At 46.9% G+C, this 1,153,433-nt stretch overlaps 3 protein-coding genes across 5 annotated transcripts; 1 reads left to right on the forward strand and 2 right to left on the reverse strand.

The window, feature by feature from the left end:
* Nucleotides 1-123,916: 123,916 nt before the first annotated feature.
* Nucleotides 123,917-553,437, reverse strand: SF3A1 (splicing factor 3a subunit 1). The gene is made up of 16 exons (XM_069619306.1): nt 553,160-553,437; nt 520,048-520,160; nt 519,688-519,889; nt 514,741-514,998; nt 471,096-471,170; nt 464,874-465,024; nt 441,802-442,016; nt 420,015-420,138; nt 378,872-379,057; nt 325,377-325,498; nt 324,887-325,198; nt 294,365-294,572; nt 239,768-239,916; nt 155,427-155,528; nt 154,476-154,547; nt 123,917-124,621 (listed from the first exon to the last, which is right to left on the reverse strand). Exons 1-16 carry the CDS (start codon nt 553,205-553,207, stop codon nt 124,520-124,522), a joined length of 2,439 nt encoding a protein of 812 aa, XP_069475407.1. The 5' UTR covers nt 553,208-553,437; the 3' UTR covers nt 123,917-124,519.
* A 141-nt stretch (nt 553,438-553,578) lies between these two features.
* Nucleotides 553,579-876,527, forward strand: CCDC157 (coiled-coil domain containing 157). Of its 3 annotated transcripts, XM_069619307.1 has the most exons (11): nt 553,579-553,678; nt 585,730-586,078; nt 662,162-662,333; nt 699,851-700,547; nt 707,380-707,457; nt 712,974-713,164; nt 771,051-771,227; nt 813,915-814,083; nt 826,529-826,668; nt 846,084-846,181; nt 875,547-876,527. In XM_069619307.1, exons 2-11 carry the CDS (start codon nt 585,804-585,806, stop codon nt 875,788-875,790), a joined length of 2,241 nt encoding a protein of 746 aa, XP_069475408.1. In that variant the 5' UTR covers nt 553,579-553,678; nt 585,730-585,803; the 3' UTR covers nt 875,791-876,527. The 3 variants fall into 3 exon arrangements, with proteins under 3 accessions (XP_069475408.1, XP_069475409.1, XP_069475410.1); XM_069619308.1 differs by lacking the exons at nt 846,084-846,181; nt 875,547-876,527 and adding an exon at nt 833,756-833,871 and having other exon boundaries at nt 553,592-553,678; XM_069619309.1 differs by lacking the exons at nt 662,162-662,333; nt 699,851-700,547; nt 707,380-707,457; ... (4 more) ...; nt 846,084-846,181; nt 875,547-876,527 and having other exon boundaries at nt 553,592-553,678; nt 585,730-586,082.
* A 42,833-nt stretch (nt 876,528-919,360) lies between these two features.
* RNF215 (ring finger protein 215) lies at nt 919,361-1,141,534 on the reverse strand. Its single transcript, XM_069619310.1, has 10 exons — nt 1,140,399-1,141,534; nt 1,064,933-1,065,061; nt 1,061,554-1,061,625; nt 1,059,217-1,059,302; nt 1,055,370-1,055,424; nt 1,029,391-1,029,495; nt 1,025,689-1,025,805; nt 972,414-972,551; nt 963,144-963,246; nt 919,361-920,754 (listed from the first exon to the last, which is right to left on the reverse strand). Exons 1-10 carry the CDS (start codon nt 1,140,690-1,140,692, stop codon nt 920,732-920,734), a joined length of 1,122 nt encoding a protein of 373 aa, XP_069475411.1. The 5' UTR covers nt 1,140,693-1,141,534; the 3' UTR covers nt 919,361-920,731.
* Nucleotides 1,141,535-1,153,433: the final 11,899 nt, after the last annotated feature.

Raw genomic sequence — 1,153,433 nt, forward strand, 5'->3', positions numbered from 1 at the left:
TATGTACCTGGGAGGTCCTGAGGTAGGGAAGTAAGCAATTGTTCAGGTCTTCAAACGTTAACAAAATAAACAGGCTCCAGTCTTAAAAAAAACAAGGGGGGAGAGCTCAATAATATATGCACAGTCTTTGAGAACATTGGGGCAGATCTCTTAGTTGCACCCATTCTCCTTGCCATGCTCATCTAAATCACTGGTTGTGTCAGGGTTTCTTTCGCCTCTCCTGCTGGGTTCACACTTGATGACATGTTAGCATGCACCTTGCATAATTAGCAAGTGCTGCTCACTTCAAAATGCAAAGGGAGCCTCATTAATGGACCCCCTGAGCCTGCATTGGAGATGGTGGCCAGGCCAAATTAGTTTTGCAGGATAGAGGGGGGTGGTAAGAGAAGGAAAGAACTGGGAGAGTGGTAGTCGGTAATAGAGGGGTGAGCAGGGCACCATATCCCTTGAGGAGGACAGTCGTAGTAGAGAGGTGGTGGTAGTAGCAGAGTAGGAGAGCTAGAGCAGGAGGCACAACAGGAGGCAGTGGAGTAGAAAGAGAAGGAGGGACAGAGGTATAGAACAGTTGTGGATACAAGTGGTAATAGGAATAGAAGTGAGAAAGGAAGTAAGATTGAAGGGTGGAGGTATGAAGGTCGAGTGAGAGTTTGGAGGGACAGTGACGTGGTGGGAGGAGAACAGTGAAAAGGACCAATATAGCAAAGGGTCAGGCGCGAGAGGATCTGAAAGAAGTGAAAGTGCCACTGGGTGAGTGAAGGCACCATTCCCCATTTTCTGAGGCTACTAAGCAGGGATAGGAGAGGGAAAGCTAGAAGTTCCCAAGGGAGTCAGATAGTCAACATCTTAGGGTAAACACCTGAGGTGTAGAGAAGTGGAAGATAGATAAGTGTTACCAATCGCTGACTTACTAACAACCTGGTCGGCACATCTGGGGTTGGGAGGTGGGACCCAGACCCAGGGAAGACAACAGAGGAAAGGGCCAGCCATAGCGCCAACCCCAAAGCACCCAGAAAGCTCAATGAACTTGAGATCACCAGCCATTCTGACCATTTATTTTGTAATAAACACTCTTGGACTTTTCATTAATACTTGGCGTGTTTCTTTGGGATAAGACCCCCATCATATGTGGTGTCAGTAGTGGGATCATGCCTTCGATACAGGGGGCGGACCCAACTGCCAGCAGTATGAAGATAGCACATCTTACTTGGATGGCCCAGCTTCCCATGAAGGTTATGGGCCAGGCAGCCCGGTTGCAACAAATATGCTGATGAGCAAGTGACCATGCCAGTACAGGGGAGAGCTGGCCTCACAGTGAAGCATGCCCTAAATGTTGGTGCCAGGGTTGTAGATCAGGATTATCGAGGTGAACTGAAGGGGGTACTCCTTAATATGGAAACCCCTCCAACAACGATTCTCTATGGACATCCCATGGCACAACTCATATGTGAGAAATCTTTATTCCAGAAATCAAAGAAGTGGGAGTATTAGAGGAATCCAACAGAGATGATGCTGAATTTGACAAGATGACGGAGGCCGGAAGAGACATACAACCCAGAGTACCCGGTCCAGCATCTATCGAATTTGCTGAGTCCCAACAGACTGATCTTCTCCTCGAGCAAGCCTGCAGAAATCTAGTTTCAGAAGCCGACAGTAGAAACCAGCAGACCCTGCACTTTATCGAGCACAGAGGGCTGCTGTATCAAGTAGATGAAAACCTGAAGGGCGAAGGAACAACATATTACCAACTGTTGGTGCCTGAATTGTTCTGGAAGGCCAACATAGAACTTGCACATTCAAATCTGACAGCGGGACACTTAGGGCTGGAGAAAACCCTGAAGACCCTGCTTACGCGGTACTGTTAGCCTGGCATCTATGCAGAAGTGATGCAGAAGTGAAGCAGTGTGCGACCACAAAAGTGATGGATGGAAGGTTTTGAATGAATCTGTACCACTGGCGTTGCTCTGGGCAACCTTCCACACCACCGTTTTTAGCCGTCTGCGCCATTGCAAAAGGGGTCCAGCCATATGCAAATCAGTCTGGTACTGTCACCAATGGTAGCAGCCCAGCCCGAACTGCTAGGCCAGGTCCCCTCTGCCCCGAAACACAAGCAACCCCAGACATGTTTCGGCCATGTTGGGCCTCCTCAGTGAGGTGCAGCTTGGTTCCCTATGGCGCAGCGAGCAAGGGACCTACGTCTAGGCATACCCTCTCTCACATAGTGAGACAAACTGTGACCACAAAAGTGATGGATGGAAGGTTTTGAATGAATCTGTACCACTGGCGTTGCTCTGGGCAACCTTCCACACCACTGTTTTTAAGCCCGTCTGCGCCATTGCAAAAGGGGTCCAGTCATATGCAAATCAGTCTGGTACTGTCACCAATGGTAGCAGCCCAGCCAGAACTGCTAGGCCAGGTCCCCTCTGCACGGAAACACAAGCAACCCCAGACATGTTTCGGCCTTGTTGGGCCTCCTCAGTGAGGTGCAGCTTGGTTCCCTATGGCGCAGCGAGAAAGGGACCCACGTCTGGGCATACCCTCTCTCACATAGTGAGACAAACTGTGACCACAAAAGTGATGGGTGGAGGGTTTTGAATGAATCTGTACCACTGGCGTTGCTCTGGGCAACCTTCCACACCACAGTTTTTTAGCCCGTCTGCGCCATTGCAAAAAGGGTCCAGCCATGTCAGAGCGACCGGGGAGCCTGGACCGAGCAGACGTGTTTGTGTGCAGTCTGTGGCGGGTGGGGGCTCACAGACACCCGCGAGGGCTGAACCACAACAAGCAACACGGGTTTGAAAGCGGGCCTATGCTTGGAGGCTGGACTCCTGCAAAAAGCACGTAATCTCTGTACTGCAGCATGTCGACCGCGCCACATCAGTTTCTCCTGGACTGACCTGCGGCGTTCACAGCTTCTCTCCACCTAGCACTGATTGATACCGTGCTCCAAGTTGTTGGATTTCCAGCACAGCAAGCAGAAGTCTCGGCCCTGGCCCTGCCCAGCTGACCATTTTCCCAAGCAGTATAAGAGTCCTGGCCCCCGGGGATAGCAACCACGCGGCATTCCCCTGCCCTCCATATATTCATAGGGGATTAATCACCATATTACATCTATTCTGCCCTGAGGAAGGCTTTGACCACACTAGCCTGTATAGGCCAGTCCGAAACTTGTTTCTCCTTGTGCTTTGTTCCCCTCCCTTCTGGAAGCATTTTGGGAACAAATCTTTGATATTTCATACACATTGGCAGTTAATTATATGGCAAAATAACCATATGACATAAGTTGATTGTGAATAATTTCACTCTGTCTAAACCAGGGTAATTTTTTACACACCCTGGTGATATTCAGCCCACAGGTACAATTGCTTTCCTGTTGGGCTTCTGTTCTTTCATTCATTGTTTTTTTTGCATAATATCCTATTTAATTTCTCTGACGAAATTATAATGTACACATGATGAATGTTATGCTTTATGTTTGTTTCATTTTTTTTGCTGTCTTTTAAACCTGTGTAAAAAGCATTCTGAAATTCTTTGAAAAAAATATGTTTTTTTGTATAATAAATTTATTTTCATGTACTCCTAGGATTTTCCTTTGATTTTGTTGTTCCTGTGACTTTCTTTGAAAGCACACACCTTATAATAATATGGAGATTTAACCGAAATTATTGACAGAATTTAGGACTGTCATCGGCGTGGGTTCCTTTCTTAGGTTCTTTGTTTTTAATGTTTATACTGCCCCTGCCCACGCATGCACACTGGGGCACACCTATTGTTTGTATTTATGTGGTCACAGTGAAGCAGTGTGCACCAGGACCCCCAACCAGCCCATAGAGCTGGGGTTTACCCAATAGCACTTTAAGATGGAATAGCAGCACCCGTGAGATGGATGGGGATGCAGATTAATACTCAAGAATCAAATCAATAATGACAACTCACGGTTTGGCAAAGGGAGTCCATTTATTGACAAGTACAAAAAACAGGGAGTTTCATGAATATCAGCAGATGTGCGATCTTCCCTCTCGCTTCACAACTTCAACGAACTTCATAAGAAACACAACATTTATACTAAAAACTCGTCATCAGTGACTTTTAATGCTTAAAAGTTGGCATGCAACTCTATTGGTTCTAGGAAGGTAACTTTAATATAGATACTATATCTGTATATGGTAACGGAGTAAGGGGATTGGGTAAACACTGTCAGGTGGGGCATCTAAGCCCTTCCTTCAAAATGCCTATTGTAGATGTCACTAAAAGTACGACGTCCCATTGGTTCTACTAATTATAGGACCCTAGATAACTTGGTCCATTATGATTGGGTTGGCACCAACCCCACTCATACTTTTCCACTTTGCCTAGCAGCATGCAGAATGGTCGGCCAGGTACAGGGTGCCCACCAGTTCCACCGCCTTCCTCCAATTATTGTTGCAATGAATCATCACTTTGGTGGCCATGTGTCAATTATTTCACTGTGGTTGGCCTCGAGACTGCATCTCCTGTCTGGAAAAGGTCTGATATCTTCACATGGCCCTCTGCCATGCGTAGGTGTGAAAGTCTCACTTCTTCTTGCTCGGCTGGTCACGTGTTTCAGACACTGTGAAATTGCCTTCTTCTCCATGTAATTCGTGTATTTGATTTTCGTTTTGCCCACCACCGGCCTTTGGTTTCTTATCTTGACCTTTCTGAGCAGGATATTCAGTTCCTTGCTTCATTAATTGTAGCTACTGTTTGTCTATTTTAGCTGATACGACCTTGGCTTTTTTGGCCCGATTTGCCTCTTCTGATTTTCGTTTCTGCCTTTTATTCTTGATTTGTTAAATATGTAGCTCTCCTCATGTGGCCTTTAGTAACCTTTGGTTGATTCTGCGTCTTGTGCATAGTGGAAATATACTTATATAAAGTGCTTCTTTTGAGGTAGATATGTATAAGTGGCGCTTACCGCAATCTATCTTACTACTAAGCATAGCAAGCCACACTATTTTCTTAGCTTTCTTGCAGTTCCAAGCATATGTACATGCGTAAACTGGTTGAATATCTTCATAATGCTCATGGCATAAGCTTCTTACATTTGACATCGTCCTTTCATTTTAGGTTCACGACGTCCCTTGTACATGGTGTTTCGTCTCTTTAAGTCATTCTCAGGTCATCATAGCTTCTATATGTGAGTCAGTCCAGGTTCTTGTGACATCACCATTCGTCTTCCATTAAGACCTTTTTGGCTTCTTCAGGGACTGTACTCAGACTATCTTCATTTCGTTTCATTTGTTGATATGGTTTTCTCAATGGGTACCTTACTGTCCATGTTTTCTTTGGTGTCGGTACTTCAATAGGTGCTGTTTTTCTGATATATGCTGGACAGAGCCCCACTGCGTGACTCTGCTGGTTTATTTGCTCATCATACGTCACATATTTCGGCGTGAACGTTCCTGGTACTTTAAAATGGACGGTTGGAGTGCGGGCCGTACTTGGGACCTCCTCTACACTCTGGGCGATTCATCGACCACTTTCATCTCTTCTTTTGATCCTCTGCATTCACTTTCACTTCATTGCCTCGGTCCATTTCTTCTTCATCTTCTGGGTCTATACACGATAGTCTGACGCAATTTCTCTTTGGGGTCCATATTTTCATAACTCCTTTTAAACTTCCTGCTGTGCTTACGTGTTCATCTTTGCTCCACGTCATTAGTTGATATTGTCCATCTGGGCTGCAATAAATCCATCTTCCCACATAATGTCTATGCTTCCTGGGATATAGAAACTTTGTTCCTTCTGGTCCATAAATGCTGGCCTTCACAAAGTCTCTTATTTCTTCATCAGTCAGGTCTTTGGGCTTCCATCCTGGTTCGACATCAATCATGATCTTCATTCCTATGGCTTTTTTCGCAGTTTTCTGACACTGAGAGATTATTATCTCGATAACACAAAATCCGAGCAATATCATCACTAACAGGGCTCCTAGGAATTTTAATGCATCTGCCATCCATTGTGGAACCCATGAAAATAGAGATCCAAACCAACTGTCATCGTCCACTTCATCAGTTTCATCAATCATTTGATTCTGTAGTTTCATCAGCATACCTATGGCTTCTGTTAGAGTTCTGTTTTCTTCTTCGTGAGAAGGTATACATGTGCAACATGATTCTCTGATTTTTGCACAAACACCTCCATCCATAGCTGTGATCATGTCAAGGACATATCTGATCTGGAGAGTCATAAGTCGAATCGCCATTAACTCTTCTTTGATTGCATTGAATCCTTTAATGGTTTTGTTGATGGTCTGCAGTAACTCCCATCTGGTTATCTGCAACCATTTAGTATTTGCTCCAACCTGAATTCTTGGCATGAAGATTGTTGTGAACACTGATAAGGTCTGGTTGAAAACCTATGTTCATAAGGGATAGCATCAAAAGCTTCCATAGATTTGGCAGAAAAGTAATTCTCTCTCTTCATTGGAATCATCAGTTCCACAGATCTCTTCTTCCTCAGGTGAGCATCTGCTTTTGGGAAACTGTCATATTCAGGTCACTTTTTGGAATCACCAACGCCGGAACATGGACATTCACCATTGTGCATATACCTCCCCAGTTTCTCGACAGTCTGATATATGCTTTGGATCCACATGCCCAATAATAATCCATAATCACTGCTGTTCCATGTACCATTCCTGGAGCATCAAAAACTCGTCCACAGTTCAGATTCTCTCCCATCTTTCTAGTGCCATTATTCCTGAAGCAGAATTTTGGGCTTTCCAGTGGCACTATCTGCAAGGGTCCTCCTCTGTCCTCGACCCATGTTAGCAGTTTTGCAAGTTTTGGCCACAATGGCTTGCATCCTTTGTGCGTTTTGAATTGCTTCTTTGCAGGCTACAATGGCCGTCCATGCTCTGCAAATCACTACTCCTTTCTCCCATTCATCTGGTGAAAGCACTGTTCCCCAAATCTGCACTTGGGCTCTGTTCTTCCAACTTCGAGCCTCTTCTGGAGTTTTACCTTTGACATTTAGCTTCTGGTTTGCTTCTCTTTTGATTTCTGCTCCTTTAACTCCAGGCTTCTCATATCTGATCACATTGTGTTTCGTCTTGCCATTGTTTCTTGCCTTTATGTCCTGGACATAATCATCTTCATTTGGATCGGATGCTTCAGTTGCCCATTTCAAAGAGGCATCACATCCCATGAACTGGCCTCTGGTCTTGCACATTGCCACGTGTGATAGACAGTGTGCTGTCTGGAAATCAATTTCTACAGCTACAAAGATTTTTGACTTCCCTATGATGTAAGGTAGGAGTGCACAAACTAAGCATACCCCCTCTGAACTCCGTCTTCCAACTTCTTTCATGTGTTGGTACCAGATGTTGTTTCCCAAATGTGCTGTGCTGTCCAAGTAGTCGTTTAGTTCACTGTCAACTCCTTATATGCTTCTCTTGATTCTTAAGGTTTTCATGTAGTTTGATATAACTACATCCTTGAATGCATCCGTATGGCTTCTTCTTGCTGGAGGATTCTCAGGTATCCTGATCCATGGTGCAGGTACCTTCATCTGTGCCAGTTGAGTAGAGGAAAGTCTGGCAATTCTTGCTTTGTCCTCTTGTATTTTCTTGGCTCTGGTTATGAACAACCATATTGATTCTGCTATCATCTGTGCCTGTGAGATTATCTCTGGACTTGCCTTTGTCTCCATCAGTGCTGTATCAGGGGTGTTCATCAATGTTTCCGTTGGTTTCCTCTCCAACTCCTTTTGTCTGTTCAAGAGCTCAGCTTTCTTCTTGTGGCTCTTAACTTCACTTATCGTAGAGCTTCTCATTGTTGGTAATCCAACCTTCCTCTCTTCTTTGGCCTGTGGTTCTGTAGTTATTGACACTAGGCCTGGTGTGTGTGCATTCATCGTTTGCATGCGTGTGGTTGTCAGAAACCTTCATTCATACTCTGCCGACCCTGTCTCTGGCTTTTCAATTTGCTTGTTACCATAAATGTGTGTGTGTGTGTGTGTGTGTGTGTGTGTGTGATTGCTAATCACATCCGTCGCAAGTGCACTCATTCTGCTATCAGACCTCCTAGGGACTGGAATGACTATGTAAGGTCTGGGTGCCTTCGTAGGCTTCATGCGTGCATCATTAGGTGGGTGCACTGGAATTGGAACGCTTTGTGCACCAATAAAAAATCCAGTTCTAATCGTCAGTGACAGTAAAACAATGATGAATATAATACATAAATACATGATACCCCTATTGGTTAATCTACAGCATTTAGTTCCGGAAAAATACGAGCGTCTCTCCTCCTGAGGGAGGACAAGGTTGCTGCTTTGAATCCCCACCTCGATCATTGTTGAAAGACACTAACTTTTAATACACTCTTAGACAATATTATTTCTGGATTCTGCTGGTTCTGCTTGTGATGTCACAATCACACTAACTGGAAGGAAGAGAGATCGACACTCTCCCCCGAACCACGGAAGCTGAATGAACTCGACCCTCCCACCGTGGTTGGCACAGGCGCCTGAGTTAGTAAACAGGTCGCCACGTGGCAGCCAATGGGGGGAAGAGGGGTTAGGGAGAGGTTGTGGATAGGGAGGGGAAATTAGGAACACCGGAAAGAGGATAAGGAAACTCCTAAGGTGGATGGGACTGGGGAAACACAGGAAAAAACCCTACTCTAACTCACATAGAATGAACAGAACAATCACCTGCACAATTAACATATACCTGATTCCTGAATAGCACACCTTAATACGTGTACTGTATCCTACTCTGAAATATCATTCCCATACAACACATAAGCAAGCAATATGATCACACATAAGGAAAAGCTTCCCAAAATGATTAGACAATACACATGGCCCTTCGGGCAGCGTTAGCAACATACAACATAAATGCATTTCCTTTAGTTCCTGGCACTAGTGAAATGTCGTTGTCCATAAGCAGTACTTCTTGCATTAACCCATACGAGATTGGCAAAGTTCTTGAATTATAAGAGTAACAAACACACTTTCGTTTCTCAAACGGATTGAATTCAAAGTGATTAAGGCGTTACTTATCTCAGGTCTGGGGAGCCCGTGGGACTTCCCAGACAAATAATGAAACAGCGGTAAATCATTCCAAGCAGTTCAGGAAATATATATTGCCCTCACGAGTACTTATCTTGAGTCTGGGAGCCCCGTGGGACTTCCCAGACGAAGAACAGCAAGCGTTGTCTCTGCCGGCGATTCAGCGCCCCTTTTGCTCCTACCGCACTGTGAACGCATGCGATCAAGCGTTCCTCCTCTGCATCTCGTTTCGTCGCACGCGGACGCCTTCCTCCTGTTGCCGAACGCGGCAGCCTGACTCCTGCTCCCAATCAACAATAAGCCACACCTGCCCACCGCCGTTGCCTGCCTTTAAGCTGCCTTGATTCTTGAAGCAGTACAGCTGGCAAGGCGCGCACGGGCCAAACTACAAAATAACACAAAGGATGCTGGGAACTGAAGTTTCCTTATCCTTCCAGCACATAATGTCTCAATAGGCGTATTTTAGCACTCCACGCCTGTGCCAACCCTGATTCCTGACATGTGAGTTGCAGGTACTAAAACAGTTGTCTCTCTTTGACTGAACATTGGATTTTCTATTGCCTCTGGATACAGTTTCTTGTTCTGCGTATGAGGAAATGTCAAAATCGAGTAATACTTCAGTAAGTCTCTTTACTGTGCATGTTCAAAGTACACAAGTTCCCAATCGGTGCCTCTTATTTGCTTCACTCCAGAAGACATGTCGTTCCTGTCAGTATAACAAAAGTGAAGTCTCTGGCAATACCCTCTCGATCTGTCCCTCGGCGGAAAGTTTAAGATCTCCTCAAATAGTTCTGTTGATGGTTAGAAAGTTCGACTTACATCACAATACCATGCAGGAGCATGCTCATCTGTGTAGAATTAGCTGGGTCTCTGATGAGGACGTCAACACCGGCGGGTCTCCCTGTAAATTCTGGGAAATCCTCGATTAGGCGAAAAAAGACATTACTTGCCAATCTGCTATCTTTTGGTGACAGGGACATTTGTCCTGCCTTTGCTGAAGTTTGGAACTGTTTGGCCCTCACTCACTGTGAGCAGTTTCTACAATTTCCGTGTGTGTGGAGGGCAACTTGGATGACTATTCCGTTCAGGATTATACTTAAATGTTCTGTATTTGCTGGATTGCGCAGAAATGTCAAAACGTCTGTGGTTCTCCCGACAAGATCTGGACAGTCTTCAGTTAGGCGAAAGAACAGTAAGTTGATAAGCCTATTTGCTTCTTCCTTTGCTTGGGGCATTTGGTTTTTCCTCGCTGTACTCCGAAAGCAGGAGGAACTGCTCACCAATCATTGAGCAGCCTCCTTACTGTCTTTTCATTTTCATGATCTTGAAGAAATTCAGTGATGCTGGTGAGTCTCCCCACCAATGATGGGTATGATGTCAGTACTAGCTCGAAATTTATTAACACATCCTTAGTGATGTCACTACTGTAGGACACCATAAATGATTCCGAACAAAGTCTCTGTGTTGAAAGAATCTGGATACTGTATTTTCTTCTAATTTATGTGTCCTTGATCAGAATTTGGCATATTCTTTTCTTGCCAAGGCTTCAGTGTGCCTCAGTCCAAAGTTCAAAGTCAACAGACTATGTTGTGACTTATACGTGCACTTTTCTTCTTCACCCTACAACTAGGATGCACAGAGTGTCTGTTTTTATGTCCCTATCCTCTCTTTTGCTCAGAGGAATGTTCAAAAAGGAAGCCCCAACTTTGCACAAAAGTTTCTCGTCTTTGCTTTGCTGCTGGTCATGCGTCCTTCTTCCTCATCATGGATCTCGACTGCACGTGCTGTGGTTCTTCCCAGTCTGTAGTCTCTACGCGTTGGGGTGCGGGCAGGGGGCCTTCTCCGATGTATGGCTTGATGTCACCCAAAAAGATCCAAGCTCTTCTTCCTTGTAGCTTTACTGCAGAGGGAGTGACGTCTTCCACTGTAAAGGGACTGTTAAACCTTGGCTCGTCCCACTTCTTTCTTGTGTGTTTCTTCAACAGGACAATGTCTCCAGGGAAGATTGATGGAACACATAGACTCTGAGCTGTGTCTGCAGTAGTATCTCCTTCTGTGTTGCCCTGCACCCTTTTCATCGTCGCTGCAGCTGGCCTGAAATTACAGTAAGACAAGATGTCATGCAATTCAAGTAATTTTGCATTTCAGACCCTAAGATTTCTCTTGTCGGATGGGCATCACATCTAGCTCTGTCTCGGGGTCTCAGGGGAGTATGCATCCTTCTCCTTGTTGCTATTTCGTGCAGCGTAAAATGATGGTCAGAACCGGGTTGGTTTCTGAGTGCATACAGTGCCAAAGGAAGGCAGTGTAACCATCCCTTCCTTAGAGTAAGCTTCAACTTGGCTATCCTTTCCTTTAACAAGCCGTTGAGCTTCTCGCATATCCCAATACCTTGCGGGTGATACACTGACAAGACCTTGTGCTTTATACCAAGCAACAAGCTAATCTGTTCAAAAACTTTGTTGACAAAGTGAGCTCCATTATCTGATCTCATGACTTCACATACTCCCCACCTGGGAAATACGTTGCTTACTAGAAATGTGTCCGCACAGGTAGAGCCTGGGTGTGTACATGGGCCTGTTTCTATCCATCAAGAGAATGGACACACCACAACAATTAGATACCTGTACCCGTTACATACTTGAATCATATCGACGTAATCGACATGCAACTGCTGAAAAGGTCCATTTGGCCTTGGGATGACTCCTCTAATTACTTTTAGTGTGTGCCCAGCCGTGAACTGCTGGCAGATTATACAGTTCACCATAAAAAATACAATGAGCTCTGCTAAGTTCGGTATAAACCAGTCTTCTGAAGATTCTCTTTTGTCATGTGCGCTGGATAGTGAAACTGTTACAGTGCTATTTTTAACAGGGCTATAGGCAATACTGGTTTACCAGTGCTGTCTTGTCGCCACAAGTTTTTGGAGGTGTTTAAAAAACACCCTCGCTCCTTCCAAAGATTCTTCTCCTCCTGTGGTGCCTCCCCTTGGAGTTCCATTAACTGGGTTTGCCCCATGTTATTGTAGCTTTCAGGTTCACTTTGTGCAACTATCATTTTTTCATTCACATCAGTGATTTCCACATCCATGATGGTCTCGCCCTTGGATGCCATATGCTTGGCTTCTGCGTCTGCTGCTTGATTACCTTGTGAGATAAAATCTGTCCCCTTCGTGTGAGCAGCACATTTCATGACCGCTATGCCCATTGGGAGCTGTAGTGCCTTAATGTTACGCTTACCTGGTATCCACGGGGGTGCCACACCATACTGGATGGAGGTCTAAGCGCTATCCCGGACCCCCCTCTGCTTGGTTATGCGCCAGACGTTGGGTAGCGGCTATAACACAAGAATGGAGGGTTAAGATACTGGGTCTGTGATGGGTGGACTCCCACCTCCTTCTGGTCCAAATCCCATCCCTTGCGGTCATTGCTCACCTTATGTTTTTGTGCGTTGAACTCTCCGTCTTTATTTATTTACATTTATAAAGCGCTCACACAGCCCGCAGGCATCGAGGCGCTGTTACAGGAATTGTTTGTTTTTCTTAGTTGCGTTTTTTTTTTTTTTTTTTGTCTTAGTTACGTATTTATAACGCGCTTAAACACCCAGAGGTTTCTAAGCGTGGACCCGGGGATCGAACCTGTTGTTGCTTCATGTCGTCTTGCTTCCAAGATGCGCACGCTGCCGCTGAGCTATCCTCCCGCTATCCTCCCGTCTTCCGTCTCTGTGCAGGGGTGCGTGGTTGGTGCGGGCGTTCCATGGACCTAGTTGCTTCACTGGTCCGTGTGCCCTTATTTCGGGCCCAGACAGGCTGTAACTGACTCTGCTTGCTGTCTTCCAGGTGAGTTATAATGTCTTTTCTGTCTTTATTCAGTCTCTTTCTTTACCTCAGTTTTCTCTGTCTTCTCAGCGTCTTGCTCCACTACGCTGTTCCCTAACAATGTCTCTTTATGTTTTCACAGGGATGGTTGCGATCTCGGAGTTGCCGCGCCGATGGCAAAGACCACGGTGAGTTATTGATGCGCAGAGTGTTGCGCTCTTTATTGGTGTTAATTGCTAACCTGTGTTCTCTTCCCTTCTTTGTACAGGTTGCGTTGGTGTTCCGGAGTGATGAGCGATCGAAACGCTGCTTGCCCAGGAAAGTGCTTTGTTAATTCTGACCTTGTTCCTTCTCCCTTGCAGGTTGCAGTGAAACCTGGAGATTGGCGAGGTAAGAGAAGCGCAGGGTGCTGCCAGGACTCACTGCTTGCCCAGGTAAGAATTGTTATTAATGCTGTCCTTGTTTCTTTACCTTTGCAGGTTGCAGCGAACTCCGTAGATGGGAGAGATAAGCGAAGCGCAGTATGGATTCAAGACCGGTTACTTCACAGGTAAGCGTTCTTGCTCGCTAATGCTGTTCTTGTTCTTCCAGGTTATTAATGGAATCCAGATCTAGGGCTTCAGGATCGGGCCACCGGAGAAGCAGATGAGCAGGAGCTGGACACAGTGACCGTTACGCTGCAGGAGTGCAGAATAACGCGAAGCATGTTCTGCTGTTTGGGTGTGGTTTAATTAGCCCAGGTAAAGTAGTTTCAGGCCAAGTAGCTCCAGGCCAAGTAGTTCCAGGCCAAGTAGTTCCAGGCCAAGTAGTTCCAGGCCCAGCCACACCCAAAACACTAGACCGCATGGCTTGGTTCTAAAGAACTGAGCTGTGTAATATGCCTCCATGTTGGATTAAGGACCAAAACTGGTATTGCTTTATTCCTTTGGCGCCAGGACTGACTCCATGTATGTTTCTGATGGAGTTGTAAGGCCCTTGGGGCCAGCGTGAAGCGCTTTAGCCCCACTGCTGCCAGGGGGCTGTTATACCTGAAGGGGTCAGGAGCATGAATCGTGACACTTAATGAGCCTATCCAATAGGGCTGTGTGCTGCACTGGCGTGCCATCCGCTCGGAGGTAGCCCCTCTTTTTCCAGCGCGCTAAGCCTGCGTGTACTGTTGATGTCACATAGGCGGAATCACTTTACACTGTTACTTCCTGGTCTGCGTGATTCTCAATCGCGAGTATCAACGCTAATAATTCTGCAGCCTGTGCTGAATAGTGAGATGGTAATCGTGCACTAATGAGTACTCTAAATTCTCCATTTGCTGTGTGCTTCATCACAGCAGCGCCTGTATATCTTTGCCCATCGTTTTGATTGATTCTCGAGGAACCATCAACAGAGACAATTTCTCCTTCTGCCAATGCATTTGCTTTCACTCTGGGAATTTCATCATAGCATTCTTCATAATTTGCACATTCATGGATTGGTTCTCCTTCAGTGACTGGCTCTGCTATGAACATAGCTGGGTTCACTTTCTTGCATCGAACTATCTTAATCGATGGATTTGATATGATTACTTCATAGGCAGAAGCTCTCTGCAATGTCAATGTGCCCTTTGGTTTCTCTAGAATAGCTGTAACGCTCACCTGGTATCCACGGGGACGTCACTCAGCCTGTTCTGACCTCTTACAACCTTGAACCCTTCCTGGAGGCTATTCGACTGGAGACTGGGCCTGAAACACAGGATTGGTAGAGTTTAACTCCCTATTGTCTCTGTGTGCTTGAACCCCTCCTTCCCCGGGGTCCAACCCTTCCCTTTTATCCACAGCTCACCTTGTTTTCTTGGATAGTGTGCTCTCCATCCTGCTTTCAGTGCAGGGGCGCGTTGATTGATGCGGGCTCATTGCTGCCTAGTTACTTCACTGGCAGGAGTCCGACAGGTAAGTATAATGGGTCTTTTGAACAGTTTTCTAACTTCATTCCTTTCCTTCCTTAGATGATGGTCGACGTCCGGGGATGGCGGCGCGCTGCTGAGATGAGTAGCGATGAAGGCGAGTGAGAGCGCGATGCACCCCTTTCGTATTTTCATTGAACTGAATTCTTTTTCTGTGTCTTTTAGGTGCTGCGACATTTTCAGCGTGGATGCCGGTTATGAAGAACAAATGCGGTGGGTAAAGCAGTATGTGGCGCCTCTAGATGTTTCCACACTAACCTGGAGTGTCTTTTCCCTCTTGCAGATGGATGAGAAGTTCCGGAGACAGAGTTCCCCCACAGTGGCTGGAATTCAGGTAAGCGTTTGAAGCTCGTACAGTATTTAAAAATAAGCAAAGAGTTGCAGAATGCCTTTTTTCTGTTCTTTTCCTTTTTCTTTAGGAGGCGGCATGCCGGGATGGGAATGACACCGCCGAAGATGCCCGCAGAACAGAAGGGGCGATGAATGATGGGCAGAAGCGCCGCAAGGTAACGCTGTTCCTAACGGTGTTCTTGTTCTTGCAGGAGCTGAGCGCAGAAGAAAGATGCAGGCCTACTGGAGACCGATCCGAACACAGTGAGTGTCACGCTGCAGGTGCAGAAAACGCAAAGCTGAACCACACCCAAAAGACTAGACCACACATGCAGTTTTGGGAACCAAAATATGTGGGGGCATCCATCGTGTCTCCATCAATGCACTACAAGTCCAATCCCCAATGTTATCCTATGTGAGTGAGTGAGTCTGGTGCCACAAGCGCCAAGTCTGACTCCAATTGGATCTTTGGAGGGATGGAGAGGCCCTTGAGGGCCATGTAGGTGATCGTGGCCTGGCTCCAGCCTGACATCCTGGAGGGCTGGGGACATGAGGGGCAGGAATCATGACAGCAGTCCCCCCAAAGTCCCCTCTCAAGGTGGCTCTTCTGTTTGGTCCTGGTTTGGTTGGATGGTTTTGATGAAATCGTTTAAGCAAGCGAGGTGCATAGATGTACTCACAAGGCTCCCATGTCCTGTCTTGTGGACCATACCCCTTCCAGTCTACTAAGTAGTATAATTTGGATCAGACGTACTTTGAATCTAGGATATCCTTGACTTCGAATTCTGGCTCCCCGGCGACTACTACTGGCTGCGGTGGCATTGCTACCCGGGTCCCAGGTTGAACAGGTTTAAGGAGAGACACGTGGAACACAGGATGAATCTGCATGTTTGACGGCAAAGCTAGTCTGACCGCCACAGGATTTATCACGGAGGTGACGGTGAATGGACCCAGGTATCTTGGACGGAAAGTTCGGGCTCCTTTAATGGACACGTGTTTAGACGCCAGCCAGACTTTGTCTCCCACTTGGTAGTTGGGGGCCTTTGCTCGGTGTTGATCAGCAAACTTCTTTTGGCGATTCTTAGCTTGAAGTAGGTGTTCAGCTGCCCTTTTAAATGTTTGAGAAATGGTCTTGTGCAAGGTTTTGACTGCTGGCATTTCCAGGGTTGTAGGAACGTCTAACTCGTAGTACGTGGGGGCCTGTCATACATGGTATAAAAGGGTGTCTGCCCAGTGCTGGTGTGTAGGGAATTATTATAAGCATATTTAGCTATCCATAATAGGTCGAACCAGCTTCCTTCAGCTTAGTGTAACATGCAACGCAGATACTGCTCGAGCGTCTGATTTGTCCTCTCAGTTTGACCATCCGTTTGGGGATGGTGACTGGTGGATAGCCGGATGTCGATCTGGGGCATAGAGCAGCATTTTCTCCAGAAGTTAGATTCAAATTGAGTACCTCGGTCTGAGACCAAAACTGAAGGAAACCCATGGAGCCTTACGATGCCTTCAAGAAATACCTTTGCCAGAGTGGAAGCATTTGGGAGCCCCTTAAGAGGAACGAAATGTGCCATTTTTGAAAATAGGTCCACAATCACAAGAATAGTGTTAAACCCTTGACTGGGTGGTAAATCATTAATAAAATCGAGGGATAACGTGTGCCAGGGTGCTGGTGGGATTTCCAATGGTTGTAATAGCCCAGCTGATTTCTGCTTGGATGACTTGTTTTGAGCACACACTCCACAACATAGGATGAATTGGATAATGTCTTTACGCCACGTGGGCCACCAATAATTTCGTTTTACCTTGACTAGGGTTTTAGCGATTCCGGGGTGGCCCTCGATCAAGGAATCATGATAACCGGACATGACTTGTTCTCGTAGTTCTTGGTTTGGTAAGAATAAACGATTCCTGAAGTAGGGCAACTGATCTTTTATCATGTAATGTTCTCCTTGTGCACGCTTGTAATTGCTCTGGACTCATCAGGTTTAGGATTTCTTCATGTAATTCTTTCTGAGTTATGGTTGCTGCGATTCCTAGGAGCTTGTCACTCGGGTTGATTGCTATTGGGTCAGGGGTCCGATACCCTTGCTCTTCCACCCCCATACAGGAAAAGGGCATCGGCCTTCCCGTTTTTCACCCCTGGTCGAAATGTAATCACGTAGTCATATTCAGCAAAAAAAGAGCCCAACGTAGTTGTCGTGAGGATTGGGCCTTTGCCGTTTTTAGGTACTGGAGGTTCCGGTGGTCAGTTATTACGGTGATTGTGTGTCTGGTGCCCAAGAGGTAGTGCAACAATGGCTTAAAGACTGACTTAATGGCCAGGAGTTCTTTGTCTGTGATAGCGTAATTGAGTTCAGGGGGTGTGAATTTACACGACCAGAAGGCAACAGGGTGTAACTGGCCCGTTGCCAGGTCCTTTTGTGAGAGGACGGCTCCCATAGCCATGCTTGAGGCGTCTGTTTCCACCAGGTTTGGGAGATTAGGGCGAGGGTGGCATAAGATTGGGGCAGATGTGAATCTTGCTTTGAGTTCCTGGAAAGCCTCCTCAGCTTCTGTTGTCCACTGGAACGTTTTGTTGCTTTTCCATAGTAATGACGTGATGGGATGCACGATTTGCGAAAATCCTGGGATGAACCGGCGGTAGAAGTTTGCAAAACCCAGCATACTTTGAACCCCCTTGAATGAATTTGGGGATGGCCAGTTCAGGATAGCATCTACCTTGTGTACATCTATTCGGGCTGAGAACAAAGCCCAGGAATTCCACCTCGGAGACGTGGAATGAGCACTTTTCGAGCTTGGCGTAGAGCTGGTGTTGACAGAGTTTCTCCAATACGGGCCGGACGTGTTTAACGTGGTCCTGCTTTGATGCAGAATATACTAGGATATCGTCGATGTACACTAGATCACAGGCATCAATCAATTCCCGTAGGACATCGGTCATGAAGTATTGAAATGCAGCAAGCGCGTTGCAAAGACCAAAGGGCATTACCTGATATTCGTACAAGCCGTATTTGGTGCGAAAAGCGGTTTTGCATTTGTCCTCCGGTTTTACGCGAACAAGGTGATATGCCCCCCTCAGGTCTAGTTTTGTGTACATTTGGGCATCTTTGACTTGATCAAGCAATTCAGGGATCGGTGGCAGGGGGTAGCGATTTTTTATGCTAATCTGGTTCAGTGCACGATAGTCGATGCACGTTCTCAAGTCCCCCTCCTTTTTCAGTACGAAGACTAGAGGACTGGCTGCTGGAGACTTCGAGGGATGGATGAACCTGTTGGCCAGGTACTGGTCAAGATAGGCCTTCAGGTGCTGGTTTTCTGGTTCTGTGAGTGCGTAAAGTCGCCCACAAGGCATTTGTGTGCCGGGTATTCGGTCGATTTGGCAATTGTATGGTCTATGCAGTGGCAGGGTATTAGCCTGTTCTTTCTGAAAGACATCTTGAAAGTCCTGGTATTCACTTGGTAGGGTGCCGATTGCCACAGTCGCAAGCGTGGAGGTTCTGGTGTCTATTGGTTGTTTCTCTCGGCGATAACATGTGTGGGCGCAAGTCTCGGGAAAAGGTCAATTCTTTTGCTCGCCAATCGATTCGAGGATTGCGAGCTACCAACCATGGCTTTCCCAAAATCAACCGGAACTGTGGTGCCTTAATGAGGTTGAAAACGATGGATTCTTAGTGTCCAACCTGGCACAGAAGGGTTAAAGCTGCAGTGCATTGGGATACTGGACCAGAGGCCGTCGACAGTGGTAAACTGTGTCGGTGGTTGATTTAGGGCATAACGGAAGCCCCATCTTTGCCGCAAGATCCTGGTCGATGTAATTCCCAACGGCTCCACTGTCTATGTACGCTCTTACTGCGTGCATCCGAGATGATTGTTGGTTATTGATCAAAACCACAGATAGTGCAAAATGCGAGGTCTGTAGTTCACTTTCTTCGCTCGACAAGTGGACCCCTACACTTGCCGGGCTGGGGAGTTTTCCGATTCCTTGATGGTATCTTCCTTGTCTGTGGCTCCTACCATCCTCCTCGGTGGCTTCACAGGGCACTATTTAAGGAAATGACCTGACCTTCCACAGTACAGACATAACTGCTGCTGTCTCCTTTTATCCCTTCCCGCTTTAGTCAAGGGGAATCTGACCCCCCCCGATTTGCATTGGTTCTCCTGAACCTTCTGTTGTTCGGGCAGTATTGTCCTTTGAATGCACATACATAGGGTGAGGGTCCAGTCTGGTTCGATCTGCTCTTCGGTCCTGCAACCTATGATCCAGTTGAACAACAAGGTCAATGAATTCTGAGCAGTCTTTCGGGGGGTTCACTACTTGTGCGAGAACATCCTTGAGCTCCCCCCACTATCCCTGATGAAATAACGTGGTTCTCTTCTCCACTGGCCATTCTGCTTCAACTACGAGTCTATTGAACGTGGCTATGTATGTTAATAGGTCTTGATTCCCTTGGCGTAGGGACAGAAGTTCGTTGTCTAATGCCTGCCCATGAGTACCACGGGCGAACAGCTTTTCCATCTCCTGCTGAAAGCCCCTGAAGTCATGCAGCAAAGGATCGTCTTGGGCCACAAAGGGTACAGACCAGTCCGTGGCGCTACCACTCAGGTAGGATAGCACAAAAGCGACCCGTGATTGGCCATTCGGAATGGCCTCTGGCCTACAAAGGAAGTGCAGGCAGCACTGGTTCATGAACGTTGCAAACCTCTTGGGATCCCCCGTAAATCGTTCGGGCGGGGCCAAGGGAACTTCTCCAGGAAGAGTTATCTGAACGGGATTGGCTGATGGTGCTGGCATCGAGGGCACGCTTCCCGGCAATGGTGCATGCCCTGCTTGTGACTGGAGAAGTTGCCGGCTTAAATCATCAATGCGTTCTTTGGCTACTATCAGCTCTCTCCTCAGGGTGTTGGTCTCCTGCCTGGCTGCATGTACTTCAGAACGTAGCTGCCCCAACATGTGGGCTAACTGGTCGGTTTCTGATGTTTCCATGATGCCCAGGTGGATTTGGATGTGAGGCTTTGCGTTCTGTAACGCTGACCTGGTATCCATGGGGACGTCACTCAGCCTGTTCTGACCTCTTACGACCTCAAACCCTTCCCTGGAGGCTATTTGACTGAAGACTGGGCCTGAAACACAGGATTGGTAGAGTTTAACTCCCTATTGTCTGTGTGCTTGGACCCCTCCTTCCCCGGGGTCCAACCCTTCCCTTTGATCCACAGCTCACCTTGTTTTCTTGGATAGTGTGCTCTCCATCCTGCTTTCAGTGCAGGGGCGCGTTGATTGATGCAGGCTCATTGCTGCCTAGTTACTTCACTGGCAAGAGTCCGACAGGTAAGTATAATGAGTCTTTTGAACAGTTCTCTAACTTCATTCCTTTCCTTAGATGATGGCCGGCGTCTGGGGATGGCAGCGTGCTGCTGAGATGAGTAGCGCTGAAGGTGAGTGAGAGCACGATGCGCGTTGCACCCCTTTCGTATTTGCATTGAACTGAATTCTTTTTCTGTGTCTTTTAGGTGCCGCGACATTTTCAGCGTGGATGCCGGTTATGAAGAACAAATGCAGTGGGTAAGCACGGTATGCGGCGCCTCTAGATGTTTCCACGCTAACCTGGAGTGTCTTTTCCCTCTTGCAGATGGATGAGAAGTTCCGGAGACAGAGTTCCCCCACAGCGGCTGTGATTCAGTTAAACGTTTGAAGCTCGTACAGTATTTAAAAATAAGCAAAGATTTGCAGAATGCTTACTAATGCCTTTTTGCTGTTCTTTTCCCTTTTCCTTAGGAAGCGGTGTGCCGGGATGGGAATGACACCGCCGAAGTTGCCCGCAGAACAGAAGGGGCGATGAATGATGGGCAGAAGCGCTGCAAGGTAAGGCTGTTCCTAACGGTGTTCTTGTTCTTGCAGGAGCTCAGTGCAGAAGACAGATGCAGGCCTACTGGAGACCGATACGAACACGGTGAGTGTCACGCTGCAGGTGCAGAAAACGCAAAGCACGTTTCTCAGCCTGGGTGTGGCTTAAATAGTCTCTGGGTATCCCAGGTGTCTCTGGGCTGAACCACACCCAAAAGACTAGACCGCACATGCAGTTCTGGGAACTGAAATATGTGGGGGCATCCATCTTGTCCCCATCAATGCACTACAAGTCCAATCCCCAATGTTATCCTATGGGAGTGAGTGAGTCTGGTGCCACAAGCGCCAAGTCTGACTCCAAGTGGGTCTTTGGAGGGATGGAGAGGCCCTTGAGGGCCATGTAGGTGATTGTGGCCTGGCTCCAGCCTGACATCTTGGAGGGCTTGGGACATGAGGGGCAGGAATCATGACAATAGCAAATAGCGCGCGCTCGACGTACAACTTCATGGAGCATCCCATCACAATGGTTGTAGCCTTCTCTATGACGAAGGCTGCGGCAGCTAAACTTTGTTTGCAAGGGAAATGGCCTCTCATCACTGGGTCCAAATTTCCACTGTAATATGACAGGGGCTTGTACCCCAATGTGGTTCTCTGTGTGAGCACTCCCATCATAACGCTGCCATTCGTGTGTGAAAACAAGTAGAATTCCTCTGCATAGTTGGGAATCCCTAAAACTGGTGCCGTGCAAATGGCTCTCTTGAGTTCAGTAAACCCTTCTTCCATGGTCTCAGACCATTCAATTTTTCCTTTCGTCACCTGTGCCTTCTTCAGGGCCTGCAACACGGGCTTGTTATATGAGCTGTAGTCAAAGACCCGTTCCCTGACATAATTGCAAAGACCTAAAAAGCTCTGCATCTGTTTTTATCATGTGTGGCTTGGCTGTGTTCAGTATCGCTTCAGCCCTTCCTGGGGTAACCCTTTTCCCCTCATGTGAGATCAGCTGGCCTATGTACAGCACTTCTTGTTGACAATATTGTAACTTTTCTGTGTCAACTTTATATCCTTTTTCAGCCAATATAGTCAATAGCTGAATAGAATCGCGTCTGCATCTTTCCTCTGTTGTGCTGCAAATTAAGATGTCATCCACATATTGCAAGACAACACTTTCTAATGCAATATTGCTTAAGTCCATTTGCAGGACTCTATTGAAAATTGAAGGAGAGTCACAGTACCCCTGGGGTAGCCTTGTGCTTTTCAGGCGCATCTGTCTGAACGTAAATGACGTCAGATCTTGTGAGTCTCGATGCAATGGGATTGAGAAAAATGCATTTTTCAAGTCAATCATCGTGAAATATTTTGCCTCAACAGGTATGTTACATAGGATTGAAGCCGGGTTAGGGACTAAAGGGAACTTGGCCTCTACAATATAATATATGGTGTAAATCTTGAATTAGTCTCCAAGACCCTCCCTTTGATTTTTTTTATCGGATAAACGACAGTGTTGCATGATGACTCTGACGTCACTAAGAAGCCCTGTTCCATCATAGCCGAAATTGTCTTGAAAATTCATTCATCTGCCTCCCTGGACAGGGGATACTGTCGTGCTTTTGGTAAAATTGCTCCTGGCTTCAGTTTAATTTTTATTTCTACAACTCCTTTCAATAAGTCTATGTTATAGGGGCCTGTGGTCCATACTGAGACAGGCACCTGGGCCATGTCGTCCTCGAAATATTCAGGACGGTTCTGTGCCAACATAATTCTCTGGGGCACTTCTCCTTTGATCATTTTCACCCAGAAAGTGAGATTTACCTCAACTGTGTTTCTTCCCCATCTGCTTGTTCGACAAACAGCTAGTCATCAGTGATGTCAGTTAATCTGTACCTGTTACTCACCAACTAGGATGAGGATAGGTAGGTGACCAGGACTGGTATTCACAGTGTTTTGATTGAAGGAGCTCGGATGGGGCCTCCAACCGAGCCTCCTCTCTGTGAGGGTATAGATCTTTAAAAAGATATGACCCTCTACTGGGTAAAACAGTACAAAGAGCCTGATCACTCAAAAGAGCGGGAGAACACACCGCCACGAAATACCAGCTGTAAAAATAAAGAAGAAGAGAGGAGTTTTATGTGACAGTTATACAGATAGGAATCGTCAAACTGCTATGGGTTATACCTGATTTTTCTATCTTGCTACCGAGGAACAGATATTCCTACCTAAAAACAAATATCACTGTCAGGACGGTTCAGGGAACTATAAAAATTGATCGGAAGAGAAAAGAAACATTCCTTACCATTAGTATTATTGGGATTAAACCAAGGTGAACAAAAACGGCAGTATAAAATAATAAACGGGAAGGTTAGTGAGGGTTCTAACCTGAACGGCACGAGGAGCGCACTAGCTCCGGGTTGGTGCACACACTGCGCAGCGTCCACCTGTGCACTTGTTGAAGATGGGTAAAGGTAATCCCAATTTCCTATAGTTCAGAAGTGATAGTAATGTCAATGAATTCCCAGATGGTAATTTCCCAGATGGTAATTTCCACAAAGGTAGTTTGAGACACTGTTAGGTGTGCTGTTCGGGGCTAGGTGCAAAGGACCAGTGTAGTAACAAAATGCTGTTGTGATTGGATGGAAGGCCTGCAAGAAGCTGCAGTAATCGTGTGCAGGGATCAGAGACAAAGCTTGCAGAGGAGAGCAATCCGAAAATACACGGGCACTTTCCTTTTTACGGGCTGACAATAGCCGGGACAAAACATTCAAATCAATCAAAGAAGGCAGGATAGGGGTCCTGTTAACGGGCGGGCGGCAGAAGTACAAAATCGTGGAGCAAGGCAGTCTGTGAAGGCAAGATAAAGGTCCTGGTACACTAACCTGGCAGTAAGGTACAGGTCCGCAAACAAAACGGTCCGTTAGGCAGGCAAAGGTCAGGAAACCAAGAGATCCAAGAAATGACGAAGACGTAACTTCAAAGTTGAAAGCAACTTCAATCAGAAGCGGCGAGCTGAATGAAAATGCTGCTTTTACCAAAACCGAAAGCAATACCTCAGAGCACGGTGATTGGAGGAGCAGGGCACATGATAGTGCAGTGGAGCATCATGGGAGTCGTAGTTTGTTAGATTCCCTGCCGCAGTCTCCATCGTGAAAGGAACGGGGGAATGAAGCACTGCACACCATAAGGAAGGGAAACAGGTTTGCGTGTGTCTTTTGATAAACAAGCCCGTCTTCTGGAATGATGTGCACAGCGGGATGTAACAGTACCCTTCTTCAATGGCGATTACTGTGCACCATTGTCGGCCTTCGTCATCACAACCATCGATCAAAGCCATTTTCCCTCGTATTATGGCTGTATCACCAAGGGAAACACTTGTCCCTTTTCTTCGTGCATAGGTATTCTTGCCCTAAAGAGAAATTCATCTGGGGTCCTCATGGTTTTGTCTGCAAGGCCTGCCAGCCCTGCCATTAGCACACATACTCCATTCGCAAATATTTCTGGTTCTAATGGGATAGCTCTCATAGCTGTGTGTCCTGTGTATGCTCTAATCATCTTGCATACGTTCAAATAGTGCATTCCTGGAGTTGAACATACTATGCCCTTCTCTGTGAACGAGATTGTCATGTTTAACTTTGTCATTGGGTCTCGTCCCAAGATATTTACTGGGGTTTGTCTTAAATATAACAGTTGTACATTCATATCACATTCTCCTATAGAGATTGAAGTGTATCTGTAAAAGGAACACAACTTGTAGCTCCTGTGAAGCCCTGAGTATTTATAGCATCGCCGGACAAGGAAAACTTGCCTTCACATATACACAAACGTGTTGCATCCATGTCAACTAAGAAGGAATATTCTTTATCCCCTATAACGACATCCACCCTTGGTTCCTGGTGAGGGTCTGGTGTCACTGATAGGATAGAACACATCAGGTTTCCCAGTTAGCTCTCCGAGTCCATATACAACTTTGTCCCATTTTGCCTGAATGACTTCCCCCATCACCAGTGTCATCTCTCATTCCAGAGTTCACAGCCTGTCCTGCACTTACTGTCTTTGACAGTTGCATCAGCGACTGTTGAGATAGTCCTTGTGGAAAACACATCGAGTTCTGAGGTTGCAAGCTTTGTTGTGCTCCTGGTGTTTGCCGTTGCACCGTGTGATTCTGTGTAACTCCATTTCCTCCCTGTTGTAAAAACACAGGTAGATTCACCATACCTGCTCTTGTTCCTTGGTAGTTTTGCACCATGCTTTGACTTCTGCATGTGCATGCTAGATGCCCTGTCATCCCACACAACCAACATATTGGCGGTGATCTGATTATTTGCCCATTTGACATATTTTGATTGCCATTTTGAATGTTTTGAAAGCCTCCCTGATTACTCTGAAAACCTCCCTGATTACTCTGCCATCCTCTTCCTCCAAATCCTCTCCCTCTGGGGTAAAACCCAGTATTGCCCGATTACTCTGTTGTGGATTATTGACCTGCTGCATGCTTGATCCGTCTGTGCTGGTTATCATTGACCCTTTGATAGCATATTTTGACAATTTCTTCTGCACTAATTTTGCTTCTTCTGCTTTACGTGCAGTCTCCTTTTTGAGATTCTTTTCTTGCAGCAGTCTGCAATAGTGCACTATGGTCTACTGTATTTCAGACCACGGTTTGGCCTCGATTCCTACTAATTTCTTGAGCTGTTTCTGTACCTGATCTGGCAGCCCTTGGCATAATATATGGTAAAATACAGGTATAGATTTTGTCAGGAAACGCCCTGGTAATCGACCCGTTTCCATAAGGTCACAGAACTAGGCCCTGCTTTCGGATTAAACACCCCATCCACAGCTCCCGATTGGTTAGAAGTCTGTCTCGTACTTCACAAAACTCATTGGCACCTATGAACAGCCACCGTTTACTTCAGAAACGGCGTTGGTCATTACCTTGGAGAGAGCGTTCCTGCAGTCACGTGTTTTCACACGTTAGTCTTGTTCATGGTATCACGTGACTGCCTCCCTACTTATGCTCCACCTTTTCCTTGTTTCCCTGCTTTTGAATTTGTATTCTACAGCCTTGCTACCTTGCCTTGTTTTGCTCTCTGCTTTTTGAACCTGGTTACGTTTTACGGAACTGCTTCGTCTTGCCCCTTACCTGCTGCCTGGAAATCCTGCTGCCGACTCGGACCGTCCACAACCTTCTCTCTCCTGCTGGATCGTGCTTCTGCTGCCCGCAAGTTATCGACTTGGAACTGTTCATGGAACTACACCGTCTACCCTTACCTGCTGCTTGATTAACTTGTTGCCGACCCGGATCTCTCACGACTTGCTCTGCCTACTGAAATGGGACTTCTGCTGTCCGCACGGTAACCGACTCGGAATTCTTGACCATTCTAACCCTGCATACAAACTCACGCTCTCACGAACTTACCTGCTGCCTTCGGCTCTACTGATTTCTACGTTTACAAGAACTGCCAAACACCCCCATTCCGGTGGGCGCCACGTGCTTGCTGGGACTTGGAGTCATTTTCGGAACAACATTAGGCGTCCTTGTTCCGGCGGGTGGAAGTGGAACATGCTTGCTGGGACTTGGAGGTATTCCTGGAACAACATTAGGCGTCCTCGTTCCGGCGGGTGCTAGGTGGATCATTGCTTCATGTGAACTCAGACTTTCCACTGGTAACCATCTACCTCAGTTCCTCTTTCATCCTGCTTCTCCCTTCCCTGGTCCTATGGTGCAATGGTAAGACCTTTTGTTCATGTTGTCCTTTCTCATTTTCTATTAAGCACAGAATTATTGGTTACTCAACCCTTCTACCATTATATCTTGTCATAGGATCGTCCATACTCAAGTCAGGAACAGTGACCTTGTGTTGGGGGGGTGATTCTCTTAACAAGGTACTTATTTGCGATCTTGGCGATTAGCTACTTCTGTGTTAAACTTGGTACTAATCTTGACATTCCCTTGCAGGTCAGCGGTATCCAGTGACGTCCATCCATCTTTGGGTCAATTAACTCCTCAGGCGATTGTGTTCACATCCCTGAGGGGTGCATTGGCAGAAAGAACTCGTCGGCTACACAACGAGTTCAACTGCTGGAACAGAGCTCCCACCAGGGATTCTTCAGAGCTCTGACAGATTTCCCCCAAGATACACAAGTCTCGAGTACCCATGCGTCTTGGAAATTCTGAATGTAAAGCAAAGGATACTCCGACTCCTTCATCTTTCGTGTCATGATAGCTCCCATGTCGGAAGAATCTGGATATAGCAATCGTAATGCTTTCCATACCTCGGCTCTGCAATTGTTAAACGGTGCTCCATCACGCGTAGTATTAACTGTGGTCACACCAGGGTAACCTGCCTGTGTCCATACATCATCAGCTCTATCACCAATTATGGCGATTAAAAGACCCTTGATATCCCCTATAGCGAACGTGTTCCCTCCAGTCATTTTTTTCTAGCTTGTGTTTCCATTTTCCAGCTCCCGATGTCAGCATTGGAAGCTTATTTTTCAGGTTTTCCCGATCCATGTGTGGCCATGGAATATACTGTGGTCTCGTTCCACCTTTCTCGAGCAACTGAAATTGGGACACATAGCCCTCTCTTCTCTCATTGTTCTTCTGTCTATTGCAGGACTAATATTCCCACATCTCCGCCTACCTGGCAATGCCCTTAGCAGGCTCATATAGGGTGGTGGAGACACCCCCCCTCTGACCGTAAGATACTTCTCCGCAGCGGTCTGACTGGGTGGCTGACTCTGATGCCCTCGGTGAAGACCCACTAGAATGTTATCCCTTTCCCTCCTGAGAATTTCACACCGCCTCTCTTCCTCCTTTTGCTCATGTTGCTCTCTTTCATTGTCTGACATTGTCTGTGCCCAACTCATGCAACTTCTCGCATCCTCTTTGTTCTTACTGATTTCCAACCTCTTATACTTCGGGAGACGTCCCCAGCATCATAAAGCTGAGTGCTCTCCAGGCGCTCTCCCTCCACCTCCCTTTGAGGTACTTGTTCTAGCCTCATTTCATCATATATTCTATCCATCGTCTCTCTGATGCTTCTGGTGTCAAAGCCATCCTCGATATCAGCCCTAGACGTGCCTGGTAATGAATCATACTCAGGAAAGAATTCTTCTATGTCTTCCCAATCTACTACTGGATTAGGTTTTTTACCTCCCTTTCCAGATATTCAAGATCACGTGCTCTCTGTCTTCGCTTACCTTCTACGTCGTCACAAATTCTCTGCGAGTCCTTGCTTCCTCTCGGACTATCTTCTTCCTCTTTCTTTGCATCTCTACGTTCATTTGCCCATCGAATTTCCTCATCCCTTCGTCTCTTTATTCTTTTCTCTCATATCCTTTGCTCTTCTTCTATTCTCCGCTGCTCCTGTCTGTCCTGATCGTTAGCTGCTCTCTGCTTATGATCGCGTTTCCTTTCTTGCTCTTCGCAATATAACTGCTCTCATCTCTGCCTGTCTTTTTTCTTGATTCTTTCATCTCTCAATCCTTTTTCCTTTTCCTTTCTCTGTAAATCATCTAGCTTCCCTTTTTGTTTCGCGTCATCAATGCCTTTACTATCGAGGTTCAATAAAATCGGACCTCCCATCCATTTGTTCTGCGTGAATGCTATCTCATCAGTTCTATCCTCCTTTCCTTTCCATCGTTGGCCCTCTCTCTCTGTAACGAGAGATGTACTTGCTTGTGCCTGGTCTTTTCTCTCGCTCTTGGGACTTTGGAGGTGATATCTCTATCTTTGTCCTTGTCTGGGTTTTCGTCACTACTTTGAGTAGGTGACTCATATGCCGGGTTGCTATACCCCGTAGCTGCTTTAAGTTCTCTTAGTGGGTATAACCCTTTGTCCTTACCAACTTCATTGTTCGTTTCAGATGTGGCGGGTGGCGCGGAAGGTGCCTCACCCCCCTTTGTGCATATGTTAAGTATCCAATCTAACGGCGGCTCCTCCTCCTTATCCTCTTGGTACATCTTCCAAAGTTCTAAACTAGCTCGGCGTTAGTCTAACATTTTGCCTGTGTATGTGGTGTGCAAATATGTCGTCATGTGCTGTAGGACCGTTGTAGATAGTGATCCACCCTGAGGCCATGGCATAAACATTTTGTGCGCGGTTCCTTTAACCCATTCTGCGCTGTACTTTTTGAGCTATGGTGCCTGTTTTGGCAGCTGTTTGCACAGATGTACTAATGGAGTCATGTCTTCCATGTTTAAATCTGTTCACTTTCTCTTAAATATAACACTTGTTATGTCTTTCGTTTTTTAAACAACTTCAACAATATGAGCGAGCACCAATCATCGCAAGCTCCAATCCCGTTTATTCACAAAAATGTATACCTCCTTTTTCAATCAACAAACATCAATTCTTATTCTACAATATCTCAATTACTCAATCGCGTAATTTTTAAGCTAGTGCCTTGAAGGAAAAATGTCATCCTATGACGACGCAACAAACAATACCTAAGACAGACGTTGACAGACTAGACAAACTCCAGATGGCTACACAGACCTCTGCCCCTAAGTTTTACCCCGACATGGGGTGCAAGTCCATCCCTTTCACAAGCGTTTTTAACTGCTGTGGTTTTCTATGTATTCCTATTTTATTCAGGACTATGGATGCAGGCTTCTTCTAACTGCTTTATTAAGTGCAGAAATTTGGGTGTATCCTCTCTTCTTGGGTGTCCCCCTGGTATCCTCTCTCTTCTCAGGTATCCTCCTGGTATCCTCCTCTTCTCGGGTGTCCTCCCCGGTATTCTTCTCTACTACTCAGTCACCCTTTGAGTCACTATTTCCTTCCCCTTATATATATTATGCTGCTTTTAAGCACTTGCACTTTACCAACAATATGCTGCTACTAAGCACTTGGCTTTTATTTTGCGCTGTTTATACTGTGATTGACACAATTAGTGGATGATTTTAGCTCATTTTAACAATTTTTTTTATGTCATAGTGAAGCTGTTGCATCCTGCCATTATTTAATTTCCATTCAGCACTTGTACTGTTTGGTTTGAGTTTGTACTGCGTGTTTTATAACTCATGCAACTGTTTGAAAAATGTGGACCTTATTACAAATTTTAGCTCAGGTAATTTTACTTATTCTGTTACCCCTGTGTTTTTGTGATTGGGTTGTGTCCTAATGTCATGCAATTGTGTTTAGGCACAAGCACTTTGCCATTACGTTACAAGATGTCTGCCATGATTTTACCTATACAGGTATCCATTTGCCGAGGTGTAGAAACCATGAAGGGACTTACCCTGCTATTTATAACAAGCGCTGTGTATAGCGCGAAATGCGTCCATACAGGACTGCTCTCTGTGTCCTGCCTCTGTTTTGGGGTCTATGGAGGTTTTTTAAACATGATGCACTTTTTGTATCTTCAATAAACTTGAAAGCAATTTATTTCGAGTTTCTGGCTTTTTTCATGCACGAACGGGACCTTGCTGCTTTCTTACATGACTTGGAGTGCAGGCTGAACTGTCCATTTTCATGGCCGGTTTTTTCCTCCTTTTTTTTTGCTTTGTTTGATACATATATATATATATATATATATATATATACATATTCAGTAAAAAAAACTTTATTAAAGGGACAATATGGTTACGTTGCGCTACTAAAAACCTATGAAATTCACTAAAAAAAACCTTTGTTAACGGGATGTTATGGTTCCAGGTAAAACCGAAAAACCCCTGAAATTCGCCAGTTATGGTAAGCTAAGCAACCATAACTCGCGCCACCACCGTGCACTGCTAAAACTAACACCCAGGACATCAAAGATGACATCACAAATGTCATTGATGACATCACTGATGACATCACATGTGCATTTACTTTTCATGAAAAGTCTGTACAAGGGATTCTTATAATGTAGACAAAAAAGTGTCAAGGGTCATTGGAATAAATATCATGAGCTAATTAGTGCATTAAGCAATGCATTGATATAAATACCATTCTATTATGAAGTTCTATCCAGTATACTAAGCTACTCATGCAGAAACATAGGTATTCTGTGTAGCATACCTGCTGAAGGTGCACTATGCATAATCTTGACATGTTGAATAATGAAATGATAACTGCTTTCTTATTAGAGTTTTGCGTACTGTGAAACATGTAATAAGTAGCTAATAAAACCCACTTAATACATAATTGCATTATTACAGACAAACCACAAAGAGACAACAACACATACAAACATGAGTATATACAGGGAAAGTGAACTCAGCAAAAAAAGCAGCAGGAGTACCAGAAAGTGTTCATAACGTGACTGATTATCTTTATGCAGAAACATTATTGCTCTGGTTCAAAGCTGCTACTTCCCCTATGTATATGTTTCACATGATGTGACTGGACCGTAAGGAAAGTAGTGTGAGTACAATGTATACAAATGTGAGCATATACAGGGAAAGTACAGTAATAAAAAAACAACAGAACTATCAGAAAGTGCTGATAACCCTACTGATTATCTTGATGCACAGAAAGGATTGCTGTCTTTCAAGTCTGTGTCTTCTCCTATTTATATGTTTCATATGATGTGCCTGTTACTGAAGAAAACCATGTAGCCTACATATGTCAGTAAAGGAAAAAAGGGGGACTCAAACATGTGATATCATCAGTGATGTCATCTTTGATGTCCTGGGTGTTAGTTTTAGCAGTGCACGGTGGTGGCACAAGTTATGGTTGCTTAGCTTACCATAACTGGCGAATTTCAGGGGTTTTTCGATTTTATTGCGAACCATAACGTCCCGATAAAGTTTTTTTAGTGAATTTCATAGGTTTTTAGTAGCGCAACTTAACCATAACGTCCCTTTAACAAAGGTCTTTCACTAAAGTGCATTGGTTTCTAGTAGTGGCACGTAACAATAATGTAAACTAACATCTGACTTCATTGCACACCTTGCAGAGAATGCCACATGACCATATCCTGGCGCACAGCACAGTGACGTGTCCGAGAATCCGTACACACTTAACAATAAGATCTATGCCTCGTGGACAGTGTGGAAATACATTTTTTACTGATGTAGGGACTTCCACTTTCAACATTTCCCTTGCACAGCTCCAACACCTATTCGTAGTCAGCCATTAACAATGTAGTACACAGTACATACCTTTAGCAAAAGTACTATTTATCTGGAAACGACATGAGCTAAGGCCATCCCTCCTCCCCAAGAAACAGCACCAATACTGTAATGAAGGAGCATGAGAAACACTGCCCCTACCTTACAAATAACACACGCACAACATTTTCCCCCGTCCACCTACCCCCCCTATTACTGTTTGGTGCCTCTTTGCTCATTTCTGTCCGCTGCTTTCCTTCTTAGCTGTCCTTCCAAAAAAAGCCATTCATAAACAAAGTAAATGTTCCTTTAAGAACCACCTTTCACAGTTTAAAAATATTTTTTTTTAAAGAAAAACAGCATATCTACTTTATATTTCTCAGTAAAGGACAGACGCAATAAGATTTTTCAACATTTCCATTTGCAGTTTGTGTTATGCTAATGGAAATAGTGTAGCATTCGTCCTCCGTTCCAGGGACTGGAACAGTGAATAAAGGGCCAGCAGGCCAAGGTATCAGGCCAATAGAAGCGAGAGTGCATAACGCGATTTGTGGATCATTTTGAAGCACTCAGACTTCAAAAATAAATAGTTTCTTTTTGTAGTCACTCTGCCTTCATAAAGAAATGTCTGTTACACCGTAACAGAAATAATTTATTTATGAAGGCATAGTGACTAAAAAACAACATTTTAAGCCCCCCTGCTCCCATGACATGTGGTGGTAGTGGGGGGGGGGCCCACACCACAGGAGGCTGGGGACCCCTGTTAGGCCAGTGTTCGCGTCTTCTGTCAGGGGTACGTCCATGTGGCTACGATGGCATCTGTTGCCCAGGAAAAGAGCTGCATTGCATACACGTGTTAGGACGCCCTTCGCCAGCATGTCCAAAAAGTACCTACTGCTACTGTCTAGTTGTTGGCCTACATCACTGCAGCTTTCTACAAACCTGTATTCACCTACAGCCTACACGTCACAACGCTGTAGGGTCCTTTTCCTGCTGCAGACGCTGTGCTTTCCATGATCTCTTCTGCCCACTTTTTCTACTGTGTTGTTCCTGGTCTCCCTCTCTGTAATGTAATGGGCATTTGTATAGTTCCTTTCATCATGGGTATGGTCACAACGAGCTGTAGATTGAATGCCCTTGAGGACCGAAGTCCAAGTATGGGAAATTCATTAGTGTGTTATAGAATGCATGTGTGTATGTTAGCCAATATGAAGGTAGGTAGGGGTGGCCAAGTCCCTGCTAGTCACCCATGTTGAGCAAGCATGTGGGTAGATACAGGGAGGTATTCTGGAGATTATTTGCAAGAGATATTGGAGGTCATTACGAGGTGGGTGTTAATGCGGCAGTGTTTCCGCCTCAGAGGAATTACCATTACCGCCGTGATGTCGGATGTTAACATTTCTAAACTCTGACCTGGTGGGCAGAAGTTTAGGAGGCCACCCTAGTTTAGTGGAACAGGGGAACCTTCTGGACAAACCAGACCAATCAAGGTAGCTTGGTGGGCGGTCAAGACTAGGTCTTGGGAGGGGTGAGAGCGATCAGGAGCCCACAATGAGCACACACATTAATGAGCCACAGAATACTCAGGCAGGTGTCGATCAAAAATACAGATACATTTATTATAGGCCTTATAATCAAACATGAATAACCACAGTAATAGAGAAACAGTTACCACACAAGCGTATCTCTATGTAACATATATACAATCACTTCAGTCTAATACAGTATAGGGGAAAACACATCCACAACCTGTAACAAAAGGGGGGGAATAACACAATTATCGCATTAGGCAGATGAAGTATCCACAAACGAGGTAAGAGGATAATGTATGTTTATTTACATAACATAAGAAGCCCGGCACCCCGCACTGCGACTCGTACACATCCTCTACAAAGCTCCGTCCCTTCACTCTCTCTAACCGTCAGATCGAACACTCGACTATTCCAAACACAACATTCTACATCACGCGCAGGCGGGGAGCCACAGCCATATAAGATAACTACTAGAATACTACATCATCCCCCTTCTAATATTGAATAACAAAAGAAAATAATATACAAAATATCACATTCTGATGCATAGCAATATCAACCAAAACCTTATTGAAACCTAAAAAAAAAATATTTAACTGTATGTTTCATCTTCTCCTTATTTCTCCATGACGTAGTCTCTGGACCAAATCGGTAGTTTTTTTTCTCTTGAACTACGCAACATCCTATGTTCAGAAATATAATTTCCTCTAACACCATGTTGCATATCTGCTTCCCCAACTTGTCTCACCATGTCACCATTCACATTCTCATTCAAATTTTGAATGTGATCATCACCAAATAAATCAATCACTCTTCCCTCATATCTAAATTTCCTATCTCTTTCATGTTTACCTTCCCACATCCATTTACTGACCCTATCCAAATTCCACACAGATCCATCACTACCTCTGACCGCTCTCCTGAACACTTGCATCACTTTAACTGGCCTGCTGTACATCGAGTCACCCTTTCTCACATTTCGACCAGACTTTATTCGCACAAATTCTCCTGGTGAAATTTTCATTCTAGGCTCTTCTGGAGACAACCTATACTTGTCTTGATATGTATCAGAACCTTTCTTTTTACCATTCAAACTTCCCCTTTGATTAACCCATTCTGGATTAAGTAATGTGTTGGGGGCTCTGCCCCTCATTAATTCAAAAGGAGAAACCTCCATTCCCCTCTTAACAGACATCCTAGTACTCCATATCCTCTCCTTGAGAGCCTCATCCACTGGCATATTATTGCTCAAAGCCAATTCCACAGTCTCCACAATCATACGGTTGCACCTCTCCACTAGCCCATTGGTTTGTGGATGATATAACGCTGAAAATCTCCATTCAAATTCCCGATTTTTTTGCAAATTCTCAACTCCATTGTCACTAAAGATTATTTTAGGAAATCCTGCCCTCCTACAAATCTGCATAATGAATTTAATTACTTCATCAGTATCAATTTTACTCACTGCCTTGACTTCAAGCCACCCTGAGTAATAATCAACCAAGACTATTAAAAACTTCTTTTCACCAACCAACCTCACATAAGGCCCAACAATATCAATCCCCACCATTTCCCATGGTGCTTCACCTTTACAAATATTAATCGGTTCTGACTTAATACTCCTGCAGCTCTTGTTGCTGTTCTGGCATGGCCAACAATTCCTAATGAATCTCTCGATCATCAGATCCATACCTGGCCACCAGTACTTTAACCTCACATTGCTCTTTGTGCCAGTGATACCAGGATGACCCTGGTGTGCCTTTTCAGCTCACCACATAACTTCCGTGGAGGAATCAATTTATTACCCCTCACTAAAAATCCATACCCCATAGACAGCTCATCCTTAACTTCCCAGAATCTCAAACATCCTTCACTAACTAATCTTTTTTCAGGCCACCCTGATTCAGTGTATTTCTTGATCTCTTGTTACTCTCCATCCTTACCAAATTCCTCAATCCAGGTATCCTTGGACATGACCTCAAAAACAACAGCCACCATTTCTTCATCCACATCCACCATTGTCTCACTATTCTTCAAAGGCAAACTTGACAAAAAATCAGCAACAACATTTCTCTTCCCCGGCACATATTTTACAGAAAAATTATAATCTTGCAGTTTAAGACTCAATCTTGCTAATCTCGGTGAAGCTTTGTACATTCCTTTCACCGTGAGAATTTCAATCAAGGGCTTATGATCCGTCTGAATTACAAACTTGCTTCCCCACAGATACTTCCTAAAGTAGTTCACCGCCCAGGAAAAAGCTAACAATTCCTTTTCAATCACCGAATACCTACTCTCTGTTTCAGAAATTGCTCTTGAAGCATGACTGATTATCTTCTCATTTACATCTTCATCTACCTGAGATAAAACCGCTCCTAATCCACTGGCATCCACCGTGATCTTTGTTAACCTCCCAAACTCAAATCCTCCCAATTCCAAAGAGTTACAAATTTCTCCTTTTATGCATTCAACCGCCTCATTACATTCATCATTCCATATAAACTTTGCATCCTTTTTCAACAACCTTCTCAAAGGTTCTGTCACACTTGCAAAATTTCTCACAAATCTGTTATAATATTCACATAACCCCAGAAATGATCTTAATTCATCTTTGTTATTAGGATTAGGTGACTCCTTAATCGCCTTCATGGCATCTCTTTTAGGCTTGTATCCGTTGCCATTCACCGTATGCCCTAAATATTCCACCTCTTCTACTCCAAACTTACACTTGCTTTTTTCAATTTTCAACCCAACCTCTTCCAATCTCTTCAACACTTCTTTCAATCTCCTATCATGCTCTTCAGATCCCTTTCCAAATACAATAATATCATCCTGATATACAAGCGTTCCACTTAATCCCTTAAGAACATGCATCATAACCCTTTGAAACACTGCTGCCGCAGACGCTAAACCAAACGGCATACGTTTGTATCTATATAGCCCATGTGGCGTGATAAATGCTGTAATGTCCCTACAATCCTCTGTCAGTGAAATCTGATTATAGGCGCTTGAAAGATCCAAAGTGGAAAACAGATCAGCATTACCAATACGATTTAACATTTCAGATATAATAGGAAGAGGGAACATATCGGTTATGATGTTCTTATTGACATCTCTCAGGTCCACACAAATTCTAAGTTTGCCATTTTTCTTCAACGCAACCACTATGGGGCTCACCCACTCAGATGATTCAATTTTTTCTAGAACTCCTTCAGATACCAATACTGTCAGTTCTTGCTCAACCTTGCCAGCAATAGCAAATGGAACTGGTCTGGACTTTGTGTGTTTAACAGGCACTGCTCCCTTCTTGAGACGAATCCTGTGTGCAACATTCTTTAGCAAACCCAATTTTAATTGACCTTCACTTTTTTTTTGTAGCTTCATTTTCTTGCACTTGACTACTTGTCATGATCTCTGCTTCCAAAAGATCAGGACTTGCCCGACTCCCTTGGAAGCAGACCCATAACCCCGGTTCCGAGTGCCAGCCAGTCCCAATTGGGACCTTTTGGACCCTGTCCTGGCGCCAGTGGCACCAGGCTCATAAAGATGCCCAGTCCCAGCGCTGGAAGCGCCGGGCTCATAATGCTTGGGTGGACTTACCTGCAGCAGACCATGCTGCTTACTTACCTGCCAGTTGAACCCCTGATCCTCTTCTGTTTGGGACTACTTTTCCTGTTGGGTGGGGCAGGAGCCACTCCCTAGGTTCACAACACTGGAACTCTTCTGGAAAGCAGGAACTCTTTTCTTACCTAGGCGTGGCTGTGGAAGGAGACACCTAAGCACTACAGGAGGCTATTTAAACACCCGATGGATGAATCTTGCTTTGCGTTATTCTGCATTCTCTGCAGCAGAACGCTCATCGTGTCTTCTGCTTCTGATCCTGGGCCTAAGGGAACAAAGGCTTACCATCCTGGAATCCAGTCTTCAGCAGCACCTGTAAAGACAAAGAAAGAACAGGTTAGCACTACGGTCTTCAGTGGCAGCGCATCTCTTACCTGGTCCATCGGCTGTCACCAACGCCTCGCACTGCATTCCGGCATCTGAAAGACAAAAGCTTACCAGCTCTTCGCACGCTCCGGAGGCCTTCGGCGCTGCATCCCGCATCTGAAAGACAAAAGAAGGTGCGTTTAAAGACATTGGGCAACTTTATTACTCACGTGCCATTACTCCTTCCCACGCCAAATCCAGTGGGTATTCCAGCACCCTTCAGCTTCTCTAAAGCTCCGAACTTGTACCTGCAAGATAAAAGGGACAGTTAGTGCGCATCGTGAAGCAGGCTACAAGCGCTTACTTACGTGCTTCCATGCGCTTCTATTCCTCACGCGGGTTCGATCCTCAACTCTCATCAGCCCGCCATCCGCCATCGCCGGAACCCTGCAAAACAAGAGATATCATTACAAAAGACTTTTAAGACATTTGAAGTGCCCAGAACTTACCGTTCGTGCAGTTAACGACGGACAGCAGTCCTCTGAGGTCAAGAGGCCTGCACCCTTATCCAGTGAAGAAACTGGTTACGGCACCCTGCCCCGAGGCAGATGGAGAGCTCGGCGTTCACTTACCTAAGGTGAGGGCGTTAACCTTTGGGGTTCTACAGGAGAAGAGAAAGGGAAGAGGAGAGAGGCACCCAATAACCCCAGTTCATTAATCCCATATTTTCTATCTGCAGACATCTTACTCTTCGAGTCAGACATACAGTGCACAGAGGTCCAGCCCAAAGAGCCAACCGTGTGTTACACATCACCTTTGAAGATACGGCATTCACCCAGTCAAGACCGGCGCCTCTGCGGGAATCAGGTGAGCGTTACACTACTGTTTACGACCAGAATTTGCTCTTCATCACATGGATCCAATCTGATTCTCAATCCAGCTTGATCTCTCCACCCTACTACATTCACGCCTTTTTCTGCAACATAAACTTTCACCTGGGCACGTCTGTCCTTAAATTGAATAATAGAAGAAAACCATCCAATCATTTTGATCTTAGATCCTTCGAACCCACCAGGATTTCATATGTCTGATGCATTCCTCTTAATCTTGAGACCACGTGCAACAAAATTCTGCCAAGTTCTTTTAGTAATAATTATCCATGGTGAACAACTATCCACCTTCACTTTCAGTTTCCAATTATCAACAATCACTTCACAGCTCGGGCATTTAAATTCTCCATCTGGTGGCTCATGTATCAGGAACACCCTTTCTTCTTCCGATTCTTCCTCTTCATCCAAAATGGTAGAGACTTTCTTCCTCCTTCTACATGTGACTGAAAAATGACCTCTTATACCACAATTTCCACATCTCTGCCCTAGTGCTGGGCACTGTTTTGCATACGCATAATGACCAACTCTGCCACAATTATAACATCTGTCTCCTTCTCTAGGTTGAACATTCTGAAATCTCTGATCATTTTGAGCTCTAGGTTCATTCCTCGCCCAATTCCTTCCTCTATAGGAACTTCCTCTTTGCTCAAAACTTTTTGCCTTATTGCTTTTCCCTGCAGTGACTTCACCTCTGTCTTTATTTCTAGCACTGGCTTCACCTCTGTCTTTAGGCCGCAGTGCTTTAACCTGACCTTGTTCCTCTATCTTTTTCCTGTACCACTTTAGTACATTGCCTCTGCATACTTTGCACAGCCTCTTCTTTCTTGCTCTTCATCTCCTTGGAGCACAACTGACTGTGTTCTACACGTTTTGCAATGGCTATAGCTTCTGGTAGGGATGGATTACCAACCATCCATAATCTGTCTTGCACCAAGTTGTTCTTTGAGTGAATAATGATCTGGTCTCTGATCAACTCATCAAGGGTGATACCATTGCCAAATTGACAAGTTTGTGATAATGGTCTCAATGCTGAAACATATTCCTCTATGCTTTCATGTTCCTTTTGCACTCGTGTGTAGAATTTGTATCTATTTATGGCTACATTTGTTTCTGAAGCATAGTACTTGGCCAATTGTCTTATGGCTCTGTCATGCTCATCAGCATCACCAGCTTCATCTATAGTCAATTCTGGTAGCTCTCTGAACTTTCTTTGACCTTCTAACCCAAGTGCATGTAGCAATAGTAACTACTTCTTCTGAGATGCAAGTTCCTCCTGCTCTACAGCTTGAATATAATTCAGCCAGAATTCTTTCCACTCCGACCACACAACTGCTGGTTGTCCTGGAGTCGGCAAAAAAACTTGCTGGTGGCTGGATACTGATGCCTTGCTTTTTAAACTTTCTGTGGCCAGTTGAGGATCTTATATGTGACTAACACAAAACTTTACTTCAATATAGTATAAATCCTGTTATCCGAATGTCATAACATTCAATGAACAACAGTGAAAAGAAAACATTTTATTTTTTTCTTATACTGAGACGAGGATGAAGGTGCTCCTTCTTCACCCTCCCCAGACTTCCTGGTTCAACAATACTCGCATCACGTGACCGCGAGCTGCTTGGCGGGTCCTTTACTCAAACGCGATGCTGCGCGTGTATGGAAGAAATCTATTCCGGCGTACCTGAACGTTATGCTTACTTCCTCCGCCTCCGATTACCCAGGAACAATCGGTTGTCCGCTCTCCCTCCAGCCACAGCCTCCACTTCGTTTAAGATCCTCACACAAGGCTCCTCACTCACAACAGCACAAGCAAACGCTGAAGGTTGCGTTCACTCGGAGCTCCTGCTCTTCATTACAGGTTCGCTCAATGCCGGGATCATCCTCGTCGCCAACTCTCTTCTACATCACGCGCAGGCAGGGAGCCACAGCCATATCAGATAACTACTAGAATACTACAGCAGACTTCAAGATCAAAACCCTAATTTAAGCAGTGCAGCCCTACGAAGTAGGGAGCCTTGTGCTCAACAGTAGCGCAGTGCGTTTACGAGGCGTGGTCGTGCATACAGAGCGAAAGCGGTACCTCTTCAAGGGGCTGTAGTAGTTTGGGAAGTGGCTTTAGGTGACCGAGAATAAAGCCCCAATATTCGAGGAGGGTCTGCCCTTACAGGCAGAGCGAAGTTTGAGGTTCAGGCGTAGCTAGGGAGCGCAGGCTATCACAGCCAAAGTGAGGATCTTCAAGGAATCCTTGTGCCTAAATGTACAATGGATGTGCCAAGGGCCACCGGTAAGTTAAGCAAATACTCAGCGCCCCTTGGCACACTCCAGACCATACTTGGCCAGTTCAGTCAAGATCACTGGTAGGTTCAAATCCTGCTGTTGCTAGTCGTTCCGGCTCTCAGGGGCTGTGGGACAGGACGGTCATTCGTGGCGGGACAGTAGCCTTTACTCTGCTCACGAAGGGAGGACGAAGAAAATTCCATTGCAGCAGGACTCAGGGCTCAGGTGAGCAGGCAGCCAAGACACCCACAGCGATCATCACCACAGCGTAGTGACACAGGGACAGCACAGGCTCACAGTGTGGCGAACTCTCTTAATTCCCGACCCGGAGGAGCTAGGCCGTTGAAATTTGATGGGAGAGGGCCGAGGACCACAGGCTAGCGATTCCCCAAGTTTTGAGTCGCAACTTTGAATGGCAGCGCTCCTATGCGATATCCCAGGGTAGAGCTGGTCAGTTCACTGGACGGGCCAATAACACTCCAGAGAAGGCTCTTTTGGCAGAAAAAGCAGGAGTTGCCTGTGATGCTGGAAATGCATTGGAGGGACAGGGCCTCCGTATCCTTGTCCTTTATTGCTTTATCATGCATGTTTTGACTGGTTTTCCGCACAGGAGTTCATGTGGGACTCCTGGCAGTGCAGCTCCTCCTCTTTTTGGTTTGGTGAACAGACCCTTGGGGTAACCTTATGGCACCCATGGGTGGGAGTACAACCCTGTACTCCTAGTGTATGTTTTTGGGCACCTGTGTGTGGCCCACAGAGCAGGGTATGGGCTGGTGGCAGCTCCATGCTGAATTTGACAGGTGCTCCGAGTATCCTCCATTTTGGGGTGCCCTGGCCCTGCCATTGGAATCAGTTGATTCCTGATAGGAAGCAAGATGGCCCCTCTGGCCTCTTGCTTTCTACTGCCAGTAACCTTACTTTTCCCAAAGTCCCGGGAAGCCCTGGCTCTGTCCATTCCCCCTGACTACCTGTTGGGTGGAAGTTCCATATATGTTGTTGTGGGGAAGTCCGGGCCAGACTGGCTGGAGCCTTCCCAATGACTATGTTGTGGGTACGCCCGTGGGGTGGGACCTGGGTAAATGGAGTGTGTGACGAATACGCATTTCATGTTGTGGGTGTCTAGTATCTGGTGGTTGACACAATGACTGAGACAGCCCTGCCCGAAACTGGCATGAATGCAGTGAGAGTGTTGAATGGCGTGATACTTGTCAGAATCCACATCCCGTGTTGTGAGTGTCTGGATGGAGAAGAATTGCCTGAATGCATTGTGAGTCCGATTGGCTGCCTGACTGCCTGAAGGCTCTTCTGAATGATTGGTTGCCTGAGTGTGACCCAGCAGAGTGAATGGGAGATCAACAGTATATCTGGGGGCCTCTCACTGCTAGAAATCGTTCAGAAGATGAAGTATATACTGAAATCGAAACTGACGCCATTCAGAAGCTGAAGTTGAAACTGATGCTTAACTTTGAAGCCCACTGGAAGAAGAACTGCTGGTGCTGTCCTTCGCTAATCTGAAAGCTGCTGTGCCTTCAAGGAACTGATCCAAGAGAGGACATGACTAGGAGACCTCTCCCCAAACTACGAGGGGCCATCATGCACCAGCTGATCTTTGCCAAAGCTCCCTGGATGTCTGACCCTCAAAAGGTTGCCGACTGGAGACGGGGACCGCTGCAGAATCACGAAGAGAAGCGCCCGGACATTGAAGTCCATCACCGCCGACGACCGCCATCGCCGACCAGAGCCGCAGTGCTCCTTTGCTTAATAGCATTGAAACAAGGACTCCCTTGTTCATCCTCGTCGACGGCTTTCATCCTGCCGGAGAAAGTCAAGCCTGCAGGCGACCGAGGAAACTCTGGCGGTGAGTTTCCCGCCACCCGAAGACTGCAGAGACGCCGGACGACTCGACGCCTTTGCTGGGCCAAAGTTCTTCGTTGACTCCTTGCGGCAACAACACTCATCGTCAAGGTGCATCTCACGCCTCCGCTTGCAGGACGTTTTCGACCCATCGTGAATGAGCACTGCAAGAACCGAAGCTGCTATTGCAACAACAGTGTTCACCCTTTTTCCTCATGGGATCTCGACGGTCCGTGGCTCCTGCCTTAGAGGAAGCCGCTCAAGAAGGATCCGTCGACGACCCGACGTCAAACTCTGCTATTCCAGGTACATTGGGGTTGTAGAACTATTTAGAAGGACATAAGACTCTTGTGGACAATATATGGACTGGGCTTGTATGATATATCTTTATTTACAGGTGTCCCAGGTGGGGGGATCCTCATACAGAACTATGCCTGGTGGTAGGGGCTCAGTATTCTGCCAATTGTTCTAACCAACTGCCCTTCCTCCTATATCTATTGTTGGTTCCCCGTATTACTTGATTTGTGTGGCATTTAAACGAAGTACAGGTGATGCCCTTTAATGAAATCTGATAGTAATTGTGGTAACACGTAGAACTGTGTATATATTTGCCATTGTAGATTAACTGAGCACAAAGTGAGTTATTGTGATTATATTATATATATATATATATATATAATCATATTGTGATTATTTATATAACCTTGAACCTTAATGATATAAAGACTGTTTTCACTAATACAGTGTGTGGACATCCCTTTGTGGGTGCTTGGGTACTACACTGTACTTAAGAACCAGCCTACATCACCTCCTGAGAGCTAAGCCTTGATTGCTCGACCATAGCTACTGAATAGAGAATCTTGGCTGGGGTCTTCTGTGCCTCTCCTCTGCCATATAGAGAGCAGGAGTACAGATACCCCCCTCCAGTCTTTACACTGGTGGCAGGGTGGGATGCATATGATTTTAAGAATCAATGTGTAACCTTGCCACTTACAAAATATCTACGCTTTGTTGAATTGAGGTTTAGTTGTGTACAAGGCAATGGAATCTATTGCGAATAGTAAATTGACTCGGATGAGCTTAGCGGCTCTCCAGAGTGTTTGTGAAGCCAGGGAGTTAGACTTTGAGGATAAGTCAGGGGCTGAGCTGAGAGCTGCCCTGGTGGACTACCAGACGTATTGTGAATCTCTTGAAGGGAGGGGATGTTAAAAATGAGGACAATAAGAAACTTAATTTAGTATCAATTCAAACTTGATGGCGTGCAGCATCCGTTGAGCGGAACAGACACCGTTACTTTTCCACTTTAATTTAGCATGAAATCAAACTTGATGGCGAGCAGCATCCGTTGAGCGGAACGGATGCCGTTACTTTTCCACTTTAATTTAGCATGAACTCGAACTTGATGGCGGGCAGCCTCCGTTTGTGCGGAGCTGACACCGACAACTTTAACTTTTCCACTTATTAACTTGTTATCTTGTACTTTGAACACGCCCCCTTTCAAGACTGGCTTTATTTTGCAGCCGATTCCACTTCTACTACTTTCCCAGGTGCAAGATCGTTAAACCTTTTCACCCCATGTTGCCTGCCCTCCTCCCTTGCTCCCTGTTGGTCAGGTGTACATGCTCTAAACCTTCCCTTCACCCAAACCCTTCCTAACACCGGCCCCTGCTTCCAGGTCCCCATCTTATTCCTCGCCCCCGGGGTCCTGCCTCTCTCTCTCACCTCCTCACCCCTTCCTCTCTAGGTAACTGACCTCTGCCCCTTCCATATGGTTTCCAGGCCTACTTATCGCTGCCTGTTGCTTGTGCGACTCTCCCCTTGTTGTTCCCCCATTAGGTTTCTGTTCTCCTTCATTCCCCATTGCACTTGTCCCCTCCACTTGCCTCCTTCCCTTACCCCCGTTGGCTGTCCCTCATTTCGCCTGGGGGTTGTTCCCTCCCCCCACTCTTCCCCTTTTGCTCCACCCTGGTACCCGACCAGTTGGCCTCTGCCAACTCCCCAAGTAGCTGCGCCGCTTTCTGTACATGTGTCCCCTTCCACCTTTCCCGACTAACTGGATTCCCCTGTGCCCTGTTACCTTGTGCCTACCAGCCCCTACCGCCAGTTGCCTAGTCCACCGCCATGACTCTTGGGTGGCTTACGGCGCCAGCGAGTTCCCCCACCTGTCTCTTCGTAGGCCTAATTGACTGTCCGGTGTCCGTCTCCTTCCTTCTCAGCGCCCCCCTTCCCTCTGTCCATATTAATTTCCATTTTTTATTGTCCTGTACCACCTGCCTTGCCTCTGTACTTGTACCCCACATTTTCCAGCGCTTCCCAGATGTTTAGCCACATTATTTCCATTCCTACCCTGGAGAGGTGTACCCCATCTCCTGCGAAGTATCCTGGTGTCCTTAGGGTAATTAGCGTTTGTTTTATGGCACGTTTGCCCATCCCTGTTAAGAATTTTCTGAATTCCGAGTTTAGCTTCCTCCTTGACTCCTCTACCCTTCCCTGGTTGCGTGCCCCCCTCCAGCTCTGCCGTAGGATAATCTTCGACCACAATAGTTCAGTGGTATGCAACACCTTCCCCAGTCTCACCATTGTGCTTCTCATTTGTTGCAACAGTTCTTTCCTTCCCATTTCCACTAGATTGTTTCCCTGTATCTTATTCCCATATGCACCTCCCTTTCCAGTTGTCCCCATAACATCCCTCCCTTCCCCAACCAGTGCACTTCTGTATTCTCCAGGCCTAGGTTACGATTCAACTCTCCTTCACCGGTTCACCGGTTCCCTCTGGCTGCTCTTGGGACAAGAGTGGCCCGTCACCCATACCACGGTTGCCCCTGAGGAAAAATAAGAACTGCATTATTCAACTCGTTATGGCCTACACTTCATCGTACATTTTTTTCTTATGCTCCCCCCAAGGTAGCTCAATGGCTGCGGTGCTGCTCTGTCCCCCATTGATGTACATTTTTTGGGGCTTAATTCGTATTTTCAGTACTCCCCCTTTCTTCTGTTTCTTTAAAGATACTAATTATTATTATTTTTTTTTGCTCTTCATCTTACTCCATCATGCCTGGGCGGATATATCATTTAAACCTGCCAGATTCCCTCTTCAGCTAGCCCTTCTTTTTGTGTGGTAGTGGCCATCCCGATTCTGAAGGAGTGTGAAGTGTATTTTCCACTGTGTTCCCCTGTCTCGGGCATGGCCATCTGTAGTACTTTCTTAAACTGATATTGAGGCAAAGGCGTACCATCCTTGTGCAACAAGAAGTATCCACCCACCCCCGGTCACACCTCCCTGTACGCCTTGGTTAGTGCTACCGGACAGTACCTAACCTGTTTAACATCAGTTCCTTGCCTTTTCCTGCTTGCTCCTTCTTGGACTTCCTTATCCTTACTCTGACTGTTTCCCCTTCCATCGTGACGTCCTCCTCCATCAACGCCCTGTTGCCAAAATCGTTCTTGGATCTAGGTGCCAACTCACAAATTCTTAATGCTGCGAAAAATGCCAGCGAAAAACTAGCTTTGAATAATATTGTCTCGAAAACTGAATTGCAAATTCCTTCTAATTTGTCCATCAGTACTCATAATGTCCTGACGGTGATTGTTAGCCTATTGTCTATATTTCTAGTGCTCCCTGTATCCCAGCCTCTTACTGCTGCTCTGATATGAAAGCTCTTAGTTGGGTCCGCCCTCTCCTCCCACCCCCCAAGTTGTGCATGGAAAGCTATTGCTGCCAAATGGTTTTTTACCCAACTCCTGGTCTTTCCGTTGTCTTTGGCCCAAACAATGAAAACCTTCACACTGCTCTCCCACTCTTGTCCGCCTGATTCTGGTGATATTTCATCAAACTATTTGATGCAATTATTATATTTCCCTCTTGTTGCCCCCGCCAGAGCTTCTTCTGCCATCCTCCTCAATCTTGCTTCCACTTCACCAACTCCCATAGTCTTTCATCGAACTTCGTCATTTCCCTTTCTGCCTGAGACCAAGCCTGTCTGAACCTTCCCATCTGTAAACGAGAAAGAGTGTCAGCTGCTGTATTGTAGATGCCAGGTACATGTCTGGCCCTCAGGTCCATGTTGCAATGGAGTCCTACCTTGACCAAGTGTCTGATCAGTCCTAATGTAGTCTTGCACTGTGCGGATTGATTATTAATCGCTTGGACTACTGCCATGCTATCTGACCAAACCGTAAGACTTTTACCAGTTAACTTATTTGACCAAGTGAATAATGCTACCAGTACTGGAAACAAGTCCAAGACACATTTTTGTACCACCCTTTTTTCACCCATTTGTAAGGCCAATCTGCCCTACACCAAGCTTGCCCCAAGATAGCCCCAAACCCGTGTCTACCCGCTGCATCATTAAACCATTTTTCTTGTTCGCAGGGAACCCAGGAGACCTGCCATATCCGTGCCCCATTGAATTCTTTTAGAAAGTATTCCCACATCCTTAAATCTTCCTTCACGCCTGCGTTCAGACGAATCATGTGCCTCCCTTCCGTTACCCCGCCTGTGGCTGCCGCTAGATGGCGTGCACATGCCCTTCCTGCTGGTATTACTCTGGCTGCGAAGTTCAACCTCCCCAGAAATGTCTATCTCCTTCAGGCTTGCTTTCTCCTTTTTTATCACGGACATGATGCTCCCATAGAATACCACAACTTTTTCTGCTGGTAGTCTGGTTACCCCCCTCTACCGTATCTATTTCAACACCGAGATATGTCAGTCGTGTGCAAGGGCCCTCTGTTTTTTCCCTCGCCAGTGGGACTCCTAGTTCTGCGCACAATTCAGTGAAGCCCAGCAGGAGTATTTCACATGTGTCTGACCTTGCCTCCCCCACAAATAAGAAGTCGTCAATATAATGCGTTCTACCCCCTTCCTGTATTAGTTGGGAAAGTATCCATTCCAGGCAAGAGCTGAACGCTTCAAAGTAGGTGCATGATATTGCGCAGCCCATGGGCATGCATCTATCGATAAAGATTTCCCCCTTGTAGTGGAAACCCAATAAGTGAAAGCTTTCGGGATGCACCGTGATAAGTCGGAATGCTGAATCTATGTCCACCTTTGCCAGCAGTGACCCCTTCCCGGCCCTTTGTGCTAAATAGACTGCCTCATCGAATGACGCATAATGCACTGAACAACCCTCTCCTTTCACCCAGGCGTTCACAGAGTTCCCTTTAGGGAAGGATAGATTATGTATCATGCGTGCAGAACTTCCCCGTCTCTTTTTTTAGGAACGACCCCAAGGGGTGAGATGATTAGATTTTTTACTGGGGGTTCGCTGAATGGGCCCACTACCCTCCCCATTACCAGTTCCTTCTTGATCTTCCTGGTTACCACTGCTGGGTACTCGTATGCTGACTTTAGATTTTTTTACCGTAATTTTGCAGTGGCCCCCCATACGGAATTTTAAACCCTGTCAGGAAACCTATTGATAGTACGTCCCACTCGGCCACCCGGGGGTACCTAGCCAGCCAGCCTAATCGTTTTTTCACATTGATAGGAGACGGTCATTTTGACCCACAAGTTTGCTTGCGACAGACCGTCCATTTTTTTTTCATTCCCATCCTCCCCCATCACCTTGAATTTGCTACAAGTCAATTTACCATGCCCTGTGGCTTGCATTTCTGCCACTGGTCGTGCTGTGGATGACTCCGGCCAGCGGTCCGTTTGGCTAGGTATCCCCCCTGATGAAGGAAGACAATTTGTTAATAAACTGTTTATTTGTGGATACATGTGTAAACAAGCACATTTTCATTTATACCACTTGCAGCAAAACTACTCTACTCTGCCTATGTGTGCGTCCATTCTTATTTGTGTCATGCCCTGTACTTTACCATTGTCGGCCTCTGCTTATGCTTTGGGCGCACCCTTAGTTCCTAGGACCACCCAGCGCCGGTTCCTTTCCCTGGTTCCCAACTCCTCTGCTACATGTTTTCCTGTTGTGACCCTCAATCCCACAGTTGACACACAAGTGCAGGAAGCGACATGAATTCCTAATGTGCAATGGCCGTGATTGTAGTGTCTGCACCAATTTGTAGCCCCCCAAGTTCCTTGCACAACCCTCCCCTCTGCTCCCATCTTGCCCCCTCTTGAGTGCTACCTGCCCCCTGTATGCTGTATCCTTCCTGTCCTCCCGAAACCCAGCTGCCTTGCCTCATGTTACTCCCAGTGTTTGATGGATGGGGAGGCTGTTCAGCCAGACCATGCCTGTTATGCCCTCTGGCTCCTGACATGTTTCCAAACTTCTTGGTCGCCCTCTCTGTCTCCCCCCCCCGATGTGTTACATTTTTGTTTGCTCTATGCCCTCTCTCCCTACACTTGGGTCGAACCACTCCTCGACTAGCTTGTGTTCCCACTACAGGCTGGGATCAGTGGCCATGCGCAACCTGAATCTTTGGTCCCTCGATAACCATCCTGAACCCCCAAATACTCTGTACTCTTCTGATATATTAATTCCTGTACCCGTAGAGAGCTGCTCCTTATTTTGGGAATTTTTCAATAATGACATGCGCTAATATCTTGAACGCCTATAGCCAGTTCCCTATGTTCTCTGCCGGTCCGACCCTTGCTTTCACCAGCTCACTCCCTCTGCTGTTTTGCAAAGTGTTGTGCCCTTTTGTCTCATGCTCCAGTAGTGAGAATATGTCAATAAATGACCTGCTCCATATTTGGTCCTTCACCGCCAGGAATATGTGCCAACTAACAAAGTTAGTATTGGCCTGCGTTGGCGGCAATCCCTTCCCAGCTATTGGCCTGGTGGTTGTTGTTAGTCTGTTATGCGGTGCTGGTGCCCCCTCGTACTACATTGCGACTTTTCCTGTTTGCTGTCTTTGTGGCCTCAATGTGTCCCTAGACTGCTCCCGCTTTTAAGCACACTGTGCTGACAGCGCTGTCACCTGCTGGTGGTGAAGCTTTGCCCCCTTTACTTGCTTCCACGCCTTTGTTTCTATTACTTGCTTGTACCCAATCTAGTACTAAATCCAGCCTTTCTTTTAGGCCATGGACGCACTTAGCCAAAAACTCCTGGTTTGTTACCAACTTGTGGCCTGTGCCCTGGGGTGCAGCGCTGGCTGCCCCGTAGTTGTATTGATTTTATTTATATAGCGCACTGAGCCCTGAGGCAACTGGGCACATTTCTTGGGTACATATAAGGGTGTATATTTACAGTTACAGGCAAGGTAACTCAATCAATTTACAGGCAAAGTGAATAAGAAGCAATGAGTGTATACAGTATAGACAGTTAGATTCAAGAGTATTTCACACATGAAGCAGTGTGTAGTGTAGTCCGGCGATGAAGTAGTTTAGTTTTCTTTCAGACAGAGTCAGAATTTGGCCTTGCGGCAGAATTTGTGGATGGAGGGTTCTAACCTGGTGGTAGTACATTCCAGGTTCTGGCGGCAAGGACTGGGAACCTTTTGCCCCCTGCCTTTTGCAGTTTGAACTTTGGTATGATGAGGTAATTGGAGTTGGACGATCTCATTTGTCTTAATGATGGTTGGAGTTTGAATTTGTCGCAGAGGTATTTGGGTGCCCGATATGTATGCATTTGTGTGTGAGGGAGAGAGTCTTGAATTTAATTCTTTGGTTGATTTAGAGCCAGTGAACACTACGTCTCAGCTATGAGATGTGCAGTTTTCTAGGGAAGTTGGTGGCTGCTCTTAGTGCATTGTTTTGATAGATCTGTAGTTTATTTCGATTGTGCTGACTAGTGCCTAGGTAAAGTGTGTTGCAGTAGTTTAGCTTAGTTAGTACATGCGCCCTTGCCAGGGTGATGCAATTTGCAGTCATCAGGAAAGGTCTACAGGCGTTGATGAGCTTACAGGTGTAAGCAGTTGTGGATGTGGTGGCATTGATTTGCTTACCAAGCGAGATGGTGGAGTCAATGTACATGCCTAGTGTTTTGACGTCTTTAGAGACCTTGATGATGTTGCCGTCAATGTTGAAGGTGTCAAATCTGTTGTCAAGTTTATTGAGTCTGGCTTGGGTTCCCACAAGGAGAAGCTCAGTCTTGTCGTTGTTGAGGCAAGTGTGTGTTGCGCCATCCAGGTTTGGATGATAAGGTGTCGTTGAGTAGTTGAGTGTGTCATGGTTGCCTGTTATGTATATGAGAATTTGAGTGTCGTCAGCGTAATTGGTGTAAGATATGCACAGTCGGTCAAGTTTGTCAAAAGAGGTTTAGTGAATATGTTGTAGAGTGTGGGGGAGACAGAGGAACCTTGTGGGACCCTGCATGTGATGATGGGGGTGCAGAGGCAGAAGGTGCAAACACTCTGGTTGTTCTATTGTTCAGAAATGACTGGATCCAGGTGATAGCATCATTTGAAAAGTGGGCTGCTAAGGAGAGATGATTACAGAGGGTTTTGTGGTCCACCAAGTCAAACGCTGATGAAAGATCTAGTAAGAGAAGGATGGCGAGGTTGCCAGAGTCCTTGATGTTCTCGATTTGGGTTACTAGATCTATTAGAGCTGTTTCGGTTCTGTGTCTGGGTCAGAATCCAGATTGTCGTAGCCCTAACAAGTTATTGCTTTCAAGTTGGTGCTGGATCTTCAAATAAGCTACTCTGTCGATCTGCAGAACGAAGGGTACGGTGGTAATGGGTCTGTAGTTGGGTGATTCTAATTCTTTGAGAATGTTAAACAATTCTTTGGTGTTAGATTTGGCGTTTTGAATACGTTTGTTATAACAATTTGGCTAAGAAGATGGCAGATTTGTAGGTGGCCGAGGCTGATAGGCAGTTTTCTTTATTGAGAGCTGATGGGACATTTCTCCAGCTGGATTCAGCAGCTGTTTTGTTTGGCGTGTGTGGATTGTGCAAGTCTTTGAATGAGGCTTAAGTCGGTTATGCTATTGCTGATCTCTGAAGCATTCTTGTCATTGATGTCATAAAGCCCCAGGTTAAAGCCTCAGAGGAGGAGAGTTTGTGAACTTGGTTTAGCCTTGTTTGTTAGCAGCAGTGACAGTGTTAAGGATTTCAATCAGGCGACACACACCTTATTCTCGGCCTAGTATGCAGCGCACAACTGAAATGCTTATTTTTATGTTAGATTCAATATTGAGATGGTACACCACTCATATCACACCCCCTTTTCAAATACCCTGGGTCACAATGGGCCATGAACCAGGCTGGTTGATAAAATATAATATTTATTTATTTTAAAATTCAAAAGAAATATCATTTTTAATATGGGGCAGCAATCACCACTGGGGTGAGAATACCAATAGGAATGTAAGTAATGCACTTAGTTTAACCTATTGACCACATCTACAAAACACCAGGGGATAGGAGCACTTTTTGATTTTAGGAAAGATAGCACATACGTTAGAATTTCCCTCTGCAAGGTTCCCTCAACCCACCAATAATCAATTCTGAGTGGATAAACAGAAGCAGCAAGTAATGAGGAATGACAAATAGGAAACAGAATTGAAATCCGACCTTCCCTCCCCAAAATAAGAGAGAAAAACGGATTTCAAACCCCTTTGCAATGTTGTAAAATGACACTCGGAAATGGAAATTAAATAATGTGTGTGAAAAAACTTGAAGCAAATATTCCTCACTAAAACTACCATGCAAGTACACTAACAATCACAAAGAATGGATAACCAAGAGTATACAGTTCAGAAATGAGTGGCAGGGTTTAACACATGTTGCAGCAAATGACACATTGGTTAATTTCAGGCGGGAATTGCAAATTTTCCAAACGTTTTTTTATAAAAACGGGTGAAATACACTGATCTGAAGTACAGTATTTTTGGTTGGGGAATAGCTATAGATCACAGGCACAATATGGAAGTGAAATTAAGTCTCTAGCTGGTAAATTGACTGAGTTATGCAAGATCTAGAAAGGTGCGTTTTGAGTAAAATGGAGGGGTGAAAAAGGAAAGGAAATCACTTTTGACAAGAACAGTTTTACTCTACACTAGAGCATTCAGGCTAGGCTACCAAAGAGGGACACAGTAAGCTCCAGGGTTGATTCGACCCTAGCACCTCAGCGCCGTACTCTGGCAGAACCAGTCCGATCACTTGAAATAGGACTAAGGGCTAAGGATTTACACAAGGAAAAATTACTAAAGAGATGGCGCTAGCACTAGAAATCAAAGGCAGGGTTTCACAAATAATACCGACAATTTTAGCAGGATATCGGGGTCAGAAATAGGATGGCTTAGAGCGGGGAACTAAGGACTAGGCAAGGAAAGGTATACTATGGATTTCTATGGGTTCCTTTTGATACTCACAGTCCACTTTAGCCTAGGACTTTGGGACAGTCAACGTTCTGGTCACCACACGGATATGGTCTATCAAAGGACAGCAGGAGAAAATCAGCGGGACAGGATCGGCTGGGCAGTTCTGGTTACCGGGTAGCATTTCTGGACTGGCAATTCTGGTCACTGGATAATATAGGTCATCAGGGTAGCAGGATTGCAGCAGCATGCAGTGAGTGGCAGCAAGCCAAGCTGGATCAGGATGCCAAAGGTACCACGTTTTTCCCCTTGTTAATGGGAAATGTGTTTTTTTAAATATTGGAGGCCTTCCTGGTAATGGGATCAACACTGCTTGGGTTTTTCAGTGGGCCCTGGAGTAGGATCAGCAATGCTTGACCTTGTAGTTGTAGTCTGGATCAGGAAGATGACAGGTATAGGAACGCAGCACAGGAAATCAGGAAGAGATTGTAGAGTCTTGTCATGTACCCTTATTTATAGTGCATAATGACATCATCAAGGTGTAGGCTGGGCAGGGTTAACTACGCATGCACCTAAACTACTTGGATTGGGCAGGGGTGCTAGTCTCCGCGTTGATCTCAACTGGTTGGATTTCCAAGGGAATGATGTCAGGTTTATGAGGTGAGTTTTACAATGTCCAAAAACTCCCACATTTACTTTACTGAAAATCTGATTTTGCCAAAAACATACATTTACACCCTTGCAATCTCTTGGGAAATTATACACAGAGGTTACATATTATGTACAGCACATATCAGTCCAATACTCCAGTCTGAGGAACCTTGTTTCACCCTTCTTCACATTTTGGTAATTTTTAGCATTAAAGATTTGGCCTAAAATTCCCTAACTTTACACACAGATGCACATTCTCCCGATGGATGTATGTACAAAAATGTATGTTTGCAAATTAATACTTTTCTATGTATCCTCAATACTTTGCCCTTTCTGTCCCCAATGTGTCAGTGATTTCTATCATGTCTCAAGAGAAAGCACAAAATCTTTTTTTTTTAAAACTGTGACTTTTTTTAAACAATTTTTCAAAGTCTTGCTGCAAAGATAGAAGTCTTTAAAGGTTATTGCTGAAATAGTGTTGGGGAACAAAAGGCAGTCTCTTTGTTCCTGTGTCCATTTTGTTTTCTGTCCTTCAACTGCTGCCAACTGTCATTTCATTTAGAGCATGGTGGGGTTTCTCCCTTCATTGAAGTTATATTGCCCCCTTCACACCTCCGGCTTCCTTCCCTGGGAGCTTCCTTGTTTGGATCCCAGCAGAGACAAAAGTCTGTTCAATCCCATAATTATCAGGGGGTTGTCCGTATCTGCTGAGAGAAAGCCCTCCTTTTGGTGCCACCCCTCCAAGCAGAAACCTGTTTTTCAAGTTGCAGCTCCAGCCACCATCATTTTAATCTTTAATTTCTGATCTTAGATCCAGAATGAAAGCAAGCCGGTTGCATTAAATCCATGTTATACAGTCTCCCCAACAACAAACCCCTTCATATTGCTAAAGACTGTCAGGCTTCCATTCACCAGTGCACCGTTCAAAAACACAGGCATTTGTTTTTCTTTAATTTAGCAAAAGGGCAGTTCTTTTTTTTTTTTCTTTTTTTTTTTTTTTTTACACGTGGTGCAGCCGGCCTTTCCTTCTTAAATTCAACTTTTCATCTCCAGCAGATTCACACACTGCCTTGCAGCTATAGTTTGTCTGCAGCACAGATACATTGGCACAGATATGGCTCAACGAGTTAGAGTCTCTCTCTGAACAGCTGAGTTTCGGATACTTTCGCAAAGAAAATGAACGTGTTTCCCGTGGAAGTAAAAGTAAAGTTCCTGATTGATTTTTGTAGAGTTGGTTTGACTGGGCCGGTCACTCAGGAATTATGCCTGGTTTTGGTGAAGCACAGTGAAATATCCTGGACATGACAGGGCCTTTTTAATCACAGTGATTTCAAGGAACAGAGGGAATTGGCGTCAAAGCCGCATATTTTTTAAAGGTGAAAAAGGGTTTCTTTTCAATGGACATTTTGGCTTTTGCAGCAAAGCAATGCTGCTTTTTCCACTTTCTTCCTATTATTTATGCTGGAACACACTGGCAATCTCCTTCAATGTGCCCCCTGGTTCCATCCTGCCCAATGTGTGCTTGGCAGGACGGTGCAGCCATTTTTGTTGTTGCAAAATGCAATTTTGAGCCATGGCGCTCACAGGAACCAGCACAACCCTTTTGTGGTTGTTTATGCGCAAATGCAGCTTAGTGATGTGGGGCAATGCTATTGAGTGGGTCAATATATCCCACAACAGGTCTTCAAAAGAAAAAAGTGGGCCAGGGGGTCTGTAGAACAAGTGGGCTGGGATGGTTTGTGAGGGTGTTAGCGGCAGTTTGAATGCTAGGTGTTCAGCTGATAAAAGTTTGGCTTGGGACCTGTCTGATGCCTAGGGAGGACTTTGCAATGATAGCGACACCACCACCTTTGGATGATGTTCTCTCTTGCCTGTTAATGGTATATTAGTCTGGGATGGCCAGGGATAGGAGGGGACCTGATGCAGAGTGTAGCTAAGTCTCTGTGATGGCAAGGAAGTCTAGGTCGTTGATATCCAATGCGTGGGCTGTTAGTTACCTGGCATTGATGAGACATCGTTTCAGGGTTGAGGTACGATTTGTCAGTGATGAGAGCGGGTTGATATTTTTTGCTGGGTTATTATGGCTGTGATGTAGATCGCCTATGGTGTTGGCCTTATTCAGGTCTGTTTTAAGACGGATCGTTGGTGAGATATTGGGCATAGACTTGAGATGTCTTTTAATAAATCTGTAACCTAGTCTGGCGATTCTAGTGGTAGTCGGGCACGGTATATTAGGTGTGGGTTTCCGTGCGAAGGTGTGTATCCATTGTTCAGGTGTGAGGCTTTGTCCTTGACAGGGGGTGTTGGTTGTAGGTTTTGTGCCGGTTGGTTTGATAGCTGGTAGGAAGACAGTTTGATGTTAGTTGGGTGAGGCAGTGTGGTGGCCATGGTTAAGGTATGGCTACAATCTGGCTTCCTATGTAGGTGGTGGTCATTGGCATATTCCCTTGGCGTAGTTGTCCATAGTGTATGGGGGACACTTACAAGCACATAGGAGGGGTATTAAAGAGTAAATCATTAGACAGGCTAATAGCCTGACATGGTTGATGGGCAGTAAGGCCATACATAGTTGGGGCGGTGGGCAGTGGGTAGATGATTAATCTGGTGCCACTGGGGTGATCGGGTTGTGGGTAGTGGGGACTGCAGGAGTTATTTCGTGAGGTCGGTGAACATCAGGGTTGAAGCAACAGGTGCGATGAATCTGCAGTGAGGGCCAGGTATGAGTGGTGCTGTCCCAATTGAAGAGATGGGGTAGGCCGGTGGTCGGATAGGGCAGCTGGCGAGAGCTGACTGTTGTAGCGCAGTAGAAGAGGGTAGGTATACATACATTAGGCACACATGTGGTGGAGTAAGCTAAATGGCACACAATTTACAAAAATGTACAATGGCAGTAGTGACATAGGCTGAGCAATACAAGGTAGCAAGGCCTAGTTAAATTGGTGGAGGCATTGAAGCATTGGTGGCTAAAGGGAGTAGGATAGGGAGGCATGTGAGGGAAGAACTGAAATGCACCGTGGGCGGGTGCCACGAGCAGGGTGTGCAATGAGGTGATAGGTCAGCAGCGCTATACATGGGAGGGCATGATACAGTAATTAGCAGTCTAGTAGCTTAGAGGTAAATGAAACGCGGCAAATGCTTGTGGTACAATGAGTTCTTAAGAGTCTGGTACCTAGATGATACCTGTATGCACTTGTGGCAGCTAGTGGCAGTATGGTGCTTGAGCGTTTCAGTTAGTATGCGATTCCTTCCTGCTTGTCCTGGGAAGGCCCCCATTTCGGGTAGTGGCGTCGCTCAAAGTATCTGCCCAACCAATGATTGCTGTTGCAACCGCAAGTTCCTCCTCCAATTCTTTCTTGGCTTTTCGCCCCTTCTGTCCATTGTTCGTTTTGCACAGCCTTATCTCTGAACCTTGTGACTCCATGCTGCCTATTGACTCCTGTGATCCTGTGCTCAGACTCGATCTATCCCTTTTGAGATTGCCGAGCTGCCCCTCGCTTGTTGTGGCGGGCCGCCTTCCAACCCTTGATTTTTGCCAATGCCTGAAATGTCTGCCAAAATATCTTGTTCGGCCCCCATCGGTGATGCACTCGTCGATGGTTGTGTCACGCTCACCTTAACTCTGCGGGAGTACCAGGAATCTCAGCTTGGTGTTCTTTCTTGCTCACTTGGATGACTGCATCTGTGGGGGAACCAAGAAGACAGACGGTGGTGAATTGAAAGACCTTGTGGTAACTGTAACCCCCCACCCTGTTCCCCTTACCCTAAGGTGAGAGCCTTCCCCTCTATGTGTGCGTGCGCTCACCTTATGAGTTAAGAAGATTGGCTCTCCGTCCTGCTCTCTCTCTCTCTTTAGCAGGGGTGCAATAGTTTGATTCCACCAGTTCCTTCACTGATGAATAGTCCTGCCTAGTCCTGTTGTGGCTTGGAGTGATGCTGCGCTTTTGGAATGTTTTTGTAGCTTAATATCTTGGCTTGCTTCTGTATCCTGGTATTTGTCTTTGCTGGCAAGCTTTCTTATTGTCTTTGCTTGTGTCCGTTTTGTCTTGGTCTTTTTATGCATGCACAGTATAACGTTCCTCTTTGCTAATCTTCGTCTTTACACACTGTGCTCTTCTTCCTTTCTTTACTCACTGTGCTCTTCTTCCTTTGCAGGGTTCTGATGGAGTCGGGCTCCTGAGCGTGGCTAGAGAAGATGGCCGTAGCAGTTGTTGACTCGCGGAGGGGCCTTGCACCAGATAGCTGTAACAGCTGATGCACTGCAGAGGCCGCAGCCCGATGACTGTTGCTACGAAAGTGTTGCAGAGGGGCCGCGGCTCCGATGACTGCAACAGCTGATGGAAGGAGCCACGCCGACGTGGGACAAGAGAAATCAAGCGAGTGTAAATTCACGGAGGCTCTCTGGAGGCGTGAGAGGCTGCTCTCCCCAGTGTGAGTCCATGGCTGGAATTCTCTAAGCTGATGCCGGCTTCGGAGTATCACGGTGAACGTTTTGCTGCCTGCTGGCAGAGCAACGCAAAGCGTGGATGAAGGCCTGGGTGTGGCTTAGTCAGCCACATCCAGGGACTGGCCGAAAAAAACTAGACTGCTGCCTCTAATGCTGTGTTGAGCCATCTTCTCCCCATGTTGAGTTGTGATTGGATCCAAGAGCTCCATGCTCTGGTCCAACTGAGTTCCCTGGTGCTGGGGACATGTCCGGGAACCCTCATAGCCAAATGAGGGACTCTGGGATTGCTTGTGTTGGGCTGTATTCTCAAGTTGGTGAGAGCAAGGGCTGTAGAGGTTGTGACAGGTTGTATGTCAATTGATACATCCTCTATTTGGGTGTCCTAGATCATTTCCATACGTGGACTTCCTTCATCATACATATCGGCCATTACTTCCCCCTTGACCTTAATTCCGTCTCTGCTTTGGTATTCTGAAATAAAATGTGTACAGATTAAATATGTTATCCATCAGATGTCACCACCGGTCCTCCCTGTACTCCCCCTCTTCAGGTTCTCTATTCCCGTTTATTTCAAGCATTATGTTATTGTTACATAAATTCTTTCAATTTTGTGTGTTATACATGCCATATTATGTCATTTTCAACGCATTGCATGCGACTGTTACTGAATTGGCGCCGTCCGTCCATCTGACTGGACAGTACCGTTTCACTTCCTTACCCTGTACCGATCCTCTTATCAATGTTCGTCTCTTCTAGCTCTTTTATGCGACACAGCTCTCTCTTTTCTTCGACCTTCCAACTTGCTTGGACTGGGACACTGGACTCCCTGAACTGGGGCACCATCTTCCTGGATACACAGACACTTCCTTCTTCCTTCTGAGTCGTAGGAAAATGAGGCTGTTTCCCCCACCTCACCGTGCTTATAAGCCCGATGTAGAGGATGGTTTAGCTGCCCCCCCCGCCATGCCCCTTTTACACCTTGTTGTCCCCTCTCTGCTTCCTGGTGCCATCTAGTCTGAGGAGGCCCCCAACCCGACCCCAGCAGGATCCTGTTGTTGGAGGGGGATGGGGTACATAGGCCCCAAGGGTGGCCTGCTGCGGGAAGCGGCTACGGCAGCGTCTGCTACAGCCCTCCCTGCGCTCGGCGCATTCCCTGGCTTACATGTGCCCATGGGTCAGAGCAGCTCACACCCCATTTTTGCTGCTTCCAAACGATCCACAGGGAGCATAATTCAGATGGGCCTTCCGGTCATGATGGGAGCAGCGTTAGCCTGCGGCCATATTACTCAGGCTCTTGAGCACCTCCTTTGGTACTGTTTTACTATCCTTAACTGAATAAGTATAAAAGCTTACCAATGGGGTTTACCTACCTTCAATAACTGTTCTTTTTAAAAATGTATACTTTTATTGGCATTTTCAACAAAAGCATTCCTTCCCGACCTCCACCCCTGCACCAACACCCCCTCCCAAACACAAAGACAGCTGATCCCTCTCCCCCATTCTCTCCAGATCATCTTCAAGCCAATGACAGTATCCACAGTCCTTGTGGACAAAACACCACTCTAGAGTCTTTAAGGAGAAAAGATAAGACAACATCCCAGTCTGGGCCAAACTTTTGTGCATCTCCCTGCACCCAATAGGTCACTCGTTTCAGGGCAACAAAGTTCAAGATTTTAGCTAGCCACTCTTTGTCATGATGCCTACCCCCGGGGAACCAGACCCGGTCCAGCAACCCCAGAAGCAGGCATCAAGTTATTTTGAGCAAGCCCAAAAACCCCTTGGCTCATATGGAGAGTCAGTCCTGGCGCCATAGGCTCAGAGTAGAACGTACCTGATGCAGACCATGCTGCAAGCTTACCTGATGCAGACCATGCTGCAGAGCTCCAAGCCAAATGAGGCTTGGAAGGGACTATTTTACCTAGGGACTATTTTTTACTCGGGTGGGGCTGGGGAGGAATACTTACCTGGGACTACTTTGGAGGCTATTTAAACCACGCCCGAAGAGCAGCACACGCTTCGCGTTAATCTGCATCCAGCAGCGTAATGCTCACCGTGTCTGCAAGCCTGCATCCAGTCTTCTGCCACACCCGCCTCGAGTCTGCAGCTCCTAGAAATAGGGAGGAACAGAAGGAGAAGAGGTTAGAATAAGAGCAAAACCTTCGATCTTTACCTGAATTCCAGAACCACCGCGCCTTCGAGCTGGAAGAAAGAAGCATTTTATGTGCGCCGCCTCGCCTGCTGCAGCGCCGCGCTGAACTCACCGGCCTTCGCAGCATCCTCACGATCCACCGCATCCTTCTGCACGTTCCCGCCGCACTCTGGCACCTAAGGGGAACACAAGAACAGCAACGGTGAGCCAAGGGAATAAACATCGGCAATAGTAACTACCCCCATAGACTTACCCGATTACCGCCAGGGGTACTATTCCTCTTCACGGGTCGGCGCAGTCTCCATTGCATCCTCGCCGTACCCCGGCCCCTAAGGGGAACAAAAGGACAACAAGGTGAGACGAAGGGACAAACAAGGGGAACTCTTCTCACCACAATAGACTTACCTAATTTTACCGCCGGAGGCATTATTCCCTGAACTTCATATTTTCTCTCCACACCTGAATAAGGGAGCAAGCCACAGGTTACATTCTGGCCTTATTTTATTGAATTGTGTAGGATAAGCCAAATCCTTACCTGAACTTCGTCAGCTACCACGAGGAACTCGTTGCTGGGGTCAAGCTGCAAACTGCAAGGAATCGGACAAGAGTGAAAGTCAGACATGTGAACTCTTACGAACTACATACTTTTCGGAGTCAATATTGTTCTGGAACTCACCAATTCCTTCGAGCCAGTGAAGCAACTGGTTATCAACGCGCCCTTGCGCTCAATGCAGGATGGAGAGCTCATCTTTTCAAACCATCAGGTGAGACAATAAGAGGGGACATCAAAGGTGATCTGTGGGAAGAACAGCAAGGGTGGGGGGATTTACGCTCAACCCCACGGGTGGTTCATTCCCTTTCTCCATTTACAAAAGAATATTCCTACGGGCCAAGCAAACGAAGCTAGGGGGGCCAGTGCAGTCCGTCATCTCGGCCCTACGTGTCACACTGGTGGAGACCGCAGCTGTCCAGTTCAGATCGACCCCTCTTTGGGAGTCAGGTGAGCGTAACACTCTTGTTCTCTGGTATGGCCATATTTGTCCATGTCCGTGCCACAAGCAGCAGTGACGCTATGTTTAGGATCACATAAGCCTTCCTCTGGGCTTTAGTCGGCAAGCTCTCCAAGGCACCGCCCATCCCCAACAGGGCCTCCCCCAGGTCTCAGAGCCTGTATGCCAAAAATCGGATAGTGCTTTCTTTATATCATTCCAAAACGGCTGCAATTTACCACATGACCACCATTTATGATCCCAGGTGCCAATCTCATCACACTCTCAAGAAACCCACTAGGACCGCGGCATAAAAGTTGTGTAGTCGCTCGGGGTGAGCTGACCCTGCATCATGACCTTAATCCACACCTCTCTCACCTTCCACTACCCTTGTCAATTTGGCTATATACCCCCACAGGCATTCCATTGGCCCTCCTCTATTTCAAGGCCCAAAGTAGTTTCCCATCATAGCATATATGGCCACTTCACCACCCCCGGTGGAGTGGAAAATATCTTATGAAGCGCTATAATGTATGTGTCACCATATTTCTCGAAGTGGGTGAGATCTCTGGTCGCAGCTTTCAAAAATCTCTGTTTTTAGGTTAATTCTGAATTTGGAAGAACCTATACTCTCCCTCCCTCCCCCCCAGCTCAAAGTGTTGCTTGCACTGTAAGTCTCGACATCCTGGCCCTCCACCATATCCCTTAGCTGACAGCACCCTGCTGCCCCCCACTTGGAAAAAGCACCCACCTCCTTTCCTGGAGCAAATCGCGAGTTTCTAAACATTGGCATCATTGGTGAGAGAAAGGTTGTCAGCACCACCATCCGTACCCAAATACATATTCTTAGGCATGTCCCCTCTAGGGCACCAAAGTACTTCTTCCAGGGGCTTCCCTACCACTGCTCTAGACATCTGCCTTCATTTCCTGCCCTGACCTTCCTTAAACCAATCCCGAACTACCCCGGTCTGGGCCACCATATAACAGAGGCAGAAATTCAGTATCACTAGGCCTCCCTTATGAGTGGGCGCCATTAGCAGCTTCATGGAAGTCTGCGGCTTCTTATTACTCCAAATGAAGTTATTCACGTGTTTTTGGAGAGCCTTAAAGAATGTTTGAGGAACAAGCACTGGGAGAGCCTGAAAATAGTAGAGAACCTTGGGGAAAAAAAAAAATCAGCATCTTCAGTGTATTTATTCTTCCCAGCCACGATATCGACAAGGGCCCCCATTTTAGCAAAGTTGCCTCACCTTTTCCAGATGCATCGGATAATTGCCCCTGTAGAGTGCACCATTAGTTCCCGTAAGGTTTTGTTTGTTTTTATTATTCATATTGCGCACCAGATTCGTGGATATCAGGACGCAGAGCAAAAGACAGTTCACAGCTTAGTTACACAAAGGAATAATACACTACAATGCATGATATAAACAAGTCGAACAGCAATATACAGTTATGAGTACATAAGAATCGCATGAGAATCAAAGTAACAAAGTCGGCAGTTACATTAGGAAAAGGCGTTTACAATGGCTAGATAGTAAAAAAACTTAAGGATACAGGTAGGTAGAAACTTATCTACATTAAAATGTTTACATGGAGGCAGAGAAATCAAATATAGGTGTCCGGTAAGGCTTTATTTGTCTAAGTCTGTGAACCATCTGGTTATGTTTTGTCAGAAGTTCTGGAAAGATTGATCTATTCTCAATGAGGGAGGTACAACGTTCCACAGTTGGGCTGCCATGACTGGGAAGCTGCTGCCCCAAACTCTAGATAGCTTAAAACGTGGGACTAAAAGGCAGTTTGTATTGGATAATCTAGTGGTTCTCGCTGAGGATTTTCTGGTAAGTCTTTCAGTCAAGTAACAGGCAGCCGCGTTATTCAGGCATTTATAACTAAGCGAAGCCACTTTTAACTGGATTTTGTCACGAGTTGAGAGCCAATTGTTGGATGTTTTAATCTCGGAAATGTGTCCTCGCCTGGCTATTCCGAGTGCTGCTCTCACGGAATTGGATTCTCTTAATAGTTTGTTTGTTGGCCCCTATGTACAGTGCATTACAGTAGTCTAATTTAGACAAAATAAGCGCTCTGGCTAAGGTAATGCAGCTGTTAGACAAAGAAAGGTTTACCTGCTCTGATCAGCTTGCACGTATATGCTGTAGCCGAGTCTAGGTAGAACCCCAAAGTTTTCACCTCCTTAGCGACAGTGATAGTGTTGTTGTCAATATTGAAGGAAGTATAGTTGGGACTCAGTTTTTATAGGGTTGAAGTAGTGCCTAGGATAATGATCTCAGTCTCATTCAGGCATTGTCCATGGGAGGCCATCCATGCCTGGATGATACGATATACCCTATTCACCAAAGCCAAATCCTTGTCATAATCCCCAGTAAGTGGTAGGAGGATCCGAGTATCATCTGCATAATTCGTGTAGGTGATACCAAGATGATTCAGATCACTAGGCACTCCGCATGTGATGGGGATAGGGTCTGCGGCTGCAGAAGGGGGAAAAGACTCTCATAGTCCGATTACTTAAAAAGGATTGTATCCATGTTATGGCTTCTGCTGAGAAATGAGCAGCAGAGTCCAGATGGCTGCATAAGACTTCATGATCCACAAGGTCGAATGCAGCCGAGAGGTCCAGGAGGAGAAGGAGGGTGGATTTTCCTTTATCTCCGATTTCGTCTATCTGGGATTACATATCTATTAACGCTGTTTCGGTCCCATGTTTGGGCCGAAAGCCTGACTGGCGTGCTCCTAGTAAGAAGTTGGATTCCAAGTGTTTTTGTATTTGTGAGTAGGCCATCTTGTCTATGATTTTCAGAAGAATTGGAACTGTAGTAAACGGTCGGTAATTGGTGGGTATAGCTGGGTCTAGGGTCTGTTTTTTAAGTAGTGGTAGCACCCACAATTGTTTGAGATTGGAAGGAATGATGCCTGAAGAGAAAGAGGCATTAATGAGTTTTGTGATGAAGGGGGCCAGGTCTCTGGATGCGTCCTTTATAAGTTGGGCCAGGCATTGATCGCCCTGGCAGTTAGAGGGTTTGAGCAAAAGGGTGATTTTGTTTCTGTATCGAGTATAGTAACTTTTGAAAACTTAAAGAGCAGGGGGTCAGCAGTGTCATTGGAAGGTACAGGGGCGGGGGTCGGTGGAGTGGAGCAGGTTAGGGAAGCTTTTTTCATGGTAATTTTTGATTGTAGAGTCATGACTTTATTGGTAAGTGCTTGCTGTATGTTAGAGCACCAAAGTTTGTCTTTAACACAGTTGTCTGTCACTGGGATGGGCGCTTCTAGCTCTTTCAAGTTAACTAAGAGTTCTTTCATACTAGATTTGGCTTGTGATATTCTGGAATCGTAGGTGTATCCCCTAACACCTGATGCTGCCTTTCACCCCAACATACGGCCATATCTCCCTCAAGCCCTCAACCTGTTCTTCTGGCAAAGTCAAGTTGATTATTTTTGAATTTTGCCCATTAATCTTAAACCCACAACTGAGCCAAACTCCTTCAGTTCCTTAATGATCAGCGGCAATACTGTCTCTGGATTTGTGATCACCAACACCACGTCGTCCGCGAAAGCGATCACCTTATGCCCCCAACCCCAAAAAAACAAATCCCCCTCTAATCTGAGCAAGTAGTGAGCAGATTAAAGGCCTCTCTAATCTGAGCAACTAATGGTTATAGGTGAATCATCTACAGAAGTGGAGAGAGCGGGCACCCCGGTTTCGTACCCAGAAAGACCTTTATCCCGTAGGAGAGCAATTCATTGATCGCCAGGCAGAAGCTTAGGGCCTGACACCATCCTTCAGAATTTTGCCCCAAATCCCATAGCCTCCAACGTGTGGAATAGGAAGGACCATTTGACACGGTCGAAGGCCTTCTCTGTGTCCAAGACCACTATCGCAGCCGGCTTTTTGGTTAAATTGGCTTTCTCGATTAGATGACATACCCAACGCATATTGTCAAAGGTCTGCTTCTTTCGGATAAACTCTGACTGGCCCGGGCCAATCAGCCCCGGGAGTAACTTGTCCAGGAAGGACATCAGAATCTTAGTATAAATCGTTGCGTCTATGTTAATTGGAGCAATGGGGCGATATGACTCACACAACGGGACCTCCTTGTTGGGTTTAGGTAGCAGCACCACTTTAGCTTCCTCCATAGACTGGGCTGTGAGTCAGGTCCTCCCAAAGGCATTGAAAAGCAGGACCAACCCCAGGATCGATACCTACCTGAACACCTTAAAGAAACTCCTGACGTAGCCAATCCAGCCCTGGAGCCACGCCATTCCGCAGCACCATAATCGTGGAGTTCACCTCCTCTGGGCTGCCCCAACGCCTCTGCAGAGACCAGGTGAGCGTAACAGAATGCAAAGCCTCTTCAAATCTCTGCCTGGGCGTTATGGAAACTTCTGAAACGGACCAGTTGGCCCGATTACTGGGAGAGTAACGGGCTGAAGTTCATGCCACAAGACAGTAAACCAATGCCCTAAGGAGGGATCTAATTGTGAACCGGGAGCAGACAGATGAACTAGCAAGGCAAATGCTCCAGGCACAGGCAGGCCAGGTCCCACTGCCAGGGTATGCCCCCCCCCACCCCTGCCGCACCTCCACAGCCCATGCCAGTGCAGGTGGTTTTTCCAGGGGGGGGGGGTTCCCCTGGCCCCACCAGAACACTTCACAGGCGATCCAAATAAGTACACCATCTATATCAATCAATGTCGCCAACATTTCTTGTGCAGACCTGGGGCATTCCCCAACGATCAAGCGAGAGTGGCATTTGTACTCTCATATTTGGGAAGTAGTGCAGCGGACTGGTCAATACCCTTGGTAAACCAGGATGATCCTTTGCTTCGAGACTTTGGAGGTTTCCAGCGTGAAATGGAGAAACTATTTGCACGGCATACTCAAGGGCGGGCTCTGGACAATGAACTGTTATTACTACAGCATGCTAATCAAGACCTAGGAACATATATCGCTTCCTTTAATCGTCTGATAGCACAAACTAACTGGCCAGGGGAGAAAAGAACTACTCTGTTTTACCGAGGCTTGCGAGGGGAACTTAAGGACGTATTAGCCCAAGTAGTAAATCCCCCGGAAAGATGTGCTGAATACATCAACCTGACAGTGCTGCTCCATCAAAGATTGCAGGATCGGAAGATGGATCGGGCCAAGGCCGAGGGGCGGTCGTTCTACGTGCAACCCCGTGAGAATCAAACCAAATCACACAATCAGTCCGAGCCAATGCAAATCAGAGGCTTGCGGAGCCCACTCACCAAGGCAGAAAGGGAGAAAAGGAGACAGCAGCAGCTTTGTTTGTACTGTGGCAAGGCAGGTCACTAGCTCTGAGAATGCCCGGTGAAACCACCCAGGAAACCATTTGGAGCAACTGACAAGGGTGAAGAAGAACAGGACTTGGGAAACTCCAACGCCCAGCAATAGTAGGGGTCCACTTGTCGAGCGGTGAAAAGGAACCTATACAGACCTCAACTCTAGTAATCCCTGTGCTCCTGGTAAACCACAAGCAACCGTCGAAAATACATGCCTTAGAGGCATGCATTGACAGTGGGGCTGTGGGAAATTACATGGACCAAGATCTGGCTACCCGGATAGGACATCCTCTCCGACAGAAGCAGGTTTCGGAAAAAGTCACAGCAGTTGATGGATCTCAGTTATCATCCGGCCCAGTGACGCATTACACCGAGAAGGTCACGCTTCTGTATCAGGACGGTCACCAAGAGGACATCACCTTCGATCTCATTGTTGCTCCTCAGTTCCAGATATTGGGAATGCCCGGGCTGGAGACCCACAATCCCAGGATTGACCGACGTAAACAAGTTCTGACCTTTTCCCAAGACTGCACCGACCCCTGTTATAGCAAGGGATTCTCATTAAAAGGTCTTACCAACCCAGGTTTGCTGAAATTAGAAACCATGCTGGGCTTCACCAGTTCACTACCACCTGCATACCTGTATTACCAAGATGTCTTTCAAAAAGAGCAAGCCAACACCCTATCTCCGCACAGACCGTATGACTGCCAAATTGATCTGGTACCTGGAGCTCAAGTTCCCTGCAGCCGGATTTACGTCAGAACAGGAAAACCAGCATCTAAAAACCTACCTTGATCAGTATCTGGCAAATGCCTTCATTCGTCTGTCCAAGTCCCCATGCATCCTCGCCCCTCTTTTTTGTGCCTAAAAAGGAGGGAGAACCGAGAACTATTATACAAAACTAGACTTATGAGGGGCCTACCATCTAGTAAGAGTAAAAAAAAGGAGATGAGTAGAAGACAGCCTTTTGCATGAAATATGGCCTTTATGAATATCATTTTATGCCCTTTGGACGATGTAATGCCGGGGCAGCATTCCAATTTTTCATGAATGACGTGCTCCAAACTGTTGGACGTCTGCGCTCTTGTCTATATTGATGACATTCTTATCTATTCGACCACCAAGGAGGACCACGTCAACCATGTCCGGGCAGTTTGAGAAACTGCGGCAACACCGGCTATATGCCAAATTGGAGAAATGCTTCTTTCATGTGACAGAGGTAGAATTCCTCTGCTTTATTTGCATACCATGGGCATACGCATCGACACGCGCAAGGTAGATGCTATGCTTAACTGGCCCTCACAGACATCCATAAAGGGAATACAGGGTGTACTCGGGTTCCCCAACTTTATCGCCGGTTCATTCCCGGGTTCTCCCAGATCCTCCTCCCAATCACCTCTTTACTATGGAAAAAAAAACAATTTAATTGGTCCACAGAGGCAGAGAAAGCCCTCCATGAGCTAAAGCAAACATTTACCACAGCACCAATTCTACGGCATCCTCGACCAGAACTACCATACGTGGTTGAAACTGATGCTTCCAACATAGCAGTGGGAGCAGTCCTGTCACAACGAGACCCCGAAACAGGTCTTTTGCACCCCTTGGCATTCTGGTCTTGCAAGTTTTTAGCCCCTGAATTGAATTATGCAATCACTGATAAAGAACTGCTAGCAATTAAGGCAGCGTTCAAAGCCTGGAGACTGTTACAATCACCTGAAATCCACAGGGGCGCCACACGACACCGGATGAGAGGCTGTGCACTCTCCTGGACCCCTTCTGCTTGTTTGTATGTTGGCTGGTGGACAGATCCTATGACAGGAGAAGAACAAGTTACTTTCTTACCTGGTAACGTTCTTTCGATGGGATGGTCCGACGACGTATTCCATATCTATGACAGGTAATGTCCACAGCTGTGCTGCTTCGGAAAATCTTTGGCGTCTGCATCCTGCGTCGATGACGTCGATGCACCGTCCCCGAGGACCTCCTCCGACGGCCGACGTCACCCGATGTGATAAGTAGGACGCACGACGCCGATAGCCTCAGTTATAGTTTTTTCCCAGAACGTGTGCCACGAGTTTTCTGCCACTCAGAAACACAAGGCCTTGCGGAACGCAGGCTGCAATCGCAAAAGAAAGTCTGCAGCGGGGAAGGCAGGGAGGGAGCGATATGGAGTACGTTGTCGGACCATCCCATCGAAAGAACGTTACCAGGTAAGAAAGTAACTTGTTCTTCGAGGGGATTGGGTCCTCCGACGTATTCCATATCTATGACAGACTCCCAAAGCAGTACCAAGCAAGGAGGTGGGAAAGAATTTAGAATACAAATTTAGCATGCCCAATCAAATTGCGGAATAGAGAACTGCCTTGCCAAAGGCCAGATCTTGCCCTCTGATGGAATCAAGGGAATAGTGACGTACAAAAGTATATACTGAAGCCCAGGTGGCTGCATCACAGATGTGACGAATAGGAACTCCCCTCTGCAGGGCAGTAGACGCAGCCACTCCTCTGGTAGAATGGGCCCGCAAGCCAGCCGGAGGGACCTACCCGCCAAGCGGTAACACTCGGAGATAGCTAAAATAATCCAACAAGACAAAGTCTGTTTCGTCACAGTTTGTCCCAAACGCTTCTCAGCGTAACCAATGAAAAGTTGATCGTCCACTCTGACCCGGGACATGCGCGAAATATAAAAGCTCAACGCTCTCCGAGGATCAAGCCTATGGAGCCTCTCCTCTTCCTTACCAGGATGTGGAGGAGGATAGAACGCCGTAAGAACAACCTTCTGGCTCAAATGAAAATCCGAAACCACCTTCGGAAGAAAAGAAGGACGAACTCTAAGGACAACCCTGTCCTTGTGAAACACAGTGAAGGGTGGCTTAACTGAAAGTGCCTGTAACTCACTCACTCTGCGAGCGGAAGTAACCACAACCAAAAACATAATTTTCAGAGTCAAACGGAGTCAAACGGAGCACCCATAAGAAACTTAAGAACAAGGTTCAGTCCCAACCTGGCACCAAAAAAGGTGACAGAGGGAACACATTAGTGAGCCCTTTCAAAAACTGCGAAATTAAAGGAATCTTAAAATAGGAACACTCTTCAGACGAGCGCTTAAATATGGACAGCGGCGCCAGGTAACCTTTAATGGTCCCCACTTGCAAGCCCCTGTGGGCCAAAGAAAGCAAAAAAGACAATACCATGGGAATGTCGCATTCAAAAGGATCCACATTCTGAACTCTGCACCAGTCCCAGAACTTTCTCCAACGGCAACGGTACAGAGACTTTGTTGCCGGCCACCTGGCTGAGAGCAACACCTCCATCACTTCTTCAGGGAGGTCCCAATTCTTATACCTCAACCTTTCAGAAGCCAAGCGTGAAGATTGAGGGATCTGACCTCTGGATGGAGAACCTGACCCCCCTCCCGTGAGAGCAGATCGTCTCGGTAGGGAAGACGACATGGAGGGCAGATGGACAAGTCTAGAAGGTCTGGGTACCACGTCCTCCGGGCCCACGCCGGAGCAATGAGGATCATCCGGGAACCGAACCTCCATAACCTCCGCAACACTTGCGGGATGACGGGGACTGGAGGAAACGCGTACAGCAGTGGGAATGACCACTCCACCACGAACGCGTCTCCTAAGGCTCCTTTTGGAGGAAATTCCCGCGAGCAAATCCTTTCGCACTTCCGGTTGACACTGGAGGCGAAGAGATCCACTTGAGGGTTCCCCCAAAGGGCGAAGATCTCCAGGAGAATCTCCTGAGCCAGCTCCCACTCGTGAGAGACCGTGCTCTGCCTGCTCAGAGCGTCCGCCGTCTCGTTGTCGTCTCCGGCCAGATGAACTGTCGAGATCGAAACTTCCTGCTGGATGGCCCAGAACTCGAGCTGCATCGCCTTCCTGCACAGCGGAAGTGACCCTGCCCCCCCCCCTTTTTGTTGAGGTAGTGCATGGCCACTGTGTTGTCCGTCAGAATCAGGACGCTCTTCCCGCGCACAGTCGGCAGAAAAGCCTTCAGGGCTAGCCTGATGGCCCTCAGCTCCAACAGATTGATATGGAGTCTGGACTCTGATGGAGACCAACGACCGCTGACTGTCAACTCGTTGGCATGAGCTCCCCATCCCATGAGGGATGCGTCCGTCACGATCGTCACCTCCGGCCAGGGCAGCCAAAATGGGGCCCCCCCTTCATCAGATTGCCCTCGACGGCCCACCACAGAAGGTCCCGGGCTACCGAGGGCGGCACCTGAACAGGGTCCGACAGCCTGCCGGAGGACTGAGATCACTGAAGCTTGAGTGCCCTCTGCAAAGACCTCATCCGCAGACGAGCCTCTGGCACCAGAAGAATGCAGGATGCCATGAGGCCGAGCAGTCTCAAGAACTCGGACGCTGGGAGATTCCAGGCAAACTGAAACTTGTGCACCATCTGCTGAATGTGAAGAGCCCTCACCTGAGGAGGAAAACACTGCCCCAGGGACGTGTCGAGCACTGCTCCGATGTACTGGAGCCGCTGCGTTGGTGTCAAATGGGACTTCTTTAAATTGAGGGAGAAGCCCAGCCTGTGAAGGGAGTGGCAGGTGACGGACAGATGATCCAGGACTTGCTCGGGGGAGCTCCCCCTGATCAACCAATCGTCCAGGTAGGGGTAGACGTGAATCCCCACTTTCCTGAGATGCGCTGCCACCACCACCATGAGCTTGGTGAAAACCCTCGGGGCGGAGGTCAATCCGAACGGCAGGACCCGAAACTGAAAGTGCGAGTCGCCAACCGCGAACCTCAGGTACTTCTTGTGCTTGGGATGGATCGGCACATGGAAGTAAGCATCCTTGAGGTTGAGAGACACCAACCAGTCCTGAAGTTGAAGGGCCTGGAGGACTTGAGAAAGAGTCACTATCTTGCACTTGTCCTTGTCCTTCCTGAGGAGTTTGTTCAAATCGCGCAAGTCCATGATGGGTCTCAATCCCCCGTCTTTCTTTGAAATCAAAAAAATAAGGGGAATACCATCCCTTGTTCCTCTCCGCTACAGGCACCAGTTCTATGGCGCCTTTCTCCAGCAGGGCTTCAATTTCTTGCGCAAGGAGCGGATCCGGACTCTTCAAAGAGAGGTTCCCTGGTGGATTGTCGTGAGGCCTCTGCCTAAAAGGAAGACCGTAGCCATGGGTTATGATCTCCAGAACCCACACATCCGAAGTAATGGCTTGCCACTCTACAAGATGCTGCACCAGCCTTCCCCCAACCGGCGAACCATGGGACCTGGCCTCATGACTGAGTGGTAGCGGCTGCGGCGTTGCCTGAGGGCAAAGAGGCAACTGCCCAAGCGGCCTTGGCACCTCGAGTACCTTTGTTTCCACCTCTGGCACTCTTACGATGGCCTCTTTGACTGCTAGCTCCTCTCGCTTTACTGAAGGACGAGTAATAGCGAAAGGAACCTCCCCTCCATTGCTGTTCCCTAGGACGAAAAGGCGAAGGTTGGCGAACTGCAGCACCCAACGATTTCACTGCAGCTTTGGAGGTCTGCAACCTCTCAAGGCTCTCGTCAGCCTTGCTGCCAAAAAGGTGTTCACTGTCAAAAGGCATGTTGAGGAGCCGGGACTGCACATCAGGAGCGAACCCAGACTTCAGCAACCACGCAAACCTGCGCATTACGGTGCTCGCCGCCATGGACCGGCTGACACAATCCGCCAAGTCCAAACCCGACTGAACGGCCTCACACATAGCATCCTTGCCATCCTGAACCATAGCAAGGAAACCAACCCGTTCGTCCCCTTCGGGAATATGATCAGCTGCTAATGCAACACAGTTCCACAGAGTGTGCGTGAAACGAGACAAAGCACATATGGAGTTGGCCGCCTGAAGCGCCATACCCCCCGAAGAAAACACTTTCTTCGCCCAGCCGTCAAAACGTTTGTCGTCCCTATCCGGAGGGATGGTAGGATACGACGCCTGCTTTGCCGGGGCCGTAGCCGCCTGCACCACCAAACTCTCCGGGGTGGGGTGCCTAGACAAGTAGCAGGGGGTCGCTACTGGCTGGACGGTATTTTTGCGACAAAGACTTGCCCAATGCCGGGAGACTCTCCGGAGCAGTCCAAGCCGCCGCCACCCTTCTCTGCAGAGCCATATGAAAAGGCAAAACCGGGTCAGTGGGTGGACCGAGATCAAGGATGTCCGTGAGATCATCCTGAATGAACTCCCCTGGGGGAGCTGACCAACCCAAGTACTCGGTAACCCGAGACATAAGGCGCCGATATGAAGAATCGGCATGAGTGCCAGGCTCCGGCCGACAAAACTCCACCTCCGGAGAGGTGCCCAGTCCACTGGCATCATGCAGCGACTGCCTCAGGTCATCAAACTGGCTATGGCCCGAGATAAAGTCATCTGGAACCGCAACCGGAACCAGGCCGCCATCAGAGCCTTCATCACCCTCTGAAATGTACTCCAGGCGGGGAGAGGAAGACCTCTGCGGACCAAAGCAGTGCCGGACCTTAGCCATAGCCTTTCTAGAGGCAAACCCCGTGCCACGGGGCCCCTCTGACACCACCGCCTCGAAAGGCGCCGGCGTCGACAGAAAAGGCGTTGAGGGCGAACGAGTCGGCGTCGACAGAAAAGGCGTCGACGTCGAGCGAATCAGCGTCGACGACAGCTGCAGCGCCGTCAGCATCGGCGGCGTCAACACAGTCCTCGAAGCCGGAGCTCCGAGCGTGTCTCTCGACAACCTGGGCGCCGCCGAAGACGGAACCTCGAGAGAAATCGGCGACGGCCTCGGCGCCACAGGCGTCGACGTCTTCTTCAAAGACGGCACAGGATCACACGGTCTCGAGCGCGTCGAGGACCGGGACCTGGAACGGGCATGGCGAGAACGGCTACCCTTGTCCGAGCGGGACCTCTCCCGCAAGCCGTGCCGACCACCCGAGCCCGAAGGCGTACGGGCAGTGTCTCTCGACCGGTGCCGACCGACCCCACTCGGAGGCGCAGACGGACCAGTGCCCTGCGATTCCAGAATCGCTAGCATCTGCTTCCCGAAGGAAGCCCATTCCTCCGGTGTCGCTTGCATGGAGGGATAAGCGACCCGCTGACGGGCGGAGTCCTCGGAAGAGGACGGGGAAGGCGACCTATGCCGGCGCTTCCTGGAATGCCTAGAAGAGGCGGAGGAGTGGCGAGACCGACTCCTGGAAGGAGACCCACCGGACTTCTGACGATGACACGGAGAGTCACCCCTCGAGTCATCGGTCGAAAGCCCCGCAGACCTCGACTTTCGGGGCTTAGACACCCGGCCTACCGACAGCTTCTTCTTGCGTTCCCGCAAGGCCTTTGCAGTGAGCGACTGGCAGTCGACAGTCGTCCGTATCGTGGGCCTCCCCGAGGCACCAGAGGCAGGTGTCGTGCGAGTCCGTGACCAACATCCTGGACCCACAGTCCCTGCAGTTCTTGAAGCCCGGACGCGGGGTCGAAGATGAGAAAGACATCGCCATGAACAGGTCTTCACAACCAACCGAACAGGTTCAACGAACCGAGAATAGAAAACAGCAACTCCAATGAGTTGAGGCGTACCGAGATTCACGAAGCGAACACGTTAGCGGAAAAAACAGAACTGAGGCTATTGGCGTCGTGCGTCCTACTTATCACATCGGGTGATGTCGGCCGTCGGAGGAGGTCCTCGGGGAGGGCGCATCGACGCAGGACGTAGACGCCAAAGATTTTCCAAAGCAGCACAGCTGTGGACATTACCGGTCATAGATATGGAATACGTCGGAGGACCCAATCCCCTCGAATGGAGGTTTGGTACTGAGTCTGTGATGAAGACCCCCACCTCCCACTGATCAAACCCCTTCCCTTGGAGGTTCTGCCTCACCTTGGTTTCTTGTATGTTGAGCTCTCTGTCCTGCGTCTCTGCACAGGGGCGCATGGTAGTTGGGGGCTTTCAGAGGGCCTATTTACTTCACTGGTCCTGTGCCCCTTGTGGCGGGTCCAGTCCGGCTGTGAAACCGACTCTGCTTATAGAGTTCAGGTAAGTCTTTTAGTTCAGTTCCTTCTCCTGTCTTTTCTTCGTTCCCTGTCTTTTCGATGTTGCTCAAAGTCTCTTTATGTCTTCCACAGGAGTTATTGCATGCGGAGCTGCTGCACCGGATGAATAATGCTGAGGTAAGCAGTTTAGCGCGAAGCGCCGCGCTGCTCACTGTGACTTAGTTGCTAACCTGCCTTTCTTTCTTTCTTGCCTTTTGTTTCAGGATGCAGTGCGCCGATGATCCGGAGTGAAGTAACCAACGACCGGTTATTCAGGTGAGTGAATTTTGGTATTTTCAGCTGGTCACCTTTGCAGGAAGCGTTGCGCGATGTAGAACTCGTTGCTCGCCGAGTGCGGTTATTAATCTGCTGTCCTTTTGTTTTGCAGGTTGCGGAGCACTGCGGGGATGGCAAAACCGTTCAGTGCTGATGTAAGTGCAGATGTTCGTAGGAACTGCTACTCATAGGTAAGCTCCCTTTGGTAATGATGTTCGTGTTCTTGCAGGCTGTGAACACTCCGGAGGTGGCAAGACCACCGAGCGCTGATGGACGTGCGGATGGAAGTATCACAGGTAAGCTTCCTTTAATGCTGTTCTTGCAGGTTCCCGATGGGATCAAGGTTGATGACTCCAGATGTAGCCGCCAGAAGAAGCTGATGAGCTAGACCTGGACACAGTGAGCGTTACGCTGCAGGAGTGCAGAACAACATGAAGCGCGAATCCCAGTTCGAGCATGGCTTATATAGCCGGCCACACCTGAAGATCGATCACACCCAAAACACTAGACTGCCAAGTTCAGTTCTTGGGGCTGAGTTGAAATAAGGACCTCCATGTTGGATTAAGGTCCCAAGTGGTGCTTGCTTCATTATGGATAATGAGCCTGGTGCCAAAGGTGCCAGGACTAACTCATTGTCGTCTACTGATGGGTCTTTAAGGCCCTTTGAGTCTTTTTGGGGGGGCAGGTGGGTGTAGCCTCACTGCTGTCAGGGGGCTGTTGCCTCTGAGGTGGTCATGGATAGAGATCGTGACAGAGACCTTATCTTCTTGGAGCTAGACATACAATCACCATTGTCACAGATCATTGCAATCTGCAATATCTGAAGACCGCTTAAGTGCAATCATCACGCCAACTCCGCTGGGCTCTCTTCTTTGTGGAATACGACTGTCATCACCTAAAGACCAAGAGTACGCCATGGAAAAGTGGACGCCCTGTCTCGCATGAGTGAGGGAGAAGAGGTATTCACTACCAGACCCTGTGGCCATCATCCCTGAAGGACGAATCCAAGGCATGATTGCTGCAACCACCACTCTAGACAACTTAAAATCTGACCTGCAACACTTGAGTCCACCAGCGCAACAGGAATGGCGACCGGTATACGATTGTGGACAACCTACCATACTACCAAGGACGATTGTACATCCCGGATAAGAAATTACAGAATCAAATCATGGGAAATGATCACGATTCATTAGTAGAAGGGCATCCGGTAATAGCCAAAACCCTAACTAAAATAAAGAAAAATTATTGGTGGGCAACTTGGCGAAAGGACATTGTCCAGTTCATTGCAACCTGTGGCACCTGTGCACAACACAAGTCCCAAAAACAAAGTCCTGCAGATCTGCTACGTCCTTTAGAAGTACCCCCAGCACCTTGGCATACACTATCAATGGATTTTATTACAGACCTTCCCTCCTGTAATGGATACAATACCATCTTAGTCATCATAGATCTGTTTCCCAAAATGGCCCACTTTATTCCCCTGAAAGGTCTCCCAACTGCTTCTACTCTGGCTACCGTGTTTTTGGAACAGATTGTCCAGCTACACGGGTTCCCATCCATATTGATATCAGACCAAGGAACCCAGTTTGTCTCTGCATTCTCGAAAAAGTGTTGTAAGATTGCCAAAATCAACCTCCGGTTATCTACAAGCCATCATCCCCAAACCGGCGGCCAGAACGGACTAACCAGACCCTCGAGCAATACATAAGGTGTATGCTGCACCAAATCGAGGATACCTGGAAGGACATACTTTGGTTAGCAGAATACGCATATAACAACTCCATTCACACCATTACCGGACAAAGCCTGTACGGTCGACATCCACAGACATCCATTTTCGACCCACTTGAATCATTAGAAATGCCGCTGTAACGACCTTACACAAAACCATCACCCAGGTTTTTAAGGAAGCAGCAGAGCATCTTGCCAGAGCCAAAGAGAAACAGAAGCAGTTTGCGGATCGACACAGACGGGAAGCTCCCAACTACCAAGTCGGAGACAAGGTTTGGTTAGCATCCAAAAACATCCCCCTAAAAGGACCCCGGTCGTTCCGTCCCAGATATCTGGGACCCTACACTATCAAGGCTGTGATCAACCCTGCGGCCATGAAATTAGAATTACCGGCCCACATACGGATCCACCCGGTGTTTGATGTCTCCTTCCTAAAACCATTGAGACCAGACACGCGGATTGATACTCCACCGGATCCCGAAATAGTTGAAGGGGAAACAGAATACAAAGTTAAAAGGATCCTAGACTCTAAGATGGTCCGGTCCAAGTTATACTACCTTATAGACTGGAAAGGTTATGGACCCCAAGATCAGACCTGGGAACCCAATGAGCATGTCCACGCTCCACGATTAATCAGGCAGTTCCACAACAATAACCCCACTAAACCAGGGCCGGGGGGCAAACCACCCATGAGAGGGGCCTTAAGGGGGAGTGCTGTCATGGCCACAGGACACAAAAGCCACACCATCTAGTGATGTGAGCAGGAACATTTTATTTCAGTGCAGGAGTGATTTTATTTTAAAAGAACATTCCAGGAGCTGAAAGCCTGGATTCCAGAGAACATCCTCATGTGCTGACTCATCAGGTGTGGCAGGCAGGCTGTACCTGGTGGGCGTGGCTTCAGAAGCTCAGCTACATAAACTGCTCCATCCTTAAGGCCGGTGGTTCGCGTTACTGTGCACTCGTGTGCAACGTGACGCTCAGCGCCGCTTGGACCAGTTTACTTACCTTTGAAACCAGGCGTTCTCCTGCATACTCACCTCCAGGAAACCGGTGCTTCATCTCTTCCTCTGCAGACTCATCTGACATCCAGTGATCTTGATCCCGACGCTGCAGCACCGCACTCCGCATCCACGAACTCGGACCCTGTGAAGAAGAAATTCAAGGTTAGAACTTCAGTCCTAGGGCCGCGCCACATTTGAACCCTGCGCACCCCCTAGTTAACAACTTACCAGCTACTGCACCGGTGCAGCTTCGTTCCACATTCTCTCCGGCTGTCGCCTCAAGCTTCGCAGCTTCTGCCGGGCCAGCAACATCACCTGCAAGGGAAGAAAGCAAAAGAGCAAACAAGACAACAAACTTTACAATACAACAAAAACAGACTAGGAAAGGCAAACAGGAACACTTACCTGAAGTATAGTGGCTTATTCGCAGCAGGACTGGACTACCACGTTCAAGGGACCAGTGAAGGAACTTGGTCCAGATCATACAAGCACCCCAGCCAGAAGCAGCAGGACGGAGTTCTCGCCAAAACTAATCAACAGGTGAGCTTTCCAGGGACAGCGCATCCCACGGGTACCACGGTTTGGGAGAAGGGGTCTGGAAGGGGATCAGGCGCACAAGCTGGCATACTCACGCCCCCTATTCTCCACGCAGGAGCAGTCCCAAGCAGCATCACCTATTACCACCAGTCACCACATAAGCGCAAAGGGCGAAGTCCGACCCTAGGGACCTCACCCCCGGGAGGGCTGCAACCGTGGCTCAATGCCTCCGCAAAGACCAGGTGAGTGTAACATTAACAAGCCTAATGGATACAAAAGGGCAGACTGTGCAGCAACAGAGGGGAGAAACAGCAGGCTGGAGCTTGGAGCCAGCCTGAGTGAAGCAGGCTGGAGAACATCGGACTGGAGAGACAGGAGCGGGAGACACAGGTGCTGGAAATGTGTCTGGCAGGGGGAAAAAGGACACCAGGGCCGAAGTTGGCCACAAGAGGGTCTGAGAGTCCTGCAAACTCTCCCTGTCAGGCGCAAGCAGCAGGAGCTGAGAGGTGCCCAAGCACTCCAGTTACTGCAAACCTACAGGAGAGCGAGTGGTGCTCTATCCGACTTCCACAAGGGAAGAGCAATGATGCCGGAAGCAGAACGCAGAGCTGAAAGAAGTCAAAAGGGAGCTGCTGAATAAAGCTGGCGAGTGGAAACAGGGAACACTCATGCTGGGGCACACTGGGGACTTGAACGATATGCATATTGAATATTTAATGAACCAAAAATTGTTATGAGCACTTTTGAATGCCGAAGGAAGCACCTACGAAAACCGAATGTACCAAAAGCTGTTACAAACACTTGTGAATGCTAAATCAGGGGCTTTTGAATGGCAAACAAAATGAAAGACATTGTGAACACTTTTGAATGTCGCCCAGAGCAAAACCAAGTTTAGTACTTATGAATAGAAGGAAAGCACTGAATGAATTGCTTGAAACACAAGTGTTGGCAAAGCTTAGAGAATACTGAGAAGGGTATGGGAGGAGAAAACCAAATATTGAATAAAGCTAAAAGAGTTCAAGGAACTGCAGGTTACGAGGACGTGAGATTTGGCAAGAGCCAGAAAAACACAAAGTGTAACATGTGGGCCAACTAAGCCACGGGAAAGTGTTGGAAGCGTGATAAAAGAAGCAAGTTACACTGGCAAAAGGAAAGTAGCGGACAATTGTTGCTGGAAAGCAAGTCAGAAGGGGTATCTGTTGTGTGACCAGTAATGGGTGGACTGTGTGGTCCGACAACTGCGCCTAGACAGAGGGCCCTCCTTTGTGGGAAAATGCAATGTAAATATCCATAACAGATGCTTATGTGATACTGAAGCCAAGAAACAGAACTATTGATATGAACCATTGAAAAGTACTAAAGTGTCCCATGGAGTCGTGGTGTTTTTGTAAATCTGGAAGATTTGAACTCTCAGGGAACAGAACCCTGATATTCTGTGAACTGTTTTGAACTTGGGAAAGCAGATTACAAGCCAAGAGCTGGAAGAAGTTTGGAACTTTACTTTGAACACTATTAATGTCGATGCCGGCATCCCTACACATTATATACAGTTTGTTGTGAGGGCAAGTATAGGTTTTGGACACAGACTTGATTAGGACTTCCTGACACAAACTATCCTTAGTTTCTTTAGGTAGGGATATCCCACCTTAGCATAGGGCAAGTTAGGCCTTACTCCAGCGTGACTTGTACTTCTACTTCCTGATGCCGTCACACCACCAACAGGTTATACTGACATTGAATAGCTTCTGCTCTTCTTAAACTGTAATGTTGGGTTGCACTTTCCCCGTCTTGCTTTAGTGCACGTCTAAAGGTTTCTCTAGGTTCTTACTTGTCCATGAGTAGCTTAAGGTCCTGCTAGAAAGTATACAAATGAAGTTACTCCATCTGAACTGTGTTCTAAAAAGTAACATTGGCGTGTAACTGTATCCCTTAATAATAGAAGAACATTACATATGTTGCAAGATATAGTCGTAACAGTGTTGGTCTAATTAAGCGATTCTATAACTGAATGACACTGTATATTCTGACCAATAGAGTCCGCTTCGCTTGAACTACTTATGGTACTCTAAAAGTCTAACTACTGTGGTCTTATTCCCCAAAAATAGCCTCGTGCCATTCTGAATGTATAACTTTAGGTTTAACGTACCTTGAACTGCATATTGCTTTTCTTAACAAGGTTATACTTTGATTGGTATACCATAAGTAATAAGTTAGTTTTTAATGATTGTGCTTATATAATATATAATAGTACTTATCTTTGCCAAGATTTATCTTGTACTACATATATTTATAATAAATCACTTTTACAATACATAATGTTTCTTTGAACCATATGTATGCTATAATTTCTTTGTACCAACCTACAGCCCTCTCTCCCTCCTAAAATAAGCCTAGCTGCTCTGTCTAAGCTACCAAATGTTCTCAGGTGGTACAGCCTTATATCAAGAGTGGAGTTTTGTACTACCTCATATGAAGCACTTAGATGGACTTCAGAAAAACTGTCCAATCAGGCGCATATTTAGTCTGGCATTTGGAACGATGAAGATACAGGATGCCACCATGCTGAGGAGACACAGGACCCTCCTGTTATCTGCCAATCGCCACGTAAAAGGGAGTCTGGTTTACCAGGTTTTGAACCCTCTCTTTGGAGGGGAACATTACTGCAGATTTTCTGTTGATAATGGCCCCTAGAAACTGTTTTTGTGGCTTTTCGTTGATTTAAGACCCCATTCGATGAAAAAGATTGTTATTTGAGCATTTTAGCAGCATACATTTGGATTTTCCTGTTATAAACCAGTCACCTAGATAATGCCCTGCATGCGGCGCTGCGCCACTACAACTGTCAGTACTTTCATGAACACTAGAGGAGCTCACAAAATTCCGAAAGGATATGATTTGATAATAAACAGGACCTAGCTTAAATCTTAGGTACGTTCGATGTGCTGGAAGCTTTGACATATTAAAAGTAGCCATCTTTCATACCTATTTTTGCTAGGAAAACATCCTTCTTAAGTAGGGGAAGGACCTCTTGTAATATTGTTACTCTAAATCTCAGAGGTTTTAGATGCATTTGCTGATCTTAGTTCCAGCAGTGATATTTTTGTTTTGTCTTTCTTTGGAACAAGCAAGTACACAGAATAAATATGCTTTTTTACCTGCGATAGTGGGGCTGGCTTTATTGCTTCTTTTCTGAGTAATGGCAGTATTTCCCATTGCACAATCTGAACATGTCCTGGCAGCATTCTTGTTTCTTGGACGTAGATTGCATGCTCTCTCGAACTCAATAACCCCTCTTGACAGTGGACAAAACTTACTGGTCTGAAGTTATTCCCTCCCATGCATGGATGTATGTTATACAGCCACCTACCAGGGTAATCCGGAAGAGGCACATGAACCAGAGCATGATTATTTTCGGGCAGAGGACGATCCTCTGGATAATTGCCCTCTTCCACGGCATCCTCCCCATCTAAACGGCCTTTGGAAGCCTGAAGGCGCTGTGTTCCATTGACTTTGGTTTGTAAACCAAGTATTTGAGCCTGGTGAAAGGCATTGTGACAAATCATGGAATGACGCCAAAGGGGAGCCCGTCCCTTTAAGTCTAGGTTTGTGCAGCTGCTAACCAATATTTCCCCCTTGGGGTGGTAATATGCAGGAGAGCCTTTCAGGGGAGAAATCCCCTCTTGGGGAGGACGTCGTACATTCTAGGCCACACAACCCCGATTCCATCCTCTCTCCCCCCAATCACACAGCCCATACCTCCATCACTGGGGACTATTTCCCACACCCACATGTTGTATTACAATGATGCAACCAATGGTAGTGCTGGCACAAGGAGGCATGAAGATAACACCACTGAACCAGAAGAAGCAGTACAGTTTCCGCAGCGGCGGGCCCAACAATGGATGAAAAAAAGCAAAGAAACAACAGGAAGTCAAACTGGCCAGTCCAGGCCCAGAGCAAAAGTGAAGGTGGAAGCTGTTGTAGTTGGGGAAACCAAAAGACAGGAGGTTGGCGAGCAGCTGTGAGAGGCCCCAAAAAACACTACAGCCAACAGAACAAACATTGCGAGGAGAGAAAAATCCCTACATCTTACACCGTACCTCGCAACAACCATAACACATCGACACTCCAATGCCACAGGTCTAGACATGCTGACAACCAACTGGAACTCTGGGAAAAAAAGGAGCCCAGAAGAGAAGGGTACAAATCCAAAGTCCTCACTCCGTACATCACAAAAACACAAGGGCACCGTCAGCAACCCTATCAAAACATAGAAGACTATGTAGCAGAAGAATTAATCAACCCAACTATGAACCTAACAGAGCGCCTCAACGACTAAGCAAGCTCCACGGATCACCAACCAAATAAAAACACCACAGAAGCACACCAACTACACAGCAAGACAAAACAAGGATAAAACACCAATCCTAACCCCGTCAAAAAGATCCATTGCAACCTAATCAACGTTATATCAATGTCCAAGCATGCCACAGAGATTTAAGACCTATGCAACTGAGGTATCGACATGTTATTCATAGTAGAGACATAGCTAGACGACACCTACATTACACTCCATAACTGCCTCCCCAACAACTTCAAGTGCACACACAAGCAAATAGGAAAAACAAAAGGAGGACTGAGATACAATACAAGGAACACCTGAAAATTGAATCTGAAGAGCCACTAACCATGGAAAACTGCGCATAACAGCAAACAATGAAAAACAAACCTCAAATTCACCTGGTATACAGACCACCGACATACGATGCAACCTTCATAGACGTCTTCACTGAAGCCATCACCAACCTTGACATAGACCAGGAACACCTGATAATCCTTGGAGATTTCAACATCTGCTTTGATGAAGAATCCACTAACTCACAAAAACCACTAGCCAAACAACTCAAGACAATGAAACTACATCAGCTAGTCAAAGGAGCAACTCATGTGGCGGGGCATACACTAGACGCAATATTTGCCAACAAAAACCTCATCACCACGCCAGCACAAATACAGATCCTCTGGAGCGACCACCTCCTCCCTTTCGTAATCACGCTAGCCACATCAATAACCAAACTCAACAAACTGCCTATCATGAAAAGAAACTGGAGGACCATCAAAAAATAGCAACCTACTAGAACTACTTGAAAATAACAAACCACTGGCAACGACTCTGGATGAAGCGGACCTTGACAGAAAACTACTACATAAATGGATCACCAGAACAATAGACACGATATTCATGGAAAAACCTTTCACCCCATCGTGCAAAAGAGCAACAGCAAAATGGTTTAGCCCGCTACTCAGCGCCATGAAAAGACAAAACAGGAATCTTGAACTAGAATGGAGGAAAACAACGACCTGGTGAAGAAATTACAATTCCAACAACAAATGCACTCATACAAAAATCCATAAGGCCAAAAAGAAATACTAGAACAACAGAATCACCAAAGCCGCTCCACAAGGACGCAGCAGGAACTCTCCAACTACAGGCCCATCTCAAACATCCCATACCCCACAAAACTACTCTAAACATACGTCTATAGAATAACATAAGAATTCATAGAAGTACACCTACTGCTGGATCAAGCACAAGTACGCAAATGTCACTGCTTTCAATCTGGGACGATCTAAAGGCTAATGCAGACTCAGACAAAAGCACACATCTAATACTTCTGAATCTATCTGCAGCATTTGACAGTCAACCATGACATCCTTATCGGGAGATTGGAAGAAATACAAATCACCGACCAAGCCCCGCTTTTTATTAAATCCTTCCTAACAAAGAACAGAAACTGTATGGATCAAACCATTGAAATCAACTCCAAGAGAATCGACCTCTGGAGTACCACAAGGATCCTCCCTATCCCCATTGCTCTTCAACATATACCTGGCGACACTTATTAAGCTCATTAAAAAACATGGCCTCACATGCTACAACTATGCTGACGACACACATCGTCTACAAAATACAAGATACACAGGAAGGAAAGACAACGCTGAAAGACTGCCTCCAAGAACTCTACGGCTGGATGAACCCTAACACCCTCAAACTTAACCCAGGCAAAACAGATATAATGATCATATCCAAAAGCAGGGAAAACAATCACAAAATCCCATGGCCGACGGAACTAGGAAAAGCACCGACTCCAATGATCGTAAAAAACCTGGGAGTCTTGATGGACAACAAACTAACACTTGAACCACAAGAAAACACCATAATCAAGAAATGTTTCTTCGTCCTGCAGGTGGTAAAAAGGATCCTACCATTCCTATCTTTCACCCATAACACACTCACCATCATCACCCTCGTCATGTCCAGAGTAGACTAAGCCAACAGCCTATACCTAGGAATGCCAGACCGACTATTAAAGAATCTTCAGCGCTCCCAAACCGCTGCGGCCAGACTCCTGCTCAAACTACCACGAAGAGAACACATTGCTGCAGCGCTGAAATTGCTACACTGGCTACCAATAAAACAGCAAATAAAGTTAAAAACAATGTGCATTACGCACAGAATAATCCATGGACAGGGAGCAGATTTCCTAAAGGAGAAAATAACCATCTACCATCTGACAAGACCACTCCGATCAAGCAACAACATTCGCTTAGAACCAAAACCATACAATAAAAGAATATTCAGAGGATCATCATTCTCTCACCTAGCAGCAATAACATGGAATAAACTACCAAAACACATATGCAATGTTAAGTAAGAATTGGTGCAGTCCAAATGGTGTGGGGCTACACAAGACCTATCTATAGGTATTAGGTAACCCACCATTTAATATAAGTCTGTACACAAGTTGGTAGCGTGGCTGAGCAGCCAGGCTCATTTTAAGAGGGGTAATGTGAGCTGTAGAGCTGTGCAATATAACCAGTAAATACAAGCATCCAAATAAACACTTACACACCTAAAGTTATAAAATAAATTATTTATACACAGATATTCAAAGCATTCTTTAAAAAGCAGTAATTAGCTGTAACATTAATCCCAAGTTAGTATTCAATTCAAAAGTGAACAATAAAGCAGGTGAGTAATTCATATGTTACACATGTTCCAGCACCCGAAGGTGACGTCATTTGAGGTCAGTATAGCATTTTCTTTTCTTTTTTTTTTAAACAATTTTTATTATTTTTAAAAGAACACTCCAAACATTACAACTTTTAGGACATACATAATCAATATCAAATAAACACATTATTCGTTTCCTGTCCTCCCCCCTCCCTCCCCACAAACTCGAGTCGTTTCATCAGTGTCATCTGAATGAGTATTTTCGGGAAACTCAGTGTTTGTTGACTCATCTGAGTCCTCAGTTTCATGACTGACCTGGTGAGGGGTAGCCATTGAGGTCACCAGTTGCCTCCAGGCTATCAGGGGACCTACCTCCTCTTCTCCCCCCCTGGTGACAGCCTCAAACCAGACCAGTTTCCGCTTCTGCCCATCTCACGAGGTCTGCCCACCATATCTCGACTCTAGGCCTATGGGCCGCCTTCCAACACATTGCAATCCTGCGCTTGGCCAGGATATATGCTAGGTCCTTCATTTTGCTGATATGCCTTAAATTGCGTGGCCTGGGGAAATGCCCAAGCATGCATGCCCCAGCAGACCCCACATCTAGCACCACACCCCCATCGGCCATTTTCATCTTTATTTCTTCCCAAAATGTGCGCACCTCTGGGGAAGCCCAAAACATGTGCAGCAACCCTGCCTCCTCTACCCCGCACCGGGGGTATTTCTGTATGGCTGAACCTCCAAACCTGGCTATTCTCCCAGGGGTCAGATAGGCTCTGTGGGTGACATACAGCTGAATCTGCTGGAGTCTTGCGTTCCGGGACACCTTTTTATGATACCTCTGGGCTCTCTCCCATTGACTATCTGTCATGGATTCTCCCATCTCCTCCTCCCAATCATGCCTCAGCTGGAGTAACTCCCTCTCGGTCTTCGCTCTTAAGAGCTCATATAACCTAGATATTTCATGCCCACCCTCTGAGACATCATACATGATTTCCAGGGTGGTGTTAGGTTCTGCCTCCAATGCCGACCCAGGCCACCTCCTCCTTACCCATTTCAAGAGTCTAATATATAATGTATTGGCCACCATGCACCCCCGTCTCCTCCTGCAACCTCTGAAACTCCAATACCTCCCCGTCCTGCCATATATCTCCAAGGGTGGCGAACAATTGGGGGTCATCCCCACATAGAACCACCAGTGGGACCTGCTGAGAGGGCGGGTCCGGGTCGCCCACCATTTTCCACACTCTGCGCCAGACTTCCCATCCCAACTCCAATAGCCTCCCCCTTCCCACCATCTGAGTTTTGTGCATCCACACTGTCTCTTTTAAAAAAGTATGGGGCAGAGTCGCCCCGCAGAAGCCTGGCCTTTGCCGAGTCCTCCACAGTCAACCACCTGGCCTTATACATCAGCTGCCCCGCCAAGTAATACAGTTCATAGTTTGGCAGGTTTATGCCCCCTTATCATAAGTGTTTTGTAGTTTCCACAGGCAACCCTATTCCTGGAGTTGCCCCATATGAAGCCCCTGCACATGCCATGGAGTTTCACAAAGAAGCGTCTGGGGATCGGATATGGGACATTCACAAAAAAGTGCAAAAGTCTAGGCAGAACGACCATTTTGAGCAGAGCCGCTCTTCCCATCAGGGCCAGGGGTAGCCTAGCCCAAAACACCATACTATTCCTAATGCTTTAAATCGCTTTCTCTGTATTAGGTTTGTGCTCCATCTCTATTTTATGGTAAATATTCACACCCAGATATTTGAATGTAGTGGTCTGCCAGGGTATTTGTAGAACGGGTAACTTCGCCGATGGGGTGCTTCTATATCTTCCCAAGGGGAACAAGCTAGACTTCCCGGGGTTCACCGATATGCCCGAGAGGGTGGCATAACGGTCCATCACCTCTACATACTGCAGATTTTCTTCCGGGTAGCGCAAGTAAAGAAGCATATCATCTGCATAAAGTGATATCAGGTGTGTGCCACCTGTCGTGCGAATCCCCACCTCCCCATATTGTTGCCGCAGGCATATTGCTAGCGGCTCTAATGCCAGGATGTATAACATGGGTGACCAGGGGCAACCCTGCCTGGTCCCTCTGCTGAGTTCCCATTTGTCTGAGATTGTAGGTCCAGTTTTGACTCTCGCAATTGGGGAGCTGTATAACAATTGGACCCATCTAGTGTATCCTGATCCCATTGCGTATCCTTTCAGGGTCTCTTTCAACCACGGCCACCGCACTGAATCAAAGGCTTTGACCGCGTCCAACGACACGATAGCCATCTCGCTCAGGTCATCCTTGGTTTGGTCAATGATATGGTGCAGCTTCCTATGGTTATCTGTCATATTTCTACCGGAGACATAACCCGTTTGGTCTGGTGTATCAACTTGCCGATGACCCTCTTTAGCCTGTGGTCAGCACTGCCGTGAGTATTTTACTATCCTGATTAAGCATGGACAAGGGCCTGTAAGACCCACAGTCCATGTTCGGCTTACCTGGTTTCAGGAGCGGAATGATTACTGCCTCGCGGAGGAACACCGGTAGTACCCCCCTCTCATAGGCTTCATTAAACATGGCCAGCAGCGGCTGGATTAATTCCTGCTTGTATGTTTTGTAAAATTTGCTGGGTAACCCATCCGACCCGGGCGCTTTACATGTAGGGAGGTGCTGGATCACCGCCTCCAATTCGTCCGCGGTGATGGGGGCGTCTAAGTCTGCGCGTTCTAGGTCATCCAAGGTGGGCAATCCCACATCCTCTATTGTTTCCGCTATTTCCTGGCTCATGTTCTCTCCTGGGTCTTCATATAATCGTCTATAATACTTGAGGAACTCCCCATTTACCCCTTCCTGGGTGTTGTAAATTCGGCCATCTGCATCTCTGATCTCTCTGATCACCGGACGGGGGGTCTCATTTTTGTATAACCACGCCAGTAGTCTACCCGGCTTATCCCCCCTGCATGCAACCTCTCCGTGTATTTCTTATAATTTAACTTACATAATCTGTCCCAGAGTTCACTACAAGCTAACTGTAAGACTTATCTTGGCGCTGTTTTCTCGGGCGGTCTCATCGCTGCGGGTAAGGCCCTCCAGCACTCTTTCTGTTTCCAGCAGTTCCCGTTCAATCCCCCCTTGGAGCCCTCTAGATTTTGATATAGCTACCCCCCGCACCACCACCTTGAAGGCCTCCCATACTGTTGCCACAGAGCGTACACTGCCCGTATTAATTTCAAAGTATTCCTCGATGGCCACCCTCAGGTCCTCTCGAAAATCTGCATCCTATAGAGCCTCAGTTCTGAGCCTCCATGTCGGGATACGCGCTCGGGGGGGTTGGTGTTGCCACTCTACGATCAAAGGCGAATGGTTGGACAACACCCTGGCTTTGTATTCGGCCCCCACCATTTCCCCCGCTATCTCCGCCGCCACGAACACGTAATCCAATCTTGTATGCAGGTCATGTGGCGCTGAGTAGTGCGAATACTGCCTATCTGTAGGGTGTAGCCTTCTCCACACATCCTCCAAATCAAGGTCTATCAATAGTGTCCTCAGTGCTTTCGCTGCTGGCGCAGGCTTCCTAGTTTTATCATCTGACCTATCAATCCTGGGGTCTAGGGTGCAATTGAAGTCCCCTCCCCACACTATCACGCCACCCACCATGGGGCTAATTTTACTATATAGGGACCTAAAATAAGCCGCTGTATCATGGTTAGGGGCATATAGATTTATAATGTTCACCTCCCTGTTTTCCAGGATCCCCTTCACCAGCACCATTCTACCCTCTGGATCTCTTGTCGAGCTAAGCAACTGAAGCGGCACGTGCGGTGCCACCCAGGTGATCACCCCTCTTGCATATGCCGAATATGTGGCACCTATTACACTACCTTTCCATTTCCTACTGACCACCTCCAACGTCTCCTTAGTGAGGTGGGTCTCTTGTAGCAAGGCTATGTCAATGCGCATTCTTTTTAAATACATCATCACTCTGTTGCGTTTTAGATAACTATTCAGACCCCGCACATTCCAGGTCACTACTCTGAGATTACCCGATGCCATCTACTCTATGTACTCCCCCACCACCCTCCTCTCCGATGTCTTCCCAGATGACCCGTTGTCCGACTCTGAACCCTGCCACCCTCAAAAACCCCTCCCCTCCTCCCCCTCCACCCCACTGCACACAACCCCTCCCCTGCCCCTACCCTACCCAACCCCAACAAATGACCAGCTTCATCCCTGGATCTCAGGCTCACCCGCGCCTGGTCCTCTCTCAGAACCGAGGATAAGGACCCCGCGGGGTGTCACCAATCTAACAGTGACCTACCTAAGTGTACTTTTAAGGGGTTTGAGGACTGCCTGCCAGGAGCTCCCGCCCATCCGAATAGGATAATCGTGTTCAACGGATCCCACCAGTGCATATTCGCTGCAACATATACCCCACAACTTAATTTAACCCTATATTCAAGTGTCTCGCCAGCCTGTGTTTGCTGCAACACACCCCCCGCAAGATTTATTCAATTCTGTATTCTAGTCCCAATGTCCTGTATCAGATCACCAGAGATGACCCCGCTGCGCGCTACTTATCCTCAGCAGCTCCCGTCTGGACGTCCGGTTCTTGAGGGCGACCCTGCGCGTCCAGCCAATCCATAGCCTCTTCCGGCGTCTCGAAGAACAGTTTTGCACGTCTTGTCTCAATAGGTTGACCTCCTCCTGGACCGCTCCGATTTTGAGATCCAGACCCACTTTCAATTCGTCCATTGCCAGGCCCAGTTTGGTCTCCCAAGCAATTTTCAGATCTGCAATCGCTGCCAACACTTCCTGGATCGTGCCTGGAGTCTCCGCCACTGCAGCGGTAGAGTCCTTGCTTCTACCGCCTTCTGCTCCTGTGGGCGTCTTGGTGTAGGCCTCCAGTGTGGGCTGTTTGCTTTTGGGTCCAACAGTCTTGTTAGACATCTTACACTGCTATTCGGGCGTGTGGCAGCAGCACGCCTCCTTGAGCGAAAGTCTGAGAGGCACCAAGCCACCCTTGGCGCGTCCGGGGTCGTTTCAACCGTGTTCAGGTATGTCCTTGTCACTCGCCCCACACCTAGAATGGATGGTGTCCTCCCGCGTACCTGTGCTCCCTCAGTGCCACTATTTCACAGGTCGGGAATCCCGGTTCAGATGTCTGTGCTTTGTGTCGAGCAGCTCTCCTGAGCCATGCGCTCTTCTGCACTGTAGTGGCAGTGTTTCCAAGTGCCAGTTCTGTTAGTTCTTCCAATCAACAGCTGATCTGCTGCATTAACAACCAGTCTCTGTTATCTTGGCATGTTCATTAATGCACGTGGCGCCCAGTGTACATGTCTGCAGCCACCAGGGCACTGATGGTCATCACTATGCCCGGTCTCGTTGTACATGGCTGTGCACCATTTTGACATCACTCTTAATTACTTATGGGCTCAGCATCCGTTCTGTGCTGCCCCAAATTTGTAATATTGCATTAACTTTCGGGGCACTCTTGTCATATAACGTCCTTTTCACCGAACCTCTTGTTATGAGGTTCCGAAGCACTTCATGGGTCACTTCCTCTAGTGTTAGAGGTGCGGTAGGCTTCTTGATCGTAGGTGCCAGAACGGAGTGAACCTCATTTAAGGATGCAGAGATCCTCCTCCTCTCTCAATGGCATCCGGGGTTCAGTGTGTCAATACATGTGCCTTCCACATTGGCTTTGTCTGTCTCGTCATATTTACTTGGGCAGCCCACAGTCCATCACATATGCTGCGCGGCAGGATTCGTCCTTCTCAAGCGACGCCAATGCGCCAATGCGGCAGCACATCCATTTAAGGTGTTTCAGCCGCCGAATCAACGCTCACTCTCGGGTCGGGGCCGTGGTGTTTCCAGCGTTGCCTGCGGCTCCCAATCATCCCCTGCAGGGGCACAGGCAACACGCACGCTCGGATATTATGGGCTCAGCATGGGCATCTCCCTGTTCTGGGGAAGCGGCTCAGTCACACGGGCACTTCACTGGCCCCCTTCAGAGCCGTTCCTCGGGACTCGGCAACAGAATTCACCTGAGGTCGCAACACTGTTGCAGCAACTTGTGTGTTTGGGTATCCCAGGCACAATATTGATACTTTATTGGCAGACTCAGTGCGTACGCGGCCCGCGGGCATCCGACAGCGTTGCAGGGTCTCAGGCGGGGCGCATCCAGAAGCATAATAGGGACCCAGTGAGCATTTCTGCTCGGTACCTTGCAGTGTCGCTTTCCGGAGGGGCAGTTTCGCGGCACAGGGAAAGCGGCAGTATCATATCGGCATACTAGTGATCACGTCGCTAGTTTCTCTTGGAACCCGTCCTCGAGTCCCTTTGTCAGTTGGCATCCGCCATCTTGAATTTCGCCGGTCCGATCGTCCGCCACCCCAGGAAACTCCAAGCCGTCCGAACCAACCAATTTCCATGGGGTCTGCCACTCTCACAACGGGCCTCACGAGTTCATAGTCATGCGCCTGCCTTTTTGTCCGCCGCAAATGCGTAAAAGTGCACTTTATCATCGGATCAGCATACGGATGTGCAGTAGCCCCTACTCCTCCACGTCCTTTCACATGGCGCCCAAGCCACGCCCCCCAGTATAGCATTTATATAGTGTCAGCTTTGCAATATTGATTGAGTTTTTCAAGAAAGGAAAGGTTAGGGTTAGATCACAACCGGTTATAAAAACAGATTCTGCCAAAGGGATGCAGGCAGTCTATTATCCCAGCATTAAAGTGTTCAACATTTAAAACCTGTACGGGAACAAGCCCTGCCAAAGCCAATAGGTTCAGAAGGAGGCCTTTAGGGAGCCAGGGCAGCTAAAGTCAATGGACAAAGTCAACGTTTTGATGCTCTTCTTAGAAATATGTTCTTAAATAGTCAGTGTTCAAAAGAGAAATCACAGCAACTCAAGAGGAGTCACCTTTAGAAAGCACAAGCTGTAAGTCCAATGCAGTTAAGTTTAGGTCAACTTAGTCTAGGATTAAATCGCACTCCCATAGATAGGAAGCACCCCAAATGGCAAAAGGATTAAATGCCCCAAGCCCCACAGTATCTTTGAAATGAAGGAAGTGTTCCAGTTGGTTGCCTTCACGATGCACTGCAACCCTTGTTCCTGGTCGTGGGGACGAAAGGGAGGACCTCTGGCGGGCTCCTGCGGCAGCACTCGAGAGAGGGACTCGGCAGCAAAGGATTTCCACTGATTCAGCGGTGATTGTGCCAAAATAGAGGTTGTCTCGAGGCTAGTTGGTCCCACCAGCCTAAGGGAGGAAGACGTCCTTTACGGGTCTTCCCTGTCGATTCAAAAATGGAGTCAGCACAGCTGCAGGGCTTCACTAGGTACTTCACGGTCCAGGAGGGTGCTGCTGGCGTCTTCTCTAGTCTTCTGCTTCAGATTCCCTCCAGTGGTCGACTCTGCTCACAGTCCCAAAAACCTTGTTTTTTATGCAAGTTCCCATTCATTCACAGCCCTAGGCTGTCAATCACACAGCAGGGTGACTTTCCTCCAGGTCAGTCAGCCAGCCAATTGGAACTGGTTTCACTAAGGCACACTTCGAGACAAAGGACAGGGAAGTTTCGGGACTCTCCCTCACTTCTTGTCTTTCCAGACACAATGGAGCCTGGGCCGGCTTCAGGTGTGAAGCCCGCCAAAAAAGGCAAACTACTCAAAGGGCAAACAACAGAGTAAAAGCCCAGAAGAAACTAATAAGAAATGGCAGAAAAAAAAGACAGGGGCCATTTTGGGAAAATGGTCACACTTGTGTGCAGCACTGCAGCTGAGGTATCAGCCTGCAGATACAAGTCACTAGGTAGTAAAAGAGAAACCACCGCCACAAGCCATTCAAGTGAGTTAGTGTAACAAAATGTTACATGAGGAATGGGTTAAAGGAATTACTATGTAACCCCCCCCAGCACTCCACATAGGGTGGTGTGTGCTGGACCCATAAAGTAAAGGTAAGTAAGACAGGGGTCGTCTTACTAGTTTTAGGAACAGTAGTTCACCCAAGAAAATGTAGTTAAACATTAAGAGAAGTCCAACAACTTCTCAGTGGCACTACACAAAAGGTGCTGTGTGTCACAATGCAAAAGCAGATACCTATAGAGTTAACCAGACTCCATAAACAGTAAAGAACACAGAAAATCATAGACAGAAAAACACATGGGTGAGTAAGAAAAAGGTCCCACTCAGGAGTAAGAATTAAAAAGCCCAGAGTCCAGCAAAAGAGGTAAGGGTCTCTAAGGTTAAAAGGGAATTGGCAAAGAAGAACAAGTTTCTTACCATCTGGTAACGTTCTTTCGACTGGATGTTCCTCCAAAGTATTCCACATCTTTGACATGTCAGCTGTGTACTTCGGAAACTTTTTCGGGTCGATGTCCCGCGAAGGCCCGTGTCAATCCACAACTGGCACCTGGAAAGGTGAACAGTGGAAAAAAAATTAATGAGCCCTTTAAGAAATTGGGAAATCAAAGTAATCTTCTTCAGACGAGTGCTTGAAGATAGACAGCGCCACCAGGTGACCCTTAATGGTACCTACTTGAAGGCCCCTCTGGGCCAAAGAAAGCAAGAAAGACAAAACCACGGGAATGGAACACTGAAAAGGATCAACATTTTGCCCTCTGCACCAGTCACAAATCTTAAGGCAACAGCACAGGGATTTTGTTGCTGGCTTCCTGGCTGAACGCAACACCTCCATCACTTCATCCGGGAGGTCCCAATCCTTAAACCTCAACCTTTCAGATACCAAGCATGAAGATTGAGAGTCCTGACCTCTGGAGAGAGAACCCGACCCCTGTAGACCGAGCCCCCCCGCCCCTCCAAACGCGCGCGCACGCGAGAGAGAGAGAGCAGATCCTCTGGGTAGGGAAGACGGCGTGGAGGGCATATGGAAATTTCTAGAAGGTCTGGGTACCACGCTCTCCTGGCCCAATCCGGAGCAATGAGGATCATGTGGGATCCAAACCTGCGTAACCTCCTTAACACTTGAGGAATGACAGGGAGGAAACGCATACAGAAATGACCAATCCACTACGAATGCATCTCCTAAGGCTTCTCTCAAAGGAAATTCCCTTGAGCATAATCTCTCGCACTTCCGGTTGGCACTGGTGGCAAAGAGATCCACTTGTGGGGTTCCCCTAAGGGCAAGGATCTCCAGAAGGACTTCCCGAGCCAACTCCCACTCGTGAGAGATCATGCTCTGCCTTCTCAGAGCATCTGCCGCTGCATTGTCCTCTCCGGTCAGATGAACAGCCGAGAGCGAAATTCCCAGCGGGATTGCCCAGAACCAGAGCTGCATTGCCTCTCTGCACAACAGGAGTGACCCTACCTCCCCTTTTTTGTTGAGGTAATGCATGGCCACTGTGTTGTCCGTCATGATCAGGACACTTTTCCCCCGTACAGATGGCAGAAAAGCCTTCAGGGCCAGCCTGATGGCCCTCTGCTCTAACAGGTTGATGTAGAGTTTAGAATCAGACTGAGACCAACGACCGCTGGCGGTCAAGTCTTTGGCAGGAGCTCCCCATCCTGTGAGGGAAGCGTCCGTCACTAGAGTCACCTCCGGCCACGGTTGCCAAAACGGCTCCACCTTCATCAGGTTCCCTTCGTTGGCCCACCATAGAAAATCCTGAGAAACCGAGAGTGGAATCTGAACGGGATCCAACATCTTGCCTGAGAACTACAACCACTGCCTCTTGAGGACCCATTGCAGAGATCTCATCCTCAGCCTGGCCTCTGGCACCAGGAAAAATGCAGGATGCCATGAGGCCGAGCAACCTTAAGAATTAAAAAGCCGGGAGACTCTGGGCATGTAGAAACTTGTCCACCATATGTACAATGTGATGAGCCCTTACCTTGGGAGGCGAGCACTTCCCAAAGGACGTGTACAACACAGCCCCGATGTACGGAGCTGTTGGGAAGGTGTCAAATGCAACTTTTTGAAATTGAGGGAGAAGCCCAGCTTGTGGAGGGAGCGGCAGGTGAGACCGAGATGATCCAACGCTTGTTCGGGAGAATGTGCACGGATCAGCCAGTCATCCAGGTAGGGGTAAACGTGCATCCCCCCTCGCCTGAGGTATGCTGCCAACACTACCATTAACTTGGTGAAGAGTCTCAGGGCGGAGGTCAATCCGAATGGCAAGAACCAAAACAGCTGCAAACCTCAGGTACTTCCTGTGCTTGGGATGAATCGGCACATGACAGTAAGCATCTTGAAGGTCCAGAAACACCAAACAATCTGAAGTTGAAGGCCCTGGAGGACTTGAGAAAGAAAGAGTGACCATCTTGAACTTGTCCTTCCTGACAAGTTTGGTTCAACCAAAGCAAATCCAGGATGGGTCTCAATCCCCAGTCTTTCTTTAGAATCCAAAAATATGGGTAATACCATCTCTTGTTCCTCTCCGCTACAGGCACCAGTTCTATAGCACCTTTCTCTAGCAGGATCAACATTTTCTGCACAAGGAGCGGATCTGGAAGCTTCAAAGAGAGATTCCCTGATGGATTGTTGTGAGGCCGCTGTAGGAAGGGAAGGCAGTAGCCGTGGGCTATTGTATCCAGAACCCACGCATCCAAAGTAATAGCTTGCCTTTCTTCGAGATGCTGAGACAGTCTACCCCCAACCGGCGAACCATGGGACATGGCCTCATGACTGTTGTGGAGCGCCTGAAGGCGAAGAGGAAGCTGCCTGAGCGGCTTTGGACCCTCCATTTCTCCGACCACCACAGGTACTTTTACACTGACCCCTTTGACAGGCGGCTCCTCTTATTCTACCAAAGGATGAGTAGTAACAAAAAGAACCTCCCCTCCACTTCTGTCCCCTAGGAAGAAAAGGTAGAGGTTGACGCACAGCTGCGCTTAAAGATTTCACCACAGCTTTTGTGGTCTGCAAGCTCTCAAGGCTCTCGTCAGCCTTGCTGCCAAACAAATGCCCGCCATCAAAGGGCATGTTCAAAAGACAGGCTTGCACATCCGGAGCAAAACCCAACTTCCATAACCACGCAAATCTGCGTATAACGGTGCTCGCAGCCATGGACGGCTAACACTGTCGGCAGTGTCCAAACCCGACTGAAGGGATACACACATGGCATCCTTGCCATCTTGCACGAGAGAAAGGAAACCATCCCTTTCTTCCCCCTCAGGAATATGCTCAGCCGCAAGAGAAACACAATTTCACAGAGTGTGTGAAAATCTTGCCAAGGCACAAGTGGAGTTGGCCGATTTAAGCGCCATACTCCCGGCAGAAAACACTTTGCGTGCCCAACTGTCGAAGCATTTGTCATCCATATCAGGAGCGATGGTAGGGTACGCCGCCTGCCTCGAGGTGGCCGTAGCCGCCGGAACCACCAAACTCTCGGGAGTGGGGTGAGATGAAAGGTAGCTGGGGTCTCTACCCAAAGGGCGGTATTTTTTAGTTAACGATTTGTTAACTGCCGGAAGAGATTACGGGGTCTGCAAAGCAGCTGCCACCATTTTCTGCAAGGTCAAATGAAAAGGTAACACCGGGTCAGAGGACGGACCTTGATCCAGAATATCCATCAAGTCATCCTGAACAAAAGCCTCAGCAGGAGTTGACCAACCAAGATATTCCGTGACTCTAGCCATCAGTCTGCTGTAGGACGACTCAGCATGCACCCCAGGCTCAGGCCTGCCAAATTCAACCTCAGGAGAAGTGTCTAGGCCACTAGCATCATCAAGAGGTTGTCTTAACTCTTCCAATTGACTATCACCTAAAAAGACAGGAGCCACATCAGGCTCCACAGGGTCATAATCTAAATCTGACCTCTCCTCCTCCTCATAGATGTCATCCAGGGGAGGTAAACGTCCTGTCTTGGGACAGCTGAGGGTCTGGAGTCCTTAACAGGCCTTACCGACTTGGAAGTAGCCTTCCTTTGAGGATCCATCGTACCAGTAACCTCCGATGGCTTCGGCAACGGTGCCGACGGCTGGTACAAAGGCAAAGCTTCGACGTCCATTTCGTACGGACACAGTGCCGACTGAGTCGATGCCGACCACGAGCCCTTAGCAGGATTCTGCGGTCTCGCTGGGGACGAGGACCGAGACCTGGAAGCACGTCTCTTGCGACCATCCTGAGCCTTGTCCGAACAGGACCTTGAAGTTTCCCGATGGGGATCACGCCGAGGACCCGAGCCCAATAGCGCACGAGCCACGGATTGAGACCGTTCCTTGCCGGCTTCATCAGAAGGCGTGGATGGAACTGTGCCCTGCGATTGGAAAATTGCCAACATCTGCTCCCTGAAGGCAGCCCATTCCTCCGGAGTCTAGGACTTTATTGGACAAGCCACTTTCTTTGCGGCTCCATCCTCCGAGGACGACGGGGAAGGGGACTGGTGACGGTGCTTCCGAGAATGCCAAGACGGGTAGGACGAATGTCGGGAACCACTCCGGGACCGAGACCCCCGGGACTCCTTCTGACGCGGAGAGTCGCCCCTCGAATCGTCCGTGAACATCCCCTTGGACTTAGATTTACGGGACTTACTGGGTTTAGAACCCCTACCTACCTGAATCTTTCCCTTACGCTGCCGCAAGGCCTTAGCAGTCAGCGACTGTCATTTGGAACAGTGTTGTGACTCTCACCAAGCACCATAAACAAATGCGATGCAGGTCGGTGATCGACATCTTAGACTTGCAGTCCCGGCAAGTCTTGAAGCCAGACCGCGGAGTCGGAGGGGTTGAAGAAGAAGACATATTCACGAGGAATACACAAGGCGTGCCGAGTCTCTGAAGCAAATGCAGAACTGAGGATACAGGCGCCGTGCATCCTATTTATAACATCTGGTGACGTCGCCCTCGACAGAGGCTTTCAAGGGACATCGACCAGACGCCATCGATACAGGACGCCCTCTGCCGAAAATGTTTCCGAAGTACACAGCTGGAAGACACAATCCATTCAATCCATTCGAAATGAAATATCTCCCTAACACAAGGGATAATTTGGAATTCAGGAAACGACTCAAAACCTGGCTCTTTGCCCCAGAACCAGAAGGAAACGACTAGGAAATATCCACCCAACGAAAACAAGAATCCTAAGGAATAGCCCATGACCCTGGCTTAATCTCACCTAAATGGAGGGCGTGGCGAGGACAACCCAACAACCCATGTCCAGATACAGCTAGCCCATAGAGGAAACTTGGGTAAGAACCCCCACCAAGGAACGGCCAGGGAGTGACCACAAATCCCTAACGCAAACATCGCCAACCCAGGGCGGGGAACACACCTGCATCAGTCAGGTAGACAGACCACTAGAGTAACACAGAGTAAAACTGCCACTCCTAAACATGCCTGCCAACTAGGCGGACAAACAACAATACCAAACGGACAAGACATTCATAGATGCAGAGCACAGAAATGCAAAGTCTCGGGGGGATAGCTTAGGGGCAACATGCTCGCCTTGGAAGCATGACGACCTGGGGCCAACACAGGTTCGATCCCCGGGTCCGCGCTAAGAAACCTCTGGGTATTAAGCGTGTTATAAATACCCAATCATGTCATTTCAAAGACAAAGGTAAGGAAAACCTGCTAACGCAACTCTAAAACCTCAACCTTCTGCATGCACTTCCTGGAAACTAACAGAAAGAGAAACAGAAACATACAGAAACTAACACAACCACATCTCTGCACAGCAATCCGCACGCACTTCAGCACACTGCAACAACAGCCGAACACATACCCAATGCACAACAGCAAATGGGAAGTCACACCAACCCGGAAACTGCACCCAAGATCAGCGAATGGTGCAACCGAACTGAAGCCGCCAACAGGACACCACAACTCTCACTTTCCTATTCCAACTACACCCTACTAAACCCCCCAGTTCCCTACTCTTTTCACACCCTCGTTTTAAGATCCGCCAGGGCGCCTGGGGACCACTGAGTTGATGAAGGTGCACGATACAAATACCTTTAACATTAACATAGAGTGTGGCCGGTACAGCCCAGAGGAGGTCTATACTTTATCCTGGGTTTAAGGTGTGTATCCAATGAGAACTTCCTTGTCGCAGTGGCAGTCACAAACCACTGACCCAAGAGTGTTTGTGCATCGGAAGAGAGCTTCCCCGTTGCAGTGGCAACAATAAACCCACTGACTACCAGAGACGGGTCGGAGAATCTAACTGGTATAAACCAAGTACCTGAGGAGAACTTCCTCTTCGCAGTGGCGCCAATAAGTCCACTGGCCACCAGAGACAGGTCAGAGACCCAAACCATTGGAAACCAAGCATCCGAGGAGAGTTACTCATCGCAGTGGCAGTAATAGGCCAACTGATCACCAGAGAAGGGTATGGGACTCCAACAAAAGGGAACTGAGCAAGTAAAGACAACTACCTCGTCGCTGGCACTTAAGCCCAGTGATCAACAAAGAAGGATTTAGAACTTTGAATACCAAAACAGAGTGCCAAAGTGTACAACAAGCTGAAGATTGTGAGAAAGAGCTTTTTAGACACAAGAAGGGAGTCATTCTCCTGGAGAAGGGGATAAAGCTCTTGAAACATACTTTACAGATGACAGGGGAAGGGAGACATTCCCTCCTGGCCCTGTTAACTGTGCCAAGCAATACCAGGAGTAGGGAGTCCTTCTCCTGGTCCCAAACTCAAAGTTGTACAAGAGACACCAGGTGAAGGGAGTCATTCCCCCTGGTTTTATTGGATACTGTATAGATCTACACCAGGATGAGGCGGCCATTCTCCTGGATGTGGAATTGTATGAAGACTATGTGAAACCCGCAAGCCAGGGGAAGGGAGTCATTCCCCCTGGCATTCTTGTTGCAAGAGAACATAAAACCCTATCTGAGCATCAGGAGAAAGGAGATATTCCGCCGCAGAAGGAACAGTTAGATTATCCTTTAGTTGTAGTGTGAAGGATAGAAGTAGGTAGTGACACACAACAGTGGAGTTTGAGTTGACAGACCCTTTAGTATTAGTTTTGAGGCTATTCTGAAGATGCTGGTGTCCCTGCGCTCTTGAGTTATAGACACTACCAGCGAATCTGGCGTAAGGGGTATGCTAATGTAAAGAGGGTCTCCTGCTGGAGGTTTAAAGAGCTTTTCTATGTGGCGGTTGCCTAGCTTAGTGAGTGCCAGAGTGACCAGTGATGGAGTTATCCTTCGCTTTACTGTCGTAAGAGAATGTACTCTCCTAGTCGCTTATCATTCAATAATTCTTCAATGAGATCAATGTCCTCCTCTGACTCGCATGTCTATTTTTTAAAATATTCAGCTGCCTTTTTTAAAAGATAATATACAAATATGATCTGTGGGGGCTGATAAAACAGGACTGTCGATACCCGGGGAAGACATAGGGTAGGCGTCAGGTTTAGTAACGAGATCTTCCTCAAGTGTGCCTTCCTCATCAGTATAATCCTCAACTTCGATGGGGTCCTCATATTCTGGTGTTGTCTGTTTTGACTTTTTAGGTGGTAACACGTCTTCTGTAATGATGGGTGTATTCTTAATGGTGTATTTTTCTAGGCAATCCATAAGAGAGGACATCTTGTCCATAGTTTTTTCTAATCTTTTGTCGAGGAAGCAGAAGGAGTTTCTAGTGGAAAAATAATCTTCCTACTCTTGCTGAGATTCCGATACCCGAGGGACACCCATCCTTTTTCTTTAAAGGCATCAACCAGAGAGGCACTTACCTCTGTGTGGCTAGACTTATGTTGATGTATTGATTTTTGTTTGACTTTTGCAGTCCGCACTGAAACAGATGTTTTTGAGACGACTTGAAAACCTGGGACAAGTATGAGCCACTCGAGGCTGAGCACTTTGTTTCCAATTTTAGTTTCGGCGTAGGTGCTGAAACGAGCGTGAAGTGTCTGAGCGTGTCACTAAGTTTTCTTTCATTCTGTGTGGGCAATACTGGCGCCGATCCCAAACAAACCTCATGTGGGTACTTTAAGCGTTTAGCCCTTTTGTCGCTAGTGGTAGTCTCACAGAGCTGGACTGTACATATGCTTTACGGAGCTGGGGACTGGCTTATGAGACTCCTGGTCCCCTGCTTCGACACAACAACTAGCATAACATTGAAGGTAAGGCCATCCTGACCCAGTGAACCATACCCTGCACGCACATCAACTTGAACTGCAAAATGCTAAGTTTGGAAGAGAAGCGCAGTAATTATTTACTTTGCGTAAATTGGGGCAGCTGCAAAATTAATGATCCGTGAATGCGACACGGCCTGAAATTGGTGGGCATTGCAGAAATTAAAATCTGCAGTATAACGTGTGCTGCCCTATTTGCTGCAAAGCAGATGTAAATCTTTGTTTTTGGGACTTCGTGCGTCTTTCCCACTGCCTGCTACCTTTCAAACACTGACCAAACACTCAAGCTGGGATCCTTCTTTTGTTTGGGAACAGGCCGACTGATTGGTTTCTCCTCCCTATAACAGCCAATCCTGGCCACCGGGAAGCGGTGCCACGAACCAAAGGCCCACAACCTAAGGCCCTGTAGATTTCCTGGCCAGGTCTAGGGGTCCCATCCAACTAACATGAACATATGGAGGCTGAGCAGCACAATCATGCCTTCCGAGTCCACTGAAAACCATGGAACAATCTCTCTACTTCTCTGAAGGTCAGCTCCACAACTATAAGCGCACATCCTCTTCCTCCACTCCTTTGACTCTTCCAGCCTCAACTCCATCCCACCTGTACTTCCGCCCACAATTCCTCTTGAAAAATTTAACTTGGCTGTGTGCACATGCTGCATTGTGTTTATTCTGCTCTAGCTAAAATCGAATTTAGCAGTGTGCACATTTATTTGTTGCCTGGCATTCACTTGCCCTTTGTTCTAGTCTGTCATCCCCCATCATCTGCATCCCACATTGTCTGCAGCCCATCCCCTTGTGTACGTGTGTGCCTGCTCCATTCCTGCCACATTCCTCAGGTTCCTGCCGGGCTAAGTGCACCACCTGTGCCCTCCATGGCACTTTCTATCTCCACTATCTTCTCCAACTACTTCTCCATCGACTATCCTTCACCTCCCACTAAATCTGGCAGGAAGAAATTCAAAAAGAACACCTTGGCCTCAAACCCAGGCCTACCTATTGCTGACACCTAGGCCAGTGCTTCCACCAGAGAAACTCTTAGCGACATCCTCTTCGTCGTCCCTTCACCCGACCTATGGACCCTTCATATGGTCGCTCTGCTCTTTCACTACTCCTCCTCACACATCAATGTTGGGAGATCCTTCTTGCCGCCTCCTCCTCCAGGGTCATCATTAATGTCCATCTAAATGGTACTGTCCTCGTACAGGGTCCCCAAATCCACCTACTCCTTTTTGATAGGTGTAAAATAGTGGACTGTAGTCTGATGCAGGGTTAACAATTCAAGTTTTATTGCAGTGATAAACTTTCCAACAGCCCCTCAATTTAAACAGCAACACTTGCTTTGTTTTACTTGGCTCGGGTTTCCGTGAAAGGGTTAAGCAAATTCAGAGTTCCAAAAGAAGTCTCCTCTCAGCTTCTCGCCTTGTTTAAATGAGTAAATAATAATGTCCAATTTATTCTTTTCACGGACGCTTAGCTTTCAGTCCGTCCGTCCGCCTTTCAACTGGGTTGCAAATAAACCAAAAAGAAATGAACACACGGAATGCCCTGTCCTGCGTTATCGGCTTACGGCCAGCGTTGTTCCTCAGTGAATCCGCCTCTGATAAGGATCTTTGCTGTGCCTCTCCGTGAGCCTTTTAATACGCCCAGTGTAAATCACTTGTGGATTCTTCCCAGTCCACTCTGGTCTCAGTCTTGGCTCCAGGCTGTAATCAGAAACACCTGGTGAGACCTCGGCTGCCGCCTTTAACCCATACCCTGCTCCTTCCTTCCATTCAGCTTCCACACATCTTTCCCGCCCACTTCCCACACCTGCGGTGTGTTTTCTTTCCCCCTGCCATCTAGTTTCATGCACTGTTTGACCTTCCCACCCTGTACGTTTCTGTGTACCTATCTTTGTATGGCGCTACTGGACTGTACCTATACCATTTCCCCTTGTTATTCCAGTGCCTGCCCCCTCCTGGGTTCCGTTTCTCGTGGTGGTTTATGGGACATGTAGTTTTACTTAGAACTGCTGTTTTAACCTTTTGTTGGCTGGGTCTACATAGTAACATAGGGTTCTCCTTTGGCTCTGCAGCCTCTTTGAACACCTCACAATAGGATACTCCAACCCCTTACCAACTTTCCACCCTCTTCTTCAAGGGCACCCTTGTCTCCTTCTGCTCACCTCTACATGCACTAAGGCCCAAATACCATCCTTACCTCCTGGATATCTACCTTCTCATGTTTCCAACTCTCAGGCACTCCCACCACTTGAAGGTGGGACCCCTGTCCCATGTACCCCCCGCCCCCGTAAGCCTCCCAAACCTGATCCATGTTGCTACTCTTAACTCTCGTTCTGCTGTCAAGCACTCCTCTGACATCTGCCATCTCCTTGAACTCATGGACCTTGATGTTCTTGCTCTCACTCAGACATGGTTTAAGGACAGCTCTGTCACGCGTTTTGGGACTTCTCCCCGAAGGCTACAAGATTCTCTTCGAGGCCAGGAATAAAAGACCCAGAGTGGATCCCTGTCTCCATCATTCCCACACAGGCCTACTCCATTGAATGCCTGGTCTTCAGGCTCCCTCTCTCCAACCTCCTCCTCTCTTACTTTGGCCACCTTCTATAGGCCTCCAGGTCAGACCACCCTCTTCCTCTCAGAATCGGCTGACCTGACCGCCTTTCTCCTTGCCACAACTCCTCCAGCTAGGGGATCTAAACATCCATCTGGACTCCCCCGACTCCTCTTGACCTTTCTCTCTCTATCCTTTCTACCTTCTGGGCTGAATCACACTGCAGGCCACACCCTGGATGCTCTCATCTCCAACAACATCCTTTTCTCTACCCCTCTTACCATGGCACTCTCCCGGACCGATCACACCCGTCTCTCTTCCCACCCTCACACTCTCATCCCCTCTAGCATTGGCACCCCCCTCACTGCCTCATGTCTTCAAGGACACCCATCCCATGAAAAGTGTGACCGTGGCTGCCTTTGCATCTTCCTACTCTCCGCCCCCTACTCTTGCGGCTGGCTCCCCCCCCCAGACACAGCCCTCTCTAACTTTCAACTATCCATTTCCAAAACCCTTGACATCTTTGCCCCCCGTCATAAGGTTACGCATGAAGCCCTCAAAATCAGTGCAATTCATGATACAACTGATCTGGCTGCCCTCCATTATCCTCAGTCTGGCTTCAGAGCACCCAGAGGCACAGAAACTGCTCTCCTGTACACCCATGAAGACCTGCTCTAAAACTTTGACTCCAACTCTCCTTCTGTCCTTATTCTCCTTGACCTCTCCTCAGCATTCGACACAGTAAACCATAACACCCTGATCAATCGTCTCTGCGATACCCCGGGCAGCACTGATCAGGCCCTGGCATGGCTTACCTCCTTTCTCTCCGACCGTCCATCCCAGGTGGAGCTCGGGCCTTTTTTCTGCGCTATCCCCCTCTCTACTTGGTATGGTATGGTATGGTATTGTTTATTTATAAAGCGTCCATACACAGGCAAGTGTTTCAAAACGCTCAAGGAGGGTGGGATCAAGGGGAAAAAAAGAACAATCGCTCAGAGCCCTTAAAATTCTGAGGTGATAAATTATAAGTTACTTACCGTAGTGACTAACGTAGTCCCCTTTCCTCCATACTGCATGGGCGTCCCTCGCGAGGGACGAGAGACAGAACTGTTCACCAGAAAAAACCTTCTTCCCCTTTAAATTTAGAGGAGCACGGGGGTGCAGCCCTGGGAGCATGCGCTGCCCTGACTCCACCTTGCGGCTCCACATCTCAGTCCGCATAGACGCGTCGACAATAGATTTAATATTGCCTAATGACACCAGTTTTGTGAGGGGGAGGTTCGTGGGATGTATGGAGGAAACGAGACTAAAAGTACGTTAGTCGCTACGGTGAGTAACTTACTTACATCCCGTCCCCTTTCCTCCATACTGCATGGGTGATTACAACTGAGTGTAGCCCCAGGGTTGAGAGGAGACACTCCTTAAGCAAACAGGTTTCTAAGAACCGCCTGTCCGAAAGCCGCGTCTGATCAAGAGCCGGCATCCAAACAGTAGTTCTTGCAGACAGCCGAAGGGGTGGCCCATGTGGCTGCACTGCTTATGACTTTCCAGGGGACATGCCGCTGGAAAGCGATTGCCGTTGCTGTGGGCTCTGACCGCGTGGGTGTATATGTTGGCCGGCAGTGGCTCTTGCTGTCCCTCGTAGGATTCTTTGATGGCCGAGACAATCCAACGGGCTATGGAGGCCTGATACCCCGGTCTTGATCCTCCGAAGGTGACAAAAAGAGCGTCCGACTTGTGGAAGCCCTTGGTCCTGTCCAGGTAGAATTTCAGGGCACGCATGACACCAAGGCAGTGCAGAACTCTGTGCCTCGTCTTTGGGCTCAGCAAAAAATGTGGGCAACACAAACTCTTCATTCCGATGGAATGTGGACAGCACCCTAGGTAGGAATGCTGGGTGTGCCCGTAGGACTACCTTATCCTTGTGAAACTTAGTGTATGGCTGTAACGCTCACCTGGTATCCACGGGGACGTCACTCAGCCTGTTCTGACCTCTTACGACCTCGAACCCTTCCCTGGAGGCTATTCGACAGGAGACTGGGCCTGAAACACAGGATTGGTAGAGTTTAACTCCCTATTGTCTCTGTGTGCTTGAACCCCCTTCTTCCCCGGGGTCCAACCCTTCCCTTTGATCCACAGCTCACCTTGTTTTCTTGGATAGTGTGCTCTCCGTCCTGCTTTCAGCGCAGGGGCACATCGATTGATGCGGGCTCGTTGCTGCCTAGTTACTTCACTGGCAAGAGTCCGACAGGTAAGTATAATGAGTCTTTTGAACAGTTCTCTAACTTCGTTCCTTTCCTTTCTTAGATGATGGCCGGCGTCCGGGGATGGCGGCGTGCTGCTGAGACGAGTAGCGCTGAAGGTGAGTGAGAGCGTGATGCGCGATGCACCCCTTTCGTATTTGCATTGAACGGAGTTCTTTTTCTGTGTCTTTTAGGTGCCGCAATGTTTTCAGCGTGGATGCCGGTTATGAAGAACAAATGCGCTGGGAAGCGCGGTATGCAGCCCCTCTAGATTTTTCTACGCTAACCTGGAGTGTCTTTTCCCTCTTGCAGATGGATGAGAAGTGCCGGAGACAGAGTTCCCCCAGAGCGGCTGGGATTCAGGTAAGCGTTTGAAGCTCGTACAGTATTTAAAAATAAGCAAAGATTTGCAGAATGCTTACTAATGCCTTTTTTCTGTTCTTTTCCCTTTTCCTTAGGAAGTGGCGTGCCGGGATGGGAATGACACCGCCGAAGATGCCCGCAGAACAGAAGGAGCGATGAATGATGGGCAGAAGGACCACAAGGTAAGGCTTTTCCTAACGGTGTTCTTGTTCTTGCAGGAGCTGAGCGCAGAAGAAAGATGCAGGCCTACTGGAGACCGATCCGAACACCGAGTGTCACGCTGCAGGTGCAGAAAACGCAAAGCATGTTTCTCAGCCTGGGCGTGGCTTAAACAGTCTCTGGGTATCCCAGGTGTCTCTGGGCTGAACCACACCCAAAAGACTAGACCGCACATGCAGTTCTGGGAACCAAAATATGCGGGGGCATCCATCTTGTCCCCATCAATGCACTACAAGTCCAATCCCCAATGTTATCCTATGGGAGTGAGTGAGTCGGGTGCCACAAGCGCCAAGTCTGACTCCAAGTGGGTCTTTGGAGGGATGGAGAGGCCCTTGAGGGCCATGTAGGTGATCGTGGCCTGGCTCCAGCCTGACATCTTGGAGGGCTGGGAACATGAGGGGCAGGCATCGGGACAATGGCTCAGAGGCGACCAGCAGCTGGATTTCGCAGATTCTGGGAGCCTAGGTGAGGACGGCTAACAAGGCCGTCTTAATGGTGACCAGCCTGATGTCTGCGGACGCCATTGGTTTGAATGGTTTGTGCGCCAGGGCACCCAAGACTATGTTGAGGTCTCACACGGAATGCAGCCTCTTGATGGGCGGGTAGAGCCTGGCGAGACCAGTCAAATGTATCTTGACTAGTGGTTTGGAAGAGGAAAAACTCTCCTCAGAGTTTCTGTATGCCTCAATGGCTGCCAGGTGGTTGCAGCAAGTGTCCACCTGCACACCTGAATGGGCGAGATGCGCCGAAAATGAGAGCACCTCATCCAGGGAACATGTCAGAGGGTCGAAGCCCTTCAAGTCTGCCCAGTGACAGAACCTGGTCCACTTGCTTTTATATTGGGCCCTGGTAGATTTGCTCCTGGCGCCCTGTATGATCTCTAGATTAGCCTGAGAGAGGCTGAGATGTCCTAGCGTGATCTGTTCAGGAACCACACTGAGGGCTAATTTCTCTGGTGCGGGTGGATGTCCATGCCCCCCTGCTGTGCCAGAAGATGTGCTGGGCTTGTCGGCAGGCGAATGGGAGGCCTCTCCTAGAGGCTGAGCAACTCCGAAAACCATGGCCTGGCTGGCCACCATGGAGCTATTAGGATGCTGCTGAGGAAGCGAGACTCCTTGATCTTGCATATCGCCCTGTGAATCAGGGGAGTGGGCGGAAAGGCGTATGCTGTCATTCCATTCCACCTGATCTGAAAGGCATTGCCCAGGGAGCCCGGGCCCTGACCCAGCCAGGATGCGAACAGTTGGCACTTCTTGTTGCCCTGGAAGGCAAAGAGGTCCACCTGGGGATGACCCCATTTGTGAAAGATCTCCTGCAGCACTAGGTCGTTCAACTGCCACTCTTAGTTGTCCGCTCCTAGTTTGCTGAGCCTGTCTGCCTCCAGGTTGGATTCCCCCGGCAGGTGGACCGCTGTGAGTTAGAGGTTGTTCTCCAGGGCCCACTCCCACATGCTGACTGCCAGCCTGCACAGTGGGAGCTCCTTGCTTGTTGACGTAGAACATGTTGGTCGAGTTGTCTGTCTGAATGAGGACGACTGACCTTGCCCTCGATAACCGGAAGGAAGGGCCTGAGCGCCAGCCAGATGGCCTTCAATTCCAACCAATTGATGTGGTACTCCTGCTCCTGCCGGATCCAGGTCCCATGGACGCAATGGTTGTCCACAGTTGCCCCCCAACCCTCGACCGAGGAGTCCGTGGTGATGGTGACCTGATGTGTAGGTTGCTGGAACGGCTTGCCCGTCCGCAGGTTGCAGTCCCTGGACCACCATGTGAGGTCTGGGTGAAGCGACGGAGGAACATTGATCATCTCTGACTCATGGGCCCCGTTCCTGGGTCCAAGATGCTGCAAAGTGCAGCTCCATCATCCTCATCCTGAGTCTCGTATGGGGGACGGCCAAGAGGACTGCTGCCATAAGACCCAGTAGGTGTTGGTATCACCAAGCCGAGGTCACTTCTCTGCTGACGAAGTGCGCCATGGCCCTCTTGGTGGCCATGATCTTGTCCTCCGAGGGAAAAATGTTCTCGGAGCACGTGTCCCAATTTAGGCCCAAGAAGGTCTGTCTCTGCGTGGGCTGCAGATGCGCTTCTTGAGGTTGAGTGAAAAACCCAGCTCGTGCAGTGTGTTCATAAGAGTGTGGAAAGTGTGGTGCACTGCCTCCGGAGATGTAGCCCTGACGAGCCAGTCGTCGAGGTACAGGTAGATGTGGAGGCCCTGCAACCTGAGGAGGGCCGCCACAGAGTTCATCAGCCTGGTAAAAACCCTGGGGGTCGAGTTGAGGCCGGAAGGAAGCACCTTGTATTGGAAGTGGTAGCCCATGATCCTGAAGCGTAGAAAGGAAAGATGAGGCTGCCAGATCGGGACGTGTAGGTAGGCATCCTTCAGATCCAGGGAGTACATCCAGTCTCCCCTGCACAATGTCTGCTATCAAAGCTGGCATAACCATCTTGAATTTCTGTAGAGGTTGAGGGTGGAAAGGTCCAGCACAACTCTCAGGCCCGCCTGGTTCTTCTTCTGAATGGTGAAAATCCTGGAGTAAAAGCCCAAGCCTCGCTGGGATCTGGGACTTCCTCCACTGCCTGGTTCTCGACGAGCGACCGGATCTCTGCCAAAAGAGTTGCTGTCCCAACCTGTGGGAGGGGAGGGGAGGAGAGGCTGGGATAGGGAGGCGTTATCCCGTGGAGACTACAGAGAGGATCCAGAGGTCCGAGAAATTGTGGCGCCAGAGATGTGCGTGGAGGGCAAGCCTGCCTCCCACTGGAGACACGTGGTCATGGAGAAGTGTCATGCCTTCGTTCCCTATGAGGCTGTTGCGGAGGAGGAGGACTGGAAAAAAACCTTACTCCCCCCACCCCCTTTTTCTTTGCGCCGATGCTGGGACTGCGAACGGTCAGGCTACCTGGACCTCCGCTCTTGGAAGTAACGGAACCCTCCATACATACGCCCCTTCTCAGAGCGCTGCTGTGACTGGGTGTACGGTTTGGGCGTGGTCTTTGTAAGGATGGATAAAGACCTGGCCGTTTGAGAGCTGTTTTTCTTTTTATCCAGCTCCTCGTCCGTTGTGGAGTGGAAGAGGTCACTCCCACCTCCCCCCCTCGAACGGAAGACCTAGTATGCATTCCAGGACATCTGGGTGGAATTTATTTTTTCTTTGCACGGAACCAGGCCGTTCTTATCATGTCTGTGGCAATACAGATGGCACGGCCAGAGATGTCAATGTGGGTCACGGAGGACTCCATGATGTCCTGCACCACAATTTTGGCCTCTGCCAATCCCACCTTGAATCGCAATTGGCTCTGCGCCGGAAGCTCTGGGAGGAAATCCACAATTTCCCGCCAGAGCCTCTGGTTAATGGCTGCCAGCATGGCATCCATGTTGGCTTGACGCAGGTGCAAGGACGCGTTGGAATACATCTTCCTGTACGCCTCCAAGATCATCTCCTCCTTGCCCAGCAGCGCCGCAGAGGCGGCGGCTGAGGACAAATGAGGCTTGGCGTACAGTGATGCCGCAGCGATCACCGAGGAGTGTGGTTGAGGATGGGCCGATAGCAAGGGTGTATCCCCCTCCATCTGCCTGTACATGGCATCCAGGCGTTTATTTACCGGCTTGGATGAGTGGGGCTTCAGACAAACCTTCTTGGCCAAGGCAACTACGTCCTTCTGCATCAGGATCCCCGTTCTGGCCACGGGACATAGCGTGAGGACTTCCGCGAGGATCCCCTTTGCTGGTTGCTAGACCTCAGGTTGAGGAAGGCCCAAGTACTCCGCCAGACCAGCCAAACGTTTGTGGAAGGCCTTGGCTGAAGATGGCGTGTCGGGTTCCTCCTCCTCATCTGTGTCCACCTTTGGGTCCGGAGGGTCCAGCACCGGATGGGGGATGCTAGGGGCTGAGGTGCAGGGACTGGAGCCAGAGTCTGCAGCAGAGGCTGTTACAGAACCTCCTGTACAATCGGTCAGGGGGGTGGAGCGGGCTGCTGAGGCTGAACAGGAACTGGAGGGGCCTGTGGCGCCAGAGCCATTGGAGGGAGCAAGGTCCCTGAAGGTGTCCCTGAGGGTGACCGCCATCTGTGGAGACTTCATGAGTCCACGGAACTTTTCAAAGAACCTGTCCTCGCAGGCTGGATTGGTGGTAGAGGGTACTGACGAGGTAGCGGGCGGCTGCTGGAGCTGTTGCGTACCCTGCCCGTATGGACGCAGCGGGAACCTGCCTTGCGCAAAGGAAGGGTAAGCTGTAGGCCACATACCTGGTTTACACCAGTCCCACCTCGACACACAGTCCTCCACCTGCCTTCCCTGAAGGGGCGTTGGCCGAATGTCTGGATTTTCTGGCGCTGCAGCCATTTTGTCGAGCTGCCTTCCGTGTGCCTGCATCGTGTTGCTTGGCTCACTGGGACCAACCCCGTCCAGGACTCTTTAGTGTGGATCATGGGGCCTACCCTGTTTCTCAGGCTGAGGGCCAGAAGGCGTTATGCCCTCAGCGGATCTGCCGCTAGAACTGTGTAAAGGCACTCCCTCAGACATGATGCCGGTACTAGGGCGTAGCCTTTCGGGTGAAGGCCCGGTAAAAGAACCTTCCAGTCCCTCAGCACCATCACCGGGAGGATCTACTGATCCCGTGACCTGTCGGCCGGTAGCTAATGCAGCCTCGGTACTTGTGCTGGTACCAGGACCAAAGCGGTCCCTCCCGCGCAAGCGAGTCCTTGGGAAGGAGTCTCCCTTATGGGGTGCACTGGAAAAGAGCAGCCCTACCTTGGGCTAGGATCGATAGACAAAGTCCTTTAGGTCCTCTGGAGGCGATCTGTGGAAGAGCTTCCTCCACCTGGCCAGTCTGTTCTTTAGAGACCTTGAGGAAAGCACGTTACAGGCGGTACAAGCTTGCCAGCCGTGGTCAGGACCAAGACACCGTAGGCAGAGGGCGTGGGGGTCTTATGTCAGGAAGAGCCCCGTCACAGAATGAACACCTGCTGAACCCTGTAGAAGTTGACATGCGCCGGGGAACAGCATAACGCCCGAGGACAGAGTACCTGAATGATAAAAAGACAAAAGACAAAGAAGACGTATCCGCACGTGGAATTACATGGCCGAAGCTAAACCCAGGAGCGCTGTAAGGAAGAGGAGGGAGAGAGGGAAAACAGAACTGGGATAGGTTAGAGGGAGAGAGAAGGGAGAGAGAAGGAAGAGAAGAGGCAAGTCTTGAGGAGTTTATGGAATTTAAGGAGATCCAGCTCCAGATGGAGGGCGGCTAGGAGGCTATTCCAGAGGGAGGCACCTGCGGAGGATAAGGATCTCCCTCCAAATCTCTGCATGGAGAACCGGCTCACTTGCAGAAGGTTGGAGGTAGATGAGCGGAGGGCTCATGAGGGACAGTATTTAGGTAGGCAGCGATGCAGGTAGGTAGGTCCCAGGCCCCAGAAAGCCTTGTGAAAAAGGGTCTTCAATTTGATCCTTGCAGCCACGGGGAACCAGTGGAGGGATTTCAGCGCCAGAGAGATGCAGTCCCTGGGCTTGAGGCCAAGGATAATTCTTGCGGTTCTGTTCTGGACGAGTTGCAGAGGGCGCAGGGCAGAATAAGCGAAGTCAAGGAAGAGGCTGTTGCAATAGTCCAGTCTGGAAAGAACCAGGGCTCTTGAGACAGTGAGCCTTGGGAGGGGCGGAGGGGGGGGGAGTGAGAAAAGGTAGAGTACCCCTGAGGAGGTGAAGCTGATAGTTTTTAAGAGATGTCTGAAATGTGAGAGGAGAAGAAGAGTGTGGAGTCAAAGTCTAACCTATCCCCCTGGTTCTTCAATATCTAAATGGCAGCCTTGGTCCACATGATCTCTTCCTTCACTTCCAACTTTCAGTGCTATGCAGAGGACACTCTGCTCTCCTTCAAGCTACCCCCAGCTTCTTCTATGACCGTCTGTCTGCAATTCAGTCCTGGTGTGCAGCCAACGACCTCTTCCTTAATGGCAGTAAGACAGATTGTTCTCATTGGGACCCCTGCTCTAGTTTTCCCACTTTCACTCTGGCCAGCCTCCCTTGGCCCTGCACCCACACCCTCCAGTGAGGTAATAAATCTGGGGGTCATCTTCATTTCCACTCTGTCCATCTCCTCACACATCTCAGATATTTCCCAAAAATCTCACTACCAGCTGCACCTCCTCCGAGGTATCCTACCTTTTCTCACTTTTCCCCCAGAGACGCACAGTCTCTAGAGCTCTGGTTCTCTCTAAACTCAACTACTGCAACAGTCTCTTTCTCAATCTCCCTACTTCAAAACTCAGACCTTTAGAACTCATCCAAAAAAGAACTGCAAGACTTATCCTTGGCCTCAATCCCAGGAACCGCATCTCTCCAGCACTGAAATCCCTCCACTGGCTTCCCGTGGCAGCAAGGATCAAGCACAAGACCCTCTGCATAGTCCACAGGGCTTTCTGGGGTCGGGGCCCGCACTACTTACAACACACTCTTCCCAAATACACTCTGCTCATCCTCCTCCAACTCAGAGTGAGCCACTTTTCCAAACAGAGACTTAGGGGTAGATCCTTATCTTCTGCAGGGGCCACCCTCTTGAACAGCCTCCATGCCCCTCTCAGTCTCGAGCCAGATCTCTTGAAATTCCAGAAACTCCTCAAGACCTTCCTGTCCTCCTCTGCCTTCTCTCAACCTCTCCCCTGCTAACATCTGCTTCGACCTGCTACCACCTCCGGCTGCTCAGCTAGCTGACTGGTCGTCTGGCTCACACGCGAATGTGGATCGATCGATTCACACTGCAGCGTTAAGCAGGAGCGAATGAATATTCTTTAATTCGATGAGCAGTGAAAGGAGCATAGCAACATAACTCACTCAGCAAATTTTTTACATTCGTTTCTTTCACAGAATATCGCAACTTATTCTGTGTTTACATTACCTGGCACGCCAGTACATCCGAGCAGGACGATGGCTAAACCCTTTCCTCCCTCCAGATCTTCTGACCTGTGAGGTAAGCCATTTTACTTGCCATGTTCTATTCATTTCAACCAAAAGTATATTTTGGCTTTGTACCCTTTTTTTCTCCTGACATTTGTACATGTTCATTGATGCCTTATGCAATTACATAGGACAAGCTTCTAATTCAATAGGCATTTTTGTAAGTTGCTAATATGTACTATACCCAAGGGATCATGACCATGCTGGTCACTGCTACATTTTTTACTTTGCATTTTAGGCGCTCCGCATTCAGGAGAGGAGCATTTAGCCGCACTGGTGTGTGAAGAAATGAAACACACCCTTTTTTCAGGGGAAGACACCAACTTCACCCACTTCACATTTAAGGTATTCCTATTCGAAATAATAAAATGGATTGTTTTATTATTGTAAAACAACTTGAAACTGGAATTAATCACCCTTTGAGCATTTAATGAGCACACTGGCTACAGTACAGGCTTCTATAATCAGGGGATACTTGATTAGCATTCCAATATGTCCTTGGAATTTTGCATTAGAATGTAAGATTGATACATTTTTATCGATTTGTTGATGCTATGTATAAATTCAACACACCTTGGTAGAGACATCATGTGTATGTGAAGTCCACAGAATTGAAGTTTATAGGACTGAAACAGTTTTCATTTATGTTTTCCAGTTTAACCCGCTTGGCTCAAGAAGAAGGGATGTTTATCCCGAAACGCGTCAGCCACCATTAATTGCATACATGGACTATCATTGCTCAACATTTTGTTGACAGCTATCCTTGCTTTTTCAGTTCAAAATCTAATTGTGAACTAATTGGGATTACAAATTAAAACCTCTTTGGTTTTTCTTACGAGTCAAATGATCTTTCTCATTATTTATATAATCTATATACTATTGAATAATAATAACCAACATATCTGACCTTGATGAACCATCAGTTGATGGATTTAGAATAGAGTGCAGGGGACGGGAGGGCTCCTACCTTTGGATCCTCATTTCTTTTCCTACATACATGTTATCGTGATTCTGTGCCAGGATCACTTTTCCTCCCCCGCACCTGAAAAGAATATCTAAATTATCATACATGAATAAAGTTGCCTCTACATTTAAAACACTAGGTAATGCGCCTACTAATCCCTTTCTTCTGCTCGCCTGGCTCACCTCAGAACCGTACAGGTCCCAGGCACCCACACCAGTCCCTGCATTGCCTTCGGGCACACACTACTGGCAGCACTATGCTCTTCCCTAGAGATAACCCTCTGCACAACCCGGCCCTCCTGGACCAGGCGCACTTCCCTTCGCCCTTCCCTCGCACTTCCTGTCTGGCACTTACATGATCTGAATCCACCTTACCCAGTAAGTTTGTTGTCTGTTCCTTGGCCTCCCCTTGCCCACCACCCCCCTAGCATTGTGCAACTGAATCACTTGTAGTGGCACATTATAAATGCACATTGTCAGTTTGTCATGCCTGTACCCCCCTGCTCCCCCTACTACCGGTTACGCACTTGAATTAGCAGACATTTCGTCAGGCCTAGTATTTTTTTTAAAAAATAATTTTTATTGATTTTAACATATACAACCAAAACAATAACTTAAAAATACAAAAACAATAACCCACTTACAACATTATCCATTCCCTCCCCCCACACCACCCAGCTTACTCTACACCGTTCCCAGGCTTGTCATCTGAGAGTGTACTTATCTTGTCGTCAATGGAGAAGCATTCTTCCACAGCATCACTCTGCGCTGACTCAAACAGTGTGGCCACTAGGTGTCTCCAAGCCATTAAGGACTCCCCCAGGTCATCTCCCCCTCTATTAACTGCTTCCCCCCACACCACTGTCTCCATTTATTTCAGGACATGCCCAAAACATGTGTATCATGCCCACGTTTACCTCTCCACATTTAGGGCATTTCTGCATCCCTGCATTCTTGAATCGCGCAATCCTTTGAGGAGTCATATACGCCTTATGGGTGATGTACAACTGGATTTGCTGCAGTCTCGCATTTCTAGACACTTTATTATGGTATCCCTGGGCTCTCGCCCACAAACCATCACTCATAGGTTCTCCAGCTTCCTCTTCCCAGTCCCGCCTCAGCTGAATCACCCCTTTCCCAACCCTGGACATTAACCATTCATAAATACGGGAGACCTCATGGCACCCTTCCAACATGTCGCAGATCGTTTCTATGGCCGTGTCAGGCTGACCTGCCAAAACTGTATACTCCCACGTGTCTTCCACCATCCGAACCAGCCTAGTGTAAGCGATATATTGCCCCAAACTCAGGCCTGTGTCTGCCACTAACGTATCAAATTCCAGCACCCTCCCGTCTTGCCATATATCTCCTAATGTTGCTACCCCATTCAGTTCCCAGTATCTGCAGATCACCATCCTTAGTTGCTAATCTACCCCGGCTAATGCAACCAGCGGTATTTGTATTTACTTTGTTTATATAGCGCTTTACTCCAAAACCCTGTACAATTTTAACAACTGGATACATATAACATTATAACAGTAGAAGCAATTTACAATTTAGAATCAAACCAACAAAACAGTAAGTAGAGCAATTAAACAGAGAGAAGAGGGAGAGTAGAGCAATTGAACAGAGGGAAGAGGGAGGGGTGAGGAGGGGACGGGGGAGGGAAAACAGATGGTGGGTATGAGGGCGAGAATGGGGAGGGTGGGGGAAAGGGGAGGGAGAGGATCATGGGGAAGAGACAAAGGAAGGAAGGAGGGGGAGCAAGAAGCGGGGAGGGTGAGGATCATGGGGAAGAGACAAAGGAAGGAAGGAGGGGGAGCAAGAAGCGGGGAGGGTGAGGATCATGGGGAAGAGACAAAGGAAGGAGGGGGAGCAAGAAGCGGGAAGGGTTTCATGGCGGGGGCTGGAGGAGGAGAGATTTTAGGGACGTGCGGAAGGAGGAGAAGGTAGGTATAGAGCAGACAGAGAGGTAAGGAGTTCCAGTGCAGGAGGGCTAGGAGCTGGAAGGAGCAGAAACGGGAGAGGGCACACAGGGATGGAGGAACAGTAGGAAGGAAGTGGTCAGCTGAACGAAGGGAGTGGGAGGGAGTGTAGAAAGAGGAGGGAGGAGAGATAAGGGGGAGCAAGAGATTTAAAGACTAAACAGTTGAAATGAAATTTAAGTTGGGAGTGAAAGGGAAGCCAGCCAAGGGATGAGAGGGAAGCAGAAATTGAGTCTCGTGAGGTAAGGAGACAGAGGGTACGGACGGCAGAATGGTAGATAGATTTGAGGGGGGTGAGATGAGAAGTAGGTAGTCCAAAGAGTAAGGAGGAGCAGTAGAAGAGGCGAGAGAAGATAAAGGGAGGAGATTAAAAGTTTAGTAGCATGGAAAGTGAGAGAGGGGCAGACTTTGCGAATGTTAAAGAGGTGGTAGCGACAGGCACGAGGGGTGAGAGAAATATGATGGGGGAACATGGAGCGGGGACCCCGGTGGCCTGGCAAGCCCTCTGCTAAACTCTCCTCCCCAATTCCAACATTCGTTTACATTCTCTGTTTTGGTTTAGGCAGCCAGATCTATTCCTTCAGGAAAAACAGGGTGCATGCCGCCTTCAATAATCTAGACTCCGGTGTTAGGTCATCAGATAACCACTATTCTGCAATTTCCACAATGCTATCCTGTTCCTTGTGTTGTGCCATATAAACCCCCTACACAAGCCCTGGACCTTTACAACAATTTATTTTTTGGGTATCAAATAAGGTATGTTCCCAAAGAAGTGTAATAACCTGGGCAATACTACCATTTTAAGCAGCGCCACCCTCCCCATCATAGCAAAGGGGAGCTTGGCCCAAAAGCTCATGCTACGTTCAATATTCATCACCGTTTTTACCGTGTTATGTTTATGTTCGGCCTCGGTCGTATGATAGACATCTATCCCCAGGTACCTGAAGGTCTCAGTCTCCCATGGTATTTGGAGTATCGGTAGCTTCTCACTTGGTATTCCTCTATACCCTCCTAGTGGAAATATACAACACTTCTTGGGGTTCACCGTTATCCCGGAAAAAACGGCATCTTTGTCCATCACTTCCATTACATATTCTAGATTCTCCTCTGGATACTTTAGGTACAATAGAATATCATCAGCGTACATTGATACCAAGTGCCGCCCTCCCCTTGTGGGGATACCCACCTCACCAAAATGCTGTATACCGCCAGGGGCTCCAGGGAAAGAATAAACAGCAGCTGAGACCACGGGCATCCCTGTCTGGTGCCCCTACCGAGTAGCCACTGATCAGAAATAATCGCACCCGTCTTGACCCGAGCCAGTGGCGCACTGTATAACAGGTGCACCCACCTCACGTACACTGGCCCCATCCCGTAGCTCTTCAGGGCCGCCATTAGCCAAGGCCACTTGACTGAGTCAAAGGCCTTCACCGCATCTAGTGATATGACTGCAACCTCATGTGGGTCTTTATCTACTTGTTCCATAATGTAATGGAGCCTCCTGTGGTTATCGGTTATGTTCCTATGCAGGACATGGTTTATAGTCATAATGTTGAAAAAAAAATGGCGAGTTACAAAAATGTAGAAAAAAAACGTAGAAAACAATAATGTAGAAAACCTATACATATAATGAAAAGAGTCAATTTTTAGAAAAAAAAATGTCGAAAAAAATGAATTAGCACCATCAATAAATAAACAAGAAGAGTATCATTTACTTGCGGGGTCCCCCTCCAACTCCCCACCCAACACCCCCCCATACTCAACACATTTTAATTATATATATATTTATTTATTTTTCGAAAAAATTCTAAAAAATATAGAAAAAATTTGACATTTTGACTTTCTACATTATTGCATTCTACATTATGACTGACCACCGCAGGACATACCCAGTCTGGTTGGGATGTATTAGTCTAGTTATGATTGGCTTCAGCCTATTCGCCAACACTGCAGTGAGTATTTTGCTCTCTTGGTTAAGCATGGACAGAGGTCTGTACGAGCCGCAATCTATGCTTGGTTTGCCAGCTTTTAGGAGCGGGATAATGATCGCCTCTCTCAGGGATTCCGGTAACACCCCATTCTCTAGTTCCTCGCTGAAAATTGCCTATAGACCGGGAAAGCAATTCCGCCCTGTATGCTTTATAAAATTCACTAGGGAGACCATTTCCCCATCTTCCCCCGGTGTCTTATTGGTAGGTAGGAACTTTATCACAGCCTCCAATTCTTCCAAGGTAATTGGGGTCTCTAGAGTCTCCCTTTCCGACACCTCTATTTGGGGGTAGTCCAATGTCCTCCAGTGTGTCATACATGTCTGTTTCTGTCTCCCCATCAACATCTGCATACAACTGCTGATAAAACTCTGCAAAGCAATCATTCACTTCTCTCTGGGTATCTAACGTGTGCCCATTTTTATCCCATATCGCTCTAATTGTTTGCCTGGGCGTTTCACATTTGTACAACCAGGCCAGCAGCCTGCCCGGCTTGTCTCCCCCCCGCATGCGGTCTCTCCACATATTTTTTTTATAATTTAGGTTTCATAGTCTCCCCCAGTGCATCTCGCAGTCTTTCTGCAAGTGCCTGATAGTCTCAACCCATTCCGGGGAACGCCCGCTGTTATGCATAATCCCCTCTAATTTTGCCTCTGCCTCTTGTAGCCCTCTAGTGATCTCGCCCTGCAACCCCTTGGATTTCGATATTGCTGCTCCTCTCACTACCACCTTAAATGCCTCCGACAGTGTACCAGCTGACTCCACACTCCCAGCGTTGTGTTAGAAATATTCCACTATCTCTTTTGTCAAGTCTTCTTTAAATATCCCATCTTTCAAGGCCTGCGCTCTAAGTTTCTGTGTCAGAATCCTCGCTCTTGGCGGAGAATATTGCCATTCCACAATCAATGCGAGTGGTCCGACAGGACTCTAGCCCTATATTCCGAATGCACCAGTTCCCCCAACAGGTCCATCGAGGCAAACATAGTTCAGCCGCGTATATAAATCCTGTGGCGCTGCATAGTGAGAGTACTGCCTGTCCTGCGGGTGGTGCATCCTGCAAGTGAAAGTCCGACAATAGGGTCCGGAGGACCTTAGCTGCCGGGCCTGGGTTCATGACCTTCTGATCCAACCTATCCATCCGGGGATCTAACGTGCAATTAAAATCTCCCCCCACCCCCATAACTGCCCCACCTATATACGGGCTAAATTTGCTGTACAAGGTCCTGAAATAGCCCACTCTGTCCTGGTCGGAGAATACGTGTTTACCAGACTCTTCTCTACCAGACTCTTTATCAATACCGTCCTCCCATCCGTTTCTATGGTAGACTGTAATAACAAAAAGGGAGAATGTGGTGCTATCCAGGTAATAACTACTCTAGCATACGCCGAGTATGTGGCTCCTATGGTAGTGCCACCCCACTTTTTCACCATTGTTTCTTGCTTCTCTTTCGTTAAGTTGGTTTCCTGCAACAAGGCTATATCAATCCTTTGACGTTTCAAATACATCATGACATTATTCCTTTTCAAATAACTATTGAGCCCCCTACCGTTCCAGGTAACTATCTTAAGGCCTCCCATCTCAACCATACCCCATCCCCCCCTTTGCCTCCCCTCCTCCCCTGTCGCATTGACATAGATATAAGCTTGTTCCCTGCCTAAAATCACCCCACTCAACTCCCTAACCCCCCCACCCTAACCAACCCAAACTCAACCATCTCTGCTCTCTCCCACCCCCGTCCCAACTGATGCTCAGCTCCATCCCTGGATCTCAGGCTACCCCAAATCTAGCCCTTATGCTGGTAGTTGCCAGTACTCGGGACACAGCAGGGAGACACCGCCCTACTGGCGATTCAACTATAACTACTGGGGATAGGTTGCTACCGTCTTGTGTCTCCTATATTAAGCTATTCATTGCTGTGCACTCCCAGCACATGTCTGACTTGTGCCATTCTATATTCCAGTCCAACATGTCCACATGATGAGTGTGTCAATTGATTAGTTTCCGCACCATACCGACGTGGCCCTTGCACCAACCTCAGTTATGGCTGCCACATTAACACCACTCCTAGCAATAAAATAGCATGGCATCAGGTCACTTATCCGGTCTGCCTCGCTCCAGTCCATCTTCAGTCTCTGGGCAGCCTTGGGCATCCAACCAGTGCGTCGCCACCTCCTATGCTTCGGAGAAATGTGCCTTGCTTTTGTGTAGGACCTTGAGTTTCGCAGGATACAAAAGCATATACTTGAAACCGGCCTCTCTCAGTCTTGTCTTCACTGCCACATAGCTGAAACGTTGCCTCTGTACCAGCATGGTATAATCAGGGTACGCAGTGACAGTTGCCAACGCTCGAGTTACTGTACCACCTTTCCGAAAAAATTCCAGGATCTTCTCCCTGTCTCTGTAGTTCAAGATTTTTGCTATAATTGCGCGGGGAGGAGCACCAGGTTGAGGCCTCCTCGTCTGGGCCCTGTGTGCCTGTTAAATCGCAAACCCTTCGGACAGCTTGCCAGCCCCCATGATCAACATTCTCCACATGGTCCGTAGGGTCTGAGCCTTCTTCCCCTAGGCCAACCACACGTATGTTGTTGCGTCTTGCTCGCCCTTCCGTCTCCTCTGCTCGATCCTCCAAGTAACACACTTGCTGCTTCAATATATGAACATCCTTGGCGTTGGCAGTGCTGACCTCTGTTAGTTTTCACAGCACTCTCTAGGCCACTCGTGCGTTCCGCCAATGCTCTCACATCCTGTCTCAAGAGGTTGACATCCACCCCTACCGCGTCAATCTTAAATTCCAGTGCTGCTTTCAGTTCTGCCATTGTGGCCACCCCACGAGGATTTCAGCTCTGTTATGGCATCCAGGATCAGGTGGTCTTCCCTTGGCGAGGCCTTCCCTTTCTGTGTGGTAACTCTGGCTTGTGCAGGCATGGTCGGGGACTGCTGTGGTTTAGTAAATATGTCCATTGTTGGCTCTTTGACTTTGCCACTCTCGAGCGCCATTGCACTTGGTGTTGCTAGCACGGCCAGCTTATTGCTCGAGGCCACGTCGCGCCAATATTGTAGTTCTTATGCCGGTCCGCGGTCCACAGTTCGCAGGTGCAGGTATTCCGGTGGTGCTGCCTCTCACTTGCTCCTTCTCAGTGGCCGGGTCCACCGTGTGTCCGATCCGCTTCTCTCATCCAGTGGCCCTCAGGGTCTGCGTGATCATGATGCACCAATGGGTCCTTCGGCACCTCTTTAGCCCAAATTTCAATCACTGGCTCATTGCCTATAAGACACCGCTCCCATGTGCTTCCATATGCACCAGTGCTGGCCGCTAGTTATGTGCCCAGTCACTCTTCCTCGGGTTCAAATCTTTGATTAGGGTCGCAGCTGGGCTGGACGAAAGCTCAGCCAACACAATGGCGCTGCGTGGGGCTACCCGTGCCACACGGTAGTCCGGCGATCGTCCCGGGCGGTTCAGTAACCTCTGCGCACTCCGATTAGGATGTCTAGCTCACATCCTTCTGGACTTTATTTGCCACAGTCTCTCGGTTCTCATATGTCCTTATGCACACCTTATCAGACACTCACACTACATGGCGTAGCACGCCCTCGCTCTCTCCATCCCTCAACGAATATAGATTATATTCAGCTTCCAGGCCTTCTACAGGCAGGGGGGTATTTGAACAGGGCTCAGTCACGCCTCTCAAAGGACACAACAGCGTCTGCCTCTCACCTCATCTCTGAGCGTCCTCCGCCGACGTTCCTTCTTTGTCTGCTGTTCGCCGCCTCGAGGCTGTGGCCACGTTCCCCTGCTCCTTAGTGCAATCCAACAGAGACCCTATCTTCCATTCCACCAGTGTTGCTCCTGTATTGAGACGTTCAGGACCTGCGTCCTAACAATGTGCAGAGGCACAGCCCATCAGTCATCTCATGCTCACATGCTTGCTATGAGAGGCAGCTTTTATGAATCCTGGACCGCCCCACATGCCTCATGTACTGTCCAGCCTTCGTGCAGTACACCACTCCTATTGTTGCAGATAAGCTCACAATGTGCCTGTGTCCGAGGTTTCGGCCGTGCTGGATGCGGCCACCCGTCGTACCAAAGCTGCGGGGGCACCCACCAACCTCATGTGGTGCAGCTATTGTCGTCCAAGCTCACGGACGTTGCGTGCACCTATTTTCGGGTCTCCTGGCCCCAGCGTCGTCGTTGTCCCCACACTTCTCCCAACCGCAGGGGTCGTCTGCAGTGCAACCGCAGTCGCACCCAGGACCGTCTCTCACATCGCAGTTCCGTGGGCGCTCCGGTGCGAGCATCTCTGTCCCTCCGAGTAGCTCAACGTTCCAGTTTTGTAGATCTTATGCAGGTCGGCTGGAGGCAGTGTCTGCAAGGGGACTGATTCCTCCGTGTTCCTGGTGCTCGTCCTTCTCGTCACGGTCCTCACCCCAAAGAGGTCCTTTGTCCGAGGACAGCCGCCATTTTTCTGCCAGCTCCGCGATGCCAGGTCACATCTTTAAATCTCCATAACTCTGGTTCCTCACATCCAATCTGCCCGAAACGACATGTGCTAGAGTCCCCTCATGTTCCCACTGCTTGGAATGTATTCTCATGTTGGTGCTGTAGCTCGAAATCCATGCGTGTGTCAGGATCAGTTTTCGGATAGAAAGAGCTCACAAGAAGAGCAGCCTAGTCCATGGCTGCCAAGCCACACCCCCAAGGCCTAGTATGCTTATTATTGTATATCATTCTGAAATTACCAAGGCCGTATGAATGATTGTATCCCATGTACCCCTCCTGTCTTGGAGCACTTTGAAGCACTCATTTTGTGTATAAGCACTTTACAAATAAACAATACAATCCATGGGTTCCCCAACTACGGAAGGTGCAACAGATGCCTCACGTAGCCCGCCCAGCACTTCAAAGAGCTTGTAAGCTCGATACCCTGCTCACTGATTCAGAGGAGACAGTATTTACACAGTGTGTGCATCTCTGCAAGGGAATTTTGTTTTATAGGAGGGGCCAAACTTAAATGGAGTATTTTTCATTGTCGAAGATGGAGGACAGGGCGATATTAAATAGTGGGAAATTATATGGAAACATTCAAAAATAGTGAAACTAGTGTAATGAATTTCTCCTGCTCTCCTTACTGTGATACCTTGGAGATGTCATCGAAAGACGACTGCTGAGCTTGCAAAATCTCGAGGCCTGCTTGCAAAGGAATCGTAGCTGGCGTGTAGACTCTGCCAAATGATCTTCGGTGCTGAAGAACACCAAGGGTCTGCAACCTGTGGCTCTCCAGATGTTTTGGAATAAGACTCCCACGGTCCCTCACCACTGACTTTGCTGGCTAGCACTGCTGGGATTTGTAGTACAAAAAATCTGCAGAGCCAAAGGCTGCATACACCTGATGTAGACTAACATTATTAATAATAGTCTAAATATTGCTCAATCTCGAGCATACCAAAATAACTTTACAGACTGCATATATCGACCAACCCGACGGCGAAAAAACCCAATCCCAAGACCTCAATGCGTGAAGGATCATGGGTACTGTACATGTCACAGTAGGGATAGTATTATGGGAACCCCCGCTGACTTTATGTTTGACTTCAAAAAGAAATCTGGGTTTGGCTAGACGTCAGTTACTTCCTGTTCACAATAATAGGTTTGCCTCACAAAATCCACCACAGAGTTGATTTTGGAAATCAGTCTCAACATTATTGACCAACTGAAATGATGCAGGTTTGTAGGCGGAGCAAAGAGGAATGTCTTGGTGGGCATAGGACAGGCAAAAGGAAAAAGTACCGGCCTTATTCTTTAGCAGTTAAACACGCGTGCACCGGACTTTGCAATCATTTTCGGCATGGAAAGGAATGAGTCATTGCAAAAAGCGTCCTACAAGGCACAGTCTTTATTAAATTAAAAACACATTCTACCCAATCCGAAACGCATTTGCAGCTGCAAACCTCCCTGATCACCTCTTCAAAAGGGAGTATGTTATTAAAAGATGAGAACATACATACATACCTGCAACCCTAGCAAAATAGATTGTACTGGATTAAACCAGTATATTGGATTCTATTGCAGATCAGGAAGTAATACAACATGTATAAAGGTCTAAACAAAATCAAAGGAACAAAAAGCAGTCACGATTCACTAGAAGACTGCTACTGATCTGTAATCTGGTTTACTTCCATAGTATTATGGACAATTAGCAACTGAGATGGAAAAGCATGCACATGACTGCAGTCTTCATAAGAATCTTTCAAGTCATGCACAGGCCAGTCAATGAAATCGATCTGCACTATTGGAATGGAGAAAGAATGTCAGGATGCAAGCTACAGGTACGATTATAATCGTCCATATTTCAACCAGAGTGGGAAACGGATGGCTTTAATGTTGACAAACAACGACGTAAATCTGGTTCATGTCTTAAACTGGGTGGGTTTGTCCAAGTCCAACTCTGGAACTTCAAAGAGCAGTCAGAATAGGAGTTCTACTTCTTCCTGCCTCCTCTCTCCTTCAGGGCCAGGTGAATGACAGAGCCGTTCACCATGTTGTAGAAAGCCAAAGAATTTGAATCCTTAATGAAAATACCCTGAAAAACAAAAGGAGAAGGTGTTGGGCACAAAAGAACACACACATTGTGGTACAGTCAAGCTTCAAACAAGCACAAAAGTAGTGGAGTACTAAGCAAATGGCATCATGCTAATGAGAATCCCAATGTGGGAGGATTTCTTAGCACATTTTGGCAGTAACCTCGCCATAAACATTTGCCACCCTCAACATAGGATTACCCCTGCTTTTCCGGTTCCCTCCAACCCAGTCCTTTTTTCACTGTAGAGTGGACGCTACAGTCTCGTCTACGACTAGAAGAGGCTGCTAGAGTTGTTAGTTTAAAGACATATTTTGGATTTGTTCCATTTTGCCAATGGCATCTTAAATGATACTCTCATTTGCCTCCTTCATAAACTGTCTTTCTGCACACTTGTATTATTCAGTACCTCCATACTAAGTAAATACTCTAGTGCGCATATGCAACCCACATTTCATGAGTGTTCGGCCAAAAGTCTGGAGCAGCGGCTCATTGCCCCAGCCCCCGGATGATTTTGCCAATTCTAAAATCCCTCACTGATTGTTCGGTAGATGTTCAGGACCACTACTAGTGTGGGGCTCTCGGAAGCCAACCTGTGTGGACCTGCAAAGGTTTAACACAAATGTCTAACCAAACTTACTTGGTAAAGAGGTTGAAAAGGCATAGACTAAGAAAATCAGGAATTGGGTGTAAAGAACAGTTGACATATGTGTATACATGGGTTTGTCAAGCAACAGACAAATATTTAACACAGATGCATTTAATAGAATGCTAGAGGTAAAAACCAAATATGAATACAATCACAATTAGGTTTCCAATTTTATCACCCACCAGACTTTATAATTAATTCAGTTAAAGGAAAACTGTTACAATGATCTAAAGAGAGGGACGCAAGTTATCTCAGGCTCCACAAAATTGTAAGGCCACACCAGCACAAGGTTACTAAACTTAATGAGTTCAGCCATAACCTAGGAGCAAGTGTTCAACCATTCCAGTGAAGAACCCAAGTTCTGGGTACGTTGGGGGTAGTTTTAGCAAGATGCAAAGTTCTCCCATGGAGAAAAACAGAGGTCTAGTCAATTGTGGTTGATAGTGAAACCATTTGTCATATCAGAAATATAGGTTTCCTGTGTATGGAGGGGGCAAACACCAAGCATGGATGCCCAGTGATCCATGACAGGATTCCTATATCTAGGTTGCACGACCAAAGGTAAGGCACAGCGAGCTGCAGGACAGGACTTTATTCCCAACATTAATAAATAGGAAAAGGGAGACATATACAGGTATGCTCACAAGTCCCTCAAACTCAGATCAGGAAGAGCAATTACCCTAGGCAAGTCTTGGCCAAGGGTCTGCAAACTTTGTCCCTCCGTATGTTTTGAACTACAACTCCTTCCAGTGCCAGCCAATACCGTCAATGGTGGGTACTAGAGTTAAAGTCAAAACTATCTTTAGGGTCAAAGGTTGCAGACACCTGGTCAAGGCCATTGGGGATGTCTGCGCTCACCATAGGTTGGTGGTTTTGGGAGTCCAGATATCGTGGCTGGAGGAGCATCTTTTGACAAGTAGATCAGCTGGGTAGTGGTTAGGCAGTTACGATCTCTGCCACAGACCTAATAGTAAAAAGATCACCATGCTGGACGCAGACTGAATATGAAATGGAACAGAGGACGACCAGGATTCCACCAATGACGTAACAGATAAAGTAAAACCCCCACTGTCCTCCCCCAAAGGGTTGACCGACACGAAACCAAATGTCTGAAGGACTCTGCCTCCAGCAAATTCCTCTTCACGGTAGAGGGAATCAGAGCTAAGGGGCCCGAGGACCAGACACGAGGGTGCACTTCAAATCTCAACAAAAGGTAGCATAAGATCCAAGCAACAGAGGGGGTCCCCAATTTGGATGAGGCAAGCAAATTAGAGGCCCACAACTCTTCCAACCTTGAACACCGACGTTCTCGGTGATGGACTCGGAAATGGTTAGGTCCACTAGTTCAAGGGTGAGGCGACATGGAAGGTCTCCCCAGCTGATGAATGAGCACAGCTTTGCCTTGTGCTAGATGGCTCGGGCAATAGTAGCCCCAGCAGCAGTCTTCCACCATCCCCTCTGAAGCCTCTGAAGCCTCTATTGCTTCACATCCTTAGCTCCACTAGTTAATTTAAGGAATGGTTCCAGATTCTCTAGTGCAGGATTGCCAGTTGACCCATCGGAGACCTGCAACACTCTGGACAAACCATCACAGACAAGCAGCTCAGGTACAGCCTTGACTTCACACGAGGTTTGCAGTCCTTTCCCAAACCGGTTGAACAATCCGCCCGCACCACCTCCCTTAGAAAGACTACTTCAAAGGTTTGGGTCAGGGCTTGCAAAGAAAACAAACATAAATGGAGAAAAAAAAAAAAAGAAGAGTGCACAGCTGTTAGGACAGTTTTTCTAAAGTCCAACTAAGGGCCTCATAAAACTATATCCGCGGCAGTACAAAAACTCCACTCTTGGTATAAGGCTGTACCACCTGAAGACATTTTGTAGCGTAGACAGAGGAGCCAGGCTTATTTTAGGAGGGAGAGAGGGTTGTATATAGGTACAAAGAAATGGTAGCATACATATGGTCCAAAAGAAACACAAATACACTATGCATTGTAAAAATAAGGAACAAGTTACTTACCTGTAACTATTGTTTTCCAGCATGGGTCTGGCATGGATTCACATGCTCACTTTTGCTTACAAACTGTATTTCTAAACCAATCTCTGAACTCTGGGTCATACTGCCCCCAGCCAATGATTGCCGTCTCCCCAAGCCCCTCCTTTGGCAGCCACCTTCAGATTTGGTAAGCACGTAAAGTGGCAGTATGACCAAGAAGAGCCGCTGAGAGGATGGCGGGAGGGTTCGCATGCAAATCCAGGCCAGACCCATGCCTGACAACAATAGTTACAGAGAAGTAACTTGTTCCTTCTCCAGCATGGGGCCTGGCATGGATTGACATGCTCATGAATAAAGAATACATAGCAGTACAACATTACACAACCACCGGAGTTGGCAAGGCTCAACAGGAGCAATTACTCTTAACTCTGGAACAGGCTTACCTTCAAGAGAACAGGTTGGTAGCACTGCTTGGCCGACCCTGCACTCCTCTAAAATCCCTGTCGACGCAGTACAATCTTGTGACGGTGTACGTAGACCTCCATGTAGCAGCCCTGCACATGTCCAGCAGAACCACATCAGACAGGAACGAAGTCGTCGCAGCAATCGCTCTGGTGGAATGGGCACTCAGACGGCCAGGCAGTGGTCAGTTTGCCAACCAATGAATGATACAGCTGGAGAGCCACCTCGAGATGGAAGCCTTGGACAAGGCCTTCCCATGATTCACAGGACCAAAGTTAACGAACAGTTGAGACCTCCTTCCGAAACTTATGTGTGTGTGCCACATAGAACTTCAGAGCACGAGCCACATCCAGCGAGTGTAAAGTCCTTTCAGCTGGCGACGAAGGTTTTCGGAAAGAACACAGCCAACACAAAAGGCTTGAGGTGGAATTCCGACAGAACCTTTGGCATGAAGGAGGGGTGCGTCCACAGCACCACCCTCGTGTCATGAAACGTCAGATAAGGCTGTCTGCAGGATAGTGCCTAGATTTCACCCGCCCTCCTGGCAGAGGTGATGACCAAGAAGAAAGCAGTTTTCCATGAGAGTAACTTACGAGGGGCCTGATGCATAGTGTCAAAGGGACGCCCTCCCCATGAGCCTCGTCTGCACCACGTTGCGTTCCCACGCCGGGGGAAGGAGCCTTCATCGGCAGAAAAGATTGAAACAGTCATTTGAGGAACTCCTTGACGAGACAGTGGGTTCAAAGAGAAGCTTGTCCTGGAGACCTGGTGTAGCGGGAGATAGCCGCCAGATGCACCTTGATAGAGCCGTGCACCAACCCTGCTTTGGTCAAGGACAAGTAAGGAAGAATCTGCGGGGCCGTGACCCCCAGAGGGCTTCTGATCTGCGACCGGCACCACATAGCGAAACGCTCCACTTGTGCCCGTAGCACTTAAGAGTCGACAACGCTCTGGCATTGGCAAGGACCTCCCTGCAGTCCGCTGGCAACTTGTATCCTCCGAACTCTAGGGCTACAGGAGCCAAGCCCTTGGATTCACTGATCCTGGATTGTGATGCAGGATTGCAGCACCTCCTTTGGTAAGCAGAACTGCGACCACTGGCAGCTTGACCGGAGGCGACGAGGACATGCTGAGAAGGTCCGGGTACCAAATCTGCATCAGCCACGCCGGGTCAACAAGTATCATCCTGCATCGGCACTGTGAGTTGATGACTCACATCAGGAGCGACAGCAGAGGGAACGCGTATAGCCCACGGGAAGGAGAACACTCCCGGAACCCTCCTCACCCCCATGCTCCTCGGCTGTTGGAACCTGCAGGCAAATTTCTGGCATTTGGAGTTCGCCGCCGTCATATAGATGATTTGGGGTCTTCCACACTTGAGAAAGATACGGTACACCCGATCCTGCCAGACCTCCCACTCATGGCAGGAGCGCAATGGTGTTCTTGACGGCCCAGTGCCACAAGTTCTGCCCCCCTCTGGAGAGCGCTGGGGATCGGGTGCCCCCCTTGCTTACTGATGTAGAACATTGTGGTGGTGTTGTCCGTGAAGATCCTCACCAGTATGCCCTGCAGGAACGGAAGGAATGACTTGAGAGCCCAGAACACTGCCCGCAGCTCCAGGATATTAATGTGGAGATCCAATTGTTCCAGCAGCTACAGGCCTCTGGCGTGCAGACGTCTGGTGTGGGCTCCCCAGCCCTCCAGGAAAGCATCCATGGTGACAGTCGGCTGGTATTGGGGGGGTTCTGAAACCCTGTGCGACGTTGGAGTGGACGCCCCACCACCTTATCGCCTGACGGAATGCCTCGTCGAGAAGGATCTTGTCTGCGATGCTTCCGGACACTTGTATCCAGCGAGCGTCCAGGAACTCCTGAAGAGGTTGCATTTGTAACCTGCAGAGCCAGATAAGGTAGCTGCACATTGACATGCCGAGCAGCAACTTGATGGTCCGCACCATGGCGGTCTTCAATGACAACAGCCGTTGTACCCTCCCCAGAATGGCCGCTACCCTCTCCCCCGAGGGTGATGCCAGGCAGGAGCCCGTGTTGAGGCTGGCTCCCAGGAACAGTGCATTCTGTGATGGAATCAAGCAGGACTTCGGATAATTCAAAGAGAACCGAGATCCGTCAGCAGGTGGACAGTCCTTCCCGTGTGTCCGACAGCTTCTTCCTTTGACTTGGCGTGGATGAGCCAGTTGTCTAGGTACAGGTACACTGGTATCCCATGTAGACATAGATGGGCCGCCACTGGTGTCAGGCACTTGGAAAACACCCTGGGCGCCGACTTCAGGCCGAAAGGGACGGCCTTGAATTGGTAGAGTCTTCCCTTGCACCATGCAGCGCAAGTGTTACGCTCACCTGGCTCCCACAGGGGTGTCGGTGGGACCCGGACTGCTGCGGGCTCCACCCACATGATGCGTAGTGCAGCGATGACTGACTAGATCTGCCCTCCTAATCTTGTCTGCTTTGCCCGTAGAAATATTCTCCTACAAGTGGAGAGATAGATTTAGCCACTTGTGGATTCAAATGATAGCACCCCCACAGTCCTCCCCACTAATCACCTCTGAAGCGCCCTCTCAGCAATCTCACCTTATATTCTTGAAGGATGAGCTCTCCATCCTGCGAAGCATGCAGGGGCGCGTTGATGACCAGTTACTTCACTGGCCTGAAGATATTGGAAGAGTTGTAGACGAATCATGACTCCAAAAAGGTCCTGGCGAAGAGCCGCAAGTATATAGTTCGTAAGAGTTCAAAATGTCTGGAATTCACTCCTGTCCAATTCCTCTTTTATCTTGCAGCTTTGACCCAATAAGATTGACAGTTGAAAGCACTCTGGTAAAAGTCTGTGTTACCCAAAACTGTCCGGTAAATAATGCCAAGGGTTAAACTTGCTGCTTTCTCCTTATCTTACAGATGCGGCATTAGAAGATGTGGCGTGCTGAAGAATTATACCTCCGGCGGTAAATCCAGGTAAGCATATGGTGGCTAAAGAGACTGTCTCTGTCTGTTCTCTCTGCTCACCTTGTTGTCTCTTGTCCCCCTTAGGTGCCGGGATTCGGCGATGTTAAGATGGAGACATCGCCGGATCGAAGAGATGTTGCGTGGAACGGCGAGTATGGTGCGGCGCTGCTGCTGGCGATGCGACACGTTTAAAACAAAGTCTTTCCTCTGGTTTGAAGATGCGATGAATCCGGAATCAGGTAAGAAATCAGCTAATACTCTTGTTCCAACCTTTGCTTCTTTCCTCCTTTCTAGGTGCTCCAGGTTCGAGGCAGGCGTGGCAGAAGGCTGGATGCTGCTGCTGGCACGGTGAGCGTTACACTGCTGGATGCAGAATAACACGAAGCGTGTGCTGCTCTTCGGGCACGGTTTAAATAGCCTCCAAAGTAGTCCCAGGTAGGTATTTCTCCCGACCACACCGGAGTAACAAAATAGTCCCTAAGGTAAAGTAGTCCCTTCCAGGCCTCACATGAGCTTGGATCTTCTTGCAGCATGGTCTGCATCAGGTAAGTGTGCACCTATGAGCCTGGCGCCTATTGCGCCAGGACGGATGTCCCATATGAGCCTGGTGCCATAGGCACCAGGACTGAACCCAGACAGCCCCTACCAGGGGTTGCTGGGTTTTCTCAAGGCGACACGATGCCTGCTCCCGGGGCTATGCATCAAGATAGCAAGAACTTCCGGTGCTTCCTGTGGATGGGGACGTGGAAGTATGCATCCTCCAGATCCAGCAACGTGAAGAAGTCTCCTTCCTCCAGTTGGTCGAGCAACTGCTGCAACGTGACCATCCTGAATGTTTGGGACTTGAGGTATTTGTTGAGACGCTGCATGTCTAGAATGGGTCTCCAGCCTTCTTTACTAAGAAGTATATGGAGTAGACGCCGGAGCCGTCTTGGAACTAGCTCGATCGCCCCCCCCCCCCGGCCCTTTCGTAGCATGGCCCGTACCTCCTGCAGGAGCTGAGGGATGTCCTGTTCCTGCTGGGCCACCGGAGCGATCCGCAGATAACTTTGCTGAAACTCTAGGGTATGTCCGTGGACGAGACCACCCAGCACCCATTTGTCAGTGGAGATCTTCTTCCACTCGCCAACGAAACTCGCCAGCCGGCCGCCCACCTGGGTGCATGGGTGGGGATCAGATGCCCTGGCCGGTTCAGTCCTGCTTCGGCACCTGCGTCCCGCCTTGGGAGTAATGATGGCACTGGTCACCTCCACCAAAAGCCTTGGAACGGCCTCTGTTGGCCTGCTGGGTCTTGGACCGGGAGGGTTGATGGTACAACGAGGAAACTCCAACTAAACCATTTGTCGATCTGCTGGACTTTCCGCCTGAGGCACGAAAGGAAGGGTGGTGCAGCTGAAGAGCCCAGGGCACCAGCCGTCTCCGTATCAGTTTTGATGGCCTGCAAAGACTCCTGTCTTCCCAAAGAGGTTGTCCCCCATCGAAGGGCATGTCCAGTACTCTCGTCAGGACCTCCTGGCGGAAACTGATGGCCTTCAGCCAGCCTCGACGACTGAGACAGACACCGTTCCCCCCCCCCCCACCCATCTGTCGGAAACCTGTGTCAGCGATGTCCAGGGCCACCGTAATGGCATGGTCTGACCCCACCTCCCCTTCCTGGAGGATGGCCATCGCCTCTACTCGTTTGTCGTCAGGCAGAAAGTCCAGAGGCTTTGAGGGGCGCCGAAATTCACCGACAACGGATCCCCGTTTGTCAGCCGATGTAGAGAAAGAGCACAAGTCCTCGGGTTGACACAAATAGGACTTTTTCTCAAAAAAGCGTGAAAAACGTAGAATAGCTCATGGATCAAATCTCGAGGACTCCCAACACTTGAACATGCAGTAAAAATCTGAAGACGGCTGCCAGAGGAGGGGCCTACGGAGGGGACAGTCATTGGCTGGGGGCAGTATGACCCAGAGTTCAGTGATTGGTTTAGAGGAGAAATACAGTTTTAAGTAAAAGTGAAACTGTTTTCTTTTTTTACAGAGGATTCCCGGTCTGACCATGGGGAATATTCATGAGCAAGTGAATCCATGCCAGACCCCATGCTGCAGAATGCTTTATTTTATATACAAGTAGGTCAAGATAAATCTTGGGAAAGTTGAGTACTATTTTATGAATCAAACAATTATAAAAACCAACACAATACCTATGGTATATAAACCCAAATATAACCTTAAGAATAGCACTATGCAGTTCAAGGTGAGTCAAACCTAAAGCAACACATCCAGAATGGCATTCTGCTATTCTTGGGGAGTAAAACCAAAGTAGTTAGACTTTTGGAATACAGTATGTAATACAAGGGGGGCAGACTCGAATGATAATATCCTACAGTGTGGTTCAGTTACAAGAATAACCGAGTTATACCACACTGTTACAAGTATGCACCTTGCAACATACGTTATCTTTTTTTCAGTTAGGAATACATACTGTTACACCACTACTTTTTAGTAGTTCAAAGCTAGTAAAATAACTTACTTTTCAGAGGAGCTACTCCAGGACAAGTAAGAACAGAGTACACTATTTGAGATGTGCCCTAAAGCGATTCAAGGTAAGCGCAACCCAATGTTACACTTTTAGAAGAGCAGCAACTATTCAAGGTAAGTAACCCTATTGGTATATAAACCTCCATTTCTAAAACAGCAATAGATAGTTTACCAATGATACTTTCAGAAATGTGAAATACAATTCTAAGTGAAGTAAGAACTCTAGTACTCTATACTTTCTTTTTAGAGGGGCAGTATGCTTCCTGCCCCTGCCAGACACCCTGGAACCAGAGCGAACAAAGGGACCAAACCTGGTTTGGCGCGCAGAGTAAATCTCAAGAAGGACCTTTCCACAATGAAATGGTGCAAAAAAAGACCGGGGCCATTTTGACAAAAATGGCATCCATGGGTGCGTTACTGCAGCTGCGAACGCAGCCCGCGGTAAATGCACACCACGGTAGTTAAAAGTAAACCACTGCCATCAGCCATTCATTGAGGAAAGGGTAACAAAAATGTTACACGAGAAGCTAGACAAAGGGGATACTAAGCAACCCCTCCAACACCCTGCTGGGTCTAGAAAGTTACAATGTACGTAAAGTCAATTTCACTTCACTGCTCTTGTAAACAGTTCATCCAAGAGAAGGTATTTAAACTTTGGGGAAATCTGAAAGACTTCCTTGTGTCACTGCACTGAAAGTGCTTTGTGACACAATGTAAAAGATGATGCTATGGAGTTTGTCAGACTCCACAACCAAATGAAACAGAGTTCAAATCACATTATAAAAACATGAGAGTGGGAAAAAAGTGTCTCATTCTCTCCAGATTAAAAATTAAAAGTTCTAAAATCCAGCAAAGTTGCTGGGGGTCTCTAAGGTAGAAAAGAATTGGCACATTTCTGAGAATTCGCCTTAACAGCTGCAATACCCCAATACCTTGGGGACCATGAGCCAGGGTGCGGTGCACAGTTTTCGGAATCGAGCTGAAACTTTAGTGGTATCCTGCATGACCTGCACAGACATGAATTGAGTCTGAAAAGTCCCCTCAGTGCGGGAACTTGCAAGTGACGAGAATCTAAGGAACGATATTCAGTCTTCTTCTGGCTCCTGAAAAGGGCACCAAACACACAGTGCCACATTCAGCCACAAAGAAACTCTTGCCTGGAGCCTTCTCCGTTGATCCCTGCTGCAAAATCCCTTCCAAGGTCCTGTCTTCCGTCTTCATGACAAAGGAATCCATCGGCCAGGTTTTTAGCTGCAGATCCTGAAGTCTTCCTGCTGCAACTATTCTTCTGTGCAGAGGTACTGTGTTGGCTGGGGTATTTACTTACCTTAAGCCTGTGTGATTTCTGTAAAGCATTTTGGGTGTTCTGTGATTGGGAGTCCTCTCATCCAGTTCACCCAGGCACATTGCTGGAATCCTCCAAGGGTGTCTTCTCAATGTCCCTGGACGCTAACTGAAAGTTAGGGAGAATGTTCATTTATGTGCCAATTCCCTTTAACCTTAGAGACCCCCAGCTCTTTTGCTGGACTCAGGGCATTTTAAATTTTACTCCTGAGTGAGTGGGACTTTTCCCCCCACTCCCTCCTGTGTTTTCCTGACTATGATTTTGTGTTTCTTACTGTTTAATGGAGTCTTGTAAATTCCATAAGCATCTGTTTTTTCCATGGCGAGACAGCACCTTTTCTGCAGAGCCAATGTTTAAATAGATTTTCTTGGGTGAACTACTGTTCCCAAGAATACTAAAATGACTTTCGTCTTACCTTTTCCTTTGTGGGTCCAGCACACACCACCCTATATGGAGTGCTGGGGGTGGGGGGGGTTACAAAGTAACTCCTTAGCCCACTTCTCATGTAAAATTCTTTTACAGTAACTAACTTGAATGGCTGACGGCAGTGGTTTCTTTTTTACTACCTTTAGCCGGATTTCTTTTTCGAGGAGGAGCTCGATTGCCAGCTGGCAATGGAGGCGGAGGGTGATGTCGATTGCGTCCTGTCCACCTTGGGACCCCGTTTCTGCAGCAGACCTGGTGAACTCAGACTTGCAGTTCTTGGCATTGTCTTGGCCCCCACGCATGAGGCGCCCTCAAAGTACTTAGAAGACCGCTCATCCGACTGTCCAGTCCTGGGTGAGGCATGACCCTGCTCGGAGCACGGGGCAGAGGCCTTAGCGTTAAGCCACGCCGCCAGTCTGCTGTGCCTGTCCCTCGTCTTTTTGGATAACCCAAGGCATATCTCGCACTCCACCTCCTTATGGTCTGGGTGCAAGCAGTAGAGGCATTGCAGGTGTTTGTCTTCAACAAACACATTCCGTATCCTGCACTTGGTGCAGGGTTGGAAAGGGGACCTTCCCTCCTCCTCCGTCATGGTCGGAGTCCGCGAAGTAGGGCGAGTGGCCTTCTGGAATTTTTTATGGTTTTTGCATTTGAGGGGCGCTGAAATTCACCGACAACGGATCCCAGCTGTCGGCAAAAAGAGAAAAGAGCACACAGGCTCTTTTGGAACAAAAATATAACCTTTTTACATCAAAAACACGAAGCAGCTCGCAGAGCAAACTCCAGGACTCCCAACATTGAAGCGTGCAGTAAAAATCTGAAGATGGCTGCGAGAGAAGGGGCTTAGGGAGAGAGCGGTCATTGGATGGGGGCAGTATGACCCAGAGGACAGTGATTGGTTTAAAGGAGAAATACAGTTGGTAAGGGAAAGTGAAACTCATTTTTCTTTTACCGAGGATTCCCAGCATGACGACGGGAATATTCTGAGCATGTGAATCCATGCCAGACCCCATGCTGGAGAACAATCAGTTACTTTAATATATATTCAGATCAGTGCAACACATACTAAGGTAAGCAATAACTTTCTACACTAATTTAGCATTCCACCATACAGACCAAGGTCAGCTACACATACAGGAAACTTTTTAAGAATGGCACACAGCTATTCAAGGCAGGTAAAACCCAAGGCAGACTTATTTTAGACCGGCTAAACAGCAGGTCAGGGGAAACAAAACCCAGTTGCTATACTTTTACATTTATATCCTTAAAAAAAAAAAAAAGTAAAGTGAAGCCAACAGCATTACTTTTGGGAAAGCGGCACAACCAAGTCACATGTAAGTAAAATAACCTTATATATACCATCAGAATGGCGAAACACATTCAAGGTAAGCAAGAACCTTTTTAACTGCTCAATCTCAGAGTGACAGTTACCAACCAACTCTTACACAAGTAAGTAACTTTCAAACACTTGTTATACTTTTGAAGACAGAATCCTTTTCTTACCCAGCTGTAGGCAGGGTGAGATAGGGTTCAATTGCAGGCAAAGTCAGAGTTCTTGAGTACATTTCTTTAAACAAGTACTTCACTTTAGAGGTTATTAAGGTCCAGGGACTTCAGAGAAGACACCTTAGGAGGATTTCATTAGTGGGCCTGGGTGAACTGGACGAGAGGACAGAAATCACCCCAAAGATACACAGAAATCACACAGGCTTCAGGTAATTAAATACCCCAACCAACAAAGTATCTCAGCGCAGAAGAAGTGTTTGCAGAAGGGGAGATTTCAGGTTTTGCCGCCAACAACCTGGTCTATGAATTCCTTGTCATGAAGACTCGATAGGACACTGGAAAGGATTCTGCAGCAGGGAACAACTGGGGAAGGGTCCAAGCAAGAGTTTCTTCATGGCTCTATGGTTCTGGCACCCTTTCCAGGAGCCAGGAGAAGACTGAATATCGCCGGTCGGATTCTCGTCACTTACAAGGTCTAGCACTCTGATGAGAGGACTTCATACCCGATTCACGTCTCTGGAGAGCCAGCAGGATTCCACCAAAGTTTCAGCTCGATTGAGAATTCGGAAGACCGCACAATAGCTCGAAGTCCCAGGGTACTGGGGTATTGCAGCCCAGCAAGGTAACAGCGCGTCATGGGATGGCTCAAAATACAGGTCTTCTTCAGACTAGTGGCTCTCACCAGCCTTTGGGTAAGAGCCATCGCGTTCGGGACCCCCAGGTCGATTGGAAGGGTTGCAGCAGGCTCCGGTTACACAGCAGGCTGCAGGCTCTCGGGTCGCTGGCAAGAGCTACGGGCGTTGTTTCTTCATCTTCCTCTTGTTTCTGCTCCAGTGTTCGACTTGTCAGCAGGTTCTGAGTTTTTATAAGGAACTACAGCAAAATTTCTACATTCTCTCCCTGCATTTCCCCGCCCCCCCCCCCCACACTGGGAGTTTGTTCCTTTCAGGCAAGGTGAAAGACTAAGGGCTGTTTTGGACTCCATCGCTTCCTGCCTTCTCTGACACTCTGGAACCTGGGACAAATCAGCCACTGAGTTCCTTCCCACTTAGAATGGAAGGGGACCTCAGAAACAGCAAGCACACAAGAAATGGTGAAAAAAGAAGGAGCCCATCATTTCAGAAAAATGGTGGCCCTTCTTTGCATTACTGAGGCTGAACGAACAGCCTGCGAGTAATGGAGACTAAAAAGTAATTAAGGTAGTTACACTGCCATCAACCATTCAAAGAAACTTGTAATTATAATAAAATGTTACCAGGTAAGTAAGACCCAGCTTTCATGCACACATTCTCACAAGCCTATTCGAGTGCTTCCCCCAGCTCCCTTGAGAAACAAACACTTTCACCCAGGACCTGTTCCCTCGGTTCGCAAGAAGCATGTGGACAAATCCTTACTGGAAAGCACATAGCCTGTATTGCAGGTGGCAACTCCCCTGGCGTACATACCCACGCTTGAACAGAGGCGCTGTCTTGGTAACGTGATGCGCGGGAAGCAAACACTAACCTCACCGATGCGATCACGTGACACGGTGTCTCAAATATTGTCACGCCCACAACCATGTTCAATGGCATCGGACCTGCACGTATCAAAGGAAGGCACCCCCTCACGTTACGCACGCCACGGGCTCACGTGATACGAGAATCACCGCCTCGGCATAAATCAGCTGTGAATCCGCTGGACCACGCTCAGCTGCGTTTATACAGCGTTTGGCTTCTCCTACTCTTATGGTTCTTCTGGTGATTACGACTACGATTTCTGGACTTCTTTTGCTGCATCCCTTGTACCACGCATTTTTGTTTATATTTGGCTAGCTAGAACTCGGACTGAATAACGGACTGCTTCAGATTTCCCTTGGTTACTTCAGTTACTCGGATTGTGCTCACAGAATCTTCTCTGGATGACAGACCATCACGCTGAACTTTGTTCAGATTTCACCAGGTGCTTCCAGTGCTTTCGTTCCACCAGCTTGGCTCACTGAGGGAACAGGTATCTACTGATACTACCCCAGAATTCCTCCTATCCCCGCCCATCATCTTGCTCTGGTAGGTGCTTAAGTGTCCTGCTACATAATCGCCCATACTCTGTTCTGTACTCACCGAACCTGCCACATTCCTTTTCAGCAGCCACCCAGAGGATCTGGCGTTCGTGTTCCTGTCACCTGTGGCCCCAATCCTCAAGCAGTGAGTAAATTGGTATTTCGCTGCTAGTGGCTTGGGGATGGAGGTATTCATACTCCTCGCGATCCAGGATTCCTGACACCAGCACTACAGATAAGGTGGGGTGTGCTGGGTCACTTACATAAAATGTAAAGAGGATGAAAATCCCTCTTTACTATTGGGGAACTGTAGTCCACCCTAGTATATGAAAGAAATTAGCAGGCGAGCCCAACGGGGCACCCCAGGCTAAGCTCAAGAGTTGTAGAAAACTACAACTTCAACCTTACACTATGGAGAGATTTAAAAAGGTCATCCATAACAAGATTAAGACTAGGTGAGGGGGGATAAAAAGATTCCCCTTCAGCTAGGGATAAGGTAAAATAGTTACCTAGTCAAAGCAAAAAGTTCTGTGGGTCAGGAAGATGCATCATTGATATGAAATTCTTACCAAACAAACACACCTATGGGAATCTAATTAATTCTGTGTGTTTGGGACAATCTATAAATAAACATGAGGACACATCCATATGACATTTAAAGCATAAGGGGTCATAAATAATGGACACAATGATATGTTTCCAATTTATGTGGAAGTTAGATTTGTGGAACGCTATATACTAGCTCCTAGTTCCCTCGTGTTAACTCCAGGTCAATGGTTAATGCTGGATACCTAGGATCCGCTTTTAGCTCCTCCTTATCCAATCTTAATTTCGATACCTGCAAGGCCTAAATAAATAACTGCATTTTAATTCATTCTGCCTAACTTTTACCAACAGTGCTTTGTGTGTGCTTAACTTAACCCTTCACCAATATCGGACCTCCTAATTCTATGCCTTGCTACTCAGTCACACAACCCAGATAAGAGTTTTGCTAGACTCTTTTTTATACCGGTTCACCGAAATAGGATGGCCTCTCAGAAACGTCCACAGGTCTTAACAAGGACTTTAAAGCAGAACAAAGAACCACGTAAAGAAAACTTGAATGGAATTTGACCATGAATTCCACATTGAAAGTGCAAGATACAGACCCAAAGGTCATCCTGGAAAATAACAGCAACACCGTCGCAGGGAAGAGGTAGAGTTCACATGGACTACTCATCAGGAATAATATTAACTAAAAGAGCAGAGTCAGAGGTAGATCAAGGAAATGATTGAAAAAAACAGTACTTGTGCAATCTTAAATAAGACTGAATTAAAATGCAGGAAAAAGGATGGAAGGGGAGTTGCAAGGCTGGAAAAGAAAATATATCCAAAGACTTCAATGGCTACCATGCTCGATGAATGCTGCTACTAAGAGCTGTAAATAGCTGTTATTGACCGACCAATTAAATGATATTCAATGCATCTACCTCAGAAGGTTGAAGAGTTAGCCCTTCCAGGATTAATAATTGTGCAGTGCCGGCTTTCCAGATTCCTGAGGCAAGCGCTTAACTTGCAGAGTTACCCTTCCAGCTTAAGTGGAGTATTGCTGGCAAACACTATGTTCCTAACAAAAGAACCTTTAGATATTATTTTCAAGAAAAATGCCAAGATCAATCAAAATGAAATGGTGAAAACAGCCCAATTGAAAAATTAAACAAAACAGTGGGCCTCATTACGAGGTAGGTGGTAAGGGATTACCGGCACCAGTAAGGACACCGGTGCCGGTAATCCCTTACCACCCTATTCTGAGGTCCCTTAGCGGGTCTTTTCCTTAACGCCTGGCTGACCAGGTGTTAAGGATGGGACCCGTTAAGGGACTTCAGAGCTAATAACGGTACCGCAAATTGCGGTACCGTTATTTGCTCCATTCCCATTGAGCCCTATGGGGGCTCGAATGGGGAATGGCTCCCGGAATGGGGACTTACCGGGTCCTCCAAGGTTGGAATGACCCAGTAAATCCCTATTTCGGGAACCCGGACCCGGATTGCAGTAAGGGGGTAGCCATGGTGCTAATTCCTACCTCATAATGAGGCCCATGGTCTACAAATTACAATGGAAATGCTGAAGCCAAATATCACAAAATATTGTCCATGTATGCCTAAATTTCTTCACTTGTCCAAAATAAAAAGCACAATACCCAATGATCCTGCAAGACAGATGAAAAACAGAAAACACTAGTTAATGGGCTTCACAGGTTTATTGACATGGGCTTCAAACTCTGCTTTGAAAAGAACATTTAGTGGCATGTGCCTCACTGGATCATATTCGGGGGCCGGGGAGACTGGTTTGGCAAACAAATTTACAAACGCTACAAATGTAATTTTTCTGGCATGTAGGCACGAAATCAGGAAAGAGGAACACCATGAATGTACAGATCTGCTACTACCAAGTTTCAGAAAAAAAAGCAAAATACATGAGAATCTAACATTCAATAATCTGACACAATTTTTACTAGGTTGTGTTCAAGACAAGCTTAGAAGAACGAAAAGATTTACAAACAAAAGTGTTAAGAGGGATTTCCGAAATCAACCTTTGGGGTGTATTTTGTGAGACCAATGCATTATGGTGAACAGGAAAGACCCTGAAGTCTAGCTAAGCACAATAAAGGTAGGTATGCAAGGCTTTCATTCAGGATGGGTATGAGAGTGGTCTAGGGCTACAAAGAAACGCAAACCGCGCACTCCAATAATTCCAGTTAGACAGAGAAGTACACCAACAATACAAAGTATCTCTCTATCCTTAAGAAGAACAAGTTACTTACCAACTGTAACGTTCTTTCGATTGGATGTTCCTGCCACGTATTCCTCATTTTAGATATATCCTTACCTTCAGCTTGCTGCTTCTGAAAAAAAATAATTTCTCTCCACCAGAGGCCAAGCCTCTTGAGGCCGCGGCATTGATGTCCCTCGGCGGCATCCGACGAGCACCGACGTCATCCACTGTATAAGAGCCTCGAGCGCGCCCGTTGGCTTCAGTTCTGTTTTTTCGTATGTTGTAGCCCATGGATTTTAATTAATTAATGGCGTGCCTCTTTTGACCCAAGCCTTAAAAGAATGTAGAGTGTAATTCACGTAAACTGCACTGTGGGGTTGGTTTGGAGGGTCGATGAGGAATACCTGGGAGGAATATCCAATCGAAAGAACGTTACAGTTGTAAGTAACTTGTTCTTCGAATGGATTGTGTCCTCTCACGTATTCCTCATCTTAGATAGACTCCCAAAGCAGTTTTGTCTCGGAGGTGGGAGTACAGAATTTTTCTAATCGAGTCCAGAGTGGAGTACAGATTTAGCAAATAGACTTCCTTGAGAAGAAGTCGAGTCCAGAGCATAATGTTTTATAAAGGCCTGCATGGATGACCATGTGGCTGCTGCACAAATATCTTGTACAGGGACACCCCTTTTTAGTGCTGTTGAAGTTGCCATGCCCCTGGTTGAATGAGCTCTCAGTCCATCCGGTGGTTCTTTTCCAGTCAATCTATAGCATTCTGTTATGGCCAAAATTATCCATCTAGATAATGTTTGTTTAGTTACCGCAAGTCCTAGTTTATGGCCAGTGTACCCCACAAAAATGTGATTACACTGACACACTTTCGCTATTCTTAAAATGTAGAAAGTAAGAGCTCTTCTGGGGTCTAGTCTTTGTAGCTGCTCCTCTTCCTTGCTTGCATGAGGAGAAAGGTAGAAAGTAGGTAAAAGTATTTTCTGTGACATGAAAATCCAAAACAATTTTTGGCAAAACAAGATCGTTCAACTAAGAACTACTTTATCCTTATAAAAGATAGTGTGAGGAGGACCGCTAGAAAGCGCCTGCAACTCACTTACCCTGCGGGTTGATGTCAATGCTACAAGAAGTATAGTTTTAAAAGTAAGGAGCCTTAACGGACAAGAGTGGAAAGGCTCAAATGGAATGCATGTGAGGAATATCAGAACCAAGTTCAAATGCCCACACTGGAACCTGAAAAGGTATTGGTGGAAATACGTTATTGAAACCTTTCAAGAATTGAATTATTAAAAAGGTATCTTGAAGTACGATTCTTCCTCTGAAGAGCGCTTAAAAATGAATAGCGCTGCTAAGTATTCCTTTATCGTACCAACCTGGAGCCCCAGATTAGCTAAATGTAATAGGAAAGATAAAATTGTGGGGATATTACATTGAAATGGGTCACATTCTTTTCCCTGCACCAGTTACTGAACTTGTTCCAACGACACCGGTAAAGAGATTTGGTTGCTGGCCTCCTGGCCGAAAGCAAAATTTCCATCACGTCATCTGGGAGGATCCCAAGTCTTCTATCTCAACCTCTCACAAGCCAAGCTTGAAGGCTGAGTGTGTTGACCTCCGGATGGAGAACATGACCTTCCTCTTGCGAGAGAAGATCCTCTCTTCTTGGAAGACGTATTGGAGGGCAGATGGACATATCCAGAAGGTCCCAGTACCACGTTCTCCTGGCCCAATCTGCGGCAATTAGGATCATGGTTTTCCTGAACTTTCTCAACCTCCTGATTACTTGAGAGATCACAGGGACTGGAAGGAATACATGGAGGAGTGGAAACTCCCAGTCCACCAAACACGCGTCCCCTAGAGCTCCCCTCGGGGGAAATTCCCTTGAGCAGTACAGCTCGCACTTCCGGTTGATACCGGTCGCAAACAGATCTACTTGAGGAGTTCCCCAAAGGTCGATGATCTCTTGAATGACTTCCTGAGGTATCTCCCACTCGTGGGAGACTGCTCTGCCTGCTCAGAGCGTCCGCTGCTGTGTTTTGTTCTCCGGCTAGATGAATTGCTGATAGATCCCTTTTTGAATTGCCCAGAAACAGTTGCATCGCTTCTCTGCACAGTGGTAGTGACCCCACTCCTCTTGTTGAGGTAGTACATGGCCACTGTGTTCTCCGTCATTATCAGGACATTCTTTCCCCGTACAGAGGGCAGGAAGGTCTTCAGCGCTAGTCTGATTGCCCTCAACTCCAAAAGGTTGATGTGTAGTTTGGACTCCGATGGAGACCAGTGACCGCTTATTGTCAGATCGTTGGTATGGGCTCCTCACCCCATGAGTGAGGCGTCCGTTACTACTGTTATCTCCAGCCATGGTTGCCAAAAAGATTCCCCTCTGAGGATATGATGCCTGCAAGCCCACCACTTTGGCCGGAACCTGCAACAGATCTGACATTTCCCCTGAGAATTGGGACCATTGAGTTCTGAGAGCCCATTGAAGGGATCTCATTCTCAAACTGGCTTCTGGTATAAGAAAAATGCAGGATGCCATCAGGCTGAGCAACCTGAGAAAAATCGAAGGCTGGTAGATACTGGGCATTTTGGAATTTTGTTACCATCTGCAGAATGTGGTAAGCTCTCTATTCAGGAGGCGAGGTTTTGCCCGAGCAAGTATCCAGGACTGCTCCAATAAACTGTGATGGTATCATGTTTGACTTCTTAAAATTCAGAGAAAACCCTAGTTTATGAAGGAAGTGACAAGTCTTGGACAGATGATCCTGGGTTTGTTCTGGAGAACGTGTCCTGATCATTCAATCGTCCAGATAGGGGTAGACGTGAATCCCCCCTCTCCTGAGACTCGCTGCCACCACCTCCATCAACTTGGTGAAAACTCTTGGGGCGGAGGTCAGCCCAAATGGCAGAACTCGAAACTGATAGAGAGAATTGCCAATCGCGAACATCAGGTACTTTCTGTGCTTGAGATGGATTGGCACATGAAAGTAAGCATCCAGAAGGTCCAATGATGGAGTTGGAGAGCCTGAAGGATCTCAGAAAGTGTGACCATCTTGAACTTGTCCTTCCTTAGGAACTTGTTCAAGTTTCTCAAGTCCAAGATGGGTCTCAGTCCTCCGTCCTTCTTTGGGATGAGGAAATATGGGGAATACCAACCCTTGTTCCTATCCGCTAGAAGTACATGTTCTATTGCACCTTTCTGTAGCAGGGTTAAGACTTCCTGCAACAGGAGCGGATCCGGATGTTTGGCAGAGTTGTATCCCGGGGGGTGATTCTGAGGTTTCTTTAGAAAAGGAAGGCAGTAACCTTGGGATACTGTTCCTAGTGCCCAAGCATCTGAAGTAATGCCCCGCCATTCTTCTAGATGCTGTGAGATCCTGCTTCCCACTGGGGTCTTGTGGGTCAAAACCTCAGTGGTTTTGCGGCGGCGGCTGAAGGGACAGATGCCACTGCTGGGGCAGATCTAGCACCTTTTCCTCGCCCCCGAGGAAATCTTCTTTGGCCTCTTTGACTGGCCTGTTCTCTTACTTTTCCAACTGAGGAATAATAACGAAAAGGACGACCCCTCCAGGAAGATGAGCCCCTGTAGGGGCGTTGCTGAGGTGGTTTTATAGCGGCACTGAGATTTAGCCGTCGCTTTGGAGGTCTGCAGCTTCTCCAAACTTTCATCCGCCTTGCTGCCAAACGACCTCGAGCCATCAAAAGGCATATTAAGAAGTCTGGATTGCACATCCGGTGCGAAACCAGACTTTCTTAGCCACGCAAATCTACGTAGCACCGTCCTAGTTGCCATGGACCAGCTGACACTGTCAGCTGTGTCCAAACCTGATTGAAGGCATTCTCCCGAAGCCTCCTTTCCATCCCTTATTATGGCTAGAAAGCCATCATGCTCTTCACCTTCTGGGATGTGTTCAGCTGCCGCTGACATGCAGTCCCACAGGGTATATGAACCTTGCCAAGGTACAGGTTACATTAGTAGACTTCAAAGCCATACACCCCGATGTAAAATCTTCCTAGACCATGCATCCACCTTTTTACATCCCTATCTGGAGGGATTGAAGGGTATGCAGCATTTCTTGTGGAAGTGGCTGCCTGTACTACCAGACTTTCTGGAGTTGGGTGTTTGCTCAGGTATTTTGGATCAGAATTGCAGGGTCTATATTTAGACACACATTTTTTATTTACTGCCGGGATGGCTTCAGGGTGTTCCCAAGCAGAATTAACCCTTCTTTGCAAGGCAATGTGAAATGGGAGAATTGGTTCTTGCTGAGGTGTTCCCAATTGAATTTCAGTCATGTCATCATCCTGACAGATTGGTGAATTTCTACCCCACCCCATAAATTCTGTAACTCTATTCATGAGTTTACTGTAACCCGCATCAGCTTGCTCTGATGGGTCTGGCTTATCAAATTCGTATTCTGGGGAAGTGTCCAGACCACTTGCTGTTTGCAGACATTCTTGTAAATCTTGAATTTTTGACTGAGGATTAATTAATTCCTCTGGAACAGATCTTGTGCCAAATTTAACACCAGCAGAGGTGACTTCTTCGTCTTCTGATGATTCTCCCTCAGATAGATGACATGGTCCTAAAAAACTCATGTCTAATCTCAGGTTGAAAAACCTTTTCTGGTAATGTAGGTTTTTCCCTTATTAAAAGGCTTGGGCGTCGACGAAAACATCAATGGCGTCTATGCCGTTACCACAGCCTTCGGTGTCCTCCATGTAATCGTCGAGGGAGTTGTAATTGTCGAAGGAGCTTTTGAAGTCATCGATCGTGAACTCGACGTAACTTCCTTCGAAAGGGTTGTCGACTCGAGAACCTTCGAAGTCTTCGATGGCGTCAATGTTTACTTCGATGGCGTATGATGTTTCAACGCCATTTTGTTTTCCTCTACCTTCGATTTATGCACCGGAAGGTCTTTTTCACGAGGTGATCGGGACAAGTCCATAGATGACACCCTTGATGACTTTTTGTCAGCTTTCCTTGTTTTGGACCTTCCTCCGTCACGTTTTTCGTGAGTAGGGGCATGGTCTTCTTTAGCCTTTTTTTAGGGGGTCTGGGCCGCATTCTCAAAAATCTTTAGCATGGAAACTCGAAAGGCTGCCCATTTACTCGGGGAGTCATGCTTTGATGGGCATGCTATCACCTCCTCCGAAGATGTCGAGGAAGAAGAGGGAGATCAATGTCTTTTCTTTGTCTTCTTGGATGACGAAGACTTTCTCGATCTACTCCTCGACCTATGTTTTTTACGATAATTTTTTGAAGACTCGCTTTCCCTTTCGAAGTAGACTTCGATGAACCCTCCCCTATAGCTACTTTACCTCTGCGTTCTTTTAAGGCCTTATGGGTCATCGACTGGCACGAATCACAGTCTTCAATTCGGTGGTTGGAACCGAGGCACCAAAGACAATTCTTGTGTGGATCGGTCAAAGACATTTACTTTACACATTTCAGACATTTTTTAAATCACGTCTTCGGTGTGGAAGGGTTCGATGAAGACAACATTGCTATTTTTTTTTCTAAACTTAGAACTTTAAAGACAAAAACACAAAAGAAACAAAAAGTGCATAAAACCCGAACCCCCCCACCCCCCCCCCCCCCCCCCCCAAGTCCAATTCAAACATAACTGCAAGGTAACCAGACTTTCATCTCGTACCCTCTGTCTTTGAAGCAACGCGACAAGTGACCCGCATTATAGCTGGCTTGAGGCCGATGTCGCCCCGGATCGTGGGAACCCGCCACTGGGTGTATACCTGTTCAGAGACGATCGCGCCCCGGCCATCCGGGGGTGCCGTCCCGACACTAATGGACGTCCCATCCCCATGTCTGCTGGACCCCATACCAGCCTGCGAGAAACAAACAAGAGTCATTGTTCACCAAGGCAGTCAATTTGTCCATCAGAAACATATTCTTGAGTTTTTTGAACCATTCGTCTTTGGAAGGCGTTTCGGGCTCTTCCATTTCTGGGCCAGGACCACTCTGCCAGCTCTCAACATAGTTTCTACCATCCTTGGGTACCAGTACAGTTCCGCCTCCTCCGGAGGGAGGCCCAGCAGCATGGTCAGCGGATTGAGAGGAAGAGAGTCCTCCGTTACCTCCGCTATCCAATCCTTCACGGATTCCCAGTAGGACTGCACTTTCGGGCATAGCCACCACATGTGGCCTGCTATTTTACACAAAAAACTGAAGCGCGGTATGAAACGATCCGAAGCGAAGCTAACGGAAAAACAGAACTGAAGCCAACAGGCGTGCTTGAGGCTCTTATACAGTGGATGACGTTGGTGCTCGACGGATGCCGCTGAGGACAGATGCAGCGGCCTCGAGAGGAGCCCCATCTGGTGGAGAGAAGAAAAAAAATATCCAAAGCAGCAAGCTGAAGGTATGGATATATCTAAAATGAGGAATACGTGGGAGGACATAATCCATTCCAACTGTAGTTACTGTGGGATATATAAAATAATCCCTAAGGAGGACCCCAAGGGTCCCCAGCAACACTGCCTATAAGGAGCTGTGTGCTGCAATAGTAAAATAAATATGCCTTATAGAGTTATGGAGCAAAATAGGCTCCACAGTACAGGTAAGATACAAAGATCATAGTTCCAAAAGACAGAGCCCATAAAAATGAGTGGAAAAAGGTTGCATTCATTCAGGATTAAAGAAAAAGGCCCAGAAGTCCATCAAAAAGTGCTGGTGGTCTCACTAGGAGAGGGGATGAAGCATAACGATTTAAAATCTCACCAACACAATCTAATCGAGCAGTCTAGCTTTTGGGTTCCGTGGAAGTTAAAAAAGGAAGCAGGACTGACCATATTGTCAGTCCCTCCCCGGAGGCATTGCGACCACAGCGCAGACTGAAGAGCTGAACCTGTAGCTACTGACCGGAACGTGGCGGAAGGAGAGAGCGTCCCTACCTGCTTGGAAGAGGACCCAACACCAGAAGAGGCTAAGGATCCAGAAATGGAAGAGCGCTGAGAAGAGGGTCCAGCAGGTATGCGCAGCCAGGCACCCAGGAAGTGCTGGGGAGCTGCATACGGCAATGCGCAAACAGGAAACAAGACCGAAGAACCGTCGGGAGACATGAGGAGGCCCAAGACCGAGGTGAGAGACGATACAGAAGTTACAGGAGCAGCCCAGGGTCCTCAAGGGCACTTGGGAAGCCAATGTGAAAGGTTTTCGGACCCAGGAAGCCAATACAAAGGGGTCTTGGACCGAAGAAAGAGAAACCGATACACAGGTCTGGGACCCGAGAAGCCTATATAAGAAGGTCTGGGACCCAAGAAAGAGAAACACAGACAGGTGGGCTTTCCATGGATTAAAATCTAGACCCGAGAAAGCAAAAAGAAAGCCAACGAATAATATGGCCAAATGACAGGCAAAAATCTTGTGGCATGGCCATTTAAGAGTATATGGTACTCTTAAAGGCACTATGAAGATAAACACAGAGGTGTATGAGTAAGAAGTCTAAAACACAGTAGGAAAACATCCGGCATCACCAGGATATACTGGGCACACTATTTGTAACCACAAAATTACAAAAAGAACCAAAGATACAAAGTATACTAACCACACTTTAAGGTAATGTGTGCAGCTTTAAAAAAATACAGGAAATTCCCTAAGGGAGAGTCTCCCAGTACGAATAGTCTCATGGACTGATCATTTTCACCATAAAAATTAGCACAAAGCAAGGAAAGTAAAGAAGGCGGCTTTACTTGCCTCTAAGAAGTCAGGTCAGCAGTCAAAACAAAGCAAAGGGAGTCAAGTAGACTTATGTGGGAGGAAAGCAGCAAAAAGAAAATCTTTCCCAAATGAAAGTCACTTGGATGTTCCCGCCAAGCCAACATGGCACTCTAAGGAGTGCAAAGCCATAATATTACTCAAAAGTCTTGTTTTGTAGGTTTTCGGACACCCTGATGTAATCACATCTGGGTGTCCAAAAACCTACAAAACAAAACAAAAGACTTTTGAGTAATGGCCATGGCCAGTAGTGACCACGATGCAGTCAACGTGAGATGGGAGACAAAGTGTCTCGGAAAAGTGGAGAGGCACTGTGGCAACCTCAAAATAAACCCAGGGGGGGAAAAAAAATAAAATAATATGCCTTCGGTTAAACCTGAGAGGAACTGAAGACATAACAAAGGAACTAACTAACCTAAACATGCCAGAACCGAATTATGTGCCACTACTGGCAATATACCAATCAATAAATACAGGATTTAAGCATTGTTATCAAAAACCTAAGCATATGTATAGCCAGGAAGTAGTGGTGCAGATGAGGATCTTGCAAAGAGACATCAGGAGGTTGATGAAGGACAAATGCCAAAAATTGGAAAGACGATATTAACAAACGAAGGCAAAGATATCGTAATTGGCATATCTCGTTTAAAACTATACGGGACCAAGAGCAAGCAGAGAAAAATGTTAAACTCCATTTACCATCAGAATTCAAGAGAAACTTGGGCAATAATAAATGAAGGCACTGTCATAGAAAGCAACATTAAGTAACAGCATAAATGCAGAAATAATTTCAAAGAGGTTTTCGCAAGGCCAATTAAGGAAGAGATGGAAGACACTACAGTAATCTGGGACTTTAAGAAAGATGCAATTGTGGAGGCGATAAAATTAAGGAATTCAGGCGCAGCAGGACCAGATGGGGTGACTAACATCATGCTAAAGGAAAACAAGGAGGCCTGGGCACAGTTTATTGAAGTCCTGTTTCAGCAAATCTCGAAGGCAAGGACATTTTCGCCATGCTGTAAATTGGCAATAATGGTCCCCATTTTTAAGAAAGGTGACAGATTAAATCCAAACTATTGGCTAATTGTCTTGTCAGATGTAATCGTAAAGTTATTTGCTTCACTCCTACACAAAAAGTTATCCAAATGGGCAGACGAAGAAAACAATTGATGTAAGACACACTGGATTCACCAAGGGAGTGGGGGACAGATCTAAATCTTATGCTATTGAACATCATAAGCTTGAAACATTACAATTACACCAAACGCTGGTTCTAGCATTCATTGACCTTCAAGCGTTTGACAGTGTCAATAGATCAATACTATGGGGACAACTTAAGTTGTGGCAGTGCCCAGAGGACGTCTTACAAGCCATAATTACTCTCCACACGGACACAAAAATACACATCTGATTAAGTGCTGAAGGAGACCTAACGGAAGAGAGAACCACAGAGAAAGGAGTAAAAGTGGGCTGTCCGCTGGCTTCATTGATCTTCAAGCTATATCTAGCTGATTCACCTGACATATTCAATAACGTCAACATATTTCCCCCTAAAGTAAATGGAATGCCAATTTCTTGTGTCATACGTCAACGAACGTGTGTTATTGGACAGGACCCAAGTGGGAGTGCAGAGACAGATAAATCTTCTTCACAACTATCTTACAAAGAATGAGCTTGAACTAAATGCAAGCAAATAAAAAATGATGTCATTCGGGAGTATAGTGTGGAAAACAAGACAGAAGTTTCATTGGAGAGCAGGCAACGAAATAATTGGAACTACCACGGTTATTAGATATCTGGGCATCCTGTTTAATACATCTGTAAGAGAATAGGAATGGTTTCAAGATTTGAAATTAAAGATCTAAAATGTCTGCGCAAGCAACTATTCTACATGCCAAATATGGCAAATTCACCATGAAACCGCTCATGTTTTATACACAGAAGGTAACAGCAACAATAACCTTCGGTAGTGAACCAGGTCTGACTCCAAGCTGGACAATATGGAACACTCTGGTAGATTACTTCGGGAGGAAGGTCCTATGCTTACCCACATGTATATCCATTGCAGCAATTCAGTACAAAATGGGGCTGCAGTCACTGCAATTCACAGTATTATGGAAATCTTCGTCATTTCTATGGAAAGTGTCCTCCATGTCATCCTAAGCCAAACCGTATCATATACTGGGCTTAATCCTCAAACGGGACTTTTCCGGGCCTTTTAAAGAGATGGTATGAAAAATGCCTAGACCATCACTTTAATGTCTCATTAGACCGACTCAGAGAATCCCTGCGCCGTTAAACGGAAAGTAATACAAAATGACTGGATAGAGACTGTTAGGGAGAATTCTCAGAAATATGCTAATTCCTTTTAATTTTTAACCTGGAGAGAGTGAGATCTTTTACCCACTCTCTCATGTATTATTCTGTGATTTGGACTGTTTCTCTTTCGATTTTGGAGTCTGACAAACTGCATAGGCATCATCTTTACATTGTGTCAGACAGTGCAGTGACACAGAGAAGTCTTTTTCAGATTCCCCAAAGGTTTAAATAAGAGCAGTGAAGTGAAATTGACTTTGCTTACAAATTATAACTTTCTAGACCCAGCACACACTATCTTACCATAGAGTGCTGGAGGGGTTACTTAGTATCCCCTTTGTCTAGTTTCTCATGTAACAATTTTATGTTACCCTTTCTACAATTAATGGCTGGTGGCAGTGGTTTACATTTTACTACTATTGTGTGATTTTACCGCGGGCTGCAATTGCAGCCTTGGCAAAGCACCCATGGGTGCCCATTTTGTCAAAATGGCCCCAGTATTCTCTTTTCGCCATTTCTTGATGGAAAGGTCCTTCTTGAGATTTACTCTGTGTGCCAAACCAGATTTGTTCGTTTTGTCTTTGGCAGGATTCACAAGTGAAGACCACCTCTGGCTCCAGAGTGTCTGGCAGGGGCAGGAATTGAGGGAGGTGCCCGAAACTCCCTGTGCTTAATCCCCTTGGTTACAGGAATGCACGCAAAGGTGATTGGCCGGCTGGCCGGCAAGGACAGACACCCTGCTGTGTGAATGACAGCTAGGCTGGAATGAATGGGAGAAACCTGCATAAAAAAGGCAAGGCTTTTTGCCTTGTTTGTTTGTTTATTTATTTGTAGCGCGCGCCAGACCCGGGTGGGGGGGGGGCGGGCGGGGGCTTGGAAGGCAGAGTCGACCACTGGCCGAAGGAATCCGAAGAAGAACTTGGAAGGGACGCCTGCTGCAACTCCTGGACCGTTGGTTTGCCTGGTGAAGCCCTGCTGCTGTGCTGAAGCTCCGAATTCACCTCGACTAGAGAAGTCCTGCAAGGACGACTTCTCCCCTTGAGTTGGTGGGACCAATCAACTTCAAAGTGAACTCGTTTGGATATCCTCTCAGAGCTGGCTGTACTTCCACTGCTGCTGGAAACAAAGTGCCAGGGAGAGGAACACCAAACGGAGTGCATCACTTTTAAGTCAGACCCGAGTGCTAGAAAGATTCTACGGACTTCCGTGATGCAGGACTAACGAAGCCTGAGCCACCTCAACAGAGTGCTGGACCCCAAAAGCAAGCAAAGTCTGAAGTGGTATTCGAGAACCGCAGTGTTGCTATTTGCTGTCAGATGCGAGGAGCTGAAACGTCGAAGTGCCACTGAATTGAAGTTTGCCCTTTGCTGTCACCAACCCTCCTGTCGTGTTGCAGGAGTCCCCAAAAGTCCTCATTCTTGTCCCCACGACTGAGGCACAGGAACAAACGGATCTGCAGAGCCACACAGGAACAGAAGCCAGCTAGAACCATTTCTTCTAACTAAAGGTACTGTACAGTCTAAGAGAACTTAACTCTTCTTGTTATAGCCTTACTTGATCTCAGTTGACACGTGTCTTGGTTGCTTCTGTAGAGTTGCATGCATCTTCTACTTCTCACACGCCTCCCGGCTTGTGGCCCTACATGGATTCTACTTTTACTACTAAGACTTCTAAAACATTGTGCAAGACTTATTCACCACAAGAAGTGATTCAGCTCATCTAGACTTTTGCCCAGTTGACATTGCTGGCCTGGCCCACTGAATAACTCTTCTTTCCTCTGATATTGTGTTTTACCTTTGCTTCCAGAAAGGGGTTAACTTACTTTGCATTGGTGGTTCAAAAGTACTTACCTGCTTCAGAATAACTGATCTCTTGTTTTGTTCTATAACCCTTTTCTTTGACATGCTCTTAAGTATTGCTCTAAATGCAACAGTGATATATTAATGTCCACAGTGTCCTAGCTATTTAAGTCACCTGAGGGTGTAGGAAGTGTATTTGTGCATCCCCAATGGGTGTTTGCTGATTTAGAGAAACTAAGAGTATGTATTTTGGAGTGTATTTGTGCGTTACCATTATATTGCCCCATCTGAAGAAGGTTTAATCAAACTGACTGCTAAATTAATAATTGTTTAATTAAGAAACCTTGAGTGTGAGTGTTTATTTGGATCATTGTCACTGTGAATCTCTGTGTAACCACCCGCTGCTCACATTGACCCCTCTTGAGATAAGCCTGGCTGCTTAGCCACACTACCAACCTGTGTATTTCAGACTTGTACCAAAGGTTGGGCTCCTATTGCCAGGAGGTCAAGGTTGTTGTGCACCCAAAGGGTACTGTTCCAAATCTTGCCTAACAGAGACCATCAACAAAAGGTAGTCTCTCAGCTCCTCATTAAATGTAATGGGTGAAGCTCGTGCAATAAAACGGCCTATGAAAAATCTAGCAAGGTTGCCAAGCCGATATCATCGGGACCAATTTCTTCGCCTCATATTGAACTTCTACACAACAACAAAAAATACTACTTAGGAGACATTCAAAGAAGGTCAAAGATAATCAATGCAGACTTTGCAAAAAAAGAGGTGGAATCAGTAGGTCACCTAATAACAAAGTGTCTGAAATAAAATTTTGCAAGATGCTTCTACTTGGGAAAAATTGCACCAGTGACCCTTGAGATGCATGAATGGTGGCAGCAAATCCTGTAGGGAGAAAATCATATGTGAACATGTGCGGCAGTCGACTTTTTGGATGAAGTCCTAAAACAGGATGTGCAATTGTTTGAAACATAACGCCAGACAGACTGAATGATACTGTGCTATGGTGCTACCGGACTACCGGGCTGTGATGCTTTTTGCTGTCCTCTATGCCCTCAATGGACAATTATTTGCGGTAAGATGGGATTGAGGCTGTATTTTATTTGATAAAGTAAGGAACTTGGACTTTTTATACTAATGTAGTAACGGATACGTAATGTAATAAAGTTTGTAATAGAATAATGTTACCAAAAAAAAATATTTCCCAACAAAAAAAGTAGTATGCATTAACTGAAGCTGCACACTTACCTTCATGGCATAGCCCCGAAGCAGTCAAAGGAAGTAGGGAATTTAATGAAATAGCAATTCCATTCTAAAACAAGCTCCAGCTGCTTACCTCATACTGAAGCTTCTGTTTTCCAGCAGGCATTCCCGTTGCTTCATGTATCTTGACTTTAATAACAGACACCTACATAGAAAACACAAATTAACTTAAGAAACTAGGTTAGTGGGAAACCTCACACAATTGGTGAAGGCGTCCCCAGAATAACTGAGCAGAAGGCAACAATCCCCGTCCCCTGGGCAGAAGGGAAGTAACTCACAAACCCTTTTCCAATGGGACTAAAACAAATCCGGTCCCCAGGCAGAAGGGAGCACCATGTGATTGACAACACTTGGGCAGAAGAAAACTGAACTCCAGGCCCATGAGAATAAACCCCAGGCAAAAGGGAACATAACACACGAGGGCAGTATGGAACAACTAAGTGCTCTAAAGTAGAAAGGAACAATTTCTATACACCCTCCACCCCCACAGCAGTAGACCATAAATCCTTCCCCCATGAATGGAAAGTGGCAGAAGAAAATGGTATTGGGGGAACAATTTAGATGCCACACCAATGGTAGCAGATGGGATCCTCAAACTCCGTAGTGATAACTTTAGACCAGTCAGTCAAGGAACATCATACATAAAGCATATCATTACGATAAAGGAGTGAGGAAAGTCTGGGTGAAACCCAAGCGTTGGCATTGAATTGGAACTTCAGAGCAATCAATGTGAAGATTGCTAAACTTCAGGCCAAGCTGCAGAAACATCTAAATAAAAGCCAAGTGGTGGATTTTGTTCCAAACATTATGCAACAGACATTTTTAAATGCAAAATGTTCCAAGTCACTGCACAAGCTAAATTTAAAAACTATAATTTCCATCATTAACTTTAATTGAATATGCTCAACTCTGAACAAAAATATCCATAGCCATGGAGAGATCAGGATCTTGCCTGCCATTCTGCTAAGTGTGCAAGAAACGAGATTAACAATTAATTGCTAGCACACAGGATGGAATTACATACCTGGTCTGTGAGTGGAAGAGAAAACAGCAGACCCTGACCACTTAGTTTCCATTCAGTCTTGTCCTGCATGTTGGGGACCTGGACCTTGACCGTAACTGGACTCTGTAAAGCAATAGAATATTTTCATGAGGAACAATAAAGTAAACAAGCTCCAAACAACCAAAACAGTGAGCCAGCCTTAGTGGTTAGCAAGACCAACCTCTGGTCTTAAAAGTCCTGTGGCTCATTGCCAAATTCTACATAAAAATTAACCCAGGCCTCAGAGCCTCTTCGCAGAACATCCTGAACTAGAAGGGGTTTCATTTAAGCGTATTAGGCCAACTATAGAATACACCTCCTGTACCAGTAAGTTCCAGAGTTCACATGTCAAACAAGATTAACACACGGAGGGGGATCAAGAGCAGATCATCCTACGCGCAGTGATAAGACCAAGAGTGGTTTAGAGTGACCAACTGTTAAGACAGTTTTTGTGTGTCACCCTATGTGCAGGATACAACCACTAACCTTAGAGGAAAGGCAAAAACAGCTAACAAGAAAGGGACGCAAAACCTCTTAGTGTCTAACATGGTCAGAGCGACAAGGCTCATCTCTAAGGTAGGCGTAGTAGGTTGACACAAAGGTGCAAGTAGTCCACAGACATCTAGAAAATACACCAAAAAGATATACTGAACAATAAATTATTTAATACAGTAACACATAACACTATCAGTTGAAATAACTACTTTGGGGATTATTACACAATATTAAAAAGATACCAGCGTACTAAAAAAACAGGAATCTCCCAAGGGCTCTCCCACCCCAAAGGTCTTTATGTGGGCACTCTGTTAGGCGAGATCCTACTGATAGCAAGACTTTAGTAAGCTATCCCAGAGGTTTGTATACCGCCAACTCTTAGTATCAGCCTGTACTAACTAAGGACCTTGCTAGAGTGGCAGAGCAGTCAGGCTGATCTTAAGAGGAAGATGCGAGCTGTAGGTAAGCACACTGAACCCAGTAAATAAATTACATCAAAGTAACACTTAAGTGTATATTAAAATATACATTCATCATATCTACACACAAGTCGCTATTAAATACTTAAAACATTAAACAATCACACATAGGTAAACCTTTCAATACTTTCAAATAGGCACTTCATAGTTGGTAGTTGCTGAACGAATACAATTGCTACAGGAGTTTTACAGTTATATCGGTAATACCGCACACCCACCAAATAATACAGTAATTGTGTTTATTCAGCATACACATTTAACAGTGAGTTTTGGGGAGGGAAGCAGTTGATTAGTGTTATTCTTGTAGAGCTTTGGGTTCTAGATGCAGTTTTGCAGCACAGCAAGTACTTGAAAGTCAAAAACGCAACCCTACCTAAAAGGTAGTTCGTATTGGGTTTAACGTCTTGCAAAGCAGAAGAAATCAAAGGTTCCTGCGGATACTTTCTAGTCTCTAGGGAAGTAGATACAGGAAGGCTTAATCAATGATGGAGACCCTGAGAAAGGACTCTAAAAAGGGACACAAGCAGCGGCTTGAGTCAGAGTTAAGAGGGTGTACTCCAACGCTCTGGAGCAACTATTTGGAATCAGGTAAGCAATACTCCCCCCCCCCCCACCTCCTCCACAGTACCTTTTAGAAGAAAATGTTTGTGCTGGATGCTCCACGATGTTGTAGCTCTGGACCAGACCTCCAGATTTCTTGGTCTGATGACTGAAGGAAACACTGGATGGGATGACTCAGCAGCAGCCCCGAGGGAGGACCTGGGGCACGACTTTCAACAACTTCTTGTTTTACTCTGCGGTTTGGCACCTAACAAAGAACAATCTTCTTCGCTTCCTGCAGTCCCACGCTCTGATGAGGGGGTCTGGGTTAGTTGGATTGGATCTCTAGAGTGTCCTTGAGGGCTCAGCAAAGATTTAGACGGATTCAGCCATTCTACAACGATGCACTCGAAATGGGCAGCGGGTCTCCTGGCATCGGGGATTCGCAGCTCTGGAGACTCATTGGACCTCGGGAAATGGCTCAATTCAAAGTTTGTCTTGAGACTGGTTGTTCCCACCAGCCAAAATGGAAGTAGTCCTCTTTGGAGCTCCTCATTCGCACAGAAAACAGGATCATGGCAGCAGTAGCCAACTTCACAGTGTTGCAAAGGGTCTGCAGGAGTTTCTGGTCGTATTCTTCACTTACTTCAACTTCCAGTGGTCGACTTGCTTTTCACTTCAGAAGCCTCACCTTTTATACAGTTAAAGCACACACTCCTTTGCAATCTTTCTCAGCATTTTACAGAAAGGGGTGTTTGGCTGTCCCATTCAGGTACTCTGGCACTCTGGTACTCTGGCAGACAGGACAGGGGGATGGAAAACTCATCCCCCACTTCCTGCCTGCACAAACACTTTGGAGCCTAGGCAGGGACACCCGAGGGTTCCCACCAAAAGCAAAACACACTGACCTCCCCCTCCCAGAAGGGTAGAAGGGCTAACAAACCACGCTAGTAATGGCAAAAAAAGAAGGGAGGCCCAAAGTTGGTAGTTGGTATTTGGGTGCCCCTATTGTGCACTACCGAGGGTATGGATATAGCCTGTGGTACAAAAATCACACAATAGTTGATAGAGCATGTCCACTGCCATCAGCCATAACTAGGAGATTGTCTGTGTAACTAAAAAGTCACAGGAGCAGAGATAAGGGAGATAAGGGGGAATAGTAGGTATCCCTATGACACTCTGCATGTGGTGGTGTGTGCTAATCTCTCGGACTATAGCATTTTGGGAGAGATAAAGAAGGACCCTTAGGGTCCCCAGCAACGCTGCCCATAAGGAGCTGTGTGCTGTACTAGTAAAATACAGATGCCTTTAAGGGCTATGGAGTAGACAGACTCCATAGTACAGCTAGAATACAAAAACTCGAGTTCCAAAAGACAGTCCACAGAGTGAAAAAGGCTCCACTCATTCAGCAGTAAAGAAAAAGGTCCAGAAGTTCAGCAAAAAGTGCTAGGGGTCTCACTAGGAGAGGGCATGAAGCATAAAAATGAAATCTCCCAAAACCCTCCACCGGAGGTCAGCACTCAATATAAAACAGGCGAGTGGGGAGAACCAGGAAACCATAGAACCAGGCAGGTAAGTACCCTAGTTGCCTACACAATTAAGTACAGACACACCCTAACCTTAATATACATGGAAGGCTGTAGACCAGATAGTCGGCAGCCGACACATATGGAGGCTATGGGATTAAAGAGGGAAATGCACAATTTAACCATCAGGAAAAAATGAAAAGAAATCCCTACGGTCTATAACATTAATCCACAATCATTTGGACTCCTCGGGTATCATAGAAGTATTACTGCAAAGTCACATAATAAAACTTATCCAAATATACAAAAGTGAAACTGCTATAAACCACAGCTAAAGGCTTCCAAGAATCAATAAAAAATGTTTAACAAAAGTTACCTTCCACAAACATGTCATGGAAAAATATACACATTGTTACCAGATTCAGTCAGTGTTTGGTGTAAATTCAGCAAACTAGAAAAGCAGTGTATGACATTGCTTTGAAGTTAACTGAACCCCTAGTGGATCAGGGAAAGAAGCGGGTAGGTACTGTAGAGTCAATTTTAGGAGAGTTCCAGTATAGGTTCACAGTTCCATTGGAATGAATGACAAAAGTTAAAGGGCCATCTACTTTAATGGAAGCAAGTCTGATCTACCGCACAGATGTGAATGCTGTGACGATCATCGCGGCGGAAGGCCAGAGGAGACCGCAAGGAAGATGGCCCATGGACCTCAGAAGTAGTAGAAGAAAATTAGGCCCCCAATAGATGCTGATGGGAAATACAGAAAAGGCTTACCTTCAAGGAATCTACCACGGACCAGGGGGACACTGGAGGGCAAATGTTTAAATGGATTTCTAAAATCGGCCCATGAGGGTTACGGGATTTTAGGAGGCAACCTTATTTGTGGTAAACAGGGAAGACGGTAGTTACACAAAACCAAATCAAGTTAGGTGGATGAGCAGTCAAGACTTCCTCTCAGTAAACCATCACAAATAAAAATACTATTTATCAGGCTTTCAAGAACACACCAAGCATATAAAAAACACAGGAAAGAAATGCAAATTAAAAAACCATATAACATTTTCACCCTTAGAAATAGAATTGCATATGAATTGTGTACCAGGGCCCTACAGGTAAGCAATCAGATGCAGGAAGAAAAGTTAGAGGGAACTGGGCTGTGCTTATTCTATCTCATGCAGTCCAGCCCAAAGTTGTATGGGCCCTTGTGCCCAAACGTCACAAGTTCCAAACTACGGTTTCTTCAGTGAAGGTATTTCAGAAATGATGCAGTGGGCTGTGGTGGTGCTTTGAAAGTTCTTTAAAGTAAAGGTATTTACCCAGGTAAGTTATTTACCTGTTAGGACAGTTTTTCTGAAGTCCAAATAAGGGCTTAGTAAAAACAGTGAACAGAGACAGTACAAGACTCCACTCTTAGTATAAGGCTGTACCACCAGAGTTCATGGTAGCGTAGACCGAGCAGCCAGGCTTATCTTAGGAGGGAGAGAGGGCTGTGGAATGAGTACAAAGAAATTGCAATACAAATGGTCGCCACCTCCCTCCCAGCTCCCCTTCCTGCATCCCAGCCCTCCCGCCTCCCATCCCCGCCCCGAGCCCTGATTGGAGCCTAGCTCTGTGTGTTTCTCTAGTTCCAGAGACCTACGTGAGCCACTCGCCCACACCTCGCCTGCAAGCACAGGTAAGGCCCCCACAGCCCCTTGGCCCCAGGCACCCAACAAGGAAAGAAACACCCGCGGCCAGGCCCGACCATTCCCGCTCTGATTGGGCCTTGAGCCCTTCATCACTGGTCTTGCCAGGGCGGCCCTCTGCCTGTGCAGCACAAGGCCAAGTGCGGCTCCAACAGAGGCGGCTCCAGGAAGTGTCGGCAGGGGAAGCAAGTGGCCAGCCGTCAACCAGAAACTACAAGGACCAGTAAGGTAGGATGACTTGGTTTGGGGTGAGCTACAGATCTACCCTAGATACCTGGCCACTTGGCAAAACAAATATTTATCAATGTGATCACCCCCCCCCTTACCCCAAACTGCATTGATAGGCCTCTCTCCCACTATACAGGTGTCTCAAACTTAGCTGGACCTCTGTGCCCAAAATGCATTGTGTGATCTCCAACTGCATTGATAGGCCTCTCTCACACTATACAGGTGTATCAAACTTAGCTGGACCTCTGTGCCCAAAATGCATTGTGTGATCTCCAACTGCATTGATAGCAGGGCCTCTGTGTCCAAGTTGCATTGTGTGATCTCCAGACTGCATTGATGGGCCTCTCTCGCACTGTACAGATGTCTCAAGCTTAGCAGGGCCCCTCTGCCCAAATTGCATAGTGGGATCTCCGAACTTCATTGATAGGCCTCTCTCCCACCATACAGGTGTCTCGAACTTAGCGGGGCCTCTGTGCCCAAGTTGCATTGTCTGATCTCCAAATTGCATTGATAGGCCTCTCTCTCACTATACAGGTGTGTCAAACTTAGCAGGGCCTCTGGGCCCAAACTGCATTTGTATTATTTAGATCACATTGATAGGCCTCTCTCCCACTATACAGGTGTCTAAAATTTAGCTCACTCTCAAATCTAGCTCACTCGCAAATTTAGCTAACTCTCAAGTGAGACAGAAGCCACCAGTGAATTACAGTGGAGGGTCACTCTGACTAGGGCCTCTCGCATCACACAAGGCAAAAGTCACTCTTCGACAGCAGATACCCTCCCAAACCCACATAGCCTGCTCACCATAGTGAACCGCGCACAGGGAGACGGACAGTAAAGAGAGCCACCGATAACACCCAACTAAAAAACCGTTACCACCCCCTCTTTCCCACCTAGGACAGCGACTGAACGAGTCACCAACTTTATCCGGAATACCACCTACAGACAGAGCCCAAACTAGCAGCGGGCACCCCCTCACCCGCCAGTACACAACAAGACAACCAGACCAAAGCAGGACCAACTAGACGTCAAACAAAGACTAAACAACTCTCAATCTTACAATGCCGCGCAAACAACCCATTCCAAGCCAAGGAAAAGACGAAGAGAAGAAAGAACAAACACTCCAGAACAACAAATAAGAACAACAACTATAGAATGGACCCCCACAGACAGGAACACAAACCGAACAAACACTGAGAGAAGAGACAAATCCCTCTACCTAACTCCATACCTCGCTGACAACTGGCCACCACAACAATCCAACCGAACTTTAGAAGCAGCAACATCAAACAACCTAACACAAGCAAGTAGAAGAAGGATGCACAACACAAACAACAAACAGACGACCGACGCAATAACCCCCTACATCACCAAAGCAAGAGGCACTTCCAATCAACAACCACAATTCCCAGAAGACGAAACCGATGAAAACACAAAAAACCCAAGACAGAAGATAGAAGAACTCTTTGAAGACGCCGACACCCTGAATCCCACAGCCCAACAAGTGATCGACCAGGAAGGAAATCTCAACACCGAGCAGAAGATGACCTCAACAAAGCCCAAACCAAACACCTCCAAACTTCACTGCAATCTAATAAACGCAAGATCCGTGTCAAAACACTCAACAGAGACCTTCGACCTACTCGACGAAAACGGCATTGACATCCTGTTCATCACAGAATCATGGCTGGATGACAACTACAAAATCACACTACAAAGCTGCCTTCCGACCGACTTCAAATGCCTACAAAAAAACTGAAAAAACAAAAAAGGAGGCGGCATCGCTATAGCATTCAAAGAACACCTGAAAATAAAAACTGAAGAATCGCTCAACATCCTCAACTGCGAAACCATAGTAATACACCTAACAGCGAGCCCAAAAACCAACATCACATTCATCCTGGTATACAGACCGCCGACATATGATGCAACATTCGTCGATAACTTCATAGAAGCCATCACCAACTTAGCCATCAACCACGAACACCCAATCATCCTGGGGGACTTCAACATCTGGTTTGAAGACAGCCACGCCAACTCCAAAAACTCACTGACTAGTTGCCGTAGTTTCATGGTACTGAGTTGTTCAAAGGAGCAACTCACTCGGCAGGACACACCCTAGACGCAATTTTCGCCAAAGAAAAACTCATCACCACGGCACCTCCAATACAAATACTGTGGAGCAACCATCTCATTATCCCACTTGTGATCACTCTGCCTACCCAAGCCTACATCCAACATCAGAAACTCACAACCACCACCAAAAGAAACTGGAAAAACGTTAAAGAAAGCAACCTATTTGAACAACTGAAATTAACGAAACCCTCAACTACAGAACTAGAGCTAGCTGACCTAGACGGGAAAGCAGAGATACTACACAAATGGATCGCAGATACAATAGACAAGATCGCCCCAGAAAAAAACATTCACCCCATAAAAAAAAGAGCAATGGCAAAATGGTTCACCCCACTATTAAACACCATGAAAAAGGAGAACAAAAAGATGGAATTGGAATGGAGGAAAGAATACAACCCAGGGGAAAAAACACTACCAAAAACAAATCTGCACATACAAGAAGGAAATTCAAAAGGCAAAGAGAAGACATTACGATGACAGAATCAACAATGCCACCAACACACAAAAAGAAATGTTTAGCATCATTGAAGAAATGAGAAATCCACCGGGCTACGATAACACCCCAACCCCATCAGAAAAACTATGCAACGACCTGGCAGACCACTTAAAAAAAAAACAACAAAAAAAAAAAATCAATGACATCCGACAGACCATACAAAAGGGACCAACCAACCACAACATGCAACCAAACAAACCTAACTCGGAACCACAGCACAAACTCCAAAGCCTTCCTGAAATATCAGCAGAGGCATTCGCAATGCTGCTAAAACAAAGCAAGAAAGCGGGATCACCCATGGACCCCTGTCCCCCAGACATCTACAAATCAATCCTCGCGCAAGGATCGCCAGCAGAACACTACAGAAACCTTCTAAATCTATCACTAGCAACAGGGACTGTACTGAGGATCTTCAAATCAGCATACATCAAGCCACTCCTGAAAAACACAAGTGGTGACGTAGAGGACCTTCCCAACTACAGGCCGATCTCTAACATCCCCTACTCAGCAAAACTTCTGGAAACCTACGTATATAAACTAACCCAAGAAGACGTAAAAAAATACCACCTGCTGGACCAAGCTCAAATCGGTTTCAGACCAGCGAGAGGAACGGAAACAGCACTACTATCCATCTGGGACGACCTCAAAACTAACGCAGACTCAAACACTACCTCAGCCCTTATTCTGCTCGACCTCTCCGCAGCCTTTGACACAGTTAGCCACGACACCCTGATCAAAAGACTAGAAGACATAGGCATAACAGACAGCACTACGCTGGACCAAATTATTCCTAGCAGACAGAACAGAAACCGTATGGATCAAACCTTTCAAATCCACTCCACAAGTCAACGACTGGAGTGCCACAAGGATCCTCACTATCTCTGCTATATTTCAACATCTATCAGACTCCGGTCATCAGAATCTTCAAAAAACGACTATGCAAACCGCCTCTACCTCGGAATACCAGAATACCTCCTGAAGAAACTGCAACGGATCCAAAATGCAGCAGCAAGACTACTCCTCAAACTATCCAGAAGAGACCACATCACTCCAGACCTAAAAACACTACACTGGCTCCCAGTAAAACATTGCATCACCTTCAAAACAATGTGCATAACGCATATGGCAATCAGTGGACAAGGAGCAGAATTCCTACAAAAGAAAATAGTCTACAAACCAACGAGACCCCTTCGATCAAGCAACGAAATATGCCTGGAACTCAAACCATACCTTAAGAAAACACTTGGAGTGTTTTCTTGCTTGCGTAGTCTCCCACTTAGCCGCAAAAACCTGGAACAACATCCCAACAGAAATAAACACTGAAGATCACCTAAAATTCAGGAAATCACTAAAAACTTGGCTCTTCAACACCACAGACTAAATCTGAAAACCAAAACAGGAAAAAGTATGACTAAACTGGAAAGGACACAGACAACCCCTAATAGACAGGGAAGCTCCCACGGCACCTGGACGGGTGACACCGGATAGACTAGAACACAGGTGACACGCACGGAGACAGTCAACCACCCCAGACAATTCCACCAATACTTCCCCCCGCCCCTTAGTTACTGCCAGCTACCACAGTGTTGTGGAATTGTCAAGATATTGGCAATCGCCACACTACCTGAGATGTTGGCATTGGCAGGTGCACTGGCCACAGGAGTATGAAGGGAGGATAAGGGGAGCTATGAGAGAACATGTTAGAGGTGGGGACCATAGAAGTAAGGAACCTTGTACGCCAGTCGGACCCAGATCAGGGGAGACTACGCAAGCAGAGCGCCTCAATTCAGGATAGAGACGCAAACTAGCCAACTCTAACAATTTCCTCTTCTGCATACACCCCTCAAACTCCAAACCAAACAACCAAAACCTACAGCACAACAAACCGCAAAAACTTCACTACATTGCAACAACAAAACAAAAACACACAGACTCGCACAACAGTACACGACTACCGTCCGCAAACACCCCAGGCCCAGCCAACGGACCCACCGGGCTGAGGCCGCCAACAGCACATCACTGCTCTCTTGCACTTTTCCTGCTTCCTCCCACTAACTCAACCTCCCCTCCTCTTTCAGAGCCTCCAGAGCGCCAGGGGACCACTCCGGTGGTGATAGTGCGCGGTACAAATGTACTTCAACATTAACAAAGAAACACTGAAACACTATGCATTGTAAAAGATAAATGGTTTATTTAAATACAAGTAGGCCCAGATAAATCTTGGGGGAAATAAGTACCAACACAGATCATATAAATACATTTTAGAAAAACACAACACTGTTTATTTGTTTATACAGTGCTCCAAACCTGAAGGTATCTGGGCGCATTACAGGAATTTTCAGATTCTTAGGTACATTACATACATTTCAGGTTACAATAGACACAAGGTTGCATATGAGGCCTGTCCCAGGTAATGACTCAGTATATCGGCAAAGTATATACAAAAGTTATTTATATAAATACAGATGCAGCACAGGTGCCGTTTACAAGGTTCTAGATTAGGGCAGCTAAGCTTGCGGTACGTCTTTGGAGCCGAGCCAATGTTTGGTATTTTTTCTAAAATTGTAAAACGATTGGTCTGCTCTTAAGGTAGTAGGTAAGGAGTTCCAAAGTTGAGCAGCCATGATGGGAAAGCTGCTACTGCCTGCTTTTTTCAGTTTGAACCTGGGGACTCTAAGGCAGAAGGAATTAGAGGTCCTCGTAGGTCGTGCTGAGTTATTTCTGATGACATTTTCTGTTGGGTATTGCAGGGCTGAGTTGTTAAGGCATTTGTAAGTTAGGGAGACTGTTTTAAGTTGAAATTTGTCCTTGATGGAGAGCCAGTTATTATTCCGTCTGGTCACTGAAATATGTTGCCTTCAGGAGACGCTATTCTGAAGTATTTGAAGTTTATTGACAATTTATGTATTGGCACCTAGAGTATTAGGGCTCTAGCCAACGTAATGCAGCTTTCTGTAGAGAGAAAAGATTTACAGGCGTGGATCAGCTTGCAAGTGTAGGCTGTCGCCGATGCTGTAGCACCGACTTGTTTACGTAAGCTCAAGGCAGAGTCTGGTTAGAAAACTAAGGTTTTTACCTCCTTGGCTACCTTGATGTCATTGCCGTCGATGTTAAAGGAGAGGTAGTGGTTTCCAAGTTTCTTCAGATTGGCTGGCATACCTAAGAGCAGTAACTCTGGTCTTCTCATCATTCAGACAGAGACCATGTGTGAGGCCATTCAGGCGGGAATGATGAGATGGATTGTTAACAAGTGCCAGATCTTTGTCGTAGTCACCTGTCAGAGGTACGAGGATCTGGGTGTCATCTGCATAGTTAGTTTAGGTGACACCCAGAGAGTCATCAAACAATGGTTTGGTAAACACATTATACATTGTGGGTGATACACAAGATCCTTGCAGGACTCTGCATGCAATAGGGATAGGATCAGGTGCTACCGTGAGAAAACCCATGGATCTGTCGTTTAAGAAAGATTGGATCCATGCCGTTGCTTCTGTAGAGACGTGAGCTGCGATCGATAGATGTTTAAAAAGCACTTTATGATCAACCAGATCAAAAGCAGCTGACAGATCCAAAAGGAGCAAGAGGGCAGGTTTCCCCATTGTCTTTCAGGTTGTCGATCTGGTTCTTCAGGTCAATCAAGGCTGTTTCAGTGCCATGTTGGCGTCTGAAGCACGACTGTCGGAGTCCCAGTAGATTGTGGTCTCTAAATACGATTGTATCTGGATATAGGCCGTGAAATCAATAATCTTCAATAAGAAGGGCACTGTCGTGATAGGACTATAGTTCGTTGGGATGCTAGGGTCCAGGGAAGGTTTCTTTAGTACAGAGTACCCACAAGTTCTTTAGGTTAGTGGACAGTGCATCTGCGGAAAGAGGAGTTGATTAAGGTGGTGATAAAGGGGGCTAGGTCACCAGCCGCTTCTTTGATTGTAGATGCTGGGCAGGAATCTCCCTGGCACCTGGAAGGTATGAGTGAAGCTATAATATTTTCTACTTCTAGAGTGGACACTTAGGCGAATTTAAATTGCTGTAGAGGTTTTGGAGGATTAGGACAGGATTTCACGTTGTTGACTTGAGTAGAGAGGTTCAATTTTTTTTAAGCTATTTTGTTTTAAAGAAGAGCAATCTTATTAACTAATGCATCTTGGATCTTAGTGCACCAGGTTTTGTCCTTATTGCAGTTGTCTGGTGGTGGTGTGGGAGATTCCATTTCTCTTAAGATAACAAAGAGTTCTCTAGTGCTAGAGCTAGCTTTGTTAATCCTATCGTAAGTGTCATGTTTGGCTAGAAGAATTTCTTTGTAGTTAGCTGAGATTTTGAGTAGGTTGTCTTTATTGGCTGAGGAAGGGTTCTTTTGCCAAGTGGTTTCACATTTTCTTTTTTCATTTCGCAAGGCTTTAAGTTTAGGTGTAAACCAAGCGTTGAAGTGTGTTTTTGGTTTGCCTTCGCTCAGTTTTAGAGGTGTGATTTTGTCTAGGGCTGAGGTAATAGTATTGTTATAAAGTTCCACTGATGCTGTCGGATCAGAGGAGGCAGGCAGGGGATTTAGTATAAATCGGAGAAAAGGCCTAGGTTTGTCCACTGTGATGTTTTGTTCGTTTCTAGTAAGAGTAGGTGGAGCTATAAGACTTATTAGGTAGTGCGCGGTCTTGGATGGTAAAGGTGAGTCGAAGATGGTCAGTCCAAGGGTACGGATCAATCGAGGTTATAGTAGTCTCACAGTTGCAGTTGGCCACCCAGTCTAGTATTCTTCCCTTTTTTTTTAAATATATCTTTTTATTATAATTTTATTGCATACAAAACCAACTTCGAACATTCCCCCCTCCTAAGCACCGGAGTTCCCATTAGTCCGCCTCCATCCCGAGAAAGTAATCAACCAAAAAGGTCCAACAGTTTCAATCTTTGTGGACAGCACTGTTCTCTAAATTCCGCTTTCAGGTAAGTCAGCGTTGCACCCCATTCCGCTGCAAAGTTCTCCAATTTATTATTGACTGCGAAAGTGGACCATTCCATGGCTACCAGTTCCCACATTTTTCTCAGCCAATCCTGCTCGGTTGGTATCGGGGGCCCGTTCCACCTCTATGCGATGAAGGACATAGCCGCTAGCGTAAACATAGTCCTCGCCTTAACTAGGCCTCTCCCCCTCCGCCATCTCCTGTCTCCTGCCTCCCCATCAGTACCAACTGGGGGTCCCGGCCCTCCCCCACACCGAATGCCTGTTCCTGTGCCTCCAAAATGCTGCTCCAGAAAGGCTTATTTTGGAGCAGTCCCACCATATATGGACCGCACCCTCTCCAGCATTCCCCAGGTGCCGTTGGTTAGATCTTATGCAACCGGGCAGGTGTGTAATGCCAGCCAAAGATGTACTTGTACCATGCCTCCTGTAATTGCGCCAACCTTGCGCACTTCGGTAGCCCCCTCGACAACCACTCCCACTCTTCTCTCTCCAGTCTCATTCCCATCTATTCATGTATACCCAACAGTCTTAAGGGGGGCACCCCCTAGAAGTCTACAGAGATCTGAGATTAACCCCCTACCCCCCTCATGCGTAAGGAGTAACCTTTTAAACTGGGTAGGAGCCCGTGTAGCCGCGTTTCTTATCTCCTCCATCATCACCCAGTGTCGGATCTGAAAATACCGGAGCCATTCCCCTTCTCCCAAGGCGAAATCCTGCTTGCACTCTAGGTATGTTTTCACCTGCCGTTCCCAGAACATGTCCCCGATAACCCTACACCTGCCCTCCTCCCACTTCCTGAAGTCCCCTCTATCCACCCCGGGGGTAAAATCTATTGCCAAATATCAGTGTAAAAGGGGAGGGGTACGTTGTAATCCCTAATTTCCTCACAGCCCCATCCCAGATATCTGCCAGACCCTTCGTAATACAGCTGAGATACATGTGTGGCGGCCGAAGGCGACGCAGCAGCCAGAGGACCTCCCCCAGATGGTGCCAGGTGAGTGCCCTGTCCATTTGAACCCATTGTTTCCTGTACTCACCCCAAAAAGAAAAAACACTCCCTGACCACCCTTCGTTGTGCCGTCTGATAGTATCTGCGATAATCCGGGAGCCCCAATTCCCCCCGTCCCTCCTCGACTCGGTCAGTAGGTGTCGTGCTAGCCACGGCCTCTTTCCCTCCCATTCAAATTCCTTGCCCTGTCCAAATCTCTAAAAAAGCTTGAGGGGAGCCGGAGCGGGACGGCCTGAAAAAGAAAGTAGTCGGGGAAGGATCACCATTTTCAGCACCTCTCCTCCCCCAAGCCACTTTATCTTGAGGGAACTCCACTTCCGTAGATCCCTTTTTACTGCCTTCAGCATGGGGGCGTAATTTGCCGCATACCACCCCTCCAGCGCTGGGGTGATTTTTACCCCCAGGTACCTTAATCCCTCGGGGCACCACTAAAAAGGGGATCCCTCCTTTAGCTCTGCGGCCTCCCTCGGTTGTAGAGACAGGTTCATGAGCTCGGACTTCTGCCAGTTGACCCGCAGACCCGATACCTCTGCAAACCTGGTCAAGAGATCCATGCTCGCCTCAATAGAACTCTTCGAACTTGTGAGGGAGAGGAGCATGTCGTCCGCAAAGGCTGCCACTTTATGCTGAACCCCTCCAAAAGGTATGCCCTGTATGAGCTCTGCCTCCCGAATCGCCTGCAATAGAGGCTCAAGGTAAATTGTGTATAGCAAGGGGGAAAGCGGGCACACCGGTTTGGTTCCCCTCCCTAGGCTAAATGGGTTTGATGTTGCCCAGTTGAGCGAGATATGGGCGGAGGGACTATGGTAGTTAGCCCGGACCATCTTAATATAGTCTTCCCCCAATCCCATCTTCTCCATGACTTGTAACAAGAACGACCACTCCACCCGGTCAAATGCCTTTTCCGCGCCTAAAGCCAGGAGCACTGCCGGAGTGGCCGTCTTTTGGATTTTTTCTACCAAGTGGGCTACGCGCCTGATATAATCCGAGGTCTGCCTCCCCATTACAAACCCTGTCCGATCCGAGTGGATCAGTACCGGGAGATGCCCCTCAAGATGCTTCGCCAATATCTTAGTGTACAGTTTTGCGTTGGTATTAATAAGCGCAATAGGCCTGTAAGCCATGCACTCTTCGGGATTCTTCCTGGGCTTATAAATAAGGATAATTTTAGCTTCCTCCATGGACGGAGTGATTCTGCCAGTTACCTTGAAGGAGTTAAACAGTTGCGTGAGATGGGGGTGAGGATCTGGGAGAAAGTTTTATAAAAGGACGCAGGGAAGCCATCTGGCCCTGGGGCCTTATTCTGTGGCAGTGCCGCTGTTGTGAGCCTCACTTTGTCCTCTGCTATTTGGCGGCCCATTTCTTCCTCTGCTGTGCTGGTCAAACTAGATAGTGGCAGGGCCACCAGGAAGTCCCTCTGTGGTTGGGCCAGGGGAGCCTGTGAAGAGTATAAATTGCTGTAAAACCCGGCTAATCAGGCCACTATATCCTCTGTTCGAGTGAGTCTGTTCCCCCCTCATCCCTCACAGCTGAGATCACCTTCTGCTCCTGGACTCCCCTAAGGAGGCGCGCCAGCAAAGAGTCAGCCTTATTAGACTTCGCGTAATACTTTTGCCTGACCATAAGCATGGCTCTTTCCGCTTTCTTAGCGCTCAGCATCCCCAGTTGGCCTTCGGCTAATCTGTATGCCCTAAATGCTTTCCTAGATGGTGCTTCCCCCAACCCAAGCCTTGCTGACTCTACCTCCCTCTCCAACTGTGCATCCAGCTGCCGCAATTACCTATTCCTGTGCGCCTTCAGGGCGATAAGCTCCCCCCTTAGCGGCGCTTTGAAGGCATCCCACCTCGTGCCCAGGCTTGTGTCGGTACTGTTGTTCAGCTCAAAGAAGTTCCTTATTTCCCCCCCGATCTCTTCCCGAATCACCGGATCCCTCAGGAGTTCTTCGGGAATCTCCACTTCCACACGCCCCCCGGACGCCGGACGCCCTCCGAGGCCCAACTTGATCTGCAATATTTTATGATCTGCTATAGCCAGGGGGCCCGCCTCCACCATCTCCACCCTCCCGACCAGACTTGCTGAAACCCATATGTAATTAATTCTGGATTGGGACCCATAGACCCCGGAGACAAAGGTATGACCCTCCTCCCCACCTCGCAGGGCCCTCCAGACATCCCGCAGCCCCGCCTCTTCAAACCGATCCCAGAGTTGGGGTGAGGCTACCACTTGCCCCCTGGCTACCCGTGTACCGTCCTGTCTAAGCATCTATTCCAGGCCAGATTTAGATCCCCCATTAGAATGATTTGTCCCCTGGCAAAGTTCTCCAGGACTCCCAAAATTTCCTGCAGAAATGCGCCTGACCCGAATTCGGAGCATACACCGAGGCTATAGTGAAGGGCCTACCCGCATATTCCCCTTTAACCAAGACATATCTCCCGCTCCTATCACTAAGAACCTTCTGAGTTCTAAAATCGAATCCCGCTCCGAGGGCCAGCGCGCCCCCCCCCCCAGCCTTCGTGGGACTAGAGGCGAAAAATATCTGAGGGAAGCCCCTCAACCGAAACCGTCCCTGGTCCTTTCTCTGAAGATGGGTCTCTTGGAGGGCAAGTATGTCCGGGGTGTGCAATTTGACGAACCTTTCCAATTTAGCCCGCTTAAGAGGGGTGTTGAGCCCCCTAACATTGTGTGTCATCAATCGGGACGCGCCAAAAAGAAAAAAAAACTGACGCATCCCATATTTGCCCTTCAGCACCCCTCTGGGGGACTTTTCCCAGGCGGAGACCACTCTCCAAGCTCCCCCTGTGCCCCACCTCCGGCCTCCCTGTTGGAGAATTCTACCTCCAGTGGACTCTAGATGTTGAGACACTGGTACCTCCCTTCCCCCCCACACACCCCTATCCCCAACTTGGAGTGCATCCGACTCCCCCCACTCCCAGCCCCCTCCGGACTTAACGGTCTTTACTTGATCCAACATGTTTTTTACTCCACCCTCCTTGGCTCCCTTATATGCCCATTTCCCACCACCCCCCACTATTCCACTGCCTGGGCCCTCGCCCGCGGACTCAACCAGAACCTTTTCCTGGTTCCTCTAGTCCCCCTGCCCGTTCCCTTTCTCCGGGGGACCCCTCAAAGAGACTCTTCTCCTACTCCTTTCCCCCCACCGTTGACCATGCCCATGGTCTGGGCCTCTCTCTATGCCCTGCTGCGGCCGAGGGACCGCCACCGGGGGTCTCCCCTTCCACCTCCAATTCCAAGTGCAGTATACTTGCTGCTTTCTGGGGCGTGGTCACTCGTTTCTGGGCCCCCTCCCATTCAAACAATAAACCAAAGGGGAATGTCCACTTATACTTTATTCCTCTCCCCGATAGCTCCCTTAGAACTGGACCCATATTCCTCCTCTTCACCAGCGTGCTATTTGCCAAGTCCTGGAACAAGGAGATCTCTTGCCCCTTATAATGGCTCTTACTGCCTGGCCGCCCGCAGCACTGCTTCCTTCTGCCCATATCTAGCAAATGCGGCCAATACGTTGCGAGGCCTGGCATTGGTGCCCCAGGGAGGACGGCCCTCCCTGTGCACTCTGTCCAGTTCTATCGAATCCGGCCCCCCCCCTTCCCCCAAGTGGTCCGCGAAGACCCTCTGAACCTCCCCCTTCAGGTCCCGGTCCGACACCGGGAGAAGTTTTATCCTTATGTTGACCCTTCTCGATCTGTTTTCCAGATCCTCCACTTGGGCCTCAGGTTTTCTTGTAGCAGTGTCCAGTCTTTCAATTGCTTCGCTGTTAGCCGTAGCGTCCTTTACAGTTTCCTGGAGCCCTCTTTCCAGCATGTCCGTTCTCTACCCCAACTGGGCCATTTCTTGTTTCAGCTCCCCGAGCGCCACATTCAGATCCACCCTCATCAGCTGGAATTGATCTTGGAAGGTTTTAGCTAGGGTCTCCCTCAAAGCGAGCATTTCCCCTCGAAGGTCCTGCCTCGTTAGTTGTGCCGAATCCGCCACTTCCTCTCGCTCCGGCCATTCCTGCGCCTGCCCATTACCCCCTCTGTTCGGGTCCCTGGCTTCCATTGCTGGCCAGAGTGTTGGGAGGGTCCCTTGGGAGTTGCCTGGACGCTGGGCGGAATCGCCAGTCTCCCCTTGACCCTAGAGGGCATCAAGTTATGAAACAGGGACTTGCCAAATTGTAGGCGCGCCAGAAACCCCCAACAAGGGCGACCCAGTTCCTGCGTACCTGTCCACCAGCAAGTGAGTGAGCCCCCCGCAGGCCACCCCCCCTCCTATCACCCCGGAGGGGGACCCTGCTGGTGCCCATACGTGGGCCTGTGCCTTGGAGGCCCAACTGGAGCGGATGCGCCTTATCAAGTTATTTGTGTGTGGACCCAGGCCCCGTCTCAGCCGCCTGCAGAGATGATGGCAATTGCCTCTGCTGCCATCCTCCCTAATGTTGGGGCACTAAAGATTACTGCTCCTCGGACTCCTGGAGCCACCTGCTTCCTACAGGACTACCCTCCAAGTCTGCCTCGCTAGCCCCCAGCTCCAGGGATCTAGAGCACTCTGCCCTTGCAGTCAGTTCACAGTCAAGCCGGGGGGCACCACGCCTGCTCCAGAAGGTGACCTTACTGCAGGTGTCGCTGCCCACTCCGGAGGGGTCCTCGCCAGATGCTGCCCGATTTTCTGTCCCCTGATCTCCACTCCACCTGGGCCCGCTCCGGACAGTGTAAGAGTTTTGGCCCACCCGCTCCTTGTACCGGCCCTCGGGGAGTATTCGCCTCCTACCTTCATTCCCTGGAGGCGAGGCCCCACCGCCGCAGCTGTCCGGGGACTGCCCCCTGCCTCCTTGCAGACAGGGTCTCGTCCCCCTCACTCTGGGGCCGCCCAGCCACCCCAACAACAGAGCCCACCGAGGCCGGGAGGGGCCTCGCCGATGCCGGAATGGAGCGCAGCCGTGTCCGCTTCAATGCACTCCTCCTCCCCCCACCGTCTCGGCCCACCGATGATATGCCGGCAATGCAGTGGCGCTAGCCACAGAGTCAGGGTTTCCCGCGCTTCCTTCCCTCCGGGGGTGGCATGTCCCCCGCGCTCCCTCCTCCAAAGTACCACAGCGTGGCGGCCGCGCCTCCTGGGATGCGAGGATCAGCAACAGCACTTCTCTGCAGGGAAAGACACCCCTGTGTCTCCGCTATCTGTCTGGGGGCACCTCTGCCCCGCTCCGGACCGCTGCACCGGGGGGGGGGGGGGGGTGTCGGGGGGTCTCCAGGGAAAATCCCTCAGGGCCCGGAGCAGCCGGCGGCCATCTTGGAATCATATTCTTCCCTTTTCATGCGTGGGGTGAAGAACTCTTTGTGCGAGGCCTAGTGCAGTTAAGGAGTTCGCCAGAGCCAAGGCAGGTTGATCATTAGGGTCCTTCAAACCGAGATTAAAGTCTCCTAATATTAGGATTTGCGAGGATGGCTTAAGTATTGGTGGATAGTAGGGTGATATCTTCCTCAAAGGAAACAATGGGTCCAGGAGGTCTATAAATCAAATGCACCGTTCTACTGCACGAGTTGGTATGGGGCAGTTTAACCGTCAGCAGTTCGCAGGATGTGACTGAGGAGTGTGTGGAAATTCTGAGTCCCAAGGAAGACTTGGCGATCAAGGCAATCCCGCGGCCTCTAGAGGTTTCTCCGTCAGACCGTAGGATCGTATAATTATCTGGAGTAGCAATTGAGAGGGATGGGCCTGCAGCTGCATGTAGCCAGGTCAGTTATTGCTAGGAAATCCAATTTTTTTTAATCAATAATCAAGTCAGCAATGTTAGCTGCATGAACGACCAGAGATCTGGCATTGATCAATGCCCCTTTAATTCGGGAGTTGGTATTGGGTGTAATGGATGTCATTAGTTTTGTTGAGAGCTTTGTGGAATTTGGGTGCTATTTTCTTCCGACCAAGTAGTTGGCTATTTGTGTGAGGTAGGTCAGAGGGTATTGTGTGCGATTTACCTAATCTGGAGCCAAGTCTGGCATTTCAGGCAGATGTAGGACATGGGAGGTTAGGCACTAGTGTGAGGGAGACAGGGCGGTGGCTAGCCTACAGAGTATTTCTCCTGGTTGTTTAACAACATGGGCATTGAGGTTGTTAAAGGCATTAGATTCTGGTAGGGGTTTGGTAGCTCTGATGGGTATGAGTATGGTCATAGGCCTCAAGAGGGGAGGAATAAGGTAGGCTTGACCTTTTCTGGGTTGAGCAAAGGTTGCAGAAATTTAGTGGGCTTAATCGATCTAACGCTATTGGCCTGGGTTGACATGATAAGGAGTCCTTTGTTAGTTTGGGTCAGAGTCTTGGAAATTGAGTGCTGGGTCTTTTACAGACCGGGTGGCATCAACTGGTGAGGCAACAATAGCATTTAGGCTCATGATTAGGAAGCTAAAATGGATGCCAAAGATAGTGGTGTACATAGTTAACAAAGAGGTGACCTAAGGCAGTCCACAGACTTTCAGTGTAAGGGGTCACACCAGGCTTCCCAGAGGTAGGCAACAATCAAAGAATACTAAGGTGCATATTAAGGCAATAAGTATAAGAATTGTCTGTTAGAAATTGGTAAATGTTACAACATATTCTAGCGGATGCTATAGTAGTAAACTGAGGTGATTGGAGCTAAGACAGTTGCTAACATGCATACATATGTGTCAGATGCGAGTAGGTCCAATATAAACCTAGCAATTAATATCTAAAGCCCACCAAAGAACTGTGAAATAGCAAACAATGATTGCAGCTGTAAACAAGTTAAGAATCACTGTAATCGGGAATCGTTAGTTAAGGCTACGGAAGTTCGACAACTGGCAAGTCCCAAGCAACATAAAGCATACTAAGCAAGCTATAATAGGGCATTATAAATTGCTAACTTAGAAGGCAGGCAATCCGGCACGGTACAGCATTGAAGAAGACAATGAGAGCAACTTGCAGGATGTTACGAGATCTGCACGTTGGTTGTATGAATGGAAGTCAACTGTTAATGTGGGTTCCCGGCACAGGCACCCAGTGTAGTAGACTAGAATGTGGCCATGGTTCCCCGTAAGGGAGGTAAGGGCCAGGCGTGCTCGTACCTGAGGCGCTGATGATAAACAGCGCTGCTAAGCCAGTGCTAAAGTGCAATGGCACTCACCTGATAAGGATTGAGGGGGCCAAACAGGGCCTTTTTGTTGGGCCTTCCTCTGTGGGCCAGCTTCTGTATGCTGGCAGAGTGGATTGGTGGAAAAAAAGGGCTCAGTTGTCTAGCAACAGAGCAACAGCCTTGCTATGGGGCGGCATTGCACCGGCCATTTCGGAATCATGCACCAATTCGGGCAACGAGCACGTCGCAGACGAAAATGGCTGGAATATGCTATAGCAACAGGCTTTAGGGGTATATTATGCCGCAGTGTGGCCTCACCATTTCATCAAGGTTGCAGGCAAGATGTCAATCAGGTAACAAGATCATCACAATGATATTGGTAGATGCAGCGGATGCATGACAGTCAGCAGGCAGCTTTGATTAGTTGCTCCTGCAGCGGAGGGAGAAGGGCTCCTGCCCGCTTCACCTCAAGGGAACGCTTGAAGGTACATAGACTAAAGTATATAACCTAATTTGGAACACCTAACAGTAGTTCTAGTGAAGTCAAAACCAATAGTTACTTTTGGATTACTTACAGTAATCTAGGGTAGTAGACCCCAACAGCTGCACTGTGACGCTTAACAAGAAATCACATAGTAAGTCAACTGGAAAAGGTCCCTTTCAGAATAGTGGAACACTTACTCTAGGAACAGTAAAACACCTAAAACTCGTAATCCGGATAACAGTTATTCTAGGGGAGTTGGATCTTGGGGTGTAATATTCAATTACAGTTGCTTTTCAGTTCACAGCCTAAGGGAAGCAATAACTAACTTATTTTAGTATAACCAAGTTATACTAAAGGTAAGTAAAACCTAAATATTTTTGTATGGAGCTACCAGAAACCTAAAAGGAAAGTATGACCTAGGCAGACATTCTGGAAAGGCTAACAGCAAGTCAGGGAAAGCAAGACCCAACTGGGGACACTCATACAATTATCCTAACAGAAATAAAGTGAAACCAACAGCATTACTTTTGGTAAGAGGGTAACCCAATTCACAGGTGACTAAGTTAATCCTTTACCTACTTTCTGTTAGAATGGCGAAACAGTTTCCAAGGAAAGTAAGAATTTGAGAATACTTATTTAAGGCGGCACACAGCTTATTCAAGCTAAGTACAGTCTATGTATACTTTTCAGAATGGCAACACATCTCCATGATAAGTAATAACTTTGTGTAACTATTCACTCTCATAGCTACAGTTATCAACTTATTCATTTACAAGTAAGTAACTTTCCAACACTTGGTTTTCTTTTCAAGGCAGACCCCGTAAAGTATCCAGGCATTCCCAATCCTAGTACATGAGTTCTCTCAGAGGAAGAAGAGGGGCCCTAGTGTTCTAGGAGCCAGCTGTAGGCAGGGTGAGATAGGGCTCAGTTGCAGGCAAAGTTCAGAGTTCCAGAGGAAGACTGTTCAACCAAGTAAGTATTTTACTTTAGAGTTAGTTGAGGGTCCAGGTACTTCGGAGAAGTCAGCCTAGGAGGATTCCATCAGGAGCCATGGTGCACTGGACGAGAGGACTAACCACCTCAAAACTACACTCGGAATCACATGAGACTTAAGGTAAGTAAATACCCAAGCCAGCACAGTACCTCAGCACAGAAGATTTTGCAGCAGGACTACTTCAGGATCTGCAGGCAAAAACCCAGTCGTTGAATTCCTTAATCAAGAAGAGAGAAGACAGGACACTGGAAGGACTTTCAGCATGGATCACGGGGAAGATTCTAGACAAGGTGTTCCTCACGGTTGGATGCAGCTCTGTGGATTTGGTGACATTCAGGATCAGAGAAGAGGGCACAATACTGCTGGTCGGATTCTTGTAGTTTTCAAGGTCTAGCACTCTAGTGAGGGGACTTTTCAAACTGGAATGGTGCCTCTGGAGATCCAGCAGGATGCCCACGAAGTTTCAACAAGATTCAGAAGACTGCACCGCACAATGGCTCGAGGTACCAGGGTATTGGAGCCTCGCAAGGTCGCAGCACGGCGTGGGATGGCTCAGAATGCAGGTATTCTTTAATCTAGTGGGTCTCACCAGGCTCTGGGTTGGGGTCGTCCTTTTCGGAGTCCCCAGGTCGATTGGAAGGAAGGGCTACAGTAGGCTCAGGTTACACAGCAGGCTCTCCAGTTGCTGGAAATCGTCTCAGCGACTGGAGAGCCTGCTGTGTAACCTGAGCCTACTGTAAATTATTAATCTTCCTCTTCGGTTTTGGTTCCAGTGGTCGACTACCTCTTCAGCTTCCAGGATCAGACTTTCATGCAGAAACCCAGCCAATCTAACATCCTTGCAACATTCAAACTTGGGGGGTTGGCAATCCTTTCAGGAAAGTCAGCCTTCTAGCTTGAACTGGATTCTCACACTCAGACTGGAAGACAAAGGACTGCAGCGTTGGACTCCTCCCTCGCTGCCTGTCAGGGTACAGGCCCTAGGATTATGCATAAAGAGGCCTGCTGTGGGCCCCAGACAAAGACCAACAACAAGAAAGAGAAACCTGCAAAGAAAAGAATCCAGCCTTATAAAAGGCTTCTGTGTCCTTTCTGCAGGAAAAGGAGCCTACAGACTACCTTTTCCAGCAACCACCGGGCCAAGAACTACAAAACTTCACCCACGCTGGGTTGGGCACATGCGCGCGAGAGCAAAGCACAAGGCTTGTGCTCAGATGTCCATCCGAAGCAGATGTGTTCTCCGGAGCTCCGAGCAAGGGGAGCAGCACGAGGGGCCAAGCCCCAGTCAATCTACTTTAAGGGCCCTCGCCTACCTAAGCTAAGTAGCGCCAGCGCTGTGGAACCTCAAGCAAGCGCAGGGAAACCATGTGCCACGCAGCAAAGCAGCGCTAAAGAGCGAAAGCTCCGGAGGCTGACAACGCGGCCAGGGGCACACGCAGGGGGCATCGCCCACAGTCTCAAGTTCCCCCTGCTCCAGAGAAGCGAAGTTGCCTACATCTCAGCGTTCATAGCAACCAGCCCATATTGCGCGAAGGGGCGTTTCAGGACGCAAAAACTCTTAGAGCAGCGCATGTCCTTTGCATGTATAATTAGCCACACAGGCTGCTCTTAGAAGCCGCGATCGGCATTTGGCGACTTGTAAGGAAGTCGCAACTCGGCACATGTGGCATACAACCCACAAATATTTTGTCTGACCACCTGTGACTGTTAACACAGGGGTCACCCATTGTAGCGGAGCCACGTGCGGCCACATTTCCGCAATAATAGTGTTTAGCTACCCACGGCTGCATGCAAACTAATACGCAGACAGCCAAAAGGAAGTGGGCTTGCATGGGGAGGTGTCACTAATCGGCTGCATGAGCATTGCTATGTGTGTGTGTGAAGAAACACGCCCAGGATAATAACTTACGCTCTCTTTGCAGCATTGAACTGCTCCCGACACCGGACCTGAGAGTGCACAGGCAGGAGGCCAGCACTAACCCCAGAGAGAATTCTCTATTTGGCTTGCTTTTGGAGCCTGGCTGTATGATGTGCATGCAGTGCATGGTTTTCAGGTTGAGTATGTAATAATTGTTAATTGTCATGCTTATCCTGGGTCCCCTTGCCTATCCACCTCCCTTTTCATGACCCTCTTTCCGGTTACCCTCAACTCCAGTTCCTGTCCAAACAACGATTCCCTAACCCTCTTTCCCCGCCGGGGTCTCAGAGGCCTGTGTAAGCTTTGCCTTGCAGGCGCCCAGACCGCAGAGGGGGTGGTTGGTTCGTGCCACTCCTGCGCCTGAAGACTGGAGCTGTGACACTGCCTTCAGACACTGGAGCCTCGGAGCCACAGAACTCCCGCCGACAATAAAAATCACACAAATGAATTTCCCGCCCTGGAGGTCAGGGAACAGAACAGGAAAGGACAAGCAACGCTAAAATGGACAAAAAAGAAGACAGGGCCATTTTGGTAAAATGAGCACCCATGGGTACCTTTGCCGGGGCTGTGAAAACAGCCTGCGGTAAACATGCACTGAATGGGTGAAAAGGTTCACTGCCACCAGTCATTAAAAGGTAAGTTTGTCCTTGTAACATTGTTACATTTAAAATGAGAAAGGGGATACCCAGTATCCCCCCAGCATTCCACATAAGTTGAGAAGTGCTCGTCTTACCTAATAAAATGTAAAAGGGATTCAAAGATCCTTTGTACCTTTGGGAACTTTAATTCTCAGAAGGTTAACCAGAGAAAGGTAAAAGGGGAGCCCGTATGGCAACCCAGCAACAATAGGCATTTAATGCCAAAAAGTTGTCAAAGAGGATAACTTTTAAAATACACTATGGAGAACCTTAAATATGACACACATAATAAGGAACAAGTTACTTACCTGTGACTGTTGTTCTCCAGCATGGGTCTGGCATGGATTCACATGCTCATGAATATTCCCCGTCGTCAGGCTGGGAATCCTCGGTAAAGAAAAAAAAAATCAGTTTCACTATCTTTCTCCTAATAACCAATCACTGGACTCTGGGTCATACTGCCCCCAGCCAATGACTGCCCTCTACCTAAGCCCCTACCCTGGCAGCCATCTTCAGATTTGGTAGCATGTAAAGTGGCACTAGGACCAAGAGAAGAGCCGCAGAGGGGTAGGCGGGAGTTTCGCATGTGAATCCATGCCAGACCCATGCTGAGGAACAGTTAGAGGTAAGTAACTTGTTCCTTCTCCAGCATGGGGTCTGGCATGGATTCACATGCTCATGAATAAATACATAGCAGTACACACATGCACAACCACAGGAGGTGGCAAGGCTCAACATTAAGCATCTCTTACCTCCTCACCAGGCTCGCCTTCAATCGTACAGGTTGCGCAGCACTGCTTGGTCGACTCTGGACTCCTCCCTGTAATCCCGGTCGACAGAGAAGAATATCGTGAAGGTGTGTGTCGACCTCCTCGTAGCAGCCCTGCAGATGTCCAGCAGGGGCACACCAGACAGGAACGCCGTAGTTGCAGCAATTGCTCTGGTCGAATGGGCTCTCGGACGGCCAGGCTTCGGTCGGTTTGCTATCCGGTGACAATGGGTGATGCAGCTGGAAAGCCACCTGGAAATGGAAGCCTTGGAGGGGGCCTTCCCTTTGTTAACATGGCCAAAGTTCATGAACAGTTGTGACGTCTTGCGAAAACTCTTTGTGCGGTCCACGTAGAACTTCAGCGCTAGCCACATCCAACGAGTGCAAAGTCCTCTCAGCCGGCAACAAAGGCGTCGGGAAGAAAACAGGTAACAAGGGCTCGTTAAGATGAGTCCAACAGCGTTCTTGAGCGCAATAACACTGGGTTCCGCCTCTGCCAGCCTGGGAACCCTACATGCATCCTGGGTGTTCCAACGGGAGGGCTGATGATGGTGCAAGATGAACCCTTTTGAGGACCTCGAGACATTCCCTTTAGAGGAGAGAAAGGACCGGCACCTCTGATGGTGCAACAAGCATGCTATCTCAGTGTCCGTCTAAATGGATTGCAGGGTATCGTCTACCTTTCTGAAAAGGTTATGTCCATCGAATGGCATGTCCACCTTTGTCTGTACATCCGGGCAGAAGTTTGTGGCTTTGAGACAACCTTGGTAGCGGAGGGCCACTCCATTGCTTATTTGTCAAAAACCTGAACCTGTGATGTTCAGGGCGACTTAACACATGGTCAGAGGCTCTCTCTCCCTCAAGCTAAGGTTTCAGCCTTCTTGTTGTCCAAGAGGAAGTCAAGGATGGGGCCAAGCTTATAAAAATCTCTCGGTCATATCTCGAGAGAATTGCTAACGCGCTGGCAGCTTTGATGGTAGACACTGCAGTTGTGATGATTCGCTGCCCAGTTGCATCCAGATTCTTACCCTACTGATCGGGAGGAACCATAGAAGAGGAAGATGGGTTAGAGGACCCTTTTCTCGCTGCAGCAGAGACCACAGAGTCTGGTGAAGGTTGGGACCCGAGGCACTTCGGGACTGTGTCGGGGCCCTGGGACTTTTTCTCTAAGTGCTCCTTCTTTGCAGGGGCCATGCTAGGGGTCTTTACAAGCAACAAACCATCTTCCCAAACGTCACCCAGAAGGGGAACCGAAACCAGCGTTTCCAGGATAACTTCAGCCGTTCAAAAAGAAAGCCTTCCTGCTCTTCAGGAATGAAGTTGAACAGCTTAGCTGCCGGTGAGATCATAGGAGGAAGTGCAACTGGCAATTGTCGAGGGGTAGCCGGGCCTGGGTGAGAAGGAGCCAGCCATGCCCGGGAAGGCATTGGGAGGACTCTCTGCTGGCGCAGGTATGGGTGCTGCCAGAGACACTGCTGGATTTCTGACAGCAACGTGTGGAAAGTGGTTAAAATGTCCATTGACAGATCTCCAAGCGCTGTAGGAGCCTGCGCCGGGTCATGAGGCCAAGTGCTAGTGGGCCGAGATGGCTGAGCCGCTAGCCGAGGTACTGGCAGAATGTGATCAGGCTCTCCCTGACCACCTTAGTGGTTAAAGTAGAACCCCTCTGGTAGGTCTTCTTTCGAAGGACTGGAAGAATGAATCACTGGGACTGGAGAGGACACTCTGGGAGGACCAAGCGGAGACAGCGTGAAGAGCAGTGCAGCCTTGGGAGGAATGCTAGAGCCAGAGACATCTCTCTCTTTCTCTAAACTAGTGCCGCTAGGAAGAGGGGGAATCACAGAGCCTGTGGCACAGCTACTAGCACTGCCGCTGACTGGGCCGGCGCAGCCGATGGAGGCCTAGGTAGCAGGGCCAATCTGAGTCATAGTCGTGGAAGCGGTGACTGTAGTGGACAAGTCCGTCGATGAGGTAGCAATCTTCGTGGACGAAGTCGACAGGATCGACATCGATGGAAGACAAGTCTTCATGGACGAAGAAGAAGAGGGGTAGCCGCAGACTGATCACTTGATGAGTTCTGTGATGACAGAGAGGTAGTAAAGCCGTCGAATGGTCCCTCGACAGGGTACGTGATTAAGATTTATGCTTCAGAACTGGGCTCAATGATTCTATAGTCGACGGGACCTGGCCGCTCACCGACAGACTATCCGTCGACTGGGAGGGCGACTATAACCAGTGTTTTCCAGACAGGGCCTCCGCAGCCACGGTGCTCATCGATTGAGAAGTCAAAGCGTGAGCCGAATAAAGAGCTTTGTGTTATCTTGTTAGGGAGAATTATCAGATATGTGCTACTTCCCCTACACCTTAGAGACCCCCCCCAGCAACTTTGCTGAATTTTGAGGACTTGATTTTTTACCTGGAGAGAGTGAGTCCCTTTTTTCCCTCCACGCTCATGTATTTTAATGTAATTTGTGAACTCTGTTTCTTTTGGTTATGGAGTATGACAAACTCCATAGGCAGCTTGTACATTGTGTGACACAGCACCTTCAGTGCAGTGACACAGGGAATTTTCCCACATTTCCCAAAGGTTTAAATGCCTCCTCTGGCATAAACTACTGTTTTCAAGAGCAGTAAAGTGAAATTGACTTTACTTACATTTGTAACTTCCTAGACCCAGCTCACACTTTCTTACAATAGGATGCTAGAGGGGTTACTTAGTATCCCCTTTGTCTAGCTTCTCATAACAATGTTAGGTTACCCTTTCCTCACTGAATGGCTGGTGGCAGTGGTTTTCATTTAACTACTGTGGTGAGCATTTACCGCGGGCTGCGGTCGCAGCAGCAGTAAAGCATTGCAGGGTGCCATTTTTGTCAAAATGGCTGCGGTCGTCTTTCTATGCCATTTCTCTGTGGAAAGTTTCTTCTTGAGATTTACTCTGCACGCCAAACCAGGTTTGGTTCCTTTGTTAGCTTTGCCTTTGGCAGGATTCAGTGAAGCCCGCCTCTGGCTCCAGGGTGTCTGGTGGGGGCAGGAAATGAGGGAGGTGCCCGAAACTCCCTTTGCTTCGTCTCCTAGGAGACCCAAATGCACTTTGTGCCGGACAGTCAGCCGGCCACTCACCACAGACAGCCACCCTTCTGGGTCACCGACAGCTAGGCTGGAATGAATGGGAGAAAACTGAATAAAAGGCGAGACTTTTGGCTTGGAAGGCAGAGTCGACCACTGGACGAAGGAACCGAAGAAGAACTTGAAGAGGACGCCTGTTGCAACTCCTGGACCGTTGGTTTGCCTGATGAAACCCTGCTGCAGTGCTGAAACTCCAAAATCCTACCGACAGAGAAGCCCCTGCAAGGACAACTTCTCCTTTTGAGTTGGTCAGACCAATCAACTCCAAAGTAAGCCACCTGGACATGCTCTCGGAGCTGGTTGTATTTCCACAGAGTTGCTGCTGGAAGCCGAAACGCCAGGGAGAGGAAAACCAGATTGTGTGCGTTGCTTTTAAGTTGGCCAAGAGCTCCAGGAATATCCTCCGGACTCCCAGGAAGCAGGACTGACCGAGCCTGAGCCACCTCAACAGAGTGCTGGACCCTAGATGCAAATCTATTTGAGTGTTACTGTTATAATGCTCCCTTCTGAAGAAGGCTTACTCTGACTGATTATTTATTCAAGAAACCTTGTTCGTAAGTGTTTATTTGAATACTTGTCACTGCGAATCTGTGTAACTCTCCTACAGCTCACATTGACACCTCTTGAGATAAGCCTGGCTGCTCAACACGCTACCAACCTGTGTAGTACAAGCTTATACCAAAGGTTGGGTTCCTATGGCCAGGAGGTCAGGGTTGTTGTAGTGCACCCAAAGGGTACTGCATACAATCTTGCCTAACATATCTTCCACAGGGAAGTGTCCTCAAACGATCTCGACCTATTGCCAGAGGGAGCACACTCTTTGGGCCTACTGACCCTGGAAGAGGCATGACTGCGCACAGAGGGCGAGTGAGAGGCCCTTCCCTATTCAATCCACGCCACTAACCTTTTACGGCGGTCTTTCCGCATCTTGGAAGAGGAGGCCTGGTACATGGAACATCTGACTGCGTCGTGGTCGGGCTACAAGCAGTAGATGCATTGAAGATGCCGATTTGCAACAAAGATGTTTTCCAGGCTGCATTTCGAGCAGGCACTGAAGAGGCTTTTTATTGTGGCCGCCGACCATAGGGGTGTGTAGAAAAGCTCCAAGCTTGGGTCCGCAGCCTCACATGGTGTGGAGTTCTGACGATGGAATGGGTCCCCGCCACCGGTAGACAAACAGTGACTGAGGAATGAAGAATTTTAGAAGATTTCTCACATAAATAGGAAAAGTTGAGATTGATGAGAGAAACAGGAGGACTCCCAGCAAGAAACACGCAGTAGACATCTGAAGATGGCCTTTGGGGGTTGAGCTTAGGAGGACAAATGTCATTGGCTGGGACAGAAGTGACAGAAATAGGCTATACAAGCGACAATCCGTTTTTAGTTTTAAAACGAAACGGCTTTAATAGTACTGAGGATTCCCAGCCTAACATGGAATATTCATAAGCATGTGAATCCATGTAAGACCCCATGCTGGAGAAGTTCACTTGTCCCGGTTAGGCAGAGTTTGTATGCAGTACCCTTGTGGACCACTACACACGGCTAAGACTACAGGTGTAAGCAAAACCAACCTTTGGTATAAGTCTGTACTACACAGTTTTTGATAGCAGAGCTGAGCAGCCAGGCTGATCGCAAGAGGGAATGTGAGCTGTAATGATGTTACACAGAGGTCTACAATCACAGGTGTTCAAATAAACTCTTACACTCAAGGTTTCTTGCTAAAATGCTCATTAGTTTATTTCACAGTCAGTTATAAAACGTTCACTAGAAAGAGGCAGTTATATCACACACAAATATACTTCAGTACTGTACATTCTAAGTTTCTGAGGCATTCAGAATACTTTGAAGGAGGAGCAAAAAGGCATAGTTTATTTAGAACATGAAAGGTTACTCTTAGACAGTGCAAATATTTAGAGTTCACCATTAGAGCCAATTCAATTCAATAGGTTAGGCCAAAGTCAATGGGCTAAAGTCTTGGATAGGATAAAGCAGTTCTGGTAGTTAAACGGAAAAGTCTCTGCACAAGTTCTTAGGAGTAGTTTAGCGAGAGGAATTATATGCTGGGTGACAAGCCGATTAGGCCTGTGAGTTGGGAAAGTTCCAAGCACTTTCACTGCGAGAGGTAAGTACTCTCAGTCGGGTTTTACAGTACCTTACAAATGAAGAAAAAGATGCAGCAGATGACTTCTGTTCCTGGCAGTTCCTGCAGATCTCGCTGTTCCTGGGCCTCAGCCGTGGGGACAAGAGGGAGGACGTCTGGGGACTCCTGCACTGCACTTGAACAGTCGAAAAAGCTTGGCAAATCTTCAATTCCGGTAGCTGTAAGTCAAGCACACAAACTGGTGTCTCCCTTCCTGGTTCTACGGTTTCCTGCATCACGCTGAGGAAAGTCAACCAGCTCCGAGGCGAGTATCTAGCTTACTGTTGAGTTGATTGGTCCCACCAACTCAAAAGGGAGAAGTCGTCCTTGCAGGGGCTTCTCTGTCGAGGTGTACTTGGCGATTCGAACCTGCAGCAGGGCTTCACCGAGCAAACCAACGGTCCAGGAGTTGCAACAGCCGTCCTCTTTAAGTTCGTCTTCGGTTCTTTCGTTCCAGTGGTCGACTCTGCCTTCCAAACCAAGAGACTCGCCTTTTATCCAGTTCTCTCCCATTAATTCCAGCCTAGCTGCCACTCACCCAGCAGGGTGGCTGTCCTTGCCGGACAGTCAGCCAGCCAATCACGCCAGAGTGCATTCGGGTCTCCTAGGAGACTAAGCACAGAGTTTCGGGCACCTCCCACACTTCCTGCCCACCCCATACACTCGGGCGCCAGAGGCGGTCTTCACTCCTGAAGCCCGCCAAAGGCGAAGGAACAAAGGGACCAAACCTGGTTTGGCGCGCAGAGACAACCTCTAGAAGGACGTTTCCAAAAAGAAATAGCAAAAAATGAAGAAGACCAGGACCTGTTTAAACAAAGGGGGCTCAGACGCCATCTTGAAAAACATGCTCCCGCGATTTATCGCTACCGGAGCTACAAATAGTTCACAGTCGGGAAAAATCATGGTAGTTCATTGTAAAACCACTGCCACCTGCCATTCTAAGATGAAATGGTCGCATTTGACTGCAACATGAGTATCTAGACACAGGGGATACTAACTAACCTCTCCAGCACTATTGTAAGATAGGGTGGGCTGGGTCTATGAATTTAAAAGACTAGTAAAGTCAACTTAACTTTACTTACTCTGGGAAACAGTAGTTTATCCCAGAGAAGGTATTTAAACCTTGGGAAAGCCTGGAAAGGCTTCGCTGTGCCACTGCACTGAAGGTGCAGTGTGACACAAATGAAAAGATGCCTATGGAGCTGTCTAAAACTCCATAACCAAATGAAATACAATAGCGAAATACACATCAAAATAGATGAGAAAGTGGGAAAAAAGGGTCACACTCTCCAGTAAAAAAGAAAATCAAGTCCTCAAAATCCAGCAAAGTTGCCGGGGGTCTAAGGTGAAGGGAACTAGCACATTTTTGAGAATTCTCCCTAACAGTCCCTCCCACCCCACCTGACTCAGATTTTTAAAGGTGACACTGCAGGTCTTCATGAATTTGTAGGGGACACCATCTTCTGTCCTTGGTTCGGGTGAGGGAAGCCAAGGGGTTGCGGATGCAGAGGCCACATTTCATGCTGGGAACTGGTCGTGATTCTAAGACTATCCCACCAGACGGTTCCAGTCAGCTTCAAGAACACCCTAAATGAAGAAAAGATACAGACTTTGGCACTGCAGAACCTTCAGGACAGCACACGGAGTGCAGAAATTGCTCCAGCGGAGGTCACGACAGTCAGGCAATCATCCAGCATTCACAACACAGAAGCAGCCCTAGCACAGCTTCCCTTGTGGTGAGATGGCTGAAATTGCCAGGAAAGGTGACTTATGTCATAAACTGAAGATCTTGCAAGTCCCAAGGCTTTGTCCAGAATCGTGGCTGCAGCGAAGTAGCCCAAAAGGGAGCTGGTCAGTGCAGGGACCCTTCTGAAGGCTTCCAAGGCACAGATCCTCGAGCAGGGGTCGAGACTGGTTGTTCCCAACAGTCCAAGGGATAAAGCACCAACAAGCGTCTTCTGAGATCAGGCCGACGAGCAGGGCATAACTTGGGCAATCACTGGAGTTGATAATGGTCATTTGCAGGAGTCGTCCTCTGTCGTCAGGGGGCTACTCTTCCTCTGAGAAGTCTTGATTCCAATGATGATCTGACTAATAGCTGCAAGAGCCCTCCTCTTATCCATGATTCAGACTGGGATCAAGTCCAAGCCCATTAACGGTAAGGATCTGCAACATTCAAACCACCCAGGGTTGTCCCATCCTGGACAAACACGGTCATCACATCTGTCCAGTGTTAGGTAAGATTTTCATATTTATGATCAATCTTCCTGACCTGTGTCAACCCCAGACCTTTTTGCTTGGACTTGGGGATTATTTCTTGTTGTCCCTTGGTGAGTGGGAATCTTTTTCCTTTCTGACCTAGTCTTTTACTCTTTTTATGACTAAGTCATAAAGAAAACCACTGCCACCAGCCATTCAAGTAAACTCACAATTGTGACAAAAAAAGTAAGAAAGGGCATACACTGCATCTTCCCAGTACTTCACATAAGGTGGGGGGTGCTGGCTTATTTATACAAAATGTAAAGGGGAGGAAAGAACAAGTTACTTACCAACTGTTAACTTTCTTTCGATTGGATGTTCCTCCAACGTATTCCTCATCTTAGATGTATTCCATCCAGCTTTAGCTGCTTCGGAAAACAATTTCGGCAGAGGGCGCGTGCGTCGATGTCGAGTCGATGGTCCCTCGAAGGCCTCCGTCAAGGGTGACGTCATCGGGTGTATAAGTAGCTCGCGCGGTGCCCATTGGCCTCAGTTCTGTTTTTCCCTTTTCATCATTGATTTTTCACTGTGTAGACTGTGCCGGCAGACAGGTATTTGCCTTGCGAGAGTTGGAGTGGCAATAGCCCGGAAAAATCTACAGAGGGGTAGGATGGGAGGGCGATGAGGAATACATTGGAGGAACATCCAATCGAAAGAACGTTACCAGTTAGTAACGTGTTCTTCTAGTGGATTGTGTCCTCTAATGTATTCCTCATCTTAGATAGACTCCCAAAGCAGTATGGACAATTCCTCTGGAGGAGGGGTTAGATTTTTCGATACCCTTAGATGGCAGAGTATAGCACTGCTTTTCCAAAATTAAGCTCCTTAGACTGGAAAGCATCCAGGCTATAGAATTTTGAAAAAGTATGCAGCGAGGACCAAGTTGTTGCTTCACAAATGGACCTTATAGGAACACCTCTTTGTAGTGCTGTTGAAGAGGCGATTTCTCGGGTGGAATGAGCCCTTTGACCTTCTGGTTGGTCTTTTTGTGCTAATCTGTAGCATTCTGAAATACAAAGCACAATCCAGCGTGATATTGTTTGCTTTGTCATTGACTGACCCAATTTCTATCCTGTGTAGCCAATAAACATTTGATTGTCCACTCGAAGCTTAGAAAGCCTCGAGATGTGGGGGGCGCTGTTGCGCGGCAACCAAGATGGCCGCTTGAACGTCGAGCTCCGGAGCAGCAGAGCGATCGATCCTGTCCCGCTCTGCCCGACGCTGTCAGAGATCCTGCTGGACTTCACCCGATCCTTCGGGAGTCCTGCCACTGCGGCTGGGTGCAGCCTGGAGCCGCTGCGAGTCCCGAGGACGGGGCTGCGCCTTCCCGTTCCATCAGCATATGCGACCTCCCGCTCTCCCCGCCCCGCGGCTCCGGTGGTGTCGGCTCTCCTTCGACTTGAGGTCGCGGCGCTGCGGGCCGCTCTGGGGGAGGGGCGCCCGCCCGGCGAGGCGCTCCGGATCATCGCGGCCGGCCGGGCCTCTCCTCACTCCACTACATCTCCCGACCGGGATCGTCGGCGACTGCCGGCCCCTCCTCCATTTCGGCTTGGCCCGCAGGCGCTGTCCGGCCTCGGACCCTCGGGCCGGGCCCCGAGGGGCCCCATCGATACCGGAGCGCCCGAGAGGTAGGGGGTGTGTGGGGGGGGGGGGCTGCGCCTGGCTGCCGCGGCCCCGGATTGGTCACTCGCTCCTGCTGTACCCTGCGAGTGGTCCCCCTGCACCTGGGCCGGCGCGGCTGCTTGACCCTTGGCGGCGCGGACCCCCCTGCCCCTGCCTCTCTCCAGACTCTTGCCTGGGGCCTATTGGGTCGCCCTGGACACCGTGACCCGCCGGGCCGCGGCGCACTCTCCACGTCCAATCTACCCTGGTGCTGCCGATGTTTTGGGGCTGCAGAGCCGGGGAACAATCTACGCTGTTGCCCCCAAGGGCTTCTCTGGAGTTCTGCACCTGTCATTGTGTCCTACACCGCCTGGGCGCGCTCGGGACTGCTGCATCCTCTTAGTCACCAATCTCGGCGACACCCGCCCACCAGCCTCAGAGGGGTCATAGCCTCTCCTTCTCTTCACCCCCTGGATTCCGGGTGTGCTCACTGGTTGCTCCCCGCCTACATTGATCCGGTATTCGCATCGGTCCCGGCGACCTGGAGGACTTGCCTCGACACTTGCATTTGGTTCTCACTTCTCCCCCTTCCTTGTCCTCGATCTACGGAACGGCCAGGATGACCAAAGGGGGTGCGAGGAAGCAGAGCTCCATCAATATGTTTGCGAAGGCTGCGGGGAGACCACCTGGGGAGGCTGCTGAGCAGGCTTCTACCGCCCCGCCTGACGCAGCCCCGGAGTCCCAGAATATGATGGATTTTATGCGAGAGGGTTTCACTGCCCTGCACTCAAAGCTAGATGATATGTACGGCACCATATCTTCGATTAAGGCCCACATTGAGAGGACTGACAGCCGTGTATTGGAGGTCGAGACGCGGGTCGGTTCCGCTGAGGACGTGCTGGGTGCCCTGCGCACCGAGGTTGTCGCTCTTTCCAACCGGGTCCTCGAGGTGGAAAAGAAAAATGAAGATTTGGAATCTCGCTCGAGGCGCAATAATCTCCGCATTATCGGGGTCCCTGAGGATGAAATCCACGAGCCAATGGAGGACTTTGTTCAGCGCACACTTCTGTCGCTCCTTGATGAGCCCGAGCTTTCTCCACACTTCGCAATTGAGCGGGCACACCGCGCTCTGGTGGCCAAACCTAGGCCCGGTGCCCCACCTCGGCCCATCATAGCTCGTGTATTGAACTACCGTGACCGTGACGCCCTCCTCAGGGCCGCAAGACTCAAAGGTGAGCTATTACTGGGCGGTGCAAGGATCCATCTTTACCCTGACTTCTCAACGGCTGTCCAGCGGGAGCGTAAGACCTTCCAGGCGGTGAAACGCAGGCTACGAGACCACTCAATCAAATATGCTATGCTCTATCCCGCCAAGCTCCGCATAGAGCACGCCAACCAGGTGTTCTTCACGATCCCAGAAGAGGCCTCCAAATTCATTGATGAACACTTCCCTGGCTGATCCCTCTCCCCTGACCTCGGTTCAGCAGTTATCCTAGGTCCCCGACGGGGGGTGCATGGGTCTCCCCGCCCTCCTGTACCGGGGCCACGTTGATCCTTCATCCCGTAGCCTGTTTGCTCAGTCCAATTGCAGGGCCCACCCGGATCGCTATGTGCGAGAACTTTGTCCAATCTACATTTCACCTCCATTGTGGGCATCTCATGATTTACTTGCTCTGCTGCAACCCGGAGCGATACGGCCAGTCAGGCCTTCAGACCCCCAGGCGCTGATGCCTTTGTTTTGGTTTTGTTTGCAAGGGGATGGGCGTATCATCCCTCTGTTTGGGGGGGTGGGTTATGTTGGGGTTTTTGTTATTGGAAAATTAGCGCTGGCAGTGAAGGCGGACTGTGCTGAGGCACTCTGGAACTGGCGTCGTAGGACCGTGGACCCGACCCTTAGGTCACTGACATTCTACTTAATCCCAAACACCGTCACACTGTGATTGAGAGTGCCCTGACCTTTATGAGCTGGAACGTACGGGGACTAGGGAATTATAGAAAGATGAGATAACTTCAGTTGCAGGCCGAGCGCCATGGATCAAAGATTCTCTTTCTTCAAGAGACTCATGCCCGCTCTGTACACTGCATGCGTTTTGCCAAGTCCTGGGGTCCCCATAGGTTTTTCACCGATTACTCCTCTCAAAGCCGGGGAGTCATGACCCTCATTCACAGGAGCCTCCATTTTACCCTCATCTCCTCAACAATTGACCCCCAGGGTAGATATGTATTGCTCCACGCCATGCTGCACCACAAGGAAGTGATTCTTCTGAACATCTATGGCCCAAACATCGATGACCCGGATTTTTATGTGCAGGTCACCTCCCTTCTCAATGGCTTCCCCCTTGTTCCAATCCTTTGGGGTGGGGACTTCAACACAATCTTTGACATAGCTCTGGATAGATCAGGCTCCAGGCCCCGTCACCTCTGCAGGGCGGCCTACGCTGCACTGTCTTCCCTTCCCCGTCTGGCCATGGTGGATGCATGGAGGTTCTTCTACCCGGATTCTCGCATCTACTCTTTCTACTCCTCTGTTCACGACTCCTACTCTCGCATTGATAGGTGGGTGATCTCCAACGTATTGGTTAGGAGCGTAACACAACTAATGATCCTTCCGAGAACCCTATCTGACCACTCTCCTGTCACCATTACCGTAGATTGGGGCCCCCATCCCACCCGCTTCCGACACTGGAAATTGAAACCCCTTTCCCTACTTGACCCAGAGTTCTGCTCGGAGCTTGAGTTGTCGATCGAAGAGTTCTTCGAGACCAACACGGGCTCGGTAACGTCCCAGGCCACCTTATGGGAGTCATTCAAGGTTTATATTAGAGGGATAGCGCTGTCCAAGGAGAATTGGGCCCTTAAGTCTATCCGTAGAGACCTTGCCACCAGTGAATCTAGACTTTCGTCTCTGGAGGCTACATGCTCGCTTCACTCCACCCCGGGTAACCTGGCTGACGGCGAGGAACTGGACAAGTTCCGTTCTCTTGCGGACCGTGAGCAGAGGTTCCTTGATAACCCTGGCATGGCAAGGAGGTATGGGGAGGGAGAGCGCCCCGGCCGCTTTCTGGCTCGGTTGATCCGACACGAGACGGGGTCCCCGCACATCCTCGGGGTTGAGAGAGCTGATGGCTCTATGGCAGTCTCCTCACAGGAGGTTAACAGGGAATTTTTCACCTTCTACGAATCCCTGTACTCCAATGCCGATGAGGTATCGCTGGCGGAGATCGACTCCTTTCTCGACACCCTCCCTCTGTCAACTCTGTCTCCGGAGACCGCGGGCTCCCTTGACTCCCCTCTCACGCGGGAGGAGCTGTCGGTTGCTATCGATTCCCTATCGTCGGGTCGCACCCCTGGCTCGGACGGTATCCCGGTCGAGTTCTATAAACGTTTCAAGCCACAACTGCTCCCTCATTTGCTGGCTCTCTGGGAGGAGTCTGTGGAGGCCGGGGTGCTCCCCCCATCTCTCCGTGAGGCCACAATTACAGTACTTCTTAAGTCCGGTAAACCCCCTTCGCAGTGCGGTTCGTATCGCCCACTCTCTCTCATAAACTGCGATGTCAAGATATTTGCCAAGGCTCTGGCTCTGGCTCTCCGGCTGGCTCCCTTCTTGCCATCTATTATCCACCCGGACCAGGCCGGACCCGGGTCGCTCCACCTCCCTGAACCTGAGGCGCCTATTCAACATTATTGACAGAATCAGCCCCGAGACACATGCCGTGGCTGCTGCCCTTGACATGCAAAAGGCATTCGATTCGGTTTCATGGAGGTACCTGTGGCGGGTCCTCGAGTGCTGTAAATTCGGCCCCTCTTTTCTTTCCTGGGTCAGATTGCTTTATTCCGAGCCGGTTGCAAGGGTCAGCACTGGCGACCGTTATTCCCCCCTCTTCAAGATCGCCAGGGGGACGAGACAGGGGTGTCCCTTCTCTCCCCTGGTCTTTGCGATAGCAATCGAGCCTTTCGCCGACATGCTCCGCCAACTCCATGCTCACAGAGGCCTTCGCTCCGCGGGGCAGACGGACATAGTGTCCCTCTATGCGGATGACGCGTTGCTGTTTGTGCGCTCTCCTTCCACCAACCTACCCCCTATACTTGCGGACATTATCCGTTTCGGTCGGGTCTCGGGCCTTAAAGTGAATTGCTCGAAATCCATTCTTTTTCCGCTCACGGAATGTACCTCTCCCCCCCTCGACACCCTCGGTTTCACATGGGCACAATCCACATTTACCTACCTGGGGACGGTGGTGACTCGCCAGCGTGAGCTGACTTTCCATGAAAATTACCAGGCGTATCTCACACACTTGACAGCTAAGATCCAGGTCTGGGACAAACTCCCGATTTCTCTGGCTGGCAGGATAGGTCTGCTGAAAATGGTGGTGTTGCCCCAGCTGCTCTACAGGTTCGCTAACATTCCCTTGTGGCCGGGGGTGGGCTTTTTTCGCGACTTGACTCGCACCGTGAACTCCTTTCTTTGGCACTCGGGTGCGGTCCGCCTTAAAATCGGGACCCTTTCCACTCCCATGTCTAACGGGGGCTTTGGAGCCCCTAACTTTCTTAAATACTGGCTGGCGTCACAAATCCAATAACCTCCTATTGGTTTAATACTACAGATCCTCCCCCGCACGTCCGACTTGAGAAGCTTGCGGTGATCGACCGGGACATCCGCTCCCTGGTGTTGCAACCCGCCCCCTTGACACGGGACTCACAGAATCCGGTTGCCTGCACAGCCGTTGCACTGGCAAAGATGTGGAAGCTGACGGGGACTGCCTATGCCTTCCATGGCAATCTCCCTCTTTGGAATTTTTTCCCTGGGGTCCCACGGGTTCCACCGGGTACGGTTCGCCGGTGGGCGGACGCGGGCTTCGAGCTGTTGCGCGATGTGTTTGTCCAGGGTATATTCGTCGAGTGGTCCGACCTTCCCCTGCCCCTGAGAGGAGACCGGAGTGTATGGCTTCAGTACGCATCCCTTCGCAGGACTCTTAAGCGACATTACCAAACATTCCCTGCAATGCCACCTGACGACCCTGCCATTGAGGAGCTCACTTCCCCCGGCCCTACGAGGGGTAAGATCTCTAGGTTATATACCATGCTACAATCCAGATCGCTCCCAGACTTTGCCAAACTGAGATGTGCTTGGGAGGCGGACCTCAGTGTTGAGATGTCTGATGATCGCTGGGCCCACCTATGCGAACGCACGCAACGGGTTTCCTTCAACTCCCGGTTTAAACTTATCCAATTCAAAGTGCTTCACAGGTTTCATCACACACCGATCAGACTACACCGTATGTCCGTCGACCACCCTGCCAGCTGCCCCAGATGCGGCCAGGATGATGCCGACTACATCCATATGATCTGGTCCTGCCCCCGCCTCGCACAATTCTGGGAGGCTGTTTGTTCGACAGTGTCCGCTGTAACTGACCACCCCATTGTTCTCTCTCCGCTGGTATGCCTCTTTCATGATCTCCCAGGCCTCACTCGGGACTCCAAGAAACTAGCCGGTCTCTGCCTGCTTCTCGCGGTGCGCTCCATCCTGCTCTGTTGGTTTCGCCCCTGGCCTCCCACACATGCCCAATGGCTGAGAGCGGTCACGTGGGCCTCTGACTCTGAGGAAGCCTGGTCCCACCTACAACCCACTCACTCCAGACCTAGAAACATCTGGCTCAGGTTCCGCTCCTATATGTCTGACCTAGTCGAGACTCGGGACACCTCCTCCCCCCCCGCTTCCTCCCACCAGCTCGGGGTCTCACCCCTGACATAGTTTCCTGATGTCCTTTTCTACGATGTGACTGTATTTTGTTCTTTGAATGTTTCATCATGTGTAGTAACCGCTGCATACCTACGCTATGTACGCTGCTTTTTCACATTGCTACTGCCTGACACTGTTCGCCTGTGTTTTGCTGCCTCGCTTATAATAAAAAGAAGTTTAAAAAAAAAAAAGAAAGCCTCGAGATGTAAAAGCTTAAAGCTCTTTTCGGATCCAACCTGTGTAATCTTTCCTCCTCCTTACTAGGATGAGGTGGAGGATGTGGGTAAAATAATTCTCCGACTTAAATGAAAATCAGATATCACTTTTGGTAAAAATGAGGGTTTAACCCTCAACACACATCTGTCCTTATGGAACAGAGTATAGGGTGGCCCAGAAGACAGTGCCTGCAATTCGCACACTCTTCTTGCAGATGTTAAAGCAACTAGGAAAGCAGTTTTCAATGTCAATAATCTTAATGGACAAGTGTGCAAAGGCTCAAAAGGAGCACACATTAAGAATTTTAGGACCAAATTGAGATCCCAAATTGGCACTTGAAATGGGTAAGGAGGAAACACATTAGTGAGTCCTTTCAAGAATTGTACTATCAAAGGAATTTTGAAGTAAGAGCATTCTTCCGACGAGCGCTTGAAGATGGAAAGCGCCGCAAGATAACCTTTAATGGTTCCAACATTTAGACCTCTATGTGCTGGGGTCAGAAGGAAGGACAGTACTTCCGGAATAGAACATAGAAAAGGATCAACATTCTTTTCTCTGCACCAGTTGCAAAACTTTTTCCAACGGCAACGGTATAGAGACTTTGTTGCTGGCCTTCTTGCCGAAAGCAACACCTCCATGACGTCACCTGGAAGGTTCCAATCCTTGTATCTCAGCCGTTCAGATACCAAGCGTGAAGGTTGAGCGTTTTGGCCTCTGGATGGAGAACCTGACCTTCCATTTGAGAGAGAAGGTTCTCTATCTGAGGAAGACGCACTGGGGGACAGATGGACATGTCTAGAAGGTCCGGGTACCACGTCTCCTGGCCCAATCTGGGGCAATTAGGATCATGTGGCTCCTGAAGCGTCTGTCTCCTAATGACCTGAGGAATGACGGGAATCGGAGGGAACGTGTACAATAGTGGGAAATTCCACTCCACCACAAACGCGTCCCCCAGGGCTCCTCTTGGGGGAAATTCCCTTGAGCAATATCTTTAGCACTTCCGGTTGATTCCGGTCGCAAATAGGTCCACTTGAGGAGTTACCCAAAGGGCGAAGATCTCTTGAATGACTTCCTGAGCCAGTTCCCATTCGTGAGACACTGTGCTCTGCCTGCTCAGAGCATCTGCCGTCATATTCTCTTCCCCAGCTAGGTGAACTGCCGTTAGAGATTCCTTCTTGAATTGCCCAATACCAGAGTTGCATTGCCTCTCTGCACAGAGGTAGTGACCCTACACCTGCTCTTTTGTTTAGATAATGCATGGCCACTATGTTGTCCGTCATTATCAGGACATTTTTTCCTCGGACAGATGGCAGGAAAGCTTTCAGCGCTAGTTTGATTGCTCTCAGCTCCAGAAGGTTGATGTGTAGTTTGGACTCCGATGGAGACCAACGACCGCTGATTGTCAGATCGTTGGCATGAGCTCCCCACCCCTTAAGTGAGGCACCCGTCACTACTGTGATCTCCGGCCATGGATATTCTCTGAACAAGTCCACCATAGAAGATCTTGACGAACCTTGCTCGGAATCTGGAGAAGATCCATCATTCGACCTGAGAACTGGGACCATTGAGTCTTTAGAGCCCATTGAAGGGATCTCATTCTCAGACGTGCCTCTGGCACCAGAAAGATGCAGGTTGCCATGAGGCCGAGTAACCTTACAAAGTCGTAGGCCTGAAGATTTTGGGTATTTTGGAATTTGGAAACCATCTGAAGAACGTCTTGAGCCCTCGACCGGGGAGGCGAGCTCTTTCCCAGGGATGTGTTTAATACAGCTCCTATATATTGGAGCCGTTGAGACGGTGTCATTTGTGACTTCTTGAAATTTAGGGAGAAGCCCAGTCTGTGGAGGAAGTGGCAGGTGATCTAGTGCCTGTTCGGCAGAACGTGCTCTGATCAGCCAATCGTCCAGGTAGGGGTAGACGTGAATCCCCCCTCTCCTGAGGTGCGCTGCCACCACTACCATCAGTTTGGTGAAGACTCTAGGGGCGGAGGTCAATCCAAATGGCAGGACTCGAAACTGATAGTGTGAGTCGTCAACTACGAATCTCAGGTATTTTCTGTGCTCGAGATGAATCGGCACATGAAAAGAAGCATCCTGGAGGTCCAATGACACCAACCAATCCTGAAGTTGAAGGGCCTGAAGGATCTGAGAAAGGGTAACCATCTTGAACGTGTCCTTCCTGAGGAACTTGTTCAAGTTTCTTAAGTCCAAGATGGGTCTCAGTACTCCGTCCTCATTGGAGATCAAAAAATACGGGGAGTACCATCCCTTGTTCTTCTCCACTGCAGGTACCGGTTCTATAGCACCTTTCTACAGCAGGGTTAAAACTTCCTGTTGTAGGAGCGGGTCTGAAAACTTCAAAGGGTGTCTCCTTGGTGGATTGCTTTGAGGTTGCGTTAGAAAAGGAAGGCAGTAACATTGGGCTATTATTTCTAGAGCCCAAACATCTGAAGTAATGGCTCGCCATTCTTGCAGATGCTGCAACAGCCTCCCTCCTATAGGTGTCCTGTGATGCAAGTCCTCAAAGTGGTTTTGTGGCGATTGCTGCAGCCGCTGATGGCAAAGAGGCTGTAGCTGGAGCTGGCTTTGCACGTTTTGCTCATCCACCGCGAGTGGCCTTCTCTGGCCCCTTTGACTGCCCATTCCTCTCGCCTTTCCATATGAGAAGTAGTAACGATAGGATCGTCCCCTCCAAGATTGACCTAGCGCATGAAAAGGCTGAGGTTACCTGATGGCAGCTCCCAAAGACTTGGCAGCTGCCTTTGAGGTCTGCAACCTCTCAAGGCTCTCGTCAGCCTTGCTGCCAAAAAGGTGAGACCCGTCAAAGGACATATTCAGGAGACAGTTCTGCACGTCTGGTGCGAAACCAGACTTCCGCAACCATGCAAATCTGTATATTACCGTGCTAGTGCCCATGGACCTGCTCACACCATCTACAGTGTCCAATGCAGATTCAAGGGATTCTTGCATGGCCTCCTTTCCATCTCCAACGATGGCTAGGAATCCTTCCCTTTCGTCCCCTTTTGTTATGTGCTCCGCTGCCATCGAAATGCACTCCCACAGAGCGCACAAAAACTTTGCCAAGGCACATGTGGAGTTGGCTGATTTAAATGCCATACTCCCAGCTGAAAATACCTTCCGTGCCCAGCCATCCACACGCTTATCGTCCCTGTCCGGTGGGTTAGAAGGGTACGCCAGTTTGTTAGAAGCTGTGGCTGCTTGTATGACCAAACTCTCGGAGTGGGATGCTTAGACAGATAGCCGGGGTCGTTACTGGCAGGGCGGTATTTTGAAGTAAGGGATTTATTCACTGGCGGAGTAGAATCCGGAGTCTCTAAATTTTTGGCCACCTTATTTTGAAAGGCTATGTGAAAAGGTAGAATTGGGTCTTCAGTAGGACCATGATCCAATATGTCTGTTAGATCATCTTGGATGAATTGGGCTGGAGGTCTGGCCCATCCTAAATAATCCATTACCTTTGTCATTAGCTGATAGTATGATGGACTGGCATGTTCTCTTGGTTCTGGTCTACAAAGTCATTTTCAGGAGATGTATCAATACCACTTGCATTGTGCAGTGATTCAACCAAATCCCTCATCCTGCTTTCTTCTGAAATCAGGCATTCCGGGACATTTGGGGTGCCATATTATAGCCCAAAAGGTACATTCTCCTCATCAGATTTCTCCTGCTCCTCAAAAATTGAGGTCAGAGACTTGAAGAACTCTTTCCTTGGAAGAGGTTTGAAAACCTTTTCTGGGAGAGGTGGAGGCGGAGTATTAATGGGCCCTGAAGTGATTTTACAGGTCTTGTAGCCTTCTCTTTCCCTTTTTGTGGCTGATTTTGCCGAACTGGGGGTTTCGGCGTTGAGGCTTCGGGGTCGATGTCGATGTAATACCCGTCTTCGACGGCGCTAGCTTGGATGGCGTTGAGGCGCTCTTCGAAGACTTGCCCTTCGAGGTGTGTTCGTTCTCGGACGGTGTCTGTGACCTCGAGTGGTCGACTCTTCGAGTGGCTTTTCTCGCTCGGCGTCCTAGAAGGTTCTCTTATCCTCCCTCTTTCGATCATCCGGGCTCAAGGGCGCACGAGTGTCGGAGCGATGACGCTCCCGGCCGGCTTCCGAGGAAGGCGCGGACCGAGGCTTCGCTTTCTCGAACTCCTCCATCATTTTTACCCTGAATGCTTCCCATTCTTCGGATGAATGTTTAGTGGGACATTTCATCCTTTTTGGGGATTCGTCTGAGGACGAGGTGGAGGGGGACCTGTGGCGTTGTTTTTGATTTTTTTCGTCGACGACGACGAGCGATGGGAATCGCTTCGGGACCTGGACCAATGCCTTTCGCGTCGAGGAGATTTCTCCTCACGGGACCTTGACGCGACGCTAGAGGCTTTCCGGTCGGATTTGCAACCTACCTGTAGTTTTCCCCTCCTTTCTCGCAAGGCCTTCCCTGTCATCGCCTGACACTTCGTACAGGCCTCCATGTCGTGGCCTTCTCCGAGGCACTACAAACACTCTCGGTGCGGGTCTGTGATCGACATTTTTGAACCGCCCGACTTGCACTTTTTGAAACCCGATCTCGGGGTCGTATTCAATATTATTTGCTATTCTCACAGAACGCGAAGGCGCAGCGATTATCCGAAGCAACGTATACTGCAGAAAAACGGAACTGAGGCCAACGGGCACCGCGCGTGCTACTTATACAGCCGATGACGTCACCCAACGGAGGCCTTCGAGGGACCATTGACTCGACATCGACGCACGGCGCCATCTGCCAAAATTTATTTACAAAGCAGCTAAAGCTGGATGGAATACATCTAAGATGAGAAATACGTTGGAGGACACAATCCACTCGAAGTTCCTCTACTACTCGGGAACAGTAGTTAACCCAAGTAAATGAAAAACAAATTAACAGAGGATCCCAAAGGGGCAACCCAGCCTAAGCCCAAAAGTTATAGGAAACATACTCCAACCATACACTATGGGTCCTGTGCTGCTGCATCCTGAAGGCATCCACTTAGGTCTTCTTTTCTCCTACGGTAATCTGTGGGCTTGGGTAATACTTACAGTCTAGTGTGCATCCTGTGAGGCGAATCCACATGATCCGACCGCGGTTCAATTTACTGCGGCCGGAATGTTCGCATGAGAAAGGTGCAAATTACCAAACGTTTGGCATCTTTCTCATGCGAACATATGTACATACCCACCCACCCACAACAAACCCACGACACACCCCCCACCCACACCCTCTACACACCCCCACCCACACCCCCAACATAAACCCACTTAACTTCTCTTCACGTGGGTCCCTGCGGCGCCAGTTCCCTTTCACTTCCGTGACCGGGGACTGACGCTGCAGGGTCTTTTTTTTTTCCTTTCTTTTACGGGGGGGCTGCAGGGGTTTCCCACGCAACCCCCGCTCATCATACTGTTACACACAGTATAGTGAGCGGGGTGTTGCAGGGGACACCCCCGCTTTTTATTTTTTTTAAACTTACCTGCAATGCTAGCACCAAAAGTTCAAATTCTTGGTGTTCGAACTTTTGGTGTTCGCATTTGTAGAACTTTTTGTACATGCAACCGTTTAGATACAGTCTTTTTGTACAAAACCTGTGAGGCTGAGTGGGTGATTAATGTGGTTGGGAGTTTGCCCATACAACTTGCCCAGGCCTATTGCTGGAACACAGAGAACCTTCTCAAGTCCCTGAACACTAACTTTGAAAGTGAATACTTGCTTGTTTAAAGAAGATCTCCTACGGAACTTTGACTTTCCTTGAACTGAACCCTATCTCAACCTGCGTACAGATGGTAACTAGACCACTAGGGTCCCTCTCTCTCAGAGAGAACTCATGCAATAGACTAGGTAAGGACTGGATAGGAAAAAGATTCTGTCTTGAAAGTATAACAAGTGTAAAAGTACTTACTTGCTGAAAGAATTAGTGTAGTAACTATCTCTGTGAAAGAAGTTACAAAGTGTCCTTATACTTGAGTTACAGTGTGTCATCAAAACAAATATGCATTGCTTTACTTACTTTAAATGGTGTTCCCCCTTCTGAAAAGTAATAACTGGATACTGTTTTCATCATTGCTTAACTGAATGAGTGTAAAATGTTATCAATAGGGTTTACCTACCTTGAATAACAGTGTTCTTCTCAAAGTGTACCATAGGGTGTTGCTTTCCCTGATCTGCTTTATATAGACCTAAAACCGTACTTGAGTTAATACTTGCCTCTGAGTTGCTTAAAGCCCCTCTTAAAAGTATATGGTTACTTACCTTGAATAGCTGCTGCTCTTCAAAATGCCTAACACTGGGTTGTGCCTCCCCTGGACCTGCTTAAAGCAGTTCCAAAATAGTCAAAGGGTATATTACTTAACCTTGAAAGACCTTGGGTCCGTCTTAAAGTGTAATTGGGTTTTAGAGCTCCTAAAACTAGAGCTCCTCTCGGGGGAAATTCCCTTGAACAAAACTGATCGCACTTCCTGTTGATGCTGGTGGCGAACAGATCCACTTGAGGGGTTCCCCAAAGGATGAAGATCTGTTGAAGGACTTCCTGAGCTAGTTCCCACTCGTGGGAGACTGTACTCTGCCTGCTCAGAGTGTCCGCTGTCAAGTTTTTCTCTCCGGCTAAGTGAACTGCCGATAGAGAGATTCCTTCTTGGATTGCCCAAAACCAGAGCTGCATCGCCTCTCTGCACAGAGGCAGTGATCCTACGCCTCCTCTTTTGTTGAGGTAGTGCATGGCCACTGTGTTGTCCGTCATTATCAGTAAATTTTTCCCCTGTACAGATGGCAAAAAAGCCTTCAGCGCTAGTCTGATTGCTCTCAGCTCTAACAGGTCGATATGTAGTCTGGACTCTGATGGAGACCAACGACCGCTGATGGTCAAGTCGTTGGTATGGGCTCCCCACCCCGTGAGTGAGGCATCTGCGACTACTGTTATCTCCGGCCATGGTTGCCAAAACAGTTCTTTCAAGAAGTTCTCCTGGCAGGCCGACCACTGAAGGTCTCGAGCCACCTTGTCCGGAACCTGAAGGAGATCTGTCATTCTCCCTGAGGATTGCGACCACTGAGTTCTTAGTGCCCACTGAAGAGATCTCATTCTCAGGCGAGCCTCTGGCACAAGGAAGTTGCAGGATGCCATGAGGCCTAGCAACCTCAAAAAGTCGAAGGCTGGGAGATGTTGGGCATTTTGAAACTTGGTGACCATCTGCAGAATATCTTGAGCCTTCACCTCTGGTGGCGAGGCTTTTCCCAGGGAAGTGTCCAGGACCGCTCCAATGAACTGGAGTCTCTGTGATGGAATCATCTGTGGCTTCTTTAAATTGAGGGAGAAGCCCAGTTTGTGAAGGAAGTGGCAGACATAATCTAGCTGGATCTGAGCTTGTTCCGGAGATACAGCTCTGATCAGCCAATCGTCAAGGTAGGGGTAGACGTGAATCCCTTCCCTCCTTAGACTTGCAGCCACTACCAACATTAGCTTGGTGAAGATCCTCGGGGCGGAGGTCAGCCCAAATGGCAGAACTCGAAATTGATAATGAGAGCCGCAAATTGCGAACCTCAGGTATTTCCTGCGTTTGAGATGGATTGGCACATGGAAATAAGCATCCTGAAGGTCCAGAGATACCAGCCAGTCCTGGAGCTGGAGGGGCTGAAGGATCTGAGAAAGTTACCATCTTGAATTTGTCCTTCCTGAGGAACTTGTTCAATTCTCGTAAATCCAAGATAGGTCTCAGTCCTCCGTCCTTCGGTATTAGGAAGTAGGAAGTAGGGGGGGGGATTGAGTACCAGCCCTTGTTCCTCTCCGCTACAGGTACCGGTCCTATGGCTCCTATGTTCTCCAGCAGGTCTACAATTTCCTGAAGAGGAGCGGATCTGGAACTTTCCGAGTGCTGTTCCCCGGTGGATGACTGAGGAATGCGTAGAAAAAGCAGGCAGTAACCTTGGGCAACTGTCTCCAATGCCCAAGCATCTGATGTAATAGCCTGCCATTCCGTCAGATGTTGAGTTAGCCTGCCCCCTACTGGTGTCTTGTGAGGAGAGTCCTCAGAGTTATTTAGAGGCGGCTGATGCAGGTGCCGAGGGAAAAGAGGTACCTGCTGCTGCGGCTTTTGTATTTTTACCCCGTCCACCTCGGGTGAATCTTTTTTTACCTCTTTGAACCGACTGTCCTCTGCCTTTTCCGAATGCGGAATAAAAGCGAAAGGACTTACCTCTCCAAGAGGTTCCTGAGGGGCGATATGGCGTTTGACGGATTGCAGCACCCAGGGATTTTGCTGCTGCTTTGGATGTCTAACTTTTCTAGGCTGTCATCCGCCTTCTTACCAAACAAAGAAGAGCCGTCAAAGGGCATATTTAAAAGTCTGGCTTGTACATCTGGAGCAAACCCAGACTTTCGCAACCACGCAAATCTGCGGGTTGTAGTATTTGCAGCCATGGCCCTACTGATGCTGTCAGCAGAATCAATGCCAGTTTGAAGGGATTCGCACATTGCGTCTTTACCATCCTTAATGATGTTTAGAAATGCTTCCCTTTCTTCTCCCTCTGGGAGGCAGTCAGCCGCTGATGAAGCACACTCCCAAAGTGTATGGCTGAACCTTGCGAGCGTACAAGTAGCGTTAGATTTCAACGCCATGCTACATGCAGAAAAAACTTTTAGCCATAGAGTCGTATCTTTTGTCATCCCTGTCCTGTGGAACAGTAGGGTATGCCGATCTACTGCCTGATGCAGTTGCTGCTTGAACAACCAGACTTTCTGGAGTTGGATGTTTAGACAAATATTCAGGGTCAGTAGTAGATAACAAAAAGTTATCATCCAAATATAGGGTAACAGCCGGGATAACCTCAGGGGTTTGCAAGTTAGCCAATACGTTTCTTTGTAATGCAGCTTGAAATGGAACCACAGGATCCTCCTGTGGGCCTTTAACTAAAATGTCTGTAAGGTCATCCTGTTGGAATGCAGGTGAAGGTGTAGACCAACCCATGAATTCTATAATTCTTGCCATTAAAATTCTGTAAGGGGTCTCAGCATGTTCCCCTGGGTCTGGTTTGGCAAATTCTATTTCTGGGGAAGTATCTAACCCACTTGCCTCATGTAAGGATTCTCGAAGGTCCTTCAACCTATTTTCCTCAGAGGTAAATTCCTCTGGTTCTGGTGTTGCAGATCTCTGCAACCCAAAGGGTCTTTCTTGATCCAAATCCTCCCCTTCCTCATAAATTGAAGACAAAGGTCTGAAATGATCAGACCTTGGAAATGGCTTAAATCCCATTTCCAGAGCAGAAGGGGCTAATTTTGTCATAATTGGTTGGGAAAACGATGACGCGGACGTTAAAGGCTTCAAAAACACCGAAAAAGGCGTAGAGAAGTTTGGAAGTGGCCTCTAAGAATTCGAGAGGATCGGGATCCTACTCGAGGTTGTCGATGACCTCGAAGTCATGTTAGAGGCTCTGCGTATGACCACTGGCGGTGAGGTAGCAACGGCCGTGTGTTTGCTCTTTTTCGGCGTCGAAGACGGCGTCGATTCGCTCGACCTATGCGTCGATGAGCCCTTCGATAATGGCGTCGATGACGCAGATTTATGCGTCAAAGGGACCTTCAACGATGGCGTCGATGGCACAGTGCCTTTGCACGAGGGTTCTTGACGCTCTCGAGTAGTTTCTTTCACCGTGAGCAACGACTTGCGGCGTTTAGATTTTCCGGGTTTTTCACCCAGGGGTATCACCCTCAGCGGTCTTCGAGGGGGTCGAGGCCGCTTTCTCGAAGACGCTAAGCATCCTTTTTTCGGAATTCCTCCCACTCAGCCTGAGAGCTATGTTTTGTGGGGCAGGTGACTCTTTCCGGAGAAACAGAAGAAGGGGATCTTCGCCGTCTCTTACTTGAATGCTTGGATCTCGAAGAGTGGTGGGAACTGCTTCGAGACCTAGACCGAGAATGTTTCCTCTGTCGGCGAGGAGACGAATGTCTCGACTCTGCCGAGGAAACTTTCGAAGGAGTTTTAACTGTCTTACCTCTATCAAGCTTCCCCTTACGCTCCTTCAAGGCTTTCGCCGTCATGGACATGCAGTCCTCGCACTCTGAACATTGGTGCTCCGATCCCAGGCACCACAAACAGATCCTGTGAGGATCTGACAACGACATTTTCTTTCCACAGTCTCGACATTTTTTGAAGCCGGACCTTGGAGTCGTCGGTTCGGATGAGGAAGCCATCGAGTAAGAGTTGGTATTCGAATAATGAAGAATATATTCTCTGACTAACGAACCGAGCAACGCGATTCCGAGGCCCATGAAGCGCGGAAAAATGGAACTGAGCAACGGACGCTGCGCGAGTCTATTTATACACATGATGACGTCGGCGCAGATACGGAGGCTGTCGAGGGACATCGGCTCGAGGGACATCGAGGGACATGTTTCCGAGGCCAGCGAGCTGGAGATGATCTATCAAGATAAGGAATACGTCGGAGGACACAATCCCTTCGAAATAGTGGATTTGGAGAATGAGTCTCCCTCTCTTCCTGTGGCCACTGGAATGAAAAACTGATTAGTTTTCCTTAGTGGTCAGGTTCTTTCCATATAGAACATGACAGCTCTGCGTACATCCAGTGTGTGCAGGGTTCTTTCTCCCAGGCTTGAAGGATTTTGAAAGAACGTCGGTAGTTCAATTGACTGGTTCACATGGCTTTAATGGTAAGCGTGGATGCCCCCCGTTCAACCCTGCAAAAATTGCACGAAAATCCTTTATTTTATGCCTAATGGGCACGCATTGATTCCGGAGGCTGCAAATTGAAATTTGCGCGTTTATTTATCCTGAAACGCCTTTCTGAGCATACTGCCGCCATCAAGGTTCACGAGGTACCCAGCGTTCTAAGATGGCCGACAGCTTATTGCCTACAATACCTGCCATTGAATCCAGGCCCCTGCTGTGAGCTGATTGGTCTACGGGCCCATATCCCCTCCCATTGGTCACTGGCAGGCAAAGCCGGCCCACTACCTCCAAGGCCCACGGGAGGCAAGGCCAGCACCTGTTTTGTGCCTGTTCGGTGCCGTGACTGCCGTCTGCCAGACCCCCTGGCCCTCCGCATACAAGGTACTCTTCCATCCCTTTTCGGACACTGCACTGCCACAGTAGCCCAAACTTGCCTCAGTGTACATACATGTGACCACTCTTAACATGAACTGCCTATGCCTATGCAGCCTGACCATGCCCTAACCTGAATCACCTACTCCCACTGCCAAATGTGTCTTGTGGGTGATGTCTCTGCATGTCTTGTTATAATGGTTTTCTCACCCTACTGTGTCATTTAGCGCCTACTGCTCAGCAGTACTATTATACTATGTACTTTATCTAGGGTGTACTACGACATTCAATGGCTGAATCGCACCCAAATGTATCTATATTTAGCATCAACTAGCCTAGAGGTGCCCTGCGCCCTGAATTGCATTTAGCCCTTTTGTATCTGCATTGACTAGCCTAGAGGTGCCCTGCGCCCTGAATTGCATTTAGCCCTACTGTGGTGTGCTACTGCCCCTCCATTCATACTGTTGCCTTTCATACCCAGGTGCCTCACATCTGTATGCTACCTGCCAACAACCACCCTGCACCTATCCTATCTACGTACAAAATGTATCTCCATACGCTCTATACTGTGATACTTAGATCACTTCTTTATACGAATATCCAATACCAGACCATGATACCAAACTCACCCATACAAGAGCCCCCACCGAATTTTCACAAACCAACTGATATGATCTCTGCACCCTGCACTGTCCTCCAGAGGAACCTCAAACTACGTGCAAGGCTCCCAAGGCTTTATGACCCCTTAACCAAATCCGCCCACAGCAAGGCGTTTACTAGCCCCCACAGACCCTCCCAGCACCCTCTTCAACTAAACAGTAGACTCTATAGTGAACCTATCCACACCCAGAAAGAGAGACATAAATCCTCATTACCACTCTTAAAACCAGTACAACCCGAGACCAAGGGAGCACTGATAAACGCCCGCTCCATGGTAGCTCATGCTACAGACATTGCTGACCTACTCAATGAAGACTTGGACTTCTTAGCCGTAACCGAATCCTGGCTACATCCTACAGCAGGCCCCGCAATTATGTTAGCCATACCAGATGACTATACTCTACCAAGACTTGATCGTACCGCCTCTCGAGGCGGAGGTCTTGCCATTATAGCTAAAACTAAACTCCCTCTGACCATTAAGTCACCAGCCAACATAGGATCTTGTGAATCCTTAACTGCAAAGTTAACCTTATCTAATACACAATCCATCTCTATTCACCTTATTTACCGTCCACCTGGCCCCTTAGGGTCATTTGAAGAAGACCTCACAAATATCCTATCAAATAAATTTAAGAACTCCTCACAAAGTATCGTATTAGGAGACTTTAACCTTGGTTTTAGTGACCCCGCAGATGCCAACGCCACAATAATTAATAATACCTTAGAGGAACTGGGCTTCACCCAGAGGATCACTGTGCCCACTCATACCAAAGGTAGAACCCTGGACTGGCTAGCTGTGCACAATTGCCCAGTCCTGATCTCTTCTATACTTCCACAGCCCTGGACAGACCATCACCTGATCTCGTTCACCTTAGAGCCGACACCAGCGCAAATTGACAGTATAGCTGCAGCTGTTCAGACCAGAAATAAAAAGAACATCACCGCCGAAAATTTGATCCCATTAATCGCACCAACCTTGAATGCCATTCTGGACCACTTAGATCCCTTAATGATGGTAGACATATACAACAGAGTCATGCTCTCATCTCTTGATGCCATAGCCCCACTGAAGTTAAAAAAAGAGCAAACCAAGAAAACACATCAACGCCTGGTTTTCTCCTCATCTTAAAGCCCTCAGACAGGAAAAGCGACGCTGTGAAAAATATTTGGAGAGCATTTCCCTCAGAAACAAACAAGAAAAACTTGAGTAGACTAGCCCCTCATTATAAAAAAGAAATCACCCTGGCCAAACATACGTCCTACAGCACTCGAATCTCACAAGCCAAATCCAACACCAGACAGCTCTTTTCAATACTAAAAGAGGTTGAATCTCCCATCCAAGCTCCTGACTCGTGCCTCAAGGACAAAAACTGGTGCACGGGTATACAAAATGCCTTAGCTAACAAAATCTCCTCTCTCAAGACAAAGATAAACATTAAAAAGGACTCCCTTCTCTCTTCCACTAAACCTAGCATCCCCACCCCTAAAAAGATACACCCAATTCAGACACACCCCCCTGTGCACATTCCCCATTTCAACTTCCACAGAGTATCCACCAAAGAGGTAGAAAAGGTCATTCTCACCCTCAAACCTTCGAACTGCCACGGGGACCTATGCCCTGCACAATTGATAAAGGATGCGGCTCGTGATCTTGCACCATTTATTACCAAACTAATAAATGCGTCATTCACATCAGGCAGCGTACCTTACAATCTGAAACAATCATGGGTCCTCCCCCTGCTCAAAAAACCGAATTTAGACCCATCTACTCCCACTAATTACTGCCCCATCACCACAGTACCGTTCCTTCTTAAAATCCTCGACAAAATAGCATACCAACAAATCCAACATTACCTTGAGCACTTCCACCGCTTAGGAGTCGGACAATCGGGTTTCAGGCCTCAAAACGGCACTGAAACCGCACTCATAGATCTTAAGGCACAGATAGATGAGCCGAGAGATCAGGGAAAGGTGGCACTACTGCTACTTCTTGATCTCTTTGCTGCCTTCGACCTGGTCGACCACGAGAACCTATGTGACCACCTTCAAAAAGCCGCCCACTTCTCTCAAGTGGCAACTGACTGGATCCAATCCTTTCTAAATAACTGCACGATGAGAGTCTTTTCCCTACTAGCAGCAGCCGACCCAACACCCATCACCTGTGGCGTGCCTCAGGGATCTTGCGTCTCCCCGACCCTGTACAACATCTTCACAAAGACCCTTTTTGATGATCTAGATGGTCTGGGTATCACCTACACCAACTATGCCGATGATACCCAGATCCTCATCCCGTGACGGGGGATTATGACAAGGATTTGGCCTTCGTCAACAAAGTATACCTCATCATCCAGGCATGGATGGCCTCACACGGTCTATGCCTGAATGACGACAGAACTCCTCATTCTATGGTCCTCACATAACTTAACAAACTTGACCAAAACTACTCCTCCTTCGTAATTGACTACAATAAGATCACGGTAGCCAAGGAGGTTAAAACCCTTGGTTTCTACCTAGACTCCACTCTCACCTTTAAAAAACCAAGTTAATGCTATGGCATCCACCACATCTTATACATGCAAACTCATCAGAGCAGCCAAACCTTTTCTCTCCCCGTCTAACTATCACCCTAGCCAGGGCTTTGATCCTGTCCAAGCTGGACTATTGCAACGCACTTTATGTAGGATGCAACAAATATATAACGAACAAAATTCAGATCCTCCAAAATAACGCCCTAAGAGCGGCCCTTAGTATCCCAAAGAAAGTCCACATCTCTGATTCTAGAAGGTCTGTCAACTGGCTTTCTACCAAAGACAAAATATTCCTCAAATCAGTTTCCCTGACCCACAAATGCCTCCACCAAGCAGCCCCTCAATTCCTTATCACTAGATTCACCAGAACTACCTCCTCACGTCCCTCTAGAATGGCCAACTCCAATCTCCTCCTGGTGCCCAGGTTTAAACGTTCTAAGTCGGGTGGGAACAGCTTTCCTGTTAAAGCAGCACAATACTGGAACTCCCTTCCACCACCTTGCAGGGAGGACCTCCCCTACCGCCTATTCAGAACTAAGACCATCCATTGGCTCAAGACTCACGACACATAACGACATCTTGCTCTCTTGCTACCCTAATGCTCCACTACTGTGATTGTAAATATGTACATTTAGGTTGTCAACTGCTCAGTGTAGTCGAGACAACAGCTTTCATGAGACAACCGATTTATTGTATGAGAATGCATTACTTACCGTAAAAGCATTTCTGATGGTTGTATCTGCTTAGATTCACATGCTGTGCATAGGTCCGACATCCAGTGGTCACTGCGGAGTATTGCATTTTGTTTTTCGTAGTCGAAAAGGGGACGTCGACAAGGCGTGTCTGAAACACTATCCCTATAGTGACGTGCGTTGTACCCACAATCCCTCACGCGTCGAGGTCCCTCTGTTTGTATTTTTCTGCCCTGAGGGAGCCTTCTAGACGTGAGCGAGTACAGAAAAGAGAGAGATATATAAAGGAAGTCTATGTTCCTTCCATCCGAGCGGGGAGGAAGGGTGGGCGCATGTGAATCTAAGCAGATACAACCATCAGAAATGCTTTTACGGTAAGTAATGCATTCTCTTCTGATGTTTGTTAATCTGCTTAGAATCACATGGTGTGCATAGACTAGCGAGCAGTACCCGGAGTTGGCGGTGGGTTATGAGAAGGAACAGTAGAGAAAAGGTGTCGTAATACTGCCTGTCCTACCTGGGAGTCAGATCTAGAGTGTGTATCTAGACAGTAGTGTTTTGTAAAGGTGTGCACAGAACTCCAGGTAGCCGCTTTGCAGATGGACTCAAGGGGAACATTTGCAATGAATGCTATGGATGCCCCCGTGCCTCGAGTAGAGTGTGCTCTTGGCCTAAAGGGCAGTTCTCTCTTAGCAAGAGTATAGCAGAGAGTGATGCATTGAACAATCCATCTAGAAATAGTGGATTTTGAAACCGCATCTCCTTCTCTTCCTGCTGCCACCGAGACGAAGAACTGATTAGTCTTCCTCAGTGGTCTGGTTCTTTCCATGTAGAACATGACCGCTCTGCGTACATCTAGTGTGTGCAGAGTCCTTTCTCCTAAATTGGAAGGATTTTGAAAGAACGTTGGTAGTTCTATAGATTGGTTTACGTGGAATTTAGAAATAAATTTCAGAGCAAAACTAGGGTGAGTGCGTAGAACCACTTTATCTTTGTGAACTGTAACGAAGGAGTCTAGAATAGAAAGAGCCTGAAGTTCACTTACTCTCCTGATGGAGGTGATAGCTATTAAAAAAGCAGTCTTAAGCGTGAGGTGTTTAAGAGATGCTTTGTGCATGGGTTCGAATGGAGAGCCCATGAGTCTGGTAAGTACCACATTAAGGTCCCATCCGGGAGCTGGGTCAGCTATCGGGGGGTGTATTCTCTTTACTCCCTCCATGAAGGCCTTTATAACAGGGATCCTCCACCACGACACTTTGAGTTGGGAAGTGGTGTATGCAGAAAGTGCAGTTAGGTGGACTTTAATGGAGTTAAACACTAGACCTGAATCCAATAGGTGGGTCAGGTATAGGACCACATGTGTGGGAGAGCAGTCAATAGGGTTGATGCTTTTACTCCTGCACCAGATGACAAATCTTTGCCACTTGCTAGAATAGCAGTGGCGAGTGTTCGGTTTTCTGGCTTCCCTGAGGATGTCCATGCATCTTTGCGGGAGTTGTAGATGTCCGAACTCTATGATCTCAGGAGCCAAGCTGCTAAGTTCATGTTCTGGGGGCATGGATGCAGAGTCCTGCCCTTGTCCTGAGACAGCATGTTGTACGGGCAGGGGAGTTTTACTGGGGGGGATAGAGACATCTCCATCAAGTGAGCGAACCATGGTTGTCGTGCCCACATTGGGGCCACTAGTATCATGGTCACTTGTTCCTGGTGCATCTTGTGCACCACTCTGTTGAGAAGGGGAGTCGGGGGAAAAGCGTAAACAAATTTCCCTGACCATTGCATCGACAGACCGTTCCCCTTGGATTGGTTCTGGGGGTACCTGGAGGCGTAACTTAGGCATTGTGAGTTTTCCAGGGTTGCGAACAGGTCTATTTCTGGGAATCCCCATTGTGTGAAGACGTCGAAGACAATGTCTTTGTGCAGGCGCCATTCGTACTCTTCGGGCAGGGGGAAATCTCTGCTGAGACTGTCTGCCAGCAGATTGAGTTCCCCGGGTACATGTAGTGATAGTAGGAACATGTCCTGTTTGAGAGCCCACTTCCATATATTCTGGGCCAGCTTGGACAGGCCTGGAGAGTGGGTGCCCCCTTGCTTGTTGATGTAGTACATGGCTGTGGTGCTGTCTGTAAGGACCATTACTGTTTTGCCTTGTAGGTGTTCCTGGAAGGCTCTTAGCGCCTTGAACACAGCTAGTAGCTCCAGTAGATTTATGTGTTTGGATGCTACGTTCGGAGTCCACACTCCGTGAGCAGTCTGATGGGATAGGTGCGCCCCTCATCCTGTGACGGATGCGTCTGTGGTTAAAGTGGCTTCCGCCGCGGGTGTGGCAAAGGGTTTCCCTTTTTCCATGTTTTCCTTTGTCCACCACCGTAGCGAGAGAACCAAGGCTTGCGAGACCACAACTAGATCCTCCCATAGTCCGCTGGCCTGACACCACTGGCTGTTGAGCCACTCTTGCATTGGGCGCATGCGCAGGCGCGCGTGAGGTACCAAATAAATACACGACGCCATCATTCCTAGCAAGCGCATTGCTTTGCGTACCGTCACCTCTCGACCGGTCACATATTGAGGGATTTGAAACAGCATGTTTTGGACCCTCTCTTTGGAGGGGAAGACGAGGCCGTCCTTTGTTTGAATTAGAGCCCCTAGGAATTGCTTGATTTGACTGGGGTCTAAACTAGACTTCTTTTCGTTGATGGAGAAGCCCAACTGGAACAAAAGGTCTACTGTCTTTTGGGTATTGGAGAAGCATGTTTCGTAAGAATCCCCTGTTATGAGCCAGTCGTCGAGGTAAGGGTAAACTGGGATGGACAACCTGCGCAGGTGGGCCGCTGCCACTGCCAGCACCTTCGTGAATACCCTTGGTGCTGATGCTATGCCGAAGGGTAGCACTTTGAACTGGTAGTGTTTGCCCTCTATCATGAACCTGAGGTATTTTCTGTGCGCTGGCAACATTAAAATATGAAAGTATGCATCTTTCATGTCCATGTTGTCATGTAATCTCCCTGAGAAAGCAGTGGGAGCACTTCCTATAAGGTTACCATACGAAACTTTTGGGGTTTGATAAACTTGTTCGCTGGGCGCAGATCTAATACAGGGCGCATGGTTATATCCTTTTTGGGTACAAGGAAGTACACTGAATAAATACCTTCCGTTACCTGAGATAGAGGCACGACCTCTATGGCTCCTTTTTCCAGCAGTAGTTGTACTTCTTGGAGAAGGATGGCAAGATGTTCCGGTGTCATGCGACGTCCCCTCGGGGGTCTGTAGGATGGGGAACTGTTGAATTCGATACAGTATCCGTGGGCTACGGTGGAAAGTACCCAACGGTCTGACGTTATCTCCTCCCATGCAGGAAGAAAGGATGTTATCCGGCCCCCGACCGGTGTTGCATGGGAGGGGACGCAAATCTTCGCGTCACTTGGAGTTGTTGGGGGCTTGGGAGCCTCTGGGGGTGGATCCCCGACCTCTCCCTTTAACCCGGCGTTGGCCTCTTTGGCTGTACTGCCCACTATTGGTCTGGTAATTGGTGGCAGGGTATTGTTGATGCTGACTTTGTTGTTGTTGGCGTTGGCCACGAAAAAAGCGTTTGTTGCCATAGCCGCGTCTGGTAGTGGGCTTAGAGATTTGGTCAAGAGTCTTGATAGTATCGAACTCTTTTTTAGCCATCTCTAGAGCTTCATCCACCGCTTTTCCAAAGAGGTTAGAGTCTTCCACAGGTTTATTTATTAAAGACGCCTGTGTCTCCGGTTTAAACCCTGAGTTGCGCAGCCATACATGGCGTTTTAGGAGTATTCCCTGCACCAGGGAACGTCCCGCTGTTTCTGCCGCGTCCAGAGAGTTTTTTACAATGCTCTGGTTCACTTGGGTTCCTTCGCCAATAGTTGAAAGTAGGCGTGTACGTAAAGGCTCCGGTGCTTCCTCGGCGTCCTTGCGCAGTTTGGCCCACTGCGCGTCTGCATAGCTAGCAAGCAAAGAATTGTTGTTCGCAATTCTTGCTGAGAAGGTAGCCGAGGAAGTTACTCTTTTAGCAAGGGCATATAGCCTTTTGCCCTCCTTGTCAGGGGGTGCCTCACTGGTGGAAAGTGGTACCCCTGCCCTCTTTCTAGTATTAGATACTACTAGGGAATCCGGAATGAAATGTCCCCTAATGTAGAGCGGGTCTGAGGGAGAAGGAGTGAAAAGTTTTTCAATTCTCGGATTGACCCCTCTGATCAATGCGGGAGTGGCCAGCGAAGGGATGATTCTTCTCTTCACTGAAGCTAGGAGGGGAATGGTTTGGCTGACCGGGGGTTTCTCTTTAATTACTTTTTCCACAAAGTCTAATTCTGGAGTGAGCTCCCCAGTGTCCAGTTCGAAATGTGCTGCTGCTCTGCGCAACAGTGCATTGAAAGTGGGCTGATCGTCAATTGGAGACGTGTTCCTAACCGGTGAATTGTCAGGAGGATTTAGGTTTAGGACATCAGTGTCGGAATATACTGATGGGGATTGCCAGGGGTGCGAAGGTCCTTCTTCAGTGTCTTCTCGGAAGCCTTCTTCTATAATGTCTGGCCTGTCTTCCAGACATTCCTCCTGGTTCTGTCCTTCTTCATCGTCCATGAAATCATCCTCCTCCTCCAAGTATTCTTCCTCCCCAGTGAGGTCGTATACGTTATGGAAGTCTGAGGCTGTGTCCACCTGGGGATCGACTAGCCTCGAATTTTTGGCCCTGGGGTCCTCCTGAGGCCCTTCTCTAGTCCTCTTGGGAGTTTGAGAGGTCTGGGTATTCATAAACCTTTCCATCCTCTCCATACAGAGGTGGAGTCTTTCCATGGTTTCATGGGGTACCCCAGAGCGGTCTGGCGGGGGAAAAATAGAGTCATCTAGCTGGAAACGGCTCGACCTCTCCCAAAGCGTCGAGGAAAGTGTCCCGTCGCCCTCCGAAAAACCTTCAGGTGTGCTGGGTGACCCCCCGACTGAAGGGGGTAGTCCCTGCCTTTCTTCGGGCTTTTTCGGCGTGTCTTTCGACTTATGCGTAGCGCTCGACGTGTTCTTCGGCGTACGCTTCTGGGCGTCGGCTACAGCGATCCTCGCCAAGCTTTCGGCGACTCGTTTGTCGGCGACTCGTTTGTGACGCTATGGGTGTCGAACGCTCTACGGCGGTATGCGCCTTCTGTTGATGCGCGCCGGCCGATGGTTTAGGGGCGGCGCCCTTATTTGCCGAAAGCCCAGTCGCTGGTCGCGGCTGCGGTTGCGAGAGGGGCTTCGAACCCGAACGGTCCGAGGAGGCCGCCGGTGGAACCTGCGTCTCCTTGGGCGCCGAAGCTCTTTTCGTCTTAGACGAAGAAGAGCCGTGGGTTGTGTGCTTATGCGAGTCTTTGTGTGCGTCAGTGTCGCCGGGGTGTTCATCCCCATAAGCAGGGCGTGAGCCGAGCCCGTCGGGGCCGGGGACAGACGACGAAGCGCGCAAGCGCTCCTTAGAGGGGGTTTCGACTTCCGTAGCGGAGGTCGTGTTATCGCGTTCCTCGTCACTGTCGGTGGTAGCAGCGGCGGGTGAACCTTCGGCCTTCGACATCGCGTAGGCCGCCCACCTTTTAACCCTACGGTCTTTTAGAGTTTTAGGCTTAAGAAGCCGACAAGCCGCGCAACCTTCCTCCTTGTGATCGAGGGGCAAGCAGCGGTTACACCGTGAATGCTTGTCCTTCCAAGTAAATTTGCCTTTGCAAAGCGGGCAAAACCTAAAGGGTGTCCTCTCCATAGCCGAGGCAATAAATCGCGATAAGCACCCCAAGGGAAAGGAAGGGGAAAGGGAAAGGCATTCTCAGAAAAGACCCAGAGATGTCCCACGACCCCACTCTCCCTACTGTATATGGCCTGCGAGGCCAGGCCACTTGTTCGGCAGCGCCGAAGGATTTCCTCCGCTCGACCCTCCGTCGAAGATTTTGCTCGGCGGAGAACAGCTTACAACTGCGTCGAGGGAGGGATTATTAATATTATGAGAAAAAACGACCAAAGGTCGAGGAGTTGCAATGTCTCTCGAGGAGCTCCGCGTGAAGGCGACCAGAAGCTGGGCGGAAAAAAACAATCTGAGGGACCTCGACGCGTGAGGGATTGTGGGTACAACGCACGTCACTATAGGGATAGTGTTTCAGACACGCCTTGTCGACGTCCCCTTTTCGACTACGAAAAACAAAATGCAATACTCCGCAGTGACCACTGGATGTCGGACCTATGCACAGCATGTGATTCTAAGCAGATTAACAAACATCAGAAATAGTATTACTTCTATTGTATATTTCTGTAACCCATGCCTCATCGGCGTGCATGGTTTCTTTCTACGCGTCCAGCACTGTAACCACGGCTGGACTTTATTCCTTGTATGTAACCAAGCTTTGCATTCCTCTTGTTGCCTCTGCGCCTTGCTACCCCTCTAGGGGTTAGGTGCGCAATATAAATAAATACTAAAAATACATGGAACTTTGAAATTAATTTAGGTGCAAATCTAGGGTGAGTGCGCAAAACCAACTTATCTTTGTGAACTGTTACAAAGGTATCTAGAATAGAGAGTGCCTGTAGTTCGCTTAGCCTCCCGATGGAGGTAATAGCTATTTAAAAAAGCAGTCTTGAGGGTGAGGTCTTTCAGACTTGCCTTGTGCATGGGCTCGAAAGGAGCTCCCATAAGCCTAGTTAACACCACATTTAGGTCCCATCCGGGAGCCGGGTTAGAATGGGAGGGTGAATTATTTTCACTACTTCCATGAAAGCCTTAATAACCAGTATTTTCCACCATGACACCTTCTGTTGTGAGGTCGTCCAAGCTGAAAGTGCAGCTAGGTTTACCTTTATTGAGTTGAAGACTAGGCCCGAGTCAAGTGAGTGAGTTGGGTATAAAACAATGTGAGTGGCAGAGCAGTCGATCGGGTTAATGTCCATACATCTCTGAGGGAGTTGCAGGTGTCCAAACTCTATGACATCACGAGCCAGGCCGCTAAATTCAACGTCTGCGTGCATGGGTGGAGCGTCTCCCCTCTGTCTTGCGACAGGGCAAGGCAGTTTGACTGGAGGAGATAGGGACATCATCAAATGAGCGAACCAGGGTTGGCAGGCCCACATGGGGGCCACCAGTATCATCGTGTTGAGAAGGGGTCGGGGGGAGGGGGGGAGTGGGGGCTGAAGGGAGGGAAGCATAGACAAATTTCCCTGATCATGTTATCCAGAGTCCGTTCCCTTTGGAGCGGTTCTGGGGATACCTGGAGGCATAATCTTGGCATTGAGTGTTTTCCAGAGTTGCGAACAAATCTATCTCTGGAAAGCCCCATTGTGCGAAAACGTTTGAGACAATGTCTCTGTGTAATTACCATTCGTACTCCCTGGGCAATGGAAATTTTCTGCTGAGTACGTCTGCCAGAAGATTGAGTTCCCCTGGAACATGTTGTGATTGAGAGCCCACTTCCAAATGTTCTGGACAGTTTGGACAGCCCTGGAGAATGAGTGCCCTCTTGTTTGTTCAGATAGTACATGGCTGTGGTGCTGTCTGTGTGGATAAGGATCGTCTTTTCCTGCAGTTGTGTTTCGAAAGCTTTTAGTGCTTTGAACACTGCCAGCAGTTCCAGCAGGTTTATGTGGTTGGACGCTATGTCTGATGACCAAACTCCGTTTGCTGAAGCAGGTGGGCACCCCACCCTGTGAGGGAGGCGTCTGTAGTTAGAGTGGCTTCAACTGCGGGGGTGGTGAAAGATTTCCCTTTCAAGAGGTTTTCCCTCAACCACGACCGCAGCGAGAGAACAGGGGCCGGCGAGACCACTACTAAATCCTCCCACTGTCCGTTGGCCTGACACCACTGGCTGCTTAGCCACTCTTGCATTGGGCGCATGCGCAGGCACGCGTGAGGAACTAAGTAGATACATGACACCACCATTCCGAACAGACGCATAGCCTTGCGTACTGTTACCCCTCGACTGGCTACATAGTGAGGTATTTGAATTAACATGTTTTGAATACTCTCGATGGAGGGGAAGACTAGGCCGTCCTTTGTTCGAATTAGAGCCCCTAGGAATTGTTTGACTTGACTGGGGTCTAAGCTGGATTTTTTCTCGTTGATTAGAGAATCCCATACTAAATAAAATATCTATCGTCTTCTGGGTATTTGACAGACACGTCTCGTAAGAGTCCCCTGTTATGAGCCAGTCATCGAGGTAAGGATATACTGGAATGGATTGCCTGCGCAGGTGTGCTGCCGCTACTGCTAGTACCTTTGTAACTGCCCTTGGTGCAGATGCTATGCCGAAGGGTAATACCTTGAACTGATAGTGTTTGTTCTGTATCATAAATCTGGAGGTATTTTCTGTGCACTGGCAACATCGAAATATGAAAGTATGCATCTTTCATGTCCAGAGTTGCCATGTAATCCCCCTGTGTGAGCAGGGGAATTACTTCCTGCAGGGTGACCATGCAGAACTTTTGTGGTTTTACAAATTTATTCCCTGGGTGCAGTTCTAGAACAGGGTGCATAGTTGGATCCTTTTTTGGGTACAAGGAAGTACACTGAATAAATACCTTCTTTTACCTGTGATAGAGGTACGATTTGTATGGCTCCTTTTTGTTCCAGTATTCCGACTTCATGAAGTATGCAAAGATGTTCTGGTGTTAGTCTTCATTGTTGTGGAGGTCTGAATTTTGGGGACCGGTTGAACTCTACACACTACCCATGGGCTATGGTTTTTAGCACCCACTGGTCCGTAGTTATTCCCTCCCATGCCTGAAGCAACGATGTAAGCCAGCCCCCATCTGGGGAGGCATGGGAGGGGACCCGAATCCTCTGGTCATTTGGAACCTGAGGCTGGAGAACCTCTGGGGGTAGGGTTCCTGCCCCTTCCTTTACCACAGCGCTGTCCCCTTTCGGGGCACGGGGTGGTGTAAGTGTTGGTTCCCTGTGGAGAGTTCCAGTTGGTTCCTGAAGAGTATTGTTGTTGAGTGCAGCTTTGGCAACGAAAAAAACCTGGCATTTTCGAATCCTCATTTTATGGAGGGTCTCAGAGTAATTTGGTCTAGACTCTTTAGGGTGTCATGTTCCTTTTTTGCGGTCTCTAGCGCCTCGTCGACCGCTTTCCCAAACAAGTTGGATTCCTCCACAAGTTTGTTTATAAGTGACGCTTGCGTCTCAGGTTTAAATTCTGAGTTCCACAGCCATGCATGTCTTTTCAGGAGTATGCCCTGAGCCAGGGCTCGACTGGCCGTCTCAGCAGAATCTAAAGTGTTCTTTAAAATGCTCTGTTTAACTGGCCTACCTTCAGAGACTGTAGTGAGGAGACAGGTTCGTAGAGGTTCTGGAGCCTCTTGTAGGCATTCTTGTATTAAAGACCATTGCGCATCGGCGTAACTGGCCAATAAAGTGGTGTTATTGGCAATACGCGTAGAGTACGCTGCTGCTGTTGTAACCCTTTTCCCAAGAGCGTAAATTCTTTTCCCTTCTTTTTCAGTGGTGCCTCGCTGGTTGGCTAAGGGACCCCTGCTCTTTTTCTTGTGGTAGTCACTACCAAAGAATCTGGGGTGGAATGACCTAATATATAGAGGATCTGAGGGAGAAGGCCAAAAGAGTTTTTCAATTCTTGGGTTTACACCTCTTGTGAGAGCAGGTGTTGCTAAAGAGGGAGCCAGGCTTTTTTTATCGAATTGATGAGAGGGATAGCCTGGCTGGCTGGCGGCTTCTCTTTGAGTATATCTTCAACAAAGTCAGCTTCAGGGGCTGCCTCTTCAGTGGCAATCTTAAAGTGTTCAGCTGCCTTACGTAACATTACATTAAATTTCAACTGATCATCAATTGGAGATAGGTTTCTTGTAGGGGTGGTTTGAGGGGAGTCCAAAGCCAGAATATCTGGATCTTGTGGATCTGGGGACTGCCATGGTCGAGGTTCACCCATATCTGGGTCCTCCCCCCAGCCCTCAATGGTCTCATGTTCCTCTTTGTTAGATAACTTATCCTCATCTACAGTAACTGGTGGAATGTCTTCTTTAGTAAGGTCATAATTATATATATATCCTCTTCTAAAGAGGGGTCAAAAAGCCTTGGGAATTTAGCTTTAGGGTTAAAAGAGCTTTCATCATGTGGCCCTTCTTGGTGTAGGTTGTTCTGAACGTGAATCAAACCTCTCCAGCCTTTCCATGCAGTCCTCAAACTTTTCTCTAGTCCAGACTAATGACCTAGAATGGTCTAGAGGTGGAAAAGTGTCTCTAGCACTCTCTTCCGTCGAAAACGGTAGAGATTTTTGCCTTAACGTCGAAGAAAGTCCTTCTTCGCTTTTATAGAATTCTTCTGGCGGGACCAAAGAAGGTGGGGCATCCCTGTGTGTTTCTTTCGACCTATGAACGCTCTCCTTAAATCTCGGCGGATCCTCAGGCCTTTCGGAAACTTTCAAAGAGTCCCTCGACTGCCATTTTTGAGAATCGGCGGACAATTCTTGCCAGGCTGTCTTTGATCTCCTCCTCAGGAGGGAGGTGCGTAGTTACAGCCGACGAATGTAAGGGAGCCTTTTTCGGCGCAGCCAGGGCCTTGCTTTCATCGGCCACCTTTTTCTGTGGTGTCGTAATCAGCGGTGCTAAGGCCTTGTCTTCAGTTATCGCGGCCCTCGGAACCTTATTGTCACTGTATGCTTTCTTTTAATGCGTGTCGACAGAACTATGTATTTTTGGGGTAGCGCCCTTTGTCTTGGATTGCCCAGTCGCTAGGCGCATAAGCGGCTGCAAGGAGGGCTGCCGACCCTGACGGTCAGCGGGTATCGCCGGAGTTACCGGTGTACCCATTAGCACCAAAGCCTTCTTCGACATAGTCGAAGTAAGGCTTGGGGTTGTGTGCTTAGTGCCGTGCACATGTCCATCTTTGTCGCCGGGGTGTGACTTCCCCATAGCAGAGCTTACGCTGTGCTTATTGGGGCTGGGGACAGAATGCTGAACACGAGCATTCCGTCGAAAGGTCAACAACCTCCGGTTCGGAGGTCTGTTAGTCACTCTCGCTGTCGTCACATTCGGTGGTTGCAGCAGTGGGAGAAACTTCGGCCTTGGACATACTGTAGGCTGCCCACCGTTTTACCCTATGCTCCTTTAAGGTATTGGAGCGGAGGAGCTTAGAAGCTGCACACCCTTCCTCTTTGTGATTGCGGGGCCAGCACTGGTTACACCGTCTGTGCTTATCCTTCCATGGGAATTTGCTCTTACAAATAGGGCAAAATCTAAATTGAGTCCTCTCCATAGCTGAGGGTACACAGAGTGACTAAGACCAAACAGGAAAGAGGAAGGAAAGGGAAATGCATTTTCAGTTTGAAAAGAAATGTACACCCCAACCCCACTCTCCCTACTTTATAGGCCGGTGGAAGGCCCCGGCCACATGGTCGGCAACGCCGACAGATCACCGTCCGTCGAAGTTTTCGCAGGTTTTCAGCGGAGAACGGAACAGCCGTCGAGATGAGGGACGAAAAGGGTGATCTTAACTATTTTATACAATTATTCAACCAAAGGTAGGTTGGACAATAACAGAGCAAGTTCTTAGCATATCTGGTAACGTTCTTTCGATGGGATGTTCCTCCAACGTATTCCGCATCTATGACAGGTAATGTCCTCAAGCTGTGCTGTTTGGAAAATATTTGGCAGAGGGCGTCCTGCGTCAATCAGTTGTCCCTCGAGGGCCTCCGTCGAGGGTCGACGTCACTGGATGTTATATATAGGACGCACAGCGCCCGTAGCCTCAGTTGTAGTTTGTTCCCAGAACGTGTGGCACCAATCTCCTGCCAGTATGACCGCACACAGCCTTGCGGAAACTTAAGCTGCAAACGCATAGGAAATTCAGTAGAGGGGCAGGCTGGGTGGGCGATGTGGAATACATCGGAGGAACTTCCCATCGAAAGACTGTTACCAGAAATGGTAAGTAACTTGTTCAAGGGGATTGTGTCCTCTGACGTATTCCACATCTATGAAAGACTCCCAAAGCAGTACCAACTTATGGAGGTGGGAAAACAATTTACAAATTTAGAATTTTAGAATGCCCAATCAAATGGCTGAATAAAGGACTGCCTTACCAAAGGCCAAATCCTGCCCATGGATGGAGTCCAAGGAATAGTGTCTCACAAAAGCATTGACAGAGGCCCATGTGGCTGCTTCGCAAATATTGCGAATAGGAACACCCCTCTGTCGAGCATTGGAGGCAGCCACACCCCTAGTAAGAGTGAGCCCGTAGGCCTACTGGAGGGTCCTTTCCCGCCAAACGGTAACACTTGGAGGTAGTCAAAATGATCCACCTGGACAAGGTCTGCTTGGAAACAGCCTGACCCAAGCGCCTTCCAGCATAACCAGACAAAGAGCTGATCGTCCACTCTGAACTGGGACATCCGTGAGAGATAGAAACTCAAAGCTCTCCTAGGATCCAACCTATGGAGCCTCTCCTCTTCCTTATCAGGATGTGGAGGAGGATAAAACGCATCACCTTCTGGCTCAAATGGAATTCTGACACAACCTTCGGAAGAAAAGGCCGCACCCGCAGGACAACCCTGTCCTTCTGGAAAACAGTAAAGGGTGGCTTGGTGGAAAGTGCCTGCAACTCACTCACTCTGCGTGCGGAAGTAACCGCAACTAAAAACACAGTTTTAAAAGGAAAACCGTTGCAATGGACAAGAATGTAAAGGCTCAAACGGAGCTCCCATTAGGAACTTTAAAACCAAATTCAAATTCCATCCCGGCACCTGGAAAGGCGACGGTGGAAACACATTAGTTAGCCCTTTTAGAAACTGGGAAATCAAAGGAATCTTAAAATAAGAACATTCCTCAGACGAGCGCTTAAATATGGACAGCACCGCCAAGTAACCCTTAATGGTACCCACTGCAGGCCCTTGTGGGCTAAAGAAAGCAAAAAGGACTAAACCAAAAGAATGGAACATTGGAAAGGATCCACATTCTGTACCCTGCACCAGTCAGAACTTTCTCCAACGGCAACGGTACAGGGATTTCGTTGCAGGCCTTCTGGCCGAAAGTAACCCCTCCATCACGTCTTCGGGGAGGTCCAAATCCTTATATCTCAACCTTTCAGATACCAAGCATGAAGGCTGAGAGACTTGACCTCTGGATGGAGAACCTGACCCCCCCGACCATGAGAGCAGATCGCCCTGGTAGGGAAGACGGCGTGGAGCGCAGATGGACATGTCTAAAAGGTCTGGGTACCACGCTCTCCTGGCCCATGTCAGAGCAATGACGATCATTCGGGAACCAAACCTCTGTAACCTCCTCAACACTTGCAGAATGACGGGGACTGGAGGAAACTCGTACAGTAGTGGGAAGAACGACTCCACTACGAACGCATCCTCTAAGGCTCCTCTTGGGGGAAATTCCCGCGAGCAGAATATCTCGCACTTCCAGTTGACACTGGTGGCGAAGAGATCCACTTGTGGGGTTCCCCAAAGGGCGAAGATCTCCAAAAGAACTTCCTGAGCCAGCTCCTACTCGTGAGAGACCGTGCTCAGCCTGCTCAGAGCGTCTGCTGCCGCGTTTTCGTCTCTGGCCAGATGAACTGCCGAGATCGAAATTTCCTGCTGGATGGCCCAGAACCAGAGCTGCATCGCCTCCCTACACAACGGGAGTGAACCTGCCCCCCTCTTTTTTTTTTGAGGTAGTGCATAGCCACTGTATTGTCCGTCATAATCAGGACATTCTTCCCCCGCACAGATGGCAGAAAAGCCTTCAGGGCTAGCCTGACGGCCCTCACCTCTAACAGAATGATGTGGAGTCTTGACTCCGATGGAGACCAACATCCGCTGGCTGTCAACTCGTTGGCATGAGCGCCCCAACCTGTGAGGGATGCATCCGTCACAATCGTCACCTCCAGCCATGGTTGCCAAAATGGTGCTCCCTTCATCAAATTGCCTTCATCGGCCCACCATAGAAGATCCTGGGCGACCGAGGTCGGAATCTGAACGGGATCCGACATCCTGCCGGAGAACTGCGACCACTGCATCTTGAGAGCCCACTGCAAGGATCCCATCCGCAGCCTTGCCTCTGGCACCAGGAAAATGCAGGATGCCATGAGGCCGAGCAACCTCAAGAATTCGAATGCCGGGAGACTCTGGGCACGTTGAAACTTGTCCACCATCTGCAGAATGTGATGAGCCCTCACCTGGGGAGGCAAACACTTCCCCAGGGATGTGTCGAGCACTGCCCTGATGTATTGGAGCCGCTGGGTAGGTGTCAAATGTGACTTCTTTAAATTGAGGGAGAAGCCCAGCTTGTGAAGGGAGTGGCAGGTGGCAAACAGATCCAGAGCTTGCTCGGGAGAGCGTGCCCTGATCAACCAATCGTCCAGGTAGGGGTAGACGTGGATCCCCCCCTTTTCCAGAGATACGCTGCCGCCACCACCACCATCAGCTTGGTGAAGACCCTCGGGGCGGAGGTCAACCCGAACGGCAGGACCCGAAACTGAAAATGAGTCGCCAACCGCGAACCTCAGGTACTTCCTGTGCTTTGGATGAATCGGCACATGAAAGTAAGCATCCTTGAGGTCCAGAGACACCAACCAATCCTGAAGTTGAAGGGCCTGCAGGACCTGAGAAAGAGTTACCATCTTGAGCTTGTCCTTCCTGAGGAGCTTGTTCAACCAACACAAGTCCATGATGGGTTTCAATCCCTCGTCTTTTTTCGGGATCAAAAAAATAAGGGGAATACCATCCCTTGTTCCTCTCTGCTACAGGCACCAGTTCTATGGCGCCTTTCTCCAGCAGGGATAGGATTTCATGTGCAAGGAGCGGATCCGGACGCTTCAAAAAGAGAGCTTTCCCGGTGGATTGTCGTGAGGCCTCTGCCAGAAGGGAAGACAGTAGCCATGGGCTATGATCTCCAGAACCCACACATTTGAAGTAATGGCCCGCCATTCTCCAAGATGCTGCGCAAGTCTGCCCCAACCGGCGAACCATGGGACACGGCCTCATGACTGAGCGGACGCGGCAGTGCCTGAGGGCAAAGAGGCATCTGCCCGAGCGGCTTTGGCACCCCGAGTAACTTGCTTTCCACCCCGGGTACTCCTACGGTGGCCCCGTTGACTGGTAGCTCCTCTTGATCTACCAAAAGAAGAGTAGTAGCGAAAGGAACCTCCCCTCCATTGCTGTCCCCTAGGACGAAAAGGCAGAGGTTGACGTACTGCAGCGCTCAAAGACTTTGCTGCAGCTTTTGAGGTCCGCAAACTCTCAAGGCTCTTGTCAGCCTTGCTGCCAAACAGATGAACACCATCAAAAGGCATGTTCAGAAGACGGGATTGCACATCTGGAGCAAACCCCAACTTCTGCAACCATGCAAACCTGCGTAACACGGTGTTCGCAGCCATGGACCGGCTGACACTATCTGCCGTGTCCAAACCTAATTGAAGGGATTCGCACATAGCATCCTTGCAGTCTTGCACGATGGCTAGAAAACCATCCTTTTCTTCCTCTTTGGGAATATGCTCAGCCGCCAGACGCACAGTTCCAAAGAGCGTGTGTAAATCTCGCTAAGGAGAAAGTAAAGTTGGCAGACTTCAACGCCATACCCCTAGCCGGAAATACCTTCTTTGCCCGACCATCAAAGTGCTGATCGTCCCTATCAGGAGGGATGGTAGGGTACGCAGCATGCTTCGAGGTGGCCATAGCCGCCTGCACCGCTAAACTCTCCGGAGTAGGGTGCGTCGATAAGTAGCAGGGGTTACTACTGGATGGGGGGTATTTCTTTGGAAGAGACTTATTAACTGCCAGTAGACTCTCCAGAGCAGTCAAAGCCACCACCACCCTCCTTTGCAAAGAAATGTTAAACGGCAACACCGGGTCAGTGGGCGGACCTTGATTCAGGATGTCCATCAAATCATCTTGAGCAAACTCAACAGGTGGAGCAGACCACCCCAAGTATTCTGTCACCCTTGACATGAGACGCCGATAGGAGAAATCCGCATGCGCCCCAGGCACAGGTCGGCCAAACTGCACCTCCGGAGAGGTGTCAAGGTCACTAGCGTCATGCAATGACAGAGTTCCTCCATCTGACTATGCCCAGACAAAAAGGTCATAAGGGACATCAGGAGGCACAGGCAATGCCATCTCCTCATCAGACAGTTCCTCAACCTCTGAAATATCCTGTAAAGGTTGGAAAAACCCCAATCTAGAAGGAGCAACAGAATAGGGCTCAAAAAGAGGCCTCATAGACTTACTGGCAGCCTTCCTCGGAGGTTCCACAGCCCTCAGAGGCACCTCCGTCAAATCCTCCACAAACGGCGGTGAGGGCGCCAAAGGAATCGGCGTCAACCGAGGTGGCGATGGCATCGAAGACTTCGATGACAGAGCCCCGAGTGTGTCCCTCGACGGACACGGCGTCAATGCGGCTATGGTGATCTCCCTTGTCCGAGCGGGACCTCGACGGCTCCCAATGATGGCGCTGCCCGCCCGGGCCTAAAAGGCGTGCGAGTGGTGGACCGAGCCCATTCCCTGCCAGCTCCTTTCGAAGGCGCGGCTGGAACTGTGCCTTGCGACTCGAAAAGTGCTAGCATCTGCTGGCGGAATGCATCCCATTCGGCCGCCGACGACGACTTGGTGGGACAGGTCAACCGTCTGGCGGAGTTGTCCTCTGACGGGGAAGGTGACTGGTGACAGTGCTTCCTAGAATGCCTCAACGAGGCAGAGGAATGGCAGGAACTACTCCTAGACCGAGACCCCCTGGATTTTCACCGACGCAGAGAGTCGCCCCTCAAGTCAACGGTCGAAAGCCCAGCGGACTTCGATTTATGGGGCTTAGACACCCTACCTACCTTCAATTTCCCCTTATGTTCCCGCAAGGCCTTAGACGTCAGGGACTGGCAATCCTTGCAGTCAGTGGCATGGCATTCGCCGAGGCACCAGAGGCAGATGTCATACGGGTCCGTGATGGACATCTTCAAACCGCAGTCCCGACATTTTTTAAAGCCTGACTTTGGGGTAGTAGAAGATGAAGACATCGTACACGAAGAAATAATCGAGCGTGCCGAGATTCTGAAGTAAACACGTTTGCAGAAAAAATGGAACTGAGGCTATGGGTGCCGTCCGTCCTATATATAACATCCGGTGACGTCGACCCCCGAGGGACAAACGATCGACGCAGGATGCCCTCTGTCGAAAATTTTCCGAAGCAGCACAGCTGTGGACATTACCTGTCATAGATGTGGAATACGTCGGTGGAAACAATCCCCTCGAAATGTTCTTTATGAAATCTGCATGAAGCTGACCAGTACAATGGGTGGAAAAAAAACACAATCTGAGGGACCTCGATGCGCGAGTCATCTTGGGGATACTACACATCACATTAGGGATAGTGTTACAAGCAAGCCCATGTCGACATCCTCTTTCGATTCTCGAAAGACAACATGCAATATTCTGCGGTTATCACTAGATGTCGGACTATGCACAGCATGCGATTCTAAGCAGATTAACAAACATCAGAAAGTTATTTACATTTTTGTGCTATATTTCGCAAGATCAAAAAAAAAAAAAAGAAAAAAAAAAGCAGAATTCCTGGCAGTCTAGTCAAACAGGGGTTTGAGGGCTCTGTGGAATACCCAGTATGACTGCTCTGCTCCTATTCCTATGGGGAGAGAGTTCAACTGCATTGCTGCTATGTAAGGAACGCTTCAGCCACCTGCTTTGGCTCACCTAACTTTGGGTAAGAGAAGATGGTGGGCATAGGATGACGTAGTAGGTCTGGAGGATTGGGTTTTAGATATTTTCTTGGAGAGGTAGGGGGCCGTATTTGAAAGTAATTCATGTGTGATAGACAAGGTTTTAAAAATAATGCGTTCTCCGATAGGTAGCCAATGAGCTGCTATTCTGGCTGCAGTGATCTGTGCTTTTTATTTATTTATTTATTTATTTTTGGGAATTTCAAGGGCTTCTCCAAGGACGTTATTTTGAGTAACTTGCAGTTTCTGCATGTTTCTGGCTGAGGTACCTATGAAGAGGACGTTACAATAGTCTAGCCTCGATCCAATGACAGCTCGGGCGATAGGCAGCTGTCTGTTAGGAAAGTTCTGGAGGCGTTTAGAAGTTTGGTGGTATAAGCTGCTGAGGAGGTGATTGCGCTAACTTGGCGAGTCATGGAGAGGGTAGCGTCAAGGTAGACTCCTAAGGTCTTTACTGACAGCGAGACAGGGATTAGGATGTTGTCCACCCGGAAGGCAGAATATTGTTAATTGAGGTTTTTTTAGTACTGCTAGGGGTCCAACCAGTGGGTTTTCGGTCTTGTCCCCATTGAGGTACAAACATTTTGCTGCCATCCAAGTTTGAATCGTAGAATGCATCATTGCGGGTGTGGAGTCCACCATATAATTTCCTGTGAGAGGAAAGCAAATTTGGGTGTCATGGCATAGTGTAGGCTGGCAAATGGGGGCTTGGTGAAGATGTTGTATAGCATGGGGGATATGCAAGAGCCTTGAGGTACACCGCATAGGATGGGGGCTGGCAGCACACTGTCGTTCTCAGAGAATACTCTCATTACTCTTCCTGCAAGAAAGGAGGCAATTCAAGACTTGGCAGGGGTTTGGGGGGGGGGGGGGGGAAATTGGCAGAGGTAGTGAGATGTTGCCACAAATTGTTATGGTCTTGACCGGTTCACATGAAACGTTGCTATGAATCTTTAAGAGAGTCGTGGGGTGTTCTAAAAAACCACCTTACACTATTGCTAGTAAAGGCTGGTCGACCAACAGAGCCTGTAGCTCCCTCACCCTTCATATTGAGGCAATTGCACAATGCCTTTGCAAGCAATTTTTTAGCAGCTTGAAAGGTGGCAACATTAGCCTTTGTAATAGAGTGCTGAAATCTGAGCTGGATAAGCCACTGGTGAATGTATCCTGTTAACTCCTTCCATTAACGTTTTTACCACCAGCATCTTGCACCACAAAACATTGTGCTGTGATGTTGTGCAAGCAGCTATTGCTGCAATGTCCACGTTTGGGGAGCTGACAACTAGGGTGGAGGCAAACCGCTGAAGCAAGAATGGCACCAAGCTCAATGATGTGCATCCGATTGGTTTAAAGCATGCATTTCGGATCAAATAATCATCTTTCATTTGTTGAAGTAACAGGTCAGCGTGTTTGGTTTGCCTTCCTCTCAGTGGTAGTACATACATCTGAGTGAGCTGCATCTGTCCAAATTCTAGACTTCAGGAGCCAGGCTGCCACATTCATGGACTGTGGATTCGTAAAGGATTATATACTGTTGTTGCTGTGTTAGCAGATTGTGCATTGGGTTGGGGTGCAGAAAATATTGGACACACGCACGCATACATATACTAACAAACAAAAACAGACAGGAAAAAATAAATAAGTATGTATGCTGAACATTTAATGTCAAATGATAATTGCATGTTTGTCATGATAAAGCCTTGCTTTTGAAACACATCAGTGGATGTTCATGTCATTGTTCCCTATAGTAAAAAGGGACTTCGAAAATGAATAGGCAGACCCTGGAGAGCCACCTGTGAACATTATTTAACTGTCACTGTGGTAATCTCCAGACTGCAGAGGAGAGATTTTTAGGGAGAATTTTCATTTCTGTGCTAATTCCGTTCAACCTTAGAGACCTCCAGCTCGTTTGCTGGCCCTTACGACTTTTTATTTTTAACTCTGGAGTGAGTGAGCCCTTTTTCTCAATCTCACCTGTGTTTTGACCTGATTTGGATTATGCGTTTCCTTTGTTTTTGGAGTCTGGCAAACTCCATAGGCATCTACTTTTTGTATGGTGACACACAGCACCTTCAATGCAGTGTCACAGAGAAATCCTTCAGATTCATAAGGTGTAAATACCTTTTCTTGGGTGAACTACTGTTGCCAAGACTAGTGAAGTGAAATTGTCTTTACTTACCTTTTCTGTTTGTAGGTCCAGCACATACCATCCTATGTGGAGTGCTGGGGGGTCACTTAGTATGTCCTTGGTCCACCTTTTCATGTAACATTTTTTGTTACCCTTACTACAGTTAATGACTGGTGGCAGTGGTTTAATTTTCCTACCATTGTGTGTTTTTACCACAGGCTGAATCCTCAGCTGCAGTATTGCACCCCTGGGTGCCCATTTTGTCAAAATGGCCACGGTTTTCTTTTTTTCGCCATTTCCTGTTTGCAACATCCTTCGAGATTTACTCTGCGTGCCAAACCCGGTTTGGTCCCTTTGTCAATTTTGTCTTTGGTGTGATTTATGGGTGAAGCCCGCCTCTGGCTCCAGTGTGTCTGGCAGGGCAGAAAGCGAGGGAGGTTCCCGAAACTCCCTTTGCTTAGTCTCCTTGGTTACAGGAATGCACCCAAAGATGATTGGCTAGCTGGCTGTCCTTGAGGACAGCCACCCTGCTATGTGAGTGACAGCTAGGCTGCAAATGAATGGGAGAAACTTGCATAAAAGGCGAGGTCTTTTGCAAAGAAGACAGTCTACCACTGGACGAAGGAACCAAAGAAGAAACAGGAAGAGAAGCTTGCTGCACCCTCCTGGACCATTAGTTTGCCCGGTGAAGCCCTGCTTCGGTGCTGAAGGTCCAATTTTCGTATCGACTAGAGAAGCCCGGAACGGACGATTTCTTCCCTTGGGTTGGTGAGACCAATTGACCACAAGGCGCACTTGACTGGAACTCCTCTCCCTACTGACTGTACCTCTTCGCTGCTGCTGGAACTGAGTACAAGGGGATGGGAACACCAGGAATGAGTGCATCATCTTTAAGCCGGACCCGAGCTCCAGGAAGCTCCTAAGGACTCCCGTGAAGCAGGACGACCCAAGCCTGAGCCGCCTCAACAGAGTTCTGCACCCCAGAAGCAAGGGGAGCCCACAAGGTGTCCAAGAACCGCAGTGGTGCTATTTGCCAGTAGCTGAAACTGTGAAGTGCCGCTGATCTGGAGTCCATTGCTGCTGCCGACCTTAAAACCTGTAGTGCAGGAGTTCCCAGACGTCCTCACTCTTGTCCCCACAACTGAGGCCCAGGAACAAGAGGATCTGCAGGATTACAACAGGAACAGAAGCCAGCTGGACCCTTTTCTTTAGACTCAAGGTACTGTGTAACTAGGGGTACTAACCTCTTGTGGTATGTAGCTTGCTTGCTCTCACTGGAGACTTGCATTGGCTGCCCTTTGCAGAGTTTCTTGCATCTTTGCTTTTCACAAACCTTCCAGCTTGTTGCCCAACAGTGATTATTTTCTACAAACTCTCTTTATAACATTGTGCAAGACTTTTGTGCTATATTCAAGAAGTGCCTCAGCTTCCCTAGACTTTGCTCAATTGATATTGGCTGTCCTAGCTCCCTGAAGACTCTTCTTACCCTCTGACTTTGTGTTCATCTGTCCCTCAAAAGGTCATACATAAATTACTTGTATAGCTGGGAAAGTGTTAACCTATATTTCATCGGGGGATTGTAAAGTGCTTACCTGTTTGGAGAAACTTGTTAACCTTTGTTTCCTTTCCTAACCTATTCCTTTTTCCACAACCTCAGTATTGCATTAAGTGTTAAAGTGATATATCAATGTCCACAGTGTCCTAGCAATTGAAGTCACCTCAGTGTGTAGGAGGTGCCTGTGTGTGACATCCCAAAGGGATATCTACTTAACTGAAAGAGTGTATTTTAGAAGTGTATTTTATTGTTGCATATTGCCCTTTCTAAAGAAGGCTTATTTTAAAACTGTTTAATAAATAATTATTTTAATAAGAAACCTTGAGTATAAGTGTTACTTGAATACCTGCAACTATGAGTCTATATGTTACACCTCTATAGCTCACATTGACCCCTCGAGCTAAGTCTGCCTGCACAGTTACTCTACCAACTTGTGTAGTACAGACTATACCAAAGGTTGGGTTCCCTATTGCCAAGAGGACAAGGCTGGTGTAGTCTTCCACAGGGTTACTACATACATTCTTGCCTAACACCCCAGAATCTACAAAGTGTACTAGTGATCTATAAATGCCATTACTGTCCTAGTTAGTGACGTCTCTGCATGGTGTAGGAAGTGTGCAAAAAGCATATCTACTAGCTCTGTGCTGATTCTGTAAAAGTATTTTAAAGTATATATGATTGTTACATACATAGCCCTTTTTAAAGAATGCTTATTTAAAAACTACTGTTAAATAAATAATTATTTACAACTACAAACCTTGAGTGCAAGTATTACTTGGCTACGTGTATTTGTGGATTTCATTGCTACCGCTCTACAGTTCACATTGGCCCTTCTTGAGATAAGCTTTGCTGCTCAGTCGCACTACCAACGTTTGCAGTACAGGCCTATACCAAAAGGTGGGTTACCAAATACCAAGAGTACAAGTGTTGTGTAGTCTCCCACAGGGTTACTACATCAATTATTGCCTAACACTGATGTTATGGAAACCCATATGCATCTCTTTCCATGAAATGTAACATTTTGATGCTATATATGGGATACATTACTCACCGTAATCGTATTTCTGATGCTTGTATCTGCTTAGATTCACATGCTGTGCATAGGCCGACATCTAGTGGAAGCTGCGGAGTATTACAGTTTGTTTTTCGAAAGTCGAAAATGGGCGTCGACACAGGCGTGCCAGTAATACTATCCCTAGGTGTGACGTCCACTGTACCCAAGATCCCTCACGCGTGTAGGATCCTCAGATTGTATTTTTTCTGACATGAGGAAGCATGAGGAGTAGCGTGAGTACAGATAATCCAAGCAGATAGACAGAAAGGTAAGACTACAAGCAATCATGCGCCTTCTCTCGGAGGGGAGGAAGGGTGGGTCGCATGTGAATCTAAGCAGATACAAGCATCAGAAATACGATTACGGTGAGTAATGTATCCCTTCTGAGGCTTGTGGAATCTGCTTAGATCACATGCTGTGCATAGATTAGCGAGCAGTACCAGAAGAAGGAGGTGGGATGTGAGAAGGGTCATGAGCAAACAGGTGTCTTAGAACCGCTTGTCCCACTTGTGTATCTGTCTTGGAATGAGTGTCAATGCAGTAATGCTGAGTAAATGTGTGAATAGAGCTCCAAGTAGCCGCTTTGCAAATGGTGTCGAGGGGAACATTTGCAATGAAAGCCAGAGTGGCACCAATGCCTCTAGTAGAGTGGGCCCTTGGCGTAAAAGGCAGAGTCTTTTCAGAAAGAGAGTAACACAGCTGTATACAGTTGATAATCCACTTCGAGATAGCGCCCTTAGAGACGCGATCCCCCTCTCTGCCTGTAGCTACGGAGACAAACAGTTGATCTGTTTTCCTTAGCGGTCTGGTCTTATTTACATAGTATAGGACCGCCCTACGCACATCTAGGGTGTGTAGTTTCACCTCAGCCGAGCTTTGCGGGTTCTGGAAGAAAGTCGGAAGCTCGATGGACTGGTTTACATGGAACTTGGATATGAATTTAGGTGAGAACCTAGGGTGTGTGCGTAAAACCAGTTTGTCCTTGTGGATAGTAAAGAAAGGATCCTGCACTGACAGAGCCTGAATTTCACTGACCCTTCTTATGGAGGTAATGGCTACTAAGAAGGCCGTTTTATAAGTCAGGTGTTTGAGACTACTTTTATGCATGGGTTCGAATGGGGGTCCCATGAGCTTAGCTAGCACCACGTTGAGGTCCCATCCTGGCGGTGGGTTCGAAATAGGAGGGTGAAGTCTCTTTACTCCTTCCATGAAGGCTTTAACCACTGGTACTTTCCACCACGAGACCTTGTTATGGGATGTGGTGTAAGCCGAGAGGGCTGCCAGGTGTACTTTCAGCGAGTTAAAAACCAACCCTGCATCCAGCAGGTGGAGCATGTATGTCACAACGTTGGAAGGAGTGCAATCAACCGGGTTGATTTGTTTATTCTGGCACCAGATAACAAATCTTTTCCACTTATCAAAGTAACAGTGCCTTGTATTTGGTTTCCTGGACTCCTTTAGAATGTCCATACACCTCTGTGGTAATTTGAGATGTCCAAACTCTATGACTTCAGGAGCCATGCTGCTAGGTTCATAGAGTTGGGTTCCTGATGCACTGTTTGACCCTGTTGCTGGGACAGTAGGTTGTACCAGGCTGGGAGTCTGATGGGTTCGCACACCGCCATCCTGCGTAGGTGTGGAAACCATGGTTGTCTCGCCCACATGGGAGCAACTAGGATGAGCGTCATCGATTCCCTGTTCATCTTGTACACCACCTTCCTGATGAGAGGAGTTGGTGGAAAAGCGTACGCAAACATCCCTGACCAGTTCATCCACAGGGCATTCCCTTGGGAGTCCGGCTGGGGGAACCTGGATGCAAATCCTGGGCATTGTTTGTTTTCGCTTGTGGCGAATAGGTCTATAGTGGGGAAACCCCACTGAGAGAAGAGATCTTCTACTACGTCTCTGTGAAGGACCCATTCGTGTTCTTCTGGGAGGGAGTCTCTGCTTAGAGCATCCGCTAGGGAATTGAGCTCCCCTGGAACATGTTGCGATGACAGGAAGATGTTCCGTCTGAGTGCCCATATCCATATTTTCTGGGCAAGCTTGGACAGATTTGGCGAACGAGTCCCCCCTTGCTTGTTCAGGTAGAACATGGCTGTCGTGCTGTCCGTCCTGATCTGCACCGACAAGTTCAGTAGATGGGGCTCGAACGCCCTTAGCGCTCGGAATACTGCCAGAAGCTCTAGCATATTGATGTGGTTCTTGGCTACTGAGTGAGACCAGAGACCCTGAGCTGTGTGGTGGAGATGGTGAGCTCCCCACCCAGTCAGGCATGCATCTGTAGTCACCACGGCTTGTACTTCGGGATCGTAAAAGGGTTTCCCCCTTGCGAGATTCTCTCTTGTCCACCAGTGTAGGCTCTGTACGAGTGTTGGCGAAACGACCACTAGATCGTCCCAATGACCACTTGCCTGAGACCACTGTTTCGCCAACCATTCCTGCATGGGACGCATGCGCAGACGCGCGTGGGGGACCAGGTAAATGCATGACGCCATCATGCCCAGTAACCGCATAGCTTTGCGTACTGTTATCTGTTGACCTGACTGATAATGCGGAATTTGCAGAAGTATATTCCGAATTCTCTCTTCCGAAGGGAAGGTCAATCCTTTCTGAGTATCTAGGATAGCTCCTAGAAACTGTTTTGAGGTGCTTGGCACCAGACTTGACTTTTTCTCGTTGATGGAGAAGCCTAATTTGTGGAGGAGGTCGATAGTCCTTTGAATGTTTGACCTGCAAATTCCTGGGGTTTCCCCCGTTATGAGCCAGTCGTCCAGATAAGGGTACACCGGGATTGCTTCCCTGCGTAGGTGTGCAGCCGCCACCGCCAGTACCTTGGTGAATACCCTTGGTGCTGAAGCTATCCCGAAGGGCAGTACCTTGAATTGGTAGTGGCGACTGTCCACCTTGAAGCGCAAGTACTTTCTGTGCGCTGGGAGCATGGAAATATGAAAATAAGCATCTTTCATATCCAAGGTTGCCATGTAATCCCCCTTTTTTAGGAGGGGGATTACCTCTTGTAGCGTGGTCATACGGAATTTTTGGGGCTTGACATACTTGTTGGCAGGCCGTAAGTCCAATACTGGGCGCATTGTCAAATCTTTCTTTGGCACAAGGAAGTAAGTTGAATAGATACCCTTGTTTACCTGGTGTCCTGGGACGAGTTCTATCGCGTCCTTTTCTAGCAGAATGGCGATCTCCTCGAGAAGGATCTTTTGATGCTCTAGGGAGTGCACTCTTTGTCGTGGAGGATGATTCCGGGGACGCTGCAGTAGTTCTATACAATATCCTGCGGATACTGTTGACAGCACCCATCTGTCTGAGGTGATCCCTTCCCAAGCCTGGGTGAAGGTGGAAATGCGTCCCCCTACTGGGGTTGCGTGGCAAGGGACCCTGAACTGAGCGTCACTGTTTTGGTGGAGGCGTGCCACCTCCCTTGTTGGGGCTGCCTCTGCCTCTTCCACGACCTCTTTTGTTACCCCTGCCGTAACTCTGGGTAGACTGCTGGTTGTTATTCCATTGTGTACCTTGTCCCTGGGCATAGTTGCCTCTTTGTGAATTTTGGCCGCGTGGGCGACGAAAATTATTGTTCCCCCTCTGGTTAGGGGGTTTGTTGGTAAGCTGGCCAAGGGATTTGAGAGTCTCATATTCATCTTTGGCATTTTTAAGTGCGTCTTCGACCGCTTTCCCAAACAATAGGTCGGGTTCCACTGGCTTGTCTATTAAAGAAGCCTGGGTTTCTGTCTTGAATCCCGACTGCCGTAACCACGCATGTCTCTTGATAACAGTACCTTCTGCTATCAATCTCCCTGCGTTGTCAGCGGCGTCGAAAGTTGCTTTTAAAATGCAACCAGACACGGCTCTCCCCTCTGCTGAGATCCGAGCCAGCTGGCCCTTAAACGGTTCTGGAGCAGAGGCAATGAGCGCCGCGACTTCTTCCCATTGATGGCAATTGTAACTAGCCAACAGGGTGGTGGAATTCGCAATCCTTGCTTGGTAGGCGGACGTTGAGGCTACCTTTCTGCCAAACCCGTAAAGTTTTTTGCTCTCCTTATCGGGAGGAGCTTCTGATGAAGATAAGGGCGTGCCAGCCCTTTTTCTAGTGTTGGTCACCACTAGGGAATCTGGTTTAAGATGTCCCCTTATATACAGAGGGTCAGACTGGGCTGCCCGGAAAATCTTTTCAATTCTGGGGTTGACAGCTCTGGTGAGGTTAGGATTCACCAGGGAAGGATCTATTCTTCGTTGGATGGATTTGAGGATAGGGATGGTCTGAGCGACCGGTCTTCTCTCTCCTACAAACTCCTCCGCGAAGTCCCTTTCCTCCTGTACACCGTGGGTGTCGATGTGGAAGTGTTCCGCTGCTCGAGCGAGAACCTCGTTGAGGAGGGGCTGGTTATCAACTGGAGAGTCAGTAACTGGGGTTTCGCTTTGTACTGGGGAATCTACTCTGTAAATTTCCTGCTCATCTTCTCCCTCCTCCAGGTCCTCATCCTCTGCATAGTAATCTGTCCCGGTTAGTTCTTCCATAATTTCAAACTCCTGGTCCTCTTCAGGGAAAGCTTGTCCCTGGTAACTGGGGAGTGGAGTAGAATATGGAGTGGAGTAAGGCTGAACCTCGAAGGGTTCAGGTCTTTCGACCCGGGGCTTTTTACTTAGCGGGATAGGATCGGAGGAGCCTGAGGGTGTGGCCCCTTGAGGGTTATATGAAAGAAAGTGTTCTGGGTTCTTATCATAAAAATCAGCCAAGGAAGACATCCTAGACATAACCCTGTCTATGTCTTCACTGGACCATTCCCTGGAACAGGGTATTACTTTAGCAGGAGATGATTTATGGGACTTTTCAAGGGTAGACTTGTGTTTACTTGTCTGCCTAGGGTGAGAGGATGGCTTTACAGGGGTGGAAGGCTGTGCTTTCCGCTGTTTCCCCCCCTCCCCGTGCGTGGAAAAATGTTTTCCCTGTCCCTTGGAGGCACCAGAGATTTTCGACGCCTGGCGCCGAGGGTCTGGAGAGGTATCTGTGTGCTTCGGGCGTGGGGCCTCACTGGTGTTAACCGCGGTCTCGGTATCTTGGAGCGCGGCCTGGGGGTGGAAGTCGTCCTCGTCTCCCGACGATCGAACTTCCGTTAATGTGTGTAGCGAGGCACTCTTGGCAAGAGTGGATGATTGCCTTGCGTCGTGAGGTGATCTCGATCGAGAGCGCCCAGAGGACACCGAGTCGGACCGTTCTTTTTGTGCCTCTTTCCGGGAAGTCGACGTCGTCGAGGTCCGGTTGGTCTTAGTGTGTTTAGTGTGTGTTAGGTGTGTAGCGCTTGCGTCGCCGGGGGTCTTCCCCATAGCCGCCCTGCCGGACGACCTTCCGAGGTCGGGGACCTGCGCTTGCCGGCTGTCTTTCGACGCCATAATGCCCTCGCCGTCCGAAAGTACAGCGTCGCTGCCATCGCTGAAGGCGCCCTCCGCTGCCATGGCCTCCTGCCTGGCGTGGTGGGCCCAATGCCTTGTCGAACGGTCCTTAAGTGTCTTAGGTTTAAACCTACTACACGCTCTGCAGTTCGCTTCGGGGTGATCCCTCGGCAAGCAGAGATTGCACGTGGCCTGCCTGTCGACCCAAGGGTACTTGCGATTGCACTTGGGGCAGAATTGAAAAGGGGTACCCTCCATACGCACCTTAAGGCAGCGGGCTGCTAAGTGTAGGAATATATACTATATATCAAGAGTGAAGAGTATGTACCACCCCCCACTCTCCCTACTTGTAAGGGCCGAGGCCAGCGGCCTACTAGGCCCGGGCCGAGGCCAGCGGCCTTCCGAGGCCCAGATCCGTCGTGCAGCAGTCGACGGTCGATGACTTCTCCAGCCGTCGTCGAGGTTGGGGGTCGACGTTGGGGTGGGGAAGGGAATGAATAAGAATTATAATTATAATAACAGCAAAGTATGGCTAAGGCCAGGGAACTCCGCAAGATACTTCCGACCAGTATGGCGGAAAAAAACAATCTGAGGATCCTACACGCGTGAGGGATCTTGGGTACAGTGGACGTCACACTAGGGATAGTATTACTGGCACGCCTGTGTCGACGCCCATTTTCGACTTTCGAAAAACAAACTGTAATACTCCGCAGCTTCCACTAGATGTCGGCCTATGCACAGCATGTGATCTAAGCAGATTCCACAAGCCTCAGAAATATATATATATATATACACATATATGAATACACACAAGCAATGGTGAGTGTGAATGTAAGGAGTGAGAAAGGTTGAATCTAGTTTTTAAGCAAAGGATGAATTCCTAAACCACTTTTTGTGTGTGAAATTGTATTAACTGATATAGTTAACTTTCCATAACTAATACATTTAAAACTTAAAGAAAGGATGAAAACAGATGTGCAACTTTAAACACCCCAAAATATGCGCTACAGTTTCCTTCCAGAAGCTTCCCCCACACACCTTATTTCTACGTAGGAACTCTTCCTCTGGCATCAGGTTGTCCTCGGTCTTCATTTTTTTAGATGAAGGCTCTTCTTCCATAGGAGGCGGTGGGTGTACCTGCTGCATTTGTGGACTGGGAACAGGAGCAGGGGGGGCAGGAACAAACGCTGGGTGGAAAAACAGACAATTTTGACAATGGAGCACCGTCCAATGAAAAGAAAAGTTCATCCTACTTAACACAAGAGACCAGCCATCCATCATAATCTGAAAACCACCTAAACTGTTTCATAGAATTTTTGACAAGATGAGCCAGAAACTTTCCAGGTCAATTTTTGGATCCCTAGGCCTTTGGGCTTTTACAGCGAGTAAGCTATCTGGCAGAACTGAAAGTCTGAAGTGGCACCTTTGCTTGTTTGGCTGGGATAATAGGCAAGGAAAAAGTCTGCACCTCTTGTGCTGCTATGCCATCAAAGACAATGCAAATTGGAGGACCTGCTGTTCCATGGCCCAAAGCCCTGTACATCTTCCCGCACAAAGGAAGGCACTATGTAGCTGTTAGGGAGTGTTCATTTCTGTGCAAATTCCCTTCAACCTTCGAGACCACCCCCAGCTCGTTTGCTGGACTTCGAGCTTGTGATTTTCTACTCCTGAGTGGGACCTTTTGCACACTCCTGTATTTTTCCTGACTAGGATTTTTGTGCTTTACTGCTTTTTACATTGTAACACACAGCACCTTAAGTGCAATGGCACTAAGAAGTCCCTTGGACTTCTCAATGTTTAATTACATTTTCTTGGGTGAACTACCGTTCCCAAGAATAGTAAGATGGTCCCAGTCTTACTTACCTTTTTCTTTGTGGGACCAGCACACACCACCCTATGTGGGGGGTTACTTAGTAATTTCCTATCCGACTTCTCATGTGACATTTTTTGTCACACTAACTTACTTTAAATGGCTGGTGGCCGTGGTTTAGTTTTACTACCAGTGTGCATTTTTACCGCAGGCTGAACCCTTAGCTGCAGTACAGCACCCATGGGTGACCATTTTCCCAAAATGCTCCTCTCCACCCCCATCTTCTTTTTTTGCCATTTTCTGTTTCTTCGTTCCTTCTCGGCTTTGACTTAGTTGAAACAGGTTTGAGTCCTTTGTGCGTTTTTGCCTTTAGCGCGCTTAAGCACTGAAGCCTGCCTAGGCTCCAGTGTGTCTGGAAAGGCAGGAAGTGAGGGAGGGTCCCGAAACATCCCTGTCCTTTGTCTCTAGGTGTGCCTGAGTGAAACCAGTCCCGATTGGCTGCCTGCCTGTCAGCCACCCTGCTGTGTGTTTGACAGCACAGGCTGTGAATGAAAAAAAAGAAAAAATTATAATCGCAAAAAAAGTGAGCTTTTTGGGACTAGAGGCAGTCAACCACTGGAGAATAACATGCCAAGAAGACGACATGACGAGACGCCAGCAGCACCTCCTGGACCACGAAGTGCCCGATGAACCCGTGCTGACCCCGATGTTCAAATCGACTGGGATGACACGTACGGGGCGACTTGCTCCCTTAGGCTGGTGGGACCAACTAGCCGCAAGACAAGCTTCCATTTGGCGCAACCCCCGAATTGCTGTGTCTCCCTAGAGCTGCAGAAGCCCAATGCCAGGGGTCCTGTAACCATTGACGAGTGCATCGTCTTATGAAGTCCGAATCCGCCCAAATCTTCCCGGGCTCCGAATCCGTCCAAATCTTCCTGGGCATCCAGAGGAACCTATTGAAGCAGGAAATCTTGATCCAGAGTCCTCTCACCATAGTCCAGGACCAAGGGAGCAAGTGTCTTCCAACCAGAGTTTTTCGTTCTTCATTGATGCTGAGATAAAGGGGCAAAAACACCAAAGAGACTCTGAAACAAAGGAAATCTATTGCCGGAGTCCCTCTCCCGAGTACTGCCGCAGGAGCCCATCAGACGTCCTCCCTTTTGTCACCACGACCAAGGTCCAGGAACAAGGGTCTGCCCAGCTGTAGCAGGGAGGAATGCAGCTGGAAATAATTTCTTCTAATCACAGGTACTGTGGGGCTCGGGGGTATTCACCTTTTCACTATAAGTTGTTGTGCTTCCTATCTTGCGAAGTGCTTTTTGCAGTTGATCTCAACTCACCTGCACTGGCCTTGTGCGCTCTACAATATAGCTCACTTGAGTTACGGTGATTTCTTCTGAACTTACTAACTTTGTCAAGACTTTATCTAAGAAGAAGTGCATTAGAACTATTAACTTTGTTCATTGACTTTGGCTGTCCTGGCTCGCTAAAGGCACTCCTCTCAATCTATTGGCTTTGGCAGCACTTGTTCCCTCGTAGGTTATAATTGTTGACACTATTATTGCTGGGATAAAAGCCTATCCGACTCCCTTTGGGAGATTGTAATTGTTTTACAAACTGTTGAAAGTATGTTCTAAATTTTATTCTAATCTTCCTTCTGTTAGGGAGAATTCTAATTTATGTGGCAATTCCCTTCAACCTTAGAGACCCCCAGCTCTTTTGCTGGATTTAGGACTTTGAGTGAGCAAGACCTTTTTCTTGCTCTCTGTGTTTATACCAGATTTGCATGTTGTGTTGTCACTGTTTTTGGAGTCTGACAAATTCCATAGGCATCTGCTTTTTTATGGTGACAAAGCACCTTCCGTGCAGTGTAGCAGAGAAATCCTTTTAGATTTATCATAAGGTTTAACTACCTTTTCTTATGTGAACTACAGTTCCCAAGAATAGTAAAGTGAAAGTGACTTTACTTACTGTTTCTCTTTGTAAGTCCAGCACACCCAATCTTAAGTTGGAGTGCTGGTGGGCAGGGGGGGGGGGTAACGGGTTTACTAGTAGCCACTTATCCTACTGTCTCATGTAACCTTTTTATGTTACCCTGACTACTTTAAAATGGCGGCTGCAGTGGTTTACTTTTTCCTACCATTTTGCTTTTCTACCGCAGGCTGAACCCTCAGCTGCAGTACAGCACCCATGGGTGACCATTTTTGTCAAAACGGCCCAGTCTTAATTTTTCGCCATTTTCCGTTTGTGATGCCTTTCTTGGATTTTTCTCTGTGCGTTGACAGATTTGAGCCCTGTTTATCTTGCCATTGGCGGGCTTAAGTCCTGAATCCCACCCCTAGCTCCAGTGTGTTTGGAAGGACAGTATGTGAGGGAGGGTCCCGAAACTCCCCTGTCCTTTGTCTCTATGAATGCCTGAATGAAACTAGTCCCGATTAGCTGGCTGGCTGTCCTTGCAGGGCAGCCACCCTGCTGTGCGATTAACAGCCTAGTATGTGCATAAATGGAAGAAACCTGCTTACAAGGCGATGGTTTTGGGACTACAGGCAGAGTCGACCACTGGGAAACACCCGAAGAAACCGTGAACAAAGTTTGCTGCAACCTCCTGGGCCTTGGAATTGCCCGGTGAAGCTATGCTGCTGTGCTGAACTCCTTTTTCACCCCGACAGAGAAGTACCGGACGGAAACAACTTCTCCCCTTAGGTTAGTGGGACCAACTAACCACGAGACAAACTCCACTGGACCACCATCCCAGACTTGTGACTCTCCATTGCCTCGGAATCCCAATGCCAGGGGTCGAGTGTCTGTAGTAGAGTGCAACAACTTCTGCGGAACAAATGTGTCTAGAAGCTCCAGGAGACTCCTAAAAAACACTCCAGAAGCAGGACCTCCAGATCCAGAGTCCCCTCACCAGAGTGCAGGACCGAGGGAGCCAAGAGTCCAACCGGTGTCCAAGATCCGTAACAGTGCCATTTGCTAAGCGCTGAAACCACAAAGTGCAGCTGAACCGAAAAGAGCCAGTAGCTGCCAACGACCTTCCAAGTACCGCCGCAAGAGCCCTCCAGACGTCCTCCCTCTTGTCCCCATGGCTGAGGCCCAGGAACAAGGGTCTGCACTGCTGTAGCAAGACCAAATCCAGCTGGACCACTCTTCTTATTGCCTTTTAGCCACAACCTTCTCAGTTGAGAATTGCACCTTTTAGAGTGGATTTCAACTCTCTTTTCAAAGGCTTACCAGCTTGTGACCCTACAAATGATTTTTCAAGAGACTAGTTTTGTGCAACATTTTGATCTAAGAAATCCAACAGATCCACAGACTGTGTCCCAAATTACTTGGCTATCCTGGCTCCCTGAAGACGCTTCTAGTCCATTGATTTTGAAACTGTTTCTCCCTCGTAGGCGGTAGATTGTTGTATAGTGTTACTGCTGGGAAAGTCTTATCTAGATTTCATTGGAAGATTTAGTTGTCTGCACATATACTGCAAAACTGTCTAACCATATTCCTTTCTTAACCTTTCCTTTCTGCAACCTCAGATCCTGCAAAGTTTACTAGTGTGATATATAAATGCCATTACTGTCCTTGTGATTGAAGTCACCTCAGGATGTAGGAATTGTGTAAGAAGCATATGCAAAGATTTCTCGCTAACTTGTTTTGACTCTGTAAAGTCATTTTAAAGTATATTTACCTTGTTACAACAAATTGCCTTTTTAAAGAACGCTTATTTAAAAATTGGTGTTAATTAAATAAATCATTATTTATAACTGAAACCTTGAGTGCAAGTGTTACTTGGCTACTTGTATTTACAGATTTCATTTGTACAGCTCACAAATACCCCTCTTGAGATAGGCCTGGCTGCTCAGTCACACTACCAACTTGTGTAGTATGGACTGATACCAAAAGGTGGGTTACCTAATACCAAGCAGATAAGTGTTGTGTAGTCTCACACAGTGTGACTGCACTGATTCATACCCAACGCCTTCCTTAAACAACTCAATAACAGAATCGGTAACAAAAACGTGCAATACTGACCTTTACTGAAGTCACTCCATGTGCTGGAACATGTGATAGCATAAGAAAAGTCTTAACTAGCTTGTATTCTCCTTTAAAAACTGAATCCTAACTTTGAATGTTACTAGTAGATAACGCTTTTTAAAGCATGCTTATGTAAACCTTGTGTATATTATAAATAAATATTTATATTTAACTTCAAGTGTGTAAGTGTTACTTGGATACTTGAACTACAGCTCACATTACCCCTCTTAAACTAAGCGTGGCTGCTCAGTCAAACTACCAACGTGTGTAGTACAGGCCTATATTAAAAGGTGGGTTACCTAATACCATGCCAATAAATCTTGTGTAGTCCCACACCAGTTGGACTGCGCTAATTCTTACCCAACAGTAATGAACTCCTCAGAATGTTAAAATGCTTCCTGTATATTACAACCGATTACTACTTTACAACTAAAAATCCACCCAGACAAGTAAGGGGATTGCCACTCAAACTTCACACCACCCAACAGGAGAGGCTCGATTACAAATGTAAGTAACATATTTATGTTTACTACTTCACAATATATCTAGCCATGACAAGAAGTGCATGGCCCACAAAGCGAGTAACACAGTGTGGCACCTCTGTGCAAGGGCTCTCATATTTTGTTATTAATCCCAGTCTGCTCTCCCCAACTTCTTCACTTGTGAGGCCTAATATGGTATGTGTCTGGTTAGTAGCAGGTTTACTGAAATTATGGTTTAGGATACAGGCTGAAGCCTGTATCCTACCAAGTGGCTCACTAAAGTGTAGTGTACTTTCAGCAGTCCTTTGATACATGATATGGCATTTATAACGCGCCTATACACAAGTGTTTCAAGGCGTGACGAGACAGTGTAGGTGGAACAGAGAGAAGACGGAGACAATGATTTTACTAGGCCCGGTGACATGAGATCGCGCAAGTGCAGGAGGAAAGGGGGGAAATTGTGGGGGGGGGGGCGAGAGGGCAGTGCAGTACATAGGATAGACAGTAAAATAAATAAAACTAACTAAAAAGAGCAGCCAGCTGGTGGCAAGTGCAAGGGTAAGTGCAGACATTAGTTGTCAAGTTCTGGTAGGGGGCTGTAGGGATACAGAAACAGCCCCCGAGTGCAAGGGTTGCCAGGGAGGGGCAGTGCAGGTGTGCAACTGGCGGGGAGGGGACCTGGGCCCGAGATCAGAGGGTAGCCTGGTAACCATTGCAGTACAGTTTCAGTTTCAGCCAGGCGATCAGCAGGGGAGAGGAGGAGAGAAAGCCGTTATAAATGCCATATCATATATCAAAGCAAAAGCAAAGAGGAAGGTCTTGAGGCGCTTACGGAACCGGAGAGGGTTCTCCTCAAATTTCAGAGAGGCAGGGAGGCTGTTCCAGAGGGAAGCCCCAGCCAAAGACAGATATACCACCAACTCGTTGCTTGGAGAAGCGACTGACTGTTGGAGGTGGATGAGCAAAGAGCTTGAGAAGGAAGATATTTAGGAACAGAGAATTGAAGGTATTGAGGCCCCAGAAGGCCTTGTGGACAGACAATGCAGAGGGTTTTGAACTTAATCCTCGCCACCACTGGGAGCCAGTGCAGAGATTTCAGTCCTCGAGAGATGCGATCCCTGGGCTTGATGCCACGGATAAGTCTTGCAGTCGTGTTTTGGATGAGTTGCAGAGGGCAGGCAGATTTAGAAAGAGGCTGTTGCAGTAGTCCAGCCCATAGAGAACGAGAGCTCTGGAGACAGTGAGCTTCTGGGGAAAAGAAGTGGAAATTAAGAATACCTCTGAGGAGGTGCAGCTGGTAATGTGACTTCTTAGAGATGTCCGAGATGTGAGGGGAGAAGGAGAGTGTGGAGTCGAAGATGATCCTGAGGTTTTTAGCCTCACAGGTGGGAGCAGGAAGATGGCCAAGAGAGGCCGGCCAGAGTGACAGGAAAGGAAGGAGCCAAGAGTGTGTCAGTGCAAGCTGTTAGGGAGATATTTCAGTTTATGTGCCAATTCCCTTTAACCTGAGACACCCCTACCACATTTGCTTGACTCCTGACTTTTTGGATTTTAATCTCCTGAGTGGAACTGTTACTGGGATTTTGGATTCTTACTGTTTAATGGAGTTTGTTAAACTCCATAGGCATCTGCTTTTTGCTTAGTGACACACAGCACCCTCTGTGCACTGTCACAGAGGAGTTCCTTTGGACTTCTCAATATTTAAATACATTTTCTTGTGAGAACTACAGTTCCCAATAATAGTAAGATAAAAGTTATCTTACTTATCTTTTGATGGTTCAGCACACACCACCTTATGTGGGGTGCTGGGGGGTTGCATAGCAACTCCTTATCCCACTTCTCATGTAACTCTTTGCTACACTGACGAACTTAAATGGCTGGTGGCAGTGATTACTTGTTACTACCTTTTGTGCAGGTTACTGGCAGGCTGAATTCTCAGCTGCATTACAGCACCCATGGGTGACCGGTTTCTCAGAATGGCCCGTCTTTCTTTTTTCACCATTTTCCGTTTCTCAGTTCCTTCTGGGCTTTTAGTCTATCCTTTATAATACATTTGAGTCCTTTGTGAGTTTTTCCTTTGGCATGCTTCAGTCCTGAAGCCCGCCCAGGTCCAGTGTTTCTGGGAAGGCAGGAAGTGAGGGAGGAGACCGAAACTTCACTGGCCTTTGAAGTTGAAACCAGTTCTAACTCGGCAGCTGGCTGTCCTTGAGGACAGCCACCCCGCAGGTGATAGACAGCTCCATGACTGTGAATGAATGGGATCCTGCATAAAAGGCAAGGGTTTTGGGACTACAGAGGCGACCACGGGCACAAGGAATCCAAAGCAGAAGACTAGCAGAGACGCCAGCAGCACCTTCCAGAACCGCAAAAGCACCAGTGAATCTTTGAAGCTCTGCTGACCCCATTTTCACATCGACAGAAGACCCACTAAGGACTGACTTCCTTCCTTCCTTCGGCTGGTGGGACCAACTAGCCTTAAGACCTTCGTTTTGAGCCATCCCGCGAGTTGCTGTGACTTTCCTGAGCTGCAGAATCCCAGATACACAAGGTACCTTGACCATTATCGAGTGCATCGTCTTCAAAGATCGAACTCGGCTGAAACTTTGCAGGCATCTGTATGGACCTCCAGAGGCAGGATTTCACCAAACGTCGCCTTACCAGAGTTCAGGACTGAGTAATCGAGGAGAATCAGACTGGCAATATTCCTTTCTTCTTGGCACTAAGAAAAAGGCACCAAAACCACTGGAGTGAGCTGAATCCATTGCTGCCGACACCCTCTCCAGCGTGCTGCTGCAGAAGCCCGCCAGTGGGCCCCCGTTGCGTCACCACGACCAAGGAGCAGGAATCAGGGTCTGCAACGCTCCACCTAGAAAGAAGCCAGCTACAATTTCTTCTTCACCCTTCAAGGTACTGTGAGGCTTGGGTTGTAATTACCTTGTGCCATTTTCGGTGCTTCCTAGCTTGGGAAGTGCGGTTTTCTTCAACTGAGATTTGACTTCAACTCCTTTGTGCAGGCCTTGCAGCTTGTGCAGCATCAGGTAGGCTCCCCTTGAGCTCCTGTGTTTCTTCAAGAACCACTGACTGGTTAACTAACTTGCCCTCTGAAGATCATCAGAAATGGAACTGTCCATCTGACTTTGGCTGTCCTTTTTTCCCCAAAGGTCCATCTTCTTGATCCTACTGGCTTTGTCAGTGCTGGTTCCTCCATAGGATTTATTTGTGAACATTTTTATTGCTAGGAAACATAATGCCTATACCACTATGGGACAGTATACTAACAGTTGCTAAAGGGTGTTCTGCCTAACTCTGAAACTTTCCCTCCCATCTCAATTTTGTAAAGGTGATATATATATTAGAGTTGATACTGACCTTAATTGACGTCACTCTGTGTGCTGGATATGTAAAGCACAGAAAAAGGTACTCACCTGCATTATTGTTTCTTATATAATTTGATTCCATTTCACGGTTCCTAGGGATATCATTGGCATCCAAAGCATCGAATGCAAATGCCTAAAAAAAAATAAATGCATCAAATAAATGCATTTCTCTCCCCAACCCCTGTTTTTTACCCTTAAAACCCATTTTAATTTTAAAAAAAACCTTTACATACAAAAATAATGCATTTTTTCGATGCATTTATTTGAGGCTTTTGCATTCGATGCCATGTATTCGGGGGAATCACTGTATACCCATTCCACATTGAATATTGTCAGTTGCTCATTTTAGATTGCTGGTGTGCCTCGTGTATATATAAATAAATATGACAATGCATTACTTTCCGTAAAAGCATTTCTGATGGTTGTATCTGCTTAGATTCACAGGTCCGACATCCAGTGGTCACTGCGGAGTATTGCATTTTGTTTTTCATAGTCGAAAAGGGGACGTCGACAAGGTGTGTCTGTAACACTACCCCTATAGTGACGTGCGTTGTACCCACAATCCCTCACATGTCGAGGTCCCTCTGTTTGTATTTGTTCTGCCCTGAGGGAGCCTTCTATACGTGAGTGAGTACAGAAAAGAGAGAGAGATGTAGAAAGATGTATATGTTCCTTCCATCCGAGCGGGGAGGAAGGGTGGGCGCATGTGAATCTAAGCAGATGCAACCATCAGAAATGCTTTTACGGTAAGTAATGCATTGTCTTCTGATGTTTGTTAATCTGCTTAGAATCACATGCTGTGCATAGACTAGCGAGCAGTACCCGGAGTTGGCGGTGGGTTATGAGAAGGAACAGTAGAGAAAAGATGTCTTAATACTGCCTGTCCCACCTGGGAGTCAGATCTAGAGTGTGCATCTAGACAGTAGTGTTTTGTAAAGGTGTGCACAGAACTCCAGGTAGCCGCTTTGCAGATGGACTCAAGGGGAACATTTGCAATGAATGCTATGGATGTCCCAGTGCCTCGAGTAGAATGTGCTCTTGGCTTGAAGGGTAGTTCTCTCTTAGCAAGAGAGAAACAGAGAGTGATGCATTGAACAATTCATCTAGATATAGTGGACTTTGAGACTGCATCTCCTTCTCTTCCTGCTGCCACCGAGACAAAGAACTGATTAGTCTTTCTCAGTGGCCTGGTTCTTTCCATGTAGAACATGACAGCTCTGAAGTACATCCAGTGTATACAGACTTTTTTCTCCCAAGTTGGAAGGGTTTTGAAAGAACGTTGGTAGTTCTATTGACTGGTTTACGTGGAATTTCGAGATGAATTTCGGTGCAAACCTTGGGTGTGTGCGTAGAACCACCTTATCCTTGTGAACTGTTACGAAGGGGTCTAGAACAGAAAGAGCCTGTAGTTCACTTACTCTCCTAATGGAGGTGATAGCTATTAGAAAAGCAGTCTTAAGAGTGAGGTCCTTAAGAGTTGCCTTGTGCATGGGTTCAAATGGCGAGCCCATGAGTTTGGTAAGTACCACATTTAAGTCCCATCCGGGAGCTGGGTTAGCTATCGGAGGGTGTATTCTCTTTATCCCTTCCATGAAGGCCTTGATAACTGGGATCTTCCACCACGACACTAAGTTGGGAAGTGGTGTATGCAGAAAGTGCCGCCAGGTGGACTTTAATGGAATTGAACACTAGACCTGAATCCAATAAATGGGTCAGGTACAGAACAATTTGTGTGGGAGAGCACAACCGGGTTGATGCTCTTTCCTCTACACCAGATGACAAATCTTCTCCACTTGCTAGAATAGCAGTGGCGAGTATTAGGTTTTCTGGCTTCCCTGAGGATGTCCATACATCTCTGTGGGAGTTGTAGATGTCCAAATTCTATGATCTCAGGAGCCAGGCTGCTAAATTCATGTTCTGAGGGCATGGATGCAGTGTCCTGCCCTTGTCCTGTGACAGCATGTTGTGTGGGCAGGGAAGTTTCACTGGGGGAGATGGAGACATCTCCATCAAGTGAGCGAACCATGGCTGCCGGGCCCACAACGGGGCCACTAGTATCATGGTGACTTGTTCCTGGTGCATCTTGTGCACAACTCTGTTGAGAAGGGGACTGGGGGAAAAGTGTAAACAAATTTCCCTGACCATTGAATCGACAGACCGTTGGACTGGTTCTGGGGGTACCTGGAGGCGTAACTTTGGCATTGTGAGTTCTCCAGAGTTGCGAACAGGTCTATTTCGGGGAATCCCCATTGCGTGAAGACGTCTAAGACGATGTGTTCGTGCAATCGCCATTCGTACTCTTCGGGCAGGGGGCAGTCTCTGCTGAGTTTGTCTGCTAGCAGATTGAGTTCCCCTGGTACGTGTTGTGACAGTAGGAACATGTTGTGTCTGAGAGCCCACTTCCATATATTCTGGGACAGCTTGGACAGTCCTGGAGTGTGTGCCCCCCTGCTTGTTGATGTAGTACATGGCTGTGGTGCTGTCTGTAAGGACCATCACTGTCTTCCCTTGTAGGTGTTCTTGGAAGGCTTTTAGTGCTTTGAACACCACCAGTAGCTCCAGTAGGTTTATGTGCTTGGATGCTACGCTCGGAGTCCACACTCCGTGAGCAGTCTGATGGGATAGGTGAGCCACCCATCCTGTGAGGGATGCGTCTGTGGTTAGAGTGGCCTCCACCGCGGGTGTGGCAAAGGGTTTCCCTATTATCAGGTTTTCCTTTGTCCACCACCGTAGCGAGAGAACCAAGGCCTGCGAGACCACCAGGCGCGCGTGAGGTACCAAATAAATACACAACGCCATAATTCCTAGCAAGCGCATCGCTTTTAGCACCGTCACCTCTCGACCTGCCACATATTGGGGGATCTGAAACAGCATGTTTTGGACCCTCTCGTTGGAGGGGAGACAAGGCCGTCCTTTGTTCGAATTAGAGCCCCTAGGAATTGTTTGACTTGGCTGGGGTCTAAGCTGGACTTCTTCTCGTTGATGGAGAAGCCCAGTTGAAACAAAAGGTCTACAGTCTTTTGGGTGTTTGAGAAGCATGTCTCGTTAGAATCCCCTGTTATGAGCCAGTCGTCGAGGTAAGGGTATACTGGGATGGATAACCTGCGCAGGTGGGCCGCTGCCACTGCCAGTACTTTCGTGAATACCCTTGGTGCAGATGCTATGCCGAAGGGTAGCACTCTGAACTGGTAGTGTTTGCCTTCTATCATGAACATGAGGTATTTTCTGTGCGCTGGCAACATTAAAATATGAAGGTATGCATCTTTCGTGTCCAGTGTTGTCATGTAATCTCCCTGTGATAGCAGTGGGATCACTTCCTGTAAGGTCACCATACAAAACTTTTGGTGTTTGACAGACTTGTTCGCTGGGCGCAGATCTAATACTGGGCGCATGGTTAGATCCTTTTTGGGTACAAGGAAGTACACTGAATAAGGAACAAGTTACTTACCTGTAACTGTTGTTCTCCAGCATGGGTCTGGCATGGATTCACATGCTCATGAATATTCCCCGTCGTCAGGCTGGGAATCCTCGGTAAAGAAAAAACCAGTATCAGTTTCGTTTCTGATCTGTCTTTCGTAGTAGTAACCAATCACTGATCTCTGCGTCATACTGACCACAGCCAATGACCGCCCTCCACCCAAGCCCCGCCTCTGGCAGCCATCTTCAGATTTGGTAGCACGTGAAGTGGCAGTATGACCAAGTGAAGAGCCGCAGAGGAGTAGGCGGGAGGGTTCGCATGTGAATCCATGCCAGACCCATGCTGGAGAACAACAGTTACAGGTAAGTAACTTGTTCCTTCTCCAGCATGGGGTCTGGCATGGATTCACATGCTCATGAATAAAGAATACATAGCAGTACACACATGCACAACCACGGGAGGTGGCAAAGGCTCAACATTAAGCATTACATCAAACTCAACATTAAGCAAATCTTACCTCCTCACCAGGCTCACCTTAGGCGAACAGGTTGCGCAGCACTGCTTGGCCGACCCTGGACTCCTCCCTGGAATCCCGATCGACGCAGTAGAATTTCGTGAAGGTGTGCGTCGACCTCCACGTAGCAGCCCTGCAGATGTCCAGCAAGGGCACACCAGATAGGAACGCCGTCGTAGCTGCGATCGCTCTGGTGGAATGGGCTCTCGGACGGCCAGGCAGGGGTCGGTTTGCCAACCGATGACAGTACATGATATAGCCAGAGAGCCATCTGGAAATGGAAGCCTTCGAGAGAGCCTTCCCCTGATTGACAGGTCCAAAGTTCACAAAGGGTTGTGACGTCTTCCGAAAACCCTTTGTGCGGTCCATGTAGAACTTCAGCGCTCTAGCCACATCCAGCGAGTGCAGAGTCCTCTCAGTCGGCGACGAAGGCGACGGGAAGAAAACGGGCAACACCAAGGGTTCGTTGAGGTGGAAGTCCGACGGCACCTTGGGCATGAAGGAGGGGTGTGTCCTAAGCACTACCCTTGTGTCGTGAAAAGTCAAGTACGGGGCCTTGCAGGAAAGGGCCTGGATCTCTCCCACCCGTCGTGCGGAGGTGATGGCCAGAAGAAACGCTGTTTTCCACGACAAGAACTTCAACGGGGCCGAGTGCAGAGGCTCGAACGGAGGTCCCATGAGCTTGGTCAGCACCACGTTGAGCTCCCACGCCGGGGCCAGAGCCTTTACCGGCGGGAATGATCTGAACAGTCCCTTCATGAACTCTTTCACCAGACGATGAGACCACAAGGACGTCCGCCCCGTGGTTCTAGTGTATCGGGAGATCGTAGCAAGATGAATCTTGATGGACGCGTGTGCCAGTCCAGCTTTGGCCAGCGTCAACAGGTACGGCAGTACTTGGGGAGCCGTAATCCTTAGAGGGTTAATCTTCTGTGCGTGGCACCAGACAGAGAACCTCTTCCATTTGTGTCCGTAGCATTTAAGAGTCGAGGACGCCCTGGCCTTTGCAAGAACCTCTCTGCAGTCGGCCGGTATGTCGTATCCTCCAAACTCTAGCGCTGCAGGAGCCAGGCCTGCAAGTTCAGCGACTTCGGGTCGTGATGGAGGATGGCGCCTCCTTCCCTGGAGAGCAGATCCGTTTCCACTGGCAGCTTGATTGACGGGGACGCTGACAAATCCAGAAGGTCCGGGAACCATATCTGCCTCGGCCACGCAGGTGCGACGAGGATCATCCTGCACCGGGACCTCTTGAGCTGGTTGATGAGCCGGATCAGCAATGGCAATGGAGGGAACGCGTATAGGAACAGGCCCTCCCAGGGGAACGAGAAAGCATTGCCCATGCTCCTCGGCTGGGGAAACATGCTGGCGAACCTCCGGCACTTGGAGCTCGTCGCCGTCGCGAACAGATCGATCTGGGGTGTGCCCCACCGTCGGAAGAGGCGGTCCACTAGATCCTGTCGTAGTTCCCACTCGTGGCACGAGCGCAGCTCCCTGCTGAGTGAGTCGGCAATGGTGTTTTTTATCCCTGCCAGATGAAACGGCACCAGAAACATCCTTTGGGCGAAGGCCCAATGCCACAGATCCTGCGCCTCCCTGGACAGGGCTGGGGACCTGGTTCCGCCCTGTTTCCTGATGTAGAACATGGTGGTGGTGTTGTTGGTGGTGAAGATCCTCACCACCTTGCCCTTGAGGGACGGAAGGAAGGACCTGTGGGCCTAAAACACTGCACGGAGCTCCAGGACGTTGATATGGAGGGCCTTCTCCGTCGGGAGCCAAAGGCCTCTCGCGTGCAGATTCTCGGTGTGCGCTCCCCACCCTTCCAGGGAGGCATCCGTGGTCACTGTCTCCTGGTGGCCGGGGGTCTGGAAGTCCATGCCCGCCGTCAGATGTGCGCGGGTGCCCCACCACCGGATCGCTCGTCGGAAACTCTCGTCGAGTGTGATCCTCTCCTCGGAGCTGCCCGTCGTCTGGATCCAGCGCGTCCAGGAACTCCTGCAACGGGCGCATCCGGAACCTGCACAGGGGGATGAGGTAAATGCAAGAAGACATCATTCCGAGGAGGGACTTGATGGCCCCGACTCTGGCCGCGTCCGCAACCAGCATCCGTTGTACCTTGCCCAGAATGGACCTCGTCCTTTCCTCTGACGGGGAGGCCAGAAGCGACACGGTGTCGAGCTTCGCTCCCAGAAACAGTGCGTCTTGTGCGGGCACCAGGTGGGACTTGGCGTAGTTTACGGAGAATCCCTGGTCCGTGAGAAGTTGGACGGTCCTTGCCGTGTGCTCCACGGCGAGCTCCCTCGTCTTGGCTCGGATGAGCCAGTCGTCCAGGTAGGGGTAGACGTGGATCCCCTCTCGGCGCAGCTGCGCCGCCACCGGTGCGAGGCACTTGGTGAACACCCTGGGTGCCGACCTTAGTCCGAAGGGAAGGGCTCTGAACTGGTAGTGACGCCCTTGGACCACGAACCTGAGAAACTTTCGGTGTCCCTTTAGGATGGGAATATGGAAGTAGGCATCCTCCAAATCCAACGACGACAGGAAATCGCCCTCCTCCAGCTGACCCAGGACGTGTTGGAGGGTGACCATCCGGAACTTCTGTGCCTTGATGAATTTGTTCAGTCGTCGTAGGTCCAGGATGGGACGCCATCCTCCCGTCTTCTTCTTCACGAGGAAGTACCTTGAGTAAACTCCGGAGCCCCGAAGCCTCTTTGGGACGAGCTCGATGGCGCCCTTCCTGAGCATCGCCTTTACCTCCAAGAGAAGTTGAGGGACGTGATGTTCTTTCCTGGCCACAGGGGGGACGCGCGGGCACCTTCTTTGAAACTCGAGCGCGTGACCCTGGGCTAGGGCGTCCAGCACCCAACGGTCGGTGGAGATGGACTCCCACACGCTGACGAAGCTCGCCAGCCGGCCTCCCACCGGGGTGCTTCGGTGGGGGCCCGACCCCACGGCCGGTTCAGTCCTGCTTCGACGAGGCTTTGCCGCCTTGACCTCCTTGGCGACGACGGCGGGGTCCGTCTGACTTGCTTCGTCCCCTGTAAGCTTCTTGCGACGACGAATGGGCCGCTTGACGGTAGGTGGAAAATCCGCCGCCGGAACCTTTGGAGGCACCCTTGCCTCCGCCGCTCCGAAAGGGCGGCCGCCGTTGCTGGAGAACCCCAAGAGCCCGGGCCGTCTCCGTGTCTGCTTTGATGGCTTGAAGGGAATCGTCCACTGTTTTCCCAAACAGGTTGTTTCCATCGAACGGCATGTCCAAGACTCTTCGTCTTGACGGAAGTCAGTAGTCTTGAGCCATCCACGCCGCCTAAGGCACACGCCGTTGCCCAACTGGCGAAATCCAGTGTCTGCGATGTCCGTCGCAATCGTAATGGCGTGGTCCGACGCCACCTCACCTTCCTGCAAGATCTCTAGGGCATCCGCCCTCTTGTCGTCCGGTAGGAAGTCCAGCAGGGGGGCCAGTTTGTACCATAGCTCCCTGTTGTAGCGGGCTACGATAGCCAAGGCGTTGGCCGCCTTAATCGTCGTTGCTGCAGACGAGATGACCCTGCATCCCATCGTATCCAATTTCTTTCCCTCGCCGTCCGGCGGGGAAGTCGACGTAGAGGCCGCACCCCCCCCCCCGCTTTCTTCCTGGCCGCCGCGGAGACGACGGAGTCCGGGGTCGGCTGTGCCCGGAGGCACAAGGGGGCCGCGTCCGGGACCCGGTACTTCTTCTCGTACCGATCCCTTCTAGCCGGCGTCGTGGATGGGTTCTTGAGGAGGGCGAGACCGTCATCCCAAATATCATCTAGTAGAGGCACGGAGAGGACCGTCTTCCTCTTGGCCTCGCGCCGTTGATAAATGAAACCTTCCTTCTTCTCCTCCGGGCAGAGCTGGAAGAGCTCGGATGCCCTGGCGATCATGGAGTGAAACGATCCAATCTCGTCGGGCGGGGAAGCCCGGGTGGGAGGTGACGACGGCAGATCCTCGTCGTAAACCTCGTCGTCCGTACCCGTCGCGGCCGTGTCAGTCCCCGTATCATCCCCACGAGTCGTGGACGGGGAGGAGGGCTGAACAGGGCGCGATGGCTGAAAAGAAGGTGGAGGGTGAATCATCCTTCTCTTAGGGGGAGGGCTCCCAGAAGGGCCTGGCTCCGGGTCCCCCGTCGGGAGCGGTTCCTCCGCTGGTGGTAACGGCAGTCTCGTCCTTATCTCCGAGCATAAGGACTGTATAACCAACAAAATGGCCGCCGAGTTGTCTTGCGGCACTGGTTGAGGGGAGTCCGACGGGCGGTCAGGGGCCCCGTCGGCACCCTCGACGATATCGTCGTCTCCTACGTCGGGATCCCTCCCGACGGGCTGGTCTTCTTCCACGCCAACGCCGTGGCTTAAGACCTCGATCAGCTCTTCCTCAGAGGTTGAGGCCGAATCCACGACGACCTCCTGCCCCCCCCTTTTTCTTCTCCGTCGGAGGTTTCACGGGGGTCCTGTCGATGGGCATAAAAAGAGGACTCCCTCCGCGGTGGCAGGGAGACTCTGAGCCCCGAGGTCGCCACCACTGGTGTAGCCTCCACAGGCTGAGCCAGGGCCACCGCGACTGTCTCGATAGAGGCCTTGGCCGGATGGATTAAGGCTTTCACCACCTTAGGTGCGCTCGCCGCCTTCTCCTTGGGGGGTGGGGGGGGAAACACTGCCTCGCTCTCCCTCCGATGGGGCCTTCGAGCTCGACCGGGGCCTCTCCAGGAGCTTCGCCGGGTGCTCGGCCTTCCTCTTACCCGAACCAGAGCGTTGGCTCGTGGTTGATGGTGCCGGGGAGGATGCGCCCTGCCTGGCGCCCGTAGAGCCCGACCTTTCGGCGCTCCCGGTGCCAGCGGACTTGCGGTGCTTGGCCTTGTGTTGGACCCCCGTCGCCGGGGCGTCCTCAAAGGTCTTAGAAGACTGCTTGGATTTCTTCTTCTTCTCGCCCGACGGGCTCTTCCATTCCAGCCAGTTGGCGAGACGTTGATGGCGGTCCTTCATGGTCCGCTCCGACATATTGCCGCAAAACGCACAGTCCTTCTCCACGTGCGTCTTGTCCTCATGTAGGCAGTAAAGACAAAAGGAGTGTTCGTCCTCCTTAAAGACATTCTGAAGCTGGCATCCAGGGCAGACCCTGAACAGCTTTCCGGGCGTCGAGCTTCCCTTCTCCTGGGCCATGTCCGAGATGGGCCTGAGAAACTTCTGGAGTCCTCCAAAAGCGTAGCTCGACGAAATCTTCACCCTTGAGGGGCGTAGACGAATCCGACATGGGTCCCCGTTGATCCGATGAAGAATCGGTGGAGCTTGAGGCTCTTTTTGACCGAACAATCTAAGTTTTTGAGAAAAAAACGTGAAAAAATAGCACTAACGCTCGAGAGCAATAGCACGAGGATCCCAACGCTTGAACGTGCGGTAAAAATCTGAAGATGGCTGCCAGAGGCGGGGCTTGGGTGGAGGGCGGTCATTGGCTGTGGTCAGTATGACGCAGAGATCAGTGATTGGTTACTACTACGAAAGACAGATCAGAAACGAAACTGATACTGGTTTTTTCTTTACCGAGGATTCCCAGCCGGACGACGGGGAATATTCATGAGCATGTGAATCCATGCCAGACCCCATGCTGGAGAAATACCTTCTGTTACCTGAGATAGAGGCACGACCTCTATGGCTCCTTTTTCCAGCAGTTGGTCCACTTCTTGGAGAAGGATGGCGAGGTGTTCTGGTGTCATGCGGCGTCCCCTCAGGGGTCTGTATGTTGGGGAACTGTTGAACACTCTACAGTAGCCGCGGGCTACGGTGGAAAGTACCCAGCGGTCTGATGTTATTCCCTCCCATGCTGGAAGAAAGGATGTTATCCGGCCCCCGACCGGCGTTGCATGGGAGGGGACGCGAATCTTCGCGTCACTTGGTGGTGTTGGTGGCTTGGGAGCCTCTGGGGGTGGAACCCCGGCCTCTCCCTTTGCCATGGAGTTGACCCCTCTGATTGTACTGGCCACTATTCCCTTGGTAGTTGCTGGCAGAATACTGTTGGTTTTGTTGCTGGCGTTGGCCACGAAAAAAGTGCTTATTACCAAATCCGCGCCTGTTAGGGGGTTTAGAAATTTGGTCTAAGTTCTTTATTGTGTCAAATTCTTTCTTTGCGTTCTCCAGCGCGTCATCCACTGCTTTCCCAAAGAGGTTGGACTCCTCTATGGGCTTATTAATAAGGGACGCTTGTGTTTCTGCCTTAAACCCGGAATTGCGAAGCCAGACGTGACGCTTCAGCAAAATTCCTTGTACCAAAGTGCGGCCAGCCCTCTCTGCTGCATCGAGGGTATTCTTGACGATGCTTTGGTTGACCAGAGAGCCCTCGTTAACTGTAGCCAGCAAACAAGTTCTTAGGGGTTCGGGAGCTTCTTCAATGTCCTGTTTAAGCTTTCCCCATTGAGCATCAGCGTAGCTTGCCAATAGTGTGTTATTATTGGCAATTCTGGTAGAGAATGCTGCAGAGGTGGTGATTCTCTTGGCTAGGGCATAAAGCTTCTTCCCCTCTTTATCTGGGGGTGCCTCGCTGGTAGATCGTGGGACTGTGGCCCTTTTCCTGGTGTTGGGAGTCCGGGATTGAGTGACCCTTAATATATAATGGGTCTGATTGAGCGGGAGAAAACAGTTTCTCAATCCTCGGATTGACCCCTCTCACCAGTGCAGGAGTGGAAAGAGAAGGGGTAATACGTCTCTTAACTGAGGCGAGGATGGGGATAATTTGGCTAGTGGGGGGGTTTTCCTTGATAATCCTCTCCACAAAATCGGTGTCTGCGGTGACCTCCCCAGTTTCAATTTCAAAATGTGCTGCTGCCTTCTTCAGCAGTGCATTGAAGGTGGGTTGATCATCAACAGGCGAAGGGTTCCTGACTGGTGTAGTTTCAGTAGACCTGATGACTATACTGCTACTGCCTGTGTCTGTAGACCAAGCTGGTGACTGCCAGGGATTTGGGTCACCCTCGCCTGTGTCCTCCTGGAATCCCTCCTCACCTAGGTTAGTGTCCTCGTGAAAGCCTTCCTCTTCTTGTTGGTCTTCAACATAGGTGAACTCATCTTCCTCCTGGAAGAAGGTGTCTTCCTCAGTGAGATTGTAAGAGTATATGTCCTCCTGTATGGGGCTATAAAACTTCTGGCTGGTATTCAGCCCTTGGACTCTCCAGGGGTGCCTCCCTTGGTCTCTTGGGTGCCCTGTCTTCTGGGATGGACATGAACCGGTCTAGTTTATCCATACAGGTCTGGAACCTTTCAAAGGTCCACTGAGGTCGGCCAGGACGATCTGGGAATGAAAAAGGAGTTTCTTTCTCCTGTAGTTGTCTGGTTCTGTGCCATAACGTCGAAGAAAGTGAGCCTTCGCCTTCTGAGTAGCCTTCTCGCTGGCTAGGGCCTTCCGTCGGCGTCGGGAACTGCCCTGATCTGTTCTCCGGCGCTTTTAGCGTATCTTTGGCCTTGTGCGCGGTTTTCGGCGTCTCACACGCCGTACGTCTCTGGCCGTCCTTAGATGCTATGCGCGCAAGGCTTTCCGCAATTATTCTCTCTTCCGAGGGATCGGTCGCCGTCGCGCTATGTAACGTCGAGTCTTTGCTCGTCGAGTCTTTGCTCGTCGAGTCCCTGCTGACAACGTGAGCGCTCTTACGATGCGCGTCGCCGGAGGTTTTGGCGTTAGCGCCCTTATTTTTAGAATGCCCAGTCGCCTGTCACGGAGGCGGTGGCGGGGAGGGCTGATGACCCTTACGGTCGGCGGAAGACGCTGGTGGGCCCGGCGCCCCCGTTGGCGCTATGGCTGCCTTCGTCTTTGACGAATGCGTCCCGGGTGGTATGTGCTTTTGTGTTTTTCCATGTGTGCCCTTGTCGCTGGGGTGTTCATCCCCATAAACTGGGCGTGAGCCGGGCTTGTCGGGGCCGGGGACAGACGAGGAGCGTGAACGCTCCTTTGAGAGGTCACTGTCCTCGTCACATTCGGCGGCGGTGGCAGCGGACGAGGAATCAGGCCTAGACACGGCGTAGGCCGCCCACCTTTTGACCCTGCGGTCTTTTAGAGTTTTGGGCTTTAGTAATTTACAGGCCGCACAGCCGTCGTCCTGGTGATCAAGGGGTAAGCAACGGTTGCACCGTTTGTGCTTATCCTTCCAGGTATATTTACCCTTGCAAAGCGGGCAAAACCTAAATGGCGTCCTCTCCATAGCTGAGGGCAAGAAGTGTGACTACGACCTCGAAAGAGAGGGAGGGGAAAGAGAAAGGCATTCTTAAAGAGAAAGAAAAACCACACAACCCCACTCTCCCTACTGTGTATGGCCGGCGAGGCCAGGCCACGTGCTCGGCAGCGCCGAAGGATCCCCTCCGCTCGTCTTTCCGTTGAAGATCTTGCTCGGCGGAGAAACAGCTCTGCGTCAAGGGAGGGATGTACGTTATTGATATTAATAAAAAAAGACCAAAGGTCGAAGAAACTATTTGGCAATGTCTCTCGAGGAGCTCCGCATAAAGGCGACCAGTAGCTGGGCGGAAAAAAACAATCTGAGGGACCTCGACGCGTGAGGGATTGTGGGTACAACGCACGTCACTATAGGGATAGTGTTACAGACACGCCTCATCGACGTCCCCTTTTCGACTACGAAAAACAAAATGCAATACTCCGCAGTGACCACTGGATGTCGGACTTATGCACAGCATGTGATTCTAAGCAGATTAACAAACATCAGAAATTTTAATACAACTTTAAGTGAGTGTTTTCTTGGATGCCTGTGTTTACTGATTTCAGTGTACTGCTCTACAGCTCACATTACTCCCTCCTAAAATAAGCATGGCTGCTCACCACTCTACCGACTTCTGTAGTACAGGCCTATATTAAGAGTTGGGTCCCTAATACCAAGAGATAAGTCTTATGAAGTCCAAACACCAGTTGGACTTTAGAAAAACGAACCTAACACAATTGAATGGCTGGTAACAGACTGCGTTTCATCGGGTCATCTGTTTGTTGGCATGGAGACCAGCCCTATTAAGACAATAGTGGACATGGATGTGACACTTATATGTGGTTATTTCCTGGTTGAGAAAGGACCAATGTGTCTGAGACAGATGACTGAATATATCCCTAAGCATGGAGGGAACCCTGCAACTCAGGAAAGACAGACTACCAGGGTCTTGCTGCTAGAGCTGTGCGCAACCTGGATACAGACCAGCATGGGTTTTTGCCAAGTCTCCCTCAGAACCCCTACCGCCTTCCTGAACCACAAGACAGTTTCTGAAGCTCTAGACCAGGGTGATGAATATTTCCCCTGCTCCCAAAAAACCTAGGGCACACTTTTATGTGAGGTCAGTGTAAAGCAAGTCGACCACAAGAAACAGAAGTAACCAAAGAAGACGACCACCAGAGACTCCTGCAGACCCTTTGTAAGACCGTGAAGCGACCACTGCTGTCCTGACCCCGTTTTCTATGCAACAGAGGAGCTCCGCAGAGACAGACTCCTTCCCTTTGGCTGGTGGGAACAACCATTCCCAAGACGAACTTTGAAACGAGCCATCTCCCGAGGTCCTAGAAGCTTCCAGAGCTTTCGGAACCCCAATACCAGGACACCTGCTGCCCACTGAGTGTATCGTCGGGGAAATGCCAAATCCGTCCAAATCTTTGCTCAACCCGTAAGGACACTCCAAAGATCAGATTAAACTCACCCAGACCCCCTCACCGGAGTGTGGGACTGCAGGAAGCAAAGAAGATTGACTGGGTGATCTGTATATCTTTGTTGGTGCTGCTGAAAAGGCACCAGAACCGCAGAGTGTACCAACAAGTTGCTGAAAGTCGTGCTACAGGTCCTCCCTCGAGACTGTTGCTGGGAGATACCATCCATTGCCCTGCCTTGTCACCAGACCAAGGAATCCGGAGGTTGGCTCCAGAACTGCCACATCGCGGAGAAGCCAAAACAAACCCTTTCTTCAAACCAAAAGTTACTGTGGGGAAAAAGCTATTGCTAACCTGATTCTGAGAGGTCACTCCAGAGCGTTGGAGTGCACGTAGAGGTGTCCAGGGCAACCCCTTCTTACCTATGGACCCAAGCTGCTGCTTGTGTCCTCTTCTCGAGTCAGTTTTAAGGTCTCCTTTGTTAGTTGCTAACTTGCTGCTTCAATAACTTTAGACACTGGAAGAAACCCGCACGTACTCTTCATTATTCGCTGTCTGCCAAGACTTTAAGCCTTCTCCAAACTGCCTCTAGCTAGGGTTGTGTTTTTTGGACTTAAAAAGACTTGCCAGATAAAAAAACGTCTCTAGAACCTTGAACTAAGCTCATGTTGCACTAACCACTTATCCCCCCCCCTTTAAGTGACTTTTCTATATGTGTGTGCAGAGTAATTGCATTACCGTATAACCTGCTGAAAGCCGCATGAATGCGGAATTGCCGATAATACGATAACCCTTTCTAACATTGCTACAAATGTAACCGCGAATAAACACAGTGGTAGTCTTTCTACCTTGCTCATTGCGGAGGCGTTGCTGCTGCTGGAACTCTGTTGCCATAACCTTTATGGCAACAGAATGGAAGGTGGGCGTAGGGTGGTCTGCGGTGGTCCGCGGCTTTGCCATGGGAGTTGTGGGAACCCCATGGACAGTAAGGATTCACCCACCCAGGATGGTGTTTTATCATGTGACTGTTCATAAATAGAGCATTCTTTTTGATCCTGCCATCGTGCCTCTGCCTTCCTGTTTATAACAAGACCTACAGTGATCCCGAAGCATACCCTAATGTGGAACTTTAACAACTGCTCCACCACCTTTACATTGTGAACAAAGAGGCGACCGCAGGGTGTATAAACCTTGGAGCATTTATCCATTATAGTCACGTGCATTCCAGCTTGAAGAAGGTGACCATGGGGTGACATACCATGGAGACTTCTATTAAATCATTATTTAGGCTGCTTTTGACAGGAAACTGCGAACGTGGGGTACTGGGTACTGTAAGGAATTCATGGTGGCAACAGTAAAGACACACAAATGATCATAGTTTAAGGGTGTCTATTAAACTGTATGCAGGTTGGAAAAACACCTAATCTAAATCTAAGATGGGAGCAAGAGTCGACCATCAAATGAAAATGAGGCATTCCTAGTGGCGGCGTGTCAAATAAAAAGAGCCTATACTAAGAAACCTATTGCCAGACCTTACAACTTATTCAAAAAGGGTGTGGGATGGTTTTCAAAAAGAGAAAGAAGGGTTCACAAATAATATGTCAGGAAGCGGTAGCTTGGTTCTCCCTTCCCCACATTTTGAGCACGGGATAAAGTTGGAGCACAGCACACACTTGAGCTTCCCCAGCATGAGTTGACAGTTCCACTTGCAGCTATCAGGACCGTCGATGGCCAAGTCTTGCTTCCTTGAAAGTCTCTTGCCTTCGAGGGCCTGATGTGTTCAAATAACAAAACAAAAAGATCTCAACAAAATGAAAGTTTGTTTCCTGGTTTTGCTTTGAGTGAGGATTCTTCACCCCTGGGTCCCCCTCTTCTGGGCGCTGACCCTTGTTCCTTGGTGTCTTGGGTGATCAGTTTTTACCCCTTGGATCTCCCTCTTCTGAGCTTGGATCCTAAAACAGTTCCTTTCGATATCAAGGCTTTTGGGGTTGTGGTTTCCTGGTCCCGCTGGTCTGTTAGGATTATCAAGAAAAGCAACAAACGCACACAAAGTTCTGGTCTCAGGGACTGTATTCACCCTTGGTCCCCCTCTTCCAGGCGCTGACCGTTCACAAATTGTATTCCACAAATCAAATAATAGTTCCTTCTCTTAATGGACTTTGGGTGATGGCTTCACCCCTGGATCTCCCTAGTTCGGGCTTGGACCCATCTCGATCGCTAGCCTCCCTCCACCGGGTTCACTAAGGCTCTTCCAGCATTCGCTAGTCGCAATGTCTTTTTAAACAGATCAAGTGGACATCCCTCGGCCGGGTTCACTTTTGTCAACACACAGTTTCTTGGGACTTTGCCCCCTTCTCGTCAGCTTCCCTATTACGGGCTTACACTTGCCAACTTCACCTTCACATTTACTTATACTTTCAATGTTTACAGGATTCACTTCCCTTGCTTTCTCAGGTTAGGGGATTCATGACCCTTGCTTTCTTTAAAGGTCGTAGGTCAAAGGCTTTCGAATGTACGGGGATCCTGTATGATCACTTTGACCTATCTTGGTGGCTCTCCTATAGTCTTCTGGTACCTGTAGTTTTCATTCAAACGGGGATCGACCAGAGTCTCTCGAGTTAGCACCCACGTGGTGTCCGTTTCCTCTGCAACTGGTCTCCGTTTATCACTTTTACAGTTTTTTGAACTTAGTTCAACTTGCCACTTTGCGTCTTTCATTTCTTATCGGCTCTCCCCTGGACTCACCGGCTGTGATGAACCTTTTGGCTTTCATCGTAACTGGAGTCAAGGCCGGTACCACGGTATCAGGAGTTTCGCTCTCTCCCGCTTATCGGCATGCTTCGTGTACCGTTGACATCTGTTGCAGCACACTTGGGCTATTGTCCTCGGTCTTACGATTCTCCCTGCAGAGATTTCACGGGTCTGCATCAAAAAGGGCAAGGTCTTGTCTCTCCTTGTCAACCTCTTGATATTCGCTGCCTTTCCCCTCTTGAACTGCCGGACCTGGATAGCTGTCTCATCGTGCGGTCTGCCTGGTTCGTTCTGTGCTCTTGCTCCTCCTTTTATCCCTGTGGCGAAAGGAAAAGGCTGTCAGGTGTGTGTGTGTGAGAGACTCAGGTTAATTGCCTGACGCTGGGGTTAGTCTGTTGTCTTTCATAATGTGTGAAAGTGTTCATGTCGGAAAAGGGGGTGAAGTAGAATGTCTGATTGTCCTACGGAATAGGATGGGGAAACAATACTATATGGTATTACAACCCTGGTATTGGTGATCTCGGAAGGGTGGGTTTTGGAGGAATTTTGAAATGGAGTATAAGGGTTTGTGAGGCAAACAGGAATGATGGGAATTATTAGTATTAAGTGAAGAGGGGGAATTGTGAGATTGGTAGTGTTTAATCTGAGTAGGTTGGGAAAGCAGAACGTAATCAGAGGGACGGGAAGAAGAATGATTGGGAGTAGTCTGTTAGAAAACAGGACACCTGGGATCCTGAGAGAGATGGTTTCTGAATGCGATAGGGTTTGGTTAGATACAGAAGGGGTCTGTGGATTTGGCAAAGGAGGTTCAACGGGAGAAAGGGTGGCAGATGTGGTACAGCCCACAAAGGTCTCAGGGATCTCATCCTCTTCCCAGGTCTCACCTGGGGTTTTCCTCCTAGCATAACCCCCGGGTTCCCCTAACCAGGTGATGCTCCCTCGCTCGTCCACCCCCAGGGTTGGGATCTGACAGCATCAGCCCTTCCCTGGACACCTGAATAAGGGATTCCTGAGGTCTTGCTGGGAGAATACCCTCAGGTTTCTCACAGTACCTTGGAGCCTGTAACCAAACTGCTTACAAGTGCATTCTCGTTTTGAGAGTTCCAGCAAAAAAAGTCCAGACTACACAGCCATCTTTCCTAATATGCCTGCTGTTACGAGGAGTCGCCCACTACGTTCTGGCGACTGTGCAGTGTGTTTGGGAACACTAAATGCTGCACGTAACTTAAAAAAGCAGGCAACTAAGGGGCTTCTAAAGCAGACAAAAAGTACTATGGCAGGAATTACTAATACCATGTGTGACTTGAATGGCTTTGTGAGTGTCAACGAGAGAAAATTACACCTTTCCTAAAACCAAATTGTAATTCTAACAGCAAATTGAATTCTCCCCCTAAGGCATCTGCAGTTATGGATCTTACCACAAATCAAGTTAACACATCCCTCCAAGAAAACATGGTGATGGCCATAGCCATGAGCTTAGAGGCGGAGTCAAACATGGACCTTGCCATGCCTCCTGATTCATATCAAGATATGGCTACAAACCATTCTAGTCTGGATTTGACATGCTCCCCCAACCTAACAGCAATTGCCATGAACGCATATGCAACACCGATGGACAACCATGAGAGTCCTTCTCCAGACTCTCCTGGTCCTGAATCTTTTAGCATGGAGACAGAATTTGCTTGATTTATACAGAAATATACATAGGGAACAACCATTTATAAAATCTCAACTTGCAAAAATAGTAAAAACACCTGTGAGCACAAAGAATCTGGGAAGCAAAATCTGGATGGGAGAAGATGGCCGCGCCTATTGCAACTATACAGGATACTCAGGAACTAATAAGGTCCAATATTTATACCAGTGGTATAGCAACACAGCTCCGGATAGAGGCAAAGCAGTTGGGGAATGCAGTATCCACTAAAGGTGGCAAGACTGTTCCTGCCCTAGGCAGGAAGCATACCAAGTAGTCCAAGCATAATGCACTAACTGCCAATATCGGCACTGGTAATAACACTCATAACAGGATGGTATCACAGGCCCTGTCCCCTGCCTTTTCCAAGAACATGTCTTGTATTGGAACCTCGGAGGGGTTTGAAATTGTGGAAAAGGCTAAACCAAAAAAAAGACTAGGGCTATATACCTGGCCTAAAACTAGTTTCTGATTAACTATTTAATAAACATCGAACGACTAATTACAGAAATACGAGAAAAACTTCCCGGTCAGTACAAAATATTAGATTGGGAAATGCTGACATACTGCTGTAGTGGCATTGGACAACGGGACAAACACACAACTAGAATACAAGCTAGGAAAAGATTTTTTTGCAGATGGGAGTTGGAAACACGACACAGATTGGGGAAAGGTCTATCTCCAAAATGTTCTATGGTGCACCATGATGTTCTAAAGAACATGAGCACTGATTCAATCTTGTCACATATCTATATGCTACTACTGCAAGCCCATTTTTAAAATCGTTCTAATATGCTAGAACTGCTACATCAGCTCCTGTCACTTAGTAAGGTTTCATCCTATGAGCTAGAGAGAGTTGAGATGCCGCAATCATTTTGGGGACCCAATTGGGCTGTTCTACTTTGGGGACATAATTGGGCTGTTCTACATTGGGGACATAATTGGGCTGTTCTACTTTGGGGACATAATTGGGCTGTTCTACATTGGGGACATAATTGGGCTGTTCTACATTGGGTATCTCCTATTTTTTTTTACCTAATTATGACACATGCCTCCTTCCATGAACTTGGCTATGAATTTGTGCCGCATCACAGGGTGCCTACAGAAAATAAACACATATTAGAGGGGTCGAGTGCAAGTCAAATGGATAATATGATAAATGATATAGTAACCAGGAGTCTTGAGCTCCAATCTAAAGACAACTCCCAAATGAGACAGGATAACTATCTCCCAAAGGCTAGGAACTGGGAAGAAGTGGATTGATCCGCGGCGTCAAATACTAAATAGTATAAAGATCAGGCCCTGGAACACTAGGGGACACTGCTCTTTATATCTACCCTGAAGGCACTATTATTACTAGCAGCCGACATTATTTTACAGCAAGAGACTTGGTTGGGGGGATTATCTTTAAATAGATGGATACACAAACTATCAAATCCCTGCATGGAAAAATAAGTTAGGTAGGCCGTTTGGGAGTCTTATCACAGCTGTCAAATTATCTGAAAGCATCAACACAGAAACTAGAGTGCAGCTCTGATCATATTCTAGCCACGATAGGCATCCTGGGGGTGGAGTGGAAAATGGAAATCTTACTGATCAATGTATATAATCCACCAGGACATTCCCATACAGAAACCATTATAAATCAGATAGAAGCTCTGGTATAGGCATGGAAAATGAGATACCCTAAAGGGCAATATTATGCCATAGGTGACCTGAACTTCAAACGCCCCCACTTTCCACATAATGTGGTCAGTGTTTTGGAATCTACTTCAGTAATGAGTAGGAGGTGGGGGCCATCGATACCGAAGATGAGAGATCTATTAGTCAAAATCCTTGGATGACACCGATTAGCAAATACCAATTACACCAACTGATTAAGTGGGGCACGATCATTTGTTCTACACCTGGTCAAATGGCTATCTTTTTGGATTGACTTTGTATTATTTGAATCAGCAGGGTTTGCACCTCTAACTGATTTTAAACTCATAGCCAATACTCTTGGCGATCACGTCATAGAATTCTCTCTGGAAATAGCTTACAAGTATGACCAGGGGAAATTGAAAGGAGACCATTTTATTAATAACAGTATTAATAACAAGGGTAATCGTATACAATGGAACAGAAGAACAAGTTACTTACCAACGGTAACGTTCTTTCGACTGGATGTTCCTCCCACGTATTCCTCATCTTTGATAAATCCACTTCCAGCTTGCTGGCCTAGGACATTTTTTTTCACAGTAGAGGGCGCTGCGCGTCGACTTCCCTCGAGTCGGTGTCCCTCGAAGGCCTCCCTATCGGCGCCAACGTCACCATAGGTATAAATAGTCTTGCACAGCATCCGTTGCTCAGTTTCGTTTTGAGGTGCTGTTTTGCTTTGCATGAAATGGTTAATAACCTTGAAGGGGCATAGGCTGCAACTACAAGGGAAGATCTACTGTGGGGAAGGATGGGAGGGGCGCTAAGGAATACGTGGGAGGAACATCCAGTCAAAAGAACTTTACAGTTGGTAAGTAACTTGTTCTTCAAATGGATTGTGTCCTCCCACGTATTCCTTATCTCTGATAGACTCCCATAGCAGTAGTATATAGAGGAGGCGGGAGTAAAGTGAAAGGTTTGCCTTTAAAGATGCAAAGAGTGCAACACAGCTTTCCCAAATTTTGTCTCCTGGCTAGAGGAGGAATCAAGACTGTAGAATTTAGTGAAAGTGTGAGCGGACGACCATGTGGCAGCCGCACATATGTCCTTAATTGGAACTCCTCTTTGGAGAGCTGAAGAGGCTGCGATACCCCTGGTTGAATGAGCCCTGAGATGTTGGGGGCGGTGGGGCTCTTTTCCTGCCAATTTATAGCACTCTATAATGGTTAAAATAATCCATCTTGAGATGGTTTGTTTTGTAATAGGTAAACCTAATTTGTGGCCTGCATACCCCACAAACAATTGGTCTGCTTGCCTAATTCTCACAGGTCTGCTAATGTAAAAACCAAGGCACGCCTTGGATCCAGCCTGTGCAATCTCTCTTCCTCTTTCCCCGGATGGGGAGAAGGATTAAACAAGTGTAAGGTTATCTTTTGTGTGATGTAGAATTCGGAGACAACCTTTGGGAGAAAATTCGGCTTCACTCGGAGCACAACCTTATCTTTATGAAAGATTGTATGTGGAGGTTTGCAAGATACAGAGCTTGTAATTCTCTCACTCTTCTGGTCGAAGTTAAAGCCACTAAAGAGACTGTTTTAAGAGTGAGAAACCTTAATGAACTGGAATGAAGGGGTTCTAATGGAGTACCCATTAGACATTTCAAGACTAGGTTTAGGTCCCACATTGGAACTTGAAAAGGAGTTGGGGGCGGGGGGGGGGAACATTAGTTAACCCTTTCAGAAATCGAATCACTATGGGCAATTTGAAGTATGAAGGCTCCTCCACAGAGCGCTTGAAGATTGACAGTGCTGCGAGGTAGCCCTTGATTGTGCCAACTTTTGCCAAATATAGCAAAAAAGATAACACCATCGGTGTACTACATGAAAAGGGTTCAATATTCTTCTCTACACCAGCTGCAAAATTTGTTCCAACGGCAGCGGTATAAAGATTTTTTTGCTGGCCTTCTGGCTGAAAGCAACACCTCCATTACATCATCTGGGAGATCCCAATCCTTGTATCTCAGCCTTTCAGAAACCAGGCGTGAAGGTTGAGGGTCCTGATATCCAGATGGAGAACCCAACCTCCCTTCTGCGAGAGAAGATCCTCTCTTGGCGGAAGACGAATCGGAGGACAGATGGACATGTCTAGAAGATCCGGGTACCACGTTCTCCTCGCCGAATCCGGGGCAATTAGGATCATGGGTTTCCGGAATCTTCTCAACCTCCTGATCATTTGAGGAATGACGGGGCCTGGAGGAAACTCGTACAGAAGTGCAAACTCCCAATCCCCTACGAATGCGTCCGCTAGAGCTCCTCTCGGGGGAAATTCCCTTGAGCAATACTGATCGCACTTGCGGTTGATACTGGTGGCGAAGAGATCCATTTGAGGGGTTCCCCAAAGGGCGAAGATCTCGCAAAGGCCTTCCTGAGCTAGTTCCCACTCATGGGAGACTGTTCTGCCTGCTCAGAGCATCCACCGTCAAGTTCTTCTCTCCGGCTAGGTGAACTGCCGATAGAGAGATTCCTTCTTGAATTGCCCAAAACCAGAGCTGCATTGCCTCTCTGCACAGCGGCAGTGACCCTACGCCTCCTCTTTTGTTGAGGTGTGTTGTCCGTCATTATCAGGACATTCTTTCCCTGTACTGATGGCAGGAAAGCCTTTAGCGCTAGTCTGATCGCTCTCAGCTCTAGGCTGATGTCTAGTTTGGACTCCGATGGAGACCAACGACTGCTTATGGTCAAGTCGTTGGCATGGGCTTCCCACCCCGTGAGTGAGGCATCCGTGACTACTGTCATCTCTGGCCACGGTTGCCTAAACTGTTCTATCAAGATGTTCTCCCGACAGGCCGACCACTGAAGGTCTTGAACTACTCTGTCTGGGATTAGTAGGAGATCTGACATCTTTCCTGACAATTGTGACCACTGGGTCCTTAACGCCCACTGGAGAGATCTCATCCTCAGGCGGGCCTCTGGCACTAGGAAAATGCAGAATGCCATGAGACCGAGCAACCTCAAAGTCGAAGACTGGTAGACGTTGGTGACTATCTGTATAATATCTTGAGCCCTCACCTCTGGTGGCGAGGCTTTTCCCAGGGATGTGTCTAGGACTGTTCCAATGAACTGGAGTCTATGTGATGGTCTCATCTTTGACTTCCTTAAGTTTAAGGGAGAAGCCCAGCTTGTGGAGGAAATGGCAAACAATCTAGATGAAGCTGAGCTTGTTCCAGGGACACTGCTCTGATCAACCAGTCGTCTACATAGGGGTAGACGTGAATCACTTCCCTCCTTAAACTTGCAGCCACAACCGCCATTAGCTTGGTAAAGACCCTCGGGGCGGAGGTCAGCCCAAATGGCAGAGCTTGAAATTCATAATGAGAGTTGCCAATTGCGAACCTCAGGTACTTCCTGTGCTTGAGATGGATTGGCACATGGAAGTAAGCATCCTGAAGGTCTAGAGATACCAACCAGCCCTGAAGCTGGAGGGCCTGAAGGATCCGAGAAAAGAGGTTACCATCTTGAACTGGTCTTTCCTGAGGAATTTGTTCAATTCTCGCAAGTCCAAGATGGGTCTCAATCCTCCGTCCTCCTTCGGTATTAGAAAATAGGGGGAATACCAATGCTTGTTCCCCTCTGCTACAGGTACCGGTTCTATGGCACCGTTCTCTAGCAGGTCTGAAATCTCCTGCATAAGGAGAAGGTCTGGAAACTTCAAAGAGTTGTTCCCTGGTGGATGACTGAGGAGTTTGTAGGAAGGGCAGGCAGTAACCTTGGGCAATGCCCAAACATCTGATGTAATAGCCTGCCATTCTGTCAGATGTTGAGTTAACCTGTCTCCTACTGGGGTCTTGTGAGGGGAGACCTCAGAGGGGTTTAGAAGCAGCTGACGCAGATGCTGAGGGTAAAGTAGCAGCTGCTGATGCGGGTTTGGTCCCTTTGACCCGTCCACCACGGGTGAATCGTCTCTGGCCCCTTTGAGCTGGCTGTCCTCTGCCGAATGCGGAGTAAAAACAAAAGGACTGCCCCCCACCCCCCTAGGATGTGCCTGTGGGGCGATTTGGAGTTTGACGGATCGCAGCCCCAAGCGATTTCGCTGCTGCTTTAGATGTCTGCAATTTATCCAGGCCGCCATCAGCCTTTTTGCTAAATAGAGAAGTGCCGTCAAAGGGCATATTCAGAAGTCTGGCTTGCACATCAGGAGCAAAACCAGACTTCCGCAACCACGCAATGGCTCTGCTGATGCTGTCAGCAGAGTCGATGCCTGTTTGGAGGGACTCTCACAATGCATCCTTCCCATCATTGATGATGTTCAAGAATGCTTCTCATTCCTCCCCTTCCGGGAGACAGTCAGCCGCTGATGAAGCACACTCACAAAGGGTATGGCTGAATCTCGCTAGCGTGCAAGTGGCGTTGATAGACTTAAGCGCCATACTGCATGCTGAAAAGACTTTTTTTGACCTGGCACCAAATCTTTTGTCATCTCTGTCTTGTGGTATAGTGGGGTATGCCAACTTACTACTTGACGACGTCACTGCCTGCACTACTAAATTCTCTGGAGGTAGGCGCTTGCTTAGATATTCAGGGTCTGAAGCAGACACTGTATTTAGCAGAGTTTTTTAGTTACTGCAGGGATAACTTCAGGTGTCTCCCAATTTGCAGATATTTTTCTCTGCAATGCAGCATGAAAAGAACGATAGGGTCATCTAGGGGCCCTTTATCCAAGATATCAGTAAGATCATCTTACTGCAAAGAGGGTGCAGGTGTAGTCCACCCCATAAATTGCATAATTCTAGCCATAAGGGCTCTGCAAGGTATTTCTACATGTTCTCCAGGTTCCGGTCTAGCAAATTCTGCCTTCAGAGAGGTATCTATGCCACTGGCATCTTGTAAAGACTCTTCTAGATCTTTCAATCTATTTTCATCTGAAATTAGTTCCTCTGAAATGGGTACTGTTCTTTGTAGTCCAAAAGGTCTCTCATTGTCAGAGTCCTCCCCTTCCTCATATATAGAGGATAAGGCTCTGAAATAATCAGATCTTGGATAAGGGGCAAAACGCATTTCCAGAGAAGAAGCCAAATTGGTGGTTACTGCTTGTGAAAACGTGGCTGTCGACGTAGACGTTGTAGGTCTCGACAAAACCGTACAAGGCGTCAAAAACGTTGAAAAGGGCCTCTATGTACTTGAGAGGACCGGAATCCTACTTGGTGTCGTTGAAGTTGTCGACGCCACTCTCTACGCCTTGGTCGGAACCTCCGACACCTCTGGTGCCCATGGCGTAGTTGGGGTTTGAGGCCTCGAGGACGTGTCCTTCATCAGGGTCGACGAATGCGTCGAAGACGGCGTTGATGACACAGATTAGTACATCAAAGGTACTTTCGACAATGGCGTCGATGACGCAGCCTTATCCGATGATGTTTTACCTTTACTCAAGGGTTCATGACACCCTCAAGGATTTTTGGTCGCCGGGTTCAACCACTCGCAGCATTTTTGTTTTGTCTTGCACCCAGGTTATCACCTCTAGGCATCTCTGAGGGGGTCAAGGCCGCTTTCTCGAAGACCCTAATTCTTCCCACTTAGTCTGAGAGCTGTGTTTAGTGGGGCAGGTGACCCTTTCTGGGGAATTTGAGCATGCCTCTTCTTAGAGTGTCTCGATCTCGAAGAGTGATCGGGACTGCTTCGAGATCTCGATCGGGAATGTTTCTTTTGACAGTGAGGAGACGAATGTCTCGACTCAGCCGAGGACAATTTTGAAGGGGTAGAAGATTTAACAGCCTTCCCTCTTTCTAACTTCCCCTTGCGCTCCTTCAAGGCTTTCGCCGTCATAGACATGCAGTCCTCACATTCTGAACACTGGTGCTCTGATCCCAGGCACCACAAACAGATCCTGTGAGGATCCGTTAGTGACCATCTTTACACAATCTAGACATTTTTTTAAGCCGTATCGTGGCGTTGATGGTTTGGACGAATATGCCATCGTAGATATTTTTGATTTTCGAGTCATTTTGAAGATTTTTCGAAAAATAGTTTAGAACTGAGCGTTACGTCTCTGGCTCACGAAGAGTGGAAAAACGGAACTGAGCAACGGATGCTGCGTGAGACTATTTATACCTATGGTGATGTTGGCGCCGATACGGAGGCCTTCGACGTGCAGCGCCCTCTACTGTGAAATACATTTCTGAGGCCAGCAAGCTGGAAGTGGATTTATCAAAGATAAGGAATACGTGGGAGGACACAATCCATTCGAAAAAAACTTTGCAAAACCAATGAATTGCTAATAGCTGCACTAACTGAGGATACTCTCCCTATATTTGAGAATATGGAGGCTTTCCATTTTATAGTACAGAAATCCTTACAAGAGATTTTGAATCATCAACACAAAATCACCTCTAGTAGCTGTACTTCTAAGAATACATATGATTTGCCTGCAGCAAATAAGAAAAAACTCCATAGCAAGATATGTTGGTCAAAAAGAAATATTGAGGACCCCGAGATAAAATCATTGACAGTTAAGAAACTGAAAATGCAATATAAAAATTGGTACAAGATGCACAAGGACTCTATAGCCTCTGCACAATGGAACCCAATGTGTGTGGTGTTAAAAGATATGATATGCAGAGGTTTTGGCACATCTACAAAAAACAATTCTGAAATGTTAGGAATTAGAGAGATTAAACCCATCTCTATTGACTGTTGGAGAACTTGTATACTATCGCTCTTCTACTGAGAACCAATCTCCGAAATCAGTAATTAATATGGGAGCATAGGGGACAAGGAACACTTCAAGTTATCTGAGGGTGAAATTGAAAATCTAATAGGGGACATTAAGTCATCAAGAGCACCTGGCCCTGGTGGCTTACCTAATCTATTATATAAGAAAAATGTGAAAGTATGGGCCTCAATCTTGTATATCATCTTCAGTGAAATATTGTATAAGGGCCATATTCCGATTTCCTGGAGATGTTCAGTCTTAATATCCATCTATAAAAAAAAAGGCCCTAGAGACAGTCCCGTCTCATTACAGAATACTGGTTATGATTGACTCCAGTGCCAAAATCTTTAGCAAATTGTTATTAAACTATATAAATGTGTGGATAGCCGAAAACAAGATTGTCTGTAACCAACAATCTGGCTTGCACAAGGGTTATAGTACCCTGTCTAACATCTGGGTACTAACACACCTTATTCGTACTACTTTGCTATCAAAAACCAAAGTATTGCATATCTGTTTATAGCAAGGCCTTCGGCACGGTTGATCGCCAGATACTCTGGGAAAAGATGGAGAAAGGTGGTTTACATTCTCATATTTTATACTTTGTTAAAACACTGTACACTGACAATACGGTACAGCTTAGAGTTGACCAAGAGGGTGGTTGAGTGAACAAATGCCCGTTGTTAGGGAGAATTCTCATTTTTGTGCCAATTCCCTTCAACCTTGGAGGACCCACCCTTCCCCCCATTCCCCCATCTCTTTTGATGGATTTTTATCCTGGAGTGAGTGAGATCTTTTTTGCACTCATGTATTTTTGATCTAATTTCGACTCTGTTTTTCTGTGATTTTGGAGTCTGACAAACTCCATAGGCATCACATTTTGTATTGTGAGACACAGCACCTTCAGTGCAGTGTCACAGAGAAGTCCTTTGGATTTCTCATAAGGTTTAAATACCTTCTCTTGGGTGAAATACTGTTCCCAATCGTAGTAAAGTTAAATTGACTGTTTTTCCTATGTAAGTCCAGTACATCCCATCTTATGTGGAAGTACTGAGGGTTACTCAGTAGCCCCTTTTCCTACTTACTCATGCAACATTTGTTATGTTACCCTCACTACATTTAATGGCTGTGGCAGTGGTTTAATTTTCCCACCATTGTGCATTTTTACCGCAGGCTGAATCTTCAGCTGCAGTATTGCACCCATGGGTGCACATTTTGTCAAAATAGCCCCCGTCTTTTTTTCGCCATTTCTTGCTTGTGAGGTCTTTCTTGGGTTTTACTCTGCATGCCAAACCATTTAACCTTTGTTTTGCCTTCGGCGGGATTCAATGCTGAAGCCATCCTCTGGCTCCAGTGTGTCTGGCAGGGTAGGAAGTGAGGGAGGTGCCCGAAACTCACTGTCCTTAGTCTCCTTGGTTACCTGAATGCACCCAGAGCTGGCTGACTGGCTGGACAGTCACCCTGCTGTGTGACAGCTAGGCTGCAAATGAATAGAAGAAACCTGCATAAAAGGAGAGGTCTCTTGAACAGAAGGCAGAGTCGACCATTGGAAGAAACATCTGGAAGAGAAGCTTGCTGTACCCTCCTGGACCCTTGAAGTGCCCGATGAAGTCCTGCTGCAATGCTGAAGCTCCAATTTCGTATCGACTAGAGAAGCCAAGAACAGATGACTTCTTCCCTTGGGTTGGTGGGACCAACTGACCCAAAGACGAACTTCGCTGCAACCCCTCTCGCTGCTGGCTGTACTTCCTCTGCTGCTGGAACCGAGCGCCAGGGGTCAGGAACACCAGAAACAAATGCATCGTCTTTAAGCCGGACCCTAGCTCCAGGAAGATCCTGAGGACCCTCCCGAAGCAGGACTGTTAGGACAGTTCTTCTGAAGTTCTACAATACTTCATCAAAATCATTCCACTGAGACAGTACAAGAGTCCACTCTTAGTATTGAGTTCGTTGGTAGCGTAGACAGTGCAGCCAGGCTCATCTTATGAGGGAGAGAGGGCTGTAGAATCAGTACAGATGAAAATGTAATACAAATTGTCCAAAGACACACTGAAACACTATGTATCTTAAAAATAAAGGACTTAAATACAGGTAGGCCTAGATAAATCTAGGGGAAAATAAATACTATCACACATTATATGTAATCACAACACTATGCTTGAAGGTGAACAGACCAAAGCATAAACCTTATTTGGAATACCCAACAGTAGTTCTAGGGAAGTCAAAACCTTTTCATACACATTCAGTATAGGTCACACCTATTCTTGGGGAGTAAAACTTAATGGTTACTTTCACAATTACATTCAGTAATGCCAAAGCAGTAGGCCCAATCAGTTGTACAATGACTCTCAGTAACAAATCACAATCAGTCAACTGGACAGTATACGTTTTGTGAATAGTGGAACACTTATTCCAGGTACAGTAAAAACATATAACTACTTTTGTGATAACACACTGTTATACTAGGTGAGTAAAACCCAAGGATGTAATATTCAATTACAGGTGCTTTTGAGATCAGTGAAACACAGATAGAGATAAGCAATAACTCTTGTAACTTATGTTTGGGATGGCGCACAGCTAACTCAAGGTAAGTAAAGCCCTTATACTTTAATCTCACAAGGAATCCAGGTTAGATCTTTCCCAGCTATGCAAGTTACTTATGTATGATTTATAAGGGACAGTTAGAACGAGGCTCAATGGGTTAGATAGCACAGGGAAAGTAAACCCTAATGCTACACTTTACTGAATGACTCAGTTATTCTAGGTAGGCAACAACCTACTACAGACTGATTCTGGACAGGCTAACAGCAAGTCAGTGCAAGCACTACCTAGTTGGGGTACACTCATCCAATTATACTAACAGGCATAATCTGGCGAAACCAACACGCTACTTGTGGGAAGAGGCGCAACCTAATCACAGGTGAGTAATATACCTTCAAATCTACTTTCTATTAGAATGGCAACACTGTTCCTAAGGAAAGAAAGATGTTAACCATACTTTTAAGTATAGTGCATCACAAATCCAAGGTAATCAAAAACCTTCGTAACTGTTCACTCAGAGTTACAGTTAACAACCAACTCTTTTACAAGTAAGTCACTTTTAAACATGTATATTCTTTTCTAGACAAAAGGCCCAATCCCTTAAAAGTATTTCCCTTATTCTTGGAGCATGAGTGCTCTCAGTGGCAGAAGGGGGGGGTCACTAGGATCTAGTGTCCAACAGACAGTGTCAGACTAGGTTCTAAAATAGCAAAAGTCAGAGTTCCTTAGGAAGACTGGGCAAACAGGTGAGTACTTTACTTCTAGAGTCAGAAGAGGGTTCAGGGGTTTCACAGAAGACACCCTAGCAGGATTCTAGCAGTGGGACTGGGTGCACTGGATGAGAGGCCTCCCCATCATGGAAGACACCCCACAGCTACACAGAAATCCTAACCGACTTAAGGCAAGTATACGCAAGCCAACACAGTACCTGAGCATTGAAGAAGATTTTGCAGCAGGAGGACTTCAGGATCTGCAGCCAAATACCCAGCGAGTGGATTCCTTGTCATGGTGACTGAAAACAAGACCTCAGAGGGAACGTTGAAGCAGGGATCAATAGAGAAGGCTCTGGGCAAGGTTTTCCTTGCAGCTGAATGTGGTTCTGCAGATTTGGTGCCTTTTCAAGGAGCACATAAAACAGAAATCGTGGTTGAATTCTCGCAATTACGAAGGTCCAGCACTCTGTTGAGGGGACTTTTCCGACTCGATTCGTGACTCTGGAGATACACCAGGATGCCCACGAAGTTTCCGCGAGATTTGCAATTCGGAAGACCGTGCACTGCACAGGTGCTCGAGGTCCCAGGGTATTGGAGCCCCCCCAAGGTCGCAGCAACGCGTGCGATGGCTCAAAATGCAGGTCTTCTTGATTCTAGTGGGTCTCGCCATGCTCTGGGTTGTCGTCCCCAGGTCGATTAGAAGGAAGGGCTACAGCAGGCTCCGGTTACACAGCAGGCTCTCCAGGTGCTGGAAATCGTCTCAGCCGCTTTTCCTTCATCATCCTCTTCGGTTCCAGTGGCTGACTCGTCTTCAGCTTCCAGGTTGGCAGTATCTAACAGGAACTACAGCACAACTTCTGCATTCTCTCCCTGCATTTTACAACAAGGGGCGGTCTGGTTGTCCAATCAGGACAGCCAGCACCCCTTTTTCGATTTGTTCCCATTCAGGCAAGGAGAAAGACAAAGGTCTACAGAATTTTGGACTTCTCCCTTGCTTCCTGCCTCCACAGACTGAAGCCTGGGCGGGGAGTCCAGGGTACTCCCGCCGAAGATAAAAATCACACAAAGGAATTTCCCGCCCTGGATGTCAGATGAAGGAACCAGAAAGGACAAGAAACACTAAAATGGCAAAAATAGAAGACCGGGCCATTTTGGTAAAATTAGCACCCTTAGGTGAATTTACTGCAGCTGTGCACACAGCCTGCGGTAAAGGTGCACCAAATTAACACAAGGTATATCTGCCACCAGCCGCTGAAGTTAAGCTTGTTCCTGTAACAGAATTGTTACAGTTTTAGTGTGAAAGCGGATATATCTCCCCAGCACTCCCCATAAGGTGGGGTGTGCTGGTTTCACCCAACAAAATGTAAAAGGGATCCAAAGATCCTTTCTACCCTTGGGAACTGTAGTTCTCACAAGGTTAGCCAGAGAAAGTTAAAAGGGGAGCCCCTAAGGCAAACCAGCAACAATAGGCACTTATTGCCAAAAAGGTGTCACAGAGATTAACTTTTAAAAATTAGAGTCTTAAAAATGACGCCCATAAAAAGAATAAAAGATTTTGTGTGTGTGGAAAAGGGGTTCCCATTCACAGTGGTGTAAGGAAAAATAATCCACCAGTAAAAGCAAAAAGTTCTGGTGTTGACACGTCAGGAAGCTTTATCACTACTATGGAAATCTTATCTAACACCGATTACATCAGCTTCCCTGGCCAGTCTGCGGTTTTGGCACCTTTTCTACAGCACCAAAAAAGGACACGATTCGCCCGGGCAATCTTCTTCAATTCCTGAAGTCCTCCACTCTGGTGATGGGACTTGGATGAGTTGGATTGGGTCTCTGGAGGGTCTACTAAAGCTCAGCAAAGATTTGGACGGATTCAGCCTTGGCAAGACGATGCACTACGATTGGGTCGAAGATCTCCTGCTATCCGCGGTCTGCAGCTCTGGAAAGTCGCAGGACTTGGGAGATGGCTCAGATTCTAGTTAGTCTTGGGACTGGTTGTTCCCACCAGTCAAAGGGAAGGAGTCATCCTCTTCAGAGTTCCTCTCTCGCATAGAAAACGGGGTCAGGACATTAGTGGTCGCTTCACAGTATTGCTAAGGGTCTGCAGGCATCTCTGTTCGTCTTCTTCAGTTTCCAGTGGTCGACTTGCCTTTCACATCAGGAACCTCACCTTTTATTCAGTTTCAGCACACACTCCTCTGCAATATATCAGCAGTATACAGAAAGGGCGTATGGCTGTCCAATCAAGACAGCCAGACCTCCAATGGGAGCTAGTTCCATTCAGGCACTCAGGCAGACAAAGGTCAGGGGTGTGAACAACTCATCCCCCACTTCCTGCCTGCCCAGACACACTAGAGCCTAGGCACCCCAAAAGGTAAAACACTCACACGGACGACCTCCACCCAGAATGGTAAGAGAAGGGCTAACAAAGAACAACCATGCTAGAAATGGTGAAAAGAGAAAGTAGCCCCCAAGTTAGTACTAAGGTGGCCCTATTGTGCACAACCAGGATTGTGAATACAGTCTGCAAGAAAAGAAAATAGCACAATAGTGGGTAGAACACGTCCACTGCCACCAGCCATAACTAGAAGGTTGTCTATGTGACTAGAAAGTCACACAAGCAGAGAGAAGAGGGAAAAGGAACACATTACTTACCTGTAACTGTTCTCCAGCATGGGTCTGGCATGGATTCACATGCTCATGAATATTCCCAGTCGTCGGGCTGGGAATCCTCAGTAAAGAAAAAATCTGTTTCAATTTCATTTCTGAACGGTCTTTCTCCCAACAACCAATCACTGGTCTCTGGGTCATACTGCCACCAGCCAATGACTGCCCTCTACCTAAGCCCCTCCTCTGGCAGCCATCTTCAGATTTGGTAGCGCGTAAAGTGGCAGTAGGAGCAAGAGAACAGCTGCAGAGGGTTAGGCGGGAGGATTTGCATATGAATCGATGACAGACCGATGCTGGAGAAGAACAAGTTACTTACCAACTGGTAACGTTCTTTCGATTGGATGTTCCTCCAACGTATTCCATATCTTTGACATGTAATGTCCACAGCGGTGTACTTCGGAAACTTTTTCGGCAGAGGGCGTTCTCCGTCGGTGGCGTCGGGTCGATGTCCCTTGAAGGCCTCCGTCGAGGGCGACAACACCGGATGTTATCAATAGGATGCACGGCACCCGTAGCCTCAGTTTATGTTTTTTCCTCCATAACGTGTGGCACCAATCCAATGCCAGATGGACTGCACATAGCCTTGCGGAAACGTAAGCTGCAAGCACAAAGGAAATTCCCCAGAGGGGCAGACGATGCGGAATACGTTGGAGGAAGATCCAATCGAAAGAACGTTACCAGTTGGTAAGTAACTTGTTCTTCGAATGGATTGTGTCCTCCAACGTATTCCACATCTTTGACAGACTCCCAAAGCAGTACCAGAAAATGGAGGGTGGGAAAAGAATTTAGAGTACCCAATCAGATGGCAGAATAAAGAACCGCCTTACCAAAGGCCATATCTCGACCATGGATTGTATCCAGGGAATAATGTTTAACAAAGGTGTGGATAAAAGCCCATGTGGCTGCATCACAAATATTCCTAATAGGAACTCACGTTGGAGGGCTGTGGAAGCAGCCACGCCCCTAGTGGAATAAGCTTGCAACCCTTCAGGAGGGTCCTTACCCGCCAATCGGTAACATTCAGTAATAGTGAGGACAATCCACCTGGACAAGGTCTGTTTGGTAACAGCCTGGCCAAATCGGTGTCCCGCATATTCCACAAAGAGTTGATTGTCCACTCTGATCTTAGAAATATAAAAGCTCATAGCCCTCCTAGGATCCAGGATCCAACCTAGGATAGAAAGAAGCAAGAACCACTCTGACTCAGATGAAATTCAGAAACTACCTTAGGTAGAAAGGAAGGACGTACCTTCAGTACAACCCAGTACTTGTGGAACACAGTAAAGGGTGGCTTAGATGAAAGTGCCTGCAATTCACTCACTCTGCGAGCGGAGGTAACTGCAACCAAGACCACTGTCTTGGAGGACAATAATCTCAAAGGATAAGAGTGCAAAGGTTCAAAGGGAGCACCCATTAGAAATTTCAAAACCAAATTCAAATCCCAAAGCGGCACCTGGAAAGGGGACGGCGGAAACAGATTAGTCAGTCCTTTAAGAAATTGAGACATCAACGGAATCTTAAAGTAAGAGCATTCTTCAGACGAGCGCTTAAATATAGACAGCATCGCCAGGTAACCTTTAAATGGTACCTACTTGAAGGTGCCTGTGGGCTAAAGAAAGCAAGAAAGACAAAACCATAGGAATCGAACACTGAAAAGGATCAACATTTTATCCTCTAGACCAGTCGCAAAATTTACGCCAACGGTACAGCAATTTTGTATCCGGGAGGTCCCAATCTTTATATCTCAAACTTTCAGATACCAAGCATGAAGGTTGAGCGTTCTGACCTCTGGATGGAGAACATGACCCCCCTCTCGCAAGAGGAGATCCTCTCGATAGGGAAGACGGCGTGGAGGGCAGATGGACATCCGGGTACCATGCTCTCCTGGCCCAATCCGGAGCAATGAGGATCATGTGGGATCCAAACTTCTGCAATACTTGAGGAATGACGGGGACTGGAGGAAATGCATACAGCAGTGGGAATTACCAATCCACTACAAATGAGTCTCCTAAGGCTCCTCTCGGAGGAAATTCCCGTGAGCAGAACCTCTCGTACTTCCGGTTGGCGAAGAGATCCACTTGTGGGGTTCCCCAAAAGGCAAAGATTTCCAGAAGGACTTCCTGAGCCAACTCCCACTCATGAGAGATTGTGCTCTGCCTGCTCAGAGCATCCGCCGCCGCATTTTCATCTCCAGCCAGATGAACTGCTGAGAGCGAAATTCCCTGTTGGATGGGCCAGAACCAGAGCTGCATTGCCTCACTGTACAACGGGAGTGATCCTACCCCCCCTTTTTGTTGAGGTAATGCATGGCCACTGTGTTGTCCGTCATGATCAGGACACTCCTCCCTCGCACAGACGACAGAAAAGCCTTCAGGGCTAGCCTGATGGCCTTCAGCTCCAACAGGTTAATGTGGAGTCTGGATTCGGACGGAGACCAACGACCGTTGGTGATCAATTCGTCTGCATGAGCGCCCCATCCTATGAGGGAAGCATCAGTCACTACAGTCACCTCCGGCCAAGGTTGCCAAACTGGCTCCCCCTTCATCAGGTTCCCTTCTTTGGCGCACCACAGAAAATCCTAGGAAAACCAAGAGTGGAATCTGAACGGGATCCGACATCTTGCCTGAGAACTGCGACCACTGCAGTTCTCAGGACCCATTGCAGGGATCTCATCCTCAACCTGGCTTCTGGCACCAGAAAAATGCAGGAAGCCAGGGGAGGATCCCACCCAATCTGGATGCCAAGACCTTAGAGTAGATCGTCCCATCCGTGTTCATGAGTGTTATCGGTCTGTACGAGGCCGCTTGTTCGGGGTCTTTCCCTTGTTTGTGGACCAATATTCCGCCATGGACTAAGTAACCCTCCCAGAACCCAGGAAAGAGTTAAACAGGAGCGTTAGTTGCGGGGCCAAGATATGTGCAAATGTTTTGTAAAATTTGACGTCAGCCCGTCTGGGCCTGGGCCAGTGTTCTTCAGGGATTTAATGGCATCAAACTTCTTCTAGTGTGATTAGTTAGTGACTCTCCCACTTCTGCTTTAATTATGTCATCTAATATAAGGGATTCATTCAACTTCCAGTGCCTTGGTGGGGAAGCCGGGGCGCCGGTTATTGAGAGGTCAGCGGACACAGGGTCATGATCAGAGATCATGCATGTGTGGATTTCTACTTTTCGAATGCAGGGAAACGATTTGAGAGTGGCCACCATGTACATTGGAGTAGAAAGTGTAATCCCTGTCCTCTGGGTTTGCCAATCTCCATACTCCTACCGTTTCCATCTCCCTCAATAGCTTGACCAAGGCCAGGGTAGTCTGGGTTCGACGGAGGAAGGGTTTTATCTTTCAAAGGGTTGGGGATCATGTTAATGTCTTCCCTGATAATGAGGTGCCCTGTTGCAAAGGTTAGCAATGTCAGTAGTAACTCCACTAGGAACTTGTCCTGGCCTGTATTAGGGGCATAGATCCCAGCTATAGTGATCAGCTGCTCTACAATCTGCCCTTTCATTAGGGTGTACCTGCCTGCAGGATCCTTTTTTACTGAGAGGTTGGTTAAGGGAAATTTGTCGCTGAATAGAATAGCCAGCTGTCACGACCCGTGACCCAAAACCCCACTGGCATGGTCACATGCAAGATAGGGTTAGGACTCAGGGTTCACTTGGGGCCCCTAAGGCCTTGCATTATCATCATAGACTCTCCTGGAGTCAGTCCTGGCACCTTTGGCACCAAGCTCATCTTCAGATTGGGTCATTGTCTTGAAGGGACTACTTTTTCTGTGAAGGCCTGCAGCCAACATGGAGGCACCCACACAGTCTAGTTCCTAAGAACCAGACTGTGCGGTACAGTATTTTAGGGTGTGGTAGCCCAGACTACTGTACCTGGACTACTTTACAGAGGGCTATATAAACCACACCCAAAGCTACAGAACGTGCTTCGCGTTATTCTGCAGCCAGCAGCGTGACGCTTATCGTGTTCAGAGACCAGCACCCAGCGATCCTCGAATAGCGGACCTGCAGAGGAGACAAAAAACATCATTAGCAGTCTCTGCTTACCTGCAACTTTCCATCCGTCGATTCCTGCTGCTCGGGGTCTTCCATCCAGTTGGCAGCATCATCAGGCCACCACGCACGGACCGGAACAAAGCACCTGGAAGGAGAAAGAAAGAAGGACAACGTTAAAACAGGTTACTCACGGCAGTAATCACAAAATCCTCACCTGACTGGGCATTTCTTCACCGGTTCCGCTCCGGAAATCTTCACACGACCAGAAAGACCATTGCGATCTGAAAAGGAATAAAGAATACAGGTTAGCAATAAAAGACATTACTGCGCCCCACTTCGCGCTTAACCTACCATCCATCCATCCATCATACGCTCCTGCGTCCATCAACCTGGCAGGAGCCTGATCCAAGTAGCGTACCCACCGAACCTCTGTGCACCTAAGGGGAAACAAACAAAGAAAAGACATTAATAGCAAGAAAGGAAAGCAAGGACATTTTATGACTGCTATATCCAGACTTACCTCTTAAAAGACACTTGAATGGGTTAGCACCAGTGAAGTTAACTCGGTCGCTTCAACCCACAGAAAACTACGCGCCCCTGCACAGAAGGCAGGACGGAGAGCACGCCAGACATAAGGTGAGGAGTGGGCCAACAGGTCGAGTCCAGGGGGCTGGTGGGAGGAAACAAAATCTGTTCCTATGTCCAGTCCTTCTGTGTTTTCAGGCCCGACCGCCATAGAAGGCATCGCCCAGAATCAGGACGGTCGAGGGTGAATCCGGCAACCAGGGCATAAGGGCGTCCCCGTGGATACCATGGTGAGCGTAACACCACTCCCCTTTTTTTCTCCCCTGAGGTGGCAAAGTAGGCCTTTTTAAACCGCTTGAATCTAATGCAGTGCTCGCCCTCAGCTAATAGGTGTGTCTCCTGGAGAATTACTATATCTCCGCCTAAGGCGTGGAGTTTACTCTCTACCGACTTGCGCTTCCTGGGGGAATTAAGGCTCTGGCCGTTACATGTAACAATGCAAACATCTCTACCTTCATCCGACCCCATGGGATTCTAGAGTAGTTACAGCTAAGGGTGCCTGTACATTGGGCCTACTGTTGGACCTCTGGGGTGCCTCTTCAAGTGAGCGTGCAGGAGTTTTGCCTGAGGATGTCCGAGTTACAAAATATTTTATTAACTGGGAGAATAGGGGTGCTAAACTGTTCCCGTCTCCCTTACCCTCAACTGCTCCTCTCTTACCCTCCCCTAAATTCTAGGTATGAGCACAGCCTCATCCATGGGGTTACTAACCAGCCCCATCATCGGTTAACTGTGGCCAATGGGCCGAGTCAGCAACAACGGTGTAGCAATAACTGGTGAGTTGATCAGCGTGCTGAACCTAAGCATTTCTGAGCTGGTCATGCTTTATATTCTACTTGGAATTTGTAAGAGTGCCCCGACGGGTGTTGGCAGTCTGCTGTGCAGGCCAGCTCGCGCCCCCCGCCCGATAGAACGGGTGTAGAGAGATGCCAGGAGTTTCTTCATGTGGGTTATGCGGGGCACCAAGACACTAACCTTCATGAGATAGCAGCCGTGAGGCCATTTAGCTTGGGTTGAGCATTTTCCGGGGGCCTCAGAGTCTACGGCGCCTACTGGCCTGGGACCAGGAGCCGGAGGAGGACTATTTTGCTTGAGCCGGAGATTGTGTGTCGGACTCAGAGCCCCCATTGTAAGCTCTTTTCCCCAGGAAATGTTCCGCACACCAAAGGAAGCAGATTTGCCTACGCGTTCCTTCCCACATGAAGTTCAAGGTGGTAGGAAAACTCCAGCGGTATTGCACCTTCTGTTCTTGCAGCCATTCTGTGAGGCCTCGGAGCGCCTTGCGCTTCTGCAGGGTTGCATTAGCTAAATCCTGGAACAGCACCCCTGAAAAAAAATGTTGCTTAGAAGATCTCGCCTCCCTCATTATTTTTTCTTTTACTTTGAAGAAGTGAATTCGCGCGAGGACACCTGGCGGGGACGCTGATGTTTGTCTCGGGGCTGTGCGGTGGACACGGTCCACCTCCAGAGGAGAGCTGTCTGGGAGAGTTAAGATGAACCTGAAAAGGTCTTTTGCAAAGTTTTTCCAGCTTACCGTCAGCTATCGTTGCGGGAATTCCCCGAAGGCGTATTTTCCACCTAGAGCGGTTCTCCGCACCCTCCTGCTTAGCCTCAAGCACTTCACATCTTGCTTGAAGGGATGTGATGCTGTCCAGGCCACGTTATAGCTCGAAGGCGTGATCACAGACTGCTTTCCACGCCTTCAGTGCGCTTTTCCACCTCTTCCACCCTTCTGTCTAGTGAGGAGATTTCCATGTGACTTAGTCTGTTCCTTTCTGAATTTCCTTTGTTAGGGCGGCTAGGAGATCTCCAAGGTCAGATTTGGTGGCGCACTGCATTGAATCCGACGCCTCGGATGCATGGGCTCCTTCAGTAGTGGAACCTCCTGTCTGTTCGTCGTTCGACTTTTCTTGGGCGGAATTGCACATCAGTGTCGCGATATCCGTCTGTTTCACTGCTTTTCGCCATGATGTCTGAGATGGGCACGGTCGTTATCTGTGGTAAGGGGGAATCCCTAGCTCCAGGGAGGCTCTGCTGATGGTCCGACTCACTATAAGCGCAGAGCAGAGTTACCTCGGCTGGCCCCTGCAAGTGTACACACTTGGATCTCCCCAGTCCGTCTCCCCCCGGGTTGTGGCTCGCTATGCTGTTGCTGGAGCTGGGCTGGGCTACCCCTGCCTGCTCACTGTTTAGCAGGGAAGCGTGCAGATAGTTTGCAGGTTCTTTTCTGAGCTCTTGTTTGCTTAGCTTGATTTTCTTGATCCACTGCTGCTGCAGTTGCCCAGTGCTGGCAGGGAGATTGGGCAGTTCAGGTGGGGGTCTAGGGGCCTTGTGTGGGCAGGGTGTTGTGATTCCAGGTGGCCCAGCCTTCAGTCCCCTTGTGAGTGCTACGATTCATGCAGGGGCAGTTGGACATGTTTATGCTCCTTTCCGCTGGGTAGTTGAGGTTTGTGGGTTGCTTCAGTGCCAGGTAAGGGTCGCGTTAGACTCCTGCACGTCCCGGTGAGCGCAATCCTGTAGTGGGAGCCGAATCACCTTGAGCTTGCATCCCGAGTCGGGGGAGCCCCCCTGCCCATGGCCGTGTCTGGCGCACCTCGCACCCCCTTTGGGGCAGCTCAGGGGGGGGGGAAATGGGAAGGTTGTATGGAGAGCGCGCATGAGGTGGAGTTAGAATGGCTCCCAGACAGTCCTCGGGCAGAGGAAGCGACGCGCCCACAGCGCAACCTGGGCAGACCCTCAAACGCTCTGTCAAGCGACTCACCAGGTTGAGGGAATCTTCAGGCTGTAGCTCTGGTGCGACAGGCCCCCACGGAACGGCAGATCGGGTTCGTTTACTAACTCATTGAGAGTCCGCCTGAGTCCAGTAGCTCTTGACACGGCTGCAGTGGGCGGGTCAGAAACTCTGAGGTCCGGGCAAATCCTAGGGTGAGAGAACCCCTCCTGAGGTACTTGCTTAGGGGGACGAGGCTAGCAGCAGGTCCAGTCGCTATCTTGCCATTACACCTGTTGATGCCTTTACTTTAGCAGGAGCTCGGGCTGCCAGTGGGGACACTGCTCCTCCGCGTCCGCGGAGCTCCAAGAGCGGTCGCCCGCCATTTTGGTTTCTTCACTTCTGGCCAAGACGGGGCTATTAGCCGCGGATAGTGATGCAGGAAGGGTGCTTAGGCTTTCCAGTCTTGGCGGTTTAGAGGCGGCAGGTCTTCATACACCCCCCCCCCCAGGGGAGGTTTACAGGGTAGACTGCAGACTCCAGCCTGAAATTCACTGACGGCGATGCTGGTCAGGAGCTTTCACAGAGCCATGCTATCCAGTCGGCTACCAGCTACGCCCCTTGATATAGTGTATATTTTAATATAACACTTTATGTTTAAGTGTTTCTTTGGACTATTGTTCTTATTGGGTTCAGTGTATTTACCTAGAGCTCACATCGTCCTCCTATGATAAGCCTGACGGCCCTGCCACTCCATCAAGGTTCTTTGATTAGTACAGACTTATACTAAGAGTTCGGGACCTGTATGCTAAGGGACAGTTTTACCTCAAGTGGAGTTTAGGAATACTCCCTTAACACAGATAAGTGCTGGGCGACTCACACCTCATCTGTTCTAGGCAACAGCAGCAACACAGAGCCAAGTGGAAGATCACAGCAGTAAACAGCAGGATGCTGCGATAAATGGCCCAGAAAACTGTTCCAGCATGGAAGGCTCAACCCAGCAGGTGTGTGTAGGCAGCAGGAGCATTTAGGAATCCTGGACCAGCCCTTCCAGAGTCAAAATATCCAAACTGGTATCTCTCCAAACCACAATACCCAGCCGGTATGGTCATGTAAGGGTTAAAAAATGAAAATGAACGGTGGGGAAATACTCCTTCAGCAGGTCTGTAGCCATGATTCTTCCAAGCAGCAGAACAAAGCAGCAAAAGAACAAAGTTGGGACCAGCCAGTGCCTTCAGTACCATTGCAAACGGGTTGGCCAAAGGCCAGCTTACAATCACTAGAGGGGCTAAGGGCAAAGAGTTCAAATGAACAAAAATACTGGTTGGTCAGTAGGACTGCCACTCAGCCTAAACAACCCTCGACAGGAAGAGGGAGATCCCAGAGACCAACACACGTCAAACCCAGTTTAAACCAATATGGAGGCTGGCATGTGGGCTCACAAAGAGCAAATGGAATAAGAATGCAAATTTTGTGCCTTTCTCGCGTTTGCTTGCCCTGAACAAAGAAAGCCCTTAAACACAGTAGGGTGATTGAATTTCCCTACAGTGAAAATGGGGTACCCTAGAGGTGCAGGGAGCCTTAGGGGTGACCCAATGCATTATACCTCAAGGTAGAAAGGGTTGCAATGGGTTTGGGACTTTAGGAGGAGTTCCTCTGGCCATCAAAAAGATGTCAAAAGATCCTAAAAAATAAAGGTGAATTAAGCAAAAAGTTGTGAGACCCCTAAAAAAAAAAAAAAGAGGCCCCAAGCTCCCGCAGAAATAAAAAGAAATCGGTCTTAACAGGAAGTTTAAAGCCTGAAAGTGCAGGGATACTGTCAAAATGCAAGATGGCGAAATTCTGTCATGCAGGGCAGCCATTTCGGCTGAATGGTACGCAAAAAACCAAACTACGCAGTAAAAAAATGGTGCATGGTAGTGCAAAGTTGTAAAACATGGCTCACTGCCACCAGCCTGTACTAGGCACATCCCAAAGGCATACACAATGGTGCCAGACAAAATGAAAAGGGGACAAAGTTTCTCTGAAACACTAAAGGTGCTCTGTATACAAAATTAAACCAAGGAAGCATGAGAGAAACAGTCTCCCTACACTGGCAACCTTAGGGAATTACCAATGCCCCAAAAATTAATGCAGAGCAGATAAGTAAAGCTAAAAAGGTTGTACCTTACTTCAAATGTCACCCAGAATTCTAAAACAGACAAATGCTAGGTAGGGTTACATTTCCCAACACGAACCCTAAAGTCCAACTGTTAAGGATCGTTTTCCAAAGCCCTCTGTTGAGGCATGTAAAACCTTCTGACCTAAAGGCAAAACAAGGTTTTCACCAAAAAGGTACACCAAACTCTAAGGAGGCAGTCCGGCATAACTCAAGGCAAGAGTTAGTCCCAAAGGTTATCCTCAGAGAATACTAAATGCCATGTTGGATTTTCTGGCAAGACACTCTGGAACACTGTGGTTCATGTTAAAAGCTTTCTGAGTCTGCACATGCAGCGATCTCTAAGAATGAAGAGTATGTTGGGAAGGCATCCATTACAATTCAGTTTCCCAGTAAGACTTCTATCTGGTGGTTTAAAAGCAAACGATTCCAATTCCCATGATTAAAGAAGGGTTTAGAGCTTAATACTGCAGTCAACCTACTATACCAGGTGTCTGCAACCTTTGGGTCTCCAGATGTTTTAGACTACAACTCCATATCGTCAATGGTAGGTGATCATGGGAGCTGCATCCCAAAACATCAGAAGCGCCACATGTTGCAGACCCCTGTACTATACAGTTTAAAGCCTGTCATGGTTACTCACATTCATTGAAGCATACCTTTGCCTACTGCTGCAGATTAAGCACAGGTCACAGGAAATTATTGATGCATATGTTCGCTAAAGGCCCCAGTCAATCTAACGATTTACTCTTCAGAAAATAATAGATTGGGAGTAGAGACAAACTGCCTTTAGGCAAAGCAATCTGAAGCTAGTCTGTTGGAACAAACGAGGGCCAGGTTTTTTTAAAAAGAAACCACTCAAAGAAGATCTGTGGGGGCAAAATGATATCGTACACCGGCTTCAGATTGAGGGCTTTACAACCCAAAATTTGTATGCATCTCAAAAAGCCAAAGGCAGACTGTCGGGGGGGGGGGGGGGGTCTTCTACTTGCCTTTAAAAACTCCACCTTCAAACTGATTACGCCAGTGTGTAATAATCCTTTGGGAATACAAGCATGCAACGTTGTGTTGAAAAATACTGGAATCCTATTTGAAATGGTGACCATCAATATCTACTGGAATCCGGCTATCTCCAAACTACAACATTTTCTAGTGGATCTTGATGAGGTATTAACTAAGGTGAAGTCTGAACAGGAAGGTATTCTTATCCTTTTAGCCGGGGATCTCAATTCTGACTGTTCCACTAAAGGCTGTGGTGAGTACCAAGGGAGTAAAATCTCAAGAAGAGGTAAAATGTTGTCAGACTTTCTGGCATCTTGGGACTTGGAGCAGATCCAGGCGAAACCTAGTGTGGGTGGAAGGGCAGAAACAACCTGGCGCAGGGGGAACCTTGCATCTACCTTGGACTTTGTCTTTGTCTTCTCCGAATTGTCCTGCCTCCAGCCAAGCTTGATCATAAATCATGAAGGTGGGAGTGATCACTCCAGATTGGAACTTACCTTTTTGCATTTGCTAAACCCTAAAGATATGTGATTGGTGCAAGAAGTAGAGGGCCTCAAGGGAAAGTTGAGAGTTGTTAAATATAAACAAGAAGGGAAGACCCTTAACGAAAAACTTGGGGAAACCTCAAAAATAGATTGGCAAGAAGAACTCCACCCGCAGAAATGTGGGACATTTATATGGGCAATTCATCCACCTAGTAAAATTGGTGCAACCTTGAAACAAGATCACATCAATCTTTAATGAAGAGACTCCGAAAAAAAAGGGAATACAGAAGTATTTTGCATAAATTAAAAAAGGAGCTTAGTGACAAGACTACCCATTTTCAGGAGGTAAAAAAAGCAAAGCAGACATACAGAAGTTGGTCAAGCAACCAGAGATCCCAAAGGCTCCAAAAGGACGGCTAACAAATGCTGCATCTTTTAAGCTCAAATAACTCTAGGAATTTCTGGGCGGTGGTGGGAAAACTGGTATCAGGTGTCAACAGCTCCCTGTTCAACCTAGTCTCAGAGAAAAAGTGGGTGGACTATCTCTCAGAGAACTTTAGATCTCGCGGGTCTCTTGAATTTTTTCCCGTAATAGACTCCCCCTGGTCCCTTTCATTTGAGGAAGATGATATTTTCGATCCAATATCCAAGTCCTCTAGTTCTAAAGCGGCAGGACCAAATGGATTAACCTATCAGGTTCTTAGAAATAAACCAAAACTTTGGGCAGAGATCTTAAACCTTCTATTTCGAGAAATATTAAAGACCTGTTTGTTTCTACCATCATGGAAGAATGCTTTAGTTATACCATTCTTCAAGGGGGGTGGGGGGATGATCGGCTTAAACCGGAAAACTACCGCCCGATCGCCCTCCTTGATATCGATAGCAAACTTTTCATGCAATTACTCTTAAGGGATCTCACATGCTGGGTAGAGGCACAGCAAATCCTGTCATGCCATCAGAGAGGTTTCAGGAAGGGACTGTCCACCGGCCTGAATGGCTTAATCCTAAACCTGGTTAGTGAAAAGGCAAAGGGGAAATCTGACCTACCCCTATATGGGGCCTCGGTAGATCTCTCTAAGGCATTTGACCATGTGGACAGATGTTTGCTTTGGAGAAAACGTTATGATTGGGGTATACCACATCATCTACTAGCAATGCGAATCAAGCTCCATAGAAATACAACATTAAGAGTACGGTTAGATGAGCAAGGCCACCTCTCCGATTTAGTCAGGTTTTGAGAGGGGTTAGGCAAGGTTGTATGGGGGCACCATTGTTTTATAAGCTTTTTCTCTCAGACCTAGAAACTTTGTTTTCAGCAGCGTTGGCCAGTCCGATGATAAATGGTAGAAGGATTCACTGGCTGGCCTACGCGGATGACATTGTCCTGTTAGATAGGTCTGCAGTGGGCCTTCCACGTCTCCTGAATAGGTTGGGGGAATACGCCAGTTCAAGCAGGCTTACAATCAACCCAGCGAAATCTAAAATGCTGATCTTTAAACATCCAAAAAAGAAAGTTAGTTATGGCAATTGGTTTCTGGACGGGATGGCTATTCTCTGCGTGGATGAACTGACTTACTTCGGCTATAAAATCTTCCCGTACCCCGCAAAAAACAGTAAATTCATCAATGATTGAGAAAGTTGCCCAATCAATTCCTCAAATGAAAAATCTTAATGCAAAATAATGTAAATTCTCAATTCTACCACTGATCAGATTTTACACGGCTAAAGTAGTCTCAGTATTACTCTATGGTTTACATAAATTGGAATAAAATCTAGGGTTTATCTGGAAAGAATCCTTGGCACTCCTGTTATGTGCATCAATGGAGTGTCTAAGATTTGAGCTTGATTTGGTCTCATTAGGGTGTTGTGCAGACTGGAAACAAATCTCTTTATTTCGGGAAATCATTACTGGCAAACTAGATTCCCTTTATTATGAGGTAAATGAGCACCTCAAAAATTCAAAATCACAGATTTTGTGTGAATTGGAGAAAAAAATAAAGGGAATTTTGACCAGAATAGAGATGAACCTGGAAACTCTGGTTTCAAACCCTTGTTAAGTGAAAAGATCATTGGAAACCTGGGATTGGATTGATACAATTGCCAACGCAAGGTCTAGTAAGCCCCCGAATCCTTGCTCAAAGATGGAAAAAAAAGCTGGGTTTTTTGCCCCGCTATCTACAAAGGTTCCCTGACAGAGCAATAAGAAACAACTTTTTGAGGCTCCGACTTAATGTGGCACGTACTGGAGAAATATTGGCAAGAAGAAACCAAGGGGATAAAACAAAAAAACTCTGAACATTGTGTACCCCCGGGTAGACCAACAACAAGACACTTACTATTGGAGTGTGAAGGTACCTGGGAAATCAGACTGTTACTTCTCAGAAGATTTGTGGCCAAGGAGGAAAGTCTTTTTTCAGAGTTTTTTTGGAGAGAATGATTGCTGGTCAAGAGGTCATGTTAACAGCAGCCATTATACAAGTACTCACAATAAGTGCCATTATAATTTAAGGAACATTTTTTTGGCTCTTTGAAATGTTAATGGCTGGTCATTTCTTCTTTTTTTCACAGCGATACCCTTGGTTTGCTTGTTATTGGTTTTTATTATTTTATTCTTTTTCTGGTTATGTATGTAATTTATCATTCAAGCGGTTGTGATTTTGTAAAGGTTTTTTTTTTATAAAGCCAAAACAAATAAACAAAAAATAAATAAATAATTATCCTGTGTAACTCACCAGTTGGCACCATCATGGGAGGTGGACGTGGACCCATCATGGCCTGGGCGTTGTGCTGCATTTGCATAACATTGATCCGCGGTGCATGTAATATGGGTGGCATTTGGGCCAGAACAGAACCAGGTGGCAGGCGAACTACAGAAGTGAGGGGTGGCCTAGGCATGACTGGAACAGCAGACATAACTGTAGTTCGGATAGGAGGTGGCATCTGGAGAGAAGCAAAATTACAGTTAGGAGGAGTAATTGCAGTGCAACTCCAAGCAGGAGGCTTGGAAGTTAAAGCTAATCAAATAAAGCTTCATTTTGGATTTTTCCCATACTTTCAAATAAGAAAAACATTTCAATTGAACACACATTTGATATAGTAAAACGTTTAATATTAAAAAGGTTACGTTACATGGGAGGAGGGAAAAACAGTCCCTTTAACCAACTTGCCAATTGAACTGTAGTTTGGTTGAAGGAGCATCCTCACCAGTAAAGAAAATGTCTTTATCTGCTATACGCATGCCACTAGATTGTAGTAGTGGCTTCAATCCGCATGGTCTCTGCTTCAGATTATGCTTGCACACAACCAGAAAGATGACGGTCTAGTTTTGAGAGTGAACACCTCATCTGAAACATCAGTCTCAGGTTTTTAGCTGCTTTATAAATGATTTTGCCAATAGACCCATCTTTGGGTTTATTACCTCCATATTCTTCTACCCTCATGGCTTCAGAATTTGATAATGTGATCCTGGGTAATCTATCCGAAAGAAATACTATGTACTACTGTGGGAGTACTGTGTAACTGTACAATTTGACATTACTAATCACACAGCAAAATATTCTTACCACCCTGCCTGATTGCACTGAAGCTGAACACTCCGACTCAACTGTTTAGAAATATTTAAGAAGCAAACATAATAAAAACCATACCAACTCTGGTGTCAATCTCCTCTAGTTTAACAATGCAACGAAAACACATACAAACCAACATCAAAATCTGATCTGTGGGTGATAGTTCGTGAGTCTACTGTCTCACTACCAGTTTTACAAAGACAACGGGGTATCTCCATTTTTATATAGCATTGTAAATGTGTGTAGTCTACCACAGCTATTGCTACTCAATTTTCATATACAACTGCAACACCTTGGTTATACATTTGTAATGCTGTGTTTGCATCGGAAGAGTCTTCAAGCTTATACTGCTCTTGCCTACACCTACACACTTCTGATATCATTAAATGCCATCATGTACAATGTTTGCATCAAAACCGTCAGAATTGTCTGGATTATTTCGCATTGCATCTCTGAATCTGGTGCTCACTTCCTTCCTTTGTAATATTTGGGAAACGTCTAAGATCATGGAATCATCATAACGTGTTAGGGAGATTTTCCACAGCCCTATGTGAGGCTTGCTAAACTATTTATTTCAAAGGCAAGACTGGGCTTCAACTGAAAAGGACACTAATTCTGAGTTGCAATGGTAAAGCAGTCAAGCTGCACTTAAGGGAGGGGAGAAGGCTAGTGAACAGGTACAGTTAATCCCAATAGAGAACTAAAAAGTTGGCAATACCCAAAGGATATTTTTTCAGGATACCCATTGTATTTTACAAATAAATAAAAGTTCAAATAAGTAATTCAGTTCGATACAATAGAATATAGAAGTAGAATAATCCATTCGAGCCAAGTCACATGCCACTTAGTAACTATTGCTGGAGTTCACCTCCAGTTCAGAGCCACAACATCAGCCAGGTATTTTGTATATGCAAATTAGCCCAAATGCAAGCCTTTTGCTCCTGAAAATTGGCTGTGTTACAGTGCAGTGCTACTTTCGATCTGAGTCAGATCACAAAGCAGGTATGTCAACAAGCCCTCCCCCGCCCCCATTACTCAGATTTTCCAGAGAACATTTCAGGGGTTGTTAGGGTAGATTTTCATTTATATGCCAAACAACCTTTACGTGCGAGACTCGCACCACTTTTTGCTGGACTTGTGGATGTTTTTTCCATGTTCCCGAGTGAGTGGGAACCTTTTTCCCACTCAACCTTTCTTTTACTCTTTATGGGTGTCATTTTCCGGACTCTCCATAGTTTATTTTGTAATCTATCCTTTCCTATAACATTTTGGGCATCTAAATTTTATGATTGCAGTAGCACACACAACACTTGCTGGGTTGCCCCTTGGGCTCCCCTGATTTTCTCTTGACTTTCCTTGCAGAACTACTGTTCAGGGGAAGAGAGGAATTTTCATCCCCTTAACAATTTATATTGCGAGACCAGCACACCCCACCTTATGTGGAGGGCTGCTGGCAGTGGACATACTTTACTTTTGTGCGATGTTTGCTTGCAGGCTGTCAAACCAGCCGTGGTAATGCACAGAAGGGTCACCATTCTGCTAGAAGAACAAATTACTTACCCCTGGTAATGTTTCGACTGGATGTCCCTCCCACGTATTCCTCATCTTATATTTCCTTCCAGTGTCAGCTGCTTTGGAATTTTATTTACATTAGAGGATGCTGTCCATTGTCGTAGACTCCATGTCCCTCGAAGGCCTCCGTCTGCTCTTGAGATTGAGGTCATAGACAGTATAACTAGCACGCACTGCACCAGTTACTTCAGTTCCCAGTTTTTAGTTGCCTTCTTACAGAATCACCTGCATTTGTGAGGTCAAAGAGACTAGGCGCTCAAGAAACAAAGGTGTAATGAACGGAAATTCTGAGGGGAAGGATAGAAGGGGCGAGGAGGAATACGTGGGAGGAACATCCAGTCGTAAGAACATTACCAGGGGGTATGTAACTTGTTCTTCGAATGGATCGTGTCCTCCCACGTATTCCTCATCTTATGATAGCCTCCCAAAGCAGTATTGTATTGAAGGAGGGATTAAGAACTATCAAGGTCTGTCATTAACATTGTGAAGCACATCTTTTTCAAATCCAGTCCCCTGCTCTGACACAGAGTCTAGACAATAGTATTTTGTAAAGGCTGCTGCACAGTTGTCCTGAATCGGCCCCACCCCTCCCCATTGTAAGGCAGGTGAAGTGGCCACGCACCTTGTGGAATGAGCCCGCAAGCCGACAGTGGACTCTTTAGCAGCTAGTCTTACATTCAGTAATGCATAAAATGATCCAACAGGATAAAGTCTGCTTTGTAACTGCAGGGCCCAGTTTGTGCCCGGTGTATCAAATAAAAAGGTGATCATCTTGTCTCAGTTTGGCCAAGAAATATAAAAATATAAAAGATTAAAGCTCTTTTGGGGTAAAGCCTGTGAAGCCTTTTTTCTTCCTTACCAGTGTGAGGTGGGGGGCAAAAGGTTGGCAATACAATTTGTTGGGATACATACAATTCCATCATCACCTTCTGCAGAAGAGTAGGTCTGACTCTTAATACCACCTTTTCTTTGTAGAAAGTTGTAAACGTTGGCTTACATAAGGACTGCAATTGCGGCCCTGTATGCAGATGTTATATCTGTTAAAAAGATAGTTTTTAATGACAGCAATCTCAATGGACAAGAGTGAAGTGGCTCAAATGGGGCACATGAGGAATTTTAGCACCAGAGGGTGGAGGGAACACATTGTGAGCCCTTTTAAGAATTTAATTACAATTGGCATCTTAAAGTACGATGTTTGCTCAGAGGTTCGTTTATAAATAGAACGCACAGCCAGGCATACCTTGACAGTGCCAATCTGGAGCCCTAGATTAGGCAGAATTAACAGGAAAGATAACACCATAGGTGTGTCACATAGAAAAGGATCCACACTCTTGTCTGCACAAGCTGCAGAACTTGTTCCAACGGCAGCAATGGAGATTTTGTTGCTGGCCTTCTGGGCGAAAGTAAAATCTCCATCACGTCTTCTGGGAGGGACCAAAACCTGTATCTCAACTTCTCAGAAACCGTGCGCGAAGGTTTAGAGTTTTGACCTCTGTTACGTAAGAATTGGTGCAGTCACACTGTGTGAGACTACACAACACGTATCTGCTTGGTATTAGGTAACCCACCTTTTGGTATAGGTCTGTACTACACAAGTTGGTAGTGTGACTGAGCAGCCAAAACTATCTCAAGAGGGCTAAATGTGAGCTGTAGAGCGATAGCAATGAAATCCGTAAATACAAGTAGACAAATAACACTTAGACTCAAGGTTTCGGTTATACATAGTTAAACATACATTTTAAATAAGCATTCTTTAAAAAGGCAATTCATGTAACAATGTAAATATACATTAAAAATACTTCAGGATTCCAAGATGGCTGCCATGATCCAACCACAGCAAGGAGCGCGCTCCTCCCGGCGGTCCCACTAAAAGGGGCAATAAGCGGGTCTAAGACCCCCCCAACCCAGAGCGCAGAAGAAATGGCAGACATTCCCAATGAGTGCCCCGCCTCCGACAATCGAAGACGGAGCGATTCGGGGAAGAAAACTCAGGCGGTGAGCGGTGCATAAAACGAATGCCCATAGGTGCTGGAGTGAGGGACAGGACCTTGCAGCGAGCTCCGCAGCCCATGAGGGGCGAGCCAACACGTTTTTACAGAGCTGAAGGTGGGCGAGGGAGTTCCCTCCCCTCCCGGCCGACATCTCAGTGCGGGCTGGGGGCCTCGGGAGGGAAAGATCCCCAGCAGCTGCCTCAACCCCAAGGGGATTAACGATTCGGCGCACACCGGCAGTGGCCAACACAGCCCGCAAGGCGCAGGATGCAAGACCAGCCATCTAGCCCATGAAAAGCGGGACACAGAACCGGCCCACTCAGACGCAGCCGGGGACCCTCGGGCAGGAGGAGGAGCGGGCCGCATTAATCCCCAGCACCGAGACACAAGTGACAGCGGGACCCGAAAGGGATTGGCCGCATCGCACCTGCCCCTCAACTCAGGGGTCGGCTGCCCAGAGGCCGGCCCACCAGATAAGGGGACACCAGCAACACACCACCAAAAGATCGGCTCCCGGTCATGGCAGGGTCGCAGGACCGGCCATATCAACAGCCTGGAAGCCCCCCGGGGCCACAGTGAGGGGGGGTGGGGGGGATGTGCGTTGCAGGGCAACCAGGCCCGGGGCATTCACAAGAAAAGCACCCTCAAGGACTACCAACCTACTGAGGGGCCCAGAGCGACCCCAAGCAACAGGGCCCGGGAAGACACCTACAAGGGGGGAGGCAGCAGTGCACGAGTAGCACAAGACACAGTCCCCCAGGGGCGGGCGAAACCCTCCACACCACCCAAGAGCATGAACAGCCAAGGGTCATAGCCGGTGCCAGAAGACAGACTGGTAATTGCAAAGGATTGCCCTAGCGCCACCCCCAAGACGACTGGGGAGGGGCCCTACGGGGCTCACCAACGAACCCAGCAGCCCTCCCTAACCTTCAGCTGAGTCGGGACTCAACAGCAATCCGCACAGGGGACTGGAGAGGCAGCCCCATTAATATAAATCTTCCCCAGCCCCCTATGATTGGGGGCTGGGGCCCCGAGAGTAGGGGCAATAAGGAGCCAACTAACATGGAAGAGAGACCGGCCATAGCAGCCTAAGCGCACCCACGGCGTGCCGCGCAGAGAAATCCAGACGCATAGGTGTAACCAGGCAAGAGTAAAGCAAAAGAAATACTGTAGCCTCGAAAAAGAGGAGGCCCCTAGTAATGCAGAAAAACAACAGCACGCCCCCCGCGACCTCCAGATAGACTGTCACTAAGGATACCTCAGTCCAGGCAGTATGGACAAGAAACCGGGTGGGGGCAACAGCGGACACCTCTCCCCCACCCCCCCCCCCCCCGAAGCCAGCAGACACCCCCTCCAGGGGAAGGCCATCCCAACACTGGAGGGCAGCGGACCATAGGCTGGGGACCTACCAACCCCACCAAGACAAAGAATGGCACTAAACAAACCCGAAGAGTACAAAGAGGGGACCCCCAGCGGCCAGGCCCTCTACGAAGCAAGAAGGTAAGCTGCAAAAGCTGTGGCGGAATGAAGCAGAGACCACGATGGGTGAGGGCCGGGTGAGGGCCAGACACTCCAACTATCCAGGTCTGGAAGAACCACCAGGACTCACTCAAGGGCAAGAAGTCACGAGCGACCTACTGCAACACTGCTTTAAGGCCTTTAGCGACAGAATGACAGACGCCATACAAACCCAATTGAGCCTAATCGGGCGGACCTGGCACAATCCCTCCAGGAGATCAAAGGTGAAATAGCAGAACTGGGAGGCAGAGTAGACATCAATGAAAATGCCATTCAAGAACTAACAGAAGATACCCGCAAGATAGACACCCTAGCTGAACAGCTCGCAGTCACCACGCACAACTGCGAGCTCCAAACCGAAGACCTCGAAAATCACTACAGAAAGTCTAACATCAGGGTCAAGGGGCTACTGGAAAGCGTGAGTGACCACGACCTAAGCGAGACCATGCAGCAAGTGACCATGAAACACACTGTGTATAGGCGTTATATAAATAAGTGTTCAAGGACTTACTGGACATCTGAGCCGGTGGGGAGATCCTTTTTGAAAGAATCTATTGCGTGGCCCGGTTAGGTCAGAACCAGGTGCGAGGCCCAGGGAAGTAGTAATGGCCCTGCAAAGGTATGACCAAAAAGAAGCTATACTGCTAGCAGCAAGGACGGCAACTCCAGTGAAAATCTACGGCATTGAAATCCAGCTCTTCCAGGACCTGCAAAAACCACCCTGATAAAAAGGAGGCAAATGGGCCCGGTAACAAAGGCCCAGGCACAGATATGCTACAGATGGACCTTCCTGTTTGGCATGGCAACCACACTGGAGGAGGGGCTCAAGATCCTGAACATTGAAAAGGAAGGGGTAGAAGAGCAAGAAGCCTGGGCCAGTAGGCTGCCACACGAAAGGCCCCAGGAGAAGCCCTGGGAATGGAGGAAAGTAGGAGAACCAAAGCCGAGGCGCAAACCCCCGCGGGATCCAGAGGGTTGCCAGTCTGAGTCCCCAGACTGATTGAAAAGGCCCACACTATGACAGCGCAGGTCCTTGAGGCACAGAGAGCGACCTAGGAGGTGAGGCCGATATGCTACAGGGGGGATACCCGCTCAAGGGGGACCACATGGGAGGTGGAAGGGTAAGTAAGGCAGTAATGTTCTCCGGGTGTTAAACAAGACTCGGCTACCATGGCGGAGTCCATGGGGGACGGAGGAGGGAGGAGCAGAGTTTAGCCAGAGGGGACGAGGGAGGGATAAGGTTAGGGGGATCACAGCGAAGGAAAAATTCACCTGTCACAAAGAGAATGGGTAACAATGAAGGGCTACAGCTACTCTCCCTGAACGTTAGGGGACTGAATACTCCAGCCAAGAGACGGAAACTAGAGAATCTCTTGGCAGAGGCAAAACCTAAAATAGTGACCCTGCAAGAGACGCACATCAGCCAGAAAGAGAAGGGTAAATTGAGACCAAGGGGCTACCCCCACCTTCTTCAAGTAAACGATAAGGGAAAGACGCAAGGGATTCTGATAGCGAATAGACAAATACCAGATCTAACGAGAGAAGGGTCGTAGATAAAGGGAGATTCCCATTTGTTCAGATTCAATGGGGAGGAAAACCACTCACGATAGCAACAGTGTATGCCCCCAATTCAGGCCAGGATTGGTTCCTACGGGGGGCCATAGACGATTTAGACCGATTTGCTAAGGGGCAGCTCATTTAACAGGGGACTTCAATATGGCCTGGCGGCACCCCCGCAATGATAGAAGCGCGGGCAACACCCCCACGTCAAAGAGCCTGTCCCGGTAACTCCAGGCTAGTATGGATCAGTTAACCCTGGTGGATAGCTGGCACAAACTACATGGGGGAACAAAGGAATACAGATTATTTTCCCATGTCCATAGAACATTTTCCAGGATCGACTACATCTGGTTGTCCGCCACCGTGCTAGGCCAAGTCAGGAGCTTGGAACTCGGTCCCACAGCCCTCTCGGACCATCCTCCCTTGTTGATGGAGCTACAATGGGAAGGGAGTGGGTCAGGGCTGTGGCGTTGGCAATTCCCCCGCCATCTACTGAGAGACGGGCTGATTAGTAATGATATCCGTCTTTCATTAGCACATTTTTTTAAAGGAACAAATCCCCGGCACAACAGGAGCAGGTTACATGGGATGCCTTTAAGTTGACCCTACAGGGGGAGCTAATCGCAAAAACAGCCCTGTGAACTGAACAGGGGAGGGCCTTACAAACCAACCCAGAAAGACAACTAACTGAGGTGATTACAAGACTGGAAACAGACCAGGGGGTGACCATTAGGAGGGAATATAGACACCTTAAAGGCAGAAAAATCACTGCTGTACTTGAGACGGTGCTACTATGTGCAGGCGAGCAAGGCCGATCGCCTCCTGGCTAGACAGTTGAAGAAAGAGGCTGCAGGAACAATCTGTCGAATCCTGCTGCAGGGGGGCAACAAAACCACATTGTCGGGGGAAATCCTCCAGGCCTTTACCAAATTTTACTCGACCCTGTACTCCTTGAAGACCCCAGACGGGGACCAACAGGATTCCGTCCTAAGATCATGTTCGCTGCAAAGATTGAATCAAAGCCAGAGAGACGCCCAAGAGAACGAGATCACAGAGGACCAAGTTCAGCCGGCAATAAGATCTCTACCCCCTGAACAAGGCCCCTGGCCCCTTTCACGATGCCCCAGTCGCCATGCTGCCTTCCCTCTACAACTTGTCCTTTTTCCCCAAGCCCAATAAAGACAAATCCCAATGTAGCTCGTACCGCCCTATCACGCTGATAAATTTGGACGCTAAAATCTTCACAAAAATGTTGACCACTAGAATAGACAAAATAATCCCAGAGCGGATCCATCCCGACCAGTCAGGCTTCATCAGGGGGAGACAAACATTAGATAATGTACGGCGGCTATGCCACCTAATCGAAAAAACAAATAAGGCAGGCCACACGGCTGGTCTACTGGCCCTGGATGCGTAGAAGGCCTTCGACTGTGTTGTATCATTCTTGTTCCAGATTATGCAGGCAATGGGGTTCGGTCTGGGCTTTCTCCGCCTGGTCAGGGTCAACTACAGGACACAGCACATCAGGCTGGCCATCAATGGGCACATATCTCAGACTATCCCCGGTAACCAGGGGCACCAAACAGGGATGCCCAATGTCCCCAATATTATATGCAATATATCTCAAACCTCTCCTTGCAAGGATCAAAAGCGAGGCGAGCATAAAAGGTTGTGTTCGGGGGGAGCACAAAGCAATGGCCTTCGCTGATGACTTTACAGTGGCAATGACGGATATGGACTCCTCGCTCCGAGACTGATCTCACTTCAGGGGGACTTCGGCAGAGTAGCAGGGCTGAAGATTAATAAACAAAAATCAGAACTATTGGTGTTACAGGGAGACGCCATCCCCAAACCCCCATCAGACCCATCCCTCTTGGGGCAATTTGCACAGGCAAGGGGAAGCCTCCGTTACCTGGGGGTCACGATTACGAATACCATAGGCAATATGTATCAAGCCAACTACCCCCCTCTATTATAAACAATAAAGGCCTGCCTGGGAGATAGGGGCCCCCTTAATATCTCCTGGATGGGTTGAATTAACACAGTAAAAATTGTGGTATTTCCCAGAGTGGCTCTACTACTTTCAAGCACTCCCCCGCCCCCTGCCCCCTTGGCAGTCCCCCAAAAATTATTTAAAACCCTGAACAGACTGGTTCGTAACTTCATCTGGCAAGGGAAAAGGCCTCGGGTGTCAGGGAAAACTGACAGCGCCCATGGGGGCAGGGGGAATGGGTGCACCAAACTTCTTGATGTATTACAGAGTAGCCCAAATGAAAATAACCCGCGAGTGGCTCGATGGGAACCCCGACAAGATTTGCCGGAGGATGGACAGGGCAGTGGTGGGCAGGCCCCTAGAGTAGGTTTTCTGGAGCCCCAGGGAGGACAGACCCCTCAACATGTATAGGAGCCAGATAACAGCCCTGGTGGGCGACACCGGGGACACTATGGTTACAAAAGCAGGTATCACATCCTACCCGTCCCCATTTACAACCCTACTAAGAAATTCGTAATTCACTCCGGGGCTGGAAAAGGGGGCATTTATCAGATGAGAGAAGACAGGCTGCTGTAAAGCAGTGGATATGTTGGAGAATCGGGAGGTAAAATCCTTTCACCTATGCAAACAACCCATGGGGCTTAAAGAGGAGGATAGATTTCGATACGCCCAGCTGGGACACTGGCTTCTTTCCCCGGGTATGAAACCCTCCATATCCAGGGACCTCACCACCTTGGAAAAACTCTTGCTGACAAATTCAGGGGACCATCAGATGATAGGCAAGCTGTACAAACTGTTCTCCCCACAAGCAGGTCAGACCCAGTGGACCTACAGGAGACAATGGGCAGACGCACCACCCCTCCCGAACTTGGAGGAACAGTGGTGGGAAGTGTGGCAAAGGATGCCCAAGTTAATGAGAGGGATGCAGATCAGAGAAATGAGGACAAGAATGCTTGTACAGTGGCATCTAACCCCTACATTAAATGCACCCGGTGACGTCCCGGCTTTGCTGGCGTGGATGCACCGAGATAGGATCATGGCTCTACATATGGTGGACATGCCCTGTGCTGAAACCCCTCTGGTAGCCTGTAAATAACGCAATGAAAGCGATATTCGGCCCACAAATACGGAGGGGGGGCTGCAAAGCCCTGGTGGGTCTAGGCGACGTCTTGGACAAACTCCCAACGAAACCCCAGAGGAAGGCGTACATGGTCCAGATTATGGCAGCCCTCTAATAGCGCAGAAGTGGAAGCAAACCAAGATCCCCACTGAGCACGAATGTATAGCTAAAATATGGCACTACACCTCTCTCGAATGGATAACCTACTCCATACAAGCAGATGGCGCCAAATTCCAGGACTAGGGCACGGTCCTGGAGTTTCTCCACAAAGACTTACGTGAACAATGGTGCCCCCAAAACAGACTATTGGACATCCTATAGACCAGAAAATGTTCCCTCTTTATGTGACCTAAGGAGCAACAAACCTAGCAGCGATCCAGTGAAAGGGAGGGGGGTGGGTTGGGTAGGCAGGGTCGGGAGGACAAGTTGGGAAGGGGATGGTGTCATGGTGCATGCTCCGAAACCTCTGGAACTGTTGGGCCCACCCCAGTCCCTGTCACCCAGGAGGACTTGTCAGACCCCAATGGAGTGCCCCAGAGCCTCATGGACTCAGTCCTGGCGCCGTTGGTGCCAGGCTCATGAAATTGGCTGAACTTATAGAACTACTTAATCTGCCTAGTGAGGCTGAGCCTTCTGTATATCCAGGGTGTGGCAGAGGGACTACCTTACCTGGAACTACTTGCAAGCCTATTTAAGCCACACCCTGCAGGCAGAACTTGCTTCGCGTTATTCTGCACTCCTGCACCGTGTCTGCTCTGTCCTCGAGTTTCTACAGCCACGCCCGTCTGAGATTTCTATCCATCAGTGCCCGGATGACCGCTGCCCCGGTTAGGAAAGGACTTTGCGCAGGCATCCAATACTCACCCGGGATTCTGCATTCCTCCGGGTTACTTCGGAGCGGTTCTTCCATTCTTCATCTTGGGGCCGCGCCGCGCCTGCAAAAAGGAAACAGAAAACAGCAGGTTACTTGCGCACAATACAAAAACAAACAATTGTTCAGCCATCCAGCGCCATTCATCCGTGCTAATACTCACCTGGAGGCAACCAGTTCAGCATCCTAGGAGAGTCAATTCTTTTTCTAAACTTCTGTACGAAACCACGTCTGCAAGAAAGACAAAACACGTTTAAACCTTGGGACAATAAGACTTTGAGCATCTATACCAAGCTGTCATTGGGATAGAGACTTACCCGATTAAATCCAACCATTCCCGAAACACAGCAACAGCAACTCAGGAACAATGAAGTAACTGTGCCCAGAGAAAGAATGAGCTTACTGCGCCCCTGCTGAAGGTCAAGCAGGTCAGAGAGCCAACCTCACCAAACTCAAAGGTGAGCAGGAGAGGAGTCGGGCATCAGGAGGTTGCAGGAAGTGGGGCCATCCCAACCCACTCATTAGCGAACATCTTGTTTCAACAGTGCAGGCTAACGCCTCCTGGGGAGATAACAGGGGAGAGGACACCATCATACCATCAAAACTACGCCAGTACAGATATCGGTCATACGACTACGTGCTACACCCCCGTGGAGACCAGGGAGCGTAACAGAAGGTAAAAATTCAAATTGTAAAAAAGCCAATAAAAACAGGTTTAAAAAAGAAAAATACTTTTCAGAATCAAAACAAGTTAGTGGATAATCTTTGGATACGCTTGTTACACATTTCCTACACCCTGAGGTGACTTCAATCACAAGGAGAGTAATGGCATTTATATATCACATCAGTTATACTTTGCAGACTTTGAGGTTGCAGAAAGGAAAGGTTTAAGGAAGGAAAAGGTTAAACAGGTTCTCAGTATATGTGAGGACACTTAAATCTTCCAATGAAATCTAGACAAGCCTTTCCCAGCACTAACAGTCTAAAACAAGTTACCACCTATGAGGGACAAGCAATATCAAAGTCAATGGGCTAGAAGAGTCTGCAGGGAGCCAGGACAGCCCATGTCAATTTGAAACAGTCAATGGAGCGGAGGCACTTCTTAGAATCAAAGTCTTGCACAAGGTTAGAGAGTTTGTTAGAAAATCACTTGTAGGGTCACAAGCAGTAACGCCTGTGAAAAAGAGTTGGAATCAACTCTAAAGGTTAGCCACTGCAATTGCCAACTGAGAAAGGCACAGCTAAAAGACAATTAGGTAAGTACCCAAAGTCTAAACAGCACCTCTGGTTGGAAGAAGAGTGGTCCAGCTGGATTCTGTCCTGTTACAGTGGTGCAGACCCTGTGTTCCTGAGCCTCAGTTGTGGAGACAAGAGGGAGGATGTCTGGAGAGCTCCAGTGGCAGTACTTGGGAGGCCATCGGCAGCTACAAGCTCTTTTTGGTTCTGCAGCACTTTGTGGTTTCAGTGCTTAGTAAACAGCAATGTTGCGGCTCTCGGATACCGGTAGGGCTTCCTTCACTCCTTGGGTCCTGCACTATGGTGAAGGGACTGGAACACTGATGGTCCTGCTTCTGGAGGGTCCTTAGGAGACTCCTGGAGCTTCTGGCCTGGATTTCAGATGTTGCACTCGGCTATGGATTTCTCGACCCCTAGCACTCGGTTCTTGCAGCAGCTAGGTGAGCTGCCGATAGGGAGAGAGGAAAGTTATACAGAGATGTTCTAGGGCTTGTTCGTGAGGGCAGGCCCTGATCATCCAATCATCCAGGTAGGGGCAGACGTGAAGCCCCCTCTCCCGAGACTCGCTGCCAACACCACCATCAACTTGGTGAAAACCCTTGGGGCGAAGATCAGCCCGAATGGCCGAACTCACTGATAGTGAGAACCGCCAATGGTGAACCTAGGGTACTTTCTGTGCTTGTGATGAATAAGCACATGGAAGTAAGCACCCTGAAGGTCCAATGATGCCATCAAATCCTGAAGCTGGAGGGCCTGAAGGATCTGAGAAAGGGTAACCATTTTGAACTGATCCGTCTTGAGGAACTTGTTCAAGTATCTCAAGTCGAAAGCCAAACTTCCTTTTTCGGTATCAAAAAGGGAAGTAGCACCCCCTCTTCCTCTCCATCACAGGCACTGGTTCTATAGCACCTTTCGCTAGCAGACTGACTGGAAATCTCCTGCAAGAGGAACAGATCTGGACATTTGCCGGAGGGGCTCCCTGGCGGATGATCCGGAGGGGAGGCAGCAACCCTGGGCTACTGTTTACAAGGCACAATTTTCGGAAGTAATGCGCTGCCATTCTTACAGATGCCGATAAAGCCTGCCTCCCACTGCGGTTCTGTGGTTTGAGGCCTCAGAGTGGTTTTGTGGCAGCTGAAACAGCGGCTGAGGGTAAAACCGTATGCTTGGGCGGATTTATCCCCTCTTCCTCGTCCATCACAAGGACATTTCCTCCAACCTCTTTGACTGGCCACCCCTCTCACTCTTCCAAATGAGGAATAACAAAAGGACCTACCACTCCAAGCCTGTGTAGTGGGGTCCGAAGTTTGAGGCTGTCTGATAGCCACAGTGAGTGACTTGACCACAGCTTTTGAGGTCTAATTACTCAAGGCTCTCATCAGCCTTGCTGCCAAACAACTGAGTGCCATCGAAGGGCATGTTGAGTAGTCTGTACTGCACATCTGGGGCAAAGCCAGAATTCCTCAACCACGCATATCTGCGCATCACTGTGGTCGCCGCCATGGCTCTGCTAACACTATCGGCAGATTCCAAACCTGACTGGGGAGATTCACACATAGCGTCTTCTCCATCCTTCAAAGTTCATGAATCCATCTCTCTCCTCTCATTCAGGGATATGCTCAGCTGCCAAAGAAATGCAATCCCAAAAGATGTGGGTGCATTTTGCTAGAGCGCAAGTGGCATTGATACTTCAGCCATACTACTGGCATGAAAAACATTTTTAGCAAGTGCGTTGAAACGCTTGTCGTCCCTGTCTGGAGGTATGGCAGGGTAAACTGCCTGCCCTGATGTAGACACTGCAGCCTGTACCACAAGGCTTGCCGGGGTAGGGTGCCTCGAAAGATATTCTGGATCAAGACAAGGGCCAACATTCAGGCACATCCAACAACACGGCTGAACCTGAAAATCTGCAGGGAACTAGCCCCACACCCCAGTTGCTGGTTGGGTGTTCATGGCCCTTATGCATCCTGGGAACCTCGCCTCGCACACCGAATCGCTCCAACTTCTGTCCATCCTCAGCACTTTGCCTCGGCTCAGCCACCCTGGAGGCTCCCACTTACCTTACACTTCCACCTGTTGCTCAACCATCAGCACCCCAGCACCTATCCCATTCACCCTCCCTTCTGCACTTGGCACGTTATGAACACTCACAAGGCATAGTTGGTTTGTGCACCCCCCCCACTGTATTTATTATTTGTTATGTATTTAATTGTTTCTCATTCCCTCTGTCTCCTCCTGTTGCTCTGTGGGTGATTTGAAACTGTATTTACTTCCTGTATAAGCACCTAACAAGCGAACAATAAATGATTGAGGGTCTGTATTTTTTTTGTCAGATTCTTACTGATGGCTGGGTTTGTATCACGGGACTCAGTTAGCCTTGACCCATTTTTGTAGAGCTGAATGCAATGGTAAAACAGGGTCTTTTTGTGGACCCTTATCTGGAATGTCCATCAGGTCATCCTGTTCAAAGGCTACAGGTGGTCTCTCCCTACACAGGTATTCAGTTATCATATTCATGAGTTGTCTGTAAGAAGCCTCAGCATGCTCAGACGGGTCAGACTTACCAAACCCAATTTCAGGGGAAGTGTCTAGGCCACTTGCACACTGAAGATTTTCATACAAGTATCGCATCCTTGATTCCTTAGGTATTAAAGCCTTAGGAACATTGGATGTTCCATGTATAGGCCAAAAGATGAATTTCCTGGTCTGAGGGTTCATGTTCCTCGTATACAGAAGAAAGGGACTTGAAAAGTTCCTTGTTTGGAAGATTTCTCGACTTCCTTTGAGGGCAGTTGAAAGTTTTGATAACTACAGAACTGGCTTCGACCCACGACTCAAAGGAGTCTTCGAGGGTTGAGGACTGGGCCTCGCCTCTCCTCGAGGGGTTGGTGGCTTTTCACCAGGGCGTGCAAGTTTGAGCATCTATCCGCTTTGGTAGGTGCAACAGGGCAGTGGTTTTTCATCATTTCTTTCGAGGGGGGTCGGGCCACCACCTCGAAGATCATTTGAAGCCTAAAGGCCATTCAGCTTCGAAGCCGACTTACCTGAGCAGGCTACTCTGCGTTCAGGTGTGGAGTCGGGCGATCAGGACAGAGACCAGTGATGACGTTTTTTCAATTTTTTCGAAGAGGAATGGTGAGAACAGCTTCTAGAACGTGAATGTTTTTTGGAACATTTCTCAGCTGCGACTCACCCTCGATTCGTCTGAAGAACATCTCAAGGTAGGTGTCGTGGAAGGAGATTTCTGATGGGGCCTACCCGCAGCGAGCATCCCCTTTTGTTCCTTGAGCGCCTTCCCCGTTGTGGATTGATAGGATCCACAGTCAGCGGTCCTGTGGTCGGTGCTAAGGCACCACAACCAAACACGACGAGGGCGGGTAATGGACATTTTCAATCCACAGTCGACATTTTATTAACCTGGTCTTTGGGGTAGAGGAAGTAGACATTTTTGACAAACATCACAGTTTCGACAGAAACATCGGCACCATATCTGAAGAGATAGCATTAGTGGAAAAATGAAACTGAACAGGCGCAGTGCATGCTATTTATACTGTCGATGACGTTAACCTAAAGAGGGGATGAGGCCTTTGAGGGACATAGAGTCAACGATGTACGGTGCCCTTTACCACAAAAATAATTTTGAAGCAGCTGACGCTGGAAGGAGATATAAGATGAGGAATACGTGAGGACACAATCCATTCGAATGGTGGCTTCTTTTTTTCGCCATTTTTAGTGTTCTTGTCCTTTCTTGGTCCACCTGCCGTCCTGGGCAGGGGAGGTCCTGGTGGTTGCTTCGTCTTCGCCGGGAACCCTTTGAGTAGCCTGCCAAGACTACAGCATGTCTGTGTGCTAGAGCAGTTTTTCTAAAGTCCAACTAAGGGCTTCATTAATCCATATCTGAGGCAATACAGAAACTTCACTCTTAGCATAAGGCTGAACCACTTGAGAACATTTGGTAGCACAGATGGAGCAGCCAGGCTCATCTTAAGAAGGAGACAGGTACCAAGCAATTGTAGCATACATATGGTCCAAAGAAACACTGAAACACTATGTATTGCAAAAATAATTATAAATACATGTAGGCGAAGACCAAACTTGGGAAAGGTAAGTACCATTACACATCATATACAACACAATAATTAAAAACCAGCTCAATCCTTCTAGTATACAAACCAAAGTATAACCTTATTTAAAGCAGTAAACAAGTCAAGGTGAGTCAAACCTATCATTACACATACAGAATAGCAGGTTAGTTATACTTTCTGAATACAGTAAATATTTCAAGGGCAGCAGACCCTAATGGTCCGAATATAAAGTTCTCTTTCAGAATCGCTAAGTTATACCAACACTTGTTACAAGTATACATCTTGCAACATATGCAACTTTCCTCTATTATGAATTGATACAGTAAGACCACCAACATTACTTTTAAGAACAGTTCAGCGCTAGTAAAGTAACTCATACTTTCTAGAGGGGCCTTAAGCTACTCAAGGATAGGTATGAACACATCAAACTATTTTAGAAGTGCCCTAAAGCACTTCAGGGAAAGCATAACCCAATTACAGTTTCAGAAGAGCAACAGCTATTCGAGGTCAGTATAACTTATTTTTATTTAAACTATTAAGCTATTTCTATTACAGGAATAGACAGTTTAACCAAGGATACTTTTTAGAAATGTAAAATACAATTCTAGGGTAAGTAAGAACTCTTAGCAGACTTGAGAAAAAAATAAGCAGTTCAGTACTCCCGCTTTCCCACCAAGTAGGGATAGTATCAGTGAAAACTGGTCTACTAGAGGGGACATCCAACACTTGAAAGCTAATCTGTGCACTAATCAGTCTCAGGGGCCTCAGAAGTCACACCCCAGCATGCAGGAGGGTGACAGAAGAGCAAATTATGATTGGGTCAGGATTGTGAACATACTAAACGGGGAAGTAGCTAGTCCCAATCCCCATGCATGATTACCTATAACATCTATGGTGTCCTGGAACTCGAGGGGTTTTGACAATATTTCTAGTAATAAAGATGCTTTAAGTGCTTGCCTGCAGGAAACCCTAATGTGCGACGCCCTTATTATCACACTCTCAGTTTCAATAAATCAGTAGATACCCTTTTTGGGATAGCGCACATACACTTCCTACACCCTGAGGCGATTTCAATAACTAGGACACTGGGCATTGATATATCACTGGTACATTTAAAGCAATACGGAGTTTGGTGTCAAAAGGAAAAGGTTACGGAAGGAAACCATAGTTAACAAGTTTCTCAAACAGGTAAGCACTTTTGAACCCCACCAATGCAATGTAGATTAACCCTTTCCCAGCTATACAAGTAAGGTATGTATGACTTTTTGGAGGGATAGTTAAAACACAAAGTTAGAGGTTAGAAGAGTCTTCAGGGAGCTAGGACAGCCAATGTCCCTTGAGCAAAGTCTAGGGGAGCTGAGGCACTTCTTGAAGGTAAGTAAAAGTCTTGCACAATGTTAAGAGTTTTGTTGGAAATGAAATCACTGTTGGGCCACAAGCTGGGAGGCCTGTGATGGGCAAAGCTGCAAGCAACTTTGCAAGAGGCAGCAAATGCATGTCTCAACTGAAAGCAAGCAAGCTATACAAGAAGAGGTAGTTCACAGTACCTTAGGTCTGAAGAAATTGGTTCCAGCTGACTTCTGTTCCTGTTGTAGTATGGCAGATCCTGTTGTTCCTGGGCCTCAGTTGTAGAGAAAAGAGGGAGGACATCTGGGGACTCCTGCACCACGATTTGAAGGTCGGCAGCAGCAATGGGCAAAGTTCAGATCAGCAGCACTACGCGGTTTCAGCGTCTCGCGAATAGCACCACCGCAATTCTTGGACACCTAGTAGGCCTTTCATTGCTTCTGGGGTATAGCACTCTTGAGGTGGCTCAGGCTTGGTCAGCCCTGCTTCGAGGGAGTCCGGAGGATCTTCCTGGAGCTCTGGTCTGGTTTAAAAAACGATGCACTAGATTCTGGTGTTCCTGTCCTCTGGCACTCGGTTCCTGCAGCAGCAATGCAGCCAGCAAAGAGCATTTCCAGTCGAGTTCATCTTGGGGGGGTTGATTGGTCTCACCAGCCCAAGAGGAGAAGTCGTCCTTTGCAGGGCTTCTCTAGTCGAGGCAAATTCAGAGCTTCGGCACTGCAGCAGGGCTTCACCGGGCAAACCAACGGTCCAGAAGTTGCAGCAAGCTTCTCTTCCAAGTTATTCTTCCGGATTCCTTTGTCCGTTGGTCTACTGCATTCCTTGCAAAAGACCTCGCCTTTTATGCAAGTTTCTCCCATTCATTCGCAGCCTAGCTGTCACTCACACAGCAGGGTGGCGGTCCTCCAAAGACAGACAGCCAGCCAGCCAATCACCTTTGGGTGCATTCCTGTAACTAAGGAGACGAAGCGAAGCACAGAGTTTCGGGAACCTCCCTCGCTTCATGCCCTACCAGACACGCTGGAGCCAGAGGCGGGCTTCACCAGTGAACCCTGCCGAAGACAAAACGAACAAAGGGACCAAACCTGGTTTGGCGCGCAGAGTAAATCTCAAGAAGGACCTTCCCAACAAGAAATGGCAAAAAAAGAAGACTGGGGTCATTTTGACAAAATGGGCACCCATGGGTGCTGTACTGCAGCTGCAATTGCAGCCCACAGTAAAAACACACAATGGTAGTAAAAAGCAAACCACTGCCACCAGCCAATAATTGTAGAAAGGGTAACAAAAATGTTACATGAGAAAGTAAACAAAGGGAATACTAAGTAATCCCTCCAGTACTCTTTGGAAGATAGTGTGTGCTGGGTCTACAAAGTTACAAAAGTTCAGTAAAGTCAATTTCACTTTACTGCTCTTGGAAACAGTAGTTTAACCAAGAGAAGGTATTTAAACCTTTGGGAAATCTGAAAGACTTCTCTGTGCCACTGCACTGAAGGTGCTGTGTCACAATGTAAAAATATGATGCCTATGGAGTTTGGCAGGCTCCAAAATCAAAAGAAACTGTGTTCAAATTAACGAAAAATACATGAGAGAGTGGGAAAAAGGTCTCACTCTCTCCAGGATAAAAATGAAAAGTCCTGAAGTCCAGTAAAAGAACTGGGGGTCTCTAAGGTAGAAGGGAATTAGCACATTTCTGAGAATTCTCCCTAACAAAGGACACTTAGATCCAGCAGCGACATCCTTTTGGAACTAAAACCTTACAACAAAAACTACAGAGGATCCTCCTTTTCCCCACTGCTATGCAAGATTGTAAGTAGTAACTCTGTGGGAGACTACACCAGCCTTGTCCTCTTGGCGTTAGGTAACCCAGCCTTTGGTATAGGCCTGTACTACACAAGTTGGTAGTGTGACTGAGCAGTTGGGCTTATCGTAAGAGGGGTCATGTGATCTGTAGAGCTGTGCAATTTATCCAGTAAACATAAGTATCCAATTAAACACTTATCCACTTAAAATGATATGACAATGCATTACTCTGATGGTTGTATCTGCTTAGATTCACATGCTGTGCATAGGTCCGACATCCAGTGGTCACTGCGGAGTATTGCATTTTGTTTTTCGTAGTCGAAAAGGGGACGTCGACAAGGCGTGTCTGTAACACTATCCCTATAGTGACGTGCGTTGTACCCACAATCCCTCACGCGTCGAGGTCCCTCAGATTGTTTTTTTCCGCCCAGCTTATGGTCGCCTTACGCGGAGCTCCTAGAGAGACATTGCTAAACAAGTACTACGGACCTCGGTCCTTAATATATATACTTACTGTTAAAAGATCCCTCCCCTCGACGTTAGCTGTGAAGCTGTTTCTCCGCCGAGCAAGTTTTCGACGGAGAGGAAGAGACGGAGGAGATCCTTCGGCGCTGCCGAACACGTGGCCAGGCCTCGCCGGCCAACATACAGTAGGGAGAGTGGGGGTTCGAACTTTTCTCTTCTCGTCGAGAATGTCTTTCTTTCTCCCCTATCTTTCCCTTGGGGTTATCACCAGTTTTTATTGCCTCAGCTATGGAGAGGACACCTTTTAAGTTTCGCCCACGCTGTAGGGGCAAATACACTTGGAAGGATAAACACAAGCTCTGTAATCGTTGCTTGCCCCTCGATCATAAAGAGGACAGCTGCGCGGCCTGTAAGCTCTTGAAACCAAGAACACTTAAAGAACGGAAAGTTAAGAGGTGGGCGGACTACGCTATGTCGAAGTCAGTTTCCTCACCCGCCGCCGCTGTTACAGAAAGTGACGAGGAGGGTGATAACTCGACGTCCGTTACGGAAGTCATTAACCCCCAGAAGGAGCGCTCGCGCTCCTCGACGTCCGTCCCCGGCCCCGACGGGCTCGGCTCACGCCCTGCTTATGGGGATGAACACCCCGGCGACAAGGACGCACACAGACCCCATAGGCCTAAGCACACAACCCACGGCTCTTCTTCGTCGAGGACGAAGGATCCACCAGCACCGAAGGGGACGCAGGGCACTCCGGCGTCGACCTTAGACCGTAAGGGTCTCAAGCCCCACCCGCAAACGCAGCCGCGACCAGCGATTGGGCTTTCATCTAACACGGGCGCTACCTCAAAGACACCCGACGTAACGCTCCATAGAGCGGCCATCGAGAAACAGCGCGTAACGCAGACAACGCCGACTCCAGAACCCTCTACCGACGAACTAGTCGTCGAGAGCCTGGCGAGAATTGTTTCCGAGGACAAACGCAAGCGGACGACGAAACAGACGTCGAATACCGCACCCAAGGAAATAGAAACGCCGAAAAAGCACAAGAGTAGCCAGGAACTGCCCCATTCATCTAAAGGCACTTCTGAACTACCGGAGGGCTTTTCTGAGGGTGACGGAAACCTTTCGTCGACGTTGTGGGAGCGTTCGAAGCGTTTTGAAGGTGACAACACTGATTTCCCCCCTCTAGACTATTCAGGGGTTCCCCATGAGACCATGGAAAGACTCCATTCTTGTATGGAAAAGATGGAGGTTTTTGGGTAGCCAAAACCCACCCACACCCAAAAGACCAAGAGAATGGACCCAGTATGACCCTAGGGTCAAGATTCCTAGGCTGTTTCCCCCTTCTACAGATGCATATGACCTCACTGAAGAGGAGCAATACCTCCAGGAAGATGAGGAGTGTTTAGGTGGAGAGGAAGAACATGAGGAGGAGAGGTTTGAGGAAGACCCTTACACTAGCACAGGAGCTTTTGAGGAAGATACAGCTACCTCACAGCCCTGGCACTCCCCATCAGTGCAGCCTTGGCAATCCCCATCAGTGCACTCAGACCCTGATGTCTTTCACCCTTCTCCTCCCAAGGACTCACCTATTGGCAACACCTCCCCCATAGATGACCAGCCCTCACTTAATGCACTATTGCGCAAGGCAGCAGCGCATTTTGAAATAGACACAGGGGAGACTCTTCCGGACATAGACTTTGTAGAAAAAGTTATTAAAGAAAAAGCCCCGGTCAGTCAGTCCATTCCGCTCCTGGCTTCTATAAAGAGTAGAATAACTCCTTCCCTTTCCAATCCGGCCTTATTCAGAGGGGTCAACCCTCGTATAGAAAAGCTCTTCAGCCCTTCGTCTTCTGACCCTTAGTACATCAGGGGACATTCTATTCCGGACTCTCTGGTAGTTAGTAACGCAAGGAAGAGAGCGGGAGTACCACTATCTACTAGTGAGGCACCACCTGACAAAGAGGGCAAGAAGCTCTATGCACTTGGGAAGAGAATCACAACCTCCGCCGCCTTCTCAACTAGGATTGCGAATAACAATTCCCTATTAGCTAGCTACGCAGATGCACAGTGGAGCAAGCTGCGCAGCGAAGCAGAGGACGCACCAGAACCCCTGCGTTCACGCCTGTTGGCTTCTATATCAGAGGGAACTCTTGTAAACCAGGGCATCGTAAAGAACTCCCTGGATGCCGCAGAGACAGCTGGACGTTCCCTGGTTCAGGGAATACTTCTCAAACGCCATGTCTGGCTGCGCAATTCGGGATTTAAGCCAGAAACCCAGGCTTCCCTAATAAATAAGCCTATAGAGCAAACACATCTGTTTGGAAAAGCAGTTGATGAGGCCCTAGAACATGCGAAGAAGGAGTTTGATACCATCAAAACTCTTGACCAAATTTCTAGGCCACCTAACAGACGCAGCTATGGCAATAGACGCTCCTTTCGTGGCCAACGCCAGCAGCAAAGCCAATAACAATTTTACTCTGCTACCAACTGGCCCTCTAACCAAAGCACCCAGTTCAGTCAAAGAGGCCAACGTCGTGGCAACGGAAGAGGGCGCGGCTCCAGTCCAAAAGGCCCCACGCCCAATACCAACAAATGACCCAAAGATTCGGGTCCCCTCCCATGCATCACCGGTCGGGGGCCGGCTAACATCGTTCCTTTCAGCATGGGAGGGAATAACGTCAGACCGCTGGGTATTATCCACCATAGCCGACGGATACTGCATCGAATTCAACGGTTCCCCAAAATACAGACCCCCACGGAACCGGCGCATGACACCGGAACACCTCACTATTCTTCTTCAAGAAGTAGAAGAACTACTGAAAAAAGAAGCTACAGAGGCTGTCCCCCTATCGCAGGTAACAGAAGGTATTTATTCAGTGTACTTCCTTGTACCCAAAAAGGATTTAACCATGCGCCCTGTATTAGATTCTTTAAAAAGCAGTAATTTGCTGTAACATTAATTCTCAGTTAGGATTCAATTAAAAAAAAGTGAACAATGAAACAGGTGAGTAATTCATTCATATGTTCACATGTTCCAGCAGCCCGAGTGGATGTCATTTGAGATCAGTATAGCATTAATATAGTATCACCTTTGCATTATTGAGTTTGTCCAGGAAGGAAAGGTTAGGGTTAGATCAGAACAGACTGATAAGAACAGTTCTTCCAGAGGGATGCAGGCAGTCTATTGTCCCAGCATTCAAGTTTTCCAACATTTAAAACCTGTAAGGGAACATGCAATGCCAATAGGTTCAGGAGGCCATTAGGGAGCCAGGACAGTCAATGTCAATGGACAAAGTCAAAGTTCTGATGCTTCTCTTAGAAAAATGTTCTCAAATAGTCAGTGTTCAAAAGAGAAATCACAGTAACTCAAGAGGAGTCACCTTTAGAAAGCACAAGCTGTAGGGCCAATGAAGGTAAGTTCAGGTCAACTTAGTGTAGGGTTAAATCGCACTCCCAAAGATAGGACGCACCCCAAATGGCAAAAGGATAAAATACCCCAAGCCCCACAGTACCTTGAAAATGAAGCAAGTGCAATGCAGTAGACCCTTGTTCCTGTTCCTTGGTCATGGCGACGAAAGGGATGATGTCTGGCAGGCTCCTGCGGCACCCCTCTCGATAGAAGGACTCACCAGCAATGGTTTTCTATTGATTCAGCGGCTCTCTGTGGTTTTAGCAACATTTTCGTGCGCCAACGACGAACGAAAACGTCTGGTTAGAATTTATTTGATCCTTCGGTCCTGGACTCTGGTGAGGGGGGACACTGGATGGAGATTTCTTGCTTATGTAGGGTCCTCTGGATTCCCACGAAGATGTGGTCGGATTCGAACTTCGGAAAACAATGCACTGACAAGTGGTCGAAGCACACCGGGTATTAGGTTACTGCAGCCTTGCAAAGTCGCAGCAAGTCGGGGGTTGCGCCAAAATAGTGTTTCTCAAGGCTAGTTGGTCCCACCCGCCTAAGGGAGGAAGTCGCCCTTTTACGGGTCTTCCTGTCGATTCGACAACATGGTCAGCACAGCTGCAGGGCTTCACCGGGCACTTTGCGGTCCAAGAGTGTGCTGCAGGTGTCTTCTCTAGTCTTCTGCTTTGGATTTTTGTCCTTTAGTGGTCGATTCTCTTTCTAGTACCAAAAACCTCACTTTCTATGCAAGTTCCCATTCATTCACAGCCCTAGGCTGCAAAATCACACAGCAGGGAGGCTTTCCTCCAGGACAGCCAGCCAGCCAATTGGAACTGGTTTCACTCAGGCACACCTAGAGACAAAGGACAGGGAAGTTTCAGGGCCCTCTCTCACTTCCTGCTTTCTAGACACACTGCAGCCTTGGCAGCCTTCAGGGCTGAAGCCCGCCAAAGGAAAACTACACAAAGGACTCAAACCTGATGCAAACAACAGAAGAAACTAACAAGAATGGTGAAAAAAGTAGACAGGGGCCATTTTGGGTAAATTATCACCCTTGTGTACAGCACTGCAGCTGAGGTATCAGCCTGCAGATGCAGGTTACTAGGTAGTTAAAAAAAAAAATAAAAAAAAAAAAAATACAAAAAAAAAAAGACACCACTGCCACCAGCCATTCAAGTGAGTTAGTGTAACAAAATGTTACATGAGGAATGGGTTAAAGGAATGACTAGGTAACCCCCCCCCCTTCCCTCAGCACTCCACATAGGATGGTGTGTGCTGGACCCATAAAGTAAAAGTAAGTAAGACAGGGGTCATCTTACGATTCTTGGGAACAGTAGTTCACCCATGAAAATGTAGTTAAACATTAAGGGAAGTCCAAGGTACTTTTCAGTGGCAATGCACAAAAGGTGCTGTGTGTCACAATGCTAAAGCAGATGCCTATGGAGTTCACCAAACTCCATAAAACAGTAACGAACATAGACAAACGGTCAGAAAGACACATGAGTGAGAAAAAAGGTCCCACTCACTCAAGAGTAAACATTTAAAAGCCCCGAGTTCAGCAAAAGAGCTGGAGGTAAGGCTAAAGGGAGTGGCGATTAAGACCTACAGGATACTTGGCAATTGGGGTTCGTAAAAGGCACCAGACCTGGTTGTAACATCTTCCTAATCAATTTGTTCAAAGCTAAAGCTCTAATGAACAAGGGAGGCAAGGTCTATATGGTCTTTATTGACATCTCGAAAGCTTTCGACTCAATATGTAGGGAGAAACTTTGGACAAAGTTACAAAATTGGCGCTGCCCAAGCTTTTTATTGGAACATCTTAAAGATCTGCACCAGGGAACACCCATCTGAGTGAAATTGGATCAGAAGGAGCACCTTACAGACGCCATAACCACTAACGTAAGATTAAAACAAGGATGCCCACTTGCCCCGGAGCTCTTCATCCTATTCCTATCAGATATTGATGATGCATTCGAGGAGGTACGCTTTTTTCCAAAGATAGTTAACACTGACGTGGGCAGACTCTTATATGCTAACAATATTGTGATAATCGACAAAACACCCATCGGGTTACAACATCAAATTTCTGCTTTGGAAAAATATCTTGAAGCAAATGACCTAATAATAAACCCAGCAAAATCTAGGGTAATGGGGTTTGGTGAGGATGATCGACGCAGAAGAGCCAAAAACTTTGTATGGTTCTCCAAGGGAGAATCTATTAAAGTGGTAAAAGAGCTCATATACTTGGGAGTAAACAACACCACCAGTAGAAGCAAAATATCCCGTATAGCTGCATTGCATAAAAAAGCCACAAACCTTGCAGAATAAGCGAAATCCTACTAAAGAAGTTTTGTAACTTTTCACTTCTGCCACTAATTTAATTCTACAGAGCCAAAGTGGTGCCTATTTTGACTTTTGGAGCTGAAACCTCGCTCATGTTGACCAAAGACACCTGGCCACTTTTGGAGGATCTGTTTTGGAAAAATGTATTGGGTCTACCAAAAAGTATTCCAATTCAGATTGTCAGACGGGAATTGGCGTTGACATCTGTAAAATCTATTGCTAGATGGAACTTAATTTGCTTCTACAGAAAATGCCTGGAAGATGATCCTAAAGGAGGTTTTAAAATCCTAAAAAAGGCTATGATAGATCCTAAAGAATTGATCCTCAATTGAGCGGAGGCATATCCGTCAGAAATTAATTGAAGATCCAAACGAATCGGAGAAATCATTGCTCCAAATTTCTGACAACTTCAAGAGGAAGCTTTATCGTAAAGATTGGACTTCGACATAAAAATCAAGATTAATTTTGGTCTACCCCGAGAAAACTTAATGATCCACCACGATATCTCCAAATCTTTCATAACTGGTTCCTGCGTCAGCAATACTTGAGATTTCGTTTAAATATATGTGGTCCAAGATTTTCTAAATCTTCCATACAGGGTGCTGAATCAAATTTCATTTGTACTCTGTAAAGAACAACTTCTCATTCCTCCAATCAAACATCTAATTATGAATTGTTCGCTCCTGAAAAGCCCCACTATGGGAGACATTACTAAATATGGGGCTGCCTCAGAAAATGCTCTGCTGGACGATTTTGGTTGAAGGAGAGGAATCAAAAATAATTGCTCTGACGAAATTTTTGCTATTGATTTTTATGAAACTCGAAATTTCAGAGTAGAATTGTAACTTGGAAGAGCTCTGTTGATAGCAACGAACTAGAAGGAACTTTGAAAAGAAGACCTGTATTACACTTATGACTTCAGGAAGCCAGTGTAGTCAATACAAACTATTCTTTGTTCTTGTTTTTCTCTGGCACATTTTCTTTTTCTCCTTCTTTTCTTCTTTTGTAGATTTGCATTTCATTTTATTCTTGGTAAACAGCTGTATGGATATTTATATTTATATTTTGGATGGGTTAAAGGTTTTCAAAGGTTAAAGGTTTTCAAAGAGCAAACCAAATAAGCCAGTAAAAATAAAAAATAGGGAATTGGCACAGAAATGAAAATTCTTCTTAACAAATGAAAATTCTCCCTAAGACTTGCAAGACACACTGGAGCCTAGGCAGGCTTCACGGGAGAAGTCCGCCAAAGACAAAACTCACAGGACCCATCCCACCAGGAATGATAAGAAGAGAGCCAAGAAAGAACTTCTAACTGGAAAATGCAGAAAAAGGAAGACAGGGGCCATTTTGAGAAAATGGTCACCCATGGGTGCTATACTTCAGCTGAGAAAACAGCCCGATAGTAACCTGCACAAAAAGGTAGAAAAGGTATCCACTGCCACCAGCCATTTAGGTGAGTTAGTTACTGTAACAAAAAGTTACAGGAGAAGTGGGAGAAGATTTACAATGCAACCCCCCCCAGAAGGTGGTATGTGCTGGTCGCACAAAAGAAAAGGCAAGATAGATAAAAGTTTTTACTACTCTTGGGAACTGTAGTTCACACAAGAGAATTGAAATAAAATAAAGAGAAGTCCATGCGAGTCCTCAGTGACACTCACAGAGAGTGCTGGGTGACACAAAAGTCAACAGATTACTCTATTAAAAACACATGGAGGAAAGCATACTCCACAAAAGCAGTAAAATAAATATCCCAGTCAGAGAAAAAGAATGAATGAGTGGTAATAAATTCCACCCACTCGCAGAATAAATCATAACATCTCAGAGTCCAGCAAAAAATGCTGGGGTCTTAGGTTAAAGGGAATTAGCACAGAAACTGCAAATTCTCCCCAACAGGTACTATGTAAATGAAGGAGGCCACACCCCCAGTAGGAAAAATTAAAAATGAAATGTTGCACCCTCTCGTTGGAGCAGAAAAGCGTCTTGTCTGGATTTGGGCCCCAAGAAGCTGTTTGTTGGACTTAAACGCAACTTGGTTTTTTCTCGTTGACTGCGAAGACTACATTGAAGAGTAGGTTGAGTGTCACCAGTGTTTTGATGACACTCTTGAGGGGTCTTTCCCGTATTAGCCAGTCATCGAGGTAAGGGTACACTGGAATCGACAGCCTGCGCAGGTGGGCATCTGCCACTGCTAGTTGGTGAATATCCTTGGCACTGAGGAAATGATGAAGGGAAGCACTTTGTATTGGTATACATTCACCATTGGTTCTTCAAATGCATTCAAAGACTTAAAGAAGGTAAGTGATGCAGTAAAGTGGAACCCAGTCACAAGATATATACCCTAGCTTCAGAAGTCCATTTCCTATGAAGAATGGATCCATGTGCCCAAAGCCACAATGATTCTCCCCAGAATGTATCTGATGCAGGTAAAGTACTTGTGGTGGTGATTGTTCAAAAGAAGAGATGCAACAAAGTTACTAGTGAGAAAAAATGTGTCTCGCAGGTTTCTCTGCTCAGGTGAAAAGACCAAAAAGCAGTGGAATGGAAGGATACAAGATACTTTTTCTCAATGCTATCCTGTTGAGGACAGGGAGAGACAAATGTTTTGCATTTACTTACCCCGCCCGACTCAGTTTCCTACAGGACTGGATGGGTTGATTGGGTGGGGTGGGGGTTGGGGGGGGGTGTCGTTGGAGGTTCTTTTGCCATTGTGGGAGCCATTGAGAGATGCCCAGCAGCTGTGGGTGCAATAATTCTTCTGGTCGGGTCCAGGAGCAGAGGTCAACCCTTAGCAATGGAGAAATGCAGAACCCACTGGTGCAGAGCTCTTCAGTTCCAGCAATACCCACAGACGTCAGACGTCATTCCAGTTGCGGTAAAAGACCTTCCACAGCAGGATCCCTTGAAGCAGGGAGGCTGGAATTCGATAAGAAGTTGACAAACACCAGAAGCTGGGAACCACTGAAGTTCCAGCTGTAAACACAGAACACTGACTGTTCTAGCGAGGTATCCCACTGGAGAGCTGATCAGTCCCCTGGGTGGTCTAGGGACCCTTCCGAAGTCTCAAGATGGCTGGATCCTAGAGAACACGTCTGGACTGGTTGATCCCACCAGTCCACTGCACAGAGCCTTCGCAGATTAGGTAGTCGAACAGGGCTTCACTGGGCCAGACACAGGAAAGGATGTTGGGCCTCTTCTGGAGTCCTCTTCGGATCTTCTGTCGGCTTTTCTTCAGCACAGGATTCTTGGCTGATCTGCAGAAATGGCTGCATAGGCTTTCTCTTTCTTCTTATCCAAAACCCAGCCTGGTACCAAGCCCATCAATGTTAAGGGTCTGCATCATTCAAGCAGGCACTAGTTGTCCAATCAGGAACAACTATTTCTTTCACTCATGTCCCACACCTACACTCACTGGCACCACAGATGTGGAGTGGGACCAGATAGTCTCAACCACCACAGATGAAGAGCAGGACAGTCCCAACCACTTCTTCAGGAATGCACACACGAAGGCATCAATAGCCCACGAAAGCAACAATTTACCTGGGCAAGTGCATGACCTTGTATGGGATTTCCTGACCTGGCAAGGCAGGAAGAAGGCTAAACAACAATATGGCCAAAGAACAAGTGAAACTCATGGCATGCCCATGTAAGGGCACTAGCCACGTTTAGTAGCCATACTCTGTAAATGCGAATGTGCACACTAGAAATAACAAAAATTGTAAAAATAGATCAGCTGCCACAAGCTTGTCTTTAGGCACATATACAAGTATTCAAAAATCCCAAGTGTAAAAAGCTAGGGACATATAAAGGTATTCCAATTACACTCCATTGTAAGATGCTGTGTGCATGGTTTAAAAAGTTACACAAAGTAAAAAAAGACAAAAACGGAAACAGTAGAAAGGCTCAGACAAGTTAGCAAGTTGCACTATGCTTTTTCAGCATGGATCATTATGAAAAGGGGAGGGGGGCAGTGGGCACCTGTTTGGCAAACATCACTTTCAAAAACAGATCTACCTGCATTATTTGATTACTGAAAATCCATAACCCGCAGGATATTATGCCCTCACAGATGGCTTATTCCCGATATCCTATTCTGTTGGCTTTCAAATATCTTGTGAATAAGCTGGAATTACTTTTTATCTACCCAAAAAAGCCGCATTTTTAGTAACGCAATCTAGAAATCTAGTTTCATTATAAAATTTGGAAGAGCACAAGTAATAATCTGTTTACACAAGAGAAGGCACCAAAAATCAGTGTTTGGAGAAATTATCAACCACAAGAATATAGGATCCAACTATACCAATCAAAACAGTTAACTTCTCCACATTTCAAAACAACATCAAAAACAGATTTGATAGAAATCAACAGTGAATTTGCTTACTGAAGGTGGTCGCGGCTGCATTGGTGAATTTAGCGGCGATGGCAATGGTGGGTGACGCACAGGGGGCGGTCGAGGCATGGGCGTGATGGATGAAGAAGATGTGGGTGGTGTTGGCGCTGCAGAGAGGGGAGGCTGTGAGGGAGGCTGTGGATTCTCATTGGGTTTGCTGGGTCCAATTTTATCCTTGCTGTCGTCCTCTGGCACCAGACCCTTGGCCTTGTGGATGGCCTCGATCTGCTCCTGCAGTGTAATATTGGCCTGGGCAGCCTGCTGTGTACGGGCCATACTACCAGAGTGACCATCCCAAGTGACCTGCAAATAAAAAACGGGCGACAGTAAGCATGCACTGCTTCACACAAGACCAAAAAAAAACACTAAAAAAACCCAACAAAAATAAAATAAAGGTTTTGCAGGTGAACTTCAGTGGATTCATTTAAAGACGTTCCCAAGCGAATCCCACTTGTGACCAGACCAATGAAGTGTTGCTTACCTTCTCCTCAGGCTTCTGGATCTCCTCCTCACCAATCTTCTTACCAATGGCCGTTTCTTCTACACCGAAAATATCAGTACGGCGCTCAGCCAGCTGTTTCAAACTGCTTTCAATGTCCAATCCTGCAAGTGTTACACAGATATGGATTACATTCAGTATTTTAATTCAGGCTAACAAACATGTCAAGTAGCAGATTCTAGGTGCATTCCACATTTGACAAATCTACACCTGATCAGGTCACACAACACTTCTGGTGATTCTTTAACTGGCCACTTACTCCAAGGAGCAGAAAACTGCAGAATAAGGACACATCGGCCCGCACCACCTACACTTGGAAACTGATTAATACTTTAAAATTGTGACATAGCACCAGTAGAGCAGAGTGGTTCACAGGTACAATTACACACTTTGTCCATAACAAGTAAGAGAATGCCCACACACTATATTTTGTATTAAAATATAGTGCCGGTAGGAAATGGCAAAGAGATAAAGCAATGCAGTTACAGGTAAGTAACTCAGAAGATGACACAATGTCCCATGTAAGTTCCTTCTAGAAAGAAAAAGGAGGCAACAGGGATGTAAAGGCTTTTCTATCTAGGCTGGCAAGTTCAAGTACAGAACAAGAAAGCTCAGTAGTGAGGATTGAGTAGTCTTTGGCAAGACAGAGTTTCCTTTTTCCAAGAGTGCTACAAGGAAGGAGCAGTTACTGAAGTGGTGGAGGGAAGCCCCCAGAAGTCCCATGAAGATTAGAACAGATCCAGGGATGACGAAACATAAATAAAACACTTGCCAGCAGCGAAAGTGTCAGGAGAGAAGCACTCTGGGACCAAAAAAGAAGTTTGACGTCTGCTTCCTGCGCACATTGTTTAGCTATCACTAAGGGCTCCAACATTGACACCAGTGCACCCTGGTCCCCATAACGCTTGGGAAGAGTGATTATTCTCAATTAAGTGATTCCAAAGCCAGGAGTGGGAATCATAGGGGCAGAAATGAGAGTGAGCTGCAGTTGGCGGCAATCGTAGTTGCAGGGTTTCCACTACATGCTCTAGTACAGGATTCAGCTTCTGAGGATAGGGGTAGCTTTGAGAGACCCATAGGAAAGTTACAACTGAGAGGACCCAGTGACAGCATGAGCACCCGGAAAGAGTCTGGAGTTGTGGTTGCAGGGATAAAGCGATTGTCTGATGTCCTGAGTCCTGGCAGCAAAGGAGCACCCACTTCTAGGACAGACTATGCAGGCACGGTCAGGAAGTCATTACCACTTTATCAGTGGAAAGAAGCGCCACTGTGGGTTACTTCTGGTAGCCGTGGCGAGGCAGAGCTTCCCCACCGACTTCTTATGAGCATAAAAGGATGTTGGTGCGGAGCTTCTGCCCTTTCTTAAGCAGCAGATCTTCTAGAGTACCAGTTCAGAGTTCCAGCTGTTGAGAAATTTTAGGAGGAGGCCATCCAAGTCATGAACAGGGAGCTCTGAGAAATTAGCCAAAACCTAATCAATGTACCTGGATGTGCAGCCAAGACTTATTCACAGCCGGGTGTGTGAGGTCAGGGTACCTCAATGAGACTGTTAGGGGAGTTTTCCTATAGTCCCACTTGGAGGTAAGAGTTTAGGAAGCTATCCCAGTGGTTTGTAGATCTCTTGGTCGGATGACGGACGGCAGGACTATGGACAGGATCTCTCAGCAGCAGTCTCGAGCGAGGCTCCCTGGCATGACTTTAAGCAACTTTTCTGGTCACTTTGTAGTTTTGGCACCTTTTCTGCAGCACCAAAGAACATGATTCACCCGGTCAATCTTCGCCTCCTGCAGTCCCACACTCATGAGGGGGCCTGGGCAAGTTGGATTGGATCTCTGGAGTGTCCTTTATGGATCAGCAAAGATCTGGACGGATTCCACCTTTCCACGACGATGCACTTGGCAGCAGGTCTCCTCCTGGTATTGGGGTTTCGCAGCTCTGGAAAATCAAAAGGACCTCAGGAGATGGCTCAATTCAAAGTATTGGGACTGGTTGTTCCCACCAGCCAAAGGGGAAGGAGTCAGTCTTCGGAACTCCTGTTGCACAGAAAACTGGGTCAGGACAGCAGTGGTCGCTTCATGGTGTTGCAAAGGGTCAGCAGGTGTCTCTAGTCTTCTTTGGTTACTTCAGCTTCCAGTGGTGGACTGGCTTTTCACTCCAGGAGCCTCACCTTTCATGCAGTTCCAGCACACACACCTCTGCAATCTCTGAGCAATTTACAGAAGGGGGTGTTTGGCTGTCCAATCAGGACAGCAAGGCCCCCAATGGTAGCTGGTCCTATTCAGGCACTCTGGCAGACAAAGGACAGGGTGGTGGAAAACTCATCCTCCACTTCCTGCCTGTCCAGACACTCTGCAGCGTAGGCAGGGACACTGCATGTTTTGCCTTTGGGGGGAACCCTTGACACAGGCCTCCACCTCCCAGAATGGTAGAAGAAGGGCTAACCAAGAACAGCCATGCTAGTAATGGTGCAAAAAAGAAGGGAGGTCCCGAGTTGGTACTTGGGTGCCCCTATTGTGCACAATAGAGGCTATGGACATAGCCTGCGGTATAAAAATTAAACAATAGTTGGTAGAACACATACAGTGCCACCAACCATAACTGAGAGATTGTCTATGTGACTAAAAAGTCACAGTAGCAGATAGAAGAATAAGTTACTTACCAACTGGTAACATTCTTTCGACTGGATGCTCCAACGTATTCCACATCTTTGACATGTGGACGTAATGTCCACAGCTGTGTACGGAAACTTTTTCAGCAGAGGGCGTCCTGCGTCGATGACGTCGGCCCGATGTCCCTCAAAGGCCTCTGTCGAGGGCGACGTCACTGGATGTTATAAATAGGACACACGGCGTCCGTAGCCTCAGTTTATGTTTTTTCCTCCATAACATGTGACATGCACATATCCAATGCCTGCTTGACTGCACATAGCCTTGTGGAAACGTAAACTGCAATAGCATAGGAAATTCTGCAGAAGGGCAGGCTGGGAGGGCGATGTGGAATACGTTAGAGGAACATCCAGTCGAAAGAACGTTACCAGTTGGTAAGTAACTTGTTCTTCGAATGGATTGTGTCCTCCAACGTATTGCACATCTTTGAAAGACTCCCAAAGCAGTACCAGAAAATGGAGGAGGGAAAATAATTTAGAATACCCAATCAGATGGCAGAATAAAGAACCACCTTACCAAAGGCCATATCTTGACCATGGAGCGTATCCAGGGAGCAATGTTTGACAAAGGTGTGGATAGAAGCCCATGTGGCTGAGTCACAAATATTCCTAATAGGAACTCCCCGCTGCAGGGATGTGCAAGTAGACACTACCCTCTGGCATGAGCACTCAACCCTTCCGGAAGGGTCCTTGCCCACCAATCGGTAACATTCAGCAATGGTGAGGATAATCCAACTGGACAAGGTCTGTTTGGTAACAGCCTGGCCCAATCGGTGTTCAGTATACCCTACAAACAGTTGATCGTCCACTCCGACCCTGGACATCCTAGAAATATAAAAGCTCAGAGCTCTCCTAGGGTCCACCTATGGAGTTGCTCCTCTTCCTTACCAGGATGAGGAGGAGGAGGAGGAGGATAGAAAGACGGAAGAACCACTTTCTGGCTCAAATGAAATTCAGATACTACCTTAGGTAGAAAGGAAGGACGTACACTCAGTACAAACCTATCCTTGTGGAACACAGTAAAGGGCGGCTTAGATGAAAGTGCCTGCAATTCACTCACTCTGCGAGCAGATGTAACTGCAACCAAGAACACTGTCTTGAAAGACAATAGTCTCAAAGGACAAGAGTGTAAAGGTTCAAATGAAGCACCCATCAAGAATTTCAAGACCAAATTCAGATCCCAAACCGGCACCTGGAACGGGGACGGCGGGAACACATTAAGGAGCCCTTTGGGAAAATCAAAGGAATCTTAAAATAAGCGCATTCTTCAGATGAGCGCTTGAAGATAGACAACACCGCCAGGTAACCTTTAAGGGTACCTACTTGAAGGTCCCTGCGGGCCAAAGAAAGCAAGAAAGATAGAACCGTGGGAATGGAACACTGAAAAGGATCAACATTTTGTCCCCTGCACCAGTCGCAAAACCTACGCCAACAGTACAGGGATTTGGTTGCTGGCCGCCTGGCCGAAAGCAACACCTCCATCACGTCATCCGGGAGGTCCCAATCCTTATACCTCAACCTTTCAGATACAAAAGCGTGAAGATTGAGAGTCCTGACCTCTGGATGGAGAACCCGACCATCTCCCCTCGCGAGCGAGCAGATCCTCTCAGTAGGGAATACAGCATGGAGGGCAGATGGACATTTCTAGAAGGTCCGGGTACCACGCTCTCCTGGCCCAATCCGAAGCAATGAGGATTATGTGGGATCCAAACCTCCACAACCTCCTTAACACTTGAGGAATGACTGGGACCGGGGAAACGCGTACAGAAGTGGGAATGACCAACCCACTAAGAGGGTGTCTCCTAAGGCTCCACTCTGAGGAAATTCCCTTAAGGAGAATCTCTTGCACTTCCGGTTGGCACTGGTTGCGAAGAGATCCACTTGTGGGGTTCCCCAAAGGGCGAATATCTCCAGAAGGACTTCCTGAGCCAACTCCTCTCACTCGTGAGAGACTCTGCTCTGCCTGCTCAGAGCTTCTGCTGCCGCATTCTCCTCACCGGCCAGATGAACTGCCAAGAGTGATATTCCTTGCTGAATTGCTCAGAGCTGCATCACATCTCTGAACAACGGGAGTGACCCTACCCTCCCACCCCCTTTTTGTTGAGGTAATGCATGGCCACTGTATTGTCGATTATGATCAGGACACACTTCCCCCGCATAGACGGCAGATAAGCCTTCAGGGCCAGCCTGATGGCCCTCAGCTCTAACAGGCTGATGTGAAGTTTGGACTCCGACAGAGACCAATGACTGCTGGAGGTCAAATCTTCAGCATGAGCTCCTCATCCGGTGAGGGAAGCATCCGTCACTACTGTCACCTCCGGCCACAGTTGTCAAAACGGCTCCCCCACCATCAGGTTCTCCTCATTGGCCCACCACAGCAGATCCTGTGAGACAGAGTGGAATCTGAATGGGATCCGACATCGTGCCCGAGAATTGTGACCACTGCATCTTGAGGACCCATTGCAGGGATCTTATCCTCAGTCTGGCCTCTGGCACCAGAAAAATGAGGGATGCCATGAGGCCGAGCAACCTTAAGAATTCGAAAGCCGGGAGACTTTGGGAATGTTGAAACTTGTCCACCATCTACACAATGTGATGAGCCCTCACCTTGGGAGGCGAGCACTTCCCCAAGGACATGTCCAAAACAGCCCTGATGTACTGGAGCTGTTGGGAAGGTGTCAGATGCGACTTCTTGAAATTTGAGAGAGAAGCCCAGCTTGTGGAGGGAGCAGCAGGTGAGACCGAGATGGTCCAACGCTTGCTCGGGAGAACGCGTGCGGATCAGTCAGTCGTCCAGGTAGGGATAGACTTGAATCCCCCCCTCGCCTGAGATATGCTGCCACCCCTACCACCATTAACTTGGTGAAGACCCTCGGGGCGGAGGTCAATCCGAATTGCAGGACCCGAACAGGAAAGTGCGAGTCGCCAGCCGCAAACCTCAGGTACTTCCTGTGCTTTGGATGAATCGGCACATGAAAGTAAGCATCATGTAGGTCCACAGACACCAACCAATCCTGAAGTCGAAGGGCCTGGCGGACCTGAGAAAGAGGGACCATCTTGAACTTGTCCTTCCTGGGAAATTTGTTCAACCAACGCAAGTCCAAGATGGGTCTCAATCCCCTGTCTTTCGATGGAATCAAAAAATATGGGGGATACCATCCCTTCGCTGCAGGCACCACTTCGATAGCGCCTTTCTCCAGCAGGGTCAAGATTTCCTGCACAAGGAGCGGATCTGGAAGCCTCAAAGAGAGATTTCCCGGTGGATTGTCGTGAGGTCGCTTTAGGAAGGGAAGGCAGTAGCCGTGGGCTATTGTATCCAGAACCCACGCATCCGAAGTAATAGCTCGCCATTCTTAGAGATGCTGAAACATTCTGCCCCCAAACGGCGAACAATGGGACCTGGCCTCATGATTGCCTTCAGGCACTGCCTCAGCCGCTCCAAGACAGAGGCAGCTGAATCAGCAGCTTTGGCATCCCTATTTCCCCGACCACCACGGGTACTTTTACGCTGACCCCTTTGACTGGCGGCTCCTCTAGTTCTACCAAAGGAGGAGTAGTATCCAAAATAACCTCCCCTCCACTGCTGTCCCCTAGATCAAAAAGCCAGAAGTTGACGCACAGCTGTGCTCAAAGATTTCGCCGCAGTTTATGAGGTCTGCATTCTCTCAAGGCTCTAGTCAGCCTTGCTGCCAAACAAATGCGCACCATCAAAGGGCATGTTCAAAAGACGGGCTTGAACATTCAGAGCAAACCCAGACTCCTGCAACCACGCAAATCTGTGTAGAACGGTGCTCGCAGCCATGGACCGGCTAACACTGTCAGCCGTGTCCAAACCCGACTGAAGGGATTCACACATGGCATCCTTGCCATCTTGCACAAGAGCAAGACACCAATCCCTTTCTTCCCCTTCCAAAATATGCTCAGCCGCCAGAGAAACAATTCACAGTGTGTGAAAATCTTGCCACCATACTCCCTGCAGAAAACACCTTGCATGCCAGACTGTCGAAGCGTTTGTCGTTCTTATCAGGTGGGGATGGTAGGGTACGCCGCCTGCCTCGAGGTGGCCGTAGCCGCCTGAACCACCAAACTCTCGGGAGTGGGTGAGATGAAAGGTAGCTGGGGTCGCTACCGGAAGGGTGGTATTTTTTAGTTAACGATTTGTTAACTGCTGGAAGAGATTCCGGTGTCTGGCAAGCAGCAGTCACCCTTTTCTGCAACGTCAAATGAAAAGGTAACACCGGGTCAGAGGATGGACTTTGACCCAAAATATTGTCAAGTCATCCTGAACAAATGGTTCCGGAGGACTAGACCAACCAAGATACTCACTGACCCTAGCCATCAGTCTCCTGTAGGACGACTCAGCATGAGCCCCAGGCTCAGGCCTGCAAACTTCTACCTCAGTAGAAGTGTCCAAGCCACTGGCATCATGAAGTGATTGCCTTAACTCTTCCAACTGACTGCCCCAGAAAAGACAGGAGCCACATCAGGCTCAACAGGGTCAAAATCTAAATCCAACCACTCCTCATCCTCAGATGTCATCCAGAGGGAGGTAAAAGTCCTGCCTCGGGACAGAAGAGGGTCTGGAGTCCTTAACAGGTCTCACAGACTTGGAGGTAGCCTTCCTTGGAGTATCCACAGTACCAGGGATCTCCATCAGTAAATTTCAGCCAAAAATCCCTGAAGGGTCGAGGGCGCCGAAGGCTTCGGCGTCGCGAGTGGCACCGAGGGCTGGTGCAAAGTCAAAGCTTCAATGTCCGTATCCGACGGACACTGCGCCGACTGAGTCGACGCCGACTTTGAGTTTACCAGGTTTCTGCGGTCTTGCTGGGGACCAGAACTGAGACCTGGGAGCACGTCTCTTGAGACCACTGAGCCTGGTCTGAAAGGGACCTTGAAGGTTCCCGATGAGAATCGCGCCGAGGACCTGAGCCCAAAGGCGTACGAGCCACGAATCAATACCGTTCCTTGCCGGTTTCTTCCCGAAGGCGCGGACGGAACTCTGCCCGGCGATTGGAAAAAGTCACCAGCATCTGCTCCCTGAAGGCAGCCCATTCCTCCGGAGTCGAGGACTTAGTTGGATAAGCCACTTTCCTCACGGCTCCATCCTCCGAGGAAGACGGGGAAGGTGACCAGTGACAGCGCTTCCTGGAATGCCAAGACGAGGAGGGCGAATGGCGGGAACCACTTCTGGACCGTGATCCCGGTACTCCTTGCGACGTGGAGAGTTGCCCCTCGAATCATCGGTGGACATCCCCTTAGAAGTTTTACGGGACTTACTGGGTTTAGAACCCCTACCTACCTGGAGCTTGCCCTTACGCTCCCGCAAGGCCTTAGCAGTCAGCGACTGGCATTTGGAGTTGTCTGTGTCATGACTCTAGGCCAAGACTATAAAAACTAGAAGAGTACCCTCGTTGTTGTAACTATAACCAGAGAGATTCAAGAAAAGCAGGACAAAACAATTCTTTGGCCTGATATCTCGGGCTATTTAGAACAGAAGTGAGTTGCTTAATTTTAGCAATCCCAAAATGAATCAGCAGCTCAATCAATCTTTACCACCCACTCAGGAGGGTGGTTCTAAACAGTTCAACAAAACAATACAATATTTGAACCAAAAGTTGATCAGAAATGTATTTTAAGAATAAAAGTAAAAGACATCAGCAGATTTTTAGACACATTAAACAGGTAATACAGACAAGTCATCTATTTACAACATAAACAGCTCAAAACGAATAATACTTCAAATTGAGTTCAATAACAAAAAATACATGCATGTGCAATTTAGTGAAAAAAATTAATTGCATCATGAAACCCCCTTCTTTGGTACATTAGTTCCTCATTAGTGGGGCTAGAGTTTTTTGATAAAAGAGTCAAGTTATGCAGGTTCTTTCGATGCAAGATATCTGATCAGTTGCCAACGTGAACGTGATTAAATGCTAGTTGGTAGTGAAGGTTCCAACCGGCTGTAGTACAGGTAGATCACTGTTCCCTGTAATCGTCACGTTTCGGCGGTCAAAGGTGGATGTACAGGCCGCCTTCATCAGGGCTCCGAGTCAGGGACCCTGTATAAGATAACATTGGTGTAATATGAGTGAGTTTTGAGCCACGAATACCCTAGTTAATGGGGCAAAAAGTAAAACTGAGTTGGTTCTCATGGCTACCGGCTGAGAAACTTACTTGCCGGTGCGCATTATCTCAAGCGCATTGGTGCGCCCACGCATTGGATAGGGGGAAAGTCGCCAGACGCCAGGACCAGTAGTGCAGGGGCTGGGTCAAGTGAATAGACTTCACAGTGAATGCAGAGGTTTCACAGGTAATCTCGAGGCTGTAAAAAGGGGAGAAGTCATGGAGGACAGCCATTGGTGACGGTAAGCCATCGTGACAATTATGGCATCAAGATCAAAAGGTAACTGGTGCACGGGTACCGCAGCCACATTTGAGTTCAGGTGGCGGAAAGTGCATAGAAGAAGTAAATTCTGGAAAAGGGAAAGGGCGAGGGAGAAAGATTGCTGTAGGGGCAGGATCGAACATTCTAAACTTTTTTGTTGGGACTTTGTGTGAGATTTACAGTCGCTCCGCTGGGGGCTGGTGCATGAAGTGGTAGTGAACAAACCCAAGGTGAGTGGCCCATATACGGGACTATCATAGCGTTCAAGAAGTCAGGGCTACTGGTATCAGGTGCTAGAAATGGAGTTAGCTACATGGTGAGGGAGTAAGCACCCAATGTTGTGTTTTGAAAGATGTGAATTATGGGTCTCAAGCTTATCCGTTTGCGGATGATTCTCATGTTGCATGCGAGCTGGAATTAGGTGCCGTGAGAATGGTATATCAGCAGATTGAAAGAAGGGGGAAGCGCGGACCAGCGCGCACACGTGAACTGATCAAGAAGGCCAGAATAACACGTGTGCGTGCACGGTCAGGCGACCCACGGCTCACCTTGTTTCAGTGCGGCACGAGAGACTGCAGCCGCTTGAGTCTGCTCTGCCTGAGTGCGACTGGATCGCACTGACGAGCCTCCGGGAATGCAGAAGTGTTGGGGCTGCGCGCCGCGTTGGTCTAGCGTTATGCTAGTTGCTGAGGAAGCCACGCGTGCGCGCTATCCCGAGTGATTGTGCATTCACTCGGTGGGTGGTCATAATTTCGAAAAAAAAATGTCGACTTTCGTTTTTTTTAATTATATATTTATTTTAGGGGTTCGGGAGTTAATAAAAAGGGAAAAAGTAAAAAAAATTAAAAAGGGGGGGTTGGGGGGAGCCCCCCCATTTAAAAAAAAAATGCATTGAAAAAAAAAGTCGACATTTTTTTTTTCGACATTTTTTTTTCGAAATTTTGACTGTCGACATTTTTGTTGTTGACATTATGACTATAAACCCATTCACTCATTCTCATGGTAACCGCGCATGCTCCCTGCCGACTTCTTGCGAATTGTCAAGTGTACAGTAGGCAGTGAGTGCGATCGAACGGTACAATTTAAGAACGCACATGGATGTCTGACAAGCGCTGTAGGCAGAATGCGGCGAGTTATGAATTGGGGACCAAACACAAAATAAATGTTTGAATTAGGTGCTTGTCAGCACATTTGTCTTAATCTGAAATATGTCAATAAATAATGAAGGGCTGGGAGGTCTGTGGCCCCGGAGTGTGGGTGAGATAAGTGATAATGTGAGTTTGCTTACTACATTCTAACGTTTGTTGGAGATAATGAGATGATTCAGAGGTTGTTGCAATTAGCAAATAGTTGAGGAGAGAGTGTCCTTGGAGCCAGCATTGTGAACCTTTATATCAAAGGTTGAACAATCTCATTTAGACCACCATGATATGTGTCCAGTCTATGGATCCATCGTGCTTCTTTCTTCAAGAGGCTGTGATGGATATCAGGTCCTCCCTTGACTTTCTCTACCACCCACCACAAAATGTTAGGAGTGTGGTTGGCAGACAGGAAATGTTCAACCAAGGGCGCTGATAGGTTTTTACAGCGAATTTTGGACCTGTGTTCCGAAATTCTGGTATGGACTACTTGTGTAGTTTGACCAATATATCTTAGACTGCAGGGACACTATGCAGTAGATAACATTTTGACTTTTACAGTTTGTGAGGTCCTGAAGTGTCCATTTTCGTGTGCCAATTAAGAAGAAACTAATTTTCTTAGTAAATTGGCAGGCAACGCAATGTCCACAGGGATGATGTCCATATAGAGGTTGAAGAGTACGGGTAACATTTGGAACTGGTTGAAATAATGAGTGGACAAGATGTTCCTTTAAGTTTTTGCCTCGTTTGTAGGCAAATCTGGGCGCAGGATCCTCAGGTAATTTCAGTCGGGCTATGTGCCAGTGCTTATTGATGATCCGTTTGATTCTCGAGGTGTGGGCTTCCAAAGGTAACTACACAGGTTAATCGTTCGTCTTGAGGGCCTGTGTTCTCTTGGTGTAGTTGGAGAAGTGTATCGCGATTTGAGCTCCGGGCACGCTTCTTAGCTTGATCTAGCCGTTTTTTCGGATAGCCTTGTGCTGTTAGGCGCGTGGTCAGTTGTTGTGCGTGTTTGTAGTCCTCAGGGGAGGAGCAGTTCCGACATACGTAAAAATTGTCCATATGGTAAGTTGTTTTTGGTACGGGCCGGGTGGTTGCTGGTGTAGTGTAATAGAGTGTTGCGAGCTGTAGTTTTTCGATATAGGTCACATGTTAGTCTTGCATCTTTGGAGCGAATTGTTAGGTCCAGGAATTTTATTTCAGAGTTGCTTTGTTCCATGGTGAACTGGATATCCGGGTTGCAGGTATTGAGCCAGATCCAAAAGTTGTTGAGTTCAGGTAGGCTACCGGTCCAGATGAAAATAACATCGATGTAACAATGCCAGTGGCTAATGTGAGTTTGCCAATTGTTGGTGTCAGAAAATACAAATTCCCTCTCGAATTTAGCCATGAACAAAATGGCCAAACTAGGCGCAAAGACCGCACCCATTGCAGTGCCTTTTGTTTGTAGGTAGGTAGTATTGTCGAAGGTAAAGAAGTTTCGACGGAGTGCAATGCTCATGAGTTCCACTATGAAGTTCGCAGGGGTCCTTGTGTTAGGAGGATCAGTAGTTAACCACTCCCTTATGCACTCAATGGCGTCTTCCTGGGGGATACTGGTGTATAATGATTTTTTGTCCATGCTGACCAAAAGTTGTTCGGTTGGGTTAAATTCCAGGTCTTCAAATATTGTTATTGTGTACGTAGTATCCCGAAGGTAGGTTGGAGTATTGATGCCCGCTACCCTCCTTCAGACGACCTTCGAGGGTAGCGGGCAGGAGCCCCCCCCCTACCCTGCAGCCACGGACACCAGGCTGCTCCATCGCAGACCAGGCCAGCGCAGACCAGCATCTCACTAGCAGCACACGGCCTGCCTGACCGTGTCCCAGTCATCCGCCTGACCCGCCGATGCCGGGCGCGACGCGGCACCATAGCGAGGCTGAGCCTCGATCTGCCTCATATTTTGTTTATTTTGCTTGCAGTATCCGCCGGCTGGCGGATGCGCCGGCGGCCTGCATGAAGGCCGTATAAAGGCCCTGTTTGTGCCCAGGCCCCCCTCCTTCAGACGACCTTCGAGGGTAGCGGGCAGGAGCCCCCCCTCCTACCCTGCAGCCACGGACACCAGGCTGCTCCATCGCAGACCAGGCCAGCGCAGACCAGCATCTCACTAGCAGCACACGGCCTGCCTGACCGTGTCCCAGTCATCCGCCTGACCCGCCGATGCCGGGCACGACGCGGCACCATAGCGAGGCTGAGCCTCGATCTGCCTCATATTTTGTTTGTTTTGCTTGCAGTATCCGCCGGCTGGCGGATGCGCCGGCGGCCTGCATGAAGGCCGTATAAAGGCCCTGTTTGTGCCTGTCTGGCGACTGGAAGGCGAGGAAGCGTCCATCCCTTCACCCCTGTTTACCAAAGGCTGCTCGGAGTGAGCCTCGTCCTCCACCACGACGGGCCCCCATTACGGTAAGCCTCGGTCCCTTAATTCGCACCTCTAATAGGGAAACGAAAAACATTGACATCAAGACCCAGTATCCACGCTCCACCCAATGGCACAGTGCCACTCTGTATTACCTCCTGCGCAGCTGCGAGCTGTGCTCATATAACTCTGATGTCTGCCCACTGTACCCATGAGTACTAAATACACCTTATGTCCCATCTGAGACCCTCCTGGTCGCTTGCCAATTGCATGGCCGCGTAGAGACCACTGTGATCCTGTGTTGTGCCTTATGGTCGTTTAGTGACCACTGTGATCCTGTATTGTGCCTTATGGTCGTTTAGTGACCACTGTGATCCTGTGTTGTGCCTTATGGTCGTTTAGTGACCACTGTGATCCTGTGTTGTGCCTTATGGTCGTTTAGTGACCACTGTGATCCTGTGTTGTGCCTTATGGTCGATTAGTGACCACTGTGATCCTGTGTTGTGCCTTCTTGGTCGCTTAGTGACCTCTGTGATTTTGTGTTGTGCCCTATGGTCGTTCAGTGACTACTATGACATAGTGTTGTGCCCTATGGTCGCACCTGACCACTCACAAGCCCTCCTAGGACTTTTCTTGCTGTTAGCCTAACCAGTATTTCACTGTTGACCACTATATCTAGCCCAATTGGCGTAATTAAGGCGAGCCTCACCTCACCTCACCCCACCCCCCTATATCCCTAGCCATGCTAAGTTGGATATTGTGCATCATGTTCCCTTTCTGCCTTGTCCGAGCGGACACCCCGTGCACTGGCTCTCACTTCCTCGCCCTCAGCAGTGGGCTCACCAAACTAGCTTGCCCAAGACACCATCCCATCCCCTGTCCTACCCCCTTCCTCTCTACCACACCTCCCTTCCCATCCTCCTCCATTCTCATATCCAGTCTCAAGGACACCCATGAATCCAGCAAGGAACACCACCCCGCATCAACCATCACTGAAGGTCCACATGTACACCCCAACCCCTTAAGCAATCGCAAAACACACCCTATCCTAGGATATGACAGAACATCCCGTTTAAGAGCTCGCACAAGGCTCCCACACCACAACCCCACTACCAAGACCCAGCCTCCCAGATCACCTAAACCCATGGTACACAAAACTAACGACAAACACCCCCAGCCTAAAGCAACCAGAACTACTCCACTAAGTGGCCCACCAACTATAAATACTCCCACTAAGGAACCCAACCCTCCCATTAGTTTCAAAAATGCACTCATCAATGCCCGCTCCCTCGGAGCCCACGCCATTGATATTCACGACCTCATTATCGAACTTGACCTTGACATGCTAGCAATCACAGAAACCTGGTTACATCAAGCATCAGGCCCTCTGCTAGCACTGGCTATTCCGCCAGACTACACCATTCTCAGATCTGATAGAACCACCACTCCAGGAGGCGGTGTAGCCATCATTGCTAAAAACTCTATCAAACTTAGATCAAGCTCCATTGAAATAATATCAGGGTACGAATTACTACTCGCCAAACTCTCATTGAATGAAAACACCACAATCAACATAGTGGTCATCTATAGAACCCCTAGCACAAACAGCCACCCAGAAACAGACATCCCTCTAATACTGACGCCCCTCATCAAACCCAAAACGAAATGTATCATCATTGGTGATTTGAATTTAGGTTTCAATGATAACCAAGACCCCAAAGCAACCGCCCTCATCCTGGCACTAAATGACATGAATTTCCACCAACACATCAATGTCCCCACCCACACCAAGGGCAGAACCCTCGATTGGATCCTCACCCTCAACATCACCTTAGGCCCGATCACCGCACTGAATTGGACAGACCATTACTGCATAGAAATTACTATCACCAACGACGATCCCTGCACACCCAAGAACGTAGCTATGGACTTCATCGAAAGCAGAAACTCTAAAAAGCTCACAGCTGAGAACCTCGACCCCACCTTGAACAAACTGCTAGACACCCACTCAATCCCCAGCAATGACCCCACAATTATCGCTGAGCACTACCACAAATGCCTCTCCACAGCGATTAACACCATAGCACCTGTAACCTCCAAACTAAGGCGCCTCAACAAAAAATCCAACTTCTGGTTCAACGAGGAATTAATCGTCCTTGGAAGGAAAAAACGCTCTCTCGAGCATGCCTATAATAAACATCCCTCCCCGGACTCAGCTAAAGCATTCAAAGACGCTAATACCCTCTACAAATCAGCTATCATTTCGCACAAAGCCAACGCATACAATGCTCGCATCAACAATGCAGCATCCGACTCCAAAGAGCTTTTCACTATTCTTAGAGAACTTGAAAATCCACTTCCTACCGACACACCCATAAACACAAGCAAAGAATGGTGTACCACCATACAAGATGCTCTTGCCTCCAAAATCTCTATGTTACAAAACAAAATCAACTCCAAAAAATCACTCCTAGCTACAAAAAACCCCTGCCTCCCTAATCACTGTATCCCTTCCAGCGACAACTCCAACCCCCCCTTCCAATTCACACCAGTCACCCACAATCTCGTGCTCGACACTATCTCCAAACTAAAAGCATCCAACTGTAAAGGAGATACTGTCCCAGCCAAACTAGTCAAAGCCTGCGCACCTACACTGACCCCCCTCATTACGAAATTTGTCAATGCCTCATTCAACTCCAATACAGTTCCGACTTGCATTAAAGAAGCCTGGGTCACACCACTTCTTAAAAAACCAAATCTAGACACCACCATTCCAACTAATTATCGCCCCATAACCACGGTCCCATTCTTACTCAAAATCATCGACAAACTAGCCTATAACCAAATTCAAACCCATCTAGAATCTAACCAGCTCCTCGGCACCAGACAATCAGGCTTCAGGCCTAACCACAGCACTGAAACAGCTCTCTTGGACCTTAAAATCCAGATGGATGCCATTAGAGACTCAGGGAAACTTTGCATTCTCCTGCTTTTGGACCTCTCAGCCGCGTTCGATTTGGTGGACCACGACAAACTCTGCAACTCACTTGCCCGTGAATTTAACTTCTCTGGGGCAGCCACTGCCTGGGTGAAATCATTCTTAACCGACCGCACCTCCAGAGTGTCCATAGGCAAAGAAGCAGCCAACCCCATCCCAGTCCCCATAGGAGTGCCCCAAGGCTCTTGCCTTTCTCCTACGCTGTATAACGCATATACCAAGCTCCTGTTCTCAGCACTTGACAACATGGGTGTCACATACACAAACTTTGCGGATGACACCCAAATCCTTATTCCCCTTACAGGCAACTATGACCAGGACACCTTAACAATCAACAAAATTTACGCCATCATACAAAACTGGATGGCATTAAACAGCCTATGTCTCAACGATGAGAAGACGGAAGTCCTCATCGTAGGAGCTCCAGCCAAATTAGCTACCCTGCAGCCAGAATATTCAACCATCAACATCGACGGCACCAATATTCCAGTGTCTAAACAAGTAAAAACACTGGGCGTGTACTTCGATGCCAGCCTAACCATGACTAAACAGATCAATGCACTTTCCTCTTCCACGGCCTACACTTCTAAATTAATTGCACTCAGCCGACAATTTCTGACCCCAGCAAACTGCCTCACCCTGGCCAGAGCACTGGTACTATCGAAATTGGACTACTGTAATGTTTTACTACTGGGCACCTCCAACACTAACCTAGCTAAAATGCAACTCTTGCAAAACAAAGTCCTGAGGGCAGCGCTAGGCATAAAAAAATCAGATCACATCTCCAAGACCAGGAAAGATGTACACTGGCTCCCCATCAAAGCCCGCATCATTTTCAAAACACTATGCATCACCTACAAATGCATTACAAAAAAAGGACCTATCTATCTCAATAACACTCTGCACCCTAAAACTAACATAAGACTACTGAGATCCAACGACAAATTCCTCCTGGACCCCCCCGATTCAAAACCACAAGAGCAGGGGGCAGTAGCTTCACCACCTTAGCCCCCAAACATTGGAACTCCCTACCTATCATCATCAAAAAAGCATCCTCCTTCACGATCTTTAAAAAACAGCTTAAAACCTGGTTATTCAACCAATATTAGCACCCAAGGATAGGACACCTTCCACCGGATACTGTTGTAAATACTTAGGCCACTGTTTAGTGTTGTTAATATATTGTAACCTATATCATGTAATGTAACCAATGTAATGTTTGAACATGACTATTTTCTAAGCTGTTTTATAACCTCGCCGTGACACCTGAGGGTCTGGGCGTGTAACAAATAAAATAAATAAATAAATAAGATGCTTATTGGTTGCAAAAAAGTGTCTTTAAATTTGCATAGTGTTCAATGATTGAACCGCATCCTGAGACTATGGGGCGTCCCGGTGGGTTTAGAGAGTCTTTATGTATTTTAGGAAGAGAGTAGAAACAAGGGGTCCTACCCTTAGGTCTTATAAGGAATTCTGCTTCTTTTTTCGATATCCAATCACGCTGTAATGCAAAATTTACAGATTCTGAAATGTCTTGGGATATTTCCCGAGTTGGATCTTTTCGAAGTGTTGTGTAACTTTCTGGGTCATTGAGTAGTGCTAGGGCCATATTTTTACATTGGTTCGTAGTCATGATCACTAGGCCTCCGCCTTTGTCTGCTGGTTTGATGATGATATTTTCGTTATTTTGTAGCGATGTCTAGGCCAGGCACCACAAACAAATGCGATGTAGGTCGGTAATCGACATCTTAGACTTGCAGTCCCGGCAAGTCTTGAAGCCAGACCGTGGAGTGGGTCGAAGAAGAAGACATATTCACGAGGAATACACAAGGCGCGCCGAGTCTTTGTGAAGCAAACATGTTTGCGGAAAAAACAGAACTGAGGCTACGCGCGCTGTGCGTCCTATAACATCCGGTGCGTCGCCCTCGACGGAGGCCTTTGAGGGACAACGCCATTGACGCAGGACGCCCTCTGCCGAAAAAGTTTCCAGAGTACACAGCTGTGGACATTACATGTCAAAGATGTGGAGTACGCTGGAGGACACAATCCATTCGATGAACAAGTTACTTACTCCTGGTAATGTTCTTTTGACTGGATGCTCCTCCCACGTAATCCTCATCTTTGATATTCAATATCCAGCTTCAGCTGATTTGGAAAAAGTCGGCAGAGGGTTCTGTGCGTCGATGCAGCCGACTATGTCCCTCGATGGACTCTGTTTCGAGGATGTGGTCATCAAAGGCATATATAGCATGCCAGCGCCCTTTGTCTTCAGTTCTGTTTTTTCGTGTCATTTCGTGCCCGATCGACACTGGTTTGACCGTACTAAGCTCTGAAGGAGCGAAAGCTGCAATAGCATGGGAAATTCTACTGAGGGGTAGGCGATGAGGAATACGTGGGAGGAACATCCAGTCAAAATAACGTTACCAGGGCTAAGTAACTTGTTTTTTTAATGGATTGTGTCCTCCCACATATTCCTCATCTTTTGATATACTCCCAAAGCAGTGTTAGTTTTGGTCGAGGGAGTAAGAATTTTGTCATGAATGGTTTCCATGAACAGAACGAAGGACAGCTTTTCCAAGTTTCCATGCTGACTTAGGGTAGAATCAAGGCAGTAATGCATAGTGACGGTGGGCCTCATTATGAGAACGGCAGTAGCCATGGAGCTATTAGCTCCATGGCTGCCACCGTTCCGGGCTCCTTTACAGAGTTCCTGCAATGGGGACTTACAGGGTTACTCTGAGATAGGAGGACCCTGTAAGTCCTCCATGCAGGAACCCTTCCCCATTCCCATTGAGCCACCATAGGGCTCAATGGGAATGGGGAGGGACGTAATAACGGGCAGATTACATCTGGCCCATTATTGCCTCCCTCTTCCCCACACGGGACCCAGAAAGCACGCCTGGTTTACCAGGCGTGCGATCCGGGTCCCGCGATGGGAAGCTTGTAATCGGCGCTCCCGGAATGAAGGGGGCCGGTGCTGTACCGGCCCCCTTCAATCCGGGAGCGGCAGGGTCGTAATGAGGTCCAGTGTGTATTGCGGACCATGTAGCTGCCTCAAATATTTTTTATAGGAAAAACTCTTTGCAAAGTAGAGGACGTAGCTATGCCTCTAGTGGAATGGGCTCTCACGCCTTCTGGAAGATCCTTGCCCGCCAGCCTATGGCATTCAGGAATAATTGGTCATCCAGATGAAGTTTTGACAACCTTGAAATTTAGAAGGTCAGAGCCCTACGTGTATCAAACCTGTGCAACCTCCCTCCTCCTTGCCAGGATGAGGCGGAGGATAGAAAATGGGCAACACAATCTTTTGACCTAAATGAAAGTCTGAAATGACCTTAGGTAAAAATGAAGGCTTAACCCTCAGAATGACCTTGTCCCTGCGAAACTGTAAATGGAGGTTTAGAGGATAGTGCCTGCAACTCACTCATTCACTCTACGGGCTGAAGTTAGTGCTGCCAACAAGATGGTCTTGAAAGTTAGTAACCCTAAGGGACATGAATGGAGAGGTTCAAATGGTGCACACAAGACATTTTAACACCAGATTGTGGTCCCACACGGGAACCTGAAAGGGAGATGGAGGGAACACATTGGTGAGTCCCTTCAGAAATTGTATCACCAAAGGTATCTTAAAATATGAAATTTACTCAGACAAGCGCTTTTAGATGGATAGCACTGCCAAATAACCTTTAATGGTCCCAACCTGGAGTACCAGATTGGCTAGGTACAGTAGAAAGGAGAACACCTCTGATGTTTTGCATAGCAAAGGGTCAACATTAGGGGGGAGGATGGTGGGACGTATGGAGGAAAGGGGACCAAGGACTATGTTAGTCACTACAGTGAGTAACTATTAATTACTCTTACGTCCCGTCGCCTCTCCTCCATACTGCTTGGGAGATTACAACTGAATGTAGCCCCAGGGTGGAGAGGAGACCCTCCTTAAGAAAACAGATTCCTTAGAACTGATTGTCCGAAAGCTGCATCTGACCTAAAGCCGGCGTCCAAACAGTAGTGCTAACAGAAAGCCGTAGGGGTGGCCCAGGTGGCCGCCCTGCTGATGACCTGCCACGGGACCTGCTGTTGGAAAGAGACGGCTGTGGCATTGGCTCTGAAAGTGTGGGCGTGCATGTTAGCTGGAGGTGATCTCTGCTGCCCCTCATAGGCGTCCGTGAAGGTCCAAACCATCCAACTTGCTATAGAGGCCTTGGATGCCTGATAACCGGACCTTGACCCCCCCCCCCCACCACCGAAGGTGACAAACAGAGCCTCTGGCTCGCGGAAGCCCTTAGTCCTGTCCAGATAGAAAATCAGCATGCGTGTGATTTCCAGACCGTGCAAAACCCTCTGAGCATCGTACTTAGGGTCGTCAATAAACGTAGGTAGGACCATCTCCTCGTTCAGATGGAAAGCAGAGGCTACCTTGGGTAGGAACGCAGGGTGTGTGCTCAGGACCACCTTATCCTTGCGCAAAACAGTATAGGGTTCTGAAGCCACCAACGCCTGGATCTTGCCGACTCTGCGAGTAGAGGTGATACCCAACAGAGCTGTTTTAATGGTGACCAGCCTGATGTCCGCGGACACCATTGGCTCGAATGGTTTGTGCGCCAGAATGGTTTGTGTGCCAAGGTGCCCAACACTACATTCAGGTCCCACATGGGGTGCGATTTCTTGATCGGAGGGAAGAGCCTGGCGAGGCCCTTCAAATGTAGCTTCACCACTGAGTTGGAAGAGGAGAAGCCTCCCTCCTCCCATTTACTGTAGGCCCCTTATGGCTGCCAGATAGGTGAGGCATGCCACCTGCACGCCCGAGTAGGCAAGGTGTGCAGAAAAGGAGAGTACGTCCATCCAACGTGCACATGGAGGGCTGGGGGGGGGGGGGTGTTGATCTCCTTAGTGTCGGCACAGTGACAGAACCTAGACCATTTACTCTTGTACTGGCTCCTAGTGCCCTGAATGATTTCAAAGTTGGCCTGTAATAGGCCCAGGTCTTTCAGCGTGAATTGCTTAGGAGCCACGCTGCAAGGGCGAAATTCTGTGGGCGGGGTGGATGACCTTGCCCCTCCCCCATCCCCCCTGTTGCGACAGGAGAGGAGCTGGGCCCAGGTGAATTGGAGCCCTGTCCGAGAGGCTGAGAAGCTCCGAGAACCACTGTCTCGCGGGCCACCAGGAAGCTAGCAGAATGATGCTGAGGTGACACGATTCCTTTATCTTGCACAGAACCCAGTGGATCAGGGGTGTAGGAGGGAAGGCATACGCTGTCATGCCGCTCCACTGAATCTGAAAAGTGTTGCCCATGGAGCTGGGGCAGTGCCCCTGCCAGGACGCAAACTGCTGGCACTTCTTGTTGTCCCAGCAGGCAAAGAGATCCACCCGAGAATGCTCCCCCATCTGCTGAAGATCTCCAGCAGCACCCGATTGTTCAATTGCCACTCGTAATTGTCTGCTCCCAGTCTGCGGAGCCTGTCTACTTCCAGGTTGGACTCCCCCGGAAGGTGGAGGGCGCTCAGGAAGATGTTGTTCTCCAGGGCCCAGTCCCATATGCTGACTGCTAGGTTGCACAGTGGAGGGGACCTGGTACCACCCTGCTTGTTGACATAGTACATGCTGGTGGAGTTGTCCGTCTGGATGAGGACGACCTTGCCCACAATGAGCGGAAGGAAAGCTTTGAGAGCTAGCCAGATGGCTTTCAGCTCCAGCCAGTTGATACGAGACTCCTGCTCCTGCAGGGTCCAGACTCCGTGGACACTGTGGATGTCCAAAGTTGCCCCCCAGTCTTCCAGGGAGGAATCTGTAGTAATAGTGACTTGCGGGACTGGCTGCCCGGAAAGGCCTGCCCATCCGCAGGTTGCAGTCCCTGGACCACCATGTGAGGTCCGGGTGTAGAGATGGCGGAATGCTGACCAGCTCTGTTTAGGAGCCCCGCTCCCGATTCCATGAGGCTGCGAAGTGCAGATGCAATCTCCTCATCTTGAGTCATGTAGGGTATGGCCAGTACAACCGCTGCCATGATGCCTAATAAGTGTTCGTACCACCAGGCCGAGGTCACTTCTCGGGTAAGGAACAGAGTAGTGGCCCTCTTGATGGCCGTGACCTTGTCCTCCGAGGGGAAAACGCTCTCTGAGCTTGTGTCCCATATGAGGCCCAGAAAGGTCAGGCTCTGCGTGGGCTAGAGCAGAGACCTCTTGAGGTTGACTGAAAACCCCAGCTCGAAGGGTGGAGGAAGTGTGATGAACTGCCTCCGGATATCTCGCCCTGACGAGCCAGTCGCCCAGGTATGGGTAGACGTGGTGGCCCATAGCCCTGAGGAGGGCTGCCACCGCATTCATGAGCCTGGTGAATACACCCTGGGGGCTGAATTGAGGCCGATGGGTAGCACCTTGTGTGTCAGTGGCAGCCCATCCTGTCTCCCCTGCACAATGTCTCCTCAATCAGTGCTGGCGTAACAGTCTTGAATTTTTGAAGAGGGAGGAGAGGTTGAGGGTGGAAAGGTCCAACACAACCCTCAGGCAAGCCTGGTTCTTCTTTTGTATTGCGAAAATCCTGGAGTAGAAGCCCAATCCTCGCTGGGAGGCTGGGACTTTTTCCACGCCCTGGTTCTCGACGAGCGACCAAACCTCAGCCAACAGAGGTGCGGTCCCAATCTGTAGGGGAGGAGAGGAAGGGATCGGTAGGCAGTACCTCTTGGATACTACTGAGCGGATCCAAGGGTCCGTGAACTTCTGATGCCAAAACTGTGCGTGAAGGGCAAGCCTGCCCCCCACTGGAGACACGTGGAACCGAAGGGACACGTCATGCCTTCTTTCCCTCAGACTTTTGCGGAGGAGGGGGACTGAAAAAAGCCCTTGCTCCCCGCCTTTTGTTGTCTGCGCTGGTGTTGACTTGGCGACTGGTCGGGCTGTCTGGATCTCCGTTGTTGGAAGCCGTGGAACCCTCCGAACGTCTGCCCCTTGTTGGAATGATTCGTAAGAATAAAGACTTCACAGTTTGCAAACAGTTTTTCTTTTTATATAACTCATCAGTGGTGGAGTGATAGAGGACTCCCCTCCTCCCCCCCTCGAATGGGAGGTCCAATATGCGTTCCTGGACGTCTGGGTTAAACTTGGTAGCCCGAAGTCATGCAGTCCTTCTCATGTCCGTGGCAATGCATATGGCCCGGCCAGAGGTGTCAATGTGGGCCACGGTGGACTCCATGTCTTACGCCACCATTTTCGTCTCTGCCAGTCCTGCTTTGAAACGTGACTGGCTCTGCACAGGATTTTCTGGAAGGAAGTCAACAATTTCCCGCCAAAGCCTCTGGTTAACGGCTACCACCATGGCATCCGCGTTGGATTGACGAAGATGCAGCGAAGCGTTGGAATAAATCTTCCCGTACGCCTCCAAGATCTTCTCTGCCTTGCCTAGCAGCGCTGAGGTGGCCGATGACTGAGGCTTTGAGTAGAGTGATGCAGCAGCGATCACCGAAGAGTGCGGTTGAGGGTGTGCCGACGGCAAGAGTGGATCCCCCTCAGTTAGCCTATACTTGGCGTCCAGGTGCCGACTGACAGGCTAGGCCGAATGGGGCTTGAGCCAACACTTTTTGGCAAAGGCGACAACGTCCATCTGCTTCGGGATCCCCGTTCTAGCGGCGGGGCATAGAGTGAGAATCTCTGCCAATTACCCCGCCTCCGGTTGTTCGACTTCAGTTTGAGGAAGGCCCAAGTACTCCGCCAGACCTGCAAGTCGTTCGTGGAAGGCCTTGGCCGACGAGGGTGTGTCGGGGTATTCTTCCTCGTCCGTGTCCAGCCGGGCGTCAGGCTGGTCTGGAGCAAGTGGAGGAGTGCTGGGCGCCAAGGGCTGAGGTGTGGAGACCGGAGCTGGAGGCTGCAGCAGATGCTGGTATTGAACCGCCTGAACTGTGGGAGGCAGGGGAGCCAGAATCTAAGGAGCCGGCGTGGGCTTCACCGGGGAATGCGGCACTGGAGCCATAGAAGGAATGACTATATGCGCAGGCAACAGAGGGAGCATGTCCCAGATTACATCCCTGAGGATGGCCCCCATCTGAAGAGATCTCATATGCGCGAGGAACGTATAAAAGAACCTGTTTTTGCAGGCCGGTGGGTGGTAGGTGATACCGACTAGGTAGCAGGCGGCTGCGGAGGCCGGTGCATACTATGTTTAGCTGGTTGCGGGGTAAACCTGCCCTGCGATGCTGATGGATAAACTGTAAGCCATGTACCTGGTTGACACCAGTTCCACCTTGTGACTCGTTCACCCATCCGCTCCGTTCCTCAGCAAGGTATCGGCCAAGCGGCCAGTTTGTCTGGTACAGTGGCCATCTTGTTGGGCTGCATCCCATGTGCCGAAGTCGTGGTGCTTTCTCACTGGGCCCAGCTTCCTCCAGGACTCTTGGCGATGCAGTGTGAGGCCTACCTTGCACCTCAGGCCGAGGCCTGGTAGGCGTGTCGCCCTCGCCAGAGTTACCGGTAGTGCTGCGTGCAGGCGCCCCCCTCAGACATTTTGCCGGTACAAGGACGTAGCCCCTCAGGTGTACACCCGGTAAAAGAACCTTGCAGTCCCTCAGCCCTGTCCCTGGAAGGATCTAGAGACCCGTCGGTCTGGCGGCCAGTAGCTGAATTAGCCTCGGTATTTGTGCTGGTAAGAGGACCCGAGATGCTCCTCCCGACTGGGCGTTCGAGGAAAGGAGTCGCCCTTGCGGAGTGCACTGGAAAAGAGCGGCCCTCCCTTGGGCGTTGACTTTTGTCTGACGAAGTCCTTTAAGTCCCCTGGAGGAGACTTCTCGAAGAGCTCCCTCCACCTGGCTAGTCTGTTTTTCAAAGAGCGTGAAGAAAGTGTTGCAAGCAGTGCAACCCTCCCATTCGTGGTCAGGGCCAAGACAGCAGAGGCAAAGAGTGTGGGGATCCGATGTCAGGAAAAGCCCCTCGCAGGTTGGACACCTGCTGAAGTCGACATGCGCCGGGGAGGAGCGTGGCGCCAGAGGACAGAGTATCTGATTGATAAAAGAAGACAAAAAGACAGAAGTACGTATCCGGGGAAGAGCATGTGGTATAACATGGCCATAGCCAAACCCAGTAGCGCTGGTGAAATCGGCCCATTCCCGTTGACGCGGAAAAGGGGACTGAGGAGTGGCGCTGGTGTGTGGAGTCAGGGGAGCGCATGCTCCCAGGGCCGCGTGACTTTAAAATTTAAAGGTGAAGGTTTTTTCTGACGAAAAAGGTTCTGTCGCCCGTCCCTAGCGAGGAACACCCATGCAGTATGGAGGCAAGGGGATGGGAGGTAAGAGTATGGCACACCATTTCTAAGGTTAGTAATAACAACTTGTTTAACTGTTCACTCTTGAAATTACAATTACCAACTAACTTCTTTTGCAAGCAAGTAACACGTATTCTCTTTTCTAGCCAAAAGGCCCCATCCTTTAAAAGTCCTTCCCTTATTCCTGGAGCAAGAGTGTTCTTAGTGGCTGAAGGGGGGTCACTAGGGTCTAGTGTCCAACACGCAGTGTCAGGATGGGTTTAGTAGCAAAAGTTCAAACAGGTGAGTATTTTACTTTAGAGTTAGTCTAGGGTCCAGGGGCTTCATAGAAGACACCCTAGGGGGATTCCAGCAGGGGGCCTGGGTGTACTGGACAAGAGGACTTCCAATCACAGAAAACACCCCAAAACTACACAGGAATCACAAGAGAGTAGTACTTCAGCACACAAGATTTTGCAACAGGACGACTTCAGGACCTGCAGGCAAAAACCCAGTCCGTGAATTCCTTGTCGTGGTGACTGAAAACAGGACCTTGTAAGGGACTTTGCAGCAGGGATAAACGGGGAAGGCTCTAGGCAAGGTTTTCCTCGTGGCTAGATGCGGCTCTGGATTTGGCACCCCTTATAGGAGCACAGAAGACGACAGAATATCGGTGGTCGGATTCTCGCTGTTACTAAGGTTGAGCACTCTGGGGACTTGATTTGTGTCTCCGGAGATCCAGCAGGATGCCCACAAAGTTGTGTTAGGCAAAGTTTGCATGCAGTACCCTGTGGGAGCACTACACACAACTATAACTACAGGTGTATGCAAAACCAACCTTTGGAATAAGTCTGTACCACACTTTTTGGTAGCGTGCCGAGCAGCCAGGTTCATCTCAAGAGGGAATGTGAGCTTGTAATGAGGTTACCCAGAGGTCTACAATTACAAGTATTCAAATAGACTTATACTCAAGGTTTCTTGGTAAAACACTTATTCATTTATTACACAGTTAGAAAACATTCACTAAAAGAAGGCAATCAATATCACACAAAATATACTACAGTACTTCACACGATCAGGTTCGGATGCGTTTAAACTACTTTGAAGGAGGAGAAAAATGTCAGAGCATTTGAAGTAGGAGCAAAAAGGCATAAGTTAATAAAACGAATAGTAGAATTATTCTTAAACAGTGCAAATAGTTTGAGTTCACCAGAGGAGTTGTTCCAATGCAATAGGTAGGCCAAAGTCAATCGGCTAGAGTCTTGTAGAAGTAAAAACGGTTCTGGTAGTTAAATGGAAAGGTCTTTGCCATGGTTCTCAGAAGTAGTTCATAATTGAAAGATTCATATGTCGGGTCACAAGTTGACTGGGCCTGCAAGTTGCCAAAGTCCCAAGCACTTTTGCAGTGAGAGGTAAGTTCTCTCGGTCAGGTTTTCACAGTACCTTACTATGGAGAAAAAGATGCAGCTGAGGATTTCAGTTCCTGCAGATCTTGCTATTCCCGAGCCTCAGTCGTGGGGACAAGAGGGAAGTCATCGGGGGAACTCTTGCACAGCACGGGGATTGGTCATAAAGCTGGCAAATCTTCGATACCGGTAGCTGTAGTCAAGCACACAAACTAGTGTCCTTCTCCCTGGCTATTCGGTTTGCTGCAGCACTCCGAGAAAAATACAACCAGCTAGTACTAGTATGTGAGCCCCTAAACTCTATAAGAAATAATCTCCTGGGGAGATTCATAGAGGAATCATCAACAAAATCGCAGGACGACTGGTGGGCTTTCATAAGATGGGGTGGACGGATTTCTTTGTCTTTAGCTGTACTAGAGCTGGTCAGAAGAATCTTCACTCTTATGGAAGTTACTACAAGCCTGGCTGTGGATTGAAAGCAGACCTAGACTGATTTACTTTTCTCCTTTTTTGGTATGGGCCTTTGAGGATGATGATGATTTTTATTTGTTTTGAGGATGATGATTTTTATCTTTTTTACATTGTTATGTTTTGTACATGCTTGCATCTAAGGTTTAATTAAAACCAAGTGATGTGTAAATGAATTAAAAAAAAAATAATACAACCAAGTACGAGAATGGTATCCAGGTGGCTTACAAGTGGATTGGTCCCACCAACTAAAAGCGAGATGTCGTCCTTGAAGGGCTTCTCTGTTGAGATGAACTTGGCGATTCAGGCCTGCAGCAGGGCTTCACTGGGCAAACCAACGGTCCAGGAGTTGCAGCAGACGTCCTCTTCCAGCTCTTCTTAGGTTCCTTCGTTCCAGTGGTCAACTCTGCCTTCCAAGCCAAGAGACTTGCCTTTTAAACAGTTTTCTCCCTTTCATTCCAGCCTAGCTGCCACTCACACATCAGGGTGGCTGTCCTTGCTGGACAGTCAGCCAGCCAATCATGCCAGAATGCATTTGGGTCTCCTAGGACCAACAATACTAAGCACAGGGATTTTCAGGCACCTCCCTCACTTCCTGCCCACCCCAGACACTCGGGAGCCAGAGGCGGTCTTCAGTCCTGAAGCCCACCAAAGGTGTAGGCACAAAGGGGCCAAACATAGTTTGGCACGCAGAGACAAACTCTAGAAGGACCTTTCCAAAATGAAATGGCGAAAAAATAAGACCGGGACCATTTAAATAAAAGAGGCTCAGACGCCATCTTGAAAAACATGGCAACGCTAATGGTGTTACGGTCGTGAAAAATCATGGTAATTCGTTGTAAAACCACTGCCACCAGCCATTTCGAGAGGAAAGGGTAGCATTGGACTGCTATATGAGTTTCTAGACATAGGGGATACTAGGTAACCCCGTCAGCACTATATTACAAGATAGGGTGTGCTGGGTTTAGGAGTTTAAAAAGACTAGTAAAGTCAATTTAACTTTACTTTGTCTGACAAACAGTAGTTTATCCCAGAGAAGGTATTTAAAACCTTGGGACAGCCTAAAAGGCTTCCCTGTGTCACTGCACTAAGGGTGCTGTGTGACACATGAAAAGATGATGCCTATGGAGTTATCTAAAACTCCATAATCAAAAGAAACAAAGACAGAAAACAAACAGAATTAAAAGTACCAAGTCCCAAAGGTCAGCAAAAGAGCTGGGGGTCTCCGAGGTAGAGAGGAATTAGCACATTTATGAGAATTTTTCCTAACAAGTTGTAGCGAGATTCGGAGTACCGTGCACCGCACAATGGCTTGAGGTCCCAGGATATTGAGGTATTACAGCCCTGCAAGATCGCAGCACGGCATGCGATGGCTCAAAATGCCTGTCTTCTTGTGTCTAGTGTGTCTCGCCAGGCTCTGGGTCAGGGTCGTAGTTTTCAGAGTACCCAAGTCGATTGGAAGGAAGGGCTACAGCAGGCTCAAGTTACACAGCAGGCTATCTGGTCGCTGGAAATCGGGTCTGCTGCGTTTACGTCATCATCCTCTTCGGTTTTGGTTCCAGTGGTCGACTTGTCTTCAGCTTCCAGATTCAGAGTATTTAACAGGAATTGCAGCACAACCTCTGCATTCTGTCCCTGCATTTTACAACAAGGGGCGGTCTGGTTGTCAAATCAGGACAGCCAACCCCCCTTTCCCCCCAAACTGGGATTTGTCCCTATTCAGGCAAGGAGGAAGACAAAGTGCTAGGAGGTTTGGACTCCTCCCTCTCTTCCTGCCTTCACTGACAGACTGGAGCCTGGGCGGGGAGTCCAGGGGACTCCCGCCGAAGATAAAAATCACGCATATGAATTTTCCGCCCTGGATGTCAGGGGAAGGAAGGACAAGAAACACTAAATGGTGAAAAACAAGACAGGGGCCATTTTGGTAAAATGAGCACCCTTGGGTGTCTTTACTGCAGCTGTGAACACAGCCTGCGGTAAAGGTGCACCGAATTAGTAAAGGTATCACTGCCACCAGCCATTAAAGGTAAGCTTGTTGCTGTAACAGAACTGTTACAGTTTTAGTGTGAAAGGGGATACATTGCATCCCCCCAGAACTCTACTTAAGGTGGGGTGTGCTAGTTTCACCAAATAAAATGTAAAAGGGATCCAAAGATCCATTCTACCCTTAGGAACTGTAGTTCTCTCAAGGTTAGCCAGAAAAAGTTGAAGGGGGAGCCCCTCAGCCAACCCAGCAACAAAAGGCACTTATTGCCAAAACGTTGTCTAAGAGGATACGTTTTTTTTTAACTTTATTTTTATTTTGAAGTGTACAAAAATAACAGCCAAGATATTCGTGCATATGGTACAACTCAAACAATGAGAATCGTTTGGTGCCCATTTTTCTCTCCCCCAGACTCCTGGACGACCCCTAAATAACCACCCCTCGTCCCCCAACACCCTTCCCTTACTCCCTTTCCCCAACAAACTTTAACTCAGGGGGTAATGTCAAGCAATTAAACATCTCTTTGCACTCTAGGTATCAGGCTTCGTCCCGCGCCTTTCTTACTATGGTTTCCCTTTCATGTGTCCAGTCCGGCCTCAACTCACAGCACAGAAAATTCCTGATTATGGCGGGTTTGTGGAACTGCTGGTCTCTTTCTGCTACTTTTCTTTATTAGTTGGTATAGCTGAATTAATCATCTTTACAACATACAAATATAAAAAAAAGAAAAAGAATAGAAAACCAAAATTCACTTTACAATCGCAATTCATATAAACCAGTTCATACTTGCACTTTGTTTCAACATAATTTGATGAAGATTGCATCTAAAAATCTCATAATAGCAATATATACTGACAGCCTATTTGTTGAGAAAAATACACTGCATTTTTCCATCAGGCCAAGAGTTTGGCTTTGGCAATGTTTATGTAAAAATAGTTCACGTTCTTCAGCAACACCTGGGCAAGTCAAACAAATGCCATAAGGATTCTTTTATTTGCTTGTTCTTACATAATCGACAAAGGTTTAATGATTTATCGAGGACTTTTCCAGTGACCAATATTTCACCTGTATTCCACAGATTGAAACGAATATGGCAGCACGAAACACTGGATTTGGATATCGGACAAATATGGTTCACAATGGCCAAGTTTCTTCTCAACAAAGGGATTATTTCTGAACACTTTATATGTCAAACATGATTGTCGGGTTTGAATCCAATCGTATAGGTACAACTTTATTTTTGCTCCGTCTGGATTTTCCACAAGGGTTTGCACAGATATATCTGCAGCTACCAAGGTGTCTAGTACTAAACCACTGAACTGCAAATGGATGTTTAGATTTTAACATATACTCTACAAGTACCGATAGCAAGTTTTCAGATTGATCTGCCATCAAGTATTTTCTAAACAACGCACATTGACGCCACTGAAATCTGACAAAAAGGGATAACTGTCCAGTTTCATACCGAATCAGTGCACTAGGCGTACACCGAGGGAGGTTTAAAACCCTGCTCCAAAATGTACCTTCAAGTTTCTCGAGAATAGATCTTTCCATGACTCCACGTTTCTAGACCATATAAGATTACTGGGACGGTCTTCTGGTTATAATAGGTAATTATCGGTTTTATTGAAAATTTCACATGTTGTACAATATGATTTTCGATTGTGAGATAGCGGTTAATATTCTCTGATTAAGAAGCGCCAAATGTGCTTGGTTAGATTGCAGAGTACTGATTTACATCCCAAGCTAAGTATACTGATGAACTATTTCTAAATTAGTCTCTTGCAATGACCAACAAAATTTGACTGTCTTGGTTGGACATTATAAAACCATTTTTCTTTTGTTAATATTGATCATAAGATGGTTGTGCAAAATATAACCTTCGAGGGCATGTAATGCTTTTTGTAGGCCACTCAGTTTTTGATATTAAAATCAAATCATCTGCGTATATTAAAGCTGGAATCTTCACTAAGCCCAGTGCAGGAGGATCACAGGTCAGATTTTGGAAAATGTCAGGAATATCATAAATAACAAAATTAAACAGAGCGGATGCTGGAATGCATCCCTGTCGCAGCCCCTTTTTGGTAGAAACAGAGGCTGATAGCAAACCTTCCACATTCAATCTGACTTGGATCGAAGAATCGGAATGTAATTTGTTGATTATGTCAATGATAATCGCTGGACACTTGGCTCTTTGCAATTTCTGCAGCAGGATCTCCCAGGAGACTGAATCAAAGGCTGCATGAAATCAATGTAGGCGAGGTACAGGGGTTGCTTATTAGTTTGGGCCTAATGCTGAATTGCATATAGCGAAGTCAAGTTGACACTAGTGCTCATCCCTCGTACAAAGCCTGTTTGACATGGGTCTCTCTTGTGATATGTTGTAGTCCAAGAGTTAAAATCACGCAACACACATCGAGAAAAAGTTTTCCCAATGACGTCCAGGAGTGATATAGGCCTATAATTCTGCGGCAATGAACGATTTCCCTTTTTGTATATTGGGATAACCACTGCTTTACGCCATAAATCGGGAATTTCGTATTTTTTTGACAACATTCAAAAAGATGGTGTGTGAGATCCTAGCCCATTCATCATGTGGGTGTGCTTGCAAGATGGCATTGGTGAGTCCATCAGGCCCCGGAGCTCGTGAACTTGAAGACTTTGTAACAAACTCCTCAATATCTTCTATTTCAATTTTTAACTGCCACTTGTCGCATTTAATTACTGGTGGTGTTTGAACTGATGTTATTCAAAAGTAACCACGTTTCAGCTGAATTTTTTGAGGACCATGTTCTCAACATAGTCTCGCCATCTCTCTGGTATTTAGTGACTCTTCTTGCCCGGGTCCACTTTCGATAGCGACATTTTATAGACTGCAGAGCCAACTTTCTGTTCTCCATAGGCAAAAACATCAGTGCATTCATTTCTTGTCGTTTTTGTATCTTTCTTTCCTTTTGTTCCTGATCAAAACAATGGGTTTTGAATTTATTGTTGAAGTTTTGCCCATTACCGTTCTTAAATTCCAATAGTGCAGTTGTATAAAGCGAATCTTTATAATATTCTACATTCCGCTTCAGTTTGGTCTCAAAGTGAGCTAATTTATCTTTATTCCATCAGAATCTCGTTTTGTTGTTATTGATTTCCAAATTATGGGTATAATCTCTTTGATGCAATGGACACTCTGTTTCCCAGGACATTGTCAAAATATTATGGTCACTGAAACATTGCCTGATCACTTCAAATTGGGCAATTTTGTTGAATAGAGACCTATCAGTAAATATGTAATCAATAATACTTTCACTTAGGCCTCTTGTCCAAGTTGCCTGCGGAGGTATATCACCCTTGTTCACTCCATTAAGCATTTTTAATTGCCGTTCCTCCATTAGATTATTACATTTGACAGTTATTGGTTTCATCAGTTCGCTTTCATCTAAACATGCATGTTCAGATCACTGGCCACAATGATATTTGTGACCTCATTATCCACGGCTATCAAATCGAAAATATCGGTAATGTCCCTGAAAAAGAGGTTGTCACAAATGGCTGATGGATGCCGGTAAATATTAACCAAGGCAATAACCTGCTCCCTGGTTGAGATCTTAACTAATTGAATACATTGGTTAAAAGTAGCCCAAGGGTGCAATATGCATGAAGAACGCCACCATCAGACCCGAAGTGGGTCTATCCTGAGAGGCCCACAATGCTGGAACCAATAAAAAGTCAATCATTCCAGACCGGCGGGTTCCTCAACCAAATTTCTTGAAACACTAATTTGTCAAAATCTCTAAGGTGTTTTGCGAAGGAGATCATTAGATGTGTATGGCCTCTAGTGTTCCAACTTGCAAGTTTAATACTAAGTGTTTTTTCGGACCCCTTACCTCTTGGATATTTTGGTTATGAGTGATGTACAGCACAGGGTGAACCAGTGGTGGTTTGCTGGAGACCACTGATATATTTATTCATTACAGTTTTAGTATACTCCGGGGTCTTAGATGTTACTTGGTCTTGCGTAATGATGAAGCATAACTCAAACAGCTCCTCCTTCGCTTCCCAGATTGTTCTCGCCACCAATGCGGAGGAGATCCAATATCTCACTGTCTCCGGTTGGAACAGGTTCGGAAATTCCACCTGCGCCAAATCGACTGGACAGGTCAGTAAGCAGCGACGTGTCTTTGAAGATGTTGAAAATATTTGCTCAACACAATGTGTATTGCTGGAAAGGTGCAGGCCGACACTTTACAATAAAAGTGAACTAGTCCTTTTTTGGTGTTAAGTTTGCTTGTTTGTGTCTATTTGTTCACAACCAGAGGGGCTGGTATTCTGATATGCTGTGAAGTTGTTGTCGCAGTTGCGTAGGAGTCCCTTCTTCATTGTATCGTTGGAGTCTCTACATTCTGTGTCAATTGGCATGAACAAGTCATGGAGTGTGTCGGGACCTCTCCTGTGTGATCCTCTGGCTGGATGCTGAATCTTCCTTTATAATTTTTAGAGATAGGCGGATTCTGCCGAGAGTTACATGGTGCTTGTGATTCTAGGTAAGCATCAACTGCTTCACAAATCTATTTCCTGCCTAGTGCTTGACTCAGACTTTCTTGTTCACCCAATGTCTTCCCTCGGGGTTGATCGAGGTTTGTTTTAGATGTTGAAAGTGTAATTGCCACCCCATTATTGCCTTTCAGTGGAGAAGGCTGAGATTTAGATATTTCGTCAACCAACTCATCTAAAGGTTGATGTGATAGACAGCCTCCAGCTTCATTGTGCTGGACAGGTGAGCTCCTGTTCTTTAGCATTGATTTATATTTATTTATAACCGCAGCACTTGAGGGTCGAGTCATCCGTAATCTCTTAATGAATTGTTTAGAGGAAGAATTAGAGGCGATTTCTGAATTCTTAATGTTGTTTTCTTTTTTCATTAGTGTCAGATGGAATGATCATCTTTTTTGAATACGTCTTCAAAGGTTTTTTAGTTCCTTTCTTAGATTGAAATATATCGAACATTTCCTGAGATGGAACTTTCAGTCCCATGTTTGCTGAAGCTTGACTCACTCTGGATTCCAGTCTCACCTAAGGAGCTGGGAGAACAAATCACTTTCGAGAATATTGGAAGAACTGGAGTAGGGACTATGGAGGTATTTTCCTGAGAATTCAGTAGTACAGGTACAATGTCATTAGATGGCGGCTGTTTGCCTCCTTCCCGGAAAGAGTTCTTATGGATTGTTTCTTTTTCCATCCATTCAGCAATACGGTTAATTTGGGTCGCTTGATGCAAGATCTTTTGATCAAGCGTCTCAAATAGCCGTCCTAAGGTGACAATTGCCGTATTAATGGCGGCTAGTGTAATTTCAAGTAAGGGGGGGTTGAGGTGTCAACTCAGGAGCCAGGGGCAGGAGCTTGGGGCGCCATGGAGTTGGGGCTATAAAGGAAACAGAGGGACAAGTAGAGATCGACTGCTTCTCATTATATGACCGCGGGGAGCTTGCTAAATTTTCTTCATATAATCCATTTGAAAAGCTGGCATCGAGGGACAAATCAGAGATGGAAGTTTGGGCCAAATCGAGCGGAGGGGCCCCACTGTTCATCATTGGGGTAGAGAAGGTATTATACTCTAACTCTGACGATTCAGAAATTGATACATGTGTGACGTTACATGAACCTCGGTTGGATTTATAGCATGCAGCACTTGCCGATGCAAAGTTCTCTCGTTTACTAATACTTCGCAGGCTCTGTTCTTCGCCTGAATCATGCTCACCACCAGATTTAGATCTACTATGATCAATGCAGGGCACATCTGTGGATCTTGCAACTCGAGACCTCTTTTGCCCCCTTTCCCTGCCGGCTCCTAGATTTGAGCTACGTAGCACACAGTAATTCCTAATATCATTCATAACAACATCTTTTTTAACTGACGGGGACAAAACAATATGTGTTTGGGCGATTTTCTGTGGTAAGGAGGCACAAGGGCCACCCACTGCCATTTTAGAACCAGTTAGCGTGTATGGCATATTAGATTTTAAAGTATACATGCTATGAAAGACACTAACCCGGTGACTTTGCTTAAAAACTTTTAGACACTACGAATACACAATCAAAAAAAGCAAACAAACTTAAAAATAACTAATCAATTAAAACAAATAGAGATTCACAATTAAGACAAAATTAGGTAAATAAAAGCACCGTGCCCTTTCAACACCCTCAACACCCGTGGACAGCCGTAGAAAGCCCTTGTCAAACAGTGCTTCACAAAAAGCACGGGCGCATAAAGCGCGAGATTTCCGGGTTAAATGGATTGTGGGATGGAGGGGCGGGATCAACAGTGCACCAAAAACTGTCCTTTGTTTCTCTTTTCTACGGAAAGAGAAGAACAAGTTACTCTCTTACCTGGTAATGTTCTTTCGATGGGATGGTCCGACGACGTATTCCATATCTATGACAGTAATCACCACAGCTGTGCTGCTTCGGAAAATCTTTCGGCGTCTGCGTCCTGCGTCGATGATGTCGATACGCTGCCCTCGAGGACCTCCTCAGACGGCCGACGTCACCGACTGTTATAAGTAGGACGCACAACGCCCGTATCCTCAGTTGTAGTTTTTTCACAGAACGTGTGGCACCAGTCTTCTGCCAGTCTGACCACACAAAGCCTTGCGGAAACGTAAGCTGCAATCGCATAAGAAATTCTGTAGCGGGGAAGGCAGGGAGGGAGCGATATGGAATAAGTCGTCGGACCATCCCATCGAAAGAACGTTACCAGGTAAGAGAGTAACTTGTTCTTCGAGGGGATTGGGTCCTCCGACGTATTCCATATCTATGACAGACTCCCAAAGCAGTACCAACGCAAGGAGGTGGGAAAAGAATTTAGAATAGAGAAATTTAGAATGCCCAATCAAATTGCAGAGTAAAGGACCGCCTTGCCAAAGGCCAGATCCTGCCCCCGGATAGAATCGAGGGAGTAGTGACGTACAAAAGTATGGACCGAACCCCAGGCGGCTGCATCACAGATGTTACGAATAGGTACACCCCTCTGTAGGGCAGTAGAGGCAGCCATACCCCTGGTAGAATGGGCCCGTAAACCAACCGGTGGGTCCTTACCCGCCAAGCGGTAACATTCAGAAATTGCCAGAATAATCCAGCGAGACAAAGTCTGCCTAGTCACAGCTTGTCCCAAATGCTTTCCAGCGTAACCAATAGAGTTGATCGTCCACTCTGACCTGGGACATGCATGAAATATAAAAGCTTAAAGCTCTCCTAGGATCGAGCCTATGGAGCCTCTCCTCTTCCTTACCAGGATGCGGAGGAGGATAACATGCCGGAAGAATAACCTTCTGGCCTAAATGAAATTCCAACACCACCTTCGGAAGAGAGGACGGACAAACTCTAAGGACAACCCTGTCCTCATGAAACACAGTGAAGGGTGGCTTAACTGAAAGTGCCTGCAACTCACTCTGCGAGTGGAAGTGACCGCAACTAAAAACACAGTTTTAAGGGGTAACAGTCTCAAAGGACAAGAATGCAAAGGCTCAAAGGGAGCACCCATTAGAAACTTGAGAACAAGGTTCAGACCCCAACCGGGCACCTGAAAAGGTGACGGAGGAAACACATTAGTGAGCCCTTTCAAAAACTGAGAAATTAAAAGGGATTTTAAAATAATAATACTCCTCAGACGATCGCTTAAATCTAGAGAGCGCCGCCAGGTAACCTTTGATGGGACCCACTTGCAGGCCCCTGTGGGCCAAAGAAAGCAAAAAAGACAGAACCATAGGAATGTCACATGAAAAACATTCTTAACCCTGCACCAGTCGCAGAACTTTCTCCAATGGCAACGGTACAGGGACTTTGTTGCGGGCCTTCTGGCCGAAAGCAACACCTCCATCAAGTCTTCAGGGAGGTCCCAATCCTTATACCTCAACCTTTCAGAAACCAAGCGTGAAGGTTGAGGGATCTGACCTGTGGATGGAGAACCTGACCCCCCTCCCGTGAGAGCAGATCGTCTCGGTAGGGAAGACGACGTGGAAGGCAGATGGACGAGTCCAGAAGGTCCGGGTACCACGTCCTCCGGGCCCATGCCGGAGCAATGAGGATCATCCGGGATCTGAACCTCTAACCTCCGCAGCACTTGCGGAATGACGGGGACTGGAGGAAACGCGTCCAGCAGTGGGAATGACCACTCCACCACGAACGCGTCTCCTAAGGCTCCTCTTGGAGGAAATTCCCGCGAGCAGAACCTTTCGCATTTACGGTTGACACTGGAGGCAAAGAGATCCACTTGAGGGGTCCCCCAAAGGGCGAAGATCTCCAGGAGAATCTCCTGAGCCAGCTCCCACTTGTGAGACATCGTGATCTGCCTGCTCAGAGCGTCCGCCGTCTCGTTTTCATCTCCGGGCAGATGAACTGGCGAGATCGAAATTTCCTGCTGGATGACCCAGAACCAGAGCTGCATCGCCTCCCTGCACAGAGGAAGAGACCCTGCCCCCCCCCCCCCTTTTTGTTGAGATAGTGCATAGCCACTGTGTTGTCTATCAGAATCAGGACATTCTTTCCTCGCACAGTCGGCAGAAAAGCCTTCAAGGCAAGCCTGACGGCCCTCAGCTCCAACAGATTGATATGGAGTCTGGACTCCGACGGAGACCAACGACTGCTGACTGTCAACTAGTTGGCATGAGCTCCCCAACCCGTGAGGGATGCGTTCGTCACGATCGTCACCTCTGGCCAGGGTAGCCGAAATGGAGCCCCCTTCATCAGATTGCCTTCAACGGCCCACCACAGAAGGTCCTGGGCGACCGAGGGCGGCACCTGAACGGGGTCCGACATCCTGCCGGAGGACTGAGACCACTGGAGCTTGCCCATTGCAAAGATCTCATCCGCAACCTGGCCTCTGGCACCAGAAGAATGCAGGATGCCATGAGGCCGAGCAATCTCAAGAACTCGAACGCAGGGAGACTCTGGGCATGTTGGAACTTGTGCACCATCTGCTCAATGTGAGGAGCCCTCACCTGGGGAGGAAAACACTGCCCCAGGGACGTGTCAAGCACTGCTCCGATGTACTGGAGCCTCTGAGTTGGCGTCAAGTGGGACTTCTTCAAGTTGAGGGAGAAGCCCAGCCTGTGGAGGGAGTGGCAAGTGACGGACAGATGATCCAGGACTTGCTTGGGAGAGCGCGCCCTGATCAACCAATCGTCCAGGTAGGGGTAGACGTGAATCCCCCCTTTGCTGAGATACGCTGCCACCACCACCATGAGCTTTGTGAAAACCCTCGGGGCGGAGGTCAATCCGAACGGCAGGATCCGAAACTGAAAGTGCGAGTCGCCAACCGCGCACCTCAGGTACTTCTTGTGCTTGGGATGGATCGGCACATGAAAATAAGCATCCTTGAGGTCGAGACACACCAACCAGTCCTCAAGTTGAAGGGCCTGGAGGACTTGAGAGAGAGTAACCATCTTGAACTTGTCCTTCTTGAGGGGTTTGTTCAAACCGCGCAAGTCCATGATGGGTCTCAATACCCCGTCTTTCTTGGAAATAAAAAAATAAGGGGAATACCATCCCTTGTTCCTCTCCGCTACAGGCACCAGTTCTATGGCGCCTTTCTCCAGCAGGGATTGAATTTCCTGCGCAAGGAGCGGATCCGGACTCTTCAAAGAGATTCCCTGGTGGATTGTCGCGAGGCCTCTGCCGGAAAGGAAGACAGTGGCCGTGGGCTAGGATCACCAGAACCCACACATCTGAAGTAATGGCACGCCACTTTACAAGATGCTGCGCTAGCCTTCCCCCAACCGGCGAACCATGGGACATGGCCTCATGACTGAGCTGAAGCGGCTGCGACATTGCCTGAGGGCAAAGAGGCAACTGCCCGAGCGGCTTTGGCACCTTGAGTACCTTGTTTTCCACCTCTGGCACTTCTACGGTGGCCCCTTTGCTGGCAGCTCCTCTTGCTTTACCAAAGGATGAGTAATAACGAAAGGAACCTCCCCTCCACTGCGGTCCCCTAGGACGAAAAAACAGAGGTTGTCTAACTGCAGCACCCAACGACTTTGCTGCAGCTTTGGAGGTCTGCAACTTCTCAAGGCTCTCAGCCTTGCTGCCAAAAAGATGTTCACCGTCAAAGGGCATGTTGAGGAGCCGGGCCTGCACATCAGGGGCAAACCCCGACTTCCGCAACCACGCAAACCTGCGCATTACGGTGCTCGCCACCATGGACCGGCTGACGCAATCTGCCATGTCCAAACCCGACTGAACGGCCTCACACATGGCATCCTTGCCATCCTGGACCATAGCAAGGAAACCATCCCGTTCGTCCCCTTCGGGAATATGTTCAGCCGCCAAGGAAACAGTTCCACAGAGTGTGTGTGAAACGAGACAAGGCACATACGGAGTTGGCCGCCTGAAGCGCCATACCCCCTGAAGAAAACACTTTCTTCGCCCAACCATCAAAACGCTTGTCGTCACTATCAGGAGGGATGGTAGGGTACGACGCCTGCTTCGCTGGGGCTGTAGCAGCCTGCACCACCAAACTCTCTGGAGTGCGGTGCTTGGTCCAGTAGCAGGGGTCGCTACTGGGTGGGTGGTATTTTCGTGGCAAAGACTTGCCCACTGCCGGGCGACTCTCCGGAGCAGTCCAAGCCGCCGCCACCCTCCTCTGTAGAGCCATATGGAACGGCAGTACGGGGTCAGTTGGTGGACCTTGGTCGAGGATATCCGTAAGATCATCCTGAAGAAAATCCCCTGGGGGAGCAGACCACCCCAAGTACTCGGTAACCCTAGACATAAGGCGCCGGTACGAGGAGTCGGCATGAGTGCCAGGCTCTGCTCTACAAAACTCCACCTGCGGAGAGGTGTCCAGGCCACTGGCGTCGTGCAGGGACGGACGCAGGTCCTCAATTTGGCTATGGCCTGAGAGAATCTCATCTGGCACCGAATCAGGAACCATGCCATCATCAGAGCCCTCATCCACCTCTGAAATGTACTCAAGATGGCGGTAAGAGGGCACAGAATGGGGAACAAAGCCATGCTTGACCTTGGCCAGAGCCTTTATAGGGGGTTCCACCATGCCCCCATCGAAACAGACTCGAAAGGCGTTGAGTGAATCGGCGTCGACGCCGAATGTGGCGCCGCCAGCATCTTCGGTGTCGACACAGGCCTCGAGGCCGGAGCCCCGAGCATGTTCCTCGACAGCCTGGGTGCCGATGGCGTCGATGACTTCTTCGGAGGCCGAGCCTCGAAAGAGTCAGTCGACGACCTCGGCGCCACAGGCGTCGACGTCTTCCTCGAAGACATCACAGGTGCACACGGTCTCGAGTGCGTCGAGGACCGGGACCTGGAACGGGCATGACGAGAACGCTTCCCATTGTCCGAGCAGGACCTTTCCCGCGAATCGTGCCGACCACCCGAGCCCGAAGGTGTACGAGTGGTGTCTCTCGACCGATCACGACCGACCCCACTCTGAGGCGCGGACAGACCAGTGCCCTGCGATTCAAGAATCGCTAGCATTTTCTTACCGAAGGAAGCCCATTCCTCCGGCGTCGCATGCTTGGTGGGATAAGCGACCCGCCGACGGGCAGAGACCTCGGATGAGGACGGGGAAGGCGACCGATGACGGCGATTCCGGGAGTGCCTCGAAGAGGCAGAGGAGTGGCAGGACCTACTCCGGGAACGAGACCCACTAGACATCCGACGACGATGCGGAGAGTCACCCCTCGAATCGTCCGTCGAAAGCCCCGCAGACCTCGACTTCCGTGGCTTGGACACCTTACCTACCGACAGTTTCTTCTTGCGCTCCCGCAAGGCTTTGGACCTAAGCGACTGGCAGTCGACACAATCATCCGTGTCATGGGCCTCCCCGAGGCACCAGAGGCAGGCGTTGTGCGAGTCCGTCACCGACATCTTGGACCCACAGTCCCCGCACTTCTTAAAGCCCGGACGCGGGGTGGAAGACGAGGTAGACATCATGAAGGATAACTTCACAAACAAACAGGTTCGAAGAACTGAGAAAGAACAAACTCCAAAGTCGAGGCGCGCCGAGATCTCCGAAGTGAACACGTACGCGGAAAAAACGGAACTGAGGCTACGGGCATCGTGCGTCCTACTTATAACATTCAGTGACGTCAGCCGTCGGAGGAGGTCCTCGAAGGCGGCGTATCGACGTCATCGGCACAGACGCCGTAAGATTTTCCAAAGCAGCACAGCTGTGGTGATTACTGTCGGATATGGAATACGTCGGAGGACCCAATCCCCTCGAAATAATAGTATCAATAGATCAGTCACTCAAACCGGCTGGCACAGTTCATTTCTGCTACAAAGTCCATACCCTTTAAAGTAGCAGGAACAGAAAAGCCAGTCGAACAGCAATCCTCAGCGCAGGGAGCAGCAAATCCAGCCGTAGACAGCCCTTGTCAAACAGCGCTTCACAAAAGCTTTCCTCTACAAACTCATGAAGTGGGAGCCATGTATTCACAAAATAATGGTATTTGCCCCCTGCCAAAGCACATACTTTTTCCATGGCCATGATGATCAACAGCCTGACTGTTAGGGAGAATTCTCATTTCTGTGCAGAACTCTAATTTCTGTGCCAATTACCTTCTACCTTAGAGAGACCCAGCTCTTTTGCTGGACTTTAGGACTTTACATGTTTATCCTGAGTAAGACCTTTTTCTCAATCCCTCAGTATTTTTCTCTGATTTGGACGCTTTCTTTTGGTTTTGGAGTCTGAAACTATATAGGCATCTTTTTGTATTGTGACACACAGCACCCTCAGCGCAGTGTCACAGAGAAGTCCTTTGGATTTCTGTTAAGGTTTTAATACCTTCTCTTGGATAAACTACTGTTTCCAAGAGTAGTAAAGTGAAATTGACTTTACTTCCCCTTTTCTCTTTGTAGGCCCAGCACACACCATCTTACGTGGAGTGCTGGGGTGTTACTTAGCATCCCCTTTGTCTACCGTCTCATGTAACTCTTTTTTGTGTTACCCTCACCACATTTAATGGCTGGTGACAGTGATTTAAATGTCCTACCATTGTGAATTTTAACCGCAGCCTGAATCCTCAGCTGCAGTATTGCACCCATGGGTGCCCATTTTGTCAAAATGGCCTTGGACTTCTTTTTTGCCATTTGTTTGCGAGGTTCTTCTTGAGATTTACTCTGCACGCGAAACCAGGTTTGGCCCCTTTGTTCATTTTGTCTTTGGCGTGATTCATGGGTGAAGTCTGCCTCTGGCTCCAGCGTGTCTGGCAGGGCACGAAGCGAGAGGGTCCCAAAACTCCCTATGCTTAGTCTCCTTTGTTACAGGAATGCACCCAAAGGGGATTGGCTGGCTGGCTGGCTGGCCTTAGAGGACAGCCACCCTGCTGTGTGAGTGACAGTTAAGCTGCAAATGAATGGGAGAAACCTGCATAAAAGGCGAGGTCTTTTGCAAGGAAGGCATAGTCTACCACTGGACGAAGGAACCGAAGAAGAAACTGGAAGAGAAGCTTGCTGCACCCTTCTGGACCGTTGGTTTGCCAGGTGAAGCCCTGCTGCAGTGCTGAAGCTCCAATTTTAGTATCGACTAGAGAAGCCCGGAACAGACTACTTCTTCCTTTGGATTGGTGGGACCAACTGACCCCCAAGACTAACTTCACTGGAACCCCTCTCCCTGCTGGCTGTACTTCTTTGCTGCTGCTGGAACTGAGTGCCCGGGGACACCACCACCAGGAACGAGTGCATTGTCTTTAAGCCAGACCCGAACTCCAAGAAGATCCTAAGGACTCCCTTGAAGCAGGACGACCCAAGCCTGAGCCACCTCAGAGTGCTGGACCCCAGAAACACAAGGTGCCCAAGAATCGCAGTGGTGCTATTAACAGTAGCTGAAACCGCAAAGTGTCGTTGATCTGGAGTAAGCCCATTGCTGCCGCCGACCTTCAAACTTTATTTAACATTTATAAGCAGGCATTGAGGCGCTGTTACAGGAATGGATTGTTTTTCTTAGTTGCGTAATTGTGTTTTTTTACGTATTTATAACTCACTTAAACACCCAGAGGTGCGGACCCGGGGATCGAACCTGTTGTTGCTTTGTGTCGTCTTGCTTCCAAGACACGCACGCTGCCGCTGAGCTATCCTCTCGGGACAAACTTTAGTGCAGGAGTCCCTAGATGTCCTCCCTCTTGTCCCCATGACTGAGGACCAGGAACACAGGCTCTGTAGGACTACAACAGGAACTGATTTCATCAATTAATCATAGGAAAAATATGGCAAATGATTTGCTGAGGAATAAACCAGAATGATGTCAACTGCTTATGGGGCAGGAGTACAATGTACGTACCTACATGAATTTTATGCAAATGGAAATTGGGCATATTGCGGCATGGGAAAGACTGAAAGCTACATGGTCGGTAGATGTAAATATAAACTTTACGGATAAGGATTGGAAAGAAATACTTAGGGTGAGGGCCAATTTGGGAGCAGATCTGAATTTGCATTTGATCAGACAGAAAAGAGTTGGCAGAGTATATTGGACACCAGTCAGGATGTACAAGTTAAAGTTGCGAACAGACGAACTATGTTGGAGCTGTGGAAAGGACAGGGGGTACCCTTTTACATCTACTTTGGGACTGTCCAGGGGTTCTAGACTTCTGGAAAGAGGTAAGTGAAAGAGTTTAAATGATTTTAAATATTGTCTTACAAAGATCAGTGGTGAATATAATTTTGCTTCAGCATAGGGGAAGCTGTAAAAATACTAATAAACATAATAACTGGATAGATAAACCCATGCTGGTAGCAATGAAACAGATTCTCAGGGTCTGGAAGACAAGGAAGAAACCTTCTGTTGAGGACTTGTTAGTGGAATTGCAGATTTTATCTAAGTATGAAAAAAATCTCATTAAAGGCTAAAGATGAGGAAGAATACCTTTCGTTATGGCGACCATGTAATGCCTTGTATGATTGAGTATCTAAGGTGAGAATAAAATTAAGGAGCGAGATATCCCCCCCCTCCCTTTTTTTTGTGTTTGTTTGTCCTTTGTGTGGTTCAGTACGTGGCTGTGTGTCTTACAGAAATTCTATTGTATTTTTGTTACTTGTAAAAGGAGATAATAGCTTGATATGTTTAAAGGGGGTAGACTTGATTATATTTGTATGTATATTGATTGAGGTAGTAATACAATGTTGTTAATGTGTTTCTCTTACGACTTTATTGGGCACCCCCTGTTACCTCCTGTGTGATGGAATATGCTTGTTGATCATTAAAAAAACAAAAACAGGAACAGAAGCCAGCTGGACCCTTTTCTTCAGACCCAAGGTACAGTAACTAGGGGTAGTTAACTCTTGTGTGTAGCTTGCATGCTCTCACTGGAGAGTTGCTTGCATCTTTGCTTTTCACAAGCCTCCAAGCTTGTTGCCCAACAGTGATTCTTTTCTACAACTCTCTTTATAACATTGTGCAAGACTTTTGTGCAATATTCAAGAAGTGCCTCAGCTCCCCAAGACTTTGCTCCATTGATATTGGCTGTCCTGGCTCCCAGCACACTCTTCTTACCCTCTGACCTTGTGTTTATCTGTCCCTCAAAAAGTTATACATAAGTTACTTGTATAGCTGGAAAGGGGTTAGCCTATATTTCATTGGGGGATTGAAAAGTGCGTGCGTGCGTGCGTGTGTGCGTGCGTGTGTGTTATCCCAAAAGGGTATCTACTTACCTAACTGAAGGAGTGTATTTTTGAAGTGTAATTTATTGTTGCATATTGCCCTTTCTAAAGAAGGCTTATTTTAAAACGGGCTATTAAATTAATAAATAATTATTATAATAAGAAACCTGGAGTAAAAGTTGAGTACTTATCACTGTGAATCTCTATGTTGTACCTCTACAGCTCACATTGACCCCTCGAGATAATTCTGGCTGCTCAGTCACTACCAACTTGAGTAGTACAGACCCATACCAAAGGTGGTGTTCCCTATTGCCAAGAGGACAAGGCTGGTGTACAATCTTGCCTAACACAACTTTACGGGTCCTGCACACACCACCCTAAGGTCCAGCACACACCACCCTAAATGGAGTGCTGTAGAGTTATAGTAATTCCTTTAACCCATTCCTCATGTAACATTGTGTTGCACTAACGCACTTGAATGGCTGGTGGCAGAGGTTTCTCTTTTACTGCCTAGGGACATATATCTGCAGGCTGAAACCTAAGCTGCAGTGCTGCACGCAAGGGTCACCATTTTCCCAAAATGGCCCCCTGCCCCCACCCCCGCCCCCTGCCCCCACCCCCGCCCCCGCCCCCCCCACCCCGCCATCTTTTTTCACCATTTCTTGTTAGTTTCTTCTGGGCTTTTACTCTTGTTTGCATCAGGTTTGAGTCCTTTGTGTAGTTTGCCCAGTCTGTCTCGGAAGGCAGGAAGTGAGAGAGGGTCGCGAAAACGTCCCTGTCCTTTGTCTTTAGGTATGCCTGAGTGAAACCAGTTCCAATTGGCCGGCTGGCTGTCCTCCAGGGCAGCCACCCTGCTGTGTGATTGACAGCCTAGGGCTGTGAAGGAATGGGAACTTGCGTAAAAAGCGAGGTTTTTGGGAACAAGAGCAGAGTCGACCACTGGAGGACAACATCCGAAGCAGAAGACGAGAGAAGACTCCATCAGCACCCTCCGGGATTGCGAAGTGCCAGTTGAAGCCCTGCAGCTATGCGGACTCCATTTATTTTTGAATTGACAGGGAAGACCTGTAACGTACAACTTACTCCCTTATGCTGGCGTGACCAACTAGCCTCAAGACAAACTATTTTGGCGCAACCCCCGACTTGCTGTGACTTTCCAAGGCTGCAGAAGCCCAATACCCGGGGGTACCTCGACCAATAGTCCAAATCCAGCCAGATCTTCGTGGGCATGCAGAGGACAGCGTCCAGAGTCCCCTCACCAGATTCCAGGACAGAGATAAAGGAAATCCTAACCAGAGCTTTTCGTTCTTCGTTGATGCTGAGAAAAAAGCCCCAAAACGACAAAGCCACTGAATCAACGGAAATCCATTGCTGCCGAGTCACTCTCTCTCCCGAGTGGTATCGCAGGAGCCGCCAGACGTCACCACAACAAAGGACCAGGAACGAGGGTCTACTGCATTGCATCGTGAAGGCAACCAGCTGGAACACTTCCTTCATTTCAGAAGGTACTATGGGGCTTGGGGTATTTAATCCTTTTGACATTGGGGTTGCTTCCTATGTTTGGGAGTGCGAATTTAACCCTACACAAAGTTGACCTCAATTTACCTGCATTGGCCTTACAGCTTGTGCTTTCTAAAAGTGACTTCTCTTGAGTTGCTGTGATTTCTCTTTTGAACACTGACTATTTGAGAACATATTTCCAAGAAGAGCATCAGAACTTTGACTTTGTCCATTGACTTTTGGTGTCCTGGCTCCCTAAAGGCCTCATTCTGAACCTATTGGCTTTGGCAGTGTTTGTTCCATTACAGGTCTTGAATGTTGAACACTTAAATGATGTGATAATAGACTGGCTGCACCCCTTTGGGAGTATCTAACTGTTCTCATAACCTATCGTTCTGTTTTGATCTAACCCAAACCTTTGATTCCTTGAAGAACTCAACATTGCAAAGGTCATACTATATAAAGGCTACACTGACCTCAAATGACATCACCTCCGGGGGCTGGAACATCTGTAACATATGAATGAATTACTCACCTGCTTTATTGTTCACTTATTTCATTGAATCCTAGCTTGGAAATAGTGTTACAGCTAATTACTGCTTTTTAAAGAATGCTTTAAATGACATGCATTACTTACCATAAAAGCATTTCTGATGATTGTATCTGCTTAGATTCACATGCTGTGCATATGGCCCGACATCCAGTGGTAACCGCAGAGTATTGCATCTTGTCTTTCGGGGACCGAAAGGGGACATCGGCATAGGTGTGTCTGAAACACTATCCCTATCGTGATGTGTGTAGTACCCAAAATCCCTCACGCGCCGAGGTCCCTCCGATTGTATTTTTTCTGCCATGAGGGAGCCCAAGGCTATAGTGAGTGAGTACATGAAGAGAGAAAGTAGTAAGAAGTCTATGTTCCCTCCACCCCGAGCGGGGAGGCAGGGAGGGTGCATGTGAATCTAAGCAGATACAATCATCAGAAATGCTTTTACGGTAAGTAATGCATGCCTTCTGATGCTTGTTAATCTGCTTAGAATCACATGCTGTGCATAGACTAGCGAGCAGTACCCGGAGTTGAAGGTGGGTTGTTAGAAGGAACAGTAGAAAAAAGATGTCTTAGTACTGCTTGTCCCACCTGAGAATCAGACCTAGAATGAGTGTCTTGGCAATAGTGTTTTTGTAAAGGTGTGTACAGAACTCCAGGTTGCCGCTTTGCAAATGGACTCTAGGGGAACATTTGCAATGAATGCTATGGATGCCCCAGTGCCTCGAGTAGAATGTGCTCTAGGCTTGAAGGGCAGTTCTCTCTTTGCAAGAGAAACATAGTGTGATGCATTTGACAATCCACATTGATATTGCTGATTTAGAGACAGGATCCCCTTCTCTACCAGCTGCCACTGAAACAAAGAAGTGTTTAGTTTTCCTCAGTGGTTTAGTTCTATCCATGTAGAACATGACTGCCCTGCGCACATCTAGTGTGTGATGGCTTCTTTCGGCCATGTTAGAAGGTTCGATTGACTGGTTCACATGGAACTTCGAAATAAATTTCAGCGCAAATCTGGGATGTGTGCGCAGAACTACCTTATCTTTGTGGACTGTAACAAAGGGGTCCAAAACCGAGAGGGCCTGTAGTTCGCTAACTCTTCTGATAGAAGTGATAGCTACTAGAAAGGCTGTCTTGTAAGTCAGGTCTTTCAGACTAGCTTTATGCATAGGCTCAAAAGGGGGTCCCATGAGCCTAGTTAAAACCACATTTAGATCCCACCCAGGGGCTGGGTGGGTGATGGGGGGGGATACATTCTTTTAACCCCTTCCATAAAGGCTTTAATCACAGGTATTTTCCACCACAACACCTTCTGCTGTGAAGTGGTGTGGGCTGACAACGCCGCTAGGTGAACCTTTAAGGAATTGAAGACTACCCCAGAGTCCAACAGATGGGTTAGATATAACAAAATGTGTGAAGGCGAGCAATCGGTGGGATTGACGCCTTTGGAACTGCACCAGATGACAAAACGTTTCCATTTTGCTGGCATAGCAATAACGTGTGTTAGGCTTTCTTGCCTCCCTCAGTATGTCTATGCATCTTTGAGGGAGTTGCAGATGTCCAGACTCTATGACCTCAGGAGCCAGGTTGCTAAATTCAGAGTTTGTGGGCATGGGTGCAGAGTCTCCCCCCTGTCCTGAGACAACATGTTGTACGGGTAGGGCAGCCTGACTGGTGGGGAGAGGGACATTTCCATCAGGTGCGCGAACCAAGGTTGGCGGGCCCACATGGGAGCCACCAGAATCATGGCAACTGGTTCCTGGTGCATCTTTTGTACTATCTTGTTCAGAAGGGGAGTCGGGGGGTGGGGGGGGAAAGCGTAGACAAATTTCCCCGACCAAGTTATCCAGAGACCGTTCCCCTTGGATCGGTTCTGTGGGTACCTGGAGGCGTAATCTTGGCATTGGGCGTTCTCCTGAGTAGCGAACAGGTCGATCTCTGGAAACCCCCATTCTGCGAAGACGTTGGACACAATGTCTTCGTGCAGTCGCAATTCGTACTCTTCTGGCAGAGGAAAATCTCTGCTGAGTACGTCTGCCAGAAGATTGAGTTCCCCTGGAACATGTTGGGATATCAGGAACATCTTGTGTTTGAGAGCCCATATCCAGATGTTTTGGGACAGCTTGGATAGCCCTGGAGAGTGAGTGCCCCCCTGTTTGTTCAGGTAATACATTGCTGTTGTGCTGTTGGTTAGGACCAGCACTGTCTTCCCTTGCAGTTGTTCCTGAAAGGCTTTCAATGCTTTGAACACTGCTAGTAGCTCCAGTAGGTTTATATGGTTGGACGCTACCTGAGGGGACCACACTCCGTGGCTGTCTGTTGAAGCAGGTGAGCCCCCCCCCCCCACCCCGTGAGAGATGCGTCTGTCATGAGAGTGGCTTCCACTGCAGGGGTGGTGAAGGTTTTCCCCTTCAAGAGGTTCTCCCTCGACCACCACTGCAGAGAGAGAACGAGGGCTGGCGAGACAACTAACAGATCTTCCCATTGTCTGCTGGCCTGACACCACTGGCTGTTGAGCCACTTTTGCATGTGACGCATGCGCAGCCGCGCGTGGGGAACCAAGTATATGCATGACACCATCATCCCTAGCAAACGCATAGCTTTGTGTACCGTCACCTCTCGACTGGCTACATACTGAGGAACCTGAGAGAGCATGTTCTGAACCCTCTCGCTGGAAGGGAAGTCTAGACCGTCTTCCGTACGAATTAGAGCCCCCAGGAACTGTTTTACTTGGCTGGGGACTAAGCTGGATTTCTTTTTATCGATAGAAATTCCCAGGCTGAACAGTAGGTCTACTGTTTTTTGGGTGTTCGAAAAACAAACATCGAACAAGTCCCCTGTGATGAGCCAATCGTCGAGGTAAGGGTAAACTGGAACTGAAAGTCTGCGCAGGTGTGCCGCTGCCACTGCCAGGTCCTTGGTAAACACCCTTGGTGCCGAGGCTATGACGAAGGGGAGTACCTTGAACTGGTAGTGTTTGTCCTGAATCACGAACCTTAGGAATTTTCTGTGCGCTGGCAGCATTGAAATATGAAAGTATGCATCTTTCATATCCAATATTGTCATGAAGTCCCCCTGTTTTAGCAATGGGATTACCTCTTGCAGTGTTACCATGCAAAACTTCTGGGGCTTTATGAACTTGTTCGCTGGGCGCAGGTCTAGAACAGGACGCATGGTGAGATCCTTTTTGGGCACAAGGAAGTACACTGAATAGATACCCTTGTTTACCTGAAGAATCGGGACGGCTTCTATGGCGTCCTTTCCCAGCAGCGCTTCCACCTCTTGGATCAGGATCTGCAGATGTTCCGGTGAAAGGCGTTGATGTTTCGACGGTCTGAACTGTGGAGGTCGGGCAAATTCCACGCAGTAACCGTGGCGACCGTCTTTAAGACACACTGGTCTGAAGTTATCCCATCCCATCCCTTGAGGAAAGAGGTTAATCGCCCCCCGACCGGGGAGCCATGGGAGGGGACCTGGACTTGGTGGTCATTTCTGACCCGAAGCTGACGCTCCTCTGGAATTGGAGCCTCTGGCTCTATTCTTTCCGTGCTTCTGACCCCTCTGGGGGTAGTAAGTGGGGCTTGCAGCAGGTTGACTTGAGTTGAAGTTGCCCGTGCCGAAATTGTTTTAAACGGTGCGGGATGTTCCTCGAAAGGACCGCTGAGAATTACTGCCCCTCTGTGAAGAGGGTTTCTGGGAAATTTGGTGCAGCGACTTAATAGTCTCATGCTCCTTCGTCTACCGCCTTCCCGAAGAGGTTGGTCTCTTCGATGGGTTTGTTGATAATGGATGCCTGGGTCTCAGGCCTGAAGCCAGATGTGCGCAGCCACGCGTGCCTCTTTAGGAGAGTACCCTGTGCGAGAGACCTGCCTGCTGTCTCTGCGGTGTCCAGGGTTTTCTTTACCACATTATGATTGGCAAGTTTACCCTCCGAGATGAAGACTGGTTAGTTCCGGAACCTCTTGAAGGCCTTCCTGGAGTAGGTTCCATTGGGCGTCGACGTAGCTTGCCAGTAACGTCGTGTTATTGGCAATCCGGACGGTATAGGCCGCCGCCGACGTAACCCGTTTGCCTAAGGCATACAACCTTTTGGACTCCTTGACTGGGGGTGACTCTCCCGTGGCAAGGGGAACCCCTGCTCTCTTGCGAGTGTTGGTCACCACCAGAGAGTTTGGAATTGTGTGTCCTTTGATATAAAGCGGATTGGTGGGGGAGGGTCGGAAAAGTTTCGACCCTTGGGTTCACAGCCCTAGTCTGAGCGGGTGTAAGTAAGGAAGGGGCCAGCCGTCTCTTTACAGAGCTCAAGAGAGAGATAGACTGGCTTGCTCGAGGCTTTTCATTAATAATGTCCTCCGCGAAATCTTGTTCGGGCAAGGCTTCAAGCGTGGCAATTTTAAAGAATTCTGCTGCTTTTTTCAACATGTTGTTGAAAGCCATTTGATCATCCACTGGGGAAGCTTGTCGAATCGGGGTGGATGGGGGAGAGTCGAGGCAGATGATATCGGAGTTGTGATCGTCCTGCTGGGTGTCCCATTTGTCCGTTGCTCCTTGATCTTCCCCATAGTTGTCCAGAAAAGAAGACTCTTCTTCTGGATAGATGTCTCTATACGTGTCCATCTGGACATCTTCTTGATAGTCAATTTGGTGTTGGACATCTAGGTGTTGGACATCTTGTGTTTGAGGATTAGGGTCTACCCAAGCTTTTTTCAGCGGAGGTTGATCAGAAGCCCTGAAAAACTGCTCCAGCCGATCCATACACCCCTCAAATTGCTCCGTGGTCCACTTGGATGACCCAAATGGACCTAGTCGAGTAGGAACCGTGTTCTCCACCCTAAGGCGTTGAGAGGATCTCCTCAGGGTGCTTGAGAGGGGCACCTGGCTTTCTTCGTAAGAGTCTTCGGGATCGTCTTCCAAATCCGTGGAGAACTTTTCGGCGGATTGGCCCATAACTGTGGGCGGAACCGGTACTAGGCCCACCGCCGTAGCAATCCTATTGATGCTCTTATGGATAGTCACTGAATCTTCGGGAGACAACGCCTCCGATGTTGTGTCAGCAGTGAAAATGTCTTCCACGGCTCCAGAAGGGCCAGCGGATGGCTTCTCAGGTACAGGCCTACTCGTAGTTTTCGGGCCTGTACGGGCCTTGGAAACCTTGGAATCCGTCGAAGTTTCTTGTTCTGAAACTTCGGCGCGTGTAGTTTGGGGAGTAGCGCCCTTGTTATGCGCAGTCATGCGCTGCTGCATATGCGGGGAAGGCTTCGGATCAGACCGATCCGTGGGCGCCGCCGAAGTTTCCGGTGGACCCGTTGGCGCTTTCGCCTTCTTCGACGAAGTCGTCGAGGAGGGCGCTTGGGTTGTGTGCTTTGTGCAGTGCGATTGTATGCCCCGGTCACCGGGTGTGGTCCCTGTAGCAAGACTGGAGTCGAGCCTGGAAGGGTCGGGGACGGGCGTGGCAGCCCTAGAATAGTCCGCCTCAAGGTCTATAACGTCCGCGTTGGACGTTTGGTCATCCGATGTACCCCCGTCACTTTCGGCTGGTGTCATGGGAGGGGAGGGAGGCTCCACGCGTGACAATCCATACGCGGCCCACTGCTTCAACCGGCGCTCTTTAAGGGTTTTAGGTCTAAGGAGTTTACACGCCGAACACCGCTTTTCGTTGTGCTCTAGGGGGAGACAAGCGTTCCACAACGTGTGCTCGTCTTTCCACGGATATCTGACCCTACACACAGGGCAGAATCTAAATGGAGTCCTTTCCATACCAGAAGGGAAGGGTGACCAGACCAAAAAGGAAAACAGTGGAAAAGAGGAAAGACATAACAGTATGGCAAACCCCGAGCCCACTCTCCCTACTGTGTAGGCCGGCCAGAAGGCCAGACCATGTGGAAGTCCGAACGCCGGATCTTAGGTGCCGGAACCCACAGCCGTAGACGATTCTCCCATAGTCGTCGAAGATGTTCTTGATGGGCGAAGTGACTTAACGGGGATTAAACCGACAATTCGGTAAGATAAACAATGTCTCATGAAGAGCTCCGCTATAGGGCGACCAGTTATCTGGGCGGAAAAAAACAATCTGAGGGACCTCGGCGCGTGAGGGATTTTGGGTACTACACACATCACGATAGGGATAGTGTTTCAGACACGCCTATGCCGACGTCCCTTTCGGTCCCCGAAAGACAAGATGCAATACTCTGCGGTTACCACTGGATGTCGGACCATATGCACAGCATGTGATTCTAAGCAGATTAACAAGCATCAGAAATCTGTTTATATAAAACATGTATTAACTTTAAGTGTGTAAGTGTTTAATTGGATGCTTTTATTTACTGGTTTCATTGCACAGCTCTACAGCTCACATTACCCCTCTTAAGATAAACCTGTGTGCTCAGTCACACTACCAACTTGTGTAGTAAAGACCTATATTAAAAGATGGGTTACTTAATACCAAGAGATCAGTCTTGTGTAGTCCCACGCCAGTTCGACTGCACTAATTCGAATATAATACAGGGTCTCAATCGGGTCCTGTAATGGCCCAGTGCAGCCTTGCCAGTATCTGTTGAAGCCTCAAGGAACTGCAAGGTAGTGGATGTTTAATGAGATCTTCTCTCCTTGGATGTCGTTTCGCATGAGTTCAAGTGCCGATCACATTGCACACACCTGATCACACTGTAGGGAATAAACCACTGGACCTTTCATTTGTTTTATAATACTTCTGTTCCAAGTACATACCTGAATCCAGGAATTTATAACTAGCTGCACCCTCTACCAGTCATCTTCCCTCCTAAGACTTAAGTAGACTGCTCTGGTATTTGACTGTTAAAGTTTGGAATAACTCGGTAGAAAATACTGCCTCACTAACCCAAGGCTGGTTTTCTTGAGCCCCTCTCCCGAGAACATCAGAACACCCTTCTTAACAACGAGCTAGGGGAAGATTGCCCAAACCCGGTTGCCAAACTGTAGGTCTCCTCGCCTGAATGCTGCAACGAGAAACCACTATTGTGAAAACAGAATCATATGTTTGTTTACCAGCCATTGAAGAGCTTGTACACCAAAACTACGAGATAAGACATTTAGAACAATCAACGCAATTGCTTTCAGTAAGTTTGCATTCGTTTTTTCATACAGTCATTTTGTTTCAATATATTGACTTGGAACTGTCTTGTCTGACCTGGGGCATACACCTCATCATCTCCTTGCTTCTCTCGTATTGAGCGGTCTCTCTGCTCAAGCCAGCGTGGATCTAGAAGTCCAATACGCATATGTTCCTGCATCTTACTGGCAGGGATCTTCTCTCCGGTGATGGGTGACACAAGGTATTCATCTGTGGCAGGGGCAGCTGGTTGTTGTTTAGAAGCTGGAAGAACAAAAGCACAAATTAGATGTAATTAGTACCGCTACAGAATGTGAAGGCCAACGATCAGAGGGACTTTCTATAATAACAAGACACCTTTGTTGATTACTGTTAGGGCTGTTTTTCAAAAGACCACCCAAAGGGACTTTCTAAAACTAAATCTTGGGCAAGGCAGAAACTCCATCCCCCAGTACAGGCCTGTACCACCTAGTATAATGGTATTAATGAGAGAGCAGCCAAGCGCATTTTAGGAGGGAGTGAGCTATAGGAAGGTACAAAGAATGTGTAGCATACATATGGTCAAAAGAAACACAAACCATTATTTTGACAAGAGATCAGTGTATTTTATATATACACAGGCAAAGATAATCATTTAGAAAGTATTATAACAAACAATATAAAAACCAATGCTATATTTACAATATAAACCACATTAAGAATAGCAGTATGCTATTCAAGACGAGTAAAACCACAGACCTTTAGAATGGCAGTATGCAATGCAAGGTAAGCAGACCCTATTAGCAGTAAAGTGTTACACTTATTCTGTTTCAAGCAATGATACACTTATACTACTAACCCTGCAAGTATGTACATTACAAGACTAAGTAATGTATTCATTTCAGGCATAATACCCTACCACAGTAGCTTGTAACTTATTTCAGGAATATATAGATACAGCATGTTAGGGAGAATTCTCAGAAATCTGCTAATTCCCTTCTATCTTAGAGACCCCCAGCTCTTTTGCTGGACTTTAGGACTTTTAATTTCAAACCTGGAGAGAGCAAGACCTTTTTCACCACTCTCACATGTATTTTTCTGTGATTTGGACTTGGTTTCTTTTGACTTTGGAGTTTGACAAACTTCATAGTCATCTTTACATTGTGACACACAGCACCTTCAGTGCAGTGGCACAAGTAAGTCTTAGATTTCCCAAAATAAACTAAAACAAAAGGTTTAAATACCTTCTCTTGGTAAAACTACGTTTTCCAAGAACAGTGGAGTGAAATTGACTTTACAAACATTTTGTAACTTTCTAGACCCAGCACACACTACCTTACAATAGGGTGCTGGAGGGGTTACTTACTATCCCCTTTGTCAAGTTTCTCATGTAACATTAGGTTACCCTTTCTACAATTAATGGCTGGTGGCAGTGGTTTACTTTTACTACTATTGTGTGTTTTTTACCGCTGGCTGCGTTCCCAGCTGCAGTAAGGCACTCATGGGTGCCCATTTTGTCAAAATGGGCCTGTTTTTTATTTGCCATTTCTTGTTGGAAAGGTCCTTCTTGAGATTTACTTTGCGCCAAACAGGTTTGGTCCCTTTGATCGTTTTTGCCTTTGGCGGAATTCATGAGTGAAGCCCACCTCTGGCTCCAGTAGGTCTGGCAGGGGCAGGAAGTGAGGGAGGTGCCCGAAACTCCCTGTGCTTAATCCCCTTGGTTGCAGGAAAGCACCCAAAGGTGCTAGCCGCTGTGTGATTGACAGCTAGGCTGGAATGAATGTGAGAAATATGCATAAAAGGCGAGGCATTTTGGCTTGGAATGCAGGGTTGACCACTGGACAAAGGAATCCGAACAACTTGGAAGCGACGCCTGCTGCAACTCCTGGACCTTTGGTTTGCCCGGTTAAGCCCTGCTGCTGTGCTGAAGCGCCGAATTTGTTTCGACTAGAGAAGCCCTGCAAGGATGACTTCTCCCCTTGAGTTGGTGGGACCAATCAACCCCAAAGTGAACTTGTTTGGACATCCACTCGGAGCTGGCTGTACTTCCACTGCTGCTGCAACTGGTGTGCCAGGGAGAGGAACACGAAACCGAGTGGATTGCTTTTAAGTCGGACCCGAGCACGAGGAAGATCCCCCGGACTTCGCTGAAGCAAGACTGACCAAGCGTGAGCCACCTCAACAGAGTGCTCGACCCAAGATGCAAGGAAAGTCTGAAGTGGTATCTGAGAAACGCAGTGTTGCTATTTGCTGCAGGCGTGAGGAGCTGAAACTGAAGTGCTGCTGAATTGAAGTTTGCCCATTGCTGCCGCTGACCTTCCCATTGCAGTGCATGAGACCCCAGACGTCCTCCCTCTTGTCCCCAAAACTGAGGCCCAGGAACACCATGATCTGCAGAGCTGTACAGGCACAAAGGCCAGCTGGAACCATTTATTCTAACCAAAGGTACTGTAAACCTAAGAGGACTTACCTCTTGTTGTGTAGCCTTACTTGCTCTCAGTTGAGACTGGTCTTGGTTACCATTTTAGAGTTGCTTGCAGCTTTGCCCCTGACAAGCCTCCCGGCTTGTGGCCCTTCAAGTGAATCTTATTTCTACAAAACCTTTCTAAAACATTGTGCAAGACTTTTACTTACCTGCAAAGAAGATCTTCAGCTCCCCTAGACTTTGCTCAACTAACATTGGCTGTCCTGGTTCCCTGGAGGACTCTTCCTACCTCTGACTCTGTGCTTTTACTTTTCCCCCAAGAAAGGGTAACATTTACTTGACATTGGAAGGTTTAAAAAGTATTTACCAGTTTATGAATTATTTGTTAACCTTGGTTTTATTCCCCAATCAAACCTTTGCACCAAACTCAGTATTGCTCTAAAGGTACCCGTGATAAATCGATGTCCACAGTGTCCTAGATATTTAAGTCACCTGAGGGTGTAGGAAGTGTCTGTGTGTCATCCCCAATGGGTAGCATCAGATTTGGAGAAACAGTGTTTTGAATTATATTTTAATTGTTACATGTTTTGCACCCTTCTGAAGAAAACTTATATATATGACTGTAAAATAAATTAATAATTGTTTAATGAAGAAACCTTGAGTGTGAGTTTATTTGAATAACTGTCACTGTGAAACTCTGTTACAACTCTACTGCTCACATTGACCACTCTCGAAATAAGCCTGGTTGCTCAAGGTTGGGTTCCTATTGCCAGGAGAACAAGGTTGCTGTAGTCTTCCAAAGGATACTGCACACAATCTTGCCTAACACATCACCAACACATAGCAAGTAAGTTCTTTGCAATACTGGTTCTACTTTCCTTACCAAGGCCTTATGCCCTAGGTTAGGGAAGGACTGCTAAAGTAAGAGTGTTCTCCGAGGCAGAAGGGGGATCCTGGTTGTCCAGAGGCCAGTTGTAGGCAGAACAGGAATAGGCACAAACTGTAAGAAAGTCAAAGTGCCAGAGGATTTCTCAGCTAACAAGTAACAGACTTTAGAGTTGGTGGAAGTGTTCAGGGACTTCGTAGAAGGCCTACTGAATGCATTCTAGTGTATGGCCCTGGCGAACGGTATGGGTGAACTCCCAACTACACGAATCACCACCCTAGCCCCACAGGAGTGACACAAAGACTTTAGGTAAGTATTACCTCATGCCACACAATACATTACCAATGAAGAGCTTGCAGACGGATGCATTTACTATGCAGCAGCTCAGGACCCGGGCTCTGGATGGGAAATTGCAGCGGCAGTCAAGTGTAAAGGCTCCCAACAAAGGATTCTTCTGCACTTCTCGTGGCTTTGTGGATTTGGTGCTCTTTTCAGTTGTGTCTGATCGATTTGCCTCACCTCACCTCACTGTCTTGGTATGGAATCTTGCTTCTGGAGGTCCAGCAGGAGTCCAACGTTTCAGCAGATTTGTTCACTGGAAGACATTGCACAGCACTCAGCCTTGGGGTTCCAGGGTAGTGGCTTTTTAAGCCCATGAAGTTCAAGTTCGTCATGGAATGGCTAGAAAAGCAGGTGGTCTTAAGACTGATTGGTCCCACCAGTCTAAGGGCTGCGGTAGTCTTTGGGACTCATGTCGTATGGAAGAAGGGTTCAGCACAGGCAGCGGTTACACAGCAGGCATATCCGGTCACTGGAATCAGCTACAGCATCTTCTCTTCCCCATCGGATTCAGCTCCAGTGGTGGACTTATCTTCAGCTTCCAGATCCAGGCCCTTTATACAGGAACACAGCCATCAGTAAACATTAGACATTCATATTTTGGGGGGTGGCTGTCCTTTCCGGACAGCCAACCTCCCAGTTAGGACTGGTTCCAGGCACGCATGCCAGAAGACAAAGGTCTGAGAAGTTACTCCTCCCTCGGTTTCCATCTTCACAGACACTCTGGAGCCTTGGCAGGCTTCACAAAGGGTTCCCACCAAAGACAAAAATCAAAGCAGTACCACCCATGAGGGCAGAAGTACCAAGAAAGGACAAGCACACTAAAAATGGCAACAAAAAAATATAGCCACCATTCTAGGAATGGTGACCCTTCTGTGCATTACCGCAACTGGGTTGACAGCCTGCGAGTAAAAATAACACAAGTCGGTAGAGCACACCCACTGCCACCAGCCATAAAGGTATGCAAGTCACTAACAGAAATGTTACAGGAGCAGTGAGAAAGGGGATACAGTGGATCCCCTCAGCACTCAACACAAGTTGGGGTGTTTGTTAGGCAGAGTTTGAATGCAGTACCTTTTGGGACCACTACACACAACTATGACTACAGGTGTAAGCAAAACCAGCCTTCGGTACAAGCCTGTACTACACAGTTTTTGGCAGCGGAGCTGAGCAACCAGGCTTATCCCAGGAGGGAATGTGAGCTGTAAGGATGTTACAGAGAGGCCTACAATCACAAGTATTCAAATAGACTCTTACACTCAAGGCTTCTTGGTTACACATTTATTCGTCAGTTATAAAACATTCACTAGAAGGAGGCAATCTATATCACACAAAAATATACTTCACTACTTTATACTGTACGTTTCTGAGGCATTTAAACTACTTTTAAGGAGGAGCAAAATGGCATTCAGGGTACTTTGAAGTAGGAGTAAAAAAGGCATTGGTTAATAAAAAGAAGATTACAGTTACTCTTAGACAGTGCAAATTGTTTGAGTTTACCAGAGAAGTCAATTCAATGCAATAGGTTAGGCCAAAGTCAATGGGCTAAAGTCTTGTATAGGATAAAGCAGTTCTGGTAGTTAAACGGAAAAGTCTTTGCCAAAGTTCCCAGAAGTAGTTTGTAAAAGAAAGATTCATATGTTGGGTCACAAGCGGACTGGGACTGCAAGTTGCTAAAGTTCCAAGCACTTTCACAGTCGGAGGCAAGTTCTCTCGGTCAGGTTCTCACAGTACCTTACAATGAAGAAAAAGATGCAGCTGAAGATTTCTGTTCCCGGCAGTTCCTGCAGATATCGCTGTTCCTGAGCCTCAGTCGTGGGGACAAGAGGGAGGACGTCGGGGGACTCCTGCACTGCACTGGGACTGGTCAAAAAGCTGCCACTTGGCAAATCTTCAATTCCGGTAGCTGTAAACAAGCACACAAACTGGTCTCCCTCTCCCTGGTTATTTGGTTTCCCGCAGCACTGCGAGGAAAATACAACCAGCTCCGAGAATGGTATCTAGATGGCTTACGAGTTGATTGGTCCCACCAACTCAAAGGCAGAAGTCGCCCTTGCAGGGCTTCTCTGTTGAGATGAACTTGGCGATTCGGACCTGCAGCAGGGCTTCACTGGGCAAACCAACGGTCCAGGAGTTGAAGCAGCCGTCCTCTTCCAGCTCATCTTCGGTTCTTTCGTTCCAGTGGTCGACTCTGCCTTCCAAGCAAAGTGACTCGCCTTTTATCCAGTTTCCCCCCATTCATTCCAGCCTAGCTGCCACTCACCCAGCACGGGTGGCTGTCCCTGCCGGACAGTCAGCCAGCCAATCACCACAGAGTGCATTTGGGTCTCCTAGGAGACTAAGCACAGGGAGTTTCGGGCACCTCCCTCACTTCCTGCCCACCCCAGACACTCGGGCGTCAGAGGCGGTGAAATAAAGGGACCAAACCTGGTTTGACGTGCAGAGACAAACTCTAGAAGGACATTTCCAAAAAGACATGGCGAAAAAAGACGGGGACCCGTTTAAACAAAGGGGGCTCAGACGACATCTTGAAAAACATGGCTCCCACGATTTAACGCTACCGGTGATCGCGGTCGGGAAGAATCATGGTAGTTTGTTGTAAAACCACTGCCACCAGCCATTTCGATTGGAAAGGGTAGCGTTTCACTGCTACATGAGTTTCTAGACACAGGGGATACTGGGTAACCCCTCCAGCACTCTATTGTAAGATAGGGTGTGTTGGGTCTAGGAATTTAAAAAGACTAGTAAAGTCAATTTCACTGTACTTTCTCTGGGAAACTAGTTTATCCCAGAGAAGGCATTTAAACCTTTGGACAGCCTGAAAGGCTTCCCTGTGTCATTGCACTGAGGGTGCTGTGTGACACATGAAAATATGATGCCTATGGAGTCGTCCAAAACTCCATAATCAAAGAACACAAGACTAAAGCACACATCAAAATACATGAGAGAGTGAGAAAAAAAGCGTCACACTCTCTCCGGGTAAAAAAATCAAGTCCTCAAAATCCAGCAAAGTTGCTAGGGGTCTCTAAGGTGAAGGATAAAAAAGAATAAGTTACTTATCTGTAATTATTGTTCTCCAGCATGGGTCTGGCATGAATTCACATGCTCATGAATAAAGAATACACAGCAGTACAAATTTACACAACCACAGGAGGTGGCAAGGCTCAACAGAAACAATGTGCGCAGCACTGCTTGGCCAACTCTGGTCTCCTCCCTGGAATCCCTGTCGATGCAGTAGAATCTTGTGAAGGTGTGCGTGGACCTCCACGTAGCAGCCCCGCAAATGTCCAGCAGGGGCACACCAGAAAGGAACGCAGTCGCTGCAGCGATCGTTCAGGTGTAGTGAGCTCTCGGACAGCTGGGCAGCGGTCGGTTCGCCAACCGATTAGTGCATGATGCAGCCATAGAGCCACCTGGAGAGGCAAGCCTTGGACAATGCCTTCCCATGGTTCTCAGGACCAAAGTTCACAAACAGTTGAGACTACCTCCGAAAACTATTCAAGTGTGCCACAGAGAATTTCAGGGAACGCGCAACGTCCAGCAAGTGCAAGGCCCCTTCAGCCGGTGACGAATGCTTCGGAAATCACACTGATAACACCAAAGGTTCGTTGGGGTGGAATCATGACGGAACCTTCGGCATAAACAAGGGGTGTGTCCGCAGCACCACCCTCGACTCATGGAAAGTCAGATAAGACTGTTTGCAGGACAGGGCCTGGATCTCACCTACCGTCCTGCCAGAGGTGATGGCCACAAGGAAAGCAGTCTTCCACGAGAACAACTTGAGAGGGGCCTGATGCATAAGCTCGAAGGGAGTCCCCCCATGAGCCTTGTCAGCACCACATTCAGTTCCCACGAGGGGGCAGGTGCCTTCACCCGCGGGAAAGATCGAAACAGTCCTTTGAGGAACTATTTGACGAGACAGTGGGACCAAAGATTAGACATTCAAGGAGACTGTGTAGCAGGAGATCGCCGCCAGATGCACTTTGATAGTGGCGTGCGCTAGTCCTGCATTGGCCAAGGACAACAGGTATGGAAGAATTTTCAGGGCTGTGACCCTCAGAGGAGTGATCTTCTGCAATCGGCACCACGCAGCGAAACGCTTCCACTTGGGAGTTTAGCACTTAAAAGTAGACGGCGCTCTGGTCTTGGCAAGGACCTCTCTGTCGTCCACTGGCAACTAGTGTCCTCCAAACTCTAGTGCTGCAGAAGCCAAGCCCTCAGGTTCAGCAATCCTGTGTCGTGATGCAGGATTGCGCCTCCTTCTCTGGAGGGCAGATCCACGACCACCAGCAGCTTGACCAGAGGCGATGCGGACAGGCTGAGAAAGTCTGGGTACAGATCTGCCTCGGACACGCCGACAAGTATCATCCTGCATAGGCACTGTTTGAGTTAATTGATGACTCGCAGTAAGAGAGGCAACGGAGGAAATGTGTACAGAAACAGGCCTTTCCATGGGAAGGAGAATGCATCCCCCATGCTCCCAGGTTGGTGGCATCTGCTGGCAAACTTCTGGCATTTGGAGTTTGCCCCTGTCGCAGAAATCTTGATCTAGGGCTTGCCCCACTGGATGAAGATGCAATCCACCTGATCCTGCCGAAGTTCGCACTTGTTGCAGGAGAGCAACTCCCTGTTGAGGGAGTCATGATGGTGTTCTCGTCTTCCACCAGGTGAAAGGGGATGAGGAACATCTCTTGCCTGACGGCCCAGTGCCTCAAGTCCTGCGCCTCTTTGGAGAAAGCTGGGGATCGAGTGCCCCCCTGCTTCCTGGTGTAGAACATCGTGGTGGTGTGGTCCGTGAAGATCCTCACCACTTTGCCCTTCAGAGACAGAAGGAATGACGTGAGGGCCAAGAACACTGCCCGCAGCTCCAGGATATTGATGTAAAGGACCTTCTCCTCCACCTGCCATAGGCCTCTGGCAAGTAGATATCCGATGTGGGCTCCTCAGCCTTCCAGGGAAGCATCCGTGGTGACTGTCTCCTGGTGTTAGGCAAGATTGTACGCAGTACCCTGTGGGAGACTGCACCAGCCTTGATCTCTTGGCAATGGTTAACCCAACCTTTGGTATAGCATGTATTACACAAGTTGGTAGAGTGACTGAGCAGCCAGACGTATCTCAAGAGGGGTCAATGTGAGCATGGCAGGGAGAATATTCATTTTAGTGTTCAATTTATCCCACCTTGGAGACCCCCATCTCTTTTTCTGAACTTTGGGACTTTTGTAATTTTAATTCTGTATTTTCTGGGTTTCTTTTGACTTTGGAGTCTGAACCTCCATAGGCATCATCTTTGCATTGTGACACACAGCATCTTCAGTGCAGTGACACAGGGACGTCTCTCAGATTTCCCAAAGGATTAAATACCTGCTCTTGTTGAAACTACTGTATCCAAGATCAGTGAAGTGAATTTGACTTGTTACTTAGTATCCCCTTCATCTAGTTTCTCATGTAGCATTCAGGAATAGTTTCTTACCTGTAACTCCATTTCTCCAGCATTGGTATCTTTCAAGGATTCACATGCTTAGAATATTCCCCGTCGTCAGACTGGGAACTCTCGGTACATTTATAAAGCCGGTTATCCATAGGAAAAATGTCGACACTTTTGTGTCCCATCTATGTCGTTTTGGGCTGCTTCCGCATGCCCCAATAGGATGTAGCAGTATAAATGCCCCGCCCCCTTCAGATTTTAACCCCTCCAAAGTAGAATGGGGTATATATCGAGCTAGTCCTTGTTTTGAGATTGCCTTTCCTCTCGTCGACGGACCATAAACCACAAACAGTTGTTGCGTAGTCCTGAATTGCCGAGTCCGATGAAGATAAAACTTTAGAGCTCTTTTCACGTCCAAAGTATGGAGGGCTTTTTCCACAACCGATGAAGGAGTCGCGAAAAAGGTAAGTAGTACAATTGACAAATGCTTATGAAAAAGAGTAGGAACTTTTGGAATAAAATGAGGGTTGGTTGCCAGCACCACTTTGTCCTTAAAGAACCTCAAGTACGGAGGATCTATGAGCAATGCTCGTAGCTCCGAGAGTCGTCGTGCTGAAGTGATAGCTACCAGAAAAGCTAACTTCCACGATAAGAACTTCATAGAAGAGGAAGCCATAGGTTCAAAGGGCGCTTTCATTAGCTCCGCCATCACCAAGTTAAGACTCCAGGTCGGAGGAAAGTGTTTAATCGGTGGAAATGTACGAAATAAACCTTTCATGAAGTGCTTGATCAGGCAATCACTAAACAACTGCGACGAATGTCTTCTCCGTGTGAACCTTGAAATGGCAGCTAGGTGTACTTCTATCGATGAAAAAGATAACCCACTCTCCGCTAAATGCAGCAAATATGGTAGAAGCTGTACCGGAGTTATATTCAGGGGCTGCAACCCCGGCTGATTTTGACACCACACGCAGAATCTCCTCCACTTGCATGCATACGAAGTGTTCGTGGACGGAGCTCCCGCGGCTTCCAGAATTCGACGGCAATCCGATGAAATATTCAGGGTACCAAATTCCGAGAAGTCCGGAGCCAAGCTGTCAGATTGAGACTGTCCGGGTCGTGGTGCCACACTGTTCCCTTGTCCCGGGACAGGAGGTTTGGGACTTTCTGAAACGTTACCGGCCACGCTATTGAAAGCTTTAGCAGGTCGGAGAACCACGTCTGTCTCGGCCAATAAGGAGCCACCAAGATCACTCGACATCGGTATCTGTGAATCCACTGCAGGGTCCGCCGTATGAGTGGAAACGGGGGAAAGGCGTACAGAAACTTGTCCGTCCACGGGAAGGAGAACGTTTCCCCCAGCGAATCGATCTGCGGCCATCTGCTGGCGTACTGTTCGCATTTCTTGTTCTCCCTTGTTGCAAAGCGATCCAGAGAAGGCTGCCCCCACTTTCTGAAAATCTTCGACAACTGAAGATCGTCCAGTTCCCATTTGTGTATCTGGTCCATTTCCCTGCTGAGGGAATCCGCTTGCACGTTCTTTACTCCCGGAAGATGGTGGGCTACAATGGTCATATTTTGTTGCAGAGCCCACTGCCATACCTCCTGAGCCTCGGTGGAAAGAGTTCTGGAGCGAGTACCTCCTTGTTTTCTTAAGTAAAACATTGTTGTTGTATTGTCTGTCAATATTCTCACCACTGACCCTTTTATGTGCGGTAGAAAAGCTTTCAGGGCCCAACGCACCGCCCTCAACTCTAGCACATTGATATGAAGGAGCGACTCCTCCGACGACCACAGGCCTTGCGTTTGGAGAGTGCCCAGATGTGCCCCCCATCCAGTCAGCGACGCGTCTGTCACTATGGTCATGCGAAACTCCGGCTCTTGCAGGGGAACCCCTATGGACAGGTTTTTGAAGACTTGCCACCATTGAAGTGCCCGCAGGAGCTTGTCGTTGATGGTCAGTTTGTCCGACCAAAGTCCCTGGCTCTGGGTCCATCGGTCTGCCAGGATTTGTTGAATTGGCCTCATGTAAAGGCGGCAGTTCACCAAAGTGATGCACGAGGCCATGGCGCCTAGTATCGACATATATTTTCTTACTGACACTTTGGTATTGACTTTCCATTGCCTTGCCAGCTGATTGAGTCTGTGGATCCTCTCCACGGATGGTCTCACCAGTCCTGACTGAGTTTCGAACTGTGCACCCAAGAACACCAAGCTTCTTGACGGAGTCAATGAGGACTTTTCGAAGTTTACCGCACATCCTAGTCGTCGCAGAAGCTGCATGGTAGCTTCTAGACTTGCCAGAGATGACATAGGGTATGATCCCCTCACTAACCAGTCGTCCAGGTACGGGTAAACATGATGTTCCTGTTTTCTCAACCATGCTGCAATTGGGGCTGGGCATTTCGTGAACGTCCTGGGAGACGATTTTAGTCCAAAAGGGAGCACTGAACTGGTAGTGGGTCCCCCCGACTACAAACCTTAGGAACTTTGTGTCGTCGATGCATTGGAATGTGAAAGTACGCGTCCTGGAGATCCAACAACGCCAGAAAATCCTCCTGTTGAATCGACCGGATCACTTCCTGAAGTGTGGGCATTTTGAATTTTAGATTTTTTAACGTTTTGTTGAGGTCCCGAAGGTCGAGAATGGGACGCCATTTTCTGTTGGGCTTCTTCACCACGAAGTATCGGGAATACACTCCTTGACCCCTATGTGATGCAGGTACCAATTCTATAGCCCCTTTTTGTAGCTTAAGTACTACCTCTTGTCTTAAAACGTTCAGGTGGGGTTGAGCCGAAAACACTGGTGGAATGTGTTACGGCTTGCTTTTGAATTGTAAGGAATGACCCACCGTTCCGAGGTGATCTTCTCCTATTCGTCGACACAGTGAGACACCCTGCCTCCCAGGACGTTCTGAAACCCGTCATTGCTGGTCTTTAGACGACAAGGAGTAACCTCCCCTCTTCTTAGAGGCTTGATAGTCCCGATGTCTTTTTGCGGTCTGAGAAGCCCGCCTGTAGCCCTGCGAAGAGTACGACGATCTATTGAAGGCACGGTCCCTTGATGACGAGAACCGCGAGTTTCCCGACGCTCGTCTAAAGGGGCGAAATGAACGAAAATTCTTACCCCTCTGGAGGGCTCCCAGAGAGCGCGCCATGTCAGAGTCCTCCTTCATGCCTTTCAAGGCCTCGTCCACCTTTTCACCAAAAAGAAGGTTGCCCTCAAAAGGCATATCCAACACCTTATATTGCACTTCAGGTCGAAAGTTGGTGAACTTTAGCCATGCTTGTCTCCTCAGAACCACCCCGTTGTTAACCTGCTTAAATCCCGATTCTGCCAGGTCCACAGCAACATTTATAGAGTGATTAGAGGCCTCTTCCCCTTCTCGGACGAGTAACATCGCCGCCTTTCTGTGTTCGTCTGGGAGATGTTCTAGTATGGGTGCCAAACGATGCCACATCTCTCTATCATACCTGGCCATAATAGCTAGAGAAGTGGCCGCCTTCACTGTTGTTGCACCCACCGACAATACCTTCTTGCCAAAGGCATCTTGCCTCCTGCCTTTGTTCTCCGGAGGAGTTGTGCATTTGTGCTGAGACCTTGCTTTACTCGCCGCAGCCGCTGATACCACCGACTCTGGGGTTGGTTGAGAGGACAAACATTTGGGGGTGGACTCGGGAGCCTTAAATTTCTTCTCCAGTCTACCTTTTAATGCCGGCTCCGAGAACGGATGATGCATCGTCTGAAGTCCTTCTTGCCACACATGATCTAATATGGGGACTGAAAACACTGACTTCCTCCTTTTCCCCATATGATCGAACAGAAAACAGTCTTTTTTCTCCTCCTCCAGGGCTAGTCCAAATTCGGTACAAGCCTTACTCATCATAGCGTGGAAAGAACCGATGTCATCCGGGGGTGACGGCTGGGCTGGGCTCCTTGGAGCTTCCATTTCCGCTTCCGACTCCCAGGTCGGGTCTCTAGAGGGGGCTAAAAAGATATACAATATGGACTGTCTGATTTGGAATCCAGCAGCTCTCCTTCCTCCGGGCATGCACCTGGAAGGCCTTCACGGGGCGGCACCGCCGCCATCGGAGTTGGTCGAGGGGAAGGACCTGGCTCGTCGACGCCTGGTCTCGTCGGAGCCGTCACCTAAGGTAACTTCTCATCCAATTTCTTCAACAAAGTCTGCAATGTAGATAGAACTTACAGAGACAACACAGTTTAACCGGGATACTTGTCCCGCTTGAAAGAGTCAGCCTGCTAACCCCTTGCAACCCAAGTTCTGCAGGTCCAGCCACCTGCTCACGCTCGTCATCCACAGAGGATATGGACAAGGCTGCCTCCTGTTGCAACAAGGTTTCTGGCAAAATTGGGTTGTATACCTCGTCGCCAGGCTTCCTGTGGAGTCTCCGCCGACGAGGTTAAATTTTGCCCTGTCATGGTCGTCGTCAACGGAACACCTGACGAGACGATCTGCGTCACTGGCAGTGAGGGCGTCAACGATCGCCCCCCGTCGACGACGCTGGTAGCTGCGCAGATCCCAGAGGCGTTCCAGTTTTTTTTTTTAACTTGATCTGTGTTTTGCAGACTCTTGACTCGAGGATGATCTATGATGATCACCTGAGGAGGATTTTGACTGATCATTCCTCTCCTTCTTAGACGGGGAGGACGACAACAAGGTTTTCGCTTTTAGCGAAGATTCTCTCGTGGAATGTGTTAGGCAGAAACCGGTGCAGTTCCCTCTGGGACCACTGCAAAAGATTTAGGACTACAGGCGTTTGGCAGTAAACCCAGTTGGTAGCAGTCTGTACCACACAGATTCACTTGGTAGCTGTGGCTGAGCAGTCAGACTTCCCTCAAGAAGAGTTAGGCAGTATACAGAGTATTCACAATAGGTCAAGAGCACACAATAGAACAAGTAAACACTGACCAGGGCTTGGTGTAAAAGAGATATAATTATTTATTTAAAACCACATCTAGAAAAACACACAGGCACTAATAATAAGCAATTCAAAAACACGGTCACTAAAAGATATACACTCCCTTAAAAGAATATTAGACAAGTCTTAGGTAAAGCCCCACTTATTTTCAGACAGCGGTGAGCGCTTAACGTAGATGGCATTCTAATAGTTCGTTTTAAAAAGGGAGAGAAAAGCAGAGAACAAATTTAAACAGATCCCAACACTTTTTCAAAAACACAACAAGGAAGGAAGGCAAAGTAAAACCGTGAAGTTAGAGTTCAAGAGGCCGGATCCACCTTCAGAGGATCCAAACGAAATGTGTCCAAGGTCACACGGTTGCAGTGCACAAAGGTCTTGTAAGGTTCAAAAAGAGGTTGGACCACAGAAAGGGACCAGTTAGAGGGTCAAAGCGGCCAGCCCAGTCCAGAAGGTTAAGGAGTTATTATTACCTTGTAGCAATCTTTAGAAAGGGAGGCCTGGCGGACACGGTACCTTAAAGTGGTGAGAACGCTCCAGTGGGGGCAAGTGTTCCTGGCAGCGGGTGCAAGTCGGTGCTTCGTCCGGGGGAAGAGAGGATCTCGTCATGGAGGAAGACAGGAGTCTGTTGCACTGCCAGGGAAGAAACCAGCCGCAGAGTTTTTCAGGTACAAGGAGCGGTCCAGTGATTCGCGGTTCAGTGGCGAGTGGCTATCCGGCTGCCGGGGTGCGTGGCACGGGCAGTTCGACCACAAACCGGGCTGGGGTGCGAAGAAAGAAAGGAAAACTGGTTGTGCCCACCAGTCAGGGGAAGAAGCCTCTCCAGCCGGAAGATCTTCTCTGTCGTCGGGAAGTGGTGAGTCGGTTCTGCAGGGCTCCACCGGTGGTGTCGTCGTGGTAGGTCGGCTCAGCTTCTCCCTCGTCAGATTCTCAGGTCCTGTGGCGACTTCTGAAGTTCCAGTCCCCAAAGCCCTGCTTTTATGCAGAAAACCCCCATTCACTCAGCCTAGCTGTCACTCAAACATGCTAAGTGGTGAGCTGGCAGGCTCACCACTTGGGCCAATCACACAAGAGTGCGACCTGAGTTACCTAGGTAACTCGGTCCAGGGTGCCTAATCCCCCTCCCACACCCCCTGTGGTACCCAGACAGAGTGGCACCACTTTTGGGGGCTTCTGTGGAGAAGCCCGCCAAAAAGTGGAACAAAGGGCTCGTCTTGGGTTGGAGTCACAGAAGAGAACTCAAACGCCATTTTAGAATCGAGTCTTGGTAAAAAATACCAACCGGAGAATTAATATTAATTGAATAAACTGGCGGTATGTTCGAGGCTATGAGAATTAAATAATTAAAGTTGGTAGCCTCGAACAACGGGAAAATCCCATAGGAAAATATTCGCGGTCGAATATAAAAAGTAGTTTCCACTGCCACAAGCCAAAACTCGATCAGGGGGGACGGAGACGTGCCCCCTCGACTAACAGACACCGGGGCAATCGAATTGCCCCGACCAGTATGTCCACAATATGATGGTTTGTACTGGTTTCTGTTAATAATTTGGGACTAGTAAAGCCAATGGTGACTTTACATGCCCTGGGAGACAGTAGTCAGTCCCAGGGTATGGAGTCTATGGTGGGGTGTCACTATGACACCCCTGTGTTACTGCACGGAGGGTGATGTGTAACACACATAGGAAAAACACATGAGACCCTATGGAGTAAAGGACCCCATAGCCCATAAAACACATTTCCAATCAAAGGAATACCATGAATCATGTCCAAGAGTGGGAGGAAAAAGAGTCTTACTCTTGGCAGGATGAAAAAAACAAACTCCAGAAATCCAGCAAAGCTGCTGGGGGACTCACTAGGTTAGGAAATTCAGCCTAAAGAGAGAATTCTCCCTAACAGAATGTTTTTCCGAAGAGCCTTTCTAACGGACGAGCCTTCTTCACCGGAGGTTCAGCCAATGCTGAACGGCGGGGAGCCCCTAAAGATTTTGTTGTCGAGACCAAGCTATGCCTGGAGCCTACCTCCGAAGGGGGGTACGCACCCGCTCCATCGTTCAACCAAGCCACCAACCGCCGACTGCGGTCTTTGAGAGTCTTCTGGGAGAAGCTCTTATAGATGTCACAATTGTCTGCCGAATGGTGAGGGTGGAGACAATATATACAGTCCGTATGGCCATCTCCTTCATACACTTTCTTTAACCCGCATGTAGCACACAGGCGAAAAAGAGCTTTCCCAGACATTAGGAAAACGACGAAAACAACGTAGCAAAAATAGATGAAGCGAGGTGATCCCACTACTTTGGAAGACTGTTGAAATCTGAAGGGAGTCGCGGGGGCGGGGCATTTATACTGCTAAGTCTTATTGGGGCATGCGTAAGCAGCCCAAAACGACGTAGATAGGACACAAAAGTGTTGAAATTTTCCCAATGGAAAACGGCTTTATAAATGTACAGAGGGTTCCCAGTCTGACGACGGGGAATATTCTAAGCATGTGAATCCATGAAAGATCCAATGCTGGAGAATTTGTGTTACCCTTTCTACAATTAATGGCTGGTGGCAGTGGTTTACTTTTTCCTGCAATTTTGTGTTTTTACTGCATGCTGCAATAGCAGCTACAGTAAGACACCCACGGGTGCCCATTTTGTCAAAATGGCTCGGTCTTTTTTCGCCATTTCTTGTTGGAAAGGTCCTTCTTGAGATTTAATCTGCACGCCAAACCAGGTTTGGTGTCTTTATTTGTTTGGTCTTTGGCAGGCTTCAGTGCTGAAACCCGCCTCTGGCTCCAACATGTCAGGCAGGGGCAGGAAGTGAAGGAGGTGCCCGAAACTCCCTGTGCTTAATTCCCTTGGTTACAGGAATGCACCCAAAGGTGATTGGCTGGCTGACTGTCCTCAGAGGACAGCCACCCTGCTGTGCGAGTGGCAGCTAGTCTGTGAATGAATGTGAGAAACCTGCATAAAGGGTGAGGCTTTTTGCTTGGAAGGCAAAGTCGACCACTGGACGAAGGAATCCGAAGAAGAACTTGGAAGAGACGCTTGCTGCAACTCCTGGACCGTTGGTTTGCTCGCTGAAGCCCTGCTGCACTGTTGAAGCCCTGAATTTACCTCAACTAGAGAAGTCCTGCAACAGACAACTTCTCCCCTTGGGTTGGCGGGACCAATGAACCCCAAAGTGAACTTGTCTTGACATCCTCTTGGAGCTGGCTGCACTTCCATTGCTGCTGCAGGAACCGAAGTGCCAGGGAGAGGAACACCAGTATCGAGTGAGTGTCTAAGTCAGACCCGAGCTCCAGGAAGTTCCTCAGGACTCCCACGAAGCAGGACTGACCAAGCCTGAGCCACCTAAACAGAGTGCTGGACACCAGATGTGAGGAAAGTCCATTAAGGTTTCCGAGAACCGCGGTGGTGAGGTTTGCTAGAGACGCGAGGAGCTGAAACCGCAAAGTGCTGCTGATCTGAAGTTTGCCCATTGCTGCCGCCGACCTTCCATTCATAGTATTGGAGTCCCCATACATCCACCCTCTCGTCTCCATGACTGAGGCCCAGGAACACAGGATCTGCAGACGTACACAGGAACAGAAGCCATCCGAAAGCAATTTCTTCTAACCAAAGATACTGCAAAAGTAAGGGGATTTACCTCTTGTCGTGTAGCCTTGCTTGTTCTCAGTCGAGACTTGTCTTGGATGCCCTTGCAGAGTTGCTCGGAGCTTTGTCCCTCACAAAACTCCCAGCTTGTGGCCCTACTGCGACTTAATTTTCTACAAACATATCTAAAACATTGTGCAAGACTTTTTACCTACCTGCAAGAAGTGCTTCAGCTAACCTAGACTTTTGCTCAACTAACACTGGGTGTGCTGGCTCCCTGAAAGGCTTGTCTTACCTCAGACTTTGTTCTTTGTCTTTCACCCAGGAAAGGGTTCATTTACTTTGCATTGGAGGGTTTTAAAAGTACTTATCTGCTTAAGAATATTTGTTAACCATTGTTTTCTCCCTCTGAAACGTTCCCTTTGGATCTCCCACTCAGCATTGCTCTAAACATGCCATTGATAAATCAATGTCCACAGTGTCCTAGTTATTTAAGTCACCTGAGGTGTAGGAAGTGTCTGTGTGCCCTCCCCAATGGGTATCACTGATTTAGTGAAACTGATGGGGTGTATTTATTGAAGTATATTTTGTGTTATATGATTGCTCCTGTTAGGCAAGATTGAATGCAGTACTGTTTGGGTGCACTACAACAACCGTGACCACCTGGCAATAGAAACCCAACCTGTGGTATAAGTCTGCACTACACAGGTTGGTAGCCTGTGGAGTAACCAGGGTTAGCTGAAGACAGGTCAATGTGAGCTGTAGGGGAGTTACACAGAGATTCACAGTGACAAGTATTCAAATAAACTCTTACACACAAGGTTTCTTGATAAAACAATTATTAATTTTATTTATCAGTCCGTTAGAATAAGCCTTCAGAAGGGGGCAATATAAAACCCCACACAAATATACTTCAAAAGAACAAGTTACTTACCAACTGGTAACGTTTTTTCGACTGGATGTTCCTCTGACGTATTCCACATCTTTGACATGTAATGTCCAAAGCTGTGCACTTCGGAAACTTTTCCGGCAGAGGGTGCCCTGCGTCGTCGGGTCGATGTCCCTCGAAGGCCTCCGTCGAGGGCAACATCACCAGATGTTATATGACGACTGGCGCCCGCAGTCTCAGTTTATGTTTTTCCCCCAGAACGTGTGGCACCAAGCCAATGTTTGCTTGACTGCACATAGCCTTGCGGAAACGTAATCTGCTATATCATAGGAAATTCTCCAGAGGGACAGGCTGAGAGGGCGATGTGGAATACGTTGGAGGAACATCCAGTCGAAAGAATGTTACCAGTTGGTAAGTAACTTGTTCTTCGAATGGATTGTGTCCTCCAACGTATTCCACATCTTTGACAGACTCCCAAAGCATACCAGAAAATGGAGGAGGGAAAAGAATTTAGAGTATCCAATCTGATGGTGGAAGAAAGAACCGCCTTACCAAAGGCCATATTCTGACCATGGATCGTATCGAGAGAGTAATGTTTAACAAAGGTGTGGATAGAAGCCCATGTGGCTGCATCACAAATATTCCTAATAGGAACTCACGTTGGAGGGCCGTGGAAGCAGCCACGCCCCTAGTGGAATGAGCTCTCAACCCTTCAGGAGGGTCCTTACCCACCAATCGGTAACACTCGGTAATGGTAAGGATAATCCACCTAGACACAGTCTGTTTGGTAACAACCTAGCCCAATCAGTGTCCAGTATATCCCACAATGAGTTGATCGTCCACTCTGACCCTGGACATCCTATAAATATAAAAGCTCAGAGCTCTCCTAGGATCCAACCTATGGAGTTGCTGCTCTTCCTTACCAGGATGAGGAGGATAGAAAGAAGGAAGAACCACTTTCTGGCTCAAATGAAATTCAGACTACCTTAGCTAGAAAGGAAGGACGTACCCGTAGTACAACCCTGTCCTTGTGGAACACAGTAAAGGGTGGCTTAGATGAAAGTGCCTGCAATTCACTCACTCTGGAGCGGAAGTAACCGCAACCAAGAACACTGTCTTGAAGGACAATCTCAAAGGACAAGAGTGCAACGTTTAAAATGGAGCCCCCATTAGAAATTTCAAAACCAAATTCAAATCCCAAACCGGCACCTGGAAAGGGGACAGTGGGAACACAGTCCTTTAAGAAATTGAGACATCAAAATGAATCTTAAAGTAAGAGCATTCTTCAGATGACCGCTTAAAGATAGACCGCCGCCAGGTAACCTGTAATGGTACATATTTGAAGGCCCCTGTGGACCAAAGAAAGTAAGAAAGATAAAACCATAGGAATAGAACACTGAAAAGGATCAACATTTTGTCCTCTGCAGCAGTCGCAAAACTTGCGCCAACGGGACTTTGTTGCTGGCTTCCTGGCCGAAAGCAACACCTCCATCACGTCATCCGGGAGGTCCCAATCCTTATATCTCAACCTTTCAGATACCAAGCGTGAAGGTTGAGAGTCCTGACCTCTGGATGGAGAACCTGACCCCCCCCTCTCGCAAGAGCAGATCCTCTCGGTAGGGAAGACGGCGTGGAGGGCAGATGGACATTTCTTCACACTCTCCTGGCCCAATCCAGAGCAATGAGGATCATGTGGGAACTGAACATCCTTAACACTTGAGGAATGATGGGGACTGGAGGAAACAAGTACAGCAGTGGGAATGACAAATCCACTACGAATGTGTCTCCTAAGGCTCCTCTCGGAAGAAATTCCCTTGAGCAGAATCTCTCACACTTCTGGTTGGCACTGGTGGCGAAGAAATCCACTTGTGGGGTTCCACAAAGGGCAAAGATCTCCAGAAGGACTTCCTGAGCCAACTCCGACTCGTGAGAGATCGTGCTCTGCCTGCATTTTCGTCTCCGGCCAGATGAACTGCCGAGATTGAAATTTCCTGCTGGATGGCCCAGAACCAGAGCTGCATTGCCTCTCTGCACAACGGGAGTGACCCTACCCCTCCATCCCCCCTTTTTGTTGAGGGCATGCATGGCCACTGTGTTGTCCATCATGACCAGGACACTCTTCCCCCGTACAGATAGCAGAAAAGCCTTCAGGGCCGGCCTGATGGCCCAACGACCGCTGGCGGTCAAGTCGTTGGGCCGGCCTGATCATTGGCATGAGCGCCCCATTCTGTGAGGGAGGCATCCCTCACTACAGTCACCTCCGGCCACGGTTGCCAAACGGCTCCCCCTTCATCAGGTTCCCTTCGCTTTCCCACCACAGAAGATCCTGGGCGACGGAGATTGGAATCTGAATGGGATCCGACATCTTGCCCGAGAACTACGACCACTGCATCTTGGAGGACCCATTGAAGGGCTCTCATCCTCAGCCTGACCTCTGGCACCAGAAAAATGCAGGATGCCATGAGGCCGAGCAACCTTAAGAATTCGAAAGCCGGGAGACTCTGGGCATATTGAAACTTGTCCACCATCTGCACAATCTGATGAGCCCTCACCTTGTGAGACTAGCACTTCACCAAGGGCATGTCCAACACAGCCCCGATGTACTGGAGCTGTTGAGGTGTCAAAAGCAACTTCTTGAAATTGAGGTAGAAGCCCAACCTGTGGAGGGAGCAGCCGGTGAGACAGAGGTGATCAAATGCTTGCTCGGGAGAATGTGCACGGATCAGCCAGTTGTCCAGGTAGGGGTAGATTTGAATCCACCCCCCCCCCCCTCGCCTGAGATACGCTGCCACCACAACCATTAGCTTGGTGAAGACCCTCAGGGCGGAGGTCAATCCGAAGGGCAGGACCCGAAACAAAGTGCAAGACGCCAGCCGCAAACCTCATAGGACATGGCCTCATGACTGGTTTGGAGTGGCTGCGGCAGCGCCTGAAGGCAATGAGGCAGCTACCTGAGCGGCTTTGGCACCTCGACCTTTATTTCCCCAACCACCACAGGATACTTTTTCGCTGACCCCTTTGACTGGCGGCTCCTCTTGTTCTACCAAAGGAGGAGTAGTAACGAAAAGAACCTCCCCTCCACTGCTGTCCCATAGGACGAAAAGGCGGAGGTTGACGCACAGCTGCGCTTAAAGATTTCGCAGCAGCTTTTGAGGTCTGCAACCTCTCAAGACGCTCGCCAGCCTTGTTGCCAAACAATTGTGACCATCAAAGGCCATGTTCAAAAGACAGGCTTGCACATCCGGGGCAAAATCCGACTTCCGCAACCACGCAAATCTGTCTATAACGCTGCTCGCAGCCATGGACCGGCTAACACTGTCGGCAGTGTCCAAACCCGACTGAAGGGATTCACACATGGCATCCTTGCCAACTTGCATGACAGCAAGGTACCCATCCCTTTCTTCCCCCTCAGGAATATGCTCAGCCGCTAGAGAAACAGTTCCACAGAGTGTGTGAAAACCTTGCTAAGGCATAAGAGGAGTTGGCTGATTTCAACGCCATACTCCCTGCAGAAAATACCTTGTGAGCCCAACTGTCTAAGCGTTTGATGTCTTTATCAGGAGGGATGGTAGGGTACGCTACCTCCCTCGAGGTGGCCGTAGCCGCCTGAACCACCAAACTCTCGGGAGTGGGGTGAGTGGATAAGTAGCTGGGGTCGCTAACGGAAGGGTGGTACTTCTTTGTCAACGATTTGTTAACAGTCGGAAAAGATTTCGGTGACTGCCAAGCAGCTGCCACCCTTTTCTGTAAAGTGAGACGAAACAGGTAACACTGGATCAGAGGACGGACCTTGATCTAAAATGTCAGTTCGATCATCTTGTACAAAATCTTCATGAGGACTGGACCAACCCAGATACTCTGTGACCCTAGCCATGAGCCTCCTGTATGATGACTCAGCATGAGCCCCAGGTCAGGCCTGCCAAATCCCACTTCCGGAGAAGTGTCCAACCCACTGGCATCATGAAGGGTTTGCCTCAACTCCTCCAATTGGCTGTCTCCAGAAAAGACAGGAGCCACATCAGGCTCAACAGGGTCCTCGAAGTCAGACCTTTCCTCCTCCTCCTATGTCGTCCGGAGGGAGGTTAAAAACCTTGCCTCGGGACAGAAGAGGGCCCGGAGTCCACCACTGGCCTCACAGCCTTAGCAGTAGCCTTCCTTGGAGGTCCCTGATATGGTGGATCCTCCAACGGTAAATTTCGGGCAAAATAATTGAAGGCGTCAAGGGCACCGAAGGCTTCGATGCCGAGAGCGTCGACAGCTTCGGTGTCGAGAGCACCAAAGGTATTGGCGAGGGCTGATAAGAAGGCAAAGCCTCAAAGTCCGAATCCGATGGACACAGCGCCAACTTAGTCGACGCAGGCTTCGAGCCCTTAGCAGGTTTCTGCTGTCTCGCTGGGGACGAGGACTGAGCAAGAGCCTTGTCCGAACGAGGCCTCGAAGGTACCCGATGCGAGTCGCGTCGAGGACCTGAGACCGAAGGCATGCAAGCCCCATTACGAGACCGTTCCTTGCCGGCTTCAACAGAATGCGCAGCCGGAACCGTGCCTTGCGATTGAAAAATAGCCAACATCTGCTCCTTAAAGGCAGCCCATTCCTGCAGAGCCGAAGCCTTCGTCGGGCATGCCATTTTGCTCGCGGCTCCATTCTCCGAGGAGGACGGGGAAGGCGACCGGTGACTGCGCTTCCTAAAATGCCGGGACGAAGAAGAAGAATGGCGGGAACCACTCGGGATGAAGATCCCCAGGCCTCCACCCGACGCAGAGAATCACCTCGAGTCGTCAGTGGAAACCCCCCCTTGGACGATTTAGATTTTCGGGACTTACTGGGTTTGGAACCCCTACCTACCTGAAGCTTCCCCTTACGCTCCCGCAAGGCCTTGGCAAACAGCGACTGGCATTTTGAACAGTCGTCGGTGTCGTGACTCTCGCCAAAGCACCACAAACTCGGTGATCGACATTTTAGACTTGCAGTCCCGGCAAGTCTTGAAGCCAGACAGCAGAGTCAGAGGGGTCGAAGAAGACGACATCACTATGATGAAACACACCAGGTGCGCAGAGTTCTCGAAGCAAACACGTTTCCGAAAAAAACGCAACTGAGGCTACGGGTTGCCGTGCATCCTATTTTAACATCCGGTGACATCGCCCTCGACGAGGCCTTCGAGGGACATCAACCCTACGTCATCGACGCAGTACGCCCTCTGCCAAAAAAGTTTCTGAAGTGCACAGCTGTGGACATTACATGCCAACGATGTGGAATACATTGGAGGACACAATCCATTCGATATACACACTCTTACTTTTCTAAATCAGCAAATACCCACTTGGGATGGCACACAGGCACTACCTACACCCTCAGGTGATTTCAATAGCTAGGGTGCTGTTGACATTAATATATTATTGTTGCATTTAGAATATTCTTAGGAGTAGTGTTAAAGAGAAGACAGTTCAGAATAAAACAAGTATTCATACAGTTATTCTTAATTAGGTAAGTACTTTCAACCCCCCAATGCAAAGTCAGTTAACCCTTTCCTGGAAGGAAGGCAAAACACATAAGCAGTAGAGAGTAGAGTCATTCAGGGAGCCGAGGCCAGCCAATGTTAAGTTAGCAAGAGTCAAGGTGAACTGAAGCACTCCTTGCAGATAAGTAGTAAAGTATTTTCCAATATTCAAAAAGTTTTGGTAAAACAAAAAAAAATCAAAGTAGGGCCACAGACTGATTAGGCTTGTGAAGTAAAGAAGCTGGCAGCAACTGTACACATGCAACCAAGCCAGTCTCCAAAGAGGACCAGTGGCTACACAACAAGAGGCAAGTTCTCTTAAACTTTACAGTACCTTTAGGTTTAAAGAAAAAGTGCAGCAGATGACTTCTGTTCCTGTGCAGCTCTGCAGATTTCACTGTTCCTAGACCTCAGTCGTGGGGACAAGAGGGAGGACTTCTGGGGACTCCTGTACTGCAATGGGACGGCCACTGCTAGCAACCGGCAAACTTCAAACAAGTGGCTGTTCGGTGTTTCAGCTCCTCGTGTCTACCGCAAATAGCAACACCGTAGTTCCTGGCTGCGTCTGGGGTCCCGCACTCTGTTGAGGGGGCTCAGGTTTGGTCGGTCCTGCTTCCTGGGAGTCCGGAGGATCTTCTTGGAGCTCTTGGCCAGCTTAAAAGCAATGCACACAAACTGGTGTTCCTCTCCCTGGCTATCCGGTTCCAGCAGCTACTGCAGTAGATACTTGACCAGCTTTGAGAGGATGTCCAGGTGGCTTACTTTGGAGTTGATTGGTCCCACCAACTGAAAGGGAGAAGTCGTCCTTGCAGGAGCTTCTCTGTCGATACATAATTGGAGTTTCAGCACAGCAGCAGGGCTTCACCGGGTAAACCAACGGTCCAGGAGTTGCAGCAGGCATCCTCTTCAAGTTCTTCTTTGGTTCCTTCGTTCAGTGGTCGACTGCCTTCCAAGCCAAAAGCCTCACCTTTTATGCAGCTTGCTCCCATTCATTCCAGAATAGCTGTTAGTCATCCAGCAGGGTGGCTGTCCTTGCCGGACAGCCAGCCGGCCAATCACCCAAGAGTGCATTCCTGTCTCCTAGGAGACTAAGCACAGGGAGTTTCGGGCACCTTCTCACTTCCTGCCCCCGCCAGACACCCTGGAGCCAGAGGCGAGTTTCACTTGTGAAGCCGGCCAAAGACAATACAAACAAAGGGACCAAACCTGGTTTGGCGCACATAGTAAATCTCAAGGAGGACCTTTACACGACGAAATGGTGAAAAAAAGACGCCTGGGGCATTTTGACAAAAATGGCACTCATGGGTGCTTTACCGTGGCTGCGAACGCAGCCCACGGTAAAATCCCATAATGGTAGTAAAAGGTAAACCACTGCCACCAGCCATTCAGTGAGGAAAGGGTAACACAAAAATGTTACATGTGACAAAGGGGATACTAAGTAACCCCTCCAGCACCCTATTGTAAAATAGTGTGTGCTGGGTCTAGAAAGTTACAAATGTAATTAAAGTCCATTGCACTTTACTGCTCTGAGAAACGGTAGTTTATCCCAGAGAAGGTACTTAAACCTTTGGGAAATCTGAAAGACTTCGCTGTGTCACTGCACTGAAGGTGCAGTGTGACAATGTAAATGATGCACAGTACAAAATCACATTAAAATAGGCAAGAGTGGGAAAAAGGGTCTCACTCTCTCCAGGTTTAAAAATTCCAGGTCCTCAAATTCCAGCAAAGTTGCTGGGGGTCTCTAAGGTAGAGGGAATTAGCACATTTCTGAGAATTCTCCCCAACAGCTACCTTCTAAAGAAGGCTTATTCAGCTGACTGTTAAATTAATAATAGTTTAATCAAGAGAACTTTGAGTGTAAGAGTTTATTTGAATACTTATCACTGTGAATCTCTGTGTAACAACCTTACTGCTCACATTGACCCCTCTTGAGAAAAGCCTGGCTGCTCAGCCACACTACCAACCTGAGTAGTATAGACTTCTACCAAAGGCTGGGTTACCTATTGCGAGGAGGACAGGGCTAGTGCAGTCTCCCACAGGGTACTGCATACAATTTAGCTTAACAGAGCAGTAAGGTTGTTACACAGAGATTCACAGTGACAAGTATCCAAATAAACACTTAAACTCAAGGTTTCTGGTTTAAACAATTATTAATTTATTTAACAGTCAGTTGAATAAGCCTTCAGAAGGGAGAATCATATAAGTAACAAAAATACACTTCAAAATGACACTCTTTCTTTAAATCAGAAAATACCCATTTGGGATGGCACACAGATTCTGGCTACACCCTGAGGCGACTTAACTAGGACACTGTGGACATTAATATATCACTGGTAAATTTAGAGTAATACTGAAGTTGTGTTAAATAAGGAGGAGATAAGGGAATGAAACAAAGGTTAAGAAATATTCTTAACAGGTAAGTACTTTTTTGAACCCGCCAATGCAAAGTAAATTAACCCTTTCCTGGGGGAAAGGCAAAGCACAAAGTCAGAGGCAAGAAGAGCCTTTCAGGGAGCCAGGACAGCCAATGTTATTTGAGCAAAAGCCTAGGTGAGCCGAGGCACTTCTTACAGGTAGGTAAAAAGTCTTACACAATGTTTTAGAAGTTTTTGTATAAAATGAAAATCACTGTAGGGCGACAAGCTGGGAGGTTTGTGAGGGGCAAAGCTGCAAGCAACTCTGCAAATGTAACCAAGACAAGTCTCAACTGAGAGCTAGTACTGCTACATGACCAGAGGAAAGTCCACTTAGTTTTACAGTACCTTTGGTTATAAGAAAAATTGCTTCCAGCTTCCAATTCTGTTCCTGGGCCTCAGTCGTGGGGTCAAGAGTGAGGACATCCGGGGACTCCTGCACTACGAATGAAAGGTCGGCGGCAGCAACGGGCAAACTTCAATTCAGTGGCACTTCGTGGTTTCAGCTCCTTGTAACTCTCGAAAATAGCACCACTGCGGTTGTCGGATATCACTATGGCATTTCCTCGCATGTGGGGGCCAGCACCCTGTTGAGGTGGCTCAGGTTGGGTCAGTCCTGCTTTGAGGGAGTCCGGAGGATCTTCCTGGAGCTTGGGTCCGACTTAAAGACACACTCGATTCTGGTGTTCCTCTCCCTGGCAATCGGTTCCTGCAGCAGCAGTGGAAGTACAGCCAGCTCCGAGAGGATTTCCAGATGAGCTCGCCTTGGGGTCGATTGGTCCCACCAACCAAAGGGGAAAAGTCGTCCTTTGCAGGTCTTCTCTAGTCGAGGCGAATTCGGAGCTTCAACACTGCAGCAGGGCTTCACCAGGCAAACCAACGGTCCAGGGGTTGCAGCAGGCGTCTCTTCCAAGTTCTTGTATTTGTATTTATTTTATTTATAGCGCACAGCCTTGCCCTGGGGCATCTGGGTGCGTGGTTACAAGAAGGTGGTTACAGGCAGGCAGAGTAAGTTACAACAGTGACGTAGTCTTAGTCAAGGTAATACAAAGGCAAAGCATAGCTTAACAATCATGCAGGGAACCAGGAATGAAGCAGGAGCTGAAATCGGAAAGAGAGGGGTGGTGCGCAAGGCGGGAGTGGTTAGGGCTTCGATAATTCGTGCTCAGTGCCTATGTAGAGGTGTTGTGGGCTCATCAAGCTTGTGGAGCCAGAGTTTGTTTTTGAAGGAGGCGAACGTAGCTTCTGTTCAGAGTGTGGCGGGTGTAGTGTTCTAAATTTTAGAAGCGAGAACTGGGAAACTTGAGCCCCCAGCAGACTAACTTAAATCTGGGTATGGTGAGAGTGTTAATATAGGCTGATCTCAGTGGTCTGCTTGAGGCATGCTGCGTGAAGCGGCTGGACATGTAAGCTGGCGCCAGGTTGTTCTGAGCCTTGTAGGTTAAGGATAAGGTTTTGAGAAAGATTTGTTGCCCGACGGGGAGCCAGTGGAGGCTACGTCTAATGTCTGCGATGTGAGATCTTCTGGGGATGTTGAGGGCCGCCCTTATGGCGTTGTTTTGAGCAACTTGTAGTTTGTCAATATTTTTTTGGCTAGTCCCTAGGTAGAGGGCGTTACAGTAGTCTATTTTAGCCAATATTAATGTTCTGGCTAGGATTATGCAGTTATCTGAGTTCAGGAAGGGTCTGCAGGCTGTGATAAGTTTGCAGGTATATGCAGATGCTGACGCTACAGCATTCGTTTGTCTAGTTAGGGAGACAGTTATGTCCAGAAAGATGCCCAGGGTTTTTGCTGCGTTTGACACGTTGATGATGTTACCATCTATGGTGAATGCTTTGTACATGGGATTAAGTTTGGCTAATCTGGTGGGCGAACCGATAAGTAACTCCGTTTTCTCATCATTACGGCAGAGCCCATGATGGGCCATCCAAGCCTGGATGATAGAGTAGATGTCATTAAGAGCCTTAGTGTCAAGAGTAAAGTCACCAGAGATGGGGATAAATATCTGGGTGTCGTCGGCGTAGTTGGTGTACGAGACACCCAGATAGTGAAGTATGTCAAAGAGAGGCTTGGTAAACACATTGTATAATGTGGGAGATACGCAAGATCCTTGAGGGACTCCGCATGGGACATGGGCAGGATCTGCAGAGGATAGAGGAGAGAAGAACCTCATGGTCCTATTTGCTAAAAATGAGCTGATCCAGGATGACGCTAAGTCCGATAAGTGCGCAGCTATTTTGAGGTGGTGACAAAGGATTTTGTGGTCGACCAAGTGGAATGCCGCTGAACGATCGAGCAGGAGGAGGAGTGCCATCTTGCCCTTATCTTTCAGGTCCTCAATTTGGGGTTTTAAATCTAGCAGAGCGGTTTCCGCGCCATGTTTCGGGCAATAGCCCGATTGACGGAGACCCAGTAGTTGGTTTGATTCAAGATATGCCTGAATTTGCAGGTATGCTGCACGGTCCAGGATTTTTAGTAGGAATGGTACTGTGATGATGGGCCGGTAGTTGGCAGGGTTGGTTGGGTCAAGGGTGGGTTTTTTCATTAAAGGGATGACTCGGGCATCTTTTAGGTTGTCAGGGACGATGCCTGATCTGAAGGAGATCTTCGGATTCCTTTGTCCAGTGGTCGACTCTGCCTTCCAAGCAAAAAGCCTTGCCTTTTATGCAGGTTTCTTCCATTCATCATTAGCCTAGCTGTCAATCACACAGCAGGGTGGCTGTCCTCCAAGGACAGCCCTCTTGCCAATCACCCTTGGGTGCATTCCTGTAACCAAGGAGACTAAGCACAGGGAGTTTCGGGCACCTCCCTCTCTTCCTACCCTGCCAGACACGCTGGAGCCAGATGCAGGCTTCACCAGTGAATCCAGCCAAAGGCAAACACATATAGGGACCAAATCTGGTTTGGCGCGCACAGTAAATCTAAAGACCAGGCCATTTTGACAAAATGGGCAGCTGCAATTGCAGCCCGCGCTAGAAACACAATGGAAGGAAAAAGTAAAACACTGCAACCAACCATTAATTGTAGAAAGGGTAACATAAAAATGTTACATGAGAAACTAGACAAAGGGGATACTTAATTAACCCCTACAGCACCCTATTGGAAGATAGTGTGTGCTGGGTCTAGAAAGTTACAATGTAAGTAAAGTCAATTTCACTTCACTGCTCTTGGAAACAGTAGTTTAACCAAGAGAAGATATTTAAAGCTTTGGGAAATCTGGCAGACTTGTGTCACTGGACTGAAGGTGCTGCGTGACACAATGTAAAAGATGCCGCCTATGGAGTTTGCCAGACTCCAAAAACAAACACAGAAAACACATAGAATTAAAAGTACAAAGTCCCACAGTTCAGCAGAAAGATCAGGGGGTCTCGAAGGTGGGAGAAATTAAACACTAAAATGAAAGTTTCCCTAACCCCTGCTATGGGGGGGGATTTGGAACCCTGCACCACGAGCGATGTTGGCGTGAACGGGCCACAACCAAATCGCCCGATGGAACTCGTCGAGTGGGATCTTGTCTGCAAAGCTTCCGGACACCTCAACACAGCGAGCGTCCCGGAACTCCTGAAGAGGTCACATCCGTAACCTGTAGAGCCGGATAAGGTAGATGCAAGGCGACATGCCAAGAAGAGACTTGATGGTCCATGCCGTGGTGGTATTTAGTGACAACAGTCGCCACTTTACCCAGAATAGCCACTACCTTCTCCTTCGAGGGCGACGCTAGGCAGGAAACTGTATCGAGCCCGGCTCCTAGGAACAGTGCGTTTTGCGATGGCGTCAAGTAGGACTTTGGATAATTGATGGAGAATCCCAGATCCGTCAGCAGCCCGACTGTCATCTCTGTGTCCCCCGACGGCCAGTGTTAGGGAGAATTCCCCTCACCTTAGAGACCCCCAGCAACTTTGCTGGATTTTGAGGACTTGATTTTTTTTTACCTGGAGATAGTGTGACCCTTTTTACCCACTCTCTCATGTATTTTGAAATGTGTTTTACCTTTGTGTTTCCTTTGGTTATGGAGTCTAACCAACTCCATAGGCATCATCTTTTTCAATTGTGTCACACACCACCCTCAGTGCAGTGACACAAGGAAGCCTTTCAGGCTTTCCTAACGTTTAAATACCTTCTCTGGGATAAACTACTGTTTCCCAGTGTAAGTAAAGTGAAGTGAAATGGACTTTACTAGTCTTAAATTCCTAGACCCAGCACACCCCATCTTACAATAGAGTGCTGGAGGGGTTACTTGGTATCACCTGTGTCTAGATACTCATCTAGCATTCAAATGCTACCCTTTCCTCTCAGAATGGCTGGTGGCAGTGGTTTTACAACGAACTACCATGATTTTTCCCGACCACGTACTATGCGTAGCTCCGGTACCGTTAAATCGGGGGAGCCATGTTTTTCAAGATGTCGCCCAGCCATTGTTGCTAAAATGCTTCCCGGTCTTTTTTCACCATGTCTTTGTGGAAAGGTCCTTCTAGAGTGTTTCTCTGCGCGCCAAACCAGGTTTGGTCTCTTTGTTCATTCGCCTTTGGCGGGCTTCAGGAGTGAAACCCGTCTCTGGCTCCAGAGTGTCTGGGTTAGGCAGGAAGTGTGGGAGGTGCCGAAACTCACTGTGCTTATTCTCCTAGGAGACCCAAATGCACTCTGTGCCGATTGGCTGGCTGACTGTCTGGCAAGGACAGCCACCCTGCTGGGTGAGTGGCAGCTAGGCTGGAATGAATAGGAGAGAACTGAATAAAAGGAGAATATCTTGGCTTGGAAGGCAGAGTCGACCACTGGAACGAAGGAACCAAAGAAGAGCTTGAAGAGGACAGCTGCTGCAACTCCTGGACCGTTGGTTTTTCCAGTGAAGCCGTGCTGCAGTGCTGAATCGCCAAGTTCGCTTCGACATAGAAGCCCTGCAAGGACGACTTCTCCCTTTGAGTTGGTAGTACCAATCAACTCCCAAGTAAACCACCTGGACACCCATCTCAAAGCTGGTTGCATTTCCTCAGAGTGCTGCAGGAAACCGTATAGCCAGGGAGAGGGACACCAGATTGTGTGGGTTACTTGTAAGCTGGCCTAAAGCGTTTGGAAGATACTCCAGACTCCCACAACGTCGGAACGGCCAAGCCTGACCACCCTCAGCGGAGTGTGGGACCTCAGAAGCAAGCACAGTCCACCTTGAAAGACAGAACCAGCGTTGTTACCAGTGCGGTAGCTGAAACGCGAAACAGCCACTCAAATTGAAGTTTGCCAGTTGCAAGCTTTTGACTGTCCCAGTGCAGGAGTCCCCCAGATGTCCTCCCTCTTGTCCCCCACGACTGGTGCCCAGGAACAGCGAGATCTGCAGGAACAGAAGTCATCGGCTGCATCTTTTTCTTCATTGAAAGGTACTGTAAAACAAGACAGAGAACTTACCTCTCACAGTGAAAGTGCTTGAAACTTTTGCAACTCACAGGCCTAATCAGCTTGTGATCCAACATATGATTCTTCTTTTTACAAACTACTCCTAAGAACTTGTGCAGAGACTTTTCCGTTTACTTACCAGAGCTGCTTTATCATATCCAAGACTTTAGCCGATTGACGTTGGCCTAGCCTATTGAATTGAATTGACTCTTCTGGTGAACTCATATTTGCACTGTTTAAGAATCATTGTAACCTTTTATGTTCTGATAACCTTTGGCTTTTACTCCTCTTGAAAAGTATTCTGAATGCCAACAATAAGATATTAATGTCCCCAGCACCATTGTTACTTAAGTTAACTGTAGGTGTAGGTTATGTCTGTGGGCCATCCCAAAAGGGTCCTGTCTGATTCAGAAACTTAGAGTGTACAGTATTGAAGTACATTTGTGTGTTATTATAGGATTGCCTCCTTCTAATGAATGTTTTATAACTGACTGATAAATAAAATAAATGAATAAGTATTGATCCAAGAAACCTTAAGTGTAAAAGTTTATTTGATCACCTGTGATTGTAGACCTCTGTGTAACATTACTGCTCACATTCCCCGCTTGAGATAAGACTGGTGGCTCAACACGCTAACAAAACTGTGTAGTACAGATTTCTACCAAAGGTTGGTTTGCTTACACCATAGTTGTGTGTAGTGTTCCCAGAGGGTACTGCATACAAACTGACTAACAGCCAGCTCTTGTGAACTGGCCCGAATGAGCCAGTCGTCTAGGTAGGGGTATACATGTACCCCCTGTAGACGCAGATGGGACATCACCGGTGGCAGGCACTTCGTGAATATCCTGGGGGCTGACTTCAGGCCAAAGGGGAGGGCAATGAACTGGCAATGCCGTCCTTGCACCACAAAGCATAGGAATCTTTGGCGCTTCTTGTGAATGGGGACGTGAAGTAGGTGTCCTACCGTTACAGCGACGTCAAGAAGTCCCCTTCCTCCAGTTGGTCAAGTACGCTCCAAGAGTTGAGTGATTTGCTGCACCTGCCAGGCCACCGGAGGGATCCGCGGACACTTGTGTTGTAACTCCAGGGTATGTCCGTGAGCGAGAGCGTCCAGCACCCATCTGTCGGGGGAGATATTCTCCCACTCGCTGACAAAATCCAGTCAGTCAGTCTCCCACCGGGGGTGCATGGGTGGGAGCCTGAAGTCTTGGCCAGTTCAGTCCTGCTTCGGGGGTTGGTGTCCCAGCTTGAGGTCGACGACAACACTGACCACCTCCACTGTAGGCTTTGGAAAGGCCTCTGCAGGCCTCCTGGGTCGTGGAACTGGAGGGCTGGCGGTACGAGGAGAAACCTTTCATCGACCTGCCCGACTTTCCTATGGAGGCGTGAAAGGAAGAGCAGTGTTACTGGAGAGTGCCTAGGCACGGGCCGTCTCTGTATCCGTACCTGCATTGATGGCCTGCAAGGACTCGTCGACAGCCCTCCCAAAGAGGTCATCACCAGCTAAGTACACTTGCCTGGACCTTTGTGGCCTTCAGCCAGCTTTAACGACGGAGGCAGACACTGTTCCCCATCTGCCGGAACCCTGTGTCAGCGATGTCCAGCGCCACTGTGATGGCATGGTCTGAAGCCACCTCTCCCTCCTGGCCAGGATCGCTAGTGCGTTGGCCGCCTTAATGGTTGACGCTGCAGTGCAAATTACCTTCCTCCATATGGCGTCCAACTTCTTCCTCTCTCTGCCTGGAGGAACAGAGGATGACAAGGAAGGGTTCAACAACCTCTTCCTCATGGTTGCTCGAAACCACCGAGTCCGGCGATGGTTGACACCGTAGAAAAGTGGGCGCAAACCAGTTTATCCTGCTTGGTCAGGGGCGTGCAAGGATACTTCTAGCGGGCCAGGACCCGCTCCCACACGTCATCCAGGAGGTGTACTGCCATGATGGTCTTTCTCTTGGCCTGGAGAGAGTGTGACCCTTTTTCCCCACTCTCTCATGTATTTTGAAATTTGTTTTACCTTTGTGTTTTCTTTGGCATGGGTGAAGCGTCTCCCCTCTATCTTGCGACAACATGTTGTACGGGCAGGGCAGTTTGATTGGAGGGGATAGGATATCTCCATCATGTGAGCGCACCAGGGTTGGCGGGCCCACATGGGGGCCACCAGTATCATTGTGACTGGTTCCTGGTCATCTTGTGCACAGTCTTGTTGAGAAGTGGTGTCAGGGGGGGGAGGAGGGGGATGGGGTGGGCGGGTCGGGGAAGCGTAGGCAAATTTCCCGGACCATGTTATCCAGAGTCCGTTCCCCTTGGAACGGTTCTGGGGGTACCTGGCGGTTTAATCTTGGCATTGAGCATTTTCCAGAGCTGCAAACAAATATCGATCTCTGGGAAGCCCCATTCTACGAAAATGGAGACGATCTCTCTGTGTAATCGCCATTCGTACTCCCTGGGCAAGGGGAAGTCTCTGCGGAGTACATCTTCCAGAAGATTGAGTTCCCCTGGAACATGTTGTGATAACAGGAACATGTTGCGTTTGAGAGCCCACTTCCAAATGTTCAGGGACAGTTTGGACAGCCCTGGAGAGTGAGTGCCCGCTTGTTTGTTCAGATAGTACATGGCTGTGGTGTGGTCTGTGAGGATCAGGATCGTCTTCCCTTGCAGTTGTCTGGCAAGCTTTTAGTGCTTTGAACACTGCCAACAGCTCAAACAGGTTTATGTGGTTGGATGCTATGTCCGACGACCAAACTCTGTGCGCTGTTAGTTGAAGCAGGTGAACTCCACACCCTGTAAGAGACACGTCTGTAGTTAGCGTGGCTTCGACTGCGGGGGTGGTGAAGGATTTCACCTTTAAGAGGTTTTCCCCTCGACCACCACCGCAGCGAAAGAACGAGGGCCAGCGAGAAAACCACTAGATCGTCCCACTGTCAGCTGGCCCGACACCACTGGCTGTTGAGCCACTCTTGCATTGGGCGCAAGCGCGCGTGAGAAACCAAGTAGATTAATGACGCCATCATTCCTAGCAGTCGCATACCGTCACCTCTCCACTGGCTACATACTGAGGGATTTGAAACATGATTTGAACCCTCTCGTTGGAGGGAAGACGAGGCCGTCCTTTTTTCGAATTAGAGCCCCTAGGAACTGTTGACCTGACTGGGGTCCAAGCTGGATTTTTTCTCGTTGATAGAGAATCCCAGACTGAATAAAAGATCTATCGTCTTTTGGGTATTTGAGAGACATGTTTGGTAAGAGTCCCCTGTTATGAGCCAGTCGTCGAGGTAAGGATAGACCGGGATGGATTGCCTGTCCAGATGTGCTGCTGCCACCGCTAGTACCTTTGTAAATACCCTTGGTGCAGATGCTATGCCGAAGGGTAGTACCTTGAACTGATAATGCTGGTCTTGTATCATAAATCTGAGGTATTTTCTGTGTGCTGGCAACATTGAAATATGAAAGTATGCATCTTTCATGTTCAGTGTTGCCATGTAATCCCCTCTGTGATAGCAGGGGAATTACTTCCTGCAGAGTGACCATGCAGAACTTTTGTGGCTTTACAAATTGGTTCGTTGGGCGCAGATCTAAAACAGGGCGCATGGTTAGATCCTTTTTGGGTACAAGGAAGTACAATGAATAAATACCTTCTTTTACCTGCGACAGAGGTACGATTTCTATGGCTCCTTTCTCTTGTAGTGTCTCGACTTCCTTAAGAAGTATGCAAAGATGGTCTGGTGTCAGTCGTCTTGCTCGTGGAGGTCCAAATGTTGGGGACCGGTTGAACTTTATACAGTACCCGTGGGCCACGGTCTTTAGCACCCACTGGTCTGTAGTTATCACCTCCCATGCCTGAAAGAACGATGTTAGCCGGCCCCTGGCAGGGGAGGCATGGAAGGGGACCCAAATCTTCGGGTCATTTTGAACCTGAGGCCGGGGAGCCTCTAGGGGTAGAGACCCGGCCCCTTCCTTTCCCACAACGCTGACCCGGGGTGGTGCATCTACTGGTTCCCTGTGGAGAGTTCCAATTGTTGCCCCCGAGGAGTATTGTTGTTGAGGAAAGCGTTGGCCACGAAAAAGCAGTTTGGACCCAGATCCTCTTCTCGTAGAGGGTCTTTGTGTAATTTGGTCCAGTGTTTTCAGGGTGTCATGCTCGTTTTTTGCGGTCTCAAGAGCCTCATTGACTGCCTTCCCAAACAGGTTGGATTCTTCCACGGGTTTATTTATAAGTGACACTTGCATCTCTGGCTTGAATCCAGAGTTCCGTAGCCACACATGTCACTTCAGGAGTGTGCCCTGAGCTATGGATCGACCAGCCGTCTCGGCAGAATCCAAAGTGTTCTCAAGAATGCTTTGGTTCACTTGTCTGCCCTCAGCGATTGTCGTCAAGAGACGAGTTCGTAGAGGTTCGGGAACCACCTGTAGGCCTTCTTGTAGTATGGCCCATTGAGCATCCGCGTAGCTGGCCAATAAACTTGTGTTGTTGGCCATACGTGTTGAAAACGCTGCTGCGGTCGTGACCCTATTCCCAAGGGCGCAAATTCTTTTACCTTCCATATCAGGGGGTGCCTCGCCGGTTGACAGAGGAACCTCTGCCCTTTTTCACGTAGTAGTCCTCACCAGAGAGTCTGGGATGGAGTGACCTCTGATATACAGAGGGTCCGAGGGAGAAAGACGAAAGAGTTTCTCTATTCTTGGGTTAACATTTCTCGTGAGAGCAGGTGTTGATAAGGAGGGAGCCAGACGTTTCTTAATTGAATTGAGGAGAGGAATAGCCAGGCTGGCTGGCGGCCTCTCCTTGAGGATGCCCTCCAGAAAGTCAGCTTCAGGGACCGCTTCATCTGTGGCAATCTTAAAATGTTCAGCTGCTTTACGCAACATGACGTTAAACGTCAATTGATCATCCACTGGTGATGGTTGTCTAGTGGGGGTGGTCTGGGGGAATCCAAAGATAGGGCATCCGGATCGTGAGGATCTGGAGACTGTCATGGTTGAGGGTCACCCATATTCGGGTTCTCCTCCCAGTCCTCTATGGGATCCTGCATGAATTGATCTTCATCCCGAGTGTCTGCAGGAATGTCTTATTCAGTTAGGTCATAGTTGTATATATCCTCTTCCAAAAGGGGTCAAAATGCCTTGGGAATTTTGCTTTGGGGTCCACAGGGCTCTCATCCCGTGGCCTCCTTGGTGTGGGTTGTTCTGAACGGGAAACAAACCTGTCCAGCCTTTCCATGCAGTTCTCAAATTTCTCTCTACTCCAAACCAAAGACCTAGAATGGTCTAGAGGTGGAAAAGGGTCCTGAACACACTCATCCGAGATTTTTGTCTGAACATCGAAGACAGCCCTTTTTTCGCCCACTCAGAGAACTCCTCCTGAGGGACCGACAGAGGTGGGACGTCCCTGTGCCTCTCTTTCGGCTTATGGATGGGTTCCGGTTCTCCCCGTAGGCCATCCTTGGACCTCGGCAGATCCTTGGCCTTTCCAACCATCCTTGCTAAGCTGTCGGCGACGTCCTCCGCATACGGGAGGCGCGTAGCTTCAGCCTGCGATTGCGAGGGAGTCTTTTTCGGTGGAGCCGGGGCCTTGTCTTCAACAGCAGCCTTTTTCTGCGGTTCCGTCTTCGGAGGAACCGGAACCCTGTCGTCGCCGGATGCCTTCTTATGAGGAGTCTTGGCAGAACCTGGTATATTAGGGGTAGCGCCCTTTGTCTTTCATGGCCCGGTCGCTAGACGCATATGCGGCTGCGGGTAGGGCTGTCGATCTTGACGGTAGACAGGTGCTGCCGGAACTTCCGGTGTACTCGTTGGCACTGAAGTCTTCTTCGGCTTGGCCGAATATTGACTTGGGGTTGTGCGTTTAGTGCTATGTACATGTTTGTCTTTGTCGCCGGGGTGTGACTTCCCCATACCAGTGCCTAGCGGGGCTGGGGACAGACGATGCGGAACGCAAGCGTTCCGTTGAAAGGTCAACAACCTCCGGGTCGGAGGTCTGATCCTCACTCTCGCCATCGTCACATTCGGTGGATGCGGCAGCAGGAGAAAACTCGGCCTTCGACATACCGTAGGCTGCCCACCGCTTGACTCTATGCTTCTTTAATGTCTTAGGACGGAGGAGCTTACAAGCCGCACATCCTTATTTCTTGTGATCAAGGGCAAGCACCGGTTACACGTTCTGTGCTCATCTTTCCAAGGAAATTTGCTCTTACAATTGGGGCAAAACCTAAATTGATTCCTCTCCATAGCCGAGGATGGGTAGATTGACGAAGAACAAAAGATAAAGGGGAAGGAAAGGGAAAGGCATTCTCGAATTGTACAGAAATGTCCACCCAGACCCTACTCTCCCTACTGTATAGGCCGGTGGAAGGCCCGGCCACGTGATTGGCAGCGCCGACTGGATTACCGTCTGAAGTTCTGAAGGTCTTTGGCAGAAATCTGGAACAGCCGTCGAAATAAGGGACGGATGGGGTGATCTGAATTAATTTTATACAACTATTCGACCAAAGGTCGAGGGGACAAAAAGCAATGTCTTTGACGAGCTCCGCATAAGGTGACCAGTATGACGAGCAGAAAAAAACAATCTGAGGGACCTCGACGTGTGAGGGATCTTAGAGGATGTAGAGATAGTGTTACAGGCATGCCCGTGTCGACATCCCCTTTTGATTCTCGAAAGACAAGATGCAATACTCTGCGGTTACCACTGGATGTCGGACCATATGCACAGCATGTGATTCTAAGTAGATTAACAAACATCAGAAACTATCGTTTCCCAGGGCAGTAACGTGAAATTGACTTTACTTTCATTTGTAACTTTCTAGATCCAGCACACACTATTTGACAATAGGGTGCTGGGGGTTACTTAGTATCCCCTTTGTCTAGCTTCTCGTGTAGCATTTTTATGTTATCCTTTCCTCACAGAATGGCTGGTGGCAGTGGTTTACTTTTAACTACTGCCGTGGTGTGCATTTACCGCAGGCTGCGTTCGCGAAGCACCCAAGGGTGTCATTTTTGTCAAAAGGACCCCAGTCTTCTTTTTTCGCCATTTCTTTGTGGAAAGGTCCTTCTTGAGATTTACTCTGCGCGCCTAACCAGGTTTGGTCCCATTGTTCGCTTTGCCTTTGGCGGGATTCATGAGTGAAGCCTGCCTCTGGCTTATGGGTGTCTGGGGTTGGCAGGAAGTGAGGGAGGTGCCTGAAACACTGTGCTTAGTCTCCTAGGATACCCAACACTCTGATGATTAGCTGGCTGACTGTCCGGCAAGAACAACCACCCTGCTGGGTGATGGACAGCTAAGCTGGAATGAATGGGAGAGAACTGAATAAAAGGCAAGGCTTTTGGCTTGGAAGGCATGACCACTGGATGAAGGAGCCGAATAAGAACTTTAAGAGGATGCCTGCTGCAACTCCTGGACAATTGGTTTGCCCGGTGAAGCCCTGCTGCTGTGCTGAAACTCCAAATTCGTATCGACAGAGAAGCCCTTTCAAGGAAGATGCTCTCCTTGAGTTGGTGGGACCAATCAACTCCAAAGTAAGCCACCTGGACATTCTCTCAGAGCCGGTTGCATATCCACAGAGTTGCTGCTGGAAACCGAATAGCCAGGGAGAGGAACACCAGATTGTGTGTGTTGCTTTTAAGTTGGACAAGAGCTCCAGGAAGATCCTCCGGACTCCCAGGAAGCAGGACTGACCGAGACTGAGCCCCCTCAACAGAATGCAGGACCCCAGAAGCAAGGAAGGTCTATCATGACAGCCAGAAACCGCAGTGTTGCTATTTGCAGTAGTTGCGAGGAGCTGAAACACCGAAGTGCCACTCGTCGGAAAGATTGCCGGTCGTGACCGGTGACCGTCCCATTGCAGTGCACGAGTCCCCAGAAGTCCTCCCTCTTGTCCCCACGACTGAGGCCCAGGATCAGTGAGATCTGCAGAGTTGCACAGGAACAGAAGTCATCTGCTGCACTTTTTTTTCTACAAAAGGTACTGTGAAGTCTGAGAGAACTTACCTCTTACTGTAGAGTTGCTTGCATCTTCTACTACTCAGAAAGTTTCATCAGCTTGAGGTCCTACATTTGATTCTTCTATTCTTCAAAGACTTCTAAAACATTTTCCAAAGCTTTTCTACTTACCTACCAGAAGTGCTTCAGTCCATATAAGACTTTTGCCCATTGACTTTGGCTTAACCCGTTATACTGAATGACTCTGTTTAGGGGATCCAAAAGTATTTGCCTGCTTAAGAATATCTGTGGTCTCTTGTTTGTTCTAATAACCTTTTCCTTTTATCAACTTCTAATAGTATTCTAAATGCAAACAGTAAGATATTGATGTCCTAAGCACCCTAGCTACTGAAGTCACCTGAGGGTGTAGGTTGTGACTGTGGGCTATACCAAAAGGGTCTTTACTGATTTAGAAACGCACAGCCTGATTCATGGAATTATTTGCATGTAAACGCACATTTGCGCGCCTTTCTGCCCGAAAATCCCTGTTTGAGGTAAGGTATTATGAAATATTCGGGAAGAATGGCGCGCAAATGTGCGTTTTACACGCAAATAATTCCATGAATCAGGGCATAAGAGTGTACAGTTTTGAAGTGTATTTGTGCGTTGCTTTTATATTGCTCCCTTCTGAAGGCGGCTTATTCTAACTGACAAATGAATAATTGTTTATTCAAAAAACCTTGTGTGTAAGTGTTTATTTGAATACTTGTCACTGTGAATCTCTGTGTAACTCCTACAGCTCGCATTGACCCCTCTTGAGGTAAACCTTTGCGTTTAGCCACGCCGCCAGTCTACTGTGTCGATCCTTCATCGTTTTCTTGGAGAAGCCGAGGCAGATCTCGCACTCTCCTTTGTGGTCCAGATGAAGACAGTAGAAGCACTGAACCACAAACATCCGTAATCCGCATCTGGTGCAGAATTTGAAGAGGATCTTCCTTCCTTCTCCTAAACCACTGCTGGAGGTGCAGAGTAGGCTGATGGCCTTCTGGAAACTTTGAATAAACCTCTGACGATCCTTGCCCTTGAGGGGCACTGATTTTCACCGACAAACGGATCCCCACTGTCAGCAAATGGAGAGAAGAGCACACAGCCTCTTTTTTGACAAAAATAGAAATACAGTTTGTATGTGAAAGTGACACTGATTTTCTTTTACTGAGGATTCCCGGCCTGACGGGGAATATTCATGAGCATGTGAATCCATGCCAGACCCCATGCTGGAGAAGTGTACTATCATTGGGAACAGTAGTGATGCAAAGACTGAGTTGGCTCTGCTGTGTATGAAAACAAGGGAGATATATGCAGGAACCTAAAACGAGGACAGGTTTGGAACCGGGGGAAGAAAGACATTATAAAATGGGGTAGAGGGAAGAGGCACAATGCATGACGAAATAGGATGAGGCAGTACCTGGTGTGTTAGAAAAAGAACAGAATCAATTAAAAGGATGATGATGCGGGACGATTGATTTAGGACACAAGACAAACTTTTACCTTTGGGATCATAGTCCTTCCGAATGATGACTTGATCTGGAGTAGGTGGCAGTGGGGGTGGCATCGGTGTTTCAGGAGGCGGTGGAGCTTTTGGACCTTCCTCCTCATCATCATCATCTGACCCCTGAAGGAAAAAAAAAAAAAGGGTAAAAGCAAATACTTGAGAATCAGTTCGCTGCATCATGATGCACTCAAACATTTAAACATTTTTAATTCAACATCTGCAATTAGTGGACGAAATGTGAACTAAAGTAGAAGTATCTGCTGCAGAGTATTTTATCCACAAACTAAGTTTCCTATGTTAGGTAGGGTTTACCACAGTCAGAGTGACGGGTATAGGAAGACCTATTTTTTCATGAAATCGGGGGCTGTCCAAGTGTAACAGCATAATTTCTTTTTTGGTTGGGGAGTTGATTCTGCTGCGCCACTTTTATGGGACCCCTAGTCTGTTTTCACCCCCGCACCCCCAAACCCTGCTCTCTCCCCCGTTGGTCTGTCCTTATTTTTCTGGCCAGCCGGCTTTCTACTGAGGTCGCCCTACCACTGCCTGCAACGGTTTTCATGTCCTGTCCTATAGGTAGCTTTTACTACAGTTTTTCTAAAGTCCTACCCAGACTTCAAAAAACCCATATCTGAGGCAGAAGAACATAAGCTCCACTGTTAATATAAGGCTGTAAGACCCAAGAATGTGGTAGCATGGACAGAGCAGCCAGGCTTATCTTAGGAGGGAGAAAGGCTGTAGCTTGCTACAAAGAAATTGTAGCATACATATGGTTTGAAGAAACATTGCAACACTATGTACTGAAAAATAAAGGATTTATTTAAAAACAAGCAGACCAAGACACATCTTGGGGAAAGGTAAGTACTATCAGCATCATATAAACACAATTATAAAAACAAATCAATACTTATGGGATCCAACCTTATAACCTTATTAATAATACACTAAGTAGTGTAGGTGAGTTAAACCATTCCCATATCCGAGGATATGGAGCACAGGGAGTTTCGGGCACCTCCCTCGCTTCCTGCCCCCGCCAGACACCCTGGAGCCAGAGGCGGGCTTCACTCGTGAATCCCACCAAGGCAAAATGAACAATGGGACCAAAACTGGTTTGGCGCGCAGAATAAATCTTGAGAAGGACCTTTCCACAAAGAAATGCCGAGAAAAGAAGACCGGGGCCATTTTGAAAAAAATTGTACCCTTGGGTGCTTTAGTACACTGCGAACGCAACCCGCTGTAAAAACTCCCAATGGCAGTAAAGAGTAAACCACTGCCACCAGCCATTAATTGTAGCAAGGGTAATTGTAGCAAGGGTAGCAAACATGTTACATGAGAAACTAGATGAAGGGGATGCTAAGTAACCCCTCCAGCACCCTCCTGGCTGTCCTGGCTCCCTGAGTGACTCTCCTTTATCTCTGACTTTGTGCTCCCCCCCCCCCCCAATAAAGGGTTAATTTTACTCTGCATTGGAAGGTTTCAACAGTACTTACCAGTTTGTGAATTGTTAACCTTGGTTTTATTCCTCTCTTCTATCTTTCACACCAAACTCAGTATTGCTCTAAATGTAACAGTGATTAAATCAATGTCCACAGTGCTCTAGCTATTTAAGTCACCTGAGGGTGTAGGAAGTGTGTGTGTGCCATTCCCAATGGGTATCATCTGATTTAGAGAAACAGTGTGTTTTGAAGTGTATTGCAAGTGTTATATATATTGCTCCCTTCTGAAGAAGGATTATACAACTGACTGAAATAAATTAATAATTGTTTTATCTAAAAACCTTGAGTTTAAGTTTATTTGAATAACTGTCACTGTGCAACTCCGTCACAACATTACTGCTCACATGAGATATGCCTGGCTGCTCAGCCATACTACCAACCTGTGTAGTTCAGACTTATACCAAAGGTTGGGTCCCTATTGCCAGGAGGTCAGGGTTATTATAATGCACCCAAAGGTTCCTCCATACAATTTTGCCTAACACTTAACGACTTTGCCTAAGTTTCATAAGAAATGGAATGTCTTTAATGATTTAACAAATTACTACATTTTTCCTCTCCCTATTCTCCGATCAATGTGCCGTGCCCGTCCTCCACTGTTTGTCCTGAACCATGCAATGATTTTATTTAATATTATGACGCGTCTTATATATATTGTATGAAGTTAACTTGAACATCGATTACAATAACTATGATGTACTTCACTATTCATGCAACTAGTTGTAATGTTCACTTCTATATTCCTAACTTTCAATACAAATCAATTAACATAAGAATACAATCAGTAATTCAAGGGTAGTAGAGCCTTTCAGTCAAGCAGTGACACTCATTTATAGAAATCACATAAACCAATGTTGTTACTAGTATAGACCTTGCAACATTACTTTTTAGAACGCAATTCAGAGCTAGTAAAACAATTACTTTATAGAGGGGCTTCAAGCTACTCAATGAAACATATGAACACAACTTTTAGAATGCATCAAACAAATCAGCAACAGTAAAACCCAATTATGCTTTAAGACAGACACAACGTATTTCAAGGTAAGTAATTGACCTATTGTTACATAACTATCAGCCATCTAATAGCTAGTTATACCCAGCATACTTTTAAGAAGTGTATAATACAGTTTCAAAGGTAAGCAAGAACTTTATGAAACTATTTTAGAATAGCACCAAAGCAATTCAGGGAAGCACAACCCAGCGTTATAAGTTTAGAAGAGCAGCAGCTAATCAAAGTGAGTAAAACCTATACACTTTTAAGAGGGGCTACAAGCAACTCAAAGACAAGTATTAACTGAAAGACCGTTTTAGATCTCTATAAAGCAGATCAGGGAAAGCAAAACCCAAGTATACACTAAGAATGACAAGGTTATTCAAAGCAGGGAACCCCTATTGGGGAGCTTTTACACTCATTCAGCTAAGAATACTAAAACAGTACCAATACTTAAGGGGAAAACACCATTCAAAGTTAGTAAAGCAACATACTTTTTAGAGGGGCAGAAGGCAAATCAAAGGTAAGCATAAACTTAATGACACTTTGTAACGTCTTTCACAGAAACAGTTACCCCACTAATGATGAGGGAGCAGGTGCAAGTGGATCTAGGTCACCTGGCCTAAGCCCTGCCCACTTGGTGCCTTCCTGGTTGCCTCTCTTTTTCCCCACGTAGCAAGCCCCGCCCACCTGGTGCCTTCCCGGTTGCCGCTCTTTTCCCCCACTTAGCAAGCCCCGCCCATCTGGTGCCTTCCTGGATGCCGCTCTTTTTTGCTACTTAAGGAGCCCTCCATCCGCTTTTCCTATGCAGATGGGGAGCAGGTGCAAGTGGATCTAGGTCACCTAGCCTAAGCACCACCCAAGTTCTTAGCTCTTCCTTCCAGCTCTCAACTCTTAGATCAAGGGCAGGCGAAGAAAAGGGCTATTCCTGTTTGGACCTATTCGGACCAGGACCCCAACTCCTGCCCAGACAGTAGGTAAGTATGCACCAACATGTGTTTACTACCTCTGTCCCCACAGGCCATCGTTACCATCATCAGGCAACACCAACTTCTCCGGTGCAGGGGTGAGGACAGGTGCTCCGTGGGCACAGTAAGTTGTGCAAGTCGTTAACACTGCCTGCCTCTTGTATTTTGCTGCCCCTAGCCCCTGTTGTATGCATGTGATGCCTGTATGCTTAAACCCTTCATCCTGCTGTGTTGCCCCCTTCCCCCCCACAAGGCAGCCCTCTCCTGCTATCCCCGCCTGCATCAACAATCCCTCCCTGCCCATTGTGGGAGTTTGTATTGACACATTCTGGTGACACCATGACTGCCTTCTTGCTGATGCTTCGATTTGATTTTTGGACTCCCATCTCGAACCTAGTCCTTCTCATGCTGGACTTCCTTAAGCATCACGTAATCTTTGTGACCATGAGTCATGTTGTGCCCATCTACCACTTGAATCCTGGCTTGCACTTGCTGATCTCTTGCAACATTATGTTTTCATTTCTGACCTCTGCTACTTGATGTGCTCTCTCCACTTGCTTATGTGCTCTATAACACAGTATTTCGCTGGCTTTGCTCCTTCCTCTCTTTCAGCACACTCACTGCTTCTCAGTTTTCTCTTCCTTTCCCTGTCATTTCCCCCTCATCCCTCCCCTCACTATATTCTATGCACTTAACCTATTAGAATTGTCGCCAGACCAACTATGATAGGCTTGTTTGTTCCTCTCCCTCCCCTGCTCCCTCCCTTAGCTTTTGTCAATTTCCAGCACTACCAGAAATGTAGTCAGGCCTAGTACGATAGTTATTTTCACCTTCTTAATGTCTCAAGGCCTTTTAAGAATGTCACTGTATTTTCCCTTGCCTTGAAGCGCTTTGAAACAAGTGTGTATAGGTGCTATACAAATAAACTATCAATATCAACTTCATTAGCAAGCAAGTACTTTTACACAGGTTATACTTTCAAGACAGAATCCTTATCGGTCCTTCACTAGTCTATAGCATGCTTTTTCTCAGAGGCAGAAAGGGACCCTAGCAGTCTAGGTGCCAGCTGTACGTAGGTCAGGATAGGTTTCAGTTGCAGGAAATTCAAAGTTCCAGAGGATATCTTCTTAAAAACTATCAGCTTTAGAGTTAGTTAAAGGTGTTCAGGGACTTCACAGAAGGCTCCCTATGTCCATTCCAGCATTAGCAAACTAACAAGGGGGGTCCTGGGAGTCCCTCTGCCAGACATTAGTCCTGGTTACGAGAGACTTATGCAGAGTCTTTAGCTCACTATCTTTCACAGAGAAGAAATATCCCAAACATATCAGTATTTGTCCTGCCCTCGGGCAGTCCAGCACCGAAATGCTAGGCAATTCTCCTCTGAACACAAATACCTGTATTCTTGGTCTGGAGAATGAAGAACTGGACACTGGATGTGAACTTGCAGCAGTAGTTGGACGAGGTTTTCACAGATTCACGCGGCTGTATGGATTTGCCACCTTTTTACAGCAGACAGACAAACAAATATCGCCGGTAGGATTCTCTTCTCTCTCGGTCGATGAGGGGACTTCAGGGATTCCAATCGTGGCTCTGGAGATCCAGCAGGAGTCCACCAAAGGTTCGGACGGATTCAGGCTTCGGAAGACCATGCACCGCTCTCAGGCTTGAGATCCAAGGGTATTGCTGAACTGCATTCCAGCAAGGTCGCAGCACATCGTGGGATGGCTGAAATGCAGGTCTTGAGAATCGTGGATCTCGCGAGACTCTGGGTAGGAGTCATCACATTTGTGGTCCCCAGGTCGATTGGAAGGAAGGTTTGCATCAGGCTCCAGTTACACAGCAGACTCTCTGGTTGCTGGAAATTGTTAGAGAAGTATTTTCTTCATCTTTCTCTTCAGATTCAGCTCCACATGGTGGGTGTGCTTGCTCACGTAAATCAATGTAAAGGGGATGGAAATCCCACTTGGCTTGTTGGGAACATTAGTTGGGTATTTCTTCACCCAAGAAGAAATAGGAATTAAAAAGGAAGCCACTGCATTTAAAATGCCCTGTGCTTCCATAGTACATTACAGTCAGTCCGAAGTTACAGGAAACTATAATTTCAATTACCCACTATGGAGAGACATAAAAGGTCACCCATTAAAGAGTAAAGTACTTGGGGTGAGGAGGAAGGGGGGGGAGGGGTGGAAAGATTCTCACTCACCTAGGGACAAGGTAAAATAATTACCAAATCCAAGCAAAATGTTGTGGGGGTGACAGGTTAGGAAGATTTATCATAATTATGAAAATCTTACCCAACCGTAGCCGTTATGGCTCATGATATGATATGGCATTTATAACGCACCTATACACAAATGTTTCAAGGCACGATGAGGCAAGGGAGGGGGAACAGAGGGAAGACAGACAACGATCCTACTAGGCCAGGTGTCATTCAGATCGTGCAAGTGCATGGGGAGGGGTGAAGTGCAGTACATGGGATAAACAAAAAGTTCAGCCAGCTGGTGGTAAGTGCAGACATCAGGTGTCAAGTGCTGGTAGTGGAACTGTAGGGATACAGAACACAGTCCCCAAGTGCAGGGGTTGGCAGGAAGGCAGTGCAGGTGTGCAACTGGTGGGGGAGGGGACCTGGGCCCGAGATCAGAGAGTGGGCAGGTAACCAGTGCAGTTTCAGATTCAGCCAGGAAGTCAGCAGGGGAGAGGAGGAGAAAAAGTAGAAGCAAAGAGGTTTTGCGGTGCTTCCGGAACTGGAGATGATTCTCCTCAAGTTTCAGGGAGGCTGTTCCAGAGGGAGGCCCCAGCCGAGGAAAGGTCTCTATCACCAACTCGTTGCTTGGAGAAGCGACTGACCCTGAGGGAGCAGCAGGAGGATGAGCGAAGAGCTCGAGAAGGAAAATATTTAGGAAGAGAGCTGAAGGTATTGAGGTCCCAGTCACCAGAAGGCCTTGTGGACAATGCAGAGGGTTTTGAACTCAATCCTCGCAGCCACTGGGAGCCAGTGAAGAGATTTCAGTCCTGGAGAGATACGATCCCTGGGCTTGAGGCCAAGGACAAGTCTCGCAGTCCTGTTCTGGATGTGTTGTAGAGGGCGGAGAGTAGAAGCAGGCAGATTTAGAAAGAGGCTGTTGCAATAGTTCAGCCTAGAGAGAACCAGAGCTCTTCAGACAGTGATCTTATGTGGGAAGGAGAGGAAAGGAAGAATACCCCTGAGGAGGTGCAGCTGGTAGTGTGACTTCTTGGAGACAGAGATGTGAGGAGAGAAGGAGTGTGGAGTCGAAGATGACCCTGAGTTTTTTGCCTCATAGGACGGGGTTGCTTTTTAAGCACCCCATCTTGGTCCTAGGGTGAGGATATACCCTCTAATAACATATAGTAGGCTGGTGGCAGCTATAACTTAGTTTCGGCTTCACCAGAGTGTAATATGTTTTGCAATATTAGTAGGCCAATGCAACTTTATGGTAACCATTGGGGTACCAATGAGGCAGGCCTAAAATGGCCATTGTGCTCACATGGGCTTACTAAGCCTAGCCCTGCGCACTGAAGTTGCTTGGGTTGGTTCAGACATGTCCCTAGCCATGTGATAAACCAAATGTCCTATTTTCGGCATTGTATGGTAACCTTTTAGGGCCCCTTAACCTTTTGCCTCACTTCTTATTTTGTGGTTCCTTGATCTCTTTTTGGTGGCCAGTGTGAGGGGTACAGCAGTGAGAGATCGACAAGTGGCATTTCTGTTGCTACAGACTTATTTAAAGGAAAATAGCGTTGAGGGAAGGCCTCACTAGCCCCAATGCCAAAAGTGGTTTCCCTGCCTCAACATAAATGTTAATGGGTCGGTCAGGAGGTCCAAAATAAAGATAAGTCCACCAGTGTGTCAAAACCCTAACTCTAGCCCTCACACTAACAACTCAATAAAAAGGTGGCCTGGGAAGTGGCCCTTTACACCTGGGAAGAATCTTGTATCCAGTGCCTGACCGGACCAGTGATTGCAGGAATACGTGCTACAATATTTTTTTTTTCCCAACATCTTAAACGCCGACTGTACGTGGATTACGTTCTACTCATCTTTGTACTTTTGTTTTTGGACTATTAACCACGTAATACACTGATATTTTTTTTTTTCTATACTTCTCTAGTGGCCACGCCTCCAAACAACATAGCCCACAAAGTGGCCTGGGAAGTGGCCCGTTACGCCTGTTGCAACGGCTTGCAGGCACTAATTGATGGAACTATTTTCTATTTTCTTGTTTTTTTCTATTTTGTCTTTTTGGCTTTGTTTGGAATGATTGGTTTTCTTATGAGTCTAATATGCTGTGGACATTACTAATGGCATATTGACATTAATTAATCTTGTTCTTGTAGTACTGTATGAAAGAGCTTGCTCCTGTGGAACTTTTCACCGTTGTTGACAATGCAGTCGGGACCCCGCACACGGAGTGTGAAGTTGCAGAGGGCGCGGATGTACGATATACTATCCACACCCCTTGTCTTCACTCCAGTAAGGGGTACAATGAGGATGGCTCAAACAATGCCATTACCACTGTCACCTCCAGAAATCAGCGATTCGCTGATGTAAGAACAAGAGGTAATGGCCCATTCTTATAGAATCTGGCGAAATGGTGACTGCAGAAAAAGATGATACGAACAGGGGGGCGCCTATCAGGGTTGGAAGAGAAATTGGGGTGCTAATTGATCACTCCTTCAGGAAATGGGGTCACAGGAGGCTGTACCCTTAAAACAGTCTAACTTTGGTCATTTGGGGTCAGAAACCCAGGGCAGGATTCAGAAGGTCTCGCCTCTATATTGCCTTCAGCAAAAGGATTAAATCAGATACCCCCTGTTAGGCAGAGTTCGTATGCAGTACCCCTTGGGACCACTACACACAACTAGGACTACAGGTGTAAGCAAAACCAACCTTTGGTATAAGTCTGTCCTACACAGTTTTTGGTAGCAGAGCTAAGCAGTCAGGCGTATCTCAAGAGGGAATGGGAGCCTGTAATGAGGTTACACAGAGGTCTACAATTACAAGTATTCAAAGACTCTTACACTCAAGGTGTCTTGATAAAACACGTATACATTTATTTCACAGTCAGTTAGAAAACATTCAATAGAAGGAGGCAACATAGATCGCACAAAGATACTTCAGTGCTAGATACTATAAGATTTTGAGGCATTTAACTACTTTGAAGGAGGAGCAAAATGCCATTCCGAGTACTTTGAAGTAGGAGCGAAAAGGCATAGGTTAATAAAAGAACGGTTACAAGTATTCCTAGACAGCGCAAATGTTTTGAGTTCACCAGAGGAGGTGATTCAATGCAATAGGTTAGGCCAAAGTCAATGGGCTAAAGTCTTGAATAGGATAAAGCAGTTCTGGTCGTTAACAGAAAAGTATTTGCCAAAGTTCTCAGAAGTAGTTTGTAAAAGAAAGAATCATATGTTGGGTCACAAGATGACTAAGCCTGCAAGTTGCTATAGTTCCAAGCCCTTTCGCAGTGAGAGGTAAGTTCTCTCCATCGGGTTTTCACAGTACCTTACAATGAAGAAAAAGATGCAGCTGAAGACTTCTGTTCCTGGCAGTTCCTGTAGATCTCGCTGTTCCTGAGCCTCAGTCATGGTGACAAGGGGGAGGACGTCAGGGGACTCCTGCACTGCACAGCGACTGGTCCAAAAGCTGGCAAATGTCAATTCTTCGGTTCTGGTAGCTGTAGAAAAGCACACAAACTGGTGTCCCTCTCCCTGGTTATTCGGTTTCCTGCAGCACTCTGAGGAAAATACAACCAGCTCCGAGCATGGTATACAGGTGGCTTACGAGTTGATTGGTCCCACCAACTCAAAGGGAGAAGTCGCCCTGGCAGGGCTTCTCTGTTGAGATGAACTTGGCAATTCGGACCTGCAGCAGGGCTTCACCGGGCAAACCAACGGTCCAGGAGTTGCAGCAGCCGTCCTCTTCCAGCTCATCTTCGGTTCTTTTGTTCCAGTGGTCGACTCTGCCTTCCAAGCAAAGTGACTCGCCTTTTATCCAGTTTCCCCCCATTCATTCCAGCCTGGCTGCCACTCACCCAGCAGGGTGGCTGTCCCTGCCGGACAGTCAGCCAGCCAATCACCACAGAGTGCATTTGGGTCTCCTAGGAGACTAAACACAGGGAGTTTAGGGCACCTCCCTCACTTCCTGCCCACCCCAGACACTCTGGCACCAGAGGCGGTTTTCAGTCCTGAAGCCCGCCAAAGGCGTAGGAAGAAAGGTACCAAACCTGGTTTGGCGCGCAGAGACAAACTTTAGAAGGACCTTTCCAAAAAGAAATGGCGAAAAAAGAAGACTCGGACCTGTTAAAACAAAGGGGGGCTCAGACGCAATCTTGAAAAACATGGCTCCCGCGATTTAATGCTACCGGTGTTCGCGGTCAAGATAAATCATAGTAGTTCGTTATAAAACCACTGCCACCAGCCATTTCGAGAGGAAAGGGTAGCATTTGACTGCTATGCGAGTTTCTAGACATAGGGGATACTAAGTAACCCCTCCATCACTTTATTGTAAGATAGGGTGTGCTGGGTCTAGGATTTTGGAAAAGACTAGTAATGTCAATTTCACTTTACATTCTCTGGGAAACCGTTTATCCCAGAGAAGGTATTTAAACCTTGGGAGAGCCTAAAAGGCTTCCCTGTGCCACTGCACTGAGGGTGCTGTGTGACACATGAAAAGATGCCGCCTACGGAGTGGTCTAAAAACTGCATAATCAAAGAACACAAGTAAAAAACACACATCAAAATACATGAGAGTGTGGGAAAAAAGGCTCACACTCTCTCCAGGTAAATAAAATCAAGTCCTCAAAATCCTGAAAAGTTGCTGGGGGTCTCTTAAGGTGAAAGGAAGAATTCTCAAGAATGTGCTAATTCCCAACACCACCTAAACTGGATTCCCCAAAACATTTGAAAGCAACTGAAATATCAAATAAGATGGTGAAAGACAAGATCCCAATCACAACTGCTGTGTAACAAAATATTTCTTCTTCCTCTACCTTAAAGGAATAGTGCGCTCAAAAATATTATTGTCCCAACAGATGGGCAATAATGAAAAACATGCATTAAACATAATTTTAATGAAAGTTCCTATGTAAACATTTGAGGAAACGAGGCTCAAAGAGTTTACATGGGAGCATCCATTTTGCCATTTCAGGCAGCCTGCTCAGCTCATGTTAAGGTCTGCCCAGGCAACACTAAACAAGCAGCAAAAGCCCCCTACTGGGAGCTTTTGCTTACTGCAGCCAGAGCAGAGCTGCATGAGCTGAGGGGGCTGCCTTCACTTTCATTTTACGTTTTCGCTGCTCCCCAAGCCTAGGGAAGCACAGAAAATATAAAATGAATGTGAAAAAAGAAAAGGCGTAGCGATTATAAATACAACGTTGTTGTATTTCTGATTGCCGTGGTTGCTGCGGCGGCTTTTGCTTCGAGTCTCCTGGGCTCCCCCAGGTCGGGGGAGTCCAGGAGACTCCAAGCGAAAGTCGCCGCAGTCAGAAATACAACGTTGTATTTCTAAATGCTGCGGTTTACTTTCTACGTTTCTCGGGCTCCGAGAAACATAGAAAGAAAACCGCTGCATTTTCAAATAAAACAACATTGTATTTTGGTTTGCTGTGGCTTCAGCTTTGAGTCTCCCTTGGCTTCCTTGGGTCGTGGGAGCCCAGGAGACTCAAAGCTGAAGCCACAACAAACAAATACAACATTATAAATGCTGCGGTTTTCTTTCTAAGTTAGAAAGAAAACCGCAGCATTTATTTTGCAGTGCTTTAAAAAAAAAATTAAATGTAAAGCACTTACCAGCAGCACGTTGTGTTAATCTTTGCTCTCTGGCAATAATGAAGCAAAAGCCACCTGCTGGTAGCTTGTGTATTACAGCTGGCTGGTTTCTTGCTTCATTAGTGCCGAATGGGCAGAAATTAACAAGCACAGGAGGCTCATCCTTTTCACAAAACGGATGCCTCCTAGTGCTTGAAATTTTTGAGTTTGAGCCTCATTTGCTCAAAACTCTACATAGGATTTTGTTTAAAAATATTTTGTATATACATTTTTGATAATGGACCATCTTTTTAACCAATAACATTTTTGCTAACACTATCCATTTAAACACAGCTTAGTAAAAAAAAAAAACTGGGGACAAAAAACATTCAGGCAAACAATACTTTTCAATGAAAAAAAAAAAAAAGGGGTAAATAAAATGTCCCGGAGGAACTAGAGATTCCTAGTAAGAGAAGAACAAGGGGGATACAGATACGTTTGGGGGAGGGTTGGATTGCCGAGTCGGAATCTGAATCCCTGATTGATAAGGGGGAATGTGAACTGGCCAAAAACACGTTAACGGAGGAAATGACCGATAAAAGTACAACAATGAAAAAAACAAGAAAAGAGAAACTGACAAAAAAGAATGTGACCGCAACAAGCATGGTGGATAGACATAGCTTTCAGCAAAATGAGATGGCGAGTGACATATAGAGGGGTGATGAAGCTGTGTACCAGCTCTTTAGATGTATACATCTAATCAGACTACTTCCCCAATGTTCATAGAGACAAACAGCAAGGGACCGAGTGTTTCAAATATCGGTCCAACCACCTTTCAGGAGGTTTTGTAATGAACAGATGGGACTAATACCTTTGCCTAAGGTTATCCAGTAATCCGACTCAACGGCTAAAGAAGTTGTGGTAAAGATACTGGCAGTTCTGCCGGATAATGCCATAGTGGATAAGATTGGGGTAGATCCATCACGGCCTACTGGAGAAAATCCGAACTTGTAGGCCATCATTAAATCCACGATAGAGAGGATGATGGTACAACACGATACACACAGGGCTCGCCCCCTCTCACCTAAGTTCGACCAGCCTCATATGCCAGCTGAAGGGGAGAAGGGGGGGGCAGGCGGGTGAAGGAAATGTGGGAATTCCAGTCCGGCCTAAAAGTAATGCCTTGACACTAGGGCAGGAGGGGTTAATAAATACTTAAACGATGGAGAAGAAACCTCCCGACATGGGTCTGAATGAGACACTACAAGACATAGCAAACCTTGAGCCACAAGGTACAAAAAGGTACCCCAAAGTAACACCACAGGGACAGACCATCCACAGGGGGAAGTCATGTACGGGAGAACACAAGAGAAAGTAAACTCTGAGGCCTTTACATACCAGCCTCCCATTTCAATATTTCAAAGACTTAAAATCAGTTTGATGGCGAACATCCACCTTTCCAGACAACCCGAGCATTATGCTAGATTACTTATTTGATCATGGGGGACCTCCTTCCTTTAACAGACTAAAGGGTTCTTTCATTACTAAATAAATACCGGCACTCAGGCTTTTGTCCTCGGCAGACATAAAATTGATTCATTTCATACATCCTGAGCGTTATGATCACGTGAGATTAGTATTTCACTCACTAGAAGTGTATGAAGCGGTCTTGCTGGAAATTTCTCAATTCAACCATCTAGGATATGATATCCTCATATTTAGTCCGGGTGCACTAATAATTAACCAGGCAGATAAAGCTCAAGAGGTCAGGAGAGACACTTATGAACAGAGGTGTTAGCAGGGATCAGGTGGGAACATTAACAGTGAAGAAAAACATAGCTGGAGATGGTTGGCTCTATCTTTAAGAGACTCATCTCCCAGCTAAAATCTCTCCAAAGAAATCTTTAACAGGGGGACACAAATTAAGGATATTGTTTAGATCACATGGAATTTGAGAGGCAGGTCTTATTTATCCTCCTCTACCAATTTGTGTTCATATTTAAAAGAAATGTAACATTCTTTGTATTCAGGAAACTAGGACGGTAAAAGAACATTACTTTGACAGCTTTGACTGTTTCCAGCTGGCAGTAAGGGACAAAAGAGGCCGCCCATTAGGTGGTCTCCTGATAGCATTGAGGATCGAAGAGGGTTGGAAAATTGTAGAGGCCATTTCCCCAATTAGGGATGTCTTAGCATCATTGGTGATTGAAATAAAAGTAGGACAACCACTATATAGTCTTGTCCTGAACATATACTGGAATCCTCTGTATGATTTTCTGATGACTATTGAAATGATAAATGAATACTTAACAGAAATATCAATGAAATATAATGGTATTCATATGGTCGTTGGTGGCGACTTTAATGCCGAGATTCCAAGAGGTTGTAGTATGGCTCAAGGCCTAGAAGCGGAATTAGGAGTACTCACTATCCCTTGGGGTACTACCAGGAAGAACTCAGAGGGCCACATTTGGGAAAACTTGTTATTGAACTGGGGTTTATACCATGTGAGCTCTATTCTAAGTCGGGATATTAACCCACATACTTGGACAGATGGACATAGGACATCCATCATTGACCACGTCTTTCTGTCACAATGATTATTTGATGCATGTTCCAAATTCACGATTAAAGAGGCATTTGGGAGTGACCACTGTCTATTGGAGGTGGTGATGAAAGTAGAAATGGATATGTCCTCTCAACTATACATCTCCCTATTCCCCGAAGTAAATATCTCAAAAAATAGAATTTCTTGGCACAAAGGGAACGTTGGCAAGATAAATATGGTATTAGTGGCAGACTTCCATACATGCTCGATGGCACAGAGGACTCTTAAATTCACCCACACTAGTTTCTCTGATTACATAAGGAATTTCATTAACAGATCAACTAAAGCGAGACTCCCTATATTGGTCAAACCAAACCATCGACCTACATTTGACCCGTTGGTCAAATCACGTAAGAATATCTGTAAAAAGGAGATCCGAACCTTATTGCGTAGTTCCTTTGATTGGGAATTGAAGAATTTAGGCATTCGTCGTCTTAAAGAAGTTGAAAAACTGGTTGAAAAATCATAAGAAACATATGTTACAATCTGATAATGAGGCTATGTTAATGGCCCTGAAAGATGGGACCGCAAGACGATTTTGGTACTTAATAAATAATCTTGAATCTTGTCACGTCTCGGCACTAACTAATTGCCTCTCCCCACAATATATATTCTAGTCTTCTGGGCACTTAATATGCAGAAAGACATATCACTCGCCCCAGTATTGCCATTTTAAGAAATGAAAATTGGGGGAGAGGGGGGGCACCTTCTCAGTAGCAGAAATAACCCCGCAAATACAAAAATCAAGCTGTTCGAGCTACAGGCCCCATTGACCTAGGGAACATCATCTTTAAAGCCAATCCTGAGCTATGGACAAAATCTTTATCAATGCGGTTTTCAGATATTATTCACACGAGGCAAATTCCAGACTCATGGCATCTATCATATACTATATCAGTTTACAAGAAAGGGGATGGGGACTTACCGTCAAATTATAGACCAATTGCAGTAATGGACCCGGACTCAGATATTTGCGGGTTTAATTCTGGCACAGGTGGTGAATTGGTTAGATTCTAATTCTATATTATCCAACCAACAGTTTGGTTTTCGTAAAAATATGGGGACAGAGATTGGTGGTTTGGTAGTTACGTTAATGCAAGAAATGGCCTGGCAAAGACAAGGAATACCTATATACATGGCAGCAAAGGACCTTTCCCTTGCATTTGATTTAGTGGACCGAGTTCTTCTATGGTCCAAACTTCTTCGATTAGGAATGCCTCATCGACTATTAGCCATACTTTCACATCTGCATGTGGGATCTCTAGGCCAGGTCTGATTGAATAGAGACGGCCTTCTTTCTGACCCGATTAAATCTGGGAATGGTCTAGGCAAGGTTGTATATTTGCCCCAACCCTTTTTATTTTATATGTTTCAGATGTTGGAATAGTTTTAGATACTGTATTTTTGATCTCTCCAAAGATGGAGGGCCTGAACATCAATTGGTGTGCGTATGCAGATGATTTTCTTTTAATAGACAGCACACCAATAGGCCTACAACAGAAAATAAAAGCTTTCGCCAATTCCTTGAATCAGAATGCCTTAATAGTAAATGAAAAGAAATCTATCATTCAATTGACTACCAGAAAGAAACCACTGGCGGTGAGTTGCTTTTCTGAATAATAAAAAATTGGCAATTCATAGATCATTGCAGTATCTGGATTTTCCAATATTTGATCGGCCAGGGAAAAATGCATACTGGTATTTCTTGCTAGCAAAGACATGTCTTATTTCTCAAATGTAAAAAGTACAACAAAATTGTGTAAATTCTCACTGTTACCACTCATTCATTTTTAAAGATTAAAGGCAATTCCTAAACGATGTTACGGCTTACAATCGTCCCCTGCTGGGGTGCAGAAGGCTCTTCATAAGTTAGAAGCAAAAATGTAGAGATCATTACTCTTCTGGTTGCCTAAATGCATCCCTACGGATGCCTTACGATATGAATTGGGTCTGCAATCCCTTGCCAGTTAGTAGAATGGAAGAGAATATCTTTATTCAGGAAGTTGACGCTGGGAAGAGGGCATAGTTTATATGTGGAATTCGGTACCAAATTGAGAACTGGTAATCCTGATTCCAAGTGGTTATTATCCCGGCAGGCTGCATGTGTAAGTTCCCTGGATAAAGTGGATCAATCAATAGACGCTTTACGTGATAAACCTGTACGTGTTAAGCGTCTACTTCAGAATTTTGACTGGACATATACAATGGGCAGGGTAAAAAAAAGACAATGCTATACCATCACGTGGTCTCTAATTGGAAGCTGTTGGGGTCAGCAGAATTACATCTAAAGCGATTTCCAGGCACAAGTTAATAGAATAGATCACAAATACTTTCTTAAGCAGTAGAAATAGTTTCAGTTCACTAGAGGACTCGATTCGGTTCAATAGGCCTAGGCCAAAGTGAATGGACTAGTGTCTTGGATAGGAAAGAGCAGTTCTTGTAGTAAACGGTAAAGTCTTTGCTAAAGTTCTCAGAAGTAGTTTGTACGAAAAAGAATCATATGTTGGGTCACAAGCTGATAGGCCTGCAAGTTGGGAAAGTTTCATAAACTTTCACTGTCAGAGGTAAGTTCTCTCAATTGGGTTGGCACAGTACCTTAATATGAAGAAAAGATGCAGCTGAAGACGTTGGTTCCTGGCAGTTCCTGCAGATCTCGCTGTTCCTGAGCCTCAGTCGTGGGGACAAGAGGGAGGACGTCGGGGGAATCCTGCACTGCATGGGGACTAGTCAAACAAGGTGGCAAAATGGAAGATCTTCGGTTCGAGTAGCTGTCATCAAGCATACAAGCTAGTGTCCTTCCCCCCTGGTTAATCCTAACCAGCTCTGAGAATGGTATCCAGGTGATTTATGAGTTTATTGGTCCCACCAACTCAAAAATAAGTCGTCGTCCTTGAAGGGGCTTCTCTGTCGAGATGAACTTGGCAATTTGGACCTGTAGCAGGGCTTCACCGGGCAAACCAACAGCTCGTCTTCGGTTCTTTCTTTCCAGTGGTCGACTGCTTTCCATTCCAACAGACTTGCCTTTTAAACAGTTTTCTCCCTTTCATTCCAGCCTAGCTGTCACTCACCCAGCAGGGTGGCTGTCGTTGCCGGACAGTCAGCCAGCCAATCATACCAGACTGCATTTGTGTCTCCTAGGAGACTAAGCACAGGGAGTTTTGGGCACCTCCCTCACTTCCTGTCCACCCCAGACACGCAGGCGCTAGAGGCGGTCTCCAGTCCTGAAGCCCACCAAAGGCATACGAAAAAAGGGACCAAACCTGGTTTGGCGTGCACAGACCTCTAGAAGGACTTTTCCAAAAAGAAATGCGGAAAAAAGAAGACTGGGACCTGTTTAAACAAAGGGGCTTAAGGCGCCATCTTAAAAAACATGGTTCCCGCAATTGTTAGCTACCGGTGTTCGTGGTCGGGAAAAATCATGGTAGTTCGTTGTAAAACCACTGCCACCAGCCATTTCGAAAGAAGGGTAGCATTTGAATGCTACATGTGTTTCTAGACACAGGGGATACTAGGTAACCCCTCCAGCACTCTATAGGAAGATAGTGGGGACCTGCATTTAACCGTTTGGGAAGTCTAAAAAGACATCCCTGTGTCACTGCACTGAGGGTGCTGTGTAACACGCATGAGAAGATGATGCTTATGGAGTTATCTAAAACTCCATAATCAAACACCACAAGAGTAAAACGCACATCAAAATACCTGAGAGTGGGGGAAAAAAGGCTCACTCTTTCCAGACAAAAAAAATCAAGTCCTCAAAATCCAGCAGAGTTGCTGGGGGTCTCGAAGGTGAAGGGAATTAGCACATTTATGAGTATTCTCCCTAACAGCAACTCCTGGTCCCAAATGTCATCCAAGAGCGGGATCGAAAGTACGGTGGCAAGGAGGAGGGGGGGGGGTGAACTCTCCTCTTCTTGGATGGTGGTTCCTCCGATGTTACCGGTGCTGTGGGTGGGGCCGTCGCCGCAAGAGGCTTCTTCGTCCAGATCTCCGAGCATAGGGTAAGTAGAGTAGTGAGAATGTCCACCAAGATATCCCCAGGTGGCTGTGGTGACGGAGGCGAGGGCATTTGCGGATCAGGCAGGTCCTCCAAGCCCTCAACGCCCTGTTGCTCCTCATCGGTCTCCTCATCGTCACCTTCGTCGTCGCCCTCGTCAGGATACTTCTTGTAGGGCCTGCTCTCGACGCATCATTCCTCCTGGGAGGTCTGGAGGTTGATAAGCTCCTCCTCTGACGAGTTATCCGTGCCCTGGAGTGCTACTGTGCCCCCCCCTTCTCTGCAACCAAGGGAGACTTTTGGTGAAATGATAGGCATCACCTTCTCCGGTGAGGGGCTGAACAGAGGACTCCCTCCTGGCAGGCAGGGATACTCTTGCCATCGGGGTCGTGCCCTGCGGATCAGCCTCAGCAGCCTTTGCGAGGGACACCACCACTCCTTCGATGGAAGGTTGGGCCTTCGTCAGATGTACCTGGGCCGTCACGGCCTTGGTTGAGCCCGAGCCCTTCACCTTAGGGGGAGGATCTGAGTCCCGCTCCCCCTTGGCCTTCTCTGTAGGGCCTGTCTGGGTCTTCTCCAAGAGCTTGCCTGGATGGTTCGACTTCCACTTCTTTGAAGATCCTGAGCGTTGGCTTGTGGTCGAAGGCGCTGGATACGCTGTACCCGCCATGGAGCCCATCGCAGCGGTGCTCCCGGTGGCAGTGGACTTGCGGTGCTCAGCCTTATGTTGGGCCCCCACGTGAGGGGCGCCTCAAAAGGTCTTAGAAGACCGCTCAGCTTTCTTTTTCTGGGCAGGGGAGGCATGCTGCCGGGTCTCACCCAGAGCAGGGGCCTTGGCCTGCAGCCTCTCGTTGAGACGCCTGCGCCGATCGTTCAGCGTGCGGGGTACCATCTCCTTTCCGAGGCTCCAAAAGAGTGACCACTTTGTAAGGAACCCAAGGATTTAGCGGTTTCTGTATCCTCTTTCATCCCTTCAGAGCCTCACCTGTTTTTTCGCCGAACAAGTGTTCACCTTCACAGGGCATGTCGATGACTTTATATTGGATCGCCGGGCAAGAGACTGTGCACTTCAACCAGGTCTGCCGCCAGAGCCCCACTCAATTATTAATCCGTTTAAAACCAGACTTCGCCAGGTCCACAACAATATTGATGCTGGGGTTAAGAGGCCTCCTCCCCCACTCGTACAAACAGCATTGTTTCCTTTCAGTGTTGCTCCGGCAGATGTTCCAGAATCAGGGCCAGCCGACGCCACATTTCATTATCAGATCTGGCCATAAACGCCAAGGAATTTGCAGCCTTCAAAGTACCGTGAAGACCTTTTTACTAAAAGCGTCCTGCTTCCTGGCCTCACTTTCCGGAGGCATCACACATGTTGGGTCCTGGCTTTACGACTGCCCGCCGCCGACACCACGGACTCTGGCGTGGGCTGTGACACCAGGCATCTAGCGGTAGACTCCGGAGCCTTGAACTTCTTTTCAAGGCGACCTTTCACCGCCAGCTCTGAAAACAGGTGGCGCATCGTGCGCAGACCCTCCTGCCACAAGTGGTCATGTATCAGCACAGAGAAGACTGCCTTCCTCCGCTTGCCCATATGGTCGAAGAGGAAGCAGTCCTTACGTTCCTCTTCAGGTGGCAGCCCAAACTCCAGACAGGCTTTCGACTTAATAGCGTGGAACGCCCCAATATCATCCAGAGGCGATGGCTGAGCCGGATTACGGGGCTGCTCCACCGCCACATCCGTGTCCCACGCGTCATCCCTCGTCGGCGACGACACAGTAGACAGGGTGTCTCCTGGCACACTCAAGGTCCGAATCAGGTAGCTAGCCGTCTTAGGATGAGACCGTAACGACCCAACCCCACCAGCAACGGCAAGGGCACCCGTGCTGGAGGAGACTTCATAGGCGCCTCACCAGGCAACCCCTCGACCACCAGCACCGCCGGCTTGGGGAAGGCAACCTTGCATACAGCTGCTCCAACAAAGATTGAAGCGTAGACAGTACTTGCAGCGACAGCAGAGACTGCGGGTTAACCAAAGGATAAAGGGGCAGCCGCGCCCTTACACCCCCTCAATGTCAAAGGCCTCACACTCTGCAGACCCAAGGCTGACGGGTCAAACACCGGCTCCTGTTCCTCCTCCATTCCCGAAGAAACAGAAAACTTGGCAGGATCTTGCTGCAATGTGTTCTCAGGAAGGACTCACTCAAAGGTGGTGGACTGCCACGCCCCACCCATCGTCAACAACCCTTCCGATTCCTTAAGTGAAGACAAAAGCAGCGGACCACTATCCGTCAAAGTCGTGGACGGCAACGATGACACCACCGTCGATGACAGAACCGTAGGCTGCAGCACTGCCATCAACGACGGAACAACCGTTGACAAGCTTGTTGTCGGAACCATATCCCCTGGTCTCGATTTTACCAAAGACCCGGAGTTCTTGGAAGAACTGGAACAATGCTTCGAAGAGTCCCGGCTGGATGAAGACTTGTGATGGTCCCTGGATGACTAGTGCTTCAACGAAGACTCCCTCGGCTTTGCTAGGTCTTTCTCCGACACCGTAGACTTCTCGGGCCTACGACCAGACCCCTTGACCTTATCCGGCCGACCATGCTTGGACCACAAAGAGCCTCTCGCCCCCTTCGACTGATGCGGCCTCGACGAAGACTTGCTGCCATTCCCCACCACCGACGCACTGCGGCCCGATGCTTCTTAGCACAGGGTTCTGTCGACGCAGCTCGGGGATGCTCCGCGGATTTCTCCACCCTTTCGGAAGATTAGCTCCCCCGGCCCGAACCCACCCAAGAAGACCGATACGTGCCCTCATTAAGCCAACATATGAATCGTCCATTACGGTCCTTCAAGGTCTTCTGTGAAAACCCCTAACATATCTCACAGGTATCCGCCGAGTGATGAGGATAAAGACAGTAAAGACCGAAAAAGACTTCTTCTGGGCTACAGACTACATCCTAGCACATGAACACAAGGCATGTGCAAAAACACGAAGCAACACAAGGTGATCCCAACAGTTTGGAGACGGTTGAAATCTGAAGGGAAGCCCCGCGGGCGGGGCTATTTATACCAGGCGTCCTATTGGTGGGCCCTAAAGCAACCAGAAAGGACGTTGATACGACACTAAAATGTCGAAGTTTTCCATAGGAAAACGCCAAGTTAAAGTTACTGAGGTTTCCCAGCCTGACGATAGGGAAATATTCACAGTATGTGACTCCATACAAGATCCAATGCTGGAGAAGGGGGTGTTTTGGTGTTATTTGTGCAGAGGTGTGTGTGTCTCTCGGAAAGCCCAGTTGGACTTTCAAGACTTGTGGGAACATTCTATGGTACTGTGAGATCACTTTCTGTATTGTTAATCAAACTCAAGTTATTTCACTGTGTATTTAACTGTATATTTTGTAGTTATCTCCTATGCACTTTACAAAAAAGATAAAACGTATTTACTGTACCAATAAAATCCATTCACATCTTCTAAAGAGTTGCCTCGTCCGATCAGTCCATACCCCTTGGAGAATCACCAAAGGCAAGTGCATGCCAAAATAAGGGGATAGATGTGTGGGCCCCAGAAATGGAGCCGAAGTAAAATCTCCCTAGCAGATTGATAAGGATTGAGTGGTTACATAATTACATGAAAACGGAGCCAAGAGGTGCTTGCCTAATACCTGGGTCATGGTTGTTCTTGTCCTTGATTCAGTTTAAAAAAGGCAGTTCGGTGCAGGATGAATTTGTATCGATAGGAGGGACTGGAGAAGGACATGCTGAAAAATGTTGCCTTGCTCACCTTTCCCCGCCTCCTTTGTTGATTGGTGTTTAATAAGAGACCACCAAGTATTATTTAAGGATAATTTCCTGTCACACTTTTCAAGAGGAATGGACTGGGTTTGTCTACTTTTGTTGTAATTGTGAACTTGTCCAACGCTATTCAATGGCCCTGACCCACAGCCCAGTTGTCCTACCTCATCCATATCTTGCACTTGTGTGTCCTGGTCAGGCTGAGGGGTTGACTCGGATTTTGTTCCTGCAGGCGCTGCTTTCTCCTCCTTTGGCTCGTCTTCATCATCAGATTCTACCTCCATCTCCACATCCTCACTCTCTCCAAACTTGTCATATCGTTCTTGGATCAATATGCGTGCTCCCAACTCTTCAGGAGTAGTTGGAGGAGGGAAGTTTCCTACAAGGGAAAGAAGAAGCAACATTGTCATTGTAATCTCTTCTTGCTCAAAGAACTCCATTACCTTGCAACACCAGGGACATTGCAAAACAATTTACCCTAAAGACAAAACTAGAGGCACCATACATGCAACAACATATGCCCTACCAATAGTTCACACTTAACATGGAAGAACATTTACAGAATCCAGAGGCACGGCAACTGCTCTTCTGAACACCCATGAAGAACTGCTCGCATCTCTTGACTCCAACGCTCCAGCTGTTCTTATTCTACTTGATCTCTCCTCTGCATGAGACACAGTCAACCACTCCATTCTCATAAAATGGCTTCAAAATACCCTAGGTATCTCGGAGCAGACACTGGAATGGCTGACCTCCTTCAATGACCGTTTATCCTGCAGCCCTCCCCTCCCCCAAGGTCATTCTGGCCTCTTTTTCCTCCCCATTTCTATCTGGACCAGCGCCGTCCCCCAGGGCTTCAACCTTTCTCCCTAGCTCTAACATCCATCTTGCTCCGCTCGCAGACCTAATTTCCTCCTCCCCCCGCCCCCAACTTCCAGTGTTATGCAGATGACACACAACTCTTCTTCAAACTTCCCTCTGATCCTCTCCCTACTTCCTCCATCATTCCTGACTGCCTGTCTGCCATCCAGTTCTGGCGTGCCTCCAAGGATCTCTGCCTCAATGCCAACAAGACTGAGATCCTTCCCATTGGTACTCCTGCTCCCTCCTTCTCCTCACTCTGGCCACCCTCTATGGGGTCTCCCCTTCTCCATCTGAAGCCAGAAACCTTGGAGCCCTCTTTGACTCCTCTCTTTCCTTCTTTCCTTCTTCCCTCACATTCAGAACCTTGCCAAGAAGGGCCACGTCCAACTCCACCTCCTCAAAGGAATCCTTCCTTTCCTCACATTCCCCCAGTACCTCAATGTTTCTAGAGCGCAGTAGCTCAATGTCTCTAGAGCTCTGGTTCTCTCTAGGCTAGACTACTGCAATAGCCTTTTCCTTAATCTACCCTCTTCTTGCATGACCTTGCATGACCATTGGGACATGCCAAGTACACAGCTCTGGTGTTAAGTCCTTTGTCGCTCAAGGTGAGCAATCTGTGAGAAAGTGTTTGTGTCGGAAAGGGGGCTCGGGGTGTATGGAGTTCCTAGGTATCCTACCTGGTAGAAAAAGGTGTTACAGGGAAGGGGATACCGCAGATCACCATCCAGTGTCCCACTTTCACTCCCCGATGACCCCTCATCCAGGTGATCCTCCACACTGGCCCACCCCCAGCAACTGGAGCCAAAAGCGATGGCCTTGTCCTGGCCAACTGGATCACAGATCCCTGCGGACTGTTAGGGAGAATTCTCAGAAATGTGCTAATTTCCTCCACCTTAGAGACCCCCAGCAACTTTGCTGTTTTGAGGACTTGATTTTTTTTTACCTGGAGGGAGGGAGACCCCTTTTCCCACTCTCTCATGTATTTTAATGTGATTTTGTACACTGTGTTTCTTTTGGCTGTGGAGTCTGAAAAACTCCATAGGCATCATCTTTTACATTGTGTCACACAGCAACTTGAGTGCAGTGGCACAGGGAAGTATTGTAGATTACCCAAAGGTTTAAATACCTTCTCTGGGATAAACTACTGTTTCCCAGACCAGTAAAGTGAAATTGACTTTACTTCCATTTGTACATTTCTAGACCCAGCCAACACTATTTTACAATAGGGTCCTGGAGGGGTTAACAGGCATCCCCTTTGTCTAGCTTCTCATGTAACATTTTTATGTTACCCTTTTCTCACTGAATGGCTGGTGGCAGTGATTTCATACTGCGGACTGTGTTCGCAGCCGCAGTAAAGCACCCAAGGGTATCATTTTTGGCAAAATGGCCCTGGTTGTCTTTTTTTGCCATTTCTTTGTAGAAAGGTCCTTCGAGATTTACTCTGCGTGCCAAACCAGGCTTGGTCCCACGAGTGAAGACCGCCTCTGGCTCCAGGGTGTCTGGGCTTAGGTAGGAAGTGAGGGAGGTGCCTGAAACTCCCTATGCTTAGTCTCCTAGGAGACCCAAATGCACTCTGTGGTGATTGGCCGACTGACTGTCCGGCAAAGCTGCTGGGTCACCGACAGCTAGGCTGGAATGAATGGGAGAGGACTGAATAAAAAGTGAGTATTTTGGCTTGGAAGGCAGAGTCAACCACTGGACGAAGGAACCGAAGAAGAACTTGAAGAGGGCGCCTGCTGCAACTCCTGGATCGTTGGTTTGCCCAGTGAAGCCCTGCTGCTGTGCTGAAACTCCAAATTGTTTGTCCCTTTGAGTTGGTGCGATTAATAAACTCCAAAGTAAGCCACCTGGACATTCATCTTGGAGCTGGTTGAATGTCGACAGAGTTGCTGCTGGAAACCGTATATCCAGGGAGAGAAACACCAGATTGCGTGCGTTGCTTTTAAGCTGGCCTAGAGCTCCAGGAAGATCCTCTGGATTCCCAGGAATCAGGACTGACCGAGCCCAAGCCCCCTCAGAGTGCGGGACCCCAGAAGCAAGGAAAGTCCATCTCGACAGCCAGGAACTGCAGTGTTGCTATTTGCAGTAGACGCGAGGAGCTGAAACACTGAACAGCCACCGATTTGAAGATTGCTGGTTGCGAGCGGTGACCGGATGATTGCAATGGAGGAGTCCCCAGAAGTCCTCCCTCTTGTCCCCACGACTGAGGCCCAGGATCAGTGAGATCTGCAGAGCTGCACAGAAACAGAAGTCATCTGCTGCACTTTTCTTTATTGTAAAGTTACTGTAAAGTCTAAGAGAACTTACCTCTTACTGTAGAGTTGCTTGCAACTTCTACTACTCACAAGTTTAATCAGTTTGTGGCCCTACATTTGATTCTACTTTTCTTCAAAAACTTCTAAAACATTATGCAAAGACTTTCTACTTACCTACAAAGAAGGGCTTCAGCTCATGTAGACTTTTGCCCATTGACTTTGGCTTAACCTCTTTTCACTGAATGACTCTTATTGGGGGATCTGAAAGTATTTTCCTGCTTAAGAATATTAGTGGTCTCTTGTATGTTGTAAATAATATTTTCCTTTGACTTAATGTAAGATTTTAAATGCACAGTGATATATTAATGTCCCCAGCACCCTAGCAATTGAAGTCACCTGAGGGTGTAGGTAATGTCTGTGGGCCATCCCAAAAGGGTATCTACTGATTTAGAGATATTAAGATTGTGTATTTCATGAAGTATATTTGAGTGTTACTGTTATATTGCTCCCTTCTGAAGAAGGCTTATTCTAACTGACGGATCAATTAATAATTGTTTATTCAAGAAACCTTGCGTAAGAGTTTATTTGAATACTTTTAACTGTAAATCTCTGTATAACTCCATTACAGCTCACATTAACCCCTCTTGAGATAAGCCTGGCTGCTCAACACACTACCAAAACTGTAGTGCAAGCTTAGACCAAAGGTTGGGTTTCCTATTGTTAGGCGGAGTTTGTATGCAGTACCCTTGGAGACCACTACACACAACTAAGACTACAGGCGTTAGCAAACCAACCTTTGGTAGAAGTCTGTACTACACAGTTTTTGGTAGTGGAGTTGAGCGTCCAGGCTTATCTCAAGTGGGGAATGTGAGCTGTAATGATGTTACACAAACGTCTACAATCGCAGGTGTTCAAATAAACTTTTACACTCAAGGTTTCTTGTTAAAATACTTATTAATTTATTTCACAGTCAGTTATAAAACATTAATAAGGAGGCAATATATATCACACACAAATATACTTCAGTACTGTACACTCTAAATTTCTGAGGCATTCCGAATACTCTGAAGGAGGAGCAAAAAGGCATAGTTTATTTAGAACATGAAAGGTAACAAGTTATTCTTAGACAGTGCAAATATTTAGAGTTCACCAGAAGAGTCAATTCAATTCAATAGGCTAAAGTATTGGATAGGATAAAGCAGTTCTGGTATTTAAACGGAAAAGTCTCTGCACAAGTTCTTAGGAGTAGTTTGTAACGAGAAGAATGATATGCTGGATCACAAGCTGATTAGGCCTGCGAGTTGGGAAAGTTTCAAGCACTTTCACCGCGAGAGACAAGTACTCTCAGTCAGGTTTTACAGTACCTTACAAATGAAGAAAGAGTCAGCTGATTACTTCTGTTCCTGGCAGTTCCTGCAGATCTCGCGGTCCTTGGGCCTCAGTCGTGGGGACAAGAGGGAGGACGTCGGGGGACTCCTGCACTGTGCTTGAACAGTCAACAAATCTTGGCGAATCTTCAATTCCAGTAGCTGTACGTCAAGCACACAAACTGTTGTCTCCCTCCATTGTTCTACAGTTTCCTGCAGCATGCTGAGGAAAGTCAACCAGCTGCGAGGTGAGCACCTAGGTGGCTTACGGTTGAGTTGATTGGTCCTACCAACTCAAAAAGGGAGAAGTCGTCCTTGCAGGGGCTTCTCTGTCAAGGTGAACTTGGTGATTCGGACATGCAGCGGGGCTTCACCGGGCAAAACAACGGTCCAGGAGTTGCAGCAGCCATCCTCTTCAAGCTCGTCTTCGGTTCTTTCATTCCAGTGGTCGATTGTCTTCCAAGCCAAGAGGCTCGCCTTTTATTCAGTTCTCTCCCAGTCATTCCAGCCTAGCTGTCACTCAGCCAGCAGGGTGGCTGTCCTTGCCAGACACTCGGCCAGCCAGCCAATCACACCAGAGTGCTTTTCGGGTCTCCTAGGAGACTAAGCACAGGGAGTTTCGGGCACCTCCCTCACTTTCTGCCCACCCCAGACACTCGGGCGCCAGAGGCGGCCTTCACTCCTGAAGCCAGCCAAAGGGACAAAGGGACAAAGGGACAAAACCTGGTTTGGTGCGCAGAGACAAACTCTATAAGGACCTTTCCAAAAAGAAAAGGCGAAAAAAGAAGACCGGGACCTGTATGAACAAAGGGGGCTCAGACGCCATCTTGAAAACCATGGCTCCCGCGATTTAATGCTACCGGAGCTATTGAAAGTTCGCGGTCGGGGAAAAATCATGGTAGTTTGTTGTAAAACCACTGCCATCAGCCATTCTGAGAGGAAAGGGTAGCATTTGACTGCTACAGGAGTATCTAGACACAGGGGATACTAGGTAACCCCTCCAGCACTCTATTGTAAAATAGGGTGTGCTGGGTCTAGGAATTTAAAAAAGACTAGTAAAGTCAATTTCACTTTACTTACTCTGGGAAACAGTAATTTATCCCAGAGAAGGTATTTAAACCTTGGTAAAGCCTGGATAGGCTTCCCTGTGCCACTGCACTGAAGGTGCAGTGTGACACAAATGAAAAGATGATGCCTATGGAGTTGTCCAAAACTCCATTACCAAATGAAACACAAAAGTAAAACACATCAAAATACATGAGAGGGTGGGAAAAAGGGTCACACTCTCTCCAGGTAAAAAAATCAAGTCCTCAAAATCCAGCAAAGTTGCTGGGGATCTCTAAGGTGAAGCGTATTGGCACATTTCTGAGAATTCTCCTTAACACCTAAACCTGTAGTCAGAGTTGTTTGTAGTGTACCCAGAGGGTACTGCATACAAACTTTGCCTAACAGGGACTAGCGGGGGAGACCCCTTCATGTTTCACAGAGCCCACCATTTTAGCAAAATGGTGACCCTTCTGTGCATTACTGAGGCTGAATTAACAGCCTGCGAGTAATAAAGACAAAGTCATAAAGGTAAAACCACCATCACCAGCCATTCATGTAAACTCTCAATTGCAACAGAAAATGTTACCAGGTAGGTAACAAAGGTGATTCATTGTCTCCCCCAGCACTCCACATAAGGTGGGGGGAGGGGTGCAGGCTCACTTATACAAAATGTAAATTGGATGAAAATCCCCCTTTACTACTTGGGAACATTAGTTAACCCAAGTAAATGAAAGAGAAATTAATAGGGGAGCCCAAACAGGCAACTCAGCCAAAGCCCAAAAGTTGTAGGAAAATATAACTCCAACCATACACTATAGAGAGACATAAAAAGGTCACCCATAAAAAGAGTAAATTACTTAGTGTGTTTGTGTGTGTGTGGGGGGGGTGGGGGGGGGGGAGTATGTGGGTGGTAGATTCCCAGTCAACTAGGAAGAAGGAAAAATAATTATCAAGTCCAAGCAAAGGTGGGGTTGACACAGGTCAGGAAGATTTATCACCAATATGAAAATCATACCCAACTGTTGGTCATCAATAAGTGATGGATAACCACTATCTGCCGCTGTAACATCTGGGGAGTCAACGATAGTGACATCTGGGTCATCCTGACCATCTAAGTATAAATCATCAGTCAAGACTGGGGTTGTCCTGGTCAGCATTCTAAATGTCCATCTGCTGGTCAGGCTGAATGTCCCCGTGTTGAGAGCCATGGGAGGCATTCATGGATGCAAGGGTGGGCGTAGGAGTGGGTGACGAAAGACGCTGTGGTTGACCTGACCCAACGTGTTGAGATTTTCGAGGTCTTTTGGCAAATGGGGTACTTATTCATCAAGTCGACAAAAGGAGGAAACTTTTCCAGGTGACCGTTTTTGGTGCGTCAGCCAAAGGGAACACAAATGCTTTGTGTGGCTCCCCTTGGTCTAGCTTCAGCATCTTTGTAAGGAAGATGTATCCTTTTTACGATTCATCTCCTAGCACTTTTTGCTGGCCTTCTGGATCTTTTTCTTTGCATCCTGAATGATTGGGGCCTTTTTCAACTCATTCATTCTTATGGGCTCTACCTTTTCAAACTCTATGTTTACATTTTCTATGGAGTCTACTTTCCTCCATATCTCTTTTAAGGGATCTGTATTTTACTTTTGCAGCACGCAGCTCCTTATGGGCTTACGCTATCCTTACTTTCTACTGTTCTTAAGGATAGAGGGATACTTAGTATCCCTCCTAAAAGGTTATATTCGGAGAGATTGCTGCGCACACCCCCCCCTTTATGTGGAGTGCCAAGGGGATATTTGGTATCCCCCTTCTCTCTACTCATGTGACTTTTTAGTCACATAGACCACTCTTGTTATGACTGGTGGCAGTGGACGTATTCCATCAACTATTGTGCCATTTTTACTGCAGACTGCGTTCACAGTCCCTGTTGCGCACAATAGGGTCACCCAAGTACTAACTTGGTGGCTCCTTTCTTTTTTTGCCATTTCTAGCTTGGTCGTTCCTTGTTAGCCCTTCTTCCACCATTCTGGGAGGGGGAGGTGTGTGTGTGTTTTGCCTTTGGCAGGAACCCTTGGGTGGCCCCCACCTAAGGTTGGCAGGATCCACTAGTCCCAAGAATACCTGCATTTTGAGCCAATCCACAACATGCTGCGACCTTGCTGGGTTGCAAAGCTCCAATAGTCCGAATCCATCAGAAACTTGGTGACGACCTCCTGGCCCTCCAGAGACACTATTTGAATCCCTGAATGCCCCTCAGCAGAGTGCAGGACCAAGAGAGTAAAGAGAATCGGACCAGCAATATTAGTTCTTCATCTGGCTGCTGTAAAAAAGGTGCCAAATACACAGAGCCACGGGAATCCATAAAGAGTCCTTTGTTGGAAGCCTACTCTCACTACTACTGTAAATTTCCAGCCATTGTCTAGTTCTTCCGTCTCAAGACCAAGAATACAGGGAACGGGTCCGTGCTGCTGCATCCTGAAGGCATTGACCCAGAAGCTCTTTTCTGCGAAGGTACTGTGTGGGCTTGGGTAATACTTACCTTGTAAGTCTGATGTGCATGTACTGAGGCTGAGTGGGTGAAAGTTTGTGCATACCGCTTTACCAGGCCTAGGGTTGGAACGCACATAGGGAGCCTTCTTTGAAGTCGCTGAACACACCAACTAACTCTGAAGCTAATACTTGTTTAAGAAGATATCCTCTGGAACTTTGACTTTCCTGCAATTAAACCCATCTCAACCGGACTACAGCTGGCACCTAGACCACAAGGTCCCTCTTCTACCTGTGAGAGAACTAATTCAATAGACTAGGGAAGGATTTTGACAGGAAAATGATTCTGCCTTGAAAGTATTACACGTGTAAAAGTACTTACTTGCTAAAGAGTTTAGTGTGGTAACTAACTGAAAGAAGAAGTTACAAAAAGTCAATACGTTTTTGATTACCTTTGAGTTGCATTCTGCCCCTCCAAAAAGTGTATACGTTTTGGTACTGTTTTATCATTGCTTAATTGAATGAGTGTAAAAGTTTATCAATAGGGTTTACAATATGTCTTTCTTAAAGTGTAACATTGGGTTTTGCTATTCCTGGTCTGCGTCATACAGTTCTAAAATACGGTTTTAGGGTTTATACACACCTCCAAGTAGCTAGAGGCTCCTTTAAAAAAGTATATAGGTTTTACTCACCTTGATTAGCTGATGCTCGTCTAAACGTATAACCCTGGGTTGTGCTTCCCTGAATAGCTTTGGTGCTATTCTAAAATAGTTTCATAAAGTTCTTACTTACATTACAAACTGTATTATACACTTCTTAAAAGTATACTGGGTATAACTAGCTATTAGATAATAGTTATGTACCAAAAGGTCAATTATGTACCTTGAAATAGATTGTGTCCTTCTTAAAATGTAATTGGGTTCAGCTTTTTTCCCTGCTTTGCTTAGTGCATTCTAAAATAGTTAAGTGTTTAGTAGCTTGAAACCCCTCCAGAAAGTATACAAGTTATTTTACTAGCTCTGAACGGAGTTCTAAAAAGTAATGTTGTAAGGTGTATACTTGTAACAGGGTTAGTTTATTATGTGATTTCATAACTGAGTGTCAGTGTATGACTGACCGGGTCTACAACCCTTGAAATACTGATTGTTTTCTAAAAGTATATCTAAGCTGTCCCCCCCCACCACCCCCCAAGAATAGTATAGTACTATCCTGAATGTATACCCTTAGGCTTGACTCGCCTTGACTTGCTGCCTGCTCCTCAAAATAAGGTTATACCTTGGTTTGCATACCATAGGTATTGAGTTAGCTTTTATGATTGCGTTTATATGATGATATAGTACTTACTTACCCAAGAATTATCTTGGTTTACTTGTATTGAAATAAACCTTTTATTTTTACAATACATAGTATTTAAGTGTTTCATTTGGGCCATATACATGCTGCAATATCTTTGTACCAAGCTACAGCCCTCTCTGTCTCCTAAAATAAGCCTGGGTGCTCTGTCTATGCTACCAAATGTTTCAGGTGGTACAGCCTTAAACTAAGAGTGGATTTATGTACTGCCTCGGATGTATGGTTTTATGAAATCCTTAGTTGGACTAAGAAAACTGTCCTAACACTCTGCAAGTAAGCTAGTTGAAAATCCAGGTCCAGTCAAATGTTTATTATATGAATTTGACTGGATTAACACTGTAGAGGAAATGCATACATACGCATCACTTAAACAGGGTTCGTAATTGAGGGGAGCTTGGAGCTATTTAGCTCCTGCTTCTAGCCTAGGAAAGCCTGGTTAGCTAGAAACCAACAGCTACCAGAGCTACCTTTGGCTCCCCATGCAATCTGTGCCTTACAAACATGTATACATGACAATAACTAAGAATTAGGGCACATTGTTAGGACAGTTTTTCTGAAGTCCAAAGCAAAAACATTAAACTGAGGCAGTACAAGACTCCACCTGAGCTCAGGGTAGCGCAGACAGAGCAGCCAGGTTCATTTTAGGAGGGAGGGAGGGCTGTAGAATCAGTACAAGGAAAATGTAATACAAATGGTCCAAACAAACACAGAAACACTATGTATAGTAAAATTAAATGGTTTATTTAAATACAAGTAGGCCCAGATAAAACTTGGGGGAAATAAGTACGATCACAGATCATATAAACACATTATAGAAAAAAAACACTTTGCTTGAAGGTACACAGACCAAAGCATATAACCTAATTTGGAACAGTTGTTCTAGGGAAGTCAAACCAACTGTTACTTTTTAGATTACTTTCAGTAATATAAGGGAAGTAGACCCTAGCAGTTGTACCGTGACCCGCAGCAAGAGATCACTTGGTAAACCAACTGGACAATATACCTTTTGTGAATAGTGGAATAATGTTTCTAGGCACAATAAAAACTATTAACTTCTTTTGTGATAACCCACAGTTCTACTAGATGAGTAAAGCCTAAGGATGTATTATTCTATTACAGGTGCTTTTGAGATCAGTAAAACAGATTGAGATGAGATATAACTCTTGTAACTTATTTTAGGATGGCAAACAGCTACCTCAAGGGAAGTAAAACGTATACACTTTTTCAAGGAGCCATCAGCAATTCAAAGGCAGGTATAAACCTCAGACTGTTTTTGTGTCTGTCTAAACCAGACTAGGGAAGCAAAATCCAGTGTTACACTTTATGAAAAACTCAAGGTTATTCTAGTTGGTAAAATTTAATGCAAACTTATTCTGGACAGGCTAACAGCAAGTCAGGGGAAGCAAGTTGGGAAACGCACACTAATTTCTGAAAGAAATTAGTAAGTGTAGCCAACAGCATTACTTTTGGCTGAGACACAACCAATTCACAGTTGAGCAAAATAACGGTATATATACTTTTCAGAATGGCTGAACATTTCTAAGATAAGTAATAACTTTTGGAACTGTTACAGTTACCAACCAACTTTTTTTGCAAGTAAGTAACAATTAAACACTTATTCTCTTGTCTAGGCAAAAGGCCCAATCCTTAGAAGTCTTTCCTTTATTCTTGGAACAGGAGTCTTCTCAGTGGCAGAAGGGGGGTCACTAGGCTCTAGTGTCCAACAGGCAGGTGAGGATAGGTTCTTAAGAGGCAAAAGTCAGAGTTCCTAAGGAAGACGGTTAGAACACGTACTTTACTTTGGAGTTAGAAGAGGGTCCAGGGGCTTCAGAGTAAAACCCCTAGCAGGATTCCAGCAGGGGCCTTGGTGCACTAGACAAGAGTACTCAATCACAGAAAACAATCCACAACTACACAGGAATCACAAGAGACTTAAGGTAAGTAAATACCCAAGTCAGCACAGATGATGATGATTTTGCAGCAGGAGGACTTCAGGGACTGCAGCCAAAAATAAGGTTGTTGAATTCCTTCATTAAGAACAGAAGATTTGCAGCAATGATCACAGGGAAGGCCCTAAGCGAGATTTCCTCGTGGCTGGATGCGGCTCTGTGTAAGTGGTGCCTTTTTCAGGAGCACAAAAGACTGAGTATCGCTGGTCGGATTTTCGTTGTTTGCAAGGTTCAGCACTCTGGTGAAGGGACTTTACGGACTGGAATTGTGCCACTGGAGATCCAGCAGGATGCCCATGACATTTCACCAAGATTCGGAAGACTGTGCACTGCACAATGGCTTGAGGTCCCAGGGTATTTGGTATTGCAGCCCTGCAAGGTCACAGCACGAAGTGGGATTGCTCAAAATGCAGGTGGTCTTGAGTCTAGTGGGTCCCACCAGGCTCTGGGTCAGGGACGTCGTTTTCGGAGTCCGCAGGTCGATTGGAAGGAAGGCCTACAGTAGGCTCCGGTTACACAGCAGACTCTCTGGTCACTGGAAATCATTTCAGCAGCAAATTCTTCCTCTTTGGTTTTGGTTCCAGTGGTCGACTACCTCTTCAGCTTCCAGGATTGGGCTGTTATGCCGGAACCCAGCCAAACATCCATGCAATATTCAAACTTGGGGGGTTGCCAATCATTTCAGGACAGCAAGCCTTCCAGTTTGAACTGGATTCTCGCAGTCAGGCTGGAAGACAAGGGCTGTGTAGTTTTGGACTCCTCCCTCGCTTCCTGCCTTCACAGACACTCCGGAGCCTTTGCGGAGAGTCCACAGGAATTTCCTGCTCTAAAGGCCAGGGGAAGGAACAAGAAAGGACAAGGTACACTAAAAGGGCGAAAAAGAGGACGGGGCCATTTTGGTAAAATGAGCACCCATAGGTGCCTTTACTGGGCTGTGCAAACAGCCCACAGTAAAGGTGCACTGAATTAATAAAAAGGTTCACTGCCCCCAGACATTAAAGTTAAGTTTGTCCTTGTAACATAAATGTAACATTTAAAATGAGAAAGGGGATACTCAGTATCTCCCCAGCACTCCAGAAAGTGGGGGGTACTGGTCTCACCTAATAAAAGGTAAAAGGGATCCAAAGATCATTTCTACCCTTGGGAACTGTAGTTCTCACAAGGTTAGCCAGAGAAAATTAAAAAGGGAACACCTAGAGCAACCCGGCAACAACAGGCACCGATTGCCAAAAAGTTGTCAAAGAGGACAATGAGACCCATAAAGAGAGTAAAAGGTAGAGGTACAAGGAAAAATAATCCACCAGTAAAAGCAAAAGGTTCTGGGGTTGACCCAGGTCAGGAAGATACATCATTACTATGAAAATCTTACCCAACGCATATCACGGTGGACTATCCATCCCATTTGCAGCCTGTCCATAAACTAGCTCGCATTAGATGCAATGGGGTTTGCACTCCCTTCCCATGCCCATTTGCGCTGAATCATCGTGCTGACAAGACATCATACTGCTAGCTGGAAAGCTTCCATAGATTTCGTCATGGAGCCCCTGGATCAATTCATTCGCTCAGACGGTATTAAGTCAGTCAAAAATTCTTAATTCGGCAGATAGCCTTAAAGAGTTACAGCAGCAAAACGATGCAGAGTTGAATTCATGAAAGATTAACAATGCAAAACATTTTAAAAACATGTTATACACTATGTAGAACACTCAGGTTTAATAATCTTCCCATAATCATGCTCCATGATAAATATCACAATCAATCTAAAACAGTGCATCAACAGACTTCAGTAAAAGAAGGAAGTAAAGGACTGTTATGGGAGTTTTCATGAAGTCCCCCTGTGGGTTTAGACTTTATAAAACTATCCCTTGGTATACAGGCCACAACTCTTAGTATAGGTCTGTACTACCCAAAGGGTTGGTAGAATGGTAGAGCAGCAGGGCTGATCTTAGGAGGGAGATGCGAGCTGTAGGCAAGTATAATGATCTCAGTCAATACATAGGCCCAGAGAAACTCTTACACACTTGCTATAGTAAAATAGATATTTATTTTATATACACAAGGTTAAGTTATTCAGGTAAATACTATTCAAACTAATCAACAAAGTAGAAAACATAAGCAATACTTCAGGCGAGTACGCTAATAGAATATTACACAGATCATGAACAGTTCAATGGTAAGTAAAATCACTTATAGCAACTCAGAGAATTTTCTACTGTAGGAATTAAAAGGGTTATTCAGCACTAGCAATAGCAGTTCAGTACTTTCAAAGACTTATAATACTCTTCAATGGCTTAAAGGCTTTAGCAGTTTGTTAGGTAAGATTTTCATAGAAATGGTAAATCTTCCTGACCTGGGTCAACCCTAGAACGTTTTGTTTTACTAATGGGATATTTTTCCTTAATACCTCTGTGGGTGGTAACCTTTTTTCACACTCACAGAATATTTTACTCTTTTCATGGGTATCATTTTTTAGACTCCCCATGGTGTCTTTTTAAAGTTATCCTCTTTAACACCTTTTTGGCAATAAGTGCCCGTTGTGGCTGGGTTGGGATATGCGTGATATTTCCGTCACGGAAAAATCTGCAACGGAAACGTTCGCATGGGAATTGTACGCACTACAAATGTTCGTAGATTTCCCATATGAACATCCAATAGAAAACCATACATACACCCCCACTCAACACACCGCCAACATACCCCCACCATCCTACTTACCTTTCCTTCCTTCACGCTGTGTCCCTGCAGCGCTGGTTCCCTTTCACTTCCGTGATCGGGAACCAGCGCCGGAGGGTCTTTTTTTGGGCAGCTGCAGGGGTTTCCCCGCAACCCCCCACTCACTATACTGTATAGTATAACGAGTGGGATGTTGCGGGGGACACCCTCGAACCACCTGGCATTATTTTTCTTCTGGGAGGGGGTGGGGGAGACTCGCCCCATCCCACCCAACCCCATACTGACCCCAACGAAACACCTAAACACATACCATGAAAAGTTAGAACTTTTGGTAGTTAGAACTTTTCGTGGTGTGTGTTTTAGGTCATTTGGTGGGGTCAGTAATTTTTATTCTGACATTTTGTCCGAAACCCTGGGTTGCCCTAGGGGCTTCCCTTTTTAAACTTTCTCTGGCTAACCTTGAGAACTACAGTTCCCAAGTGTAGACAGGCTCTTTGGATCCTTTTTGCATTTTATTCTGTGAAGCCAGCAAACCCCACGTTATGTGGAGTTCTGGGCAGATACAATGTATCCCCTTTGATATGATATCTTATTTATAAGGCGCTTAAATACCTAGAGGTTTCACATTAAAATGGTAACAATTCTATTACAAGGACAAGCTTACCTTCAATGGGTGGTGGCAGTGATGCCTTGTATTCATTTGGTGCACCTTTACCATGGGCTGTGTTTACAGCTGCAGTAAAGGTACCGAAGGGTGCTCATTTTACCAAAATGGTCCCAGTCTTCTTTTTTCGTCATTTTAGTCTTTGTCTGTTCTTGTTCCTTCCGCCGACATCCAGGGTGGGAAATTTCTTCGCTGGATTTTATTCTTTGGCGGCATTCCCCTGGACTCCCCGCCCAGGTTCCAGTCTGTCTGTGAAGGCAGGAAGCGAGGGAGATTGCAAAACTGTACAGCCCTTTGTCTTCCACCTTGCCCGAACGGGAACAAATCCCAGTGGGGGGGCTGGCTGTCCCGATTGGACAACCAGACTGCCGCTTGCTGTAAAATGCAGGCAGAGAATGCAGAAGTTGTGCTGTACTTCTTGTTAAATACTGCGAACCTGGAGGCTGAAGAAAAGTCGACCACTGGAACCGAGATGAAGGAAAAGCGGCTCAGACGTTTTTCAGCGACCAGAGAGTGTGCTGTGTAAAGGAAGACTGCTGTAGCTCTTCCTTCCAATCGACCTGGGGACTCCCGACCATGACCCAGAACCTGGTGAGACCCACTAGACTCAAGGAGACCTGCATTTTGAGCCATCCCACGCGTTGCTGCGACCTTGTGTTGCTCCAATACCCCAATCCCCTCGAGCCATCGTGCAGTGCACAGCCTTCCGAATTCCAAATGCCGCAGAAACTTCGTGGGCATCCTGGTGGCTCTCCAGAGACACAAATAGAGTCCGAAAAGTGCCCTCAACAGAGTGCTGAACCTTGGTAACAACGAGAATACAACTGCAATTCTCTGTCTTCTTCTGTGCTCCTCGACAAGGCGCCAAACCCGCAGCCGCAAGGAAAACCGAGACTTCTCCATTGATCCCTGCTGCAAAGTTCCTTCTGAGGTCTTGTTTTCAGACACCACAACAAGGAATCCACTGACTGGCTATTTGGCTGCAGATCCTGAAGTAGTCCTGCTGCACAATCTTCAATGCTGAGGTACTGTGTTGGCTTGGGTATGTACTTACCTGAAGTCTCTTAGGATTTCTGTGTAGCTGTGGGGTGTTTAATGTGATGGGGAGGCCTCTCATCCAGTGCACCCAGTCCCACTGCTAGAATCCTGCTACGGTGTCTTCTGTAAAGCCCCTGGACCATTTTCTAACTCTAAAGTAATATACTCACCCGTTTGCCCAGTCTTCCTAAGAACTCTAACCTTTGCTACTGAAGAATCTATCCTGACACTGCCTGTTGGACACTAGATCCTATTGACCCCCCCTTCTGCCACTAAGGACACCTATGCTCCCAGAATAAGGGAAAGACTTTTAAGGGATTGGAATTTTGCTTAGAAAAGAAAATAAGTGTTTACAAGTTACTTACTTTTAAAAGAGTTGCTTGGTAACTGTAATTCTAAGAGAGAACAGTTGTAAAAGTTCTTACTTAACCTTGGATGTGTGATGCACTATTCTTAAAAATATGGTGAACATCTTTCTTTCCTTAGAAACCGTTTTGCCATTCTAATAGAAAGGAGATGTGAAGGTATATTACCCACCTATGATTAGGTTGTGCCTCTTTCCAAAAGTAATGTATTGGTTTCACCAGATTATTCCCGTTAGGGTAATTGAAGGAGTGTCCCCGAACTGGGCCTTTCTTCCCCTGACTTGCTGTTAGCCTGTCCAGAATAAGTCTATTAGGTTGTTGCCTACCTAGAATAACAGAGTCATTCAGTAAATTGTAACATTGGGCTGTGCTTTCCAAGGTACTTGCATAGCTGGGAAAGATCTAACCTGGATTTCATTTTACTTACCTTTAATTAGCTGTGTGCCATCCAAAAATAAGTAAAGAGTTACTGCTTATCTCAATCTGTGTTGCACCTGTAATTGAATATTACATCCTTAGGTTTTACTCACCTAGAATAACTGTTTTATCACAAAAGTAGATATAGGTTTTTACTGTACCTGGAATAAGTGTTCCACTATTCACCAAACGGATACTATCCAGTTGACTGATTATGTGATTTGTTACTGAGAGTCATTGTACAACTGGTAGGGTCTACTGCCCTGGCATTACTGAATGTAAATGTGAAAGTAACCATTGGTTTTTACTCCCCAACAGTAGGTGTGTCCTATACTGAATGTGTATGAAAAGGTTTTGGCTTCCCTAGAACTACTGTTAGGTGTTCCAAATGAGGTTTATACTTTGAACTGTGTGCCTTCTCGTATAGCGTTGTGTTTTTATCATTGTGATTACATATAAATGTGTGATCGTACTTATTTACCACTAGATTTACCTAGGCCTAGCTGTATTTAAATAAATCCTGTATTTTTACATGCATAGTGTTCAGTGTTTCTTTGGACCATTTGTATTACAATTTCATTTGTACTGATTCTACAGCCCTCTCTCACTCCTAAAATAAGTTTGTCTGCTCTACCCTGAACTCAGGTAATACAGCCTCATACTAGGAGTGGAGTCTTGTACTGCCTCAGTTGAATGGTTTTACTAAGCCCCAAGTTGGACTTCAGAAAAACTGTCCTAACAAAGTCCATCACTATCTAAGTAGGAGTTCTCCTAGTCAGAATGGAGGGACAGCAGATAAGGCGCAGCAGCAGAAAAGGCAAAGTCCCACATAATTTTTCAGTTACAAATAAGTAGGATGCTTTTGAGGGTCACAAAGGTTTCAGGGACCTTGGGAACGGCTACCTATAGGTGCACACGTATTCGTCCTCGGCGAACGGTATGGGTGAACACCCAAACATCGGAATCAGCACTCCAGCAACGCAAAAGCGAAAAATGTTGCTTGAGGTAGTACTATCCAGAGTCCCACAGTACCTGAGGAGTGAGTGAAGAAGATGAGGCTGGATTCTTTCACGGTGCAGCAGCAGACCCAATCTCCTGTTCCTTGATCATGGTGACGAAAAGGAGGGACTCTGGAACGGATGTCGCTGCAGCAGTCGAGAGAAAAGTACTCGTCAAGGGATTCTTCATGCTCCCACGTTGGTCTGCAGTTTTGGCGCCTTTTCAAAGGTACCAAAGATGAATCCGCCACGATTCTTCAGTCCTGCACTCTGGTGAGGGGAATTTGAGAAGGTGGATATTGTCTCTGGAGGTCCAACTGGAGCTCACCAAAGTTCTGAGAGGATTTGTTCACTGGAAGACTATGCTCTGCAATATGTTCCAAGGTCCCCTGGTATTGGTGGTTTGCAGCCCAGGAAGTTCACAGCACGTTCAGAGATTGCTCATTTTGCAGGTCGTCATATGGCTAGTTGGTCCCACCAGCCAAAGGGAAGGAGTGGTCCTCTTTGGAGCTTCTCTGTCAAACAGGGTCAGGACAGCCGCAGTCTCTTTGCGGTTGCTGGAAAGGGCTGCAGGCATCTCTGGTCGTCTTCTTCTGAACTTCTGTTACAGAGGTTGATTTGCCTTCTGCCTCAGGAACCTCACCTTTTATTAGGATTTCACACTCGTCCTCTGCAAACTCTCCCTGCAGTTTACAGCAAGGTGTGGGTGGTTTCCAATCAGGACAGCCATCCCACACCACTGCCCAGTGGGAACGGTTTCCTTTCAGGTAGACCAGAAGAGAAAGGATAGAGTTTTAGGATCCTCCCAGGCTTACTGTCCTTGCAGACACAATGGAGCCTCAGCTGGCTACACAAAGGGTTCCCACCAAAGCCAAAACTCGCATCAGGCCCTCCCCGACCCAGAATGGTAAAAAGTACCAAGAAAGGAAAACCGCACAAGAAATGGCGAAAATAAAATAAAGGAGCTACCTTCTTGGAACAAAGGTGACCCTCCTGTTCATAGCCGCAAGCTGTGAAGACAGCCTCCTAGCAAATATAGCACAAAAGTCGGCAGAACATGTCCACTGCCACCAGCCAAAACTGTAGGGTTGTTACTGTTACAGGAGCAGAGAAGGGGAAACAAGGTAGCCCCTCAGCACTCCACACAGGGTGGTGTGTGATGACCTGTCAAGGAAAAGCCGAGTAGGATTAAAAGTATCCCACTATCCTTGAGAGTAGTAGGTCTTAAGGAAAATAAAGGAATATAAAAAGGGAGAACCCACAGGGCTCCCAGCAACACTGCACAAAAGGTGCTGTGTGCTGCAAAAGTGAAACATAGATGCCTTAAAATGGTATGGAGGAAAGCAAAGCTCCACAAAGTAAAAACAGGGTTCCCTTGGTCAGTGCGAAAGAGATGAATGAGGGGCAAGGATTCCCTCATTCAGGAGAGCAAGAAAAATGTCCCTTAGTCCAGAAAAAAGGGGGGTCTGGATTTGGCATAAACTGCTCCCTAACAAAGTCCATTAAAACGAATCATGAACTGGTGTTAGATAAGAATTGATGCAGTCACACTTTGTGAGACTGCACAACACGTAACTGCTTGGTATTCGGTAACCCACCTTTTGGTATAGGTCTATACTCCACAAGTTCGTAGTGTGACTGAGCAGCCAGGCCTATCTCAAGAGGGGTAATTGTGTGCTGTAGCAATGAAATTCATAAATACAAGTGTCCAAGTAACACACGCTGAAGGTGTAGGTTATAAATAAATTATCCATTTAACATCCAGTTTTAAATAATGATTCTTTAAAAAGGTAATTCATACAACAATGTAAATATACTTTAAAATTACTTTTCAGATTCTGAACAAGTTAGTGGATACTCTTTGGATATGCTTCTTACACAATTCCTACACCCTAAGGTGACTTCATTCACAAAGACAGTAATGGCATTTATTTATCGCACTAGTTACTTTGCAGATTCTGAGGTTGCAGAAAGGAAAGGTTTGAGGAAGGAAAAGGTTAAGCAGGTTCTCAGTATATGTGAGGACACTTAATTCTTCCAAGGAAATCTAGACAAGCCTTTCCAAGCAGTAACAGTCTAAAACAGGTTACCACCTATGAGGGAAAAACAATATCAAAGTCAATGGGCTAGAAGAGTCTGCACGGAGCCAGGACAGCCAAAGTCATTCGGAACACAGTATATGGAGCTGAGGCACTTCTTAGAATCAAAGTCTTGCACAAAGTTAGAGAGTTTGTAGAAAATAACTTCTAGGTTCACAAGCTGTTAAGCCTGTGAAAAGAGTTGGAATCAACTCTAAAAAGGTAAGTCACTGCAATTCCCAAAACAGAAAAGCACAGATAAAAGACAATGTGGCAAGTACCCCAAGCCAAAACAGTACCTCTGGTTTGAAGAAGAGTGGTCCAGCTGGATTCTGTCTTGTTACAGCGGTGCAGACCTCGTGTTCCTGAGCCTCAGGCGTGGGGACAAGAGAGGATGTCTGGAGGGCTCTTGTGGCGGTAGTTTGGAGGTCGGCAGCTACAGGCTCTTTTCGGTTCAGCACCACTTTGCAGTTTTAGCGCTTAGTAAATAGCACCATTGCAGATCTCGCATACCGGTTGGGCTTCCTCAACACTCCTTAGGTCCTGCACTCTGGTGAAGGTAGTCGAGCTTTGCTCGTCCTGCTTCTGGAGGGTCCCGGCCATAATCTCCAGATTTCAGACGTTGCACTAGACTACGGATTTCGCGACCTCTGCCACTCGGTTCTTGCAGCAGTGAAGTAATACAGCCAATCAGGGAAAATGGTCCAGTGGAGTTAGTCTCCGGGTTAGTTGGTCCCACTAACCCAAGGGAAGACGTCGTCCCTTCCGGAGCTTCTCTGTCAAATTGAAAAAGGCGTTTCAGCACAGCAGCAGGGCTTTACCAGGCAATGCAAAGGTCCAGGAGGATGCAGCAAGCTTCGTTCACGGTTTCTTCATTGGGTATTTCTCCTAGTGGTCGGCTTTCAAGCAGGCTTCTCCCATTCATGCACAGCCTAGGCAGTCAATTACACAAGGTGGCTGTCCTGAATGGACAGTCAGCCAATCAGGACTGGTTGCTTTCAGGCACTCCTAGAGACAAAGGACAGGGACGTTTCGGGAACCTCCTTCACATCCTTTCCAGACACACTGGAGCCAGAGGTGGGCTTCAGGGCTAAAGCCCGCCAAAGGCAAAACGCACAAAGGGCTCAAACCTGGCTCAAAGCACAGAGTAAAACCCAAGAAAGACCTCACAAACAGAAAATGGTGAAAAAAGAAAACCGGGGCCAGTTTGACGAAATGGTCCGCCATGGGTGCTGTACTGCAGCCGAGGATTCAGCCTGCGGTAGAAAAAAAAAACAAATGGTAGGAAAATTAAACCACTGCTACCAGCCATTTAAAGTAGGGTGGGTAACATAAAAAATGTTACATGAGAATGTAGGATAAGGGCCTACTAGGTAACCTCCACCCCAAGACTCCACATAAGATGGGGTGTGCTGGACCTACAAAGAGAAAACGGTAAGGTAGGGTAATTTTCACTTAAATATTATTGGGAACAGTACTTCACAAAAAAAAAGGTATTTAAACCTTATGAGAAATCGTAAGGGATTTCTGTGTGTCACCATACAAAAAGTAGATGCATATCTAGTTTGTCAGACTCCAAAAACAGAGGAAGCACATAATCCAAATCGGGTCAAAACACATGAGGGAGTGAGAAAGAGGTCTCACTCATTCCAGGGTTAAAATTAAAAAGTCCGGAAGTCCAGCAAAAGAGTTGGGGGTCGCTAAGGTTGAAGGGTATTAGCACAGAAATGAGAATTCTCCCTAACAACTGCCACTATACACGGACGAGGTGACTGGTATTTCTGAAAGAGATCAAGACCACCATTCCAAACCTGATCGAGACGCTCACACGTTTTGGGGAACAGATGTATTCCAGGCCTTAGAAATTTCTCCTCGAGTTAAAAGAGCAGTCACAAAACTGACAACGTGGTGGACACCTTTGATGAGTTGGAGAAGACTACCATCTGTTGACACAGGCAGATGGCTTTTGGAAGCGCATGTGCTGGTCCTTCCTTCCCCGACACACAGGTCAAAAATCCTGATTTTGTAGGGGTTATTTGGATAATTTATTTTATTATGTACACTTGAGCATCTTATGTTTTATGATTAGTTTAAGATGTGTGTCGGATTCATTGAGGTTATGGTTTCGAAAATGTAAAACTGAAAATTAAAGCTCGATTAAAAAAAATAAAAGCTGTAGTGACAGAGGAACTTCAGCCCAAGTTCATTTGACCACAAAATACATTAAATGCCCCAAAAATAAAGACAAGAAAAGGGAAAAATAGTAGACTGCAAAACCCCCCAAAATTAAATTCGGCACTAACGACTGTATGCAAGATGGGGCCAGGAGCTAGGTACTGACATCAGTGACCAGTTCCTAGCTAAATTCATTGGCACAAACTCACAGTGAACCAATTAAAAATCTAATCTCGTCGCTGGAAACTGATAGCAACAAGTAAATATCTGAGCCATGCAACCTCCAACCACACAGGTCACAGAAACAAGTACATGTGTTCAATTTGTCCGATAATTTTGATTTTTAAAAAATGGGTTGCAACCCGGTGTGTTTATTCGTATATGGGCGTGTCTTAAACTAAGTTTTGCTTCAGCAGAAAATGCGGCAATCTCAACTGTCCACCTTCCTCCATTGCAAAGTGAGTGATCAACCAGCCAAAAAGCCGAGAAATATTGCCCTTCACAGAAGAACCTGCCTGCAAACCAAAAGACTACTCTTAGAACAGGGGCTCAAATGAGTCTGAATCTAGGATTGTAAAGTCTGAAACACTGACGCAGTCCCTTACACACACTCACAAGGCGAAGAGGTTTACGGCACACAAAATATGTGAACTTCTAGATAGGATGTACATCAACATTTAGAGAAAATCATACAAGTAACACTATGTACCGACTCCTGTATGCGAGTCTCATTGTCCTGGCCTAGAAGAGATTGATTGAATGTGCACACTTGTGGAGCGCACTAATAATCAGGTGAATCTAGGTGCTGTAGATAGTGAACCACCTAAGTGAAGTAAGTTTTCAATTGTGTCCCAAACATTGGAGACATTTGCAGATGAAAGCAGTTTGAACTGCTAATTGTCACCCTCCCTTGGAGCTTAACCGAAACAAGGGGATGCGCAAAAGAGGTTTTGAATTTCGACAGCTCTTCTAATGTAAATATTGATGGACTTTGACCAAGAGATGGGCAGTTATTGAAGGAATACATTTGAAAGCAAAACAAGAGACATGGGAGGTGTCTTTAGGTGGTAAATAGCCCCATCATCAATTAACCCCTTTAGAGCTCTTAGGAAGTGTGTGTATAAAACGTCTAAAAAAGAAATGTGGTCCCATTTTGGCTCCAGTCACGGAAATAGGTCATTATGTAAATAAGGAACCATTAAATACTTTGCACTCTGGGCAGTCTCTGTGGGGGATATTAAGAGGGACAGTGCCCAAAGGGTTATTCCACAAAAAGTAGATCCAGCCCAAAACCACCTTCACCATAGCAGTCTGCCCAAACGCATCCTCGTGGAAGTCTGGATTGGTCTCATTTTCTACTTTACCAAACATAAAATGCTGTAATATCCAAGTTAGAGCTTACTTTTGTACACTTGTTCTTTGGATACTCCCTCAGTATTCAGAACCACCTCCTTCATTTCCCCTAGGTTCCGATCTAATAGAGGTATAATCATCTGTAGTGGATTGTTTTCTTACCTTGTTCATTGGGTTGATAATCCACAGTCTCCACCACCACAAAGTCATGCCAATCAATCTGAGCATATGAAACTCGCTCCTTCTCCTTTTCCTCCTCCTCTTTTTTCCGTTCCCGCTCTTGAAACTTCGCCCACTCGACCCTATAACGCACCTAAGAGAAACACAGTATATTCGATCAGCGCGAGAATGCCCGCTTGTGAGACCAGAATAAGGGTCAAAACCAATATTGACAGTGGGAGAAAAGCAGCGAGAAACCCAGGAAGCCCTCTTTACCAAGCAAAAGAGGGAGGAAAAAATAAAATGTTTTCCATCATTCCCAAGCAAGACAAAAACTGTTACAAAACCAGACCAACTCTTGGATACAAATGTACTCATGAACAGGGAGAGGCCGGGCAACACGGGGTGGGGGCAGTGGGGCCGGGCAACAAAGGGACCGGGGGGGATGGGAAATGAGGGAGAGGGGGCAGGTGTGTTTGGCGGCTGGACAACAAAGGGACCTGGGGGTCCAGCTGGGAAACAAAAGGAACATTGAATGGGGAAAACAAAAAAGGGGGGGGAGAAGGGGTTGTGATACTCACTATCGGTAGATTCAAAAAATAAATACATAGAGACTAAAAGTAGGTGTTAACTTGTTTCCGAAACAACTTTTATTAACAATTTAACTTTCTTTTCAGTAAAAAGGATACATGTTGACTCTTGAAGATGGTTCTTGGTGTGACGGAGATCCTCAATCAACTCAAAGAAGGTCTTTTCAGTTAAATCTTTGTTTAAGTCTGTTTCATCAATACTGTACAATATTTTGAGGTTGTACTCCTTGAAACTAATCAATTCGAGTTCAAGTGTCCGTTCTTTCTATTATTTCTAAACTGTTCCTTTCTCATTTCAGAAATCTTACAGTCTTTTCACTCTTCTTGTTCCCTCTGAAAATAATATATTTATGCAGTCTTCGCCTCTCTTATTTCTCACTGTCTTTATGGATATTCGGTTGTCAATTTCCTCTAGTAAGAACAAGGTTGTTTTGTTGCGAATTTACTTTAACAGAACCCTCTTCGGTTCCCTGAGGCGTTACTTGTCTTTCTGATCCTTCTTATTCACTCAGACATTGTCCATAAACATCCTCATTTAACCGTGCCATTGTTTTGTTACTACTCGTAGTTGACTCACTATGTTTTGCCATGCCCTTTTTGTCTATCCTTTCAGATCCTCTTCACTCTCTCACACACACGCGTACCTTCACTTTCTTTGAAGCTGTTATTCACTAGCCGGAGCTTTGCTTTGTACTGCCTCGGCACTCGGGACCCGTGATCAGCTGTTCCTTCAGAGACAGCTTCCCCGTCTCCTCCCCTTTCTAACAGTTTGCTTCGTCGTAGCTGCCGGGACAAACTCCGCCCGTCGAAATCCAACTTCTGGGCAGTGGACAGTTATGCTGGCATCGTGTTACCTCTCCAAGACGATTCGGACGTCTGTGCAGCGTGAATCAGCTGTTCTTCCCGACGTTCGTAATAGTGTTTACTTTTACGTTCAGCGGGACTCCTCTCACTCGTATGAGACCTTGATTTCGGTCCGCCGTAGGAGACGTTCCCCACAGACCATCAAACTGAGTAGCGATTTTAAACGATCGCTCGTAGAAATCACTTATAACTTAACGCAACGGCGTAACTCTTAATCTTCCTCATTTAATAAGCCCACTCGTAACTGTCATTCCTCCGGCTCTATCTCCTGGCAACACAGTACAAAATAAACAAGACAATCGTTTGTTGACATAAGCTATTCTCCGATTGGTTCAGTGGTTTGTCACACTCATTTACTTCTGACAGCCTGATTAACCCTTTATATGCTCTTGATGCCTGGTATTGTCAAAGCCTAAGCCAGCAGGTATCCTCTTTATACATTTTGTCTCATTTTTATCACACGGTAGTTCAGCCAGACCAGGTTACAGTACAGAGTCAGCCATGCTGCAACTAAAATCTAATATGACTAAAATCAATGAAGGTTCCACAATGCTCCTGATGTCCTTAGACCTCTCAGTGGCTTTCGATTTGGTGGACCACCAACTTCTTGTGAACAGATTGGAGGAAAGAGCCAATTTAAGTTCCAATGCTAAGAACTGGATGCTATCCTTCCTAGGCTCAAGAACTATCAGAGTCTGTAGTAAACAAGCACAAGCCACAAGCAGACCCAGTTAGCATGAATTATGGTATACCTCAGGGGGGAGCCCGGTCACCTATTTTAAATAATCTGTTTACAGTCCCCTTCTTTGATGATCTGGAAAATAGGAACATATGCTTTTCGAATTACGCTGATGATTCACAGTGTCTTATTACTTTACCCGGAAACTATGACCAGGACATAGCGACCGTAGTAGAAATATATGATTTCATCCGCAAATGGATGGACGCGAACGGCATGGCCCTGAATCCAGGGAAAACAGAGATGATGCTGTTTGGTTCGAAACGAAGGTTGGATAAATAGACATCAGACATCGAACTTTTAGTATCGATAACCATGTCATCCAAGTTAGGGAGAAAATAAAAATCCCTGGAGTTACATTTGAGCAATCGCCAAGTATGTCAGCCCATGTAAATAACAATTTCCTCGTCGGCATACGATATTCGACTCCTGGCACAAGTAGGATGTGAAACTATCGCGAGAGCCATTATATCTGTTAAACTGGATTATTGTAACTCTTTACTTATTGGTATAAACAAAACTTAATTGAACAAACTCCAGGTAGTCCAGAACAATAAGAGCACTTATGGGTCTTAGAAAATATGCCCATGTTTCAGAGATAAGAAAACTGCATTGGCTGCCCATAGAGCAGAGGGTGATTTTTAGACTCCTAACCATCACATTTAAGGCTCTGTCCGGTGATGCACCTTTCTACATAACTAAAAGGCTAAAACCCAAGTAAATAAAACGATCACCCCATTCAAACTGAGATCGAAACATTGAAGTTCCTAAAACCTCCTTAGAACTTGTGAGAAAGTGTGCGTTCTGGTCTAGCGCCCCCGCTATATGGAACGCCTTACCATCCAATATAAAAAACTGGGGCTCAATTGGAGAATTTTAAAATAAACTCAAGACACACCTCTTTAGATAATTAGCCTCTTAAACTATCTGCTTGAAATTTCCTCTAATGACCTGCGCCCGTATGCCTTCGGGCCACTTTGGTTGCACATAACAAATAACAGAACATAACGAAGGGACCAGGGCTGGGGGTGGGGAGCTTGGGGCTAGATACCAAATGGACTGGGGGATGGTGGTTTGCAGCCAAACATCAAAGTGACCGGAAGGGGGTGGGGGGAGCTTGGGGTCAGGCAGGGCAACAAAGGGACCGGGCAACAAAGGGACCGGGGCAGGGTGGACAGCCAGGCAACAAGGGGAGCAGCTGGGCTGCAAAGCGACCATGGGAGGAGGTAAGTGGGCAGCCGGGCAACAAAGACCATTGGGTGGGACGGGGGCAGCCAGACATCAAAGGGACGGGGGCAGCAAAGGGACTGGGTAGCTAGGACCAGGGGTAGGGGGGCAACAAAGGGACCGGTGGCTCATGGGGGGGGGGCTTACCCCGGCAATAAATGGGTCGGATGGGGTGGGAGGTACGGGTGCCCGGCAACAAATGGACCGGGGGTGGGAGGAGAAGTCTGGGAAGCCCCGCAACAAAGGGACCAGGGAGTCCTGGGGGAGCAGGACAATAAAAGGCTTGGGGAGGGGGGGGCAACAAAGGGCTGAGGGGCCAGTGGAGCAACAGAGTGCCTAAGGGAGGCAGAGGGAGGGGGGACACAGACAGCACACGTGCAGGAGATTAGAAATCATTCCCACTCTTCTTTGAGCCTCCCAGCACTAATCCTGGACTATATGGTTCAGTGACCCAGAGGGTAAGACGTCTCACTTCTCCCCTGCAATTATATTTGTTTTGGGAAAATTAGAACCTCTTGGGATACCAGTGTGGGTAGACTACTCCCCTTTGTTCCAACATCCATGGTTTCCCATGCCAGCACCCCCACCCTATGTGGTGTGCAGCCAAGGCTGCCTGGAGTCCCTTTTACAATGTTGTTTTGGGTGCATTGGGTAATCCATGTGTACAATGCAGGAGTAGCCTGCTCCTTTTTTATGAAATGAGTTTTTACCTTTGCAGCTAAAGCAATCTTGACTCATTTTCTTTGTCCAAGTAATACTTTGGTTATTTTCAGGAATCCTGTAAACCGACTGGTGGCACTCATGTTTATCCTTTTTGTGGCTGCATTATCGCTCTCGGTCTTTTTAGCCAGGATAATGCACCTAATATGTCCATAGAGCCAAATGCGCTTAAGATGGATTTCTAGTATCTGGCCAGATTTCATGAGGCCACCTTTTTATTTGCATTTCTTTATTCGTTTTTTCCATGAAACAAACATTATAAAAATACTTCCTGCAGTCCCACACTCTGATGAGGGGGTCTGGACGAGTTGGATTGTGTCTCTGCAGTGTCCTTGAGGGCTCAGCGAAGACTTGGACGGATTCGGCTTTTCCCCCAATGATGCACTCGAAATAGGCAGCAGGTCGCCTGGTATTGGGGTTCTGCAGCTCTGGAAGTGATTTTTCCCTCGATATACTGATTTATATAGCGCCTTAAGCCAAAGCACTTTACAGAGAACATATTTACATACATTCATCGTCCCAACCGAAGTTGGTACTCATTTATCGACCTCGGAAGGATGAAAGGCTGAGTTAGCCTTGCCGGGATTCGAACCTACAGATCGCACAGATCGCAACAGCAGAGAGCAATCAACCCGCAGAGCTATTTTACCGGCATATGTGCTGTAAGTAGGTTGCCCTCTAATGGGGAACACCTTCGGGATTCCACTCAAACCGTGAATTGTGCCCGACTGCATTTGACAATTGCATGCATCTAAAGTTCTCCCCTCTACCCAGGGCATATTTTTCCAGCAAAGTCTCGAACGGAAGGAGACCGCCTCCCGGAATCACATCAGCCAAATTCAAAATTCCCTGACTCTGCCAATGCCGAAAGTGGTCCATTTTAATGAGTTCCGGGAGGAGCGCATTGGCCCATAAAGACTGGTTTAGGGTCGGTCTCCCCCTCCAACCAATGTTTGTATGCGCCTCGTCCCAGACCCGCTGTACATACCGCGACATATGTGGAAGCGCTCCTCCCCATCCCATTTAGTGTTGGTTAACATTGTACCAAGTGCTGTTGGTTTTTGGTGCCCTGCAATTGTCCAGCCTCAGAGGCAGGTGGGAAAAGGATATAGGCCCCATAGAACCCGAGGAATAGGTGGAGGTGCTATTGTCCCCAAGAGAGATTTGTATGTCCGCTAGGCTCCGCCTTATACAGTATAAGATAGCACATTGTGTGTATTATTCACGGGTCAAACTGTAGGTGGGGTTGGGCTGATTGTTGCTTACGATGTGGGGGGCACGGGAGCTCGTTCTATCACATCCTTTGGGAGTGACCCTCGATCCAGATACTGTGGGGGAAATGTATATACAGATTGTCTGATGTGTTGAAGGTGGATGTCCCCATCAGGCCCGCAATGTGGCCCTAGTACTGGTCAAGAGAGTCATTGCATCGCATAGGGGTTCTTCAGATCGCTCCCGGGTGGCCAGTTGGATAGCCGAAATGAACAGGTGTATGGCCTTGGAAAGAAGAGTATACAATGCTAGGGGATGCCCTGCAAAAGGTCTGGAAGGTATGAGGTAAATGGGCGGAGACTGGTAGGGAAGATAATGGGGGGTTGGGCGGAGGGTGGTAGTGCTAGATAGGGTTGTAATGATGTATTTGTCGGACTTCCATGGGGTGCCCAGGGATTTTATACCACACAATGTCTATATGTCCGTGCTGCTACGTTAAGCAATGACGAGGTTACTGTTCTTTTTTACTTTTATGTTTTGTTAAGGAAACAAATAAAAAATGTCTTATAAAAAAAGTGTATTTTAAATGGTATCAACAAAAGCGCGCAAGGAACGGTCCTATTATGAAATAGCCGGTTGCATGCCTATTTTACTGAAATTAATACAGGAACCAGTTAGAAACATGAACAGCCCCAGACTATCACTGCTGCACTCTACTTTCAGGTGTATTTTTAACATAAGGTTTCAACATTTACACGCTAACTTTTGTCATACAGATTAATTAAATTCATATGAATTCTTGTTGAGGAATACCCATTATGCAACCCTTCAAAAAAATGGCTTGCTCGCTGTAGAAAAAAAAAGGCCACATACCTGTTCCAAAACATCTTTTGGGCTCTCTGCCTCCTTTTTCAGTTTAGCAATTAACCCTTTCGGTGGGATCAGTATCTGAAAGAGGAAACAAATCACAAATGAGCCAAAATTCTTCAGAAGCCACCTTGACGTCAACCCAAATCTCAAACAATTTAACGCAGCTGTAGCTAATTTCATCATCAAGTACTGACACGCCAATTAAACTCCAATTTAAAGAATCCAATGCCAAAGCAAGATTTAGAGTTCTCCTTACTCAGTTACCTACCAGTAGGATAACAAGCATTGGTAATCCCAACAGTTTTAGCTCTTGTGTAGGCATGACAAAGGTATTTGTCTGGTACTGCTGAACTGGTGCCAAATGGCTATGAATGGTAGCAGCTGCAAGATAATGCAGGTAATGGAGCATATAATAGCAGTGCCTGGTAAATTACCTATAAAGATCTATACACAAGCCAAAGTGTTATCTTTGCCAATTATTTTTTTTTTTAACAATGCTGTTTTTTTAACAGGACTTCAGTGAAGCACAGGCCTACTGCTCATTAATCAAGTGGCTGAAGGCACACTTGGGTAAGACATTATTATGACACCAGTAGGATATTTACAGCTCTAATTAAGCCATTAACTCTCAGAAGACTGCTTTGAAATACCACTCACAGGAACTTCAAGCACAGTTTGATGTTACGGCTAAAAGAAGCAGTCTCAAGGATCCCAGGATGTATTTTAGGAGGGCTGGGGAAGGAATTGGGTAAGAATAACCATAGGAATTAGCATGGACATGGGCAGTCAATGGGTAAGCAAATAAGCAACTGCAAGCTTTGTGTTCATCATATGACATCTCCATACTAGCTGCACTCCAATGCAATAGTTTCACCTTATAGGTGCCGCTAAAGTACCACCCAATATCCAAACAACAAATCCACACATATAAAGAGTGTTTCTCCAATATATTGAAGAATCACATGGCGGCCCTTCTGCAGTGCACGCCATTCCATAACACCACACCACACAGACTGAACAGAAGAAAGAAGCACTAAATGCAAGACTTTTTCCACATTGCTTCCCCTGTGGCCCATTGTTGGGGCAACCTCCATCTGCAGAAGGGATGTTCCTCTGTCTAATGTGCCCAGAGTACCGGGTCAGGAAACCCTGTAACTCACTGGCTGATGACAGCTTTTTGTATTCTATTCTTTTGGAAGAATGCAAAGTGCTGCAGCCATTTTGTGACCAGGGTTTGGCAGAGTGCACGAGCAAATACTTTGTCTTCCTTGGGCATGTCCTTCTAGTTGCTTCAGGGATGTGTCCTAGCAGTTAATAAAGGTGTTAAGGAGATTTTTCCACAGCACCCTGGTGAGGGGTGGTGCACTAGGTCCCAACCACAAAATCATTATGGGGTATAAATGACTGCAGTCTTGGTTTCACTCATGGGAGGACAGAAGGCCGCTGGGTATGTACAGATTGTCCCAATAGATGACCAAAGAAATGACACTACACATGTATACTGAAAATATACCCTTTTATAGAGCTGCACATTAAATATCTAGTTCAAATAAGTACTTTTAGAGTGGAACAAAACAAAGGGCCTCAAGGTAGATCCTTTAAATTCCTAAGGTATACCTGGCGGGGAACTTTCCACACAATGCTAAGGGGTGGGAGAAAAGGGACCCCTAAACGGACAGGTAAATACATACACTTGTCCAGGAATCACCATGTCAGTACATTGGTTAAAAATAATTGTTCGGCACAACCTCCAATGCATTATAGGACGCATACACTTGAAAGGGAAAATGTTTGACACATATATAGTGCAAAAGAGAGTGATTGAAGGGGTTGAATCAGTTAGCAACCAGATCCAGAGGGACAGCCAAAGATCCAGTAAAATTAGACACAATGTATCAAGCCTATTTAGGACAGAGCTTGCCTCTACATACACTTCGAAAAACTAAGGGCTTCAGAAAACCATATCTGAGGCAGTACAGAAACGTCACTCTTAGTATAAGGCTGTACCACAAAATAACATTTTTTAGCATAGAGTTGCAAGGCTTACCTTAGGAGGGAGAGTAGGCTGTAGCTTGGTACAAAGAATTCCTAATGTATGTATGGTCAAAAGAAACACTGAAACACTTCGGGAAGTAAGTACTATAAAAAGGGACAATATAAAAAACAACTCAATACCTATGGTATAAAAATCAAAGTAAAACCTTATTTAGATTTCAATAAGCAGTCAAGGTGAGTCAAACCTATAACACATTCAGAACGGCCTTAATCTATTCTTGGTGAGTAAAACCGGGTTAGGTATACTTTTAGAATACAATAAGTAATTCAAGGGTAGTAGACCCTATTGGTCCCAATATACAGTGTTATTCAGTTTAGACACACTTAATTAGGCCAACACTATTACAAGTCCATCTTGCAACATGTATAACTTTCTTCTATCAGGAATGGCTACAGCTACACAACAATGTTACTTTTTACAACACAGTTCAGAGGGGGTACAAACCTAGTGAAACTATTTTAGAAGTGCCAGGAGCAATTCAGGGAAAGCAAAACCCAACAGGCGAGTAATTTACCATGTACTCTAACCACACACCGAGTGATTTCAGTCAGGCAAGTAGGAGAACCTATTTGAATTAACTCAGCAATATTACAGTTTAAGAAGAGCAGAAGCTATTCAAGGTCAGTAAGTAACCCAATATTCATTTCAGCAGTGTATTATGCAGTTCCAAGATAATTAGGAACTTTATTACTATTTTAGGACTGCTCTAAAACAGTTCAGGGAAAGCATAACCCAATGATACACATTAGGAAAGAATGCATTTCAAGGTAAGCAACCTCATATACTTTTAAGAGGGGCTACAAACAACTCAGACACAAATTACACTAAAGCAGATCAGGGAAAGCAAAACCGATAAACATTTAGAAGAGCACACACCTAATCAAGGTAGGTAACTCCTATTGTGCAGCGTTTACACGCATTCACTTTAGAGATGATAAAACACTGCCAACTCTTTTTAGAAGTGGGAACCACAATTCAAAGCTAGTAAAATAACATCTATACTTTTAAAAGAGCAACAAAAGGTATGCATTAACTTTTAGACAATTTGTAACTTATTCTATGGCAGAGATACAGTTACAACACTAACTCATTTACAAGTACGCACTTTTACACTTGTTACAATTTACAAACAGAAGCCTATCAACGTCATTCCCTAGTCTATAGCAGGATTTCTCATAGGCAGAACGGGGACCCTAGTGGTCCAGGAACCTGCTGTAGGCAGGTCAGTATAGGGTTCAGGTAGAGGAAAGTCAGAGTTCCAGAGGATATCTTCTTCAACAAGTGAGTATTAGCTTCAGAGTTAGTGAAATTCAGGGACTTCACAGGTGGCTCCCTATATGCATTCCAGCATTATACCCGAGCGAATGGTATGGTAGGGTAGAATGGTATGGGAAAACTCCCAAACACTCAAATCACCCACTCAGCTTCACAGGATTCACACAAGACTTAAGGTAAATATTACCCAAGCCAACACAGTACCTCAGCAGAAAAGTAGAGCTCCTGAGTGGATGCCTTCAGGATGCAGCAGCACAGGATCAGGTTCTTGGTCTGAAGAATGAACCCTGAAGGAAAACTGGTGGCAGTCTTCAACGGGGGAGGCTTCCAAAAAAGGATTTACAGCTTCTCGCAGCTCTGTGGATTTGGCACCCGTTTACAGGTACCTGATTAAGAGCAAATATCGCTAGTCAGATTATCTTCGCTCTCTTGGTGCTGCATTCTGGTGAGGGGACGGAAGACCATGCACCGCACACAGGCTCGAGGTCTCTGGGTATTGGCATTTTGGAGCCCAGTAAGGTCACAGGACGTCGAGGGATGGCTCATTTTGCATGCCTTCTCAAGACTAGTGGATCTCATCAGCCTCCGGGTCGGAGTAGTCGCTTACGGGACCACCAGGTCGTTTTGACGGAAAGGTTACATCAGGCTCTGGTTACATAGCAGGCTCTCCAGTCGCTGGACATCGCCACAGCCGTCTTTTCTTCATCTTCTTCCTCTATGAATTTGGTTCCAATGGTCGACTTGTCATCAGCTTCCAGGATCGGGGTATTTAGCAATAACTACAGCACAATAACTGAGTATAAGTGTTATTTGAATACCCGTCACTGTGAATCTCTAGGTTACAACCCTACAGCTCACACTGACCCCTCTTGAGATAAGTCTGGCTTCTCAGTCACTCTACCAACTTGTGTAGTACAGACCTATACCAAAAGGTTGGTTTACCTATTGCCAAGAGGACAAGGCTGGTGTAGTCTCCCACAGGGTTACTACATACAATCTTGACTCACAGCAGCACTGGTCCAATACCCCACTGGGATAGGACATAGGAGGAAACCCAGTCAACCATCTAAATGAAAAGTGAGCCAGAACAGGAGCCATACTACTGATCACTAACCATCACAAAGCCATATAAAAAAGGTGCTGCTTCCCTCGACCAACAGCCCATTGACTGCTGGTGTCAACCCAACTCAGTCACCCCCTCGGAAAAGAGACTACTGGACCCCAACACGAAATTCACCGTGCAGGCGTTTCATCATTACCAGCAACATGGAGAAGATACCCCAACCAACCAAAGCAGCAATACCAGGCAGGGACCAAGATGCCTCGAAGGCAGATGTTCGATTACTCCTTGATGAAATTAGAGCTATGAAGCCCAGCATCTCTGCATCAATAGACAGTCCAAACAAGAGTCAGCATTCTGGAAGACAGGATTGCGGCAGTTAAACATTACCAGTAATCCTCTGCCGTCGAAGAAATGAAAGTCGAAAGCCGCTTCCTGAACCTAGATCAGAGGGAGGCGGATCTTGCATCGCAGATCAACGATCTTCAAAACCGAGACAGATGCACAAACATAAGCATAATTGGGTTAAAAGAGACTCCTGGGGAGATCCCCACAATCATTGGAAAAGCAGGTCAAGAAGCTTGTTGAATCCCTCTTCGAGGTACCGCCTACCATAGCATGAGAGTTTGACAGGATTCCCAGGGGAGGAGGCCCACCTAACGGCTCAAGATCAGTAATTGCAAAATGCCATCACTATGAACAAAAAGCGGCCATTGTTGACAAAGCGGGGAGCCAAGAGACAATCGGATTTGAATGATCTAACATACAGATCTACCAAGACCTATCCTTAATCATTCAACAAAAGGAGAGATTGCGCTCAACTGACAACATGGCTAAGAGACTAAGGCATTACATATCGTTGGGGTTTTCCATCTTCATTGAATTTCAAAGCAGAGGAGAAGATTATAGAATCACGAGCGGCGAGGAAGCAGCAGGGTTCTTGCAAAGGCTCCAGGGAGAAGACGGAAGTCCATCTTTGGGCGAAAACAGAGGTCCCACAGATCCAAAGAGTCAAGCACCTACCCAGATGGGGCAGAGGAAGGAAATATCCTAGGTAAGAATCTTAGCTCCAACATCGCAAGACTGAACAGCGATCCGCTCACGCTTAAAACCGCAATTAAGGATGAAACCATTTTTATTAAAACCAACGCATAAGACTCTCCCAGTTAGGATCTAGAGATCGACTTATGGAAAAGCCCACACACACAACGCAACTAACTAAGGTATTAATGCTCCCGGGACGGCAAGGATACACCAAAAAGCGGCCTTCGTTTTTCTATAGGGCGCCTTTCTTTGTTCTTATATCCATGTTATTGTTGAATTTTTTCTTTAATGGTTTAAATGGGGAGTTAAAGGGGGTACAAAGGATGGGCAACATGCAATAAAACCGTCCTTAATCAGGCTTAATTTCTGGAATGGGCAACTTGCGAAGATAAAATGTACAACATTAACCAACAGCTCAACATGGAATGGCATACTTTTGACGCCCGTAGGGTTCAGAAGCAAAAATTGGCCCAGAGATGGGGCAAGCAAAACAATTGTGCCTCGCTGAATGCAAAAGGACTCATCACCCCCAAATACGCTCAATGCACCATTTCTGTCCAAATGATCCCAGTCTTCTTTTTTCAACACTCTGTTTGTGAGATCTTTCTTGGGTTTTACTCTGTGCGTTGAGCCAGGTTTGAGCCCTTTGTTAGTTTTGCCTTTGGCCGGCTTCAGTCCTGAAGCCCACCTCTGGCTCCAGTGTGTCTGGAAAGGCAGGTTCCCGAACCTCCCGTGTAATTAGTCTCTAGGAGTGCATGAATGCAACCAGTCCCGATTGGCTGGCTAGCTGTCCTTTTACGACAGCCACCCCTGCTGTGTGATTGACAGCCTAGGCTGTGCATAAATGGGAGAAACCTGCTTAAAAGGCAAGGGTTTTGGGACTAGAGGCAGAGTCGACCACTGGGAGAAACACCAGACAAAGAAGCCATGAACGAAGCTTGCTCCATCCTCCTGGACCTTTGAATTGCCCGGTGAAGCCCTACTGCTGTGTTGAAACCTTTTTTCAATTTGACAGAGAAGCTCTGGAAGGGACGACTTCTTCCCTTGATTTAGTGGCACCAACTAATCCCGAGACAAACTCTACTGGACCATCATCCCAGATAGGCTGTACTTCTTCGCTGCTGCAAGAACCGTGTGAGAGGTGTCGGGGGGGGGGGGGAGGAAAGGGGTGGGCGAGTCGAGAAATCTGTAGTCTAGTGCAACGTCTGAAATCCAGCCAGAAGCCCCAGGAGTCTCCCACGGACCCTCCAGAAGCAGGACGCCCAGAGCTCGAGTCCCCTCACCAGAGTGCAGGACCCAAGGAGTGAAGGATGCCCAACCGGTATCCGAGATCCGTGACGGTGCTGCTTACAGAACGCTGAAACCGCGAAGTGCTGCTGAACCAAAAAGAGCCTGCAGCTGCAGACAACCTCCAAATTGCTGCCGCAGGAGCCCTCAAGACGTCCTCCCTCTTGTCCCCACGACTGAGGCTCAGGAACCCAGGGTCTGCACTGCTGCAACATGACAGAACTCCAACTGGACAACTCGTCTTGTAACCAGAGGTACTGTTTAGACTTGGGGTACTTACTTTACTGTCTTTTTAGCTGTGCTCTTCTTAGTTGGGACTTGCATTAACTCACCTTTAGAGTTGATTTCAACTCTGCTTTTCATAGGCTTCACAGCTTGTGACCCTACAAGTGATTTCTACAAACTCTAGAACTTTGTGCAAGACTTTTTATCTAAGAAATGCCTCAGCTCCATAGACTGCTCCAATTGACTTTGGCTGCCTTGGCTCCCTCCAGACTCTTCGAGTCCATTCACTTTGATATTTATGTCCCTCATAGGTGGTAACTTGTTTTAGACGGTTATTGCTGGGAAAGGTTTGTCTAGATCTCATTGGAAGATTTTAGTGTCCTCACCTATACTGAGAACCTATTTAACCTTTTTCCTTCCTTAAACCTTTCCTTTCTGCAACATCAGAATCTGCAAAGTGTATTCAGTTTGATCTCTAAAAGCCATTACTGTCCTTGTGAATGAAGTCACCTTAGGGCGTAGAAGTGTGCAAGAAGAAGTGTTTAAGAAGCGTATCTAAAGAGTATCCACTAACTTGTGCTGATCTTGAAATGTATTTTAGAATATATAGTTAACGTGTTACCTAAATTGCCCTTTTATCAAATGCTTATTTAAAAATTGATGTAAATAAATATTTATAACTGAAACTGTTACTTGTATCTACGAACTTCATTGCTACATTTACCCCTCTTAAAATAGGTCTGCTGCTCAGTCACACTACCAACGTGTGTAGTACAGACCTATACCAAAAGGTGGGTTGGTTAATACCAAGCAGATACGTGTTGTGCAGTCTCACACAGTGTTACTACACCAATTCCTACCCAACAATTGAAAGTAGTTAATCCAGAAGAAACCGAATTACTCAATGCACCAATCAGTAACACAGGGATTCAGCAGGCATTATCTAAACTCAAAGCCGGGTCAGCCCCTGGCCAGGACGATATACTCTGGCCTTTTACAAAACATTTGGGCATTCGAACCCCCCCCCCCCCTTTTTTTTTTTGGAAAACTATTAAATTTTGCAACAAGTGAAACAGAAAAGCAAGAACCATTTGCCCCTGCCTTCCATCCCCTCGCACCTCCCGGCCCCCAGACAACGAGCCTCCGCTTCCCAAATCACCATTCCACTGGATAAACATATCATGATCATTGTAGGTCCAACAGTCTCAGGCGCTGCGGGCACCATATCACACTAAAGACATCTTTACGAAATTCCAAAATTTCGCCCCAGTCCGCCGCAAAGTTCTGTAGTTTGTTGAAAATGGTATAAGTCGCCCATTCCACAGCCACTATTTCCCACATCTTCCGGAGCCAGTCTTGGCACACAGGGACCTCAACGCTCCTCCACCTCTGTGCTATTAACATCATAGCTGCCAACGTCAGTATCACCTTTGCTTTCTCCATCCCTCTAGGTTCACCCGCCACCTCTTTTGTCCGGATGCCCAAGAGGATGTGCACCAGTGTTCCATCATCCCCCAGGCCAAAGACCAGATCTTGTGCTTTCCGTATCTCCCCCCCCAAAATGGTGCAATCTTTGGGCATGACCACCAAATATGCTCCGCTGTGCCTACCAGGCCACATCCCCTCCAACATTTCTCAGAAACCGCGGGGTACATCCTATGAAGCCAAGCGGGGGTATAATGCCACCCATACAATATCTTAGTTTGTTGTAATTTAGACGCCTTGGCCAATTTAGGGACCTTTCTCCATAGACTCTCCCAATCTGATCTGTCAATCTCTTTCCCCAATACCCGTTCCCATTCCCATTCCTGCATAAAGGGCCACTGGGTGCCCGCATTCACACTGCTCAAAATCTTGTAAAATGTTAGAGATTAGGCCTTTCGATCCATCATTAGTGAGGAGAAACCTCTCAAATAGCGTTGGGTCTCGGGTGGCTGCCTTTTTAACCCCTGGATGCATAACCCAATGCCGAATTTGTGCATACCTCAATCTCTCGCTTTCATGGATGACGAATCCCATCTTACAGTCTTGAAAAGACAACAATTTCCCCTCCCTGAACATATCCGCCGGTTTCCTGCAACCACCTTCCTGCCACTGAATAAATGCCCCTTTCTCCAATCCCGGTGTGAAGACCCCATTACCAAAGATAGGAGTGAAGGGAGATGGAAATGTAGTTATGCCCCCCCCCCCCCGAGCCCGTCAGTTTATCCCAGGTATACGCCATAAGCTTAGTAATAGCGCTCTCGTAGAGATGCCGGGGCCTGAGCGATTAGGGAAGCCATAGAATTTCTGCTAGGTTGCGATGCGCCACCGCCTGTCCATCCTCACCCACAGTTTATCTGTCAACCCCTCGTCGCCCAACGGCCATTCCCTCATGACATGAAGTTGTGCAGCCTCATAATATCGCAGAAAATTCGGCAGCGCCAGCCCCCCTCACCCTTGGCCGCCGTCAGGAGTCTAAAGGCCACCCTAGCCCTTTTCCCTTCCCAGATGAACCCTTTGGTGAGCGAATCTAACTCTTTAAAGAAGGTTGACGGGATAGGCAGTGGGACAGCCTGAAAAGATAAAAGGAGCCTTGGCAACGTGACCATCTTCACCACGGCAATCCGCCCCACCCAAGACACCTGGAGCTCTCTCCACTTTTGGAAGTCCTTTTTTACCGCTTTGAGGAGCAGGGGGGGGGGGCGAGTTAGACGCATACCACCCTGTTAAAGCTGCCGTGATTTTCACCCCCAGGTATCTGATCCCTCCCTGGCTCCACATAAACTGCAAACCCTCCTTTAACCTGTCCCGTTCCTCAGCCCTTAATGTCAGATTCAGCACTTCTGACTTGTTGGTGTTAATCTTCAAACCTGATGCCTCCCCAAAAGCCTCCAACAAGGTCACACTCGCTCTAAGCGATTCCCTTGGTGCGGTCAACATCAACATATCGTCCGCGAAAGCCGCGACCTTCTGCTGCTCTCCCCCGAAAGGGATGCCCTGAATCTCTCTGGTCTCCCTGATTGCTTGGAGGAGAGGTTCCAAGTAAATTGCGTAGAGTATTGGGGAGAGTAGACAGCCTTGCTTAGTTCCTCGCCGCAGACTTATTCGCCTAGAGGCCTTCCCATTAACCATCCCCCTGATGTTGGGAGCCTGATAATTAGCTCGAACCATCTTCATAAAGTCCCCCCCAAAGCCCATCCTTTCCATTACTCGAAACAGAAAAGACCACTTCACGCGGTCAAAAGCCTTTTCCGCATCTAGTGCCACCAAGACCGCAGGAGTGTTCGTCTTTTGGACTTTTTCGCCTATATGGGCCACAAGCCTGATGTTGTCTGATGTTGGTCTACCTTTAATGAACCCGGCCTGGTCGGGGTGGATCAAGCTCGGGAGGATGGACTCGAGACGGCTCGCCAGAATCTTAGTGTATATCTTCGCGTCGATATTAATCAAGGCTATCGGGCGATAGGAGGATCTTTCCTCTGGGTTTTTATTAGGTTTGAGGAGGAGGGGGACCTTTGCCTCCTCCATGGAAGGGGTAACCCTACCCGTTTGCCTAAAAGAGTTAAACAAGGAAGTCAAATGCGGGGCTAGCTGCGTAGTAAACAATTTATAAAACGCAGCGGTATAACCGTCTGGGCCGGGAGCTTTGTGTGCCGGATGAGCCCTGATCACCTTTCTCACCTCCTCTTCCGAGATTTCTTGATTGAGGGCTTCCTGCGTATTCCTACTAATTTCCCCCAATTTCACCTTTTGTAGGAATGCCTCCTGAGTTTCGCTCCGGGGGGTCCTCGGAGGCGTACAGGGAGTCATAGTATTCCGCAAAAGCCTCCTGTAAATCCTCTTGCCTTGTAACTCGAGCACCAGACTCTGATTGCATTTCTTGCCCTATTACCCCTTAATAAGTAAGCTAACAGTGCATCCGGCTTATTGGCTTTCATGTAGTATTTTTGCCTCACAGCCAGGAGGGCACCCTCAGCCTTCTTAATGCGCAAGAGTTCCAACTGACCCACCGCTTTTCTGTACACCAGCATTGCTGCCCGGGAGGGGGTATCTCCCGCCGCTTGCCTAGCGGCCTCCACCTCGTTTTCTAGCTGGGCCTCTAGTAATTTCAAAAGCTTCGCTCGGTGAGCCGCCGCTGCAATCAGTTCCCCTCTAAGAGTGGCTTTAAAAGCATCCCACCTAATCCCCCTCCTCGGTGTCCTCCTTCCTATTAGTATTGAAGAATAATTTGATCTTCTCTTTGATATCCCCCTAACCTCCGGATCCCTCACTACGGCCTCTGAAAATTTCCAACCCCACAGACCCTTCGCCCTCTGGCCTATGTCTAAGACCATAGAAACCTTTTTGTGGTCCGCTATTCCTATCGGCCCAGTATGTACCTCACGAATACTACCCACCAGGCCTACCGAGACCCAAATGTAATCAATTCTGGACTGCGAGCCGTGAACCCCCGATAGAAAAGTGTGGCCTTCCTCATCCCCCTTGCATTCCCTCCAAACATCGCGTAGCCCCACCCTACTAATCCTGTCCTTTATCTCCGCGGACATTACTGTTCCTCCCCAGTATGCGCGCCGTCCCCTCCTGTCCCTCTCCCTGTCCCATGCAATATTGAGGTCGCCCATAAGGACGATCTGACCCTATGCTTCCTCCTCTAGCACCTTCAGGACTCGATACAATAATTGCTCCTGACCCGAGTTAGGGGCATACACTACAGCAACTGTGTATTGGGCCTCTTGGTACTTCCCCCTGGCTATTATATACCTCCCTTCTTTATCCCCAATCACTTCGCAGACTCTGAAATCCACTGTGTTCCGAATGGCTAGGGCCACCCCCCTTGCCTTGCTAGGGCCTGAGGCGTGGAGGATCCGGTCGAAGCCGCGTAACTAATCTGTGGTCCCTGTGAATCAAGTGTGTTTCCTGAAGTCCCATAATGTCCGGCCCCTCCTCCTGCGTAAAATGCTCCAGCTTCATCATTTTAAGAGGGGTATTCAACCCCCTCACGTTATGCGTTAGCCACTTAAGCGAATACCTAACAATGTTTGGTCACCACACTTGGTAACCTCCTATTTCCCCTCCGCCCAGTTGGTTGCTCGCTGCCCATCCCCCCCAAAGACTCCCTTGTCCACCCCCCACTCCAACCCCACCTCTGAAGTATAACACCTTCCCGCACTCTCTCCACTCCTAACTCGGGCATCTCGCCCTTTCCTTTCTCAAAATGGCTGCTCCGCCAGTAGCCCCAACGCTTTCATCCACCTTCTAGAGGCCCACCACCCCTATCTGACCATTTTACATAGGGATTCGTTCACTTTTGTGCCTTCCCTTCGCAAGGTTTTCCTGGATGCTGCAGATCTTTATCCTTTGGTTCTTTCCTTCGTTTATCCCCCACAGTCGTCCACTCCCAAGACCTCGATCTAGATCGGCCAGTTGTGTTTCTTGGCTTCGAGCTCGAAGGGGCATCCTCCAGGTCCACGCGCAACAGGTCGGCTTCTTCTTGAAGTGATGTAATCTGCCTCTGGGCACCCTCCCATTCAAAGAGCAGACCAAATGGAAAAGTCCATTTGTATCGTATAGCTTTATCGTTCAATATCTTCAGTAGCGGGCCCATCTGCCTCCTCTTCAGGAGTGTACTGCTCGCCAGATCCTGAAATAGTGCGATCTGTTGACCCTCGAACATAATGGGTTCCTTTAATCTTGCCGCCCTGAGAACCGCCTCCTTCTGAGCATACCTTGCGAAAGCTGCCAGGACGTCCATCGGCCTCGCTGATTGGCCCTTGGACAACCGCCCCGTTCTATGCACCCGATCTAGCTCGAGCTTTCCCGGCTCGCTCTCGCCCAGGATATCGGCAAAAATGCCTTGAAGTACAGCTTAAGTTCTTGGCCTGTACCGTTTCTGGCAACATTTTCACTCCGATGTTAATTCTGCGGGATCGGTTTTCCAAATCCTCCATCTAGGTTTCTGGTGGCGGTGTCCAGCCTTTCAATCGCTTCGCTTTTGGCAGTGGTGTCCTTATCTACTTCTTGGAGGCCTCGCTCTAGGGTATCTGTTCTTTCGCCCAGTTGATGCATTTCTTGTTTCATTTCTCCTAGGGCTTCATTAAGGTCTGCTCGCATCAACTAGAATTGCTCCTGAAAGGTCTTCGCTAGATTATTTTGTAAGGCTTGTAACGCCCCTAGGAATTCTTGCCTATGCATTATTGCCATTTCCTCTGCATTCCCCTGGGAGGTGCCCTCTCCCACCATCTCTCTGGGAGGACCGCTTCCTTCCTTCGAGGCCTGCGCCGGCCACAGTTCGTGGAGGGTGCCATGGTTATCTCCTGGGGCCTGAGGCGCCCTGCCACCCCCCCCCTTGATCTTTGTGGTCATTCTGCCCGCCTCACCTCTCCCTGAGGCCGTGTTGCTGTACCTGCAGAGGGCCGCGGGCCAACTGCGTACCGCCGTGGACTCTCTGTGACCAAGCGAACACGGTTCTCTGTAGCACTGTTCCGCCCCCTCTGTACAGTAGGCCCGGGTGGTTGTGCCTCTCCAGGGGCTCCCTTAGATGCTCAGTCAGAGACCGTCACTTAATCACTGGCCCCACTCAAACAGGGGTGGCCCCACATTCTCCTCAGCTCTGGGGCAAGTGTCGTTCTGGCTATGCTCCTCTGGCCACTCTCAATGTCCCCTCCAGGCCTGGGCCAGTTGCACGCTGTGACTGCAGTCCTCTCACACGGTGGCCCGGTGTCGCACACTCCTCTCCACCCCCGAGTGCAGACCAAGTCCGATCTGCGCTCAGAGAGGTCAGGGGGAGCTAGGGCCCACACGCCCACCCAGGTTTCGCCGCTCGGTAGACGGGTAGGGGGTCCACCCCCCTCCAAGATGGCCTCCTACCTTCTCCTGGGCTTCCAACCAGCCAGAACGCCACTACCGGCCGTGCTTCCTCATCCGCGGTCTCCCGCGGGCCGCCTCTCATTCACCAGCTCACAGGCTCTCCCAGTATCGCAGCAGTCACTCGCCTCCTCACCCCTCCGTAGCTCAATAACAGCTGCATGCGGGTGAGGCTCCGTGGGCTCGCCGTTCTCGGGCATCCGCTGCCGGCAGCTTTTCCTCGTTCTGGGGCTCCGGCGCTCACTCGGCCCCTGGTCTCAATCTGGGCTCCATCCACAAGGACGGGCCGCCCCCCAGCGAGTCCCTGTCGCCGCGGCCGCCTCCGGTCTTGATGGCCTCGAGACCTCCGCGGGACCACTGGTGGGCTGAGTCCCGCTCCTGCCAGCCGCTCCGCACACCGGGCCCCTCCTGCCGATCCTCCGCTCCACGCCTCTTCAGCAGCCACACACGCCACGGCACCCCGGCAAACCGTTCAAGTGGGCTGCACGGCTCACAGGTTCTCCCGGCGTCGCAGCAGATAGTCGCCTCCTCACCCCTCCGTATCTCAATACCTGCTGCATGCGAGTGAGGCTCCGCAGGCTCGCCGATCTCGGGCAGCCGCTGCCGGCAGCTTTTCCTCGTACTGGGGCTCCGGCGCTCCCTCGGCCCCTGGGTCCAATCCGGGCTACGTCCACCAGGTCGAGCCGCCTCCTGGTGAGTCCTTGCGGCCGCCTTCGCTCTTGCCAATCGCGACACCTCTGCGGGACTCCTGGTGGGTTACGTCCCGCTCCCGCCAGCTGCGCCACACACCAGGCCTCTCCCTCCGATCCTCCGCTCCATACCTTCTCCGTGGCCTCACACGCCGCGGACCTCAGCAAACTGTTTGAGGGGACTGCCCAGCTTTGCCACTCTTTGGTTCGCTGTCTCGCAGGTCCAGAAGGTCCCGGGCCACCGGAATCTCAGTTGCTGCTGGAGTGGTGGGCACCTTTAGCAGATGGGTCCGGGGAGCGCCGTCGGCACGTCTACACAGTGCCGGCGGCCATCTTGGAATCGGACCCCTTTTATTTAGCAAAATTGTACAATAACATTCTAGCAACAGGGATAGCACCACCCTCGTTTACCCAAGTCAGAATTGTTGTTCTCCCTAAAGAAGGGAAAGGCAAAAAAGTGAATGCGCTTCATACCACTCAATTTCACTTATAAACGTGGATGCAAATGTTTACGCAAGCATTTTAGCATTCTGCCTTGGGAATATTTTACTAAGGCTCATACAGAGAAACCAGAACAGGCATGTCCAGGGAAGATAAGGTTCCGATAATGTCTGCAAATCTCTAGACCTCATAGCTAGTCTGAACAAAGATGACCTAGATCCGAGCTGCTGTCCATCAATGCCCAAAAAAGGCGTTCAACACAGTTAAATGGCCTTTGAGCGCAGTACTCATTAAAATATACTTAGCTGGTCAATGGGCCACAGGAGCACTAGCACTATATACAAACACGTCAGCGCAAGCAGTAGTAGTAGTAGTAGTAGTAAACGGGGTCGCATCATTCAGTTGATCAGAGGCACACGCAAGGGATGCCCCTTGTCACCCTTGCTATAGTCATCGAACCCCTAGCACAAGCGATTCACTAAAACACGGATATTAAAGGCCTACTACAACACGGCAAAGAATACAAACTGGGCAGGTTTGCCGATGATATCCTTGCATACATAACCACCCCGACATCCCAGTCCCAGCATTATTACAAACAATTACCGATTATGGCCAAAACTCTGGGTTTCACATCAACATACACAAGACCACAGCCATGCCATTATCACTAAATAGTTCCCCGAGTCCAACACAACATGCAATAGTACGTGGTAGGCAGAGTTTGTATGCAGTACCCTTTGGGACCACTACACACAACTAGGAATACAAGTTTAAGCAAAACCAACCTCTGGAATAAGTCTGTACCACACAGTTTTGGTAGTGAGCTGAGCATCCAGGCTTATCTCAAGAGGGAATGTGAGCTTGTAATGAGGTTACACAGAGGTCTACAATTACAAGTATTCAAATAGACACTTACACTCAAGGTTTCTTGGTAAAACATGTATTCATGTATTACACAGTCATTTAGAAAACATTCACTAAAAGGAGGCAATCAATATCACACAAAAATATCCTACAATACTTCACACTAACCGGTTCTGAAACATTTAGACTACTTTGAAGTAGGAGCAAAATGGCATTCAGAGCAATTGAAGTAGGAGCAAAAAGGCACAAGTTAATAAAACTAATAGCGGAGTTACTTTAAAACAGTGCAAATCGTTTGGTCCAATGCAATAGGTAGGCGAAAGGCAATGGGCTAGTGCCTTGTATAGGTAAAAACGGTTCTGCTAGGTAAACGGAAAAGTCTTTGCCATGGTTCCCGGAAGTAGTTCTCAGAAGAAAGAGTTCTATATGTCGGGTCACAAGCCGACTAGGCCTGCAAGTTGCCAAAGTTTCACAAACTTTTGCAGTGAGAGGTAAGTTCTCTCGGTTGGGTTTTCACAGTACCTTATATTGAAGAAAAGGATGCAGCTGACGACCTCTGCTCCTGGCAGTTCCTGCTGCTCCCGACCCTTAGTCGTGGGGATAAGAGGGAGGATGTCAGGGGACTCCTGCACTGCACGGCGACTGGTCACAAAGCTGGCAATTCTTCGATTCCGGTAGCTGTCATCACACAAACTGTTGTCCTTCTCCCTGGCTATTTGGTGTCCTACAGCACTCAGAGGAAAATACAACCAGCTGCGAGAATGGTGTTCAGGTGGCTTACGAGTTGATTGGTCCTACCAACTCAAAAGGAAGAAGTCGTCTTTGAAGGGCTTCTCTGTCGAGATGAGCTTGGCGATTCAGACCTGCAGCAGGGCTCCACCGGGCAAACCAACCGTCCAGTAGTTGCAGCAGCCGTCCTCTTCCAGCTCGTCTTCGGTTCTTTCGTTCCAGTGGTCGACTGCCTTCCAAGCCAAGAGACTCGCCTTTTAGACAGTTTTCTCCCATTCATTCCAGCATAGCTGCCACTCACCCACCAGGGTGGCTGTCCTTGCCGGACAGTCAGCCAGCCAATCACGCTAAAGTGCATTTGGGTCTCATATGAGACTAAGCACAGGGAGTTTTGAGCACCTCCCTCACTTGCTGCCCACCCCAGACACTCAGGCGCCAGAGGCAGTCTTCAGTCCTGAAGCCCGCCAAAGGCATAGAAACAAAGGGACCAGACCTAGTTTGGCCCGCAGAGACAAATTCTAGAAGGACCTTTCCAAAAAGAAATGGCGAAAAAAAAGAAGACCGGGACCCGTTTAAACAAAGGAGGCTCAGACGCTATCTTGAAAAACATTGCTCCCGCGATTTAATGCTACCGGTGTTCGCTGTCGGGAAAAATCATGGTAGTTTGTTGTAAAACTACTGCTACCAGCCATTTCGACAGGAAAATGTAGCATTTTACTGCTACATGAGTTTCTAGACACAGGGGATACCAGATAACCCCTCCGGCACTCTATTGTAAGATAGTTTGTGCTGGGTCTAGGAATTTAAAAAGACTAGTAAAGTCAATTTAACTTTACATTCTCTGGGAAACAGTAGTTTATCCCAGAGAAGGTATTTAAAGCTTGGGATAGCCTAGAAAGGCTTTCCTGTGTTTCTGCACAGAGGGTGCTGTGCAACACACATGAAAAGATGATGCCTGTGTAGTTGTCTAAAACTCCATAATCAAAGAACACAAGAGTAAAACACACATCAAAATACACGAGAGAGTGGGGAAAAAGGCTGACACTCTCCAGGTAAAGAAATCAAGTCCTCAAAATCCAGAAAAGTTGCTGAGGGTCTCTAAGGTGAAGGGAATTAGCACATTTATGAGTATTCTCCCTAACACTGCCCCCTCCCCCGACTAAGGGACACAAGGATTTAATCCACCCCTGGATGAATCACCTTACTCCAGTCGGTCATACATTGTGGAGAGACCATCAGCATTTTGGTGATTACACCCCGACCTGTGTTCAATGGTAAAAATCAAACTGTAGGCTGATTGACCATTTTAACAATTTAGGATTTGCCCCTTTCATCTGCATTAACCACCTCAAAGGTTGGTGGTCTGTCTGAATCACAAAAGTAGATCCATACAAGTATGGTCTAAACTTCTTCAGAGACCACACAATGGCAAAACACTCTCGTTCTATGGTTGCCCACCTTTTCTCAGGTTCCTTCAGCTTCCTGCTGATGAAGCAGATTGGGTGTTCCCTACCTTTCTCATCCAGCTGACTCAGAACTGCACCTATACCTGTATTGGAAGCACCTGTTTGCACAACAAAGGGACCAGATCACGACAGAATCACTACTAAAGGTGCCACGGTGCACAGCATAAGCAAAAGTACTGCATTTCACGGTCAACAAAATTACTGTCAATACCCATGGTTATGTTGCCCTACTGAATATGCTTTTAGTCCTGAATCCGGATAATATCCTTCTACATGTATGCCATAGTGGTAGTGCTTGGGGGGGGTTTGTGGGGGGAGGGAAGAGGCCAACTGTTTGTTCCTTTTTTTAGAGCTTATCCAGACTTGCATGGACTGCACAGAAGAACCAGGAAGAATCTAATGCTTCACGATTCAACAACAAAGTTGCATCTCCTTTCTATAAGATGGTGTAGTGCTTATGCGCAAAAAAGAGCCATTTTATACATTCACTTGTTTATTAATTTATATAGCGCATCAAACTCAGGGGAATCTGGGCGCTTTTTCGACAAGTGTTGCAAGTATGCATTAGCTTAGTTACAGTAAATATATGCATGATAAACGAAATATGATACATTAGGGGTACAAGGTTACAGTAAGTATATACCTGATAATACAAAGAGCAGAACATTATTATGTACAGAGAACACATTTGGCAGTCAGTGGCCTTAAGTTAAATTATGTAGCAGCAAACAAACAGGTTAGGCCTATTTAGGTATGTCACTGGGCTCTTGCTGTGAGCCAACTTATGGTGTTAGGTCTAAATGAGGGGAAAGGCATTCCAGTATTGCACAGCTGTAACAGGAAAATTGCTCCTGCCAGCTTTATTTAGCTTGCATCTAGGTACTGCCAGACAAAAAGAGTTAGCTGTTCTGGTGGGACGCATGGAGGATTTTCTGTTGATTCTATCAGAGAGGCATGGAGGGGCCACTTGATTGAGACATTTATGCGTGAATGAGACCGTTTTGAGGAGAATTTTGTCTTTAGTGGACAGTCATTTATTCTGTCTCCTAGTCTCTGAGATATGCTCTCTCCTAGATATGCCTAGTGCTGTTCTCAGAGCATTATTCTGTTAGAATTTGGATTTTGTTGATGTACTTGCTCGTGCCCAAGTATAAGGCAATTCAGTAGTCCAGGTTTGATAGGATTAGGGCTCTGGCTAGAATGATGCAGCTTTCTTTGCAGAGAGGGTTTGCATGCCCAAATCAACTTACAAGCGTAAGCTGTTGAGGAGGCTAAGGCATTGACTTGTTTACTTAGATTGAGAGCAAAGTGGAAGCCTAGGGTTTTAACTTCGTTCAACACTTTGATGTTATTCCCCGTCAACGTTGAATGAGGTGTATTTGGTACTGAGTTTGTTAAGGTTCGTTGTCGTTCCTAGTATCAGAATCCCAGTTTTATCATCATTCAGGCAAAGGCCATGGGCGGCCATCCATGCCTGAATGATTAGATACATTTTGTTCACTAGGGCCATGTCCGTATCAGTCTCCAGTTAGCAGTACGAGTATATGGCCATCATCTGCATAGTTAGTGTAGGTGACACCCAGATGGTCCAAATCGTCAAACGGAGGCGTCGTTAATATATTGTACATTATTGGGGAAACACAGGAGCCTTGGGGGGACTCTGCATGTTATTTGTATAGGATCTGCAGCTGCTGATGGAGAGAGACTCTCAGTCCTATTGTTCAGAAAAGATTGGATCCATGCTATGGCGTCCTGGGAGAAGTGGGCTGCTGAGGCCTGGTGATTGCCGAGTACTTTGTGGTCCAACAGATCAAAAGCGGCGGACAAATCCAGTAGTAGTAGTAATAGGGCCTACTTCCCTTGGCCTTTGATTTCGTCAATCTGGGTCTTCAGGTCAATCAGTGCTGTTTCTGTGCCACGTTGTGGCCTAAAGCCAGACTCAGATACTCCTGTATTTGGATGTATGCTACTTTGTCTAGAATCTTAAGTAGGAACGGGACCATTGTGATGGGCCTGTAGTTGGTGGGAATGGTAGGGTACAGTGTTTTTTTAAAAATATATATATTTTTTTTTAGGAAGGGTAAGACGCATGACTCCTTTAGATTACTCGGGACAGTACTGGATGAGAAAGACATTGATTAGCTTGGAGATAAAGGCCGCCAAGTCGCTGGCAGTATATTTAATAATCTGCGCAGGGCAACTATCTACCTGGCACCTTGAAGGTTTGAGAGATGAAATTATGTTTTCTACCTCACGGGTAGAGACTTGGGAACATTTGAATGGTTGATTAGGTTTAGAGGTGTGAACTGGTGGTGTCTCGCGTGTGTCCACGTTAGGTAGGTTTGCTCTTTTGATTCGATTTTATTCTGGAGCAAGACAATTTTATTGGTTAAAGCAGTCTGAATATTGGTGCACCAAAGTTTATCCTTCAAACATGTGTCTGTCGGGAGAAAAGGGGCTTCCAATTCCCTTAAGATACAAAATAGTTCCTTAGTGCTGGAGCTAGCTTTGTTGATCCTTTCGTTGTAAGTTTCCTGTTTAGTACGTATTATATTTTTTGTATTTGGATGAGCTATTCAGCAGGTTGGTTTTATTCTCCTTAGTGGGTAGATTTCTCCAAAGGACTTCCAATTTCCTTTTTTCTGCGCTCAGGAATTTTAGTTCAGGAGTAAACCATGAGTTCAAATGGGCTCTCAGTTGACTTTTCCTCATTTTAAGTGGGGCGATAATGTCTCATTGTGGTATTGTATACATCTACTAAAGTGTCTAGATCAGTAATATCCGACAGTAGGTTAAAGGTGGGGATTACGTGAGGTAAAATCTTGTCAGCAGTGATATTCCTATTGTTCCTAGTGAGGAAGGGAGGGGCTATTGAGTTAACTTTGGAGGTGGAGTTGTTAGCATCAATGGTGAAGGACAGAAGGAAGTGATCTGTCCAGGGTCGAGGTCTGATGGCAGTGATTGACACTTCACAATTAAGATCGGCAACCCAATCTAATGTTCTACCTTTAACGTTGGTAGGTTGGAACACTCTTTGTTAGGAAGAATTCTCATAAATGTGCCAATTCCTCTCTACCTTTGTGACCCCTAGCTCTTTTGCGGACCTTTGGGACTTTGTACTTTTAATTCTGTTCGTTTTGAGTTTCTTTTGATTATGGAGTTTTTAAAACTCCATTAGGCATCTTCTTTTCATGTGCGTTACAAAACAGCCTCAGTGCAGTAACACAGGGATGTCTTTTAGACTTCCAAAAGGTTTAAATACCTTCTCTGGGATAAACTACTGGTTCCCAGAGAATGCAAAGTTAAATTGACTGTACTAGTCTTTTCAAATCCGTAGACCCAGCACACACTATCTTCCTATAGGGTGCTGGAGGGGTTAACTAGTATCCCCTGTGTCTAGAAACGCGGGCAGCAGTCAAATGCTATCCTTTCCTATCGAAATGGTTAGTGGCAGTGGTTTTACAATGAACTACCATGATTTTTCCCGACCGCGAACACCGGTAGCTAGAAATCGCAGGAGCCATGTTTTTCCAAGATGGCACCTTAAGCCCCTTTGTTTAAACAGGTCCCGGTCTTTTTTCGCCATTTCTTTTTGGAAAGGTCCTTCTAGTGTTTATCTCTGTGCGCCAAACCAGGTTTGGTCTCTTTGTTTCTATGCCTTTGGCGGGATTCAGGACTGTAGACCGCCTCTGGCCTCTGAGTCTGTCTGGGGTGGGCAGGAAGTGAGGGAGGTGCCCGAAACTCCCTGTGCTTAGTCTCCTAGGAGATCCAAATGCACTCTGGCGTGATTGGCTGGCTGACTGTCCGGCAAGGACAGCCACCCTGCTGGGAGAGCGACAGCTAGGCTGGAATGAAAGGGAGAAAACTGTTTGAAAGGCAAGTCTCTTGGACTGGAAAGCAGAGTCGACCACTGGAAAGAAAGCAGGTCCGAATTGTCAAGTTCATCTTAACAGAGAAGCCCCTTCAAGGACGACTTCTTCCTTTGAATTGGTGGGACCAATCAACTCGTAAGCCACCTGGATACCATTCTCGGAGCTGGTTAGGGTTAACCAGGTGGAAGGATATCAGCGTGCTTGACGACAGCTACTCGCATCGAAGATCTTCCATTTTGCCAGCTTGTTTGACCAGTCCCTGTGCAGTGCAGGAGTCCCCCAACGTCCTCCCTCTTGTCCCCACGACTGAGGCTCAACAGCACGATCTGCAGGAACCAAAGTCTTCAGCTGCATCTTTTCTTCATATTAAGGTACTGTGCCATCCCGATTGAGGCCTAATCAGCTTGTGACCCAAAAAATATGATTCTTTTTCGTACAAACTACTGAGAACTTTGGCAAAGACTTTACCGTTTACTACAAGAACTGCTCTTCCCTATCCAAGACACTAGCCCATTGACTTTGGCCTATGCCTATTGAACTGAATCGAGTCCTCTAGTGAACTGAAACTATTTGCACTGCCTAAGAAAGTATTTGTTGTCTATTTTATTAACTTGTGCCTTTTTACTCACATTGAAAGTAACTGAAATGCCATTTTGCTCCTATTTCAGGGGAGCCTAATTTACCCAGAAACGTATTTGTTTGGTATTGAAGTATATTTGTGTATGATATTAAGTTGCCTCCTTCTAGTGAAGGTTTTCTAAATGACTGTGTAATAAATGAATAAGTGTTTTACCAAGAAACCTTGAGTGCAATTGTCTACTTGAACCACTGTGATTGTAAGACCTCTGTGTAACATCCTTGTAATGCTCACATTCCCTCTTGAAAAACTGTAGTAGAGACTTATACCAAAGGTTGGTTTTGCTTACACCTGTAGTCCCAATTGTATGTGGTGGTCCCAGAGGGTACTACATGCAATTCTGCCTAACACTCTTTGGATGACTCCAAGTTCGGTAAGCGCGTTGGATACTGCTAGTGCTCGTTGGTCATTGGGATCGTTGAGAACGAGGTCGAGATTTCCCCAGCAGCAGTATTTCGGATGTATTTTTAGTATTTAGTATTTTATTTATTTCTATAGCGCACCAGGCCCAGGGGCAACCGGGCGCTTAACTTAGTTACAACAAGATGAAAGCATGACAAGGCAATGTGACAGAGTATTACAGGATTATTACAGGAAGATTTACAAAATTTACAAAGTATACATTCAAATGAATATCGATAAGGCAGTGATTTACAGGATAGTTAATAAGGGATGCAGAGTAGGTCAAAGTGCAAGTAGGGCAGTAAGCTGGTGTTAGCAGTCTTGGGCGGATAACCATGCTTTGGTAAGGTATTTGAATTTCAGGAAGGAAGGTTCTGCTCTAAGGTCATTGGGGAGTGAGTTCCAAAGTTTGGCTGCCAGGATGGGGAAGCTGGTTCCACCAGATCTTTGGAGATTAAAACGCGGGATGTCAAGGCAGTTGGCTTGGGCCGCTCTGCGAGGTCTGGTGGAATTGTGGAGAGAGAATCTGTTTGCCAGGTAGCGAGGGGCTTGGTTGTGGAGGCATTTGTGTGTGAGAGCCAAGGACTTCAAGGAGATGCGCTGTGGGATAGAGAGCCAGTGCAGGTTGCGCCTGGTGTCAGATATATGCTGGCGCCTAGGAATGTTAAGGGCCGCTCTGATCGCATTGTTTTGGACAGTTTGTAGCTTGTTTAAGTTGCGGAGATTAGTACCTAGATAGAGGGCATTACAGTAGTCAACCTTGGATAGTACAAGGGTCCTGGCCAAGGTTACGCTGTTGGCAGTGGTTAGGAACGGGCGACAGGCGGTGATGAGCTTGCAAGTATGCGCTGCTGCAGATGAGACTGCGTTGGATTGTCTAGTCAAGGATAGGGTTGAGTCGATGTAAATCCCTAGGGTTTTCGTGTCCTTAGCAATCGGGATGGTGTTCCCATCAATGGTGAAAGACTTGAAGGCAGGGTCAAGTTTAGTGAGTTTTTGTGGTGAACCAAGAATGAGGAGCTCTGTCTTTTCATCATTTAGGCAGAGGCCGTGCTGGGCCATCCACGCTTGGATGACCTGGTAGATGGCGTTGATGGCAAGGGAGTCAGTTGTGTAGTCTCCTGTGATGGGGATTAGTATCTGTGTGTCGTCAGCGTAATTGGTATACGTGACGCCCAAATGGTCCAAAATATCAAAAAGGGGTTTGGTAAACACGTTATATAACGTGGGTGAGACACAGGACCCTTGAGGCACACCACAAGAGACCAGAGCGGGTGGTGCGGCCGCAAGTGGGGAGAACACACGCATAGATCTATTATCCAGGAAGGATCTGATCCAAGTGGCGGCATTTTCTGAGAAGTGTGCGGCTGATTTGAGGTGATGACAGAGAATTTTGTGATTGACAAGATCAAAAGCAGCAGAGAGGTCCAGGAGAAGTAATAACGCCAGTTTGCCTTTGTCTTTGAGATCTTCGATCTGCGTTTTTAAGTCAATAAGGGCGGTCTCAGTGCCATGGCGAGGCCGGAAGCCTGATTGCCCGAGTCCCAGAAGTTTATTTGATTCAAGGTATTCCTGAATTTGTAGGTAGGCCGCGCGGTCAAGGATTTTTAGTAAAAAAGGTACAGTGGTAATTGGTCTGTAGTTTGTGGGTATACTGGGATCGAGGGTAGGTTTTTTCAGAAGCGGGATGACCCATGCATCCTTAAGATTGTCCGGTACAATCCCAGAGCTAAAGGAGGAGTTGATGAGCGTAGTGATGAAAGGTGCTAGGTCGTGAGCAGCTTCCTTAATAATAGGTGCAGGACAAAGGTCACCCTGACAATTGGACGGTTTAAGGCTAGTGATAATCTTTTCCACTTCGAGAATGGAGAGTGGAGAGAAGCTAAAAGGAGTCAAAGAGTCTGTGATAGAGGGGTTTATGGTAGGTATAGGGATCTGTAGAGGGTTGGATTGAAGGCTAGATTGTTTGTTGTTGATTTTAATTTGGAGAGTGGCAATCTTACCTAGGAGAGCTTCTTGGATTTTGGAGCACCAGGTGCTATCTTTGGTACATGTGTCAGGTGGGGTAACAGGAGTTTCAAGTTCTTTTAGGATTTTAAACAATTCTTTGGTGTTAGATTTGGCTTGCTCGATGCGTTTGTTATATGTGTCTTTTTTTGCCTGGAATATAGCTTCCTTGTAGTTAAGGGTGGCCAGGAGTACGCGTGATTTGTTAGCTAGAGAGTGATTGCTTCTCCAGTGGGATTCTGCAATTCGTTTTTCTTTGCGTAGTGCTCTGAGATGGGGTGTAAACCAGGAGTTTAGGTGGGCTCGAGGTTTAGATTTTCTCAGTTTCGATGGTGCAATGGTGTCTAAGGCTGTAAGCATGGCCCGGTTGAAAGTGTCGACCAGGGCCGTAGGGTCAGAGCATGATGGATCCCGAACATTAAGAGCTGGAAGGAGGAGGGGGAGGAGTCTATCGCAGGTAATGTTGCGTTTGTTACGGGTGGCCATAGCCGGGGCAATGTTGTGAGGGAGGCTGATAGGTTTGGACTCAATATTGAATGTAATTAAGTTGTGGTCTGTCCAGGCGCACTGTTGGTTAGAGGTGATGTTGATGGGACAGTTGAGGGCGGCTAGCCAGTCAAGGGTTCTGCCCTTGTTGTGGGTAGGTTGGTTTAGGAACTGAGTGAATCCAGCATTAGTGAGGATGTTGTCAATAGACGAAGCAGCGGTGTCCTTGGGGTCGTGGAGGCCTAAATTGAAATCCCCCAGTATCATGACCTGGGAGGTAGCTTTGGTGTTGTATGTGAAGATGTTGGAGAGGTCCTCCGCGAAGGTAGATAGTGGGCCGGGTGGCCGGTAGAGTAGATGAAAGGTGATAGAATGGTTGGGTGTGAGAGCTAGTTTAGCTGTCAGTGCTTCCAGAGTGGAGGAGTGATGTGTGGCTGAGAGGTGGAAGTTCAGAGCGTTTTTGTGGATGATGGCGATGCCACCTCCTTTAGATTGGATGGAATTACGGTCATGTCTGATAATGTTGTAGTCAGGAGGGATAGCGAGGGAGAGAAGAGGACCTGAAGCTGGGTGGAGCCAGGTTTCAGTGATTGCTATAAAGTCGAGGTCAAGGTTGAGGATCAAGTCAGCTACTTCTAGGGCGTGAGCCGGGAGTGATCTGGCGTTGATTAGCGCGCCTTTGATGTTGTTTAAGTTAGGGGAGTTGGAAGATGGTGGTAGATTAGGTGAAAGTGTAGGTGGTGACAGAGGGAGAGGCAGTTTGATGCGGTGAGCTAAATGATGGGAAGCGTGGGTGAGACGCGAGCCAAGTCTAGCATTTCTCAAGGAGATAGAGCAGGGTAGGTTAGGTAAAGGTCTGGTGGCGAAGTGCTGGATCCAGAGGGCTGGGTTGTTAAGATAAGGGTTGGTGTGGTGAGTGTGGGATGGCATAGTTGAGGTATGATGCAAGTAAGAGTGGTAGATAGAGGTGGTGGTATGGTATAGTGCAGTGCAGCCAGGGTGCAGTATAAGGATGAGAAGGGTAGGCAGCAGTCTGGTCAGTAGGGTACTGAAAGAGTACAGTGGTGAGTTTGCAGTAGTTAGACTGTTGGTAGGGGGCATGTTGACCTGGTAGGGTCTAAGCGCGCGTAGTCTGGTAAGGAATGCGAGGGCGACCATATGACATTTACACAGTAGCACTAGTCTGTTAGTGACCGGGGCACAACACAGTTGCAGTGGTCAGTTAACGACCATAAGGCACAACAATTGCAGTGGTCAGTTAGCGACCATAAGGGACAACACAATTGCAGAGGTCAGTTAGTGACCATAAGGCACAGCACAATTGCAGTGGTCAGTTAACGACCATAAGGCACAACACAATTGCAGTGGTCAGTTAACGACCATAAGGCACAACACTGATGTGGCTTCGGTATTCTCTGATAATATAGTGGAGATATCCTCTTTGAAATGAACCAATGGGTCTGGGTGGCCTATTGATTAGGTGTGCTGTTAAAGTGCAGGAGTTAGATATCGGTAATTTGACTGAGTAAAGGGGCTATTCTCATGTCTAGGTTGGATTTGGCAATGAAGGCAATGCCTCTGCCTCTAGCGTCTGCTCTGTCAGCTCTTATAATATTGTAGTTGATTGGTACTGCAAGTGAAAGGGCAGAGCCTGCCGCTGCATGTAACCAAGACTCTTGTTACTAGGAAATCAAGGTTTTCCTCCCTGATCAGGTCTGCTATTTCGGTAGCATGCGCAACCAGTGATCTAGCATTGATAGTGCACTTAATAGTTGGGGAATTAGTATTAATCAGAGTGGCAGTTGATTTGCATAGACTCCCTCTTGTAAGTCTTGTATTTGTGATGTCACTGAGTTTGGGTCTGGGGTGGTTTCCTGGGGCTATATTTTTATTTGTGACCTTATTGTTGCCCCTCTGGTTGTTCCCCCTGGAAAGGCAAAGTACTTTATCTTGGGTTCTAATTAGTGGCTTGTAGAGTCTAGTTAGTCTAGCGTGCAGTCTATAGTTTCTATCTCTGATAGCGCATGGTAGATTCGGAATGAAGGTAGAACAGTTTACCACAGGGCTTTTGGTCAGTGGTTGGTCACGGCTCAGGCCGCTGAGATAATCGGAGTCATAGGATTTGGTATCTACTTCCAATGTTGGCAGGAATTTGGTAGGTTTGGTAGGCACGTGCTGATGATCATACTTAAGCAATGGCCGGAGCATTGTAGGCTTGGTCCATAGTAACGGTAGGGTATTGTTAGCCATAATTTGATACTGGTAGTCTATGTAGGTTTGAGTAGCAACATAAGCCTGTGGGTATACTGTCAGTAAGGCGTATAGTAGTTTTATCAGCGAGTAGGTGGAGGCAAACATTGTACTGGTAGTATGCCACAGTAAAAAGAGGTAGTCCCACTTGGAGCTAGCATTTAGGTAGGGTGAGCAGAGAAAGGATGCAATCCCACTTGGCACTACAATTTAGATTCAAAACAGATGCAATCCCACTTGGCGCTACGATTTAGGTAAGGTGAGCACAGAACAGAAGTAATCAATTCCAGTTAGCAGAGAGAAATGGGGCACATAGCATTCGTAGGGTGTGCACAGTGTTCTGTTTGATCACCTGCACAAACTTGCAAGGAATGAGGTAGCAAAGGGAACAGAAGGTTGATGTGCTAAGAATTCAGCGACAGTTCACCAAGATCTGTGAGCAGGCAGGGTTTGAATGGAGACAGTAGTTATAGGCACACTAGGTAATATACTAAGAGTCAATAAACAGAAGACAGATCGGGTAACAGACATGTAGCTGATTTGAACGGAGGTGCAACTCTATTAGAGGCGCGGCATATTGTCGAATAATAGTTACTGTATAGTTAAGGGGCGACAGTGCACATATGCAGTGGTGGTGTGCGGACGCTTCATACATTTTGGAACATGTAATTTTGACTGGTAACAGTAATAAGCATGCATTGGGTACTTTGATTACATAGTTGTATATGGGCCTTCATAGCAGAGCATTGCTTACCCGTGGGTAATGTTTATTTGTCCATGCAACGGTCAAGGGACCATGGGGCAGCATGTTGTAGTCGTCACAGTGGTAGGTATAACGTCCAGAATTGGACAGAGTGGCTAGCTCCAGCGACTCTGGACAGGCTCGGTCCATTCCCTTCCATTACCGCAATGAAATCCTACATTTACGTGGGCCCAGTAAACGTGCATTTCTACAGTAGAAGCAAGGTCACATAATGATGTCAAATAAACTAACAGTGGAGACTGCGGAGAATGGTTGTTGTACTGTCCGCTGAAGGACGAGCCAGAAAGGGAGTCGGAGCGCTCTGCAGGTACAGGTATAAGGGGTACTGGGAACGAAGGAAAGCAAGGGAAGCTGGGTTTTTCCACTTCTAGCTGGATTTTTCCACTCTGTGCTCCTTATGCTTGTGATCTGCCCTTCAGCCAAGTGCAGTCATAACCAAGAGGGGCGGGGACTCCCCCATAAAGAGAAGAGGTATTCCTCTTGGAAAGGCAGTTAGAAAATGGACCCCCGGGTGATGCAGTCTCGCTGAGAGGGAGAACGCTCCGTTCCAGAACCAGTTAGCACGAGTTAACTCTCTGCCTATCTGCTCTGGGAGTAAGCAGTGTGGAGGTAGCCGAGATGATGGTGTCTTCTGCAACTATTATAATGGTGATGCATTTTCTATGTGTTATGTGTGTAGGCATAAGGTGTGAATAAAAGGCCTTTAACAAGCCATTTGTTTTTCTTATAACTATTGGTCTAAGTGTGCTTTCTTGCTTATCGCAGTCCAATAACTTGTTTTTTTAGGGTCTAGGGGGGGTGGGAGGTGTAGGTTTGAGGTCCCTCCACATGGCCGAGCAAAACATTTTGGTGCTGTGAGCAGGGTCTTTGTGTTGGTATTGATGCCAACGAGCCCTGCCAATTTGAGACTACATAGTTTTGGACTCAGAAAAGCAACCGTTTGAGAAAAGAAAGGTGGGTTTTGAGGTATTGACGATAGGGGCGTGAAATATCCCTTTGCTAAAATGAGTTCCCTGTTTAGGAAAAAAGGAATCTCTGCAAGCGGAAACTGTCCTGAAGTGACTATTCCAGGGTGGACCAAGAGTCGGTATGACAAAGTCGCACAGACATGGGCATGTGGTGCAGGTCTGAGCGAGACCCGAGATACAGGTATAGGAGAGACGCGTCCGGCCGAAGTGGTGGGCTGCCTGCAACATGTGCCGGTGGAAAAAGGAAAATGTTCAGCTTTAGGTAGGAGAGGCTGGATTTTGTTGCATGCTTTTCGAAAGATGCACCAACAGAAAGTGGAATTGCAGACGAGTGTCCTAAAAATTGGAAAAGGAGCTGGCTGCTGAGAAACAGATTTCGTTAATGCAGCAGCTCCAAATGAAGTTATATCATAAGGCGGACAAATATCAAGCAGTAGTCGAGCGAGGTGCTGTGAGGGTTACCGGTTACAAATATACAAAGAGAAGAGGGAGGGTGAATTTGCATAAGGTGGCAACTGTGATTTCTTCCGCAGGGTGGAGTGGGACCCCGACACTTGGGACAGAGATGCATTTGACAGCACGAGTGCAGAGAGTGGTTCACAGCCAGAGGTTTTGCCCAGGCCGGAATCTGGCCATAAGGAGGCAACTACTAAACCAGTGATACGCAGGAAAATGGGTCCTAACTAGAACATATGGATATGACAGTGCTTGAGGATTCTCAGCAGGAGAATGGGGAACTCATTAGCCGATTGAACTTGGGGTTGGTGAATGCTTGTTAACTTGGATGGTCAGGTTATTTGATGGAGGGGCTGCGGGTCTCTGTATAGATGCAACAGACTCTGCCAGGTTTTTGCCCCTGACATCTTTGTTACATTTAGCAGCCCAAGGGTGTAATCTTAAGTATCCGCTCGCCACAGATTGGCCTGGCGAGGAAAAGAAGTGGTATACTTTGAGAGAGGTCATATAACGGGTGAGGGAATATAGGCAAATCATTTGAATACTCCTCAACACAGAATTGTGCCATTATCTGTTTGTTTTCAAAAAAAGGTAGCAGGTGTCCCTCTCCAGAACTAACATGGTATGATAACCTGTTCTGTGTTTTTTTCCCCACATTGAGAGTTCGCAGCCATCGCTTTTTGCTCACTGTACCTGTTACAGAGGGGAAATGCCCATTTGCATATCAGTCTTTGTCCCGCCCACATGGGCAGTCCAGCACCGGAATGCTATGGCAATTCCCTTCTGAACAAGAGTACCAACAGCAACCCCATACATGTGTTTCAGCCTTGTTGGGCCTCATCAGTGAGGTGGGGCTGTGCCCCTCTTGCGCACAGCGACAGGGAGTCCACGTCTGGGTTCTCCCAGGTTACTCACAGTGACCAACCCCAAGATCTTTGCAAATAGCATTTCGATGCTGGACTGAGACTGATATGCAAATGGATATTTCCCATCTGGAAAGGTACAGTGAGCCAAACGCGATGGCTGCAAACTCTGGGAGAAAAAAAAAACAGAACAGGTTATCATGCCATGTTCTTTCTGGAGAGGGGTGCCTGCTACCTTTTGAAAAATGATCAGTTTCTGCTAGGAATACCATTATTCAAACTGCTCCACCCGCGTAGAGAATGTCATTATGACTTTATTGGTGGGAATGACAGGCAGAACCACTGATAAAGTGGTGGATGTGATTAGACAATTGGCTGATTTAGGAGAATGGGAAAAGGCAGAGGAACGACCCAGATAAAGGGAAAGAGTGGGGCAAAGCGAAAGACATACCCCCTGGGAGGAGATGTGATAGTCGAGATTCTCACATATGTAGAAAGGATATGTTTTTAGCACTGCTAAAAGATGGAGTGCCGCGGGAAGATATTGATGGATTGAGACAATGGAAATGTATCAAATTGTATAAGAAGGGAGAGTTAGATGGGAAAGAACATTACAAACAGTGAAACGACAAGAGGTACACAAGTCTAGGAGGGAGGTGGGTCCTTCTGCACCACCTCCTGAGGAAGGAGACGATGAGTCCGTAGGAATAACCCCACAAAATCCGCCAACTTATGCGGACTTGAGGAAAATGGTGAGTGCGATGGTGGAAATGGAGTCTAAAAACACACACTCCGAATAGGATAGTGGTCAAACTCTGGTACCAACTTCCCACGTTAAGGTGGACGGACTGCCTCATGTAAAGGTGAAATTATTTTGGCAATCGGGAAACGTACAGGAGGTCCGGGCCTTAATTGATTCCAGAGCAGAGCCCTCATTGATGCATGGAAATTCTTCAAGGGACGACATTTTACAATCACAGGTTTAGGGGGAAAAGAGACCCCTGCCGTCCAGACTAAATTATACATGAAAATTAGAAGTTTAAAAAGAGACAACCATCAGGTTTTCGTTGTCCCATTCCCAAACATTATTGGTTTTCACATTTTGGAGGGGTTAACCCTTGGATTGGAAGGTATACTTTACCAGTTTGCGGTGAGTGCTTTCATCTGTAGCCCTTGATCGTAGGACGATTAAAAAGGCCCCCGGTGCAGGTGCCGATAGCTACAAAAGGAGTGTCCATGAAACAATGTCAAATTCCCAGGGGGCAGAAGGAGATTTTGGAAACCATTAAAGGGTATGTGGAAGCCGGTGTGTTGCGCCCCGTAACCACGGCTTGGAAAAATCTGATCAGGCCCATTTGACAAAAATAAAAAAAGACGGAAGCTACCGCATGAATGTTGATTATTGCTGTTAATACCAACAATGACTGACGCAGTAACTTTGATTGAAAAAGTACAAACATTTGAGGGAACTTGGTATGCAGAGTTACATTTGGCTAATGCCTTCTTCACCGTACCAATTGCAGATGAATGTCGGGAGCAGTTTGCATTTTCCTAGAATGGAGGCAGCATACATTCCAACATTTACCAATGGGTTACATTCATAGCCCGTGGAATCTGTCACTGGCTGGTGGCAGAGCATTTGGATAAAATCCCTTGTAAACCGGATGTGCAGATTGTACATTGTATTGATGATATATTGATCCAAGGTAAAGATGACCATAGCGTACAAGTACACCTACATCTTATCCGGGAAGGACTAAGGAAGAAGGGGTGGGAGATTAATGACACTAAAACCCAGGGTTCAGCTTTTTCTGGGTATACAGTGGCACAATGGACATCGAGAAATGGTGCCAAAAGCTAAGCAAAAGATCCTTGCGTTTCCTACTCTGAGGACTAAGAAACAAGCTCAGCAGTTTATTGGGCTGTTTGGATTTTGGAGACAACATATACCACGTTTTGGGTAGATTCTTGCACCTCTTTACAAAATGACTCGCAAGAAATTCAATTTCGAGTTGGAGGCGAAGAGCAAGATGGAGCGTACCAATTGGCCAAAGACACCATTGAGAAAGTACTTACTTTATGGCGTTGAGGGAAGGAGAGGTGGAACTCAAAGTGTCCGTACAGGATGTTTACGCCAACTGGAGTGTGTGGCAAAAACAGGACAGGAAGCGCGTGCCCCTAGGATTCTGGAGTCGAAAGTTGCCTAAGGCTGGTGACAGATATACTCCATTTGAGAAACAATTGATAGCATGTTATTGGGCACTTGTGGATAGGGAACAAATGACGGTGGATCATGATGTATTGATCCGACCGGAAATACTGATTATGCAGTGGGTTCTGAGCTCTAAGACACAGAGTGGGGCATGCACAAGAGGCCAGTATCATTAAATGGAAATGGCACATTCAAGATCGTGCCAAGACAGCAAAGGGTGGAGTGGCAAAATTACACAAGCAGGTGGCGGGTGTTCCGATAGCAGATTTGGAGCCGGAGGAAGGAATGACTATGGGAGAATCTCTGATTAAATGGGGATTCCCCTATGGAGAATTATCGAACGAGCAAGTGGAGCATGCCTGGTTTACTGATGGTTCAGCAAAATATGTGGGAATTGAGCGACACTGGAAAGCAGTGGCATACAATCCCAAATCAAAAAAGTTGTTAACCACTTCTGGAAAGGGAAAAGTAGTCAATTCGCTGAAACGTATGTTGTGTATCAGGCTTTGAAACAAGAGACGCCTGGCTGTTGTCACATTTATACAGACTCATGGTAAGTGGCAAATGGATTGGGTGGTATGGTTGCCTACATGGCAAAATAATGGATGGAAGATTCATGGTAAGTAAGTATGGCGCAAGGAACTATGGCAAGACATTGCTGAGAGGAGGAAGGAGGAATACTTAAAGATCCGGAATTGGACAACCCTGGTGGAAATCAAGCTTATATGAATACTAGCCCTCATTAGCAAAAGGGGCACCACAAGTGGCACATCCGATAGTATGATTGAACTGAACCGATGGAATGTGCCAAGGGACATTCAGGAAGACAAAGGTAAACAACCTACATGTACACTCAAAACTATGTTACTAAATACTAGATCTCTCAAACACAGGATAGACGTTGCAGCACATATTCAGGAATTAAACCTGGACATAGGCGCTCTAACACAAACATGGACTCATGCCGCAGCCGGCCCCTCTTTAGGACTGGATATTCCCGGAGGCTACTCCATTTTGTGTAAAGATAGGAAAGAGGGCAGAGGAGGAGGTGTGGCATTTATATTTAAATCAGAGCTAAAAATCTGGGAAGTAAAGATAGGACATACCAGAAACTGACATTTTGCTAGTAAAAATAGCAATGTCCACAGAAATTACCCTCAACATTATACTGCAATATAGAGCTCCAACAACAGCACACAACTTTCCTGACCAATTATGCAATCGCATCCTTCCACTGCTCAATCCTAATACCAAACTGTTAAACATGTGTTCACCTAGTGCGAATGCAGGCATTAAAGAATTAAAAATTTTAAAAAACAAATACTTTCATGACTGGAGAAAGAGAAGATGCTCCAAGCTTGGAATCATAAAGAAGCGGCCACGATAAGTGCAATTATACAGGCTAAAAAAGATACATTCAATGATAGAATAATAAAGGCTACCTCGGCCAGCAGAGAATTGTTTAAGATTCTAAAAGAGCAGGAATGCCCTAATAGACCCAACAAAGCACCACTCGTAAAAAACAAGGCATGGTGCTCACTAATTCAGGAAGCCATGACAAACGAAAAAATATTTTTTTAAAGTATTGATGCAAGAAAAAAAACACGCTTAACACCTTATCTGAAACAAATACTAAAGGCGGTCACTAGTCGATATAATACACAACAGGAATTACATTTTTTACCAATCACAGAGTTAGAACTAGCAGGAGTTATCAGACAATCAAAAACGACCAGCTGTAAAGGGGATCCCCGTTTGGCACCGATTATTAGAGAATGTGCACCCACCTTATTACCAGTGTTAACCAAATTTGAAAAGACCTCGCTCAAAACCATGTGCCAAAAGATCTAAAAGGAGCATGGAGAACACAGCTCCTGAAAAAAACAACTCCGCTATGCCCACTCTCCCAAACTAATTACAGACCAATCAAATCTACACCATTTCCCCTAAAGATCCTAGACAGGGTTGCCTACAACCAGATTTCAACATACCTCAATAACCATCAGATACTAAATAAATATCAGTCGGGCTTCAGACAATACAATGGTACAGAGACAGCCCTTCTCAACCTGAAATTCAAATTACTGGAAGAAATGGACTAGGACAAACTTCACTGCTGATTCTTGATCTCTCTGCAGCGTTTGGCCTGGTGGACCACTCCAACTTGGCCACCAGGTTGAGGGACCCAGTACATTTTTCTGAGCAAGCAGCTCAGTGGATTGTATCATTTCTAAGTGACAGGCAAGGCAGGGTAGCCAGTGGGGAGGCAGAGTCAGAACCAGTAAATTTAGTCTATGGAGTACCTCAAGGCGCATGTTAATCTCCAGGAATGTACAACATTTTTCTGGTACCATTCTTCGATATGTTGGAACACAAGGGCATCATGTTTTCTAACTATGCTGATGATACACAATGTGTCATTCCACTTACAGGGGCACACAATATAGATGAATCGGAAATTAATAAGATGTACGACATCATCCAGATATGGATGGTAAATAACGGCTTAGCTTTAAACAATAACATGGAGTTCATGGTGGTGGGAACAAAAACTGGCCAAACTAGGAACATCGTTCAACAACTTTAAAAACGCAGATTGTCATAGCGAGACTCTAAGGAAGGTTAAAACCTTGGGCATAATCCTGGATCAAAATCCATCTATGAAACCCCAAGTAAGCAATCTCATCGTCATCTACCAATTACCTAAAGCTTTGACAAGCACCGCCGGCCTCTAATATCACGAAAAAAATTCAGAAGCAATTGCCAGAGCTATAATCGCTGCTAAGATCGATTATTGCTGCTGCCTACTTATAGGGGCCACACAAGCAGAAATGAATCAGCTACAAGTAATCCAAAATAGCGCAGTGAGGATAGTGAAATGTCTTAAATGGCGAGACTATGTATCTGACGATAGGAGAAGCCTGCATTGGCTACCTGTTAAGGCAAGAATCCAATTCAGACTGATTCTGATAGCGACACCCACCTACTGAAAATGCAGCGATGCAAATGTAGTAAAACACTCAAGGGAGCCTTTAGCTTGGCAGCACCCATAGCATGGAATTCTATGCCACGAGATTTAAGAGAAACAGAGTCCACAGACACCTTTAAAAAGAAACAAAAAACTTATTCTATTAGTCTCCAGAATAATGAAGAGGCCTTGGCTTCAAGTGATAGTTTAGGACCATCTTGGCTAATAAAGTGCTGTAACGGTCATGTCTTTTGTTATATGTACACCCATAAGCCCTAGGGTACCCCGGTGCGCGTTAGAAATAAAATAAAGGAAAGTAAAGATGCTAATGCATACTACAGTAACTATCATGTAGACGCACATTGTGCAACCAACTCACAAGAGTGGAGAAAATATGTTACCTATCCATAAGGGAGATCAGGTGGCACAATTGATACAGCTACCCGTGAAATTGTCCCCGGTAAAGAAAGGGAAGCCACCAACAGTGGCAACAACCCATGGAGACAGAGGGTTTGGATCAACAGATACAATGGTTCCAGGTACTAAGGTGTGGGTAGAAAAACCTAATGGTCCGCCCGTACCAGCGGATGTAATGGCATCAGGAGATAATCAAGTTGTTCTTGTGATGGAACCTGGGAAAAGAAAAATGACGCATGTTCCTGCTGACAAATGTTATTGCGCAAATAACGTACTCCGCTGATATCTTGTTTTTTAATTCTGATTTTCTAGATCCTGAGCATGCTAGTTGTCTTTGTGCAGGACAATGGTGTATTCGGGAGGGTCTGGGGACATGCTGGGAGGTGTGGCAAATGTCTCCATTAAACAGATGGAATCGGGGATATGCATGAAGACTGACACACCTGCTACCACCTTTGCGCCGGATGATGCGTCAATTACAGCATATTGCAGTGCCTTGAGAAAACGGCAAGGGCAGAAGAGCAATGTTTTGCTCCTGCCCCCCTCTGCAGTTTCTATGTCCTTTGTGCAACACAGCTATTAAGCCATTGTCAGGCAACCCGAGAATATATGGGTTTACCCTGCTCGACAAGCATTGAATATTTCGCATTTCTGTTCGGCGGATGTGCACGCTTCTGCAAATCTGATTTCCACCTGCCTTGTGGCTATACCAACGCCCGCCCCGATTGAGAAATGTATTCAGGGTCTTGCATGAACATTCTTTGGTTGAGGATTCTGATGTCAGGAATTCTCTTTCCGTTTACGAGTATTGCAAGTTCTGTGCGGACCCAGAGCGCAGATGGAAAAACATGACTCGCATCATCACTTACAATATTGCTCCTGCTGATGCCCGTTATCGAATGACTTGTGATTCGAACTATATTGGTAAATGTCAACAATTAGATTTGAACAAGGATGAGGGAAGAACGGGTTTTGAGCAGCGTTTATGTGCGCGACCAAGTGTTTGTGTTGATGTTAGGGAGAATTCTATTATAAGGCTAATTTCCTAAACCTAGTGAGTGCCCCAGCAGCTTTGCTGGATTTTTGGGGTTTGTTTTTTTCTCCTGCTAAGAGTGAGACTCCTTTCCTCCTACTCTTAGGCATGATTTGAGGTAGGTCTTTGACTTTTTGTGTGCTTATGGGCTATCGGTTTTTTTACTCCATAGGTTATCATCTGTTTTTGTGTATGTGTTACACAGCACCCTCAGTGCAGTAACAAAGGGGTGTCATAGTGACCCCCAAACATAGACTGCATACCCTGGGACTGACTACTGTCTCCCAGGGCATGTAAAGTCACCATTGACTTTACTAGTCCAAAATTGTGAACAGAACCAGTACAAACCATCATATTGTGGAAGTACTGGAAGGGTTTAATTTGATCGCCCCTGGGTCTGTTTCCAAGGGGGCACTGTCCAGTCCCCCCTTGTCGAGTTTCTGGCTGGTGGCAGTGGTTACCACGCAAAATATTCCACTGGAATATTTCCTATGGGATTTTCCCATTGATTTTAAACGCACCACCTTTTGGTGCAATGTTAAAGATACTGCCGGTTTATTTAATATAAAATCACCGGTTGGGTCTTTTCGCCAGAACTCTTTTCTAAAATGGCGTTCATGTCCATCTCTGTAACTCCAACCAAGGTCGGGCCCTTTGTTCCATTTTTTGGCAGGCTTCTCCACGGAAGTCCTCCAACTGGTGCCACTCTGTCTGGTTTCCACAGGCTGTGTGGGTGGGGGAATGGGCACCCTGGACTGCGCTGCCTTAGCAACTCAAGTTGCACTCTGTTCTGTTTGGCCCAGTGGTGAGCCGCCCGGCTCACCACTACACGTATGAGTGACAGCTAGGTTGTTGAATGGGGGGTTTTCTGCAAAAAAGCAGGGCTAAGTCGCCACAGGACCTAAGAAATCCGAAGAGGGGAGAAGCTGAGCCATCAGCAACGACACCACCCGTGGAGCCCTGCTGCAACGACCTCACCAGTTTCCAGACGACAAGAGAAGATCTTCTGCTGAAAGTCTTCTTCCTCTGAGCTAGTGGGATCAACTAGTATGCCATTTCGCCTTCCAGGATGTCTCTTGGTCGAATCGCCCGTGCCAAGCAACCTGGCGGCCGGATAGCCAAGCTTCACCACTGTGACCGCAAATAAAAGGAACGCACCTTTTAACCGACAAACTCCGTGGCTGGTCTCTTCCCTGGGCAGTGCAACAACTCCAAGTTTTCTCCTCGACGAGATCCTCTCTTCCCCTGAACTGCACGCGCTGCCAGGAACAACTGCCACCGCTGGAGCTTCCTCAACTTTAAAAGGTACTGTGTTCCACCTGGCCTCCCTTTCTACGGTTTGCTAAAGGTGACCCTTAAATCCTTGGCTTTCCAACTGGGCTGGCCCCCAGACCTCCTAACTTTACCTTCTGAATCAACCCAACCTCTTTTGAACCTTTTTACAAAGACTTGAATGCATTTCTAAACTGTGTGATCTTGGGCACATTTCACCTTGCTCCATTTAAAGTGGACCTGGCCTATGAACTTTGGCTCTACAGTAGACTCTGCCTTCACTAACTTGTTTTGGTCTTATAAAAGTGTTGGGAACTGTTTTAATTTCATGACCTGCCTCTTTCTCTCCCTTTAACTTAATTATTGGAGTGCCATTTAAGTTACGCGCTCACATCTGTTTTGACAAATAGTGGCGTTTTGACTTAGACTTGCCTAATAATTCTTAAGGGAGGTGTGTATACTTTTCTGACTGTGTTTGAACTTGCTTTGATTTATAGTGCTAGTGTATTTCTTTAAGTGTGTGTTAAATATAGTGCTAGTGTATTTCTTTAAGTGTGTTAAATAAATAATTATATACTTTTGATACAAATCTCTGGTCAGTGTTTGCTTGCTCTACTGTATTTTTAGCCCTATTGTGTATCCTCTGTATACTGCCCTACTCTTCTTGAGAGAAGTCTGACTGCTCAGCCACAGCTAACAGATAAATCTGGGTGGTGCAGATTGCTACCAATTGGGTTTACTGCTTACTCCTGTAGTCTTAATCTTCTTGCAGTGGTCCCCCAGGGAACTGCACAGGATTCTGCCTAACAGTTGATATATGTTGTGTAATTTTACGGTTTTAACCGCCAGTCACCTGAACCATCAGAAACTTCCCACAGGCTGGTTATTCTCTTGAGGGAACTATACCTATTCCTGCGAATATTTCAGGTGTCCCCTGTGCTTTTAATGAGGTTTCCTTTACAGCCTGCTATTCTGCGGTCTATGCGATTTATACATTACACCGCCCTGTCATCTGAATGTAATTCTGATGTGCATTTGTTGTCTGAGACCGATGTATTGGCGTTAGCCATTTTGCTGATAGGGATTTGGGGTCTGGCAGTTGGGGTTTATACAACCATGATTAAGTTAACTTGCTTGGCAGTGAAAGGGCTTAATGAGACCTTGCAGCTTTAACAGAGTTATTTTTCGACAATAGATTTTTTAGAAAAGCCATTTGCAGAATAGGGCTGCTATTGATTATTTGTTTTTGAAACACAATTTGGGGTGTGATGCCGTAGAAAGGATGTGCGGTTTTAATTTGGAGGACAATCCCTGTTCCATTGAAAAACATTAAGGGATTAAAGGATCTAGTTGCCTGGGTCAAGCAGGATCAGGACGGCATGGATTCCCGAGGCATTACGCTCGGTTTTAATTTTGGATTTTTGGTGCTTTTGGAATGGTGATTATTTGTTGTTGTGTTTGCTGTATTCCAAATTTGTGGAAAATGTGCAGAGATTTTGGGAGCCATCTTTTCGCCTTTTGGGTTATGGTAGTTGATTGCTCAAAAGGTGGAGTCTAGTGCTTATGTGCAAAAAAAAGAGCAAAAAACCATTTTGGACATTAACTTCCATTACCGCAATGAAAGCCTACATTTTCGTGGGCCCAGTAAACGTGCATTTCTGCAGCAGAAGCAAGGTCACATAATGATGTCAAATAAACTAACTGTGGAGAATAGTTCTACTGTCCGCTGAAGGACGAGCCAGAAAGGGAGTCGGAGCGCTCTGCAGGTGCAGTGATAAGGGGTACTGGGAATGAAGGAAGGGAAGGGAAGCTGGGTTTTTCCACTTCTAGCTGGATTCCACACTGTGCTCCTTATACTTTTGATCTGCTCTTCAGCCAAGGGCAATCATAACCAAGAGGGGCGGGGACTCCACCATAAAGAGAAGAGGAAAGGCAGTTAGAATTTGGACCCCAGAGTGATGCTGTGTCACAGAGGGAGGACGCTCCTCTCCAGACCCTGTTAGCACAAGTGATCTCTCTGCCTACCTGCTCGGGGACTAAGCAGTGTTGAGGTGGCCGAGATGAAGCGTCTTCTACAACTATTATAACAGTGATGCATTTTCTTTATGCATATGTATAAATGATTATAGGTTAAGTGTTAGTTATGTGTGTAGGCATAAGGTGTGAATAAAAGGCCTGTAACGAGCCATTTGTTTTTCTGATAACTATTGGTCCAAGGGTGATTTCTTGCTTATCCACGTACAATAACTCGTTTTGCTAGGGCCTAAGGGCACGGCGGTTCGAGGTCTTCCATGTGGCAAGCAAAAGCAAAACAGATGGGGTATAGTCGGATAAGTGCATAAGTAATGTGAAGTTGTTTATTGAAGTTTACACCGTTGTAAAACTAATAAAATTCTATTTTTTAAAAATAAAAGAAAAAAATAGCTCCTGCCAGCGTATCGTTTAAGCTAACCATGCTCTCCTAGGCTAGAAGCAGGAGCTAAATAGCTGCTAGCTCCACTCAAACCCTGGGCCGATCGCCAAATGTACCGAGCAATGCCCCAAATAAAGAACTAAGCAAGGTAAGTAAAGCAAAAATGCTTTACTTAACTCGAAAAGTCAGGCCAGGTTAAGAACAGAAAAAGTTGTTCCATCAAGGTCTGAGGAGGGAAAGCCAGGTAAACCAGGCAGGGAAAAAACATTTCAATACTCATGGCCTCATAGTAGGATTGGACTTGCAAGTTCCTTGGTTCGAAATTGCCAAGAGCTGGGGCTTTAGCTCCTGCTTGAAATCAGAAGAACTTGAAAACTGCTACTTTTAACTCCCAGGACCAACTGGTGCAATACAATCATACCAATTTGTCATGCAATCTTCAAATTTGGGAATGTGTCCAAATTTAAAGCATTAGAAGACATTTACATGACAACGGGTCACATAATGAACCAAAGGTTGCAGTTTACCTCATATGGAAGTTAGATTTTCAACTCCGTATGCACTAGGACCTTGCTTGCCAGAGGTAGCTCCTGCTAACTTCATGGGTCGAAATGAGAATTCAAGGATCGAGAGCTGCAAGTAGTTCCTCCGTGTTGGGAATCTTCTATGAACAGAAATTACTTATCTTGGCATAGGAGATGTCAAAATCGCAAAGTTCTCAGGATGGTGAAAAAGTCCACCTGAAGATTTTTAGAAAAATGTTCAGACTGTCCTAGAGAGCTGGCCTGCCCCACAGGTACAGGAAGAAGAAGACTTGACTGCGGGGTGAACTCTGGGAGGGGGGAGGAAATAATATTCTCGTGTAATAATGCATACTAAAATGTTGATTTCAAGTGATTGTTATGCTTCCCTGCCTTGTTCAAAAATGAACATTTAAAAAAAAAAAATGTTCGGACTGATAAAATGCTACTTTTGTTTAGTGATCTAACAATCAGATGCACATGTCAAAATAACCACGCTGGAGTGCCTGAAAGATTGAGGAATTTGCTTTTGCTTCCACACTGTGGCATGCACCCAAAAATGGCCATGCCGTAAACCTGTTGTACCGTCTTTGGCGCCATTGCTGACTATTTGTTGCTCTCACTCTCATGCTTTACATTGCATTTCCTCCATCTTGCTCCCACCTCTCACTGAGTCATTAACTATCTTTGCTGCTATTGCCATAACACGCCCATCTCCGTTTCTGTAACTGCATCAATCACTACTGCCGTTTATTGGCAGAGCATTTTTATCTCTGCTGCCTCCATTTCTGGGATGAAAACCCACTCAGGCTCTCTATAACTGCTGATGCACTAAAATAAGGCACAAATACATAGCGTGCAACAAATCTAACTTCCACATGAGATTCAAAGTGTACCTGTGTACAGATATTCAACGGTTTGGGAGCTCCTCTACCGAGTACGAACAATGAGAAAAAACCTGTTTTATGGGTAGGTTCCCACTCTGGAGGGTCTACAACCATGTTTAAGCTCACTGTACCTTTCACAGAGGAGAAATATCACGCGGCTGGTGTTGCTAATGGTACCCTTGTTCAGAGGAGAATTGCCTAGCATTTCAGAGCTGGACTGCCCTTGTGGGTGGGACCAGACTGACAGGCAAATGGATTTCTCTCCTCTGTGAAGGGTGCAGTGAGCTAAAACATGGTTGTAGACCCTCCAGAGTATAAATCCCACAGAACATGGTATTTGACCCATGTTCGTTCTCAGTAGAGGGGCACCCAAACTGTGGTTTAATATATCTGTGCACAGTACATATGACCTCCTCATGCTTCAAATGACTTCTAGAGGTTTCCCGATGCACCTTTTTATACAAATTCCCCAATACAGGGTGAATGCCAGATAGGTAGATTTGCATTGCACGTGTTGGTTATGGGAACCAAAAGTAGGTCTTGGCCAGGCTCTTGTAGCCTATATCCAGAAGCTAAATAACTTCTAGCTCCCAGCAATGTCAAACCCAGTTACTGGCTGATGCTGGAACTTAGAAGCTGCATTTAGCTTGTGCTCAACAAATCCTTATTTCAAACAGGAATCTCACACCATACAGTTCCACAAGCAGCCCCTGCCCCCCCAACTCCCATCTCCCTCCTACGTAAATGAAAGTCTCAGCAATGTGGGTTCTGATCTACATGGTGTGTTGTGAAAATGCCAATGTCTAAAGGGATGAAAGCACAGATTATTCAGCATTAGTTGCTGTGCCCGTCTGTTATGTAGGAGTACACTGTTTTGTATTGTTTAAATAAATACAGTTTGTTTGGAGTTTGTGGGGGAGAAGAGGGAGGTAGTTTATTGTCCTTGCACTTTCCCACTCAGTTTTCAACAGGAAGGGATGCACAGGACTTCAAAATAAATAAAATAAGCATAAAAATAGAGCCCGTTTAAAAAACATAAAAGAAGTTGCTCTGCAGAGTGCATAATAAGGTAACTGGGCTGAAATTTAAACAGGTTTATCAGCCAGTAATTTGAATCAACAGTGGAAAGGCAGTAGTTAACAGACAGCCAAGCCAAGGCCATACAGAGTGCATGAGGTTACAGTATTTCCACTGTATTGCAAAGGATGTATCAAAACGCAAACTCTTGGTTCTTACCTTGGTATACTGCTCCACTAGCTTAGTGAAGTAGTTGAAAAGGCTGTGCTGTGGCCTGAGGAAATCAAACTGAAAGTTCCTCTGTTCTTTCTGCATTAGCTGAGTCAGGAACTGGCGGCCATTGCGTCCAACAAATTGCGCAGTCAGTTTCACGACATCCAAGTCAAAGGAAGAGATTGAAGGGGGATCTGCAACAAACTCAAAATCTGGAGGTGGTTCTTTGGGAATGATGGTCTCCTGAATAACCTGAGCTTGCACCTGCAAGGGGTGATGATCAAACATTATAGCAAGTATGTGCTGTAATAAAAGCTACAATATCAGCTACAAGAAAGAAAGACAGCTAAACTAATGGCTTAGTGGCCAAATAATGGCTCTGCATCAGAAGAGGGGCCCCATTTTCTTCAATATAACCAGTGACAAACTACGCACAAGGCCTTGAAAGGAGGGGGGTTACAACACAAAGCTCAATACAATCAAATAATGTGTATCCCACAGCTGCGGTATACAAAAGGGCATTAAGGAACAAAGCCTAAATGTCTTCTGCATGTGAAGGTGGCAGGGCAGGGAGTGAGGACAAATCAAAAGGAGGAAGTCAGGTATTCAGTCAACTTAATTTATTGGACATTTGAATGGCACTTTTAAACAAATGTTTAGTTCCGTTTGTGGTCTTTTTCACCTGCGCTTGACTGTGATGTAAGGGTACCTGGTTTTAACAGCGCCTCAATGCCTTTGAGTTTTGCGTGCTTAATAAATGCAAAAAGAAAAAGAAAAGTGTTTCCAGGAGCTAGAAGGCAAAGAAAAAAGGGTGGGGACATAGGGAGAAAACCAACAGGAACGGTCATACTAGGCCTTGTGACATTCTTACTGTGCAAGTGCAGAGATAAAAGGAGCAAGGGTGGGAGGGAGTAACGGGGGCTCAGGGGGCTGTGGGAGGGAGTAACGGGGACCCAGGAGGCTGAGCAAGTGCTGAGGGGAGCCACTGCGGGCCAGTTCAGGGGAGGTGGGAAAGGGAGAAGTGGGAGGGAGGGGTAGACCAGATTCAGGCTGGTCCAGGAGGGGTGCCCGAAGGAAAGTGCTGGAAGGGATGCTGGGAGGGGACTGTGGACGGAGGAGAAAAAAAGTAAAGTCTTGAGAAGTTTCTGGAACTTAAGGCGATCCAGCTCAAGTCTGAGGGGGGCAGGGAGGACATTCCAGCAGGAGGCTCCCGACTAGGCAAGAGATCTACATTCCACTCTGCTTGGAGAAGCGTCTGAGGTGAAGCCAGAGGACCGAAGAACTTTAGAAGGGGGTTATTTAGGGAGTGAGAGCTGGATGTAGAGAGGTCCTAGGCCCCAGACAGCCTTGTGGATAATGCAAAGGGTCTTCAAGTTGATCCGTGGTCACCGGGAGCCAGTGGAGGCATTTTAGGCCTGAAGAGATGCGGTCCCTGGGAGGATTGAGGCCAAGAATAAGTCTTGCAGCCCGGTTCTGGATTAGTTGGCGAGGGCGAAGGGAAGAAAGAGACAGATTGAGGAAGATATTGTTGCAGTAGTCCAGCCTACAGATAATCAGAGGTCTGGAGCCATCGAGCTTCTGGGGTAAGGCAAGGAGCGGGAGGATACGTCTAAGGAGGTGTAGCTGAAAGTTGGACTTCATAGCAAGGTCTGTGATGTGTGGAGAAAAGGAGAGAGAGGGGGGGGTTGTCAAAGATGACCCCCCCAAGGTTTTTAGCCTCACAAGAGAGGGGGGCCCAAGGAGGGTGGCCAAAAAGTGGGGACGGAGGGTAACAAGGAGTAGGTGTCCCAATGGAAGTATCTCCGTCTTACTGGCATGAAGGCAGAGATAGAGACGCTGGATAGATGGAAGCTTAAAGGAAAGCAGAGTGTCGTTGACGTAACATTGAAAGTGGGGAGAGAAGGTGGAGATCAGGTGGGCAAGGTAGATGTTGAAGAGCCATGGTGATAGGATAGAGCCCTGAGGGACGCCACAGGTAGAGAGGTGGAGGAGTGGAAAGGGCACAATTGCACTAGGACAGTCAGTTACAAAGGAAGGAGGTTGGCCACACCAGTACCCGGTCCCGGATGCCTAGGATATCACGGGGACGTTTTATGAGGATGGCATGACAGTGTCGAAGGCTCAGAACAGAAGGAGTTAGAGTCCAGGTTTGAGAGTAGGTCTTCAAGGGTGTTCAGGAGAGCAGTTTCTATGCCACTGGATGCTCTGAAGCCAGAATGGTGGTTGTGGAGGTAGCCAGCCAATTCAGTGTGGTGGGTTAGTTCTGGAGGAGCAGGGGAGCACTTGATTGGAGGAGAATTTCATAGAGAAGACTACTCTAGAAACCTCATTCAGTGTAATGAGGGAAAAGGAGGAGAGAATGGTGGATATGGGCGCAGGTAGGCAAGAGAAGAAGGGGGGGTGAGGGGAGTAGATGATAGTGAGGACAGGATGTCCAGAGTTTTGGTGGAGAAGAGGGAGGCAAGGAGACTGCAGTAGGATTGGCAAGTGCCTTGCAGATTTTGAAAAGTTCAGCCGTGTTGTTGTTGCCACAGAGATGCGGGCTTGGACATGAGCCCTCTTCTTGGTGCAGATGGCGAGACAATATTACCTTTGGAGCAGGAGGCAGGGCAGTTTGTCAGAGGATCTACCCGAGGCCTGCCACTTCCACTCGGCAGCTTGGCACTTGCGTTTCAAGGCTGCCAAATTGAAGTCATACCAAGAGTTGCATTTGGAGGCAGGCTTCATGCAGATCCTATTGGCAGGGGCAAAGATGTCCAGAGTATTAGAGATGGAGAGATGGAGGTTAGCAAGTGCAGAGTCAGAAGTAAGGGTGGGAGGAGGGATGAAGGTGGCAGCAAATGCAGCAACTGGCACACGCTTAATCGGTCGAATGACGGAGAAGACTGGCAGTGCAGGTAGAGGCATCATTTGGGGCGCAGGCAGCTCAAGATGGGAGGAGAGAAAGGTCAGACCAGGAGAGTGGAGTAGTTGAGGGTTGGAGTGTCCGGCAGTAGACCAGACGGACGAATTGTGAGGGAAAGAGTGACAGAGGTCATGAAAGAGTACAGTGGCCAAATCAGGTGAATCAAGATGGATGTTAAAATCCCCAAGGAAGAGATGTTTGGGGGAGGAGGCCAGGAGAGAGGAGGAGCGGTCTGCCCGTTCTCAGAGAAGAGTGGCACGCCCATTCTGAGAGGAAGAGTGGGGTAAGTCCAGGAGGCCTATAGACAGTGGCGCGAGTGAGGAAGAGGGTAGGAGAGAGACAGTCTGCAGACGAGGCATTCAAAGGAGGAGTAGGATTGAGTGGGAATGATGGTAGATGGAACCCACTCAGGGTCAATCAGGGCCACTCCTCTCCCGACTGGGCGGGCGTGGGATTGGATAGCATCTTGTAGCCTTCAGGGATAAGAGTGTCAAAAGCAGTAATGGAGCTGGCCTTCCACCATGTCCCGGTGAGCGCAAGGACGTCAAGGTCCAGGACTTGAAGCAGGTGACAGATGTCTGAAGAGTGTTTAACACTGGAGTAACAGTTCAGGGTAGCTAGCTGGTTGCTCCCTTTAAAAAAAAATTCCGAGGAGGGGTACCACCATCGGATGGGGGAGGACGGAGTTGAAAAGGGATGGTAAACGCCCATCAAGAAAAAGAAGGCTGGGCTGAGAGAAGTGTGCCATGATAGTGCCATTATGGTGGACATTGATGATGCACCTGGATGATGGCAAGTGCTCTTGGCTCACTTCTCATCTGGTACCACCATTAATATGTGAAGAAAGGAAAGGGGAGGGGACAGAGACCATATGGAGAATCCATAGATTACGACAAGAATGGCAAAGAGAATTTCAGTGACAGTCTGCCTGGAGGAAGCATTGATGTAGGTGTCTGCTATGGGCAGACCTGGGTAGGAGACCAGGAGAGCTTTCTTACATTTCTTCCTTCCAGACGTAAAGAGATGGAGGGAGGATAAGTGATGGAGAAGCAATTAGAATAGATGGGAGAGATGGAGCACCATAGGGATGCCCCCCCCTCCCCCCCAACAAGGGTGTGCAATGGAGTGAGAGGGACAGAACTGTACAGTGCACAATAGAACTCACCAGGTGGCCTAGCAGCAAAAAGAGCAGGAAAACCAGCACTGGAGCAGGATCCCAGTGGAGGAGCAGAGTTAAGAGGTTCAGGCATACATGGGGACGGTCAAAGCACAGAATGTTGTACAGAAAAAATGCCCAAGTTGAAAGTTGTTTAGCACAGGAAAATGGCAAGATGACATTCTAGTACAGCACTTAAAAATGCTGCAAAAAACAATTTGGCAGTAAGATGGGAAGAGGCAACATGATGCATATGAGAGTAGTGGGGGAAAGGGAGACGCAATGTGAATGCAGTGTTAAAACAGAAAAAGGAACAACATGATGCAAAGTTCAATAAAAAACGTGTAGAGGAGTGCAGGCTTCTGAATGCAACAATTTAACACAAGAGTTCCGGACTCTACCGCTATACAATCGAACCGCAAAGGATATCTGCAATATACACTGTGCATAGCTCCTCTACACAAGAGCGATAGGACCTACAAATCACACTCTTTTTGTGGGAAAGTCATGATGTAACTAACTCCAAGTAGTTTGGAATCCACATTGCCCAGAAGAAGGAAACGCACTTGTGTGACTTTCTGCTACAGGAGAGGTTAGCAGTATACAGAGAATTATGTTTTGCTATACAAACTGATAAGGATTTATTCTCTAACGGTGCGAGTAAGCAGCAGTCTGGTATGAGGGGATCTAGGGTTGACAGATCAAAATATTCTATGTGATCCAACACTATAATGAGTTTCATGTGGAGTCTGAAGGAGTTTGCGGTAGATTAACAGTCACAACCTCAAATCAGATGGGCTCTCATTGTAGTTGCTGGTAGTGGTATTATTGGCAGTGGTGTAATGATCATATTCTACATAATAATTAGCACAAAGCTCTCACAGAACCTTACCTTCTGGGGTAGTTGCTGGGCAGACTGTTGTGCCTGCATAACCTTGGGGATAGCAGCAGAAGGTTCCTGCCCCTTGCCTTCCTTGAACTCATTGACTTTGTGTCTGTAGTAAGCATGATAAGGATCATTTGGGTTCAAAAAGTTGAATTTGGGATTATTTATCTCGTTCTGACGGATTCGAGCTTCAAATTCTGGACCATTCCTGGAATCGAAATATAGAAATCAAACCATTAGGGATACCATCTGAGGATTAGGAGGTAGATATCGGAGACAAACAAAAAACAAATCATATACACAAATCACTTAAGAGCGGCACAGCTTTCAACTATTCATAGGACAAGGCCAAAGCTGGCTACATACCTGGCTACGAAGCTGGCTGTTTTGTCAACAATATTTCTGACTTCAGGTGGAGGGTAAATAATTCCAACTATGGGCTTTGGTGCCGGTACTTCTTCCTTAGGCTCCTCTTCAGGCTATTTAGATCAATGGAGGCAAAAACAATTACAAACAAAATGGTAAGAGCAGAGCACAATATGGGGACCTACATCAGAGACCCCCTGGGACATTTCTCTTCAGTGAAGAGGCATGGTTTATATCCAGGAAATATTCCTCATTATCCCACGTACTGCCCCTGTGCTCCCCACCAAGTTTTGGAGAAAGAAATTAATCTAAAAAGTTCCAAGAGAATCATGGCAAAGAAGATCAGCAAAAATGCCTACAATTCCAAGGTTTGGCTCGTCCTGGCGCAAAACATTTTTCATTTTCTGAGGAAATGCAGTATCTGGTTCCATAGATCTAATCAATCTTTACGTTTACTATTCAAATAGAGTCTTGTGATGATTTAGCAAGCCCGTTTTATAAAAAGGATAATATAACTTGTAGAATAGAGTAAGATGTAAATGATGTTGGAATAACACATAGCGTAATCAAACTCAGCAAAACAAAAATTAGCCAACAATACAGCCCTCCCACAGGACCAAATAAATGTAAACTACCACCCCACTTTCTACTCACTCTCCTGTCTCAAATGCTATCCAATATTGGCACACTCAGACTAAAAGCAGAAAAGTGAAAACATATCAAAACACACCACACATTCTTCCCAAAATACATTTACAAAGAAAATAAACCCATACATGAAAATAAAAACGATTTACATTATTTTAATGAAACCATAAACTGAAGAAAATAATAGCTACTGGGACAAGTAAAAAGGTCTTATAAGAGACAGCTACAGCTCAAATGTAAGGGTCAAGGATTTCACCAATTAGGTTTCCTTACATTTTGTAAATTACAGTTATTAGGAGGTGCATGCACAATCAAACACAACATGCAAACCACTCTCTTAGAGCACTACTAGTTTTTTCAGACTAACAGGAATGCTGAAAATCATGTGGCTTTCCTTATACGCCAGTCTATGCCCATCTAAGCAATAGGGCTGGATATTGATCCTGTTGAATTTGCCTGCAGCCTTTGATACCATTGACCACTCCATTCTGTGTCAGGGTCTACAGGAGAGCGGGATCTCAAGTACGGTACTTAACTAGTTTGGCTTTTCTTTTAGACTTTCTCAAACAAGTTCTCTTCCTCCTAATAGGTCAGCGACATTGGCCCTTATCTGTGGGTTTGCAAAGAGCTCCGTTATCCCCCCCTTTGCTTTTTAATATTTAGGTTCGCCCTCTGGCTAGCCTTGTTCATTCACAGGAGAGTGGATGAACAACAACTGGCTGAATTTGAATGGTGACAAGAACGTTTTGGTGCTTGGCCCACTAGATACTTGCACTTCTTGGTCCTCAGACTTTTGGCCCTCTTCCCTTGGCACACTTCCTGTCTCAGTGGAATCAGTTATAAAATGTGGAAGCTAAAATATCTAGCTCTCCATCACCAGGTGATGGTAGTGCAGGTTATCTCAAACTAATAATGATTATTAAAATGGGTGGTTCCTTTTATACCACCTTCATTAAAAGGGACCAGTAGTAGCCTCTGCAGCGCTATGTATTCGAGACTACTGCAATGCGACACTGGTGTTTCAGCCTAAATAGGCTTCAAATTCTTCAAATCTCAGCACTCTGATAGTCGCTGGTTTATCAAAGTTTGCCCACCTCTCTCCTGTATGACACCAACTTCACTGGCTTCCAGTTGAAAGCAGGTTACATTTAAAGCACTTTTCTTAATGCATAGAGCCCTTCATGGGCAAGGTGCCTCATATCTTCAGGAGAAGATAGCTCTTCCATTGGCCAACCTCTGTCTTCTTGTGGTTCCCCAGGTCAAGAAGGTTTCTGTGGGTGGTAGAGCGATTTCAGTTGCGGTTCCTCTCTGGAATACCCTTCCACCAAACCGGAGGCTAATGCATGACCATGTTAAAGGAGTGTGCTCAAAAATGTTATTGTCACAAGCGTTCAGGCATCTGGTTTTAAGCAAACTGTGATTGATCGTAAAAACATTTCCTATGCACCTTACCTTAGTTTTCCGTACTTTTACACATGCGAAATCGAGCGGGCCGCGGCCATCTTGTGCTAATCTTATCCGTGGATCGATTGCCCTAAGCTCAAGTGCCCCTGCGGCACTAAATCATTTCACTCGCCCCTGAAGCTGACATCACTAGACGTGTGCGGCTCATTTCACAACCTGAATGAACGTCTCTCGTCAATGATCTCTGTGCGCCAGCTAATGAAGTGTCTCCATGGAAATGGCAGGACACCTCTTAAACTATAAACAGACAGCTTCTCATCAGACAATATCAAAGTTGCTTTATCAATCATTTCACAGGTTTTTTTTTTTTAATAGCCTGTGACTCGTTTGTGCTCTGTTCAGCTATCTTCGTTGCTCAGAGCCCGTGCGAACTGATACTTGTACTAGCATTACTATCGATTTTTATTTCGTCATATAATGGCAACCATACAGCCCTACCAGTATGAGCTGGAGTATTCCGGGGCGGAATTAGTTGATAAAGATGCAGAAACGATGGTGCATTGGATGACAGTTGGGGAGACGAATCACTGGAGCCAGAGCCTAGTCGCATGGAAGACGTTTCCACCTGGTGTACCTGCGTTCGGTGCGAGGTCATGCCAACCGAGGAGTAGTACTGCTGCTGCAGAGAAAACTCTGGCTGCTTGGCCTACATATCGGAAGAAGAGACACCGCTGCAATGCGTTACCAAGCTGCATGACTTCAGGGCAGCCTCCCTCACAAGGTCTGTGTTGAGGATTATGATGGTACTTATGCACGAACTTCGCACAACAGTTCGCCCTCGCAATCCAAATAACGAGTAAGTGTACTCTAGATTTGATGTCACTTTGACCACTGAGGCCACTAACATTTCTTTTTTGTCTCCTATATTGTTGCAACTTCCATCTATCACTGCCAAATTAATGTAGACTGGCAATTCAAAACATCTTTCGCGCTTTGGGGAAATAATAGTGGTCATCATGTGTCTTTCAATTTAAACTAAGAAAATATTTCTCTGTGCCCCAAACGTTATGGTTTGCATGGGTGTTCACCTTTGTAATGTGTCTTCACTTTAAAGGCCAAGTTGATTGATCCAGAAGTAACATTTGTACGGGCAACTGTGCCATAGGATACAGAGTGCATTTTCAACTAAGGTTTGTACACTTATCAGGATCATTTAAATACAGTATGTAGGTTTCTCTTCCACAGGTGGTACAGGCTGGTGGCCTATCATTTGTTTACATAGTGGCTTCATGGAGGCTTTGATACCGTGTTCGACGAGTAATACCCGCCTGTGTCGTTGGAGCCATTCACGCCAAATTCCCCAGTGACAGCTGACAGTACATAGGATTTTCCCACACTGTGCTGCAACCAATAGTGTACAATGTGTAGTATATTTGTGCCATCAACATGACCAACAAAATAAAATACGAAAGCTTATATGAATAATTGTTTCAATTTTTCAGTGAATCAAGGACACGCCCACTTGTCTGTGAGGGACTTGAAATAATGGTTGGTGCACTTTTACGCTCACCTCCTCTGCAACAATTCATCACCGCTCCATTATAAACGTCCAAGGTGCCAAACACCAGGTACACTTCAAAAGGTATCTTCCGCAAAGGGGCCCTTGTACACACGGCCTCCCCAGACCCAGTGTCTCCAGGCTCCCCTGAAGCAGACCGCAACAAAAACATGTCACATTCACATACACCCACTTTTATAATCCTTTATAAACCCCTTCATATTTATCCGCAGAACATCTCTGAGCACTGGAAGTCAACCCTTGGTCGCGCTACCTGTTCTCCTGCTACCAACTCCCCTGCTTGCTGAATCTAATTGTTTGTTAGTCAAGGTAAGGATAGGTCACCTTTTAACTTCACTATATTCATCTCTTTTTGATCTCAAAATGTCTATCTATTTCGACCGAATGTACCCAGTAGTGTTATGTTCATTCATCTCAATTACTTTACCATTGTCTAATGTTTCAAGTGTTCTTATCTCAATATATAGTAAATGTTATCATTGTCGGGGGCGTGGCCAGGCAGCCATGAGATAGGACGTGTTGTGTTCGGTGATCCTGTGGCATATCTATGCCTGAAACTGACGCACAAGCTGTATGAAGACTCCTGGTGTGGTGCGAAACTGCATGGAACAGCTGGACGACGTTTTTTGCAAAGACTGAATCGTGGCAACAAAGTTACAACACAAAAGGCGATAAGCGTGGACTGCACGACCTCAGATGAAAATGGCGGCTGTCTTCACACTGAGAACTAAGGACAGCGTGGATTTATTCAGGGATCGGTTCGCTGCTTGACTGAGGCAAATGACTCATACAGCTAAGAGGAGCATTGTGTGAGGCCAGTGAAGTCATACACCCTGGTGGACATTGTGCAGACACAAAGCACAAAAGAATAAAGGCAGAGCCGAGTTCGGAGCCCCGGCTGTGGAACGTATACACTGTGGCAGCGTAATGCGCTCCTGTAACAAGATGTCCGGGAAGAAGCTTGTGGGTCATAATCACACGGACCTTGGTGGAGTGAATGCCCATAAGTAGTGATAAAGAGAAATACCTAGATGCGCTGAGCGAAACCTACCTGACAGTATAACGGAAACGCAACGGGAAGCCGAGGAGCAGAGGAAAGTACATTGCTCGCTTAGTATAAACCAAGCGTTCTTCACAGCAACACGTGGAATAACTGGGTGGCTCATTTGCATACGACTTATGAATACACTGGCGATTTTGCCCGGGGTACGGGATCAAGCACACTGGAGTGTGCAGTCCCAAGCAAACGGATGTAGGAGACTTGGAGCTCCGCGGGGGCACACAAGCAGACAATAGGGTCACTGATGGCTTGAGTGACCCAACGCTACCAGCTGCGAACACGAGACCCAACACAATAAAACCTGGGGCCCAAGATCTGGACGTTGGTGCAAGGAAGGACTTTGGTACTCAATAGCAGTCACAACAGAGCAGAATAGCCCCCTCACCACGGTCAAGAATGAGAGGATAAAGCACTGGAAAATGGGCTCACATGCACAGGGGGAGAGCTGGCATATGATATGACACAGGCTGATTCCCAACATGGCTGCACCACCACTAGAGCTAGGTAATAACATTAAGCTTGCTGAGAGTCACGGTTGTTGGAACAATGGTACAGCAGAGGGGCATGGTGTCATAAACAAGAGCAGCAGAGGAGGCTGTGAAGAATTGCAGACTGCCTAATCAATCACAGGGCAACTCACACAATGCAGAGCTGGGAAGGCATACTGGAAGACCCAGATAAAACTGTCAGCACAGTGGCGAAGTGAAAGTAACTCTAAGCTGGCCCATCTGCCTCTGGTGACACACAAATACAAGAGGAAAGAGGGACCTTATATAGTGGAGCTAGGACGAGCCGGCCGGTGAACCGAGCCTGAAAGAGGTTTTGTGCAACATCAGAGCACCCACAATACGGAGGAGCATATCCTAACCCTTCCTGGCTGTGCCTTGAGTTCACGAGACCATCCGGGTTCCGTTGTGCAATTGACAGAAACCGTACCCCAGCCATTTTGAACTGAAACAAACGGCAACATTGTGATGGCATCCAAGCTTCCCAAGACAAAAGGGAAACGATCCACACTGGAGGAATTCACAAGGACTCCACAGCCAATGGAGGGGACCAGGAATAAAGACAGGAACCCACAAACAGACAACCCCAACACGCAACGAACAGAAGATTGCGGACTTGAAAGCAACGTGGAAAACTGAACAAGAGGCAGCCATGACCGAACTCAAGGCAATGCTGGAGCTTAAAGTGGGCGCAGTACAAGAAGACGTCAACCTACTTAGACAAGACGCACAAACAATATCAGAACGCACAGGCGAGCTGGGGAAAGAAGTGGCCACAAATACAGCTGCACGTGCATCTCACGCCTCAGAGATTCACGTACTGAAGCAACAAGTAAGCAACCTGGAAAATAGAGCAGAGGAAGCCAAAGGGCGCACCTGGAGGAATAACATACGCATAGTGAGGCTTCCAGAGGGAGAGGAAAGACCTAACCCAACGGACTAAGTTGAGACCATGTTGCTGCAGGAAATAGGAGGAGGGGAGCTTACTCAAGGGTTTGCGGTGGAAAGAGAACACAGAGCCCTTACAAAGAAACCTCCCTCTGCCCGCCCTTACCCCCCCAAGCCAATAATTGCCAAGATACTGAATTACTGAGAAGGGGAGAAGATCCTGGAACACTTTCGGAAAGGAGGTACAATACAAAGAGCATCCGTGTCTATCACGGCGTACCCAGATTATACACTTCTGGTGCAGGGACGGCGACTGAACTATGGGACAGTGAAGAGACTGCGTGAAGCAGGATACAGATATATGCCGATGTACCCGGCGAAATTGAAAGTGTTTCACAAGAACAGGGCCCTGTTCTTTGAGACCCCTGAGGATGCAACAGAGTGGTTGGATGCCCAGAACTGCCTGTCGGGAACAGACAGCCAGAAGGAGGGTGAAACGGACAAGTGAAGCAGCAATCCCAGAAGCAGAGGTGCTGTATAAACTGTGACATTGGGACTTGAATATAAGATAGGGAAATGCAGGCCTGGAAGTAATAAGCTGTGGATGGAGCACGTATAATTGAATGGGCATAGCATAATTGCAGGAGACATGATGGACTCACTCTTATACCCCTATAGATAGTTTAGTTGGGTTGCCGATAGTGTGGTAACCCCCTGCTGTGTCCCTAGTACCGGCACTGCCGAATAGGGACTAAATGTGGGAAGGCCTGAGATCCAGGGATGGAGCTGGGCAACAGTTGGGAACGGGTAGGGTGGGGGCGGCACAAGATACAGAAGATGAAAGGGGACAGTGGCGGGACTAGGTATGGATGAATGATGGGAGACCTCAAGATAGTTACCTGGAACATCAGGGGGCTAAATAGTTACCTGAAGAGAAATAAAATCATGATGTACCTGGAGGAGGCAGAAAATAGATATTGCTCTACTACAAGAAACCCATCTCATAAAAGAAAAACAAGGCGATAGGAAAGAAATGGAAAGGATCCACCGTGGGGGCAACATACCCTGCATACGCTAGAGGGGTAATCACCTGGGTGGCACTGCATGTCCCTTTTCAGCTGTTACTATCTTCGGTAGTGTTGGATGGGAGGATGGTTGCGGTACGGGGACTAATAGAAAACAGAGAAGTGTGTATTATTAATACATATGCCCCAAACGTAGCCTACTTTAAGACTCTATACAGTAACATAAGCCCATAACTGGGGGGTGCGGTCGTATGGGGAGGCAATTTCAACTGTACGCTAGATCCCTGGGTGAACAGGTCAGATGGGAAATTGGTCAAACCCACCCCTGAAGCCAGAACCTTGCAGACCCTGTTGAGAGACTTTAATCTACAAGACATGTGGAGGCTACAACAACCATATGATAGACATTACTTGCATTACCCTGCCCCACATAATTTGTATACACCGGTTAGATTATATGTTTGCCTCCCCGGAAATGATGGGAGATTGCAGACTGAATACAAAGCGAGAATCCTTTCAGACCACTCACCACTGATCTCAACATGGCAGTATCAAGCACCTAGAGCTAGAATTCCAACGTGGCGGCTGAGAGCCGAAGCATTAAAAGACACAGTGTTTAGAGGGGACCTGAGGAGGGAGATTGTTGAATATTTTGAAAACAATACCAGAAGCGTAAAGTCAGCCGGCACCTTATGGGAGGCATTCAAAGTGGTGGGGGATGGGGGGAATCAGCGATAGCAAAATCCAAAGGACTGTAAGGAGGCATATTGCAAGAGCTGCAGAAGGCAGAGGAGGAACTAGAGACAGCCACGCGCAGAGGAGTGGACTCCCTAGAAAAGGCAGATACTATAAAACCATTTACAGCAAGTATGCGAAGGACACTGGGAGAGGCTATGTAACCTAAATTATAAGAAATACATAGAGGCAGCACGCTGGCGAGGACAAACCGGGAGGTTGTTAGCAAGGTTGTACAAAAACGAAACACCCAGACCGACTATTAGAGCAATACAAGGGGAAGGAGGACAGATACTTGATACCCAGGAGGGAGTGAACAAAGGGTTCCTCGAGTTTTATAAATTATTGTATGAAGATACAGATGGAGGAAAAGGCAGCAAGATAGTGGAAACACTAAGATATTGGCCTACCCAAATTGACTGCTGAAGAGAGAGAACTTTGATGCCAATATCACACTGGAGGAACTAGAAGCAGTGATCGCGGAATTGCCCACTTGCAAAGCCCCGGGGGCTGACGGACTCCCCAGCGAGTTCTATAAAACATATAAAACAGAAGTGCTTCACTCACTGCTGGCTATGCTAAACGAAGCTCTCGAAATAGGAACATTGCCAGAATTCCTGAGGGAGGCGATAATCATCCCGATTCTTAAACCTAATAAGCCGAACATGGATCGAGGATCGTATAGACCGCTATCCATGCTGAACCAGGACAGCAAAATACTCACAGCTGTGTTGGCGGGGAGATTGAGACAGGTCATAATCAAACTTATACATCCTGATCAAACTGGATACGTCCCGCACAGAAGCAGATCAGATAATCTTAGGAGGCTTCACCGGGTAATAGACAGTAGACAGAAAGGGAGGCGCAAGAAGTCGCAATAGTTTAATTGGATGCAGTGAAGGCCTTCGACTCTGTTAAATGGCTGTGGCTGATAGCAGCTTTACAGGAATATGGTATAGGGCCCGAGTATCTAAAATGGGTTAAACTGTTGTATAGCTCACCACTAGCCAGAGTTAGGACAGGAGCGGTTATTTCAGAAAGGTGGCAACTTAGCAGAGGTACCAGACAGGGGTGCCCTTGGTCCCCGATGCTATGTATTCTTGCATTGGAACCCCTAGCGATATACCTCAGACAACAGTACGGAGAGGTGGGGATTTTCACGAAAGGAGGGCCACACCTATTATTGTATGCGGATGATATGTTGCTATACTTAAGATACCCGGAAAAAAACCTGCAATACATCCTAGAAGAAAATCTGAAATACATCCTAGAAGAAATGGAGCGATTTGCGTCGCTCTAGGGCATTGCAGTCAACCCCAAAAAAATCGTGCATATCCCCCCTGGAAAGATATAAAGGGATCCCGTGGGAGCACTTACCCATACTACAAATACCCTGGGAGACCAAAACCTTACCTAGGGATAGATATCTATCATGCAGTGGAGAATGAACACAAACATAACACAACAGAAGGCAACAGCAAATATTGAGAACAGTATGAGATTCTGGTCTAAGCTCCTTCTGGCCATGGTAGGGAGAGCGGCCCTGTTGAAAATGGTTGTATTACCGAGGCTGATGCACTTTTTTGGAAATATACCATACATGATAGCTAAGCGATTCTTTGTCAAACTCCAGAGCATATGCAGAGGCTTCATCTGGCACAACACTAGGAATAGAATAGCCCTGTGGAAACTACAGAATACATATGACAAAAGGAGGCATAAACTTCCAAATTTTGAGATCGATCACAGGGCCAGCCAGCTATAATATGTGGCCAGGTGGCTATCGGAAGACCCAACAGCGGAGTCCAGACTGCTGAGGTCAGAGTGTACTCCATTCTTCTTGAAAGAATGGATATGGTTGCCTAAATCGGAGCTAAAAGGGTGTCCGAGAATGCTGGAATTGGGATGGCAAATGTGGCGAAAGGCTTGTCAGGCCATGGAGAACCCGACCCCGTGCTCCCCGCAGGTACTAGTAGCACAGACCAAAGGGGACGAGCAATTGAGGAAAACACGCATGCACTCGGAATCAGTGGGTATTACAACAAGAGGAGACATATGGCAAGATGGGAAAATACTGGAATTTAACGCATTGGTAGAGGAAACGGGCCTACATCAAGGGCAATATATCACATACACCAGACTGGTGCGACGGGTGAAAGAAACATGGTCTTAAATAGTGCTGGAAGACCAATCAGATACAGTCATTGAAACAATCCATGACATCGCAGGGGGAGGGCACAAGGTTTCCCGAATCTACGAACTGCTGATGAGTAGGGTGGGGAAAGAAGTGACCCAGCTAAACGGGATTGGGAAGAGGAAGTGGGGGAATGCATAAATGATGGGCTGTGGGAGAGGGCTCAGAGGTACCATAAAAAGGTGTCTAGAAATGCAAGGTTGCAACAAATCCAGCTATATGTAACTCAGAGCGTACATGACCCCACCCCCCCAGAGGATAGCCAGATTTAAAAACGCAGAAACACAAACATGTCCCGAATGTGGAGAAGTGAATGCGGGGATTACCCATATGTTCTCGGCATGCCCGGAAATTGGTAAATTCTGGGAAGAAGTGGCCCATCGCCTGACAGAGAAGGGGATCGCACTAGATGTGGAATCGGTGTGGGCATGTATGATGGGGGATTACCTAGAACACGCAAGCTAAAGCATGTGGGCAAACTTAAAGACCTGGTTTACACACTGGCCAAGCGCAGAAATGCCATGGGCTGGAAAGCATGCAACAGACCAAAAGGTAGAGGTTTGGTAGAATGACCTCAAGAAGTGGGCTGAAACCAAAACGGCGGTATGGACTGAAGCAGCCAACAGAGAGGGAAGGAGAGGGGGGGGGAGGGGAAGAGGCCGATACATTGATGGCCTGTAGGCACTTAGTGGCCACATTGTTTGGGTCCACCCAGGTATGCCCAAGCGGGGATGTTACCTCCCAAAGCATGGAAGAGCGAGCACCCCAAGAGGATATAACGGCGGAAGGCAAAATGGAGTAGGCTCAACTTAAGGGGGAGGGTAAAGGATAAGCAGCGGCTGTGGTTTAATTTGATACGAGATATTCAAAAATGTATAACATGCACCGCTAAGTTTGCTTTTTGTGTGTTGATTAATTGTTGTAAATGTTAATAAAAATTGTTTAAAAAAAAAAGTTATTGTCAATTGTAATAGAATCGCATCTTTCCTTTTGATGCATGAAAGTACATTCAACGGAAGAGTAACATGTTACGATTAGCGTCATATCAATCAATTATGTATGCATGTCAATTCTGTATGTATGTAGTATTCGACTATGCTACACAGGTTTTGCTTCTTTGAACAAAACAAACGTGGAATAAAAAACTGATCTAAATCCACCAATCTCATGCATTCAGTAAAACAAAAAATATATTTTGTTTTTAATTATAATTGTTTATACTTTTTTTTTATACAGATCTCATCGATTTTTCAAGAATGCCTGCTTGTATGGTTTTGGGTTGCAGTTCTAGGAGCCATGTCACAAGTCAAGGCACAATCCTGCATACATTCCTGAAGGATATTAATTTAATAAGAAGATGGGTTCGACATTGTGGTTTTGAGGTGGACGAGATTGAAAGTACAGCCCAGGCTGTCTTTGGAGACTTGAGGCCAAATTGATTCCGCATCTGCGCCTGCACTTTAGCCAGGATATGTACGACCAATCGTCGAACACAAAAAAGGGTCGACCCAGAATGTTTTGTAAACTGCTTCCAAATGCAATTCGAACTCTATTGATGCACACGTTGCCTCTGGCGAGTCCCGGATGATGAATTAGCTGTAGGCGGTGGGGTACTAACGGGTAACTCCATGAACAGATTGGTGCTTTAGTTGTAAATGGGTCTTACTAAAGTTTGCCTATTTACCAGATTGTATTACATTTTAACTATACCACATTTTACTACACATCTGTCCCTGGTTTATGGAGGCTCAAATGAAGTAGTTATGAGCATGGAAAACAATGCCATAGTGTGCTTCAAAAGAAGCATAAGGTTGTCGTAATCGGTTGCTTGACATGTCAATTTTTTTTTAGGAAAGCATACCGACTGAAGGACAGACCCTCGAAAGTGACAAAACCACTCACACGTCCAGTATACCAATGGTGAGCCCTACAGACTTGCATAAGTTTATATTCGACAGTTGCATTTTACCTACAAATCTAATGAAAATCTAAATTTTCCCTTTTACCACTTCATGACAATGCACTGAAAATGAAGGAGGAAGCTTCTGCATCCATTTATTTTCACGAGTCAACTACAACTTCAAGCGCTTATCAGGTCATTTTATTTCACTTTTCCTTTACGAGAATGTATTAGGCTTGGAATTTACAATAATATGAAAACTTTTATATATCCCGTTGGTTGTTATTTATGGGTTTCTCTTTATATGTACCATTGTCTGCATCCCATTGTCTCTGTTCCATTTCGCTGTTTTAATCTGTACTAAAACAAGTACTGTGTTACAGTGGGATGATGGTACTTCGACTAAAATTACATCGTCCTTTGAAGCTGGTACAGAGTATGAGGCATGCGTACTAACAGTTAAATTGAATGAATGAAATTAAATCCTACATAGGATACCATTAGACAGTGACATGCATATAAACGGGCAGTGTTTCAAACTTTTCTCATTTCAGTTCTAACGTTACACTTCCTCCCTAATGCAGAATACATTGCAAAGGGCAACATTACAATAAGTATGTTTTGCACAGCGATTTCTGATCAAGTACACTTCCCATCAATCAGGTGAAATTCGAAATGTATATATTTTGACGTGCACGGTTTGCGAGGTTGTGTGTAAGCGATGAGTCCGATGAAAGATTTTAATTTCCAATACGATTGTCATTTTTTTTTTAATGAATATTCTATTCAAGAGGCACATGGATCAGAGGAGGTGGATCAGCTTCCTGGTGTGGTCGTTACAGAGAAGACCACGGTTTTACAGAAAAATCAAGAAAACGAGGGTAACTAGCAAACAATTTTGTTTTATAGAAGGGTTTTAGGCTGGTGTTTTCTTCATAACCTGTTTTTGCATGTAAGTGCTATCTACTGTATGTGTGCTATATGTTTTTACAACCCATCTCCTAGAGGCCCAGAAGGAAAAGTATAAAGACAGACAACAAATGAAACCAAAGATGTCGCTTGCCAAACAGATTTCACAATGGAGCAACTACTATTTGAGGAGCAGCGTGGTCCAACAGACTTGTGATGCTTATGCCCAATGGCCTGAAACTGAATGCAATGTGACCAGCTAAGCCAGCAAAGTGTTCTTGGACCATTGGTACAATGTGAGAACTCTACAGGATAAAACGGAATAAAGTGAAGATGCTTTGCAATTCCTCGCAGCCCACTTGACACAATCTACACCCGCAAAAAAAGGGCCACCCAATAAACAATCGGGGTTGATGGTTTCTCCAATTTGTGTGCAAATAACACAAGCTGACCTAACAGAGACTGAAGCTTCAATGTAAATGACCGAGGAACTTGCCAAAGATCTCGACTACAGTTTGTCTAGTTTGGCCGATTTGTCCACCACAGTTGAGTCAGAAACTACAATCATGCATGATGATTGGCTAATAAAAGGAGCAGAAATACATTGTATTCGACAACTGCCTGGTAGAGATTATACTGATGCTAAAATGTGTAAATACATTGAGGGGAAAAATATGCAGACAGCCATTGGTGAATGTGACTCGTGTATTACAAATGGCTTAGGCCGATTAGACGGACAAAAAAATGGTTGCAACGACCAAAAGTTCTAAAAATGCTACCACCAAAGGTTCGAACACCAAAAGTTCGAACCTTTGGTAGTAGCATTGTAAAAAAAGAAACAGGGGCTGCTGCGGGGGTGTCCCTCGCATCGCCCCGCTCACTATACTTTACAGTATAGTGAGCAGGGGACACCCCTGCAGCCTTCTGTTTAAAAAAAAAGAAAAAGAAAAGGACCCTGTGGCGCCGGTTCCCGATCACAGAAGTGAAAGGGAACTGGCGCTACAGGAACCCAGCATGAAGTTGAAGGTAAGTGGGGTTTGTTTATGTTGGGGATGGGGGTGCGCTCAGGGTGTGGGTGGGGGGGGGGTTATGGGTGTTGTGTGTGTGTGAGTATGTATGTGTGTTCGCATGAGAAAGGTGCAAACATTTGGTAGTTCGCACCTTTCTCATGCGAACGTTCGGCCGCAGTAGTTTCTACCATGGCCTCATCACTAAGATTCTTACAAGGCACTAACCTAGAGGGCGCTAGAGAGCCAACCAAGATGGTAGCTCCCTTGTGAGCTCCCGTGAGACTCCATATGAATCCTGAGAAATCGCTGCTTCTCTGCTGAGGAACCCAACAATTATCTCGACAGAACTTGGATCCATGCGAAGACACAAACGTTGTGCCTAAAATTGTTCCTTCCACTTGTGTGTATTAAACTGGAGCGCAGCAGGGCCTGGAATGCATGCACGCACCCAGCGTGCCCAGCCAGATGCGGCCAGCGTGGAAGGAAACTACACATTTGCAGCGCCCTCGAGCGAGAGACCAAAAGTGCCGCCACAGCGCCGCTGCCCCCATAAATTACTACACGGATGCCAGCAAGCATCAGTGAGGACCTAAGTGGCAGCCCGGCCCAGCGACCGGGCCCCCCGACGGCAGCGCTGGTCCGACCACCCAAGGAGGAGTCCAGCGGTGGTGAGCCGGGGGCGAATCCAGCAGCAGCACCACCGTTGAAGGTGCAGAGGCACCAACCGCTGCAGACGCTGCAGCCCCAGTGAGCCCGGACCGCCAGAGCAGACATCAAGGCGGATATCAGTAGGGGGACAGGAGTGAAGGCGGTAAGCAGGACAGCCGGTAAGGGCTACCAAAGATACATGGCACCCAGTACTGGCACCCCTACGCCTCCCGCCCCCCTCTCTGAGCCCGACTGGTGGGGGGCTGTTGAGATCGATGGCCCGCGCCCCCCACCCAATAACATTTTACAAGCAGCGGTGAGTGACTCACCTGCCGTGGAGAGAGTGCCTGCCATTAAGACGCACAAGGCGAGCAACTAGCCAGAGCCTCACGCATGCCAGAAGGAGAGGGGACGGGGTGAGGAGTGGGGATCACGAACTTCAACCGTGCTCGCCGTAGACCAGGCTCACAATTTGACTACCCCCACATCTTGATCTTCGATCGCCTACCCACAGTTGAGAAGTAGCAACATCTTCGCCAGACAACAGCGCTGGCGATGACCAACAACAGCACCACACATAAGAACACATAACCACAGTGACTCGCTCCTCGCCCTGAAGCGCACCAACCTTTTTTTTGCAATCCCGCAGTAAATCTGGAGGATGGTCTCCTTGTGTGGTCAATGACATTTGCAAAGACGACTAATCCTACAAGCCCTCCATAAAGTGTGACGCCCAGCCCTACATAGCCTTTGGCGGTTACAGTGGGCAACACAAAGTGTGCAAGGTCTCCAATCGAACGACACAGTCTGTCACGGACGAGGCACCCAAGTCCCAGAAACCTGGATAACAAGGGCGGCGTCCACCAGCATTTGCGCGAAGAGGACTCACTCGGGATCCTGCAAAAAATCAAATATCTCACTCCTAGACTACACAGAGAGGTGACTCGGAACCCAGTTGGGAACCTGAAGCGGCACCCGGTCATACGCGCGTTGCCGCAGGTGGGGAATACAGCGACCATTCCTGTAACACTGTCCCAGCACGGACATATCAGTGCTGCCCTCGTAGATCCTTAAAGCAGCATGAAGGGGGACCGCATCGAAGGCAACTCACCAACCCACTGCCTTAAAGACACCTGGCTGCTGCTCTAAGCCCCTGAAGAATAAGCACTTGCATACAAATCTAATCCTTCAGGAAGGCAATCAACTAATCCGTACTGCCAAACGCCCTACTGGAGACCCTGCATCAATTAACTCTGACCAACCAGTTAATCTACGTTGCTAGCAAGGAGCTGTGACCCCCACCCAGCCCCAACTAGAACACACCTCAGTCGCTTTCCAGGGCCCAGATCTACAGGCTTCATCATGGGAAAATCTGATGAATCCCAACGCAAACTAAACTTTGAACCCAGAGCCGTGGCTAAAACACCTAGGCCTGCCAGCAGACCAGGGTCACCAACGCAGGAAGAAACTCAAGAAGGCGAGCTCCCCCAAGCACTAGACATCAAAGAGATCCTTCTTGATCTGAAAGCCGGAATCCGACGCCTTCACTGCAAAATGGATGCACTGTCCTCCAAAGTTTACCAATTACAGCATTGTCTCGACAAGAATGCAGACAGGCTTGAACTGTGGAACAGAGTTTCTGACTTAGACGATACTACGGCATCGTTGGTGCCCAGGGTGTCAACCCTGGAGGGTCAAATGAAAACCACAATTGCTAAGAATGAAGACCTGGAAGGACGCTCCCGGAGAAACATAAGGCTGGTTGGGATAAGAGAACAACAATTACAGACCCGGATGGAAGACCATGTTGAGAAGATATGCATAGAACATTTTGGAGCTGAGGCATTGTCCTGTCTCTTTGTTGTACAGAGAGCTCACAGGATCCCGACCACCCGACCAATCCCGGGGGAAACCCCCACACCCCATCATAGCCAAATTGCTCAACTACAAAGACAGGGACACCATCCTGAGGCTTGCCAGAGACAAGGGGGAGCTTCAGTTCGACGGAGATTCCATACCATTTTACCCAGATTTCTCACCAGCCGTCCAGGCACAGAGGAGGTCATTTGCAGGTGTCAAACACCGCTTGCAAGATAACCAGATAACCTATTCGATGCCATTTCCCGCTAAACTATGAATCCAGCACGATGGGAGGGTTCAATTCTTCGAGTCCCCTGAGGAAGCAAATTTCTTCCTCGACAGAATTGGCTGCAAGCTCCCCAACAACCACCACCTAAGGCCACCACAGGGAGACCGGGCGAGGCGGAATCCACCATGAGTCAACATATAAACACGCAACCTGGCAAAACAAAGGCCAATGAAATCGTCAGAGAATCACTCTCCTGTATTGAAAAATGGAACCTCTCACCATGGGAGGCTACTAGCGCCCCAAGCGCAGCACTGCTAATGGTTTCACAAATGGGGTGGGATACTAATTTTGGGCAAGTTGGGGGTTGCCCATGCAAGGGTGGGAATTCAGAGACTGTTTGGGAATCGCGCCTACGAGGACCTCGACCACCGCCACTCTACCCCCCAATCCTATTAAATCTGATCTTCTCGTCACACTGCGGGAAAAATAACAATGGGTAATTGTCATTCCATCGTGGCACCATCACTGTCCTCTGGAAACTGTCACCAGCAAACATCTTTCACAACCAAGAGCCCACAGGTCAAATTCAAGGTAATCACCTGGAACATTAGAGGGGACAACATCCCAGCAAAGTCTCGAAAAATCCTGCACTATCTCAGGAGACATGAGGTCGATGCTACAAGAGACACATCTCCTCCCGGACTCCGAACACCGCTGGGCCTGCGAACGGGGCTGCCACAGGTACTTTTCACCTACTCGTTGTACGTCAGAGGGGTAGCCATACTTATTGACAAGAGTCAATTTCAGCCTAGTAAAATCCGAAAACTACACTGAAGGCAGAGCACTCTTGGTAAAAGGGTTCCTTGCGGGAAGGGAGGTGGTTTTCATGAACTCCTATGACGGAGCGAACAATTTCGACTGGGTCCCGTCCCAACTTGAGGACTGTGGCTCTGCAACAATCATCTGGGCGGGGACATGAACATACCGCTGGACCCCCTAAAGAGCAAATCACACAATACAGCCGCCCGTCCGACCAAAGCGAGCCTTCAGATCCAAGAAATCTGCCGTGCATTTGATCTGGTAGACACGTGGAGACACGCCAACTAGGAGGACTACCTCCTAGTATCATCTCAAGAGTCTGTTTCAGTGGGGAACCTGCCAAATCCTACCCAAGAGCTTCTCTGACCATTCCATGGGGGTTCTTGAATGCGGGCTCCCCAACACAAAAATGGGAACACCCCACTGGAGGTTTAAACAAGGCTCATTGTCGGACCAGGTGTTTGCTGCAGAACTACACAAGGAAATCGAGGCCTTCGTAGAAGTCAACCAAAACTCGGTCTCATCAGCAGCCACGCTCTGGGAGACTTTAAAATGCTACATCAGGGGAGTGTGCATAACAAAGGACAACGGAATTCTGAAACTGATCAGACGCGAACTGGTTGCGAGCAAGGACCGACTAAAAAACCTAGAGCTTGCATGCTCCAGCTCCGATAATCCAAACATCCAAGCAGAACTTAAAGAAGAACTTCTCCAGTTCAGAAACCTGGCGGAGTGCGAGATAAAATTCCTAGGCCGGAGACACCAAATGCGACAATACGGTGAGGGCCAGAAACCCGGAGCTCTGCTGGCGCGGCCGATAGCCACTGACAGGAGACGCATCCGGGTTGAAAGAGTCCGTAATGCCCAAGGCACACTGAGGAAGAAATAGTTCGCGCATTCCGCTCCTTCTACCAGGAACTGTACGGCTCCAAACATACTGCTGGTCCCGAAACCCTACAAAGCTACCTAAATGATACTGAACTCTATTGGGTGGAGAGAGAGCTTTGTGAACCGCTAAACCAGCCTATCTCCCTGGAAGAAATCCTGTTAGCCATCAAAACCCTGCCCAACACCAAAGCCACAGGCCCAGATGGCCCAACTGGCGAATTCTATAAGTATTTTGCAACTACAGTGGCCCCACTGCTCCTGCGGGTATACGAGGAGGCGCTCGAACGCAGGATCCTACCGCCGACCCTTCATGAAGCCAACATTATTCTGCTACACAAGGCAGGTAAACACCCGCAAGAGCCCCCCCAACCCAGAGGACTGTGCCTCCTATAGGCCAATCTCAATAATCAATTTAGATAACAAGATACTAGCAAAAATACTAACGGCCAGATTACTCCCTCTAATGCCGGGACTGGTACCGGGGGACCAGGCCGGCTTTGTCCCTTGGCGAAGCACGACATTTGGTATTAGGAGACTGTTTGGGGTTATTGAAGCACTCACAGCCTCACACCAAACAATTGCGGTACAACTTGACGCGGAGAAGGCCTTCGACTCCGTCGAATGGCCCTACTTCTTTGCGGTAATCAAACAGATGGGCCTGGAGAAATACTTTATCAGACTAATCTCCCTCTTATACAATAGCCCTCGATCATCCATTATCCTAGGCAACACGAAGTCTGCAAATCTAGACCTGCAGCGGGGGACCAGGCAGGGATGTCCGCTTTCAGCGCTAATATTTGCTTTAATAATGGAACCTTTGGCATCAGGGCTTCGCTCCCGTCAACTCGAGAGAAGCCTCGCGCTCGGACCACAAACTAATAATATCTCTCTATGCAGACGATGTGGTCCTCTTCATCCAAGAACCCAATCGTAAACCTAAATCCCATTATGCGCGAAGTCCTTAAATTTGGCAGCGTATCCGGCCTAAAAATGAACCATTCTAAATCAATAATATTCCCTCTGACACCGGGTACTCGAAAATTCACAGATGACCACGGGTTCATGTGGGAAGATGCACACGTCCGATACTTGGGGATTTCAATGTCTCTTAGCCATCTTGACGTATTTAATCATAATTACGAGAAGGCACTAGGGTCCCTCCAGTCACAAATACAAAGGTGGAAAGCGCTCCCACTGACACTATGGGGTAGAGCCTTGCTAGTTAAAATGGTGGTGCTTCCTAAATTTCTATACCTGTTTGCCAACATACCCCTATTGCTACCTCAATCCTATTTGCTGAGAGTAAGGAGTTTGGTCCTCGAGTTGCAGTCGGCGGGCAAACCAGCAAGGGTGGCCTACACAACGCTCATTTTACCAACGTCCCGTGGAGGATTAGCACTCCCGGATCTCGAGAGATACTACTGGGCGGCCCAGGCACAGTTCCTCGGCTATTGGTATGCCACTCGTTTTATTAGACCACACGTACAAGTAGAACAGGCGCTGGTGTCGCCCTACTTGCTTAGAATGGGCATCATAGGTCATCTCCCAGTAGCCCAGACCACGATGAACGTGGCCCTCTCCACATACGTGATCTGGAAAAAGTTGGCGCAGAAATATGCCGTCCACACCAGATTCTCTCCCCTGTTGCCAATTAAGTTCATGCCCGGGGTTCCCCTGACAACAGAGACTGCCTTCCACCAGTTGGCGAACAAACTACAATTGCGGACCATGGGCGACCTGTTCACTGAAGGGTCATTTATATCACTCAAGGAAGCCAAAGAGAGAGGTAGCAACATATCCCTTGACACATTTGTATTTTTTAGGCTCCGGCACACCATACAAACACTCTTTCCGACCTTCCCGCAACAACCTCCTACATGGCAGCTTTAAAAAAAAAACGCAATTCAAGCTCAGGGCAAAGGCAGACTGGTCTCAACAATCTATAGATCCCTCTTAATGGAGACGATACCCCAAAATACTTGCGCAAGGTGGGAGAAAGCTCTTCAGGCCCCGATACCAGATGAAGACAGGGTTTACGTCCTCCGACAAACCCAAAAGGTGGCTCTGAATACACGTTTTAAACAGATCCACTTTAACTATCTCCATCAAACGTACTACACCCCAGCTAAAAAACGTTTCGAACGCCCCGAATCAGAGGCCTCATGCGAGAGTTGCTGCACCCCAGCAGCGAATTTCCTTCATCTAGCCTAGGACTGCCCTGCCGTGTCTCGCTTCTGGGCTGAGGTCTTAGAGACAACAGCCGCAATTATCGGGGAAGACCCTACACCTATCCCTACTGTAGCCCTCCTAAGGCTAACAAGACACTTATCTCCCGCAACGAGGAAACTCGCAGGTGTCCTGTTGGTGCTTGCACGCAGGAGAGTGGCCCTGTCATGAGGAAGAGGACCAGCCCCCACTCTGGCGAACTGGTTAAAAGACATCCCATACTGCCAAGACGTGGAAACAGAATTCATCAGAACTCTACCTTTACATGCACGCTCACCCGATATTTTGCGACCATACATCCTTTATTTATTATCCTTGTCTAACGACGACACTTCATCAACCCAATCCCAACAAACTCCCTGAATAGACTCGCCAAGTTATCATTGCAGAAGAGCCCGGCTTTGAGTGACTACCCGAAGAGACAATACCCTTTACAAGCAATTAATATGGTGAGGGAGGAGATGGGGATGTGGGGACTCTGAGGCGCAACTGTTGATACACCCATTTGGGTGCCATTTTGCTGTTACTTGTTGAAAATCCAAAAAAGAAAGTTTAAAAAAAAAAAAACAAGGCACTAACCTGAAAATCCAAGCCACCCGTGTCCACCTCCATGATACAATTTCATGGTCCGCTCAACCGATGTTGGGCAAAGTGCCAGCTGGAAATCTACTGTGTTCAGCAGCTTTACTTTTTAGCGCCTCGACTTTTAGTAAGTTGTCCAGTTTGTCAATTTGTGGGGGTTTAGTTCCTTGCTAAAACGCAGTACTACAGATATCAAAGGGAAGTCTTATTCCACTCTATTAGTTAAGCCTGGAAAATTGAACAAATGTCAATTGAAAGCACATTCTCAGGCAAACGGTTCTGGCTAGCTGGCAACGGACAGTGTGACAGCCCTGGACTTTCAGCAAAGTACTGCTCATACCACTTTCAAGACATGGAAACAAAAAAATGGCGAGTTTGGAGATAGTGCAGGTGTCCCAATGTAAATCCTCTGTGGCCATGAAGAAACATGGTTTCATAAAATCCGGGGAACATCTTCAATCGAGAGGAATGCAAATAGACCTCATAGCCACTGACATGTTTCAATAGCCAAGGCCACGCAAGAGCAGTTTCCAAACATTCTTCATCAATTTGATGTATGGCACGTTGTCAAATCAGTCAATAAATAAATTGACAACTGCTGGTTAAAAGAAGGGTTTGGAAAATATTTTACAGTTGTCTCAGACTTTCAGCAACCATCTTTGGTGGAGCTCCATAACTTGTGAGGAGTCTGTGGAAATTCTACTTGAACAATGGCGCTCATTAATACACCACTGCTCCAACGTTCACTCATGGATAGAAAACCAACATTTTTACCAATGTGCACATGGACCTTTATCGGAAGAGCAGCAACGCAAGAAGTGGTTGCTTCCATCTCCATATAAAGCACTTGAGAAGATCGCGTTTGATAAAACTCTTTCAAGAGACCTAAAGGGACTCACAGAATTCTGTCACACCAGAGATTTGGAGGTGTTCCACAATATGTGCTTAAGTACAGCCCCCCCCCCCCGGGCTGCATTGATACCTGCTGCGGTCCTCCTCAAGTGGCGCCACGCGAGGGCCTCCATTACGTGCTGCCCATTCCTCCGTGCTGCCCATTCCTCCAGGAGCTCGGGGCTTCGTGGGGGCGCCCTAGGCCTGTGCTGAGGACCTGGCCTGTATGCGCCTCCTCTGTGCACCTCCATCACCAGGACAATAAGCTACTTGCCCCCTGGATGCCGCCATTGGCAAATCACAGTGAACTGGGTCTCCCCTGAAAGGCCCCCCGCTGCCACCAACCCAACAGAAATTGATGTAGCAGCGAATATAGGATCCAGGGAGTTATCCGTGGCCATACTAAGCTGGGGACTGGACTACGCTGGGTCAGCCGTATAAACTGCGTCAAACTCTCTGGTCAATCCACATGGCCCCGGCCGTGGACATGGGGCAACCCTGATCATCTGAACCTACCCTGCACACTACCGGCCCCGGTGCTCACACCGCCGGCAATCAGACTCTCACCAGAACTATCCTAGGAGATCCCCGCCGCTGCCGATGTGGACGTAGGTCGACCCCACTGGTGACACCCCCACCTGCGCTGATTCCGTAGAGGGTCAGACCTGAAGGCCACTACTGCGGTACACACCTACAGGCTTAAAAAGAACTCTGGGAGCATAGCTTAGCCAAGGGCAGCTATATTGATGCAGCGAACAGAAGAACCGCATAACCACCTGCCTGGATACCCCCATTCTAACAATTGCTACCAAGGAACTCTAATACCTCTGATCACTCACACTCTCCCTGGTTCCTGGAACCCTTCTCCTGTCCTCACAATGACCAAAGGGGCTGGTGCAGGGAAAAAAACAGTTTGCTGAATATGTTTACTAAAACACCATCCAGACCGGCGGCTGAGGCCCCGGAGGAAGCACCCACCACCTCGACACCTTCAACCTCAGATGACTCGCAGAAGATGCTGGAGTATATGCGTGAGGAATTCACTACATTGCATACTAAACTTGATGATATGAATGGCACCATCTCTTCTATAAAAGCCCATATCGAAAAGACAGATGGCCGGGTGGCCGAAATTGAAACAAGGGTTGGGGCTGCTGAGGATGACCTGGGCTCCCTTCGCGCTGCGGTTTCCACACTCTCCAGTCGGGTATCGGCAGTTGAAAAGAAAAATGACGACCTTGAATCTCGCTCTAGACGAAATAACCTGTGCATTGTCGGAATACCCGAGGACATTATCAAGGAACCCATGGAGGACTACGTGGAACGCATTCTTCCAACACTCCTGATACACCGAAATCCTCCCTGCAGTTCGCGGTTGAAAGGGCCCACTGCTCCCTAACCGCAAAACCCAGACCGGGCGCACCTCCATGTCCCATTATAGCCAGAATCTTAAATTTACGGGACCGTGATGCCCTCCTGCGGGCAGCCAGAATTAAGGGGGAGTTGCTTCTTGGGTCGGCGAGGATCCATCTTTACCCGGATTTCTCTGTTGCTGTGCAGCAGGAACGCAAAACCTTTCTGGCTGTGAAAGAGAGACTCCGAGATTTAGGGTTAAATACTCCATGCTATTCCCCGCAAAGCTAAGGGTCGAATATTCTAACCAAACATTCTTTTTCACGATTCCGGAAGAGGCTTCAAAATGTATTGACAAACATTTCCCTGGCTGATCCCCTGCGGCGATCTCTACGTTGATTTGTTGTTACCAATTGTGCCTATACCAATAATAGGCCTATATACTGCAGTGCTCTTGGTGGCGACAACACCTTGCAAGAGTTCATTAGTTGTTACTTTTGTGTTTTTTGTTCCATTGATCCTCCATTATGTGGTCCTCGCTTGCCACACAGACTCATTGTGTTTAGAAATAACCGATATCCTAATATTTCCCCGGTCCGAAATAATCCTATACCGATTTACAGGCCCCCCCGATTGTAGATGTCGGGGACCTGATTACGTCTACAGTTATACTGGGTTGTCATTATGTCCCACGGGAATGCATTAACAGTTTGTTCTTGGGCCGCCCCCTTTTTGTATCATCTTCTTTGAACCACTGACCCACCGCACTTGTGGCCTAAACTAAACACACTGGTTAATCCTACTGTATTGAAAAGCTCCTCATACTCTCCCCAGTCCGATGCGCCTTCGCCAGGCCAGCTAACAGGCCCTGAGGCGCTGATGCCGAGAAGTTTGCTGTTGTTATGGCTTTGTTGGGTTACCATCCCTCTGTTTGGGGGAGGGATGTGGGTGAGGGGAGGATGGGATGTTATGTTAAAAAAGTCTTGACAACCACCAGAGATGCCACACATACCACAGTAGTACATCACAAACACACAGAAGGGGTGACACATTCGTCCAAGCCGATTTGGTATTTGCTACTGCTAACCCATAGACAAAAACTAAATTAACACCCCTACACGAATGGTGGATAGCAGCTTAACCTTCATGAGCTGGAATGTTAGGGGTCTGGGTAATCACAAAAAGATGCAGCAGATACAACTCTATGCTGAACGCCACAGTGGTAAAATCTTATGCATACAAGAGACCCATGCCCGCTCTGAACAATGCGAAAGATTTGCTGAACAGTGGGGAACCCAGAGGTATTACACTAATTATTCCACCCAAAGACAAGATGCCCTTACTCTAATACAGAGGAATCTTAAGTTCTCATGTTGCCACTCGCGAATAGACCCGCTTGGGAGATATGTATTAGTCATTGGCAAACTGCAAAACCAGGAGGTGGCCATCTTGAATATATATATGGGCCGAATATTGATGACCCCGACTTTTACCTGCACCTGGCCTCGGTCCTGGAGAGTTACCCCCTGGTCCCACTCATATGGGGAGGCGATTTCAATATGATACTAGACGTCAGCCTAGACCGATCGACCCTAGACCTCGCCACCTCTCCAGAGCAGCCCACACTATTCTTACAACTCTCCCTCGACTAGCAGTGGTGGATGCCTGGCGGCTAATGTACCCAGATTCTCGCACATACGCCTACTATTCCTCAGTTCACGACTCATATTCTAGGATAGACAGATGGCTCATATCAGACATACTGGTCAGGTGCCTGTCCCATCTAGCTATCCTCCCCAGAACATTATCAGACCATTCACCAGTGATCATCTCATTGAACTGGGGCCAAGAATATGATAAAACGAGACAGTGGAGGATGAGGCCCCATGCCCTTCTTGATCAGGTCTTCGACTCTGAACTCGAATCTTCCATCGAAGAATTTTTTGAGATCAACACGAACTCTGTGACAACACAAGCCACCCTCTGGGAATCCTTTAAAGCATAAACATGGGGCATCGCCATTTCCAAAGGGTGTGGTATTCTGAAGGGAATCAGAGCAGATATCGCTGGTAGCGAATCGACTGTGGCTAACCTTGAGACTCAATATGCCCAGGATCACTCCCCTGCCACACTAGCATCGCTAGGGTCGGAGCTGGACAAGTTCCACAGCCTAGCAGAACGAGAAGTCAAATTCCTGGACAGCCCCCAGTCGGTAAGGAAATACGGTGAGGGCGAGCGGCCAGGCCGCATGCTAGCCAGGTTGCTACGCCGAGAATTTGGAGCCCCCAACATACCAGCAATAGAGAGGCCCGATGGTACACTGGCTACCTCACCACAAGACATTAACTCTGAATTTATATCATTTTATACCTCCCTGTATTCGAAAGTGGATAGTCCCCATATATCGGAAATCAACTCCTATCTAGGAAACCTCTCTCTTTCGGTCCTGTCCACTGACGCCAGCATTTCCCTGGAGAGACCTTTTACTCCTGAAGAACTCACTGAAGCCATTGAGTCGTTGGCATCGGGAAAGGCCCCTGGACTTTTATAAGTAATACAAATCTCACCTGGTTCCACATCTACTGGCCCTATGGGAGGAGGCATGCGAAAAGGGCATACTCCCTCCCCCCTCCCCCCCTCTCTCCGAGAGGCAATGATAACAGTCCTTCTCAAAACTGGCAAACCCCCCCCCCACCCAATGCGGCTCATACCGCCCCCTTTCGCTAATTAACTGCAACGTTAAAATATACGCTAAACTACTGGCCAATCGACCAGCTTCATACATGCCCCACATCATCCACCCTGACCAGGCGGGATTTGTCCCAGAGAGGTCCACATCCCTGAACCTAAGAAGGCTCTTCAAAGTGATCAGTAGGATTAACCCGAAAGCACAGACGGTGGCAGCCACCTTAGATATGCAGAAGGCATTGACTCAGTGTCATGGGAATATTTGTGGCGAGTTCTTGAGAAATGTAAGTTTGGCCCTAATTTCCGGACCTGGGTAAAGCCGCTCTATACCGCCCCATCAGCCAGAGTTCGCACTGAGGACAGGTGCTCCACCCCCTTCCAGATAGCCAGAGGGACATGACAGGGATGTCAGTTCTCCCCGCTAATATTCGCCATAGCCATGGAACCCTTTGCTGACATGATGCGCCAGTTAAACTCTCACAGAGGCTTGCGCACAGCGGGCCAATCCGATATTGTTTCCTTATATGCCGACGACGCTCTCCTGTACATCCGTTCCCCAGAAACCAATCTTGCCCTGATTTTGAGTGATATAGCCCGATTTGGACACATATCTGGGTTGAAAGTAAATTGTTCTAAATCTGCCCTATTCCCACTTACAGACTCCACGCAACCCCCCTCTGATCTAAGGGGATTCACTTTGTCTCAATCCAGCATCACTTACCTTGGCGTGGCAGTTTCCCGGCATAAGGCGAAGTTGCGCGAGGACAACTACCGGAATTACCTCACAAACCTGCCTACTAAAACTACTGGACTAGACTCCCCATTTCCCTAGCAGGTAGGATGGGTATACTTAAAATGGTAGTGTTACCTCAACTCCTCTACCGATTCACCAATCTTCCTTTATGGCCGGGCGATGAATTCTTCAAGTCGCTAGGCCACATAATCAACACCTTTCTCTGACATTCCGGCGCAGTCCGCCTCAAACTAATAACACTGACCACCCCTAAGGAATTGGGCAGATTTGGCGCCCCCGACTTCATTAGGTACTGGGTGGTAGCCCAATCTCAATTTGCTTTCCATTGGTTTAACACCATAGATCCCCACCGCCCCCATGTCCGGTTAGAGAAACTTTTGTCGGACATACTAGATCACACTATTGACCCCTCCCCAATGCGCTGTCTCTTACACAACTTTCCCCAGTTGGGGCGTGATTCTAAGAGCGTTGCGGGACTCTGCATGGTATTGGCTGTACACTGCACATTGATGCGTTGGCTTCGCCCTAGGGCGCCCACGTACGCACAGTGGCTCAGGACAGTCACTTGGGCGCATGATACCAAAGAGGCCTGGAGTGTGCTGCAACATCCACATTCGAGACCAAGGGATATCTGGCGTAAGTTCCGCGATTACATGTCCGCCTTGACCTCAACCTCAGATTCTGAATCCTCTTCCCCCCCCCCGTCCCCTCAACAATGCCGCCCTGTGAACTGTGTCTCCTTTAATCCAGATTTCAATACATCACCTAGAACCTAACCCTTGTGATCTGTACAGAATCCTAACATTGTAAAGTATGTATTGTATAAAGTGTATATTGATGTCGCTCTGTGACCATCTCTGTCTGCTTGTGTGTTGTCAAGTCAAATAAACTTTCGTCCGAACAACCTGCCTCCAGCACAGCCATTCTGCAAACTTAAGTGGCAATGGACACAGCACGGCGATGGCATTTCAGGAGAAACACACAGCTTGTGAGGGTTCCTCCTATTTGAAATGCTGCAGTTTGTACCCACCTATTTACTGGCCGTGGCCATGCTAATCCCTAAGGTCATTCCCACGTGTTACCCGACCCTCACATCCAAAATGTATTTCCCGAAATCTCTTTGCAGTAGCTCTATCAAGCATTAACATCAAATGTTGGCCTTAAGTGTTATTTTTAAGCAGTGTGCTCAAAGTGAATGGCTAAATTGCATCTGAAAAAGTGATACTGGTATAATAAAATGTCTTATGCAGATGTCTTGTGCCTTCAACCAATTTATTTATACCTGTTCCTTGCACTGAAGTCCAGTTTCAAATCTGCAATGGCGAAGCCCACAGCTTTGACTTGTTTATTGGATTTGATGTGCATTTTTCCAGGCACTGCTATCGTATGCCTAGTTTTTTGTCCTCTTTGATCTTGTGCACTTGAGACTAGTTACTGACATAGCTTCACCCGTATTGTGCGTGACGTGCTAGTCATACCGTTGTTGGTTAAAATGCTGGCCGAATATTTTACATTAACTTTAACACCAACCAACACTTGACACAAAACTTATATTTTCTCAAACCTGCTTTGTGGGACGAATCCCTTACGTTTTGCCCTGATGGACTCATAAGCAAACCATCCCCAGATTACGCACACAGGTCCAGCCCACCAGAGAAGGTGCATATCAGGCCTTTCTACGAACAGAAATCTTGTCAATACGGCCCTTTTAATTCTTCCTTGTGTACCACTTACACAGGCTATTTATGGCAGCACCTCCATAAATCATGGAGTTCACTGGAGACAGCCTGGCTAGCAGCAGCTTGCAAACCCACTCTTTACTTTAGCAATCCACACAGTTGCTTGGAAGAGTCCTGGTATGTTCAATGTTTTTAACACTCTCTTCCGAGTAATGTAAAAGTAAATATAAAGTAAAATATAAAATATTGTTTTTTGCTAACTTTGTTTAACTGCCTGCATTTTGTAAGTTACAGTGTTATTAAAGCATCTTGAATCATGAACATGCTTGTGACCCTACTTTTGGACACAGTATTGTGTAAAATGAAATTTGTCTTAAACAAGGGCTGCATTTCTGCTTCATTTTCCTCAATCTTAAACTGCTTTAATGGAGGCAGCGCAGTTGCAGCAGCATGGGTTTTAAAGACTGTTTTTTTTCATCGCAGAAAACATCAATTGCATTCAATGGCTTGGGGTTCTTGATCTCTTGACATTTTTAGGAGAGCCTCCCAGCAAGCAGTGAGAAGGAAAATCTTTGTTGGTGTTCTATATGAAGGTGTTTTGTTTTGTCTCAACATTGCATGTGTTTGTGTGCATTGAAGGGCACTATACAGTTTGTTTTCATAGTGAGCAACAAATAGCTGAGCATGTGGTTTGAACGTTAACTCCCTTTCTGACCACCCACTGCAAGCAGGTATACGGATACAGGTAGAAACAGTGTTGCATATATTTTCAGTGGTACACTTTGTACCGGTACCGCAACAGGACTGCAATATATTCAGGTAAAGTAGACTAATTTATCAACGTAGCTGCTATACACATGTCATGGCACAATGCTGAATATTCACAGCAGGGCTGATAGCATCATGCCAACATTTCTTAGCAGGACTATGTTTTGGGACAGTACCTGAATTTCTTAACAGAGCTGCTGTTAAAGCACAAACATGTGTTGGCTTTTTCTGCGGCAAGCTAAAGTACTGAGCAAGAACAGTGTCCGAGTTCTTCCCACCAACATCTGACAGTAGGAGAAGATGGCATGGCTGTCATATACTTCAATCCCTTCTACGCTGTCTTGTGGTTTTCAAAACATCTGCTTCTCCCATGTCTGATTACTGAGTCCCACTGCCAAAGATCTATCACATTTCAAAACCTCATTATGAATCTCCCGACTATTGTAGGATCGTCCAAACAGGCTTAGAGCTTTAAACAAGCCATTTATGTCAGCCAAGCCTCACATGGAACTGCCAGTGTCCTAACCGTATGTGCCTTGGGAAAGGCAGCTCAGTGGGTCAATAACCCTGCTGCAGAGATTATTGTGTAACGTGTTAGTTCAAATCCTGTTGATAGGCGAGTTAATGAGTCTGCATCAGAGATATGCATTTAAGATGCAGGTAACATTCAATTGTAACAGAGTTGGCTTAACATTTGACTCATCAAAAGGACTATTAAATATTCAGTGATTCAGAACACACACATTCATCCAGGATGCTCTACTTGTATTGTAATGTAATTGGTTATTTATAACACGCTTTATACCCAGAGGTTTCTAAGCGTGGACCCAGAGATAGAGCCTTTGTTGCTGTGCGTCCCCTTGCTTCCAAGGCATGCGCGTTGCCCCCACCCGAGCTATCCGTCTGGCTCAGAACACCCAACTCTTCAGGGCTGCTATGCTTGTAATGGCTCAGAACACACACCTCATTGGATCTGCTATACCTGTGATGGCTCAGAAGAGACATCTCATTTGGGCTGCTATATTTGTAATGGCTCAGAAGAAGCACATTCCACGAGGACTGTTATATGTGTAATGGCTCGGAATAGACACCTAATCATGGCTGCTATACCTGCAATGGCTCAGGAGTAGAACACGCGCATCCCATGAGGACCACAATACTTGTAATGGCTCAAACCGACATCTCGTCTGGGCTGCTATACTTGTAACGGCTCAGAACACACTGCTCATATGGGCTCTAATACTTGCAATGGCATATAGTGTTGGTAAAGCATCTGATTCAAGCAAGTGCTGCATCTGGTCAGACAAACCGCAAACTCTATAATTGTCAGCCTAATGGCCAAAAGAAAGTTTGCACACATCTAAAAAGAGTCACCCAATGGCAAAGGTGCACTAGATTTTTAAATAAAAAAGGCATTTTCAGCTTTTGGGATATTTGTTGGTGCTATGTGAAAAGAAACAGAAAAACAGGAGAGGAAGGGCAACTCTGAACCTAAGCAATACAGGAGAACAAAGGAGTGGCAGGTGTGGGGTGAAGGGACTGAACATACAAAACAGGAATTCAAGAAACAGTAAGGAAGAGAGAGCAATGAGCTAGATAGGGCAACAAAGAAAGAGAGAAGGGAAACAGAGTTAATAATAGGACAAACACACAATAGGAGCGAGGGCTAGAAGCAGCAAAATAGACATTTGGAGACAGTAAAATAAAAACAGATCAACAGCAGATGGGGAGAGATGGAAATAGAGCAGCAATACTAGAGAAGGGCAGGCCAATAACAATCAAAAGGAGTAGCAACCACAACCGAGAAAATGAAAAAAAACAACAAAAAAAACAGATATAGCCAGAGTAATGACATGAGAGAGGCAGAGGAGTTATATCAACTGATACAGCGAGAAATAGGAGGGCAACAGCAACAATTGAATGCAGAGATGAAAGAGGCAGAGTGACAGAGAAACAGACTGTAAAATGTGGCATCGCAACACTTAAGGATGGGAGGCAAAGCATCAGAAGTGAGAGACGGGAAACAGAGTTGCAAAGGGAAGGAGAGATGGAGAAAAACCATGGAGTGGCTGTCAAGCAGGTAGTGCGTGATGATATGATAATGGCATTTATAACGCGCCTATACACAAGTGTTTCAAGGCGCAATGCGTGGCAGCAACAGTAGGCCCAAGAGACAATTGATGCTGGTAGAGTGAGGGACTCGATTTATAAATCACCCGATGTAACTAGCTAGCATCTGTAGTAGCTCTTAACAGAGTTTGTACCCAAGTATCATGGAGATGAAGCTGGGTAGTATGCATCTACAAAGTTCTTGTGTGGGGAAAACGTTTTCCACAGGTGCAATAAATTATTCAGAACCACTTTGAAATTCAGCTGTGTTATCTTATGTTTTCGAACAAAGTTTTAATTTTAGGCACATTGGTTTTACTTTCCAATTCTAAAAATTGGGAGTAAACACTGTCACTCCAAAATCCTATATGGAGCACTGCACGGGTCAGTGATTTATCATGCTTGTGATGAGTAAAGCCTGCGGGTTTTGAGTCAGTTTTATTTCATTATAGTTTGTTTTAAATGTACACACTTTAACTGTGTTCTCTCATTCTCCATGGGATATCACTCTCTAAGCTATTATTCTCTCCATGAACACTCTCTCTCTTTCTCCCTCTCTCCCTTGTCCATGAGCGCTGTATGAGCCCCCTCTCTCTCCATTACCTGTATCCCTCTCCCTCCATGCATTGTCTCTCACCCCATGCGCGCGCTCTCTCTCTAATCACTGTCCCTCTCCATGCGCTGTCACTCTCTTTCTGTGTTCTTTCTCTGTATGATGTCTCGCTCTCTCCCTCCGTGCCGTCTCTCAGTGCACTGTCTATGCGTGTCTCTCTCTCTCTGTACACTGTCTCTCTCTGTGTTGACTCTCTGGGTACGCTGTCTCGGTCCATGTACTGTCTTTCTCAATACACATGCTCTCTGTGCGCTCTCTCTCTCTTTATGCACACTCCCTCCACGCGCTGTCATTCTCTAGCGATGCACCTCTCTCTCTGTATCCCTCTGCTGTCACTCACTCCTCTCTCTCTCTGTGCTGTCACTCTTGATCCTCTCTGTGCATTGTATTTGTATCTCTACATGTGCTATCTCTGTGCGTGCTCTCGTTCACTCTCTTCTTTCTCTGTGGGCCATCTCTTTCTCTGTGCGCTCTCTCTTAACCTGAAGAAATTACATCTCGCTTGCACAGTCATTCCATCTTCGCCAAACTCTCCTTTCATTGCAGCCCTTACTTTTTTCTCATTCGACCTCTCACATCCTCACTTTTCATCTTACCCTCGCACTCTCATCATCAATGGCACCCTTTCTCAATAAGTTCCTCCCTTTCTCCAATCCCCCTCTCATTTTAATGCACATCTGCAGCATCCCTTCTCACATCCTCCCTTAACTCCATATACTCTTTTCCTTGCACCCTGGTGCATATAAATGCAAAGAAGAGCAGTAAACGCCAATGCTGTTGGCTTTGCCGATGCTTGTTTAACAGTATGTCTGGTATGTGTATTTGTCAACGAACGGACTGGCGGCCAAACCAGGCTATTCGATGCTTCAAGCAGAAGCAAAATTGCCCTCAGAAATGTCGAACCCCGAATAACTTTAAGGGTAACTTTAGTTGTAGGATGATTAATATCATGTTGTTCCGCGAGCAGAAGGTGGTACACACATTTTTGGAATTGAAAATGCTTGGAGCCCTGCACTTAAGAGCCTGCACATTGAGGTACACAACACATAAGCCACCCCAGGTTTCATGCCACACGTCATGAACATACTCCAACCCTTGTATGACATATCCCACCCGATTTCCACTGCTTCCTTAGCTGCCCCCGTACCGGCTTGCTCTCTGCCCCAGGAAGGGCTGTTATGGGTCCGGCAGGCATCCTGGAGCAGGCACTGCAGATCACAAATCCAGCTCACAGTCCTCAGAATTAGCGGCGCAGGATAAGCCGCACAAGATGGCTTTGGGAGACTGACTGAGACCAACGTGTAGACATCGAAGAAAGATACACAAACTAGTCACTTCCAACGTTAGCGCTTAAACATAGAAGAAGGACAACTACACAGCTAACCCAGCAGTACCAACTCTGTTTGAGAAATCGTCCTTGTCTATGACAGGAGGCACAGGAAGCCGTATAAACAATAGACATGGTAGAAGGACACGGAGACACTAATACTTTGGAGGAAAGGGAAGATAGACATAGAAAAGGGATGCAAAAAAAAAAAACAAATGTACATGCTGCTCCTACTCAACTCAACTTCGAGTTCTAGTCGGCCGAAAACACGTCACTCTAGAGAGGGAGCGCGGTTCCCATAGCAGCAGATACACGATGCAAGACGGCAGGAAGGTGCAGGTGGGTGTTCCTTCCTCGCTCTCAGGGCTGACTTATAGTTAAATCTGCTATTTGTTTACTAGACAGATCTGCAATATCCTGATTCTGCATGCTGTGGTATAGATCCGCGAAGAAGGTCCGAGCACTTCAAAGCGGATTGTGGGAGAGGGATGTTACACCGAACGTTACTTTTTACACAGGCCACCAATATGCATTTTAAGTTAATTGATTTTTATTGAAAGTTAAGAATAATTAAGTAGACATTACAGCCAGTTGTATGAAAAGTGAAATACATCATAGTAAATATGATAATTGATGATGCTGTAGTTAACTAAATACAATATTAAATATTATAAACCTTATAAAAATATGAAGTAAAATCATAGCATGGTTTGGGACAAACAGGGGAGGACGGACACCACACGTTAAGGGAAGAGTAGGGAGAGGGAAGAGCAATACATGCAACAAAAGGAGCATTTTATGTTAAGTAATAATTAAAGGCAATCCATTTGTTATGAAACTTAGGTAGAGTTTTTGTTGATAAGACATGCATTTTTTCAATTCTGTGAAAAGAGCACACAGAGTTCCACCATGAATCATAAGTAATGGAAGGCAACATATACCAAAAAATGTAATAAATCAGACAAAGTAATATGTGACATATAGGGATTTGCTACAGCTCCAATCATGACATTACATAATGTGAGAGGTTCCTGAAACGAAAGCATTTCCATATATGAGTCAAAAATGTAAAAACAAAATTACAGTTAAAGATTGAATGAATAAAATCTGCAGGAGAAGATTGGCAGGACCAGCATGCACTTTGACTGGAGTTAGACATTTTGGCAATCCTTGTGGTGTAAGATCTGCTCTATGTAGTATGAAATGAGTGAGATTTGCAGCAACAGAAGTGGAAAAGCATTGCAACCATATCTTAGTCCACATTTCTTCAGTGATTTGTAAGTTCCAATCAGATTCCCACAGGGTATAGAGTTTAGCAGTAGTATCAGTGGGCTGATTGAGAATGCAATAGAATTTGGATGCTTTGGTGGAGTGAGAGTACAAAATTAGTTCTAAATATTTTGAGGGAATTTTATGTGTATAATGAGGAGTAGCTTTAGCAATAAGTTTAGTGAAAATGGAATAGGTTTTAAAATCTGATTAATCTAAATTGAATTAAGTACAGAGGTCTTGGAACGGTATAGGAGCATTATTCTTAAATAAATGTGAGACTAGGAACATTCCGGCTGAGTACCATTTATGTAGATTGCCAAGTTTGGGTTTATGAGTAAAAGCTTTGTAAAACCACAAGAAGGTGCTGGAGATATCTTGGATATTATCACATGTTGTAATTAAGGAATTCCATACTTGTTTAAAGGAGTATAAAAGGGGAATTTTTTTGATTCCAGGCCATGGGGATTTTTTGAGAAAGGCAGTAAAGGACAAAGGAGTAATGAGTTTTGATTCCAAAAGAATCCATGAGGGGGTGTTAATAAATTGGGGTTCAGAAGTTAAACATAAGATAATTTGTCTTTCTTAATAAAAAGGATTTCTGGTATTTAAGGAAGTCTGGAAAATTCACTCCCCCGGAAGGTTTACTGGATTTCAACTTATTGAGAGCAATTTTGGCAGATTTATCTTTCCACAGGAATTGAACTAAAATGTTGTCAATTTTTTTAAAGAAAGAATTTGGGAGTAGTACTGGTATCATAGAGAGATAATAGAGAATAATGGGCCCAAGAGTCATTTTAATAGTCTAGTCTGCCCCACCAAGAGAGGAACAAAGGAGACCAGTGATTAATGGATGAGTTAATTTTATCAATAATCATATTCTGGGTTAGGTTCAAGGTTGACTTGAGGTTATTAGCGATAGGGATCCCTAGGTATTTAACAGATGAAGTACACCATTTCATTCCAAAAAGAGGTGTGTTTGCTAATGTACCTGAATTTGTAAGGGGCAAGATTTCAGATTTGTCATAGTTCAATTTATATCCAGAGACACATGCAAATTGATCTATGGTAGACATAAGTGCTTGGAGGGAAGAGTTGGGATCTGATAAGTAAAGTAGAATATTGTCCGCATAAGCAGTGAACTTAAAAGTAAAATCTTTAAGCGTGATACCTTTAATGCCATCATTGATGGTAATACCTTGGAGTAAAGGTTCTAAGGCTAAAACAAAAAGGAGTGGGGACAGTGGACAGCCCTGTCTAGTGCCTCGTGAGATGGGAAAAGCTTTAGTGAAGGTGTTATTAATAAAAATCCTGGTTGAGGGAGATGAGTATAGAAATGACACTAATTTGATAAAGATAGGGCTGAACCCGTGCCATAAGAGAGATTGAAAAAGAAAAGGCCAAGAGACTCTATCAAAAGCTTTTTCGGCATTTAGAGCAAGGAGGAAAAGAGGATCAGTAGAATCTTGCGCATGTATAGGAGTATTGAAAAGAATTCTTGTATTGGATGAGGCAAGCCTTCCTTTAATGAAGCCTGTTTGATTAATGTTAATTAGTTTATGCATAATACTGTCCAGACGGCAGGCAATTATTTTGGCATCTGAATTAATTAGTGAGATGGGACGGTAATTTTTAACCAAAGAGGGGTCTTTGTCCGGTTTGGGAAATAAAATAAGAAGTGCTTGTCTAAAAGAGCCTGTGCTAGAGCCTGAGGCAAGAAAATGATTGTAGAGGTCGAGAAGTTTAGGAGATAGCAGGGATGAAAAGGAACGATAAAATTCTATAGGAAAACCACCTGGTCCAGGTGCTTTACCGATTTAAAGATCTAAAATAGCTTTATGTATTTCTTGCAATGAAATTGGGTTATCAAGGAATGAAAGGTCTATTGGATGTTCGTTGATCTTTTTATTAGAGCTTAGATATTTAAGAATATTGTCATTGAGAATTGTTTGATCTGCCGAGTAAAGTTGAGAGTAAAACTCAAAAAAAGCGTCATTAATTTGTTGCGAATTAGAAACTCTGATATTTTGTTGGTTAACTACTGAAGTTATGACATTTTTTTCCTTTTCCTTTTTTAGATAAGCGGCTAATAATTTACCCAATTTATTGGATCCGCCATAAAATTTAGCTTTGGATCTTAATAAAGAGGAGCAGGCTTTATTTGTACTATATTTGTTGAATTCTATACGTTTTGCAAGAAGGCATTTGAAGGAGTCCTCTGTGGGATTATTGAAGTTTGCCTGTTCTAATGACTTGATGGAGCAAATAAGGCCTTGGGAGAACTTTTCATTTTGCTTTTTCTTAAAGGATGTATAGCGTATAATGAATCCACGCAATGTGACCTTAAAGGCATCCCAGTTGGTATGTATAGATGTATCAAGGGGATTATTAAGGGTAAAGAATTCAGTAATAAAGATATTCATTTGTTGGATAACATCAGGGTCATTCAGTAAAAAGGAGTTACATCTCCATCTGGATGAATGGAAAGGCAAGGGATCCCATTCCAGGACAGTAAACACAGGGGCATGATCAGAAATAATAATGGGGCCAATTTCAGAATGAAGAATTTTGGGTACAAGAGGGGAGTTTATAAATATATGATCTATTCTTGAAAGTGATTTGTGTGGAGGGGAGAAAAAGGTATATTCTTTCGCCTCTGGATGGCAGAAGCGACAAGTATCAACAAGGGCAAGATCTTCTATAAAATTGAGGAATTGTTTGTGTGATTTTGTATTGATAAATTTGGATTGGGATTTACGGTCAAGGGTAAAATCACCAATTTGGTTGCAATCTCCCCAAATAATGAGACGATCAGAATTTTTGCTGAAAATAGTGTGTTTTAAATGGCTCCAAAATGATGGGTCAGGAGTATTGGGCCCGTAGATATTAGGAATTGTGACCGCTACTTTGTTGATAATGGAGTCAATAATAGACCATCGTCCAAAGGAATCATGTTGCTGGTCAATTAACGTAAAGGACATTTTTTTATGTATGAAAATACTAACTCTACCCTTCTTATCAACTGCAGGTGCAAAAAAGGCATGCTTGACCCAAGATTTAATCAATTTATTATTTTCTTCTATCGAATCTAGGTGCGTTTCCTGAATACATGCAATGTCAGGGTTACTTTTCCCTAGATGGCTAAGGATTCTTTGTCTTTTAATAGGGATGTTAAGCCCTTTAACATTCCAAGATAAGACTTTAATACTCATAGCTCTAAGGCGTTATGCAAGTGATATTAAAAAAATCAAAATAAAGAAAAAGGACATATAGAGAGCAATGACAAAATGAAATAGAAAGAATAAGGTTGTAATGATTGGAAGATCAGGCAAGTGGAAAGCAGTATACTGGAAGCCATAGGGGCGTTAAAGACGTCGATAGAAGGAAAGCTAGATGCAGTGATGGTAGATGTGGGACTTCTTAGACAAGACACGAGAAATCTGGCGGAAAGGATGACAACAGTGGAACAACAAGCACAGAGTAACTCAGTGGAAGTGTCCGCCTCGCGAACACAAATGTCGGAAGCACTGGAAAGAATTAATATACTAGAACGCAGAGTGGAAGACGCAGAAGGTAGGGCCCGACGCAATAACGTACGAATAGTGGGGCTGCCAGAAGGAGAGGAAGGAAGGGACCCCACGGACTACATAGAGAACCTCCTGATCCAAGAAGTAGGGGCAGGGACCCTATCCCAGGGCTTTGTAGTAGAAAGGGCACACCGAGCGCTGACTAGAAGACCGCGCCCAGGAGCACCACCAAGACCAATGATAGCAAAAATTATGAACTTTAAGGATAGGGAGAAAATCCTGACTTTCTCGAGAGAAGGAGGGAACATCACAAGGAACGGGGCCAAGATAACAATATATCCAGACTATACGGTACTGGTGCAAAAGCAGAGGGCCCAGTTCTGGCAGACTAAAGAGCGCCTCCGAGCAGCAGGGGTGAAATTCATGCTGCTGTATCCAGCCAAACTAAAAATACTCCATGACGGAAAAACACAGATCTTCGAGACAACGACCGATGCCCAGGAGTGGATGGACCAGCGTGGGATTCCGCAGTCGGCAGAGAGGAACGAGCGAAACAGAAACCACCCCCAGCAAAACAGAGATTAGAACCGAGCACGACAAGCATACTCAACGCTACAGGAGCAAGAACAAGACGGTAGAAATGCCCTACCGGGAAGTAACAAAAAAGAGCAACCGACAACCATCAAGTTGAAAAGCCCATAGTAAAGAGACTTACAATGGGAGCACGAGACTTGGAGAAGGGGAACCGCCAAGACCCACAGAGAAGCCCCAGCAAAAACAATGTTTATAGTGTCAGTTTCAAGACACTACGCCGCGACAGGGAAGGCCGAGGAGGAGAAAGCGGCACCTGGAAAGCGACGGAGCCCGAGCAGAGGAGGGGAGGCTGGGCGTTTGTTGACGTTATTTAGGTTAACAGTTATAACAGTTGGGAAGTTAAGGCAAAGCCCACAAAGAGAGGAGGAGAGCAGAATAAGAAATAACAGTTGTCACACACAAAGAATCAGCAAGGAAAACAAATCCAGGGGACAGCACCCACAAACAAAAAGCTGGCGGGAGGCACGAGGCAAAAAACTCAACTGCCAGAAGAAGGGACACAGATCCCCAGCAGGAACGCATCGTGAGAATGAGACACCGAGCGAGCCCATGGGAATGAGCAGGCCGCAAGCGCTAGTCCCCACAAAGACCAAGATGTCCTAAGAATTGTCACGTGGAATGTCAGGGGGATGAACGCATACGTCAAGAGGCTAAGGATCTATACCTGGCTAAACAAAACAAGGACTCACATTGCACTGTTGCAGGAAACGCACCTGACGGCGGAAAAACAGGCCAAAATAAAGGAAAAATGGGGAGGCCAGATGTATAGTGCGACGTATTCCAACTACGCCAGAGGAGTCATAACCTGGGTCGCCCCGGGCGTCCCATTCCAGCTCATCAACCAGGAGAAAGACACGGAAGGGAGAATCCTGGTAGTCCATGGGATGCTAGAAAACCGGGAGATATGCCTCGTGAACACCTATGCCCCTAATCACGACGCTACAGCCTTCTTCAGAATGCTCCCGCCCCGGCTGGCCCCGTACAGGAATGCAACGATGATTTGGGCAGGTGACCATAATTGCACTCTGGATCCCCGGCTGGACAGGTCGGACGATAAGCACAAGAGAGCGGCGCCGCCAGCGAGAGCACTACAACAGATACTAGACCAGCTCGGACTCGAAGACGTCTGGAGGAAGGTACATGGGGAAGAGAGAGGATACACGCATTACAGTGCCCCACATAGAACATTCACACGGATTGACTACCTGTTCACGGGCAGGGAAACACTGGGAGAATTCACTGAGGCATACATACACGCGCGAACCCTATCTGACCACGCCCCCCAGACGATCACATGGGCGCACACACACAGGAGAGCCCCTATACCAACATGGAGATTGAGGGCAGAGGCATTACTGGACACGGGCTTCCAGGAATACATCCAAAGCGTGATAGAAGACTATTTTGAACATAATGAGGGTAGTGTGGAGAGCACAGGAACGGTCTGGGAAGCCTTTAAAGTGGTAGTCAGAGGAGAGGCGATGGGGAAAATGGGAGGTCTCCGACGAGAAACCCTAGCACAACTAGATAAGATAGAAAGGAAAATCGAGAAGGCAGAGAGACAAGCGGGGGAAGAGGGGGCGGAACAAGGAAACCTCACCACCCTGCGACAACAGTGCGTGGAGACCTGGGAAAGATTGGGACGACTAGATTACGGGAAATACATACAGAAACTACATGCTGAAGGGGATAAGCCTAGCAGACTCCTAGCCTGGCTAACCAAGCAGGAGACTAAGCGGGAGCCAATTAACGAAATTCAGAACAGGGAAGGAGAGGTGATAAGGTCCCAAGAGGGAATAAACAAGGTGTTCTCGCAGTTCTACGAGGACTTATACTCCAGGGTCCAGGAGGCAGAGGAGGGGGACCTGAGGGAAGCCCTCGCGGAAATCAAACTCCCACAATTGACGGAGGAGCAGGCCCAAATATTAGATGCCCCCCTCACCGTAGAGGAACTAACGGAGGTTATTGCCCAGCTCCCGACAGGGAAATCTCCGGGGCCAGATGGGCTCCCGGGGGAATTTTACAAGCAATACAAAAATGATATAGCCCCGAGACTACTAGAAACATTAGAAGAAGCATACGAGAGGGGAAGACTCCCGAGCAGTATGTCGGAATCCATAATAGTCCCGATCCTTAAACCGGGCAAGCCCCCCCTCGAGTGCGGTTCCTATAGACCGATTTCCCTAATAAACCAGGACTCCAAGATCCTGACGGCGGCACTAGCCAACCGCCTGAAAAGAGTGCTACCCACCCTGATCCATACGGATCAGACAGGGTACGTGCCAGAAAGGAACACGTCCTGGAACCTGCGTAGACTCCACTACGTTATAGAAAAGACAAACCAAGAAGGTGGGGAGTGTGCTGTAGCCTCACTGGATGCAATTAAAGCATTCGATTCGGTGGGATGGGACTGGCTCCTGAGAACGCTCACCCACTATGGGATAGGCCAAGGGTTCACAAGATGGATAGAACTACTTTACAAAGACCCGAGAGCGAGAGTCAAGACGGGTAGACAAATCTCTAGGGAATGGGGCATAGAGCGAGGCACAAAGCAGGGATGCCCCCTGTCCCCAATGTTATATATCCTGGCCCTGGAGCCGTTCGCAGTATTCCTAAGAACGGATTATAAAGACACAGGCATAGAGATAGACGGGGAAACACACCAGATATCCATATACGCAGACGATATACTCCTTTACATACAGAACCCACGCACCCACCTGCAAGACCTACTGGAGGCGCTGCGCGCATTCGGTAGGTTATCTGGAATAGTGGTCAACAGGGAAAAATCCGTGCTGTTTCCCCTGGCAGACCTACGAGCAGTGCCGTCAGATCAATTACCACCTCTGGGCATCACGTGGGCCCCGAACACCTTCAAATACCTGGGAGTGGAGATCTATCACAACACCATGGAAACACACGCAGGTAACACACAAATAGCTTTAGACAAAATTGAAAAGGCTATGAAATTTTGGCAGACGCTGCCGTTGGGCATGATAGGCCGGGCGGCACTACTAAAAATGACAGTCCTACCCCGACTCCTATATTACTTCGCGAACATCCCATACAACATACCAAAGCCCTTTTTCAAGCGCCTACACACCATAGCGAGAACCTTCCTATGGGGAGGGGGACGAAACAGGGTGGCACTAAGCACACTACAAAGAAGCTATGAGTGGGGAGGCATCAAACTCCCAGATTTTGAGCATTACTATTTGGCAGCACAACTCCAATTTGTGGTGCGATGGCTGGGCGAGGAGACCTCAATAGACGCAATAATTATGGGGCCAGCACTCCGGAAGTATCACCTGAGAGAATTACTATGGGTCAATGCCGCCCAAGCAAAAGAACTGCCCAAAATAGCCCAACTAGGCCGAATACTATGGAAAAGAGCCTGGAAGACACAGGGCATACGAGACCCCTGCTCAAGACACATCCCACTGGCGGGGCTGGTGGACACCCGAGTGGCCAGCCTGACCACGTACAGGGCACAATGGGAAGACAAGGGTGTGGCCCAAATTGGGGACCTGTGGCGTGACGGACAGTGGGTTGAATTCCAGACCCTGATGGATGAACAAGATGTACACAGGGGCCAATTCATCCTACACAATAGCCTAGTCCAGACAATAAAGAAGAGGTGGAGCACTTTGCCAGAACCCGAGGACACCGAAGGAGAACTAGAGGCATGGTACGATATATCCGAAGGAGGCCATACGGTGTCCAGACTCTATGAGCGAATACTGGGACACACCAACAAAAAGACACTAACGGCACGGACGAAATGGGAAGAGGAACTGCAACAACCCTTCGAAGACGAGGAATGGAACAAAGTCCTCATGTACACAAAAAAGGTGTCCAGAAACGCCAGGTTCAGACAACTGCAGATATACATAGTACATAGAGCATATCTAACCCCCAAGAGAATGTCAAAGATAGGAGAAGGACAATCCCGGAGCTGTCCGCGGTGCGGAGACGAACAGGCCGACATGGTGCACATGTTCTGGTCGTGCCCGCAAATAGCAGACTTCTGGAACACGGTGAGAGAAAAAGCGTCGACAGCAGACATACAGATGCCAGCAAGAACACCAGCAGCATACCTATTGCGCCTGTTCCCAAGAGGGCACCGGCAGATGACGCACGTGGCAAAAATGAAAGATTTAATGATGATACTAGCGAAACGCCGCATAGCGATGGCATGGAACAAGAGTGAAGGCCCTTCGAAGGAAGGATGGTGGGCCGACCTACAAAAATGGGCAATAGCGGAGACGGCAGTCTGGACGAGAGCCACACAAAGGGGAGAGAGCAACAGCGGAGCCAGATTACAAGCATGGAACTCCCTGGTGCAAGACCTGCTTGGCAGCAGAAGCGATGACGATACGACTGACATTAGCGATCCAGGGGACACAGGAAACGACGAAATTGAACCGCCCACGTCAGGAGGCACTACATAACTCACAACGGAGAGAACTAAGGAGAAGGAAGAGAAGAGGTCGTGACCTGCGCAGACTCTGAACAGTGCAACTCCAACTGGGAAAGACCAACAACTACACGTAAAGACAAGACCAAGGGAAATTTCCAAGGAAAGGAGAAAAGCCACTGGGAGACTGGCCCCTCCGCCACGAACTTGACAACGACCGGCGCCGGCCCGAAGCGGCAAAGGACCATGAACATACTGCGGCTGCCTTTGGGGAGAGGGAGGGGGGGAGGGAGGGGGAAAAGACAATGGGAGGGGGACTTTTGTTTTTGGTTCTGTTTGTTCTCTCCCATCCCTTTTATGTTGTAAAACCAATAAAAAGAAGTTAAAAAAAAAAAAAAAGGTTGTAATGATTGGAGTCCGTTTGTATACATTGATAGTGAGCCCCTCTGATCTAACGATATATTTGATATAATACAGATGAGAGCAGGGTAAGGAAAACACACGAGGAGAGGTGACAACCAGAACAAACAAATATTTGATTCTAAAAATGGTAGCAATTGTAAAAGAGAACATAAAGAAATGAGTGATCCTGAATTTGAAACGCAAACCAAAAAGGAATCTGTTAGGAGCTGCCATAGAAGATAGCAAGACGGCACACATTGCAATCTATATGTCTGATAAGATGGGGCTAAATATTGATAAGTAGATAAGAACAACATCTGAGCAAAAATAAACCAGGAGTAGTGAAGGGAGGAATTAAACCTTCATGAAGTTGGAGCGACTTCTAACCCAGTATGTTTAATCAGAGACCTGGATTTATCCCTTTGTTTTTCGGGGTTGTCAAACACCTTGGCAGATGGGTTGAGTTTAGATCTACTCCTGGAGTGGTAGAGTTTACCGGATTTGATTTTTTTCCCGGACCTGTAGATTGTGGGCCAACTGAGGAGGTTGATTGGAATAATTATGATCTTTGGAAGTCGATGCACAGGGCATGGTGTCCATTTCGGAAGTTTGAAGGGATTGCACAAAATCATATAAATCTTCAGGGTTCAAATATTCTTAAGTAATGCCTCCTGGAGGAGTAATCAGCATTCTTGCCGGTTCAAGCAAACCATATTTAATAGCCAGGTTTTTCAGTGCTGGTCTTAGGTCCAAGAATCGTCTTCTTTTATCTTGTGTGGATTTGGAAAAATCAGGGGAGATAAATATCTTGTTTCCTTTAAAACTGAGAGGTGAAATTTTCTTTGCCCGTCAGGAGAATTAGTCGAGCTTGTTGATGTCGTAATAAACAAGCAATTAAGGGCCTTGGTGAGTTATTATGTGAGGTGAATCAAGGTTTAATTCTGTGAGCGCGTTGAAATTCGAGGGGAGGCGTGAAGGTGAGATTTAAAATTTGTGGAAGCCAATCAGTGAGGAATTTAATGGGGTCATTTAGTTTGATATTTTCTGGCACTTGTATATTCTTATATTATCCCTCCTGTTTCTGTCTTCGAGGTTCGCTACTTCCACTTCAAAGTACCGAATTTTGCTGTGTATTTGTTCTAGACCTTCCATTCTGTCTTCAGTAAAAGGAACACGCTCTTCCATCTCTGTTAATCTGGAGTTGATAGTTTTCATATCGCTTTTAAATGCATTCAAATCATCCTGAATACCCAAGGTTCTTGTGTCCAAAACAGAGATGGATGTTTGGATGGACGAGAGTTCTTGAAGTATCTTTGCCATACAGTTGTTGATGGAAGATAAATCTGTAGAAGCATTTTGGGCAGCCATTATAGCAATTAAGGTATCAAACACAGTGGAGAAATTGAGCTGGTGGATGATTATATATTGAATTATCATCTTTCGCTACACGGTGTCAGGCAAGAGTGGCCTGAAGAGAAAACTGAAACTGTGTAGTCTCGTAAAGTGAGTTGTGAGTTAATAACCTCAGAGGAGGCGACGTTCCTGTATTATTTGATTGAAGACCACCTATCCTTTCACCAGGCATTCGTAGGCAAGTCACGCTCACCTCAGCCTGCTGCCAATGCTGTGTTCTCCTCTACCCTCTGGCAATATGTAGTAGGAAATGATTATGCAGCTGAGAAAGTGACAATAAAGAGACTTTGTTTGATAGCAGTTAATCTCTGGAGACTGCCTCTTCCAGCAATAGCTTAGTCAATCATCAAAGCTGTGTAATCGAGTAACCAGTAGTTCTACACAGAGTTATTAGCCATATGCATTGAAGCTGGCTTTCAGAACAGTTGGATATTAAATAAGTTACTGTACTGTATAAGGGGGGGTAGAAAGTACCTTTTTCTTTGGTATTTAGACCTTCCTAGGGTTTATTTATACACATTACCTGTGTTGTGAAGAAAACTATTTTCCCTGCAAAAGATACTATTTTCGATGTGCTTTGTCAGTCAGCTGTTATCTTAATCAGGAAAGTTCCCGGCTTCAGGCCCAGCCCACCTATACTTATGAGGGCTTTCCAGGTAAAAATTTAACTTCATGGACATTCCGCCAGGGACCACCAGGGTTGTTAAGCAATGAAATGTTTCATTCTTTCTTCATTGGAATTCATATTACCGCTCCGTCAGCGAGCTCATCAATCATGCGGCCATCTTGTCTCGTCGCCGGCCACGCCCCACCAATATGCATTTTAAATAATATGTCCACGTTTTAGAGCTCTCTTCGGCGTGTGGCAGGTTCTTTCAAATGTTTCAATATTTCTAACCTCATCAGCTCTAAATCCATTTTTTAATACAAGGCAGCTGCAAGGTAGTTTACATATTCAAGAGAAACTTGAGCAAGTGAGACATCATAAACAAGCATTCACAAAACTAACTGATTTGTTTTTTGTGTAGACATGCGACAGGCACTGCCAAAATGGTACTACTTGTCCATAAAATGGCAACAGCAGGAAAATGTTTAAATCCCCGATCAGTGTCAATGCCTAGCAGTGCAGTACCGATGATTGCGTTGCCTAGCAAAAGGTCTAGCTACATACCACAACTGTTGGCTTTGCCAATGCTTGTTTTAAACAGGACTTAAACATAAGGAACAGCTCTAAGGCAACACATTGTCAACACGTGGCAGAAGGCACATACAGCACAGTGTTATATTGTAGCATTGTCTTGTCACTGGCCTGGAGTACTTGCTATCAGAATGTTGAAGTATGAATGAGCAGCTCAGTAGAATGTTGTGTGGATCTGTGAGTGAATGTTGTAGGAGTGTCAGTTGGGGCCTGAGCTGGGATTAGTAGGATGGCCGGTGGGTCTACTCCTCTGTATGTACTATTATTACCCATCCATGTTCCCGTCCTGTTCCTTATGTGACTGTATATACTCGAGTAACTGGATTATGTACATACTGTATAATATAGCTCTACCTGGACCAACCTGAGACTCCACAGCAGGTTTGTGTATGAGTGCTGAACTGAGTAACTACAGGGAGGCTTTACTACAAATGGCTACGAGGATGCTCAATATGAGCTAAAAGAACCCAGAGTAGAAGAGATACAGGACACAGGACAAACCAGAATGAAACTACAGCAACCCAAGTACAGAAAGGAGAGCTGTGGGAGGGGGATGCAGCTAAACAACTATTGTGTGACCCACCGCTCCCCCGATCGTAAAAGCAACCATCCCGCCCAGCTAAATGGTTTAAAGAATCAATAAGGGCACTGGACTCTGGGAAGGAGGTCCCCAACAACTAATAATTCCCTGGAGATCTCTGCAAAAAGGATTAACAATAAGGCATAGTTAAAGTGCCACATGCTTTCTGTACTGCTGAGCATTATAAAAAGGGCGCTGCTTGCATCATGACAAGATCATATCGTTACTGGGATTGAGTGGGGTTTCCAGAGTGAGCGCACACGTTTTGTTTTGGAACTATTCTGTTATGAAAGTGAAATTAAAGTGAACTGAAGAATTAGAGAACATAAGAGCCAGTGCAGTCGAGCAGCTGTCCCTTCCATATGTTTGAGCTCTTCATTTCGAGTTTCAATGGATAATCCATAATGAAAGGAAAGGCAGCGTTAACGTTTCTTTCTTTTAATCATCTGTGTCGGACTGTTGTGCAGTGATGGTTGGGAGCAGGAGATGTGCTGTGCTCTGGCCCGCAGTATGACTGGTGACGCCATACAGCCATACAAATTACAGCCATACTACGATGAATTGAAGTTGTGGAAGAATGGGAAGTGAACAGAATCGACAAAGCTGATCCTGCAAAGCAATATTATTTTGAGCACCTGTCACTTCAGGTGTTAAAGATAAACTACATTTCAATCTTAAAATATAATTCTGAAAAGACAGCGAATGATGTTTCATCAAATATAATGGGATCGAAAAAAAAAGCTTTGATTTCCATCCTTGAGATATAAAACAAGGTATAACTCATTATCGAAGTTCTATTCGCTATGCAATCTACTTCCAGGATTCTCACTTTCAGAGGCTGAGTCTGAAAAATTATTGAGTAATATAGCATCACATTTCGCACTCCAAACCTGGAGCACATGACATTTATTCAATAGCAACTCATTATTTAATTTTACAAACCAACTCCCCAACGGAGGCAATAGCAGTTGCAATATTTTCCTGTTGATTCATGCTTTTAAGGCCCAAAATCCTGAAAGTAGATTGGATAGCGAATAGAACTTCGATAATGAGTTATACCTTGTTTTATATCCATCATTTCTGCCCCATATATATTTTTTGTGACTATTTTCTGTGGTAGTACCGTAATATTGGGAAAATTGAAAAATTACCAACAAGTTTAAAGCCAAACGATATTTGCTTTACTCACTTATCATAAAAAGTCACTCCTAAATATTTGAAATGATCAACCATCTCTATTTTAGTACAATTAGGAAACCAACTAAATCTAACATTTTGTTTGGTTACCTTAGCGATTTCATTGTTAAAATGTTGGCTTGAGCAACATTTACATTGACGTTAAGATCTACTAAAATTGTTTTCAAGGCTACTAAGGTTATTTGAAACCCTAGAGGTGTCTGGTCACACAAAATTATATCATAAGCGTATGCTAAATACTGAAGTCGTACATCTCCTAAATGGGGAGGATACAACTGTACCCGATCAAAAGCCCTACCTAGATCACATATATAGGCATTACATAGAAACAGGGCCAGAACAGACCCCTGGTGCAGGACCCAGTGTGTTCTGATCCTTTTAGAATAGGTACCAAGTTGATCTAGCCTAACATTTAATTTGGTGTGTGGGATAGAGAGAGTGGGGCAGGGAGGATGTAGGGTGGGTGGGGGTAGAGAGGGTAGGGGTAGAGAGGGTGGTTTAGGAAGGAGAGGGAGGGGATAGGGGGGTGGGGGCAGTGGGGCTTGCAGGGGTAGGGTCATGGGGGTAGAGAGTGAGGTTAGGATGGGCAGGTAGAGAGTCGGGCTATGGTGGGTGGATGGGGTAAAGAGAGTGGGGGTAGGGTGGTTGGGGTAGAGAGGCAGTGGGTATGGTAAGTAGGGGTGGGTGAGTGGTTGGAGTTAGTGGGGGTGGGGTGGGTGTTTGATGGTAGTTGGTGGGGGCACAAAGCATGAAGAACAAAGCCTTGGAAGGACTTGTCAAAGTAGGCCAAACAAAACCCACCAGCACATGTAATGGGGTTGTGGGGTGGGTTGGTGTGGGTGTGGAGAATGGGGTAGAGAGTGTGGGCATGGGGTGGTTAGGTGTAGAATAGCAGCCACAGGAAGACCAACAAATCTGCAGTCAAAGTAGCCAAATGGGCTGTGGAAAAATAGCCCAATATGAAATAACTGTGCTTCTGGGAACTGGAAAGCCCAGGACCTGACTTCCTTCTTACAAAGCTGCTGATTGTAGCAAATATTGTTGGGGAACTTCTAATTGGGTAGTACAGCGCAGGAGTTTGGAATAGGAGATTTTAGTGATTTGCCAGTTTCATGCCATGGCATGGCTCGTTGATATGCCAAGATAGTTTTTCTACAGGGGTAACCCCCACGTTCTGGTGATATTCCCTCTTACTAAGTGAGGATAAATAATGTGTATTTAAACAAAAGGAAGGAACATATAACAAACTGCATCAACACAGTATATATCCTCAGACAGCAATTTCTTGTAGCAACCATGAAACAAATATAGGCTGCATTATGTGTTCTCAATAATCATCAAAAAGCAGTATTACCAAAAAATATCATTTTTAATATATTAATCGCTCTTTAGCTCAAGAAATACACTCATTTGTTTTAAAAAACATATACACATAACATAGTCATATACATCTTAAAATCATGCCACCTCACAGTGTACAGAATTAAATGCCAAAAATTTCATTAGCACAACACAACAATGGCAACTCAATTGTTCACATTTCCCATTGTGTGAACCAGCCCAACTTATATAAGTTTCAGTCCTCTGTGTTTCAAAGTAACAGGACATTCATCAGGGGCAGAAGTAATCCTGTGCTCCAGGTCGATTCTTCCTACATATACACCAGGTTGCTATCTCTATTACAGCGATTTTCAATTCTCCGAAAAACACTACAGTACAAGTCTGTATAGATAGGGCCTCTTCCTTCTACAATTCCTCTAGCTCTGGGGCAGCAGGTGACTTTTGGTTCTTCTCTGGCTTGCTCGGTTGGAACCAGTCGGCTTCTCTATGATTGCCAGCGAAGGAGCTCAAGTATCTTCTGATCAAAAGCACCCAATATCAACGCTCTGTTCCACTGGTGTCTTGGGGCCGCTGGTTTCTGAATTCTCATAAACAGAGTTAACCATGAACCAGTCAGGAGCGCCCGGGAAAGCTGCAGCGTCCGTCTCGCCTCTTCCCGCCCGCTTAGGACTTCGCGCTCCCTTTCAGCCTTTAAAATCCAAAGCAAAGCGGGGACGGGCCGCTCATGCTAAGAGCGCGCAGTGTGCAGGAGCGGCCGGCTCTATGAGCAGCCCGGCTGCTGTGGAGAGCTCCCATGACATCACTCCGCCTGTGCCAAACACATATTCTCAGTTCAGAACCCCCATTCCCTCTCGCTCTCTTCTGTAGCAATGGTTTTGGCAATGTTGTGCCGCAAGCACCACATAAATTCGCCACAACCAAAAACAGGTCTGGATAAGGACCTCCCAAAATGGAATGGAGCATGTTGGCATGAATGCTCTGTCAGATGGGTGCAGCCATTATCATTCTGGGACATGTAGACCTGAGTTTATAAAAGAAATAAAAGGCAAAACCACAACTACCAAAAATCCTAGGCTAAAAACTGGACAGGATTCAAGATGTGTAATGAGGACAGGGTTTGAGCCATGTAGCTGTCTCTAGTTTGACTTGAGTTTTGAGCCACTAGGCGGCCAAACTGATCATGAGCCCCGCCTCATTGCACTACTGCAGGAGGAAAACAGAAATGGCCTAGCTGTGAAAAGCAGTATCTGTCTGACTTCTCTTCCTGCCCTGCACAACTCTGCATTGGCTTGAGGCTTTGGGGATGGAACGGGAAAAGTTCTTGAAGTTTGAAGCGAGTTAAGTGGCAGAGATGTGCCCCTTTGTCCTCCTCTATTTAAATACTGGATGGGGCAGCTGGCTTCCATTACCACCTGCCCCACCATAAAGTATTCTAAACTTTGCTGTTATGGCAGTGCCAGCCCCTCCTCTCTTTCTGCCTCACTCGTTCAATGGTTGGGGCGTGCAGGCAACTCCATTTCTGCCTCCTGTTGATGAAGTCTGGTATGCCAGAGGTCTGAGGGTTACTACGAGCTTATCCATTCAGCTCCCAATGGCCCAACAACCCTTCCCCCAGAACAAACGGAGGTCTCAGCCAAGGTCAAGTTAGACAAGAAACCGACAGTGATCATACAGGACATTCAAAAATCTCCAGTCACCGCTCCCAAACCTGTGTCAACCCTTTTTGTTGCAGAGTGTCATCGCAACATGGACCCTTCCCCGAAAAACGTATCCCACTTTCTGGTTGGATGATTGTAGTGGTATACAGTATAGATTGCCCCTATGGATCTGGGTTGATTGGCCCTCTCATGTCAGGTGGCTGGCCTGCCCCTTCCCCAAGAAACTATCTATTACATTGTTTTAGGGTCACAGGATTACCATTGGCCCTTGCGCTCTGCCATCCACCCCTGGATTTCTGTCCCCTGATTGGCTGGAACTGGTCTCCCCAGGCCTGGGACCCAGCTCTGTTCTCAGCGCTCTGTGCACTCCTTCAAGGTGATGAGAATGACTACGTGTTCCCAATGTATCTGTTAGCAATACCACTTTTGGCTGTGAAGGTGCTCTACGTGTTGCAACGTTGTTAACATGTTTCACCTCATGTCTGTGCTGCTGAGAACTGTTCGTCTGCCCATCGCGGGTGAATAACCATTGTCTAGCTCGGCCGCATCACGTGGTTGAGCACCACAAAATTTGAGCTCTAATAGTCTGCAATTTATGAGGATTTATTCTGTTTTTCTGCAGATGGCCCCTTGTCATTTTAGATTTGTAATGTGCTGCTTGTCTCTGACTTTGTGTCATGGCCATGGGGCAAGGGTCCAGGTCTTCATCACCCCCAAGGGCCACTTGGACCCAGTCCTGGCACCTTTGGCGTCAGGCTCACAGAAATATGTGCTTGGATCACTCTGTGCCTAAGGCACGTGCATTCGGGCCGGGCGTGGCCATAGAACCGCATTGGGAGGCACGTGCTGGAATCCCTCGGGCGGGGCAAGGTGGAGCCACAAGACGTGGCTAAAGGGAGGGGCCGGAGCCAGCCTATATAAGGCCAGCCCAGCCGCGTGCCCTTGCTTCACGTTACTCTGCTTTGCAGCGTGACGCTTACCACCGTACCTCACCTTGATTCTGGTACTCCAGCTCTGAAGATCATCTCGCTTACCTGACTCCAGCTGCTCCATCGCTGAAGGCGTGCTTACCTGACTCCAGCCTCTCCATTGCTTTGCATGCACCTTACCTGCATTCTTCCGGAGTCGGGGCCTCTTCTCTTCCAATTCGGACTTCTAACGATGCAGGAGCATCTCGCTTCTTCTCTGCTTCACTGTGCAACCTTCCTCCGGAGCCATCGAACTGTCTTCTAGTCTCCGGACTCTGCTCCATACTGTAGAACCGCTCCTACAAGGGAAAAGAACAAAACGGGTGAGAAATCTCACACTCACGAACTCTGGGCTGCATCTTACCTGAGTCTCCACTTCCATCATATCAACCAGTGTACCTGTTGTCCTTGGGAGTCCATCATCCTCAGGGGAATCCCAGGAGCCGCTCCACGCTTCCGATCTTCATCTTCACACCTATTGGGGAAGAGCAGAGACATAGCAAGTTATCATTATTGCTTATCACTACTTCAATACTCATAGCTAAAGACATTATTACAAAACCAAAGACTTACCTTCAAGTGGATTGGTCACAGCCGGTCTGGATCACCACTTCGCGGGCCAGTGAAGCAACTAGGCCCACTCTACGTGCCTCTGCTGGAGAAAGCAGGACAGAGAGCCCAGCATCGCAAAGAACAGGTGCAACACCAGTATCCCGAACCCTATTCACCGCAGCAGCTGGGGAAGACAACCGGCACCAGGGAGCCAAGACGAGGGAGGGCTCCAACCGTGCCCCAATGCCCCCGCAGAGACCAGGTGAGCGTAACACTTTGGCTGTGAGCCCTGGCCTTCCTGTTCTGTGCAGCCTGGTTCTGCTTTCTCTTGTCCTGCGGCTCGTGGCCTTATGTGATCCTCGTTATACTTTTACTATGATTTCTACACATCTATATCATGCTATATTTCCTATAGGTTAGTCGTATTTGGTCCTGCCAGGTTCCTTATGTGATCCTGTCATTCCATCTGGTTACTTGCCATAAGCACCTGCAAGTTTGCTCTGTATCTCTTCATTGACTTGCATTCAGCGTTTCTGCTTTTGGCTAATGAGAAAAATAATAAAAGATGTTGACAGTATGTTTTATATATCTGTCCTCTAACTACAGAACCGTGTAAGCATGTTCTTCATGTATAACACTGTGCATGGATGCAAGTGTACTTCATGACTAACGTGGCTATGTTGTGGTGTCACTAATGATGTCAGCACAGTGGTATCTCTTCATTAGTCAACCTCACGCATCGAGGCATTTGGGTCCATGACCACTGTTGAAGCATCTGTATCCAAAAAGGCATTCAATGGATAAGGTTTAAATGGTTGTCTGAGAGAATATCTTTCTGCATATGTGTCAGTCACTGGTCCTCCTGTGGCCTGTCCGAATAGTGAGTGACTTTGGGCGCTTTTGACTCTTCGGGCCGTCATGTTCATGGGGGCGAGGAGGGGCATTCCAGGGACCCTCTCTTCAGTCCCCCCTCTGGTCGACATGTTAACCAAACCTCCAAACTTTGTCACGCTTGCTTTTGGTAGCCATATCTTCGTTACTCCTCCAAGATGTCCATAGTAATTTGCATGGTCATCGAAACTCCAGGTCATATAGCTACAGTCTCCCTCTGGTTTGCACCATACCCATTTCTCCCAGTATCTGTTATTGTCGAATGGATTATCGAATGTTATCATCTCAATCGGAAATCGTAGGCATTCCTTAATCCTTGCTCTCAGGTTGTTTCTGTCTTCTACTATCTTGTCTTTTTCTTGCATGTTCGCATCTACTAACACCTTCATCCCTATTGTCTCCTCAGTGGTTTTGTGACATTGTGTGATGCAGATCTTCACCACACACAGTCCCACTAGTACTAATATCAGTGCTCCTAGCAATACTTCCATTCTGTTTGCTAGCCATGATGGCATCCAGGACCATCTGTATGACAACCAGCTCTGATCTTTTCCTGTCCCTTTGGCTTCCTTCTCCATCTTGGCATGCATCTCCGATAATCTTGTCACTGCTTCTGTCAGTGTGCCATTCTCTCTGTCACTTGCAGGCACACACGTGCAACAGGAACTCCGATCTTGGCACAAACTTCTTCCATTGCTGTGAGAAGGTCTAGAACATCTGTTTTGGAGTGCCATTAACCTTACTGCTCGGAGCTCTTCTTTTATCACATTATGTCCACCCCACCCATGTCTGTAACAACACTGCGCTTACCTCTCCTTGTGCTTACTGTGCTCCCCTGTCCATCTGACCTGCTTGTTCCACCTGATGGAATTGGGGTAATGTTAGTAGAGGATACAGCAGCAGCACTAGATACAAGGGATATTCGCTCAAAGGAATGCAAAAACGACTCTTGGAAATGGTTCCATGTGATAACATCCCTGTAAATATACAAGAGATATTTGCTAATAGAGGAATGCAAAAACACCACTTGGAAATGGTTGCATGTGATAATATCCCTGCAAAAATCTCGACATACAAGAATTGCGCCTTTTATTTTATTTATTTTTTTGCAGCAATATTACCCCATGGAACCTTCGGGGGACACCCCAATGAGCCCCATATTTTTTAAGGGGAATGGCGGACACCCCCGCAATCCCCCTCCCATTTACCTCATACACTATCCCCATAAATAATGTCACCTGTGCCGTTTCCCGGCGACCATATATATATGGCAACATTATTTATGGGGATAATATTACCTGGTACCTTGGAAATAAGGGACAAGATGAGCATTGTTTTGATAACCCCTTTAATTACCTGTGCTGCTTGGATCCTGGTGCAGCTTGAAGATATTAGTTGCTTGCCTGAAATGCGCAAAAACGAGCATTAACGTGTTAGTGTTATATTAGTTCAAGCTCCGTAGACTTTTTAGTCTGTCATGGCAAAAATGAATAACTGTTCCCATACAGCTTTAATTGTAGGGTCTCTGAGGACTCGAGGACGGCTGGGTTGCCTCTTTCTAGTTGTGGTAAACTTGAGCTAGGTACGCTATGCAGACATGGAAATACACATTAGGATGGCGTGCTCGAGACCTGTTGGATCTTCTAATAAATTGGACAAATTGGCCTATCTGGTTGGCGATTAGTGGGAAGCATGGAAGAAATGCAATAAAAGAGTCACACTTTCAGGATGAATGTGTGCAGAAAGATAAATAACAAACACAGTGTACCCTTATGTTGGATTTGTAGGAAGTCCTTGCCCTAACTCTGCTGCCCGTGAGCGAGTAACCATTGTGTGTCCTCGGCAGTGCTGATTCCACATTGTTCCTTTGTTCTTCTTGTTAAGGATCGTTGGCCCTGTTGATGTCGATGCCAGGTGAGGCCACTGCTTTGTAGGGCTTGATGTCACCAAGATGATTCCAAACGTTCTTCCCAATCAGTTTAATGGCTCTCTCAGTTATCAGTTCAACTGTATGGGGGCCTGTGAACCTTGGCGCATCCCACCGGTGGGAAAAATTCCTTAAGAGAACCTGGTCTCCTGGGTATAGGGTGGCTGTTTAAGTAAGTCCCTGTGGTTGCAGCTGGCGAAAAATAAGAGGCACTAACAATCAAGGAAGTCGTATACATTTCCTGACCCAATACATTAGCCAAATTCTCAGCATCCTTCACAGCTCTAGTGGGAGGAGCCAGAGGAAGTTGCATGCGCCGTCCTATCATCACCTCGTATGTGGCTAAATGGTGGTCAGACCCGGGCTTGTTCCGCAGTGCGAACAAGGCTAGAGGAAGGCAATGACGCCAACTTTTGTTCAAACTCTTTTTAGTCTTGGCTATAACTTCTTTAAGCAAGCAGTTGAGGCGTTCACACACCCTGTTCGCATGTGGGTGATCAGCACAGGAGAATTTTTATTGGATTCCTAGCAAGGTTGTAATATGTTGGAACATCTCATTTGGCGAAGTGAGGGCCAAATTTCAGACCGCTGCAACTCACACACGCCCCATCGTGGGAATATCTCCCGGACCAGGAATTTTGCTGCTCTAAGGACGTCAGGATGAGAACAAGGACCGGCCTCGATCCAACAGGAAAATGGACACACAACCACTATCATGTAGCGGTACCCTTGGCAGACTTGGATCATGTCGACATAGTCGACGTGTAGGTGTTGGAATGGACCAACTGGGTGAGGTATGGCTCCTCTCACTACCCTTAATGTATGACCTGCAGTATGCAGTACACACCAAACGATCATCAATTCAGCAACGTGTTTCGCCAAGTTAAGATCCATGTTTCTCCAATATGAGCAGCAAGCATCTCCTTCCCTATATGGGTTGGATAGTGTCATTGTGTTAGTGCTGTTTGCAATAATGCAAGTGGCATGACCACCTTCCCTGTGTTGTTTTGCCGCCATAGGTCATCTGTTGGAGATACTGTACATCCCCTCCTTAGCCACAGCTCCTTTTGCTTCCTGGGCACAGGTCCATAATTTGTGTCATTGGTAATGTGTTGTACCCCTCTTTTAGTATCATGTATCATAGTTCTTGCATAATCGCACACAAATCCTCAATTTCTAAAATGTCCCCAAAGAAGGCGGCGCGTTTTGCCTCCACGTCTACTGCTTCATTACCCCTGGAGATAGTATCCTCCCCTTTTGGGTGTGCTTGGCATTTCACACTTGCTATTCGCTCTGGGAGATCGATGACATCTACCAATCTGCCCAATAGCAGTGTGTGCTGTACCAGTGACCCATCAGCACATATGAAGCCCCTCCTCATCCAACGTGACAGCCCAGCAATCACTGTGGATGTCATGTAGGCTGAATCTGCATAAATAATCACGTCCTTCCTTTTCCCTTCTACATTCCAACGCCAATATTCAAGCCACTCATTCTGCTGCTTGTGCTTAGTAATATGATGGCAAGCGTGCGCTTGTCACTACCTCGCTTGTCCCGTCCTCTCTCAGTCTCACAACTGCTGTCCCATTATGTCTTTCCCCAGTCGTTTGGTCAATTGTTGACGACCCGTCAATATAAAGCACGCGCCCCCCTCAACCTTCTTCATCTTGCCACTCTCAACTCTCGCTCTGCTGTCAAACACGCCTCTGACATTTGCCACCTCCTTGAAGAACTGGACCTTGATGTCCTCGGTCTTACGGAGACATGGTTCACGGCTAGCTCTGTCACAAGCTTTGACACTCTACTCCCTGAGGGCTACAAGATCCTCTCCGCACCCAGATCCACTCGACCTGGAGGGGCATAGCCCTGATCTTTCCTAAGTGGATTCCTGCCACTATCATTCCCATTCAGATGTACTCCTCTTTTGAATGCATTGTCTGCAGGCTCTCGCTCTCTCCTAGCCACTCTCTTACTGTTGCTACTCTCTACCGGCCCCTGGGCAAATCACCTCTTTTCTCTCTGAGTGGGCCGACCTCTCCTCCTCCCTCCTGGCCTCAATCACTCGACTCCTCCTCCTTGGTGACCTCAACATTCACCTCGATTCTCACTGTCCCTCATCGCTGCTCTTTCGCAACCTCTGCGATACCCTCTCCCTCTCTATCCTCCCCTCTGGCCCGACGCACTCTGCAGGACACACACTTGATGTCTTGATCTCCCCTGGCCTCCCCTTCTCTATTCCTTTGACCACTCCTCTCTCCTGGAGTGACCACTGCCTCCTCTCCTCCCATCTCTCACTCTCTTCTCCCCAAGCCAACCACACCCCAACACTTCCACTTACCTTCTCAGACATCCAACCTATGAAGCGTGTGTCAGCTGAGGCTTTCACTGCCACCTTCTATCCCCCTCCTCCTCCCCTGGCTGACTCACACCCCGACACAACCCTGTCCCTTCTCTACTCTTGCATCTCTGATACTCTTGATGCTCTTGCCCCTGTCATGAGGATCTGCTTGAAGTCCAAAGCCAAGTGCAATTCCTGGTATGATTCTGCCCTAGCTACACTTGAACGTAAGTGTAGGGCAGCTGAGAGGAAATGGAGGTCTTCTTGTTCATCCTCTGACAAACTGGCCTGTCTCCTGCTCCAAAGGCAATACCGACCCTCTGTCCGCACTAAGAAGAGAGCCCACATTCAAGCCCGTGTCTCTGCGGCATCCAACAACTCGGCCGAACTCTTTAAAATCTGCAAGGAGCTTGCCAACCCTGCAGCAGTCTCCTCACCTCCTCTTGCCTCCCAGGCTCTCTGCAATGTCCTTGCCTTGCACTTTACCTCTAAAACCCAGGACATTCTGTCCACCCTCGCCTCCCCTCCCCCTCCTATTCCCTGTCAGTCTGTGCTTGGAGATCCCCCTTTAAGCACCCCCCACCATCCTTCTCTTCCTTTCCTATTTTCTCCCCTGACGAGGTCGCTAGACAAGTCCGATCTATGAAAGCCTCGTCAAAACCGGTTCATCCCTGTTCCTCCAAAACAATCAAGGACCACATTGACACCCTCGCTCCTGCCCTTGCTGATTTTTGCAACCACTCGTTTGCCTCAGGACCCTTCCCCTCCCCTCTGAAGCACTCCCTTGTGCATCCTCTTCTCAAGAAACCCGCAGCTGATCCTTCCTGTCCGGCAAACTATCGCCCAATTTCCATTACCCCCTTTCTGGGCAAACTCCTGGAAAAGCTGGCCATCTCTCAGCTTAACCTTCATTCAGATTCTGTTGGTTGTCTCCATGACCACCAGTCTGGCTTCAGAGCGGCCAGAAGCACAGAAACTGCTCTCCTCAATATCGGTCAAGATCTGCTCTCCAACCTTGATTCTAACATTCCCTCTGTCCTCATCCTTCTTGATCTCTCTTCTGCCTTCAACACTGTCAACCACACCATCCTGCTCAACCGTCTCTGTGATAATCTGGGTATCACTGATCAGGCTCTGGCCTGGCTGACCTATTTCCTCTCTGATCGACCCTCCCAGGTCCAACTGGGGTCTTTCCTATCATCCATCTTCCTCTCCACCTGTGGGGTTGCCCAGGGGTCTAACCTCTCACCCTGGCTTTTCAACCAATACCTGGCAAATCTCGCTCACTGCATTGCCATTTTCTGCTCAAATTTCCAGTGCTACGCCGATGACACTGAACTCATTTTCCGGCTGCCCTCGGCCACCTACTCTCCCTCTCTCTTGGTGTGCCGCCAATGATCTTTGTCTGAATGCCAGCAAGACGGAGATCCTCCTCATCGGCACACCATCTCCATCCTTTTCCCTCACTCTCTGGCCGGCCTCCCTTGGCCCTCCTCCTACCCCTACCTGCGAGGCTAAGAACCTTGGCGTCATCTTTGACTCCACACTTTCCTTCTCGGCCCATATCTCTGAGGTCTCTAAAAAGTCAAACTTCCGACTGCACCTCCTCAGAGGTATTCTGCCTTTCCTCTCCTTCCCCCAGAAGCTCATGGTATCCCAAGCTCTGGTTCTCTCTAGCTTGGACTATTGTAACAGCCTCTTTCTAAATCTACCTGCCTCTACTCTCCGCCCTCTACAACTTATCCAGAACAGGACTGCGAGACTTGTCCTTGGCCTCAAGCCCTGGGATCGTATCTCTCCAGCTTTGTAATCTCTCCATTGGCTCCCAGTGGATGCAATGATTAAATTCAAAACCCTCTGCATTGTCCACAAGGCTTTCTGGGGCCTGGGTCCAAAATACCTTCAGCTATCCCTCCGCAAATACCTCCCCTCTCGAGCTCTTCGCTCCTTTACCTCTAACTTCCTCAGGGTCAGTCGTTTTTCAAAGAAACGAGCTGGGGGTAGATCTCTATCTTCGGCTGGGGAATCCCTCTGGAACAGCCTCCCAACCACTCTAAAACTTGAGGAGAACCATCTCTGGTTCCGGAAGCACCTCAAAACCTTCCTCTTTGCTTCTGCCTTTGCTCCCCTTCTCCCCTGCTGATCTGCTCTCTTGGCACTGTGCACCTGGCCACCCTCTGTCCCCTGGGCCCAGGTACCTGCTCACCCTGCCACCTTCCTGCACTGCCTCCTGGCCACCCCTTGCACTGGGTACTGTATCTGTACCCATACAGCCCCCCCACATTTTTTCTTCTTTTTCTGCACTTATTCAGACTTACCCAGTCTGCTGCCTTAAACACAGCACTTGCCACTTGCTGGCTGCACTACCATAGTTTGCCTCAATTTTCTATTTATTTTATTTATCTGCGCTCCTCTGCTTCTGCACTTTCCACTCTCCCCTTTCCATGCACTTTTTCCCTTTTCCCTTTGCCATGCACTTGCGCGTTCTCAATGTCACTGGGCCTAGTAAGATCGTTTTTATGTTGTGCTGTGTTCTCCCTTGTTCCCCTCCCTTGCCTAGTCGCGCTCTGAAACACTTGTGTACAAGCGCGATACAAATAAAATATCATATCTTATCATAAGTTCGTCGTCCTTTACTTTGCGATTGTCACTGAATTCGTCTGCATTCGCTGTATAGTCGTGTGAATAGTCACCCTTCTGTAAAGCATTGGCAAGAAAGGTCGCCGGGTTGACAAGTCTAGATCTCACTATCTTGAGAGCTGGGTTAGATAGTAACACCTCATGCCAGTGTGCTCTTCGGTCTTTCCAGTATTGCAAAGAGAGCATGCTTCATGTAGAGAGTGGTGCTGCATCCGATGGTAATAGTTGCTGATTTGTCCACGGCGAATGCGGCTGCAGCCAATGCTTGTTCGTATCGATAGTGGCCTCGCATTACTGGGTCTAATTTTCTGCTGTAATAAGCTAGTGGCTTGTGCCCCAAGCTGGTCTTTTGTGTCAATACTGCAGTCATCACTACTCCGTTAGAGTGTGAGAACAGAAAGAATTCCTTTTGATAGTCTGGTATCCCTAACACTGGACCAGTGCATGTTGCTTCCTTAAGCTCGTTAAATACCTCAGTCGTTTCTGTTGTCCATTGTATAGTCTTCTCCCCTCTCTGTGCTTCCTTCAGTGCACTTAATAAGAGCCTAGTTTAGGTGCTGCAGTCGAATATCCATGCCCTGCAGTAGTTACATATCCCCAGGAACTGCTGCATCTCTCTGACTGTTGTGGGTTTTGCTGTCCTGCGTATTGCGTCTTGCTGCAGATCAGTATGTCATCTACGCACTGTATAACCGTTCTTTCCATCTGTACGTTGCATCCATTTGGAGGACCCTATTGAATATCGAAGGTGATTCACAGTACCCTTGCGGAAGTCTTGTATGTTTCCACTTCCTATTTCTATATAGAAATGAAGTTAAGTCTTGTGAGTCTGGGTGTAATGGCATAGAGAACAATGCATTCTTCAAATCTATGAACGTGAAGTAGGCAGTTTCCGGAGGATGATGCACAAAATTGTCGCCTGGTTCACAACTAAGGGTTACTCTGTTTCTCCAATATGGTTAAGAGGGCGCAAGTCCTGTATAAAACGCTATGACCACCCGTCACCTTTTTGACAGAGTACACAGCCAAGTTGCATGGTGATTCTAATGGCACCAGGATGCCTTGCTTCACTAGTGCTGCAATGGTCTCATAGATACCCTTTTTCTGCTTTTCTTGAAAGTGGGTATTGTTTAACTCTTGACAGAACTGCGCCTATCCCCTTCAGAAGCCCCATGTTTTAGGGACTTGTGGTCCATAAAATGCTGGGGAACTTTACCAAATCCTCCTCGAGAAAGGTTGGCAGTGCTTTCAAACACATCGCCATTCACTGTGGTACTTCTCTGTAATATATTCTCACCCAATATGTGATGCTCATTTCGAACACCATCTCATGGTCTAATCTGTTGTCTTTTGAATAGTTCTTCGTCTGTAACTGTAGTCAACCTGTAACCTTCACCTACAGCGATCACTGCTTGCCATGGTCGCCCTGTGTCATCTGTTCCTTGTACTGCTACCCAGTCGTCTCCCACTAATTCTAGTGGCACTATCGTCCCTTCTTTCTCATCTAGTGGTATCTCTGGCCTGAATAAGCACTAGTTTGGAAGGCGCCACATTTTCCCCTGAATCCCTTTGAGCCATGCTATCATGCTTTCAGTCCCATATTGGAACAGCTCCTCGTCCACTGGCACGCCCTCTGTAATCTTCGTCCACAATAAGCTTGAATGATTTCCCTCACATTTAGAAGGTGTATCCTCGGTGTGAAGCACACTATCCCATTGTCAGTGAATGAAATGGTCATGTTAAGTCTGCTCATGATGTCTCTCCCCAGTATATTTATGTATTGCCCAAATTGACCTTTTACAATGGACCTTTTGTCCTAATTGACCTAATTATAGTGGTCCTAATTGACCTTCTGCACAATTGGCCTTTATATTATTTTAGTTATTTTATATATGTATTGGGTTGGCTTTGGATTATAAATAATATAAGAGGATTGTGTGAGGAGTTGTGGGGGGTGTTTGGATTGTGTGGGGAGTTGCAGGGGGTTTCCCCCAGCACTAATGTCCTAATTGACCTTTTAAATTAGGTCCCTTCTCCCGAGGTCAATTGTGAAATGATAAATTAGTATACATCCATATTTACAGGTGTCTGTTGGAAATGGAGAAGGGGTAAGGATAGATCGTGCTCCCTATAGAAAGTGCAATATCCTCTGTAAAAGGAACCACTTCTATCACCCCAGAGAACCCTTGAGCATTCATGGCATCGTCCTGACATACTATATTTCCCTTCCCTGATGCAAGATTTGGTCGTCCCTGTGTCTAAAAGAAATGAAGAAGTCTTCTCTTCTATCATCACCCCTATAAGTGGTTCGTCCGCAGGGTTGGGTGTAATCGATAGGATGGAACACATCAAGTCTGTCTGTGGGCTGTCCTATTGAGGATCTAATGGCATCCCGTTCCCTAAGAATGGGTTGCCTACCACTACAGTGACCCCTCCCCCCCGTTTCCTAATGGGAGACGTTGTCACGGAGTCTTTGCGTGCCATTGTCCCATCGTTTGGTTGTGTGCTATTCTGCATTTGCGGTATTTGCTGTGCTGTGTATGCGTGTTGTGTGTTATCCTGCATCTGTGGTGCTTGTGAATACTGTTGCATAGGCACTTGCATTTGTGGTGCCTGTGTCATGGACTAGTGTGTTTGTGGGTATGCGTCTGGTGCCTGTCCTTGTTGTGGTGTCTGGTCCTGCATGTAATATTCGATCTGTTCCCACTGGTATGCTGGCTGGTATTGCATTCCCCTAATCTGTTGCGCCCCTCCCCTGCTTCTGCACATCCTTGAGATATGCCCTATCTGTCCACACACCCATCATTGGGGTGGCTCTCTGACCTGTCTCTGGAACCCCCCAGAAAACACCCCTGGGCCCTGTTGCACTTGTTGCCAAAATCCTCAACCCCCCCTGTTATTTTGCTGCATCTGATGCCCATACCTTCATCCTCTAGGTGGCTCCCCTCTTCCTTGGAACCCATGCTGCACATCCCCGCCCCAGGAATTGGCCTCCTGTGGGCAGTGGTGCATACTGTGTCTGTGGTGCCCCTTGTCCTCCCGTGCTTGTTAATACTGCCCCTTCCATGGCATATTTAAATAGTTTCTTCCGTACTAATTTTGCTTCCTCTGTTTTCTTTCCTCACACTTTTGCCTTGCATTCTCTTGCATTAGCCTACACTAGTGTACTATTGTGAATTGTATTTCTGACCAAGGCTTTGTCTCCTTCCTCACCAATTTCTTTAGTTGCCTTTGCACCTGCTCTGACAACCCTTGGCATAATATGTGGTAAAGTAATGCTACTGTTTTGTCCCACGGTTCTCGCGTTTCGAGGCGCCAAAGCTCTTGAATCGTCTCAATGTAGTGTAAGGGGTCTCCGTCTTCCCCATTTTGCATGCCATAATCGCACTAATGTCTGGCATGTCTGGGTACTGTGTCCGTAGAGCTTGCCATACGGCCACTCAGCAATTAGCAAATGCTGTGCCAACATGCACCGTGTCCTGGGTGGTTACTCCTAGGTATCCTGCCCTTTTCCATACATCATCAGCGGCTTCCCGAGGATTGTCATAAGAAGCCCCTTTATGTCCCCCACTGCAAATTTTTGTCCCGCTGTCATCCTTTCCATTTCATATATCCATTTCCCCACACCCGCGGTTAACGAGGGTAGCCTACACCTTAAGTTTACCTTTCTATGTGCTTCCATAGTATGTATTGAGGTCCCCCCTCCCTTTTCCAGTAATGACAACTGTGTGAACCCGATCTGCCCATATGCCCCTTGTGTCAGCCTGATCTGCCTATTTGGTCTCCCAGCATCTTTAATGTCAGTACATGCCTTTTCTGGCTCCCCCTTCTTTCGTCCTGGAAGATCTCTAAGCCTCTGCACGTATGGGTTCAGGTTATCCATACAGCATGATGTGTCTCTGTACGGTTGTGAACAATCGGTCTTGTCACCCCTAAATCATCCTGTGTCTTTTCCTATTTTCCATGTCACGCTACTGTCTGCGCTTTTCCCCGTCGACTGATGCTTGGGTCGCCCTCTTCCCTCGTCCTCACTTCCCTCTGCGTCCCCGTCCGAGTCGGTGTCCATATCACTCCCAAAATCACCTGCGAAGCTCAGCCTCCTAGGGGTCGTGTTATCGCTGAGCTTCCCTTCAAAGTCAATCAAGTCACTGCTACCCCTTCTCCCGTAGGACCCCACATCTGTCCTATCTGATACAGTGGAAGTCCTGTCTTGTGTGGTACTGCTGTCTGGCTCTGTTCGCCTACCTCCTCCTGCTTTGTCATCTCCCGTGCCCATTCCCCACTTTGTCCTAATGTCTCTTATTGTGCGCTGCTCCTCCTCCTTCCGTTTGCGCTCTCTTACAAGTCGTTCCATTTTCCACTTTCTCTGTTCCCTTCTTGCTAAAACCTGCTATTCCTTCTCGTCTTCGCTTCGCCTCTCTAATTCTTTGAGCTCCCTCCATCTCCTCATCTCTCACTGCTCCCGCTCTTTCTCATCCTCCATTTGTTTCTTCACGCTCTCTCGCATCCCTCCTTTTCTTCCTTCTCCTTTCTTTCTACTTCTTCCATTACTCTGCCCAGTCTCGTACTTCGCTGCTCCCCTTATGACCCTCCATTTCTTTAATCGCCCCTGCTGATTCTCCCATTGTCTTCCCATCCAATTTCAGAAGTATCTGCCCTCCTACCCATTAATTCGATGCTATGCCTTCTAGCCCCTCCTTGGTGCTCGTCTGAGCCTCGCTGCATGCTCCCTTTCCACCCTCGGTCTGTCCATCCCCTTTCTGACCCTCCTCCTTGGTATATGGTGGAGGTTGGAATATTGGATTTGTGTACATTTTATACCTATGTAATCAAAGTTGTTACATGCTAATATTATATCCCTTCCGACACTAAATGTTGGAACATTTGGACGAACAACTTCTAGGCATACACACACTCACTTACTGAGACCCACTGTGATCACTAAGCAATGCTGGATGTCCAGATGATTTCTTTTGGCCTAATTGTCTGCAACATGTCCTGGGTTTCTTATGTTCTCTCATATCCTTGCTATTTGGAATTGATTGCTCTATTTGGTTTAATGCCCTGCTGATTTGCATATGATTGATCCCCTTCTTTAAAGCGCACAGTCAGGCTTAAACACAAGGAAAAGGAAGTGTACCTGCTCAAGCCCTCATTTAGAGTGATTCAAAACAATTATATGTTATGGTTTCCCTCAATTTCCTATTATACTCCTTAAGCTTAGATTTCATTCTTATGGAATAAATTGTGATATTAGCTATTGAAATATATTTCGTCTAGTTAAATGTCTGTGTTGGGAACTATGCAAGCAGACCCTTGTGCCATACTGTCTCATGAGTTTATTTGCATCCTCTTTTTGGTTGATTGCGAAAGCTGTTTTCCAGAACATACTATTTACTGCACAGTATACAGTCCGATTGCTTGCTCTTTTGTTTCTTCTCAGACCTGCACTATTGATCCTGTTATTGTTGTTCTCAGTTTTCTCCATGGTTCCAGTTGTTGGAGACCTGTGTTAGAGGATCCATTCTGGAACACTGCCTTGCCCCTCTTGGATGGTTGGAAGCGGAGGACATCTGATCATGGCTTATCTGTTGGGAAACATCACCGTCATGGAGAGCCTGAGGAAGGACATCACTGACGTGCAGGGGGCCATTATTGATGTCTTCTCAAGGGTGGGTGCCCTGCGGTATCCCTCGTGGAAGTTCCCTGATAAGGTCTCCTGTGATCTTGACCTTGTGACATTGCTGGAGCGCTACGACCATGTGGAGGGGGATCCCGAGTTCACCCAGCACTCCCATGTGGTTTTGCTGGAGCTGGTGATAGACAGGTAAGATTCAGCAAATAGTTCTTTTTAGAGAAATCCTATTAAAATGCTGGGAAGTGTCAATTATTTTCTGAAGCACAAAGGGCAACTGTGATTCGAGTCTGTTTTTAGTCATGTTGAAGCAACAATATCTATTTTTATATATAAATGTTGAACTTCCATTCCAAGAAGTCAGCATCTCTGAAAAATGCTTAAGGGTCCACAATAGTAAGCGCAGCTGGAACCATTCCTTTTCTTATTTGGCAGCATGCATTTTTTGACAAGTTGTAAAACTACTTTGCATCAAACAAATGTTCTGTAGCAGCCTGTTACTGTGTGTATGTGGGAATGGAAACATTACTGCTTTTCTGCTATCTTGTAACCTCAAACTGAAGTGGCTCCTGGGCAACAAAGCTCAGACTTACTATATGGTTGGTTTCTACTTTCCTTACAGGGATCTATGATTAAATGGCCAAGGGATCGGAACTATACTGCAGGTGTGACCATTGAAAACCTGTTTCAAAAGACTACTTCTTGCACGTTAGATGGAAGGGCTGGGCATGAAAGGGTTTAGGTTTTGACCAACTTTTAGATTCATCTACAGCGCAGTACCTCAAACGATTTGTGTTTCTCTTACATCCTTATTTTGACAACTTTTGTTAAAAAATGTACAATATCATCTCAAATTTCCCGAAAATAGTTGCAAGCGACACCTAATAGCCCAGACTAAAAATATGCACCGTAAGAAAGCAAAAGTTACAGTAAAATCAAACTCTGAATTGAAAAGAGAGTCATAGAAGGCATTCTCCAAAAGATTAACACTGAGAAGTACATAAAAAAAAAAGAAAATTCATAGATTATTTGTATTGATTTTATAAGGGCAAGCTACAACCATATCATCAGACATCGGTTAAAATGCACAATGATTAGTTGTAAAATCAAAAAACAAATGAAACAATCAATCAACCATAACAGTAAAAGTCCTTGGGTTGGAGGGGGGGGAGCAAGGAGACAGCTGTCTTCACATAGTGCTATAAGAGGGAGGGCTGTTATGTCTTCTGGTTCAGTTGCAGCGCCCCTGTGGTAGGGGTTAGTACGGCCCTTGGGTCCGGAGTACGGTTCTTCTTAGGGCCCTGGCTCACCGCACGGCCCCTCTGCGAATCCCTGCTGTCCTCCTCCTGGCTCTTTAGTCCAACTTTGCCATCCAACGATGGGTTGGGGGTTTACTCGCCACCCCAGGGAATTGCTGCGAGTAGTCCAGAAAGGGTGCCCAGATATTGAAGAACTTGCTCCTGTTGCCGAGACAGAATGCTGTAACTTTTTCTGCTGCCACTATGGCCCAACACTTGGACCACCACATGGGGATTGCCGGGCCTTTGGGATACTTGCATAGCCTTGCAATTGAGATTTTCGCTGCCGTGAGTAGGTGCGAGCAAAGGTCTGCTGTGCGACCAGTTGGTGGAAGTTGGCCGTCGCCCATAGCTCCCAGCAGGACTATCCCTGGGTTCCATGGGATCGTGAGACCAGTGATTAATGTAATTTGTTGCAGGACTTCTTTCCAGAACTGTGTGGCTTTAGGACATGACCACAGAAGGTGGAACAGCTTGCCCGTGTCTAGGCATCCTCTCCAGCATCTTGGGGGGATTGTTGGGTTGCATTTATTTAGGATTTCCGGTGTTAAGTACCACCTGTAGCAAACTTTAATAGCGCCTCCTTTATTGGTGACACACTTTGAAATTCTGTGTGCTCGGATACAGCCCCTTTCCTCAGGCTCAATGGATCTGCTGATGTAATTTTCCCATTTCAGCATGTAAGCCTCTTTTTTTACTGGGGTCTGATCTGTCTAGCAGCCTGTACAGGGCTGATATTTTGCCTAAGGGGGGGGTTTGCTGTGAGCGTTCGCTCTAGGGCTGTTGGGTCTCTGCTTCCGTTTTTCCTTATCATGTCCTGGGAAGCCAGTGTCTGAGTTGCATGTACTGGAATCTTTCAGTTTCTGGGATTTGGAATTTGGTCTTGCAGGCTTAAAAAGTTAGTGGGGCGCCATTCTCGAGGTAAGCCCCTACGTTCTTCAGTCCGCCTTCCTTCCACTTATTGAAATGGTTTGGGGTGATTCCCGGTGTGAAGACTGGGTTGTCCCAGATCAGGGAGAGGGGGCCCAACACGCTTCTGCAGTTCCATTGGCAGACTGCCCTCTTCCAGCACTCGACTGTGTTTGTCGCTGTTAGGGGGCCTGAGTTGGGAGGGTTCCGGGCTCTTGCCATGTGCGGAAGCGATTCCAGAGGGTTCCAACACCAGCCTTCCTCCAGTTTTATCCATCAGGCTTGGTTGGCGTTCAACTTCCATGTGAAGGCCTGTGAGAGTTGCGCTGCGAGCCAGTACCTGTCCATGTCCGGGACCCTAGACCGCCCCCTGCGGAGCCCCGAAGCATGACTCGGTTAGCTATCTACAGCTTTTTTCCTTCCCAGAAGGACTTCAAGACGTTTGTTTGTAGTTTCTGGATGGATTTCTTCGGGATGGGAACAGGGAGGGCCAAGCAGTAGAAAATCAGTCTCGGAACTAGGTTCAACAAGAGCGCAGCAACCCTTCCGAGCCACGACACTTCTTGCTTCTTCCTGCATGCTAGGTCTTTCTGTAACTCTTAAACAGTGGGAGGAAGTTTACTTTGTATGTTCTTTCGGTTTTGCTTGGTATCTGGACTCCCAGGTAGCTAATTTGTGACTTCGCCCATGGAATTGGGTAGTTGCTTGCTAGAGATTCCTTGAGCTTTCTCGGCATGTTGATGCCCAGTGCTGAAGAATTTGCAAAATTTACCCTGAATCCGGAAGCTTCCCCGAATGCTTCTACTTCTTACAACAGCGCCTTCATGGAAGCTTCGGTTCGGGTAATAGTCAACAGGACATCGTCTGCATATAGGGGCTGCTTTGTAGGATTCCTCTTGTGTACCATTGCATGTATGGACAGGTTTTGGCGGATCCTGCTGGCAAAGGATTCCATAGTGTGCGTGAAGATGAGCAGTGATCGGGGACACCCGTGTCGAGTGCCCCTGGTTATGGCTATTTTGGCTGATCTGCCGCCGTTCACTCTGAGCGCCATGAAGAGGCGTTGATAATTGGCTAGCAACCATTTAATGTAATTCGGGCCGAATCCATAGTGGTGTAGGGTCTCCCTGATGTAGCCCCAGTCCAGCATGTAAAATGCTTTGTGTGCATCGAGTAATATGACTGCCAGTTCCAACCCGGCCCGGTCAGCTGATTCTGTTATTTATCGTTCGCCTGGTGTTGTCCTGTATGTTACGGCCCGGGATGAACACCCGTCTGATCCGGGTGTATTATGTCTGGGAGGAATCATGCCAGTCTCTGCGCCAGAACACTTTGGCGTCGTTCATTAATGTGATGGGTCTGTAAAATGAGCATTGGTCAGGGTTTTTCTCCGGCTTCGGTATTAGAACTGTCGGAGATTCCTCCATAGATGGGGTAGTAGATCCAGTTGTGAGAAATTAATTGTATAGGTTTGCCAGGTGGGGGGCTAAAATGTGTGCAAATTTCTTGTAAAATTGGGTTATCAGCTCATCCGGGCCTGGAGCTGTGTTTTTCAGGGAGCGGATGGTGCTACTTCTTCGGCTGTGATCGGGAGTTCCAGGGATTCAAGCTGGGGATGCATTGTTCTTTTTTTTGAGTGGTAGATAGATATTGGAGCTGTGCTGTCTTGATCGTTGGGGCGCCCGCCATGATGTTCTTGTGGTATTCCGTCATTATTTCCAGTTTCTCTGGGTCTCCATAACAGAGTTTGCCTTTCGGGTCTAGCAAGCACTGGATGTTTTGCAAGTGCAGTTTTTTGAGCTTGTGCGCCAGCAGGCGGTTTGCTTTGTTACTATTTAAGTAGTAGTACTGTCTGGTGCACGCTAGTGCTCTGGCTGATCGGTTTTGTGGTTTGTCGTTTCTTGAAGTTGACTTCCAGTTCTGCGACCTTTTCCTCCAACTTGGCTGCTGTAGTTGGTGCCGTCGACTGTGTCCTACTGTGCAGTTGATCACTGCTCCTCTAAATACTGGCTTAATTTCAACCCAGACGATAGCTTCTGAGGTTTCGCTTGTAGTGTTTTCCTTGTAATAGTTAGTGAGGGTCTCACTAGCTCCGTACTGATTGCAATGGTGTCCAGTCATATTTTCGAATGCTATATTTTCGAAAGTCAAAATGTCGAAAATATTTATTCGAAAATAATAATGTCGAATTACAAAAAAGTTGAATTTCTTTCGATTTTTTTTAAATTTTTTTTATTAATGTTAATACAAGGTAAGTGTTTATATATGTTTTATTAAGCATTTTTGAACATTGATATTATTATCCATGTTTTATTAAGTATTTTTCAACATTAATAGTATTTACCATGAAATAGGTAGCTTGAATATATATATATATATATATATATATATATATATATATATATATATATATATATATATATATATATTTTAAATATGAAATTTAAATAAATAAATAACAAATTGCAAACTGGTAACGTTGAACATTTAGTATACTTTTTCTTCAATAGATGACGCTATTGTATAAGAAATGAGATTGTTCATTTTGTTGATATATGGTAATTGAATTCTACGTAAGGTTGCGTAACTCTACGTATGCATAGGCGCCATTTTTAAAGTTCATTCTTCCAGCGTTTCCATCGCGTTCGGGTCTCCGTGCTTTCGTGTGGTTTTCTTTTTGGATTTTCAAGGATTTTCACCGTTTTCCATGGATGTAATTTTTTTTTTTACTGGATTCGATGGATGTATTGGTTTTTCCGAGCTATGGATTTTTTTTCGGGTTGGATTGTGGATTTATTTTCCTGGGCTTTCTTGGATTTTCAACTTTTTTTCCTTTCCGGATTTCACTGTTATGGATCGCAGATGTGGATTTTTTTTTTTGCATGGTATTTTTCCCTAGATTGCTTTTTGGATTTTGGGTTCCTTGGATTTTGCTGCTTGGTGTTTTTTACGGTTACTGCTTGGATTTGTCATGGTGGATTGGTGATTCTTCAAAAACATGAGTATTGTTAACATTTTAAATTATACGCTATTGAATCTAGGTAGTTGTCTTTGTCATCTTGATTACAATTACGTACTATTTGCTCAAGGTGTTGTTCATAGTCTCTGTATTTTTTCTTTTTTAACTCTGTGTTTGCGAGTGAAATCGCTTGTGAGACTCAAAATTCCTGATGCGATTATTCATTGTGTAATTCTTTCAAAAAATGCCACAAATTGGTGTTACTTGTGTTGAAAGTTTTATTAATACGGCTGTGCCATCCCTCAAGTGAATTGTTTGTTCTAGGTCGCCCTTCCAAGGTTGCTTTGTAGCAATTCCATAAGTTTATATTGTATTTTGGCCTTCTTCTGGTGCCATTCCTAGTTAATTGTCCAATCCATGTATTTTCCATGTAATCTAACATGTCCGAATTTTCTTCCTCATGATTTTTAAAATAGTCGGTGTCAATTAAATGTTCATAGAAATTTATAGCCTGATCTTCTTTCACAAATGCTAATCCGAATAGTTTTTTTATGTGATGTTGGAAAGTGCTGTCGTCTGTGTATTTACTACCAAGTCCAAGTTTTTGCAGTTTTTTCCATATCGACTGAGTAAAATGAAAAAAGCAGCCTTGTATGCTAGAATCAGGGTATATTGAAGAAAATGCCTTAATCTGTGCTAATTCAAAATCCATGATTATGTTTGGGTTTCGAATCTGGTACAGTGTCCTTGATTTTGTTCAACATGATTCTGTACGTTTCTTCATTTTTTTTGGGCATTAAAACTTAAACAAGTGGAATTAGTTTGTTATTTATTGTTCCATGTATTGAATAAAATTGTTGGAAGGGGTGTGGGCATGCTTTGAAAGTTGCGTCACCTTGCCACTGGGCACTTTCACTTAGATGCTTGAAATTGGTCGCAGTTGAAAATATCAATATGTTTTCGTCTCTTACTTCAACGGTAGAATGGTGGAAATTTTCTCCATTAGCTGTCACTCTAAACACTTCTGGTATGGTGATGTCATTGTATGTTGTAGGTGCTGGTGGCAGATTTTCCTTTTGGTGTTTCTTGCGGTTTACTGTTCGTTGCATATGTTTTTCACTAGGCATCTGCGGAGATATGTGTGAAGGTAACGTGTCACATACCGTTGATATTACCAAACCGCTTGCCTGACCGGGGTTTTCTATTGCCTTTCTTTTTAGTTCTTGGAGAGTTTGTTTTATTACTATATTTGTCTTGTCCGGTAGATGGTTGTGTTCTCCCTTTATTTTTGTATTGGAACATTCAACTATAACTCGTGCGGCACATTTTGATCGTCCATATTCAATGCATTTCCAGTACTAGCGTTAATTTTTTTCCAATTCCTTATTATAAATGTATCCTTTCAAAACCAGCTGTTTTCCTCCTTTTTGCGAGGTTATGTATTCAACCCTTTCTGTCATTTTCAATCTAAAATAACGGAAAAAAATGTTTTACTATGTTTGCCATACACTAATAATAATATATTTTTCGATTTAAATATCTAGTTACATATTTTTTATGTTATATTACCTGATTGTTTGCCTGACGTAGCTGAATCGAATCCACTGTAGTTCACACTGACTCTGGTTCTGTCAGGTAATGACAGTTGTCCACAACCGTCATCTGTTCCTTTTGTGTTTAGGCAAGGTTCTTTACTTGTGGGTGTCACCCATTGGCTTAACCCTTACTACTCTTGATTCTATGGGGTTTTCGTTAGTCATAATGTATTTTATTTACAGATTGGCAAAAGGTTATGTGTTGGTGGTCTCGAGGGGGGTGGGTGAGTTTCGGCGTAGAGGTAAGGAGGGGTTAGGGGGGTAACCCCCCCCATAAAAACGGACGATTACCAATACTTCACATCGGTATGTTAGTACTATTGTTCGACTTTTTTTTCGACATTTTTGTTTCGACTAATTGTCTTTTCCTATTAAATGTATATATTTTCGACATATTTGTTTTCAACATTTTTTTTTCGACATTTTTGTATTTCGGCATTAGGTTTTCGACATTATGACTATAAACCGATTGCAATATCTGCCAGGATATGGTCCTGCAGCTTCCAGAGTCTCTGCGGGGGGTCTAGCAACCTCTGCACCCCAGGCGTATGGTCACAGGCGCGTGGTCTGATATAATCCTGTGCCCAATTTGGATGTCTTCTATGCATGGCAAGAGAGCACTGGATGCTAATAGGTCGATCCTTGAGTATCCTCTGTGTACGTGTGAGAAAAACGTGTAGTCCCGGACCCCCTTATTGTTTAGCCTCTAGATGTCGACAGTTTCTGTTTCCCTTAGGAATTCTGCCATTCCCAGTGCTTACGCGAAGTCTTCCATGGTTGGGAGTATGAGGAGTACCTTTTAATAACCAATGGAACATTTTTTTCCGGTGTCGAGTAATAAAAAAAGGCGTCAGGTTGGCGACTTTAAAAAAAATAAAAAATGCATTAATGACACACCCTCCAGGCTATCAAACACTTCCCCCAAATATTCTAGGACAGGAGATAATAATATATAATTGTACCCCTCCTAGAATATTTGGGAAAATAATTTTGGTAGCCAGGAAAAACAGAACCTGACTTTTTCAGAGCGACATTATTACATGGAACATTTTTTACTTGGACAAAGGTGTCTGAATACACTAAGCACTTAATGTCAAACACTGTATGAATTGTTTGACCTCCTAGATTAATCGTGTATACCAATGAAAGGAGGTGACTGCAGGAAAACTGCAAAAACGGAGACACTATATATAATCTTTAAATAAAACATCCCTCGGCGTTAACAGTCCTACATTTTTACACAAGGCTAATGATAGCAAGCTACTGTTTGCACTGAAGGGTATACTAGTCGAAAAAAAGTACTTGCCGTGTATGGAGACACACCTGGGCTCGGCGTCTAAAGTGCCAGCAGGTGCTAGAAGCCGATCTTTTGAAAAGCAGCAAGCAGCAACTTCCCCGTAAATCGTCCTCATTGCTAATGTGCATAGAAAGCGGCCAATTGTCTACACAATGCAGTTAAAATGTTGCCCTAAACTCGGACATGCAGCAGTACATCTCCGATACTACAGTACTCCTCCCCCCCACCCCCTTAACCCCGCAGGCAATTTAGTTTGTGGACAAACCAGCTCACTCCCCGTCACTTACTCTCTTACTCTCTGTATAGCGCCCTTGCTCTAAAATGTGCTCCACGTCACAGGAATGTGTGCAAAACAAAGAGAAAATAAGGCAGATGCCAGCAGAGTCCTCCAGGGTAGATCACTCACAGTGGCATTGAATGGCAGCACCAAATATTAGGAGAGTTGAGCTCTACAATGCATTGTTTTTCTGTTTAAAAGCCAGCAGCTATTGTCACGTACATGGCTGCTCGAAAAAGAGGCGTGTTATTGTGCAAGCGCCTGCATGGCTTATTTATCAGCCTTTGAGGGTTAACACAAACCGATTTCAAAGGAATACATCTATGTGAAGTTTATTATATGTCCCATATACAAATGCAGGCCTTTCCTTTAGCCACTATTACTGCTATACTGTTTCTTTTTTCACGCACTGCTATTAAATATTGAATGCAATCGATGTGACCGGGAGCATAGGCTGTCACGCTGTTAGACAGAAACCTGTGCAGTTCCCTCTGGGACCACTGCAAAAGATTTAAGGCTACAGGTGTTTGGCAGTAAACCCACTTGGTAGCAGTCTGTACCACCCAGATTTACCTGGTAGCTGTGGCTGAGCAGTCAGACTTCCCTCAAGAAGAGTTAGGCAGTATACAGAGCATACATAATAGGTACAGAGGCACAGTAGTACAAGCAAACACTGACCAGAGCTAGGTGTAAAAGTATATAATTATTTATTTAAAAGACACACTCATAAATTACACTAGCACAGAAAAGGTAAGTAAGTCAAAACACAGTCACTATTACTTATATGTACATCCCTAGTTATTTGTTGGACAAGTCTAAGTTAACACCACTTATTTCCAAACAGAGCTGAGCGCTTAACGTTAGATGGCACTCCAACAAGTTAGTTAAAAAGGGAGGGAAAAGGCAAAAGAAGTGAAAACAGCAAGGCAAAACACTTTTCAGAGAGTCACAGTGAGTTTAGAAAGGCAGTCTATTGAGGAGCAAGGAAGTTCGGTTGCCAGGCCCACTCTAGGGAAAGCCAGGCAAAAAGATGCCCAAGATCACACAATGTCACAAGTCTTTACAGGTGAGTAGAAAAGTTTTTTCGCAGTTAAGAAAAGTTTAGTTAGGGTGTCCCAGGCTTACCCAGGGTCGAGAGCCGAGGGCTAAATCTACCCCGTACAATCGGTGGCAAGGGAAGCCGGGCGGAACACGGTACCTTTAAAATGGAAAGGATCCTCCAGCGGGGGCAGTTGTTCCTGGTAGTGGGTGCAAGTCGCAGCGTCGTCCAGAGGAGGAGAAGATCTCGTCGTGGAGGAAAGCTGGAGGTCGTTGCCCTACCAGGGAAGAAACCAGCCGTGGAGTTTTTCCGGTTAAAAGGATGTTACCCCTCTTTCGCGGTTGAGGTAAAAAGTGGTATCCCGGTTGCCGGGTGCTTGGCACAGGCAAGGCAGCCACGAGATGCTTCAGGGCGGCGAAAAGAAGGCAGAAACTGGTTGTCCCCACCAGTCAAGGGAAGAAGACTCTCCGGCGGGAGATCTTCTCTGTCGTCGGGAAAAGTGGTGAGACGGTTCCGCAGGGCTCCACCGGTGGTGTCGTCTTGGCAGGTCGGCTCGGCTTCTCCCTCTTCGGCTTCTTAGGTCCTGTGGCGACTTCCGAAGAACCAGTCCCAAAAACCCTGCTTTTATGCAGCAAACCCCCATTCATACAGCCTAGCTGTCACTCAAACATGCTAAGTGGTGAGCGGGGTGGCTCACCACTTGGGCCAATCACACCAGAGTGCGACATGAGTTGGCAAGGCAACTCAGTCCAGGGTGCCTAAACCCCCTCCCACACCCCCTGTGGTACCCAGACAGAATGGCACCACTTTGGAGGGCTTCTGTGCAGAAGCCCGCCAAAAGTGGAACAAAGGCTCGACTCGGGTTCAGGGTTACTGAAGTGAACCTAGACGCCATTTTGACGGCGAGTTCTGGCAAAAAATCCCAACCGGTGAATTTATATTAAATAAATAAACCGGCGGTATCTTTAACATTGCACCAAGAAGTGGTGCATTAAAATCAATGGGAAATCCCATTGGGAAATATTCCGGTGGAATATTTCCGTGGTATCCACTGCCATCAGCCAGAAACTCGGCGAGGGGGGACGGGACAGTACCCCCTCGACAACAGACCCAGGGGCAATCTAATTGCCCCTACCAGTACTTCCACAGTATGATGGTTTGTACTGGTTAAGTTCCTAAGTTAAGACTAGTAAAGTCAATGGTGACTTTACAGACCAAGGGAGACAGTAGTCAGTCCCAGGGTTGGAGTCTATGTTTGGGGGTCTCTGTGACACCCCTGTGTTACTGCACTGAGGGTGCTGTGTAACACACATTTAAAAACCAATGATAGCCTATGGGAAAAAATACCCCATAGCCCATAAGCACATAGCAAGTCACAGAAACACTCTCAAGTCATGCCCAGGAGTGAGGGTAAAAGAGTCTCACTCTTGGCAGGAGAAAAAAAAATAAACCCCAAAAATCCAGCAAAGCTGCTGGTGGACTCACTAGGTTAGGAAATTCAGCCTAAACAGAGAATTCTCCCTTACACACGCCACCCCCAGACTAAGGGACAGGAGGATTTAATCCACTCCTGGATGAACCTCATACCTCTAGTCGATGACATACATCCTAGAGAGTCCATCAGCATTTTGATGGTGACACCCTGACCTGTGCTCAATGGTGAAATCAAACCCCTGGAGGCAGATTGACCATCTCAATAGTTTTGGATTTTCCCCTTTCATTTGCATTAACCATATCAAGGGTTGGTGGTCAGTCTGAATGGCAAAAGTAGAACCATACAAGTATGGCCTAAACTTCTTCAGTGCCCACACAATAGCAAAGCATTCTCTTTCTATTGTTGCCCACCTTGTTTCAGGATCCTTCAGTTTTCTACTGATGAAGCAAATGGGGTGTTCCCTACCCTTCTCATCCAGTTGGCTAAGAACTGCACCTATACCTACATTGGAAGCATCAGTTTGTACAATGAAAGTTTGGTGGTAGTCAGGAGCTCGGAGTACTGGAGCTTGGCAAAGAGCTTTCTTCAGGCTTTCAAAGGCCTGATTGCATTCCTCATTCCATTTGACCTTCTTAGGGAATTTTGGAGAGGATATCACATTCAGAGGAGAAGCTATGGTCCCATAGTTCTCAATGAAATTCCTGTAGTACCCAGTGAGGCCTAAGAAGGCTCTCACCTGGGTCTGAGTAGTAGGTGTTGTCCAATTTTGCACAGCTTCAATCTTGCTGAGCAAAGGCCTTATCTCACCACCTCCTACCTCATGTCCAAGGTAGACCACTTTACTCTGTCCAATTTGGCATTTGCTTGCCTTTATGGTCAGATTGGCCTGCTCAAGAGCATGCAAAACATGTCCTAAGTGGTTCACATGGTCCTCCCAGGAGTGGCTGAAGACTGCAATGTCATCCAAGTATGCCATGCAGAAGTCCTCCATCCCAGCTAGAACTTGGTTCACCATCCTTTGGAATGTTGCAGGTGCATTTTCTAGTCCAAAAGGCATAACCTTGAATTGGTATAGGCCAACTGGGGTAGAAAATGCAGTTTTCTCATTGGCATGGTCTGTCAGGGCTATTTGCCAATAGCCTGACGTAAGGTCCAGTGTGCTGAGGTACTTGGCTGCACCAAGGTTATCCACCAACTCATCTGTCCTTGGCAAAGGGTGGGCATCAGTCTTGGTGACTGCATTAAGAGCTCTATAGTCCACACAGAATCTCAACTCTTTGGATCCTGCTTTTGGTACTAACACCACTGGGCTAGACCATGGACTAGTAGAGGGCTCTATTACCCCGAGATCAAGCATCTTCTTGACCTCACCTTTGATGTGGGTTCTGACATGTTCTGACATCCTATATCCTCTGCTTTTGACTGGCAGACAGTCACCATTGAGTATATCATGCTGTCCCCAAGGGGTCAAGCCTGGTGAAAGTGAGAACAGGGGGGCAAACTGATTTAACATAGTTTTGCACTCCTCCTGTTGCTCAGGGGTCAGATCTGAAGAGAGATTAACTCTTTCAACCTTTTCATCCAAAGGTAAGCCTCTCAGGAGGTCAGGTAGAGCTTCACTCTCCTCCTCCTCTTCTGATGAAGCTAGAAGCAAGGCTCCTACTTCTGGTCTAGAGACATAGGCTTTGAGGCGGTTGGTGTGGAAGACTCTGGGAGCTTCCCTGGGTTTGCCCAGATCCACCAGATAGTTGACCTCTCCAAGTTTTCCCACAACCTTGAAGGGTCCCATCCATTTGTCTTGCAAGGCCCTCTGCCTTGTTGGAAGCATAACTAGAACTAGCTGGTCTTGAGTAAACTCAACCATGTTAGCCTTCTGATCATGCCAATGTTTGATCAGAGCTTGTCCAGCTTTCAAGTTGTCACTTGCTTCTGCCATCATGTGTGACATTCTCCTTCGGAGACCTATCACATAGTCAGTCACTCTGACTGGCTTGGGGGAAGGAGCACTCTCCAACCCCTCCTTAATCAGGGCCAAGGGGCCTCTGACTGGATGGCCATAGAGAAGTTCAAAGGGAGAGTAACCTACTCCCTCCAGAGGGACTTCCCTATAAGCAAAGAGAAGGCATGGCAGTAGAAGGTCCCACTTCTTTTTAAGGGGTTCTTCTAAAGCACCTATCATGCTCTTCATGGTTCTGTTAAACCTTTCTACCAACCCGTTTGTCTGAGGGTGGTATGCGGTTGAGAACTTGTAGGTGACTCCGCAGGTTTTCCACATGGCTTTCATGTAGTGGGACATAAAATTTGACCCCCTGTCAGAGATCACCTCCTTAGGAAACCCAACCCTGGTAAAAATACCAAGGAGGGCCTTAGCTACAGCCGGAGCTGTAACAGTCCTCATAGGAATTGCCTCAGGGTACCTAGTAGCATGGTCTACTACAACAAGGATAAACCTGTTGCCTGAGGAGGTTGGGGGATCAAGGGGACCAACAATGTCAATCCCTACCCTCTCAAATGGGACTCCCACAACTGGGAGAGGCACTAAAGGTGCCACATTCTTGGAACCAACCTTACCAGAAGTCTGGCAGGTGTGGCAGCTCCTGCAATATCTATCTACTTCAGCCCCCATCTTTGGCCAATAAAAGTAGAGAGAGAGCCTTTCCTTGGTCTTCTTGAAACTCAAGTGACCGGCCAAAGGAATCTCGTGGGCTAGTTGCAAGAACTGTTGTCTGTTCTCTTGGGGCACTACCAGGCGTTGGTAGGCTCCAGGTTCAGATTCAGTTGGTTCACTGTAGAAGAGGCCATCTTCCCAGTGTAACCTATACTTCCCAGGCTCTTGCCCATCAGCCTGAGAAGCTGCCTGTTGGCGAAGGCCCTCCAGAGTTGGACATTCTCTTTGTCCCTTACGAAAAGCTGACCTGCTGGGTCCACCTTCTGCCAGTAAAGACTGCAGCCCAGGATGGTCAGCCGGGTCCAGGTCTCCAATAAGTTCTGGGCCTCCTACTAGCTCTTCTTCAGAGTCTAGTTCAACCAGACAGGGTTGTACCTCCCTCTCAGCCTCAGCTGGAGGTGGGGTTACAGGTGTAACCTTGGACAACCTCGGGGAAGTCCTTGTTGGAAGCACTGGAGTGCTTGCTGTAGGTTATTTTCTAGGAGTCTTGGGTTGCCCCTTTGCTCCTGATCTGGTAGTTACTGCAGTAAGTTGCTCCAGTGGAAGAGGAGTGATTTCTGTCATCATCTCCTGAGATAAACCTGGCAGGGTTTTCTCTCTTGCAGGTTTGGTGAGCTCCTGTAACCTTTTACTAGGGGGTCTGGGGGTATGTGACACAACTCCAAGAGCATTCAGGTCATTACCAAACAGAACCCTTCCTGGTACTTCACATTGTATACTGACAGGTATCTTCACAGCCATATCATTACACTGGATGAGAACTGGTAACTGGGGACACATCTGCACAGGCCCTCCAGCTAACTTGGTGAGGCATTTGGGTGCCTTAGCAACATCCTCTGCCTTGAAAAATGATTCATCCACCACAGTTATGCTGGCCCCAGTGTCCCTGATGGCAGGAGTCTCCTGACCATTCACGTGGACTCTGTCCTTATAATACTCTTTAGTATTATCTGGGATAGAATTATAGACATCTAAATTCTGTTGTTCCCACAACCCCAGAGAGACTAAAGAAACACTGGCTGAGACTCCAGTGGGTTCATCAGCCTGTAGTAGAAAGTTTCCACTTGCCATAGGGACTTCCTCCTCTGGAGCGAAGGCTAAGGAGACAAGCTGGACCCCTGAAGGTTTACCCTTACATCTGGTATCTCCTTTCACATGGTCAGTAGCCTTACAAACATAACAGGACCCAAAGGCCCTTTGGAATGGAGGCTTGTTCTGACCTCCTTCTGGTTTGGCACCAGAAGGTATACTACTCTGCTGTGGTTTCCCAGGTGGCTTACCCTTATGGTGTGGTTTGGGGCCCTCTTTGGAATTGGAATTATTTGAATTCTCTTTGGAGTCTTTCTTAGGCTGCCTCCCCTCATCCTTCTTCTGAGTTACCCCAGAATCCTTCTGAGTAGCCCTGTTGGCAACCCACAAGTCAGCAGCCTTAGCTAGCGTTCTAGGATCTAATTCCCATGAATCAGCCAAGTGCTGTCTGAGCTCAGGAGAGCAGGCATCATAAATTGACTCCATCATTACAAGATTTCTCATTCCTTCATAAGTGTTCACTTTGTAACCCTTAATCCATCCCTCTAAGTTTTTCAACCCTTCACACACCCAGGTAGCCCAAGGGGTACCATCATGCTTTTTGAGGCTTCTAAACCTCTTAAAATACTGGGAAGGGGTCTTCCCAAACCTAGCTAACAAAGCTAGTTTCACACATTCATACTCTTTCCTATCCTCCTCCCCCAACTCCATTACTGCATCAGTCGCAACAGGGGGAAGCCTAGAGAACAACCAGGTGAGTAACTCATTACATGTGATGTTCTGGAGCCCATGATTATACTCAAACATAGTCAACCAATCCAACGCATCCAACTTAGGCTCATACATACCAATCAATTCTTTAGGCATCCGGGGTCTTTTAGGACTGGAACTTCTAGAGGAGCCAGAGAGAGAAGCATTCTCAACAGACAATTTCTTCATTTCTAGCTCATACTTGAGCTCCATTTCTCTTAGCCTTAGTTCTTTGTCAGTTTGAGCATTAAGTTTCTTGTACTCTAATTCAAGTTTCATTTTCTCCAGTTCATAGTACTGAGGACCAAATGTGGGACCTGGCAAAGGCCCAGTAGGTACAGCTGGTAGAGCAGACAGAGGCCTAGAGGGAACATCTACAATAGTTTCATCTTCCTCTTCTGGTTCTGATCCAAGATCATCAATACTTTGTTCAATATCAATATCATTGCTGTTCTCTACATTTGCTGGAGTGTTAGGTTCCTCTGAACCATCATCCAGACTTTGGTTTTCTAACAACCTTTCTATTAGCTCCATTTTCTTTCCTTTAGTCATGAGATTCTTATGCTTACAGAGAAGTCTTAGACAATTAGCAGTTTTGTAGCAAGGGACTCTTGACTATAATTTTCCATAGTAGACAGGTTAGAATATGACTTTTTCTTTTTGTGCTTAAGCTTTGTGGTTAGTTGCACTAAGGTATCTCAAAAGTACACTAAAGTGTATGCTCAATACAAATCCCACCGCTGCCACCAGTGTTAGACAGAAACCTGTGCAGTTCCCTCTGGGACCACTGCAAAAGATTTAAGGCTACAGGTGTTTGGCAGTAAGCCCACTTGGTAGCAGTCTGTACCACCCAGATTTACCTGGTAGCAGTGGCTGAGCAGTCAGACTTCCCTTAAGAAGAGTTAGGCAGTATACAGAGCATACATAATAGGTACAGAGGCACAGTAGTACAAGCAAACACTGACCAGAGCTAGGTGTAAAAGTATATAATTATTTATTTAAAAGACACACTCATAAATTACACTAGCACAGAAAAGGTAAGTAAGTCAAAACACAGTCACTATTACTTATATGTACATCCCTAGTTATTTGTTGGACAAGTCTAAGTTAACACCACTTATTTCCAAACAAAGGTGAGCGCTTAACGTTAGATGGCACTCCAACAAGTTAGTTAAAAAGGGAGGGAAAAGGCAAAAGAAGTGAAAACAGCAAGGCAAAACACTTTTCAGAGAGTCACAGTGAGTTTAGAAAGGCAGTCTATTGAGGAGCAAGGAAGTTCGGTTGCCAGGCCCACTCTAGGGAAAGCCAGGCAAAAAGATGCCCAAGATCACACAATGTCACAAGTCTTTACAGGTGAGTAGAAAAGGTTTTTCCCAGTTAAGAAAAGTTTAGTTAGGGTGTCCCAGGCTTACCCAGGGTCGAGAGCCGAGGGCTAAATCTACCCCGTACAATCGGTGGCAAGGGAAGCCGGGCGGAACACGGTACCTTTAAAATGGAAAGGATCCTCCAGCGGGGGCAGTTGTTCCTGGTAGTGGGTGCAAGTCGCGGCGTCGTCCAGAGGAGGAGAAGATCTCATCGTGGAGGAAAGCTGGAGGTCGTTGCACTACCAGGGAAGAAACCAGCCGTGGAGTTTTTCCGGTTAAAAGGATGTTACCCCTCTTTCGCGGTTGAGGTAAAAAGTGGTATCCCGGTTGCCGGGGTGCTTGGCACACGCAAGGTGGCCATGAGATGCTTCAGGGTGGCGAAAAGAAGGCAGAAACTGGTTGTCCCCACCAGTCAAGGGAAGAAGACTCTCCGGCGGGAGATCTTCTCTGTCGTCGGGAAAAGTGGTGAGACGGTTCTGCAGGGCTCCACCGGTGGTGTCGTCTTGGCAGGTCGGCTCGGCTTCTCCCTCTTTGGCTTCTTAGGTCCTGTGGCGACTTCCGAAGAACCAGTCCCAAAAACCCTGCTTTTATGCAGCAAACCCCCATTCATACAGCCTAGCTGTCACTCAAACATGCTAAGTGGTGAGCGGGGTGGCTCACCACTTGGGCCAATCAAACCAGAGTGCGACATGAGTTGGCAAGGCAACTCAGTCCAGGGTGCCTAAACCCCCTCCCACACCCCCTGTGGTACCCAGACAGAATGGCACCACTTTGGAGGGCTTCTGTGCAGAAGCCCGCCAAAAGTGGAACAAAGGCTCGACTCGGGTTCAGGGTTACTGAAGTGAACCTAGACACCATTTTGGCGGTGAGTTCTGGCAAAAAATCCCAACCGGTGAATTTATATTAAATAAATAAACCGGCGGTATCTTTAACATTGCACCAAAAAGTGGTGCATTAAAATCAATGGGAAATCCCATTGGGAAATATTCCGGTGGAATATTTCCGTGGTATCCACTGCCACCAGCCAGAAACTCGGCGAGGGGGGACGGGACAGTACCCCCTCGACAACAGACCCAGGGGCAATCTAATTGCCCCTACCAGTACTTCCACAGTATGATGGTTTGTACTGGTTAAGTTCCTAAGTTAAGACTAGTAAAGTCAATGGTGACTTTACAGACCCAGGGAGACAGTAGTCAGTCCCAGGGTGTGGAGTCTATGTTTGGGGGTCTCTGTGACACCCCTGTGTTACTGCACTGAGGGTGCTGTGTAACACACATTTAAAAACCAATGATAGCCTATGGGAAAAAATACCCCATAGCCCATAAGCACATAGCAAGTCACAGAAACACTCTCAAGTCATGCCCAGGAGTGAGGGTAAAAGAGTCTCACTCTTGGCAGGAGAAAAAAAATAAACCCCAAAAATCCAGCAAAGCTGCTGGGGGACTCACTAGGTTAGGAAATTCAGCCTAAACAGAGAATTCTCCCTAACACACGCGCCTAGAGATCGCGTTTAGTGCTAAACACGTCTGCATGCTCTATGAACATTGATTAAAGCGAGCTCAAAGAGCTCCCATGAAGAGGAGTTTCGGAGGTGCAAGGAGCTTCACACGGCGACCGCTTCAACCTTATCCATGAGCAGTGGGTGTGAGGGGATGAGGGAGCCTGCCAACTCGGCAGTTTATCCAAGCCCTAGTTTCACAGCATTCAAGAACATCTGCACAGAAAGGAAAACTTGCCAACACCCAAATACCAAAATTCATCTTTGCAGTTTTTTCAATGTACCCATATTTTTTCCCCCAAAAAGCAATTTGCAATATTAAAATAAAACAAGCTCCCAAAATTTAATTTACTTTAGCTATTTGAAAAAAAAAGATTATACTCGCATAACTATGCTCTGCTCCTCTCTCTGTAACTAAGTACCTTATGTTTTCTATGTTTACATAATCTTGCTGCTTACGCCTTCTTGTAATAGCGCCTCGATGTCTAAGGGCTGCAGTGCGCTCTACAAATGTAAAAAATAAAATAAATAAATGAATAAAATAAAATAATTCAGTGATTCATTTTATTTGGAAGAGGCATAGAGGGTCATTACGAGCCTGGCGTTAAGGGTTTAACGGCGCCGTAAAAGGTGTTGGCGCCGTTCAACCCTTAACGCATGATAAGAGGTCCCTTTGCGGGACCCGACCTTAACGGCTGGTTTTACCAGCCGTTAAAGTAGGGTGCCGCAAAGGGACCTCGGTGCTAATTACGGTACCGCAATTTGCGGTACCGTACTTGGCGCCTTCCCCAGTCCCATTGAGCCCTATGGGGCGAAAATGGGGAAGGGCCATGGTGAAATGGGGAAATACCGCCCCGCCAACCTTGGAATGGGGCAGTATTTCCCCATTCCACCATGGCAGACTCGTTACAACACAGGCACCAACCATGGTGCTAATAGCGCCATGGTTTAGCCCCGGGGTTGTAATGAGGGCCATAGTATCTTTGCCATTCTAATATAGCCACTAGTTTTTAGTTTTGACTTGTTTCCAGAGAGCTTCCTTAGAGACAGTCATCCAAGATGGCTGCCTCCATGGAAGAGCTCACAAAAACTCAGAGTTCCGAGATGAGCAAGACCCGAGTACACACCAAAAGAGGGAAGTGAGGTGAGCTGTGCAGTGAGACACCACGCTGCCGATCCTGCTATTCTAGGCTGGAGGTTTGCTTGCCTCTATTAGTGTCCTAGCGCCAAGATACCCTTTGGAGTGAACATACGCTATACATATTCTGAAGTTTTTTTTTTTTTTTCTTTTTTTTAAACGTCCGAAGAGCCGGCATAGCCAATCCAGGTCCCAGGAAGACCCTGTGATGTACCAAAGCCTCAGAAAATGTAAGGGGAGTAGAGACACTTGAACAGCTTTCCCTCAGACCAGTGGGAGTGTGAATCAACTATTGGGCCTAGTCAGTGTCAGTCGTGCTTCCAACATTATCTTTGTCATGTCAGTGGCAGACCACCAGGGAAGGGTTGGGGACCCTACCACAAACACGAGAGGTGGTGGGGACCCTAACAAGAGAACCAAGAAGAGGCAGGGACCCTAACAAGAGCCAGAGAAGGGTCTGGACCCAAAAGCAGATGTCGAGAGAATAAGAGGAAATCTTCCTAGTCACTGTAGGAAAGAGAGAACAGCTGACCACCAGAGAAGGGGCTGTGACCCCAACAAGATTCAGGACAAAGAACTGTGCCAAGCAATATCAGGAGAAGGGAGTCATTCTCCTGGTACTGAACGAGTTGTGATAAAGATGCCAGAGGAAGGGAGTCATTCACCCTGACCTTGTTGTGAACTGTACCAATTAATACCAGGAGAAGGGAGGCATTCTCTTGGTCCCAGGCCAAGATTTGTGCTGGAGACACAAGGGAAGGGAGACATTACTCCTGGTTTTATTGGAAATGGTATAGATCTACAGCAGGACAAGCAAGCCATTCTCCTGGATGAGAAATTGCATAAAGACTGTGTGAAAGCTGCAAGACAGGGGAATCGAGTCATTCCCCCTGGCGTTTCTGTTGTAAGAGAACATTCTTTTGGACTCTGTTCAAGAAGCAGGGAACCATTCTCCTGAAAAAGGAACTTTCTGTTTGTTTATCTTTTAGTTGTCGTGTGAGGGATAGAAGTAGGTTGTGAAACAGGATGGTGGAGATTCATTTGACAGACATTCTGACCCACCCTTTAGTATTAGTTTTGAGGCAGGAAAACCCCTCTTAGAAAATATGGATAGTGAGGACCTTTTCTAAACAGTAATCAAAATCTATAATCAAAATCATGCCACCTTTGTGTCCGCTTCATTCTTCAACACACTTACAAATGTGAACAGTGATATATCTGTTTACTACAGAAGTCGTGGAGTGAATCACAATTAAAAACGTGCAATATATCCAATTCCACACATTTGCAAATAATCACAATATAATGCTTAATCACTTTAGATGGAGATTTTAGAGTCTCTGCTAAGCTTACCTGGATGAAGTACACCAGTCCATCAAATCAATAATTGGGAATACTGTCACTACCGTCCTATTGCACCAAGAACTTGCTTGACCCAGGGATATTGTAACAGCATTGACTTCATACAATCGGAAGGAAGCCATCTTAAGGGGGGCCCACCCGGCGCAAACTATTGTGCACAATGCAGCGGAAATCCAACGCTATTAGGACCTTGCTCATTCGACATTGCAGAAGTGCAGAGAGGTAGAGCCGGTGCTGAGGGCTCTAACAGCTAAAAAAATTAAATACAAGTGGACCTTCCCCTTTGTCTGCTGTTCTCCTGGGAAGGGCGTCCATATCGGATTACCACCTGCAACAAAGGAATACACACCCTGCACCTTGATGACGATTTCCACAGAGCTAGGCGACAAGGGACAATGATATGCAGACGAAGAGGAAATCATGGGAATGGGGTCAGGTGGTCAGAACTTGATGAAGAGGACAGTGCCCTAACAGCAGCTCCAGGGGTAAAAGCCATACAGAGGAGCATTAACACAATGGGATTTATCAGCTTTGAGTCCATGAAGATGTTTGTGGTGTGTGCCACAACAGGGGGCTGCCCGGACATGAGTAAATTCTTGGAATCGTGATGGGGATATTAGGATTCCCCGCCAGTTATCCCTGGGACCAGTGGCGAGTCAAGGCCGAGGGTGATGGCCTCAAGGACTCTATAGGAGTTTTGGGCCGCACCAGGGAGATGGCAAGTTGTTTGGGGTGGGGGCTTTCGGTTCGGGGGAGGCACGATGGTGGGTAAGAGATGTGGAGCGATGCTCACGCGACATGTTTGTGAGGCATAAATGACAGGATGCGGGGGATGAGCAATCAGTGTAGCGCTCTCAGGCGTTGGTCACCCATCTTCAAGTGTCTAACGCTAAACATCAAGGGGTTGAACTCCCCCTCCAAAATGAATAAAGTTGACTGGTTCCTCCACTACGCACAGCCGGACATTGTTGGCCTGCAAGAGACCCACATCAGGAAAAAAGATAGACACAAGTACAAATTGAGACACTACCCCCACGTATTGCAGGCGAATCCCCAGGGGAAAGTGGCCGGGGCCTTATTACATTACGGTCGGGCTTGCCTATCCGGGTCCTAGATTCATGAGTGGACAAAGAGGAGAGATGCCTGTTTCTCGCCATCCAAATGGGAGCGCCCACGCTAAAACTAGCTGCCATATATGCCCCAAACCCAGGACAGGATGGTTTTCTAAGGCCAATCCTAATAGACTTGGAGACATTTGGAAAAGAGGACATCCTCTTCATGGGGGATTTCAACTTAGCATGGGACCTGTGGAGGGATAGAAGCATCACTACCTATCACAGGCAGTCCCTCCCCTCCACAAACTCTTATTGCCAAGATAGATCACCTGCCCTGAAAGACACGTGGACTTTGCTCCGGTGGACGAAGAAGGGCTACTATTCGCATGTGCATAAATACTTTCCCCTCATTGACTACATCTGGTTTTCAGTGACCTTGTTGGGCAAAATCAGGAAAGTAGATATTGGCACTATATCACTTTCAGATCATGCCCCACTCCATAACGATCGACCTAACGCTAGAGAGGCGGGGGCTCTGGAACTTGGCATTCCCCCATGAATTGCTGACCGACGCGGTACTCCACTCCGGCATGAAAGCTAAAATCTGGGACTTTTTCACACCCAATTCTTCTCCAGAGGTATCAGAGAACTGCCTATGTGATGCCTTTAAGGTGACCTTCAGGGGGAATTATTAGCGATGCACGCATTGAGGAAGAAGTGGACAAAAGGCTTAGAGGCCGATCTAGAGCAGGAACTTCGCAATGTCATGCAGAAGATGGAAACTGATTCAGGGGCACAGATGCGCATGGCTTACAGCAACATTAGGGGTAAGCTAGATTTGCTCCAAGTGGAAAAAAGCTGAGAAATGGTGGCTGTACATGCTATAGAAGTATTTTGTTAAGGCAAATAAGGCCGGCCGGCTGCTAGCGCGGCAGCTCAAACAGTAGGCGGCATCAGGGACCACAACCCCAGATATCGCCAAACGGTTTGTGGCCTTTTATTCCTCTTTCTATGCGCCAGACAACCATGACTGCTCCCTCCAAGAGTCATACTTCCACTCAGTCCCACTCAATAAGATACCCTCAATGGAACGGGAACAACTCTAGGCCTATGTTACCATTGAAGAAGTACAGGGGGCGATAAGAGATCTCCCACTAAATAAGTCCCCCCGCAAGAGTTGGCTTCCCGGGCATCTTTTATAAGACTTTTCAGGCACTGCTAGCCCCTAAGTTTACCAACTTAAACAACTGATTCAGCAACATAGGTCCCATTACGCCTACATTGCTCTCATAAATACAGATGCCAAAATGTATACGAAAATCCTAGCAAACAGACTGGAAGATGTACTTCCAAAATTAATACTCCCAGATCAATCAAGGTTCATAAAACATTTGGAGGGCATGCCACCTGATCGAAAAACATCTCTGAAGGGCGCCCCAGCAGTACTTCTCTCGTTGGACGCACAGAAAGCGTTCAGTCGATTTGAGTGGTCCTTATTCTGCGCTATGGAAATGATAAGGTTTGGAGCATCGTTTTTGCAAATGGTCTGAGCCAACTATAACAATCCAACAGTCAGGCTCCTAATAAATGGGCAACTCTCCCAGGTAATCCTGCTAAGAAGAGCCACCAAACAGGGCTGCCCACTATCCCCACTCCTATACGCACTTTAGCTCGAACCTTTTCTCAACAAGATCCGATCTACAGGGTCTATCAGGTATCTCTTTTGGGGCGGTGGACCATAAAGTGATGGCATACGCAGATGACCTGCTCCTTTCGCTAACGGAGCCCGAGCATTCTATGCTGTTTGGGGCTGTCGCAGGGCTGAAAGTCAATATTGCCAAGTCAGAAATCCTAAACCTATCAGTCGAGCGGGTGCCGGCAAGACGGGGCACCCTGTTTCGGTGGGTAACTGGGTCATAAGATTGCTGGGGGTGATGATCACAAGTATATTAGGGGGGCTATATGCTGCAAACTATCTGCCCCTGCTGGAGGCCATTAAATTGCAACTGCGCAAGTAGGGCCCACTGGGTATCTCGTAGCTCGGGCGAATCAACACAATCAAGATGGTGATCCTACCTAGAGTACTTTATTATTTTCAGGCGCTCCTAATCCCCATCCCCCAGTAATTTTTCTTCAGGACACTCAATAAAATGTTCTTCGCCTTTTATACTGAACAACAAAGCCTGTGGGTTGCGCTAAAAACATGAATGGCACCTACATAGCTATTACTACAGAGGGGCCCAGCTGAGGACCATTAAGGACTGCTTCACAGGGACGACCAAGAAAAGCTGGGCACAAATGGATAAGGCAGTGACGGGCTCTCCCATGGGAGATATTTTCTGACTAAGTAGGGCGGATATGCCTCAAAACATACATAAGAGCGCTATAACGAGACTGTTAGAAGATACAGGGGACAAGTAAGTGGACCTACATGGAATTACCTCCTTCCCCTTTCCCTTTACCCCACTGTTTCACAATCCACAGTTCTCCCTAGGCCTGGTCGGTAGCACTTTTCCTCACTGGAAGGCCGCAGGGTGTGCTAAAATGAGGGATATGTTTCAGAGTGTAGAGATGAAATCGTTCGACCATTGAAAGACAGAGCACAGATTGGGAGAAGAGGACAGATTAAAGTATCTCCAACTGAGACAATGGCTGATGGCAGCCACTAGACTGGCGTATATAAATTGCTAATGGAAAGCGCTCCCAATAGACAGTAATATGCGTGGATGGGAAGAGACCATGGGGGAGGCCATGGAGGTGGGAGAGTGGGAACAGCTCTGGAGGGACATTACTAAACTCGCCCACGCCATTCAGATAAGGGAATTTTGGTATAAGGTCATGACTCAATGGTACTACACTCCCGGGCGCCTAAACTTGATTAGTGCACATACACCTCAAAGCTGCTGGCAGGAATGCCAAAGGAGGGAACACTGGGCCCACATCCGGTGGAGCTGCCTGAAACTGCTGGGATTTGGGGGGTCAGTCAGCGACAATCTGCTTAAAATCTTTGGCACTCTGGCCAAGAGGGGTGTCAGGGAATGCCTGTTGGGTCTATGCGACCTGGACATCAAGCTGTGGCCAAAACATAGGGGAAAAAGCCTACATCATCTTAAGCTTGGCTGCACTGCTCGTTATCGCGCAGAAATGGAGATCTAAAGAGCTCCCAAGTGAGCAAGACTGAATTGCCAAGGTTTGGAACTTTGTTTTCCTACAGTGGATCACATACTCGCTCCAGGGAGATCAATCCAAGTTTTCAATGGAGTGGGAACTGGAACTGCAACTACAACGACTTCAGGGAACCATATTGCCCTCAAAGACTACACATTCTGGGAATTAACTGAACTGGGTACTGCAAATAACTGGGAAAGCAGGCACCACCTATAACTATATTATCTTTTTGATATCAAGTAGAGAATCTCTTCAATTGATGTAAGAATGTGAGTGGGGTGCAACCCACTGTGTCACGTCTCTGTGCTGGGCATACAAAATAATGATAGTAAATAAATGACCTAGGCTGATTAGTCTTCGGTGTGGGCTGCACACCCTTAATACCACTTTGGTGGTTATGTAAACTTTGATCGGTCAGTAACTTAAATGTTTAGAACTACTTAAATTATTAGTTACTACTTTGTAAATGAACTAAAAAGAACGTGTTCAAGGTGATTCAGAGTTTTCTTTGCGGATGCAAATAGCTGCCAATGCATTTCACATTTCTTAGTCCTTCATCAGGGCATTTCTTACTGTAATGCAGTCACTTGAACTGCTTGAATGATTTAGTGCCAGCAATCCTGTATCCTGCCTGCGACGCCAGTAACAAGTGATTCCTAGCACCACGGCCATCGAGCAGCATAGATTAGAACTTGCATCACTAACAGCACAACGCAAATTCGTCTGTGCATAATTGAGAGCACGTCTCGTTGCTTGGAGAAGCGACTGACCCTGAGGGAGTTGGAGGCGGATGAGCGAAGAGCTCGAGAAGGAAGATATTTATGAAGAGAGTGTTGAAGGAATTGAGGCTCCAGGCGCTAGAAGGCCTTGTGGAAAATGCAGAGCGGGGGAGAGGAAGAGAGAGAGAGAGGACAGGATGTCCTGAGTTTTAGAGATGAAAAGAGAAGCCTGGGCTGTGCAGAGGGCTTGGAAGGGGGATAGGAGAGGTAGAGGCTGCAGCAGGATTGGCCAGCTTCTTGCAGATTTTAAAGAGTTCGGCCAGTTGTTGGATGCCGCAGAGATGTGGACTTGGATGTGGGCTCTCTTCTTGGTGCGGACAGAGAGCCGGTATTGCCTTTGGAGCAGGCCAGTTTGTCAGAGTATGCACTGGAAGCACGCCATTTTCTCTCAGCCACGCTGCACTTGCGTTTAAGGGTGACGAGGTCTGAGTCGTACCAGGAGTTGCACTTGGCTTTGGGCTTAAAGCGGAACCTCATGACGGGGGCAAAAACATCAAGAATATCTGATATAGCAGAGTGGAGCATGGAAAGGGCTGTGTCAGGGTGTGAGTCAGCCGAAGGGGAAGGGTGAGAAAGTGGCAGCGAAAGCCTCAACTGACACACGCTCAACTGAGAAGGTAGGTGGCAGTGCTGGAGTTGGCTTAGCCTAAGGGGTAGAGAGGGTGGGATGGGAGGAAAGGAGAAAGTGATTGCTCCAGGAGAGAGGAGTGGTGAGAGGGATGGAAAGGGGAAGGTCTGAAGAGATCAGAACATCCAAAGTGTGCCCTGCAGAGTGCATCGGGCCAGAGGGGAGGATAGAGGGTGAGAGAGAGTCACAGAGGTCACGAAAAAGTCCAGAGGAAGGACAGGAAGCATCCAGGTGGATGTTGAAGTCTCCAAGAAGGAGGTGCCCGGGCACCATTGACATCTGTTGACATCTGCTGCAACACACGCTGGCTATTGTCCATGGTCTTACGATTCCTTCTCTTGAGGCTACACTGATCTGTCAATAAGGACAAGGTCACTTCTCCCCTTGGTGTCCTCTCGACTTGCACCGTCTTTTGCCTTCTCTTGAACTGCCGTGCTGAGTTAGCTCTCACGATGTGCGTCCTGCCTTGCTCATCCTGTGCTCTCGTGCTCCACCTTTTATCCCTGTGTGTAAGGGAAAGGGCCGTTAGGTGTGTGTGATTCCGGTCAATTGCCTGACTTTGCCTGACCCGTCTATTGGGACATGTCAGTTAAACTGCTCTGGTGTTAGTCCGTTGTCTTTCGCGTTGTGAAAAAGTGTTCGTGTTTGTGATGCTGGAAATGCATCGGAGGGACAGGGCCTCTGTATCCTTGTCCTGTACTGCTTTTTATCGTGTGTTCTGTCATGTTTTCCACGTAGGAGTTCATGTGGGACTCCTGGCGGTGCAGCTCTCTCTTTTGGTTTGGTGAACAGACCCATGGGATACCCTTATGGCACCGATTGGTACGGGTACAACCCTGTGCCCCTATTGTATGTTTTTGGGCACCTGTGTGTGACCCACAGAGCAGGGTACGGGCTGGTGGCAGCTCGGTGCTGAAATGACTGGTGCCCTGAGCGTCCTCCATTTTGGGATGCCCAGGCCCTGTCATTGGAACTGGTAGATTCCCGATGGAGACAAAATGGCCCCCTGGCCTCTTGCCTTCCATCACCTGTTACCTTGATCTTCCCGAAGTCCCGGGAAGCCCTGCCTCTGTCCCTTCCCCCTGACTGACTGTTGAGTGGAAGTTCCGTATATGGTAGTGTGGGGAAGTGCTGACCAGACTGGCTGGAGCCTTCTCAATGACCATATGTTGTGGGTACGCCTGTGGGTGGGACCTGGGTGAATGGAGTGCGTGACGAATACGCATTCTGTGTTGTGACTGTCTAGTATCTGGTGTTTGACACAATGGTTGAGACAGCCCTGCCCGAAACCGGTATGAATGCAGCTTGGAGTGTTGAATGGCTCGGTACTTGTCCCAATACACATAACTTGTTGTGAGTGTCTGGAGAGAAGTGAATGGCCTGAATACCTTGTGTACCTGATTGGCTGTCTGCCTGCCTGAATGCCCGTAGTCGTGATTGGATGCTTGAGTATGACCCAGCGGAATGAATGGGAGATCAACAGTATATCTGGGGACCTCTCACTGCTAGGAATCGTGTTCGGAAGCTGAAGTCCACTACGACGAGTAACTGGAGTAACTGAAGCTTAACCTTGAGCCCTGCTGGACGAGAAGCATTGCTGTTGCTCTCCTTCGCAATCTGAAAGCTGTTGTGCCTCAAGAACTGACCCAGAGAGGACCTGGTAAGGCGCCCTCTTCCGAGCTACGAGGGACCATCGTGCACAGCTGATCTTGCCCACGCTCCCTGGTAGACAGACTTTCGACAGGCTGCCGACCCGATACAGGGATTGCTGCGGAACTCCAAGGAGAAGCGCCCGTACTGTTGTCCACCACTGTCGCCGACCGCCGTCGCCGACTGGAGCCGCCGTGCTCCCGTTGCCTAAGAACTTAATTGATCCAAGGACGCTCTTGTCCGCATCGTCGCTGCTGTATCCTGCCGGAGAATGCCTGACCGTCGACGCGCCGAGGAGCATCCACCAGTGGGTTTCCCGCCACCCAAAGACCACAGACGCTGACGACTCGACGCCCTTGCTGGGCCACAGTTCTTCAACTCTTTGCGGTCCAGAACTATTGACATCAAGGTGCCCCGCATGCCTCTTCCTTGCAGGATGTTTACGCTTCCCCGTCAACGGGCACCGCTAGGAATGACACGGCCACTTCACCGTCATAGCCCGACCAGTATTCCGTCGGACGTTCGACGACCCGTGACTCCTGCCTTAAAGGGAGGGCACTCAAGAAGGGTTGTCGATTTCCCCGACGAGGAACGCTACAACGCCAAGGTACTTTGGGGTTGCAGAACTATTGGAAAGTCTAGTGGGAACAATATATGGACTGGGCTTGTATCTTTCTTCTACAGGTTGCCCAGGTGGGGGGGATCTCCACACAGAACTGTGGTTAACTGTAGTTACCAGTATTCTGCCAATTGCTCAACCATCTTGCCTTCTTTCCTTCCTCTCTCTACTGCTGGTTTCCTCTTTATTTTGATCTGTGTGTCATTCTGACCGTATGCATTTTAATACGATTTAATAACGTTAGTGGTACCACTTTAGAATTGTACCTATTTGCCATTGTGGATTTTCGGAGTACAAAGTGAAGTTATCGTGATCGTGTATATGACTTTGAATATTAATTATATAAAGACTGTGTTTTAACCGATAGTGTGTGGACATTCCTTTGTGGGTGCTCGGGGACTACACTGTACTTAAGAACCAGCTCGCATCACCTCCTGAGAAGCTAGGCCTTGATTGCTCGACCACATCTACCAATAGTAGAGAATCTTGGCAGGGGTCTCTGTGTCTCTCCTCTACCATATAGAGAGCGGAAGTACAGACCCCCCCTCCGGTCTTTACAATGTTGGAAAAGGGTGGGCAGTGTTTTGGAATATCCTACGTGGTAGGATGGGGGGAAAGGTGTTGAAAGAAGGGGGATACTGCATCTCACCCGTCAGTGTCCCACTCCCGCTCCCCAAGGACCCCCCATCCAGGTGATCCTCCTGCATTGGTCCACCCCCAGGAACTGGATCCAAAATCAATGGTTGTGTCCTGCCACCTGGATGACAGATCCCCGGGGACTAGACAGGGAGACACCTTCAGGTTTTTCACAGCACATAGGTCTGCAAAATAGCAGCATACCTGCATCCTAATGACTACAAGGGTGATTTCAGAGATGATATGATCCATATCCATAAGTGTTATTTCATCCAAGTCAATTCCTTCAGCAGGCCAAATTGTCCCCAAACATGAAAATAGATAATTGTCCTTCCTGCTAATATTCAATTTGCAGGAGAAAGGTTATAGAATATTGTGCACTTAACCTCTCCCAAAAGGTCTTCTTTCAGTTCAGAAAATGATTTATTCAAATTGCATTGTGTTGCTTCTTTTGTAAATGGCACAAAGTCCAAATGTCTGTCTTTCTCAAAACATTCCTGCCCATAGGCATCCTAAAACCATTAATCAGTTTTTAAGATAGCAGTTTTTTCTCGCACGTGCTATTAAAGAACTAAATACTACTACATCCCGTCCCCTTTCCTCCATATTTGTGAGACATTCAGTCCTTCGGAGACAGGACCGGAGACATAGCTTTTAGTATCATTTTTGACAACAAAATCACCTGTCTCTTGTTTGTATGTGGGAACAGTGCATGCACGGCCACAGGCTGCGCCTCCCCAATCACCACCTTCAGGTCATGCTCATCAGTCCTTTTATCTGCATGGTCAGAGTTTTGTTCATGCTCCTTTTCAGTCTGGAAAGTTTCTTTTTTCCCATGTCTTTCCTGTTGCAGTCTTTTTTTTAATCTGCCTATGCCAGGATAAAAAGGCTTTGCCGCTTGTTGGCCGTGTAGTAGAAACTACAAAGCTTCAGATCCTCACATGCTCTGTTTGGAGTGACTCTGGTCGGATCACAGGTAGGATGCGTGCTTTGCCTGTGACACACTTTTGCTGTGACGCACTTTTGCTTCAGGCCCTCGTTCAACATCTTCGGTGTTGGGAAGACGTTTTCCATCATTCAGCACATGAATGCCTTTGAGAGTTTGTGTTGAGCAAGAAGCGTCGTCCTGTAAATGATTTTCTTTTCAGGGTACCCTGGACGGAGGTTTTTTGCGTAAAGCCCCGGTCACAGGAGTGGCTGGTCAGACTCTAGAATTACCTGAAGGACCTGTCCCAAGGCCCTCTGGGCTATTTTGGATACTGGAGCAAGCTCTGAGGTTCCCCAGTCAGGGGCTAAAAGTTTAACTGGAGAGGTCTTTGAGGTTCCACTTCTTTGGGCTCATACTCGTACCGGTAACGCAGAAGTTCCCCCTTTGGGAGATTTCTCGGAGGATCCCTCTAGAAGGGGCTAAATTCTCTGGGTCCAAACCCGAGGATACTTCACAGAGGGCTAATTCTGGTACCGGCCTAGCTGAGGTTGCCTGCATGTGGGCTGATTACGGAAAGGTCCAGTCACAATTTAAACTGGTTCCTTCATTCGTAGCTGTCTCCCACATCGCACATTTTATAGTACCTGGGCCGTTCAATAGAAAAGGAGCCCGTACCCCTACCAGGACAGACATCTTCATTAGCAAAATGGAGTTGACTTCGTCAGCTATTACACCATCTTCCTCTGTGGTGACTGCGGGTCCATCCATGGCCATCAATCAGCCAAAGTCCACTCTCAGTGAATCTTTGGCCCGAGAACCACCTGCACCTCCACCCAGAGTCCCTCTGCACTGTGACCCATTTACCCCCAGAGTAGAGTGGTCCCCTCCTACATACATGTCCTTACCACCTCTCATGTCTCTGCCAGTTGCTTCCTCTCCACTGTATTATGTGGATACTTGGATGTCTAGACAATGTTGGCAGCCTGTCTCCAGAGATTCCAAAGACCGGTGCTTTAGCAATAGCAAAGAACGCATCAATCGGAATATGTCTTCTTTCATAGATTCTATGCTTTAATGCACTTGGCTACTATGAAACAGTATTTCAGAAATCTGTTTACAGAACTCATTCCTAAGTCTCCAGTCCATTCCGGACCAGGGCCAAAGACACCACTTCCAATGCAGCCACCAGTGTTACCAGAGGCCTCCCAACCACTGCTGCAAGCTCCAGAAGCGCTTCTGGTTCTACCGCCTCTAGTCCAGGATGCCCTTCTGCTCTCAGTGCCAGAGCCTGACGATTTAGGCAATCAGACGAATGAGTAGGAAGAAGTCCCCTCTTCTGCAAAGGCTTTTTATGACAGGCTAATGGACTTAATGGATTTCCTTTAAATTCCTGTTCCAGAACCTCCCCCATTAGAAGGAGGTGGGTTAGCGGGAGCTGAATCCATTAGGACTTCTTAAAAATCAGGAGTGGGGCTTCAAAAGGATGTCCCTGCGGAAGCAAGGAATTTGTGGGCAAAACCCCACATGGTAACCCCCACCAATAAAAAGATTGATGTAAGACACAGACTGCTTCAAATCGAAGTGGTGTCCTTATTTTCTTGTCCTCAACCGTCTTCGTCTGTGGTAGCAGCAGCCACAATGTTTTCTAGACCTGCCTCTTTGTCTTCCACTTCTTAAATTTTTAGCAATGAAGATCGGGTTCTAGAGGCTCTCAGCAAGAAGGTCTTTCGCAAACTCCGCCCTTGAGCTAAAGAAAGCCAATGCTACTGCACTCTTAGCAGACTGTGGAAAGATTTGGTGGTGTTCTAGAAATTAATCCCCCCTGAAAATGCAGAACACTTCAAAAGCAGCCTGGCGGATGTCAGAATGCTTGCTCAGGACTTACTGCAGCACTCAGCAAGAGGTTTAGCTATTAACCAACCAAGCCTAGGAATGCCCTTAGAGCTCGCTTGGTCTTGGGTGTGGGGGCATCTAGGACGGCTTTCACTTTTTCTTGCTGGGGCTGAACACTGCCATTCTCTACAAAGACGCCTAGGTAGTTCACAGCCTATTGAGCCAGCTTACATTTGGATGGATTAGCAGTTAAGCCGGCTTCTCTGAGGGTCCTCATAATAGTAGAAAAATGGAAAAAGATGGTCTTCTTAAGTTTTACTATAAATAACTAGGTCTTCAATATAGGCCCCACAATCAGAGTGCGGCTGTGATATCCTGTCCATATGTCATTGGAACGTGGCCGGGGCCTGTGAGAAACCTGAAGATGTCTTACCCGCTAGTCCCTGGGGATCTGTCATCCAGGTGGCCAGGACACGGCCATCACTTTTGGATCCAGTTCCTGGGTGTGGACCAGTGTGGCAGGATCACCTAGATGAGGGTATTTCGGGGAGTGGGAATGGGACAGTAGATGGTGAGACGCGGTATTCCGTTCCCTGAAACACCTTTTCCCCATCCTACCAGGTAGTATACTTAGGAACTCAATCCCCCGGCCCGTTTCCTGACACAAACTCTTTCTCATGACAAGCTCACTGTGAGAGAAAATGGACTAACACCTGAGCCATATACCTCACATGTCCCTACACAATGGTCAGGCAGAGTCAGGCAATCACTGATCAATACACACACCTGACTTCCATCACATTTCCCCACACAGATCAAAGATGGTATTTTAATACAAGGAGAAAGACGGAGAGACCACAGAGGGTTGCAAGAAGGGAAGTGCCCTTGACCTTTTCAGAGAAAGAAAACCTGTTACTTTCACGAGCCTTCGAGAATAAGAAACATAAGACCTGGAATTAAAGCTTAAGAAACCTGCATTGTGTGTCGGAGGTACACAGGGCTCTCCTGCGTCGATAGCCAATGCGGGGAGGAGCGTTTACCTCTGTGGTGCTGCTATTGGCTCCTACGACAAAGCACAACCAGTAAAGTCAGCACAGCCGGTGAGTCAGGGAGATTGATAGCAGACCGGTCTGTGTTAGAACCAAGGTTGCAAGCGGCAACATTGTATGGAGAAATCTGAGGAGAACAATGTGTGAAGCGTATGTGATGAGCGATGCGAATATAATTGAACAGCAAAGGGGTGACTGAACTTTTGAAGCCAAGATAGATACTGTATACGGAGTGGTATGGCTCTACGTGGGTGGTCATTTTGAAGGTCTCTGTTAGGTATCCAACGGAGAGATGGCAAGTGTAAAAAGAAATTGTAAAATCGAAGTGGTCTTGCAATGGGTCAAGCTAAACCTTGTGCACATTCGAAAGTCTTCAATAGTTAATATGAGCCCGGCTGAGGGAGACTAATTGTGTAAAAGGAAGGACCTGAGCCCGACTGAGGGAGATCCGGTTGAACCGTGAGTCACCCGAGAGAGAACATTCTCTGAACATTGGAAAAGGGGATCTCAGCCCGGATGAGGGGGATCCAGGGTGAAGAGTGACTCACATGAATTGAGCACTTTATAAGAGGAAATGAACATTTTGTTTGTTTTGGTACATCAGGCCCTCTGAATCAAGAGACTTTGATAAGTAAAGAGACATGGGCACAGAAGGCCCTGACGCTGGTAATTGAACTGTATCCTCATGCTAAAGAAGCAAGAGAGTGTGCTATGCTTGAGGGAATCATCTTGTTTCATGCTGAAAATGTGGGGAAGGGAGGCCAACGGCCTGAACATCCTGACATATCATTTTGTGAACACTTCTTTCTTTTTCATAAACACTACCCCACACTATTTGTATTTAGGGGTAAGGATTGGCAATCGTTTTTTTGTATAGGCCCTTTTATTTTGACGAGCCTCCACTAGGACTGCATTATTATTATTTGATGTTCGTACCTTGCTCCCATCTGTAGATTTAGGATTAGATAGGCGTTTATCACACCCTTGTTAAAGTTCAATAAACACCCTTGAACTGTGGTCACTTGTGTCTGTCTTACTGTTGATACCATGCCTTCCTTACAGGCCCCATGCAGGCCAAAAGGGAGGACTTTGGCACAGGGGAGTCCAAAGGGTGTTGAGAAAGCTGTCTTTTCCTTATCAGGTTCATACACTGGGACCTGCCAATATCCCTTGGTTAAAGGAATGGTTCGCCCAAAACTTTTTATTTCAAAAATAGATAGGCAATATAAAAAAAAAATGATTGCCATTTTTTTTTCGAAGTCCCTATGTAAAATTTTGAGCAATTCAAGCTCAAAGATAGCACATGGGGGCATCCATATTGTGAAATGGATGCCCGCCGCTGTGCTCGCTTTGGCTTTTGCAGCACTAATGAAGGAAAAGCCAGCCAGCTGTAGTAAACAAAAGCTACCACTGGGTGGCTTTTCCTTCATTTGTGCTGTACGCGGAGGACGGGGACCGGAGACTACAGGCAGAAAAGCTGCAGCTGCATCTCGGTAAGTGCTATTTTTTTAATAAAAATAAATACTAGCTGCGGTTTTTTTGGAGGAGCCCGGAAAACTTAGAAATAAAACTGCAGCTTTAAAAACATTGTATTTATGTTTGCGGTAGCTTTTGAAGCGACCGCAAACATAAATACAACGTTATTGTGTTTTAAAACGCTGCAGTTTTTCTTTCTGTGTTTCTCAGGCTCCTCCGAGCCTGGGGGAGCACCGGAGACCCAAAGTGATAGCCACGGCAGGCAGAAACACAACGCGGTTGTGTTTACATGCCGCAGTGTTTCTGCCTAAATCTGATTTCCCATTTGGGGCTCTCGGGCTCCCCACGGGGGGCCCGAGAGCCCCAAATGGGAAATGCTAAATGCTGCAGTGTTTCTGCCTAAATCTGCTTTCCCATTTGGGGCTCTAGGGCTCCCCACGGGGGGCCCGAGAGCCCCAAATGGGAAATGCTAAATGCTGCAGTGTTTCTGCCTAAATCTGCTTTCCCATTTGGGGCTCTAGGGCTCCCCGTGGGGAGTCCTAAAGCCCCAAATGGGAAAGCAGATTTAGGCAGAAACACAATGCGGTTGTGTTTGAAAACGCTGCAGTTTTTCTTTCTAGGTTTCTCAGGCTCAGAGGAGCCTGAGAAACTCAGAAAGAAAAACTGCAGCGTTTTCAAACACAACCGCATTGTGTTTCTGCCTGCCATGGCTATCACTTTGGGTCTCCGGTGCTCCCCAGGAGAGCACCGGAGACGCAAAGTGAAAGCAAAGGCAGGCAGAAACACAACAGGGTTGTGTTTACAAGCCGCTGTGTTTCTGCTTTCCCATTTGGGGCTCTAGGGCTCCCCGTGGGCCCTAGAGCCCCAAATGGGAAAGCAGATTTAGGCAGAAACACTACGCGGTTGTTTTCCGCAATGCTAAATGCTGCAGTGTTTCTGCCTAAATCTGCTTTCCCATTTGGGGCTTTAGGGCTCACCTTGGGGAGCCCTAAAGCCCCAAATGGGAAAGCAGATTTAGGCAGAAACACAACGCGGTTGTGTTTGAAAACGCTGCAGTTTTTCTTTCTAAGTTTCTCAGGCAGCGTTTTCAAACACAATAACATTGTATTTATGTTTGCGGTCGCTTCAAAAGCGACCGCAAACATAAATACAACATTTTTAAAGCTGCGGTTTCATTTCTAAGTTTTCCGGGCTCCTCCAGCCCGGAAAACGTAGAAAAAAAACCGCAGCTAGTGCTTATTTAAAAAAAAAAAAAATAGCACTTACCGAGATGCAGCTGCAGCTTTTCTGCCTGTAGTCTCCGGTCCGCGTCCTCCGAGTCCTGGCACCAATTAAGGAAAAGCCACCCAGTGGTAGCTTTTGTTTACTACAGCTGGCTGGCTTTTCCTTCATTAGTGCCGCAAAAGCCAGCACAGGCGGCAGTCATTTCACAAAATGGATGCGCCCATGTGCTTGCTTTTTCAATTTTTGAGCTTGAATTGCTCAAAATTTTACATAGGGACTTCGAAAGAAAAAAAAACGCCAATCGTTTTTTTTTTTTTATGTTGCCTATCTATTTTTGAAATAAACATTTTTGGGCGAACCATTCCTTTAAATCTAGGGTTGATAAGAATGTGGCATTTCCAAATATATCTATGAACTCATCGATGCGTGGCATAGGATAGGCATCGAAGACGGGTATGGTGTTAACCTGCCGGAAGTCTATGCAAAACCTCAAATAATTATCAGGTTTAGTTACCACCACAATAGGAGAGGACCAAGGACTTGAAGAGGGCTTGATCATTTTTGCCTTCAGCAGTTTTTTTCCCTTTCTCAACCACTATTCGTTTTCATGCTTCTGGGAGTCTACATGGTTTCAAATGGACCACTTTTCCCTTTTGATATAAGTACCAAGTACTGTTCATGGTTTCTCGCAGAATACTCTGGAGAATGCCATAATAAGCTTGTTCAAATCTTCTTGTTTGCCTCTAGATAGATAACGTTGAACTTATTCCCCAAGAACTATCTCTTCCGGTACCAATGAAGACAATATTGAGGAAGAGGTAGCAGAAAGATTTTCTTTCCACTCCTTTAGAAGGTTTATGTGGGTAAAGGTGAATCTTTTCTTTTCTATCTGGTTGGGTTATCTTATAGGTACAGGTTCCTGTTTGCTCTAGCACCTCATATAGCTCATGCCACTTTAAGAAATGTTTATTTTCGAAGATAGTTAAGAAGACTAATACCTTCTGTACTACTGAAAAAGATCTTAAATACACCTTCTTGTCATAGGTGGACTTTGTTGGGCTTGAGCTTTCTCCATATGAGTATGGACTAGAGTCCGGACGAGTTTCATTTGTTCTCATAATCGGGTAGGTGTTTGTGAGAGGGGAATAGATATCTCTTCTATCTCTTCCCCGGTCTCCTGGAGTGTGTCTAAGACATCTCTTGGTTTCCTACATTAAAGTAGTTAAAAAGGAGAGAATCCAGTAGATGCCTGAGGGGTCTTTCTTACTGCAAATGGGGCCCATGAGATCATGCGATCCCAGTCCTTCCCATCCTCATATACCAATTCTCACAAAATAATTTTAAGGGTCTTGTTAAATATCTCTACCAATCTATCCATTTGGGGGTGGTAAACTGAGGTTTTTAAGATGATAATGTGTAGTAATTCCTTGACTTCACCATACGTTTACTCATGAAATTGATCTCTGATCCATTAGAATTTCCTTGGTAAAACCGACACTAGAAAATAATGGTCGTAGGCGTTTTAAAATTTCCTGGGTTATGTTGTTTTTCTGCATGGGGGGAAAGCCTCTTGGTACCGATTAGCGTAATCAGCAATTACTCGAACACATGTATTACCCAGTCTCGAGGTTTCCAGCAGTCATATGATATCCTTCCCAATTTGGGAGAAAGTTGCTTCTATTATCGGTAAGGGGTTTAGAAGAGCAGGTAAGGGAATATGTGCGCTGGGTTTCTGGCATATTGTGAATCTTGGCATGCACCACACTTAGATGGCATTATTAACCTTAGCCTGCGTTGCATCTACATAGAAATGTGAAGGTTAGCATGTGCCACACTTAGATGGAATCGTGATCACTAGCCTGCCTCACATCTAGACAGGATATTGAAGATTAGCTAGTGCCACACCCAGATGGAATAGTGTATGATAGCAAGCATCACACCTAGACACAATTGCAAGGACAGCAACACCAACTAACCAATCCACTAACAGTTTCATCCCTCTGCATACACCTCTCAAACTCTAACCAAACACAACCACAAACCTAAACACAGCAATCCGCACAAACTTCACTACACTGCAACAACAAAACAAACCACACATAGACTTGCACAACAGCACACGACGCCTACCGACCGTAAAACACCCCAAGTCCAGGCAACGGACCCACCGGGCTGAGGCTGCCAACGGCACATCACTGCTCTCTTGCACCTTTCCAGCTTTTTCCCACTAACTCACCCTCCCCCCCTTCTTCCCTTTTCAGAACCGCCAGAGTGCCAGGGGACCACTCTGGTGGTGATAGTGCGCGGTAAAAATATCCTTTAACATTAACATATCTCACATGTCTGAATGAAGTTCTTCATGTCAGCATGGATACCTGGCAAGTAGAATTTCCCACTGATGTGAACTTGGGGTTTAGATTGTCCTAAATGTCCTCCTGTCAAATGAGAAAGTGCTAGAGATTGCGAGATTGCACAATCCTGCTATGAGCTTTGGGTATTACTAACTGAGTTTTACTTGGGTCTTCTCTAGATGTTTCCTTTCTATATAATAAACCCTGTTTCAGGAAGAAAAAGGGGCTCCCTTTTTCTTGCCCTTCTCCCTCAGGAATCACTTGTAAGAAGGCCTCTGCAAGTGCTGGATCATTTCGCTCAGCGAAGGCTAAATTGGGAAGGATGGTAGGTTCTTCTTCCCTCTTTGCCTCAGTGATCGTTTTTTCACCAGCTTCTCCAAAGCCTAAGCTACCTCTCTGTTTCCTTTTGGTTCACTTTCTTCCTTAAAACGGGGCAATAGAGCCTTCTCCAGAATTCCCTGTGCAATTCTGTCCCCACAGTGTATTTCAAATGGAGTTTCGCCATGGTTCTGGAAAAGTCTGAATCTATGATGCCTGCCAGGACATCTAGACCAAACTTCCAGGCCTGGCCAGATTTTGGGCCCAATCCTATATAACAACCCAGAGGGGGTATTAGGACTAAGTCTGTGGGAATCATCCTTCTTTTCCCTGGAGGGATAGTGGCTTCTCTGCTGCTCCAAATGTCAAAGACTATGGACTCTTTTGTGGTGGTATGGGGGTCTGAGGCTCTGTGACTATGTTTCTGGGATTTTAGGTTCCCCAATTTGTCTCAATTGAGTCGCATCACACTACTACTGACACCATATGTAGGGAAGGCATGGTATCACAAGTACTGACAATGACACAATGGATACAATTTATAAAACCTGTATTGAAAATGTTGGGGTGGAGAAACAGTCCTAGTGGAGTCCGTCAAATCAAAATCGCCTATGTTAACAAAAGCTAATGCCTGCCCTATCTCCTGTACAAATGTGTAAAAAGGGGAAATGTATGCAAAAGGAAAAATCGGTGTTCAAATGATAATGTAGCTGGACCAGCACTCCTCCCCACATTAGGCCTCACGTGGTAAGATGATCCTTGTAGGCAGGATGACACACTCTGGCTCGGTTTCCTACACAGTTCAAAACTGTGGATCGAGGCCCGCCTGGCCTTCCACGTTGCTCTCTTTTTCTGTCTTCCAAAATAACATTTCAACCAAAACTTTCACAAAGATCCTCTTTGTCAGACTCAGACTGCTCACGATAAAGTTCAACACAAAGTTGCAAGGGGGGTTCGCTTCTCCAAGGTTATTATACTCTGGGTCTCCCTCAGCCGGGCTTGGACCACTTTCGGATGTCAGGCTTGGGAATGTGCAAGGCTTTCTGTACAGACCACTGCAGGACCACTTTGACTCAACATTCACTATTTTCCTTTCACTCTTGCGGTTTGTTCACCTTTTTGCTTGAAACAATGTACCTTTCACTGAGACTTTTGAATGGGCTTCTTCCTTCGACCGGACTACTCCGTTGCTCAGTATCGCTTGTCTTACAGCTGCATTGTACTTTAAAGTTCATTCACAGGTCTGCCTTTCTTCGCGTCTCATCCACACGAGTGCAGCTTTGACTTCCTATATATTGTTGCTACTTCATTTGTTTTAAGACACACCAGTCTCTCGGGTTGCTTGCCAACTCACCGGCTGTGTGTGCTTCTTTGTGGTTTTGCGATTTCCAATTTTTGAGTCAAGGTTAGTATCACAGGCTTGGCCTCGCCTCCCCAACTCTGCTGTTCACCCGGCAGGGTTGCTGCATCCTTGAAACACAATGCAATCTTCACTTGTGAGATCTGGCCTTCTCCACATTTCTTTCGCGGTCTGTCGGGAGGCAACGGCCTGCAGTAGGTAAGCCTTGGGATTTTCGGCACGCTGCTCTTGTCCCTTGGTCCATTGCTCTGCTCCAGTAGGTGTGCCTTTGTCCCGGAGGTTCTGCTAGTACTCGTGTACCGCCTTGCTCTGAGCGTGTCTTTAGGTGTTGCTGTTTATTCGTGGGAGGAGAGCTAACTGGTCAGGTGTATGCACTTAACGAGACATGTCCAGTACAATGTGAGAGAGTTGGTCCGGTTACTCTGTCACCCTCTTCCTCGGCCCTGCGTTTGTGTAAAAAGGGGGTGGGGGAGTTGGGACTTCGGAAAATCCTAAACAATAGGATTGGGGTAGATGCATAAAAAAGGGGGGAATACCGCGTCTCACCATCGGCTATCTCCCCCCCACCCCCAGAAGACCCCTCACCCAGGTGACCCTCCCACACTGGTCCACCCCCTGAGTCTGGATCCAAAGGCGATGGCCGTGCCCTGGCCACCTGAAAGAGGGATGCCTGGGGACTAGCAGGTGAGGCACCCTTTGGTTTCTCACATACTTCGATCTGGTCTTCAATGGTTGTGGGGCCAAGGTGCACGTGTATTAGGGCATCCTGGATTTAATTCCAGAGTCTGTGTTCAAAGCCCATCATTCTTCCAAAACTTGAGTGTCCACACTATTTACAAGCATAGCTAGCGACTCTGCTGTATGGGCATGAATAATATTGTTACAGCTTTTCTGACGGAAGTACCAGAAAATAAAGAAGACAGTTACAGTGTGATGAGAATCTGTCAATTTAAACATCTGGATTGCATGGCATATTATATCCATCACTGTTCAAAGAGTCACTGTTGATGTGCTAATTTAAAGGCCTTATTTTCGTTTTCATATTTTATCTGCAACACATCGAGTTCACTTTTTAGATCTTCTTTTCTCTGTATTTTCTACGTCGGTTCTAATAGATTTTCCAAACGGTAAGGTAGTGGTACTATGGTTGACCTGGTACATTTGATCTACTATTTTAAATGCACTCACAATTTCAGTCCTGCAGGCCAATAAATATAATGTCCCTCATTTTCTGTAATCAGTACAAAGTTCACATTAGCCAATCTTTCCATAATCGGACAAATACAGCTGTTGTTGGCATCAAATATTTTAGTTCCATTTAGCATCAAGCCTTTGCCTGCACCTTCCCGCCATATCCATCCTTCGACATTCAACACCTGGCTGGGTCTTATTTTACTCACATATTGGAGTTGTGGCAGTTCTTTTGGCCATAGATTAAAGTAATTTCCGATTCCAACCTAAACATCTTGTGAGGCAGCGGTGCACCTCGGGAACATTCACGCCATAGAGACTGGGTTGCTGGATACTTGGATTTCCTAGACAATTGAATGAATCATCCATTTCCATCTGCAGCCTGATCGTATGCCTGGTATTATCCTATATGTTGCAGGCCATGTTCCTTTGACAGGTCCATAGGCATTGAAAGAACACTGCATTGTCGCAAAGTAGCACTTCCAGTTGGAAAATGTGGACATTTTCCACCACGACTATAGTATAGCTAGTGTTCCAGAATCCTTGTCTAATGTCTCTGGCCATGACCGGTGCTTGATGTCAACTTGGGTCGTTCTCAAATGGTCGTTCATTAGTGAGTACATTCTGTGTGATGCTGCTCAGAGGCCCTATCACACATAGCTCTCCTATGCGTTCATCTACGTTTGATAACTATTCTCTTCTCATCAGCACTCTGGCATTTTTCAATTGTCACAACCTTTACTCATGCACTTGCCTGGGGCAGACATTGAAGGCTGAGGCCACCAAGTTTACCCCATTACTTATACGTCCTTTTAAAGTCCCTCTGAACTCTGATTTTGATCATCAGGATGCCCTTTTACTGTACCAGGCATATTGCTGACCGGGTAGAACAATTCAGGAAGTGAGAAGTTCGTTATTGGTAAAAAACAGTTGCATTGATCCTAACATGGCGCTAACTGCCATCAACCTTTCTGGTGCTGTTTCATTAACCAGACATTTGTATCATGGCTTTTGTTCTTTAATCCCAATTGAATTTTCCAATTGTCCATCTTTTGTGGGGGCAATAAAGGAAACATTGACTAAGGGTGCAATGAGTTGTTTTGTCCCGCAAGCTGATGGCACATGGCCAAATGTCCCTTCACTGGCTCCAGGGAAAACTCCCAACTAATAAATATGACCACATTCCCATGATGCAGTCCCACAGTTTCCAACCACACAGCAATAGTCTGTTTTTTCCAGCTGGGCGGTTCCTGACTCTTTAGTCACTGTATCAGTGTCTCTAATCTTTCTCTAAACTGTTCTAGATTATCCATTATTGGAATTGTCAAGAAAAGGCACCTCACCTGTGTTCCATTTAAACAGCAAAAATATCATCCCGCTAACCAGAATTCGGAGATAACATTTTAGCTAATAGTGGCGTTGCTGACCGACAGTAACTTGTGTGCGCACAGGCAGATCGATTCTGCAGCATATTGCAGTCTTAGTTATCAGCAATACTGCAAAGGGTCCTTGCCATCTCGCTTCCAGACGATTCTTATGGGTCCTGATAAAGACCAAGCTGCCGGACTTGAAATGGTGACAAGGCGTCTCAGGTTCTTTTTTATAGTGCTTGCTCAACCTGTGAGTAGTCACGCCTTACAACCGTTGCCAATTTTTGACAACACCGTAGTTCAGCATCATCAATCAGATTCACGTTTCCCTGATACTTCACCACAGCTTGTGCATAGGCTTTGCGGACGGGGTAGACTTTTGTCAAATTTAAAAACATGTCACTTATAGCTAATATGTACTGCCACCCGACTCCCCCAGACCCCACCTCCCACTGTTTTGTAGTTGCGTAAAATTGTACCCAACACTGTGGATGGCATCCAGGAGGCAGCACGCTTACGCTTTCCAACATGCTAGCTTTTGCCAGAATTCTGCTGCTGGCATCCCAAATATTGCCAACGGAGATGCTCCACCAATGTTAAACCTGGGGCATACCATTCTTCCCATAACTGACTCACCATTCCTTCTTTGCCTATATGTGCATGCAATTCCATGTAGCAAATGTGCAAAATAATGCAAGAGGGATTTGGCCACCACTAAAAGACTATCTTTGGGTTTTGTGATGAATCCTGCAGAGTCCTTACTGATCCCAGGCCTAAAGTCTCCTCCCATGTGGCCAGGGGAAGGCAGCCGCTACCTAAACCTGACTCTGGGGGTGGTATTTTGAGGGTGGAACACATGGAGGGATATGATTGTCAGGGGAGAGTGGTGACTCCAACAGGAGAGAGGCAATATACTTATCTTTCTTGTGAGGAAGATCCCTTAATTTCAGAGTTTTTAATGGCCTGTTGTTATTATTCAAAACCATCTAATTGTAAAACTCAGAAAGCCACTTTTGTTAAACAACACCCTATTCAGTCTTCATGGTAAACCTAAAACATATGAAACATCTGATGTTTATGATGATTGTATTTTAAATGCAACTGTTCGATACTGGGACTTAAAATCAGTTGAAACTTCCTGGGACTCGAAGTCCCAGAAAGCCTCAGGTACTGTGACGAGGAGCAAGGAGGAAATGTGATTCGAAGAGTAATGCACAGTTTAGTTGTCACAAACCTAGTCAGCTTTGCAGGACCTTTTAAATCCCCAGATCACTTGCAGCAATGAGAAGGAAGAAGGAGAGGGAAGGAAGGCTGCAGAGTGCGCTGAATGGGAAGCGAGACCAGTGGCTGAGGAAATCCTATAAAGAGTCATGGGGAGAACGTGAGACGTCTGCCAGAAACCAATTGGTGTCATTCGGGACTAGAAAATAGGAACTCTGGGGAAGAGAAAGCAGCTGTCGGAGGAGACGTGGTCCTGCAGAGCTGTGCGGGTCTTGGCAGCAAAGGTCACGAGAGCCGAGGCGGGGACCTAATGAGACTCTGTCCAGAGGTAGAACCTGGCCCCTCATAAGCACAATACAGCAGCCGCACGGTGAACCGATGAGTCCGCCTAGAAGTGTAGGGGCCTCTGGGACGTGCAAACACATTAAAGAATGTTTGGAAAGCATTTTCGAAATCCAACCAAATATTACTGAAAAGAAAAGGTGAACATGGTTCAATTTTCCTGACATGATATGTCAGTTGGGGGAAACCTGGAACCAGCATTACCATAAGCCAAGAGAGGTTGTGAGAGAGACAAAGAAGTAAAAGTTTGTACAATGCTCCTGACATCGGATGTCAGTTGGGGGAAACTTGGAACAAGCATTGCCAAGAACCAAGAAAGATTGAGAGAAAGGTTGACAGAGCTTGAACAAACACTCATATACTAACTGTGTAACCCTGGCCAGAGAGCATTAATAATGTTCAAGTTGGACTACTGTAACATACTCCTATTAGGTACATCCAATTCCAACCTAGGGAAACTACAATTAATGCAAAACAAAACGTTATGAGTAGCATTTGGAATCAAGAAGTCCGACCGCATCTCCATTATCGGGAGAGAGACTCATTGGCTACCCATCAAGGCTAGAATCATCTTTAAATCACTGTGCATTACCCACAAATGTCTAGCAAATAAAGCTCCCATCTACTTGCACAATTCAATGTGTAAAAAAGACTCCAAGAGAATGCTCAGATCCAACAATAAGTCACTCCTTGCGGTCCCCCGATTCAAAAGTTCCAGAGCGGGAGGCAGCAGCTTCCTGGTCATGGCACTGAAACTCTGGAACAAGCTCCCACTTGACATAAAAAGCGAAGAATCCTTCCTTTGTTTAAAAAAAATGATTGAAAACCTGGCTTTTCAACCAATACTAACAAATCACACATAATCTGAAATACCCATCCAGAGGCCTAATCGCATGCCTCCCCAGGGTTGTCTGTTACCAGAATCTGTAACTAATTTAAGTGACTAAGAAATGTATTAACTTATGTAACTTCTTGTATTAATGCGTTAGTTGATGTAATTGGATTACTGTGAATTTGCATTATAAGATGTCTGTAACAACGCTGTGATACCCAAGGGTTTGGGCGTTTAACAAATACAATAAATAAAAAATTAAAAAGAATATGGGATGTCAGTATGGGAGGACTTGGAACAAGTAACAACTGAAGTCAACAAAGTGGGGCAATTAAAAAGTACAATTCTGTGATACGTAAGAGAAATGTGAATGTTGCAGAGAGACCTGATAATATAGGTGGTGAACATTTTTGGAAAGAGATACCTGGCAGGAGAGTACACCAGGGCATCTGTGTGAGCCAAAAGGGAGATATTCTTGGCAGGAGAGTAAACCAGGACATCCAGAGTTTTCAGTTGAGAGATTTCCTGGCAGGAGACTGTACCGGGAAACTCACTGTGAACTGGTGTGTTAAAGAGAGACTTGGTCAAATTAAGTTGTTGTTTACATTGAACCTTTGTCAACCCGAAACTTTGAAAAGTCTTGCCTTTTGCCATACTTGAATCACTGTTGGAGAAAAGATATTTGTTTAGCCATCCTGAAAAGTAGGAGAGACTTTCCTTTGCCATATTCTAGCCAGTGTTGTGGAAGGAACATTTGTTTTGCCATCCTGAGGAAAATATTAGGTAAAAGAGACATTTGTGTTGCCTTCAAGGGACTGGTCTTGACACAGACCATTGTGAGCCGTTTTCCTGAAACAATTGAGGGGAAGGGAACCAACCCCTGGATACAAGGATTGTTTTGGTTGCAGTTTTATGTTTGAGGTTTTGCACATTTCTGTTAAGTTGAACTTTGAAACATTTACTGTGCACTTTTTGCTTGTATATGTTAGTATGTTAGTCTTAGGGTCGGATTTAGTTTGAACACAAGGTCAACCTGCTTTAGTCTTACTTTCATAGGAAGGGACATTCACGTTAGGATAGGGAAAGTTAGGACTTTATCCAAACCCCGTTCTGTTAATAAAATGGCTAATGTTGAAAATAATGTCTGCCTCTCATTTCGGACGCCTCATAGTTGGAAGAACCTGCTGGTATGAAGGACACATGCTGCTTTCCTCCAAGTATTTTTCTCAATGTCGGGAGCAAACATTTGCTTTAAACAAGATCATCAAGGGTAGAATAGGGAGGGGTAAGCAACTGCACCTTGACTTGGAGAAGTAGCCTTTTAGCCAAGCTAACGGGGACAGGGCAGCCTCCCTTGCCGCTTTGTCAGCAAAGATGTTTCCTTGTGTGATGTTATTTCTAGGGGTCTGGTGTACGGCATATTTAACCACCAACAGTTCTTTAGGCAAAATTAATGAATGGAGGAAAGGATCTACAAATGGGGCATTGTTGATTGGTGTGCTTGCAGTCTCTTTCCCACCAGTGCAGCCCAGAATCATACATACAGCATGCCAAAGATATGGTGTGAGTCAGTTAATGTAATGGTCCTTTTCCCCTTGCAGAGAATAGGTCAGGAAGCTGAGCACTTTCAATGACCTCCTGTACGGTACACACAGCGTATCATGACTTCAACCATTTTCATTTCTCAGAAATGTAATATGGAATTTGTAGAGCATCTATTGTCATTGGTATGGCCTCAAAGCGCTGTAGGTGAACACCCTTGGAGGACCAATGTTTGAGGTATGAGAGGTTGGCCCAAGGGGTTCAGACTGTGTGTGTGTGCATTTTAGCCAGTACAAGGTAGGTAGGGGTGGTTAAGTCTCTGCTAGCGTCCCAAGTAGAACTAGATTGTGGTTGGGTGCTGTGGAGGTTGTCGGGAGTGTATGTGAGTCAAGGAGACTGATTATGTGTCCAGCTAGACCGAATTTTATCATGTGACTTAGCTGCATTTTAGTGGCAGAGGTGATATGCGATATGAGATTGAGTAACAGGTGATTGCAGATGTTTGCGGGTGAGTGGCCATGCCTTGGGAGGGGTTTGGCTATCTTCCAACAAGATGGAATGCGATACATACAGTGAATCATGGCTGATTACTTGTTTCGTTGACGGAGTGGCAATTCTGTAATGCGGATGTGAGAAACCAGAAGGTGTCTCACCCACTAGTCCCCGGGACTGTCATCCAGGTGGCCAGGACACAGCCATCGCTTTTGGATCCAGTTCCTGGGGGTGGACCAGTGCTGGAGGTTCACCTACCTTAGGGGACTTTCGGGAGTGGGAGTGGAGTTTGACACTGGATGGTGAGATGCGGTATCCCCTTCCCTGTAGCACTTTTACCCCATCCTACCTGGCAGGATATTTAGGAACTCTATCCCCCCCCTTTTTACAACACAAACACTTTGACACAGACAGCCCGCTATGGTAGAAACAGATTGACACCTGAGCAGTATACCTGACTTGTCCCAATACAATGGTCAGGCGAGGTCAGGCAATTACTGACCATCACACACGCACCTGACTTCCATTAAGCTTCACCACACAGATAAAAGGCTGAGCACGAGAGAAAACTCGGAGGGAGGCAAATCACAGGAGGGAATAGCAGCTTTGAGATGGCAGCTGAATGAGAGAAAAAAGACGGCAAAACAGAAGGGGATTGCAAAGAGGGAATTTCCCTTGACCTTTTTGACAAGAACCATTGATTTCAGAAGCTTTGAGAATAGAAAGCATAGGACCAGGAAACCAGGCTGAAGAATCCTGCATTGTGTGTCGGCGATACCCAGGGCCCTCCCGCGTCAATAATCAAGGTGGGAATAAGCAGCCGCCGCTGTGGTACCATCCTTGGCTCCAAGAACAAAGCAGCGTCAGTGAAATCAACACAGATGGTTCAAAAGTCAATTAATGCCACTTGCACTCTGGCCACACATTGTGGGACTGTATTGCAATGGCAGCTGAGCATATACCTGAAGGAGAGGAAAGGGAAAGTTTCATGACTATCGTGAAAGATGGAAAGGATACAATGTGCAAATCCCTCCACTCTGGTTTGGACTCTGCCAATAGTGGTAGCAGAGCCATGGTGGTGAGCACTGTAATGTGCAGGTTTGCATGGTTGAGAAAGTTTGGCTTTGCCCCAGATGTGCAGTCGAGGCTACTTAACATGCCCTTTGATGGCACAAAAGTGTTTGGCAGCAATACTGGTGAAAGCCTTGAGAAATTACAGTCCTTGAAAGCAGCGGCCAAATCACTCCGTGTTGCTATAAGACAGCCCCAACCTTCTCACCCCACTGCTCAGGCTTGGAGGGGTTGGTCCTTTCGCTGTTATTCCTCATTTGGAAGAATGAGAGCCAAGGAGAGTAAAAGACGCCAGAGAAAATTCCCTTGTGGTGGACAAGGAATAGGTGCTGAGTCCGCCCAAGTAACTGCTGCTTTACCCTCAGCTGCTGCTTTAAAACAACTCTTTTGCCTTAGCCCACAGGACTGCAGTGCGAGGCAGGCTCAGTTAGCATCTGGAAGCATGGCAGGGCATTACTTCCGATGCTTGGGCCTTACAAACAATAGCACAGGGTTACTGCCTCCCCTTCTTAAGAAGGCCACCGGATCATCCACCGGGGCACCAGACGTGCAACAGACCATATCCGCTCTTCTTTCAGGAAATGTCCAATCAGCTAGAAGGGTCCTATAGAACTAGTACCTGTGATGGAGAGGAACAGGGGGTGGTACTCCCCTTAGTTTTTGATCCCCAAAAAACAAAAAAGATGGAGGATTGAGACCCATTTTGTACTTGAAATACTTGAACAAGTTCCTCGGGAAGGACAAGTTCAAAATGGTTACCTTTCTCATATCCTTCAGGCCCTCCAGCTCCAGGATTGGATGATATCATTGGACCTTCAGGATGCTTACTTTCATGTGCCTATTTGTTAGGGTTGTAGACTCGTCATGGTTTTCACACAGCTGCGGGCCGGCAGGGCAGATTCAATGCGGCTCCCTTTTACAATTAGAAGCGTTCCTCCGAAGCCACTCTCTCCAGCAACCGGCCCTGCCACGTCTTACAATCAGCTGACTGCAACAGCGAATCAACGCCTGCAGCCGATATGTCCTCCCCCCATAAAACGCCGCTCTGTACACCAAATGCTGCTTCTTAATAAAGTTGGTTGCCCAGTGTGTATGGTTCAGACTTTGATATTGTCGTGACTTGCCGCGTAGTGAAGAGTAATGGACCTCTGTCCACAAATCACCCACAGGGATGAGTGAATAAACTCCCTGTGCGAGCTTTGAGGCCACAGGTGGTTTGTTGGTTCGCCGGATCTGATGACGCCCAGGACCCCGGAGGCTGTTAAATGGAAGGTAAGGTTAGCACAGGCAAACACAGTACTGTGATATGAAGAAGTGTGTAAGTATCTCTTACCTAAACCCAACAGGGATGATACTGGGGTGTCGTGGATCTGGTGCGAGGGAGCGCCGTAGATCCGGACAGCCGTGTCAGCCGTGTCCCAGATGGTAGTAGCCGGTTAACCACGTAGCGCCAGGGGCCGAAATTCGTAGAGTCAAGAAAGGGCAATCCGAAAACAATCCGTTAAGCAAAGCCGAGTGTCCAATGTACCAATATCCGAGCGACAAGATCTGAGGAGTAAGCAAGCCAGTCCGTGATTCATAAGCCAAGGTCCAAATCCGAAGTATCAAGGTAACGTGAATGCTGCAATTTGCCGAACAGAGTCGTGAAACAGCTGTGAAGCGGTGAGTAAACTCGAACTTCCCGGTTTTATGTGCGCCGGCTCCCGATCACGTGAGCGGAACTCTGGGCACGTGATCGGGAGAGCACGCGGAACCAGGAAGTAACCGCAATCGGGTGTTCCAACCCGAACGCAGTCTCCATGGGAGTTGCCAATGGAAACGAGGCAACAGACCGGGTCGGACTTTCCGCACTGCCCGCCCTCGTTGACGATGGCGACTCCCTCGCACCCTAGGTAAGGAGATGTCTCGGGAGGTGGGCTGCAACCCGGGGACAGTAACCGTGTGTGCTGGTGTATCTGAAAAGGTGCATGGTGGCGGGACTGGTTTGTTGTGTATGACAGAGCCCCCCCTCAATGGCCCACGACCACGTGGGTAGGAAGGGTGATCCCGGTGGAAACATGAAACAAGTCTCGGGGCATGGACGTCCCCAGCAGGAACCCAACAACGCTCCTCGGGGCCAAAACCCACCCAGTCAACAAGATACTGGAGCCCACCTCTGATAAAGCGAGAACCCAAGATAGCAGAAACCTCATATTCCACGGAGTCACCCACCGCCACAGGGCCAGGCGTAGACCGGAGACGAGTAGGGGACGGACAAGGTTTCAACAAAGAGGTGTGGAAGACGGGGTGTATGCGCCAGGAAGCAGGGACTGAGAGGCGATAGGCTACAGGGTTGATCACAGCAGTGATTCCATACGGGCCCACAAAACGGGGTAAAAGCTTGCGACAACCAGGTAGCCTAAGGTGACGAGAAGAGAGCCAAACCCTGTCCCCCACAACATAGGAAGGTGCCACCGCCCTCCTTCGGTCCGCTGCGGCCTTCATGGATTCCCGGGCCTCCTGAAGATGAGTAAGGGTCCGAGCCTGAACAGCCGTCAAGTCGCGGGCACAGGCGACAGCAGCTGGGTTGTCAGAGGGTGCCAGGTCCGGGATAGGTAAGGTGCGGGGGTGCTGACCATACAAAACATAAAAGGGAGAAGAGCCAGTGGAGGAATGTGTGGAGTTATTGTACGAAAACTCAGCAAGATGCAGCAAGCCCAGCCAGGACTGCTGGTGTTGCAAAATCAAACAACGTAAATATTGTTCCATGGCCTGGTTCACCCTCTCAGTCTGGCCGTCCGTCTCCGGGTGGTAAGCGGAGGAAAAGCGAGAATCTATACCCAGGAGAGCCGTGAGAGCACGCCAGAACCGAGATGTGAATTGGGGCCCCCTATCCGAAACAATAATCGTGGGCAACCCAAAGAAACAAAAGACCGATTTAAAGAAGAGATCGGCCAAAGCTGGGGCAGAAGGGATGCCAGAACAAGGTATGAAGCGAGCCATTTTGGAAAATGAATCGACCACCACCCATATGGTGTCGAATCCCTGTGTCCGGGGTAGGTCAGTTACAAAATCCATGGAAACCGTGTGCCAGGGTCTGGGGGGTACAGGTAACGGAAGCAGGAGCCCCACCGGACGCCCCCTACGGTGCTTACACTGGGCACATATAGCACAGGTGTTAACATACCCTTCTACGTCGCGTTTCATGGAGGGCCACCAACACCAACGTCTGAGAATGTCCAACGTGCGTTTCTGTCCCGGATGGCCATTGATGGCGCTATCGTGGGACCATTCCAGAGCAAGATTGCGAGTGTCGGTCGAAGGTAACCACAACCTGTTTTGGATATAGGGCAACCCTTCATGAAACACCGGATCCCACTCGGTGACCTGATCGGGATGTAGCGAAACCCATGTGCGAATTGAGTCTAACAGAGACAAAGGAGGGGTGCAAAGGCAAATAACATGTTGGTTTAACAGGTTTTCTGGGAACACAGGTAAGGATACCCCACCCGGAGAACGAGATAAAGCGTCCGCCTTCCCGTGGGACAGACCGGAACGATGTTTGATCAGGAAGTCAAAAGCCGTGAAAAATAAATGCCACCGCACCTGCCGACTGTTAATACATTTGAGCGAGGCCAGATCCTGGAGGTTGCGGTGGTCGGTGAACACCGTGACCGTGTGCCTTGCCCCCAACAGATGATGCCGCCAGACTAAGAAAGCATCTTTGATGGCGAGCAGTTCTTTCTCCGTGACGGTGTAATGTATTTCTGTAACAGAGAATTTCCGGGAGTGAAATGCCACCGGATGCAACTGACCTGAATGAGGGCAACGTTGGGACAAGACCGCCCCGAGAGCGAAAGAGGACGCATCGGCCTCCACAATAAATGGGAGTTCTGGGTCGGGATGTTTCAGGACAGGAGCAGTAGTGAATGCAGACTTCAGGGCGTCAAAAGCCGCCTGGTGTTCTTCCATCCAGACAAAAGGCGATTTGGGGCTGGTTAGAGCGGTAAGGGGAGCTACCAGAGATGAGAAGTCCTGGATGAAGCGCCTATAGAAATTCGAGAACCCAAGGAATGATTGCAAGGACTTGAGATTGCTCGGTTTTGGCCAGTCCAAAACCGCACGGACCTTGGACTGGTTCATGGCCAAACATCCAGGTGTAATGTGGAATCCCAGGAAATCAACGCTTTCAGTGTGAAACTGGCACTTCTCGGGTTTGGCGTAGAGTGAGTGTTGGCGGAGGCGGGACAGTACTTTGCGGACGTGCACTATATGTTCTTTTATATCCTGCGAGTATATGAGGATGTCGTCAAGGTATACTGCCACGCATACGTCCAACAAATCATGAAATACTTCGTTCATGAAACGTTGGAAGGTAGCAGGGGCATTACAAAGCCCGAAGGGCATGACCACGTATTCGAATAATCCGTAACGTGTACAGAAAGCCGTCTTCCACTCGTCTCCGGAGCGGATTCTGACCAGGTTATAGGCCCCGCGGAGATCGAGTTTTGTGAAAACGGTAGCATGGCTTAACCTGTCTAGTAAGGGGGTGATCAATGGTATTGGGTATCTATTCTTGATGGTGATGGAATTAAGTCGGCGGTAGTCCACACAAGGACGCAGATCGCCCTCCTTTTTCGGGACAAAGAATATGGGGCTAGCAGCCGGAGAGGTGGAGGGACGTATATGACCGACCTTCAATGCTACCTGGATATAATCCTTTAATGCCTGTTCTTCTGATGGAGATAAGGAGTAGATGCGGCCCGAGGGAATCACGGAATCAGGAATTAGGTCAATGGGGCAATCATAGGATCGGTGTGGTGGGAGCACCTCCGAGGAACCCTTGTCAAATACCTCATGGAAATCACTGTAATCAGTAGGAAAACCAACGGCAATAGCCTCCACTACATGAGGCTCGAGAGCCATAGGGATATCCTCGTGCAGTGTGAGCTGCGCTATGCCCCCTAGGGCCCGTGGGGGTGATTCTGCATCGTCAGGTGCGGTGAGACAAAAATTCTGGCACGTCTCAGATTCAAAATGGACCTGCCCTGACTTCCAGTCAATCAAGGGGTTATGTAGATGTAACCAAGGAAGACCCAGGATGATTCCGAACTGTGGCATCGTAATCAGGTCGAATGTGATGATTTCTTGATGCGTGTTTTGTATAGTGAGGGTGATGGGGGCGGTTTGTTGCTTGATAGGGCCTGATATCAGTGCTGTACCATCCACTGCTTGTACTGGCTCAGGATGTTGCTTGGTGATCAGAGGTAGGTTTAAGGATCTGGCCAAAGTTATATCGATATAGTTGCCTGTGGCGCCTGAATCGATGTAAATCGAGACAACATGGGACATGTCGGGTGTAGGGTTAAGTGTGGCCTGTACCAACACTGGCCTGATCCTGCCAAAAGCGGGGTTCCTATCCGGGGAAATGGAAGTATTGCTCGATCCAGTCCCCGGATCTAGGGTCGAGCATTCGGAAAAACCGGATTCTTGAGCTTAGGGCGTCTGGGACATGTTTTTACAAAATGACCATTTAGACCACAGTAAAAACAGGCATGGTCAGTTCTTCTGCGTTCCCTTTCTGATTGCGTGATGGGGCTGCGAATGCCACCTATTTGCATGGGTTCGATGCCTGTACCAGAGGAAGAGGAGGATGAAGTGGCAATGGGGATTCCTGTTTCAAACCGACGTTCGGAACGTCTTGCGTCGATTTGTAATGCGAGGTCCACTAACTCAGTGTGGGTCGTGGGCAAAGATGGAACCACAGCCATAGCATCCTTCATGGTGTTATTAAGCCCCCTATAGAAAACGACCGCCCTCTTTGGTTCAGGCCAGGATGTCTCAGCGGCTAGCTGATTAAAATGAGCAATGTATTCAAGGAGAGAACTCTTCCCTTGAGTCAGATCTAACAGCTCGAGGTCCCGAGATTGGGCTTTGTGACGCGTGTCGAACACACGGGACAATTCTGTGACTAGTAGTTCAAAGTCGTACAGGACGGGGTTGTCGTTCTCCAATAAAGGGTTGGCCCATTCTGCCGCGGTGCCGGCCAGGTGGGACAAGGTGAACGCCGCTTTAGTGGTGGCGTCAGGAAAAGCCTGAGGTCTACAGAGGAAATGCAGTTTACACTGGTTTACAAATGTGCGAAACTTTCTAGGGTCACCGTGGAACCTTTCTGGAGCAGCCAAGGGAAAAGGCGTGGGCATGAGTATTGGAACCTGAGGTGCTGCAGGGGCAGGAGGAGGCTGGGGTATAATCGGCTGAGCAGTTGGGGGTTGCGCTGCGGCAGCAGCCTCCCCGAACTCAGCATCAGCGGGCAAGGGATGTTGTGTGCTCTGAATCAAGTCTAACCTCTGGTGTATTGTAGCAGTAGCGGCAACCATATCTGCTCTTAGCAATGTGAGTGCCTGTACCAAGGCAGCCACGGGGTCCTCAGGTTCCATACTCTCCATGACGCAGCGGCTTCACAGTCTGTCGTGACTTGCCGCGTAGTGAAGAGTAATGGACCTCTGTCCACAAATCACCCACAGGGATGAGTGAATAAACTCCCTGTGCGAGCTTTGAGGCCACAGGTGGTTTGTTGGTTCGCCGGATCTGATGACGCCCAGGACCCCGGAGGCTGTTAAATGGAAGGTAAGGTTAGCACAGGCAAACACAGTACTGTGATATGAAGAAGTGTGTAAGTATCTCTTACCTAAACCCAACAGGGATGATACTGGGGTGTCGTGGATCTGGTGCGAGGGAGCGCCCTAGATCCGGACAGCCGTGTCAGCCGTGTCCCAGATGGTAGTAGCCGGTTAACCACGTAGCGCCAGTGGCCGAAATTCGTAGAGTCAAGAAAGGGCAATCCGAAAACAATCCGTTAAGCAAAGCCGAGTGTCCAATGTACCAATATCCGAGCGACAAGATCCGAGGAGTAAGCAAGCCAGTCCGTGATTCATAAGCCAAGGTCCAAATCCGAAGTATCAAGGTAACGTGAATGCTGCAATTTGCCGAACAGAGTCGTGAAACAGCTGTGAAGCGGTGAGTAAACTCGAACTTCCCGGTTTTATGTGCGCCGGCTCCCGATCACGTGAGCGGAACTCTGGGCACGTGATCGGGAGAGCACCGCGGAACCAGGAAGTAACCGCAATCGGGTGTTCCAACCCGAACGCAGTCTCCATGGGAGTTGCCAATGGAAACGAGGCAACAGACCGGGTCGGACTTTCCGCACTGCCCGCCCTCGTTGACGATGGCGACTCCCTCGCACCCTAGGTAAGGAGATGTCTCGGGAGGTGGGCTGCAACCCGGGGACAGTAACCGTGTGTGCTGGTGTATCTGAAAAGGTGCATGGTGGCGGGACTGGTTTGTTGTGTATGACAGATATTGCTTCCTGAAACCCTGACTCTTGGCTCGTTATCAGGGCTTCTCGCCTGCAATCCGTTTTGTACCGTTGTTTCCTGGCTGGGCTATTTTGACCCCACTTCCGTTTCTGGACTGCCTTTGCCTTTTGTTTGTCAGTACCTTGCTTTGGACATTTTATCCTGCTTCCCTTCCTGTCTCCTGCCTTCCAATTGCCCCCCCCCCTGCCATTCCAATCCTGCTACTTGCCCCAGAAAACGGTTCCGCTACATTTTCTCTGCTGCGGAATCCCTCTGCATTCCATATCCAATGCGAGTACTGCCAACCACCTTGCAGATTGCTCACTCATTTTGGATAGCACCCTGCTGCGGAACCCCTGAGCATTTTGTTTTCAACGCGAGTCCTGCCAACCACCTCGCAGACTGCTCACTCGCTCTGGGTAGCACAATAGTATGGATTCCTTACACCTACAGTACAGTACTATTCAGACAATATCGGCCTCCTACTCCATCTACCGTCTTCACCAAAACGACAATTGTATAGCGGGATGCTCTCCTGAGAATTCCAGCACGTCTTCCAGGACACCTGTTTGTATCCTCACATGCAGACTACAGGGCGCTCTGCTGCAGTCTCTGTTGCACCATGCTGACCACAAAAGTGATGGGTGGAAGGTTTCGAATGAATCTAAACCACTGGCAATTGCTCTGGGCAACCTTCCACACCACCGTTTTTTAGCCCGTCTGCGCCATTGCAAAAGGGGACCAGCCATGTGCAAATCAGTCAGCAGCTGCCGTCACCGAAGGTAACAGCCCAGCCCGAACTGCTAGGCCAGGTCCCCTCTGCACAGAAATCCAAGCAACCCCAGACATGTTTCGGCCTTGTTGGACCTCCTCAGTGAGGTGCAGCTTGGTTCCCTGTGGCGCAGCGAGCAAGGGACCCATGTCTGGGCTTACCCTCTCTCACAAGGAGAAACAAACTGACCACGAAAGTGATGGCTGGAAGGTTTCGAATGAATCTAAATCACTGGCAATTGCTCTGGGCAACCTTCCACACCACCGTTTTTTAGCCTGTCTGCGCCATTGCAAAAGGGGACCAGCCATGTGCAAATCAGTCAGCAGCTGCCGCCACCGAAGGTAGCAGCCCAGCCCGAACTGCTAGGCCAGGTCCCCTCTGCACAGAAACTCTCTGTTGCACCAACCCGGCCCTAGGGCGCCCCTCTTGCCGTACGGGACTAGACCCCTACTAACCTTCCCCCATTCTCCTCCGTTATGTGACTTCCTTTGGATAAAGTCGGACATGTGGACCTTCCATCTGGTCACCGGTAAGGGCACTCATAATTCTTGTGTTTAATGAAGCTCCTCCCTACATGCTCCTCCTGATCTTGTTCCTGTCTTCCCTTTAGATACTGGTCCGTTCCAATTGCCACTACTGATACCCAGCTTTCTACCTGTCTGACCCATCACAGGTAGCATTGATCCTTTCGCCATCTGGGTTATTTGTCAGTTTGTAAAGGACTCCAATCGGGCGTCACTCACTGGACCAGGACTCTTGGCCTTAGCATAGGCTTTAGCGCTCAATTAGAATACTTTTTCTTTATTTTCTATGAATTCGGATTAAGCTGCCACCCAACCCGTCTCACACCCCCTTTTACAAATACCCCGGGTCACAATGGACCATGAACCAGGCCGGTAGGTGGGAATACAATATTTATTTATTTTAAAATTAAAATGAGATCACACATTTTTAATATTGGGCAGCAATCACCAATGGGGTGATAATTACAGAATAAATGATGACATACACCTAGTTTGACTTTCTGTTATAACATATCCAAGGCACAGATGAATAGGAGCAATTTTACGGTTTGGTTAGATAGCACCAGAGTTAAGAGCACCCTCTCCAATGCTCCCTCAAACCCCTATTAATCGAATTTTGAGTGGATAGAAAGGAGCAGCAAGGGATACTAGGCAGCAAACAGAATTAAAATCCGACCTTCCCTCACAAAATAAGAGGCATTAAATTAAAACCCTTTGCAATTGCATAAAATGACACTCGGAATCGGTAAATAATTAACTTAAACGTGCGTTTGAATAAATGAGGTAAATATGATTTATCACAGTATCAGGAATGTAATATCAGTAGCAACTACAAGGCAAGGTATCAACAAAGGGCATACAATTCAGAAAGCAACTTGAAAGTAAGAAAAGAGTGCAGCCAAAATCACACATTGAAAAGTTGCATTTTCTACTTTTTGCAGTATTAAATGTCAAAACCCGTTTTTAAAAAAACGGGTGAATTAGACAGAATCAGAATGCGGTTTTTAGGCTGGTTGATAGATGCACATCACAGGGATAATATAGAAGTGAAAGAGTGACTCTAGCTGTAAACCTGGATGAGATTTTCAATGTGGAAGGAGATTCGGTTTTGGGAAAATAAACACAGTTAACAGAGAAAGTCGGTTTGGAAAGAAAGGAAAAGTTTTACTTAAACTAGATTATGAAGACTAGATTGTTAAAGAAAGACACGGTACGTTCCAAGGTTAATTTGCAACATTAACCTTTTCACCCCGCATTTAGCTCTATGTGGGAATTACTTAAATTATTCAAAATATGACGAAGGAACTATGCAAGACAGTCACGACTCGCTCCCTTCGCTCCCGTTCCCGCCACTTGGGGGCATGTTTTGGGGTTTATTCCCTACTGGACATTTCCTCCGTACCTAATGCTACAGTGCTGTGATGAATTGGGAGCGCTAAAACCTTATTTTCCAAGTTACTTCCCTTCCGGATCCATTCCAGGTTTTTGGCAGCCAGCATGCTTCTTTAATCTAATGACTATGCTTCCCAGAATGCCTGGCTCACTGCTTCATCTCCTCCCTTGTAGGACAAGGTTGGGTGGAGGATAGGCAACACCTGTGGCTGCAGGTGCAGCAAGCGGCACACCTGAGGGGTGTGCTCGTTAAGCAGCTTTAAAAGCCTCAGTTTGCTTCAGTCCAGCGCTGGTCATTGTTGCAGTGTTCCTGTTGTGACTGGTCCCTTGTTCCTGGTTCTTAGCTTTGCGCCTAGTTCCTAGTTTCTGTTTCTTGTTCCTCTACCCAGGATTTCTAATTTATGTGCTTAATTGATTTCTGCTTTCTAGATTTCCCTTTCTGTCTTCCTCGGTCTGCAGGCAGCCTTTCTCAGTGCTTTCCCCCTTTGATGCAGCCCAATTTGCCTGTGCTCTCTTTTTCTTTGATGTTGTCCTTAGCTACGGAAAAACTTGATGCTTTAGTCTTTCCCTTTATAGATTTAGCTTCCTGCCTTTATTCCTTGGAGGGGTGGGAGAAGTTTGCCTTTTGTAATATCGTTTTCCCTGCTCCTTACTTTCTATTGGAATCCATTCCATGTTTTCCCTTGCACTTCTGCATTTATTTCCATTGATATTGGTGTTGGTGTGCCTCAGTAGGTATCTTTTACCTCATGTGCTGATTCAATTCACATCAGCCCAGGAGGGGTTGTAACACTGGATGACAGTCGGTGCTCCAGATAAAGTTTTGAGGTGGGAGTATTTTACTCCTTATTTTTAAACTTTGAGAATAAATGTGATTTCAAGAGTAAAAATGACTTTTCTCCTTTGCAAGAGAGTAAAATGTATGTGTCATCCAGCCGACGTGTGCAAAAACTGTATGGAAATCATTACCATGCTGCAGCTTTCTGCATTGTGGCAAAATACACCTTGCATTATTTCTGTTAGGTTTGGCCATATGATCTCTCCTGTATTCATTTAAATGTTGAAAACACAAAAAACCTTGCCAATTACATAGTAAAGCAAACATGAATTGTATTGTGTGTTTTGAGGTTTGATAGCAGAATCGTCTTGATGTTTAATGAAAGTCCTCATTACCTAATAGTATGCCATTATGCCAATGTTATGATACAACAGTGCAGAGAGGCAAGGACTCCATGCTAAATTATATACCTAATATCATGGTCAAATGGTTATTTATATAGCGCTTTTGGCAAAGCGCTGTACAAAGAACATATTTATCACGATTATCACCAAACCGAAGTCGGTACTCCTTTATCGACTTCGACAGGATGAAAAGCTGGGTTGGCCTTGCCAGGATTCGAACCTGCAACCTACAGATCACGCACAGATTGCAGCAACGATCGCTCAACCGGCTGAGCTATCTTATTGGCGAAGATCCTTCAGAGGTTGGTAAACTGAGTATCGGCTGAGGTATAGTAATCACAGTGCCTAAATGTTGGACAAACTACTTAACGTTAAATACCTATCTGGATTATCACAGGGACAGGTTTTGCTGAATTTCTATTTCAATTACAAATGTAATTTTCATTTATTTGTTTTTGAACAGCGCTTGCACTTCCTGGAGTGGTTTTGGATTTTTTTATTGTAGTCTTGAAGATTTGAGAGGCTATAACGCATGTGATTGTCGTAATGACAATCACTCACCCTTGAGCAAAGACTCTGCTGCCACTGACCATTTATAGTAATGTACACCATTGACTGCGAGGTTGAATGGATGTAAACTAAACCGTGTATACTCCTCATTTTACACACTGTTTTTATAATTAGAGTGTACATTAAATCATAAGTGTACAAGTGATCTGCCTCTGCATGATTATGAACACAGCACAGGAACTCTGAAAAATACAATTGTGCAATACTGGTTTGCTTTCATTGGAAAAAAGCATAATTTGTTACAAAAGATTAATTCTCAATAGCAATTTAGTTTTCCATTTTATTAATTATACTCTCCTGAAATGCTAGGAAATTAAATATGCACAGTGCTTCTGTTCGCTTGATTTAGCATCTACACCCAATACAGCAGAAGCTGAATGGAAAGAAACCGTTGTTTTTATCACAGTGTGCAGTTTCTTTTTTCAAAAGGCTCCAGAGAAATACATTCTGTTTCAGAGTTTTTCTCCATGGCTTTCGATTGCATCCATGTAGATAAAAATCAAAAGAAGCATTCTGGTTTCTTTCAAGTAACCTGACCTTTGCACTACCATCTGCTTTAAAGTTGTGTGTAAATGTACACAGGAAAATAACAAAGCTGTTGTATTTTACAGGATTTCATCCGTAAAAAGACCTGGTACAAACCTTATCTGGAGGCCTCATGACAGTACTGAACTCATAAATAAACTCCTTAGGTATTTCCCTAATATTTGTAAAATCTGTAGAGATCCCCAGTAGTCCAAGGGGCATGTACAGTTACCAATTAATTACGTTATCTGAGCAGGCCCGTGGCAGTTCCTGCAACAGAGCCTGCAGTTGCACACCTGTTGCACTGTACACAGCACCTGCGAGAGTGTGTTTGTGGCTTATGGTAGATGTGGAAGTGCTGTTCGATTGCCCGGCTTCGGTGCACCCTGGTCTAGATTGGGTTGTCTCTGCACACCTGCTGTGGGGTTTGGGGCTGCATTTGTAATGCGCTGTGGCTTGAGGGTGCATAACTGCTACTGTGAAAGTGCGTGCAGCATTGAGGTTTGCTTTTGAAGTGCCTAGAATTTCAGTAATGTCACCCTCTTCTTCCTCCTCTTCCTCCTGCTCCTCTGTTTTTACCCTCTGACCTTTGCTGAAGATGCAATGAAGTAATGAGGCGAGCTTGGCTCGACTCTCTGCTTTTGTTCTAATCCTATTCCATTTTTATGTCTATTTTTCATTTTCTGTAGTTCGTCCCTCAATTAATCATTCGTTTTTTCTAAACCTTTAATTCTTAATCCTCAACCCGTTTTAGATCCTCCTCAAACCAATCTAGAAATATTTCCCATTGTCCACTCCCTTCATTTGTGCAAGCACTCTTTGTAAATTTAGGAGTTTGTCAAAATCAAAGGTATCTTCCACAGGGAATTGCTTATCATACTATGTTGTGGAGCTTCATTTGTTTAAGGTATTTGTATGCACTCGGCTAATGATGGGTGTACCTGTGATGCACCGGAGTACCCCTTTCCATAAACACATTCTTCTGTTTGTTCTTTTCTCATTTTTATTGATTGTTTTACTTTTTTCTTCAAAAAATGTCCCACCAGAGATTTTCCTATTTTCAGTTAAATTCTTGAATTTTGTTAGTTTTCCCTGTAACCCAGTCAAATTTCTCCTTTTTGTATCATCACCAGTTTATATGAACTTTAACACAAACATAACAAACCATTCCTTCATAGTTCATCCCTATTGTCAAAGAATTGTAAATACATAAAATATTAACAAACATTCAAATGTCTCCTTTTTTAACGTCAGCCCTCAGCTCCCTTCTAGCTTTTCCATCTCCTGTTATTATTTTTTCTCTTGCATTGTCTAATTTATATTTTGATCTCCTTCCCAACCAGATAATCTCCAATTTTCCTCTACTGAGTTTACCTCACTACCTTTAGATTAAATAAAAGGGCCCAAGGAGAGACACCAACCTTTGTAGACGGCCCTCCCTTAAAACACCTTTAGAGAATTAATCTAGGGCTAGTATCTGTCCTTTCTGCCTGCACAAGGGATTGAGGGGATGGGGTCACTACTCCTGTTACCATCTCAGATGAGGCTTGATGGCACTAAATGTAGAACCCCCCTATAAATCCACTAATGGGAAACCAGTCAACGAAAACAGAGGCATGTTTACTTCCACGCCCCAGAAAAGAGGTTCCTTGGTACAGAGTTCTTGAGGTTTTTATAATGTTTTACACAATAAGGTTCATACAGAAAATCAGCATGGTACATTTATGTTACTACCAATTGTGAAAAGATTGCCATGTGACAACATCAGTACATTTTCAGTTGTTATTAAGATTAAACATACAGCTAAAGGCAGCTATGGCTCCAGGTATAGGGTTGGTACCTGTACCACTTGCCCTCAAAGTTGAATGGGGCTTCCATCTACCTAACCTAAAAGGTCTTCTGTAGCATCAGTTCACTATAGCCTATGATCTGCTACTGTCTAAGCTTGTCCTGCTCTGTAGAGGTCTAAGATCCAGAGCCTTATCTATCTCTCTTCCATAGCTACTCTCTAGGTGACCTTTACAGGGGTAACCTGATTGCCACACCCTACCCTTCCTCACTGTCAATGGCCTTACAACTATTATTCTTACTCTTTCCTCCACTCCTCTCTACTCTTTCTCTGGTCCTTACTCCTTCTCTTCACCTCTCACTCTCCCTGTCTTTACTCTTCTCCTCCTGCCTGATCTTACTCTGCCTCCCATTCATTCTGTCTCTATGCTCCTGCTCCCTCCTGATCGTTCTCCCACTCTCCTACCTCTACTCTCTTCCCTTTCAATCTTCCTCTCATGTTTTCTCACCTTCACTCACACAGAGACATACAACACAATTTGTACCACTCTCTCAATCCCAGCACCTTACCATCACTCTCTCCAAACAAGTCAGTACTCTCCTCCACACCCCTCACTGGTTCTTTGGTCCTCATGTACCTCCTTCTAGCCTCACCCAAACACCTTTCCTTGACAGATTCTCCTGTCTAGAAAGTTCTCTAAGCTCCCATTGGGTACTCTGCTCAGCTGTCTTCCTAAGACAATCTCTGCCTTCTCTACCCCCCCCACTCCTGATATCTCCTCCCATTGTGGGCTGGAATTATTCCTGGGAGTCTTCATAAGGACCCGTAACTCCACCAATGTTTTAGACTCCACTTCCTTCCATCTGGCCATGCGGTCTCCAGTGTGGGTTGCTCTTTGTTCTCCTCCTGCATCATGTAAGTCACTGTCCATATTCACTGGTCTCCTCCACTGTTGTACCACACCCTGCTGGCTTCAGCTGCCCATTCAGCTCTGGGAAAGGTGAGGAAAGTCAATTTTCCACAAGGCAACCATTTCTTTCCTTCTGATCTGGGCAGTGTTTTGGACATTAGACCCAGGTGTATTGTGACACTTGTAGTCCGTGTTGGTCTCAGATATTTTGCCCCTTGGTGTCCATCAGCCATTGCAGCAATCTGAAGAGGGTGGTGCATGCTGGTAGCTGTAGTCTGTGTCTTGTGATAAATCCAGGGAATTTGTCCCTTCTCCCCAAGTGGAAGCCACCCCCTTTGGGACTAGAGGGGTGAGTTTGCTAATATTAACTCCCCCTAGGGGACAGGGCAAGCGGGACCCCACTGGGGGTGACTGTCTCCTGTTGGACAAGGAATTCCACGACTGGGATTTTGTTCCTCTCCCCTCATGTGAAAGGCCCTATGTGTTTGTTGGCTATATGGGGATCGAACAGTATAATTGTACTTGTCGCTCTGTAGAAGTGACTGGTGTGGTTTCAGACCCATATGCACGACACCCGTTACTAGAAACACAGAATCAATGGACCGTCCAATTTCGTTGCAGCCTGAACTACAAAAGTGACATAGAAACTTTAGTACGCAAAACCATACTGGGAGAGGCAGACTGGGAGAGGAAGTCCTGCGGAGCAAGCTGCAAGAATGTACCTCCTCCAAGAGGGCAGAGCCGAGCAACAGGCCAACGTGAAGGGTGCCTGGCGTGGAGCAGGAGACTCGGCTGAACTGAGGGAAACTAACCGCCCAAGCGAGCAACGGGTAACAGGCACCCGCAGTCCACAACGCCAGTGGACCCGACAACCTAGACAGAAGAAGAGGTCGACTTGGAGACCCGATGCCGAGAGCAGCCGAGGCAAACCCACAGTCCTGCGACAGCCAAAGAGGCTGTCTCCTTCAGGGAACGCTGCTATGACACAGAAGATACGCAGCTATTCCCGGGAGCAGTGAAGACAGCGGGAAGAACTGGCAATACCCGACAACATGGTGAGAAACCTAAAAGTCCTTGGCAGGGTAACAGTTAGACTACCACAAGTGTGGGTGAGCAACACAGTACCATTCGGTGGGGTAAGAAACTTGAAAACCCTTGACCGGTAAAGATCCAGATGATCCCAAGAAGGGGTGTGAAACCCAATACTACACAGTGGGGTGAGAAACCCAAATACCCCTGGCAGGGTGAAAGCTAAATGCCCCCAAGACTGGGTAAGGGACACAAGAATCCCTGTTTGAAGGAAAAAACAATATTACAGTTTTATGAATTCACTGTTGCGGTGTAAAATAATGTTGTATCCAAAACAAATTATTCTCAGATTTTTAATTTATCTAGGCTAACAGATGGACAATCGGGTGGTGGTCAGAGGCCAACAACCATTTCAGCCATTGAAGAAACGAAACCGTAGAAGACGTGTTTGGTCCACCTTATGCTAGCCTTTTTGTGTAATAGGGTCAGTACTTTGATAAAATAAGGCCTTTGGAACAGAGGATAATATTACATTTGTTTGTAAGACCTACTGACAAGCACTGGTTATTCTTCTCTTTCTGTTATTAGATAGGGCCAAGCTGCACTGTAGAGATAGGGAAAGATTAGACTTTTTTTCTTTTGATTTAAATAAACCACATTGAAACTATGTTCTTGGTCTGCCTCCTAAATCTGACTTTCCTTAGTATTATGTCGGTAGACCTGGCTGCTCTGAAGGGTGTCCAGTCAAAGTATCGAAATAAAAGGATCGAATGACCTTTTTTTCGAATCCAAAAGGATCGGAAAAAAAAGGGTTGAATGCTTTTTTATTTATTGATTTATATTTTTTTTTGTTTTGTATGTAAAAAAAGTTTTTTTTAAAACAGAAAAAAGGGGGTTTGGGGGGGAACCCCCCCCATAAAAAAAAAATTCCACCCTTTTTTTGATCCTTTTGGCGTGGAAAAAAAGCCATTCGATCCTTTTGTTTTTGAATATGTGTCCTAGAACCGCTCTGAAGGCCATGACCTGAAATTTTGAAATAGGGGCCTAGCCAGGACAGAGGCTGATAGGCACTGTGAATGGAAAAGAGGTACCGCTATACATACATGACTCCATGCATACCGGGCACCATGTACAGGGGTCCCTCTCAGCTCCCTCGCACCGCCTCTGGGGTAGCTCTGGCTCTGGTAGTGCGCTGGTAGGCCGCCTATGCCAGGTTGAGAAGGGCCCTTGCCCCTCGCCACGTTGCCAGTGTCCTACCCATGGCTCTTTCATACAACACACTTTCTAACCGAATATCCTCAGGCCTTAAGCGGTATGGCTTAACAAAACTATGTTAGATCTGTACAATTTCGCTTGACCTACCCACGTGTCATTCTCAGCCATCTCATAGCCCCAGTCATGGCTGCAGTGCTGCTCTGATCTTTATACGTGCACAGCCATTGTTCATAGGAAAACATAAAATAATGTTGGTTTCGACATCATGTTTTTGTGCTTTTTTAGGGTTATATCTTTGCATACAACTAATGGCAGCCCTAAAAAAAAAGTCTTCTTTATTCTCTTTCTCAAATGTATGTGTCAAAAAGGCAACAAATTGTGAATCTATCTAGACAATGCACAGAAAATGTATTACCAAACCAGAGTTGATATACCATGCAGCTGTATGGGCACTACCTGAAGGATTCATTAACCCTCTGTAAGAAGGAGTGAAAGTTCACTAACTTTCTGAATCAATATCCAGTGCAAATATCTAAATCTGGACCAGAGGTTTCTGTCATGTTGGGTACTTTATAATTCGCTTTTGTATGAATTCTGTTCAAAAACCATTTCGAAAAGCGGTTTCTAGTAACTTAAATGGCTGACCTATCGAACATTTTTAAAATAAAGGCAGAATTCAATTCGCTCCCTTTTTTTAATTACATTGCCCAAACCTGTTAATCAAAGGCCGATCAGATTAATCCCTGTTCCTAATGCCCTCACAGGAACATGTTCTGCGTTTGGTGAGCTTTTCTCCATCCCTTTGAAGAGATCACATCTGTGTATGAGTTTTCCTTTACTTTGAAACTTTATGAGAAATAAACACTCGGATTCCCCCGATCAGTAGATTTAACTTCCACACAATTAACCACAATTATATTTACATGTTATGTTATATTTCATTTGTATAGCACCTCCTGCCATAGTTCATGGAGTCGAAGCACTTTTGTCTTTAGAGAGGCAATACTCTTGTATGACAGAACATTCAGTAGTGATAGGGAGGAGCAAAGTCTGGTAGATAGTTGGAATGAGGGCAAGGGATGGATACGGTGCTCAAGAAGGCATTAGAAGGAAAAGGTTGAATAGGTATGTATACAATTGCACCAAACCGTGGAACTCAACTGAAACACTTGTGTATGAGTGCAATACAAATAGAACATCATATCATATTCTATGGGGCGCAGCACAGAAAGAAGTGGTAGCTGGAGAAGAGGTGTTCGCTGCGCCAGGCGGTTTGTCTGGAATTTACTGGGGCTTGTTGAAGCCATGACCAAGAACACACAGGAAGCAAACCCCTTTTACTTATTTCACTATGGCCCCCAACATCATTTGGGAGAGATTGTATGTCAGAAATCTGAATTTGCCCATTTCGCAACAACTCGTGAAAAGCGAGCAAAACAACTTCAATTTTTTGGTTTCCTCATTTATTCATGTCATGGTCACCAAAGCCATAGGTTTGTGCGCAAGGTGCTTATGAACACCAAGCCTGTCCATAGCTCACCTGTGGTCTGCTTCTGAGCCTTCCGCAGTGTCATGGGTGATCCACGGCATGTAGAAACCATGCCCATGAAAACACAGCATGCAGAGCCCCTCTGTTAGCTCCGTCGAGATTGTATAGATGGGAAAGCTGGAAGGAAATATGTGCACATTGAACTGAGTGTGGGATTCCAACCAAGGCTTCCTTGGGAGCAGTGGCATAGTCTGGTTTTTCTGGAGGTTCCTGAGTCCTGCTATGGCCTTTAAGGTAATGGTTATATTGGTGTGTGAGGCAGGCCTCCTCTTTGGCTGAGGCTGGATAGTTATCAAGGTTAATTTATTGAATCATGTCTTTCACTTAACTTCTCACCCTGGGCTGCAGTTACTATGTCCTGTTAATAGAGGGCATCATGTGAACGTTAGCTCAAAACAGGGGTGTACGGTCCAGTTAACAGACTAGAGTCTACTTTCCTGTTTCCAGCTTCAAAGGCGCTTGAAAATCAGAAATTTAAAGCAAATCATTATAATGAAACCTCAACATAATATAACATGACCGATCCAGCTAGTATAAAAGAAACCCAACATTATATTCTCCCCCTCTCCCTAAAGAGTGAATAAGAGCATACAGTAGCACTCATGTAATTTCTGGTCAACATGTATTTAGCTTTGAGAAAAGAACACATTGATCCCACCAGAACAAGACATTACACAACATGTTTTTACAGCTTATAATATGACATGACATGGCAATAGCATACCAAATCTAACTTGGTGTAGCAATTCACAGCCAGGAAAAAAAAAACACACACGAGCACGCGCACACACACACAAGCACACACACACGAGCACACACACACGAGCACACCCTTCACACCATTCCTTCACTCTGCCCAGGGTGCATTGCTGTTTTCTTTTATTGAGAAGATTCCATTCCTCCATTAATTAAGAGGTTATCACAGTTGGCCTTAGGAAGGCACATTTGGGTCCTTTTTGGTGGCAAAGTAATGGTTTCTCCTTTGCAACAACTGATGCCTTCCACAAATGGACTTTCTTTTTTTAAATGTATGTATTTATTTTACTTGACCAAACACTAGGCTTGTGCTTCAGTGCAAATTGCATAAGGCCACAAAGCATGTCCTTGGCTCAGCAGCGGTCAGACTTTATCCATCCACAGTGCCACAGTGAACCTGACCATGTTGTAGCCCTACCAAGTAAATGCAGGCACCAAATCCCTTCTGTTTGCTGCCTGAGGGCCCTCATTAAAATTTGGGAGGGGTTGTACGTCAGAAATCCGTCATTTCCCAATTGTGCAAAAGCTTCCTGAAAAGTGAGCGCAGGAACTCTGATTTATTTGGGGGGTTTCTTCGGTAAAATCAAGGCTACGGAAAGGATTTTTTTTAACCCAACTCCTAGGCTTGTTTTCTAGAAAAACGTTAATAGGGTTGTAATGTTTTCTCAGATCAAACCAATCCTGTTCCATTAAACTCCACTAGAAAAGATAATACAGTGTTCTATATTTAAATATCATTTTTGAGGATTCTGACAAAAAACGTTGGTTGCTTTTTTTTCTGCACTTGGTATAGTCACTGTTAAACATTTTCCCACATTGTATTCAAGTTCTCTATTAACTTCTGTGTTGCCACATTGTCGATCTTGTTCTAAAGACCTACAGCACAGGTGATAATTCAACCAAAACAGGTAACGTTAATTTTGAAGACGTTGCTCACATTTCACAAGCACATCTCAGCATTCTAACTTTTTCTGTCTATAGTCTGTAGTCTTGAAAGTTGCACCATTGCATTCTGATGTGTCTTCAATGAATAATGAAACCTTGCACACTGTGATTCAGACTTTTGGATTGTGTTTTGACCACTTGAATAACTTCTTCTATCGACATACGATGAAAAAATAACTAACATTTCTTGGACATTCTGTTCTGTGAAATTTTCTATTGTCACACTTTTTAAAATGTTGTTTTAATCACCTCATTTACTGCAACATTGACTTTGTATGGTTAAACCGCTGAAATTAATGATGTAAAAAAGTTCCCCAAAAGACATCTTCAAGGTATGCCTGTTTCGGAACACAGTTCACTAATAAGGATTAACTGCTGAATGTACAGCCAATATTTTTGTATCATTTCTTTGGACACTATTAATGCGAAATCATAGAAATGTGAGGTGGACGTTCACCACTATAGTATTATGCCCTTACAACATCCTACAGGTTCAGGATTGTATGTTAAAGTACAACCATCATTGCAGGTTCATTCAGACGGGCCAATTTCTACTCACTTGGTCATTTTGAATGATTTACTGTTTACAACATGTGTGGGTTCCTGGGCTCTTAGAGCGTGGCTCTGTTAGAACAGTTATCAAAAGGCTTTGATGAACAGTTCAGGTTAAAGCAAAGTGACATATTGAAAAGCAAAGGAGAGAAATAGGCGAGAAATAGGCACCCTACACCAATGAACCGTAACAGCGTTAACAAAAATCAGGATATATTCCTCAGGCCCTCCAGTAATATTAGAAGCAAGCAGAGAACATAGAATTGCTGCAGTCTCATTAATTACTAATAACTGCCCCTCCTCGTAACTCTCTTGTGATGCCACACTCACTCATGACTTCTAGGGATCAGAATGTCATCCTCTGCTCCCTACCATGAAGCTGTCCTCATCCCGAACTAAATGTATTGCCTCGCCCCTGCCCTGCCTTATGTCTTATGTGAGGCAGTGTGTATACATGGCTAAAGTTTATTTTATTTATTTATTTATTTATTTATTACATCTGTATAGCGCACACAAACCCTGAGGCATCAGGGCGCTGTAGAGCATAGACCTACAGGAACCTTCTCAAATCCAGGGACCCGAAAGGCAGGTACCAAGGTGGTCAAGGTACAGGTGGGTTACAGGAGTAGAAATGTGACATTTAGATACACAACCACGTTTTGAGTGCCTTCCAGAATGCCCACTAGGACTGTTCTGCTCTTAAGGACTGAGGGAGAGCATTCCACATCTTGACTGCAATGACTGGGAAGTGGGATCCTCCTGCTTTTACACGTTTGTACTAAGGTTGGGATAGTCTGTCGGTGTAAGGAGTCCTGGTTGGCCTGGATGGGTGAATCATGGTGATTTTTTGTGATCGGTAAGGCGGGCAGTTTTGGAGATACACCTTTGAGTAATGGTCAGAGTCTTGACTGCAATTCTTTCTCTGATCAGGAGCCAGTGCACTGCTTTACAGGCAGCAGTGATGTTTTCTGTTTTGGGGATGTTTAGGGCAACTCGAAGGGCGTTATTTTGGATAACCTGGAGTTTTTTTAGATTGTGGGCCGACGTTCCATTAAAGAGAATGTTGCAGTGATCCAGTCTTGCGCTGATTACTGCTCAGGCGATGGTCAGGCAGCTTTCAGTGGAAATCAGAGGTCTAGCCGCGTTCAGCAGTTTAGTTGAGTAGGCTGCTGAGGAGGCTCTGGCATTAACCTGCCCGGTTAGTGATAGTGTTAAGTCCAGGTAGACACCTAGAGTCTTGTCCGCAGGGGAGACTTTGACCATGGAGCCGTCAATGTTGAAGGCAGCGAAGTCAGGATCTAGATTTTTTTTTTTTAGCACAGACACGGGCCCCACAAGGAGAAGTTATGTCTTCTCATTGTTAGACAGAGACCATGGGTCACCATCCAGGCCTGGATGGTAGCATAGGTGGTGTTCAAGGCAGCGTCATCGATGGTGTAGGTGCCAGAAAGGGGGAGGAGGAGCTGGGTGTCATTGGCATAATTGGTATATGTTATGCCGAGAGAGTCCAGAAGGTCAAAGAGTGGCTTTGTAAAGATATTGTGAAGCGTTGGTGGGAAGCAGGAATCTTGAGGTACACCACAGCTGCTGGGGCTGTTCAGCACTGGCCGTTTCTGAGAAGACTTTCATGGTCCTACCTTCTAGGAAGGAGGCAATGCATGAGGCTGCTTCTGGGGAGAAGGAGGCTGCTAATATATTAGGTTTTGGCAGAGTATATTATTATCAACTAGATCGAATCCGGCAGAGAGGTCTAAGAGGAGCAGGAGTACCTGTTTTCCCACGTCCCTGATCTCATCTATCTGATTTTTCAGGTCCAGGAGTGCTGATTCAGTGCCATGACGAGGGCAGAAGCCTGATTGGCGGGCTCCTAGGATGTGGTTATTTTCCAGGTGGTGTTGGATTTGTATGTATGCAGCTCTGTTAAGAATCTTCAATAAGAAGGGGACTTTGGTGATGGGTCGGTAGTTGTTCGGAATTGTGTCAAGGAATGGTTTTTAAACGTGTTTTTGAGTACTCTCCCATTTTCTATTGCCAGTTAGCCATTGTCTAGAATAGGAATGTCTCCCTTTTTTTCTATTATGAGGCAGCTCTCACTAAATAATGGTTTTCCCCTTTTCTCTGTCATGACACCCAACACTCTTAAGGAATTGTGTTTATTTCCCCTTCTCTTTCCCATAAAGCGGCACTCACACATGGTTGCTTTCTCACCTATCTGTCATGAGGCAGCACACTCTTTGGGGTATGTTTCTCACCATGTCTTTCTGTTTCAAGTCAGCACTCGCACAGCATTGTGTTTCTCACCTAGATAAGAAGCAGCCTGTAACAAATGTTGGCAAATTATTTGAATTGTTGTTGTAATATTTTATGCAAGGTGAAACTGGAGCTGCACAGATTGGGACTTGTCATATTTATACTGCCCAATGCTTGAACAAAATGGACTCCAGTCATTTAGATCTTGCGCTCCAGATACATTTGTAATTTTTGATTTTTCTAAATTCAGTTTGTTGTTTTTCAACTTTCAGCAATTTTTCATCCATTCTCAGCATTCATTTTGGTATCATATTCATAATTGCCTGTGGCTTTCTTTCTTTTAAACAATCCCCCGACACGTGTTTCCCCATTTTTGCATGGTTCCTCAGGAGGGTTTTGAACGTATTTTCATATGATTTTCAGGTGAATTGGAAAAAACAAGAAACAATGTTTGTCAATATTGTGCTAAACGTGTATTATGTGAATATGTTGCTCAACTGTCCGATCGTGCAGTCTGCACGATTGCGACAATTGAGTAATTGCAAGTTAACATAACTGATTAGTTGATTTGATTACTCCAACTTACTTGGAAAGTTTTGCTTTCTTAGATACTAGCACTTTGTTTTCTTGATCATAATGTCTTTCTCAAGTTTCCTCGAATTCATCAAATTGATGTTCTTGGTGATTGGCATCTGCTTTTGAATAAATCAAAAACTGTTTTAATTACCAACCAAATTTAAATAATAAATACCTTTTTAAAAAAGATCAAAATCAATGTGCAGAAATGCATTCTGTTCTCACCTTGATATTCAAACAGCTAAGGTTAAGCAGTTCCTTTCGGCAACATGCTTTGTTTTCGTCGTGGAGAATGCTGATGATTCAAAATGGCCGAATTTTAAAGAAGCGTAATGCCGTTCGCACGTAATCGTCGTGCGTATGACATCATTGTGCTCGTGCTCCATTTTGAGTTGGGATTTCTCCATTTGCTGCAATTGTTTTGTGAATTATTTAGCTAAGGATCTACTGGGAATCTGACTTCAGATTGGTACATTTGATGTCACCTCATTATATACTAGTATATTACACATAAAAGGAATAGAGACAGCGCAACAATTCTTATAAACCAGATCAATCTTGTATATACAACAAAATTTTACCCTAACCAATAACATATTCATGTTCAACAAAGACCTGTACAGGCAGAGGCAGAGAACTGCGGTAGGTGCCAAATTTGCCCCTGCATATGCCAACCTCTATATGGGAGCTTACGAACTTCAACATGCATGGCAACATAGTGCCTTCACAGAAATAAATCCGGTCAACTACTGGGGCAGATCCATAGATGACATTTTGGTAATATGTTAAGGGAGCAAGGAATCACTAAAGGAATACCACAACTATCTTAATCAGAATTCATTGAATTTAAAACTAACCATGGTGGAAAATGAGAAAATAATTCATTTCTTTGACTTGGAGCTATTCATACATAATAATCAAATTCAATCCACTCTTTAAGCAAGGCCGACATCCGAAAACAGTATCTTACATGCCAAAAGTAGTCGTCCTCAACATATAATAAATGATATACCTTATGGAGAGTTCCTGAGAATTAAACGCAACTGCACACAAACAGAAGAATTCGAGAAACATCTTTCAGTAGCTACATCCAAGTTCAAACAAAGAGGCTATGCAAATAAACTTTTCAAAAAATCACAAGAAAAGACTAAACAAAGAACAAGGATTGAATTCCTACAAAATAAACCCAAGGTTGAAACAAACAAAGGTTATCAAAAATTAAGGTTCATCACAACATACAGCTTGGAAGTGCAGCAATTAAAACAAATACTCCAAAAACACTGGCCTCTTTTAAGAATGGATGCAGACCTTACATCATATTTGGAAGACTCTCCCAGCATAACATACCGTAGTTCTAAGAACTTGAAACAAATCATATGTCTGTCACATTTTGAGAAAAACAAAAGGACAAGAAGTAAAATGAGATTGTGGGAAACCACAAAACTAATGGCCAATTACAAATGTGGAAATTGTACAATGTGCCATTTGTTTCAGAAAACGGCAAAATGAAGGTATTGATGACAAACGGCTGCATACACATGCTCAAGGATTTCATGAATTGTAACACAAAATTTGTTGTGTATGCAATAACGTGCCAATGTTCAAAACTATACATTGGCAGCACGATACATCCGCTCAAAGTTAGAATTGCAGAACACGTACGCACAATGAGAAACAAAGACTACAGATATCCGTTAGGACAACACTGTCTCGAAGAACACACAGCAGCACACATTGATGAAATCAGGTTTTTTGGATTGGAACATATAGAAACAATGGCTAGAGGAGGAAATAAAGAAGCAAATTGGATATGCAATATGAATTGCTGTAATTCGGGATTGAACTCAGACACAGAAATGAGTCATTTTTTATAATCATCAATGAAAACGCCAAGATAGGTTTTGAACAACAAAAGAACAGCACTGAATCATGATATTGAACATTGGAAACTGAATAGATCAATCAAGGGACAGCTGCTATTCCACATTAAGGTGGGCGTAATTATGATTTATTTTCAAAATGTATTATCTAAGTTAAGCTTTTGTATCAATATCAGTATTAAGTGATCATAAGCCTGTCACTTCACATTATACTTGGTTGCTTTCTATATATACAACATTTTCATGTATAATAATTTTTTGATTTCACCAACATACAACTTATTTTGTAAATTTAAATTCATTTTCGAAAGAAATGAGTAAACCATTTCCTACATAATTCACAAAACTAAGCGTAATTGCGGCAAATAGAGAAATCCCAACTCAAACTGGAACACGAGCGTAATGACGTCATACACACGACGATTACATGCGGACAGCATGGCGCTTCTTTTAAATTCGGCCACTTTGAATCATCTGCGTTCTCTGTGTCGAAAACAATGCATGTTGCCGAAAGGAACTGCTTAACCTGAACTGTTTGAATATCAAGGTGAGAACAGAATGCATTTCTGCACATTGATTTTGATCTTTTTTAAAGGTATTTAATATTTAAATTTGATTGGTTATTAAAATTATTTTTGATTTATTCAAAAATAGATAGCAATGTCCAAGAACATCAATTTGATGAATTCGAGGAAACTTGAGAAAGACATTATGATCAAGAAAACTCAGTGCTACTATCTAAGAAAGTGAAACTTTCCAAGTCAGTTGGTGTAATCAAATCAACTAATCAGTGATGTTAACTTACAATTACTCAATTGTCTCATCATGCAGACTGCATGATGGGACAATTGAGCAACATATTCACATAATATGCGTTTAGCACAAAATTGACAAACATTGTCTCTTGTTTTTTCTAATTCACTAGAAAATCATATGAAAATACGTTAAAAACCCTTCTGATGAACCATGCAAAAATTGGCAAACAAGTGTCGGGGGATTGTTTAAAAGAAAGAAAGCCACAGGCAATTACGAATATGATACAAAAATGAATGCTGATAATTGATGAAAAATTGCTGAAAGTTGTGTTTCTCACCAGTTCCCCCATCTGTTTAGCAGAATTCACCCAGCATAGTGCTTCTGACCCCTACTCCCTCCAGTAAGTTGCACTCCGAGGTTTTCTACCTATCGCTATTGCGCATGGCAGTGATCATACAGGATTTGTTTGTCTGCCCTTTTTTCTCCTGTGAGGCAGGTCTCTCATAAGGTTGATGTCCCTACATTTCTCTTTCATGTGAAGCAGCAGTCTCCCTGATTGGTTTCACTGCTTTCTCCGCCTGTGAGGAAGTACTTGCACAGAGTTGGTATTGGAATGCACACCACCATTTTTCTATAGAGTTGCCCTCCCCATGGCTGGTTTCTATTCCTTTGTCTTTCCTTCTGTGAGGCAACCCTCATCCGGGTTTAGATTCCCTCTCATTATTCTTTCATTATTTATGTGTCACATCCAGCAACATTCCCCCTCCATGGATCCACCAATAGGATGACACACCTCTGCTTTACTAAAGCTTTAGCAAGAGATCTAGAAGCATATTGGGGTGATTAGTATTACTGTCGACGTCATGAGGTTATATTCCATTAATTCTGTGGCACACAACCATGTAACCGTGGGGAAGGAGAAGTGTGATGGAGCGATGCAATTCCTGAAGTGATCTGAGAGCCACCAAAATCACTACTCTGGTCATCGGCAGATGTCATTATGGTTGCCTCCTCCTTCTTCCTGGGCCTTCCTCGCTGCTCCTTTAAATGCAGAGCTTTACAACTCAAACTCCCTTTGACCTTCATGTCCCTCCACAACTGTGCCCACTCTGCCCATGCACCACCAATCCCTCTTTATATATTGTCCTAGTCTTTAAATATATCCATGGGCTTGCTCTGCACTATCTGGCTACCTCTGTTTTCCATTACCACCTAGACACCTTTGCTCTAATGCCCTACTTAATATCACTGTCACTTGCCCTGCACTACCTCTCACTTCTGCTCCTTCACCGATCTTGCCCCTATGACTTCAACTCCCTTTCTTGGGGCATAAAGAACATCACACTCCTGCTAGCTTTCAAACCTGCCCACAAACTGCACCTCCTCACCTTTGACAGTACACCTGTTTTGACCCTCCTCATTATCCCTCTCCCTAAAGTCCCTCCACTGTCATTGTCCCTGCTCCAAACTGTACATAAGTGTAGACATTGTATGTTATAAATCTGTTATTGAATCATAGTACATGCAGTACATATCCATACTGTTAGTAACTCTTGTCCCCTTTTCAAGTTTCAACTTACTCCTCCGAAACCTATTGATGTCTCATCTTTATCCCACTACTTTTCTAAAGAACGTCAAAACAAGGCAAGCATAGTTCCTTTTCTACATTGTTTATGCTTAAAGAGCTATGTGACCCGAGGCAAATGCAAAGCAAACTTTAAGACTGTGAAGTCTCCCTAAAGGTGGTATGGGGAGTGAAAAAGGTCGAAAGAGGAGGCAGGTGGATGGTGAGTGAGGATGAACATGTTTTGAGCAGACTGGCAAAGTGGAAAATGATACCTGGAAATAGCTCTTCACATATGTTTTAGTTGAGCTGGGCCTCCAGTTTGGGTCACCCCCCGAACTCCTGCCCATGCTCTCCCAGTCGTCCAGTCCGGTTTCTTTGGGTCCTACTTCCACATACCACTTCTCTTTCTCAGCCATGATTTCATGTTCTCTTTTTCTCTCCTGCAGGCTATTGCTGCTCCTTCAGAGCTTTGCTGGATATACAGAGACCCTGACCACTGAGCAAGCAGTTCCCCCATCACGAGTGCTAGGGCCTAGCATGTCTATTGGCCTGGCAGCCAGGAAGTACTGGAGCAGCATACTGAAACTGGGGACACTCTACCAGCAGGCCACAAGTGAGGTACATTCTAAGAGCTCCTGGGGCTTTACCGGTGGGATTAACTTTGTTGTTAGTGTGTTATAGCCCTGCCACCTGGTACCAGAAAGCTTTCTCTACGCTCCATCTTTTACCGGAATGCCTCCTCCACACCCCACTTACAACCAGATTTGATTTCTTAATGTCTTGTTTGGATGTCCAACTACTTTTGCTCTGCTGTACCCCACATCCACTTGTCTGTCAGTTTGATTTTGTTTCCACCCATGCCCCTCCACCCTGGGCTGTCTGAAAATTGTATATCTACCCATTCTTATGTGATACTACCTTCTTCACACTCCACCGTATTCCACATCTGGAGTTCGACCACTTTCTTTTCACATCATGTGGCGTTAGACAGCTCACCTCCTCCTCCATCTGGTGTCACACTGCTTACTTCCTGTCCCATCTGGTGTCCTACCACTTTATTCCCTCCACCCCTGATCTCAAACTGCTTTCTCCCTGCCTCAGCTGGTGTAAGACTGCTTTCTAATTGCCCCCTTTGCTATCAGCACATATTCCTTCAGTGCTGAAATGTCACCTCTCAATTGGAATGACAACTGGTACCTTATTATGATGATTGTATGAACCTGATATTCATGTTGTTTATGTGAAGCGATTTGGTTTAAAGCGCTATATAAAATTTAATAAATACAAATTAGAACTCAATATTACTCTGAGTCATGGACTCGCACGTCTCCAACCTTCTTTTACGACCCTGGGGCTGATGTAGTTGTTTCTATCAATGCACTTATTCTCCTGATTGTCTCATCCCCACTGTTGTTTGTTCATTGAGTTATCTAGTTTTTTAAAATTGTAATGAACGCTGTAACTTTAAAAATCAATGAAAATAATATTAAAAAGAGAATATATTCCAAATATATGCCAAATGCTTTTGTCCTGTATCTTCTGGAGTCAGACTAGTTTCCCTGTTCCCCAACTGAGTTATAACCCACCCCTTATCTTGGTGAAAACTGTTTTCTTCACACAGTACCCAATGCCCCAAATCATCTGTGTGTTAGACGGTTTTCTCATCTCACCTATGTGAGAAACCAGAACGTGTCTCACCCACTAGTCCTGGGGGATATGTCATTCAGGTGGCCAGGACACAGCCATCGCTTTTGGATCCACTTCCAGGTGGTGGACCAGTGCAGCAGGATCACCTGGGTGAGGGGTCTTCATGGATTGGGAGTTGGATACCGAATGGCAAGACGTGGTATCACCTTCCCTGTAACACATTTACCCCATCCTACCAGGTAGGATACATAGGAACTCGACCCCCCCCCCTTCCCCTTTCCAACACAAATACTTTCACATGGACAGCCCGCAATGGGAGAAAACAGACTAACACCCGACCAGTATACCTGACGTGTCCCAACACAATGGTCAGATGAGGTCAGGCAATAACTGACCATCACACACACCTGACTTCCATTAAACTTCCCCACACAGATAAAAGGCGGAGCACGAACACACACTCTGAGTGAGGCAAAGCACATGAGGAAACAGCAGGTTCGAGACGGCAGCTGAACGAGAGAAGAAATACGGCAAAACTGGAAGGGATCGCAAGGAGGGAAATTCCCTTGACCTTTCCGACAAGAAACCGTTGCTCTCAAGAACCCTCGAGATTAGAAAGCGTAAGACTAGGAAACCAGGCTGAAGAATTATGCATTGTGTGTCAGAGATACCGGGGCCCTCCCATGTCATTAACCAAGGCGGGAGAAGCAGCAGTCGCCGTGGTACTGTCCTTGGCTCCAAGAACAAAGCAGCGTCAGTGAAATCAACAAAGCCAGTGAGTTGGGGAGACCAATAGAAGACCGGTCTGTGTTGAAATCAAGGATGCAAGCAGCAACATTGTAGGGCGAGCGCTGGAACGCACATTGATAAAACGCGTGTAAAAAGACACAAGTAGGGAGACCAATTGAAGATTTTGTGTTAAATAATATAATAATAATACTTTATTGTATTTAGTCATTTGAACTTTACACAAATTTCAAGAAATCAATTAAAACAGTTAAAACTATTTACAATGAACACAACAAACACAGCAATCAATCAAACATCCCTTCGAATTAATGCAACTCAGGTCGTCCAAAACAAGGTCAACATAACCTCAATTAAACCAAATCGAACCATAAAACACAGCAAAGATCAATCAAAATCAAAAGGCAAAACTGTTCAGTGACCCACACATAAAAGACACTTAACACTTACCGATACTTAAATTAAATCGAGTCAAATCGATCAATCAAATTAATTAATTGAATCATTCATTCCATCTTTCAGTTGGGATCAGCATGGCTTTGCGATTGTCAGATTTATCAGGCTATGCCGCTATCTTCATATAAACCATAACTACAGGAAACTGTAAGGTCTATAAAACCCTACATCTAAAGACGTACAACACACATGCAGGCCCATTCATGGAATAATTAGCGCGGCGCAAGTGGCCAAAAACGTGCGACTCGCAGTGGAATAGCGAAAATCGCAGTGCAAGTGTGAAAATCGCACGAAAAAAAAGTGCGCGGCGCACGTTGGCGCACAGGCCATCTAACGGCGTGCGCCAGGTCACAGCGAAAATCGCACAGGCCACAGCGAAAATCGCACATAGCGCGGCGCACACAACAAAAGTAGGCGGAACACGGGGCGTAACACTCGGAATGGGGAACAACTTGCCAAAATGTGGGCGTCACGGGGGAAGTACAGGGTGCAAGTGCGCGGAACGCCCACACGCTCGCCTACAACACGTATTCATGGAATCGAATAGGGCAAAAAAGCGCTCGGTCAAACCAGCGCACAGGCACAAACACGACCGCCACAAGAAAGCAGGCGGTAGCGTCTCTGCGCCTGTAATGAATGTGCGCCAAAAGGTGCGCCAACAAATAGCACCTATATACAGCTATGATGAATGTCCTATACTGTGGCCCTCCAGGACAAATGACGTGCGAAGGGGTACCCACAAACACGGACACCCGCTGACTGAAAAATAACGTGTGCGTATATTGCGGGGTGCGCGGGAACTTTCACACGCGATTTGGCAGGGTACGTGGATTTCAGGGGTGCGCGGGAAGTTCCACACGCGATTTGGCCGGGTACGTGCGCGGGAATTTCCACACGCGACTTGGCTCGGTACGTGGATCTCAGGGGTGCGCGGGAAGTCTCACACGCGATTTGGCAGGGTACGTGGATTTCAGGGGTGCGCGGGAAGTTCCACACGCGATTTGGCCGGGTACATGCGCGGGAATTTCCACACGCGACTTGGCTGGGTACGTGGATCTCAGGGGTGCGCAGGAAGTCTCACACGCGATTTGGCAGGGTACGTGGATTTCAGGGGTGCGCGGGAAGTTCCACACGCGATTTGGCCGGGTACGTGTGCGGGAATTTCCACATGCAATTTGGCTGGGTACGTGGATCTCAGGGGTGCGCGGGAAGTCCCACATGCGATTTGGCAGGGTACGTGGATTTCAGGGGTGAGCGGGAAGTTCCACACGCGATTTGGCCGGGTACGTGTGCGGGAATTTCCACACGCGATTTGGCTGGGTACGTGTATTTCAGGGGTACGTGGGAAATTCTACACGCGATTTGGCTGTGTGCTCCTTAGGTATTCCCTGTACACCCTCCACGGCCCCTGCAGGCAGCCGACACCACAGGGGACTACCCTGCACACCTGCTCATGCTCATGTCACCCAGCACCCCCACCCCCCAGCAGTGTGGGGCACCCTCCACCAAGCCCCCACTCATGTCCCCTATGACCCCCACCCCCCAGCCACCATGGGCATCCCCCACCAGGCCCCCACTCATGTCCCCTATCACCCCCACCCCCCAGCAGTGCAGGAGCAGCCTCCACCAGGCCCCCACTCATGTCTCCCACCACCCCCACCCCCCAGCCACCATGGGCAGCCCCCACCAGGCCCCCACTCATGTCCCCCTGCACCCCCACCCCCCAGCAGTGCAGGGCACCCTCCACCAGGCCCCCACTCATGTCCAACTCATGTCCCCCTGCACCCCTACCCCCCAGCAGTGCAGAGCACCCTCCACCAAGCCCCCACTCATGTCCCCTATCACCCCCACCCCCCAGCATCCAGGGGCACCCTCCACCAGGCCCCCACTCATGTCCAACTCATGTCCCCTATCACCCCCACCCCCCAGCATCCAGGGGCACCCTCCACCAGGCCCCCACTCATGTCTCCCACCACCCCCACCCCCGAGCAGTGCAGGGCACCCTCCACCAGGCCCCCACTCATGTCCAACTCATGTCTCCCACCCCTCAGCAGTGCAGGGGCACCCTCCACCAGGCCCCCACTCATGTCCAACTCATGTCCCCCTGCACCCCCAGCATCCAGGGGCACCCTCCACCAGGCCCCCACTCATGTCCCCTATCACCCCCACCCCCCAGCATCCAGGGGCACCCTCCACCAGGCCCCCACTCATGTCTCCCACCACCCCCACCCCCCAGCAGTGCAGGGCACCCTCCACCAGGCCCCCACTCATGTCCAACTCATGTCTCCCACCACCCTCACCCCTCAGCAGTGCAGGGGCACCCTCCACCAGGCCCCCACTCATGTCCCCCTGCACCCCCACCCCCCAGCATCCAGGGGCACCCTCCACCAGGCCCCCACTCATGTCCCCCTGCACCCCCACCCCTCAGCATCCAGGGGCACCCTCCACCAGGCCCCCACTCATGTCTCCCACCACCCCCACCCCCCAGCAGTGCAGGGCACCCTCCACCAGGCCCCCACTCATGTCCAACTCATGTCTCCCACCACCCCCACCCCTCAGCAGTGCAGGGGCACCCTCCACCAGGCCCCCACTCATGTCCCCCTGCACCCCCACCCCCCAGCATCCAGGGGCACCCTCCACCAGGCCCCCACTCATGTCCCCCTGCACCCCCACCCCCCAGCATCCAGGGGCACCCTCCACCAGGCCCCCACTCATGTCCCCCTGCACCCCCACCCCCCAGCAGTGCAGGGCACCCTCCACCAGGCCCCCACTCATGTCCAACTCATGTCTCCCACCACCCCCACCCCTCAGCAGTGCAGGGGCACCCTCCACCAGGCCCCCACTCATGTCCAACTCATGTCCCCCTGCACCCCCACCTCCCAGCATCCAGGGCACCCTCCACCAGGCCCCCAATCATGTCCCCTATAACCCCCACCCCCCAGCATCCAGGGGCACCCTCCACCAGGCCCCCACTCATGTCCCCCTGCACCCCCACCCCCCAGCCACCATGGGCATCCCCCACCAGGCCCCCACTCATGTCCCCTATCACCCCCACCCCCCAGCAGTGCAGGGGCAGCCTCCACCAGGCCCCCACTCATGTCTCCCACCACCCCCCGCCCCCATGGGCAGCTCCCACCAGGCCCCCACTCATGTCCCCCTGCACCCCCACCCCCCAGCAGTGCAGGGCACCCTCCACCAGGCCCCCACTCATGTCCAACTCATGTCCCCCTGCACCCCCACCCCCCAGCAGTGCAGGGCACCCTCCACCAGGCCCCCACTCATGTCCCCTATCACCCCCACCCCCCAGCATCCAGGGGCACCCTCCACCAGGCCCCCACTCATGTCTCCCACCACCCCCACCCCCCAGCAGTGCAGGGCACCCTCCACCAGGCCCCCACTCATGTCCAACTCATGTCTCCCACCACCCCCACCCCTCAGCAATGCAGGGGCACCCTCCACCAGGCCCCCACTCATGGCCCCCTGCACCCTCACCCCCCAGCATCCAGGGGCACCCTCCACCAGGCCCCCACTCATGTCCCCCTGCACCCCCACCCCCCAGCAGTGCAGGGCACCCTCCACCAGGCCCCCACTCATGTCCCCCTGCACCCCCACCCCCCAGCATCCAGGGGCACCTTCCACCAGGCCCCCACTCATGTCCAACTCATGTCCCCCTGCACCCCTACCCCCCAGCATCCAGGGGCACCCTCCACCAGGCCCCCACTCATGTCCCCTATCACCCCCACCCCCCAGCATCCAGGGGCACCCTCCACCAGGCCCCCACTCATGTCTCCCACCACCCCCACCCCCCAGCAGTGCAGGGCACCCTCCACCAGGCCCCCACTCATGTCCAACTCATGTCTCCCACCACCCCCACCCCTCAGCAGTGCAGGGGCACCCTCCACCAGGCCCCCACTCATGTCCCCCTGCACCCCCACCCCCCAGCATCCAGGGGCACCCCCCACCAGGCCCCCACTCATGTCCCCCTGCACCCCCACCCCCCAGCACCAGGGGCACCCTCCACCAGGCCCCCACTCATGTCCCCCTGCACCCCCACCCCCCAGCATCCAGGGGCACCCTCCACCAGGCCTCCACTCATGTCCAACTCATGTCCACCTGCACCCCCACCACCCAGCATCCAGGGGCACCCTCCACCAGGCCCCCACTCATGTCTCCCACCACCCCCACCCCCCAGCAGTGCAGGGGCACCCGCCACCAGGCCCCCACTCATGTCCCCCTGCACCCCCACCCCCCAGCATCCAGGGGCACCCTCCACCAGGCCCCCACTCATGTCTCCCACCACCCCCACCCCCCAGCAGTGCAGGGCACCCTCCACCAGGCCCCCACTCATGTCCAACTCATGTCTCCCACCACCCCCACCCCTCAGCAGTGCAGGGGCACCCTCCACCAGGCCCCCACTCATGTCCCCCTGCACCCCCACCCCCCAGCATCCAGGGGCACCCTCCACCAGGCCCCCACTCATGTCCCCCTGCACCCCCACCCCCCAGCATCCAGGGGCACCCTCCACCAGGCCCCCACTCATGTCCCCCTGCACCCCCACCCCCCAGCAGTGCAGGGGACCCTCCACCAGGCCCCCACTCATGTCCAACACATGTCTCCTACCACCCGCACCCCTCAGCAGTGCAGGGGCACCCTCCACCAGGCCCCCACTCATGTCTCCCACCACCCCCACCCCTCAGCAGTGCAGGGCACCCTCCACCAGGCCCCCACTCATGTCCAACTCATGTCTCCACCCACCCCCACCCCCCAGCATCCAGGGCACCCTCCACCAGGCCCCCACTCATGTCCCCTATCACCCCCACCCCCCAGCATCCAGGGGCACCCTCCACCAGGCCCCCACTCATGTCCCCCTGCACCCCCACCCCCCAGCCACCATGGGCATCCCCCACCAGGCCCCCACTCATGTCCCCTATCACCCCCACCCCCCAGCAGTGCAGGGGCAGCCTCCACCAGGCCCCCACTCATGTCTCCCACCACCCCCACCCCCCCAGCCACCATGGGCAGCCCCCACCAGGCCCCCACTCATGTCCCCCTGCACCCCCACCCCCCAGCTGTGCAGGGCACCTTCCACCAGGCCCCCACTCATGTCTCCTACCACCCCCACCCCCCAGCATCCAGGGGCACCCTCCACCAGGCCCCCACTCATGTCCAACTCATGTCCCCCTGCACCCCCACCCCCCAGCATCCAGGGGCACCCTCCACCAGGCCCCCACTCATGTCCCCTATCACCCCCACCCCCCAGCATCCAGGGGCACCCTCCACCAGGCCCCCACTCATGTCTCCCACCACCCCCACCCCCCAGCAGTGCAGGGCACCCTCCACCAGGCCCCCACTCATGTCCAACTCATGTCTCCCACCACCCCCACCCCTCAGCAGTGCAGGGGCACCCTCCACCAGGCCCCCACTCATGTCCAACTCATGTCCCCCTGCACCCCCACCCCCCAGCATCCAGGGCACCCTCCACCAGGCCCCCACTCATGTCCCCTATCACCCCCATCCCCCAGCATCCAGGGGCACCCTCCACCAGGCCCCCACTCATGTCCCCCTGCACCCCCACCCCCCAGCCACCATGGGCATCCACCACCAGGCCCCCACTCATGTTCCCTATCACCCCCACCCCCCAGCAGTGCAGGGGCAGCCTCCACCAGGCCCCCACTCATGTCTCCCACCACCCCCACCCCCCAGCCACCATGGGCAGCCCCCACCAGGCCCCCACTCATGTCCCCCTGCACCCCCACCCCCCAGCTGTGCAGGGCACCCTCCACCAGGCCCCCACTCATGTCTCCTACCACCCCCACCCCCCAGCATCCAGGGGCACCCTCCACCAGGCCCCCACTCATGTCTCCTACCACCCCCACCCCCCCAGCATCCAGGGGCACCCTCCACCAGGCCCCCACTCATGTCCAACTCATGTCTCCCCCCACCCCTCAGCAGTGCAGGGGCACCCTCCACCAGGCCCCCACTCATGTCCCCCTGCACCCCCACCCCCCAGCATCCAGGGCCACCCTCCACCAGGCCCCCACTCATGTCCCCCTGCACCCCCACCCCCCAGCATCCAGGGGCACCCTCCACCAGGCCCCCACTCATGTCCCCCTGCACCCAGGTCCTCACAATCCCCAATCATGTGCGTTATGGTCAGCCTCCACAGCCAAAAGGCCCTACCAAGTAACCCATTCACCCACATGGAAATGGAATGGAAATTACATGTTACACCCCCAATGTTCATAAAGCAAATGAACCCATGTCCGTCACACACAATGGTTGCAATTGAATGGGAAAACACCCAACATGACATGCATGAAACCAATGAGATGATACCACACAGTGAAGTATGAAAACAAAATTGTATTAAAAAAAATTGAATGCAAATGAAATGAAACAAACTACAATGGCAATGAAAAAAAGATAAGCTGCATGTCCGTCCAAAAAAATCAAAACTACAAATCCAAATCCAAAAAAATGTTGTCCAAAGTCACATTAAAAATAAAATCAATCCGAGAGAGAAAAATAAATGCAAAGACCATTGCTCCATGGTGAATAAATAAAAAAAAGAAAAATAAAACAATCCAATGAAGAACTATGTACAAAACATCCAAGGGTCCATGAGCCCAACTGAACAAAGGAAACCTACAAAAAACCCTAACTAAAATGCAACTATATACAAAAAGTGGAGCAGTGTCCGTCGACTCCAAATCATAAGAAGAAACAAAGGAAACCTAAAACTAAAGAACTATATACAAAGGCGGCGGGCAAGTCCAGCGGCTCACTCCGTGGTGTTCCGGGCCAGGGCATCATCAAACTCCTCGTCTATGTCCCGGAGGCGGTCCTGTTCCATGGCCCCGAGGGTCCGCAGGGACGACGCCATCTGCTCCTCCAACCCCCTGCGGATTGCCTCGAGGCACTCGGCCCGCCTCAGGGCCCTCCGCATGGAGTTCTCCGCCCTGACCATCGTGAGCCGCGCCTCTTCCGCCCGCCGCCGCTCCGCACCTATCTGCTGGCCCACCCGCAGCCACACGGAAGACACTTCCTGTCCTGGGTCCTCCTGCCCTCCGGCCGATGCCTGCCCCTCCGATGTTGATGGCACCGAGCCATGATGCCTCCCACGTTGACTCTGCTGCTGCCTCCGACGCAACTGCCTCTGCCAGTACGACGGCATCCAGGCTGATGGAATCCACCGACGCCGTCGTGCACGTGCCCTGCCTGATGATGCCGGCACATCCTTCATCTGCTGGGGTACAGTTGCTGTGGTGTCCACCCCTGTTGGACCTCCGACTCCCGACTGTGGCAGGGATGGGATCCCCACCGAGCTGGCTGCATTGGTCAGGGCAGGTCCACAGGGGGCCCTGGTGGCATCTGGGCCGGAAGACGGCAAGGAGAACGACCGGCGTATAGCCTCCACAGAGGAGGAGAGGGCCGCCAGATTGGCCGACACATGCAGGAAACCCCCGAACATGAAAGATCCCAATTGGGCCACGTCGGCACGGTGCTCTTCGTGATGACGTGTGTGCTCCTCCCGGGAAGCACGCACGTCATCACGAATTGCACCCGCGCGCATCGCGACCCCAATCAGGACCTTCTCCATGCGGCCACGGGTCCCCTCGTCCACAGGTGGAGGGGAGTCAGGTGACATGGACATCCCCTCTACCTGCGGACGGGCCTGGGACGGGGCATCCCTGCTGGTGCATGGTGGTGCACTCACAGGGTCAGGGACAGCGACATGCACAGGCCCCTCCACGGTGACCTGTGCTGCCTCCTGCCCCTGCCCCTGGACTGCACCACTTGCACCAGCAGGGATGCCCCCACCAGGCCCCATGTGCGCCTCAGTGGCGGCCTCCTCCTCCTCTGTGGAAACCACCAACCTGGATGGCTCCTCACCGTCTTCCGCCGTAGCAGGCCCCTGTGGGGGCTCACCCACCCCTTCCGCTGCAGCCGTGGGGGCATCCCCGCCGCCTTGCTCCACAGCGCAGTCTCTGCCCTCTTCTTCACTAGCCGCTGCGTAGAGGGAGACATAGAACACACGCATCAGGGTACTGTACAATGGTCCCCTAGACAGGAAGCAATAGCAGATGAGTACCACTGTCAAAGTACACTTCCATGATGTCCCTCCACAGCACATGGGTCAGTCCAGGCAAAACACACACAGTAACAGGCATGGTGCATGCCATGGACATTTCCATACATGTCCAATGGACTCTTGAAACATACAATGATATGGAACTCACATGCATCATGGGTCATGCCTATCACATGCACACACTTCACCTCAGTCACATCCATCTGGCCTCATACACCCCAAACACAGCGGATACAAGGATAACTAGTCTGCATCAGTGAATCTGTGCATTGTCACACACATGTGTCATGCATCCATGGCATTCACAAGTCACAGACACGCAGGTCAGGCACACAGACATGGCTACCATATATGTACCTGGCATCAGCACCCATCCCTCACCCCCACCCATGTCTAGGAACAGAGACTGGCATGCTCTCATGTGTAAAATCTGCATAGGGCTCCCCATGTCGCATTTAAACACATGCAACAACCATGTGGTTCACACATCACTGGTCGCACATGCATTACCATGATGTCCCTGCACACATACATGCATACATGGCCTATGTCACACATACAGGCAAGTATCAGACAACCAGCACACCGCAACATGCCCTGTCTCACACAGCAATGCTTGGCCACTTACCGCTCAACTCCAGACGGGTCTCCCTCTCAAGGATCTGGGCGTGGAGCGCTGGGCGTACGCGTTCCAGGACCCTCATCTGTATGGAACTCATGCGGCCCCGGCCCCCCTCCACGAGGCGCCGGGCCTTCACGAGGGTCCTGGACCTCAAGTCCTCCCAGCGCTTCTTGATCTTCTGGACGTCGCGGGTTGCCACCCCCTCCGCGTTGATGGCAACCACACAGTCGGCCCAGATCCTCTCCCGTCCTTCCTTGCTGGCGCGGGACGATCCAAAGAGGGCATCATACTGCCCCAGGACATGCTCCACCAGGACACCAACTTCGGTGGCAGTGAAGCTGGTGCCCCTCTGCCCCTCTGGCCTGGGGTTGCCACTGGTGCCAGATGTTGAAGTGCCCGACATGGCAACCCCAGAGGCAGGAGTGGGTGGGCAACTGGGTCCTGGGGCTGGGCTGTGGAGCGATGTTATCCCAGTCGGGAGTCTTCTGTTCCAGCAGGGGTGGACACAGCAACTGGACCCCTGCAGATGGCTGATGTGCAGGCACCAAATGGCAGGCAGGCAGGCAGCAGCAGATGGCACGTGGGAGGCTGCTCGGGGGACTGGGGGGCAGTAATTCGGCCTTCTGGGCAGGAGCGTGGTCTTCCGTGTGTTTTCGCGTGGCCAGCTTGATACAGAGTGATTTGGCACGTGAAAATCCTGCACGTCAGCGTGAAATTCGAGGAAAGGCCCTTAGCGCGTAAGCGCGTCAGCATGCATACGCGATTCTATTGGACCAAAGGCCCTCAGCGCGTAAGCGCGTCAGCACGCATACGTGATTCTATTGGACCAAAGGCCCTCAGCGCGTAAGCGCGTCTGTGACGTGACCCGCACGGGTGTTTCCCTCATAGCACGTGATGCTGGAGCACACGTGGAAAGACTGCACGTCAGAGTGTCATTGCGTGTAATTGGACAAAAGTGCGCGTACACGCGATTGGCCTATGTACGTGTATTTCAGGGGTGCGCGGGCTCTTACACACGCGAGTACATCAGCGCACGTGTATTCCGGGGTGCGCGGAAATTTCCACACGCTATTGGCCTGGGTACTGGATTTCAGGGGTGCGCGGGAAGTTTCACACGCGAGTACATCAGCGCACGTGTATTCCGGGGTGCGCGGAAATTTCCACACGCTATTGGCCTGGGTACTGGATTTCAGGGGTGCACGGGAAGTTTCACACGCTCGCCTACAACACGCGCAAAGAAACACGTACGCCAGTAGGAAGCAGGCATACGTCGACCCGCGACGCATAAATTTGCGCGCAAAAAACTAACAAGCTCAGACGCCAGGATGAATATACCGTTCCTAGCAGCAGTGGCCGTGGGCTACCAAAGGAGGAGGAGGAGGATAGTCGGGGCCAGAATTTTCACACCCAGAACCAGCCTTTTCGGGATGCCTGATGACCAGGTGTATAGGAGGTACAGGTTTCCACCACACATAATACTGGACCTGGTGAGTGAGTGGGAGGATGACCTCACATCACCCACCCTGTGCTCCCAAGCACTCAGCCCCCTGGAGAAGGTCCTCAATGTACTGCACTTCTTAGCCACTGGATCATTTCAGCGGACAAGTGCCATAGTGGGTGGGGTGTCACAGGCCACGCAGTCACGCTGCCTACACCAGGTCTTGAACATGATCACTGCACACCCATCAGTCCGCAGGCACATATACCTGCCCAGAACACCTCAGAAAGGCATGCTGCCGCCCTGGATTTTTACGGTGTAGCACGATTCCCCAAAGTGCTAGGTGCCATCGACTGCACCCATGTGGCTCTACGTCCCCCCAGGGCATCTGAGCACATCTATAGGAACTGCAAGCACTGGCATTCCATCAACGTGCAGGTAGTATGTAATGCCAAGGGAATCATCACCTCAGTATATGCCAACTATCCCGGGTCCACCCACGACAGCTTCATTTACCGACTGTCCACCCTAAGCCGGGACCTAGAAGCTGGGCGGCATGGCGATACATGGCTGCTTGGTGAGTATGAATGCCACTGCACATGCATGCATGTCAGATACTGAGCAAGGTCACAACCCCACCAATGATACCCATCACCACCTCCACAGGGGACAGTGCCTACCCTCTCAGCCCCCACATGATGACGCCAATTCGGAACCCCACCACGCCACCCGAGGTAAGATATAACACAGCCCACATTGCAACCTGGGGCATAGTGGAGCGCACATTCGGAGTGCTTAAGTCACGCTTTCGCTCCCTTGACCATTCTGGCGGGCAGCTGTTATATGCTCCCCCAGTAGTGTGCAGGATCATAGTGGCAGCATGTGTCCTGCACAACGTTGCGACACGCCGGGGCCTGGCCGTGGACATGGTGGTGCCCCCACATCCCCAACCACATGCACGCCCGCTGCGCATGGGAGGGGAAAGGGCCCGGGGGGAGGCAGCCCACGCAAGGCCCTAGTCTGTTCCTCCATGGCTGCAAGCATGCGGGTGTGGTAGGTCTCGTTCTGGAGGATGAGTGTGCGGAGGTCCCCATGCAACAACTCACGGGATGCCCGGACCTCCGCCCTAGTTGCCTGCATCTCAGCTGAGAGCGTACGGGTGAGACGCTCCAGCTGCTGTTCTGTCCTTCGGTTTGTTGAAGCCTCAAGCTCAACAAGAGTCGTCCTGAGGTGAAGGAGTTCCAGCCTCAGGGCTTCCCTGTGGCCCTGGGACTCTATGGAGATGGCTTCCTGCAGAGTCGCCAGTGCCGCCCGCCTGTCCCTGTTGGACGCCAACATGTCCTCCCTGTGTGACTGGCAGATGGAGTCGGTTGCCTGCTGTAGTCGCTCCATCAGCCTTTCGGGGGGGACAATGAAAGTGGCCACCCTATCCATGGCCTGAGCCATCATCTCTGATGATGCTGCCTGTTGGGTTGCCATACCGTAAATGGATTGCTCCCATGCGGTATTGCCAGGTGGCGTACGGCCACCACGTCGGCGGGCACCACACCTGTCTGGGGCAAGGCGAACTGCGCCTTGCTGTGCCGGCACTGCCTGAGGCTGCAGGACTGCATTCCCCCTCTGATCTGCTGGCCCAGGAACAGGATCAGATGTCGCGGAGTGTGACTCTGCATCCGTAACCACCAAAGGCGTAGCTGCCAACACTGACATCCCCATTGAGGGTTCTGACCCTGGTGTAGGTGGGTGGGACAGAACAGAATCCCTCCCAGGAACACTCACCTGCGACGGCACGTAGGTCTCATTATCCGAATCAACACCTGAGTACAGCTCGGGGGAGGTGCAGCCAGAGACACCCCTTGAGAGCACGACCTGCAGCAGTTGTGGGTTCTCACCCACCACCACACCACGTCCCTCACTGGTGGTCGGTCGGCCCTCAGACCCCTCCTGGGTCTGCACCATCTCCACAACCCCAGCAGTATCAGGTGCGTCTTCCCCTGCAAAGACATAAAAGCAAACAAATGGAAGCAGGCATTAGCACCATGACACACAATGAGGGCTGAGAAGCAACAGAACCAGTACTTGATTGACACATGTCCCACATGACTAAAACCCTCCCATGCATGCACCCTCACTGCGTATGAAGGGTAGGCAAATGGCACACACTGATGACACCAAGATGGAAGATGAACACATTTTCTGCATGCTGCCTGGCAGTGGCATCGCACATTGCCCTGTGATTGCCAGGTGAAATACACATGCCATCACACAGATTGCATGTACCATTGCTATTGAGTGAAGATGGAGAGGAGGGCAGCACTTATTCATTCAGTCCAGTTCCCTCATGTAATAGCTTTTCTAATTCAAACAGGTCTGATTTTTCACCTGGAGCTGCCAGTCCAAAATGGTCCGATTGCACAGGGACATGTCTAAACAAATGATATCCAGGTAACAAAGTCACTCCACTTTACCATAGCCATGTCAGACATGTGACTAGAGGACTGAGAAATGCCTAGTAAAAGTGGTGGAATGCAAACAATCTGCCTGAATGAACAGAGAAAAATAAGCAACCATGTTGTGGCAAGGTGACACTTCAAGGGCAACTGGCGTGCTGTTGGGCTAGATGTCTACTGTTGGCAGAAGGGATACTGCTATGGCCAAATGCTGCTGCGCAGAATGTATTGCATGAAGCACATGGGTGACCCAAAAGACTCACCCGCACACACCCTCACCTGGCACACAAACAGAAGCCCTCACACACACACACCATGCACATGGATGACACACACATGCATGTGCACTCACCGGACAATGCCTCATAATCAGGCAGATCTCCCACGCCTTGGATCTGTTCCTCCGTGACGTAGGTCCCAGCGACTGACTCATGTGGAGTGAGTTCCATGTCTTCTACTGGAGACCCACCTCCAGTCACTAGAGTTGCGGCATGACTTGAGGCCATCTTATTCTTTGCCCTGCGCTTTAGGTCATTCCAGCGCTTATAGCAATCATTGGCTGTGCGCCTCACGATTCCAAGGGCACTTACGATGTCCGCAACGGTCTGCCAGTGTGCCTGGCGTTGTGCAGGTGTGGTTTTGGATCCTGCAACAATGACCATTTCGTTATCATGTGCGGACACATACTCGACAAGTGCATTCAGTTCGGCATCCGTGAAGCTGGGCTTCCTCGACGGGCCGGACTGTGTAGCCGTGTCTGGGGCATCAGCCTGTGCCGGACGAGCACTCTTCCTCTTCCGCTTGGAAGGTGGTGCTGATCCTGAGTGTCCTACGCCGCTCTGGACACTAGGGGCAGGAGCCCTGGTGGACTCTGTATCAGGAGTGTGGGATTGCACACTCAGCATGGGAGTTGGTGCAGGCATTGGCTCAAGTGTAATGGTGTCAGGGGGAATGTCAGCAGGATGGACTAGGACCGACACTGTCCTGGCTGGGTGTGTGAGAGCTGGGCTGGATGGAGCCGCAGCTGCCCCTGCAGCCTCTCCACCCTGCCTACTTGGGGCAGCAGATGACCTTGCTGCCCCTGATCCACGTGGCCTGATGACATCAACGTGCACCAGCGCACGTGTCATAGGCCTGCTGACCTGGAAGTCAGCCATGGAGTCAGCCAGGTCTGGTGCCACAATGGGCTGGTCCAACAAGGGCTGAGCATGGATGGTGTCAGCCACATCAGCCTCAACCAGGGGGGGTGGGGGGGATTATGGGTGCCCTTGACTGGTCCTCCACACATGGGGGGACAGGGTCACCCTGCAAGTAACGACCACATCCCCTACCGGATCCACCACGGCCACCACTTGTGGCTCGTCCACCTTTGCCACCCTTACGGATTCCTCGCCTCCCAACCATGGCACTGATGTTAATGTGCGTATGGGAGTGGCTGTAAACTATTGTCCTGGGCAATTGGGGGTCAAAGGGGTTGGGTACCAGATGGTAATTGTACCCTAGTGCTCTAGTAAGGCTGAATGTGACCCCTGGGGAAAGATGACGGGTCACGCAACGCACAGGAAGCCCAAAAAAGGGAGATGACGTGCACGCAACCCCTCCTAGACCACGTGTGCGTAAAAAAAAAACCTGCACTACACTGTGGCACCCAGTAACACAAGAATGAACGTATGCGTGTCACACGCAGCCTAGATTGACCTCTGAAGGGGTAGGCTACACACGGGGCAAGCACAGATGTTAGATACGTGCGTGACTCACCGTCTGCCAGGAAAAAGAGCGTGAAAAAGAAGCGCGTGTGCGCGTTGGCAACACCCCCGCCAAAAGAAGACTTGTACTCTGTCTGAGGAGACAGGACAACAGTAGAAGGGAACGCTGTTTGAGGGAACAGGGCCAGGGAAACCAGAAAAAGAGAAAAAGCTGTCAGAGGTAACAGGGAGTACGAACTTGAAACGCTGTGAAGTAAATCGCGTGTGAAACGACAAGAAGTACAGATTTCACCCACTCGCTCTCCACGAAAAGAACGTACAAGGAAATGGTGTTCTACACGTACCTTTTATGCAGGCCCACACGTCCAGCGTCACTTCCGCGTGTACGCGCTAGAGCCATTTCCACCAATTACACGCTTTGACAGTCGGACGTTTCTTTCATTTTTTTAACACGCAACATTTCAAACGTGTGCCATATTCAACGTGCACGTGACTTCATAGACGCGCATACGATGGTGGCCTTTTGGCCAATTAATGTACAGACGTGTGCTGACGCGCTTATGCGCTAAGGGCCTTTACTCGAATTATACGCAGACGTGCTGGATTTTCACGTGCAAAATCACTCCGTATCAAGCTGGCCACGCGTTCACACACGGAAGACCACGCTCCTGCCCAGAAGGCCGAATTACTGCCCCCCAGAGCCCTGAGCACGCTCCCACCTTCCATCTGCTGCTGCCTGACTGCCTGCTGCCCACGTGCCCTGCCATTTGCTGCCTGCACATCAGCCAGGGGTGCTGTTGCTGTGACCACCCCTGCTGGAACCGAAGACTCCCGACTGATTTTCCATCGCCTCACAGCCCAGCCCCAGGACCCAGTTGCCCACCCACTCCTGCCTCTGGGGTTGCCATGTCGGGCACTGCAACATCTGGCACCAGTGGCAACCCCCGGCCAAGGAGGCAGAGGGGCACTAGCTTCACTGCCACCAAAGTTGGTGTCCTGGTGGAGCATGTCCTGGGGCAGTATGATGCCCTCTTCGGAAGGTTGCGCGCCGACAAGGAAGGACGGACTCGGATCTGGATGGACATCGTGACTGCCATCAACGCGGAGGAGGTGGCAGTCCGTGACTACGAACGTGTCAGGAAGCGCTGGGAGGACTTCAGGTCCAGGACCCTCAACAAGGCCCGGCGCCTCCTGAAGGCAGCGGATGCTAAGGGGCGCCGGGGCCACTTGTCGGAAGATCAGATGAGGGTCCTGGAACGCATATCCCCAGCGCTCCACGTCCAGGTCCTTGAGAGGCAGACCCGTCTGGAGTCGAGCGGTAAGTGTACATGCATACTGATTGTAAGCTGTGCGTGTGGTGTGCCAGGAGTGTGCAGGTTGAACATGTATTTTTATGTGGGCAAGTAGGGGGGGGTGTACAGGGCCGTGAGGGTGACACATGCAAGGGGTCTCGTGTGACACATGGATGGTGCTTGTGTGTGTGGGCTTGCATGGCACAGGATGTGGAGGAATGATTGTCAGGTGTGACATGGATGTCGATCGGAACACTGCGACAGTTGGCGGAGGTGTACACATGCATGCAAGTTTGGTGGTGTGTCTGCATGTGTAGTGTACTCCCTATGTTGCATGTGATATGTGGATGACCTTTGGCTGCTCATGCTGTTGTATGTGAATGGATGGTGCTGGCTGTTGCAATATGGCTGTGGTATGGCTCATGTGTGCAAGTTGAAATGACATGTGTGTTGGGGATTGTGATGCCATGTCTGAGGTTTACCAATGCCACTCATGTATGACTGTCATGTGTGTATGAGTCCATTGGACAGTGCCCTGATGCCTGTGTTTTCTTTCTCCCTGTCTGCAGCGTCAACTGATGAAGAGGGCGGAGAAGGTGCTGTGGAGCACAGCGGCAGGGGTCGCACCACCAGCCGGAGACGCAAGGCCCGGATCCCCTCCCAGGTTCTGATCTCGTCGGGGAGTGACGAGTCCGGTGCCGTGTCCCAGGCCGCAGCTGCCGAGGGGAGGTCCAAGAGGCGGAGGTTGGAGTTGGACTCCTCGGCAGCAGAAGGGGCAGCTGGGACCCCACAGGGCCCAACGGAGGAAGATGGCACGGAGTCATCCAGGTTGGTGGGGGGTTTGGAGGAGGAGGAGGCCGTGCAAGCGACAGAGGCGGGGTCTGGAGGTGGGGATTCCACTGGTGCTAGTCGTGCAGTGCAGGATCTGGGACAGGAGGCAGCACAGGCCGCCGCAGAGGTGCCTGTGTGCAATCCTGTCCCTGCTCCTGTCACTGCATCATCTTGCACCAGCGGGGATGCCTACCTCCAGACCCGTTCTCAGGGAGGGGATTGGCTTACAACACCTGGCCTTCCTCTCCCTGCGGATGTGGCTATCCTGCACCAGGTTGAGCATGTCCAGGGTGGGGTGGCGTTGCGTCAACGGGCCATGCGAGCTGACCTGCAGTCTTTTCATGATGAGTCTGCACGTCTTCTCGCATGGCTCGTTGACTGCGTTGACCCACTGGGACAGCTCACCAGGGCTGGATTCCTCTGTTTCCTGGACCTTGTTCCGACCCCCTCCTCCACGGAACCCCCTATGCCCCAGTCGTCCTCCATGCCATCTTCCCACCCATGTGTCACCTGGGTGCCCTGTGGAGCTGCCTCCGACCGTGCGGCCAGGCTGGTGGACAACAGATCCCTGCCACAGTCGGGAGTCGGACGTCCAGCAGGGGTGGCCACATCAACGACTGCACCCCAGCTGGAGGAGGATGTGCAGGCACCATCGGACAGGGCACATGGACAGCAGCAGCTGCAGCAGCAGGAGGCTGTAGGTGGGAGCCACGATAGCTCGGGGCCTTCAACATCGGAGGGGCAGGCATCGGCCGGAGGGCAGGAGGACCCCGGACGGGAAGTGTCTTCCGTGTGGCAGCGGTTGGGCCACGCCATAGATGCGGAGCGGCGGCGGGCGGAAGAGGCGCGGCTCACGATGGTCAGGGCGGAGAACTCCATGCGGAGGGCCCTGAGGCGGGCCGAGTGCCTCGAGGCAATCCGCAGGGAGTTGGAGGTGAACATGTCGGCGTCCCTGCGGACCCTCGGGGCCATGGAACAGGACCGCCTCCAGGACATAGACGAGGAGTTCGATGATGCCCTGGCCCGGAACACCACTAAGTGAGCCGCTGGACTGGCCCGCCACCATTGTATATAGTTATTTAGTGATAGGTTTCCTTTATAGTTTATTTTTATTTGGAGTCGACGGACACTGCTCCACCTTTTGTATATAGTCCCATTTTAGATAGGTTTTTTGGTAGGTTTCATTTCTTCTGTTGGGATGATGGACCCTGAATACTTTGTACATAGTTGGACTTTGGATTTGGACATTTTTTTACTATGAATATTTTTTCCCATGGAGCAATGGTTTTCTATTTCTTTTTTCCCTTCATTTCCTTTTTATGGAGTTGAACTTTGGAAGACATTTTTTGGGATTATCATTTATTGATTTTAATTTGAAAAGGGACAGCCAGCTTAATTTTGTTTTTTTTACTTGTGTATTTTGTTTGCCATTACTGTTGTTATTAATACATTATTTGGATTTTTTCATTCTTCAATGTGTGGTTTTATCTCATTGTTTTCATGCATGTCATGATATGGGTTTTCAGGTTCACTTGCAACCATTGTGTGTGTGTGTGTGAGACACGTGTTGATTTACATTGTTTCCATTGGAGTAGTATCATGGGCGCATGTAATACTAGGTTGTGTCTTTGGGCTGTGGTGGCTGGCCATGAGGCCCATGCTTGAGGATTGTCAGGGCCTGTGGGCAGGGGGACATGAGTGGGGGCCTGGTGGAGGCTGCCCATGGTGGCTGGGGGGTGAGGGTGATAGGGGACATGAGTGGGGGCCTGGTGGGGGCTGCCCATGGTGGCTGGGGGCTGGGGGTGGGTGGCAGACATGAGTGGGGGCCTGGTGGGGGCTGCCCATGGTGGCTGGGGGGTGGGGGTGATAGGGGACATGAGTGGGGGCCTGGTGGAGGGTGCCCCTGCACTGCTGGGGGGTGGGGGTGGTGGGAGACATGAGTGGGGGCCTGGTGGAGGGTGCCCCTGGATGCTGGGTGGTGGGGGTGCTGGGGGACATGAGTTGGACATGAGTGGGGGCCTGGTGGAGGGTCCCCCTGGATGCTGGGGCTTGGGGGTGCAGGGGGACATGAGTGGGGGCCTGGTGGGGGCTGCCCATGGTGGCTGGGGGGTGGGGGTGATTGGGAGACATGAGTGGGGGCCTGGTGGGGGCTGCCCATGGTGGCGTGGGGGTGGGAGACATGAGTGGGGGCCTGGTGGGGGCTGCCCATGGGGGGTGGGGGTGATAGGGGACATGGGTGGGAGCCTGGTGGGGGCTGCCCATGGTGGCTGGGGGGGGGGTGGGAGACATGAGTGGGGGCCTGGTGGGGGCTGCCCATGGTGGCTGGGGGGTGGGGATGATAGGGGACATGAGTGAGGGCCTGGTGGGGCTGCCCATGGTTGTTGGGGGGTGGGGGTGGGTGGGAGACATGAGTGGGGGCCTGGTGGGGGCTGCCCATGGTGGCTGGGAGGTGGGGGTGGTGGGAGACATGGGTGGGGGCCTGGTGGAGGGTGCCCCACACTGCTGGGGGGGGGCTGGTGGGGGCTGCCCATGGTGGATGGGGGTGATAGGTGACATGAGTGGGGGCCTGGTGGGGGCTGCCCATGGTGGCTGGGGGGTGGGGGTGATAGGGGACATGAGTGGGGGCCTGGTGGGGGCTGCCCATGGTGGCTGGTGGGTGGGGGTGGTGGGAGACATGAGTGGGGGCCTGGTGGAGGCTGCCCATGGTGGCTGGGGGGTGGGGGTGGTGGGAGACATGGGTGGGGGCCTGGTGGAGGGTGCCCCTGGATGCTGGGTGGTGGGGGTGCAGGGGGACATGAGTTGGACATGAGTGGGGGCCTGGTGGAGGGTGCCCCTGGATGCTGGGGGGTGGGGGTGCAGGGGGACATGAGTGGGGGCCTGGTGGGGGCTGCCCATGGTGGCTGGGGGGTGGGGGTGGGTGGGAGACATAAGTGGGGGCCTGGTGGGGGCTGCCCATGGTGGCTGGGGGGTGGGGGTGCAGGGGGAGACATGAGTGGGGGCCTGCCCATGGTGGCTGGGGGGTGAGGGTGGGTGGGAGACATGAGTGGGAGCCTGGTGGGGGCTGCCCATGGTGGCTGGGGGGGGTGGGAGAAATGGGTGGGGGCCTGGTGGGGGCTGCCCATGGTGGCTGGGGGTGGGGGTGATAGGGGACATGAGTGGGGGCCTGGTGGGGGCTGCCCATGGTGGCTGGGGGGTGGGGGTGGTGGGAGACATGGGTGGGGGCCTGGTGGAGGGTGCCGCACACTGCTGGGGGGGGTGGGGTGGTGGGAGACATGAGTGGGGGCCTGGTGGGGGCTGCCCATGGTGGCTGGGGGGTGGGGGTGATAGGGGACATGAGTGGGGGCCTGGTGGAGGCTGCCCATGGTGGCTGGGGTGTGGGGGTGGTGGGAGACATGGGTGGGGGCCTGGTGGAGGGTGCCCCACACTGCTGGGGGGGTGGGGGTGGTGGGAGACATGAGCGGGGGCCTGGTGGAGGCTGCCCATGGTGGCTGGGGGGTGGAGGTGGGTGGGAGACATGAGTGGGGGCCTGGTGGGGGCTGCCCATGGTGGCTGGGGGGTGGGGGTGATGGGAGACATGGGTGGGGGCCTGGTGGGGGCTGCCCATGGTGGCCGAGGGGTGGGGGTGATGGGAGACATGGGTGGGGGCCTGGTGGGGGCTGCCCATGGTGGCTGGGGGGTGGGGGTGGTGGGAGACATGGGTGGGGGCCTGGTGGAGGGTGCCCCTGGATGATGGGTGGTGGGGGTGCAGGGGGACATGAGTTGGACATGAGTGGGGGCCTGGTGGAGGGTGCCCCTGGATGCTGGGTGGTGGGGGTGCTGGGGGACATGAGTTGGACATGAGTGGGGGCCTGGTGGAGGGTCCCCCTGGATGATGGGTGGTGGGGGTGCAGGGGGACATGAGTTGGACATGAGTGGGGGCCTGGTGGAGGGTGCCCCTGGATGCTGGGTGGTGGGGGTGCTGGGGGACATGAGTTGGACATGAGTGGGGGCCTGGTGGAGGGTCCCCCTGGATGCTGGGGCTTGGGGGTGCAGGGGGACATGAGTGGGGGCCTGGTGGGGGCTGCCCATGGTGGCTGGGGGGTGAGGGTGGGTGGGAGACATGAGTGGGGGCCTGGTGGGGGCTGCCCATGGTGGGTGGGGGTGGGTGGGAGACATGAGTGGGGGCCTGGTGGGGGCTGCCCATGGTGGCTGGGGGGTGGGGGTGATAGGGGACATGGGTGGGAGCGTGGTGGGGGCTGCCCATGGTGGCTGGGGGGGGTGGGAGACATGGGTGGGGGCCTGGTGGAGGGTGCCCCACACTGCTGGGGGGGGGTGGGAGACATGAGCAGGTGTGCAGGGTAGTCCCCTGTTTTGTGGGCTGCCTGCAGGGGCCGTGGAGGGTGTACAGGGAACACCTGTGAGGACCCACCCAGCCTAATCGCGTGTGATAATTCCCGCGCACCCCTGTAATACACGTACCCAGCCAAATCGCGTGTGATAATTCCCGCGCACCCCTGTAATACACGTACCCAGCCAAATCGCGTGTGATAATTTCCGCGCACCCCTGTAATACACGTACCCAGCCAAATCGCGTGTGATTATTCCGCGCACCCCTGTAATACACGTACCCTGGCTAATCGCGTGTAAAACTTCACGCGTACCCCTGTCATACACATACCCAGCCAAATCGCGTGTGAAAATTCCCGCGTACCCCTGTCATACACGTACCCTGGCTAATCGCATGTAAAACTTCCCGCGTACCCCTGATATGAAAGTTACCCGCTTTGCGTTCCTTGTTTGGCAGCCCTGTAAACTGGTCCAGGGTTAGCGCAGCCCTTTGCGATGATTTAGCGATTTTGATGGCTTTTCCTTGCGCGTTGGCGTTCTTGGGGGCGTTACTGGCGCTGCTGCAGGGTCGCTGCGATACTCTGCGCCACGGCTGGTTTGAGAGCCTGAAATCCATGAATACGCTGTGCGCGGAAATCGGTTTTGGCGTACGCCCCTGGCGCAGACAATCGCACGCGGACACTCTGCGCCAGCCGCTTGCGACACTTTTCTGCGAAATTCTATGAATTACCCTGATGATCTTTCCATTGCCTAAGTATTGTACAGTATGTATAGTATATTATAGCATAGGCCCTCGTTTCGTTTCATTCACTGCCTTCTGTCAGAGTATTTCATGGATTTCCAGAGAACTTTCTTTCAATCAATTAATTACATAATTAATTCTGTCTTTCATTCGTTCTACCCCTCCTATCATACCATGCTTCTACAGCTTAGTGATAGTTTAGCAGAAAAGCATACGCCATCAAACAGTCAACAAAGATTTAATGTGCAGCCATACACGATACAGGGCTATCTGAGCCGAAGTTGTATCAGCGTTTAGGCAATAATCCCCAAAAGAATCAGATAGGATTCCCTCATAACTATGCACAAGACCACCGTGATTGCACATATAGAGGGACCCCAGTTTAGTACACTGAGTAAGCACATGCCTGGCAGTCTCAACGTTCCCTTTGAGACCACAAATAAAACAATGCCTGATTTCTGCAGCTAAACCTCACCGAGATCCTATCACAGAAAGTACTGGCAGTTGGTTTGTGCGAAGCGTCAACATGAACATTCTTAATGCAGGGTCGGGACACAATAACAGATGGGGATGAAATCTCCTGTGGTGGTGTACCACATGGGAGGCTGCTTCATAACCTTTTAACTTCGAGAGGTGGGTGTAAGTCTCGCACTAATCCCACTTGTTAAACTTTTGCTCGAACAATTATTTTAGATGGATATAAGGAGTTTTTCTACTGAAATCTGGAGTCCAGTTTATCTCCGCAAAAAGTTTCTCATTTAGCGTCTTATAAATGAAGCCCTTAAAAACCTTTTCCATGACACAATTCTGCCCTAATGCTGTTAAAAGTTTACATGCCGCCCCAGATCGAGACTTTATGTATAGGCATCCTCTGGCCCGAGTTGCCATTCCTTACAATGAGGTTAAGCCCAGTTCAAGGTGCAAGAATTACATAGAGCATGAGGGGCCAGGGTAGGTTGCCAGTAGAAGCCCTCCAGTTTATTTAGCAAGGACAAATTCTGCATAGCAAGAGCCTCAAGGCCGTACAGTATAGCGGGAACAAAGCATTGAATATACAGCATGATGATCCCTTTAATGGAGAATCCGGCTCGACCTTTGGCAAACTTATACTCCTGGAGAGTCAGTTGTTTAGCTCTTCTAGTCGTGTTAATTATTATATGGCTATAGGCGGCCAAGGTGTTTATCTCCAAACCCAGATAGGGATAGGACAGGACGTTTTCTATGCTGCCGATTAAAGTGTCCATCCTAACCCTGTTGACCTTTTTCCTCGGGACTAGCATTATGCTGTTTTTCTCTAGGTTGATGGTCAGGCCTTTTTAATGGGCGTAAGCCGATAACTCAATAAGCATTTTCTTCAGGCCCATATAGGTCTGATCGAACAGGACCAAGTCATCAGCGTACAACATGCCCACCATAGGTAGGTCTCCAATCTTGGGGGAACAATTTGCTTTTGTGAGCAGGCGATGGAGGGGGTCAGCTATATATAAGTTAAACAACATTGGGGCCACTATGCACCCTTGTTTAACTCCCAAATTTGTGGGAATGGAGTCGGAGACCCCCCCCCCCCCCCCGTTATCCAACCTAACTCTGATAATGTTATTGCTATGCAAGAGTATCAATATGTGCACAATCCATTCAGGACATTTTTAGTCCCTAAGCCTAGACCAGAATGTGCAATGTGATATCCTTATTACTCCGAGTGGACTGAATGAGCTGATCCAAAGCTCAGATATAATGGGAAGTATCAGACAGACCCGGGGCGAAAGCCGGTTTGAGCAAAATTAAGTTCTTCATAAGGCTCATTGGAAGACTTGAACTTTAGGATGGCATCTAACAAAATCTTACGACTCATTGGTAAAGGTCACAGACCTTCGGAGCACACAGACCAAACAGATGTCTGTCTTGAAGAATTTTGCAGTGACATGCTTTACCCAGTCGGCCCCAGATATGGGATTTAAAATCTTGGTCAGCCTCTCGCCCCTAGAGGAGGCCAAGATTTTCCCTATATCACCACTCTCTTGAGTTGTCAATATTTGTACAAAATTCTGCCAATCAGACCTTTGTTTGGACAGGCGGTGATGTTTTAACCAAACTCGGTATTTACCCTTTATTATTTTAATAGCATGATGTACATGGGGCCTGAGGCCCTGGTGCTGACCGGGCGCCACAAGATCTCTAATTTCCCTACGCATCCTGGGTTTGTGGTCTCGGATGTTTATATCGAATCGTTTATCTGCCTTTGTTCTACCCGCTTGTGTGGGGTTTCTATTACAAATCGCGTGAAATTGCTTATGGAGCCAGGATTCAATAGCCTCCACATTTTTACCTCTGAGACTCCTCCAATCCACAAACTCCAGTGGAAAGGCAGAGGCACATAGCTTAGTGATCTTGTTCTAGGTCCACCTAATTCTATTCCCAGCATGATTAGGCATCAAATTCCCACACATAAGGGGCTCCACAATATCAGCTGATGTCTTAATAGCCAGAGAAAGAGTGGCATGATCACTGGAGACGTTAAAGTCACTTTTAAGGAAACTACTCGCTTCAGTAGACAATCGTTAACAGCAAGTCCAGTGTGGACTTTTTTGTCCCTACTGACTAAGTTGAGCCAGCAGGCAGATCCCCCGTAGCTCGGCCATTCAGCAGGGTCAAGTTCCACTCCTTTAGCAAGCCCAGCCACTGCATTCCCCTTGCATTTGATATTTGACAAGACAGAGATTTTGGCACAGAAGGCCCTGCTACTGAGATTTTGAACTACTTCCTCGAGCTAGAAAAGTCAGATTGTGCTAAGCTTGAGTGTGCCGCCTTGTCCCGTGGTGAAAACGTGGGGAAGGGAAGCCAACGGCTCTAATATCCTGACATATCATTTCTTGAACACTTTTCTTTAGCATAACATTGTTTCCCACACTATTTGTATTGAGAAGTAAGGTTTGGCAATAGGTTTATTAGTATAGGCCCTTTTATTTTGACAAGACACCACTAGGGCTGTGTTATTATTATTTGATGTTCGTAGCTTGCTCCCATCTTTAGACTTAGGATTAGAACTTCAATAAACACCATTGAATTGTGGTCACTTGTGTCTGTCATACTGTTCTGTTTGAAAACATGCCTTCCTTACACCTAGTACCAAATGCTTTCCATTTTCCCACCTGGCACCAGGCTTTGTTCCGCCCGCTACTCCTATGTGTTAGATTGTTTTCTACCTAGCCCACCATAAATATGATATCGGGTGGCTTTGTCCATATACCATGCAGTGTTAGACAGCTTTTTTCCCGCTACAGCTTCTGGAGTCAGTCTGCTATTTACCCATCCACTTCACATGGTGTCAGACTCCATTCTCCCTGTACGCGCTCCCACCCCTAGTGTTGTACTGCTTTATCTTTACTGCACCTTTTGTCGGATTCCTTTTTCTATACGCCAAGTGGTATCAAGCTGCTTTTCCTCACCACAGATGGTGTCACACTACTTTATCTCTACCAGACGTGGTACTACACTGCGTTCCCTCTTCCCACTCTATCCCCACCTCATCTGATATCAGACTGCCTTCCACCTGCATCACCTTACCCTTGACTGCATTTCTCTGGTCAGACCTGTGGGTAAGACTGTCGGAGTGATCGCTCGCCATCCAACCAGCTAGTGAATGTCGGTTTCTAAACCATCAATCAGCCCCACACCTCGATTACACCAGAAGGGATCTGAACAGATTGGAATAACAAGCAAATTATAAACCTCCTTGTCCAATTGTGGTAACGTGGACAGAAAGGTGGTGGATTGTTGGTTAGTTGCAACACAGCGAGAATACAATTATTACTCAATTGTAAAAGGGACTGTACAGTCAAGGTTGTGTCAATTAAATCACAACAGACAGTTCTAGCAACACTACAAAATACAACACACCCTGTAAAGGAATGCAGAGGACAGACAGTTTCAAAGAAGGAAAAGGGATGCTCTCTGGATACTGACAGGAGGGTAGTCGGTATGGTTAATAACCACAACAGTTTAAGGTTACTTGAATTCAGTAGAAAGGGAGCAATGGGTCTTAAAATGTCTCTAGGGGCCTTTGTGGAAGGACTAGGGGTACAGAACCACAATGTGCCTTGTTCTTGGTGCTCGACAGGGTCTAGTCTGCCTCAGTGTGCTTTGCAGGCTTCTGGGACACAGTTAAAAACGGGAGCCAGCTGCGGGTATCTGGCGGCAAGACGGTTTGGCGAGCGAAGCTGGACGAACGGCTGCAGGCTGGCCTACACAGCGGCTCAGGGTCAGGAATCATTGTCTCAGTGCTGATTGGTGTATCTGAAGCACTGATGGAGACATCTCGGATGTCGTTAAGCGACTGTGGCTTGACAATGGTCAGCGTTGCAGCTTGGGGAACTCGACTTGCCCGAACATGCCCTTTAAGGCGGACGTCAGTAGATGCTCGTCGAGGCACTTCTCCCAGTGTCTGCAATGGGCTTGTGTTGTCCTTTACGGCGGACGGCCCAAAGCTGAGGAGTGTGTTGCAGGCAGCTGTCTTGTCCTTGGTTGTAGGTTCAGAGACCTTCTGGCACGTCCCGCCTAGGAAGCTTGCTGCAGAGCCTAGCAAGTCACGCGGTGTGCTGGCTGAGTACCAGTTCTAGAGTGGCTAGAGGGTCCTCTGGATTCGGTATCTCCCTTTGTTCCCTGGGAGATGTTTAGGGCAGGGATCTTGCTTCCTTCTTTGGAGGTCCTGGCCTTCCTTCACTGGCGGAAGAATTAAGGCAGATTATACCTTCAGGTAGGGTCCAATGATGAGTTCTTCTTGCAACTCCTTGCAAAGCCTTAAGATGATCTGCCAAAAGAGGGGCTCAGCTCCCTTTTAAAGCCAAGGTGGCCACAGCGATTGATGTAGGCTAAGCCTACCCTAATGAACCAATCCTGGGGTCCCTACTAACAATCTCCTGTATGCATTGAGGTCATAACCAGAATGCTTTGCAACAGGAAAGGTAAAAGGGTGAAAACTTGTGATACTATGTCCCACCCAGTCTCCTGTCTGCTGTTGATCAAAGAGTCTTAGATCCCTTAGAGAGGTTAATGGATTGCTCTGTGGTTCCTGATTAAAGCAACAGGTCTCCCTTGAAGCTGCAGCGAAACCAGATTCTGCTCCTGCAAACCACATTCTCGTACCTTTATGAATGGGGTCCCCCTGCGGGATGACCCACTGTAAACATGCAGTCGCATACATGAAAGTTAACTGTCATACATACTGAGCATGGGAGCTGGCTTCAGGTTGACACAGTTGCATATGAAGGTTGTTGTGGTGTCCTGTCTCCCTTGTTAACCTCTGCAGCCATGCCTGTGGGCCTGTTTGAAGTACACTCTGTTTGTATTATATTTGCTGCCACATGCTGCAGGGCCCAACAAAAGAGCAGGACGGATCCATGGTGCGTTTGTTAGTTAATCATGCCGGCCATGACAGGGGGAAGCTTGGTCCTCCCCCTTTCTGGAGATGACATGGTGTACTCTTGGCTGTCATATCCCAAATAAATATGACCGGGCGGAATGTGCCTGTTGGCTATGTCCACCCAGAGTTCACGGGTCTATGTATTTGTTGTGGTGTGAGCATAGGAACATGTGTGTGAATTATCCCCACCCATTTTCCTGAGGTTGGTCTACCATTAATTAAAAATTGCAAAAAAGTCAAGGCGAGCGCACACCTACCGTGCAGATGGTTGAATTCCTTACTCTAACTGTGGTATAGCACTGCTTTCTACTGGCCCACATGGTGTCAGGTTAGTTACCCTCACACAACCTGGTGTCCCACTTTTTTTTTATCTGTTCCACCTAATAGTAGACTTTGTTGCCCCTGCCCAATATGTGGTCAGACTGGTTTGGTCTCATCCTACCTGGTGTCAGGCTGATTTCCACCTTACACCAGATGCTGTTCCTACTTCTATGCAGCCGGCTCTCTCTATTCAACTTCAGACACTGTCGGAGTACTTTCTCCCCACCCACTTCATGCCATACTGTTTTCACCCTATCGCGCCTAATGACACACTGCCTCCCCACGTAACACGGTATCATTCTGCTTTACCCTAGCCTACTTGCTGTCAGACTGATTTTCCATCATGCAACCTGGTGATGGAATACTTCCTCTGTGTGCCACCTGATTCATGACTGTTATTCCTTCCCTACCCTGGTTCAGACTGGTTTATTGCCGTTCTACCTGGTGCCAGACTGATTTCTCTCTGCCTCAACTGAGGACAGACTTGCATTCTCGATGCCACACTTGGGGTTTTACACATTTTGGCTGTTCCAGAAAAACAACAATAATAGTACAAAAGAATGGATATGGGGCAGGCTAACCCCTAATCCTGGAATGTATATGGTTATTAAGATCTGTAGACCCCAAATATTACAAGAGTCCTCAGCATGGCCAGCTTCCCATTTCCTCAATAAAAGAACAAAAACACGTGAAGGCAAAATAAGGGCTTTTCTGTTCCTTCATCCTCTCAATTTGACCCTATTTCTTTTGGATTTTAAGAGATCTCCATTTACATAGCTGCCCCAGTACAACATGCTAGCAGGTGAAGTTGGTGTCAAGGGGGTGGTGCCTGTGCCTCTTCAGAAATATCATAAAATATGGAGGGCGCTGTTGCGCGCATCGAAGATGGCTGCCTGAAAGGAGTGCTCCGGCTCATAAAAAAAATCCTGTGCAAAATATCCTTCCTATGCCGTTCTGCACACGTTTGAAGTGAAGATTCCTGTGTCGGAGGGTTTCCTACATATACCCTCAAGAAATCGAGCGAATCCGTGTCTGGACAGCCGAGATATCCCACCCGGAAGAAGTGCCGGCGGGGAGTAAGCAGAGGCTCCGCGAAACATTCACTGGAGGCCGGAGGCGGAGCGCGGAAGACCAAGCCGCAGCAGGGGGAAGGGTGCAGCTGTGTGCACAGTGGTGCGGAGCCTCCTAGAGGAGCCACGGTGACCCGCTTTCTTTGGGCCAACACACGGAGACAGCCGCGCTGCTGAAACGTGCGGGGGGCGGGCCCGTGGGCGTGCTGTGGGTGAGCCGGAGTGCGCATCCACCCGAGCCCCAGCGAGGGCCGTGGCAGCGTCGCCTCCCTCGGGGGACAGGACCTGCTCCTACGAGGGCGCCTGGTAAGGCGCGGAAAGACACCGCCAGCCCAGCGGAACAAGTGAGTGGAACCCCTGCCGCCCCCCCCCCCCCAGGGCAGACTGCGAGGCCGGGCAAACACGGCGGAGGGACGCCTGGGGCTGTACACCCAGGCCAGAGGTAAAACACTGCCTCCTGCTCCATAATTACCCCTACAGTGACACGGGAGACCCATTAATACCCTGAGTGGTCACATCAATATCAGGCCTGGGCTGGCCCCCCGTGGTGGACCAACGAGATGCCCTGCTAAGGGCTATAGTGCACTGGACATCCTGAGTGAGTAGGGTGGGTCAGCCTGGTGGCAATATCCGTTCAGATGGGGGAACAAGTGGAGGTGAGCAGATACCCGAGCCCGGTGGTGGGTGTGGAAGAAACAGAGCCCCCATACTGTTTGGTCCTTGTTAACGACTCGTTACGTGGGAGGACACAACCCACTCCAAGGACATCCACCAACCTACATGGGCCGCACTGAAAAGAAGGGTGCGGGAGGCAAAAAGATTGGCCCAATGGACTCCTTCGCCAACTCCCAGCCATGCGGGGGAGCCTGGTGGGTCGCATCAACCTCTGAACAAGCAAGATGATGACCCCTTAGAACGCCTGGTGACACTGGTCCAGAACGGGTTTATGGCTGTCAACATCAAGCTAGACGACATAGTGGCGACCATCGGATCCTTGAAGGCCAGAGTGGAGAAGGAGAGCTCACGAATAACGGAAATGGAGAATAGAATCAGTGCGAGCGAGGACATAATATCGCAACGCATCCGAGACATAGCCCAACTCAAAACAGATCTTCGTAAAACTCAGAGTAAATGCGAGGATTTGGAATTCAGATCTCGTAGAAACAACATCCGGATTGTTGGGGTTGCGGAGACCTTTGGCAAGGGTGACATGGAGCGGCAGGTAGAACACCTTTTAAAAGATATCCTGGGGCCTGAGTCTTTCTCAGAGCATTTTCTGGTTGAGAGGGCTCACCGCACCCTGGCGCCTCCGCCAAAGCCTGGGGCACCACCTCGCACCATAATAGCACGTATCCTTAATTATAGAGACAGGGATGCTATCCTCCGACTCTCCAGGGAGAAGGGCACGTTGCACTTCGAACACAATAGAATTCATATATACCCGGACTTCTCTGCTTGGGTGCAAGCACAACGTCGATCCTATGAACCGGTGAAAAGGCAACTACGGATGCGAAATGTACCTTATGCCCTGATCTTTCCCGCGAAGATTAGAATCCAGCATGGAGGTAGAGCCCATTTTATTTGAAAACCCTACAGAAGCCATGTCTTACGTGGAGGCTTCTATCCCTCTGCCTCCCAGGGACAGGGCACACAACCAAAACGCCGGAATCCAGCCGGGAGCGGAGAGAATTGACGCAGCAGACTGAAGGGCTCCCATCATCTAATCCTTGTCACAGGAAATCGGGAACAATTACAGAGAACGGCCTAGACACAAATTTAATGTAGCTCGAGCCGTGAGCCCCCGTTAAGGTGGCCAGAAGGCGGCAGAAGGCTACCCTTAGGAAAGTTCCAAAGTTTTATTCTTGGGGGAATGCCCATCGGGGAAGTCCCGAGCGTTATTGGGAAACATCATCATGTTGGGGAAGATGATGTGGGTGGGGGGCCAATATGTTACGATAGAATTCATTTTGTTGGGATCTATGGGATTCATGATGGGGGGGAGGGGTTTCGGGAACCCAGTTGGAAGGGTTTTACAAGTTAAAAGTGGTGGTCGCATTGCTGCACATGACATTCGTCCCGGGAAAACCAGAACAAGGAAAATGATATTAACACACAGTCATGGTATACGCCGGAGCGAGAGCTAAGGGACTGAAGTTAAAGCTCCTCACGTGGAACGTCCGGGGATTGAACAATCACGCTAAGTCAAGAAAGGTGGGAGCCTACATCACTAGGCACCATCCGCAGGTGATCATGCTGCAAGAGACCCATGCACTCCGAAAGGTAAACATGGACTTCTTGAAGAACTGGGGACAAAATAGATATTATACTGATTACTCCACACAGGCGAGAGGGGTTCTCACCCTTATACATCCCTCTGTTGGTTTTCGGTTTGAAAAAAGCAAAGTGGACACTCATGGACGCTACGTCATAGTATGGGGCAGTATAGCTGGAAGGGAGGTGGTGTTGGTAAATACTTATGGGCCAAACTTAGATGACCCCGATTTTTATGTGGATGTGGTACATGAAATAGGAAATACGGGGCTTGAACAGATCCTGTGGGTGGGGATTTCAACACAATCCTTGATGTCATATTGGATCGTTCCAGTGCAAAGCATTGAGCCCCCTCCAAGGCGGCAGTGATGCTGCTACAAATCATGTCACAATTGACAATGGTTGACTCTTGTAGAACACTACATCCATATAAGAGACAATACACATTTTATTCATCGGTGCATGACACGGAGTTCAGAATAGATTACTGGTTGGCCTCCACAAGGCTTATGCATCAGATAGAAGGCTGTGAAATACTCCCCCGTACCCTTTCAGACCATTCTCCTGTTATAATGACAGTAATATTAGGGAACACAAACCCCTCAGCCAGGAGATGGAGGATGCCACCAGATATCCTCAAAGATCCAGCAGTAGCGGAGGCATTACATATAGAGGTGGAGCACTTCCTTGAAATCAACAGGGGCTCGGTGGATAGTCCTCATACCCTCTGGGAGGCCTTTAAGGTATCGGTGAGAGGAATACTGCTTTCTAAATCCACAGGCATGTTGAAGGTTGTTCGGATAGAGCTAGAGGAGGTGGAAAAACGCCTGGGAAACCTGGAAGCGAGATACACAGATAAACATGACAATGAAACCCTCTCAGACATCAATCGTAACCTTTTGGAATTCAATAAACTAGCTACCAGGGAACTGCTATATATGTCAACCCTTCATAGAGCGCGTAGGTATGGTGAGGGCAACAGAGCAGGGCGCACCTTGGCCAACCTACTGAAAGCCGAAAGGCAGCACACACTGATCTCCAGTATACTAACGGAAGACGGTTCAGTGGTCACTAGTGAAGACGGGATAAATAGAGAATTCACCCGTTTTTATTCAAACCTTTACTCTAACCACGACTCGAAATCGGCCGAGGACGTGGAAACATACCTCGACAACATCACTCTCCCAACGCTGCCCACGGAGTACAGGCTTGCATTGGACCAACCCCTGACCACTGAGGAAGTCGTTGAGGCGATCAAATCTTTGGCCAGCGGCAAGGCACTGGGCTCAGACGGGCTTGGAGCAGAATTTTATAAGGAGCTCAGCGAGGAACTGACCCCGGTGCTATTGTCGGTTTGGGAGGAGGCTGTGAGGTGGGTACCCTGCCAGCATCAATGAGAGAGGCCATAATAACAGTATTGCTGAAGCCTAGACGACCACCCAATGAGATGTCTTCTTATCGACCCCTGCCCTGTCCTTAATTAACTGTGATGCTAAGATATTTGCCAAAATCCTGGCCAGAAGACTTCTTCCACACATGCCCACACTGGTACACCCAGATCAGTGCGGCTTCATCCCTACTAGATCGACAGCCCTCAACCTTAGGAGGCTGGTCGGAATAATGGCCCAGATAAAACCAGAAGCCCAGGCAGTTGCTGTTTCACTTGACGCTGAAAAAGCGTTTGATTCAGTATCATGGCTTTATTTGTTCAAAGTGCTGGAGAAATTCGGTATAGGCCCATACTTTTTGAGATGCGTCGGTCTGTTGTACTCTGACCCCGGAGCCAGGGTGCTGACCAACCGCATGTTGTCCGACTGGTTTCGGCTGGGCAGGGGTACGCGACAGGGATGCCCATTTTCCCCCATATTATTCGTCCTTACAATGGAACCAGCTGCGGCAGCTATCAGGGAACGGCAGGGCCAAGGGGGCATCATAATGGCAGGCTTAGCCCAATCAATATCCCTATACGCAGATGATACATTGTTATATATCCGAGAACCAGATATACACTTGGGCCCGGCGATCGAGACAATTCATGAGTTCGCCGAATACTCGGGCTATAAAACTAATAGGTCCAAATCCAAGATATCCCCCCTGACCCCCGCCACGAGGTGCCCGGCCAACACATATGGTCTGCAATGGTCCCCCACCAAAATAAGATATCTGGGAATTGTTGTGTCTGGTGGTGCGGCCTCTCTCTATGCCGACAATCATGAACATCTATTGAGTAGTATATCCACCAAACTCCGGTTATGGACAAAACTCCCTATTTCACTTATTGGTCGAGTGGCCATATTAAAAATGGTAATACTCCCGAAATTGCTATATATATTCACTAACATCCCGTTGTGGCCGGGGGCACAGTTTTCGCAACCCTTCGATTCTTGGCGGTGGAGTTTGTATGGGGAAGAGGTGCAACCAGAATGAAGTGGGGAAAAAATGGTGGAACCCTATGGCAAGGGGGGAATAGCGGCCCCAGACTTTGAGCTGTACTACCTGGTGGCACAAGCCCAATTTATCAGATACTGGTATAATGAACTGAACACCTCTCCACATGTTGTTATCGAAAAGCACGCTGCTCACCCGACTGATATACGGTCCATAATCTTTAACAAGAAATATAAAGATGATTGTCCTTTCCACCCGGTTAGCATAACTGTACATGCATGGTCTAGGCTCTTCCGTAGGCTTGAATTGCTAGCTCCTTATTATTCTGAAGCACCCTTTTGGAACTTCCCCGGTATAGCACCATCGTATGATCCAGATGTCCGTACAAATTGGGATCCGGATGGGGAATTTAAGCTCAAAGACATCTACCTCAATGGCAAATTTATAACTTTGGAGGAATTTAAAGTTGGGATGGGGAGGGATCAACTGAAAATACTACAATATCATCGAATGCGGATGTCTTTTAAAGCCAGATGGCCTCTATTCCCTGATGAGCCACCCACTCACCCATGCCTTGCTGCGCTGTCCACCCGGGTGGGAGTTGGTGTCTCGGGGCACTATACAGTCATGCAGGCAAACACACCCACAACAAATGAAATCAAATTATCATGGGAAGTCGACCTGGGAATTACGATTTCAGACGAGAAATGGGGAAAATACTTTGAGTTAACTAAAAAGGTGTCCATTAATGCAGGCCTCCGCCAGATCCAATTTAAGTTATTAAACAAGTTGCACTACACCCCTCAGAAGGTAGCTAAATTTACACGAGATGGTTCAGTCAGGTGCCTGAAATGTGGGAGAGAGCATGCTGATTCATTCCATATGTATTGGAGCTGCCCACCCATACACAGGTTCTGGGGTGAAGTAGCATCCATTCTAGAAGATATCACTCAGATCCCGGCGGACCTAACGCCTCCAAAATATTTGTTCGGAGACATTGGTAAGACCTCGGAGGTGACCAGACGATTATTTAATGTAGCATGCATAGTGGCCAAAAAATGTATATTGCAACAATGGAAGAGTACAAACGCCCCACGTGCAAATCACTTCCTCAAGGAACTGGCTTATGTCAATGAGTGTGAGGAACAATACGTAATGTCGCTACCAAGACCATGCAAACCCAAAGATATCTGGGAGCAGCCCGGCTCGACTCGATACTGTACCGACTGTGTAGACTATATAAGCTGTGACCATGTTTCAATATTGGATAAGTAAATTGTTGAAAGTTATGGAATGTCATGTCCGAAGTGAAGTGTACCACCACAATTGATAAATAAAGTTTTTTAAAAAAAGAAATATCATAAAATATACTTTCAAAGGTGCAAGGGGCGTTCGGGGTATCCCCAACCCAAGCACCTGGGTCAAAGGGTTTCTGATGTCCAAGAAGGCATTAGCTTTCTAACATATAAAACAGTGATGGGTGCCTGTGTACCCTTAGAGAGTGATGCCAAGAGCCCCTTGGTGGAGACTGGTATCAAACACCTTATGTAAAAAAAATGCTTTGCCGTGACACCATTCAATTCAGTGCTTCCACGATTAGCTGATGATGGCCTTTCCCCTATAACCTTCTTAGAAAGCTGCAAAATCCAGAAAGTGTGTGGGAGCATTAAAGGCCTCCATTTGAAGAGTTGTGTTTACTGAAATGTATCCTCTATCGGCATACTGGCGTTTTGCTGCTCTAATAAAAGTACCTAAGACCTGGTCCACTACTTCAATGTAAATTCATATGAACACAACCTGGGTGTTTGGCCCTCCCTTCAACAAAAATATTGTTTTGACTTTACTAATAGAGCTGGTACCATGGTTGCTGGATCTGTGCTTCATGGTGTTTTTCTGAGTACTTTCTTAAATGCAGCCTTATTGTGACTCTACTCGTCTTCCATTATGCACAATAACCCTCTGTATATTCTATAGTCATTTGGATATGTTACCCTTCCCTTGGGCATTTGTAATGAATCTCTGAAAGATGGCCAACACACAGAGCTTTAAATGGTGGCGTGAACACGTTTTTTCCTCGTTTTTTGTGGCCTTCTAGACATTGGGGAATGGTTTCAACATGCTAATGCTTCTTACTCTGCACATTCTGTTGGTATTAAGCATTAGGGCTTTCTCGTGTAAGTGTACCTTTTGTCTTTCTTAACATGCATGACAGTTTACTGCTGTGTGATATATATATAGAACTGCATCTCTTTTCTCATTTCGTGTTTATGAACCTAATTCGCTAAAACATGTCTACTTCTGTACATGTTTTTTTTAGAAACGTTCAGCCCACGAAACAACTCTTGCACTTCAAGCAACAGTCCAGGCAGCGACTCTGGAGAATGAAAAGCAGAAACGTTCACAATCACAGATGTCTTCTGCAAAAGCCAACTCTGCTAGGTCCATCTGCTCTCAGAGCAGATCATTTGCAACTTCTGGCACACTGGGGACACAGGACTCTTGCCCAGTGAATACTTATATTGCCAAGGATTCACGTACTATTGGTTGTCAGACCTTTGAAGCTTCTCTGGTTCCCTGTGATGCCTGTGCTTCTGCTCAGGCTAGCCTTCATGAGGTCAACAACACAATTATTGGTGTCTGCAATAGCCAAAACCTGCCTTCCTCCCTATGCAAGTTCCAAGAAGTCATCCATGACACTGTGGGTAACAAACTACTATCTGCTATGGAGATGAGATACTGGGCTTCTGAACAGAGCAAAGACCTTTCCCGCATTAACAAGCACATCTCAGAGCTCATGCAACTGGTCAACCCACTGAAAATTCAACTGGAAGCTTCTGAGAAGGAAAAACAAGAGATGAAAGAGCGCATTGATGGGTTTGACAGAGTACTTCAGAGGGAGAAAGAAGAGCAGCAATGGCAGATGAAAGTGTCTGTGCAGCGTATGGAGGAAAATACTAAAGAGAACCTCAAAATCGTCAACAAACTTGAGAAGGACAAAGATGAGCTGAGGAAAGGTCAGATGCCATTCCCAAAGCATGTTTGCTAGGAGACTAGACAGGGTGAAAATTGTAGTCCCTTATGACAGAGGGATAGACCACGGGTTGCATCAGAATGAAACGTGCCATTTTCATTATGGGTGAGGGTGTAAGTTTTCAGTCTTTGGGTTATTCATTCAAGTAGTGTGTCATGGAAGCGTCCTGTTTTCTGTTATGTGGGTAGAATCATTGGTTTGACCGCCAGAATGCAATTGTTGGATTAGTTAAGGGGAAGGTAGAGGGTATACAACCTCTAAAATGGATGATGCTTTCATTGTTGGATTTGGTCAAAAGGTCCCTTAGAATAGAAACTTTAAATGGCAATGTCATAAAGAAATCACCAGAGATGTTTGGGTGTGGTCTGTGACATGGGTACTGCTAAGGGAAAGGCATTGGTCAATCTTAGGATATGTCATTAAGTAAAATCATGGGGAGGACCATACCTTCTTCTATTTGTTAGACTATTGGGCTACTTCAGTAGGAATTGCATTAGATCCATCCCGTATAGAGCCATGGGTTTAATCATGGGGAAAGGCCATGGTTTTCCTCTGAGGCGTTATCCTGAGAGACACATCAGTTGGATGTTATTTATTGTTTTTTCTTGGTAGCGAGTCATTCGTTTTATCATACAAGAGTGATATTATTTTATCATTAGATAGGACCTTAGGCTTTATCATGAGGAAGAGCTATGGCTTTATCCTGAGACAGAGTCATGTGTTGTAGTATGAGAAATGGGAATTGTGTTATCCTTCATGAAAGCTATTTTTGTGCCTTTTCCCTCCTTAGAGTTAATACAAACCACATTTATGTTGTCACATATGTATTTACATAGCGTTATCCAATGGATATGATAATCATACCCAAAATAGCGCAATTGCATGCATTAATAAAAACAATAATTTCTCAACCAGGGATTAAACGATTATATATGAATTTTGAAAAAGATGTATTTTCTTTATTTGAAATTTGACGTCAACAACGTTTTCTGCATAATATGGGACAGGTAGCACAATAGAAAAGTCCTTAACCACAAAATGTCATCTCTTCAAAATTACATAGTCAACAATTTTAGCATAGAAGAAAGACAACATTCAAGGACCAAAACCAATTGTAATCGTTGTCAAAAAGTATATTATGTCGTTTGTTTACACACAATTAATAATACAAAAAAATACGGTCAACAGAACCAATTTATTCTGCATATCACCGATATCTAACCCCCCACACAACATAATCTCAAGGCCTACATCTGCACTTAAATCACACAATCAAGCACAAGACACTCTCTCCTCATATACATAAAAAATCACTTTACAACAGACCATCAAAAAACATAAAGGGTGATAAGCTAGTTATCACCTGGCACCGCTTTAACTAATATTGTGTGCCACTACTTTACACTGCGTAGAAACAGTATTGTAACACCTATGTAAACTGAGTTGTGAAACACACAAACTTATTTCAATTGTTTTTTTTCAAAATAGCAAATATTGCACTTGACATCTGCCAACTATAGTTTCGGCTCTGTGGGTCAATTGATGCTTTTTAACGACCCAGCCTTCCTCGGGCACAGCACCTTCCGATGGGTAAGATGTTGCACTTTCCTCTGCCACCCAGTGGTCCGAAACAACACGGTAGGGGCTCAGTGGTTATGGTAACAATACCAAACAATTACACCCTGTATCACTGCTTGGGTCACAGTTAGTGAGGGACCAATGCTCCCTTCTCCCACCACCCTATATCCAACCACTGGGAACATATCACAACATTGAGGGAGACCTCTATGAAGGGGGATGAATCGCGTAATATCTTTCATGCACAGCATGCATATTACGCAGTCCAAACGCCAGTGTATATAGAGCGGTTTTATCACGTGGGAATAGATGCACACTATCATCAACACCAGTGTGACCCATTCCAGGTGCTCATCTAGGACTTTGGGTTGACTATTCTTACCTGTCCTTCCAAGGCGGCCAATTACATTGATACCTCCCCCACTCTTGAATCGGGTAACTCTCAAACTCTCCATCTTGGCCTAGTACAGAGAGCGGGTCTCCATAATGGGAAAGGATCATATCCCAATCGGACCCTGTAGCCTGATTAGCGGGACAGTTCCACTCACCATAGTTCGTCACTGACGGATACCAGTGGGAGAGCATGACTGCTGCCCCACAGCGATCCTTGTGCCCACAGACGACTTTGGGCAACCAAGATAATATCGGACAGGTAAACAGAACTTAGTATAACTTCTGTTTCTGTCATAGCAAAATTAAATCGTGTTTTTCCCTTGGATAGCTCCATAGTTTTTTTGTGGGAGAGGGTCATTGGTTTTGTCATGGTGAGGAGACCTGGTTTTATCGAGTTGTGTTACAAGTAATTTATAGAACACTCACTGCCATTGGTATTGTCATATATTTGTGGGCTATCTGGATGTGCAGGGCTGTACAGTTCTGGGTTTCCGGTAAACCATAACTACACATTTTGGCCCAAATGGAAAACTTGACTGTGGCATGTTTCATTTACATTCTTTGATTTAAACGAACCAATGACCCACATAATATTTTCACAGCATTAACATTTTACATATAGAAGCGATTTCACGTTAAATATTTTCCTCAAAATTCCTATTTAAAAGTAATTTTTTTATAAGACCCATGTCAGAAAAGTAAATCAGTAAATGTACACTTCCAGTTATCTTTGACGACCTATGATTTAATAGTGCATTATGTCATATCAAGTTGAGGACAAGACAGAACCATCAACTCCTGTTTTGACAAAGTAGGGCACTACTCATGTCTTCATCATGACAAACCAAATGTCGAATAATGTTCCCAGACAAGGAAAATCCTTGTGTCAGAAAAGATGTGGAGCACATATTATGCAGCCTACTCTCCTAAAGTCCACAGTAACATAGCAGAGTTAACAGAGCGAAAATGGCCTGATCTGATTAAATGGTAAATCATAGTCTTGCATTGCATAGTAATTAATAGTGCATGTGATACATGAATTTGCAATGGTCTCAGATCATTGTTTTTTCAAGGAACCGAAAGCTTGATTTTATTTTGAGAGAAAGCTATAGATTTATTCGGAGATATAGCACTTTGCTGTATCATGTGAGAGAGATATTAACAACAGTGCTTCCAAACAATCTATGAACTAATCTAATTTGATTTTTGAAGAAACAGTAAGTAAATCAATACTGTTAAAAAAAACAGTTGACTAGAGTTCCTCTCTTTATTTTATAAACATCAAAACGAGCAATAGCAAAGGGCGCAAACCAAGGGTTTCCAAACTTTCTGTTTACAAAAGAAAAACGACTAGCTTCTGTTAGATGGTGTAGGAGTGGTGAGAACACGGAGCAATTTGATGTCCAGCGTGCGTTTGGGCAGGGCTGTTTGCCCGCCCCTCTTCTTTTCTGTATCGGCATAAATAGGTTGATAGTGGCCCTGGTAATTAATGCTATGGACCCACCAAGATTTGGTACTCTATATGGTCATTTCTCCACAGACGACGCAGTTCTGCTATCAACATCGCCCATGGGCATAAGGAATACTGCGTCAATATTTGAGAAGACCTGCATAAATCTTGGCCTGAAAATTAACAAAAGAAGGTGGTACGAGTTTTCAGAAGTAGAATGGTCAGGCATGTGAAAGCACATGTAGAAATAGAAGGGGTTGTGCTGGAGCAGGTCGAAACGTATAACTACTTTGGCCTGTGCTTCGCAAAGAATTCCATCCGGAAAGCTCAAGTCTCAAAAGCCACCACAATTAAATATAGTGGTGAGATCAAGAGGTTTTATTACATGTATGACAGCTGCCTTGACGTCAGTCCTGGAATTGTACCAGAGTAAGGCCTCATCTGCAGCATTATACGGTGCAGAGATTTGGGGACATGAAAAGTCCTCAAGTTTGGGGGTTGCAGAAAACAAATTCTGAAAGCCAATTATGTCACAACCAAGTAGTGCCCCAAATACTACATTGCACCTAAAATGTGAAATACGACCTATAGAGCACGTAATAGCTTCCAGACCTGTATTCCTATAGGTCCGCATATGGGCAGTACCCGGGCTGCACATGTTCGAAGAGTTATTGGACAACTCTCTGGCTCTAGAAGGCAGCTGTATAACTCCCTGGCTTAGGCATGTTAAAAGCATGTGCAGGACCTTGGTAAGCCCGAGAGCAAAGATGTGATTAAAGCTGCTTGCAGAGAACATTATAGACCTATTTTGGTGTCATCTTGTGCAAGGCTCTCTAGTGACCAGCTTTACTTGCAGCTAAAGGCCACATTTGGTTTGGAACGTTATTTGGACGTTATCACTCCATGCTTGGCACGCTCATTATTTTTCGATCTGAGAGTAGGTACTTTGCGTCTAGCCTCCTTCACGAAAAGATGGAATGATGTAAGCTGTCCTGTTTGTCAGTGCTGTGGCACCGAGAATGAATCTGTCCTTCACTTTATGCTGTTTTGTCCTGGGTATAAAGATCTTAGGGCAATGTACTTATTGCCACTATGCACAACAAAAGCTTTAGGAGGGCGACAGAGGTTTTGGAGTTTAGGATGCGAAGACCCTAATATGTTATGTTACATTGCCAAATACATTCATAGGGCATGGCTTAGAAGAAGGACTGTTGTGTAGCAGCAGGCAACCTATATAATAAGCATCTAAAATGTTCTACATGCTGCAATTACCGCAAGGCCCAGGATTCTAGTGATTTTTCTAAATATTATTTGCTGTCTTTTATGGAATTCCCAAAAATAATGGTTATTTTAAACAGGGGCTGATTGTAATTTTCAGATTTTAGGAACTGTTTTTCTGTTTAATCTATGCATGCAGTGTTTTGTAACCAAATTGATCCTTTGCACTGATTGATAATGTATGTTGTTGATTTTATGGTTTTATACTGAAATAAAGCTGAGAAGGAAAGATATTGTGGTCTCATTGGACAAACCCCTTTTTGTACCATAGTAGAGAGAAATGAGTTGATGTTATTGGTCACATATATTATTTTATCGTGGGAGCTAGTAATTGGCTTCATCATGGTAGAGTGTTATTCTGTAATCTTGGAGGTGATCCATTAGGTTTATTGAATACGACGTTTTGGGTTGAATCATAAAGTGGACTTTGAATTCCAACTGCGGATGATCGTGATAGTTGGACAGGATTTCATTGTGTATGTTGTGATTTGTACATGGCTTCCATCATGGGAGAGTACTGTTGTGGGAACTGAATATTGGTTAAATTGCTAAGGGGTCAGCCCTTCCACAATGGATGAGACCCCCAATTGAGTAGTCCAAAAAGTTCCGTCCAAGAGGAAACTCTTACTTTACATAATGTTGGTAGCCAGTTTACACTAGAATGGTGTTTACCCAATTATTTCATGGATTCACCCTGCGGAAATGGAATAAGCTTTTGAGAAAACTTTACTCCATCACAGAATAAGATAGAAAGTGGATATGGTTTCTTTACTGGCTTTCAGATTGCAGAGTGCCTTGCAACTCATTCGGCACATATTCAGCCTCATTTTAAAATGCGGCAGGTTGTTAAATGGAGGTCTACATTGAACACCCGCCTCATTTACCAGCACTGTTGAGACGGAGGAGGTCAAAGAGCGGAGATAAGATCTCCACTGTGTATTCCTCCTCCGTCTCCTTAGCGCGTTTCGTTGTGCACCTACATACGATTTTCATGCAGGACTACAATTCCTCTAGGAACTGCCTCAGTTTTGCTTCTGGTCAAGACCAGTCAGATCCCATTGGGAAATGTTGTAATCACTGCCTGCAAAGCGTATGTGCAGCAGTGTTTACATTTCCAACAGAGTGGAAAATGTAAGGGTAAAAGCGAGTTTGTCTTGCTTTTACTCTTTCCTTATCCGCTCTCCCTTTTGGACATTTAAAATAGCCTGCAGAGAACCGCACAGCACGTATGTGCTAGCGTTGGTGCATTTAATGTTTTTTTTTTTTGTTTTTTTTGTTTTAAATAAGGCTGATTGTGTCTTTAGTATTGTGTACATCATAATGCCACATGCATGACTTGTTCATCTCAAAATGAATGTAATCATGACTTGCATGACGAGGTTACGTTGCACTGAACATTTATAGACAATGACACATTATAGACATTCTCCTAAGATAAGTAAAGAGCCATTGAGTCCACATTTCTAGTAAAGGTGATTTGATTCTCAGGATTAGGCCCATGTTAATGAAACCTTTGGAAAAACGGAATGATAGCTTAGCTTTTGGGGAAATTGGCTTTACTATATATGTGATTTCATGTAAAATATTTGGCCAAATTAACTCTTTTGTTTTTCTAATTTATCCGAGGCAAACTGTTTATATTTACAAACGTGTACCTTTTTTCTTCTTCTTCGTGCTTGATATGAGAGGTGTCCGTGTTTAGTTGCAAACAGCGCTTTTTGTGTCCGAGAACATTTTTCTCCAAATGGGGAGGAATCCCTTTATGCTCCACTATGGATGACAGTGGGCAATACATTGGAAGATGGAACGCCGTTTGGGCTCATTTGTGAAGAGAGAATGGTTTGTGGTAAACTGGGGAACACTGTCTGTTCTAGGTTGGGAAAAGTGGCTCATGATAATGTGGTGGGGCCACATCTGTTTTTGGGTATAAAGAGATGTTAGATGCTGCATTGATGCAAACGCCCCCTCTGTTCTAGAAAAGAGATCCCTCTGTGCTTTGTTGGGAGTAAACAAAGTAATGAGATTACAACCATCATCAGCTTGAATGAATGAAAGATGCTTTGGCAACTTCCCACACTTACTACTAAAACATCCCTTGTTTTTTTTGTTTATTTAGGGGCTGCTGTACTGGAAGAGAGGGTGTCCATCCTAAAAGAAGAACTGAAGTCCCAGCACAGCACCATTCGAGACCTGGGTATGCATGACTATCATTTCAATGTGGAAGTCCCTGCATCAGGCCTTAAGAAGGGGCTGTGCGATGACCTTTTAAAACTGAATCTGTGTCTTTACTTGGCTATCTATTAACCCTCACATATCGTGGATCCCCCAAACCGTTTTTGTATCTAGTTCTCTCCTTGCTGTGTTAACAATTTTGCTCAATTGACTAAGTGCAACACATGGCATTGGGCTGTCAGACAAGACAGAGATGCCGACTGCAAGGACGGCAATTCTCATTTGTAGAATCTGCTGCATAGTTAAAACCTGTTTCAAATTGTGAGGCGCATTATGATGCTATACACCATTTATCTTAGGCGGGTATATTTTCTATGAATCCTTCTCCAAATGAAGGCAACACTGCCTCACATTTCCTGTGGATGGTAATGTTAGCCATAAATACCCCTTAGTGCGTGCCTGCCTCGTTCCCTCCCGTACACCTATACCAACTGATCATGTACACCAGAAACAGTCTTTAAATTCTCTCCCTTAATGCAAATTTTCCTTTGACACCCAGTCAAAGGAAAATACATATTTGATTATTGTAAAAGGCAAAATGCACAAGTTATCTGCCTCCCAAAGACACATTTAGACATAGATGGCATGACCAGACTGAAATCCAACCTGGCTTCTGCAGGCATTGATATGAAGAGAAGTACCACTATACATTTTGCCAAATCAGCAATCGCAAAATGTATTCATTTCACACATGACAAAAAAAGGCAGAGTAGCACATGCCAAGGGAGATATAATGGGATCCAAAACAAACTTTCTACCCATCTATGACCCCACTACTGAGGCCATCACTTTCTGGGAAGAACTCACGAGTAGAGTCCTGGTGATAGAGAAAAAACCTATAATTGTTGGTAAAAACGGAAACATGAAAGTTGACCCTCTCTTGGATAGGTTATGTAGCTTCCGATTTGAATCCCCAGGTTCAGGGGCACTTTCCAATTTTAATTTTTTTTTTACTAATCTATGTAATTCATGGAGAATGATCAACCAACTAGCCAAAGAGTCCACTTTCTTCTCTCTCTCGCACAGCTCAGACTCCGGGCTTGACTACATTTTTGTCTCCAGGCTAGATCAACGTTTAAGTTCGCCCATGATTGACCATAGATGCATCCGACTATTTGGTAATTACGCTAAACTTCACAATCCCTAATACAGCTAGTATATCAGGGCACTGGCATGTGGATGCTGAGCTTGCTCTTGTAAAAAATAAATCCTGCCAAGACATTGCTTAAAAATGATTGGGATGCGTTTAAACCCTGTCGCATTAGTCAACAAAAACGCCAATTCCAAATTGGAACTCCTCGCAAAACATATTGAGGCTAGAGAGTGCCACTTTGTAAACTAAAAAGAAATTACAAACCAAAACTCTGGAAACTAAGATACAAATATAATTGTCTGTCAGGTAAAAGAGCATATATTCAAATTAGAGTGGACGGAGCCCAATTAATCATGGGTTCAATAAAGCGGCCAAAACTCTGGCTGACTACCTCAAAATGAAGATCAATATAGTTGAAATGTCCACATATATAAAGACCTCAGGAGGCAATACTGTCTCCAAAGAAAATATTGCTAATGGGTTCCCTACCTCCTATGATAATCTCTATGAAAAGCTTTCTAAGCCAGACAAGAATAACATTGAATTTTTCCTCCACCTAACTGAAATCAAGTTGGTCATCCATAAAATGAAATATTGCAAGGCTCCAGGGTCCGACAGCGTACCAGCAGAGTTCTTCACATCCAATTACGAATCATTAGCACCTCAAATTCTCAAATATCTTCAGCACATCTTTCAAACAATTGAGATATCTGACTTTCTCAAAGATGCTATGATCACAGTGCTCACAAATGCTAGTTAAGATCATACTGTACTAACAAATGATTGCCCCATTTCCCTAATTAATCAGGGCTGCAAAATATGTGTGAATTCTTGCTGATCGCCTATCCACCTACATCTCTGCTCTACCTAAAACCAACCAATCTGGCTTACTGAATGATATTGTATTTGTCAGGACCCAATCAACAACTCCAGCATAAGTATCCCACAAGACCTCATAACACTCAATGACAAGAAGGCTTTCAATCACGTTTACTGGCCTTATGTCTTCAAAAAATTGTAAACTTCCAATTTTGGTCCACTTTGTCTGAAGATGGTTAGTGTTTTATAACAGTCCTAGAAACCCCCTACTCATTAATGGCAATGTCCTGTCCTATTTTGACCGCCCTCGAGGTGCTAGAGAAAAGTGCCCCTTGTTTGTCCTCCATTTGATCCTTGCTCTTGAACCTCTACTAGCCATTTCTGTAACAATCTGTTTTCTCTGTATTGTTGTCAATGGAGTAGAGCTAAAACACTCAGCCTGCTCTTACAACATTCTTCTATATGTCTCACACTTAGAACGCTCTATCCCTCAGCTCCTTAAACCATTCAAGACTATCATTTCGGGAAACTCTGTATCAGGCTGGTCTGTATCAATTCCTGCAGTCTGCCAGTCGACCACAGAGTATAAAGACAGCCCAGCATAGGTTCTTTGGTGAACGAGTGTACAAGGATTAACAAATGATGCAAGAAATCGCTCCAAACCCAGAGCATTCCCATTTCCTTTTATTATTTAATACAAGCCTTGAACATGAACTGCACGTTAAAAAATAAGCAGGTACATTCTGTGATGGAAAATAAGGCTAAAATGGTGTCGTAATAAAATAAAGGTAGATAACAATTACACTCTTACGTCCCTTGCTGTGCCTGTGCTTTCTGGTCTTTAGCTCAATCTTTGCTCTGTAGTTTCTTTGGATGGTCCGTCTCCCTCATCAACCCCTGTGTACCGGGCGACCCTCCGTGCTTGCTCGATATGGCAACCCACAACCACTTGTCATCCGCTTAGGAAGGACTGCGAAATGGGGGTGCCCAACGCCTGGCAGAACCTCCTCGATGGGGCAACGAGATGGGCCAAGTCTGCCATGGGTGTAGAAAGGCGACAATAAGGGTAGAGATCAGAGGTAGAGCCCTACCAGGTTTCCCTTGAGTGTTGGGGTAGATTGCTTACTTGTAGCAGATCCTGAGCATTGCTGAATAATTCCAACTCTACCAACTTCTGGTGAATCCAACCCAGTGATGGCCGACAAAGATGGTGAGGAGAAGAGGAGTGGAAAGCTAAATCAACATCCCACTAAAGAGAAGCTTTAACCTGAATTTACTGAATAATGGCCACTCTACACAAATGTTTGTGTAACAGTGTCTCTGCGAAGGCCCCTTGGCTAAATGACACATGTTTATTAAGACCTTGTTCTCCTAGAGTAAGCTTCTGAAGTTTGAGACGTGGGTAACATCCACAGTAGAGATAGCACAGACAATGCAAACAGAGATGTTTATGGAGAAGTACTTGTACGTTTCAGCGCAGGTTGATGCATGTTAACATGGCATTGTCTACTTTGTAATAGTTAGATGCTGTAACAGTCAGATCAAACATAACCGTGTGTCCTCACTGTACCTAGGAATTGGCCATTTTGCATTGCTACTCGAATGTTGCATTTATTCTGAATTGCGCTAAGTATGTTTGGCGTGACCAGGTTTAAGGGCGCTGTGGCTTAAGTGTGTCAAATCCGTGGACAGCTGCAGACTATGGAACTCTAGGCTATCCCTGCCTAGTGTGACAAAACGGATATTTAGATTTGTTCCATGTACATCCGCTGGCATTAGCAAGATTACTGTAATTGCATAACACAACTGATCAACATGTGTAGGCTGAAATGACAATATTTATTCCATGGTCAATACTAATTTTGGATAATTCGTATTGACCATGGAAAAAATATAATGCCAGCGCATGTACATGGGACACATCTAAATATCTGTTTATTCTGAATTGGCGTTGCAACAACAAACAATACTATCTACCTTAGTTCACCGCAGTAAAACATAAGGAACTAACCACCACCCATGTACACCTTTGACATTTAAGATACGCCCCCTTAACTAAGCATTAACACAAACACCACAACATTTCAATGAGGGTCCATGAATAGTACGTTGCAAAGTTGTTTGCAGTGCGCTTGTCGGTGGCTTGTCAATTGTACCGTAATTAACGTCTAGGCTTAAATTGCCAACATGGCCACAAGGTGTCAACAGAGGGTCCCACAACCCTTAACTTCTTGCGTTTCCAAACGGGATTCGTAAATTAGTATCGAGTGTACATTAAGGCTTGCATTAAATGGTAGCCGTGAAATACAAGTTAACGCATGTCTCGTGTTAAGTTAAAATGAGGCATATTATATCCTTTTGGAATCCATGTACCTGGAAGGATGCAAGGTTCTAATGTAACTGAGGCAGCAGCTCTGTAGAGACAGAAAAGGGTTTGTGGTCGCAATTGGAATATACAGCCTTCATCAGCTAGGTGGCCTTCAACCCCCCACCCCCGTGTATTTTATCTTTGTAATCGTTTGAATTAAATTACACATATAGGGCTTGGAATCGAAGACATGTTCTGGGGCATGGTCTATAATGGCTCTTTTCACGTCCACTATAAAATTCGTGTTTTAAAGATGTACAATGTAATGTACCTTTTGACAAGTTGATGGCGTCCTGATGCATACTTGTAGTTGATATTTTATTATTTAGGTACTGGTGTACAGGCCCGTGTAGGTTTTCATTGACAAAGTCGTACCACTATCAATCCTAAATCTACAGCTCCCTCTAGCGGTGACGCGAAGTTATGCGAATTGGTCCACTGTAATATGCAAAGCTATGCGAATTGACATTGGCCCTCGTTACGACCCAGGAGGTGGACCATGGTGCTAGTAGCACCATGGTCCATGCCAGCAACTTACCGACTCCGCCATGGCAGAATGGGGAATTACCACCCCATTCCGAGGTTGGCGGGGCGGTAATTCCCCATGCCGCCATGGCCCTTCCCCATTCCCATTTTTGCCCCATAGGGCTCAATGGGAATAGGGAAGGCGCTAAGTACGGTGCCGCAAATTGCGGCACCGTACTTAGCACCAAGGTCCCTTTGCGGGTCGGTTTTTTAACGCCTGCTAAAAGCAGGCGTTAAAGTGCCACCCGCAAAGGGACCTCGTAATCAGGCGTTAAGGGTTTAACGGCGCCGCCACCTTTTACGGCGCCATTAACCCCTTAACACCTGGGTTGTAATGAGGGCCATTGTCTTTATGTATCCTAAGGCAACCGCTCCTTCTAGCATTGACAACAGGTGAAGCTACTGCATCAGACAAACATACAGGGACAAACATACATTTGGCCTTTTGTGATATTGTTAGATTGATTTATTCTCTTGTGTGTACATCTGTATATATACATTCGTAAAATGATTCAGTGAACTATTTAATACAGATTGGCCCCAATTTATGTCCCCACTTAATAGCCCTTTCAGGTAGTGCAGATTGTAAGTTATCATTCCGCCTCACAGGCAAATCTAGAAACGGTATCAGGGTGTGCAACACTTAATTTCGTGTGTTTGGTGATCTTGGCAGAGCTGACCAAAGAAAAGCTACTGATGGAAATGAAAAACAACATGGTGGATAAGAGAGACGCGACTGCATTAGAGGAGCGGGGAAGGCTTCTCACGAACCACCTGGAGAGTACAGGTCAAGAACTGCGCAGTGTTACCACAGAACTGGAGAAGGAGAGAGCCCGTGGAGAAAGCCTGCTCAAGCATGAGGAGGTAAGAGCAATGACTGCACTACAGGAACAAGGCATGCACACTGTAAAGTTCAAAAGAAACGGGGAGCCGAGACATGAGGAGGTTACAGTCCAAAAGGAGAGCTTTCTTAGGCATTAGGGGTCATGAGGTGTGACGGCTCTATTTTTATTATATTTATTGGACATTTGTATGGCACCTATACAAAAAAAACGGTTATATTGGCCATGTGACAATCCCACCTTGCAAGTGCATGAAAAGGTGGTAAGTGCAAGGGAGAGGTGGAAGTGCAGGAGTGGGATAACCCCAAGGGTGTGGGCCGGCCAAGGCGGCAAGAGCCCGGGGAAGAGGGGGGGGGAGGATGAGTGAGGTGGACATCGCAGACCCAGTTGGGCTAGTCTGGGAAAGGGAGCCCAACCAAGGGCAAGTGCTGTGAAAGGATGCTGAGAGGAATGATAGGGGGTGGTCTGGCCCCTGTATGACTCTGACGGGACCAGGCCCCAGTCGCAGCGGCAGATGGGGAGTTGGCACAGGAGGGGGAGAGGGAAGGAAGAGGAGAAAAGGAAAGTCTTGAGAAGTTTCTGGTACTTAAGAAGAGCCGGCTCAAGTCTGAAGGCAGAGGGAGGCCATTCCAGGGGGAAGAGCCAGCTGAGGAAAGGGATCTACCTCCCACTCTCTGTTTGGAGAAACCTTTGACCTGTAGAGAGTTGGAGCCAGAAGACTGAAGGAGTCTGGCCGGGAGGTATTTAGGGACAGAGCTGGATGTAAAGAGGTCTCAGGCCCCAGACAGCCTTGTGGATGATGCAAAGGGTCTTGAATTTGACCCTTGAGGTCGCCGGGAGCCAGTGGAGAGATTACAGGGCTGGAGAGGTGCGGTCTCTGGGCTTGAGGCCAAGGATAAAGCTTGCAGTCATATTCTGGATTAGTTGAAGGGGGCAAAGGGAGTAAAGAGGCAGATTGAGGAAGAGGTTGTTGCGGTACCATAGAGAGAACCAGGACTCTGGCAATGTTGAGCTTCTGGGGGAAGGTGAGAAAAGGTTGAATGCCCCTGAGGAGATGCAACTGAAAATGGGACTTCTTGGCAAGGTCCATGATGTGTGGAGAGAGAGAGAGAGGGGTCAAAGATGGTTTTAAGGTTTTTCGCCTCGCAAGGGGGTGAGCCCAGGGAGTGGGGGTGGGGGGGACAAGGAGCAGGCGTCCCAATGAGAAGGATTGCTGTCTTACTGACATTAAGGCAGAGATCATTGGCAGAGCACCATGCCTGAATAGCGGTCAGGCAGTCGGGTATGAGGATGAGGAGGAGGAGGATGTAGGGGAAGGCAGCTTTAAAGAGAGTGGTATGTCGTCTGCGTAACACTGGAAATGAGAGGAGAAAGTGGAGATTAGGTGGGCCAGAGGGGCCGGGTAGATGTTGAAGAGCCATGGCGATAGAAGAGGGCCCTGAGGGATGCCACAGGTAGAGAGTTAGGTGGAGGAGAGAAAAGGACCATTTGTACTTGGGAAGGTCTGTTTGAAAGGAAGGAGGTCAACCACGCCAGTGTCCTGTCCATGATGCCTAGGGTATCATGGAGATGGTATATGAGGATGGAGTGGTTGACTGTGTCGAAAGCAGAGGAAAGATCGAGGAGGATCAGAACAGAGGGAGTGTTAGGGTCCAGGTTAGAGAGTAGGTCTTCGTGGGTGTTCATGAGAGCAGTTTACATGCCTCTGGCTGCCCTGAAGCTGGACTGATCATGGAGCCACCTCCCCCATTTCGGTGTGGAGGGTCTGTTGGGCGATGACCAGCTTCTCCATGAGCTTGCCCAAAAAAGGGGTGATCGAGTTAGTTATCTGGGCAGGAAGGGTCAGTAGGTGGCTTTTTTAGGAGAGGGTGCACAAGAAAGTGCTTAAGGGGTTGAGGGAAGGAGCCAGTGGCAAATGAGTGGTTGCAGAGGTCAGCCAACGCTGGAGCGAGAGAGACGATGTTGTACTGGATGGTTCTGGAGGAACAGGGGGGCACCTGTTTAGAGGAGACTTTCATAGAGCAGACAACTCTAGAGATCTAATCTGGTGCAATGGGAGAGAAAGCGGAAAGTATGGGGGGAGCCAAGGGAGGTAAGAGAAGGGGGTGGGGGAGTTGGGGTGGAGAGCAGATGAAAGAGAGGACAGGATGTCCAAAGTTTTGTAGGAAGAGTGGGAGGCCAGTGCAGAGCAGAGGTCTTTGGAGAGAGGAGGAGACTGCAGTGGGATTGAAAATTCCTTGTAGATTTTAAAGAGTTCAGTCGTGTTATTGGTGGCACCAGAGATACAGGCTTGAACATGAGCCCACTTCTTGGAGCAGATGGAGAGACGGTATTGCCTTTGGAGTAGGTAGCAGGCCAGTTTGTCAGAGAATGAGCTAGATGCCTGCCATTTCCGCTCTGCAACTTTGCACTTGTGTTTCAAAGCGGGCAAGTAGGAGTCATACCAAGAGTTGCATTTGAAGGCAGGCGTCATGCGGATCCTCATTAAGGAGGGCCAGGATATCCAAGGTGTTGGAGATAGAGAGATGGAGGTTAGCTAGACCAGAGTCGGAAGGAGAGTCCAGCGAAGGCGGCGGAGGAGGGATGAAGGAAGAGGTAAATGCAGTGACTGACACACGCTTCATCGGCCGAATGACGGAGAAGGAGACTGGCAGTGTGGGTGGGGGCATTAGGGGAGGTCAAGGTGGGAAGAGAGGAGAGAGTGGTCAGACCAGGAGAGAGAGGTAGTGAGAGGGTTTGAGAGAGGGATGTCTGTTGAGATGAGAGCATCCAGGGTTTGTCTGGCAGTGTGTGTTGGGCCAGAGGGAAGGATAGTGAGGGAAAGAGTGTTGCAGAGGTCGCGGAAGAGAACAGTTGCCACATCAGGCGAGTCGAGATGAATATTGAAGTCCCCAAGGAAGATGGGTTTGGGGGAGGAAGCATGCAGAGAGGAGGGCAAGTCGGCCTATTCTGAGAGGAAGATGAACGTCGGACTGGGGGGGGGGTCTGTAGATGGTAGCGAGAGTAAGAGGGAAAGTAGGTGGGACAAACAGCCTGCAGACTACGCTTTCAAAGGATGAGTAGGTTTGAGTGGGGATGATCTAGGCAGGAACTCACTCGGGGAAGATCAGAGCCACTCCGCCACCACGTCGGTAGGGCCTGGCATTGGACAGGATCTTGTAGCCCTCAGGGAGGAGTGTCAAAAGCAGTGAGGGAGCGGACCTTGACCCACGTCTGTGAGAGCAAGGGCGTCAAGGTCAAGGTCTTCAAGAAGGTGACAGATGACAGAGGAGTGTTTGATAGCAGAGCGAGAGTTGAGCGTAGCTAAGTGAAGCTGGTTGCCCCCTTTAAAATATTTGTGAGGGGTGCCACCGCTGGCGGGGTGGGCAGAGCGGGGATGAGGGAAGGTGGGGTGGAAGGAGAGGGGGGGGAAGTTGAAGAGAGAAGGAAGACACCTATCTATAAGGAGGAGGTTGGGTTTGGAAGATGCAAAGTGAGCCAAGAGCACTTCCCATCTAGTGCCACCAGTAATGGGTGAATAGGAGAAAGGGGAGAGGACAGAGACCATATGGGGGGTCCATAGGTAGAAGAAGGAACAGCAAAGATAATGTCAGTCATAGGCTGTCTAGAGGAAGCATTGATGTAGGCGTCCACAATGGGCAGTCCAGGGTTGGAATTCAGGAGCGCCTTTTTTAGTTTGCTCCTTCCAGACTTTGTGAGAGAGGGAGGATAGGAGATGGAGAAGCAGTTAGAAAAAATAGGGGAGACGGAGAGCTCCATGGGGGAGGAGTCAGAGGATAGCAGAGGATAGCAGCCGAGAGGGTCAGAAACACTATGCAATAATAGGATCACACCAGGCGGCCAAGCAGACAGAAAATCAGTGAGCATGCTGGAAAAGCCCAGATTTACAGATTATTAACAAATTGGTAAGCACACCTGAATTCGATTTTAGCCAGAAAGCACTCAAAAGTACAAAATGGTGGATGCACCCCAGAGACTAGAAAAGAGTTATACATTATATGTTTTCTTTTTCATTTGAATCAGGGCATTAAAAGAACAGTAGAGAAGCAATCAGTATGAGGAACATCACAATGCATAGTAATGTTGGTGCAGAGATTAGAGGTTACAGTTTAGGCAGGCAGCAATTTGGGCAGTCATAGTGTCAAGGAAGGTGGGTGGACCAATGTAATCCATAATTGCTAACAGGGCAATTGAAGACCAGATTTCAATCGTGGTCAGGATGAGTAGGGGAACAAGTCTGTAAGAAACCGTTGGGAGGGATGCTGAGTAGCTGCAGGGAGAGGTGCTTCCTACAGCTCCAGACAGGCTCAGACAGGGGCCTTAGACGAGGCCCTTTGTGAGGGGGCCAGCTCTCGCCTAACGGCTCCCTGGATTGTGCCTTTTGATGTAGGTTGGGACAAACGGAGTGGTGGCTATGGTAGCAGGACAGTCACTCCGGTGCCTGTTAATGCGGCAGCCATGATGGAAATTAAAGCAGGCCCAGGTTTCAATGCAGCCCAAATGAACCTTGTGGTGCAATGGGCATGCAATTTCTTAAATTAGCAAAGTAACGCTGCCACAGTAAAATCGAATCTAGGCAGGCAAAATCGGTTCATGAGGTGCGCTTGATGCTCAGATTCAGTACAAATAGCGCAGACCCCATGCAATGCCCTTCTGGGTTTACCTCGCAGGGTAGTGCTTAAGCTGCTCCTGCAGCCTCGTGGGCAAGGGATCAGGTTGCAGGTGTATCCTCGGTGCTGGTTGTAGAAGAATGGTGCAACCCTTGGATGGCCCACAACTGTAGAAATGGAAAACCCGGCGAGAAAGCCTGCATGTTGTGAGTGTGCAAGAGTGAGTGCTGCCACAATAGTCTTTCATTTTCCACAACTGGTGAGGTGTGAGGAGGAATAACTATCTGGATGCCAACCATGTTGAGGGAGACTGCTCCGGCACAAAGGACTGAAGATGGACGCTGCCACAAGCACTTTCCTATGCCACCCACCGCTGTAGAAAAAGACAATGTTAGTGGGAAGGATTGCCATCTGGAAAGGGTGTAGAAGCCCTGCCTTTTTTATTTTTATTAATATTAAAATGATACAGGTAATTCTATCTCCGGAAGGTTGACCTGCTAACTAGCAAGCTGACTCTCAAAAGCATAGTGTACACCTGTGCCCTATTGAATCAGTATCCTAATCTGCCGTGCCTGCTCTTCAGTGGTACAGAGCAGGTTCAGAGGTCACTGTTGCCACCTCGACAGCTGCAGTGATAACCAAGTCACCGTATGTTAGGGAGAATTCTCAAAAATGTGTTAATTCCCTCCACCTTAGAGACCCCCAGAAACTTTGCTGGATTTTGAGGACTTGATTTGTTTTACCTGGAGAGAGTGAGACCCTTTTCCCCCACTCTCTCATAAATTTTAAATGAGATTTTAGGCACTGTTTCTTTTAGTTATGGAGTCTAACCAACTCCATAGGCACCATCTTTTACAACTGTGTCACAAAGCACCTTCAGTGCAGTGCCACAGGGAAGTCTTCCAGATTTCCCAAGGTTTAAATACCTTCTCTGGGATCAACTACTGTTTCCCAGAGCAGTAAAGTGAAATTGACTTTACTTAGCATGGTAATTTTCTAGACCCATCACGCACTATCTTAAAATAGAGTGCTGAAGGGGTTACTTAGTATCCCCTTTGTCTAGCTTCTTATGTAGCATATTATGTTACCCTTTCCTCAATTGACTGGCTGGTGGCAGTGGTTTCGTTTTGAACTACCTTGGTTTGCATTTACCGCGACCGTTCGCGGCTCCAGTAAATTAACCACAAGAGCCATCTTTTTCAAAATGGCATACAGCCCGGTCTTCTTTTTTCGCCAGGTCTTTGTGGGAAGGTCCTTCTAGGGAGTTTCTCTGTGCACCAAACCAGGTTTGGTCCTTTTGTTCATTTCGCCTTTGGCAGGGTTTCTGAGAGAAACCCGCTTCTGGCACCCGAGTGTCTGGGGTAGGCAGGAAGTGAGGGAGGTGCCCGAAACTCCCTGTGGTTAGTCTCCTAGCAGACCCAAATGCACTCAGTGGTGATTGGCTGGCTGACTGTCTGGCAAGAACAGCCACCCTGCTGGGTGAGTGACAGCTAGGCTGGAATGAATGGGAGAGAACGGAATAAAAGGCGAGTCTTTTGGCTTGGAAAGCAGAGTCGACCACTGGACGAAGTAACCGAAGAAGAGCTTGAAGAGGACGCCTGCTGCAACTCCTGGTCCGTTGGTTTGCCCGGTGAAGCCCTGCTGCAGTGACTACTTGCCAAGTTCGCATCGACAGAGAAGCCCCTGCAAGGACGACTTCTCCCTTTGAGTTGATGGGACCAATCAACTCCAAAGTAAGCCACCTGGATACCCATCTCGGAGCTGGTTGAATTTCCTCAGAGTTGCTGCAGGAAACCGTATAGCCAAGGAGAGGGACATCAGATTGTGTTCGTTACTTTTAAGCTGGCCTAAACCTTTTGGAAGATCCTCCAGACTCCCACGAAGCAGAACTGACGAAGCCTGAGCCCCCGCAGCAGAGTGCCGGACCCCAGAAGCAAGGAAAGACCACCTTGACAGCTATGAACCACGCTTATTGCTATTTGCTGTACTGCAAGGAGCTGAAACGCAAAACAGCCACTGAAAGTGAAGTTTGCCGGTTGCCAGTTTTGACAGTCCCAGTGCAGTGCAGGAGTCCCCCGACGTCCTCCCTCTTGTCTCCACGACTGAGGCCCAGGAACAGTGAGATCTGCAGAGCTGCCCAAGAACAGAAGTTATCAGCTTCATCTTTTCCTTCTTTACCAAGGAACTGAAAAATAAGTCTGAGAACTTACCTCTTACTGTAGAAGTGCTTGTAACTTCTACACATCAGAAGTCTAATCAGCTTGTGGCCCTACATTTGATTCTTCTTTTCATCAAAGACTCCTAAGAACTTGTGCAAAGACTTTTCCATTTACTTACCTGAAGTGCTGCATCCTATACAAAGACTTTTGCCTATTGGCTTTGGCTTAGCCTATTGAATTGAATGACTATTCTTATTGCTATCTTAAAGTATTTGCCCTACTTATGAATATTTGTAATTTCTTGTGTTCTAATAACCTTTGCCTTTTAACCACTTTTTAAGAGTGTTCTTAATACCAACAATACGATATTAATGTCCCCAGCACCCTTGTCATTGAAGTCACCTGTGAGTGTAGGTTGTGTCTGTGGGCCATGCCAAAAAGGTCTTGTCTGATTCAGAAACTCAGAGTGTACAGTATTGAAGTGTATTTGTATTTTACTAGTATATTGCTCCCTTCTAAAGAAGGCTTTATAACTGCCTGATGAATAAATTAATAATTGTTTATGTAAGAAACCTTGAGTGTAAGAGTTTATTTGAATACCTGTAACTGTGAATCTTTGTGTAACTCCACTACAGCTCACATTTCCCCTCTTGTGATAAGCCTTGCTGCTCAACACGCTACCAAAACTGTGTAGTACAGCTTGAATCAACGGTTGGGTTGCCTATACTCGTACTCCTAGTTGTTTGTAGTGTTCCCAGAAGTTACTGCATTCAAACTTTGCCTAACACCGTAGCTTACGGTCTGCACTGAAGTCATGTACCTCTGTTAGAAAACCACACAACTGTGATAGTCACTATCGTGGCTAGACTTGTAAACTTTACATTTATGCCATACCGGAGTTTAAGGTATGGTGGATAATATCTCTCATAATTATTAAAGCCACATCAAATTGACATCATACATGTGTCGGCCATGTGTTTGCATTGTGAACCCAGCTCAGCTGTGGAAGAGTTGTGTATTCTGGTCAAACAGTCTGGCCGTTCCAGGCTGCAGGTCAGGAGAATTAATGGCTGGGCCTCTCCCTTGATCCTTTGTGGGGTCCGGTAGAACCTCTATCCAGCAGGATAGCCTCTCAGCAGGAGTTATCTTGGGAAATAGGAATCAAATGACACATCCATCCTAAAAGGACTAGCCTCAACCAGATCACTGCATACCAAAAGGGCCTTTTCGTGTTATGGGAAACGGGGTAAGTGTAGACAAAGGGAGCTCAGCATAGTTGCAGGAAAATTCCACCATCTTGTTTTTTCTTGATATCTCTTTTTCTTTCCTATCCGATACTCTTCCTTTAGCACAAAACATTTTGGTATCCCTTAAAATAGGCTTGCTGTAGTTCAATCACCTGTAGACTTATGCCTATAAAAGAAGGAGTTACCCACTTCATTTTGTATTCACCTTTGGCCAAACACTTATGGAAGAATTCATTTGAACCTCTTTTGGCATAATTGACCTTTACAAGCCCTCATCCATTGAGGTGAGGAAGGAGCAGTTCAAAGCAAAGGTGCGCTCTACTCCCTACCCACACACAGGGTACATTGGTGGTGACGCATGCTGAGGACCAGGACTTGCCACCCTGCACCAAACCTCTGCAGGCCTTAAGAGCAGAACCTGGACAGACTTATCCTGTCCAAGAGCCTCTAGTGTGGGTCTTGCAGCATCTGGAGGACCAAATCAGCCAAAGCTTGCTGTTCTACTTCATCAAACCAGTTGAACTGCACTCAAACCATGTTCACTGCACTCAAACCAAAGTTGCCGGTGCTGCTTTTGCCACTCCATCAAACTCAAACTGCTGCTGCATTATACCTGTCGAATCGGCTCACCGCTGCATTGTGTCAAACAGGGCACGTCGCCTGTTTGGCTCAAACAATCTGCTCACAGCTGTGGACCAAACTTTAACAGCTGCATCTACGAACCCTGCATTAGAGCACCAAGGTAATTGCATCGAACCGACGGACCTGGACTCAAACTGCTGGAGCATCACTTCACTCGCCGACTCGAACCAGTAGTTACCAAAGACTTAATCAGCCTTGACTCCCAATCTGACCTTCACACACCATCCGAACTGCACGACTTGAACATCACACTCGACTGGTTTGAGCTCCCGATTCAACCTGATTCGATGCCAGCTTTTCACTTTATCCAGCACGACTCACTGCACCCGGGCCTGTTTCGACCTGCACCGCAGCACTCCAAAGAACATGGTTCTGAAGAACATAGCGCATCATGACCACAATAGTACAATAGGTAGTGAAAGGAAGAGGCTAATTCTGAAGGGGGCCATAAGGATATTTATTTTATTTATTTATTTGTATTTGTATAGCGCACATCTGCCCGGAGGCATCGTGGTGCTGGTCAAGTAGGCTCACTTAGTACATTTCATTTGAAGATGCATACTTTACAGCAGGTAGGTGGTTTGAGAGGGTTACATATAAAAGTTACAAGTGTAATTGATACATACTGTTGTCACAAAAACCAATATGGACAATGTATACACAGGTGTCACATATAATCAATATGGAGAGAGCAGAAAGGAGTTAGTTGAAAAGGGTGGTTTTTCGCAGTTTGCGGAAGGCTTGGTATGATTTTTCATTCCTGAGTGTTGTAGGAAGGGCGTTGCAGTTTTTTGGAGCTAGGTGCTGGAAGCTGGAACCCCCAGCTTTACTTCTTTTGAAAGTGGGTACATGGGTCTGGTTGGACAAGTGTGATTTGGTGGGTCTGGAGAACGCGATGTGGGTGATCCTTTCGGATTGATATGGTGGGTATCAGCAGATAGGCATCTATGGTTAATAGCCATAGATTTGAAGAGGATACGTTCTTTTATAGGTAACCAGTGGGCTTCTTCTCTGGCATGGGAGATGTGTTCCCTTTTCGGAATACTCAGGGCTGCTCTTAAGAGGTTGTTCTGAGTGACTTGCATTTTTTAAATGTTTTTTGTCGAAGTGCCCAGGGTGAGGGCATTGCAATAGTCCAACTTGGTGCCTACTGTGGCTCTGGCTATTGACAGGCAGTTTTTTGTTGAGAGGAAAGCTTTCACCGCATTATTTACCTTGGTGGTAAGTGCAGCGCAGGACGCTATGGCATTTACCTGCCGTGACATGGATAGTGTTGAATCAAGGTATACTCCTAGGGTTTTTACAGCCGATGAGACTGTGATGGTGAATTTGTCGATTTGGAAGGATTTGTATTGTGGTGGGAGTTGGTTTAGGGTTTCTTTGGTGCCAACTTTAAGGATCTCTGTTTTGTCTCCGTTTAGGCATAGGCCATTGGCTGCCATCCAAGTTTGGATGGCTGTATCGATCCTGGTTAGTGCCGCGGCGTCTTGTTCATAGATGCCTGTAAGGGGGAGCAGAACTTGAGTATCGTCAGCATCGTCAGCATAGTTGGTGTAGGCTATGTCTCGAAGATGTAAGTCATTGAAAAGTGGGAGGGTAAAGATATTGTAGAGTGTGGGGGCAGTGCAGGAGCCTTGTGGGACTCCACAGTGGATGGTGGTCGGGGTGGCGCAGGCAAAGTCTGAGAAGACTTTCATGAGTCTACCTTCGAGGAAGGATGTGACCCATGAGATGGCTTGCGGAGAGAAGTAGGCTTTGTTTTTAAGTTGCGTGCCTAAGATGTCATGGTTGACCAGGTCAAAGGCAGCGGACAGGTCCAGGTCAGGAATAGGAGTGCTGGTTTACCTTTGTCCATGATGTCATTGAGTTGTATTTTAAGATCGAGTAGGGCTGACTCTGTCCTGTGTCCTGGGCGGAAGCCCGATTGTCTATTTCCTAGGAAATGGTTTTCTTCCAGGTGTTGTTGAATTTGTGTGTAGGCCACCTTGTCCGGGATCTTGAGCAGGAAGGGGACGGTGGTGATGGGTGTGGATGTTGTGTGGGATAACTATAGGATTTCCTTTAAATTATTTGTATTTTGTATTTAATCTGCATAAACTGCTGTGACGACCTTGGAGTCCATCAGCGCTGGACCAAATTAATTGAGAACAGGATGTCTAATTATGACAAACAACGATAAATCAGAGTCTGAACAATACGTTTTTCAATCTCTTTCTGAATTCTTAAAGAACAATTACTTCCCATATATCCACTGGGAGGCTATTCCATGATGTAATGGTAATGATAGTATAAATTGTCCATATGCCCTAGATCTTTTGCACTTCAGAACATCAAGAGACAGGCGATGTGACTGTCTTAGTGGCCCATTGGAGTGATACCAGACAAATCTCAGTTTCATCGACTTGTGTGAGTTGTCGTAAAGCATTTTATGGATTAAGATCAAAAGTGTAAACTTAATCCTGGCTTTAATCAGAAGACAATGTAGTCTTCGCAAAACTAGGGACAAATGTGCCATTTTTTTGGCATTAGTAGCCACACGGGCACAGTGTTTTGTAACGTTTGTAACCGTCAAATAGACTGCTTAGTTAAACCCACATAGACGCTGTTACAATAGTCCAGTTTTGCCCCTGTGGTTGCTCGTGTTAAGGTGGCACAATCCTCTTCCGATAGCAGAGGTCTGATTTGTCTCCAAAGAGACTAACTTAAGTAAGAAGGTGTTTCAGTTCTTGCTACATGTATGATTTATCTGAATGCGCTGGTTTACTGCGAACTGCAGCAAATGTGATTCATAAACAGAAGGGGCCCAAAAACATTTATTTTTCTTGAAACATGAGCCTCTTCACTCCCCTGTTTTTCACGTGTCCTTCCTGAAACTTATGGTAGCTTGCCATGGCAGTCGTCTCCTTAACCCCTTAACTGCTGAGGGTTTTCCCTCCCAGTGCTGAGCCCTTTTTTGGAGATTTTGGTATGCCAGCATTGAATCCCTTGTCATTTTTCTGTTACATGAGATATCTCTGCCAAATTTGACCCCTTTTCTTCCCACATGTAGGCGGTCATAACGCCCCCAAGGAATCCTAGTTTGCTGTATGGGGGAGGGCGAAAATAACAAAAAGAGCAAAGTTTGTGTTTTTTCAGAAAATGCCAATACAATCATGTACAAAGACGACTGTGGTTTTTTTCTTGTAAGAACTAGAAACAAATGGTTTGCAGTTCTGAATTCATCACTTTCCAAGCTTTCAGGAACAGGGTTAGTGGAAACCAATCAGTTTTGTGCGAGTTAGGCGATTTTATTTTTGAAAAAAAGTATGTGCTGGACATGTTTGGACTGGCGAGGTAATGGCTTCTGTCAATATTGAGAAAAGCAATGAATGGCTACATTCCCCCGACTCATCTAGTTAGGAAATCACATATTTTTTGTAATGTTTCACAAAACAAGCAATACCAAGAGTCAAAAACAGAGCCATGGAACACAGGATTTTTATGCTGACAGACTAAACTGACGTACTTAGCATTGGAAAATAAGGAAAACGAATGTGGTGAAGAATGGCAAGCATACATTTTTTGAAAGAGCACAGGCAGACCTTTTTAAGGATAGGTGAATTGTGCAGGTTACAAATGGGCAGTGTTCCTAAAGCAGCGACTAAATGTAGGTCATATTTGGGAAATGAAAGGGCTGTGTAACAAAGTGCTGTAGGAAATGTGTGAAAACGTTCTGAAAACCAAGAGAAAACAACAAACGTCCTACCTTCCCACGTTCCCACAGGTGTCCCGACGAAAACGGTATGTCACATGTGTCTGTGCACGGACCGGGGCGCAAAGGGAATAGGCTAAACCACTGGTACATCAGACACCCTGGGGAATACTGGTTTTGGGCGTCTGGACAGCCCACAGATTTGGGCATGGGGCGTGCAGCCACCAAGGAAAACGAGGATCCCCATACATTTCGGAAAAGAAGACACCTGGGGGAATCCAAAGAGGTCCGACTTTCTCCAATTGCCCTAGAATGCATTACCCACAAGGCCCGGAAAACTCCAAAAAGTGGTGGAAAAAAACTACATTTTCAGACTTTTGTCACCAGGAAAATACTGAACATGCTGGCAATAAAACATGTCCTACCTTTCCTGCATTCCCACAGGTGTCCCCGAAAACTGGTGGGGCCAAGCCTGATTTGCATATGGTCTTTCCCCTTCTGTAATGGCTTGGCAGGCGAAGAATGGTGGTCTGGAGGGTTGCCCAGAGCAATGCCAGTGGTTAAGATTCATTCTAAACCTTCCAGCCATCACCTCTTTGTTTTTGCTTTGTCACCCCGAGTGGGACGGGTATGCCCAGACGTGGGTCCCGTGCCTGCTGGGCCTAGAGACCCAAGCTACTCCTCACTGATGAGCCCCAACAAGGGCGAAACATGTTTGGGGATGCTTGTGGTCTCGTGCAGAAGGGATGTGACCTAGCAGTTCGGGCTGGACTGCCCCTTTTGGGGTGGGGCCAAGCCTGATTTGCATATGGTCTTTCCCCTTCTGTAATGGCTTGGCAGGCGAAGAACGGTGGTCTGGAGGGTTGTCCAGAGCAATGCCAGTGGTTAAGATTCATTCTAAACCTTCCAGCCATCACCTCTTTGTTTTTGCTTCGTCCCCGAAAACTGTACCTCACATGTGTGGGTGCGCTTAACTGGGCGCAAAGGGAAAAGGCTGAAACACTGGTATACCAAAGGGTCTGGGAAGAGGACATTTTTAGGATTTTGGTCCTGTGGACAACGCACAGATTTGGGCCAGGGGTGTCGCAGCCACCAAGGAAAGCAGTGACCCCATACATTTCTGAAAAGAAACACCCAGGGGAATCCAAAGAGGTGTGACTTGAGCCAATTGCCCTAGAATGTATTACCCACAAGGCCCAGCAAAGTCCAAAATATAGGGATAGAAGAACATTTTCAGACATTTGTCACCAGGAAAATACCAAAACACGCCGGCAACAAAACATGTCCTACCGTCCCACATTGCCACAGGTGTCCCCCGAAAACTGTACGTCACATGTGTGGGTGCAAATACCTGGGCGCAAAGGGAAAAGGCTAAACCACTGGTACACCAAAAGCCTAGGAAGATGAAATTCGGGACCAGATTGGAGCACATGTTTCCTTGACCCATTAAACGTTTTCTTCAGTTAGTCCTCTTGAGTGCTTCAGCTTTGCACTCGATTGTTTCGTCATGCCACTCGTTTTCTGTAAATCTTGTTCCTCTTTTGCTCATGCATGTTTTCTCGTTCTGCAGCATTTCTATTGTAACTGTGTGTGCCTGGAAGGTGCTCAGAATCCTACATAATACGAGATGAATCAAACACTGGGCGTCTGTCAAGGGCACTTCTTGTGGTACAAGTATTTTAGGTGTGCCTGATGCATGCAGTATGAGAGAGCAGACATAGCACCTCTCGTTCGTGGCTTGTTTTGCTGTAGCACTCATGTCTGAGTACCATTTATTTGACTGGCCTGTGTGGTGGGAGTCTTCTATCTCATCTAATCCCAGGCCATGGTAGATATCATATCTTTTCCCTCCCGCCCCCCTTTTCCGTCTCCTTCTACCCCCTTCCCTGTCATTCATCGTTTTTACTTTTCGATAATTTATGGGAAAAACACCTGCCCATGTTGTGTCATTGTGTTCATATGCAGTGTACCAGGCCTGTGGTTCTGGGGTCTCTTGGGTAGCAGCAAGATTAAAGTGCATTATAGTGCCCAATGAGGTAGGTTCTGTGGTTGCTTATACATCAATATTTATCAGTTTAGGCTCAGTCTCCCAAATGTAATCCCCATCATACTGATTGGTCTAGTTTTCGTTACTTGGCCTGATAGCAACAAGTGGAAAAAAGGGGGCTGTTGCTGTGCGATTCTTGTACAGCGTAGTGAGGGTTGTATTAACAGAGTGATCATGTTTCCATATAGTATTCACACCTGCCCATATCAGTGTTGAGCTCTCTCGTATTAGGTTTACCCCTCTCCCCCTTCTTTCATATCCTCAATAATGAATTTCACAGTATAGTACCATGCCATAAAAAATAACATTGTAGAAAACAGTATTGCAGAATATTTTATACCACACTCTAAATTGTAATATTTATTAACTTTACTAACTGCCCTATCACTAACTAAGATTGTGTCGTCATCAGTGAGTGCACTCCTTTCTGCCATTGTGTCACCTGGAGGGGTGATATAAAATTGTTAAGTGACATGCATACATTTCATTATTTATTTCAACAAGTTATTATTTTACTGTCATCATATCAATTTTTATTCCACTGATCTATTACTAGATTAATACTTTCTATGGTGTGCACACTTTAATGCTATTCTTCCATATTTTTATTGTAACTATATTTCATTAACATTACCTTATTTTGTAATTAATATTATTTTCTTTCAGTAATGGTAATCATTTTCCTATACAACTGTCAATCACATTTCTTGTAACTGATATAGAGAGAGAGAAAGTCATACTTAATTTTTAATCATTGCTCTCAATTTTCTTTTCTTCATACCGTCTTTTACCCATTAGCAACTTCATTGCTGTCAGTTTGTTCACATTGAGGGATTTCACTATCACGTGCTCTTCTCACATCTGACAGATGCACCCAATATTTCAATCCCTTATTTTTTACTGCAGTAGGTGTGCAGTAGACAACTTCATATGGGCCATGAAATCTTGGAGAGTTCCATCTCCGAACAAAACTTCGCAGATATACATTCTGTCCTGGCATTAACTGACCCTTTGGGCTGTCATGGGCTGGCATTGCAGTGTCTGTCGCAGCGTTTTCTGTGAATGGTGGCGCAATTTTGTTTCACTATGCTACGCACTGCGCGTGTTAAGTGGGTAAGGTATTCCTTGAATTCATCCCCCAGCACACTGGCAGCTCTGTGAGCATCTGAGGCTCCTCTCACCGGGGAGAGTGGCGTATGAATTTGCCTTCCCGTCACTATTTCGTGCAGGCTCAAATGATGGTCTTTACTTGGCTGTGTTCTGAAGTGGAACAGTGCTAGGTGCAAGCAATACACCCAATTTTTCTTAAGCGTGTTACACAGCTTTGATAACTTGCTTTTGAGCAGGCCGTTGATTTTTTCCACCAGTCCGTTAGCTATCGGGTGATAAATCGAACACAATTTGTACTTAACCCCCCAGTAACAATGTTACTTCCTTGAAGAGATCAGTCACAAAGTGTGTGGCATTATCTGATCTTATTATGTCACATATGCCCCACCTTGAGAACACCTCCCGCACCAGGAATTTCGCTGCACATTTCGCGTCTGGGTGGGGTTATGGTCCAGTTTCCACCCACCTTGAGAAGGGACACACTATTACAATTAGGTATCTTGCTCCATTACATCTTTCTCCCATATCCGCTTAGTCAATGTGGAGCTTTCTAAACGGGCCCACAAAACGCGGTAATGTTCCTCGCAGTGTCCTCAGTGTCATTCCTGAACTGTATGTCTAACATGTTGTACATTCTATAGTAAATTTTGACAGATGCTCCTGCAGATTTGGAACAAACCAATGCTCCTGTATTTCTGCTGCAATGTGTTGTTTAGTTACATGTGTTGGAAAGTGTAGTTGTTGGAATGCTATTTCTAATAGCTCCACTGGCATCACCACCTTTCCTGTTAGTTCCTGTCTCCATATTAAATCTGTAGATGATTGTTTGCAACCTCTTTTGGCCCATAACTCTTGCTCTTCTACAGGTGCACGTCTTTGAAGCTCTATTACTTGAGATATTGGTGTATGGTTTTATCCCTCCTCTGATGTATCTGTGCTCGGCGTTTTGTGAATGCATTCTATTGCTTGTGGGACATTGAAATATGTGGCGTCTTTCGCTGCTGCGTCTGCTGCCGCGTTTCCCAATGAAATTGCATCCGTGTTATTGGTATGGGCTTGGCATTTTACCAATACCACTGCTGATGGTTCTGCTAATGCTTCTATCAGTTCATTTAGTAATGCGGCATGTTGCACTGGAGAACCATCTGCCCTTCTGAACCCTCTTTGTCGCCATCGTGTGTAACGCTCACCTGACTCACACGGGGGCGCTGGCCTGGTTCGCGCTGCTGTGACCTCGTCTAAGGTGATGCGCAGGATTCGGAAGACGGACTGGACCGGGCCCCAGATCTGGCTTGTCTGACTCGCAGAAGTATCCTTCTGTAGTTGAGAATAGGGGGTTAACTGTCTGCGGGGTAATGCAATCGGCCTCCCACTTACCCCTCTCACCCTCCTCAAAACCCTTCTGTGCTTCCCCGTAGCGTCTCACCTTAGGGTCTGGAAGGACGAGCTCTCCATCCTGCTTCTGATGCAGGGGCGCGTTGGTATCCAGTTACATCACTGGATTTTCGGATGGGTGAGAACCAAACTTGCTTGGCTTCCAGGTAAGTTTTTCTATAAGTGGTTCCCCTTGTGTCCATGCATTAATGTTCTAATGCTAGTGTCTTTTTCCCCATAGGGGCCGGGGCACGGAATGCCGGGGAACAGGCACCGACCCGAGGTGAGCGGTGAAATCCTTGTGGAAATCAGGTAAGTCTTTAATGAGTGTTTTGGTAATGTCTTTTCATTCACTCATTAACGCTGATGTCTTTTTCCCCTTAGGGGCCGGGGTCCGAAAATGCCTGGATGCGGCGCGGACCCGAAATGAAAAGGGAATGACCCAACAGATAAGTCTTGACATGGAGTTTTAGCTTCCCTTTTCCCTTCTTTCTCTCACCTTTGTTCTTGTCTTTTTCTCCCTAGGCGCGGGGGCGCGACTGCGAATCTGGATGGTCGCTGCTGAACATGGAGGCGCCCTGTAAAGGTGAGTAGAATGCGGCGCTGCAGCGATCGATGCGATGTGCTTTTAAAAATAAATGTCTTCCTTTTCAGGATTGTCGGCGAAATGTCTCTGGGATGCAGATTTAGCAGGTGAGGCCTTTTCCTTCTTCTGTTCTCTTGTTCCCTTCCTTTGCAGGTGATTCAGGATGTTGGCAGGTGTGGCAGAAGTCAAGATGCAGGAGCAGACACGGTGAGCGTCCAGCTGCTAGATGCAGAACAACGCGAAGCACGTGTGGCTGATCGGGTGTGGTTTAAATAGCCTTGGAAGAAGTTCCTAGAATGTGTCCTTCCTCCAATCAGGTATGTATCCTTCCCCGACCACGCCCGGGTGGTAAATGAGTCCCACAGGTAAAGTAGTTACTTTCAGGCCTCAAGGAGGCTGGGGTTCTGCAGCATGTGAATGTTCAGGTCTGCATCAGGTAAGTGCACCCAAACACTTTCATAATGAGCCTGGCGCCTATGGCGCCAGGACTGACGTTTTCTATGAGCCTGGCGCCATAGGCGCCAGGACGCTGTCCAAAGGGCCCCTATAAGGGGTTGCTGGGACCTTCCCCGGGGACTAGATGTCCGCTTTCGGGGACGCAGGGCCTAAGCCGGCTCCCCGGGAACGGGCATCGTGACAGCACTCCCCCAAGGCCCCTCCCAAGGTTGTTCCCTCTGGGGGTTTTGCTTTGTTTGGGAAGAGTCGGTGGAATTTCCTGACTAATCGAGGTGCATGCACATGGTCACTGGGTTCCCACGACCTCTCCTGAGGTCCGTACCCCTTCCAATCAATTAGGTAGAAAAGCTTTGAGCTAAACATTTTTTAATCTAAAATGTTCTTCACTTCGAATTCGGGTTCCCCATCTATTTGAATAGGTTCTGGAGGTTTGAGTAGTCGGGTTCCAGGGACCACTGGTTTCAGAAGTGACACATGAAAAACAGGGTGAATTCGCATATTAGCTGGTAAATCAAGTTTAACCGCTACTGGGTTAATTATTGCTGTAATAGAATAAGGTCCCAGATATTTTGGGTTAAAAGTTCGAGGCCCTTTGAGCGGTAAATGTCTGGTAGCTAACCACACTTGATCCCCAATCTGATACGGCGGTGTTTCACTCCGATGTAGGTCAGCATTCTCCTTGTATTTTCTCTTAGCTTGTTGTAAATGCGTGGTTGCCTCTTTGAAGGCTCGGTAATGGTAGAATGCAGATGTTCTACTGCGGGCACTCCGAGGTTCTGAGGTGAGTCGAGGTTTGAGGTTCGAGGGTGATGTCCAAACAAGGGATAAAAAGGACTATGGCCAGTTCCAGAGTGTACCGAATTATTATATGCGTATTCGGCTATCCAAAGAATGTCTTTCCAGTTGCTTTCAGATTGCTGTAACATACACCGTAAGTACTGCTCAAGGGTCTGATTTGTCCTCTCGGTCTGACCATCGGTCTGAGGGTGGTGACTGGTCGATAATCTTACGTCGATTTGTGCCATTTGACAACATTTGCGCCAGAAGTGGGAAATGAATTAGCTTCCCCGGTCAGAGATTAGTATAGATGGGAATCCATGTAGCCGAACAATATTTTCGAGGAATTCTTTGGCTAGGACAGAAGCTGAAGGTAAACCTTTCAAAGGAATGAAGTGGGCCATTTTGGAAAACAAATCCACAATTACCAGAATGGTATTGTATCCCGAACAAGGAGGCAAGTCCATAATAAAATCCATTGATAGGGTGTGCCAGGGTGCTGGCGGTATGTCTAGAGGTTGAAGGAGACCGGCTGGTCTTTTCTTTTGACCTTTATTTTGGGCGCAAACACCACAGGACATCACAAAAGATTTAACATCTTTTCGCCAAGAGGGCCACCAGAATTGTCGTTTCACCTTTTCCATTGTCTTGGCAATACCGGGGTGTCCCTCTATTAATGTATCATGATAACCTGAAATAACTAGTTTGTGTAAATCCTTGTGCGGCAGGAATAAGCGTCCTTGGTAATAAGGTAAACCATTATCTATGGTAAAGTCTGATCCCTTTTGTATCCAATCCTGTAGGACTGTAGGGTCCAGGAGTTGTTTCACTCTGACTTGAATGTCTTCAAGCGTCTGTAACAAAGTCATGCCTAGAATTCTCTGTTCGGGAATTATTGGTACTGGTTCTGAGTTTGTATCAGATTCTCCCATTCCAATTCGGGATAAGGCGTCTGCTTTGCCGTTCTTGCAGCCAGGTCGATAGGTAATCACGAAATCAAATTGAGCGAAAAACAAAGCCCATCGGAGCTGCCGTGATGACTGAGGGCCTCATTACACGGAAGGCGGTAATCCAGGGTGCTATTAGCACCCTGGACCATGCCGGTAAATTACCGGCACCGCCTTGGCGGAAAGGGGATTTACCGCCCCATTCCAAGGTTGGAGGGGCGGTAAATCCCCCTTCCGCCATTGCCCTTCCCCATTCCCATTTCTGCCCCATAGGGCTCTATGGGAATGGGGAAGGCGCTAATTACGGCACCGCAATTTTGCGGTGCCGTAATTAGCTCCGAGGTCCCTTAGCGGGTTGGTTTTTAACGCCTGCAAGAAGCAGGCGTTAATTCCTCCAACCCGCAAAGGGACCTCGTAGTACGGCGGTAAGGGTTAACGGTCACCGTTGCCATTAACGGTGACCGTTAACCCTTACCGCCGTCCGTGTAATGAGGCCCTGAGCCTTGGCGGTTTTCAAATACTGTAAATTCCGGTGATCAGTGATCACCGTGATGGTATGTCGAGCGCCAAGCAGGTAATGCCGCCAGGCTTTAAAAGCATACTTTATGGCTAACATTTCTTTGTCAGTGATTGCGTAATTAATCTTCGGTGCCGAGAATTTTCTGGACCAAAATGCTACGGGATGCAGTTGGTTGGTTTCAGGATCTCTTTGAGACACAACTGCTCCCATGGCTAGGCTGGATGCGTCAGTTTCGACGACATACGGGAGATCTGGACGTGGGTGTTTCTATATAGGTGCGGAGGTAAATTTAGCTTTTAAATCCTGGAAGGCCTGCTCGGCTTCTTCAGACCATTCAAAACGTTTATTTTTCCTCAAGAGTGCAGTAATTGGTTGTACTATGCGTGAAAATTCCGGGATAAACCTGCGATAGAAATTGGCAAAGCCGAGCATGCTTTGAACCCCTTTTACAGAGCTAGGTGATGGCCATTTGAGGATGGCATCCACTTTTCTTGAGTCCATTCGGACTCCTTTGGGTGTCAGGATGAAACCGAGAAACTCAACTTCTGTGGTATGGAAAACACATTTCTCCAGTTTAGCAAATAGTTTGTGTTGGCGCAGTTTTTCCAGAACTGCCCTAACGTGTTTTCTGTGATCAGATTCCGAAGAGGAGTACACTAGAATGTCATCGATATAGACGACAACACAAACATCGATAAGTTCCCGAAGGACATCATTCATGAAGAATTGGAAGGCAGCAGGCGCATTGTACAACCCGAAAGGCATTACCTGGTATTCGAATAATCCATATTTTGTACGGAAGGCTGTTTTCCATTCGTCGCCTTCTTTTACTCGCACCAGATGATATGCCCCCCGGAGATCTAACTTGGTGTGTATGCAAGCGTCCTTCACCTGGTCAAGGAGTTCAGGAATCAGAGGCAGAGGATAACGGTTTTTAACCGTTATCTGGTTCAATGCGCGGTAATCGATACAAGTTCTAAGGTCACCTTCTTTTTTAGGCACGAAGAACAAAGCCGAGGATGCCGGGGACTTTGACGGGCGAATAAAACCATTGGCGAGGTATTGATCCAAATATTGTCTCAAATGCAGGTTCTCAGGTTCGGTAAGGGCATAAATCCTGCTACAAGGGGGTTGTGCACCGGGCACCAGATCGATTTGGCAATCGTACGATCGGTGGGGAGGTAACGTGTTGGCCTGTTCCTTTTGGAAGACGTCCTGAAAGTCCTGGTATTCCGGAGGTAATTGCATGGAGGCAGAGGTTACAGATGCTAGATTAATCTTCAGGTTTTCTGGGTAGCATGTTTGTGCACAATCCGGGAAGGTTATTCTCTTAGCTCGCCAATCAATTCGAGGATTATGTGTCTCTAACCAAGGAATTCCAAGAATAACCTGAAACTGTGGAGCCTTGATTACATCAAACACAACTGCCTCCCGATGGCCATCAAGACCAATAAGAGTCACCCCAGTAGTGGAATGTGTTACCGGTCCAGAGGCAATTTCAGTTCCATCGACTGTGGTGATGACATCTTTGCTGGTTTTAGGACGGAGAGAGAGGTTAATCCTAGAGGCCAATTCACGATCCACATAGTTTCCAATAGCCCCACTATCGATGTATGCCTTTATTGCATGCAACCGCTTAGGCTTTTCTGGATCTACGAGAACCATTGGCACAATGAAATGCGAGGTCTGAGAGTTAGTTTTCAAGCTCGGCAAGCGGACCCCTACGCTTGTCGGGCTGAGTCGTTTCCCGAAACAGAGTCTTCATGGTTTTTATCAGCGGCTCCTACCGCTTTTCGGGGCGGTTTTGCCGGGCAATCTCGTAGAAAGTGTCCAGAGTTCCCACAATAAAGACATAATTTTAACTGCCGCCTCCTTTCACGTTCCTTTTGAGTTAAGGGTTCTTTAACCCCTCCAATTTGCATAGGCTCAGAGACATCAACTCCCTTGGGGTTAGTGTGGGTCTTGACCAACACCCGGGTCGCAAACCTGGACCGATCTTTTTTTCTGTTTTGAAGTCTGTGATCCATTTGGACCACTAAGTCTATATATTCTGTGCATTCTTGGGGCGGATTTACAACTTGGGCCAAGACATCTTTAAGTTCTCTGCGTAGACCTCGATAAAATAACGTGACTCTTTTATCCTCTGGCCATCCCGTTTCCACAATTAGTCTATTAAAGGTTGCAATATAGGATAGGAGGTCCTGATTGCCCTGTCGCAGGGATAGAAGTTCGTCATCCAGAGCCTGCCCCTGAGAGTGTCGAGCAAATAACCTTTCCATGCTTGCTTGAAATCCTTGAAAATCACGGAGAATCGGGTCACCTTCAGTAACCAGTGGAACTGACCAATCGGCAGCGCAGCCGCTGAGATATGACAATACAAAGGCTACTTTGGTCTGATCATTAGGGAAGGCCCCAGGTCTGCATAGGAAGTGCAAACGATACTGATTCATGAATACGGCGAATCGTTTGGGGTCCCCAGCAAAGCGTTCAGGTGGGGCCAGCGGCATGTTACCAGGTAGATTAATCTGCACAGGGTTACTGGGAACCACAGGAGCGGGGTTCCCTCCGGAACAGGGTAGAGGAGTTTGTCCAGCTTGACCTTGCAAAAGCTGTCTGGCCAGGTCATCAGTTCTTTCCTTTGATATTATTAATTCCCTCTTGAGGGCATTAGTCTCTTGACGAGCGGCATGTACTTCGGCCCGTAATTCCCCCAGTAATTGGGCCAACTGATCAGTCTCAGAAGTTTCCATAGCGCCTGGGTGGGAATTTGTAGGAAGGCTTCGCGTTCTGTAACGCTCACCTGACTCCCACAGGGGCGCTGGCCTGGTTCGCGCTGCTGTGACCTCGTCTAAGGTGATGCGCAGGATTCGAAAGACGGACTGGACCGGGCCCCAGATCTGGCTTGTCTGACTCGCAGAAGTATCCTTCTGTAGGTGAGAATAGGGGGTTAACTGTCTGCGGGGTAATGCAATCGGCCTCCCACTTACCCCTCTCACCCTCCTCAAAACCCTTCTGTGCTTCCCCGTAGCGTCTCACCTTAGGGTCTGGAAGGACGAGCTCTCCATCCTGCTTCTGATGCAGGGACGCGTTGGTATCCAGTTACGTCACTGGATTTTCGGATGGGTGAGAACCAAACTTGCTTGGCTTCCAGGTAAGTTTTTCTATAAGTGGTTCCCCTTGTGTCCATGCATTAATGTTCTAATGCTAGTGTCTTTTTCCCCATAGGGGTCGGGGTACAGAATGCCGGGGAACAGGCACCGACCCGAGGTGAGCGGTGAAATCCTTGTGGAAATCAGGTAAGTCTTTAATGAGTGTTTTGGTAATGTCTTTTCATTCACTCATTAACGCTGATGTCTTTTTCCCCTTAGGGGCTGGGATCGAAAATGCCTGGATGCGGCGCGGACCCGAAATGAAAAGGGAATGACCCAACAGGTAAGTCTTGACATGGAGTTTTAGCTTCCCTTTTCCCTTCTTTCTCTCACCTTTGTTCTTGTCTTTTTCTCCCTACACGCGGGGGCGCGACTGCGAATCCGGATGGTCGCTGCTGAACATGGAGGCGCCCTGTAAAGGTGAGTGGAATGCGGCGCTGCAGCGATCGATGCGATGTGCTTTTAAAAATAAATGTCTTCCTTTTCAGGATTGTCGGCGAAATGTCTCTGGGATGCAGATTTAGCAGGTGAGGCCTTTTCCTTCTTCTGTTCTCTTGTTCCCTTCCTTTGCAGGTGATTCAGGATGTTGGCAGGTGTGGCGGAAGTCAAGATGCAGGAGCAGACACGGTGAGCGTCCAGCTGCTAGATGCAGAACAACGCGAAGCACGTGTGGCTGATCGGGTGTGGTTTAAATAGCCTTGGAAGAAGTTCCTAGAATGTGTCCTCCAATCAGGTATGTATCCTTCCCCGACCACGCCCGGGTGGTAAATAAGTCCCACAGGTAAAGTAGTTCCTTTCAGGCCTCAAGGAGGCTGGGGTTCTGCAGCATGGTCTGCATCAGGTAAGTGCACCCAAACACTTTCATAATGAGCCTGGCGCCTATGGCGCCAGGACTGACGTTTTCTATGAGCCTGGTGCCATAGGCGCCAGGACGCTGTCCAAAGGGCCCCTATAAGGGGTTGCTGGGACCTTCCCCGGGGACTAGATGTCCGCTTTCGGGGACGCAGGGCCTGAGCCGGCTCCCCGGGAGCGGGCATCGTGACATCGTGACAGTCCTGAGTGTACTGTTGTTGTAGCATATGCTGAGTCAGAGTATATTGTTACCGCACATCCTTTAGCAGTACGTAGTGCCTCAATTAGCGCTGACGATTCTGCTGCTTGAGCGGAGTAATTTCATATTCTTCTTCCTCCATACTTACAACTGCTGCTCCCACTTGTTTTTCTCCTGTTTCACTGTCTATTGATGCTGACCCATCCACAAAGTATATCTCTCCCTCCTGTAGTGCATTTTCACTTGCTTTGGGAATATCATCCTCTTCTCCCTCATATGTAGCACAATCCTGTGTCTGGATATCTTCTACTGTGCAGGGCTCTGTAATGAATGTGGCTGGGTTCACTGTCTTAGATCTGACCACATGGACATGTGGGCTTGATATTATTATTTCGTTTGCTGTTGCCCTTTGTGTTGTTAATGTTCATTTTGACCTTTCTAAAAATGCAAAGACTGAGTGTTCTGCGTATATGGTCACTAAGCATCCCATTACGATGGTGGCGCTATTTTCTATTGCGAAGGCCGCTGCAGCGAGAGCTTGTTCGCATGCGAAGTGGCCCTGCATTACTGAGTCTAATGTAACACTGTAATAAACAAATGTCTTGTGACCTAGCAATGTTTTCTGTGTCAGCACTGCAGTCATTAAAGTACCATTGGAGTGTGAAAATAGGTAAAATTCCCGATCGTAATCTGGGTTCGCCAAAACTGGTGTGTGTGCAATGAGATCTTGCAGTTTGAAATACTGTGTCATGATTTCGTCTGTCCATTTTAATGGGACATTATTCTTTTGTGCTTCCTTCAGAGCCTGCAGTAAGGGGCGTGTGTATGCTGCTTGATCAAGTATCCATGCACAGCAGTAATTACAGATGCCGAGAAACATTTGCATGTCCTTTACTGTTTTTGGCATGATCATGTTGCATATGGCCGCTGCTCTGTTGGGTAATATCCTCTTGCCATCTTTTGAAATTAGCTGTCCTAAGTAGAGTAATTCTGCTAGGCAATATTGCAGTTTGCCTTTGTCCACCTTGTATCCTTTTGCGGCCAACAAATTTAATAATATTATGGAATCGGCCCTGCACTGTTCTTCACTTTTACTGCAGACAAGTAAATCATCTACGTATTGTTTTATCGTGCTTTCTACATCAATGTTTCCAAGGTCTTCGTGCAAAATTCTATTGAAAATGCTTGGGCTTTCACAATATCCCTGCAGTAGTCTACAATGTTCATATCTGTTCCCCCTCCACCCCCCAGCGTGAACGCTGTGAGGTACTGAGAGCTTGGGTCAAGTGGTATTGAGAAGAAAGCGTTCTTCAAATCCACTACTGTGAAACACGTGGTATCTTTAGGTATGCTACACAATATTGATGCTGGATTGGGCACTAATGGGAATTCTTTCTGTATGACGTCATTAAGTGGGCACAGGTCCTGGATCATCCTCCAAGCCCCGCCCTTTGCTTTTTGATCGGAAAAATCGCAGTGTTACATGGTGAATTGGATGGCACTATTATATTTGGGTCTATGCACAGCACTGTTCTCCACTCGCATCCATGTGTGTCCAGTCCTATTACTGCAATACGTTTACTCGAAACCTGTACCCCTTCTAGATCAATAGACAAAATCATTCCTGGTACAATATCCGTATTCACAATTTGACGGAAGACAAAATCTGAAGGTACCTTTCATTCTTTACTTGTTATCTCTGGCACCACCCGTGCTAACACTCTGATACCATAAATGAACATATCTATGTCAATTGGCACCCCTCTTACCGCAACTTCGTTTGTCATTGTGCTAATCATCAACATTGCCCGCACGGGGCACACTCCTGGGGTGGAGCAAACTATTTCCCGCTCAGTAAAGGTGATTGTCATGTTTAATTTACTCAGGAGGTCTCTTCCCAACAAATGTATTGGCACGTCTTCATGATACAGTAGAGGTGCACGCACTGTTTTTCCCCCCACCGTTATGTCAAGATCTTTTGTGTAAGGAACTTTTAAAATAGCCCCAGAGAACCCTTGTGTTTCCAAATTTCTTCCCGAGAGCGGAAACCAGCCTTCCATGAGGCACGATTTATCAGCTCCTGAGTCCGCAATAAAGATGAACTGTTTATTGCCTATCTCTGCCCCACTAGTGGTTCCTCTTCTGCACATAGGGTAGTGGATAGGACTGGACATGCAAGTGCTTTCTGTGGGCTGTCCTAATCTGCAAATGTTTCTTTCCTGGAACAGAGAATACGTTCTCTCCCACCACTGCTACACTGCGAAAAGGTGCATGTGAGCCATTAGCGGATGCTGCAAAGATATTATTATTCGCATTTCCTATAGTATTTTGCCTTGCCATTTGCTGTGGCATACCTCTCTGCTGCTGCTGTTGGTGCTGCTGTCTCTGTTGCATTTGGGGCTCATTATAACATTACTCGTTCTGCCCATTCCCTCCCATTGGTAATCCATAGGGACTGCCTGGGTGTGGGTGACCATACTGCTGTTCATTTCCCATGGATGGCTGTCCTTGATAATAACCCATAGGTCGCATTCTGCATTCTCTTGAATAGTGCCCCCACCTTCCGCAATTCCAACACGACCCTTGCGGTCCTCCCCTCATCCCAGGCCCTCCAAATCCTCTGTTTCGCATTCCGTTGAATCCCCCTCTTGGTCCTCTGTACCCACCTCGTCCTCTTACTGGTCTCCCTTGCCATTGGGGCCCTCCGTACTGTTCCTCTCCATCCCACTGCTCCTGTCCATTTGCAGCCCATGTTGCAGCCAATCTGGCTGGTGTGTTTCCCACTCCCTCTTCTCCTTCGCCTTGCCTGTCAGTTGATGTTGCGGCATTCAGCGCTGCGACCTTCACTAATTCATTTTGCACTAGCTTCGCCTTGTTTGCCAACCTTCGCTGTGCTATCTCTCTTTCTCTTTCTTTGATCCTCCTACAACGGTGCACAATTATGCTCTGAATCTCGGTCCAGCCCTTGTCTTCTATCGCCGCTATTTTATCCAAGGCCTTCTGTACCTCCTTTGGAAGCCCTTTTTTATGGTTTATAGTCATAATCTCGAATACAAATATGTCGAAAGTCAAAAAGTCGAAAAAAAATGTCGAAAACAAAAATGTCGAATGTATTTTTTATGACGTTTTTTTTTCGAAATGGGGGGGTTCCCCCCCAACCCCTGTTTTCCTTTTTTTTTTTTGTTTTTACCTATTTTTTTTATATAAACTAGAGCCCAAAAAAAATTATCGAAAAAAAAAATAATTCGACATTTATTTTTTCGACATTTTTGATTCGACTTTTTTGCCATTCGAAATTTTGTATTCGATATTATGACTGGACACCCTTTTTTATTATAAAGAAGAACAAGGCGGTAGATTGGTCCCATGCCGTATCCGTTTCACTTCTCCACAGGCCTTGCACCCAGAGGGTGAATTGCGTAGGCTCCTCCTCATCTCCCATAGTGCACTGCATCACTAAGTGTAAGTCTGGAAACGTTCTCCGCAATGCATCCCATACTTGCCCTGTAACGTTGTTAAATGAGGACCCATTATGGCAGTCACAGTTCATTGTTACTCCCGGGAACCCTGCCTTCACCCACACTGCGTCTGCTTGATCACTGACAGCAGACACCAGCACATTTTTCACATCTCCTATAGTCAACAGTACCACTGCTGTTTTTTTTCAAATGCATGTTTCCATTTCCCCGCCCCACCCGAAAGTGGAGGGAGTAGTTATTCTTATCCATCTCTGCCCACGGTGTGTAGTGGGGTCTCCCTGCTCCTTTATGGATCAGATGCATTTGTAGCTTTGCTTTTCCTCCTCTCCTACTTACCGTTCCCTTCTTTGTTTTACTCACAATCCTGCTCCCTACTTTTTGCCTTAACCTCCCTTGCCATTTTGGCGCAGCCCTTTCATCTTCCTGGTCAAATGGGAATGGCAGTGGAGATCCCGCCGCTGCTGCTCCCTCTTTGTATTCATCTAAATCACTCCATACTTCCTCTACCTCCTCCCCTGGCTCCCTTCCTTCTTGCCCCTCCCCTCTCTGGCTGTCTGGGGTTGCAGGTCATATTATTCTTATGGGTTTGCCATTCAAATGGAACAGGAACTCAACTGATTGCCACTCTTGCTCCTGCCCTTTTGGTATCGGTGCCAGCGTTGGCGGGGATGGGGTGGATCCCCCTGCACCACTTGGTGGAGGCGTGAGATCAACCGTTGTCAATGGTGGTACTTCCCCCTCCCCCTGGCAACATCTGGCCCCTGTCGCACAAGGCTCTTAATCACGTTATCTCTAGTCGTGCATGTGCAAGCTGTCTGTCTAATTCTCCTGTTAACCGCACTAAATTCACTGGAGGGGCACTGGTTGGGCCGTACAGCCCTCTGCTTTCATACGGGGCGGGGTGGTGGCTGATGCTATTGCCGGGGTGGTTTGAGTGGTGCACACTGGCACATACAGGGGCTCACTGTATCCTACTGCAGGCCTTGTCAATAATGGATATATTCTAGTGGGCTCATTCTCCGTTGTTGTTGTGCATTCTCCCCCTGCAGTCCCGTCTCCTCCCTCTTCTCTTTCTCAATTGCTGTGTCTTTACTTACCTCTCCACTAGGTGTTACTTCTTCAAACATCTGCCACAAATCTACCACGTCCCGTTGGTTCTGCAACTGCTTTCCCCTGTATTTCGCAAGCAGGTGTGTGGATACTAGATCCAATACCCTCTTATCAAATGACCCTCCCTCTGGCCATATGGCCACTGCACTGTTTCCTTTTATTTCCACCACCCACTGATCATGGTATTTCTGTATTTTCTCACTATACAAAGGGAGATGCTGAGAAATATGTGCTAATGGTGTTGTCCCTCCACATAATGGCGTATTTGTTGCTCTTATTTGTGTGCACTTCCTTTTCTTGGTTATAAATACACACTGTCAATCAGTCAATAATCTCCCTTCTGTAACACGTCTATTCAACCTTGTTTAACCTTTGACACCAACAAATTTCGACAACCTTTTTGCTTACACCCCTTTGCTGGAACCACAAATTATTTCAACTGGAAATATTAATTATTTACCAATATTCAAAATGTTTCTCATATGAATCGCACATTTCATTACCAATTTTTCTGATCAACCTTAATGCTTCTCCATTCACAGATACATAGGTACTTACTGACAGAACACCATATAACACTTTAGCACAAAGAACACATAAAACATATAACATGAACTACCTTTCCTTTATTCCCCTTTTTAGTTATTTCCCCTTTTAGTTATTTCAGTTTATTGCCCCTCGCTCTTTCTTTCACATGCAATCCTCACCTCTGAGCCCCCTCAAGCTACCTTACCAGGAATTCTGCTCACAGAGAAAAAGAATTTTCTAAATTACTACTCCGAGTCTACTAAATATATGAGACTCCTACTGTTTTCTCTTTATCTTCACTTGTTCCCTGCACTGGACGAGACAATGCTACGCGGCGCCGCTTTCTACCCCCTTCAGGCTAGGATCCCTTATTCCTCTTTACCACTTTTTTTTTCTCCACAAAACGTAATGGCCATATAAAGGATAGATAAGAAAAAGCCTTGGTGACATTCACACAGACCCTGAATTTTCCATAGCTTTTATTTTTGCCTGCTCCTTTATATGTTCCCCTTCTCCTCAACCCTCTTTTCTCCCTTGAAAGTCTCGCAAACGGTACTCACATGTTCAGTCGGGTGGTCCGAAAGCCACCGCTCACGGTCTATCCACAATCTGTCCGCACCCCAACCAAGCCGTGACCCGCCTCGACGAGCAGTTTTAGTTGGGTATTCGGAAAACAGGAACCCTTGGACCCTCTTGTTTGTGTGCACGAATTGGTCAACCGCGGAGATGATGCTTTTGCTGGGGGGCTTCCCGGATCGGCTTTCCTGGCTGCATGTAAATTTGTTGCGTGTAAAACCACACGCAGTTTCCTGAACTGAGTGTTGTGCTAATTGCTAATGCTGTGCTATTAGTGACAGTTAATGTTGGGACACTTCCTCATTATATCTTATTGTTACCTAGGCTGACTTCCAATGGTTTTCCCTCGCCCTACCTGTTCTATTAGTCAGAGAGTGGTATCATTTGGAAGGTCTATTTTGACTTCACTACTTTAAAGCCGTTTGCCTCAACAAGGATCCGGAAGAACCCTACCAATTGTATCCTTTTACATAGGATACTTGGGTGATTTATGACATGCAGGCCTTGCCTCAGGAATCCTTAATACCCTTTACTTTAGTGCATACCCTTCGAATGGATTATGTCTTCCCATGTATTCCTTATCTTAGATATTCATATTGTTAGCTTTGCTGCTTCGGAAATAAATGTCCACACCACAGAGCGCTGTGCTCGATGTCGTGGCGTCGATGTCCCTCGAGGTCTGCCATAGAGTTCGACATTATCCGTAGTATAAATGGCTCGAGCTGCGCCCATTGGCTTCAGTTCTGTTTTTCCGAAAGCTTTTGCTTCGTGTGTATGAAAACGGCGCTTCAGTCTTTCGAGATATCTTCATCTAATCCTTCTAGCCTTAAAACTGGCTTAAAAAATGTCAGAATTGCAGGAAGAAAATGTCCATAACTGATCCCCATCGAGTTTGCCTCTGGTGTCTGCGTCCCGACCATCGAGTGGATGACTGCGGTTCCTGTCAAGCTATGACAGGTAAAGCTCTCAAGGAACGACAAGGTAAATTGGCAGTGGGGGAGGAATTTTCAATAGCCACTTCAAAGAAAAATAAAGGCTCCACAGAGTCTAGGGAAGAGTCCCGACGTAAATCGAAGAAGTCTAGATTGAGGAGTCGGTCAAAAAAATCTTTGTCTTCTTCGAAGAAGGTGAAGAAGAGGCATCACCGATCTCCCTCTTCTTCTATATCTTCTGATACAGCGGTTATCACTTGTCCATCTAAGCATGATTCCCCTAGAAAATGGGAGGCTTTTAGAGCCTCAATGATCCGAATCTTCGAGAACGCGGCCCCGGCCCCCTCGACAAAATCGTTTGCAGACCATGCCCCAGATCATTCTAAGGATACAGAGGAAGGTCAGAGACTAGACACTCAAAATCTGACGAGAAATCGTCGAGGCTGTCATCGAGAGAAACCTCATAAAAAGAGCAAGGCAGGCCTATCGGTGCATAAACTGAAGGCGACACCAGACAAAATGGCATCCGGTTTCAAACCGTCATCCGGTTCCAAACCGTCATCGAAACCTGCGTCGAAGGTTTCCTCGACACCTCTGTCGAAGAGTTAGTCGACACCAGTGTCGAAGGCTCTGTCGACATCTTCCTCGACGGCGCCTCTAACTAAAGCTCCTTCAACCGTATCAAAGCCAGCGGTGACGGCATCAACACCATCTACACCTTTGTCGAAGACAACATTGATTATGGCACCATTACTGACAACCATTGGTAAAACCAAGGTCGATGCCATCACAAACCACGGGTAAAATGTTTCACCCTGTACCAAGAAAAATCTTTTTCAAGTCTATGGCCTCTATTTATGAGGAATAACAATCCTCGTAGGAGGAGACTTCCCCTTTTGGGGTGAGATATGGTACAAAGAAGGTTACTGAGGAACTAATTAACCCTCAGTCCAAAATGTCTGACATCTATGACTGTCTGCAAACAGCTCGTGGTATAGACACGTCACCTGAATTTGAATTCGACAAACCTGACCCAGCTGATCATGCTGACTCGGCATATAGAAATATTATGAATAGGGTGGTGGAGGTCATGGGATGGAACAGAAATTCACCCATCTACCAACAGGATGACATGATGGACATTCTCAGTCAAGGTCCTCAAAAGAATTCTATTCTTCCTTTTCACACAGCACTTCAGAGGAATGTTATGACTGCATGGGAAACCCCAGATTCTGGAGCAGCTGTAAACAAAAATGTTGCTAGGAAATATAGACCCTCATTCTCTGACCCTACCTATTTAACTAAGCATCCTACTCCTGAAAGCTTAGTGGTCCAAGCAGCTACATCCACCAGGCAATCTGCATACCCCTCTATTCCCCCAAACAGGGATGATAAGAGAATTGATGCCTGGTCTTGCAAGATTTTTCGTCGAGTAGTATGTCTTTAAAGTCAACAAATGTGACTTGCACCCTGGCAAGGTTCACATACACCCTGTGGGATTGTATTAGTTTGGCGGCTGAACACATTCCTGAGGCTGAGGAACGAGACGGCTTCCTTGAGATTGTGAAAGATGGAAAGGAGGCTATGGGGGAATGCCTCCTGTAAGGACTGGGCAATGCTGACAGCATCAGCAGGTCTATGGCTTCTAGCAAAGTGCTACGCAGGTTTGGTGGCTGAGAAAGTCAGGCTTTGCACCGGATGTGCAGGCCAGATTTCTCAATATGCCATTTAACGGCTTTAGGTTGTTCGGCAGCAAGGCAAAGGGAAGTTTGGAGAAGCTGCAGACCTCTAAGGCGGCGGCTACGTCACTTAGCGCCTTCATACATCAACCTCAGCAACACTCCTACTCAGGCTCATCTTTCTGGAGGGGTCGTCCTTTTCTTTTTTATTCCTCATTTGGAAGGAGAAGAGGACAGGCTAGTCAAAGAGGACAAAGAAAAATTCCTCGTCGTGGACGAGGCAAGGGTGCTAGATCAGCCCCAGCAGCAGCAACTGTCCCCTCAGCCGCCTCTAAGCCGCTCTGAGGCCTTGTCCCATGTCAGGTCTGCTATTTCTTCCTGCGGGAGTGACGTTGGCCCACCAGACACCCTAAGTCTGCCGGCCCAACAATCCCTCTTAAAACAATTATCAAGCTGGCAAACCCAAGGGGGAAGGGGATGTGGAGAAAATAACAAATGCAGAAATCTTCTACTGCTTGTCTCTCTTGCTCTCTTAATCGACTGGAATCTTCAGGAGAAGACCTATGAACAATGGCAACAGATTACTCACTTTGTTGCTGCTACTACCTCTTGAATCCATCTTTTACCCAGTACCCCTCAGTACCTGCTGCCTAAGCTGATATAGCTGTTAGGCTTGTATAAATGTCCCAGACTGCTACACCTCTGGAAAAGCGTGTGATGCTGAGACTGCTCTGATCAACTGCTTCTCCGCTGCTCCTTGCGGAAGTAATTATGCTTGACTTTTCTCTTGAATAAACAACAATATCTTTTATAAACTGCTTCTCTTCTTTTACTTGGTAGAAAGGTTTTCTTAGCTGTTGGCACGTAGTTTAGCACATTGGCAATCTTAAAACATACTTGCGTCACGTGAAGATATGCTGGGGATTTGTCTGCGGCTGTCACTTCAAACAAACAAAAATAAAGTCTTTCTGGCGGGCTGCCGGGGAAAAATGCGTAACACAGAATGCTACCGTTGAATGCCAGTACGAGCGTGTGTTGCCTACAGGAGATGCGCATGCGACATCTGCGGGTGCCTTCCTCTAGTGTGCACGGACGCTGCACACTAAACAAGCAAGACCGAACCGAAAAATCACTGGGCGCCCAAAATAACAGCCGACATTAGTTATATTAGTAACTGCCTCAACGCTACCGCCCGCGCATTAATGTTAATTAAATTACACGTGCAAACAAGCTTGAAAACTTTTTCTAAAAAATTACTACAAATATCCATAGGCTTCAAAACATGCACATTAGTACTGTAGTACTTAACTAAGTTTTTCCTTAGCACTTTTCTACATTCTTTCTGCTCAATCTCTGGGAATCTTGGTTTTATTTCAGATTTAAAAAATACTAAAGCACTTAGCTCAGTCTTTTGTTCAGCTTCTTTTCACTGCTGACTGGACTTTTCTTCTCTCCGTTTCAGTTCACGGAAAAGCCACACTCTGAACTCACTTCTCTTTGGAGTGGAAAAACTCTTCATCAAATAATTATTTCCTACAAGTATGGGGATTTTTAACTCTGAAATCACAGGAACTACAAAGGATATGACCTACTCAGTAACAAACTGTATTGAAAGGCAGTTTAGAACGCTACTAAGAATTCCAAGTTACATCATAAACAGCCTTAACCAATCACTGCTGTAGATTCGCCCCTCCATCTTGGCTTGGGGAAACAAAGGCTTCCTGAGAAAGGAACATTAAGGAAAAGTTTCTTCAAACCAACTCAACCACCCAAGTCCTACCTAAACTGTAGACCATTCCCCCTTCCTAAACCTCCAGAGAGAATACTTAAAGCGCTGACTTTAACAAGGACCCCTGACAGCCCTGAAATTATGGCAAAGGAAATTACAAATCGTGATAACCCACAAGACCCCGGTGGGAGGCAGAATCTCTCAGCATCTAAACGAATGGCTGGGCATTACTTCAGATGCTTGGGCACTGGAAACAGTGGCTAAAGGTTACTGCCTTCCCTTTCAGAAAAGGCCTCGGGACCTTCCACCGGGATACAACTCTGTCAAAATTCCAGATCCACTCCTGTTGCAGGAAATGTTAACTCTGCTAGAGAAAGGTGCAATAGAACATGTACCTGCAGCAGAGAGGAACAAGGGTTGGTATTCCCCATACTTTCTCATCCCAACGAAGGATGGAGGATTGAGGCCCATCTTGGATTTAAGAAACTTGAACAAGTTCCTCAGGAAGGACAAATTCAAGATGGTAACCCTTTCTCAGATCCTTCAGGGTCTCCAACTCCAAGACTGGTTGGTATCATTGGACCTTCAGGATGCTTACTTTCATGTGCCAATCCATCTCAAGCACAGAAAGTACCTGAGGTTCGCGGTTGGTAGTTCTCACTATCAGTTTTGAGTGCTCCCATTCGGGCTGACCTCCGCCCGAGGGTTTTCACCAAGCTGATGGCGGTAGTGGCAGTGAGTCTCAGGAGAGGGGGGGATTCACGTCTACCCTTACTTTGACGATTGGTTAATCAGCTCACTTCTTACAGACTGGGCTTCTCCCTCAATTACAAGAAGTCAAATATGATACCATTCCAAAGACTCCAATTCATCGGAGCAGTCCTGGATATTTCCTCAGGGAAAACCTTGCCCCCGAGGTGAGAGCTCATCACATTCTGCAGATGGTAACAAAGTTCCAGAATGCCCAGCATCTGCCGGCCTTCGATTTTCTGAGTTTGCTCGGCCTTATGGCATCCTGCATTTTTCTGGTGCCAGAGGCCAGATTGTGAATGAGATCCCTTCACTGGGCCCTCAGGACTCAATGGTGCCAATATGCGGGGAATATGTCAGATCTTTTGCAAGTCCAGAACAGGGTGGCTCAAGATCTTCTATGGTGGGCTTGCAAGGACAATATTCTCAAGGGAGAATCTTTTTGGCAACCATATCCGGAGATCACAGTAGTGATGGACGCCTCACTTACAGGGTGGGGAGCTCATACCAACGATCTGACAATCAGCGGTCGTTGGTCTCCATCGGAGTCCAAACTACACATCAATCTTTTGGAGCTGAGGGAAATCAGACTAGCGCTGGAGGCCTTTCTGCTCTCTTTACAGGGAAAGAATGTCCTGATAATGATGGACAACACAGTGGCCATGTACTGCCTCAACACGAGAGGAGACGTAGGGTCACTACCACTGTGCAGAGAGGCAATACAGCTCTGGTTCTGGACAATACAAGAAGGAATCTGTCAGCAGTTCACCTAGCCAGAAAGCAGAACATGGCGACGGAAGCTCTGAGCAGGCAGAGCACAGTCTCCCACGAGTGGGAACATGCTCAGGAAGTCATTCAGGAGATTGTCACCCTTTGGGGAACCCCTCAAGTGGATCTGTTTTGTGACCGGTACCAACCGGAAGTGCAAACTGTATTGCTCAAGGGAATTTCCCCCAAGAGGAGCTCTAGGGGACGCGTTCGTAGTGGACTGGGAATTTCCACTCTTATACACGTTTCCTCCAGTCCCCGTGATTTCTCGCGTAATCAGGAGGTTGAGAAAGTTCAGGAAAACCATGATCCTAATTGCCCCAGATTGGGCCAGGAGGACATGGTACATGGACCTTCTGGACATGTCCATCTGCCCTCCAATACGTCTTCCACTAAGAGATGATCTTCTCTCGCAAAAGGAGGGTCGGGTTCTCCATCCAGAGGTCAAGATGCTCAGCCTTCAGGCATGGTTTCTGAGAGGCTGAGGTACAAGGATTGGGACCTCCTGGATGACGTAATGGAGATTTTGCTTTCGGCCAGAAGGCCAGCAACCAAATCCTTGTATCAGTGTCGTTGGAACAAGTTCAGTAATTGGTGCAAGGATAAGAATGTGGATCCATTCCTATGTGGTAGACCTATGGTACGTTCTTTCCTAATACATTTGGCCAATCGGGGGCTCCAGATTTGTACAATAAAAGGATACCTAGCTGCGCTTTCTATTTTTAAGCGCTTCTCTGAAAAGGTGTCTTACTTCAAAATTCCATTGATTGTTTAGTTTTTAAAGAGCCTCACTAACGTGTACCCTCCAGTCCCACTTCAAGTCCCTGTTTGGGATCTAAATTTAGTTTTAAAAATCCTTACATGCATTCCTTTCGAGCCTTTGCATTCTTGTCCGCTAAGGCTTCTCACTTTGAAGACAATCCTAATAGTGGCTATTACATCAGCCCGCAGGGTCAGTGAATTACAGGATCTCTCTTGTAAACCTCCTCCCACCATCTTCCATAAAGACAAAGTTATACTTAAAGTCAAACTTTCATTTCTACCAAAAATAGTCTCTGACTTGCACTTGTCTCAAAAAATCACATTGCCATTTTTCTATCCTCCCCCTCATGCAAGTAAGGAGGAAAAAAGGCTCCACAGGCTAGACCCAAAAAGGACTCTCAGCTTTTACATTTCTAGACTAGTGAAATTTCGGCAAAGTGGCCAACTTTTCATTTGGATATACCAGCCACAAATTGGGCCTGGCAGTAACAAAACAGACCTTATCCAGATGGATAATCTTAGCAATTGGAGAATGTTACAGGCTGGCAGGTAAAGAACCTCCAGATGGGCTAAGGGCTCATTCTACTAGGGGCATGGCAACTTAGACGGCTCTTCAGAGGGGTGTCCCAGTACAAGATATTTGTGCAGCAGCCACCTGGTCGTCAATGCACACTTTAGTGAAACACTATTGTTTAGATTCCACCTCATCCCAAAGAGGTCTTTTTGCAAAGGCCGTTCTACATACAGTCCATTAGTAGAATTAACTAGTACTCCCTTGTCCACATTTTTCACTGCTTTGGGAGTCCATCTAAGATGAGGAATACGTGAGAGGACACAATCCATTCGAAGCACAAGTTACTTACCAACTGTAACATTCTTTTGATTGGATGTTCCCCCCACATATTCCTCATCGACCCTCCCAACCTACCCCACCGTACAGTTTACATACTTTACATTCCATGTTCCTTGAGAGCTTACGGTCTAAGGGTACGCCTTATCAACTCCTCATTTGAAGATATTGAAAAAACAGAACAGAAGCCAACGGGTGCAGGCATTTATTCTACGGATGACGTCGACACTCTGCGGCAGCCCTCAAGGGACATCAATGCCACAACATCGAGCACAGCAGCCTCTGGTGTAGAATTTATTTTTTCCGAAGCAGCAAAGCTAACGATACGAATATCTAAAATGAGGAATACGTGGGAGGAAAATCCATTCGAAAGAACGTTACAGTTGGTAAGTAACTTGTTCTTCTGTCCCCTTGGAACCAGGAATCAAGGTATCTATTTCTCTTTATAATTTCCCCCAAAAATCCTGTAACTTTTTACACTTACTATTTACAGCACAATCTCTCCCCCTGGTTTTGGCACCTTTGTTATTCTACTTACATCCGTGACTCAGCTCGAGTGTCCCGGCATCGACTCTCCCTCAACCAACCTATTCGCCTTCTGTCCACTGGGCACCTGTGGAGACCGGACAGGAATTTAGTGAAAGGGGAACCTACCAACCAAATCTTCACACGTGACTCTGCGTGGCGATCTCCACAGGAAGCTCTGCAGTCTTCTGGCTAATGGCGGGAGTAGCCAAGCGTCCAGGTTGACTAGACAGTAACCATCCACACCGCTACCAAATGTGCTCTAGCACCATAAAGCATCTTTTGTGCTAGATAGAATTACAAATAATGATCTCGGACCAAATAATCAGACAGACTCAAAGAATATGGCACAGTACTACTTTATTATCAATTTAATAAAGCAGGGTAACTGGCAGACGTGAGACTGATGCACGCACTCTCACAAACAAACTTGATTGCATGGAGGTCTTATACCCCATTATGCATCATCTTTGACGTCATTCTATGTGGAAAAATACAAAACCTATCAAGGGAAGGGATTGGTGAAGGGAACACATCTGCTTATAGAACATATAAGGACTAGGGCATCATTGGCTGCCCCTTATCTGTAGGGCACGCCTTGAACTACCTCTAAATATCTAAATACATATAGTACTGATTATAGTGGACATAACAGTGGATTGGCTTCTGCAACATTGTGTGTTAAGTTGTCTCTCAAGCCCACTGATTGGTTGGCATACTATCCCAACCTTTGAATTTTGGCTCCTTTGCAGCACGTATGTGAAACCAAACCTAGGGGTTTGAATCCCATCAGACTACTCCCCATTTTCCCAATTAGTCCATTATCTCTCATTGGTAAGCCAAAGTCTTCCGTTTGTAGTTGACCTTTTTGCTTGCTCACTGTCCTGGAACATTCAAGGGAGTGTGAGCACACCACTATCTTAGCTCAAGGCTCTAATGAATAGCTTTGGTTTTCGACTTCTGAGTCACATGCGAAGAGACTACGAATGTGTTCATTTCAGCCTTCCATTTACTGCTATTTGATTTACTGATACAGGGTGCTGTTGCTTCTCTTGGCCTCTAGAGACTTGGTCACTTTATCTCATATGAACTTTGGATGCTTTTAATTGACATCAGTTTGGCTCTCACAGATATTTGCGTCTTCTTCCATCTATAAGGAATGTCCCACATTCAGAGCTTAGCCATGTACTCCCTTTGTGATATGTGCTTATCCTTTGAAAATAGCATTGTTAACTCTGGGCCAAACTTGGCTCACCGTTGGCTCTGCACACAAAGCTGTTTTTTCGGAGTCTCCTAAAGTCTCGGCCTGTCTCTGAGGTAGCTTGGTGAAGCACAACGCGAGCCAGCATCCATTTTCCTACTGTTGCCGTCCTGGCACGTTATATATTACTCTATAGCAGGCTTCTATATGTTTTCTTTCTACCTTGCATTACTGCGTATTTACAGCTATTGGTCTGTAAGTTACTTTGGGCCTCATTACTAGTTTGGTGGTAAGCAGTAAAATTGGAGGTATTCCGTTACCGCCAACTTTACCACAACACCAAATTCTGGGTCACAGAAAATTGGCGTTAATTCCACCGGCAGATACTCCTCCCGCGGAATTAGCTGCAGTGGTAAAGCCTCTGCCAATTGGCGGAATTAGCCCCGGGGCCAAGCGTGTCGGTGGAATTACCTCCCAAAGAAATTCAACCTATTTCTGCCGAATTACAAGTTCAGAATCGCCAGAATTTGTATCTGAAAATTGTAGGAATTACAGGCTAAAACACAGCACATATACCTCCACCAAAATGGTGGAGGTAAATGCAGACAGGTCATTGAAATCAGGGCGCAGGTGCACCAGATCACCTCAGGAAAAGTATATAAGGGCCACACCCTCCCCAAAACACATCCAGTGAACATTCAGCCACAAGCAGACGTTCATTATGGGCTCCACTACCCCCTACTCCACAAACAGCAACAGCAGCATGGAAGACCCCAACAGGGAAGGAGACGGGCACCATAAAGGTGCAGGAGACGCATGATGTGGGGGGCACCCATACCACGTATCCCCCCGCCCCCATGGTCTCCCGACAGTTAGCCAATCAGGGACCCTCTACCGTTTGGACTGCCCGACCATCACAGACCTGCTCACCCTGATCCAGGCTGATCTGCAGAGTGCCATTGGAATCAGACCTGCCAGCCCCCCCCTCCCCCCCTGCTGAAGTTGGCATAGGTTCTACATATCTGTGCCATGGGTGAATCTCAGCACACCGTGTGTACACTTCATGGGATGTCACAGCCCGCATTTCCTAAGATGCTGGGCCAAGTCATGGATGCGCTAATGAGGCATGCACATCACCCAGGCGCAGGTGCATGCAGCAAAGTCACATTGCAACAACATTGCCCATTTCACCAATACCATAGCAGCATTGGATTGCACACATATGGCATTGTAACCCCCCCCCCCTCCCCCCCTAGGCAACTGAGCAGGCATACAGGAACAGGAAACCATACCAATCAATTTAAGTGCAAATGCCATGTGACACAGACCTCACAATCACCCACTGCTGCGCACGATACCCTGGGGCCGCACATGATGCCATGATACTGAGGAAAAGCACCCTGCCAGCGTTCATGCAGAGACACAGAGGACAGCTCACCTGGCTCATGGGTAAGAAATAGGCATACCTGACGCACAGGATCACCGTCACACCATGGGTACATAAAGTTCAGCAAAGTGTAACAACTAACAGTCCCATGATGCAACGACAGAAGTGCACAAAACAGACCCAATACACTGACTGGCCCACCCCGGTACACAGAAAAGTACTCATGTGATGACACAGGCATGCAAGGCAGCACAACAGATTCAGGCCACCCGCCACAACTAGAGTAAAAATGCACTGCAAAACCATCACTGAAATGTGACCTTTGACTATGCACGTATGCAACACTGAGGGCAACGATGAGTCACTGAATGCACAAATTACTCAACCATAGAATAAACACCTTACACAGACACTAACTTCAAACAGTGATTTATTCAGAACCTGACATACCCTGATCCCCAACTCCACCTCCCACCCCACACCCTGATCCCCAACTCCACCTCCCACCCCACACCTTGATCCCCAACTCCACCTTCCACCGCACAACCTAGCCACTGGACATGAACCCACTACAACAACCTCATGTCCCCCTTGTCAGCAGCCGTTGCAGCATTTTCAGCGCGGCGCTGTGAGTGCCTGGGTGGGCTGCTCGCAAATTAACCCTCAGTAGGGGAAGTGGATTGTGAACTCCCCTGTGTGGCTCCACAGACATGGTCCATGGTGAGGTGGATGGCCCTGGCCCTGGCCATGGCCTCATGGGTGGATGACATCTGATCGGCCAGTTCAGGCACCCTCTGTCTCATCGGACACTGTCTTGCGTTGCTGCGCTCTGAGCTCCTGCACAGCTTGTTGATAAATTTGGACAACCGCCTGGATGCCTCCTTTATACAGTCCTGCATGGTCTGAGAATTAGCCATATGTTCCTGGGCCATGGAGTGCATCTCAGCCGCCTCTGCTCCATCCTGTCAAGACAGTCCCAGATGGCCTGTATTGTGGGGCCAGGCAATGGCTGCGGTGGATGTCTGCTGCCATGGTTGACCTGCTCTAGTGGACGGGGTGAATGGTGACTTGCCTCAGCCTGGCCATCGGAGGAGGACTCATGACGGTACTGGAGTGCACTGCGTGATTCCCAATGGGAAGGCTACGCAAGGGAGAGGTCTCACAGTGTCAACCCTGGTATCGGTTGACCAACAGGTTGTCCTGTCCAGATGTACGTCAGGACTGTTGACGCTTTGGTTGTGGTACAGCAGTAAGGTGATTGCACTGCATTGAGTTGTGTGTGAGTCCGGTGGACTTAATGACGGGCATGGAGTTGTCCCCTTGTGGCATTGCTGCTGATGGGCTGTATGTCTAGCATCCATGCACATACTATGGTCAAATGTTTGCATGTTATATGTGTTGCATGTGCATGGGTGGTCACCATGTGCCAAGGGGGGGTTGTGTTGTGAGCTGTGGGTGTGCATTGAGCCTTCGGGCTTTCATGGCGATGCTGATAGTCCACTTCCTGCCTGGCTTCCTTGTATGGGGGTCATTGCTTTGCTGACTGGAATCACTGTGGATTTGGACCTTGCCTGGATTGGGTATTCTGGCTGAGGCTCATGTCACTTTGATGGATTTATATTTTTTGTGGCATGCATGCAGGGTTGTCCTTGTATGGACGCATATTTCACACAGGTACTCGCCAGATTCTGCCTGGCCGCTGGCTCCAAACTCTGCAGTGCCCATGCCCTTGATGCCAACCATGTGGATGATGCTGGCGACCATCTCCTCCTAGGGTGTGAGCAGGAGTGGTTCTACAGTGCCGCCTCCTGTGGCAGCTGTCTCCCTGCGTTGTATAGCAGTCAGGCTCTGTACCCTGATCTTGAGGTCGTTCCATAGCTTTTTCATGTCATTCTCATCGTGTTGGATGTTTTCTTAGGCCACCACCATATCCCTATGTCTGCCCATAATGTGTTTTTGCACTTCTGGGGGGTCTGCCGTTGTTGATCTCCATACAACTCATCCAAGTGAGCCACCACCTGCTCAGCCAATACAGTGAGCTCTGTAAATGTAGGTTTCCGAAATTCTCCTGTCCGGCACCCTTGATTTCCCCTTTCCCCCTGACATGATTCCACTTGTCAGTAGTCATGGAGGGCACTCCGTTTTACCGATTTTTGAAGGATTGTGATTTCCAAAATGCCCGCAACAGTGCTTCCTTTATAGGCCGTGACGTACTTCCACCGAATGGAATTTCCATTGGCAGTACTTCCAACGACGGAAATTCTGACGATGGAAATTCTGAGGAAGGACATGACGGAACGGTAATTCCGCTGAATATCAATGGAATTCACAAAATTGGGTTAGGCGGAATTAACATTACTGCCACTGGGGTGTGCATGCGCCCGCCAAGTTGTAATTCAGTGGTAACTCTGCTTATCAACAAAGCGATAACGCTAATTCCATCTTGGCAGAGTTACCATCAAACTCGTAATGAGGGCCTTTATCTTCTTTAGATCCATGATTACTTGAGCTTTAGGGCTCTTCAGTTACATTGTTACTTCTAAGTATTTTCTTATCGTTTCAGCATAGGTTCATATATCCCCTTCATGACATGTCTTCATCAAATTTCACTTTCGTCCGTCCTTAATATTCAGTGATGCATTCTAACAACTTGGCAGGCGACCTCCTTCTATGTATCATTCTTCCATGTGACATCCTTCCACACTTTCAGTGCAAGGGTACATTCTGTATGGCTGTTTGAGTGCATAACGTCTCTCATACACTCAATGCAGTATGGGAACTATACAGGGGGTCCCATTTATGGCTTTTCTCCAACTGGTCCAATATGATGATGGCGGTGACGGGGCGGGAACTGACAAGATAGCGTCTACCTGCTCCTCTACATGATCTTCCTTTCTACCTCCTCTAACGTAAGGGAACCTTTCCAAGGCGGTAAAAGCATGTCACTAATGAGTATCTTTGTAGGTGGTGCTTTAGAGAAATATGTTCTTATACTGATTTACCCACATGCAATCTGCAATGGGAGTGATGTGGTCTATCCTACGCTTTACTTCCAAATTGTTCACCCAATCCCAGAAGGTTTTTGTGTTTTTTGCACCAATAATCGCTAATATGGTAATATGACCTTATGGTACTTGAACCAATTCTTAAATTGTTGTCTGAGCTTCCTAATAATCTCTCTGGCCACGTCTAACGATGCTGCCTTATCGTTCTTGACGACTCTGACATCTATCATCAGTTGGCATGTCTTCCTTGCCACTTCACTATCTAAACGGTGAGCTTTCTTTCTCACAAAATGTATACAGTGCTCTTTTAGACGCCAATTCAGAGTTCTATTATAATTGGTGATCGAAAACTTATCTAGTAACTCTCCCTTCTTCTCTTTTCTATTGATCACGTAACACATCCTTTCTGTCCTTACCACACTGGTTCACTAGTTTGTTGTCAACCTATTTCCTTGAGAATTTACTTTAGGATTTTTAAGAGTGGCTGCTTGGGAAGCTGTATCTAAGGGTACTGTCATACTCTGTACTAGGCAAGCGTGATCCCTTTTTGTATGTTCATATTTTGGTGTACATAATTACAAGTAACCTAATAGTTTACATAAAATGTATGGTATGAAAGTCCTAACATCATATGGTAGGTGCTAAGTGATCCTACCCTGACTGACCAAACTAAAATCAATATCTGTAATACAAATCAATATTGTTCCAGCGTTGTTTTCTTTAGCCAATTCATCACTTCTTTAGTGCATGTCCTTTTAACGCTTTAGAATTAAAATCATTTGATTGATTTAGTAATGATAATTAGTTTAGTCCTTTCTCAGAAAGAGTACATCTTTCAATGATCCAATACTGGAGGACGGTAGGCTATTGGCCCACAGAAGTGTCACTCCAGCATTTGATCTACCACCCATTAATATGCAACCCTCTCTGTCCCATATTTGCCCTCAATATTTGCCATTAGTTATTTCTCCAGCATGGGGTCTGGCATGGATTCACATGCTCATGAATATTCCCCGTCGTCAGGCTGGGAATGCTTGGTAAAGAAAAAAACAGTATCAGTTTCGTTTCTGATCTGTCTTTCGTAGTAGTAACCAATCACTGGTCTCTGCGTCATACTGACCACAGCCAATGACTGCCCTCTACCTAAGCCCCGCCTCTGGCAGCCATCTTCAGATTTTTACCGCACGTTCATGTGTTGGGATCCTCGTGCTATTGCTCTCGAGCGTTAGTGCTATTTTTTTCACGTTTTTTCTCAAAAACTTTGTTTTTTTCGGTCAAAAGAGCCTCAAGCTCCACCGACTCTCCATCCGATCAACGGGGACCCGTGTCGGATTGGTCTACGCCCCTCAAGGGTGAAGATTCGTCGAGCTACGCTTTTGGAGGACTCCAGAAGTTTCTCAGGCCCATCTCGGTCATGGCCCAGGAGAAGGGAAGCTCGACGCCCGGAAAGCTGTTCAGGGTCTGCCCTGGATGCCAGCTGCAGAATGTCTTTAAGGAAGACGAACACTCCTTTTGTCTTTACTGCCTACATGAAGACAAGACGCACGTGGAGAAGGACTGTGCGTTTTGCAGCAACATGTCGGAGCGGACCATGAAGGACTGCCATCAACGTCTCGCCAACTGGCTGGAAGGGAAGAGCCCGTCCGGCGAGAAGAAGAAGAAGAAATCCGAGCGGTCTTCTAAGACCTTTGAGGACGCCCCGGCGACGGGGGTCCAACATAAGGCCAAGCACCGCGAGTCCGCTGGCACCGGGAGCGCCGAACGGTCGGGCTCCACGGGCACCAGGCAGGGCGCACCCTCCCCGGCACCATCAACCATGAGCCAACGCTCTGGGTCGGGTAAGAGGAAGGCCGAGCACCCGGCGAAGCTCCTGGAGAGGCCCCGGTCGAGCTCGAAGGCGGAGGGGGAGCGAGGCAGTGTCCCCCCCCCTCAAGGAGAAGGCGGTGAGCGCACCAAGGGTGGTGAAAGCCTTAATCCATCCGGCCAAGGCCTCTATCGAGACAGTCGCGGCGGCCCTGGCTTAGCCTGTGGAGGCCACGCCGGTGGTTGCGACCTCGGGGCTCAGAGTCTCCCTGCCACCGCGGAGGGAGTCCTCTTTTATGCCCATCGACAGGACCCCCCGTGAAACCTCCGACGGAGAAGAAAAAGGGGGGGCTGGAGGTCGCCGTGGATTCGGCCTCAACCTCTGAGGAAGAACTGATCGAGGTCTTAAGCCACGGCGTTGGCGTGGAAGAAGACCAGCCCGTCGGGAGGGATCCCGACGCAGGAGACGACGACATCGTCGAGGGTACCGACGGGGCCCCTGACCGCCCGTCGGATTCCCCTCTGCCAGTGCCGCAAGACAACTCGGCGGCCATTTTGTTGGCTATACAGTCCTTATGCTCAGAGATAAGGACGAGACTGCCGTTACCAGTGGAGGAACCACTCCCGTCGGGGGACCCGGAACCAGGCCCTTCGGTCAGCCCCCCTCCTAAGAAAAGAAGGATTCACCCTCCACCTCCTTTTCAGCCGTCGCGCCCCGTTCAGCCCTCCTCCCCGTCCACGACTCGAGGGGATGATACGGGGACTGACACGGCCGCAACGGGTACGGACGACGAGGTGTACGACGAGGACCTGCGGTCGTCTCCTCCCACCCGGGCTTCCCCGCCCGACGAGATTGGATCTTTTCACTCCATGATCGCCAGGGCATCCGAGCTCTTCCAGCTCTGCCCTGACGAGAAGAAGAAGGAAGGTTTCCTTTATCAGCGGCGCGAGGCCAAGAGGAAGACGGTCCTCGCGGTACCTCTACTGGACGATATTTGGGATGAGGGCCTCGCCCTCCTCAAGAACCCATCCACGACGCCGGCTAGAAGAGACCGGTACGAGAAGAAGTACCGGGTCCCGGACGCGGCCCCCTTGTGCCTCCGGGCGCAGCCTACCCCGGACTCCGTCGTCTCCGCGGCGGCCAGGAAGAAAGCGGGGGGGGGGGTTGCGGCCTCCACGTCGACTTCCCCGCCGGACGGCGAGGGAAAGAAATTGGACACGATGGGGCGCAGGGTCATCTCGTCTGCAGCGACGACGATTAAGGCGGCTAACGCCTTGGCTATCGTAGCCCGGTACGACAGGGAGCTGTGGTACAAGCTGGCTCCCCTGCTGGACTTCCTACCGGACGACAAGAGGGCAGATGCCCTGGAGATCTTGCAGGAAGGTGAGGTGGCGTCGGACCACGCCATCACTATTGCGACGGACATCGCCGACACTGGATTTCGCCAGTTGGGCAACGGCGTGTGCCTTAGGCGGCGTGGATGGCTCAAGGCTACTGACTTCCGTCAAGACGTACAGACCAGAGTCCTGGACATGCCGTTCGATGGGAACAACCTGTTTGGGAAAACAGTGGACGATTCCCTTCAAGCCATTAAAGCGGACACGGAGACAGCCCGGGCTCTCGGGGTTCTCCAGCAACGGCGGCCGCCCTTTCGGAGCGGCGGAGGCAAGGGCGCCTCCAAAGGTTCCGGCGGCGGATTTTCCACCTACCGTCAAGCGGCCCGTTCGTCGTCTCAAGAAGCTTACAGGGGACGAGGCAAGTCAGGCGGACCCCGCCGTCGTTGCCAAGGAGGTCAAGGCGGCAAAGCCTCGTCTAAGCAGGATTGAACCGGCCGTGGGGTCGGGCCCCACCGAAGCACCCCGGTGGGAGGCCGGCTGGCGAGCTTCGTCAGCGTGTGGGAGTCCATTACCACCGACCGTTGGGTGCTGGACGCCCTAGCCCAGGGCCACGCGCTCGAGTTTCAAAAAAGGTGCCCGCGCGTCCCCCCTGTGGCCAGGAAAGAGCTTCACGTCCCTCAGCTTCTCCGGGAGGTAAGGGCGATGCTAAGGAAGGGCGCTATTGAACTCGTCCCAAGGAGGCTTCGGGGCTCCAGAGTTTACTCAAGATACTTCCTCGTGAAGAAGAAGACGGGAGGATGGCGCCCCATCCTAGACCTACGACGGCTGAACAAGTTCATCAAGGCTCAGAAGTTCCGGATGGTCACCCTCCAGCACGTCCTGGGTCAGCTGGAGGAGGGCGACTTCCTGTCGTCGTTGGATTTGGAGGATGCCTACTTCCATATTCCCATCCTAAAGGGGCACCGAAAATTCCTCAGGTTCGTGGTCCAAGGGCGTCACTACCAGTTCAGAGCCCTTCCCTTCGGTCTACGGTCGGCACCCAGGGTATTCACCAAGTGCCTTGCACCAGTGGCGGCGCAGCTGCGCCGAGAGGGGATCCACGTCTACCCCTACCTGGACGACTGGCTCATCCGAGCCAAGACGAGGGAGCTCGCCGTGGAGCACACGGCAAGGACCGTCCAACTTCTCACGGACCTGGGATTCTCCGTGAACTACGCCAAGTCCCACCTGGTAAGCGCGCAAAACGCACTGTTTCTGGGAGCGAAGCTCGACACAGTGTCCCTTCTGGCCTCCCCGTCGGAGGAAAGGACCAGGTCCATCCTGGGCAAGGTACAGCGGATGTTGGTTTCCGACGCGGCCAAGGTGAGGTCCATCAAGTCCCTCCTCGGAATGATGTCTTCTTGCATCTACCTCATTCCCATGTGCAGGCTCCGGATGCGCCCGTTGCAGAAGTTCCTGGACGCGCGCTGGATCCAAACGACGGGCGGCTTCGAGGAGAGGATCACACTCGACGAGAGTTTCCGCCGAGCGATCCGGTGGTGGGGCAACCGCGCGCATCTGACGGCGGGCATGGACTTCCAGACCCCAGACCACCAGGAGACAGTGACCACGGATGCCTCCCTGGAAGGGTGGGGAGCGCACACCGAAAATCTGCACGCAAGAGGCCTTTGGCTCCCGACGGAGAAGTCCCTCCATATCAACGTCCTGGAGCTCCGTGCAGTGTTCTGGGCCCTCCGGTCCTTCCTTCCGTCCCTCAAGGGCAAGGTGGTGAGGATCTTCACCGACAACACCACCACCATGTTTTACATCAGGAAACAGGGCGGAACCAGGTCCCCAGCACTGTCCAAGGAGGCACAGGACCTGTGGCATTGGGCCGTCGCCCAAAGGATGTTTCTGGTGCCGTTTCATCTGGCAGGGATAAAAAACACCATCGCCGACTCACTCAGCAGGGAGCTGCGCTCGTACCACGAGTGGGAACTACGGCAGGATCTAGTGGATCGCCTCTTCCGACGGTGGGGCACACCTCAGATCGACCTGTTCGCGACGGCGACGAACTCCAAGTGCCAGAGGTTCGCCAGCAGGTTTCCCCAGCCGAGGAGCATGGGCGATGCTTTCTCGTTCCCCTGGGCGGGCCTGTTCCTATACGCGTTCCCTCCATTGCCACTACTGATCCGGCTCATCAACCAGCTCAAGAGGTCACGATGCAGGATGATCCTCGTCGCACCTGCGTGGCCGAGGCAGATATGGTTCCCGGACCTTCTGGACTTATCAGCGTCCCCGTCAATCAAGCTGCCAGTGGACGCGGATCTGCTCTCCAGGGAAGGAGGCGCCATCCTCCACCACGACCCGAAGTCGCTGAACTTGCAGGCCTGGCTCCTGCAGCGCTAGAGTTTGGAGGATACGACATACCGGCCGACTGCAGAGAGGTTCTTGCAAAGGCCAGGGTGTCCTCGACTCTTAAATGCTACGGAGACAAATGGAAGAGGTTCTCTGTCTGGTGCCACGCACAGAAGATTAACCCTCTAAGGATTACCGCTCCCCAAGTACTGCCGTACCTGTTGACGCTGGCCAAAGCTGGACTGGCACACGCGTCCATCAAGATTCATCTTGCTGCGATCTCCCGATACACTAGAACCAGGGGGCGGACGTCCTTGTGGTCTCATCGTCTGGTGAAAGAGTTCATGAAGGGACTGTTCAGATCGTTCCCGCCGGTGAAGGCTCCGGCCCCGGCGTAGGAGCTCAACGTGGTGCTGACCAAGCTCATGGGACCTCCGTTCGAGCCTCTGCACTCGGCCCCGTTGAAGTTCCTGTCGTGGAAAACAGCGTTTCTTGTGGCCATCACCTCCGCACGACGGGTGGGAGAGATCCAGGCCCTTTCCTGCAAGGCCCCGTACTTGACTTTTCACGACACGAGGGTGGTGCTCAGGACGCACCCCTCCTTCATGCCAAGGTGCCGTCGGACTTCCATCTCAACGAACCCTTGGTGTTGCCTGTGTTTTTCCCGTCGCCTTCGTCGTCGGCTGAGAGGACTTTGCACTCGCTGGATGTGGCTAGAGCGCTGAAGTTCTACGTGGATCGCACGAAGTGTTTTCGGAAGACGTCACAACTCTTTGTGAACTTTGGACCTGTCAATCAGGGGAAGGCTCTCTCGAAGGCTTCCATTTCCAGATGGCTCTCCGGCTGTATCATGTACTGTCACCGGTTGGCAAACCGACCGCTGCCTGGCCGTCCGAGAGCACATTCCACCAGAGCGATCGCAGCTACCACGGCGTTCCTATCTGGTGTGCCCCTGCTGGACATTTGCAGGGCTGCTACGTGGAGGTCGACGCACACCTTCAAGAAATTCTACTGCGTCGATCGGGATTCCAGGGAGGAGTCCAGGGTCGGCCAAGCAGTGCTGCGCAACCTGTTCGCCTGAGGTGAGCCTGGTGAGGAGGTAAGATTGCTTAATGTTGAGTTTGATGTGATGCTTAATGTTGAGCCTTTGCCACCTCCCGTGGTTGTGCATGTGGGTACTGCTATGTATTCTTTATTCATGAGCATGTGAATCCATGCCAGACCCCATGCTGGAGAAGGAACAAGTTACTTACCTGTAACTGTTGTTCTCCAGCATGGGTCTGGCATGGATTCACATGCGAACCCTCCCGCCTACCCCTCTGCGGCTCTTCACTTGGTCATACTGCCACTTCACGTGCTTCCAAATCTGAAGATGGCTGCCAGAGGCGGGGCTTAGGTAGAGGGCAGTCATTGGCTGTGGTCAGTATGACGCAGAGACCAGTGATTGGTTACTACTACGAAAGACAGATCAGAAACGAAACTGATACTGGTTTTTTCTTTACCGAGGATTCCCAGCCTGACGACGGGGAATATTCATGAGCATGTGAATCCATGCCAGACCCATGCTGGAGAACAACAGTTACAGGTAAGTAACTTGTTCCTTCTCTTTTTTGTTTGGTTAGCCAAGAAGAATGGAATATGCAATTGAGCTTTGCAGCTTGCCTTTTTATAGGCTGTGGTGATGTCATGCAGAAAGCTCAAGGGGTCAATTTTCTGAAAAGTTTAAATTGCACACAGGGGACTGACTGCAATTGTGCTTCTGTGCATTTTGGTCCACTTAAGGCAATTTTTGTCATTTGCACCAGGAAGTACACAAAAGTGTTACATCTGGCAAAAATAGGTTAATACAGTTTTTTGCACTTCATAGTTCAGAAAGTGTAAATGCTGTACCAGATAATGCTTGAAGGAGGAATTTACAATGGATTCATATGGAATCTGCTTGCTTTTAGTAGGTGCTAAAAAATCAGATGGCAGGAATGTAAGAAAATGGGAAATTACATGTTGCCAACAATTTCGCATTTCCTCACATTTCCTATTCCTTCAATTTTTGCAGGCGGAGAGGGTCAGGCTGGCAGACATGATACATGCCACCAGTCCACCTGCAAAACATTGAAAATCCCCTTGAGGGGTAAAACAGATATAATAGGTGCAAACCCTTTACATCTGCCTTTCGCCATTTTACCTTTTTTCTTCTCTCCAAAAGCTTGAAAGGTACCCTCAAATAAACTATTACATTTTCAATGTTCAATGGTTTTGTAAGCATTGCAATATGGAAGAAAACATTGCTGGAGATGCATTCTCTGTAATATTTCCTTCATCTGCTACTCCGTCTGTTTTTTTAAACAAATATTTGTATTATTAGATGACAATGAACACCTCCTTATAACTAATATTTTGAACATCACAGGGTGCTGGAAAAAACAAGGGGAAAATAGGGAAGGGACTAGAGATCAGATGGAAAATAAAGATGTGTGGGAAAGGCAACAAAAAGGGGAAGTGGTTCAAAGAGCTGGTGACAGCAAATATCATATTTAGGAAACTATAGAGATCCAAAGTCCACTCATTCCATCAAAGCACTGTAAAACCCTTCTTCCTCAAAACTGCATAATTGCCATCAGGACACCGCATCACTGTGCCCAGGATTACTGCTGTTGGTATGCAGGAGTCGGGCAATAGGTGAACACAAACCCCTACACATCATGTAGCAACTGCACAACTTTGTTCTGATTTCTCCTATTTGGAGAAAAGCTTCAGCAACGTTAAGTTCTAGAATAGACAAACACTTGACTATATTTATTGCCGGGAACCAAACTTAAGCTGCCACCTGTAATTACACCAGCAATTTTTGAATTTATAGCATCTGCCGCCTCTTTTGCATGGAAGACCGCCTCAGCCCTGGAAACATTAATTTAGGCCATCACTCCATTTTCAGATCCTTTCCCCCCTGCTGATTTATGCTAACGTTCTTCCTGACGTTCGTCCTTTGCTGCAGAGTTCTTTAGAACAAGCACCATATGTCCCCCACCTCGCTTAATGATTTAACTGTCTGTAGAGCCAGAAAACCTGCAGTATACGGAAAGTCCCACCTTAATTTTTCATAACCATTTCATTGTCCAGAAAGGATTGCAGAATCGTCGTCCAATCACCAAAGTCCTTTACCACAGAGACCCACGAGACTTGGTCATCAGGCATGCAGCAACAATTTTGCACTGCTTCCAGCTTTCTGTCTAGAAGGCATATTGCATCAACCATATTTTCCTTGATAGTTTGTAATGGTACCTTGTTAGACCTGAACATGGAAGTCCCAATTATTGTATTGTTTGGTGTGTTGTTAAAAAAAAAATTTAAAAAAAGAAAAACATATTTTCCTTGATCCCCAAGGTTTCATGCAAGTGATTTGCATGGTGGAAACCTTCTCCTCTAAACAATCAAGATGTCTATTTGTTATAATATGATAGTGTTGTTTATCTTCTGTATGTTATAAAAATTTCAATAAAGAAATTTGCTAGCAGGGAGGCAGCTTCACTGTTTAAGTCCCTTTCAGTCTCCTTCAAATGCCTTTTCGTAGCCGCTAACGTGTCTCATCTTCGGTTACCACTCTATACACTTTGTCAACAGTTTTTTATAAAGTCGTTATTGCTTTCATGACACCCCTTAATGATATCTGTTTTCAAGCATGTCGCTCCGTCTTCTCCTGTGGTTTGCTTCTTAGGTCGTGTTTAGGGCAAAGAACCCCCCCATGCTTTTCTTGTTCAACATAGTGTCTCCCTCCGGGTCAAACATCATAGGAAAACTAGCCCCAAGCTCACAACATGGCCATGGTCCTCTCCTGTGATGAGGTCTCTCCTTCGCAGATGGTGACAGCAATCCCCATGCAGCCCAGCCGTTTGAACGCCACTGGCCCCGGTTTAGTCGACGCCTCCACTTCCTGACACTGAGGTAGTCTGGCAGGCACAGCACACCTGAGGGACATACTACACAAAAGGGTCCTCTTGTCGAGTTCCACACCCACATCAACCCCTCTGAGGTCCAAGGAGCGGTATATCACTCCTCTCCCTGCTGCACTTCAACAATACTTTTTAAAAGAGCATGACATTTTCGCGACTTCCCTGCCAGACCGGATGCGTATTCCAGACGGAACAAGAGTGTCCCAAACACTAGGGCAAAATCCTCTGTATATTCATGCTGTCTTGGCCAGGTTAGTGGATCTGCCTAGCCACTAGGAGCTGCACAAGCTGCAGAGATTATGCTGCAGAGCTCAGAGCTGATGGAAGGAGTAGCCTCGCCTTTTATTCTCTCAGAATAACCGTTTGCACCTTAGACTAGTGCATGTCTTATGTCTGTATGTGTGTCCCTCCCTTTATCTCTCTGTGGTTCTGTGACCTTACTACTCGGGAGTGTTTTTCTCACATGTTTTCTCGCTCTCTCGCATTCTCTCTCTCTCTCTCTCTCTCTCTCTCTCTCTCTCTCTCTCTCTCTCTCTCTCTCTCTCTCTCTCTCTCTCTCTCTCTGTGTGTCTCTCGCTCTCATTAGATAACTACATATTTGATGGGTGTGCATTTAGCATACTCTATTGCTGAATATAATTACATTAGCTGTCGGGATTATGTTGCAAGTTCTCCAGCAACATGTATGTTACTATGAAAGATTTTTCTATTTGCTGCTTTCCTCCCTTAGAGTTCAATGGGACACCCTTTCTTTTTGCTATTGTCTGCATCCTGACCTGACGTTTTGGTGGTTAATAAAGCCCTGAGCTTTACTTCTCTTGCTTTTGTTCACTATTTATGGGGAAGCTGATCAGTCCCCAAGGCTATCCGTACTCGGAAAGCCTGTCTCTCTTAGTGGAATTCTTGTTATTTGTAAACTGCACACATCACCTTACCAGAAGCGAGGCTGGGATACTTTGTGTTTCTGTTACACAAGACAAAAGTGTACAAGATTAGCTAGTGGCAGTGGATATTCTTCTACCATGTTTTTGACTAGTCTCTCGTTCACCACAAAGTGCCATTTAGAGTAATATACTCTTAGAGGCCCATGCTATCAGATTTGTGCCTGTACTTTGGCCATTTGTGCCTTAGCCTTCTTTGGTCTGGATGTGCCTTATATGGAAAGCCCTTTCCTGGCAGAGCTACTGCTTTCCCAGGCAAAGTGTTGGTCTGTTTGTGTTGCTGGATGTGGGGGCTAGTTCTATCTGGAAACAGTCCATATCCAAGCCTGACTGTGTCTGTTGCTTGGCAGATGTGTTGGCCAGACCCAGAGGCTGTTCATGATGATTGGACTGCCCCAGCCAGTTTGAATGGTGCAGATCCTTACTTTGGTGGTCTTGGGTATGGCTCCAGTCTGAGTCCTAGATAAAAAGAGGCATCCTGCAGCAATTCAACAGATCGTCATTTTAGTCAGGACCCCTTCGAAGAAGTGCAGCCTGCGGACGACCCAAGGACAACTGTTGCAGCTGACCAGCATTGCTTCCAGCTTATTAAGGGTGATGCCATGCTCCTCTCTACAGATCTCCAGAAGGCCATTGTCGGGGCCATGCCCCATGGACTGGGTGGAACAATCTGTCGTGACCCCTGCTCCAGGACCCATGCTTACTGAGCCTTTGGGAGTGTCCCTGAAACACCAAGTGGACTGAGATCGCTCTCTTCTGGGCTACCTCGCTGCACTGGTTGCCATTCTGAGTTCAGCCTTGGAACTCTTCAGATCTTCAACTTGTGAGACTAGACACTGTCCCCTGCAGTTACTTCCTTCCTGAGCAAAGAGGAACCTTGCCGGGCCTGTTCCTGTATTCTCGCCACGAGGTTCGCCTGTCGCCGCCTCATCGTGGTGACCACCACTGCAACCCACCTTCTTCACATCCTGGAGATACCCTAGAGTTGCCTAACCTTTGAGGTCTTCCCCTGTCGTGCCGAGGGTGTCCAGCTATTCAGTCTTGAGTACTGGAGTACTGTCTCGCCAGAGCCTGGAACCACCATCTAGACGGACCTAATCCTGGCAAAGTGACATCTGCACCTGCAGGCCCTGACCCTCCTTGACCTGACAAAGGCTAGACATAAGTGGTCCCAGCATATTCAGGAAGCCCTGAAGTCGCTGAAGAAATCGGACTAAGAGGCGAGTTTGCACACCTATGTTTAGCCCCTTCCTGCCATAGGGTTTTATGGGTGTAAACATACCTCTTACTTGTCTGGCTTACGTCAGTGGTGTTCTGGTTAATGGACCCCCTTGGTCTTCCCCCAAAGTGATGGGATTGAGAGAGGAACCTGCAAGAATTGTACTTGCCCTGTTTTCCTGTCTCTGAAACACTTGCCTGCAACTGTTGGCTTTGCCAAAACTTGTTAATGAATCACATTGTAAACCCTCCTGACTCTGCAAAGTGAATCTTATGGAGCTTGTCACATTTGGGCACTAGGAACCCTTCTTCTAGCAGGGCAGGACTGATTAAGAACCAGCTACCTGAAACTAGGTTTATTTTTTAGTGTTCTGTTTCCTAACAATTGACTTGCCTGTCTTCACCTGGTTCTAGATTTCTATTTATTCTCTTCTGACTTACCATACACAGTTGCTTAAAGTGTTGTTTTCAATATTGCCTACACTTGATTAACTGATTCAAAGGTAAAGTGCTGGTGTACTGCAAGAACCACCCCAATAATTGCATATTTTCTCCTGTCCAACTTGAAATATTGGAGTACTCTGTGTGTCTCATTGTTGCCCTAGACCACTCGCACAGATTCCAGCTTACTGCTCTGCTACCCTACCTTAATTGAGTTTGGCTAGACATCAGCGTCTTGTCCCCGTTCGCTATAATAGGTATGGCCTCTCGAATCCACCACAGGGTTGATTCTGAAAACCCATGTTAACACATGTCCTTCTCCCTAACTTCTTTTTCCTCTCTCTCACATATATGCCCTCTTTTGATCTGTGGAAATGGTTACAGTTCTGATCAGTCTTGGTCTCTCAAGTTTTTTCATTCAATTTTGTTCTCACGTGTGGCCATAGCGCTGTGAACAATGTGGCTCTCATGCCAGCCTTAATTAAGTAATCTTTTATAACGTGCTTCAAACCGGAGACCATCTCTAAACCTGGGACCGGGACTTTAACCTGTGTTGCTCTGCGTTGTCTCATTTTCAAGACAAACAAGTTGCCCCTGAGCTATCCCCCCGGCCCGGTCCATCTCTGAAGCACTTACTTTTGCTCTGAGATGTGTACTTCATACCTGGATTATTTCTTTCAAGAAGTGAATGCAGCTCTCATTGAGTGAGTGAGTGAGTGAGGGAGAGAGTGAGAGGGCTACACCAGCCTAGCACAAAGTTAAGGAAAAGGAAGGTCGGATCACCAAACGTGCGCTGACATGTATCAATAAAAAATAATAGGAAAATGCAAAGTGTGATACAAAAACCAATTTAATGGTGATATATTGAGTTTGTGCAACAGTGGTGACACGCGTTTGGACCCAGGGGGTCTTTTTCAAGGCGCAAAACAAAATTCTGGTGATGATGTCTTCCATAATCGCCAGGACACCTTGCTCATTACAAAAACATATTAATAGGTTTGTACATTTCATGGACACTTTAGATTTAAAAGTTAACATGGCTAAATCGGTTGTAGTTCGTTTTTTACCAAATCAAAAATGTAGGAATAGGAATATTCTCTACTCTACCGGCCCTGATGAAAGGATCCCAGAAAACGACTCCTTTTCTAATTTAGGGGTTATGTTTGCGAAAAACATGAGTTTTTCTTTCACATCCCCCGATACATCCAGAAAGATGGCACAATGTATTGGGGGTATTAATCAATTTGGCTCTGTGTACAGACGACAGTCAGTACTGGTTATTATGGATATTTACACAGCTCCTGTCAGCAATCATGTTTACAATGTTAAACCGCTATGAGTACGCATGACTTGTGGTCCTTCAACTTCGCTTTGACCAAAGTGCAAATTAAATAATTGAGGCTAGGTCTAGTTAGAAGGGGCAATTGTCCAGATGGTGCGACGTCAGAGGAAAATATTTTGGAGTATCAATCTGTCATCTTCTGGATTACAGCCATACCCAAACAGCTCAATACATCTCCATGAATGTTAGACTGTTACTCGGTTTCAACTTAATCTATTGCCGTGACATTCTTGGTTTACTTTATTAAATAATCAAGCCCAAGCATTAAACGGTTGTTGTGCCTTCTTTCCTGATAAGGCACCCACAAGCCTTCATATCGTCTTACTGTGGCCAGAAAATGCTATTATACCTGTACAATACCTGATTTCTATATTGAAACATATTAATTTAAGGAAGTGTTCATTGGCTTTTAACTATTTGATTTTACGTAAGAACTGTGGGTGTCAACACTGCTGAATATGTATTTAGGAAAAGCTATTCGTCTGAGATACTACTTTAGAGCTCTGGTTTAATGGTCATAAGGTATATGCGATTGTTGTTTTATGCGTACTTCCTGTTTATTAATTGTTTAATATGTAAAAGATACATTATGCACTTTTATGAATTGTAATGTCCAATTTGATTGAAGTTGTAACGAACAAACAAAGAAATTCAACTCTAACCCTTACATCTCAGCCTCTCTCAGGAGGCAAAGACCGATGCACCACGCAATATGGATCCCTCATCCTTTCTGTCTGTCACTGAGAAAGTTATTCTGTTTCCAAGAAGCACAAATATCCCTGGTTTATGCATCTCTGAGGAGCTTGGATGTCCGATGCTCTTTTCCTCTTTCGCAGTAAATCACAGCTGCTCATATCTATAGGTCTCACATACTTTTTCCATATCTCACTGCAGTCCCTACAAGCCAAGCAAAAGGCTCTGCTGCAACAACTGGACAGCCTCGATCAGGATTGTGAGGAGCTGAGAACTAGTCTGGGCGAGGTGGAGGATGAAAAGACAAGGCTGGAGGAACAGCTCAGCTTGGCAGAAAAGGATAAGCACGAAGCTCGGAGCAAGCTAGAGGAGCAACGGGTGAGTGTGTGCAGTCAGCTGTTTTAACAATATGTGACTAGCCACAGTTAGCAAGGGCAGCAACAATCAGTTGTTTGCAACAAGGTGGCAGAGCAACAGTAACACATTAGCTAATGAATGATTCCCAGTATCTGGTCAATCCATCGGATACTAATGCATCTAACACCATACCATCGAATTATAAGCAACGAAATGCCATTCATCGAATGTCCATTTCGTTGAATATAATTCGATGGATCCATCAAAATGAGAAATATAAAACTGTGGGTTAGATTAGGGTTAGTGTTAGGGGTTGGGTTATGGTTATGGTTATGGTTAGGGTAAGGGGGGGTGGGCTCCAGTTAGATTTAGGGTTGGGTTGGGGTTGGGGGTTGGGGTTTGAGGTTTGGGGTTAGATTAAGGGTTACATTGGGTTAGGGTTAGGTTTAGGGTTAGGGATTAGGGTTGGGGCTAGGGTTAGATTAAGGTTTACATTAGGGTTAGGGTTAGATTGGGGTTTGGGTAAGGGTGGGGTGGGCGTGGGGTTTGGGCGGTTGGGGGGGAAACTCCCCTCCCCCCAATATTACAAAAAAAACATTAAAACGTTACACGGAGCTGGCCAGTGCCGAAATTTCAGCACTGAACAGCTCAATGTAACGTTTTAATGTTGCAAAAAAATGCTATCTTTTACATGTAAAAGTGCCTTTCCATTGAAATTAGTCCATTTATATTTTTGATGGACTGGTTTCGATGGAAAGACACTTTTACTTGTAAAAGATGGCCTGTCGACGCTTTTATAGTCAATGCATAGTTTTCGATGCGTTGGTACGTCGATGCAACGATTTCGATGCATTGACTATAAACCTTGATTCTGTAGTCTGAGATCTGTAACAGATGAGGGATCGACAGACAACATCAAGCCAAAATAAGAGGTCAATATTTCTTTATTAGAGATGTAATCGGGGGAATTAGGTTTACCTGTGTCCAAGGGGAGGAGTTCTGCAGTGAGAACAAGTTGGTGAAAAATTCCCTTCGTTCTGTGGTCCACAGTCCTTGCCTCTCTTCCCCACTAAACAGGTCTACTCTTTTGCCTGTAAACACAGTCTCCAAATGTATTGTGCCCTGTAAGTTTTTCTTGGATCATCTTGGCCTTTGTCAGGTTGACCCCTTAGATCTTCTGAACGTATTGATTACATTGCACCACAACCTTGGTGCCCTGCATCATCTTTAAGGGGGTTGACCATCAGTCTCTTTTGCAGTAGTTTGATCCCAACAACCCTACAGATAAGTAACATACCAGCCCCATGTACTCGCTAAAAATGGCCAACTGCTCTCAACTAAGAATAATAGAGTAAAAACATATTTAAAAAAAATAGAAAAAACATAGGAGTCTGCATGTTAGTTCTACTACTGCCTGGGCCGAAGGGGGACTTTTGAGTTGCATACATCACTAGGTGTAAAGAAATACAGATTACAAAAAATGTTGCACAAGTTAAAATATATTTGTACTTGCCTTAAAGAAAATATCCCCATTGGAAATGGAAATTGCGTTTTTACTCCTTTAGAAAAATATGTTGCTCCTACCATCAGAAAATAGGCAGTAAATTACTTCTGCTTCAAAATATTATCTGAAGCACTGAACCCGGGAGATGTCCGGCTTTAGCCCCTCCACCTTTTCAGTGGTGGCCTACTCTTATAGTAGGTCTCGGGTGCCCCTCAGGGTTGTTCTGAGGCTTTTCTACCACTGCTTTACTGCAATCAGGAGCAAAGTTCCCACTCACAACCCCCATTTCTGTTCTTCACCTCCCTTCTTCCTGCATCTCGATTCCTTATTTTCTCCTGTCCTTTTACGCTGTACCTCTCTCCTGCTCCTCTCATTGGCTCGGTTTCTTTATTTTTGCCTCCTTGCCGTTCCACCACATTGTCTTTTTCTCTCCCTCCTCCCCCTTTAATTCTCTCTTTTGCTATCGCCTGTACATTTCTCTGTATCCTGTGCTTCCTGGTTTCTCCTTTTCCTCTCTCTCTGTCTTCTTTCCTCTTTTCCCTGTGTGTTCCTATTGTTCGCCTTGGTGCCTCCTCTAACCCTTTCTGTCCCTTTTCTAGCACCTTGAAGCTCCTCCGTCCACTCTGTTTTTCTTCCTCCTTTAACTCCACTCTCAATTCCCCCTTATTCACCTCCACTCTCCTTTCTCCACCCTTAGCTCCACTCTCCAATCTTCTTCCTAAACCTGTGCTTCGCTCTCGCTTCTCTTTGAAGCACTGCCACACTCTAAACGGTACCTCATTATTATTGTTATATCAGGGTGCACATTTTGAACTTGCCACTGGCCATTGGCTAGTGACATTTGACTGATGGTGAATAGGAAATGGTGTGCTGTATGATTAGAACTGAGGGCGTGAGTGACTTTATTTTATGTCTGTCTAGTAGCTTGCAACTTACATTTATGCCCCCCGCATGAGCCTAGCACAGGAGCAACGGAATCCTGTACAGGTCATAGAGAAAAGTATCTAGAACTTAACAGGTCATCAATTAAAAAATAGTCATAATTATCACAGTACAATATGAGGATGGGGGGAGTGCAACAGATAGCCAGAATATAGGTTGGCCCCGGGATGATGGACCTCCAAAGGACTGAGGCGTAGCATGAGGAGGACTATGTCCTAGTTTACTTCTCGCAAGTCTGTCTTGTTTCCGGTATGGCAATGGCCTTACTGTGAGATGACCATGTGCCGCTCGATGTGTTTATTTTGGCTTTCATGTAGGTCATCTTGTCGTTACTGGTTGCCTTGAGGTGAGTCATCCAGCTTTGAACCAGATTGATCGGAGCGGGATGGGGAGCCAGTGTAATTTACGCAAGGGGGGGGGGTAATGTGGTAATATTTTCTAGAGCCAGTGAGGAGAAGAGCTGCGGTGTGGTGGGCCACTTTGAAGAGGGCCAGGTGAGCAGCCAGAAGCTCTGCGAGGAGGGCATTCTGTAAAAACAAATTAAGAGACAAAGAGACAGCCCTCATTTCAATTGAAGAGGCACTGAAGAAATGCATTGCATCATTCATTAATGTTTTTCGTCAACTAGCATGAAAACGGTAAACCTGCAGGATGTAGGTAGTTACTTGTTTCCCTGAGAGACGGCACTCGACAAATGGTGCAGTTTGCCACACATCCACCAAATTATAAAGCAAAAAGGTCCTCAAAGCACAAAAACTGGATTTTGAGTAACTGTACGTTTCTGCTTCTTGGTACACACGAAGAAAACAAAAGGCAGGTCAGAACATTAACGTGAAAATAAATATGTGAGAAATGTTAATGAGCACCAAAGAGAACTTACTTTGAATTATTTAAAGAGATTACAAATGTAACTGCAAATGTAAATGCACTTTTTAAAAGCAAATCCTCTTGTCATTTTATAAACCAAAATGTTGGCATGTCTTTTCAAATGAAGCAACACCATGCTCTTTCATGCAATTTAAAAAAGTGATCCCTCTATAAATGCATGCTGAAACCAATAATGATTATACAAGGATTCTTATGAGCAATGTGCATTGTTGTTTAAATGCATAAGAAATCAATGGTTTCTATTGTGGGCTTTAGAAAATACTTGTTACCTTGCCAGTAAAAAATCTTTGACAAGCATTCCTTCTGTTTTAGCTGTCATGCATGCATAATCAAATGGCAGGACTTTCACCATGGCAATTTGGAATTAACAGGTGTTGTTTATCGCATAAACACATTAAGGCTCCAGAACAATTGGTCACCTGAAACAGGCCTCTGAGTTAATGAGATGCCCCTGCCCTTTCTGAGGCAATTTCAAGAGAATATTTGTAATACAAACATCTTAAAAGTCCACCAAGGTTGAATCAAAGAAGAAACCTTGGTTGCACATTGACATCAATTAAGGCAATAAAGCTAACCAGATGGCCAGTAATGGAAAACAGACAACGGGGCCTTTCACAGCTGTTTAAATGACTCATTGCTGCATGTTGCAACGTTCATGAGTGATGGTGGAGTCCTCCATACTTCATCGATGTGGCATGTTGCTGCGATGGAAATGTGATTTTTCATTCAAAGTTTTTAAGAGCATATTGGCCCCCACCTTTCATATCAGAATTATGATCAGCCTATGAAGATTGGGATTGCATATTCTCTGGGGGTGTCTTATTAGTAAGCAGGCCAATGGAAAATGTAACCAATCAAAAAGTGAGATAAAACCATGACAGAGCATGAGAACATTACCCAAGAAAAAAAAACAGAAATGCACACAGAGAGTGGGATAAACTGGAAGACTCTGAAATCAAAATCTGCTTTGAAGAGATAACAACTGTTCCAAATGGATGTGAACTGAGCCTGAATATTACCTGGAGTATTGGGCTCTATCCACGAGGAAACATTTGCCTGGAGCAGACCTGCTTTCCAAGTTGGAGCAGAGGCTGATTGGGATTTTCTTAAAAATGTATGATGGTTCATTCAGGATTAGCAGCTTATCGAATTATTCCAAAGTGCGTTTAAGAATTCCCCCAAATGTAATTGAATAAGTCCCCTAAGTTCATTGCCTTGCTATGTCCCTCAGGTCGGAGGGAACTGTAAAGTGATGTCACTAGATGAAGCCCATTTTATCCAGTGTGGTAAGCGGGAACGGCAGAGGAAGAGCACTCATTTGAGCGGTAGCCGTGGCGGAGGTCAGCGGAGGGCGAATCCCCCACCAGGGGAAAGAGGCCCAAGCAAAACCCCAGATTGGGACCGGGGGAGATTCCTTAAGGCTGTAACATCTCGGGTGTGGAGAGAGGCCCAGCTACAAGTAAAGGACAAATAACCCTGAAGTGAGGGACAGCAGGAGGTGAACCAGCCATACAGGCCCCCAGCCCCCTAGCCAAGTCACACGACCAGGTGAAAGGTGGGCCAAACTTAGGGATACAACATATTAGGAGGGGAGGACCTCATAAACACTCTCCCCCGAAGGGGAAAGAGGGCTACAGGCACCAAGAAGCTCCCAGGACATTTTGATAATTGCTCACCAGAAACAAGCCCTAACCACAGCTAATGTGTGTAGCCTAAATAGGAACCCACCTCCCCCCAGCACAAGGGAAAACAGAAGAAATACAGTGGTAATCAGCCTACCTGGATTGGAAACAGAAATCAGGGAGGAATCCGCAGTTGAAAGAGCACCTTGAGCCGGAGGCATACACAGGAGGAAGAAAGGTAGGGGAAAAAGTCTACGGGAAAGGATCCCCCACCAGCATCGAAGGGACCCAGGAAACCTCTGAGAGCAACCTTCAGAGGATATGGAGCAAAGACGCTCTCCTCAGGGAACGCCGCTGGGCCAGGAGCAATCTGAACAGGGGGTACTCCATACAGAAGAAGACCAAGACCAAAACGTGACGCAGTCACTGCTCAAGCAATACTTCAGTGACTTCAGGGATAGAATCGCAGACACAGTCCAGAAGCAAATGATGATAATGAGAGAGGACCTGGCGTCGGCGCTCCAGGAGATAAAGCGGGACGTGAATAAGATGGAGGAAAGAATGGACACCAACAAGAAGGCTATTCAAGAGTTGAAAGAGGACTCAAAGATGGAAGTCTCGGTCGAGCAATTGGCAAACGCAACCCACAATCTCGAGCTTCAGTCCGAAGACCTAGAAAATAGGTCAAGAAGAGCAAACAATCAAATTAAACTTGTCTGAGGACAAAGACCTCGAAACCGTTGTAAATGGTATCTTTGTAGACCTACTAGATGCAGAGGAAAAGACGGAAGTGAGGATTGATAGAATTCACAGAGTGGGCCCCTGATGAGCGGAACCAGGGGCACGGCCCAGAGATGTACTGGCAGCCTTGCAAGACTATAAAATGAAGGAACAGATCCTGCAAATGTCAAAGGCAAAAACAAATTACTTATAGTTATAATGGGTCAGATTGGCTGCTTTTTCCAAGACCTATCCCAGATAACTTTGAGCAAAAGGTGAAGGATGGCCCTGGTCCTGGGGGATACTACGAGACAAGGACATCTGGCACCGTTAGACGTTCCCATTCGGCTCAGTGTTCAAGTGGCAGGTGAAGCAACACTGGATCGCGTCCTTTGTAGAGGGAGCGGGAATCTTGGGGATTGAGGATGAAGACCAGGAGTCAAGGGTCCCGCAGGCAAACCCCCAAAGCTCGCTCAAAACAGGGTGTTGGGGAGAATTCTCAGAAATGTGCTAATTCCCTCCACCTTAGAGACCCTCAGCAACTTTGCTGGATTTTGAGGACTTGATTTTTTTTACCTGGAGACAGTGAGACCCTCTTTCCAACTCTCTCATGTATGTTAATGTGATTTTTGAACACTGTGTTTCCTTTGGTTGTGGAGTCTGACAAACCCCATAGGCATCATCCTTTACATTGTGTCACACAGCACCTTCGGTACAGTGGCACAGGGAAGTCATTCAGATTTCCCAAAGGTTTAAATACCTTCTCTTGGCTAAACTACTGTTTCCAAGAGCAGTAAAGTGAAAGTGACTACTTACATTTGTAACTTTCTAGATCCAGCACACACTATCTTACAAAAGGGTGTTGGAGGGGTTACCTAGTGTCCCCTTTGTCTAGCTTCTCATGTAACATCGTTGTTAACCTTTTCTCACTGAATGGCTGGTGGCAGTGGTATCTTTTTAACTACCGTGGTTTGTGTTTACCGTGGGCTGCATTCGCAGCTGCTGTAAAGCACCCAAAGGTGCCATTTTTGTCAAAATGGCCCCAGTCTTCTTTTTTCGCCTTTTCTTTGTGGAAAGGTCCTTTTTGAAATTGACTCTGTGTGCCAAACCAGGTTTGGACCCATTGTTCACTTTGCCTTTGGCGGGATTCACGAGTGAAGCCTGCCTCTGGCTCCAGGGTGTCTGGGGTGGGCAGGAAGTGAGGGAGGTGCCTGAAACTCCCTGTGCTTAGTCTCCTAGGAGACCTAAATGCACTCAGTGATGATTGGCCGGCTGACTCTCCGGCAAGGACAGCCACCCTGCTGGGTGACTGACAGCTAGGCTGGAAGGAATGGGAGAGAACTGAATAAAAGGCGAGGCTTTTGGCTTGGAAGGCAGAGTTGACCACTGGACGAAGTGACCGAAGAAGAACTTGAAGAGGCGCCTGCGCAACTCTTGGACTGTTGGTTTGCTTGGTGAAGCCCTGCTGCTGTGCTGAAACTCCAAATTTGTATATTGACAGAGAAGCCCCTGCAAGGACGACTTCTCCTCTTGAGTTGATGGGACCAATCAACTTCAAAGTAAGCGACCTGGACATTTTCTCGGAGTTGGTTCCATTTCCACAGAGTTGCTGCTGGAAACCCGAACGCCAGGGAGAGGAACACCAGATTGTGTGTGTTGCTTTTAAGTTGGCCAAGAGCTCCAGGAAGATCCTCCGGACTCCCAGGAAGCAGGACTGACCGAGCCTGAGCCCCCTCAACAGAATGCGGGACCCCAGAAGCAAGGAAATTCCATCTCAACAGCCAGAAACCGCTATGTTGCTATTTACGGTAGTCGCGAGGACCTGAAACACTGAAGTGCCACTTGTTTGAAAGATTGCTGGTTGTGAGCGATGACCATCCCATTGCAGAGCAGGAGTCCCCAGAAGTCCTCCCTCTTGTCCCCACGACTGAGGCCCAGGAACGGTGAGATCTGCAGAGCTGCACAAGAACAGAAGTCATCTGCTGCACTTTTTCTTCAATACAAAGGTACTGTAAAGTCTGAGAGAACTTACCTCTCATTGTAGTGTTGTTTGCATCTTCTACTACTCAAAAGTCTAATCAGCTTGTGGCCCTACATTTCATTCTTCTTTTCTTCAAATACTTTTCTACTTACCTACCCAAGATAGGGAACGATTGAGACTGCAAGGCTTTTGCCAAATTTACCATGCCACAGAAAAGAATAAGAAAGGGGGAGTATTGATAGCCCTTCGGAATAATCTGGATCTGATAGTAACTGACATGGATAGGGACGCCTAAGGAAGATATCTAGCCCTGAATCTGAAAGGGGGGGGGCTACATGGTAGCAACCATCTACACTCCAGACACGGGACAGACAGGATGACTTCATTCAGCACACCATGGTCAAACTTGAGAAATTTGCAAAAGGACCCATACTTTTGACAGGGGACTTTAATTTGGCCTGGGACCCAGGAAAGGTCAGATCCACAAAAACCAAGGGAGCACACGGGAAACCCTCGATAGACTTGGTAGAGAAAGTCGAGAGGCTATCACTAGTGGATATATGGAGGTAAAAGGAAGGGGGCAAGCAGGGGTACACAAGTTCTACTTGGAAGGGTAAAGGCTATATAAAGGTGGGGGCAAAAGTCCTGTCAGATCACGTACCCCGGACACTGAAAATAGGGAGGAGGTCGGGCCCCTCTTCCCCCCGGTCTCTAGAAATGGAGGTACCCTGTTTTCCTGTTCAAGGATGAAACCCTGAGGAAAGAGTTGAAGGAAGCGATTGTGAGCTTCTTTAAGGATGATAATACAGAGGACACAACCATGCAAATGAGGTAGGATGCATTTAAGGCTACAACTACGGGGAAAATCATTGCGATCAAGGACCACAGGGATAGGGTATTAATAAGACTCATAGAAAAAGACCTAGAAGAAAAAATCAAGAAAGTAATGGTCAGGATGGGAGTGGGAGCGAGTGGGGAAACAAGAAAGGAATATAGAGCTATAAAAGTCCAATTAGATATGTTACAAGCTAAGGCGGCAGAAAGATGCCTGCTGTTCTTAAAACAAAAAATATTACATTAATGCAAACAAATCAGGCAGACTTCTGGCGAGGATGTTGATAAGGAAAGAGAAGGCTAAACTATTTTAAAATTAAGGGTGGAAGGGGGGGAACCAGTATGGACATTACCTAGCTCTGGAATTTTGGAGGTTCTATGCGGAACTATACAGTTCGGCAAACCCATCTGAATGGAACCAAGGAGACTATTTAGAAAAAAGGGAATTGACAGAAATATCAAAACAGGAGAGAGAAGCACTTGAGCTAGATATCACATTGGACGAGGTGCGGAGGGTCATAATGTCATTACCTAGCAATAAATCTCCTGGCCAAGATGGCTTCACTGCAGAATTTTATAAATCCTTTAGGGAAACATTGTTACTATATCTGGTCCCTCTCCTTCATGAAATTGGGAGTAGGGGACAAATTACAGCTACTATGGAAGAAGCGAAAGTAGACCTCCTTCCCAAGGAAGACAAGGACCTTGCGGGTTTTATAGGCCGATAGCCTTAATCAACGTGGATGCTAAGATCTACACGATGTTGCTGGCAAATTGCCTAGACAAAATTCTCCCAGGCATAATTAGCCCAGATCAATCAGGTTTCGTCAGGAGAAGGCAGACGAGTGACAACACAAGAAGGATAACACATTTTATAGAAAAGATCAACAAAAAGAAAATTCCAGCCATACTGGTAGCACTAGATGCCGAAAAAGGCCTTCGATAGAGTAGAGTGGCGGTTCATGTTCCTCGCAATGAAGCAAATGGGCCTTGGCAATAGGTTTCTAACAAGGGTCCAGGCCAATTACCAGAACCCATCCCTAAGGCTAGCAATTAATGGTCAGCTCTCCGAGCCCATCATGGTCCAGAGGGGTACTAAGCAGGGTTGCCCTCTCTCTCCCTTGCTTTATGCAATTTACCTGGAGCCACTTTTGGCAGCAATAAGAACTAATGGGGAGATAGAAGGGATATCATTTGGGGGTAGGATCCACAAAATTGACGCCTTCGCAGACATGTCGATGACCTTGATGGACCCAGAACGCTCCCTTAGGGCAATGGAGAGAGAGATGCAATTGTTCGGTTCAGTAGCTGGCTAAAAATAAACGTCCACAAAACAGAGATCCTGAACTTGACGCTACTGAGAGACACTGAGGAGGGACATGGGGCCATGCTTACATACAGATAGGTCTAGAAGTCCATAACCTACTTAGGAATTAAACTAACCAAATCAGTGGGCAAGCCTTTTTCGGCCAATTACTCGCCCATGATGGAAACAATAAAGAACAAACGGATCGACTGGGGACCCCTAATGATAACTTGGATGGGCAGAATCAATGTTTTAAAGATGGTTATCTTTCTCCAGCTGCTGTACTACTTTGACTCTCCCAGTACAGGTCCCAGTCTCCTTTTTCAGAGCCATCCAAAAACACATGAGGAGATTTGTTAGGAACAACAAAAGACAGAGCATAGATAGAAGGATAATGAAAACGCTTAGAAGCAGAGGTGCACTGGGGGTACCAGACTTCAAAGTATACTTTATGGCGGCACAAATAAACGTGATGATGTACTGGCTGAAAGATGACGGTGAAAAGATATGGAGGGCGATGGATAAGGCAGAGGTAGGGGAAAACTGAGAGGAAGTACTATGGAAGCAGAAGGGAGATAGACCAAATAATATGTACTGCAGTGAGATACTGTCGTTGGTAGGGGACTCCTGGGACAAGCTCATAAGGTGGTCCCAAATCACCACATTCCCATCTCCACTTAGACCAGTTTTTGGCAACCCAAAGTTCACGCAAGGGAATGGGGATAGGGGTTTCAAGGCATGGCGGGAAGGAGGTTGCCAAAAAATGTGGGACATTTTTGAGGGGTTAGAAATAAAATCACTCTTACAATGTAAGGCAGACTTTGGGGTGGAAGAAGCCGAGAGGATCTGTTACTTTCAAAGACCGCATATTGTTAATGCAGCCTTCCATGAGGGATGCAGCGACCCGAAGCTTAACCCCCTTTGAGAAACCTTTAATGATAGATCCAGAGGACAAACATTTAGTGGGGGCAATCTACTCCTATATCAAGCAGGGAGAGGAGATTGGGGAAAGGAAATACATGACAGCATGGGAAGGGGTAATAGGCCAAGAGATAGAGGAAACTGAATGGAAGCAATTGGGAGCTAACATACCAAAAATAACAAGATCGCTGCAAATCGAGGAAATGTGGGTTAAATTCATTGGTATTTTACCCCAGACAAAATCCATAAAAGTTACCCCCTCAGTCCCCAACGTATGCTGCAGTCAATGTGCAATGGTGGGTGACGTGAAATCATGTGGTGGGATTGCCCCTTTATTCAAGAATATTGAAAGGTAATATGGGAGGCACTAGCAGAGACACTGGGCCTGAAGGGAAGGGACAACAGAGGCATATCTATCCTGGGGCTACGGGGACCTTTTGAGGAAATGTCTACCAGATCAGAACGCAGAGTATATGTGATCCTAATGATGGCAGGGGCGCTAGAGGTGGCGCAAAAATAGAATCAAAGGACCCTCCAACAGAACATGAATGGGTGGAAAAAGCTTCGAACTTTGCAGCCCTGGAATGGGTAACCTACTCTCTACAAGGAGACCATCAAGGTTTTTTGGCGGATTGGTCTCAGGTGTTGGGGTTTCTTCAGAGAGGGGCAAGGCGGACCTGGTGCCTGAGGAGAATGAGACTGTTGGGACTGGTGTGAATAACCTGGACATTCGATTGGAGGAGTTTGGGCTTCGGGATACTTCAAAAGGAAGACCTCTTATCTGTGATCGGACTACAGGGGGGAGGGGGGAAGGGTTTACAAGCTGTTTGTAAATTGTAAAATGCTAATACAATGTAACATGGAGAAGAACAAGCTGCATAGTCCCCCTGGACCCTATATGTGACCCACTCCAAAGGCAAAACATACTAAACTTTCTGTAGCCAATCGTACTCGGTCGGAGAATCTCTCTGCCTCCACCTCTGGGCAATGATCAGCCAAGTTGCTATAAGGAGAATCATAAATGTCTTCTTATGGGCCTTTGAGGACAGTTTTACCTCTGGATCGGCGCGACCCAATAACCACTCCTGAACTCCCAACCTCTTGGTAGCTGAGAAGAGATCCTGCATATAGGCTGTAATACGTTCTCAAAAGGGTGTTGGGACCGGACAACTCCACCAGACATGCACCCCCTGCGCGAACATCCTCTCCAACAAAGTGGTGGTGAATTGGAATAAATCTTATGAAATACGGCAGGGGTATAGTGCCACTGAAACATAGTTTTTATACCAAGCTTCCCTGATCTGTATCGACCAAGTCCGCTTGGGAATATTACCCCACAAAAGCTCTGAGAGCTCATTAAGTATTTCGCACTCAAGCGACCAATCCCATTTCTTCATATATGCCCATTTCGGGAATGAAACGTCACCCACAAGAATTTTGTATATTGAAGATTTTCATTTGTTCTCCCCAGAGTGGGTGGTTATAAACTTCTTGAATACTGTTAGCTCTTTGGAAGCAGCCTCCCTCACTGCTGGATTCGAAATCCAATGCCTAAATTGCCTGTACCACAGCCTTTCTCCTTCCCCCACCCCAAACAACCGTTTGCAGTCCTCAAACGATCGAAGCACCACCCCTCCATCATGTTCCTCACCTTAAGACATCCTGCCCTCTGCCACTCCCCAACTGCTCCGCGTTCCATTCCCAGAGAAAACTGAGGATTCCCAAACAATGGGGTGAAGAGAGCGAGATGAGTGGAGAGATGACCCTGAGAGACCATCCTACCACACACATCTAGACACTGTGAAACGATGCTGCTAAATGTAATATTCTACGGTCAATCGCCCCTGCTCCACCACAATATCCCCCCGAGAGGGGTCTGTGCCACAGCCCTGTCCATTTCCACCCAAAGTTTGGACCGACCTCCTGACAGCCACTCCCGAATGACCCGAAGCGGAGCCGCTTCGTAGTATTTTATAAAGTTAGGGAGTCTCGATCCTCCTCTATTGCAAGGGACCATAAGAGTCTTCAAAGCCACGCGAGGTATCCTATTGCACCATACAAACCAAGTACTTTCTCTGTTCAGAGCCTGAAAGAAGGACTTGGGAACCAGCAAAAGGAGAGCCTGAAAATAATAGAGAACTCTTGGTAAAATCACCATTTTGGCCATAGCTATGCAGCCCAACCACGTGATGCAGAGTGGGTTCTATTTTTGTAGCACTGCCATTACAGATGTCAGTATGTCAGTAATGCAGCGAAATTAGCTTCATACAGTGGGGTAGGAGAATGAGTGATCAGAACCTTCTAATAGACCCTCAGCCCTAATAAAAAGGCTGGTCTGTCCAGCCATAGGACCCACTCTTCGCATCCCAGCCAACTCTTAAGATTTCTGATTTCTGCATATTTATTGTTAACCCTGCAATGGCCCCAAAGTCCCCTAATACTTTGTTCATTGCCACCAAAGATGAGTCAGTATTTGTGAGCGCCACCAACTTATCAGCAAACGCAATGACTTTGTGCAGGACTAAACAAATGTCTACTCCCTTTACAGCCTCTGACATCCAGATGTTAGATAAGAGTGGTTCTAAATGTAACGCATAAAGTACGGGAGGGAGTAGGCATCCTTGTTTGGGCCCCAGCGTAAGGGGAATGCGCCTGGACTTCTGTCCATTAATGGACAATCTCATGGAAGGAGATTTGTTCTGACCATTTTGATAAAATTTGTCCCAAATCCCATACATTCAAGCGTGTGAAAAAGAAAAGACAGTTCAACTTGGTCAAACGCTTTTTCAGCATCAAGTGATAATAAAATGTCTGGTGTCTCCGTGACCACAACCTTTTCTATCAGATGGCAAACTCGCCTAACATTATCAAACGTTTGTCGAGCAGGAATGAAGCCAGATTGATCAGGTACGACCAACTTGGAGAGAAATGGGGACAGATGAGTCGGCAAAACCTTTGCGAATAACTTTGCGTCGATATTAATAAACACGAAGGGTCTATAAGACCCACAGCTTGTCTGATTTTCTGGGGTTTCTGAAATATCACCACCTTGGCCTCCCTCATCCTTGAAATTATTAAATAGTGGGGGGTCAAGACTGGGAGCAATTTAGACTTATATTTCTTATAGAACAGGGCAGGAAACATGTCAGGGCCAGGTGCCTTATTGAGTGAAACTGAGTTAATCGCCCTTGCAATTTCCTCCTCGGAGATGTCTGCTTCTAGTGTTTCTCTCTGCTACCATCAGTTTTGACAAATCCAGGCCTTCTAAGAAATCTGTCTGCAAGGGGGAAGCATTGACCTCTGAAGTATATAGATCCTCAAAAAAATTCTGCAAACAAACTCACTATGGACTCATGAGTGACCATGGGCCACCACTACTTTTAACCTTAAGAATTTCCTGAGCTGTCATGCGTACTCGCAACTGCCTTTCCAATAACCGGTAGGCCTTATGTGCACTGACATAGTACCTGTGATTTGGTATCTGGTATTTCCATTGAAATGGTTTACATCGAAAAGATATGCAACGAAAAAATATGCATCGAATGCATATATGGGTTGGGTAAAGGGTTCATTTTCGTTGGGGGTGGGTTTTTAAGGCTAAAAAATGGGGGGATCAGTGGAGGGAGCTGCCCTAAAAAAAAAATGTAAAATGCATTCGATGCAAACATTTTCGATGCATAATTTTCATTGGCAAAGGTTTCGGTGGAAACCTTTTCGATGGAAAGACCATAAACCCTCCAATTTCCATATAGCAAAGAAGACTCTGCACGACGTGTGCAAGTTAGATCGAATTGAACCTGGATAGACCGAATCGCCTTTTTCAGCGGCTTCGATTTGTTCTTCATTAACACCGTTACCCTCAACTGCTCTTCCAGCTCCTTTTCCATTGCACTCCACTGCTTATCCCTCCTCACTTTCACTGCTATATGTTCTCCCCGACTTACTACTTTGAAGGTATCTCAAAGGACTTACCTCCGAATCCCTGGCGTCTCATTCTCTGAAAAGAAAAAATCTATCTTGCCAAAACTGAATCTTTCACTAGTTCTGCCGTCCATCCCCAGAGACCAATCCCCCTGCCCGGAGTTGCAATTGTCTGGATGATTGGCGCATGTTCTGAAAGGGGAAATGGTCCCGAGATCTACATTACCCACCCTGCCCATGAGAGTAGCAGAAACCCAAATATAATTGATTCTACAGGCACCCCCCTGTCACTACCTTTAAGAACCCTCCACGTATCCCATAGGGACAGAGGTTCATTCTTCTGCAGCAGGCGGCCCAAAGGACCTGGCACTCCCGTCAACTCTCCTGCACTCCTATCTACACATGAGTCCCAGGCCAAATTAAAATCCCCAGCTAACACGAGCTCCCCACCACAATGTTTTCTAACATTGCCAACACCTGTCTTAAAACAAATCCATCCTGACCTGTATTGGGCACATAAATAGACACCTTCTATAAGAGATGGTACCAACACATACCGACCCTCTGGGCCACCAATGTTTTCTGCACTTGCGCGTTCAATGTGTTCCGGAAGGCTATCATAGCCCCAAATCTTTTATGAAGGGCATGAGCTTGAGTCATTAGGGATAAGGATTTCAACCTTGTTAAATGCCTATCCTTCTTTTTTAATATGCGTTTCCTGTAGCAGTAGCATATCTGTGTTTTCCCGCTTAAGAAACGCCTCCATTTCTTCCTCTTGATGGGGGAATGTATACCCTGTTCATTAAATGTCAAACACTTGAATGTTGCGCGCACTGAGCTTGCCATTTCTCATGACCATGAAAAATAACTGGGGCATCCACCCAAAACTGCTTCAGAATAAACCCAACCCCACCCAACCCTCACGTCACCCCATTTGCCCAAAGCCCCAACAGCCCGGTTTGGGTCATGGTTCCTAGTGATTCTGAAGACATACCATCACCAGCCATAACCCTCTTACCACCCTCGTATGTGATCCCAGATGATAACCCGGACAGCAACATGCCTCCACCAACCCCCACATGCCTAGGGCCTAGCATATAGTTTCTTAATCCTCCCAGTTGGGTGACGTTCTGAGGTCGAGCCATCCACCTCTTACTCAATCTGCAATAACGTCAGGCCTTTTTTCGACAGTTGTGATACGTCTCTGCTTTTCTTCCCACGTAAACCGCAGACCGATCAGGAATCTCCATTTATACCTACTCTTATTCTGAGATAAAAACTGAGTAACCAGACCCATCAGTCATCTCTTGAGGAGCGTAGATTGTCCAAGATCCTGAATAAGGAGGGCCTCCCCCCTTGATGGTGACATGTCCCGCCGACCGCAAGATTTGTTACTTCTTCCCGTATACTGTGAGTGCCGCCAAGACGTCCCTTGGACGCGACTCAGGGTCTGATCTTTTGGGACCAACTCAGTGGATGCAGTCAGGAGCTCCCCGAAACAACTTTGAACATTCTACTTCAAGTCTTTATCCTGTATCGTTTCTGGGACCCCTTAAAGACGAAGGTTGGATCTGCTGGCCGTGTTCCCCGACCCCCAAATCGTCACATTGTATCTAAAGTTATGTTCTAGGTTTGATAGCTGCTCCAAACTTCATCAGTTGGAGTGGTGTCATCCACCACCTCCTTCAGTGATAACTCAGTAGTATCTATGCGCTCCTCGAGCTTCCCATTTTCCAGCTTCAGCTTCCTCTTGGATTGCTTAATCTCCTCCTTGAGTTTGGTGAATTGATTCTGGAAAGAAGACGTTAGTGCAGTGCTTACAGGACAAGCAGGAGAAACTAAGTAATCTTTGCTGATTGCCATGATGTTGGCCGGTGGATTCAAGGGTTGTGCCCCAGGTTTCTGCTTCTGTTGACTACTCACCTTCTCCCGTGGGGCCTTCCCCCAACACTGCACCAATTCCGCATCATTAGGCAAAGTTACCTGAGCTTCAGTTGTGTGCCGGTGGGTCTCCTTCGTTTTCAGCCGCAACATCAACCAGGCACGTCCCCCACCAAACTAAGCCTCCCTGGCTCTCAGAACTCAAGACAGCACTGCACAACAGAGTGGGTTCACTGTAACGCTTACCTGGTATCCACGGGGATGCCACCCAGCCGTATGGACACTGGTATCCTTCTCTGCAGTTCCCAGATGTGGCCAGTGGGGGAGGTTCTGCCTGTAATACAGGAGGGCTATGTTCAAGACTGGCCAACTAGGGTAATTAGCTTCCCACCACCCAGTATGCCTTCAGCGCCTCTGGGGCCTCTCCTCACCTTATTGTTGATTCAGGTGTGCTCTCCGTCCTGCCTTCTTGGCAGGGGTGCGTTGTCCTTTGTGGGCGGATGCAATCTAGTTACTTCACTGATGCTGGCACGTTTGAAGTCTTTCAGGTAGATCTTATTGCTGTTCTATATTGTTGTTATTCCTGCATGCCTTTCTTGGTTTATTAATGTCTCTTTCTCTTCCTTAGATGTGCGGAAGTCCAGTGTGGTGCATTGGCTGAATTGGGTCTCGCCGGTAAATGATGGTGTGTAATGAGCGCTATGATGCGGTAAGTAGGCGCTATGCAAAGCGCAGTGATGCCTTGCCTTTGCTGACCTGTTTTCTTTTCTTTTCCCATAGATCGCGGTGTTCACCCAGGGTGTGGAATTCCGAGGCGATGCTGGTCGAGGGGGCGACCTGCTAGGTAAGCTTTTCGGCACAGTTTGTTATGTTGTAATGTCTCTAATCCCTTGTTTCTTCCCTTTTTACAGATCCGTCGGTCCGGGAGACGCGCTGATCCTAGGAAACTGTTTGCAGTAGCTGTGGGCAGCTAAAGATGAAAATTGCAGGTAAGATGCTGCTGCTAACAATGTTCCTTTTTTCTCCTTACAGGTGCTGTATCTCCGAGGTTCGCGGGTATAGCTGGACACGATGAACGTCACGTTGCAAGATTGCAAAGTAACGCGAAGCGTGTAATCCAATTTGGGTGTGGTTTAAATAGTTTCAAGAAAGTAGTCCAGGTAAAGTAGTCCCTAGGCTACCACACCCAAAACACTATACCGCATAGCTTGGTTCCAAGGAGCCAAGCTATGTGGATGCCTCCATGTTGGTTGGCAGTTTCAAAATAAAGTAGTTCCCCAAGCACATGTCATCACTGTGTATGAGTCTGGCGCTATAGGTGCCAGGACCGACTCCAAGAGGGCTTAAGAAGTGGATGCCAAGGCTTATTGGAGACCCGAGCCAAGACCTCTCCTGGCCCATGGGCTTGCCAGAGGGGTTTTCGGATGTGGGTCGTGACAGTCACCCCAGATAGACTCGCACAGAATCCGGCAGCCAACTAGACATACAGATCAATCCATTCAATTCCCCCTGTGAGGTGCTCATGAAGTCAACAGTACAGATAGACACAAGTGATCACAGTTCAAGGGTGTTTATTGAACAATTCATTTTGTATGCTTGTTGGAAAAACGCCTCATCTAAACCTAAATCTAAGATGGGAACAAGCGTCGACCATCAAATGAAAAATAAGGCAGTCCTAGTGGCTTTGTGTCAAAACAAAAAGGCATATACTAAGAAACCTATTGCCAAACCTCACAACTAATACAAAAAAGGGTGTGGGATAGTTTTCATGGAACGAAAGAAGTGTTCGTAAATATGTCAGAATGCAGTAAACTGGGCCTCCCATCCCCACGTTTTCTGCATGGGTTAAGATGGGAGTCTGGAGCACAGCACACACTCGAGCTTTCCCAGCACGAGCTAACAGTTCCAATGGCAGCAATCAGAACCATCGATGGACAAGTCTTGTTTCTCTTGAAAGTCTCTTCCTTCGAGGGCCTGATGTATCCACTAACAAAACAAACACAAAGTTCTCTTTCACAGTTCACTTTGGGTGACTACTTCACCCTTGGATCCCCCTCTTCTGTGAGCCGACCCTTCGCTCACAAATATCAATGTCTTTTCAAACAGTTCTGGTGCATATCCCTTTTTTCAGGTTTACCTTTGTCAACACCCTGTTTTTCCGGTCTTTGAGTTTGTCCTCTTTTTGCTAGCAACCCTCTTCTGGGTTCAGTCTCTCCAATTTCACATTCACTTTGACTCTCAATGTTCATGGGAGTCACTTCCCTTTTACTTTCACCATTCAGGATTCACGTCCCTTACTTTCTCAAATGTGTAGATCAAAGTCTTTCGATTGTACAAGGATTTTACTAGACCTCCAGTATGACCACTTTGACCTCTTCTGGCGGCTCTCCTACGGCCTTCTGATTTTTGCAGTTTAATTCAAACAGGGATCTATCAGAGTCTCTCGCAGCGACACCCACGTGGTACCGGTTACCTCTGCAGCTGATCTACCCTCAACACTTTTACAGTTCTTTCCCAGTTCATTAAGTTCAAACTTGCCACTTTGCGTTCCTCATTCAACACAGGCCGGCTCTTATCGGTTCTCCCCTTGACTCGCCGGCTTTGATGAACCGCTTGGCTTTCTGCTTTATTGGAGTCAAGGCCAGTACCACGGTAGCAGGAGTTTCCCTCGCTCCTGCTTATCAGCGTCGACACACTCCGTGTACCGTTGACATCTGCTGCAAGACACTTGTGCTATGGTCCACGGTTTTAGGCTCTTCTCCACAAGGGTTCCGCAGGTATGGGCCAAAAACGGCAAGGTCACTTCTCTCCTCGCCACCCTCTTGCTTTCCGCCACCTTTCTCCTTCTCTTGAACTGCTGCACCAGATTAGCCATCTCATTGTGCTGTCTGCCGTGCTCGTAGTGTGCTTTCTCGCTCCACCCTTTATCCCTGTGGGGAAGGAAAGGGCCATCAGGTGTGTGTGATTTTAGTTAATTGCCTGACCCTTGTATCGGGACATGTCAGGTAACCAACATTAACATTATTATGTTTTCTATCACAGTAACAAAAAGTATTTGTATTGGAAAAAAACAGGTGTTAGAGGTTTGGAGTGTCCTACGGTTTAGGGTGGGGAAAAGGTTTCACAAGAAAGAAAATGGTTGGTAGACTGAAAAAGACGAGATAGGTAGGATTTGTGGGGCAAACAACCTACGTGGTAGGATGGGGAAAAGGTGTTAAAAGAAGGGGGATGCCGAATCTCACCCGTCGGTGTCCCACCCCCACTCCCAGAGGACCTCTGATCCAGATGATCCTCCCCCACTGGTCCACCCCAGGAATTGGATCCAATAGTGATGTCCGTGTCTTGGCCAGCTGGATGACAGATCCCCGGGGACTAGCTAGGGAGACACCTTCAGGTTTCTCGCCTCCAAACCCAACCAGAGACACCAATCGAAGAATACAGGATGTCGGACAATGCCACTGAGTCACTGAATCATTTGACTAAAACAGGCTCATCCAGAGACCCCACTCCATCACGGGCTCCCCAGACAAAAGGGGAAAGTCCACAGCTCCAGGCTTAGCCCCGCGGCCCAACCACACATCAGCTTCCTAGCACCTCACTCCTACTGCAAAGGTCAGACCTCCAATCCACAAATCTTCCAGAGGGTAGCGGCTGTAAAAGATTGGCAAATTGCTGCACACCAACAATAGCACTGGCCTATCACTGCCTGCCCTTCTTGCTCAGAGCCAGATATTTTACATCCAAAACGGGGAGGGTGTCGCTTCTCCCTGATCCAACCGCAGCTGCACTTTTCTATCCTTGATGGGAGATTGAAGCCCCAGTAGACAGTTCCAATCCCCACTCGGGGAGCCCCACCTTTATCCGCCATGGCCTCCCGCAGTCCGCTCCTGTGTGCGCCGACCGCCGCTCTACCTGCCACCATCAGCCGATCTAAAGACCTCGCCACGTCATCCAGTGAAAACTCAAAAAGATGTGGGTCGTGCTCCGGAGTGCTGACACCCGCTGTTTCCACAGCGTGCTCCAAGACATGACCTGGCCTGCCACAGTGAGCGTGTACAGCATCCTTTCTCTGCCATGTGTGAGAAACCAGAGGGTATCCTCACAGCTACTCCCCCTGGAGCCTCTTCTCAGGTGGCCTGGGAAAAGGCCTTGCTATTGGATTCTGGCCCTGGGGGTGGAGAAGCGAGGGAGGATCACCTGGGTGGAGGGTCCATGGGGATTGGGAAGAGGGTATCCACAGGTGAGACATGGTATCCCCTTTTCCTTTATGAAAACCAACCTAACCCTCCTCTGGCCTTTATGGGCTATTGTAAAACATCTCCCCTCATTTTCCCTCATTCAACCTACTACAGTACTGAGACGAGGAAGAGGCGACTAGGAGTAGTGAACAATAGTAAGTAATTTCACCACTGTAGTACTGAGACGAGGAAGAGGCCTGCAGAGTATTGTAAAGGTCAGGCATGTCTCAAGTTCTACTTTAATTGCAGTCAGACAATTACAATTGGGAACTCACACCTGCAAACTGTCAAGTGGTTGCAGGTGTATAAGAAAGGAGGAGACCAGCAGCATCGGACCAGCAGGGAATCCTGTTTGCGCAGAGGGAGACGTTGTGGATCCTGCAGGAGAGCAGAGATGCTGGCAGACGATCCAGAGGAACTGTGGAGCCCAGGAGCAGGCGGGCCGTAAGAAATCCACAAGTGTGGGAGCCTCTGTGATCAAAGTTGGCATAACAACAGTAGTTATATACCATTTGCATGTTACATTCATTGTCAATTCCTGGGGCATTTGAGACTGCACATCACCCCTGGTAAATATACCATACATATAAGGAACTATGTGGTGTTTATGGATCAGTTGAAGCTGACCTTGATGCATGGTGCAACCAATTTACATATGAGGCGCACATATGGTACGGAGTGACTGCCGACTGCCAGTCTGCGATCGTTGGTTTTCTGTGCTTCTTGGAGTTGGCGGAACAGTTCTGCTTCCACTGTTTATTTTTTGTTTTTTTTTGTAATGCGCACCAGACCCAAGGGTATTGGGGTGCAGAGGAAGGAAAAGAGGATTGTTCAGCTTAGGTTACATTGCTGTGCGTTACAATACAGAAAGATAATAAACAATGCTGGTCTATGTCATACAAATGAGCAAATAGTAGCAGAGAACATCAAGCAACTGTTATAAACAATATATGCAATTATGTGCAGAAGAGGGCAGTAGTAAGGCAGTGAGGTAGAGGGTCAAGTGTCATGCTCCTTAATCCATTGGATAAGGTTGTATCTGAAGCGTGGGTAGGGCATTCTTCTCTTAGAGAAGGTGGGAGTGAGTTCCAGTTTTGGGGAGCTTTGACCGCGAAGCTACTGCCACCATATGTTTGAATCTGGGCACTTGGTATATTTGATAGTAAATTGGTATTGGCCGTTCTGGAGGGGTGATTGGTGGATTGTCTCCGGAATTTGGATGTGAGGTATTCGGGGGCAGCCATATGTAAACATTTATGGGTTAAGGAAGCTGATTTGAGGAGAATTTTATCTTTAGTGGAGAGCCAGTTATTGGCTCTTCTAAAGTCAGATATGTGGGCTTTCTTGGGAATGTTGAGGGCTGCTCTCAAGGCATTGTTTTGTAGGATCTGGATCTTGTTGGTAATGTATTTATTGCAGCCTATGTAAAGGGCATTGCAATAATCCAGTTTGGATAAGACCAAGGCCCTTGCTAAGGTAATGCAGTTGTTGGGAGTGAGGAATGGCTTAGCTGCTCTAATTAGCTTACAAGTGTAGGTGGTGGCCGAGGACATGGAGTTTACTTGTTTTTTGAATGTGAGAGTGGAGTCTAGGTAAAAACCAAGAGTTTTCACTTCCTTGGCTACTGGGATGTTGTTGTTGTCTATAGTGAAGTTGGAGTAGAGGTGGCCTAATTTATTGAGGTTCGCTGTGGTGCCCAAGATGATGAGTTCCGTTTTGTCATCATTCAGGCATAGTCCATGCAAGGCCATCCATGCCTGGATGATGAGATATACTCTGTTCACAAAGGCCAAATCCTTGTCATAATCTCCCGTCAACAGTGAGATTGAGAAAACAGTGTTTCCGGGGAGGACCCTTTTCACAGACACACCGTTGCCTACAAAATCCGCCTCCAGTAGAGCAGCACCGTGCATAGTGACTGTGATTGTCAGTCTGTGTTAGACCGCCGAAGAACGGCCATTCTATTTGGACAGTGGGCGCCGGCAACCAAATATATGTAAGTATGCGTCTTGATGTGGGGAATCGCAGCGCAAAGTGCGCTGCAGCATGGCAGTCTGACAGCTTTGGAGGCAGCATATCAGACTTGAAGATCTCTGCGATATTAAAGGTACTTTGTGTACCAATGCTGGAGTGCTGTATCAGCGTTTGCCAGCTCTAATCGGTATGGTACGATCGGACCGAAAAGAAAGGTCCGACCGTACAATACGACCAAAAAATGCTACCACCAAAGGTTCGAACACCAAAAGTTTGAACCTTTAGTGGTAGCATTGCAGGTAAGTAAAAAATAAGACTGCGGGGGGTACAGGGCTGTCCCCCTCAACACCGTGATCACTATACTGTGTGGTAATGTGAGCAGGGTGTTGCGGGGGACAAAAAGAACAAAAAAAGAAATGGAGGGGTGTCCCCCGCAACACCCCATAGTATGTAAGTGTGTTTGCATGAGAAAGGGGCAAACATTTGGTAGTTCGCACCTTTCTCATGCAAACTTTCCAGCCGTGGCAAAATCAGCAGCGGTCAGAACACTTGAATCCTCTAATCTGCCTTGTCCCCATAATGTACTAATTACTGGAGACACTGTAACAGATGGGTCTTTAAGAATGGCAAGTAAGATGGCATACTCTCTCTGCAGTCAATCCATTTCAGCTGCCCCGAATAAGTAAATTCAAGCTGACTCTCTCATGAGGAGGTTTACGCCAACAACTCTCCCAGGTGTCCCTTGCCTTTCTCTTAATAATTCTCCCAACAATCACAATCAGAATATTGTTGGGGAAAGTCGACCTGGGTTACAAATAGTAGAAGATACAGCCCCTTTCAGAAGAAGACCTGGTAACTGAAATGTGCATCAATTTAGGTGATAGAGTCTAAGGGCCTCATTCCGACTCAGGCGTTAAGGGGTTTACGGCGCCGTAAATGGCGCCGACCCTTAACGCCTGATTACAAGGTTCCCTTTGCGGGATGGCTGTTTAACGCCTGCTTTTTGCAGGCGTTAAAAGCCATGCCGCAAAGGGACCTTGGCGATAATTACGGCACCGTAATTTACGGTGCCGTAATTATCGCCTTTCCCCATTCCCATTATGCCCTATGGGGCAAAAATGGGAATGGGGCAGGGGCCATTGGTGAATGGGGAATTACCGCCCCACTCACCTTGGAATGGGGCGCTAATTCCGCCATCCACCATGGCGGAATTGCAACCTTAGCGGCATGGACCATGGTGCTAATAGCACCATGGTCCTCCGCCAAGGTTGTAATGAGGGCCTAAATCTCAAGAAGGGAAAAGGTGAGGGGAAAAAACAGAAAAATCTAGAGCCTACTCAAATGACCCCTAGTAGCTGGTCAGGAAATAACTGACTTCTTCCCGAGCACGGGACCAAGTACTGAAATTAAACCTCTAGTACGAAGCTGTGCTACAGTAATGGCTGATCATTCCAACATCAACGACCAAAGTCTCCTGGAAGCCACGGTGGCTAGGGAATCTATATAGGCATCTATAGAAATTGAAGGACTACAGGTTGCTAATGGCAGGCTTTTGGAAAGCTCCCTTTCTCTAATTCACTGCCCAATACGCTCTGGCACTCCCACTTTTCTAACTGAACTGTTGTATACTAGTAGTATTGCAGCTAGATCTAGGTTGAACTCGTCCACAAGGCTAAGTGCACCTCTCCATCATACTTTATGGGAAATGGATGACAGAATTAAGCTTACGTCCCGAACGGTTTCTGCACTGAATTTTGTACTGAGTGCTTTCGTAAAACTCTACATTATCATCAAAGATGAAGTTAAAGTTGAGTGATATAAATCCTAAATTGAAAATCTTAAGTGAAGTGTGTCAGAGATTGCATACTAAAGTTTCTAATCCAACTACCTCGTCTGGGCAAAATCAATCGTTCAAATTGGCTAACACCACGGCCGAAGTAGGCTATTCCAACTAGCCTTCTTTAACATCTAATTGTATTCAGCCCCAGCCAATGTTTAATAATGCCAAGGCTACAACTGATATGCAGATCTTGCGTCCTGTTGCTGAAGATAGATCTGGATGCAGATCGGCAGGACAGACGTAATTCATGGCAATGATAAGCCAATGATAGCTGAAGATACTGCAAAATCCTCTGGGTTGGTAAATACAGGTAATCCCAAAATACAACCCATGTACTGCAAAAAATAAACATAATTAGTGAGGCTAGAAGATTCCTGCGCCTTCTTCATACTACAGAGATGGCAGCGGCTTGAGCCATGAGAGAAAAGACTGCATACCCATCAATATTTAATAACAAAGGGCGTGACAGGAGGCGTGGCTTGGCGGCCGATATAGTGAGACGCGCTACCGAGGAGCTCCGGAGCGATCCTGACAAAATCAGAGAAAATCTAGCATAAATTGATTCCAGAAGACCGCCAAAGTCTCCCCGCAGAGACAGGAACACCTGCTGCCCACTCGGCGAAGCCCCCGGAGGAAACCGGGCGGTGGAAAAGGAGTTAGACCGCCGGAGGGGAATCGCCCAGCGAAATCAAAATGGCGGGCGCGCGAGCTGTGGGAGGACCCCGGCCGCGAAATACAGAATGAACTGGTGAATCCACAGGAGAGGGACACATCACGCGCATACCAAAAAGTGCGGAGCGGACCCGAGCCTGAATCGACCCCGTGACGGAGATCGGCGCAGCCGGTGGAAGTGAAACGTGAAGGCGGGAAGGCCCCTGACACGGTGAGGCGACATACGCAGCAGGCACGAGAAGGCCCGAAGCGACACCCGCGAGAGCCTAACGAATACAGCCGCCGGAAGATCTGTAAAACACCGGGAGCAGGGCGACGGACAAGCAAAGGCTACGGCACGTGTAGTGTAGCCAAGACCGGTACCGGTGACACAGGCAGAGGGTGGCTCCTCCGCGGTGCCGAACAAGAAAGCGGGGGGGGAAAACCAAGCAAGTAAGCATGGAGACTTTTACGACGGCGTCCAGACATAAACTGTCGCCACCGGCGGATGACACGTCGCGCCCTGTGGAATCCGCCAACGAAGGCACGATACTGGAAGCAATCGCCTCCATGAAAGAATCGCTTGAAAACAAAATGGACACAGCAATCGGGGCCCTGAAAGCATCTCCAGAAAATAAACTGGATACAGTAATGGTAGATGTGGGCCTTCTCCGCCAAGATGCGAGGAACCTAACAGAGAGAGTGACGGCGACGGAACAGCAGGTGCAACAAAATACGGCAGGGGTTGCGGTAACGCAGACACAGATGTCGGAGGTACTACAGAGAATTAAGGTTCTAGAAAGGAGAGCAGAAGACGCAGAGGGGAGAGCGCGGAGGAACAACATCCACATAATTGGTATTCCGGAAGGTGAGGAGGGCAAAGACCCCACTGAATACGTCGAGACCATGCTCCTCCAGGAGGTCTGAGTAGGAGCACTATCCCAGGGCTTTGTGGTAGAGAGAGCCCTGACTGGAAGACCCCAACCGGGTGCCCCCTCGAGAGCGATGATTGCCAGGATCATGAATTACATGGACAGGGAGAAAATACTAGCGTTCTCAAGGAAGGGGGCGGGGAAATCATCAGGAACTCTTCCAAGATCACAATGTATCCGGACTATACGGCCATCGTACAGAGGCAACGAGCACAGTTTGGCCCGACAAAAGAACGCCTCAGGACCGCAGAGGTGAGATACATGCTCCTGTTCCCCGCTAAACTCAAGGTGATACACCAAGGCAAAACATGTTTTTTCGACTCCACTGAAGAAGCCCACAGCTGGATGGACTCACAAGGCTTTCCCCAGTTGAGGCAGAGAAACGCTAATAATCCTGGAAATAGACCCCGATGAGAAGCAACAAAGGCAATCTGGAACAAGAAAAAAAGCATTATATAAGTTAAATGGAGCTAGCAGTAAGCATGGAGGAGCAACCGACCCCACTTTAGCTGCATTGGCTGAGAAAGGCGGTGCCCCCGAGAAGAATGAACTATCGGTTTGGATGTCAGTTTTAAGGCATAACGCTGAGGCGAGTCTGCGCCCATTACAGGAGCATGGCGAGAGAAGCGGCGGAGCCCAAGCAGGGGGAGGGTGGCTGGGCGTTAGTTTTTCAGTTCTTGTTAAAGTTATGGACGTTGGATGGAGTGAATGGGTAGTACAAGGCACAAACTATGAAAGGACCATTGTAGAGAACACTGAAATAACACAGACAATTAGCAACCGGAACAACATGGGACAGGACCCATGTGGCAGCAGCAGTCGCTGCATCGAGAGGCATAGAGCCGCGACCAGGACACCGAGGGAGATGGGCACGAGAGGAATAAAGCGTAGGGTGCAAGGACATGGCAGTGGGACACGGAAGCCAAGCAAACAAAGGAGATCATGGAAGCAGATGAACTGACGATAGCCACCTGGAATGTGAGAGGACTCAATGCGTATGTCAAGAGACTTAGAGTTTATTCCTGGCTAAACCGGATGAAAATCAAGATAGCGATGTTGCAGGAGACGCACCTCACAAGGGACAGGCAGGTCAAGGTGGACAAGAAATGGGGAGGACAGATTTACAGCGCCACATATTCAAGCTACGCACGAGGTGTACTAATATGGATCGCATCGGGGGTCCCATTTCAGCTACTCAAGCAAGAGACCGACACAGAGGGACGGCTGGTATTGGTGCATGGCATACTAGAAAACAAGGAGGTGTGCCTGATCAACACCTACGCACCGAATACTGATGCAAGGGACTTCTTCAGGAAACTAGCGCCCAAGTTAGCGCAATATAGTGAGGTGACGTTCATCTGGGCCGGCGACTTCAACTGCACCTTGAATCCCCTCCTCGACAGATCTGATAATAAACACAAGAAGCCGGCACCTCCAGCCAAAGAACTGTGTGGGATCCTGGACCAGCTACAGCTAGAAGACGTATGGAGGCAGGTACACGGGGAAGGGAGCGGTTATACACACTACAGCGCACCACATGGAACATTTACACGTATAGACTACATATTTGCGGGCAGGGAATCACTACAAGATATCACGGGAATCACCATTAAAGCATGCACACTCTCTGATCATGCCCCAATAGTGGCGACATGGGCGCACACCAATAGGAAAGCCCCTATCCCAAAGTGGCGACTTCGAGCAGAGGCCCTGAGGGAGGGCGAGTTTGAGGAACACCTCCGCGAGGTGATCGATGATTATTTTGAGCAAAAAGAGGGCAGTGTTGCGAGTGGTGCCGTACTATGGGACGCATTCAAGGTGGTAATTAGGGGAGCGGCAATAGGCAAGACAGGAGGATTGACGGGGGCGGCCATGAGGGAGTTGAATGAACTCGAGAGGGTGATTGAATTGAGAGAACACCGAGCGGGACTAGAGGGGGAGGAACCTGGAGAGCTCATAGAGCTGCGGACCAAATGTATGTTACTCTGGGAAAAACTAGGGAGGCTAAACTACGGGAGGTACCTACAGCGGTTACACGCGGAAGGGGACAAACCTAGCAGGCTCCTGCCCTGGCTTACCAGACAAGAGAATAAAAAAGATCCCATAACGGTGTTAGAAGATCACACCGGGGCAGAGGTCAGGGACCAAGGGCACATTAACGCAATGTTTGCGCGTTTTCATGAGCAACTGTACGCCCCGAATCCGGAAATAGACCCGGAGGACATAGCAGATGCACTGCTAGAAATAGGGTTGCCGAAGCTGGAGGAGGAACAGGCCCAGCTGCTGGACGCACCCCTCACGGTGGAAGAAATAGAGATGGTGATCGCAGAGCTTCCCACCGGTAAAACCCCGGGCCCGGATGGGCTTCTGGGGGAATTCTACAAGACGTACAAGAGCGCCATTGCCCCGAAATTGCTTGAGACATTCCAAGACGCATATGAGACCATGCGCCTCCCGACGAGTCTGTCGGAATCGATAATTGTCCTGATTCTCAAACCAGGGAAGCCCCCAGGAGATGCGCCTCTTATAGGCCAATATCCCTTATTAATCAGGATGCCAAAATATTAACGGCGGTCCTAGCCAACCGCTTAAAACAGGTAATATCCACGCTGATCCACCCGGACCAAACGGGCTACGTTCCGGGAAGGAACACGTCCTGGAACCTCCGCAGACTTCACCATGTGATAGATGAGACGAATCGACTGCCAGACGACAGTGTAATAGTGTCCTTGGATGCTGTCAAAGCTTTCAATTCTGTGCGCTGGGAATGGCTGATGGGTGTACTCGCCCACTTTGGTATCGGGGAGGGGTATCTCCGGTGGATCAAGTTACTATACAGGGAACCCAGAGCAAGGGTGAAAACGGGGCGATTAATCTCCGAGGAGTGGAAGATAAACAGGGGAACCAAGCAGAGGTGTTCGCTATCGCCAATGTTATATATCCTGGTTCTAGAGCCATTTGCGGTATTCCTTAGAGCAGAGTACAGAGATATCGGACTGGACATAGATGGGGTGCTCCACCAAATCTCGCTATACGCGGACGATATGCTCCTATTCGTACACGAACCAACCACTAACCTACCCTGCCTCCTAGAGGCGATCGGGGCGTACACTAGGCTCTCGGGCATAGCGATCAATAAGGAGAAGTCTCTCCTCTTCCCTTTGGCAGGACTGAAACACGCCCCCCCCCATTGTTTGCCAGACCTGGGTCTGACGTGGGCGCCCCACACCTTTAAATATTTGGGTATAGGGATACATCATAATACCGTTGATACCCATGCATTCAACACGCTCGCCGCTCTAGATAGAACGCAGCGGTCAATGACCTTCTGGGGGACACTACCACTGGGAATGATGGGAAGAGCAGCCCTCCTGAAAATGGTGGTGCTGCCCTGCCTACTATACTTCCTCACGAACATTCCATACAACATACCCAGGGCCTTTTTCACCCAACTAAATACAATAGCGCGTTCATTCCTATGGGAGAAATAGAATCGCAATAAGGACCCTGCAGAAGGACTATGGAGAAGGGGGTATCAGACTACCGGACTTTGAGAGGTACTATTTAGCGGGGCAGCTGCAATTTGCAGTAAAATAGCTGGGGGAAGACGAAACAATAGACACTCGCATTTTCCAACCTGCGTTGAAACAGTATTACCTAAGGGAAATACTATGGCTCGATAAGACCCCGGCTCAGAGCCCTGCCGAATATGCTTAACATCGCAGTGGACCTATGGAAAAGAGTGTGGAAACTTCAAGGGGTAAAGGATCTGCAGTCAACGGATATCCCACTAGCGGGTCTCCTGGGGGGGAATACGAATACATTAGCAACATACCAAGCACACTGGGAAGCTAAAGGGGTAGCACAAATTGGAGACCTGAGAAGGGAGGGAAGGTGGGCGGACTTCCACGAAATGGTAGATGAATATGAAGTACATACGGGTCAATTCATCCTATATACCGGCATGCTGAGAAACATCACAGGAAGATGGCCAGATTGGGAAGACCAGGACGAGGAAACACCATTAGATGTATGGTATGACATTGCAGAGGGAACACATACAACCTCTCGGTTGTACGAACAACTATTGAAGGTCAAGGACCCACAGGAACAACACACGAGGCAGCATTGGGAGGAGGAGTTGGGGAGGCCCTTCAGTGATCAAGAATGAACTAGGGCCTTACGATACCCAAAAAAGGTATCCAGAAATGCGAGGTTTAGGCAGGCGCAGCTATACGTCACGCATAGAGCGTATCTCACACCCAAGAGGATGAATAAAGTCCATACAGGGGCTCAGAGCGGGTGCCCCCGCTGCTCGGCAGAAGAAGCGGACATGGTACACATGTTCTGGTCCTGCCCAGTGATACAGGAGTTCTGGGACGGGATAAGGCTCAAGATAGCAGGAAGTGGACTTCGAATCCAGGCGGAACACCCTGAAAAGTACCTGCTGGGCCTCTTCTCGAGAGGGGGTAAGCATGATTCACATTTGGCAAAGATGAAAGATTTGATAAGTATACTGGCCAAGAGACGGATAGCGATGACATGGAAGTCAAAGGAGGGCACGCGTGTGGAGGCATGGTGGTCAGACCTTCAGAAGTGGGCGCAGGCAGAGACAGTGGTTTGTGCAAGAGCAGTGATAAGAGGGGAAGGGGAAACTGCACACAAGCTGTCTGCATGGAACACACTAATGCAAGACCTTTTTGGCCACCCGGAGGAGGGAAGCTCTGAAGACCCCTTGGAAACAGAGGACCTGTTGGTGAAATAGTAAGGCCAGCACCAAGCCCAAGAATAGAACATTGTGCATACCAGACCTGGTGCTCGACTACACGGAGGTCCAGACCGAACTCACATGGTCGCTGGGGAAACTATGAAACCACAATGGAAAGACAAGTTCCGCATGGAGTGCCAATAAGCCATCAAGTTAAAGTTGTTTGTATGTTATGTGCTTGTTGTTGTTCAAAAAACCAATAAAGAAATTAGAGTTCTAATTTATTGAAAATGTGTCTTGAGTGGTGTGACTTTGGAATTCAAACTGTCACCCAGGACCACCTAAAAGGTCATCTTGCCAAATTTACGTCACTACCAACGAGTTCAGAAATAGCAATAAAATGTGATGGGACTTTCATGAGTAGATTTAAATCTAATCATATTAATGGGGACACTGGAGGGGAGAAGCAGAGGTAAAGCCGGGACAATAGAAGTTAGTGAGGGCAAGTTTAAACATCAAAAAACACTGTGTGATGTGATGGGGAAAAAGACACAATCGAGGAACAATGTTTGTCGGCCGCACATGCGGATCAAATGCAACCCAGTTCTTCTCATATTTTTCAGGGTAAATCTTGTCATGTGCCCCATAACAGTTTCTATCCAAACTGACACATATCTAGATTGTCCACCCAACTGCTCTCATACTTCTTTGGGTACAGTCCTTCCATCTTCTTATACCACTGTGTCTATGCAAACTGGCACATATATACAACCAGTGAGTGTTTCTAGTAACTGCCAGACCCAAATAAGTAATCTCCTCCCCCCCTTCCCTTAACACTGTGATACAAAATGACACATTTGCATAACCTGGTAGTGTATTGAATGTTCAAAATGGTAGGATGTGTACTAATTGTATTTGTTGTACAAAGGTGAAGAGGAACATTTTAAGTTTACCTCCTTCTAAAAACAGTTATGTTATGTTAATGGGCATTTGTATAGCGCTTTTCACCATTGGTATGGCCTCAACGCGCTGTAGGTTGAACACCCTCTGGGACTGAGTCCAAGTCAGTGGAGATAGTCTGAGCAGTAAATAGTGCATGTGTGCACTCGGTATGTGTGCAGCTAGACTGTTTTTCATGGTGGATAGCTGCATTCTAATGCTGGAGGTAGTTTGCAGGGAATGTGAGGCAAGTAGTATGTGTGCAGCTAGGCCAAATTGTTGTTGGGGAAGCTGCATTCTAGTGGAGGTGGTGCTAGTATGTGAGATTGTGTGCAGCTAGGTCCAATTTATTGTGGAGGGTAGCTGCACTCTAAAGGTTGCTGCAGTGATCAAGGTGCTATATAATTATGCGCACAGCTAGACTGAATCGACCGTGGGAGATAGCTGCATTCTAGTATTGTAGGTGCTGAGCAGTGTCAAGGTAGTGGGAGGTATGTGCGAGTATCCGTGGGGTTGGAAGAGACCTCCCTCTCCCTGATTCCCTTCCTGTACTTACCGAATTAACTATGCTCCCATGTATACGTGTCTGGTGCAACAGGGATCTCTAAATCTAGTATGAACGCGGCTCTATCTGCAATCCACTCACTCGGGCGAAATGCAGTTTTAGGCTGACTTGTAGAGTCAGGCCAGATGCAAGAATTAGGCCAACCTACTCAATCGGGCAAAATGCAGTTCTAGGCCAACTAGCATGATCAGGCGAAATGCAATAATAGGCTAACTAACACGATCATGCAAGATACAAGCAATCAGAGAGACACAGCAGTGGGATGACCACCAAGATTTGGAACACACAGTAGTGGAAATGCACCTTGATTTGGGAACACACAGCAGTGGAAAAATTTACCTATATTTGAAACAGCAGTGGAAAAATGCACCTAGATTTGAACACACAGCAGTGGAATAAATGCACCTAGATTTGAAACATGTAGTAGTGGAAATGCACCTAGATTTGAGAAATGCCGCAGTGGAAAAAACACCTAGATTTGAGACACACAGCAGTGGAAAATGCAACTAGACACAGCAGTGGGAGAATGCACCTAGATTTGAAACTCACATATCAACAGTGTAATGAAACCCACTTAGATTCAAACTTTGGCAGTGTAGTGAAATACCAGTTACATAGTTAGGCTAGATACAAGTAGGTCTAAGGTAATTAGGTGATAAGAGTGGTGGGGTTTTACTGGAGTGCAGTAATGGCTGTACTCCCCGCCCACACCACACTTACCTTATCAGTCACTGTAGGTTGTCTACATCAGGCGAACACAGGCAAACACGAAGTGGAGCTGCTTGATGGCAGAGCTGCATGGCCAGAGGCAACAACAGTTGTGAAAATGTTAAAGATCTTGTGGGTGTTCTAAAAGCAAATCATTATGCATCTGATGTGCATGCTAGTTCTTTAAGTAGTCCTAATAGGAAAGGAAGAGGGCTTCTGGATCCAGGGAGTACTTGTAATGAAAGGGTGCCTTAAAGAGGCTTAGTGGATCCCTCCCCCTTTTTGATTTTGGAGTATATTTACGACCCAAAATATAGTATTGGGTTAACTTTAAATCGTTTGAATATACTGGCGTTACTCAGTGAAGTCCCTAGACCAAAACTGATTTCCACAAAATATATTGAATTTATTGAGCTATTCAATGAAGGAAGACATGATCTAGTGGTTATAAAGGTGCCATCTCGGGTTCTACATCGAAATACCGAATAAAATAAGTTTGGTATTTTCAGTAATTTTTTAATCAAATTTCAAAAATGCCTTTTTTTTGCACTTTTTTGTATTTTAAATGTCGGGGTAGACCCCACGCCTCCTTTCACATTACTCCTGCCTTAATGTATTCCCTTACTGAATCCCCCCGTCTATTCTATGCTGACAAAAGGGCAAAAAAGTCGAAATATTCTATTAAAAAAATCTTCAGTGTTTTCGGCCTCGTTATTTTCTAATTCATTCTTCTGAGGGAATAGTCCATCTCGAGCAGTTTACACTATGTTAATGAAGGAGGTGGAATCCCTATGGTTATTAGGCTTCGATCTGCGTCCTCGCACTATCAAATCAGTAGTTAAGAATGTAAACGGAAGACCTTTTGACTAAAAACCCACTGAACAAGGGATGGACTTCCTCTCTAGCTGAAAATCTAAGAATTTCCCACTCCATGGAAGATATAAATAGAAAGGTGTGTTTCTCAGATACTCTGGGGGCAGTGCCAAAAGTCCAGAAAGATTGGAATTGGCTTCTTACTCTGTTGTCATCCAGGAATACCCCTTCCTTGGGATCTGTGTAGGGACTTTTATAAACAACAAAACTGTCCTAGGGTTGATGCTGGTTTTACCATCCTGTCCTGGCATATAAGGAGATTTGGGAAGTTGTAAGTGGATCTCAAAATTAACCAAATGTTAAGAATAGATACTATTGTTGTTTTTTTACAGAAAACCTGTGCCATGGGCAATTCGGTATGGGATGGTTATTGTATAGTGATCATCCCCTGTGGTGGCAGCCCTTCAGGTGGCCTTCTTACAGCTATTAGAAATGATTCAGGATTTTGGGTAAATATTTTTCCACTGAAACTAGGGGTATTTTGACAGTGGATATTCAATTTGAGAGGTAGGATAGACCCCTGGAAACATTACTGGTTAATTTACATTGGCATCCCTCCCACCATGTGTTGAGGGATTTTATCAGTTCAATGGGTAACGTCTTAGAAGCTTACAAGGCCTTGGCCCCGGAAGGTGAAGTAATGTTGGTGGGAGATTGGAATTCCCATTGCTTATCTCCATATGTGTGCTGGGAGACTGGACAAAATTATTTATTTCATTTGTATAGTGCACAAACAGCCTGGAGGCATCGTGGCATTGTTAGAGGTACATGTCATTTTATGATACATACAAGAAAATTGGTATCATTAGGTTACCGGTATAGTCTATAAGGGTGCACGGGCCCTTCTGGATATTGACAGTGGTTTGTGATTAGGAGAACAATTGTGTTTTGAGTGCTTTTCTGAATACCCAGTAAGATATTTCTGCTCTGAGTGTGGGAGGAAGTGTGTTCCATTGTTTGCCTGCTAGGTAGAGGAAGCTAGCTCTGCATGCTTTGGTGCGTTTAGCCTTGGGTAGGACTAGACTGTGTAAGGAACTCATGGTGGCAACAGTAAAGACAGACACAGTTCAAGGGTGTTTATTAAACTGTAAATGCAGGGTGGAAAAACAATTAAACTAAACCTAAATCTAAGATGAGAGCAAGCTTTGACCATCAAATGAAGAATAAGGCAGTCCTTGTGTCATTGTGGCAAAATAAAAAAGGCCTATACTAAAAAAACGATTGCCAAATCCTTACAACTAATTACAGAAAGAGTGTGGGATAGGGTTTTTAATAAAGAAAGAAGTGTTCACAAATAATAAGTCAGGATGTAATTGCCGGGGGTCTCCCTTCCCCATGTTTGAGCACGGGACAGAGTGATCTCCTGAGCACAGCACACGTTCGAGCTTTCCCAGCACAAGCCGACAGTTCCGTATGAGCTATCAGGTTCTTCGAATGGTTAAGTCTCTTTTCAATAAAAAGTCTCTTGCCTTCGAGGCCTGATATATCCAACAAACAAACACCAAGTTCGGTTACACGTATACTTTGGGTGATGGCTTCACCCCTGGTTCCCCCCCTTCCAGGCGTAGACCCTTCACAAAATCGTATTCATCAAAATCGACTAAACAGTTCCCTTTTCAATGAACTTTGGGTGATAACTTTCCACCCCGGATCTCCCTCTTTCGGGCTTGGACCCCTTTCAGACGTTAGCCTCCCTTCTTCGGGCTCACTATGGCTTTTCTTACTTTCACAAATCTTAATGGGCCTGATCATGACTTTGGCGGTAACGCCGGCGGTATTAGCCCTACCGCCAAACTCCCCGGCGCTAATAGCGCCGGATCACGAGTTCGGCGGTAATGTAATTCCCCATTGAGCCCATTCGGGAATGCCCCATTCCCCATTGGGCTCAATGGGGAAATTCGCGCTCTTACCGCCGGCGGTAAGAGTGCGAATTTTCGGCGGATTTCCCCCCAGCTCAGAGCTGGGGCGAAATCCACCGAAGTCCTGATTTGGCGGACCCTTAAATCCGGCGGTAATAGCGCTACTGCCGGATTTAAGGGTTACCGCCAAAGTCTTGATCAGGCCCAATGTCTTTTTAAACAGTTCTTTGGGCTTCACCCCTTTTGTCTGCTTCCGTCTGCCGGGTTCACTCCCGCCAACTTTTACAACACACTGTTCATACGCTCATTTCACCAAGCGGGACTCATTTCCCTTAGCTTCGCAATCATCTGTCGGTCAAGGACTTTCGACGGTACAGAGGATTTACAAGACCCCTGTATGGCCACTTTGACTTCTTCTCGCCTCTTCCCAAGGGCTTCTTGTTACGGTAGTTTCTACCATCGGGTAATTGCCCAGAGTTTCCTGCCTGATCAAACACTTGGTGCCGGACTCCTCTGTTGCTGGTGTCCCCCCTCTTTCATCAATAGTATCTTTAAGCTTCTTAAAAGTTTAAATTAGCTGTTGGCTATTTATCATTCAACACAGTTCTGTTTCTTATCTCCACTCGACTGTGATGAAACACTTGGTTTTCTTTCTACTTGGATTCCAGGTTGGTACCACAGAGACAAGCGTCTCTCCCTCACTTGGTAATCAGCGGAGGAGGGTCGCGTACCGTTGGCATCTTCTGCAACACACGCTGGCTATTGTTCGCAGACTTAAGATTCCTTCTGCTGAGATTTCACAGGCCTTGGTCGGGAAAGGGCAAGGTTGTTTCTCTCCTTGTCACCCTCTCGGTCTGCGCCGTCTTTCTCCTCCTCTTGAACTGCCTTGCTGAGTTATCGCTCACCTCGTGCGGTCTGCCTTGCTCGTCTTGTGCTCCACCTTTTATCCCTGCGGGGAATGGAAAGGGCCGTCAGGTGTGTGTGATTCTGCTCAATTGCCTGACTTTGCCTGACCCTTGTATTGGGACAAAGTCTCTGGTGTTTGTCCATTGTCTTCCATGTTGTGGGGAAAGTGTTTGTGTTGGGAAGGCGGGGGCAGTGTTTTGGAATATCGTACGTTGTAGGATGGGGTGAAGGTGTTGAAAGAAGATGGATACCACGTCTCACCCGTCGGTGTCCCGCTCCCACTTCCCAAGGACCCCCCCATCCAGGTGATCCTCCCTCACTGGTCCACTTCCAGGAACTGGATCCAATAGCAATGGCCGTGTCCTGGCCACCTGGATGGCAGATACCCGGGGACTAGCTAGGGAGACACCTTCAGGTTTCTCACAACTGTCAGTGTAAGGTGTTCTAGTAGTTCTTGTTGAGTGCTTTGACTAGTTTCTGGGAGAGATAGATGGGGGCTCTGGAGGAGAGGCATTTGTGGGTGATTGAGAGTTTTGAAGGCGATACATACTTGGATGGGAAGCCAGTGGGCCTCCTTTCTTGCTTCAGAGACGTACTCTCTTCTAGGGATGTTCAGGGCTGCTCGTACAGCATTGTTTTCAATGGTTCAGAGTTTCTTAATGTTACTAGAGGAGGTGCCAGCAAAGAGTACATTGCAGTAGTCCAGCTTTGAGCCTATGATGGCTCGGGCCACTGTCAAGCAGATGTTCTGGATAGGAAATGTCTGGCAGCATTTAGGCCTTTGGTTGAGTAGGCTGCTGATGAAGCGATAGCATTCACATCACGGGACATGGTGAGGGAGGCATCGAGGTGCACTCCTAGGGTTTTAACAGAGAATGAGACAGGAATGGAAATGTTATCTATCAGGAATGCAGCGTAGTGTGTGGAGGGATTATTTAGGGCTTTGGGGATCCGACTAGTAGGATTTCTGATTTGTCGCTGTTTAAACAGATGTGGTTCTCTGCCGTCCAAGACTGAATCAGCGAGTAAATATTGTTGAGGGTGTTTGAGTCTTCTGCATAGTTGCCTATGAGAGGGATCATGATTTGGGTATCGTCAGCATAGTTAGTGTAGGCTATGCCACATGCGTCCAGGATGTCGAAAAGGGTCCTAGTGAAAATGTAGAGGGTGGGGGAGATGCATGACTCTTGTGGAACTCCATGGGGGACGAGGGGCATTTGCGTTTTCTGCGAAAACCTTCATGACTCTTCCTTCCAGAAAGGAGGCAATCCAGGCAGTAGCCTTGGGGGAGAAGTGAGGTGGTGGCATAGGATTTTATAGTCAACCATATCGAAAGCAGCAGATGGATTGTGGAGGGGGAGGAGTGCTGTCTTGCCCTTGTCTCTGATCTCGTCCAGTTGATTTTTCAAGTCTAGGAGAGCTGACTTGGCCAAGGCGGAAGCCGGATAGGTGCATTCCTAGAATGTGGTTTGATTCAATAAAATTCTGTACTTGCAAGTAGGCTGCACGATCAAGGATTTTTAGCAGGAAGGGGACAGTGGTGATCAGTCTGTTATTGGTGTGAATAGCGGGGTGCAGGGATGCTTTTTTTTTAAGAGGGTGAGGAACCAGGCTTCTTTGAGGGTGGCTGGCACTAAACTTGTGGAGAAGTAGGCATTTATGAGGGCGGTGATGATGGAGGCTAGCGCTTCAGCACAGTTTTTGATGAGGGTGGATGGGCAGATGTCCCTTTTGCATTTAGAGGGTTTGAGGATTGTTGATGATTGTTAACATTTCGGTTTCTGATAGGTCTTTGAAGCAGAACTGTGGGTGAGAGGGGTTCGGTGAATTGGGGTTATGCTAATGGCAGAGGCAGGAATGGCCTTGGTGTGTTTAGCTTGGTGACTGAGAACTTTCTTGTTCAGCGTGTCGATTTTATTTAGCCTAGCCTTTTCGATATCTGCGCACCAGTTTTCATCTTTAGTGAGAGTGGGGGAGGTGCGGAGTGGGTTTCCAATTCCCTAAGATTGAGGAAATCTTTCTGGTGTCTCCGATTTGGCGTTGCAGATTCTAGAGTCGAATTAATTGGCTTTGGCAGATATAATGGTTGATTTGGATTGTTTGGCATGTTTGGCTAAGTCCTCTTTCAAAGGGACGGTGAGGTTTTTCTGCCAATGTAGTTGTGCCTGACGTTCAAGGTTCCGCAATTCTAGAAGGTCATGGGTAAATCAAGCATTTGAGTGCCTCACAGGTTTAGCTTTGCGAGGGAGTAGGGGGCTATGGAATTGACTGCCTTGGATAGGGTTAACGTTTATAATTTTAAAGTGGTTCATAATGAGGCAAGATTACCAGAGGCAGCGGGCTGACCCTGTCGGAAATGGCCCACCACCCAAGTTAAGGGCCCAAGCGAAAAGAGGGTCCCTTAATGCAAGGCGGCGATGGTGCTGTTACCGACAGGGTCAGCCCCCACCCTCCCCCTGCTGAGGGTAATATCGCCATTAATCACCCATGTAGTTAACTATGCAAGTGCTAATGGTGTTTTTTTAATTTTAAAAAAACATACCTTTTATTTTTATTTGTGAGGTGATTGGTTTATAAAATTAAACCTTGCACAATGTTAAAAATCACACAAGCAATTGATACAAAAGTTCAGATATCCATAATTGAAAATCAATTAAGATCTAGCATATACACAGATTTAAATTCATTGAGGATATAAAAGTGTGTATTGCAATACATAATGATTCCGATCTAAAAATCGTCACATTATGTTGTTGGTCTTAATCATATCTACTCAATCACAAAAGAACAGAGGACAATTTGTGATTAATCTCAGCAATAAATCCTTTAAGTAACAGTATGCAACATTCAAACTCCTAGTTCTTAAAACGTTGTAACAATTAAACATCATCTAATTATATTTGTATCCACATCAAATCAAAAAGAGCTGTTAAAAATATATAGAATGCCAACAGAAGGGAGACGCTACTACCGTCCATTAATCTAGACCATAACGATTTGCTTGCTAGTTCGAAGTGATAGTAAACAAAGTGACTAAAATGCAAATGTCTAATATTCTGTTTCTTCACAAAAGAGAACTGAGTGTTTAATGGTCTCCAAAAAGTCAGATTTCTTGCATAATCAACATATTCGGTGGGATTTTACTAGTCCGAGTCTAGGACTGACACACTCTAGAGTGGGAAGATGGTTCAACTTGAACCTGATGAAGATATTGCTGACCATGTTGCATGGGAACAATCGAACATATTTGGCCAGACTCATTCTCTTTCTTACAAACCTAGAGTACTCATAGTACAACGAGTCGTTCCCTAGTTGCTGCACTGTAGTACTCCAGTCTAAATCATAATGTTTTTTCTTTACTTCAGACAGGTTATTAATCGGTTCTTGATCAGACCCTATCTTGCCCAAAAGTACATTCATACTCACACTAAAACTGTTACGAGAGGCAATAGATCCTCCTAATAAGACTAAATTAAGATCTACAAACAGCTGTGGGGGGACAAAAATGAAGACCCAATTTCTTCCAAATTACAACATATTCAAAGGAAATCTGCCCGAATTCATGCCTAATAAAATACTTTGGAACTGAAGAAGCAAGACCTAAAGCACTCTTTCATATAGTACCTTGCAGAGAATTCACGTAAGAACCTACATCTGCAAAGACAATGTCCAAGCCTTAGGTTAGGACTGGTACTAGTTTAGTCAAGTAAAATCTCAAGAGTGGAATCAGTGAAAACTTTCTTAATCGTGTGTAAACTCTCTTCAGTTGGGCTATGAGAGAGGCTGCGTCTTGGCTCTCATACACACCCTAATAATAGACAATGAGTCATGATTGGAGATGTTAAAGCCCAAATACTTGATAGAATGGACCCTTTTCAAATGTGAATTCCCTTATCCTCAATTCATGATTTTTGACTTCCTTCTAGTTGTAAATATGGTGATCTTAGACTTGCTCCCATGTGCCGCCAAGATGTTCTCTTCAGCGTAGCTTGAAAACCTATTTGGTTTCCTTTAAAGACAGATGGGTGTCAAGTCAAAGAACATCAGATCATCCGCAAAGGCGAGCTAGTGTATTCTCGTGCCAGCTAGTTTAGTCAGGTGGGCATTTACAGAATCCAAAAGATGGTTAATGTCCGATTATATATAAATTGAAAAGTAAGGGAGCAGGGAGCTGCCTTCCCTAAGCCCAATTAGTGTTTTATAGATCTTGATAGGCATCCATCCCTTTACATATGTGTTATGATGTATTAGAGATATAAGATAAACCAGGGGTCCTTGCACACCCCACGCTAATAATTTGCACCAAAGCCTCTGTCGGTTTACACGGTCGAAGGCATTGGACATATCCATTGATGCTATGTACATAGTTCAATTTAAGCGTTTAACGACTGAGGCTTGGATGTGTGCCAAGATGGTACCATTGAGGGAAGTGCCTAACTTTTTCCTAAAGCCCACCTGGAACCTACTCAAGATGTTTAATCTAGCTACCCCTTCTTCTAGCTCTTTCAAAAGTACAGAGGCAAAGATCTTGCTTGTAGCATCTAAAATTGCTATTGGGCACTAATTGGAGGGATTTGTACAGTCACCCGTTTTTGAAAATGGGAATAATATAAGAGAGGCGCCAGGTGGGAGGTGGTGGGAACTTTTTAGTTCTTAGAATTTCCCTAAATATGATGTGAAGAATTTCCGACCAAAGGTCTGGATCACTCTTAATAGTGCTGGGCGCCAAGTCGTCATAGCCAGCAGTCCTCAAGGACTTACTCTTACAAATAATATCACAAATGGCTTCAATAGTCAGAGGGTGAAGTACAAGCGACGTAGAGGCTACACTAGGAATGTTTACAATCAATTTCTCATTCCAATTAGCATAGCATTTTTCATAGAATTTCACTCATGTATTTTCATCAATAATACGCAGATCAACCGAAGAGTTGACCTTTGTCACTGCATTTCTCAAATCCCAGAATCGAGAACATTTCGAATTACCCAATTAGGATACGGTCTTCTGGCTACCTCTTATACAAAACCGTATCTTTAGCCTTTTGGTGTAGTTCCTATAATGTTGACACATCTTTTTCTTATCTACAACTTAGTTGCTAAGATCTAAGGATTGGCATCAGATTTCTAATTGCAGCCCTCTTATCTCGCTTTGCATTACCTATCCTAGTATCAACAAGTGCATCAAGATTATAGGTATGTGACAAGTACCTTTCTCATTAATCTATTGCAGACAATTAGCAATGGTTTTGTTAATAGCGTCAGCCTCAAAAAGCATAAAGTGATTATTACAATAGCTTGGATAGAATAGATCGTTCATTACCCTGCTGAATTTCTTCAGTGAAGAATGATTCCACCTAACTGCTGTACCCCCGCTGGCGGGGTACCACCAATGCTAAAATCAGAGAATATCTGTGTTTTTGGATTTTAAGATTAGCTCCAAATGTAAGCAGATAGCGGTCACTCAGATCTACCTTCTCAATCATCAACAATCATAGCAACGTGGCATGAAGTTATGGGATACAAATACGTGGTCTATCCATGACTGATGTCATCAGCATTGAAAATGGACTTTGGGGACATCGCTGCATAGCACCGGGCTGCACAGCAAAGGTACGTTTCTTTTTGAGAAAAAAATCACACTTGTAGCACCCGCGTTGCAAACTACACAGTGCTAAGAGGTGAGGGGGAAGGGAAGGGAAGCGAAGGGAAGAGGGCACGCCAGCACCCCCTTCCAGGGTGCTAATGGTTCTTTATACTGGGAAGAATTGAAAAAGTTATAGATTCAAGGAACATACCTATTATAATAAATACATTTTTGTATCATGGTATTTACATATTTACAACATTTGTATTTACACACTATGTTCTCAATTGTGTCGTGGTGTGCTATTAGGGAAAGAGTTCCTCTGATTTCACCCGCCCCCAACATATCCAATGTCATAGGAAGGTGATACATTTTGTCAAATTTACTAGTTAACTCATTGTTGTATTGTAGGAGGCGATTGAGCACCTTCAGCAGGAGAAGAAAAACCTAGAGAAGTCAGCATTGGAACTAAACAAGAACATCTCCAGGCTGGAGAGAATGATTCAGGAGGGAAAAGATAGGGAGAAACTGCTGGTGGCGTTTCCAGACCTCCATATTCCCACTGAGGCTCACATTGAGAGTAAGACATTTGATAGTTTTATCTTGTGTGACATTAGTTATCTATTGTAATTAGACTTTGTTTTAAAATGAAGTATGGCCGTGAGAGGGCAGGGAAGATTCTGTGTCAAAGTAAATGGTCCTAAAACAGGAATTAGAACGTCATTCACTGAGATATGGAAGTTCAAAGTGGGATGCGTTGCCAAAGTGTTTGCATAATTCACCAGAATGAATGATGATGTTCCATATGGGTGAAAATAAACATTATTCGGTTTTCATGCTGTTGGTTCGTGTTGTGGGTGCATCTAGCTATTGTGAGCATCACATTGGCGCTACACTTTGTTTACATTACTACTGGCATTTGTGTATACATACATCCCTTCAACTGTTTTCCTAAATACTCTTATGTGCTATCCCCTTTCTGCCATACTCATGGGAGCAGAATGTAGAACTTTCCTGCACTTCCATAGTGTAAGCTTGCACAAGGCCACATCCCCCCACCACCCGTTTGGGTCCTTCTCCATATGATTAACCCAGCTGTCAGTCCCTTTCTCTGCATCAGACTGGAATGGACCATTGCCTTGCAGCTGCTCCTCATTGAGCCTAAATTGATTAATTTCATCCATAGTCCCCTTTCTCCATATGCTCCCAGCTGCTTCATGTAAAAACATACCAAGTCTGACTGGATAAGTGCACTGGGTTAGGTGCGTGGGCGAAGACCCAAGTGGATTTTTGGCTGTGTGTATGGCCGCAATGGGGAAGTGCTGGACAGTTCTTATTAGTCAGCAAGGCCTCAATTTAGCACATGTAACTCCCTGTACTTATTGCTGTCTTTTCTGGGGTTTGGACTTTGTTTTTCTCTCATCCAGGCTTGAACCAAAGTCTAACTGAGACTGTGGCTATTTTTTATGTGCTCTGCCTTAAAAGTCCTTATTACCCCTAAGGTACTCCATAGCCTCGAATAGAGAGTGCCCTCTCTGTTAGTCATGCTTTTTCGCCTGTGTAAAATAGCTCTACACAGTGAAATCAATTTTACCTGGAGCGGTCCTTTTTTACCCTCCTGTGCAAACCTGGATCCTTTGCATTCCATGCCTCTGCTTGTTTGCCATGAATTTTGTTGCCGGTCTTCGTTAGTTGTGAGCAGGCTTATTAACCTGCATGAGTTCTTCAGGATTGTAGGAGATTCTGCTCTTGCTGCGGCTGAACCCTTGCACAAGCTTTTGAACTTGGTGAGCGGACTGGAAGATTTGCTTGGCTCCACAAGTGTAGTGCACAAATGCATGGCTCAGATTGGGGTTGTTCTGGGAAAAATGGGATGTGCTTTGTGAAGGGGTAATTGGTCTGGGGAAGAAGCTCAACTCCTGACATCTCACAGGCTGCGTGCAGTAACAAGTTTTGTATTGAATAAAGACTTTTGTTATCAAAATAAAAAGGGGGGTTGGGGAAATCCTACCTATCGCTAACTCTGAGGGGTTTCCCCGCCTCAACAAAACTAAGGAACGTCTGTGTCAGGATGTCTAAAGCAAAAAGAGTTCTCTGTCCAAAATCCTAAACTGACCCTCGCACACTAAACTCAATATAATGTGAAATGGGAAAGTCTCTTGTCTGAGCACCTGCAGCTTCCTTCTGAAGTTTCAAACACAAAGTCTCTAAGGTGAAGAAAAAAAAAATAAAGTTCCACCAGAGAAGGGTCCTTCCCTTCCCCTAGAGTCTTTCTGTTTATTCAAAGTGTCACTTGTCAGATATTCCACAATCCCAAAGGGATTACCTTCCCTTACCTTGAGTTTTCACCGACTCCACAACACTTAACAGTTCTTTCTCTGGACCCCTGATGCCCTTTTCAGAAAGGGGTATGGTTCTTCCCTTTTTGTCCACAATTCAAAAAGGAGGGGTTTCTTCCCGTTTTCTCAGCACTTCCTGGGCTTCTCTGTCCCATTTCTCCAGGCCCTGGTTTACCCTCCTGCCAGGGTTTTATTTTGCTGCTTGGGTGCAGGTTCCAGACTCGCTGTATGCCGGGTTTACTCCCCTGCCAGAGCTGGTGACCAGTAAACAACAGAGATTCTTTATCCACCCTACAATATGCCATACAAGAACGGGGAGATGGAGTGGTGTTCGGTCTTAATGAAACAGCGGATACCATGTTTGACCTAGCAAGTCTATCCCACTCCCATGAGGGATGTCTCCCCTCCTGTGGACCTCCCTCATATAGCCTCCCCCAGGGTCAGGATGAGGTAGCTTCTGCCTTTTCCTGGCCACATGAGGAGAGACTTTCCCTGGGAAAGGAGTGATGACATTGCTATATTTGTCACATTACCTAAACACCACATTCATAATAGAACTGAGTCTGAGATAATGGGGCTCATTACGAGAATGCCGATAAAACGGCGGCAATACCGTGCCAGTATAACCATTACCGACAGGCTGATTGATGGAATTACCGGTGTATCACGAGTCCGTGGGCGTGCGCACATCTCCCCGCCGGTAATGGTAATACTGGCATGCCGGTATTACCGGCAACTACAGCAGTTTGCTGGTATTACCGGCAGATATGCTGGGAAAAACTGATACGGCACAAACTGCCGGAATTACCAGTGCCAAAGTTACCACCTCCAGTTACCGCCGCCAGTAATAGCCTCACTGATGGAACGGGAAGCTCACCAAGGGTCATCTTGAACAACACAATCCACTCTGTCTCCCATTTCCTGTTGCCATCCAGTGCAAGAGGAGGCATAAACCATGTCATAGGAAAGGAAGGCACGTGTCCTTGACGTCCACATCACGTCCGCATCAGGAAACCAAAGTTCTCTGAGGCAGAACTCACATCATTGGTGGACACACTTGTCCAGCACGCTGATGAACCTTTTGGGGCTGGACACTGCAAAACAAGCCAGAAGCGGAAGACTGCCATGGCGTGAGGTTACAGACAGTGTGACATCCATGGAGACTGATCCCCGCACAACCAGGGACTGCCACAAGCGCTGGGATGACCTACATCGGAGGGTGCCCAAAATTATCGCCACCCACAGGAGGGAATCCTCAGCCACAGGAGAAGGAACCTTGTCACCCCTCACCCTCATGCCCTGGGAGGAAAGGTGCAGCTCCATCCTACACTTAGAGGGCATTGTGGGTTTTGGGATGGCAGAGGCTGGAGCTGGGACCCAAGATGATGGTAGTAAGTTCAAAAACCCCCATGTAAATGCCGTTCCTGCGTCCATATACATGCATCCCCAGACAGAGATTACAACACATGTCAGACACAGCAAATAGCCTGATCCTAAAACGCATGTAAGGAGATTTGGGTAGAAGTAGTCATGCACAAGCACTGTGGCCAATATGTACAGTCCCGCACATGTGTGCCAAGGGAGGACATGACATGAGTCATAGGCCCACTGCACATATAACAGGCCACCTTGGCAGTCCAACATGCAATGTGCACTCCCACCACCCACATGTAGATGCACACTTCGGAGACAACCGACCAGAGAAGCCTCATGACAAAAGCAGGACACACACAATGTGTTATGAATTAAATGCAAAGCCGCAGTTGGGACACCCAGAACACTTAACAGCATGCTCATCTCTTCCCAACAGGCACTTAGTCCTCCAACAGTGATGGCCCAGGGCTGTCAACAGGCCGACCAGCTGCAGGCAGACCCACAAAGGGAGGCAGGCCCAGACAGCAGGGCAGTACAACTGCCACGTCGCAGACACCATCAGCCCCAGCCCCACCTCTGGCACCATTGCCAGCCACTGCTGCATGTGGCACAGCTGCAACCACCACACCTATGTTCAGTGGCCCCACTGCCCCCCCCCTGTGTCCTCCACTCCACCACAGGCACCGCAGCCACCAGGCCATCATGGCTGGTTTGCCACAGAGGAGGAGGATGACGATGACGACGACGATTGAACAACCTACCCCTCTGCCGGTTACATCCCCTCATCACCCCATAGACCCCCACCATTACCACTGCCCAGCCTCCGTACAATTGATGCACACTTGCATGCAATAGAGGCCCAGAAGGGGGAATTACTGCCATTGCACATGTACAGCTCAATGAGATGAGACTGATGAGGGAGTATATGCAGGCCTTCCAGTCGCAGGAGGGCCAAGTCCCGAGGCCATGCAACCACAGCCCTCCCCATCCTTGCACAAAGAGTGAGGGATGGGAATGAGATTGCTTCCTCTGTGGAAGAGATCATGGAACATGCCGTCCAACTATGCCTGGAGAACATGGAGGCCAAGGGCTCAGACCTACCCACATCGGTGACCACCACTGAGGGCTTCCAGCTTCCAGCAAGGCAGCCCAAGGCACTGGTCACCGAGCCTATGGCCACACAGGAGTCTGGCAAGAGCCCCATGCCCAAGAGGGCCCGCAAGTGACAATGACACTTACTGGGTGTTCTATTGGGTGTGTTTGGGTAGAGGCTGGAGGGGTATGTTTGGGGATGGGTTGGAGGGGGGTGTTTGGGGAGGGGTGAAGGGTATAGGTGCATTCATGTAACTGTTTAATACATCCTTTTCACTTAAAGCAATGATTGGACATTCCATTCCATTTCTTCAAACAGGTGTTTACTGTGATTGTGCATGATATAAAGGGAGGTGCAAGGGAAGTGCTGGGTGGAGGGGGAACTCAGAAAAGGTTATCAATGAGTTCTTGCCGGGACATGCGTCCATCCCTGGTCTCTATGCGCTCAGTGCACAGGTCTGGGGCAGGAATGTCCAGATCTGGGGCCAGGGGTATATTGCACCTGATGCAGATATTGTGCAACATTTCACAGGCCAATACAATCTGTCCCACCTTCTCTGGCCTGTACATGAGCGCACCCCCATACCTGCGCAGGCACCTGAATCGGGCCTCCAGGAGAACAAAGGTCCGCTCAATCACCACCCTGTTCCGCACATGGGCCCAGTTGTACGCCACTTCCTGCGGTATCTGGGGATTCCTCAGAGGGGTTGCATTGTGCTACAGTGTTTCACATTCCAGTCCTTTCATGTGTATCGTATTGCATGGCTCAGAGTGTTGTCCGAGGACATGCATTTGGTGACTAGGTGGCCATGTCTGATCATACACTGCCTTTGCAATATGGGGGGAGTGGGGGAGGGTGTTGCCTCCTGGTAACTGGAGTGCATTAAGTGTGGATGTCCCGTTGGGGTTGCAATGACCAGCTCAGTGACTGTTATATTACAAGTCATGTGCTACCCCTGTGTGTTGTGGCCTGTCAATTTAGGGGTGCGCTGGTGGGTCCTGCGTGTGCAGTGCACATTCCAGACATGCATTCATTACATTTTGCACCCTCACCCCCTTGGCTGTCATTCAAGCTGCAAGGTTGATGGAATTGTACATGTACTCATCCAACATCTAGGTCATTTACTTAACTTTATAAATTTATATTGCGCAGTCCATTAACCCTTGGGTTTAAGGGCGCAACAACAAGAAAGATAAACAACAAATCAGGATCCTAAATAGCCACACAACCAAGTGGGGATCAGATCCGAAGATTAAGCAAATAAGAGTTTTGAGTTTCTTTTTTAAATTGTTGGTGTACCGTATGCTCCTGAATTCCTGAGGCAGGCTATTCCATGCTCTAGAAGCTGCATTCTAGAAAGCACCCTATGTGGCTTTAATAGTCCTAAATCAACTGGTCTGTATTACTGGATCTCAGATTTCTCGTATATATTTGTTCCTTAAGTAGAACTTAAAGGTAAACCAGCATTTTACCCTGTCGACATTTCTGTACAATTACCAATAGGCGAAATAGCAGCCTCGACTCCACTGGGAGCCAGTGCAAGCCACGTATAGCCTCCGAGACGTGTTCTCTCCAGGAAATTCCCAACACCACGCACACTGCACTGTTCTGTATTACCTGCAGCTGGCCAATCTCCGCTTTGTGGATGCTGTACAATAAGCTACTGCAATAATCAACTTTGGCCCTTGCGATGGTCTCTGCATTCTCCTGGGAAATAAATGGGTGGAGATGGGCCAGAAGTTTAATATAATAAGCTGAGGAGGACACCAGGCTACCCACATGTCCCTTGATATTTAGATATTGGTCAAGATAGACACCCAGCCTCTTAACCTTCTTTTGGGCCATTATTCTTGTATCCTGAATTAGAAAACTCTCCTATGCTGGACCCAGTTTCCTAATCAGGTCAGGAGTGCCATCGACCAATAGCTCTGTCTTCTCTCTGTTCAGAGCGAGAGCATTTTGCACCATCCAACCCTCAATAAGGGAGTATATTTTATTCAACTGCTCTTCATCAACATCATGTGTACCAGTCATTCGAATAACACACTGCGTATCATCAGCGTAATTCGTAAAAGTGACCCCACTTTTCTCTAAAAGCGCAAAGAAGGGCACTGTGAAAATATTGTACATGTAGGGTGAAATACATGATCCCTGCGGGACACCAAATTTCAGTGTCATAGGTAAAGCCTCTGCTTCCTCATAGAAGACCTCAAAATGATAAGACCCATTGAGAAGCTGCACTCGAAAAATTTGTGACGTCCCTCAACCTGGTGACCATAATAGAAAGATTTATCGGCGGCCTTCGACCTGGTGGATCAAACAACATCAAAACAGCAACAGCAGCTGCTCCATTATCCACATGTTGCAGTAATCTGGCTTTAAATTCAGGCAGCACAGATTTCTGTCCCAAACCCCGGCCTGAACCCAGATTGATAGTTATCTAGAATGGAGTACTTGTTAAGATATGCCGAGATTTGGCCTCTGTGACGTGCCATGTACGCAGGCATGGTGCTGTTTCCACAGGATCATGTCATCGTGGGTTGATCCTGGGAACAGCAGTGCGTGATGGTCAGGTTGGTGTCACAGGTCACCTGGACATTGAGGGAATGGAACTGCTTCCGGTTCCTCTAGACCTCCTCTGAGGCGTGGGGGGACACCAGCTCCACTTGCGTGCAATCCAATGCTGCTACCAGATTGGGCATGCCTGCAATGGCATGGAACTGGGCCTTGGTGGCGTTGAGCTGTGCCAGGCTGGTGGGGAAGGCAATGTGTTAGCCCACATGGTGCAGGATGGCCTCCAGCACATGCACCAGCATTCTGGAGAATGCAGGCTGCGATTTGCCATGCAGCTGGCTCACAGTGCTAGAACGTGCCAGAGGCTAAGAAGTGCAGAACTGGCATCGGTGGTATCCTGCTCCCTATGCCGTCCTGGATTTGGGTGTGGAACTCCGATGATCTCCCTGTCAAGGCGATACAGGGTGAGGATTTGTGTGTCCGTGAAGGTCCATGGTGTGTGGGATCACTGTACGCCTGCCCCTCCTCCTTCTCGCCACCTGCATCCCCATCTGCCACATCCTACTCCTCCTCTCCCGGGCCTCCTGTCGCCACTGCTGTTACTCCATCCCCAGCAGCTATAAATCAGCATGTAGCCCCTTCAGGTCCATCTTAACAGCAATGAGTGGCAGCACGGTTGTGTTGGTAAGTGTTTTGGGGAAGGTGGGGCCCTTTAGTACTCTTCCTGTGTGCAGTGGGTGCACCTGGGTGGATTGGCTGCATCTGTGGCCTGTTTGGCATCACTTGTGTCCATTTACTGGCTGCTTTGTGGTGTTGGTATCTCCGCCTGAGATTTGGAGGTAACACCTGCAAATTGTTGCCAGTATTACCGGCAAATCCATTCTCGTATTTTGCCGGTATCACAGTTGTGCCGGTAACACCGGCGCAGGGGTCTTGGATATCTGTTATCCATTGCCAGTTTTACCGGCGATGGTAATCCAGAAGGGCCATTATTACTGGCAACTGTGTTTCCGCCTACTTGTAATTTGCCGGAATGTTAAAAGTGCTGTTAAATGGAATAACCAGCACTTTTAAAATTTACTGGCAAACATGTAATGAGGCCCAATATGTGCCGGGGCCCAGAAATAAGTCTCAGGGCTCAGCTCTGGCAAACACCCACACAAATCGAGCACTTCTGACCCCGACCTGGAACCATTAGATCTAGAAATGTGCTCCTTCCAAGATGCGTGGCATTCCATCTACACCAGTGTGCCGATGCTGAAATCTATATTGTTCGGCAAGTAACCACAACTGTAAACCACCAACCTCATCCAGCATAACTGCTTTTTTGGTTAGAGGGTATTGCTTTCTGATCCTTTTAGCGCTGCTTGCTGGTCGTTTCTTCATTATTTTCTTCATCCCTAGACGACTTCTTCATTTTTAAGTGACTCTTGAGGGCTTCCATCCAACAAAACTGCAAAAACTGCTCCTTGGGGCACTTTTGCACAACATTAACTCTTTCTCGCCAAGGCATGTCCATGTTCACGCTATTGGCTCCTCTTGATCTCTCTTGAAATTGCCAGCCTGGAAAGAAAAGCATTTGACGTACCTATTACTGCTGTTTCTTTTTCAGGAAGGACTCTTTATTGGCTCTGAGAGTACACTTCTCTAAAATCGATACTTACCGAATACATTTTGGCATATTTTGTTTACAAAGTTTTACTTACCTGTGAGTGTATTGTTTTTCTCTTTGCATTTTCTAAATATAAAGATTCTACTTGTATACAAGAAAAGTGTGTGGACTTTCTCTTACTTGGTCTTAATGAAAGGTGTATACTGTATCTTTGAACTACCCCACTCCAATGCCTGAGAGTTAGGCCCAGGCTGCTCTGTCATGACCACCACTTACAGTGGCTGGTGAGCTTGAAAGAGAGTCACTAATAATACCCAAGTCCGGAATATCCCTGAGGACCCTGACAACAGGGCCTCAACGATAATCTCTACAACTGTTCTACATTCTGCTGCTTGGCAACAGGCTCAGTCCAGTCCCTGTTCCACTGAACTTCCGATGAGAATGAAGGAAAGGGGAGTATGGACTGAGAGTAGAGTAGTCACCACAGTGCGCTACTTTTTCGTTTTCACCCATTATAGCAATCCTGTCCCAACCAATGATTTCCATAGGGGCTATTGTCCCACGGGAATGTGGGAATGATAGATGATAGCTGCTAAAAGTTCTGGCTTTGTTCCTCACGCTCCCCAGAGAAAGGGGAATTTGACAAAATAACAAAAAATCAGGTTCATACTGGACACTGGCGTAGAACGTGTTAGGAGATGGAGAGAGTGAAAGAATAAGCATTCAAGATTTTCTCTTATCTTCTCCCTCCAGACCTGCACCATAGCTGCCTGCCACAATGCCTCTGCTAAACGTTCTTAGGCAATGGGTGCCATTTTCTCTTCAGAGCTTTCCTTCAACTTATCCTGTTGCGCTGGTATCTGAATTTACCTGAATGATTTTTACTAGTTGAAGTCTACTACGTCTACTCACTGACTACTTAACATTTGTACATACTTGCACTCTTTTGTGTTTCAGATAAGATTGTTGGATTAGGTTCCCAGTATCTTTTATCGATTTTTCAACACTACTTGCTTACACGTTTCGATGCTGTTGACCTGACACCCTTTTGTGCACGCCCATGTACAAAAGGTCGCTGTGTTGATCATACCTGTCGATGCTGCCGGAAGACGCACACTCACAGATGCTATTCTGGCGTTAGACGCTCATGCAAGCTGATGGGCGATGGCACTCCCACGTGGCCTCCAAGCAATGCTAAAAACTAAAGGATAGCTTGTGCACTAAGCCGGATGCTGCTGCTTCACGCGGTCTCCTGGCGAAGCTGAAACTGCTGTGCCGGAACCGCACCAGTTACTATGGGACTTAGATAACCTTGGCGAGACGCTGGCACCTTAACAATGGTCTGCACTATTCACGTAAGGATATCATTTCAGATGTACCTTATTCTCAAATGCACGAGTTAACAGGGCATATTATCTGAAGACACCGCCAAATGTTCAGGTGACCTTATTCTCAAAGGTAATTACTATTAGATCATTGTAGGAAGGGCGGACAATAGCATAAAAACTGCTGCTCAGCCAGGGCCAGCCTTAACCCTTAACAAAAGCTGGCAACCCCATCACCCCTGACCCCTGTGGGGGGGAGGGGGTCGAATGTTGTTGACTCGGCTTGGGAGCTTCAAAATGTTTTGTTGCTGTATTTAAGTGCTTAACTCCCCACTCGCATGCAGGAGCGGGGAGTTAAGCGCTTCAATACAGCGTGGCTGTCACACCAGCATGGGGCTCCTGCCCCATGCTCATGTGAAAGCTGAGCTGTATTGTAATAAAAAAGTACCCCGCTCTCCTGCTGCCGCGCCCAGCTCAAGCATTTCATTAAAATAGGGCACCTCCTGCGCCTTCACCCAACACGCCAGCACGGGGAGGCCTTGAAAGACTCTCCCCTCCCCCCCACCCCCCTCAGCTGGCGTGGCAGGGTTTGGTGCCCCGGCGATCGCCCAGGCCGCCCTTCCTTAAGGCAGTCCCTGTGTCCAGCCCCATTGCATATATTATTGTAGAATTTATGACTGGCTCCCAGCAAGCGTATTTCACTGAGACGAGCCCTTAAAGTTGCAGCTGTCGCACAAAAATAAAAATCATGTCATGCTCAGAAATGACCTGTCATGTTTTACGCTTCCCTCTGTGCCTGTTGTCGCAGATTCATGGGGATGACTCTAATTTCTGGGTATTGAAAAGCTCATCCCGTTTGTGAAATCACGTGTGCTTTTAAATGCGTAAAGGGGGCGGGGGGGGGCATCTGAATGAGCGCATCTCACCACTTGCACCAAAAACCTTTTGAGAATCGGGCGCACAGTCTTTTCTTCCGGTTCTTTGCTCAACCCCTCACTTTCTGCACCCCTCTCCCTCACCTTTTGTTTTTCTCCGGCTCTACCAGAAATGTCGTCAGGTCTAGTATGGTAGTCGCCTGTCTGTTTCCATTTCCTTCCCACTCTCCCCCACCCTTCCTTATCTATGTCTTAGCTCTTGCACTATCTGAAATGTCGTCAGGCCGAGTACGATAGTTAATTTCACATCCTTGCTGTTCATGGCCTGTAAGAATGTGGTTGTATTTTCCCTTGTTCCCTCCCTTGCCTTGAAGTGCTTTGAAACACATTGTGTATAGGTGCTATATAAATAAACAATCATATCATAACCAGTTCTCTCAATATCCCATAACGAATCTTGGTTCTCATTATTTTTTTCTCTCAGCAAAACATTAGCTTAATGGTATTAGGTAGGGTGTTGCAGTGAATCTAAGCAATAGATATGCTTCCCTGACATCTCTCCGATAATCATAGAGGTTTTCTTGGTTTTAAAATTCACCTTCCCATAAATGTATTTGATATACTCTCTGTCCCGGGAGGATAGCTCAGTGGCATCGTGCTCGCCTTGGAAACAAGACCACACGAAGCAACACAGGTTCGATCCCTGGGTCCGCGCTTAGAAACCAGGTCCGCGCTTAAAAACCTTTGGGTATTCAGTCCGTTATAAATACGCAACTAAGAGACATATTCCTGTAACAGCGCCTCGATGGCTCCGGGCTGTGTGAGCGCTTTAAAAATGCAAATAAATAAAATAAAGTATTGGTTTCTCAAGTTTATGACCATTTCATCTATTGTGAATCAATAATTGATAGTCAATTCAGGCCAAATGAGCCTTACGATTTTCGGGAGCGTGATTTATTTCACTATACATTTCGTGGGTGCAGATGTATTGTACCACAAAGAGCCTGTACAGTTTTCAAACAACACTCTTCTTCAGGGCTCTTCTAACATTATATATTTAACTGCAACTTTCATATTGTATACTGGGTATACACTGGTTGCTTAAAGGCGATGCATAGTGCGGAGAGTGCCAATCATATTCATTGGTAAATTGCATACATTCAAATGTGTGAGTATAACAAAAAGTGAAAAGATGACTGGTACTTTATTCTCTAATCCATGCATGAAATTGAACATTTACCTATTTTCTGTTTGCGCATATAATTGCCAGTGTTAGTCTTTTTGTTTGGATAGTAGTTCTAGAATCCTTGTCAACATTCTAATTACCTAGCCAGTGGCAAGTAGTCAATCATGGATGCTGAATTAACCTCCATCTTTGTTTGGGATGGAAGAGCCCATCTGGATTTTAAGCACTAATGAAGATCTAGTGTAATCAATTCCACTCTCATTTCACTCACGTACCATCCAGACAACATACACTAGACCTGCTCACCCTTCCTAATATTTCAAATGCGTGAAACATTTTCCAACTGTGTGCACTACTATTTTGCCCCTAAGGGACCTGTCACTACCACAAAGCATTTCTCCCCGACTGCACCACCCCTCCCTTCCCTCATTCTCTAATCTTCCTTTGATTATTATTTTCCTTCAGCAGAGTAAGTCCTGCATTCCCCAGGTGGGGTTAACTATTGGAACTATTGAAACTACTATTATGGTGATTGTCACAGCATAAAAGCATAGTTGCTCTGCCAGTTGTTTCAATCATCTACCCTCAGAGAGCTCAGTTGCCTTATTCCAATGGAAGAGCATTTATTGACTGGAATGGGCTACAGGAATGTGAATCCACTATGTCTTATGAGCATATTTTTCTCATGACAGTGTGTTTGATTTTAGGCTCAGGAAACATTGCAGAGGACATGGAGAGGCAGCTGCAAGCTAACTGTATTCGAATCAGTGTGTTAGAGGAGGAGAATGCCCGGCTGCGCGCCATGCTGTGCAAACTTAGAGAGACAGCCCAGCAGGGGGCTCTGAAGGTGAGTATTTGTAAACCATAGTGCAATATGGTAATTTAAGAGCTGCTGGTGGGGGATATTTACTTAACCAGGCTTTAAATGCTCAAGAGAATCTGCACACCTGGGAGTCTTGACTAGCGCTGACATAGAGTAAATTTCCAAGAAGTTAGGCCCTAGTTGTATGTAGTCCGTTCGCATCCGGCACCAAAGAAGAACTTTTGCCCAAACAGTAGGTGTTCGTGATCGTTCTGTGCCAAACAGTGTGCGTTGATGCAAATTCGTCCTAACGCATTGTCACTGATAGTTAATCTTTAGGATTTTGCTGTCACAGATTATGCATTGAGTTCTGAACAGGGAGGCAACAGGTCTCTTATTTCGGTAAAACATTGTTTTTCATAATAGCAAAACCATTCATAAAACTATATAGAGTACCATTAAAATACAGTTCTACTTTCATCAGTACAGTGTTCAAAAGAAGTGCATCAAGCTAAAAACCTTTCCCAAATGCACAAGGGTAATGGAAGATAATTTGCAGTAGCATAACAAATAGGTACATATGTTAATAGCATATGTAACAAAACTGGCTGACATCGTGTAAAACCCTTACTTTTCAATGGCGGGATTAAGTTGACCTTTTTTATTATCCTATTTAATGTGCAAAATAGAAGAAGTTTTTAATTATCGTCTGACAGACCTAAAGCATCTTTTGTCTCGATTCATATGTTGCGACCATCAGCTTTATATCTTGAGTTGTCATTTTCCATGACACCACTTAATTAGCAATATTAAATGAGTATGATTTGAAAACCACTTTAAGGATGAATATTATTGGTTAAAAGTAAGGGTTAGTAAGTTCTTACAGATGCTTTTATTTCCTGAACATGTGCTCTTCTGTTCCCTGCAATCAATGTCGAATGTTGCTTTATAATCGTCTTTGAATCTTATGGAATTACTCTCAGGTCAGTGTACCAAGTTGATGAATCTCAATATTTTAGTTCATAACTGTAATTTTTTATTTTATTTAAATTTTGTATATTTGGTTTATTTCAAACCTTATACAAAAACATGCACACTCAAAATGAATTGCATCACAATTCAAAATTATAAATTCAAAAAAAGAAGAAAACCCTAAAAGAACGATTGATAAAATCACAACCATTAGCCTTAAAATCACTAATTTCATTACATATCAAAATCTCTAAAAACACTTTCATTACAAATCAAAAGTCTCTAATCACCCTAGTTTTAAGATTATCAATTTATACATTTTCAAATAATTTGAAATTGGGTAAAAAAGTTATTAATTTAATTAGTAGTGAGGTGGGTTGGCCGCATACAATATATTCCCAAAATGTCAATGTGTTCCTCCTCCTCCTCATGAACCTACTCTGAGAAAAAGAGAGATCTTATTTCCCGTAATGAGCAACATTCGATAAAAAAGATGCTTCAGAGGTTCCGCCTCTAAATTGCAGGACCTGCAAATAGCAGCATTACTTTGTCCTCGGATATGCAAGATCTCTCTAGTATGTATTAAGTTTAATTTTATCCGTAGAAAGGTTTTCTTACATCTCCCATTTGGACAGCGTATTAAATACTTTGCGAGACTGTCTCTCTTTTTTTTGCTCTGTACAGAAATCGCTGAGTAGGCCACATGAGGAGCGCTTCTCATATGTTTTAATCCAGTCCATTTCCAGGAGTTTCCTCTTTACTAAAATATAGTCAATACTTTCAACTTCCTCATTTATTCCAATTTTATTTAGGATCATTTTACTGTTGCTCATGAAGAAGTTTGTGTTGCTAATTTCCAACTTCATCAGGTGTCTATGAATTAGGTGATACAAAGATGGAGGATGGGCTGCCTTTAGTTTAAAAAATAGCCGGAGAATGCTCTCGTCTCTCAAACACGTCAGTGAAGCTAAGCCCAACTCGAAGCGCACGAATGAGACTGGGATGCAATTAGGCAGCCCCAAAACCCTCCTCCACAGAATACCCCCCAGCTTTGCAAAATCATACGCTTCTGCCACCATGGTTATTTTGCTACCATATAATAAGGTGGGCACTACCTTTTGTTTATAGAAAGCAAAATGAGGTTGAAGAGTAAATCGGCAGTATTCTTTTATATATGTAGGATATTTGTGCCCTCAGCTGTGTCACCTTATTTTGTATGTACGTAATCCAAGGAGTGCCCAGCATATTCCTTGCTAGGATAAATCCCAGATATTTCATGGAGCTTTCCACAGCTAATGGTGTTCCTTCCGTCAACCAACTAAATCTACCTGGCTTACTCCTGGGTCCTCCAAAGAACATAACACTGGTCTTTGCAGGATTCACCTTCAACCTATTCATTGACATATATTCAGACAGTTTCTATAGTAATCCCTGCAGGCCCTGTTGGGTCCATCCAATAGCAGAATATTATCTGTACAACCCAACCAGTGGCACCCCTCATCATCCAGTCTTGGGGCAACAAACCATGCAGGAGCCAGAAACCCACCCAAATCCGATATATAGAGGTTAAAAAGGCAAGGGACTAAAACGCACCCCTGCCTTAAACCTCTGGCCGTGAAAATGGGGCGAGTAACGTGGCCCTATCTATTCGAATGGATTGTGTCCTCTAACGTATTCCTCATCTTTGATATTCGATATCCAGCTTCAGCTGCTTCAGAATTTTTTTTTCGGTGCATAGATGTCGTCGACTCGATGTCCCTCGAAGGCCTCCGTCTCGAGGATGATGTCATTGAAGGCATATACAGCACACGCAGCGTCCATTGGCTTCAGTTCAGTTTTTCCACGAATGCTATCGCTTTGAGAAATGCAGCATGCTTCATCACTTTGTGACGACCTCCTTACTTCGAGAAATCTTGAAAATATCTTCTTCGTCGACACCGACAACCCTGAAGACCGGGTTCAAAAAGTGTCATGATTGTGGGTCGAAAATGTCATTGACCGATCCTCATCTTATATGTTTGTGGTGCCTTGGAGTAGACCATAACACCTCAGACTGCTCCAAGTGTCAGTCGATGACCGGAAAGGCCTTGAAGGAACGAAAGGGGAAATTGACGGTAGGTCGAAACCCCAAATCATCTACCCTGACCAAGAAACCTTCGACCAACGAATCGAGAGGAGGCTCTCCTTGGAGGAAGAAGGTTAAGAGGTCGAGATCGAGAAGTGGCTCCTACCACTCATCATCGTCGAAGTCCAAGAGGCACCATAGGTCACCTTATTCGACTTAATTGTTGTACGCTTCCCCTAACAGGGTATCGTGTCCCACTAAAAAATCCACTTCAGCCGAGTGTGAGGCTTTCGGAAGAGATGGTAAAGATATTTGAAAAACAAAAGCCTCCAAGCCATGCTCCTATCGCACCTTCGAAAGAAGCCGGGAAGGAAAGGGCTCAACCTAAATCCTGCACGCCTTTTGAGCCCGGGGACAAAGACCTGATCCTCATCGGGAGCCGTTGTGGCCTCGATCCGATGATGTCATCGAAGGATCCATCGAGTCAAAAGCACAAGCAGAAGTCAATGTAATCGGCAGCCTCGACGCTGGCGGCACCTTCAACGCCAGCTAAACCCTCGATGCCGAAGACATCGACTCGCGCTGCACCATAAACGTCGAGCGCACCATCAAAGTCTATGGCGCCAGTAAAAGATGTTTCGATGGCTCCTTCAGCCTCGAATCCATTGTTCATTAAACCTTTCTAAAGATCCCGGATTTCAGTCAGAGGTTTATCATACAGACAGATGCTTGTGAATTTGGCATTGGTGCAGTGTTATCACAACTGAACTCGGAATGGGTAGAACAAACTTGTGCATACCTGAGTCGGCGCTTGATCAAACAAGAGCGTTACTGGGGCACCATTGAAAAGGAAGCATTTGCAGTGGTCTGGCCATTATGCATGCTGAAACCCTACATTTTCCGGTCTCATTTTACTGTCCAAATTGACCACAGATCCCAAGTTACTGCGTTGGGGCATATCCCTACAGAGCTTGGACATGAACATCCAAACCAAACCGGAGATGCAGCACTCTAATGCAGAAGGCCTCAGTAGGTACTTTCACCAGGAGGATGAGCCAAACCCTGAGGTACCCCCCATCCTTTTTGGATGGGGGCATGTAAGGAATTGCCATCTGGCAAGAATGCAAAGCTCTGGCTTTTTACATTTTTATTACATAACATGATGCAGGAGATTCCTTCTCAAATGGAGTAATCTGCTAACGAGATACCTCCTTGCAGCAATTCCATGACAAAAGCACATTGCACTTGTCCCGTGCTGCATCAGTAACCTGATCCACAGCCCCCACTCTGCTCGTGGCGCAGAGCAGGTTCAAAGGTCACAAGATGCCCACTTAATCGCCTCAGCAAAGACTGCAGCAGAGGGTTGACATTAAGGATTTGCCTCTGTACCCAAACTATCATGATCATGTGTATCCCATGCTGGTGGAAGGCTAAACTGTAAGAATAAGCTATGCCTGAGTTTAGGCATAGTGCATGGCGATACTTATGATTAAGGGGAGGAAGGATAGCTCATGGGCAATACATTTGCCTTGGAAGCAAGACAATGCGGTGCAACAAATGTTCAAATCCCGATCCTGTGCTAGGAAACCACTCGTTGACTTTAAGCACATTATAAATGAACAATAAAATCAAATAAAAAATAAGGCCGCCACATCCCAATTGATTTTGCACGTGTCGGCTCCTGTGAGTCAGCTCTGCTGTGGAAGGGATAATGTATTTGGTTCAGATGGGCCGATACTGCCACATGGCAGTAGAGAAACCCAGAGGACCCAGCTTCTCTTTGATTCTCTTTGTGAGGGCCGGTAACCCCTACCCCAGAGACAGACGCACAGTAGGCAGCTGTCTTTGGCCCAGGTATCAAAAGGAGAACACTTATTCAGGAGGAGCAGCCGCACCCCAGGGTACCTGAAAAAACCTATGTGCCTTTACCAAGAAAGGACTATTTTAAGTCTCTTAATTCTATAAATGAGGTGAATGAGCCCTCAGATAATGAGGCACCATTTGGCCTCCAATTTGGCACGCCAAAAGTACCGTAGAGTTTTATCTCCGAGGAGTCAAGCTTGAGAGACCTTTATGACAACCTGCAGACGGGCAGTGGAGCAGACCCCTCACCTGAGTTGGAGTTTGGGAGGCCAGAGGCCGGAGACCATGCTGATGCATCATACAGACAGCTCATGTCCAAGGTAGTGGACTACATGGGGTGCAGTAGGCCTCCACTGCCTTTCGAACAGGATGATCTGACAAACATCCTGGACAAGGGTCCTCAGTCACATCCTATATTAGCATTTCACATTGCTCTGCAAAAAAGGGTGGCGACAAATTGGGAAACGCCAGAAACCAATCTGGCTGTAAATAAAAACACTTAACCAAGAAGTACTGCCCTTGCAGTAGTGACCCTGACTACCTTTTAAAACACTCCACTCCAGAGAGTCTGGTTGTACAGGCAGCTACTGCAACTTCTAAAGAGGCTTACCCTACCATCCCTCCAGATAGGGAAGATAAAAGAGTAGATGAACGGGCAAGGAAGGTATTTTCTGCAAGGAGTATGGTGCTCAAATCAGCCAACTCCACATGTGCCCTTGCAAAATTTATATTCACACTATGGGACTGCAATTCCATGGCGGCAGAGCACATTCCCGAAGGGGATGAAAGAGACCGGTTCAAACAAGGTGACAAAAAATGAGACCAGGAAGAGGCAGGGAGCAATGATGATTACTCCCAATGAGAACCAACACCAGCCGTCTAGTAGCCGGTAGAATCCGATTGGCCGCCCGACATGGTTTAAAACCATGCCGGGAGAGAAGTATGGAGTTCGCCTTCTTCTATATCCTGCTGCAGTTGGAGAACAGTGCAGAAGACGGGTCGGCAAGACAGCGCTTAATTATGAGATCTTCAATAATACGTGACCGTTATCAGAAGAGCTAAATGGACAGACTCTTCAATCTGTCTTCCCTATACTTTGTCAGCTGACTGGGCCGCAGCACTAAAAAAAGGGGAGGAGCTCAACTGTGTGACGAACGCTGAGCAGACTATGATATGAGCATCTATATTTTGGGGAGGAATGTATAGCATAGTGAAGCTGAGCATTGCATGAATCATGCAGTGTGGGAAGGAACACTGACCAGAGCAAAGCCAATGTGCGAAATGTTGTGCTGTCGGAGGAAAAACTGAGCAGAGAACTATTGGTCCTGACAGGAGAGATCGCTGCAAGGAGGAGTTGCTGATTCTTGGAAACGCTGTCCCACTGAAGTTCTGCACAGGAGCAATCTGTAAGAACCGAAAAGTACAGTGAGAGTAACTCTGAAGCGGATGTAAACACAAATGCTGAGGGGTCAGAGAGATGATTGAACTGCATATAGGTAGTTGTGCTTCCAGTACTTGGCACACGAGTCTGAGATTAAGGAAGAGAGCCAAAACAGTGAAAGAGGCACTAAAGGAGAACGAGAAGTATAGCAGCACAGGAGGCACTAAAAGGGAAAACACATTGATGCAAGTGTCCAAGAAGAGAAGCAAAGAAGCCCAAGAGGTGCTTAGTGAAAGAAAATCAAAGCGGCACAAGAGGCATTGAAAGATTAGCAAAGTGGTGCAAGAAGGAGTAAAGATAATCACAGGAAGGCAGGTGGTGCTGAAGCAGAGAGAGAGAAGTAAAGGGGGGCCAAGATGCGCTGAGAGAAACAGACGCAAGAAGTGAAGTTTGTTAAACATTGTTCTAGAAGAGTTATTGAAAGTTGCAGTTCTAACACTTCACAAAACAAAGAGTGGGGCGCTGAGAGGCTCTAAGAGAACAAGGTGAACCGTAGACTGGGAGTGCAAGCCCAGTCACTCCCTAACATGACCCAAGTAGAGCAGTGAGTGAGTGTTCAGTTGAAAAGGTCAGACTCGATTAATCATTTGAAGATTTGACATCAAGGAATGCAGAATTACATAACGTGTGAATGACAATAGTTGCAAGACACCTAGATTGCCAGATGAGGGAAGAAAGGAAAATGCTGAATTTAATGAGAGTTTGCCCAACATTTCCAACTGTGACATCTTCATTTGCAGATACAAATATTAATAAACACTGACTGTTTCCAACCAATTGTGGGATTTCAGGTCTCCTGCACATAGGCTGTGATATCCATGATGGAGTGCCAGGATTACAAGTTAGCAGCTATTCCTTCTTTCTCCTTCCATCGTGACATCTTCATTAATATCCTTTATTTAAAAAAAATCTATCCTATGTGGTCTCCAGGGCGTCAGGTAAGCTGGGTGTCAAATGTTCTATTGTATTAATTTAAACCTGGTGTAACAGGACAATGCGTTTACTTGTTGATATAATCTTGGTCCTGGGGTGTCATCTTTGGGTTCCCCCTGTCATGCTCCCTTCCTGATCTAATTTTTAACGTAGGAGGGGTCAGAGAGGCACTGGATATTGGTTTCCTTCCTTTGCTCAATATTAAAATCATTTGTAACGCTGACAGTACAGGGTTTCTTCTGTTAGCATTGTTCACTGACCCTAAGCCAAGAGTAGGTACCTGGTTGGGTCTTATCCTGCTTGCCTCTAATTCTGCCATATTTGGCCACCTATTGCAACTGAGATGTCCAAACAGTGCAATTCATAATCTGCACTGAAAGGCCTCATTCATCATATCCTTTCTTGAGGGTGTCCAGTGCAACTTGTTCTCTTGGTTTCCCCCACAGCAAGGAGTTCTGTACAGTTACACAAAAAGGGGTCTTATATATGGTACATTTCTAAAAAAAAAAAAAAAAAAAGTACAGTAATTTCTATGATTATGATGGAGCTTCATTAATATTCTTAAAATGTGAACTTGTCTGCCTTATGCTAAAATGTCCAAGTTCTGTAACAAACGTTAGACATGACATAACATGTTAGGTGTGTTTCAGATTGTTTTTTGTCTTTGCCAGAATCATGGTAGAGTTGAATGTCCTCATCAACACTGCACAGGATGGCTTTGCCTTGGGTTCAAATTCGTAGTCTCTGGGGGTCAAACAAGATTCTCTGGGTTTCATACTTTGTAATACAGGGATCCCTTTGTCATGATCACTGCTTCCAAGGAGTCAGGAACAGCCCAACATCCTTGGAAGCAGGCCCCTTACCGTTATCTTAGGCACCAGCCGATCCCCACTGGGACCTTTTGGGCCTTGTCCTGGCGCCGGTGGCACCAGGCTCATCAAAGTCATCGGTCCCGGCACTGGAAGCGCCGGGCTCATATTATGTATGAAGATGCTTGGGCGGACTTACCTGCAGCAGACCATGCTGCTTACTTACCAGCCACTTAGAAGTCCTCTGTGAACAAGAACTACTTTCTTACCTGGGTGGGGCAAGCTCCACTCCCTGGATACAGCACTGGAACACTTCTGGAACTGCAACTCTTTTCTTACCTAGGCGGGGCCGTGGAGGAAGACGCCTCATCACTCCAAGGCTATTTAAACCACACCCGATAGATGAAACGTGCTTCGCGTTATTCTGCATCTGCAGCAGAACGCTCACCGAGTCTGTTCCGGCCTTTCTTCTTTCGATCCTGAACCTGCAAGAATTATACTTACCATTCCTGTATCCAGTCGACAACAGCACCTGCAAGGACAAGAAACAACAAGTTAGCAAGGCAACCTTTACACGCAGTGCTTACTCACCTGATCCATCGGCTGCGGCCATTTCTTCACGCTGCACCTCCGCCTGTGAAGACAAAAGCATTGTTATTACTTACCGGCACTCCGCGAATTCCGGATTTCTTCACGCTGCACCTCCGCCTGTGAAGACAAAAGCATTGTTATTACTCACCGGCACTCCGCGAATTCCGGATTTCTTCACGCTGCATCGCCGCCTGTGAAAACAAAAGAAGAGACATTAGACAGGTATTTACTTACGCCCATCGCGCTCGTCAATAGAACGCCGGCAAATACTCCGGCGTCTCTTCAGCACGGACTAAGCAGCAAGGGAAAAAGACAGTTTGAGCGCTTGCATTTACTTACTCATTTCCAGGCGCTTCACTCCATCTTCCATCTCCAGAGTCCTGCAAGACAAAAAGGGAAAAGCATTATACAGAGTCCTGTACAATATTAACGCGCCACGCACCTAAAGACTATAAAGACTAAAAAGGTGCCCGGAAACTCACCGCTCGTGCAGTTAACGACGGTAACGATCCTCTGAGTTCAAGAGGCCTATGTTTCACCAGTGAAGGAACTGGCAACGGCACCCTGCACCAGACGCAGATGGAGAGTCCAGCATTCACCTATCTAAGGTGAGCACGTGACCTGGGGGGGGCTCTACGGAGAAGCTAGGAAGACAGGGAGAGGGAGAGGAACATTCAACAGCCCAGACCCTTAACCCCCATATTCTTTCACCTACAGAAACCTCACCCTTCGGGTTCGACACACAGTGAGAAGAGGTTCGACCCCAGAAGCCAATCGAGTCCTGCACATCACTTTTCGAGTCACAGACACCTTCCTGCCAAGTCCAGCGCCTCTGTGGGAATCAGGTGAGCGTTACACCCTTGTTGGGATATATTATCCCATCTCCGTCGCTCAGTCTTGCGGGGGCTTCAGTGCCCCCACACTTCCCTTCTGGCTGTTCAGTCTGTTCATCTCCACCCCCTTAGACTGGGTACCAGGACATTGTGTGGCTGTATGTTAAGCTTTGGTGAAGGTGGCAACTAGGTCTGTGCAAGGTGGAAGCGAGCCCCAAAGCTCCTTAGAAGTTGGCCGCCTTGGCTTCTCCACAGGTTAGCTCAGGGTACACTCTTCACCTCCTTGTTTTGAGGTCCTGAATCCATCCCCTTCTACCTCCTCATTGAGTAGAAATTATCTTGTGCCGAAGGGGAGCTTACAGCACCTCTTGTACTCTCCTTGTCTGTCTATCTTAACTTATAGCTCCTTGATACCTCCACCCCTCCTCCACTCAAGCCATTCAGACTTAGAGCATGTCTGCTCCTCTCCCACCTCCTTCTAGTCTTCTCCAATACTCACTGTTTTCTAAGTTCTGCTGAGCAGTTGGATTACTGGATGTAGCGATCCGGGAATGCTACAGTGGGATAAAACCATATGCAAGGCCGAACCACAGTACTTGATTGGAGGAAGCACCCCCAAATCCAGATCAAATAGCCTTAAATACATGAAGAACATGTCTCTGGGATAATCGGTGTTTGCCGAAACCTCAAAACCAAGTTCATCAATATTCCATTAGGATTCCTACGTCCCTTCCCCTTTCCTCCATACTTTTGGGATGGACCAAGGTCCCAGTAGGGACTCTTGCAACACCTCAATTCGCATTTCTGGAGAAAATAACCAGTCAGACGATCAGATTGGGGAGGAAGTCTGTCAGCTACATCAGAACCAGCAAGGAGTACCACAGCCAGCTCTGGAGCTATCGCAGCAGGGGCCTGCTGATGGTGGACAACCACAAATTGCTCACAGCCAGAAAATCAAGATGGATGGCGAGTCCTAAGATCCACAGAAAAAATTGAAAGTCCTAAATCCTCACCCAATGGGCAAGAAACATTGTCTGCAGTAACCACCTGAGCAGAAGATGGCAGAAGAGACTGACACCCAGAGAGCTGGATGCCACTTGTGACTTCCTATGAGAACACATGTCCAGTGAAATGTGCCAGGAAGCTTTGGAGGAAAGGTTACAGGGGCATTGGCCCACCTGCAAACTAGGTGATGATCATGGAACCTGGAAGCAGACCCTACCCATCCAGCCTGCCCCATCTGGTCAGATTATTCCCAGGAAGGCTAGTCCTCTAGAGAGTCTGCATAAAGGTACACCCACCTACGCCAGTGGTTCAGAGGGTGTTGTAGATTATGGGTTTGGTGGCTGGCTAATAGATTCCTGGGAGAAGGCACTAAACCAAGCACCACAAACCCCAAAGAGAATTGTATCCGGATTTCTCCACGCAGGATGATAGTCTCAGCTAACGGGACCTACATTCCACGTTTCCAACCCAGACAACCCCCGGAAGACCCGACTGGGAAACAAAAGAAAGAGAGGGAAATATGTGATGACTTCACCTGCCTGTGCCATGGTTTTCAGGGGCACTGTCCCTGTGGCCTGGGTTATTCCCAGTTGTCTGGTCGGAGACAATAGCATGCAAACCCCAGAGGTCAGTCGATGCTATATGGATTGGCCCCCCCCATCAGCCAGCAGTGCCTCGGCCCACAGCAGTGGAGAGACTCTAGACAGTCTGCACCCTTTCCAGGGTCCCCAAATTCCAAGAGGAACACTGACCCTCTCCAATTGAAAGAGCCTGAAGCTCCATCCAGGAAAGCCAAAAGGGCCTTGAAACAGATAAACACCCATGTCCCTTTAAACCTTGTCAGGTTTGTGTATTCAACATTAGTAGATTGTATTGCAACATTGTTACTACTCACCAGAACCATTAAGGAAGTCAGTATCCCACTTTAAATTGACAAGCTGTGAACCACGCGGTCTTGCGATTTGGGTGTTGCATGTTTGTTTTCTGACCGTGGCTTGTATTACGATAGCAAATAAATGTGCCAAAGACTTGTTTCCTGATGAAACCTACCCTCAATGGGAATACAATGTTTCAATTTCCTCACAGATGCACAGTATCTAGTAAACCAAAGTAGACCACTAACCAAGTGTACTTCCAGCTTTTAGGCTACATGCAGGCAATACAAGAGACTTCAGCCAACACAAGGGAGGGTTTGGAAGGTAAGAGTGATTTCCAAGATGGTGGATGAGACTGGTCTAAGTCTATCCCCCAATACAACAAATCCCCAAGTGCACTAAGGAACAGCACGAATTATAGCCCTATCCCACTTGTAGAGCACAGATGCAGACCCTCAACCAGAGAACCACCCTGGCATAATCACTTCCTGGACCAGGAGGTTGGTGTTTTCGAAAAACGTGTTGAGTGGAGCAGTTGGGAGAGAGCTGGAGCTAGATAGACTGAGGAAGTTGGGAAGAAAGAGGAGTAGAGAGGGAGAAGTGCCTGGTAAAATGGAAGTAGGAGGTGGTTGTTATGTCCAAATTTGAGATCATTCAAGCAGGAACGATTGAGGAACTGCTTCTAAAGTCTGCAACCGGACAGGACCAGAAATGGTTTGTAACCTGCTAAAGCTTGTAACGAGGCAAGGCAAGGCTGGGAAGGCCCAAAGACCTTGGGATAACCTGGAAGGACATTGTCGAGTCTCTGAGGGTCAGAGAGCTTCCCTCTGGAAACTTCAATTGCTAAAACGGTTATTTGAGTTTCCCCAATGTTCTTTTATTTAGCCCACTTCTGCATAAATATCCATACAAAACTCTTGCTATTGTACTGTATATCTGGTCTTGGTGTACATTTTGGTCCCAGTCACTGTTTGACACGTTTCCCTAATGCTTGTGTTTTAATGCAATGTAATTATGGTTTCTCCATTGTCAAGGTCTAGCCCCCTTTTGGTCCCCAGGCATCTGATTGAACCCTCTTGCCCATAACCCCACCTCCCACCCTTCTGCCAGACTTAAAAAAACACTAGGAAACCACTCTGACACAGGACTAAAATCAGTTCAACTGATCTAATGAATATAGGCTTCCCCCTACCAGGTTACCCCAGTTCCAGGCCTTCAGGGATATGTTACAAAAACCTTTTCCAAATGTGAGATCATTCAGTTAATTTATGTAAAGCGTTTAGGGTTACTAATTATGTTCCTGATTTGTCTGGAGCAAAAGTGAACGAACCACTGGTTCAGATTTATCAGCCGCTATTTGCAACGTTGCCAGTTTTCCTGTTCTTTGATTAGCAGGTCCAGTCTGTACTTGTTTTCTTCAATGGCTGTCGGACCTATAATATGCAGCGGGTTGGATCCTGTTGGGGTGCTTGACTTTCTGGTTCCAAGCCTGTTGCTCAGGACCTGGAAAAATATGCCAGTCCTGCTGGCTGGACCCAAACCCTGCCAGTGCTCTTTAGGTGCACAGTAGTCCATCAAGGGATTTCCTGCTGTTGGTCAAATACCTCCTGTGTCTGCTGGGAAACCGTGGACTTCACAAGCTTGACTGCGCCAGCAATAACATCTTGGCAGGGGTGTTGCTTGTTCTGGAAAAGATCTGAGGCTCCACTAATGTCGGGACTCGGGGCTAGCTAGCCTTTTGTTTGTAGACCCTGAGATTCTATCCGGGGCTACAACCAAAAGACCTGGGGCTATAGCCCCCTAAGCCCCCCACCCCTAGCAATGCCTCTGCTTCTTGGGAAGTGCCATTAGAGAGGTAAGCTAAATCCTGCTATTGCTAAAGCAAAACAGTGAGCTGCCCACAAGCAAGATTGCCGCGTAGGCCAGCTAAAGGCTTGAATCACAGCCTGTGCAGTGCCACCCAGCTGGGAAAAGGAAAGATGTCTCTTGCATGTTTGATAAGTGGTCAGTGTCTTCAGGGGGCTGGGCAATGTAAAACAGGTCATAGGGGTGATGACACCAAGGAGTCAAATAACGATTTGGGAGCAGGATGGGTGGGTTAGTGCTCTGGATGGATTTATTTTGGGTGCCTTAAACTACCAAAAAACAGTGAGTGAAACCCACCACAAAATAATGCAATATGGCAAGAACCACTTGAGATCTTTTGAACCTTTGTTTTTTTTTCCTTGATTTTCTTTCCTGTAAAATAGCCTGTATAGTTGTGGCACCATTTGTCAAATCTTAATTTCTGGATACCGTTTGTCATTCATTGTGATGTTTTGCCTAGGCACTAGGCAGCTGAGGCCAGAATTGCTAGAATTGTGCCCTGCATTCCCATGGCAAACATTTTGCACGGGGTACTGGTTTAAGAGAAATGTGCTCATTCCACCAAATCAAAGGTACGATTCATAGCTGTTTGGTGTTATGTGTCATTACTTTGTCAAATTGAAGGAGCTAACAGATAGAATTTGGTGGATACTGACTCTGGAGGCCCTGTACAGTGGATCCACCTTGTTCCACATGCCATCTTTAGCCTCCTATTTCATATACCCCATAGTCCATGACATGATGTATGTGAAGGGGGAGAAGAGAAACATGTGGGACATGCAAGCAGGCATTTGTGAGCCTGCTGGCGTGTATCCCCCTGAGCCAGATATTCATATCAGTGAATGCTGGTTGACGGCAAGAGGAATGTCTGGAAGGGAAGGTGGAACAGAAACACTAACATAAAGGGGAGAAGGAGAAATTCTGTAGAAAAGGGAGATTGAAGGGAAAGAAACAAGTGGGACAGGGAGAGCCAGCAAAGAACAGCTTAATAGATAACTGGTGAAGAAAACGAGAAGATTGAGGGGAGGGGCACACGTCCTGTGAGAATTGGAATGAGAGTAGAGCTTTGTTATGACAGAATACCATTTTGATGTTCTTTTTACCTTAGTCTGCGGGACCCCAAAACATTTTGCTGGCTTCCATTGGTTTCTGATTTTCTTTTCATGACTCATGGTACTTCTATTGAGGTCCCCTTCAGCCCTTTTTCTGATGTTCTGAACGTAGACCAATTAAAAAACAATGTGTCCTCCCATTTGTCGCCCTGCTAGCATATGCTGTGTCCTTCCCCCAAGTATTTGCATTCTGTGTGCTTTGTCCCAGCAAATCGAAACTATGGTTGGAGAATAGAGAAGCTAGGAGTAATCATGTGTTATCTTCATGGCCGTTCAGGTACTCTTTGTCAGTAGCTCTTGATATTTCACATATTCTTCCTTTCACTGGCACATGGGCCTTTCTGACCCTGACTGATTTTATCTACTGTTTATTGTTTCTGTAGGCCTGTTTCCTACTTGTTGAAAGCATTTTCCCACCTCCTTTGTATGAGCCATATAGGTATAGTACTCCATGTAATTTTTGGAGTAAGGTGGAATCATTGTGTAACACTTACTGTATTTTTCTTTTGTACATACTTTGCTGCTTATTTTCTAAGTACATATTTGACTGTGTTTAAACTTCAGTACATTACTATATTACTATATTACTATATTAATGTATGTATATCTTTACAGTGTTTATGTGTGGTGTATTTTATTGTGTCTGTATCTGGGCCTAATTCTGCTTTGGTGCCATCCTATTGCCTTCAAAAAAGGAATGACTGACTGCTTGACCATAGCACCAACTGTGAGAGTAAGGAATAATGTAAAGGACACCTTGCTATTTTACTGTGGTTACATCTTCCTACACCCCTCACCATCGGACTCTGGAAAAACTTTCAAGCTCTTTAAAACCGGGCCAGGGACCTCCTCCTAACCTGGTGGAGGAGGACCAGAGCAAGGGCCCCCAAAAGAAGAGAACCAAGACTATGAGAGATGATTTCTATTTCAACACATAGTGCAGGGCATCAGCAGGGAGTGCCACCCTACGATCGGTTTGGATTGTTGGCATGCTGATGTGCTTTGAGACCTATTCCAGACACTACATCTCCCAGAGATTCCACATAGATGCTTAACAACATGGGTGATAGGATCAAGTGAGGAACCCCATGTTGCACTGGCAAATGGCCACACCTGGCCTATCCAACCTGAACAAATTGAATGATTTTTTACAAAGGAGAACTAGTCCAGAACAGAACTCAGCCGCCCAGGTCAAGAGAAAACAATGTTAATCAAAACCTCATGATCTGTATCAAACTCTGCTGCGAGATCCAGCAGAATGAGTAAACGGACCCATCCGGAATCCAGCACACACATGGCATTGTGCACCAGCTGAAGAATGGCTGTCCTGGTCCTACAATATGGACAGAAACCATATTGATAGACCCACAATAGGGAGATGGTGGATAGGTGACATGAAGGTTAAACCTACTGCACACTTCTCCAAACATTTGCTGAAAAATGTCAAGAACGTAATGAGGCAGTAGATAGCATTTTCGAGGGGGTCAAGACCAGGTTTTTTAAATTAAATTTATTAGCTGACCAGACTTTAATGGGCCAGGAAAGATCCATTGATTGAAAGAGGCATTTACTAAAGGGTGCCAAAAAGTAGAAACAGAATGTAGTAAGACGAGTGTTACACAAGAGGTTGCTTTCATAGAAGATGGAAGACTTAACAAAACCAGAATCTGAAAAAGAGAACGTATTCATAATTGGGACAGAACAAGAAATGACAGCAGTGGCAGGAGTAGTAGAGTTCAAACTCTTCACAGCAGTGTGGTTTTAGTTGTTCTTAATCTTATCAATAAAATAGGATTATAACAATTTTGTTGTTTAGTAGAAATAGAAAAACTCGGAATGGTGATAAAATTGACAACGCGGTATGGCCTGAAATAGCTGTCAGTTTACAGCATTTACAATGTGAATATAAAAGTGTGCAGAATCTGCCTAAAAAACACGTGCTTAGTAAGAAAAATGAAGATGTTGAAGTTACAAATGAAGTTCTGTATTCAGTGTTTTGCACCACCAGTTTTCCAATCGTCTGATATGTTGTTTTTCTAATGTCAATTGTGAAGAATCCTAAAGGCCAATGGGATGGGATTTGATTTTCGCTAAACGTTTGGGTGCAATCTGAAGAGCCAAACGAGGGGCAAAGGAGAATAGTATTCCATAGCTAAAGTGTTAACATCAGTTGAAAAACCAAGCGCAAGTTCATTGCACGCAGAGGACAAGGATTCAGGTAAGGAGGCCCAAATAGCCTTTTTAAAAGAGAGAACCAATAGACACTGAATAGAAGTCCGAGCAGGAGAAAATAGATGAAAGAAGAGAAAAATGGATAGCCCAATGTACTGTCCAATCAGTAATAAGTGGGTAATCCCAGAAAAGTATGGATTTCTCTGAAATTACTGAATCCTAGATATTGCTTTGATGATGTGCCGCATCTAGAATATGTTGATGAAAATTGAGATTAGTTAAAGTGTTAGGAGGAAGTAGCCATGTTGAATTGTCACTAGAGTACCAAAGAAGGTAACAATCTCCCAGAAGGTATTTCTAGTGTGAACCACGGATTTGTCGGCCAAAAATTCAGAAATAGTCTCAACGCCAATTTCGGATAGATATGAGGGAATATAGAACATATAAAGAAGAGGTTGGAAATAGCTGGAAAGAAAAATGGAGACATTACATCGAAGAGAAAAAAATGGAATCTAAAGAGCAAATTTGTAAGTGATTCTTCGAATACCTAAGCCACTTCAAACAACCCATGGAATAGTTATAAGGAGTAAATAGGTCTAAAATAGGAGCAGATCTGGTATTAAGCCAACTTTCTGAAATACAGAGTATATTGTATTGGTCATTTAAAATAAGATTTTGTATTGAAGCATTAGCAACATCGGAACGCTCATTGACCAGCATAAATTTACGGTCCAGAAAAACTATATGGGGCACATTTGTAGGATTGGATTTACAATTAGTATTTGACTGAAAGGGTTTCCATAAATAACACCATTTCTAATGATCAATGAGAGATCTGCACAGTAGTTGGTGAAGCTACCGATAAATATTTGAAAATAAAACCAGTTCTAATTAGAAAATGTAGCAAGACATAATGACTACCAAAGTTTTCCACACTTTTAACAGGTTCAAAACAGGCAAATAACGTTAGCAAAATTCCATTTCCTTCACAAGATAATTCTATGTTAAGGTGAGCAAGGGCCAACCAAAGGCAAAATGAAACACTCTATTTCCCAAAGCAAAATGGTACACATCCCAGGGAAACAGTGGGGCATGCATATAGAAAGTCAGTCTATCAGTATATCGTTGGCATGTGTGGTTCTGAATTCAGAGTTGTCTGGTTGTTTTTTGGTAAGGCTAGATGGTTAGAATTATTTGTTGCCAGCTTTTATCATGTTTGTGTACTTGGCTGTCATGGGTTTAGCTCTGTTCTTTAGTGGGTATGTTTTTGCTAATTGTGAGGCATGGGTACTTGGGTATTTGTAGGACCATGGCTATGTTCAGAGCTACTCATAGTCCCCTAAATCAGGAGTGTGTTTCCCTTTGATGTAACGTGTTTTTGGCCATGGTTACAGCCTCATGTTATATAGCGCTAACAGCAGATGGCTAGATTCACTCTGGTTCGAGGGACTGTAAGGCGTGATTCTCCATGTGTCAACATAATGATAGGTTGACCTGGGATAGGTATCATACTCCCTACAATGGCAGCTGTGTTTCAGTGCTCCTGTTTACCTCGAGTGCTATCTTTTGTTTTGGGCCTTGTTTTTCCTCGTTCTATTGTTAATGTTTTTAATCTAGGATGGAAGCATCTTCAAAGCTCTTCATATTTTTGCCACTCGGCTATATCCTGATGGTGTCATTAATGAAAATGAACGAATGCTAATTGAAAATATAAGTAACTGAATTCTAGGTAATTATATTGAAGAAACTTATAATTTTAGGGGGTTATAGAGAACAACAACCAGTTCACCCTAATTCGAGGCCAATTTGATTCAGTAATATGAAAAGTGTATGCAATACTATGCCGTAGTGGGAAGAGATAGCGGCGTAACAGCTTCCCTTTCTAGAGTATTGATAAGTTAACCTTTCAATACCTTGCCAAGTGTTGCTCACCACAACATAGGCAAGATATTAACAAACTTAAGAAATCGGAGGTTCACACAACTAATTCAAGCTTTTAATGTTTTAGCACATGAGGTTTGATGATTAATCTTCAGAAGGAAGGTTGAGAAGGGCACAAGCTAGTGCCATACCAGTTTTAAGGGGAGTTATTTTAACATCAAGTGAATGTTATATTATATGTACTAAATAGAAAGTCAAGAGGTAGTCATTTTAAAGGGCAGATAAAGAAAGTGTAGTTGGATGTTAGGACACATTTTCGTAATCATTAGATCAGCTATGGGTGAAATAGATTGGCTTGCAAGGAGATTAGATCATCACTCATTATCTCTGTAAACTCCTGCACCCTATGTGAAGGTCTGATATGATGATCCTTGTGGTCCCTCTCAACTCTGAATGCCTATCATTCTGTTTATCAATCCCATATGCATGTTCAATATTTTATTGTAATACTGCTATATTCTGGCGCGTCTGGGGATAGTAAATGTTAATGTGTACATATTATCATCCAGTGCTTAATTGGAAGCTAATAAGACTGTCCAAATGCCAAATCATTGTTAAATAAGTGGTATGCTGGCAAAATATTTAGAAGTGTAAATCTAGTTATATCAGAAACACTTTATGTGCACACTCCTCGGCAGGAACTATTTTGCATACCATATATTTAGATCATATTATTATTATTAATTTCCAAGCAACTTGTTTTCATGCTTGTTCCTGCAGAGAAAATGTTTGGTTTTAGACACTGTAAATTACCGTTCCAGAAATCTAACAACCAATATTTGCACTGGATAATTTACAACAAATACTTTAAATGTGTTGTGAAGACATACATTCTTATGAGCACTTTATTTTGATGAAGTCCTAGATTTGTACAAGTAATGCCTCATTTGTGATACCTTACAGTCCAGTATAGGCCCTTTATAATAATTAACAGATTGTGCATGTGTTGTTCCTCTTCATCTCTTTGACCTTGTCCCTGTAGCTGATACCACAAACCCAACTATGGGGTCGGGCTGGCACTTCTTCAGACAGAACTGGATCAGATGGTCGCAGAAGTGAAACTCATATAGATGAAACTCGGTGAGTGCTGTTTTTGCTCTGTGGCTCCCTGAGCTAGAGTTGATAAATGTCTTCTGCCTTGCTTTATATCCTCTTAATCTATGTATACTCACCATTTCCTCATCCCAAAAATGTTAGTTAATTTAATACGCAACTCTATCCACTGTGACAAAGTCCCCTGCCACTGCCCGATGATTTTGGATGTGAGGGCCATCAGGGGCAAGTGCCGCCCCTTGCTGTGTGATACTGGGCCTAGAGGAGGTACAATGGGGGATCCAACTGAGTTCTCCTGACCCAGGCTTAGGGCAGAGGACAGTTACAGGAGTTACTGCAGGTAGTGGGATCTCAGAACGTGCTTAGAGGCTAGGACTCTAATGGTCACTCAAGTTGGAATTTGGATGCGTACTTTTTATTGAAATTGGCATTTTTCTAAAAATCCTTCCAAAATCAGCAAGAAGCTATCTGACTTTAAAGCCTGCATCAAATGCTCCAGGATGATGTCCCTTGCCTACACGCATCACAGTTGCATGTGGCGCTTGGGGACGTCTAATAAAAGCAAGAGCTGTGATACCTGCCAGGGCTTATGCTAAAGGACCAGGCAGTCAATTGAGCACAGACTTTTTTTACGTGTTGCAGGAGAAGATCGTGGTCGAACTTGAAGAACTTGTTGGGGAGGGACTCTTGCTGGTGCCCTTCTGCTGATTACAAAGGGGGGAGAGGAAGAGATCCAATCCCACGAGTGCCTCACGGTCATCCAAGCACTGGCACTCTGAGACAAAGAAGAAGGGAGACCCATCGGCCAAACACTCCCCCCTGTCATGTCAGTGGTAATGGCTGTCATGACACCGTATGGTAGTATGATGTTGGCAGTGAGTAGTCTAGGCTCCTTCCACTGCAAAATATGTCCCGTGTTTGCAGAAATTGACCAACCGCTAACGGTGCATCCCACCCTGCCTTCTTATCAGTGTGGACCTGGAGAACCGGCACCGTAGCAGTGTTGGGTGCTCCCAATACTGTGGCTACCACTGTAGACCTGAATGATGGGGGCACCTTCGGGGAGTCCATTGAGTCAGCACAGCCCAGAGTAAAATGCCAGAGGTGTTGTAGAGGCTGGTTGGTATCCAAGTTTAGACCCCATAGCCAGAGCCATGTAGGGTGTCAAGCGTTGCTGGGGAGGCGCAGTGATAGATATTCTAGGTCTCAAGAAACATTTGGCGAGTACCTATAGGATGATGTGGACGAAGACGTCCCTAGGGATCACCAAGATGTGAATGGTATGGACATGATATCATTTTATTTTTATTTAGATTTCTATAGCGCGCAAACAGCCCTTGGGCATCGAGGCGCTGTTACATGTGATGAGCTTAGTTACATGAGGCATCTCAGTGGCCTTCGGGTACATGCATACATTATAAATTTCAAGCAGACGGTATTGAAAGTGTTGTATACAAGTAGAGTGTGGTAGTGTTTAGGTGAAGAGTAACATCTTGACTGCTCTGCGGAAGGCAATGTGTGAGTTTTCGGGTCTTAGGGATGGTGGGAGGGTATTCCATTGAAGGGCCACTAGGTAAGGGAAGCTGGCTCCTCCTGCTCTGGCTAGCTTGATTTTAGGAACTGTGAGCAAGTTCGAATAGTGAGTTCTGGTTTCTCTAGTGGAAGCCGAAATGTGTCTTCTTTTGGACAGGTAGAAGGGTGCAGTTTGGTAGACACATTTGTGGGTTAGAGCGAGGGTTTTGAATAGGACGTGCTCGTTAATGGGTAAACAGTGCACCTGTTTCCTAGCAGTTATGTGTTCCCTGTTGGGGATGCCTGCACGGAGAATGCTGTTTTGGATAATCTGCAGTTTTTCCATATTTTTTACTGATGTGCCCAGAAAGAGGACATTACAGTAGTCGAGTCTTGAGCCAAGGCAATTCTCCTTGGAGAGGAATTGTGTAGCTGCGTTTAAGAGTTTGGCGTGGTATGCCGCGGCAGAGGCAATGGCATTGACTTACATAGTCATGGAGAGGTTTGAGTCTAGGTATACTCCAAGAGTTTTCACTGATTCAGAGACTGGGATTTTAACGTTGTCAATGGTGAAGTGGCTGAATTGTGTGAGTTTCTTTAGGGCCTCAGTGGACCCGGTCAGGAGAAGTTCAGTCTTGTTGAACGGGTGCCTTTGAGCCCCAGTGCAGAGTTTTTATCCAATCTGGGCCAAATGTTAGGGGCAATCTAAAAGTGAGACTGGATGTTGTCCTTGGGCGTGTATTTTCACATCCCAATCTTTCCGCCTCACCGAACTAACTTGGTTTGTGGCAGCAGGCCGCAATTGACAGTTCAAAGTGCTGCCCTTTTGCTTAATATCAATGCTGTGTGTCTTCTCTTGTTATGGTAGTAGTTGCCACCTGTTTGCATCGGGTAAGACAGTGCAGGCTTCCCCACCACCAAAAAGGTTTAAGGCAATCAGGAACATGATGGCCATCTTCAAGTTGATGTACACGATCGAGGCCCTGATATTCCTGAGCCTCTATCATGTTAACCTACTGATCCAACACTGCCACCTGTTCACTTAAAGAAATATTCTCATTTCTCATAACTCGTAATTCCTGCCAAACTTGCCCAATTGCACCTAAAGAAAAATCATATCGTTCTGTTATAGGTGCATATTTGAATTTCAGTCAGAGTATGTCTTCCTTCACAATTCGGTAGTTAAGAAATTTTTTGACAGAAAGCAAAATGGGAAGTGGATGTAGGGACCATTGAACCATAGGACTTGCTATTGGCACTGATGTATCCACGTGGGACTGCAATCTCCTCTAGACTCCGTCTGATACAACTTAAGATCTTGCATAGAGTGTACTATCATAGGGTCGCGTTGTATCGATGGAACCGAGCCACGAGCCCAAACTGTCTATGCTGTTACAGGGCTGAGCGCACTTTCATCCATATCCTATGGGAATGCCCCCAGGTCCTGGTCCTGGGCTTCTGGCATCAATGCTGTAATAAACTGGCGGGAGTGTTGAGACGAGAGGTGCCAATGGACCCCAAAGTGCTATTGTTAGGAATTGGTGAGGAAGGACTTACCACTCTCTATGAGAAGCTCTTTCTATGCACGACAGGACTAATTAAGAGTAACATTACAAAGCTGTAGGGGTCCCATGAGCGCCCTCTTTTCGAGCAATGGGTTGCTGATGTAGACATCTGCAGGGCAATGGAACAGCGTATATACACCGAAAAAAGCAAGAAAGATTTGGTGCAAATGGGAAGAGGGGAATTGAGAACCATTTTATGTTCGATGTCTGAATGATGGGTTGGGAATGTGAATGGTGAATGTGGCTCTGAGATACAAAAGTGATATAAGCATCGATATTGTTAAGGATTTCAATCAGGTGACACACACCTTGGTCTCAGCCTAGTATGCAGCGCACAACTGAAATGCTTATTTTTATGTTCGATTCAATATTGAGATGGTACACCACTCATATCACACCCCCTTTTCAAATATCTCAGGTCACAATGGACCATGAACCAGGCCTGCTTTGGTAAAATACAATATTTATTTATTTTAAAATTCAAAAGAAATCATACCATTTTTAATATGGGGCATCAATCGCCAATGGGGTGATAATAACAATAGGAATGTAAGCAATGCACTTAAGTTAACCTTCTATTGACATCTCTACAAAACACCAGGAAATAGGAGCACTTTTTGATTTTAGGAAAGATAGCACTCAAGTTAGAATTTCCCCCTGCAAGGTTCCCTCAACCCACAAATGATCAATTCTGAGTGGATAAACGGAAGCATCAGGAATGACAAATAGGAAACAGAATTGAAATCTGACCTTCCCTCCCCAAATAAGAGAGGAAAACAGATTCAAACCCCTTTGCAATGCTAAAAATGACACTCGAAAATGTATGAATCAAATAATGAATGTGTGCAAAAACCTTGAAGCAGATACAATTCTTCACTAAAACAACAATGCAAATATACTAACACTCCCTAAGAATGGCTAACCAAGAGCATATAGTTCGAAAATGAGTGGCAGGGTTTGTTTAAAACATGTTGCAGCAAATGACACGTTGGAATCTTTGCAAACTTTGCAATTCCCGCCTGAAATTACCCCAAACGGTTTTTAATAAAAATGGGTGAAATACACTGATTTGAAGTGCGGTTTATGTTGGGGGATATCTATAGATCACAGGTCCAATATGGAAGTGAAATTAAGTCACTAGCTGGTAAATGGAATGAGTTATGCAAGATCTAGAAAGGTGCGTTTTGAGTAAAATGGAGCGGTGAAAAAGGAAAGGAAATCAGTTTTGACAAGAACAGTTTTACTCTACACTAGAGCAATCAGGCTAGGCTACCAAAGAGGGACACAGTAAGCTCCAGGGTTGATTTGGGAGTTCAACCCTAGCACCTCAGCGCCCACCCTGGCGGAACCAGTCCAATCACTCGAAATGGGACTAAGGGCTTAGGATTTACACAAGGCAGAATTACTAAAGAGATGGAGTGAGCACTAGAAATCAAAGGCAGGGTGGCAAGAATGATTCTGACAGTATTACAAGTTGTCAGGGTAAGGATAGGATGACTTAGAGAGGGGAACTAAGGACAAGGCAAGGCAAGGTATACTACGGTTTTCTATGGTTCCTATTGATGCTCACAGTCCACTTTAGTTCATGATATTGGGACAGTCAGCGTTCTGGTCACCACACGGATCTGGTCTAACAAAGGACAGCCAGACAAAATCAGCGGGACAGGATCAGCTGGGCATGGACTGGATACCAAAGGATAGTTCTGGTCACCGGATGGCACAGGTACCTCTGGATGCAGTTATTGGGCAGCAATTGGTGGGCCGCAAGTCAAGCTGGTATCAGGAGGCTTCCCACGAAAATACCACCGCTTTTCCCTTTGCGTATTGGGATTTTAGAATTGAGGCCTTGCTGGAAGGGTCAGCAATGCTTGGCCTGGTAGTTGGATCTGTAATCTGGATCAGTGCAAGATGAAGGAAACAGGAACAGGACCCTTTATATAGAGCATAGTGACATCATTGACTATATTGCTGGGCTGGCTTAGCTAAGCACGCCTGTAAACAGCTGGATTAGACAATCAATGTTGGTTGCCTCCCCTGGGTTGTACCCAGTTTATGAGGTTGTATTTTATGATGGAAAAAGACTTCCCACAGACCTTTTTGCCAAAAAATATGTCATATCAGTATTTACACTTTTGTACAATGGTGGCCCCTTAATAATTTGCATAATCAGGTCACATATTTTATGTAAAGGACAGCCGTCCAATCCTGTGATCTATGAGACATTATTTTGGACGGTTACTACTTTTTGATCATTTTAAGCATGAAAAGTTTGGCTAAAATTCCATAACTTTATACATATGTGGGGTTGATCATAAGGTATGTAAGTATAAAAATTTACATTTGGGACATGTATACTTTTCTGGTAATCTGCAATATTTTCTTACTTCTGTTCAAGCAATGAAACTTATGACGACTTAAAAGAAAGGCCATAAATTACTTCCAAACAGTGAACTATTTACATTTTTCCAAAGTCCTGCTGCAGAGATAAGTCTTTAAAGTTTTATTCATGAAATAGTCTTTAGGAGCAAATGGCAGTTCCTTTGTTGGGTCATTTTTTTTCTTTAACTTCAACTGCTGCCAACTGTCATTGCCTTTAGAGCAGGGTGGGGGTTTCTCCCTTCATTGAAGGAATATTGCCCCCTTCACACCTCCGGCTTCCTTCTCTTGGAGCTTCATTGTTTGGGTCTCAGCAGAGACAAAAGTCTGTTCAACCCTGTAATTATCAGGAGGTTGACGGCCCTCCTTTTGGTGCCACCCCTGCAAGCAGAACCTGTTTTTCAACTTGCAGCTCCAGCCACCATATTTTTTTTAACCTTTAATTTCTGATCTTAGATCCAGAATTAAAGCAAGCCTGTTGCATAAAATAACCCACGTTATATAATCTCACCAGCAACAACCCCCTTCATATTGCCAAAGACTGGCAGGCTTACATTCACCTGTGTACTGTTTAAATAGGCAATTTTTTTTCTTCAGTCAGCAAAGCCCATTTTTACACGTGTTCTTCCTTTAAATTTGGTTTGGCATCTGTCTTTCCAATAGGGTTTACACAATGGTCTGGACAAGGAAAATGTCTCCATAAAATTGACATGTGTACATACAGCTCTGATTCCTTTTCATACAGTGATTTTGATGCTTTGTAGCCGAAGTTAAGCGCTTTTCCGTGTTTGATGCAGTACAGCTTTTGTTGGTTTTCAGGTTTTGCTGAGGGCCAGTGGGGATATGCATGGGCATGGCAGGGCCTTATTAATCACAGTGGTTTTAAGGAACAGAGGGAATTAGTGTCAAGGCCACATTTTTTTTAAAGGTGAAAAAGGGTTTCTTTTCAATGGATATTTTGGATTTTGCAGCAAAGCAACGCTGCTTTTTCCACTTTCTTCCTTTTTAGTTATGTGGGAACCCACTGGCACTCTCCTTTAATGTGCCCCCTGGTTCCATCCTTCCCGATGTGTGCTTGGAAGGACGGTGCAGCCATTTTTGTTGTTGTTGCAAAACAGTTTTGAGCCATGGCACTCACAGGAGCCAGCGCAGCCCTTTTGTGGTTCTTTCTGCGCAATTGCAGCTTAATGATGTGGGGCAATGCCGTTGAGTGGGTCAATATATACCACCACCCCCCCCCCCCGACTTCTCCTGGGCTTCCAAGCCGGTGGAGAGTCGGGCAAGTGGGATTTCTTCTTTGGACAAAGCAGGATCAGGCAGGTATGAGTCCTTCTTTCATCAGAGAATGGTGCGTCCTGCTCCTCTTGTTGTCTCTGGTCAGAACGTGGCACGACACCCAAGCTTCCTCTTGGATATTCTTCTCATGGTGTGGAGCGACACTCCCGGATCTCCTTTGGTTTCTCCCTTCCAGGTGCCGGGGAGGTCCTCCTTGGTCTTTAGATATGCGCAACCAGTACGAATCTATGAAAGAGAACACAAACCGGTTACGACAATTTCCCACTAACTGCCCACCAATTGGGTTGATAGCAATGGGATACGCAGACATTCAATGATAGCAATTAATGATGAAGAAAAATAATCTGTTACAGAATCATATTTATAAATCCTATCGGCTCCCTTCTGGTTCTTCTTTTCCTTATTCTCATGTTTCCGATGTCTCCTCTGTTTGATTCTCTCAGAGCTCCTCAATTTGTTGCAAAGTGTACCTAGGGTGAAAACTCTTTAGCTGATTAATATGAACCCATTTCTCTTCTGTCAATTCGCCTTTGGGGATGCGGATTCTGTAGGCGACAGGTGAGATTTTGTCTACAATTTCAAAAGGTCCTTGCCAGCTAGGCAAAAATGTGTGCTCTTTGGTCTGATTCCTTTGGAAATTGTACAAGTAGACCCTGTCTCCTACTTGGTATTCGTTTTTGGTTGTTTTTAGATCATACTGAGTCTTCATCCCCTCTGCAGATCTTTCTAGATTCCGCTGAGCGTACGCAAAAGCATGTTGAAGGTGTTTTCTTAGGTCCTCAACATACTCATGAGTTGTGGAGGCGTTAATCAGTGTCTGCTCCTGTGTTCTATAGAGCAGATGCTGAGGTAGCACCATCCTTCGTCCAGTCATCAGCTCAAATGGAGACATCTTAGTTGCAGAAGAAGGTGTAGATCTGATGGCCATCAGGACAAGCAGTAATCGGATGTCCCAACTTAGCCTAGAGTCTGCCACAAACTTTTTTAGAATGCTCACAATGGTTTTATTGTACCTCTCATCTCCACCACTAGAGGACCGGCGGTATGCAATGTGAAGTTTCCTTTTCAGCCCAAGTATCTATCAGGTACCAGCGCCAAAATCCTGCAGGAGCAGACGAATTGCCCACCAGATCCCCCTAACCAGTACACCCAACAGTTAATGGAACAACTATTGAGTTGACCAGCCCGGGGGAAAAGGGGATGTGGAGAAAATAACAAACTGGCAGGATTCTTCTGGTTCCTTTCAACTCCTGACGACTCAAAACACTGGAACCTCTGCAATTAATACAATGATGATTACATTGTCATAAGAACTCTTGCCTTAAACATGTATAAATGTATTCCTCTCCCTAGAACCACCTTTACCTGTCTGCCTCTGCTAACTGCCTAGAGGCAATCTTTAATGTAGAAAATCTTCATACTTGACTTGCTTGGCAAACTTACACAGTGATGCCCACTGTGAATTCTGTTGCTATGTTTGTCTTTGTTTTGCTTTTTTATTTGTATTTGCATCTTTCCTTATAACTATATACATCTTGCTTCACTTGACTAAATTCCTATTAGTTATTTCTGGCACAAAGTCTCCAAACTTTAAACTGCTTCAGATTATTGTGTGTTGTGCAGCTTTAAAACTTTCCTTTTTCAAACTTCCACTCAGACTCTTGAACATACAATATATGTTACCTTTTGCTTACATATTCTTTTCTGAATTTCTTTGTGTCTTTGTCTTTCTTTTTATTTAGCTTAAAGAGTGTCTATAACTATTAATGACTCACTTCTTTACACTGTTTCAGAGTCATTGAAGAAATGAGCTCTCTCCTACTGTTGCTCGCAGCGTCTGTTAACTGGATCATTTTAAATCTATCTGGTCTGGAATTGTAGAACGTGCGCTGACTTACTTACGGCTGCCTCGCCGGATCCCCTTCGCTTCAATCTTCCATATGCTAATCTGCTTCCTCATATGAACCGCGCACCTGATGGCTGTACGCACTCACCTCACCAGCTGTAATATTGTACTACGCCACAGCTGACCACTTCAGGGGAATGAACGAACGCGATTTAATTCCTGTAAACGTCACACACTGACCCACGCTGCTAGATCCTTTTCTTTAATGTTGAAGCGACACGGCTTTCAATACGATGCGCTTGCTCTCACAAGCATTGCAATGCTTAACAAACGCCACACGCTTTCCGAGTTCGATTTCTTTTCAAATGAATTCTTAAGCGCACATGCAATTTACCAACTTAAATATTAACATTGTATTTACAGTTCCAAGAAAATGAATTTAACTTTAAATGTTCAAAAGATTCTAAAATTCCTCCAAGGCTTATGTGTTAATGAAATCTTCAGCACATTCAATTAAAGCTTTTTTTAACTTGTTTAAAATTGGATCAGAGATTTCTTTTACTGTCACTTATCTGAACAAGGTCTCAAACACTTCATGATATCTTTCCTTCTTGTAGTAAGTTTTTCTTTTCTCTGGTTTCTGTAGTCTTCGAAGGAGCTCCTATGCGCTGTGACCTCTTCACATCAGATCTTGAATGAAAGGCATTTTAGAACCTCTTCAGAGGTTCCAAACTGCATCACAGTTACATCACAATAGCCTGTAGCCAATTATGGTTGAACAAGAAGTTGACCATCTTGAGTTGAGAGAACAGCAGCTGACTTAACATAAGGTCAAGGAAATTACACTGTGAACTCAACCCATACTCCAGAAAAATTGAATCCTTGTTTAAAAACCTCGTAACCCTGAAACCCCTGAAACGTGACAGTATCTCCCACATCTTTGTCATCACTTCGCTGGTGAAATGACTACCTCGGTCTGACTCAATCCTTTGCGGTAGGCCAAAACGCGAGAAGATGTGATTGATCATCAGGGTAGCTGCTGTTTCTGCCTTGCAATTTGGGACCGGGAGACAACCCACCCATTTGGTAAACAAGCATGTTACGGTTAACATGTACTTGTTCCCCCCTAGAGGAGCGAATCAAGGGCCCGATGAAATCTACTTGTAAATCTGACCAAGGCAGTGTCATCCCCCTCTTCTGGAGGGGAGCTCGGTGTGTCAGTGAAGTTAGCTGAAATTGTGCACACACAAGACACCCCTTCAAGTATTGGTCGAGGTCCTGCCCCATGTGTGGCCAGTATGCAACCTCTCGCAAGATTTCTAAAGTAGTGTGAAACCCCTGATGACCAGCTGTGGCGCATGGGCGTGACTTAGCATCAGGCTTCGGAATGAGGTAGGGACCACCCACAGCCAGATATGGATCTCCTTACCAACAAACCGTCTTGGATTCGAAACATTTTTGGTCATTTCATCAACACTCTGAGGTCCTCTTTCCCAATGTAATCCGTATCCGTCAGGGGAAAGTTCTCAGGGTCCTCAATGTGTTGATAAAACTTACCAATAATCGGATCCCCTTTTTGTGCCATGATTAAATCAGCATCTGGGGTCTCCTTACTCCATTGGGCAGTTGAGAGGTCATTGTGAGCATTTGTCTGGGACCTAATGATAGGAGTGACCTGGATTTACCCCAACAGGGACTCGATCTCGAGGAAATCCCCCTGTTTGGCTACGGTTTTGGCCAGCTGATTAGCTAGGTCATTTCCAGTTTTGTCTGGCCCCTCTATTCTAGAATGACCCTTGATCTTCTTCCAATAGATGGTCATCCCACTGGAGGTGACCAGATCATCAATATTTTGGATGAGTCTGCCATGTTTAAGCGGTTTATTGTTAGCACATAGCATGCCTCTGGTTTTCCAATTAACCAGGTGTTCCGCGAACCTGTACCGGACATAGTTCGTGGAGTTGGTGTTGGACAGCAGTGAGGAGGTCTTAATGAACTGCCATCAACTCTGCCACCTGACTACTGCATGGACCGATTTTGTACCCAGCGGAGGGTTGCAGGGCATCATTCACCCAGGCATTCCCAACGCCAGCACCAGTTCCTTTTCCCCGTTGTTGTCAACATGGTAGGAACACCCGTCCACATAAACTGTGGGAATTCCCTCGCATTTGTCTTCTTCATAGATTTTGTGGGGAGAATTCAGGTACGCCTCCAAGTTGTCCTGGATTTTAAGACTTTCGTCCACGAGACAATTTTCTCTGGCACAATCATGCAAGTCAGCCAGACCTTGGGCAAGGGGACTCTTCTTATTTTGGCCATATCTGACCTCCACAGGAAAGCCTTGCATTGGCAGAATCCAGGAAGTAATTCTGGAATTACTCACATTTCCGGCCCGGATTCTGTTACTTTGGAGATATTGCAAATGCTGGTGTTGAGTCTCCACTATGATGTGTTACCCCTGGATGAACTGCAGTAATTTTTCAATGCCCACACCGTTGCCAGGAGTGCCTTCTCACAATCGTTGACTTTTTCCTCCACAGAGGATAAAGTCTTGCTTGCATAGGAGATTACTTTATTGACCTTGTCATTCTTTTGATCTAATACTGCTGTCAAGCATGTATTCGAGAACCCTGTTTCCAAGAAGAGCTCCTTGTTTTTGACAGGGTAAGCTAGACAAGGCCTTTGTGAGAGGCTTCTTTTGAGTTGCTTTACTGCCTCGGCTTGTTCTGGACCCCACTCCCACTTGACCCCCCTTCAACAGATGGATCAGGGGTCTTGTGATCTCTACGTAATCCTCAATGAACTTCCTACTGTAATTAGTCAGTCCAAGGAGGCTTCTTAGCGCACGCAGAGTTGTGGGGTCTTTAAGTTTTAGGAGTGCTTCCACTTTCTTCTCCTGGGGACAGAGACCCTCAGGAGTTATTTCATGTCCCAGGAAGTTGACATGGGTTCTGCACCACTGTGCCTTTTGGATGGATAGTTTTGCTCCGGCAACCCTCAACTGTGTCAGAACATAACAGATTTCTGCTATGTGTTCCTCCAGAGTTGAGCTTTTTATCAAGACATCATCCACATAGGCAAGGTTACTCCTTTCACCCGAGTCGGGCATGGCCTTATGTAGGAAGATGTTGAATTTGTTGCTGGAGTTGATGTATCCAAAGGTAGTCCGGATCCAGGTGTATTGCTGCCCCCCGAAGGTAAAGGCCAGCTTGTATTGGTCATCCCTACTGACAGGCACGGTCCAGTACCCATTGGTCAGGTCAATGGCGGTATATACCTTTGAGCCCTGGATCTGTGCCAGCCCCCGGTCAATGTAGGGAGAGGCCATCGGGACGTAGGGACCGTTTATTCAGCTTCCTAAGGTCAGCACAGAGTCTCCACTGGCTGGTCGGTTTTAAAATCCCAAGCACCAGATTATTAAAGGTGCTGTGGACTGGATGAATTATCCCACAGGACTCAAGGTTTTTGATTATTTCCGTCAGGGACTCCATGGATGTGAGAGGTAAGCGGTATTGCTTCAGAAACACTGGAATCATTCCAGGGTCTGTGGGAATTGTTGTTGCATGGATTTTGGTATGACCACAGTCATACGAGTCCACCGCAAAGAGATCTTGAAAATCTAAGAAAACTTGTTTCAACTTTTGCTTTTGCTCCAGAGTCTCACAGGCATCAGCTAGGTTGACTCGCTCTTCAACCATTTGCCTGAAGTCTAGAAAGACTTCTGGTTTTGCTATCTAAGCGGCCTCCTCCAGCTGGGTGGAAAGGTCCCTGTTTATGGTATTGACCTGGACAGAGGGTTTCAGGCAGGCTTGGCTGTCCTTGTGGACCTGGAAGATCACCTCATCCTGCCTGTCACAGGTCACCTTTTCCTCACCGTAAGGGCAGGAAGAGTACACCAGGAAATTCCCCCCTAGCCGGGTGAAGACCCTGTCTGGTGGTACGTCATTGTCACTATTACTGTCAAAACAGTCATTGGGGATTGGACCTATCAGTTCATTACCTAGATCCATGGAAAAATGTCGGTCATCAACTGCCATTCCAATAATGGTGCCTGCGCCCAGAGTGATACTCCTAAGGTCGCTGTTATCCATCAATATTGGAGTGGTGTTGTGTTCTACCTTGACTAATGGTGTTGGGTTTAAGCCCAACCCCTGCTGTTGGAGATGGACATTGAGGTGTACATATGCGTCAGGATTTTGCAGTTTCTGTCCTCTTTTAATTTTTTATTCAAGTGGGAATAGTCATGTCTGTCCTGGGATGGTGACCTCCCCTCCAATTTGAACTTCAACTGCATACGGCAGCAATTGGGCTGACCTAAATGCTTTTTCTGAATCATCAAAGTCCATGGGATTACCCCCTAGTCAGGACCAGGCTTTGTAGTTTATCAGGTCCAAGTTAATGGCAAAACGATTGAGGATGTCACTGCCTAAATAGAATGCAGCAGAGACATCTCGCACGACCTAACAATTATGTACTATGCTTTTGTTTCTGATAGAAATTTTGAGCATACACCTGCTAGGCAGGAGATGTCTGGAATTGGGAGTTTCCAGGCCCATTTCCCACTTATCGATCAATTTTAATGTGGGAATGGCTGGATCTTTTGGGAGCTGTCAGAATGTGGTTTCGCTGATGAAGCCCTTACCGTTATTCACGCACACTCGTGCGAGAACCGATTCCTTCCCCTCATTTAACTGAATAGGGATGAATAACTTTTCTCTAATTTTCTGAATGTCAGCTAAACTTTGAGCTGGTTTCTCATCACTTTTGGCTATGGAATTGGGATTTTCAGATTGTGAATTGGTATAAAATGTCAAAGTATTTCATTTGAGACTGGAAGGAAAGTTGATTTTCAGGAATGGAGAGTAGTTCCCATCACCAGTTTGTTGTCCTACAGCAATTACTGTCACGTCGGGTATTTGGTTATTCTGGAAATGAAACTAGCATGGTTGACACTCTGTTTCAATTTTATTGGCCCAGTCTATTAGGGGTGACAACCTTCGCAGGAAGTCATTCCCTAGTAGACACGGTGTGCCCTCTGGAGTCACGACTATGACAGGGTGTTTTACCTTATGTCGTCCAATTTTAATTTCTAGATCCGCAGTCCCCTCCACAGGAATTCCATTCCCATCGAAGTTCTGAAGTTGTCCAGGAAGACGGGTGAGAGGGATCTGGTATCTCTCCCACCTTCCTGAATTTAGCTGCTCAAAGGCCCTTTTTGCCAGAAGAGTGGCTTGGGATCCAGTGTCCACCAGTGCTAGAATTGCACATTGCCCCTGCACTTGGACGGAGGTGTAAAATCTACCTTCTTTCTCCTCTAATGTGCAAAGGTAATGGGCATTCTGGGCAAGCTGGGTAGTCAATTTCCATATTTTTGACTACGACACAGGGGTAGTTTGGGCATAATTTGTGTTGTAGTTTGGGAATCTGAAAGAAAAATGTTGCATTCAGAGATTCGAGGCGTTTCGGGCACCTCCTTTTCTGATTCCGGGCTGCCCCCCGCCTTTTTGGAGACAGTCGCCAGAATTGTTTTGGGAAGCGTGGGAATCCTCTTTTAATATTATGTCTTCTTGATGGTCATTCTGGGGTTCTAGGATGGGTGATTCAGAGTCAGCCCCCACTCCCACCCAGTCTTCATCTAGATCTCTTGGGACCCATTTTTCTTTTAGAGGAGTCCCCCCGTCCCTGAAGCAGAAGATCTTTTTCTCAGGATCCTCTAAGGATTCTTCCCCTTCAAAGTGGAGGACACTAACCTCCTCCACAAACCCTCCTCCTCTGGAACCGGTGAGTTGTCCGGGTTCTCGCCCCGTCACTGTTCTGGGGTGCCAGATCCTTGGTTTGTGGGGTTCTGAGCCGCCATGTTTGTCTGAGGTTTTCTGTTGAGCCCTCAACATGCAACAAGTTTTGGGGGTCTCTGGTCAAGCCTAGGTGGATCACGGAAAGGGGAAAGAGGAACTATCCCTTCTCTCATAGTACCCTGGATATGGCGAATTTTGGTAACCCTCCACCCTTGGCCTCCCCTCTCCCGGATTGGGTTGTCTGGGTTCCTGAAAGCGGGGAATGAAAGGAGGGTTATCCTGCAGGTTGGGGTTTGTGGGTATCGGGGGAAGAAGCTTAACCCAGCATTTGAAGAATTCCTGCCATCCTGAGGGAAGTTAGGAGGGACGTTTCCCGGGGCAGCACTTACCTGGTTGGATCCCCCCGTTGGCCGGGGGAGTCCATACATACCCCAGGATTGGTCTGTTGCCCTTCTATCGGGGGCTGATATAATCAGGGGAGTTGGAGATCCCATTAGTGGGATTACCTCCCTGACTGCCACCTGTTTGTGACTGGCCAGAAGGCCTCCCGGGTTCTTTGATTCTGCTGACTCTGTGGCGGTGTATTTTTAGGCTCCCCCATCTCTAGGTCTAAAATGGGGGCATCCTTCACCTCCATCACCTTAGCTGCAGCAGGGGTGTTGGCTGGTTTGGGGATTTTGTTCATATTTTTATTTTCTGCAGGTTTTTGGACCTCATAAATGCAGGTCACTGGCTCCATGACCCAGTCCAGAGTTCGTTTCTTGTGGAAGTGCCTCACCAGCTGGGTCATAATATACTTGGGGAGGGCATGAAAGAAGGTGGTTACAAACTCCCTGCTATCTGTGCGCACCCTCCTAGTTGTCTGTGCAAAGGCGCGTTTGAGCTCCTGCGCAAACTCTCGTGGGGCCTGATCTTCCCCGCACTGCAGATTGTAGGCTGCTTTGCGAGCCTCCTGGGGGTTTCTGTGGGCAGAAAAGTGTTTCAAGATGGCCGCCCTATAGGTGGACCATCTTGGAATGGTTTTGGTCCTCCAGTCCATCAAAGAAACTGGAGTATTCATGGGAGAATGTCCATTTTACATACTCAATACAGTTTTGGTTGTCTTTCATATGAAAAGTGTCCATCATCTGCTCATAGAGCTCTAGGTGTTCCCAAACAGAATATTTCGCATTTCTATGGTAGGGGGTTATGACACTCCTAACGGCCTTAATCTGCCTAATGGGGTCTTTGGTCATAACTCGCTTGAGTTTGTTTCCCTTCTTTGGCTTAGTCACCCGAGTCCACTCGCTCTCAGAGGCGCTACTAGCTGAGATCCCCTCATGATCATCTAAGCCCTCCTGGATTCTGTGAGCTTGCGAGGGGCTCGCAGAATGGTGGGGCCTAGTTTCTCCACTCCTGTGGGACACAGGAAAGTAGTCTTCTGATTCCTCCTTACTCCCAGGGTTGGCAGAGTATTCCCCCCACTGCCCTAATTGGGTAGAGGTCTTCAGGATACTCTTTTTGGGCCTCATTCCATCAGGTTGTTCATGAAATTGGACCAACTGGTCCCTCGGAAAGTAATATTTCGCTGGATCTAATTCCCTGACCCTCCCCTCATAGGAGCCTTCCTTGTCGGAGACATCCCCATTAATGTTTGGGTATCTATACAGGGACACCCTTCCATCACTTTCTGTGGGGCGCTGACCTGTCAGTTCCATCATGCTGGGTCTATTGAATTCTGACGGCCTCATGGTTTCTGGCTCATGTGAACCGGTAGACATTAAGCTGGGAGTGTTCACAGTATTAAATGGATTGGAGTCCCTTTGCATAGAGGTCCTTAAACTATGATCCGGGGTTACCCTGTCCCTCTATACCTGTTCGGGGTCCCTCCAGTTAAGATTAAATCTAGCACCCCTTTTCTCAAACCTTGCTAGTTTCTCCTTTTCAGCCCCTGCTTCTAGATAAGAAGCAAAGATCTGAGCTTTTTGTTCAGCTATCAAGGCTTTGCTGGCCTCTATGACCCTCTCTTGCGCTTGCACTTGTTTGTTGAGCACATCGTCCTTTTCACAGAGAGCCTCATTGTCTCTCTGCGCTTCCTGTATGGTCTGGGAATACTGAGACAATTTCTGCTGCAGGAGACTCACCTCCTGAGTTTTAGCATCTTTGGTCGGGGTGTTCTCCAGTAGATCCCCATACTCTGTTTTCAGTTCATTGAGTTTCTGGAGGGCTGACTCACTCCCCTGTAACTCTATTTTTAATTGTCTTACTTCCTGGCCTAGGGCTCTCTCTCCTGACGTAGGGTGCCTCTCTGTTCAGCCAGGTCATCCCTTTGTTGCCTGATGATATTGAATTTCTGGCGCTTCTCATCAAATTCTGTTTGAGAGTGGAGGTCTCTCATAATTAACTTATTGTTTTCCTCTTTCAATTTATATATCTGATTTTGTAGAGTAACTATCTGCTCTGTGCAGACCCTGTTATAGGTTAATTGTTAAGTCATCTTCTGTTGACTCTCTTGTAGAGAGTCCACCTTTTCCTGACACTCTATTTTTGCTGCTTCTAGTTGGGGCTCTTGATGTGCATTATTTTGCTGTTGGCGAGCCAAAGCCTCTTTTAATTTTATGATGTAGTTCGCAGATTCTACCTCCAACTCTTTGCTCTTTTGTAATGTTTGTTCTGCTAAACTTAAATCACTCTGGATTTTATTTAACAGTTCAGATTGATTCTGCAATAAAATTTCATTTTCCTCCTGCTTTTCCCGCATCACTCCCGTGTGGAGATACTGGTAGGCTGTGATTCTGGCAATTTTGCTTTGCTCCTCTTTAATTCTTGGGATCATATATAGCTCGCTCAGAGCTTGGTGTAATAGGCCACCGTCCTGCCACGTATCCAGGTCCATGGCAGTGACCTGTTGGGTTATTTCTTGTAGCCAGATTTTCTCATCCTGTTCTGGCCACTCACCTCTGACAAATAGCTTGTGCAGAAGGTGTTCCCTAGCCATATTGATCTCTACTGGAACAGCCATTTTTTAAATGTTCTTTCTTTATTAATTATTTCGGGGTTGATTTGATTTTACTTTTATAGACAGGACTGGTACTTAGGGTATTTGTTTTGGGGAGGCGCTTGTACAGTGTAACCCAGTATTCACACCACACAAAGTATTACTACCCTGCAGGTTAGTCTGCTGTGTTGGACTGTCACGGGTGGCAACCAAACTCAATGCCGGATTCGAGCCCCCTCATTTGTCAAGGATTTCAATCAGGCGACACATGCCTTGGTCTCAGCCTAGTATGCAGTTCACAACTGAAATGCTTATTTTTATGTTAGATTCAATATTGAGTTGGTACACCACTCATATCACACCCCCTTTTCAAATACTCCGGGTCACAATGGACCATGAACCAGGCTGGTTGGTAAAATACAATATTTATTTATTTTAAAATCTAAAAGAAATCATACAATTTTTAATATGGGGCAGCAATCACAAATGGGGTGATAATAACAATAGGAATGTAAGCAATGCACTTAAGTTAACCTTCTATTGACACATCTACAAAACAGCAGGAAATAGGAGCACTTTTTGATTTTAGGAAAGATAGCCCTCAAGTTAGAATTTCCCCCTGCAAGGGTCCCTCAACCCACAAGTAATCGATTCTGAGTGGATGAACAGAAGCAGCAGGTAATCAGGAATGACACATAGGAAACAAAATTGACATCTGACCTTCCCTCCCCAAATAAGAGAGAAAAACAGATTTCAAACCCCTTTGCAATGCTAAAAATGACACTCGGAAATGGATGAATAAAATAATGAATGTGTGTAAAACCTTGAAGCAGATACTATTCTTCACTAAAGCAACAATGCAAATATACTAATAATCCCCAAGAATGGATAACCAAGAGCATACAGTTCGAAAATGAGTGTCAGGGTTTAAAACATGTTGCAGCAAATGACACGTTGGAAACTTTGCGAATTTTGCAATTCCTGCCTGAAATTACCCCCAAACGGTTTTTAATAAAAACGGGTCAAATGCACTGATTTGAAGTGCAGTTTTTATGTTTATGGGGGATAGCTATAGATCACAGGTACAACATGGAAGTGAAATTAAGTCTTTAGCTGGTAAATTGAATGAGGTTTGAAAGATCTAGAAAGGTGTGTTTTGAGTAAAATGGAGCGGTGAAAAAGGAAAGAAAATCAGTTTTGACAAGAACAGTTTTACTCTACACTAGAGCATTCAGGCTAGGCTACCAAAGAGTGACACAGTAAGCTCCAGGGTTGATTCGCGAGTTCAACCCTAGCACCTCAGCGCCCACCCTGGCGGAACCAGTCCGATCACTCGAAATAGGACTAAGGCAGGGGTAAACAACTGATTTTGCCAGGGGGCCAAATGTACCTTACATGTTGCCTGTAGTGGGCCGTAAAGTAAATGTGGGAGGGGCGGATCGCGGGGCTGAAGGCGGGCAGGAGGCTTTTTCAACACCCAATTTTTATTACGCACATGGAAAAAGAATACCTTTTTGGAGGTGCACCAGTCTTTATTTGTATTTCAAACTTAGATTTTGTAGTACACATTTTCCATTCCACTTTTGGCAGCAGACTCCGCTCAAAGGAAATGTTCAAAATAATAGTACGGTTGGTAATGCAGGGATTTTTAGTACATTAAGGGATCCATAGACCCGCTCTAAAGTAGAAGGCTACCAGGGTAGCTCAGCAGGTTGACAAACTGTTGCTAAAATGAAGTTCCTGTTAATCGTATGACTTTTTGCAATTCCTTATGAATAGTGCTATAAAATATGTTTTGCCAGGGCATGGGTTGTGCTGCTCGCTTGCTTATAATCAGGCAGAGGTGGGGGGTATCTCTGCCCCTGTAGTGCAAAATCAAATGTTGGCACCCATACACCCACAGTTACATTTCCTAATAACAGCTGTCAGCACAGCCAAAGCATTTACTTGTGATTAAGCGGTGTGATAAGAATATAACTTCTTTACAAATATACCCTGAGATAAAACACAAAGAAATAGGTACGCAAAGAAAACGAGTAAATGCAAACAGCATTCGTGAGTTTGGAAACACCTCCAAGTTACCCAATCTCCACTCAGCCAAGTACAGCATTCTCTGCAGCAATAGAGGTATTTGATCCCAACGTCCCCCTTGTTTCTGCACCCAGTAGCTTCATGGTCCATTACCCCACCCTCAGCTGGTGATGACTCCACGGAAGACCTGTGCATAGCAGCCTTCCTGGAGTTCACCCCCACCTTCAGGACTTAACTAACCAAGATCATCAAGTGACCAAAAGCCTCATCACCCACAGGCATCTAGATTACTGATATCTTCCAGGTCATGCACCCCAAACACGACATTGGTAAATATATCACTCTGTACAGGTGAAGTTCCTCAAACACATGAGCATGTCACAATAAATTCCTTAAAGATTACATTTGTGCATATAGTCTCTTCTACTTCTAAGTGCTGTAACAGTGAACGTTCTTTTTAACAGTTTAATGTTACTGAATGTATCCATCTCAGAAGGATAAATGGCTGGGTCTGCCCTGCTGGGATTTGATCTGGGAATGCTGGTTTCACACAGCCATCAGAGGCAAGGGCTCATCTCACTAAGCAAGCCAAAAGGAAGGCTGCACACCGATGCCAGAGACAGGCCCTTAACTCACTGAGCTATCATACTGACTGAGGGAATCCAATGACAACCAAGCGTTTATTGTTATTTATAGCCCAGTCTTAGTGTGCCTCAGTGAAGCTGGGGGCTCAGTAAAGCCTGGCAGGACGGGATCCAGCACTGGATGAATCGTGGGGTGGGGGGCGAGCTGCCATGCTGCTGCACGCCACCCGGCTGTCGTCCACAAAGCATTTTTTTATGAACTCACCGGGCGGGCGGGCGGGCGAGCTACAGGGCAGAGGGAAGACGTGCAGGCAGGGGGGATTACTTCTTGTGCGGCTGGCGTGGCAAGGCTGAAATGTCTTCTGGCATCAAGCCTTATTGGCCACGTCAGCCGCACTGCTGGCCCCCCATTGGTGCAGCATACACACACACACATTACGTGACTCACAGGAGTCATGTAGTGTGTGCTGACTGAGCCAATGAGGGGCAGTCTTTTCTTTTTCAAGGCCCGGCAAGGAACACAAAGACTTTCTTAATGGAGGGCGACCGTTGTTGGTTGCGGGCCACCTTCCATTTGGAAAGTCTTCAACCCTACCGGGCCGCATCCAGCAGCATCACAGGCTGACCTTGGCCCGCTGGTCGTTTGTTGTGCACCCATGGACAAAGGGCTTAGGATTTACTCAAGGCAGAATTACTAAAGAGATGGCGCAAGCACTAGAAATCAAAGGCAGGGTGGCAAGAATGGTTCTGACGTTATTACAAGTTGTCAGGGTAAGGATAGGATGACTTAGAGAGGGGAACTAAGGACAAGGCAAGGCAATGTGTACTATGGTTTTCTATGGTTCCTATTGATACTCACAGTCCACTTTAGTTTACGATTTTGGGACAGTCCGCGTTCTGGTCACCAGACAGATCTGGTCTAACAAAGGACAGCTGGACAAAATCAGCGGGACAGGATCAGCTGGGCAGGGACTGGATACCAAAAGATAGTTCTGGTCACCGGATGGCACAGGTACCTCTGGATGCAGTTATTGGGCAGCAATTGGTGGGACGCAAGCCAGGCTGGTGTCAGGAGGCTTCCCACAAAAATACCACTGCTTCTCCCTTTTGGGTATTGGGATTTTAGAATTGAGGCCTTGCTGGAAGGGTCAGCAATGCGTGGCCTGGTAGTTGGATCTGGAATCTGGATCAGTGCAAGATGAAGGAAACAGGAACAGGACGCCGTGCAGGAAATCAGGAAGAGATCTGTCTGGAGTCCTGTCAGGGACCCTTTATATAGAGCATAGTGACATCATTGACTATATTGCTGGGCTGGCTTAGCTAAGCACGCCTGTAAACAGCTGGATTGGACAATCAATGTTGGTTGCCTCCCCTGGTTTGTACCCAGTTTATGAGGTTGTATTTTATGATGGAAAAAGACTTCCCACAGACCTTTTTGCCAAAAATCTGTCATTTCAGTATTTACACTTTTGTACAATGGTGCCACCTTAATAAATTGCATATTCAGGTCACATATTTTATGTAAAGGACAGCCATTCAATCCTGCAATCTGTGAGACATTATTTTGGACGGTTACTACTTTTTGATCATTTTTAGCGTGAAACGTTCGGCCTAAAATTTCACAACTTTATACATATGTGGGGTTGATCATAAGGTATGTAAGTATAAAAATGTACATTTGGGACATGTATACTTTTCTGGTAATCGGCAATATTTTGTTACTTCTGTTCCCTATGCAGCAATGAAACCTATGACGTCTTAAAAGAAAGGCCATAAATTACTTCTAAACAGTGAAATATTTACATTTACAGTCCTGCTGCAGAGATAAAAGTCTTGAAAGTTTTATTCATGAAATAGTGTTTAGAAGCAAATGGCAGTTCCTTTGTTGGGTTATTTTTTTTTCTTTAATGTTAACTGCTTGCAACTGTAATTTCCTTTAGAGCAGGGTGGGGGTTTCTCCATTCATTGAATTTATATTGCCCCCTTCACACCTCTGGCTTCCTTCCCTTGAAGCTTCATTGTTTGGGTCCCAGCAGAGACAAAAGTCTGTTCAACCCCATAATTATCAGGGGGTTGTCAGTATCTGCTGAGAGAGAGCCCTCCTTTTGGTGCCACCCCTCCAAGCAGAACCTGTTTTTCAACTTGCAGCTCCAGCCACCATATTTTTTTTACCCTTTAATTTCTGATCTTAGATCCAGAATTTAAGCAAGCGTGTTGCATAAAATAACCCAAGTTATATAATCTCACCAGTAACAAACCCCTTCATATCGCCTAATATAAGACTGGCAGGCTTTCATACACCCGTGTACTGTTTAACTAGGCCATTTTCCTTTCTTCAGTCAGCAAAGCCAATTTTTACACTTGTTGAAAACTGCTAGCATTTCTTCCTTTAAATTCGGTTTGGCATCTGTCGTTCCAATATGGTTTACACAAGGGTCTGGACAAGGCAAATGTCTCCATAAAATTGACATGTGTACATACATCTCTGATTCCTTTTCAAACAGTGATTTTGACGCTTTTTAGCCAAAGTTAAGCACTTTTCCGTGTTTGATGCAGTACAGCTTTTGTTGGTTTTCAGGTTTTGGCTGGCACAGCTTGTCATTCTGGAATAAGGCTTGGTTTTGCTGAGGGACAGTGGGGATATGCATGGGCATGGCAGGGCCTTATTAATCAGAATGGTTTTAAGGAACAGAGGTTATTAGCGTCAAGGCCACAATTTTTTTTAAAGGTGAAAAAGTGTTTCTTTTCAGTGTATATTTTGGCTTTTGCAGCAAAGCAACACTGCTTTTTTGACTTTCTTCCTTTTGTTTATGTGGGAATCCACTGGCACTCTCCTTTAATGTGCCCCCTGGTTCCATCCTGCCCGATGTGTGTTTGGCAGGATGGTGCAGCCATTTTTGTTGTTGCAAAACAGTTTTGAGCCATGGCACTCACAGGAGCCAGCGCAGCCCTTTTGTGGTTGTTTATGCGCAATTGCAGCTTAATGATGTGGGGCAATGCCGTTGAGTGGGTCAATATATCCCACAATATGTGATGTCAATGTGAATGCGTGTTATGGTTTATGACTATAAAAGCAATACATTGTTTTATTTTTTAAAAAAGACATCTTTTGACAGGCGTATGCACCTGTTCCCATCTGTAAAACCACCTTTTCTCGATTCGAACCTCAAAATATGTTTGTCTGCTCTGGCCCACAAGCCTTTTGACCTGAATTTGTGTGTTTCTGGTTGTGGTTTCTTTTGCCCCTGCATGAGTGATATTGAGGAACCCAAAATTTAATTTGAAAGAATAAGTTACTGTTCAGACCAAAAAATCCTTTTGGCCATAGGTGTCTTTTGCATAAGGTTGTGTCCGAATTTCATATCAACTGCGAGATTAACTTCGTGTTTCTTCTACCCACCTTGCTCTGATTCAAATAGAGTACTGATTTTGTTTTTCAAAAGGACAAAAGCGATTTTTTCCTCATCCCAACGTTTTGTAAGTTATAGTAGAAACTCATCTTGACCCCAGGAATCAACATTCATAAGGTGCCTAGTCGCCTACTTCTCAGCTCGCTAATTGATACTTGGCTCTGCATCCCCTAGGGTTGTCCTTGCACATTTCTTGAAGGCAAAAGCTGCACCTGTGACTTTCCAAAGACAATAGTCTCTTGAGAATATTTGCAAAGCAGCCACACACTCCACTTGTCGTGCTTTCTGTAGGCACTATTCTTTAGACGCTAATTCAAGATCTGGCGCTGCATTTGGTTACACAGTTTAAGACCCCTTTGACAGAATGCTTTAATGTATTTCTTTGTTTCTGCATTATAATGGCGGAAAGCTGATTGGACTTGGGAGTAAGGAAAAGTTACTTGCAATAGCGACTAAAACGTTGCTGGTGGTACGGCGCAGGGCATAAATATGGGTGATAATCGTGGCCACATGTGTCCCTGCTGCTGTTTAGAGGTTTCTGTCTTATCCTCTTGCCAGGGATGACAGCCCTCAGTATAGTGTAATGGGTGCTTTGAACTAGATCAGAAGTCACTAAGGTCAGTTACATTTTCTTAATATTGGGACAGAAGTACAGTTTGAAAGTTGGATCCCAATTTACATAGCATATATTTCTAGTTTCTCAGAAATGTTTAATGATCATTTGTTATTATCATCCTATATCATATATTGTAGTAGTGAATTGTTGGTGCACCTGTTGTCATCCAAAGAGGTTTTCAGAAATCTACCATGAGATTGCAATCTAACTGCAAATTCTAAATTCAGTCACCAACGCTTAAGTCAGCTACTGTCTTGTGTCTCAGGTAGTTTCAGGTCATGCAATGCTTCATCTGAAACAAAGGCAACCTAAAGCTCTAGGTTCTCAGCATCAAATATTAGTTTACCTTGAGTCATGCTTTGTCTGGTTATGTCTATATTATGGGGTTTGTGTCTTTTAGTTGCCTGTTTAAGATCGCTCCAAAAAAGGCTGCATTTTTCTGCTGTATAGGAGCTGCTCTAAAGAGGACGTGGATAGGCATCTGCGCTTTTCAAACGTAGGGTTTCACCCCCTGCTGGCTTCATACAAGGTGACCCCCACCTCTCCCACAGCACCTTGTGTACTTTATACCCAGGTTGCCTGCATCGCCCACCCAAACCCTCCATGTAACTTTATCCACTTTCCAGTGCCCCTCATCCTTCTCCCTGATCCCCACCGAACCACTTACTGCTCACCATCCTCCACTCCCATCTTCCAGGCCTGTTTGCCCCTGCCTGCTCCAGGAAACTCGACCTAGAGAGCTGAAATACCTGTTGTGTGGGGTGACCTACAATGTCCAAACTTTGTTAAGATAGCTAAGCATTCTGCAAGACCTCTTTACTGCTCTGGATTCCAGTCCAACTTAGTAGGTCAGAAAGTCCTTAACACTTCTCTGTTTGAACCCCCCCCGCTTACTCCTTTGAGTCAGCTGTTGTGTGCCCCGCTGTTTCTCCTGGCTGTTTGCAGCACTGTCCCAGAAGTGCGAGCACAGTTTTCCTGCTAGAGATCCAGCAGCATCATTTCTGCTGTCACAAAGTGCTACTCCATCCCTGGGCTCTTCAGGCCAGACATGGCTTGTGTCCTTCCTTCAAGGAGCCTTCGCTGTCGCATCCTACAGCTTAAAGTGCAGACTGAAGCACCTGCTGAATTGAACCAAAGGTCAGCATTCTGCATACTTTGCATTGCTGCTGGGGGTGTCCACCATCTCAAGAGTCCCCTCTTGGTTGTTCACTGATCTTACGTGCACCACTGGCCCCATTCTTCCATTGCGAGGGTATCTGCCTGCAAACCCTGTACCTTAGAACTGCAACCTCTGCTGACCCTGGGACTTCCCTCTGCAGCCATGTAGTATGGACGTATGCACACTCGCCAGCAGCCTTTTGTTTAACTCGGGGCTACTCTGAATCCTGATCGGCCATTGGCCCTGTTCTTTTGTGCCTTTGGGCAAACCTTGCAGACCTCTTTCCTATGCACTGGACCACATAATGGCCTGCCTCTGAATCTCTAGTCTACCGCTGCAAACTTCCTTCATGGGCATCTTTATTAACGAATCCTCATTTGTATCTACCCTGGTGAGGGTTTCTTATTGACTTCTGCCTGAAAATTGCTTTCTCCACAGAACCCATAACCATGAGCTGCATATTGTCTTTGTCCCATTGTTTCCCGTGGGCAAAACTTTAAAACTATTCTTAACTTTTCTAAAGTACTGAAACTTTTATGTACCTGAAAAGAGTTGTTCATTACTTGCTTGAATGGACACTCGTGTCACTTGGGAGCCACCCCACTGTGTTATCACTCTATTTCCAAAATGTACTTTTTAGTATTCATTCATGCACAACCTTTGCAGTAGTGTAGTGTTATTAGTATATTGTGTGGCCATTCCTTTTATTGTTTCCTTATTCATGTATGTACATTATTGGCACCCCTCTACCCTCCTAAGAAGTCTTGACTTCTCTACCTAGCTACCCCTTAGAGAGACGGGAAAAACTGAGGGTAAACCTCCTTACCCCCGACTGAATGATCTTCCCAAACCCTCATCAAAGGACTTTTGGAAATCTCCCTAACACGTCTGTTACACAAACCTTGTCTCCTCTTTTGTCTCTCATCCTTGTAAGCTATCCCCCGATGGCCACTGAGTGCTTGCCTCATCTTGATGCTGCTCTTTCTCCTCCTCACGCTTGGCTGGGGATTTTGCGAGACACTTTGTATCTTCACTCTTCCCCTCACTATCACACTTTCCACCAACCACCGTAGCTGAACTCGCACCTATCCTCCAGGCAGCCATCCCTTCCTCTGTTCCTGCTGTCCATTCAATGCACCCTTCACCTGCTCCTACTTCACACTTCTTTTCAACCATCCACTTTAATCTGCAGTGTTCCTGGCATTTTTCAAGGTTGCCACCATGGCTACCTGGAAGTTAATGGACTCTGTGACCCCCTCCAATTTGGTTTCTGCAGCCGACACCCCACGAGGACAGTGCTTATCCATGTCTCTAACTGCCTCACTGCGACTTACTGCTGCCACCTGTCATCCTCTTCCAGCTTCCTTTGACACAGTTGACTAGCCCTCCCTTCTACAGGCTCTCTCATGTCTAGTCATTCACGGCACTTTCCTTGCTTGGTTGGCCTGCTGCCAGACTGATAGCCCCTTTTGCATTTTCGGGAAAACTTGGATCTGCTCCACCACCCCTTCCCTGTTGGGGCTTCTGCAAGGGCCTGTCCTTGGTCCCCTCTTCAGACTCTTCACCTCCTCTCTCTGTAAACATCTCTTCTTTGGATTTGTACCTCAAATATTTGCTGATGATTTTCAAATTTGATCTATGTCTTTATCTCCAACATGTGTATGGTGCTTTCTAGATGTTGCAAATGCTAGTTAACCCCTGACATCCAGCAAGCAAATTGAAACAGGAGGCACTCCCACTCTTTCCATGCCCCCTAAATTCCATCTTTCCACCACCCGGCGGTGGAAGAAATGCAATTTGGGACACAGCAATTTTTGCGTGCACATATTTTCAGCTATCGCAAGTAATGCCTTAAGTATTACTTTAGGGCTATCTAAATTACTCCACCTCTGCCCCACTGCGACCAATGCAGTCGTTATTTAGTGATGGTGACCTTTTTCTTACTGTTGCCCAAGTGCTTTTAATAACCTTTACCATGGTGGATGACATACTTAGTGACCCTTCATCTACCACACCTCTAGTTATGCAGGGGTGCCTGTACATTTTCACACCAGTTTTGAGTTACCGCTTGTATTCTGAATACAGTTGCCGACTCTGACATAAACAGCACACGTTCACAGGGTTTCCTGATTCATTAAAGTTTATGCGAAATTGCAATGTGTGCACACTTAAAGTGTTTGCGATATTGCGGTGTCAGCGCTTCAAAATACGAGACTGCTATGTGTGCACTTGATATTTTAAGATGATTGGATGTGGCTCAAATATTTTTATTCTTCCCCCTTCATCACTAGCTCCTTCTCAGCTGTCTGTGCCTGGATGGTGCTGCATTGCTTTATGTTCAACTTCTCTATAACAGAAGTGATGTTATTCCCATCCTCCAGTGCTATTTCCTAAACCCTCCCTATATCCTTTTGCCACAGGTTCCATGCCCCATCCCATAAGTCTCACAATCTGGGAGTTCTCTTTGACAAAGATTTGAAACTTCATCACATCCACTGTTAAGTCTGCTAGTCTTAACCTCCTGAGTGACCCAAAATCCATCCCCGTTTTAACTTTCAATCTACCAAAATTATGGAATCTGAAAGCTAGATTACTTCTCCAGCATCATCGTTCCTCCTCTACTTCTTTCATGTGAGGTGGCTAGGCATTCAAAATTGCTCCCTGGTAAAAGTGCTCATTCTTGTGTTCCAAACCACCCATGGGCTAGTGTCCTGTACCCCGACCACCAGGTTGACTCTCATTTACCAATGCTCACCCCTTTTACTATATGCTCCCAATCTGCCTTTAACCTAACGCTTCTTTCACCCCTATGTATTGTCTCAAGCTTTCCCTCTTTCACCCTTGTCTATTGCCATCACTGAAACTCTATCTTTTGAAATGCAGACACGAAGTGGCTGTCTTCAACATCACCCGTTAGAACCTTTTTCTCTCGTAAAAGGGACCCCCAAAGTCTTGGGGCCTCATTAGAAGTTTAGCAGTACTGGTAAAGCAGGTGGTATGTGGAAATACTGCCTGTTTTATTGCTACACCTGATTTAGGGTTTAAGAACCCAAACCCAGTAAAATCGTCTGCTTTTAACTGGAGATAAAGTAGTCATTATGATCGTGTTACTACAACCTTTTCCCAATGGAGCCAAATGGGACTTAAAAAATGAGGAGCATTCCTAACTCAAAAATAAGTGATAATCGGTATTTACCACCTGCAATATGGTAATACAGCCAACCCATTCTGAGGTCTTATAGTGTTATATTCCCCCCTGGTCCCAACCACTGGATTGTATATCTGAATATAGTTATTCTGTCTTGTGTTGTCCCCATTTCCTGTTTTAAGCTTCTTCCCCACCACCAGCCGGTTTTATGTATTTACTACTAGGTAATGTTAATGTAAAACAACCAGCAATTGGACATTACCAGCCATCAATATTCCCTTTGTACAGACAGTTTCTTGGCAAGGCACTTTTCACTTTTTGTGAAAAATATACGAATACATACAGAAAATAACTCATGCCAGAAGTCTTTGTGCAACAGGCCGAAGGTTTGAATCCCGGGATGGCCTACTCAGGTTTTCATCCTTCAGAAGTCAATGCATACATTTTGTACTTCTAAGTTGGCTAATAGTGACACATACTACAATTGGATAGCAACACCTATTACTGCTGCCATTTGAAGCAGGGAAAAGTTGGCATAAATTGCCCTAAAAAAGTGAAATTTGTATGATTCTTGTTCTTGTGGTTCGCGTTATTGACTTTTCCTGCCTGCTTTAGCTCACCCGTGTGGGCTGTCAATTAGTGGAGCTCTCTACTCCTGTGTGCTTGCATCCACAGTGAGACATGTGTGCCTCATCTTGTTCCTGTGTGCTTGCACTCAAAAAAGTGACCTGCCAATCTGTACATGTACTTATTACTGTGTACTTGCACTCCCAATGTGACCTGTCAATCTGTGCATCTCCTTATTTCTGTTATTGCACTCCCAATCTGACATGTTAGTTTGTGCATTTACTTATTTCTGTGCTCTCCCACTTCCAATGTGACCTGTCAATCTGTGCATGTACTTATTCCTATTCCCTTGCACTCCCAATGTGACCTGTCAATCTGTGTATCTCCTTATTTCTGTGTTAGTGCATGCACAATGTGACTTGCCTGTATCTCTTTATTTCTTGGTGTCACTCTTACATGTATCCTTTTAACCAATGATCTCTAAGTTTCTCAATTTAAATTCTCCTTCAGGTATAGCAGTACATCTGAACAGCGGAGTAAAGATGGCGGCCCCGTAGAGAGAGTCAGTATGCAGTCTAGACCAAGCTCTCAGCTGGAGAAGGCACCATCATCGGGTTCCCTTCGCACAGCTTTAAGTTTCCTCTCCCTTCCGGGTGAGAACTCACCCATTGGAACCTACGCACGGATGAAACGCGGAAGCAGTGGGAGCAGATTTCACAAGCCACCATCCAGCAAGGATAATCCTCGGAAATAAAGCGGTATTGGAAAAACAAGGACTGTACCTGGGACTCCAGCTTTGACCCTTTGTTGTGCCCTGGCTTTGAAGGTCCTGCAAAACTATGACTCTGCTGGTGATCGAGTGTGACCAAGCTGAATTGGCAGCAATTGTCAAGTATAAGAGTGGCATACCGACAAAAACTCCATTTGTTTGCCGTTGTTGGGATCAACAAAGTGATATGTGATTGAGAACTGCAGCCTTGGGCTATCTATTGAATCTGTCAAGGGGATGTAGAATGAGGGCTTCCTTCCTTTGACACTGGCGACATCCGTGCAAGGGATCTTTTGAGAGGAATTAGATACACTAAAATGTACTGGGGTGGGGGTATATGCAGCGGATACATTACAAGGCATTCCATCATTGCCCATCCGTGATATCTCTAATGAAGGACCAATGCACAGGACTGGAGCCCCCGACCATTGGGGCCCTGGTTTAGGAATACACTAACATCTGAATTCCGTGCATTGGTTTCCACTCATGTCCCATCAGAGGTGCATTGCGTAGGAGATATTATGGGCCATATGTGTTGTCAGTATAGCCGGCGGTCTCAAGATGTGGGCTTTCAGTGAGAACTATGCCAAGGGCACTAGAATGTGACAACTCTTTTTGTACAATGCTTTTTCAAAATATGTTTTACTATATACAGTAATTTATTAATGTACACACATGTTAACACCATTACATTCTTCAAATAAAGTAATTAATACCTTTTAGAGGCTAATGTTATCCTTGCATTACAATTCTAAGTCAAATAATTCTAAGATTGCTTTATATTCCTAAGGATAATTATATCCATTTATTTCGGCTCTAAATCAAAACAATGTATCACTGGCCTACAAATCTTTTGCTCTCCCTATGTCTGAAATATTGACCATAGATGTGAACTTATTCAGGTACATGTATCAACTATTCTTATGCTAGGGTAAATAAAAAAATTAGAAGAAGAAATATATGAAAATATATGAGAACAACAGATGTATGTGATATCTCCCAAATTAGAACCTAATACTCTTGACTTTTACTTCAGAAAACATAATATAGTATAATTCTCTCACATTTATATGTTCGTGATACCAATAAACCAGCATCGTCTCGTACCAACTACTTGAACTTTTCTGGGTTTTCATTAACTGTTCACTAGGTCTATATTTTAACCTAAAAAAAAGATCCACATTACTTGAGCCACACAACGACAGAAATAGAACAGATTTAATGTATGTGTCTACCTATTCATTTCAGGGTTCATCTCTGAGGAGATCAATAATGGACCATTGGAAAATCATCACTAAAGATCAGGCGAAACAGCATTTATTCACTATAGCACCTACTATGTTTTAGAGACACAATAACAGCTTACTCCAAAACTTTTTGATTGCAGAACGCAGCAATCTTGAACAACAAAGTGTTCTTGCTCCCAAGAAGAAAGACGCATTTCCCTGATTGAACTGTACCAATTGTAACTCTGTCATCAGAGGCCCCTACATACATCACCCTCACAAGGGCCATACGATATACCATTACCTATGCCGTTTTGCCACTTGTGAGTCCCAAGCGATTGCGTATGTCCCAAGGGAGTGTAAATGTCCTTGAGGTAAATTCTTCTTTTAAAAAAAAAAATATATATTATTATTTATTGAAATGTTCAAGTTGATACAATCTACAACTAAGTAAGAACAAGGAAGTAAACAAAGGTATATCAATTACATAAGTCTAACAACAGTAACCATTATCTATAAGCAAAGAAGGGAAGTGGGAGAGGAAAGAAGGAATAAAAAAGAGAAAGAAGAGAAGGAAAAAAATGAAAGGGCGGGGGAAGTTGGAACTCGAGTGTAAAACTCATTGACAATATCCCAAATGTCAGAGTATATAGCTTTTTTTTTCCTGACCTGGTAAGTCACTCTTTCTCTACATGAAAGAATTGATAAATCATGTAGCCAGTATTCTACAGAGTCGCTCTTCCAGCACTTTAAAATCTACTTTTTGGCCACGATTAGAGCTCTGTAGGCCGAAAAGCACAGGCCAACACACAAATGAAGCCCATTCAGAAACAACCCCAGCACACACCATAAAGGATCACAGGGAAGCGTAAGACCCAGAATGAGGTCTATACGCTGGAAGACATCTTCCCAAAATGATTTAATATTAGAACACAACCAAAACATATGTAGGAAGGTCCCCACATCAGATTTACAATTACAGCAGTGTCATTCTCAGCCAATTTACACTTTTTCATTCTCCAGGGGGATCAATAAATACAGTGCAAAATCCGTTGCTGAGAATATCTCAGATCCAGATCTAATTTAAATGGGTACGGACTAGAACACATACGTTTCCATTCAGCTTCTGAGATCTCGTACCACAATTCAAAGCACCAAACAGCCCTCCCATGATCTGAAGCGTTATTTACTTCTGTAGCAGCAAGAAGTTTACACTGGAACGAGGCAGAATGAGGAGCTATCCTAGCCAAATGTAAAACAAGGGGGACATCATGTAGAGAGGCATTCATGGGTGAAAACAAAGTTTCAAAAAGTCAATTCAATTCAAAGATGAGCATAGAAACACCATCATAAACTTTCCTCATTCTCCAAATACCAGCAGCTTGCCACGAGGATCAAGAAAGGGTGCGATTGTCAAGGCGTATAGCTGGGCTTTTCCACAGAGAGGACTCCAGACTCAGAAGATACTTTACACCACCAGTCTCACAACTATTCCTCCAGTCCTTCAAGACATGCCTTACAAAATGGGGTATCTGATCAACAACCAGCCTCTTATCCATACTGAGCAGACAGTCCAGGGGAACGGGGTGAACAGATTTTTTCTCTATAGCAACCCAGTTTGGACAATCAACCTCCTCACCTTTTAGCCAAAAATGTAAAGTAAGAAACGTGAAGGCTCTCTGATACAGTGCGACATTCAGGAATCCAATACCGCCTTGTCTCATTGGCTGCATGAAAAGATCTTTAGGGATCCTTGATCGCCCACCATCTCCCCAAAGAAAATCATGGAAAACTTTATCAATTTCCCGAAGTATGTCTCCTGACGGAGGAAGAGGGAGCATGAACCTTTCCCCATAATGTTAGATTTAACCTCCCCCATTTTAGAGATATGTTAATCTCAGCAGGTTTGAATCAGACATTAGACGCCAACAAGGTATTAACTTGTCTGGTAATATGTATACCCAAGTATTTGAAACCACCCTGCACCCACATTTCTCACCCCACACCTAATAACCCATTTATAACATGAAGTCGAGATTGGAAAGACCAGTGATTTCAAGACATTTATCTTATATCCAGAAACTTGGCCAAATGATTACAGAGCCAACAACAATTCTCCATAGGAAGGACCGGGATCAGAAAATAAAACCAAAAGATGATCAGCATATAAGAGTATCTTAGATACTCTGCCTCCCGTTGACATACCTGTAATAGCTGCATTTTCTCTGATCGCAGTTGCCAACAGCTCAATGAATAGATCGAAGAGTAGTGGTGATAGAGGACATCCCTGTCATGTGCCTCTACAAATAGGAAAGCTAGTCGAAATGCAGCCATTAACCACAACCATAGCCTCAGCATCCTTATACAAGTCATTGAAGAGTTTCAAGAACTGCGGTCCACAATTCACCCTAACCAGCACTCGGAGGAACATTCAGTTAACCCTCTCAAATGCCTTCTCTCCGTCAATACTAACTGCAGCGAAGGCTTCTGGGGAGCTACCCATATGGTGTATCACATCCAGGAGCTCTCTTAGATTGTCATAACTATTCCTGCCAAAGACAACACCGGTCTGATTCTGGTGGTCTAGCTTAGGCAATAGGGGATTCATCCTTTCAGCATAGATCTTGGCTAGGAGCTTAATATTGGCATTCAATAGGGAAATGGGTCTATAGTTTCCACAAATGGAGTGGTCTTTCCCTGGATTGGGAATCAGTGATTACAGCGGTCCTCATGAAATTAGCCATTCCTTCATTGGCAACAATCTCCTTAAATAATTCCATCATGAACGGAGCAACGGAAGAACTAAAAGCCATATAAAACTCAATGGCAAAGCCATCTAGACCAGGACACTTACCAGGTGACATTAATTCCATAGAAACTACGATCTCCTGAGTCATAATATCCTTTTCTATACCAGCCTTATCGCAGTCATCCAACTTTGGGAAATGAATTTGGTCTAAGAAAGCAGTCACCCTCTCATCCTCAATGAGCTCACCATTACAATACAGTGACTCATAAAACCTACGGAAAGCATTGCAAATGTCTTCATTTCTCCTGATCAGAGGCCCAGTGTCATCTGCAATGAATACAACCTGCTTCCCCTTCTCTCTCTCTCTCTCTCCTTCCCTTTGAGCCTGCTAGCCAATAATGTGCTAGACTTTTCCCCCACATTCCCAATACGCTTGCCTGGTATAAAACAAATCTTTCTCTGCTTCCTTGTGTAATACATTGTCTAATAAACACTTGGCAGTCAGCATTGAGGAAGCAGAGGGCAGGGAAGTATTAACTTCCACATATTGTTTATAGTTGGACTCTAGGCATACAGTTTCTGTTTCAGCTTTTTTCTTTTTATAAGACGCAAAACGGATTATCTGTCCGCGCAGAAAGGTTTTCAGAGCATCCCAGACGGTGCAGAGCCTGTCAACAGATTTTGTATTCTCATTGAGAAATATTAAAATCTAAGCGTCAATGTGTTTCAAGAAGTCCTGATCCAACAGCAGATCAGTATTGAACCTCCACCGCCTGCTATTCCTCTCTCCTCCCACTGATCTATCTTTTGCCAGGTGCACACAAGCATGATCAGACATCACCAATTTTTGCTGCACTGATATCCCTGCAGAGGTCCCTACTTATTAAGAAATAATCAATACGTGATGAGGTTCCGTGAGGGACCGAGTGAAATCTGTAATGCTGTTTATGTGGATTAAGTTCACGCCAAACATCATGCAAAACCCATGCCTGCATAAGCCGTAGGAGCCCCTTCCTGGCCCCGGCCTCAGCATAAGAATGGGAGATTTCCAACGTATCCAGTGTATCATTCACAGTAGCATTTAAATCACCCCCTATTATTATAGCCCCGTCACCCATGCTTGCTAGCACATCCTCTCACTTCTTGAAAAAAAAATAGCCTGCTCCGGATTGGGGGCAAAAACATTGAGGAGTATCAAGCGTCTGTTCTCCACCAGCAACTTAACTGCCACATACCTGCCCCCAGAATCTAGGTCCACTCTGTCGACAGTAAATCTTAAACCTTTCCTAAACAAGATAGCTACTCCTCAGGAATTGCTAGCAAATGGGCTGAAAAACTCCTTTATATGTGTGTGTTGCGTGCTGTTTTACATTTGAAATTGGCATAATCATATGTTCCCTTCTATACCAATATGTTCTTCTGCCCAATTACGCCCAGGCTGACAAAAGTGTTTTGTTATGTGTTAACAATTAAAACGGTCTCCAGTAGGCATCACAAGGATTGCCAACTCTGTTTGTAAATCCAGCAGGGAATATTTCTTAAATTCGGTCATAATTCCTCTTCATCATCACATGGTGTCTTACAACCGAGTGAAGGCCTCGTCTCAACCCAGTAAACCGAGGGTCTGACTAAGGGCCTCATCACCAGTTGGACGCTGCTATTAACCCTAACGCCAAATCCCCCAGCGCTATTAGCGCCGGATCACGGGTTTGGCGGAACAGTAAGTCCCCATTACCCATTGGGCCCATTGGGCCCAATGGGGAATGTTCGACGCTATTGCTGCCGGCGCTGTTACCGCCGGTAGTAATAGCGCAGAGAATTGGCAAAATCGCAGCGGATTTGCCCCCAGCTCAGAGCTGGGGATAAATCCACCAAGCCCGTGATTTGGCAGACCCTTAAATGCAGCGGTAATAGCGTTACAGCTGCATTTAAGGGTTACCGCCAAACTCGTGATGAGGCTGCAAGTGTAATAGGACACCAACCAGGGAGGTTTCACTGCCTGAGGTTTCCAGAGCATGTGTTATCAATTCAGCCCCACTGCCATCACAATGCCCTCTAGCATATGTGTAACGCACTCAACCCCAGAAATGCTGCTCAAAGACAAACCCAACTAAATAAAAACTGCTCTCACTACCAAAACGACTGTTCACAATGCCAATAGCTTGTCCAGAACAGCAATCCCCAGTTACAACCAGGTACACTGATCACAAAAACATTAACTGTTGAGAACAGCATTACCAGTAAAGCTGCTCATAAACGCAACCACCACTCTAAACACGCATCACCAATCACTACCATGCAGGCTGATTGCACACATTAACTGGCCCAGGACCGCTTGTACCAGTTACAACCAGGCAAGTAACGAACCATCCTACTGCATTATTGTTGTTGACCTCCGTAACACTGTCTGTTTTTAATCTGTTTAAGCTGTATCTAAGTAAATATACTGTAACAGCGCCACGATGCCTCAGGGCCGCTGTGCGCTTTATACATTAAAATAAATAAATAATGCACAAGCACATTTCCTGTCTAGAACAGCACCGCCAATTACGGCAAGCCAAGATGATCAGAAACGCCATGAGGCTCACAAATAAATTCATCGACCCACGACAACTAGTTCCTGTTCCTACCAGGCATGTCTCTAGAAAAATATATTAGGTGGTCCAGAGCCACCAGTACTAGTGACTACCAGTCATGGTTTCTCACAAATGAGTGCCGCCTCTCCAAAAACAGCACAGTCGTGGGACACTACCAGGCTAGCTACACAAAATGAAATCCAGCCAGCTTGAAACCGTGCTTGCTATCAAACCAGATCATAAAACAATATTACCTAGCTTGCAAAAAAAATACTTCTATGCGGTCTGCTCTCCCTTCTAGATTAGCTATTGAAAAACACGGGGAAATGAGCAATAAGGTTGGTAAATTGGCAAATGTATCTACTTCAGATGTCTGTGCACACTGAGAATCACAGCTACGCTCCAAGGGGGATTAGAACAAGCACATTTTTATAATAAAAACTTGAATTTTAGATTCCAAAAGTGCAGGCACTTGGCAGTAAGCAATATGTCCAAACATAGTATAGACTACCACAGATTTTCCAATCTAACCTACCATCCTGTAGCCTGAAAAGCAATAGAATCAGGGTGTGCTCCCAAGACTGCCTTTGAAGCTTCCAGAATCAGTATCAGCACTAAGATTCCAGCTGCTGTAAACACATTTGCTCTTTAAAAAAAAAGCCAATACTAATAAAGCACATAAGTGTTAGTATCGGAGCAGTCTAGAACTATTTCTACACACGCTCACAGACGGGATATTCACGACCTGTTAAAACACATTCATAGCTGCATAGGCTATTCAGGAAATGCCAACTTGATCACACTCAAAAAATAAATTACTCACTATGACTCATCGATTCTGCATAACAGTTGGCAGACAGACCCTATATGTGGATTTGGAGAAGAGAATTGAATTGAATCCGTTTGCAAGGAATTCATTTGGAACAGATGGTGGTCTGGCCAGTCGCCTGTATAAAGTGTTTGTGTCATGTTTTCAAGGAAATTATTCTTTAAGGGAGGAGTGAGGCGGGAGGATCGGAATGGATGTCGCAGAGGAATTGTGGCAAAATATGTGTATGAATGTGAAATTGTGCTCACTGGCACTCACAGAGAGGTCAAGACAGATACAAATTCTAATTCGAATTTATTGGACACCTGAGAGAATGTGTAAAAGAGGGATGTTGGAGAGTGCAGAATGTTGGAGATGTTGATGTGAGATTGGTACGCTGGAACATCTGCTATGGGATTGTAGACTGGTGAGACTATTCTGGGGTGAGATCGGACGGGTATGTGCTGAGGTGATTGTTGGTCTCCCTGTATTGGAATTTAGTGTGGTCATATTGGGGAGTGATGAGTCTTTGGATGATCTCAGAGTGAGAAGAAGTGGTTGTTCCGAGGGGCGATGACTGGTAAGAAAATTATCTTGAGGAACTGGAAGAATTCTTTGACATTGAATATTGAGACGTGGTTTTCTGAGATGCATGAATTGGCAAATATGGAGAGAGTGATATATAGGAGACTTGGTAAACTAGGTCTGTTTGAGAAAGTATTGGGTACATTTTTACAGTTATTTTGACTTGATATAGTAGTTGTTGGGTGGGAGGGTAATTGGGAGATATATCTGATTTATTGGGGTTTAGTGTATTGTATATCTCGCTACATAGTGTTGTGAAAAATGTTATGGTTTTCTTTTGTAATTTGCAATGTTTTATATGTTATACATTGATTGTCTTGAGATTTATGATGGATGGTGTGTAAATAAAGATAAAAAAAAGAGAACTTCAAATTTGCAACGTCACCAAAGATTTGTTTTTTGCCAACACTTTATGAACACACACATGTATCCAGAGGGGCTGATGGGTTATTAGATGGCCTGCAAGTGATGCTACACTGTCCTGCTTGGCCTCCCACAGTGGAGGGAAGACTGAGCACGGAGCACATTGCCAAAGGTCTTGTTTCTCCAGTGTGTGTGCAGAAGCCAGCTTTCTTCAGGGTTGGTCAGAAATCTGTTCAGACTAGAGTCGTCCAGAGAGCAGAAGGCACTTCCATTCCAGTCACCCCTCAGCAACATTCCTCTGGAATCCAAGGTAATGGACGAGAATCCTCTTCCCACTCTCAGTTAGGATGTAGAAGGCATGTTGCAATGGGACACATGGTTCTGGACATATTTGTTTTAAATTGTTTATTGTGAATAATATTCATAAAATAATGTTTTTTCACAGTAAAAAACACATAAAGGAAATACAAAATATCAAACAATATCTAAGATCCATTAAAAAAGAGCCATTGTTACAATTAATTTAGTATCTTAATCAGTACAATAGTAAAAGATACAACATTAATAATTAAAAGCATACTAAATCAAGTTAATAAAGCAAGTCTTTTAAGAAACAGAGTGCTGCTAATGCCCAACAGTTAGTCCCAGATGTAATTATTAGTTGCTATACATATCCAACAGATGGAGTTTTACAATCACGGAGAGGAGATTAAAAGTGCTAAGTACAGCGATCTTTCAGGAACTCGCACTCCAATAGCACATGCACAATGGTTTCAACAGTGGTTACAGAATTACAAAACCTACAGATTCTATGCCTGCGGACCACTCCCTCTCGGGCTCCTAAAACTTCTCTTGTAGGGAGTAAATTTAATCGCAAGAGCAGAAGTTGATATCTCCATGGAAAACTCAGAAACTTATACAGATAGGATGGCAAGACCCCAAACGGTCTAACAACAAGGTGTATTCATGAAAATAACTTGAAGCTGGTCATCTCGTCTAAGGTATAGATCCAATCCCACTCCCACAGTTTATTTTTTGCGGGATAATGAATTAGCTGCAGCAGAGGGAGGTCTACATCATATTTTGCCATAATATTGATACAATCAGCAACCCATTTATTGAATGAGGAACACATTTTCCCCTCCATCAACTGTCTCAGTTCCTACCGCAAGGAGGGTTCAACCCCTGACATTATTTTCGAAAATAAACAAATTTGCTTCCATGCCACATGTGCAGCAATTGACAGAAGACCCAACTCCTAGTGCAAAACAGCAGCAGGGACCCCTGGTGGCAGTTTCAACACCCTCTGCCAAAACCTTCCTTCAAGTTTGGCCCAATTCTCGCTCGGGTAAAATAACAATGTTTCAGCCCCATAGCCCACTACTGGGAGCACCTTTTTATTATAGAACTCAACTGGATACATTGAGAAATAACCAAAGTTTTTGTTAATTAAGGAAGCCTTAGCAGCCAGAGTTGTGATCTTGCTCTTCTGATAAATAAGGGTTTCGGTACAGCTGAGTCCCTCAGTTAAATGGAAACCCAGGTAAGTAATGTTAGCGACTTGCTCCAGCATTGACATCTCCAAAAACCACCTATAATTGGAATCATGTCATCTATTCCCGGATCTTAACCGGAGAACCTTCGATTTACCAATATTACTCACACTTTTATTATGTCTTGTATACTCTGACATGTCCGCAAGTTGTCTTTGCAGACCAACCAGAGTATAATCCAGAAGAGCAAGATTGTCTGCGTACAAAAGATAATTAACTCTGTTAGCTGCAGAAAAAAGCATTGTGTAACTTTAAAAGCATCAAAAATGTCAGAGATAAAAAGATTAAAAAGAAGGGGCGCTAGCATGCATCCTTGTTTAAGGCCATGTGAACTCTGAATCTCACTTGAGAGTGTACCCATAGTGTTCAATCTGACCTGAACTGATGTTCTGGTGTGCAGAGCAATGATCATACTTAACAGGGCCACCGGACAATGCCACCGGAATTTACCCGCAAATCCAGCGGAAAACAACTTGTAGAGAGGTAAATGGTGGCTCATAGTAGTAGAGTCTATATTAAGAGAGACAACTGATGTAAATAGGTACTGAGAGACAAAAAAATAGTTATTCTGCTGCTGTTCTCTTTCCCAGGTGTGATGTGGAATATCATCTCCTAATACGGTCCCATATGTCCATCAAGGACGAAAATTCCACCCCTCTGATGCTCACAGCGGAATTTGGCCTAGACTCTGTCACCAGTCAACCCATCGATACACAAGGCATTCAGGTCCCCACTTATAATAATTGAATTCAAATTCCTGGATGCCTGCCAGCTAAACAAAATCTCTTCTATCGTATCAAAGAGTTCTTCCATAGTAATTTTAGCCGTATTCCAGTTCATGTTTATTAACAAAGTATATGTAAGGTCCAGGTAGACCAGGCGATCCCACTCCAGATCCAACGCCTGCATAAAAGCATTTGGTTTGGAGAATAAGATGGGAAATACAGAAATGTCTGTCCTTATTCCACATAGCAGGCCAGAAGCTTGACGGCCCTTTGCTGCTTTGTAGGCAGGATTTAGCAAGAGAGTGAAGCCATCCAATAGAGGTGATTCCTGTAGCCACGTTTCCTGAAGAAAAAAAATATCTGCCCCGTCATATCGACACTGCAACTTTGAAATAAATAAGCAAAGCCCCTCGTGTTCCAACAGATCACTTTAAGCTCTATCGGGGGTCCTGAATCTGCTACCCCTGAGAAGTTGTTCTCAACACCAATGATGCTGCCAACCAACTCCAGTCCAGGTTGTCGTTTCCACCATTTAAACCTGCCTCAGAACTAAACACTTCCCTCCTCCTGTTATTCCCCAAGAAACATGTAACTTGAAAAGCCAGTTTGGTGGCCAAAAAAAGGGCCACTCTTTCTACTCTTTACAGCCGGAATTTCTACAGGCGGTAGGGGCTTTGATTCAAAAGGGCTAATATCATATGCCCAAGTTTTAAAATAATCAGAGGCAGCAGAGATCTGGTTAAGGACCAAACTTGAGTGCAGATGCAGAATAACCTTATCCAACATTGGTCATTCCAGAGCTCCACCTGGATAATATCTCCTGAACTAATGTGAGAGAGCAGTGGAACACTCCCCAGCATACTAAGGACATTAGCGCTATTCAAAAATCATGGGTTCCTGGCCAGGGATGATCTTTTCTAATAGGAATTGGTCTAAGCAGGGGCGCGCCCCCGAACCACCACCTCCACCACTTCATTAGTGGTACGTACTGAGCCAATCATGGGCTGCCACTCCTCCAGGGTACAGAAGATAGGGCCTACAGGCCCACGTCCAGACCCAGCCCGAACACTCGTGGCCACCAATTGTCAGGAAAATAAAACTTCTCCCATATCTTCCAGAATAGCCCCAAGAGTAGTAGTCCTTGAAAAAATACCCCAACCTTAATGAAAACAATGATCTACATTCAGCAGCTAAAGGGTCAAAACCTACCATGCCCCTAATAGATGGTATCAATGGGCAGGCAGAGAGAGGCGTTTAACCACTCCTTCCCCTGCCAATCCAGAACTCCACCCTTCCCTGGCCTCCATCGTAGATGTTGATACTGTCAACTCAGTCACACTACAATCAATGGGACCAGACCCTTTTTGGTGAGTCTGGGCCACATCCACCACGGTTTCTGCCAATTGAACAGTATTGGAATGCTGTTCCGAAGTATCCCCATGCTCCGAGGAAGGACCCAGAGGAAGAAACTGCTTTCTCAAAAAGGCACAGGAACACCTAGAATGTTTAATTTTTTACAGCTTTCAACTACCGCCTCCTATTTTTTTTTTTCCCCTGCTGAAAAATAAGGAACTCATCTCTTACGGTACTACCGCTGGCTCCTTCCTCTCCAATTACATCTGTGTCAACATTGACCCCGTCCGCCACCCCCTGCGAGCAAGCCCTCTGCCACCTACGATCCATTGGCCATGAAAAAAAATGTGGTCAGCCAGCGGCAAAGCGCAGAGGATAGAGGAGTCCCCAATAACAATAGCCTCCGGCATTTCACAACATATTAGTACAATTCATGTTCACTGAGTGAGCTACTGACACGCCCACATTACAATGCCGTCCCGTCAGTAAACCCAGAACAATGATGGTTACACTGGTTTGTGTCCCCCTATCCGCATTTATGTAACGTTCGATGTAAGCAAATCTGTCATTTAAACAGTTTAAGGTAAGCACCTGCTGCCCAAGCACCCCGCCAACTCTTTCATTAGAATCAATTAGGGCTCTTAAAGCCAAATTTAAATTTGTATGCAGGGCAGCACGCAAATCAGCCTCGGAGGCAACTTTGGCTTTTGAAAAACACTCCTTCATCTGCAGGGGGATGGGGGGGGGGTCAGAGTCACCATAAAAAAACAGGCGACCCATCTCCAAAGTTTAAAGCCAACGGGACAAAAGGACCCATACCCTCTGTCCTGTCCCGACTTCTTTAAACCAAATGCTTTGATACCTATAAAAATACCTTTGTTACAACTGTCTAGCAGGACAGATGACAACAGCCCACTTCTAGCTGTATGGGTAAGGGTAGGGGGATGGGCAACTCTATTAGGAAGGCTCACCGAAATCATCGCCTTCGATACTGATTGAGAAGCAAAAGTGTCAGAGGCAACCTCAAAAGCAGAGACCCCCAAACCCCCCTCCCTAATGTTGGAGCAATCAACACAAAAACTATGTAGCTGCCGCCCGATTGCACCTTCCTGAGCATTGCTGCTGCTGCTTCACATAAAGATCTTTTGGTGACGCAGCAGCAGCAATGCTGAATAGTATGCTCTGCATGTCAAGTCTGTAGTGACAACAATCCGCTCTCAACAAAAACAGATTTCAAGTATTCTCTAGTCTACACATGAATCGGGATGCTTGAGGGACAGTCTACAATCCTGACGGCACCAACATTCCAGTTCATTTCAATGGAACTTCCCATTAAGTGTGCAGTCTCAAGCAAAAGGTAACATTCATCTACAACATTGATCCCCAACGTGTAGCTCGGGAGCAATATGTTGCTCGCGGCACCCTAAATTGTTGCTTGCCAGTTCCTCTGTACCATGGTGTGGAGGCCTAGAAGGTGGTGCTGAAGGGGTGAGACCTTAGAAGTATAGCCCGGACCAAGTCCTGGACTGTGCGAGAATGTTGGCGAGGAGCCGGCTGTGGTTCTAGCTGGCTTATTTATATACATGCAAGATTTGTGTTTGTTGCTACCATGCAAATTATTTTTCCATAAATGCCCTTACTTTTAGCAGTGTAAATGTTAAAACCCTGTCTTCTTCAAAAGCTTTGCCCAACTGACAAATGTGTTAAAAATGTATTAATGAGCTAAATAATTGATCCATGTTTGTGTCCTGGAGAAAATTGTCTTATTCTGCTCCTTTGTACAGCTAGTAGGAGCATACTGGACAAATAAGTGGCATGCATAGCCAACTTTCCTTCTTTAAATGATTTGCACTCACTGCTTCTTGTACAAGTTAGGTTTGTGCTTGATGTCACCATGCATTATATTTATCGGAGCTAAAAGATATTTTGGCCCAGGTAGTGGTTCCACCCCGGGATTGTGCCGAGTTCATCAGTTTGGTAGTACAGTTGGATCGCAGACTGCAAGATAGAAAGAACGACTGTGGGAAGCCGGATTCACGCCCCTTATTCCTGCGATCCAAAGATCAAACCCCGCGGGGACCAGGCGGAACCAGTGAACCCATGCAGATAGGAGGAGTAAGGCCTCCTCTAACCCAAACCGAACGAGATAAAAGGAGGGAACTGCAGTTATGCCTGTATTGTGGAAGAGCCGGTCACTTCCTAAAGGAGTGTCTGGTCAAGCCACCCAGAAGAACAGTGGGAACCACAGATAAAGAAACCCCTGATGAGGAGTCGAGAAACGACCAAGCCTGGCAATTGTAGGGATCCAATTGTCGAGCGAAGAAACCCAGTTACAGGCCTCCCATTTTGGGCTACCTGTGATCTTAATCACCCATCAGCAGCCATCTAACATGCACTCATTGGAGGCCTATATCGACAGCGGAGTGGTGGGAAATTACATAGATCAAGACCTTGCAGCAAAGATGGGGCTAGTGCTCTGCCCTAAACCAACCGCTGAGACTGTAACCACTGTTGATGGTACTGAGATTGCCTCGGGCTCTGTGTCTGAATGCACCACCAAACTCACTCTCCTGTGCGAAGATGGACATCGCGAAATCATCGCCTTCGATCTGATTAAAGCGCCCCAATTTTGGCTGATCCTGGGAATGCCATGGTTGGTCGCACATAATCCACGGATCAATTGGCGAGCTCGCAAATTGGTTTTTGCCCACAGTTGCACGCACACCTGTTACCCGAAAGGTCGGAAGGCAAAGCACGCTAGCTCTCGTGTTTGGGAAGCAGTCACCCGTGTTCTCGGAGGGGTCGCTACTCTGCCGGCTCATTACCAAGACTTCCAAGACGTTTTCCAAAAGGAGCAAGCCAATATGTTGCCCCCCCACAGACCCTAGGATTGCCAAATCGATCTGCTACCTGGACCCCGAATTCCATGTGGGTGCATTTATGCGCTCACTGAACCTGAGAATCAATACCTGAAGACGTACCTGAAGCAGTACCTGGCCAATGGTTTCATCCGCCCGTCCAAGTCATCGGCCGCAGCACCGTTATTCTTTGTACCGAAGAAAGAAGGCAATTTGAGAACCTGTATTGACTATTGTGCATTGAACCAAGTAACCATCAAGAACCGCTACCCTCTGCCTTTGATCCCGGAGTTACTGGACCAAGTCAAGGAGGCCCAGATTTATACTAAGCTGGATCTGAGAGGGGCCTATCACCTGGTGCGCATCAAAGAAGGGGACGAGTGGAAGACGGCATTCTGTACCAAGTATGGCCTGTTCGAATACCAAGTAATGCCGTTCGGCCTATGCAATGCCCCCGCGGCCTTCCAGTATTCCATGAACGATGTCCTTCGAGAACTCATTGATGTTTGCGCACTAGTATACATCGACGACATCCTGGTGTATTCAACATCTGAGCAAGAACACATTGGGCATGTACGGGCAGTCCTGGCCAAACTCTGAGAGCACCGTCTTTACGCCAAGATGGAAAAGTGTTTGTTCCATGTTACGGAGGTGGAGTTCCTGGGCTTTATCCTCTCCCCTAAGGGCATACGAATGGACGCTCACAAGGTGGACGCCGTCCTCAATTGGCCAGCACCCAATTCAATCAAGGGGGTTCAGAGTATGTTGGGTTTCGCGAACTTCTACCGTCGGTTTATTCCCGGATTTTTCCAAATAGTACACCCGATTACTTCATTGCTAAGAAAATGCAACAAGACATTTAATTCGACAGAGGAAGCTGAGAAGGCCTTCCAAGAACTCAAGACAAAGTTTAACACCGCTCCCATCTTGCGGCACCCGCGTCCAGACCTTCCTTATGTTGTAGAAACAGATGCATCCAGTCTGGCAATGGGGGCGGTTCTGTCCCAAAGAGACCCACAAACGAACCAACTACATCCAGTGGCCTTTTGGTCATGAAAATTCACACCAGCAGAACTCAATTACGCCATTACAGACAAAGAGTTATTGGCTATTAAAGCCGCCTTCAAGGCCTGGTGACACTATCTGCTGGGGGCCAGGCACACCATCACCGTAATAACGGACCATCAAAATCTCCAGTACCTAAAGGGAGCGAAGTCTCAATCGTCACGTCAGCTGCGCTGGGCCCTTCTCTTTGCAGAGTATGACTTTGTAATTACGTACCGACCCGGAGTTAAAAACAGCAAGGCGGACGCCCTCTCCCGCATGGGCACTGACGAAATGGCGCACACGCCTCCGAATCCGGTGGCCATCATTCCAGAGAACAGAATCCTAGGGATCACAACCACCATGACCCATGACAAGCGCTCTTGTACGAGATTCGGCAGGTTTTGACCCAGCAGCAATTACAAGAGTGGGATTCCAGAGCGGAGCACTATTGTATTATGAACCAACTGCCGTACTACATAAACCGGCTGTTTGTGCCGGTGAAGGAGCTACAAGAACAGGTCATCTCCGAATACCATGACTCCCTGATTGAAGGCCACCCGGGAATTGTCAAAACTTTGGCCAAGGTAAAAAGAAACTACTGGTGGCCAACTTCGCGCAAGGTTGTCATTGAGTTTGTTTCTTCTTGTGGTATCTGTGCCCAAAATAAGTCCACCAAACAAAGACCAGCCGGACTCGTACAGCCTTTGGACATTCCGCCAGCGCCATGATCACACGTTATCGTTAGACTTCATCACCGATCTTCCTCCGTGTCAAGGATATAATACCATCCTGGTAATCGTGGACCTATTTTCTAAAATGGCCCATTTCTTCCCATTCAAGGGCCTACCAACTGCATCCGGACTCGCCAAAACCTTCTTAGAACACGTAGTGCGCTTGCATGGATTCTCTTCAGTCTTAATATCATACGGAGGAATCCAATTTGTATCCAGCTTCTGGAAGAAGTGCTGCTCATTGGCCCAGATAGACATCCGCCTGTCCACTAGTCACCACCCTCAGACCCACGGTCAAACGGAAAGAACGAATCAGACCCTCGAGCAGTACCTGCACTGCATGCTCCACCAGGTAGAAGGGGATTGGAAAGAACTTTTATGGATCGTTGAGTACACCTATAATAATTTGCTGCACAGTAGTACGGGGCAAATGCCGTTCTTTACAGTGTATGGAATACACCCCAGCACTTCTGAATTAGATGCCCCTGCAGCCCTGGAAATGCTGGCTGTTAAAACCCTGCATACAACCATCGCTCAGGCTTTCACAAAAGCTCAAGAACACCTGCAACAGGCTAAGGCATGCCAGAAACGGTGCGCTGACTAGTGTCGCACCGAGGCCCCTGTCTACCAGGTGGGAAATATGGTATGGTTGGTCTCCAAGCATATACCAATAAAAGGAACGCAAACGTTTCGCCCGCGGTTCTTAGGACCATACCCAGTGGAGGCCATAATTAACCCAGCAGCTGTAAAGCTGACACTACCAGCCCACATGCGAATACACCCAGTGTTCCATGTATCTCTCCTGAAACCAGTCAAGCCAGTTACCAGAATAACTACCCCACCTGAGCCTGTCATCGTTCGGTGGGAACCTGAATAAGAGGTAAAGGACATCCTGGATCTAAGTATGTGAGGACTAAACTCTACTACCTAGTGGATTGGAAAGGGTATGGACCGCAGGACAGGACATGGGAACCCAGCGAGCACATCCATGCCCCACGTTTGCTTCAGCGCTTCCATCGAACATTTCCCTCCAAACCAGGACGGGGCCGGAGAGCCACTTTGAGAGGGGTCTTGGGGGGAGTGCTGTCACGACTCTATCCCCACCGTGGGTTAACAAGGCCCTAAAGACCCTATTTGGCCCCCCTTGGAGCCCTTAGAGCCAGTCCTGGTGCTGTTGGCATCGGAGGCACATACTAGGACGGAGTTTCAATGGACAATGGGCAAGCATGGCTGCCCCCATGAGGACTAATGGGGAACGGCACTCTGCGGTCTAGCATCCAGGGCGGGCTGCCTCGAAGGCATCTGGGATACCTGCTGGCTATTTAAACCACGCCCGAATCGAGGCACGCGATTTGCGTTATTCTGCTCTTGCAGCGTGACGTTCACCGAGTCCTGCTCAGCATCCTGGCCTACACGGGCGAGAAAAGGCAAGAACCATTGTCATCCTTACCTGATCAGCGACACCCTCCGTCAACCGAAGTAATCCAACGATCCTCGTCCTCCAGCATCTTCTCTGGAAAAGGCAGCGTGAACAAACATCGAATAAGCTACTTACCAGTTCTTCAGGAAGGCCATCGTCTCCAGTACATTTTCCGCCTGCTTGGGTTCCAGCGAACCTTTCCTCCTGGATTCTTCTCGACCTACAAGACAAACAATATCACAGGTTAGCCACTGGCAAGGACGCTAGCAGAGCCGCTTGGCACATCCATTTTACCTTCTCGAACACAGCCTCAACATCCATCCACAGCTTTCAACATCTGCAAGAAAAAGGGGAGAAGGTTATTGGGTGTTTAAACTAATATAGACTTGTTCTCATCTTAAAGACTTACCTGGAAGTGGAGTTGCAGCCGGTCTGGACTCCGGCCCTCGCCAGTGAAGAAACTCGGCGGTACGGTGCCACCGACAACGCGCCCCTGCTCAGCGCGGCAGGATGGGGAGTGCATCTTAACAAGCATCAAGGTGAGAGACGACCCTAGGGGAACCGCGAGGGGAACCCGGGAGGTGGGTCGCAAGGGGAGAAACAGAAATTAAACTTTGCCTCCTGTCTCCTAGAACCGATCCTCGACCGCACGAATTCCAGAGAAAGTGAGGGGTCCCGGAGAGCATCCCGACCAGCCGAGGGGCGTCCCCGTGGATACAAGGTGAGCGTTACACCAGCCTCAAAGAAGCTTGAATCCTCCCTCTTCTCAAGAAACTCTCACTGGATCCCACCATACCAACCAACTACCGCCCTATCACCAACGTCCTCTTCCTATTAAAAATCCTAGACTAAGCTTCCTACCTTCAAATTCAAAACTACCTAAAGAGCAATCAGATCCTAGGTCTTCGCCAATCCGGCTTCTGCTGAAGACACGGCACGAAACCCCCCCTTCTCGACCTCAAACACCAACTTGATGACATCAGAGACAAGGGCAAAGTGGTCATCCTGCTAGACCTCTCCATGGCTTTCGACCTCGTCGACCATCAAGCCCTCTGCCAACACCTATCCACGACAGCCAACTTCTCCCAATCGGCCACCAAATGGATCTCATCCTTCCTCACCAAAAGAACCACCTGTGCCTTTGCAGGAAAAATTACAGCCTAACCCACCCCAGTCACCTGCGGCTTCCCGCAAGAAACCTGCATCTTCCCAATACTCTACAAAACCTCTCTTCGACCACTGTGATTAATCTGCCGATGTCATAACTCCTCTCCCAGGTAACGTCTCTCCTGGCCGGAAAAAAGCAGAAGCTATCTGACCCTGGTGGTGGCTATCTGAGGGAGGAAGACATGTGGGGAGACGACCCTTGTCGGATTGGAAAGACATCGCCAGATGAGACATGGTATTCCCTCTTTCCCTTGGTACCTAATGACCCTCCCTCAATATCACAGACCTTTATGGCATACCGTAATGTTGCATTAGAATGTCCCATGATGACTAATATCAAAACTCTGGGACATCCTCAGTCAAAGGTACTAGGTAGTAATGAGATGGGTAAGAAGCTCTGAGTAAGGAAGAGTGCTTATGAGAATCAAAATGCTCAGTCCAGCTCATTAAGAACTGAGACGAGGAAAAGGACCAGAATAATAGCGAGCACTTGTGAGAATCAAAGTGCTCGGTCTAGTCGTTTTCCTCATCTGATTGGTCAAACCCTATTAAAAAAGCAGGAAGAAAAACAAGATGAAAAGATTCATCCTGGCGCTGACTGGGATTTCGGAAAGGGGCGTGTGGAACAAGGCAGTAGAAAGAGGCGGGTAGAAGACGGTGTCTGGTCCGAAGGTCTGTCCCTGAGAGTGCCGGAGTTGTTAGGACGTGATGTGAGGCCAGAGCAAGTGCTTCATACATGCGTGGGGAGGTGAAGCACCAAACAGCTAACTCTCTGCTGTGAGGTTGAGCCGCTTTCGTGACACAGATGCAAGAGCTACTGGAAGACCGGAAGGAGAACGGGCAAAGCATGAAGCAAGACACAAAACCAGTGAGCCCACTGTGTAGGGTTTGGACACTGCGATGTTGTTTGGGAGACCCAATGAGGTATTCCCTTTTGAGTCTGGGAAGAGAAATATTCACTACGTGCATCCACAGTAATCTTCGTAGTCCCACTACTTGGGAACCTGGGAAAGAAGTTCATGTGAAAGTTAATAAGATGGTGACAAGTTGAAAGGAACCAGGGGAAGAAACATACCCCCCCTTTGGTATTGATGAACATTGTAAAATGGCCCTGGCAGGAGAGGATGCCAGGCAAGGTGAAAGTTTGAAGGCTCAAAGAAATGTTTGTACCCCTTGAAGCTGTACATGAAAGCCCTGACAGGAGAGTATACCAGGCAAGATGCGAGTCTTAGAAGATCCATACCCCATGAGGCCATACAAGAAAGTCTGGGAAGGAGAGTATACCCGGCCAAGTGTGAATCTGGGATCAGCACCTAATTGTGTTGAATCAGTGAAAACGTTAATAAGAACAGTGTTTCTGTCTGATGGAAGGAGGACTGGGAGGCACTCCGTACTTTGCTGTACTTTGTGTTTGGAAGCTATGTAAAACTCAGGGAAGGGAGCTGAGACCCCCTGAGACTGTGAACAGTTATGAAAACTCAAGGGAAGGTCCATGGCCCTTGAGACTGTGAACCTTAAGAAAGTGAAGGAAACTCAAGGGAAGAGATGTCTCCCTTGAGAGTTTTGGAACAGGTTGGTTAAAGTGACACTTGAAAACCTTGAAGAACTTTATTGGTTTTCTTTTCTTTTGCTTTTTGAACTTCGTTTGGAACTTTAAAAGGAAGTTGCAGGTGTACAGCTTACAGACATCCCGATCGTCACGTAATGTTGAGTTTAGTGTGTGAGGGCCAGCTTTGGATTTTGGACACAGGACTGACAACTCTTTTTGATTTAGACATCCTGACACAGATGCTCCTTAGTTTTGTTGAGGCAGGGAAAACCCTCCTAGAGTTAGGGATAGATAGGATTTCACCAAACCTTTTGTTTTTGTGTGAGAATAGAAGTCTGTACCCAGAACCAAAATGCCACTGTGTCAGAGTCTTACTCTTGATCCTTCACACCACCGAGACGCTTTCTGCATCTCTTACACAAATTTTGCGGATGACCCACAAATCCTTCTCCACCTCTCCGGAAACTACTCTCAAGACTTCTCAAATCCATCTATGAAATCCCCCAAGACTGGATGGTCTCCCATCTTCTCTGCCTAAATGATGAAAAGACAGTAATACTACTGATTGGCACTCGAGTTACCATCAACAAACAGAACACGGCCTATAGCTCCTTCATCATAGACGAAAACACAATCCTGGTCTCCCCAGCTGTAAAAACCCTGGGAATCTACTTAGATGCCACCCTGGATATGACCCGACAAGTAAACACAGTCGCCTTGTCAGCTGCATACACTGCAAAACTACTGAACGCTAGCCATCCCTTTCTCTCCACTAAGAACTGTCTCACCATCGCCAGAGCCATCATTGGGGCTCGACTTGACTACTGTAAAGCACTTCTAGCGTGCACTTCCGTACGTAACCTATGCAAACAACAAACAATCCAAAACAACGCCTTCCACTCCACTATCGGCCTCTCAAAACATGACCACATTTCAGAAACCAGAAGAAACGTGCACTGGCTCCCAATACGTGAATGTATCAAATTCAAAACCCTTTCCATTCCCCACCTCTGCCTCTCCAATACAGCCCCAGCATACCTGACTCAGAGACTTGAGAAACCCAACCCGCAATGCCCCACTTGCTCCATCAATGCCCACCGCCTCAGTGTCCCTAAATTCATACGCTCAAGAGCAGTAGGGTCTAGCTTCCCAGTTACCACTGCCAAACAATGTAATGCCTCTCCCCCTCCCCTTGAAGCTTCTGAAAATATCTAAAAACCTGGCTTTTCATCTAATGCACTCTCTGAACTTGACAGTGTCTCACTGTATTAGTCCAGGTACTTACCTGTGCTATTAGTGCCTAGATGGCTGAGGGCTAAGTGTGCTATCTACAAATGCAAAAATAAATAAAGAAATAATGGTATTCAATGGACGTAGGTCCTGTATCATTCTCCAACGTGGACTCTTTGCTTTTTTCGACAGGGTTTATTGAGGGGACACTGAGGGCAGTATAATACCCTGCTTCCACAACGCCATAATTGTCTCATGTATTCCCTTGTCTGCTTCCCTTGACAGTGGATACTGTCGCACTCTAGGCAACACTGCGCCTGGCTTCAGCTTGATGTGTACTGTTTCTATGCTCTTCAAAAGCCCTAGATCATGGGGTTGCCCATCCATAAAGTGCTTAGGACCTGTAACAAATCCTCCTGTAAGTGTGCAGGTATGCATTTAGCAACACCTATAGGACAAGGGGCATTCATATACGGAATCATTATTTGACATGGGATACAAATCTCTGATATCATCTCACCATCATTATCAGCTCCATTAAACAACTGCCTATCCGACATCACATTCAGTGGTTGAGCCGAGTCGATACGCAAAACTGTGTGCCACTCATCTTCTTTGTCAGTCCCTATCAATACTCTGCATATCTGGAATCAGCACCCCCTCCAAATCTAACATAATGATGATACCCATAGCATCATCTTGGGGCACTGCTGGCCTAAACAGAAATTCTGAGGGCACTCTCCATGCTTTTCCCCCTCATGCCTGGCACCCAATTCAGCAGCACAGTTACTCTATACGTGAACAAATCCAGGTGCAAAGGTACTCCCTCTAGTGGCACCATCACTGTACAGTGCTTGTGTTATCACCAGTACTGTAGCATAACACGTTCCTGGTATAGAGCACACTAACTCTTTTTCTGAGAATGTGATTGTCATATTCAACTTGCTGAACAGATCCCCGCCTAACACTTTCACTGGTGTTTCAGTTGAAAACATTAATGGGGCTAACACCTCTTGGTTACCTACCTTGATAGGTAAGTCTTCTGTAAATGGAACCAAATGTATTTCCCCAGAGAATCCTTGCATGTCCATTACCCTTCCTGATAAGAGGAAGTGTCCTTCCTTTATACATGATTTCGCCACACCTGTGCCAACCATAAAAACAAATGATTTGTTCCTTATCTCCACACCTACCAGGGATGCCTGTTCCAGGTTAGCAGTGACTGACAGGACTGGGCACGCCAAGGCTTTCTGTCGGCTGTCCTAGTATGGGTAGGTGTTCAACCCGGGAAACACAAAGGAATTATTGCCTACCACACTTGCACCGGTATACAGTGTCACTGTGCCATTTGGCTTAGCATTTTTGTCCCACGACTGTGGTGCTGACTGTTGTTGGGTGGGCTGTTGTAACTGTTGCTGCGCATACACTGGCATGCTGCTGGGTGCTGGGAACTGCGTCTGCAGTGTCACTGGCGCCTTCTATTGATATTAGGGCTGTTGGACCTGCTCGGGCACTTGCGCTGGCACCTCACCATATAGAGCACTTGGAGACATCATCCCATACTGTTGTGGATATGGGACTGAGGCTCCCAGTCCACTAGGAAATGCTCAGGATCATGTGCTGCTGCTTGCCTACTCCTACATTCTCGTGCAAAATGGCCCATTCTCCCACAGGAGCAACACAGTCCTGCTCCACCAAATCCTTCTCTACCTCCGCGGAGTCCTTGTCTCCCCAGTTTATAACCTCCTTTATAGCCCCCTTGCCCTTTGTTATCTGTTTAGCTTTCATGCCCTCCTGCCCACTCTGGCACCATTCTCTGTTCCATTGGTGCTGTTCGCAGGTCTACCTGTCCTACCGGAGTGCCTGTAATCTTTGTTCCTTCAATGCTTAACTTTGTTCATTTATTTTGTACTAACTTCACTTCAGACTTCTGCGCATCATCCACCACGTCCTTCTCTCATCTGCCTTTATCTGCAAGGTGTACTATAATTGCATAAATCTCTGCCCATCCCTTAACCTCGATCCCCACTGCCTTATCCAAATCCTTCTGTACTTTCTTTAGAAGATCCTCCTTCAACATCTGATAAAATATTGCTATAGTCTTATCCCATGGTTCACCTCTCTCAGCCTTCTACATCTCTTGAATCTGTAATATGTATTGTGCCGGGTCTTCATCCTCTTTCATAGTTCACACCTTAATCGAGTGTCTGGTGTGTCGGGATATGCTGCTCTTAGGGTAGCCCACACTTTAGCTTGACAATCATTAAAATGTGTCCCATCATGGTTGTCATCAACCACCTGTATCCATGGATACAATGCTCTTTTCAAATTCCATCCGCTTGGTCTCCAAATAATGTGCAAATAAACTTTTCATGTATTCTATTGCTAGTGTGATACCTGCAGTTATTTTTTCAAGTGCATATATTCATTTGCCTGCTCCTGCTGCGAGCGATGGCAGTGCTTTCATCCAATTATTTCTATCCATATGTGTCCAGGGCAGATACTGAGCTCTGCTGCGACCCTTATTTAACAATGGTAACTGTGCTCCCACCTGCTTAGCCGGTGCCTTTTCACCCCTCGCTTCCCCTTCACCCCTGCCATGCGACATGGTAGTACTCTCAACCAAGGACCCCACAATCTGTCTAACCTCAGTGTCACTCTATGCAGCATCTTGTCTTCCGGCTCATCATCTGTGCCCCACTGCTGCTCTGCTGCTCCTACATCAATGTCTGATCTAACTGACTCATAACCAGGATGCCTGCCCTTGGAAATCCCTCTCCATACCCTTCAATGTTATAGCACCCATCCGCTTTTTCAACATGCACATTCATAATTGCGGTGCTATCAATCCTAAATAAAATATCCCCTGCTCTCCATTCATCAGTGCCTAATGGCACTCTGTGCCCCGCCTCCCTTCCTAGCTTTACTTGTGCGAGCTCTGCCTCTGTCCTTCGCAGCGCTGCTTCTAAGTCTCTTCATGCTCTGTGCTCCATATTCATACCTAATGAGATGCACGTGATATCTGCTTCTGGAGGTTGTGGGACATTTTTATAGTTTGCGGGTGCCCTCTGTTGTGAGGCTGTCTACAGCACATACTCTGGGTTGATGTAACCTGCAACTGCTTGCATAGGATAACACCCCTGTGGGGGTCGTGGGCTGTGGGGGTTTCACTGGACTCTGTGGGCTACTTTAGGTGCCAGGGTGATACAGGGTGCTTGACACTGCTTGTATAACAATTTCTCCCCTTCTAGGGTCCCCAGGGACATCGTCCAAATCCTCAACCATCCTCCAAAGCTCCAGAATGCCCTTTCTATTCTTTAGCTTCTGCGCCTTATATTTCGCAGCTAAATAGGTGTACATGTGGCCCAGAACATCTTTGTTATCCATTCCTTCTTCTCGTATCAGCGACCCTTTTCCTGTGATATTTCATAATCATTTCTTGGTACAGTGGAAGCACTGTACACATCTATATATTCAAGTGTGGTAAGAGAACTCATAGTTACATCAAATCTACACTTATAATACTACTTCGTTTACTATAAACCGATCCAGCGGCGCTGATCTACCCGCCCCTCCCAATATCGCCCACACTCGCTGTTACCTGCCCCTTTCCTGTTCTCTTCACCCCACACACCACCCACTTATAACATCACACCCTCTTCACACACCTCTATTTTACTTTTGCAGTGCTGCCTTTCCTGCACAATGGAGAAGATCCCGTTTCCTTTCTCTTCTTGTTTCCTCACAATATATACTGCAACGTCACCTTTCCTTTCAGCGAAGGAGATCCTTGTGACCACTTATATTTATAACCACCATATAATGCCACGTGGTCTTTCACACCCCATGCACTCACCATCACCTCACTCCACACATACCCACTCTCCCCTGTTTGTTTCTCCTACAAAGTTGCACTTACATCGATGGGTTCTCCCGAGCACCTTTGATTTGGGGTGAGATCAACGGCCTGCACAATCTGGGAGCAGCGCCCCACTCCAAGGAGCATGTAGGCTTTCTCCAAAACGGCACCCGTGAACCTCTTCAGATTGTGCAGGGGAACTGGATGTCGCACCCCAGATGCACGGCTGGGACACTCCCAACCTCACAGAGTCTGCCATCATGTTGGGGTCAACAAATTGTAATGAAATGGCAATGGGGGCACTGAAGCACTGGCACCTGCTGTGAGAGCCATTGTATGTTGCTACCGGCACCCTTATTACCGGACCACCAAACTTATAATGAAGCCCAATGTCCCAGTTGTAGGGAGTTCCCTACTGGAATAGATGTCCCTGTCCACTGGTTGTGAGCCACTCCCAGTGAAGTCCCACTTTCCCAAATCCTAGGGAGGGTTTTGCTTAGCGGTGTAAGGAAGGCATGGTATCAACAATAAGACAGACTTAAGTGACCACAGTTCAAGGGTGTTTATTGAACTTCAAAAATATGGGAGCAAGCTACGACCATCAAATAATAATAGCACAATCCTAGTGGTGTCTTATCAGAGTAAAAGGGCCTATACTAATAAACCTATTGCCAATCCTTACCTCTAAATACCAATAGTGTGGGAAACAATGTTATGTAAAGGAAAGAAGTGTTCAAGAAATGATATATCAGGATATTCAGGCTGCTGGCCTTCCCCACGTTTTCAACACGGGATAAGGCGGCACACTCGAGCTTGGCACAGTCTCTGGCTTCTTCAGCACGAGGGTGCAGTTCAAAATTTAGCATCAGGGCCTTCTGTGCCCAAGTCTCTTTGCCTTTCAAAGTCCCTTCTCTCAGAGGGCCTGATGCAACAAACAAATAAGTTCCTTTCCTCTTAGGATTTCACATGTACTCACATTCTCGGATGGTTCACTATTCACTCTCGGATCCCCCTCAGTAGGGCTCAGATCCATTTTAACAGAATGCTCATGGAATTTCGATTTATCCAATTTATCAAGTGATTCATGGTTCACCCCAGATCCCCCTCAGGCAGGCTTAGATCAACACAATGTTCAATCAGTCTCCCTCCGCCGGGCTCGGCCCAATTTTAATTTACTTTAACACAAACTTGCTTTAACCCAATCCTTTTGTAACGCTCACCTGATTCCCACAGAGGCGCTGGTCTTGGCAGGAAGGTGTCTGTGACTCGAAAAGTGATGTGCAGGACTCGATTGGCTTCTGGGGTCGAACCTCTTCTCACTGTGTGTCGAACCCGAAGGGTGAGGTTTCTGTAGGTGAAAGAATATGGGGGTTAAGGGTCTGGGCTGTTGAATGTTCCTCTCCCTCTCCCTCTCTTCCTAGCTTCTCTGTAGAGCCCCCCCCAGGTCACGTGCTCACCTTAGATAGGTGAATGCTGGACTCTCCATCTGCGTCTGGTGCAGGGTGCCGTTGCCAGTTCCTTCACTGGTGAAACATAGGCCTCTTGAACTCCGAGGATCGTTACCGTCGTTAACTGCACGAGCAGTGAGTTTCCGGGCACCTTTTTAGTCTTTATAGTCTTTAGGTGCGTGGCGCGTTAATATTGTACAGGACTCTGTATAATGCTTTTCCCTTTTTGTCTTGCAGGACTCTGGAGATGGAAGATGGAGTGAAGCGCCTGGAAATGAGTAAGTAAATGCAAGCGCTCAAACTGTCTTTTTCCCTTGCTGCTTAGTCCGTGCTGAAGAGACGCCGGAGTATTTGCAGGCGTTCTATTGACGAGCGCGATGGGCGTAAGTAAATACCTGTCTAATGTCTCTTCTTTTGTTTTCACAGGCGGCGATGCAGCGTGAAGAAATCCGGAATTCGCGGAGTGCCGGTGAGTAATAACAATGCTTTTGTCTTCACAGGCGGAGGTGCAGCATGAAGAAATCCGGAATTCGCGGAGTGCCGGTAAGTAATAACAATGCTTTTGTCTTCACAGGCGGAGGTGCAGCGTGAAGAAATGGCCGCAGCTGATGGATCAGGTGAGTAAGCACTGTGTGTAAAGGTTGCCTTGCTAACCTGTTGTTTCTTGTCCTTGCAGGTGCTGTTGTCGACTGGATACAGGAATGGTAAGTATAATTCTTGCAGGTTCAGGATCGAAAGAAGAAAGGCCGGAACAGACTCGGTGAGCGTTCTGCTGCAGATGCAGAATAACGCGAAGCACGTTTCATCTATCGGGTGTGGTTTAAATAGCCTTGGAGTGATGAGGCGTCTTCCTCCACGGCCCCGCCTAGGTAAGAAAAGAGTTCCAGTTCCAGAAGTGTTCCAGTGCTGTATCCAGGGAGTGGAGCTTGCCCCACCCAGGTAAGAAAGTAGTTCCTGTTCACAGAGGACTTCTAAGTGGCTGGTAAGTAAGCAGCATGGTCTGCTGCAGGTCAGTCCACCCAAGCATCTTCATACATAATATCAGCCCGGCGCTTCCAGTGCCGGGACCGATGACTTTGATGAGCCTGGTGCCACCGGCGCCAGGACAAGGCCCAAAAGGTCCCAGTGGGGACCGGCTGGTGCCTAAGATAACGGTTAGGGGCCTGCTTCCAAGGATGTTGGGCTGTTCCTGACTCCTTGGAAGCAGTGATCATCACAGCACCCCCCCTCAAGGCCCCTCCCAAGCGTGTCTTCCCCGGGGGTTTTGGCTTGTCGGGGTGATTCAAATGGAATTTCTTGACCAGACGAGGTGCGTGGACATGTTCTGAGGGTTCCCAAGACCTTTCCTGGGGGCCGTATCCTTTCCAATCAACCAGATAATATAATTTAGATTTGGAGATTTTGGAGTCTAGGATGTTCTTTACTTCAAACTCAATTTCTCCATCTACTAAAACAGGTTCTGGGAGTTCGGTCAATCGGGTTCCTGGTTGTACTGGTTTTAGTAAGGAAACATGGAATACTGGATGTATTTTCATATGCGAAGGCAATTCCAATTTAACAGCCACTGGATTAATTATGGCAGAGATAAGATAGGGTCCAAGGTATCTCGGGATAAAAGTGCGGGGTCCTTTTAGAGGTAGGTGCTTAGTGGATAACCAGACCTGCTCTCCCACTGCGTAGTGAGGGGCCTCTTTACGGTGCTGATCTGCTCCTTTCTTGAATTGAGCTTTAGCTCTTTGCAGATGGTCAGTGGCTTCCTTAAAAGCACGAGTGATCTCCGAGTGCAAGTGATCCACAGCAGGTGCCTCGAATTCTTGGGGAGGATCCAGGTTAGAGGTTCTAGGATGGTGTCCGTATAATAAGAAGAAGGGAGTCTTTCCGGTTCCAGAATGAGTCGAATTGTTATAAGCGTATTCAGCAATCCAAAGAATGTCCTTCCAAGGGTTTTCAGTTTGTTGGAGCATGCAACGTAGATATTGCTCTAGAGTTTGATTTGTCCTCTCGGTTTGTCCGTCAGTCTGGGGATGATGACTGGTAGAAAGTCTCACATCTATTTGGGCTAAACGACAGCAACTTCGCCAAAAGTGGGAGATGAATTGACTTCCCCTATCGGAAACCAAAACCGAGGGAAAACCGTGTAACCGAACGATGTTTTCTAAGAATTCTCGGGCCAATACTGAAGCTGAAGGTAGGCCCTTCAGGGGAATGAAGTGAGCCATCTTGGAGAATAGATCCACGACTAATAATATGGTATTATACCCTGAGCATGGAGGTAAGTCCGTGATGAAATCCATGGACAGGGTATGCCATGGACAGGGAGGGATGTCTAGTGGGTGTAAGAGGCCGGCTGGTTTCTCCTTCAGACTTTTATTTTGGGCGCATACACCGCAAGAGATTACAAAGTCTCTAATATCCTTTTTCCATGATGGCCACCAGAAATGTCTTTTGACCTTTTCCATGGTTTTGGTTATGCCAGGGTGACCCTCCATTAGTGAATCGTGATAACAGGAGATTACCTGTCTTTGTATCTTCTCACTGGGCAAGTACAATCGTCCTTGGAAAAAAGGTAGATCTTGATCCACTGAAAATTCTTTTCCCCTTAATTGCCAGTTCTGTAAGTCAACCGGAGTTAGAAGTGATTTGACTGTGGTCTTGATGTCTTCAAAGGATTGAGCGCTGACCAAACCCAAAATCCTTTGTTCAGGGATTATGGGTATTGGTTCTGGATTGGTGAAATGTTCATCTATTCCCATCCGGGAAAGGGCATCTGCTTTTCCATTTTTACTGCCAGGTCGATAAGTAATTATAAAGTCAAATTCCGCCAAAAACAGAGCCCAGCGAAGCTGCCTGGAAGACTGAGCTTTGGCCGTCTTCAGATACTGTAAGTTGCGGTGATCAGTCATTACGGTGACTGTGTGTCTGGCTCCCAAAAGATAATGCCGCCAGGCTTTAAAGGCCGATCTGATAGCTAAAAGTTCCTTGTCTGTAATTGAATAGTTGATCTCGGGAGCTGAGAATTTGCGGGACCAAAAGGCTATAGGATGTAACTGATGTGTGACCGGATCTCTTTGTGATAAAACTGCCCCCATAGCAAGGCTTGAAGCATCTGTTTCTACGATGTAGGGGAGTTCTGGACGAGGATGTTTTAGAACAGGTGCCGAAATGAATTTAGTTTTTAAGTCCCGAAAAGCTTGTTCCGCCTCAGTAGACCACTCAAAACGTTTGTTTTTCTTTAACAGAGCAGTGATGGGCTGGACTATTCGAGAGAATTCAGGAATGAATCTGCGGTAAAAATTAGCGAAGCCTAGCATGCTTTGGACTCCCTTTAAAGAGGTTGGTGAAGGCCACTTGATAATTGCATCGACTTTCTTTGAATCCATATGGACTCCATTGGGTGACAATATGAATCCCAGGAACTCAACTTTAGTTACGTTAAAAACGCATTTTTCGAGTTTAGCAAAAAGGTTATGTTGACGTAGTCTTTTGAGGACCTCTCTAACATGTTTCCGATGTTCTTCTTTAGATGATGAATAGACGAGGATGTCATCAATTTAGACAACAACACACACATCTATGAGTTCTCTAAGGACATCATTCATTAAATACTGGAAGGCGGCAGGAGCGTTGCAAAGTCCAAAGGGCATAACTTGATATTCAAACAGCCCATACTTGGTGCGGAAGGCCGTCTTCCATTCATCGCCCTCTTTTATTCGTACCAAGTGGTAGGCTCCTCTGAGATCCAACTTTGTATATACACATGCGTCTTTGACTTGATCCAGGAGTTCAGGGATCAAAGGTAACGGGTATCTGTTTTTAACGGTGATTTGATTCAGGGCGCGGTAATCTATACAAGTCCTAAGGTCTCCTTCCTTTTTCGGAACGAAGAACAAAGCCGAGGAAGCTGGAGATTTTGAAGGACGGATAAACCCGTTGGCTAGGTATTGGTCCAGATATTGTCTGAGGTGAAGATTCTCTGGCTCGGTGAGGGCATAAATCCTACTGCAAGGAGGAGTTGTTCCGGGTATCAGATCTATTTGACAGTCGTACGACCTATGAGGAGGCAGGGTGTTAGCTTGATCCTTCCGAAAGACGTCTTGGAATTCCTGGTATTCGGGAGGTAATTTGGGAACCTCAGAAGAGATTGCCGCCAGTGAAACATCAGGCTGAGGATAACAAGTGTTAAAACATTCTGGAAACTGAACCGTCTTTGCTCGCCAATCGATCTGAGGATTGTGCTTCTCTAACCAAGGAATTCCCAGAATGATCTGGAACTGAGGGGCCTTGATCACATCGAACACGATTTTCTCCCGGTGTCCATCTTGGCTCACTAGCGTCACTTCTTGGGTGGCGTGCGTTACTGGTCCGGAGGCTATCTCCGTGCCATCCACTGTAGTAATGACGTCTTTTACTGCCTTAGGGACAAGGGGTAGGTTCATCCTTGATACCATTTCACGGTCCACATAATTACCGATTGCACCGCTGTCGATGTAAGCTTCAATTGCATGCAAACGATCCGGACGATCAGGACTAATGAGGACCATGGGCACCACGAAATGCGAGGTCACGGGACAGATCTTAACGCTCGGCAAGAGGACCTCTACACTTGTCGGGCTAGGTCGTTTCCCTGCTCAGAATTTGTGGTACAGGTATCTGCGGCTCCTACAGCCTTCTTAGCTGGTTTCACTGGACAGTCTCGAAGAAAGTGCCCTGAGTTTCCGCAATAGAGGCATAATTGCAGCTGTCTTCTTCTTTCCCGCTCCTTTTGGGTTAAAGGTCCTTTCATGCCCCCTATTTGCATGGGTTCCACAGTGTCGGCTCCCCTAGTAGAGGTCTGTGGTTTAGAAAACACTCGGGTATCAAATTTGGAACGATCAGCCGTCCTGTTCTGTAATCTGTGGTCCAATTGGACAACTAAGTCAATATAGTCTGAGCATTCTTGTGGAGGATTCACAACTTGAGCTAACACATCCTTGAGCTCTCCACGCAAGCCTCGGTAGAAAAGCGTTATTTTCTTATCCTCGGGCCATTGAGTTTCCACTATAAGTCTGTTAAATGAGGCTATATAAGTCAAGAGGTCTTGATTACCCTGTCGTAATGAAAGAAGTTCATTGTCCAAGGCCTGCCCTTGCGTATGTCTTGCGAACAGTTTCTCCATGCTGGACTGGAAGGCCTGGAAATCATGTAAAACCTGATCATCCTGGGTGACTAAAGGGATCGACCAATCTGCTGCGCTGCCACTGAGATAAGAAAGCACGAAAGCCACCTTGGTCTGATCTGTTGGGAATGCAGCTGGTCGACATAAGAAGTGTAGGCGGCACTGGTTGATGAACACTGCAAATTTCTTTGGGTCACCAGAAAAGCGCTCGGGCGGAGCCAATGGCACATTACCGGGTAGATTGATTTGCACTGGATTTAAAGATGATGCAGAAGGATAACTACCTCCTGGAGCGGGCAAAGGTGTCTGTCTTGCCTGTGTTTGTAGCAATTGGCTAGCGAGGTCCTCTGTTCGCTCCTTGGAAATTATCAGCTCTCTTCTTAGAGAGTTTGTTTCTTGACGAGCAGCATGTACTTCTGCTCTTAATTCCCCGAGCAACTGGGCTAATTGATCAGTGTCTGAGGTTTCCATTGCGCCTGGGTAGGAGTTTTGCGGTGGGCTTCGCGTTCGGTAACGCTCACCTGATTCCCACAGAGGGGCTGGTCTTGGCAGGAAGGTGTCTGTGACTCGAAAAGTGATGTGCAGGACTCTATTGGCTTCTGGGGTCGAACCTCTTCTCACTGTGTGTCGAACCCGAAGGGTGAGGTTTCTGTAGGTGAAAGAATATGGGGGTTAAGGGTCTGGGCTGTTGAATGTTCCTCTCCCTCTCCTCCTAGCTTCTCCGTGGAGCCCCCCCCCAGGTCACGTGCTCACCTTAGATAGGTGAATGCTGGACTCTCCATCTGCGTCTGGTGCAGGGTGCCGTTGCCAGTTCCTTCACTGGTGAAACATAGGCCTCTTGAACTCAGAGGATCGTTATCGTCGTTAACTGCACGAGCGGTGAGTTTCCGGGCACCTTTTTAGTCTTTATAGTCTTTAGGTGCGTGGCGCGTTAATATTGTACAGGACTCTGTATAATGCTTTTCCCTTTTTGTCTTGCAGGACTCTGGAGATGGAAGATGGAGTGAAGCGCCTGGAAATGAGTAAGTAAATGCAAGCGCTCAAACTGTCTTTTTCCCTTGCTGCTTAGTCCGTGCTGAAGAGACGCCGGAGTATTTGCAGGCGTTCTATTGACGAGCGCGATGGGCGTAAGTAAATACCTGTCTAATGTCTCTTCTTTTGTTTTCACAGGCGGCGATGCGGCGTGAAGAAATCCGGAATTCGCGGAGTGCCGGTGAGTAATAACAATGCTTTTGTCTTCACAGGCGGAGGTGCAGCGTGAAGAAATGGCCGCAGCTGATGGATCAGGTGAGTAAGCACTGCGTGTAAAGGTTGCCTTGCTAACCTGTTGTTTCTTGTCCTTGCAGGTGCTGTTGGCGACTGGATACAGGAATGGTAAGTATAATTCTTGCAGGTTCAGGATCGAAAGAAGAAAGGCCGGAACAGACTCGGTGAGCGTTCTGCTGCAGATGCAGAATAACGCGAAGCACGTTTCATCTATCGGGTGTGGTTTAAATAGCCTTGGAGTGATGAGGCGTCTTCCTCCACGGCCCCGCCTAGGTAAGAAAAGAGTTCCAGTTCCAGAAGTGTTCCAGTGCTGTATCCAGGGAGTGGAGCTTACTCCACCCAGGTAAGAAAGTAGTTCCTGTTCACAGAGGACTTCTAAGTGGCTGGTAAGTAAGCAGCATGGTCTGCTGCAGGTAAGTCCACCCAAGCATCTTCATACATAATATGAGCCCGGCGCTTCCAGTGCCGGGACCGATGACTTTGATGAGCCTGGTGCCACCGGCGCCAGGACAAGGCCCAAAAGGTCCCAGTGGGGACCGGCTGGTGCCTAAGATAACAGTTAGGGGCCTGCTTCCAAGGATGTTGGGCTGTTCCTGACTCCTTGGAAGCAGTGATCATGACACCTTTCAATTTGTCAAACTTGTTTGTGCTCGGACCAATTTTATCTACTTCATCATCAACTTTATTTACTGTATCAACATCGAATACTTTCGATTGTGCACAGGATTTTGCTTCACCCATTGCAGGACCACTTGGATTCACAATCCGTTTCTACTCTTTCGCTTTTGACACCTCCCAGTTGGATACCTTACAAAAACCTGCGAAAGAGCATGCACGCAGTGCTGTAACACTGTCAAAGGTATCGTATTTTGGTTTCAATCATGCATCTGTTGTTCAATTTCACTCACATTGGAAATCACATGTGTTTCATACACTGTTCACTTCTGCGCTCACTATACAATGGTGCCACTTGCAACCTTGGCTTCAACACAGATCGGTCTGGTATCGGCCATGCCAACACACTGGCTGTGTTGATTTCATAGAAGCTGCTTTGTTTTGGGAGCCAAGGACAGTACCACGGCAGCAGGCAAATCTCGCCGCCTTGACTATCGACGCGGGAGGGCCTCGGGTACCTCCGAAACACAATGCAGGATTCAGCTGGGTTTCTTGGTCTTATGCTTTCTATTCTTGAGGTTTTGTGAAAGTAGCATTCCATTGTCGAAAAGGTCAAGGGCACTTCCCTCCTCGTAATCCCCTTCTGTTTCACCATCTTTCTCCTCATGTTAAACTGCGATCTTGGAACTGCTGTTTTGCGTCACTCAAAGTTTGTTCTCATGCTCCACCTTTTATCCGTGTGGGGAAGTCTAATGGAAATCAGGTGTGCGTTATGGTCATTAAATGCCTGGCCCGGCTTGACCATTGTATTGGGACATGTCAGCTATACAGCTGAGCTATTAGTCCGTTTTCTCTCATAGTGAGCTGTCTGTGAGAAAGTGTTTTTGTTGTGAAAGGGGGAGGGGAGTTTGAGTTCTTAAGTATCCTACCATGTAGGATGGGGTAGAGGTGTTACAGGGAAGGGGATACCATGTCTCATCATCTGGAATCCCACTCCCTCTCCCCGAAGACCCCTCGCCCAGGTGTTCCTCCTGCACTGGTCCACCCCCAGGAGCTGGATCCAAAAGCGATGGCCATGTCCTGGCCACCTGGATGACAGATCTCCAGGGACTAGTGGGTGAGACACCTTCCGGTTTTCACAGCGGGCTCACATCCCTAGCTTCAAAGGGGGTGACTCCCCCCAAGGAAGAAGAGACAAAACCTCCAGATTCATTCTAGTTCTTTTGTAATGCTTCTAGATGGCACAAACACAGAGGCATTCTAGCCCTTCGTAGAGGACTGTACCATGTGTTATCAGGCTACACCCTAGTTATGGGCCTCAGGCAAAGCTGATGCTACATAACAAAGGTGGGGGGACGACCCCGGTTGTAGCTCTCTCCCTGAGGGCTGTAATGCCATTATAAAATGGCTAAATTACACTGTCTGTTTAAAAGCAAGTTAGAAACAAAAGAAAACAGTTGAAATTGCTTGGAATCTTGCACTGAGCATTGTCCTGATGGAATATTGGCTTAATGAGGTGGAATGTTGAGAGAAGAACATCAAACTATGTAACAGTTGTTCAGGACCACTGTTGACCCATTGTTCCCAATGGCCACACCAACATTCCAATGTTATAGTTAAGCGATGACACAGTGTGATAACGGCCCGGGGGCCTTACTGATGGGCAGTGCCATTATCACCCGATCCAGCGGGTCGGATCAGTGTTATTGCTATTAGCACTCCGGGTTTTAAATCTGTAAACCCGGGGTGCTAAGAGAATCAGTCTGTGATACAAGCAACCTGACTGGTTCGCTCCCCAAGCCCCGGGTGCTAATGTTAAGGGTAATTTGTTTGCAACAAGTGTTCAGGTTAGTTTGTTTGCAAGTATATTTTATATCAAGTCTGTGAAGGTGAGGTTGGCTTTCGTTTTACTGATATCATTTTTTTTGCTATCTTCAGTCCATCCAGCATGCATTTCTAATTGTGGTAGTTCCTAGTCCTCTTACTATAACCGCAAAAACCTGATGTTCTAAAGGCTTTGCATTTTTACCTTTAAAAGGACAAAGCCAATGAGGTCCGCAAGTCAATAATACAGTGATTACTGTTGACAAATTAATAATGAAACCAACTGTAAATAAGGAAAAGGTTTAACTTTTTGGCTAAGCAAATTATATACGAAACAGACAGGACAAATCTTGTTTGGATGTTATATACACACACATTAGAAAAAATTAAAAAATCTGCCATCTGTAAAGGATGAAGGCAAATGGGGCTGGTTGATGTAGGCAGTGCACTAATCTCAAGATACAAATGAGAGACAGCACAAGTATGTTTGATCTACTTCCAGCTTCACAAATTAGGTAGTATCTGCAATAGATTCTTTCTGTAGTACAATCACGACTCTGAAGGAATCATCAAGCTTGTCTGCAGGAATGCTATCTGAATGTGGGGGCAGAGGACCCCATAGAGTCAAGGGGACCAACAGTTCTACATCATCACACAACAAAGCATAAACCATTTCTTGGGGAGGTCGCACAAATGATTACCTTACCTGTCATTGAGCTCGTCAGTGGAAGATCAAGTTTCCTTTAAGGAGGCCAGTCAAATCTGTGACTCCATTTTGTGCCTTTAAATTGTATTTTGCTCCCTCGGACACTGCAAGTTTTACCCCAGCCCCCCTGTGATTTCCTAGGTATAACCCCACTCCCTGGCCCTGATTGGTCAAACGTTCTCTTAAGACAAGAGTGCTAGGGCAGCCCTCTGCCTGTTGTAGCCCCCGCGGCTAAGGGCCCTGAGGCAAAAGGCAGCCCCTAAGAGGCAGCACCAGGAGGTGTCTGTGGATGTCAGAAGGGGAGGCAGGTAGCCACCCACTAATAACATCAACTAACACTGCCACCTAACCCCCAACCCACTCTCACATATTCTACCGAACAACCTTTGTGCTCCCTGTCACCTACCCCATCTGCCCAAAATCCACCACACGCTGAGCTCAAGCAACAGGTAAGCTGTGCTCAGCACCTTGTACCCGACTGCATCAGCAAGCCCCTCCCACTCCCCAATCGGATGCCATCGAGCTCCCACCTCAACTCATCTAGGTGGTTGTGAAGACATAATCCCACCTGCGAACAGCAGAAGCAGATTCAGACAGTCTCCACACTTGCCAAGAAGAGGACCAGACTGCCATCAACCAGCATCAACAGACAAGGTAGGGACAACCACTGGTTGTAATAGCTACGTTAACGCTCACCACATCCTAATCCACAAACTCCTACAATAATTACTGCAACCACTAAATGCACACCTCCAGGAAATCCAGAGTTACCCCAACTTGCATTGTTTCATTGAACTGTCTATTGTATGTTGAAGTCTAGGCCTTTCTCCCACTATCTAGGAACCTCACATATAGGTGTGTGTTCTCATTGGCTGCCATTCTGTGAAACCTAAGCCTCCCTTGAATCTCAAATCTAGGTAGAGTTACCCCAACTTGCATTGTTTCATTGAACTGTCTATTGTATGTTGAAGTCTAGGCCTTTCTCCCACTATCTAGGAACCTCACATATAGGTGTGTGTTCTCATTGGCTGCCATTCTGTGAAACCTAAGCCTCCCTTGAATCTCAAATCTAGGTGTTTTTATCTCATTGTCTGCCAGTCTGTGAAACCTGGGCCTCTTTCCCACCATCTAGGAACCTCAGATCTAGGTTTGTTTTCTCATTGTCTACTATTCTGTGAAACCTAGGCCTTTCTCCCACTATCTAGGAACCTCAAATATAGGTGTGTTTTCTCATTGTCTGCCATTCTGTGAGACCTAGCCCTCTCTCCTACTATCTAGGAATCTCAAATCTAGTTTTGTTTTGTTTTGTATTGTCGACCTGTGTGTGAAACCTAGACCTTCCCTTTTCCCAGGAACACCAAGATAACCGCTGAAAGCCAATAACTGTAGCCAGGTCACTGCCCCAAGTTAACTAGGAACCTGTTCACCACTACCCATAACCAACAGACTTACCAACTGTGCTACTCTCTTCCAAAGCTTGGCATCCCATCAGCGCCCAGCTTAGACCCTCCACCCACAGAAAGAGGAACACCAGAACCCTAACCCGCTATCACAGCGCAAGAGGATAATACTCATCATCCAAACGAAAAAAAGGCCCTGCAGGTGGGCTACTGCCCCTGTCATTCCCGAGAAGAGAAAAATACCTACATCTAACACTGTATCTTGCAACCACTGCAGAACCTCGACATGTCCAGGCACGCCGAGAACTCATTGGAACACTGCAAAGAAGAGAGGATCTTGGGAGACAAAGGAATGAAACCAATGCCCTCACTCCTTATATCACAAAAACACAAGGGCACAGCCGGCAACCACCTCAAAATATAGAAGATGAAGAAGCAGAAGAATTCATCAACCATCAATCAATTTGCAATAACAACTCCGAAGCACTCGAACTGAACAACCGCAAAACAAGGATTAAAAAACAAACCTATCCACATTGAAAAGATCCATTGCAACCTAATCAATGCCAGATCAATGGCCGAACATGCCACCGAGATGTATGACCTCCTGTGCGTCGAAGAGATCAGCATCCTATTCAAAACTGAAACGCAAGACAACAACTACAAAATCACACTCCATAACTGCCTCCCTGACCACTTCAAGCGCTCACAAGCAAACAGGAAAAATAAAAGAGGAGGAGGACTGGCAATAGCATACAAAGAACCCCCTAAAATTAAAATGGATGAACCACTATCATCGAACACTGCAAATCCCTAATCCTTTGCCTAACAACAAACCCAAAAACAAACCTCAGATTCGTTCTGGTATACAGACCACCGACTTAAGATGCAACCTTAGTGGATGCCTTCTCTGAAGCCATCACCAACCTAGCCATCAAGCAGGAACACCTGACAATCCTGGGAGACTTCAAGATCTGGTTTGATGAAGAAACCGCTAACGCACAAAAATCACTAGCCAAACAACTGAAGACTATGAAACTACATCAGCTAGTCAAAGGAGCAAATCACACGGCGGGACACACTAGATGCAATCTTCATCAACAAAAACCTCATTACCACGGAGCCACCAATACAGATCCTCTAGAGCAACCACCTCATCATCCCTTTCGTGATCACATTAACCACAACAGCAGCCAAACAAACCGACAAATTGCCAACTATCATGAAAAGAAACTGGAGGACCATCAAAACTAGCTACTTAGTAGAACAACTGGAAATCAACAAACCACCGGAAAGGACCATGGATGAAGTGGACCTCGACAAAAAAACAGAACTACTTCACAAATGGATCGCTAGAACAATCGCCAAGATCTTCAAGGAAACACCTTTAACCCCATCGCGCAAAAGAGCGACAGCAAAATGGTTTACCCCTCAACTCAGCGCCATGAAAAGGAAAAACAGGAAGCTTGAACTAGAATGGAGGGAAAGAAACAACCAGATAAAGAAATTACAATTCCAATGACAAATCCGCTCATACAAAAACGAAATCCATAAGGCCAAAAAGAAATACTATGACAATAAATATCCCCAAAACCGGCAACACCCAAAAATAACTCTTTAACATCATAAACAAAATGAGAAACCCCCTGGATGCAACAGCACACCGATACCCTCACTGAAACTATGGAACGACCTGTCAGACCACTTCAAAAAAAAAATCAGCACCATCAACCAGATCATACAAAGCAGACTTATCAACCGCAACATGCGATCCCACCCTGCCGTCCAAGGATCGTCAGCAAACTCTGAAGCTTCCCCCAAATATCAGCAGAGACATTTATCAAGCTGGTAAGAAATAGCAACAAAGCAGGCTCCCGCATGCAGCCTTGCCCCCAAGACATACACAAATCAATCCTCACACAAGGAACAGTCATGAAATACTACAGAAACCTTTTCAACCAATCACTTTCAACAGGGAAAGTACCACGATCATTCAAATCGGCATACATCAAGCTGCCCCTGAAGGACACAGCAGGCAACATAGAGGACCTCTCCAACTGCAGACCCATCTCCAACTTCTACTCAGCAAAACTACTCGAAACCTATGTCTATAGAATAACACAAGAATTCATAGAACACCTACTGCTGGACCAGGCACAAGTATCCTTCAGACCGATGAGAGGAACAGAAACAGCACTGTTTTCAATCTGAGATGATCTAATGGCTAATGCAGACTCAAACAAAAGCACAGCTCTAATACTTCTGGATCTCTTCACAGCATTTGATACAGTCAACCATGACATCCTCATCGGGTGATTGGAAGAAATAGGAATCATCGACTTAGCCTTACTATGGATTAAATGCGTCCTAACAAATAGAACAGAAACCATCTGGATCAAACCTTTCAAATCCACTCCAAGGGAATCCACCTGTGGAGTACCACAAGGATCCTCTCTATCTTCACTGCTTTTCAACATATATCTGACTCCACTCATCAAGCTCATTAAAAAACACGGCCTTACATGCTACAGCGATGCTGACAACACACACATCGTCTACAAAGTACAAGATACACGTGAAGAAAACCACGCTGAAAGGCTGCCTACAAGAAATCTAAAGCTGGATGAACACTAACAGCTGCAAACTCAACCCGGGCAAAACAGAAATAATAATCAAATCTAAAAACAGGTAAAACAATCACTACACCCCATGGCCGATGGAACTAGGAACAGCACTGAATCCATCAATGATACTAAAGAACCTCAGAGTCTTGATGGACAATGAACTAAAACCTGAGCCACAAGTAAGCGCTACAATCAAGAAATGTTTCTTCCTCCTGCTCATGGTAAAAAGGATCCTACCATTCCTCTCTTTCACCCACAAAACACAATCATCCTCACTCATCCTGTCCAGAGTAGACTACGCCAACAGCCTATACCTAGGAATGCCAGAACGACTATTAAAGAAACTTCAGCGCATCCGAAACACTGCGGCCAGACTCCTGCTCCATGTAGAGAACACATTACCCCAGTGCTGAAAATGCTACACTGGCTACCAATAAAACAGCAAATAAAGTTCAAAACAATGTGCATAACACACAGAGCAATCCACAGCCGGAGAGCAGAGTTCCGAAAGGAGAAAAACATCCACCATCCGACAAGACCACTCAGATCAAGCAATTGCCTAGAACCAAAACCATACAATAAAAGAACATTTAGAGGATCATTTTTCTCTCACCTAGCAGCAAAAACATGGAATGGCCTACCAAAATACATATGCAATACAAGGGATCACCTGGAATTCAGATAACTACTCAAAACTTGGCTCTTCACACCAGAACAAGAAGGAAGCGACTAGGAAGCATAGACCCAGCTGGAAACAAGAAGCCCAGGGATTAACATAACCATCTCAACACCCCAGGGAGGCGGGAACAGGCCACCATCGACCATGTACACATACCTCTAGAGTACTACAGAGGAAAAGTGCCACTCTGCAACATGCCTGCCAAATAGGCGGCCAAACAACAATCACACAAGATAATCATAGATGTTGAGTGTAGAAACGCAAACCTAAAAGGTAAGAGAAAAAAAACCTGCTATCCCAACTCTAATACCTCAATCTTCTGCATACATCTTCATACAGCCACTTCTCTGCACAGTAACCCGCACGTACTTCACCACACTGCAACAACAAACAACCAACACATAATTCAACACAACAGCACATGGGAGTTCGCACCAACCCCAAAAACTGCACTTAAGCTTAGCGAACGGTACAAACTGAACTGAAGCTGCCGACTGGACATCACAACCCTTACGTTCCTATTGGCACTAGACCCTATTAATCACCCCACCACACACTCCCCTCCCCCCCCCCCCCCCAACCTTTTCTCACACCCTCCTGTTCAGATCCGCCAGAGCTCCAGGGACCATTCCGGTGGTCACAGTGCATGGTACAAGTACCTTTAACTTTAAACATTAACAATAAGCATGAATGGCTAAACTAATATGGCCACAGGAGCATCTATTGTTCATTCGAAATATTTATCTGGTGTAAATCTGTAAAGCAAACACATGTGTAACAATATATTTTCATGTGTAGACTGTGACATTCTGGCTAGCATTGCTGAATGTATTTACTTGGACACTATATTTTCTTAGCCCTTCCATGCCCTGCTGGTACTCCTTGGGTATTCGATAGAAGCTGTTTGTCTAGAGATGATGGAGTGACATTTAACCTGGAAACCTAAATAATAAAACTTCCAAATGAGGCAGCCAGAGACACTTCCCCTGACCTACCCTTTCCTCGGGTTAGTGCCTCTCTCTCTCACACTTTCTCTCTCCCTGGCTCTTTATTGCAGCTGTTCAGCTGAGTTAATTATTCTAGAAAAAAGAAAGTACGATGACAATGTTTTAATTAGTGTATATATGGTGTATATTGCATTGGGGGTATATATTGCATTGAGAAGAAATGAAATCGGCCATTGCTTGTGGGTGTATAGGAGAGTGATAGCGGGGTCATCTACAGGAAGCAGGCAAGGCATTCAACTATGTAAACCAGCCAGTTAAAACACTCTTGTACCCTGTTGAACTATTTTGTGATTTCAGGCACTCATTCAATTGATAGAACATGGGCAAAGGGAGAGGGAGGCGGCCACTGGTAAGCAAGGACCCCTCATTTCCATGCACGTGATTCCTGCAAGGTGTAGCAAGCTTTCTGGACTTGTAGAGTGATGTGTGAATTTGGCAGGACATTGGCCATCTTCGGAGCTGATGTTAAGTCTTTGGCCCTGATTCATGGATTATTTGCGCTGAAAAAAAACGGGATTTGTGCGTTATTCTGCCCGCAAATCCCCATTTGTTAAACAGGGATTTGCGGGCAGAATGGCGCACAAATCCTGTTTTTTTCGGCGCAAATAATACATGAATCAGGGCCATTATCTCATGATAGAAGACCACGTTAGATTACATAAATGGGATTCAAGCAGGATAACCTGCCCTGGACTGATCCCTTCTAGGTTTAGGAGCAGTGGGTGAAATTCATGTTGTTCGGGTGAAAATGCACTCTATGCAGAGGTAGAAGTGTAACAAAAAGCAAAATAAACGGTGACCCTGGTGAGGGTAGGACCAGAGAGTATAGACAGTCCAGTGGGTGGGATGGGCAACATAGGGAAAGGTGTGACCTCTTACCGTAGAACAGTGCCTTCGTGGAATGTGCCACTTTTCCCCTGCACAGGCTGATGCTGATAACCTGAGGGGTGTGTGCTATGCTCCCTTCCCACGTGTGCAGCACACTTCTCTCTTTGCCGTCCACGCCACCGCTAGAAAGTAAAGCTAAACACGTTCTTCCACACACTGTTTTTATTGATTACCACAGCAGCAGGAGCCACCTTGAAGTGATTATCTTCCAAGAGCATTTCTAGTATAGTATAGTGAAGAGGTATGCTTGTACTGCAACAACGAACACTGGCAGGAGTTTGAAAACGGTTCCATTCCCATTCAGCCTCCCCCACCTTCGAACTCGGACTACGTGTACAAGTTGTGGGAATCAGAGAAGCAGAATAATGCATTTTCTAAACGAAAAATAACCAGTGGAGTGAGATTGAGGGTTGGCGAAACACTAAGGATGGTCCCCAGCAGCTGCGCGGGAGAGGGGGTGGTGGTGGTGTTGGGGTTGGGGGGGGGGGTTTGGAAGACTAGATTGGCTTGATGGACCATGTTAAATAACCGCATTGGAGCAGCCCAGGATGCACTGCATAGCTTAAATGTTAATGCACAAAAGTCATTCCATTCACTGTGACTCTGTTTTATTCAGAATGATGGTGGTCTTTTTGCTATATCTACATTTGCAGTATCCAAAAGTGTTCTGAAGTGTCCGTAAGAATAAAACACCTAAACAAACTAAAAGAATAGGGATTATTTTCACCAGATGTGAAATTCAAGTTTCTGACGCTCTATGGCAATCTGGTTCAGCAATGCAGTTCCACACCAACTTTTACCCCCTTGCTAGTCAATAAGGCAGAATACAGATGACCAGAACACTGAAGCAACCAATGGATCAACAGGGAGGATGATCCATTGAAGCCAAGAGGAGGCAGCACATCTTAACACTGTAAGAGTAATAAGCTCAGCGTGAAGCAGAAAGCAGCTTGTGTTCAAGAGGCTGTCACAAGGCAGACCAAGGTGTGGCCAAGTAAGGGACAGTGTGGTCCATTGCCAGAACAAATGGTTATGCATAAGAGCCATGCCTCTCCCCACTGCTGCACACACCCAAGAATTTTGCAAAATGCACCATCCAACATCACGTGAATTCCTTGGCCTTCTTTTAACCCACATATACACTAGCATGAGCTCTGCCCTCCATCCCCCCAACATCTACTCCACCCTCTGCAGACATGCATCCAAGGGTCTCTGTTACGACCTTGTCCCATAACACTCATCCTAGACCATATGCAGCTGCTGTCTCTTTTCTCCCTGCAAATACATCAGGAGTTCTTTCCTTTCCTCAAGATTGCGAAGATGTGTATCTGGGCTCCACGAGTAAAACGCTTTGGAGTCTCTTGATTCAACGACTCAGACTGCTGGAGTTGCTCAGAAACCAGGAGTGTATGCAGAAATCCATTTGCCTTTGGTCCATTCCCTGCCTTCCCCCAGTTACCCCACCCTTTTCACTTGCACATGGATGCTTCTGCTTGATGCTCTGTAAGTCCAGCTCTAGATCTCTCTGCAGACATTTCCTGAAACAACATAGAAAAGACATCATTAATGATTATGTTGTCAATGGGCACACACACTCGTTTCACCACTCACTTCCCAACCCCTTAAAACGCAATAAAAGCCGTGGCGAATACATTCTCAACCCCTGGACAAAGCACTTCAAAAACATTTTTTTTAATGTGTTAAGTTCTTACACACTTTCACATTTCAACCAACACATACAATAATACAATGAATCATACCATTCATTATAAATAACACATTTCATTTCATCATTATTAATACAATCTAACACAAACACCTTAAGTTAATACTTCAGACATATGCAAATCCCTAAAAGGGAACAATATCAAATCCTCACTAAAATTAATGACATTATTTACCTAATTTGCCTGTGGCCATCACTCTTACCTATAGATAGTAAATTGCTTTGTGCATAGATTTATTCCCTGCGTTCAAGCAATATCACCAAAGCGCTTCACTTTTTACCCCATCATAGTTCCTTACAAATGTGCCCAGCATACTCATACAAAGGGAACCATGTTCCCGGCATTCTGTCAGGATGTGTCGAGCTGTTTCCTCTCTCGCTATTACACCACACATACGACACGCCCTGGCTTCTTTTGCTATTGCTAGTTCTGTGCCAATATTCTCCAGTACAGGTAGTCTATTCTCAACAGCAGCAGGAATCTGCGCAATGCTGGTGACGAACATAGGTTTAGATAGCGCTGACAGTTTTTACATTCATGGGTTACGTTTTTAGTTTCTGAATAATTACTCAAAGATGCCAAATGAGTGTAGTTTGTTGACCAATCCCATCTCTCTAATTTGATAACACATTTATTTTGTAATGTTTGTAAATCATCTTCCTCCTCAAATATCATGTTCACCAACCTGTCGCATTGTAGTATCTGGGTTCATAGGTGGGTCAGGAAGGACGGTGGAGCCATAAGTATATCAAAAGGAAAGCTTCTTTATTGTTACAGGGTCAGGATATGAAAGGGAGGTAAGGAGCTAATAAGGTAACATCCTTTCATGTTCTTCTCCCATCCTGTGTGTCCCTAACTGCCACAGCTGGAACCTTGAGTGAACATAAGGTTCCAGCCCAGGGAACATTCTGGGCTTGCATTGCTATACCAATGCAAGCCCATTACTACATGTATTTGCTATCCCCGGCTGCGCTGGCTTCCTCACCCAGCAATTTTAACAGCAGGCACTTTGGTGCTGACCTTGATTTTATGTAGAACAAACACCTTCTTTTCGCGGCCTGTACTGTTAAAGATTTTAGACCAATTATCAGTATTATTATTTTGATGGGTACATTCCAGGCCAAACCCAAGATCTTTCTCCAAAACGTTCCTTCTATAACCTTCAACCAGGTTAGATCACAAATACACAAGGCCTCTAGACCATACAGCATACTAGTGCAAAAACGCTGCTTATACAGCATCATTACCCTATGCAGGCTATAGCCGGAGACTTATCTTTCCTGCACTTCTCGTCGATGATCGCAAGATAATCGCATTTGGTTATTAACTCTATGCCCAAATATTTAAAGCTCTTTACATGCTCAATATGGTTTCCCACTATCATGACTGTGGGTATTTTTATTTCCCTGTTTGCAAAATGCACCACCTTCGTTTTTTCATAGTTTATTGTCAATCCATTTGTGTTCATGTACCTGTGCAATTCCATCAGTGACCTTTTAAGGCCCGAAAAAATGCACGATCACACAGTACCAAGTGGTCGGCGTATGAAATACACACATTTTCTCCAGCAATCTTAGGGGGCAATTATTTACAGACCCCAATACCCCTGGGAGGTCCACCATATACATTTTGAAAAGCAGGGGTGACAAAACGCTTCCTTGCTTCACTCCTTTCCGGGTGATTATCGAACACGTGATGGCACCCCTTACATGCACTGGCGTGTTTTCAGAAAAGCCACGTACAGCTCGAAATAGATCTTCAGAGGAGCCATATGATTCCATTTTCGACTATAGTCTGTCGCTTTCTACGGTATCAAATGCTGCTTGGAAATCGATCATGGCCACGTGTAAGTGTGGATTTACTTTAGTCCTGGACTGTGTAATGAGGGTATCCATTAGTCTAAGAGAGTGGGCAGTACCCGACCCCGCTCTAAATCCAATTTGGAACTTGTCAGTAAGTTGATGGAATTTACTCACTTTGTCAGTTCATCTAACACAAGAGATGCAAAGATTTTTCCAGATACATCTAGCGTTGCAAGAAGTCTGAAATTTGCCGGCTCCCATATTTGACCTTTTTTATATATCAGATCCAGCAAAGATCTCTGCCAGGAAATTTGTATAATGCCTTGAATACAAACCTTAGTGTAGTGGGTAAAACGTAATTTGGGCCAAAATTCCGTGGCCCTCTTCAACACTATATTTGAGAGGCCATTTTGTATCAGAGCTCTAGATTGTTTGAGCTTATTAATTTTGATCTCGATATGATTGTGATCAAAAAAGATTTTATAGCTCTTCTTTATAACAATTTCCTCGTCTTGAGGTCTAGCAGTGTGATCAAAGGTACCGCTAATGTATTCAACCCATTCTTGTTCACCAATAATACTGATCACCTGTTTTGCTTTGGTCGATTTAGTCTGTGTGGAGAATCCTGCGGACCCCCCCACTAAAACCCTACATAGAGACTACTACCAGGTGGCCAGGAGAGGGCAGACGCTTCCTGATCCCAATCCTGGGGGCAGGGCCATCTTAAGCACTTTTGGGGCCCTGGGCACAGACATCTATGGGGTCCCCCTCCACCAGACCAAAGGAATTAAGGGATCAAGAAGACTGGTGACGCCCCCACCCTCTGCCCCCAGCCGTCACGCTCACACCTTGTAGGTTGATATGCTGTCTTGCAGCATAAAAAGCACATTTACTACCTTTAAATCCCCTTACCCTCTTCATTCTTGCTCTAATTAGAATGATAAACAAGTAGCATTTGAAGACCAACATTAGCAGTCTGTGAAAAGGTTACTGTTCTAGTACATACAGGATACTTTTTATCAATAACATCCAGGAAGGTATGCAGCCTGTAGTATGAATGCAGGACCACATGTAAAAGGTACATGTAACCCATAACAGTCAGAGAACTCACATTTTCTGCCTCACAGAATGCAAAAGTGCTCATGCATGGATAGAGGAGACCAATTGGAAGGAAGAAGAAAGCTACAAGTATGGTAGCATGGATAGTGAATGCAGATTAGAAGCTACCAGGAAGGTGTCTTTATCCAGACACACTGAGCTTAGAAGTGGGATATGGTTTTCAAATAGTTTTGCCATTAGATATCAAAGGAACACATGCCTGTGGTGTACGATATAAATATGCTCACTATTAAAGTGGAAGCAATCCCATAGCCAGTGAAACCACGAATAAGGCTTTTATGAAGATCATACCATGAGAAGGAAATCACTCTGAAGGGCTGACAATTTTGAAAGGTTTAGGAACTGTCAATATTGAGAGGTTAGGCAATTCAAGATTAAATAAAATCCCCAGGATCACACATTGGTTAAGGGGTGAAGGGGTGAGCCTGTGGTTTGTGCCAACTCTGCAATTTCTGCATTTGAATACTTTCTTTTCCAGGTTTTACCATGGACTAAAACAATCTGTACACAAATCATATTACCAAACATGACCATTTGTAAACAAAATATTATAGAAGGGTGTTATGCAGAATGGGAATGATTCTAGCTTCATTCTCTCCATCATCAAGAGAAGTATATAAGTACCAGCATACCAATCGATGTGATTTAACACATTTAATCTGGATTTGTCTTTTGAATTTTAAAGCTTTAAATACTTCCAAAACAAAGGCTTGTGACATTTTAATTTATAAACATGCATAAAAACCTTAGACTTTTACCAAAAAGCAAACTGTTTTTTGTGTCAAACAAGCAGACCTTAAAATATGCTTGCCTGAGGCCTGCAACATCTGGTCCGCTCTCTTCTGTCTACCAACCCTTCCACCCAAATGGCCTACATAAGAAGAAAGATCAAGTAATGGGCTAAACGCTACCAGCAGCATGCAAGAAGGAAAACCTCAAAGAAAACGGCACAGTAATGTAAGATATATTAGATCATTTGACCAGCATCACTGTATCGTCTGCTGGCAAATCCAGGATACAAGCATGAGCGCTTTTGTTCCATAGTCTTGAATTTGGATACTTATTCACCTCTTGGACTAACGGTTTATGCCATTGTTGGAGGCGAATGCCTAAGCTTTACAACACCCCATCTGAACAAACCAATTTCTAGACCTTCACCATACGGGTGATATGTTAGTTTTTAAAAATATATTTTTAATGGTTTTACAATAGGTTACTTGCAACATTTTCAACTCCCCCTTAATCCTCCACCCTCACCCCTCTACCCACCCCCCCCACCCCTCTACCCACCCCCCCCACCCCTCCCGGGGAATGTCTGCATCTTCCTGTATGAAGTTTTCCGCCTACTTTTCTAATTAAACATGTCCAAAATCCTTATCTTGTGTGGCCACTATTGTTCCATATAGTCACTCTGGAGGTATTCCATGATTTCGCCCCATTCATCTAGAAATTTCTGATGGGCCCCTTGTATGTTGTAGGTTAGCCTTTCCATTGCCACAGGATTCCATACCCTCCTTATCCAGTCTATGGACACGGGCGAATGGTTTTGTTTCCATTTATGGGCTATTTCCATATTTCCAGCCATGCACCTATCAGGAGTCCCATAAAGTTCTGTTTTTGTTTCTTGGTGAGTTGTTTGTCCTTGGGGTCCCACAGACAACACATCCATATCTCTTCCCCTATGGTACCTATTGTCGGGAACATCAAGTTCATATGTGCCTTGATTTCTCCCCAGAATTGCTGTATTTTTGGGCAATCCCACCATATATGTCTCCAAGTTCCTTCACTTCCACATCCCCTCCAACATACTTTTGAGGCATTCCGGAACATTTGACTTAGCCTTTCCGGCATGTATTTGATCTCAAAAAAGCTCATTACTCCCAGGAAGGCATTAGTGAGTGAAATTGCGAACGTCTTACTTGACCTTCTTATAAGGGACAATTGAGGAAGCATGAGTGTATACAGGGAAAGGCTGTCCGCTAATGGATTCAATGGACACTCTGGCTTCTTCATGTTTTGGGAATTGAGGCTTTTGATAACTATGTTTGCCTGATTTTTGATGGATAGATAAATGTTTTATAATTGAACCATACATCTTTTTTAAAACAAAAGCTCTTTATGAAAATGGAGGCATTTCCTTCCACATCTCTTTTGTTTGAATCGCCGTTGTCAATTTTGGAATCATTTTCCATATAAATTCCCAGTGCCCTTTGGTGATGGTATTGTTTAAAGTGCGGGCCCATCTTTTGATGTAGATCCATTTTACTTCTTCTACAGAGGTATTTATAAATGTATAGGTGGTGGAGACGGATATGTTAGTTTTTATAGCAACCCCTATCTGATGAAAGTACATTGCTGATAATAGCAGATGTTGTTCTGCAAAAAAAAAAAATACATATGCAGGCAGGTTTATAAACTTCAGACATATGAAAGGCTCAGCCAGCCTGGCGGGAAAGTGATATTCTGATTTTGCATATGGGCACATATCTCTGCAATGGGTGCTTCATATACTGAGCTAACTTCTGAACCATTGTGGCACTCAATTTATCAATATGCATTGCACTGTTGTCTGTTGCACATGATTAACATAATTCCCACAGGAAGGAAAGAATGCTACAGAGCTGTGCCGTAAGGAACACACAAACTATTTATACAACAGTGAACACAGAAAGCATGATGAATTGATCAAGGTAGAATGCACTTGTCAAAACAGAAAGGCAATGGGTTTAGAGCCTCAGCAGCACCCCATAAAATATCCTGACGTGTGCGATTTAAGACTGGTGAACAATAGAATCTTACTTCTTCAGCTCAGGCAGCCTTGTGGGGCCCCCTACATGCTGGGGGCTTGCAGAAGGATCACTTGGATGGAGACCAGGGCCAGGGAGGTGGGGAGATTGTGCAGGGGGAGATACAGTATTTTTCCTTGACGAGGAATACTGTTAACCAAAAATTAAAGGAGGAATTGGCCTATTGCCATTTTGGTACATCTCAATTCTCTATTAAGGGTAAAAATGTAAAACCTGACAGAGTGACTCCACTTTGTGTGGAACCCAAGAAACCAATATTTTATACACCTAGGGTCCCATATCCTCCACAAGATCAAAAGTATTCCAACAGAAGTGATGAACATGTAACCTTTTCTGTCCCGTCTGTCTCTAAAAGGGTTAAACCGTATCATTTTTCGCTTAATAGAATCTGGGGCAGAAAATCCATTCTAAAACCTTTTGAAGAATTGGAGAAATAGAATGTTCCTAAATCAAACTACCAGCCCCAGAATCCCTCAGGGACTGTGATGAAGAGATGGGCTAAAGAGGCAGGTAGGGGTCCAGGTCAGGCAGGCAAGCCTAATGACTCTATACAAGGTCAGGAAATTAATCATAAGGGCCTGAACCTAATCGGCCCACCTGAGGCGCATAAAAGGCTGACCTGAAGGAGAAGCAGTAGAAAGAAGCCAGGGCACGAATTGGAAGGTCAGTAGTAGCAGAAGCAGAAGAGGCAGAGCACTTAGCCAGCAGATCACAAGGAAGTGTGACCACAATAGGGACGCCTGAGTAGAGAGGCAACCTCCAATTGAAAAGTCTGAGTTAGTCTTGTGCTCACAAACCCTGAATAGCTGTGGCAGCACTGGAGAGAAAAGAAGGCAAAAAGCAGTGTTTTCAGATGTGCCTCATTGCTGTGAATGCAGAGCTGAAGTTTCTGTTGTTCCTAAGGCCCGTGTGCAGAGGCAAGCCGAGAGAAACTGGAGAGTAGGAGACTCTCCTTTAATGAGCCTTGATCAAAGACACCCGTGCAGAAGAGGGGTGTGGATCGCTAGAGTGCCCGCAGTAGTAGCAGAAAAAGAAACAGTCAGGAAGCTGCAGCAGGCCGCAGTCGATATAGTTGAGAATCGGAAAAGGAAGCTCTTTACTGCTGAGAAACAGAAGTTCCCCACTGGTAACAGTTTCCAGCTTTAAATTGCACTTGTGCTGAAGTATGAGCAAGTAGAAATTAGCTGTGAAAGTGGGAAGTCATTTTATCAATGGGGAAAGTAACACGTGCTTAACTGAAACGCTTTTGTGTGATGAAAAGCCTTTCTCTCCCTAACATCAGCAATACTTTGTTGCCGAGCGGTTACGTGGCTCTGGTTAACACAGAGAAAGCTGTAGCCTAATTTAAGTTAAACTGACTTTCCTGAAGAAATGCAAGTATTGTTTAAAGGCAACGTGCGCATGAGACAATGTTTCCCTATAATTTGGAGGCTGAGTGCTGACCGAAAGGTGAGAACGCATCTCACTTTGAAGTAGAAGTTCAATACTGAAACGCAATTGCATATTCCTAATTTTATTTTCAATTGAGGATACACGTCATGCAACACATAAATGGTTCAAGCAGGAGATTGTAAAAGTAGTAGAAGTTGAAGCCAGAACAAGCATTACCCAAGCCTATAGAGGGACCTCTATGAAAGTAAACCCTGCGCAGATAAGAACTGTATACTAATGTTTTCTGAAGTTGATCAATGTATTGTTATCCAAGTCTGCATCCAAAGCTGGAAGAGTGGCACAACCGCTTTGGGGTAACCATTGAAGGCATGGTGTATACAAAGCTGGGGAAGGGAGTTAGGTACTGGTTCACCAACGTTGTTTTTATATCTGCATGGCAAAGACTGGTTGGAAGAATAATAAGTGGTCTTTAAGCCCAAAGCAGATTGTATGGTAGCTGCAAGAAAGGCAAAGAGGCTGCCCTTTCTTAAGGTATAGAAAGAAATGTGCCTTGCCAACCGGTGGAGGTGAAAGATGTCTTGTAGAATTGCCCATCCTTGAAGTTGCTATAGTAGCAGCACATTACAGAGTAGTAGAGGTTGTTGTAGCAGTAGCAGGACTGTGGTTGGCAATATTTGTTAGAACTGTTGATGCTAACTGTGGGGAAAGGAACCTGCTCTCATGGTTATATAGCAGAAGGAAGTTGCCGAAAGAGGAGCTAATCTCAAGCGAGAGCATCCTGACAATTTGTACATAAAACACTGCAGATGCAGAAAGTGGAGAAGTTGTTGCCAAAGTGGGAGAGGTACATTTGTCAACTTCATCCATTCTTTCCTGGAAGGAAGTCATCCAGGAAACTCCAGTGGTGCTGTTATTTTCTTTGTGGAATTGTAAAGAAAGAAGCCTTTCACCAAACAAAGAAAATACTTTGGCCAGTGAATTTTATTTGTGTGAACGTTTTGTTTCTTTGGAACTTTTCAAGACTGTGGTTAAGACTTTTTGTTCCTTGGAGGAAATTGACTTTGGTACATTCTTGGGAGAGCAAGATCTGCCCAAGACCACGAGAAATCATCCTAGACACTGGGTATTTGGAAACCTTTTATTTATGTTATTTGAATGTTTATATTCTTTAGTGTGAGGGTTAGTTTTGTGAATGCTAGGAGGTTTTCCCAGATCTTACAATGGTGTACCCAAATTGATTGTTCACAAACAATCATATGGTAAATCTGGCTTAATTCGGCCAGTACCATTCGATCGTTTGTAAACGATCAGTTTTGGGAATCATTACCAAACATGGGGAGCAGGGGTTGCAGGGGTGTGCCCCGCTACCCATGTTTGGTAGTGATGGCTTATCGGGGAAGCAGGGGTGTCCCCTGCTGGTGGAGAAATGGAGGCGGGGGACGGGTAAAAAAATAAATAAAGAAAAGCAAGCCCTGCAGCATCAGATCCGACCTGCGTAGGAGGGACGGTTCCAACGCAGCAGAATCAGAAACAAAGCAGGCGTGAAAAAGATAAGAAGGGGGAAGGTGGGGGAGTGTTTTGGGCGCGTTGGGGGGTTTAAATTTGGCCCGATTTGGCCACAGCAAAATTGTCTTTACGGCCGAATTGACCATCGACCATGAACAATTGTGTCACGGCCAAATCGTATACATCCCTTAGAATAGGTAGGTAATCCCCTGGTAGAGTAGGTTTAGTTAGGATTTCTCCTACTATTTTGTGTGGAATAAAAGTAAAAACTGAGAAAACTCATTACAGTCATGAGTCTCACATTAGTGAGCCCTCACAGTTGCCACATTTTTCTTGGGTCTTTAGTTTTGGCAACGGCAATCAAATGTTGCCACTGGGTGTTTCTACAGGAGCATCGCCACCATTTGACCCACTCCTGTATTTGTTTTTAGCCGACCGTATTGCCTTGTAAATACATTACGAGTTTAACCCCTTTTTATTGATACTGCGTACCTCCCCTTCTCATTTATCTTTTTGCGTCCCTCATTACTTTGTCATAGTGTTGACTCTTGTTAGTTCTAGCCGTGTAAATATAGATTCCTTTTTGCATGGCCAGCCCAGACATAGGGCCTCTTTACAAGTTTGACAGTGCCGGTAACCTACCAGCACCGTTGTTACTGGACCGGCAAACTACGAGTTGTGCTCGCGGGTGCCTCTCTGCCCACCAGGTCTGACCTGGCGGGCAGACCGGCACCTGCGAGCAGAGCATGTCGGATGCACCGGCACCATTCTGAATGGTGCCGGTGCATCCGACCCCCCCATTCCCCATTCCCAATGGGGAGCATTTTTTCTGGTGCCCGCGAATGGGCAATTACCGGGTCGGGCAGGGCCGTAATGACCCTGTAATTGCCCATTCGTGGGTGCTGGAAAAAATTGCAAGCTTGGCAGCAGCCTGTCAGTTTTACCGGCAAGGCTATCGCCAAACTCGTAATGAGGCCCATTGTGTCTGTCATCCATGTCTCAATTCCATCTGCATTCTGTCCCCTTAGATGTTCTAATTTTCTCTCTGGATTTTGAGCTACCAGGTTACCGACTTTCTCTATATTCTTCTAGGCCCAACTTATCCTGTTGCTGCTCGGGGTTACTTCTGAATCGCCTACTTGTATTAATATATTGCAGGATTCCCAACCTTCTAGAGTTAATGCTAAGACAGCATGGTCACTAAATGTGTTCTCTTTTACTCTTAGCTTCTTAATACATGGCAATTTTTGGGCCACACTTCCATGTTTGTTGACCCGGCTGGTCACCACTCATCTGACCATTCAACATATAGCATCCCCATTCGGACAGAAAATTAAACCATATGTTTCCTTTCTGGTTCACAATCTTAGATTTCATTTTTTGCTTTACTATTAACAAAGTGTTATGCAGCCTCGGTCCTGGCAGTTCTCAAGTCAAATCTCCTTGTGGAAGCGCTATGGTATCGCATCCCGATCCAAGATGGCGGCTGCAAGCTCTTGCCACATGGTTAGGTCAGCATGTTCTCGCTCTGACACACAACCGCCAATCAGGAAATAAGTAGCTGCACGGACCGGGTGAGTTCTGTTGGCGTACGAGAAATCAGAACCACGTCATCTACGAACATCAATATGCCTATTGTTTCCCCTGCCCAAAGCGGGACATCTGCTTCCATCACTGGTAAAAAACCTACAACTCCATCAAAAAAAGGGTTGGGGCTAAAATGCACCCTTGTCTAACACCCCCTTCTACTGGAAAGGGTTTAGGTTCGCCACCTGCTACCCATCTAACGAAAGCAGTGGTAGCTGTGTATATCAATGATAGCCTTTAACAGAGTTAATGGGATATCTATGTCCTGTCGTGCACTCCATGGTTTAGAACTTGATATACTGTCAAACACTGCTTATAGGTCGATAAACAGCATATGGAGGTGTCCACCCCTACGGATAATATATTTAGCCATTATTAATGAAAATCTAAGCACTTGATCCAGTGTCGAAAGACGTTTAGTGAATCTTGCTTGTTGATGTCTAAGACAATTGTTTCAAGTTATCCAATCTGCTTGGTAAAACGTTTCAATATATTTTCCCCGCTCAGTCGAATGGCGAGTAATAATACCCAGTATGTCACGTCCACTTTCTAAAAATAAATTGGTAATTTTTCAGGCAATCTCCATGACTTTGGAACTTTACCTAACTGTGCATTTTCATTAAACAGCAATTGAAAATAACGAGCCCAGATAATTGGGTCGGAATTATAAAAATCTGCAGGGATTTTATCTGGACCAGGCGTTTGCCCTTGCTTTGGTCATCCAGAGCCTGAGTTTTTTCCTTCAGTGCTCACAATCCCCCTGATTTACCATAAGGGGCAAAGATTGCTCTTTTTTATCAAAGAATAATAGTCTGTCCTCTCTATACAATTTTGAAAAATGGGCATACCATAAATCTTCGATGATACCAATTAAAACTCCGAGCCCTCGTGCCTATTGCCTTCCTATACTATTTGTCAAAAGGTCCTCATATCATTTGATGAGGATGCCCTCATCTGTGTTTCTCATCTTTCCTCAAGGTTAGTAGTTTGTTTTTGCTTAATCAGCATCTTATATTATTCATGTCTTATGTTGGCCTTTATAATTATAAAAAGCAAAATATATCTGCAGATCTGATGCAAATGTATGCATGCATCCAGTTCACACCTGGCAGGTCTCAGGTGGAGTTTATGCCTCAGCAATGGCTGACGGACACAAAACAAGCGCAAAATCTCTAAAGCCCGTTGACAGCTTTTTTTCTGCATGACCTCTGTTAGGAATAGTGTACTGTGAGACAAAATAATCTTTAGTGTTTAATGTTTCTTAAAATAAGTCTTTAGTCTTATATGTGAGTCTTTAGAACTAGAGATCTTGTAGAAAATATATAAATGAACCAAAGTGTCATGGCTGGCTAGGACAGCATCTTTGTATGTACCCGCCATGTTAGGTCAGCAGACATGGAATGTTGAGGAAGCGCAGGGAAGCTTGTATTTTTGCCGCCTAAACAATGCCCTAATGCTGACAGGATTCCCAAGCAGTAAAAGAAACAAAATGAGCTGAAAAACAGATAAAGGTGTCCTGAGCAAGTCTACAGGCTGGGAACCCAAAATAACACACAATACTTTAGTCGTCTAGAGATAACTGTAAGAAACCAGGGGGTGTCTCACGTACTGATCCGCAGGGATTGGTCAACCAGGTGGCCAGGACACGGCCATCGTTGTTGTATCCAGTTTCTGGGGGGTGGACCAGTGAGGGAGTATCCCCTTTCCTATCAAACTTCTTCCCCATCCAACTGTGCAAGATCTACTGACTTCCCAACTCCTCTCCCCAAGCCCCTTCATTAAAACACTCAGACGAGGAACAGAGGGATCGGGAGGATTAAGATTACTGACAGAAAACATAGTCAGACACAGAAAACAGACTCCTTCCTTTTGACAGCACACTGTCCCAGTAATGAGGCCAGGCAAAGTCAGGCCTCCCTTTACAACTATGCACACTTGAACCTAATTACCTTTTCCAGGAAGTATAGAAGGTGGAAAACAAAGGCACACTTTGAGCGAAATGGGATGCTAGAAGGTGCCGGGAAGCAGGAAAACGACCAAGCAAGCTACAGAGACCCAGGGATACCTGGAGGAGGAGAGAACCGCCCAAATACTGGCCCTGTTACTTGAGAGGAAACTGCAGTGTGGAGAGGGAACTGTACCTCCAGAGGGCAAGGCCAGGGGCAGCTGGGGTTGCCTGGCGGTACCAACAGCAGAACTCCTCCTCTGGCCAGGCAGGCAAACCCAGGTCTCTGAGGGGCAGGAGATGAGACCCTGACCTAATTTAAACACCCCCCTTTTGGCTCCTGCAGCTCCCAAAATCACGCAATGCCATTTTGGGGAGCTGTGAAGTGGGGGCAAAATTTTCAAAGTGCATTCTGGGACTGGGAGTCCAAAAAACATAATGAAAAACCGAGAATTTTGAGAGGAGGCTCCAGTTCGGCAGGGGGAAGTCTTCTCTGTGAACTGTAAATCTTGAGGAGAAGGATCCGAACCTGGCAGAGGGAGACCCTAAAAAGGCAAGACAAGCAAGGCAGATGCAGAAAGTCATGGCAGCACCTCCCTCATATACAACGATGGAGCTTGAAAGGAGGTGAGCTGCCTTTGACCAAAAAACTTGACAAAGAGAATTGGATCTATGTGATTGATCACTGCGCCGCCCATAACATGCGACGGCCGAAATGCTGATGCCAGTTACGGCGCAGCGCAGTGATCATATAGATAATTGTGCCCGCTTCCCCGGCCTGATTTTCCCTTCCTACCCCCCACCCCCACTCCCCAACTTACCGTTCATGGCGGCACACTTCTGTGTGTGCCGCCTGCTATCCCTGCGGCATCAGCTCCTCCCACCAGAGATTAGATGGGTTAGAGCAGACGCCGCAAGGTGCTTTTCTTTTTTTTTTCTTTCGTGTCCCCTGCTTACCAAAATGGTAAGTAGGGGACACCCCCGCAACCCTGGACTCCCGTTACGGCGCCCAAGCAGAGCGAGGGACACCCCGAAACCCCTGCTCTGCTTGGGCGCAGTAAATGTCGCCCTCATTTTGTGCGCCCCCAAAGTCGCAGTAACTGCGGGGGCGCACAAATGAGGATGACATTTTTGTATGATTCCAGCAAATTCGATACAGAATATCAGATACTGTTGGTGAGTGAGAAGAGAAGCCGGCTTGCATGAATGTAAAAGTGTTTGAAGTACTCGCTTAGGTTCGTGGAACTGCAAGTGAGAGACATTGTAACCAGGGTGAAGGATGCAGGGGCTGCGCATGCGATGAGAAGCCGCAAGTGAAGCCTGAAGCAATTTTGTGATTTAACAAGAGAAGTAAATAAGCCTTGCAAGAGGGGACAATTAGTCAAAGTGGTTATACAAGGCAAAAGGCATGAGTTCAAATATCCCTCGTACAGTCGAAAGTCTTTGACGAATGAGGAAAAAAGGTATGAAGCTAACCTGAGGAAATATTGTGAAACTAAGGTATCTAAAACTGCAGATGCCAGAAGGCCTCAGGAGAGGAGGCAGAGGAAAGAGTCAAAGTGGTCATACGGGGGTCAAGACAAATCCCTCATACAATCGAAGGTCTTTGACAAGTGAAAGGAATTGAGTGCAAAAAGGACAAAAGAGAACCCGACGCAGGGATGCCAAAGGAAAGTAGGGGAAAGTAAATCCTGCATCTGTTAAAGTTGAGCGAACTGTGTTACATGGACAGAAGTGAACCCGACAGTGGGATGCCAAGTAAAAGAGAGGGAAAAGGAATCCCGTCTTGTGATAAAGATTGACTGAAATGAACAGTGCTAAAAAGGATAAGGGTGAACCTGACTTAGGGGCCTCAGACAAAAGCAATAAGAGAACTCATCATTGAGAAGGACACTGCTCTCCAAGCCCTGCCAGATTGGAGCCGATTGCTTTCTGGTGCCTACAGACTTAAAGGGGGGTTAGGGGCCCCCAGTTTTAACTGTTTTTCCTCCCTGTCCTGTGATGCAACGTGGGGAAGAAAGCATGTCAGTTCAGCAGTCCTGAACCACCGAAACACTTTTGGACCTATCATTTTGCTAAACACTCTTTTCTTATACACATCATTGTCCCACACCCATTGTTTTTGTTTAGAAGTAGGGAGTGGCAATATGTTTTCTTTTAGTATAGTCCATCTTTCTCTGACATGACACCACGAGGACAGCGTTTTCTTTATTTTGATGGTAGAAGCTTGCTCCCATCTTAAATTTAGGTTTAGATTAGGCGTTTTCCTCACCCTTACAAAAGCTCAATAAACACCCTTAAGCGGTGGTCACTTGTGTCTGTCTTACTGTTGATACCATGCCTTCCTTACATATGGTGTCAGGAGTGACCCAATTGGTACTAGTTGGGGACCCCACTAGACAAGACAACCTTTAAATTTGAATGCTCTGATAGGAGCCACAGAGAGAAAACAAATTATCAGCAGTTTCCTCAAAAATGGCTCAAACATCCAATGGTATGAAAGTAGCTATAACCACATCCCATTTGCCACCACTGTTATGAAGTCTATGGAAAATGTACAAAACCCATTTAAGAACATGGGTCAAAGAATGGGAATCCTGTTTGTTCCTCTAACCAAACAAGCATCCTTCCTGTTAGGAAAACTGTAGAAAGCAATGCTTATCAAAAAGAAATCTCACATTTGTTGAATTCCAAAAAGGGATAAAATAATAATTTCCCTGGAGGTTAAGGCGGAAATACCAACCCACTCCGTCATGTATTTTATGCCTCTGAGTGAAACAAGGTGGAAAAGACAATTCAAAATATTACCCCTCTAGGCAAATATGGAAGAGCATATGGAAGAGCTAAAAGTTGCCCTCTTGAATTTATTGTGTGACATGATACAGATCGAGAGGAGCAAACTGATCGGACTACTAGTGTGTGAAAATTCTTGGCAAGCTCTGTCCCAACTAGACCTTTGGGAGAAAAATAAAGAAACAATAGAGACAGCCACAGTAAAACCTCCCCCACAAGAAAGGTTTGAACATGTAGATATTTCTCCGGGTGAGGGATCACGTTGGGAGAAGGGGAAAACCTTGAGAGTAATTCCTCCGAAAAATCTGTACATGTGCCTCTGATTTTAGTGGACCCAGTAGATGGTCAGGGGACCCCGCAGAACAGTACAGGCCTTGGGTCATCAATTTTAGAAAGAGACACTCTACCTGGCTGTTCTTTCCCTGTTCTGGTAGAGCCGAAAGAACACATTTTTTGAAACTCACAATTGGAGGCGGGGGAAAGCCGGTTTCTCTGATGTCCAACTAACCGGGTCCAGACTTTTGAAAAGTAAGAGGAGTCTTGTTCCTCTGGGGGTGGAGAATCAGGAACTCTCAGGGGGTAAAGTCTCCCAGATTGTTTACCTTAATGGGAACCCCATGTCTAGACTCGGACGTGAAGTAAAGCTCGAGGAGAGTGGAAAACCTGCAATCTTGGAACAGCCCCAAGCCCCAAGGGTGTCCACCAAGTCCATTCTTATCAGATGAGAGGTAGGAGGTTCCCATGGAAGTAAATAGGGTGTTGAGATGCCATCCTTCCCAGAGGGGGATCCCCCTGACTTATTAGGATGGGAACCATCTAGGGAATGCGGAACGGAAGAACCAGGGAAGAATGACTATGTCGCCAAATTTTCTGAGGGCTCTGACTCTGAGGGGCGAACTCCAACGCTTCTCAGTTCTGAGATAAAACCCTGTTTATCCTGTAGGAAAGTTGGCCATGAAACAAGACAGTGCCCTCTGAACAAAATAGATCTGTAAAATAAAAAGAGGGACCAACAGAAATGGTGGACACCACCTGAACAGATCTGTGCATACTATTTGAAGGACACAGACTACTGGGGAAGGGTATGTGAGAAACCAGAGGGTGTCTCACATACTGATCCCCAGGGATCTGTCAACCAGGTGGCCAGGACACGGCCATTGTTGTTGGATACAGTTCCAGTGAGTGGACCAGTGCGGGAGGATCACCTGGATGAGGGATCCTCAGGAAGCAGGGTAGGGACACCCGATGGTGAGATGCAGTATCCCCTTTCCTTTCAAACCTCTTCCCCATTCTACTGTGCAAGATTTACTAACTTTCCAACTCCCCCCGCGCCCCTTTTCATGTAAACACTGAGACGAGGAAGAGCGGGGTCGGGGAAAATCAAGATTACTGACAGAAAACACAGTCGGACACAGAAAACAGACTCCTTCCTTTTGACAGCAGACTGTCCCAGTAATGAGGCTTGGCAAAGTCGGGCCTCCCTTTAGAACAATGCACACGTGAACCTAATTCCCTCTCCCAGGAAGTATAAAAGGTGGAAAACTAAGGCACACTTTGAGCGAGTCTGGAATGCTGGAAGGTGCCGGGAAGAAGGAGAAAGACCAAGCAAGCTGCAGAGACCCTGGGAGACCTGGAGTAGGAGAAAACCGTACAAACACTGCCCCTGTTATTTGAGAGGAGACTGCAGTGTGGAGACGGAATTGAAACTCCGGAGGGCAAGACCAGGGGCAGCTGGGGTTGCCTGGTGGTACCAACAGCAGAAATCCTCCCCTGGGACAGGCAAGCAAATCCAGGTCTCTGAGGGGAAGGTGATGAGACCCTGACCTCATTTAAACATCCCTCTTTTTGGCTCCTGCAGCTCCCAAAATCATGGAATGCCGTTTTGAGGAGCTGTGAAGTGGGAGCAAAATTATCAGAGTGCATTCTGGGACGGGAAGTCCAAAAACATAATTGAAAACCATGAATTTTCAGTGGAGGCTCAAGCCCGGTGGAGGGAAGTCTTCTGTGTGAACTGTAAATCTTGAGGAGAGGGGTCCGAACCCGGCGGAGGGAGACCCTAAAAAGACGAGACAAGCGAGGTAAATGCAGAAGGTCACGGCAGCACCTCCCTCGCATACAACGATGGAGCTTGAAAGGAGGTGAGCTGCGCCTGACCGAAAACCTTGACGAATAAAGACATTTCGGTACAGAATATCAGACTCTGATGATGAGTGAGGAGAGAAGCCGGCTTGCATGAATGTATGATGCGATAAGTGTTTGAAGTACTTGCTGAGGTTCGTGGAACTACGAGTGAGAGACATTGTAACCAGGGTGAAGGATGCAGGGGCTGTGCATGTCATGAGAAGCCGCGAGAGAAGCCTGAAGCAATTTTGTGATTTGACGAAAGAAGTAAATAAGCCTTGCAAGAGGGTACAATTAGTCAAAGTGGTTATACGATGGGAAAGGCATGAGTTTAAATATCCCTCGTACAGTTGAAAGACTTTGATAAATGAGAAAAAAAGGTATTAAGCTAACCTGAGGAAATATTGTGAAAGTAAATATCTAAAACTGCAAATACCAGAAGGCCTCGGGAGAGGAGGCAGAAGAAAGAGTCAAAGTGGTCATACGGTGGTCAAGACAAATCCCTCATACAATCGAAGGTCTTTGACAAATGAAAGGAATTGAGTGCAAAAAGGGCAAAAGTTAACCCGACCTAGGGATGCCAAATAAAAGCAAGGGAAAGGGAATCCTGTATTGTGATAAAGATTGATTGCAACAAACAGTGCTAAAAAGGACAAAGGTGAACCCGACATAGGGGCCATAGACTAAAGCAAGATGAAGAGAACTTACTATTGTGAAGGACACTGCTCTCCAAGCCCTGCTGGCTTGGAACGGATTGCTTTCCGGTGCCTACAGATTTATGGGGGGAGGGTTCGATCCCTGGGTCCGTGCTTAGAAACCTCTGGGTATTAAGCGCCTTATAAATAACCTATCATATCACACCCATTTTGTTCTTTAAAAGTAGGGAGTGGCAGTTGTTTTTTTTAGTATAGGCCATCTTTCTTTGACCCAACACCACATAGACATTGTTTAGGCATTTTCCTCACCCTTTACGAAAGTTCAATAAACACCCTTGAACTGTGGTCACTTATGTCGGTCTTACTCTTGATACCATGCCTTCCTTACATAACATAGGGCCTCATTACGACCCAGGCGCTAATGGGTTAACGGCGCCGTAAAAGGCTGGAGCGCCGTTAACCTATTAGCGCCTAATTACGAGGTCCCTTTGCGGGACCCGACCTTAACGGCTGGTTTTACCAGCTGTTAAAGTAGGGACCCGCAAAGGGACCTTGGTGCTAAGTACGGTGCCGCAATTTGCGGCACTAAACTTAGCGCCTTCCCCATTCCCATTGAGCCCTATGGGGCAAAAATGGGAATGGGGAAGGGCCATGGCAGCATGGGGAATTACCGCCCCGCCAACCTTGGAATGGGGTGGTAAATCCCCATTCCGCCATGGCGGACACCGGCACGGACCATGGTGCTACTAGACCCATGGTCCTCCGCCTGGGTTGTAATGAGGCCCATAGTATAGAAGTAGAAGTGTGAACTTTAGAAATATGAACTTTTAATTTGGAACTTCATAAAAAGTATAATGTTTATTGAGAATAGGATGTGTGCTCCTCACTGTCTTTCAGTGAATGCAAATGAATCCACATCCACACATTTGCTCTCAATGACAGACATGTGAGTGTTTTATCATTTTTATTTTCACCAGTAAAGTTTGCAATACAATTAGAAATAAACAAGCTTCATAAAATTACAAACCTGGTCACAAGATTGAGTCCAGAAGAGAAGAAAAAGAAGAAAAAATCATCTCATAATGCATAACACAACATAAATAAGGAGAAAAAGTAGAAGAAGAGAGAAAATTGAAAAGAGACCAGAAAAGGAGAAGAGAATGAAACAGAAGAATATCAAACTATCATTTGGTAGTACAATTTATAAATAATCAATAAACACATCCCCACGTACCATGGCATGATCTTGGCTAGCATAAGAGCAAAACAGAATACATTTCAGGGTAATAGAGAATTTTGACAAAACACATCAGCATATTGAGTCACCATGAGACTTTAACCATACGCATTGAGAAAGATCCCCCGTATGTCCAAAAACTTTTCAGTCTCTCCTTTCAGTTTGCAAATTGCCTTTTCATAGGTGGAGACCGTAAGCAACTCATCCACCCACTCATCGATGCAAAAAGAGCTGGACGACTTTCAAGCCCTAAGAATCATCTTTTTCGCAATCATACAGGCCCTAAGGAACCACATTCTCTTTCTAAAGTCAACATCCTCTAACAATGACACATCACCCAGTACTAAGAGAGACGCAACCATTGGAATGGTGCAGCTCAACACCAAACCTAATCTCTCACAAACTCCCTCCCAGAATACCTTAGTCTTGGCAGAGAACCAGATCCGATGACTTAAGGTACCTCTTGCTTGTTTGCATTTCCAGCACAGATCATTTTCCAACAAGTGTCGCTTAAACAGACGCACTGGCGTCCAAAAGGCCCTAAATAGAAGCTTGGTTTGCGACACTCTTAAGCCCCAGTGCATGCTCACAAGCCTCACATTACCACAGCAACGCAGCCAGCATTTTTGGTCAATCACTTTACCCAGCTCCTCTGTCCAGGCATTTGCCGTCTCTAAGTTCCCCTTATGACACATTCTCAGGACCTTGTACTGTATAGTTGCGGCTGGGTGAGCAGCATGTTTGCATGTCTCTAAAGCTGCCCAACCTTTGCCCTGGACCGCCAATTGTGCAGGATCCATGTTTACGGAGATGATGCTCTTCAGCTTTCTATACTCTGCGTAGGTGCATTCCGTTAGATCAAAGGTGCGGCAAAGTTGTGCAAACGGGATCCATTCCTCATCTTCAATTAGGTCTGCAATATATTGAATCCCTGCCAGGAACCATGCTGGCCAGAATAGCACTTTTCCATGTAGCTTCAAAGCTGGATTGAGCCAGATCGAAGCCTCCGGAAATAAGAAGGGATTGGTTCCAATACAGTTAGACAGGTCACGGCAGCACTCCTTCAAAAAAGCAGTCAGGGGATTTCGCCTTTTGGACTGTTTTGACACTGTAGATAATAAGGCCTTGGGGGCCAAATGAGATGATGCATTACTTTCTCTCAGTATGTCAACCATTGGCTCCCCATCAGTGTCGATAAATTTACACAGATGCCTAACCGTGAAGGCCAAATGATATTCTGAGAAGTGAGGTAGATTAATTCCAAACAACAGGACAGAAGGCATAGCGGTCTCTACCATTTGGGAAGCATTTAAATGTTTTATCAGAGGTGTGCTGATGGCGAAATCTGGTAGATTCAGGAATATGAGGGAATAAAAGATGAAGACGTTATCTGCTGAAGCCAAACGATTGGAATAACAATTTGTCATGAGCCGTGATGAAGGGGTTAAAACCCAACTGAGGGAGACAAAGTATGAACTGAACAAAATCATGTCAGACCAAGTAGATTATGCTTTATTTAGGCAGAAGATAAACTACTTTGAGAATGGTGAAAAGGCCGGTAGGCTTTTAGCCCACAGGCTGAAAGTGGCTGAGAGTGACCGTATCATCACTGCAATCCGAAAACCTGAAGGGGGATTTGAAACACAACAAAAGGGAATCAATACATTGTTTCATAATTTTTATGAAAGACTCTACAAGTCGGAATTGAGCTGCGAGCCAGAGGCTATAAAGTCCTTCCTAGACTCCACAGAACTCTCTTGCCTAACTGATGAACAGACAAGGACTCTCGAGGGTTATGTACACATAGAAGATGTTCAGTGGGCTATTTCATCACTCAGTGTAGGCAAATCGCCTGGTATTGATGGAATACCCACAGAATTCTATAGGATATTGCCTAACAGCGCGCTGCTGCTATTGTCAGATGTGTACAATGCATCCTTCGATGCTGGCTCCCTGCCAGATACTATGCGGCACGCCTTGATAACTGTGCTACCTAAAAAAGACAGGTCACCTACTCGATGTGCCAATTATAGGCCGATCAGCTTAATTAATGACAAACATGTGAGCTGCAAGGTCATTGGGTATGCATGGAACAGAACCTAACTCATGATTGAAGGGGACTATTTCAGAAGGCTGCCGGGAGAGACACTTCTCAGCGATTGACATAGATTTAACCTACATCTTTTTGGGGAGAGAAAATGATTTAATAAGCCACTGCTTGGTGTCTAGATCTCTGCGTGTTAATACAGTTCTGGTTGCTGCACCTTGCTGAAGGCAGACTCCTTGAAGCAGCGTTGAGTGAGAAGGGTGGTGCTCCTCCTAGGTGTCCCAGAGCTCCACACATCAGGCACAGAAAGACTCCTTAGTACCCTGGAAGGGCAGACATGAAAGTGGGCCAGCCAGCTTGAGGAAGGGCATCCTGTAGAGGATGAGGCACCTGTCTATTCTCAGTAGAAGTGATTGGGAACTAGCACCAATCACATTTGGTGGCAGAGGGGAAGATGTGCCAGCAGACAGGGACTGCTTTTGTGACAGGGTCACAAGGAGGCGGCAGAAGTCAGAGAGTGAAAGCTAACTGACAATTTACATTTTTAATTGCTTCAGGTATCTTGCAGTGGGACCCTAATTAGTATTGTATTATTTTGTGTGTTCTGGGGGACAAGGATCTTGCTGTGAGACCTCAATTAGTTGAACATGGAGTTAAACAATAAAGTATTGCAGTATAGTTGAGTGTCCCAGTGGGACCAGGTCTAATGGGGAAGCCTCTATTAGCTGAACTGTGAGCATTATATTGTGTTTGAGGCTCACTGCGGGGTGGAGAGGACAACACAGTTCTTGAGATGAGGCTAAGTGTAGTTCAATAGAGATTGCTGTGTTGAGTGCTCCGAAATACCCTGGGCCCCAGAAGAGGCCCTGACTAGCTATGGGTGCAGAGACCTACACTCAGGTTTCTGGCGGGGTGGCCCATAAACAAGATGGTGTCCACCCGGAAAGCTGGGACATAATAGGGGGTTTAATGGCACAGTTAAGTGGTAGGGCAGCAGGTATTAGCATAATTGACCTAAAACATTTGATCAAATTTATTTGACCTTTATTTTTGGTCAAATGTAATTAAATATATATATATATGGGGGTGGGTAAGAGTATAGATTAGGTAGAGGGGAAGTGGGGGCTTTGCGGTTGTCCCCTCCCCCGCATTTTAGACTGAAAAAAAGGTAAAATAAATTCGATCAAATGTAATTAGGTCAAATGTTTTAGGTCAAATAGACCCAAACCAGGGCAGCATGGTGCGATGTTAAGATTGCCCCCGAGACAAACGGAAGAGTACTGGTAGAGATTTTACATACACAGGACACGAAGCATATTAAAAATAAGGAAGAGGCCCTCATAATACAGGCATTTTTGAAGGGCTCCAGGTTGAGAGGCATGCTAAAGAGACATTGCAAATGATATGTGCACGTTTTACAAGAGGTGGCAATGATGAAAGAGAAGATGTCACAAATGGAGATTAATATGAGGTAGTTGAGCAGACCTCTGTGAGAAAAGACGTTGACTGCCTGGAAGAGAGTGGGTATTAAAGATCAGGATTTACAGATAATCGTAAGAGCCATGCATATGAGTAAGATTGTAGAAAGAATGTGTATTGCGCAAGGTGGATGGTGCAAGAGTTGAAAAAGCCCAAACTTTACATCCCATTCTCTGACGGACCCACTACCGACCTGCACTCTTCTTCGACAGCCCTTTTGGCCATAGAGCTAAACAGACAAAAACGTACATTATTCATGAAAGAAGATTTCAAAATTTGCGTGAAAAGTCAACCCCCTCACTGTTCGCACAGGACGTGTTCTGATGCCACAGTTGAGACAAATGGAGAGTGACTAAAAGAAAAGTTCTATTAGTAGGGGAACGAGACACAGTACAGAGAGCTATGATGAACATGAGGGTACAAAGCGAAGAGCAGGACCTATAGGAGATGTATGTTACCATAAAACATTGAGAGAGTAAGCTAAGAAATTATGATGATTATGCCCCAACCTTCTCCCCCTTGCTGGAAAACAAGACCTGCTAGAAAAACACAAATTGAAAAACATTTTACCATGATGCATGATGAGTACAGGATTATAGACAGAAATGGTTTCGGGGAAGATGAAGCGCGGAAGGATATCACTTGCTCTGAACCATGATGGTATGTGGGACCAAGGAAAGCAGGTCATATTACAGATAACAGATGGGAGTGAAGGAGGGAGGGGAGCATGGAGAATAACCTTGGAGTGGTGGGGCCATTTTCCAAAGACAGGTATAAAATATTGACCGATCAGGAAGGGGCTCAGAAATGTTTCCAAGAGAGTTGGGAGATGCCTAATGGCTTTAACTAGCGAATGGCAGATCTAGAATGAGCTTAAGCAGAAGCAGTAGGAAAGTATCTTAATATTTAGTAAAATGAATAATGAGGTGAAGGAGCACATGACTGCTACAAAGGACCAAGAGAAAGCAGCATAGGCAGATAAAGAGACAAGGGGCAAGTTTATAAATTGTACAGATGACCGTTGGAAGCAAAAGAGAGATAGTGTGCTGGTGGGTGGCCTTGAGAAAAGTGTAGCACAACAGGTGGAGAGCATTCATATACAATGGGGATAGCAACTGTATCATCCTGACCTTTAGCAGTATAGAAACAGAGAAGATTCCACAGAGGGTGGAAGAAGGAAACACAGAAATAGAAAAAGCAAAGCGTATCCAAGAGAGGCTGATGGAAGACAGGGATGTTTTGGGACTTGGAACAGATGTATTTGTAAGTACGTTGAGCAGGGGACAAATGATTTTGATCCATGGGTCAGTGGTATGCAGCAAGCATTAGAGGAAGTAAAGATGGAAAAAGAAGATGTGCCGAATGATAAGACGAGAGAGCAACTGACTCAACACTGGAATAAAGCTGGTGTTCCTGGTGAAGGTGGATACAAGGGATGCACTAAGGAAATATAGGGAGCGAGGGGCAGGCTGCTTCCTCTAAAGCAGAATGACTGTGTGCCACAGGGATTTGATGAAGTTAGAACTTTGCAGCATGTCACTGACATTTTGTATGACCATATAGCTCTCCTCTGGAAAGAGCAAATGTGGAGAGAGGTCGCCCTTTCATCTGACACAGAAGCTGCTGCATCAATGGTAGCAGAGACACATTCAACATAGCCAACACTAGCTATAATTAGTATACAAGAAGTAAAGAGAATGCAAATTCAGTTTATGGGCAAAATGCTAGAGATTGACATTTGAATAGTGTGATGGAAAGGTAAAGATTGCCTCGTGGGGAAGATGATGTTTTGGATGACAACATGCTCTAACAATTACAGCTAATGGTGAACACAGAAGAATACTGTATTGTGGCAACTGTAAGGGCCCTAAGGAAATGATAACTGCGAGCACACATTCTAGAAAAGTGGACTGAAACATGAGATGTATCAATCAACAGCACTACTGTACACCTGCCAAGATGTTTTTGCATAGAATACGATAAACGTTGGCAGTTTAAAGAGTGAGGTTGAGATGAGTATCAAGAACACACTAAGCCAGATGAAGCCCTATCTGATGGATGTATAAGGAAAATCTACTAAGCATCAATGAGATAACAAAGACACTGCTAGAGACCCCCAAAATGAAAATTGACTTTGATCTTAAGTGGCCGGTGTGCTGGAAGAGACAGAAAGATGGGCACTCAGATCATCGTTGCACAATAAATTATCACCAGTTTCAGATGGTTCTAGCACCTCACAGCTGGGGCCAGCTTTCCCTGCAAAGGTAAGTCCAAAGGCAAAGGTGTTTATGGAAATAGAGTTGTCAAATTCTTTTTGTAGTGTGCCCCCAAAGCCAAAGAGTCAAAACAAAACTTCCTCTGTATGGCAAAATCAGATATATCAGTGGATGTTCTGTCACATGAATTGAGAAACACCCTTACCTTACACCATAGAGTGATGTGTGACATTTGAAAGGGCATTAATAGCTAGCCAGAACATGTGTGATCACCTGGAACATGTTAATGAGGTGCGGGGTACTGTTGCGCAGCAGTGGTATGTAGTTGCACAGATGTATCCCGCTATAACAATTGCTTTTATGTAGGATTTGCAGTGGGCGCGGGCACCAGAGGAAATCACTGATATCAGCAACTCTCACATTTCTGGCACGATCTCCATTCCAAGGCATGCAACTCGCATGCTGGTCTTTGGCAGCAAGAGGACTACTGCGACTCAATCTGCGTGGTGTCTGGAGATGAGGTGGGACATGTAGGGATGAAAATAAAGGAACTCCTTGGCAGTGATAAAGCACTAGTCCTAGGAAACAACAGCACCCCGAAAACACAAGGGAGGAAAAGCTCCCCAGAAGCACTGACAATCACCTTAAACACTCTCACCCAACACCATGTTACCAAGGGAGTACCTGTGAACGGAAGTCCAGAAATGTTCTTATTTCTGATGTTTAGGTGCTAAATGGATATATGAAGTTTACACTCCCAAATGAGATAGATAAAAATGTGTGGGTGATGGATGGGTCATCTGGTCAGGCTTCCTGTCCAATGCTTACATCACTGTTTTGAACACTATAATAATCAACACTGGAACACTCTGGAGCTCACATTGAACTGGGCGTAACGTAAATGAAAGGCATAAAAGCCTTGCAAAAGGTTTTTACGCCTTTCATTTATGTCACGCCCCAGTTTCCATAATTTACAAGGCAGAGAGAAGGGGCATAGCACAACATACGTTTCTGCCTCTCCCTTCTTCTCCGACATACAAATCCTCCAGCATTTGCGGCGGCATGGATTTTCATGCCTGCACAAATGCTGGGCATTCCTATGAAGTCCGGCGGCCTTTTGCATCATCAAAAGCAGGCAGACTTCATAGGAATCCATTGTAAACGCTGCCTGCCATGCATACATGGGAGCAGTGGTGTAGCACACAATTTGGGGGCCCCCCTCTGCAAGAATTGCTAAGGGCCCCACCCCACGCTCAGCAACAAATCACATGTCGCGCCACACTCTGGGATGGCCTAGACTACCACCCCAACTGCCAAAACCAGACCCTCAGCCTAGAATTACCTCCATGTCCGTCTTCCTCATCCCTCACTCAGAGTATTTTCGTCTTTTGAAGTGTGTGATTTTTTGGGGTTCTCCATAGCTCTACATAACTGACCATAGCGTCCAAATTGTCTTTTCAGATGTATCCTCTTTGCCAACTTTTTGCCAATAAGTGCCTGTTGTTGCTAGATTGCCATACAGTGTAACTCTGGGTTTTACTTTGCATGAGCCCCTCCTTGTGTCCCTCACTTGTGTTCTCCCCGCCTACCTTCCCCAGCCTTTCTCTTCTCTCTTCTCCCTACATACTCTATGGTGCACTCTCTCTCTCCCTCCTATCTTTTCTAACTGCTTCTCTATCGACTATCCTGCTCTCCTCACTAAATCTGGTAGGAAGAAGTTTAATAAGGACATCCTGGTCTCCTCATCTTTAGAATGCCTCGTCTGCAGGTTCTCTCTCTCTCTCTCTGGCCATTCCCTTACTGTGGCAATCTTCTATCCGCCACTTGGTCAGATCTCCTCCCTCCACTATGAGTGGGCGGACCTCTCCTCTTCCCTCCTGGTCTTGACCACTCAACTCCTCCTTCTTGGAGACTATAACATCCACCTGGATGCTTCCTGTCCTTCACGTGGACTCACAGAAACTGTTTCTGTATCCCTACAGCCCCATAGCCGCCTACCTGATGTCTGCACTTACCCTTGCACTTGCCACCAGCTGGCCACACTTTTTATTTATTGTCTTTATTTATTTATTTTTCACTGTTTATCTTATGCACTGCACTGCCCCCTTTTCATCCTCCACCTTTCCCCTCCCCCCCTACATTGCACTTGCGCGATCTCAATGTCACCTGGCCTAGTAAGATCGTTGTCTCTGTCTTCCCTCTGTTCCCCCTCCTTTGCCTCGTTGCGCCTTGAAGCACTTGTGCATAGACGCGTTACAAATGCCATTTCATATCATCATATCATGGTTTGTTTTAGACAGACACAAAATGAATCTTAGGTCGCACCAGCCTTTCAGGGGCTTGGAGTATCGGTTTTACTTACCTTGAGTGTAACTGTTGTCCAAAACTAACGTGAAGTAATTGCTTCCCTTACTCTGTGGACCGAAAAGCAACTGTTATTGCATGTTACACCCGAAAGTCCAACTTCCCTAGAATGAAAGTTATCCAGAATACAGTTCATAGGTTTATACTGTGCCTATTATATGAGTATCAGAATGCATTGTCCCGTTTATTAGACTATGTGATTTCTTACTGAGAGTCACGGTACAACGATAGGGTCTAGTAAAGGAATTAATTGTTGGCTGGGTTAGCCTGCGCGCACCAGCTTTTTTCACGTTTTGAAATCTGATCTGCCGCCAAGGGCACATCCAACTTAAATAGTGGGAACCAATTCTTCATCGCCTCAGGCACCTTCCAGACTTGCTACGGCCTTCCCAAGAAGAAACGCTTTTTGCTTGACTGTCGAGATTGTGCACTTTTGCGCACTACTGCAATGTTGAGTACAAGGCTACTGACTTCTCAGGTCTGCATCAGAAAGTTAGGGAATGAATCAGAAAAATTGTCTAACACTCATCCTTGCTTTCCCCGATGCACTCGCCTGGCCGATTGACACAAGGCTTAGTCGGATAATGAATGCAACTAACTTTGTTTGGACAAGCAGTGTAACCTGTCTCACTTGAACGTACACAGGGCTGTCTCAAGTGGGATAGATAGTCTGAACGGACATACATAAATTATAGGAGACAGCAATTGAAGGCTGTCCCCTGTTACGCTCACAACATAAGGAATACATACCTCTCGGGAACGAAGACAAGAGATAGCTTGCAGGGTTTAACAAGGTTAACTTTTTCAAAAGTAAAAATAAAAATCTTCAACAGTGTCTGCTATTCGAGAACATTGAGACTCCAGAATGAATGACATAGCCCATAGAAAGGCCACAGCGTCATGAATGACATTGCATATAGGTTCATAAACCCGCACTAGTGATGGGTAAAAAAAGTATTCCTGATCGCGCGGCATTGGTGGATGCCAGCAAACAATTTGTTGATTTTTCAAGTGTATTTCGGATGCCACGTTGGTCAGCTGGGCTCATCGCTCCCATGGAGTGAAGGTCACTTTGGTCACAGGTGGACTTCAGTAAAACTCCCTAATACTGGGCATGTGGGAAGGCATGGCCTACTGGAACCATGAAAACTTGTTTATTTCAAATGCAATGATAATGGCTAAAACGAGCATAGCCATGCAATGGGGGGCAAGAGAAAGTCCCTAGACATGGACATTGTATGCCAATAGAAGAAAGGGTTTTACAAAACCGGAGGCTGTCCTGTCAAATTTGGAAAGAGTTGCAATAAGTGGGGCAATGCAGACTAATGTTGTGATGCTAGCATTGTACCTTTTAGTGTTGTATGATTATGTGACAGGGAAATGTGGGCAGGCTTTTCTGTGCAGTTCGGAGCCGGGTCCTAGTAATTTGAATTTGGATGGAGTACTAAGTTGTAATTATTGCTTTGGTTTAATTATACATTCAATTAAAAGATTGATGATTAAAAAAAGAGTTACGAATATATGACAGTTATGCAGAGCATTGATGCATCTTTTCGCGCTTTAGTTCATGCCCCAGAAATTAGGTCTATATGCTGAAAATATCCTCAGTATTATTATATGGAATTGAAATCTAGTCTTTGGAGAAAACCAAATATCACCCAAAGAAGAAGAGGGTGGCGGTGGAGCACAATTCTGGGTTTGTCAAGGTGCCTGATTGGGGTACATACATCTGGTTATATTTTAATTTCACACCAATGGAGATCTTGCCTTGGTTAAGCGACAGGCTCTAAATGTATTCATTAAAATAATGCACCATGTCCCAAAAACAGTAGATGCAAGCATAAGGAGGGTATTTATTTATTTATTTATGTTTATTGTGCTATGGTTAAAAAATGAGAACCTTTCACAGTTCAACAATACAAAAATATGCAGCATCAAAACATCAATAAATAACAGCAGTATGATAAAAACGAGAATTCATCAATTAATCTTGTATAAAAGACAATGTACAAAGGGAAGACACCTGAAGCACATATAAAAGAGGTTAGAGCATAAATATTAAGCCTCTTATCTTAAATAAAAAGTGCACACACAAACCTACTTAAAGTGGCAGATGCAAAACGTGCCAGTGCCAGTCCATGCCACAAAGCCAATGAAAACGCTAAGCGAAAGGTAAAGACACAACATTGCTTGGAAAACACCAAATTCAGATATCTAATAACGGAAAATGTCATTCATATTTGAGGGCCCAAACCCTGGCAATCCACTATTAAGTGATCCAAAGTTTCAACTTTGTTGGATGCTCTGCAAAAGCGACACATTCTAAGATGCCGTGCAATTTTGAAAAGTGCTCTTAGCACCTCATTTGTGGGAAATAGATCCAAACGGACTCTAAGAAATTGAGCTATTTCTTCAAACAATCTGGCACTGTATTTAGCACTTTTTCCTCATTAGCAATATGAGTAAATAAAATGTATTTATTCGATAATTTCTGGTGAGAATCCAGTCATAAATGCCAAAAAAAAACCCAAAAGAGATAAGTAGAGCTTCAACAATACAGACATAATCATGTCATAATTAGACGATTATGGTTGAAAACAAAGAGCCCTCTTCAGCCATCTGAATAGTTTTAATCAATTTTTATTTATTAACTTTAAACATACAAACACAACAATGTACACTTTAATCTCTCAGGCGGATCCATGTAAGTAAATAACAACTCCCCTCCCCAACTCCCTCCCTCTGTTCCACCTTCTAGGCCTACACAAACCATCTGAGTTTGGTTCTTTTTTTCTATCAGAGCCACTTCATCCGTGGCAACAGGTGCACTTTTAGTAGTCACCTCCCTTTCGAGAGTATCATGTATTGTGGCGGCTAAATGTGTCCACATATCCACCCATCTTACTCCTAGTTCCTCCTCACTGTTGGACGCTTCCAACCACACCACTGTTTCCGCATTGGCCCACTTTAGCAGATCCCTCCACCATACCCGTGCTACTGGCCTTGCCAGTGCTTTCCATCCCATTGCTATTCTCCGTTTAGCCAGGATATACGCTAAGTCCTTCAGCTTACTTATATGTTTGGCCCGCTTGGGTCTCTGGAAGCACCCTAGCAGACATGCTTTTGGAGAATCTACATCCAACGTGATCCCCGCCTCCACCAGCAGCTGTGCCACCTCCCTCCAGAATCTCCTCACTTCCACGCATGCCCAAAACATATGCACCAAATTAGCATCTCTTTCCTCACATTTCGCACATGCCTGGACTTCTGCTTGATTAAATCTGGCTATTTTGTATGGAGTCAGATATACTCCATGGGTGACATACCGGTGGATCTGCTGGAACCTTGCGCCCCTCAACACCTTTTTGTGATACATTTTCACTCTGTGCCATTCCCCATCTGACAATGGTGCTCCCAGGTCCGCCTCCCACTTCCCCCTGCTTTGATCTATTTCCCCTCCCACTGCAGACATCAGTAACTCAAATACGTGAGACTTCATGTCCCCCTTCTGACACATCATAGAAGGATTCAATCACCCTGTCAGGCTGCATATGTATGTCGACATCCGGCCATCTCTGTTTCAAGCCCTTCAGAAGTCTGACGTGTGTGATGTACTGACCTCCATGTATCCCATTATCTGCTACTAGTTCTTCAAATCTGTGGGGTTTATCTTCTTTAAGCATATCTCCTATTGGGCTACTCCCATGGGTTCCCAACTCTTCCATACGTTCTTCTTAGTCTGTTCATCTACTCCTGCGAGGGATGCCAGCGGCACCTGCAAGGAATACGGTGCAGTGGAGCCCAGCAGCCGCAGTGCCCTGCGCCATATATTGCAGCTGTTAGGCAGAATTGCATGCAGTACCCTCTGGGACCACCACATACAATTAGGACTGCAGGTGTAAGCAAAAACCAACCTTTGGTATAAGTCTATACTATACAGTTTGTGGTAGCGAGCCGAGCAGCCAGGCTTATCTCAAGAGGGAATGTGAGCAGTACAAGAGGTTACACATAGGTCTTATAATCAATCACAGTGCTTCAAGTAGACACTTACACTCAAGATTTTTTGGTAAAACACTTATTAATTTCTTACACAATCATTTAGAAAGCATTTCACTAGAAGGAGGCGACTTAATATTATACAAAAAACACACTTCAAAAGCAAACCAATAGGTTTCTCAACAAATTAGGCTCCCCTGAAATAGGAGCAAAATGGCATTTCAGTTACTTTCAATGGGAGTAAAAAGGCACAAGTTAGCAGAATAGATCGCAAATACTTTCTTAGGCAGTGCAAATAGTTTTAGTTCACTAGAGGACTCGATTCAGTTCAATAGCCCTAGGCCAAAGTCAATGGACTAGTGTCTTGAATAGGAAAGAGCAGTTCTTGAGGTAAACGGTAAAGTCTTTGCCAAAGTTCTCAGAAGTAGTTTGTACGAAAGAAAAATCATATGCTGGGTCACAAGCTGATTAGGCCTGCAAGTTGGGAAAGTTCCACGAACTTTCACTGCGAGGGAGGCGTTCTCTCAGTCTGGTTGGCACAGTACCTTAGTATGAAGCAAAAGATGCAGCTGAAGACGTTGGTTCCTGGCAGTTCCTGCAGATCTCGCTGTTCCTGAGCCTCAGTCGTGGGGACAAGAGGGAGGACGTCGGGGGACTCCTGCACTGCACAGGATCGTCAGAAAATGCAGACAAAATTGAGTCACTTCAGTTAGAGTAGCTGTAATTCAAGCACACAAGCTGGTGTCCTTGCCCCTGGTTAATCCTAACCAGCTCTGAGAATGGTATCCAGGTGGCTTACGAGTGAATTGGTCCCACCAACTCAAAGGAAGAAGTCGTCCTTGAAGGGGCTTCTCTGTCGAGATGAACTTGGCGATTCGGACCTACAGCAGGGCTTCACCGGGCAAACCAACGGTCCAGGAGTTGCAGTAGCCGTCCTCTTCCAGCTCGTCTTGGGTTCTTTCATTCCAGTGGTCGACTCTGCTTTCCAGTCCAGGAGACTCACTTTTAAACAGTTTTCTCCCATTCATTCCAGCCTAGCTTCCACTCACCCAGCAGGGTGCCTGTCCTTGCCGGACTGTCAGCCAGCCAATCACGCCAGAGTGCATTTGGGTCTCCTAGGAGACTAAGCACAGGGAGTTTCGGGCACCTCCCTCACTTCCTGCCCACCCCAGACACTCAGACGCCAGAGGCGGTCTTCAGTCCTGAAGCCCGCCAAAGGCATGGAAACAAAGGGACCAAACCTGGTTTGGCGCGCAGAGACAAACATTAGAATGACCTTTCCAAAAAGAAATGGTGAAAAAAGAAGACCGGGACCGGTTTAAATAAAGTGGCTTAAGGCGCCATCTTGAAAAACATGGCTCCCACAATTTTTAGCTACCGGTGTTCGCGGTCGGGAAAAATCATGGTAGTTCGATTTAAAACCACTGCCACCAGCCATTTCGATAGAAAAGGGTAGCATTTGACTGCTACACGAGTTTCTAGACACAGGGGATACTAGGTAATCCCTCCTGCACTCTATAGGAAGATAGTGTGTGCTGGGTCTAGGAATTTTTAAAAAACTAGTAAAGTCAATTTAATCTTACATTCTCTGGGAAACAGTAGTTTATCCTAGATAAAGTATTTAAACCTTTGGGAAGTCCACAAAGACATCCCTGCGTCACTGCACTGAGGGTGCTGTGTAACACACATGAAAAGATGCCTATGGAGTTATCTTAAAACTCCATAATCAAAGAACGCAAGAGTAAAACACACATCAAAATACATGAAAGAGTGGGGAAAAAGGCTTACACTCTTTCCAGGTAATATAATCAAGTCCTCAAAATCCAGCAAAGTTGCTGGGAGTCTCTAAGGTGAAGGGAATTAGCACATTTTTAAGAATTCTCCCTAACAGCAGCCCAGCCGCAACAGGTGGTGGCTGCTAGTTTTGTGTAAATCAGATACCCAAATCACTTCTTTCAAGAAGAACAGCCTGCCTGCTGTTTTCAACAGCCTCAATTCAGTGGCCGATTCATTTGACAGCCATCTGGCCACATATTGCAGCTGACTGGCCATAAAGTACACCTCAAAGTTGGGCAATTTGATACCTCCTCACACATAAGAGTTCTGGAGCTTCCATAGCGCCACTCTGTTCCTTGACTTATGCCAAATGAAGCTCAGGCATACCTCGTGTAAATGCCCCAAAACAAAAAACTTCTTAGGGATCTCAAAGGGGATATTGGCGAAATAATGCAAATGTCTCGGCAGTACCATCATCTTCAATAGTGCCACCCGCCCCATCATGGTTAGCGGCAACCTCCCCCAGAATGTTATACTCTTCTCAATCCCTTCCATTGTTTTCTAGTGTTGTGCTTATGTTCATCTTTGGGATTGTGATAAATGTCTACTTCCAGGTATCTGAACGTGTCTAGCTCCCATTTGATAGGCAGCACCGGCAGACTGTGTATGGGCTTCCCTTTGTAACTTCCTAGGGGGTACAAGCTGGACTTCTGGGGATTCACTGATATACTGAACACAATGGCGTACCGTGCTAGCGCTTCTAGGACATATTGCAGATTCTTTTCCGGGTTACTCAAATACAGCAACATGTCATCTGCATAAAGAGAGACCAAGTGTCTCCTGTCTTGTGTGCTAACTCCCACCTCCCCGAACTCCACCTTCAAGTAAACTGCCAGCGGCTCCAGTGCTAGTACCCCATCTGAATAGTTAAATCATTTTCCACTTAACCAGGGCATTCAGGGATGGGAGACCTAGTTCAAAGTGGAGAATCCGGGCAGGTACTCCTTTTGGCAAATTGAAGACTCTTCTGCAAAAGAGGCCCTCCAAAGTATCCTAGGGAACAGCAAACATCTCTAATAGGGTTTCAACACCATAAGTTAGAATTGGGACTACTTTAAGTTTGTAGAAGTTTAGAATGGGGAGGCAGGAAAAACAGCCAACATTTCGATTGCTCAGACAAGTTTGAGAGACTAAGCTCATCGTCTTTTGTTTCAATATGGTAATCAAACTTTAACTTCTTCCTCCCCCCACTGTTATGAAGCCCAAATAAGTAAACAAAGAAACCACTTCAACCGGAGCACAGTTAAGTGCCAGTTATAAGAGATCTTTGATATTTTTTAATCAATGTCATAACCAAGATCTTGGTTTAATCCGTATTTAGAGACAGCTCATAAGTTTCAACATAAAGTTGAAGTTTGTTCAACTGTCTTTGGAGACCTATATGGATGTGATGAGAAAGAACCAAGTCATCAGCATAGGCCAGCCAGCTCACTGTGGTTTGACTTAAAAATTGAGGGGTGGATCTTGCTTTTACCAAAGACTCACCAATGTCTGAGATAAACAGATTAAAAATGAGCATGGCCAGAACACAGTCTTGTTTCAGCCCCTCTCTCTAAGGACTTGGGAAGACAACAGATCTTCCCCGTTTAGCCTCACACGGATAGAGGTACCTTCATGAAGAGATTTAAGAATATCAACTAAGTAGGAAGTACGCCCCCAACTAACCAATTTGGCCAATAGTCCTTTCCTTAAAGAGGTTTAGCAGAAATCCATTGAACACCGTTCCTGAGCCTTTCATGAATCCCAATTGAAACCTATCATAACTTGCACAACTTGATGCCCAATTGTGGAGTTGGAGCCACACCAGCGAGGAAAAGATCTTACTGTAAACATCAGGGAGGGCAATAGGGTGATCAGTTCAGAGGATTTAAGCAATCTACCTTCTTCAAAATCGGCATTATTATAGAGGTCTTCCACGAATTGGGGAGATGTTGCGAGTTCAAAATGTATTTAGTGCCACAAGGATCTCTGCCCATATCACAGGGTGTCCCTCTAGAGTGACATTAGATAGTCTGTTGGGTCCGGCTGCACGGGAGGTTTTGCTTTTTAAAATTAGGCTGTTTATATCATCCGTGACAATGGGCAGTTTCCAAGGCATGGATGAGGAACAAGGAATTGTTGTGGGAATCTTGCAACATCGGCACTGCGTATAAGGCTTGTGAAAATCTCTTTGGTTTTGAGCAATACTGTGCTCCCTTACCTGGGGCACATGAGCACTGCTCCATGGGAATCTTACAACCGGCAGCTCAAACGTACCATTATTAATTGAGCCAGTTCAGCGCAGTATCCCCATGTTCCCTGTGCTTTTACCTGCTTATGGATGAGGAACAGTCATAATGATGGATTTTCGCAGACCCCATTGCATAGGTTAATCAAATGTAATTAACCTAGGATGTCTCAGAAATGGGGTTAAATTGCAAGGCTGTTTGGAGATAGGAATTACCATTTCAAAGTTTACAAAAGTCTTCTGAATTCTTGGAAACCAGTGCCCTTAGCATATTTTCCAAATCTCATTGAATCAGGCAGATTTTGTACCAGTGGAGTCCGTTTTTATAACTCCGTTTAAGGTCCCCATCAGGTTAAAGGACTGCAGTGATCGATCAGTTACCATTAAATTGTAACCTAGAGGCAATAGTTGGGTAGCAGCGGCTAACAATGCTTCTGATATCACTCTGGACTATTAAGCATTCCTTTGTAACTAGCAATGTATATCTGTAACAGCACCACAATGCCCTTGAGTTGATGTGCGATTTAAAAATACAGATAAATAAAATGAAGGAGCACTCGATCTAGCGTGTAATCATTAACAAACTCGACTAAGTCAATGTCACTAGATTAAACCAACCCCAAAGAATAAATAGTACCAAATAAAGCGAATACATTTGAGCTGTTCGGAGCAATGAAATCCATGGAAATCAGCGGTCTTTCCAGAAATAAACAATTTGGTTGATTGGCAGGGGAGTGACAATTAGATGGTTTCCCAGAAAGTGGTTCTCTCATCGGCGAACTTGTATTGATCGTAGCTAATCTTCTTTGCTCTAATGTGGTGAAGGAGCCTTCCCCGGCCCTAAGGGGCAACTTATTAGCCTCAGTAATGCTCTTTAACCCTGACAAAGCTAAAGACTCTACTGTAGGAGGGACCCCTGAGAAGGATGATGGAGGGCGAAGTGCCTTGTGGGGTGCATTATGAGGCGAGTTATTTTAATCCTCCTTAATCTAGTATGTAGATATTACAAAGCAAATCATCAGTCACATCGTGGGGTGCTCTGGCAAGATCAGGGTCAAAAGTCCTTGCATCTGCCACCTTTAATAAGAGAGCCCCCAAGGCAATAGAATGCACCGCTTCAGAATTAGGTATCACCACCTTTTTCTGCAATTTTTTTTCTGAACATTCGGAACATCAATTACAGGAAGCTTAAGGTTCTGTAGAAACTTTCTGGATCCACAGTTATTTGTACATCAGGACTTCATATTTTTACTTTTTTTCCCTGCCAGAGGGAGGCTTCTGCAGCCGGTTTTCTTCTTGCAGCTTTGATAGAAAATAGAATAATGTAAGTTTTCTTGAGCATCCAGAACTGAGAGCCTGTATGCCATTAGAAAGGCTTTCCAGGGGAGGCCGAGGCTGTGACTGCTCTGCAGAAGCAGTGCCCAAAGGGATGTTTTCTTTCATATGAGACCCCAAGGCTTCTTCAAAGAAGGTTACAGACGATCCTGTCTTAGAATTCTGTTTGTGGTGAGATACTTGATGTAGGGCACAGTTGACCTGGTATGTCAAAGGAGGGGCCTTGTATTTGTTACAATCTACTAAATAACCTTCCAAGAAGTAGAGTTTAGAGGACATAGAAGTCAACAGGCCTTGTTTATAGTTAAGGGTGGCATTAATGTTCTCATAAAAACAAACCAAAGTATTCAGGACAAGGTTCAACGCAGAGATTGTTGTTGCACCCAACAGAGGCATGGTGCTTTGGCCGGCCGTAGGTACTGGTGAAAATAGGGAGGAAGTGGAAGCGGACAGGGAGGACTGATTAACCTCCTTCAACTCGTATAACAAAGCAGGCCACTGCTCCAGAAAGTGTTCTGTAGCTCTGATAGAGGATGGTTTTACTGCAGAAGCCTTTGGGGGATCCCTATGCCGATTGACACATACTTAATAACATAGCATCCAGAATGTCCAGGGTATCCGCTGGAGATACGGCAGGTGCATCAAGGGAGAAAAAGGCACCAGTCTGGCCAGGTCTCGGTTCAGTTTGAAAGTCAGAAGTAGGCACGTCATTCAAAGAATGTAGACGCTTGTTAAGAAAGAAGTTTATTATTTTAGTGACTCCAGCCGAGTCCCTCAGCAAAGAGTTTAAACTTTGGAACCAAACAGAACAGGGGGGAATAAATGCAAACAGCATTTATTACCAGGATTAGGTGCAGATTCTCGATTCGGCTCATAAATTTGGGGCGATATGCCCATACCGTCTCCAATGTCATTCAAAGTACACACTTCTCATTGGGGTTGGGGGACGATCTCCACCAAGTCTAAGGCTTTACTATGCAGAGCGTATGTCCATGCCATAGTCAGGCAGAAAGATCATCAAAAGACCCTACGGATGGCTGCTGTGTCTTACAGAGTGAATGAGACACTTCCACCAGCTTCCCTGTGGACTGCAACAGACTGCACTCAGCGTTGTTCTCCCACGCAGCGCTTAGTGCTGCCGGGAGTTTAAATAGGTAGTTGTAGTGAAAATAGACGTCGCTCAGCAACACGAGTCACTGCACCCGAGATCCAAGGAAACAAGGGGGCGCAGCCGCTGACTGCACTCAGTGTCGCAATCCCACCAGCATAAGCATTAGGAGGCTGTCGAGGGCACTGATTGTGCTAATGGTAGTAAAGAGTTGCTCAGGTGTATGGAACTTAGCAGCATGGAGGATGAGGAACAGGGGAATAATTAAAAGGAACTTACACGAAATTGACTACTATAGGAATTGTGAACAGCTGGCAAGGAAAACAAAAGCAGTGGAATATATAAAATATATGCAAGTTTTGGGCATTACCGTGACATATACCTTGTGATTATTTGAGCTTAAGATTTAATTTATTGCCCACATGGGAAATAACTTCGGCTTGGATTAGTATTTAGTCCTTGACCGTTACAATGGTCTCCATTCTGTGGAATAGATAATGATATTCAACCTACTAATAACATTCTCTGATTCCATTCATCATCGGTTATCTTCTTGGTTGTCTGCTATCCCTGCCTCAATGTTTTCCCGCTTCCTGGGTTTTAACACGAAAAAAACGGAAATCTTGTTTTTTCCTGCTTCTTCTAAGATTCCACCCAGCCCCTATCTATTTTCCTCCACTGTAGTTTCCTTTGTCCCTTCAAGCAGGGAACCACTTTTTCTTTCCAAGCTCATATTTCGTCTCTATCTCAGTCTTCTCACTTTTCATTTGTTTAAAATCAGAAAATTAGGAAGCAAATGAGTGGACACCACGGGAGTATGAGTCTGTTTAGTATCCTTGAAGGTCTCTAATGTGATGAATACTTTTTTATAAATATGGTTCAGTGTACAGGAGCCGGCTGAAAAAGGTTTGGAGACACCCAAGCCCAAAAAACAGTAGAAGCAAAAGATTAGGTAAAATACCCAATCATACAGCCGCTCTCTGAAATCCCAATCTGGGTTTTATATTAGTTGAAATTTTACTAAATGCAGTTAGTGTGACCATTAAAGTTGATTCATGGAAAAATTCAAAGTCGTTGTAGTTTTCAAGGTCGGTTTTATCCATCAAACCAAAGTTTTTTAGTAAAGAAGTCACGAATAATCACTGATATTGTTCTTAGTGAGGAAGGATTTGCCACAAGTCACTCTATCTGTAGAATTATATTGTGCCAATGCATTTCGGAATAAAACAATTCCTTCATCAGGTCAAGTCTAATCCATTTAAATATAACATAACATATGCATAAAATTGTGCCAGCCATATCATGGATAGGGTCCATATATAACCAATCCCATATTCAAAAAAGGGCATGTGTGTGTAAACATGAACATGAACAGTCATCATTCACATGGTTAAATAAAATGACATAACCCAAATGGTTAAAAATGTGAAAGATTGCACATACCCAGAAGTATCGTATGCAGAATCATAAGGCAGGAAACAATGGAAAATAAAGAAAATGCAGAAAACAGATCAGTACCACGGTTAGTAATGGTGTCATGTAACTGATTTAGGAGGTGAATGGTCCATTACCTTATGTAGGTGAATGGTGTTTTATAAGCTTCAAAAAGCAGACAGCAGCACCAAGCTCGGTGAGCAGTGGCTGCAAACAAGAAAGTATGCATAAGGAGCCTTTCAGAGCATATACTGATGCATCGAGTAGTGACAAGCGTGGAAGTTGCCTTACCGCTTGAAGGATACGGTGCGGAGCTGTTCTCTCCGTGTCTGCCAAAAGCAGACTGTCCTTGTTGCATCGGCGCATTGCCGAGCAACCTGATTTTATGTGACACGTGATCGCGGCTCCTCGCTGAAGAGCGTGAGCCACGATCCGTGTCTGCAAGCACATCCATCGGCATGAAAATCTTGAAAGCAAATAATGATGGGATATCCTGGGCATATTCTGGAAAAAGTCATCACCAAAAATGAAAAAAAGGAAAAAATGCGAAACTCATGGACATGGAAAAAATACTAAAATACCAAAGTATGTTAGTTACTATGTAATCATATTATACTTCAATTAAAAAATAGATGTATGCTGGCCTGTATGTATGCAGCCCTGCTGTGTGACTGGTCCCTGTCTGGAAGACAGGAACATTTGTAACTAGGGGATTCTGGGATGCTACTATAAGTATGCATGCCTCCAGTAGTAAAGGGCCTGAGACGAATAAAGTTTGTAAAATGGCTTTTGTAGTAATAGAAGAGGATGCCCCGAAACGGAGTACTGGGATGAAGAAGGGGGCCGTGGAGATTCTTTCCTATTTAGCTAGCATGACACAATGTCCTGGTTTACGTGGATGAGGGTAGTCAGTCCTGGTATTCACTCCATGTCCCCTGGTCATGGAGTAGTCATGGTCAATAGCCCAGAGTCACACTTTTCAGAATATGATATGATATTTATAACGCGCCTATACACAAGTGTTTCAAGGCACGACGAGGCAAAGGAGGGGAACAGGGGAGGACGGACAACGATCCTGCTAGGCCAGGTGTCATTCAGATCGTGCAAGTGCATGGGAGGGGATAGGGATAGTGCAGTACATGCGAAGATGATGACAAATAATAAGTAACGGCCAACAAGTGGCAGTGCAATGGTAAGTGCATACATCAGGTGTCAAGGGCTGGTAGGGGGACTGTAGGGATACAGAAACAGTCCCCTAGTGCACAGGTTGCCAGGTGGGCAGTATAGATGTGTGACGCTGGCGGGGGTGGGACCTGAGCCAGAGATCAGAGGGTGTCCAGGTCGCAAGTGCAGTTCAGGTAACAGCAAGGAGGTCAGCAGAGGAGAGGAGGAGAAAAGGCAGAAGCAAAGAGGAAGGTTTTGAGGTGCTTCCGGAACCGGAGATGGTTCTCCTCAAGTTTAAGGGAGGCTGTTCCAGAGGGAGGCCCGAGCCAAAGAAAGAGATCTACCACCAACTTGTTGCTTGGAGAAGGGACTGACCTTGAGGGAGTTGGAGGTGGATGAGCGGAGAGCTCGAGAAGGAAGATATTTAGGAAGAGCGAGTTGAAGGTAATGAGGCCCCAGGCCCAAGAAGGCCTTGTGGACGATGCAGAGGTTTTTGAACTTAATCCTCGAGGCCACTGAAAGCCAGTGCAGAGATTTCAGTCCTGGAGAGATATGATCCCTGGGCTTGACTCCAAGGAAAAGTCTTGCAGTCCTGTTCTGGAAATGTTGCAGAGGGCAGAGAGTAGAAGCAGGCAGATTTAGAAAGAGGCTGTTGCAATAGTCCAGCCTAGAGAGAACCAGAGCTCTGGAGACTGTCAGCTTCTGGGGGAAGGAGAGGAAAGGAAGAATACCTCTGAGGAGGTGCAGTTGGTAGTGTGACTTCTTAGAGACGTCAGAGATGTGAGGAGAGAAGGAGAGTGTGGAGTCGAAGATTACCCCAAGGTTTTTAGTCTTAAAGGTGGGGGCAGGAGGAGGACCAAGAGAGGCCGGCCAGAGAGCCACAGGGAAGGAAGGAGCATAGGCATGGAAGCTAGGTCCCTGACAGAGCACTTCTCTGAGGAAGAGTGAATGCAGAACAGGTTAGTGTTTGGGCAACATTTTGTGAGGGAGAGACCGTACAAACATAAGCATCTCTTATTGCTGCCAAAAGAACAAAAAAGTGGAACAGAGGAAAGAATGAGGAGAAATGATGGCTAGATAAAAGCAGAATATAAAAATCTATTAAAGGGGGGATGTGTGCGAAGGAGAGTTTGGCATAAAAGTGATAGAAAATGTATGTACATCAAATGCCTCAGTATTGCTCCATGTGTCACCGTCAGAATTTATAATCAATAGTTCACCAAAGGACATTTGACCCCAAAATAGTTAAAACTATAATTAGGGCCCCATCATGAGTTGGGCGGTATCCCGGCGGTATTCCTGCGGGGATAAGGCCCGCGCTAATAGCGCTACCGCCAACCGATCTGGCGCTATTAGCGCCGGATCACAGGTTTGGCAGAACAGTCCTTCCCCATTGTGCCCATTTGGGCATTCCCGCGATAATAGCGCCAAAAATCGTCAAATTCCCAGCGGATTTCCCCCCAGCTCAGAGTTGGGGGCAAATACTGACATACCCGTGAGTTGGCGGACTCTTAAATGTGGCGGGAATAGTGTAATAAAATTAAAGAGTTCAATTATAACCTAAAACTGTCTGGAATTAAATATAATAACGTTATTATGGTTATTCCAGTGTTCCGAGGTCTGGTTTTTCACATTTATTTTTCAGTGCTTTGCCTTTTATGTGTATTTTCTCCATCTATTAAAGGGACATTACAAAACCGTTCCAGTTTTTGTCATGGACTATCTGTTCACCCTACGCTGACATACTCCGTATCACTAATTTCTCTCCATTTTCTAAAGCCACAGTCACACTCCTTTCTCAGGCCCACAATCAGCCTCCTTCCTTTCCATGCCGACAGTCAGACTCCTTTCTCAGGCCTCAGGCCCACAATCAGCCTCCTTCCTTTCCATGCCGACAGTCACACTCTTTGTCATCCCCATTGCACATGCCCAAATTCACAATACGTCCTCCCCAATTGCAATGCCCTCAGCCATGGCCCTGGCTCCCCATTTGGCATGCCCGCGGCCTCGTGCCTCCAGTGCGACTTACCGAGGATGTTGTATTTACATAGGGGGCAGGTGTAATGCAGCAGCAGCCATGGGTCAACGCAGTCCCGGTGAAACTGGTGTAGACAGGGCAGCACCCGCAGACACTGCAAAAGAGAAGCACAAGAGACACTGAGAAATGCAGCTGCAGTTGCCAGAGACGACCCTTCCCAATCCAGTAAGATGTAGGGGGAAGAAAAGGCCACCACGAGCAGTAGAAGCCGCCTTAAGACCATTATTCAAATTAAGGAAGGATGGAATGTGTCCAAGTGCAAAGGTCGGAACACACGGTGCATGCAACGGTGTACATTGTCTGCAAAGCAAGATGAGTTCTGACGATAGCAGAAGCAGCCTAATGTGCCTGTCCGTAAATTGCTGAAGACATGAGAAGCTGTGCAAATGTCTAACTTATCTGGAAGGTCAAGTGCGAACACACGTGCGAACTAAGCACAGAAAGCGATGCATCATGCGACGTATATCTAAAACGCTTCTAGTGACCTTTTCATCGGCATGGTGCCCCGATAAGCTGGAGAGACAAGCACCCTGCGTGCTGCACTGCTGCTGTAGCACTGTGGATAGGAATGCCCTGCACGGATAGATTCGCCACTCTATGCAGGGAATGTGCATTGCACTCTGTCCGCATCGCAAATGGTATGGATGCAGATGGCAAGGGATGCAAACCTACAGACAGTTCTGCCCTCTGAGGGGTGTGTGGAAATGACATGGGAATGCCTAGTGATGTGGGCTGCTGCCATATCATTGCTGTGACCGCATGGCGGTGATCCAGAAGATTGATCTGCACGGAGCAGATGCGGGGATAGAAACTCCGGATACGCCCGGGTCTCCAGGCCTAAATCCGCTCCATGCAGTGAATAATGAGAATCCCAAGCAGGTGCCACCTGGCTCTGCTCTGCCAGATTCTCTGTCCCCTGTGCAATCAGGGTATATGAGTCTTAAGACGGAGAGAGCGCTGTGCAGCGTGTAACATAACTGAATGGTCTGAGGACAGTAACCACTGCAGACCTGAATCTAAGTGCTCCACGCTCTAAAGATGGTACTGTACAGCGTGCAACCAGTCTCTTTACTGCTTGCTATCAGAGAAAGGAAGCTGCTCTGTCATCCAGAACTCCCTAAGAATCCCAGTGCATATATCAGCTCAACACACAGCCTTCCTGTTGCCTCTCCTTAGAATATAGTTAATGTTTTTTTATTTATTTTATTTTATTGTTCGCTTGTTAGGTGCTTATACAGCAAATAAATTCAGTTTCAAAGCGCCCACAGGGCAACAGGGAGGAAACATGGGATTGAAATAAAATTCAGAACGCACAATATCATACAGTGGGGAAGGCATGGACGAACATACTATGCCTTGTGAGTATTCAGAACGTGCAAGTGCAGCAAGGAAGAGGGCAGTGGGGTAGGTGCTGGGGTGTCCATGCTCGAGGGTGGACGAGAGCACGCCCCTAGCAATACACGCATATAGCCCTGCCTAACTTCCTCAATGTGCCTGCCAACTCCTTTCCCGTTTTTCTCTATGTCCTACATCACCCTTGCTTATGCTGTTCGGCCCAGTAGAGTAAGGCCTGGTGACCCCATGCCGAGGCACAATATTTCACGAAGAAGGATTCAGCCCTTTGAAACAACGCAGTGTCGAGCAGGCTACCTACAACGAGCTTCGCTGTACTAGGTATGGAGAGGGGCGCAACTCAGCCGCTTCCTCCATCAACCAACACGCATTCCCAGAGTGGCAAGGAGGAGAGGTGAGAGTTATAACGCAAGACATCTGGTTCTAAACCTTGGGTGCCACAGGATAAATAAGTAATTGCAAGAAAAGGCTATCACCAACACATCCCCAGTCCAAAGAAATTACTCAGAAATATAAATTGTGGATGTTGCTGCTTGGGTTAACACTATTCAACTATTGGGAACTACTTTGGGTAGCATCCCATGTCATTATTGTTTACCTTATGCGTGCCATTAAAGAAGGAAACGGACACAGACGCACACACGGCTCCCTTGTTGTGGCTTAGATTGAAAATAGACCTCCCCAGATTGTGGTTTAGCTAGCACCACGTGTACATGGGGTTGGAGGATAGAATCTTCAGCCTACTGTGTAAACCGGCCGAGAAGCAATGTAAGATCCAAGTGTAGATGGTGCTGCATATTGTGTAATCGGTCTGTAAGGTAGCTGCGCCAGAAGAAAACATGTTCACCATAAATGTCCCCAAAACAGTACATGCGCATTCATGCAGATAGTGACAATGAGTCAGTAATGATTTAAACTATTTAATCAGATGCTATGCCCAATGGAAAGAGGTGGGGCTGGATCTTGCAAATGTTGGAAGGTGTTAATGAACAGAAGTAGAAACCAAAGTCTTTGTCAAGGTGGAGGGCAAGTGGTAGGTGACCCTTCTTAGGGAGGTCTTGGGCTTCATAGTTCGAGCAATGTCCGTTCTTGATAACCGGCTGAATAGCCAATCTGTTTGGTTGCTGGGTAGCGGCCTGTCATTCGGAACAAACACCACTGAATGACGGGCCGCTACCCAGCAACCAAAAACCTGCCCTCCTTCTTGACAAAGACTTTGGTTGAAACACGAGTTGGCTTCTTTCTCACATGCTCCTAGCATATCATGCTAGACCAACTGGATCTCTGCTATAACTAACAATAAAGCTTACATGTGAACACGAACTAAGAGTTGCAAATTTATTTCAACCTACAATCAGGAAACTAATAGTTCCAACCACTCTCCAGCGCCATTACTAAACAAGGTTAGCATACTCACCCATACTTAATACCATTGGGAACCTTGGAGTTTTGGTTCCCAGACAAGCCATGTTATAGGCTGCAGGACATATCGGACCAATCAATTTAACTAATTGATAGCATGGGGGCCCATCATTCTTTCAAACTCCATCCAACCCTATCTACTTTAAAGATTGTGTTCTTAGCACAAATACTCTTGATAGCTGTGAACATCTCACCATTAAAATCTGTATTGAAAATAACACCACTATCAACATAATTATTATCCATCAGCGTATATCTGTATTTGAAGAGCAACTACTTACACTGCTCGGAAACCTTGCCAAACCTACTTCCCACACCATACTTTTGGGTGATTTCAATCTTTGGGACAATGACACTACTGACATTATTACTGCTTCCCTAATTAGGTCTCTGTAGGTTATTGGGCTTCAGCAATTTATAAAAAACCCTACTCATAAGAAGAGGCACACTTTGGATTGGGTTGTAACCCACAATCTTCAAACCTCGTCCTTTAATATTACCCAATGCCCATGGACTGACCACTCTCTCAGCCTTGCTTATCTTAATCTCCTGGCTCCCTATAAAAAGATCAGTGTGCAACCTTGCATCCACATTAAAACTAGAAATCTTACAGAGTGTCTAGTTCCTATTTCTCTGATTTTCTTCTCCCACGTTTGCCTCCCGTTTTGGCATTTTTGGACATTGATGCACTGGTGCAGGAATACACCAACATGACAGTCTCAGCTATTAATAAACTAGCACCCCTTACTGTGAAGAAACTTAAAACGGAAGCCGTTGGCAGTTCATGATTTTCCGTTGATATAATAAAATACAGAAAATTGAAAAGAACCGCAGAAAAACAATGGAGGAAGGATCTATGTTCTACATCTCTAACAACTTATCGATGGGCAGCTGCTGATTACAAAAAACCTATTGTAGCTACAAAAACGGTTAATTAATCACAAAGAATTAGCAATGCCAAATCATCAGATAAAAAAAGAACTGTTCTCCATTCTGCGTGAATTAGATGGCAGGAAAAATACCACTAACAAAGCCCTTCTCAGTGACACCTGGTGTCAAGAAATTCAAGATGGCTTGTCAACCAAAATAAAGAACCATCAATGTGCCATCACCAACCGCAGACAAAACTGGAAGTATTCCTAAGAATACGGTCTTAAAGACCATTCTAGGCAATTCCATTCCAGAATTCAGCTTGAGTTGTATCACTCAAAAATCTTTGATTGACATTAGAATGGGCTTAAACTCACAATATGTGTTGGTGATATATGCCCTGCAATAATAAAGGACTCTATTTTAGGTCTATCTTCCCTAATTATTAGTATTGTTAATGTATCCTTAAACTAGTTTGTGTGTCCCCAGGAGCCTGAAGGGGGTATGGATCACTCCTGTTCTGAAAAAAACTACTCTAGATTCTGAGACTGTTGGAGGCTACAGACCAATCGCCAGTGTTCCATAGTTATTGAAATCGTAGATATGGTAGCCTACTTGCAGCTTCAAGAGCATGTGGAAAAAAACACTTCTTAGTATACATCAGTCCGCTACTATGCAATGCAAGGCACAGAAACAGCAATGCTGGACCTATGAGCGAGCCTGACGGAAAATGTCGATAACTGTAGGGTCTCACGTCTTATGTTGCTCGACCTCTCCAACGCGTTTGTTCTGGTCGATCATATCTTGTTGCTAGAAAAATGTGTCCATTGCTCTGAGTCAACCATCACCTGGTGTGCCTCATTTTTGGTCCTAGATCAGCGAGAGTAGCAATGGATGGATTCCAGACCCATCCAGAGATATTATCCTGTGGCGCTACTCAGGGTTCCTGCCTCTCACCTCTATTGTTCAATATATACATCCACCCCCTTTTTGACAGCTGGACAGCGTCGGCATCAAATATACCAACTATGCCGATGACATCCAGCTGGCCTTTAAGCTCTCGGGTGACTTTGACATGGATCCCATTCTCAGTAATGATACATACAATATGATCAAGGAATGGATGTCAGAAAATTCCTTGGCGTTGAACAAAGAAAAAAAACAGAGGTGATGATTGTTGGCTCTAGTCAGAGAATAAAAAAGTTAGACCCAAGGTATAGCCACTTCCCTATATCCGATTGTCTTATCTCAGTAAGTCCTCTTGTCAAAACACTGGGTGTTAACTCTCCGCTTGACCATTGTAATACTCTCCTTGCCGGCACATCCAAACATAGGGCCTGGTGACGAGTTGGGCTGTAGCCATTAAATGCAGCGATAATGGTGTTACTGGCACATTTAAGGGCCCACCCAATCTTGAGTCTGGCGTGTCTACCCCCAGCTAATAGCTAGGGGTAAGCACACTGGAAAAATTCTCATTTTCGGTACAATTACTGCCAGCGGTATTACTGTTCGGTGATTGCACTGAAAAGTCCCCACTGGGTCGAATGGACCCAATGGGGACCAACAGTTAGCACCCAACCCATTATCTGGTGGTAATTCCACAGGATGGGTGGGGGCTAACGCTAATAAAGTTGCGCGTTATCCCAGCTGGGCTACCGCCCAACTCGTGATCAGGCCCATAATCTGAAAAGCCTCCAAATTGCCCAGAACGGGGCATTAAGAGCGATTTTCTATCTGGGTCCACGGACCACATCTCAGACTCAAGGAAAGTGCTGCATTGACTCCCTATTAGCCAACGCATCACTCATAAAATGCTCACTTTGGCGTACAAATGCATGGCTGACAAGGCTCCTCGGCACCTCAAGAACCGGCTGCCTAAGGCAACTACAGGGCTTACTCCTCACTCCAGTAGGGCCAATAAACCTTTTGAACCTAGATACAATCTGAAAAAAAGTTTGATGGCACCTGTTTTCAAGTGTATGCTCCAACTTTATGGAACTCTCTTCCTCCTCAAATTGGCAATCTTCCTTGTGTCTCTAGCTTCAAGAGAGCATTAAAAACACACCTCTTTAATTCCAACGATTCGTTTTTTTTCCCCCTCGTCTGCCTATTCCCTGGCTCAATCTCCCTTCTTCTTGTTTGACCAGGCTTCTGTTTTGCTGCGCACTGAGGCCTGTGGGCGTGTTGCGCATTATAACAATTAAATAATAGTAATAATAACAATATGTGACCATCAAACCAGATCCAAGTCTTCTGGCAGAGAGTAAGTGGTGGATGTTGCCAGGAGGTTATGAAAAGTGAAAGCAATTGATTTAAGTTCCTTGGTGTATGGGAAGGAATCATTTTGCTTTTGGCAGTGTACTGAATACGGCCGCGCAATGCTGTGTAATGCGAAACAGCAGCGATACATTGAGTCTGCAGTTTTTGGCGACGGGGAGCAAAGGAGTAGATTTGTGTGTTGCATCAACCAACACAGTTCATAGGAAAAGAGTGATAATGCTATGGAGGGATATGGTGTAGAGAGGGGGAGGGAGTTATGAGAGAACCTCTGGATATGTCCAGAGGATGAAGGGTGGCTTAGAGCAAGAAGAGCAGTAGAACACTACTTAGTAATGGTCTGCTTGAGATCATACAAAAGAAAAAAGCAGCTCTGTACTCATGATTTCCAGATAGAAAGTAGTTGTACTTAGCCATACTGAAGGCTACAGAGAGGTCCATGAAGTTGATTATCAAGGAAAGTCTGTTTTGATGGGCTTTAGCGTGGACAATTCAGACGTGGTTGAGAGGTGCCGTGGTGGAATGCATTTGGCAAACTAGAGGTAGCAAAGACTATTGGAGAATACTAACCTCTAGAGTGTTTGTGAGAAGAAGAGAGACCGTGTGTGTGATGAAATCCTCTACCTGACTCAGTGGATGCATGGTGATTTGACCAGGTGGCTGGGTGCCACCACCTGCTGCGTGACACTGGGCCCGGGAGGAGTGCAGCGAGGACCACCTGGATGACCCCACTATTGTCGGGGGATTCTCACATTGACCAAACCATCATCTCCTATCCTTTTTAGATGCAATCTGAGATTACACCTGAGAACAGGCATTCAAAATCTTCTTGGTCCTCCACAAACCAGACAAGTCCCGTAACGTAGTCACTAGTAACAGAGCACGGGTCCAGAGAGAGCAGGTGTGTGTAACTGTGGATAACTGCAATGCGAGACACCATCTGCCTGAAAAAGTTCCAAAATGGTGGCCATCACAGAAATATACTTGGTTCGATTCACTCCCATACAACCTGGCCCTTTAACTATGAAAATAGTTGAATTTACTCTCCCCTCGCCATTCCCCCAACCCAAGAGGGACACCAATCATGATCCATCAGGGGAACTAATGGGAAGAGGGACCCCGCCAGTGGCAGTCCTATGTCAGTATAAAAGGACTGATCATTGTGAGGATTCAGCCACAGACATGAAAGTCATCACCCAGAGTATCACAGACAGGAAGGACCAGTGGAGTGTTAAGAAGTGGAGACACAGATAAACCTGGAGGTGGAAAAAGTGTGACTTTGGAAGACAGTTGAGGAGGAAGCTAGAACAACTGAAGCTGTAATTAAGGTGTCAGAGAGACGTGGCTAAAGAAAGTGTAGGACATAAGCAGGAGGGTGAAAGATGTCCATGGGAGGGAAAAAGGTGATGCAGGAGATTGGGGGAGACACCTGGAAAATTGAATATGAACAGATTGAGAAAGAGAATATTACACAGGCGAGTTTTTAAAAGCAGTGGGGTACAAATGAGGAAACTGTGAGAGGATAGAGGGAATAAGAGCGTTGTGTGAAGGGAGCAAGGAAACTGCCTGTAGAGGAACATTAGAAAGGAAAGATTGAGGAGACAAGGAGAGTATTAGAAGAGGAAGGGCGAGATTGTTAGAGCAGAGGTGGAAAAAACATTTTCCTGTTGATGAGAGGTGGTGGGGAAATGAGAAGGGGAAGGAGATAGAAGTAAGAGACAAGGGGTTGATGGAGGAATTAATGAGATGGAGAAGTGGAGAACCACAGTACAATCAGAAAACAGGAAGAAGTTGTTGTTAATGAGGAAGTATTCAAGTAAAGGGTTATACGGAGAGAGGAATGAGTGACAGACAAGACAGACACAGAGAGCAGAGGAAATTGAGGGTGATACAGAGAAGGTGGGATGCAAGCAAACAGTGTTGGAACGAGAAGCAGGAGTCGTCCAGAAGAGTAGGTGGGAGAGGTTTGAGGTAGAGTGGGCTATGAAGAGGTGCAGGTGAAGTCAGACAAAATTGAGGGAGATGCCAGCAAACTATCTTGTAGGAATAAGCAAATAGCGAGTGGTAAAGTAGGAAAGGGAGAACAGGCTAATGGGCATAAGATCTTGGGCCCACGGACTGGAGGGTGGAGACGAAACAGTTGGCCACCCTCTCCACCTGCCTGCCTCTTCTGGTCCACATCCAGTGGTTTGAGAGTTAATGCGGTCTCTGCCCCTGGTCCTCATTCCTTTGCCTGATCGCAATAGACTGAGTGCAGAAGAGAATCCCAACAAGAAATCACATGAGACCAGGAGGAAGAATGGGTTGTGGTCTCTGAAGAACACACAGAAGGAGATAAGGCCCAGGCACACTAACAACCCCAATCATTTGTGCATATAGTTTATTGTAAGGACTCTGCCAGGAAGGGAGCCTGCAAAGAAGCCCCACGAATGAAGACAAACCATCCCAAATGCTTTGTTAACCCTGACCGGCTGTTTAATCCTTACTTTTTAGTTGAGCTTTATTCCCTCTGTGCACGTTACTTGGTCCCACACTGCACATGAACTGTATTAAACCACACTACACATTTTTGTTTTTAATCAAAGATCACTTTGTGGCAGGTGTGAGGCGTGACAGGGTTGTTGGAGTTTTTATAAGTAGATGGAGTGTGACTGCAGTCTTAAAACATGAAAGGTAATTTTCAGTGATTTGCAATTGGTTGTATAGAAGAGATTGCTGGTTTAAGCATGCAGGAAGGAGAAAGTCACAATTCGGGGTTCTGAGTGGGCTAAAGGAAGGTTTCTCAAGAGTACTATTGAGATGAGTCTGGTTGGAGAGGTGTGGAGGATGAGGAGCGCCTGATAAGAATAAGGTGTTCATGGAGCAATGAGAATATGAGGGTGGAAGATGCTGTATAGTTTTGTGAGGTCTGAGGATGGTAGGTGCATGGAATGTTTAATGTACAGCACCTGAAATGTGCTGTCAGACTAGAGTTTGGGGAATGTAGTATAATATGCACCCTATCTATTAAGTGCTGCATGGTTTGATAAGAGAAGGTGCTTTAGAAAGTGTAACTTGTCTAAGAGCAGAGAGTATTGCGGACAAAATGCACTTTATACTAAAAATGTCTGAAAAGTGCTAGGAGTGATGAACACAGAAATCTACCTATAATCTTTGATCTGTCTTTATAGCCCTGTCTAGAACAGAGGGTGCTACAGAATATGCTACTTGGTGCTTTGCTGTGATGTCAGAGGATAGACTTCTAGGAGACTTAGAAGGATCTAAAGCTTGTTAGTGTTTCAGAACAAGAGAGATGTAGTCCATTTATTTTGAAAAATAAAAAGTAAAGGCTGGGCTCACCTGATTTTTGTTGAACTGGTCTAGGCAGACAGCGCAATTCTCTACGTCGGGAGTGTGAGTCCTCTGATATTTTGGGGGATGGTACCTCTGGGTTTTCAGAGCTGAAAGACGTCTTAGTATGTGCTGCCGCAGGTCCAGCTGCAAAGTTGTAAGAAAGCATGATCTTGTATAACTGACGTTGAAGGAGTGTGAACATACATTAGTGGGTTCATCTGCAGTAGCAAATCCAGTTAGGAAGGTGTGTAGCAGGAACATAAACGGCCGGCAACAAGGGCTACCATATAACGCTGGCAAGTATTATCAGTGTATACATATCACAAGCTACAGGGGGTGCTGTATTTTTATGGAGACGGTGGCTGTTTGGGCATATGTGTTTAGCCCTTGTCAGAGAGGTTTAAAACTTTAGTCACAGCGAGAGCTAAAGGACAACGTATGGATGGAACAAGTTACTTACCTGTAACTGTTGTTCTCCAGCATGGGTCTGGCATGGATTCACATGCTCATGAATATTCCCCGTCGTCAGGCTGGGAATCCTAGGTAAAAGAAAAAATCAGTATCAGTTTCGTTTCTGATCTGTCTTTCTCAGTAGTAACCAATCACTGGTCTCTGGGTCATACTGCCACCAGCCAATGACTGCCCTCTCCCTAAGCCCCGCCTCTGGCAGCCATCTTCAGATTTGGCAGCACGCAAAGTGGCAGTATGACCAAGTGAAGAGCCGCAGAGGGGTAGGAGGGAGGGTTCGCATGTGAATCCATGCCAGACCCATGCGGGAGAACAACAGTTACAGGTAAGTAACTTGTTCCTTCTCCAGCATGTGGTCTGGCATGGATTCACATGCTCATGAATATAAGAATACATAGCAGTACACACATGCACAACCAACGGGAGGTGGCAAAGGCTCAACATTAAGCATTACATCAAAAACTCAACATTAAGCAATTCTTACCTCCTCACCAGGCTCACCTTAGGCGAACAGGTTGCGCAGCACCGCTTGGCCGACCCTGGACTCCTCCCTGGAATCCCGGTCAACGCAGTAGAATCTCGTGAAGGTGTGCGTCGACCTCCACGTAGCAGCCCTGCAGATGTCCAGCAGGGGCACACCAGACAAGAACGCCGTGGTAGCAGCGATAGCTCTGGTAGAATGGGCTCTCGGACGGCCAGGCAACGGTCGGTTTGCCGACTGAAGACAATGCATGATGCAGCCGGAGAGCCATCTGGAAATGGAAGCCTTTGAGAGAGCCTTCCCTTGGTTCACAGGTCCAAAGTTCACAAATAGCTGTGATGTCTTCCGAAAACTCTTCGTGCGGTCCACGTAGAACTTCAGCGCTCTAGCCACATCCAGCGAGTGCAAAGTCCTCTCGGCCAGTGACGAAGGCGATGGGAAGAAAACAGGTAACACCAAGGGCTTGTTGAGGTGGAAGTCCGACGGCACCTTGGGCATAAAAGAGGGGTGCGTCCTCAGCACCACCCTCGTGTTGTGAAAAGTCAAGTATGGAGGCTTGCAGGATAGGGCCTGGATCTCCCCCACTCGTCGTGCGGAGGTGATGGCCACAAGAAACTCAGTCTTCCACTACAGGAACTTCAACGGTGCTGAATGCAGGGGCTCGAATGGCGCCCCCATGAGCCTGGTCAGCACCACGTTGAGCTCCCACGCCGGGGCAGGGGCCTTCACCGGCGGGAACGATCGGACCAGTGCCTTCATAAATTCCTTCACCAGGCGATGGGACCACAAGGACGCCTGTCCCATGGTTCTGGTGTATCGGGAGATCGCAGCCAGATGTATCTTGATGGAGGCGTGAGCCAGTCCAGCCTTGGCCAGCGACAGTAGGTACGGCAGCACTTGAGGGGCCCTAATCTGTAGAGGGTTAATCTTCTGTGCACGGCACCAGACAGAGAACCTCTTCCACTTATGTCCATAGCGCTTGAGAGTTGAGGACGCCCTGGCCTTTGCAAGGACCTCTCTGCAGTCAGCCGGGATATCGTACCCTCCAAACTCTAGTGCTGCAGGAGCCAGGCCTGCTATTTCATCGACTCCGAGTCGTGATGAAGTATGGCGCCTCCTGGAGAGAAGATCCGCGTCCGTCGGCAGCTTGACTGGTGGGGACGCTGACAAGTCCAGAAGGTTCGGGAACCAGATCTGCCTCGGCCACGCCGGTGCGACGAGGATCATCCTGCACCAGGATCTCTTGAGCTGGTTGATGAGTCGGAGCAGCAACGGCAACGGGGGTCACGCATATAGGAACAGGCCGTCCGAGGGGAACGAGAAAGCATTGCCCATGCTCCTCGGCTGGGGAAACCTGCTGGCGAACCTCTGGCACTTGGAGTTCGTCGCGGTCGCGAACAGGTCTATCTGTGGTTTTCCCCATCGTCGGAAGAGTCGATCCACTTGATCCTGACGTAGTTCCCACTCGTGGCACGAGCGCAGCTCCCTGCTGAGTGAGTCGGCGATGGTGTTCTTTATCCCTGCCAGATGAAAGGGCACCAGAAACATCCCTTGGGCGACGGCCCAATGCCACAGATCCTGGGCTTCCTTGGAGAGGGCTGGGGATCTGGTTCCTCCCTGCTTCCGGATGTAGAACATCGTGGTGGTGTTGTCGGTGAAGATTCTCACCACATTGACCCTGAGGGACGGGAGAAAGGACCTGAGGGCCCAGAACACTGCACGGAGCTCCAGGATGTTGAAGTGGAGCGTCTTCTTCTCCGGGAACCAAAGGCCTCTCGCGTGAAGTTCTCCGGTGTGCGCACCCCCCCACCGTCCAGGGAGGCATCTGTCATCACCGTTATCTGGTGGGATGGGGTCTGAAAGTCTGTGCCCGCCGTCAGATGAGCGTGGGTGCCCCACCGCCGGATCGCTCGTCGGAAGGTCTCGTTGAGCGGGATCCTGTCCTCGAAGCTGCCCGTCGCTTGGATCCAGCGGGCGTCGAGGAACTCTTGCAGAAGGCGCATCCGAAGCCTGCACAGGCGCACAAGATATATGCAGGAGGACATCATCCCGAGGAGGGACTTGATGGACCTCACCCTGGCCACGTACGTGGCCAGCAGACGCTGCACCTTGCCCAGGATGGCCTTCGTCATTTCCTCCGACGGCAAGGCCAGATGCGCCACTGTGTCGAGCTTGGCTCCCAGAAACAGTGCGACTTGCGACGGGACCAGGTGGGATTTGGGAAAGTTGATGGAGAATCCCAGGTCCGTGAGCAGCTGGACGGTCTTCGCTGTGTGATCTACGGCAAGCTCCCTTGTCCTTGCTCGGATGAGCCAGTCGTCCAGGTAGGGGTAGACGTGGATCCCTTGCAGGCACAGCCGCGCCACCACCGGTGCGAGGCACTTGGTGAACACCCTGGGTGCCGACTTCAATCCGAACAGGAGGGCCTTGAACTGGTAGTGCCGTCCTTGGACCACGAACCTGAGGCACTTTTGGTGTCCTTTTAGAATGGGGATGTGGAAGTACGCATCCTCCAAATCCAACGATGACAGGAAATCGCCCTCCTCCAGCTGTCCCAGCACGTGCTGGAGGGTGACCATCTGGAACTTCTGTGCCTTGATGTACTTGTTCAGTCGTCGCAGGCCCAGGATGGGGCGCCATCCTCCTGTCTTCTTTTTCACGAGGAAGTACCTTGAGTATACTCCGGAGCCCCGGAGCGTCTTCGGGACGAGCTCAATGGCACCTTTCTTTAGCATGGCCCTTACCTCCAATAGCAGTTGAGGGACGTGATTTTCCTTCCTGGCCACGGGTGGAATGCGGGGGCACTTTTTTAGAAATTTGAGGGCGTGCCCCTGGGCCACGGCGTCCAGCACCCAACTGGAGGTGGAGATGGACTCCCACACGCTGATGAACTTCGCCAGCCGGCATCCCACCGGGGTGCTTCGGTGGGGGCCCGACAGCGTCGGTTCAATCTTGCTTGGAGGACGCCTTGCCGCCTTGGCCTCCCTGGCGACGACGGCGGGGTCCACCCGACTTGCCCCGTCCTCTATAGGCTTCCTGCGACGAGGAGCGGGCCGCTTGGCGGTATGTAGAGAAGCCACCGCTGAATCCCTTGGAGGCACCCTGCTTGCCTCCGGTGCTCCGAAAAGGAAGGCCTTCGTTGCCGGAGAACGCCTAGGGCCTTAGCTGTCTCCGTGTCCGCCTTGATGGCTTGGAGGGACTCATCCACTCTTTTCCCAAACAGATTGTTCCCGTCGAACGGCATGTCCAACAACTTGGCTTGTACGTCCTAGCGGAAAGCCGTCGCCTTGAGCCACCCTCGTCGTCTAAGGCAAACGCCGTTGCCTAGCTGGCGGAAACTGGTGTCGGCAATGTCCGTTGCCACCGTAATGGCGTGGTCCGACGCCACTTCGCCTTCTTGCAAGATCTCCAGGGCCTCGGCCCTCTTGTCGTCCGGTAAGAAGTCCAACAGGGGGGCGCTCTTGTACCATAACTCCCTGTCGTAGCGGGCCGCAATCGCAAGGGCGTTGGCTGCCTTAATCGTTGTTGCCGCCGACGAGATAACTCATCGTCCCATTGCGTCCAACTTCTTTCCTTCGCCGTCCAGCGGGGAAGTTGACGTTGAGGCTGATGCCCCTGCTTTCTTCTTGGCCGCCGCTGAGACGACCGAGACAGGGGTCGGTTGTGCCCTAAGGCACAAAGGGGCTGCGTCGGGGACCAGGTACTTCTTTTCGTACCGATCCCTCTTGGCAGGCGTCGTAGACGGGTTCTTGAGAAGGGTGAGGCCCTCGTCCCAGATGTCATCCAGTAGAGGCACGGCGAGGACTGTCTTCCTCTGGGCCTCGTGCCGTTGGTAAAGGAAACCTTCCTTCTTCTTCTCTTCGGGGCACAGCTGAAAAAGCTCGGATGCCCTGGCGATCATTTCATGGAAAGATCTGATCTCGTTGGGTGGGGAGGTCCGGGCTGGGGGCGATGGGAGCTCTGTCCCGTCGTCACCACCGTCGTCGTCGGTACCCGTTGTGGCCGTGTCCGTTCCCGTGTCATCTCCAGGGACGGGTGACGTGGGTAAAGGCTGAGCATGCCTCGAGGGCTGAAAAGGCGGGGCTGGATGGATCTGTCTTCTCTTGTACGGGGGGCTTCCCACCGGGCCTGGCTCCGGCTCTGGCTCCTCCGTCGAGCCTGGTTCCGGATCCTCTGTCGGTGGTAAGGGCAATATCGCCTTATCTCCGAACATAAGGATTGTATCGCCAACAAAATGGCCGCTGAGTTATCCTGCGGCCCTGGAAGCGACGGGTGACTAGGACCCTTGCCGGTGCTGCAGTCACTCTTGTCGTCACCTTCGTCGGTATCCCTCCCGTGGGGACGGGCCTCTTCGACGCCCTCGTCGAGGTCCTCTATGACATCTACCAGCTCCTCCTTGGATGCCGTGTCCGTGTCCACAATGGCCACCTGCCCCCCCCTCTTTTTCCGCCGGGGACTTCACGGGGGTCTTTTCAATGGGTCTGAAAGAGGATTCCCTCCGCGGAGACAGGTAGACTCTGGGCCCCGAGGTCGCCTCTACTGGTGTAGCCTACACAGGCTGCGCCAGGGCTGCCGTGACTTTCTCGATAGAGGCCTTGGCCGGGTGAATCAAGGCCTTCACCGCCTTGGGCGTGCTTGAGGCCATCACCTTGGGGGGAGGGTCACCGCCTCGCTCCCCCTCAGCTGAATCCTTCGAGATCGACCGGGGCCTCTCCAGAAGCTTACCTGGGTTCTCGGATTTCCTCTTCCCCGAACCAGAGCGTTGGCTCGTGGTTGATGGTGCCGGGGAAGGCGCGCCCTGCCCGTCAGCCGAAGAGCCCGACCGTTCGGCGCTCCCGGTGCCCGCGGACTCGCAGTGCTTTGCCTTCTGTTGGGCCCCCGTCGCTGGGACGCCCTCACAGGACTTAGAAGACCGCTCAGACTTCTCTTCTTCTCGGGCTCTTTCCTTCCAGCCAGTTGGAGAGACGAAGGCGTTGGTCCCTGATGGTCTGTTCCGACATGTTCCTGCAAAACGCACAGTCCTTCTCCACGTGCGTTTTGTCCTCATGAAGGCAGTAGAGACATTTCGAGTGCTCGTCCTCCTTGAACACATTCTGCAGCTGGCATCCAGGTCAAACCCTGAACCGCTTTCAGGGCGTCGAGCTTCCTTTCTCCTGGGCCATGTTCGGGTAGGCCGCAGAAACTTCTGGAATCCCCCAAGAAGCGTAACTCGATGAAATCATCACCCTTGAGGGGCGTAGAAAAATCTGACACGGATCCCTGTTAATCGGATGTAGAGACGGTGGAGCTTGAGGCTCTATTTGACCGTAAAATGAGAAATTCTCTTTGAGAAAGCGTGAAAACGCAGCAAAAGCTCGAGAGCTAAACACAAGGACTCCCAACACTTGAGCGTGCAGTAAAAATCTGAAGATGGCTGCCAGAGGCGTGGCTTAGGGAGAGGGCAGTCATTGGCTGGGGGCAGTATGACCCAGAGACCAGTGATTGGTTACTACTGAGAAAGACAGATCAGAAATGAAACTGATACTGATTTTTTCTTTACCAAGGATTCCCGGCCTGACGACGGAGAATATTCATGAGCATGTGAATCCATGCCAGACCCCATGCTGGAGAAATATATACATATGCCATATCTACAAAAAACACAATTTACTATTGCAGGAGGAGCATCGTGTGCACATACAAAGTACAGATGAGCAGTATAATGCTGGAAAGAGTGGTAGTGTGCGCATATACCGCTGCCTTCCCTGGCAACATATGCTGTAGGAAGATTACCATCAGCTACTGGCTTCAAGGGGAATGGGGTGTGTGAGTTTAAACCCCATATCCGAGACAGCCCTTCACAAGACTCCTACAAGTTATGTAAACTGCCTAATGTCGACTTTGTGTGTTGAGTAAATTAAATGACCTTAATGTCAATTTATGTGGCTGAAAGAATATCATTATATTCTATTCTATTTAACTTTTGTAAAGCGCTAGCTCGCCCGCAGGCCTCTGAGCGCTAACATTCACTTTGACACTCTTCACATCCTCCCAGTTATTTTTGTTACAGTGTTTTGTTGTATACCACACATCATTCCCCTCCCAGCCCTACTCCCTGCCTAAAATATACGAATGGGAGGAACTTCCTCATGTCCTCCTTCCTGCACAAACCCTTCCCAAAATCTTCCCTCCCCATTTGGTTTTCCTTACACCTTCTGATTTTCTATCCAAGACTTCAGACCACAACTGCCCGATCGCGATTCATTATTTACCTCATACCTTTTGCTGCCACAGTCTTCCTGCAGATTGGCTTTGCTACTGCTCAACAGACAGACAGATATAACACTATTCCCTACCAATAATCCTAAAAAATGTAGAAAGGTAAACTATTGGGATTGTCAGCCTTCTGCAGTCCCATTTAGTGCATGTCAACATTTGTACCGGACACCAGGGCACCAAACACATTGTGAATGGACTAACTGCATAGATCACAGTATACTGCTGGTAGGTGTAGGGAAGTAGTGCACTGTGTACGTATATCACTTGGTGCAGGGGGCACCACACATCTGGAGAAACAGCATGACATCCTAATATGAGCTGCAGAAGGCACTGATCATGCAGGTTTAATAATATAATATTCCATCATTCAGTAGGGTCACTGTAGTGCTCGAGGGATGATGTGCACTTTATTCTCTAGCAGTTGGCGTAGAGATGTGTGTTCTGTGCGCAAAGAAACAGGTGTCTAATAAAGCCACAGTAAGGCACTCCATCCTCCAGCCTTATCAATGTCCTTAGCACTTCTGGTATCCCTTCTTTACCCTATCTGGCTCCTCTGCCGCCTCCATCCTCTGCCACCTCTCCGGCACCCACTGCGCTTCTCTGGCCACCACGATGCCTCTTTCCTGCGCCACCCCTCTGGCACCCTCTTTCTCCTCTCTGGCTACCTTGCCTTCTCCTTCTTCCTCCTCCTTTGCCCATCCTCGGACACCTCTACCACTTCCGCAGGGCACACTTCTGACGTGTACCCCTCCACGGAAGTCCTTCAAAAGGGGCAATCTGCTCCACATTGATACTGTCAACTCTTGCTCAGCTGTCAAGCACTCCTCCGACATCTGCTGTCTCCTGGAAGAACTTGATTTGGATGTACTCGGTCTCAGAGAGACTTAGTTGACAGCCAGCTCTGTCACAAGCTTTGACACTCGCCTTCCTGATGGCTATAAAACCCTCTCCGAACCCAGAACCAACTGTCCCTGTGGGGGTGTAGCATTGATTTTCCCGCAGTGGATCCCTGCTTCTATCATTCCTATGCAGGACTACTCCTCCTTTGAATGTCTGGTCTGCAGGCTCTCTATCTCGCCTGGCCTCTCCCTCACCGTGGCCACTATCTACCAGCCTCCTGGCCTGGTCACCCTCTTCCTCCCTGAGTGGGCTGACTTCACCTTCCTTGCCTCTACCTCTCAACTTCTCCTCCTCTGAGACCTGAACATCCACCTGGATGCTACTTGCCCGTCTTCGGGACTCTTTCGCAACCTCTGTGACTCTCTCTCTCTATTCATCCCTCTGACCCGACTAACTCTGCAGGGCATACCATGGATGCTCTGATTTCCTCAGACCTCCCCTTCTCTAATCCTCTCACCAGTTCTCTCTCCTGGAGTGATCACTTTCTCCTTTCCTCCCACCTCTGTCTCTGTACCCCTCAGGCCAAGCTGACTATAGCGCTGCCATCTACCTTCTCAGTCACACGATCCATGAAGTGTGTGTCAGTTGAGGCTTTTGCGGCTCCTTTCGCTCCTCCTTCTGCACCTTTGGCTGACTTACGCCCTGACACAGCCCTATCTAACCTTTATCTCTCTATCTCTAACACTCTTAATGGACTTGCCCCTGTCATGCCCAAATCCAAGTGCAACTCTTGGTACGATTCTGGTCTAGTCGCCCTTTAAACGCAAGCGTAGGGTGGCTGAGAGGAAGTGGAGGGCATCAGGCGCACCCCATGACAAACTTGCCTGCTGCCTGCTCCCAGGGCAATACAGACTCTCTGTCCTCGCTAAGAAGAGTGCCCACATCCAAGTCTGCATCTCTGCACAGCCTTGGCTTCTCATTTCATCACTAAAACTCAGGACATCCTGTCCACCCTCTCTTCTTCTACCTCCTCCTCCTCCTCCTCCTCCACTCCTGGCCCACCTGCGTCCGTCCCTCCTCCTCCTTTCTCTGCATTTCCCTTGTTCACCCCATACAATGTTTCTAGATAAGTCCGATCTATGAAAGCCCCGTCAAAGCAGGTTCTCACCTGCTCCTCCAGAACCATCAAGGACCACATTGACACCCTTGCTCCAGCCTTGGCCGATTTCTGCAATCACTCCTTTGCCACTGGAACCTTCCCCTTCGCCCCTTAAGCACTAACTTGTGCACCCCCTTCTAAACCAGCCCTCTGCCGATCCTTCCACTCCGGCTAACTTTCGCCTGATCTCCATCACTCCTTTCCTGGGCAAACTCTTGGAAAGTCTGGCCATCTCGCAGCTTAATCTGCACACTGAATCTGTTGGTTGTCTCCAGGACCACCCGTCTGGCTTCAGAGCTGCCAGAAGCAGGGAAACTGCTCTCCTGAACACCTGTGAAGACCTGCTCTCTAACCTCAACTCTAACTTTACTTCTGTCCTCATTCTCCTCGATATTTCTTCTGCTTTTGATACGGCCAACCATGACATCCTGCTCAATCACCTATGTGATAACCTGGGTGTCTCACTGACCGACCCTCTCAGGTCCACCTGGGGTCTTTCCTCTCTTCTATCTCTCTCTCTCTCTCTACTTGTGGTGTTCCCCAGAAGTCTAACCTTTCTCCCTGGCTTTTCAACCACTACCTACCCACTGCATCGCTACTTTCTGCTCCAACTTTCAGTGTTATGCGTATGACACCCAGCTCTCTTTCAGGCTCCCCTCAGCCGCCTCTTCCCTTTCTCCCATACCAGACTGTCTGGCAATTCAGGAATGGTGTGCCGCTAACGATCTCTGCCTTAATGCCAGTAAGATCGAGATCCTCCTCACCAGAACACCAGCTCCCTCCTTTCCTCTCCGTCTCTCTCTGGCTGCTCACTCTGGGTCCTCTTCCTCCTCCTACCTGTGAGGCCAAGAACCTTGGTGTCATCTTCGACTCCACCCTCTCCTTCTCTCCTCTCATCTCTGACGTCCCTAAGAAGTCAAACTATCAGCTGCACCTCCTCAGAGGTGTTCATCCTTTCCTCACTTTCCCCCAGATGCTCACTGTCTCCAGAGCTCTGGTCCTCTCTAGGCTGGACTACTGCAACAGCCTCTTTCTAAATCTGCCTTCCTCTACTTTCTGACCTCTACAACTTATCCAGAGCAGGACTGCAAGACTTTCCTTTGGCCTCAAGCCCAGGGATTGCATCTCTTCAGCTCTGAAATCTCTTCACTGGCTCCCTGTGGCGGCAAGGATCAAGTTCGAGACCATTTGCATTGTCCACAAGGCTTTCTATCTGCTACTCTCTCTTCCTAAACATCTCCCTTCTCGAGCTCTCCGCTCATCCACTTCCAACTCTCTGAGGGTCAGACACTTTCCAAGTAGTGAGTTGGGGGCAGATCTCTCTCTTCAGCTGGGGCCTCCCTCTAGAACAGCCTCACTGCCTGCCTCTCTCAAAACTTGAGAACCACCCTCGGTTCTGGAAACCACTCAAGAGCTTCCTTTTTGCTTCCGCTTTCTCTCTTCCTCTCCCCTGCTGATGTGCCAACTGCTCCACGCACTGGTCACCTGGCTACCCTCTGAACTCGGGCCCAGGCTCCTGCATGTCCAGTTGCCCTTGTACTGCCTCTGGGCTCCCCCAGCACTTATGGTCTGCATCTGCAACCCTACAGTCCCTTCTCTCTGCACTTATGAGCCACTCGCTGGCTGCACCTACTGACTTACCTGCACTTCTCACCCCCCCACACCTGACCTCGGCACTTCTCCCCTTCCACTTCCCTGCACTTGCGCGATATGAATGACACAAGGCCTAGTACGATTGTTGTTTTGCCCTCCTGTTTCCCCCTCCTTGTCTTATCGTGCCTAGAAACAGTTGTGTACAGGCGTGTTATAAATGCCATATCATATCACATCATAGATGGATAACGTGGGTTTTCCCAAGCTCAGGATGTGTTAGGAGAATTTTCGTGAGCCCTCTTTTTAGGGGTGGGGGAAGATAAAGCCACAGCTAAGTTGAAGGGCTTCTCCTTAGATGCCGGGCTCCTCCAGGGGTCGACATGTCAGAACAGCGAAGGGAACAATCACAGGGTGGGCAGAGTCACAAATATATACAGAGCAACATACAATAAGGGATTGCCCAAACAGCATATCTGTACAAATATACTCTGCATATAGGCTTTACTCTGAAGATATAGGCAGTGCTTTAGAAGTAGATCACTTTTTACTATGCACATTTTAGGGATGTGAATGCTCAGGGATTCTCTAGTTAGCACAAATGCTGTGTTTTGTTAAGGTTTTTAGAACTGAGGCAAACCACAATGTTATCTAATGAGATAATGATAAAAAGAAAGCTGTGTGTTTAAAAGAAAAAAGAGTTGTCAGACCTTCGAGAGTCAGCACAATTTGTTGTTGTACACAGCTTGCGCCCATTGTTAGTCTATGGTTAATGTTATTCAATGTGCCAAAGACAAGCAGAATGTCTAGTGGTTGTAGGTATTAGGAGCCAGATAAGTAGTTGATGGCAGAAGGAGCCAGATAAATTAAGTGGTCAGATCTCCTTTCTTCAGTCTTCGTCTACTTATGCAAAGTCTACACTTCATTCCTGTAGAGGATCATGCTTCAGTTATGGGTGTGCTCAGATTCGAATCTGGACTATGCAAATGCTCTGTATATTGGCATTTCTGATAACCATTTTCATAAGCTTCAGGTTGTTCGGAATGCAGTTGTTCGTACTTTTTTCCGACTCCCCAAAAGTTGTTCCAACTCGGCCTATTCCCTTGTTCTCTACTGGCTCCCAGTTCATCAACACATTGGGCCTCATTACGATTTTGGCGTAGCCATTCCGCTACTGGCGGCATGGCTGCTGCCAAAATCGGGCCTGGGTTCCCAGAATGGGGAATTACCGGGCCATTCTGAGTTTGGAGGGCCCGTTAATTCCTCCCTCCAGGAACCCGGGCCCGGACCTTCCCCATTCCCATTTCAGCCCCCATAGGGCAGAATGGGAATGGAGAAGGGAGCTAACAACGGGCCGATTACGACCGCCCCGTTGTTAGCTCCCTCTTCCCCTCGTGGGACCCGCTCTGCACGTATGGTGAAACCAGACGTGCAGAGCGGGTCCCGCGAGGGGACCTCATAATGTGGCGGGTCTGCATCCTTTTGCGGCACCCGTTAACCCATTCTGCCACTCTTGTAATGAGGCCCATTATGTTCAAGATCCAATGTCTCATCTATAAGTGCACCCAAGACTTGGCCCGACTTATCTTTGCACCAAGTTTACTTTATACAACCTTGTTAGAAGTCTACAGTTGGAGAATGAATACTTTTTCAATATACCACGTACTAGTTGGACTGCTAGAGTTGATAGATGTTTTTCTGTTGTGGGACCTAGACTTTTTAATCAACTGCCCTTGGAAATTCACCTGGCAGATTCCTTACGTTTGTTCATGAAATATTTGAAAACTTTCCTTGTTCAATAACCAGGACTTTCTCTAGATATTTAGACTTTCTCATTTTGTTCCATCTGCGCCTAGATACAGATTTTCATCCTGGATCCGCAAGGATATGCGCATTATCAATTCTACAAATTAAATCAAATTCTGCACAAAAAGAACAGCTGTCATAAAGTCCTCATTCAACGAAAGCTGCACAAAGTATGCAGGCTGGCCAAAGAAGACGACTCAAGGACCCTGGAGCATTTTGCTGCAGCATAGAGAGAGGAACCAGATGCTGGGGTATGGTGCAGCTAGGCCGGGATTGCAGTTTCAATAGCTAAAGCAATGCAGTTGTTGGCCTAGTCAATGGCAACAGTAAGTTGGTGTCCTGGGCATTTGTAGGGGTATCAGGTAATATTATCCCCACCAATAATATCGCCATATATATGGTTGTGGGGTAAGGCCATAGCCAATATTATTGGTGGGGATAATTCATGGGGTAAATGGGACCAGGGTTGTGGGGGTGTCCCCTGCTCCCACACCCCCGCAGGTTGCATGGCTTAATATTGCCGGAAAATATGGCGATATTTTTGTATGGCGATATCTTTGCGGGGATATTAACACATGGAACCTTTGTAGGTTGGAGATGCTACTTACTGCCAGTCTCTGCATGCTGTTTGGTGCTCCAGGCAAGAGGAGATCTGCTCATGGTTCAGCAGGAGTTGTTCAATGTAACAAGAAATCCTGAAGGTAAGTAAGGTTGCTGATCCTGCAAGGTTAGAGGAAGGGACTGTTATGACTGGTTTTCCCTATGACTAGTTTCCCTATGACTGGTTTCCCTCCCTGCTTGCATCCTTCCCCTGAATGCATGGTGAGTGAGGTCATGAATCCAATGTTCTGTGTGTGTGTGGAATGTTTGGGTTTGAGTAAATGTTCCACCCAGGCAGTTGGTAGTCATGTACCCCTCTGTCTCTGTACTTCCCATCTCCTTGATGTACCTGATGACATCTGAAGAACTTGTAACTGAATAAAGCAACTTGATGAGATTCCACGATGGCCACCAGGGAGTAGGGACGTGTGTTCCTAGGCCCTGCTCTGGCCCGAGACAACAGCAGCCCTTTCTCCTAGCTCGGAGGTTGATGGGGTACCAGAATAGAATGTACAGACTCCTCGGGAGTAGAAGGGACTGGGCGAAGAGAACTAATCCCACCCCTTCAGTGCAGGAAGATATCGGCCCAACGGAAGGGAGACTGAGCGTCACCCACATATGCAGACTGTGATTGTTCAGGAAAGGTTCCCGCAGCTGTGGAAAAGAATAAGAGACGGAACGCTGTGAAAGAAACAGGAGAGGTAACCCTGGTGCTGCAGTTGCTGAATAAGGAGGCACAGAGCCCCAGAAGGTGGTGCACGGCACAAATGTAAAGGGTCCGTAGCTGGTAAGAGCTGACTTCATTTACTTTAAAGGCACTGCGGAAGCAGCGCGTTGACTGCATTAACATGAAAGGCACCACGAGAGCAGATGATCGTATGGGGAGTGTAACAATCTGCATCTCCTCCTGAGGAAAGTAAGTGCCAGTTGAGAAGTTGATCTGCACCAGGGGAGCAGCATAAAACAAAATAACTTATACGCCACCCCTAATAAGGAGAGAGACATTGAACATTGTTTGAACCAGCATGTATTCGGGCTGTGATTGGGGGATATTGTTGCAGATTGAGGGACACGGCATGAAACAGTCAAGTGAGGCAATCTACGCAAGGGGAAGAAAAAGTACCATCTAGTGTATTCAAAGCAGATTGTCTATGGAGAGTCCCTGTCAGGCAACTTAGAGGCCTATATAGATTGTGTCCTTCATGGGCCTCACATCAGCGCCATAGTGGGAGGAGGAGGAGTTAATACACAGTCGGTGACCAAGGCACAGTAAGTAAATTACCCCAGAATCTCATGAGGAGGGCTAAATCTTTGCTACATGAGGGAACTACAGCAGTACCAGGGTCTCAGGAGGAGTATCTAGCGCACCGAGGTCTGAGATTGACATATTTAGCTAAGAGACCCTGTAGAGAGTGTGGTGCAAGTAACAGAGATTTCTATGTGACGCACCCTCTATCCATGATGCAGAGAATGTGACAAGGCTTGATAGGCTGGTTGTGTGAGAGAGGACGAGGCTAATAGCACCAGGGGGATAAAAACCAAAAGTGAACACAAACGCTTGTGTGTGGTGAATTGCTTGACCCTGGTGTTGGGACATGTCAGGTCAATGGTTCAAGTGTTAGTCTGTCGTCCTTCGTAATATGCGAAAGTGTTCGCGTCGGTAAGGGGGTAGGGGGCGAAGTGTTGGTGTATCCTATGTGGTAGGTTGGAGAAAAGTTGTCGGAAGAAGGGGGATTGTCATGGAAAATTGTACTCTTCGTCCTATGGGTGTTGATAACGTGAGAAGGGTGAGATTGGTGGATAACAGAAAAAGGAGGATTCTCTGAGTTGGGGTGTTTGAGGTTTGTGATCCTAGTTGGTTGGCTATATACAGAGGGGTTGTTGGATCTCAGCTGGAGAAATGAACTGGGAGGAAGGGAGGTAGAGGTTATATAGCCTACAAAGGCTTCTAAGGCCTCGTCTTCCCCTCCCTGTCCCTCTGTATAATACTGAATCTCACCTGGGGTCTTTCCCTGAGCACAACTTCGGATTCCCCTCTCTAGGTGATCCTCTCTCTCTCTGACCTTCCCAGGCCACCTGAATAAGGGGTTCTCGAAGTTTAATTGGGAAAATACCCCCAGGTTTCTCACAGGTATCCCGCCAAGAGATATGAAAGTAGAAGATTTAGGAAAACAATTGTGTGAAGTGAATCGAAGTGGTCCTGCAACGGTTTAAGCAAAACCCAGCGCACATTCGAAAGTGTTCGATTTTGGTAAAAAGAGGATCAGAGCCTGAACGAGGAAGGTCTATGGTTCGAGCTTGAACGAGGGAGGCCAAATGCAAACATGGAGATATCAAGAGGATCCAAGCCCGAACGATGGAGATTAAGTGTGAAAATTGTGATAAAAGGAGGTCCGCGCCCGAAGGAGGGAGACCCTGATGAACACTGAAAGCAAGAACTTGTGCATGTTAAAATCCTGATAGAAATGGAACTTTGAGATTTGTTTGTTACGACAGACCCTCTGCAGTAAGAGATTGTTATTAGAAAAGAGGCTTAGGACCAAGGCCTTATTGTCTTTGCTTTGAACTGTATCCCGTGGCCGAGGAGTCAGAGTGTGTGCGAAGCTCGAACATGCAGCCTTGCCCCGTGCTGAAAACATGGACAAGGAAGGCGAACTGCTCAACCATCCTGACATATTTTTTCTTTAACACTTTTTTGTTCGCATACACCATTATCCCACACCCTTTTGTACTTAGAAGTAAGGATTTTTTGTACTTAGAAGTAAGGATTGGCAATACGTTTATTAGTATAGGCCCTTTTATTTGACAGAGACTTGACTAGGATTGTGTTATTATTTGATGGTCGTAGCTTGCTCTCATTCTTAGATTTAGGTTTAGATAGGCATTCAGCCAATTCATTTGAAGTTCAATAAACACTCTTGACCTGTGATCATTTGTATCCGTCTTCACTGTTTGATACCATGCCTTCCTTACGGCTTTTTTCGACAGTGTCTTGCCATATGACTGGTTTGTCTGCTTTAGAAACAGATAGGGGAAGGAGGTATAAGGCTTTTTGGCTCCTCTCTTCTGGTCTCCTCTCAAAGTCTAGGCTCTAGTCTTTTTAATTCTACCCTTTCTTTTATCATCCCCTCTTTTGGTTTAGAAAGGTTTCCCCCTTGCTCTGATGTGTGTAGCATAGAGTGGTACAATGGTTTTTGATCTTTTCTATCCTCTCCTCTATGCACAGCATAGTCGTATTTCACAGCCTCCGGATGGGTTTGGGCCGTTTCAACGGCTAGCGTGAAACTTGGTCTATTTAGCTGCAACACTGACTTTCGTAAATATGGAGGTAAAGAGTTCACACATTGTTCAAGGTTTATCATTTCAATCAGTTCATCCACATTTTTTTTAAGCCACCCATAAAGATATTGTATTTTTTCTTCATTTTCCTAATTCTATTGGGGTTTCTCCTCGATTCAGTTGGATACGTCTTAATTTTTGCCCATAGAAGTTGCTGGTCTGACCTACTCTCTTAAGAAATGCCTTTTTAATTGAGGTAAATGTGGCACCCACTGGGAGATTGAGTAACTGCTAAGTAGTTTGTAATTCCCCTTTCAGCAATGGTCCCAGGTAACACAATTTTAGATTTTCAGGACATCCGAATTGCTCTGCTAGCTGATCAAAATTCAAAAAGGAATTCCCCAGATATTCTCCATCTTGATATGGTTGCAATACCCCCTGAGGTAATAGGGGTTTGGTCTGTAAAGCCACAAATTGTTCTATGCTTGATTGGAGACAGTTTTTGGCTTGTATCTGATGGGCGGCCAGTTGTGCTAGCACATCTTCTATTGAGGCCATATTCTCGGGAGGTGTGAGAGTTCTCTCTGTCGTACCATCAAATTCTGAAAAATAAATGGTCTCACCCTCTTCCGAGGGAGTCCCAGAACTTTCTAGATTTTCAGGGCTTGACTCTGATTGAGAAGGAGACCTTGGAGCATCGGGATTTACACCTGAAAAAGCCTGATCCAGAGGGCAATTCAGCTCCAAAGAAAAAAGGCTCTGGAAAAGGGGGGCTCAATGCATTAGGTGTAATAAAAACCTGAGATGGTCTTACTATTAGGGGTTTTTTCCCCACTGCTGTATGCGGCAGTGAGAAAGCAGAAGGGTATCTAGTAAAACTTCACCTTGAAAGAATAAATCTTGTTGGATTATAGGGTATGGATTTGGGAATACAGAGCATCTTTAATGTTGTAAATTCGGTCAGAACTCTGAATATCAACAATTCTTTTCTCCACTTCAGGTGGTATCACGATAATCAGCATGGGGTTTCAACTTCTATCAATTGAGTAGTATCCCATGACACCAGATGTAAGGGAGGCATGGTATCAGAAATGTGACACTGACACAAGAGTTACAAGTTTCAAGATCTTTATTCAGTTCTTGGGGTTTGGTAAAACTCTTACTTTGCCCTATAGCTATGATGGGAATAGTCTCATCAAATGATAAAGAAAACACAGTCCTAGGCAGTATTTGTCAAATCAAAATGGCCTATACTAACAAAACCTAATGCCTGCCCTATTTCTTATACAAAAAGTGTGAAAAGCGGAATGTGTATGCAAATGAAAGTCAGTGATATAACATAAAAGAGCAAGGTGGCTGAATCAGCACTCCTCCCCACGTTGGACAGCACGGAGTAAGGCAGTCCCGGAAACAGGATGACACACTCTGGCTCAGCTTATTAAAAAAAAGGCAGTTCAAAAGGTGGGTACAGGCCCACTTGGCCTATGTTAAAGTCACTTATTCCAGTTTTCCAAAAGCTCTTTCTCAGTTCAACAAAAGTTCATGTAGGTATCCCTCTGTCAGGCTCGGACATTTCAACACAAAAAGTACCTGATTCAACGTCACATAGGTCTCCCTCAGTCGGGCTCAGACCACGAAATCACAGCACTTGCAGGGGTTCCCTTCCCCAAGCTTTATTCACATTTGTTAAGAGTTACCTTCCCCTATCTTATTTCATATTCCAGGTCTCCCTCGGTCGGGCTCGGACCTTGCACTGATGTCTTTCGAATGTGCAAGGCTTTTTCCATAAACCTCCGCAGGACCACTTCGAGGGGAGGGGGGCGTTGGGATGTTGGCGAATCCTATATAATAGGATGAGTATGGGCATGGGAAAGGGGGGAATACTGCGTCTCACCATCGGTTGTCTCACCCCCACTACCTAAAGATCCTTCACCCAGGTGATCCTCCCGCACTGGTCCACCTCCAGGATCTGGATCCAAAGGCGATGGGCATGCCCTGGCCACCTGAGAGAGAGATCCCCGGGGACTAGCAAATGCAACACCCTTTGGTTTCTCATAAATCAAATTCCATATCAGAGGATGTGTGGGTGAAGCATTTTGGGCAGCTCTATGGGAAATAGGAGGGGGAGGTTGTTGGATGGGAAAGCTCAGCTCCTGATAAATGGGACCTTGAATTCTCAGCTGGAGATATTGAGAGAATGATTGTTAAAGCAGGCTTCTCTCAATCAGAGGGACCAAATCATCTCTCAAATAAAATGATTTGGGCCAATATGTTGATTTTATTTAAAGATACTGTAGGCACTATGACTACATGGAAGACAGCTTTTGTCATACCCATCTATACAAAGGGTGATCAAATGTCCCCTAGCAATTATAGACCCATAACCCTAATAGATGCAGACTCCAACATATGTGCCACCTTGATCCTGGAGAAAACAGAGGAATGGATCTCGCAGAAGGGCTTCTTAGACAAATTCCAAACTGGATTTAGTAGGTGGGTGGGAACAGTCTGTGGGGGCTATTTAATGTTGTGCATACAAAACCTAGTCTGGGGAGACCAGGTAAGCCCCATCTATGCTGTGTCAATGAACCTATCTATGGCTTTTGATCTGATTGACCGCAGCTTGCTGTGGGCCAAACTAAGTGAATGGGGCCTACCAATCGGCCTATTACAAATCCTGATACATATGCATGATGGAACATTGGTGCAAGTTAGGCTTAACAATGAGGGAGCAATGTCCGAACCAACCGCTACAAGGAATAGTCTCCGACAGGGGTGCATTCTGCCCCCCGGTTATTTTAATTTGTATATGGCAGATATTGGTGAGTCCCTCTTAGGGGCCTCATTCATAGCTCCTAAAATAGGCAAGCTGTATATGCCCTGGTGGGCATACACTGATGATTTTATCACATTTGATTTTACACCAATAGGCTTGCAAAGATGCAAATATTAATTAATGCCTTGCTTGTATTTATTGAGGAAAACAATCTAAGGATAAACCTGAATAAAATGGTGGTCATGAAATTTGAAAAAGGGAAAAGAGAAATAATTTGATCTGGTTTGTGAAGGAAAGCAGCCTGACGTTTAAAGAAAACATGTTGTATTTATGTTATCCTATTTTAGCACACCCTTCTAAAACTTTAGTATCAGATCTTTTTAAAGCAAAAAGCAGTGATGCTCGCCACAAAGTTGGCCAAGGTGGATGCAAACTTTGGCAAATTCTCTATACTCCCGGTTTTAAAATGTTATATCGGTAAAGCGGTTCTGAAATTTACATATGGTCTGGAGATTTGACCAATATGGCTCTTGGATGAACCTGACTGCTTTGAAGCCACTATTTGGTGAAGAGTCCTCTATTTTATTCCACAAAGTGTTTCCATAGCGGTCGTCCGCCATGAATTAGGTTTGCAGTCTTTGAGGAGCAGAGTCTGCTGGAAACAGTTAGCCTTGTACTATAGGTTTTTAAGTTCCTCGCCTCATCTACTTTATGCATATTTTGGACAATTAGGGAATAAAGTAAATTTTCTGAGAGAATTTGGGGATCATTGCACATAGTTATTGTTAGAAATGATGCAATGGTGGAAATGTTACTCTGTAAACCTGATAAAGTAAAGGAAAGTAACGTACGGAAAGATTGGATCTCCACAAGAGAAACGTTAGTAAATTCCCCTCAGTGTACCCATCTAGGTATTAGTCACAAAAAGGCAGGGATCATGGAAGGGTAGTTGAGGAGGTTCCCAGATCGTGCCTTCAGAAATAATTGTATGCGTTTTAGGTTAAATGGGCGTTTTGTAGATTTTGCAAAAACATAAAGATAAAAGGAAATTGATACCACTTGCTTTTAATATGTTCTGTGATACTACCCTGGCGTATTCCATATTTTGAAAAATGTGTTTACAATCTAGCATATGTTGATACCGAAAATGTGTGTGGGAATATTTTGAATGGGAACTCTGTGGCACTAAAGCTTGCAGTAGTGTGGTTTTTAAAGGTCTGTAATTTATTTTAACAAATAATAGCGTATGCCATATATTTTATAATGAAGCAGGTATGAATTGTAATGTTTATATTTAAATGTGTTGAAACGTATTGTAAAATGATAGATTTTAATTGAAATGTTTTAGAAGTGATTAAATATGTGATTGTTTGTAAAGGTTTATTTTAAACCATGTACATATAAATAAATAAATAATGTCTTATTATTAAAAGCATATTGAGTCAGCACTATTGATATAACATGAAATTATTTCAATACCACTTTATAGGCCTCATTTCAGGCACAAAGGATTTCTCTTTAGGATTAATAGCAGTAATAGTCTAAGGGTCCCCCTCACTATAGGTTTATCATTGGCAAGGTGGCAAAACAGGGTATTTACTGAAATACAGCCAGATGTATTTAGATAAATCCACACCCATCATGTAAACGTTGTTTTAAACATTTCCATCCACCTAGACTTAGGATGGACATGGTTTATTTATAATTGCAGATCATACTGCTTGTGTACATTATGTCTAATGCACAAAAGGGTCAAACATGACCCTTTTGTGTATTTTTTTAAAAAAAAATTATTTGTGTTCCGGTTCAAAATGAACCTTTCATAATACAATTATATAAAAAAGAACCATGTACATATATCATAATAGAGTTCAGAAAATGGGAGCATTTACACATATCATTAAGCAATTCATTGCAGAGTATTCAAAAAAGAAAATCAATTTTTAAAAAACAGCTTCTAAAATCCACAATTAACAGACACCTCACAACAGTTTGACGCCCTAGCCTAAAATCCAATAAGACCTAAATTCTCACATTCAATTAAAGGAAAACCTGCAGTGCATTTTAAATGACTTTTCCCAAGGAGAGTCAAATCCAGTAACACAAGGCAAAAGGAATTTCCAAATGGAATATCAGACACACTATCCACATGTTAAATAGTTTAAACACATGCACCCAGATTCCCAATTTACAAACACTCCTTTCCTCACTAATTAGCATATTCCCAATACTTGTTTGGGGAAAACAACGTTGTAAAAACCTAATGACCGCTGATAAGGAAATTTGAGACCACCCCAACGGTTTATACCACCATTCCTCAGGGGAAAAAACTCTATACTCCCTCAGAAAGCGCTCAAAGTGCAACTACTTTAAATCAACTAACCCTTGGCACTCCACCAAAATGTGCTCCAATGTCACAATCCTATTCTGCTCTGTACAAAAGTGACGCGCTCTAAGACTTCTACCAATCTTACAGCGCGCACCCAGCACCTCATTTGTTGGGAACAAATTGAAACGAAACTGAAGGAGCCGAGTCCTCCCTACAGCATTTGGCAATTGGTTAAGATAACTCGAGATTGTACTGAGAGCTCTCTCTTCCTTAGCAATATGGTAAAAAAAAGACTAGATTTTTTGCAATCGCAAGTAGTATTTATCCAGTCATCACACCAGAGCTTTCGCGTAACCACGTTAGGATTCGCAATAAGGATGTCTGGCATAGATTCAATAGCAGATAAGATATATGAACAGTGCTCCACCCAAGAAACATGACCTCAACTTTTTTACTCCGGATTAGATCTTTTTTTAAATCCGGATTAGATTATTAATCACAAGGTTCCCACCTCTGCCATTACTGCCATTAAACATTTCCTAAATAAATAAAGGGGTTTCCAGTTACCATAGTTGCCAGGGATACTAAACCCAATTTATACCATATAATAGTGACAGGCAGCCCATTTGGAAGGTGGTGTACTCTTCTCCAAAACAAGCCCTCACAGGTTTTCCATGAAATACTAGCGGTAACTATCAGAGTTTCTGCTCCATATGTTAAGATAGGGACCCCTTTTGTGCATTACATGGTGAAGGTTGGCATCAGAGATGGCCACATGTTCACCCTCTTATAATGTCCTAATAGAAAAAGCGTTTGCCATGTGTTGAGGAGAAGTGGTGTGGTTTCCTTCTGCATAGGCAAACGCATTTTAAATACATTAGGGGAGATTTTACACGTTTTAGCTCCACCTCTTGTGTGGAGGGAAACACTGGAGGTACTTCAAGGTGCTATTCCACCCTGTAATGCCGCTGCAATTACCAGTCACAGCAGTCCAAGGAAATAATGGCAGCGGTATATACTCTTCAGGCCTGTAGTATGGTGGGCACTAAAATAGGCGGTATTTGTGTTATCATCACATTTGTGACCCCACCCACCCCCATGAGCCGGGGTTTGGTGGTTCTCCTTCAAAGAACTTTGGTTGATACTTATGCCACATGATGCATTCTAGAGCACACTGGGCAAGCAACATTAGTAACAGATGAAAAGATGCAAAAGATGCGAAGAGTAATGTATTGGGAGCTTTGTTTGTACTCCTACATGGAATAATTCTGAAAAACATAAACTGTGCCAAGTTATGCATTTTTCAAGGCTTCTTTGGCTAGAAACGGACTAAACATGTTGTGGTGGTGGGACCAAAAAGAAAACCGGAGTTGGAGATCTTCACAGAGACATTTTTAGAAAAACATTTTCATAGCATGCATTTCAATGGGAAGTGTGCCAGTAAGATGGATATGAGGCATTATCTGCCTTTAGCTGGCATTACTGGGACATTTCGGAGGAACATCCCAGTTCCTAATCTTTAAAAGGGTAGTGAAGTCTTATTAGAATGCTTAGATCCTCATCTCTCATTCACTGGAACAATGGGTGTTACCAGTAATAGTGCCACAAGGCCACACCTGGTGATATATTATATAATGCCTTACAAACCTCAGCAATGAACATTTGAGCCGATGCTTATATGATAGCGCAAAGTGGACATGTGATGAGTGCACCTTACATTTGGTGACTATATATTGCTTATGGCATTAACTGGCATTATTGGGGAACTTGAGGCTGCACTTAGCATGTGATGGCGGCATATGGACATGTGAGGCAGAATAATTCATTTGGTGACTATAACATGCATAAGAGACATTACCTGGAATTGGATTGCATTACTCAGGTATTGGGAGGCTGGGCTCGCATCACCTGCACATGTAAGGCTGCACCTTTGAAACATAAACGTTGGTGTCTACACACAAACATGATTCAATTCAAATGCCAAATCATATGGCTTTATTAATGCTTATTTTTGCAGTAAATTAACTTCCTCTTTCATGGCCTCTTTTTTAATCCCTTTAGCTGATCCAACCCCCCCCCCGCCCCCCTATAACCCCCTCGCAGAAACTGGTTATTTATGATCTGCTTCCATCCTGCAGTCGAAGTTGATTGTAAAATATATATACATTTCAAAGGTTTAGCCCATGCTAATCTCTAGGGACAGTCCCCTTATGAGCACCATTGCTGCTGTAACAGGTGTTTCCTGTTATCCCCTCCTCATCTTATCTTTTTTCCTCTCCTCCACTCTGTCCTTTCCCTACTCTTTGTGCGACTGTTTCCCACTTTCCGGTTTCTTCACCACCTTGCCTTTCACTCTATAAATATATATTCTTCTCTGCATCCTCCTTGCCTTCCTTATTACTCAGATGTTTCTTCTCCTCCCCACTGTCACTATTTCTTTTCCCACTGCTTCCCTCTCTCACTCTTCATGTTTCTCCTCCTCCCATCTCTCACTCCTTAGAGGTTTCCTCTTCTCATCCCCTCTTTTGCTCCCCAATGTTTCTTCTCCTCCTCTCCCCTTCCGTTCTCTCCCTTGTACCACACTCCGCTCCCTCATCTATCCATGTTCATCAACAACCTCTGCAGGCCACCCCCTCACCTCTGCTGTCTTGAGCTCCATTTTGCAACCATTCTAGGATTGAAATTGTAATTGCGAGTGAGGCTGCTGTGGGACCCTTAAGAATGGGTCTCCCAATAGCGGTTGTATGTACAAACCACAATTTCCACATGTTTCCTTCTGTTCTGCGGAGTGGGTTGTGGCTGCCTTCATGCACCAAGGCCTAATACCGGCTGGCTGTCATCTTAAAATCAGTCAGACCTTCTGGCATAACCACCCAACTCCAACTTCCGACCTGCTCTACTGGCGGATTTCCCAGCCAGAGTGACTCATTGCACTGCTGGTCTGACAGAAAGGTTCCTGGAGTCGTTAGGATGCTGGGTCACAGTGCTAGCTATGAACCACGCTTGTACCTGTGTTACTTGCAGGCATCTGGTAACCAGGAAGATTGTTGGCAGCTCGGGGAGATCTGTAAACTAGGGCTCGTGAGCTATGTGCACATATGGATGTTATCCTTTTCTCTCTGGTGGCCACAGCTCTAGGACCAATAATGAGGGCCTTTTTTATGCAGGTATCATGGAACATGTGAGGCTAGAGAGTGAGGCGGAGGCTCTGGGAGAAGCTCTATGCACTGCTTCTGGGCCAGCATCGCGTGGTAGGAGGCCGTTCCTAGCCCCCAAGTTCTTCACTGATAATTCTGGGTCTACAGATCAGATATGACATAAGAAGAAAAAAAACATCACTATGCACACTGAACTGAGTCTGTTCAAAATTATCACAGAATACAAAAATCCTTTAGCCTCCAAGACAGCACGAAAACCATCACAACATCTTTGTGATTCAATTGCAGTACACTTCAGGGACACAATTTGACTAGTCTACGATACCCACCTAAACAAGAAAGGACTAATATCTTCTATCCAGGCGTTGGAAGCAGCACAGAGCAGTGCTCCACTACCAGCACTAAGAGCTTTCCGCCTCATTTCAATGCAGATTTCGTAACCACAGTCAATAAAAGTAATCCAGAAGATCCGCTACAAAGCCATTGCCTAGCAGCCCAGACAGGCCCACTTAGTAAATTTCTTCAAGACATATACAGAACAAGGTGTTGTCCTGAGTACTCCAAAACAGTTTTAGTCAAGCCTCTTATGAAAAAAAAAACAGAGCTGACCCCAGCGAGCCAGCAAGCGACCAACCAATCTCCAACACACTCCTCACTGCACAACTCCTTGTGAAGGTTTTCGACCAAATATTTATATTTCAGGAACACATGGAAACCAACAACATCGTTCATTTGTCTTAATACGGGTTCAAACCAGTGAGTGGGAACAGAGTCACTCCAATATCTGGGCAATGTCAAAAAACAATGCTGACACTAACACATCAAGTGCACTTATTCTATTTGATATCTCTGCTGCATTGAGCACTATCAGACAGACAAATTATGAGCAAAACATTGGCAACATTGTACCAAAAGGAGCCATATCAAGCTGGATCACAATGTTACTCGCCAGTAGGCCAGAAACCCCACCTATGAACCCCTTCAATTCACTATCCATATGATCCCCGACTCTTGGAACTTATTAATAACTCAGGTCTCACATGTTTCAACTATGCAGACAATACGCAAATCGTCCACAAGCTTACAAATAAATCTAGTTAAAATAGGCACGATTTTAGCAAAGGCTTCACGGGTGTTGTCTCATAGATGATGACAAACAGACACATTCTACCCAATGTGACAAGGCCAGTCTTCAGGCCCTGTCAGAGGGAGGCAGAACCTGTTACCTGCCCCCGCAAGGGGCCTGAGTGCAGGACCCCCTTGCAAGCCCTCCTTAGCAGAAGACGAGGCAGCACTTATGGCGCAGCAGGGTGCAGAGGAAGCCAGTGCAGAAACAGGGATGACAGGTGCGCAGGCCTGACGGGATGCAGGGGGCTGCATTTAGTAGGAGCCCAGCGGGGAGACGAGCTGGCACAGCGGGCTAACAAGCCCATGCAGAATTGGCAGCAGCTGTGGCGGGATCCGGGAGAGGGCTGGCGCGAGAGGGCCGCAGACTGGAGAGGTGTACTTGAGAGGGCGGGCTCTAGTGAATAGTTTCAGCTGGAGACCGCACCCATGAAATAACTCACTAACCCACCAGAGAGCTGATTTATTTTAAAAAGGACCTATATGAAGGTCCAAGCAGCCCAGGACAAAGGTCCCTTAGGAACGTGGCTGGACTGCTTGGAAATGGGGGCAGAGTTTAAAGCCATTCATAAATCCTTCCCAAGCCCTTCCCTTGTCATCCCCCCCTGAACCAGGTAAATTATTGGTTTGGGTTAGTTGGTGCATCGTGGGAGGGGGTGGTTATGTAAAGATAGTATAGGGAAAGTTTAGTGGTGGATTTGGTTGGGTGAGGACAGGAGGTGGAAGGAGGACGTCCGAGAGACCAGAGGAAGACAACGTGGAAGGAGTGTGGGGGTTGCTGGAAAGAGGGGTCTTTGGAGTAGTTGTGTGTGGTTCGGAGGAGTTTCTGAAGTAATGGTAGGAACGAGGTAGTAAGGGTTGTAAGTGGAGGTAGTGGTAGTTGGAGTAGTGGAGTGGAAGCGAGAGTAAGAAGTGGTAGCGTTGAGCACTAGTTGTACGGGCAGTAGTAGTGTGTGGTAGGGAAAGGAGAGAGGAAAGTTTGTAGTAGAAGAGAAGTAGTGGTGGTAGGTGTTAGCGGAGAGGTAGTGGAAGTGGAAGAAAGGAGAGGTGGTAGTAGTAAGAGGCAGTAATTTAGTGGTAGTAAAGTAGGAGTAGTAGCAAGAGCGGGGAGATAGTTTAGTCATGTAGAAGTAGTAGGAAGAAGAGCAGAGAGGTAATAGCAGTGAGAGTTTTAGGGTGGTAGTTGGTGGTGGTGGTAGCAGTGGGTGGGTGGAAGAATACAGATGGAGGAAGTGAGAGGAGGAAAGGATAGTAACATCATGGTTGGTGGTAGGAAGGTTGAGCGTAACATCAGAGGTATAGTAACGTGGTGGGGAGAAGAACATCATGGGACACCACTGTAGAAGAGGGTCAAATGAGGCTGTGCATGTGTGCTGAGTGATTCAAACTGTATGGAGGGCGGCACCATCTCCAAAATCTCATAAAACACTAAGTTGGACTAGGAGCCCTACGGATTCAGTTGGCCAACGGTTTAGGGAAACCATCAACAGCAAAGACAGAAACAGACAATAGTGATCACCGGCCATAATACTAACACCTGTTATGAGCACCTGGGTTAGGGTGGTGGTAAACCCAACGGGGGGAGAGAGGGAGGGAGAGAAGGAGAGAGGGAGAGAGAGGCACCCACATTCCCCAAGATCTCGCTGGCCCTAACATCCCAGATACTATGCATCAGCCTGCCTATCTATTTTGTATTAAAGAAAACACAATTGGGAAATCATCCCGGACTCAGGAGTAATTATTTATGGTGACACATGTGGTATCAGAAGTGGGATTGGCCAGATCCCGATACAGAGGTCGAACCACATTGAAGGTACGGACCCCCTCACACTAGTAACTCCACCCAAACTCAATGATCACCACGATCCTTGGAGCAAGACCATTGAGGGACTAGAGTCAGAATTAGTTTCCCCAAGTTTGGGACATAGAGCCGTTGGAACCCTGGAGGGTAGAAGACCCGACAGCCGGCAAGTTCACACCAATCTGTTTTGGAGCACAAGTAATGGTAAAAACCAGTGAGAGACAGATAAGTTGCAGAAGACGAACACAGGAAAAACAGGTGACTGAGTCTCTTGGAATTGAGAGCCTAATCCAAACAGGAGGTGCCTCCTTCAGGCAGTGAGGGAAGTGACCAAGTTTGAAGAAAAGGAAGAGGTATTTTTTCCCCACCTTGCTGTGACTTAAACCAGTTTCTCCCACGGACCTGACCTAATACAAATGGCAGACTTGTTGCGATCCTTGGCCAAGGGACAGTTGCACATCAACCACCAACATGAAGAGATCATGGTGGCTCTTCAGATAGTGATGGCAGAAAGAAGAGAGCAACCCGCCATTTCGCCCACAATTTTGCAGAGGTTGGTGTGAAAAACCAGAGGTTGTTTCGCAACCTAGTACATGGGTATCTCGTACTCATGTGGCCAGGGAAAGGCCATCACTTTTGAATCCCGACCCTGGGGCTGGACACGCGAGGGAGGATCAGCTTGGTAGGGGGTCCTTCAGGACTGGGGGTGAAGCACCTGATGGTGAGATATGGTATCCCCCTTTTTCCCTAACCCATCTAACCCCTATCCCTGCTTATTTTATGGGAAACTACAACTCCCATAATTCCTTCCCACTTCACATTGACAGCACTACTGATCCGAGGAAGATGAGGAATGAGGCCAGGAAGATTAGCTCTACTGACTTGCAATGGCTCTGTCCCTCTAATGAGGTCAGGCAGAGTCAGGCACGTAATCCAAATTACATACACCTGCCACTTGTTAACACTCCCTGTGAGGATAAAAGGTGGCGGAAACAGGCACACTCTGAGCGAGGTTGGATAAGAGAAGGAACAGCTCTTTCAGGGCTGATGTGAACTAGGCTATGGAAGTTGGAAGGCTGAGGGGCTGAATGGCTATGGCAGAGAATAAGAGTGAGCAGGCGAGAATTCCACACTTTCGGGAAGCCGTAAGCATTCCATGACCGAAACCGGGTGAGCAGACAGGAGAAACCTTCAAAGTGCGTTCAAGCAGTCTGCTACCTTTCCGGATGAATGACAGAGGTGGGGAGGTGGGGAGGAGCAGGGGAGGCATTGGTAAAGGCCTTGACTGCTACTTGAAGAGAATTGAAGATAGAAGCCCAATTAACACGACCAGTGAGTTATCAAAGGACAACCAAAGCTTGGTTTGTGTTAAGAGTAAAAGAGCCGTGTAACAGGAGTTGAAGGCTGCACGTGTGCTGATAAAACACGTAATGAAGAGGACAATGATTGAATGGTGAGACAAGTATACAAAGTAACAGAGTGGTCCTGCGAAGCAGAATCGCACATTCGAAAGTCTCTGTGAAATGTTCTGAGACATGTAAAGCGTGAAACGAAGGCACGAAAGTAACCGCAATCCTGAACGAGAGTTGAATGAGTGGAAAGCAATTTATATGAACTTTTGAAAGACGCCAGGAGGGCAAAAGTAAAGAGGACATGACCTTTGAAAGATGCCAAGAGGGCAAAACAGAATAAGAAACTACATGTACCAAGAGGCATTGGTTCTGCGTGTGAACATTGAAAGATGCTAAGAGGGCAAAAGTAAAACTACAAGTACCAAGAAGTATTGGTGTTGCATATGAACTCTGAACGACGCTGAGAGGGCTATTTTTCCTTTTTGTATTCCCTTCACACATTTGTCATTTGAGAAGAAGGGCAAGGTTAGGTTTGTTTAGAATAGGCTTTTTTAAAAAATTTTGACAAGACTGACATGGACTCCTTTGTTGTTTGTTTAATAGTGGAGACTACTCCCGTTTTAGAGTTAGGGCTAGTTAGGAATTCCACAAACCCCAGATTTTCTAAACTTGCATCTATTGTGTCTGTGTCTACTGTTGATATCATGCCTTCCTTACTTAGAGAATAGAAGACCCTGCCGCTTTCTTCATTCATTTTCAGAGGATTGCAGAGACTGATGCACCCGATATATCAGGGAAGCTCAGCAAGCCTTACAGGCTTTGAACCCAGATTGAAGTACACTGTGACAAATCAGGGGATTCAGTCACTTCTCCCCAAAGGGGAGCCTTTCCTTGTGAGACTAGTGAGGTGAGCCCACTACACAATATTCTCCCCAAGGGGTGGCAGCAAGTGGGACCTCCCAGGGAGAGACTCCCCTCTTGGGGTCAAGGACACCCGTTCCACAGAGGAACTCCCTAAAACCCCACTGTTTGTTATTGTACCTTAAGACCCAAGACTCAAACTGAAGAAATATATTGCAAAACTACCAAGAAGAAGAAGAAGAAGAAGAAGACTGAGCGAGTAATACTGATCGCTGAGTGGTTGAAAAGCAGAAATACTGTGATGAGGGAAAATGAGAGAGTAATGAAGAGTGCTCAACTGGAGGAGAAAAAGGACTATAATCCTCAGCTGGGAAGGACACAGCAATGTGTCATAAAAAGGGAAGCAGGACTGTTGTCTGAGAGAAGTGAAACATGGGAGTTTCCAATCTGCAGTGCTGTGGAAGCCGACTGAGAGCAGGATATCTTCCGTCGGGAGGAAGCAGCCAGCTGGCGTGTGCGAGAAGCACTGAAGGAACAGAAGACTGAAAAAAACGGGGGCAGAAAACCCCCAAGAAATATAGCCAATCCTGAGTGGTAGAGTGACCCGTAAGAGGTGACTGCCCAGTCTGGCAACAACGCCAAGATTGCTGTAGCGCTGGCCCTGCAGAAAAGAAGCAGAATGAGATGGACTGAAAGCTGCAGCTGTCCTGACTCAGAGGGGATGGGCAGATTACTGCAAGGCCTATTTGGTCGCAGGAGAATTCGTCACAGATTTTTGGATGTATTTTGCTGCATATATATGTGGTTGTGGGATTAGGTAATTATTGTGCAAGAGGTAAGGGAGAGCTGGTGGGGTCTTGCGTGCATATATATGTGGCAAAATAATGTGTCAAAATAATGTGTCAAAACAAGAAATTCGACCAATTATCATACAACCAAATAGGTTTGATGTAATCACCCTAAACCACTCAAAGGACAGCCCCTACCCTGCATGCAGGCCTGGTGACGCCAACCTGTAGGAACAAGGTAACGGGCACAGTGAGAGACCCGGGAGAAAACACGGGAATAAAGAGTACTGGCAGACTACTCGTACCAGTCAATGTCTTAATATTAAGAAGAGTGAGAATCATTCAGGGACTCAGCCTATTTGTCCCAGTGAACCGCCAAATATTACGAAGAGTGATAATTATTCAGGGACTTAGCCTACTTATCCGATTGAATGGCCAAACATTAAAAAGAGTGAGAATCTGTCAAGGATTCAGCCTACTCATCACAGTGAATGGCCCAACACTAAAAAGGTTGAAACCCATTCTAGAACCTAACCAACTCGTCTCAGTGATAAGAGAGAGAATGTAGAAACTGGGAATCATTACAGAACTCAATTTTCTTGTCTCAACAATACATTAAGTGGCCAAGAGAATAAGGATAACCATTGGCTCTACTTGTTAAAGATGGCGTCTCTTGGGCGCTGAGTACCTGGGCTTCCGGTAGTTGTTCTTGGTGAGGTCGCCAGGCTGTCCGACAGGTGATTGAAGAATATGAAACGCGAGAAACCAGCACACCCCTTCCCCTAGAGTTAACAGGGTTAGAGGTGGGCCAGCTCCCAACGCCACAAAAGTGCACCTTCCTGGTTCTTGCAGTGTTGGAGCAGTGTAGGAAGATAGAATTGCGGACGGAATGCTGTGGTGTTTCCAGAGGATGCAAAAAGACTGGAGGAGGCAGGCAGGTCTTGGAAGGCAAGGTAGAAGAGCAAGACCGTAGCGGGCACAACAGTAGAACAAGGCTGGAGAAGGCTGGAGCAGGCAAGGACTGAAGGGCAGGCTGGAGCAGGTGAGGACTGAAGGGCAGGCTGGAGCAGGCAAGGACTGAAAGGCAGGCTGGAGCAGGCAAGGACTGAAGGGCAGGCTGGAGCAGGCAAGGACTGAAGGGCAGGCTGGAGCAGGTGAGGACCGAAGGGCAGGCTGGAGCAGGCGAGGACAGGAGAGCAAGCTGGAGCTGGCAAGGACTGGAGCTGAAGCAACGAGGCTTCAGGAGCGAAGACACGATCCGTGAAACAAACCGCATTGAGACGCGGTGAGTTTCAGGATCATGCGCCTTAAATAAGACCGGCAGCACTCGGGAGGCTTGGAACGCAAGCCGTGTTATCCCCGAGTGCTGCCGCGTCCGAAACGAGGCTTGGGAAGCAAGTTTGTGGCTTCCCAAGGGCCTCGAGGACTGCGCATGCGCGAAGACCAAGACGCGGACTTCCGCGCATGCGCAGGCCCCGGGACACAGAAACCCCGGAAGCGCCGGGTGTCGCGGAAAACCGCGGACCCCCCAACCGGTATCGGGGATAACAGCGCCAGGATGGGGCGCGTCGGAACCCATAACCGCGCCCCCTCCGACAGGTAAGTGAGGTGGAGGTGGTGACACTATGCCCCCTCGCAGAAAGCCCAGGAGCCCCAGGTTTCCACGGAAAGCGGCGATAGAAATCACGGATCAGGCGGGGGGCATGCACATAACTGCGTGGTTCCCAAGTTCTATCACAGGCTGGGTAGCCCTTCCAGTCCACCAAATACTGGAGTACCCCTCGCCTGATGCGAGAATCGCAAATTTCCTGTACCTCGAATTCGGGAGACCCCTGGACAACAACAGGTGCGGGACGAGGGGCAGAACGGCCAAACGTGTCCACCACATATGGCTTCAACAGGGAGACGTGAAAAACCGGATGCACCCGCCAAGTTTGAGGCAATTGCAAACGGAAAGCCACAGAAGACAGGCGTTTAGTGATCCTGAAAGGGCCAAAGTATCGGGGAGCCAATTTGGTGGGTAAATTACGAATGGGGAGATGTTTGGAGGACAACCAAACTAGATCCCCAACCTGGAAAGCAGGTTTAGGTGTCCTACCCTTATCAGCCTGTAGCTTCATCCGTGCCTGCACCTCCGCCAAAGTACTGTGAGCCAAGGAGTGTTGATCCTGAATGGAAGTGACGAGCCAATCAGCGGAGGGAACCGTACTAGATGGTACAGGACAAAAGGGCACCAATTTAGGATGTAAACCAGACAAACAGAAAAACGGACTCAGGCCCGTAGCTGAATGAACAGTGTTGTTATAGGAGACCTCAGCAAAAACCAGATGGGACTTCCAGTTAGATTGAGTGGCATTGGCAAAACAGCGAAGATATTGTTCCAGAGTCTGGTTAGTCCTCTCAGTCTGGCCGTTGGTATGAGGATGATAACCAGAACTGAGTGCACGATGGATGCCGAGATGACTGCACAATTGACGCCAGAAAGATGACAGGAATTGAGACCCTCGGTCGGATATGATCTTTTGCGGCAGTCCGTGTAACCTGTATATCTCCAGAAGAAATGCCGATGCCATCTGAGTAGCGGTTGGTATTTTAAGGAACGGAACAAAATGTGCTGCTTTGGAAAAGCAGTCCACAACAACCATAATGCAGGTATATTCTTCAGACGGAGGGAGTTCTACGATGAAATCAACTGCCATGGTGTGCCAAGGGTAAGGAGGAATCTCGGTGGGATGAAGCAACCCTAGGGGCCTCTTCCTAGGAATCTTCACCTGGGCACACACAGGACAACTCTTTACGTAATGTTCAACATCATGGGCCCAACCTGGCCACCAGAACTGTCTGGATATTATTTCTCGAGTTGCTCCGATACCACGATGGCCACCAACTCGGGAGTCGTGAAACCCCTGAAGCACAAGAGCTCGAAGAGAAGTTGTGGGAACATATAGCCTGTTCCGGAAGAAAAGTAGTCCATTCTCTTCAGTAACCTGAGGATTCCTCATGAGGCCTTCCCGATCAGGATCGGTAATAGTGTCTTGTAGAATCTTCTGGAGATAGGGTGATAAGGTGTATATGAAATGCCTTGGAGATATAATTGGCTCCTCCCTGTACTGCTTTCTTGCTTCTACCTCCAAGGATCGGGACAAGGCGTCGGCCTTTAAATTGCGAGCACTGGGGATGTATGTGATATGGAAGTCATAATGGGAGAAAAAAAAGGCCCATCGGGCTTGGCGAGAGGTACGGCACTGAAGAGACTTTAAGTACTGCAAATTTCGGTGGTCTGTACGTACTTCCACAGAATGCCGGCCTCCTAGGAGATGATGTCTCCACTCTTCGAATGCAGTTTTTATTGCCAAGAGTTCTTTCTCGATTACTGCATAATTTTGTTCGCTAGGCGTGAGCTTGCGGGAAAAGTATGCCACAGGGAGTTCCACACCGGTTTCTGGTTCCATTTGTAAAAGGACTGCACCCACGGCTAGATCGGACGCGTCGGCTTCTACTATGTATGGCACTTCGTCATTAGGATGACGCAAAATTGGAGCAGTACTAAAGGCTTGTTTCAAGACGTTGAAAGCCTCGGTTGCTTGTGTATTCCAGAAAAAGGGCGTTTTACTGCTAGTTAGTTGAGTTAAGGGAGCCGTGAGTTGAGAAAAATGGGGTATAAATTGCCGATAAAAATTAGCAAACCCCAAAAATCGTTGTAGGGACTTTATATCAGAAGGTTGAGTCCAAACTTGAATGGCTTGTACCTTGGCCGGATCCATGAATATTCCAGTGCCACTGATCACATAGCCCAGGAATTCCATCTTTTTCTGGTGAAAAGAACACTTCTCAACCTTAACGTACAGGTGGTTCTGGGACAAACGTCGAAGTACCTCTCGAACGTGTTCTACATGTTGCTCCAGGGAGACAGAAAAAATGAGGATATCATCGAGGTACACCCAAACTGATATCCCGATTAGATCACAAAAAACGCTATCCATAAAACGCTGAAAGACAGCCAGGGCATTACACAAACCAAATGGCATTACCCGGTATTCGTAATGCCCAAAAGGAGTCTTAAAGGCCGTCTTCCATTCGTCTCCCTCTTTGATTCGTATTAAATGATAAGCGCCTCGTAGATCCAACTTAGTAAACACCTGGGCAGTTCGAAGGGACTCCATGATGCTTCGAATCAGTGGCAATGGATACCTATCTTTTCTTGTAATGTCATTCAATTGACGGTAGTCAATACAGGGTCGTAAGGTTCCTTCCTTCTTCTTCACAAAGAATAGCGGGAATCCAGCTGGTGATTTCGAGGGAGTGATATAACCCTTCCTAATACAGTCTGACAAGTATTCTTGAAGAACTGCCTTCTCAGTAAGGGACAAGGCATATACCTTCCCATGAGGTATTACTGAACCAGGTACCAATTCGATAGTACAGTCGAATGTTCGATGAGGTGGCAGTGGTATGTCTTCGGGTTCAGAAAATACTGGCTGGAATTCGGCATATTCCTGAGGGACAGACAACAGAGCACAAAGTTCAGGAGAACCAGTACCCCTCGTGAGGGGTATGTTTGAAATCTCTTTTCCTGACACACCGGCCAAACAGCAATCCTGGAGACAGAGAGCGGAGGTGAAATTCAAAAGGCGAGCTCCCCAATTGATGGTAGGATTATGGTGAAGAAGCCAAGGTAAACCCAAGACCACGGGATAAGAGGGTGATTTGATAACATCCAGGGCGATCTCTTCCCCATGTTCTTTAATCTGCATATGAAGACACATGGTTTGTTGACGGATTGGACCGGAAGATAAAGGGGTTCCATCGATGACCTCGACTGGCAAGACACTTCTCCGGGGTAACAAGGGTATTCCTTGGCTAATTGCAAATGTCTCGTCTATATAGTTCCCAGATGCTCCACAATCTAGTAAGCCCAGCACCTCTGTCTTCTTGTTTAACCATGACAACTTGATCCTCACCACCAGTAAAACAGCCGGTTGCATGGGCTGGAATGAAAAGGCGGAACTGGAAAGGACTGAATACGAATCTGGACCTGTCGTTGCCCTTCCAACTGACGACAGGCCAACTAGTTTTCCGGCTTTCTTTGTGGGCGTAAAGGACAAGTACCCAAGAAATGCCCAGCAGCCCCACAGTATAGGAAAAGTCTTAGATTCCGTCTACGTTTCCGTTCAGCTTCCGAGAGCGGACACCTAACGGCTCCCAACTGCATGGGTTCGGGGCCAGAATCCGAAAGTCCGGAATTTCCAGTTTGAACGTTGGGTGGTCTTGTGAACAGCCGTTCAGCTCGTCGTCTCTCACCCTTCCGTTCCGCCAATCTATGGTCTATTCGCAACACTTGTTCAATTAATTGTTGCAAGGTATCAGGTTCAGGGATGTGTAGCAATTCATCTTTGTACTCCTCTTTTAGACCTCTTCGGAACAAAGTCTTTTGAGTTATCTCAGGCCACTGGGAGTCAGTTGCCAACTGACGGAAACGGCCGATGTAAGCTATAATATCCATAACACCCTGTTTTAGTTCCATCAACTGATTCTGAGCTGCGGAGGCTAGATTAGGTGACTGAAAGACCTCCAGAAATGCTTTTTCAAAAGCTGCAAAGTCATTGAGTATGGGGCTGTTGGCAGACACTAATGGAGCGGCCCAGGCCAGGGCGTTTCCAGTCAGATTCCCCAGGATATATCCTATCTTGGCTTTATCGGAATTGAAATGAGAGGCTCTGAACAGGAAATGTATTCTGCAATGGTTGCAAAACTCTGCCACTCGTCTCGGGTCGCCGTCGAACTTGATGGGCGTAGTCTGGGACATAGCCCCTTCTCCTTGGGACGCTACCCCAGAGGCTTGTGACACCATCTGTCTTAGACCAATGTTCTCTTGACGGAGTGCTGTCATTTCAGCCCGAAGAACACGCATCTCTTCCCAGAGATCTTGAGCCTCATCCATCTCGAAGTCGGAAGGTAGGCGTCTCAATCTGTTAAAGATGGCGTCTCTTGGGCGCTGAGTACCTGGGCTTCCGGTAGTTGTTCTTGGTGAGGTCGCCAGGCTGTCCGACAGGTGATTGAAGAATATGAAACGCGAGAAACCAGCACACCCCTTCCCCTAGAGTCAACAGGGTTAGAGGTGGGCCAGCTCCCAACGCCACAAAAGTGCACCTTCCTGGTTCTTGCAGTGTTGGAGCAGTGTAGGAAGATAGAATTGCGGACGGAATGCTGTGGTGTTTCCAGAGGATGCAAAAAGACTGGAGGAGGCAGGCAGGTCTTGGAAGGCAAGGTAGAAGAGCAAGACCGTAGCGGGCACAACAGTAGAACAAGGCTGGAGAAGGCTGGAGCAGGCAAGGACTGAAGGGCAGGCTGGAGCAGGTGAGGACTGAAGGGCAGGCTGGAGCAGGCAAGGACTGAAAGGCAGGCTGGAGCAGGCAAGGACTGAAGGGCAGGCTGGAGCAGGCAAGGACTGAAGGGCAGGCTGGAGCAGGTGAGGACCGAAGGGCAGGCTGGAGCAGGCGAGGACAGGAGAGCAAGCTGGAGCTGGCAAGGACTGGAGCTGAAGCAACGAGGCTTCAGGAGCGAAGACACGATCCGTGAAACAAACCGCATTGAGACGCGGTGAGTTTCAGGATCATGCGCCTTAAATAAGACCGGCAGCACTCGGGAGGCTTGGAACGCAAGCCGTGTTATCCCCGAGTGCTGCCGCGTCCGAAACGAGGCTTGGGAAGCAAGTTTGTGGCTTCCCAAGCGCCTCGAGGACTGCGCATGCACGAAGACCAAGACGCGGACTTCCGCGCATGCGCAGGCCCCGGGACACAGAAACCCCGGAAGCGCCGGGTGTCGCGGACAACCGCGGACCCCCCAACCGGTATCGGGGATAACAGCGCCAGGATGGGGCGCGTCGGAACCCATAACCGCGCCCCCTCCGACAGGTAAGTGAGGTGGAGGTGGTGACACTACTATATGTGGCCCAAAGAGAGATTTTTAGAGACACTTCAGAAAAACATAGTGGGGGCGATTCAAAAGGAAGAGAAAGAGAAACCAGAGACTTGGAACAGTCTCCTGGACAAACTGTATAATCTTATTCAAAAGATAGATAGAACCTATTTTAAACTGATATTCTGAGGCTGGGGAAGCCTATCCAGAAGAAGGGAGTCATTATCCTGGGCTTGTATTGTTTTGTCTTAGTGGTAGGGTCAGCGTAGTTCTGTTCTTTTGGACAGAGGATATACTATTTACTTTGGACTTTACAAGTGACGATGAGCACCCTAGTTAGTTCTGTCAGGCAGGAAAATCCTTAGATTAAGGATAGTGAGGCCTTTATTTTACTTATTATTTCAATAAAACCTTATCAAGAATGACAAAAACTGGTCTGCCTCCTTCTTCTGACCTACCACAACACCCAATGATGATTTTTAAAGGGGGATATGGAAGTGTTTGAGGTAGGAACCTAAACATTACCAGATGAGACTATGGCACTTACATTTACGGCAAGGAGACAATCCCAGGCAGATAGCACAACGAATTAAGAGATTTATTACACAAACGGTTGAGGAGGTGAAGGAAATGTTAATCTTGGTGCAGTTTGTTAATACCCTTCCCTCCTTATTTACAGAAGGTAGTATGGCAACTACACAGAACTAGTCTGGAAGAGACCATACAAACCACTAATTCCCAGCAGAGGGCTATGACCCTCCGACAGCCAGGTGCTATCTAAAGGAACCAGTTGAACTGAAACCAACTAGACGATCAAAGGAGGAAAGTCAAGTGCCAAGGACGCCAACTCCTGGGGTAGTGACCACAGTGGGCTAGCGATACAGGTCAGAAATTCCAGTAAATACCTGGCACGTCGGACCCCCAATACGCCCTGAACGCTTACGCATGTGGGAAGTCAGGACATCTGGCTAGATTTTACCCTGAGAGACCGAAGAAAGAACCCAAGGAAATCGGGTTGCTACAATACATGTATACGGCGGGCCCGGACCCGGTCGAGAAATTCCGGTCTCCTGCGGAAGAGTTAAAATGCGAATATCTGACTGACCCATTTTTAGTGGAAGGGGATGAGGCTGAATCCGGGAATTGGGCGGTTTACACCACAAGAAACACTGATTCCCTATTCTACATCCCAGTGACAGTACAGGGATTCCGCACAACTTCCCTACGAAATTCAGGGAGTAAAAATAGCGCTGTTCGAGCGGACCTTGTGCTCAAGGAAAAACTCAAATCAAATCACTTAACAAGGATAATTTGCTTGCATGGAGACAATGATCTTTACCGTCAGAACGAAGTAAACATCAACGTATGGGGAAAGAATTTCTGAATTTCAATGATAGTAATGTTAGGACTGCCTGCGCAGGTCCTAATTGGGAGCGACTTTCCCCATTTCAACCAATGTCTACAAGTTAGTAAAGAAGCACAATCTTCATCACAAACAGAGAAATTTAAAGGGAAACCATGGACAGCAGATCGAAAGGAGAACAGCAAAGAGAAGGTAGAGGTATGTGGCAGGGCCTCTCTCCATGCCCTGTCAGGGGTGGGATGGGGAAACCGACCCTTGCCCTCCCAAGGTGCCTGAGTGCTGACCCCCTCCCAAACCCTCTTACCAGCAGACGAGGCAGCGCCGATGGTGTGGCAGGGGAATGAGGAAGCCAGCGTGGAAACAGGGACAGCCGGTGCAGCGTGGCCCGGCCGGGAGGAAGGGGGCCGCATGCAGTAGGTGCCCAGTGGGATTCCAGGCTGCCACAGCAGCCCGACAAGCAGGTGCAGAATTGGCAGCAGCAACAGCAGGATCCAGGAGAGGGACCCTGTGAGAGGGCCACAGACTGGAGCGGCGTACTGAAGAGGGTCGGGGCTCCAGCAAATAGTCTCACCTGGAACCTGTGCACAAGAAATAACCCACTAGCCCACCCGGGAGTTGATTTACTTAAAAAGGACCTATATGAATGTCTAAGCAGTCAGGGACAATGGTCCCTTAGATACTGCTTTACTTTACACACCAGGAACGCAGATGGGGCACATGGAAAAGGGGGGGATGGGGAGCAAAGCTCTTCATGAAGCCTCCCCAAGTCCTTCCCGTCACACACCCTCAGTCAGGTAAATCATTGGTTAGGAGTAGCGGGCCAATCCTGGGAGAGCTACTTAAAGACAGTTTAGGGATTGTTTAGTGGTAGGTTTAGTTCGGTGAGGACAGGAGGTGGAAGGAGGACATCCGTGAGACCAGAGGAGGAGAGCGTGGAAGGAGTGTGGAGGTTGCTGGAAAAAGGCGGCTGTGCAGTGTTTGTGTGTGAGTGCGAGGAGTAACTGAAATAGTTTTAGAAGCAAGGTAGTAAGGGTTGTAAGTGGGAGTAGTGGAGAGGTAGCAAGAGCAAGAAGTGGTAGTGGTGAGTGGTGGTAATAGTGTATGGTAGGGGGAGGAGAGAGTGAGGAAAGAAAGTAGTGGGAGAAGGTAAATAGTAGTGGTAGTAGCAGCTGAGAGGTACTGGTAGTGTAAATAGAGGAGAGGCTGTAGTAGTGAGCAGAGGTAGTAGAGTATGAGCAGTTGCAAGACTAGAGAGATAGTTGTACTTGTGGAGAAGTAGTAGCTTTTGTATTTTTATTTCATTTATATAGCGTCTAACATCGAAGCGCTTTACATACGGAACAAAACGGTACAATGAAACAGGAATCGGTGAAACAAATCACAAGGAAAGGAGGTGATCTTTAAGTCTAGATTTAAAGAGAGAAAGATTAGGTATACACCAGCAGATAGAGGAACAGCATGTCATTGATTTGGAGCTAAAAGAGAGAAAGTGCAAAAAACAAGAGAACATACAGAGAGGGTGCGGGACAGCTAGAAGAAAGCATTTAAATTGCAAACGTGGTTAAATTGTAGCAGGTTTAACATGAGCATGACTAATGTGAAGCAACATTTGGGTCGATATCACTTTATGCCTCCGCGACCTGGTTAATTGCAAAAATGTGTGCTGTTGCATTGGTGTGTCATAGAACGGAGACTTTGAGTTCCTCGAGATCTATAAAACGGACACATACAAAACTAATGTCATCAAATGGACACGTTATATTGATGATGTCTTTTTCATTTGGAATGGTACCTTGGAAGACTTCAGACTCCAGACCAACAACAACAGTTGGGATATTGAATTCACAGGCACAAGCAGCCAATCGGAGATTAACTTTTTGGACCTAACAATTTTAACACAAAACAACCGACTCATAACCAGAACTTATCGAAAAGAGACAGAAGTTAACTCAACACTGTTTGCCACCAGTTGCCATCATGAACCGGTGATCAGAAACATCCCGAAAGGGGAATTCATAAGAGCGAGAAGGAATTGTGCGGACCCAGCACACTTCAAGGAAGAATGCAATCTCCTAACCAATAGATTTAAAGCCAGAGGTTATTCACCGAAAAGCATACAAGTCGCCCAAGACAAAGCACAACTAATGCCAATATCACAAACTCTGATAAAAAGGCCAAACCTACGCAAGACAGCAAAGTACAATTCATCACGACATATTGTGCCAACAACCATGAGATCAGAAAAATTCTTTAAAAAAGTTGGTATCTGCTCAAACTTGATCCGCACGTAGGGATCTTTATTCATGATCATCCTTCTATAATTTACAGAAGAGCGAGAACACTCCGCACAAGCCTAAACCCATCACTACTACCTGAGAAGACAAAACAAAAAGTTTAGACCTGGCTAGATGACCCAAGACCAGGTTTTAAAAAATGTGGCACTTGCACCATGTGCAGATATGCAATAACCAGTACAGACACCTACAGAGACTTAAATGGTATTCAAATAAAAATAAAGGAACAAATTAATTGCCGGACCAAGAACATGGTCTATGCAATTATATGTATTTGTAAACAAACTTACATTGGTAGCACAATCAGAGAGCTACGGACAAGGCTCAGAGAGCACCTCTCAACAATCGGCAGTCAAGATAAGAACTTACCTCTGGCAGACCATTGGCAGAAAGCTCATCAATTGCAAGACAAAAGAGACATCAGATTCATAGGTCTAAAGAGAGTATCATTGGGACCGAGGGGCGGCAACCAAGAACTGTTCCTACGCCGTGAAGAGGCCAAATATATCTGTTGTTTCAGAGGTGTAAACTCTGGTCTTAACACGGACAATGAGATGGCATACTTTCTGTAATATTTACTGTAATGATTCGGCCATCTACACAAGAGATATAGTTAAGGACCAGTGCATAATGCCATACATGTAGTACAATGACATGGACCCCTTTATCAAGCAATATGGATATGTTATGTAACTTACAAGGTCTATTACATATGAGTTTCGGGTGATTCCAAGCATCCTTAGAAATGTTACCTTTACAGGACTATGATACCCACAATACACTGCTTTGGAATCACATGATACGAATGGGCATCCTTATTACCAGACCCCATGTTTAATCTTCTCACTATAACTAGGATTTATATGTTAACCAACATTTCTATCCTCTACACATGAGATACAGTCAGGGACTAGCACATAATGCTATACATATACAATAATTAAACAAATGACATGAACTCCCTCATCTAACAATATGAATAAGTTATGCACCTTGCCAGGGTTACCACATATGACTTTTAGGCAATTCCAAGCCTCCTTAGAAACGCTACCTACGCAGGACCACGATTCCCACAATATACTGTTTTGGAATCACATGAGACGAACTGGCACTTTTATTATCAGACCCCATCTTTAGCCCTTCTATTACAAAGAGGCTTTATATGTTAACCAACATTTCTTTTTCCAAAATATTTTGAAACATTTTTGATTTAAGGACATTTAGAAACCTTTTTTGAAATCTCAGCTAGCAGCCAAAACAGAATCTGAGCAAACTTTGCCCCTACCATTTTCCTTACATTTCCAGGTAACAGACGATCTGTTACGCACATTTATTCCTTTCTAGTGACTGTCCACTATCAGGATGTCCAACGCCTAGGTGTTTTTATTTATCTTTTCCTATTCTAAAACAACGCCCGAACACCTTCCAACATGGCCGACACTAACGCATACACTTACAGACAGTCCCAATTGACACAAACAAGGGACCAAGTTACCAGGAAAACCATTCATTACATGAAAACAAGTAGGGATCACAGCTCTACTTCACCACGACACGGGACGCGGAACGACATTTTCAGGTAAACCCTGGGGTCTATGGTAGCCCACCCACCCTCATATCCAATCGCATCTAGATGCATTAATTGCAATATACTGACGCACGGTTGTGTTAATAAAGTAGCGCTCTTGCCACTTATGGCAGTTCACACTGAAATAAGTATTTAAAGCATTGTTTACACACATGAGTGCCAATTAATGACTTGTTTAGATACCTAAGTGCAATTTAGCATGCTCAGAAACTGTGCACCTCAATAAGAACTTTGAATGGATTAAAAAAAGCATTTTCATTTACATGGAGACAAAGGCAGTAATTAGTAACGCACTTACCAGTTCATGGCTTTTAACATTCAAAGAAGTGCTTAAAATATTCATACGCATGAGTACTAAACAATGACTCTTTGATACCTAAGTGCAATGTAGCTTGCACAGTAATGGTGTATCTCAACAAGAACCCTGAATGGATTTAAAAATGCATTTAAAAATGCATTTTCACTTATATAGAGCCAAGGGCAGCACGAGCAACAAGAACCCTGAATGGTTCTAAAAATGCATTTTCATTTATATAGAGCAAAGGGCAGCGCGAGCTTTGCCCCCTGACACAACAAGATCAGGATCTTTAGGTCTGAACTGAAACTGAACGTAATGAGCAGACTTGGTATAACGAATGATAAAAACCACCACTGTATTTCCTCCCTCCCCCATCCTTCTACCTCGCAGTTGGATTTGATCCCAGTTATTACATCTTCAGTAATGGTTACAAGAAACAATGCTGGGTAAGAAAGGACCCTTTACCTTACTGCACATTTAGCACAAAATGGATTCATCACAACCACTCACTAATTTTTCATTTTTTATATATCTCTGATTTTCTTTACCCCTATTCATCCTCCCCTATCCCCCACCCTTTCTCTCTTTCATTTTTTAACTCTAATGGAAATGCATATGGGTAATATGTCAATTGCTGAACTTTTCTTTTCTATGTTATGGCTGACTGCACTTTTCTCTTGACTTTCCCATTTTTTTATATTTGCAATGTGACATGGAATATGGTGTTTTTTGAATGCATACATACCATTTTCACTTATGATTTATTGCATCTAGATATGCCCTGATTTGAGAAAGGCACCTTGCCGAAACACGTGTAATCTATAGGGCAATTTAATTAAACCTTCCTATCACATAACCCTACCTGGAATCAGACTTATTTTCTTCTGGCGCAGTAATATGGTGTAGTCACAGCAGCTTGTTTTTTGAGTTTAACATGAGCATGTGTTAGGGGTTGTATGAAAGTAAACTGGTTCTCTATACAAAACAAAGTGAAAGCATTTTCCCACATTTCAGCTTACTTGGTGTACTAAATAGGATGTTGTCGTGAAAAAAAGGTTCTCTTAGAGAGGAAGTGTCTTAGTTGAAGATATCTTGCCTGCGAACTGCATTACTTTTTCCCTGTGTGCTTTTGAAGTCAGAATGTTGAGAATGTAGTTAATACTAGCAGTTATTGACTGCACTGTGAACATTTTGATTGGCTGAGAGGAGGTCAATAACGATTTCCATTTGCTAAAATAGCCTTATAGACTGAGATAATGAACCACCACTAAGTTGGCAAGGGGCATTATTCCAACCGATAATAGCCTCTCCAGAGGTATATAAGGCTACTAGCACATGGTGATAGTGGCAATACATGTTTTTGAGTTTTGTTGGTGAAGTAAAAATTGGTACCTTACGTTAGTAAATTAAATGTCGTTTTATTTTGCAGTATTTAAATAATATGGATGTCTTCGTAGGTTAAGCATGTTAATTGCAACTAGGTTGAACTGGAACAGGTTTAACATGAGCATGCATTAGGAGTTATGAAAAAGTAAAACGGTTTCTCTATAAGAAAGTGGATATATTTTCCAATGTTTTAGCTTTCTCTTTCGCGTTTTAAATAGCATGTTGCAGCAAAAAAAAAAGGTCCTCCCAGAGAGGATGTTTTCTTGCAGAAAATGTCTTGTACATAAATGTTATTGTGGTTTCCCTGTCTGTTTCCGAAGAGAGAATGTGCATAATGCAGTCAATACCAGTAGTTATTGATGTCACTCTAAGCACTGTGATTAGCTGAGAGGAGGTCAATAACGATGTCCATGTGCTAATGATGCTTAGATTTTGAATGTTCTGTGAAAGCTATGGGGCAAAACCCATGAAAGCTGGCCAGTCGAAGGGGATGGAGGTTGCGACTGGCTTTTCAAGGAGAAGGATTTCGATCTTGGAGTATGATTAATAGATTTTAGGTAAAGGGATTCAGTGGGTGGGAACACAGGAGAGGGGATCGCTGGGCAGGATTCTGTGGGTGGGTATTTGTCGGCTGGTATTCGACCACATATTATTCAGTCAAATTACATAGAAACTCTGATAGGTCGAGTAGGCAGACGATGCAAGGTAGTTCTTGGTCTTTGGAGTTAGTTCATTTCAAGTGTTCAGTAAAGCAGTTTCTGCTGATCGTCGAGGGCCAAAGGCATTTTTAGTAATCATTCAAGATACCGTTGGATTCCAGGTGAGAGACAAGCTCTTTTTGGTTTACCTTTTCCTTTTTTTGAAAATACAGGAATATAAATGTCTATAGGATACTGAAGCAAAGCACAATCCAAAACCTGCATCATAATATTCTATAACCCACCGTCTCTCCTTTTTTATGTTATTTTTAGAGAACATCACAAGACAAAGAAAACCAATTACAATAATAAACCCCCAGTGGCAGCTTTTGGGATCAGAGGAGGTCAGCTCCTGAGGAAGGACCAGCACTTGAAATTATTCATGATCAGTTGTAGCTGGTGAATATTCTCAATGGAAGGGCATACACATCTATATATATATATAAAATACTTGGGTATGTTCCGGTACTCAGCTGATGCAATTTATCAGTGTTAGGGTGCCCTCTGCTGTCCAATTGGAAAAGTGCACCTACTACAACAATAGCTATCATTTCAACTTACCGATGCAATTTATCAGTATTAGGTTGACCTCTGGTGTCCAAATGGCAAAGTGCACCCACTTCAACAACAGCTTTTCAACAAACAGAATAAGCAGGGTTCTATGTGGTCACCTTCACCTTCCACTATAGTGAGCCGTCAGAAGTTACTTCTTTCCACCCCCACTTCTCTTCACACAGGGCACAGCAGTTCCAGTGTCAATGAACAGTTAATTACCTGCTCAATATTTCAGTCTCTAAAGTACAAAATGCTGTAGGATGAATGTCTCCTCATGAGCTAAAACTGAAAGTAGGTGCTATAATTATGCTAGTACGAAATCCTATGCCATCACAGGGACTCTGCAATGGAACAAGGTTGACAATTGCACGTCTACAAAGATGCATCATAGAGGCCTGTGTGATCGATAGAACGTGGATACTGCTCTTATACCATGCATACCTCTCATTCCATCTGATACATTTAGCTTTTTCAATGACCATTAATAAGTCATTAACAAGTCACAGGGACATATGCCCCCTTCTTGGAACCGACCAGTGTTAATTCTGATATTTAAGAAGGGGGACAGAAGTGACCCTATGAATTAACAATCAATATTGACGTTTAAGATATGCTAGAAAGGCGTATGTTACGCCGGGAACAGCTAGTATTATTATAAAAAGCATTTCGGATATCTTTATTAACAAAGCGTGAGTACTTGGAACATATGCCATTTAAAAAATATATCTCCCTGAATTAGTGGAGGAACAGAACACAGTGAACGTGGGGTGGGAGGGCGGGAGCAACCCATTTTTTTCTCGAATAATGGGTTTAAATAGAGCTAGTCTACAGCACAATTTTTTAGAACATTAGGTTAAAAGTCATACAATTTGTAATCGACTCCAAGAGCAATATGAAAACATTCAATACATACCAGGCCACCAACAGTACACAGGACATTTTAAATATCTCCCTAATGACCTTGTCCACAATATATGCCAACACTGCCACTGTAAATCACTTCATGATGCTGCCGTAATTATATAGGCCAGCACTGCCACTGTAAATCACTTCATAAAGCTGCCCTCAACCCACAATATAGGCCAGCAATCATACCATAAGTCACCTTCATGATGCATTGCCAGGGTAAATCACTTTCATCGAGCTGCCGTACAATGTATGCTAGCAATGCCAGGGTAAATCACTTTCAAGAAGCTATGCCCACAATATAAACCAGCAAGCGTGCTATATATTTAGATGCTATTACATGCACAATATATGCCTGCACTGCCGCTGTCTTTCATTTTCATAATGCTGGAGCAGCCCCCTCTCCCGTCAAACGAAAAACACACACACACACTCTCTCTCTCTCTCTCTCTCTCTCTCTATCTCTATCTCTCTCTCTCTCTCTCTCTCTCTCTCTCTCTCTCTCTCTCTCTCTCTTTCTCTCTCTCTCTCTCTCTCTCAAATACACATGCAGGCATAGAAATGCTATTTTGTTTTGGTTATTAGGTGATGCTAGAGCACCATCTATAAGATTAAACTATGGCATAGAAGCACAAATAGGAGGCAGAGGACATGTGAGGAAGAACACACAGCTTCGACAGTGGATGGCAACAGTAATTACTATCGCTATTTTCGGCCACAACCTGCCCCTCTTGGCCCAAAGCACATCCCCCGGCGATCTCTTTGCGCTAATTCGATCAAGCAGTGAAATCACATTTTGGCCTGGCACCATTTTTTCTAAGCAGTCTGCGGACAGTTAATGGATTAATTACAGCTGTAAATGGGCTACTGGTGTAATTAAAATGTCCTAACCAAGCATGCCTTCAGCCACTCAATTTCTATCTGTTACATCCAGTGAAGTCCTGTTCAAAACAAGCACTGACTAAGTGAACAGCTTTGGCTTATGTATAGGTATTAGATATGTATTTGCCAGACATTTGCTATCATATGCCCAATACTCACACAATTTTTCAGCTGTTGTCATCTTATGGCCTGGTAATACCATCATGGCAGTCCCTGTCAAATGCATACACCTATGCAAATGCAAAAACTTACCTTTACATATATTCTGAGGCTTCAGGCTTAAGCTCCCCGGTCCAGTGGGGTTCCAGGAAAGAAGCACTCATCAGGCTACAGGAATATGAAGTGGCAGGAGGGACACATTTGATGCACAAAACGTGCTGGGGAACGTTTGGTTTACTAGCAACAGCAAGGAACTGCCTGCATAGCCTTCTTAGCAGTCCACACTTATGCACAGTTTAAAAAAACATTTTTAATGAATGAGTGCAGGCAGCACCAGCTCAGTGCATGTCAAGGGGAGGTGCACCACAACAGATGAGAGCTTCAAAGTGGCTAAATGCTCTCCTTGTGCCCCCATGCTCTGCCACTGGGACTGAGGGGGCCTTCACCTGCTCGGAGAGATGACAGGTGCCCCACAACACTGTGAATTCTGTAGTTATGCCACTGGACAGAACTCACATTTGAATATTTCAGGGCCCCCCTCTAAGCCCGGATGGAAGTATGTAAGGGTGTTTACTTCCAAATGGTCATCAGTCATTTGGGTGCTGGTCTTCAATCAAGCACTCCTGCCCCTCTTCCTGCTCTAAAAATGATTGTGTTCTCCTCTACACCTGGATGACACTGCTGTGCTCTTTCAGTGGGAGCTCCACATAATAGTACATTATCACCTGTACAAATTCAATGGAATTGTACATTCTGCAGCCTCACCTCCCTTGGATATCCTTATCCATGCTAGACACAGAGCACAGTGAGACTTCCCCTTGTCCTCAGAAGACATAACTGTGGCAATCACATCACCCTAAAGGCTACTCCGTGGGCAGAGACACTGGAACTCAATACAAAGAGGAAGAAGAGGGGAAGACATCTGCAGCTACTTCCAGCAACCAGAGATGCCAGCTGAGCGACTCCTTCCTTTGGACTGTTGGGCACAATCAGCCTTGAGACGACCTGCAATTTGAGCCATCTCACAATAACCTGTGACCTTCCTGGGCTGCACACCGCCAATACATTGGAACCTGCAAACATTGTGCAGTGCATCATCTTCGGAAGATTGAATCCTCTCGAAACCTTGGTGGACTCCTTCCAGAACTCCAGAGGCATAATTCCACTCCTTAAAGTCCGCTCACCAGAGTGCTGGACCGAGAAAGCGAGGTGAATGACTGAGCAGTGACAGTTCTTCATCTGGTGTCTTGAAAAGTGTCCCAATATCACAGGGCCGCAAGAAGCTATGAATAATCCTTTGCTAGGAGCCTTTCAACTCGACTGCTGCTGCAAAATCCCTTCCAGTGTCCTTTCTTTCGTCAGAAGACCAAGAATTCGGTGACCGAGCCCTGTAGCTGCTGCATCGTTAGGGCTTCCGCCTGCATCATCTTCTTCACTGCTGAGGTACTGTGAGACTCAAGGTAATAATTACCCAGAGTCATTTTGCCACTCCTGCGTTGCTAGGATGGGAATTCGTGCATTTTTAAAAAGATTTTATTTTTATTTGTAACGCGCACCTCCAGCATCAGGGCGCAACTTTAAACATGGTTACATAAGCATACAGTTACATATATTCAAAACATTAAACAGTGCACAGTATTCAGGGCATACAGAAATATACATATTTGCAGAAAGTAGATTAGGGCAGGCGTTTCCCGGGCAGGTCCGGAAGTCGAGGCTGGTTGAAGAGCCAGGATTTGGTCTTAGATTTGAAGGCACTAAAGCATTCTTCAGATCTGATGGTGAAGGCATTCCAAAGCTTGGATGCTAGGACGGGGAAGCCAGATCCACCCGCCTTTTGTAGTTTGAACCTAGGAATGGTTAGACAGTGGGTCTGAGCCGTTCTTTGCGGGCGGGTAGGCGCGTGTCAGGATAGCCGGCTGCAGAGGTATGGTGGGGCTTGGTTGGCTAGGCATTTGTGGGTGAGGCCTAAGACTTTCAGTGAAATTCTCTGTTTGACCGGTAGCCAGTGTAGATTGGATCTAGATTCTGAGATGTGGTGGTTTCGTGGGATGTTTAGGGCTGCTCTGATGGCGTTATTCTGGGTGATTTGCAGTTTGTTCAGATTCTCTTGGCTAGTTCCAAGGTAGTGGGCGCTCCCATAGTCAATTTTGGCCATGATGAGAGTTCTGGCCAAAGTGACCGTGTTAGGGGTGGTCAGAAATGGCCTGCAAGCTACAATGAGTTTGCAGGTGTATGCTGAGGAGGATCTGACTGCATTTGTTTGTCGGGATGAGGGATAGGGTGGCGTCAAGATAGACACCTAGAGTTTTGGTGTCTTTCGAAACTTGGATGGTGTTGCCGTCGATTATAAACGATTGGTAGGATGGCTCAAGTTTACTAAGGCGTTGCGTAGTGCCCAAGAATAGGAGCTCAGTCTTGTCATCGTTAAGGCATAACTGGTGTTGTGCCATCCAAGCCTGGATGACCAGGTAGACCTCGTTCAGGGCCTTAGTGTCAGCCAAGTAGTCTCCAGTGATGGGAATGAGTATCTGGGTGTCGTCAGCGTAATTCGTATAGGAGACACCCAGATAGTCAAGTACATCAAAGAGTGGTTTTGTAAAAACGTTATAGATCGTTGGCGACACACAAGAGCCCTGGGGGACGCCGCAGTGAATCGGGGAAGGATCTGCAGCTGCAGATTGAGAGAAGACCCGCATAGATCTATTACTCAAGAATGATTTGATCCAGGCCGTAGCTGATGGTGAGAAATGGGTGGCCGAGTGAAGATGCTTGCATAGGATTTGGCGATTGAACAAATCGAAGGCCGCAGAGAGGTCAAGTAGAAGTAGCAAGGCAAGTTTGCCGTTATCCTTTAGCACTTCAATTTGGGTTTTTAAGTCTAGTAGAGCTGTCTCTGTTCCGTGTCTAGGGTGGAAACCAGATTGTCTAAAACCTAGAAGATTATTGGATTCCAGGTGCTCTTGGATTTGCAGGTATGCTGCACGGTCTAGAATTTTTAACAGGAACGGGACAGTAGTAATGGGTCGGTAGTTAGTAGGTATGCTAGGGTCGAGGGAACGTTTTTCGAGCAAGGGGATCACCCAAGCATCCTTAAGGTTGTTGGGGACGGTTCCTGTTTTAAAGGAGGCATTGATGAAGGATGTGATAAATGGGGCCAGATCGTGGGCAGATTCCTTAATAATTGGGGCAGGGCAGGGATCACCCATACACGTTCGCCCAGACCTAACAGTGGTGGCATCCAGGGAGCTTCTATGGAATGCCTGAACCCTTTTAAACTAATTAAAGCATAGTACTTACTTGTTACAGAAGAATCCTCTGGACACTGACTTTTCTACAGCTTGTGCCTTATCCCGTTCTGCCTACAGCAGGTCACTGATGCCCCGTGTCCCCCTCTGACTATGAGACAATCTCATACCTAAATAGGGAAGGACTTCTAAAGCCTAAGGCCTCATTACAGAAAGTATTACAAGCGTTGAAAGCTGCTTACCTGCTTATGTTGGTCTTGTAACTTCATTTTTATTCCTGAACCAGAATATTCTACAACGTTTACTACACAGTGTTTTTACTTACCTTCAATTGTATACTGCCATTCTATAAGTCTGTGGTTTACTTACCAGAAGTATTGCATTTATTTTATATTGTGTTTGCTAATTGTGATACTACTTACCTTTCCGATGATTTCTCTTTTCCTGTGTGTCATATAATTCAGAGTATATAAGTGTTTCCTTGGACCATATGTATGCTACAAGTTATTTGTACCTTCCTACAACCCTGTCTCCCGCCTAAGATAATTATGGCTGCTCTGCCATAGCTACTCCGACCTTGTGTGGTACATGCCTATACTAGAAGTTGGAGTTCTGTATTGCCAATTAGAGAGAGTCTTATAAAGTCCTAAATAGATGGACTTTATAAAAACTCCCTGACGTCTGGTGCTCAGTCATTCTTGGGGAAATTATTTCTCCTTTCATGGATCACACCCTCACTACAACGTTGGATGCTGTGATCCTGCAGATTTTCAAGTTCTGTTCAAGGGCACAGATGGGCTGATGTGTTGAAGGCATAAGTGGCCAGGGGTGGTGTTGCTGTGGCAGTACTCAGCCCTGTCATGTGGGTGCTGTGCAATCTAGGGCAGGGTTGTGGTGATGGCCATGGACAGCCGGGTGAGCAGAAAGGCTCAGATGAGGGTAGCCTCCTTAACGCTTCCCCATAGAAATCTTGGAGTGTGCTCTAGGTGCCTGCGGTTTAGCTAATCTAGGGGGACGTCTTTCTCCTCAAGTGGATCACAACCTCTAGTTCCATGCTTTGCATCCCTTGTTAGTGCTCGGATCTTAAAAGTAGCAATACCCAATTTCAAAGACAGACAACTACATTTGTTCAAAAGGCTATGAATCTAAAGAAGAAACACATTACTAAGAAATATTTCTACGGGTAAGTAACTTTCTGTTTTATCTATTAGCTGCAGCGGAGCTCTATGTGACTGGAGGGATAATATGATCTGCTGTTTCTGGCTGTGTTGAGGGGAAGTCTATCCTGCTTGAGGGTTAGTAGGAACTTTGATCAGTAGCAGCACAAAGTACTGGACTGGTGCCCATAGTTTCTTTGGAGGACCTGCATATGGTTGAATGGTTCACATGAACTTCTGTTATGGACTGTATGCATGGGTCACTTTATCATGCTAGAGGAATAATACTAATGTTTATCAGTAACTGGAGGGTGCAGCACACTGTGTCCTGCTGGAAGGGTGACATGAGCATAAAGAGGAACTATAGGGGGCAGAAGGTTGCTACATACTCAGTACCTCTACTAGTGACTGTGGCGAGGGTGCACCATACCCCTAGAAGGATAACAGAACATATATCGATAATAACAAGTGGGGCTGCAAAGCATCCTGCTGAAGGAGTGATGTGAGCACTGGCTACCCTGGTGCAGAATACTGCAAGAGGGATAGCATACATGTAATGACTGTCAGGAGTGACCACCCTATCCTGCTAGAGGAGTAATGTGAATGTCTATTAGTAGTTGTAGTGGTGGGAGGGAGGGACTGCAATGTGTCCTGCTGCTGAATGCAAACTTCTGGCCACTGCTGGAGGGAAAGCATGATCAGCTATAACAGACTGCAGGGTGTGGAAGCTTTATCCTTATAGGGCAAAATGTCAATGATTAATCCCTAACTGTAGGAAGTATAATAGCCTCATAATCCTCACAATGGAAAGAATGGCAGCCTATTACTGGTAGCAGGTCCAAGAGGGGTAACATGAACTTCCCATCAACAGTCATCTGGCGGGACACATTATTCTGATGATGGAGTAGCATGAACTTCTACTGCTGGCTGCATGGCTTGGGTGTACACTGTAAATCCATGGAGGGGTACGTGTACGAAGGAACCCTGATGAAGGTAGACAGTACGGCTGCAGACAGTTTTTCAAATCACAGAGGAAAAGGGGGTAGTGGATGAGTGTGTTCAATGACATAAAGCAACAGAGTTCACTGAGTGCCATGTACCTGGGGCAGGGGTTGAGGGTGCCACGTTAAGGGGAGAAGATTACAAAGAGATGCTGACCTCAGGATCAGTGTTTGACAGCTGAAGTCTGGACCGCCGCTGGACTTGGATGATAACTCCTGTGCACACAACCAGAGAGACCAGCAAGATGGTGTTCCAGAGCTGCTGCAGGTATTTCTGGGGAGAATCCACAGACAAAAGGTTTAGAAAATTGCAACAGAACATGTACATAAATGCCAAGGAAGGAATAACAACAAGAAACCCTGCAAAAGAGGGAATGTGGCTCAGTGGTAGAGAGACCCAAGTGGCATATAGAGGGAAAAATACCCCAAAGAAGGTGAAAGAGGAAGACATCACAGATTAGACTAACGATCTAGAAAGAGAAGAAACACGCCTCATGAAAGAGAAGTACTGAAAAACCTGAAAATATAAGCAACCCTCAAAGGAGAGACTCTTAGGATTGATGCGGAGAAAGACCTGCTGGAGGGGAGGATGTGGGGAGTGTGAAGGCATCAGGAAGCAAGACACAGACACCAGATTCAAAGTTCAAACAAAAGTAATTTATAGACCTAAATGTCAGGATGGTTGAAGGCCTAACTTGCCCTATGCTAAGGTGGGACTTCCCTACCTAAAGAAACTAAGGAAAGTCGGAGTCAGAAAGTACAACTTAAAAGTCTGTCTGTGTCCAAAACCTATGCCTCCCTCACAACTAAAGCTAAACAATGTGTTGGGATGTCAGCAATGAAAGAAACAGTGTTCAAAATAAAATTTGAGCTTCTTCCAGCTACAGCTACTGGCTTACTTTCCAGCTCCTTTCCCCAAGTTCAAGACAGTTCCACAAAGTCTCGGGATTCCCTTCCCCAAGAAGACAACATAGTTCCAAAAAGGGGGCCTTGAGATTCTCTTCCTGAAGGCAACAACAAAGTTCATAAGGTCTCAGGTTTCCCTTCCCCAAGACATCAGCTTGCTCAGCTCGCCAACTTGTACATAGTCTCAGTCTCTCAATATTCAAAAACCAGTTCCAGGTTAACATTACACTCCTTCTGATTTCTTGTCAGTTCATACAGATTGCTTTTTTCTGCTTCACTTCAGCAATCTCTTTCATATACTTGGATTGCTTTCAGAGATAGGGTGTCCCTGGTCTAGGCACAGTTGTTGGATCACATGGTCCACCCATTACAGGTCACGCAACCAGTCACCCTATGCTTGCTTGCCCACACAGGTTCCTTGGTAACTGCACCTGTATTCTGGCTCACACTCACTTGGCTTTCTCCTTGCCAGCCTTTTAGTTTTGCCAGAACGTATTTTCCTCTTTGCCAGTCTCTTGACTTTGCCACAATGAGTTATTTCATAAAGTTTACTTTGTGGTGTTCTGTTTTCTTCACCACATTCCTCTCACACTCTTCAGCAATATGAAATGTTTGCTTTTCACTGCTTTTCATAAGATTTGTTATTTTCTTTCACTATATTGCATATGTACTTCACACAAACTTGTCATCTGTTCATAGATTTATCAAAAACTTTCATATGCTTGTCAAAAGCTTTTTTTTAGTTCGGTTTTCAAAAATTCTTATGCTTTTGCTCACAGCTCATCGTATTCGTATTATTCATCACAAACATTTACTTTGGGTTTACAGTATCTTGCACTTCATCTTTTGTTCATTCGGCATTCACTTTTGCCCTATAACAGACCCTAGGAGCACCCCGGTTCGAGTGCTCATTGCAAGCACTTCACTCCTCTCTCTGTAAGTTGCTGGCAGCTCAGAACGCTTCCCACGGACGCTGCCGGAAGCTTGCAGCTATCGGATTTCTTCCATGCCTGAAGCTCCTTCTGCGGGCACCGACCAGTGAGGCTTCCACCACTGTGGCCCTCTCATGGCCCGTCCAGGCCTCGGCGCCATAGTTCCTTCTGGATACTTGCCAGCCTCCTGGTTTCCCATCACAGCCCTACCCGGCTGCCTCCTCCTCCACAGCATTTCTCTTCCCTCAGGCCCACAACGCTCGGCCCGCTTCTCTCCTGCTGCTCTCTCCAATATCCTTGTCGGCTCCACCTTTTATGCACCTGCCACCATTTGATAGGTTGCAGGTGTGAGTCCTCAGGACCAATTGCCTGATCATAGTTAGTGGAGTACTCTGGACATGCCTGACCCTTACAACAGTCAGCAGGACTCTTCCTTGTCGTCTAAGTACTAGAGTGGTGAAAGGACATGTTGGTGTGCACTCTTCCTAATCCCCTCTTCCTCGTCCCAGTACTATAATGATATGAAAGATAAGTGCCTAACAAATTCTCAATAAAATAAAAAATAAAATAAAAACATGAGGGGAAATGGTTTGCAACAGCCTATAAAGGCAAGGGGAGGGTGTGGTTGGTTCTCACAAGGATAGGGGGGATACCATTTCTCGCCAGCGGATATCTTCTTCCCAATCTCCAAGGACCGTCCACCCAAGTGATCCTCCCTCGCATCTCCACCCCGAAAGTCGGGATCCAAAAGTGATGGCCTTTCCCTGGCCACCTGAGAAGAGGATCCAAGGGGAGGTGTGGGGGATACCCTAAGGTTTCTCACATGAGAAAATCAAGAGGATATGAGGAGATGTATCCCCAACCAGAAGGCAAAGAAGAAGAGGCCACAAGAGATGAGAGAAGGGAAGATACCCCCAGAGGTACAGAGAATAAGAGTCTCTCTTCTGTTGCCTTTCATGATTTCTCTTAAGAGTGAAGAGAAGGGACCTACCAAAGGAATGACAAGCAAGACTACCAGAGAGATCAGAGGGAGGGAGTGGGACCCTGATGAGGGAAGAAGACAAAGGAAAGAAGGAATAAGATGCTGAGCAGCACAAGAGGAAGACAGAGGCCTCAAGCAGGAGAGGTGAAAAGTGACCCTTGTTCAAGGGAGATTTAAGGGTCCTTATGAATGGAGATGACTTGCAACACTGGGGGGAACTTCAGGTCAAATATACACCAGGGCACTTCAGGAGTCGGATGAACAGAGGGAGCTGCGTGCTCATTATGGAAAGCGTTTTGAAGGACAGACTTTACGAAAGGGAGAGACCGAAAGGAAACTGGATGGCATCACTGCTACTGTGCACTGACCATACCATATTTATGGTTACAGAGGTACAATACATAAGGCCTCATTACGAGTTCAGCAGTGCAGCCAAAAACAGTGGTAATGCAGTTACAACTGCATTCCCGCCACATTAAATGCACCGCCAAACTACAGGTTCGGAGGTAAGTTAAAGGAATATATACATTGCAAGGAATGCCATTTAATGAAAGTGTGCAACGTTTACCAAAGAACTGTAAAATAACTTGTAACCCAGAATGCAAATGTATCATCAGACTGAATGATAATTTTTCCTTTAACATCACCCACTGCCTGAAATGTTTGCCAGTGCACCCCATCCCCTCAATTGTAACCCCCTTGGTTTGTCCCCTACGTAATATGCTCCATTGCTTACCAGTTAGGTTGGCACTTTATAGCTCCCACACATACACACATAAATACAATTAGGAATAAAGTGGCTTAAGTCTTTGCTGCAATTTACAGACTCCCCTCTCCTCTACTGGAGAAAAGCCTTGGAAATATACAGTAATGGTGTCATTAGTAACATTAGGAACATCCTCATGTGGGGGTGCACAGAAATCTCCCTTGCCTTTTAGGGAAAAAAAAGAAAAACAACATGGAGCCATCACCCGTAGATGTCTGAGACTGTGAGGGGAGAGAGGGCTACACATTTCTGCATATTCTGTACAATACGCACCTGTACTTGTGAACTGGTTTCTCCAGTACAAATCACCCCCTGCCATTCTCCATATAGACCACCCCGGGAACGTCCACATGTTGACCAAAGGGTGAGGGTGACTCCCTGCAGGAGAAATTAAAAAACATCTATCAGAAGAATGCAGCAAATACTGCACGTGCCACTTCTGAAGTTCTTCCCTGGCGTTATGAGTGTTTATGCACCACTAGTATACAAAATAATGAATGCAACAGAGGCAACCAAGAGTGACCATGAACAACGGTCCTCAATGCATAGGTGTCATTAAGGCACCTAAGCAGATAGCAATCCTACATCACTATCTGACAGAATACATATCACATCAGCATCTCACAAACCAAAGCTTGACACTCATAGCTTGCTAGTATCAGCATCCTGCAGGTGATGCCTGAAAAACATATGCAGTGTCTGCTCCAGAAGCACAACATCTGGGTGAAACTGATCCTTGGTGCTTTGTGCCGCATATATGCTTACACCCACTGCCCGTGCAACAATGGCCACATTCAGTTATAATACACAATTTAAAGTTAATCGAAAAAGAAGAATTGAAATTGTTATAGATAGAGCCTATGTACACATTTATTACGCAACAGATCTAAGAAGGTTAAGCTATGCCAATATTACCATTAATCAGCTCAAATCTTTAAGTGTGTTTTCATAGAGGCTGTTTTGCCTCTTCACATTTTAGTGTTCATCTCTGTTTATTGGTGAACGAAGTCCATGATCATGGAGTGGTTTTCCTTGCAGACATTCACAACAGCCAGATCTTCTTCAATTTGGGTGTCATGGCTCCCTCCTAGCTGTGTCCTCACCTGTACACATGTGTATGCTTTCCTTGCAATCTCCATGAGCTTGCATTGGTCTTCTGCCTGCAGCTGGTGCTTGGCGGCTGCCTCCGAGGACTACACAACGGCCAGATCTTCTTCAATTTGGATGTCATGGCTCCCTCCCAGCTGTGTCCTCACCTGCACACATGTGTATGCTTTCCTTGCAACCTCCATGAGCTTGCATTGGTCTTCTGCTCCCAGCTGGTGCTTGACAACTGCCTCCGAGGACTACAGTGGAGGGGTATGAGACCTGCAGCCACACCTCTTCGCATGCCATATGTTTGTAAATTTTTAGGTTACATTCTGACTTCCCAGAATCTCAGCAGGATTCCTCAGAGAGATTATAACTATATAAACATACTACTACACTAGGGCACTGCTTCTCGGTAGAAATCTTCCCTCGCTGATGCACATTTGAATTCCCGGTTCTTAATCTGTGGCTTTGGAAATCTGTCCTCACTTAAAGGTTCCCTCTGGATTCTGATTCTGGTAAGATCTTTGTTTGTTTTTAACTTTGACTGACCCCATTTTCTGATATTCTGTCTGTATTTTGTTTGGCTCATTCATATGGTGTTCCTCCCTCTTTATTCCCCATCTGTTTTTACCCTCAGATCATACTCGTACCATCAGGTGAGGTAAGAACTTTCAAATTACTTTCATCCAAGCCGCAATGGGCAGGTTTGAGACACGCTTTCAGTTCATTCTTCTCTCATCGGGTGCAGCTAGACTGTATATGCTACCATCCTTGTGTCTTTGAGCAGTTAGGCTGTGTATTCTACCATTCTTGTGTGATGAGGTGAAGGTATCCTATTGTGCTTTTTCCATCATTGGACGTGAACTAGATCTTTGGCCAATGTTACATCAGTGGCCCTATTCTTACTATTTGTCTATGTTCCTAAGTTCTCCAGTCCATTCCTTTCATCTGATGAGGTGTTTTCTGCCACCTTCTTGCTAATTATGTTTATGTTTGAATTGAGCACTCAACAAAGCTCAATTGCTTTTAAGTGTGACAGCGTTATGTTTAGGTCTTATTTGTTTCCAGAATTCAGTGGAGATGGATGATGGAAGAAAAGAAGGTTATTTGCCAGCTCTTCCATGTCATGTGGCTGTTTGCGTCTCGGTTCATCTGAAAGGGTTTTTCACAGGCAAGGAGCTAAGGGTGTAGAATGTCTGCCTACCTGGATTTAGTACCTGGCTTTGGGGATAGTCAGTCAGTTGAAGGTCTCTGACCACAGGGTTTGTTTTGGGGTTTGTCTTTTTCTTGGAGGTAAGAGGGGCTTTTATGTCCATGCATTTGTAAGAAGGTACAGGATCTTGAAGCAGATGTCTGATTCACAAGATGAATCTGCCTTTAGCATTTTGAACTCTGCAGTCCCTTGTATTTGTTAGGCAAGGACTCGCCAGATAAGGCATTAAGAAGCCTGGAGTTGCGTGTGGCGCCTACTACCATGGAGTGTTTTTCCAGAGGGATGAAGAGAAGGCTTTTTTTTAGCAGTTTAATTTGGAAATAAGATTCCTTTAATTAAAGTATCAACCTGCAAATTCAGTCCACCTCCCCGATGACTCCCAGGTTTCAAAGGTCGGACATTGTTTTTAAAAGGCGGGTTAGCCCCAGGAACAACATTTACATTTTGGGTCCATTCAGTTTGAGCCTGGTTTGCCAAGTGGTCTTGGTGGGCTTTGACAGCAGATTTCTGTGCTATCTGCAGATGAGTGGAATTATAGACCGTGAGACCTTTGGAGGACGCTACATTGCACAGGAGACGGATGTGAGAATAAGTATCCCAGTGTAACGCTCTTTTTTTGGTCAGACAGGATGAACTTCAACCACGTACGGCCCTCTTAGATATACTAACTATGTGCTCTAGTCATTGGATAAGGTTTCTGAGGTCCACTGTGTTGAAGGAGACAGCGCTATCAGTATGATTAGCATGCTGAGGTTCCTAGTCTTCTAAATCTAGTAGGTTGCCACATACTCAGATTAGGGCTGTTTCAGTCTCATGTTTGGGCAGAAGCCTGATTTACAAGTGTCCGGGATGTTTTTTGCTTTTCTGTTTGCCTGATGTTGAGACATTACATGATTTTCCGGATATTCAATTGATAGGAAAGTCCAACAACTGGGATGTAGTTGCTCAGTCTACTGGGTCCAGAGAGTGTGTTTTGTTATTATTTATTAATAATGTGGTACAGTTTATAAATAAACTTTACACATGATTACAAATTGATTTAAGTAAGCAGCAAAGACAAATAAAAAGTAAGAAAACGAGTAGAAAAATGAAGAACATAATATAAGAAACACTAAGTGTGCAGTTAAAAAAAACAAATCTCATTCTTAATGCTTCCTGTTCAAACAGTCACCAAATACAGTCAATAATGGAAACAAAAATAGATACCTACAATGTAAAGACAAGGACGATAATATCTTTCCTCTTATTTAAGTATTATTTTTAGCATTTGTCACTATACAGTATGCCTACAAGCTTGGCGAATCTCACGTCAATTATCACTTCAACCATAATTGCTTTAAGTCCATATATCAGTCTTTAGATGGTCTTTCTCCCAGTAGTTAATGGCACTTTCTACATTGATTTACAGCATCGCAATATTGTTGAGTGATCTTAGATGGAGCAACCTAGCCGATTTTAAATTTTTAGCCAGACATTGAACAAAGCAATTAATACCTTGAAGCTTTGGGAATTAATACAGCGCGGCCAAAACATGGGTTCTCTGATGGATTCCAAGTCATGCACATAATTGCTATAGCATAATTGGTACATATCTATCATGTTTACACATTGAGTGTTTTTTGGGTGGGTGTGATTAGGGAGTGTTCCATGGCTCATTTGGAGGCTTGTTAGGTTGCATAAAATGTCTGGAGGACTAAGGCTATGAGGCAGGGATCATTTGAGTCCTTGCCAGCTATCAGCTTTTTGACGAAGGTGAGTTCTTAATCTTCTGTGATTTTGGTGAAGGCAAACCTGTTGGTTGGCCTAGAGCAGGAGTCTGCAACCTTGGCTCTCCAGAGTTTTGGACCTCAATTTGCATAATATCCAGCTATTGACGATGCTTGTTAGGGATGAAGGGAGTTGTAGTCCAAAACATCTGGAGAGCTAAAGGTTGCAGACCCCTGAGCTAGAGTGTAAGGTCACATCGGGCGGGCAGGGTAGGCATTTGTCAAGTTTGTCTCAATGACAGGTAGGAAAGGAGTTTTTGTTGGAGCAGTATTGTGTTTGGATCTGTAGTTTGTGATGGGTTGGGATTCTGGTTGGTGGACAAAAAAAACAATGGCATTTTGATCTGTGACATATTTAAATGATATGACCCTCCTTGTCCCTCTGAAGACCCAGGGTTCCCTACCCACTGAATGAAGGGCGACCTGGAAAAGGTACACAGAGGGTTTGGCAGAATCCCTCCATGTGCCCTGGGTCATCAGTTTTGGGCAGACCAAGCCTTGTTGATGTGCAGCCCCAATTTTTCAGCCTAGGGTTGAAATGACCTAAGGCAGACATCCCTTTCTTCCCCACTCAGAGTCCTCATAGAAATAGGTTAATTATTCACTTCCTTGCTGTCATTTTCCCATTTGGACTTGGGCACATTTCTCATGCACCACCAAAAGTGCCAAACTTCACAGTGTTCCACTACTTCCTTGTTTACATCTGGACGTGAGTACAATGCTAAGATCGTACACTGGCCCTCCCAGCTAGTTTTCTATCTTTTGCATATGTAGGAACCTTCAACAGCTATGGGCACAAAGAGGGAGCTTTCACGTGAGCGGCCATGGAACGAAGATGTTTTTTGCTCGAGAGAGAGAGAGACAGACTAGAATACAGGCTGTTCAGCTCCTTCTAGAACAAGAGTGAAGCTCACCAGCACAATGCATGGTTGGTCATCAACATATCGACTTCCTAGAGAGACACTGGCTCCAACAGCAGAGGTGCATGCAAACAACAATTCTTTGGCCTTGCTTAAAATGTGTGGCCTTACTTAACATTTGTAGCTCAAGCTTTTAATGCTTTGGTTGCTGCCACAGTACAGCTCATTAAGAAACAAGATGAATAAGGAAGGGAGAATCAGGAAAATTGGGAAACCCCTAGTAATTTAAGAGAAACACACTGTGATAGGCAGATTAGAAATTAACAAATCAGATAATAAGGTTAAAGAGAGGAGGGGGAACAAATAATTAAGTGATAGAGAAAGCAAAGGCAATAAGCTGCACTAAAAATAAGGGTGCCGCACCCTGCAAAGTGTGTCATGGATCTGGCTACCCATTGGAGAGCAGAGGCAAGGAGAGCGAGACAGACTCTGAGAAAGAACCAAGGATTGCTAGACACCTTGGGAGGTAGCCAGAACTAGGAGTTGAAGTCAAATCCAGGGTGAAAGGCAGCAAAGAAGACCAGACCTTGGGAGAGACCAGAAAGGAGGACTGCAGAGAAACATTTAAGCATACTGAGGGCTATGCCTCGGCTCCTCGTCTGGGCCAGAGACAGAGAAGACAAATCAAAGAACCTATAGCTCAGCTCCTGGCAAAGGTCAGAGACAAAGAAGGCATGAAGGAGCTTAAGGCCTAGGAGCTAAAGGCCTGTTGAGGGCCATATTGCTGACTTTGGCAGAGGCCAGACAGAAAGGAGACAGAGTCAAAAAGAATGTTTAAGACTATGGGCCTCATTACACGGTAGGCGGTAAACCATGGCGCTATTAGCGCCATGGTTCATGCCGGTAATTTACCGGTACCGCCTTGGTGGAAAGGGGAATTACCGCCCCATTCCAAGGTTGGCGGGGCGGTAATTCCCCCTTCCACCATTGCCTTTCCCCATTCCCATTTTTGCCCCGTAGGGCTCAATGGGAATGGGGAAGGCGCTAATTACGGTACCGCAAATTGCGGTACCGTAATTAGCTCCCTGGGTCCTTTTGCGGGTTGGTTTTTAACACCAGGCGTTAAATCCCCCAACCCGCAAAGGGACCTCGTAGTAAGGCATTAAGGATTTACCGGTACCGGTATTTTACCGGTACCGGTAAATCCTTACCGCAATCCATGTAATGAAGCCCTATATCTGTCTGGGAACAGACCCAGGGAAGGAGACATAGCCAAGAACACTGGCGGAGAACAGAGGAATGGAAGTAGCTGAAGGTTATTTCACAGGGACTGGAAATAAACCAGATATTGAGAGAGAATAGAGAAGATCTTGGCCCAGGATGGTGATCTATGGCTGGTGGGTTATAGCAAAACAGCCTGACAAATACCCTAAGCAAGGGTGAAGAAATACATGCTTGTAGGAGTGTGTAGAAGGTGATATCATCATCATCAGTGCAACATGCAACCTAGGGCTAGCGAATGCGAATATTGAGGCCAAAGCCGATCCTAAGCAGGGGGGAAGAAATACTTGCTGGTAGCAGTGTGCAAAAGGTATCGGGAGTATCATCATTATCATCATTCAGTGCAACATATGTCTAGTGGATAAAATGATCTAGGCCAAAGCAGACCATAAGCAAGGGGGGACAAATACTTGCTCATACGAGTCTGTCAAAAGTATTGCAACTCCCCAAGAGGGTAACACATGGAGAAAGGGTGAGAATATCGGAGCTTGAGTGCTACCCTTAAGCAAGCAGGGTGAAGTACTTGATGGTAGGCACAGCCAAGAAGCAAGCTGATTGCTAAAACCTCTGGTACTGAGAAAAGCAAAGAAGTGCCCAGGGGCACCATAACCCTGAGACTGTAAGTTGAGAGTTGAGCCAAGAAGCAAACTGGTTGGTATTTCCAGAAGGATAGCTCAGGAGCAACGTGTTTGTCTTAGAAGCAAGACAAAATGGAGCAAGACAGGTTTGAAACCCGATCCCGCACTTAGAGACTGGTATTAAGCGTGTTACGAAAGATTCATGAATTAATCCTGGAGACTGAAGTATATTAGTGAATCCTGGGATGACCAGGTGTCCATTAGATGGGGCCTTTGCACAATTTGGAGTAAAGTTATCTCAGTTACTTTTTTAAACTATGTCCAATGTGTGATGGCGTAACCAATTTCATAACATTTAATGCATATGATGCAATCCACAGTTAAATTGGTGGGGTAGTAGGAGTAAATACCCAGCTCACAAGGTTCATGTAAAAAACAAACAAATGTATTTATACAATGTTTTTAGGCCCAACGCGTTTCGAGTATATCCTTTTCTTCAGGGGCAAAATCATATTTCACAAAATTCTAGAAAAAGATAGAGAAAAGTACATCTTAGTATAACTGCATATGTGATTACATATATAATGTACATTACGATTTAATTTCAATCATTTATTGTTCGATACAGAAAATAACTGATTTAATGTCAAATATGTCCAACAGGTGTGGTAATACTAGAGATACAGTCAGCAATTTTTTTACTACAGTAGAATTACTTATAAGAGGGTTGTAAACATAACTTCTATCTAAACAATCTAGTCTGCAAAGGGAAAAACTCAACTTTAGGAACCCTGCAATCCAATTTACAAGCTGACATTCATTTTGCCTAAAGAGATTGTGCTCCCCAATTTCTGCAGGATTGATTCAGAATTTCAGGGAGGAAAGATAGAACATTTTGTTGTTGTTCTGCCCGACTTTCATTTTTCCTCGAATCCAATTGGGACTCCTCTAGAGTTGGTGATTTTACTTGGTTCCCCAAATCAACAGACCTCACTTGTGGCCGACCGCCACTTGTTTGCTCCTCCGGTAAAGAAGAGAATACCTCCAGACCTTGTTTCTCTAGATCTTTTGATGCAGCAAAGATTGCCATTAAGGCTCTTTTCTAATTTAGTCCCACTTCAGCGACATGAATATTTTGGTCTATGGGGAAACGTACAAATTCTATGTCCTCAGAAGCAAAAAGATTTAAGTTTGAAACTTTTTTAAAGAGTGACAGTATCACACTTCTATTAAGGGACTTCTGCTTTGAGTTCCCTGCTGAGGTCTTGAGCCAGACTCTAGGAATAGCAAAAGTAAATATCTCCTCTTCGTCCCTTTTCTGAGCCTCCACTGGTAGTTCACTTTCCATTTCTCATTGTTCAACAGTACAGTTGTCCCTTGGGTTCACAATCTTGGTCGTTTTTCTGACGCCACTACTCTTCCATGGCCCAAATATCTGTTTCTGATGTCCCTGCAATGCATCCTGATTAATCAGTATTTTGTTTGCTCCCTCTTCAACTGCCTTGTTTTGTTTCCCTTGCTTTCGAAAATGGGTGCTATTTTCATATTCACTTGTGGTTGGGGCTTCATAGTTTGAGGTTTCAATGCAGGATTCTGTGTGATATTTTTCTTCTTTAGAAAAATGGGGGCTCACCGCAACACCGTAACTGGTAGGGCTACATGTGCCGAACTGAAATTTTTATTCAGATGTCCCTGAGCTGTTTCTTTAGGGTCATTGTTGTCTCCATTACATTGCATGTGCCCAGGCACAGTTCAGCTTCGCTCTGGTAAATCCGTTTTTTGCCCAACACTAACACTCACAATCTCAATTGCTCGATTTACTGCCCCTAGTAAAGTCTCGTTGAGTGTTCTGTTGTGAATTCTGTGCTCTTTTCTTTCAGTGTTCTAGGGGGGAGTGGCTCTCATGTGTCAGTGGAACCAGGCATTGATTTAACAGGTTTCTGTGTTCCAACCATCGGATCCTCCATTAAAGGAGCCAAGAGAGCCTTTAAGAAACACCCCAGAGTTTTTAATTTTTAATTTCTTCTGATTTCTGTTTTTTTACGTTCTTTCTTGCTAATCGGTGATGATATTGTCTCTTTTTCTTGGCTTCCCTTCTCCTTAGTCTCCTTCTTCTTTTATGATTCTGCTGTCCAGCATCAGTCCATTCTACATCTGTTCCTTCTATGAGTGTCTTCTCCTTTTCCAATGGGCTTTGGCAGAAATCTGCCACAGCCTCTTCTTCCCCATCCGCTACTTGGGCCAACCTTCTAAATTCTTCCAGTATTGATTCTGAGAGGCGGGTATTGTCAAATGGGTGGTTCATCAAATCCTCCCTCACTTCATCTTCATCCTTTTCTATGGGGTTCTTTGGTAGCTTCAATTGGGTCATGAGCTCTCGCACCAGTAGACAAGTGTCTTCTTCATCTGTCCTCCTCAATCGTAAGGAGTCTAGGATTGCCGAGATATTGAGACCCTGTTTTGTGACTTCAATCTTCAAGTAACTTAAGGCTGGGGTTGTTATTGAATTAATAACATTGCTGATCCCCACCATAGATGACTCACAGTTTGCTGTTTCTTTGGTCAGTTCTAGCAGTATCCCTGCCTGTGATTGCACCGCCAACTTTAACAAATCGAAAACAGTGACCAGCAAGTTCAGCACAAAGTTCAACGCTGAGAGTGTTGCCTCACTCCCCTGTTGATTTTCAGAGCTCACATTTCTTATTGCCTGTTCAGTTCTCTCATATGGTGCTTCTTTTCTACTCACCCTCTCTCTAGTGAGTACTGGGTCTGACTATTAACCTCCTTGGATATCAGGTCAATGTCTTCCATTGAATTACTTTCCATTGTACCTTTGTTCATAGCTGCCCCTCCCACTAAGGTGGCGTATTCCAGCTCCATATGGAGGCAACTGGTAGGTGGTGTTTTTTCCAAAGATGCCTCCCCTGCTAGATCACCCATACTTCTATACCTTTTCCTACCAAAATGACCCTCGATTTTTTTGGTGCATTTTGGAGGTGGTAACAGTATATTCTAGCTCCTGTTTCAGCAAGAAGGCTGTTTCTGAATGGGCTTCCTTTCCTTTTCCCCCTACTTGGTGGACTTGGTGGGGGCATGAGCATGCCCTTGGGCATTTACCCTTATTGTCGAGGTAGTTGGTAGATGGTCTACATCTGTTGATGGAGCTTGAACTCCTGCTGAAACTGATGTTTCCGCATGTGAGCCATCCCATTCTGGAGTTCTAATATCGTCTGTCACAATCCCACTGCTTAGATTATATTTGATTGTTTATTTCTTATGGGTAAACCTCACAATATGTAGCAAGCCAGGGGGGCAATAAAACTCAGGAAGCTTGATGCCATTGCTATAAATGTGTGCCGAGCTTTCCGATCACAGATCGCAATCAAGACATTCTAAAGGCAAAGTGCTGCACCGCATTAATCACACATTCACTATGTGCTTTGCCTTAGTCTTTTCTTTAACTCCTTCCCCCAGACTTTGTTTTTTATAGGGCTGTACTTGTCACTGGGCTGGTTATAGCAGGCTCATGGGGGTGCAAGTACAAAAATCCCCAATCTTCACATGCCTCCTGATTATCAGTTGGTGGAAAATAGGAGGTAATACTATAAAAGGGTAAGACACAGTACCTTCTGCAGCAGCTTCAATGATGGATTTGTATATCCGACCTTGTGATATTCTCTGCCCTCAAAGGGCCAAGGTCGCTGGAAACACTGAAACCGTCGTAAATGCTGGGAAAGCTACAAACGCTGTAGATGCTGAAGACCCAAAGACTCAGCGCCCGACTTGGCAGCCGCTCCACATTGAGTCTGGGCTTTTGAATGAGAGTCCTCCTCCTCGCAAAACACCAAACAGCATAGAGGGCTTTCTCCAACTTTCTCCAGCAGCAGTGTCACGTAGCAAAAACAGGAAATAGTCACTACCCAAAGATTCAGCGCCCGACTCCAGAAATGTGAACAGACCCCCTCATAGGGGAGGTATGGGACAGAGTGTACTGTTGCTGAAAGGAAATTGCCTGTTGGAATAGCTGTGGCAATATTCAATTTGAAGATAGAATATTGAGGCCAGAAAAGCCTGTCCAGGAGAAAGGAGTCATAGGGTAGTGTTGGGACAGCAGTACAGACTGTTCATTTGGACCACTATTGACGACAGGCACCCCAGTTAGTTTGGTGTTAGGTAGGGCAAACCCTGTTGGGGATAGATAGGCGTTTTTTCATATTATTTAAATAGAACTTGGTAAAAATGTCACCACTTTATACGCCTCCTTTTGACCTACAACACCATCCAATATTTAATGACAGGGAGAAAGTTGATAGAGAGATCAGAGGAGAGTTCATGAAAAGAAAAGATTTGGGGATCTTCTGCAAAGAGTTGGTATGAGAACCCAAAGGAAGAGGTTAGTGCCCCAAGAGCAGAGGTGTAGAGTGTAAAGAGCAGCAGACCCAAGATAGAGCCTTGTGGAACACCAACAGTTAGATGAGTGAGTTGAGAGGTGTAGTTGCTTCAGGAGACAGATAATCAACGAGGTGCAAGGTAGGATTCAATCCAGGCAAGGGCTTGATCGTGAATCCCAAGTAGAAAGAGAGTATTAAGGAGATCAGAGTGATCGAGAGTGTCAAAGGCAGAAGACAGGTCAAGGAGAATTAGGATAGAGGATAGGTTGACGTGCTTAGCAGATGCGATGAAGTTGGAAACATTCATGAGAGCAGTTTCCGTGGAGTGACAGGAGTGGAAACCTGCTTGTAGGGGGTCTCAAAGGTTGTTGATGTCTAAGAAATTGGTAAAATGGTAGAACACAACCCTTTCAAGCACTTTAGAGTAGTGCAGAAGGAGCAACACATGGTGAAAGTTAGCTGGTAGGTTCGGGTCAGCTCCTTGCTTTTTTAGGCGAGGAATGACCATTGTTGTTTTGAAAACAGAGGGAAATCAAGTGGAGTAGAAGGACAGGTTGAAGAGTTCAGTGAGGTGAAAGGCCAGTAAAGGGACAATAGGCTTGACTAGCGAGGAGCAAGAGGGTCTGATAGGGCACAAGAGGGGTAAGCCTTCATCAGTAGAGATAGCACTTTGTCAGTATTAGTGTGACTAAAGTTGGAGATAGAGGCAGAGGATGATTGCAGAGTAGGCATAGTGTAAAATGTAGGAGGATGGAGTGTGAGGAAGGACAGAAGAGAGTCTTTCATTTTGGAAATGTGTACAGCGAAATAGCCAGCTAGGTTATTAGCTGCTAGAGTGGAGTTGATAGTCATAGACTTAGGAGGAGTGAGATTAGGGTGGCCTGTAGCCAGCGAGGATGGGTGGAGTGAGAGTTAATGAGGGTTAGGTATAATTCCCTTTTTGCTCTATCAAGAGTGGAGTGAGAGTGTTCAGGGTAGAGAGGTAGAGTTGCAGGTCCTCATGCGAGTGGGTACGCCTCTATTTGTGCAGCAGCCGACGCATGTTTCTGCATAGAGAGCGTATGAACGGGGTGACGCATGGTTGAGGATGCAGAGACTTGGGGATGAAAGTAAACAATAGGAAGTGAGAGGGGAATGAGTCATATAGTAGGGAAGATGGAGAAGGCATTGTTGGTGGAAGAGGCACTGGGTATGAAGGAGGAGAGCGAGAACTGTATGGTGGAGAAAAAGGGGGGAATGGCAGAAGATTTACATTTCTTTTTAGAAATAGTTGAAGCAAGTGGTGTGGAAAGGTCAGAGGTTGAAAAGAGATGGTGGTGGAAACAACTGAGTGATCAGATATGGGTGGTGTGACAGAAGTATTAGTGAGGTGGAGATGAATAACAAATCCAAAGAGTTACACTCTGTGTTGGTAGGTAGGGTATGGATGGAGTGGAGAGCGTGGTCACTAAGAAAAGACTGAAGTTCAGATTTCTGAGAAGTGGTAGGGAAGGGTAAAGCCACCTAAGAGAATGAGGTGATGTTTAGTGGAGCGAATCAAGGAGTTACCCAAGATCCTCAAAGAATGGTCCAGTTGGACCAGAATGGCAATAGATGGAGATGATGTGAACCGAGTAAGGCAGAGCAATAGTAAAGATGGTGAATTCAAAAGAGGTAGGAGAGGACATGACATTGGAGATTTGTGAGGCATTGAGGCAGGAAGAGAGTAGGTGTCTGACGACTCCACCTCTGCCAGTCACTCGAGGAGAGTCAATGAAGGATAGTTTGGAGTTGTGTAGGGCCGCCAGGGAGGCAGTGTCAGATTGAGAAATCCAGCTTTCATTGATAGCAAGAAGGTCTAGGGAAGGAGAGTTGGAGTGAAAGTAGTCAGTCAATACATTTGACACTGTATTAGTGAAATGCTTGATCATGACCTATCACTCAGAAAATGTGCTTGCTATTGAATTATAGAAGGCCAAAATCTGACAGCTAAATTGCAGAATAGAAAATGTGGCTGCAATCACACAATTAAATTGCCATACATATCATTTTCAGGTGACTTTAGCATCTGGGCGGATGCGTGCCTGCTCTCAGATACTAAAATATAGATGGATAACATGAATCATCTCAAACACTCAAGGAGTGAAGGGTCCTAATCATCACATAGAATATACATTAGACCTCATTTTTAGTCCAGATTGGCGGACCTACTTACTGAGCCTCATAACTCTTCTTGGTGGTTGGATCATATCTTAATCCATTTTAAGTTGAACAATTATATATTTGGTAGAATTTCTACATCACAGTATACTATTACTAAAGAAAATTGGAACAATTTACATTTGCGTGTATTAGCAGAAGGTTCCCCATTCTTAAAAAGCACTATAAACTCTGACTATGTCCTGTTTAAAATATGCCAGTCCATCTAGGTCTACTGGATTATTTTTCAACAAAATTGTGAACGTTTCGATATACGGCAGCTTGTGGGCTCACTCAAATAAGTAGGTTTTCCTCCACAACGAGAGAGCTTAATTTCTTACATCGGCTGCCTATCCGAAAAATAAGTATCTGCATTTTATGGAAGAGGTCCAAGTCACTAAGAGATAAATTATTCCATTATATGCCAACTCATCACCTGTGCTCTCAATAGATGTCGACATGGGCAAATAGATTTAGAATATCTCGAATTGGCAGTCAAATCTTTACAGTTCAAACAACACAAATGAGGAATAAATTACCCACTTCCCTAAAAGATCCTGAGAACCACTTGGCATTTCAAAGACTCTTTAAGACACGTATGTTTTTAAATAAATAGTCCAGCGTGACATTACACTATAGCGGTACCACTGGTTTCTTAGTGCAGAAAAAGGCATTGTCGGTAGTAATACATAACATAGCATATTTTTGCTGCAATTCGGGGGGGGTGCTTCCTCACCACTATGAGGGCTTTAATAGGGGGAACTTATGTCCAGTGGTTCCAGGGTCACCAGACCTGGTAGCAAACAACGAGAAGAGGGGGCAGTAGACAAAGAAAACCTGAAATGCTCTGTGGGGTGAGCCAGCGCAGAGTGCCCTGTTCCTGCTCTACCCCACTGGTATTTTGTGCGCCCATTTTAGCCATCTGTTTTTTTCTTGTTTAATATCAGCTGGGTGTATGCAACACCCTGACCTCCTTACCCCTGCTTGGACACGGTGAGTGTGTATTACTCCACTTCCATGTTCTATTGGAGGGGTTATGGGCTATCAGCTACAACTCAAAAAGGATACAGGTATCAGAGTGTCATAATGAAGAACTAAATCGGTGTAAGGCCTATTTTAATGGACCATATGTCCCGGTGTGCATTCCATACGTTAATACATAGCATCAAGCATGTACCGTCCAGCTTGATTCTTGCCTTCTCTGTCCCATGGTTATAGTGCTCAGCACGCTTCTAGACTTCTTCTTGGTTTTTGCATTTGTTCCTGACACAGTTATTTTCACTCTACCGCTGCGAGTCTCCCTCCTCGATTTCTGGTTGCAACTGTTGCACTCCTACCAGTATTTATTTCCCCCCTTGTCCTAAAATGCTTCCTTACCAGCAAGGATGACTGCCGCTACTTGCTAGGATATTAATAGTTTAGAAGCTACTAATTACAATCCCACTAATCCCTCCTAATGCTCCCCTCAATTTCTGAGTCACTACCTTGTGTGTGACCACTAAGTCTGTCCCTTGAGCTCTTATACAGGGCTTTAGACCAGTCTGATTAATTAGGAATCCCCTCCTGGCCTAAGGATTCGCCCGGCCCAAGTGTCACTCTGCTCCATCAGGTGTTTTCTTTCACTGTATCCAGTTATTCAGGTGTTGTGCCTCCGTCTTTCCAATTTAGTGATAGGTTCCCCACCACCCACTCATGGTGCTGCCTACTTGAAGTCAGGTAAAATAGTTTCCCAATCACGCAGCTCCGTGCGGCGTCACAAGACTCGGCAGCTGCCCCCGGCTCTATCAGTGAGCCTGTATGTGCTAAGCTACTAGGAAAAGGTTGTCTGGGGGAATGGAGCCACCATGGGATGTATGGATTTGAGGGAGTGTTCCTCTTCCAAAACACCAGGGACCCACTGTTGGCCCACAAAACACACCATTGGTCCTGCTTCGTATAAGCATAGTAGGGAGCAGAGACACAACAGCCTCAATATATGAAGGGAATAGGGGAATACCAAATACTCTTGAAGTCAGCAGCAGCAGTCCCCACCACTCACCTGAGGAGCAGGAGCTCCAGGTTATGTCCCTGTAGGAGCAGCGGACCCACAGAGGAAACCACCTGTCCAGCTTTATTCACCATGAAATATGGTAAGCGCTGATGTCCCCTGCGCAACGAATCGAAAAATCGCCCGCACAGCCCCTGTTTTACTGCAGGCGAGCTTTCACTGAATCTGGAATCCAAAAAGGCTATATATGTATCATTTTCCCCTGAAAGGCTAAAGTGAGCCCCTCGCCGCTGTTAAGGCCGAAATCTTGATATCCTTGCCCCTGTCATGAGAATCCGCCTGAAGCCCAAAGCCAAGTGTAACTCCTGGTATGATTCCGATCTCGTCACCCTAAAACGCAAGTGTAGGGTGGCTGAGAGGAAATGGCGTGCTTCATGTTCATCCTCTGACAAACTGGCCTGCCGCCTGCTACAACGGCAATATCGGCTCTCCGTTCTCACCAAGAAGAGCGCCCATATCCAATCCCAGATCTCTACGGCATCTAACAACTCGGCCAAACTCTTTAAAATCTGCAAGGAACTGGCCAACCCTGTGCTGTCTCTACATCTCCTGTCCCCTCCCAGGCCCTCTGCACGGCACTGGCTTCTTACTTCAATTCTAAGACTCAGGACATCCTGTCCTCACTCTCTTCGCCTCCCTCCCTCTATCTCCTGCTCTTCCTCTGACCCTTCTGCTGGCACCCCCCTCCCTCCCTCTCTGCCTTTCCCCTTTTCTCTGCAGACAAGGTTTCTCGACAAGTCCGATCTATGAAAGTCTCATCAAAACAGGTCCACCCTGGTTCCTCCAAAACCATCGACCACATCGACTCCCTGTCCCCTGCCCTGGCTGATTTCTGCAATCACTCCTTTGCCAATGGAGTCTTCCCATCCCCCCTGAAGCACTCCCTTGTGCACCATCTTATTAAGAAACCCTCTGCCAACCCCCCGTGGCCCGGCTAACTACCGCCCAATCTCCATCACTCCCTTCCTGGGCAAACTCCTGGAGAAACTGGCCATCTTCCATCTTAATCTCCACACCGAATCTGTTGGTTGTCTTCACGATCATCAGTCAGGCTTCAGGGCTGCTAGAAGCACGGAAACTGCTCTCGTGAACATCCGTGTAGACTTGCTTTCCAACCTTGATTCCAACACCCCGTGTGTCCTCATCTTGCTTGATCTCTCTTCTGCCTTCGCCACAGTCAACCACACCATCCTGCTGAACCGTCTCCGTGTTAACCTGGGTATCACAGGACAGGCTCTGGCGTGGCTGACTTCTTTCCTCTCCGACCGACCCTCCCAGGTCCAAATTGGGGCCTTCCTCTCCAATATCTTTCTCTCTACCTGTGGTGTCCCCCAGGGATCTAACCTCTCTCCCTAGCTGTTCAACCAATACCTTGCACTCATTGCCCACCGCATCGCCGCTCTCTTCCCCAATTTTCAGTGCTATGCGGATGATACCCAGCTCATCTTCAGGCTACCCTCGGCCTCCTCCTCTCCCTCCCTCATCGCTGACTGTCTGTCTGCTATCCAAGAGTGGTGTGCTGCCAATGACCTCTGCCTTAATGCCAGCAAGACCGAGATTCTACTTATAGGCACACCCTCTCCCTACTTCCCTGCAGCTCTCTGGCCGGCATCTCTTGGCCCTCTTCCTGTTCCCACCTGCAAGGCTAAAAACCTTGGGGTCATCTTCGACTCCACACTCTCCTTCTCTCCTCACATCTCTGACGTTTCCAAGAAGTCACACTACCAGCTGCACCTCCTCAGAGGTATTCTTCCTCTCCTCTCCTTCCCCTAGAAGCTCACCGTCTCCAGAGCCCTGGTTCTCTCTAAGCTGGACTATTGCAACAGCCTCTATCTAAACCTGCCTGCCTCTACTCTCCGCCCTCTGCAACTTATCCAAAACAGGACTGCGAGACTTGTCCTTGGCCTCAAGCCCAGGGATCGTATCTCTCCAGGACTGAAATCTCTGCACTGGCTCCCAGTGGCTGCAAGGATTAAGTTCAAAACCCTATGCATTATCCACAAGGCCTTCTGGGGTCTGGGGCCGCATTACCTTCAACTCTCTCTTCCTAAATACCTTCCTTCTCGGGCTCTCTGCTCATCTGCCTCCAACTCCCTCAGGGTCAGCCGCTTCTCCAAGCAACGAGTTGGTGGTCGATCTCTCTCTTCGGCAGGAGCCTCCCTCTGGAACAGCCTTCCTGCCTCCCTGAAACTTGAGGAGAACCATCTCCGGTTCCGGAAACACCTCAAAACCTTCCTCTTTGCTTCTGCTTTCTCTGCTGTCTCCCCTGCTGAAACCCCCTGCCTAACCTGCTCTGGTTACCTGGCCACCCTCTGACCTTGGGGCCAGTTCCTACCCCTTGCACCCCTGCCCTGCCTCCCTGGAAACCCCCTGCACTTAGGGAATGTTTTCTGTATCCCTTCAGTCCCCCCCACCAGCACTTGCACTTGCCACCATCAGGCCTTTTACCTATTGTATTTATTCCTCCATCCCTTGTACTGCACTTCCCCTCTCCCTTCCCCCAGGCACTTTTCCCTCCTCCCTAGCCTTGCCCTTGCGCGATCTGAATGACACTTGGCCTAGTAGGATCGTTTGTCTGTCTTTCCACTGTTTTTTCCCTTCCATGCCTTGTCGTGCCTTGAAACACTTGCGTATAGGCGCGTTATAAATACCATATCATATCATATTATATCATATCATATCATATCAAGGTACACTAGGTACCTAGTCACTCGAAGATGGCCGCCCACCTGATGCCTGCAGCCCCTTCTGCCTAACCAGCCCTCCAGCAGCCAGCTGATTGGCTAACTGGCCTATCTTCCTCCCCATTGGCCGCCGGCAGGCGAAGCCAACCCACTCCCTCCAAGGCCCAGGGGAGGCAAGGCCATCACCTGTTTCGAGCCTGTTTGATGCCGTGACTGCCATCCGACAGACCCCCTGGCCCTCCTTATACAAGGTAACATTTCCACCCCTCCCTAGCCGCTGCATTGCCAAATCGGACTAACTCTGCTTTATTGCACGTATGTGCGACCGTTTATCACAAGAACTGCTGGTCTATGCCACCTGACTGCTCCGACCATGTCTCCAGCCTCGAGCTATGCGCACCGTCACCCCTTTCCCAAATCATCCCCACCCACTGCCAAAGGCTCGTGCACAGCCCCCTCTACCATCACCTCCAGCAATTACTATATTCCGAGCACACTGCTGCTTTTGCTTCCCGAATCTCGACTTACTGTGCATGCATCTGCCCTATTGTGCTTTCGCACACCATATGTCTCAAATGGTATCTACTGCGTGATCTGGACACCTAATGCTTCTTGTATTCCTGCAGCTAAATTGAATGTGCCCACTTCTGCACTGCACCAGCTAAATTTAACAAACCTACTCTTGCATTTCACTAGCAGTGACAAATTAACCTACTTCATCACCGCATTAGAATAACTCAATATGCCCATTTGTGTGTGCTCATTTGTACATCCCATCACCTAATCAACGAACTAGCTTATTGTTGATCTATATTTGCATATTCGAATTTAGCCTATCTCTGCACTGCACTAGCAAAATTGAATCTGCCTATCTTTGCACTGCACTAGCAAAATTGAATCTGCCTATCTTTGCACTCTATCAGTATATTTGAACTAGCCTATTGCTGCATTATATCTGCATAGTCGAATTTAGCCTGTCTCTGCATTTAACTAGCAAAATCGAATCTGCCTATCCGTGCGTGCCCCCCACACAACAGTAGTAGCCTACCTGTTAGACCACTAGCATAACTGAACCTAATCTCCTGCAATTGCCCAATGTGCTTACCTGTATGCGTCCTGCCTACAGAACTCAGCACCCCACAGCTCCACAGCCCTACCTACATTGCTTTCTCAATTATGCCCGCCTGGTTCATCCTCATCATGTTCCCTTTTTGTGTCATGCCCAACAATACGCCATGCAGCAGAAATAGCTACATCTCGCTCAGCAATGGACTAGCCAAACTCGGCTGCCCAAGACACCACCCCACCCCCTGTCCCACACCCTTCCTGCCCACCATGCCACCATTCCCCCACAGTGCCTACCCATACCACACTGTTAAAATTAGCACCACCGCACACCACCCTCTACCCAACCCTCCTAAGGATGACTACACTGTTACCAACCAGAACCCCCCCAAGATACCAGAATGCCGGACCACAGCCAACCCTAACTTTACTACCCGCAACAATAGAGTAGGCTCCAGATTCCACATCTTACCTAGCAAACTGTCTATAACCTCTATGACTAAGGCCACTAACAAGAACACCTCCAACGCTGCTAACACTGCTTCGTTAAAAGGTGCTCTACTTAATGTCAGATCCCTTGTTGCTCACCCCACGAAATTGCTGACATCATCCGCTCAGCAGATCTCGACTTCCTTGCCACTACAGTAACATGGCTACATGATGCAGCAGGTCCCTATCTAACCCTTGCGGTACCCGACAATTACTCCATCCTTAGGGCCGACAGACCTAATGCTCGCGGAGGAGGTGTAGCTATCATATTTAAATCCTCAATTGACATCAGATATGTTACCTCCCTTCCATTGAAATCATGCGAGCACCTCACCATTAAAATACAAACTACCCCTAAGAATACCATCACTCTGGAACTAATATACAGACCCCCAGGTCCCACAGGGACCTTCGAGGAAGACTTTACCTCTCTTATAGTTGAAAACTCTAAACTCTAAGTTAAAGTCACCTAGAATATCATTCTAGGTGACTTTAACTTGGGGTACAACGACCCTAACGACACTCCTGCATCCTCCCTTGCTAACACCCTCTCCGAACATGACTACTCTCAACTCAACATTCTACCCACCCACCAGAAAGGCAGAACCATTGATTGGCTCGCTGCCCACAACTGCAATATCACTTGCAAAGCCCCCCAACCTCTCGTATGGACTGACCATCTCCTCTTATCATTTGACATTAGTATTAACAACCAGAACCCCAAACAAGGACCCCCTGCACCAGCCTGCCTGACCAGAAACAAGCACAACATTACTGTGGAAACCCTTATGCCACTGGTTCTCCCTATCCTAAATACGCTCCCTGCCACCGCAGACCTCAATATTCTAGTAAATACCTACAATGAAGCCATGACCAAAGCCATTGACACAGTTGCACCACTTAAGCCACGCAAAAGCAAACCTAGAGCTCATCTGAACACTTGATATACACCCGAACTCAAAATACTTAAAAAAAAGAAAGCCAAGATGGAAACCTTATGGAAAATTACTCCATCACCTGAAAATAAAACCAATCTCATGAATATCTCCTCCCTTTATAAAAAGGAGATAATCCGCACTAAGAAGGAAGCCTACAACGTCAGAATAGACAATGCAGGATCCAGTGCTAAAGAACGCTTCACCATCGTAAAGGAGCTAGAAAACCCTAACCCACCGACGGACACGTCTGTGAAAGACAAACCTTGGTGCACAAGTATCCAAGAAGCCCTTGCTAATAAAATCACTGGCCTGCAAACGAAAATCGAGGCCAAAAGACTACAACTTTCCAACAGTAGTCCCTCCACCCTTAGCATACCTAGTACCACTAACACCACCTCAGGCTTCACATTCAAAAAGGTAACCACTCCAGAAATCCAAAAAATGATAACATCCCTCAAACCATCAAATTGCAAAGGGGACAGCTGCCCCGCTCTGATCATTAAAGATGCAGCAAGAGACCTATCCCCCTTCATCACCAAGCTAATAAACCTATCATTCGCCACCAAATCAGTACCCAACAACTTGAAACAATCATGTGTTCTCCTTCTTCTAAAAAAACAATCGCTAGACCCAGCCATCCCCACTAATTACAGGCCTATCACCACGGTCCCTTTCCTTCTAAGAATCCTTGATAGAGTTGCCTACCTGCAAATTCAGGATTATTTGGAGACTAACCAACTATTAGGTCTGCGTCAATCTGTCTTTAGACCTCAGCATGGAACAGAAACCGCCCTTGTTGACCTTAAATGTCAGATTGATGACATTAAAGACAAAGGCAAGGCTGCCCTCCTACTTCTTCTAGACCTGTCAGCAGCCTTCGACCTGGTCGACCACAAAATACTCTGTAACCACCTCTCTTCCGCTGCCCATTTCGCCTCCTCGGCTGTCACGTGGATACAATCCTTTTTGGCCAACAGAACCATGAGGGGTTTTTCTTCCACGGCAGCAGCAGACCCTACCTCCATCACCTGTAGTGTCCCACAAGGCTCTTGTGTTTCCCCCAACCTATACAACATCTTTACAAAGCCTCTCTTTGACAAATTGGACCATCTGGGTGTCACCTACACCAACTACGCGGATGACACTCAGATACTCCTCACCATCTCGGGCATCTACAATGCCGATGTCACTAGGATTAACAAAATCTTCTCCATCATTCAGGCATGGATGGCCACACATGGCCTCTGCCTGAATGATGAGAAGACTGAACTTCTCCTTGTATCGCCTAACAACTTACAAAAACTGAGCCCTGACTACTCCAACATAATCATTGACGGTAACACTATCCCCGTCGCCAGAAATGTGAAAACCCTCGGCTTTTATCTCTACGCCAACACCAACCTCACCAAACAAGTTAACACGACCGTCTCAGCTATCGCCTACACAGGGAAACTAATTAGAGCTTGCAGACCTTTTTTATCCACTAACAGCTTCCTCACGCTGGCTAGGGCTCTCATACAAACTAAGCTTGACTATTGCAACAGCCTCTACCTTCGTGCCAACCAATCCATAATCAACAAACTTCAGGTTCTCCAAAATAATGCGCTATGAGCAGCACTAAACATTCCTAGGCATGAGCATGTATCCGCCACCAGAATATCATGCAAGTGGCTGTCCATTCAACAAAAAATGGACTTAAAAACTCTCTGCCTCACCTACAAAGCCATCAACCACCTAGTCCCTCCCTACCTTACCAACAAATTCACCTTGATACCAGCCACTAGAATCACTAGATCCTCCAACACGTTATGCCTCACTGTGCCCAGATTCACCTCTAAAAGAGCTGGCGGTTCAAGTTTCACGGTCCTCGCCTCTCAACTCTGGAACACCCTGCCTTTGAACATTAAATGGACCAAATCCTTCCATGTATTGAGGAGACTTGTCATTGGTTGGCTACTGACTAAAAACCAACCTTAAGTAAGACCTAGCCTATGACAAATTGCTTATACTGTACATGCCTCACCTATGCCGCATCTGTAAGCTATAACTACCTCTGTCTGTATATACTGTACATAACTTTACCAATGTATTATTGCAAATGCTATATATATTGTGCCTTGTAACCTGTCCTAAGCGCCCTTTTACTCCCGGGTCTGGAGCACTATATAAATAAAATAAACAAACAAACAAACAAACAAAGTATCTGTACTGGATGTGACAGTGTGAGTTTGCGTCACCTCTGGTTGCCTAAGACAGTCTGTTGTGATACCTCAGTTGCAAACACTATCTCCCTAAGGTAGAAGTCAAGAAAAGATTGTGCAGTCGGGAGGGACTCTGCGAGAGACCCCTTATACCTCTTTGGGTTGGTCATCACAGTGCTTCTGGGCAGCCGCAGCCCCCAGAATCCCCAAATGGCTTATCAAATGGGACTTTGCCACCCCTCCTTCCTCTCAAACAAAAACTAAATGCTTTACTCACACCCTTTTGTGTTAATAGCCTCTTTGGTTGCGGCCATCAATATTCCTCTCCATCACCCCTTCACTTGAACATCTGCCTTCTTTTGCTCAGCTCACTTCTCAAATACTTTTGCTTTATCTTCAATGGTTAGGGCATTTAACTCCTCCACACTGCTGAGCCAACACCCCTTCCTAAACTACCTACTGTAAGGAAGGCACAGTATCAAACAGTAAGACAGACACAAGTGATCACAGTTCAAGGCTGTGTATTGAACTTGAATTGGGTTTGAAAAACGCCTATCAAAACCTAAATCTACGGATGGGAGCAAGCTACGAAGATCAAAACATAATAAGGCAGTCCAACTGGTGTCTTGTCAAAATAAAAGGGCCTATACTAATAAACCTATTGCCAATCCTTACAAATAGTGCGGGAAACAATCCTATGCAAAAGAAAAGTGTTCAAGAAATGATATGTCAGGATATTCAAGTCGTTGGCTTCCCTTCCCCACGTTGTCCGCACGGGACAAGACGGCACACTATAGCTTAGCAGACTCTCTGGCTTCTCTAGCACGAGGATGCAGTTCAAGACTTCAATATCAGGACCTTCTGTGCCAAAGTCTCTTTGTCATTCAAAGTCTCTTATTTCAGAGGGCCTGATGCAACAAGACACAACAGTAAGTTCCTTTCTTCTTAGGATTTTCACTTATACAACTTCTCTGGTGATTTACTGTTCACCCCGGGTTTCCATCCGCCGGCTCAGACCGACTTTAACATGAAACCTTCAACTGTTCTCCCTCTGCCGGGCTTGGACGAAATTCACCTACTTTTCCAACTGTCTCTATTTCATCAAAATCGAAGACTTTGACTGTGCACAGGATTTTGCTTGACCCGTTGCTTGACTTCGATTCACATTTGCTTGTTCTCTTTCATTTGGTATCCCTCTGGCGGGGTTGGACCAAATGTATCTACTGTCATTACTTTTACGACTGAGCACCCACTTGGTGCCGGAACACTCTGTCAAAGGTATTGTAGCTTGCTTTAAAGTTCAATCACTCATCAGCTGTTTAACTTCACTCGTCTCTATTATAACACGGGGTTTAACAATGTTTGTTCCAGCGCTTGCCATACAATGTTGCTGCTTGCAACGTTGGCTTCAACACAGACCTGTCTTGTATCAGTCCCCCTAACCCACCGGCTGTGTTGACTTAACTTATGATGCTTTGTTCTTGGAGCCAAGGATGGTACCACGGTGGCTGGTGATTCTCCCCGCCTTGATCACAGATGCAGGAGGGCCACGGGTATCTTCGACACACAATGCAGGATTCTTCAGCCTAGTTTCCTGGTCTTACGCTTTCTATTCTCGACGTCTCTGGAAAGTAATGGTTCCTTGTCGAAAAGGTCATGGGAATTTCCCTCCTTGCGATCTCCTTCGGTTTTGCCATCTTTCCCCTCTTGCTCAGCTGCCGTCTCGAAACTGCTGTTTTCTCGTGTGCTTTGCCTCGCTCAAAGTGTGCTCTCGTGCTCTGCCTTTTATCCGTGTGAGGAAGTGTAATGGAAGTCAGGTGCGAGTGATTGTCGATAATTACCCGACCTCGCCTGACCACATCATTGGGACATGTCAGGTACACCGCTCGGGTGTTAGTCTGTTTTCCCTTAGAGCGGGCTGTCAGTGAGAAAGTGTTTGTGTTGTAAAAGAGGGAGGGGGTAGAGTTCCTAAATATCCTACCTGGTAGGATGGGGTAAAGGTGTTACAGGGAGAGGGATACCGCGTCTCACCCCCCCTTTGTCCCTCTCCAACTCCCCAAAGACCCCTCACCCAGGTGATCCTCCCACACTGGTCTATCCCCAGGAACTAGATCCAAAAGCAATGGCTGTGTCCTGGCCACCTGGATGACAGATCAACGGGGACTAGTGGGTGAGACACCTTCGGGATTCTCACAACACTCATTTACTGCTTGAAAGTGATAAGCTCATTGATGCAATTCAGCTAGCTTAAACTCAGTGAAGTAAAGGTGGAGGCCCTGATCCATAACTGTATACACTTCTGTGCCCTTTCCCTCATGCCCCTGTGGCTGGAACCCTTTCCCACTCTATCCACCAAGATGAAAAATCTTGGCTTGACCCTAAACATCACATTTTCCCTAATGGCCCTTTCCCTGCTCCCCCAAATTAACCATGTCCCTACAGAAACGTTACATAGTAAGTGACTATCTTCTACATATTTGATTTCCACAAAGCATTGACCACTGACACGTCATATGTTGCAAAATGCAGTCTCCTACCTTTTTGTCATACTTACCTGCTTTCGCAACTCTGCACTGGCTTTCAGTGGGCAAAATAATTGAATTAAAATCCTTCCTAATCATCCATCGATGATCCCCCTACAACCTTGTCTCCCCTACTGATTCACAAATGAAAACTCTCTGACGCTCCTCGACCTCTTCACTTTCCTGCGTCCACATTCTACCATCTCAACCCATAAGGTACGGCCTTGTGGCCACATCTTCCCTGGGCTGGCTACTATCTGAAATCTTTTCCTCGAATCAACAGGAATATTCAGAACACCTGTCCTTCCACACAGCGGTCATGACCAATAAACTTTCTTTTTATCCATCTGTACCTTGCCCTAGAGATGAAAACCTGGTGGCCTATGCTGTGCTCTACACATCCCAAATAGAAATAAAATTGGAATCTCTCAATGAACTTCTATGCAACCCTGGAATTGCACACTCGGTGCCCATGTGTAATTCTAGCATCATACATTTGGCGCCCCTGGATTACAAAAGCACTTTGCATTCATTGGCCGTGTACTACTCACACCTCTCATTCAGGAACTGCATTACACTTTCACCTCACAGTATGCTCTTGTAACAAATGCACCTGATCATGGATGCAAAAATCTGCTCCTCAAACTCTATGGCATTGTAACACAGGTATTAAGTGCCTTTGTAACACTGGCACCTAACAAGTAGTACCCATAGAACACAAATAGCTCTCGTTTGTTGACCGCGTAACACCAATAGCTCTAGACGCTAATACAGAAACCACTCATTAAATGATCTTGAGTCATAACGCTGGTACTTCACACTCCATGCACCTAAAACACTGGCATCACAAACTCTGTGGTTATATAACAATACCACTGAGCTAGTCCTGTTTTATGGATCAAGCTTTATGCTTTTCCTCTCACCTCCCCCCATTCTCCTATACTTACCAGGTTTTCCAGCAGTGCAGCTTTATATGTTATTTTCGTTGTTGCCCGTAGCCCCCTGGAAATCCAAAAAAGTTAATCACGTTACATATTTGTAATACTACCAACAGCTCCCAACCCTGATTTTCTAACTTTCAAGGCCCTTCTCCCGACTTCAGCCCTCACTGCCAAGGTCACCTTTTAACTTAAACTTTGCATACCAAATCTCATCTTTACATGAGTGTCCATAAGACATTTAACTTGCTTATTATCATCTTTATTCACAGGGTCATATTCCTTCTTTTTCATATAATTAATTATAATGATGGTAGTAATAATAATAAATATCCCATTTCCATATAGAGCTTCATGACAGACTTTTTCTAAACACTGTAGTATTACATGAAATAACCCAATGTAATGGTACCTCTTATTCCTATCGTACTCTAGTCTTGCACTGGCACTCAACATGGAAGCCCCTCTCCTACTCAGCCTACACTCACCATCCTTTGGGATGCACCTTCAGTTCCATTCCCATCTAACTCTCAGCATCCCGTTGCAAGTCTCCTCTCAAACATACCGGTCTCAACATACACTGGAGTCTAAGACATTTGCTTCCCAACCTACTTGCATTGCTCGCAGGTCTATCTGTCTCCCCTTAGCGGTTCACCACAGACGGTGAGTCGAGGGGAGTGTAGATAAGAAACCGAGCTGTGTTGTACGAAAAGTAGCAAATGGCTAATTTGAACTGTGAAAGGCTTAAAGAGCTATTGATAGAAAAGGGGGGGAACCAGCAACAGAGGAGTCCGGCACCACGTGGGTGCTCACGTAGGAAACTATGGGCGATTACCCGATGGTAGAAACTACCGTAACCAAAAGACCTTAGGAAAAAGCGAAAGGAGGTCAAAGTGGTTATACAGGGGTCTTTCTACAATCCTCTGTACACTCGAAAGTCTTTGACCGACAGATGATTGTGAAGATAAGGGAAATTAATCCTGCTTGGTGAAATTAGTGCAAGAACAGTGAATTGCAAAGGTTAGCAAGAGCGAACCCGGCGGAGGGATGCTAACAAGACGGGACAAAGCCTGAAATCCAATGAACAGTGAGTTGACTGGATCCGAGCCCGACCGAGGGCGATCCAGAGGTGAAAAGTCATCACCCACAGTTCATTCAAAAGGTGGCAAGACTGAAACCGGGAGAGGGAGGCTGACAAAAAGGGGCAAAGCGTGAGGAGCTGTTTAAAAAGACATTAAGACTTGTGAATGCAACAAGTACTGTAAGACCAGGGGAAGTGGGTTGTCCCCCTTGGCATTTAGATCCGAGCCCGATCAAGGGAGATCCAGGCGTGAAACGAGATCACCCAAAGTCCATTAGAAAGTAACTTTCAGTTTGTTTTGTTGAACGCGTGCAAGAGAGAGCATGAGGTCAGCGGAAGTGGATTGTCCCCCTTCGCATTAGGACCTGAGCCCGGCAGAGGGAGATGCAGTGGGTGGAAAGTCATTACCCCAACGTTCATTTGGAAGGAACTTTTTGGTTGTCTATTTTGTTGAACACATCAGGCTCTCGAAGGCAAGAGACTTCTCCTTGAAAGGAGACTTAACAATCGAAGAAACTGATAGCAGGAACTGTCGGCTCGTGCTGGGAAAGCTCAAATGTGTTCTGTGCTCAGTAGATCTACCTTATCCCGTGCTCAAAACGTAGGGAAGGAAGACCCCTGGCAATCACATCATGACTTATTATTTGTGAACGCTTCATTCTTTATTGAAAACCCTATCCCACCCTCTTTCTGTAATTAAGATTTTATTTTTTTTCTGTAAGGATTTAGCAATCGTTTTTTTTTTAGTATATGCCTTTTTACTTTGACGAGATGCCACAAGGACTGCCTTATTTTTCATTTGATGGTCGAACCTTGCTCCCATCTTAGATTTAGGTTATGCTTTTTTCCACCCTGCATTTACAGTTTAATAAACACCCTTGAACTGTGATCACTTGTGTCTGTCTTCACTGTTGCCACCATGAGTTCCTTACAACAGGCCCATATGACCTACCAGCCAGTATGCCTACAAAGGATACATCCATACCCATAGTCGTTATAGCCTCCAGGACCACAATCCAAATGCAACTAGCATGTATCGAAGAGCCTTAGATGAGGCTTTTTAGTGTTGTGGTATATCCCCAGCTATCTCGCAATTTCTCACACAGTACTCACAACAGGCTATACAATCTATGCTCTGAACCAATTGCCAAGCTTCCAAGGTAGGTGCAACAGGTTATTATCCCCAGATCTACCTAGAGGAAGTTCAGAGTTGGACTTTCAGAAGTCCTCCTTCAGGTAGACAGAGCTTTTGATTCAACATACCCAGAGAACAGTGACATACAGTTGCCCCATCATAAAAACCTATACATTACTTATATAGGCATTCCGGTGAAGAACTGCCCACCTCAATAAGATCATGGGAATAGCCGTAATCCATAAAACCAGGGTAAGAGAAGAAACCCTAGGCCCGGACGTACACCCATTGCAGGGTCTTATATGCACAGAGGGACCCTTACAGAAGCTTCCCATTTATTAATCTGCTGCTCATCACCATGGACATAAACACTTAAGTGTTGTGAGATCAAACTATTTGTGCAAACTTTGTAGAGGATTCTAACAGAAAACCATTGTTTGGAGAGAGGTTGGGATGAAGCATTATAAGAATATGAAGGTGCTCATCATGATAATGTTTCTGCAGGTTTTGTTGTCTTGGGGTGGATATTGGCGCCAAGGGGACTGACTGTGTTAAAAGGATTGGTGTTAAAGGCTGTCCATGGCCCCGGCAGCCCTATGGCCGAGGGATGGGGAATACCAGTGGATGGGCAGCAGGTGCAAAGCAAAAAAGATCTGGATCTTGAGGTGGTACAGAGTATGCTTAGAAGTTTTGAGGTGTGTATATCTTTGTGATCGAAAGATGTAGACTGTGTGCATGAGCCACTCCGTCATGGTGTTTTTGTAACGTTGGCATCTCACATCTCTGACACCTTCCCATATCAGTAAAGTAGCAGTATTTTCAAATCAGACTGGGAAGGTGCTATAATGCAAACTAACTTTTAATAGAACAGTAATAGTAAGTGGAATGGCTGTACTGTGAATGGGACAGTACTGGCACTTCTTAATTTGGTCTCATTTTAGAGCTGACTGATTATCTGTTGGAAACAGCCCAACCGCGCATCTGTTTCTGTGGCCATTCACTTTCTGAGCGATAATGATCATTTATCAAATGATGGAGTGTCAGACATGAGTACCCGGCGGGCATGGTCACACAGCGTTGATCAGTTATAGTGAAACATGGCAGCCATCATCACTGCAGACTCCCCCATGCTATTTCCAAACTCTAAAGAGTGGGTAGAATGTACAGATTGTGATGTGGGCAGGGTCCCTGTGCGCAGCAAGGAAATACACAGTGCATATTTTCCACTCTGCATCCAGCTTTGTGTGGGAAATCTGTCGTCTCTTCATGCTTTCCTTCATCTATCTCATTTTGCAAATGGGTCACAAGGAGATCATTCCAGGTAGATGGGAACCATAAAACTAAGCACTTGCGATTATCTTTTTATTTAAAGTACAGTTTCATCCTTTTCCTTTCAGAATCTCATTCCTTCATCTTCTCTTCCCACTTCCGCATATCTTTACCAACATCTCCTACCCCAGCTCGCTCCTTCGTTTACTCTTCTCATGTCTCTTTCCTCCTCCTTCTACCCCATTTTTCCTCCTCTCTAATTCACCCTTGCTCTCCACTTCCTCTATCCTGTCTGTTATTTTTGCTCTTCTCCCTTCTCTTCTCTGCCCATCACTCTTTTCATAATCCCCTCCTCTACTTTCAACCTTTACCTTAGGAGGGCGTTCAGGAGCTTTGTAACATTTTCTGAAGCTTGGATCACGATCACTGGCTTTAAGAGAACTTGTGACACATCAAGCTAGAGAGAAAGACGGTGGAAAAGGCACAATATCAGAGTACACACTACAGTAGTACACAGGTCACACAACTAGCACAATCACAATAGAAGAATCCTCTGCTGCAGAACATTTGTGAATTCAGTTCACTCTCTTTTGTGTAATACAAGACTACATGCTGTGATGAATATGAGGATGTTATCACCCCTGTCCCAATGTGGCCAGGGGACAACTGCTACCTGATCCTGACCCTGCGGGTGGCCGTTTGAGGGAGGATCAGAGGGGATGGGACGTGATCTTCAGGGAGAAAGCTTGGCATCATCAGATGAGACATGGTATCCCCTTTTCCATGTTAGGGATACCCCTTCCATTTCCCATGCCTTAATCGCATACTGTTATTACCCCCTTCAACAACCCTTAAAGCCTGCTAATAGTATACCTCCATATTCTGTAACTAACAGAATAGTAAAGACTGAGATGAGGAAGAGGGGCTGAGTAATGCTGAATACTCAGCAGAATCAGAAAGAGCAAACTAGTGTTTGGAGGGAGCCGATTGGCTCAAAGCAACTCCCTTCCTGGAAGTGGGTGTTTTAAGATAGAACAGCTGAAGGTTTACAGAGAGTTGCTGCAGCCGGCTAGTTACTGCCAGGGAAACCAGCCTGAGAAGTTCACAGACGAGTGGGGAGATGGTGAGTGAAGGACCGCAGGAGCTGGTTTGCTGTGCTGGGGTTGCAGCAGGAAGAGAAGAGGACCCTGACCTGTACGAACATGGAGAAGGGTTCAGAAGCGAGCCAGGAGCCGCAAAGGACATGGAAGCCGCCAGGCAAAGCCAGTAAGGCTGTAGAGAGGAGGCAGGATGATGAGGCGTGCGTTTGCTGCGGGAGATACCAAAGACGCCAGAGAAAGCCAGTGAACCCTGAGAAGGGAAGCTGGTTCACTGGGGCATTTCAGCAACTCCACCATGTAGCAAAAAGTGCAAGGTACATGAGCCGAGTGAGGAGGTTGAGTCACTGGTACATTTAACAAGGAACGCAAATGAAAGGGGATTTGAGACGCAGTGTTTTGGTGAAAACAGTACAGAATATTGGAACTGTGTTAATATGAGAAATACAAGAATAAAGAGAGAACCTGGCAGGGGAGTATTCCTGGTGTTTGGACATTTAACAAGGAAAGCACATCAAAGGGGGTTTTAAGACCTGGTCATTTGGTGAAAACAATACAGAATATTGGAACGGTGTGAATATGAGAAATACAAGAATAAAGAGAGAACCTGGCAGGAGAGTATACCAGGTGTTTGGGGAGTCTGGGACCTGCACCCAAATTGTATAAAGGAATTACAAGAGAAAGCCAGGCAGGAGAGTATACAAGGTGTTTGGCGAGTCTGAGACCTGCACCTGAATTGTGTAATGGAGCTACATGAGAGAGCTTGGCAGGAGAGTATATGCAGTGTGTTGCTTTTCTGGAACCCGCACCCAAATTGTGTTACTTTGAAAAGAGAATCCAAAGGAAGAGTTATGCCATTGGGGTTTTAAGTTACATTGTTTTTGGAAAAGACTAGGGGAAGGCAGTTGTTTACCCGTGAGTGGATTGTAACACCAAGAGGAGAGAGGCATCCTCCTGGGCCTTATTCTTTAGAACTTGTAGATAAAAACCTGGCAAAGGGAGCCATTCCCAGGAAGTGTGACCATTACTCATTTAGAACTTGTGCTGGATTACATCTTTTTGTTGGTCTTGAACATTTGTGCACTTATCAAGCCAGAGACAATAGCCTTAGCACCTTAGAGTTAGTTTTGGAATGCGAGGGCTAGGAAAGGATTTTAGAGACAGGATATTTTTGCTTTCAACAGCTTGACACAGAACAGACCCTTAGTTTTGGTTGAGGAAGGTAAAACACCTCCTAGATTAGGGACAGTGAGGCATTTTCCAACCCCTTTATTGTTTAATAAAAGTCTTTAACCAATACCATGAGTCCTCTGGGTCTGTGTCTCATTCCTGGTTCCTCCCAATGCTCAGTCATCAAGGAAGTCAAATTAGGGGGTTTGTCACATTCCACTACAAAAGTCAAATCAGAGAATTCACCAGCAGTGTTTATATGACAAATACAACTGTGTTGAGGGATTTGATCACATCATGCATGCCTTACCACCACCCTATAATAGAAGATCCTTCCAAATGCACACTGGCACACTGGTCATCACCAAAATCAAACCAATATGTTCAACCTGTGCTCTTTAGTTACAGACCGAAAACAAGCAGCATTTACTTTGGACCTACCTCACGAACAGTGCTCTGATTCAGAGCGAGGAGGAGTAGGGCCGATGCCCCCAACACTAGGGCTCTTTTCATCTGTGGGGTGAGAAACACAGAGGAGGTCAAAGGCAGCACTGTCTACAGTGGCATGCACCCCACCCTTGTGATAGGAGATGGGCAGGCTGCTTGAACAGATTACCACTCAATTGGTCACTGTTAACCTTGCAATTTGTACATCACATACAGACAAAATAACAGAGGCACCAAATAAACAACTCACACAACACAGACGCTTCAATTTAGCATGATTTTAAAAAGAGCCAAAATAGACCCCAAATTGAAAATTAAGGGGGGAAAATATATGGCTATTTGAGTAGAACCTTTCTATTGAGTTCACCTGCTCAGGGGTTGTGTCCCTGGTATTCCTAGCATGCCTGACTGACTCAGTGAGGTTGTCACCCTCCAACCCCCAAATTTCAACAAAATTACTAGTGAGTCTGACCTATGACTTTAGTACTTTGACCTTCTGTTGGCTGTAACGGGATCCGTCCAGCATTCCAGGCTGGATGCCCCCACCAAAGATAGGAAAGACCATAAACTAGCCAGGAACAATCCCTGAGCCCCAACCCCACTGCAGGAAAGGGCCAGTTGGGGAATTCCCCTGAGGCAATGAGGGTGCCCTTCTTTAGTGTCCCAGTGTGCACCAGCAACTGTTTTGATGCATCCGATGGGGTCTGCAAGAGGTCTGTGGGGGTGGCACTTGCCTAAGGCATGTGCCTGAGGTGGACTCTCCAATTGGCCATCACTAAGGCCTGGCTCCACATTCTCTCCCTCACCCACTATCTCTTGCAGGAAATGTTGATCAGAGCTGGCAAGCAGTGCAGCATCATGGGGTGTATTTGCACACCACATGTGCCCTAACTTCATTGACCAAAGAGGAGGAGCGCAATCAGTCTGCAGCATGGCTGCCATCAGCCACACTAGGTCCCCTAGTTCAGATGCCTGCACCCGCATGGCGGCGGTAATCAAGAGAGGCACATATTGAGTTGCATCCCACTCCTACCCATCTGGTAGGTTGCTGGCTCCATTCGCTTAAAGGGACCATATGGTGGCACACAGGATCACCTAGGCTAGGTCTCTCTACACAGGATATAGAAAACATGGTTACGTATGAATGGCCTTGTGGATTGCACTGAACTGCTAGTATTTGAGTTTCCCTTTTGGGCTACCAGAGGGAGGTTGTTTTGCTGCATCTACCATAGTCTGGTATGTCCTTATAACTAGATAATGTGATCTAGCACATTTCCTGTGATTATCGACACACCACACTGCTCTCTACTGCCCTTTATCAAAGGTTTCATTCCCCATTGAAGACACAAGCCAACATTGTCAATATGCACATTTTCACCAAGGCAAAACTATTTGTTTGCTTAATAGAATCCTAGCAAATGCCCTAAATACTGTCATAATCTGAAGGCACTGTGTCTTCGATTGGACCTTGCCAGCTAAAGACAGACATATTTTTTATCACCTACTAATACTCAACAATCAAACAATCACAGTTGCACTTCACTCGATTTAGAGTGCACCAGTGTAGCAGACACGCTGTTAAAAGAACAAAGCTTAAATGTTGCTAAATACAAAACAACTTTAATGCTATAAGTAAAATGAGGGGGAGAGTGGGTGAAGGGGGTCCACTGTAGTGTGTTGTAGAAAATAAGCATTCCCCAAATCACAAAGCACAAGGGGTTGGTACACATAGTGGTCTGTGTCCACTAGGAGAGTTTTATCCCTGTCGGTTGGAATATCAATTGGACTTTACTCAGTGGGTGATGCACGTATGGCTCGGTGTTGATCTCTGGGTGGTTCTGTGTCACTGCGTAATGGATCCAAGGCTGTCTGCCCATTAGGACCAAACAGCAGATTTATTGATACATACACACCTTTATCCTCACAGGATAGTATCCACAAGTCTATGTATACATTTGTTGTTGTTCTATGCTGATCACTCGCAGGTCTTGGTGTGGTTGCTGTGAAGTCCTCTGATCACGGAAACTGCTCTTCTGAACACTTGTGAAGATCTGCTCTCAAATCTTGATTCTAGCTCTCCCTCTGTCCTCATTCTACTCGACCTCTCCTTTGCCTTCGATACAGTGAGCCACAACACCCTGATTGCATGTCTCTGTGATACCCAGGGCATCACTGATCAGGCCCTGTCGTGGCTGACAGCCTTTCTCTCTGACCGCCCATCCCAGGTGGAATTGGGGTCCTTTCTTTCCCCTATCACTCTCTCTACATGTGGTGTCCCCCAGGGAGCTAACCTATCCCCCTGGTTTTCCAATGGCTACATGGCCCCCCTGACCCGTATGATAGCCACCTTCACCTCCAACTTTCAGTGTTACGCGGATGACATGCAGATCTCCTTCAGGCTTCCCTCGGCCTCTTCCTCACTCATATCGGACTGTCTGTCTGCAATTCAGTCGTGTTGTGCTGCAAAAAACCTCTTCCTCAATGCCAGTAAGACAGATTTTGTCCTAATCGGGACCCCTGCGCCCTCCTTCCCTCTTTCCCTCTGGCTGGCCTCCCTTGGCCCTGCGCCTCCACCTACTAATGATGCAAAGAATCTGGGGTCATCTTCAGCTCCATTCTCTCCTTCTCGTCTCACATCATGGACATCTCTAAAAAGACCCACTACCACCTGTACCTTCTACCCTTTCTCACCTTCCCCCCAGAGGCTCACCTTCTACAGAGCCCAGGTCCTCTATAGGCTGGACTACTGCAACAGCCTCTTTCTCAACCTGCCCTCTTCTACCCTCTGTCCTCTTCAACTCACCCAGAACAGAACTTCAAGACTTATCCTTGGCCTCAAGCCTAGGGACTGCATCTATCCGGCACCGAAATCCCTTCACTGGCTCCCCGTGGCTGCAAGGATTAAGTTCAAGATCCTTTGCATTGTCCACAAGGCTTTCTGGGCCTGTGCCCACTCTATCTACAAAGCTTTCTTCCTAAAACTCTCCTTCCCGAGCCCTCTGCTCGTCTTCCTCCAACTCTCTGCAGGTAAGCCGCTTCTCCAAGCAGAGGTATGGGGGGAGATCTTTATCCACTGCAGGTGCCTCCCTCTGGAATAGCCTTCCCGCCCCTCTCTGTCTTGATCTGATCTCCGTAACTTCCAGAAACTCCACTTTGAATCCTCCTTCTCTCGCCCTATTGTCCTCCTGAAGCCCCCCAAAGCACTTCCTGTTCTGTTCACCTGCATGATCTGAATGTACCATGCCTAGTAAGATCGTTTGTCTTCCCTTCCCTATGTTTTCCCCTCCCATGCATGGTTGCGCTTTGAAACACTTGTGTATAAGTGCATATTAAATAAACAATCAACCAATCAATCAATCATTGCCCCTCTTACCCTATTCACCACAGTGGCTGCAAAAGACTCCTCTTTGTTGGTTTTATGGATCTCGCTTTGCTCTTCTCCCACAGGAACCACACCAATCCAGTTCTCCTCATCTGCCACTGGCAGCTCAGTGTCACCCACCTAAAAGGTATACATCCGGGAAAAGGAGTCACGTTCAGAGGATTGTTATAGGGTAATGGTTGGGAGGGATTAGAGTGGACTGAAAATCATGTTGGGCACTGTGAACAATCCCCGTCGAAATGCGGGTGTGATGTGACAATACAAAACATTTGACTGGCAAATCATAGCACTGCAATTTACCAGAATACACCAGGACCATGTCACAGGAGAAGATACTTTTTTAAAACAGTACAAATCCATCCATTCCAGGGAATACCCCTGCACCCCCCCGCCCAGGAGAAAGAATATACCAAAATCATGCATTATGTGTCTATGCCTGACTCAAAAGTCATGCAAAAACGATCTAGTGAGGAAATACTTTAGAGTCAGAGAATGCTCGGATTAAGTAAATTGACCAGTGCATGGAACTACATCCAAAGTCTAGAAAACACTGTGCTCATGTTCATGTTTGCTCATTAAACATAATGCACAATTCACATTGGATTGCTTCTAGGTGCTTGCACATTATTGTAATATAGCCAAGGGTCAGGAGAGATGCTTGAATCATGCAGTGAGCCTCTGAGACTGCAATACACTGGATTAGAATCTGGCCAAGAGTGCACCAGAGTCCCCGAATTGGAAATTCACTCAAGTGCTTTGGAAAGAAATCCTCCTAAAATGCACATTTTTTCTCAGGGGCGCATGCCCGAAAGCCGAACAATTCTCTAATATGAATATAAAACTGATGGCTGACCTACCAGAATTCAAAACACTAACTATCTATACAAGCAAATGCAACATTTTCCTTAGACGCAACACAACAGATCAGACATCAACACTTTAAATGCATGCAAACCATCCACGCTCATTTGCTAGTCATTTCATAAATGAGCTGATGAACATCATGGCACTAAATTGATGCCCAGTACCATAATCCACCACTTGAACCTGACCTTTGTGGAGGATATTGTAAACTCTGCGCATTTACAGCCACATACTCTGTATTCTTTGTGCAGACTTTCCAAGCGTATTTGTTAAATCCTGCAATGGCCCTTTGCATTTTGGCTCAGCACATTACAGGACTAACATACCGTTCTATACACATCCCATATAAGCATGGACAGCACCGATTACCTGTACTACACATCAATGTCAAATCCTGGGCTGCCTGCTTAGGAAATAACAAAACAGTGTGTCTCTCCGCTCAAAAATAAAATAAAAAAACAAGAGGGACTGAAATTTCACCAGCCCCATTTTTGCAGCATGAAAAATAACCATACATCTCTATGGAGGAAAAGTAGTGGTGTAGGAGGAGAAGCAGTAGTGAAGTGGGAGGATGAGGAGTAGAGGTGTGGGAGGAGGAGTAGTAGTGCGGGAGTAGTAGAAGTGGGAGGAGAGTTAACATCAAAAGACTAGAGGCAGGAGACAGGGTCCTGTCCTAACGCATTTGCTGTAGGCCTGCTGGCAGATGACATGGTGGGCACGGCACCCATCATGCCATGGAAACGTTTCCTGGAGACCAGAATTTTCTGTGACATCTCCATGTCAACTGACACATGGACAACAACGTCCTGCATCTCCACGGAGCATGGAGCTTCCGGTAAGTTAAAACTAGAGACTGCACTTGTCATGGTTTTTCCAAGTGAGTAGCTCTGTCATTTCTTGTTTTTTGCTGGATTCTGACCATGGCCTGTTAATCGGATTGCCTTCTTTTCATGTGGATCGTTCTAGGTTTGCTGGTCGGATTACCTGGTACATGGGCCCTTGCCTGCTTAAATTTATGTTGTGGCTGGATTTTGGAAGTCAGACTTAGTTGTGTTTTTGTGCGATTCTGGAACCTTTTCCTTTTAAGTATTGGATTTAGTATTTACCCACTCATCGGAACCATTCCTTTCTGCAGATCCCTACTGCAACCTGCTGCTGGTTCCTACTTTGGCCCTTTGCATTTAGAGTGTCCTGTAAGTGATTTCAAACCGGCACTTCACCTAAGTCAATGCCTAGCGTGGGATGCACAACTGAAACCCTTATTTATTTATTTGTGTCTATAAGTTATTTTATTTCTGAACGATGTACCACTTATATCACGCCCCTCTCTTTGAATCCCCCCCTCACCCTCGACATCATACTGAACGAGGAAGAAGGCTGGTTTGCAAAGATAAAATATTTATTTATATATATATTCACAATATCATCACACTATTTTTAATGGTTATACAATAATCACCAATGGGGTGATGTCATACTAAACAATCTCTTTAATCACAAGGAGTAATGATGGGAAAAAACAATGCAGCACTGAAATAATATCTTTGTGTGTTCAATCAAATGGCAATGTGATTACTATTTCCTCCTGCACACCCTTCAATCCCCCCAATATACAATATGAAGAAATAGAAGGAGAGAGAACAGGTTTCAGGAATGCAGAATTCAACCAAATATATTAATCCCAATTCCCCCCCCAGCAAACACAAGAGAGAAACGGGAATGATTGCAAACTTGTCAGAAATGGTTTTAAAGTTAGTTTTGAATGAATGGGTAAAACACTAAATCTGTATTTAATTCACTGAAATTATTGAAATTCTAATGGGAGCCACTTTGAATGGTTTGACACACACTAGCAATGATCTGAGGGTAATAAGCAAGTTGAAAACTTAATTTTGAGGTCGGGTGCAAAGAAAAGCTAATTTACACCTTATAGATTTTCCAAAACGAAAAATTTGCTGCAAACTTTTCCGCGCACGGTAGGCGCGATTGCAGACAACTATAAGGAGTTGAGATGCAGTTTGGGGTTCTTTAGAAAGCCTAGGATGTTAGCTAAAAGTAGACATTTTGTTTCTGCCATACAGTATGTAGAAGTTATGGATGTTTTTGTTGAGGTCATTTTTTTCAGAAAGAGGCAAAATTGTAAAAAAAGGATGTGCTTTTAAAATACAAACACGGTTTCTTTACACTAGGGATGGACTATGAAGAAACAAACTAAACGGATGCTCAGCCACTTGATCAAGGCAACTGCCAGCCGAGACGCTTGCCTTCTTCAGATGCAATATATCAGCGAAAAGATGATTTTAAGAATATTATTACAGACGGACTATAGGATAAGAGAGAGAGTTCAGGCAAGACAAAAAGGATTTCTAGCAATACAGTTCTGGATATAAGATAGATTTGATTTGGATAGGGATGACTATGGACAGTACATAGGCTAGTGACAATCCTATACTATGGATACTCACTACCAATGTTTTGAATGGAACCGTCAGGGATTCTGGTTCTGGTCAGGGATACTTTCTGGGACAGACTGCTGGGCACAACAGACTGGTCTGGTTCAGCGATCAACAAGGTGCTCTAGACACTGCACAGCAGGAATGGACAGCAAGGCGCTCTGGTCTACACTGCACAGCACGACTGGACTGGATCTGCAATGGCTCTCTGGTCTGCACAGCACAGCACGGCACAGCACCAGATTGGGATTTAATCTGGCCTTCTGGTTATGAAGATAATTCTTTGGCAGATAAGCAGTTACAGCACAGCCTGGCTGCTTCTTTGGTTTCCCCTTTAAGTTGAGGGATGGGTTCTGGAAGTTAGGACCAGCTGAAAGTGGATCAGCTATGCTCTGAGCCTTTCTGCTTGCAAAGTTTCTGTGGTCTGAAACAAGGAATATGAATGGATCTCCTTCAGAGTGCTTCGCCAAATTCGAGATGGTGGGTGGATCAGTGTGTTTTTTGAGTCCTCAGCTGTCTCTATTTATGTGTTTGATAAAGGGGTGGGTAAGATGAATTATCCTAGGCGCACCCCCTAGGTAATCTATTGGCTGGAGTCTGCTCTCTCCCTTGATTGGAGGAGAAAACAGAATGCATCATGATGATGTGGTTTTATTAGGCAAAACATCCTCCCCTTTGCCTTTTGCACATAAAATCTATTTTTGATATAATACATCTTTACATGTGTACAATCTTTATACCAATAACATACATAGATCACATATTTTGTGGTGCAAATATTCTTCCAAGCCCCATTGCCGTGGGATCTTGGGTCTGGATTTGACACATTTTCACACTTTTTGTCCGGGACACAATATCTAATTTGTCCATCGTATGAAGTTTCATGCTTCTGCCATAAATACAATTGCTACAAAACTTGAATTTTCACTGCGCCTTCTCAGCACATCGCACAGAATTCTGGGACCTCTTAAAATGCAAACAAAAAATCACATTAACAATGCTGTTAATTCTATAATTTTTACAAATTCGCACAGTCCTTTATCAGTCTTTTTCAAAAATATGCTTTCTGTGCTTTGTGAATCAACAAAAGTGTCTGTCCCCGACTCCATCTCCATCTTGCAGCTCAAGAGCAATCTCCGCCCTCTACCTCTTGGCAGAGGCCACTTTGACACTTTAGAATCTGCATATCCTTTCAGCCCAGGAAGGCCTATTGTGCTCCTCCAGCAGCACCCCAAGATCCCCTCCCCTGATTTAATCAATACAAAGGTGTAAGTTCCTGACTTTGGTGGGAAGCAGGAGAGATGCCTTTTGTTAGGGGAGGCTGGGGGAACTGGTTTGGTGACTTTGAGTTCAGCTTAAATTCACTGTCAATGTCTTACATTTTCCTTGGTTTAAAATAAAACTTGCAATTTTTAAGCAAGGAGCTAGAACACTAATTTCTAAACTAGGAAGATTAAATAGTTGCAACCTATATTACTTTTGATAACAAGTCACTTAATTCTCATAAATTTGATTTCAATTGCACACGTTTAAGCTTCTGATGCAACTAATGACAGCTGTCATACAGGCGGCCGCTGGTACTGCGCCCATATTTTGACAGATTTTCACAGGCAAGCACACTTTTTACTGTGGATATTTTGATTATAGATTCCACTTTCCATGACGTATGTTTATATTGATTCCTTAAATGAAGTGGCGGCTAACACCCAGCAAAGATATTGGATGTTTTGTGGTGTTTTGGACTGGTATTTTGTATTTTCAGGAACCAAGAAAAAGGGATTTAAGAGAAATTTCTGGGTTTCTCTCATTAAAGCACTGACTTCCATGTAGTTTCCATTTTTACTTGGTGAACGGCCCAGTGATATGTTTCAGCAGTGAGGTCTCCTTTCACCACTGACAACAGGCAAAGTAGATTTGGCAGCCATCTTTTCCGGTTTCAAAGCGCAATTTTCATAAGTTTTGGCGCGCATAGGGCTTTTGCAGCCATTTTGATGGTTCTTGCACCATCAGCACACAGGGATGTCGCAGGGCAGAGCCTAGTGGGTTAAAACATCCCACAAGCCCACCCTCGCGACTTGACTTTTGACCGCCCGTCAAGGGGAAGTCGGGAGATTGGGGTGTCCAGTTTTTTCTGTTTGGTCGAAGTGGAAAAATGTGTCTGCTTCTCCCATCGGTACTGGATCGACAGGTTCTCCTCACCGGTTCCAGATGAGAGTATTGAGCGATACCCCGGGCCCCTTGGGTCTTTCCTTCCGGTCCCCGAGTGGTCCTCCTTGGTGCTTAGGATCCATGGTTTCAAATTCTAGGATGACAAAACAGGGCATATTTGTAGACATTTACCCATCACTATTCATGTAGTGGGGCAGACACATACATTTGACATAAAATGACAATCTTTTCTGTTGGCAATTATTACTGATTATAACAGATGGAATAGTTTTATAGTTGGAATTTCTAGGGATCTGGAATGTCCCCCTCTGGGTTTCCAGATGAATCCTCTAGTTGCTGCAGAGTGTGCCTAGGATGGCAACACTTCAGTTGGTTGATGTGGACCCACTTATCTTCCCCTTCTGCCAAACTGCCTTTGGGGATACAGATTTTGTAGGCGACTGGTGAGATTTTGTCTACAATTTCAAAAGGACCCCCCCAGCTAGGAAGACATTTGCGCGGTTTGGCCTGGTTCCTTTGGAAATTGTATAAGTAGACCTGGTCTCCTACTTGGTATTCTTTTCTAGTAGTCTTGAGGTCATAGTGGGTCTTCATACGGTCTGCAGATCTTTCTAGATTTCTCTGAGCATAGGCAAAAGCATGTGGAAGGTGTTTTCTCAGATTTTAAACATATTCATGAGTTGTGGAGGCATTTAGCAATCTCTGCTCTTGGGTTCTGAAGAGGAGATGCTGGGGAAGCATCATCCTTCGTCCCGTCATCAGCTCAAATGGCGACATTTTAGTTGCAGAAGAAGGGGTACATCCGATGGCCATTAGGACAAGAGGTAATCGAATGTCCCAACTTGGCCCAGAATCTGACACAAACTTTTTTAATATGCTCACAATTGTCTTGTTGTATCTCTCCACTGCACCCCTAGCGGCTAGCAGGTAGGCAATGTGTAGTTTCTTTTTGACCCCAAGTATCTCCCACATCTTTGTCATTACTTTGCTAGTGAAGTGGCTGTAACGCTCACCTGATTCCCGCAGAGGCGCCGGTCTTGACTGGGTGAATGCCGTATCTTCAAAGGTGATGTGTAACACACGGTTGGCTCTTTGGGCTGGATCTCTGTGCACTGTATGTCTGACTCGAAGAGTAAGATGTCTGCAGATAGAAAATATGGGATTAATGAAGTGGGGTTATTGGGTGCCTCTCTCCTCTTCCCTTTCTCTTCTCCTATAGAACCCCAAAGGTTAACGCCCTCACCTTAGGTAAGTGAACGCCGAGCTCTCCATCTGCCTCGGGGCAGGGTGCCGTAACTAGTTTCTTCACTGGATAAGGGTGCAGGCCTCTTGACCTCAGAGGACTGCTGTCCGTCGTTAACTGCACGAACTGTAAGTTCTGGGCACTTCAAATGTCTTAAAAGTCTTTTGTAATGATATCTCTTGTTTTGCATGGTTCCGGCGATGGCGGATGGCGGGCTGATGAGAGTTGAGGATCGAACTCGCGTGAGGAATAGAAGCGCCTGGAAGCACGTAAGTAAGCGCTTGTAGCCTGCTTCACGATGCGCACTAACTGTCCCTTTTATCTTGCAGGTACAAGTTTGGAGCTTTAGAGAAGCTGAAGGGTGCTGGAATACCCACTGGATTCGGCGTGGGAAGGAGTAATGGCACGTGAGTAATAAAGTTGCCCAATGTCTTTAAACGCACCTTCTTTTGTCTTTCAGATGCGGGATGCAGCGCCGAAGGCCTCCGGAGCGTGCGAAGAGCTGGTAAGCTTTTGTCTTTCAGATGCCGGAATGCAGTGCGAAGACCTCCGGAGCATGCGAAGAGTAGGTAAGCCTTTGTCTTTCAGATGCCGGAATGCAGCGCGAGGCGTTGGTGACAGCCGATGGACCAGGTAAGAGATGCGCTGCCACTGAAGACTGTAGTGCTAACCTTTTCTTTCTTTGTCTTTACAGGTGCTGCTGAAGACTGGATTCCAGGATGGTAAGCCTTTGTTCCCTTAGGCCCAGGATCAGAAGCAGAAGACACGATGAGCGTTCTGCTGCAGAGAATGCAGAATAACGCAAAGCAAGATTCATCCATCGGGTGTGGTTCAAATAGCCTCCTGTAGTGCTTAGGTGTCTCCTTCCACAGCCACGCCTAGGTAAGAAAAGAGTTCCTGCTTTCCAGAAGAGTTCCAGTGTTCTGAACCTAGGGAGTGGCTCCTGTCCCACCCAACAGGAAAAGTAGTCCCAAACAAAGAGGATCAGGGGTTCAACTGGCAGGTAAGTAAGCAGCATGGTCTGCTGCAGGTAAGTCCACCCAAGCATTATGAGCCCGGTGCTTCCAGCGCTGGGACTGGGCATCTTTATGAGCCTGGTGCCACTGGCGCCAGGACAGGGTCCAAAAGGTCCCAATTGGGACTGGCTGGCACTCAGAACCGGGGTTATGGGTCTGCTTCCAAGGGAGTCGGGCAAGTCCTGATCTTTTGGAAGCAGAGATCATGACAGTGGCTACCTCGGTCTGACACAGTCCTTTGGGGTAGTCCAAAACGCGAGAAGATGTGGTTGATCATCAGGGCAGCTGCTGTGTCTGCCTTGCAATTTGGGGCCGGGAGACATTCCACCCATTTAGTGAACAAGCATGTCACGGTCAACATGTACTTGTTCTCCCTAGAGGAGCGAATTAGGGGCCCGATAAAATCGACTTGTAAATCTGACCAAGGCAGTGTCATCCCCCTCTTTTGGAGAGGCGCACAGTGTGTGAGGGATGTTGGCTGAAATTGTGCACACACAAGACACCCCTTCAAGTATTGGTCGAGGTCCTGCCCCATATGTGGCCAGTATACAACCTCTCTTAAGATTTCAAGTATTGTATGAAACCCCTGAAGACCCGCTGTGGTCGCATCATGGGCGTGACTTAGCATCAGGCTTTCGGAATGAGGTAGGGACCACCCACTGAAATGGCCAGCTATGGATCTCCTCACCAACAAACCGTCTTGGATTCGGAACATTTTTGGACATTTCATCAACACTCTGAGGTCCTCTTTCCCCATGTAATCGGTATCCGTCAGGGGAAAGTTCTCAGGGTCCTCAATGTGTTCATAAAACTTTCCAATTATTGGATCTCTTTTTTGAGCCGTAATCAAATCAGCATCTGGGGTCTCCTTACTCCATTGTGCAGTTGAGAGTTTATTGTGAGCATTTGTCTGGGACCTAGTGATGGCAGTGACCTGGATTTCCCCCCAACAGGGATTCGATCTCAAGTAGATCCCCTTGAATGGCTCCGGTTTTGGCCAGCTGATCAGCTAGTCATTTCCAGTTTTGTCTGGTCCCTCTACTTTAGAATGCCCCTTGATCTTTTTCCCGTAGATGGTCATCCCATTTGAGATGACCAGATCATCAATATTTTGGATTAATTTCCCATGTTTACAATGGGTTGTTGTTAGCACATAGCATGCCTCTGGTTTTCCAGTTAACCAGGTGCTCCACGAGCCCGTTCCATACATAATCCGAATCTGTGATTATGACCAGTTCGTGGAGTTGGTGTTGGACAGCAGTGAGGATGGCTTGATGCACAGCCATCAACTCTGTCACTTGACTACTTCGGGGACCGATTTTGTACCCAGCGCAGGGTTCTGGGGCATCATTCACCCATGCACTCCCTATGCCGACCACAAGTTCTTTTTCCCTTTTGTTGTCAACATGGTAAGAGCATCCATCCACATAGACAGTGGGCATTCCCTCACACTGATCTTCTTCAAAGACTCTGTGTGGGGAATTAAGTTATGCCTCCATGTTGTCCTTGATTTTAAGACTTTCGTCCTCAAGACAGTTTTCACTGGCACAATCATGCAAGTCAGCCAGATCTTGCGCAAGGGGACTCTTCTTGTTTTGGCCATATCTGACCTCCACAGGAAAGCCTTGCATTGACAGAACCCAGGAAGTAATTCGGGAATTACTCACATTTCCGGCCCAAATTCTGTCACTTTAGGGATATTGCAGAGGCTGGTGTGGAGTCTCCACGATAATGTGTTCCCCCTGGATAAACGGGCAGTAATTCTTCAATGCCCACATTGTTGCCAGGAGTGCCTTCTCACAATCGTTGAATTTCTCATCAACAGAGGATAAAGTTTTACTCGCATGGGAGATTACTTTATTGACCTTGTCATGCTTTTGATACAATACTGCAGTCAAACATGTATTTGAGAACCCCGTCTCCAAGAAGAACTCCTTGTTTTTGACAGGGTAAACTAGGCAAGGCGCTTGTGAGAGGCTTCTTTTGAGTCATCTTACTGCCTTGGCTTGTTCTGGACCCCACTCCCACTTGACCCCCCCCTTCAAAAGATGGGTCAGGGGTCTTGTGATCTCTGCGTAGTCCTCAATGAACTTTCTACTGTAATTAGTCAGTTCAAGGAGGCTCCTTAGTTCCCGCAGAGTTGTGGGGTCTTTTAATTTCTGGAGTGCTTCCACTTTCTTTTCCTGGGGACAGAGATCCTGAGGAGTAATCTCATGCCCCAAGTAAATGACACAGGTTCTGCACCACTGTGCCTTTTGAAAGGAGAGTTTTGCTCCGGCAGCCCTCAACTGTGTCAGAACATAACGGATCTCCGCTATGTGTTCCTCCACAGTTGAGATTTTGACTAAAACATCATCTACATAGGCCAGGTTACCCCTTTCACCCAGGTCGGGCATGGCCTTGTGTAGAAAAATGTTGAATTCATTGCCGGAGTTGATGTATCCGAAGGGAGTCCGGGTCCATGTGTACTGCTGCCCCCCGAAGGTGAAAGCCAGCTTGTATTGGTCCTCCCAACTGACAGGTACAGTCCAGTACCCATTGGTCAGGTCAATGGCAGTGAATACCTTTGACCCCTGGATCTGGGCCAGCCCTTGGTCAATGTAGGGAAGAGGCCATCGGGAAGTATGGACCCATTTGTTGAGCTCCCTAAGGTCGGCACAGAGTCTCCACTGGCCGGTTGGCTTCAAAATCCCCAGCACCAGATTATTGAAGGTGCTGTGGACTGGACGAAGGTTCTTAATTATTTCAGTAAGGGACTCCATTGATGTGAAAGGCAAGCGATACTGCTTCACAAACACTGGAGTCATGCCAGGGTCCGTGGGAATTGTTGTTGGGTGAATGTCGGTGCGACCACAGTCATACGAGTCCACCGCAAAGAGATCTTGAAAATCTAAGAAAACTTGTTTCAATTTTTGCTTTTGCTCCAGAGTCTCACAGGCATCAGCTAGGTTGACTCTCTCTTCAACCATCTGCCTGAAGCCTGGAAAAACTTCCGGTTTTGCTATCTCAGTGGCCTCCTCCAGCTGGGTGGAGAAGTCCCTGGTCAAAGTGCTGATTTGGACTGGTGGCTTCAGGTGGGGAAGGCAGTCCTTGCAGACTTGGAATATCACCTCATCCCTCCTGAATTCACAGGTCACATCTTCCTTACCATAAGGGCAGGAAGTGTACACCAGGAAATTCCCCCCATGCCGGGTGAAGATCCTGTCTGGTGTTGTGTCATCGTTGCTATCACTGTCAAAACAGTCCTTGGGGATTGGTCCTCACAGTTCATTACTTAAATCTATGGAAAAATGTCAGTCATCAACCGCCATTCCAATAATGGTGCCTGCGGCTAGAGTGATACTCTTTAAGTCGCTGTTATTCACCTCTATTGGAATGATGTCATGTTCTATGTTGACTAGTGGTGTTGGGTTTACCCTCAACCCTTGCTGTAGGAAATAAGCATTAAGATGAATATATGCATCAGGGTTTTTCTATTTCTGTCCTCTTTTAACTTTCACTACTTCCAGTGGGAATTGTCGGGTCCTTTCTGGGATGGTGACTTCCTCTCCAATCTGAATTTCAACTGCATAAGGCAGCAGTTGAGCTGACCTAAATGCTTTCTCTGGGTCATCAAAGTCCTTAGGATTACCCGCTTATCGGGACCAAGTTTTGAAGTTTATTACGTCCAAACTAATGGCAAAGCGATTGAGAATGTCACTGCCTAAGTAAAATGCAGCAGTGACATCTTGCACGACACAACAATTTTGGACGATGCTCTTGTTGCCTATGGACATTTTGAGCATACACCTGGCAGGAGATGTTTGGAATTGGGTTTTTCCAGATCCATTTAGCATTCGTCTATCAGTTTAAATGTGGGAATGGCTGGATCTTTAGGGAGCTTGCGGAACATGGCGTCGCTGATGAAGGTCTTACCGTTCTTCACACACACTCGGGGAAGAACAGAGTCCTTCCCTTCATTTAACTGAATAGGGATGAACAACTGCTCTCTAATCTTCTGAATATCAGCCAGGCTTTGAGCTGATTTTTCATCTTTCTGGACCATAGGAGTGGGATTTTCCGATTGTGAATTTGTAAAGAATTTCAGAGTGTTTCCTTCCAATGTAGAATGCCACCTTAGACTGGAAGGAAGGTTGATTTTCAGAAATATAGAGGATCCGCCATCACCAGTTTGTTGTCCTACTGCAATTACTGTCACGTCTGGGATTTGGTTATTCTGGAAGTGAAATTCTATTTGGTCATGTTTTTGTTCAACCATGTGGCATGTGCCGTTTAAACTAACATGGTTGTTCGGCTAGTCTGGGTCCAGAGGACCTTGTTTACACAATCTATGAGGGATGACAACCTACGCGGGATGTCATTCCCTAGTAAACAAGGGGTGCCCTCTGGAGTCACAACTATGACCGGGTGCTTCACCTTGTGTCGCCCAATTTTAATGTCCAAATCCGCAGTCCCCTCGATGGGAATTTCCTTCCTGTCGAAGTTCTGAAGTTGTCCCGGAAGAGGGGTGAGAGGAATTTAGGATTTCTCTCCCCTTCCCGAATTTAGTTGATCAAAGGCCGTTTTTAACAGAAGGGTAGCTTGGGATCCAGTGTCCACCAGTGCCAAAATTGTACATTGCCCCTGTATTTGGACCGGGACATAAAATCTTCCCTCCTTCTCCTCAAGGGGGCAAAGATAATGTACATTTTTGGACAACTGGTGGGTTACTTTCTTGGTTTTAGATGCTGACAGAAAGGTGATTTGGGCAGGATTCTGTTTGGAGTCTTGGGAATCTGAAAGAAAAAGATGACAGCTAGATATGGGGGACATTTTGGGTTCCCCTGGTTCTGATTCTGGGCTGCCCTCCCCCCCTTTTTGGAGGCAGTCACCAGCATGGGTTGGAATGAGGGGATTTTCATGCTGGTGTTTCTGGGGTTTGATGATGGGTGGTGCTAACTCAGTCCCCACATCTACCCAGTCTGGATTTGGATCCTTTGGGACCCATTTTTCTTTGGGAGGAGTTCCCCCATCTCAGAAGGAGAAGATCCTTTTCCCAGGATCCTCTGAGGATCCTTCTCCTTCAAACTAGACGATTCGTACCTCCTCCTTAAATTGGGTCTTTTTGGGCTCTTTATTTCTCCTACTTCCCCTCTGCTCCTTGGGTTGCAGACTTTCAGGGGCAGGAGATTTTGGTTCCGGTTCCTGGGTTTCCAGGGGCTTTCTACAAGTGGGGAAGGAAGCTTCCTCCGATGCTTTACACCCCCCTTCCCCTTGTGCCTCCTCCCTGGGAACCGGTGGGTTGTCGGGGTTCTTCCCCCGTCATTGCTCTGAAGCACCAGGTGCTGGATTTGAGGCATTCTGAGCCACTATGCTCATCTGAGGGTTCTGTTGAGCCCTCAGCATGCAACCCAGATCCTGTGCCATGTTCTGGAACTGGCGCTCTAGTTGGGACACCCACTCTGGCTGGTACGGGGTCCTCATGTCTCCCCTGGGTTGATCCCGGGAAGGGTAGCTATCCCTTCTCCCAAAATACCCCGGGTTAGGAAAGTTTGGGTACCCCTCCACCCTTGGCCTCCACTCTCCCGGATTGTGCTGTCTGGGCTCAGGAAATTGGGGAAAGAAGGATGGATTGTTTCGGGGGTTGAAATTTGGCGGATATCTTGGAAAGAAATTTTGTCCAGTATTTGGGGGATTACCGCCCTTCTGGGGGAAGTGAGGAAGGAAGTTCCTTGGGTTAGCTGCTGTCCGGTTGGATCCCCCCCCCCCGGCTGGGGGAGCCCATACATAACCCAGGATGGGTCTATTGCCCTTGTAGCATGGGCTGATGTAGTCAGGGAAGTTAGGGGTCCCATTTGTGGGGTTGCCTCCCTGGCTCCCTATTTGTGATTGGCCCGAGGGCCTTCTGGTTTTGGGGTTGGTTTGGTTCTATGCGGGCAGGTTTTTAGGCCCCCCCCATCTCTAAATCTAAAATGGGGGCAACCTTCACCTCCACCACTTTAGCAGCAGCAGGGGTGTTGGTTGTTTTGGGGCTTTTGGGATTATTTTTATTTTCCACTGGCTTTTGCACCTCATAAATGCGTGTGGCTTGTTCAATGACCCAGTCTAGTTATCTTTTCTCGTGAAAGTCCCTCACTAGCTGGGTCATGATATACTTAGGGAGAGCGTGGAAGAAAGTATTTACAAACTCTTTGCTGTCAGTGCGCACCCTTCTAGTGGTCTGCGCAAAGGCACGTTTCAACTCTTGAACAAATTCTTGGGGGGCCTGATCTTCCCCACATTGCAAGTTATAGGCTGCCTTGCGAGCCTCCAGAGGATTCCTGTGCACAGAAAAGTGTTTCAAGATGGCCGCACTATAAGTGGACCATCTGGAATGATTCTGATCCTCCAGCCCCGCAAAGAAGCTGGAGTACTCGGGAGAGGAGGTCCACTTTACATATTGAATACAGCTTTGGCTGTCCTTCAAATGAAAAGTTTCCATTATTTGTTCAAAGAGCTCAAGGTGCTCCCAAACCGAATACTTTGCATTCTTATGATAGAGCGTGATGATGCTCCTAATGGCCTTTATTTGTTTTAAGGGATCCTTGATCAAGGCCCTCTTGACCTTGTTGGCTTTTTTGGTTTGGGTGACCCTGGTCCACTCATCCTCTGACTCAGAGGCACTGCTACCAGAGGTACCCATCTGGTCTTCTAGGCTCTCCCGGATTCTGGGAGCTTGGGAATGGCTGGCAGAATGTTGGGGCCTAGCTTCTTGAGTCCTGTGGCACTCAGAGGAGTCTTCTGATTCCTCCCTGCTCCCAGGATTGGCCTAGTACCCCCTCCCTTCCCCACTGTCCAAGGTGGGTAGAGGTTTTCAGGATGCCCTTAGTGGGCCTACTTTCATGGAGTTCCCCACTAAATTTTACCATCTGGTCTCTGGGTAAATGGTATTTTTGAGGATCCATTTCTCTGACCCTCCCCTCATTGGAGTCTCCCTGATCAGAGAATATGGCCCTAGCACTTGGGAACCCATACACAGATGCCGCCCATCCATTCCTGGGAGGTGCTGATCTATGAGCCCCATATTCCTCATTGGATTGAAGTCTGCCATCCCCGTGGCCCTTGGCTCATGTGCGCCAGTGGACATGGGGGTGGCAGAGTCCATGGGGTTGAAGAGATGAAGGTCTCTGGTACTAGGGTTCCTGAGGTTATGCTCCGGTGTTTCCCTTTCCCAGCAGACCTCATCACTCTCGGCCCTGCTCCCTGTTGCCATGCAAGAACCTCACCTTTTTTGTTCCTCTATCAAGGCCTTACTATTCTCTATCAGTTGTTCCTGCATAGCTACCTGTCTGTGGAGCCTGTCATTTTTCTCACAGAGAGCCTCATTGTCTCTCTGTGCTTCCTGTGTCATTTTAGAGTACTGGGCCAATTTTTGCTGCAGGAGGGTTACCTCCTGGGTCCTGTCCTTACTAGCCTGGTCACTCTTTGCCAGAGCATCTTCCATCCTCCTGGAGTGCTCTAACAGTTTTGTGTAATCTTTTTGGAGCTCACCCAGTTCCTGGAAGGCCAGGTGATTTTCTTCCATCTTATCTTTTAAATAACTGACCTCCTGGCCTAAGGTGTCCCTTTCCTGAATAAGAGTACCCCTCTGTGCAGCCAGATCGTCCCTTTGTTTTTGGAGTGCACCAGCTTTCTGGCGCTCCTCATCAAATTCTGTCTGGGTGTCAAGGTCTTTGAGAATTAATTTATTGTTTTCTTCTTTTTCTTGGTCTAGGCGGTTTTGCAGGGTGACTACCTGCTCTGTGCATGCTCTATTAAAATGTATTTGCTGTTCCAGCTTTTTCTGGCTCTGCAGTAGAGAGTCCAAACTTTCTTGGCACTCTTTCTGCAGCGCCAGTACTTTGGTATCCTGCTCTACCTCCTCCTGCTGCAGGATATCCATATCTTCTTTTATTTTTATCAGGTACTGCCTAGATTCATTTTCTGATTCATGGCTCTTTTGTAGCCTTTGCTCTGCAGAGTCCAGATCAGTTTGGGCTTTTTCTAAATAATACCTTTGTGTGTTCAGTCAAATGGCAATGTGGTTACTATTTCCCCCTGCACACCCTTCAATCCCCCAAATATGCAATATGAAGAAATAGAAGGAGAGAGAACAGGTTTTAGGAATGCAGAATTCAAGCAAATATATCAATCCCAATTTCCCCCCGAGCAAACACAAGAGAGAAACAGGAATGATTGAAAACTTGTCAGAAATGTGTTTAAAGTTAGTTTTGAATGGTTAAAACTCTAAATCTGGATTTAATTCACTGGAAGTATTGAAATTCTAATAGGAGCCACTTTGTATGGTTTCAGACACACACTAGCAATGATTTGAGAGTAATAAGCAAGTTGAAAACTTAATTTTGAGGTCGGGTGCAATGAAAAGCTAATTTAAACGTTATAGATTTTCCAGAATTAAATGGTTTGGGGTTCTTTAGAAAGCATAGGATGTTAGCTACAAATAGACACTTAAATTCCGTTTCTAGCATAAAGTATGAAGAAGTTATGGATGTTTTCATGGAGGTCATTCTTTTCAGAAAGATGCAAAATTGTAAAACAAGGATGCGTTTTTAAAATACAAACAAGGTTTCTTTACACTAGGGATGGACTATGAAGAAGCAAACTACACGGATGCTCAGCCATTTGATCAAGGCAACTGCCAGCTGAGACACTTGCCTTCTTCAGATGCAATATATCAGCGCAAAGATGATTTTAACAATATTATTACAGAAGGACTATAGGATAAGAGAGAGAGTTCAGGCAAGACAAAAAGGATTTCTAGCAATACAGTTCTGGATATAAGATAGATTTGATTTGGCTAGGGATGACTATGGACAGTACATAGGCTAGTGACAATCCTATACTATGGATACTCACTACCAAATTTTTGAATGGAACCGTCAGGGATTCTGGTTCCGGTCAGGGATACTTTCTGGGACAGACTGCTGGGCACACCGGACTGGTCTGGTTCAGCGATCAGCAAGGCGCTCTGGACACCGCACTGCAGGACTGGACAGCAAGGCGCTCTGGTCTGCACAGAACGACAGGACTGTATCTGCAATGGCTCTCTGGTCTGCACAGCACAGCACGGCACAGCACCATAATGGTATTTAATCTGGCCTTCTGGTTATGAAGATAATTCTTTGGCAGGCAAGCAGCTGCAGCACAGCCTGGCTCCTTCTTTGGTTTCCCCTTTAAGTTGAGGGATGGGTTTTGGAAGTTAGGCCCAGCTGAAAGTGGATCAGCTATGCTCTGAGCCTTTCTACTTGCAAAGTTTCTGTGGTCTGGAACAATGAGTATGAATGGATCTCCTTCAGAGTGCTTTGCCAAATTCGAGTTGGTGGGTGGATTAGTGTGTTTTTTGAGTCCTAAACTGTCTCTATGTATGTGTTTGATAAAGGGGTGTGTAAGCTGAATTATCCTAGGCGCACCCCCTAGGTAATCTATTGGCTAGAGTCTGCTCTCTCCCTTGATTGGAGGAGAAAACTGAGTGTCATCATGATGATGCGGTTTTATGAGGCAAAACATCCTCCCCTTTGCCTTTTGCACATAAACTCTATTTTTGATATAATACATCTTTACATGTGTACAATCTTTATACCAATAACATACATAGATCACATATTTTGTGGAGCAAATATTCTTCCAAGCCCCGTTGCCGTGGGATCTTGGGCCTGGATTCGACAAATTTTCCCACTTTTTGTCCGGGACATGATATCTAATTTGTCCATAATTTTGTACATATGTGCGCATTATATATGGGCATAACCGTATGAAGCGTCATGCTTCTGACATAAATACAATTGCTACAAAACTAGACTTTCACTGCGCCTTCTCAGAACATCGCACAGAATTCTGGGTCCTCTTAAAATGTGCACAAAAAAAAAAATCACATTAACAACGCTTATAATTCTATAATTTTTACAAATTCGCACAGTCCTTTATCAGTCTTTTTCAAAAATATGCTTTCTGTGCTTTGTGAATCAACAAAAGTGTCTGTCCCCGACACCATCTCCATCTTGCAGCTCAAGAGCAATCTCCGCCCTCTACCTCCTTGCAGAGGCCCCCTTGACACTTTACAATCTGCATATACTTTCAGCTCAGTAAGGCCCATTGTGCTCCTCCAGCAGCAGCCCAAGATCCCCTCCCCTGATTTAAATCAACACAAAGGTGTAAGTTCCTGACTTTGGTGGGAAGCAGGAGAGATGCCTTTTGTTGGGGGAAACTTGGGGGAACTGGTTTGGTGACTTTGAGTTCAGCTTAAATTCACTGTCAATTTCTTACATTTTTCTTGGTTTAAAATAAAACTTGCAATTTTTAAACAAGCAGCTAGAACACTAATTTCAGTCTCTAAACCATGAAGATTAAATACTTGCAACCTATATTACTTTTGATAACAGGTCACTTAATTCTCAGACATTTGATTTCATTTGCACAAGTTTAAGCTTCTGATGCAACTAATGACAGCTGTCATACAGGCGGCTGCTGGTACTGCGCCCATATTTTGACAGATTTTCACAGGCAAGCACACTTTTTACTGTGGATATTTTGATGATAGATTCCGCTTTGCATGACATTGTATGTTCATATTGATTCCTTAAATGAAGTGGGGGGTAACAACTAGCAAAGATATTGGATGTTTTGTGGTGTTTTGGACTGGTATTTTGTATTTTCAGGAACCAAGAAAAAGGGATTTAAGAGCAATTTCTGGGTTTCTCTCATTAAAGCACTGCCTTTCATGTAGTTTCCATTTTTACTTGGTGAGCGGCCCAGTGATAGGTATCAGTAGTGAGGTCTCCTTTCACCACTGACAACAGGCAAAGTAGATATGGCAGCCATCTTTTCCGGTTCCAAAGCACAATTTTCATAGGTTTTGACGCGCATAGGATTTTTGCGGCCATTTTGATGATTCTTGCACCATCAGCGCACAGGGATGTCGCAGGGCAGAGCCCAGTGGGTTAAAACATCCCACAGTCCTCATGCTGTCGGGGAAGGTCCTTGTGGACATTTGGAGTTGTTGCGTGGGAAGCGTCCGTGAGTTCAAATGGGCAGTTTTATGATCTGTGGACTGTGGGTTATGCCTTGGATAGAATCACACTTCAGGTAGAAGAGAACAAGGTAGGTGTGATTCTAAGGAGTGGGTGTAAACTGAGGTGTGCATATAGTAAGTACTTGGTTCTGAACTCTGTTTTCTTGTGTTTACACACAGCCTGCAGGTTCATGAATGGATCATTCCTTCCCCTTAAGTTGGGTGGTAGTCATCTCCTGGTTCCCGTTTTCCTTTCGGCCTAATCTGCTTGTGGGACTGGATATACTGTCACCCCACTGGCATATTGAATGAAAAGTTCATTTTTTGCCTACTGGAGGATATTCTCTGTGGTTTCATCTATGACTATACAACCATAGTGTCAAGACAGACAGGAGGACAGAAACATTGTTGGGATAGAAGAGTGGTGGGGAGGAGCTAAGTGAGATGAAGTAGGAAGAGTAAGGTTGCGGTGGGCATGAGTGAAACCATTTGAGTCCTACTGTCATGCACCAGCCGTGCAAGTTCTGGAGTTGATGGAGGTTGTAGTGCTTGACCGGAATAGAACCACGCAACGCGGTCTAGACTTCTCCTAACATGGCCGCCGCTTCAATTTCAGCGGTCATTTCCGGATACTCAACGCGTTGTATCCATCTTTGGAGACCTCCGCTACGCCAGTGCTTTGTTCCAGTTGTACCAGCCCTTTTGCTCCTCTCCTGATATTTCTTAGCTCTGCCTTGTCAGGTATCTCACTGGATCTCTATCCGCTCTGCTCTCTTCTTGTTTACTCTTTCCTTTCTGGTTAGGTTTTCTTGCTCTGGTTGTTGCACTTTCGTTTTCATTCTATCCTTCCATTTTCCGCTCTCTACGTGACTTGGCTTTTTTCCCTACCGCGCTTGGGCGGTACACCTTCCTTTTATACCCTTCCTGTTATTTACTTCCGTATCTATTTTTCTACTTCAACTCTTCCCTTAGTCCAGGAGTCCTGCTTACTAGGGCGTCTGCTGCCGTTCCCGGTAACCTTTTCTCTGTTCTGTCTTCTTCTGTTCTACCGGCGATCTCCAGGCAGACTCCTCCACTCTGTCTTACCTTTGGCTGTTCCTCCTACCGTCTGCTGTTCTTCCTTCCTTTCCTTGTATTTTCACTCTATTTCTTTTGGCTTCCTCTAGCATCTGTTCGTCTTTCTTGCATTACCATTCTTTCCTGGCTTTCGCCCGTCTGTTATCTTACCGCTCTGTCATCTGTCTCTTCCTTGCTTGGCCAGTGATGATCTTCTTCTTAGCAAGGTGCCAGACAAGCTTGCAGCTCTGTGGAATTACTGGTTTCCTTTCCTGTGGGTTCCACCTTGTTGATTCTCCGTATCCATCTAGCTCTGTAGGATTGTTGCTACTTCCTAATCATATACCAAACTTTATTGATCAAGCTAAGCACTGCTTCAGAACATTCTACTTTTCCATAACAAGAAGACCTTCCACTAGCTCTACGGTCACGTTCAGCCATACTTCTCGAACAGGGTTTTTTCTGCCATCAATGCTTTTTCCCTGGACTATTTGGGAGCTTGCTCCTCAGGGATCCCCCTGGGCTAGATTCCTTGACGAGTCACAGTGGCCTCCAAGGGAGCTTGCCACTATTTACACCAGAAGAAGGAGAAGAAACTCAAAGACTCTTAAGAAAACTCTGAGAAAGAAAAACTCTGAGGCTTACGAAAGCACCATTGAAGATTCAGGTGAGGAGGGGGAACAGGAAGGATTATCAAGTCTTGACACCTACAGAGCAAAAGCAAGGCCCAATCACAATACCTTTTAGAACACTAACCTTGGTGAGACTAGGCAAAGTTAGGAAGTCCCTGAGGGAGACATTGAGTCTGCTTATAGGGAGCCATTACATGTCTAAGTGAGGATAGTAGGAGGTCAACAATCAATACCACTATCTGGTTTTTACAGATGCCTGCGCTAGAAAGGAGAATCGTGGCAAGACGAGACAAGAGAGGGATGGCTCTATTCTACGCCCCACAAAGATCTCAATATTTATCTATTTATTTATTTATTTATTTGGATTTGTAGAGCGCACATCAGCCCGTGGGCATCGTGGCGCTTGTTACAGACATATCTTAGTTGCATATACACAAGTAATACATCATTTACAGGAGCAGGTATGACATTTGTACAAATTTACAGTGCAGTATATTTACATAGGTTAGCGAGTGTCACATATTATTGTGCAAGGAAGGAGGTCTTAAATTTCCTATAAAAAATCGGGAGTGAGTTCTCCGCTCTAATGTCTGTAGCTAGAGCGTTCCAGGACTTGGCAGCAATGTAGGGGAATCTTAGGCCACCGGCTTTGGATTTTTTGATGCGTGGGATATGGAGTAAGTTGGTGTATTGCGTCCTGGTGGGACGTGAGGAGGAGGGTTTGGAGATGGTCTCCGATAGGTAGGACGGGGTGGAAAGAGAGAGGCATTTGTGTGTGAGGGTGAGGATTTTGAGTGTGATCCGCTCTTTGACTGGGAGGCATTGGACCGAGTGTCTGGCCTGGGAGAAATTCTCTCTTCTTGGGATGCTAAGAGCGGCCCGGAGAGCATTGTTCTGTATGACTTGTAGTCTGTTAAGGTTTTTTGCCGATGTGCCTGCTAGGAGGGCATTGCAATAGTCCAGTTTGGCTCCAATGGTTGCTCTGGCTATTGAAAGGCAGTTAGGTTTTGAGAGGTATGGCTTGATGGCGTTTATAAGTTTGGTGGTATGCGCAGATGAGGAAGTGATTGCGCTGACTTGTCTGTCATTGATAGTGAGGAGTCTAGGTATACTCCCACTGTCTTGACAGCTGTGGATACGGGGATGATGGAGTTGTCAATGGAGAAGTTGGCGTACAGTTTGTCCAGTTTGTCTAGGGTGCTCTGTTGACCTAGTATCATGATCTCAGTCTTGTCTCCATTAAGGCAGAGGCCATTAACTGTCATCCAAGCCTGGATGATGGAGTAGATCGTGTGGAGTGCCTGGCGTCTTCCTGGTATGATCCTGAGGGAGGTAGAAGTACTTGTGTGTTGTCCGCATAGTTCGTGTACGTGATACCATGTGAGTCGAGTTTGTCAAAGAGAGGCTTAGTGAACAAGTTGTAAAGTGTGGGTACCATGCAGGATCCTTGAGGGACCCCACAATGGATTGTAGTGGGTGTGGTGTTAGCAGTGTCCGAGAAGACTTTCCTGGCTCTTCCCTCGAGGAAGGAGGTGATCCAGAGAGCTGACTCTTTAGAGAAATTGGCTGAGTTTGTGAGGACCCTAATAAGGGGTCTTTATTGTGAGGAGAATAAAGACCCTTGAACTGTCCACAAGACTCTGGGTGTTTTCTGTGCCATCTCTGACACTAGAGTAAAACCTATTTAATTTTGAATGGTCTTGTGTAGCACCCTTCTGCTATTTTGGTAGACTACCTTCGCATGGCCCTGTAGGAAAAGATGGATTGTTAGTTATCTAGAGGGAGAAGCAGATGCAAAAGTTGTGCTTTTGATGAGTGCAAGATGGAAGTAACTGAATTTTTAGTGCCGCTCAGGAGGGAAGAGCCCAAGATCTCATGAATTATACTTAGGGATTCCGGATTTTGGCAAATACCAAAAGAATCCGATATTTGCCCCCTGTTATTGTTTTTATATTCCTCGGGGGACTCCGATAAACCCCGGTATTTCATAATTGCCATTCAGTTTCAAAGTGCGGGGAGCGGGATTTGAAATCCTATTGTTCTGCGTTGTCTTGTTTTCAAGACAGAAGCATTGCAGACGAGCTCTCCTCGCAGCTCTGCTTCTGAGTTGTCAGTTTAACTGAAGTCTTCCGCAGCTGTCCTTATGCGCCCCCACGAAAATGCTTTGCTTGTCCCTGCTCGTTCTGATTCCCCGCAGACAGACGACTCAGAGGCTGGGGAATGATCAAGTTTGGCTATGTGTCAATGGCGGGTGTAGCCCCGCTCCTTGGTCCTCTACCCTTCTCTCATCGTGGCCGTCGCACATGGTAGGCACCATCCGCCACACAAGAAAAATACTTCTGAAATATTCGCTCTGTCAATGACCACGGAAGCAGCCGGCTCTCAAACAGCTGACCTTCACTGCCTCCCCAGCCCATTCCGATCCCTTGAGGACCAGGTCCCAATTGGTGAAACAGGCTTCCTAGCTCAGACAGAAGCGAGACATGCAGAAGGCGGCCCCAGCTAAGTGGTAGAAAAAGTCACTGAAGATGCGATCCTGGGTGTGTTTCCTTTTCAGCGCCATGCTTGTGGCTTCTGCCACATTGCTTCTGCAAAGGCAACGACACGCCCCTAGTTTGATTGTCTAAAGAGCACAGTGGAGCTATGCATTTGGTTTTCTTTTCTAGAGCTATTCAGGTATACAGTAGCTGTCAGTGCATGCACACTGCTCATCGATCTGTGTGGTGCCTACACTTTGTGTGGCAATATGAATGAAGTTTTCATAGCATTTTTCTATTTAGTAGGAGCAGCAAAGTAAATCACTATGGTGGAGAATCAGTTCCTCATTCCCACTTATGAGATTCTGTGCAGTCTATGCGAACAGTCAACCCAAGCTGCTGTCAAAGGCTTTGTGCTGACAGGGGTATTGAGTGTCTGTCTATCAAACACTGTATACCATAGCCATTCTTTTATTCCACTCCCCACAACCAAAAATACATGTAGAATTGTGCAATCCACTGGAAACACTCTCCTCTAATTTTCTGTTATTTTAGGTAAAGTCATCTAGACCCGGAGGCGCTGCAGAGGGGTGACAGCTGGAGCAATGCTTATTGCCCATTTTGCCGGGCTCCTAAAGTTCTTCCAGAGTTTAAAATGTCCTGTTTTTGCAAAAGCTTCATTCTTTCTTTTCATGAAGAACTGAACTGAAGATGACAAAATCTTGAAAATTAATCACTTTGTTTGCCTAATTAAGGCATCTACTTTGTCTTTTTCAGATCAACTCCTTTTCTATTACCCATGGCCAGCACGGCACAAGAAATAAGGGTTGACACTGTTTCAACACCATTTATGATGGCAGCAGAAGAAGGATGCTGTGCAACATTACGTTCAGACCTACAGAGCATGTGCCAAAGCTGGCAGTCCACAGATATCCAGCAGAACTGCTATATCCCATTCTCACCCACGCTAGTCTTTGGCATGCTGTATTAATGGATTTCTTAAAATACATTTACAATGGAAAACACAGTTATCCGTGTTTTGTTGAAGGGGGCAAACAGGAAAACACTGATAGTAAAAAAAAAACCTGAACCAGGAAACCCTAATTATACTGCAGCAAGTCCAGGTTAGCTACTGATAGTGGTGTGTGATAGGGCGAAAGAAACATGTGAGCTTTATCGTAGCTCCATTAAAGTTGAAGTGGTAATTGATAGGAATGAGGTTGTCATGTGCAGGGGTTGTTTTGTGCAAATGATGTAAGGTAATAGGAGATTTTAGAAGTCAGTGGGTTAATTGGATACAAATTCTTGGGTCGATTCCATTGAGGTTGCATGGAGCCTAATGGAAAAAAATCCTTTCTCAAATAATCTTTTTCTGAAGAGTTGCTTGTGGATTCACAGTTTGTTCATATAACATGGGAGGTAAGACGTCCCAGGTCCAGGTTATCAAGGGTGGGCATCTGTTGGTTGTTTTGTTGCTGGTATCATGTTGGTATTATTTAAATAGCCAGGATTTTCATTTTCTGCAGGCCAGGGTTTGTTCTTCTGGGTGAACTTGTATGAGCTAAGAGTTCCAGAGTTTGGTTAAGAGGAAGGAGATGGAACTTCACATCCCACTCTACTACTCCTCCTCCCACAAGACTACAACTCCTATTGTGTTTTGCCGCCCCCCTGTCTAAGTTCTGGCTTAGACTAGCAATGATTCCTTAAATGCAGCCTCACCCACTCCCTCTGGGACTTCCTACCTTTTCCTACTCTCACCGACTTTCCCTACTGTCACCAAAGGTTAGTGTTCTAAGTGGGGTCCTGCCTGGCAATGGCTCTTTCGGATTCATTTGGTTTTTCTCACACCCACCGTCACCTTACCCATCTACTGTACCTACTTCTCCCTTAACTGGCCCGCCAATGTTTCACTCCTCATGCCTCCTACCTCCACCCTTTCATGTTAACTCCCACTTCTACTACTCCCACGATATTTTTCCTCTCACACTACTACTCCTCCTTCTACCACATAACACTACACATCTTACACTGCTGTTCCAACTACTACTCGCATCCTACTCTAATACTACTCTCCTTCTACAACTACCACTCACCTCTAATGACTACTACTCCGCTTACTACCACTCTACTCCCACCACTACTTTTCTCCTGCTACTAAAACTCTCCTCCCAGTTCTCCACCCTTAAAACAACAGAAACACCCTTTTTTTTTACCAATCTCCTGCCACTACTCGACCCTCCTAACTACATAAACACCCTTCTTTCACTATGTACCAGTCAATTCACTTTCCCTCCTTACACTATCCTCTTCTCCTCCACAAGCCACCACTCCTTTCTTCCTCCTGCTGATCTTTTGGTCCACCTCTGCCCCCACTGTTGACCTCCCCCTGAATAGCCCAAACTTCCTGTTTCCTGTCCCCTGTTTAAATATCCCTGCTCTGGTGCTGGTTGGCCATTAAATCCTAACCAATATATTTCTCTATTTTACTCCTAGGGCGTCTATGTGCACGGTACGTCTTTAAAATGGGAGGTAAGACCCACCCACTTTCTCCATCCTAGGCGCCACAAAATTGTAAGGGTGCTGCAAAAGATTTTATACCCAAGTTTGTTTTGGAGGGCATGAGGTTTGCCTTCCCCAAGTTAAGTGTTTCCCTAGGGGGGTCTGGGTCCATTGCACATGTCTCTTGTTGTCTAGGGGGTTCACTTTCACCGGAGGCTGCTGTTAGCTACCCCCTGGGAGGGGAGCCCGGTGTCTCTCATGGCTGTGCAGCAGTGGACTCCTGGCTTTATCCCTTGCCGGGTTCATTTCGGCTTGTGTCGCTCCACCGGTCAGGCAGCTAGTAGGAGTGTTGGCCAATGATAAAGTGGTGCACATTTCTGCTGGATTGCTGCAGTTCTTGCAGGTTCACTAAATGATCTTTTTCACTCTGCCAGTTCACATTTTGGAAGATTCTAGAAAATACTTATTTATTTAATTTTTCTTTTGATATTTATACTGGCACCGAACCCGGGGGCATCTGGGCAGTGGTTTACAAATATAGGTGGTTACAAATACTAGGGGTTACAAATATAGGTGGTACATGCATGTTGCATAGATCAGAGATTCTAGTCAAGAATTGTACTAGTTCAATTACTTTTGGAGGTCTTGGGGGTAAAAGCCAGGTTTTGAGACCCTGTGGAAGGATTTGGACTTAGAAACTCTAGTGAGCATGGTGGTTTTGACGCAAGGCTGGAGGCAATTGATAGGATCTCATGGCTGATGATGTCGAAAGCGGCAGAAATGAAGGATGAAGGCTGGATGAATGCAATCTGCACATTGCTATCCACATTGTTTTTAAGAATGTGTCAGTGCGCAAGAGGGGGTGGCGGGATTGTGGTCTTCTCAAGAGATTCACCTGCAGAGTTAGGGCTAGCTATGGCTTTCCCAGGCCCCCAACCCCCATTCTCCTCTTGACAAGGGCAGTCTGCTTGCCTTGTCACCGAATGCATGGATTTTTTAACTGAATCATTTTTGATAGGGTGCAAGTGAAGCTTTTGGAGGGCTGGAGTGATGCGTTTGCATCTGTTAAGTCCCTGAAATAGTCTGGCTATCAGGATTTGGACTCTTTTTAGCTTGTTAAGTAGGTGTTCCTGCAGCCGAAGGTGAAGGATGTTGGTTTAATCTAGTCCTGAGAGTGATAGTACGATAACTGCAATTATTCTGGCATGAAGGCTTGGTAGGGGATGATGTGTTGAAGCGTTCTAGGTAAGGAATGATGTGTTGAATCATTCTGAGTTGGAAGAAACAACCCTTTATAATGGTTTTAACCTGTGGTTCCGGTGTATGATTGCTGTTCATCTTAAGTTCAAAATTTCAGACAGTTGCTGTAGGGCAAGTTCACGTGTCTTCGTGCCATGGGATTGGTGCGGCATTTGGTGGTGTGATCCTGCTATCATACACTCGATCTTGGCTGTGTTGAGTTTTAGTCTGTTTGTATTCATCCAGGAGGCCATGTGCGCAAAGCATGTGCTAAAATCCAATTAATTGTTTGTAGTGTTGTTTGGGAGCATGTAGATGGTTTGGGTATCATCTGCATAGTTAAAGAATGTGAGACACAATTTGCTAATAAGTCCCAGGAGCGAGTTCAGTAAATGTTGAACATGACATGCAAAATACTGGATCCTTACACCATATGTCAGATTGTGAGGATGTGACCTGAGAATTGTTTTAAGAATGTACTATAATCGAGGATAGCCTGTGTTGTTCTCTCTTTGATCGAAATCCCCATTTTAATTTGCGGAGGAAGCTGTTGTTTTCGATTTATTTCCGTAAATGTTGGTAGATAAATTTCTCAAGGAATTCAGCGGTAAACAGTGTGCTCGAGATTGTTCAGTAGTTTGCTGTATAGTTAGAGTCAGACATGGGCTTTTTGAGAAGAGGTTGGACAGAGACTGTTTTGAAGCCCTGAGGGGTGATGCCTTGCTAGATTGAGGAATTCAGGAGAGCTAAGAAGGCAAAAGCAAGTTGGGGTTTCTTAGTTATTGCTTTGTAGACATTATGGCGGCATGGGAATTGGGTGAGCCTGCTGGATCACTATTGTTGAGTATGGTGAGAAAGTCCTGGGAGGAGAAGGGACAAAGTGTTTTCAGTGGTGGGATAGGTAGCTTGCCTCTGTGTTGTTTCCTTCTTGGGTCTGGGCTAGTTGGCCCTTTCCTAACTATGTGGTCTTGGATTTGAAGAGTTTTGTTGCTAAAGTATGCTGCAATACAATCACAGATTGGTTGAGAAGGTGCTGTGTTACAGGTTGGCAAGCTTTTGAATTTGATTAGGGTTTTGTTAGCTTCTTTATTGTTAATTTGTGCTGATTCTGTTTGGTGTGTGTAAAGGACTTTTTTCTTTCATTTCCACTTTGTAAAACCGTAGCTGCCAATGGAAGGTTGATGTGTCTCCTGGAAGGTGATCTGCGCGCCATATTTTCACAAGTCTTTGTTTCTTTTTTAGGGAGATTACATTTGGGGGTAAAGGGCAGAGACCTTTACCCTGTGTAGCATCTTTTTGTCTGTGTATGTGTAGCATCTTTTTGTCAGAACTTGTGTATGTTGGAGCTAAGAGAATGCCAACATCTTCCCCCTTAATTATGAACATCTTTGATGTTTTCTCCAACAATGGTTATGACCACATGCTTAAGGGGTAACCCCAAAGGATGGAAGGCTGCAGATTGGCTATATAAGTGACCAAATTACTCCATGGTGGCCCGAATATTCCTCAATACTGCCCTCTGGATGATATTGGCTATAAAAAGAAGAAAGGAAAAAGGGCAAAAACTTGCAAGGGTTTTGTGAGTTGGGAAAAGGGTGTTTTTGTGAAGTGGAATCACCTATACCTGTTTAGATTCTGCAGCAACAGACCCGCAGACAAGGGCAACATTCACTAAGTGGTAATAATTGGGTGCAATATGGGTAAGGGGAAATACTTTTGGTCTGTGAAAGTTTGTTTTCAGACATAAGGTGAAAACGGCTCAGAAAGAAGGCAACCAGCATTGAATTATCAGGATTGTGAGTGCAGCGGGAAATATTTATTTATTTATTCATATTTGTAGAGCGCACAACCGCCCAAAGGCATTGTGGCGCTTGTTACAGAGAATGAACATCACTTAGTTACATATCAGGAAACAAACAGGCAAAGTTGCTGTACAGTGTGCATGGAACAATTTAAGGAAACAGGTATAGAGGGGGGGAGGGTGTGGGAGAGAAAGGCAAGTTAGTTGAAAAGAACCGTTTTAAGGTTTCTTCTAAAGGCAGGGAGGGGGGTTTCAGCTCTAAGGGCAGTGCGGAGTGAATTCCATAGCTTAGGGGCAATGTATGGGAAGCCTATCCCTCCTGCTTTAGCCCTGTTAATGCGCCGTACAGTGAGTAAGTTGGTGTAGTTAGATCTTGTGGGCCTGCTTGAGGTGGATCTGGATAGCGTGTTTGAAGGATAGGATGGTGCTGTGTAGATAATGCATTTCTGAGTGGCCGTGAGGATTTTGAATGTGATGCAGTCTTTGACTGGGAGCCAGTGAACCGACTTTCTAGCTTGTGAGATGTGGTCTCTCCTGGGGATACTTAAGGCAGCTCTTAGTGAGTTGTTTTGGGTTATTTTGAGTCGGTTTATGTTTTTCATAGAGGTGCCGGCTAGGAGCACGTTACGATAGTCGAGCTTGGCTCCTATGGTGGCTCTAGCTATGGAGAGGCAGTTTTCCTTGGTTAGGAAGGGTTTAATGGCATTGATGAGTTTTGTGCTAAGGGCGGATGCAGAGACAATGGTGCTGACTTGTTTGTTCATAGAGAGGGTAGCATCAATGTGGACCCCTAGAGTTTTAACTGAGGATAAGACTGGGATGATGCAGTTGTCAATGCTGAAATTGGCGTAGAGACAGTCTAGCTTGGCTAGAGTGGCCTTTTGACCAAGAATGAGGATCTCTGTCTTGTCTCCATTAAGGCATAGGCCGTTAGTGGCCATCCATGCTTGGATAGTGGAGTAGATTTGCCTTAATGCTGTGGTGCCTTGGTGATATACGCCGGTTAAGGGAAGGAGCACTTGGGTATCATCATCATCATTTGTGTATGCTATCCCAAGTGCATCCAGTTTATCAAAAAGGGGCTTTGTAAAGAGATTGTATAGCGTGGGGGCAGTGCAGAATCCCTGTGGGACACCACAGTGGATGATGGAGGAAACTGCGTTGGCTGAGTTAGAAAATCCTTTCATTGCTCTTCCTTCAAGGAAGGAGGTGATCCAAGAGGCTGCTTAGTCGGAGAAGTGTGCTGCATGTGCGAGGTGTCAAGTGATAGTTTTGTGATTACAAGATTGAACGCGCTGAGAGGTCTAGGAGGAGAAGGAGGACGGGCTTGCCATTGTCAAGGATTTTGGTGATTTAGTTCTTTCGATCAAGCAGGGCGGTGTCGGTTCCATGCCTTTTGCGAATCCAGAGTGTCTTTTGCCTAGGATGGAGTTGGTTTCTAGGTAGAGTTGGGATCTGTCAATGAGCAGCCTTGTCCAGTACTTTGAGAAGAAACGGGACGGTTGTTATGGGTCGGTAGTTGTTCAGCTGGGGGAGGGGGGTCTAAGGTACCCTTTTATTTTTTAGGAGGGGACGCACTCAGACCTCTTTAAGGCTGTCTGGGACAATGCCTGTTTTAAAGGAGGAGTTGATGAAGGCAGTCAGTAGTGGAGCAAGTGGCTCGGCACATTCCTTGATGATCTTAGGGGGGCATATGTCGCCCTTGCGCAGTGATTGTTTCAGATGTCTATGACTTCCTATTCAGAGATGTCTTTAAAGGTGAATTTAGGGCTGTTGATGTTTTTGTAGATATGTGGGGTCTGTACAGGCTGGTTTTGGTTCAATAAGGTGTTGTAATGGTCGTGGATTGTGTGTTGTAGGAGGCTATTTTCTTTTAGCATGGCAGCATGAATGCTTTTGCACCAGGCTTCAGCTTTAACGATCTCGTCAGTGGATATGGGAGTGTCTGTAAATTCATTAAAGATGGAAAAGAGTTCTTTGGATTGAGAGTTGGCTTCCGATATTCGGAGATTATATGCTTCAGATTTGGCATTGAATATGGCATCTTTGTAGTTTGTCTGACAATTTTTGAGCACCATGCGCTTGTTATTTTATAAGGTTTGCAGGTCATCTGTGAACCATGCGTTAGAGTGGAAGGACTTCTTTTCTTTCTTATCTTCAAGAGGGGCAATGGTGTTGATTGCGTGGGTGAGGGTGTCCTTAAATATATCCGCTAGGATGTTAGGGTCTTGCGAAAATGGAAGTGCTAGACACGGTAAGCCAAGATAAGGTCGGAGGATATCAGCAGTAACTTTTCAGAACTTTCTGGCTTGGGTTGCTGGAGCACAGGTATTCTTTTTAGTTATTGGGGCTGTAGGGATGGAGAATTGTATACAGCTATGGTCTGTCCAAGGGTAGACCGTGTTGGACGTGATGGTGGCCTCACAATTGTGGTCGACTAGCCAGTCCAATGTACGACCTTTGGAATGGGTCGGTGTCATTATTACTTGGGAGAAGCCAAGGTCTGTGAGGTCCTTGCTGAAAAATATTGCGGCTTTATCATTAGGGTCTTTGAAACCAATGTTGAGGTTGCCAAGGAGTAGGGCTTTGGTAGTTTTTTTCATATTTTCGCTTAGTAAGTGGATGATTTGTCCTTGGAAGTCTGTTGGGAGTCCCGGGAGCCGATAGATAAGATGAATATTGATGGTGCTGTTAGGAGAGAGTGTCAGTTTGGCTGACAGGATGTCTGCGTTGCCCTCCCAGTGGTGAGTTATAGGCCTAAGATGTAGGGCATTTATAAAGATTATAGCTACCCCCCTCCTATGTTGGAGGGTCTATTCTGTCTGAGGATAGAATAATCTGCGGGTAGGGCTAAGGTTATGTCAGATAGTTCTGACTGTTTCAACAAAAGTATTGATTTTCAAGGGTCTTGTCTATCAGAGGGGTCTTAAGACATCAACACCCTACCAAATCTTCAGCTTGGGACATTGAAGGTGCCTTTATCTATTGTCCCCCATCCTGGGAATGTTTGCTGATGAACTTTTATCTTCTTTTGTTGATTGTGTGAAGGCATCATGAAGCAAGACACAGACAACAGATTTGAAGTTCAAAACAAACTGATTTATTAAAGTAAATGTCAGGATGATCGAAGGTCTAATTTGCCTTATGCTAAGGTGGGATTTCCCTACCTGAACGAAACTAAGGAAAGTCTGAATGAAAGAGTTCAACTTAAAACTCTGTCTGTGTACAAAACCTATGCTTGCCCTCACAGCTAAAGCTAAACAGTGTGTAGGGATGTCAATAATTGAAGAAATAGTGATCAACACAAGGTTCTGACCTTCTTCCAGCTCTTAGCTTCATTTTCAGCTCCCCATCCCCAAGTTCAAGAAAGTTCCATAAAAAAGTCTCAGAATAACCTCTCTTCCACTCACGGTAATACAGTTCCATGCAATCCTCAGGGTTCCCGTCCCCAAGTTCCAAGCAGCACAGTTCAAAGGAAACTGGCCACAAAGCTTTGTTCTCAAGACAACATGTGTAGTGTCTCAGGGTTACCTTCCCCAAGACTTCAGCTCTGCCAGTTATACTTATTTCCAACTTTCAAATAGGTTTAATACAACATTTGCTCACTGGCAATAACACTTCTTCGTTGGTTCCACAATGTATTTTGATTCTCACAGTTCAGGGCTCACTGGTCTAGGCCTAGTTGTCAGACCACTTAGTTCACCGATCACAGGTCGCGCAACCAGGATCCCTCTCTTTGTTGGCCTCTTGCCTTTATGGACAATATTTACACTTCACTGGCTTCTCCTCAGTAGTCACCTGGCTCTGCCAGAGTTGTCACACACCTCTTGTCAGTCTTTGGCCTTGCCACATTGTATTTGTTTGCAAAGTTCACTTTGTGGTAGTCTTACTCCTCTTCCACCTTTCTATGGTGCTCTTTCACATTGGTGCACATTCTTACGTGTTGTCACATGGGCACTTTCCCCTTGGCTGTTTTGCTATACCCATAACGTTTCACTCAATGTTATATTCAACAACTTTAATTGCGAGATTTCATTCAGTTCGGTATTCACCAGATATTCAATGTGCTTGATTGTAAATTTTCATTCAGTTCGGTGTTTAACAAATGTTCAATATACTTCATTTCAAGTTCCCATTTAGTTCAGTATTCAATATGCATCTAGCGAGTTGAATTTCAAGTTTTACCTCTAGTTCGGTAAAGCATTACCTGTTCACCGCTCATTAAGATAAAATGCCCGGCTGCCTAGTACTTCTTCTGACACTCACCGGTCTTCGGCACAGCTCCTCGGTGGCTCCTGCTTCTTTCTTTCAGCCTCGCAGGTCGAAGGGCCAGCTGCTACGAACACTGCTCTCACTTCGGGGCTTGTCTTGGCCACACTGGTTGCTTTACTGCCTCCTCCTGGACACAGATGGCGTCCCGCTCTCTCCTGCACTCTCACAGCTGCAGCTGCTGGTTTCCTGCCACAGGGGCTCTTGCAAAAGCCTAATGGTCCAACTCGCTTTGGCTTGATATGCTTTCTCAGCTTTCAGGCCTCCCTGTTTCTCCTCTTGCTGCACATTTTGTCTCCCTTTAAACACCTGCAACCTTTGACAGTTTGCAAGTGTGGACTTCCAATTTGGTTTTCCTGACAGATTAAGAGGACATGACTGACCTTCAATACACTTTGTAGGCATCTTCCTTGTCCAAGTACTAAAGTAGTGAAACAGTGCAGTGTTCATTACCCTTAGTCGCCACTTTCTTGTCCCAGTACTGTCAAGTGTCATATGTGGGGAAATGAGGCAAATAGCTTTATATTGACCCATAAAGGCCGGGGGAGGCTTGGGTTGGTTCTCAACAGGAAGGGAGGGATACCATGTCTTTCCTGTGGGCAACCCACTCCCAATGCCCAAGCACCCTCCACCCAAGGCATCCTCCCTCGCTTCTCCGCCACCAGGGCCGGGATCCAAGAGCGATGGCCTTTCCCATGGCATCTGAGAAGAGGGTCAAGGGGGATTAGGAGTGAGAATACCCTGAGGGTTCTCACATTGTGCTGCTGGGAGCCATTCTCACCGGTTCCTGTGTCTTCCTGGGGGTCCTCCTGGCCGAAATCTCTGATGCCTGCTTGAGGGTAGAGGTCCTGGGGAGAACCTTTCTTCCTTTTCTGGGTCATTGGGATGGACGCTGGCCCAGGGTTCAAGTCCCTGGGAAGTGAATACTGAAAACAACTGTGGAAAATAGCCATTTACTCATTGTGTTGTTTCATGCTGCTGGAGGAGTCGTGCTTAAACTTCCAGCGTGAGTACCTACCTTTGAATCTTGGGTTGGTTGACTGTTCAAGATACTCATACTCGGGTGTCTCTCTTGTTCCGGGAAGAGATCCCTTGGAGGCGAGTCTTTACTGTAATTCCCCCTCTACTGGGGGTCATTCTGTTTTTCTACTTCTTCCTCCAGGGCTCTGATTCTGTCTTCTGACCTGTGGAACCCTTCCTGGTGGTCTCCTTTGGCCTTTCCTGAGGTTTTTCATCACAGAATATGCACCTGTGGGGACAAAGAGACTTACCCCCACTAAAGTGGATGGCCCTTTGACTCTCTCACATTTATTTGTATGGAACATTGAATCTGCACTGGAACTCTTCTAAAATTTTCTATGGGGTACTGCATGTTCCTTGACATTATTCAAGAGCCCACAAGGGGTCCACAGAGCTCTGGACCAAGACTCATTATTTTATGACTTACCTTTGATGTTATGCCCATTTTAAAGCCATCCCCTTAATATCTAATATGATGAATGTACATTAAACACTGTGACTGAATCTGGTATCAATGTCTATACATGTTCCTGAAATGAATAAGGAAGGTAATTGTTCTAAAATGTCTTAATGATTCTTGGAAGCCTTTGTCCATGGTTTGTAATAGTTTCATACTCTCCATGACTAATATATGAATGTATGTACTTGTGCATTAATGTTAATATAGTACGCAGAGAGTTCTAAATGATTGAGTATTACCATTATCGGCATTAGGGATTTTTAACATATTTTTCCTCCTGGTAAAATGGTGTTGAACCTTTTTATCACATCCACTACCATATATCCTAGGTGCTGACCATCAGGTCTAGGGCATTCCAGATGTACTAGGGCTAGGCTGTTCAGGTCCATAGGGTATTTTCCTGCTTGTTAGCTTTTATGGTTCCCTGCTTCTCCCAACACCCCTGTTATTTCATGCCGGGCCATCTCCTCTCGTAGAGGGCCCACATACATACAATGGAATCAGTCTTTGTATAAACATTAATGTTTCACAATATGCTTGGTACCATTTTAATGATGTTTCTTGTTACCTATGTACTTATTTGAACTGATAGTTTTAGATTTGTGACTTTACTAAAGTAATTTTTTTCAGTATATTAGTGTAGTGTTTTTTCTAGAAGTGTATGGACTAATTGTATCTTTGTGTCAGCCTTCTGGGAGTTAAGACTTGTCGCTCTGATCATGTTACCTATTTTGAGAGAGGCTTGGCTTCCCTTTCTTGTGGGGTGTGTTAGCCTTCCCCCTCGGGATAGCGGTTGTAGCTCCCTCAACAGAGGGTGGTAATAAAAACCGCCTTAACAGATACTCTGGTGACACTGTCAATCTGGAAAAATGAATACCCTTCATTTGAATGATAGACGTAACTTGATGGCCGTGGGCCAACCGTCTTATGCACCGAATTATAGAAATATAGACTGTTATGCTTGACGGCCATTTTAAACGTAGCAGAATCGCCATTTTGCTTGTTAACCATTCTTCATTGTTTTCTGTCTAAAAACTGCTTTGCAGCTTGCAATTCTTGCGGATTCTGCTTACTCTGCTCAACTGTTAACATTGTTGTCTGAATATGAAAGGACAAGGTCGGGGGACTGAAGAGTTTGCTGAACTCCTCATGAGTAGCTCAGAAAGGAATGCCCACGCTCCCTCTCTGTAGCCTTGGGAGGAAGCTGCAGGGCATTTAATCACTTCACAGCTGCCAGCCAGTCTCGTACGATGGTAGAATATGTTAGAATAATACAGTTAAAGGCTTGAATTATGCTTCTCTTACAGCCCCCATTTGCAAAACCCCTTAGAACGTGTTGGCTCCCAGGACACGAATAGTACCTCATAGATAGCAAAGCTTGGAATGTGGCTCTTCCCCCGTGTACAGATTGCTTCCAAGAACAGAACCACCGTGTTCTAAAAGATCCCTCCGCACTTTCCAAATTGCACATTGTTACTAGAATAGACATCGAAAGCATTATGATCGTCATACTCGTCGGATATGTCCATCGTCATCCCGAGTTCAAAGGAACTTAATACAGAGGGGTGTTGCACATGACTTTGCTGATTGTATGATATGCATTTTGTATATATGTAACTGATGTACGTAATTCGCTCTCTTGCGTCCCTCGAGGTCTAGGAAACTCACGTCGCGGGGCGTGAGATCAGAATTGGCCAATTGATACTATCTTTTGCTTGCAATAAACCCTAGCATTGGGAATTTGAAACCTTGTGTCTGGCGCATCTTTTCGTGTATGGTCATTGCCTTGTTTCCATAGCACGAGGGACCCCTAGGGGCCCCTTTCAAGATGGCGCCCGAATAGGGACTCTCCCCCTCTTGCCCCATCGTATACGTTGTAACGGAGTAAAGGCGGAAGAACGGCGAATACGGGACGGTCGAGCCGGGATCAAGAAGTGTACGGGGCGCCCTGTAGAAGAGAGGAGAGATTCCTTCCGCAGATCTGCATACATCTGATCCCTGATCGATGTACCAGGCCAGAGGGCAAAGGAGGCGAGGGTCCCGAGACGAGGCAGAAGCCAGAGAAGCGCAGACACGACGTGGGGAGAGGGTGCGTTAGAACAGGCGACTTGTTTTATCAGGTGAGTCATTCCCTGATTCAAAGAGAAGCCTGATTTTTGGTAGAGTGTTGATTTTGCAAACTCAAACGTCCAGGTAAAGGTGGCTAACCAAAGGGGAAGGTTAAAGAAACATGCCTGGAGTACTGTCCACTTTAGCGGGGCTTTTCAGCTGCGGTAGACAGTCCTTGGAATATGGCCAAAGTGCACCGCCTGGGGGAACGCCGGCTTATGATATGTATGCGAAATATGGTGTGGGTGCGATAATATTTTGTGAAATTTGGCATAGGCAAACTAGAAAGCAACCCGACCATCAGTGGCCGATTAATGGTAGTTTTGAGATGGGGAGGATAGGGGAGGATAGATAACCTAGAGAGGGTGCTGATTAGAAAGAAAGCGCGACCTGCAGCTTTTGAGACCGTCAAAGATTGGAAGAGGGAAGCGATGCTCCGATTAAGGAGTAGAGAGACGCATGCACGTAGGCATAAAACGAAGCTTGAGATAGCAGAAGAGAAGGAAGAGGAGGAGTGGACTGAGAGTCTAAGACGGGAAGGGAGACGGGACCAGATGAACATAGACAGAATATACCCGCAGCGGGAACTACACATAGCAGATGAATTAATGGAACATTTGTTAACTAACACGGGTCGAGGCCCAAAACCAGAATCAAAACCAAACACGCCAGCAGTGACTGCGCGGGCCCAACCAATAGCTCTCATACCCCCTCCCGCAGCCCGAGCACTTCCCCTCACGCAAGCGTTAACCCAAGCCCCACCCACAGCACGAGCACTCCCACAAGCGCAGACCGCGGACACACAATTTCCCAGCACCCAGCAAGGCCCTTCACAGTTGCCACCTGTGTCACTTGTCCCATCCGCACCTCCCGCTCTAGAGACAGATTCAGCACCATCCGCCCCTCCGGAAGTCGAGATTGAGACTGGGGAGGCGAGAGGTGGGGCTGAAGGAACAGGATTTGGACGGGTAACTCGAAGCGCGATCAGCAAAGAGAGAAAGATTGAATTACGGCAAGAGGCAGAAATGTACATAGAAGGAAATGATGAGACGGCAGCATTGGCCTCATTGTATGGGTACCGAAGAAGAGACGAGAGACAGGTAGTGTTGGAATGCATGGGGGAAATTCTGGTGGGAGAATGGAAAAAGATACTTGGAAATTTACCGCCACAGCGGTTGTTAGATTTGAATAAGTTAGCACGCAGTGAGCAAAGAGATGAGGATGTAAGAGAACATGTGCACAAACTGATTGAAGTAAAGAATGAAATGGAAGACAGATATGCTGAAATGTTTGCTATACCTGAGTATAGTAGAGAGTTTATTAAGAAAGGTAGGAAGGAGGCGTCAAGGCTGAGTATGAAAAAATCATGGCCAAGAGTTTTTCCAGGTGGTACAAAGCATTTGCCGATACCGGGACAGATAGGCGATAAACAAAGATTGCAGGTATGGTAGGGGAAACAGTGTGATGGATGTCGAACAAAAGAACATCAGTAAAAGAAGTAAGTGAGATATGTAATGGGTACCCATTGGAGATGAGGAAGGAAGTGATGCAAACGATAGTAGGGGTGTTGCTGCAGCAGGTCATTGGATACAATAGAGGTAGAGGTAATGCAGAAGGCCGGGGAAATTTGAATAATTTGCATGGGGTGTCATTGGGATTAAATCAATGTGCGTACTGTAAGGAGGAAGGACACTGGCGAGCGCAATGCCCGCACCTACAGAATAGAGGTGGGTTTGGTCAGAGAAGGCCTCATAGAGGACATCACAGGTCGAATGGCCCAAGCAGAAGTAACATGAAGTAACATGCAGCAGCAGCAGGGATATACCAATGGAGGTACTCAAACCCAATCATATGGCCAAAACCAAGCACAACAGAACCAGACATTGAACCAAAGCGTTCCAAACCAAAATCAGGGCGGGCAGGGCCAACAGAGAAATGATCAGAGTGGAGGACATCGAGGGGGAAATGGGAATATTTTTGATACACAACCAAACAGGTATTATAGCAGTAGCAGTGATGTGTTATTTTCGCGATAGGACAGCCCACGACACGGGTCGGAACCAGTGTCTATTCCAGTGAATCAGAGAGGACCCTACGTAGAAATGAAAGTCGGGAATAAGGAGCACCGTTTCCTTGTAGATACAGGGGCACAGAAGTATTCGATAGACCAACACTTGGTTCCGGAGATACCACTGTCGGGGCAGAAGAATGTTTCTGTAGGGTTCGCAGGTACACCAGTAATTAACCCCATGTCCGAAGCTGTCCCAATTACAATAGGACCATTTACGGAACAGTGTCCATTTCTTTTGACAGAGAATTGTGGAGAGAACTTGCTAGGATTAAATTTGTTGAGAAAATTGGGGACAGTCATACATTGTACGGCAGACGGGGTGTTCCTCACGATGTGGCCTCACGATGCACCTGAAGTGGGAGAATGGGACAAAAGACTCCCCCCAATCTCCTTGTGCCCCTGGCCTAGAGGATCGCGACCCAGGCACCCGCCACGAGATGAATTTGCCTATCTACCAGATGACCAAATACCCTGGTACAGGAACATACGGATGTGCCCATCGGCCTGCCCACCAGCCTGCCCTGCTCAAGCCGACACCTGCGGCATGGATGAACTTGACTAAACCTTTCAACAGTAAATAAACACATTGTTAGAGATGCCATGACGACCTAGCCAACTGTCAGAACACCCGTGCAACTATGCACACTGGACACCCCCACACCAATCCACACGAAGAACATATTCAGTGCTATGACGTAGGTGACGGACACACCCACTGACGCGCATCTTTATTATTTTTCACGTAGGTTTTCCAAAATGCAGAAACGCAAGACGCACAAAGCACTCATCTAAAATGCTTGCTGACGCTTCTCCTAACCTTTGCATTGTGATGAAAACACAACGGAGACATGATACTGCCTATGAAGCACTGTGATACCGCAACTTAAAGTGCCGTGCATTAAACATCCCCACCTATGCACCAGGCCCAAGTAGGCCGCAAGCAAGAGCCTCCACGAACATTGAACGAGCAAGAGTACAATTGCTGACCCTGCAGAACGAGAACTGTTCTGCAGGGTCAGCGAGAACTGACAGCCAAGGGGACAATGTTGCAACTCGCATGCCACCAGCCGAAGCCAAGGTCACACCTGCAAGCTAAGCCAGACACACAGTGGAAAATACAACTTTAAATGTGCAGAATTCTGCCTCAACCACGGTCTCTCCTCACGTGACCAAGCCAAACCTGACAGGGTGCCAGACTCAGGAGGGAGAAGTCGCCTGGGTCCCACATTTGTGCCACAGGCTGCAACAATGAAATGACCCAATGGACACCTACAGCGATGGGAATGGTCTGCTCTCAGGCATATGAGCAAATCCACGCATTGTCTGCACAAACACATAGTTACATATTGTTGCAGATGACAGGTACACCGCGAGCTGGGAACAACGATGGTCCCAGGCTGGGGGGCTCGCGAGTGGACCAATCAGAACATGGGGCACTCATCACTGACGCCATTAACCTTATCCAATCATTAGGGGTCTTCGTGTAACAATTTTCAAGTATCTAATAGAAGGGACAACCCAAGTATACCACCTGACTGACCCTTAACCACTAACAGCGTTCTCTATACTTATGCTATACTAACCCTACCACTCGAGGAACCAATCCAGAGTGGCGATAGGTTTTTTGCTAACTTTCCCAGGTGACGCAAGTGGCGCGTCATACTGAGGCAAAAAGGGGCCTGCGAGCCCCACGAATTTCGAGAGTCTGGACGGACGCGTACGATCCTAGACCCATCCCTGCCGTTATTCAATAAACAGCAGTAACACCTTGCTTCTTGTGTGTGTCTCATACTCATTTTTGGGATACGCGGGAGGAGTTGGGGCCTCCCAGCCCGGAGGTCCGCGGAAGGCCCAGCCACCCCGGGAGAAACCCCCGACACACCAGTGACGGAATTTATGTCAAAACAGTTGCCAGAAGAGCTAAGTAGAGTACCAACCTGTCTGTGGGCAATGCATGATAATGATGTAGGATGCTTGAAAATAGAGCCAGCAAAAATAACTTTGAAAGAAGGTGTAACGCTACTACGAATTCCCCAGTATAAGATTTCTGTTGAAGGTGAGAAGGGATTGAAAAGCATTGTTATTGACCTGGTGAGATTGGGGGTGGTTGAGGAAATTGCAGGAAGCACGTGCAACAGCCCGATTCTTCCAGTTTACAAGAAAGGAGGCAATGAAGTACCCTATCATTTCATAATTGATCTGGGCGCATTAAACAATGTGGTAGACCCACAATTCCCTTTGGTCCCAGATGTCACAACAATACTGACAATGATACCGGCCACTGCAGAATACTTTAGTGTAGTTGATTTGAAGAACGCATTCTTTAGCATTCCAGTGGATAAAAGCAGTAGATATCTGTTCGGGTTCACTCTAGGAGGTCGATCATTCACATTCACATGCATTACACAAGGATATACAGAAAGCCCGAGCATTTACAGCAGAGCGCTAAAAGAGCAGCTAGACATGCTAGAATTACCCGAAGGTTGCGTACACTTGCAGTACATAGATGACTTGTTATTAGCTGCTGACACAAAAAGAGATCTGCAAAGAAAGTACTGTATTACTCTTGACACATTTAGCGACCCATGGTCATAAGGCAAGTTTGAAGAAATTCCAGTATAATCAAAAGGAGGTGTCTTATTTGGGATACCTACTTTCGAAAGAAGGGAGAAGATTAACACCAGAACGCATAGAAAGTATTTCTAGTATGCCTATTCCAAAAACTCAAAAAGGAGTGAGAGCTGTAATAGGCATGGCCTCTTATTGTCGGCAGTGGATCAGTAATTTTGCGTTGATTGTGAAGCCGATGATAAAGTTGACTAAGAAGGATGCAGAGATGCCTTTACAGTGGGATGAGGAATGTCAGAAAGCGTTTGAGCAATTGAAAGCTGCATTGTGTGCTGCGCCAGTTTTAGGCACTCCTAACTATAAAAAGATCTTCAGACTATTTGTGTGTGAGAGTGAAGGATGTGCATTGGCGGTTTTGACACAGGAACAAGGTGGAAGAAATAGGCCGTGCAGCTATTTTTCTTGCACGCTGGACCTTGTAGCGCGCGCACTATCACGATGTTTGCGATCCGTCGCAGCGGCTGCTGCGTCAGTGAAACAAACGGAAGGAATGGTGTTGGGGCACACTTTAATTCTGATGGTGCCACATGCTATAGACTTTCTATTAAATAGGGCGCAGACACAACACCTCACCTCAGCTAGACTGACAAGATATGAGCTCATCTTGTTTGCACCCCACATCCAAATTATGAGGTGTAGCGCATTGAATCCTGCAGAATTAATGCCACTGCCCATAGCAGAAATTGGTGACAACGAATCACCACCACATGATTGTTTAATGATCACTGAAGAAGAAACAAAGGGAAGGATTGATTTGAGTGATATCCCGCAAAAAGAGCCAGATGGGGAGTTATTTTGCGATGGCTCTTGTTTTAAATTACCTGATGGCACATCAACGGCTGCATATGCAATTACTACCCTAAAGAGAGTTGTAGAGAGCAGAAGGATCCCCTACAATTCGGCACAAGCCGCAGAAATAATAGCACTGACCCGAGCCTGTGAACTCTCTGAGAATCTGAACGTAAATATTTATACTGACAGCCAGTACACCTTTGGCGTGGTTCACAATTTTGGCCGACTTTGGGCTGAGAGGGGTTTCTTGACATCACATGGAGCCATGATTCAGCATGGCCCTTTGATTGTGCGATTGTTGTCTGCGCTCATGTTTCCAAAACGCCTAATTATAGTAAAGTGGGAGGCGCATAAGAAAGTAACATGCAGAGTGGGAGAGGGAAACGCGTTTGCAGACAGGATTGCAAAGCAAACAGCCACAGATTTGAGGAATAAAATGACTGAGGAAGTACCTTGTATGATAGAGAATGGAGTTGCCACAGTCAAAGAAATGCAGGCTGAGGCCACGACCAAAGAGATTCAGGAGTGGGCTAAGGCCTCTGCTGAGTTAGATTGGGAAGGATGTTGGTTGGACAAGGAAACAAAGAACTGGATGTTGCCAAATTGTTACGTAACTGCAATGGTTATAATGGCGCATAGCCCTACCCACATTTGCGCAAAGAAAATGGTACAGCATTTATCCACAGTATGGAAGAATGAGCACATAAAAAAGAATGCAGAAAAGCTAGTGCAGAATTGTATCACGTGCCTGCAACACAATGTAGGAAAGGGAACCGTGACTCCAGCAGGTAGTTTCGGCCCACCCTCTATGCCGTTTGAGGTGGTCCATTTTGATTTCATAGAAATGGAAAGGTGCCACAACTACAAGTACGTGTTAGTGGTAATCTGTGCATTCAGCAAGTGGGTGGAGGCATATCCTTTAAAAGACTGTACTGCCATGTCCACAGCAAATGTAATGCTGAAGGAGTATTTCTCCTGGTTTGGGTTGCCTCGTGTCCTGTGGTCAGACAACGGCCCCCACTTTGTGGGCGCAGTAGTGCTACAGATCTGTGCAGGTCTGCAAATAGAGAAGCAATTCCACAGTTCCAGGCATCCCAGTTCTGCCGGGCTTGTGGAGAGACACAACGGAATCCTGAAGTCAAAGATAGCGAAAATTTGCGCTGGGAGCAAGTTGAGTTGGGTGGATGCATTACCCCTAGCGCTGTTGTGTATGCGCACGTCTGTGCAGGCTAAGACTGGGCTCTCCCCTTATGAGATGATAATGGGGAGACCAGCAAATGTATGGTGCGCACCGCAGCCTAGAAATTTATGTGAAGTTGAGCATCCTATGTTAAGCACTTACTGTGGACTTTTAATACAAAAGTTGCGTTTGATTCATCAGCAGGTGCAGGAGGCGTTGCCGCGCGATATACAGGACCATGACACTGACTGGAGCCTGGGAGCTGGGTGCTAATCAAGAACTTTGAACGGAAGACAGCACTAGCACCCAGGTGGCATGGCCCCTATCAAGTACTTTTGGCAACACAGACGGCCATCCGAGTGGACGGACGTAAGGCATGGATCCATGCTACCCATGCCAAAAGGTTCCCAGCGTCACTGAAAACTTTGCCTGATCCAGACGACGAGAAAAAGACACCGGACTCGGAAACGAAAGAAACTATTGCCAGTCCAGTGCCACAGCATCAGCCTGAGCGAGAAGTGAAAGTTGAAACAAAGCGCAAACGAGAAGTGAAACTCGAAACAGAGTTTGAGGAGGCTGCCAGTAAGGGGGAAGGGTGAAAAGTGCCCCAACGTTGCTCAGCGGAAACAACATCACTGCCGAGCGACACAATCCCGAGCAGAAACAACGCATGTACCCCTTTGGCGCCCATCAGTTCTCGCGAATGCACCAAAGCCAGAGAAAGAAACTACATTGCCACAACGCCCATCGCTGCCCATCATTGTGCCACAGGCTGACACTGAGCCTGACACTGGAAATGCAAGGGCACTATTCACGGATCATACAATAGCAGGAGTGAATCGATATAATCTGCGGCCTCGACAGGCAAAGTGATCCACAGATCTTTGCTGCTTTTCTTTTTGGCCTTTGGTTCTACTTACGGATGGAGTAGGAACCAGCGGCCTAGAGGAGAGAAGTGTGAGAATTGTGCAAGTCGGACAATTCAAAACTCACGGCTCCTCGGTGCGCTTATAGAGTACCTGTGTCCCAAGCCAGAGTGGGACAAGCTGGATGCACATTGTACTCTATCAATAAAGTACTGTTCAGAAATTGTCTGAGCAGTGGGAGAAAGAACAACTAATCTTGCTCTGGAGTGGATAAATGATCCAGGCTGTGAAAAGGCTGGGAGAATTGAACTGTGACATTTTTCGTTGAACTTTTCTGGCATCAAGAACGAGAGACATTCACGACGAACTTCGCCAGCAAGAAGAAGGACGATGAAGAACAAGTCAAGACCGGTTTCAGCCTCCTCCTGCACCCCTGCTGAAAAGATAATAGATTTAGAGACTGTAAATTTAGGGAAAAAGCATGATGAGAAGAATAAGGTACTAATTTGGACATTGGTCCTATGTTTCTTAAGTATGATAGTACCAACAATAACAGCTATTACATTATGGTTTCTGGAATACGTACACCCATTAGAAACACTTTTGCCAAAAACAGCTACTGAAAGCCCGGTTCATGTAATCACTGGTACTTTGTCCCCAATGGAAGAAAGACATAGAGAAGATTACGACAACAATACATTTTTGCTCATCATGAACATGACCCATGCGGTGTTAAAGAAAAAAAGATTGCTGGGTTTGCGCCCATTTACCACAGCACGGTGGGAAAGGGATAGGATGGTATGCACAACCATTGCCATTGATTTATTCCTGTGAAGTAACATTAAAGGGATGGTCTAGTAAAAATTATTATTTAAAAAATAGATAGGCCACATAAAAAAAAAATACTAGCATTCTCCGTTTTAAAACTTCCTATGTAAAATTCTGAGCTATTCAAGCTCAAAATTCGAAAAAGCAAGCAGAGGGGCGCAGCCATTTTGTGAAATGGAGGCATTCCTGTGCTGGCTTTTGCTTTTGCGGCACTAATGAAGGAAAAGCCAGCCAGCTGTAGTAAACAAAGGCTACCGCTGGGTGGCTTTCCCTTCATTAGTGCTGCAGGCGGAGGACGGGGGCCGGAGACCAGAGCAGGAAAGCTGCAGCTGAATCTCGGTAAGTGCTATTTATTTTTTTTTACAAAAAATAAGCACTAGCTGTGGTTTTTTTTCTAAGTTTTCCGGGCTGGAGGAGCCCGGAAAACTTAGAAATAAAACCGCAGCTTTAAAAACGTATTCATGTTTGCGGTCGCTTTTGAAGCGACCGCTTTTGAAGCGACCGCAAACATAAATACAACGTTATTGTGTTGGAAAACGCTGCGGTTTTTCTTTCCAAGTTTCTCAGGCTCCTCGGAGGACCCAAATGGTAAAGCAGATTCAGGCAGACACAACGCGGCATTGCAGGGGAGCAGGGGAGCACCGGAGACCCAAAGTGAAAGCCACAGCAGGCAGAAACACACGCGGTTATGTTTACATGCCGCGTAGTGTTTCTACCTGCAGCTGATTTCCCATTTGGGGCTCTCGGGCTCCCCGTGGGGAGCCCGAGAGACCCAAATGGGAAATGGTAAAAGCTGCATTGTCTGCCTAAATCTGCTTTCCCATTTGGGGCTCTCGGGCTCCCCGTGGGGAGCCCGAGAGCCCCAAATGGAAAAGCAGATTCAGGCAGAAACAACGCAGTTGTTTTCCGCAATGCCGCGTTGTGTCTGCCTGAATCTGCTTTACCATTTGGGGCTCTCGGGCTCCCCGTGGGGAGCCCGAGAGCCCCAAATGGAAAAGCAGATTCAGGCAGAAACAACGCGGTTGTTTTCCGCAATGCCGCGTTGTGTCTGCCTGAATCTGCTTTACCATTTGGGGCTCTCGGGGGAGCCCAAGAGCCCCAAATGGTAAAGCAGATTCAGGCAGACACAACGCGGTTGTGTTGGAAAACGCTGCGGTTTTTCTTTCCAAGTTTCTCAGGCTCCTCTGAGCCGGAGGAGCCTGAGAAACTTGGAAAGAAAAACTGCAGCGTTTTCCAACACAATAACGTTGTATTTATGTTTGCGGTCGCTTCAAAAGCGGTCGCTTCAAAAGCGACCGCAAACATGAATACGTTTTTAAAGCTGCGGTTTTATTTCTAAGTTTTCCGGGCTCCTCCAGCCCAGAAAACCTAGAAAAAAAACGCAGCGAGTGCCTATTTTTTGTAAAAAAAATAAATAGCACTTACCGAGATTCAGCTGCAGCTTTCCTGCTCTGGTCTCCGGCCCCCGTCCTCCGCCTACAGCACTAATGAAGGGAAAGCCACCCAGCGGTAGCCTTTGTTTACTACAGCTGGCTGGCTTTTCCTTCATTAGTGCCGCAAAAGCAAAAGCCAGCACAGGAGGGCCTCCATTTCACAAAATGGCTGCGCCCCTGTGCTTGCTTTTTCGAATTTTGGCTTGAATAGCTCAAACTTTTACATAGGAAGTTTTAAAACAGAGAATGCTAGTATTTTTTTTTATGTGGCCTATCTATTTTTTAAATAAAATTTTTTACTAGACTTTGGGAAATGGAACAAGAGTAATACGGGTCAACTAGATGAGACCAATATGAATGAATTTGAGGAAGTAATCATGAGACCTGTGGGTTGTTCCATATTCCAAAAAGCTTGCGTATTTGCACTAGAACCCGTGAGAAAGAATACACGAAAAATAACAAGACTAGATAGATTAGAATAGACCAACCCCGCCAGCAGAAAGAGCATCAGTAATGACATTTCGGATGAGGGATGAATGGAACAAAGATGCTGTGCCCCCTGCCTATGCAGTGGATCACAGCCCCAAACTGCTCCCCTATGTCTACAGAAAAAGGGGTCCTATAAAGTAGGAACGTTTAGTAACTGCCTGAACACAGTGGTTTTAAAACATGAAATAGAACCCGTGTACGTGGGAGACCCTGTTTATTTTATATGTGGAGAAAAAGCATATCCGTGGTTACCTAGGAACTGGGGAGGTACATGCTACCTAGGTCTTCTGCTTCCAGGAGTGTTCCTCCTGGAGACAGCCGAAGTAGCCAGAAGAACAAAAGGTAGAACTCAAAGGAGTAGTGAGGATGGAATGATAGCAATGGATATAGCCAAATCATTTATACCGTTCTTGTCCCAAATAGAAAATTCTTACAATATAAGAAAACTGTCTGGAATATTACAAAAAACAATAGATTCCACAACGGATATTTTATTGAATATGACGTTAGAAGAAAAAGGAATAAGACTGATGGCACTTCAGAACAGGATGGCTCTCGATATAATATTAGTTGATCGTGGGGGAGTTTGCAAGCTCGTAAAAACTGCATGCTGTGTGTATATCGACGATTACTCCCCTACGATATTTAAAGCGATCCGGAAATTACATGTCATAAGTTCCACACTCTCTACTGAAGCAGAGGGTTGGGGGATAGAATCCTGGTTATGGGGATTATTGCGGTCTTGGGGATGGAAGTTAATTTCAATACTAATGATGGTACTTGGGATATTCATAACATGCTGTTGTTGCATACAATGCTTACCAATAATATGCACTGAAATAACTGATGGATGTACTAAGGGATGTATGCACATGGTGTTGAGAGGAAAACAAACGCATGGCCGGAATAACAGAGACACTGAGGAAACAAAAATAGTAAAACAATTCATGGCGATAGACATTAATGATGGAGATGATTCAGATGAAGATACCCCAGACTCCTCCTCAGAAGAGGAGGATACAATGAATAAATAAGACGTTTGGCACATGGCCAAAAGGAGGGTTTGTCAATCTGGAAAAATGAATACCCTTCATTTGAATGATAGACTTAACTTGATGGCCGTGGGCCAACCGTTTTATGCACGGAATTATAGAAATATAGACTGTTATGCTTGACCAACAAGAGGCCATTTCAAACATAGCAGAATCACCATTTTGCTTGTTAACCATTGTTTGTTGCTTTCTGTCTAAAAACTGCTTTGCAGCTTGCAATTCTTGCGGATTCTGCTTACTCTGCTCAACTGTTAACATTGTTGTCTGAATATGAAAGGACAAGGTCGGGGGACTGAAGAGTTTGCTGAACTCCTCATGAGTAGCCCAGAAAGGAATGCCCACGCTCCCTCTCTGTAGCCTTGGGAGGAAGCTGCAGGGCATTTAATCACTTCACAGCTGCCAGCCAGTCTCGTACGATGGTAGAATATGTTAGAATACTACAGTTAAAGGCTTGAATTATGCTTCTCTTACGGCCCCCTTCGCAAAACCCCTTAGAATGTGTCGGCTCCCAGGACACAAATAGTACCTCATAGATAGAAAAGCTTGGAATGTGGCTCTTCCCCCGTGTACAGATTGCTTCCAAGAACAGAACCACCGTGTTCTAAAAGATCCCTCCGCACTTTCTAAATTGCACATTGTTACTAGAATAGACATCGAAAGCATTATGATCGTCATACTCGTCGGATATGTCCATCATCATCCCAAGTTCAAAGGAACTTAATATAGAGGGGTGTTGAACATGACTTTGCTGATTCTATGATATGCATTTTGTATATATGTAACTGATGTACGTAATTCGCTCTCTTGCATCCCTCGAGGTCTAGGAAACTCACGTCGCGGGGCGTGAGATCAGAATTGGCCAATTGATACTATCTTTTGCTTGCAATAACCCCTAGCATTGGGAATTTGAAACCTCGTGTCTGGCGCATCTTTTCGTGTATGGTCATTGCCTTGTTTCCATAGCAAGAGGGACTCCTAGGGGCCCCTTTCAACAGGATAGGCCTTTTTTGGCAAGTGAAAGTCAGCCTATGAGAATGCTTTTAAAGGCTGTTTTAGGGTCACCACTTTGAGACTATTGTTCTGTGTTAAAGCACCTTGTTTTGGCACTTACGTTGTTTCGTTTTAGGGGTAAACCAATTGGCAGGTCTAGTCAGGGATTTAGAATGCAAAGTTTAGAAAAGGGTCGAGGGTGTCTAAGTTACTGGTGATCCAGGATGCGTATTAAGAACGGTCAGATGCAAGGTTGGCAGCTTGAAAGCAGAGCCCTGGCTCAGCTGAAAGACTATAGGAGACCATCGATGAAACTGAAAATCCGGAGCCATCAAAACCTGCTAAGAGATCTAAAGCTGGTGAAAAAGAGGTGGAAGTTCGTACTAAGCAGGAAAGAGATGCAAAGATGTTGGATATGCTGACCAAGATGACAAATGACATTGCTGAAATTAAGGCCAAGCTGTACAACTCAGAGGAAAGATGTCAGGAGATGGCCATGAGAATTGATGGACTGGAGACAAGGAATAATGATTTGGACAAGAGGATTTTGAAAATGGAGGATACTATCAGAACTGCAACTGCAAAATGAATGTGCAGTATAAAAGATTTCTGAACACAAAAATCAGGCCAGGAAGAATACCCTACGTGTAGTTGGCTTTTTCCAGAAAATGTGGAGTGTGGAAGTCCTACAGAATGGATTCAGAAGAACCTTTCTAAAATATTAGATTTAGACTCTAGGCACTTTGTGGATAGTGAGAGCGCTCACAGGTCTTGGGGCCTAAACCTTCATTAGGACAGCGGTGACAGCACTTCATTGTGAAATTCTTGAAGTTTCCCATAAAGGAATTGGTTTTGAAGCTTGTAAGAGGGTTGAATGACCTGTCCTGCTGTGGCCATAATATTATTGTCTTTGGAGACCTTAGCAAAGATGTGGTGGAGAAGAGGAAGCTGTTCGCTTAGGCAAAGGAGAAAGCAAGAGTGTTAGGCAAAGATTGTATTCAGTACCCTTAGGGTGCACTACAACAACTCTGACTACAGGAAAAAGGAAACCCAACCTTTGGTATAAGCCTGTACTACACAGTTTGGTAGCGTGTTGAGCAGCCTGTCTTATCTCAAGAGGGGTTAATGTGAGCTCTAGGGGAGTTACACAGAGATTCACTGTGACTAGTATTCAAATAAACACTTACAAACAAGGTTTCTTGAATAAACAATTATTTAATTTATCAGTCAGTTAGAGTAAGCCTTCTCTTCTTCAGAAGGGAGCAATATAAAAAGCAACACACAAATACACTTCAATACTATGCACTCTTAATATTCTAAAATCAGTGAAGACCCTTTTGGGATGGCCCACAGACACAACCTACACCCTCAGGTGACTTCAGTAGCTAGGGTGCTGGGGACATTAATATCTTACTGTTTGCATTTATAATACTGTTAGAAGTTGGTAAAAGGAAAAGGTTATTTGAACAAACAACAGACCACAAATATTCTTAAGCAGGCAAATACTTTTGGATCCCCTAAGCAGAGTCATTCAGTATAGCAGGGTAGGCCAATGTCAATGGGCGTAAGTCTTATATAGGAAGAAGCACCTCTTGTAGGTAGGTAGAAAAGTCTTTGCACAATGTTTTAGGAGTCTTTGAAGAGAAGAAGAATCAAATGTAGGGCCACAAGCTGTTTAGTCTTGTGAGTAGAATAAGATGCAAGCAACTCTACAACCCGAGGTAAGTTCTCTCAGACCTTTACAGTACCTTTGCATTGAAGAAACAGTGCAGCAGATGACTTCTGTTCCTGAGCAGCTCTGCAGATCTCACTGTTCCTGGGCCTCAGTCGTGGGGAGAAGAGGGAGGACTTCTGGGGACTCCTGCACTGCAATGGGACGGTCACCACTCGCAAACCGGCAATCTTTCCAACAAGTGGCACTTCAGTATTTCAGCTCCTCGCAACTACCGCAAATAGCAACACTGTGGTTCCTGGCTGTCAAGATGGACTTTCCTTGCTTCTGGGGTCCCGCACTGTGTTGAGGGGGCTCTGGCTCAGTCAGTCCTGCTTCCTGGGAGTCCGGAGGATCTCCCTGGAGCTCTTGGCCAACTTAAAAGCAACACATACAATCTGGTGTTCCTCTCGCTGGCTATTCGGTTTCCAGCAGCAACTCTGTGGAAAGGTAACCATATCCAAGAGAATGTCCAGGTGGCTTACTTTGGAGTTAATTGGTCCCACCAACTCAAGGGGAGAAGTCGTCCTTGCAGGGGCGTCTCTGTCGCTACGAATTTGGAGTTTCAGCACAGCAGCAGGGCTTCACTGGGCAAACTCGCCTTTTATTCAGTTCTCTCCCATTCATTCCAGCCCAGTTGTCAGTCACCCAGCAGGGTGGCTGTCTTTGCCGGACAGTCAGCCGGCCAATCACTACAGAGTGCATTTGGGTCTCCTAGGAGACTAAGCACAGGGAGTTTCGGGCACCTCCCTCTCTTTCTGCCCACCACAGACACCCTATAGCCAAAGTCGGGCTTCACTCGTGAATCCCACCAAAGGCAAAGGGAACAATGGGACCAAACCTGATTTGGCACGCAGAGTAAATCTCAAGAAGGACCTTTCCACAAAGAAATGACGAAAAAATAAGACCGGGGCCATTTTGACAAAAATGCCACCCATGGGTGCTTTACTGCAGCTTGTCATGAATCACAGAGTGTGCCCCTTTTGGGCTTCTTGGTCCCTGGCTCAGCAGGCTTGAACTCATTAATACTCCCAACATGGCCGTCCAGCGTAATCCCTTCTCACTCCATGCGCTGGACGTAGCCTTTTCTACTAATAGACCACGCCTTCCGCGACTCCGCGCGTCTCAATTCTATTGCGAAGTAGCGACCAGACGTTTGCCCCGTAGCTCGCGGTTCTTCTCCTTTTTCCAATTCCGCTATCCCTTCCTTGTCCTCCCCCTTCTACTTACCTCCTGGATTCGTGGCTACCGTGCTTCCACTGCCTCCTGGATTCCTGGATTCGGCGTCCTGGAAACTGAACGCATTCTGGATTCGGAAGAGACTCAGGCAGCCTTCTTCAAGACCCGGTCCATTGGCAAGAAGGCATCGACCAAGGACACCAGTAAAGAATGGACTAAGATGAGAAGGGGGAACTCCTTGACAGTTTGAGACGACACCCGACCAAACTTGATATTGATATGGAGGCTGCCGTGCAGGACCTGATGCGTAGTATGCAGGAATTATCAACCGAGGTACAGAATTTAAAGGTGGAGAACGACGCTCTCAAACAGTTGGTCCTATCCCGGGATTCTGCTACAAAAGAAAGTGTCTTACTGGGCGGCATCGTGGACAAATACGACGGCTCAGCAAAAATCCTTTGTGCATTCCTGGATTCGTTCTTGGTCCACTTTACCTTCAAGCCCTATTACTTTTCGTCCCCCAGGGCCAAGGTGGGTTTTATAATCTCTCACCTTTCCGGGAATGCCTTAACGTGGGCTACTCCCCTCGTTAACTCTAGTGATGCCCTCTTGGACGACTATGATGGGTTTATACAGGCCCTTAAAAACATGTTTGACCGCCCTGAGCAGGTTTACAGCGCCCAGGAATGCCTGTTAGACTTTCAGCAAGGTTCCCAGGATATGCTCACGTATGTGACCCGATTTAAACAATTGGCTAAGGAAGCTGAGTGGTCCGCTGAGGCGTGCTTTACCCTGTTCAGGAGAGGACTGAACAAAGAGATTAAGGATGAGCTGGCCAGAGTGGCACGACCAAGCTCGTTCCAGACACTAATGGATCTTGCCATGCAAATTGACTTCCGTATCCAGGAAAGGAAGACAGAAAAGAAAAAAAACAGGGGAATTCCTCCCAAGGTATCATTTGAGAGTACCGTCAGAACGGACACCAACCCAAGCCCAGTCACGGAACCAGAGCACATGCAGATTGGGGCTTTTTGTGGACCCATATCTCCGCAAGAGAGAATGAGAAGAATTCATACGGGCTTGTGCATGTATTGTGCCTCAGATAAGCATTTGGTTAGGGAATGCCCTCTAGCACCCCCTCGGCGTTCGGGAAACGCCAGCTCCCGATCCTAGATGGAGCAGAGCTGTTTGCTCCACATCAATTCCATCCTTGAACTCTCCTGGACAAAACAATTTGGTGATATTACAGGCCTTCTTATCACCCTCCTAGAATAAGACCTATTCCATTTTGACCCTGGTAGACTGCGGAGCTATGGGGATATTCATCGATCAAGAATGGGTTACTAAACATCGAATTCCGTACGAGACACGAAGCACCATGCAACCTGTGGAAGCTATTGACGGAAGACCCCTTGCATCAGGGCCCATAAGCCTGCAGACCAAAGAGATCCAGCTTTCAATAAATCACCATCAGGAGCTGATTAGGTCTGACATCATTAAGTCAGTTCATTACCCCATGGTTTTGGGTATGCCCTGGCTACAGAAACACAATCCATATATCAACTGGACAGCGGGTTCTCTATTCCTAGGCTCAGAGTTTTGCATGTCTCACTGCCTATCCCTGGAACCTCTGTTAAAACACCCAAAGGAACCAAAAAGGGAACAACAGACATCACTCATGGTGTCTAACGTCATACACGTTCCTGAGGCCTATCAAGGATATGCTGATGTGTTTTCGACTGCCATAGTCCAGGCCTTACTCCCACACAGACCTGAAGACTGCGCAATAGATACAGAACCCTCTGCAGTGATTCCCTTCGGCAGGATGTTCATCCTTTCCAAACCCGATAAAAAGGCCCTAAGAGAATACCTGGATACCAACCTTGAAAATGGCACCATAAGACCTTCAAAATCTCCTGCTGGTGCTTCTCTATTCTTTGTTCCCAAGAAGGATACCAAGGAACTCAGACCCTGACTCGCTTATCGCGGCCTAAATCAATGCACCCTCAAGGACCGGTACCTGTTACCCTTGATTTCGGACATCCTGAAAGCCATGAAAGGCGCGGTAATATTCACCAAGTTGGATCTCAGGGGCGCCTATCATTTGATTCGTGTCCGGGAAGGGGACGAATGGAAAACCGCCTTCAGAACACCCTTTGGTCATTATGAATATCTAGTCATGCCCTTTGGACTAGCTAATGCCCTGGCAATTTTCCAACGCTTTATGGACAGGGTGTTTTCTGACATGTTGTTTCTCTTCGTCATTGTATATCTGGATGACATATTGATCTTCTCCAAGGACCCTATACAACATGAAGAGCACATGAAGGCAGTCTTGCAGAGACTTAGAGAACACAAACTCTTAGCCAAACCCGAAAAATGTTTGTTTCATGTAACCTCCGTTCATTACCTAGGATTTATCCTTAGCCCAGAAGGAATCGGTATGGATCCTTCAAAGGTAAAGGCCATACTGACCTGACCTACTCCTACTTCCATGAAACAAGTTCAATCATTCCTGGGCCTTGCCAATTTCTACCGCAAGTTGATATCTAATTTCTCCGAGATAGTACAACCGATTGTTGCTCTCCTGAAGAAAGACACTCCCTTCCTCTGGTCTACACCACAGTAAACGGCATTCCAGCGTCCGAAGACAGAGTTTACACAAGCTCCTATCTTGGCACAACCCGATACTAGTCGACCCTTCCTAGTAGAAACGGACGCCTCTAATTACGCCATAGGTGCGGTCCTGAAGCAAGAATAAGGAGATAAACTGGAACACCCAATTGCTTATCTTTCACGAACCCTGACACCTAGTGAAACACACTATTCAGTCCTGGAAAAGGAATTGTTAGCCATCTGTCAAGCCTTCACTGAGTGGCGACATTTACTTCTGGGAGCTAAACATCCAATTCAGGTCCGTACGGACCACCGGAACCTCCAGATTCTACAGTCTTTGGAGTGTAGGAATAGTCGTCAGGCGCGATGGGCCTACTTCTTTGCCCAGTACCAGTTCCACATCACTCATGTTCCAGGATCACAAAACCTAATTGCCGACGCCTTATCTCGACGACCAGACTACGAGCCCATTGAAGACAAGGCATATCCTCAGATGTTTTCCCCCCAAGATCTTTGTAGCCCAAGCAGTCAACCTCCTTGAGGAAATCCAAGCTCAGACCCAATCCTCTGATTGGTGGAAGGATATATCTAAGAAAAATCAATGGAATCTAAGGGTCCGGGAAGGTTATCTGTTCAAGGACAATGTATTGGTCATCCCTACAAAAAGGCTACAACAAAGAATAATAAATCTCTGTCATGATACCCTACACTCCGGACATCGTGGCATCGCCAATACCCTCCGTCTTATACAAAGGCAATTCTGGTGGCCTAGGATGAGATTCGACGTACGGCAGTACATTCAATCCTGTATTGTCTGCAGTCAAAATAAACATGATAACAAGAGACCGGCGGGCCTTCTACTGCAACCTACACTGCCAACCAGGCCATGGGAGATTATCGCTATGGACTTCATTGTGGAACTACCACCTTCCTGCGGATACACTACCATTATGGTTACCATAGACTTGTTCACTCATATGGCTCATTTTACACCCCTGCATAAACTGCCATCCTCCTCTGAACTAGCAGGAATCTTCCTGGAACACATATTCCGTTTGCATGGACTCCCAGGATCATATCCGATCGTGGACCCCAATACATCTCACAATTCTGGAAATGTCTCTGTCAATGCTTAGGAATCCAACGTGCCCTTTCTTCAGGATATCACCCTCAAACCAACGGAGCCACAGAACATGTCAATCAAACCCTGGAACAGTATCTTCGATTCTTCGATGCTTCGCCACCAAGGTTCAGGATGACTGGTCCCTCCTGATACCCGTGGCTGGATTCGCCTACAACAATTCCGACCATTCGGCACTTAAGACCAGCCCCTTTTATTGCAGTCAAGGTTTCCATCCATCGGTCCTGCCTTCTGTTCTTCCTCAACCTACACCAGTACCTACAGTTGACTCCTGGATAGAAACCCTTGTCAATATACATAAGGAGGCCAAGGAATTCTTGGATAAGGCCAGAAAACAGACCAAGAAATATGCAGATTCCAAAAGAAGACCAGGCCCTTCTTATGCAATCGGTGACCGGGTCTGGTTGTCCTCAAAATTACTACCCCGACATCTACAGCCTAGTAAATTGGCCCCTCGATACTATGGTCCATTTCCCATCAAAGAAGTTATAAATCCCGTTTCTTATCGGATCAAATCGCCAGACTCCTGGAAGAAAATACACCCAGTCTTTCACACATCTTTGCTGAAACCCTACTATCCATCCTCCCAGAAACCCTGCAAACCTCCTCCTATACTGGTTGACAACCAATTGGAATACGAGGTGTCCCGGATTTGTGATTCCAGGTATAGCAGGGGCCAGCTTCAATATCTGGTTGAATGGAAAGGATATCCCCCTAGTGAAAGAACCTGGGAGCCTATGTCAAACATCAAGGCCCCTCGGCTGATCAGAAGATTTCATCTCATTCACCCAGGCAAACCTGGAGGGAAAGGTCTTCGGAGGAGGCATGCTGTCATGAATCACAGAGTGCACCCATTTTGGCCTTCTTGGTCCCTGTCACAGCGGGCTTGCACTCATTAATACTCCCAACATGGCCGCCCAGCGTAATCCCTTCTCGCTCCATGCGTTGGATGTAGCCTTTTCTACTAATAGACCACGCCTTCCGCGGCTCCGCGCGTCTCAAGGCTATTGCGAAGTAGCGACCAGACGTGTGCCCCGTAGCTTGCAGTTCTTCTCCTTTTTCCAATTCCGCTATCCCTTCCTTGTCCTCCCCCTTCTACTTACCTCCTGGATTCGTGGCTAGCGTGCTTCCACTGCCTCCTGGATTCCTGGATTTGGCGTCCCAGAAACTGAACGCATTTTGAAGAGACTCGGGCAGCCTTCTTCAAGACCCGGTCCATCCGCAAGAAGGCATCGAACAAGGACACCAGTAAAGAATGGACTCAGGTGAGAAGGGGGGGTGGGACTCCTTGACACATCTGCGAACGCAGCCCGCAGTTAAATGCACACCATGGTAGTTAAAATGAAACCATTGCCACCAGCCATTCAGTGGGGAAAGGGTAACATAAAAATGTTACAAGAGAAGCTAGACAAAAGGGGATACTAGCTAACCCCTCCAGCACCCTATTGTAAAATAGTGTGTGAGGGGTCTAGAAAGTTACAAATGTAAGTAAAGTCAATTTCACTTTACTGCTCTGGTAAACAGTAGTTTATCCCAGAGAAGGTATTTAAACCTTTGCGAAATCTGAAAGATTTCCCTGTACCACTGCACTAAAGGTGCTGTGTGACCCAATGTAAACGATGATGCCTATGGAGTTTGTCAGACTCCACAACCAAAAGAAACACAAAGTTCAGAAATCACATTAAAATACGTGAGAGACAGTGGGAAAAAGGGTCTCACTCGTTCCACGTTAAAAAAAATAAGTCCTCAAAATCCAGCAAAGTTGCTGGGGGTCTCTAAGGTAGAGAGAATTAGCACATTTCTGGGAATGCTCCCGAACAAAGAGAAAATAAATTGAAATATTACATGATCTATCCTGCAATCCGGCATGTTGTTTTGGATAGTGTTAGAAACCAGAGGTTGTTCTCATAAGCAGTCCCTGTGGATCCGTTGTTCAGGTGGCCAGGGAAGGGCCATCGCTCTTGGATCCCAACCATGGGGGCGGACAGCGAAGGAGGATCACCTGGGCAGGGAGTCCATGCGGACTGCGAGGAGAGCGTCCGAAGGCGAGACATGGTTTCCCCGTTCATTGCCCCAGTCCATCCTACCCACCCTCTTTGTTCATGGGATATTGTCACCCAAGTTCTGTCCTACCCCTTGACCTTCGCTCAAGAAAAGGGAAGATACAACATTGGGGACATCTGGGGAGACTAAACCCTTACTCAACTCTTGACACTAACCTTGTCTCTCCTTGTCTCTCCTTCCTCAAAACTCGGAGGATATTCTGCGAATCCACCTTTTCCTCCCAGTTATGCCCTTCCAGTAAACACAAGGATTTAACACCAACACCCTGGTATTACTACTACCACAATAACTCTTAATAGAATAAGAGGGAAAACATCACCCACGCACCTTAATAGGCCCCAACAAATCTCCACACCTAGTACTGGAAAGAGGATGAGTAAAGTTCAAACCCGTCAGTCTTTCTGGTGTATTCCCGGTCTCCCCCCATCTCCCCCTCTTCATTTCCAATAAGTACTGGGACGAGGAAGAGGCAATCGTTACAGGGCCGTTGCAAGCCTGATTCTATTCTATGGGTGAAATCATACCTTCTGAATCGCACATCCCGGGTGTGTTGGAGCAAGGCCACCTCTCCCTTCTCCCCCATTTCTCATGGAGTTCCTCAGGGAGCATTTATGTCCAGTCTGCTATTCAAACTTCATATCCAACCTTTCTGTTATATGCTGGATGAGCTTGGAGTGTATTTCTCAAACTATGCTGATAACACCCAGCTAGTACTTGAGCTATCAGGGGACTATGCCAAGGACGCTAGCCTTCTTCAGACCACCTATCACCACATTGAGACCTGGATGAGTAAGAACTGGATGTGTCTAAATGGAGATAAGACCGAGTTGCTGGTCTTTGGTACCAAGCATGCTGGAGCAAAAATACACTCAACTATCAATAATTCTCTATCCACGGCTGTCCAATCCCTGTCTCAAAGAGCATTAAGATGCTGGGCTTCAATCTCGACCCGTTACTCAGTGTAGATGCCCACATCATTCAGACAGTAAAAAATGAATCATACTATCTTTGGCTGCTGAGAAACCTGTGTCCCTTCCTGTAAGCGCCCAACTGCTCCTCGGTTGTTCCTGCTGTGATTCTGTCTAGATTGGACTGCGGCAATAATCGGTTAGTCAGTGCCAATAAAAAAAAACATTCAAGCTCTGCAAATCCTTCAAAATGATGCAGACCGCATAATTGCGAATAAATCTAGAAGACAGCATATCTCTGATAGCCGGAGAGATCTTCCTTGGCCCCCGGTTACCGCTCGACTAGAATTCAAGGCTGCTGCACAAACCCACAGAGCGCTATTTGGCACTGCTCCAATCTATATTAAGGACCTGGTTTCTCTATATGAGCCAGTGAAGAAACTACGCTCAACCACCTTGGCGTTGGTGAAAACTCCCAAATTCTCTCTCGTCAATTGCTTGGGAAGAGCTTTCCCTATCAGGGCAGCTAATATCTGGAATGTCCTGCCCCTGGAGCTTTGGCTGATTAAGGAATATGATATCTTTCGTCGGAAACTAAAGACTGCTCAATTCATCTCAAATCTTTTAAGTTCTACCTTGAACTAATGCTGTTTCCCTGACGCGCTGGTTCTTCCTGCAGTTTTATCCTGTGCCTTCATGTTTGTCCACTGTGTTTTTGTTTGTGCGCCCTGATGTCTGCGTGCTTCAGCACCCTATAAATTAATCAATAAATACATAAATGATAAATAAATCATGAGCAATACGGATTACCAATAGGAACAGCATGGGGATGCATGTAGAGGCCTACTACATCTCACTCCTAGGCTGTTCCACCAAGAGAGTCAGGCAAGTTCAGGCACTTTACCTCAACCATACACACCTGACTCCTCTTGACTCTCAGGTACACTATTAAAGGTGTGGTTTTGCCAGGAGAAATCAGCCAGTTGGGGATGTTGGCTGGATCAGGGAAGGCAGGGAGCAGGAGGCTGCAGCTGGAGGAGCCGACGGAAGTAGGAGAACGGGACAACGGGCGCTGACCCATTGTGTCAGAGGGGTTGCAGCGTGGCGAGGGAGCTGTGTCTCCATGAAGCCAGATTGAGGAAAGCTGTGAATTATTGCCCGTGGCCAGGCCAGTGCTCGTTCCCCTGGGACGTGTGCAGGTCCTTGGGGTGTCAGATGGGCAGGTGGCGAGACCCTGACCCTGGCACATCCGTCCCGACGAGGTTGCCTGCCAGCACTGCACTACGGTGAGTTTCGGGAGAGAAACTCAGAAGTGTGCAGGTGGCTGGAGCCGGAACCACAGCAACAAGGCGAAGTGTGAAAGAAGAAAGAAAGAAGGAAAACAGATGCGAAAGCGATGCGAAAGCAGAAAAAAGGACAGAAGTGTGAAAGTCAAGGAGCAGAAAGCAACAAGAGGGTGTAAGCGACCCAAGCGAGAAATAGAAGTGTGCAAGAGGCACGACAAAGAGGAGAGGTGCAAAGGTGCATGGAAAAGTGAGACAGAAGCCAATTGCAATAGCTCCCATTTAGCAAAATAGGTATCCCATACACTGCCCTTTCAACTACATTTCGTGACTGCACTGTTCAAGATGAATCCATTATTAATGTTATAGCCCTCCAAACAATCACAATTGAAGTCCCCCCCTATGATGATTCGACTATTGGGAAAGAGTATAGATCAGTCCTCAAGAAGTTTTGATATTTTTAATAGGAATTCCTCCAGCTTAAATCTAGCGGGGTTCCAGTCCAAGTTCACAAATAGGATTGTATGTTTTTTCTTTCCATAAAGTTAACTTTGATGGCTAACAAGCCATCAGAGGAGTGGACCAGTGTATTTCCGTTTTTAAATTCCTATCGATTGCGATTGCTAGCCCCCCCCAATTGGACGACCCGCAACAGCCCGATTTGCCGGACAGGTATAGGTTTCATATTCACTGAGTTCAAATTCCAATGCCGCCACTGTTTCCTGAAGCATCATGATCATTGATCTCTTACAATATGCTGGGCTATAAAACCATGAATACAAATACCTAGACCTGCATACATTCCATACATTTTTATACTAGAGGAAAGTACATGCAGGTTAACACATGTGGTTCACTTAGAGCATTACACCTATAAGGCTTAGCTCGTCCATGCCATCCAAGATATTTATTAGTAACCCCCATCACACTTAGAACTGCTTAAGGTTAGCCAATGGAATGCGCAGTAGTTACATGCAAATTATTAGACTACTTTGGTTAACGTATGTAAAACATTGAAGACATGTAGTACCTATGTCTATTTAATTGGGTGTGTATATTGTCTAGGTCATCAAGTCTATTGTGCTCAGGGATTCCAATTAGCCTGGCTTTCCCACGGTAGCATGTCTGTCCCACCAGAAGATGCTTTAGGACAACCAATCTATCGCCTGGGCAGACTTAGGGTTAGCCTGCGCATAATGCCAGTAAATCTGAAACGGTGACAATGGAGATAAGCTCCATCCAAGTTTGCGGTGTGTATAAATGCACCAGTTCGGTGGACACCTGCCACAGGCACGGCTTTCCACCCACGCATTCTAGAATGACTATGACAAATTCGGTCTAGCTGGCCACATAACATTTGCACTGAAACACCAGACTTGCCTCAACACCCATGCCATTAGAATACAACGACAACCTACGACAAATTCGGTCTAGATGAGCACACATAGAGTTTCCTGCACCAGCATTCTGTCGTGACCACCTTCAGCACCCGCCCACGTGGACCTCTTGTGTTGCTTACTGGAGCCCTGCCAGCCCTCCGAAGCACTAATCTCGGCCAAATGCCCACAAGCATCTTAAGCCTCCTCTTAGAAATGTTCCCATACTTGGACGATGGGGAACTAGGGTGTTCCTATCGCAAAACGCTTTAAGGCCTTATAAATGCGAAATGGCGCTTTATAAATTACTACCACAATACAATATTTTACAATATCTTTCCATCTCTCAAAATTCAAGCTACTGAATATCTGAATGAAATTGAAAAACAGCAGTAGGTGCTTCCTTATAGTAGCAAAATCATTTCTCATCAGAAAAACTTGTGGGAACTAGAAACTCATTTAAATGTGATCCAGCATCGGGTTTAACCGTCCCTGCTCCACGTACTTAAACTTAAAGCTGGAAGAGCCTTTTCCTTCTCAATCATCAGGGTGCTGGGGATCTTGCTTTCCACTGAGGCTTCAGCGGCCCCGCCAGATCTCCTTTATACTGCACCCCTGTCATGTCATTAGTCTTAGGGCCTCATTACATGGACGGCAGTAAGGGTTAACGGTGACCGTTAATGGTAACGGTGACCGTTAATCCTTACCGCCGTACTACGAGGTCCCTTTGCGGGTTGGGGAATTTAACACCTGCTTTTTGCAGGCGTTAAAACCCAACCCGCAAAGGGACCTTGGTGCTAATTACGGCACCGCAAATTTGCGGTACCGTAATTAGCACCTTCCCCATTCCCTTTATGCCCTATGGGGCAAAAATGGGAATGGGGAAGGGCAATGGTGGAAGGGGGAATTACCGCCCCACCAACCTTGGAGTAAGGCGGTAATTCCCCTTTCCGCCAAGGCGGTGCCGGTAATTTACCGGCATGGACCAAGGTGCTAACAGCACCTTGGGCCACCGCCTACCGTGTAATGAGGCCCTTAGTAACCAGACTGTGTAATTCTGTTTCGGTAGAAACTTGGCCACAGAATCCTTTATCAATTGCACAATTTCAGCTTGTGACATCACTGACAGAAATCTATCAATCTACAAATCTATCCATCATTCTTGGACCTCCAGACTGGGCTGTTGTGTGTGGCTGTTGTAGCTCCTGGGCAAACTTCATTTTTATTCATAGCACTTCCAGTGCTGCCGCTCCAGCTGCAAGGCTCTAGCCTTGTTAAATTAATTCTCTCTGTGTTCCTGAGCGCCAGATTGCCTGGCTCGCCGACCTTGCTTCCCTGCTTCCTGTTCCCCTCCCTCCCTTTCTCCATCTCACACGCTCTCATTGGTTGAATGGGCCGATCCCCACAAGGGTCTACACCCTCCGGGCTCCGTTCTCTGCATTCTTGGACCTCCAGACTGTGGCGAGTGTGTGGCTGTTGTAGCCCCTGGGCAAACTTCATTTTTATTCATAGCGCTCCCAGTGCTGCCGCTCCAGCTGCAGGCTCTAGCCTTGTTAAATTAACTCTCTTTGTGATCCTGAGCATCTGGCTCCCTTCCCTGCTTCCTGTTCCCCTCCCTCCCGCCCACGCACTCTCATTGGATGAACAGGGCCCTTATTCTTCTGCCTCCTATGCAGCCTCTGCCTGGCAGGCCCCTTGGTGAAGGACCCGAGGCTAAGGACAACTGTAGTGTAGCAGCTCCAGGTGGTGTCTGTGGGTGTCTGCTGGAGAAGAAAGAAGCCTGCAGCCGTCAACCTGCTGCAACAAATCAGGAAAGTGAATGTGGGCGTTTTACATTGTGGTAACTGTGGTCCAATTAGGATCTCTCTCACTCTCTAGGCCCCACACCCCACGAGGGGTGCCGTTGTACTGTTGTGAGTCACTTGTTTTATCCACCTGTGTCTTCCCCTTTTGGTTGCAACCCCGCCCCCCACCTGTGAGCATCCTGTGTTGTGTGGCGCTGGGCTGCGCGTCTCTCTATTCTCTCGCGCCCTTCTCCTCCCACCTTCCTCTTTCTCACCGTGTATAGTGCTCTCTGTTTCTACCACCTTCTCTAACTGCTACTCTATCTCCTATCCTATCCCTCTCACTAAGTCTGGAAGGAAGAAGTTCAAGAGGGACATCCTGTTGCTAACCCTGGCTTCCCTATCGTTGATACCTAGATCAGTGCTTCCTTCAGACAGACTCTCACCAACACCCTCTTTGTCATTACCTCACCAGTCCTATGGACCCCTCATATGGTCTCGGCTCTCTCTCCTATCTCCTCCTCTCCCATTAATGGTGGCACTTGGTCGGAGGTCCTCTTGGCCTTCTTCCATTCCTCCAAGACCATCATTAATGTCTACTTGAATGGCACTGTCTTGGACCAGGGCCCACAGCCCAATCTCCTCCTTTTTGATAGGCGTCTCATGCATCTGATCAACTTCCTTCCTTCTCCTGCTACTCCTACTAGCACCACTCTGGCCTCTCCGCCACCTCCTTCCTCCACATCTTCTCTGGCACCTGCCTCCTCCTCTCTGGGTACCTTGCCATCACCTGCTACCACCTCTGCCCATTCTCAGGCACCCTTACCACTTCTGCCGGGTGTACCTCAAGCCTGTACCCATCCCTGGAAATCTTTCAAATGTGGCAAACTGCTCCATGTTGCCACTCTCAACTCTCGCTCTGCTGTCAAACACTCCTCTGACATCTGCCACCTCCTCCAGGAGCTTAACCTGGATGTCCTTGCTCTTACTGAGACATGGTTCATGGCCACTTCTGTCACAAGTTTTTACAATCTCCTCCCTGATGGCTACAAGATCCTCTCTGTGCCCAGAACCAACTGACCTGGTTGGGGTGGGGGGAGTAGCTCTCATCTTTGCGGAGTGGGTCCCTGCGTCTGCCATTCCTCTGCGACTCTTCTCTCTCTCCATTCTACCCTCTGGTCCGACACATACTGCCGGACACACCTTGGATGTTCTCATCTCCTCAGACATCCCACTCACTACTCCTCTCTCTTGGACTGACTACTTTCTTCTTTCCTCTCACCTGAAACTCTCTGTCCCGCAGGCTAAGCCCACCCCAGCATTGCTACCCACTTTCTCGGTCATTCAGCCCACTAAGCGTGTGTCAGTTGATGCCTTTGCCTCTGCCTTCTCTGCTCCTCCTACTCATGCGGCTAACTCACACCCTGACACAGCCCTCTCTAATCTGCATCTTGCCATTTCCAATACTCTGGACATCCTTGCCCCGGCCATGAGAATCCGTCTGAAGCCTACCTGCAAGTCCAACTTTTGGTATGACTCCGACCTCGCTGCCCTGAAACGCAAGTGCAGGGTGCCTGAGGAGCGTTTTGGGTGCATCTTCTGACAAACTGGCCTGCTGCCTGCTCCAAAGGTAATACAGACTCTCTGTCCTGTCCAAGAAGAGAGTCCACATCCAAGCCCACGTCTCTGCGGCCTCTAACAACATGGCCAAACTCTTTAAAATCTGCAAAGGTGCTGGCTAATCCTTCTGCAGTCTTCACCTCTCCTGTTCCCTCCCAGACCCTCTGTACGGCCCTTGGCTTCTCACTACACTACTAAAACTCAGGTCATCCGGTCCTCGCTCTCCTCTTCCTCTCCCTCTACCGCTCTTAGCCCCTCTCTGGCCACCTCTCCTTCTCCTCCTCCTCCTTTCTCCTCTTTCTCTCTGCTAACACCTCTAACACCTGACGATGTTTCTAGACAAGTCCGATCTATGAAAGTGTCACCCAAACAGGTACTCCCCTGCTCCTCCAGAACCATCAAGGACCACATTGGCACCCTCGCTCCAGCCCTGACCGATTTCTGTAATCACTCCTTCGCAACTCGTGATTTCCCCTCTCTCCTCAAGCAATCCCTTGTGCACCCCCGCCTTAAAAAGCCTTCTGCCGATCCTACCTATCCGGATAACTATCGCCTGATCTCTATCACTCATTTCCTGGGAAAACCTCTGGAAAAGCTGGCCATCTCCCAGCTTACTCTCCACACTGAAACTGTTGGCTGTCTCCAGGACCGCCAGTCTGGTTTCAGAGCAGCTAGAGGCAGGGAAACTGCTCTACTGAACACCCATGAAGATCTGCTCTCTAATCTTGACACCAGCACCCCTTCTGGACTCACCCTCCTTGACTTTTCCTCTGCTTTCGACACAGTCAATCACACCATCCTGATCAACCGACTCTGTGAGAACCTGAGTATCACAGACCAGGCCCTGGAGTGGCTAACCTCTTTCCTCCTGGACCAACCCTCCCAGGTCCAACTTGGGTCCTTTCTCTCCATCACCTCTCTCTCCACATGTGGTGTTCTCAAGGGCTCTAGCCTCTTACCCTGGCTCTTCAATCTCTGTGTGGCTCCTCTGGCCCACCTAATCTCCACCTTCTGCTTTCAGTGTTAAGCAGATGACACACAGCTCTTTTTCAGGCTCCCTACAGCCTCCTCTCCTCTCTCGCACATTCCAGACTGTACGCGATTCAGGATTGGTGCGCCTCCAACAATCTCTGCCTTAATGCTGGTAAATCCCTCTCATATGGACCCCTACTCCCGCTTTTCCTCTCTCACTCTGACCGCCCTCCATGGGCCCTCTACTTTCACCTTCTTGTGAGGCAAAAAACCTTGGTGGCATCTTTGAATCCACTGTCTCCTCACATCACTTTCCAAGAAAGCCCACTACCAGCTGCACTTTCTCACTTTTGCCCAGAAGCTCATTGTCTTCAGAGCCTTGGTTCTCTCTAGGTTGGACTACTGTAACAGCCTTTTTCCCAATCTACCTTCCTCTACTCTCTGCCCTCTGCAACTAATCCAGAACAGGACTGCAAGACTTATCCTTGGCCTCAAGCCCAGGGACCATATCTTTCCAGCCCTGAAATTGCTCCACTGGCATCTGGTGGCTGCAAGGATCAAGTTCAAGACCCTCTGCATTGTCCACAAAGCTTTCTGGGGTAGGGTCCCGCACTACATTCAACACTCTCTTCCTAAATACCTTCCTTCTTGAGTCCTTTGCTCTGCCACCGCCAACTCTCTGAGGGTAAGACGCTTCTCCAGGCAGAGAGTAGGGGGCAGATCACTTTCCTCTGCAGGTGCCTCCCTTGGAACAACCTCCCTACACCTCTCAAACTTGAGCCGGACCATCTGAAGTTCCGGAAGCAGCTCAAAACCTTCCCCTTTTCTGCTTTCTCTCCCTTCCTCCCCTGATGACCTACCTGTCTGCTGCGCCGACTGATTGCTTGGTTACCCTCACAGTCTCACTGGGTACCTGGCTCCTCTTCACTGGTCTTCCCCGCACTGTCTCCGGGCCTGTCCCGCACTGGGGGCTGTAACTGTAACCTCTACAGTCCCCTGCCTCCTTGCACTTACCCAGAGCTGCGCTGTCCTGGCTGCACTTACTCAGAGCATTGCTGCCCTGATTGCACTTTTCCCTCGCCTAGAAACACATGGGTACAAGCGTGCTATAAATGGTATACAGTCAAAATAACGAAAAGAAAAAAACAAATAAATGTATAACTAAAATGTTATAATGAAAACATATTTGTTTTTAAAAGTATATGTCGGGATAAAAGGGTTGGGGTAGGGATTACAATAAAAAGAAACGTGGATTTTGGGGGGGAAACACCTCAAATAAAAATAAAGAATTGGTATTTTTCGCAATTTTGTGTCGTTATAATGTCATTCGTTATTTTTCATTAGTTATGAAGACATGGAACCGTTATAAATGACTTATCATATCGTATGGTAGTAATGCTTCAGGTGTCTTAAGGAATGGACTGGCAAAGACAGTGGCGAGGGCTGAGGCACCAAGTTCCAGCACTTCTTTCTGTGTGTTCAGACACCCAGACGGCTCTATCATTCTTGCGCAGCGCCTGAAATTCAGAATTCAACAGCATCTGGCGCTGATGACGTCCAAAGACGCGCAGGCGGTCAATGATGCATTGTTTGTGCTGATCCAGGCCATGAATAGCAATCGTGGCCTGTGAGCATCACGTGACCCTGACCTACAAAGCGGCAGCATTACTGGGCTCATAGAGGAAATGTCCCTATAAACCTCCAAGCTGAATGCAGCCAATCCCAGGAGCTCACAATAATCCACAACGGCGAGGCCTAAATAGAACAACCTTAAAGTAAGAGAGAAATAGAGAGGGCGAAAGAGAGAAATAGATTAAAAAAAATGCAAAAGAAAGAAAAAAGATTAAGAGATTGTTGAAGTCTAAGTGAGAAAGTTACAAGGGAGCCGGCTGCACAGGCCAGAGGCCACCTTAAACTACACACATCGACGCTCACACACTGTTTGTGACGCCAGCTTTCACCCCACAACCCCTGCTAGCACCAGCTGAACACTAAAACTCTAGCTTGGCATACAGAGCCCTACAGGCATCATCACTAGGGGGGTAGAAACCCGAGCAGGTTACCTATACCTGGGGCTCCCTTCTGATACACAAATCCCTACCAGCACACGGAGACCGGGACCTTCTTTTTTTTTAAAAAAATCTTTATTTTCATTTTATACCAAACAAGAAATAATAAAGAACAGTATCAACAATTCATTGTAATAATATCTAACCAAACATCAGTTAAAACATCACCAGTAAATACATCCTAAAACTATACCTAAAAATATCACAATAATAAAACCTACTTCTCCCTCTCATCCCCACCCACCTCAAAAAGACATCTTAAGATACAGGGCTTGTACAATTCCAAGAATTCCCCCCAAATCTTCCTAAATAACATTTGCTTCCTTTCACGACCATAAATCACTCTTTCCATTTCTGCTAATTTTATCATTTCATCCATCCATGCCCCTTTCCCTGGTGACAACCTTGATTTCCAACTTATCAATGTTAATTTCTTTGCACTTGAGGCCCCCCCCTAAACAACCATTTATGTTGAGAAATACACAAGACCTCCAGTGTCTCATCATCTCCTAGAATCAGGGTTTTGAAACCATAGTTCAGTTCTTGATCCAACACATTCCCATACATTTCACATATCTCTCCCCAAAAGCCTCTCACCCGCACACACTGCCATAGCATATGTTCACCCGCACACGCTCCCATAGCATATGTTCACCCGCACTATGTTCACCCGCACACACTCCCATAGCATATGTTCTAACGTTCCACTCCTTCAGACCTGCACCTATCAACGCAACAGCGAAGCCATCTCTCACTGCACCTTCTGCGGCTTCCAGCCAAACCCAACCCACTGTCCTCATATCCGAAAGGGAAAAGAGACCTTGAACATGGCAGCAGTATGCCTAGGGAGAAGGGGGACCGCTGGAGGAAGGAACTATCACGATGGAGCATACTAATGTGGCAGCTTTAGTGTAATGGCCCCCCTGCAGTCCATTGTACTTTTCATTCTGCAGAGAGCAGATGACAGTCTGCCAAATATGCATGCCGTGTAACTGCACCGTTTTGCATGCCTTCTAAGTTTAACGAATCACTTTCCTGCAACTCTATGACCAAAACTTCAGTCTACCAAAAATGCATGCAATGTGATGAACCATCGAATGTAATGTTTACCAAATGTGCATGCAATGTAAAATACTCTCTAACGTGTAGCTTTCTCTAGAGAATCGACAGTCGCTGTATTCACTCTGCTTGCTCCAGCTCTTAGTGCAACAGACCCCCCATATCAGTTGGCTGAGTCCCACGCCCAATACGGGTCGGGTCATTTGACAGCAATAACGTATTCACTGAAATACCAAATCATAGAGCACATCACACCCAACACATACAATTATAAACTATAAAAAGGTACTGTGGCGGCCCTAGGATATGCAGGGCTCTGGCAGGCAAAAGATGTGTCATACCCCCTAATTTGCATAAATAGTGACATCAGTGATATCACAGAATGAGTCTTTAGTACGCAAAGGTATCATGGGAAGTTAAATTAAAAACATATTGCCATGCGTAAGGTAGTAGACAAATGCACTGTGATGTTCAGTATATGAATTGTCAATACTAATATTGACCTATGTGGCAATATCAGGAGTGAGGCATTATACTTAATTAGTACCCGGCACGCGCGGCTGAACAGGAATACTGTGTGGTGATTGGCTCATTTGCGAGCCATACCACATGGTATTCCCGTTCACGCCATGTGTGCCGGCTACTCTGTTCCCAGCGAGGGGCGTGGCAGCCCCTCAGCCAATGAGGAGGCTCGAAATGGGGCAATCCCCGCTCCGAGCCTCCCCACCCCACTTACCTTCTATCCCGCGGTCTCCAGCGGGGGACGATGGAAACCTCCAGCCCTGTGGAGACTTGGAGCAGGGCCATCCCCGCTCCAAGCCTCCACATGGCTGGAGGCTTCCATCGTTCCCCCGCCGGAGACCACAGTACTTTTTTTTTTTCTTCCTCCCCATCCCCCCCCTTCCGCCCTCCCGACCCCACTTACCTTCTTTTTTCTTCTGGTCTTGGAAGCGAACGCGCTGGGAACACTTCTGTTCCCAGCGCGTCCGCTCCCAATGGCTGCCATGGAAAGGGAAAACGGACTATGTTTTCCCTTTCCATGGCGGTGGCCATTTTTTTTGCCGTTTATTTTTTTTTTCTGTTCCGAAACGTGTTTCGGAACAGAAAAAAATGCCATTAGCACCCCGATCCAACGGGCTGGGGTACTAATGGCAATAAGACCCTCGGCGGCGGGCCAATACCGCCGCAGGTAATGCCCGGGGGCTTCGCTAAGGCGCTCGCTACGCTCGGGCCTATAACTACGGCCCCGGGCATTACCTGGGGCGTTATTGGTCCGCCGCCTTGGGTCTTATTGCTACAATAGCAGACAGCTGAATACCCTGTACAGACTTCTAATTTTGACAGATAAGGCATAGTGTGATAAAAGGATTTGCCTGGGAGCATTCACTTTGGTTAAGTGACGAAGTCCGGATTTGAGAGCAGTCTGCAATTCAGTGACTTGAACACATCTCTTCCCAGATGAAATTGGTAGAAATACTGTTTGCAAAAGGTCTTCTTGAAACTTAGGTTTGAAAGCACTATCTGTGGAAGGCATTGCAAAAATATGGTGATTGTGTTTTGCCAACTGAAATGAACTACTGTTTTTTCAGATGTTTCATGATTGTTTTTATTTTCAGCGTGTGTATATTTGGGCAATACTAGTTCTGTAGATGCTTATGGGCTTACTGCGCTTTACAAATGTAAAATAAAAAGATAAATATTGTCAAAATTAGCAAAATGCTTTTATTTCAGAAGCTATAGACAATGATTATTTTGACTGTAAAAAAAAAAAAAAGAATAGCAAATAACTACGTTTCAAGTGCTGCTCACTACAAAATTAGAAGGGTGTCTCGTAAATGTACACCCTGAGCCTTGATTCGAGGGTGTGAGCAGGCCAAAACTTTATGCTAGTGTAGAATGGCAGGGGATCCTATAGCCAAAAGTTGCAAAGGCAACCGAACGGGTTAGGAGACTGTTGCTCAGATGTTATATGTTTAGACCTTCCTATAAATCATATGTCTTCTTTCCTATTCCTGCTGTAAAATGTGGTGTTTTGACATGGGGAAGAGTACGGCTCCCTTGCTTCACTCAGTGTGGGAACTTTTGTCGCCATAGCAAAAATCAAAAGGGTCTGACAGCGGGGCACTGGGCAACCACACAGACTGCTCATGCCTCGGGTCGGCTCTAACTACTGACCGTGGAATGTGTGGGCACAGAATATGATCTGTACTCACTGTGGTGTTGTGGGAACTGAAATGCTCACCCTCCTTAGCCCACTTAAAGAGAACCACAGCAAAGGACAAGGTAAGAAAGGTGCGGGCAGGGGGACCAGCCATTATTGCTCCCTATTTATCAGTCGCGCCTCTCTTATTACTCCATTACCTAAGATTGTAGTCTGATGCACTTGGGGGCTGTATGATATCCCTTTCTGGCATTGGTGATTTTTCTTAAATAGCCTGCCCCCGCCCCCCTTCTATGAAAGTCGGATCTGTGCTCTTGCATTTGCTGCTGTGTTTAAAAATTAGGCTTTTTCCTATTCCTCCTCCCAGGTTCTTCCCTCTGTCCTGATTACTCACTTCTTGGTGGCATGCTTTCTGCTATATGTTCTAAACTAGACCTTTTCTCCCTTCCTGGATACTTGACACCAGATTGTGTCATTGCTGTTGGGGTGTTGCTGGTTTGTGCTCTATAGTACCCCCCACCTTCCGTCTTTCCTCACTCCCCTTCAATGGTGGTGCTCTCTATCTCCCCTATCTTCTCAAACTGCTTCTCTATCATCTATCCTATCCCTCTGACGAAGTCTGGAAGGAAAAAAAGTTCAAGAAAGACACCCTGGTCTCCAACCCTTGCCTTCCCATCGATGCCACCTATGTCAGTGTTTCCTCGAGACAGACTTTCACTGACATCCTATTTGTCGTTTCTTCTTCTGACCCGTGGACCCTTCATATGGTCGCAGTTCTCTCTCCTTCTTCCTCCTCTCCCATTATTGGTGGCACTCAGTGGGAGGTCCTCTTGGCCGGCTTTTTGTCCTCCAGAGTCATCATTAATGTCTATCTAAATGGCACCGTCATGGTCCAGGGCCCTCAGCCCAGTCTTATACTATGATAGGCGCCTCCTTCGCCTCACCAACTTCCTTCCTTCTCCTGCTGCTCCCTCATGTCTGACTCCTCTGCCACCTCCCTCCTCCACCTCCCTGGCCTCTCTGCCATCTACAACCTCTCTGGCCCCTCGGCCACCTTCACCCTCCACCTTTCTGGCTCCCTTGCCATCTACCTCCTCTCTGGCTCTGCTTTCCTCCGCCCTCCTTCCGCCTCTCTGGCTCTTCTGCCACCTCTGTTGGGTACTCCTCTCTCCTATACTCCTCCCTGGAAGTCTTTCAAAAGAAGCAACCTGCTCCACATAGCTACTCTCAACTCTCGCTGTGCTGGCAAACACTCTGCTGACATTTGCCCCCTCGTTGAACTCCTGGACCTGGATGTTCTCGCTCTTACCGAGACATGGCTCAAGCCCAGTTCTGTCACGAGTTTTGACACTCTCCTCCCGAGGGCTTCAAGATCCTCTCCAAGCCCAGGCCCAAGCGGCCTGGAGGTGGAGTGGCCCTGATCTTTCCTGCGTGGATACCTGCTTCTTTCATCCCCACTCATACCTATTCCTCCTTTGAATTTCTGGTCTGCAGGGTCTCTACCTCTCCTGACCTCTCTCTGACCATGGCCACCATCTACAGGGCACCTGGCAAGGTCACCCTCTTCCTCTCTGAATGGGCTGACCTTATCTCCTCTCTCCTTTCCTCTACCTTTCAGCTTCTCCTCTTCTGGGATCTTAACATCCACCTGGACGCCCCAGACCTTCCTTTGGGCTTTTCCGCAACCTATGCGACTCTCTTTCCCTCTCTATTCTACCCTCAAGTCCGACACACTCAGTCGGTCACACACTGGATGTGTTCATCTCTTCAGACATTACCCCTTTCTAATACTCACACTACTCCACTCTCCAGGACTGACCACTTTCTTCTTTCTTCTCACTTTAAGCTTCCAGTCCCCTTGGCAAAATCCCAACCAGCACTGCCACCTTCCTTCATGGGCATTCGGCCTAAGAAGCGAGTGTCAGTGGCTGCCTTTGCCTCCACTTTGTCTCCCCTACTACCCCTGCGGCTGACTCCCATTCTGACACAGCCCTTTCCAACCTTCACCTTTCTATTTCTAACACTCTGGGTATCCTTGCCCATGTCATGCAGATTCGCCTAAAGTCTGCTACCAAGTGCAACTTTTGGTGTGACTCCGACCTGGCCGCTCTGAAACACAAGTAGCTGAGCGGAAGTGGGACCCTTCGGGCGCATCCTCTGGCCTGCCGCCTGCTCCAAAGGCAATACAGACTCTCCATCTTCTCGAAGAAGAGGGTCCATATTCAAGCCTGCATCTCTGCAGCCTCTAACAACCCTGCCAAACGTTTCAAAATTTGCAAGCAGCTGACCAATCCAACTACAGTTTCCACCTCCTCTACACCCACCCAGTCCCTTTGCACAGCTTTGGCCTCTCATGTCCCCGCTAAAACCCAGGACATCCTGTCTGCACTCTCCCTCTCTTCTCTCTACCACTACCTCTCTAAGGCCTCCCCCCAATCCCCCCGGCCGCTCTCCCTCCTCTCCTCTCCTGCCTCTCTCCTGTTACACCTGATGATGGTTCTAGACAAGTCCAGTCTATGAAAGTTTCATCCAAAAAGGTGAGCCCCTGCTCCTCCAGAACCATTAGGGACAACAATTTGTCTCTCGCTCCAGCCTTGGACGATTTCTCCAATCACTCCTTCGCCACTGGATCTTTCCCCTCTCTTCTCAAGCACTCCTTTGTGCTCCCTCTACTAAAAAAGCCTTCTGCCGACCCCTCCTGTCCGGCAAACCATCACCCGATCTCTATCACACCTGGCCACCCTTTGTCCTCCGGGCCCAGGTACCTGCTCACCCTGCCACCCTCCCGCACTGACTCCGGGCCACCCCTTGCACTGGGGTCTGTATCTGTACCCATACAGCCCCCCCCTTTTTCTTCCTGCACTTATCAGACCTACCCTGTCTGCTGCCTTAAACCTAGCACTTGCAAATTGCTGGCTGCACTACCACTGTTTGTTGCCTTTATTATTTATTTATTGTTATTTATCTGTTTCTCCTCTGCTTCGCACTTTTCACTTCTCCCCCCTTCCATGCACTTTTCCCCTCCCCCTCTCCCATGCACTTGTGTGCGTTCTCAATGTCATTGGGCCTAGTAAGATCGCTCTTTTGTTCTCCCCTGTTGCCCTCCCTTGCCTTATCGCGCTCTGAAACACTTGTGTAAGAGCGCGATAGAAATAAAATATCAATATCAATATCACTCCTTTCCTGGGCAAACTCTTTGAGGTTGGCTATCTCTCAGCTAACCCGCCACACTGAATCTGTTGGTTGCTCCACGTGGCTTCAGAGCAACCAGAGGCATGGAAACTGCTCTCTTGAACACCCTGCTTTCTAACCTTGACTCCAGCTCTGCCTCTGTCCTCATTCTCCTTTCCTCTGCTTTTGACATGGTCAATCGTGGCATTCTGATTAATCGACTCCATGAGTCGCTGGGCATCACGGATCAGACCCTGGCGTAGCTGACCTCCGTCCTCCTAGACCGACCCTCCGAGGTCCAGCTTGGGCCCTTTCTCTCCACATGTGGTGTTCCCCAGGGCTCTATCCCTGCACCGTGGCTTTTAAAAATCTATCTGGCCCCTTTGGCCCTCCAGATCTCTACCTTTACCTCTAACTTTCACATGTTATGCGGGTGACACGCAACTCTCTTACCGGTTACCCTCCGCCTCCTCCTCCTCGCTCATTCCTGACTGTCTATCAGTAAGACAGAGATCCTTCTCATTAGGACCCCTGCTCCCGCTTTTCCTCTCCCACTCTGTCCACCCTCCTTGGGCCCTCTCCCCTCACCCTCTTGTGAGGCTAAAAACCTTGGTGTCATCTTCGACTCCACACTCTCCTTCTCTCTCTACATCACAAACCTTGCCAAGAAGGCCCATTTCCAGCTGCACCCACTCAGAGGTATTCTCTCTTTTCTCACCTTCACCCAGAAACTCACAGTCTGCAGAGTTCTGGTTCTCTCTAGGCTGGACTACTGCGACAGCCTCTTTCTTGATCTACCCTTCGCCCCCTTCAACTTATCCAGAACAGGACCGTGAGACTTATCCTTGGCCTCAAGCCCAGGGACCGCATCTCTCTGGCCTGAAATCCCTCCACTGGCTCCTGGTAGATGCAAGGATCAAGTTCAAGACCGTCTGCATGACCATAAGGCTTTCTCTGGCCATGGCCCTCACTATCTTTAACTCTCTCTTCCCAAATACCTTCCTTCTAGAGCCCTCTGCTCGTCTACCGCTAACTCTCTGAGGGTCGGTCGCTTCTCCATGCAGAGAGTAGGGTGGAGATCTCTCTACTCAGCAAGTGCCTCACTCTGGAAGGGCCGCCCTGCCTCTCTCTGTCTTGAGACGGATCTCCTTAATGTTCTGGAAGCCCATCAAGACCTTCCTTTTCTCCTCTTCTTTTTTTGATCCCTCTGCCCTGCTAACCTACCCTGTTTCCCTGCTCTTCCTACTCTGCTGACTGGCTGATTGGTACACTCTGAGTCTTACAGGGCACCAGACCTCCCACAGCCCCTGACCAGTCCTCCTGCACTTGCCGCCTGGCCTTCCTTGTACTACCGGCTGGGATTGCACCTTGTAGTCCCAGCCTTCATCGCACTTAACTCAGAACCCTGCTTCCCTGGTTTGCACTTCTCCCTGCACCCTCTCCCCTGCAATTCTCGTTGCGCACTTTCACGATCTGAATGACACTACGCCTAGTAAGGTCGTTTGTCTTGGCTTCCCATTGTTCCCCTCCCTTGCATTGTTGCGCATTGAAATAAGTGTATAGGCGCATAATAAATAACAAATCAGTCAATCACAGGGGCCCATCACTTATCCATATTGACATCAGTTGTCAATATTAACAATCAGCGACAACATTACATCCTTATATTAACGCAACTTACCAATAGAAGGTTGCCTTGTGCCACTTCCACCATAGACTTCTCTTCTCTCTGCAATCCTGCTCCTGGCACCTGCACTGCATTGACGTTGCTGTCTCCCATGGTGCCCAGCAGAACACCTGGCAGCATGTAACTGCCTCCTTCAGGAGCGAGCCGTTGTTCAGATGTGCCCGGCTGTTGCATGAACACCTCCACCCGGACCGCCGTCTGCCCGTCCATGCACAGGCAGAGAGAAATCAGCTGCCCCAGGAATAGGGAGGAGGGCAGCAGGGGGGTAATACTGCCAACCACCGTCATGATTGATTTAACCCCACTGATGGAGCTTCCAGGCAACTTAAACGCTGTCTACCAGTACAGATCACCTGCGGCCTTATCCCCTGTACCCTGTGCTTACCAATGAAGCTGCAGGCTACCCCCTGCAACATGTACCTACCAGTGAACCTGCACGAATCCAGTGGCGGCTCCTGCAGCATGCGGTCACTGTCAGGGCTTCCTTGCACTTCTTGCAAATGCATTAATCAGCAGCGCATAGCCGTGGGCTCCAACATCTTGTGCTCGCTGGCAGAATTCCCTTCCACCCCCCAGAAACCAACGCTTGCAAGTAAGGCACAGTAATAGCTTATAGTCACAAGTGGCCGTGCTCACAAGTAGGGCACAGTGCCAATTCCTCAGACCTACTATAACATGCACTCCTCACTAGTGCATGAAGACAGCTTCCTATAACCTGTGGTCACTGGGAGGATTTCCTTGCCTGTGCTAGCAAATAGGCCAGCCCTTTCTCTCAGTAGAGTTTCCGTACACCTCCTGCACTGTGTGCTCATCTATAGAGCATCCGACAGCCCAAACCCAGCAGCAGATCTTCTGTGCACCTCTTGCCGGCTGTGCCAACAGCAGGTTTCTTTGCCTGACGTCTCCCCCGAAGCCTTTGCACAATGGCATAGGTGCCTTACAGCTTCTGCAGACTTCGATAATAAGCGGGCAGCCCGTTCTTGCAGCTCGTGCACACCAGTGGCGCTGCTGTCAAGTAACCCGTTCAATAGCCGCAGCCTCTGCCCAGAAGCCGGGTTCCCTGCCCTGCCGGCCGGCCGGCTCTGTTGACAGTAATCAGCTGGTGAACGCAACAGAAACAAAATACGGAAACCGAGAGGGAACACACAGCTGCCAAGAGCTGAGCCCGGGTCTCCCTGCAGCACCCTCTGCTGGCGGCGCAGCAGCATGGCATCGCTGTACTTTTTCCCCTTCCTTTCTGTCCTGGGAAATTACCATCGACACCTCCCATTAATAGTAGTGACATGCTAACAGTTGTTACGAAAGTCACATCGACACCGCCCATTAATAGTAGTGACATGCTAACAGTAGTAACGAAAGCCACATCGTGCGAAACTCGCAGAAATATAGTTTTAACAGAACAGCTGAGACCCCACCATCAACTTAGTTGTCCCACAATACCATTCCTGCAGACTAAGTGGATTCTCTTTCTCTGTATGAGCGCTGATCATCTGGAACTCCCCACCACTGCACATTTGCAATATTGACAATCACCTAGCATTCAGAAATGCCATCAAAACTTTTCCCTGTCTCCTCTTGAAACCCTCTTGCACTCTACACTCTCAAAACGCTTATTCAAACGCAACAACACTGCTACCCACCAACACCCCAGGGATGCTGGCAACATTCGCAGAGGCACACCGCAACAAACTACCACTCCCCCCACCCTCCGGGCCCCTCTACCACTGCTCAGACTCTCACTCCATGGAGACCGTGAATAGCGAGACCAGCCAATCGCATTGGACCAAGAAAAAGAACACTGCAGTCGAACTCCATCCAAGGGTACAGTACGCATACCTTACACTATGTCTGTGGACACAGGCATGACCACCAATCCATGCACCCTAGAATGCAGCTATGGCTATGCTTTTCCGGTCTAGCAGCACACATAGCCGTCCACACTGAAACCCCCCGGTCGTATCTCAGCACCTCTACCATAAGTATACAGTGACAACCAACGAAAAAAATGTGGTCTAACTGGGCACACATTTAATCTTCAGTGGAAGCATTCTATCCCGAACCTTCAACAGCACCCACTCACGTGCCTGCCCAACTAAGTCCTAACCTGGCAAAATTGCACACATGCATCTTTTATTTTAAACTCTTAGAACCTCCTACACACGGACTGCGGTCACCGAGGGTGTTCCAACCACAGAGCGCATAGAGGTCATACAAATGGGGAAAGGGCGCTATAAAAGTGATGAATACAATAAAATACAACTTAATCAAGAGTGCAATTCTCTTACCGTCTTTAACCTCTATGCTCTGCCTGTAACCCTCTGTATTCCCTTTCTCCATATCCTTCCAAGAGTATCCTAGTCCATCCTTCTAACGGTAACCCTTTTTGTAAAGCATTCTTTTGATTTGCAGCTAGGTGTGTGCTACACAAAACCCAGCACCTTCATATAACATAATATGACCAGCATTTTATAACCAAGACTACACTGTAAATGGCCCTCATTTTATCATTGAGGTTGATGCACCCACTAATCTCAGACAATGAGATGTCGCCCAGATTCAAAGATGTCAAATTATGCAGATTTACATCACCCCAACAAACCCAGCCCGATAGGAAATGCGGTGGCCCTGTAAGTACACAACCATGTGCCTGGCAGCACCCATTAGAAATCACGCAGCCATTTATAAATCATCTTAACAAAACAAACTCGAACAGGTAGGAGATAGGGAGAGTCTGCAGGAGAGTCTGGCCACCCCTTGACAGGACCACTCACATCACCTGCCCACCAACCTATACCCACAGTCCTTGACCGTGACATCCTTACAAGGTTTTAAGGGGATCACTCCGTCTTAGGGCCCTAGCGCCAAGACAAAGGCCGTTGACTGCACTAAAGCCTTTTTTCTTCTTGACGCAATTCATATTTATTTATTGTCTGTCTTTCCTGGTCTTTGCACCACCTTGCCTTGTTTCAAAGCACTAGGAAGCAAATGCAAGGCAACACGTTACCTCTGTACATAACACACAATAAATAAGAAAATAAGAAATAAAGAAACTCAATCTATGGAAGCAACCAGTTGTGTCAATTAATGAGACATAACACACTTGTCCAAAAGGGCTTAAATGTTTCTTCCTGTCGCCGTGCGAGATAGCACCTCTCAATGGAAGGAGAAATTACACTTCTTAATGAAAGGAAACAGCAATTTGAAGGAAGGGTGTAAAGAGTGCAGTTCTCTTGCCTTTGTGCCCTGGACCGTGGTCTACAGAAGCGAATTCCAATCACCCATTGCATGTAGTGAACCACCTGCCCCCGGACAAGCAGACTTCAAATCTAGAAAGGTGGAACCGTGTGTTTGTGTGTGTCTGTTTGTGTGTATTGTGCCTGTTCTCTGCGATGGAAGGTGCACTTCTGGTGCTTGTTCTGTGTTTCTTTAATGGGTGAGATGTTTTCACTGCTGCACCCATGACATTACTCGACCTGTCCCTTGTGAGCGAAGCTTGCACTGCTTCCCATGCTGCACCTGTTCTCTGAGAACTGCAGGTCTGCTGCTTGTTCTGTGTCTGTTCTAGGTTCCCCTTTTGCCCCCCCCCAATACCTTACTTTGGAATTCTACCTTTCTACCTTTGCACTGCTGTTTTTGCTGCATTGCATTATTATTTGTATGGTATGTAAGCTATGAAATACTTGAAAAAACATGAAGGAAATACTGCAACCCACAAGCCAAGGCCAGCTTCCAAAGACTTATGTGCCACTACAAAGCAGAAATCCTTAAAGCAAAGAAATGTTACCATTCCAAACAAATCAATAATCCACCTCTTCTTAAGAAAGAATGTTACCAAATCATTCATCAGATGAGAAGCTTAATCCTGCAGCAAAGTACCTTCCCTTACTCAAAAATTATTTCAGAATCAAAGTTCTAAATTCAGCAAACCCTGAACACTGCACTAAGGAGCGGAATTGGAAGCAACAATCAAACCCCTATCAGTGACATACAGCCTACGACCTCACAGAGGAAACAAATTGAATCAGTATCCAAAACAAACTTAAAAGAATTGGTGAAACTCTGCAACAAAGCTGGCGCTCCGATTGACACCTGCCCCACCAAACAACTATAAAAGTGACCCTTAACAAGGAAACACCACCTTTCTATTTTCGGAAATTAATTAACCGCTCGCTCAAAATAGGAATTGTACCAAAAGGTTTCAAAACTGCCTATGTCAAATCACTATTACAAAACACAGCTAGAGAACCAGTAGACCCCTCACACTTTTATCCTATCTCATGCATACCATACGGTGACATTTTAGAGAGCTATGTATACAGCCAAACCTTGGTGCATGGAGTCTAATAACTTATAAGATCGCTCACAAGTCAATTGTAGACCTATGAGAAGCACCACATCTGCACTAGTTTCCATTTAGCATGATCTCAAAATTGCAGTGGATGAAAAACATCACCTCAGTACTCATATGCCTTCGACAGTGTTAACCGCAGTACACTGTGATGAATGTGAGGATGCCGTCCCTTATTTCCAAGGGGGAGACCTTTCCCATGGAGCAAAACAGTGCATATTCAGAACAATAGTGCCTCTGACCTAGGGTGGGAGTTCCCTTATGGGATTGGGGATAATCATCACCCAAAAACACAGCATCACCCCGCTTTACCATATCCAATCCCTTTTCTAACTCCAAGCCCTTATGCCTGTTCCCTGGATGCAGTTCAAATATATGGTTATCAAGTTAGCCAAACTAACTTACATGACAATACTGAGGGACCTGATAATGCAAAATATCGTACATGTAGCCAAATCAACTTACATGACAATATTGAAAATCCAGACAATATAAAGTATTATGAATTTAGCCAAACTAACCTACATAATAAAAGGTAAAAACTAGACAACACAAAGGATTATGCATATAGCCAAACAGATATGCTTAACAGCATTGAAAAACCAGATAGTAGAAAATATCATGCATGTAGCTTGAAGGATGCTACTGTAACAAAGAAGATTGCCAGGAGTACAACGATCACTCACAAGCAATCGAATGAGTAGTCTAGTTTCCAAAGGCCAGCTATTGGCTCTAAGGAATACATTAGTCCAACGCTGGAGTTCAAACGGAGTTCAAGCTCAGGCTCAAACAGGAAGATCGGGAGCCAGAACTGGACAAAAGACGAAGCACAGAAGGAACAGAACACGCAACATGAGAGAGGCCTTAGCCTGCAAGGTTGCTGCAGACCCTGCAGAACACCCAACCGCTGCCAAAGCCTTCTGGAAGGGGACAGCTGCCGGGACCGCAGAGACCTCCACAGAGGAGGCAAGTAGATACGTGAGTCGTAGGGGAGACGGGAGCTGTAAGAGGTCTGGAGAAGCATAGGGCTGAGCTAAGGAGCTGGAGAAAGAGATTCTGGCACCTTACACCAAACAAGAGACAGTTGCATACTTGGCAGGAGATTAAACCAAGCGGATACAACAGAACGGTCGAGTCTGGGGCTCACACCCAAGAAAGAGAGAGGGTCTAGGACCCTAATAACAGAGAGGGTCTGCGACACTGAAGTGAATAAAAGGTATACAGTGATAATGCTGAACATAAAATAATGAATAGAAATATAATAAAATTTGAATAACGAAAAAATACTGATAAAAAAATAAAAAAATAAAAATATATAGGTGGGGATAGAAAAGGGAATCAAATGGTTGGGGAGGGGGTCGGGATCGGGTTTACTACAAAAAGAAACAGGAGGCTTGGGGGGAACTGCCCGAATAAAAAGAAAAAAACAATTCAGTATTTTTCGCTATTAAATTGTTGTTATAATTTTTGATTCCTTTTTTATGACATGGAACCGAATAAAAGATAGTTGTATATTTGGCAGGACAGTGAACCAACTGGATACAACACACTTGTGTGAGACTAGGACCCGCACCCAAAACCAAGGGGGTCAGGGACCCTGAAACCAATGCAAGAGAGTTGCAAACTTGGCAGGAGAGTGAACCAAGTGGATGCAACACAACGCTGCGAGTCTGGGACACGCACCCAAGAGAAAGAGGGTGTGGGACCATAAGAATGGAGAGGATTTGAGACCTTTAATCCACTTAATTGACTTAAAGTCAGAACTTTAATTCACAAAACCCATTAATTTGAACAAGAAAACAAGGAAACTCAAAGAATTAAATAGATATTTTTATTTTTTTGAATCCGCAGAAACCTATGAATTTATCCACACCTGATGAAGGGCTTATTAGCCCGAAATGCGTCGTGCAAGAGACAAAGAGATACACCTAGACAATCATCTTTCCCTATGTATATCCACATTGACCTCACACAAATGGACACTTAAATAGGTGAGGTCCCACTTGGGATAAGAACATTGTTTTTGTTGCAGAATTCTACTGCGAAATTATTGCTAGAGCAATGTATTATTTCTATTATGTTTGAATGTCTATGAAAATGAAATAGATCAAATATACTGTATATAGGTTGTTTGACCATCTGTGACTCTTCTCTACTTACTTTAGACATTGGTTCTGTAGCCCAGGATCAGCATCTGTGGCACCTAAAACACTATTGAAAACGCATTAACACCATCAACACTTGAACTAATTAGAGCAGAAATTTAGAGAACGTCGTGTGCCCCTCTACTTTTTCCATTGCAATTTACTTACAGGGTCGTTTCCCAGTTCTTGCAGTATGGGTTTCAAATGGGCCTGGCCCTGGCATCCTTACGTGCACAGTGGGGAGTGTGAAGAATCCTATGGATCCCTCACTGAAACCCTGCCTAAAGTCTCCTCCTACGTGGCCAGGGAAAGGCAGATGCTTCCTGATCCTGACCTTGGGGGTGGTGTATTGCGGCAGGATCACCTGGGAAGAGACAAGGTCCAGGGTGGTGAGGAGATCCCGTGGGATGACACACAGTATGGGAACACCTTTCAAGATTGCTAAAGCAGGTAATAGCTTATTGCCATTACAATGTATCTGAACCACATATGAATTCTGTGGCGCTGGGCATGAATACCATGAAACCTGAATAACCTTAATGACAGAAAGATCTTTCAAAGCATCTCAAGATACAAACCCTCCTTACTCCCAAAAGTATAATGTAGAAGGATCTAGCAATATTGCCTTAACTCCATTATCTCCCTCTGTAACAGCTAATTCTAACGGTTCATCTTTTAATAATTCTAAGGGAAATACATCTATCCTTAAAGTTAAGAAGTTTCCTAAAAGAACTAACTTTGTTGTTGGGGACTAAAGTCCCATAATCCCATGAGTACTGGGATGAGGAAGAGTACTGAAGAGGCATGCTGTAGTAGTAGTCGGGCATTAAGCCTTACAGCCCACACCTGAAGGACCTTGGGAGGCATAAAAGGCCCCCTAAGGTGCAGGCAAGGAGAATGAGCTGGAACTGTGACTGGTGTAAACGCTGTAGTAGCAGAGGCAGAAAGAAGAAGACACAGTGTTGGCAATCTATGCACAAGTTGGAGAACCAGAGGGATGCCGGAATGTTGATACAGCAGATGTCACCTGCTTGTTCGGTGAGGGTCCTGTTCCCCCAAACTCTGAGTTGCAGAGGCTAAGCAGTGGAAGGCATGCAGGAAGGCTGCTTTTCCCCATGGGAGCCTGATTGTGAAAATTGCCGTGCCAGAGGTGTGCTGGAGACCGAGGTGAGGAGCTGCAGGCAAGCCGTGGGTCTCAGCAGCGAGCGGGGCTCCTTTGTCGATTGGTCGAACTGGATAAACCTTCAACGAGGAAGGGTGTGGGTCTCCATGAAGCCAGAAGAAGTAGAAGTTGTACCCAAAGTCGTGGGAGTTGTGCAACCCGTAGAAAAAGGATCACAGGAGCCGGTGAGTCAAACCTGGCATTCTGATTCCATGGACGAGCAGTGAAAGCAACAATATGCAGTCCTATCTTCACTCGCGTATAGAAAGAAGCGAACTGAAGTTGTTTGTTTAACCCTTTGACAATGGAACCATGAGAAAGTAGCACTTACGTGTGATCAGTAATTTCCCTTCTCACTCGTGTGAAGAGCAATCACTACAGAAAGTCATTGTCGAACCCTTTAAATGTTGTAAACTGTATAAAGATGTGGTTTTGTGTCCCTAATTTCACTTTCCAAGGAGTGACCATTTATATCTTTATTCACACAAATGTTAAATGCTTAAAAGGAAGTGAAGCATTTACACTTTGTAGCTACCCTTGAAGAGAGAGCAAGCATTGTCCAAGCCAAGAGTATTCCCCTATTGTGCCTGAACGCAGTTTCTCTGAAAGCCAGAATACCATCTAATTATGACGGTGAGTACACAGTCAGTATACGTTGCTTAAGATACAAGTTTGCAAGCATTACCTGTAGCCAAGAGAGTGGCACCAAGGTTTCTCAGTCATTATTTCAGCTAACAGTTGGCAGAGAGAAGAAGGCAAAGTTGGGGAAGGGAAACTTGCTGTTGATGAATATTATTTAAAGTTGAGACGGACTAGCGAGGCAAAGAGGCTGACCCTTTTGAAGAGATATTCAGAGGAAGAGTGCCTTGCTTGTTGGAAGGCAGGGAAGTGCCTTAAACTAAATCTTGCCAGAACTAAAACTGTTTTGAATTACAACGTACTGAAGCTGTGGTGATATTTCAAAGTACTGAAGCTGTGATGATATTTCAAAGTACTGAAGCTATGGTGGTGTATCTAAGTGTCAGTAAATGAATAATTGCAGAAGCCCAACTGAAGTAAAGTACTATGAGACAAAGGAGAGTGTTCTCAGGGTAAATCTCAGCAGAAGTGAAGTTTTTGAAGTAGAAGGAGCAGCATTGTGAAATCATCCTGATAACTATTAGGATTGTGAATCCTAATTTTGTGACTAATGAAATACTAACTGTTAACCAACAACTGTGTTTCACTGACACGCGTAGAAGTTGTATGTCTTTATTGAACCGTGGCAAGCTTCTAGGATTAATGAAAGTGTTGGCAACGCATCGTGGATGGGAATATCATTGGTGCTGTTCTGAGGAAGTGGAAAGTCCATCTTTTACTAAGGGGAAGAGACTTGCTATTGTTGGAATATTGGTTAAAAACACTTTACAGTGACATTGAAACATCAAGAACTGATTTGAGACTATTCTATCTTCAAGGATTTCAGTGTTTATTTTTTATTTTTTGAACATTGGAGTAGAATTCTCTTGGAATCCTGGGGAAGGGAACTCGCCCAGGGTATTGAGAGTTTATCAAGAAACTGTGAATATTGATGCTATTTGAATTGCCATTTATTTACTTTGCATTTAATGTTTAGTGTGAGGGCCAGACATCTTGTGTTAGAGTGTTTCCCTTTAGTTATGGTTAGGCAGGGAAATCCGGATCAGAGTTGGGATAGTGAGGCAATTAATTTCATTTGTGCTTTAATAAAATGGCATGTTTTGAACAATCATCAAACAGTTATCTGCCTCGCATTGCTGACTTCTCACAGGGGCTATTAGAGAATTTTGGTGCCCCTGTGGTGGGACTGGGGAATCCCATCAGCGTCACTCTTCTCCCACCCAGATCCCATTCCGCTCCTCTCCTATACCAACATTTCCTCTCCTTCCTCTCCCAACCCAATTTATCCACTCTTCTCCCCTACCAACCCTCCCAGCTCTACCCACCCACCCACCCACCCACCTCTGAACATCAAGTCCCTTCCCTTGTCACCTCCCTACTGCTCCCCCCATCTTCCTTTCCTCCCATCTGCCAGCCACCCTGCTCTCTGGATACTCCTACGTTCCCACACCCTCCACAGATTACTCTAGCCCACTCCTCCTTCTCAACTCAGATTGATCTTCACCCCACCTCCCAGTACCACACTGGACCCCTTCTAAGAACCTTTCATTCTCTAGCACTCTTCCCTTTCAATCGTAGACCACTCCCAGCATCCCCTCAGTCACCCCTACCAAGAAACACTCCAATTCCCTATCACCTTATCCTACCCTAGATCTCCACTCCAGCTTCACCATGCACACCCCTTTTCACTCTGACCTTCCCACTGGGACTCCACCAAGAAGTTTGGCGCCCCGGTATGCACTCTCTCCCTCCTCAAGTCCCCATCTGCCTATTCTCTAAGACCCACCTCTCCCACTCATTTTACCCACTCTGCTGCATCCTTATTAATGCCAGATCTGTCGCCAAAACAAACACTTAATTTTCAACTTTATCTCGACCGACATCCTCTTTATCACTGACACCTGGCTCTCTGATGCTTTCCCTGCAGGATACTCCCTGATCATGCACAACAAATCCAGCAGAGCACGGGGATTAACCATCCTCCACAAACTACACCTCACAGTCTGACACTCTGAGAAACAACTCTGCAACGCTGACTGCAAATCTTTGATAGTAAAATTCCAAATCACTCCCTCCCTCACCCACGCCCTCTCCTCAGGATCATCGCAGAATTCAAGGCCCCCGTCTGCTCTACCCACCCCCACTCCGAAGCACTTTTACACCATCTCTATTGAAAGAAACTGCACCATCAGCACCAAATTAGCAACAATCACTGCTCTCTCATCTGCACCTCCTAATCCTTCGCTCCCTCCCCCACACCCTCTCCTCCCCTCTTTCCTCGCTATTTCCCATCCAGAATTCCTGAAGCTACTATCCATTAGCCACCCTTCTGGATCTCCTGGAGCCCCCTGCTCCCCGTCACTCAAAACCTCTAACTTCAAACCCTTACTCAAAAAAGTCCACCATTGACCCCCTTCTTCCATCCAAGTACCGCCCAATTTCAAACAACTGCTCTTTGCCAAACTCTTAGACTGCGTAGCATACTCCCAGCTCTGCCTCTTCCCAGAATCCATGGCCTACTCAACCCTGCTCAGTCCATATTCAGACCCCGCTGAGGAACTGAAACCTCCCATGTCTCCATCTGTGATAACATGAAACGATCAGCAGGCTCAGAAGGCAAGTACTTTAAGAACATACACAATGTTAACATCTAGATATATAGCACCATTTCAATGTTCATATTTTGACTGTCAGTGAACAAAACCGTCTGGCTTAGGTATGTCAGTGAACAAAAACAAGTGGCTGAGGTATGTGATGCATTGATGCCATCAACAACATTTGTGATGTCATGTTTGATGACCTGGGTGTGCGTCTTAGCAGTGCATGCTGGTGGTGTGAGTTATGGTTGCTTAGATTACCATAACTTGTGAATTTCTGGGGGGGTTTTGTTTTACTTATAACCATAACCTCCGTTTAACAAATAAGAATTCATAGGATATCGTAGCTTTTTATTAGTGCAACTTAACCATAACATCTCTTTAACTAAGATTTTTCTGTGAATTTCATAGGTTTTTGTAAATGAAAATGTGTCATGATGTTACATCACTGTATATAAGTTATTAATAATTCATCTTTTAACATATATCAAAGAACTGTAAAACTCCTTTAGGAAAACATTTTTGCAATGCATACTGACGTGTGTCGTTTTCAGCAGCGCATGCTCTGGATGCAAGTCATGGTTGAATTGTCAAATTCAAATCCCTCTGCATCATCCATATGGCTGTCTGGGATCGGGGACCACACTATCTTCAACTTGCTCTCACCAAATACTCTCCGTCAAGATGTCTCTGATCTTCCGGCTCCTACTCTCTGCATGTCAAGCGCTTCTCTAATAAGCGAGTGGGCGGCCGATCTCTTTCCTCGGCTGGCTCCCTCTTCTGGAACAGCCTCCCCCTTCCTCTTCGTCTTGAGCTGAAGCTCCTCAAATCTGCAAGCTCCTGAAGACTTTACTGTTCTCCTCCTTCCCCCTCTACCTCCTGTGCTAAACACCATAGTCACTGAGATTGGTGGTGTGGGCCCTCATCTGTCCTTCTGGGTTCTGGCCTTCCATCCAACCGCCTTCAGCCTCCGCCCTCCTCATGCACTTGCCTTTGGGCCCCCATTGTCCTGAGCTGTCCCAAAGGCCTGCACTTATTATACTGGCAGGTGACCACTATTTACCTAGTGGCCTCTGCCAGGCACTTACCTGTTGCCTTGCAACAGACTCTCTGGCACTCCCCCTTTGTTCCCTTGTCCCTTCTCCCTCTCTGCACTTGCACATTCCGAATGTTCACAAGGCCTAGTAGGACCGCCCCTGTCTTTTCCATCATTGTTATTTTATTTGCCTTTTGTTCCCTTGTTCCCTCCCCTTTGCCCTGTGGGTTTTTGAAACACAATTTCTTGATGTGTAAGTGTCTTACAAATGCACAATAAATAAATAAATAAACCTCGTCCAGTTTGCGGATGAGAATTGCCTGAAGATAAACTGCGCTAAGACCAAGGGCATGCACATATGGAGTAAAAGCAGACATATTACTAGGTTTAACGGGTACATTAAGGACACAGAGCTGGAGCAGGTTAAAACCTATGTTTACCATGGGCTACCATTGTTCAGTGTTATTACATCCTCACAATACTATGCTTGCGTCAAATCAAAGGCTATGTGACGATGGCTGGTATTTAGGGGATTCATCAAGAGAGTTGGTGGAGAGTTTTAGAGGGATTGCCGGAAGGTCATACCAAGGCAATTGTACCATGTATTTTATATGGTTTAGAAACTGTTCCTGACAATCACGTGAGTTGGTTAGACAAATTAGAAGGAAAAATACTTAGGTCTCTTTTTAAACTCACCCACAAGTGTATCTGTGCCTGCTTTGAGAATTGAATTGTGCATTACTCAGACCATCCACCTTATGGCGATTTTGCGATTTGCAAAAAAATCGCAAAATTTGCCATTTCCCGCAATTGCCGCTATAAATCATTAAATGAGCACAAAAAAGACACGTTAGCTTAGTGTGTCTTTTTTCGCGCTCATTTAATGATTTAGAGCGAACACAGCTGGCTGCTGATTGCAGCAGCTTGAGGGTTAACACCTCGGCTCTGTGTTGCAGGCCCAGGATTGGGGGAGGGTCACACAGGCCTGGGAGATGCACAGCATTTGGCTGTGACCCCAGGCACCTCCAAGGCTCATTGAGTGTCCAAGCTGACAGTTGGTGAAGCTAGCCAGGTAAGCACTGGCCTGTCCACTCATCTGCCCC

The sequence above is a fragment of the Ambystoma mexicanum genome, chromosome 10, assembly GCF_040938575.1.
Source record: "Ambystoma mexicanum isolate Mex_15411 chromosome 10, UKY_AmexF1_1, whole genome shotgun sequence".
Classification (NCBI taxonomy): Eukaryota; Metazoa; Chordata; class Amphibia; order Caudata; family Ambystomatidae; genus Ambystoma; species Ambystoma mexicanum.

What these genes read in the sequence shown, in the direction of transcription:
- SF3A1 (XM_069619306.1), bottom strand. Translation starts at nt 553,207, where the DNA reads ATGCCTGCCGGACCCATAACAGCCCTTCCTGGGGCAGAGAGCAAGCCG. An exon ending in ACAGCCAGCTTCGTAGCCAG is followed by an intron (nt 519,890 to 520,047) that starts GTATGTAGCCAG and finishes TTTCGATTCCAG; the next exon opens with GAATGGTCCAGAATTTGAAG. An exon ending in TTATCAACCCAATGAACAAG is followed by an intron (nt 442,017 to 464,873) that starts GTAAGAAAACAA and finishes TTTCCCTTGTAG; the next exon opens with GAAACTTCCCTCCTCCAACT.
- CCDC157 (XM_069619307.1), top strand. Translation starts at nt 585,804, where the DNA reads ATGGTTGGAAGCGGAGGACATCTGATCATGGCTTATCTGTTGGGAAAC. An exon ending in ACCAGCAGGCCACAAGTGAG is followed by an intron (nt 662,334 to 699,850) that starts GTACATTCTAAG and finishes TGTTTTTTTTAG; the next exon opens with AAACGTTCAGCCCACGAAAC. An exon ending in CAAAGATGAGCTGAGGAAAG is followed by an intron (nt 700,548 to 707,379) that starts GTCAGATGCCAT and finishes TTGTTTATTTAG; the next exon opens with GGGCTGCTGTACTGGAAGAG.
- RNF215 (XM_069619310.1), bottom strand. Translation starts at nt 1,140,692, where the DNA reads ATGACGGTGGTTGGCAGTATTACCCCCCTGCTGCCCTCCTCCCTATTC. An exon ending in CACAAGGCAACCTTCTATTG is followed by an intron (nt 1,065,062 to 1,140,398) that starts GTAAGTTGCGTT and finishes TATACCTTTTAG; the next exon opens with GTGGGTGACACTGAGCTGCC. An exon ending in CAGCCACTGTGGTGAATAGG is followed by an intron (nt 1,061,626 to 1,064,932) that starts GTAAGAGGGGCA and finishes CTCACCCCACAG; the next exon opens with ATGAAAAGAGCCCTAGTGTT.